The sequence below is a fragment of the Mesocricetus auratus genome, unplaced genomic scaffold (assembly GCF_017639785.1).
Source record: "Mesocricetus auratus isolate SY011 unplaced genomic scaffold, BCM_Maur_2.0 Super-Scaffold_100024, whole genome shotgun sequence".
Taxonomy (NCBI): domain Eukaryota; kingdom Metazoa; phylum Chordata; class Mammalia; order Rodentia; family Cricetidae; genus Mesocricetus; species Mesocricetus auratus.
The window spans coordinates 20,759,424-21,704,824 of NW_024429205.1; the positions used below are offsets into that span (position 1 = coordinate 20,759,424).

General features: G+C 44.8%; 6 protein-coding genes, 4 long non-coding RNA genes and 1 pseudogene across 16 annotated transcripts; 7 read left to right on the forward strand and 4 right to left on the reverse strand.

The window, feature by feature from the left end:
• The first annotated feature begins 55,794 nt into the window (after positions 1-55,794).
• On the forward strand, positions 55,795-64,191 carry Mrpl33 (mitochondrial ribosomal protein L33). The gene is made up of 4 exons (XM_005073563.4): positions 55,795-55,887; positions 56,584-56,602; positions 58,874-58,980; positions 63,920-64,191. Exons 1-4 carry the CDS (start codon positions 55,866-55,868, stop codon positions 63,967-63,969), a joined length of 198 nt encoding a protein of 65 aa, XP_005073620.1. The 5' UTR covers positions 55,795-55,865; the 3' UTR covers positions 63,970-64,191.
• Positions 64,192-65,646: 1,455 nt separating this feature from the next.
• Positions 65,647-148,622, reverse strand: Rbks (ribokinase). Its single transcript, XM_005073564.4, has 8 exons — positions 148,339-148,622; positions 126,676-126,808; positions 119,194-119,257; positions 118,040-118,102; positions 111,508-111,672; positions 102,167-102,258; positions 98,038-98,226; positions 65,647-65,857 (listed from the first exon to the last, which is right to left on the reverse strand). The coding sequence occupies exons 1-8, from the start codon at positions 148,605-148,607 to the stop codon at positions 65,684-65,686; spliced, it is 1,149 nt and encodes a 382-aa protein (XP_005073621.2). The 5' UTR covers positions 148,608-148,622; the 3' UTR covers positions 65,647-65,683.
• On the reverse strand, positions 111,724-113,210 carry LOC121133808 (annotated as a pseudogene).
• A 137-nt stretch (positions 148,623-148,759) lies between the features above and the next one.
• On the forward strand, positions 148,760-540,213 carry Babam2 (BRISC and BRCA1 A complex member 2). Of its 3 annotated transcripts, XM_040730653.1 has the most exons (12): positions 148,760-148,911; positions 152,623-152,774; positions 181,509-181,585; positions 238,836-238,930; positions 274,559-274,753; positions 286,873-286,947; positions 375,711-375,820; positions 463,893-463,992; positions 466,903-466,973; positions 469,866-469,948; positions 511,562-511,715; positions 539,857-540,213. In XM_040730653.1, exons 2-12 carry the CDS (start codon positions 152,647-152,649, stop codon positions 539,918-539,920), a joined length of 1,152 nt encoding a protein of 383 aa, XP_040586587.1. In that variant the 5' UTR covers positions 148,760-148,911; positions 152,623-152,646; the 3' UTR covers positions 539,921-540,213.
• A 3,342-nt stretch (positions 540,214-543,555) lies between these two features.
• Positions 543,556-553,783, forward strand: LOC110341518. Its single transcript, XR_002383483.2, has 3 exons — positions 543,556-543,657; positions 552,293-552,502; positions 552,928-553,783. It is a non-coding gene; the product is annotated as an uncharacterized LOC110341518 (long non-coding RNA).
• A 23,956-nt stretch (positions 553,784-577,739) lies between these two features.
• LOC121133771 lies at positions 577,740-590,756 on the reverse strand. Its single transcript, XR_005870749.1, has 3 exons — positions 590,645-590,756; positions 578,594-578,725; positions 577,740-577,886 (listed from the first exon to the last, which is right to left on the reverse strand). It is a non-coding gene; the product is annotated as an uncharacterized LOC121133771 (long non-coding RNA).
• On the forward strand, positions 590,191-612,569 carry Fosl2 (FOS like 2, AP-1 transcription factor subunit). 2 transcript variants are annotated; one of them, XM_005073566.4, is made up of 4 exons: positions 590,191-591,206; positions 601,413-601,664; positions 604,841-604,948; positions 607,367-612,569. In XM_005073566.4, the coding sequence occupies exons 1-4, from the start codon at positions 591,105-591,107 to the stop codon at positions 607,877-607,879; spliced, it is 975 nt and encodes a 324-aa protein (XP_005073623.1). In that variant the 5' UTR covers positions 590,191-591,104; the 3' UTR covers positions 607,880-612,569. The 2 variants fall into 2 exon arrangements, with proteins under 2 accessions (XP_005073623.1, XP_040586645.1); XM_040730711.1 differs by lacking the exon at positions 590,191-591,206 and adding an exon at positions 592,358-593,108.
• A 52,702-nt stretch (positions 612,570-665,271) lies between these two features.
• On the forward strand, positions 665,272-674,342 carry LOC121133814. The gene is made up of 3 exons (XR_005870809.1): positions 665,272-665,357; positions 672,257-672,337; positions 674,058-674,342. It is a non-coding gene; the product is annotated as an uncharacterized LOC121133814 (long non-coding RNA).
• Positions 674,343-684,637: 10,295 nt separating this feature from the next.
• Plb1 (phospholipase B1) lies at positions 684,638-806,481 on the forward strand. Of its 4 annotated transcripts, none has more exons than XM_040730915.1 (60): positions 684,638-684,724; positions 688,146-688,584; positions 695,126-695,345; positions 709,513-709,574; positions 710,745-710,817; positions 712,297-712,355; positions 717,557-717,597; positions 718,101-718,144; positions 720,780-720,870; positions 721,169-721,220; positions 723,539-723,625; positions 727,068-727,130; positions 727,709-727,788; positions 729,075-729,150; positions 730,266-730,364; positions 731,366-731,422; positions 737,224-737,295; positions 738,527-738,601; positions 740,830-740,893; positions 746,267-746,325; positions 748,008-748,081; positions 748,705-748,748; positions 751,949-752,057; positions 753,119-753,170; positions 754,650-754,730; positions 756,827-756,892; positions 757,154-757,254; positions 759,703-759,784; positions 760,109-760,213; positions 760,315-760,410; positions 760,540-760,611; positions 761,205-761,243; positions 761,747-761,807; positions 762,608-762,666; positions 763,627-763,700; positions 767,701-767,744; positions 768,266-768,374; positions 769,161-769,212; positions 769,595-769,675; positions 770,178-770,243; positions 770,988-771,088; positions 772,901-772,982; positions 773,621-773,725; positions 774,966-775,061; positions 775,851-775,922; positions 780,631-780,696; positions 784,516-784,576; positions 784,988-785,046; positions 788,101-788,168; positions 788,430-788,473; positions 788,678-788,777; positions 792,601-792,652; positions 793,518-793,598; positions 794,930-794,995; positions 795,427-795,521; positions 796,890-796,965; positions 797,941-798,045; positions 798,408-798,503; positions 804,254-804,328; positions 805,493-806,481. In XM_040730915.1, exons 3-60 carry the CDS (start codon positions 695,285-695,287, stop codon positions 805,646-805,648), a joined length of 4,338 nt encoding a protein of 1,445 aa, XP_040586849.1. In that variant the 5' UTR covers positions 684,638-684,724; positions 688,146-688,584; positions 695,126-695,284; the 3' UTR covers positions 805,649-806,481. The 4 variants fall into 4 exon arrangements, with proteins under 4 accessions (XP_040586849.1, XP_040586851.1, XP_040586850.1 ...); XM_040730917.1 differs by lacking the exon at positions 805,493-806,481 and adding an exon at positions 804,531-804,700; XM_040730916.1 differs by lacking the exon at positions 684,638-684,724 and adding an exon at positions 684,742-684,846.
• LOC110341531 lies at positions 801,840-832,838 on the reverse strand. The gene is made up of 3 exons (XR_002383500.2): positions 832,672-832,838; positions 804,525-804,671; positions 801,840-802,270 (listed from the first exon to the last, which is right to left on the reverse strand). It is a non-coding gene; the product is annotated as an uncharacterized LOC110341531 (long non-coding RNA).
• A 75,348-nt stretch (positions 832,839-908,186) lies between these two features.
• On the forward strand, positions 908,187-942,352 carry Ppp1cb (protein phosphatase 1 catalytic subunit beta). Its single transcript, XM_040731015.1, has 8 exons — positions 908,187-908,363; positions 926,063-926,194; positions 929,102-929,332; positions 932,390-932,494; positions 934,605-934,676; positions 935,543-935,694; positions 936,740-936,874; positions 940,573-942,352. The coding sequence occupies exons 1-8, from the start codon at positions 908,312-908,314 to the stop codon at positions 940,675-940,677; spliced, it is 984 nt and encodes a 327-aa protein (XP_040586949.1). The 5' UTR covers positions 908,187-908,311; the 3' UTR covers positions 940,678-942,352.
• The last annotated feature ends 3,049 nt before the right edge of the window (positions 942,353-945,401 follow it).

Genomic DNA, 945,401 nt, shown 5'->3' on the forward strand with positions numbered 1-945,401 from the left:
AGCAAAAATGAAGTGGCCAGGTGTCACCAAAGCTTTGGGAAGGAAAAGGCAATCAAGCGGTATTAGCACAAGCTAGCACTCACCTTCTTGGGATCGAAACTCAGAACAGAGACTTCTTGCTGTACAAAGTACCTAGCACACTCCATCAGCGTTTGCTGAGTACGTGCATAAGCGGTTCCCTAGAATTGTTCCACAACAAACAGGAATTGAAGAGCCGCTGTGCCCTTGAAGTCTAAGCCCTCGCCTGTAACTGCATCACTGGAACTAGAGGAATTAGCCCGCTCTGGAAATACAACACATTTCTGCACTAACTTCGAAGCCCTTAGCTACAACCTGCAATCTGTTGTTTTACCATTGAAATGCGGCTGCCACCACCTCATAGGATGTGACAGGGCCAGCAGCTGTAGATGGCTTCCTGAAGGAATGGGAGCCAGAGGGAAGCCTGCCAGCTCTGTGGCAATCAAAGCATTAGCCTGGAGGAGAGGGAGGTGGTGTCGAGGCAGAGTTCCCATACAGGAATTGGTCCAACCAGATGTTGGACTTCTGGGAAATGACATAAAGCCCCTTTTCCTGTGGGGAGAGGGTCATGGTGTTGAACTGGTACGGTCTCCTTTGGTGACTAGCCACTCTTTTGTCCTGAGTCCTCATTGGAGGTGGCATTAAGAAAACTTTTCGACGGGCGGTGGTGGCACACGTCTTTAATCCCAGCACTCAGGAGGCAGAGGCAGGAGGATCTCTGTGAGTTTGAGGCCGGGCTGGACCAACAGCCTCCAAAACAATACAGAGAAACCCTGTCTCGTAAAACCAAAAAAAAAAGAAAACTTTTCAACATTTCTCTGGTTTCTAAGAAAACCTTGCCCTGCTTTGGGTTTAGGGGTTTGGCACACCTTAGCTCATGGTGGAGCTGAGACGGCCATCCCATAGAAGGTCAGAGAGCTTTCTTCTCCACGGTGCTTGGCATCATGGGAGAATTAACCCGCGCAGCTTGTGAGGGGGAAAGGACAGATTTCACTGGCCGCTTCCCCAGCCCATGCTTCCTGCACCCTTGCCTGATTTCCCTTGTGGCTCCGCCCCTCATCTCAGGAACACCTTAAGCAGAGCGCCTTGCTCTGAAACCCAGAAGTTCTCCAGCATCCAATCCCTGTAGGCTTGAAAATCCCTCATCATAGGCTGCCTGCACTTTTTGATTAACACAACTCCAGACATGCCTTTACCTCCTTCCCCTCACACCACTGGTGTGCCTGGTACCCTAAAACCTGTGAGTTCAAAGTCAGCCAGGGCTACATTGTGAGACCCTCTCGTAGTAACAAACATTCCCCCCAAAGTCCTATTCTTTTGAAGCAGACTGTTAGCACTCTTTTAGGTAAATACGGTGTCATTTTATAGAAGGGACTCGAACAGCCCAGATTTTGACATGTACAGGGATCCTGCACACCCACAGTTAACAAGGAATGACTGAACCTAGACATGTAGGAAATGCCAGTTAATAGTGCCTTATTCAAACTGGGATTGGTAGAAATTGTTTTTATTTTCTTCACAGTGGTATTTTTAAAAAAGACTTTACCTTTAAAGCAGTCTTCAGTTCATAGCAAAGTTAAGCATATTGGCCTTGTCATGCAAATCTATGTAGAAGCCAACGCGGCAATGTTAGGGAGCGACCACACGAGGGCAGTAGAGACCCACTCCTATTTAGCGACCTTGCCAAACGTTGAGGCTCAGAAGAGCCTGTTTCTCAAGGAGTCAAGGGCAGCAAGCTACTTCAGCCCCAATGTCTCACCAAACCCAACACCTGGACACAGCACGCTAGCCAGGGACATTGCCGAGGCTCAAAGGCTGCGTCCCAGATCGCCTTCCGGCATATGGTTTTTCCTTGAGAACATTCTGTCAAAGAATTTGGGTCAGCCCACAGTGCTGGTATAGCCTTATGGTTTACAGAGGATTTTCATACATCCCTCCCCCAGATCTGTCACCTATCTTTTTTTTTTTTTTTTTTTTTTTTTTTGGTTTTTCGAGACAGGGTTTCTCTGTGGCTTTGGAGGCTGTCCTGGAACTCGCTTGGTAGTCCAGGCTGGTCTCGAACTCACAGAGATCCGCCTGCCTCTGCCTCCCGAGTGCTGGGATTAAAGGCGTGCACCACCAACGCCCGGCCCTATCATTCTTTTTTTAATATATGCATACACTTTAAAAAATATTTATTAACTTATCATGTATATAGTGTTCTGTCTGCATATATCCTTGGAGGCCAGAAGAGGGCACCAGATCTCATTACAGATGGTTGTGAGTCACCATGTGGTTGCCGGGAATTGAACTCAGGACCTCTGGAAGAGCAGTTAGCACTGTTGACCTCTGAGCCATCTCTCCAGCCCCCTGTCATTCTTGAATGGCAGAAAGGGCATGAGCGTCATTGCTGTTGAAGGAAACAGACTGGACTAAGTGACTCATTCAGTGGCACATCGAGTTTGCCTCGCTAAACCAGAAACCCTGTTTTGGCTAAGCGGGCTAGCCATTGAGCTCTCTAGTTAGTTCTGTCTGTTCCTGCACCCATAATTCTGGGGTTACAGGCACATGCAGCTGTGCTCAGGTGGGGATTCAAACCTGGGTCCGTATGCCTGCAGAGCAAGCCCTCTTAAATGCTGAGCCCACCCCACCCCCAGCTCCTGAGGTTAACTTTCAATGTGGTCCAGTTAAGAGCTCAATCAGAGCCCTGCAGTGGTGGTGCACACCTTTATTCCATACTTGGGAGGCAGAGGCAGGTGGATCACTGAGTTCAAGGACAGCTTGGTCTACAGAGTGAGTTCCAGGACAGTCAGGGCTACATAGTTAAACCCTGTCTCAGGGTGTGTGGGGGGAAACAGTTCACTCATGTGGTGATCTGATGGCCAGGTACACAGAAAGCCCTGGGGACATAGCGGTACACATGTAATCTCAGCACCCAGGACGCAGAGACAGGAGGATGCTTGCTTGATAGGGAGTTTGTTCCCAGCTTAGTATATGTGGGACCCTGTCCCTCAAGAGGAAAGGAAAACATTTAATAATGGCACTTGATATGCAGCAAGGCAGAGTGGGAAGCAGGTTCCGAATGTCCAGTTTAAGAAGCTGTGATAAGGTGGGAAGATGTGACAAAACTATTGACACAATAATTACAAATCAGAGTCTGCCTAAGCTGAGCGGTGGTGGTGCACGCCTTTAATCTCAGCACTCGGGAGGCAGAGGCAGGCGGATCTCTGTGAGTTCGAGGCCAGCCTGGTCTACAAGAGCGAGTTCCAAGACAGCCTCCAAAACAATACTGAGAAACCCTGTCTCGAAAAACCAAAAACAAACAGCAAAACAGAGTCTGCCTAAGCTGTAGACCTCACATTCCTCCTTTGCGGCCTGGGTAAGGAGTCTAATTAGAATGGAGCGAAAGCACATTGAAACTTCGAATGCACTGTTAGTGTGGGTCTATCCAGGACCGTCCCTCTCTTAGCCATTCCTAGGAGCCAATTGCAGAGTCTGGTTCAGTTTGCTGCCCACGCATGGATTTTCCATCCTGAAGTGGGGAGGAGGGAAGGGCCGGAGAATCCCTGGAATCGTTCTGGGAACAAGTCCTAGCACATGCCACTGTTTGCTTTGTCATCCTGATTCAATGACCTCATATGAGGAAGGGAGGGGCGACGGGAGCTGTCCTCCAGATACCTAAGGAGGTTCCCGACATACTGTTTGCATTGGCACCCAGAGCAGGTACCCGGTCCGTGTTTGAAGTCTGAGCTAATCTTGGAAGAGAAGAACAGTACCTCCCACGGCTAGCCAGGCTCGCTTCTGGGGAGCCGCTTGAGCTGCCCCAGAGGGTTCTGGTGGGCACTGGAGTCTGGAACACATTGCCCTGTCCCCATACCCTCACCAGCCACCGTGCTCCCTGAATGAATGCTAAGAAGGCGTGGCATCACTTAGGCATCCAGGGCCTGGAGCTGGGACAGTCCTACAGTTGTTCTTATAGGACTATTAGCTGGGGTTGGAGCGGCTACAGTGATCTGAGGAGCCAGAGAGTGTCATCAGCCTCAGCCATCTATCCAGAGGACAGTGATGCTGCCTACTGTGCACCTGGCCTTTTAGGGAAATGAGTCAGGCGCATGCCAAAGGCCAGCTGGGACCTATCGGTTTCCTTTCACACAGGACTCCCTCTTACTCATCCTCTGGGGTACTTAAAGATTTTTTTTTCCCAGCTCTTTAGGGCACGGGATTTTGTTTCTATTTTTGTTTTTAAGCGGTCTTGCTATGTAGCCCAGGCTAGTCTTGAACTCACAGTTTTCCTGCCTCAATCCTGAGTGCTGGGATTACAGTTACACCTGCCTAAATTAAGGTTTCAATAAAATGTTTTGTTGACCCCCAAATTGAAAGTATTAATCATTAATGTGTAGGTTTTTCGTGATCAAATATTTACATAGCTACAAATAAGTGTTTCGATTAGCTGAGCTAACTAACATTACTCAATTGAGTTAATAACTAGTCCCCCCCCCCAAAAAAAAGGCAAAGAATGCCAGTCCGTGGTGGCATACACCTTTAATCCCAGCATTCGGGAGGCAGAGGCAGGCGGAGTTCAAGGCCATCCTGGTCTATAAGAGCTAGTTCCAGGACAGCTAGGGATACACACAGAGAAACCTTGTCTGGAAAAACAAACAAAAAGAAATTCAGCATTTTAGCTGCCCTATTAATCCTGGTTGGGCTTTGAAAAAAAGTATTTTTAATAGCTGGCCAGTAAGATTTAGAGGTGATGAGGTGACAGCTGGCCTTTGAAGGACCAAGCCAGAATTCATGAACAAAGAGGCAGAGGGAGCTGCTGTCAGAGGGGTTGGAATGGTCCAGGTCTGGTTGTGACATCCCCATCCTGAGCCTGATCAATCAGATGTGGCTTAGATGCAGTCGTTTAGAGCCAGGCTTTGGAATGGAACTGCTGAGGGTGGAGATGAGAACCGGAAATCTTACGGTTGAATGTTCCAATCTTTCCACATCACAGTCTGGAGAAGTAGAGGCAGGAAACCCCATGGCAGTCCCCTTGGTTCCCATGGGCAAGAAGGGGAAAGAATACATCAAGGACAAGCCAAAACTCTGCCCAAAGCTGGCCAGGAACCTGTCTCCCACCCTGGCAGCCCCACCCTTTAGCTCCAAGAGAAAATCATTTATTTTGTATGATTTTTAAAAATTGGCTCATCTCCTAAATGTTCCAGAGTCGGAACAGGCTGTGCCATGGCTGCAGTAAACCCACTGAACAAATAAACAAGGCAGGCTGAGCTGCAGAGAGGGCAAAACAAGGCCCATGGGGCCCCAGCAAGGCTGCCCTGAATCCGGGCTTCTGCTGACAGGAGACGGGAGGGGGGGCTCTCTTCCGGCTCTGCTATGCGGGGAGAAGTGCAGAGCTACCCTTCTGTAGGGCTGGAAAGAGGGACTCTCCAGACACTGGAACCAGAGCCCAGCCATTCACTGTTCACTCTGCAAATGCCCAATCCATACTGGATGCTGGGCTGTACTTTCCCTCCAGGCCCTCAAGGCTGGGAGAAGTTTCCAGTTCCTTGCGTACACACACCACTTGCCCACCCCAGAGCTTTTGTTTGGGCTGCTCTACTACCAAGCTCTCCCTGCCTTTCTGTGTTCAGTCCTCACTTGATGTCATTACTCTCATGGTCTCAACCTTTTTTTTTTTTTAAAGATTTATTTATTAGCCGGGCGTTGGTGGCGCACGCCTTTAATCCCAGCACTCGGGAGGCAGAGGCAGGCGGATCTCTGTGAGTTTGAGACCAGCCTGGACTACCAAGCGAGTTTTATTTATTGTGTATACAGTGTTCTGTCTGCATGTATCCCTGCAGGCCAGAAGAGGGCACCAGATCTCATCACAGATGGTTGTGAGCCATCAGATGGTTGCTGGGAATTGAACTCAGGACCTCTGGAAGAGCAGCCAGTGCGCTTAACCTCTAAGCCATCTCTTGGGCCCTCAGCCACTCTATCTTGTCTGCTTTGTCATTCACTTCCATCTTCTACACTTGTATCGGCTTATACTTGAAGACTATGGGAATAATTCCCTGGTGGGTTTTGACACAGGCTGCTTCATCTAGTCCTGTTGCTGGAGTTTCTTTCCACCCTGGTCCCACAGCCATTAGCCCCAAATAAACACACAAAGACTTATATTAATTTATAATCTGTTGGCCGATGGCTAGGGCTTCTTACTTACTCTCTTAATTATTATCCCATAACTACTAATCTATGTATTTCCACATGGCTCTATCTTACCAGAGAACGCCTGGCAAGTCGCATCTTTCTGGTCTCTTCATGGAGTCTATCTCCTCTTTGCCTCTCTTCCCAGAGTTCTCGTCTCCTAGCCCCACCTATCTTCCTCAGCTACTGGCCAATCAGTGTTTTATTCATCAACCAGTAAGAGAAACATATATACAGAAGGACATCCCATCACAGTCTCTGCAGCGCCCTGGGAGACACATTCTGCTAGTGTGTGCGTGCGAGGGAAGAACAGGAGCCCTGGGAGCTCAGGCTCCTCCTGACCTGTGTGAGCCTACTCCATTAGCTGCAGGCAGATGAGACTGTAAACACTACCCCAGATGGTTTTGGTTTCAGCTCTTGGAACAAGGTCTCATGTTTCATGTAGTCTGTCTGGCCTTCAGCTAGAGGGTGACCTTCAACTTCTGACCTTCCTGAGCTCCCTTCCCAAGTACTGGGATTACAGGCGTGCTCTCCTGTGACTAGATAATGTTTGTTTGTTTTCTTTTTCCTGCTAGGGAAACTCCACCACTGAGGTACATATCTAACCTTGGGCTTTGTTTTGTTTATTTATCTTAAAATAATTTTAATTTGGCAGACGTGGTGCACGCCTTTAATGCCAGCACTTGGGAGACAGGCAGGAGGATCTCTGTGAGTTCGAAGCCAGCCTGGTCTACAGAACAAGGTCCAAGACAGGCTCCAAAGTTACACAGAGAAATCTTGTCTTGAAAACCAAAATAATGATGGTGATGATGATGATAATTTAATTTCTAGACTAATACAAAGAGTTCTATGTATTCTTCAACAACTTCATCAAATGTTAGCACTTTGCTACGATAGTGTTCATATTCTCTTTCTATGTATATGCACAGCTGTACTGGCTTTCTCTCCCAGAACCCTTTGAGAATAAGTTGTAGGCATTAAATGACTCTACCTTTAAATACTTCACTGGGAATTTCTCAAGAACACAGATGTTACTTTACATTAACTAGGGAATATCCACTTAATGTGGATATACTATATTGTTTAATAACCATATTAAAAGTATCCATTTCTCAGCCGGGCGGTGGTGGCGCACGCCTTTAATCCCAGCACTTGGGAGGCAGAGGCAGGCGAACTCTGTGAGTTCGAGACCAAGCCTGGTCTACAGAGTGAGTTCCAGGACAGGCTCCAAAATAATACAGAGAAACCCTGTCTCAAAAAAAAAAAAGTATCCATTTCTCCCAAAAACATTCTAAATAAAAGTCTTTTGGGGTCTAGGATTCAATACCACACACCCAGATCACATATTCTATTTAGTCTTATATTGCTTAGTTTTTAGCTTAAGATACTTCCTCCACCATCTTGGTCCTAGATACTGATACCCCTCAAGAGTTCAGGCCAACTCTGGGTAGACTGCTCTCCAGTTTGGGTTAGGTCGATGAGGGTGTGTGATTAGGAGCAGGAATCCCGCAGGACTGGTGGTGACAGCTCCATCCCCTGCTTATGGGACAATTTGTCAGTTTCTCTGCTATCCAGTTTCCATCTCATCCCCTTCCTGGGACTGGAGAAGGGCAGGGGAGAGGCTCAGCAGCTAAAAGCACTTCCTGTCTTGCAAGAGGACCAGAGTTCAGTTCCCAGCACCCATGGCAGCCTTGTAACTACGGCTTCAGAAGGTCTGCCTTGCTCTTCTGGCCTCCTCTGGCATCTGCACACATGTTCACACACACACACACACACACACACACACACACACACACACACACGTGTGGTGACATCCTGTTTGTACTCTAATGAAGTTTGCCTGAAGATCAGAAGGCAGAGCTAGCCACTAGTTTGCCACAGAGGTGTGGAGGTCTGTACAGACAGACAGGAAGTGATCTGGCTGGGCAGAGAGAGGAATGTAAAGGAAGGGGACAGGAGCTCAGTCTCTGCGGTCTGAGGATTTCATAGAGCCAAGAGCTCTAGTGACCGGCTGCTCTGCTTCTCTGATCTTTCAGCTTTCATCCCCTAATATCTGACCCCGGATTTTTGTTATTCAAACTCATGCTATACACATGCCAGAGCACTCACACGCACGCGCGCGTACACACACACACACACACACACACAAATAAACATACATTTAAAAAAGAGTAAATGGGTTGGATGTTCTTTTAATTTTGTGGATGTCCCATCCAAACCAAACTTTTGCAGGCATTGATGATTCTTTAAGGATTTTTCTCTTTTTGCATTTGATCTATTTAATTATTTTGTAAGGAGGTTGGAACACTTGGGCTACAAGACACATGTGAAAGTCAGAGGACAATTTGTGAGAGTCAGTTCTTTCCTTCAGCCCAGGGCAGTTTATTCTTGGCAACAAATAGGTTTACCTCCTGAGCTATCTTGCTGGCCCCATGGATGATTCTTGATGGAATCAGCTATTGGTATGAGCGTTCAAAAGTGAGGCTATGATTCTGATTCTAAGGCTTGTGTCTAGTTCATGGTGATAGGAAGGGAGACAAGGAGAAGGGAATAGAAAATTAAATTCTACAATGGCTGATTTCCCAAATGTCTATTGGTATTGGAAATGAGTCGTGGTGGTTTTCTAACCTTAACAAGAAAGCCCTAGATAATTACATGGGCTTCACATGATAAAAATATCTGCATGGAATAGTGACTAGTGGAATAGTGAGTCTACATCCCAGATGCCCCCCTGCCACTTAGGACGTCTCGTCCGTTACTTGACTTAGTTCTGATGACAACTCTGTGGGACCACATTGTTGCCTCCAATTTATAGACAAGAAAACTAGCATTCAGAAAGGTTGCAGTGTTTGCCTAAAGCCATATAGCTAGGAAATAGAAAAGTCTAGATTCAGACCAGAGGCTGGCAAGCCCCCAGCCCTAGGATAGCTGTTTTATGGACAGCTAAGATGTCCTTGACTTACAGAAGCCGCTGCACTCCGAGCAGCCATTGGCTGAGAGAAACTCCAGCCCGCTTTTCTGTCGCCTGATGTGGCCTAGGTGGCAGAGGCACCCCCCACACTGACTCATCTAGCTGGGTATGGCTGCATCCCCCGTGCTTAGAAAGGCCGGAAACAACGTTGGTATTTTAGAGACTTTCAACAATGACCTTGATTGAGGGGATTTTTCAGTGAACCCCGGAGAGTTCCAGTTAACCAAAGCTTATTGTATTCTTGTTCTTTGAAAAGCAGTAGGTAATCTGTGTTCAGTGTGTAGGTATGGAGATTCTCATTAACCAGCCAGTTCAACTGAACAGGAATTCCCTGTAAAAGAAACCATCGAGCTACCGAACCAAGAGGGCTTTCGGGATTTCGGGATCATTTAACAGAGTCCTTCCTCATGTAGGTGAGGGGGTGAAGTGCATAGCTCACATTCCTTGCATAACCATGAGTCTTGGCATGATGTACTTTCTGCTACATTAAGAATGGCCACAGAGCAGGAACTCAGGATGACCAACCAGCTAAGTTTAGCCTGCAGCCATGTTTTTTTGCTTATTTGGGTTTTTTGTTTGTTTTTTGTCTTGTATATGACTTATACAAACCTAAGTTTGATATTTCTTTAAAAAAAAAAAAAGACCTGGCGGTGGTGGCGCACACCTTTAATGCCAGCACTCGGGAGGCAGAGGCAGGCGGATCTCTGTGAGTTCGAGGCCAGCCTGGTCTACAGAGCGAGTTCCAGGACAGCCTGCAAAACAATACAGAGAAACCCTGTCTCGAAAAACAAAAAAACAAAAACAAAAAACAAAAACAAACTGGGTTTGAAATGTAGGGGAGCTCAGTAGTAGGTGCCCTTTAGACAAGGCATCTGGAGTCTAAATGCCACCCCTGCACCCAATACCCCCAAACCTGCCTCACCCACTTACCCATTTCATGGCCTGCCTGGTCCCACTAGGCTGTGGAATTGGGGTGTCTGCTTTTTGATGAGGGGCATTTCTTGCTTTTTTTCTATGTAGCAAGGGGAGACTAAAGTGGGCAGGGTTGGAAAACAAATGAGATAGAAAGTCAAGAACCAGGAGTTGTGGCCATCAGAATGTGGAGGGCTAGGGCCAGAAAGGAAAGGGTGTTAGAACTTCCGGAGGAGGTACAGACAGAAATTGGTGCCTGTGTAGAGGTAGGGGGAGAATACCTGGGGAGACACAGAAGATCTAGAGGCAGGCACAAGCACATTTCAAAGGCTAATTCGCATTGTTAGCCCCTCCGTTTTCCTGGCGATGGGCCCCTGATCCTCATTCACCAACACTTCCTTGATCTGGGCTCAGTTTACTTGTTTCTGTCCACTGGATGCTTATACAAAGCACCTTAGACTGAGTCAGTTTTACACAATAGAATCTTTTTTTTTTCAAGACAAGGTTTCTCTGTATTGTTTTGGGGGCTGTCCTAGAACTTGTTCTGTAGACCAAGCTGGCCTCAAACTCACAGAGATCCACCTGCCTCTGTCTCCCCAGTGCTGGGATTAAAGGCGTGTGCCACCACCGCCCAGCTGAAGTTGGGCTTTAATATATGACTTTGTTTCTTTGTTTTGCCAGGGAACACCAATGTTCAGACCACAGCAATCAATTTTAGTTTAAAAACAAAATTAGGGATGGCTCAATAAATAGGTGAAGGTGCCTGTCCCCAAGCCTGACCACCGAGCCTGTGCCTGAGGCACAGTGGAAGGAGAGAACGCCTCTTCCAAGTTGTTCTCTGACCTCCACATCCACGCCTCCCCCCATGCCAGCACACACAGATTACAGCGTGACAACAGGGTAAGGAACAATATGCTTAATGGGTGTTATCCATCATTGGATGTTGCCTTCTCAAAGGAAACAGACAGGGTGCGCGTGACTCAGAAGCCAAAAGAGCGTTTCAAAGATGCCTCCCCTTGCGCTCTCATAATGACCTGTGTCACCATCAAGTCCATCGTGAGAGAGAAGTCAGGGATAACAGGAGCAAAACCCGCACAACTAAAATTTGATTTCAGGTCTGCTAGAACCCGATGCAATGAGTGTCCTTCCTGCTGCCAGACACCAACAGGACCCAGGCAATAAGGCTGAAGGGAGTCCAGGAGGCTGCTGTTGCCCCAGGAAGCAGCTTACAGTCCACTTTCACTGGACACGCTTGCACAGACATGGAGGCGTTGAAAGAGCGCATACTGATTAAATATAACCAGGCATATCAGGGGTGAGAGGGGGAGAGTAACAGGGAGTCTTGAGTCTGGTTAGGATGCAGCCGTCAAGGAGACATGCCCCCCATGCATGCCCAGGACCTTCCACTGGGGCTTTTAACCTGGGCCTCTCCAGCTCCAGGAGATGGACAAACCCTAAAACCACAAGGAGTCTACCAGTGACATTGTCTGGGATGGTTCACAGCCTTCATCCGTATCTCTAAAGGGCCCTGGTCCAAACAGAGCTAAAGATCACTGACACCGAAGCAGCTACAGCTCACCCCCATTCTTAGGCGCAACGGCACAATTTATACCAGGTCTCCGTCTTTCCTTCATCATCACCCCCAAATCCTTGCCTAGAAATCTGTCCTAGCTGGATTTTTTTGTCCTACCAGGGGGAGGAGAAATCCCTCCTTCCGAAAGAAAGCCTGTTTTTAGACAGGCTCTGCCAAGATTTCCTACTGTGGCTGGGTTGCTGCTGGACCCAAAGGGTGCCCGCACCCCTGGAGGACAAGCAGCGTGCAGGAGGGGCCCGTGGGCACGAGCGGATGTCAGGGCTTACCTCAGAGCCCAAATTAGAAGCCTGAAAAAAAAATCACAGCAGGAAATAATGTGGTGCCCAAAATAGAAACATCACCGGGGAGAGAGGCCGGAGTTGGTGGCATTTGAGGCTCCTGCCGCGTCCTCCCTAGAGGGCCCCCTGACAGCCTGCTAGCGGGGTTGGCGTGAGATTGCAGCCCAGCCTCCTTCCCCCTCCCTCACGACCCCGCCCCCAGCTTTCTTCCTTCCCTTTCTGCGTCTCCCACCTTCCTCCTCTCTGTGATCGCCCTCCAGTCTCCTCCCACACGACGCCTTCTGCCTCCATCACACTCACTAGGGCTGCCTCTTCCTCAATACTCTTCCTCCCCTCGCCTTCCCACTTCCTCCTTCCCCTCCCCACACCAAGCCCTTGGTGCCTGAACCAGCCTCCGCCCGGAGTTGCCTGGTGCTCTTGGGTGCTTCCTAGTCCAAGTCCAATCTAGCAGCAGCTAAGTCAAGGTCACCCTCCCGTGCCTGACCACCTTGATCTCTCCTTCACCCTGCGCTCAGCCTCCTCCCCACACCTTTGGAAAATGGCAGGGCCTGGAGTCCAAGGAAGACGCAGGCGGGGTCGGGATTCCTTGCTCTGGGCCCCTGCTTCTGGAGTTCTTTAGAGGGAAACTTTGCAGGCAATCCCTGGGCTGGCTCTCGCTTCACAGCTAAAGCCCTGGCGGACTGTGTGGTTTGCAAACCAGGTCCCTCTGTTTCTCATGCTGGCACGTGCCAATGGGCAAGGCATGAAGATGGCGAGAGCCAGGACTTTAAAGCATCCCCCCCTTAACCCTCAACACCCCCGAATGTGGAAACTTCTGTGGTGTCCTTTATAGTGGAAATTCAGACACAAAATAATGAGGGGATGGTGGAAACTCCTTCAGACTCAGCGCTAGGCAGAGGCACTAAGTTAGAAGCCATTCTGGTCTACGTGGTGAGTTCCAGGCTAGCCAGGGCTACATAGTGAGACTCAATCTTAGGAAAAAAAGGATGGATGAATGAGCATTCTTAGAGAGTAGAAGGCCCAGGGAGCATGACCTTCCTTCTCCGACTAAACTTGAACTTGAACAAGCCTATCAGTTTAGTGCTCTTAAACTTGATCCAAGCTTCTTGACTTAGTTTTCTGATATCCAGTTTTCTTCCTAAAAACTGATTCTGTCTTGTTTATTTATTTGTTTGTTTATGAATCTAAGCATGAGACATTCTATTTATATATGCTTGGAAATTTTCAACTTAAAAAAATTCCTGTGGACGCAGCGTGGTGATGAGTTCTTAGCCTTTGAACCCCGCGCTCAGGAGGCAGTGGCAGGTGGATCTCTTGAGTTGGAGGCCAGCCTGGTCTACAGAGCAACTACTGGAACAGCCCAGGTTATGTAAGGAGACCCAGTCTCAAAGCAACAAACAAAACTTTCTAGCTAGGCATCATGGTGCATGCTTGTAATTCCAGTACCCTGGAGGCACACAAGATGACAACCACCAAAAGGAACAAATGACAAGTAACAGACAAGAAGGACCACAGTCCCATCTTCTGGTTTTCACTTATTTGAGTACCAACTCCTCACTGGCAGTTGTTCCGGTGAGGACAAGCCACTGGGGTTTGGCAGTTTCAGATGCTGTGTGTCCTCAGGGCTATCTGTAGAGGAACCACACTCATTTATGCTGGAGTGCACTGCCCACACACTAGGATTCTCAGCACTGGTCTAGCTCACTAGGATTTTCATCACTGGCTTAGCTCACTACTTGCTGATGATGAAACTGGATGCTGCTACTTTAATTTCTTTCCTCCAGATTAAATATATCTTGTCGTTTTTAAAATATATTATTTTTGTTTTGTTTGCATTGGTGTTTTTCCATGCACGGGTGTCACGAGTGTAGTTATAGGCAGTTGTGAGCTGCCATGTGGGCGCTGGGAACCAATTCCTGGTCCCTAGAAAAGCAGTTCGTGCTTTTAACTGCTGAGTCATCTCTTTAGCCGCCAGTTTCTACTTCCAGAATGAAAAGGTCAGACAGGACTTAGCCAACTTCCAGGTCATCTGTGCTCTGTACTGTGTATTTTCTGATAGTCAAGTGACTCTGTTGTCATGATAAACTCAAGCTGGGTGTAGAGACTCACTTTCAACCTAGCTACTCAGATACACTTACAATCCCACTACTCAGACACACTTACAACCCAGCTACTCAGACACACAATCCCTCTACTCAGACACTTACAATCCCAATACTCAGACACACTTACAACAAGCTACTCAGACACACTTACAACCCAGCTACTCAGACACACTTACAATCCCACTACTCAGACACACTAACAATCCCACTACTCAGACACTTACAATCCCAATACTCAGACACACTTACAACACAGCTACTCAGACACACTTACAATCCTGCTACTCAGACACACAGTCCCTCTACTCAGACACTTTCAATCCCTCTACTCAGACACACAACTCAGCTACTCAGACACACTTACAATCCCACTACTCAGACACACTTACAATCCCACTACTCAGACACACTTACAACCCAGCTACTCAGACACACTTACAATCCCACTACTCAGACACACAACCCAGCTACTCAGACACACTACAATCTCACTACTCAGGAGGCTGAGGGGGATTCGGAGAGGGGCTGGGCAGCACAATGAGACCACCCCTCATTTATAAACAGCCCCAACCCAGTAGTCACACTGAAAATGGGTAAGACAGTCTAGAACTTCTCCTGCATCCATTAGTTTAGGCTCTGTGCCTTCCTGTGACGTGGATAATTTCTGGAGTAAACGTTACATTTAATATTGGAAAAAGCTGGGAGTCATCAAAGTGCTGAGCTTCTTTTCTCCTCTGTGACTTTATTTTTTATTGTTAGGCTTTTATTGTCGATATGAGGGAGAGTGCAGCCAGAGGCATCTGGTCTTCCAGACTAGGCAAAGTAATGGTGTATTAAACAAGACCAGCAGACTGAACCAGACCGTGAAAATGGGGCATGGGGGAGTTGGAAAAAAGAGAGGAGAGAGGACAAGCAGACCAAGACAGGAGCCAGGACCTGGAGGACCAAGAGAACCTGTGGCCGAAACGACGGGTTCATATAGGAATGAGGAGCTGGGGAAGGGGTCGAAGCCCCTGGGCTGGAGAGATTTAGTGGGGGGGGAGTGCTGGGGGGAGGCCTCAGGTACTGAGTGAGCCTTGTCCCTGTCTCTTTCCGACCCGACAATTAATTAGCTAATTAATTTGATACAGATCTCACTATGTAACCCTGTGCGTCAGTCAAAGAAAACCAAGTGTTTGGGTCTGTATAGATATAACCTTTTGGCTTGGTGTCCCTTGTGGGAAGTAGGATAGTTCAGGCTTGGGGGTCCTGGGGTACGGTGTGCTCCACCCATCCCTACTTTGAGGCCCATGTCCAGCCTGGCTGTCTTGTTGGGTGCTGGATGAGATGGGATGCTGAGGTGTGGAAGGGGCTCTTGTTGCTGCTTGCCCACGCCTCTGCCACGGCAAGGCCAGGATGGGAACTGATCGATCCTCTGCTGCAGGTAGCTCTCCGTAAAGGCCAGGGCTGGGATTTTGGCTCAGTACCTGTACAGAGAAAGAATGAATGAGTGGGTGAGTGACTAAGTGTGAGGGTGAGGGGCGCTCATTGTGTGGCAGATGCAGTAGTATTCGCTGTGAAATCAGTGAGGCTAGCAGTCACGAGAAGCATGCTATGAGGTCATCAGTGTGTGTGTGTGTGTGTGTGTGTGTGTGTGTGTGTGTGTGTCTAGACTGCTGCTGTGCTGGAGCAGCCTTCGTCAGAGCCCCGACATCAGTGTGTGTGTGTGTGTGTGTGTGTGTGTGTGTCTAGACTGCTGCTGTGCTGGAACAGCCTTCGTCAGAGCCCCGAAAGGGGCTGAGTGGGCTGTGACTCAGCCCTGTGACTCACTCAGTGTACTGTGGTCTCCATTCTCTGGGTACATCCTCTGGACCATGGAGTTCAGTCTCCGGCAGAGGAGGGTGCAATCTGGGCAAGCGCCTCTGGATGACTCACCTCCTTGAGCTGAAAGGAAGGGGCCAAAGCCCAACTCTCGTGTACTGCGTCACTCCCTGCCTCCCCAGGGCTCCTCATGCAGAGCAGAGCTTGTGAGTGACTAGGCTCTGGCTACTCAGTCGGTGAGCCCCTGCTCACCCATATTTCCCTGTGCAAGCTGTATAGTTTCCCTGGTCCTTTCACAGTGCGGTCTCCTGTGCTTCTGGGATAAACTTGAGGTCAGTTTTATAGAGCTTTACAAGACTCTCCAGGACCGCTTGCCCCTTTAGCCGTCACCGTTCCCCAACACTTTTCAGTTGACCAACTGACTTTTCATCTCTTGGCCTGGGGATAGCAGGATGGTACTAGTACTAACCCACAGGTCTATTAATTAACTGCTCTGACCAGATAGTTGACAGAAGCAACTTCAGAAAGGGGAGAATTATTTGCTCGTGGTTTCTGTGAGTTCTATCCCTGATTGCCTGGCGCTACAAACTTGGGCAGACTATCCTGGCAGTTGGAACATGTGACCGGCCATTTCGCTCTTGGAAGGTGGCGGGAAGCAGAGAAAACTGTACAGGACCAAACTTCAAACACATGACCTGCTTCTTCCAACTAAGTTCCGCTTAAAGGTCTCAGTACCCCAGCACCACCAGGTCAGAGACAAGCGTCTAATACATGACCTGGTGGGGACACTGCATAGTGAAACTCTAACAGAAAGACGGGGAGCTCCAAGAGGAAAGGAATTAGCAGGGAGGTTCCCGCTGGATGTTCGCAAAGGCACCCTACCCTGCAGGAAGGCAGGCCCGGCCAGCGGAGCCGCCAGGCAATTGGTTGGGAGTGGGCTGGGGATGAGGAACAATACCGTGACATAATGGGACAAAGAAGATGGCCATGTAGATGTGGAAGTGGGGGAGAAATTGGTTTCTTTCTTTTTTCTTTCTTCTTTTTTTTTCGAGGCAGGATTTCTCTGTATTGTTTTGGAGGCTCTCCTGGAACTTACTCTGTAGCCCAGGCTGGCTTCAAACTCACAGAGATCTGCCTGCCTCTGCCTCCTGAGAGCTGGCATTAAAGGCGTGTGCCACCACTGCCGTACTGTTTTTTTTTTTTTTTAGTTACTTATCACATATACAGTGTTCTGTCTACACGCCGGAAGAGGGCACCAGATTGAATGTAGATGGTTATGAGCCACCATGTCGTTGCTGGGAATTGAACTGAGGACCTCTGGAAGAGCAGCCAGTGCTCTTAACCTCTGAGCCACCTCTCCAGGTCTGAGAAATTGGTTTCTTAAAGCAATGCTGCGACCCTTTAATACAGTAGTTAACCACAGCATTACTTTGTTGCTACTTTGTAACTGTAATTATGCACCGCATGAACCACTGCAGATCTTAAGGTAGCCCAGGATGGCTTCAGATTCACTGTGTAGCCGAGGATGGTTTGGAACTCCTGATCCCTTGCTTCCACCTCCTAATTTCTGGGATTGTAGGTGTACACCGTGTCAAGTGCGTTGACTTTTTTGGAAGGGAAGGGGAAAGCCACTGGGGGTCTTAAATAGGGGATGCTAACAGAGTAACGTTTTAGAGGTAGTGTTGGAGGGAACTGGAGCTGGGGATGCTGGGAACCACTGAGGGTTTCTGGATGTTGATGGAGCATGCTGGGGACGAAGGGGGATGTGGGAGCTGAGGGTGGCTCCTGGAGCTGCCTCTGCAGTCTAGATAAGAACATTCAGAGTCTTCCTACAGGGAGACAGCAGAGGGAGAGGACTGGGCAACACCCAGAGATCTTCAGGAAGATGGGCAGGAAGGTTCTGGAACTTACATCCAGTCAGCAGGTGAAAACATGGGTCTCAGGCTTTTATCCTGAATAAATCACACATTCTCTCTCTCTCTCTCTCTCTCTCTCTCTCTCTCTCTCTCTCTCTCTCTCTCTCTCTCTCTCTCTCTCTCTCTCTCTCTCTCTCGCTCTCTCTCTCTCGCTCGCTCTCGCTCTCTCTCCACTAGGGATGTGGTGTGACCAGCTGCTCCAAATGTCCACTGCTCGACTTCTGTGAGGTAGTGGACTATATGTAACCTGGAATTATGAGTTAAAATAAATGCATTCTCTCAGAAGTGACTTTTCCTCGGGGTATTTTAGCCCAGCGACAAGGACACATTCCAAGATGCCGTCCTCCTGTGAGGGGCCTGAGCTCAAACCCTGTCCCCGCCTTTGGTCACAGCGGCAGTTCTTTCCCTTGTCTTCTCACCACCACCTCAGCTCGGCACACATCTGTGTGTGGATGGCACCCAGCTTAGTACTCCAGCTGTGCCTGTGGTGGGGAGTGTGTGAGTGTGAGTGTGTGCGCGCATGTGTGTGAGTGTGTGCACGTGTGTGTGAGTGTGTGCACGTGTGTGTGAGTGTGCACGAGAGAGAGAGAGAGAGAGAGAGAGAGAGAGAGAGAGAGAGTGAGAGAGAGAGAGAGAGAGAGCATGCTTGCCTACCACTCAGCTCACGTCTCTGCTTTTCTCTGAGTCAATCAGCTAACCCAATCAGGACAGTCCCCTACAGACCTAACCACAGGACACCCTGAACTAGAAAGCCCCTCACTGAAACTCTCTGCCCTGGTGAGTCTAGACTGTGTCATGCTTACAATTAAAATTAACCGTCACCCTCACGGGTGTGAAGGCACCTCCCCCACCCACGGCTTCCTTTGATGTGGCCCTGTGGAAGGACACAGGTGACTTTCCTCAGAGGGCCCAGAGTGAAAAGACTGGAGGGCAGCCTTGTTTCCTCCCTGCTCTTTTGCTCCTCCTCCACCCTCTCCTGGGCTGGGCTGCGTGGGCTACTACCCAGGAACTGAAGACAGAGCCCTAGCAGGAAGCTGGGGAGGGGCCCCTTGGGAGAGTTCCCAGAACTCTCTGTGAGGTGTGGCTCCTGGCTCTGGGAAGGGGCTGGGCTCCTTGAGCCCTTTAGCCTTGGAGGCTTGTGGAATGGTTAGGGCTTTCAGCTACAGTAAAATAAATAAAAGCATAGACTATACCAGATCTAATCTAGAAAGATGACTTATGATCTTTCTGTAAGTACATTCCAAATATTCCATGGGTCACACCTAGTTAAGTGTGTTTGACAGGGACTGGAGAGATGGCTCAGAGGTTAAGGGCACTGGTTGCTCTTGCAGAGGACCAGAGTTCAGTTCCCAAAACCTACATGATCACTCACAACCATATGTTACCACAGTTCTAGGAGATCTGATGTCCTCTTCTGACCTCTGTAGGCACCAGGCATGAACGTGGTGTACATACATGCAAACAGGCAAAACACTCAAACACATAAAGTAAAATAAATAAGTAAAAACTTTTAACTGACGCTTTTCTGAGATTCAGGTCTAATCGAGCTTCTGCCTTTTGAGTGGCTATTTTTGGCAGCATATAGTGGGTCCCTCGCTCCCTTTGCAAACCAGAACTTAGGGAAGTTCCTTCTCCTAGACCATAGTAAAAACAAGCTTCTTCCGGAAATGGTGGAGTACTTGGGAGGTAGAGGCAGGAGTAGTGCTGCAAATTCTAGGTCAGTCTGGTCTACATAGAAAGTTCCAGGTTAGCTGGGACTGTTCAGTGAGACCATGTCTCTCTCCCCAACAAACAAAAGAGCTGACATCTATATTCTGTACCTACCCTGGGACCTTATTTGGGACCATGTAAGAAGACACGGCCTGCCCCTCACTCAGCATGACAGTCCGGGCTACTGTGACCTCTCACACGCGCCACAGGCTCCACACCTGCGTGGACTAACAGGTCCTGCCTTGGATCCAGTTACCTAACACAGAGGGGCCAGGCTCTCCTCCAGCAAGCAGAATCTTCTAAGGAGCCACCCTGGCCCTTTTCACGGCAGGGACTCACACTGAACAGTCTGGGGTCCAGGGCGGTGGAGGAATAGGCTATGCCTGGGCCCCAGACATGAAGGTCGAGGAGCATGGCTGTTTGTTCAGAACAGTAACAGCCATACACAGCTCGCCTGGACTCCCTAGACTTCAAGGAGTTTCACACATCCGACCGTTTTGTCCAATGGTTAGCTTCCAGGATTTTGCTCACCCTTATTTGAGACAGGCGACAGTGGAGGCTTTTTTTTTTTTTTTTTTTTTTTTTTTTTTTGTTTTTCGAGACAGGGTTTCTTTGTATTGTTTTGGAGGCTGTCCTGGAACTAGCTCTGTAGACCAGGCTGGCCTCGAACTCCCAGAGATCCGCCTGCCTCTGCCTCCCGAGTGCTGGGATTAAAGGCGTGGGCCACCAACGCCCGGCGACAGTGGAGGCTTTATGCTGAGCTCGGAAGGAAGTGCAAGAGAGGCCAGGGTCAGGGTCCCTCCATGGTGGCAGCCCTCCATTTCCACTGGAGGGCAGGTCTGCAGACTGGCTCAGCAGTGAAAAGACCAGCTGGTCTCCAGAGGTCCTGAGCGTGGCTCCCAGACCCATGTGAGTGGCTCGCAGTGGCCTGGAACTTTGGTTTTGGGAGTCATATACCTCTTCTGCAAGCACCAAAGGTGCAGATGCAAACACACAAATCCAGAGCTCTTGCCTAGCCACAGGCACAAGACAGAAAGCCTTGGCACACTTCTCTTTGGGACACTTCTACCTGTCCTAAATGAGAAATGGGCAGAGGAATCTTGATGAAGACCTAGGAAAGCAATGGTTGTGGGGGAGGAGGGAGCTTGGAGCAACAGAGTTGAGAATTCTAATCCTAGGCAGCTCCCCAGCTCCCCAGTGGGTGCCTACCCAGGCCGTTAGTGGGGAGCCTAAGAGCTCTTCAGCCACAGCCGTCTCTGTGCTGGTTACAGTGACTTTGAAGAAGAAAGACAAGGGGATGGAGAGATGGCTCAGAGGTTAAGAGCACTGGCTGCTCTTTCAGAGGTCCTGAGTTCAATTCCCAGCAACCACATGGTGGCTCACAACCATCTGTAATGAGATCTGGTGCCCTCTTCTGGCCCGCAGGCATACATGCAGACAGAACACTGCATATGTAATAAATCTTCTTTAAAAAGATCATTCTGCAGCTATTTCCTGAGCATCCAGTACCTGCCAGACACCAGGTATCTAGATCCTGGGAGATAGCAGTGAACAAAGCAGATATCTCACAGCCAGCCAACCCTCTCGTTTGTGAGTTAACAGTTGTGACTGCAGTTGAGTAACAGGAGGCTCAACCCCTTGTTCACCATTTCTTCTTCTTGGGCTTATTCCAGAATGAAATGAGCTTGCATCTGAGAAGGGTTGTACACAGAAAGTTCTAGCAGCATGCGTCATATCAACCAGAGCTATCACTTAGAGTAGTAAGTGAAGTGGAAGGCGGGCGGGGTCTGGTGTCACCAACGGGACACATGAGGCTCCTCGGCAGGAAAGCTAGTCTTCTGGATTGGATAATACTTCCACCTCACTTTCATTATTTGTTAATAAACTTAAACAATAAACAGTACTTCCAAAGAACCCAGACAGCCTGTGTTTATGTGTTTATATTGTGTCTGTCTCCAAAAAGCTAAACTGCTGTGTTGCTTTTTATATTTTATTTTATTTTTATGTGCATTGATGTTTTATGCCATGGGTGTTGAATCCCTAGAACTGGAGTTACAGACTGCTGTGAACTGCCATATAGGTGCTGGGAACTGAACCGAGATCCTCTGAAAAAAGTCAGTACTCTTAACTGCTGAGCCATCTCTCCAGCCCCCGCTATATAGATGTTTTGCAAGATGGATTTTGCTAATACAATATAATTATTTAAACCAAAGGGGGATGTTGATTCCTCTAATATGTTTTCAATCCTGAACTTTTCTTCACTTTCTTCTCCTTTCTCTCTCAAAACAGGGACAGTAATGATCTGAGACCATCTCTGGCGGGGCCTAGGCAGAGAATCCAGGTGGTTAGATTGTCCTTGTCACTTACAGTAGAGTCCATGGCAGGGGCAGGCCGTTGTCCTTCCCTCTGTTCCCAGGGCCTTGTCTCCTGCTCTGTTCTTCTTATTAAATTGGTGCCTGGGATAGGGACACAGGAATACAGAGACACAGGGACACAGGGACACAGGGACACTGGGACACAGGGAGGGACACAGGAACACAGGGAGAGACACAGGGACACAGGGATACAGGGAGGGACACAGGGACAGAGACCTATGACCATGGAGAGAAAGGTGAGAGGCCAGGAGGAAAGGGGAACAGAGACCCCTTACGTATGCAGGGCAGGGCTGAGACCGTAGTGGGCACCTGTAACAGAAAGACAGCTGGCTCACACAAGCTCTGTGGAGCCTGCAGAGAGGAACAAGTGGCCTCAGGGAATGGATACCTTGGGGACACAGTTTGCATTCTCTCTGCCCATTAAATCAGCCTCCAGCCTCAGCACGGGGAGTCTCTGCCTCCTTTCTCACAGCCCGGGAGACTCTATCAGCCTGAGGTGGGGTTGCAGAAGACTAACTCTGTCCAACTCTGTTCCTCTCTAGCTCTGGCAAAGGAATGGGGATGTACAGACCACAATGCCCTAACCCAAACTGAAGGGCGCGTGAATGGTCCCAGGCACTCTGGAGGGAGACTTGCCAGTATTTGTGTGGATTTTAGACATCAACACAATTGATCTGCTATTACTTCCCTAGTAACTCACACGTGGGCCTACAGAATGCTTCGGGGATGGTTACTTACACCATTATAGTGCAAAACAAAACAAGTGGATGCCCCACTTCAATCCTGGTCTTTTTTTTTTTTTTTTGGTTTTACAAGACAGGGTTTCTCTGTTTTGGAGGCTGCCAGTCCAGCCCGGCCTCGAACTCACAGAGATCCGCCTGCCTCTGCCTCCCGAGTGCTGGGATTAAAGGCGTGCGCCACCAACACCCTGCTCTATTTTATACTCCAAAAATATGGCAAGTGTTCAAAAAGAATGAAGTATGTACTACCACAAATCCTTAAAACATCTTGGTAAATGAGAAAAGCAATTTGCATGATGATATATACAATATGGTCTCACTCTGGCATAAACAAAAACATTGAAATAATAAGATATTTCTATATGCAGACTTGTAACATATGTTTCTGAATATATGCAAATGTATAGGAAAAGGTCTGGATTTATCCTAAATTGTCTTGTTTATCTTCATAGAGTGAGCCTAGAAGTTAGGACTGATAGAAGATTGTCAGATTTTTCAACTTTTTTCAGTGATAGCATAGCCATGTGTAACATTTGAAATTAAATTTTTAAAATTTAAAGATTAAAAAAGGAAACTCACAGCAGAATTCTGATTGACTCAGCAGGGGACATGTGACTGTTCCTAGTTCAATCATTATGGTTAAAGGAACCATAGGATTAATACTGGTATGACTGGGCCAAACTGGCTCCTATGTCCACCTGTGAATCCTGGAGTCATAAACAATTGGCAGGTCCTTCCTTCCACGACGACTTGTTGGAGCGACCCAAGAAAGGGAGGTGTGCTGGACAGAAAAGCGATAAACTTGGTAGTGAAAACACTTGGATGGTTCTGCAGCAGGGAACATGGGGCTTATGCAGAACACTGTAGGAGTTTTCCCATGCAGGCAACCACTCTCAAATATCTTAATATTAATTGCAAATGCTCAGCCAATAACTCAGACTTATTACTAACTAGCTCTTACAGCTTAAATTAGCTCACGTCTCTTGGTGTCTGTGCTGCCACAGGGCTCGTGGCTTTACCTGTCCTCCTGCAAGTCTTGCTCCCCCTGTGTCTCCTGGTGACTCCGCCCCTCCTCATTTTATCATTCTCAGTTTGGCTTTTCCACCTGGCTGTCCTGTTCAGCTATTGGCCACTGAGCTTGTCAATCCAATCATAGCGACACGTATTCACACAGTGTACGGAAGGGTTATTCTGCAGCTGGGCACCGGGAAAGAAGGGATGCTGTAAGGTGAAGGGCAAAGAGGGGCAGGGGGCGAGGCAGCTAAGGATACAATGTGGTCCAGGAGCGGGTAGCGGCAGAGTGAACGCGTGCTCTGGGATGAAGGCCCCTGCTACTCTGCAAGGAAAATAGATTCCGAGAAGCCAGTCTACGGGGGGGGGGGGGGCAAATGGCATAGAGCTGGAGAGTGAAAGATGAAGAGGAACAGATAGCAGGGCTGGGGGGGGGGTGAGTGTGTGCGCATGCGCACGCGCACCCCATGCCTCCATGCATGTTGGGCAGAGACCCTCTACCAGCCGACCACTCCTGCAGCCTCTTGCTTTTCCTCCTGCTCCTATGCTAGCACCACTGCCCACCAGAATTCAGGACACAATCTCCAGGTTTGATGGATTTTCTGGTTGAAGGAACCTGAGAATTTTAATTGCTACAATCAAAGTGATGTCGTTGCTGAACTCTGGGATGGCATGGTTTGGCATGGTTGAGTTTCCCCATAGGACCTAAGGGCAGGAAGGGATGTGTGACTGGCAGAGACCTTAGGCTGCACAGCCCTACAACTCTGAACTGAGCAGATTCCAGCATACATTGTTTTTCAAGGCAGGGTCCGGTGAAGTGCAGACTGGCCTTGAACTCCTGATCCTCCTTCATCCATTGTTGGATGGTTTATAGGATGCCTTCTTAGACAATGCCTTCCCGTTTCCTTCCTGTCGATCTGACCTTTACCAGCCCTGTTGTCACCAGCCTACTTAATTCCCAGACTGAGAGTCCACTGCCATCCACCGCTGCACTGGTCCTGGCCGCCTAGATAAATACTGTCCATTGCACGGATATCTGCTTCCAGCGGCACTGACCAGTGTCTGGTTCTGTGCCTTCACCTCTCACTTCCTCCAGGAAGGCATCTCTAGGGCTGGGGCACACGGCTGCCTTCCCTCCTGAGAAGAGAACCCACCAGAACCTTTACCTTTAAAGAGGAAACGGGCCAGGAATGACACCCGTGTCCCTAACAGTGTACAAATCATCTGACGAGACAAATGACGTTTCACCTCGGGGGACTGCACTCTCTTTCCTGTGTACTGTTTCCCATGACAGCTCGAACCAGTTGGGGTGGTGAGGGTCAGAGTCACTGGCCTGGGATCCAGTGCCCCGCTCCCCTCCCCCACCCCACCATCTCCCTGAGGAGCAGTAGGGTGGTGCTGGAGGGGTGAGGGAAGCTGGAAACGGAACAGGCTCAGGACACATGCTACCCCCCCCAGCTGACCCCCGAAGGGACAAAAGCATCTGTGGTGGCTTGAATGAGCATGGCCCCCATAGGTTTGAACACTTGGTCATCTGGGAGTGAGATGGGTTAGAATCAGGAGGTGTGGACTTGTTGGAGGAAGTGTGGATGCGTGTCACTGAGGGTGGGCTTTGAGGTTTCAAAAGCTCCCACCAGGCCCCATCTCTCTGTTTCTGTCTGTGGACCAGGAGGCAGCCCTCAGCTACTTCTCCAGTGCCCTGCCCCGCCACGCCCCTGCCACGCCCCCTTATGAGGATAATGCACTAACCCTCTGAAACTATAAGCTGGCCCCCAACTAAATACTTTCTTTAACAGGAGTTTCCTTTGTCATGGTGTCTCATCACAGCAATAGGACAATGGCTAAGACAGCATCTGAGATGACAGTAGTCGTGGCTTCTGGGACCAGCTCGGCCCCTTATCCACGGTGTGACCGGACATGTTCTTTCCTTCCCTAGGTTTGACTTTCCTGACCTGCAATGGGAGGGTTAAATTAAATTAGGGTTTGTGACTTGGGATGTGTAGTTCCTTCAGTCCCCACCCCATTGTAGGCAAAATTCTCTATATGTCTTAGTGGGGTGTACCAAGTTATTATTGTTTTTCAGAGGAATTTATTGTTCCATCAGAAATTTAGGTGACTCTGTGGTCCCTCAAGCTGGGTGCAGGATAGATGGAAGTTTCTAGGGTATAAGGGTGTCCCTTATAACATTAGGCTGACCTCAAACTCAGGGATCCTCCTACTTCAGCCTCCCGAGTGTAGGGATTACACCATGAGTCACCCCACACAAGTATAAGTCACACACCATATAATTCACTCAAAGCGTACAGTTCATTGTCTTTTAGCATTTAGACATGTGCAGTTCTCACCATAGCCACCTTTAGACCATTTTCACTACCTCAGACATGGTACCCCTCGGGCAGCGTGTCTCCTAGCCACTCACCTCTGCTCTGAGCAACCACTGATCTCCCTCTGTAGATATCCCTGGTCTGGAACACACACGGGAAGGGACTCTTCTGTCATCACTCATGACTCGTATTCCATTTTGCATGCTGTTTATATGATTCACGCAGTTCGTGGCATGTATCAGCGCTTCATTCTTTCTTATGGCTGAGAAAGGATCCATAGACCTGTCACAGTTGGTTATCCATTTATCAGCTGATGAGTGTTTGGGTTGTTTCTATAGTTTGGCTACTATCGAATGAACATTTGATACCGGTTTCTTTTTTTTTTTTTTCTTTTTGGTTTTACGAGACAGGGTTTCTCTGTATTGTTTTGGAGGCTGTCAGTCCAGTATGGCTTCAAACTCACAGAGATCTGCCTGCCTCTGCCTCCCGAGTGCTGGGATTAAAGGCGTGCGCCACCACCGCCCGGCTTGATACCAGTTTCTATGTGGATGTATGTCTTCACTCCTTTTGGGCATATACCTAGGAGTGGAATTGGTAGCTCATACAGTAACTGTTAACCATTTGAGGAGTAACAAAGCACAAATTATTGTTTTTAATTCTGAACCATTCTGAATATAAGTTGCAGAAATGCCCCTTTATCCCTAAGTACTCCAGAGAAAACAAAAATAAAACCAAGGACATGTCTTTCCATAATCCCATTCCAATGAATAATTTCAGCAAACTTAACACCAATGTGTTTGTTTGTTTGCTTATTTATTTTCCTGCCCCTATATTTACTTTTTTTGAGACAAGGTCTCACTCTAGCTGAGGCTAGCCTGGAACTCACTCTACAGTCAAACTCCAGCAATCTTCCTGCCTGGGCTTCCCAAGTATTGGAATTACATTCGTGGACCCCTTTAATACAATGTTACTATGCAAATACACCTAGTAAGTTCAAATGTTACCACTCACACCCTTTCCTGTAACCGGGGCAGGCGGTTCCTCTGAGTGCTTCCTGGTCGTCCTGGGTTTGGGAGTGGGCACTCAAGTCGAGGCCATGTCCTTAATCAGTGTCTACAGGGGCGCTCACTCGGGCGCTGAGGGAAGCCTTCTAGGACACCGGAGTTTCTTCCCTCCAGGATTTACACTAGACGGTGCCCGGGCAAAGAGTGAGCGGAGCGGCGGGATGGATTTCACACCCTTTTCTTGGAACAGCTAAGTGGCCTGAGCTAGTGACTTGGAGACTGAGAGGATAGGACGCAGAAGGGCGAAACAGGCACGGGGTTTCCCTTGGGTCCAGAAAGGACCGGGGTAATCCTAGACTGAGCAGACCTGGGAAAGGCTGCAGGGGAGTGGCATCAAGTCCCGGAAGGGAAGGGCTGCGGACAGGCAGCTGGAGGGGCAGGAACAGGAAGCCTTCGGCTTCTGGGAAGGAGCCTGATGCAAGACCCACTGCACCCAGTGGCCAGACCGAAGCTGGTGGGGGAGGAGGGGGGAGGGATGGGGCTGCTTCTTTTCTAGGAGCCTCTGAAGGACTGTCCTCATTCGAGGTAGTTGCAGCGGAAGGCCACACCACCTTTCCAAGAGGAGACGGCCAAGGGTGCCCCGGGAATGCCACCCAGCCTCCCAGTGGCCACGCCCTTCTGGCTGTGGTGACAATACTTCGTTGGTTCTTTGTGTCCCATCCCTTTCTCCTAAGAGTCTATGTGCCTCAGTCTTCTGACTCCCTCTCTGGGAGAGACCCGTGGCACTGCTTACTAGGTGGTAGCTCCGTTCCCAGCTTGCTTCTGGTGACTGCAGAGTTAAGCTAGCCCCAACTCACCATGTAAGGTGAGTGATGAGGAGGAGAGGGACACAAGGGGTAGAGGTGAGGAGCCAGGACGGGGTACCCGAGACAGGACGGGGTACCTGAGGCAGGACTGGGTACCTGAAGCAGGACGGGGTACCTGAGACAGGACTGGGTACCTGAGGCAGACAGGACGGGGTACCTGAGACAGACAGGACGGGGTACCTGAGACAGGACAGGGTACCCGAGGCAGGATGGAGTACCTGAGGCAGGCAGGAAGGGAGTAAGCAGGATTCTGTCAAGAGACCTGGAGAAACGGCAAAGTCCACACCCCGGGGACCTTCAGACAAAGTTTCGCTCTGCCCTCGAAGGGTTTTGAAAATTGGGGAATTCGTGAGGAAATCCAGACTTCTAGGCCGATCATGGTGGCAGACACCTGTATTCCCAGAACTCAGGATGAGACAGAAAGATTGTGTAGTTTGGGTTATGGAGCAAATCACAAGGCAGACTGGGCTATAGAAGATGACCTTAGCTCTAAAACAAACATAAACAAAGCAATCTCTTATTCTGGACAAATACAGAAATCTGGTGGCATCAAGCCCGTGGTTCCCTTGCATCAGAAGCTGAGCTGGACGACCTCCTTGGGCCTGGCAGAACCCAGTTTCCTTATTTAAACCTTCTGCACTAGCCCAAGGATACCTGTGACCTCCTGAATCCCCTCTGCTGCTCTGGGAGAGTGAAAACAGCTCCATCTTGGGGGAAAACAAGGCACGGAGAGAGGGCAGCCATGAGGCCACAGCCAGGGAGAAGCAGAGCAAGCTGGACTCCCTGGCTCTCCCAGCCGCTCCATTGCCTCTGCTTTTCTTGTGTTTGAGACCTGGTGCTTCCTGTCCCTAGCCAGCTGAGTGAGCTACAGATACAGATGCCAAATGACAATGCCCTGGGGACTCCTGGGCCGCTACAGAGTCCTGGGTCATGCTAAGCAGCTCTTTCCTAAGGGCCTGGGGCAGAGTGGTTCAAGTGTCCCACAGCAAACTCAGATAGGCAAGGAGACACCGGGGTCCTCCACAGGGAGCACTGACCTCTGAGTGGTGCTCCTGTCCTGGCTTCCCTCTGGTCCCTGGCTGTGACCTCCCGCACCTCACAGTTCATCTAGTCCATTCAGGCTTCCTTGAGTGAAGCCCCTGACTGGGTATACAGTTTCCTCAGTTTCTAGAAATGAGTTGAAAACAGCAGCAACTCAGGGTCAGAGCGGTCAGAGAAGGCTGAGGCAGACATTACAAGCAGCTGTTTATTTTAAAGGATGTATTTAATAAAAAATGAGCCTGTTCTACTTACGTGTTTAGAACACACACACACACACACACACACACACACACACGTATGTAACAATTGATGAAAAAGAGGCCATGAATTTGATATAAAGCGAGAAAGATTTTGGAGGGAGAAAGGGGGAGTGGGAGACAATGTAATTTTAGTATAATCTAAAGAAACACAAAAATACAAAAAAAAAGAGTTATTTGTTTTTACTTCATTTGTATGGATGTTTTGCCTGCATGTATGTCTGTGCTCCGCATGCGTGCAGTGCTCATGGAGGCCAGAAGAGGGCGCCAGATTCCCTTGAATTGGAGTTACAGACCTAGTTGATCCTCCATGTGGGTGCTGGGAATTGAACTCAGGTCCTCTAAAAGAGCAGCCAGTGCTCTTAACCCCTAAGCCCGGCCTCTCGCTCCTCTTTACAGTTTATAAAAGCTCTTATCTACAGGTGGCATTTAGTTCTCACAGCCATACAAGCCACACAGGCTCATATAGGAAAGAGCACAGAATTCCACGATTCATCTCGGTCCTGCTTCCTGCCTTGAGCAACTTCTCTTCATCTTTTGTTTGCTCTTGAGAGGGGGTTTCACGTGGCCCAGGCTAACCTTGAACTGTCTTGTAGCTGAGAATGGCTCTAACCTTCTGCTCCTCCTGCCTCTATCTCCAGGGTGCTAGGTCAGCAGGTGCTGAGGATCAAACCCAGGACTTCGTGTGAGTGCTAGGTGAGCACCCTACCACCTGGGCTGCACCCCCATCTTAGGTGAGCACCCTACCACCTGGACTGCACCCCCATCTTAGGTGAGCACCCTACCACCTGGACTGCACCCCCGTCTTAGGTGAGCACCCTACCACCTGGACTGCACCCCCGTCTTAGGTGAGCACCCTACCACCTGGACTACACCCCCGTCTTAGGGTTTCTATTGCTGCCATGAAACACCATGACCAAAAATCAAGTTGGGGAGGAAAGGGTTTATTTGGCTTACACTTTGAGATAAGAGTCCATCACTGAGGGAAGTCAGGACAAGAACTCCGGCAGGCATGGAACCTGGAGGCAGGAGCTGATGCAGAGGCCGTGGAGGATGCTGCTTACTGACTTGCTCCCCATGGCTTGCTCAGGCTGCTTTCTTATAGAGCCCAGGACCACCAGCCCAGGGACAACGGGCTGGGCCACCTGAATTGATCACTAATTGAGAAAATGCCTTGCAGCTGGATCTCATGGAGGCATTTCCTCAGCGGAGGCTCCTTCCTCTCTCATGACTCTACCTTGTGTCAAGCTGACACAGAACCAGCCAGGACACTCCTAGTTCCACTTCACCTGTTTTCTTTTTATTTCCTCCTTGGTTAAAAAGAATAAGGGGCATGGTGGCTCATGCCTATAGTCCCAGCAATGGGAAGCTGAAGATAGTCACATGACTTCCAGTCTCAGCCTGGGCTACAGAGTCTGACTCTGCCTAAAATAAGTAAATAAGGCCATGAAATCATGAGATTATAATCTCCCTGAAGCAAGGCTACATTGCCCGATGACAGCAGAGTTCTTGAGATTGTGTCATGGGTGAAACTCCTTAAATATATGTCATGAAATGACATAATTTACGGGCTATCAGAAACCCTGGGAGATAGCCAGTGCTTATCAGTTGAGCGAACTGCTCACTGGCTCGTGATGGACTCTGAGGGACACACAGGAAGAAGGAAGGAACGCTGGCTCCCGGTGGCTTCTGCTGCTTTTCCTGACCATTCTGCGTCTCGTGCCAAGTTGCCCTTTGTCCCAAGCCTTTGGACTTCCAGCCGGCTGGAGGCACAGAGTTATCTGCAGATCATGGAGTGCTGGGCCTGGACCGTGTAATGACCAGCCTTCCGCTTGCTTAAAGTTCCCGCTGGGAGGCTGGAAGCCGCAGCATCCAGATGGCTAATTGCTTTGTGCCTGTTTCTGCAAATCACAGTGATTCACTGTCCCTGCCGAAAACACGCTCCCTTTTCAAAGATTTAATGGTTTCCAAAATTAATTTAGCCTCATCTGTTATGCCCCTGCCCTTCCCCCTAAGACCCTCTTCCCTTTCTCCACGTCCTCCCAACAGGACGGAGCTTCTGTCTCACAAAGCACGCTTTCACTCCTCAGGGTCCTTTTCAGGACCACCTGAGTGCAAACTGAGCTTGGAACTGTCGGGTGGCAGCCCAGGAGGGATGGGCTCATGCGAGTGACTTTTCCCACAGTCCTCCACGCTCAGCCACTCAGCTCTGTCCCGACCGACACTCCCAGATGTCAGAGGACTTCCGAGCAGTTCCCCATTTGCACTGATTTGTTTATAAAATTCCCGAAGGTCATCTGTGTTTTCAGATACGAGGGACATGGTCAGTGTGATGTTAGGGCTAATTGTCAGTTCGACAGGGTATAGAGTCACCTAGAAGACAAACATCTGGGGGTGTCATTAGCTGTGGTGAGAGGTCCACCAACAGAACCAGGCTTGGGGTCAGGACTAAATGGAAAGGAGAAAGGGAGCTGAACGTATGGGGCCAGCAGCAGCCCCAGGCCCTTCTCTCATGACTACCTCACTGTGACAGTCTGCACCTCCACACTGTGATCTGGAATAAACCCGTCCTTCCTTAAGTAGCTCTGTCAGGCATTTACCGCAGTAACGACAACATAACTGCTACCCGCTGATCCCCTACATGATGACTGGGCTTTTAGTTCCCCCTTCTGTGTATTTCCATGTAAGCGTAGTACGTGTTTGAACAGTCAGTGTCTATGTCGTCCTCACTCTGGGTATCATGCCCACTACTGAACAATGGTGTTGCTCAGCCCCCCTTCCTCCACCTGCTGTTACAGTTGATTACCTCTCCTCCTGCAGCTAACAGTCTGCCTTGTGCTTAACCGTGGAAGTAGCTGTTGCTAATATTCCCATGTGTATCCATTAGCTACCCAGGACAGTTTTTCCTGAATGTCCGCACGTACCGTCAGGTGACCTGTCACCACCCCACCCCAGCCCAGCTGTCATCTGGATCCGTTGGATGGGCTCCTGGCTGCACCTGGGGCTCAGGTGCCCTGGCAGGGCGACTGTCATCAGCAGCGCCCTTCCCCTCTGGATCCCTGCTCCGAGTTTCAGAGTGCCTTCTTGTTTTGTTCTTGGCTTAGCCTTCCGTTTCCCTGAATCATGTCTTTTACTATGGCCCTATGAAAAGGTGTGTGGGAGGCAAAAATTTTGAGTTCTTACAAAGCTGAAAATATCTTTTTTCCATGCTTAGCCTTTATTTGACTAAGTATAGAATTCTAGGATAAAAGTGCTTCTCTCTCAGAACGTTGGGTACCCACCACCTCTTTCGTCAGCGTCTTCTGTTGAGAGACCTGATGCCACCTGCATTCTTATTCCTTCAGATAGGCCTTGGTCTTTTCTCTTTAGCCCAGTGGTTCTCACCTTCCTAATGCTGCAGCCCTTTAATACACTTCCTCATGCTGTGGTGACCCCAGCCATAAAATTATGTTATTGCTGCATCATAACTGTAATTTTGCTGCCGTCATGAATTGTAATGTAAACATCCGATATGCAGGATTTTGATTTGCAACCGTGCAAGGGTCATGACCCACAGGTAGAAACTGCTGCTCTAGAAGCTATCAGCTAGCTCCACTGCCCTGGCATTCTGAATTTCATGACATCGCCTTGGCATTTCCTCCATTCTGTGTGACCCTAGTGAGCACCTTTAACACGGAGAGTTATGTCCTTCTCTCTGGGAAACTTTATCACTCCATTGTTGATTTAAGACTGAGTGTCATTATATAGCCCAGGCTGCCCTGGAATTTGTGATCCTCCTGGCCCAAGTCTTCCTCATCAAGCCAGAGCTGGGCTATAGGAGTGTGCTACTGCACTTCTCTCTCTCTCTCTCTCTCTCTCTCTCTCTCTCTCTCTCTCTCTCTCTCTCTCTGTGTGTGTGTGTGTGTGTGTATTTTTTTCTATTCTTGGGAGTGAAGACATAGTTCAGCAGTTAAGAGCACTTGGTGCTTTTATAGAGTACTGGAAGACTAGCTCACAACCACCTATAACTCCAGCTAAGGGAATCTGATGCCCTCTTCTGGCCTCCAGAAGAACCTGCACTTACAAGCACACACACACACACACACACACACACACACACACACACACACACACACACACGGTGGGGGGGTCTCTAAAATTTGTATGTAGAGGCTGGAGAGATAGCTCAGAAGTTAACACGACTTGTTGCTCTTAGAGAGGACCAAGTTCAGTTCAGTTCCCAGTGCCCATGTCAGGGAGCTTACAGCAGGGAACCACCTGTCACTGTAAGGGGATCCGGTGCCCTGTTTTGTCTTCTGCGGGTACGGGGCATGCATATGGTGCACACATATGCTAACAGGCAAACACTCAGAATAAAAATAAATAAATCTTTAAAAAGGTGGGGTATTGGGGCTGGAGTGGTGGCTCAGTGGTTCAGAGCACTGGCTTCCAGAGGACCCAGGTTCAATTCCCAGCACCCACATGGCAGCTCACAACTGTCTGTAACTCTCCAGGGAATTGGATGCAGGCAAGGCATCGGTACACATAAATACATAAAATTTCAGCATTAAGAAGTGTATATATCAAGATCATTAGACCACTATGGGTATACTTAGCTTTTGCAGGTAACTAGAACATAGCCATCATCTGTTACTTTGGAGAAACCTGCTCCAAGTGCTGTTTGTTGTTTTGTTTTGTTTTTTGAGACAGGGTTTCTCTGTGTTGCTTTAGAGGTAATCCTGGAACTCCCTCTGTAGACCAGGCCGGCCTTGAACTCACAGAGATCCATCTGCCTCTGCCTCCTGAGTGCTGGGATTAAAGGCTTGAGTCACCAGTGCCCGGCTGGCCTGCTTCCAGTGTTAAGCCAGGGTTTATCAAAGGAAACAGGCCCTGTGGAGATGTGGGACTTCTGAGTAAGTGGGTTACACGCCGGCTCCGGTGCACAATGAACAGGCCTGAGAAGGGGTGTGGGGTGCTTCTGGGAGCATGCAAAGGAAGCACTCACCGAGGGGAGACCCCCTCCATTGTGGGCTCTGTCAAGTGACAGAAACAGCATCCTGCCTCCTAGTTCCCAGCAGCAAACGATTAGGTGGCCTTTGTGTTTGGGCCTCTGGAGAGGGTAGACTTTCACAGCAGGAGTGAGTGGGAAATAAGCTGTTCACATCCTGCAGAGGGAGCAAAGCAAGAAAGGACTTTTGGGGTCCTTTCAGAGACATCCCCAGTGACCTAAGGACATCCTCCAAGGCTCTGCCTCCTATTCTCACCTTCCTTCCAATGGTAACACCTAGAGGCGTGGGCCTTTAACGCCTGTACCTCTGGGGATCCCTCTTCATAGCCAAGTGACAATAGCAGAGGAGGCCACTTTATGCATAGAATTGCATGGAAGAGAACACAAAGAGGCCTTGGATACTTTGATACTTTGTTTGTTGAGGCAGGGTCCCACTGCGTGCCCCTGGTTGGTCTGGTATTCACTGTAAACCAGGCTGGCCTCAACCCTGAATTGGGTCTCCTGCTTCTGTTTCTGCTTCTTACCAAGCCCTAGGCTTGCAGGAGTATGTCACCACCACACTTGGCTAATGGTTTATTATCTGCCTGATTAATATGTATAACTCGTAGTGACATCCCTGGAGTGGAATGTGTACATTGTTACTGCCCTGCACAGGCCACTGAGTCTTTGGAATCAGCATATGGGTTTTCTGTGTGGGGGTACTTCTCCATACCTTAGAGTCCGGTGGTTGGAGTGGGATGGGCTGCATAACTCAGGCCTGACAAATCCTGAGAGAGACCTGACCTGCTGGGGGATAGATACACGATCCTATCAAGACCAAGGAGAGTTGGCTGTGCCACTGTTGCCTGAAGTACTGGAGAAGAACTGTCTTTTCTATCAGGACTGAAAACAAATGTGGCAGATGTTAACATCTGTCTGTTTACTTGCTTGATTGTGTTTATCTAGTAAAACCTGAAGGCAGTGTCCCCCCAAAGTCACATTGGCTCACTTAGGATGAAATCTGTGGATTTCTCACACTTACATATTATTTATATATCTTGTGAAGTTATTTATATCAAGATAGATTTTGATATTATATTACTTTAAAGATAATTCAATATAAAATAATATAGCATATATTTTGCCTATAACATTATTAGTATGATTTTAAAGTTACATTTTATTAACTAATTAATTAACTTGCTTATCTAGTGTGGTATGTGTGGGGGGTGTATATACACACTTGTGGAGTTCAGAGGAAAACCTGTTGAAGTTGGCTTTTTCCTACCATGTGGGTTCCATGTGTTAGCATTCAGGCATCTGTACCGGCCTGCCCTTGGGGTTCCGACAGGATACACCCTCAGCTACAGCCACTAAGAGCACCACCTGTGCACATTCACTGTGTTCCTTTTAAAAGGGCTGCTCACCTCCTATCCTCTCTCTGTGTGTGTTCTGCTCTCTCTCCTTCTTCCTCTCTCTCTCCCTCCTTACCTCTTGCTCCCCCTCTTTCCTTTCTCCTCTCCCCTGCTGCTCCTGTCCCCAGGCCAGTCTCCCCCTTCCCCATGCCCCTTTCCCTGATTTAACAAAAAACCAAACCTCTGCTTGAACCCTGTCTCATGGCATCTATCTCTCGAGTGCTGCTTTTCTTAAATTACAACACCAGGGATTGGACTCGGGCTGTCAGCCTTTGTGGCAAGTACTGTTACCTGCTAAGCCGTCTCAGCTTGTAATGCTAGTTTGAATTTTACACTGACTCAGACCAGGAGACCATGTTTCCCTCGAGTGTTCATTTTACACTCCAGCTAGAGTCTTGTCTGAATCCCAGCTCCCAGTCCTTCGGGATCCGCACTCTAATCTGACATCTGGTTTCCTGTTACGACTCTTCCAAAAGAAACTACTTTCCTTTGACTCGAGATGCGGCTCAGCTGGTAGCATGCTTACCTCTCGTGCACGGAAACCCGGGTTCCATCCTCGGTACTATAGAAACTGGAAGTGATACTGTGGGCTCGTACCAAGTAAATTTGAGTTTGAGGCTGGACTGGGATTTGTGAGACTGTCTCAGAAAGCAAAACAACAATCAAAACAACACACACACACACACACACACACACACACACACACACACACACACCACAAAAACCCCTCTTATTCCCAGGACTTAGCAACCGAGGCTGGGGGATTTGTTGAGTTCAAGGCCAAACTGGGCTACACTGTGAAATCTTGGCTTAAAGTAACCAAAGCTTAAAGTAGAGCATTAGATGTCAGAAGGTGGGCTGGTGTTGCCCATGTCCCCTCACAGAAGTATGTGTGGGGTGGCTCCGATGGCATGGAGGGTTTTCCTCCCGGTGGTGATCCGGAGGAACTGGAGTGACTGGGTTAATGTGACCTGATTTGTCGTCACCTACGGAGAGCTCAGTGACTCCTGAAGTGACTTAGCTGTCCTTGGTCACCATGCCATCAGCAAAGAGTAGAATGGAGTTCACCAGCTGCCTGCCTTGGGGCTGAGCAACTTCAGCCTCCAGACAGGAGCAGCCCAGTCCGGCCCTTCTTAGGATTCCAACTGCATGTTTGTCTTCAGTCCTGGGAATCCAGGCACTGGCTGGGACTGTCCTCCAGCAGGTGGGGCCACTCCTGCCTATTCCCACTGCAGGTCCCTGCCTGAAGCAACAGTGACAGCCCCAGACCTAAACTTTCCATTGTCTTGCTTGCATTGTTTCTTTCCCAGAAGAGGACACTCTGGGTTTATCCTTGCATAACCCAAAGACCCATTAAAACATTTTCTTCCCCTAAAAATAAAAGGGTTGTTCCCAGAAGAGCACATCGCTGCCGCCTCCACAGGAGACAGAGCAAGCAGACTAAAATCCCAAACTCTTGCGTCTTAAGACTGCAGTTTGTCCCCGGTGTTTGCATCAGCTATTTCAGAAATAGCAGAGGCCACTTTCTGCACACCCCATTATAAACCTATCAGGAAAGCAAAGACCGAAAAGGAGGCCATGGCCAGGCCGCAAGGATTTATGGGAATGTTTCAGTAGGAGGCACAAGGTCATCAGAATTCAGTGGGCCAAGTGTCAGCAGCTAGCTTGCAGGCTCAGGGAGGGCGAGTTGTCAGGCCTCTTCCAGCCTCGGAAGTCTGCACGGTCAGCGAGGCCGGGACGTGCTTCAGGTGTGGGTTTCCAGCCGCCTCTCCCTGCATTGCATCAGCGGCGGGGGAACTCATCCACCCACCCCGCTGCACCCACAGGTCCTTCCCGCTCACGGAACCTCTCAGCGCCTGATAACATCCTTTTGTTCTTGAGTGATCCACACCCTTCTTCGGGGGTGGGAATGAGGAAACTTACAGCGAAAGTGCTGTGCATACGCCTCAGAGGCCCGGAAGAAGAGAAGCTGAGCAAGTCCCTTCTAGGCCAGCTTGTTCCTCGGAAGTTCTCAGGCACTGGGCAGAGGGGAGCTCTTTTGGGGGGAGTCATTAGGGATTGTTTTCCAAGGAATTCTTCAGATAAGTGTTGGGTGTCTTCCAGTGGCTTCCCACCAGACTCACAATCAGGCCTAAACTCCTTTGTGATGCTCCAGGATTCTGTGAATCTTGCCCCGGACTTTGCCGATTCTCTTCCCACACTGAAGGCGCCCTGGCCGCTTAGAATGACCCACTGTTATCGTGGAGGGCTCGAACTGTCACACCGCTTGACTGCTTTGCACTTACTGTTTGCCCCGTTTGCATTCCACTTTAAAAATTTTTAATCTTATCTGTGTGGATGTTTGGCTGCATGTTTATCTGTGCACCATGCGTGTGTCACGCCAAGCAGAGGCAAGAAGAAGGCTTCTGGTCCCTCGGGACTGGAGTTACAGATGTTGTGAGCTATCGTGTGGATGCTGGGACGCCAACAGGCCAATGCTCTAACCTAACTGCTCCAGCTCCCCACTTTTCAAAGAACTGTTATTTATCCCTGAAAACTCTACTTAAAACCTCAGGTGTCTCTTTCTGCCTGGCTGGAATACCCAGACAAGGCTGGCTGCTCTGTTCTCCAGTTGCTCGATCTGAGGCTCTAAGGCTCCAAGGCTCGAGGCTCCAAGGCACAGGGCTCCTTTCCTGGCTCAGCACCCCTGGGGTAATTTCTAGGATTGGCATGTTTATTACCTTCCCAGCTGCTCCTCTAGGGCAGACACTGTCACTCACCTCTGCAAACCCAGTGCCCAGAAAGGGCCAAGCCCTGATGACTCCTCAAGCGACAGTGTGGAAGGTTAACACCATTTCTTCTGGGTTTGTGCTATTTCTGAATCGAGGAGAGACTGCTTCTGTCATTGTGGATAGTCCCTGGGTCATGGTGCCATGGCTTTAGTAAAGTGACACATACGAGAGTCTGTGTATTCACCCACTGTGAGGATGGCATTTGCCATTCCTAGATACTTCCACTTATGCCTTACATGTGAACTCTGTGTGTGTGCACAGAACTTTACCAACATAAAATGAGAATGAGATTGCTATCATGTTCAAAGTCTCCAATGCTGGGACTTGAACCCGAGTCTTCCAGTTCCAAATCAATGTGCTCTTTCGTTGATATCAGATACCAGTCATTGAAGTGCATTAGCACCCTGAGAACTTGGTAGTGGTAAAATTAAAAGTTTTTTCAGGGCAAGGTCTTATATAAACCAGACTGGCCCCAACTCACTGTACAGCTGGGGATGACCTTGAACTTCTGATCCTCCTGCCTCCACTTCCCCAGTGCTGGGGTTACATCACGTCAGGTTTACTTTGGACTGAATCCAGGGTTTCCTGTATGCTAGTTGAACACTCCACTGAGCTGCACACATCCCCCAGACACCAAGATGCTTTTTAAAAGATGAAGCTGAAGCTGAGCAGTGGAGCACGCCTTTAGTCCCAGCACTTGGGAGGCAGAGGCAGGTGGATCTCTGTGAGTTCGAGGCCAGCCTGGTCTACAGAAAGAGTTCCAAGACAGGCAGGAATACACAGAGAAACCCTGTCTTTATGCACCTCCCCTAAAAAAAAAAAAAGCTGAGTCTGTAATTTTAGCTCTCAGGGGGTTGAGGAAGGATTGCCACAAGGCAGAGGCCAGCCTGAGCTATGTAGCCTTGGCTGGTCTTAACAAGACTCTGCCTTAAAGAACCAAAAGGAAAAAAATATATGAGATGCCACCTGAGACCTACCATATGGAAAACTCCTGGCATGGTGCCCAGCAGTCTGCGTTAACCAAACCTAAAGGTGATTGTGTGTGGTTGGTTCCCGATCGAGAACCACCGTTTATATCACAGCTGCTCTAATGGCTTGCGACAGCCAGGGGAGGGCGCTCCAGGGCAAACTTTCAGCCATCAAACAGCCTGGTCATGGGCCTGGGAAACTGCCAAGCAGGCGGGAAGGCCAGGAGCTGCCCGGCCTGGGAGCAGAGCTGCCCAGGCAGGCCTGTGGGGCAGGATTAGCCTGTGATTTGAAGAACATCGTTTGTCAGCTGCCCGACCTGGCCCTCGGTTTTCTCATCTGCGAATCGAGATTCTTACTGAGTGTTCTCGGCTCTGATTTTCCTCTTCGATTTTGTTAACCAGCTCTCAAGGGGAGTGCGCTGCTGCTGTCTGTGCCAAAGAATAGACAGAAGACAGAATGTCAGTGTTTGTATGCTTACTTAGGCAGTTTGAGAAAAGATCTCACACGGTAGCCAGGCTGACCCCAGACTCTTTGTGTCTCTATTGTCTCTGTCAACTCCAGCATGTGACTTCTCGATTAAAATTGTTTTTAAAATGTATTTTTATTTCTGAGGATGTGTGTTTGCCTGCTTGTCTGCATGTGGGCAGGAGCCCTTGCAGGCCAGAAGAGGCCCCTTGAACTGGAGTTACAGGCAACGGTAAGGAGCCTGATGTGGCTGCTGGGAAAAAAAAACCCGATCCTCTGCAAGAGCAGCAAGTGCTCTAAACAGTTGAGTTGTCTCTGCCTGCAGCCCCGTGACTACTCTCTTGTTTGATTGTTCTAAGGTTTCCTTCTTGTTTGAGACAGGGTCTCACTATGCAGCCTTGGCTGGTCTTGAACCCCTTGTGTACATCAGGCTGGCCTCAAACTCACAGAAGTCTACCTGTGCTGGGATTAAAGGCGTGCGCCACCAACTCCCTGCTTATGACTACTCATTTTTAATGGATCCTATTCTATTCTTGGAAACTGCTGAAAATGCCCAGTAGTCGGGCAGCCATCTTTTGCCTTCATCCTTAGGGTTAGAATGTGGAGTAAGCAAACATTATGAGTTGCTAGGCAAAAGTAGAAGATGGTTTGATCCTATTGGTTGGGGCTCCACCCACTGCTTCAGGCCCTGCACTGAGCCAGGTCTACTTGGTCCTCCTGCTCAAAGGACCACCTCCTTCGTCCCTCCCTCTGTGAGCTCCTGAGCATTCCTCCTCCACAGCGATGGCTCGCTTAACTCTCAGGCCCCTTTTTACATTCTGGAGAAGGGTTAGTGTTATGATGAAAGTGCCAAGGGAACCTTGGTGAATTCCGCAGCAGGTGAGGGTGACCGAGGTGGAGGGACAGACAGGCCAGGCAGACGGAGCTTAGTGAGAAGTTTTATTAGAAAGGGGAAGGGAGGGGGAGAGGAAAGAGAACAGAGGTGAAGAGACAGGGAGACACAGCGAGAGGACTGAAGAGAAGAGGGAGACAGGAAAAGTCCTGTCTGCCCCCAGGGCAACAGCATAAAAGAGAGCACAAGAAGTGTGTAAGTGGGCAGGGGTCTTCCTTTTAAAGGGGTCCTTTGTACCTGTGTGGAGACTACGACCATGGAACCCTGGGCTGACCAGGGTACTGCCTGAGTGCATTCCTCCAGGTGACAGGCAGGCCAGTATAATGCCTGAATCCTTATAGTTAGGGTGTCAGGGTGGCTTACTGGGCTACACGGGGGCTTGTGGACTTTTGACACTTTGAAGTCTTCTCCTATTGACTTCACTTGAGCCCACAGACTCTCCCTAGAGCCAACCCCACAGTGGGTGGGACCGTGTCTACCGGGCACTGAGGAAATCTAGCATTTAGCCAATGGCTTGAAGCCTCAGGACTACTTGTCTAAAACAAAGCAAGAGTGCTTCCTGCCCCTCTGAGATAGTTAGGAATAGTTAAGAAGAACGAATGTATTGTAAAAGTAGAGCTAGGGGCACGGTAAGGTGGTACACTGTGTGCTGCATAGTTTCTGCACTCAGGAAACTACAAATTCCAGGCTAACCTAGACTGTATAGAATCTGCCTCAAACAGCCAACTCCTTCCCCAACTCCTTCCCCAACTCCTTCCCCAAACCCCAAGTGTAGAGAGCTGAGTCAGAAGGGGGGCTAGGGGAATTTGAATCATTAGCAAAAGAACCTGCTTGAGAGCTGGAGAGATGGCTCAGAGGTTAAGAGCACTGCTTGCTCTTCCAGGGGTCCTGAGTTCAATTCCCAGCAACCACATGGTGGCTCACAACCATCTATAATTCAATCTGGTGTCCTCTTCTGGCATGTAGGCAGAACACTGTCTATGTAATAAATAAATAAATCTTTAAAAAAACTACACATGCTGACCCTCAGCCCCCACAGTCTGTCTAATCTGTATCACACTTGACACTTGAGCCCAGAGTTGAGGAAAAGTCCAAACATGTAGTACTTGAGGTGGCATCTGTTGCCCTTGAATGGAAAAAAAAAGTGGTTCTTGCTGTCCTGGAACTTACTCTGTAGACTGGGCTAGCCTGGAACTCAGTCCACCTGCCTCTGCCTCTCAGGTGCTGGAGCTAAGTGCAGGAGCCACCACCCGGCAAGAGATGGTTCGTAAACAAGCACCGGGGAGACAGGAGCCAAAGCTCACTGAGGCTGTGTTTCTCAGGAGCCCGAGGAAGCTAGCCACCTCTACACAGTACCAGCTAGGACTCTGTAACTTGGATCTCACTCTGGAGGCCCTTCAGCTCCCTGGGCCTGATGATCTACATCGAAAGAATTCTAAGTCGGGCCAGTGAGATGGCTCAGGGGGTAAAGGTGATTGCGGAGAAGTCTGGCGACTGAGTTCGGCTTCTGGAACCCATACCAACAGAGAGAACCGATTCCGAAACGTTGTCCTCTAATCCCCATACATACACTGGGACAAGTGGGAGCATGTCCACATGATTTTAAAACGCAGACAGAAGCACAAGCCTCCATCCAGAAGGTAGGAGGTGCTCAAAGAGACCACTATGGAGGAAAGCACTCTTAAGGGGTGAGGCTGAACAATGGCCCAGAGAAACCAACCTACATTTCAGGTTTGCTTTAAACTATTTCTTGAAGTTTCTGGAACGGACAGTTTCCTGAAGGGCATTTCCTTATTCTCCAATAAGGAGATTGACAGGTCCATTGGGATTAACTCTGAAGGGACAATTAGTATGTCTTTGCCCTTTACCAGAAAACCTCTAACTAGATAGTAATCGTATGATCTTTCGGACAGTTCAGAATGTCCTGTCTCCACCCAGACTGTTCTTTTAACCTGTAATCAAACCCTTGCTGTTTTAGTTCCTGACTTTACAAGCTACTGGCTATGGGGGAGGGCTGCATCCTCGATGACCTACAAGCTAAAGCTTGACTTCCAGGAATGTGTATTAATAAAGAATGTGAGCTGGCTGTGGAAGAAACATTTGCACCCCGGGCCTTTAGGAGGCTGAGGCAGGAGGATCACTGTGTGATCATGGCTAGTCTGGACTGCAGATTGAGACCTATCTCAACAAATGCCATCATCATCACAATAATAATAATTTTAAAATGAGAGAATGTGTGTAACAGCTAATATAGCCTTTGAGTCAAGTATATCATCAGTAACTCTTATTCTTTTAATTAAGAAAAAATCCCCCGGCAGTGGTGGCGCACACCTTTAATCCCAGTACTTGGGAGGCTGAGGCAGATGGATCTCTGAGTTTGAGGCCAGCCTGGTCTACAGAGTGAGTTCCAGGACAGCCAGGGCTACATGAGGCTGGAGAGATGGTTCAGCGTTTAGGAGCACCGGCTGCTCTTGCAGGGGACCTGGGTTTGATTCCCAGCACCCACATGGCAGCTCACAATTGTCTGTAACTCCAGCTCCAGGGGATCTGACACTCTCTTCTAGCCTCTACGGCCCCTAGGTACACATGATTCATAGATGAACATGTGGTGAAACACCCATACAGGGAAAAATAATCTTAAAAAGAAAGAAGAAAAGACTTTTAAAGATCTATCTTATTTATTTTTTAGCTTACATGTGTGTGCTTGTGTGAGTTTAGGCACACCACTTTTGTGCAGTGTCTATGGGGTCCAGGATACTGGATACCCTGGACCTGGAGTTACAGGGGGTTGTGAGCTGCCTGATGTGGGTGTTGGAAACCAAGACTTGCAAGAGCAGTAAGCGCTGTTAACTACTGAGTCATCTCTCCTGTCCAAAGAAATCGTTACCCATTTTTTTTATTTTAACATTTATCTGTTTATTGTATATGTGTGCGCACGCTCACCCCCAGATGTCACAGGCCTGCATGTGGAGGTCAGAGGAAACTTGCAGGGGTCTGTCTTCTCCCTCCATCAAGTGGCTACCAGGGGTGGATCAGTGCCCAGACAGTGGGGAGGACTCCGGCAGTTGAAGGCTTTTCCTTCTTGGATTTGAATTTAAGGAGAGGCTGTTGGGTGGAGCCTGGCTGGAAGGAGAGAGCCAGCCTCCCCCAGATTTCCAGCTGCCCTGAGTAGTTGCCTCACAGGCTGTTACTTAACCCTCCTCACCACTTCCTGGGGTGGGGAAGATGTGTAGCAGCTGATGCAACAGGCTGACCAGAGCTGGTGTTGTTCCTTGCGGACAAAGACAAGTCCAGCAGGGCTGGGCCACTCTGGGCTGCAAGGCTTTGCTTCCTGCAAGGTTCCCCTTTCCAGTCTGTTTTACCACTGCAATGGGGCTCACCCTCTGAGCCCCCAAATATTAGATGATACTTCCTAGGGAGTTACCTGCATTCTTTTGTTGGCTTTGTTGACCCACAACCTGGGAGAGCTGCCACGTCTTCTGGGAACTCACGCAGCAGGGTATTTAGAACGGGACAGGCGATTGGTGGACCTGTGCTCCATGAGGTCTCCCAGCAGGACAGGGACCAGTGGGGGGGGGGGGGGATCAGAGTGTGTCAGATCCAAAAATGTCCTCTGAAAACACACCCGAGGGATGCCGTTTCCACTTAAGGCCCCATCTAGCCAGCTGAAATGAGCTCTGTATTACTTTCTCTTTAGCAAGGGCACAGTAACTCTTTCAAACTCTTATGCTTAAAAAAAAAAAAAATACTGGCCTGGCCTGGCCTGACTGGATGGCTCAGTGGGTAAGGCCATTTACCACAGGAGCCGGGTGACCTAAGTTGAATCCTGGAACCCATCCAGGTAAAGGTAGGAGGAGAGAAAGAACCAACTCCATAAAGTTGTCTTCTGACTTCCATGGATAGTAAAATAAATTCCAAAATCAGATGTGGCGGCACACAGGGAGTTCCCAGAATCTACCCCTATGGTCCCCAGGCCCTGTGAAAGGGTGACAAATGTATGCTACCATGGCTGATTTTTTTTTTTAATGACTAATGGACATTTAGACTCAGCTCCTTGAACTTCAACAGCAAACGCTTTACCCCCTGAGACATCTCACCAGCCCCAGAACATGGATTTTGAATGCAACATATAGAATTCATTCTGCAAGGGAAAATTCACTTCTAAATCCTTCCCCAAATCAGTTCATTCTGAGATGATTAATTTGGTTAATAATTGATTGGCTCATTTTCCCCTTGGCATTGAAAACCTAATTTTAGAAAGAAGGCTTGAGCAAGGTAGCTCGTAATTTAAGAGCACGTTTTATGATTATCCATTTGTTCACATACAGTAGTATGTAATCAAATTTAATCATCTGGACAGCCCGAAATAGAACAATTATGGTGTTAGTGCAATAGAGCAGGAGTTGGGGGCCTTCTTCTTGCATCAGCCATCAACCTGATTTATAGATGTTTTATCTCATTAACCTTTAAGCCTAGAGCTAATTAGTGACTCTGAGAACTGGAAACGACACTGACGCAGCCTAGTTCACTGTGCACCAAACTAGATTGGCCACTACCCCCGTCAGAGCAGCATCTTTGGAAAGGCTTTGGCTCCAGCTGGAGAAGGACCCCGCTTCTCCTTCTTAGCAAAGGCCCTGTCCCCTTTGTTTCAGACGGCTAGCTGGGGAGGACCCTGGTTTTCCCTCCTAGCTTATACCAGTTGGCATTTAAGCCATTGACTCTCTCAAAGGTGCTTCCTCCAAAGAGACAGTATGTCAGTTAGGGTCACTATTGCTGTGATGACCAAAGCAACACGGGGAGGAGAGGGTTTATTTGACTCATACTTCCACACCACAGCTCATCATCAAAGGAAGCCAGGGCAGGAACCTGGAGGCAGGTGCAGAGGCCGTGGAGGATGCTGCTTATTGGCTTGCTCCTCATGGCTCACTCAGCCTGCTTTATTATAGAACCCAAGATCACCAGCCCAGGGATGGCCCCACCCACAGTGGGTTAGGCCCTCCCCCATCAATCGCTAATTAAGAAAACACCCGGCCGGGCGGTGGTGGCGCATGCCTTTAATCCCAGCACTCGGGAGGCAGAGGCAGGCGGATCTCTGTGAGTTCGAGGCCAGCCTGGTCTACAGAGCTAGTTCCAGGAGAGCCTCCAAAACAATACAGAGAAACCCTGTCTCGAAAAACCAAAAAAAAAAAAAAAAAAGAAAAGAAAAGAAAGGAAAAAAGAAGAAAAAAAAACACCCTACAGCCTGATCTTTTTGTTGTTGTTTTATTTTAAAACATAAGGTTTCTTTGTGTAGTACTGGCTGTCCTGGAAGTCACTCTGTAGACCAGGCTGACCTTGAACTTGCAGAGATCCACCTGCCTCTGCCTCCCAAGTGCTGGGATTAAAGGCATGCGCCACCACCGCCCGACTACTACAGCCTGATATTAAGGAGGCATTTTCTCAACTGAGGTTCCTTCCTTTCAGACTGCAGCAGCTTTCGTCAAGCTGACATAAAACTAGCCAGGGCAGATGGAAATAGATGTGAACTGCGAATCCCTGTTTGGATAGAGTTGTTACTGGGTCCTGTGGAGGGTGCCACCCTGTGAGAGCACTGCCTGATTTCTACCTGAAGCTGGAGTTAGGGCGGCAGCTCTGAGAGGCACCTGTTGTCATTGTGGCGATGAGGTGGAGCTGTCCTTTAGGGAGAGGGCAAAGCGGGAGAGGGAGCCGGAGCTGGACAGGCTTCCTTGCCCGGTTCCTGCCTCTGAGACTCAGCGCTTACACAACTGTTAGAGGGACCAAGACCCGAGGCAGAAGCCGCTAAAGCTCTTCTTCTCCCTGTAGCCTCCGTGGGCCCCAGGCTGGGCTCCCCGCTTTTTTTTTTTTTTTTTTTTTTTCGTTTTTACGAGACAGGGTTTCTCTGTATTGTTTTGGAGGATGTCGGTCCAGCCCGGCCTCGAACTCACAGAGATCCGCCTGCCTCTGCCTCCCGAGTGCTGGGATTAAAGGCGTGCGCCACCACCGCCCGGCATTGGGCTCCCCACTTTTTGTGACGATCAGGGTGGAGTCATGAAAGAAATCTAACAGGAAATTTTAATTTACAGAAGAGGCCCGAAGCTCTTCGCTGCACAGAGATGTGCTGGGCGTGACCACTAAGTGGGGCTTCTGATCAGAAGAAGATGGCTACCGCTCCAAAACACTTCATTGCTTTGAAGGCATTTGGAGTTAAAACGTGTTATTGTTACACTATCTGCACCGTATGCGCGTGTGCACGCGTGTGGCTCATGTGTGCTGTGCCTGTGTAGAGGTCAGAGGACAGTACTGTCATTTCATTTTCCCCTCCCTTTATGTGGATTCCAGGGATTGAATGTAGATCCCCAGGACTGAGTGGCACGGGTTTTCACCCACTGAACTAACTTCCCACCCTTGTCTTATTATTATTGTTGTTGTTATTGTTAGAAATAGGGTCTCATGTAGTCAAGGCTAGTCTTGAACTTGCTAATTAGCCAAGGATTATCTTGAGCTCATAGTCTTCCGGCCTCCACTTCCCAAATAGGTGTATGCCATTATGGATGGCTGGTTTATTCCTGGACATGAAGGGAAGCCTTTATATGGGAGGAAAAGAGGTATTATTCATTTTACGTTTCAAATAATTTTCCAAGATGCAAAAGTGATTTGGATAGAAAAACCCAAAGCCACAGAGAAACCTTGTCTCAGAAAAACCAAAAAAAAAAAAAAAAAGAAAGAAAGAAAGAAAGAAAAACCTAAGTCAATGAATAACCTCTGGTGTGGCTTTCTGAACTTCCCTGATCTTGGTACAGGGCAATATGTGCGTGCATAACCTCAGGGGCAGGGCTAAACCCTCCAGGGATGTTATTGAGAGTATTTCCCTGGCAGCCACAATGGGCTAGGCTCAGCTACCCACTCCCAACAGAAAATTAGGCAAATTATCTCGAAAAACAACAACAAAAAAAGATCTATTCAGTGTGGCCACATTGGGCATGGTGCTCTCCACTGGTGTGTTTTAGGGGTCTGGCAAGAAGTTAAGGTGTAAGTATTCTGTTTTAGAAGGCCAGAAGCAAAGCAACCCTTGTCAAGACTCCTCCCACCACCATTGTGTCGGCCCCATTCTCTCCTTCAAGGTGGTCCCGAAAGTTGGGAGATCTCTGTGAGATCTCTTTCCTGGAGATAAATTCCCCTTCGGCTGGCACGGGGCTTCTGCTTTTTCCTTCTCTCAGATTGAGACGCCTGGGGAAATTCCAATTTCTTGGGGTCTATTGTTTCAATAGTTTGGTGGCCATTGGGAGGGGCAGGGATGTCGATTTAAAGTGTCTTCACCCCTGTCAGGGTGATTGCTAAGGTTTCTTTTGTGTTAGTTCCACATGAAGAACAAACTCCACAGCTGGCAAGAGGAGGCACCAAACTGTAATCCCCTTTCTTGGTTTAGTTTGAGTATGGGCTGGATTGTCACATGCAAGAGGATTTTTGTGTGGGTTCTCCAAGTGCCAAAGTGCTGTTCTAATGTCTTTTGACTCACACCCAGCCAAGTGACTCAGTTCTGGCCCCACAGACCCTCCACAGGCTCTCCCTCCCTCAGGGGTGCAGGTGTGTCCCCATGTGGGGCGGAGGCCAGGAAACTAACCACAATCTCTTGGCTAGGAGAATAGGCTCCTGCCTTGCAGGCAAAACAGGGCAAAAAAGCAGGCAGGCAGAATCCCAAACCACAGAAGCTCAAGTTAGGTCATTCTTGTGAGCATGACAACTGGTTGTCTCTCTAGGTCAACAAAACGAAACGCAGACACATTTGAAAGTGGCTTTAAAAGGCTCAGAATTTGCAGGACTGTGTCAGCCTGCCCCTGAATGCTCTTCCAAAACAAGAAGTTAATTGACCCTTCTTTCGTAACAAGCCCCACCCCCCAGGTGTCCATCATAGGGGTCTATAGCAGAGATGCTGAACACCAGGCAATTAAGTCACGTGTTTGGTGTGGGATTCATTCCCTATTTCCATGGAGTGTACACTGGGCAGGAGCCATCTTCAAATTCCTTGGAGAAGCTGCAGGGACATTGTTAAGGCTGTGTCTCTGCTTCCTGGGCCACTCACAAATAAGGTTGGGGTTAGGTCAGTAAGAGGAATAAGCAATGGAAACTCATTCCCTTTCAGATGGGGAATCTGTGTGGGTGCCAGCATGTTGCATGTGAATGTGTGCATATGCTCACCAGGGCAGAGAAGGGTGTCCACAGTCTCCTTTAATTGTTCTCTATCTTATTCTTATTACATTGATTGATTGGTTTATTGTGTGCATATGAGAGAGTATATGTGTGGACACACACACACACACATACACACACACGCACACGCACGCACGCATGCACGCGAGCACACACACACGCACACACGCGTGTGTGTGTGCGCGCGCGTGTGCGTGTGTGTGTGTGTGTGTGTGTGTGTGTGTGTGTGTAGGTCGGAGGACCAGTTCTTTGCTTCTACTCTGTGGGTCATGGGGTTTGAACTCAGGTCATCAGGTTTGGAGGACAGCACCTTGTCAGTCCCCAAATACTTGGTTTTATCTTAAACATGGAATTCGGCTCAGTGCAGAGGTACACAAGTCCTTGGGAATATACTTGTGTTACCTCTGTCCACTGTGGAAATCAGTGAATAAAGACAATGTTAAAAAGCATCCTGTCCTCTGTGAGTTCAAGGCCGGGCTGGAACGATAGCCTCCAAAACAATACAGAGAAACCCTGTCTCGTAAAGAAAAAAGAAAAAGAAAAAGCATCCTGTCACTGGGCGGTGGTGGCACACACCTTTAACTCCAGCGCTGGGGAGGCAGGGGCAGAAGGATCTCTGTGAGTTCGAGGTCTGTCTGGTCTACATAGGGAGTTCCAGGACAGCCAGGACTACACGGAGAAACCCTGTCTCAGAAAACAACAACAACAAAAACCAAACAGCATCCCCCGAGGCCTGTGGAACGGCTCTGTGGGCAAACAAGCCCGTCAACCTGAATTTAAGCTGGATATGGCAGTACGTTCTTTTGAGGGGAGGGGTTTGGTTTTTGTTTTGCCAAGATGGTGGCCTGGATCTTTAATCCTAGCATCCCAACAGCAGGATGGGAGGTGGAGACAGGAGATTGCTTCAAAAGCTCCAACTCTGTGATACAGCCCCTCCCTCATGTTGCGGGACCCCAACCATCAAATTATTTCCATTGCTACTTCATAGCTGTCGTTTCTGCTGCTGTTATGAATCATGATGTAAATACCTGTGTCTCCTGATGGTCGTAGGCCCTTGTGAAAGGGTCATTCCACCCCCAAAGGGGCCGAGACCCACAGGTTGGAACCGCTGCTCCAGGGCCAGCGAGCCTCAGCAGGGGAGGCTTCAACGAGGTGGAAGCAGAGGACGACTCCCTGAAGTTGTCCTCCACACACCCCATGCCATACCCACGCACACAGTTAGAAAGACGGGCCCTCCGTGCTCAGAGCACTAACCATCAGGAAGACGGAGCTGGCGTTTTGAGTAGAGTGTGATGAAAATGGTTGTATCTCCCAACTTCTGTCAGGGTTTTCTAGGAAGTCTGGATATTAACACAGAGGAAACATAGCAACCCTTCCTTTTCTAGATTGGCATCCTGAGGTCCAGAAATAATAACTTCAAAATTTAGTTATTATTCCATTCCTCTAAGAATAGTTACTAACAAACACCGTTTGTTCTCTGTAACATTTAACATTTGTCCAACTATGAAATTTGGACTTAATCCAGAAGCCATTCAGGCTGCCTGAGAGATTTTGTACTGACATCTTTAAAAAGCAAAAACAAAACTCAAAGGCTGTTTCATGTGTTCCAGGCTGGCCTTGAACTTCTGGGCCTTTTGCCTTTTTGCCTTCACCTCTTCGGGGTTGGGATTACAGGTGGGTGCCGCTGCTGTGCAATAATCCTTCTATACACAGTGTGAATATGTGTCACTGTGATTGGCTTAATAAACAAGATGACTGGCCAATAGCTGAACAGGATACAGTTAGGTGGGAATGATGGGATGAGGAAGGGCGGAGTCAAAGTCGCCAGTCAGATGGAGAGGGAGCAGGAGATGAACATGTACCAATAATGGTACAGTCATGTGACAGAGCATAAATAAGGAATATAGGTTAGCTTAAAATATAAGAGCTAGCCGGGCGGTGGTGGCACACCCTTTAATTCCAGCAATCAGGAGGCAGAGGCAGTCGGATCTCTGTGAGTTCAAGGCCAGCCTGGTCTACAAGAGCTAGTTCCAGGACAGCCTCCAAAGCCACAGAGAAACCCTGTCTCGAAAAACAACAAAACAAAACAAAATAAAAAAGTAAGAGCTAGCTAGCAATATGCACGAGCTACTATCCCAGCATCTGTAATTAATGTAAGCCTTACTGTGTTTATTTGAGAGCAGCCTCAGGACAGAAAATATCCGCCTACATCCTGGTTTACGTGGGATTCTAGGCAAGTCGTCTAAAATGAACAACATATCCAGGCCTCCATGTCTAATCCAAATGTAAAACAGAGAGACACTAGCGCCGAGGGCAAGTGTATTCTCTTCTAACTACTGCAAGCACATTTGAGGAGGTTCCACGGAACCAGTCTTTGGATGAGATGAGGCCACAGGACTTCCTGCTCTTCAGGCTTAGCCTCTGGCCCGTCCATCAGACCTTCCTGTTGGACTGTTTTCTTCATGGCTACCCTCTTGCCCTCCACAGATGAGACAGTTTAATATGCTCTTGCCCCATATGGCTATGAGTCCCTTTCTGTGTCAACATTAGGACCAGTCTTGGCCGGGCGTTGGTGGCGCACTCGGGAGGCAGAGGCAGGCGGATCTCTGTAAGTTCGAGACCAGCCTGGACTACCAAGCGAGTTCCAGGACAGCCTCCAAAGCCACAGAGAAACCCTGTCTCAAAAAACCAAAAAAAAAAAAAAAAAAAAAAAAAAAGGACCAGTCTTGCCTTAGGCAGAAGACCAGAAAGACTTTTGCCTTGGAAGTTAACTTCATCTTCTTAACTTCTTGGTGACTGGCCCCATAGTGGCCTCATGTCTGGCACTTAAAACTGACCCTTAGCTTGTCCATTCACTTAGTAAGTGTTCACTGAGCAGCTGTTGCATATCAGCCACTGTGTCAGGCCCACAAATAGAGTAGTACCTAAAACAGAGAGGACCCCAGCCTTTGTTATCTGACCAGCAAGTCACTCATTGCCTCAGTGCTTTTTGTTCACCTTGGGATCTTGTTAAAATGCAGACTGTGATTCAGGAAGGCAGCAATGGGCCCTGAAGTCTGAAGTCTGCATTGCTAGCTAGCTCTCCAATGCTGCTGTTGGGGATTCTGGCTGATCATACCTGGAGTAGTAACAGTGCACAGCCAATAGCATCCACAGTGTCCGATCCCCCATTAGAGAGGCAGAATCTCGGGCCTCACTTCATTCCACTGGCTCAGAATTGACCCTGGTGCTGAGTCACCCTGATCTAGGGTGACCATTGGCAAGTTATATGCAGCACATAAGGACCCGGAGAGCATTATGAAGTGTCCCCTGGCCCCATTCTCCATCCATGGATGCATGTTATCTGGTGATGGGAACCCTAAATGATTCAGCTGGGTATCAGGGTTGACAGCGTTGGGAGGATGCGTTCCAAAGTTCATGGAACTTTACCATGGAGAAGGCGGCAGAACTCATCTGGTGACGGTCAACGGGGGTCCTGGGCTCCACTGATGTATCATATAAACCCCATTACAAACTGAGGCTGACTAAATTGGGAGTCAGCTTCTAATCCTAGCACTGGGGGAGGTGGGAGCAGTAGAATCAGAAGTTCAGAGATCTCCCTAGGAAAGCAGTTGGGAGAGCTGAGAATTGGAGCCCAGTTTTAATCTTCTCAAATGGAATTGGCACCTTGAGGCTGGACCACTTCCAGGAGGTAGGCAGCGGGAACCATATGAAATGCAGCATACATGCTGGTGTGCACTTGTAAGCCCTGAGCTGGGGAGTCGGAGACAGGGGCATCCCTGGTGCTTGCTAGCCAGCCAATCTAGCCTACTTGGATTGCTCCAGACCAGAAAACAAAACCAACAAAAGCCCAAACAACAAAAAACAAACTAACAAAAGCCCAAACCCTGTCAAACTGGGCCTGTGAGATGGCTTTGTAAGTCCAGTACTGTTTAGCATAAGCAGGAGGATCTCTGTGAGTTCAAGGCCAGCCTGATCTTTACAGAGAGAGCCCCAAGCCAATCAAAGATACCTAGTGAGACTCCGTCTCAAAAAATCAATCAATCCTTCAATCATCAATCAATCCAATGAATCAAACAATCAGCCAACTAAGCAAGACACCAAAGGAGAGAAAGCAACATCAAAAAACCTCACTACACTTCCTGCCCCTCGGACATGTGTGGTCTGGGCGTCACAGGGCTGGCAGTGAAAGGCAGACTCGGCTGGCTTTGTGGGTAGCCTCTTTTTCATCAGCTGCTTCTGCAGCAGCTGCGCGGCAGCCCAGCTTCCCACCCTCGGTAGGAATGCCCGTCTTCGGCCAGTTCCTGCCCTTTGCCTCCTCCACATGGGTTCCGCCCACTCCCCCTAAACTTCCACACCCTTTACTTCAGCACCCACCACCCACTGATCGGCCCAAATGTGCTGATGTACTTGAGACCATTCTAGCTCTTCTTGTGGAAGGTAAGCTACGTGGTAGGGAAGGGTGTTGTCCGCAGGACCTCCAGTAATCTTCCTGGTAGCACTGAACTTCCTGGCTTTGGTCTTCAGTCTTGGGTCTCTGTTAGGTGTCCTAGAGCTTTCTGGAATGTAGGCGAGCACCTTTCCCTATGCTTATAACTCAAGACTTACTTATTTTTGTTTCCTTCAAGTTGGCCACTTTCTCCCCTCTGCCTACGCAGGTAAGGGCGGCTCATTAGGCAAAATGAATGAGATAGACTCACCTGTAACTTGGGGCCTACTAGCTCACCTGGAATTCACAGATCCCACTTAGTAGTTTCAATTTTGGCTGCACCTCAGAACCTTCTAGGGAGTTTAAAAACTGGGAGAGATTTTGTGTGGCTCGAACTTGTACAGGTCTTGTGCTTACAGTCATAGTATCCAGGAGAAGGGGAAGCAGGCATAAAACCCCAGCCCTAACCAAGAAGTTATTTCAATTGACAGCTGCTGGGAAACAGAAAAATAAGTTTTCTTCCATGCAGTGACACTGGGTATATATCAACCATACTCCAAAGCATGCCGAATGCTCCTAAGTAGCTGGCCACCACAAACTGGACTCTAGGTTCCATTTTGGGTTGTTTTGGGTTTGGGGAAGGCCAGTGATTCAAAGACTGCAGAGAAGCCTACTAGCTACTCTGAGGGGACAGAGGGAGCAAGTGTTTGGTGAGATGGGGCACACAGGTCAACTACTTTCTAATGGTATTGAGCCACAGCGGACCTTGGCGAAGGGGTGTGGGCTGAGTCGTGATGTCAGCATCAGATAGTGGCCATGTGTTGACTACCAACCCGAGGACACCCAGTCCACGTAGACTGACCAGTGCATACCCTCACCTTTCAGCCTTACTCTCCAAGGCATCCTTTGCTCTAATAGAAAGTTGTTGGGGCAGAAGACCTGATTTTGAAAATGCCTGGGTCTGCTTGGAGGCAACTGAGCAGATATCATCTCTTTTCAGGAAACTTAACTTTCTCCTGTGATCTCCCTTCCACTAGTACCCATGTTCCCTGAACTGTGGGATAGGTTAGGGAGCCAACCTCACCGACCTTATGGTCAACAACGATAGCTCTGATAGCTCTATGTCCCAACTGCGAGTGAGACAGGGCATATGTGTGACAGCGGGCAGGACGGTGTGCAGTCGGGGCCCTCCCCGCATAGAGAAAGAGGTTTGAATCCCATCACTAAGTGCTGGGAATAGAGTGTTCACCAACATGAGGCAGGTGCTTTGTTTAACCTAGGACACTGTGGATTCTCACTTCCTCCATCTGCTTCTCTGCGTTGAGATCCAGGCTCAACAATGGCGTCCTCCCCTCCCATAACCACGCCTGCTCCCAAAGAGGCTGTGCTTCATCTCCTTCTGGGATGTCAGGGCGCTTTTCCTGTTCTGCACTTTTTACGGTATAGAGGGCTCAGTATGTTACGTTGAGGTGGAAAAGAAAAAGCAAATCATGAATTACATCTGGATTAGTAACCGTTTTCTTACTCAACTCCCCAGCTGCCAACAATATCTTAAGTATAGATAACAGGTAAGTATAGCTAACGGGAGGAGAAAGCCATTGCTCCCTTCATGCTCCATTCAAGAATTCGAGACAGATCCCATGGTATCTCTTTTGTGTCTGTGGGTCGTACGTGTGTGTACATGTGCAGTGGAGGCCGGGGGTCAATGCGAGGCCCCTTCCTCTCCACCCTATTTCCTAATTGTTTGTTTGTTTAGAGACAGGGTCTTTACTGAACCTGGAGCTCTGATTTGGTTAGACTTGCACTCGATACATGCCTACCACACTTGAAAATTTAAAACTATAACCTCTGGATTCTGAAGAAGTGTGTTCAAGACCAAGGCTTCCCACTCTCTACTTGAACAACACTGGGCACGTTAATCACACTCATCCTCAGATTCCTCACGTGGAAGTGGGAATTCTGTTATGGGTTTAACAGGGTTACTGGGAAGATCACTCAAGTCAACAACCACAAAACGGGGCTGGAGAGATGGCTTGGCCGACAAGAGTACTGGCTGCTCTTGCAGAGGACCTGGGTGTGGGTCCCAGCTCCCACATGGCGGCTCACACTCCAGCTCCAGGGGATCCTGTGCAGCCTTCCGAACGCAGCTACCAGGCACACTTGTGGTGCACAAACACGAATGCAAACACAACACCCAGACACACAAAAATAAACCAATCGAGGGACAAATTAAAAAATAAAATAGGGAGAATTATTGTAAACACACAAAATTAAGAAAAAATAACAGCAGCAAAAATGATAAAGTCCTGACTATTAGTTGGGAGATGAAGTTAGCGATGAGGTAGGGCTCTGTACACAGGCATAAAAGAATTGACGGCCAAACAGATCAGAGTCTAACGGGAAGGCACCAGGCTTTGGAGCCAGGCAGATCTGGAGTTTACGATATCAGGCAGTTTTATCTTTTGCATGGAGGAGGGTCCATCCCATAATACCACAAGACTCACTGCCAATAAAGCACGGGGTCAGAGAATTTACGGGCCTCCAGGAGGGGGCGTGGCTTCTGTCAACTTTCTGAGCCCTCTGCCGGAACCGGCTCATGCCCCGGAAGCAGTTGCTCAGCTTCTTCGGCCGGTGGCGGATAGATCACTGGGGTTGACGCCATGCTGCTTTCCGCCGTCTCCTGTAAGTGGGGTCTGAGGCGGCGGCGGCGGCCGGGTCCCGAGGTGGGGCCGGGCGGGGCGGAGGGCCAGGCGGGGAAGCTGTCTCCCGGGTTGGGGCTCCGCTGCCCTCCCGAGGGGGGTCGGAGAGTCCCTGGACCCGCGGCCGCAGTGCGTTACCCCGACCTCCGGCTCCTCGCCGACTTCCGGATTAGAGTGCGTTCCCACCTCACGTGACTTCGTTGCGGTTTGCAAAGCTCACTTGTCAAAGCAAGAGGCTTGTTACAGTGCAAGTGTTTGCACCATGGAAGGGTGAAAGTAGAGCACATATTAATTTAGAAAGATTTTAAGGTGCCAGCCAACTGCATGGATTGTCAAAAAAAATAAGCGTTCAAAATTTTCTTCGTTTGATTACTACTCTCTAACATCCAGGAAAGTTACTTTATGGTAAACATGACATATTTCTAAATATTTGCACCAAAGAAAGGTGAAAGCACATACTACTTTAGAAAGATTTTAAGGTGCCAGTCAGCTGCATGGATTGTCAAAAAAAATTCAAAATTTTGTTGGTTTGATCACTTTCTAGTACCCAGGGAAGTTACTTTAGGATAAATATGACATATTTCATAAATGTTTTGGGTTACTACTGGTGTTTATAAGCACTTTGCATAACATTAATAAATGTATCTTTTTGTCTTTCTTTTTCAACCTTTACACAAAGTTGCCAAGAGCAAGTCAAAGTAAGTAAGAGTGTTTTATTTAAACTTTGCATGTTTCTATTGGGGTTGGTAGTCTAGCCAGCTGCCAGTGTATCTGTCTCTCAAAGCAGTGTTTGGTTTTGATTTCCTGAAAGTTGATGTGGGTTTATTTATTTGGTTAATTATTTTGTGGGTGTGAACGCCTTGAAAAAAGAAATACAGATGCATCTTGACTTGATGGTGGTGATAAATATTTGCTAACCCTGCCTCAGGTTGCAGATACATAAACAGAAAATGCATTTAAAGGTACCTAAACCACAGAACACCACACAGCTTAGCACCTCAGTACCTGTGCATAATTGGCTGCCTCCTCTTACAAGAGTGTGGTGATAGGCAGCTGTGGTCCCTGCTGCCCAGCATCTCCCAAAAGTACCCATTACTGGCCCAGGAAAAGAGCACAGTTGGAAACCTGGCCTCTTCCAAAGTGTCTCATTCGCACTGAGATAAAATTGAAAACCGTAGTTGGAGGACCGTCCCGTTTCCCTGTGGTCCCACTGAGTAACTCAGCGAGTATTGGCGGCCTTTGTTTACAGGGGCTTTGACCTCTTTTCTCATCTCAGGGTTTATCAATTTACTGTTTTGTACCTAAACACGTCGCTCTGTTTGGATCACCGCCAGAATTCCGTTTCCTCAGAATCAGTCTGCGCACTAGAGAAATTGTGTAGCTAACATTAGGAGGCTGGACTAGAGGGTAGAAACATGCATTGCCTTTCCCTGTGTGCCTGTTCATCTTCTGTACCATAGTTTTAGCCCCTAGAAGATGAGGCTCAGTTTTATGCTTCTCGAAGGGGTTCTTAGCTCTGTAAGAACCCCATAGAGATTTGTTGGAACTTTATGAATAAATGGATAATTATGTACCCCTTTCCCCAAGTACTGGGGATTGGTTCTAGGGCCAAAGCATGCTGGGCAAATGCTCTCTTACTGAATTCTGCCCAGCCCTCTTTTTATTTGTTTGTTTATTTTTCTGAGTTTTCAGACAAAGCCTGACTGAGTTGCCCAGGCTGACAGGGAACTTGTGAACTTCCTGCTCCAGGTTCCGGAATGGTTAAGGTTATTGGTTTGCACCACCAGACCTGGCATCATTGTCTTTCTTAATTTATCAACAAATACTGGTCTTTGGGCTTTATTTTGTGTTTCGAGACAGGATCTCATTCTGTAGTCCCATGTTGTTCTTCAGCTAACAGCAGTCCTGTCTGAGCTTCAGAGTGCTGGATTATAGGATGAGCTACCATGCCTGGTTGTAACGTGGTCTTAAATACTTCAGATTTGTTTGGGAATGGCATGGGAAATCCTGTCTTCTGTGGGGTGACGAAGATGACGCACACATGTGACAGGGTAGCGGTACAGGTGTGCACAGGTGCAGGGAGGCAAACAATACGTTCTGTGGTTCAGATGACTAATTTAAATGAAATGTAAAGGTGCCCTGGGCTCGTACGTTAATGGTATAAAACTTCAGCTCTTGTAGTTTTGTCCCTTCCCAATTGTACTGCTGTCAGTCATTTGGGAAGAATGGGGTTCTTGAGGCAACCATCTTCAAGGTTGCCCACAGGCCAGCTGGGACTACCTTCTCTTGTATATTCTTCCGCTTGACCTGCTCCTGTGGGAGTGGCATCAGAGGCTATTGCTCTGACTTGGCTTGATCACTCCTGCTGTTTGGAGAGGTCGTTACCAGGTCCCTGTAGGTGACTACCTTAGGATCCAAAGACACTGAAATTGCTTTATGGGAGATACAGACTGTCATAGCAGTCTTTTTTTTATTTTTAAAATTTAAATTAGAAACAAGCTGTGTCACATGTCAATCCCAGCTCCCTCTCCCTCCCCTCCTCCCCGCCTCCCTACCAGCCTCTCTAGCCCCCCCACCCAATCCCCACTCTGTTTCCCAGGGAGAGTGATGCCCTCCATGGAGCATCTCCAGAGTCTATCATTTCGTTTGGGCAGGGCCTAGGCCCTCCCCCAAATGTCCAGGCTGAGAGAGCAGACCTCATTGTGGGATTTGTATGCCAGGGATAAATACTGATCTACTACCCAAGGCCCCATAGATTGCCTAGGCCTCCTCACTGACACCCATATTCAGGGGGTCTGGATCAGTCCCATGCTAACCTCTCAGCCATTGTTTAGGGTAGCATGGACTCTTTTTAGGGCTGAGTAATAATCATAACTACTATGACTCTATAAGATTTGCACAGTGTGCTGTGTATTCTTGGTGGCCTAGTGTGTTTCCTCAGCTTGTAATAGTGTACTTTTTGATCTTAGAACCATTCTGGTGAGACTGGTGAGCCAAGCTGGGACAGGTTTCTCCTTCAACCACAAGAGAAACCGACTGCGAGAGAAGCTGACCCTTCTGCATTATGATCCAATTGGTAAGACTCAGAGGAGTGATGTCACAGCGGGGAGTGATGTCACAGCAGGGCAGTGATGTCACAGCAGGGCAAAAGCTTTCAGGGCCTTCTGACTCCTTTCTCGAATGAATGCCTTTGGTGATTTTGTGAGCCCTTTGGGATCATGACATTCATTCTCCGTGTTTATTATGGCACTAGCTAGCTGCCGTGCCAGGTTCAGGTGTACCGGCACACAAGACTCAGCCTCCGCTCTTGGCATTTGCAGTTGGTTTGGGAGGGAAAGGGAAGAAGTGTGATGAGTAGGTGCTTGAGGGTCACTGGGGTGCTGGGATGTAGCCTCTGGGGGTGTTGGGAGAGGCACTCGAGCTGGGATGGCCAGGCAGTCTCTAGGAAGCTTAGTTCATAAAGGTAGGAAGTCAGCCATGCAAAGAATAGAGGCAGTAGCTCTCTGCGAAGGGGAGGGGATCTGACAGGGGCCAGTTACAAGCTTCAGGTATAAATGAGTATATGTTGGTACATTGGGGCAGAAAACTTGTTTTTTTTTTTTAATTGTGCCGTCTACCAAAAATGTCATAACCCATGGTGCCTTTGAATTGTCTAAAAGAGACAAATGTTGGCTGATGGGGTGGCTCAGCTGCTTGAGGCCGCCAGGCCAGGTGACCTGAGCTCCATCACTGCGGCCCACAGAGTAGGAGGAGAGAATAATGAATTGCGGGTTGTTCTGTGACCTATACGTACCTGCCATGGCATACATGTGCCCCCCATATGCTCACAGTAAATAAATGCAATAAAAAGAGAGTTACGTTCCAAAGGCTAGATTGTCCACTCACAAATCCAGCCACTGTTGGTAGAAGCCCACCCTTTTCTGAATTTGATGTGCTGGCTTATGCAAAATAAACGGACAAATGTTTTCTTTTAGACTTTTGGGCTTTTGTTTAATCCTTTTACCCTCCTTAATTGCCTTTTAATAAGATAAAGGATGTATTAGTATGAAGAGGTTAAAAACTATAGATGGATTTCTCTTTGGGCCGCCAGCTCACAAATAATGACATGGAGACTTATTAATTATGAAAGCTGGGCCTTAGCTTAGGCTTGTTCCTGTCTAGTTCTCATAACTTAAATTAACCCATATTTTAAAGTCTACATTCTGTCTCTGGCTTGATACCTCATCTCTCCACACTGCCCATCCTGCTTCCTCTGCACTGACTGGCGACTCCGCCTTTCCTCTTCCACAGATCTGTCTCTGCCTGGAAGTCCCGCCTATCTCCTTCCCAGCTATTGGCCGCTCAGCTTTTTATTACACCAATCACAGCAGTACATCTTCACATAGTGTACAAACATCCCACAACAAAACCCTCTAGCCCAATTGTCAGCTTAAAATGCTCAAGTTCCACTCCGTGATAGAAAGAAAATTCCCTGCTGTTTTTATGGTAATCGTATTTCTTGCCATTTATTATTATAATAAAAAGGGAATTCTAGTGTTAGCTAGACCTGAAAACTAGAACTCTGAATTTCAGGAATATTCCTTATATGGTAGAAAAATTACTGAGTGAAGAAGTTTGTCTCTTTCATACATGCATGCATACATACATACATACATACATACACACACATATGTACATATATACAAATTAAACACACATACAATTCATTTTATTTGTGAGTGTTCCATCTGAATGTGTGTGTATTGTGTGTGTGTACTGAATGTGTGTATATTGTATGTGTACTGTGTGTGTGTGCTGTGTGTGTGTACTGTGTGTGTATTGTGTGTGTGTGTACTGTGTGTGTGTTGTGTGTGTGTGTACTGTGTGTGTGTTGTGTGTGTGTGTACTGTGCGTGTTTGGAGGTCAGAAAGGGCAGCAGGTTCCCCGAGTCTTGGATGCTTGTGCACCACCACGTGGGTTGCTGGGAAGTGAACCTGGGTCCTCTTGACAAGTACTCTTAATCCCTGAGCCATCTCTCCAGCCCCCACCTCTGTCTTTAGACTCCTTTCCTCATATAAAACTAGATGCCAAGGAGGACAGATTAAAGGCTGAGGCATAAGAGTATTAAACTTTGTCATGAGGGGAATGAAAACTTGTCAGTTTTAATTCTGTGGATCACTAAACAAGGCAATACAGACTGTAATTGGAACAGAATAGATTTCGGTTAGCTTTAGGGAAAGAACTTGACAGATTCATTCTTCTATGAACTAAACAGCAAATATTTTGACTGAAAAGTACATTATGTTTAGAGTTATGGATAGCAGTGTGTCGTTTCAGCTCAGCTCACATGAGTGCACACTGTTTACCGGGCAACAGCTCTGAGGAGATGGGGCTGTCTTTCACATCAGGAAGGGAACTGAGAGGAGAGGGTTTTGATGCTTGCCTAGGGGCTTGGGGTGGATGGACAATTGGAGCCATACTCCTCCCTTCCCCAGCTGGGTTTTGACCCACGACTTTGTGCAAGCAAGCTTTAATATTGTACTACATCCCTAGTTCCTGGAGTCAGGGTTATTAGATCCCAGCTCTTCTGGCTGTTTCTAGTACATGGGGCCAATTTTATCTTCCTAATACTTTTTAAAAAAATACATTTTAACAGTGGCATGCAGAGCATAGCAACCGCCCTGGGAAGGTCTATGGGCCATAACAACCAGTTGACCAATCAACACAGAAAAGCTTGTCCAAGCCAGGAAGAGCACCAATCCTGAGACTGTTGCATACCCCTAGACTCTCTCCTTGCTCTATCCAATATATTCCCCACCTGGCAGCCCCTTGGGTCCATTTCCAAACATCCACCACGATGAATGGACGAAGGGCCTGAGTAAATGGGGTTAAACATTTGTCATTAAACAACAATAAAAGACTCTTTGCTTTTGTATTGAAAAAAAATTTTTAATTGAAATAAAATTGTATCACTTCCCTTCTCCCTCCAACGCCTCTCAGCCACCCTCCATCAAACCCCTGGTGTCTCCTCCAAGCCAACACGCCAATAGCCTCTTTTTATTACTATTACATGCATATGTGTGTATGAATGAATGCATGCATGCATGCATGTATGTATGTGTAAATGCATGTATGTACATACGTACGTACGTACGTATGTATGTATGAGGAGCTCTTCCTTGGGAGATACTAATTCTCACGGCAGTCATTAACTGTGTAGTTCTTTGTCTGGGGATGAGACCCCATGAACTTTCCCCTTCATGGTAACATGTCTATTGATACTGCTGTTGTTCAGCCTTGCTTATGCAGCCATTTCTAGGAAACTGTTTCACCTCAGACTTCTTGGTATTCTGGCTCTGACAGTCTTTCTGTCCCCTCTTCTATGATGTCCCCTGTATCTGTTGGGGCTGGGCGCCCCAAGATCTGTTGCTGTCTGTGATGTGTCCTGTTGTGATTTTCTGTGTTGGTCTCTGTTTGCTTAAGAAACCCTTTCTTTTTTTTTTTCTTTTTTTCTTTTTTTGGTTTTTTGAGACGGTTTCTCTGTGGCTTTGGAGGCTGTCCTGGAACTCACTCTGTAGACCAGGCTGGCCTCCAACTACTGCCTCCCGAGTGCTGGGATTAAAGGCATGTGCAACCAACACCCCTCTCTCTCATGTTTTAAATGATCAAAAATAAGTGAACAGTACCCCTTATATAATGTCTGTATTTTACTAATTTAGTGATACATTTTTCTTGACTGGTTAATGGTTCTTAAATTCAGCTGCCTAGAGAATTTTAAAAAATATTGGAATTCCTGCTGCTGAATTGGAATTAGGATAGAGGTTTGAGAAATGCAATGTATTTAGATACTTTGTTTGCATTCTTTTTCATCTGATTTGGCTACCGTATGTCTGTGTAACACAAGTGTACCTAGTGCTTGCAGAGGCTGCAAGAGGACATCACATCCCCTTGAACTGGAGTTATGGATGCTTGTTAGCCAGCATGTGGGTGCTGGGAATCGAACCTGGGTCCTTTGGAAAGGCAGTGCTCATAGCCACTGAGCCTCTCTTCAAGCTACAGCAATATATTTTAAAGAAACTCTTTTGCTAATTCTTACTCATGGTTTGAAAATTTAGTAAGGAATGTATCCATTTTCATTGTAGAAGAAGAGAACACAAAGTTGAAATGTCTGCGTGGTCAGGGACAGTAAGGAATTGTGAGGTTACACTGTACTTTGGCCTCCTGGGTTTCCTTTGGGTGTCTTGTTTTTAATGGCAGAGAAGAATCAGGTCTAGTAGTTAGGGGGGTGTGTGTGTGTGTGTTGTGTGTGTGTGTTGTGTGCGTGTGGTATGTGTGTGGGGTTTGGTGTGTGTGTGTATGTTGTGTGCGTGTGGTATGTGTGTGGGGTGTGTGTGTGTGTGTGTGTGTGTGTGTGTGTGTGTGTGTGCATGTATAGTGGGGTTGGCTGGGGGCTGGTGGTGGATTATAGGACATGGGCTCTTTAACAGCCTCCTTTCCCAACATCTAGCTCCTGTCTCTCACTAAGGCAGTAGCACTTTTGTTTTGGGAACTGTACCCAGTACCTTTGTAGTATTGAGGTTTTGCTATATTGCTGCGTTGTCCATCTGAACCATTCCTACTTGGGTGTGAAGCCAATAGGAAGACAGCAGAGGTGCTGTGGTATTTGCTCTCCCTTCTGGCTACCAGTCCTCTGTGGACTATTCTGGAGCCCTGTGTCCTGTCGGTTCTTGTTTACCCTCTATGAGAGTGGAGCCCAGGTCAGGGTTGGCCATGTTTTCCCCAGTATCTCAGGTTGACTGAGATCATGACTTTGTAGCCTGTCAAGGACAGTGCTGATTGGCTGGTAGCCTTCCCTTGACCTCTTCCCGGTTTCTCTCCGTCTTGTCCTGCGATTGAGGAGCTGGGTTTTCAAATCAGCTCATCCTCATGTCAGAGGGTACTATAGAAACACAAGGGGAAAGGAGAGTGCTCAGGGCATGGTGTGTGTTGATAAAATAATGACCTTTTCTGCTGCAATCCTTTCTCTTCCCTCACAGTGAACAAAAAAGTTCTCTTCGTGGAACAGAAAAAAATACGCTCCCTCTAAGCAGTGGATTGAAAATGAATTTGATTCATGAATGAGAAGACTCAGGCTGAGGTACTGGCTCAGAAACCTACAGTGTGTATGAAGAGGAAGCGCACAGCATGGCCGCGGTGAGGGGAAGGCTGTCGTGAAGGAACAGTGCCGTGAAAGGAAGTTCTTCACAGAGACCAGATAGTTATCTCTCTGGATTTTTTTAGATAGGCATTAATAAAAAAAGTCGAAATAGCCTGCTTTTGTCTCTTGGTGATATTTTCCCCTACTATTTGAAACTTAAAGACCAACTACCTTACCAAGAGATAACTATTCTCTCACATGAGAGAAGCTATTTTCCATAGTGAGACTTGAGCAGGGGATCCTAGGCTGCTCCTTGTCCCTCCATAAGACAGTCCACCAGGTAGTGCTGGAGCAGTCGCCCTGTGACAACCGGACAGCAAGCAGCTGGAAGAAGGAGAGAAACGAACATCCTCTTTGGTTTGTGCCTGGGTCATTGGGAGCAGTGCCATTGTCTGTATTCTCAAATGGCTCGGCAGAGCCCTGAGTCTGGTTGCTTGTGGTGTGAGGTTTGAGACAAGCTCTCACAGTAGTTTAGGCTGGCAGTTCAGAGGGGCCACAGACTCTTAGGACAGCGGTGGACTTGATGGAATCTTTCTTTTACAAGAAGCTATATCATACGGCTGCTTTGGGGGCATGGTGATATTACATAGCCAACTCTGATAGCCCTTGTGTTCATATATGGCTGCCACATACGACTGCTGCCTCGCCTCCTCATCCCCTTTCTTACTCAGGCTGTTTCCCACCATTGTTTTTGTTTCAGATTTCTGGCTTGAAGTGAAAGATGAGCTTTTTAAAGAATTGCCAGCCCATATCCTACTTCATTTAAAATACCTGAGAAAATGGGAGTCCCCTAGCCACAAGCATCAGGAACCAGCGCTGTCCCCAAATAGCAAGTGTGTGTCTCAAGCTCCAGTCTGTGACACTGGAGGGAAACAAGCAACTCCTGCAAAGTGTAAACAAGACAACTCACCAGGAGTTGTCTCTCCACTACTGTACGGATCCCAAGACTCAAACTCAGGCCACCAGGCCAGGTGGCAAGCATCTCTAGCATTGGGCCATCTATTTCCTTTCTGAGACAGGGTTTCTTGTGGTCTGGGGTGTCTCAAATTTGCTATGTATCAGAGGCTATCTTGAACTCCTGACGCTCCTGTCTCCACCTCCCAGGTGCTGGGATTACAGGCGTGTGCCACCACGCACGAGTTAGGCAGTGATGAAGCCCGGGGTGTCATGCATACTAGGCAAACACTCTACCAGTCTACCCCTCTAACCCTAAAATGCATGCAAAGTGGGGAGAGCCATTCAGTCACATCCCCAGCCCCCAAAGCAAGTTTGACAACATAGGCTACTCTCCAGAAGGTGCTTGGGAGAGCCCACTGCTGTCCCTTTGCCTTTGGAACATTCTTTGCTCGGTCTCTAAACACTGCTATCCAGCATGTGTTCAATGTTAGAATTTGCTGGTACTGCTTGTACCGATTCTGATGGTGGAATCGAATTCTAGTTGATGTGAATGTGAGAAAAAGCATCACTGAGCCGAAGGCTTGATAATTTCATAAGTGAACATAGTATTTACAAAGAAAGGGCATTTTTCTAGTCATTGTGAGCTGAGTGGCCACACCCACATGCATCTTATTTCCAGGTTTTATTTATTTGGGGTTGGTAGCAATCAGAATAGAGCAAGAGGAAGGTCTTTTTTGTATGGATAAGAGGCCTGTGTTCCTGCAGCCTGGACGCTGATTGTGGCAATGAAATTTGATCTCTTGAGCATTTCTTCCAAGGACAAACTTGGGTAGTAAGCCAGGTAGAAGGCCAGAGCCCCCACGAAACTGTCACCAGCACCCTGTAATGAAAGAGAGCACAGTGAGGAAGCCAGGCACGCAGCGAGCTGTGGCTCAGTGGTATGGAGTACTTGCCTGGTGTGGGGGAGCCCTGGGTTCAAGCCTCAGTACCCAAACCAAAGCAATCCTTTTAATTTTAGAATTTCAGAGTTCCAGAGGAGGAGCAAAGGCACGCCAGCCCCAGCTCTGTTAACATCCAGATGCTGTATGTTTACCATAGCTGATGAGATAATGGTACATTAGGAACTGAATTTCATACTTTATTTGGATGTTATTAGATTCTACTGTGTCCTTTTTCCCAGCATCCCAGGCAGGATATTCTTTTACAGTTAGTTGTCATGTTTCCTTCGATGTCTGTAGGCTCAGACAGTTTCCTAAATGTTTCTGATGACAGTTTAGAGGTCAGCTGCACTGTAGAATGTGCCTCAGTAGGGTAGATAGGATGTCACTGTGTAACCCAGGCTAGCCTTAGCCTCTCCAGTGTGGGATTTGTCTCTAAACTGTCTCATCAAAGCAAGGACGTGTGTTGTGATAGTCTCCTTGACCATGAGGCTGAGGGGCTTCTGCCAGGTGTCTGTAATGCCATTTTCCTCTTTTCCCATTTTATTCTGTAAGCCAGTCACTAAAGATCCAACGCTCCACCCCTCACCCCCACACAGGGTCTTATAGCTCAGGCTGACTTCAAAGTCTCTTTAAGTAGCCAAGAATGACCTTAAACTCCTGCTCCTCCAGCTTCACCCTCCTGTGTGCTGGGATTGCGGGCATGTATGACCACACCAGGTTTACGTGGTGGTGCAAGGGACTGAGCCTATGGCTTCATGAGGAACTCCACCAACTGAGCTACATCCCTAGCCGGATGCTCTTGTTCTCAAGTGGGTAGAGTTCCATTCTCAACTTATGTATGCTTCAGATACCTGAGCGTATACTATTGGCATAAATTGTTCTGAGTTCTGCATTAAGAACTCCCCCTCATTTACTTAATGACTGTATCAGTATGAACTCATTCTTTGGGTTATTATACAATATTATTTATTGTTGTCCACTCCTCCCAGCATCGGGTTCTTTTCAGCTGCTTCTGTCTCTTACCCTATATCGTTTTGTTTTGCTTGCTTGCCTTCTGGGACAAGGTGCCCCAGGCTCACTTTGTGTCTCTCCCCTCCAACCCTAAAATGCATGCAAAGTGGGGAGAGCCATTCAGATACTGTTCTCAACCAAACACAGGGAAAAAGCACCTTTCTTTCCATTTTCCAGGGTCCGTGTTGGAGAAGGCCATGGAACCAAATTAATACCCTAACAAGTCTTATCATGCCTTTAGTCATGTATTCATGTAACTCATACGTTTAAAACCATTTTAAGTGTAATTGGAGAATCTCACTTTGGAAATTCTGATATCAACTGTTTCAGGGGCATTTTCCAGTGCCTTCCCCTTTCCCCCTCTCCCCACACCCCATTACTGAATCCTTAGACCTAGTTTTCACAATTCTTATATTTTTGGTTGTGAGTCTAGCCTTTAATGGCTGAGTCATCCCTCCAGCCCTAGTTTTCACAATTCTTTATAAGTCTTGTGGCTGTTCTAACCACTGCACAGAGAGCCCGGATGTGTATTGTTTCTGTTGCAGCTGAAATACCCATTGAGTTATGTGTTCAGCACAGTGGTGGACAATAAGAAAAGAGGCATGGTGGTGAAGAACTTTAACCTCAGGATTTAATCTGTAGGCAGGGGCAGAAACTACAGTCTTAAGGCCAGCCTGGTCTTCATGACTTCAAGGCTAGCAAGGACTACATAGTGAGACCTGTCTAAAAAGGGGTGTGCACAGAATCCATGTGAATTAAGTATTAAACAGCATGGTGGTTTGTAATGGTTTGGGGTATGTTTTTATGAATGAGAGTCTCACTGTGCAACCCACAGTTGCTCTGGAATCTTGCTAGGTAGTTCAGGCTGGCCTGGACTCGTGATCCTCCAGAAGACTCTGGAGTCTTCGCTGGGTTTACAGGCTTGTACAACACCATGCCAAACTTAATAGTGTGGGTTTTAAGAAAGGACTTGATCAACCTCCTGGGGTTTTTCTAGAATAAGCTGGATTTCTAGGGGAAGTCAGTCCTCATAGAGCAAAACATGTGAGCTCAGGAGGTAAGCAGTCATTTCACTTTGTCTACACAGCCAACATGGACAACGTGAAAGTTAGCAAGGACCCATAGTGATGTGGATCCCCTCCGCTTCCTCCCCGCTCCAGTGTTTTGCTAAGTTCACGCCCAAAGGATGCAGTGGAGGCAAAGACATTGTCCTCAGGCATCTTCAGTATGGCCACGAGAGGGTGAGACCAGAGGAGCAGGGAGCCGAAGGATATACTCTGAAAACATGAAAAGCTGGGCACACCGGCTCATGCCTGCAATCCCAGCACTCCAGAGGCTAAGGCAGGAGGATCGCTGCAAATTCAAGGCCAGCCTGGTCTACAGAGAGTTCTATTCTAACTAGGCCCACCCAATGAGATTGTATCTCAAAACCAAAACAACAAATAACAACAAAAGGAAGCCCTTTCCCTACGATCTGCTATATTAAAAATGACTAGAAAATATGAAAATTCCAATATGCCACAATTAATGACTGAAGAGATGAAGATGTTCACTGTCTCAACTTGATCATTACATTCTATGTATGTATTGAATAATATACTTCATAAAGATGTACAAATACGCCTCAAAAAAAAGGAGGACTCTTGTTCAATTCCTAGCACACACTCAGCAGCTTACAACTGTCTGCAACTCCAGTTCCAGGGGATCAGATACCCTCACACAAAAAAAAGAAAGAAGAAGAAATATTGTACTGGTGGCTACAAACGTTCATTCTATTGATGTCATTGTCGCTTTTTCCATCTTCATCAAAGCTGACGAAACAGCAGTGAGGCTGTGCACTGGAAACATTGCAATCTCCTTCCTTCTCCATGTCACACACATGCCGACAGATCACAAAGGCACGCTCTTCCTATAGTTAAACTTGGGTTTTTCTACCAAGAACACCAGCTAGCCTCACTGCAGAATTCTTCCAAAATTTAAATAAGAAATAAAGCTACTGTGACACAAGGGGCACAAGAGAAGCCAAGGGGACACTTCTCGGTTGCTTTACAAGGCCAGAATTGCCATCACAAGAAAAACAAAATCAAACACAGCAATAGCCACATGGATTTGGGTTTAAAAGTAGTAATTTTTAAGCAACTGGAATATAAATATATAAACATGCACCACTATTAAGTAGAAATTGTCCAAGGAATGAATGCAAGACTAGCTCAACACTTACTTTTAAAATTAACATAAATATATTTTAAAAACTTTTCAGGAGCACAATAGAATAGGAAGGGGCATTTATGAGCACATCTCCTGTGGGCCTCACCCTTGGTGAGAAGAGCAAGTTTTCCCCCTCATTCTGGGACCTGGCCTGGGTGGTGTTGTCACTTTCATCAGTGTTGTTCTGGGTTGCATAGCCAGGGTGGAAAAGCAAGAAAAAGAACAGGTATACAGATTGAAAAGAAGGAACATTCTGTGAAGGTGGCATAATGATTTATGTAGATAGTCTAAGAAAAAAATTCTACAAGACATAGGTTCAACAAAATTACCTTGTCAATATACAGTGAATTATATAATAACAATGAACAATGAGAAATCAAAATTATTAGACTAGGAATGTCATTCAGTTGGTCCAGTGCTTGCCTAATATGCATGAAACCCTGAACTCGATCCCTAGCACTGTCTAAACTGATGTGGTGGCACAGGCCTGTGATCCCAGCACTAAGGAATTGGGGCAGGAGGACCAGAAGTTCAAGATCACCGTAAGTCATGTGTCAGTAGCTTAATTCTCAAATTGTTCATCTAAAAACAAACATATTTGGGCTAGAGCATTTATTGCCACATATGAAGACCCAAGTTCACCTTTCTTGAACACAGTTAAAAAGCTAGGTGTGCCTGTGACATACTGTTGGGGTGACTAGACAGAGTTGGGGGGGAATTATTGTGGCCTGCTGGCTCTGGTTTAGTAAGATACTGTCTCCAGATGGAGAGTGATAGAACAAAACACTTTCCTATGTCCTTTCTGGCCTCTGCACACACATTTACTGCACGCATGCGTGCAGGGTACACATGTCCAAGAAAGAGCAATGAAATGTATGTGACCGCGTTAAAAATAGGTGAGATGGGGCTGGAGAGATGGCTCAGCCGTTAAAGGCTAGGCTCACAACCAAAAATAAAAATAGGTGAGATGGACAGGGTGTGGCAGAGCCGCAATCTCCACGCTTCCTTCATGAAATAAAAATTAAGGACTTAAAGAGTTTTATAAGTCAGGGGCTGCAGAGGTGGCTCAGTGATTAAGAGCACTGGCTCCTCTCCCAGAGGTTCTGAGTTCAATTCCCAGCACCCATATGGTGGCTCACAACCATTTACAGTGGGATCTGATGCCCTCTTTTGGAATAAGGTTGTACATGCAGATACAGCACTCATACATATAAAATAAATAAACAAATCTTTAAAACAGAAGTCAAATCAGTCACCTTTTGTGAATTTGCAATTGAGACAATTTTTGCCTTTGACTCCTGTCTTTGTAAAACATTTTGTGGATATTCACTATGAGTCGGTGTGAAATGAATTTGGAGAAACTCCTGCTTGAATGTATAGATTCTCAAGTTCACTGTGGCAGTCTCTTGCAACCTTGGCTAGGCACTTGAAAGTTGAGGGGACTGGGAGGAACACTTAGGGGCTGTGACAGTGGCTGTTAGCAGCAGAGCTGTTGGGACCATGGTAGGACATGGCAGCTTTATTTTGTTTTTAACCAAGAAGCTTGACTGAGGCAATCCCCACCCCCACCTGGTTAAACAGTTTGGAGACGTCAAAAATCATCTCCACCTTTCCCTAACGGGAAGGTTGTTAAATACCATAGAGGAAGCACACACTTGGGCTGGGAGATGGTTGTTGGCAAACTGCTTCCTTATAAACACGAGGACCTACGATTCCAGAAGCAACATGGAAGCTGGGCATGGTGGTGGGCATTTGCGAGTCTAGTTCTAGAGAGATGGAGACACGCAGACCCCGGGGCTTGCTGGCCAGCCTGCCTAACCTGGGTGAGCATCAGGCTGAGAACGAAGCCTATCTCAGGAATCAAGGTGGGGGCTATGGCGATAACTTGGTAAGACAGATTGCTGTAGAAGCCCAAGGACTTGGGTTGAAATCCCAGGACACATGTACAGTTGGGCATGGGTGCATGTTGGGGCACAGACAGGCAGATCCTGGGGACTTGCTGGCTAGTCGTGTGCCTGGTCAAACAGCAAGCTTCCAGTTCAGTTAAAAAAAAATGAGAGCGGGACAATAGAGGACCTAATGTCCTCTTCTGGTCCCCGCATGTGCAGCATGAGAATATGTTCTCATACACACATGTACACATATGCCACACACACACACATCCTCCACAGTCCCCAAGGATTGACCTCTTGCTTCTACATGCATGTACATATGGGTCCAACTTCCAGTTGCTCTCGCTTTGGCCTCAGAGAAGTTAGATGCAGGGATATTCCAAAGCGGGTACAGTTGGGCCACAGCGCTCCAACCCTGGGAACCCATATTATACCCAAGGATGGATAAGCACAACGGGTGGAGAAGTGATTCTTCTTCACGCGGAGTAGAAGGGTGAGGATGTCGGGGTGTGGCCTGCTCTCGTTTGCTCTGTGGCAGAAGGCTGCAAAGCTGGGTTCTTTACACAGCACACTTCCAACTCCATTCTTCTTTACACTGACCTTCCCCAACAGAAGAAGACAGAGCCGAGAAGGAACAGAATCTCAGACATTCCAGAGTCGAAGTAACCTACAGATGAGTTCATTCTATGTTCCCTCCTCACTATCCCAGGTAAAGTCTGGGCAGGAAGGAAGGACATCACAGAGCTGAAACAGATCTGTTTTCTAAGTATATGGGGTATTCTATCCTTCCCATAGGGCCCTGAATACACTCACCATGCTGTGTATTTTATGTAGAGGCCTACAGTCAGGACAATTTGTAGACTCTTTGGGGTGGGGTCCACATCTTTGCCTCCTGTGTTTCTTCCCCTGCCCTGCCCAGAACTTGTGTTGACCTGACCTAATGATTCTAGGTCCATCATGTTCTCTCCTTAAGATCTGGTCTGAGGTGGCTGCTGACTGTCCTGGGTGAACCCCATGTGACTCTCCTTGTTGTTAGTGAGGTCAGGTTGCCATGGCTCAGAGTTACTTCATGGCTCCATTGTTGGGTGTATTTATACCACAAGGCTTTCAAGTGCCAATAAATTACTTGGCTGTTGATTCACATCTTTAGTCTAACTATTTTTATACATTGATAGGACTTTTTTGTTTTAATGGAAAGTGCTTTAAAAGTGGAAACTATTCTATCACCATGATTTTCCTGTAAGTAAAATACTCTCCAATCAATCATTCTTGGTATAATGGAAAAGATCTCATTGATAGAACTTGATGGTTTTAACATCCTATTGAAAATTATTTTTATGTCAAAAGGGGTGATGGCATAATTCACCTTCCTTCCGACAGTTACCCACGTGGCTAGTACTGGCTGCCTTCTCAGAGCACTTCCTCCTGAGGACTGGGTGCTCACCTGAGTGCATGTGGCATTCTGAAATCCTTGCTTTCCCAAGGGCCACCCTGTCCCTGTGGTTTGAGACATTCTGCTCACTGTGGAGGCAGCTCTTGTGCCGGGGTGTGACGGACAGTGAAAACGCCCAGCGATGCACATTGCAGGTGTGCTGGCTGGCTTCCATCAAGCCCACAAACGAGGGTCATCTGGGAGGAGGGGGTCTCGGCTGAGGGATTGCCTCTATTGGATTGGCCTGTGCACAAGTCTGTGGGGGCAGGGCTTTGATCAACCACTGAGCCCATCGTGGGCAGTGTCCCCCAGGCAGGTGGTCCTGAGGTTATCAGGAAGCAGGCTGCGTGAGCGAGCTATGGGAAGATCCGGTAAGCAGGTCTCCTCCACAACCCCTGCTTTAGTTCCTGCCTATTGTTCCCGTCCAGACCTCCCTCACTGATGGACTGTGGCCTGTAACCCAAATCAACCCTTTCCTCCCGAGGCTGCTCTTGGTCATGTGGTTATCGGAGTAGCGCACTAGGACAAGTGTTGTGGTCCAGGTGGAGTTTGAGGGCTGGCGATGTAGGGAGGACACTGGTACAGCCGCTCAGATGACCCCAAGGGCAGGACATGCGGGGAGGGGATTTTTAAGGACAGTGCCAAGCTGGGATATGTGGAGGCTGGTCTCTCATTTCCCTCCTTCTTTTCAGAACATCTTCTTTGGCCAAAGCACCTGGCCCCCTAACCCTTGTCTATGACCATGGTTCTGTGCCCTCACTGAAGTGACAGTTCACAGCCAGTCTTCTAGGACTGACTGGTGAGAGAGGAAGCTGGGAAGTAAATGGTAGAATGTCACCCAGCACAGCTCCTCACGGTTGATCCATGTCTCCGCTGTCTGCAGTTGCTGGTTTTTTGTTTTGTTTTGTTTTGATGGAGTTCTGCTCCGTTGGGTTCTTTCCTGGGCCTGTTGGGTGTCACTGCTGGGGCTGTTCCCAGGACCCCATGGAGGAAGGCACAGTTCAAACTGTGGTGTATGTTGTGCAACTTGCATTGCATCTGAGCGCCTGTGGAGAGGGGCGAGTCACACTAAGCTTCGGGTTCATGCAGGGAGGCATCTTCTGATTTTCCCAAAGTGCCATGCAGGCCTGCAGCAACCCTGCTGGGTCCTCAGCTTAAAGCAGATTCTCCCGGGTTCAAATGTGTCAAGAGGCTGTCACTACCAAAAGGAAAGGCCGTGCGCGCAGTCAAGATTTGCGTAAGGTCAGCTGTGTGGGCCTCCAGCGACACCGTACAGGACTGTCCTCCGAGCCATCTCTATGGCCTCAGCTGGGTTAGTTTGTAAAAGACCACTTGCTGGCTTTTGACTTTCTTCAGAGGAGGGATAGAACCACTCACCTGCGTACTTTTTTTTTTTTTTTTTTGAGGCAGCATTTGTCTGTGTAACAACCCTGGCTGTCCTGGAACTCACTCTGTAGACCAGGCTGGCCTCTAACTCACTGAGATCCCCCTGCCTCTGCCTTTCAAGTGCTAGGACCAAAGGTGTGCGCCATCACGCCCAGCTCTTACCTGTGTATCTTAGCTGCATCTCAACTACCTGCATCCAGTTATGCCCAGCAGCACCTCACTTTGCTGTTGCGGCCTTAGGGGATGGGTAGGCAGTGGTCTCCTCTAGGGAAGGGCTTTAGCAACCGAGCAGGTGGGGAGGCTTTCCCGGGGAGACTGGCTTGTACTTTCTGTAGTGATGAGGGACCAGAGAGTGAAGAGCACGGATCTCCAGAGATGCTCCTTGTTGACTGCCTTTGAATCACTGTGACCAAAATACCAGGCAGAAACAATTCAAGGTGGGAGGGGTCCACTTGGTGATTCCGGGGGGTGGGGTCCCTCATGGTGGGAGCTCGTGGCAGACACTCCTCACATAATGGAGCACAGAGCTGACCTGACAGCCTTCAAAAGCCCATGTCCAGTAACTCACTTCAGCCTGCCTGGTTCTGTGTCCTACAGGGTCCACAGCCTCTAAAATAGTGCCACCAGTTGGGGGAGAAACACTCCAAACATGAGCATGTGGGGACATCAGATTCAAATCTTAACAGGTGCCACCTTCTGTGTGCTTGGGGCAAGAGCAGTCTGAACTAGAGGTGTCTCAGGCAGGTGTGGGGAGGGAGTGCAGAGGAGCTGATGTTTTCAGGACGGCAGTTGAGAAGGACAGTCAGAGACTCTTACTGCCAAACAAACAAAGAAAGCCAGGCAGTGGTGGCGCACACCTTTAATCCCAGCACTCGGGAGGCAGAGGCAGGTGGATCTCTGAGTTTGAGGCCAGCCTGGTCTACAGAGTGAGTTCCAGGACAGGTTCCAAACTAACAAACTCACTCTTACCTGCTGAGGAAGGAGGAGCAGTCAGGAGGGGCTCAAAGGGATGGGAGAAAGCAAGGAACTAAGGAAATAAGAACAACCCAGAAGACATGGGAAAACTGGCCATGGTTGGTGTAACATTGAAGGATTTCAAGCAGCTTTAACAAGACCCTGCAAGCCTTCATGGGAGAGGGAGGCTGGAACAGAGATAAACAGTCACCAGAGCCGAGGGCACCAGGAACTATGGGACTTGGAAATGGCTCACCCTTATGGCCCAGAAGTCACCCCAGATGACAGAAGCAGCAGGATGGAGGGAAAATGTTGACATAGATGCTGAAGTCCAGGAGGGCAGGTTGAGGTGCCATCATGGAATCGTGTGAGTCCCAATGATACAGGAAGCTATATACAGGAAGAGAGAGGAAGGGTGGCTTTCACTTGCAGGGCTGGGAGTGGAGTTGGGAATGGGAAAGGGCCCAGCAAGAAAACTCTGGGGAAGGCAAACACGGTGAAGCTGAGCAGGAGGTGCCTGGGTCCTTTGTAACTCCTAAGAGCCCTCTGCACCTTCATTACAGGTCTCCATCATTGATACTGGTTTCCTCTGAGTCCAAACTGCCTGGGCTCACTGCCTCTCTTGTTCCCATCTCCCGGGGGCTTCTGCTGCGAATACAGCTTCAGCTGCTGTGAATATTTAAGCCCTGAAGCCTATACCCTATGCTCTTCTTCCTCTGGATATGAAATGGCCCGGCCAGGCTCATGTCCCCTGAGCTCACCCCGGCCAAACTGACTGTCCAGCTATCTGAACAGTGGCCTCCTATCACTTGTACACCTGCACACTGAAAACTGGGGGTCTTCTGGGCTTTTCTACTGTAAACGTACCAGTTGTGTGGTTAATTCCAAATGCTCTCTCCACCCGGCTTCCCACGCATGCCCACGCCCTCCCCAGAGGTCCACAGTGGCTTCTTGATTGGTCTCCCTGCTTTCGGGCCTGACCCTCCCTGTCTACCCTCCCCATGCTTGCAAATCTGGCTGCTTCATCTCTATGCCTAAATCATTCTGCATGCTTGCTGTCTTTCCGAAGATAACATGTTAGCCCCCTAAACAGCACAGCACATAAACCTCCTTCCTTCTTTCCTTCCTTTAAAAAAAGATTTTTTTTGAGACAGTGTCTACTGGAACTCACTTGTAGAACAGAATAGCCAGGAACTCATAGAGATCCATCTGCCTCTGAGTCTCGAGTGCTGGGGTTAAAGGCGTGGCTACCACACCTGGCACAAACTTCTTTTCTAGTTTTATGTCTTCCTGCTTCCTCTTTACCATTGGATCCTTGTTCCTGGAGACACTGCATTCAGAACCTCCACGGACTAATGGCTCCCTTTGTTTCTAAGACTCAGCACAGACATCAGTGTGGTCAGTCACACATTGACTGCCTGGTACCATGTTCAAAGTACTATCTGATCCCTCTAACCTAGACCAGTCACCCTGTGTATGCTTCCTTTCTGAGGTCATGAAGACAGTTTCGTTCACCTTTGATCCTGAGGCTGAGTGCTGTGGCCAGCTCTGCCCCAATGGACTTTCAGGATGTGGGGCTTGAGTGGTCAGGCCGGAGAGAACACACGCTCTTCCAAGAATGCCCTATCTTGGGGGAATGGGGCAACAGCAATGAAACAGGCATATAAAAGTCCTAGTTTGTCAAATTCCAGATGACAGAAAAATGGTGAGTTGGAAGGAATGACAGCTATTAAATGCGGTTGGGAAAAAAACCAAATCAAAACAAAACCAAGTGCTGAAAACCCTAAGGTAAAAACTTGCTGGGAGTACAACAGACCCAGATGATTTTGCAAGATTGATGTGAGTGACATCAGTCCTGAGGGTTCATCCCTTAGGAATCTGGTCCCACACAGCATGATTCAGAGGCCAAACTGCTGAGCCACCCGAACAGAGCCCCACATTCCTCCTTGATGTCTTCACACATTCCATCTGACAAGGGGATACCACTCTCCTTTCTTTTTGGAACCTCTCCCTCCATAGAACTATTCAGAGCCCACACTGCAGGCTGGATTCCTCCGTCTGCTTGTGGTTTTAGAGGCTAGAGAGGAGCAAATGGCTGAAACACAATTATGTGTCATTTCTTTTTCAAGGATCTGGCCGGGAGCTCAGGAGAGGGTCCCTACTACCCACATGGTGCAGTGGCCCAGATTAGTGTCCTCTGGGTCAGCCCTGCTGTCTACACTTAGTTTGGGATGTAACTGTTTCCCAGGGATCATTTTAGGGAGCTGCCCCAATGGCTGAATGACTGCCCTCAGACTAGGCTGGCAGCCAGGCCTGCACTCCTTGGCATTGATGTCTAAGCATGGACTTCTGCCTCCTTCCCGTGTCCGCGGCCTGAGGCATGGGTAGCTGGTTGGGCCTAGGAGTCTCAAACCTAAGGGACACATACAGGAGGACCTTTTAATCTTGCTTCAACCCCTTTTTGTTTGCTCTGTCACCTTTTAGGAACGATGAACAGATTGCCTTCTCATGTGTATTGAAGACCCTCTGTCATTTGAATTAAAACTCACACGACTGGTTCATTACTTTCTCAAGTGGAACTATGTGTAATTGCATGGGGCCAGACAGATCTGCAATCCAATTTCACTAATATACTTGGTGTGTGATCTCTGGCAGGTTGTTTAGCTACATCTATTTACCTGTATGATGGGACTGTTGTGGGTACTAATTCAGACAATGTCCGAGGGCCCAGGAGAGCCCGGCAGAGAGTGGGGCAGACTAGATGGTGTCATACCAGAGGCCATTTCATTTGCTCAAGGTTTTGTAGTGAAAACTCATGACCTAGATCAGTGGGGTCAGACAAGGCTTCAGGGATAGAAGGGGTCACCATCATCAGGACACAATCTATAGAGTATTAGAGCAAGACCGTTGGTTTTCTGTTCGTAGCTCAGAGGAGAAGAATCAGAGTGGCTGGGAAGATTGGGAATCAGTATCCTGGATCTCTTGGTTATGCATGCCAGGGCCGAAAGAGCTCTGGTAGTGTTCATCAGTATTTCCTGAGGTCTTTGAACTGTGAACTTCCAGATGCGGTACTCGATGAACCGTTAGTGGAGACGAAGAGATTAAAGTGATGGAGAGTAAAAAGCAGAAAGTCCCTGTGGTCAGTGTGGAGCTGGGGAAGCCATGTGGGGACAAGGAGCAGAGGCTAAACAATGAGCTCTGCTCTAGGAAGAGTCAAAGCTAGGAGAGGTGGGGCTGGAGGTCAGCATGGAAAGGGGGGCTTCCTGTGGCAGGGCCACCCTGAACTTCCACCGCATTGAAGCTTGGAGGAGCATTCTGAGCCTCTGCGAGCACTCTGCTTTCCATGGCTGGGTAGACGCTACCTACCACTGCCAGGGAGAGGTAGCAGCAGAGCCCAAGAGGCAGCAGGTGACTGTGCAAGCTTGGGATGAGATTCCTCTGACAGCACTGGAAACTGAGGTCAGGGCTCATGGTGGTGAGCAGACACCATCAGGCTGCTGGGTCCCCTTCTCCATGTGACCAACGTCACCACTCACTGCCAAGATGAGCACACAAACTCTGACAAAGTTTTCCTTCATACAGGGCATGTGTTCCCGGCTGGGAACTACAGTGGTTGGTGTCTCTTTAAAGAGCTATAGTGGGCGGTGGTGGCGCACGCCTTTAATCCCAGCACTCGGGAGGCAGAGGCAGGCGGATCTCTGTGAGTTCGAGGCTGGGCTGGACCAATAGCCTCCAAAACAAAACAGAGAAACCCTGCCTCGTAAAAACAAACAAACAAACAAACAACAACAACAAAAAAAACCATTGAGTCTCTTTCCCTAGCACTTATCACTTTTACCAGCCTGGACTACCAAGCGAGTTCCAGGACAGCCTCCAAAGCCACAGAGAAACCCTGTCTCGAAAAACCAAAAAAAAAAAAAAAAAAAAAAAAAGCTATAGTATATACTGTACACGGGTATATTTACATTTTTTTTTAACATTTCATGGGGAAAAAGGGAGGACCAATAGGGAAATTTTTTACAAAGTTCTTTGGGACAGGGTGATAATGAAAATAAAGAGAAATGCTGAATTAAGGCCTCTTGTCCCAAAGGGCAAGTGGTCCAGTCAGGGTCTCTGGTGTGTGAGTAACCCTACCAACAAATACTCCACTGCAAGGTATGGGGACAACCATTGGTGGCTTCCCACTTTTTTCCATTGAGCCAGAAGTTCTGACATGGTTAGTAGTGAACCCTGGAAGTCTCAAAGCCACAGAACAAGGAATTTGGGAAGCAGGTGGGGACCTGGGTGGCTGGCGATATTTCCCAGGCAGGACAGTGCCTGTGCAGATGTGACAGTGAGCTCTCTGGTGGACTGACCCTGAGACAGGCTGTTTACGCAAGGGCTTAGTGCATGGCTGCCATTGGAATCTGTCCTCCTCTTATCAGCTCATGTTTACCTCAGGAGATGAGATCACATCCTTCCCCAGCCCCAGCCTAAACCCCAGCCTTCCTGCCTTCCCAAACCACTTCAGTTTATGAGCACCATGACAGCCAGCCAGAACCCAGATTTCATCTCTCTGTGTAAATGTAGCTGACCTTCACTCTAAATAATCTGTAGGAAACATGACAAATTATAGTATCACAGATTCCCATGTCTTTGCCACTTTAAATGTTCATGATTAGGCAGGCTGAGATAGTTCACTTCAAAATACTGTGATTAAAAGATTAAACTATAGGCTGGGCGGTGGTGGCACACACCTTTAAATCCCAGCACTCAGAAGGCACAGGCAGGAGGATCTCTGTGAGTTTGAGGCCAGCCTGATTTACACAGCAAGTTCCAGGACAGGCTCCAAGGCTACAGAAAAACCCTGTCTTGAAAAACAAAAACAAAAAATATTAAACTATTTCATGACCTATGATCAGAACTTCAAATTAATTAAGCACTGAAACTTGTTTCTTGATTTATATAATCTGCTAGTCATTTGATTTGTGTGTGTGTGTGTGTGTGTGTGTGTGTGTGTTGGGGATGATGGAACCCAGGGCCTCCATTATTGAGCTACCACTGACTCCCACAGAAAAACAAATACAACAAGTAAACAAACAACCTCTCCCCAGATCCTGGCTCTGGGATCTAATTCATACGCCTCTAGTTCACCTGCTCACAGAGTACAATTCACTGTTCTTTAGTGTAGTCATGGGGTTGAGCCATCACCGCTAAGTTTAGAAGTTTTCATCCCCCTAAAAGAAGGCAAACCATTTACTGCCTTTAGACCTCTCTACTTTGTATCTCTACAGACTTGCTAAGTACATATACATTTTTCAGTAAAAAATAATTTCATATTTTAGTTCTATAGTTAGCTGATCATTTGTTTTTCATAGCTAGAAAAAATTTAGCCATATTCCTTTTGTTGCACTGCAGATGAAAGTTGGTCCAGTGGGAACTAGTTTACGAAAACTTCATTCCTAACAAACATTGTAGAAAAGGTTTTGCTTCCTTCTTCCTCAGATTCTCACCAAAAGTCTGTGAGGTTTTCAGATTAAAGTAGCAGTGCACAGGGCGTTTGCTGTTTGAGGGTTTCTGTGGTGAAACTGTCTGTGACCGCTAATTTGGGAAGTGAAAACCTACCTACACTTTTCACCATTAGCTGTCAATCTTGTCAACAAACATTGGTTTGTCAATCTTGGTTTCTGTAGATTTGGCTGGCTTGAGGGACTGTCTCTCTGGTTTTTTTTTGTTTTTTGTTTGTTTTTTTTGCTGCTTAAGGGGTGGTGTCAAGGCAAATGTTGGGCTTCCTCCTTAAAAGTCTGAGATGGCAGTTTCTGGAGTTGTGTGCACTCAGCATGAGCACTATGGTATTCACACACTGCCCACCCTCACAGAGTAGCACAGAGCATCGGGGGAAGCCAGCAGAAACGCATGTCTGAGCGCGAGCACACGGTCCCTTAGGTTTGGGTGAGGCACTAACCAGGAGACGGTTTTCCTTAACAGCAGGTCAACTTGGTGAGGCCAAATGGCAGAGCCTGAGCCACATCCAGCAGGCCACTGGCTGGGCCAGGGAAATGATAATACAGACCCTTCTGCTCCTATGGCAGACAATGCTCACGGCCCTAGAATACTGCCTGAAGAGTGACAGGCCTTTCACTTTCTTATCTGTTTACAGGCTATGCAGTTAAATAGGATCTCATTACAATCCTGTTAGGCAGCCAGGCTTTAATTTTCCAGACAGAAACCAAGCATAAGAGTTCAAGGCCAGGGGAGGGAAACGGAGAGGGACCTGGAATTGACATGTGAAGCAACCTTGTTTCTAATTTAAATTTAAATTTAAAAATAAAAAATATTTATTAAAAAAGAGTTCAAGGCCACTGGCTGGTGGCAGTCAAGATGTACCTGGAAAGGCTTTGGTCTTTGCCCATAAATATTTTAAAATACCTTCAGAATATATGGCATACCTCTGAATATCTTCAGTGGAAGCAAATGTACATCTTATAACCTAGGGGTTTTCAATCTTGACCTCAGACTAGCCTGGAGGGCTTGTTAAAATGGGATGGCCGTGCTCCACCCTCAAACTTTCAGACCCATTAAACCTAAGGTGGGGCTTGGGATTTGCATCCCTAATGAGTTCCCAGGTGGTACTGATGCTGTGGGCTGAGGAATTTACTTCTGGAAAAGAGTGAATCATTTAGAAACCAAGGCTAGTCATTTAGGTCTGGGATCAAACTATGGAACTTCACCATTCCGTCAAAAACAATGGGAGAAAATGGAATGAAGGACTCAGACGGGTCTCTTTCTGCTTGTTTTGACTCTGTTGACACAGTCTCCCCTTGTACCCCAGAGCATAATACATAGGCCAGGCTGGCCTCGAACCTGCTGTGAACCTCTTGCCTCTGCTTGGAGAACGCAGGGTGTGCTGCTGCGCCTGGCTGGTTTGAAGAAAATCATTTCCCCCTGGGCACTGAAGAATGGGGAGAGCAGAAACACCTTGCCCAGCTTCACACTGAGACGTTCATTATCAGCCTTTAATTTTTTTCTTCCAGTTAGGGCAGTGACTCGTCAGGTCGGTGTCAGGGAAGAGTTAAGAGCTACTGAGAGACGCTGAGCAGGCAGGGGTCCTTTCTCTGCTGCTATCAGGAAGGGTGCACATTGGAAGGTGGAGGGAAAGTCTGATTTTCCCTTCCCTGATTTTTGCTATTGTGATCAGAATGGAACAGGTGAAAAGGTCAAATTTTAGATGCCAGAGACAAACATGTAACATTTCACCCAGAGAATAAGAAAAAAAAAATCCCAGTAGGAAAAAAGAACCAAAATACCAAAAAAAAAAAAAAAACCCAAAATCCAAAACCACCAAACAACATATGACATTGGTACCGAGAGTCAACCCTTTGTGTCACAGCAGGGAGAAGGAGGTGGAGAAATGCCTAAATATTGGCTCTATTTTCATTTCAATTCTACATTGCATTAAACTCTCCTTGTACTCCTCTTTATTTTACAGCGATGCTGACACAAATTGGCGTGCCTCCTCTTTGACATCCGTATTCCTCTTGAATTATGTATTTCTATCTGGAGTGAGGCTTGTGGGCTAAAGCTTTCTTTCACTTAGATGGGTGAAAACAGAGAGGATCAATGGGAGGTCAAGTGTAAAATCAAAGTGAGATGAGGCTGAGGTTTGCTCAGGCCAGTGCTTCATTGCCCACAGAGGCTGCAGGTGAGATTAAAGATGACTCTGGTCTCCCTATTTCCACCACATCGATTAAACTTCAACTAATACAAAGCAAAAAGCTCCTTAAGCCTCCACGGCCGAACCCCTGGGTTTTTCACTTGTTGGTACCGTGTCTTTATTTGTAAGAGAACAGGTGATCATAACAACTGCCTCTCTGGGATTTTAAGGTTGAGTCACAGCCAAAAGAAGTCCCTGCTAGATGCAGTGTGCTTGGGGAGAGGGGTCCTTAAGTTTCCCACATGTGCAGGACTGTGGTGCTCAGGAGGGTGACAAATGGCTTCTCGTTTGCTGGCTGCATCTGGGCCTGCCTGTGGATCAGGGCTCTCTCTAAGCTTCATCAGTCAGTGGGGGCCTCTCCATGGCCAGTTACCAGTTCTGAGGTGGACCATTCTGCTGGGGTACTCTGAAGCAACGCTTGCATCCAAAGGGTCGCATACAAAATGCAGACATACTGAATAATGTGCAAAACAGACATCCTTTGTGTACCCCACTCTATCTGCAGTCCAAGCTTAAGCCTCATCCTTTAAGGCATGCTCAGCCATCCCGGAAAGCCCCTTCTCTATTCTCGATCTCTACTGGATGCTGAGTGGAAATGGGGAAACTGTCTTGCTTGTTGCTTGATAATAAAATAAGAGCACTTCATGTTTTACTTACAGCTGAGTGTGTTATGAAAGCTGCCAAGAATCGTTAAGACCTCAGTAAGTAGTTCTGTCACACTTGCTGAAGCTGGCTGGGCCCAGAGGCCATGTCCAGGTGTCACTCACCAGCACGCCTCTCATGGATGGGCCATAGTTGCTGTAGCTGCCCAGGTTCTGGGGTGGGGCCAGCTTGGGCTGTGTGCAGCAGAATTCACTGACCCTCATTTAGGGTCTTCACTGCTCTGCAGTCTGGGAAGCCATGGAGAAAAATGGCTTAAGGAGATTGAAAACTGGTCAGGACCCCTATTTGTCCAAAATGTCTGTGGTAGATTAACTCATCCTATAATTAATAAAGGAGAAAAGGAATCTGAGTAAAAACTAAAAGTGGGATGAGAAAGGTCCTATTCTTCCAGCACTGTTAATGAAGGCTTTGTGTATAAATAACTTTCCATATCTGCGAATAAATGGCACTTAAAACCAAGCGTCCGTTGGTGACTCATCGGGTCCTAAAGACTGGCCTTGCCTTTTGTGGTCAGTGAGCTTTCTTCCTGGTGACTCCACCATTCTAGACAGAAAACAGTTAATCCAGTATGACTTGGGATCCTACCCAAGATTGACTCCAACATTCTCTGCCAAGTGCTCATCTCCACCAGCTGCTTTCCTCTCCTGGTGAGCGGTGTTTGAAGTAAGGCCATTGTTCTCTGGGAACTGCTAAATGGCTCAGATCGGGCCGATTATCACACAGCAAAGGCATCTGATAGCATGAGCCCCAACCACAGGCTGCACCCCTGCCACACACAGAACTCTGAGTAATTTGTCATTGCACAACGCCGTGTCCATGCCTTTCTGTGCTTGAGCTGTTAGGCCACAAAATCAGCATGCAGTTGCTGTTAGGAGAGGGTTTCTGGGTTATTTATGATGTCGCCGCTTCCTCACAGTGACTGCCCCACTCCTGGCTTTTGAGCTGTGAGGATGAAGGGATGAACTGAGCAAGATTGTTTGGAGACTCTAAACTGTGCTAAAAGTTGGTTGGGGTGGTTCACTGCGAAGTGCTTGGCCCTTGGCCTGAATACCTGGTTCTCTCTCCCCACAATCCCATCATGCACTGCCTGTGAGGTCCCTGGCAGAAGGGGAGGCTGTTTCAGTCAGGAGGGAGCTGGGGTCTAAGCACATGCGGTAGACAAACAGCATGAACTAGCATTGTGCGGTGAGGTGCTTATGTGGAGGCGATACATTACTTAGCATTTGTATTATTTATTTTAGGTATTAATTATTATATTTATTATTATTGAATGGCAGCTGGTACTTAAATGACAGCTAGGTTTCTGCTCTCTGCACTTGTCTGCTGGACAGATCAATCACCAGAAGAAAGGTATGCATGCCTTTGAAGGACACAGAAGTCACTTGAGACTTAGAATTTTTTTGTATGTTACATTTCTCCTAGTAGTATCATTGACTGTTACTCTCTGTGGAAACCGGCTTCAGCCCTAGTGAACCAGGAGCCAAGAACATTTTGAAAACCACTGAGACCAACTGAATGGCGTTTGTTTTTCCACAAGATGACCATCTTGCTATCCTCTGCCATGTAACAGGTAGCCCAAGCTGGCCCATGAGCCCTAAGGAACTGCCTGCTTCTGCCTTCTTGCACTAAATTGCAAACGCACACTTGGCTTTTAAAACATGGCTGGGGGGGGTCATTTTATAGACTGAGAGATCCCCTTAGTCTCTGTTGTTTGATTTCATAATGACAACCATTCTGATGGGGTCAGATGGGATTTTCATACAGGTTGGTTTTTTTGGGGGGGGCAGGGTTTATATAGCTCAGGCTGGCCTTAAACTCCTAATCCTCCTGCTTCTGCCTCCCAAGTGTTGGGATCACAATCGACATCATTCCTAAGTCTATGTAGTTTTGATTACCATTTCCCTGATTGACCTTAGTATTCTTGGGGCCTTCAGTTTTAGTGCTTTTGTTTGGATAGAGGTGAGTTTCAGGCAAAGTGGGATGTTGAATCTAAGACTCCTTCAGGAAAGAATCAGAGAAAATTAGTCACACGTTTAGAGAATAGCAAGAAATCCTGAATCTACTGAGACTTTGGAACCTGGATCCTGTCCTTTGTTCCGTTTGGACTTTGACATTTACATTATCTGGGTGACTAGTAGAGTTAAGAGGGACTGGAGTGTGTGTGAGGAGGAATTGGAGGGAAGAGACTGTGGGGTGGAAATTATGTAAATACAGTACTCACGTATTAAATTCTCAAATGATTAAAAAAAATCTCCTTAAAGCTAAAATAGCACCGGGCGTTGGTGGTGCACGCCTTTAATCCCAGCACTCGGGAGGCAGAGGCAGGCGGATCTCTGTGAGTTCGAGGCCAGCTGGTCTACAAAGTGAGTTCCAGGACAGCCTCCAAAACAATACAGAGAAACCCTGTCTTGAAAAACCAAAAAAAAAAAAAAAAAAAAAAAAAAAGGCTAAAATAGCAAAATGTTTAAAATTAATAAGGGTGCACGCTGTGGATTATTTAATTAATTTATTTGGAAGTATCTCTCTATGCAGCCTTGACTGTCCTGGAATTTTTTATGTAGAACAGGCTAGAGTTGAACTCACAGAGATCCTCCTCCTACCTCTGGCTCTTAGGTGCTGGGATTGAAGGTACGCACACTACCACCGGGGAAGTTTTATATTCTTTAAAAAAAGCTGCCGGGGCTGGTGGTGCATGCCTTTAATCCCTGCACTTGAGAGGCAGAGGCTGAGGCAGGCCAGCCTGGTCTACAAAAGTGAGTTCCAAGATGGGCTACACAGAGAAACCTGTCTTGAAAAACAGTAACAACAAAAATCCCCCAAAGGCTTTCTATGTTGCTATTATTCTGGTGTTATGACTAAACCCAAGGCCTCATTCTTGCTATTCTTTATCACTGGGTCAAGTCTCCCTCCCTTATATTTCTAAAGGAACAGCAGTAGGGAAAAGGAAATAAAAGAGACATGCTGTCAAGGCTTCTTCCTCTTCTGGGCAGCAGCCAATGCAGAGGGACTGCAAGTTTGAGGCCAGCCTGGACTCATAGGAAATCCTGCCTTACTAGAAAAAAGGGGGGGGGGGCAGTATAGTGGTGTAATACCTTTTTTTTTTTTTTTGGTTTTTTGAGACAGGGTTTCTTTGTAGCTTTGGAGGCTGTCCTGGAACTCACTTTGTAGACCAGGCTGGCCTCGAACTCACAGAGACCCGCCTGCCTCTGCCTCCCGAGTGCTGGGATTAAAGGAGTGAACGCCCGGCGTGGTGTAATACCTTTAATTCCAGTCCTTGGTACGAAGAGGCAGGCAGATACCTGTGAATTTGAGGCCAGCCTGGTCTACATAGTAAGATCCAGGACAGCCAGAGCTCCATTGTGAGACTCTGTCTCAAAAAAAAAAAACAAAAAACAATCCCCCCAAATCCAAACAAAAAGTGAAAAAAAAAATCTGTGTGTGTGGTAGCATGTGATTATAATCCCATAATCCCAGCAACTCAGGAGATGATTAAGGTAGGTAGGACACACACACACACACACACACACACACACACACACACACACCGTCTTCCCTTTATACCATTAGCAGTATATTTACACAGAATACAACCTATAGCATGCACTACTATTTTCTACAAAGAGCAGGCAGATGTCCACATCTGTGAGCCACACACACCTGCTCTTGATTCTCCTGCTGGTCTCCATCAGCAGCAGTGGCCAATGAAGAGGGTGACATTGCATGGTTCCAATTTTTTGGGCCTGTAGTTTGATGCCATTAAAAAAATCTCTTCACAGTTTCAATCAAGTGTCCTCCAGAAATGTCTCCACTCTATGGGAGGCGCTTAGAAGACCCACAGTATAGTCCTGGCGGGTCTGCCCTGCAATGCCAGTACAGTTGCCAAGGAAAGAAGCCAGGAGCAGATCACAGGCTCGCTGCCTTCCGTTACACCACTGACCAGGCTCCGGAAGGCTGGGGTGATGATGGGTAGACTTGGAGAGTAGGGTGCTAGGAGGAGGAGATGCCAATCATAGATGGTTACAATGCACCTCTCCATCCCACGCTGCTAGGCCCACAGGACACTCCAAGCCTAGATTTAGAAGTTTCCCCCTGGACTGCTCTTGCTATGACTGAGGTGGCTGCTCCTCCAGCCCTGCCGCCCTTCTCCATGGCCACACTTTTAGTGTGGGGCCATGTCTGAGAGAGGACTGGTCCTAGACCCCCCTGGAGCACTAGTATGGGGCCCTGGGCACCTGTATATGTGAACCCAGTCCTGCTGTGGCGTAGTTCATCAGAAACACAGAAAAAGTAGCCTCACGCTTGGCCCTGGTTCAGTTCTTCAACATGAAGATGACATTTCTGGTAAGTAATTACAATTAGATTTTTAGAGCCCTGGGTTTTCAACTGATCACATGCAAGATTAAGAAAGATAATTTCAAACATTGAATTCCACCTGGTTAGCTAATAAACGGGGTGATCTGCTGATGTGCCAGTGGTGTGACACGGCTAATGCAGCCCTTCAGGGCATGACAGATGGCTTGTGTCCTGTCTGTCAGCTGCCTTAGCAGTTGCCCTGTCCTTGGTCCTTTCCTCATGACCAGCGAAGTCCTTGTGCATTTTTGGTCTTTTCTGTCAGCAGAGTTTTCAGAGTATTTTTATAAATGTCATTCTCAGGGCAAGGAGGGCTATTTGAAAAAAAAAAGTAGATTTATTTGTGTGTATTAATGTTTTGCAATTGTGTGTGTCTGCATACATGCATGTGCGTGGGTGCACCGTGTGTGTGTGTGTGTGTGTGTGTGTGTGTGTGTGTGCCCATGAAGGCCAGAAGGTTCTGGGTCCTTTGGAAATGGAGTTACAGTCAGTTTTGAACTACCAGGTGGGTACCTGGAATCCAATCCAGGTCCTCTGGAAGAACAGCTGGTGTTCTGAACTACTGAGCTATTTCTCCAAATCCAATGAGGGCTATTTTAAAGATTTCATTTTAACTATGTGTATGGTGTGTGTGTGTGTGTGTGTGTGTGTGTGTGTGTGTGTGTGTGCTTGCAGAGGCCGGAAGAGAGTGTTGTATCCCTTGGAGCTGAAGTTTCAGGTTGTGAGCCGCCATATGTGGGAGCTGGGTTCTCTGGGAGAGTAAAAACAACTGTTCTTCACCTCTGAGCCATCGTCCAGCCCCAGGAGGACACTTTAGGACTCAGTGGGCTTCCTGAGTTTTAGAGGTGTCTTTCACTCTCTGTAACCTGGACTTTATAGTTGTGGTCTTTATTAAATGAGGATATTGTAAAAGGGAACACTGAGTTATTATTTCCTTTTCAAATAATTTATAAGGAGCACTGCACCTCTGGTTTCACCTTTCCCTGGATATTTTAAATGTAGAATGTGAGGGATGAGATGAAGCCTGGGAAGCAGCCCCAGAGACAGCAGAGGGGAGCGACACCTGCACTCAGCCAGTTACTCTCCAGAAGGAGCTAGAACTCTGGGTGTTTCCAAAGGGTAGTGTAGATTGGGATTCCTCACAAGGGACCCTAAGCCGGGTCCTGAGCGTGGGGAGTTTGCTAGGCAGGACAGTAGGAGTGGCTAACTCATTTGAGCTACAAAGGCAGTTGGGAAATGTTAGAAAAAGGGTCGCTGCCCTCAACAGTTCAGGCTCCCACCACAGAAGTTTAATGAAAAGAGAATTTGATTATAGTCTGTAAGAGATCTCACGTCTCCTCCAGGAATGGTCCCTCAGGGACAAGAATGTGTGGGTGTGAACCTGCCAGAGCCATTGCTATGGGAAATGACTCGATCCCACCACATCACTTCCCACACAGCCCAGACCTTGCCTGTAGAGGAAGCAGCTATGTTGGAAGATGGCAGTGCCTGGGTTCTGTGTACATTGGGCAAAGCAAGCTCCTGGATTCTGCTGTCTAGAAACCCCCAAATGGCATCAGTAACCAGACAGACACAGAGGGATATACTAGTGAGTCATTTCTTTGTGGGTGCTCGCACGAGCTGGGCGGTATTCAGGGTTTACAGTGGGTCATTCCCTTCCATTGAGGCTGCAATACAAGTACAAGAAAGCAAGGCCTTTTCAAGATCTGGCAACTTCTCAAGATCTAGAGACAAGGAATTATTATAGAAGTCTTATCATGACAAGTGACAAGAGTGTCAGTGCTAGAATGTCAAGTCACAGAGAAGTGGACTGTCACCCAGATCAAAAGGCGAGGAGTGAGACAATACATAACTTATTTGCTCAGAACAGTGTATCTAGCTAATGGCTAAAGCAGGATTAAAACCGAGCCGTCAGCTTATATGCAACCTTCACTTTTTACTGAAAGTGTGACTTGACTCATCCTGCTGGTTTGCTGCCCATCATTTTCTCCCCAGGGGACATCTGACTTTTCTGAATGTATTTTGGGTCACCTCTGGGCATACTCACTTGCTTCCTTGTATTAGTCTGCCAACAAACCACAGATTGAGTGGCTTAAACAACTATTTCTCAGAGTTCTCAATGCTAGGGGGTCTGAGATCAAGGTGTCACCAAGATGGCGTTTCTCTTGGCCTTACCGGCGGCTCTTTCTTTGTGTGCATGCAGAGTGAGCTCTTTCATGGAACTGCCTCCTAGGGCATTCATGCCTGTGACCTCACTTAACCTTAATGGGCTTCAACATGTGGACTTGTGGGGACACGATTCAGTTCTCATCATGGTGTCACATGTTCTTCCACTCCCAAGAGTCTCACAATCCTGCCTGTCTTGGAACTTGCTATGTAGACCAGGCTAGACTCAAACTCACATTAATCTTCCTGCCTCTGCCTCGCAAGTGTGGGATCAAAGGCATACGCTAGCATGCCCTGCTTTGGGACCATCTTAAATAGGAGGGGCGTGGCTGATGAAGCACCAGGATTGCAGGCATATTCCATCATGCTCAGCCTTTTACGGGGTACTTGGCTTCCAAACTCTAGTGCTTATGTGTGGAGTTTGTACAACAGCACTTTACTGACTGAGACATTGCCATAGCCTTGCCTGGTCCCCTTTACAAGTCTTCCTGGTTAGCCAGCTGCTAAATCCAAGACCCATGACAAAAGCAGAGTAGGCTGGCTCAGTGCCCTGGTGTGAGGAAGACGGCCCAGGAGCCAAGCTGGAAACAGCAGATTCACCCAGAAGGGAGCTTGAACATGAGCAGTTTCTTTGAGGACGTGCAACACATTTGAATGATGGACAGAAGCAGCAGGCTCGACATTTACCGGGGTATTTCCAAGGGGAACTATATAAAGTAACGTTTGTGAGGAAAACTATTTCTTCAAAAAGATTAAGAAAAAAATCCTGTCAGAGTATGCACTGAAATGTCTAGACTGGACCCCCGAGGACCCCAAGTAAGAAGGCACTACTGGTCCTTCCAGAAGCCCTCACGTTGAGGGGTGGCCCAGTCTGGTTACATGGAGACTTAGAGTGCATGAGAGGCTGACTGTGAAGCCAAGACTAAACTGGACAGCAAGGGCTCCTCTGTATGACCACACCCACAGCCCTGGAGCGATGATGGGACCTAGCTTGTTTGCTAGATGTCGATGGCTCACAAAGCTCTTGGCTAAGCCCCAAAGAAAAATTTATTTCAAATAATAAGATAATACCCTAAAAACACAAGTTTATGGACACGATCTCAAACAACTCAGAAGGATATGAAGGGGAAAGTGGAGATGATCACGCCAAGCCATTCCCTTCCCAAGAAGTGATCAGAACAGCCTGGTGAGCTTGCTCCAGACGTACAATCTATATTTACCTACCGAGAACTGCAGTAACTTTCCAATAACCAGCACGACACAGTTATTGTGTAACCTCCTCTACTAAGCACATGCCATCTTCTCAATTTTGGGTTAACAGAAAGTTGAAATAAACATCCTTGCATGAATATCTGTACGTGATCATACCTGTGGCGTAGACTCCTGGAATGGGATTTACTAGGCATGAGAGAAAGTGTGTTTTAACTGGTACTCTCAGGTCACCCTCTGAAGACACTTAAGAATATGTTCCCATTAGAAGTACAAGGTGTGACAGAGTGTGGTTTTGAGCTGTTGGAGTATGGGCATTCTACCTTTTCTTTTTCCTCTTTTTTTTTTCCTTTTGTTTTTTAAGATACGGTTTCTCTGTGCAGCCCTATCTGTCCTTGAACTCACAGAGATCCGCCTGCCTCTGCCTCCTAAGAGCTGGAATTAAAGGCGTGCGCCACCACTGCCCGGCTCTACCTTTAATTTTTGCCAACCTCATGGGTAGTGTTTCTCCCTGCTGTTTAATGGGCATATTTCTGGTGTCCTGTGAGGGTGAGCATTGTGTGATTTCTTTGTTGTTCTGTACCTCTTGTTTTGAGACCTGCCTATTTACATTACTCTGGAGGGATATTTTATGTGGGGGCTGCAGAAGCGTCTGCTTCTGGTGACAGAATCACAAGCACTAGCCTTTCCTCCTCCTACCCAGTTGGTGCCCTCCCCATGCCGCACCCTCATCCCTGTCACACAGTACATATGTGCTCCTCTCAGAAGCAGAGGAGAAAGTGAATGAGCGCCTGGTGGGATACAGGAGCTTCTGAAGGCACTGGGCCCAAGGCCTCACCCATGCTATGCAAATCTCTCAGCTGAGCTGCATCCCGGCAGGACATGGTCCTGTGACTGACAATGGTGTCCACAGAGTAAGTCTCCCAAGGTTAAAAATCTGAAGGAAACAAAATCTCTTCTTGGATTAAAAAGTCAAAAACTACGCTGACACAGAGTTAAAGTCTTAAGCACTCTGTAGTCACCTCCTCAGTATCCAGCTTTCTGTTATTCTTTCACTGCAGTATTTTGCTCTCCCAGCTCTTCCGTGTTCAGTAGTGAAGGACACACAGACATTCTGTTCTGTTTCTGGACAGAGATCCACAAAGACTATGTAGAAACCCCGCACACACAACGACAGTGCATCTGACTGGAAAGCAAAGCGGGAGGAGGGAGTGTGCACTTCTGGGGAAACAGGCCAATGTCAGGCAGCTTCAGCAGCGGCCACGTGACAATCGGAGCTGTCAGACTTCCCAGCGGACTGCCATATGGCTTGGAGCAAGCAGTGCTCCCAGCACCTGGGCTGTGAGACACCTCTTACTGTGACCCACATTCATTGGTTCTAACTACACTTGGCATTAGCTGTTGGGCCTTACGCCCATTGTAGTGATGTGGCAGGCAGGGGAACAAGGCGCAGGGGCAGGGTAGGAGAAAGGTCTACTAAGATGGACTAATGACCCCAGACGCTGGGCTCCACACTGCACTGTCAGTCTTACAGTACCCAAGTGGTGGAGTAACGGGAACCTATCGTTGGGATAGGATCATAAAAGCCAGACCCCAGGATGGGAGAATACACCCCAAAGAAGCCACCTGTAGGTGTCTAGCAAGTGACAGCAATCACACCCTCCTATACTGTTCCCTCAGTAACTTTCACAGAAACAACCTGTACTTCTTCCTGGGCAATCCCTAGAGCAAATTCTTACGGTCTGTCATCAGGGGATGTCCAGGCAGGTGATGTGATGGGGGCCTCATCAGCAATTCTGAGTCCTGTCAGACGCAGACAGGACGAACAGAACAAACAGCAGTGCCGAGTGGGAGGATGCATTCCCTTTCCCCTGCTTTTGTTTAGTCTCGACTTAGTTATCCGTCCTGATTTATGGTGTATGACGTAAAGCCAGTGATTCTGGAGGACACAGATTTAGCCTGAGTCCTGCATTCTTGAAATGACAGTGTTAGGGCAGATTCTAGGGCTTAAGCATTTACACAAAGAAAGGCAATCAGCATATAAGGATCTTACAGAGCTTACAGGGCCAAATAATAGGACGACAATATAATGCTGCAGTTCATCATGCTAGCATGATAACCCCTAAGTATTGCTGTGTGTGTGTGTGCGTGTGCGCGCGTGTGTGTGACACAGAATGTACTTTCGTTGACTCCTGCATAGAACACGCACACGATCTGAGGCTGAGATGCAGAAATGGGAAAGGAGACACATCTGTCATGTCTTCCAAACTGAACAGAGGACATCTGCAGCTATTGCCACCCTCTAACCCAGCACAATGGGAGAAACAGATGTAAAAATAGAAGTGGCATATTCAACTATCGACAGAGGCAAAACTGAATATAGCAGCAAGCAGCAGCACTGACGTAGAGGCTGTCTCAAGTGGACAGTGTGCCAACCAATAATCACTTTCCTGCATCCGTGTCATGCCTGATGTCTGCGAGTGGAGGAGGGGACAAGCGAGAAGCCTGCGAGCCAACAGCAGCCAGTGATGTTCTGCTGACAGGAGGCCAAGGGGCTGTTTGCTGAGGGGAAAACGTCACCCCAGGAATCTCTCACCCCACCGGGCGACTTCTTTCATCTTAAACTGGCTGAATAGTTGCATGTGGTTCAGGCGGTGAGGCTGCTGCTGGATAAGCATGGAAGACAGGGGAGCGGCTAGGGCAGGGCAGAGTCTGTAAAGTACTTGCCACGCATCAGCATGCACCAGTGTTCCTTTTAGCATACAACACTAGCCAGGTACTGATATGCTACAGTTTGTCCATGTAGCTGCTGGGCAACACTGGGCATTTCCAAGTTTGGGGTACCTGGGAATAATACTACTTGGAATATCAGTATACATCTATTTTCATTTCTCTTGGGTATCTACTTAGAAGTAGCACTGTTGGCCACTTGTGGACTCTATATTTAACTTTTTGATGTACTTCTAGACTATTCTCCAAAGTGAATGATTTATTTTAAGCTCCTGCCACTGATGTACAAGGGTTCTAATTTCCCCAATCTAGATCATACTTATTATTTTCAGGGCTTGGCTGTGGATATTCTAGTGGTTATAAAGTAGTTTCATTGTGCTATTTTTTAAAACATCTATTATGTTATATTATGTATATGAGTTTTTGCATGTATGTATGTATGTGTATTATGTATGTGCCTGGAGCTCACAGGAGCCAGGAGAGGACATCAGATCCCCTGGAACTGGAGTTATAGATGGTTGTGAGCTGCCATGTGAGTGTTGGAACAGAACCTGGGTGCTTTGCAAAAATAGCCAGTGCTCTTAACTGCTGAGCCATCCCTCTACCCCTGTGCTATTTTTTAAAATCAAAGCCATGCATTTGTAGTCTAGTAATGAAGCTTATGTGTATATGTTCCATTCCTCTCCATTCCTATTTCTATAAGGGAAATATTTTAAATTCTTTCAGTTTAATTCTGTCATTTATTTTGAATTTCTGGTAACATGTTTGTGCTGTCATTTAAAAAATCAGTTTTAGATAACATTTCTTAACTTCCAAATATGGAAGAACATTTAGTGTATGTATACACAAATACACACTCATTTTATCTTTTCATTTTTACAATATAATCATAATCCCCATTGTGTTGTTATGGTTGTTAAATCAGTCATTTTTGACCTCTTGTATGCAAGGCATGCTAAATCCCCAGTCCACTTCCTCAGTGTTTGACACACCAAATTCTGCAAGGAAATGAAAAAAAAAAATCTGGACATATCCACACACTCTCTCCATCTCATTGTCAAGTCTCTGTGTCTCATAAAGTCTAGTTATATAGGCCAGGCTGGTCTCAAACTCATAGGCCTGTCTCAGTCCTCTAAATGCTGGGATATCTACTATTGCTTTCCTTTTAAAAGTTCTTTCTTTGGTATGTGATCAGAATTTAATTAGTATTTGTTGAATGAATGAAAGAAAGTATCTAGACCTCAAAAGAAAATATAAGAGATCAGGAGTCAGATCTCTATCTGTGGTCCCCTCCTCTCTGCCAGGTGCTTTTCCCAGTCCACAGCGTTAACACAGAAGCTTCCTCTGCAGGTGTTTAAGGCTCTGAGAAGTTTTCTAACCTGCTTAAGTCATGGCCAACTGTTGAGGGGCAAGGCTAGGCCTCCTGCCTCTCCAGCTCTAGATCCCCTCTAGTTGAGGTGATTTCTACAGAGAAGAAGCTTTTTGCATTGGCAGGGACATGAGCTTGGAATCTTTATTCTTCAAACTTATCAGTAAGTGCAAAGATCCAAATAAAACACAAGAAGTATCATCAAAATGTGAAAACTCGACTCACATTACTGTGTTAATATTGTCAAGGCTAAGATTGGTAGGACCCAAGGAATCCAGTCTTCCAAAATGAAGCAATTGAGTCATTACTACTCATTTGAATGTGCCCAACTTATTGCCACCCCAAGTAGTGACCTTGTGTGGTCCTGAGCATGCGTTCCCTTTGCTTAACTGGTGCCTGCTGCCCTGCTCCCTGATGTGAGCTCTTTGATCTTCATTTGACATCACAGATGGGGACATGGGGAGGCACCTGGTGTGGGGACCGAGTGTTTGGGATCACTCTAGGAAGAGAGCCTGCATGAGTGACAAGAAGAGCAGAGGTGACAGGGAGTGAGTCAAAAGGCTCCAAAGGTCCCATTTGTGAGCACCAACCCACCAGGGCTGTGACCGACACGCTAAGCAGAGGGGCCGGGCCACTTCCGTACCCACAAAGGTCTAACCTATCCTCAGGCCCTTCATGTCACTCTGGCAAGAGAAGAAATTTCTCTCATCTTGATCCAAACTTGGAGCAATTTTAGTCTGATGGAGAAGTAAACTAACGAACCTTTCTGATTTAGGGGCCTTTCTTCTTGACAAGACAGAAAAGAGATCTAATGATTCACAGTCCTCGGTGCCCAACGCAGCATGCTTCAGAGGGCATCCGGGGCACTAACTTCATTGTGCAAGTGTCCTTTCTCGTCTATAGTCTTCCTTTCATTTGGGGGTGGGGGGTGGGCGGTGGGCGGAAGAGGCTGATAGTGGAGTCCAGATTGGTCTCAAACTGGTGGAAATCCTCCTGCATCAGCTGCTAGAGTGCTGGAATATTTTGCAAAGCCCATTCATGTTTTTACCAGGTTCCCTCTCAGGATTCACTTTTGAAAAACAAATTGTATTTTAAAGTTGTTTCTTAACAAAAACATACCAGGACAATTTTTTAAAACAAACATATATAAATTTCTTATAAATGAAACCCCTAAATTTTTCCTCTTTATTTAATGCTAATTTCTCATCCCTGAAGTTGACATATTTTTCTGGTCAGCTCTTCTGAATTCTCAATTTTTTTTTCCAGAGACAGGGTTTCTCTATGTAACAGCTCTGGCTGGTCTCAAACTCACAGAGATCTGCCAGCCTCTGCCTGGGATTAAAGGCGTGTGCCACCACCACCTAGATAGCTCTTCTGAATTCTAACACTAAACAATTTTTATTTCCCTAGGTAGGTAATCATAAACTGTTGTCCCAAGTTGTCACTTTCCCATTTCCCATGGTAGCTATGACTTGTCTGTTTCATGCACGTTCCTGAACACAGCACCTTCCTGCAAAAGCGCTTGTGTGGGCAACTTTTGGAACCACTGCTCTCTTACTTTCTAGAAGGTAAAATGAGAATGACGACACATCTGCTTCATATAATTTTTGCAAGCATTAAATGAGCTATATGTAGGAGACACAGAAGCCTGCAATGACGTTATCATCTGTTGTCTAAAGAATGATCTCTGTGCCTGGACACCCAAGTTTATTGCTGCAGTATTCAAGGTAGCCAGGAAGCAGAACGGACGAATAGGTGAGGAAAATGTGGTGCATACACACAATGGAACATTATACAGTCAGAAAGAAGGATGAAGAATGACAACTGCAGGAAAATGGATATAACTGGAGATCACCATGTTAAGCAAAATAAACCAGACTCAGAAAGACAAGAGCCATGTTTTCTCTTACATGCAGAACCCAGTTTTAAAACTGTGTGTGTGAGTGTGTGCGTGTGCGTGTGTATGTGTGTGTGTGTGTGTGTGTGTGTAACTAAAAAGAGGATAATGAGAGGAGGAAGAGCTGTTCAGGGAGGTGAGAAGTAGAGTTGACAAACACGTGCAATAAGAAGGCAAACAGGAGGAAGAACTGTGTGAAGGAAGAGTCTAGCAGAAGGGCAGAGTGTGTGTGGACGGAGAGTCCAAGCAAAAGTATCATGAGACCGTATGACACGTGTGAAGATGCAGCAATGAAACCTATTTGTGTACTAACACAAAGATTAAACAAAAGAAAACAAAACAAAGAATGTTAACCAGTTAGCCTTGTTAACCAGTGAGCTTTGTGAGCCAGTGAGGCTTGTGAGCCATGAGCCTTGTGAGCCAGTGAGCCTTGTGAGCCAGTGAGCCTTGTGAGCCATGAGCCTTGTGAGCCATGAGCCTTGTGAGCCATGAGCCTTGTGAGCCATGAGCCTTGTGAGCCAGTGAGCCTTGTGAGCCAGTGAGCCTTGTGAGCCAGTGAGCCTTGTGAGCCAGTGAGCCTTGTGAGCCAGTGAGCCTTGTGAGCCATGAGCCTTGTGAGCCATGAGCCTTGTGAGCCAGTGAGGCTTGTGAGCCAGTGAGCCTTGTGAGCCAGTGAGCCTTGTGAACCAGTGAGCCTTGTGAACCAGTGAGCCTTGTGAGCCAGTGAGCCTTGTGAGCCATGAGCCTTGTGAGCCAGTGAGCCTTGTGAGCCAGTGAGCCTTGTGAACCAGTGAGGCTTATCATTCCTACACTAAGACATGTTGTGTTTACTGCTGCAGCTTTAGCTCCAGCCTTCTTCCTCATTGGTTGCTAGCATCCAGAGCATGGCTGCCACATAACTGAATGAATGCATATAGGAAATACAGCAATGTTTTATGGATAAGGAAACTGAGGCTCAGAGAAGGTTGGTGACATAAAGTCTCCCAGTGAATTTTAGGGGGGACTAAGAGATGGCTCTCCTGCCTGGCTGTCTTCTGTCACACCACTCCTAGGTCTTATATCATCATCTCAATCTTCAGACATGGTATCTTTGTTATTAGATGATTTTCAAGTGCTAGAAATAATTTAGAGTAAAAAGGATTCTTCGTTGGAAGCCTACCGTGGTATCCACAGCCTTGACTGCTTCGGTGGGAATGTGCTTTGGAGCAGGCTCCGTCTGTGACAGTGTCACACATCCCGAAGCCCCTAAGGTGATGACCACGACCTGGCAGCCCCGTTCTAGGAGAACCAATGCAGCCTTCCCAGCCTCGGTCGGGTTATTCACTACAAGGCCTGTTAGAATCTCAGCCTGGAATACATGAGGAAATAAACCATGGTGAGAATAAAGCAATTGAGATCTAATGCAGATTTGTCCCATTAAAAATGCCTCCCCCATTCTTCACAATGATCAAAGCAATGGGAACCTTGAAGGACACTGGTGCAGAAACATAAATAAAAGGAACTAAAGTAAACAAGTCTGTAGTAATGTGCACCTTTAACCCCAGGGGAGGCAGAGGCAAGCGAGTCTCTGTGAGTCTGAGACCAGCCTTTTCTACAGAGTGAGTTCCAGGACAGCCAGAGCTACATAGTGAGACCCTGACTCAAAAAAAAAAAAAAAAAAAGGAACAAAAATAATGACAACAAAAATTTACTGTGTCGGATATTCTTGGAATGGGTATGGTGTAGTTTCAGGCTTACTATCTCAGTATTTGGGAGGCCAAGCCAGCCTGCATTACAAAGTAAGAAATGACAACAAACAAAATCCACACAAAAACAAAAACCCCAAACAAAACTTTCTTGGTTGGGGGGGCGGTTGGAGAGATGGCTCAGTGGTTAGGAGCGCTTGTTGAGCTGGCAGAGGAATGGGTTTATTTCCCAGCTCACACGGAGGCTTGTAATCACCTTAACTCCAGTTCCAGAGGGTCCACCCCCTCGCCTGACTGCCACAGGCACCAGAACATACATATATACAGGTAAAACACTCGGCTGCATAAAATAAGTCTAAAAATATTTTTTAAATTCTTGGGATAACTGGGGGAATCAGATATGATTTACATATTAGGCGCCTGTAACACGGGCACCTAAAGATGCCAGTCCCCAGGCCGCTCCTGGCGTGGCATCTTTCTCATGCTGCTGCAGACAATTCAGTTTTGTTTGTCTGCTTCTGTTAGAGAAGCTGAAGCAGGACAGCCCTCTGCTGCTCACGCCTCTATGACCTTCCTTGAATCAGTAAATACGGTAAATACAATAATTAAATGCAATCAATGAGGAGGATCAGTCTTTCTCCTGGAACAGAAAAGCATCTTGGGCATCTCTGGGGTGCTTCTCTGCTTGTAACACAGGTAGTTAAAAAAAGCACTCCAGGAATTATATGGTGCTTTCTGACTCAATGTATATAACTAAATATTCTTTTCCATATTTCAGCTTAACCACATACTGTATAAGAGTGCATGTATGCCCTGTTTGTAGTTGCTGTGAATGTGCCCAAATTAAACCCATCTGTTATATGAAAATGCAAAGTATGCAACTAGGCTGCTGAGATGGCTCAGTGGTGAAGGCACTTGCCACTAAGCCGAAGGACCTTCCCAACCTTCCCCTGAAACTTCCATACACAAGTCATGGCATATGAGAATGTATGCACATGCACACATACAATGTATAAAACCCTTTCAAAGTGTATAACCAGATTATGTCTTTCCTGTGTTACAGTTTAATCGTATGCTATATATTCCTAAGATGGGACTACATACCACTTTTACTTGCTCTGGGCATGCCCAAACGAATCCTGGTGTATAAAAACTATTCCTCAGGTGTTTGCTTGTTCTGTGATCCCAATAGCAAAGGCTTCCTGAACTTGGCCATGTAACTTCTCTTCCTGTCTTCTGTGTGGCCCCTTTCAGTCCGGACTGGTTGTACTCTGAGACCATCTTTTAATTTTAAATATTTACTTAATTTTTTATGTGTCTGAGTGCATGTCTGTGTACCATGTGTGTGCAGGAGCCTGAGGAGGCCAGATGAGGGCACTAGACCCTGAGTTAAAGATAGTTGTAAGCTAACATGTGGGTGCTGGGAACAGAACCTGAGGTCATTACACCTTTTTTTTTTTAATGATTTATTTCTTTAAGTTTCTTTCTTTCTTTTTTTGGTTTTTTGAGACAGGGTTTCTCTGTGGCTTTGGGGGCTGTCCTGGAACTAGCTCTTGTAGACCACGCTGGTCTCAAACTCACAGAGATCTGCCTGCTTCTGCCTCCCGAGTGCTGGGATTAAAGGCGTGCACCACCACTGCCCATCTTAATGATTTATTTTTATTTTATGTGCACTGGTGGTCTGCATGCATGTGTGTCTGTGTGAGGGCATTGGATCCCCAGGAGACTGAGTTATACGCAGTTGTGAGCTGCCATGTGGGTGCTGGGAATTGAACCCAGGTACTCTGGAAGAATAGCCAGTGCTCTTAACCACTGAGCCATCTCTTCAGTCCTGAGGCCATTATCTTAAAGAATAAATTTTGTGTTAATCTGTTTTCCCAGGACCAGTTCTGTCTGCTAAATTAACTGATCTATTTTCAGAGATACTCATTGATACTGTCTAAAAACTTTGACGTCATGGCTGGAGAGATGGACCAACTGTTGAGAGTACTGGCTGCTCTCCCAGAGGTCCTGAGTTCTAGTCCCAGCAACCACATGGTGGCTCACAACCACCTATAGTGGGATCTGATGCCCTCTTCTGTCACAAAGTCAATAAAGCTCTCATATTCATAAAATAAATACATACATCTAAACAAAATCATGTTTAAAAAACTTTGAAATCTCTGTTGACAACCCCTCCATCCATGTATGTGCATGTGTTCCTGTGTGCATGTATGAAGAAGTCCAGGCTCCAAAGGCAAGACATGGATAAGTCCCATTATGTTTTAGGAAACATAATAACAACTATTACAAATATGGATGAAGAATCCCTCAGCCTTTGAAGTTTTCAACTCTTGCCCCAGGCACAGAGCAAGTACAAACTATGCTATGCCCTAACTGAATTCCCTATGCATGGAAACTGGGAATGACAATAATTACTATTGCTTTGGAGAATTTACTGTATAGAAATAGGTAAATATAAAGACATGGACAGGATACAGTAAGACAGATGCTGTGTCTTAATGGATTTTGTAATTTAATGGAGAAGATACATCAACTGAATAAAAAAATTGGGCTGTGAAAATTGTCTGAAGTATAAATAGTGTTTTTTTCAGTATCTACCCAGGGAATCGAAGCCAGTTTGGTGGCAGAGAGTAATGTAACCTCTTATTGTGAAATGGTCACTATCTCCCCCAAGTCCCTTTCCTAGCCCAATGCCTAGCCATGGTGGTTGCTCAAAAATGTTGCATAAGCTACTGTGGTTTGTTAGAATTAGTTTCCAGGTAGCACCCTTCCTTGTCCTGTGTGTCCTGACAGATCACATTTTCAAGAGAGCAGGTTAAGAAAGCCTAGACCTTCATTCAGCCTCAGCATCAAGGGAAAGTAACCTTTATTATCAATCCCTTCCTCCCTGTGTGTGTTGCATTGCCAAAATGCATAAGAGTTCTGCAACTCAACAATAAGAGAGTTTTTGTCTAAGACTGTCTTTCCGTAAAAACCGTGATTGAGATCTCATTCCTACTCTTATGAAAGAGTATATAACATCACTGCACTGACTGGTATGTTGTACGGGTGTATATATTCTGACCCTTCGATGAGACATTGCTTCCTTCCTTACACAGCAGCCTCCATGGGAACTTGAGTCTCTCCACCGTGTGGTCACCGTGCTGTGCACTATAAGGCAGCGGCCACTCCAGGAGTTGTGTGCAAATTACAGTTGCCAGATAAAACACAAGCTCAGGGAATTTTGGTTTTCAGAAAAACAACAAATAGTTTTGTATGTTTGTTCACCAATTATTTGAGTTCAAATGTAACTAGGCATCTTGTATTTTTATTTGTTCAACCTGGCAACTTTAAAATTAACAAGTCCAGGAAAATGTGAAATAATTAAAATGAAGACAATGTATCAATAGTGTGGGGACTGGGCACGGGTATAGTCAGCATCAGATTAAGGGCTATGGCTCAGAATCCTTTGCCCCACTCAGGGCCTAGTTATTTCCTGACCTCCACACACCAATAAAATAGTGAATTCATATGTGCTCAAACTGATGCGATTAGCCCTGCCTCTTTGTTTTGTCCAATTGCCTGAAAGTTCTCTATAGAAGAACCATGCTGGGTCTTTACCTCACTTTCATTGCAGCAGAACACATTGGAGAGGGTATAGAACCGGGGGTCCAGGTCAGCAGTGGCAGGAGCTGGATTGAACAATGTTTTCACTGCAAAGGGATGGGAACGGGAATTAATAGTTATCATTTAAAAATATTAACTTAATATTTTTACATATTTTTAAGGTTAGATGTAAAGTAATGGGTTTTAGTATAGCATGTTCATACCTTTTATGTACAGACATTAAGTGAGAGAATCCGCCATCATTTTGCACTCACCAGATTAAACATCTACTAACCCACAGATACAGAAAGGGTCAAGATCTCCATCTCAATGACAGTCTAGCATCAGTTCTTCTTATTTCCACTTCCTCTGGTTTTCACTTTACCACTTTGGCTTCAGGGTAAGCATCATATTTACAACTAACATGACTGTAGAGTTCAGGCCAGGACAGCAAGAACATTAAAGCAACAGTCTGTCATGAAAGGGCATGCATGAATGCAGGTGGAAAGGTGGCCATTTCTGTAGGTTAATATAAGCGCTTATCTGTGGGGCTGGTCCATAAGTTCATTTTTAAGGGAAGAAAAAAAAAAAAGCGATGACAGGAAAGAAACAGCAAAGAATTAGAATTTGAAATTTTCCTAGTACTAACAGCATGTAGGAAACTGAGGTATATATATGTATTTTGTGTACCCATGCATGCCTCCACAATAGATTAAAGAAAGTCACTCATGCTAACACACGCGTGCGAGCGCACACACACACACACACACACACACACACACACACACACACACACACACCTTCCGTTCTTGGCTTCCAGGAGCTACCTGGGAACAAGAGAAGATTGAGAAAGGAGGAAAATTTTATTCACAGACTGAGTGCTAGCTCAGACTAGGCAACTACCACAGAAGGGTGGATGGGGATAGCAGAGCAAGAGAAGAGAGGATGTCACAGCCATTATTACAGTGACAGAAGTGCTTTTCAGAGAAAATGCAGACATCAATGCAGACTCTGGGGCATGGTCAGGCTGTGTCTGAACCAAGCATCCTTTTGATTTTATGGTCTGATCCTCTTTAAAACAGCAACATATCTAGACCACGGCTCTATTTATCCTAACACATCCCTCCAATGCATAATATATCACAACAGTTTTTGGTGTGAAATTCTGCTAATTCTGCTTTAAAATTTCCATTTGCAAAAGCTCCCAGTTTGTGACAGAACAACTAGATTGGCTGTTCTTCTTTTACCAAACTGGATCCATCTATTCATGTGGTAAAGAATGTCACTTGTCTAGTCCTACATAAAAATCCCTTTAGCTACAGTTCTCATAGACTGTTTCAGAACCATGGCTATGAATTTGTTCACATAACAGCAGAGCCTGCTCAGATGTGGGACTTCTAGGCTCCACTTGCAGCCCACTGAATGAGAATCTCTGATATGATCAGGGAATCCATACATTCACAAGTTCCCTAGGCGACTCTCATATAGCTAGCTTGACAGTGACACATCCCACTGTCCTGGGGAGATGTTAATCAGCTCATGGCTTCTGGAGATGGTCCACTGTAGCAACCCTGTGAGCGTGTCCAGACTGCTTCTGTATTTCCTAGGTCTTATTTAACAGTTGGGTCTATCAGTGGTCTTGGCTAGTATAGGCTAACAGTATTGCCACATTTTTGCTATTTTGGACTTTACAATGTCCTCCCACATAAATTCTGCTTTTTTTCCTGCTCAAATTTTTGTACAGGACAATTGTGTGGTTTAAATTAGAAAATGCATGTAAAAGCCTCATGTAAACTATAAGTGTTGTCCAAATATAAAGGATTATCACTGTTATTATACTGTCCTTTGCACACAGAAGACACCCCCGCCTGTCCACCCCTCTTTCTTCTGCTTGAGTGTGGAGCCCACCACCAACCTCCCAGTGGTTTCTCATGTCTTTTAGGGCTTAGAGATGCCCATTATACAAAAAGGTCCTCTGTGCCTGAATTCAAATGTAGTTAGGTTTTAGGTATCCAAATAGCATTGGGGTAGTCTGAATAAGAATGGCTCCCATAGGCTAATATGTTTGAATATTTTGTTCCCAGTTGATGGAACTATTTGGGAAGGATTAGGAGGTGTGGCACTGGGTGTGGGCTTTGAAGCTTCAAAAGCTCTGCCATTCCCAGTTAGCGTTCTCTGCCTAGTACCTGTGTCCAAGATGTGAGCTCTCAGCTATTGCCCCAGAACCATGCCTGCTGTCTGCTGCTGTGCTCTCTGCCATGATGGCCGCAGGCTCTAATCCCTGAAACTGTAAGACCCAAATAAACTCTTTCTTTTATGAATTGCTGCCTTAGTGTTCTATTGCTGTGAAGAGACACCATGGCCATGACAGCTCTTATAAAGGAAAGCCTTTCATTGGGGTTTGCTTGTAGTTTCCGAGGTTTAGTCCATTGTTATTTTGGTGGTGAGTATGGTGCCATGCAGGCAGACATGGTGCTGGAGAAGTAGTTGAGAGTTCTTCATCCAGATCTACAGGCAACAGGAAGAGAGAGCCACTGGTCCTGGCTTGCGCTTCAGAAACCTCAAAGCCCACTCTCAGTGATACACTCCCTCCAATGAGGCTGTGTCTCCCAATCCTTTCAAATAGCAACACTCCCTGATGACTAAGCATTAAAATCTACGAATCTATGGGGCCATTCTCTTTTAAACCACCACAGTTGCTTTGGTCATAGTATCTTACCATAGCAATAGAAAAGCAATTAATACAAGTGTATTGTTCTTGATTTTCCTTAAGCATTAAACTGAATGTCATTGCTCAGCTTCTGTTATCCCCAAGCCTGCATCCCTAAGCGTTTGATCATGGGTGCGGCATCAAGCCACCAGTAACAAAGATGCAGAAGGAAGCCACTCTCAGATAAGTTCCTTTTGATTCCTCCAAAGATTTGGTCCCTCCAGGACCTAGCAATGCCTTGTGCATGGTCGTCTTACAGAAGGTGACAGGCACAAGTGTGAAGTATGGTAATGCTCATGCTTATGGGAGAAAATCAAAGGGAATTCTACACATCTATACAAGGAGTTGGCTTTAAAAAAATGGACCGGCTGGTCTAAGTAGATTCGCTGGTCCTCTTTTTCCTTGGCTACCTGATAAATACTCTAAAGATGCTAAAATGAATGAAGTCATCTATGCTTTGTCAGAGGAATATTTCTATACTTAATAACCAAAAAGAAGGCAGTCTTGTGCCATTCCTTCCTTCCAAAATAAGACAAAGTATAACTATATGTGTATATGCTTGTACAGAAGAGAAAAACTCCGAGCAGTCACTCACTAAACTCATAAATGAATAGTTGTAAAGATGACTGTAGATTCAGTGTTGTACTTTAGGGAAAGGCCTCAATCTTTGAACATTTATCATGTCTTCTAATGAAGAAATGACATTTGGTTTTGTAGTGAGGGACACTGGAGAGTAAGCTGGGATACAAATGATGTACCATCAACAAGGTCTCAACAATTGTGGAAGCCAGAAGATGGCATCATTTGGGTTTACCCGGCTAGTCTCTACATCTTACTATATTTGAAAATTTCTACAATGAGAACAGATGTTAAAGAAAATTACATTGTGTTTTAAGCATCAATGGCTGGAATGAGGAGCTCTATAAATTAATTACCATAAATATAGCATAAAATCAAGCAAATCTTATTTGCCTGTATTTCCCTGGGGAACATAATTCTTTCCAACTGACATGGGTTATGTAAGCATGGTGTGTGATGTGTGGTTTATAGTACCTCAGCTTAGGGCAGAAGTGAAAATACTACAAGGAAATCACTCTTCTTGGCTTCTCCTGCTATAAATAAACAGAAACCCTTAACCAGAATGAAGAAGCATGAGAAAATAGTAGACACAGGTAGTTAAAGGGGTACAAATTTATAACACCCAAGATGGAAAAGACGATGTCATCCTGGGACCAGGCAAAACCAGAGAACGGCTTGGAGCTGCAGAGAGGGTGACATAACAGGGATCATCACTCATTACAGAGGTAGATGCACTAAACTCCTGGCTATCTTCACCACACACCAATGGCTGACACCATAGTGTTGACGAGGAGGTGGTGGCACCTAGGGAAGCAGCTGGTAGGCTGGGAAATGGGGCAGAAGGCCTTCATGCTGCCATGGAAGAGAGGATGGCCAGTTAAGAATGCCCTGAGAACTAGCTCAGGGGAGGAGGGGTCTAAAGTTACCCCTGAGCAAAGGAACTGTGAGAAGAGTGGGTACCCCAACACTGGATCGGCTGTCTCTCCACTAGAGGCTCTTTATGGGCGGGGGACTTGAGCTGCAAAATAGCTCCAAGTTTGGCCCACATGTGGGGCAATGTTATTGCAAAAGTCTCCACAGCCAGCCAAGAGGTTCAGTTTGCCAAATGGAAAAGGGCTAAAGTGGCATTAAAAGACACTTTGTATCATACCTAGGATTTAATCTTGGCAATCTTACAATCTCAATTATTTATAATTGTCCTTGTAATGTTCCATTTGCTTTGAAATGGATATAAAGACCAGACCCAACACGAACAGTTTCACCATTGGCAGCCCCAGCACAGCTCTTCCGGCAGGTCTAACTGCACTGTGACCTAGTGGGAACTGATTTTGTTATTTCTTTGTTTTGACACTGTTAGTGCTGTGTCTAAGAGCAATTCTTTTATTTGGGTAAACCAGGGAGTTTTGAGACAGTGCGTTCAAGATAGGACTTTCCTCTGTATTTTAAGAACTGTAGATCATCATCTGGCTACATAATGTATAGAGTTCAAATCTGCTATTTGTAAGGGGTGAAAAAGAGGCGTGATAATGAAGTCAGATGACGAAGAAGAATAACGTTTTCTCACAGGCAGCAAGTCACTAGTGTTGCCTGCTGGGCTCTGTGATCAGTCGGTGGTGCCATCAGAGACTGTGAGAGTTCTCAGCCTGTTTCTGCTGTTGAACAGCAGAGGATGGTGGGCCTGGAGTAAGCGGGTGACTTTTTCTTCACTGAGGTTCCTATTTGCTAAGTGATTCATTCGGAAGTCAATACCATCATTCATGATCCCTAAGCTAGTGCTCTCTTTTCATAATAAGTAATCTCCTCTCTCTCTCTCTCTCTCTCTCTCTCTCTCTCTCTCTCTCTCTCTCTCTCTCTCTCTCTCTCTCTCTCTCTCTCTCTCTCTCTCTCTTTCCCTCCCTCCCTCCCTCCCCCATCCCACCCCTGCCTCACAGTGTAGAATCCAAGCTGCATCTGGCTGGCTATCAAATAAGGCCAGCTGACTGGTCCAGAGAGAGCCGCCTTCCTGGAGGAGTTCTAGGCAGAGGAGAGTGGGTGTGCACCCTCACTGTTAAGATGCTTTAGGGTACCTTTGCTTCTTGAGCAACAAAATCACATGCTGGCTACTGCTACAATGTGTGGACTTTGCTGCTCTGCTCTTCTCAAGGACTGAGCTCCTCAACATCAGTACCACGTGGCAGTTTCTAAAGTGGGGTCTGGGGGCAGCAGCTCTTTGTCGTGGAGCCTGAAATCCTGTTGTCTTTCCTCATTAGAAGTGGGAGGGTGATTGAGCTCCCTGAGTCTCAATCTGAGGGATCTATGTAGCTGAAGATAACACTGAACTTTTGATTCTCCTGTCTCAGTCTCCCAAGTGTTTGGAATTCTATGCATGCACCCCCATGCCCAGCGTGTAGGGTTTCCTGGGATCAACTGTATTGAAAAGAACTTTATGAGTTATAAGCTGCAAACTACACATAAGCACAAGGTGTTACACATCCAGTCTTTTACAGAGTAGCTGCCTTTATCTTGGTTTGGCTCTCCATAGATCCAGTTTTCCATGATCAATGTCAATGAGTCAAAAAATATTAAGTGGAAAAGTCTTAGACATTGCAGTTCTTCAAATCTCATGCTATCCTGATCCATCCCTCTGGGGTGTCAATCATCCTACCGTCCTATATATACAGCTTGCTATTGTTAGCCACATAGTTGGACTGTTCAGGTATCGAGGTGTTTGTGTTCAAGGAACCCCTATTTTATTAACAGTGGTTCCAACATACATGAGCAGTGAGGCTGGAATTCAGGTATGCCAACATAGAGTCATACAGTGCTTTCTTTTGGTGATAAAGTCTAAGTTCTTGACTTAATGAGGCAGGAGAAAATGTATGCCGAGTTTGCTGAGATCTTTGTTAAGAATATACCCATTAAACTGGAGGAAGGAAGATAAAATAGCACTAGTTTAACATTGTACCTTAAGATGCAAAAGTTATGGCCATTCTATGTGATGAGAGCTCATTAAGATGCAAAAGGCATTAAAATAGTTCAGTGCTATGGCAGGCATCCACCGGGGGTTCTGGAATGAATGTTCTCCAGATTAGATGGGACTACCATGTAGGAAAGATCATGCAGAATTAATGCTCAGGTACACTGGATCTTTGTAGAAATAGGAAGTAGGACACTAAGCATGGTGGTGAACACCTGTAATCCTGCAACTGGAAGACAGAGGCAGGAAGATAAGAAATTCAAGGCTAACACAAGACCTTGTTTCAAAACAATACAAACAAGAAGCTAAGTAAGCGAGGTGGCCAGTTGCTTACCACCACCCACCCTCTTCTTGATGCCATAAGACCCTCAGCTTCTGAAGGGGAAGAGCTGAGTGACAGGGGTCAGAGGAAACATTTCTGGACCCCGACGAAATGACAGCCTGATGTCAGGCTACCTTGCATCAAGGTGACTCTAGCTTTTCCTGTGGAAGGTTAGGGTCTCACCTGTGCTGGCTGTACCTTCCTGTCCTCCACAAGCGGGGCAGGCTGCAGAGAACTAGAGGAGGCCAGAGGAAACCGTGGTCTGTGAGAAGCAAGGATAGTAAGAAAGAGAACTGAAGTGAGGATACACTGTACAAAGACAGGAGAGCAGAGAGGCACAAGTATTCACTTTACCTGCTTAGAATGAGTACAAGGCACAGAATAGGCTTTTCTGTTTTTGAGACGGGGGTCTCATGTTAACCCAAGCAGGTCTTGAACTTGCTATATAGTTGAGGATGGACCTGAACTTTAAAAGATATTTTTTAAAAATGACATCTATTAATTTAGTGCGTGCACACGCATGCGCAAATTCCTACAACCCAGCACACGTGGAGGTCAGAGGACAACCTTGGGATATATGTAGTTCTTTGCTTCTACTGTGTGGGTCCTGGAGATGGAACTCAGGCCATAAGGCGTGGCCTAAGTGAGCCATCTCATCAACCCGCCCTGGAGCTTCTGATCCTCCTGCCGCCACCTCCCAAGCTCCAGGTGACAGGTGTGCACTACCACACTCGTTCATGTAGCACTGGGACCCAACAGAGACCTGTGCATGCTGGGAAGCACTCCACCAACTTGGCCACCTCCAGCTCCAGAAACTGCTGGCCATGAGCATTGGACTCATGTGTGACACTCTGAGAAAATGGAACCAAATGGATTTTGGCTCTGAATTCTTTCTGACAGCTTTGAGTCCATTAAAAATACAGTAAATGTCAGTGAGAATTTGCCACAGTATATTGTTTTGCCAAGAGGAAAATTTGTTAAATCAGTATAAACACTGTAAAATTCCCCACAAAATCATTTCACAGATTTAGTTTCCTTTAAAGAAGACACCGATTTTTTAATTTATTGTGGGGGAGGGGTGTGCACACACGCCATGGTACACAGGTGGAGGTCAGCTTGAAGGAGTTGACTCTTCCTTCCATCATTAGTTCCCAGGTATTAATCTCATGTTGTCAGGCTTATCGACAAGTGTCTATACCCATTAAGCCATCTTGCCAGTCCTCAGTGACTTATTTTCCATGTATTATCATATAGAACATGAAACACTTTAGGAGAAATCATGTACTAAAACACACACACACACACACACACACACACACACACACACACACACACACAGAAATAGATGTACCATACACATATACTCTGTTCCCTATGGCCAAGTCACCCTGAAGGCACCTGATATCGTCTGTATATACTATACTATTGTTTTCATCTTTTTTATTTCATGTCTTGCTGGGAAGTTTTGTTAGGGAAAAATCACTGTAGTTATCTGTTTTATTGTTACTATAAATCACATAACTATTGCCACAGTATCAAACAGAGGTCATTATCGTAAGAGTGGCTACTTTTTGTCTTGAGTAAATGGTGATACATCATGGTAATGTCCTATTACTTTTGAGACAGGGTCTGGCTCATACTGGCTTTCAACTCCCCATCTAGCCCAGGCTGACCTCGAACACATGGTCTTTCTGCCCCTTCCTCTTGAGTTCTGGGATTCCAGGTATGCTTCACCACATTAAACTATTCCATTTCTAATGTAGAGAGAAAACTGGACAGGAGAGAAGAAAATTGGGACTTTAAGTAAGTATGACACCATGCTTGGCATCATATCTTATTTCATTCTATTCATAGAACAAGCATACAGGACACATTTCTGTCTGTATTTCACACACAGGGTCAGAAAAATTAGCTAATTTTGCTAAGACTCCAAACCCAATAAGGGGTAGGGTTGGGATGCATTCTCTCCTAGGCAGTGGAGGAAAAACAGAAACAAAGAGCCTGGATTGAAGAGATGTGCTCATGCATCATTTGTTGGGAGGTCAAGAGTGGGGGAAGAGAGGAAACCCAGGCTTCCTAACTCCCGAGGTGGGCCTCATCATACAGCGCTGATTAGTTAGGTCAGTCTGAACATTTTCAAAGTCGAAGTAGAACAAAAGAGTCAGGTAATAGACAACATAGCACCCATTACATATAAATAATTTCTTGTATATTGAAAAGTGATAGAATTTTAGAAAAAGGAGAAATAATGAATCCTTATTTTTGTGTGTTTGTTTCTTTGAGCCGGGGTCTCACTATGTAGCCCTGACTGTCTTGGAACTCTCCCTGTTGACCAGGCTGGTCTCAAACTCAGAGATCCCCTGCCTCTACCTCGCAAGTGCTGGGACTAAAGGCATGCGCCACTACCGCTAAGAATGAGTCTTTGACTCCTGGAGACGAGCATCAGAATGCACTGGGCAGTGACATGCGGCAGCAGGCAGCGGGACACATCTTTCCCCCTTGGCTGTTACCTTGCTGCAGTCTTCTGGGGCTCCAGTTGATCCTCAGGTCGTTTCTGCTAACTAGACTCCACATTTTATATTTAGGGATAACGGATATGCTACTCATGTTGTTTTCACTCTATTTTTGAGTTTTTCTAACATTATCAAGAACTACAAGCCGGTGAATCTCACAGATGGAGGAACGAATATTTTACTACAAAGTAATGCCTTTCTCAACTTGAAAGGTTAACTTTAATTAAGACAGTGATAAAAGCTCTTACAGAAAGAGTGACAAATCTGTAAAATTACCTCCACTGCTGCGGGCCATTGTCAGAGCTTCCAGAGAAGTTGCTGGGCTGATTTCGAGTTGGCAGATCATCACTTTGGCTCTGCTAATGACACTGGCTGCCTTCTTCAAGTCTTCAGAATTCAAAAGCAGATTTGCTCCAGCCACTATGACGATGATATTCTGGCCTATAAAGAAATTCTACATAATTATACTATGCCAAGCCAAGCCAAGCGGTGATATGCTGCACCCTACAGCAGTCCTCTGAAGGCGTTATATGGAATGTGTTAGAATTAATCTTAACATTTCCAGGACATTCAGGGTTAGCTATTGTGTTCTAAATGTATTTTTTGGCAATATTTCCACGAGATTCATGATATTCTGATTATTTTTCTTTTTAAAGGAGATAAGATCTTGCTATATTTTCCAGGCTGGCCTTGAGCATCTAGGCTCAAGAGCTCCTCCTGCCTCACCTTCCCCAGCACGTGGGACTATGGGTACATACCGACCGACCTGACTTACTATGAGAACTCAATTATTTTACATGTATTTACTTATTTTTTTATTAAAATACTGAGTTTATTTCACATGTATATTTTTGTCTCCTTACCATTTCCACATCTGACCACAACTATTACTGTGTCCTATTATAACATTCCATACATAGTTAAAACCAAGGGTGGAGTTCCATCCTTGAAAACTAAATAGGCATTTTAGACAACACATTCTTGGCAATGGAACCTGGACAACATTTATCAAATGAAGTAGGGAAAGTTCTCACTTTGCATTATAAAAAGAACAGCCAGATATATCAACTGTTACAGAAATTAAGATGAATATTTCAAACTGTTTAAACCATTTTCTTAGACTTCCTCCACTGCCAGAGATCTTGTAGCTTCCTGGTCAGTCATCCGGAAGCAATTCTTCACATAATTAATGAACTTGGCTTCCATAGAACTAGGTCCTTTTGTGATCTTAGGAGTTTTTTTCCTGTTTTTTTTTTTTTTTTTTTTGAGGACTCTTGACCTTTTTGATCTTGGTGTTGACGGTTTTAAGTCTTTTCCATTTTGGTTTGATTTTTGTGCATTTTTGACTGGGGTATCTCATACAGATTTCTTCACTGGAACTTTTTCTTCAGTTTCTTCATCATCAAAATCATCATCTTCATCGATTTTTACTTTTTTTCTGTGGAACTTGGCTACTTCCTCCAGGAGCAGACCACTTGCCAGACATGAGTTTCACATCCTCCTCATCTTAATCTTCTGACTCAGCATCCTCCTCTACAGCTACAAAATGCTGTCCACCAATGTGCACAGGCCCTGAGCCACACCTCAACCGGAAGACCACAGGTGGTGTAGTTTCAAAGCCCCCAAGGGAAACTTGGTTGTACAGACATTTTCAAAGTTGCCAGTGTTACTTTAATTGGACTGCCTTCATAGTTCATTGCTTCTGCCTCTACGATGTGTAATTCATCTTTTGCCTCTGCCCCTAAACTAACCGTTCTTAGTGACAACTGGTGTTCATTCTCATCATTATCCACCTTAAAGTGATAATCTTTGTCAGCTTTTAGTTCACAACCGAAAAGGTAGTTCTGTGGCCTAAGAGAGCTCATGTCCATGTCCATCGAGTCTTCCATGAGGTGGGGGCATGCACTTCAGTGTGAGAGACGTCGGACGGTGGAAACTGCCTGCTGCTCCTCAGAACAGACACGCATGTGGGTGCATGTATACCATGGGCATGAGTGTGGGTGTATGTATAGCATGGGCATGAGTGTGGGTGCATGTATACCATGGGCATGAGTGTGGGTGCATGTATACCATGGGCATGAGTGTGGGTGTATGTATAGCATGGGCATGAGTGTGGGTGTATGTATAGCATGGGCATGTGTGTGGGTGCATGTATACCATGGGCATGCTTGTGGAGGTCATAAGATTCAGCTCTTTCCTCCTACCATGTGGGTATCAGGAACACATCTCATGCCTCCAGGGATCTGCCTGCTGAGCTATCTCTCTAGCCTGATGATCAGTTTGAACAAAATCTTAAGCTTATTCTCCTTACTAATACTCTTACATACAAAGAATAATAGTTGAGAAATGATATGCATCCTACTGTTACAATTTCTTTTATGTGAAATACAGTAAAGATTGTGAATTCTGTATGACAGGTACCATATACATGACCAAAGGTAGGAATAATCCTGCAGAATGCTCAGAACAAATGCTCTACTGTATATGAACAGTTCATGTATGTGCCATGTTCTTCCCACAAGTGACCCTGTTACTCCAGACACATTTTTTTATATCTAAAAACCCAGAAAATACATGAAATATGTAATCTCTAACTTTATTTGGCCTGTACTCCACAGGCTTTAATACACTCTCAGCACCTGAACCCACTCTCTATAGCCCTTATAAGCACCCACACAGGAGGGGTGGTGATGCTCTTTATCTGCAGCTAAATCGTGTGTGTGTGTGTGTGTGTGTGAGTGTGTGTGTGCATATGTGTCCACGAGTGTGTATGAGTATGCACCCACACAGGAGAGGTGGTGATGCTCTTATCTGCAGATGAACAGTATGTGTGTGTGTATGTGTGTTTGTGTGTGAATGTCTGTGTCTGTGTGTGTGTATGCAAACGGGCATGTGCATGAATATGTGGGGAGGGCAGAGGAAAAACAGATGTTGTCTTCACCAGCTACCTTTTTTAAAAAATATTTCCTTTGGAGACAGGGTCTTTAACTGGCCTGGAGTTTGTCAAGTAGACTAAGGCAGTGAGCCAATGAGCCCTGGGGATCTTGTTTCTGCTACCTTGGAACTGGGATTGCAAGTGTGTGCTCTCATGCCCAGCTGTTTTTGTTTTTTTAAAACTATTCTTCTTTAATATGTGTTCTGGGAATTGAACTCAGGTGTTCCAAAGTACTGTGGTGACTGAACTATCTCTCTGGCACCTGGAAAATGAACTTTTAGAGATGTGCGGTCCAGCATTAGAGTCGCAATAGTACATGTGGCTCTGACACTTGAAATATTGCTAGTCTGAATTGAGATGCACTCTGAGTAGAAAATACACAGTGGGCTTCAAATTTAGTGCAAAGAACAGGAAGTGACCACCTCACTATTTAAACATTTATCTATTCACTTGTGTGCGTTGGGAGTATGTGTGTGCCTTAGCACACATGTAGAAGTCAGGACCACTGTGGGAGTTGCTTTTCTCTTTCTACTCTTTCTACCACATGGGTTTAGGGACCCAACTCAAGCTGGCAGGCTTGGCAGCAGGCAGCTTTACCTGCTGAGACATCTCTCTGGCCCCACTAATTTTAAAAACACACTGAAAAGTTTTAATTTGAAAATAAATTTAACTACATGTTGAAATGATAATATTTTGGATAGACTAGGCCAACATATATATTGTCTAAATTAAATTTACCTGTTTCCCTTTTTCTTTTGAAAACGGCTTGTGGTTTGTCTTTTATTTCCATTGGACAGCACAGCTCTAAAGGAATGGGTTGTAGCAGGCACTTTTAAGTGCTGCAGGCTGCTTGTGCTGATCTTGTATAGACATGACCTAAAATTACCTCTCCACACAGAAGAATCCTAGCCTATCGTCTTACCACATGTGTGTTTGTTGGCCATGAGGAAAACTTAATAAAGTGGGGATGGCTCTGCACAAACTCAACCTCAGTCCTGGAAAAATGCAACGAGCCCACTTGCTGAAAGAGTTCATTTCTCCCTGCTTTTCCCTAGCAGTGACCTCATTCTCTCTGCTGGAGTCTGTAGCATAACGTAATACGCATTTCTAGACAGACTTTCGTGGCTGAATGACAAGCCTAAGATCAAACTGTCCACAGACAAAGACACGTGGCTAGCTCAATCATGCCTTAAATTTAACTTGCCAAAATAACACTCATCGCTTGTCTGGCACTCTTTCCCCTTCATTTGAAGAGGCTGATTGTTCCCTTTCTCTGTATTTATTATTATTTTTAGACAGTCTCACTCGGTAGCCTAGGCTGTCCTGAGTTCCTTGTTATCCTCCTGTGTGAGCCTCTGAGCGCTGGGATACATTTGTGCTGCCATGTCCTGCACAATCTGTACCCCAGGATATTACCTTACTATAAACCAGAATTACCGCTGGGTGATGGTGGCGCACGCCTTTAATCCCAGCACTTGGGAGGCAGAGACAGGCGGATCTCTGTGAGTTCGAGGCCAGCTTTGTCTACAGAGTGAGTACCAGGATAGGCTCCAAAGCTACACAGAGAAACCCTGTCTTGAAAAACAAAACAAACAAATAAAAAAGGAATAAACCAGGCCTACCATAATAGGCATTCAATATATAATGTTAAATTTTGCATTGAAAATGAAGTTTTTGGTTCACAGGTAAGGGAGAAAGAAAAGCTGAAGTCATTCCTAGAACATAACATGAGTTTTAAGATCAGAAATGACATGTTTTTGACAAAAACCATTATTGACAATATAGCTTAATGTAATAAATACACTTTCTATGGTCAGAATGAAGACTTAACCTAGTGTCTTTACTATTGCTACTTTAGAATTGCTGAAGTTGAGATTAAAATGCTGTACCACCAATGTAAAATGAGCATGCAGAAGTGCATGGTAAGGGGCTGGAGATGAGGCTTCAGTTGGTCAAGTGCTTGCCTAGCATGCACAAAGCCCAGGTTTGGTCCTTAGCACTGCATGAACTGTGCAAGGTGGAACATGCCTGTGATCCCAGTACCCGAAAGATGCAGGCAAGAGGATCGGAAGATCAAAGCCATCCTGGAATTAATGACATCTAGTCTCAAAGCAAACAAACAAAACCAGCCAACCAACCAAACAACCCCAAAAGAAATAAACTGCCTAAAATCCCAGCATTCAGAAGGCTGGACAGGATGTCACTGGGTTCAAAGCTGGCCTAGGCTACAAATAACTACTTTTGTAAAAGTATATATGTAGTCAATATATTAAGTGAAAAATTATTAAACATTATGTGGAGATACTGAATGAATGGTTCCTAAAATGAAAAACTTAACATGTTTGAAATTGCATGCTTTTTTGAGTAGCATGATCAAATCTCATGCCATCTGAGTCTGTCTCACTTGGGACATGAGTCATATCTTTGTCCAACATATCAAGTAGACACTGCCTGTGTATTCACTACCTACCATGTAGTCACTTACATAGGCATTGTGATGATCTAATGGACTGTTTAGATACTGTGGTTCTTGAGTTCATTGTAACCTCTACACGGTAGGTGAGCGCTACAGCAGAGTGCCCTGTCATTCAGCTTACTTGATCTCATGTGGGGGCCATGTCATCTCATATCATCACAAGAAAGCTGAGTGCAGTAAATTTCTTTTCAGATAGATTATATTGATATAACATTTATTATACTATATTGTTGCAATTACTCTATTTTAGTATTACTATTGTAAATCTCTTACAGTCTCTAATTTATAAACTAAATCTTAATCATAGGAATATACATACAAGAAAAAAAATAGAGAGAGATCAGGAATATTGGCAAAGTCTTAAAGTGTATTCCTCTATGGCAGTGATTCTCAACCTGTGGGTTGCAACCCCTTTGGGCTGCACACAATATATTTATATTATAATTCATACAGTAGCAAAATTACAGTTATGAAGTAGCAATGAAATAATTTTATGGTTGGGGTCACCATACCATGAGGATCTGTACTAAAGGATCACAGTGTTAGAGAGGTTAAGAACCACTGCTCTATGGATAAGAAGGACCACTGTATAAGTAAAAAACCGTGTAGCAGACCCCACACAGCCCACAACGCACTAGGTTCTATCCTACATACCCCAGGGCTGCCTGGTCTTTCCAAAAAAAATAAAAATACTCAGTGCAGTTATTTTTACACTTAGACCACTTGGGAGATTATGAAATCTCAACTTTAAAGTTGTTACTGTTGTTTTGTTTGTTTATTTGAGACAGCGTTAGCTGTCCTGGAACTCTCTGTGTAGCCCAGGCTGGACTCTAACTCACAGAGATCTGCCATCAGGACCAGCTACAGTTACTGTTCTTAAAGATAAATGTTGTAACTATGGCAAAGCTGTAGGGCAGAACTGTGTACCCTGACTTTTGAGGTTTGATTGCTGCTTAAAGAGCAGACAAAACTGATACAATGATAAGTTAGAAGTTATTACTTGCTGCCATTTGCTCAGAAAATAATCTATACATATGATTCATCAAACTTTGTTTTACACCTATTTACGTTTGTTTACTTAGAGGAAATGACTGTTTTGAGACTCACATATCAGTTCTGAGGTCCCGTGAAGGGTAAAGGGGACATGACAGGATATAGATCATATTTGGAGGCATCTTCATATATGCATCATATATATCAGATGAAGATTTTACAAATGTTCAAGGAGGGAAACATAGTTTAAGGGAAGTGTTTTTATATGGGTTGGAAAAGCCACACCTCAGGTCATGGAGTACTGGGTAAAGGATGGCAGGACCAGGGTAGATTGTCGCTTCCGATCTAGTTCTGGAGATGAGTCGTCTGTTTCACACAGTGACACTCTCATGTGAAGCACATACCTTCATCATTGACAATTATAGAAGCAGCTCCTGTGGCAGCATCTCTGGTCTGATATGTAAATTCTACAAGAAAACGAAAATTACAATCACATAATACATCCTGGCATGGATAATTTATTTGAACAATTTCAATGTGACACTAATTCTTGGAAACACTTTTTAACCTTTAACCATCTGGAATGAGTTAAAAAAATAAGTAATTAGTGCTAATTTATACCCATCACCTATACAATGAGGAAGCCGGCATCTTCACAGTTAGTGGAACCTTTGCATTAGCAACGACCCATCAGACTACCCACACTTTCTGCTCTTTAAAATTATTCACAGTTGTATACATATGCATTTTTTAGAACAACATATCCTTTTCCTTCACTGTAAAAAACATGACAGACGAGATAAAAAACAAAAGGTTAACCATCTAAAATGAACTTGTTTGATTTTCTTCATAAGCTTTGTATTTCATTACGAACTGTGGTCTGGCATGGAAACAATGCTCATCAGGCAGTCTCTGGTAGCAGCAGAGCGCCCTGAACTGGGGGCAGGAGACCTGTAGTCTAGTCCTGGCCACAGCCCCGACTAGCTGGGTACTCTTGGAAAAACCCCAGAGCCTTCCTCGCTGGTCTTTGATTTTCTTCTGTGGCTGTGTTTCAGCCTTGTCAGCTTCTGTGATGGCCTTCAACTGGACCGTTCAATGACTTCTCTTGAAACATCTTTTATGGAGGACAGCACCTGTCCTTCCTTGTCACCTGCCTCATGGCCACTGTGACTTCATTCCTGTCTGGAGGAATGTGGCCCACAAAGCTTGTCTGGCCACCTGGGTAGGACCTAATCCTCACACTCAGCTTTCTGTCCTCCCAGAACAAGATCACAGAGTTAGGTTACACACATAAGCCAAGTGTGGTGGTGGTGGCACATGTCTGTGATCTTCACACTCAGGGGACTGAGGCAGGAGGATTGCCTTGAGTTTGAGGTCAGTTTAGACTACATAGTGAATACCAGGTTAGCCAAGGTTATATAGCAAGACTCTTTCTCGAAATTAAAATCAAACCAAAATAAAGTAAAATTCCTAAAGAAAGTTATAAACATGGGACTGGAGAGGTAGCTCAGCAGTTAAGAAAGGTATAAACATTAATTTAAAAAAGATGAAAATTTACCTGTAGAAATATGATTTTGTTTTAAGTTTTCTATGTAATCATTGCCAAAAGAATCTTTGCCAACCTGTAGGAAAGAAATGATGAGGATTAGATTTTTTACATTTAGTAAAATGTTACAATGTAGGTTTTAGGATATCTAGCGTTTTAAAAGGGCATATCTGCATGGCACTTCATGAGCACTAACTAATTAATCTTAATGAAAGATGCTAGACTTGATTTCAGCCCAACGGGTGTTCTGTTCTGTGCCCTTTTCCTCACATCTCACCCAACGCATGAAACATGTATGTCTGTGTGCCACCTGCGTGCCAGTGTCTGCGGGTCTGCGGGAACCAGAAGAAGGCTTCAGATCTCTTGGGACAGGAGTTACAAACAGTTGCCACCTGCCCTGTGGGTGCTGGGAATTGAACTTGGGTCCTCTGAGAGAGTAGTCGGTGCTCTTACTGCTGAGCAACCCTCTGGCCCAGCATCAGTTTACTGAGGGCAAAATGGCACATGTTGTATACATGGCACAGGCAATGCTATGTTCTGTTGTTGTTTGGTTCTCAGGGTGTCTCTGTGGCTTCAGAGCCTGTCCTGGAACTTGCTTTGTAGACCAGGCTGGCTTCAAACTTACAAAGATCTGCTTGCTTCTGCCTCTCGAATGCTGAAATCAAAGATGTGCGCCACCACGTCCTGCTTGTTTTTTGTAATCTGTCTTATATTATTCTTCACCTTCAAACCTTGTATGCATTCATCAATCATTTATATTTCTGGACTTTTTACAAAGGTTAGGACCTCACGCTAATGTAGATGGGAAAGTCCACAGGCCCTCATCCTGCACAAAGAACTATAGGCACCGATGGAGAATGGGAGAAATAGTCTTTCCCAGGGACAGTCAGCTCCAAAAACATACAAGGAATGGTAAACAGATTGAGCAGGTCATATTTATGAATGTATGAATTTATATACACACATACAATGAAAAAGTCATGAATTTCATAGAGGAAGGGGGATTATGGGCAGGTTTAGAGGGAGGAAAGGCAATATGATTATAGTATAATCTCAATAAATTAAAGAAACAGTTAAAATAAGCTTGAGATTGTGCATGGCAGAGCATGCTGAGCCCTCAGCAGCTGGAAGTGGGAGGAAGGACAAATTCAAGGACTTCCTGGGTTACCTACTGAGACCTACTTGTTCCCTCTCCACCCCACACCCCTGCCCCCACAGTGTTACAAGAAGCATACACTTCCTAATCCTTTTTCTTTGTTTCTGGCTTAAACCGAAGTTATTAGTAGAAGTCACAGTAGACTTCTTGTTTGTCTCCTGCAACTGAGGGCTAAATGAACATACCCTGAAAATCACAGCGAATAAATGCAAATGGGCTCCTCACAAAGGAACCAGCTAGAAAATCCCAGTGGGCCTAATAAAGCTATTACAAAGGAATATCGGAGACTTCTGTTTCCCACTCACACTTTGGCCATCAAATTGACAAGAAAAATTTAAATGTAAGCGTCTTGGCCAGGAGGCAAATGGTGCATATGGGAGTCAGAGAACTTGGAGTCTTATTTCAGTGCTGCCATTATCAAGCTAATTAAAATTCTTTGCATTTTGCCTCAAATTGTTCCATCTGAGCCAGGCTGGAGGGGGGAACTGGTGTGAGTTCTCTCTGGCAGGCAGGAAACCAATGGTTCTCAACGCTGGCTGCACACTGACACACCCCAAGAACGTTAAACATCCTGGTCATACTCCCAGTGAAACCACTCTGTGAAGGTGGAGTTGCATCAGTCGGTGGCTACGGCGTGTGGTCCAAGAGGAAGACCACTGCATCTTGGGATTACAGGGCCGGGAGGGCATTGTAAAGCCCTGTGTGTCAAAGAGAGGGAAATGAGAGCTGAAGATGCAAGCCCAGTCAATGGAGATGGGGAGGCGTGGCCTGAGAATGTGTGTAGGTCACCAGGCTGGACCCGACACAGTACAGCCGCAGGGATTTCCCTGGCTTGTATTTGCGGAACCTGTTCAGTTAGGACTGCAGGTTTGTCCCCTTTGTTTTTATTTTATCTTTGTTTGTTTCTATCTTTCTAAAACTTATACTCAGTCAAAATAATTACATTTTCTTTTTGGGGTTGTGAGTGGGAAGTCATCCTTAACTTGACCTCGTCACTTGACTGCATTAGAACACAATGTACATACAATATGCTCATGCTTATTTCCACGCCTTCATTCTGAGAACTCAGGAGTCCATTCTTCTCTCCTCCACCTACTCACATTGTACCTGTTTTTCAAGCACCAACTTACATCTACCCTCCTTCTTTTGGCTCTCATTAATTCTCTCATTTCCAGAACTCCTACACAGCATTCCTGATCTCTGCCATAATTCAATGCCATCTTACACTGTTTGCAACTCCATATTTGTCCATTGGGGCTTCCTAAAACTTGGAGATGCTAGCTTGAACTATACTGAACTATACTGAACTATACTGGCCCTTCCCAAGGCCCTGCACATGGCGGGGTCTCACTAGTACCGGATCATCTCAGTACTCCACAGTCCATTACTCTTGAAAGGATGTGACCACTAGCACAGGAATATTCTGCTGTGGCTGCAGATAAGGCTTTGCTTATAACAGGTCTCTTGTCTTGAGGGCATTCTTCCTGAAAATGCACATAATCCGAGGCAGTCTTTCTGTGCAGCCTGCTCCAGCTGGAAGCAGGCAGTCAAGGGCAGCTTCGACAAAGATTTAAGCCAGGGCAATTCACAGGACCCAGTGATCTTGCATAGAAAGGGTCTTCTGGTTATGAAGGTGTTCTCATACACTGCTGCTCAAGCTCTCTTCCATGGAGCCCCCCACTTACTGTTTTCCTTGTTTACATACAGTATGGATAAACAATTTATAAAATACAAAAACAATGCAATAAAAGCAAAAAAAGTATCATAAGATACAAAGCCTCATTTATCACTGTTAAATTCAGGGGCTGTTAAGATGTAGCATTAAGTTGTTATAAATCACTCTGTTTACTTCTGGTTTCTGTACTGTCTAGACCAGGCTCAAGCTGAGCATAGCGTTGGCCTGAGGCGTAGGCTTTTGGGTTGCACTGTCCTAACCTGTGTCCTTTGTCACTGGACTTCCTGCCTGGTCTTTCTGAAGGAACCAGGTGCTACCTGTGTTAGAAACGAGGCAGCTTTACATTTGTAGGAAGCAAAAGCATCCTACTTCTTCAGGTCGCCCTAGTGTGCTGGTTCCTGGCGTGGCCACTGGGGTCCATGTCTGCTGGTGCTTTCCTTACATCTGAACAGGAAGCAGCTCGGACTCACACTGGGCCCCTGCACCTTGAGCTTTTTTAAAAACATGCTTCTTGTTGTCAGTGTTTGGTGTTCCTTTTTCCTCTTCTTTTGTGTGTATGCGTTTGTTTGAGTGTGTGTGAGGGCACACACATGTATGCATGTTCATGTATGTATGTGTGCGTGCATGAAAGCGAAGGCCATAGGTCAACTTCAGATATTGTCCCTTTGGACACTATCGATGTTGTTTGAGGCAGTGTCTCTTACTGGCCTGGAAGCTTCTAATTTGGCTATGTTGGCTGGCTAGTGAGCCCCTTGGCTCCTTCTGTCTTGGTCTTGGCCTCTCCAGTGCTGGGATGTACACCAGAATGCCTGTTGCTTTTTGTTTTGTTTTGTTTTAAGTAAACATAGGTTCTATGTACTGCGATTAGTTCTCCATGCTTGTCACACTGTACCGGGTCTCAGTCCTGTGCAGGGTCTCTGCACTCAGGCTAGGACAGCTTCACACTTGGGCTCGCCTCTTGCCGTTTTGGAGAGAGGGTCTCTGAACTCAGGCTTCACACTTGGGCTGGTTCTTCTGCACGAGCCTCCAGAGTGCACAGCAGGCATTCACCAGTGTTTGATGCTGAGAAAGAACTTCTTCCCCTTGAACACTGGCTTCAGTGGAACAGAGGTGGAGAAAACGTCTACAAATCAGGCATAGTCTATGAGAGCTCCCGGCAGGCTCTTTGCCTTGGGATGAAGACTTTCATTCTCAAATTCACCATCTCCAATTATCAGTGGACTCTCAGCTCAGCACATGACTCAGCTGAACACCAAATACTTGGACTCGTTAGTGCTTAGAGAACCTCACTATCTCATTGTCACAGTATAAATACGGCTGTAGCTCTTGCTTAGTGTTTTTGTCACAATTATCTTAACAAACAGTTCTCCTTCCTGGTCTTTCCTGTGCCACCAGCCTTCCCAGCACAGCCTGGCAGCCCGTGTGTTGCAGCGCAGGAGTACGTAAGTCGATGTTGCCTGGAGAATGACAGGGGGTTCTCTACCAGTTTGCCTTCTGCTCCATCTGCTCACTTTTATCTTGATTAATGTCCTGGTTTGGGTTTTGATTTGGAACTTGTCATCTTTAAAAAACTCCTAGAAAAAAAGTGTGCTAATTTGCCTAACAAAATATATTGCCAGCTGTGTGGGCTAGTGCACACCTGTAACCCCAGCCTTAGAGAGGGAAGGCAGGAGGAGTTATGGTCTTTCTATACTATAGAGCAAGTTCAAGGCCAGAGTTGGCACATGAAACCCTGTCTCACATGACAAAAAAGAAAAAAAAATAATACTACACAGTGGAAAACTATAATGATAATGGATAACTTTCACTATAAAAGTCTATTAATCCCAGCATTTGGGAGGCAGAGGCAGGTGGATCCCTGTGAATTCAGGACCAGCCTGGTCTACAGAGTGAGTTCCAGGACAGCCAGGGCTACACAGAGAAACCCTGTCTTGAACTCCACCCCCTCACCCCAAAAAAGAATTCTAAGAGGCACACACCTATAATGCCAGCAGTCAGGATACTGAGGCAGGAATATTAAGATTTGGAGGCTAATATGGGCTACAAAGAGAAACCCTTTATTAATAATTAATAAAAAAAGGCCTCATGCTTGGGGTGAAGTTCAAAGGCAGAGGCATTCTTGGTATTTGTGAGACTCTATTCCTTCCCCAACACCAAAAAATAAAATAAAGTAAGTAAGTAAAGAAATGAAACAAGAAGACTAAGAATACCACCCAGCTTTCTTAATTGGAGTATTTAAATAAATCCCCACCTTAGGGTCCCACGGCACAAAAGTAAAATTATCCTGGGTGGGATTTGCTTGAAACTGAATTTCTTTCTTTCTTTCTTTCTTTCTTTCTTTCTTTCTTTCTTTCTTTCTTTCTTTCTTTCTTTCTTTCTTTCTTTTTCGAGACAGGGTTTCTCTGTATTGTTTTGGAGGCTGTCCTGGAACTCCCTCTGTAGACCAGGCTGTCCTGGAACTCACAGAGATCTGCCTGCCTCTGCCTCCCAAGTGCTGGAATTAAAGGCGTGAGCCACCACTGCCCGGCAAAACTGGTTTTCTTATGTTCCACTGTGTAAACACCTAGACTAAACTGTGCAGAGCAAACAAGGCGTGACTAAAAGAGCTTGGAAGATGCACTTGGGCTGACACGAACCATTGCACACAGACCAGAGCGAACCAGACAGCCCTCCTGCTTCTGCTGCCCCCAACTGGAGCGCAGCTCCTGCCCGCCCTCTCCCTCTCACATGGTTCACTTCTACAACTCAAGTATTTCTACTTTGTTTTCCTAACTTTGCCTCAAATTCCACAGACCTAAAAGAAAACCAGTGTCAAAACCTTAGCATAGGACGAGATCCCGGTGCATGCAATCTTGTCTTTAGTGGCCACATGAATAGCTTACGTACGGCTCCCAAGAGGGGAGGTGCTCTACGTCAGTTACATTCCCAGGCCCATGGAACTGCCCTTGCTCCAGGACGGCCACTTTGGATGCCCAGCTTCCCATATCAATTCTATGTCCAGCTTTTTCCAGCCAGGGAATCATATCCTTCCCAGTTCCCGAGTCCCCCTTTGTGAGCAATCACTGCATCATTACCCAGATCTCATCTCATCAAGTATGGAATAAGTGAGGTGTCAAGTTTCTTGTCAGTCCTCTCTCCCAGTGCCATCATTTCTGGAATATAATTATTTCCTGATTATTATTACTGTTTTAAATCCCTAGGGACCAATCTCAACAACAGAAGGGTTCTTTTTGGAATTTCGTATTTCCTGTGATATTTCTGACCAAATAGCCATGAGAATGACATGTTGGTCATAAGTCAGAAATAAAGCTGCAGTGCATTGGCGGATGAAGGGATAATTGCACAGCTTACACACCACTTAAAGGCTCCCATGGAGAGGAGACTGTGGGATGCAGGTGGAAATGACGTTCTGCAGACAGTATTGTAAGATCAAGAGACAGCTTTTCTAAGGTTTTTTGTACTTTTCTTATCATCTGCTGTGCAGACTAAGACATAACTTACCATGTGCTTAAACTCACATAATTCCACCTTCTTGTAATAAATAGCAATGTTACCACCTTCAATGACACGAAATATATAAAAATGGAAGCTTTTGATAGTCAAATACAATTATTTTCAAATTATTTCAGTAGGATTACTGAATGTTACATACCCTTTCTCTATATTGCTGAAAACAGAAGTATGCCAAGGTGTTTGTTGGTGTGGTCATTGAAACCTGCATCCCACGGCCACCATCCCGCTGCCGTTACGATATGGCGGACTGATGAGTGGCTATGTTTCTAAGGCCTGTGCTGCCGCCTCAGAACAGAATGACTCAGGCCGTTTCCAAGGTGGACTGTAGAAACCCAAGGTCTGGTTTAATTCCTCTTCCACTGTACACTCTGGTCATAAGCTCACCGTATTCAGGGACTGCAGCATCAGGTCATTTGAGGATTGTTGCTTCCCAGAGGATTCACCCATACAGAGCATAAGAAAGACCAATCACTGGTATTTAGATTTTTATAAACAAACTTTTGAAAGAATTAAAAACAGGCACTCAAACAAGTATATGTGTATGCAAGCATGGACACGGGTTATTCTGCAACAGTCAGAAAGTGGAAGCAGTCCGGGCATCTCAGTGCACTAAGTGATAGGTAAGTAAGTGATACAAAGGGGTATCATTCGACCATTATACAGGATGTAATGCTGATATGCTACGAAATGGAGAAACCTCAGAAACAACGATGGAAGCCAGAAGCAAAAGTCATATATTACACAGTTCGTTTATGTAAAGTATCCAGAATAGATAGGTTCATAGAGACAGAATGTAGGTTATAGTGGTCCCAGGATTCCAGGTGGAGGAGGAAATGGGAAGAAATTGCTTAAATGACAAGAAGTTTTCCTTTGGAACGATGATGTCCTGTAACAGGCTAGAAGTGGCAGTTGTAAAACACTGCAGATTACTAAGTATTATTGAACTTAGTATTTCTTTAGACAGGGCCTCACTATGTAGCTCAGGCTGGCCCTGAACTTATAATTACTTTTCTGCTTCGTGAGTAGCTAATACCACAGGCCCGCACCACTTTCCCCAGTGAAGCATTCACTGTACAATGATAAAGGAGACCAGAAGCAGTGAGCTTGAACCAGTCCCACCCGGGGCCCACCCCCTATGTTCCATACTTACCTTGCACACTATGGATGCCTTCGCTCCAAGCCGAGCAGCTTGGACACACTGGTTGGCACCTTTTCCTCCAAAACCAATGAAAAACTTATGTCCATGGACAGTTTCTCCAGTTTTTGGCAAGCGAGAAGTAAGGCTATTATAATTTAAAGAGAAGAAAAACAAAGCGGTGTTGGTAACTGCAATCAGCGTACAAGCCTTAGTAGCCTGGAAAGAGTATCCATGGGTTCTGATGACTCTTAGGGAGGCTGAGCTGCCAGGAAGATGGCCTTTCCTTTCAGTTTGCATCACAGCAGACAGAGCCCATCTCTTCCAGAGAATGCCTCTCTCCTCTCCATGGCACTGCTGTAGCTGCACCGCAGATGACAGCTGGTGTCTGATTGCATTGGGATTACTCATGGGGTAGTCCCCTGACTCACACCACACCAGAGCTTTATCCCCAGTGAGGCTCAGCAGGCAGGGTGAAAGTATACGGGCTTCTCTGGTACTTTTAGCAGAAGGTATACCATGATTCTAGTCAAGTATAGGGCCTAAGCAGGAGAGGGAAGCAGCAATTCCCTGTATCAAAACAATTCTACTTGTTTACCGAGGGTGGGATGGGAGCAGACTTTGATTTTCCATCCTGTGTACCATGTCATTTTGTGCACTGTGTCAAAAAGAACACATACTTAAGACAATGGAGCAGGGAGTGCTAAGTTTAGGCTTTAACTTTTATTATGGAACATATCAATGGTAAAAACTAGACCTCCCTTATCCTAGTCACTCATCACTCAGATTCAATTATCATCAGCTCCTAGCTGATCTTACTTCTGTTTCCATTGACATCTCAAGACGCTAAACACAATCTTCACCATAACCAAGAAGCTAAGTAAGCATGGTCTTCACCATAACCTCAAAGCTAAACATAACCCTCCTCATAATGATATGACCAATGGTGACAGTATTACCTGAGGCAAAAATTACATGACATTTGTTCCAGGTCAATATTTTCATCACTTTAAAGACAAGATTTGAGGACACAACATTTCTGAAGGATAGAAAGAAATGACTGACTTCCAAATGGTAGGAGTTCCAAACATAGGGACAAGTGAGAAGAGGTTTGGTTGCCTGGTCAAAAGAAAGGGACCAAGAATGGCAGAGGGGACCAAAGAAATGAGTCAACTTTACATGGGGAATAAAAGCCAAGTAAGCTCACAATGGAAAGTCAGCTGAGAATCTAGGCTGTTTTAGATGATTATAGGTTTGTGATGTGTCTGAAATCATCATCATATTATATTAGAATGGAGGGACAGAACAGTGCCAGTTCCTCCAGGCCACAGGCAGCCCGTTTACAGTGGGATGACATGGACTAATGCCAGAATGCACAATTGTTTCAATAAAGACCAAGATCAACCTGTGAAGCCTCTCTATGCGCTTCTAAAACCATCAATACATCAGTCGAGACTATTCCATTCCCCAGCACAGAACTGTCAAATATGGTTGAGATTCAAGAGACTCACCAATAATTTGAAAACATCCCACTCCTCCTCGTTTCAATGCTATTTTTATCTCAGATTCTACATACATTTATAGTACTGATGAAAAAAATACATCTAAAAGGTTCTCTTCTGAAAAAGGTACTCAATCAAGAGAAAAATGGTTTTAATGTAATGTTATTATCCTGTCATTTAATTTAGCGATGACAGTGATGATGAGATTTTGATTTGCATCAGAAATCTTAAACATTTTAAGGTTCTGTTATGAGCCGCAGCAGTGAGTAATCCATGTGACGGAGTAATGATGTGAATTCTTGGCTTATTGACTCTGCTACAAACAACTCTTGTAAAACCTTAAAAAGAAGAATATTTAACATGGCTAAAACAGGTCTAATGACTTCATTAGAAGGACTACGGCTTGGAGAAACTTAGGACTTCCGCTCTATTTATACTTAGATCTGGGTCGTGGGTCACTGCTTTGACTCGAGTGTTCCTTTTATTCTCAGCTGTGGGAAATAATGAGACTTCTACTGCCAGGTTATTATGGGATGTGTATGTACAGAGGGGAGTAGGATGAAACCATGGCAGCAGCATGTATGTACACCTGATGTGGGAGCGGATGGCTAGATTCAGAGTAATTTAAAAAAATTAACCTTTATTTTCATACGTATCAATGTTTTTGCCTGTATATATGCCCGTGCATCATGTAAATGAAGTGCCCGTAAAGGCCAGAAGAGGCGTCAGATCTCCTGGGACAGACAGTTGTGTGTTGTCATGAGGGTGTTGTGAATTGAACCCTGGTCCTCTGGAAAAACAACCAGTTCTGTTAACCATGGAAATATGTCTCCAGTCCCCCAAAGTCATTTTTAAACAAACAATATTAACACGAGGCATAGACATTAGCAAGTGTGGAATTAATTCATCAATCATTGAAGCTTCATGTCTTTGACGTTTTCCTGTTTTCCTCTTTTCTTTGTTCTTCCTCTTCCCTATGCCCATAGCTCTCTCTCTCCAATTGTTAACGTTCCCTGCATGGGGACAGAGAACAGGTCTGCTGTGTTCTTTACTGTACCAAAGCGTCTGCCATTTACCAGAAGGGTGAGATGTACTCCCTTTGTCTCTTTTCTATGTCTCCTCTGTGTTGCATTCACTTTCCTTCTGAATTGGGAATGGGAAGGTGCTGATTATGGGATGGAAATGGAAACTAGCAGTCATGGCTATACAACTGCTTAACCACAATCACATGTGTTGCCTTATCTTGCCCACTCCAACTTTTAGCAGGACTTTTTCCTTCTCTTTTCCTACTCCTCCCCTCTTCCTCTTTGAGACAGTCTCACTTAGCCCAGGCTGGCTTTGAACTCACTCTGTGGTTGAGGCTGGCTTTGAATTCCTGGGCTTCCTGCCTCTATCTCCCAAGTGCTGAAGTTACAGGCATATGTCTCCATGCCTGGCTTAGTTTCCCTCCCTCCCTCCCTCCCTCCCTCCCTCCCTCCCTCCCTCCCTCCCTCCCTCCCTCCTTCCCTCTCTCCCTGCCTTCCACCTCACCTTTTTAAAAGATTTATTTTCACTTTTAAAATTTATATGTGTAAGGCTGATGCCGTCAGAGGCCAGAAGAGGCTATCAGATCCCCCAGAGCTGGAGTTACAGGTGATTGGGAGCCACCAGATGTGGGTGTTGGGACAGCCTCTGGCCCTCTGAAAGGGTAGCAAGCGTTCTTCGCCTCTGGGCCATCTCTTCGGCCTCATAATTCCTCTTCTCTAAGAAAGAATTGTAGCTATAGAACACATCACTACTTACTCCTTCATGCATCAGTTCCGTAAGTGTTGACTTAGTGTTTCCTGATGTACTTTCTATAGGGCAGTGTCATCTTGCTGACAAGAGGATAAAGTCAAGCCTGATTCAAGTGGCAGATGAGTGACACATTATGGATCAGCGATCCTACGATCTGACTCATCTTTTACAAAGGCTGGTGATGTAGCTCGGCAGGAGAGCACTTTCCTAGTGGTGTGAGGCTCTGGGTTCAATCCCTAGAACCTAAAAGACGCTCACCATGTCTTTTAAAGAGAAAAAGATGTGTAATGGTGTGCACGGCTAAAGGCGAGTATACATTCTGGGAAATGAGTGGTTTTGTGCTTGTCAATTATCAGCGTATACTAAACGAGATGGCTGTGTCATTAGGTGACGGAGCACCGTGGGAGACTCCCGTCACACACAGTCCATGGTTGATAGCAACCACTCATGCACTGTGTGATTGTTTAGGTTGCATAGGAGAGGGCAGCACCGGAAAATGAGCCTATGGCAGGCACCCATGGAGAAGAGTGGGGAGCAAAAGTTCTACTTCCGGCCGGGCGTTGGTGGCACACGCCTTTAATCCCAGCACTCGGGAGGCAGATGCAGGTGGATCTCTGTTAGTTTGAGACCAGCCTGGTCTATAGAGCGAGTTCCAGGGCAGCCTCCAAAGCCACAGAGAAACCCTGTCTCGAAAAACCAAAAAAAAAAAAAAAAAAAAACATACTCAGTCTGAGCTCATCATTATATACTCCAGGTAACCCTTGAATTCTCCTGCGTTGCCACTCAAGTAGCTGGGGCTATAGGCCTGTACCATCAGGCCTGGCCTTCACGTTTTATGCTACTTATGTATCTCAGTAGCCCCCCCCCACCCAGTGCTGGGATTAAAGGCGTGCACCACCACCTTATTTTCTAGCTTCCTGTTCTTTGTGGGTAGCAACTGGCTTCTTGCAGATATAGGCTAATGTCTTCTTGCCTAGTGCTGCAATATTTTCCTCCTGAGCGCTTTCCCATTTCTTTGCTGTGATCCTTGAGGACAGCCCTGGAGGTCAGAGGACTACTTGTAGGAGTCAGTTCTCTCTTCCCAATATGTGGGCCCTTAGGACTGAAGTCAGGGAGTCAGGCAGCAGCCAGCACCTTTCCCCTGAGTTATCTCACACCCACCACTATCTTTGATTGGGTGCTTTCTTTCCTGCTTTGACTCTCCTGTCCCTGCCCTTGCTTTCTCCATTGAGGGGGACCCTGCAGGCGTCCAGGCAGGGAAGCAAGCTGCAAAGAAGTGAGAATGAAAGCCTCATCAACCTGGATCAGACTTGGGGAGTCTGATGCTGAGTGGTTCATTGCCAGCATATTTAGAACACAGTACAATTTGGGGAAAGGTTTCCAGGCAACAATCATTCCAATCCAGGTGTACAATAAAGTTTAAGGAATGACGAATTAGAAACTCCTTACAAAGTATATGTAGTCATGAGGGAGCTAAGGAGCTAACTGGGAGCTAAGGATAACAGTCTAGGGAGGGAAGATCTGGATAAACATTTTGGGTGAGGTCTGCATCTATAGCACAAGGTGGATGAGGCCTGTATCTATAGTATATGGTGGGTGAGGTCTGTGTCTATAGCCCAAGGTGGGTGAGGTTAGCCTCTATAGCACACAGTGGGTGAGGTCCACGTCTGTAGCACACGGTGGGTGAGGTCTGTCTCCACAGATTGCAAAAAGGTCAACAGGTTGTCAGCAATATCCATTCCTAGCCTTCTGGACTGGGAACAGATAATTCCTCCTATGAGGAAATGTCCCTGTGTGATTAACATTCCTAGCTCCCTAGTGTTCTGTGAGTACAAGGACCTTTGTGGCCGCCCCCCCATCACAGTGCTGAATAGAGTATGTGTTTTGTTTTTGTTTTGTTGTTTTTGAGACAGGGTTTCTCTGTGTAGCTCTGGCTGTCCAGGAACTCACTCTGTAGACCAGGCTGGCCTCCAACTCACAGAGATCCACTTGCCTTTGCCGCCCAGGAGCTGGGATTAAAGAGGTATGCCACCACTGCCTGGCCGAGTGTGTATTCTTAAACCTCTGTCTTCTTTGCTCTTGTTTAATCCAGGGTGAGATAGTTTACTGTGTAAACACAATGGAGGAGAAACTGAAACATTAGTTACAAACGGAAGTATTCCTGAACCATAGATCCTACTTTACTCTGAATTAGACTTCCTAACGTTACCCCTCACTCATCAGGAAGTTATGCTCAAGTTAAGAAAGTATCTGCACAGAGTGCCATCCCCTGGACACAGGATGTCTCCGGGGACTTTGCTTGTGATAAAAACAGCCGCTGGAAGTGACTTAGGGGAAGCTGGTGTGATGGAAGGACCAGTCCGCCATGGTAGGGAAGATTTGGTAGCAGGATCAGGAAGCAGGGAATGGGAACTGCAGCACACAGCTGTCTTTCCCCTTCTCTCTTCTTAGTCAGTCTAAGACTCCAGCCCATGGGATGGTGTAGCCTACATTCAGGGCGGGTCTACTCCCTTCAGTTAATTGACCCTCCCTGGAGACACCCTCACAAATGCACCCAAAGGTGCTCTAAACAAATGCCCTAAGCTTCTCTTAACGGGGTCTTAAGTTGACAATGGAGATAACCGCCACAGAAGCATTATATGGCTCCCCCTTAATTACAACACAAGGCTTAGTAAAATGCCAAGGACAGACAAATTAAAATGCCCGAAATGGGGGCTGTGCGAGTGTGGGACAAGAAGACCAAGAAAAAGAGAAAGAAGGTTGCTATCATTTAGAAGTTAAAATAGTATAAACTTTTGATTGAAAGAGTAAACCCAACAGAAAAAACCATGTACAAGACATATTTAAACTGAGGACAAATTTATAGCTTACAAAATGTTGCAGTTTTGAACTGGACAGAAAGGAACGAGGTACACACGAGGTACACGCACGCCAGACAGCCCTGCAGCCGTCCCTGCTGCACGAGAAGCCGCCTGGTTAGAGTATGGTGTTTGAAGCAGGAGGCCTGACCCACTTACTGATTTCATTATCTTGACAGCTCTCCCCTCTTTGAACCAGCTTCTTCTCTTGCAAAACAGTTTAATAATACTTGTCAACTCCTGAAATGCCAGGGTTTTGTGCTCAGAGTGAATTCACTGACAGGTGTTACCAGAACAACTTATCAATTGCTTTGAACTTCTTGACAATGAGGTGGCTGTTACAGGTTCTCAAGAGATTGCTTCAACCACAGGAAGAGATGACCTGGTGATAGGGAGATGACAAGTCTTCCAGCCAAGGAAGTCATACTAATACCTGCTTCGGCAAATATCAAGAAACACGGTGCCTTTTGGCTTTTGCATTGACCCTTCCTTCTGGTTGCAAGCTTTTTGGCATATAATAAAGTTCTATGATAAGAGACTGTATATTAGTTAATATCTAATTAAAATTCATACTAATTATTCCTACTGCCTGTATTTTTCAACCATTTCTGTTCTCCTCAGCATTTGTGTATGTCACATTTAAAAGGTTACGTGTAATTTCAAAATCAAGTTGTCACTTGCAAAAACATGAGTGAACTTAGAGGGCATTATGTTAAGTGAAATAAGCCAGGAATAGAGTGGTGAATACCACATGATCTCATTTATTTGTGGAGCCTAAAAACAGTTGAATTCATAGAAGTAGAGTAGAAAGGAAGTTACCAGAGGCCAGAGGGATGGGGTGGGAGAGGGACCTGATTGCAAAGTCACCCTGGATAGGAGGAATAACTGCCAGCATTCCAGGCACAGCATGGCGATGACAGTGAAGAGTAAGGTACTGTGAACTCTAGAATAGATGTTGAATGTTTTGCATCATAAAACAATAAATTTTTGAGGTTACAGATATGCTGATGCCCTGACAACTACAAAATGAACCCATGTATTGAAATATTATACCATAATGCATAAATATGTATGTTTGTTAATAATTTAACAATCAAAAATGCTGGGCGTTGGTGGCACACGCCTTTAATCCCAGCACTCGGGAGGCAGAGACAGGCGGATCACTGTGAGTTCGAGACAAGCCTGGTCTACCGAGTGAGTTCCAGGACAGGCTCCAAAACCATACAGAGAAACCCTGTCTCGAAAAACCAAAAAAAAAAAAAAAATTTAACAATCAAATTAATAAAATCTATTTCTCTCTTTGTAAAAACATCTTATCTACTAAATAAAATTGCATTCTACCAGGCATGGTGGTGTATGCTTAAATCTCAACACTTTAATCTCATTCTGTCAAGAAACACTAAATTTCTGGATCAGATATCTTCTTTACAGTTTTCTTTTTATGTTTTGTAGCCTTGGCTTACCAGGAACTCATTATACAGATCAAGCTGGTCTAGAACTTGCAGCAATCCTCCTGCCTCTGTTCCCTGACTGCTAGTTGGGATTATAGGTACATGCTACGATAGGCTCAGAGACATTTGGACATGGTGGCCCTCCCTTACTCATGGGAATAAGTTTGTTAAAGACTTATTTTTAATTATGTGTGTGTGCTTGTGTGTGGCTATATGAGTACCGGTGCCCCACAGAGGCCAGAGGATTTTGGATTGCTCTAGAGCTAGAGTTACAGGGGGCCATGAGCTGACTACGGTGGGTGCTGGGCACAAAACACAGGGCATCTGTAAGGGCCTATTCTCTCTTCACCACTGAGCCGTCTCCAGAAGTAAGTCCTAACACAGTCCTGCCCCACTGGATGTATGCAACCATGAATAGTACCAGGCCCAACGATATATACTGTGCTTTTCCTATGAAGGTTACCTATAGTAGTAACATTTGACTTATAAATTAGGCACAGTAAGAGCCTAACAATTAATGCTGAAATTGAATAATCATAATAAAATTCTGCAGTAAAATTGCCATTACCACCATTTTTGAATTTTGGTGCATAAAGATTAGCTGAACACAAGCACTTTTATGCAGTGAAAGTCAGTTTGCTAAACAAGATACTAAATGGTTAGTAGCCAAGTAGTGTGTGTGTGTGTGTGTGTGTGTGTGTGTGTGTAACAGATATGATGGCCAAAGGGATGTTCATAAATACATATGAATAAGAATAATTTCTTAGATGTTTTATACAAATACCATATAGCTCAAGGTCTAGCTTGAAACTTACTGTGTGGCTTAGGGTGGCTTAGAACTTGTGACCCTCCTACCACTACTGAGTGTTGGGTTTATGCTATGTGCCATATCTGGCCTCTGATTCTTAAATATGAAGAATATAGACATCTATGTCAATAGTTTGTTTTTCAAGCACTTATATATTTCATTGCAGGAGGTGACAAGATGGCTCAGTGGTAAGGACACTTGTTCTGCGAGCATGAAGCCTGGGCAAAATCAGTTTGCCTGTGCCTGTGACCCCAGCATCAGGGTGTGGGGGCAGACAGGCAGATTCTGAGAGCTTGCTGGCCAGCCAACCTAGCTGAAAGGGCGATCTTGCAGTTCAGTGAAATAGCCTGCCTCAAGGCAATATGATGGAAACAGTAGACAAAGATCTGGCTTTTGAATGCCCACGTCCAGGCTCATATATCTGGCCTATGAATGCCCACACCTAGTTCATGCACCTGAACATACATGCCCACATCTGGCTTCTGAATGCCCACACCCAGGCTCATACACCTGAACACATGTGCACATTTGGCCTCTGAATGCCCATATGCAGCTCACATACCTGAACACACATGTGCACATCTGGCCTCTGAATGCCCACACCCAGCTCACATACTTGAACACACATGTGCACATCTGGCCTCTGAAGGCCCATATGCAGCTCACATACCTGAACACACATGTGCACATCTGGCCTCTGAAGGCCCACAACCAGGCTCATACACCTGAACACACATGTGCACATCTGGCCTCTGAGTTTCTCTCTATGAGCATCCATTCAGCATCTGCAGCAGAGTCCATGGGACTTTAGGGAACTGCTTCAACTCTCTTGGTTAGCCCCTTCCTTTCCCACAAATTCTAGCTTCCTTAGTCTCCCCAAGCTAAGAACTGTGTTTTCTCCCCTCTCTGGTATTATTATATTATGTATTCTTTGAGCTTTCTCTCTATGCTGGGGTCAGGAATAAGCTCTCAGGACCAACTGTGTTTGTTTTCTTCCTCCACGCTGCCTGTTTTCACTATCTGAGGAAGTTGTTTTCTACTTACTGATGTTGAGAGGAAAAGTTTGGTAGTAGTTGTCACAAAGGTGTGAGGAGTTTCTGGGGGTGAATAGTGAAAGCTGAGATGACAGATACTCTGTACATTACAGGCAATGCAATGGCATGAAGGCAGTGCAGAGATCCAAGGAGAAAAGCAAACCAGTTATGAAAATTCCCAAAGGAACAGTAGTTATAAGAGGGGGGCTTTTAATCTCAGTTCAGAAGTAGTGATCAGCCAGGCAGTGGGGAAGCATGCCTTTAATCCCAGCACTCGGGAGGCAGAGGTAGGCAAATCTCCGTGAGTTCAAGGCTAGCTAGCCTGGTCTACAGAGTGAGTTCCAGAATAGAGGGGACAAGAAGGACATACTGATTTTACTCTTCCAAGGTGACATGATTTGAATATACAGTGTGCTGTGAGAGTCATATAGCTCAAAATATTAACAATTCTAAAAATAAGAATGCTCCCCAGTATCAACAATTTTTGGCATGTGTGCAGGTGTACATGCATGTGTGTGTGTGTGCGTGCGCATGGACACACACAGAGACAGACAGACAGACACACAATATGTATTATCTCCCTCAACACCAATACCAGTCCTGGGGAAATAACAGAAGCTTAAATATGAAGGTAGGGAATGAATCGATTTTGTAACTTGAGATTGTAAGAGGAAGAGATCACAGGAAATAAATGTACATTTGGGAGTTAGGAAGTAAGGACAACTATAAATGGTAGGTTTCCATGAGGATCTTACAGTGTAAGAAGCTAGGATGCAGAGAAAACAGAAAGGAAATTGACAAGGCACAAATATTTCACAAAAGGCAAAATTATGTTATAAATTCACTGAAGACAATAAGAGTTTATATACAACAATGTATATATTTTATATATAACAATCTGTATATTGTTATATATATGATTTTATGTAGCCATAAAAATAATCATGATACTTCTGGGTATATCTTCAAAGAATCAGGTTATCTGGATATACATGCTTACAGCTGTGCTATTTACAATCGCTAAGTGAGAGTGTCAGTGCCTGTCAGTGAAAAACGGGTAAACATAATGTGGCACTTATACACAATGAAGTTTTGCTCAACATCAAGGAATGAAATTATGCCACTTTCAGGAAAATGAATGGGGCTGGACACTGTCACGTTGAATGAAATAAGGCAACCTTACAAAGACAAGTATCCTTTGTTTTCTTTCATGGGGGACATGAAGGTAAATGGGTGTGGATGGAGACAAAGGAAGGATAAGAATGGTAAGTGATGGGGTAAATATGATCAAAGCATATTATGTGCATGTATGAAGAGGCCATAATGAAACCTAACAATGTATACAATTAGCAGACACTAAAACATAACAAAAAAGACAGTGACAGATAACTACAGAACCAATGCTTTATTTTCTATTTTGCCAATTAATTACTGTAAAATTTTAAATTCCAAAGTGACTTCTGTCACCATATTATAATTATCTGGGCTACATCTTCCTGCCATCTGCTGGTGTAGTTTAAAGCAATAAAAATGGATTTTAATTCATCCTTAACAAAATATAATTAGAAGGATAAATCATGAGAGAAAAAAATCATGTATTTTAGAATTAATCATTAAATTTTCATTTATCTGCTATTTCTGGTTTCGGGTGATCATGCTTCTCATTATTGTAAGTAATCAACAGCTGATTATATATTTGAAGTTAACAACATATTTGTACGCAGGTTGGGTAGGCATTATAAACAATCAAGAATGGATTATATTTAAAATTAACATTAAGTATTTATAAGGTAGATTAGATAGGCATTATCGTCACCACTGTTTTGAGGAGAAAGTTAAGAATTCAGAAAAGTACTTGCTTATCAGAAATCTCATAGCTGTCATATGGGGCTGAGTTAAATTTAACTCGGGTCTTCCCATGCTAATGCTACAGTCTTTCTGCTGTTGTACTCTGACAGCGTTTAAGACCATTACAGAAGACAGTCAGAGCACAGACACGTGTTTAAGTAGCAGTTACACTTGAAGTTCATCCATCTCACTGCTTCTTTGCTTTTATATGTTCATGTCCCAGAGGCAGCCTTCACTCCAGTCTCATAATAATACTTATTCCTAAAATTTCATTTGTATTTTAAATCTCTTTACAGTCCGCTGCCTGGGCCTGTAGTTCTTTCCCTAGCTTCCTTCCTTAGCTAAGTCATTCACATCCTTCAGTGTGGCCTCCCTCAGGCCTTCCAACGCAACAGCTCAGGTGGGTTGGGTACCTTGCCTCTGATTTCTCATATCTATGCACTTTCTTTCATGTCACAGGACATTCTCACTCACTTCTGTGTCACTCCAGCTAAGGCTGTACCGATGTGCTGGGCGGTGGTGGCGCACACCTTTAATCCCAGCACTCGGGAGGCAGAGGCAGGCAGATCTCTATGAGTTCGAGGCCGGGCTGGACCAACAGCCTCCAAAACAATACAGAGAAACCCTGTCTTGTAAAAACCAAAAAAAAAAAAAAAAAAAAAAAAGGCTGTACCGATGTACACGCTGCCTCAATGAACTTGCTGAAGTAATGCACCAGTGTCAGATACTATTTCCTAAACGTTTATCATATAAGTACTGCACCACAGAGTTTTTACTTATAAATTCAAAGTCATTACAAAAATACCATGAAAACCTGTTTTTGTCTCCTTTCACAATGAGAATTAGAATCATAAATATAAAAAAAAACCCATGTTTGTTTAAATAAGGTAAAACTAGGACTTACTCACTTATTTAAAGATTTTTGAGACAGGGTGTCTATCATGTAGTCCAGGTAGGCCTCACACTCCCTATTCAGCCAAGGGTGATCCTCCATTCCTGATTCTTCTGCCCCTGCCTCCCAAGTGCTGGGGTAACAAGCATGTGTCTCCATGCCCAGCATAAAGCCAGCATTTCTATAGAGTCACTGTTTGCATAAAATACAGTCTATTAGCAGGGATCATTTAAATTCATGTGAAATATGAACACAGTCAACTTAAACTTAGTATTCTGTGATATTCCACAAAAGAATGACTTAGTTATGCTGCACAAACTTAATAAATTTGACAAACGGTATTCTAAAGAGTTTATGTAAAAATGTTTGAGATGAATCTGACATTAAATGTTTAATGCAGATGGGCTAGGTATCTTGCCATCTTTTAATGTTCCTACAGAGCAATTTGTAGGAACAATTTGTAAAAATGTCTAAAATGAATGAATGTACATCATTACATAATGTGAACTGACTATATTTGCTAGTACAAAGAGAAAAGTCATAGGTATTAAAAATTCATAAAAGATTATACTCTGGGTATGTGCTGTTTATGCAACACATTTAATGCCTAAAGGTTAGAAAAGATACCAAGCTAATATAAATTACAATAACTCTGGATAACTTTGTTAACATCAGCCAAATAAGAAAGAAAATAGCAGAAAAAGAGATTGAATTTACTAATAAATAGCATCAAATATATATAACACAAAAAGTTAGAAAGACAAATCCATCATATATAATATATAAAATGGTTTTAACGTATTTTTAATTTTTATGAATCAATTATTTTTTCCAGTCTGATCAGAGTTTCCTTTCCCTCCCTCCTCTCCTCCCAGTTCTCCCTCCCCCACGAATTTTAAGTATATAAAGTACTAGGCACCTGAAGTCAGCTTGGGCCGGTGGACTTGTATAAAACACCACAGCTTCCTACTTTTCAAGTAAGAGTCTTTGAGAAGGACTCCCTTTTCTTTATGAGTTACCCAGTTTTAGGTGCTCTATGATAGCATCACAAAATGAGTGAAGACGGGATATGCAAGCTTGTATTCCTTTATTCAGCCCATGTTCCCCAAGTAGCTATCCTGAGCAAGGGCTGTGATACCCTCAGTACAAACAGGGTACTTCTTTTATTAGCCTTATTTAGATAATACACCCTGGCTGGTTTTTTTTTTTTTGGCTTTAACATAAAACCAAAGAAAAACTTACGTTTGAAGAGAGCAAAATGAATTTTATTTTTATTATTCACTTTCGAGACAGGGTCTTACTATGTAGCTCTGGCTCATTTGGAACTCACTGAGACCTTTCTGCCTATGCTTCCTAAGTGCTGGCATTACAGGCATGTGCCACCCTGGCACATTAAAAAAATATTTTCCAGATAGCATTTCTTGTAGCCTTGCTTGTCCTCTAACTTGCAATATACCTAAAACTGACCTGTGTTGAAATTACCACCATTTAAAGGTATGTATGACCAAAGATGGCCCTAATGGGCTTGAAAACCGAGATTCTATAAAATCTTTGGTTGAAAATGCAGATAACGGAAAATCATACCTTTATTTCTCATTTAATAAACAATGACTCTTAATCAGAATCCCTCCTCTGAATATTATGGTTCTGACCAATAGTAAAAATCCACTATAAAATATATGTCCATATATAAAAATATATGTAAAATATAACTTATAGCTGGGTATGGCAGCATAATCTAACTTGTTAGACACTGAAGAAGGGGACTCACTTGAACCTTTGAGCTTGAGGCCTTATCTCAAATAACACACACACACACACACACACACAATTTATAAAGGGCACTTAAGAAACAACTGCACAAATTGCTTTGTGCAATATTACAGCATTGTATTTCAAGATGCACCCCCACCAAAGGAAAAGCCAGTACCTAAGATGTGATGTATCTGGGAAACAAACCAAAAACCAAACTAAACAAAATATCCCAAACAAAAAAAAACCCATATCTAAAACAAAAACAAACAAAACCATCAAGTTTTATTTAGACAACAAGCCCACCACATACCAAGTTAATTTGTAGTTGACTTTGCAGCAGTAGAAGACATGCTTCAAGTCAAGCCAGTCACAGAATAGCTGTGAAATAAGGCAACGACATTGAAAGGGTTGAATGTTCTTGTGAAGATTAGAGATCTCAAAGACGTTCTGCATATTTGTCATGGACTCTTACATAATACAAAGAAAGCTTGTTATCCAAGGCCATTAAAGTAGGGATTAAAATTATATTCAAACTGGGCAGTGGTGGCACACACTTTTAATTCCATCACTCAGGAGGCAGAGGCAGGTGGATCTCTGTGAGTTCGAGGTCAGCTTGGTTTACAGAATGAATTCCAAGACAGCCAGGGTTACACAGAGAAACCCTGTCTCGAGAAAACAAACAAACAAACTTAAAAACCCTAAAACAACAACACACACACACAATTGTATTCAAGGAGGTAATTAGGATTAAGTATGATTAAGCATGGAAGAACTGCACTGGAATTGTCTCAGATCATTTTGGGATTCTCCATCTTCAGTATCTATCTCCTTTTGTAAGCTTTCTCTATGCTTCCAGAGAACTTGTAGGTACTTGCTCCAGAGCATGGACCATACTTTACTAATGAATATTCCTAGTGTCTAGCATATTTTCACTGTTTTAATATTACACACAGATCACAAACTATTGGAGCAAAGTTCATTGGAGTTCACTTTGTCCTCCCCAGAACACAGAAGAGCTACCAGGGTATGATGATGATACCTTAGTAACTGCAATCCCTCCCTCCCTTTCTTCTGTCTCCTTTTTGAGCTAGGGTTTCATGCAGCCCTAGCAGGCCTTGAAATGATTCTCCTGCTTCACCTCTCCTGCTGGTGTGTGCTATCACACACAGCTTCTTGTCATTTGGAATTTACTTTTTAAAGTATCTCTTTTCACTGCAAGTATCAAAATTAACAAATTTCCCATAGATGATTTCTCTTGGCATTAGAGAACACAAGTGAAAGAAGCACATTTAAAATACTGATTTTAAAATATGACTTATAAAGCCGGGTGCTGGTGGCACATGCCTTTAATCCCAGCACTCGGGAGGCAGAGGCAGAGGCAGAGGCAGAGGCAGAGGCAGGCGGATCTCTGTGAGTTCGAGGCCAGCCTGGTCTACAAGAGCTAGTTCCAGGACAGGCTCCAAAGCCACAGAGAAACCCTGTCTCCAAAAACCAAAAAACCAAAAAACAAAAAAACAAACAAACAAAAAAACCCCAAAAAACAAAAAATATGACTTATAACTTGAAAGCAAACTTTTAAAACTAAAAGAGCAGAAGCCATGAAGAATGGGGTAATCTTGAACTAATGATCCTTTGATTTTTACTTACTGAAAATGTGGACTAAAAGAGATTTTCCTGATCTAAATATGCTTTAGCCCAACCTAGGGTACAAAGCTGGCATCAAAAGGGAATTTCTGTTAGCTTCCCCTGACTTTCCTGGAAGCCTTTTTATTAGGCTTGATGTTTCAGCACCAGGAAGGCAGGGTGGGAGTGACGCTTTGTAGGTTTGCTTGCATAAATGTCTGTGCACCTAGTCTATGCCTGGTTCCTGTGGAGGTTAGAGGAGGGTGTTGGACCCCTCTGGAGCTGGAGTTACAGGTAGTTGTGAACTACCCAGTGTGGGTGTTGGGGACCGAACTCGGGTCCTCTGCAAGAACAAGCACTCTTATCACTGAGCCATCTCTTTAGACCATTTTTAAAAATATATTTTTAAATTTTTTAAGTAATCTAGGTTTGCCGATCATTTATTCCAGTATTTACTTACAATCTTTTGAGTATTAGGCAATTATTTTCTGACTTGCTAGGAATAAAGTTATATGTTTGAGTGAACTCAAGCCTTTTCTCTGAAGCCACCCCTTCCCATTGGCATCGTGGAGAAAGGTAACACAGGTGTTAGCTGACACCACAGCCAACTGCTTTGGAAACATATATTCAGTTTGTCTCAGAGCAAGGTTTGGGGCTGCAGAGAGGCTGAAAGGGAGGCAGTAAATGAAATATAACCTTGAAATATTGAAGTGCTCTTGGAGTTCAGAGCTCAGGGACCTCATCATACTTCACTGCTTTAAATATTATTCGTGTACAATGTCACATTTATAGATCTGTATCTCCAGGCTGGACTCCTCTGAACACCATACTCCTGTATCTGCCCCTTTGACCCTTTCAACCTAATAGGTCAGATGTCTGATGGGTACTCCAACCCTCACACGTCCACCCTGAGCCTCATGCAATCTTCCACGTCTCCCGGCAAAGGTCAATTTCTCCCTTGCAGCTGCAGAGCCGCGCAACTTTGTCCTGATACCCTCAGCAAATCCTTTTAGTTGCACTCCCTTCCCAATGACCTTGAGGTTAAGATCCACTCTGAATTTTTGTTTAAGTTTTTGCCTTTACCCTGTCCTCAGTCTCCAGTGACCCTATTATAATCTACATCAGGTTATGACACTCTTCTTCTCAAATCCAATGCTTTTTATTCATCCCGAGTGTGATCAATGTTCTTTAGTGGTCCCCAACCCCCAATTTTTTCTCCTTCAGAAATACTGGACTCCTTCCTGTTAACCATTCAGTGCCTTTGCATATGCCATTCCCTTTGCCTGGAGTGTTCTTATGTCAGTTAATAAATTCTTGCTTCTTTCCTACTTTAGGTAGTTATGCAAAACCACATTTCTCAGTGAGGCTTTCCTTGGCTAAGGATCTAAACTTAGTATATTCCTTTCGCCCCTTTGCCATTTTCTTCGGAAGCACTTAACCTAGCACACAGTGTGGTTTGCTCATTTTCCTGACACTGTCTCTCCTTCTGTGGCATCATGAAGCAGGCACTTTTGTATGTATTTTTTCTATGTATGGGAGAAACTGGTATGTGGTTTAAATGCAATAAAAATGAGTTGAATGACTGAAAAGAATGAGTGATACATAAAAAAATAGGAACGTAAAATACAACTAAAGAAGGTCTGTAAACTAAACATACAAAACATTGTCATGTATTTTCATGGAACTTTGTCTTTATCTTTCCTAAGAACAGGCTTGACTTCTCTTTTCTTTGTAACATGAAACCCTTTTAAAGACAGGGTTTCATGTAGTCCAGACTGGACTTAAACTCTGTGTGTAGCTAAGGATGACCTTGAAGTCATGATTCTTTGCTCCCACTGCTCAAGGGCTGGGTTACAGGTACGTGCCATCATGCCTGACACAACATGAAACCTTAGACATGAGTGTTAAATAAGAAAGGATAATGATAAATACAGATGGTTATTAAACAATGTTAGTTGGATGAGCTAATGAGTTTTAAAAATTATTACTACATAGAGTTTGCTACACATAGAGAACTAAAATTAAAAATGAAAAAAATGTTCATTGATTGGATTAGCAGTGTTTGGCACACAGTAATATATAAAATAAGTTGGACTTGGATGCCTTCCAAAGAGGCTCAGTTAGGGAAGCAGTTTTATTTCTAAAGTGATTCTATAGTACAGGCATGATGTCTACGCTGAATATGGTTAAATGCAGGAATGAAAGGAGAATAATGAAGATACTATTTTTAGTTCTGAAGATCTTTAGTTGTTATTCCTTATCAGTGTCCAAGATATACAGTGAATACACAGACTATAAATCTCCACACAGACTATACAAAAAGGCAGAATGACAGGAGGAAAGATAACTCTGGGAGACCTGGACTCCAGCCTTCATTATGCCTCCAACTGGCATAATGATCAGGGGTGAGCTATTTAAGCTCTTGGTCACCTCATCTGCAAATGTGAGGATTGACTGTAAAGACCCAAAGGTTCCCTAAGTGATAGTGGATGGTTATTCGATGCCCATATTACAATGTAGGTAAAATGTTCTCAAGAGATATTCATATTCTAATTTCTGCAACTTACAAATACATTGTATACCAGCAAGGGAATGTTAAGGAATAAGCTAATAAAAAAGTATAAAGGAAGATTATCTTGAGTTATCTGGCTGGGATCAACGTAGTCATAAGGATTCTTTTTTATTTACTATATTTATTTTATTTATTTACCATTATTTTTATGTGCATTGGCATTTGACCTGCATGTCTGTGTGAGGGAGTCAGATCCACTGGAACTTGAGTTACAGTTGGTGCTGGGAACTGAACCCTTTGGAAGAGCAGCCAATGCTCTTAACAGCTGAGCCATCTCTCCAGCCCCCACAAGGGTTCTTACAGTGCATATAGAATAAGAGTCAGATTGATGTCATCTTTGGCTATGAAGATGAAGGGGCCCTGACCACATCAGTATAGAGAAGCTACAAAAGTGAAGAAACTAAATCCTTCCTATATCCCTCAGAAAGGAGGCCCACCCTACTGACTCCTTGAATTTAATTCAGTGAGTGCTAAGCCAGGTACATGACCTCCAGAGTTGCAATAATGCAGAGTGAAGTAAATCTGTGGCAGCTTGTTTAAATAGCAATAGGAAAGTGATATGTCCACGACACATCTGTAACCAACAGAGTCAGGCCCAATTTTACAGCATTCTGAGCACAAATCCGGAATTTTGTAGGAAAAAAAAAAAAAGACCAACCATCTCATGGAAACTTTTTACAATAATCTGTGGAAATTAGTAGTCTAGGGAATAGTCATTAGTTAATTCATATGAAAATCAGAAACTCAGATATTTTATAAAGAAAATGGCAAGAGAAATTAGGGCATTTAAAGTTTCTAGGCCCTGGCTTACTTACCTCTAAACTGAGGGGCTGGGACCAATAGCCCCTAAACTTTCTCTATTTTAGAACTAAGATTTGAAAATCCTAACATCAGCCAGGCAGTGGTGGTGCATGCCTTTAATCCCAACACTCAGGGGGCAGAGGCAGATGGATCTCTGTGAGTTCGAGGCCAGCCTGGTCTACAAGAGCTAGTTCCAGGACAGCCTCCAAAACCACAGAGAAACCCTGTTTCTGAAAACCAAAAAAAGAAAAAAAAATCCTGACATCATAAGGTTAGCCTGTCACTGCTTATCCTGGAGTCTGAGGAGCAGTCACCATAGAAGGTGTCTGCAGTATTTGCTGGTCAAGATAGACAGAAGGTGCTGGGCTGAGCCCAGGACTTTACACATGCACAACTGAGTAGCAACCCTTCAACTTGGTATGTTTTTGATGGAACTATTTCTAAAGCTAAACATATTTCCGGTTTTTATATAAAATGGATATCACATTTTATCTTTTCTTCAAGAACCATCCCTAGGATTATCAGTTACTTTTGATGGGCTCCAAGACGATGGTACTCTACACACAGGGGTCTGTCTGCAGGCTTTGTGTATGACTTGGGAGATAGGAAATACTTTCACATCTCTAAAAGGTTGCTTACACAAGTGGCCTAGACCTTCATGATGTACCAAACTTAAACATTTACTACCTGGAGCTTTACAGGAAGGTGTGTTGACTTCCCCAGAAACATGCATAAGCCTCCTCAAGTGTCTCAAACTATAATTATATTGTCTGTCACACACACACACACACACACACACACACACACATACACACACAAATCATGTCTATCTTGGCATAACTTATGACAAGGTAGCAGCTCAAATATTTCTGAAAAAGCAACATTTAAAAATTAGAGACAGACTAGGTGTAGGCCTATAATCCCAGCTACAGCAGGATAACAAGGTCAAGGCTTGCCTGAGTTAGCAGTACAAGTCTAGCATGGCAACTCAGTGAAAGGCCGGGAGTGTGGTTCAGTGGTAAAGTGCTCGCTCACTTGGCATGCAAAGGACCTGGGTTCAATTCCAGCACCACGCAGATAAAAGCATGTAAAACTTAATTATTTGAGGTTCTCTCGCTGTTGCTACAATTTAAAAAGAATGATTATGATTTCCTTTTTTAATCATGTGTGTATGTGTGGGTTTGGGCACAGGAATGCAGTGTCCTTAGAGGCTACACGCTGGATTACTGGTCCCTGTGACCCAATGCCACTGCTGAGCCATCTCTCCAGCCCCTGCAACATACTGTCTGAGGTTTGTCAGCCACACCTGCCTCTACCAGTCTCCTTTCTGGTCCCACTGGGTAATTTGATAGCATCTATCTCTCTCCTTTCTGTCTATGGTGTGTGTATGTGGGCATCACACATGAGGAAGGAAGTCAGTTTTTGTCCTTGCACCACAGTGGGCTCCAGGGGCTGAACTCAGATCATCAGACTTAGGACAAGTACCTTTACCCCCTAAGCCAGGGCCTCTTTAATAAGTCTCTCATGTATGCTGACCCCCAACCACAAAATTGTTTTTGTTGGCTGGGCAGTGGTGGAGCACGCCTTTAATCCCAGCATTTGGGAGGCAAAGGTAGGCCAATCTCAGTGAGTTCCAGGACAGCCAGGACCACCCAGAGAAACCCCATCTCAAAAAAATCAAATTATTTTTGTTGTAATTTCATAACTGTAATTTTGCTACTGTTATGAATCGTAAATACCCAATATTTGGACCCCCAAAGGGTCACAACCCAGATTGAGAAACACTGTTCTAAGCCATCTTGATGACCCCGATGACAATTTATAAATGTTTTGGCAAGATTAAGTTGAATAAATGAAGACCCAGGAGCTATTTTTTTAAAGTAGATATAGGTAGTTTGGCGCAAGGACTTGGCCACTGTGATTACACCTAGGCCTTATTTCAAGGCTCTCTGTTATCGTTTGGAAAAAGATTTAGGGACAGATGAGGTCTGAATCGTGGCATACTTAATCATTTAAAAATGATATTAAGTTGCATTGTATTAGAAATGTGGTCATTAATATAAACAGAATTGGGATGGTATGGATCTTCTTGGAATATTTGAATTATTTTTCTACAACACGTATACTTTTATGCTTAAAAAGCTGTTTTCATAAAAACAAAGATGACAAATCAGAAGGATCTCTCTTACAATTTAACTCAACTATTTTCATTTAGCATATTTTTCTCATCACTATCTGATCATAGTTTTTTGGTAGTTACAATTCTTTTTTTTGTTTTTGTTTTTTTGGGTTTACCACAGGTAAACGGCTCATTTCTACAAAAAACTGTCTGCAGGAATGCCAACAAACGACGGAGTGAAAAGGTGTGTGCCTTTTTGCCTCGACGCCTTATTTCACACGTGTTCAAGTCGAGTGACACCCTGTTGGGGCTGGTTGCCCAAACACTTCTTGTTGTCCTCACAACCCTGTAGGGTGGGTGCATTCTCAGGGGCTAGAATGTCACGGGGCAGCCTAGCCCCAAACCAGGTGCAGGTGTTTGGGGAGGGGTGGGGGTGTCTTTCAGCACCAGAGCTTTCATTCAGTGGCGCCCAGTCCCTTCCTTGCCTCGTCGCTGACTCCCACAGACTTGAATTCCGCCTTTTTTTTTTTTCCACGTCTGGAGTGGGCGCTGCGGACACCTGCAGCTCACAGCAAAGCTCCACGGTGGGTGCCCACAGATCCGAGGTCCGGGCTCGCCCTCCCGAGACCCCGCACTAACCTGACCAGGTCGGTCATGCAGGAACCCACCACCACCACCGCCGCCTCCACCTCCTCCTGCCAGGGCCTCCTGGGCTCCCCGGACGCCGCCATCTCTACCTTGCTCGACCCGGACGCTGCCCTTTGCCCTCTGCCTGACCCCGTAACCAGAGACGCCGCTCCTTCCTCCCTAACGACGCGGCCGTCCCCCTCGCCTGTGTGGGTCGCCCACCCGAATGCCCGTGAAACCTCCCCGGACCCCCGGCTGCTCCCGGTTCTTCTAGGAACCATGTTCCCGCCCCGCCTCACAGCACAGGGCTCAGCCGCCGCGGAAAGAGTCGGCGTCGCTCGCCCGACTCGAGGCGGCAGCCGCGGGGAAGCTTCAGGCACTACCGGGCCTGCCTTCCTTAGCTTCCGGCTGGGCTCGGCGCGGGGCACGCGCACGCCCGCCCGGCTCCGGAGGGGGCGGGACGTCCGGGGGAGCGCGCACGCATCCGGCCCGCGGTTCGCGCGCAGGTCGGTGCGTCGGTCGGGGGCGCGCTCGGGTAACCTGTACCCCGTCTAGTCGCCGGTTACTGATCGGACTGAGTTCCAGGTACCTGGACCCGGGCTGGTGCGGGGAGGTTGGATCTCAGTCGCACAGGTGGCGCCGAGAGCCGTGTTTGAGTGTGGCCAGAGAGCTAGCCTCTTCCTCAAGAGGAGGCCCGCGTTCCAAAGATGCCCTGCTCGCCCCCAGCACGCGGATCCCCCAAGAACGAGCCCCCAAGACCCGAGGCTTCTCTCTCTCCACACATCTTGCTCGCTCCTGGTCCCTGAGGAAGCCTGCTTCTTTTGCGCTTGATGGGGGGAATCATACAATTTGGGAGAAAGGGTTGGACCCCCTTCAGGTTTTCCTCAGAATGGGTGGCCGTTCGTTCTTTGGATCTGGACCGGTTCGCCCTCCCCGTCCCTCCCCGCTGTTGCCCAGTGGAGAAATCGCTCCCCCCACAGTAACTTTCCTTGTGCGCCATATGACGTGAACGTGATGCAGCAGGAGGCCACGCTTTTCCGTTCCATGACGTCAACGGGGCACATGTTTCCGTGTTTGTCATCCTCCTAATTGCAAGAGCCTGATCGGGGCTTTATACGTTTTTGTATTCCCCAGATAGCCAGCCCACTAAAAGACCTCATGTGACCTTACCTTGCGGCAGCAGGTTTCTATAAAAGTATATATTTGCATTTTCCTCCTGCAATACGTCAAAATCAGGAAATACAATTTGCAAAATAAGCATTCATGAAAGACTGGCCACCAAAAATTCCTGCCTCTCGGGGATCCGTTATGATGGTGCCATGTGTAAAAGAGGGTGTGTGTGTGTGTGTGTGTGTGTGTGTGTGTGTGTGTGTGTGTGTGTGCTTTCAACCCATATCCCTGCATATAGTACCAAAGGCCCATCATTTTTTGGTTTTTCAAATTCCTCATTTTGGAGTCAGTATAGTTTTCTCTCTTTGTTAGAGAATTCATACTTCACCACCGAAACATCTTTAAGCTGCACAAAACCTTGCACTGTCAAAAAAAACTGTATTATGGCTGCTCTGGAAATAAAGATAGAAATCCATTCCCTCAGGTGTGATCCTAAAGTCTTGACACTTGCTGAAGTGGGATGGGTTGTCATAATCACTAGCGTGGTTTGGCATCTGGAATAGGTTTGTTTCTTTTGGCATTTAGCTAGTGAATCATTCAGGCTAGCATCAGCACCGACCGGGTCAGCCTTAGCCTAGCTGGTTTCTAGTGTGCAAATTCATGACCGTGTCTTCCTATTTAACACAGTGTGTGCTTCAAAAAATCCACCTTGATGCTTTCTTTAGTGGCCAAGGAAGTTAATGCTTGAGATGAAAAATAGGAGTAGTGGACTTTGAGAGAGGTCTGGACTTGAATTCTAATCCTTCTGTTTGCTCTGTGTGTGACATTAAATAACTTTGTATTTATAAAATGGAAGCAATAGACAGTAAGAAACTACTGGGTGGGGAGTGGATAGCTGTACAGAAAGGGAAGTAACAGAGAGCTCATGTGTGATTTTAGAATGTGCTGGTTTTGTTTCTCTTTCTTAGAAAATTTTTGAGGTAAAATAGTGGGTACTGTGAGAAAAAAAATCAAGACAAAAATCAGTTATCGCCGGGAGCAATCTTGTGTTTGCTTCTTCCGGAGGACCATTTCTGTGTTTTGCATGTGATGTACGTAAGCATCCCCTTCAGGGACTGTGACGCCGGGGGTTGAGATCAGGTGGAAGTGCTGCAGGGTTTAGAAGGAAAAGTCTTCCAGGCAGTAGTGTGGGCAGTATATCATTCAGAAAGCGTTTGCCCTGTCAGCTGGGAAATGGGAATCAGAAGCCTACCTTACCCAGGTTGTAAATGGCAACCCTGCATATAGATGTGCTTTATGAGTGATGAAGTGCCATAAAATGTATATTTCTTTATGATAGACAGTACAGCAGAGGAAACATTCACTCTTGTGATGGTGTATTAGAGCGCTATGGGGAACTCATCTACCAAGGAGTTAGAAAAGACTCATTTGGAGACTAAAGTATACAGTATGAAGCTTTACCAGTTCAGAAATATTTCTGGGTGGCACCATGGTATTTTTTTGGAAAGATCTCTATAGTTATTCCTTTACAACTATCTAAAATGATAAAACAAGTATTCAGTTTAGCAGTAAGTCCTTATGTGCCATAGTGTGTAGAAACTAGAAGCAGAACAGCAGGTACTCATGATTGTAACTGAGTGGAAATTAATTGGCTTTCAATGTGGGATTAACCCTTCAGATTGAGAAAGATAATGATTATTTGAATTGACTTATTCACCTCTGAAGTAGCAGCTTTCATTTAGAAGTCTATTAGGAATTCACGCACTCTCTCCTCCAGCTCTAGGAATATCCAAGTACTGTTGATGTAATTTATTGCTTTTATATCATCAAGTGTAGAGATGGTCATAGTGCCTGAATCAAAGATTGAAAAGACTCAATTAGTTTTTGCTAGTATCTGGACAGGTCTATGTTTTTTTTATAATTTAAGTGTTAAGTACATTTTTTTTTTGCTTCATTTATTCCTCAGGTTCTTCTGTATCTATCCCCCTGTCGTGTGTGTGTGTGTGTGTGTGTGTGTGTTATATGTGTGTGTATGGTGTATTCATCTGCATATCCATTTGCCTTGTGTGCACCTGTGCTGGTTAGAGATCAGTGTCAAGTGTCTTCCTCTCTCATTCTCTACGTTAGGGTTTGAAACTCTCTGTCCGACCTTGGAGTCCACTATTTTGGCTAGACAGTTTGGCCAGGGAAGCCTAGGGATCTACGGTGATTCATCCCCCAGTGCTGGGGTTCCATGTGTGCCTCTGGTTTGACTTTTTATGTGGTTGCTGGAGGTCTGCTCTCTTGCATCTCCATGCATGATCAGCAAGCATTTTATTTTGCTCATTGAACACTTTAATCAGGTGCCTCCCACCCTGTCTCCATTCCTAAATATTTTTTCAGCCTTGCTCCCTTGTTTATCTATTTAAAGTAATTTTAGAGTTTATTTTTATTAAATCTATTATTTGAGGCCATATTCTGAGCATGGATCTTGGATATGGACTTAGCTGGCATCTGTGGTCCTGGCCAGCAATTAATAAAGCTTGTTTCAAATTTGGCTAAAAAAATCTATTATTTGAAATTACTACTTAACTTATTTATTATTAAATATTATCGTTAAATGCATTTGTTACATGTGGAAATTTCATGTTGCAGTCTTTGTTGGGGAGAGTTCATGTAAACAGGTAGTTATAACCCGCCATGGAAGGACTTATTAAGAAAGGGATGGCACTTATAAAATGATCTAGTAAGTAACAGTTGGTTGTGCTTGCTTTTAGAGTTTTGTTTGTTGTTACCGTTCAAGCTCTTTGTCCTTATTGGGACACAGGGGTACCTCACTCAGTGATGTGTTTTTTGTGTGTTACGGGGACAGGACTGTCTTTTAGGGAAGGCTTCTCAGTGTCAACACATGCAGCTGTGCAGCTTAAGGGGATTGTGGTAGCGGAGGGTCATCTTTGGGAAGGAGGGGATTGTACATCAAGGGTTCCTTTCATTCCTGAAAAGCGTGGAACAGCCCATGCCCCAAGTGTCTGAGCAACAGGGATCTGGTTTCTTCTGGAAGACTAATGGTAGAGCTGTTACTGGGTCACAGAGTGCTTGTTCACACGAGAGTTCTGAGCATCATACTAGCTTCCAGGAAGCTTGCTACAGCTTTATCTCCATACTGTATTTGGTAAACTGATCACCTTTCTTTCTTTCTACTTCCAGTGGTGACTTATAAATCAAGTTAAAATGTCTCCAGAAATTGCCTTGAACCGCATCTCTCCAATGCTGTCCCCATTCATATCTAGCGTGGTCCGAAATGGAAAGGTCGGACTGGATGCTACAAACTGTTTGAGAATAACTGACTTGAAGTCTGGGTATGTACTAGAAGTAACTCAACTTTTTCTTTACAACAAACCTTTCTTACTGGATTCATAAAAATTGACCATCACAGGTAGCTTTCAAGTCATGATCGCATTACCTGCTGATCCAGTTGAGTTAGAGAAGTGTGTGTGTGTGTGTGTGTGTGTGTGTGTGTGTGTGTGTGTGTGTGTGCTGAGGCTTGAACTCAGTGTCTCACACATGCTGGAGAAGAACTTGACCACAGAGTTACATGCCAGTCCCCAATTAATGCTTCTTGTGGTATAAGTGTGTGTGTCAACATGTGGGCATTTCCACTTTCATGGACCAAGATTAATCCAGAATGCTCATGGGAATGCTCATGTATTTTTTTCTGGCTTATCTCTTTGGGTTTTAAAACACGTGTTTCTCCTTCACTGGCTTGCTTTTGTGCTTACTGCAATCTGACACACCTGGGTTTAAAGATGCCGTGTCTGACATCATTTGATAATCTCCCTTAATACAAAAAATGACAATAGCTAGCCAGAATGAGTCATTCTTCACAATGGGGTTAAAATGTCCACTCTCACACCTGGATATGTTGTATTAAAAATATGAAACAAAAACCCCAAACAAAACAAAATTAAAAAAAAAAAAGAAAAAATAAGTGGAAAAACCTGCCATACATTTCACTTGGAAATAAAATTAGATCCACAGAAAAGATGGAAAATACCTTAGGAAACTGCAGTAGTAATCTTGGTTCTCAACTTGACAGACCTAGGAAGAGGGGCTCTAGGTTGAGGAATTGCCTCCATAAGATTGACCTGTGGGCATCTGTAGGTCATTTTCATGACTGTTAAATGATGGAAGAAGAAGGCTCAGTCTGTGGTGGGCGGTGCCATCTCTGGGCATGTCAGCCTGGGCTGTATGAGAAGTGTAGTTGAGCAGTATCCTGGGGAAGCAAGCCAGTAGTCGGCATTCCTCCAGGGTGTGTGTCTCAGGGCCTACCTCTGGTCCTGCCTCAGTCCTGCCCTGGCTTCTCTCAGTGATGGATTAGGGTCTGTAAGGTGAGATAAGTCCTTCCCTTAAGTTGTTTTTGTCCAGTGTTTTTTTTTTTTTTTCAGGGCATCAGAAATTCACATTGTTTTAACATTATTAGTCATTTTGTAGTTCTTATTTGAGTTTGGCTGTTTTCCTCTTTCATGGACCAAGAGTAATCCAGAATATGAATTGTATTTAATTGTTAAGTGTCTTCATTTTCCCTAACCTGTCTTTAGCCTTTCTTTGCTATGAATGACCTTGGCATTCTTAAAGAATATTGGCTACATACTTTGTGATATGTCCCTCTATATGTGTTTGTGATGTGTCCCTCTGTACGATGCTTCTCTTACATTTGAGTCAGAACTATATCCCCTTCCCCAGGAGCGCTATAGCCGCATTGGTCCACCTCAAAGCATCTGATACATGCCAGGATGATGTTCATGTCTTTTTATGTGACCCTCCTGCCTCAGCTTCCTGAGTAACTGTGGTAACCGACACCACACCACTCAGCCATGCAGCCAGGAGGTGACACCACAACACTGCTGTGCTGCCACCCTATGCTTGACACTTTAGGCACATTCTATGCATTTTCAATACACGATCATCTCAATTTCTGATGTGGTTGGTGGGGTGTGCCCTCGTTGGAAGCCAGGGAGTAAATATCTGTTGTTATTTGTGTTTGGGAGGTTTTTCAACCTTCCTGCCCTCACCATGTTCAACCTTCCTGCCCCCCCCCCATGTTTTTTTCTCACTAGAAATGTCACCTTTCTTTTGTGTGTGTGTAAGAACAAGCAAACGAGGTTTTATTGAGAAGTACAGTAATAGCATCAGAGGGAAGTCCAAGAGATGGTTGGCCTAAGAGGTTGCATTCTCTCTTAGTTATCCTTGTTAGGTTCTTTTAACTTCATGTTTTTTTACATGTATCTATTTATATTTCACCTGTCTATGTATGCAAACATGCATGTATCACAATGCACCTGTGGAAGTCAGAGGACAACCTGAGTTCTGAGAATTGATCTCAGGTTGTCGGGCATGGATGACAAGTGCCATTTAACCCACTGAACCATTTCATTGAGTAGCATTTCTCTTTCTTTTAGACCCATATTGCTCAGGGTTATGGGTTGTAATTGGGATCCATATTTCTGATTTCTGTTTACTCCTCCATGTAAGGCACAGTACACAGAAAGTATCGTCCGAAGAGATGTTTTGGAGGTTATAAGAACAGTCTTGTTAGGAATTGTAGTACCTACCTTGAAGAGATGCTATTGAAGTACCAGTTTTCTACATTTGACTGGTAGGCAAGGACCAAATCAAAGCAACATATATGTGTCTCTCTCTCTCTCTCTCTCTCTCTCTCTCTCTCTCTCTCTCTCTCTCTCTCTCTCTCTCTCTCTCTGTGTCTGTCTCTGTGTCCCTGTCTGTCTCTGTCTCTGTCTCTGTGTCTCTCTCTCTCCCTCTCTCTCTGTGTGTGTGTGTCTGTCTCTGTGTCCCTGTCTGTCTCTGTCTCTGTCTCTGTGTCTCTCTCTCCCTCTCTCTCTCTGTGTGTGTGTGTGTGTCTGTCTCTGTGTCCCTGTCTGTCTCTGTCTCTGTCTGTCTCTGTCTCTGTGTCTCTCTCTCTCTCTCTCTCTCTCTCTCTCTCTCTGTGTGTGCCTGTCTCTGTGTCCCTGTCTGTCTCTGTCTCTGTCTGTCTCTGTGTCTCTCCCTCTCCCTCTCTCTCTGTGTGTGTGTGTCTGTCTCTGTGTCCCTGTCTGTCTCTGTCTCTCTGTCTTTGTGTCTCTCTCTGTCTTTCCCTCTCTCTCTCTCTCTCTGTGTCTGTGTGTGTGTGTGTGTGTGTCTGTCTGTCTCTGTCTCCCTCTCTCTGTCTCTCTGTCTCTCCCTCTCTCTCTCTCTCTCTGTGATAATTCTACCTTCCTTCTCTTATGGACCTTGGGTTTTTCTGTGTCCTTTAGGACCATGTGCACTTCTACACTCCATCACTAGGCCATCAGTCTCTTAAGAACAGAGATCTTACTGAACTTACTTGTATGTCTCTTGAGTTTGCCATGGTGTCTCCCACGCATAATGTGATAAATAGGGGTGGAGTGAGTGGGTGGATATGATAGGGGTCTGACAGAGAGGTTACTTAGTTTGGGAGTCACAGTAGTTTTGTTCTGGAGGCTTGGAAGGCTTTTTATTGTCTTGATAACGTATTTAAATTCTATCACACATCATTCAAAAAACTGACATTCCCTGACAAGTAAGCGGATGCTTCTGAAATTATAGTAAAAATATATTACAGTATTACATTTATTTCTTTAAAAATTTACATTTATTTATATCTTTTAAATTTATTTCATTTTATGTGTATGGCCATTTTGCCTGAATGTATGTCTGAGCACATGTGCTTGTCTGATGCCTGCAGAGATCAGAAGAGGTTGTCAGATCTGTGGAACTGGAACTACAGTATGGTGCTGGGAACCAATCCTGGGTTCTCTGCTAGAGCAGCAAATGTTCCTAATCACTGAGCCATCTCATCAGCTCCGGATTTATTCTTTTAGGCAGCATGTATAAGGAAACCCACAGGGGCCACTGTTAGTTACAGGGAATCATCTGATGAGCATTCTACAGGTTTATTAATTCTCTGCTGTGTGGTAACTTGCTCACAGGCTTGTGTTATTAGCAGGATGCCGTACTTGGCCATTTTTAGTGAGTTTTGTAATCTTGATGATGTCTGAATGTCTGCTCAGCGCTCTGTAATGATGCCTGACAAGTATAACGGAAAGGCAGAGCAGCTCACTGCAGCCTGTGGCAGCCGAGCCTTCATATCCCTTTTCGGCATTTTGCAGTGACTCAACCCCATTGGCACATGGCTGTGTTTGGGGCATCTGCTGTGACATCTCATCCACCCACAACTACCTGTTGCATTTTTTGGTGCATGTTCTGAATTTCGTTTCTTAGTTAAAAATAGATATCCTCAGTGTAAGTACTTGATTACTAAAGAGGGTAATTTTAAAAGATGAGTGGTGTGCGTTCTCATGATTGAGCTCAGTTGGGCTGTGTCTGTCTCTGGCTTTCTTAGTCTGTCTGGAGGGAAGCTGCTGCTCTGGAAGACAACACACTAAGGTGGCAGTTTTAGTACTTTAGTGTGTAGATGCTCACTTTGCTCTTCATGTTGCTTTCTTTTCTCTTTTGATCTCATTCTTCCTCATGTCTTCATTTTCTCTCTCTATATATAATACATGTAACATGTATTATATATGATTATATATATATACATATATATTTTCTCACTATATTTTCTATATTGGCCTCGAATTCACAATTCTGTTCAGCCTTCTAAGTGCTGGGTTTATAGTCAATACTATCACATCTGGTTCTTTTAGTCTTAAGCTGGTAACATTTGTGTTTATATCCATAGTTCTTTCATTTGAACTGGTATATCATAGTGAATATGTCTCCCATTTTAAATTAATACCTTTTATTTATTCTTTGACGATTTCGTATATGTATACAACTCATCTTTATCATGCACACCCATAACAACCGTATTCTATTCCCCACAAACACTCCTCAGCATGTCTCTCCCACTTTAAAATGTCCTCAGGTTTTAATTCATCATTAAATTTTTTTGACAAAGAGTACCACAGTGAACATTCTGTTGTGTCCATACAAGAAGATGCATATGAGAACATTGTCTCAGGCGGTTTCTCAACCTGGGTATGTTGATCTATTAGTGTTGTAAAAGCAAGACAGTGAGTCATAGCAACATTCAAGAAGGGAAAAAGAACAGAGTGGAAACTCTAAGAATATGTCATATGTAGTAAGGATCAAGAGTATTTGTGAACTTTCAGTAAAACAAGTGTAAGTGTGACGATGGAAGCAGTCTGCTAGCTGCTCCTTGATGGTCTATTCCTAGGAATACAATTACTCAGACTGTATGCAGCTGTTTTGTTTTTGGCTGTAGCCACATAGTGTCTGTTTCCTTTTACCAGAAAGGTAGGAGAGTTCCTCTTAGTCCGTGGCTTCACTCTTACCGCTGCGCTAGTTTGTTTTCCGTGGCTGTGATCAGACACCTTGATTGAAGCAGCTTAGAGGAGAAAGGGTTTATTCTAGTTTCTTGTTCCAGAAGGATGGAGCAGTCATGGTGGGAATCATGGGACAGGTGGGGAAGGTATGGTGGTAGGAGAAGGAAGCTGCCTGGTCACAGTTCATCAGCTCTCAAGAGACGGAGAACAATAAGTAGGAGCGGGCTATGAAATGTGAACCTGTCTCTAGCAACACACTTTGTTCAGCAAGGGTTCAGCACCTAAAAGTGCCATGGTCTTCCCAAATGGTACTCCCAGCAGGGACCAAATCTTCCAACACAGGAGCCTACGGCAAACATTTCACAGTCAAACCATGGCAGTGATGTCAGACCTAGGTAGTCAAGCCAGTCGGTGTGAAATGACATTTCATATGTGTTAGCTTGTATTTCTCTGATCAATAATTTGGGAGCTGGCACAGAAGTCTAAATTACAGATGATTTTCCTTTTGAATTTTGGAGATACCCAATACACATATTGTCTTAATGTCATGCAGACAGTGTTCTGTCTTATTTCTGTAAGGATATTAATTTTGGTGAAACTCTCTTTCATGTGAATGGCTTTCTTCAAGTTGTTGACTATTGGTAGTCCATATTTATTAAAGAATGTGACTCTAAAATGCATGTTTTAGGAAGCTCTTTGAGCATGGATGAGTTAACTATTGAGTTTCACTGCAGTGCTACTAGGCAGCAGTTGGGCCTTTGTATGGGATGATTACTAGATTTATTGTTTGAAGGTCTTTCTATAGGCTATAAAATAAGCCCATGTGGATGCATGCTATATTTATCAGCAAAATTCCAATTTGTAGACCAAAGAGTATGCATACTTTCAGGCTTTTGATAGCCTTAATCCAGTGTATATTGCATACACTAAGCACTCACATACACACACCAGAAAGTGCATTTTAAGTTGCTCTTTTTTTTTTTCCTCTGTGAGGCCATGGCTGTCTTGGAACTTAACTCTGTAGATCAGGCTGGCCTCAAACTCGTAGATCTGCCTTGCCTCTGTGTGCTGGGATTAAAGGCCTGTGCTACCACTGCCCAATAGCAGTATGTGAAACTGCCACTTCCTCTACATTCCTAGTTTTGATATTCACGAAGTTTTAAAGCTTACTTGTTAATTTAATAGATAGACATGGTACTTACTAAGTCATTTGCTTTGTCTTAATTGTTTACGTGTTTGTGAGAGAGAAGAGAACAAGTGGGGTATTGTCTTTTCCTTAGTAACTTATAAAACCCTTTGTGTGCTACCAAAGGTAGCATTCTACATAATATTATGCCTGTGTTCCTCCCAACTTTTCAGTGTCTTTTAGTTAAGTCTTGGTTTATATAATATGGAGAAGCTCTTGAGTGTTTTCCGTTTTTGAAACCTTGATAAATGTATCTCATGTCGGAGGAAAGACGCAGAGGGTGATAGTAGACAGTGCATAGCTTCCCCCTTCCTCGTGAGGCCACTGCTCTTACTGCTTTCTTTTACTCCTTCTAAGTACTTTCTTTGCATCTCTAAGCCTTCTTGTTCCTTCCTATGTAAAGCACTGGCCATGTTGGATTGCTATAGTAATGGCCCCTGAAAAAATTGTGGCTTCCTTTATCTGTTGTCCTTTGAGTGTAATCTTGCCTTGTGTATGGTCAAGACCCTGTTTCCTTACTTCTTTTTAAAAATATTTTAAAGAAAAATCTTTATGTGTTTGCATATGGGTCTGAGTGAGTGTATGTATGTGTGTCATGTGTGTGCAGGCAGAGGCCAGAAGAGGGTGTCAGCTCCCCTGGAACTGGAGTTCTGGGTGGTTGTAAGCAGTCTGATGTAAGTCTTAGAAACTTAACCCCAGGTTGTCTGCAAAAGCAGCATGCATTCATCTTTGCTGAGCCACCTCTCCAGCCCATTTCTTTACTTCTTTAGTGTGGGGTTCTTTGTGACTTGGATTTTACTAACAGAATATAAGAAAGTGATACCTAACCTCTGAGTCTTGGCCTTAAGAGCCTGGCAGTTCTGTTTCTACCCTCTTGGGATACCATGATTGACATGATCATGGGTCTCCTTGAGAAAGATTGACCCATTAATTCCAGCCACTTAGCCAGTCTTCATCCAAGGCCTGTTTGGAGAGCATGCAGACTGGAGGAAGGAGTTTTATCCAGGAATGGTAGGTATAAGTGGTGTTGAGCTCTGCTAATATGAGCACGGGGTGTGGTAGAAGTTCACCTAGAACTTGGTGCTTAGCTATGTTCTACAAACAACTGGATACTTGAATGTGGTGCTGATTTTGTACTGATTTTACCAAGTGCCCTTTAGGAAGATTTCTTTAGGTGTTTCTAGCTAGAAGAAACATAGGCTCTATACTTCTTATGCTCTTTTCTTCCTTCCCCTTTGATCTTTATCCCAGTAGCTGTCTATCTTGCTCTATTCTGATTGTACATGTAATTTTAATTAAGCCATTTATGGAGCTTTTAATACTTAAAGGTGCTGCCATAGCCAGGAATGATGCACTTTTGTAATCCTAGATCTAAGGAAGGTAACAGAATCTAAAATTCAAGGCCCCCTAGGTTATAGAGCTAGGTCAGGCTCGGCATGGGCAGCTTAGTGGGATCACATTTCAGAGTCAAGGAAGAAGAGCCTGTGAGACAGCTCAGTGGTCAGATAGAGTCTAAACAAAACCCCAGACAAAACAGTGCCTTTCTGAACACAGTTGTCTTTTAATTTATATCTTATACTTAGGATTTTAAGTGGTAGTATTGACCTTGATTCAGTAGACCCTGAAATCACTCACTTGGGAACTTTTGGGACCAGAATCTAGAGTGGTCAAACCTTAATAAATGTGGGTTGGATTTTATGTGATGTGAAACTCAGGCTTTTCATGTCCTGCCCGTCATTTCAGGGTAATTTAAAAATATTTGTATGGATGTTGGGGTGGAGAAAGGGTGAAGGGAAGTAATGAGTTTAATATGGAAAGAAATAGGGCAGAAGCTTCTAGTCAAGGCCTGACTCAACTTCACATTGCTCAAGAGAACGACAAAATTATTCCACTGTTGGCGGTTTTTTATTCTGTACAATTTAAAAAATATTTATCTATTTTTATTTTATGTATTTGTCTGATGTATGCAAAGTGCATCATGTCTGCCAGGTGCCCATGGAGCCCAGATGGTGCCATTTCCCCTGGAACTGGAGTTATGGATGGTGTCAGCCCCAATGTGGGAGCTGGAAACCAAACCTGGGTCTTCTGAAAGAGGAACGAGTGCTCTTAATCACTGGACCATCTATCCAGCCCTTTATTCTGCTCAAAAAGAAAAGGTTTAGTTATGTGTTGGCCTGTGTGTCTGTGTGGAGTTATGGACACATGAGTGCAATTACCTTTTCTTTATCTTGGGGTTTCTATTGCTGTGAAGAGACACCATGACTACAGCAACTCTTATAAAGGAAACATTTAATTGTGGTGGTTTGCTTACAGTTCAGAGGTTTAGTCCATTATCATCATGGCGGGAAGCAAGGCAGCATGCAGGCAGACATAGTGCTACAGAAGGAGCTGAGAGCTCTTACTTCTTGACTCACAGGCAATAGGAAGTGTGCTGAGACACTGGGTGTGGCTTGAGCTTATATGGGCCTCCAAGTGACTCACTTCCTCCAACAAGGCCACACCTACTTCAACAAAAGCACACCTCCTAATAGTTTCACTCTATGAGCTTATGGGGGCCAATTACATTCAAACTACTACACCCCTGGAGGCCAGAAGAGGGCATCCGGTCCCCTGGAGCTGTACTAACAGTGGTTGAGTGCTGCGAATCAAACTTAGGTCCACTATAAAAGCTATATGTGCTCTTAACTACTGAACCATTTTTTCAGCCCCCCATTCTGTACAATTTTAATATAGTATTTTGTGAATAGTTTTCTGCATTTCTCACTTACCTTCTGCATTTGGAAGGTAAGTGAGAGCCTTTTGGTTGGTTCATGTTTATATGAATATAACTGTGTTTTAGGCTCCAAATTAGTTATTCTGTGCTATCACTTTACATGTTTAAGGCCTTATACTTGTGTAGAAAGGTGAACTATCATCCCCTTTACATTTATTTATTTATTTTGTGGGTATAAGTATGACAGTCAAAGAACAACTTACAGGACCCTCAAACAGCTGTGTGGGTGATGGGTTCTGAGCTTAGGTTGTCAGGCGTGGTGGCATGTGCCTTTACCCACTGAACCATCTTGCTGGCCCTAGATTTAGCTTCCCATTTTTGCTTCCATGTTGATGAATAGTCTTGATTTTTGTGCCATGTTGTTTGAGAAATGATTTTATAACCTTCCTTTGCAGTGCCACATTTCCTGAGTAATTTGGTTATCTTTCTCGTGGCAAATCATGAAAGTCAAGTTTATCCAACTGACCTTGCTGCTCTTGGCCTTTTGTCCTCTCAAAAGGTTTTTTTTTTTTTTATCTCAACTTTTGCTCTTGCCAATTTCTGGACAGCAAGTCTTGAATCAAGTTGATGTTTTGGAGGACATTTTCATCTTCTTTTAAATCCTCAATGATTTTTTGTTTTCAATCTGTGGGCTTTTAGATATTTTCATTTAAAATTATTATTTTTGGTGGTTGGTTAAATTATTAATTTAATTATTATTATTAAAAATAATAAATTTTATTTTTGTACATACTTTTTTAATGTGACAAAGTATATTTATCATAAAATTTATCATTTTATAATGTACAGTTCTATACCATTAAGTACACTCAAATGTGTGGCATATGGAGATTTTGTATATGTGACCAACCCTTTTTTTTTTTTTTTTGTGACTAACCCTTTTTCAGTTGTGCAAACTCAATCGTTCCAGTGAAACAGTAACTTCCTAGTATTCCTTTCATCTAACCACTGGCAACTGCCATTATGCTTTGTCTCTATGAGATCAACTATTTTAGATAGTAAGTGAATAGCTTATTTCACTTTGCATAATATATTCAAGATTAATCCATATATATATATTTTAATTTATTTTTTTTTCTGAGACAGGGTTTCTCTGTATTGTTTTGGAGCCTGTCCTGGTACTCGGTAGATCAGGCTGGTCTTGAACTCACAGAAGTCCGCCTGCCTCTGTCTCCCGAGTGATGGGATCAAAGATGTGCTCCACCAACGCCTCGCGATTAATCCATATTTTACCATGTATCAGAATTTCCTTTCCTTTTAATGTCGTGTAATATTCCATTGTGTATTGTGTCTGTGTGTGTTTGTGCATGCACACATATATGTATCACATTGTGTACCTCCTTCAATGATGCCTGTTACATCTGTCGTTTGGCTGCTGTGAATAATGCTGCTGTTGGTGAGCATGTCCAACTATCTGAGCTTGTTTTCCAGGACTTGCTGGATGGTATGGCAATTCTATGCTTAGTTTTGATGACTCACCGTATAATTTTCTATAATATGGACGGTAGAAAGGTAACATGCAGCACTCATTTACAGTATTGATAATGCCATACCTTGTTGAAGTCCAAGGTACTTAGCATACATTCCTTACTTTATTAAATTAACCTACGAGAGGTTGAAATCACTTCTTTAGCCTCCTTCACCTGTAGTACTGCCTTTCTATCTTTTTTTTTTTCTTTAGAGGCTATAAAAGGGGCTGAGGAAATGGCTCACTTGGTAACATGCTTGCCACCAGGCATAGGAGCACACATCTGTAACCCCAGAGGTAGCAGGGCGGTGTTGGGGGAGCAGAGAGAGACAGATGTTGGAGCTTACTGATAAGTCAGTCTAACCAAATTGATGAGCCTCAGCTTTTGCAATTCACAACACACACACACACACACACCCCGCCCCCCACAACACACAAACCCACTTGAATTCATACACTACACACACACACACACACACACACACACACACACACACACACACACACACGCCTAGAAAAAGTTATGTTGAAATTGAGCCAGATTTTCATATTACTGGCATCCCCTTCCAAGAGAGATGAAAGCCATTTACTCATGCACCTGCTTCATCCAGAGTAGAAGCCTTTTAATCTAGAGTTGGTGATTATATTGTTATGTTAGTGATCAGATTGTTATGATTAGGGAGGTAGGGTGTAGATCATGCCAAGTCATTGGTTAACTCAAGCAACACTAGGCCTAGCAGTAAGGACAAATAATGTAGTAACTGCTGTGAATAATACTGTCTTTGTAACATAAATGCTTTGATGACTGTATTGTATTCTTTATATAGTCTTTCCTTATCTACAGTTTCACTTTCCATAGTTTCAGTTATTTGAAGCCACCCACAATCAAAAAATACTGGTATTTCTTGGGGCTCTAAAGAGAAAGCAGCCATGTTTGCATGACTTTTATGATTTTACGTAGTTATAGTTGTTCCATCTCATTCTTGTTCATGGTTAGTCTCCTAAAATATCTACTTTGTAAACTGAACTTTATTATAGGTATGTAGTTGTACGGAAAAAACCTCACAAAATCCATAGGATTTAGTAGTCTTGGGTTATTGCTGAAGATCCTTTGGGTACAGAACATAGGGAAATCAAGTTGGTAGTGACCAGGAAACTTCCCCTACAGGCTTAGCTTTATAGGATAGAAGGTGCTATGTAGGTTGCTGGGGAGAAAGTCATCAGCAGTCTTACTCAGCCTTGAATCTGTGAGGTACAGTAATGACTGGAGTGACAAGATATGCCTGGGTATTATGGGACTCTGCTTTCTGATTGGGTTTAAGGCCCTCTCCACACAGGAATGCGTGCCTGATACTTAAATCTTACCATATGGCTGGAGGGCTCACCTTTCAGGGGTAGACCTATTACTTTTATTCTGCTAAATGAGCATGGTATTTAATGCCTCCAGATTCCTGTTGCTGTACATATAGATCAGTGCAGCTCTCAGTCCATATCAGAGAAGTTTCTTTGTAGTAGATGTTGGCTAATGCAGAAACTCAGAAGTGGTCACAGTGCTGAGAGTCAGTGTTAGTGGAGGACTCAGCCACAAATGGAGTGCCTCTGTTTCCCTCCCTCTGAAAGGCTTGGGAACCATCACAGAAGAGGGGGAAGGAAGGTGATTAGAGCCAGCAGTCAGGGAGGACCATGGCAAAACAATGTTTTTTGGACACAGGGGATCTCTGTATTTGGGAATTCACAGCAGCTGTGGTTACTTGTACAAGACTAGCAAGATATCAAGCCAGAAAACAGTCTGTCATAGAGAAGGAGGAGTTCCTGAGCCCTCCTCCCGTAACTGAGAAGCTGTTGACAGTTGATGACAGTTTTTGTTAAGGTATGGCCATTGGTAGGCCAATGATGCTTCAGTGGATAGCGCCACACCTATGCAAATATGGGCAGCACAAACAGACTCAGTGGGTTTAAACAAAGATGACAAGAAGTTAGGAGTGGGGTCAAGAGGAGTAGATCTGGGAAGAATTAGGGGGAAGAGTGGGGAGTGAATATAATCAAAATATGTGGTATGAAATTCTCAAAGTATTAATAAAATACTATATTAAACATCCAAATAATAAAAAAAATCATGTCCATGGTTTCAGGCATCCACCAGGGTGTGTATATCTTGGAATGTATCCTCAGGATGAGCTATATCTACTTAACTTTCTTCATGTTTTCATCTACCTGCCTGTCTTCTTGTGGGGATGTTGAGAGAATTTCACTATGTAGCCTAGGTTGGCTCCAGACTCACACAACTTAATCTTGTTTGGTCTTGTGAGAGCTGGGATTACAGATATGTGCCACCACACCCGCTGTTAGTGTTGTTTTTTCATTGAAGACTTTTAGATCCCTGAGGACAATGCCTGTTTTGTTCCACACTGTATACCCTACTCCTAGCACAAAGTAGTGAATCAGTGAGTAGTTGTTGATGCTATAGGAAACTGTTCTGATTGGAATGAACTTGAATGTACTATCTAGGTTTCCAAAGAGTCAAGATAAAGTTATATTGATTGTGACCAAATAACAAGAAGGCAGAGCCAGTCTTTAGAATAATAGATATAGAATAATTTTACCTTTATAGAAAAGTCCTCTCTTATGTATGTGTATGGGTATGTATGGACATATGTATGTCTGAGTGCATGGAGAAAGGTTTGGAAAGATACTTAACAAATCAGCTTAAGTCAGTAGAGTGAGAGACCATGAACACTGAGGGGCTGACTGGGAGTTTCATCTCTATGATGATTTTTTACAGTGAAAACATTTTACTTGTACAGTTTGTAGAAAAAAGTGGATATGCTTAACCAGGTTCCTGCTGCAGGACTCCAAAGACAGTAGAAGAGGGAGTGTGTGTTGATATCAGGGTGGTAGACAGATTTTTGATAGAAAAAAAACAGACTCGGCGAGGACTGGGGCCTAAAGGAAAGCATCTTTGGCACTGGACACTGGGAACCTTATGCAGGAACACACAATTTCCTTAAAGAAATGATGAAACTTGAGGAACACCCTTGGCAGCAACGTTGATTTCACTGTGAATTGGCAGTGGACACTGACCAGGTCTGCCAGTGGACTCAGAGCGCTAAGTTGACTTAATGTCTGTTGCTTGTGTGTGGTGTGTGTGTGTTTTTCCATAAAGAGAATTTAGTGCTATGAGTAGCATAAATCTCTTTTTCTTAGGCAGGTTTTTTTTGCTCCCAGTAAATCTGTGTAGACTCTTAATACCCCTCTTTAAAACATTTAAACACATGAGGCCATAAGTTTCTGAGAGGTTACGAAACTCTTTGAAGGTTACTTAGCTGATAAGTGGTAGAGGCCTGGACTAGAGCCCAGGTCTTCTCTACCAAATGCTGTGTCCTTTTTTTTCCAAGAAAAAATTGGCCAGGAAACCACTTTCTGTGATACCCTGTCCAATGGGTTCTAGCCATTGCCATTTATGAGGGAATTTTAGTAACTAGCTAAAACCAAATAGAAATTTGTTAGATGATTAAGACTAAGAGATCAAGACTAACTCAGTTTTAGAAATGGCTTCAGAACAGGCTGGGGAGATGACTCAGTGGGTCATCTGATCCAAGCCTGAGGACCTGAGTTTGATTCCCACGACACATTTGATGGAAGGATAGAACTGACCCCTTCAAGTTGTCCTCTGACCTCTACAAATGCACTGTGATATATGTGGCCCCTAAAGTAAAATAAACGTAAGAAAGAAATGCCTCAGAAAAAGTGGCATTTTTAGACAATTGTTTTTTTAGACAATAATTTACTGCATTTGGGCTAAATCTCAGTGATAGGTAATCTGACAGGAATTTGTAGAGCAGTGTGGGGGAAGGAATTTAATTTTATTGCTGGAACTAAGGCAGAAATCAAATACATTTAGTTATTTTATGTATGCTGTTGTTTTACTTTTTGACACTAATCATCATTTTTTTATATACAAGTTATTAAATAGTTGACAGCATGAAAGATATTGCAAGTCTTAACTAAAAGTATGACGTAGTTACTAGCATTGCAGAATCTTTCTTTTTTTTTTCTCTTCCCTTTTTTTTAAATTTAAGTTGGAAACAAGCTTACTTCACATGTCAATCCCAGCTCCCTCCCCCTCACCAGAATTATTTCTTACAATGTAACATTATGTGGGTTGGTTTGATGGTAATGGGTTATCAGTATTGTGATGTCAGAGCACAGCATTACATATTTTATTTTTCCTTAGTATTCATTATATTTTTGTGAGATAAAAACACCTTTTGGAATTGCTATTGGCAAGTTTTTTAAAAAAAAATTTATTCATTATATATACGTTGTTTTGCTTTCACTCCAGAAGAGGGCACCAGATCTCATTACAGATGGTTGTGAACCACATGTGGTTGCTGGGAATTGAACTCAGGTCCTCTGGAAAAGCAGCCAGTGCTTTTAATCTCTGAACCACCTCTCCAATCCCCCCCCCCCATTGGCAAGTTTTTTGTTTGTTTGGGTTTTTTTTGGTTTTACGAGACAGGGTTTCTCTGAATTGTTTTGGAGGCTGTCGGTCCAGCCTGGCCTTGAACTCACAGAGATCCGCCTGCCTCTGCCTCCCGAGTGCTGGGATTAAAGGCGTGCGCCACCATCGCCCGGCTTGGCAAGTTTTTAATAAATATATTTATTATGTGTATCTTTGTACATACTTGTATAAGAAACTAAAGGGATTTGTAAATCGGTAATGTTGTATAGTTCAAATGGAAAATTGTAAGTATAGCTAGATTATCAGAATTGAAGGAATAACAGGTTTTTGATCATGAGTTCAGGATGTCACATGCCAATGCTTTATTATTATTGTTATTTTTTTATTTTGGAACTGTTCTCAAGCCAGATCAAATCCTAGCATGGAGAGGGGTGTTAGGCCGGAAGTCCCACCCCTAGCTGAGGAGCTATTGGCAGTTGATGGCTGCTGAGAGAGGGAGAGCCAGTTCTCTTGAAGAGGTAGCCCTGGTGAGCTGACCACACTCCCGTGGCAGCTCACACAGTCAAGAATATATGGGCAGCACAGAGACTTGATGGACGTAAAAACAACACGGAAAAGGACAGAGTGGTGTGGGTAGGGAAAGGCTGGTAAATCTGGGAACAATGAGGAGGAGGAGGTGAATGTGATCCAAACGCATTGCACAAAGTTCTCAAAGAATAACGCCACTTAAAAAGAGATGTGGAAGCATGCGATTTAAACTAAGCTGTGCTAGCTTTAGAATTTTTAGTGACATATTTCCGTGAGTGATGCCAGCATTCATACTGTAAAGCGGGGCGACTCCTCAAATAGGGTCACCAGTCTTCTCACTGGAGCAAAGGTGGTGTGGGTGGCCAAAGGAAGCTGCATTCCGGGTCTGAGTAGTGAGAGACTCCGGTGATAACGTTTTCGGCGGTGGGCTGTATCGATATTGCTGTCAGCTTAGTAGAGCTAAAACAGCACTGAGGAGTAAAGGAATAGCGTTTGTGATGCTTGTGAGAAAGCCAGATGAGTAGAAAGATTGGGGGCATCAAAGAAAAGCAGTTTATCTGGATATCCTGCAGCCTTCAGCGTTTAAAGAATCGGTGAAATGTTTCTGAGAGGAATCTGATGCAAGAGCAGAGTTGAAAAATTATCCAGTTTCTTACTGATATTTTTGTAGTTTATCATAAAGATGAATTATTAGAAAAACGAAGTGAAAAAATTGAACCACCAGGCTTGTCTTTATTTTTTTCCTCATTGGAACCATCAGACTTAACATTGTTTTTACACATTGCCTTGGAGTTTTAACATTTTTTTTAGTATAAATGGAAATTTTAATTAAAACTCCACCATTGCATTTTATAATTCTTGTAAGTGATAGTAAGTTCTTTTTAATTTTTTTTAATTTAAATTAGAAACAGGCCGGCTTCATATGTCAATCCCCGCTCCCTCTCCCCTCCAGCCCCCCATTCTATCTTCCCTCCGCTCCCCAAGGAGGGTGAAGCACTCCACAGGGATCCCCAAAGTCTGTCATATCCAGTTTTAACATTCTTACTTGAGTTTCTGTGAATTAATAACAGTTTATATACCAGAGCTACTTGTGGATTCCAATTTGAACAGACCTGTGTTAGAAAGATTTTGCCATTCTGACAGTCCAGAAGTTGTCCTTTTTAGAATTTTGTCTTAGAATAGAGACAGAACTAGATAATGTAGTTATTAGAATAGAGACAAAACTGGATAATGCAATTAGTTTTAAGCAAATATGGTGGCTGCTTATAAGTATGAAGACTTCTCATAATTTCAGTAGTTGGATAAATGAAAACACAGGAGAGCAACATTACTTTGTGTTTTTGGATTATACTAAGAAACAAGGCTTTTGTTGTTGTTTGTTTGTATGGAGATAGTGTCTTACTGCAGCCCAGCTTGGCCTCAACCTTGCTATGTGGCTAGACATGACCTTTGAGCACTTTAAAACCTGCATTTATTTTATTTTATATGTCTGGGTGTTTTGCTTGCGTGATTGTCTGTGCACTGTGTGTGTGCCTGGTGCCTGAGGAGGCCAGAAGAAGGCATCAGATTCCTTGGAACTGGGGTTACAGACAATTGTGAGGCACCATATGGGCGCTTGGAATCAAAGCCTGTTCTCTGCAAAACAGCCAGTGCTCTTGCCCACCAAACTCCAGCTCTCCAGTCCCTGACCTTGAAATCTTTTTTTTTTTGGTTTTTCAAGACAGGGTTTCTCTGTGGCTTTGGAGGCTGTCTTGGAGCTCGCTCTGAAGATCTGCCTGCCTCTGCCTCCTGAGTGCTGGGATTAAAGGCATGTGCCACCAACGCCTGGCTGACCTTGAACTCTTGATCCTCTAACCTGAACTTCCCAAATGCTGGGTTTACAAGGATGCATGGATTTTGACTAAAAAGAATGATTTCAATTCAGTCTTTCATAAACACTGTATTGAACTGTCTGTATTCATCCAGATTTCCTTTTTGTAAGAATGTCATAAGATAGATGGCACACTTAGAAGACTGAGGAAGGAGAGGCCCAGGTTTGGACCATCCTGGGCTATCAGATAAGATCCTGTCTAAGAAATAGGTAGATAGACAGATAGATAGAAGACGGGTAGAGAGATAGATGCGAGGTAGACAGAGAGGTAGATAGGTGGTTGGTATGTAGGTAGATAGATAGTATGTATTGAGCTGGATAGTATGAGGCACTGTGGAAATAATCAGGATAAATAAAGCATATGACTTGAAAATTAATAAGGGAAGCAGATTTTGATCTGCTAGTTTGCTTCCCTCAAAAACATGCTTCCAGAGCATGCCAACGTAAATATTCTCCATAGGTAAAATACTTGCCCATAAAGTCAGATGTAGGGAGAAATCTTAGGCACCTGTACCTGTGGCCACGCCAGAAGCCGAGAACTGAGCAGGCTCTCTCTGTTGGTCTCCAACTATGATCACAGCCCCAAGAAAGAGTGCACCTCCTTTCCCCCAGCTCCTATTTCTAGTCCCTACTACGTACCTGTGACCACGACCAAGCGGGTGTGGTCAGCGGTTACAGGTGCCTAAGATCTCTCCCTACAGTCAGGAATTCAAAGAATATGTATATGACACAAAAGAAAAAGCTCCAGAATTTAAAGTTAGGATGGGCATCCACTTAGGACCAGCTACAAGAATATTTTTGTTGAAAATGGCTTATAAAAATTTTACACCATTATATTGTATGTTAGATGTAGACAAATCATGTGTAAGCTGACCTTGGCCTTTACAACATTTATATGTGTGAGAGTTACCAGCAGTTGCTCTGTGACATTTGTGTGACTTGTTTAAGGTGTTTCTTGAATGCCTGTGCTGTCCACCTCCAGCTTGCTCCAGGAAAGCAGCTCCACAGGCCTTGTCAGCTGTGTGCCAGGGTTGCTGTGGGACAGAACTGCAGCCATGCAGTGAACTCTGTCACCTACATCTTGTTCCCGCTTCAGGACAGTGGTGGGGAAGTGCTCTACATTCCCCTCTTGACCAGATTCAGCTCATTCTGAGAGGCCATTTTCTCAGAGAAACTTCGTTTTCTTACTTGGCTGAAAACAGTGTCTCTGCTGTCTTAAATCTAATTGTGCTTATATTCTTTAACCACTAATTTGGCAATTAATCATGTTAATTGCTTTGTGCCTTGCATCTATTGTTGTCTCGACTTGTTATTTAAATTGTCTTGACTTTACTGTTGGGATGTTTGTCTTCTGATTATAGCACAAGATTCTTGAAAAGAGATGCCTCTCTGTAACTCTCAGAACTGTGATCTCTGAACTTTGCCAATTACCCACCCTGTCTTTGTTTCAATGGCTATGGCACAGACTTTAAACTGGATCATTTGTTAACAACATAAGTTTGTTTCTTAGAATTCTGGAGACAGGGGAGTCTAAGGTCATAATGCCAGCAAATTGAGTAGCTCTTGAAGGGCCATTGTGCATAGATGCACTCTGTGTGTCCTCTCATGATACAGGACAAAGGGACAAACAGACTTCACCGGCCTCTTTCACTCAGGCACTAGTTCCATTCATTGTGACCTATTTAGCTTCTGCCTCTTAATGTCAACACACTGTGGATTAGATTTCATCATATGAATTTTGGAGGCATATAGCATAGTTCAAGCAATTTGGCTATGAATCTCAATACATTCATTTTGCTTAATTATAATCTCTCTCTCTAAATTATAAATCAAACAAAATCTGAATTAAAATGGCATAAAATGAAATAAGCAATACTTATAATTTATATTATTTATAATATGGCATTTTTTGCCAATTATATTTGGAAAAGACATCTAAAAATTATGGGGATACTAATGGAAGATATGCTAAATTGGCAACATGTGTTGTACCCTAGGACTAGTGTCCAGTTATTCAGTAGTTATATGAGAGATTTGGTTGACAACTGCCTGTGTTTATATTATTTGCATTACGTCCATTATAATGGAAAGTGCCAGCATAAAGCATTTGGATTGTGTGATGCTCATCCCTCCTCTAGGACTCCTAAAGAACTGGGTGGGAAGCAGCTGTGGACATCAGTGTCAGCTGTATTTCATGTAATGAGGATTAATTTATTACACATATGTATTTAACCCTTCTCTCCCCAAGATTTTTGTGGATTGTCTGACATGGTCACTTGAACAAAGACTGTTTATCTCTAGCAACTTCTGTACCTGCCACAGAATGCTCAACAAATAGTTGTGAATTTTATTTGGAAAAAAATAAATGTGTGTCTCTGATCACAACTTTCCGGAAAACTTTCTAGTTCCGTTAAGTTAAAAAGAATTCTAATGCAGAAGGAGGAAACACACAAGAGTAAGTTGTTTAAAAAAATTATTTACTGTCATTGAGGCAGAAAATGTGAACTTGTGTGTGTGTGTGTGTGTGTGGTCACTGTGCTAGTCTAATGACCATAGAAAGTCCAGCTCCAGGGGTGGACGATGTGTGAAATGTATCTACGTTCAGTAGATATTGAAACATGACCACCTTGACCATGTGGGTCAAGAAATAAAGTTTTGGGGGGTGGGAGATGGCTCAGAGGGTAAGAGCTTGATTGAAACCATGGGGACCTGAGTTTGGATCTCTGCATCCAGGAAAAGGTTTGGCACTGCCTCACATGTGCCTGTAACCCAGTATTGTGAGTAACTATGTTGGTTGGCCAAAGAAAGAAGGATCGCTGGGGTTTGCTGGGCTCCAGCTTAGTTTCAGTGAGACCCTGTCTCAAAGGAATAGGGTGCAAAGTGATAGAGCAGCACTGACCTCTGGTCTCTGTACTCCCATTTATACACCACGCATGCACGCAAATAAAATGTCAGCATCCTAGGAGTCTTCTGTGTGCTTCTTCCCACTTGCCTTTTCTTTCTCTCTTCATAGTTAAACCATTTTGATTTCCATCATAATACTTTTCTTTATATATATATTTTTATTTTTAAATTTAAGTTTAAATTAGAAACAAGGTTGCTCCACATGTCAATTCCAGGTTCCTCTCTGTTTCCCTCCCCTCCTCCCGTGCCCTCCCACCAACCCCCCAATATCCTTTCATTTCCCCAGGGAGGGTGAGGCCCTCCATGGGGGTGTCCATAGTCTGTCATTTCATCCAGGGCAGGGCCTAGACCCTCCCCAAAGAGTCCAGGGTGAGAGTGCATCTCTCATTGTTGGATGGGAGTCCAAAGTCCATTTGTATACCCAGGATAAATACTGATCTACTACCCAAGGCTCAATAGATTACCTGGGCCTCCTCACTGACACCCACATTCAGGGGGACTTGATTAGTCCCATGCTGGATTCCCAGGCATCAGCCTGGATTTAAGAGCTAACCCTTGTCAGGTCAGCTGTTTCTGGGGGTTAAACCAGCCCAGTATTAATGCCTTTGGTCATCAGTCCTCCCTCTCTGTCACTGGATTTCTTGAGTTCAGCTCAGTGCTTAGCTGTGGGAGTCTGCCACTGAATGAAGGTTCTGTTACCCAGACTCTCTGGCCATGGGATTGTAGGCTGGCACTCCCCAGATCTATGTCTGAAATCCATATATGAGAGAGTACATGCCATGTTTCTCTTTTTGTGACTGGGTTACCTCACTCAGTACGGTGCCATCCATTTCCCTGCAAATTTCAAGATTCCATTGTTTTTTTCTGTTGAATAGTATTCCATTGTGGAATACTATTACCTTGCTCAGGATGGTTTCTTTTAGTGCCATCCATTTGCCTGCAAGTAGCCCTACTATAAACAGATGATTAAAGGGCTGAGAAAGAAATCAGAGAAACATCACCATTTACAATCGCCACAAACAACATGAAATACCTTGGGGTAACGCTAACCAAACAAGTGAAAGACCTATATTGCAAGAACTGTGAATCTTTAAAGAAAGAAATTAAAGAAACCCTCAGAAAATGGAAAGATCTCCCATGTTCTTGGATACGTAGGATCAATGTAGTAAAAATGGCAATCCTGCCAAAAGCAATCTAAAGATTCAATGTAATCCCCATTAAAATACCAGCACAATTTTTCACAGACCTTGAAAGAACAATAATCAATTTTGTATGGAAAAACAAAAGACCCAGGATAGCCAAAACAATCCTGTTCAACAAGGCAACGTCCGGAGGCATCACCATCCCTGACTTCAAGCTCTGTTATAGAGCTATAGTCCTGAAAACAGCTTGGTATTGGCACAAAAATAGACAGGTAGACCAATGGAATCGAATTGAAAACCTTGATTTTAACCCACGCATGTATGAACATCTGATCTTTGACAAAGAAACTAAAAATATACAATGGGAAAAAGAAAGCATTTTCAACAAATGGTGCTGGCATAACTGGATGCTGGCATGTAGAAGAATGCGGATCGATCCATTTCTATTGCCATGATCAAAACTTAAGTCCAAATGGATCAAAGACCTCAACATAAATCCAGCCACACTGAACCTCTTAGAAAAGAAAGTGGGTGGTACCCTTGAACGAATTGGTGCAGGAGACAGCTTCCTGAACATAACACCACTAGCACTGACAGTGAGATCAACAATTAATAAATGGGACCTCCTGAAACTGAGAAGCTTCTGTAAGGCAAAGGACACAGTCAGCAAGACAAAAAGGCAGCCCACAGAATGGGAAAAAAATATTCACTAATCCCACATCTGACAGAGGGTTGATCTCCAAAATTTACAAAGAACTCAAGAAGCAAGTCTCCAAAACACCAAAGGATGCAATTAAAAAGTGGGCTACAGAACTAAACAGAGAATTTTCAATAGAGGAGTCTAAAATGGCTGAGAGGCACTTGAGAAAGTGCTTAACATCCTTAGCCATCCGGGAAATGCAAATCAAAACAACTCTGAGATACCATCTCACTCCTGTCAGAATGGCTAAAATCAAAAACACCAATGACAATTTATGCTGGAGAGGATGTGGTGAAAGGGGAACACTCCTCCATTGTTGGTGGGAGTGCCAACTTGTTCAGCCACTTTGGAAATCAGTATGGAGATTCCTCAGAAAAATGGGAATAAACCTACCGCAAGACCCAGCAACTCCACTCTTAGGCATATATCCAAAAGATGCCCATTCATACAACAAGGATGTCTGTTCCACTATGTTCATAGCAGCATTATTTGTAATAGCCAGAACTAGGAAGCAACCTAGATGCCCCTCAACTGAAGAGTGGATAGAGAAAATGTGGTACATTTACACAATGGAGTACTATTCATCAGAAAAAAACAATGGAATCCATCATAATACTTTGTCACTTTACACACACATTATTACTTTTTATGATTTTAAACTTTAAATAATGGAATCATAATAATATGCACTCTTTCATCCAGTGCATATCATTGCTATATAAATGTTTCTGATTTTTATTATATCTTTATTTAAGTATCCTTTAGCCAATGGATATCATGTGTTGTGTTTGAAATTGCATTTAAATTGTTCAGTTTGGGGCTATTTAAATAAGGTGTTGACATATTTTCTCATTATGAGTCTTTTAATTCATACCACGATTCCTTTCTCTTTTATTTTCCCTTTAATACAATAGTAGGTTTCTTCATAAAGATCTTAACAATCTGTTGTGATACTTATATCTGTGCTAGATCACTTGATATTGATTTGTTATTTTTGGGCTGTATTGGGGATTGAACTCAAACCATTGCATGCACTATGTAAGCGCTCTGCCCAGCATGTTATTTTTGATGGCATCTTCCTAGAAGTTCCATTTTTTTTGATTGTTGAGGGTGTAAAGAAATAAAATTGATTTTCCCTATGTCTTGGTCACTCAACATTGCTCAGCTAATATCCAAGAGTGCACCAGGAAATTTAAAAAAATTATACATGCAAATGTTAACTCCAGATGACAAAGTTTTTTCTTTTCTTTCCAGCCTTTGGGTTCTCTTTCCGCCACGTTTCTCTGTCCTGCCTAGGAACCTGACACACTGGAGAATGCGGTGGTGTGAGCAGACATTCTCATCTCCTTGACTCAGGGGGAGAATATTTTGTTATTAAGTTTGATGTTAGTATAGATTTTTTTGGTAGGGTCCTCTTTATTAAATTAAAGTTATTCCTTTTTATTATTAGTTTACAGAGATTTTGAAAAATCACAATTGTTCGATTTTATCAGTGACTCTTGTTGAGGTTACTCACTTTTTCCTTTTTTTTCCTTTATTGTGTTATTGGAGTGCCTGTTAGAAAAGGATTAGCAGTAGGTGAGCTTAGCATCTGTCCCAAGAAATTAAAGGACTTCCTTGTTGCTTTTTTTTTTTTTTTTTGAGATCAGGTCTTCATGCAGTCCTGGCTGTCCTGGAACTTGATGTATAGATCAGGCTGGCCTTGAATTTACTGAGACAGAGAGTTACCTATCTCTGCCTCTGAATTAAAGGCACATGCCACCATGTACTTCCTTGTTATAGATTAAAAGGAATATTTGAGTCTATCATTCCTGCTAGAATCACATTGCAATTTAAATCTGACTTGTCAGAAGAATACCAACCAACATTATGTTTTTCAAGACAGGCTTTTGGAGGCTGTCCTGGAACTAGCTCTTGTAGACCAGGGTGGCCTCGAACTTACAAAGATCTGCCTGCCTCTGCCTCCTGAGTGCTGGGTTTAAAGGCATGCGCCACCAGCACCCGACGACCAACCAACATTTTATATTCCATGTTCTAAGGTAAAGTCGAAAGTTATCATTTGTAAATGGAGATATTACATAGAAGTTGGGAATACTAGTTGATGCCACACAAACATGTTTTCTTGAATATTTCAATTTTGTGATGCTTAAAAAAACCTTTTGGGATGAGTCACTTATTTTGGTAATGGTTATTTTATATTCTATTTTAGGAATTAAATGCATAATTTTTTAGTGGGTTCTAGAAATACCTTTTAGATTTTAGTGATACAGAGATGTGCATGCGGTGTGTCAGGAAAATCATTTTATTAAGTGGATAGTCCCATTTCCCTGGAGAATGGTTTAAGAGATTTAGTATAGTATAATGTTGCTACTTTCTTCTTACTCGTTTTAATTCCTGGGTTTGCTTTGAGGGGGTGCAAGACTTCACCTTGTTGGCTGTATGTGCGGTAATTGCATTAAGGGCTGAATCCTAAAATTGGTTTGAATGCCTTTGCATTTTGTAGATTATTTAGGTAGATGTTAAGATGTCAGCCAGTCTGGGTGCCGTGATCATTTTGAAAGTAATTTAGTCTGAGTAAAGTTACTGATGTTCAATGTAATCTTGAAAAAAACAGAAGCACTCTATTCTATAAAATGAAAAATGTGGTGAATATCAGCTAACAGTTACTCACTGCAGCGTGTGACTCGAGTTATTTACAAGGCAATTATTGGTCTTGGAGCCTATTTTATTTCACCGTCACCTGTTCCTTAAAGTTGCCAAAGCTGGAGGCTTCCGTCTTAGCGGATGTTGAGTGTTGTTGGTGAAGCACAAACGTCATTATCACGAAAACAGGAAGCTATGTAGAAGAACATGCCAAATGGTGAATTAATAGTCAGGGTAAAGGAAACTGACGCACTTTCAGGGAAGGAACCCTGAATTCATCTATTTTTCTCCTTTTTAGATGGTTTAACAAACAGAAATTGCCAAACTCACTGCTTTTTTCAGACCGCATTGAATTAAGTAGGTCTAGCCTTAAGCCAAAAAGCATGTTTTCTTGTATTTTGCATTGTGTTAAAAATGTTGATGTTCTAATGATCGTGACATGCCTGCATGGAACTTGATTAATTTACTTTAGTGTTTGGCCAACTAAAATTCTGTGAAGTACCGTGAAATCAACCATTTTCTCATTTTGTACAGACACCTTAATAATTTGAATCTTATATCAATAACTAGGAATAGACGTTTTAAAGAGGAATCAAATAAAAAATACTTTTCACCATTTTTTGGCTTTTCATGAATAATCTGCTAAATGAATCAAGGGTATCAGTGTTGTAGATCTCCAGAATCACATGTCAAGGACTTTATTATCTTTTATGTCATTGGTTGATGTGTGCACAGTCAGTTCTTATACATATTTATAAGTGATTTTCATTAATGTACATTGTAGAACTTTTGTTGGTAATTACTTAGTTAACATGCCAAGTAATGGATTTTTTGTACTATTGTCATACATATATATTTTTAATGGGAAAAATTATGTGTGTGTGCATACATGTGCGTATGTGTATGGGTGCGAGTATTCCACAGGGCATATGGAAGTCACAGGACAACTATTAAGGGATGGGTATCTGCTGTGTGTAGTCAGGCTGGCAGGCTTTGTGACAAATGCCTTTACCTCCTGAGCTATCTTGGTAGTCCTTATTCACATATATTATTATACTTGGTTCTCATCTCCTTTTCCCCTCCCTCCATTTGCTGATCAATACATCTTTTTGGTAATCAGTATTTGCTTCGCATTCCTGGTACTTTGTTAATAAAATATCACTTGTTAAAACTGTCTATCTTTTCATTAATTCTAGTGGTCACCACTTTAATTAATTGAGAGATGGTTTAGTCCAGTGATTTGTAAAGTGGGCTCTGTGGTCAGACATCTTGGGTCCGGATTGTAGTTCTGTCACTTCCTAGCAACTTATTTGCATATCACCCAGGGGGTTCACTCACTTCCTCTGTAAATGGAAATGATAATTGTACCCAAATTAGAAGGTTGCTGTGAATGGGGCTACTTTAATTCCAGAACATAGAATGGTAGTTGTCACTTAAAGCATGCCCAATGAATGTTAGAAAAATATTAAGAAATGATTTACAGTTTAAATTCTGGGCTCAGTGTTTGATCTTCTAAGAGAGGGCCTTCCACAGTGATCATATATTCCTCTTTTCAAGATGGGATGAGAGAAGCTTCCAGTGCCAGCAGTTCTTATCACAAACAAGTACAATGTTTGATAGGCTGATACATCCATTCAGCAAAGCTTCGGCTTCCCTCCCTCCCTCCCTCCCTCCCTTCCTCCCTCCCTCCCTCCTTCCCTCCCTCCCTCCTTCCCTCCCTCCCTCCCTCCCTCCTTTTTTAAGACAGGGTCTGTCTATGTAGCCTGGCCATCCTGTCGGTGTCAATCACTCAGGCTTCAAACTCACAGAAATCTGCCTGTCTCTGCCTTCCAAATACTCAGATTAAAGGCATGCATCACCACACCTGGCTCATTCAGAAAATTCTTATCTTCTTGCATGCTGGTTGGAATGCTCACCTGGTGCACACAGTGCCCTCCCTAGACACGATTTCTAATCCCAGTGCCCTCTCTAAGTACCCACGAGCTGTGCTTCAGTGACAAGTTTTGAACTGTGATTTTTGGTACACATGAAGAGTTCATCTGTGTGCCTACTGCTGTGTTTGGCACCAGAGTCCTCCAGTTGGATTGAGAAAACAAGCCATGGTTAGCAAGCAGATGCAGACCAATTCTAGGAGTCATGTTGATGAGATGGGACTGTAAGGGTAGCTGTACATGAAGCTTATGCTGAACATTTTCTTGTGTAAATTAACTGCAAAAGTTTCTGAAATAAAGTAATAGAAAAGTAGTAGTAGAAAAATTAGTAGAAAAATTACCTCTTTTGATGTTATCAAGAATTCTCACTTGAGTTCTGGTGAGGTGGCTCAGTGGGTAAAAGTTTTTGCTGCGAGACTGGACAGGAGTGCAGTCCCTGGACTCACAGGTAGAGGGGGTGGGGGGTGGGGTGGGGGACTGCGGGGGGAGGGGTTGGGGGTGGATCAACTCCCACAAGTTGTCCTCTCACCTCCCCATGTGTGCTGTGGCATACCTGAGCACATGTGCATATGCACACTATATAAATGTGATTTTAGGAAAAAAAATGGACTTCCAGATTTGTAGAATTGATTTCCCTATCCTGGTTAAACTTTAAAATAGCGCATTTTCAGTTTTTGAGGTGAGGTGAAATGTGTAAAAGATACATTTCACAATATAGGTCTTCATCCTAAACCACCTTTTGCCATCGCTGTGTTTAATGCAGTGCCCAGGTCTTTTATTTTCATTTCAGTGAGGGTTACTGAGCATTGCTCTGTGCATTAGGAACACCAATCAGAGAGACAGCCAAAGTCTACCGTCTGTTGGTATTTTAGTTCCACTGAGGATGAAACAGTAATAAATAAGTCAGAGACATGAAGGAAACAGAAACAACAGGGTGCTGTGGTAAAGCCGCTGCTGCTTCACGCTGGGAAATCAAGGGGGGCTCTGGAGATGAAATCAAAGCTTCAGCAGCATGGAGGGCCCAGCCACACCCTGGGACATGCAGTCCAGGCAGGGACAGCACATGCAGTAGGCTGATACATACACCCAAGGAGAAAGTCTGCGCAATGCAGATGGACCACAGTAAACAAGGACAAGGACAACAAAAGATGATGATGATCAATTGTCAAGAGGCAGATAGTTCAGGGTCCCACAAGTGGTGGCAATCCAGTTGGCTTTTTCACCAGGCACAAAGGAGGATTTTAATCAGAAGAGTCCTATTTATCGAACCAATTCCACGTTTTTAAAAGACTGCTGCCTGTACAAGGTAGAACAAATAATGTGGGAAATAAACTGAGAAAGTTGGGCGTGGTTGCACCGAGCTGGAATCTACCTGAAGTTCCTTCATCAACTTCCTATGAGTATTTTTTTCAGATCAGGGCTGTGTCCATGCAGTTGAAGCTCTGACTTGGAAGGTACTAAGATGCCTTACAAAGTAAGCACATAAGAAAAGCAGAGCCCATTGTCGAACCTTGTGAAGTCATAGAATTCTAAAATCCCAAATGCTGAGACCTGGCTGACTCACTCATCCCCATCTTTTGCATTTGCATTTTATCTGAAATCAAGTACCGTGCGTCGTGCTTTCCTGCAGATGAATGGTACAGTGCGCCAGATCTAGAGAAAGCATCGTACCTTTGAAGAAAGAAAGAAAACCATCTGCCACTAGAAAAAGGCCAAAAGTGGGCTCTTTTTTGTATGAACAAAGTGAAAGCTAAGAATCTATGTTTAAAATATGACCATAAAAATTCTCTGCATATACAGTTCTTGGCTCCAAGGACTAGAGACCTGTTTTGGATGATATACATGGTTTTAAAAGTCAAGATAGACTTCTTTTTGAGAGGGACTTAAGCACTTGGTGTTTGTTGTTAGAAAGCATGAAGTTTTATTGTGAGATAATTTGTCTCAGATTAAGTCTCATTCATTTATTGTCTTAGACTTCATGACAAGTAGAAGCCTCCATATTCTTCTTTAAGCCTCTTATGTATAAGAAATACTTTTTATTTACTTTATTAAGCGTCATAAATATGTGGACTTTTCAATTTTGTTCTTACAAATCTTTTTCTCCCCCTGGATTTCTTAAGCTGTACATCATTGACTCCTGGACCCAACTGTGACCGTTTCAAACTGCACATACCGTATGCTGGAGAGACATTAAAATGTGAGTAAATGATGATCATTGTACGGAAATATAGACACAGAGTTAATTATTGGAAGTTGTGGTTTGGTTCTTATTTCCGGCTGCTCAGAGTGATTTCTGACACTGCCCACTAGTAGTTACTATTTTGTTATCTGCCACGCGGTCCTGGTTGTATTCAAAGCCAGGCAGCCGGCAGGGATCCTGTTGTAGTGGAATAGCCCTGCTATTTTAAATTCAAGGCAAGCACAACAGTGCTTCTGTGTTTTTTTTTGAGGGAGCCCTAAGATAATACCTCAATAAAGAGGCTCATTGCTCTGTGCCTGCAAGATGGTTCAGTGGGTAGCGGCACCTTGCACCAGTCCTGACCACCTGGGTTTGATTCCTGGATCCAATGGCAGGAGAGAACTGAATCCTGCAGGCTGTCCTTTTATTTTCACGTGTGTGCTGTGGTCCCCACCCCCCAAAAAATGTAAAGAAAGAAAAGATGTACCATTTAAAATACCTATTTAGTAATAGGTTTTTAGGTAAGAATGTCTGATGTCCCCACTACTGTAAATCCATTGTCATAATCCACTCTCTAAGACTCTAGGCATAGACTATGTGTGCCAACATGCTATGGCCTTTATTGAAAGGGTTTGAAATGCAAATGGCCTGCAAGGGCCAGACTGATACTATAAACTAGGAAAGCAGACTAAGGTGGCAGCTTGGGATGCCCTATCTCTGAGGATACTGCTTCTGGCCTCAGAAGCTGGAGGCCAGAAATTTTACATGATTTTTTTCCCCTTAAAATTGGTTTTAGATGTTGGCTACTTTTCCAAAATTAAGGAGATATGTTGTTCAGGTTAAATTGAGTATGTGTGAAGAGTGGCCTGAGTTTCTGTACTGAATGCTTCCAACATTGCCTAGGTGATGCACAAGGTGCATCCCTGGATGCAGGCCAGCATCTGCAGCATCTGTCTGGGCTGTATCAGCCCCTCTCTGTCACCAGCACGGGACTGAAGCTCTCGCCTACTGTGAACGTGATAATAGCTCTGCTTTGCTAGTGTCAGTAACTGCACTTGGCGTTTTCTCTCTTAAACCTATTCTTGAGAACAGGGTATTCAAATCTATCTGTTCTTACAAAAGGAAGAATAAAAGATGTGGTTCTTAGAGACAAGATGGCACAGGCCATAAAGTGCCTTCAGGGTAAAGGATCCGAGTTTGATCCCCAGAACCCACGATGAGAAAAGCTGAGCAGGGAGGGACATATTCTTATAATCCCAGGGTTGGAGAGCGAGACAGGTAGATCCCTAGAGTTTATGGTCGGTCAGCTTAGCTTACTTGGTTAAGTACCAGTTCAATGAGGGACTTAGTCCCAGAATACAAAGTGGGTGGTGCCTGAGGAGTGATAACAAAATTTGGCCTCTGACCTCTGTAGGGAAACCCAAAGAGAAAGAGTCTCCACCCCCTAACTCTTTATTTTTTATTTTTTTATTTTTATGTTTAAATTTAGATTAGAAACATGGTTGGTTCACAAGTCAGTTCCAGGTCCCTCTCCCTTTCTCTCCCCTCCTCCTGTGCCCTCCCCCCAACTCCCCCTAACTCTTTTTATCCCCTGTCTGTTCTGCGTATCTTTGAACACAGCCACATGGGCGTGGTCAGCTCTACGGGTATGTAAGGTCTCTCCCTACAGCCTCCAGATGCACTTGTATGATTGCTCTTGTACTTGCATGTATGTGTGCACCTACATACACACACACACTCTCACACACACTCACATACTCACTCACACACACACTCTCACACACACACGAGATGGGATGGGTGGGTAAACTGTGTGTTTTGGACTACTGACTGTGTTCTATCCTCATTAACAAGCAGGTACCACATTTCAGTATTCTCTAGAATTGCTTTGTATTAATTTCCCAAAAGCAGTAGTAAAAGAGAAGTTTAGGACATGGTGACTTTTTTTTTTTTAACCCCAAAACAGGGTTTCTCTGTGTAACAGCCCTGGCTGGCTTGGAACTTGCTTTGTAGACCAGACTGACCTTGAATTCACAGAGATCCGCCTGTCTCTGCTTCCTGAGTGCTGGAATTAAAGATGAATGTCACTGCCACCTAGCTACAAGGTGACCTGTTAACTTTGCATTATTAGATCATTCTCAGGAAACCACAAACACACACAAAAAAATTTGCCTGTGTGTGAAGTGGTGATAGAATTAGATTGCTACTTTTTTTCCAAAAGAATTAACTAAATTGAAAAGAAGCGATGAAAGTAAGTCACTCGTGAATGAAGTGGAGATAGTGCTGAAATTAGAAATATCAGGAAGCACTGGTCTCCTGCCCCACATTCCCCTCCCACTCCTGTTTTCTGAGGAAGCCATCATCGTTTTTAGAAGTGGTTTCAGTTTAGTCCTTCTGAGGATTTCCATTTCTCTCAGTAATATGCTTTTGCCTGCTTCCTGACGGGCTAGCTTTAGATGTTATCTTTTGACTTCCTGCCCTGATAGGCATTAGCCTATTTTCACCATCCCTTTATCTCTCTCTTCCTCTTTAATGTAAGTACATCACCATTATTGGCTCCTGTGCCATTTACCTTGTAGTTTCAAGAATTTGTACTTTTTTTTCTCACTCTAGGGATCAAATTCAGGGCCTTACAAAGGCTAGAGAAAAGCTTTTCTGTGGATCAACATCTGTAGCACCCCCCACCTTTTCTCCCCCCCCAGGGTCACTTTAAATGCTGCATCATACAATTAGATGAACAGTCCCAAAAATTCTTGGTAAGTGCATGACTCAGCCTGGTTATCAGCTGGATGATCTCTGTGCAGTAGTGATGAATGCTTCGTTTATCTGGATTCCCATGAACTACAGATAATGTCTTTTGGCTTCACACTTCACAGGATAAGGATATTAGTCTCTGCTTCTTTCTTTTTTTCCTGCACTGCTTTCATTTGTCTTCTGTTTTCTTCTTTTGCATTTTCAAGATTAACAATTTGTGTTCTATAAAATCTCCAGTTCATAAAATACACAATGGCTGTGTGGGCCTGCTCCTGCATTTATTATCCTTATATTTTACCTTGTCTTGTAGGCATATATATATATATATACTTAATTTCTATTAGAATAAATTATGTCTTAGAAACATGCATGCATGCTTCACATGTCAATCCCAACTCCCTCTCCCACCCCTCCTCCCTTGTCCTATCACCAACCCTCCCCCAGCCCCCCACCCAATTCCCACATCATTCCCCATGGAGGGTGAGGCCCTCCTTGGGGGGGATCTCCAGAGTCTGTCATTTCATCCAGGGCAAGACCTAGGTCCTTCCCCATGTGTCCAGGCTGAGAGAGCATCCCTCCATGTGGAATGGGCTCCCAAAGTTCATTTGTACGCCATGGTAAACACTGATCTGCTATCCAAGGCCCCAGAGATTTCTGAGGTGTAGGCCTACATATTAAAGATTCTATATATTACTGGGAGATTTCTTAGGAAATAGGCCACCTGTTTAGGTTACTGGAATCCAGGTTCAAATAACCTGCCCAGATAGAGTTTGTTCTCACCTCCTCTGCTTATGCCTTTCCTACAGCTCTGCCCAACATTTTTTATTACCTTCATTACAGTTAGGTATCTTAAGAGCTCTTTCTTCCTCTCTGTTCCTATGTTATGAGTGCAGTATATGTTACAGTCTTTCAAAGAACAAAAATTAGCAACCTAAGAAATGCTTTCAGGACCAGTGAGATGACTCAGCAGGTAAAAGGTGCTTGCTGACAAGTCTGATGACCTGAGTTCAATCCCTGGGACCTGCTTGGTGAAGTTCAGAACTCTTCAAGTTTTCTTTCTGTGCTGTGATCAAACACTCTGACCAAAGGCCCTTCTGGATCAGTTAGTAATCAAGACAGTCCCCTACAGACATGCTAGTAGGTCAGTCTGTTCTAGGCAATTCCTCAATCAAGGCTTTTCTCTTGGATGACTTTAGGTAGCAATTAAAACTAACCAGGGGTTTGGAGAGATGGCTCAGCAGTTAAGAACACAAACTGTTCTTGTAGAGGACCTGAGTTCAATCCCTAGAACCAGTGTCAGGCAGCTCACAACTGTTAGTCCAGCTCTGTGAGATCTGATTCTTCTGGGCTGTGATGGCATTTGCACTCACATGTACATATACTGGCACGTATGTACAGTTGCAATTGAAAATAAAATAAATCTTTAGAACAAGATGAAACAAAAAAACCAGCTTAACCAGTTCAAGAGCCGACTCCCACAAGTTGTCCTCTGACTTCCAAATGCATGCTGCATGCACACCCAGTCACACACATAGGAGAAAAATAAATAAATAGGACAAAAGGAAAAAATAGGTTTTTCTTTTTTTGCTTTTCGAGGCAGGGTTTCTCAGTGTTGCTGCTCTGGCTGTCCTGGAACTCTATTTGTACACCAGGGTGGCCTTGAACTTACAGAAATCTACCTGCCTCTGCCTCCTGTGTGGTGGGATTAAAGGCGTGTGCCACCACCGCCCAGCAAACAAAATATATTTTTAAAATGTTTTCTTTTTACCATTATTATTTTAATATCTGCAGAGAGCATATTTTATTTCTCTTCCTGTTTTTCTAGAGCAGTGGTTCTCAACCTTCCTTATGCTGTGACCCTTTAATACAGTCCCTTAAGTTGTGGCGGCCCCCCAAACATCAAATTGTTTTTGCTGCTACTTTGTAACTATAACTTAGCTACTGTTATGAATTGTAATGTGAATATCTGTTTTCCAATGGTCTTAGGTGACTACCATTTAAGATAGTAGAAAAAGTCCTGTCTAGAGCTTCTAGATAGTTGAGTAGACCTCCTTAAAGTGTGCAACTGCATGGTGGCCTAGCTCTTAGTTGGAGGACCTCTGGGTGTCCTATTTCGAAGTCTAGCTATCATAAAAATAGTTTTTATCCTTTTTCAAAAGTGAACTTCCTGTGTTTTTCTCTTTCCTGGAGTGCACACTTGGCCATCGTCAGGCAGGAAGCTGTATGAACTGTTCCCTGAGGAGCTTTTAGTTAATCTCCCTGTTCACAGCCCTGTGTCTCATTCTCTCTCTCCTCACACTGGGTATCTGGAAGGACGACGGCTTCTTTCCCATCAGTCATTTCCTTGGATTATGTGTGAGACAACGGATACTCTGTCCTATCATGCACCGGTTTCCGTCTGCATTCTGTCTTCTAGAAATTTTTTGAGATTTCCCATCTACTGATTGTTATTTTTTTCTCTTAATCTTCTTCCTTGTGTTGGCATTTTTTAAATCTTTTTTTTAGTTTGATTAATGGTGGGAGTTAGAAGGAAGAGTAAATAAATATATAGTCAGCCCATAGTCTTTTTAGGTGTGTGAATTTATGTTATACTATGATATGTTTCCTTATTACTGTAAGATTCTCACATGAAACCTGACATTCATCATATATTAGGTGTATTCTATCAAACTATTGTTTGGTGTCATTATACACTAAAGACTTATTTAGCCTATTGTATGTTCTATAATAAATAAATAGGTGACTATTGGATAAATCTGTTTTTCTTTCAAATTTTTTATTTATTTTACATACCAGCCACAGTTTCCCCTCCCTCCTCTCCTCCCATTCCCCGTTTCCATCCCCCATTCCACACCCTCATCAACAAATCCTGGCATATCAAGTTGATGCAGAACCAAGCTCTTCTCTCCTGCATCGAGGCTGAGCAAGGCATCCCATCATAGGGAATGGGTTCTAAAAAGCCAGCTCATGAGCTAGGGACAGATCTTTGTCCCACTGCTAAGGGCCCCACAAATAACACCAAACTACACAACTCTTGTCACCATCATGCAGAGGTCGTCGGTCAGTCCCACACAGGATTCCTAGCTGTCGGTCCATGATCTCTCATGATTTCAGGTCAGCTGTCTCTGTGGGTTTCCCCATCATGACCTTGATTCCCCTCTCTCATATAATCCCTCCCCCATCTCTTCAACCGGACTCGTGGAGCTTGGCCCAGTGCTTTGCTGTGGACCTCTGCATCTGCTTCTATCAGTTAGTGGATATAGTTTCTATGATGACCATTAGGGTAGTCACCAATCTGATTACAGGAGAAGGTGGGTTCAGGCACCCTCTCCACTATTGCTACGAGTCTTAGCTGGGATCATCCTTGTGGATTCCTGGGAGTTTCTCTGGCCCCAGGTTTCTCACTAACCTCATAATGGCTCCCTCTGTCGAGATACCTCTTTCATTGCTCTCCCTCTCCATCCCTTCCCCAACTCTGCCATCCTTATCCATCATGTTCCCATCCCCCATCCCCTCCTCTTTTCCTCCCACCCCCAGTTTACTATTGGATAAATCTTAATACTAAGATCCTGGCCTTAAGCAGCCCACAGCCAAATAAATAGATGGGAAGAAATTATTGGTCATGAAAACTTTATTTACTTGAGTTCAGTGAATTAGTGGAATGGACCTTTTTCTTTTTGAAAGTGTGCATGTGTGTGTTTGTGTGTGTGTGTGTGTTCTTCATGCGTGTGTATATGTGTATATGCATATGGAGATCAGAAGTTGGCATCAGGTATCTTCCTCAGTCACTCTTTACCTTGGTTTGTTTGATTTTTTGAGACAGGGTCTCACTCTGGCTGTCCTGGGACTCACTATGTAGATCAGGACTGGCCTTGAACTCACAGAGATATGCCTACCCCTGACTCTGAGTGCTGGAATTAAAGGCATGTGCCATCATGCCTGGCTGCCTTAGTTTTTTTTGAGACAAGGTCTCCCTGGAGCTCACTGATTTGGTCAGAGTGGCTGGTGATCTGTATCTGTCTTCTCAGCTCTGAGACCACAGATGTGGATAGTTGCACCTGGCTTTCTATGTGGCTTCTGGTGGTTCAGACTCAGTCTTCATGCTTGAGTGGCAAACACTTTATTGACCGAACCCTTTTCCAGGCTTTTTCTTTCTGAAATTGTTGACTTTCTATAGAAAACCTTCAGAAGGATGTTGGCAAAACGCTTAGGTTTAGTGTTAGAACCAGGGTGTGGCAGCAGGTACAGGGCTAGAAGGTTTCCATAGAAGCTTTGAGGAAGATGGTATTATGAATTAAACTGCTAGACTTTAGAAAGGTTTGGGGCTTAAGGCGCCATTTTACATCTTGTCTTAAAAACCTATTCTAATTTATACTCCATGGAGTGAGTAGCCTACTGCTTCAGTCTGGAGGTCAAGACAAAAACCTCTGTAAGTTTAGAGATGGGAATTGTTTTTTTTTCTTATTTTTATCTTTTAAGATTGATTTTTATTGTTCTTCATTATGTGTCTCTGTGTGGGTGTATACCTGTGAGTGCAGGTGCCATCAGGGGACAACTGTCTCAGATTCCCCCTGGAGCTGAGTTCTAGGTGCGTGTGAGCTGCCTGACATGGATGCTGGGAACTGAACTCGGATCCTCTGCAAGAGCAGTATGCAATCTTTACCACTGTGCCATTTCTCTAGCCCTGGGAATTTGTTTTTAAGATCTGTTGAAATTGCAGTAGACTTATCAAAAATAAACAAAATCAACTACATAAATTATGATAAGTAAGCCCTAGTTTAGAAAATCAAAACCAATGTACCCTTTGAGCAGGTAGCCAATGAGAGAGTAAAGAATGGCTTCAGCCATCATTACTAATTAGGATTGAGTGCATGGGTGGTAGATACATGAATTCATGAATCAGAGTGCTCAGATATGTGTTGGTCACAGTGTTAGAGAGAATGTGGTATTCTGTTCCTTGTGTCTGCCTTGTACCCGCAGACACTTGGTCTTTGCAGGTTATTTATTATACAAGGAGTTGTTTATTGCAGCATTGCTGTTTTTCCCACTTGCAAACATAAATTTGTTTCTGTCAGTGCTTCCAAGAACAAGGTTATTTTGTTTTGTATGATATTTAGGCCATGGCCATTAAACTTCCTTTCTTTGTACCTTAATTGAAAACTATTTCCAAACTAATTCTGTTTATAATATTGAAAAAAATCAGAATTACCTCTGTGTTAATGTGCATTTGTGGTATGAGCCTTAGCTTCTTTCCGTTTCTAAGTCTTCTTTTATTTTGCCTAACATCTTTATGCAAGAATGAAGACAGCATATGTTACTACTTGAGCAAATTTTGTAACTTTATGTTTATTATAGCTAAGAGATGTATTGTCATAACGGTTAATTATTACAAGATTTGCCATTAAATTTAACTTTTTAAGCCTATATAATATTTATCTTTAGATGACCAAATTCTGTTCTCATCAACAAACTCTTTAGTGAGTGTAGTTTGCTCATACAAACATAGATACTTGTGAGCTTCTATAGTTTCACAGTCTTTGGAAAGCAGCCATGACAGTAAACATAGAAGCACTTTGCTTTTTAAAAACTTTTTTTATGTGTACAAATGTTTTGTCTGCATGTATATCTATGCACCATATGCATGTCTGGTACCTACAGAGGCCTGAAATGGGCGTTGGATCCCATGGCACTGGAGATGGTTGTGAGCCACCATGTGGGTGCTGCGAATTGAACCTGGGTCCTCTGGAAGAGCAGCTAGTCTCTTAACCCTGAGCATCTTCCCAGACTGAAGCTCTTTGCTTTTAAAGAAATAAACCTAAAATGAATCTTATGTTTATTCTAAGAGAAAGTGAACAAGAATAGATTTAGATTACACTGTATGGTAGACAGGTAAATCTTTTCCTTCTCATTTTTTACCTCTCTCGAGCAAAGGGTAATGGTGAACTCAGTGCTTTTTCAGACGTAAAAGTTTTATATAGCCTGGCAGTGGTGGCCCTTACCTTTAATCTCAGAACTATAGAGGCAGAGGCAGGTGAATCTCAGTGAGTTTTAGGTCAGCCTGGTCTACACATCGAGTTCCAGGACAGCCAGGACTGTTAACACAGAGAAACCCTCTCTCACAAAACCAAATGAAACAAACAAACAAAATCCCAAAACTTTTTCTATAAATAACTTCCTCATGTAAAGTTTTTACATTAAATTTCATTGAAAACTTGTATACACTTTAAAATATAATTTTGGGCAGGGCTAAATCAAATTATTTGGGATTTATAGTTATTTATATTATAAATGTAAACTCAGTGAACAGAGCCTGCTTTGTTTATTAAATTGTACCTTCAGCTCCTCACACAGCAGATATTGTTAAGTATTGTGGAAGGAGTGGGTAGAATGTACTCATGGACACATGGGTTTGTGAATCAGAGTGCTCAGATATGTGTTGGTCACAGTGTTAGAGAGAATGTGGTATTCTGTTCCTTGCCCTGTACCAGCAGACACCCAGTCTTTACAGGTTATTTATTATACAAGGAGTTGTTAATTGGAGCACTGCCCCTAACAATTCAGAAAACAGGAAGGCATGCACAGTACTTGAGAGTCTGAACCCATTTTGTATTTGTATATTCCACTCTTCCCCCTGCAATCAGATTAATGAAAATAGGATACAACTAAAATTTTGTATTTAAAAATATTCTATGGATTAGAAAACAGTACTGACAGAAATCTGTTTCACCCGTGAACAAAGGGAGCTTCGTGCAGTTGATGAGAGCATAATAAAGGGCACATTTCAGGGGATTCATGATTGATTCCTAAAGAATTCCTCACATTCAAAATTCAAGAATTGAAATAGAAGGATGCCAGAAGGTTACAGTACATTAGGAATGATGTTATTGTTTCTGCAACGTGAAGAAGCAACTGCTGGCTAATGAAAGTGTTGCCAATTTGTGTAAGAAATTATTGAAAGTTGTCCAAGGACAGAGATATTAATTGTGGAGAAGCCCTTGAATTTGACAGTTGTACACAAGTCATACTTGCACAGGGGTAGAAATGCATTTCTTCAGTGATCAAGATGATTTGAGGGAAGTGTGTGTGGAGGTCTGAAGACCCTACTGAAGTGGTCGAAATTTCTCAGCTACAGCACAATTCACAGATGGGCCAGGGATTTGTTATGGACACGGGTTTATAAGTCTTCTTTTATTTTGCCTAACATCTTTATGCAAGAATGAAGACAGCATATGTTACTACTTGAGCAAATTTTGTAACTTTATGTTTATTATAGCTAAGAGATGTATTGTCATAACGGTTAATTATTACAAGATTTGCCATTAAATTTAACTTTTTAAGCCTATATAATATTTATCTTTAGATGACCAAATTCTGTTCTCATCAACAAACTCTTTAGTGAGTGTAGTTTGCTCATACAAACATAGATACTTGTGAGCTTCTATAGTTTCACAGTCTTTGGAAAGCAGCCATGACAGTAAACATAGAAGCACTTTGCTTTTTAAAAACTTTTTTTATGTGTACAAATGTTTTGTCTGCATGTATATCTATGCACCATATGCATGTCTGGTACCTACAGAGGCCTGAAATGGGCGTTGGATCCCATGGCACTGGAGATGGTTGTGAGCCACCATGTGGGTGCTGCGAATTGAACCTGGGTCCTCTGGAAGAGCAGCTAGTCTCTTAACCCTGAGCATCTTCCCAGACTGAAGCTCTTTGCTTTTAAAGAAATAAACCTAAAATGAATCTTATGTTTATTCTAAGAGAAAGTGAACAAGAATAGATTTAGATTACACTGTATGGTAGACAGGTAAATCTTTTCCTTCTCATTTTTACCTCTCTCGAGCAAAGGGTAATGGTGAACTCAGTGCTTTTTCAGACGTAAAAGTTTTATATAGCCTGGCAGTGGTGGCCCTTACCTTTAATCTCAGAACTATGGAGGCAGAGGCAGGTGAATCTCAGTGAGTTTTAGGTCAGCCTGGTCTACACATCGAGTTCCAGGACAGCCAGGACTGTTAACACAGAGAAACCCTCTCTCACAAAACCAAATGAAACAAACAAACAAAATCCCAAAACTTTTTCTATAAATAACTTCCTCATGTAAAGTTTTTACATTAAATTTCATTGAAAACTTGTATACACTTTAAAATATAATTTTGGGCAGGGCTAAATCAAATTATTTGGGATTTATAGTTATTTATATTATAAATGTAAACTCAGTGAACAGAGCCTGCTTTGTTTATTAAATTGTACCTTCAGCTCCTCACACAGCAGATATTGTTAAGTATTGTGGAAGGAGTGGGTAGAATGTACTCATGGACACATGGGTTTGTGAATCAGAGTGCTCAGATATGTGTTGGTCACAGTGTTAGAGAGAATGTGGTATTCTGTTCCTTGCCCTGTACCAGCAGACACCCAGTCTTTACAGGTTATTTATTATACAAGGAGTTGTTAATTGGAGCACTGCCCCTAACAATTCAGAAAACAGGAAGGCATGCACAGTACTTGAGAGTCTGAACCCATTTTGTATTTGTATATTCCACTCTTCCCCCTGCAATCAGATTAATGAAAATAGGATACAACTAAAATTTTGTATTTAAAAATATTCTATGGATTAGAAAACAGTACTGACAGAAATCTGTTTCACCCGTGAACAAAGGGAGCTTCGTGCAGTTGATGAGAGCATAATAAAGGGCACATTTCAGGGGATTCATGATTGATTCCTAAAGAATTCCTCACATTCAAAATTCAAGAATTGAAATAGAAGGATGCCAGAAGGTTACAGTACATTAGGAATGATGTTATTGTTTCTGCAACGTGAAGAAGCAACTGCTGGCTAATGAAAGTGTTGCCAATTTGTGTAAGAAATTATTGAAAGTTGTCCAAGGACAGAGATATTAATTGTGGAGAAGCCCTTGAATTTGACAGTTGTACACAAGTCATACTTGCACAGGGGTAGAAATGCATTTCTTCAGTGATCAAGATGATTTGAGGGAAGTGTGTGTGGAGGTCTGAAGACCCTACTGAAGTGGTCGAAATTTCTCAGCTACAGCACAATTCACAGATGGGCCAGGGATTTGTTATGGACACGGGTTTATAAATAGAGGCATCACAGTCGTTCTGCATGGTATTTAGTTCTAGAAGTAATAATTGGATTATCTGAGGGAGTGAGGAAGGAAGAGACAGAAAAGGAGATAGAATGAGGGAATGTGTGTATACCCACAGTGTCTATACAGGAGTGTGCTTTTGCTCATGTATTATTTCCAGGCTCTAGCTTAATAAGTGTTTGTGGGATGAGCCAATTATATTCTTTCTCTGGACCTAGCAATGATGAGGTTTGATGCGCAAGTGACAGACCTTAATTCTGCAAGCTCTTTGAGTCATATTGTTTATGCTACTATGAAAATAAATTATTGAAATATTACAAGTTATATTGAGCAAGTCTGTGGCTAGTGAATCAGTTTGTTAACATGGGTTTCAAATTTGAAATTATCTTTTGTTTGAAATTTTTGTATTTCATACCAACAATTTATGTTAATCAGGGACTGTTTGGTTATAAGAAATCCATTGGAACCAAAATAAATGGAAGGATTTGTTTATTTGTCTTTATAAGGAATCAAGTGAATTTTATGGTGCCCAAGGGCAGGGAGGATAGCAAGTCCTTCCTGGGACTGGAAAAAGGGACTGAAATACTGGTCAACACCTTACCAGCCACTTGTCATCCCTGTCCTTGTAGTTAAGGTGTTCTTTTGGCACTGTATTAAGTTGATTCTCCCCCCCCCCCCCCCGATGTTTCTAGACATTGGTAGAAATGACTTTCTGAGCCTCCTATAGATGAATTGATTTTAGCCATTAGAGAGGAAGTCATTGAATCTACAGTCTTTGGAAGGAAGGTCTGGTCGACAGCTTTGGCTAAGTGTTTGAATGCCCACTTTTGATAAACATGGCCAGAGGGCTCCAGGTTATGTATTCTCAGTTTGGTTACTAGTGGCTAGGTTCTGTTTATTTTTCCCCATGTGTGTGTGTGTGTTTGTGTGTTGCATGCCCATGAGTGTGCAGGGGTGCAGGTATCCATGTGTGTAGCAGGGGAGGACTTCTGGAGTCTTTCTCTGCCACTCTCTGCTTTATTCTCTTGAGACAGGATCTCTCACTGGACCAGAAACTCAACATTTTCCCCCCTATTCTAGGCATGCTTAGCCATGCTAGGCCTTTTACACGGATGCTGGGAGTTTGGACCCATGCATTTATCCTTTCAGAGCAAATACTTTTACCCAGGGGCTATCTCCCTGCCCTTTAGGAGACAATGTAAGCACAGGTTACCATGCTTTGGTGTAGATACCCAGAGAGGTCCCTTACTGTTTCTAATGAAACTCTAGACATGTTCACTTTGTGTTTAACAATGGAGCATACTGTTGTTTATCATTTGAGAGGAATGATGAATATTTATTAAAGCCGTTTGCCACACAGTAGAGAAATTGTGCCAAAAAAATTATCTTCAAAGGGTTTGAAGTTGAAATACTTTCCCTTCAGAGGAAAAAGTCTGGAAGAAAACATGGATTATGATTTGGATAATACATTCTTCCCCATGTGCTCAGAAGTGCCGTGTAATATTCACTGTTCATTTCTAAGGATTCAGTACTGCATTACTAAATTTAAATATATAATTTTTGGAAAATTATCCCAACAAAATGAAACCAGCTTCAGAACTGTTATTTAAATCAAATTCACTATTCAATTAAACAGTGGCCAGATACACTGATATTTTTATAGAGAAGTTACAAATACTGTTCCAGAAATTCTGCTTTATTGAATCTTCTTAAGATTCACCTTCAGTTTTTGACCCCATACCTTCTTGATTATTTGGCTGCTCTCTCTCTCTCCTCTCTCCTCTCTCTCTCTCCCTGTCTTCTCTCTCTTTGTCACCCCCTCCCTCCCTCCCTCCCTCCCTCTCCCTCTCTCTGTGTGTGCCTATGTGCAAACATGCATGTTTACACTCACATGCCTGTATGCATTTAACCCTGCTTTAGTACCTCAGATCTATTACGTGTTCATCATTTCAGCCAATCAGTGTAGTAAGATAGGAGTGCTTATCCCTTTCTGTTCCTGCTCTCTGAAATCTTGCTCAGACGGCATTGTGTAGCAGCACTATCTTGGCTCTGATGGATGTTACACAGAAACTGTTGATATCTGAAGGATTCAGTTATCAGTGTTGTAAGGAGATTTGTGTGTCAGCTGAAAATGATGTTGATGCCTTTGATTTAATATCATCTATAAGTATTTTGTTTGCATTATTGTTGTATCCTAAGTTCTTAAAACAATTATTTTGCACATCTCTGTGCGTGATGTTTGTATGGAAGCATTGACATGCCACATTGCATGGGAGGAGACCAGAGAACAACTTTATGGAGTGGATTCTCTCTTCTCTTGTATATGTGTTCCAGGGACGGATTCAGGTCACCAGGTTTTTGTGACAAGTGCCTTTACCACTGAGCTATTTTGCCAGACACATACCTCTGAACTTTGTCCAAGTAATTCCAAAAGCTGGCTGCTGTGGCAATAGCTTTCGGCATTTATTTTTTAACTAAAAAATCAAGGTAGGGTCTCTCTAAATAGTTCAGGCTATCTTTAAAGTAACCGGCAGCCTGAACAGACCTTGGACTTGGTGTCCTACTTCTGCATCCCGAGAGGCCAGCACCACACGCCTGGGCTGCTTTGTCCAGTTGCTGCTATTGACATTTTTTGTTGGGACGAAAGTGTTATTTTATGAAAAATTTCTTGTGCTGCTTAAAATAAACCCTGTTTAGAAAATGTTAACCCAACAATCTTTCCTCTTTATCCCTGTGCACATCTCCCTTTTAGTATTTAGTGGAACGAATCCCTTGCCCTGACCTTCAAGGCCAGCCCTAGAATGACTTTGTGGTTTTCCGTTCTTTTCCAGTGGGAGCTCAGCTAAGGAAAGGCAAGAGGGATGTGTCCATTGATGGTTCTCAAAATTCTTGTGGCTCCTGCTTGTGCTGTTGTTCTCTGGGGTTTCACTTTTGTGGAGCAAACCATGCAAGTAGTGAACAGCCCATTGTGTGACATTTATATCTGTTTTCATTTGCACTCACAAATCTGCCACTGCAGTGGACATGTAGGTTCTTTTGTTCCTAGGAGTCCTTGTGAGTGTGATAGGACTTAACTGTTCTTACTGTGACTTGCAGTACTTGAACTAAGTAAGAAGTTGGACACTGTTTCTTGGGACATAGTATTCTGTAGCATGCTGAGGGGCACTGTAGTTTTCCTTGGTGACATGGACCATTTTACTTTTATTTTTATCTTTTAAAAAGATTCATTGACTTAAAGATTATTATTATCCTTCACTCAAGGTATTTTTAGAGACTAATTAGGGAGGCAGGCCACCTTTGATTTAATGAATGGTCTAAAGAGTGCTCACTGAAAAGCAAGGAAGAAGTGCTAATTTTGGGGATTGGACGTTCTTGCTCCCTTAGATTTTCAGGATTCTTTGTCTTGGTGTTTCAGAGTATTTTATTTCTTGGGCTTTATGGACTATTAGAGTTTTCTTAAGAATAGCAGCTAATGCTATCAAGTTTGTAAAATTGCTTTAGTTATAACTCATAGTACATATATGCAATCTGGCTTTGATGCCGATTATAGTTTAATAAAAAGATAATTTCTAAACTATAAAATAATTTCATTTATACAAAGCAGGCTTACTATATAGAATTTCACTTACCAACACAATTCTGATGTAGGAATTTATGTACCACTAGTTTAAGTCAACTTTATTGTGTTATACTTTACATTTATAAGTGTAATACTGCATGTAATTTTGGCAGTTCTAGCTATCTGTAAGGAATACCTCAGTCCAGATGTGGACATTCCATTCCTCAAAGGCCAGTCTGTTCCACTCCCATCCCCATAGTACTGAACCTCCCGTCTCTGAAAGTGTGAGACTGTTTGGTCCACTTCAGCGTTTCGCAGAAGTGAATGTGCTGTGTGTTCCCTGGTGGCTAGGTGGATAGCTTCCTTCTCTGAGCACAGGGTTTTGGAACTTCATCCCTATCACTGTGAGTTTGGGTGGTGCTTTCCTTTGTGCTGTGGCTGTAATGACAGTGGGCTCACAGTGCTCCTTCCTCAGCCCCCTGGTGATGGGTTTGCAGGCCTGCACCAGCGAACCTAGCCGTATTTCTTTTATTTCTGAATAGTGCATCATTGTGTCAATAGAATCCCTCATTTGCTGAAGAACACTGGGGCCACTGCTAGATTTTTGGCTGATATTTTTTGCATTTTGAGTTGGTGCATTTTTATAGATACCTTTTGTGGAATTAGATATTTGCTTTTCTTGTGTGAATCCTATGTTGTAGGCTAAACGTAGGAGATTAAACTTTTTAAGTGTGTGGCATTCTGTTCTCCAAAGTAGCTGTCTCATTTTGCAGTCCGGATAACAATTGTGAGTATTCTCATCATTCCATGTTCTGGTATTGTTGATCCATTTTGAGCTAATTTTGGTCATATATTTATTGTTTAACCATTTAAGTAGTTTCCACTTATAGATTTTCTATTATGTGCTCTCTTGAGCGAATACAACTTTCTTTTAATTCCTGTAGCTTTATTGGAAGTCTTAAAATGTGAGCATGTGTGTCCTCTAGTATCTTTTCCACAGTTGTTTGGGCTGTCCTAGGTTATTTGTATCTTAGGATCAGCTTTTCATGTTCCCAAAGTCTTATTGGGATCTCATTGAACCCCGGGGCCAATCTGTAGAGAATTAAATGTCTTAATGGCATTGCTGACCCTAAGCCTGAAACATTTTAGTGTCCTGTTGGCACCGATGTTAGGGTGTTCAACCAGGAATGAAAACCATTTCGTTGCACACATTTTGGATAAGGGCTGTTCAGCCTGTATGGATGTATCTGTTTCCCTGGCCAACCCTCCTCATCTTTGTCCTTCTTGCTCATGCTTTCTGTCTTTGGCGATAGCAATGGCTTTAGTAGAGTCTTCAGATCTTTTCCTCAATTTTAAAAAAGTTTTTCTTCTGATTTTGAGAATTCATTTGCTTTAGACATAAACTCTTTATAAAGTGTATATTTTTCTCCCTGACTATCCTTTGTCTTTACAAATCTTTGTCTAACCCAGTGTCACAAAGATTCTTGTACTATGCTTTAGTCTTATTTTATTTATTGATTTCCATGTTTTTACATGGTGTGCATATTTCACATGTGTGTGAATTCATGTGTACATGTTTGTATGTGCACGTGGATACCTGGGTTTGAGGCCAGGAGTTCTCTCCACCACTCCTCCACCTTATTCATTGAGGCAGGTGTCCTAGTCAAACCCAGAGCTTACTGATGTAGCTGGACTTTTACAAGGTCTTGGGATCCCATCTCCACCTTCTGAGGCACTGCCTGCATGTACACTCTTCTGGGGATCGTGGGGCTCCTACTCCAGTCTTAGCCCATGCATGTGCAGCGACCTTCCCAGCCCTGTGCTTTCTTTTAAGTGTTTAACACCAGGTTTGGTACTTATGCCTGTCACCCATTCTGAGTCAGTATTTGTTAGGGTTTCCAGATGCTCCACTGTCGTGTGCTGAACTGGTACCCTTTCTCTTCTACAGTGCCCTGTGCCTTTGTCAAAAATTTGTTGTCCATGTATTGATGGGGCTCTTTCTGGACTTCTTAGGCTGTGTTATAAACATAGCTTACTTTATTCTGATGTACAGTTGCTGTGATTGTAGAAAGTAAATCTCCAGGGCTGGGGAGATGGCTCAGTGAGTAAAAACATGCTGTGCATGTGGGGCCAGATTCCCACTACTGTCTTAGAGCCAGGCACAGTAGCATGAGCTCCTGTAGTCCCTGTGCTCCTAGTGGAGGATGGGAGGCAGGGACAGGAGAGTCTGCAGAAGCTCAGGGGTCAGGTAGCCCCTGTCTAACACCTTCCAGGAGACACCATCTCAAAGACAGTGACAGGCAAAGACCCACATCTGAAGCCTGTCTTCTACATACCCTTGAAGTAGCATGCCACACTCCCTCACATGGACAAGTGTGTACACCCACACACCGCACCCCTGCACAAGCACTCTAGTGCACGGGAGTGTGGGGGTGAGAGGGTGGGGGTGGGGGAGAAACTTGAAATCAGGTTGTATGAATATTCCAATTGGTCATTTTCTTCAAAATGGTTTTAGAAAATCAAGTTCTTTGTATTTCTACAAATCTTGGAAGCCAGCATGTCAGTTTTTAAACATTTCATGTTTTGTTCCCTTTTTGCATTTAATATATAGGTCTTAGACTTTTTTATATCATTCACTCAGTGTTACTATATTTTGATTATACTTTAAGGTTTTAATATCTGATAATTTATTGCAAGGAAATAAGTAGTATTTTGTCTGTTGATTCTGAAACCATTGCAGGCTTATCTGTGAGATATAGTTGTTTGTAGGTTCAAAGAATTTTCTATGCAGAAAAGTATGTACTCAGAGAATGACAGTTTTAGTTCTTTCTACACAATCTGAATCTTATTTCTTTTTATTGTCATAGTACATTAACTAGGATCTCGAAGAGTATTGTGAGTTGTTTCAATTTTAAAAGAAATGAACACATTTAGTTGTATATTTTCAGAATTCTCCTTTATTCCTAGTTAGTTGAGAATTGTTTTGTCTTAATTTTTTAAAAATCACGAATAAGTGTTACATTTTGCCAAATACTTTTCTTCATCAGCTACAATGATTATGTGGTTTTCTTTTTTAATTTGATTAGCACAATGGATTTTTAGAACACATACTAGGGTATTTGTTAATTTACTTTAATTACATTATTTTCTCTCCCCTCATCCAACCCCTTCCATGGCTTTCTTGTCTCCCTTTCAAATTCATGACACCTTTCTTTAATTATTATTGTTACACACACATACATTCTCTCTCTCTGACTCTGTCTCTCTGTCTCTCTCTCTGTCTCTCTGTCTCTGTCTCTGTTTCTGTCTCTCTGTCTCTCTCTCTGTCTCTCTGTCTCTGTCTCTGTTTCTGTCTCTCTCTGTCTCTGTCTCTGTCTCTCTCTCTCTCTCTCTCTCTCTCTCTCTCTCTCTCTCTCTCACACACACACACACACCCATAAATGTAGCCTCCAGAGTTCATTTATTTTGCTTGTATGTATATGATTTTAAGGCTGGCCACTTGGTCTTGGATAATCAATTTCTAATTAGAATTTGTAAAGCACTATGGATATTTATTGACTAATTTTGGCATAATCAAAACCTATTTTGCATCCCTGGGGTATGAGTTTCAGTTGTCATGATGTATTATCATCCTTACATGTTGTATTTAGTTTATTAAAGTTTTGTTAAGAATCTTGACTTATTCGGTATGTTGGTTTATCTTTTTCCTTAGTATGTTTTCTGGATTTTGCATTGTAGTAAATGCAAATGAATAAACTAAATTGAGAAATAAATACTCTATGAACGTTCATGAAGAATTTGTATTATTTCTTCTTTAACTGTCCAATGAAATTTACTAGTGAGACCATCTTGGCTCTGGGATTTTCTTTGTAGGAAGGTTTTAAATTAAATTGGAAGATTTTAAGTTAAATGTCCTTAGTAGACATAGTGCTGTTGAGCTTATCCACTTCATCTTGTGTGACTGTTGCTAGTGTGAGTAACCATTTCAAGTTGCAGTGTTTATTGGCATACAAATTTACATACCATTCCGCTGGTTTTGAAAATATCTATAAAATTTGTAGTTGTAATGTCACCCCTGTGTTTCCTAGTTGAGTAACTTTTCTCCTCCCCAGTCTTTCCCCCAATCTGGTTAGCTGTTTCTCTGTGTGTTAATGTTCTCAAAGAGCCAGCTTTTGAAATCATCTGTCTTCTTTGTAGTAATTGTTCTCTGCTTTATTGCTTTTCCTTTTAATCTTCAGTTTTCCTCCTCCTGTACATTGTGATCTGCTTTCTTTTCCCTTTTTCCGTAGTGTATTGAAATGGGAAATGGCGTGCTGACTTGGTAGCTCACGTCGTTGTGGTCGTAGCATTGAGTGCTGTGACTTTATATCGCAAGTATTCTTAGCAGCATTCTGTGCCTTGTACTGCTTTGTCAGCATTTTCCCCTGATGTGTTCAAATTCTCTTTTAGATTTCCTTTTCACATGTAGCTTAGTTAGAAATACCTCATTCAGTTTATAGAATTTGGTGAACTTTTGTTACCTTTTATTGATTTTGAATTTTGTTTTATTGTGGTTAGAGAATATTCTTCAAATGACTTAAGTGACTTATTAACTTGTTGAAACTCGTTTGACTACCTAGGATAGGAATGATCTTAGCAGGTGTTCTGTGTGCACCGAAAAAGACGTGTGTTATGTCGTTATTTGGTGGCATGTTCTGGAAATAACAGCTCAGTCAAATTGGTTGGTGACTGTTCAGATGCTTTGTGTTCCTGTCTACTTGTTGTTACTATGGGTGTTTAGAAGAGGTTACTAAGTTCTTGGAGTGGGATTATGAGCTTGTGTTAAGAGTACACCATATTTTTATTCATTTATATTGTTCTATCAGTAGTTGAGGGGCTGTAGAAACTGCAGACTGCAATAGGTCTACCTGGTTTTCTACTCTGTCAACATTTGCTTTATATATATTGAAGCTCTGTTACTGGATAAAAAGTATAAATACACCTTGCTCATAGGATATTGTTTGTTCCAAAGTATGCTTTAATTGATATTAGTACACCATGATACATTTTTTTGGTTGTGAGCCTAGCCTTTAACGGCTGAGCCATCTCTCCAGCCCCCATGATATATTTTTTAGTTTTATTTTTAACCTGTTTGAGTTTTTACATTTAGGATGAATTTTATATCACAGCATATAACTGGATCTTGCTTTTAATTCCAATAATCTTTGCTTCTTAATTGATGTTTCTATCATTTACATTTATTTATATAATGGACTGATCAGTGCGTAAGTATACCTAGCATCTTGTGGTGATAAATAATTCATATTAATGAAGTAATAATAATACCTTATTATCTTTGGATTTCAGGCCTGTTTTCCTTTTTGCAAGATTGTGACACTGGGAAAAGTGCCCTTGTGTCTGAAAGGAAGGGACTTACAAATATTCCTTTTTAGAAGTGTAAAGAAGGTATTTTTACATTCCAGTCTGACTTCGGAATGAAGAGTGTTCAGAAAACTAGGTCCTTACTGGAAGTGTTCTCAGAACCTGGATATATTTCTGTATAGTCTTTTTCTTTGTTATTCTGGCCCTTAAAGACAGAATGACCTTCCATGTAGACTATAACAAATAGAGGTTGGTATAAGACCTTATGGGTCATTTTATGGCCACTTCAAATGACCCAGTTACTGTAGATCAGGTCAGGTTTCACAGCAGCCTTGACATGGCATGGTCTAACCTCCTTGGTCACTGGATCCTTGGTCTGCCTTGGGGGCAGTGTAACTGAGATGACATATTTCATCCTCCTGAGAAATATATCCCAATTCTTAGTTTCTAATTTGACATTCATATTAACTTGTGTACACTGATAATTACTGTCTCTATTCCTGTCTGTATGTAGATATTTATTTCTGTGTCATGCATGACTCTTCTATATCTTAAAATTATAAAGAAAGACTTTTGTGTGATATAAACAGCCTAATCTTTCATAGTAGAGTTTTAAAAATACTCTTCCCAGGCTGCTGTCAAACCTCCAACTTATTGAAATCCCTTTTCATATTCCAGATTTAAGCAAGGTAATCATCTTTGGATTCTTTAGCCATTTCTATATCAGAATTAAAAAAAAAAACACCAGTGACTTTACCCTTGATGTTTACATGTTGTCACCATCCTTGTTAATATCATTAGGAACACACCCTCCTCACCAAAATCCTTTTTGTTCTTTGACTGTCTTGTAGAAGGAAGAAGGAAGGGAACAAAGTATCTTGGTAGGATTGTCTGTGTCTTTAGTGATGGATAATAGCATCCTTTAAAAAAGAAACAAACAAACAACTTAGCCAAAAGTATGGCAAAATCAGAAAATGGGTGCAAGAGGGTTTGGGAAGTTCCAGAGAATTATAAAGATGTGGGGTTTCAGATGAAGACGAAGGATTTCGAATATGCGAGGGGAATAAAGGGGCAGAGGAGAGAGAGAGATGAATACATAGCCCTCATTTGAGGAAAAAGGAAATGATTAAAAGTTTACAAATGTATTCTGAATAAAGCCCCTTCCTCAGGCCTTAGAAATTGGAGTCCTTCCCTATTTTTGCTTTTGTCAGTGGTAAGCCTCTGTTTGATAATGGTTGTATTTAGTGCATGGAGTAGTTGCAAACCATTTCTCATTAGTTCTTCCTTTGTACTTATGCCTAACCCTCTCCATCTGGAGAAATGCCAGTTTGCCACTAAATTTAAATAAATAAGAACATGTCTCATCAATAGGGGTGGCAAATTTAGCCCCTCTTTAGAGCACTGAGCAATTTATGACCATATGTTAAATACCATAAAACAGCTTTAAAGATTTGGTCCCTGGCCATTGCCAGATTGCACCGTAGGAGTACAGCCGCGTTGCGAGGGACTGGGAATGTTTCCTCCGGCCCTTGGAGGCCTCAGCAACTCACTCATGTCACAGCCAATGGAGCCTGTTTTCAAACATTCCCTTTAGAAAGGTGAGATCCCACAAGATCCCACTTGGCATTTGGATGCAGAGAAAGCAAGACTTCTTTTTGATTCTTAAGGGTCAAAATTAGTATGGAAGTGCTGTGTGGGAGAATGAGCAACTTGGCAGCAGTGTGGAAGGAACGCTGGGGATAGGTAATAGATGTCCTACTCATTCTTTTTCTTGGACATGAACTGGACTTTTATATGGTACCAGTCAACCAAATGCCACATTTCTTACTCATTTTCTTCTTGCCAGCTTTCCTGGAATGAATATTAATGTTAAACAATTTAAACATTTCATGCTGAAGAGCTGCCCGCTGTCAGGATCCCTTTTCTTCCAGGAGTGTGACTCATTGTGTGGTGAACTCCAAATATTAGTTTTTCTTTTCACCATCATCACCACCGGTGACTCACACGTGGCATATAGTGGGCTCACGGCTGAGAGCATGAAGGTGTGGGCCAGCAAATGTGAGTTCTGGCCGGGTGATTCTGTGTGATCTCATATGGACTCTTAACACAGCTCGGGAGAACGGAGGCAGCAGGGGTAGGGCCACTGAGTGCAGATAGGCGCGGCAAAGCTTTGTGTGGCGTTTTCCGGACGCGTCTCTCAGAAAGCTAACTCTTCTTCCAGAGAAAGATGATGAAACTTGGTTGTCAAAGGTCCAGGATTCCCAGCCTTCTTGACTGCGTATGTGCCAGCACTAGGGCTGATTTCCTGTCAGTTCCTGTGTGGTTTGTGCTATATCCTCTCTGCACAGATCATTGCTTTTGGTCATCCTTCATAACTGCTGCTGTGTACGTTTCTGGTAATTTGAGGCAGTTGGCATACTTCTCTAGGAAGTGCAGTTGGGAAGTTCCTGTTGTATTCTTCTTAAGGCCAGGAAACACACTATTGTTTCTTGTTGTTGCTTTCTTCCTTTGAAAGAACAAATTACTTCAAACTTTGGCAAATTGTAAAGGCTCTGGGTAGCACTTTGAAAGGACTCTGTCCATATTGTTGGTCTGGGGCAAAAATGCAAGTGATCTTTCACATCACCTGTAAATCTTGGCTTGTTTTCTGGTGACATAGGTGTGTGTAGTATTGCAGCTGTGGAAGAGTGGAGGGACCCCACCCCCAGGCCCTCATCCCCTGTCTTTAGAGAACAGAATTTTTGCTTTGTTTTGTTTGAGCCTTTGATTTTAAACTTTAGTCTAATTAATTAGGCCATATTGTTGCCTACTTAATTCTTCTCTGCTTCTCTTAGCGCTAGGATCTTTGTGTTCCTGTTACCAGCATCTGTTAAGTCTTTTCACCTGAGTGAATAACTTGAGTGTTTGCATTGCATTTTCAAACTATATGAAACACTAAAGTAATTAAAATGCTTTCTTTATTCTTTAATATATAAAAATGCATCACTTTAGTCATTTCTAGGTATGATGCCACAGTGGATGAGAATTAGAAAAGGGCGCCTTCGTCTATCTTCCTGTGAGTTGGAAGCTGTATTTTGGCAATTCAATTTCTTTCTGTAGAATAGGAATTACTTTTTTAAAAAAATCCCAGTTCACCAAAGAGAAGAACCTGTTTAATAAAGATAATACCAGCTCATGAGTGAGTTACTTTATAGTATTTAACATGGCAGCCCTCGTAATCTGTCAAGGCACAGACCCCTCATATGTCAGACTATTCTCTCCATTTCTGTGAGAAGCCTGTCTTCAGTAGCGGTCAGTACATCTGAAGTACAGCTCTTGTCTTATATCATTGTTCCCAACACAAATGTAGGGAAAGGAAGGGTAAGCTGTGCTCCTCCATAGGGGGGAAGGAGAACCCCACACAAATCTTGCTGAAGGTAGATTTTATGTCCAATTTTTGGATATCAGACAACTTTGTAGAAACAGCCCAAATCCAGATAGTACTCTTGGAATGGCATGTAGGCAAGAAATTTATATTCAAGATTTGGAGGGATTTGGTGCATGAATTATTTCTAATAAGCCAGTTCTGTAGTCACAGGAATAATACACTGCTAAACGTTGACACAAGAAACCTGATTGCTGAGGTCAGTTGCAGTATGTGGCATATGCAGTAGACAACCGGATACAGTTTGTTCAGTGAGCGAAGCAAGGGCACCAAACAACATGTCTTCTGTGAGTCATGACAGCGAAGTACCTAAGGCCTTGAAAGGGGACAGCCTAGTGTCTGTATTGGAAAGGAGCAATGAGGGTTATATAGTGAACAGATCTATGAGGTTGACATGCTTCATGGTTAGAAAAACTTGGAAAAAGTTCACTTCAACTAGACTGTTATAGGACCAATTTTTCTTTGTAAAGAACAATTCTCAGTAGGTTAATCTCTTATTATAAAAAGATTGCTATTGTATACCGGGAAGAAAATGACAAATTGGATTATTCTGAGTGTAGCAGTGTTTTGACTGTCCTTGGGATGGATCTGATAAGCGACTCATGAATGATTAGTTAAGCATAAAATGTGTTGATGCTTACAGTATACCTAATGTCTGTCATGGTTAAAGAATGAATGCTACTTGATGTTGAAAGCAGTTTGGCCTTAATGTAGAGAAAATTGCAACTTTTTTTCTCAATATATGTTTTTATTTAAATTAGAAACATGGATGCTTCACATATCAATCCCAGCTCCCTCTCCCACCCTTCCTCCCTTGTCTCTCCACCAGCTCCCCTAGCCCCCCACCCCATCCCTACATCATTCCCCAGGGAGAGTGAGACCCTCCTTGGGGGGATCCCCAAAATCTGTCATTTCATCCAGGGCAGGACCTAGGCCCTTCCCTATGTGTCCAGGCTGAGAGAGCATCCCTCTATTTGGAATGGGCTCCCAAAGCTCATTCATACACCATGGTAAACACTGATCTACTACCCAAGGTCCCAGTGATTTCTGTGGCCTCCTCACTGACACTATACTCATGGAGTCTGGATCAGTCCCCTGTTGGCCTCTCAGGCATCAGTCTGGGATTCAAGAGCTCCCCCTTATCCGGTCAGCTGTCTTAGTGGGTTTCACCATCATGGTCTTGATCCCTTTGCTCATTACTCCTCCATCTCTGTCATTAGGTTCCAGGAGTTCAGTTCAGTGTTTAGCTGTGGGTGTCTGTCTCTGCTTCCATCAGCCACTGGATGAAGGTTCTAGGATGACATATAGCGTAATCATCAACCCTATCATCAAGGAGGAGTTATTAATGTAATCTCTCCACTATTGCTTAGCTTGCCAGTTGGTGTGCAACTATTTTTTTGTCAGCTAATTAAAAATGTTCCAGCTGGGCATGGTGGTGCATGCCTTTAATCCCAGCACTCGGGAGGCAGAGGCAGGGGGATCTCTGTGAGTTTGAGACCAGCCTGGTCTACAAAAGCTAGTTCCAGGGCAGCCTCCAAAGCCACAGAGAAACCTTGTCTCGGGGAAAAAAAAAGTTCCTTATTTCCTTGTTTCTTCTTTTTCTTTTTTGTAAGTATAGTCTCACTGACTGTGTTGTTTTGGGGAGGATTGTAGACTGGTTTTGGAGTCCTGGTCTAGAGAGGCTGTTGAGTGCTCAGAGCTCTCTGTGGGAACTTGGCATCAAGCTGGTGTAGCAGGGCTTGACACGAAATGTCTGAGAGTCTCCCGTATGGTACTGGGTTTGAAGACAGGAAGGGGTCATGCATGGAGAGCAACTGAGGCTTAATGCTGTGAGCAGCCAGGAGAGGCCACTGGTGAAGGTGTAGCCTCACTTATAGTGGAGATCTCAGCATATTGGAGATGCCACCACAGTGGGATGATCACCAAGAACAGTGGCAGGTGTTGAGTGGAACCAGCCTGAGCCTTTGAGACACTGTGTGTGTGTGTGCACCTGTGTGTATTTGTGAGTGTGAGTGTGTGCATGTGTGAGTGTGTATGTGTGTGAGAGAGTGTGTGTATGTGTGAGAGAGAGTGTGTGTGCATGTGTGCAAGTGTGCAAGTGTGTGTGTGTGTGTGTGTGTGTGTGTGTGTGTCTGTTGTAGATGGCAGAGACAGAGAACTGGAGCACCCAAGCCATTTGGAGCCAGAAGATCATGAGCACATTCCAGAGACCAGATGTTGAGCTACAGGATTTGATTTCTGTTGCTGGATGTTGGATTTTGGGTTGATCTGATTGTAATTGTTCTTCCTTTTGCAATAAGAATGTGTGTAACTTATTTGGGGTTTTATAGGTACCTACAGTTCAGAGATTAGCTGGAGGAAATGAGTTGCTAGAGGGAGAGTCTTGAGGGTTTATAGGCAGGGTTGATTTCACCCAAGTTGTCCCTTGCTGTTATGCACCGTGTGGAAACCCGTGCCCCATGTTCCTTCAGCCATGGACTTACATGTCTCCATTGCTGTGTATTTCCTACTTTAATGGGTTACATCCCTAAACCATGACCCCGCCCAGGTTGTGCCTTCCTTGAGTTGCTTCTGAGGTAGTCTGTCAGAGTGATGAGGAAAGTAACTTAGCAGACAGACTATCCAAGCTGTGGAACTGCTTGCTGTGGGCTGCTCTTTAACAGGAACCATTTTAAAACAGACCAAGAAGTCATCAGTGAAGCAGAAAACTGTGGGTGGCTATTTTGTCCAGGGATGGCTACAGTATCTCCTCTCCCATGCCCTTTTCTACCATGTCCTTGTGACTTTTCTTTCAAGGGTTGTAGTTTTAGTTCCCTTCTCTTAAACCGTGGATCCTGACTCTCAGCCAGTCTAGTGTGTGTTGCAGATGGTGCTGGATGGCTTGGTCCTGTAAAGCGATGGAGCTTCCATCTCACTAGCAGGAGCGCTTGCTCATGAAGCTCTTCACCACAGTGTAAGAAGTGTGACTACCTTGAGGGAGCTGAACTCACTGGTAGCCAAACCACATGACGAGGCATTGCAGTTGGCAGCTGTTTTGGCATCATCCCAGCCTGAGCACCAGATATGTGAGTGAAATCATACCGGACCCTTCAAAGTAGCTGAATTCCACTAGCCGAGCATGAGCGGGTGATTTCAGTGCTGTAAAGAGCAGATTCCATCCTGACTGTGTACGTGTTTCTAACCCTGAGGACCTTTGAGCATGAAAAGCTGTGGGTTAATTTTATTTTATTTTATCTTTGAGGTTTTAGAGTAGTTGCTGGGCAGGGAACCTTTATAGTAAGGATGATTGTAAGCAGTAGCCTTCAGAAAGGAGGGAAACCAGATCTACCATTTTAGTTATGACACTTCAGAGGGTTTCAATCCATGCAGAAGACACAGCAAGAGTTTCAAATGGCAGAGTTACTTATGTAAAACTAGAATTGTTCTGAGGTATCTGGCATTCTGGTTAGGAGCTACATTCAAGCCATATATCCATGTCTCAATGTAGTTCTGGGAAATCACCAAGTCTTAGTTCTCTCTTTAGACAAATGAGGTATTTGCTTCACTGTTGAAGACTTCTAATTTATATTTCGTGGAGATAGATGTTGTAGAGTCTCAGTAAACACTGTTACCAGAGAAAAGAAGGACGCTTTCATTACAGGAGAACTCGAATGTACCAAGTCCTTCCTTTATCTGCTGTAGTCAGAAGATAGTCTCTGCTCCTGTGTTAGAAGGAGAGCTGCCATCTTCCAGTTTTGAGGTATATCAAACACCTCTGTCACCATTTCTCTTTATCGTCACTCTATTACTTTAGAAATTTTAGCATGTATGTATGTGAACCGTGTGCATGCCTGGTACCCATAGAGATCATCAAGGGCATTAATCTGCCGAAACTAGAGTAACAGATGATTGTGAGCTCCCATGTGGTGCTGGGAACTGAACCTGGGTCCTCTTGCAAGGACAGTAAGTGTCCTTCACCAGTGAGCTATGGCTCCAGCCCCTGTTCTCTTAATGATTCTGTTTTCTTTGGGTTGAGTTGAAATTTCAGTGTTGCTTTAATTTCTATTTTCTGATGACTAGTAAGGGTACTTTCTCATTTCATAGGTTTTATTTCTTTGTTTCTCTATTGCTTTGGAGTGTCCTTGGAGACATGTATTTCACTCTGTTCCCCACCCCTTCCCTTAATCTTGCAACACGTGTGCATAGCTTTCTCTTACAGACCCTTTTTGACTTGTTTATTTTTGACTCCCATAATTTTCCTGGCTGAAACAAGGCTGTTTGTTCTTTGTTCTTTGTTGTCATCAAGCTAATTTTGAATTTTCAGAAAAACTGCCACTAAAAAATGCTATTGCTTTGACAAACTGTTAATTTCTGTTGCTTTCCACCCCATACTTTCTGTAAATGTTGGCTAGAGCTTGTGCACTTTTAACTTTTTATTGGAGTAGTAGATTTAAAATTTTTGCATTTATTGTTTATCAAAAACATTTTTTTTTTTTGGATTTTCGAGGCAGGGTTTCTCTGTATTGTTTTGGAGCCTGTCCTGGAACTTGCTCGGTAGACCAGGCCAGCCTCGAACTCAGAGATCCGCCTGCCTCTGCCTCCCAAGTGCTGGGATTAAAGGTGTGCGCTACCAACGCCTGGCTTCAAAAACATTTTTATATTTATTTTTGAAGGATTTTAAATTTTCATTGCTGTTTTTGAGCATCTAAACTTTTCATTCATTTCAGTTAATTTTTTCCCATGTCTTCTTCTGTATCTCTGAGCTTGCTTTTGTTTGTTAGGTCCATTGTTTATGTCTGTCATGTGTGGATGGAAAGGGCGAATATTTCTTGTTTTACTTGGGCATTGCAGAGTTGTTTGACAGTAAACAGTATTAGTCAGGTTTTTTGTAAGATCCACAGGCAAGTGCCTGGCTTTCGCCAAGTTTATGGATGTGCGTGGACTCTTGCATGCTCTTTCAGGCATTGTTTTGTGGGAGTTAAGCACAAGGCCAGTCCAGGATTATCCTCTGTGTGCAAGTTTGACTCTGCTGTTGGAGCTCTGGCTTATGCCTGTGTGTGGAGTCAGCAAAAGACTCATCGTGAAACAATGAACTCAGAATTGAAGAAAGATTGGTGTGGTTTTGTCCTCTCATTTAGCATTCTGTGGTTATTTCTCCTGATCTTTTTGGCAGCGTTGTTTGTGTGTCAAACTGCCACATCAGCCTGAAGTTTCTGCTTTGTACAATTCAGCCAGGAATTAGAAAAGAAGTATTTGTAATCACATTGTATTCTCTATTTTCCAAAGTGGATTTACTTGTATGATCTCATTTTAATCTCCAGCAACTTTCACAGGGCTGGCTCTCTTGTTTTGTATATGAGAGGGATCCTAGAATCTAGGTAGACAAGCTGAGGTCACATAACTGGGCAGTTAGGGACCCAGCACTGAAATCTACAACTTCTGAATGTAGTACTTTTGGCACTGTAGCATGCCCAGAAGTAAGTTCCATCATTATTACTACACACTGAGAGTCTGCTGCTGTGTAGAAGCAGGAAGAGCAAATCACCCCAGAGTCACCTGCTCATAGTGAGGGAGCTGTGGAGGGGTGAGAACCAGCAGTGGCATGGGTGAGTAGGAGGTAAATACAGCATTGACTGCTGATGTTTTCTGCTGTACAACAGCTGGAAAAGGTGGTGGTCACCCAGCTGACAGCTGGTGGGGGAAGCATTTTCACCTTGACAAATACCAGAGGAAGTTAGCTATAAAGAGAAATGGTTTATTTCTGCTCATGGTTTTGGAGGTTCAGATCCATCATCCTTGTTTTGTTGACCTGTGGTAAGGCATTGCATCATGGTGGAAGCATGTGCCAGAACAAAAGCACTTATCTCAGACAGAAGGCAAAGGAAATGGCTGGTATCTGCTCCCTTAAATAGCATGTCCCCAGGGACCTGAAGACCTCCCACTAGGCCCCACCTCTGAACATTTCCACCATCTTTAAATAGTGCCAGACTGGATCCAAACCATAGCCAGAAGTGAACTGAAAACTTCCCTTAATGTGTAGACATCTCTTAGACACAAGGAACATCTTGTGGTTGTGTTGTTTATGGGATGGCAATCCCAAGCAGAAGATGGTGAACACAGGGATGAGTCGGTCAGTTTCATAGAGATGAAGGCTGTTTCTTTAAGATGTGGAGAATAGTCTTTATTGTTGGGGGTAGGGTGCTGGGATTGAATCCAGAACTGTGCATGTTAGGCAGTGCTGTACCTTTGGTCCATTGAGGATTCATTCTCTCCCCCTTTCTCTCTTTAAGTCATGATATATAATTTTTTTTTTGGGAGGGAAATACAGACAGACAGAATTAGTTTGTAATGTCTGTCATTAACTTATTGCAGGAAATGGTAACAAGTTTCTTGCAGAATACACTGTGGGAAAAAACTGAGGGTTCAATGCAACTATAAGAAGGAAGATTGCATTTTAGAATTTGTTTCACTCTTGCTGCTTTTACTCTGACATTGATATTTAAGTAACTGTGACCAGCAGTTTGATCATATTCTCTATACACTAGAAGTTGCTCATTTTTATTCTGCCACCAAGATAGGCATGCTTTATGTTGCTTTTGGAAAGGGACTGAAATACTTTTATTTATTTTAAATTAACAGCTGCCCCAACCCTATCCCTGTAACAATTCTCCTTATTTTCTAAAAAGTTGATTTTCTTCCTTTAAGTAATATGATCATTATTATTCACAGGAAAAATAACACCGTAGCCCATGTTATTATGCTAGGGTTCCAGTGTCCCTTGTTTTGTAGTATTTTTAATAGTTTAATTTTCAAAGACAACTGTTTTGGTCTACTTTAGTCTCATTCAAAAGCTGGAAATATGATTTATAATATAAAGTTCACATTTTCCAATCCAGACCTCACTAACCAATCAGGCTATAGGCTTTCAGTGAAACTTTGTTCTGTTGCCCAAAACAAGACATGAAGATGAAGGTCTTTAAAGGGAATAAAAAACATTCGACTTTGTAAAGTAGGGAGACCACTTTAGTTTCATCTTATGGGCTAGAGAAAAGAGAGAGCACAGTTTAACCATGGCTGACCTGACTAGAGGCAGTATCTCCTTGCTGTCACTCACCCAGAGCTCTCTTAGAGCCAGCTGGCATCATTGGAATGTTGCTGCTAATGACAGAAACAAGCACATTATGGAAGCTAGGCATTGGGACAGAAGCATATAATGCCGGTACTTGGGAGGAAGAGCCAGGAAAATCGGAGTTCAAGGTCCATCTCAGCTACAAAGTGAGTTCAGAGCCAGCCTGGGCTCCTTGAGACTTTGTCCAAAAAGAGAGAAATAAAATAAGTCATATATGTTATCAAAGGTGGGCGTGTCTTGGGAGGTTCCCTAAACTTGGTTAGAAAGAATAGGGGTTGGGGGTCAAGACTAAGGCAGCTTATTACCCAGCTTTATAGTTAAAACAGGAATGGCTTACATCTTAGCATCTCATAGCCAGATAAATCTAAAGCAGGGAAGACAGTATGGCTGTTTCTGTGGGCAAACTGGAGCTGTGGTGTGTGTGTAAATTTTCCCATTTACACTAGTGTTGCTAACTGCTCTTCAAAGCTGTCCTGGCATTCGCCATACAATGCTAGGGAAATAACAGGGCCAACTTCCTCTCCACCTATTTCTTACTGTGTTCATGTGACTATTAGTCACTTGTATTAATCTTCTGAAATGTTATTTAGCAGCTCACACCAGCAGAACAGAACCATCAGTTTGTAGCAGATGGTTTTATTTTACAGACTTATAAGTGGTGTGTATAACCTTCTCTTGGCCCCCTCTTCATAAGCATTATGCATGTTATAGACAAATAATAACCTTTTCATATATATTTATGTATATGAACAAAGGCATTGAAAAACACTGGAGAATCATATCAAACTATAAGCCACATGAGGGAGAACCATAAAGATTTCTAGATGTAAATATGAGAAAATACATATAGAGTGAGCCCAGTAGAGTAGACAACCCATGGAATATAAAATTTTAGTTCTAGTTTGTATTTCCTACTCAGAGGCAAATATTTTCAGAATTTTAGATCCTGTGCATTATATTAAACTGAAATGAAGGGCTGGAGAGGTGGCTCAGATGGCTCACTTGCTGCTCTGGCAGAGGACTTGGGTTCAGTTCCCAGCACCCACATGGTAACTTACAACAGTTGGTGACTCCTGTTGTAGAGGATCTAGCACCCTCTTCTGACCAGGCATATGCTTCTGCACAGATATGTAGGCAAAACACTCACATACATAAAATAAAAAATTATAAAATTTAAATGGAAATGCTTCCTTTGTATACACATAGTAAAAGTAAGCAAAAACAGTTTCTAATACATTCCAGTTTCTAATATATTAAAACCACTTTCAAGGCAACATTATTAAATGATCTGCCATAAATATGTATATATGATATATGGACCATATACATCACACACACACACACACACACACACACACACACACACACACACACACACCAAGCTCTGGGTCAGGAAGCCATTAAATTCACTGTAGCATAGCAGACTTTTTTGCAGTGCCAGCCCCCAAATCATGACATGGAAACTTATTATTAGTTATGAATGTTTGGTCTTTTGCTTGTCTCACTAGCTCTTATACTTTAACCTGTTTCTCTTCATTGTGTTTTGCTTCAGGGCTTTTTACCTTTATTTCATTCTGTATGTCCTACTTCCATGCTTCTCTGTGTCTGTCTGTCTGGCCCCTGTGTCTCCCTCTCTTTCTCAGGAGCCTAGATTCCTCCTCCTACTTACTTATTCTCTCTGCCCAGCAGCACCTCCTATCCCTCCTCAGCCTAGCTATTGGCTGTTCAACTTTTTATTACACCAATTAGGTGCTGTAGGTAAGCAAAGCAACACATCTTTCCATCTTTATGCAAATACAGCACAAACAAATGTAACACATCTTTACATAGCTAAACAAATACAGCACAAACAAATGTAATACATCTTTACATAGTTAAACAATGCAGCATAAACAAATGTAACACATATTTACACAGTTAAACAAATGCAGCATAAACAAATGTAACACATATTTACATAGTTAAACCATGCAGCATAAACAAATGCATCACCTTTACATAGTTAAAGTAATATTCTACAGCACTGTAGCTTTCTTGACTTCTTTAGTGAAGTCTGTACTCTTTCTGGCTTCATTTTTCTCGTGCTTCACCACACTGTCTACCTGCAACTCATGCTTCAGGAAGACAGGATAATGCTCTGTGGAACACCTCAGCTGGGTCAGAAGGCTCCGGGCTATGCACCACAACAGGAAGCCTCTGCTCTGCAAGCACTAGAAGAGGAACTGATAGGAAGACAAGAGAAGAGCTTGTCAATGCTGAGCAGCTACTCAGTATATCACTGTGTTAGTTAGGGGTTCTGTTGCTGTGATTAACACCATGACTAAAAGCAAGCTGGAGAGGAAACATTTATTTCTTCTTAGAACTCTCAGGTCACATTTCATCACAGAGGGAAAGCAAAGCAGGAACTCAAAGATGGCAGGAACCTGGAGTAAGGCTGCTTACTGGCTCACCCAGTTGCTTCCTTACACAGTTCAGAAACACCTCCCCAGAATACGCACTGTGAACTGAACCCTCTCACACCAATCATTAATAAGAAAATGCTCTACAGACTTGCCTTCCCACAGTGATCTGATGGAGGCTTCGTCTCAGTTGAGGTTTCTCTTCCCAGATAACTTTGGCTTAAGTCAAATTGACAAAAAAACTAACCAGACCACTTGGTATCATCATTGTTATGAGGACTTTCTATGACTTACATTGAAATATAGGTTAAGCACCCCAAACCTATAGGGTTGTATGAAAGAGAGGCTCCATAGCCAAGCACCACAATCAAGTCCACCAGCCCAGTGACACGTAGCCTGACAAAGCTCTGGTTTACTCTGGCCTTAGCCTAGAGTTTGCCCAGGAGGTCAGTCACGCATTGTTTCTTGTATATGAACCAGTCAAACCTCTCCCTCATGACTGCAGATACAGAAAAGACAAGAATATTAAATGGTGTGTGTGTGTGTGGTATGTGTTTTCTTTTGGGAGTGTGTATGTGGATGAACATGCATGTGAAGAGCAGATGTCATTGTCAGGTGCCCTCTTCAGTTACTCTCTATCTTATATTACATTATATTTATTTTATGTATGTGTGTGTGGGGTGTACGGAGGCCACAGGACATCCTGAAGGAGTCAGCTCTGTTTCCACTACATAGGCATTAGGCTTGGTCACAGGTTCCTTTACCAGCTGATCTCAGTAGCTTTCCACCTTAATTTTTGAGACAGATTCTCTCACTGGCCCTTGTAGCTCACTGATTGGCTAGTCTGTTTGGCAGCAGACACTGAGAATCTGCCTGTCTCCCTCTGCCTCCCAAGTGCTTGGATTACAGATGGATTGTGTACTCAGGACTCATGCTTGCATGGCAAGCACTTTGCCAACTGAGCCATCTCCCTAGTTCACTGCATTTATTTATCTGTTATTTATTTATTTATTTTATATGGTCGTGACAGGGTTTTCCTTTGTAGCTCCAGCTGTCCTGGAACTCAGTAGATCAGGCTGGCCTTGACTTCATAGAGATCCACTTGCTTCTGCCTCCCAAGTGCTGGGATTAAAGGCGTGTGCCACCACCACCCAGCCACTGACTAGCATGTGACCAACTTTCTACCCTCTGACCCTACTGGGTGGGTCAGATTCACGATTCAGGTCTTAATTACCTGACCCCATATATCTTTACTTTTTTAAATTATATTTTTTAATTTGTAAATTAGAAAACAATTTTGAAACACTTTTAAAAAATAATTTTGGTAGTTTCTTATAATTTGGGAAAGATGAAAGAAGAAAGCTTAAAGGTCAAGATAAATTACAACCCCAGATGATAAAGTAGATGAGATCCATGTAACTAAACTCTGATCATTCTTGAAAAAATAAATTCACTTTTCACTTAAAAATGTACTTAAAGCCAAACATGGTGGTGCACTCCCAAAATTCTTGGGCGGTATAAGCAGGAGGATTACAAAACTGTGGAAGGATCTGGCTATACGGTAAGTTCTATACCAACTTGTGATAGATAACAAGACTGTCTCAAAGAACAGAACAAACTAAAAATGACAGCAAAAAATAACTTACAGTTTTGGTTGAGATGAAATTATCAAAGATTTTTAACGTCAGTGTATGCTTTAAAAAGGCACACAGTTTTATGTTAAAAACAAATTAAAATAGAATGTTTTCTTCTCAACTTACTAATCTTTAACATTTCTTGAGAGAATTGGATTTGTTAGAACTTAAATGACCCTAATAATTAACTCAGTGAAAGAATTTTAGTGTTAGAACTAAGAACCTTTTGACATCATCTAATTTACTGCACATGCTAGCAGTTTCTTAATAGTGCCCCTGCTAAGTGGATAGAAGGCTACTGTCACTAACGGGGACCTTACTCTCCATAGTCCAGTATTACAATTCTCATTCAAACTATATATATAGACCGTCCTAGGGACAGAACAATTGACTTTCCTCATCCATGTGACAGTTTTATATGCTGAAAGAACATTTCCCAGAATGCTTGTCTAAATTTGTCACCTGTGCCACAATTCCTTGGAAAGTAGTGGTCTTTTTAACAAATGGGACTTCTGGAATTACTGCAGTAATTGTTGGCATTAAGGAAGTGTGCATAATGGCAGCAGTCCTTCTATGAAAGGAACCACTGTTGCATTACTTAAGGAAAATGAAAGAGTAACATATTCTGACGGTTACTATTATTATTGTATGGATACCAGGTAAAGCTCAAGTTGATGATACAACATATCAAGTAGATTTGTAGTAAATCAAACAATCATGGAAAGTCTCTAGTTCATTGTTTTCATTGTTTGCTTAGCACCTTTCTGAATGATTTAGATGTACTTGATCTAATATGAAAACTCAGCTTTAGAGAGGAAGTTACTGTAATACATTCCAACTTGTCTTAGTAGTTTAGTATGCTTTATTCAGAACAATGCATGTAATAAATGTGAAGTCTTTCATTTATTCTTCATATATAGTTCTTTGAGTAAGGAAAACAGTAAAGTTACTGAAAAGATCAGGGAGAGATGGAATGGACCACTAGTGAGATGAGACTACTGGAAACACAATCTTGTGGTGGATTAGTGGGAACATTGGATCCCTGGTGTTACACAGCCAAAACAGGACATCATGGTCACTCTGTAAAAATTAACAAGCATTCTTTTCTTTTCTTTCTTTCTTTTTTCTCTGTGCTGTCCTGGAACTAGCTTTGTAGACCAGGCTGGCCTGGGACTCACAGAGATCTGCCTGCCTCTGCCCCCCAAGTGCTAGGATTAAGGGCATGCGCCAGTGTTCGTAAGTCTCTAATTAGTAGTGTTAAAAATGTTCTGGTTGGTGTGTACATACATACATATACACAAACATGTGCATATATACACATAAGTAGTAAGATGTGTGTGTGTGCTTTATAGTTTTTGTATACTGGCAGTGTGTGCATTGTAATGTGTTGATTGCCTTTAGGGCTCATATTTACAGTCAGCTTATCCCCCCTTTATTCTGCCTCCCCTTACCCTTCCTTGTCCTGTTATTCTTTCTCCTTCTTGGCTTCATTTCTCCCTCTTCTCCCCACTTTGTTCTTTTGCCATTGTTTTTCACTTTATTTATAAAGAACCTGGATCATTTGTCAGATATTTTCCTATAGGTTGAATGTGGATTACTTAATTCGGTGTATCAAATAAATACTTCTTTGCTTTTGAATAATCAGTATGGATTGGTAATTTTCTCTAGAAGCTTGTTCAAGTGTGTTCTTCTGAATATTTCTTGAGGTAGTGTGTCTTCATGTTAAGAACACTATAATGTCTAATTGTCTCTGTTTTTTGGTGCTGAGGCTTTTCATATACTAAGCACACACTCTACCACTGTCTAAGTCCATCTGTTATATACAGCCTCTAATGGTTTTTGTTTAGATCACTAATTTGTTAAAAATTACAAAAAGAACTGGGTGTCATGACCTGTTATCTCCACACTGGGGATGCTGAGGCAGGGGAGTTATGAGTTTGAGGCTAGTCTGTGCTACATAGTAACTCTCCAGTCTCAAAGAAGAAAAGAGTTGAGGAATTGTGACATGCTACTATTATCTCTTGGTAACTCACTGGTTGAACTGTTTCTCTGAATATAAGGTTTTCCTGATCAACTGGTTGGTAATCATGAGTTTAACTGCTTTAAGAAGAACAGGAATGTGAATGGAAGTTTCTGTCCCACCGGGTCCTGCAGCCCTTTTGTCCCAAATAAATAAACAGAGGCTTATATTAATTATAAACTGTTTGGCCTATGGCTCAGACTTCTTATTGGCTAGCCCTTTCTTAATTATTGACACATTTCTATTAATCTGTGTCTCTCCACATCGTCTTGGCTTACAGGTCGTGCCCAAGCCTCTTGCTCTTTCGGCAGCTACATGGCGCACTTCTGGTGACTCACTCTTCCCAGCTTTCTCCTAGTCTGGTAGCCCCACCAGTGCTTCCTGCTTGTCCATTGGCTGAAACAGCTTTACTTATCAACCAATAAGAGAATCATGTATTGACAGCATATAGAAGGACCTCCCCCATCACAGGAAAAACGCCTGATATTTCTCTTCTAACTATTGTGCTCTCTAGTCCTGTAGGCCCTGAGTGACTGAGCAGCCCCTGGCTGAATTCTTGCCACCCCAGGTCTTTAGACTGTGTTTGTTTAGACTGTGTTTGTCCGCAGCACTCTGCCAGGCCTAGAATGGCTGCGGCACCAACTGATTTTCAAAGAGAATTTTCTAAAACTAAATACGGATTTTTAAAAGTATCATTAACTCACATGCTTTAAAGTTCTTTGTTTTGTCCAGCAAACTCATGATTGTTATTGTGGATTATATTGACCCAACTTGTTGAGGTGACTCCCAAAGCCTTCGATGGTTTTTGGATTTCCTTTCTGGCATGATTAGGTGTCTCAGGCTCATCTTGTCCTTTTTACTCTGGGCCTCAGCCTAGCCTTCCTCCCCATTCCTCACAAGTTCAAACTCTTACAGGAGAATTACTGCCCTTTGCAAAAATGTCTGGCTGTCTTAATGAGTTGCTGTGTCAGGCTATGCCTTTGGTGTGATTTAGTTGGTTTGCCAGGCAAGTTTAATAGCATAAGCTCTTTTTTGTCTTACATTTCTGTTTGGTCAGTTTTTTGTTCCTTCATTTATTTGCCTCTGGGCAAGGCACACTGCCTTCTTTAGTAGTTGTGGTGTAGAAACGGAAGCATCAAATCCTTTATACTGTGTGCTGCTTCCTGTGGGGACCCTGAGTGAGCAAAATCAGCAGAGAGGGGATTGTGAAAACTCACAGAGGGCTGTGGTGAGATATTAACCCTTCCATTTTTCTAAGAGGAACAGATATTTCTTTATCAAACAGCCAGACTTCCTGTCTTAGATTGGATTCTAGAAACAGAAGACCCCAAACAAGGATTTGGGTATATGTAATTTGTTTGGGAGGTGATTTCTGGAAGCCTAGAGAAGTACTGCTGCTCTAGTTGCTTCCTCACTATGATAAACACCATGAGCAAAAGCATCTCAGGGGAGGAAAGGGTTTTATTTGGTTTACAGTTCATCATGAGGAGAATCAGGACAGGAATTGTAGCAGAAACTGAAGAAGAGACCCTGAAGGAACACTGCTGACTAGCCAGGAGCGTCTGCCTAGGGGATGGCACAGTGGCTAGGACCTTTCGAGTCAATCATCAGTCAAGACAACCTCACAGACATGACTATATGCCAATCTGATTTGGATAATTCCTCAATTGAGGTTCTCTTTTCCCCAGTTGTGTCAAGTTGGCAGTAGAAACTACCAGAACATTGGTAGGAAGAGAGAAAGGGGAGGGGAGGCACCGCCATAGGATTCTTCAATGAGTAGCATGTTGCTGTGGGTAAGTGAGGTTAGATTCCATTGGTCATCCTATGAATGGGTAGGTCTTGCCTGGTGGTGTCCTAGGGTGGAGCAAAAAAGTTGTTCATGTGTCTGTTCTTAGGGCCTTCACTGTCAGACACCCCAGTCTCTCTTTGATTGTGCTAGCTGGTGTTCTAAGCCAGAGAATGTCCTTTTGCAGGCTGATGTAGGTAGTTGGGCTGACTGACAGCTAGCTCATAACAGCTGCTCTTTCTTAAATGGAGGGTAGAGTTCAGGGAGACAAGGATGTGCCTTTGCTCCCGAGGGACCATTTTTCAATGTCAGCTTTGATTATTACAAGTGAGGGATGAGAAGAGTTCCTGGTCAGCACATGGTGGATGGAGCCAGGGATACTGCTAAATGTTTCATAACGTTTAGAGCAACTTCTGCAACAAAGGAGTATCTGTCCCCAAATGTCAACAGTGGTGTGACTGAAAAGCAATGTGATAGGATCAGGGAGCCCGTGAGACTCAGATAACACTGGGTGGAGTACTTTCACCCTACCCTCACACACACACATACAAATATACATACATACACTCACATACATACGCACATGCACACACTTTTTATTTATAGATTTAAATCTAGACTCTACATGGAAGAAAAAACATGCAGTATTTACTTGTGAATCTGGATTACAGAATGGCCTGTAATTCCATCTAATTTCCTGAAACTGTTATAATTTCATCTTTCTTTGCAACTGAATAAAGTTCCATATGTGCATATGTACCACGTGTTCCCTATCCATTCACCTGTTCCTGAACATCTGGATTGGATCTTTTTCTTGGCTATTGTCTGTCGTATAGGAGAGACATGAATGTATAGGTATCTTGTGGTGTGCTGACAAGTTTACCCAGGTGTCTGTAACTGTGGTATAGCTGTATGGTATGCAATTCTAATTTTAGTTTTTGAGGGCTGTCTACACTGGTTTTCAGAGCGATGGCTCTTGTGGTGTTCCTACCAGCAGTATCTAAGGGCTCATCTTCCCGATGTCCTCACCAACATTTCTTGCCATTTGTTTCCTTGATGATATCCATTCTGACTGGAGTAAGACAGAATCTGTAAGCACTGTGAATTTGCATTTCTCTGTTTTTAAAAATGAAATCTACCTATAAAAAACCTGGAACAATTATACAACAAATATCTTTAAGTCTTTTATATAATTTATTGGTTGTTAACATTTTTTCATTAAAAATCTCTCTGTTCACAGATATGTATTTATATACAGATATGAATATACAGTTATATCTGTGTTTTTCACAGAATTCTTTTAAAGTAATTTGAAAATATGTTCATATTTTACCTCTAAATACGTAAGTCTGTATCTCCCAAAGAAAGGACAGATTTTATCCTGAAAAATTTCAGTGCCAGTGCCATCAAAAAGAAATTTCAAATGGTCTTTCTTTCTTCTTCTCTTTTGTTTTTTTATTTTATTGAAATGGGGATCTCACCATATAGTCTAGACTGGCATCAAATTCTGGAACTTCCTGCCTCAGCTTCTAGTGTGTTGGGAACCACATCTAACCCAATAGCCTTACATGTGGTCCACGTTCATAGCTTCTCAGTGTTCCCCAGCATCCTGTTAGCTCTCCTGTGTGAGATTTAGTTAAAGATCACACGGTACCTACTGTTAGAGCTCATTAATATTCTTTAATCTAGTGAAGTTCTTATATCTTAAATCTGTGTTTTGTTCCTCACACCATTAGCGGGTTTAGATAATCTAGACTTGTAGCTTTCTTGACTCTCAATTTGATCTGGGGGCTTTTCTCTGCAAGGTGTATGAGGTGATATATTTGGTCACACTTTGGTAGCAACTGGTGGCTCATCCTTCTCAGTGCAGTCACCACGAGGACATGACTGCCCTTTCCCACTGTCAGTGCTGCTGTTAGCCCTTGTGCTTCCGTTTAGATGGCTTCTTTCAAAGGTTTTCTACAGAGATACCGTCCCCCTTTACAGTCATCTAGGAATTTGTGAAGTGACTTGAAGGCTATATAGGATTCTCCAGTGATATTTTGTTGGGTGGTTTTAGTATTCATTGATGATCCCATCCTGAATTATTTATTTCTGCCTGTTTATAGCTGTTTTCTAAAAAAATATTTTGTCTTGAGATTTTGTCCCAGGTTTCAAGGTTTATTGGAAATGTATGGGTATGAAGTGTTCCCTAAAAGGTCCCCAACTAGTAGTGCCATTGAGAAGTGCCTGGCTCATCAATGGGTTACTGTATTGATGAGTTAATAGCTGAAGGGCCTATCAGGAGACAGGGCCTACCTGGAGGCAATGGGTCACTGACAGGCAAGACTCTGAAGGCCATATCTTGTCTTTGGAAGTTTTCTCTGACTGTGTTTTCTGCTTGTCACCTTTCTTCCACCATACCATTCCCCTATGTCTCTGTCTTACTACAGCCCAAAGCAGTGGAGCCCAGTGACCATGGACTGAAACCATTGAAAGCATGACCCAACAGGATCTATCCTTCCTCATGCTGATTTCCCCAGATTTTTTTTTTTGTCACAGGAAAAGAAGTCTCACTAATACAGGGACAGCCTTCCTTCCTTCCTTCCTTCCTTCCTTCCTTCCTTCCTTCCTTCCTTCCTTCCTTCCTTCCTTCCTCCTCCTCTTCCTGCTCCTCTTCCTGCTCCTGCTCCTCCTGCTCCTCCTGCTCCTCCTGCTCCTCCTGCTCCTCCTGCTCCTCCTGCTCCTCCTGCTCCTCCTCCTGCTCCTCCTGCTCCTCCTGCTCCTCCTGCTCCTCCTGCTCCTCCTGCTCCTCCTGCTCCTCCTCCTGCTCCTCCTGCTCCTCCTGCTCCTCCTGCTCCTCCTGCTCCTCCTGCTCCTCCTGCTCCTCCTCCTCCTCCTCCTCCTCCTGCTCCTCCTGCTCCTCCTGCTCCTCCTGCTCCTCCTGCTCCTGCTCCTCCTCCTGCTCCTGCTCCTCCTCCTGCTCCTCCTCCTGCTCCTCCTCCTCCTGCTCCTCCTGCTCCTCCTCCTCCTCCTCCTCCTCCTCCTGCTCCTCCTCCTGCTCCTCCTCCTCCTGCTCCTCCTGCTCCTCCTCCTCCTCCTCCTCCTCCTCCTCCTCCTCCTCCTCCTCCTCCTCCTCCTCCCTCCTCCTCCTCCTCCTCCTCCTCCTCCTCCTCCTCCTCCTCCTCCTCCTCCTCCTCCTCCTCCTCCTCTTCTTCTTCTTCTTCTTCTTCTTCTTCTTCTTCTTCTTCTTCTTCTTCTTCTTCTTCTTCTTCTTCTATCTAGAACAATCATTTTACATATCAATCCCCCTTCCCTCTCATTCTCCTATTCTCCCATGACCCCTGCCAAACCTCCTACCCAGGCCCCACCCATTCCCCAAGGACAGTGAGGCCTTCCATGGGGGGGATCATCAAAGTCTGTTACATCATTTGGGGGAGGGCCTAGGCCTTCCTCCATGTATTTGGGCTGAAATAGTATCCCTCTATAGAGAATGGGCTCCTGAAGTACATTTGTGCACTAGGGATAAATACTGGTTCCACTGTTAGAGATCCCATAGACTGCCCTGGTTTCCTAACTGGCACTCACATTCAGAGGGTTTGGTTCAGTCCAATCCTGGTTCCCCAGCTTTATGACTGGGGTCTGTGTACTCTCACTAGGTCAAGTCAGCTGGTTCTGTAAGTTTCTCCAGCCTAGTCTTGACCCCTTTGTTTATCCTCCTCTCTACAACTGGATTCCAGGAGTATGGCTCAGTGCCTAGCTAGGTGTCTGCTTCTGTTTCCATCAGCTACTGGATGAAGGCTCTAGGATGGCAATTAAGGTAGTCATCAATCTCATTATAAGGCGGCCTCTCCACTACTGCCTAGATTCTTAGTTGGGGTCATCTTTTTGGATCTCTGAACATTTCCCTAGTTCCAGATTTCTCTTTAAACTGGCTCCCCCTATTAAGGTATCTCTTTTCTTGCTTTTCTCTATTCCTCCCCTGTATCAGTCTTCCTGACCCCCCTCCCATGTGTGTGTGTCCGTCCGTCCGTCCGTCCATGTCCCCTGTGCTCCCAATTTACTCTGGGACAGGCTTTCTTAATTCTTTTTGTGTTACTGACACTATCTACCATAGTATATATGCTTCATATTTTTTGAGTGATTGAGTAGACTGGTAAGTAAAGACTGTCTTTGAGAGATGAGCAAAAAGCTCTATATCCTGTTAGTTTAACCCAGATATTTCCTTTTACATGTTCCTTTCCTCCAGCTTCCTCAGGCATAGAGGACTTGACTACTGTGTGTCCTCCCATTGCTTCCCATTTTAAGACTGTTTTCAGAGGGTCTACCAAATGATGTCTCTTTTTCTTCTTTGTAAATGCAAAGCTGCTTAATATGATTTTTGCCTTTCCCTGTATGAGATCCATAATAGATTATTAGCCAGGCATGGTCCCGTTATTCATGAAGCTGAGGTGGGAAGGTCTGGACATTGATGCCATTCTGAATTACATAGTGAGAGCCTGCCTGAATAAAAGAATAAACATAATAAAATAAAGCCAATCTTTTAACGTCTTGCACAGTGATGCTTACCATATAGAAAGTGAAATGGAAGTGTGGAATAGTCTAAGTTACACTGAGGTCAAGCGTCTTTGAGAGTGTGTATAAAAATCAAATTGATCTTGTGCACACAGGGTCCTATTCCTGATCCTTAGCACTGCATAAAGAAGGTGACAACGGCAGCATCACATTTGCAAGAGTTTCCTTCAGTTTTTGTTTCCCCAGATTCTTACTCTTTCCTGACAGCAATCGTTACTGATTTGTTTTAAAAATGATATTTAATTCCTAACTACTTTTTAAAACTATAGCCATCATAGAAGATTGAGACAGTTTCTTTTATTTTTTTAATGAGGTCAGTTGCCTCACAGTCATTAAGGGAGAATTGGTAATAAATTACACTAATGAAACAGCTTGTGAATATGCATTAGGAGATTACGAAGACTAAAGCTTTCTGCAATAGAATATTCATTGCTTAATAAAGTAATGCTAATTTATAGCAGTTGGCTTAAAATATTGTTATTTTATGCCTTGAAAGAAGTATACAAAAATATGGGTTAAAAGTTCACTTACAACTTTAAAAGTTTAATATCTAGAGACTGGTCCTTGGATTCCATTCCTAATTAGGCTGAGTATCTCAGAATCAGGGACATAGTAGAATCTGTCAGATATACCTAAGGATCTTGTAGCTTAGTTTTCTGCAAGCTTTCCTTTCTTCTTTCCCTGTACTGGGCCTGGAAGTTGGGCCTGATATATGTTAGATGTGTACTTTGCTACCAAGCTACATCCTTTGTCCTGTTTTTATTTTGAGATAGCATCTTGCTAAGTTGTCAGGCCGGCCTGCCTCTGCCTCCTAGATGTTTGGGATTGCAGGTATACACCACAAAACCTGGTTCTGTAAACTATGTTACTGTAAACTACTGAAGGATCTGTTTTTGTTTTACTTTGTTTTGTTTTTTTGTTTTTATCCAAATGGAGATGTGGTATGCATTCTCACTTGATTCAGGGGAAAGCATGTAGAATGTTGCTAGCAGTTTATTTAGCATCAGTTTAGAAAGTTAAGGGGAAAAAAATGATCTGTAGGTATGTTTCTCTCTTCCCTTATCTCTCCAAGGTCCCACTCTAGCCCAGACTGGCCTAAGATTCACAACAATTCTCCTGCCTCAGCCTCCCCAGGGCTAGTATTACAGACAAGCAGCATCTCATCCTTTCTTTTTCAATTCAAGTAAGAACCTTCCCTAACTATTGATAACTGCCCAAGGACAGGTTATGCTGTCTCATGGAATAAGCACATTTCCCCTGGAGTTGGTCACGGAGACCTGGGTGACTTTTCTTTCTTACTTTCTTTCATCCCCTTACTCCCTTCCTCCCTAGTCAGTGTTTGCTCAGTACCGTCTGTCCAGATAATCACCACTAGCCACGTGTGGCAGTGGACTCTGACATGTGACTAATTTGAATTGAAATGTAATGTGTGAAATACATAAAGTACTACTATTTAAAAGAATGTCATGTATCTCACAACTTTTATATTGATTACCAGTTGAAGTTGTTTCATTTTGTAGTTGACTAAGAAATATTAGTTCATTTTATTTATAAATTTAGTCACTGGGATTAATTATCTGTTCAAGATAGGGAAGAGTAATCACCCTCCACTTCATCTTTCTCTCCATTTGCAACTGAAACCTCGAGAATACAGCAAGTGGCTGGGCATTCTGAAGATGAAAAAGTCATTGACACATGCAACAACATGGCTCAGCATTTGCATGTTTTGAAGCTGACTGAAAGAAACCTACCTGTAAGGCTTCCTTAACTCTATTTGCCTGATGCTCTAGAAAAGCAATGTAAACAGGACAAAGAGGAAAGCAGAGGCTGTTGTGGATGTGGGGAAGTCCAGCTACACGGGGCTAGAGTAAGACTCTTTCAGAGGATGGCAGAATTATTCTTTACCCTCATGGTGGTGACGTGGTACCCAGGTCTATGTGTGATATGCAACTTGTGTACTATTATGGAAGCAAATTTTTACTACATATAACATAAAAAACAGTTAAAATTCAATTTCACTTGTTTCCATTTTGCTCTTTGGTGGAATTGCCAATGAGTCTAAAACAGGTGGCTTGCATTATTATTTGTGCCATGCAGTGCTTCAGATAGTGGAAACGCCAACTCTTGAGAGTAGGGTTTGCTGGGAAGAGGTCATGGGAGGATGTGGAGATGGCCTAAGGCTAGCTTGCTCCTACTTTCATTATTTTTTTTTCTACAAATATAATTTGAGAGGCTAATACATGAAGATTATGTCCTTCTTAGATGAAATTCCTTACACTCTGTTTTCCTTCATAGTGGAAAAGAAACTGTCTTTCAGGACAAACCTTGCCCCTTACTATCACATTAATTGTTACTCATCAATGATATCTTTCAATTTGTAGGCAAGGTGGTACTTGACAAGTTGTTCAACAAACTTCTGATAATATTGTTAGGATCTGTATTCAGACTCACAGCTATTCAGTGGGTATTATTGTTTGATTTTCCCACCAAGAGGCACTGATTTATTGATCTACAGATGATTTGAAAGTAATGACCTGGCTGGTTTTCTTTTTGTTAGATTAACACAGGTAGCGTTATGTGGGAAGAGGAGCCTCAACTGAGAAACATTGTCTGCAGACAAGTCTGAAGGGCAGGTGTTTGTCAGTTGGTAGAGGAGGGCCTAGCCTGTGGGAGTGGTGGCATCCCTGAGAGGTGGCTCTGGGTGCTGTCAGGAAGCAAGCTGAGCAGGCTGTAAGGAGCAAGCCAGTCGGCAGCGCGCTTCAATGGCTTCTGCTTTAACTCCCGCCTCCAGCTTCCCGCCTGATTGTGTTCAGAAGATGACTGTAACCCCTAAGCCGAATGAAACTTTTTCTTTACGTTGCTTTGGCCGTGGTGTTTTCCACAGCAGTAGAAACCTAAATGTGATGGACAGTTTCCAGGATTATGCCTGGCCAATCTTTTGCTGATTGAGTTAGGAGTGCTAACCCCAAATAGGAGTTGAATCTAGGGATATTATGATAGGCCATCTATGGGTAGGTCTAAAGAAACTGAAATGTACTAAGGATAAATTTAAAACCCTGGAATAGATTCAGAAATTCAGCCATACCAATTAAGAGTGGGGGAGATGTAGGTTAGCAATAGTATGTAAGGAAACATCTGAGATTTTAGTTGGTAAGAAGCCTAATAATACCAAAAACCTATTTCAGTTTGCTGTACGGTTTAGCCCTACAAGGCCAGTATCTGTAATGAAGGAGTGGCTTTTCTCCTTTTAGTTCTAGATGTTACCCTTGAAGAGGGCACATGCAGAGACGGAGCAGCATGAGTAAGGAAGCTCGCTGAGGAGTAGTGAAAGAAACAGAACTGCACAGCTTGGCTAAGAGGTGACTCATGGCAAGGTAGAGAGGTCACAGAACTGTCTTCAAATAATGTAAAGGTCATGATAGTAAAGAGGAATTTGTTTTATGAACTCCTAAGAACAAGTGCATAGTTTCATTTTTTGGGGGGGGATTTAACTTAAGCATAAGGAAATATCTTGTAGTTGGAGCTAATTCTTAGAAGTGAACCACCTCTCTTGTCTTCTGTAAAACCCTGCTGCTTAAGTCTTCCTTTTTGAGAATCTCCTCCCCCTGATCCTTTCTTGCCTGATGCTCCTCCTCAACTTGGCATTATAGTAAAAAAACATTTAATACAGCAGTTTATAGGAATAATTTCACTTGTTTATTTGAAGCTGTGCTTGCTTACGGTCATCCCTACTGGGGAGTAGACAGAGTGGCATGATCCCATTTCCTTGGGCTAGAAGGAGCCTGTGGACAGGCTGTTTCTTCTGTTTGGAGTGGGGTTAGAATATAGCATCTGCCTGGCAGCTCTGTGATGGCCCCCTAACATGGAAAACTGCCTTGAACCTGGATTTCTGTGCATTCCCAGATGTGTTACGTCAGGAAGCAGTTTTGATGTGCACCTGGTAAGAAACTCTGCCGTGTTGGTCCTATTATAATAGTCCAGCAACTTTCAGAGGATAATGTCAAACAAGACTTGAAACTGCTTTTGTTGTTAGGTGGCTATAATGCTTTTAAATTCTAGATGTTTCATTGCTCTTTCTCTTTTAACCTCACCTCATATCACCTCAGATCCTATTTTTATTTCTGTTCTCCTGCCTACTCGTCCTTTTTATGACAGGTTGAAGTAAGTAGTACCCAAGTCACCTGTGCTCAGTGCTCACATCGTCTTCTCGAGGGTGAGATAAAGGAAACACAGTGTTATTGCCTTTCCCTATGATTTGTGTATGGCTCTATGTCCCCACCACGTCTGCCTTGAGGTCATGTGCTGTGCTTCTTACTTCCTGTATATCTCCCCAGGTGTCCAGCGAGTGCATCTGTGCAGGGTGCGTTTTTAATAAATGCTCTTGACTGATTTACTGACTGTTCTCCATAGAGAGAAAGCAATGCCACACGCTCCTTCAAGGAGCCTACTGAGATTTGAGGCAAGTATTTCAGAAATTCTTTGAGGCTGGAAGTACAAATCAGAAATTCAGAACAGTGTGAGAGTTCAAAAAGCATGTAAATGGCCTCATTTGTTTTAAAAATAGTCATGCAATATTTTTGCTGTATCTAATATACCAAACACCACTTCTCTATTACATGTTTCTCAGATGATCCTTTCAATTAGGGTATAATGATTTGGCGTTCAATATTCTTCTTTTAAAAACAAAACTTTACTGTGAATTTAGATGCCGGTTGCCTTAAATAAAAAAATTTAACTAACATTTAATGACAAATTTTGAGCATTCTTTAGTACTCTCTTTTAAAAGGACACATTTAAGAAAGTTCTTAGCTGGGTGTTGGTGGTGCACGCCTTTAATCCCAGCACTTGGGAGGCAGAGGCAGGTGGATCTCTGTGAGTTTGAGGCCAGCCTGGTCTACAGAGCAAGTGCCAGAACAGGCTCCAAAGCAAAAACAAAAACAAAACACAAACAAAAGTTCTGAAAAGTGAAACAATGTATAAGTATTCATATTATAAAGATTTTCTTTACTTTCAAAAAGGGATCATTGTGGAGTTCCTTAAGTATAGAACTCTTAAAATTGCATTTTCAGCATGATTTTATTTACAAAGCACAGATTTACCCACAACCATTCTGTAAACACTTTGTAATTTATTTGTGTTTAAGATCATATTTCTTGAAAGTAGGGCATCTTTTGCATCAGATTAAAAAATAACAGCTTTATTGAATATAATTCACATACCATGTAATCCACCCTTTAAAGCGTATGACCCAGTGGTTTTCAGTGTCGTCACAAAATTGTGCCATCAACACCACTAATTCTCCATTCCCTTTACTATGAAAGAAGCTGAAGTATTAGCATCCACTCTTTCTCCTACCCCTACTCTGTCACCAAGTTACTTCTGTCTTTACGTTAACGTATTTTGAACATTCCATATAAATGGAGCCATGGAGTAATAACACAAGCGACCTCCCCAGTTTTTAAAGCTTAGCATTAATGATTTCAAATTTTACCTGTAGTGTAGCGTGTATAATATTATGTTCCTGCTCTCCCCACCTCTCTTCCCCTCCTCTTTCTCTGCCATCTCTTGCTTTACATTTTATTTGTCCCTTCTTCAGTTGATGCGCATGATGTTAGCTCTTGTGAATTATAATGGTAGGAGCATTCATGTGCATGTTTTTGGGTGGCCATGGGTTTAGTTCTCTTGGGATATCTAAGCGGAGCTGCAGAGTCCAATGGGTATCTCCACGTTTAATTCTCGAGGAACTGCCAGGCCATTCGCATGCATCATTTTGCATCCCACTAGCTATGCTATGGGGTGTCGGTTTCTCTGCAGCCTCTGCATTACTTGTTATCATCTGTCTTTTTTATCATGGGCATCCTGGTGAGCTGTGACATGGTATTTCATTTTGATTTTGATTATACCTCTCCCTGGTGTCTCATTGAACATCTTATGGGCTTTTTGGCCACTTGTAAGTAGAGAAACATCTCATAAAAAGTCTTTCCCCATCTAAGATTTGGGCTGCCTTTTTGTTCTTGAGTTGTTAGTTTTCTTTATAGAGTCTGCATATTTTTATATGCCTGTGTATATATTACATATATTTCTTATCAGATATGTTGCTTGCCAATTTTTTTTCCATTTTATGGGCTTTTACTTCCTGGGTAATGTTCTCAGAAGGGCAATAGCTTTTAGTTTTGATTAAGTCTGATTTATCTTTTGTTGGTGGTGTTGCTTGATTTGCTTTGAGTGCAAGAAACTCTTAGAGTCAGAACCAACAGAATGTACATATTCATAGAAGGTGTTTATTAGGAGAATTGACCCTTGTAAGCATGAAAGTTGGCAAGGTCTAGGACAGACTGTCTATACACTGTAGCTGTAGATGCTGGCCTGTAGCGTGGCCCAGGCCTACGTAGAAAGCCTCAGAACTGGAGATGCCAATGATGTAATTCTCAGGCCAGAGACTCCAAGGATGCTGGTGTAGGTCCTGCTAGGTCCTCCCCACTTAGCCTCTCCGATCAACATGTCAGTCTCCTGTGGACAAATACTCGGAGGAACACCCACAATCCACACTTGAACAGTTTTCCAACTACTCCTCTAGTCAAGCCTAAAATTAACCACTACAGAAACAACTGCCTGATTCAGTGCTTTGAGGATTCATTCTTAAGCTTCTTAAAATATTTTTTTCATGTTTGTTGTTACCTTTAGGACTTTGATCCATTTTGTGTTAATTTTTCTACATTGTGTAAAATAGTGGCCTATTTCATACATTGGCTGTCTGTTTGTCATAACAATTTTGTTGAAAAGATATTTAAAAAAGGTTTTATATATATAGGTGTGGATCTGCACAAATATGTGCCACTTGTGTATGATCCCCTGAAGCTGGAGTTATGGGTGGTTCTGAATGACTTGATGTGGATACTGGCAACTGAACTTGGCCTTCTGGAAGAGCAAGTTTCATTTTTAGTACTTGAGAGAAAATGCAGAGCTTCCTGCATTAGGCAAGTGGCTAGTACTCTACGACTGAACACCCCTAACCCCTAAATGCATTCTTTTCTTTGTGGGTGGGGGCAGTATCTTATTATGGAACTTGGACCAGCCTAGAGCTTGCTATGTAGCTTAATGTGGTGGTTTGAAAGAAAATGGCCCCCAAAGGGAGTGACATTATTAAGAGATGTGGCCTTTTTGGAGGAAGTTTGTCACTGTGGAGGCGGACTTTGAGGTCTCCTATATGCTCAAACTATGTCCTATGAGACAATTAGCTTCCTGTTGCCTTTGGATCAAGATGTGGATTTCTCCAGCATCATGTCTGCCTGCATGTCACTATACTCCCAGACACCATGCTCCCTGCCATGGTGAACTGAACTGAACCTCTGAACTGTAAGCCATCTCCTTTATAATAATACCATGGTCATTTTGTCTCTTCACAGCAATAGAACCTTAACTAAGATACTAGACAGCCCTCAGATTCACAATCTTCCTGCTTCAGACTCCCAGTTATTGTTATGTTCTATACCCACTTTAAAATATTTTTTCCTATTAACATTCCTTTTTGCATGTGACAGGGTTATTCTATGTAGCTCAAGTTGACCTCAAAATTGATGTTAGCTTATGCTGGCCCCTAGCCCAGGATCCCCCTGCCTGAGCTTCCAAAGGACTGGAATTACAGGTGTGTGTCACAACACGCAGCTTCTAGTTTTAAGGTTTAAGTGTCTGTTTTAGTTTCACTGTGTAAAACTGACTTGATGCCATTAAACAGAAACTCCTGCTGTCTCCCCTCCCCAGTCACTGGCAGCCACTATTTTGCTTCCTTATGAGGAATAATAGTATTTGTCTTTTAATTTGCTTAACTTGCCATAATGTCTTTAAGGTTCATCCATGGCATAGTATATGTCAGAATTTACTTTCTTTTAAGACAGAATCATAGTCATTGTATGACATATTTTTATCCATTCATCTGTTGATGGGCACTTGGGTTGTTTCCATTCTGTCTGTTGTGAATCATGCTGCCACAAACAAATAAATCTTTGAGCCATTATTTGTAATTTGAGGGGTGTTATATGCCCAGAAGTGAAACTGTGGGATCACATGGTAATCTATTTTTAATTTTTTAAAGAGCCAACATTTTGTTTCCCATAGCAGTAACATCATTTTACACTCCTATCAACACCACTGCATAAGGGCTTGGGTCTCTCTACATCTCCCCTACATTTGCTACTGTGTGTGTGTGTGTGTGTGTGTGTGTGTATCTGAATTGAATTGCCTTGCAGCTCTGTGAAGAATCAATTAGCCATAAGAATGAAAGCATTCATTCATTCATTGTTTCATTCATTCATTCATTCATTCATTCAAGATATGGTGTCTTGTAGCCAAAATTAGCTTAGAACTTGCTATAAAGCTGAGATTGCTTTGAACTCTCAGTCTGCCTGCCTCTGTTTCTCAAGTGCTGTTATATAACATGTGCCACCACTCCAGCAGAACACTGAATTACAGTTTGAATTCTATTGGTTGATGTCTGTTGATGCTCACTGTTACAGTCCCTAGTTTCTGTGACTTTCTAAAAGCTTTTGAAATTGAGAAATAGGAATATTTACATTTTTTTCTCTGTCTCCCCCTTGCTTTCAAGATTTTTTTGGGTATCTGGAAGTCTTGCATTTCTAGATGACTTTTAGAATTGACCTTTCAATTTCTACAGAGAATCTCTTAGAGATTTTCTGTGAAATCTGTAGATCAACTTGCATAGTATTGCCCCTTAGCAACATTAAGTGTTCTGATGTATGAAGACATTTCTCCATTTATTTAGACCTTTTGTAATTTCCTTTAGTAGTGTTTTATGGTTTCCAGTGACTAAAGTTCATCCTTAAATTCATTCCTAAGCAGATTTTTTGATGCTACTGTTGATGGAGTTGTTTTCTTAATTTAATTTTGGGGTTGTTCCTTGCTAGTATGCAGAAATGGAGTTGTTTTGTTCCCATTTATCTTGTGTCTGAAATAGTCTCTGAAGCTGCTCATTAGTTCATATGGTATTTCATGTATTTGCTAAGATTTAGCACATGCTGGACTGTATCACCTATGGGGAGAGGGCTTCTGGCTCCTTGTTTCTTTCCTTCCAGTGTATATGCTTTTTGTCTCCCTTTACTTCCAGAGCCTCCAGTACAACACTGAAACAGAATCAACAATTCTGGGCAAGTGGTTTTCCACTGAGCCCTGCGGCTCCAAGCCTTTTTGTTGGAATTTAGCATGTTAGTTTCTGAGCATCAATTCCCAATACATTCTAGCTTGGCTTTCCTGAAACGCCTGATGCCTGTGCTCTGTTACCTCAGTGAAAAACATTCTAAGGTGATTAAGTCAACAACCAGAAAGACACATTGCTAATGAATCGTGTGCTTTTCTTCAGGAGCCATGCTTTCTGGTGTACGTGGGGAGAATGAGTCGTGAGGACATTTGTGCTGCCTCTTCTAGAGGTTCTTGTCCATGTCTGGGACTTAGCACTATTGAAGTTCATGATTCATAGGGTGCAGCTGGCAGTTGGAATTGTGATGTGAAGGTTTTTAGAGGTGGTGCTTGTGTTACTTGTGATGGTTTGATTCTGCACCCATCTCCTTTAGGTGCATTTTCTTGTGTAACTGCTGTGCTTTGTTATTTATTGTAGATTTCTTTTAGATATCCATTCAGAGAAGAGAGGTTCCCTTTCATATTCTGAGCATTTCTAAACAAGATGCTCTGCAAGCTGCACTTTTCTTTGTAAGAGACATGAAATGAGCATAAGAACTCATACATTCTCTGGATGCTTACACTGTATGTAGGAAGATCAAGTATATGTACTTGCCATATACTGTTTATAGGCTATTCTGTGATTGGCCCTCCCTCCCTCCCTCCCTCTCTCCTTCCCTCCCTTGGTTAACATTTTAAAACTTGAAAATAGTTTTTTTACATGTAATATATTATTTTTTAAAATGTTTATTTATTAAACATTAGTGTTTTGCCTGCCCATGTGAGGGTGTCAGGTCCCCTGGAACTGGAGTTAGAGACAGTTGTGTGCTGCCTTGTGGGTGCTTGGAATTGAATCCTAGTCCTTTAGGAAGAGCAATCAGTGCCCTTAAACACTGAGCCATTTCTTCAGCCCCTCCATGTAATATATTCTGATTAAGGTTTCCCCTCTGCCAACTCCTCCCAGATCCTCTCTACCTCCACACCTGCCCAAATCCATACTCTTTCCTGCTCTCTCTCATTAGAAAACAAATGGGTACCTAAAAAATAAAATAAAATGAAAACATAAAAACTTGAATAGGTCAATACAAACAATGAATAGGAAAAAAAAAAAAAAAGAGCCCTGTGAGCAGGGAGCACAAGAAACACATATAGACACAGACACACATACATTCACATACAGAGGACATTCACATACAGAGGAAGTCCACAAAGACATACAATTAGAAACCATGGTGTATCAAGCAGAAGACCTGTAGGGGAAAAAAAAAGAAAAGAAAAGAAAAAAAAGCCTAGACAAAGCAATGTGAGACAAAATTACCATTGAGTTTGTCTTGTGTTGGTCATCTACTGCTGGACATGAGGTCTGCCCTTAAGTGTGGTTTGTATCCCCAATGAAACTCCATTGGAGAAAACTTTTTTTTCTGTTAGTGGCTATATAGCTTTTAGACTAGGGGTGAAGGCTCTGTCCACTTTCCCTCTCAGCATCGAGACTCCATCTGGCCTAGACCTTTATAGGCTCTGTATACTGCTCAGTCTGGTTCATATTGGACGTCAGTACTGTTGTGTCTAGAAGGTTCTGTGTTGTTCTAAATGTGAGCCCCTTTAGGATGATTATTTTGGAATGAACAGAGAGGAGCCTCATATGTAGCTCCTGCTTATTATAATTTTTAAAGTTAATATAGAGCTATGAAACAGTATAAGACTATAATCAGTTACTCAAGTGATGTTGTAGCCAAGCAATATTGATGAATTTCAGAAGTAACAGTGTTCAGTATTTTGTAGACTTGTGCAGGGAAGCGCTCTGCAGGAGAAGGTAATTGGTGTGGGCTCAAGAGCAGTGTAAGCTGACAAGAGGAGAGCCATTTGACCTGGATGCCACAGTATTTGGAAGGCATTGAGTTGATCACAATGGCCAGAACTAATGGTTTGCATTGGCTTGTAGACTGACAGAAGGGTGGATATCATAGTTTGGGAGGAGCATCATAGTTTGGAGGCCTTAAGTACCAGTTGGTAATGTTTACCTTTACAATATTGATCATGAGAGAATTATTGAAACTTTCTGAGTTGTAAGTTTTCAGGCAGTACAGTACTTCGGTAAGACTTACTTGTGGATTAGTATGTACTGTAGACCGGAGGGCAGCTGGTACTAGACTACTATAGAAGAGGGTATGCTTGAGTTATTTTAATGTTTCAGTTTTTACTAGCAGAATTCTTTGGTTTTAGTGCCTAGTGCAGTCCCTAGAACAAAGTTCAGTTTGTTATTTAGTGAAAGTATGAATGTGTGGACAGGCTGAGCTGGGCCTGCATAGAGCTGGGAGCAGCAGGGACAGTCTATATTAGGATCGTTTGGAGGAACTATTGAGACAGCTTGTGTTCTAGAGTATGAGAGCATGGGCCATCACAATCACATCTTTATGCTTGCTGAGTCTGACGTGAAATGCCTGGTGCATACAGATGTAAGGGCTTAATTTAGAACTGAAGCCGGAAGGTTTCATTTTGGGTAGCAGTATGTAAATCTCATCCTTTGAACAGTGGAAGTGAGTGGAATGACAACTGTGTTGTGTATGTGTATAGAAACATACACAGCATGAAGTACAGTCCAGTGTGTTTTCGATTGTCTGTTAACCAATCTGCTGATTAGTATTAGCAGAAAACGAGGACCAAAGTTTTGGTTGAGTAGAGAGAACATGGGAACTGAATAAGGAGACAGGAAGAAACAGACATGGAGACTTTACAACTCTAGTGTGCCCCCCCAAGACTCCGAGTTCTGTTTTACACTTAAGAACATCACCACTATCAGCATGACACTTCTGTATGGCTTGTTGAGAACTTACTGTTTAAGTACCACACGCTAACCGATTGCACCACTGGAGCTCATTGAGAGCTCACTGAATGCTAGACATGGTGCTGTGCATACTGCCTCCCTTGCTTCACAAAGTAGGTCTGTACCACTGCACCACTGAGCCGCTGCACCACTGCCCCACTGAGCCATTGCACCACTGAGCCGCTGCACTACTGCTCCACTGAGCCACTGCACCACTGCACCACCGAGCCACTGCCCCACTGCACCACTGAGCCACTGCCCCACTGAGCCACTGCCCCACTGCACCAGTGAGCCACTGCCCCACTGCACCAGTGAGCCACTGCCCCACTGAGCCGCTGCACCACTGCACCACTGAGCCACTGCCCCACTGAGCCACTGAGCCACTGCCCCACTGAGCCACTGCCCCACTGCACCAGTGAGCCACTGCCCCACTGCACCACTGAGCCACTGCCCCACTGAGCCACTGAGCCACTGCCCCACTGCACCACTGAGCCACTGCCCCACTGCACCAGTGAGCCTCTGCCCCACTGCACCAGTGAGCCACTGCACCACTGAGCCGCTGCACCACTGCCCCACTGAGCCATTGCACCACTGAGCCGCTGCACCACTGCTCCACTGAGCCACTGCACCACTGCACCACCGAGCCACTGCCCCACTGCACCACTGAGCCACTGCCCCACTGAGCCACTGAGCCACTGCCCCACTGCACCACTGAGCCACTGCCCCACTGAGCCACTGCCCCACTGCACCAGTGAGCCACTGCCCCACTGCACCAGTGAGCCACTGCACCACTGAGCCGCTGCACCACTGCACCACTGAGCCATTGCTCCACTGAGCTGCTGCGGCACTGCACCAGTGAGCCACTGCACCACTGAGCCGCTGCACCACTGCACCACTGAGCCATTGCTCCACTGAGCTGCTGCGGCACTGCACCACTGAGCCACTGCGCCACTGCACAACTGTACCTCTGAGCCACTGCCCCACTGCACCGCTGTGCCACTGTACTGCTGTACCATTGCACCACTGTACCAATCATTTACTGATAAAGAAATGGAAGGGTAAGTGGCCAAAGGCTTCTGAAATTCTAAGTTAATAATGATTAGGCAACCCTGGAAATAGAACTGAGCCTATTTAATTTCAAGTCAGGTGCCCTTCCCATTATCTCAAGGTATGTGTGTTTAATTTCTACAAGGCAAGTGCTGTGTTTGTACAGCGTCAGTTTTCAGTAAAGACTTCTTAATTAGCAGGCAGTGATTGGGCAGTTGTGTTTCCTGTAAAAAATAATCAGCATGAGCATTGCATGGGGCTGCTTCTACTTTCCTGCTAGGGTATTTATATTCATAGTGTATTGCACTTTTTTGATTGCTTATTGTGGATGGTAATTTCAAAGAGGATATCAGTGCTTTTATCTGAAGAATTAATCATTCAAAAAGTACTTTTCAAATTGTTTCTTAACCTAAATATAAGTTTCTTCAAGTTTTTTTTTTCTGATGCATTCTTCAGAATGTCCATTTGCAAGGGAATAAGAGCCTGTCATTTTTCTACATTTCAGGGGACATCATTTTCAATGCTCAGTACCCAGAGCTGCCCCCTGATTTCATCTTTGGAGAGGATGCTGAGTTCCTGCCAGACCCCTCTGCTCTACATGTGAGTATTGTAGGCTCACTCTCATGGTCTTTGCTGAAAAGAAAACAAAATTGGCACTGGATGATTGCTCAGTCAATTGTGGTTTTCCCCCTCTGTGAAATAAATGCAACTCTTCATGTGCCAAAATAGTTAAAGAAGAGAGGTTTTTCATCATAGTTTTATTTTTGGGCCACTTCAAAATAACTCTGCAGTATTGGTTGAAATAATTTTTCTTCAATTTAAAGACACATTGAAGACATTTTCTTTGTTTCAACATGATAGTTCATGTCTGCAGTCAGTTTTCCAGTTACTAACACCTCAACAAAATATTGGTTGGAAGAGTGTTTCTTGAGGTTTTTTTTTTGGAGGCGTTTGTGGAGGTAAAAGTGGCAAATTTGGACATGTCAATCTCTTAGTGTCATCGTAAGGGAAAGACTAGATTGTATGCTTTGTATTAAGGTAGACTCAAACCTTGTAATTGAAATACAGCATTTCTGGAACTAAAGGAAGAAAACTTACCATTAGGGTAAAGGGGTCAAGGTACCTGGCAGAGCATATGCAATTTATTTAGCAGTTGGGTTTTCTGCAAGACTGATGAAGAATGGGTGCCATTTTGTTTAAACGTTTCTTTCTTTCATTTTCCAAACTCAAATATGCTGTAATAGCTATATTCTGCAAAGAGGTTTAATTGTTGATTAAACCTATTTTCTTGGTTTGTTTTCTGGATTTTATGTTTTTTTGGCTCATTCAAACTGTATATTTGGTAGTTTCATGACTTACTTTGGAAGTACCCCACTCCTCCATCTCCCATTTAAAGGCGAGAGTGGTGGTTTGGAAGGAAGTGGCCCTCAAAGGGAGTGGCTTTAATAGGAGGTGTGGCCTTATTGGAGGAAGTATGTCACTGTAGAGGTGGGCTTTGAGGTTTCATATATACTCAAGTCATGCCCAGTGAGACAGTCTACTTCCTGTTGCCTGTATATCAACATGTAGCAGCTACCTTTCCAGTACCATGTCTGTCTGCATGCTGCCATGCCCTGCCATGATGATAATGGACTGAACCTCTGAACTGTAAACTAGCCACCACAATTAAATGTTTCCTTTATAAAAGTTGCAGTGGTCATGGTGTCTCTTCACAGCAATAGAGACTCTAAGACAGCAAGGTACTATCTGAAACCTAAAAAATTACATTAAATTTCACACAACTGTGAATTTCTAGTTAAATGCTGCCTCCTTAGAAGCTAATGGGATTGGTATTTACCCCATATTACAGTTGAGAGACAGTAGACGTGACCTAAGCGTTACTGTACAGTCCCTCCGTCTTAACTCTCCCAGTGTAGGGAGGCATACACCAGACACCAAAGAAACACTAGACTCGAAGTGTCCCTGGAATTTACAGTAGGTGATCAGATGAAACTGTGTAGAGGAGGTGATGTTTGTCGTCATCCTTTAAAGGTGAAGGAAAAGTGGGAAGTCTGAGAGAATTCAAGTAGGTGCGTGACTGAAGCACATTTGAAGCTGTGGTTCCTATGATGTGTTGTAGAAAAGAGCACCGATGGATTTGCTGAGGTGTGCATTCACACAAAAGAGGTCTACATAGTTTATTTGTATTTGGTGGTGTCACAAGGTTTCTATTGATATAATAAAAAAGCATGACTAAAAGCAATCTGGGGAGGAAAGGGTTTATTTTGCCTTCTAAGCTCATATCTATCATCTAGGGAAGTTGGGGGGTGAGAACCTGAGGCAGGAACTAATGTAGAGGCCATGGAGGGGTGCTGCTTATTGGACTTGCTCAGTCTGCTCTGTAGCATACCCCAGGCTACCTACCCAGGGATGGCACCACCCACAATGGTCTGGGCCCTCTCACATCAGCCACTAATCACAGGCTTGCCCACAGGCCAGTCTTCTGGAGACATTCCCTCAGTTGGGAGTCCTTCCACCCAGATGATTCTAGCTTGTGTCCAGTTGACACAAAAGTAGCCAGCACAGGGACATGGGTGGAGTATATCAAATGCTGGCCAAGAGTTACTGAAAGAACAGATGAGAACTTCCTGATGGAAATTTGTTTTGTGTGATTGATGAGGGAGACATCTAAGACCAGACTGAGCAGTGATGAAATAAAATCTATGGCAGAGAGAAAGCATTAGATACTACAAGAGATCACTGGGATGGAAAGGGTAAGAATGAATGTTCCAGCCTGTTTTTGGAATTGACTTTACAATTTGAAGTGTGTGTCTTCAGTATTGGCAAGCATGGTGAATGGAGAATTTAAGAGCTAGAAAGAGCCCTAAGATTCATCGTCTTCCACTCTTCTATTTTAGTATTGAAGAAACTCTAGTAGATTTATAGAATTCTGTAGCATAGCTGATATGGTAATTCCACTCTTCTGATGATGTTTCATCCTGGAGTGAAGTTCTCATAAATGCTTTTGAGAAATAAGCTGAAAAAGAACAGTGTGTGTGTGTGTGTGTGTGTGTGTGTGTGTGTGTGTGTGTGACAACTAAGAGTGTACTGAATCCAAGAGGAAGATTGCAAATTCAGGGAGGGGTACCCTTTCTCCCTAGTGATAATTGCTTGAGAGCCTCAGGAAGGCTTGCTTAATGGACCATTGGGTCAGACATGCCCAGTGAGGCAATCAGAGCATACTTGTAAGTGTGCACACTTGATACCTATCTTGTTGAAACTCAAGAACAGAATAAAGTGTCACCCTGATCCCCAGCAGCCATTTCTTTAGGCACAGCCTGCCCCCAGGGACTTGTCCCTCAGTGTTAATAGGCTCACATTGAGTTTCATCAACCCAGACTCCCCTCTTCTCTTGAAGAGGACTAGCCATGCTGACGTCTCATGTTGAATGAAAGGGAATTTCATCTTATTACCTGTGGGGTGGGAAACAAAATCAATGTTCTGACTTCTCAAGATTTTCTATGCGAAGTACCAAGTATAGAAGGGGATTTGCACCCTTACAAATCTGGGACCTTTGACAAGTATGAAGTTGTTTTAGGCAATTGGGCTTCATCATTAAAACTCATGAAAAAAATTACACTTGATTCTGTGATATATCTGTATTTTTAATGTAGCAATATATTAAATTATAATGGTTAAGAAAAATGGAACTTTCCAGCTTGAGAAACAGAGTTTTAGAGAAGTTTATTCTTTTTTTTTTTTTGATTTTTACGAGACAGGGTTTCTCTGTATTGCTTTGGAGGCTGTCGGTCCAGCCCAGCCTCGAACTCACAGAGATCCGCCTGCCTCTGCTTCCCGAGTGCTGGGATTAAAGGCGTGCACCACCACCGCCCAGCTAGAAGTTTATTCTTATTTAAACTGGCTCTTCCTAAAAAAGTAGGTGGCTTAAATAAGGGACATGGGAGCAAGAAAGAGACATAAGTGGGGGATTCAAACACCACCTGAAGCCTCTTCTTGAGTTCAGACTCTTCAATGAAGGAGGTGAGTTCTGTGAAGGAATCAGTATGTGTAAAATGCTAGGATCTATACTAGGGTCAGAAGCATCTCAGATGCCATAGAATCATGAACACACACAACAAAGGCCTTAGTGGCCTCTTGGCTCCCAGATCTGGATACATATTAGATTAAACTGGAAACATGTTACAACTCTGAATACATATTAGGCTAACTGGAAAGGTGTTACAACTCTGGATACATATAAGACTAAACTGGAAACATGTTACAACTCTAGCTTTTCTATTAGACCCATAATTAGGCTCTCTGAAGAACCCAAGGACCTTCACATCTTCAGGGCTATTTAACTGTGCTGGGAACCATTGACTGAATCATCTAGTAACATCTATAACACAGCATCCTTTGCCTTTGCTCAATATGGCTCTGCTGAGGTACTGTTTTCTATTTAGGGGATAGCATATGTACATACATATGTATATAATTTTTTAAAAACAACTTTATGACACATAATTTGTATGCCACACGATTCACCTATTTAAAGTACTAATTTGGTGGTTTTTAGTATATTTGTTGAGTTGTGCAACTGTCACCACAAATTAAGGCGTCTTGTCATCATACTGAAAAGTAATGCCAAACCTATCAGCAGTGACTTTCCTATTCTCCCCCACCCCAGGCAAACACTAATTTGTATTCTGTTTTTATGGGTTTGCTTACTTAGAATGTTTCATGTAGATAGAAATAATTTCTGTCAGGCGGTGGTGGCACTTGCCTTTAGTCCCAGGACTCAGGAGGCAGAGATAGGTAGATCTCTGAGTTCAAAGCCAGCCTGGTCTACAGAGTGAGTTCTAGGACAGCCTTGAATGTCTTAGAACCCTGTCTCAAAAAAAAAGTAAAAAGAAAAGAAATAATTTCGTATATTTGTATATATATATATATTTCTTTTGATTATTTTCACTTGGCACACTTAGTTTTTTATTGTCAAATAATATTCCATTATGTGGGTATACTGCATTTTATTTATTAATTTGTCAGTTGATGGCCATTAGGGTTGTTTCCATGTTTTGGTTGTTGCAATTACTGATATTGTATGGGTATCCTTTTGTTTTTCTTAACTCTGTCCCTATGAGTAGAATTATAGGACCAAATGGTAACTCTGTTTTTAACTTTTTGAATGCATGCACTGTCTTAAAAATGGGTTGTACTAGTCTTCCTAGCTAGAGTAGTATGTAAGTGTTCTGGTTTCTCTGGGCCCTCACTAATACTTGTTACTTTTTAGTTAGTCAACACTGGCAGTATTGAATAAATAGTATCTCCATGTAGTTTGGGTCTATGCTGCTTGGATGAGGAACTATCTGAGTATCCTTTCATGTTTTTCTTGGCATGTCTTCTTTGGCTAATGTTAAGATCCTTTGCCTATTTTTACAGTGATGGTTTTTCTTCTTTTATCAATATATTTTTGGTACAAGTTCTTCATCTTGTACATGATTGGCCAGATTTCCCCCTCATTCTGTGGATTGCCTTTTTGCTTCCCAGACGTGCATGTATATGTGTTGCCTGCCCCTGTGTACATTTGTAGATGCCAGCTGTCAACTTAAGCATCTTGTGTCTCTACCTTACATTTTGAGACAGGGTCTCTCATAGAACCCAGAGCTCATTCTGCAGGATTCACTGTCTCAGTCCTGCCTGTGCTGGGGCAAGAGGTGCATGTGGTGGGTCCTGGCGTGTACATAGGTGCTAGGGACCTGAGCTCAGATCCTCATGTATCTGAGTTCATGCACCTTACCCCCTGACCCATTTCGATAGGTAGTGTCCTTTAAAGAGAAGTTTTAAGTTTTGATGAATTTAAATTTATTTATTTTTCTCTTATTGCCCATGCTTTTGATTTTATATTCAAGAAACAATTGCCTAATTCAAGATTATAAAGATTTAATCTAATATTTTCCTCAAAGGTATATGATTAATTTTGGGTTCATTTTTTATCTATGGTGTGAGGTTGATGCACAGCTTTATTCTGTAAGTGGATATTTAGATGTGCTGGCACTGTTTATTACAAAGGACATGTTTCCCTTATTGAATTTTGTTGGCATTTTATTATCCCTATGTTGAAAATAAATGTGAGGTAGGATTTGGGTTCTTAATTTTATTTCATTGGTCGGTATGTGTGTGTTTACCGATTCTGTAACCAGTCTGGAATCTGGGGAATGGGACTTTTACATCGCTGTTCTTTGCAGGATGACCTTGACTGTTGTGGGTCCCTTGCATTGCCTTATAAATTTTAGGTCAGCTTGTGAATGTCTGCACAGAATCTATCTGGGATTTTGATAGAGATTGCACTGAGTCTCAGGTTAATATGGGCATGATTGCCATCTTAGTAGTCTCAAATCTTTCTAATTAGGTACCATGTGAAATGTCTTTTCATTTATTTATACTTTCTTTAATTCTTTCCAACAGTGTTTTGTCATTTGGGGAATATGAGTTTTACATGTGTGTTCTAATTATTCTTTTTGGTGCTGCTATAAATGGAATTATTTCTTATTTTAGTTTCTGGTTTTATATTGTGGCAATATAAAACACAATTACTTTTTTAATATTGGTCACATATTGTGACACCTTACAGTGTAAGATCTTAGTGTAAGATTTCTATTCTATTGAGCAAAAATTTTTCACATGCTTTTTAAAACATTTTTTTTTTTTGCCTTTTTGAGGCAGACCAATATGTTGGGGAAGCTGGCTTGGCACATATTTTGAGACCTTGAGATGTGATTTTAAAACGGTAACACTGCTTTTCCTTTCATCTCAAAATTAAGCTTAAAGCATTTCCTAAGGCAAAAATGGAAACAGCATTGTAATAGATTCGAGATTATATTGGAAGTTGAATTTAAAGTTAACACTCGTAAATTCTAGTAGAATTACCTAAGGTAATAATTCATTCATCTAACCATCTAATCAACAGTAATTAAAAATTGTGATACAGAGCTCCAGGTGGTTGACCAGAGACCTGGGCTCTAGGTGTGTTCCCTGGGTAGTGGGGTAGATAGACCTCAAACTTTATTTTATTGCTTAGGAAAATTATAAAAATAAAACAGTAAATTGTAGAGGGAAGAGTTCAAATGGTTTGGGGGTTGGTCATGGAAATTTTCCATGCCGTGAAAATTACCCAGATCAACTTAGAGACGTCTTTTCAGGGCTAGGGAGGCTCTTATTACAAAGCCTTTCCCCATTTCTCTTGCTTTGTACCTTGTACTGGAGCATTTGCTGATACAGAGACAGTTCTGCACTGCAGGCTTGTTTGCCAGTGGTCATTTTGTTCTCTTGTTCCTTTATGCTTGTACCATATATATTTGTGTAAGGCATGGCTCTTTAGTGACTACATTTACTTAAAAAATACATATAAATTAACAAAAGGCAAATTAATGAAAATCCTACCTACTGGTAGTTTTTGATTGTGCACATGTTCAGTGCTGTATAATATGGAATTGAATTCAAAGAGGCTGATTTTTAGTGAGGTAACATATAGATAAAGGAAAACAGTACACTGAAGTATTAAATGAAGGTTGGAGTAACTGTTACAAAGGAATTCTATGGGATAGTTAAATAGAGACTTCACACACACACACACACACACACACACACACACACACACACACACACACACACACACACACACAGTTATATGAGAATAAGAGATGCTCAATAAAAAGGCAAAGGCTCCATTGTAATGAGAAAGAATATTCTCGTAGGTTGGGATTTGTGTGCCGAGACTAAGTGGTGGCAGTTATGTGTGTCTGTAGCTTCCCTGATCTTACCTCCTTCCACACTGTTCTTTGCTGACTGCTAACCCTCCAGCTGCAGAGGCCTCTTAACATTCTAAACACACTACACCTTAGGGCCTTTTCATTCGCCACATGCTATTTTCATTCATTTCTGCCTGATCTCTTCGCCCAGTCACCTGACTAGCCTGACCCCCTTCCTTCAAGTACCATATCACAAATGCCTTCCGTGGTTTCCCTACACAAAGCTGTTACACTTTTCATGTTCTCTGACCTTACCACACTCTTTCTTCATTTCACTTACTACCATATATATATATTGGTATTACATATATTTATGTGCATATATATATAATTTTTAATTGCTTACTTGGTGTCTGTCTTTCCTTGGTTGACCAACTTCCCTGATCTGCCTGAGATGCAGGGCTTTTATTGTTAAAACAGCACAGTCCTTAGACAGCTGGGATAGAGGGTTGTCCTTGTCCTTTCCCAGAATGGAAGGAAATGTTAGTAGAGAATAGACTGGTCTTGTTCTGCTAGAGATGCATATTAGAGGAATATGTTGCCTTTGAGCTTATGTGGCTATATAGCCTTGTTGATTTCTAAAACTAGGATGTAGACTTTTGATGTAATTATGAAGTATTAGGAAAAAGTTTTAGTGTTAGAAAAATGCGGAGGGCAGAAATCAGTTACCAGAACCAACTGTTTTCAGCCCAGTCTTGCAACACTCTGTGGTATGCTCAGCTGCCTCCAAGGCTGTTTTGAAATTCTTTTCCCCAAAGTAATAATAATTCGAAGTAAGGTTGCATAAAGGAGGAAAGTTGGATCATAAGTCTGAACGTGCAGAGCATGTGGCAGGTCCAGGGGGATGAGAAAGTAGCGCTGTGACTTCCTGGAGTGAAGGTGGGCTTGGCTTGGTGCTGGGGACAAGCTTTTCAGGGTAGAGATGCTAATGCTGCTGAAGGAAGTGCCCACTGACTGAGTCCTTCATTGAGTATTCTGCTTGCCTTGAATGTGGGTCTGCTCAGCCATCTTGCTTTTCCTACTTTGCTCCTCACAGTGCTGCCTACAGAATGACATCTTTTGAATAGATTCCTATACATAGTCACCTGCCATGTCCCAAATGTAACTGAGCTGAAATGGGCTGTATGGCACACCACTGAAAAATGCCAATCAGATGAGTAGAAAACCCTGATACCTCCCAGTACCTAGACCTCTAACATGTTTAACATGGAAGAATCATTTTTCATGTCTTTATCTCCTACTGTTTCATGTGTCATTTGAGACTTGTAAAGGATTCACCTTCAGCCCTCAAGCTGGACATGTGCTGAAGACAGATAAGTAGGAGATTTGCATGGTGGGGTGGCGATGGAAGGTTAAGCACAGCTACCGTGGGAACAAAGACAAGGACCTTTTACAAATCCGTCATGCGTGGTAAGCCTTAGGGCCTTAGAAACGCAGCAGCCGAGTGTTTATTTGTGCTGTTTTTAGTGCTAGGGAACTGAACCCAGGGCTGTGTGCTGGCTAAGCAAGCATTGGACTCCTGAGCTAAATCCCTAACCCCTCATCTGAGTCTTCATAAAACTACTTTAATGTAACTGTTGGTGATGAATAACACACAGGGAAGAGAACACAAGTCCAAAGTATGTAGCATGGTGAGTTTCCAAAAACTGAGCTAGGATCCAGATGAAGAAATAGAACATTCCCCACATCTGGAAGCTCTGCTCACAGTCCCTTCCATCTCTTAGGTCCACCCACCCAAGAGCAAACACTGTACTGACTATACTGACAAGTCGACTCGAACAATTGTATTTGTTTGGGGTGTCTGGCTTCTTCTCTTACTGCTCCCTTGCTGGTTTTCTTCCCACTGCAGCTGTCTGTGCTCATTGGTGACAGTATCCCCTTGCGTTAGCATCTATTGTGTTGATGGCGTTTGGGCCCATGCCGCCTCTCAGCTACTGCTGAGAACATCTCGCTATGGATGTTCTGCCTTTCTCAGGAACAGCTATGCGCACTCCTGAGGGTTCATATCAAAGGGTGGACTTGCTTGGCCATAAGTAGGGGATAGATTTGTTAACGATTTCTCAGTTTTCCTGGTTTATCAGTCAGGTGATAGAAATTGCACTAGTAATTCAATAGGGAACATTTAATAAACAGAATTGCTAAGTACTGAAAAAAAAAGCAAGAGAATGCTAAAGAATATAAAACTAATAGTGTGGAAAACAGTTATTTGAGGCTAAAGCACAGTGGCCCCAAAGGAACACACTTAGAAAACCCCCGTTTCCATTCCCTATTGTGGCCCAGGTCTCCATGATTCCCATTAATTTGTTGGACGAAGATGTGGCTGCAGCCGTCTGGAATACAGCAACCTCCATTGTAGGTGCTGTGACCCAAAGCTGATGTTGGTGGCCTACTGCATCTTTTAGGGACTAGTAGTAGAAATGAGGGGGTGCAGTGCAGTGAGACAGGCTGGACAGTGGGTGCTGCACGGTGACATAGCTACCATCGGAGCAAGGCGGAAAGCCCTTTAGCTCTCTACCAGGGTGCGAAGCTCCCTCTCTACTGCGCTTGCGCTCTTCCCATGTCACTGTGGAGAGGCTGGCCATCGCGAAAGGAAAGCTGCCCCACTGTGCAGAAGAGTGAAGAATGAGTGAGCACATTAGAAAATGCCCGGCTTGGCTCCCAGTTTATCAGTTTGTTTTCTTTTTTCTTTGCTTGTTTTCGAGACAGGGTTTCTCTGTATTGTTTTGAAGGCTGTCCTGGAACTAGCTCTTGTAGAACAGGCTGGTCTTGAACTCACAGAGATCCACTTTCCTCTGCCTCCTGAGTGCTGGGGTTAAAGGCGTGTGCCACCAATGCCCGACTTAGTTTGTTTTCTTAAACTTGGGTAATAACTTCTTAATTTTTGAGAACAACATTCTTTAGTCTTCAATTCCCTTTCTTTTTAAAGATGGGGAAATACGTCATTTTTATTGTAGGTAACGTTGTAACAAAAAGCATACATAAACAGAACCCAGTGAGCAAACCCTCATCATCTCGGACACTCCTCCAGCCAGGAAGCCAGGGTACTTGGAGCCCATGCTGAGATGCTTTCGTTAGCCCTGTGTTCCTGGACACTCCTGAGTGTGAGTGGACTTTGTTCTCCCATTTGATCCTTCTCTGCAGCTTGTAGTTCTCTGGTGGATTTATCCTTGTTCTCTGTCTACAGAGTCCTCTTCATTTTCTCACTTATGTTCATTTTCAGGTCCTTGTGAGCTAATTCTAATATCTGGGATATCCTAGAGTGTGGGCTTTGCCTCCTTTTTTCCTTAATGGTCAAACAGTTCTGTGTGTGGTAGCTCTTGTAGTTGATGTAAACACCAGATATTCCAGTTCAAAAATCAAAAATGGCAGCAGCTCCAGAGAGAGAGAGAGAGAGAGAGAGAGAGAGAGAGAGAGAGAGAGAGAGAGAGAGAGAATAGAGAGACAGTGAGACAGACAGATACACAGAGACAGAGACACAATTGTCCTCACTGATAGGCAGCTAAGCTGATCATTGCAGTTTAGAGACTGCTGCTGAGTGGGTGTGATTTATGGTTTATTAGGCACTTCTGTTTGTGAGCAGCCTGTTAAGGACATTCTTGGAGTGGTCACTCATTTGAGACACTTCTACATGCCTTGCTCTCCATGTGTTTTTACATCAATTTTTACCAAATATTTAAACATAAGCAGTATGGATCTTTCCCCCAGGGAACCCACATTTTATATTATGTCTTGCATAACTGCAGCAGCTCTGCCTCACTGGACTTCCTTACTTTTAAACGGTGTTGAGCTGCACCACAAGTCATCAAAGTCCTGAGGGGAACTCCATGCCTATTTGAGGTCTCTAAGCTCTCTGCTGGGCCTTGTCATGGCTTCCCCAGCTACAGCAGCAGCTCCTGCCGGTCAGTGTCTGGATCCCAGTCTACCCGAGGACCGAGTTGCACATGTCTTTGGGTGTCACTGTCAACTATTCTCTGAGGTTCTCCCCAGCTGTTGCTTCTGCAGAGAGCAATGGCTCCAGAGAAATATCCGTGTTATCTCTAAGCTTCAGGTTGTCCTTGTTCAGAGTGCTGGCTTGTGCAAAGCCACCGCAGTCCACGAGGAAGCGTGTCAGCTTTATTTTAGAACATGTCATTTACTTTGAAAATGTCATTTTTATCCTTTACATTCAAAGCAAATGTATAAATGTATAAAAACTTTAGTCAACCACGAATGCCAAACACCCTGTTGGTAAGTCACAGAATTAGAGCTGAAGTGATGGCTCAGTCTGTAAAATGTGTGCCTTCAACGCACAGGACCTGAACGCAGGTCCCGGAGCCCAAGTAAAAAGCAGGATGAAGTTAGATGCCCTTCCCACCCACCCTTCACATGAACATCCACACATCCTCACAGAGAAAAAAGAATACAGTTAACCAAAATTAATCATTGATAAGATGCTAATAAAAATGTTGGTCAAACATTGGAAAAATAAAAAAGTTCCGTAACAGTGTACTTCCACTCCCCAAAACGGAGTTTCTCTGTGTAGCCTTGGCTGTCCTAGAACTCACTCTGTAGACCAGCTGGTTTTGAACTCAGAGATCCACCTACTCCTGCCTCCCTGAGTGCTGAGATTAAAAGCATGTACTACCACCAGCAGCTAATAGTGTACTTCTTTTATTATAGAAATCTTGATCCTTAAATCCCAGTAGACTTACCTGGTGTCAAGTAAGAATCTTACTTAGAGAGGACAGTTCTGGTTATTCTGAGTTGAATACAGCTTTTAATAATGAATCCATCAGTAAATGACTGTGTCTGTGGAGTCTGTGAGTCCTGTGTCTGTGGAGTCTGTGAGTCCTATGTCTGTGGAGTCTGTGAGTCCTGTGTCTGTGGAGTCTGTGAGTCCTGTGTCTGTGGAGTCTGTGAGTCCTGTGTCTGTGGAGTCTGTGAGTCCTGTGTCTTTGAAGGCCTGTGAGTCCTGTGTCTGTGGGGTCTGTGAGTCCTGTGTCTGTGGAGTCTGTGAGTCCTGTGTCTTTGAAGGCCTGTGAGTCCTGTGTCTGTGGAGTCTGTGAGTCCTGTGTCTTTGAAGGCCTGCGAGTCCTATGTCTGTGGAGTCTGTGAGTCCTGTGTCTGTGGAGTCTGTGAGTCCTGTGTCTTTGAAGGTCTGTGAGTCCTGTGTCTGTGGAGTCTGTGAGTCCTGTGTCTGTGGAGTCTGTGAGTCCTGTGTCTGTGGAGTCTGTGAGTCCTGTGTCTTTGAAGGTCTGTGGAGTCTGTGAGTCCTGTGTCTTTGAAGGTCTGTGAGTCCTGTGTCTGTGGAGTCTGTGAGTCCTGTGTCTGTGGAGTCTGTGAGTTCTGTGTCTGTGGAGACTGTGAGTCCTGTGTCTTTGAAGGTCTGTGAGTCCTGTGTCTTTGAAGGTCTGTGAGTCCTGTGTCTGTGGAGTCTGTGAGTCCTGTGTCTGTGGAGTCTGTGAGTCCTGTGTCTTTGAAGGTCTGTGAGTCCTGTGTCTGTGGAGACTGTGAGTCCTGTGTCTGTGGAGTCTGTGAGTCCTGTGTCTTTGAAGGTCTGTGAGTCCTGTGTCTTTGAAGGTCTGTGAGTCCTGTGTCTGTGGAGTCTGTGAGTCCTGTGTCTTTGAAGGCCTGTGAGTCCTGTGTCTGTGGGGTCTGTGAGTCCTGTGTCTGTGGAGTCTGTGAGTCCTGTGTCTTTGAAGGCCTGTGAGTCCTGTGTCTGTGGAGTCTGTGAGTCCTGTGTCTTTGAAGGCCTGCGAGTCCTATGTCTGTGGAGTCTGTGAGTCCTGTGTCTGTGGAGTCTGTGAGTCCTGTGTCTTTGAAGGTCTGTGAGTCCTGTGTCTGTGGAGTCTGTGAGTCCTGTGTCTGTGGAGTCTGTGAGTCCTGTGTCTGTGGAGTCTGTGAGTCCTGTGTCTTTGAAGGTCTGTGGAGTCTGTGAGTCCTGTGTCTTTGAAGGTCTGTGAGTCCTGTGTCTGTGGAGTCTGTGAGTCCTGTGTCTGTGGAGTCTGTGAGTTCTGTGTCTGTGGAGACTGTGAGTCCTGTGTCTTTGAAGGTCTGTGAGTCCTGTGTCTTTGAAGGTCTGTGAGTCCTGTGTCTGTGGAGTCTGTGAGTCCTGTGTCTGTGGAGTCTGTGAGTCCTGTGTCTTTGAAGGTCTGTGAGTCCTGTGTCTGTGGAGACTGTGAGTCCTGTGTCTGTGGAGTCTGTGAGTCCTGTGTCTTTGAAGGTCTGTGAGTCCTGTGTCTGTGGAGTCTGTGAGTCCTGTGTCTGTGGAGACTGTGAGTCCTGTGTCTTTGAAGGTCTGTGAGTCCTGTGTCTTTGAAGGTCTGTGAGTACTTCTGTCTATTTTAACTAATTAGCTATAGACATCCTTTATGAGGTGTGAAAAAAGTTGGTGTCTTTTTTTTCTCCTTTTTAAAAAAGTCCTCCCTAAGGAGGATAGTGAAGGGCTCTTGGTTTAAAACTATGATTTATGATTTTATCTGATTTTCCCCAATTGTTGCTGTCACAGCCAATTGTGGATTAGGGACTGTTAATATGCACACACACACATAATTTTGAAAGCATGTGTTGTAAACAAGACTTTTAAACATAGTTGTAGAGAAACAGAGCATCTTGGAAGTATAAACAACGTACCTTAAAAATGCTGCTTCCCATAAGACAAATGGAAAAAGGCAAACTAAGTTATTTTTTGAAATCCAATGGCAAATAAAACATTTAGCAGATGTTGTCAGTTTTGATTTACTTGACTGAATTTGTGAGAATGTTTTTGGGAAAATGAGTTACTGAGCTGGGAATAAATCATTGCAGTTCATGAATACTCTCTCCAGAGAAGGCTCAATGAATAATTCTGAAGTGTGGCCACATCCTTCTTGGTTGTGTCTCTTTTGTGTCCTCTATCACCTCCTGTCCGCTCCACAACTCCTCTCAAGAGTTTGATGTCTATAGTATGATGATGCATTATTACCATTTTTGTTGTTATTGCTATGCGTTTGAGACAGGATCTCACTATGTAGCTCTGGCTGTCCTTAAACTTGCTCTGTAGACCAGGCTGGCTTCTAACTCACAGAGATCCTCGTGCCTCTACCTTCCAAGTGCTGGGATTAAAGTGTGATAGTTGAGTCTAGAATATGATTCTCACATAAGGGTGGGACTTAGAAGATTGAGGGGGTTGATAGCACTGTGGGCAGAGGGACAGAGCTTCAGAAAAACATCATACTGCAAGAGTGGACATATTAGAAGCCCCCATCAAACCAGCTTGCTCTAAATGAAGGTTGCATAAGCAGATAGTTACAGAAGTAGGTTGTGGCAAAAACATGTAATGAGTCTGAACTGTCCCCGCATTCCATGACTTCACTCAGACTTGGTTCTGACTGTGCTGCAGGTGCACTCCACACTAGAGTCTGCCAGCACACTGGGCAGTGTCAGATACTGCCTGAAACCTCTTGCTGCTGTCTGGGGGCCATTGCATGGTATGAATTACATCTGGTGTCTTTATAATTGTTGAATTACAGAAAATAAAGATTTGTTTTCCTAATGTCATTTGTTATCATGTAAGTCTCAAATTAAAGTATCTTTATATTGTGTTAGAATGTTGATGGGACACAAAACAAAAAACAAGTCACCTTTTGAGTTGTTGACTTGAGTTCCACCAGAAATCACTGAATGCATTTCAGTTTAGAATTAGGACAGATTTTCCATTAGTTTCTGAAATGGCCCTAAACATACTTCTGCCATTTTTTGTGCTATATAATTATGTGAAGTGGCATTCTTAGCTTTGAAAATTAAAAATTGTCAAAGTATCGATGAACTTTGAAGAACATTAGTTTCTACACCCTGCGGCATCAAACATTCAGCCAAGATTTAATTCTTTATGTAAAAATAAACAAGTACACTCATCTCATTAGTGTCAAATTTGATTTCATCTTTGTTAAATGGTAAATTAATATTTTAAATTTTATAAAACTATATGTCCATCAAAGGCTTGTTTAAGTAATTTTCTTTACAAGTTATTATCACTATTAATAACAATAGCTCAAGAGATAGGTCAGCCATTGAAAACTAGGCTCACAACCAAAAATAAAAGAAACTGCCACAGATGTGGAATTTGTTGCTCTCCCTTCCAGTGTGGTTTACCTTCATGTTGAAGCTTCTGTGAGATGTTCATAATCTGAGGATTTTACTTTTTCTAGGATTACAGCATTGAAGATTCCAGAGTTGTTTTTAATGAGTTTACTTTTTAGCCACTTGTTACATATTATTGTAGTAGTTATGAACTTCATGTGAATACATTGGTTTTTCAGAGGAGTCAAATTCTTAAGTAATTTTAAAGACAGATGTGTCAGTGGTCACTGATTCTATTCCCTCGGCATTTCTGAATTAATTAAACCTCAGGTTCTGAGGTTGGTCCTGTGCTTTGTATACTTTCAACTTATAGGGTCTTATGAGAGAAAGGTTACTTTTTTTAAATAAGCATTTGGCTTTAGATGAACAGAATTACTACAAAGATGCTAGGTAGCGCTCCTGTGTATCTTACAGTGCTATGTATGGTACATTTGTGACAGCGAATCATTATTGATACATTGCTATTAACTGGAACCTGGACAGTGTTTTTCATACCTCCTAATGTTCATTTTTGATTGTGGGATCCATATAAGCCATCACATTCTAGTTAGTCCTCATCCTGTTTAGGCTCTTCCTGGTCATTACAGTGTTTTGTACTTTTCCTTGTTTTTGTTGGCCTTGGTTGCTGCCCCTCAGTTGGGATTTATCTGATGTTTTCTCAAGGCTGTTGTCATGGGTTTTTGGCTAGAAGACCTCAATGATACAGTGCCTTTGTTACTTTTCTAGTGCTGTGAAAAACAATACCATAACCAAAAGTCAGTTGGGGAGTAAAGGGTTTATTGGCTTATGTATCCTGAATCACAGTTACTTTTAGGGAAGTCAAGGCAGGAACTCATGCAGGACAGGAACATGGAGGCAGAAGCTGATACAGAGGCCATGGAGGATGCTGCTTTGCCTTGCTCCTCATAACTTACTCTGCCTGTTTTCTTTCTTTCTTTTTTTCAAGTTTTAATTTTTAAAATTTTATTGATTCTTTGTAGATTTCACCTCATGTATTCCAATCCCACTTATCTCCTTATCCCTAGCATACACCCTCTGTCCTTGTAACCTCCCTTTGCAAAAAAACAAAACAAACAAAATAGGAACAAAAACAAAACACACACACACACACGAGAGAGAGAGAGAGAGAGAGAGAGAGAGAGAGAGAGAGAGAGAGAGAGAGAGAGAGAGAGAGAGAGAGAGAGAGAGAGAGAGAGAGAGAGAGAGAGAGAGAGGCTGTGTCTTGTCATAGAAGCTGTGGTGTGGTGTGGCTTGTCTGCAGCCGGTCTTATGGAGATAGAGTTTCAATTGAAGCTCCCTCCTCTCAGATGACTCTAGCTCATGTCAAGTTGACACAAAACTAGCCAGCATATTCAGTGACACTTTTGTCATATGATATCAAGAGTATATATACTTCTATATGACTTTTTGTTGTTTATATTAACTTTGGGCACTTGATTCAAGATACTTTTAGATTTCACACTTGCAAAGTTACATAGCTGCAGTCTTTTGTGAGAATATTTGTCTATTCTTCCCAGTTGTTTATTCAATTTTTTTTATCATTATGTATATCAGCATTTGGTAACTTGACACAAGCTAGAGTCACCTAGAAAGAGGAAATCTCAGTTGAGGAATTGCTTCCATCAGATTGGCCTGTAGATATGTCTTTGTTCTTTCTTTCTCTCTCTCCCTCTCTCTCTCTCTCTCTCTCTCTCTCTCTCTCTCTCTCTCTCTCTCTCTCTCTCTCTCTCCCTCTCTCTCTCTCTCTCTCTCTCTCTCTCTCTCTCTCTCTCTCTCTCTCTCTCTCTCTCTCTCTCTCTCTCTCTCTCTCTCTCTCTCTCTCTCCCCCCTCTCCTCTCTCTCTCTCTCCTCTCATGTGTTATATCTCGACTGCATTTCCCCTCCCCTACTTCTCCTAGTCCCGACACTCACCCAGATCCATCCCTCCTCTGTTCCCTTCAGAAAGAGCACACCTCCCAGGGATATCAATTGAACGTGGCACAACAAGATTTAATAGGACTAGGCACAGACCCTCATATCAGGGCTGGGCAAGTCTAGGAGCAAAAGGGTCCCAAAAGCAGGCAGAAGAGTCAGAGACAACCTCCAATGACACTGTTAGGAGTCCCACAAGTACACCAAATTACACAATCATAATATATATGCAGAGGACCTAGCTCAGGCCCATAGCGGCTCCCTGATTGTCACTTCATTGAGACCCTATGAATCCTGCTTAGTTGATTCTGTGGGCTGTGTTCTTGTGGTGTCCTCAACCCCTCTGGCTCCTACAATCCTTTGTCTACCTCTTCTGTGAGATTCCCCGAGCTCTTCATCTAATATGGATGACGCCTCTCTGATGACCATTGGGCAAGGCTCTGATGTATGAGTATAGCAAAACATCATTAGGAATCATTTCATTGGCTGTTTTTTTTCCAGTTGTGTTTGGTTCTGTCCATCCTCTGGGCCATCCAGGCAGTGTCAGCCATAGGCTCTCTCTGTGGTGTGGCTCTCAAATTGGACCAGTTATTGGTTGGCCACTCCCACAAGTTCTGTGTCACCTTTATCCCAGTGCTGTCTTGCAGGCAGGAAAAATTGTATGTTGAATTGATGTCACAGTCCTACCACTGGAAGCCTTGCCTAGTTACAGAAGATAGTCACTTCAGGTACTGTATTGCCCATTACTAGTCTTCACTAGGGTCCTCATAGATTCCAGGGAGTTTCCATTGCTCCTAAAATGCACCCCAATTCCAGTCGTCTCTCCCAGGATTCTTTCCCTCCAATCCCCATCCCTGCCAATTCCTCCTGTTCCCATCACCACCCGCCCCTAGTCCACCTGTGAGGTCTATTTTATTCCCCTTCCCAGGGAGATCATGTATCCCTCCTTGAGCCCGCCTTGTTACTTAACCTTTCTGGGTCTGGATTGTAGCATGATTGTCCTTTACTTAACAGCTAAAAATCCACTTGGAAGTGAGTACATAACATGTTTGTCCTTCTGGATCTGGTTACCTCACTCAGGATGAGTTTTTTTCTAGTTCCAACCATTTGCCTGCAAATTTCATGATGTTATTTTATGAAACAGCTGAGTGATACTCCATTGTATTAATGTACCACCTTTTCTTTATCCAGGCTTTGTTTGAGGCACCTCTAGGTTGTTTCTAGCTTATGGCTATTATGAATAAAGCTGTTATAAACCCTTTACTCTGAGGTAAAGTCTGTCTTTGATATTGAGGTGTGTTTCCTGTATATAGCAGAAGGATGGATCCTGTTTTCATATCCATTGTGTTATTCTGTGTCTTTTTATTGGGGAATTAAGTCCATTGTTATTGAGAGATACTAATGATCAGTGGTTATTAATTCCTATTGTTTTGTTATTTGTATTGATATATGTATGTATATGTGTGTACTTTCCTTCTTTTGGTTTTGCTGATGTGAGATTATTTCCTGTGTTCTCATGGATGTAGTTCACATCCTTGGGTTGGAGTTTTCTTTCTAGTATCTTCTGTAGGACTGGATTTGTAGATAGATACTGTTTAAATTTGACTTTATCATGGAATATCTTGTTTTCTCTATCTATGGCATTTGAAAGTTTTGCTGGGTATAGTAGTTTGGGCTGGCGTCTGTGATCTTTTAGAATTACTGAGAATGGTTGATTTGGGTGGAAATACTCTCAGAGATACACAAAGATGTGTGACTCTTAGAGGCTGTAGAGGACTCTAAATCTGGTCACATTGTACCTGGGCCTCGGTGGCTTCAGAATGCTAATTCTCATATATGACTAGAGCTGAGACCTGCAAGTAGTAAAAGTGAGTGCTGGTGACACAGAACTGTCTGCCATTCTCAGTTCTGCAGCACAGGTAGATTGTTCTGGGCATGCACTTACTCGTTATACGTTTAAAATTGATAACAAAATAGTATTCATACCTGTTCCACAAGGTTGTTGTGAGGAATGGATAAAGCATCAATTTCCCTGTAAAACAAAATGAGGCATGAGGGCAGAAATAATTGAGGGCAGCATGGAACTAACTATGGTTAGCAGATGGCTGTGTTTTCAGAAAAGCCCTGTGTTCTCCTTTGTAATTGATGGAGCTTATTTTGATTTTTGATCTTACATTTAAACTATTGAGAGAAGTGAGCTTTTGAACTTACTAATTCTTTATGTTTGTGGATTAGCTTGTTGTATAGGGATAACACATGTAAAAGAGAAAAAATGTTATGAAAATTGAACCTGAATATAATATATGCCTTCTCTAACATTTTTAAAAGCAAAAAACCTTAGCTATTATAAAAACATTTTTTTCAGAGGAATTATCTGCATCCGGCTGAGAATTTTATGCCAAACTGCAGCCCCCACACAAGCTTTGGAAAGCCAAGATCCTTAAACCTGCGACGTGAAGCGCCAGCTCACCCCTTACACTGGTCGGATGTACTCCATTAACTGCAGAGTGCTTCGTAGCCTAGCACTGACACTGACTCAGTAGACCTTGTATATATATGTTTTTAAAAGACTGTTTTTAGGTTGTTGCAGTTATGAAAATTCTAAAGAATTATAATATTATTATAAGTAAAACATTCAGCACATTTAATACATATTCTTGAATGTGGTTCAAGAACATTTATGAAGAAGCCAGATTGAAAAGTAAAAGTCTGGATTATTATAGAATTTTTAAAAGAGGTGCAGCTAATTACTTAGAGTCTCCAAAATGGAAGGCTAGACCTAGTGTTGGCCTATAATTTCAGCTACTTAAGAGATTGAGGTTGGAGGCTTATATTATAGTTCATGGGCTGTTGGGGCTACAGAACGAGTTCAAGGCAAACTGGATTAATTTAATAAGAGCCTGTTTCTTGTTTCAAAAATATAAAGTCTCTTAGGCAGCTTTAATCAGTTCCTAAAATCAAAGGAGTCCTTTATGAGATTAAAGATAAGTTGTTTGCTCAGTCATATGTGGGACATCTTTATTACACCCCTCCCATCAAGGCTCTCGAACAATCGCAGAAGAGGAGGCAGAAAGAGTGTGAGAGTCAGAGGTCAGAGGTCAGGGAGTGCAGCAAAGAGACAAGAGAGGAGCCATTGCACTCAAGTACTCACAGCCTCTCCTGTCACCTATGCAGGATCAAGCCAGTTAGCATTCCAATGTGGAGCCTAGCTGAGGGCAGTTGATAGCTTCTGGGAAGACCACTTTAAGGATGATGTCCCATCACCGTAGTATAAGGGCAGCACAAATTGGACTACTGGGTTATGAAGAAACAAACAAAAAAAATAAAAAACCCCAAAGGACAGGGAATTTGTGGAGATTGGAAATCAGAGGATTCAGCAGTTAAGGGGTATCAATTTGATCAAAATACATTGTATGAATGTATGAGAGTCTTAAAGAATTAATGCAAACATTACATAGAAATGAAAATAATTGGTAAGAGTAGTGGTTGTTCTAACATAATTTGCATGCTTAAAGGCATTTTTTTTGTTTTGCTTTTGTTATTTGAAACAGGATTTCTCTGTGTAGTTCTGGCTGTCCCAGAACTTGCTCTGTAGACCAGCTGCTGTCCTCTGACTCAGAGATCTGCCTGCCTCTGCCTCCCGAGTGCTGGGATTAAAGGCGTGCGCCACCACTACCTGGCTTAAATTGCAAGCATTTTATTGTAACAAAAAATAAATGGCTATTACAGACATTGATTTTGTATGTTTCGATTGCTGGAGAAGCAAGACTTCAAAAACATGAGTTACATGAGACCTTCTCTCAAAACCATAATAAATAAGCAAAACGAATGAACAGATAAACAAACAAACAAACAAATAAATAAAGTCTCTGTGCATTAAAACACAGAAACTCCCCCATTTGAGATATTAGCCTTTAACCCAATGCTTGCTTTCCTAAAGCAAGTCTAGAAAACACCTTCCTCTCTCGTTCCTTCCTTACCCCTCCCCCTTTTTTCATTAGTGATTTTTTTGGGCCTTTTGTTTATAGCAATTAAAATAAAAATCTATACTCTTGTGAAATTTTACAGCATGCTTTGTGAAAGTTTTGTTTTATTTTGTTTTAAGAGAATAATGCCCTATGAGATGTCCAGTGAAGGGACTCTAGCCAATCCAAGCATGGCAAACATGGCTCTGGTGTCAATGTCCCTTGTGCTGCAGAACTTGGCCTTGGGGTGTTTTGTGCTGAATGCCTGTCTCTTCATTTATAATACTTATAATTAAGGGTTAATGAAGGTTTGGCAAGTTAAGACTGTTTTTAGTCAGATTTAAGAATTAAGTTTAGTAACAGTGCTTCTGAACCATTTAGCTTCATGTTTGTGAATGTTCAGTTAGGCATGCCTAGAAACCAGAGTGTAGTGTTTACAAAGCAAAGCAAAGCAAAACTAGTTTTATCTGTCAAGTTTCTTATGTGTAGACTCTGTCTTCTGGGGATTTTAGCATGCATGTAAATAGAAAGCACGGCACTGAAACTCCATGGCCCGGTAACCCAGCTTCTGTCGTCACCAAGGCTTCTTTCTTCTCTGTCCTCCTATCCACTTGTTGCCTGGCAGATTATTTTGAATCAAATCTCAAGCATGCCATTTCATCTATAAATATTTTATGATGGTGGTTAAAAATCCTTTTATAATCATATCCCAAAATGCCACTTTGTTATCTGAAATACACTAACAGTGGTTCCATTGTCTCTTCAAATAACCCGCCATTGCTCAGATATCTCATTGTTTGAACCAAGATCTATACAGTGTGATTGTTTTCCTTCCTAATATCTTTTAACCTAGGTATTTTCTCCTTTTTTTCTCTTTGCAATTCATGGTTTAAGAAGCAAGATAATTCATCCTATAAAATTACAATAGTGGTTTTTTGCTAACCATGTCCTTCATGGTATAATTTAGCACACTTACTTGTTTCTCTGAATGTTATATAAGTTGTTTGGTGTGTATATATATCTTACTTTTCTATCTTCTGGTTCAAAAACATAAACAAAAACATAACCCCTACCTCCCCTTACTAGAGATTTTAATGATGTAACATGGCTATTGTGAGAGATTAAGTGACATGGAAGTATCTTAGTCTTTATTTAGGCAATTGTGTATAATATATGACAGAGATTAGAATTTGCAATAATATGTGTAGCAAAGTCAGAGGTGTGTGTGTGTGTGTGTGTGTGTGTGTGTGTTGGTAGAAGAAAACAATTACCAGAGGCAGCAGAAGGATTATTAAAGTCCATGCCATTTATTGTAACAGTTCTATTTACTTAGCCCCCATGACCTCACTATTTTAAAAATGTATCTGTATCATATGATCTTATAATAGATTACCCTACTCCATCAAGAATCATGAATTATATGAAGTACAGTTTATGTTAAGCAATAACTAGATAATTAACACACTAGTCATTGAAGGACTGAAGAATTAGATACTACGATCAACAATACATGTTATGCTTAATCTTCAGTCCTTGTTAATAATGTATATTATGTATTCATATTATAAATGAGAGACATAAAATTACAAGTTTTATTTTATTAAGAGTAAATAGGAGGAAACAAGGTTAGCCCAATTAATGAAATATTTAAATTTATAAAATTTACTGTGTAAGTTATAGATGCATCACCATGTTTTAAAACATAATTGAATTTTGATAAAATACCCTATACCATAAAATAGAACCTAATTTTATCTTTCTTTGATGATTCAGAAGCACTTAAGGGACTGTACAAAGCATTAGAATTATTTTTAACCAACCTTCTCATTATGCTGTAGTTACCTAGAAGAGTTGGTTGATGCTGAGTTGCAGAGTAATGCGAGGTCTCAGAGAAATGGTAGTCACAGAGAATCACTGCAGTAGATTCTAGGAACCATGACAGAACTGTACATTTGTGTGTGACTACATAGATGGATGGATGTTTACCTGGGTGCATTGCTGTATCTAGTACCATCAGATAAATAATGTATATTGTTAAATGCATGTACATGTATATTGACTTGTGACATGTGCAGCCATTACCACTAAGTAAGGAAGCTGCAAATGGAAGGAATTTCATCAAAATTTACCAAGAGGAAATTGGCTCCAAGACTTAATGATTTTGGCTGGAGAAGATAGTGGTCCTGGCACAGTGTACTCTCTATTTCCTTGTGAGAGCTCCAAGATGAAGAATAAGCTACATAGAGGCAGATGCTTGGTAGTTTTCTGGAAGCACAATTATAAGGTTTATGAAAAACAGGAAGACCAACATCTCATGCAGTTTTTTTGAACTGGAAAATGATTTAATGTGCTGTTTTGTACCCTTCAGGTCTCATCTATTGAGCCATGATATTTCATTTTGTTTTGACAATCTTTTGCATTCTTATTTTACATGTGTTAGCCTTGAAAAAGAAATCGTGTCTTCACATGCTTGAAAGATACTGTTTTTTAGATGGCTTAAAAATTTAATGACTGATGACTATAATTAGTCATATAATACATATATTGCAATATTTTATTTTCAGAGTATTCCAGTATTCTATTGTCAACTTCTGTTCATAGACTTGGCTGAAGGGATTCAGTGTCTTTATTGACCCTCTGCAATTGTTGGATCCTTTAATATGTCTTCTTTAGCCTATAATAAATTGTGGTGGTCATTTCTTGAAAATAATCGTGTGTAGGTTGTAAAACTCGGGCCGTTTAACACAGCTTTTGCACAGAGATGAGTAAGATATTATCTCTGTTCTCAGATACTTTTAAAAATAGACTCATTGAAGGAAAGTGGTATTTGGTAACTGTTACCCAGACAGCCAGTCACTCACTGTTTTCTGTTTTACTGTTAATCACAAATAAAGTCTACCTATTTTTTCTGTTGTATTTTACAAACATAAAACTAATAAATACCTACTGCCTGTAACATGAAACCATGGAAGGAACTAAGTCAAATCTTAGGGTTTGTGAACTTGGACATCAGAAGGGCCCAGTCAAGTCACCCAGATGAGGGAAGAAGACGATACAGCAGCTGTGAGAATTAGTGGGGACTGTGACCTGCCCAAGTGTGTCTGCCTTGTCTAAGATCTTCAAATCAAAATTCTGTGTGGATCAGAGAAAGCATGTCTGAGGCTCCAGTGGCCAATTTATAAATGGTTTGTGATTCCTTCATATTATTTGAGGTATCACAAAAATATTTGATAAAAATGTTTTAAAATTAAATGCAAATAAATATGACCAATTTAAGAATGATCACACCATAGCTGGTGCTTATTTCTCTTGGGGCAAAGATGTTGTTAAACCCAGAATGCTAGGGTCCTAGGAGAGGCCTGGAAGGTATTCTGTGTCCAGGCAGAGGAGGAGAAGAGATTTAAAATTTAACAAAATAAAGAGCTGTGGGAGAGGCAGAAACCAGCAAGAGTAGCATTGCCTCTCCATTCCCCAAGATAGGCTCTCATGTAGACGATGCTGGTCTTGAACTTGCTATATAGGTGAAGTTGATCTTTAGTTGACTTCCTGCTTCTGCCTCCCAAATACTGGGATTGTAAGTATGTGCTACCATGTCTGGCTTCTCCATTGTTGAAATATATCATGCCCACTTCTATCACTTCTCCAGGTTTAAGTAGCCTTGGATTTAGAAGTCTTTGGCTGTCAGAGACATTTTCTATAAACAGATTGATTCTCTTACTTCCTGAGAAACATGTGGAACAAATAGCAGAAAAGTCTACAAGGGAGAGTTGAGCCATCCTGACACCAGAGGAGTTTCTTTGAGGGTCTACGAAATCATTGTAAAATATTTGAGCCTTTAATGACAGTTTGTTACAAAGAGGATTAAATTTTCTACCTTGCTATTAAATGCCAGACTATGGCTCAGAAACACAGAATAGAGTCTGTACACCCAAAGTGTAGGTATCACCATGGGCTCATTAGATCCATGTCTTAATGGCAGGACCTGTGAGCCTGCCCTTTGAAGATACTCCCACATTGCTCTGTTGGTTAGTGAAGACTGAAGCAACACCTTGACCACTGAATTCTGCTTCCGCTTTACTTGTGATCAGTAGCATCTACCATGACCATGATACCTAGCAGAGATTGTCTTTTTTAAAAAGAGAAATAGATGTTGTTGAGAAAAGGAGCCCCTTCTACTTGAGTGGTGGTGGGCTGATGGCAGTACACATTGGTAGCTTGGAATGGGAACGCCTGGCTAAGATTTCAGAAGCACTTAATTGGACTGGGCAGATGTGAAATTATTCATGACAATATTGAACACATGCTTTTCTTTGCTTGATTGTGAGGTTCACCACAGTTTGGAAAGAACTGGTAAGGTATGGGTTTAGGGCTTGGTGAAGGATGACTAGTTTGAAGAAGTGACAGCTCATTAAACTGTGTTCACTATGCATTGCCAACTTGATATGCAGTTTGAGTGCAGTCACTGTGACTGCTTTGTGGGGCCCATTTGAAGTCTCTGCAGAGAGATTGTTTGCAGAAGATAGAAAGGTTTTCTGCTCCAAGGCACACATTCCCAGCTTGGCACGTAGCCAGCATTCATGTGATACCACAAGACAGCTTGTACGTGCTGAATGTGTTCTAGTCAAGTAGAGCAAAGGTAAAAATATCTCCTGGGTAAAGACCATGAAATCAGTGAAGACCTCTCCAAGCTTTGTGCTCAAGAAGGGCTAGAGTGCAGATTGTTATATACAGCCCCTAGTTACATGTCAGCAATCAAAGTGGCCTTATCTGGTCTGGACCAGTTCATTCTTTACATCCTTCAGTGGGTCTGTTGGCTCCTTTGAAAGTCTTACTTTGTTATCCTCTGAAACAAATACCTTCTTGCGGTTTGAAGAGCTCTAGGATGGGGACCATCTTAGATACCTATTTCAAATATATTTTACTTTAAATTCACTAAGTGAGTCAGTTTATAAACATATAGCCTTCTGTTTTCCTTCTTTCCTTTTTGTTTATTTTTCCTATAACAAATGATTATAATCGTTGGAGGGTTAGTGAAAATACATTCATCCTTTTTGTATATTTTCTAATTTGAGAATGGAAGGAGAACCTCAATTTTAATCTCTGATGGGAAGCATGAGTACCTAAAGTGACTCTTCTTTAAGGTTAAAGGCTTTTCCATAGCGACATGGCTTGCTAAGAGTTTCTATACTTCTCTCTTTGCTCCTAGAGAAGGCAAAACAGCAGCATCGGTTTTGGTGTATCTATTCTTTCCCTTCCTGCCCTTCCTCTGTCTCCTTTTATTTTGGTCCTCTTCTTTTAAAGTAGTAGAAACCTGCTTCAAATGATCTTAAAACAGGAAAGGGAGCTCATTGGCTCATAGGATTCTAAAAGACCACAGGGGGACTTAAGATAATGTTGGTCTTGTTGCAGAAATAATATCACTGATGAACCTAGTTTACTTCTATTCCATTTCTTCTTTGCTTTGTATTGTGTTGACTTTTATTCCCCATAACTACATAATTCTTCAGTTGGCCTGCTTCTGTGAATACAACACAATTACTCCAGTTCATACTGTAAACTCCCATCATGGGAAGAAAGCAAGCCTTCATTTCTCAGTAGTTCAGCTCATATTGCTATTTATCTTGCTTAGTTTGACTGAGGCTGAATTAGTCATTGAGGCTTGTTGCATAGGAAATACTTGGGTTGGGGAGTCAGTACCTACAGAGTTTTATCTGATAGTTCTTATTCCAGACCCATGGATGAGAATGGGGAGGGGCAGTTTCTTAAGGAAATTTGGGTGGGTGTTAACAGAAGGAGAGAGAATTGATGTTCAACATCAAACAATAGGTGGAAACTTACTGTATGCTTGTGTCATAGTCATTATGTAAAGACTAGAATTTTTTAAAATTTAATTTTATGTGTGTGTATGCTTGAGTTTATATATGTACATCATATGCATGGGTGAATAAGAGCTAGAGTTTTAAAGAAAAAAACTAAAGACAATGAAAACTCTTACAACTCGTGTAGTATTTGTGTCTTCTCCTTTAATTAATTACCTGCATATTTTTGCTTTCTCCTTCTGGCTTCTTCAGCTGTGTGTTTCTGTTATAACAAAAAGAGCCCAAATCGTTTGCTTTTAGGTAGTTCGCCCTGCTCATATACAGACAAATTGTGTGACCAGGTCACTGTTGCCTGGGAAGGTCTGTACATGGGATTTGGATTAAGAGAAACGTCTGGCATATGCTTTATTTAGGTCTAGACTGAAGTCCAAGGTGCTCAGCTAAGGTGAGAACAACTAGAATAAGTCATTCTAGCACAGGGGACTGGTCTAACTAGGAAAGCCATTTAGGCCAGAGGACAGAAGGCAGGTGTCAGCCTGCAGATGTTTCCCTGGTTATAAATAACAACCTGGTTGGGGTTGTTGCTTTCTGTCTTGTTATGTGAGATGCATTATTACAAAGTCTCTGTGAACGAGAAAGACATACTCTATCATGACACTCTTGTCATGAGAGAATGGTTAGGAACCTTCTCACTTATAAAGCACTCATTGCCCCCACAGCGTCACTAAGCTTGAAAGGTCTTTCATTGTGATTTAAATTGGAAAGTGGCAATTAAAATTGGGAATTTTTAGTTTCCTAAGTTTGAGAGGATCCTGAAGACATTTCATAATGAAAAGTGAAACACAAAGTGTTTGCTTTAACTGAACGATTGCAGTTAATTTCTTGTAAAGAAACACAGAAGCACACATTAATTTAAAATAAGCTCACACTGTTGTTTCTTGTAGTACAGCCAGGAAAAGCAGTAACAAGCTGTCTCCTTCAGAATCACATCCCTGGATGATATTCGAGCAACCTGGAAGATTCAATACGTCCCCAGGAAAAACATTTGGAGTCACACTGCAGTCACATTTCTAGTTCTCCTTCTGCCCCTGCGGGCTTGCCGCCAGGTCTGAGCAGCATGGATGGGGCAGTGTGTGACATCAGCAGCCAGGTGAACAGCAACAGCACTTGTGTCAGAGCCTCAGCCAGTCTGTGCTGGAAAATTAAAGTTGTTTTTTTTTAATGTTAAGGATTCGTTAATCAAATTTTATATTGGTGTTTTGTTTGACATGAAACTTAACACCAATATTAATTCATATTTTCTTTGAGAAACAGGTATAAAATGAGCGTTTTGGTCTTGATCAGATCTCATACTTAAAAGTTAGCACCTTAAAATTGTGTGGGAAAAGGTGACACCTGTAGAAAAAATGAGTTTCATTCTTACTCAGTCTGGTACTGCAAGGTGCTTATGTCATATTCAGGAACGCTAGTGTGTTAGTGTTCTTTCACATGTAGGAAGGACGGTTGCATCTCTTGGTAGTTAGTGTCCATTTAAGAAGGATGCTCATAGGCCTTTTTCTTGGAGAGCATTTTTGCCTTTCTCTTCATGACTGTGCCATTTGATAGTGCTTCTGAGAGAGAGGGTAGATCAAGAGGTGCTCTCGCAAACATTTTCCTCTGTACCCTGCTACCCTTGTTTCTTCCTGTTTACCATCAATTCTAAAGAAAAAAAGACAACCTAGAAGTGAGCTGTGTGATCCTGGAGACACAGTTGAACTGGGGATTCAGTGAGGGGTGGGGCTGTGTCCTTGTCCCCTTCTTTTAAGAGCAACTGAAAGGTGGTCTGTCAGCAACTTCTGATGGGCAAGAAGGGACATCACAGGTTTTGAAATTTCTAAGTGGAGCCACAGCTACAATTTTGATGTACTTTCTCATGTGTTAGATTAAGGCTTGCTTGCTTATAGAAGAAATTAAGTCACAGTTCCAGCACTGTGGTTCTGATATGCTAGACCAAAATTGGGATGTGAGAAACTCTAGAGTGATGCATCATCTGGTGGTAGATATTTGAAGGTACTCTAGAGTCCTTCTGGTACTTGGAAGTCTCACTTAATCAAGTAGCCTGCTAGGAGACTGCATTTCAAGTTTAGACTTAATACTTCGTTTTTGTGTTCTCTCTTTTATGAGGTTTGTTAGTACTATCACAAAATCACACTGCGAAGTTACTTTTCATTATTAAGATATTTGTATAAAGAGTCAGGATCATATTACAGTAGGAGCCGAAGACATTGCTGGCTACTGTTTTTACTGTAAGGCCACAGAATGGACTGATGGGTACCATCTTGTAAGTTATTAAAAAAAATCCCTTTTTTCTGTGGGCCTCCTCATCATGGTTTTGACTCCTTTGTTCATATTATCACTCCTCCCTCACTTTGATTGTACTCCAGGAGCTTGGCCCAATGCTTAGTTGTGGATTTCTGCATCTGCTTCCATCTGTTTCTGGAAGAGGGTTCTAGCTTCTCTGGGCTTGTGGATTGTAGGCTGAGTATGAGTATCTTTTGTTTTATGTCTGGTATCCACTTATGAATGAGTACATACTGCATTTGTGTTCCTGGTTTTGGGTTATCTCACTCAGGATGGTTTTTTTCTAGTTATGTCCATTTGCCTGAGAATTTTTTAGATGTCATTGTTTCTTACCGCTGAGCAGTACCCCGTTGTGCAAATATACCACATTTTCTCTATCCATTCTTCAGTTGAGGGGCATCTAGGTTGGGAGGTGGGTGGTGGTGGGAGGAACACGAGGAGAGGAGGGAGGCGGAACTTGGATTGGAATGTAAAAAAATAAATTAAAAAAATAGAAGAAGAAATTGTTCTTCAGTTAAAAAATGCTTTTAGGGCCTGGGAAGTTGGATTACTGTTAAGAGCACTGCTGAGCTTGCAGAGAACTCAAGTTCTATTCCCAGCATCCAACATGGTGGTTCACAACTGGCTGTAATCCTAGTCCCAGGGGAATCCATGCTTGAAGCGTTAATCAAAAAAACCTGGAGTCAGATATTGGGGTAAAAGCTGAGAGATCAGAGAATCAGAGCCGCAGCCACTAGAGATTTCTTGCTTCTTGGAATTCTCCTACCAAAAGGGCTAAGGATCTGTCTCCACCTCACCTTATCATTTCCTCTCTCTGTCCAGCCTTATCACTTCCTGTTTCCTATCTTTACAAACCTCCAGACCTCCATGGTTAACTAGTGGCTAGCTCCACTCTCTGATTGCTAGGCAAACTTTATTTGTCAGAACACAAACAAAATGTCACACAACACATGCCCTCTTTTGATCTCCACAGGCATCAGGCACCCCCACCAAGCAAAAAATACATGCAAAAAATGTAATAAAATGAATAAATCCCTTTTAGAAAGAGCCTCAGACACACACTAGGGGCAGTCGGTTCTCTGTTGAGAAGCAGATCAGAACCTTGGAGAGCTCTGGATGGTTTAGATGGTCCAGGGTGCTTTGTTCTCACACTGGTCATGGCTAGGTGGTGGCCACTGAAAACAGGTCATGAGCCTCCTCCTTCTCCTAGTACACATTCCATTTACCTGCAGCCATTCTTCTTGAGTGTTTGAACTTAACTTCCCTACATTCTAAGACTACTTTTATTATTGAACATTAATCTCTCAAATGACTTTTATTGGAGTCTACTTAACTATTTGTTTAGAACTTAGAGATTTGTGTATTTTTCTCATTAGCTCCACCTGGGCTTTGAAAGACCATAATTAGCAACTTCAAACATCAGAGCAACAGTCTGGAACCTCCAACACAATAAGCCCCGCCTACCATAGACTTATTAGAATATTTGAAAATGAAGCCATTAGGCACATGGAACTACTGCCCTGTTTAATTTCTTGCCTTGCCAATATTTGTCGCTATGAGTGTGCTACAAGAATACACAGTCCTCTCTTCCCTTGTAAGTGCTTCATTTTGTTCTTAGTGCTTGAATCTTCTCAAGAATAAAGACTCAAATAGTAACTGTCAGTTAACACTGTTTCCAACTGGGGATATGATCACAGTGTTGTGGTCTGTGTTTGTTTGCTTCTTGCTGACCGCAGGACTATGTCACTATTTCTAGAGCTGTTAGGTGAACAGGGAGTAGATGTGCTGTGTGTAGACCTGAAGCTTCTTCAGTGTTCCTCCTTGTCATCCTTACCATGTTCGTGTTGCATTAACTTAAGAAAGTAGGAAGTTGTTGTATTTGAAGGAATTATGAAAAGATGTCTAAGATAATTTTTATTTCTTTATGTTGAAGAATTATCTATTTGTTAAGGTATAATAGAGACTTTCATTGCTGATGTGTGACGTGGTTCTGTTACAAATAAGCCAATAGCAGATTTATTTTGTTGTTATTGTTTGTTTGGTCCTTTGAGCTGACATTTAAACAATTCCTGCTTGTTCAATTCCTCTTCTGTTAGAAAGGAAAATGTCATTTGCCATTTCCAAAGACCACTGAGGCTACTACATGTCACTAGGACATATAGCATTAACATTCCCAAAGTGTCCTGTGAGTCTTGGAATGGAAGCAATAAGTTCAATGTTAGTACTAAATGATACATATTTAGGTCAAATGATACACATTTTTTCTTCAGTACTCACAAAGTTTTAAGTGTTTGGAAGAGATAACTAAAGTCTGTCTTCATAAACTTTAAATGGCAAATAGAATGGGTTCCTCAAGGTTGAGATTGGAAGTACTTTGGTATGTGGTATGCTCAAGCCCTGGGCTCAGTCCTCAGTATCATACACAGACAAAATTTGAAATGAAATATGTGAAATATCCTATCCTTTCAAAAACATTTTCTATTATGTCATGTATTAAATGCATTTATACAAAAACATATTCATACATATATACATGGAAAATTTGAAGAATAGGGAAATCAGCCAAAAACTGAAATGGCTTTCAGTTATAGAAATCAGTTGATAACTTTTTTCTGTGAATATATGGTTTTTATGTGGAATATTTATACTCCTGAGTGTTAAAGTACCCATTAAGTGATACTTTCACTATTATTAGTTAATTGGCTAATCTAAGATAGAAAAAATGTTTCTCATAATCTTGGCTCCACTCTCTTGTGTGGGATGCTATTTGAGGGGCAAGACAAATCAGAGTATTGCATGAGAATAAGAAACAACTTGTGGACTGTACCTTGTGTCCTCAAGTAAATGCCACACCAGTGAGTTCTTTTGGGTCCTGGTCTGGGGTTAGGTGGGCCCCGAGAACAGGAAGCTCAGAATGGACAAAGCCATGGCATCTGCAGGGTACCCAAGGAGAATCAAACTTTGATCCATAGGAACCTTGTGTTTTTGGGTAAGGGTCTTGTCTTTTGGGAGGGCACATGATCGAGACTTGCTGCCTTTCTGTATGTCATCATGCCACATGCATGTTTCAAAGTCACACTGCTTTGATTCCTAACAAGGTTGCATATTCATTTTTAATATATCATTCCTTGGTTTTGATTTCCCTTTATGCTAGAATGTTAGGCAGGATTTTACAGTAAGTTTTAGGTAATTTCCTTGTCTTATTTCTAATACGTTCTACATTATACCTCATTCTTTTAGTGACAAATTTTACCTCAAAATTATTATTATTATTATTATTTTTTTTACAAAAATATTTTTGTAAAAGAGAAATCTCTGAGATGTCATTCCCCCTTATTATTAGACAGCGGTGATTGCAAGTCTCATATGCTAATTTATTTCCCTATTTAATCTCCTCAAAGGCATGGACTAGTGGGAATTGTTTCCCACCTTTCCCTGCTTCCTCCTGTCTGAATTTGCTTCGGTGTGGTTTGGGTACATAACTGTGAACTAGGCCTGTGACGCTGCTGTGACTCACTACATTCTCAGGGCAGGAAGCACAGCCACAGAGCTGAGGATTGATGGGTCATCTGTGGGGCTGCTGATTTCAGGGTAGTGGATTTATGAGAAAAGGAACACGGGAAGGTCGGGGTCACTTATGCTGGAGTAACCCTCATGGCTGGCAGCTGGACAGGGCAGTCAGAGCAGGGACAGGGAATTACCATTCCTGTGAAATGGCTGTGACTCGGCTTCACTAGTATTTTAGTGATCTAAACTGGGGCTGAGAGGTAGCTTTACATTTATACTGTCTCAGTTGCGCTTGAATATCTGCAGTTCCCTAACCCCACCAGTTAGTCACTCTCTGAAAAGAACTGCCCTCTGCCCCCACCCCAGTCCCAACTGTGTCACAGACATTAGTGAGGACAAGTCCTTCTTCCAAACTGTTGGTTGTCTTCTTTGAGTAGAGGTGATCATTTTCTTCAGTTGTATTTTGTATTCTTCATTCTAGGATCCATCGTAATGTTCTTTGTTGTTAGTATATGTGTGACCTATGCCTCTAGTTTGTGGCTGTCTTTTCAGATGTCTTCTTGGTTCATTAACAAAGATAAAGTAGAGCAGAACTTTGTGAATAGAGACACAGCTATTTTTTTCTCTTTTGCCTTTTTGCAAAGAGTCCTGAAAATATATACCGCTGTCTCCATCCCTGACCAAAATTTGGGCATGCTGTTGCATTTACTACTTGAGAAAAGTAGAAAGCCCAGCATCCTGTATTCTAGACATGGTTTTTAAAATATCTCTTAGCTGCAGGAGACTTAGTCTTTGGGAATGACTAAAACCTTTTATATTTCCTGTGTTCTCCCCTTCTGGTTAAAGTGATTCCCACATGGCTTATTTAAGAAATTCGGTCATATGTAGCCATAGGAGACAAGTCCATATCTAGTTCAGTACGTCCAAACTTGCACTGATGGGCGTAGTTTCCAGCAAAGTGTGTTTGGATGGTCAAGGTCAGAGGCATTTCCAGGTATTGGGAGGCTGTGTTTTAACAGGAAGGAGGTGTTGGTTGGCATGTCTACACTGTGAATTTGACAATTAGGTTGAATGACTTGAAATGAATTCAGATTACTCAGAGATGTTTGCAAGATAATATGTTTTTATAATTTGTGTTATTGTGTGGATATGGGCTTGAAGCTTTCTAAACACTGAAGAATGGTAAGGTTTAAAAAATAGAAATGAGGAGATTAAAGCTTTTTCTTTTTGCTTTTAGTGCTGTAGCAGCCTGGGAAGGCATCCTTGACTAGAGAGTAGAACGTCATTATCTTTCCTATTTATAAGTGCTGAATGATCTCTGAAGGAAACACATAGCAAGCTATGTAATGGTCCATTTTCAGTTCTGGTCTGTGTTCGCACATCCTGTTAATATTTTGAATGAGGTTTTGAATAGCTCAAAAGAATCTGGCTGTCAAGGTCAGGAGCTTTGCCATGCAGGACTCTGTGTTCTTCTGACCAGATCACTTTTGTGTCACCATGCCTGCTTCATTGTACCATGCGGAAACATTTGCTCTTTCTCTTTCTGTGAGTGTCTGCTTAGCCCTCTACCTCCTGTCAATAAGGAATGCCTCGTTCCTTCCCCACTGTCAACTAGTTGGTGTGAATCAGTCTACTCAATAGAGCAAAGTACTGTTGTCCTTGCTGGTATGTGTGGGAAATCAGCTCCGAGAGATGCCATGAATCCCAAAACTTACAGCTGCTCAGTTCTTTTTAGTAATCTATGCACATCATCCAAGGCTTGCTTAGGATGCATATAAGCACTGCATAAATAGATATATTCTCTTATTTAGAGGATAGTCTACAAGGAAAAATATCAGTTCAGTACAAATGTTTTGTTTTCTAAGTGATTTTAATCTGCAGTTGGTTGAATCTATGAATGTTGAAACCATGGATACTGAGGGCATTGGCCTCCTTTTGATGAATGCATTCCTTGACGTTTGTTTGTTTATTTTCTTTAGGTAGGGGGTATGCTTAGGTTGTCTTTAAAGGAATGTAGTGCAGTGTGATGGCTGTACAGTGGATCTGCAGATCCCTGGGGACCCTTCAGCAATCTGTGTCATGAGACTGTAGTCAGGACCATGTGATGATGCTACTGTGTCTACTTTTATTGTGCAGATGTTTGCACTTACTCTGCAGGAGCATTGGTGAGCACCGTTGATGCTTTAGTATTAGTCAAAGGCCATGGCTTCAGCTATACAGGCCATCAGGTCGTCCCTGTAGTCCTCATTGCCACAAGGTCTCAGTTTGGCAAAGGATTTGGCTGCTTTCGTCCCTGTCTAGACTGGTGGCTGATACGTCACAGGAGACAACACATTCAGCACATACTGTGGCGAGAATGAGTGATCTTACTAGGTTTAACTCCTCTCTCTTCTTTTTCCCCTTGTATCTTCTTCATTCCTATCCTTTCCCAGATTGCTCCATGCTATTATGTTTATATTTCTGTGAAATGCTATTGTTTGCAGAGCGTTTATTTACACCTGGTGTTACAGATGCAGGTGGTCTGTGGATGTGGAATTCAGGGTTTGCATAGAATGCTGAATTTAGGTGTTGCTTGTTGAAAACGAAGAGTATAAAAGAGTAAGTGTTTTTCAGCTGATTTCGGTCGCTGACTTGGCACTCCCTGTTTTGTTCTTCACTAGTGGCCTGGCTGAGCGCACTGCCCATAGGGACAGCCTTGCTCGCAGGCTGTCATTGTTCCCTTCCTCTTCTTTGATGTGCAGCTGTGCCATGGGATTTGTATGAAGTTGTTCTCACTGGTCCTTGTGTTTGACTCCCCAGAACCTCGCCTCCTGGAACCCTTCCGACCCCGAGTGCCTCCTGCTCGTGGTGAAGGAGCTGGTGCAGCAGTACCACCAGTTCCAATGCAGCCGCCTCCGCGAGAGCTCGCGCCTCATGTTCGAGTACCAGACGCTCCTGGAAGAACCTCAGTATGGGGAGAACATGGAAATTTATGCTGGGAAGAAAAACAACTGGGTGAGTGCTGAGAGATAGGGGGTGTTACTTTGCGATGAAATTAAGAGACAGGAATCTTCCTCAGATACAGGTGGCTTAGGTCACCTGTGTACTTTCTCGTAGTGAGCCTTAGTGGTTCTCAGGGTTATTATTTGTAAGGAGTACCACAGGAGATGTGTGCACAGTGTGGTGTCACCCGCACTCGCCTGTGTTCAGAAGGCAGGTGCTGATGTGGGTGGCCGGCTGGCAGGCCACATTTAAGACACTGACAAATTCCACCTTCTACTGAAGAAGTGACTTCAGTGCCCCAGTCAGATAAGAGGAGTCACCTGTTCTGGATGCATCTGGTTATATAGAGCCTTTGTGTGCCACCCCCACCCCCACCCCTTTTCATTGTATAGCTCAGAGTGGCCTCGAACTCACTGCACAGCCCAGGTCAGCTTCAGAGTCAGAGTCTTTCATCTCTCCTTCCTGAGTGCTGGGATCACAGAGGTGGCCACCATGTCCAGTACTGGCTGCTGCTTAGAATTTCTTTGCATTGTGTGACCATTTTAAGTGCAAAGCAGATTATAACCTCTGCCCAGAAACGTCATAAAACTGACTCCCTCATCCTCACCCCTGCCAAGGTAAAAGCTGCAATTACTGTCCCCAATGATAACGTGAACTCCGGATGCTATAATGCCTCCTTCTTTCCTTCCTTCAGCATCCACTCACTTCCTCTTCTATTTTTGTCACACTGGGCTCCAGCCCTACTGCACCTCTGCACCTTGCAGGCACACAAAGCAAACTCCTGCTCTAGACACTTTGCATTAGTTTCTGCATCTGTTTTCCCCCTGGGAATGGTGAACACCCTTCCTGCTTCAAATTTCTGCTAGTGCATTTTTCCACAATGTCCTTCCCTAATTTTTTAATTCATTTTTTGATATATGTTGTATAAAGTTTATACATTTTAATGTATAACCCTATGGCGAGCAGTCACTTGGATGATTTCCTCAGCCAGCATCATGATCTAGGATGGTTCTGACGCCCTCCAGTAAGGTCCTTTGTGTTCAGTTGCTATTACTCTTTTCCCTACTGTAGCCTAGGCAATCTCTAAATTTCTTTCTGTTCCTGCAGATTTTCCTTCTGAACACTTCCGATGACCAGGACACATCACTTATGTTCTGTGACTGGGTGCTTTCCCTTACAGAGTGTACCTCAGATCTGTCTATGTTGTACATGTACCTATACTTCATTTTCCTTTATGGCTGAATAATATTCCTTTGGACAGACAGATACACTACATCTTGTTTTTCTAGTCACTAAGTGGTTTTTTTTAACCTTTTAACTTGTTTGAATTTTGTTGTTGTAAACATTCACATGTAAGCCTTTATTATACTTGTTTTTAAAGTTTGCTTCTGTTTCTCTTCCCCAATACTATTCTGCTCTTTTTTTAAAGACATCTTTTCAGTAGATCATTTATATGTTAATGTGTCAGACATTCGCTCCAGCATTCAGTATCTGAGCACAGTAGTGTTTCCTGTCATAGCTTTTGTTTGTTAGGCATCTGGGCAGAGCTGCCCCCCAGGGCCCCTTCTAGGCTGCACTGCAATGTTGGGCAGTGCTTTAGTCTCCTCAGCACTCCACTGGAAAGAGTCTCTTTGTAAGCCATTAGTATGGCCGATGGGAAGGTGCTGTCCTCTGTGGGCTGCTGATCCCAGGGCCTCAGTTGGTGCTAGCTGGTGCCTGGAAGCTGCCTCCCATTCTCTGCCTCTCCCTCTATTGGGCCTTTCCACAGTAGGCTTCCTAAGCTGGCAGGGACCTAGCCACAGCAAGCAAGCAGCAGAGATGGAGAGAATGTATAAGCAAGAAACCGGTCTTTTACAACCCAATCTCGGGTGATGCCCATCGCTTTTCTTATTGTCCGTTAGATCCAGCCCACACAGGAAAGAGCCCTAATACCTGTAAGTGTGGCACCAGCATGGCTGTGTACCACCTCAGGAAGTCTGCCATACTGAACACTTGTTTGTCTTTTCCTATTGGAATGTCAAGTTTCAGGGCAGGGATTGACATGCCCCACACCGGGACAGTGCCGCGGCACCATAGGTGTTCTGCGAGAGTTTGTTCAGTGGATGAATGAGTAAACTCTAGTGACACATAGAACGAGTTAGGATATTCTTCTCTTGCTGATTTTATTAGATTCCAACAAAAGCCTTTCTTTTCTGAAGCTCAATATGATCTCCCTTGGAGTTTTTAACTTTTTATTAAGGGATGTGATTTCCAAAATCATACAAATGAGCAATACATTTTAAAATTTCAAGCAAGTCTTCCTGTTTGAACATACTTAACAGTTCAAAGTTTTTTCTTCTACTGTTTTCATTTTCATATAAACGTATATATGTGAATGTATGTGTGTGTATATTTGTATTATGTGTGTATGTGTGCGTACACCATGATATTCATGTAGTGCTCAGAGGACGTCTTATGGGAGTTGATTATTTCCTATCAGGTGGAATTTGAAGATTGAACTCGGTTGTGAGGCTTGGCAGAAAAGGCCCTTTACCCACCAATGACTCTTAATTATCTTGCCAGTCCTATAAAACAATTTTAAAAGAAACCTCTTAACATGTGTTTATTGATGCACATGTGTGTACATGAGTTTGGGGATGTCTGTGTTGTGGACCGTGCGTACAAGGCAGACAACAACTGCAGGAGGTGGCTCTCTCCTTTCAGCATGTGGGGTCCTGGGATCGAACTCAGGTCTTTACTCGGCAGGAATAACTTTTAGCCACTGAGCCATCCTACAAGTCTTGGTTTTTATTTTGTAAAGTCATTTATATTGCAGTATGTAAGACATATGACACTGAGTTTGCCACCTCCATCTTAAGTATATAGTTTAATCATATCAAATATAATGATTGTTGTGCAGCAGATATGTAGAACTCTTTCATCTTGTAAAACTCAAACTGTGTCTGTATTAATCACTACTTCTTTGCCTTTCTACTTTCTGTTTCAATGTTTTACTTCCATTAGCTGCTTCATATGAATGTAACTGTGCAGCCTTTGGCCTAGTGTGACTAGCTTATTTCACTAAGACATATTGTCTTAAAAGTTCATCATGGCTGGGTGGTGGTGGTGTACACCTTTAGTCCCAGTACTTGGGAGGCAAAAGCAGGTGGATCTCTGTGAGTTCAAGACCAGCCTGGTCTACAAAGCAAATTCCAGGACAGCCTTGCTATATGGAAAAACACTGTCTCAAAAAAAAGTTCATCCATGCTGTAGCATGTGACGGTTTCCTTTTTTTTTTATTAAGGCTACATACTATTTTATTACATATGCACAGCACCTTTTGTTTACTCCCTTAGTGGAGCTTGCCTTGCTTTACTTTGTAGCTAATGCTGCAGTGAACATCTCAATAATGAGATCTTACTGTGGATTAGTTAGTGTGTATGTAAAGTTGGGATTGCCAGATCATAAGGGAATTCTATTTTCATTTGTTTGTGAAACTTCTATACTTTTGGATATAATAACAATATTCTGTTTTACACCTCTGTCAGCAGTGCATTGTAGTTCAAGGTTTTAAACTATTGATTATTGACTCACAAGGCTACTAAGATGAATTTAGTTCACCTTTGTCTTCAGAATCTTTCTTACTTAAAAATCCACTTAATTGTCCTGTCAGCAAAGGATGTTAAATTTAATTCATCTCGCCTTCTTGGTGAGTCTGTGTTGTCTTTAATGTTGGGAAGCTCATTTTAAAATGGGAATTAGTATTTAGTTATAGTTTATGGTTTTGTTTCTTGTCTCCTTTTCTGTGTCTGTGTGCAAGTGTATGTATGTATATTTATGCATATGTGAATCTGTATGTGTGCACGTGGTTGTGTATATGTGCATGTCAATTTGTGTGTATGTGAGTGCGTGCAGTTGCATGTGTTTCATTGTGTGTGTGCATGTGGAGGCCAGAGGCAACTTTACATGTTGTTTTTAGATGTTATCTACTTTTTTGTTTGAGTCAGTGTCTCTTACTGACCTGGAAGTCACTAAATAGGCTAGACCAGCTGCCTAGTGAGCTCCTGGGATATGCTTGTCTCTGACTCCCATCAGTGGGATTACACACACACACACACACACACAGGCACAGACACACAGACACACACTCACACACACAGACACACAGACACACACACACATGCCTGGTTTTTGTTTTTGTTTTGATCTTTGTTTTTTTACCTTGGTTCTGAGGATTGAATTTAGATCCTTATACTTGCAAGGCAAGCACTTTGTCAACTGAGCTATCTCCCTCAGCCCTCTTCCTTTTAATATATAGTCTGAATTGAAATATGATCCAGTTTTATGGCACCTTTTACAATTTCAGGATTTTAGCATTTCTTGAGTTGTCCTTCACCTGGAAGTGTAGATCCATTTAAAGCAGATGGTGCTGATGGTTTTTCAGAATATCCCTGCCTGATGTCACTGACTTACGGATGATACGTGTTAGCACTGTGGTCAACCCCTTTACTCTAGTTGGAATGACTCTGATCCTTTTGACACTCGGTCAATTGTAGTATTAATGAGCAAAGCATCCAGACTCCCACATGGGCAGAAGTAGTTACATGTAAGCTACAGTAGATGAGGCCCAGGGACTTAGAGGAGGGAGACTATAGAAATAAATTTATCTGAACATGGGTTAGCATCCAAGCAAGCAATGGAGAGCTCAGATACACAGGTGAGCCTTGAGGGATGGACAATGGACAACTTGGCACAGGGGCCAGGGATGTACAGCGTGCTACTCACACAACCACTGCTAGCCCAGGGAGCTGGAAGATTAACATGGGCTCTGCAAGATAGAAAAGAGCTTGATTTTGAGACAAAATGTTTCAAATCAAGAACTGTATTAGCTTTCTGTTGCTGCAATAAACTTACTGTGCGTTTAAGCTTAAGACAATGGAGGCATGCTTGTCTACAGTCCCAGGGTTCTGCAGTGAGAATGGGTCTGTCTGCTCTAAGATCAAGGAATGGACAACAGTGTGCCTGCAGGAGGCTCACCGGGAAGAGCTGGCAGGGCTCCACTCACAGACATGACTTTTGAGAAATCTTAGGATTTCTCATGTCATTTCTCTGTCAAATCATGGGATTTCACAAATGAATTGGACTCCTTTCTCCTCTTCCTTACTTTTTTTGTATATGTATATATGTGTGTGGTGTGTATGTAGATTGCACATGCCTATGTGTATACATGCATAAGGAGAAGAAAGATTGATTGATGTGGGGTGTCTTCACCTTGTATATCAAGGCAGGGTATTTTGCTAAACTCAAATTTCCATGTCAGCTGGTCTTAAGGAGTGAGTTTGCTCTGGGGATTCCCTGGCTTCATGCCCTCCAGCATCTTGTGGATTGTCATGAGACTTTTCCTTCAACTCTGTCCTACTCAGTAGTTTATTACAGACCTGAGTGAAGTCACATAGATACATGTTTCTGTTTTCCCGAGAACATGGAGCTTGTTGATCCACACTGTCTTGAGGTTGAGTTTCCACTCTTCTTTACATCGCAGGAAGGGGCTCTACTCTTTTAGCTTCTGTTTCCCCCTTGTGTTAAAATAGACATAAATGAAGTACGTCTACAGAACACAATTTGGGGGTCAGTAATACATCTTAAGAGTAACTTTTAGAGTATGATAGTCTAATAAGACTAATGTTGGGTGTCTTTTTCACTTGAACTGTATGCTTATATTGTTGCCAAAGAACATTGTCCACAACCTCCAGACTAGTCAGTTGTCAGCCTTAAGAATCACCCTTTCCACGTAGTCACAGATGAAGTTAGAGTCACCTTTTCCAGTTCTTAGCCTTTATCTTCTCTGAGTGGCACTAGTCAATTTCAGATGAAAGCATATTTGTGGATAAGGAAACATTCCCTAAGACAGGAAGGAGCATTCCCCGAGGCAGTGTGACCTGATTGGAATCTGTTCAGCACAAGATGTCCACCCATCACTTCCCTAGATGAAGGGAACTGTGGTTCAGCTGCTGTGAAGGAGAAAAGCCCAGGCTAGGAAATTGCCTGACTCGAGTCTTGTCAGCTGGAGCCATTGCCAACACCCTCTCACTTAAAATGGGGGGCAAATGTTCATGGCTGATGCTGGGGACAGTGCCATTGAGGCAGCTGGCAGGAAGACTAACATTTCCATAGTCACAGGTCAGGTAATTTTCTGTGTCTGTCCAAGAGGAGGTCTGACCAGGGACTGATGAAAAAAAGCCAAATTATTCTGTTCACTTGGCAGCATCTAAATGTCTCATTTACACCTTATAGGAAGGAATGCTATAGAAGTTATCTCCCATGACACAGCAGTGGCCACAGATCAAATATAAAGACAGTCGTTTTATATGGTTGAGCAGTGATTTTGTGTGTGTGTATGTGCGTGTGTGTGTGTATGTATGAATACAAGTGTGTGTACACATGTGTGAGTTTTCCTCTTCATCGTGTATCTGTAATTCCAGTTACACAAAGACATGCTTTAGACTGCCATTTGCTCAGTTTTGTGAAGGAAGGGTAGTTTATAGGAGAGTCAGTATCAGCTACCAACAGGATTCTTGAACCTTAGTTCCCAGAGCTCCCTGTGCTTTAGAGATTATGTGCTGAGTCCCTGTGCTCTTGTGTACTGTTTCTGCGGTACCGGGGATGAACGTGGGGCCGGCACATCACATTCTAGACAATCCTTTCGCTGTAGAGCTGCCTCGAGGCCTAAAGTGTGCAGTGGGTGCTGGACCTAGCAGCGCGCCTCCTAAAACTGGCACTTGAGAGAAGATGAGCAGGGCTCCGGTGCAGCAATGACTTGGGAATTCACAAAGCATTCCACATTTTTAAATGCTACAATGAACCCATTAGATTGTGTATTAATATGTGCTGATAAAACATCTTTTAGAAAGAAGGTATGGTAGGCTTGGAAGCTGGAGATCATAAATAACTTTTTCTTTCCCAGCAGAGCAAATTCCCTTTCTATCACAAGTCTCTTTTATGATGACTTTAGTCTCGTTCCTTAGCCCATTTCAGATAAACCCTAATTCATATATGTCTTTAATTATGACTTCATGTGTTAGTCAGTCCCTTGACAACCAGCATGCATGTATGCCATTTCTAGGAGCAACATTTTGACAAAGGATAAAGTAGGGACCATTGGAGAGGGTTTTTTTTTTTTTTTTGCCTAAAATAGTTGGTGGAATAAAAATAATTGTGTAAACTAAGAGGACAAAAAACTAAAATGTAGTATGTGGACTAAAATAGCTTGTAGTTCACTTGAGTTCAAGTGCTAAATATGTAATTATTTTTTTGTTACCTTATATGGACAAGAGTTCTTATAATTTTTTTTTGTTGTTGTTTTTCAAGACAGGGTTTCTCTGTATAGCTTTGGAGCCTGTCCTAGAACTCGCTCTGCAGACCAGACTGGCCTCAAACTCACAGAATATCCACCTGCCTCTGGCTCCCAAGTGTTGGGATTAAAGGTGTGTACCACCAACACCCGGCAAATTCTTAGTTTTTAAAATACCACATTTTATTTCTTCTGTTGGTTTTTAAAATGCATATATGTGTGTACACAGATACATATATATACACAAATCATCAGATGTTAATAAGTTAAAGACTTTGAAATTATCATTTCAACTAGAGACTAACATTTTGCACTAGCTGATAGATGTTTGTTTATTGCTAGGTAGTTTGCCTTTATAAATTGGAATGAAGAATATAGAGGTTGAATTTGATTTATCATTTCACCAACTCCCTCGATTTCTTGGAACCCATGGCACTTTTTGAAGTTCTGTCCCCAAATGACTTAAGAAGTATTCTTCATTCTTTCCCATTCTGTGGGCTGCCTTTTTGTCTTGCTGACTGTGTCCTTTGCCTTACAGAAGCTTCTCAGTTTCAGTAGGTCCCATTTATTAATTGTTGATCTTACTGCCTGTGCTACTGGTGTTATGTTCAGGAAGCTGTCTCCTGTACCAATTTTCTTGCAGTGGTCACTTTTGTATTCATAGTTTCCGTGAGTGAGTGTTACATACCCCTCAGGGGTTAGAAGTTGCTCACACTGTGCCAAGCATTTCTGTGGACCATGGGTTAGTCTCCTGCATATGCGCCCCTGCAATCCTCAAGTTCTTGCTCTTCCCTGTGCACACAGCCTTCCCTGCTTCAGCTGTCCACCATTGCTCTTCTGGATACTTTGTCCTCTTGCTCAGTTGCTCCTTTGTCACTTCACTGTGTAAAGGCATTAGATCGCCACAGTTTGGGGATCTATCCACAATGTGTTTGCAAGAAAAATGCCCTGCAGCTGAAAAGATCTGCACCAGTCAGGGACAATGGCAGTGTCTAGCCTGGAGGTCACGTGGCTCCCTCCAGGTGGTAGCAGGTGCTAGAGGACGTGAGAAGTGACTGTGCTCTGACTGAGGTAAGAGCGACAGCCAGAAGCCAGGGTGATTTTGAATTTTTTGTTGTTGTTCTGATAGGATAGTAAAATGTCTGTCTGTTGGAATGAGAAATAAATATCAAGGAAAGAACACAAAATAGGGAATTTTCATAGAATTGGAGAAATAAATTTAAATTAGGAAAATGTCTGAAGTGGAGCTAGGGCCTTTGGGAGCCATTGGTGTAGAAATATTATTTAAGGTTTTGAGATTGTATGAGGTCTGCTGGCAAGTGTAGCCAAGCCAAGAGGTCTTGGAGTTAAGCCCAGGCATACTCCATTGTTTTGAGGTTGAGGAGATTAGACATGAGGCCAAGTAGGGTAGCAAGGACCCTGGAAGCTAAGTGAATTGTGATCTAAGAAATGAGTGATTGGCCCTGCCAGAGTGCTGCTGACAAGACACTGAGGTGAAGACAGAAATGACCATGGGATTTGGCAACGGGGAGGTCATTGATGACTTTGCAAGAGCTGTTTTGATGGAGTGATGGGGGAAGAAGGGTTGACTAGAGAAAAAAAAAAAAAGAGGCAATGCAGACCTCAGGTGGATACCCCCCTCGGGAGGATGATTTTACAACGTAGATCAAAGAATGAGATGTGAACTTAACCAGGAAGTGCGGTAAAAGAAGGCTTCCTTTAAGGTGATGCTTGCACACAGATGGGAGTAAGCAGAGAGGGAACCGACTTTATAGGAGAAAGAGAAGGACATCAGTGGGAGCTTGGGTTCTTGGCTGAGCACTGTGCACAGTACCCGGAGACAACTTGCTGTTTTCGTTCCACTCTCAGTACCCAACACGCTAGTTCTTTTTGTTTGTTTGTTTGTTTGTTTGTTTGTTTGTTTGTTTGTTTTTACGAGACAGGGTTTCTCTGTATTGTTTTGGAGGCTATCGGTCCAGCCCGGCCTCGAACTCTCAGAGATCCGCCCGCCTCTGCCTCCCGAGTGCTGGGATTAAAGGCGTGCGCCACCACCGCCCGGCTTAGTAGCCTTCTAAAACCCCACTTAACACTGTAGTTAGATGTGGCCTAGCCTTACTTCTTCCAAAGTATGATCCCCTCCCTGACAGTCCCAGTGTGCCTTGACCCAAAGACCCACTCCTAAATAGGGCATGTTGACTTTAGAGTCTTCTAGGAGCTAAATACCAGAAGTCTCGGGCTGCAATAGAAGGGCAGCTGCTCTGGGATCTCACCACCCTTCCTTCAGCAATCTCCTTGAGGGTTAGCAGCTCATTGTGTGGCCCTTGAGTATGAGCCCATTTGGGGCTGTGAATACCACCTGCTTTACTTTGAGAATTGGGCTCATGCCTCACCTTTGGCATTCCTGGTGTGCATGGTGTCTGTCTCTCTTGCTTACCTCATCTTTGCCTTGGGGTGCTCCTCATTTCCCCCCTTTCTCTCACAAGGTTGGACTTGTGATGGTATAGGAATGTACCATCGTTAGCCAGAGAAGGATGCAAGTTAGATGTTGTAAGTGGTAAGGAGAGGGCTGAGCCGGGCAGAGGGCTGTTAGCTCTGTTGTCTTCTAAGCTGAGGTTTGTCTTCCTGTCTCCATTTCTAAAGTTTCAAGTCAGAGTTCTATGAGTCCGGGATTAGTGTGTCTGTAGAAGGGAGTGGTGATGCCTGTGGGACCATCTGCAAAAGGGGTGCTTGGCTTGTGTGTGGCTCCTCCATTCTTCCCTAAAAATTACTTGTGGGTGTTTTCTGTGCCTACAGCTATGATTTGGAAGTTTATGTGGTTGAATCTTTGAAGGGTTGGAAGCCAGAAAAGATACTGGGAACGTTGACATGAAAGGATAGAAAGATACTTTAAAAAATATATTTGTAGAACTTTGTATAATGTGTTTTGATCATACTCACCTCTCCTTCAACTTCTCCCAGATTCACCCCCCCTTTCCTATCCACCCAGCTTTGTGGTTCTCTTTTTGCCCCTCCCACAAATCAAGTCTGGTTTATGCTACCTGTGTGTTCTTGGGTGTGTAGCCTTCTACTGCAGGGTAGTAGGTTTACCAGGAGAAAGAAAAGGAACAGACTCTTAGACTGAAACTTGAGAAAACGGACTCTTCCTCCTCCAATAGCTCTTTCGGTAGTTTTCATTGCCAATAGCTGCTCTTAAATGTGGGACTGCATCCCTACCTCCTCTCTCCATATTGGGACTTGGTTTGGCTTTAGTTTCATAGGTTTGTGCTTGCTGTCATAACCACTGTCAATTCATGTATAGCTGCCCTGTTGTATCCAGAAGACACTGTTACCCTGTGTTCATCACCACTTCAGGTTCTTACACTCATTCTGCCTCCTTTTCTGCAATGATCCATGATCCCTAGGAGAAGGTGATTGCGGTATAGATGTCCAGTTTAGGGCTGGGCATTCTGAAATCTTTTAGATAATAGATCTCTGAACCTTGACCAGTTGTGGGCCTCTTTGTTACTTGCATTTTTATAAACACAAGCTTCTCTGATGAGTGATGAGAGATGCACTAATCTGTGTTTCTAAACCTAGTGTGTAGGCTAGAGTAAGAACCATTCTCTAAAGCAGTTTTTAATCATCCGTAGGTTTTGTCGTTGTTTATTTGGTCAAGCATGTCGTATTGGAATTCATTGTGTCAAAATCCCCCACACCATATGCTTGCAGCAAGAAAAAGAGGGTGGAAAACACAGGGCCCCATCAGCTCAGCCAGGAGCTTTGCTGCCTTTGCATAGGGTCCTCGGAATCCCTAGGTCATTGAGTAGCCTGCTTACCTAGCATACATGAAGCTCTGGGTTTGTTCCCTGGTAACACACACACACACACACACACACACACACACACACACACACACACACACACACACACACACACAGAGTTAAGTGTTTTAAATTTCCAATTCTATGTATCTTTCTTACATAGATTGTAGAGGAAATTACTGAAAACATTAGTTGATAATAATATTACTGAACTTTCAAGAGATTAGAAACTTGCCTGATTTACACTGATGTATCGTTGATCTTTGCATGGACTTCTATACTACAATAATGAGTGTCAACATACATGATGGTAAATTCCAGAATCAGTGAGGTGGTATGAATGCTTAGTAAAACACACGAGTCTAAGGAGTAGATTGGTGTGTTCCTGTGTCAGTTTTTTTTTTTTGGAAAAATAATATTCATTCATGTATTTTCTTCACAGTTTAAAAAATTCAATACTACTTTAAAATTTTATCATGCATTAAAATGCAGATTTTGGATGTTAAAACTGTGGTGTTTTAGTAGTTTAAGAATTCTTTTTAAGCTGGGCGTTGGTGGCACACGCCTTTTTTTTTTTATTTTATGGAGACAGGGTTTCTCTGTATTCTTTTGGAGGCTGTCGGTCCAGCCTGGCCTGAACTCACAGAGATCCGCCTGGCGGTGGTGGCGCACGCCTTTAATTCCAGCACTCGGGAGGCAGAGGCAGGTGGATCTCTGTGAGTTCAAGGCCAGCCTGGTCTACTGAGCGAGTTCCAAGACAGCCTCCAAAAGAATACAGAGAAACCCTGTCTCGAAAAACCAAAAAAAAAAAAAAAAAAAAAAAAAAGAATTCTTTTTAATCCTCTCCTACTTTTCTGACCTTATTTTTCTGCCCCATGTTAGGAAACCCTAATCACAGTTGTCTGCATATTGAAATAGTTGAGGGTCATTCCATCCCCCTACCCCCCAATAATTGGTACTTCTCAACCTGTTTTTATTTAAATTTTTTTCTTTTCCTACAGACTGGTGAATTTTCAGCTCGTTTCCTATTGAAGTTACCCGTAGATTTCAGCAACATTCCTACATACCTTCTTAAGGTAAAAATATACAATTATTAGTAACACAATACAAATTAAACTTTGATGATTTAGCTCAGGATTGTATAACTGGTTTGTTCACATTTTGTTCTGATGATGACTTCTAATAAGATGCTTACTGCAGGACAGTTCATTGGAATTCTGTTCCTGTTGCTAAAGTACTAGGTGATTATACATTAGTAGTATAAATACATTATACTCAGGAAAATGATTTTTATTTAGCAGTCTTACTGGGATGAAAGACTTATAGAGCTTGTCCAAGGCTCTCTGCATATTAAGCATACTCACTAAGGACATTTCATCTTCTTTATGTCAGCAGTTGAACTCAGGCACCTTCAAAGCTGGGGCTGTCCCAGAGATTCATAATCCAGCTAGACCAGTGTATATGGCATTCTCCAAAGTGGTATAGAGGCCTTGGGAAGAACTGTGTGGGAAAAGGCATATGCTTTGTAGACAAAGGGTAGGCTCCAGAAGACTAGTTTGTAGCTAGTGAAAGAAACCAGACAGATCAAAGAGCAAGCTCGGAGAAGGAAAGGCCAAGACAGAGACCCAGGTTTGGCTCAGATGAGGATGTGGGTTGTAATTTAAGATTTGGCTGGCTGCCCTCAGCTCTTGCTTCAACCTGTGCTTATTTAATTTCAGTCTAATCTTAGAAAATTTCTGTCTTCTTAATTTAATGTTGTTCAGAGAACTGATGGTATTTATAACTGTTGAGGGAAGAGCCAGGGCCCATCCACAAGTCTCCCCACACGTTATAGAAATTGGTAATATCAGCCAGAACTCTGAGCATGGTAGGAAGTTTGTTTTGGTAGAATATAGACTGTAGCAATAGAAGAGACTGGGGAGGCTGGGCCATGCTGACACACAACTGTAATCCTAGCACATAAGAGGCAGAGGCAGGCAGATCTCTGTGAGTTCAATGTCAGCCTGGCCTATATAGTGAGTTTCCAGGACAGCCAGGACTACAAAGCTAGTTTCAGGTCAGCCAAAGGCTGTATAGTGAGACTTTGTCAATAACAAAGAACTAGGAAACTTTTTGTTGTTTTTTGCTTGCTTTTTTTCTTTATATCATTTTATTTCCTTTTTTCTTTTTGTGATTATGGTATGATTACAATATTTCCCTTTCCCATTACTTTCTCCAAACCCTCTCATATACCCTTTCCCATTCTCCTTCAAATTTATTGTCCTTCTTAAAATAATAGTTATTGTATGCATATATGTATCAACATGTATATTCCTAAGTATAACCTGTATAATCCGTATAATGCTACTTGTATGTATGTTTTCAGGACTGTTAGGCACCAGGCAATCACCTGATGTCCTCTTCTCTGGAGAAGGCCACCTTTCTTGTTCCCATCTTTCATCAGAGGGTTGCCTACAGTTCTTTGTGTAGTGCTGAGACCTCATGAGATTTTGCCTTCTAGTAGTATCAGAAGCTACACCCCAAAGGTCTTTTCTGATTTTTGAGATGAGATCTCATTGTATAACACTGCCTGCCACTGTGGAGGCAGTCTTAGAGGTTTTATATGCTCAAGATATTCCTAGTGTGGAACACAGTTCACTTCTTGTTGCCTATGCATCAAAATGTAGAACTCTCAACACCTTCTCCAGTACCATGCCTGCCTATATGCTACCATGCTTCTCACCATAACAGTGACACACTTCCTCCAAGAAGGTCACACCTACTCCAACAGAACCATACCTCCTATACTCACTATAGGCCAAGCATTCAACCACATGAGTCAGAATAAAGCAGGGCAGGAACCTGGAAACAGGAGCTGATGCAGAGGCCATGGAGGCATGTTGCTTACTGGCTTGTTCCTCATGGCTTGCCCAGCCTGCTTTCTTATAGAACCCAGGACCACCAGCCCAGGGGTAGCCCCACCAACAATGGGCTGGTCCTTCCTTCATTAATCACTAATTAAGAAAATGCCCCACACGCTTGTCTGCATATAGCCCAGTCTTTTGGAAGTGTTTTTTTCAACTGAGACTCCCTCTGCCCTTATAGCTGTAACTTGTGTCAAGTTGACATAAAACTAGTCAGCTCATAATGAATATGATAAACATAACCTTGCAAAAACCATCAGCAGCAACTTTTTCTTGGATAAGACAATGCCATGTTGTTCATTCAGTCTACATATTTCTTGAGTATCCCTCCACAGGATATGGTCAGGCTATAGCCCAGGCCAGGCCAGAAACAGAGCCCAAATCAGTTTAATGGGGCTGAAGTACATGGACTTCTGGTTCTGTAGTAATCTTAGTGGCTTCATTTTCTGTGACACAGTGAGACTATTCATCCCAATGCAATGCTTGCTGAAATTTGTTCCCCTATGGAATCTGAATGCTGACACTATGAAAATGAACTGTGGGTGAAAAAGCTGAATTGCTCATCTGTCAGGAGACGAGGCAGTCATCTTTCTTCTGAAGCCACCTACTGTGGCTGTCTGACCAGTCAGGGCACACAGTGAAAAGCCAGTTCACTCTGCCAAGTAGAGACAGAAAGCAGGAATGAAGGTGAGCCTATCAAGATATGTTTAGGAGCCCTAGACAGACAGAGAGTTACAGAGAATACCCAGATTGCTAACATACAGAGGCTCAGGCGGCTGCTAATACGGAAGGCAGCACTGCACAATCCCTGTTGCTGTGATTGTCTGATTGATACAGGAGCAGCTTCCTCAGCCTGATCATGGTTAGTAGGTTAAGCACTTGTCATCAGCCTACTTTCAGTCAAGCCTGGCTCAGCAGATGCTGGCAGGGCCAGGAAGGCAGTGAGCGAAGTGGCTCTGGCTTGATGTCGTATAGTAGGACATGGTGAGAACGGTAATGAGCCTGCAAGCCTGGGCTTCATCTAGTGCAGCAGCTGCTCTTCAGCTAGAGTTGTTTTCCTTGTGACAGTAGGCCTGGTGTGCCAGATATGCAGATGTTTGTAGAAGGAGCCCAGAAGCTCAGGGGTTTAATTTTTTGAATACGAAAAATGCCTGCCTTTTAAGTGATGGCAAGGATAAGTGTTTTTATTCTTATTTATATATTTCGTGTGTGTGTGTGTGTGTGTGTGTGTGTGTGCACGTGCATGTGTTTGTATTCATGTCAAGGCATATGTATGGAGGTCAGGCGACAACGTGTAGAAGTCATTTCTCTCCTTCTAACATGTAGGTTCCAGGCATTGAACTTAGGCCATCAGGATTGTTGGCAAGCACCTTCCAGCCACTCTGCCATTTCACTAGTCTGATAAATATTTTTTAAAAAAAACCATGGAGAGGCCAAAATAAGAGTATCTCTTCATGTTGATCATGACCTGTGATAACCTAGAGGCAATGGAAAGCTGTTTTTCCCTTTCCATGGTTTATATGTTCAGTTTGTTATTAAGGGTGACCTCACCCTGTGATGTAATGACCCAAAGATGAGGGACTTTGCACTAGGGTTTTAGTCAGTAACTGAACCCCACAGTGTCCTTTGTTGCCATAACCTCTGCAGTAGAACCCCCTAAATGGGTAGGGTTTGGGTTTTGTGGGAATTCTCTGCAGAATACCTCAGTCTTGATTTAGACTCAGAATGGCGCTAGGATTAGGCACCTCCACACACCAGGAATTCAAACGTTAATCATTGTCATTGAGATTGTTAATCAATCTCAAGTATCTCATAATATAGTTGATCATAAACTTGTAATATATATATTATTTGATATTACAATATATAGTTGATCCAACAGTAATTGGAACTAATCAAATACCAACTGGGATCCTAGATATATAGTTGATTTTTAAAGATGCAATGATGGTATGGAAACAGCACAAAGAAAGCCCATTAATCTGTAAATTAATATTGGTTGGCAATTATAATAAAAATAGCAAAAAGCTAGGGTTGATATGCATACGAATGGTTAAGAAAACTTAGGAACAGGGACTTGAGAAGAGGCAAGTTTATCCAGTTGATGCATGACTGTGGGGACACACTTAATTTGGGGAGTAGCTAATAATCTAGACTATAAGAGAAATTTCTCAAAAGAGACAAGTGAGGGATAACACCAGGAAGATGAGGTATGAATATCCTGATTTTGGGAGGTGGTTTTCATCCCTTATATTGGGTTAGCTTGGAGCAGCTTCTGCTTTTATGTCCTTGGCCACATTCCCTTGTGTCTGCTCCCTCTTCAGTGTCATCGCTGGCGCCATCATTTAAGCCTCCCTGAAAACAGTGGCGGTGTCTTGTTGGATGGTTTTTCTATCGTTGCCGTACTTTTTTCATGGCTCCTAAACGTGAGTTTTAAATCTGACACAGGCAGCTTTCCTCACTGTCCTGCCGGGGTTGTGAGTAGTGGTGCACCTTGTTTATGTCCTCTTCCAAGGCCAGGAGCCTGTTCTCTTTCAACTTTTTCCTGAAGAATTTGCTTAACTCATTTAAGAATAATGAGAAGCCCAGAACCATTCAAGTTGGCAAAAAGAGGAAAGGGGTTGAAACAGTGGTTCTCACCCTTGCTAATGCTGCAGCCATTTAACAGTTCCTCATTTGTGATGACCCCAACCATGAAATTGCTTTTGTTGCTATGGCATAACTGTACTTTTGCTACTCTTATGAATTGTAATATAAATATCTAGTATTCAGGATACCAGATACCTGACCCTTATGGAAGGGTCACGACCCAGAGGTTGAGAACCACTGCCTTAAATAGGTCAGTGTGGCGAAGAGGGACAATGAAGCCAAAGCAAGTGTTTTGAAAGAGGAAATTCAGCCCGAAAGAGTAAGCAAACAAAGGTCTGAGCTTGGAAGGTCCAGCCGAGAAGAACTGTGTATAGGTAGAAAGACAAAGAGGCTCAGAGCTATGAGCTAAAGTTTAAAAACTTTTCGTGAAGAAAGGAAGGGCCAGATGCTGTTGAATGAACAGCTGGTGGCTGGAAAGAAAAGACATACCTAACTTGGCCAGGAGCCCAGGAATGGAGAGAGCACAGTGGTCAGGGTAGAGACTTGGTGTTAGTGAGCCTGTGAGTGCTTAGGAAATACACCGTTGGTATTTCAGCAAAGCCAATTGTGGAAATGAGATGGAGGCCAGAGTTGAAGAGCCCAGGTGAAGTCACTGGGCTTCACTGAAATGATAGCCCTATGCAGAATAATCAGAGAGAAGGCTTTTGTTTGGGGACCTAGCCAGACACAGCCTATTTGTCTTTAGCATCCTTGATTGAGAGTCATTAGGAACAACACATTGTTTCTGTTGGCGGTTTTGCTTTATCTGTTGGGTTGAAGTTTTGTGACAGTCAGCAGCAGAGACAAACTATTCCATGGTGAAGGCTTTGTTCCCTTTTCATGTCCCTTGAAGTTGCTCATGTTGCTAAGTTTTCCAGTGCCTCAGTTCTTTCCTCGGAGAATTTGACCCCTTAATAGTGACGCTTGGTGAAGACTGGAGATTTGCGTCCTGTAGATTCTGCAGCTTCTGTGCAGAGATCTAAAGGGAAGGCTTTTCTTTAAAGGAATTGTTTCAGTTCATTATATATGCAAATATGTTGATCTTACTGATGATAGCCTGCCTTTGTAAAGTTTACAGATATGTTAGTGAAAAACATCTATTTCTTTCATATAATTAGGAAAAAATAGTTGACAATGTGTTTGAAAGTGTATGCATGACAGTCACATCTAGTGCCTTGCTGTCAAGAATTAGGTTTTAATAAATCACTAGAGCTTTGAAACTCCTCATTTTCCTGCCCTTCCTTAGGATTGGTAGAGGGGTTTGCTTTTTTTTTTTTTCTGCTAGAAGAGAATGAGACTACTTAATGACCCTGGTATTTGGGAGGAGGGGCATGAATTCTTGCATTGTCCTTTATAACCCAGACTTGCTTGAAAGTCCATTTAGCTTTACCAAATTTCCAGGAAGGAAATGGATGATTTCTTCCAAATAGTCCCTTTATTTAAATTCCAGAAGCTCGTTGGGGTGGTGCTATTGAGTGTAATTACTTCTCAGTATCAAATTGCAAACCCCCAAAACCCTCTCATCCTCCTTAGTGTCTGTAAACTCAAAGGTGGGCCTGTCAGTTTTTCCTGTGTATCATACAGTTGAATGATGCCTCCCAATCTGAGACCTTTTACTCTTTTTTTTGATCCAGTAAAGTCACACATAATATGTAGCCTTTGAAGAGACTCCTTTAACTCATTCTTGTGCAATCTGGCTTTAAAGGAGAGCGGTTTTCTGGTCCTTGAAAAGGAATAATGAATTCCCAGGGAGCCCTGTCTTCTTATCTTGGGGGAAATAGTTTCTGTCTAACCAAATAGGAGGGTGCATACTTTTCTAAAAGCAGGAATGTGTACCCAGAAGAAAGCGCGATGAGAGAAGCGTGTTATGTATTCCAGTAACAAGCCTGATTTATCCTTGGTAACTTTGAGCCAAAATTTGCATTTGGGCCTCAATCATGCAGGAACAGTGAGATGGGCTGAACATTTACTCTGCTGGGAAGTGTCAACTGTTTTTTCATTAAGTATGGGACTTGTGAGTTTTAGTCCACTGTCCTTCTCACACCTCTCTTCTCTAGAGAGGGAAGTGAGGCTTGGAGAACAATCCCCTCTAGCTGAGGGCCAGCCATCTCTAAAGGGCACGCTAGTGAAATTTTAGGAAAAGCTATGGCTGATGTGCCATATGGTTTCTGTCACAACTACTCTGCTGTCATGGTATGAAAGCAGTTACATGCAATATGTAAATGAGTGAGTATGGCTGGGGTCCAATAAAACTTTATTTTCAAAAGCAGGCCTTGGGTTGGATTTTGCTCATGGGCAGTAGTTTGCTCATCTTCTAGATAATGGGAGGGCATATTTCTTTACAAAGGTATGTGGTAGTCATGGATAGATACATACATGGGTCTGATTTGACTACTATGAGTGGTTGAGGCACTAGTCTATCTAAAAGAGACCCCTGAGAGCTATCTAGACCCATCCATGCTTGAGTCAGATCTGCTGTGACCTTGATTTTTAGTTACTAGCCTCAGGGATTGTAAGAAATAACCTAATTGGTGGTTCCTTGCTTGCTTGCTTGCTTGCTTGCTTGCTTGCTTGCTTGCTTGCTTGCTTGCTTGCTTGCTTGCTTGCTTCCTTCCTTCCTTCCTTCCTTCCTTCCTTCCTTCCTTCCTTCCTTCCTTCCTTCCTTTCTAAGACAGGGTTTTTCTGTATAGCCCTGGCTGTCCTGTTCTGTATACCAGGCTGGCCTTGAATCATAGAGATTCTCCTGCCTCTATTTCCCCAGTGCTGGCATTAAGGACATGTGCCACCACCACCCATCATCCTGCATGGTTTTAAGCTATCTAGTTATATAGTATTTTGTTACAGCAATAAGAACTGATTAAGATACTAGACATACCACACAGGATAATTGGGAATATCAAGGAAGTAAAACAAGATAGTGCTTGACTACTTTTCTGTGATAAATTTGAGTTCTAAGTTGCCCTAGTATATTATCTGCCTTTCTTACTGTTGTGACAAAATCCCTGGCAATAGCAGCTTGAGGAAGCAGGGATCGCCTTGTCTCACAGTCTGAAGATGCAGTCCACCTTGACAGGAAAGGTGGCAGCAGGAACACAGGGCAGCTGGCCACATTGCATCTGCTGTCTGGAAGCAGAGGGCAGTGGCTGCCGCTGCTGCTCAGCAAACTTTCTCCTTTTTATTCAGTCCTGGAACCTGGCCCGTGGAATAGAGTGGCCCACAGTCATTTTGAGTGGGTATTGCCACCTTAGTTAATATTGTAGACGGACTTTCTTTTCTCCTGATCCTGCCACCCTTCAGCCCCAAATAAATACACTGATGCTTATATTAATTATAAACTGTCTTGCTGATGACTCAGGCTTCTTATTGATTAACTCTCTCTTAATTATTAACCCATTTCTATTAGTCTAAGTATTTCCATGTGGTCTTATCTTACCAGAGAATGTCTGGACCTGTTACTCCTTTCTCAGCTGCATGGTGTCTTCCTGGCGGCTTCTCTCTGCTTTCCTCTCCCCAAAATTCCCCTGGCTGGTAGCCCTGCCTATACTTCCTGCCTGGCTATTGGCCAATCAGTGTTTTATTCATCAGCCAATAAGAGACACATATATACAGAAGGATACCCCCATCATAATATAATCCAGAAAGATCTGTCATGGGTGTACCCAGCAGTTTCTCTCCTAAATGCTTCTAGTTCCTATCAAATGGACAGCCAATATTAACCACCTGTCTTAGGAGTTCTACTGCCTTGATAAAACACCATGACCAAAAGCACTGCAGGGAGGAAAGAGTTTATTTCATCTTACAATTGTATTAATTCAGGAAAGGAACTCAAGGCAGGAGCTGATGCAGAAGTCATGGGGGACACTGCTTACTGACTTGCTTTTCATGGCTTGTTCAGCTTGCCTTCTTATAGCACCCAGGACCGACAGCCCCTGGATGGCACTGCATATACTGAGTTGTATGTACCCTTTTGCATCAACCACCAACCAAGAAAAAGACCCACAAGGCTTGCCCACAGGCCAGTCTGATAAGGACATTTTCTCAGTTGAGGTTCTCTCTTCCCAAATGACTCTAGCTTGTGTCAACTTGACATAAAAAACTAGGCAGCTACCATCTTCAGGTATTTTGTTATAGTGATTGAAATTTAATTAATGTGACTTCTGAGTTTGGAGGAAGTACAGAGTAGAAATGGTGTAGATATTATTTAGTTATCTAATAAGTGTTTAAGTGTATTAAATTTATTACTTATTCAAAATATCACTCTAAAATATTTCATTTAAATCAAGATAAAATTATGTTACTTAATTTTTCCCTCTTAATTTTCTTCCACCCAGGGTGCAGAACTCAGTAATTCACTCCAAATATCTAGATGTGACATACTGTAATTCTGTCAACAGTGTATTTTCGTACAAAAACTGAAGAACAGTCACAAGCTGTGAATTTTCTCATTTTGGTTTTCTTTGATTGTTTTGCAGTTTAATTTTCTTTAATAGTTGGCTTGTGTTTTGTTTTTAAAATTATAATCATAGAATGTACCATATCTCAAATGATTATCAGTTAAGCTGTCTTCAGTCCTGTCTCATGGAGAATGCTAATCCTACGAGTACACTTTGTTCTTCTACAGAGCATGTTTTAGTGACACAAATTAGTTCACACATAATTGGTAAACAGTGGAAGCATGCCAACATAATGCAAACATTGCTATGGTTTATAGATGATTTTTTGGTACATTAGTATTTTGACTACTAATTAATAACAACTGAATGCAGAATGTCCCAATGTGAATGCCATGTAAGCAATATATTGAAGCCTTGTACTTTGCACACAGTGTCCCTTCAATTTCATATCCTTTTGCTTGGCACACACTTTCTATTTAAATGCTTATTGTTTGCTTTCTTCCCATCTCTGTGGAAATGGAACAACCACATGACAATGATCCAGAGCCTTTCTTTAGGGCATTTTTGTGTTTTGTCTAAATCTGTTTCTCCACATGATTTCTGATGACTATTTCATTCTACTTTCCCCCAGAACTCTGCAATTTCAGTTTTCCTTCATAGTGTGGCAGTTACCTTTATACTGAAATGTATACATTGCAGAGAAACTAAAGAAGAGCTAAACAGCTATTTATAGGTCAAAAGACTCAATAATATAAGATTTCAAGTCTCCCTAAATTTTTATATAGATCTAACTCAATCCTAGCAAGTCAGAATTTTAGCAGGCATTTTTTTTTTAGAAATTGACAACCAGATTCTGAAGTTTATTTCGAAATACCAGAATAGCTTATACAACTCTGAAAAAGAAAATCAACATTAGAAGACTAACACCTGACTTAAGGCTTGTTATGATACATAAAGTGAAAGTGGAAGGAAAAACTACTCAGGGAAAAGGGAACCAGCACAGGCCAGGCAAGAGGGATGAGGAAGGACACAGGGGATGGATAAGAACAAAGCATAATGACTGTTTCTGAAAATGCTGTAATTAAACCTGTTACTTGGTGTGCTGACTTTAAAATTAATGAAAATAATGAATAAAAAATAATATTAAAGTATTGGTAAATAAACAACCTGGGCTGTGGTATTCTGTTTTAGCAATAAATGCAGAGTAAGGAAATAATAATATTCCTTTGGACCAAGGCATTGAAATCCTAATAGTAAACTATAAAAAAGTCAATGACACTGCCATCTGTTGATCTGTTAAAACTTTATCTGTCTCTATATCTATCTATCTATCTATCTATCTATCTATCTATCTATCTATCTATCTATGCTGATGCTGTATATTGACCTTGAGGTCATGTAACACCTACTTGTTGCTTATGTTGTATGTGTACATCTTTTCTTGTGGTAGGGGTTAAATTCTTGTCACATTTTCAGTTTTCCTTTTAGCATTATAGCACATAGCTTTGATGAGTAGATTTTTTTTTTGGCATTGTCTACTCCAAGTCATTGATTATATGTCTCAATAGAGGTTTGCAACAGACATTAGGTGGCATCCATTTGTGGCTTTACTATTACTTTTATGTTGTTAACTTTTTGATGCCCTCCTGCAAAGGGCCAGAACTCACTGCGTTTTTCCATTTTATCTATAAGGATATATTCATATACTTCTGAAATGCCTAGCTAGTGTGATAATACCTTGACTACAATATTTCCCATATTTAGTTACTTAGTAAGGGTTGATTTACCATTAAAAAAGATTTAGTGCCAAACTGTAGCAATCCAGTTTGGATTGGAACAAAATAAAATATTCATAATAGACCTACATGAGCCAATGACTTTTGACGAAAGTAAAAACTTAGTTCAGAACTGAAAAAATAATCTTTTGAATAAAATGATGCTGGAACAATCAAATATCTATCCAAAGAACAATGACAATGAACTTGAATCTAAATCTTTAAATCTTCTAGAGCTATGGTTCAACCTTCCTAATGCTGTGATCCTTTAATACAGTTCCTCATGTTGTTGTGACCACCAACCGTAACATTATTTAATTGTTACCTCATAACTGTAATTTTGCTACTGTTGTGAATCATAATGTAAATATCTGATATGCAGGATATCTGATATGTGACCCCTATTGGGTTTGCAGTCCACAGGTTGAGAACCACTGTTCTAGAAGAAAGCTCACTAAAACCCCATAAGGCTTATGTTTTCTTTTAAAGTCAGTTTAAATTTTGAATATAGTAGATATCAAAAAGTTAGTTATTAGTAGCCTGGTATGGTGGCACATACCAGCATTTGGGAGGCTGAGGCAGGCAGATTCTGTGATTTCCAGTGCAGCCTGGTCTACACAGTGAGTTCTAGGCCAGTCAGGGCCACTTAGTCAGACCCTGTCTAAAAACAATCAAACAAGCAAATAAAAAACACAACAAAACAAAACATAAAAATTAAGTATATAGCAACGTAGATAAAGGTAAACAAGAATTCTTTTAGGTTTTCAATCCATGTGAAGGCTGGTACTGACCAGTTTGAGAACCACTGCTGTAGACTTTTACCTAAATACTTTAGTGGATTCAGTGCAAAATTAAATACTTCCAGACTCGTTATATGCTTAATAATGGTAGTACTTAGACCAGAAGGTTTCAGTGTTGCCAGCTTGTACCAATGTAGAGTAAAGCTTGTGTCTTCATGAATTGCTCTTTGAAATCAGTCTTACTCATGAACAGCAGTCTGTAGGGTGTAGCAAAAGCATCCTTGGGTTAGGCACTTTTGACTGAATGCTCAAGTGTAGAAATTTGAAGTGCTTGTCTCTTGGGTGTCTAGTGCCTGTCATTCTGAGTCATGACTCACAGCAATGTATTTATTCAAGTGGTGTGTGGTTTAATGTAACTGCTAGCATTTAGAGAGGGACTTTGGTCAGAATCTTGCTGCTGTTAGATGGAGCCATGCTGCATATCCCTGTGGCACAGTGGATGTTTGTATCAATCTGCCTTGCATCTCTCTTTTCTTCCTCTTGTGATGGTGTCTCATGGCCAGGGCTGGAGACCCAGATCATTGGAAGAGTATTCACATGTGTGAGGCCCTGGCATGAGCTCAGCCCTGGAAGACAGGCAGGCAGGCAGGCAGGCAGGCAGGCAGGCAGGCAGGCAGGCACGCACGCACGCACGCACGCACGCGCACACACACACACAAAGACCTTGCTGCTGGCATTTTATGCCCATGTATTCTCTCTCCCCCATTCCTACAGTTCTAGTAGGACTGATCAGTTCAGTTGTCTTAACACCTATCAGAGGTTATGTGACCTCAGCATGACCAGTCAGAGGTCTTTCTAGTACATTTAGAAACTAAAAGTAGGAGGGAAAAATCTTTTTCTTCACCAAGATGTTTTTATGCTAGAGAAATTTGATCTAGGACTGTGCCCAGCTATACTCCTTGTGTAGGAACAACAGCATGACACACATATAGTAGAATAAAATAACAAGCCACTTAATGTGTTTTAACAGTTTCTAGTGCACATTAAAAAAGTTGCAAGGAAGCAACTGGACTAGTCTTACTGTTTTGTTTATTGTATTATATATTTTCAAAACGTCATAGCATATACTAAAGTGAAAATAATGTGCATATATAGTTTTTATAGTCAGTTTTTGAAATTTTTTTGCCATCTCTCTGTTCAGTGTGGTCACATTGCCAGTGCTCAGTAGACGCACTGGTTTAGTGACTTTCCTATGGGACAGCATGGTGCTCTGAGGGGAATGAAGGCGACCTTCATGGAGGAGACGAAAGATGAGAGATGGATATTGAGGGAAAAGTAGTCCTGCCGGGGTTAGGGTTAGTATTTAACGTTTGAGGAACCAAGCTTCATTTTGGAGACTTTGAGGACATTTTGTAGTTTTCTATTAAGTGACCATTTTCTTTTATGTGAGGGTGATTTGGGTTCCTGTCAGTTTTAACTGGAAAAATCTTGACTCATATAGTAAAGCACTGTCAGCCTCATATGTTTTAGGGTAAGTATGCTCCGCAGTTTTATTATCCAGGATGGTTATTCAAGATTATCCTGTCTGTATGCCATAAGGATTATTGGACATGGATTTCAACCCAGAGTTGGTCTTATTCAGTCCTTGCTCTCTACCACAGGTGTTTGCCTCGGAAGCACCTCGTAGAACAGGGGTGGCATCTTGGCATAAAGGAATGGAAATCAGTTCCTAGCATTGTTGCATATTCATTGCCTTCAGATACAATGGAATGATGAAAACACTTACTGCAGGACAGGAATTTCATGGTCAGGATCCCATAGCAATGTCATAAGCGTATTTCACCCCTTGCTTATTCTAAGTGACTTTAGTAAGTCACTTGACAGTGAGTGGAACCCAGGCCAGTGCTCTGTGTCTGTGCATCTGTTGTCTTGTAGACAAGGTGGAGTAGCCCAGAGCTGTTTTACTTGAAGTGTATTATAACCTACCCAAGAAACTTTACTAGCAGCTCTTAACAATTTTATCATGAAAGAGCAGGACCCCCAAGCCTCATTAAGGCTGCACAAGATCTGCTTTTCAAGCTGAATGGCATTAGGCAAGGACTTACAATAATTGTAGAATGATTCAGTCTTCTTGTTACCATGCCTGATGTTGCAAACCTGGATATCAGCATGAGGTTACTTTTTACCATTTTCAGAATCATCCTTTTGAGTGACTCCAGTGCTCGAGCACTGAGCTGACAATTGATCCATAAAACAACCCATATGCCTGCAAGTTATCACACATGAGGCTGACATTTTATGTTAGGGCACTCAGGCAATCTATAATTGCAGTTAAACGGTACTTGATGACACAGAGCTAAAAGTTCAACATAATTTATTTTCTTCATTAGCACACTAGGAAAAGTTTCATTATTAGACAATAACATAGCCCATTAAAGCAGTTTAAGTTTACTATGTAGTGTGACATAAAGCCATGTAAAATGAAACCTACAAAGCATCATTGCTGACTTGTTTGTAAGAATTCTGCCACAATCACACTTTCTCACTTGGAAATTATATCCTGTGTTTTAATTAATTTTTTAAAAAGATACTAGATTTACACTGAGCGTTCCATTCATGATATCAGGCCCCACTGTTCTGACTTTCTCCCACAGGTGTTAGTAGCTGGCAGCCATAGCAACTCTACTAAGATTCTGGTCGTAAGAACTCTTCCCACTGCTCCTTCAGCTTGACTCCCCATTTATTTTCTTATGTCTAACTAGTCTGGTTCTTTCCCATCTTAGGTAAGGGGTGGGAAACTACCTTGGCTGAGGTACTAAATGAAGTCCCTGACTTGGGTGGATCTTTCCAAGGCTATTGTCTTTTACTAATTCACTAGACTGTTTTAAAATAATTTTTTGATATTTCTGTTTTATTGTGTAATAAAACGATACTTTTTTTTTAAATTTTGAGACAAGGCCTTACTCTGTAACCCTGGTTGAACTAGAAGTCACTATGTAGATTGGATTGGCTGTGAACATAGAGATCCAACTGTGCCTCGGTCTCCTGAGTGCTGACAAAGGTGTGTGCTACCATGCCTAGCTGTAAAAACGTGTTTTTTAAAAGTACAATATTGAATGTATGTATATATATATATATATATATATATATATATATATATATATCTCCACCCTCTCCATTTGCTGTCTAATTTTGCCTGAGAAGCCTAGTGCCATGAAATATGTATTATTGCAAGAAGATATGCTTCAGAGGCATCCTTGGAAAGGAATACACCCATCTATTTAATAATTAAACTGTGATGTGAGTTGGGGATTTTTATTTCACACACACACACACACACACACACACACACACACACACACACACACACACACACACACACACAGTTAAATGCAATGGATGAGGTCTGGGTTTTCACAACTCATCAGTCATATCAGCAATTCAATAACTTAAAATCTGTTTATTCTTTTGTATATTGTTTAGGAATGTTATTGCAAAGACATATATCTTAAACTTTTAATACTCTTCTTGGTAAACATTTATCATCAAGTAGTATATTAATTATTTCTTGGTACAGTTTGCTTAATTCATTGCTTCCTGGCTGAAAACATAAGCATTTATCACAAACCAGTTGTTCTGGGGTTAGTGGCCAGGTTCCATGTGGTTCTGTCACATGGTTGCAGTCAGTTGTAGTGACAGGCTCTTTAGTCATGTGAAGGTTTTTAGGATGAGAAGACCCATTATCAGGACGGCTTATGTCAGGAAATCTTATGGCTGTTGACAGGAAGCCCAGCTACATGGATTTCTCCATCAGCTGCTTGATTGTTTTTAAAAAACATGGCAGCTGATTTTCTCCAGAGCAGGCAGGGAGAGCAGAGGAGGGAAGGGGAGGGGAGGGGAGGGGCCAGGGAGGGATCAGTAGAAGAGAGAAGAGAGGAAGCCACAGCATGGCCTTTAATGTCTGAAATCATACGCTGTTGCATCCTTCTGTTCTCTTCATAAAAAGTTCAGACCAGCCCACACTTAAGAGGAATGAGAATACTCCCCATATTATTCAGGTGAAAGTGTCAAAGAGTCCATGGATATATTTTTTAAACTACATAGCTATGAAGTAGTGAGTGAGTAACAGACACTGTGATTTAGAAGTCCAAGAGCCATAGAGAAACAAGGTCTCTGATGGTCCAAGTCTTATGTAAAATAGAATATCAGTTTCATGTAACTTAAGCCCATTTTTTTCTAGATGAATCGTCTCTTAATTATTTTGAATTTCTACTACTGTGCAAATATATAAATGTGTCACATTTCTTAAGGAATCATTAATCAGATTTAGAGCCCTTAGAAGCAGAGGTTTGACTGAATATATTCAGAAAACCTTTCGTTTAAAAATATAAATGTATACCTGCATGTATGTATATAAATATACATATATACCTATATACATATGTATGATTTAATGAAAATATAGATGAGTTCTTGTATTGTTTGAATAGACCCTATTTTCTACAGTTTCTGTTTTTTTAAATAAAAATTATGGTCCAAAATTATAGTAATTAAAATCTTAAATGTAAGTAAAACATAAAAATATTCTCGAACTCATTTTATTTTTTACCCAGTACATACATTTTGCTTAGTGGGATGAGACTAGCCTAATAAAGACTAGAAACAGACTTCTGATTATGTAATACCCTGCAATTATTTTTATGACTATTGCATTCCAATCTTCTTATGTAATATTTACAATGTGCATGTGTAACAAGGGCACAGAATACAAGTTCTAACAATCTCAGCCATAAATCAGAACCAAGTCACGCAATGTAACATTTGTGAACTACTTTGGCTGATGCAAACAACCTTTGTTAAGAATAAATAAAAGTCTGAGTTCACGACATTGGGATAGATATTAGAGTTTAAATTCTAAAAGCTAATTACTTCCACCAAACAAAGATTCTGCTAAAACAGTTTGATATTGGTCTAGTTGTGAATATTGTGAAAAAATTTTAGATTTTGAAAAAAGGTTTTAAGCATTGTATGAGTGTGATGCGAATTTCAGCAGATTATAGCTACAAAAGATATATGATTCAGCCTGAAAACATAACCTATGGAAAATCATCAACTCTGCAGAATGAGCTCTGCCAGATGACAGATCTAAGGAAAACCTGCCAGTGAAAGAGAGGATGCTAGAAGGAAAAGAGTCCCGTGGACTTGCAACATATGGCCCCCACACTGACGTAGCTTGTAGTTTTTACTGAATAGCAACTCAAAATAGCTAGGTTGATAAAAATCTAAAAAAAAAAAAAAGAGCCCATGAATTTAAGCTATTCTGCTCTAATTTTTTTTCACTTTTAGCCAAGATATGTTCTAATGGAGACTAAATGTCGATGTATCCTCTTTCTGACAATCTCCACTCCCAGAGCTAGGGTGTTCTTGAACCTAGGACCTTTTTTATTACATTTTTACTTTCAGGATAACAGAGGTACCTTAAAAACTGAAGATAATGACAACAATCCATGTAAATCTATGAATTTCTGATATGTTTGTAGGTGACTTTGGGGTGCCATGAGTCAAAAAATTATAGGAAGTTAAGCATAGAGGTCCAGGCAAACAAGGAATGGATTCATATAGGCTCTCTAGAGAGCTCGGAATTGTATTAAGGTTGTTCAGTCACCATGAGAATCGTGCTGATTTAGACCAAGGTTGTTCAACAAGGAGACCGACCACCTGGTAATTATAAACAGTTGATAAGGAAGTCGATCAGTGAGTCACCATTCCAGTTAAGCTGTGCCTACTCGTGTGTCTTAGTTTCCTCAGCTGACACAAACAAAAACAAAACAGAAACTACAGGCTTTAGCCTTGTGGTGGTGGTGGCACACACCTTTAATCCCAGCATTCAGGAGGTAGAGGCAGGAGGATCTCTGTGAATTCGATGCCAGCCTGGTCTACAGAGTGTGTTCCAGGATAGCCAGGTCTACACAGAGAAGCCCTGTCTTGAAACAACAACAACAAAAACCAAACAAAGAGCTGAGGCTCTAACTACCATATTGTAAAAGGTGTCTCAGAAGATAAACTGACTTAGGGCATGTAAGTAGTTAACTCAGTATCATTCATAGGAGCCCTCATGGGAATTTTCCTGTTGCTATGATTATCATAAAATTAATTAAGATAAGATAAATATTTACTAATTACATTTATAAATTACTGTGAGTTACATAGCAAATCCAAGCCTCACTGTTACAGGAACTAAACGTGGGCCTACTCTTCTACACAGTGCCAAGTAGTTTCATTAGTTTCATCTACCCATTATTATTTTTTCCACTCTGGTTTTCCTTGTTTACTGGCATAGCAACAACACATTGTCTCATAGGTAAAGTTAGGAACTATCACTTTTTGTAAGCTATCTTAAAAAAAGAAAGTTGCAGCCACAATTCCCTGGGTGAAAGGTCAGGCTTATGGTCAGGACAACTATGTTTCAGCCGCATCTCTACCAATTACTATGTAATTTTAGCAAGTCACTCCAACTCTGTAAGCCTGAAATTCTTAATTATAAATGGAACCATAATATTTTCCCTAAATGTTCCCTTACTGGAGGGTTCTCTTTCTGACTTCATGCACCCTCTTAAATCACTGCCATCTTCATCATCCTTCTCCAGAAAGTAAACCACCCTGTTAGGGAAAGTGGGATATTTTCATCACCTCAGAGTGTATCCTCTCCTATGTTGAAGTCTTTCATACTGTTTTATATTGAGAAATGCTTGATTCTTTTGTTTACTCTTTTGTCAAGATCGTAGTTGATCTATTTATCCTTCAGAGTTGATTAATGTTTATATATTTAATTTTATTTTGCATTTATGACTTTAAACATATTTGGCAGATTTTTAGTTATTATATTCTAACCTTATTGAAGTTCATATTGTTTTGTATTTGGTCAACTCAGGCCTCCTGAAGTTGGCTCTTAAGTCAGTCAATTGATTGGTCTGCCCTCCCTCCCTCCCTCCCTCTCTCCCTCCCTCCCTCCCTCCCTCCCTCCCTCCCTCCCTCCCTTCCTTCCTTTTTTCTTGTTTTGAATGTGTGTGTTCCTATGTGTGTGGACACATGTGTTTATGGGTACACTTGTACATGTGCTTAAGTAATTATGGAATTTCTAAAATACATACAAAGAGCAGAAAGCCGATTTTATCATCTTGTAATCCATTAACCTAGTTCAAGCAATTAACTATTTTATCTCCACTACTCCCCTTCTTTATCCTACAAATTGGATTAATTTGAATCAAACCCCATGAATTATATAACTTCACCTTAAATACGTTTGCTACTGTTTTTTACCTCTGAGGTTGAGTCTGTGATAATGGGTCTGCTCTGCCCCTAAACATGTGGGACATACACTCCTGGGCTTTTATTTTCATCCTTTAAATAAAAACACCTCAAGATCTGCTACATCATTATCCATTTTTAAGTCTTTAAAACTAAAGGAATTAGTCATTTTATTTTGCATATATATGGTCATTATAAAGAGAAAAGCCTTTAATATGAATGTATGTAAAATGATGCAATCCCACCTCCTAAGTGACCGTTACTAATTATATGGTGTCTGTCAAGTCAGACCTTCTTGGTAATTTTCTAGTGTTTTGAGTTAAACCTATATTGTGGACACACGTCATTCTTTAAAAAAGAAAACAACAAAATTTTATAGAGGATCTTGAATTCTATTCAATAAATTTCCATAATTAATGAATGAATCATAGTGCTAGATGTTAAGATTGATCCCCTTTTGTGGACTTTTTCAGTCTCTTTTTTCTTCCCTGATCTCCGTGTACTAATTAGGGGAAAAAGAGGGTAAAAAGTGTGAGATCGTCAGACGAGGAAGCAGTCATTTAAGCACAGAAGGATCATTGCCAAGTTCACCACTCAGAGAGTCTCCATAGATTAAATGAACTTAGATTGAGAAGAGTAAACCTCATCTTTATTTCTAGTGTACACTTAGTGTTCCAAACTTCTGCCAACGTTTTTGGTGGGGAGGAATGGAGGGTTTGTAAAAAGGAGGTAATATTTGGAAAAGCTTTTATGTCTATTGTTGTCACTGATCTTTTCAGCTCAAGGAGTCTTGGGAATACAATACATTGAACTGTGAAGATTTCTCAGGTTGCTTAGTCTTAAGCAAGTTTCCTTGCACACACACATGCACACGTACATGTATTTATAGATACAAATAATAGACTCATATACTGTGTATGTGTGTTACTGGAGCTCAAGTCTTGGCCTTTATCAAAACAAAACAAAACAAAACAAAAAACAAGCCTTCTACCACTATACTATACTCTCCTTAGCTGCACACCTCAACTTTTTTCATACAAAATATGAAAATATGTACAAATATAATCAATATAAATACCAATAAGCAAGCCATTATCCCTGGTCCCAACTAAAGCCATGTCTAGTATGATATGCCAGGGCACAGTTGTCTGGATGGGGCTGCAGCTTTGTTTAAGAGTATAGAGACAGTGCTGGGCAATGGTGGCGCACGCCTTTAATCCCAGCACTCAGGAGGCAGAGGCAGGCGAATCTCTGTGAGTTCCAGACCAGCTTGGTATACAGAGTGGGTTCCAGGACAGGCTACAAAACAACACAGAGAAACCCTGTCTCAACCCTCCCACCCCCCCTAAAAAAAGAGTATAGAGACAGCTATTTTCTTTCTTTTGTTTTAAAATGCAGATTAACTAGGCTTCCAGACTTCTAACATGGTCTTAATAGAACTGCATGGCTTTGGGCTCCATCCCTGGAGTAAACATTGGCTCCCTAGTACATTATGGCATTCCTTTCTAGGCAAGGAAAATTTGTATTTAGTTAAGAAAAGATGAAAGTTAAATTTCAGATTATAGCTATTGATCTAAAGGTATAACATCAATTGGCAAGCTAAGCAATAGTGGAAGGACCACCTCGAATGCCCATTCCTGATAATGAACTTGATGTCTATAACTATCCGGGAGCCTTCATCCTGGGACTGATGGAAGCAGAGGCAAACACACATCTAAGCACTGAACTGAACCCAAGGAACCCAGTGACAGAGAGAGAGGAATGATGAGCAAATTGGCAAAGAATGGGCTGGCAAAACCAGCAGAGACAGCTGATCTGAACAGGGGAGTGCTCTTGGACCCCAGACCGACAGTGGGGAGGCCAGAATGGGACTGATCTGGACCCCCCAAATGTGAGTGTCAGTGAGAAGGCCTGGACAACCTATGGGGCTCTGAGCTGTGGATCAGTGTCTATTCCTGGTATACAATCTGTCTTCATGTGCCTATAGCACAAAGAGAGATGCTCTCTCAGCCTGGACTCTTAGGGGAGTGCCTTGACCCTACCAAGAGTAAAATGATAGACTCTAGACATCCCCTATGTGGAAGTATGTGGCAATAGGGTGGGAGGGAGGGTGGAAGGGGAGTGCGGGAGGAGGGGAGGGAGAGGGAACTGGGATTGACATGTAAAACAAGCTATTTAAAATAAAAAAAAAACTAAAAAAAAATTTCAGATTATAGCTATTCTAAAAACAAAGCCTCCCCTCCTCTCTCTGTCTCCCTCCTCCCCTCCCTCCCCTCTCTGGTGTGTGTGTGTGTGTGTGTGTGTGTGTGTGTGTGTGTGTGTAAGGACACTATTGTGTCATTTAAGTGGGTATGGTCTTCTTTTGTGTAATTCCTGTGCTTTGCTATGGATATGGAAAGTCTTCTTGACTGATCATCTAAATGTAGTATGCAGTATTTTTGTTGAATGTTTTAGAAAACATTGTAAGTAGACAGCTAGTTTAAACTGAGTGTAAGAATTCATGATTCTTGAGATGATTACAGTTGTTTTCACATTATTTGAATAAGACATAAACTTTTACATTATCTTGTATATTTTTCCTTCCATTACATACTTTTTATATTGCTTATATTATATATTGTAGATTGTTAAGCACAGTTTCTGAAATAAAAAAATATTCACCCTGTTTTTGTCAACAATTATCTTTCAGTAATTTAGCATGCAGTTTGACCAAGATCATTCACATCACAGGTGACTGACTATTTAACATTTTTATTATTTTTAAAGAAAGTTTTGTTTACTTATTTCAGCAGGATGAATACAAATTTATTAAGGAAAAGTGAGAAAGAACTCTTGAGAATGAGGGGTTTCTAGGGAGGAATAACCAGTTTTAGCAGAAACCTTTATCTCTCTTTTTCTCTTTCCCTTTTTCTTTATGCTGGTGACTTTATGGGAAGGTGTGTCTGTCCCATGCTCTCATCAGGGATGGACTCCAGACTTTATATATCCATGCAGCGTCAAAACCTAATTCTGGTGATCAACAAGCCTTTACCAGCTTGACATATTCCTTCATTAATTAGAAATTGGCAGTAGCAGTAAGTGTCTTATGAATATTTCCCCGATGGTATTTTCATTCATTGTAAGAGAATAAGTAGATATTTAGATCTTGGAGACAAACACTAAAACACACAGAACTTTGCTTACTTATTGACAATGGGAAGTAAATCTTTTCCTCTTTAAGGACTGAAGTTTTAAGAGGAATGCACGTCTTTGTTTCTATATGTTTTATGAATTAATATTTTTATAGGGCATGTAAGATGCTATTAAAATTGTACTACCTTTGGTTTTTTTTTTATTCTCTAGCATAATTACCCTTGATTACAGACTTCAGAGAGGCAGTATAGAAGGAGCTGTTTATTTTACACAAAAAATTCATGTGACATTTGAGAATTTATATTCTAAAAATAAAGTCTCAGTGTCTGTCTCCATTTTTCTGTGTCTTTGTGTGTCTGTCTCTCTGTCTCTGTCTCTTTCTCTGCGTCTCTCTCTGTGTCTCTCCCCCCCCCCCCGTGTGTGTGAATGCCTGCCTGTGAAGGCCAGAAGAAGGTGTTGGGTCCCTACTGCTGTAGTTATAGGTGATAATGAGCCCTGCCCAAGGTGAGTCCTGAATTCATAGCTAAGATCCTTTGGAAGTACAAGTGGTTTTAGCTGGGGAGCCATCTCTCTAGCCCAAGACTATCTTTTAAAGACAATTTTAATGTAAATAAATATAATTTCAGAGAAACAATGAGTTTTTTGGGGGGTGGGGGTGGAGGTAGGCCTGTTTGATTTGAAGTATAAATCTTCCACATGGGTTTTTGTGAACACCCAAATCTGTCTAGCATTAATACATTACTAGATCATGTCTTTTGCATTTATTTACTAAACTCTCTCAACCTCACCCAAAAGATTACACCAAATAGATAAATTAAAAATACCATAGCTGTCTCATTTTCTTTCCTTGGCTTTCTAGTGTGCCACTGTCTTGGGAAGACAGGCCAATGTTCAATGTCGTTATCAGGAAGTCTGTTGCACACCAAGAGAAAGAAGAATCAAGAGTGGTTATTAGGCTCCTAGCTTGAGTGACCAGGTAGATGGCGGTGCCTTTTGCCATGACATGAGAATAAAAAATTGGTTTAGGTACAAGTTTGGGGTGAGGTGAGCAGGTTCAAGGTTTGGCCAAAAGTGATGGTTTATCTGTATTCATTTGGAATGGGTTTTTAGACATACGCATTGAAAGGTCTGGTGGATGGCACATGTTGCGTATGGAGTTCAAGAGAAAGATTGTGGTGAAATTAACTGTAAATTAGAAGCATTACCATGAAAAAACATCACTTATAGAAATGCCTAACGTCACCATGGGGGGAGGGATGTACAGAAGAGCCCCACATTCTGAGGACTGTTATCAGTCAAGTATAAGAGAAACAGTAAAAACTTGAGACTTGAAAGAGTGCCTAGTATGATAGAAAAAATATATGTGACAGTAGCATCATCCATCCATCCATCCATCCATCCATCCATCCATCCATCCATCCATTCAAGAAAAGAGGTGTTCTAGGAGACATGTTCAACTATACCTAATGCTGCTGAGCACTGACAGGGAGGAAGGCAAAACATTAAAAATATTGTGGCTAGCTCATTCATTCATTCATTCATTCATTCCATAGTCATCTAAGAAATCGCTCCTAGTTACATTTAACTTCTTTTCATGTCAATTAAACAGAAATGTATTTTTCAAATAAGTTGTGGAATATCGATCTCATTTCCTCTAGCAACTAATGTTCTATATTTAATATAGTGAAATTTGCAGCGGAAAAAGATGTCAACAAGAATACTTTATTTAAAAAAATAACATCAAATATGCCAGTTTCTTCAAAATGGGAATTTAGGGTGATGGATACTTGGATTGGATGACAGCAAAGGGCTCCATCTTACTTGTTTAGTGTTGCATCCTAGGTAGGTTGGTGTCCATGGCAGGGTCTTGACTGTTTCACCTGGGGCAGGGACCAAAACAAACTCTGACACATATTTCTAGAGAAAATTGTTGGAATTTGGTGACGCCAATGATGATTTATTCATTTTGTTTTAAGTTACAGAGGTAAAATTAAAGTTCGTCCTTCATTAGGAAATGTAACTTACTATAGTGTAATTTTATGCTCAATGAATTTCATTGTTTTATTGATTGGAATGCTATTATGTAAATAAACATTACAACATTGATGAAGTGTGACCATCAAGTAGCTTTTAAACAAACTTTGAGCTTGAAGCTCTCCTTTTTCATCTTTTATATGTGCACATGTTCATGTGTGGATGTGCAAGATGAGTGTGTGGGCGTGGGCGTGTGGAGGCTGGAGGTCTGCATCTGCTCTCTCCTTCTTTTTGAGGTGGAGTCTCTCCCTTAACCTAGAGTGTGCTGACTTAGCACGGCTGGCTAACCAGCATGCCCAGGAATACTCCTGTCTCTGCCTCCCCAGTTGTGGTATTGCGGTCTCTCACTGTCACACCTGGCTTTTTTTCTCTGGGTGCTGGGCATCTGAACTCAGGCCCTCATGTTTACACAGCAAGCACTTCACCAACTGAGACATCTCCCCAGCCCCTTCATAATCCTTTTCATGGGAAATTCCGAGTCTAATTACATTGTTGAAAGCTAGAGGGCTTATTAAGGAATATAAGTCTCTGTAAATGTAAGCACTACCTTTAATTTGAAGTAAGTGTGGGTTGATTCCATTTTGTTGATTGAAAACATGTTGAGGCCATTAGAAGGTAAAGTGTTTGTATTTTCACATGAACCTCTTTTGAAGGGGGCAGAATTATGTTACTTTTATGGCTAGTATTAGTAATTAAAGTTATTTTATATGACACTCATGTTATCTAGAAATCAGCTACAAATCTCGGCTCATAGTTAACTATCAAGTATATTTCTATATATTTGATTTTCATTATTTCACATAATGATTCTTAAACCATGTGTCCCATTATTTTAAGAAACCTTTGGCTCCAAATCCTCCCAGGTTGGGGAAAATAGGAAAACTCCATATATAAAATTCACAGTTGTTTATAGATGCAGATTTTGGGATTAGATTTTTCTAGTCAAATTGGGTGTCCTTTAGCACACTTGGCATGACATAGGGAAGTTAGGAAACATTTCAGAGTTCCAGCCTTGTCAGTAATTCCAGAAACGAGTATTCATAATCTCCAAAGGTTCAGCCTTAAACTTTTATGGTACTTGCTTTAAAAGTTATGGTACTGGGGGAGCTGGCTCAGTGGTGAAGAGCACCGGCTGCTCTTGCAGAGTTTGACTGCTTTCCGGCACTCATCCACATGGCAGCTCACAACTGTCTTATAACTCCGTTTCCAGGGGATGGGATACTCTCCGTGGGTTCACAGACATATATGCTGGCAAAACACAATACACATAAAATAAAATAAGCAAAAATAATGGCATCCCCTAACAGTTGATGGAAAGTATTAATGACCTATGTATCATTAAATAATAACACCAGTTAAACTCTATGCATGAAGTGGAAGACTCCGGAGACCATGTGCCTCAGTAAGAAAAAGGTCTCAGATACAACGAGACAGGAAAACTCCTGCCTTAGATGAACTCCTGCCAGTCAGATGATGACTTTTTGTGATAATTATTATTGAACAGCATACCAATTCACTAAATTATCATGTAAGGAACCAATTTGTGCCCTAGGTTGTAAGTGTTCTGTGGACCATACTCTTAAAGGTGTGTTCCAGATATTTGAAAGAGAAAAGAAAATTGTTTTCTTTTTAAACCAATTAAAATTACCTTCTCATTCTCATTTTAGGCAGCCATCTGCAAGCATATTAGTTGTATTATTTCCATGAACTCCCTGTTTGATTATTCAGTGACCTGATTCAGTAAACATTTGTCAGGCTGTATCTTCCCTGGAGATATATGCAGAGAGCATAGAAGGCATTTTCCCTCTTTAAACAGTGTTCAGCTAGGGAAGTGTTGTGTTAATATTGTGAGCACAATTGTCTGAGAACATGAAGAACCTTCATCTGGATATTTTATAACCATAAAAGGCAGTGTGTCATGCTTTCCTGTTTTGCATGGATGAGGAGGGAGTAAAAAACACCAAAAGAATTTTTATTGCATAGAAATATTTCCTTCCTTGCAGTTGGTGAAGCAATAATGAGCCTACAAAGTGGCCTTCCTATGGTAGGGGACAGGAGGCAGGGGGACATAGTTGGAAGTCTCACAGACTGACTCAGGCTCCTGCTTCTGCGGGGTCTTGCCTGCATGTGTGCATCACTCAGGGCAGAGTACCTCATGGCACTTCTCCTCACAGCCTCCGAGAAAGGCAGGGAAAATGAGCTACTTCTCTTCTACAAGAGAAGTGACTCTAGATCTGTGGTGCAGAGGCAAGAGTCACCTCATCTGATTCCTAATCTCTGGTGGAGACCAGACACTTGTTTTTCATATGGAGAAGATGCTTTTGGAGAGGAAAATTACCACTGCAGATTGTCTTAGTGTATTAAGAGATCTTATTGTTGGAGCCCATTTCTACCATATAAGATTAACATACCTAAACTATCAATTGAGGAAGACTTAAGTGCTTATCACATCCCAATATATCTTAGGCGCCTGATCCAAGTAGAAGTTGCATGTATTCTTTGGAGATGAGGAAACATTGAAAAAAATAACAGATGCCCAAGAGTTCATGATGTGATTTTTCATGTTGCTGTGGAGGAAAACAAAGCAGGCCATTTACCAAGTTGTCAGTAACTTGGAAGTCAAGCACAATTGTGTTTTTAGCATGTTGTATTTTTTACCTTGAACTTACAAGTGTGGCATTTCCAGGAAGACAAAATTGCATTCTTGTCATAATGCAAGTAAATGTGGGTCGGTTGTTCTCTGATGTGGTTGAAAATTGACATCACATAGCTTTAAAAGAAATGAGTTATGATTTAAAAATAAAAACAGACATAACAGAACAGGAATACTTGATGTCATCTGAATTCTGTTAGTGATTGAGAACAGGAAAGCTATCAGGCAGTCTCAGCTTTGTCACTGACCCAGACTTTGGACAAGTTGCTTATTTCTGTCCTTATATTGTACTTAAAATGAGTGAGTGTAGGAGGTGGCTGTCCCTCTGGCATCCTCAGGTAAACAGGCCAGCTTCCCGGCCTGAGTTCCGGGGCCTGCAGATCGCCTGGGAACTGCACAGAGCTCCCAATCCCGGCGGGAGCATCAGGTAAACAGGCCAGCTTCCCAGCCTGTGTTCCAGAGCCTGCAGATCGCCTGGGAACTGCACAGAGCTCCCAATCCGGGCGGGAGCGTCGGGTGAACAGGCCAGCTTCCCGGCCTGTGTTCCGGAGCCTGCAGATCGCCTGGGAGCTGCACAGGGCTCCCAATCCCGGCGGGAGCATCAGGTAAACAGGCCAGCTTCCTGGCCTGTGTTCCGGAGCCTGCAGATCGCCTGGGAACTGCACAGAGCTCCCAATACCGGCGGGAGCAAAGCACCCCAGACTCCAGGTCTTCTCTCCCACCAACGATTCCAGGAAAGGAGAGGAGGCTGGGAGTGCAGGGGGGTGGCTGTCCCTCTGGCATCATCAGGTAAACGGGCCAGCTTCCAGGCCTGAGTTCCAGAGCCTGCAGATCGCCTGGGGACTGCGCAGAGCTCCCAGTCCCTGCGGGAGCCAGGCACCCCAGACTCCAGATCTTCTCTCCCACCAAAGAGACCAGGAAACTACAGGAACCAGGGAGACCAGGGGAGTAGCTGTTCCGGATCAGGTACAACAGGACCCAGCATAGGGTCCAGGGGACCAGGTAGGAGGCTAAGCGCCCCAGATTCCTGTTCTTCTTCTCTACCCACGGACCAGCATTTGGACAAGGCATAGAAGAACCACCAGATTACTGGACTTACTAGCACCCACCAAAGGGAACTCTGGTCCCCAGACCAGGAAGGGGCTCTTTCTGCACCCACTAAAAGAAGAGATGGGAAAGAGACAATACAAAAACACAGTCAGCAACAGAAAAACAAATATGACACCGCCAGATTCTAGAGACTCCACACCAGCAAGACCCCAATATTCCAACGCGAAGGAAGCAGAAGAGAACGATCTTAAAAGCACTTTCATGAAAATGATAGAGGCCCTAAAAGAGGATATTGGAAAATCCCTCAAAGAAATGGAAGAAAAAACAAACCAAAAAATGCAAGAAATGGAAGAAAAAACAAACCAAAAAATGCAAGAATTGGAAGAAAAAACAAACCAAAAACAGCACGAAATGGAAGAAGAAATGAAGCAAAAAATGCAAGAAATGGAAGAAAAAGCAAAGCAAAAAATGCAAGAATTAGAAGAAGAAACATACCAAATAAGGCAGGAAATGGAAGAAGCAACAAAGCAAAAAATGCAAGAAATGGTAGAAAAAACAAAGCAAAAAATGAAAAAAATGGAGGAAGAAACAAACCAAAAAAGGCAGGAAAGGGAAGAAGAAACAAAGCACAAAATCCAAGAAATGGAACAAAAAGCAAACCAAAAAATGCAAGAAATGGAAGAAAGAACAAACCAAAAAATTCATAAAAGGCAACAAACGGACGAACAGATAAACAGAAAATTGCAAGAAGCAATGCAAATGCTGCAAGGGTTGAAAACTGAAATAGAGACACTAAAAAAAACACAATCTGAAGAAAGGCAGAAAATAGAAAAGCTGGACAAACAGTCAGGCACTACCAATACAAGCATTACCAACAGAATAGAAGAGATGGAAGAGAGAATCTCAAGTGTTGAAGATACATTAGGAGAAATGGATTTATCAACCAAAGAAAACCTTAAATCCAACAAATCCTTAACACAAAACATCCAGGAATTATGGGACACCATGAAAAGACCAAACCTAAGAATAATAGGTATAGAAGAAGGAGAAGAAATCCACCTCAAAGGGGCAGAAGGCATATTCAACAAAATCATAGAAGAAAACTTTCCCAACCTTAAGAAAGACATGCCAATGAAGGTACAAGAAGCCTACAGAACACCAAATAGAGTGGACCACAAAAAAAATCCCCTCGCCACATAATAATCAAGACCCCAAACATACAGAATAAAGAAAGAATATTAAGAGCAGCTAAGGAAAAAGGTCAAGTAACATATAAAGGCAGACCTATCAGAATTACACCTGATTTCTCCATGGAAACTCTGAAAGCCAGAAGGTCCTGGATAGATACTCTACCTACACTAAGAGACCATGGATGCCAGCCCAGACTACTATACCCGGCAAAGCTCTCAATCACTATAGACGGAGAAAACAAGATATTCCATGACAAAACTAGATTCAACCAATATGTGTCCACTAACCCAGCCCTACAGAAAATTTTGGAAGGAAAACTCCAACCCAAGGAAGCTAACTACAACCAGAAAAACATAAGCATTAGAGAATCCCTCTCTACCAACAGCCAAAAGAACAAAGGGGCGAAATTCCACCCATAATTCCACCAACAACAACCATCGCAAATCGAAGAAGGATGAGCAATCAATGGTCATTAATATCCCTCAATATTAATGGCCTTAACTCACCCATAAAAAGACACAGACTAGCAGAATGGATTCGAAGACAGAACCCTTCCTTCTGCTGCATACAAGAAACACACCTCACCCTCAAAGACAGACATTACTTGAGAGTTAAAGGTTGGGAAAAAATTTTTCAATCAAATGGACCCAAGAAACAAGCAGGGGTAGCAATCCTAATATCTAACAAACTAGACTTTAAAATAAAATCAATCAAAAGAGATGAAGGAGGTCATTACATACTCATCACAGGTGAAACCCACCAAGACGAAGTGTCTATCCTGAACATCTATGCCCCCAATACAAAGGCATCCACATTCGTTAAAGAAACATTATTAGAACTTAAATCTCATCTAAAGCCCCACACAGTTATAGTGGGAGATTTCAACACACCACTCTCACCACTAGACAAGAATACCAGACAGGAACTCAACAAAGAAGCAAAGGGTCTAATAGAAGTAATGACCCAACTGGGATTAACAGATATCTATAGAACATTTCATCCACATAAAAAAGAATATACCTTCTTCTCACCACCACATGGAACCTTCTCAAAAATCGACCACATACTTGGCAACATATCAAACCTCAGCAGCTACAAAAAAATTGGAATAACTCCATGCATCTTATCAGACCACCATGCCTTAAAATTAGAATTCAACAACAACACAAATTGCAGAAAACCTACAAACTCATGGAAATTGAATAATGCTCAACTGCACCATCCCTGGGTCAAAGAGGAAATAAAAAAAGAAATTAAAGACTTCCTCGAACTCAATGAGAATGAAGACACAACATACCCAAACCTATGGGACACTTTGAAAGCAGTGCTACGGGGAAGTTCATAGCACTAAGTGCTCACATGAAGAAACAGGAAAACAGTTATACCAGAGAATTAACATCACAGCTAAAAGCTCTAGAACACAAAGAAGCAAACTCCCCCAGGAGGAGTAGACGCCAGGAAATAATCAAATTGAGGGCTGAAATCAACAAAGTAGAAACCAGGAAAACAATACAAAGAATCAATGCAACGAAGAGTTGGTTCTTTGAGAAAATCAACAAGATAGACAAACCTTTGTCCAAACTTACCAAACAGCAGAGAATGAACACGCAAATTAACAAAATCAGAAATGAAAAGGGGGACATAACAACAGACTCTGAGGAAATCCAGAGAATCATTAGGTCATACTTTGAAAACCTGTACTCCACAAAATTCGAAAATTTAAAGGAAATGGATGACTTCCTGGACAGCTATCATTTGCCAAAACTAAATCAAGAACAGATAAGCAATTTAAATAGACCTATAACCCCTATGGAAATAGAAGCTGTCATCAAAAGTCTCCCAACCAAAAAAAGTCCAGGTCCAGATGGCCTCAGTGCAGAATTCTACCACAAATTCAAAGAACAGCTTATACCAATTCTTCTCAAAGTGTTCCACACAATAGAAGCAGAAGGGTCTTTGCCAAACTCTTTCTATGAGGCTTCAATAACCTTGATCCCCAAGCCACACAAAGATACAACTAAGAAAGAGAACTTCAGACCAATATCCCTCATGAACATTGATGCAAAAATACTCAATAAAATACTGGCAAATCGGATCCAAGAACACATCAAAACAATCATTCACCACGATCAAGTAGGTTTCATCCCAGGGATGCAGGGATGGTTCAACATACGAAAATCCATCAACGTAATCCACCATATAAACAAGCTGAAAAACAAAAATCACATGATCATCTCACTAGATGCTGAAAAAGCCTTTGACAAAATCCAACATCCCTTCATGATAAAGGTCTTGGAGAGATCTGGGATAACAGGGACATACTTAAACATAATAAAAGCCATATACAGTAAACCAACAGCCAACATCAAACTAAATGGACAGAAACTCAACGCAATTCCTCTAAAATCAGGAACAAAACAAGGCTGTCCACTCTCTCCATACCTTTTCAACATGGTACTTGAAGTTCTAGCTATAGCCATACGACAACAAAGGGGGATCAAGGGGATACAAATTGGGAAGGAAGAAGTCAAACTTTCACTGTTTGCAGACGATATGATAGTTTATATCAGTGACCCAAAGAACTCTACCAGGGAACTCTTACAGCTGATTAACACCTTCAGCAAAGTGGCAGGTTACAAGATCAACTCAAGAAAGTCAGTAGCCCTACTATATACAGATGATAAAAGGGCTGAAAGAGAAATCAGAGAAACATCACCCTTTACAATTGCCACAAACAACATAAAATACCTTGGGGTAACGCTAACCAAACAAGTGAAAGACCTGTATCGTAAGAACTTTGAATCTTTAAAGAAAGAAATTAAAGAAGCCCTCAGAAAATGGAAAGATCTCCCATGCTCTTGGATAGGTAGGATCAATGTAGTAAAAATGGCAATCCTGCCAAAAGCAATCTACAGATTCAATGCTATCCCCATTAAAATCCCAGCACAATTCTTCACAGACCTTGAAAGAACAATAATCAATTTTGTATGGAAAAACAAAAGACCCAGGATAGCCAAAACAACCCTGTTCAACAAGGCAACGTCCGGAGGCATCACTATCCCTGACCTCAAGCTCTATTATAGAGCTATAGTCCTGAAAACAGCTTGGTATTGGCACAAAAATAGACAGGCAGACCAATGGAATCGAATTGAAAATCCGGGTATTAACCCACACACGTACGAACATCTGATCTTCGACAAAGAAGCTAAAAATATACAATGGAATAAAGAAAGCATCTTCAACAAATGGTGCTGGCATAATTGGAGACTGGCATGTAGAAAAATGCGGATCGATCCATGTTTATCGCCATGCACAAAACTTAAGTCCAAATGGATCAAAGACCTCAACATAAATCCAGCCACACTGAACCTCTTAGAAGAGAAAGTGGGTGGTACCCTTGAAAGAATTGGTACAGGAGACAGCTTCCTGAACATAACACCAGTAGCACAGACAGTGAGATCAACAATTAATAAATGGGACCTACTGAAACTGAGAAGCTTCTGTAAGGCAAAGGACACAGTCAGCAAGACAAAAAGGCAGCCCACAGAATGGGAAAAAATATTCACTAATCCCACATCTGACAGAGGGTTGATCTCCAAAATTTACAAAGAACTCAAGAAGCAAGTCTCCAAAACAGCAAAGGACCCAATTAAGAAGTGGGCTGCAGAACTAAATAGAGAGTTTTCAATAGAGGAGTCTAAAATGGCTGAGAGGCACTTGAGAAAGTGCTCAACATCCTTAGCCATCCGGGAAATGCAAATCAAAGCAACTCTGAGATACCATCTCACTCCTGTCAGAATGGCTAAAATCAAAAACACCAATGACAATTTATGCTGGAGAGGATGTGGTGAAAGGGGGACACTCCTCCATTGCTGGTGGGAGTGCCAACTGGTTCAGCCACTTTGGAAAGCAGTATGGAGATTCCTCAGAAAAATGGGAATAAACCTACCACAAGACCCAGCAACTGCACTCTTAGGCATATATCCAAAAGATGCCCATTCATATAACAAAGATGTCTGTTCCACTATGTTCATAGCAGCTTTATTTGTAATAGCCAGAACTTGGAAGCAACCTAGATGTCCCTCACCCGAAGAATGGATAGAGAAAATGTGGTACATCTACACAATGGAGTACTATTCAGCAGAAAAAAATAATGGAATCATGAGATTCGCAGGCAAATGGATGACACTAGAAGAAACCATCCTGAGTGAGGTAACCCAGTCACAAAAAGAGAAACATGGCATGTACTCTCTCATATATGGATTTTAGACATAGATCTGGGGAGTGCCAGCCTACAATCCTATTGCCAGAGAGTCTGGGAAACAGAAACTTCATTTACTGGCTGGTTAAGTACCGAGCTGAACTCAAGAAAGCCAGTATCAGAGAGGGAGGACTGATGATCAAAGGGATTAAGACTGGGCTGGTTGAACCCCAGAAACAGCTGACCAGACAAAGGTTAACTCTTGAATCCCAGGCATCAGCCTGGGAATCCAGCATGGGACTGATCAAGACCCCCTGAATCTGGGTGTCAGTGAGGAGGCCTAGGTAATCTATTGAGCCTTGGACAGCAGATCAGTACCCATCCCAAGTATACACACGGTCTCTGGACTCCCATAGAACAATGTGAGGTGCACTCTCACCCTGAACTCTTGGGGAAGGGTCTAGGCCCTGCCCTATATGAAATGACAGACTATGGACACCCCCATGGAGGGCCTCACCCTCCCTGGGGGAATGAGGGGATAACGGGGGGGGGATGGGGGGAGGGCACGGGAGGAGGGGAGGGAAAGGGAGAGGGACCTCGTACTGACTTGTGAAGCAACCTTGTTTCTTATCTAAATTTAAAATGGAATAATAAAAAAATATTAATGAAAAAAAAAAATGAGTGAGTGTAATACCTGGGTTATAGTGTATCTTTGGGTTTGAATGATGATAAATCTCCAGATGATAATAGTTGATACACTTTATGGTTGTTATATTTTTTGGCATTTTAGAAGGCTCTTAGGGTACTTTATTGGTTAATGTAGTTATTGGTTAACAGTAGTTAGAATAGTGTGCATATTCTCCATTTGGAGACATACTCTCTGTCTCCTTGATTCTCCCTGTTCCTTTTGTAGATCAGCAAGCGCTCCTGTCCTAAGTGGAAATTGGCCTCACCTTCTCTCACTTTTCCTGACTCACTGTGAAAATATGAAGACATATTCATGTGTCTATGTGCTTCATTCTTTTCTAGTAATCTGCTAGTTCTGTCAACCCGTGACTTGTTTTCATTTTGTGTGTAACCTCAGTAACTGGGTCCTAGTGTCTCCCTGTCCTCTGCCATCCTCTTCACTAGTTTTTGGCACATATAATGATGACTCATCATTGTTCTAGACTGCTGGCTTGTCTTCATCACCATCTCGGCCCTCTACTCTCCCGTCTCTGCTGTACCTTGTATTCTCTTGCTTCTGAAGTCCCAACACTTTCCTCTGCTTTCTGAGTCTTAAGCCACAGTCTCTTCCGCACTTCCACATTTTGGTCTGGTTCTGGACCTTTAGCCTATCACCACTGATGGTCTGCTCAGTCTTGTCACAAAGATCTGCTACCTCAGCCCCACCTCTGTTGCTCTTGTAACTGTACATTTTGTCCACTATGATTGTCACTACATGCTTTGCCTTTTTCTGTAGTCTGATGGTAAAACATGAGAAAAACCCCAGAGCCATAATAATTTGGTCCCCTAAAATCTGTGGTTCTGGCTTCTTTTGGGACTCTTATTATAGCTGGACTTTAAAAAATGGTTCTTTAGCACATTTTCTTCTGTTACTATTAGATTTTTTTTCCATTCTCCCAATAGTTCCAGTTCTAACTGGAACTCACTGTCCCTTTCTCTTAGGATATTGTCTTCACTGTCTCTGCACTGACGTGATGGGTGAATGCTCTTTGTGACTGTGTGCTCATTGTCCCTGCAATGTTGATGAGCAGAATATTGCACAGTTCCATTGAGCCCATGAGGTCTGGTTTAGCTTTAAAGTAACAAGACTCATTTCTGTCTTTTTCCCAGTTTTAGAAGGTACTTATCTTTGAAACAAATGCAGTCTTTTCCTTTGCGTGCCTGCATTTGATCATTCAGTGATCTGCATTTATTGAGTATGATGTATTATTAAAGTAGTGAAGAAAACTAGAAAAAGAACAGCAAATCTATCCCTATAATCCATGCCATGAACAGATAACAAAGACAACAGAAGTACTTAAATTGAATAAAACTTCCATGTTTATGTTCATTTGGTTTTGAAACAAGGACTTACTATATAGTTCAGGCTGTCATGGAACTTAACTGTGTAGACCAACTGGTCTCAAACTTGTGACAATCTTCTTGCCTCTGCCTTTGAGTACTTGCATTATAGATATGTGTCAGCATGCCTGCTATAAAACTTCATTCTTATGTACTTGGTTGTAACTGAGTTTGATTGCATTAATGGTACCCCACCCTTTCTTGTGATATAAGATAGGACATATGGATAACATGATTTTGCTTCCAGGCTGTTGTCGCTGTGGGTGCACAAGGGTATCAGACACATGACAGCAATTCTGCAGAACTTTTGCACTTTTGTAAAGGATATATAAAGGCAGAAAAGTATTGGGGCAGTGATTTCAGAGGACTGTCAGGACTAGCCTTGGGAGGGGGAAGATGCTATTTTGGTGAGCTAGAGAGTAAAAGACATTGCAGAGATGAGAGTAGCAATTTCTGCTAGAACGGCCTGTGAGAGGGCCTTGACTGATGTGCATTGAGGACAGATAGGGTATTTCTCTAAGCGAGAACATCATGTCAGCCATTCTTAATGATAGAAATTGCTTGTCATTTGTGTGTGTGTGTATGTATTGAATTGTATTTGTTTGTTTTTTTTTTTTTTGAGCTATGGTCTCATTATGTAGCCCAAGCTGGCTTGAATTATATTTGAAATAGAGTCTGTCATACATTTCTTTTTTTGTTCCCTCTAGAGTTAGGAACCGAGTAAGACAATGTGGAAGGCAGTGTTTCTTACCCAAGTATGCCTGTGTGTCTTAATTTGGAGTGGTTTCCTGCAGAGGAAATGCTGGTGCTTTATAAATGGGTGTTCACATTGATGTCTTTTGTCAAGGAAAGTAATCCCAAAGGTTTGATTCACTGAAGGAACTGGGGGAACCATTTAGTGGACCCAGACAGACCTGGGCAGTAGTTTAGAGGTCATAATCGAGGAGCATTTGGCCAGGGACTCTTCCTCCTGCCTATGGTCTCTTAGGAAACCATACAAAGAGATGTACTTAAGGACACACTAAGTGTCTGCATTTTTGACACCTCCCTCTCCTGTCTAATTGATCTTAAAGACTCCCAGTTTCTTTTTACATAGCATTCTATTAGCAGCAAGTGAAATGAATTTCTTCTTTATTGGGGCTTTAAAAACACAGGCAGAAGATGGCCCCTATAAAATGAAAGTTGAAGCATGAAATGATAGCAGGAAATTGCTAGCAGTGTAATTTATGCAACTTTAGACTTTCCTGTTTTACACATTTCCTAATTTGAATACTCTCTAAAGTGCCATTTTTGTGTCAAATATGACATAGGTGATGTCATAAATAACAAATTTCAGTTTGGGATGACAGCTTATTACTTGTGTCTGGTTAACAAATGCATGGATATAAATTGTTTTAAGGCACATATTAAGCTTTATTGGGCAAAGAGATAAATATTTTGCCCCTGTTAATGTTTAACTCCAGTAACAGTAAATCTTTTAAGTCCACAGAAACATGAAGTCATTGCACAATGAGCAGTACATTATAAATGTATTCTCCAGAAGTGATTTATGCATCTGACTTTTATGGTACTGAATTTCAAAACCTCATAAAAAGTCACTTTAGAGAAATGTCATGCTGACCTGTGTATAAGAGGTAAAATTTGTCTGTGTGATCACTCCCATTCCAACTCAAGTTTTGGTTACAGATATATTTGAATACTTGTGTGTTGCAGCTAGCGGGCGCTTGTAACTCAGTGAATATGGAACACACATGTAACTTGTGCCTTAATGACCTTTCTAAGATTTGAGATTTTTTTTTTGCCCCACATGACATAGTTTATTTCTTCTGTGTCATTGATCCTTCTTATGGTACAATTACAAAAACTTTAGTGTGTCTAGGACATTGTCTCACAAGAGTTGCAAACTTGCTGTATTTATTTTAAAAACTCATAGCACAATGTCTTTAATATATGGCTGTTTTAATATTTTGGCATCTCCTACACATTGACTTATCACAGAAGATTTTGTCTTTATTTTACTTTAAATGAAGTACTGTTTTCAGAGATGATTTCCTTAAATCCATCTGCACTGAAAGAATGTAATTAATCTGACATTTTGTAAAGGTTTCATTGAATTATATTCTTGTCTTATGCTGCACAGGGGTAAGTACTTGTAAGCATTCAGCTAAGATTAGCTTTAGGATGTGTTAAGGAGAAAGATAACAGTACATATTTTATGATCAATATATTTTAATTAGTCAATTTTCAGATGAACTTGTCCATCTGTAACTTATAGTCAGGATATGCCCAAGTACAAAAAATACAAATCAGATGAATAGAAGAAAGAATTTTGAATATATCTGTGAGAAGCTCATAGCCAAGAGCATGTTAGTGTGTGTGTGTGTGTGACCTAGTGTGTCAACACATTCCACAGTCCTCTGGGCCAAGGGAAGCTTGCCTTGGACTTCACAAAAACAAATAATTCCTCTTTTAAGCTTTTCTTTCTGACTAAAGTAGTTTTGTTTTCATTTGTTTATTAGCCACAGTAAGTTAATTTAGATTCCAAAGTAAACATGTCTTATTCTTGGGGGAATTTACAGTTTTTACTTTACAGATGGCCAAGTTCATGTGTAAATACTTGTTTAGGGCATGTGGACACCTGTTTCAAAAACCTTTATTACGTCTACTGTGGCAGATAGTTACTCTGTGGGTTGATTGAAGTGCGGGCTTGCTCAAAGGACAGGGCTGTGTTGAAATTTGCTTTCAAGGGCTTTATCGCCCTTTCTTTTCCAGCCCCACCATTGTGTTATTTACCTGCTATAAAACTTCACTTAGAAACAACAATAGAGGAACTCGTTTAAGATGCATTCCCCTCCCTTCAAGTTCATCTTTTCAGAAGTCCTTCAGGCCAGCCTGAGATGCCCCATAAATCTCCAGTGCCCCTGCTTGACTCCAGTGTGTTTTCTTGACTTGCTTCTCATAGTGCCGTTTATCTTCCAAAACTGTCTGTGGCATCTACACGTTTGCTTTCTAACAGGAAAAAACAGAGGAATGTTTGCCTTTGTTTAGTTTTTCTCTCATTTGCCTCCATACATTAGCTACTTCCTGGTCTTTTTTTGTGTCAAGAATACAGAAATAATTTTCAGTTTTTTTAAATGCCTGTTTATGATGTGTGTGTGAGTGCATCCCACTGTAGAAGCCAAAGGACAACCTCGGTTGTCAGTCCTCGACTTCTGCCTTGTTTGAGACATAATCCATCTTTGTCATTCATCTCTGCATGCACTGGGCTAGCTGCCCCATAAGTATTCTGGTTCTGCCTCCTGTCTTTATGTAGGAATGCAGGGATTGCAGTATGCTCTACTATGCACTGCTTCACATGGGGTCTAGGGATTTGAACTCAAGTCTTCATACTTGTATAATAAACATTTTACCCACTAAGTAATTTCTCCAGCCCACAGAATAATTCTATAATTCTAATGTCAATTGAAATAAATTTATTAATAGAGAAATACCTTGATAATGGAGACTTTAACTATGAAAAGACCAGGCAAAGAGCTGCCTTGTTCATTAAGAAATTCTCAAATGTCAGTCAGTAGGTCTTTTCTGATGAAGTGTCTGGTGTCATGCATGTGGCTGGAGTTAAGTTCCATCTTTAAAACATACACCACACACACACACACACACACACACACACACACACACACACACGCACGCACACACGCACACACGCACGCACGCACGCACACACGGGCACACACACACAAGGTAAGGAAAGAATTGGGGGCAAAAGAGAGGGAGAGAGGGCAAGTTGTTTTATGAACTCACCACAGGACTAAGTTTACAGAACAAATGGCCATCCCCAAATCTGGACAGGGATAGACACTTTCAGTGAGACCCAAAACAAGCATATGTTTACCTGAGGCAGAAGTTTCTGGATGTTTCCCCCCCACCACCGTTTTTGAGATAGGGTTTCTCTGTGTAACAGCCCTAGCTGTCCTTGAACTCCCTCTATAAACCATGCTAGCCTTGAACTCACAGATAACCACCTGTCCCTGTCCTCACAGCTGCTGGGATTAAAGGTGTGTGTCACCATGCCTGACATCTGGATAATTTTCGGGAGACTGAGCTAGAGACTTTGGTGAATTACTCGAAGTAGGGGGTGAGAAGAATGAAGTTTCTAGACCTGTGGACTCAGGAGCAACTTTTTACCCATGTTCAAGCTCACAAGAGCACAAACCATTGCCCCCTCTGCTCAGCACTGCCTACGGTGTCACCTTCCACAGAATCTAGTGTCTCTGCTATTACCATGAGAGGCATTTTCAGGGCAAGGTTTGCCTCTAATCAATAACGCTTTCTGAAATTAATCTGTTATCTTAACCACAGGATTCCATCACAGCATACTGTTAACTGAAAATAACCTCTGACCAGAAAGAGCATGCAGTAGGAATCTGGGCATTTTGTGTATGCATACAGACAGTGGAAATAAGCATGACTCATATTTAAGCCATAGATTGTGGGTGATGTTTTCTATTTGTATTTTCTACATTGCTGAGGAAAAAAAAGTATTGAAGAGAATTCTCAGAAAACAGAACTGCATGCTTGTAATTAATCATCAGAAAGTAAAAAGTTCCACTCTTTCCGGCAGCTACTTCTCATGTAGACTGGAGTCTTAAATCCTCTCCTGCTACTCCACACAACTCTTCACTGCAACACTCTGCTGATGCCTCTAGACTCCCTGTGCACTGCCCTGCTCACCCCAGGGCTCAGTGTGGACCCCTTTGGTGGCTGTGGGTGTGGGTTAGGTGGCCCTTGAGATTTTGTTCTGCTCTGTTCTCCCAGGCCAGGAGGCTTTTGTGGGACAAGGTGGGAGTTTAATCCCCAGGAAATCCTGAGGTGTCCTCAGTCAATGGTACTCAATTCTGAGGAATTTGAAAAACTCCACTGTTGCTCCACCCAGACCAGACCAATTAAATTCTAGTCTCTGGGGACAGGCTCCAACAGCTATCATCCTGAAAGCTCTCTAGAAATTCCAGTCAATACACTGCTGAGGGTGCAAACCTTATGTTTCATACCCAAGGAACCCTTTGGAGCTTCAGGGCCAACCTGGAAGAGTGTCTGTACCCACTGTTGTTTGAGTACATGTCTTGTGGGGATTCGGGAGTAAATAAAGGCCATGTTTTGCCTTATGTGCAAGTGCACATGTGTGGGCATGTACATGTATGTACACACCCGCCTACCTTGCTGTGACAATTCTGAATGCTCAGAGGAAAGGAATTCTAATGCCTGGAACAGTGCCTGTCCCAGGAATTTATCAAGAAATGAAATTACTGTGTTCAGGTTCTTTCTCCCTACTTTATTGAAAATGGACAATGACTGTTAAGTGATTGCATCACTATTTTATATTTCTTGATTTTTGAAATTTCATTTTCTCTCTCTCTCTCTGATTTTTCGAGAAAGAATTTCTCTGTATAGCTTTGTAGATCAGGTTGGCCTTGAACTCACAGAGATCTGCCTGCCTCTGCCTCCTGAGTGCTGGGATTAAAGGCATGCACTACCACCTCCTAGCAAAATTTCATTTTTATATTGGTACATTAAAACAAAAATTTTATATATTATTGGGGTACCATTTGAATTTTTCATATATGGGTGACCTGTAGTATTTATATCTGAGTGTGCATATGTAACTCCTTAAACACCTATAATTTTTTATGGTTAAAACCTTAGTAGTCCTTTCTTGCAGCTTTGTCAATTGCAGCTGTCTGTGGTCAGTCCCTGGTGCAGTTATAGCCCACTAGATCATCTTGATTTTTCCATACTCTACCAGCCCTGCATGACTCTGATGCTGTGGAGGAAGACACCTCTTGTGGCCAGAACCATTGCTTGCACAGGGTTGTGGTGGCTGTGATCAAACCTACACCTCCGGCTTGTATCTAGAAATAGTAAACACTCTCAACTAAAGGGCCCTTCACTCTGGACTAGATTAACTCTTCCTTTGAATGAGTATGGCTCGCCTCCCTTTTATATCCAGGACATTCTTCTAGATGCTGGAGGTCCCCCAGGGAACTTTAACAAATTCTCCAATATTGCTGAGTAGTTTTAAAATTGAACTTTAAGTACCAGTTTTCATTTTTTTGTTGATAATCATATTTTGATCTGGAGTTCAAACGATGAATTTCTAGGTATTACAATAGACAATGAAAGCTATAATTGCCTTTGAAGTTCTGATAAACAACCTGATGATGAAAAATAGTTATTTTTATTATCCTCATTTTGTAGCTGAGGGGGCAATTTTAATACACATTTAATAACTTGCTCAGCCTCATAAGGTAGTGCCAACCCAGCTAGTATTCAGTCAAGGTCCTCTGACTTCAAATCATATGAGCAAGAAGGCTTAATACTCCATTCATTACCTAATGGCAGAGTGAGTCCACCATTGTAGTTTAAGGCAGTAAAGGTAAATACTGTTAAAAATTTAGTCTCAATACATTGCCCTTGGTGATGCTAATGTACATTTTGAAATCACCTAGTAGTTACAAACGTCAAACTCTGGTATTTACTTCTGAGGGAGTGAGAAGGGAGAGAGAAAGGTAGAGACTAAGCTTTTTTGTTGTTTGCCTTTGTTGTTGTTAACATTATTTTCAGGAAGATTTGGGAATTTGGATTCCGACAGTGTATTTGTATCCTCAGATGAGTTGGCAGGACCATTGTTGAAGTACATTGGGTTGGGCTTGCAATATCTGGGGTTCAGATCATCTCTGAATAACTTTTATTTGTCTTTGTTAACAAGAGTCACGATTCCATAACTTGTTAACACACAAGTAAAAGGTAGTAATCACGAGATGGCCAAATGTTAGTGTGCTGATATCTGGTCAGTGTCATTGGGTCTTGGAGAAGAGTAAATGACATTTTGTGGTTTCTCTTCCAGCTGCTGTCTTGTTTGTGCTGCCACCTTCTTGCTTTGAGAGTATTTCCTTGAGACTGGGAGTTCGTGGTATGCTATACTCAGGTCATCCCACACGAGCTGTAGTTCTTTAAGATTTCTCTTCTTTAGGCCAGTGACGTCATGTAATGTCTGGGCAGGTTTGTGTGCATATCATATGTATAGCTGACAACAGATGACCCATAACTAGGTAGAGTTATTTTGCCTGGATTACAGGACAAAGGTCCACTCCCAAACCTGCCATTTGCTGTTAGTGTAAGCTTGAACAAGTTACATAACTTTATTATTCTGTTTTCTTACCGTGAAAATAATGACCATATTATTTTCTTTCTATTTTCCTGAGTTGTGGAAGAATTATATGTGATATTTGAAAATCATTTTCTTACCTGCCAAGTAACATATTAACACTGGGAATAATTGTTTTTCTGTTTGCCATTATGGTAATGTCATTTCCTGGTTCCTGAACTTTGATAATGAATTCTTCTCCTTGTTGTACTACCCTTACAAGTTGAAATAAAGATACAAGAGTGTTTTTTGGCATGCACTTTAATACTCAATGAATCCTCTCATTTTCTTGTCCTAAAACAGTTAAAAAGAGGCTTTATGTCGGTTGAGACCCTGCCTTTATTTAAAATATTAAAAACAGTATTGAATACTTTAATATCCTGAGCCAACTGGATAGGTGATATCTAGCTATTTCTGACTCACATTTCAAAGTGTTTTCTGTTGCACATGTATAAAAAAACAACAGGAAAGGTATGGGGTTGATGAGAATAGAGTAGAATAAAAAATTACAAACTGTTATATGCATAGATATAAAACCTTAACAGAATATTAGCCATAAAGTCAGTGCTATGTTTAAAACATAATACCACATCATCCTCAAGTGAACTTTCCTCCAGGAATATAATTTCCTTAACACTCAAAAATCAACACACTTAACTAGCCACGTTAATGAATTAAGGGGAAAAAAACCATGATAATCTCAGTAGGAACCAGAAAAACATTAGCTAAAGTTTAATACTCCTTTATAATTAAAAACATCTAGCAAACTGTGAGTAGAAGGGAACATTCCCATTGTGGTTAAGGATATCATGTTTAATTAAGAGTTGTCAATGTGTTCTCACTGAGGTCTGAGAAAGGTAAGGATGTCTGCTTTACCTCCTTCTAGTCCTTACCATACTATCTGTTATCACACTCATTGCCAGAGTTGATTCATATGATCTGGTTGGCTGGGCTGTGTCCGTTCTTTTCTCACTGTTCCCTGTGTGTTCACCCCACAGATGCATGCTCAATGAGGATGACCTTCCTCAATATAGGAGATCTGTTCTTGGGTCAAGGGTATGTGAGTACCCATGTTCTGCTAAAACCTCCCCAAGGCTCTCAAGGTCTGCAGTGTTATATTGGGTTTGTTAACCAGTCCAACAAGGCAAGAAAAATAATTTTGAAAAAAGCCATATGCTTGGAAAGGAATGAAACTGTATTTGGTTCTAAAGACTATAATTATATATGAATATATATTATTTATAAAAGTGTATAGAACAAAATATTAATGTCAAAGTAATTTATTGTATTTCATTGTATTAACAGAAAAGAATGGAAAATGTCCTATATACTAACAGAAAAGCAATACTATTTAAAATAGCTTAAATATATCAACTACTTGGGAATAAATTTATAAATTAGTTGGGAATAAATTTAATTACATGTTGAGAGAATCTTTACATTGAAATCTGCAAAATGACCTCTAAGAAAATATGGGAGATATTTTAATATCTATACTTATTCCCATTACATAGTTGGTGCTCTACATCTCCACATCCATTTTGGTCTTCCAGATTTCCACCAGAATGGCACACTAAGCTTTACTTACAGCTTTTCTAGAGCTTTCCAAATTTTAAACACATCCCTTTCACAAAACCAGTTCAAAAGGTTGGTCAATTGCATAGTCAGATTTATCACAGGATTGACTCACTCCTTGGCATCTACGTGTTTTCTGCATTAGTTATGTTTCCCATCATTGTAACCAATACCCAGTGACATGCCATTGAAGAAAACTGATATTCTCTTTCCAGCAGGTGTCAGTTACAAACAGTTTCTTGGTTAAGCGTGGGACTTTGTTTATACTTCCCTGTCTCAGAACTGGCGTCCTGTCCACTTTGAACTGCTCTGAGTCTTGTGTGTGCCGTCCTGTCGTATCTGGAAGATGCTGTTTCCTTGGAGCCATTTTCCATCTCTGGCTCTCACAATCTTTCTATCTGTTCTTCTGCATAGATCCCTGAACTTTGAGAGGAGGGGTTTGATAACAAACACCCCATTCAGGGCTGAGTGCCCTAAAGTCTCTCACTCTCTGTACATTGTCCAGTTGCGGCTCTATGCCAAGGCTGCTTACTCTCCCTAACCTAACAGTAAGGATGTACTGCTGAAGATACAGCTTCCTTATGCCATCAACCATGAAGAATTTGAACTGCTGCCAACTCCTCCTGACTAGCATTCATGGTGCTGAAGGCACTTTGCATACCACCAGAGGAGAAAAGTAATCATCAGTATCTCCAAGCTGCAAACCCTGTGTCTATAGCAAAGATCTGTCTGCAATAATGGCACAAATGTTATGGGGATAATCAACCAATTTTGATTTGATTTAAAGTTCACTCTGTGAGATAGAATGAATACTTGGCTGTTCTAAAGTGGACAAAAATCTGAGACTAGATAGACCATGGGCCTAGGGGAAAGACTAGTATTATTTTGTTAAATGAAGATAGAAATAAAATGACTCCCAATAACATATTGTTCTGCCCATCAATCAGAACTTTGCTCATCCCTAATCCGAGACACTACTGATTACAGTACATGGTAATTAATTAACAAAGGAATCCACAATTAAGTATGCGTGTTTTCTCTCCCTGTAAATCTGTGTAGCATGTGTGTGCCTGGCATTCATGAAATCCAGAGAGGACATCAGATTTCCTATAATTTGAGTTGCAGACAGTTGTGAGCTGCCATGTGTGTGCTGGGAATTGAACCCAGGTCTATAACAGCTAGTTCAGGGACATCTAAATGCTGGACACATTGAAGAATCTAGCAGCTCTTGAGATTCTCCTGTATTTGCTATTAAAAAGAAATCTGGAAAATGGAGAATTTTTATAGACCTGAGAGTCATTGATAAAGTAATTCAGCCGGTGGGCTCTCTACATTCTGGAATGTCCTCGCCTTCTTTGTTACCTAAAGAATGGCCTATTATAGTCAAAATAATATTTCTTCACTATACCTTTACAAGGAAAAGATAGGAAAAAATTTGCCTTCACCGAGCCTACTTACAACAATTCTCAGCCAGTCAAGAGATATCAATGGAAGGTTCTCTTGCAGGAAATGTTAAATAGCCCCACCAATATTTTTTTATGGCAGCCATTGGAAATAATACATAAGCTATTTCCTCAGTCTATAATTTACCATTACATGGATGACATTTTATTATCGGATTCAAATGTAGATGTTTTAGAGAGAATATTTGTAGAAGTAAAGAAACTTTTGCTGTGTTGAATATTATATATTGCTCCTGAAAAATACAAAGAATAGATTAGTAAATTAGGCTATAAAATAGGTTTCCAAAAAAAATAGACCCCAAAAGGTGCAAATTAGTAGAGATCAATTGCAGACTTTTAATGACTTTCAGAGATTGCTAGGAGACATTTCCCATTTCTGGCACATGATTGGTATAAAACCTGATCAACTGATTAATTTAAACAAGGACTTAAATAGTCTCAGGGGATTAACAGCTGAAACTAAAAAAGAATTGCTATTGGTGGAAGATGAATTACAGATTGCACATGTGGATCATTTGGATCCAAAGCTTAACTGCATTCTAGTCATATTATCCTCTAAGCATTCCCCACAGGAATTTTAATGCAGAGGGAAGATATTATCATAGAATGGATCTTTTTACCCCCATAAACCAACTAAACAAGTAAAAATTCATGTGGAGCTCTTTGGGATCACCTGGCCTGGGGACTGCAGGCTGGTTGACTCTCCCCAGGTAGATCAAATCATCTAGAGAGTCTTCTGACATCTTGGTGCTAGTCCTGCCTCCACCCACCAGGAGAGAGAGAGTCTCAGACCCACCTGCACGCAGCACCGTGAGACCCGTCAGAGTATTAGATCTGCTTGTACCCACCAGAAGAAAACCTTGGACCCATACCCACCAGGAGAAGAAGAAACCCCAACTGTACCCACTGGAAGAAAGGATGGGAAGACAACAATGTAAGAACACAGTCAACAACAGAAAAAACAGTAAGATGCCACCAGAGTCTAGGGACTTTTGCCAGCAAGACCTGAACATCCCCAAACAAATGAAGCAGAAGAGAATGTCCTTAAAAACAACTTCATGAAGATGATAGAGACCCTAACAGAGGAATTGAGAACATCCTTTAAAGAAATGGAAAAGAAAAAAATTCAAGAAATGGAGGAAAAGACAAACCAAAAATTGCAACAAATAATTCAAACAGTGCAAGGTTTGAAACTTGAAATAGAGACAATTTTTAAAAAAACCACAGTCTGAGGGAATGCTGGAATTAGAAAAGATGGGTAAACGATCAGGAACTACAGATGCAATCATAACCAACAGAATACAAGAGATGGAAGAGAGAATGAATCTCAGGTGTTGAAGATACACTAGGAGAAATAGATTCATTGACCAAAGAAAATCTTAAGTCCAACAAATACCTAATACAAAATATCCAGGTAATATGGGATACTGTGAAAAGGCCAAACCTAAGAATAATAAGTATCAAAGAAGGCGAAGAAACCTACTTCAGAGGTGCAGAAAAGATACTCAACAAAATCACAGAAGAAAACTTTACCAACCTAAAGATAGACATACCAATGAAAGTATAAGAAGCTTACAGAACACCAAATAGAGTGGACCACATGATAATAAAAAACATCAAACAGTGAAAATAAAGAAAGAATATTAAGAGCAGCAAAGGAAAAAGGCCAAGTAACATATAAAGGCAAACCTATCTGAATTACACCTGATTTCTCCATGGAAACTCTGAAAGCCAGAAGGTCCTAGATAGATATTCTCTAAATACTAAGAGACTATGGATGCCAGCCCAGATGACTATACCGCACAAAGATTTCAATCACTATAGATGGAGATATTCCATGACAAAACCAAGGATTTATGCAATATGTATCTACATATCCAGCCCTACAGAAAGTTCTGGAAGGAAAACTCCAACCCAAGGAAATTAACTACACTCACAAAAAACATAGGCAGTAGATAATCCTACTTTACCAAAAGCTAAAAGAAAAAGCAGGGTAAATCCACACACAATACCATCACCAGCAACAAATAAAAAACAAACAAGAATTAACAATCAATGGTCTTTAATTTCCCTCAGTATTAATGGTCTTTACTCACACATAAAAAGACACAGGCTAACAGAATGGATATGAAGACAGAATCCATCATTCTGCTGCATACAAGAAACACACCGCAACTTTAAAGACAAATGTTACTTCAGAATAATGGTTGGAAAAAATTTTCCAATCAAATGGACCCAAGAAACAAGCTGGTGAAGCTATCCTACTATCTAACAAATTAGACTTCAAACTAAAATCAATCAAAAGACATGAAGAAGATCCTTTCATATTCATCAAAGGAAAAATCCATCAGCATGAAGTCTCAATTCTGAACATCTATGCCCCAAATACAATGGCACCCTTATTTGTAAAAGAAACATCACTAAAACTCAAATCACAAATAAAACCTCACACACCTATAGTGAGAGACTTCAATACTCCACTCTCACCACTAGACAGGACCATCAGACAGAAATTTAACAAAGCATCAAAAGAACTATCAGAAATTATGACCTAATTGGGTTTAATAGACATCTATAGAACATTGCATCCAAACACAAAAGAATATACCTTCTTCTCAGCGCCACATGGAACCTTCTCTAAAATTGACCACATACTTGGCAACATAACAAACGTCAACAGATACAAAAAAAAATTAGAATAACACCTTGTATCTTATCAGACCACCATGCTGTAAAGTTAGAATTCAACAACACAAATCACAGAAACCCTATAAACACATGAAAATTGAACAGTGTGCAATTGCACCATTCCTGGGTCAAGGAAGTAATAAAGAAATAAAGAAAGAAATTAAAGAATTCCTAGAATTCAATGAGAATGAAGATACAACATACCCAAACTTACAGGACACTCTGAAAGCAGTGCTAAGAGGAAGGTTCATAGCACTAAGTGCCCACATGAAGAAACTGGAGAATAGTCACACTAGAGAATTAATAGCACAACTGAAAGCTCTAAAACAAAAAGAAGTAAACTCAGCCTCGAGTAGTAGACCTAAGTAGATGCCAGGAAATAATTAAACTGAGGGCTGAAATCAATAATTCGAAACAAAGAATCAATGTCACAGAGAGTTGGTTCTTCGGGAAAATCAACAAGATAGACAAACCTCTATACAAACTAACCAAAAGGCAGAGAGAGGACATACAAATTAACAAAATCAGAAATTAAAAGGGGGGACATAACATTGTAGACTGAGGAAATCCAGAGAAACTTCAGGTCATACTTTGAAACCCTGTGCTCCACAAAATTCGAAAATTTAAGGGAAATTGACAATTTTCTGGATAGATATCATTTACCAAAATTAAATCAAGAACAGATAAGCAATTTAAATATACCTATAACCCCTAATGACATAAAAGCAGTCGTCAAGTCTCCCAACCAAAAAAGCCCAAGGCCAAATGGTTTCACTACAGAGTCTGACCAGAAATTCAAAGAAGAGCTAATAGCAATATTCCTCAAAGTGTTCCACACAAAGGAAGCAGAAAGTTTCTTGCCAAACTCTTATTAAAAGGCTACAATTACCTTGGTGCCCAAGCCACACAAAGACACAACTAAGAAAGATAAGTACAGACCAGTCTCCCCCATGAACATTGATGCAAAAATACTCAATAAAATACTGGCAAATCGAATCCAAGAATACATCAGAGAAATCATCCACCATGATCAAGTAGGCTTTATTCCAGGGATGCTGGGATGGTTCAACATATGAAAATCTTACAAAGTAACCGACCATATACACAAACTGATAAAGAAAAACCACATGATCATCTTACTAGATGCTGAAAAAGCCTTTGACAAAATCCAGCACACCTTTTATTATAAAGGTCTTGGAGAGATCTGGGATAAATACATAAACATAATAAAAAACAACACACAGTAAACCAACAGCCAACATCAAACTAAATGGAGAGAAACTCAACATGATTCCTCTAAAATCAGGAACAAAACTTGCTCTTCAATATTGTACTTGAAGTTCTAGCTAGAGTAATAAGACAACAAAAGGAGATCAAGAGGATACAAATTGGAAAGGAAGAAGTCAAACTTTCTCTGTTTGCAGATGATATGATAGTTTACATAAGTGACCTGAAAACCTCTACCAGGGAACTCCTACAACTGATACACACCTTCAGCAAAGTGGCAGGATACAAGATTAACTAAAAAAAAACAAAAACCAGTAGCCCTACTATATGCAGATGATAAATGGCTTGAGACAAAATCAGAGAAACATCACCCTTTACAGTAGCCACAAACAACTTAAAATATCTTGGGGGTAATGCTAACTAAACAAATGAAAGACTTATATAGCAAGAACTTTGAGTCTTTAAAGAAAAAAAACTAAAGAAGATATCAGACAATGAAAAGATCTCCTATGCTCTTGAACAGGTAGGATCAACATAGTAAAAATGTCAATCTTGCCAAAAGTAATCTACAGATTCAATGCAATCCCCATCAAAATACTCGCACAATTCTTCACAGACCTTGAACGAATAAATACTCAACTTTATATAGAAAAACAAAAGACCAAGGATAGCCAAAGCAACACTGTACACTAAAGGAACTTCTGAAGGCATCACCATCCCTGACTTCAAGCTCTATTAATAGTGCTATAGTATTGAAAACAGCTTGGTATTGGCACAAAAATGGACAGGCCAATGAAATTGAATTGAAGATCCAGATATCAACCCACATGCCAAATAACACCTGATTTTTGGCAAAGAAGCTAAAATTATATAATGGAAAAAAGAAAACATCTTCAACAAATGGTGCTGGCATAACTGGGTATTGGCATGTAGAAGACTGCAGATAGATCCATATCTATCACTATGCATAAAACTTAAGTCCAAATGGATCAAAGACCTCAGCATAAATCCAGCCCCATGCAACTTCTTACAAGTGACAGTGGGAGGTACCCTTGAATGAACTGGTACAGGAGATCGCTTTCTGAACATAACATCAGTAGCACAGACATTGAGATTGACAATTAAGAAATGGGACCTCCCGAAACTAAGAAGGCAAAGGACACAGTCAACAAGACAATATGGAAGCCCACAGAAGGGGAAAACATCTTCACCAACTCCACATCTGTCAGAGGGCTGATTCCCAAAATACACAAAGAACTCAAGAAGCTAGCCACAAAAACATCAAACACTCCAATTAAAAAGTGGGATACAGAATTAAGTAGAGAATTCTCAATAGGGGAATCTAAAATGGCTGAAATACATTTAAGAAAGTGCTCAACATTCTTAGCCATAAGGGAAATGCAGATTAAAACAACTTTAAGATACCATCTTGCTCCTGTCAGAATGGCTAAAATCATAAATACCACTGACAGTTTATGCTGGAGAGGATGTGGAGAAATGGGAACACTCCTGCACTGCTGGTTGGAGTTCAAACTCATACAGCCACTTTGGAAATCAGTATGGCGGTTCCTCTGGAAAATGGGAAGCAGTTTGCCTCAAGACCCAGCAATTACACTCTTAGGTATATACTCATATACTCAAAAAAATGCACACTCATACAACAAGGACATCTGTTCAACTATTTTAATAGCAGCATTATTTGTAATAGCCATAACTTGGAAGCAACCTAGATGCCCCTCAACTGAAGAATGGATAAAGAAAATGTGGGACATTTATACAATGGAGTACTACTCAGTGGAAAAAAACAATGGATTTTTTGAAATTCACAGGCAAATGGATGGAACTAGAAGACACCCTCCTGAGTGAGGTAACCCAGTCACGAAAGGACAAACATGGTATATACTCACTCATCTATGGATATTAGACATAGAGTAAAGTATTACCAGCCTACAGTCCACACCACCAGAGAAGCTAGAAAGCAAGGAGGACCCTAAGAGAGATATACATGGTCCCCCGGAGGAGGAGAAAGGGACAAGATGTCCTGAGCAAATTGTGAGCATGGGGGGGGGGATTAAGAGAAAGAGAAGTGGAGAAGAGGAGAGAGGAGGACATGAGGGAGTAGGAAGATTGAGCTGGGGGTGGGGTGGTGGAGTAGGGGGGTGAATACAAGAAAGCAAGAGATACCACAGTAGAGGAGCCATTGTAGGTCTAACGAGAAATCTGGCACTAGGGAAATGTTCAGAGATCTACAAGGATGACCCCAACTAAGAATCTAAGCACTAGTGGAGAGGCTACCTTAAATGCCCTTCCCCTATAATAAGATTGATTTTATGCCATCCTAGAGCCTTCATCCAGTAGCTGATGGAAGCAGAAGCAGACACCGACAGCTAAGCACTGAGCTGAACACTCCTAGAATCCAGTTGCAGAGAGGGAGGAATGATGAGCAAAGGGGTCAAGACCAGGCTGGACAAACCCACAGAAACAGTTGTCCTGAACAAGGGGGAGCTCATGGACCCCAGACCGATAGCTGGAAACCAGCATAGGTCCGACCCAGATCCCCTGAATGTGGGTGTCAGTTAGGAGGACTGGGCAGTCTATGGGGCCTTTGGTAATGGATCAATATTTATCCCTAGTGTACAAATGTACTTTGGGAGCCCATTCCACATGGAGGGATACTCTCTCAGCATAGATACATGGGGAAGGGTCCTGCTCCAAATGATGTAACAGACTTTGAAGATCCTCCATGGAAGGCCTCACCCTCCGAGTGGAGCAGAAAGGGGATGAGATGGGCGTCGGTGGGGACTAGGGGAGGAGAGGAGGAAGAGGGAACTGGAATTGACATGTAAAACAAGATTGTAGATTGTTTCTTATTTAAATGAAAAATTTGTATTAAAAAACTTATGTGGAAAAGATCTCTAAAAGGAAGATTTAAGACTCTTAATCTCAGGGTCCTGAGTTTGTGCTCCATGTTGGGTGCCATAATGTAAAATGGAGTTATTAATTGGTCTAAATAGTATAAACTTCGAGTCAAATACAGAGGAAAATGCTGAGAGGTCAGAGAGTAGAAGGAGCAAGCTAAACCACCTTTACCTCCTTAGCTTCTCAGTGGATAAGAGTTCCTCTTTCTTTCTGCTTATATCCTTTGCCCAGCCTTCTCACTTCTGTTTCTGCCCTGCCATCTCACTTCCTGTCTGTCTGTACAGACCTCCAGACCTCTATGGTTAGCTATTGGCTACATCCTCTGATCTTCAGACAGGCTTCATTTGTACAAGCAATATATCACCACGGGGATCCACAATTGTGTATTAATGTTTTCCCTCCCTGTATATCTGTGTACCATGTGTGTGCCTGGCATCCATGAAAACCAGAGAGGACATCAGATTTCCTGTAATTCAAGTTACAGACAGTTGTAAGCTGCCCTGTGGGTGCTGGGAATTGAACTCACGTTCTGTGGAAGAGTAGCCATTCTCTTAACTGCTGAGCCAGTTCTCTGGGTTCATAATATGTCAGCTTTATCAGCATTCTCTTAACAATTATTGTTTAACAAACATCCCTCCTTTTTTCCCTTTCTCTTCCTATTTCTCTATTTCTGATAGTGATGCTTTGAATATCTTGTAAATGTTTTTAATTAAGTCTTTGGAGGATGTGTGTGTGTGTGTGTGTGTGTGTGTGTGTGTGTGTGTGTGTGTGTCCAGATGGCATTCATGAAAGATTAGCCTAACTTCCAAACAATATGACAATGTATTTCTGTGTTTAATCAGTACTCTTGTTTTCTGTGGGCTGGTCGGGAGAAAAGCCTTGGAAAATAAGCGGATGCTAAGTAGGATGGTCAATCCAGGAAGGTCACAGTACCAGATATTGGCAAGAGATTCAAGTTAGCCAGAGAGAGCCTGGTTACAGTAATTGGGTAAGAGCATGGTAAGAGCCAGGTGGGGCTGTAATTGTGGGGTAACTGTGATGCCTGGCAGCAGACAACCCAGGGACAGGAAAATAAAACCCAGATTCATTTACTGGAATATGTAGAGAGTACATTTTTGACCAGAAATAACCAGACAAGACCCAGAAAATACAACCATTTTCAAAATCTGGTACTGGATGGGAGTTTCCCTGGATTGTGGGACCATAAAGCAAACCTGTAACCTAGGTTTGGTTGACTTTTTGTCATGTTTGTATCACTAAGTTAATAGCTCTAGCAATAACAACTTGTTTCCTTGCCTTCTTTTTTTTTTAGTTCGATGCTATCATTTTTATTGATTTAATCCCCACCAATATTCAGTACAGCACAGATACATTCTAAAATATCATATCTATATGACAACCCTGTTTTAAGTGAGAAATAGTTGTATTTACTTATAAGGTGTTACATAATATCTCATACATATATACATTGTACAATGTTGGAATTAGGGTAGTCAATTTATCACCTGAAGTTTTTGCTTTTATAGGATGAATACCTTCAACATTTTCTCTTTTGAGATATGAGCTATTATGTTTAACTATATTTACCCCATTATGGCATAGCACACCAGAACCTATCCTAGTAAACAAGAACAGAACTGGAATAAGGGGTATATAACTCTTAAACACTTTGACTTTGTGCTCTTTAAATTTAGGCTCATAAGAGGTATAGACAGATTCCATATTTGTCTTTTTTTTTTCTATAGCCATTTTTTATTCTTTTTTTTAAATTTAGATAAGAAACAAGGTTGCTTCACAAGTCAGTTCCAGGCCCCTCTCCCTTTCTCTCCCCTCCTCCCGTGCCCTCCCCCCATCCCCCCCCCCCGTTATCCCCTCGTTCCCCCAGGGAGGGTGAGGCCCTCCATGGAGGTGTCCATAGTCTGTCATTTCATATAGGGCAGGGCCTAGACCCTTCCCCAAGAGTTCAGGGTGAGAGTGCACCTCACATTGTTCTATGGGAGTCCAAAGTCCGTGTGTATACTTGGGATGGGTACTGATCTGCTGCCCAAGGCTCAATAGATTACCTAGGCCTCCTCACTGACACCCAGATTCAAGGGGTCTTGATCAGTCCCATGCTGGATTCCCAGGCTGATGCCTGGGATTCAAGAGTTAACCTTTGTCTGGTCAGCTGTTTCTGGGGGTTAAACCAGCCCAGTCTTAATCCCTTTGATCATCAGTCCTCCCTCTCTGATACTGGCTTTCTTGAGTTCAGCTCCTTGCCTTCTTATGATGTATATCTTTTCCAGATCCATCTCTCAGGATGATTTGAGTATATCTGGTATTCAATTCTTTTCAGTTACATACCATGGGTAGTAACATTATATCACTTATCATTATCACTCTTGCATCTTCTGCACTCTTTTTGGTGATTAATATTATATTTGGTCTGTTTGAGGATTCAAAATTTTATTTAGGGTGACATTTGAAAATATGTGTGATATATTTTTCTTTGTGGGTCTTATAAATTTACCAGTCTAACAACTGATAGAGGGTAGTAGTCCCTTTTTTCTTCATACATTCCCACTCTTTAACCTGCACATGTGACATGGGCTGAAGCGGTAACTTTGTCTTTTCCTCCTTCCCTCTCCATATGTTCCCTCATTCTGCATTCATTTCTAATGGAATAGCTTCTAGTTTGCATATCCCACTTTTCCTTTTTACTTCTGAATTCTGTTTTTTTCTATTTATCCAATAACATATCTTTTTATAGCAATATTTTTCCTATAAACATTTTAAAACTTGATAGTTTGAAACCACTAGTATAACTTCAGTGTTTTTCCTTTAGTAGTCCTGCCTCTTTTTCCAACATGTGTTTTAATACCAATATCAACTTCTGTAAAATCAGTATTTTATTAAATCTACATAATGATTTAGGGAATGTTGTCATTTTTACTATATTTAGCTTCCCCAGCATGGAACAAATTATATTTCTCAATTTATCCATCTTTCTTTAATTCTGCTGTCAAACTTTATGTCATCTTTGAGTAAGCTTCTAATTTTCTGATTTAAATTAATACCCACTTAGTGAATTTTTGTCAGTATTATAAATGGTCTCTCATCTACTACATGTTCTAGGTGTAGCCCATAGTATGCATGCTTATAGTGGCTCCAAATAGGCTTTTATTCTGCAATTTGCTGGAATCATTCGCTATCACTAGTTATTTCAAGTTGGTTTTATTGACTTCTGCAATCATATTGCTATAAATTCCAGATATAGAGCTGTGCCATATAAAACATGCATTTTCTTTTCTTCCTGCCTCTTCAGCTCTCGGCCTGTGGCTACGATTGAGTGTAGTATCTTTCTAAGTTTATACTTATTAATTCGTTCTCCTTTTTAATGATTAAGTGCTCATTCAACCATGTAACTACCCTTACTTTCCAAAGAACCAAGAAATGACAGAGTCAGATTACCCTGTGGAAGGTGCAGCCAGCACATAAGTAGATTAATTTATAAACATGTGATACTCTCTTTGGGAGATGAAATGGATTCCAGGTGAACAGCATCAGTCCTGTTTGAATGTGTCCATGTATCTGAGGAAGTAGTTCATAAACTCTAAGCTAGGGAGAGGTTAGAGGAAGAATGTAATGGCATCAAAATGGGGATAGTAAGTAGTTTAACATTATCCAAGCAAATCATGGTTTCACTAGTGAATTTTGAATATTCTGTAGTGGAAGCCGGTGGGGCAGGACTCAGTGACAGACTTAACACACTCGCACTACTCCTATTTCCCCACTGGTTGGGTTATTCCTAGGGTATCGAGTCTATTAAAATGCAAGTCTTTGTCTCCTCTTGTTCTGACCTTTGGCTCCATCAGAACCCACATACCACATAAGGGCATAAGGGGTTTCTCTGCTTTATAAAAAGACAACTCACTTGATATTAAGGGCTCAGAGTATTCCATTCCTGGACTGCACTTTACCACACAAAATAATGGGCTGAGTTTTATGGTAGAAAATTCATTTCCCATGTGAATGTTGGATAATTTAGTGCTCAGTTAATTTTTTAGAATAAGTTAATGAGTTAGCATTCTGGTTGTGCAATGTCACCCACTCAGGAACCATGGCTTCATATTCATGTTGCCCCAAAGCCTCCTGGAGACACCTGTGTGTGCATCCTCAGGGAGCCAAACGATGCTTTAGTTTTCTGTGCACTTTCATTGAAATCAAGACATGATTCCTAAGCCTTTTCTTATGTGATTAATTGTATTGTTTTCCTTGTGCCTATTCATGCAGGCCAAGAATAAACTTTTTTGGTTCACAGTGGAAAATTATTTTAGCATAGTTTTTATTGTACTTATTGAAGATTTTGTTATTAGTCATAGAAGTTGGGCATATCTTATCTATTTCTGGAAAATAAAAACTATATTTGCCTGATGAAGTAGATTGAAAATAGAACATTCTTGCCTATTTTTGGAAAGCTTGAAGACATACATTCTTTAACAAACTCATTGCCTACTGATAGCCTTTTAGAAAGTTAATTGTTAATACTTGTATTGTTATGTCATTCCTGTAAGTTTGTTATGTCCTAATACCTTTTATACTTTTATACTTTTTCATTTATTGCTAAACTTACTAGTACATAACTAGATTTATAATGACCTAATTATTTTAAAATCCTATTTTCTAACTTACAGTATTAATTCAGTATGTTCTTTTTTTTTTTAAACTGGTGCATGTACTTTGCTTGTCTGCTTTTAATTACTTACTTTGCCTTTTTAAATTTTATTTTTTAAAGATGTATTTTTATTGTATGTGTAGGAGTGTTTTCATACACATATTTGCACCACATGTATGTATAGTGTCCTCAGAGGCTATACCCTGAAACTGGAGTTACATCCCAGTGTGCGCCACCAAGTGGATGCTGAGAACTGGACTCAGGTCCTCTGGAAGATTAGCAGTTGCTCTTAACTGAGCCCTCTCTAACTTTAATTTGGTGTTGGTTCATGGCTCTGACCCATGAGGAATGCTGTGAAACTCAGTCCAGGGGAACATGTACAGACCTGGCCAGGGGAGAGTACTTCCTCCGAAGACACTGATTGAGCTGCTCCTTACTCATCCTGGGCAGGAGGGACCAAACCAGGAACAAGTTCTGTGCAGACAGGCCAGGTTTTTCCAACAGAGTTCGCATACACAATTGGTAACAGCCAGGCATCATTTGTTTAGTGTCCACATCAGGGAACAGGTGGGTCAGATAGTACAGCAGAAGCTTGGATAACAGTGAATATGTTGGTAGCTGTAGGAGGGTACCAGGTTTTAAATAACTATCCAGAGAAGGTTGATATAGCAGGGAAGCAGTAGGGTCATGATTCTCCCTAGTCTGACCCCAAAGTCAGATCTTTCAACTGTAGCACATTGCCTAGCATCTAACATGCGTGGACACATTCACACACGTGTCAAGCAAATGATATGGTGGGGTTATGACTTCTGGACCTATGACAGGGGTCATCTGTTTTTCAGGACAGGCTTACCATACTTCATTTGGACAAGGACTGGCAGATATATGTTGGCAGATAGAGTGAAGCACTTTTGTCCCCAAGAGAATTCTAATTCTAATGCATTCTGTGTATTTCTCTGCATCTGTGCTAGAAGTAATGTGGGTGATTTTTTTTGGAGCCGACTGATGCTGATAGAGAACCAACACGTCTTGCCAGTGTATGTCCAACTGCCTGGGCTGGCTGTGGAACCTGCAGACCTCCTGACATGGTTTAGATACTAAGCCATAGCCTGTACAGGCAAGCTACACAATTTTAGTTAAAAATAATCATTTGTATTCTAATATCACCTTCATAGAAGTTCTATTATTGGTATACATTTTCTACTGTTTATAATGCAGGAATATAAATTAAATATATAGAAGCATTGACATAAAACTCAATACTTCTTCCTGATTGCAAAGGTTTTAAATGTTCTAGCATAAATGATCTAAGACAGTAGACCCCAAACCTATCTGAGCAGTTCAGTGTCCAGATTTCCTTACCCCCAGAGGAAGGATTCACAGATGCCCTCCTTCTCCCTCCCTCTCTCCCCCACCTTTTTGCTTTTTCTTTCTTTCTTGTTTTTTAAACAAGCTCTATCCTTGAACTTCTAGATATTTTCAAGATATAGTCTTGAAAATCCTTGAAAATCTCATTACTTTATAATTGCTGGGGGGGGGATAAAAATTTGTGGTGCCCTTTGTTGCAATCAGATTATCAGAAGCAAGGCAGTGACTCTTGTAATACTCTGAAGATTCTTCAGGAAGTGGCTTACTTGCTTATGGTTTGTGATTCTTGGTAGAAAGGCAAGCTCTCAGAGGCAGACCCTTGCTGGCTTGTTCTCTCCTTAGCCTTAGAACAGTTCCTGGTCCATGGAGGCACCCAATAAACAGTTGTCGGGAGATTGACTGAATTGTAGCCTTCCCAGTTGTGTTGATACCATATCAAAGAAAGGATGCTTCTGCTGTCCCGGTGCAAATGTGTGCATGTGATAAGCATTGGGTACTCTGCCGAGCTGGCTTGCTTTGTTGTATGTCCATTCATTCTCTTATTTTCTTAGATTTTGAATAGCATTTCAGAAAGTAATAGAAGCTGGAAGGTTATGTCAAGAACCCCTTTATCTCATTTCTCATTCCAAGGTCCTGTGTCTTTAAGAAAAGGGCTAAGTAACTTGGTCACTCTCCAGGCCTAAGAGGAAATGGACTGTAGCAGTTGTGCCTTTGTGCAGCAGATGTTTTGGTTGGAAAGGCTATCAGCCGTCTGACTCATAATAAATCCTCAATTCCAGTAAATTCCCAGTTTTCAGTTACAGTAGGTAGGATGCAGGAAAACAGTGTCTTCCACTTCAGGATCTTTGAACTTGTTTCACATATTACCACTGTTCCCGGTGCATTACTGTGAGCAAGAGGATGGAACAGGAGGGAGGTCAGAGAAGTTCCAGGAATAGACACAGTCAGTTGGTGTTTTCGTGAGAGACCATTGGAGGTAAACCAAAGCCACTGGCCTCCCTGACCTAGGACTAACAGCAAGAGGCATACCCTGGTGATTTTCCTGTCACTTCCTGCATTAATATTGCTCCTGAATTAGGTTTATTTGAATAGCTAATATTAGTTTGAATAATCAAGTTGTTCTTATTTCCATGTACTGTGTTCAGTCTACAGGTTTTTGTTTTGTTTGGAGGATGTCCTTTTCCTCCATAGAACTTTGAAAGTAATTATATAGTGCTTATATCATGTCTTTCATTTTAGACTATCTCTTTTTGGGAAAGTTTACTCAGTATATATATACATCTCAAACTTCCAGGAAGATTTTTACAGCTAGTGTTCCTGATGGACAAACCAGATTTATAGAGGAATGCTGAATGTGCCCTGCTTTATACCACGAGCATGATGTGTGCGTTACTGATACAGTGACATGGTATCTCATTCTCCCTCTGCTATTGTCCAGCATCTGGGTTTTCACATCATCACTTAGATGGGAAGAATATCAGAATCTTCGCAGATATACAAATGCAAAGCTTCATTGCTTCTTCAGTCCTATTTCTCCTGGAACAGAACCTGGCTGGGATTTCTGAGAGCTTCCTAGGAGATACGTTTCTAAGTGAAACACAAGAGCACCATTCTGTAGCTCCTAATATTTCCCAGTGTGATCTTTGGCCTTTCTTATCTAACATAAACTGATTTTTAAGTAGCTATATTTAGTACTATGACCCTCCTATGTAATTTGTTCTTTCCATTTTTATGATCAGCTGGATTATGGATCATAGACTTCACAAATTTGTTGAACATAGGGCATTAAGAAAGCATTTTTACTTTTTTTTTTTTTTTTTTTTTTTTGCTTTTCCAGACAAGGTTTCTCTGTAGTGTTTTGGAGGCTGTCCTGGAAATCGCTCTGTAGACCAGGCTGGCCTCGAACTCACAGAGATCCACCTGCCTCTGCCTCCCGAGTGCTGGGATTAAAGGCATGTGCCACCAACGCCTGGCTCATTTTTACTTTTGTATTCTAAGATACATTTGTAGAGTGTCAGCGTTCAGGGACCTTTCTCCAGTGAGAGACTAGAAGAAACATTGACCCTGGCTTTACCCAGTGTTGACAAAGGGAAGAAGCATCAGGAAGAAAAAACAGAAACAGTTGGTTCTCTGAGATCTTGTTTCCCTCATATTCGTCTCAGCCACAGTGAGCAGTGCAATGCTTGTACCCAGTGAGGGCCTGAATTTTGATGAGAAAAGCATGGGCTATGATCTTGACAATGGAATTTCTTTCTAGATGCCCTGTTGATATTAACTGAAGACTCTGGTCATTTTGTGTGGTATCTTTGAGAAATGTTTAGTTTCCCAGTGCAGGTGATAATAGTACCTATCTTATGAATTGTTGGTGATTATGTCAAGTAATGATACACAGCACCTAGATAGAAATGAGCCTTATAACTACCTTAATGAATTGTTGGTGCTTATGCCAAGTCATGACACATAGCACCCAGATAGAAATGAGCCTTATGAGGTAATACCCATGAGAGGCATTGCTAACAAACTTGACTGTTCAGGATATGAACTCTAGATTCCATGATCAGAGAGAGGTCATCTACCCTAGTAGGTTGCTATGATAAAAGTTGGTAAGATTCCCAATTGAAGGGAAACAGCAATATTGGAGAGAATTATTAAGTCCATACCATGGTCTGATAGTTGTACAAGTTTTATTATGTAATGGCATATAAATTTTCTGTACATTTGTAAAGCATGTTAATGTGTTTCTGTGTTTTTGTTTACTTGGTTTGTTTTTTTTTCTTTTTTTTAGACAGGTCTTGTTATGTGTGATAAGCTGGTCTAGTCACAATCTTCCGGGCTCAGCCTTCCAAATGCTGGAAGACCAGGCATGTGTCACAACACCTATCTCTGAGTTTCTCTGTTCTTCCAATACATTTATATTTTTTACTTTTAATTTTAAGTTAAAGCTATAACAAATTTACAACAAATTATAGACAATATAAGCATATCTGTCCTTTAGTAATTTTAAAGTAAAGGTTTGCCATGATGGACACAAGCGCCATATGCTTCGATATGTACTCTTACAAGTGAAGATCCCTCCCAGTAATTATTTATGCAGTTTAGGATGTTAACATTGATATATTACTACTATCCAGTTATAATATCCATTCAAATTTCACTCAGTCACTCAATGAGCTCTTGGTAGTAGAATAATTTACTGTGAAATTGTATATTATCTTTAGCTGTATGTGTTTTCAGTTTGTAATAGAACTTCAATTTTTCTTTGGCTTTCACAACATTTTTAAAAATATAGGTTATTTATTTGGTAAACTGTCTCCTAGTTTGTGTTTGCCTGATGTTTTATTATAACTGGATTTCATTTATGCATCGATAGCACAGAAACTAGGTGCATTTTCTTTTGCTTCCTCTCAAATGCTTCAAACACTCTGTTTGCCTAAACTTATGGTATGCTCCTCACTTGTTTGAGGAGGTATGGACCATCGTTTGGATCTTAAGTGTCCCTCAAAGGCCCACAGGACTCTCAGAAAGTAGTGGAACCTTTAGGAGGTCGGGTTATCCTGACCCCAGTTCCTCTTCCTCTTCTTCACTCTGTTTCCCTCTCTCTCCTCCTTTTCTCTCCTCCTGCTCCTCCTCAGCCATCATGAGATATACAGATCTTTTTCGTCACGTGCTTCTGACAATGCTGTGTTATGTTGTCTTGGCTCGAGACCCCAGTCTGAAAATTCTGATACCATAACCCAGACTAAGCTTCTTCCTTGCGCACTATTTCAGGTTGTTTACTGACAGCAATAGAAAGCTGACTAATGTGATACCCACCGTGCTTTTTACTGTCCAGTCACTCTACCTACTTTTTATTTGCATATATTTTGTTCTAAGGTCTTTTGTATTTCTTCCTTATCTATCTGTGTTGATAGCCATGTACATATTGATGCTTCTAATTCCAGTTCAACCCCATGGAGCAATTCTATCTTTTCCTCTGAAAGTGTTAATTTTAAATATGATTCTCATGATCTTAGCATGTTATCATAATAAAATGTGTGGATCTATTTTTTATTATTAATTATTCATCCCTTGGTATTGAATCATTCTTCCATTATTGCTTCTTCTGCCATCTCCCCTTGATGGACATGCTCCTCATTTTGCTTGAACTTTAACACGCTGTACCAAGTAACCTTTTATTCAAAGTTACCTTCTGTTGCTCTTGGGATGGAGTTTATTTCATCTTAAACTTTACTGTTCATTATCAAGGGAATCCAAAGCAGAAACTCAAGGCAGGAACTGAAACAGACTGTGGAGGAATGCTGCTTGTTGGCTTGCTTTCCATGCTTGCTCAGCTTGCTTCCTTATATAATCCAGGACCACCTGCCCGTCATGTAGAATTGACCATTTTGGGCTGCATCTTTCTACAGCAGTCATATATCAAGAAAATGCCCCCACAGACACTCCCACAGGCCAGTCTGATCTAGGCAATTGCTCAAGTGAAATTCCTCCTTTTAGGTGACTCTAATTTGTGTTAAGTTGAGAAAACCAACCAGCATACCTTTCTGTGTAGACATCCTTCTCACTGCTCTGGGCCACTGTAGAGCTTCTCCCTCTTCCATGCCAGGTTCAATCATGCCCTCCAGCCTTCTGAAGCTCTTAGGATACCATAGGTAATCTACTCTTATCACTGTCTACATTGTCATTCCTTTCGCATGGTCCTTAAAAAACAAAAACAACTGCTTAGTTTGCCAGTTGGTGTCATCCTTGTACATCTCTGGAGATCTCATTAGTGCCAGATCTCCCCTCAAACCTAGAATGGCTCCCTCTATTATGGTATCTCTCATCCTGCTCTCCTCTGTTCTTCTTCCAACTCAACTTTCCTGCTCCCCCATGTCCTCCTCTCTCTTCCTCTTGTCTCCCTGTCTTTTTCCTGGCTCCTTTTCCCCTCCCCCAGGAGATCTGCTCAGGAGATCTTGCCTCATTCCACCTTCTCTGGGGTACCATGTATATCTCTCTTAGGGTACTTCCTCTTTCCCTGCCTCTCTGGCAGGGGGATTGTAGACTGGCACTCCCCTGATTCATGAGTGAGTACATACCATGTTTCTCTTTTTGTGACTGGGTTACCTCACTCAGTATGGTGCCATCCATTTCCCTGCAAATTTCAAGATTCCATTGTTTTTTTCTGTTGAATAGTATTCCATTGTGTAAATGTACCACATTTTCTCTATCCACTCTTCAGTTGAGGGGCATCTAGGTTGCTTCCAGGTTCTGGCTATTACAAATAGTGCTGTTATGAACATAGTGGAACAGATGTCCTTGTTGGAAGAATGTGCATCTTTTGGGTATATGCCTAAGAATGAAATTGCTGGGTCTTGTGGTAGGCTGAGGACTCCAATTTTCCTGAGGACTCTCCATATTGATTTCCATAGTGGCTGTATGAGTTGGCACTCCCACCAGCAGTGGAGGAGTGTTCCCCTTTCTCCACATCCTCTCCAGCATAAACTGTCATTGGAGTTTTTTATTTTAGCCATTCTGACAGGAGTGAGATGGTATCTCAGGGTTGTTTTGATTTGCATTTCCTGATGGCTAGGGATGTTGAGCAATTTCTTAAGTGTCTCTCAGCCATTTTAGTCTCCTCTACTGAGAATTCTCTATTTAGTTTGTAGCCCACTTTTTAATTGGATCCTTTGGTGCTTTGGAGACTTGCTACTTGAGCTCTTTGTAGATTTTGGAGATCAGCCCTCTGTCAGATGTGGGATTAGTGAATATCTTTTCCCATTCTGTGGGATGCCTTTTTGTCTTGCTGACTGTGTCCTTTACCTTGCAGAAGCTTCTCAGCTTCAGCAGGTCCCATTTATTAATTGTTGATCCCAGTGTCTGTGCTACTGGTGTTATGCTCAAGAAGCGGTCTCCTGTAACAATTCCTTCAAGGGTACCTCCCACTTTCTCTTCTAACAGGTTCAGTGTGGCTAGATTCATGTTGAGGTCTTTAATCCATTTGGACTTAAGTTTTGTGCATGACGATAGATATTCATCTATCTGCAGTCTTCTACATGCCAACATCCAATTATGCCAGCACCATTTGTTGAAGATGCCTTCTTTTTTCCATTGTATAATTTTAGCTTCTTTGTCAAAAACCAAGTGTTCATACATGTATGGGTTAATATCAGGGTGTTCAATTAGATTCTATTGGTCTACCTGTCTATTTTTGTGCCAGTACCAAGTTGTTTTCAGGACTATAGCTCTATAATAGAACTTGAAGTCAGGGATGGTGATGCCTCCAGACATTGCCTTGTTGAACAGGGTGGTTTTGGCTATCCTGGGTCTTTTGTTTTTCCATATAAAGTTGAGAATTGTTCTTTCAAGGTCTGTGAAGAATTGTGGTGTGATTTCAATGGGGGATAGTATTGAATCTGTAGATTGCTTTTGGCAAGATTGCCATTTTTACTACATTGATCCTACCTATCTTAGAGCATGGGAGATCTCTCCGTTTTCTGGTGTCTTCTTTAATTTCTTTCTTTAACGACTCAAAGTTCTTTCTATACAGGTCTTTCACTTGTTTGGTCAGGGTTACCCCAAGGTATTTTATGTTGTTTGTGACAATTGTAAGGGCGATGCTTCTCTGATGTCTTGCTCAGCCCTTTTATCGTCTGTATATAGTAGGGCTACTGATTTTCTTGAGTTGATCTTGTATCTTGCCACTTTGCTGAAGGTATTTATCAGCTGTGGGAGTTCCCTGGTAGAGTTTTTCAGGTCACTTATGTATCATCTGCAAATAGTGAAAGTTTGACTTCTTTTCCAATTTGTATTCCCTTGATCTCCTTTTGTTGTCTTATCGCTCTAGCTAGAACTTCAAGTACAATACTGAAGAGGTATGGAGAGAGTGGACAGCCTTGTCTTGTTCCTAAACTTAGAGGAATTGTGTTGAGTTTCTCTCTATTTAGTTTGATGTTGGCTGTTGGTTTGCTGTATATAGCTTTTATTATGTTTAGGTATGTTCCTGTTATCCCTGATCTCTCCAAGACCTTTATCATGAAGGGGTGTTGGATTTTGTCAAAGGCTTTTTCAGCATCCAGTGAGATGATCATGTGATTTTTGTTTCTCAACTTGTTTATATGGTGGATTACACTGATGGATTTTCGTATGTTGAACCAACCCTGCATACCTGGGATGAAGCCTACTTGATTATGGTAGATGAGTTTTGGTGTGTTTTTGGATCAGATTTGCCAGTATTTTATTGAGTATTTTTGCATCAATGTTCATGAGGCATATTGGTCTGAAGTTCTCTCTCTTAGTTGTATCTTTGTGTGGCTTGGGTATCAAGGTTATTGAAGCCTCATAAAAAGATTTTGGCAAATACTCTTCTGCTTCTATTGCATGGAATACTTTGAGGAGAATTCGCATAAGCTGTTCTTTGAATTTCTGGTAGAATTCTGCACTGAGGCCATCTGGCCTTGGGCTTTTTTTGGTTGGGAGACTTTTGATGGCTCTTTCTATTTCCATAGGGTTTATAGGTCTATTTAAATTGCTTATCTATTCTTGATTTACTTTTGGCAGGTGATATCTATCTAGAAAGTTGTCCATTTCCTTCAAATTTTCAAATTTTGTGAAGTACAGGTTTTCAAAGTATGACCTGATGATTCTCTGGATTTCCTCAGTGTCCATTTTTATGTCCCCTTTTTCATTTCTGATTTTGTTAATTTGCACGTTCACATTCTGCCAATTCATGAGTTTGGATAAAGGCTTGTCTATCTTGTTGATTTTCTCAAAGAACCAATTCTTCATTACATTGATTCTTTGTATAGTTTTCATAGTTTCTACTTTATTGAGTTCGGCCCTCAATTTGATTATTTCCTGGCATCTACTCCTCCTGGGTGAGTTTGCTTCTTTTTGTTCCAAAGCTTTCAGTTGTGCTGTTAATTCTCTAGTGTGACTATTTTCCAGTTTCTTCATGTGGGCACTTAGTGCTATGAACTTTCCTCTTAGCACTGCTTTCAAAGTGTCCCATAAATTTGGGTATGTTGTGTCTTCATTCTCATTGAATTCTAGGAAGTCTTTAATTTTTTTTATTTCTTCTGTGACCTAGGAGTGGTGCAATTGCGCATTAATCAATTTCCATGAGTTTGTAGGGTTTCTGTAATTTGCGTTGTTGTTGAATTCTAACTTTAAAGCATGGTGGTCTGATAAGATATATGGAGTTATTCCAATTTTTTGTACCTGTTGAGGTTTGATATGTTGCCAAGTATGTGGTCGATATTTGAGAAGGGTCCATGTGGAGCTGAGAAGAAGGTATATTCTTTTGTGTTTGGATAGAATGTTCTACAGATGTCAGTCAAACTCATTTGGGTCATAACTTCTATTAATTCCTTTGTATCTTGTTAAGTTTCTGTCTGGCAGTCCTGTCTAGTGGTGAGAGTGGGATGTTGAAGTCTCCCACTATTAAGTGTGTGAGGTTTTATATGTATTTTGAGTTTTAGTAATGTCTCTTTTACCAAGGTGGATGCCTTTGTATTTGGGGCATAGATGTTCAGAATCGAGACTTCATCTTGATGGATTTCTCCTGTGAATATAAAATGACATTCTTCATCTTTTTTGATTTCAGTTTGAGGTCTGTTTTGTTAGATATTAGGATTGCTGCCCCTGCTTATTTCTTGGGGACACACACACACACACACACACACACACACACACACACACAGGGGACGACTATCTTACATACCATCCTAGAACCTCTATCCAGTGACAGAAGGAAGCAGAGGCAGACACCCACAGCTAAACACTGAACTGAACTCCTGTAACCCAGTGACAGAGAGGGAGGAGTGATGAGCAAAAGTGTCCAGATTGGGCTGGTGGATCCCAGAGAAACAGCTGACCTGAACAAGGGGGAGCTCTTGGACCCCAGACTGATGGCTGAGAGGCCAGCATGGGACTGATCCAGACCCTCTGAATGTGGGTGTCAGTGAGGAGAGTCAGGCAATCTATAGGGTTTTTGGGTAGTAGATCAATATTTATCCCTGGCACACAAATGTGCTTTGGGGACCCATCCCAAAATGAGGGATGCTCTCTCAATCTGGACACTTTGGGGAGGGCCTGGGCCCTCCCGGGAAGGAAATGACAGACTCTAGAGATCCCCCATGGAGGGTCTTACTCTCCCTGGGAAATGGAGTGGGGATTGGGTAGGGTGCTGAGGAGGCTGGGGAGAGGGAGTGGGTGTGGAGGGGAGGGAGAGGGCGCTGGGACTGACATAGGAAGCAAGCTTGTTTCTAATTTAAATGTATAATAAAAAAAGTGTAAAATAAAAACAAGCCCCTTAACTAAAATGCATCAAGGTTATTTATGGTCAGGTTCACAAGGGTGTTTAGCTTCATCTTTTATCAGTTCTCCCCAGTAGCCAGTGACTCAGACTTCCTGAACAGCGTCATGCCTGTGCTGTGTGCCTTTACCCTCAGCATCCTTCTTTCTGCTTCCCTACCCTTTTTATTCCTTACAACTCTGCCTAGCCTCTTCCTTGGAAACCTCCGGGAACACCCAGCCTTGGCCTCTTTTTAGCACCCTGCTTAGCCCTTCCTTTGGGGTGTGCCTGTCTTAGAGCACACATTTATTATAACAGGCTTTACCTAGCTAGCGTTTCTTTACTTACTTGCCTCACTGCCTGTGACAGTGTCTAGCCATGGGGAAAGCCCGGAATGTTTTGTTGATATCTGGGGAGGTTCCCTTTGTCCTCATTTGTTGCTGTTATTATCATTTTATCAAGTTTTGTTTCTTTTTTTGTATTTATTTTATTTTTTTCTTTTTAAATTTAGATTAGAAACAAGGTTGCTTCACAAAGTCAGTTCCAGGTCCCTCTCCGTTTCCCTCCCCTCCTCCCGTGCCCTCCCCCAACCCCCCCCAATATCCCCTCATTTCCCCAGGGAGGGTAAGGCCCTCCTTGGGGGTGTCCATAGTCTGTCATTTCATCCAGGGCAGGGCCTAGACCCTCCCCCAAGAGTCCAGGGTGAGAGTGCATCTCTCATTGTTGGATGGGAGTCCAAAGTCCATTTGTATACCTGGGATAAATACTGCCCAAGGCTAAATAGATTACCTAGACCTACTCACTGACACTCCCATTCAGGGGGTCTTGATCAGTCCCAATCTGGATTCCCAGGCATCAGCCTCCCTCTCTGTTACTGGCTTTCTTGAGTTCAGCTCAGTGCTTAACCATGGGAGTCTGCCTCTTCTTCCATCAGCCACTGAATGAAGGTTCTGTTTCCCAGACTCTCTGGCCATGGGATTGTAGGCCGGCACTCCCCAGATCTATGTCTAAAATCCATATATGAGAGAATACATGCCATGTTTCTCTTTTTGTGACTGTGTTACCTCGCTCAGGATGGTTTCTTCTAGTGCCATCCATTTGCCTGCATATCTCAGGATTCCATTGTTTTTTTTTCTGCTGAATAGTACTCCATTGTGTAGATGTACCACATTTTCTCTAGCCACTCTTTGGGTGAGGGACATCTAGGTTGCTTCCAAGTTCTGGCTATTACAAATAATGCTGCTATGAACATAGTGGAGCAGATATCCTTGTTGTATGAATGGGCATCTTTTGGATATATGCCTAAGAGTGGAGTTGCTGGGTCTTGTGGTAGGTTTATTCCCATTTTTCTGAGTTTTGTTTCTTACCGTATTTTTTGAAAGCTGGTCTGGCTTGCTATGCATGTTTTCTTGTGTCCTTACCCATATGCGATTAAGTAGTAGATTCAAGAAACCCAACTTAAGGGCTTGCCCTCTTCTGATGTCTTAATTGCATTCTTTGATATCTATTTAGTAGAAACTTTTTTCCCAGCCAGTGGAATCCACACTCTGGACTTGAATTAGAAATGTTAAACTGTTAATAGCTTCTCTGGAGAATTACGCCTTGAAGGGATGCTTGATACTTTCATCATCAGTTATGCATCGTGAAATGTCACAATTTCTCTTCAGAATTTCTTTATAAGCACAAAGCTGCAAATATTCATCAATTGATCTGTCTCAAACCACTATTAGTTTAGAAATGAGAGGAACATTCTTCAGTAATCCAGGCCAATGAGAATGTCTAACTCAATTTATACTTCTAAATCTGGCACCAGCACTTCTATAATTAGTAAAGTTTTCGCAAGTCCACCTACTCAAGATCTATGCTAAGTCCAACATTTATAGTGGTTCATTTATGGAGCTATTAATATCATGTCTTTCCTCATAGGAATATTTCTACTCTTCATAATTTACTGCAGAGACACTTTTGCTCTATTCTTCCTCTTTTGGATCTTGCATTTCCTTTTTGATTCACACAGGCCTCAGCACGTGACAAAGAGTTTTCAAAGCAAATTTGGATCTAGAAGAATCATGCAAAGGAATTGTAGCAGGAGTCAACAGCCCTGAATTTGGGCTTGTGCTCCATGATTCAATAGATCTGTGCATAGCATAAATCACTTTCCTTACCTCAGTGTCTCTGGGAATCCTTGGGGGTTGGAAACGATGCTTACAAGGTTTTCCTTTTTAATATAAGGTAGATAGAATGATAATTGCTGCAGATGAAGGAGGGCCGGGGTCAGAAAGCATGTCCATTTGGTTGCCCTGGGCTGTTCTGATAAACTCATGAGATGTCCAGACTCTAGTTCTCCTTGGAATACAGGGTGCAGACCTCTAAGACTGTCCTGCCTTTAATATTTTCTGGATTTGTTTTTAATGCACTTCCATCAAAAGTAAGGTTTCCATTTTTCTTCAAATTCTTACCAATATTTCCTATCTTATGGGCCCTCACTTTTAAACATAGCAGTCATCCTCATGATTAAACTCCTTGTAGTTTGGATTAATAACAACTTTTTGTGTGTTTACTGGTCATTTGTATATCTTATTTGGAGAAATGCCTCATCCGATTCTCTGCGCATTTTAAAATCAGATTGTTTATTTTCTTTGAGTTTCAGGAGTTCCCTGTATTCTGGATATCCATTTCTTATTAAATATGATTTATAGTCTTGGTGTGGTGCTGCATGCCTTTATTCCCTGCACTTGGAAACTGGAAGCAAGCAGATCTTTGAGTTCAAGGCCAGCCTGATCTACCTAATGAAATACTTTCTCTCATCTGATACTTTGCCTGTCTATTATGTTAACACTGGATTTTGAGGTATAAAATTAATTCATAAAGTCTGGTTTGTCAGTTTTTTCTTTAATTGTCTATATACTTATTCTTAAACCTAAACTTCACGTAAATCTAAATGTTACATAGTCTCCTAGGCCAATGAGATATCATTCCTACTTTTTTCTCTGAAGTCATAGGGTGATAGCTCACCCTGTTAATTTTCAGTCCCCTGTTTATAGTCACCTGTGTGTTCTTTTCTTTAGTTGCTAGATGTCTAAGCCAGTGCGCCTGGACTTTAATGTGCACACAAATGCTCTCGCAGTGCGCCTGGACTTTAATGTACACACAAATGCTCTCGCAGTGCCTCGTCTTAGTAGCAAGGCCCTGAGCTTCCCCAGCTTTCATATAGACTTCACTGCATACACTGTCCATGAAAGTCACACCACACCCCCATTCCCAGCTGCACCCTTCCCTGTCTCTAGTGTTTTGAACTCGAGAGCCTGAAGTATGGGAGAGGTGGAGTGGTCCTCACTGGAAAACAGTGCTGGGAAGGCAAGAACTTTGAAAGTTTTCTTCTTGGGATACATATCATTCTTCTTGCCTTTTCTCTCTGTCTCTTAGAAAAAAGAGAAAGAGTGGGGGCTAGCCAGGAAAAGAGCCCAAGGAGTCGATTACAAATCTCCAGAAACTGAATGAGTTCTTCAGCCTCTTCTTTTAGGGCTTTTGACCATTATCATGTTGTCCTGTCTTTGTAAGACTTCTTGCCAAAAGAGAAGAACAGCTTTTCTCATTTTCATATGTTTTAACTAGGTTTTTTTTTGAGAGAGAGAAATTGGTTGTTGCCATTTTTTGTCTTTATTATGTTCATCACATGGTTAGTAGGTCATAAATGAGCAAAGCTGTGGGAACACCACATAGTGTGTTGTTTAGGAGTTTGTTATTTTTAGGAAGTTAGGTTATGATTAGAAGTGGCAAAAAAAAAAGATTGCCTTTGCCTTTCTGTATATAACCGCCCATTCTCCTTATTCCTAGGGATAATCTAAACCAAGAACCAAGTTATTCCAGTTGATTTATGTTGGAAGGCCAAGTTAATAATTACCACCCATCTCTACTGATTTCAGTAAAGAAGTCTGCTTGTGAAGTCCATTTTTGGTTTAGTTGCTTCTGAGCAAGTATACATAGTCATTCAGACATTTGCCATCAAATACTGGCTGTCTATTTTTGTGGAGCACACCATACTAGGCAGTGGAAATACAAAATCGAATGAAACATGGTCACTGTTTTTGAAGAATCCACTCAGAGAAACGGCAGGAGCATATATATAAAACCTTCCAGACAAAAGCTTTACCATGTGGAGAGTGCAGACAAATAGCGGGCCTAGTGCAGAGGAAAGCCTTCACATCAGGTGACAGTGCTGGGAGTCTCAAGATGAAACAGACGTCAAAGACTAGGTCCAGCTGAAAACTTAGGAGAGGGGGAGGGGGAGGGGGAGCAATCAAGAGTGAGTGGCAGAGTAGAGAGCGAATAGAGTGTGAGTGTGGGATGTGGGGCTGCTATAGCTAGGGGTAGTGAAGAATCAGGTTAGGAAGACAGCACAGTGGAGTTTGAATGCAAGGCCCGTGTTGACAAGGAAGAGCTTTTTAGGCTAGAGCAATAGTTGTCAGTCTTCCTAATGCTAAGACCCTTTAATACAGTTCCTTATATGGTGGTGACCCCCAACCATAAAATTACTTTTGTTGCTGCTTCATAACTGTAATTTTGCTACTGTTAAGAATCATAATGTAAATATTTTTGGAGACAGAAGTTGGCCAAAGGGGTCTCAACCCACAGGTTGAGAACCACTGGTCAGAACCCATTTCTACTCAGGACCCTTTCCTATAGCCAGTTCCAAAGAGATGTAGCTCAAGCCTTTCATTGTCTTTCTCCCCTTTCCCTGAAGAGCTCCAGGATGCCCTTTATGCTCTATAAATAATATCAATATGCAAATCAAGAAATGAGTGGTCACTACAAGGGGAGAGTTTCTAGCAGGCTCCATTCTGTCTTTTAACACCTGTGGCTTGTGCTGGTCTCCATTTAATAAAGGTATAGTGCTGGGTAGGTGAAATAACTTGAAAATAAGTATTGCCTAATTGCTGTGGTCATCAGACAGTCCAAGCCACGAGAGCTGCTGGGTGTAATTGAGTAGTTTTCACTTCTAAGGTCTTTCCCTTTCTGTCTTCATGCCTAGAATTGCCTTAGAACAATCTCTAAACCCCAGAACTCAAAGCAACATGGAGAGAGTATAATTTTAATAGCAGGAAGAGTGGTCTGGTAGAGGAAGTGATAGCAGACCGACTCTCGAAAGAGTAAGAGAAGTGAAACTCTCATTTGTTGAATACGTGCTTTCTGACGGGTTCTGTGCTTGGCACTTTCACATTCATTTGCAAAAGCTGTGCAAGCCTGTTGCTTCCCGTAATACCACATTTGGCATGTCATATGGAAAAAAAAACAAAAACATGTAATCTCTTTGCAATTTTTTTTCTATAGCTAAAAGTTCACCATATTTGGGCAGTTTTCAAGTTGCAGGACAGACTTGTAAAAATTTTCATGTATTCAAAAAGCATATTGCTTTGAACATTCCACTTTTAGCATAGATATTTCCTACTATTTCATTCTTTTTGTGAGGAGGAGCACAGAGCACAAAGGTGTTCTGGGATCCAGTTTAGGTTGGGGGACTGTTTCAAGTCCATCAAGAAGGGAGGCGGCAAATCCAGAGACAGTCTCGCTTCAGCCAAAGCCAGACCTGCTGCAGGAGACAATGTGTGTATAGTGTGTATAGTGTGTATCACATCTTCACCTAAGAACCTCTGAGATCCCGATTAAGGGTCCAGCATTACATATCGTGTAATAAATATTTCAGCAGCACAGAGATAAGCTTTTTTTTTTCTCCATCTCTCTAGCACTCAGTAAATTTGCCATGGAATCATCTATATCAGTCAGGTCAATAATTTTTTTTAAATGTGGGTTATAAGCAAAGAAAACCACTTCAAACCAACTTAGGCATCTAGGGCAATTTATTAGCTTTCTAAAGCCAGGAGCGGACTGAATAGCCAAACCACAGCAATCGAAGGGACACATCTGGACGGACCCAAGGAAATAAAGGATCAAATGTTACCAAAACTGGCCTCTAGCTTCTCCATTTCTCTGAGTGAGTTGGTGTCATTGTCCTCCAGTGCAGCCTGGCCTTGTTCATGTGTGGGAGACATGGCTACTGCTGAGTCCTTCTGCTTCTCTAGAGTAGCTGGCTTATACTTAGTTAGAAATCTTGAAGAAAGGATCAGCCTTGCCCTAGACTTACTAGATGTTCCAGGATGTTAAAGATGGTGTGCTATGGGGTGTTCTCCATCCTTAGTGTTGTAAGGATTGGGCTTGGGAGTGGCATGCACAAGAGTGGTGTCTCTCAAGAGAAGAGAAGGGTAAGGCAGGCTCAGCATAGGAACTACCATAGTAACTGACCCTTTAAGTCCATGTCTTTCAGGCACTTTACAAAGCACTGCATAAAGAATTTAATTTTTGTTTTTTGTTTTTTTAAACCCTGCCTTTCTTTAAGTTATAGCAGCTTGGTAATTAGTGTTCACATCTGTTCTGCATAGACCTAAATAAAGTTTCATGGTTGCATTCTTTTTTTTATTTGTTTCTTGAATAAAAGTCAGGTTCAAAGTTTGTATTGGTATACCGACATAAAACCATAATCCAGAGGTCTCCAAACTTCAGGTCAATATAACTTGTTTTACAATTGCAGGAATTGATGCCTTAGAGAAACCCAGAGGTCTTGTCAGATTGATTAAGAGTAGAATTATTAGAGAATAGGGGAAAGCCTGTGTTTCATATTCTCTCTCAAAAAGCTTTGATGAGTAGAGAAGTTTGTAGAAGCAAGAAACACCTTTTGCTGCCAGTGAGAACCCAGCTGTGGCAAAGGCTACCCTCACTCAGCCTCTTCCAGTCTCCTGGAGAAGGGTGCCCTGCACAGTTGTTAGAGTAGATCTGGACTGCCCAGAGAAGAATGGGTGGCCCTCTGGGTGTGTGTAATTACTGATGGGACAGTAATTGACCAAGAAAATCTGTATCATCATTATTTTAAAAGAACCAGCCCCCCCCAACCCGGTTATCTGAACAACATGTGTTTGGTTTAGCTTTCTAAACAGCAGCTATACCCAACATATTAAGGGAAAACACAACTTCACAAGCAGATCCCTGCATAAATGAGAGCTGTGCAGTGGCCTTTGTTCAGGAAAAGGGACAAGATTCGCATTTGGTAAAGCCTAAATCCACACTGAATCTTGACTTCTGGGAGCAATGAACTCAATGTGTCACATCTGGAAGTCACACGCAGGTGACAAAGAGTTGGCTATTTCAGGTACGTTTGTTATCACTCTCTGACCTGACAGACAGCGATTTGTATTTTCACTGAGCAGAAAGATGCCTAACCATATACTAGTAGTGAAGGATGACCTGCATTATGGTGTGAGAACTTGATGATTCTCATCAGTGCCCTTGGAGAAGCCATCTTTTTCCTTGAGTCCCATGTGATGGTCAAATGAATGCATTTTATTTGGCAGTGTGGTTTCTGTAGCCTTTAGTATTTATATTGTCATGACTTAATTTCTTTCTCTCTAGTTTCCAAAAATAAACAGTAAATACATGATGCTTGCATATTTCTGTCTGTTTTCAGTGCCCGCATAATGCCTGTTTCAGTCAGGGCCGCCTGTTCTGGGGAACAAGGAAATAAAAAATGGATGCTCAGGGTCCTTTGGAGCATACAGTGTTTAGACACTAATGGTAACAGTAAAATGCATAGTAACCTTTGCTGGCTTTCCTTCACATGGATGTCCAGGGTTTTCGTGCTCTTCTTTGACATCAATACTGAATCTTCTTTGTGACAGATAGTTGGTAGGGGTCTAAGCCAACAAACAAGTCCAAATTTCATGTGCACCATTTAATCTCTTTGAGCCTCAGTTTCATCTCCATCCTACCTTATAAGATTGTTACAGTACTAATGAAATGACAGTTGACTAATGACACTGAATAAATTAGTATTAGACTTGACAAGGTGGAAAGTATGTCTTGTTAACAGTTTGAATATGACATTCTCCCAAAGGGTTCACGTATTGAATGCTTCCTTGCCTACTTACTTTGGTAGCATATGAAAGCTTCAGGAGGTGAAAGTGGCTGGTTAAAGTAGATGATGGGGAATGTCTTTGAAGGTTATTATACGTGATCCTTGTGTCTGTGTCTGTCTCTCCCTCCCTCCTGCCCACTCACCCATGAACAGCCTCCCATCATGAAGTACCACTTCATTCTAGGCTCAGAAACACAGAGCCCCATGACCATAGCTTGAAATCTCTAAATCCTTAAACCAAGTGTGTCTTTCACCTCCATAGTTGTTCCCATCAGGGGTTCTGTCTAATGATGAGTGTTCGCCAGCACAGATTTCTACTCAGTCCTCTAGAAATTTAGTCTCTTTGGGATATAAAGCCCCCCTCACATAGTATGGGGAGTTCTTGAAACAACGTGTGCAAGGAACCCAGGAAGGCTCTGGTCAGAATACAGTTGAAAACAATATTAATACAACAGGAAAATCCACAGCTCAATAGACTTAAAAGACATTAAAAGCAGACCAGCTGAGAAAAGAAAGAAATGTTCTGTGGAGATAGATTAGCAGGGTCCCTAAGTCTTGCTGGTCACCAACTGAGCTCCGGGTTCAGCAAGAGACCCTGTCTGAAAGCAATAAGGTAGAGGGTGATAGAGTAGTATACCTGATGTCCTCTCTGAGCTCTGTGTACACTCAGGAATACATACCCTCACACATATGTGCATTACACACACACACACACACACAGAGAGAGAGAGAGACAGAGACAGAGACAGAGAGACAGAGAGAGATTGATAAAAGGGATGATGTATAGAGGTATTGGTTCAAATCTAGAAAAGTAAGTGGAGGATGGTCCAATTATCTGGATTAGGCAGGGGAATGTGTCCACTTCCACTTGACAAAAGTAATCAGAAGCGACTCCAGTAAATACTACCTATATAAGATATTTCCATGTCTGCCCTCTCTCGCTCCTGCTCCTCTCATGTTTTATATATATTTTATTTAACTTTTTACACATATTACTCTCAGCTTCCTCCCCCAGTCCCCTCCCCCCGTTCCTCCCAACCTCCCATCCCACTCTTACTCCCTTCCACTGCCCAGGGAAGGTAAGGCCTTCCATGAGGGATTTTCAGAGTCTGTTATATCATTCAGGGCAGGGCCTAGGTCCTCCCCCATGTGTCCAGGCTAAGAGAGCATCCCTCCATGTGGAATGGGCTCCCAGAGTCCATTTGTATGCCAGGGATAAATACTGATCTACTCTCCAAGGTCCCACAGATTGCTGAGGACTCTTCTCTGACACCCAGGTTCGGGGGGGGGGGGTGGTGTCTGGATCAGTCCCAAAGACACAGGCTAACAGAATGGATATGAAGACAGAATCCATCCTTCTGCTGCATACAAGAAACACATCTCAATTTCAAAGACAGATGTTACCTCAAGGTTAAGGGCTGGAAAAAGATTTTCCAGTCAAAGGGACCTAAGAAACAAGCGGGGGTAGCAATCCTAATATCTAACAAAATAGACTTCAAACTGAAACCAATCAAAAGAGATGAAGAAGGACATTTCATATTCATCACAGGAAAAATCCATCAGGATGAAGTCTCAATTCTGAACATCTATGCCCCAAATACAAAGGCATCCACATTCGTAAAAGAGACATTACTAAAACTCAGATCACACATTAAACCTCACACACTTATAGTGGGAGACTTCAACACCCCACTCTCACCACTGGACAGGACCACCAGACAGGAATTTAACAAAGAAACAAAGGAACTAACAGAAGTTATGACCCAATTGGGTTTAACAGACATCTATAGAACATTCCATCCAAACACAAAAGAATAAACCTTCTTGTCAGCACCACATGGAACCTTCTCTAAATCGGCTCCTCTAATTTTAAACGAGACATCAGCATGTGGTGGAGATGAGTTGTAACTGAGCCTTCAGTGAGTGCTTCATCTCTCTGATGTGTGGGTAGGAGCTCAGGATTGGGAGCCCCCAGCTGCAAGGGCAAGGCACAGGGAGGCCCAGCTATGTCTCTTTGACCCAGCTCTCTCATCTTCCTTTTGGATCTGTTTGCATTCTGACTACAGCTTTCTCTGGCACTTGCATATTTCCTAGCATTTGAAGGAAGAGAAAGGGACCTAAATTCAGAAAATCTATTGCAACATGGAATAGAGTAACCAAGGTTTCATGCACATCTTTTCCTTTTCTTATATGTTCCTTCTGCTTATATTTAATTATACTCATACTATATACAGTTTCTTGTTTTAATGCCAGTAGACTCCAAAGTCAGACCTTGCTCAGCTTGTGCAGCTCAGTGAGTCAGGAGGGTCTTGTATTCTAAATCCATCTTAAGTAATGAAGGGTCACCCCCAATTCTCAGGATGTCTCCGAATAAGATTTTGTTTTAGAAACATCTAATTTGTTTGTATCTTCTCAAAACTCTCACAGTTTTTGTATAAACAATATTCAGCCTTCATTTTATGGTCACCCTAGGAGTCCTGCTCAATTTCTACTCTAGGTTAGTACCACTTCAGACTTGACTCATACGGTGCAAAGCAGATTTCTTTTCTCTTCTCTTCTCTTCGTTTCGTTTTTGTCTTTGATTTTATTTTCTTTTTTTAAAAAAATAATTATTTTTTTTTATTTAGGTTAGAAACAATCTTGTTTCATATATCAATCCAAGCTCCCTCTCCCTCCCCTCCTCTCCTGCCCTCCACACCAGGTCTCCCAGTCCCCCACCCAATCTCCACTCCAATCCCCAGGAAGGGTGAGACCCTCCATGGTGGATCTCCAGTGACTGTCATTTCATCCAGGGCAGGGCCTAGGCCCTCCCCCAAGAGTCCCGGCTGAGAGAGCCTCCCATATTGTGGCATGGGCACTCAAAGTCTATTTGTACCCCAGGGATAAATACTACCCAAGGCCCCATAGATTACCTAGGCTTCCTCACTGACACCCACATTCAGGGGGTCTGGGTCAGTCCCATGCTTTCCACACAGCCATCAATCTGGAGTTCAAGAGCTCCCCCTTGTTCAGGTCAACTGTTTCTGTGGGTTAAACCAGCCCACTCTTAACTCCTTTGCCCATCAGTTCTCTCTTTCTGACCCTGGATTCCAGGAGTTCAGTTCAGTGTTTGTCTGTGGGTATCTGCCTCTGCTTTTATCAGTTGCTGGATGAAGGTTCTGTTTCCCAGTGTCTCTGGCAGTGGGATTGTATGCTGGTACTCCCCTGAATCATGTCTAAAATCCATATATGAGTGAGTACATGCCATGTTTCTCTTTTTGTGACTGTGTTACCTCACTCAATATGGTGCCATGCATTTGCCTACAAATTTCAAGATTCCATTGTCTTTTTCTGCTGAATAGTATTCCACTCTGTAGATGTACCACATTTTCTCTATCCACTCTTCGGTTGAGGGGCATCTAGGTTGCTTCGAGATTCTGGCTATTACAAATAGTGCTGCTATGAACATAGTGGAACAGATGTCCTTGTTGGATGAATGTGCATCTTTTGGGTATGTGCCTAAGAGTGGAATTGCTGGGTCTTGTGGTAGGCTGAGGACTCCAATTTTCCTGAGGACTCTCCATATTGATTTCCATAGTGGCTGTATGAGTTGGCACTCCCACCAGCAGTGGAGGAGTGTTCCCCTTTCTCCACATCCTCTCCAGCATAAACTGTCATTGGAGTTTTTTATTTTAGCCATTCTGACAGGAGTGAGATGGTATCTCAGGGTTGTTTTGATTTGCATTTCCTGATGGCTAGGGATGTTGAGCAATTTCTTAAGTGTTTCTCAGCCATTTTAGTCTACTCTACTGAGAATTCTCTATTTAGTTCTGAACCCCATTTTTTTATTGGATCTTTTAGTGTTTTGGAGACTTGCTTCTTGAGTTCTTTGTAAATTTTAGTGATCAGCCATTTGTCAGATGTGGAGCTAGTGAATATCTTTTCCCAATCTATGTGTTGCCTTTTTGTCTTGCTGACTGTGTCCTTTGCCTTACAGAAGCCTCTAAGTTTCAATAAGTCCCATTTATTAATTAATTGTTGATCTTAGTGTCTGTGCTACTGGAGTTATCTTCAAGAAGTGGTCTCCTGTACCAATTTGTTCAGTGGTGCCTCCCACTTTCTCTTCTAACAGGTTCAGTGTGGCTGGATTTATGTTGAGGTTTTTGATCCATTTGGACTTAAGTTTTGAGCATGGCGATAGAGATGGATCTATCTGCATTCTTCTACATGCCAGCATCCAGTTATGCCAGCACCATTAGTTGAAGATGCTTTCTTTTTTCCATTGTATATTTTAGCTTCTTTGTTGAAAATCAGATGTTCATACATGTATGGATTAATATCAGGGTGTTCAATTAGATTCTATTGGTCTACCTGTCTATTTTTGTGCCAATACCAAGCTGTTTTTAGGGCTACAGCTCTATAAGCTTGAAGTCAGGGATGGTGATGCCTCCAGATGTTGCTTTGTTGGATAAAATTGTTTTGGCTATCCTGGGTCTTTTGATTATTGTTCTTTCAAGGTCTGTGAAGAATTGTGGTGTGATTTCAATGGGGATTGCGTTAAATTTTGTATATTATTTTCAGTAAGATTGACATTTTTACTATGTTGATCCTACCTATCCAAAAGCATGGGGGATCCCTCCATTTTCTGGTGTCTTCTTTAATTTCTTTCTTTAAAGATTCAAAGTTCCTGCTATACAGGTCTTTCATTTGTTTGGTTAGCGTTACCCCAAGGTATTTTATGTTGTTAGTGGCTATTGTAAAGAGCGATGTTTCTCTGATTTCTTTCTTAGCCCTTTTATCATCTGTATATAGTAGGGCTACTGATTTTCTTGAGTTGATCTTGTATCCTGCCACTTTGCTGAAGGTATTTATCAGCTGTAGGAGTTCCCTGGTAGAGTTTTTGGGGTCACTTATGTATCATCTGCAAATAGTGAAAGTTTGACCTCTTCTTTTCCAATTTGTATTCCCTTGATCTCCTTTTGTTGTCTTATTGCTCTAGCTAGAACTTCAAGTACAATACTGAAGAGGTATGGAGAGAGTGGATAGCCTTGTCTTGTTCCTAAACTTAGAGGAATTGTGTTGAGTTTCTCTCCATTTAGTTTGATGTTGGCTGTTGGTTTGCTGTATATAGCTTTTAATTATGTTGTGGTAAGTTCTTGTTATCTCAGATCTCTCCAAGACCTTTATCATGAAGGGGTATTGGATTTTGTCAAAGGCTTTTTCAGTATCCAGTGAGATGATCATGTGATTTTTGTTTCTCAGCTTGTTTATATGGTGGATTACATTGATGGATTTTCGTATGTTGAACCAACCCTGCATGCCTGGGATGAAGCCTACTTGATCATGGTGGATGAGTTTTTGATGTGTTCTTGGATCAGATTTGCCAGTATTTTATTGAGTATTTTTGTATCAATGCAAACCAGATTTCTGACATACCATATAATAGCTTTATTATAGTCTCTTATGCCCACAGACTGGTTTTGCCAGCAATACTTATAGATTGGTTGTAAGTGCTTCTCAATTGAGAAATATAGTTGCTCTTTTTTTGTTTGTTTATTTTGTTTTGTTTTGCAGCCCTCCCATGTGACACATAGTTAATAACATTTTTGGTTCAGCTAATGTCTGCCAGCAATTAGTTAATTGGTAGTTTGTACCTATATTGATACTAATGTTCTCAACATATAGGGACGTGTTTAATGGTTTCTGCCTTTAGATGATTAGCATATCAAAGGAGTACCACATTATGATGAATTATACTTGTTCTTACTTTCATTTCCAGAGTTAATTGTTATTTTTCTATAGTCTTTTGATATACTCTCAATTGAGAATAATCATGCAAGTAAATCATGGCCTACAACAAATTTTTTTCTCATTATATTAGATGTAGCCTCGACTGGTACCATTTTTCAAAACTGAATTTTCTTTAAAATATAAATGAAGATCTTCCTAGTTGAAGGTTCTTCCTGTTTAGTTTTATACAATGTGCCTGAAACGCTAAGTTTTCAGACTAGAAAAGCAAGCACAGTGGCTAATTTCATTCATTTGCTTGCTCTGTTATCCCTGTATTAATTGTTTCTGGTCTTCAACTAATTTCCTATGTATGTGGCATGTTCCATAACTCATATGCAAAAGCTTTTAGATTCCCAAGAACTGGCTTATTGTAAATATTCATCATAAATATCAGGAACCCCTTTCTATTATAGTCAAAGGCTGAGTCAGAAGCACATTGGGGTCTCAGCAGAACATCATAGCTATTATTACTTTGCCATGTACATGTGAGTGCCTGACACACTTTTGTGGAGGAAGAAGGCAACATTCTGTAGTTTTAGCAGATTTGGCGTCTTTTCCTCCCATTTTAGCCTGTGGCAATTTCAAATGGCGCAGATAGAAGCCCTGAAAATGTATACTTGCACATTTTAAAATGTCCCTTACTACGTTTTAACCATCCCCTGTTTTCCAAATGCTGCCATTAGTGGTTACAATAATCATCTGTAATGCTAGCTTCTAAGAACCATTGTACAAGAGCCTCGTTTCTAATTTCCCCGATGGGAGGGAACACATGTACAAGCCTGTTAGAATTGCAGAAACTGGAAACAGGACTGTGTGGATTTGTATTTTTGGAACTTTTTAGGCATATTTAAGCACCCCAAAGCAAATGTAGCTATCCATTAGGAGTCAAATTCCAGTTCAAGGAAAATCCAAATGTCTTACCATTAGGAATAAAGCACTGCAGTAGTTCATAAGATAAGTCAGAAACAACCGGATCAATGTCTCCAGTGTTTTTTCTGCAGGCTGTCAGATTTAAGTGTTGACCATGTAATCCAGAGTCATGCTTTTGAAGGATTGTCTTCAAGCACTTGTCTTCTTTATTTGAATGATAAAGAATAGGAAGATTAAAAAGGTGGCAAGAGAAATAATTAGATATTATCAATAGGGACCTCAGTGGCCCCTGTTTTTTTTTTTCTCAGTGTGTTTTTGCAGGGTTTGTGATTTGTGTCACAGCCTCCTGCCTTGATCTATCACAGTAGAACTCTGATCCTGACACTAAATATGATGACCCCCTCTACACTCGGATCACAGAACGAAGCTGTGTGGATGGCATTTCTTTGGTCTTGGATATTCTCTAAGGGTTAGAGAATAGGTGGTTTCTATTTGTTGAGTACCCTAAGTATATTTTTCTAACTTTCATCCCAAATTTTATAGAAAAGAGGATTCCATATTGAATATTTTACTTTCTATAAAAGTAAAGGAGACATAAGAAAGTTTAGACTCCCAACCTGGGCTCTGCTGTTAAAACCACCAGTCCTCATAGAACTTTGTTGTCAGGGGAAGGACAAAGGTCAGCACTTGGTCCCCAGGCTTCACTGCTAATAGAACTGCAGCAGTGTAGGTTCCAAAAGTTATCATCAGATGCAGAGAACAAAAGGTAGGAACTCATATTAGTTAGTCTTCAGCTTGTACAGTCAGCAAGCATGGGGTTAGTACTGCCAAGCCTAAAGGCCTTCCTCTCACCACTTCCTGTCCCGCCTGCCTTCTCCCCCAGTTTGAATAAAGCAAGCAAGTAGACAAGCAGAAAGTCATGTTTCCTCATGTCATGATAGCTAAAATATATCCTATAGGGATTATATATCTACCTGAAAAAAATACAGCAATAAATGAAAAACTACAGCTACAGTAATATGTTATTGACTAGACTTACTTTGATTTGTATAAATATCTAAAATTTCTGTGAGGTTAGAAGAGCCTCAAAATAAATGCCCAAAGTCAGAATGAGATAAAATATTTATAACACATGTTGTGGGATATGGTTAACAAAATTAGCCAACAATGAAGATCTGAGCACTAACAGTGGAGGAGCTCCTCGTTCTCCACATCCTCTCCAGCATAGACTGTCATTGGTGTTTTTTATTTTAGTTGCATTTCCCTGATGGCTAAGGATGCTGAGCACTTTCTTAAGTGTCTTTCAGCCATTTTAGATTCCTCTATTGAGAATTCTCTATTTAGCTCTGCACCCCACTTTTTAATTAGATTGTTTGGTGTTTTGGTGACTAGCTTCTTGAGTTCATATTATATTTTGGAGATCAGCCCTCTGTCAGATGTGGGGTTAGTGAATATCTTTTCCCATTCTGTGGGCTGCGGTTTTGTCTTGTTGACTGTGTCCTTTGCCTTACAGAAGCTTCTCAGTTTCAGCAGGTCCCATTTACTAATTGTCAATCTTAGTGTCTGTGCTACTGGTGTTATGTTCAGACATTGGTCTCCTGTACCAGTCCGTTCCAGGGTACCTCCCACTTTCTCTTTTAAGAGGTTCAGTGTATCTGGATTTATGTTGAGGTCTTTGATCCATTTGGACTTAAGTTTTGTGCATGACGATAGATATTCATCTATCTGCAGTCTTCTACATGCCAGCATCCAGTTATGTCAGCACCATTTGTTGAAGATTCTTTCTTTTTTCCATTGTATCACTTTAGTTTCTTTGTCAAAAATCAGGTATTTGTAGGTGTGTTGGTTAATATCATGGTTTTCAGTTTGATTCCATTGGTCTACCTATCTATTTTTGTGCCAACACCAAACTGTTTTCAGGACTATGGCTCTATAATAGAGCTTGAAGTCAGGGATAGTGATCCCTCTGGAACTTCCTTTATTTTACAGGGTTGTTGTGGCTATCCTGGGTTTTTTGTTTTTCCATATATAGTTGAGTATTGTTCTTTCAAGTCTGTGAAGAATTGTGTTGGAATTTTGATGGGGATTGCATTGAGTCTGTAGATTGCTTTTGGCAAGATTGCCATTTACTATATTGATCCTACCTATCCAAGAGCATGGGAGATCTTTCCATTGTCTTGTATTTCCTTTAATTTCTTTCTTTAAAGACTCAAAATTCTTGCTGTACAAGTCTTTCACTTGTTTGGTTAGTGTTACTCCAAGATATTCTATGTTGTTTGTGGTAATTGTAAAGGGTGATGTTTCTCTGATTTCTTTCTCAGCCTATTTATCGTCTGTATATAGTAGGGCTACTGATATTTTTTTTAGTTAATTTTGTATTCTGCCACTTTGCTGAAGGTGTTTATCAGCTATAGGAGTTCCCTGGTAGAGTTTTTGGGGTCACTTATATAAACTATCATATCATCTGCAAATAGTGAAAGTTTGACTTCAACCTTTCCAATTTGTATCCCCTTGATCTCCTTTTGTTGTCTTATTGCTCTAGCTAGAACTTCAAGGGCATTATTGAAAAGATATGGAGAGAATGGACAGCATTGTCTTGTTCCAGATTGTAGAGGAATTGTATTGAGTTTCTCTCCATTTAGTTTGATGTTGGCTGTTGGTTTGCTGTATATAGCTCTTATCATGTTTAAGTATGTTCCTGTTATTCCTGATCTCTCCAAGATCTTTATAATGAAGGGGTATTGGATTTTGTCAAAGGCTTTTTCAGCATCTAGTGAGATGATCATGTGATTTTTGTTTCTCAGCTTGTATTACATTGATGGATTTTCGTATGTTGAACCATCCCTGCATGCCTGGGATGAAGCGTACTTGATCATGGTGAATGATTGTCATGATGTGTTCCTGGATTTGATTTGCCAGTATTTTATTGAGTATTTTTGCATCAATGTTCATGAGGGAGATTGATCTGTAGTTCCCTTTCTTAGTTGTGTCTTTATGTGACTTGGCTACCAAGGTAATTGTAGCCTATTGTATTTTAGATAAGAGTTTGGCAAGGAACCTTCTGCATCTTTTGTGTGGAACATTTTGAGGAGTATTGTTATTAGCTCTTCTTTGAATTTCTGGTAGTATTCTGTAGTGAAACCATCTGGCCCTGGGCTTTTTTGGTTGGGAGACTTGATGACTACTTCTATTTCATTAGAGTTTATAGGTCTATAGGAGCCAAGAGTGGGGTGTGGCAGGACTCAGGTCCTTCCTGTCTGGGAGGGTCCACTCAATGTGAGGAGCAGGTCCAGGGAGATCAAGGAAAGTGGGTAATGGGTGGGAGTCGGGCCCCTGAATAGAGCCCACTCTCACCTGAGGTGGGGCTGGAAGAACTAATTTTAACATAACTTTCTATATGGTTGGGCTTGTTTAAAGAAAAAAGGCCTAATTTTTGTAGTGTAAAATCAAACAAACCAAAATTTAAGAAGTTAAAAAGAAAAAAAAATGAAAATGGAAATGGAAGGGCCAAAAGTCTGCGGCAGAACAAACCATGTTTTTAGATTGCGAAAGAAAAAAGCGAGAGGGGAGCCTTTGGAAGCAGTGCCGTCCCTGTGAAGATGTGTGAGAGAGCAGATGAGCTGAGGACAGATGCTCACTGTACTAAGGTGTCCTGGGAGGGCGACATATTGAACCAACACAGTCCTAGGTTATACTCATGGGCAAGGGCAGGACTTTTTAAACTCTTTTCACTCATGGGCCCTATTTACCTGACAACTTTTTATACAACCCTGTTTATAAAGCTATATAAAATATGTATACACATCAAACATTTGTTGATATGTTAAGGAAATATGTTTCAAAGAATGATTTTGGTAGACATGTAATTTTACCATGTCCTTAAAGCAAAAGCAAATTTGCATGCTGGTGATTTGATGCACTTGCTTATTTTTACATAAAGAAATAAGTGGATGGGCAGTGGTGGCATACACCTTTAGTCCCAACACTGGGGCGGAAGAGGCAGGCAGAATTTCTGTGAGTTCGAGGCCAGCCTGGTGTACAGAGTGAGTTCCAGGCTATCCAAGGCTACACAAGAAGCCCTGTCTCCTGTCTGTGTGTGTGTGTGTGTGGGGGAATTAAGTCTTGGGTGACTATTTGAGTTGATGGATATTTTGATTCTGTCACCTTCCATGCTGAGAATATGTCTTTGTATAATACAAGGCACAAAATGACAGAAACATATTTAGGGCCAATTCAGAATTGCTGAAAATTCTGTCCTAACCCCAAACCAGAATTAATTGAGGCTTAAAATGAAACTCAAGCCAGCAATTCAAACAATAGTTCTTTATAACTCAGTAGAATCCTAAAATTCACTGATTTGTTACTTGCTGAGAAATGTTGTAGAAAAAATCTTTGGTTTTGTCATTAAATCATTGTATCTGCTTAAAAACACTATAGTACATAACATACAGTATCTCCAGTCTGAGGTCAAGCAATCAGGACACATTTCCTGGTATGTATGGTGTGATGGCATACATAGTACAAGGAGTGCAAGTTGTATGTTAGGACCAAGACATTGTGAGGTCACACATGCCTTGTGGACAAAACTCTGCTTGAAACACCTTGGGTGAACTTTGCATTTGACTTTAATTAAACTTTGGTTATTGCCTGTTCAAAACCCTTTTCCTTTTGTCAAGATTTTTGTGCATCCCTCAGTTAGTTGCATTGAGCTGACATAGAGTCCAGCATGATTTTCCCCCCTCTCTTCTATTTTATCTGGGTTTTATCTAGAGCAGGCTAAATGCTCAGCAGAAAACTCTGCACCCATGAAAACCATCCATTTTACAGTTCTTCTGGTTTTCACATGCTGTAAGTGTTCCAGAGGCCTGTGATCACAGATACCGAGAGCCATGCGCTCTCTGGCTTCAGTTACATCTCTGCTAATTCCTGGTTGGGGTGGGGTGGGGGGGGCTCCTGGTGTAACTGGTGTAGGACAATAAGGTTGCTGCCTCTGTGAGGCAGAGGCAGGAGCAATAGGAAGGTGGCTCCCTTTAAATCATATCGCTGACATTTTTGACCTGGTCTTGTTCACCTTGATTTGGAGTTTGCAACATTTTTCATAGGCACAATTCTGACCTTGGAAGCAAAACTGGTCCTTGGAACAGTCTTGAGATCAAGTTCATAGTGAACCAGAGGAAAGGCATGAGTGTGGGTTGTTGATTGGTCTTTCTTGGCTTTCCATGGTTGGTGAGCTTCTCCATGTAGCCCCTCCTCTCATGCATGCAGTCAGGACATTTGGATGTATGCACTGTGCACTAGGCCAGTGAGCAAATTCTGTAACAGTAGATGTAGGACATAGGGACCAAGACCCAGGCAGTAGAAAGCTTGGCCATGGAGATGGCTGCAGCAAGTGGCACCTACATGTTCCTCTCTAACCCTGCTTCTTATTTCCTCTTAATTTTTATTTTTAAAAAATGGAAGAGGCTTGATGCTCCTTGTCCCCATGTATACATGTCACACATATGCATCTTGCAGTAAGAAACTAGGCAAGGATACTGAAGATGTCCAACTGAGCAGTAATGAGTGTTGACCAGCTTCCCAAGATTCAGGAGTTGATTTGGACATTGGAGGCCTCTGTCTGAGGCTCTCGATGCTCGCACACAGTTCAAGCCTAAGCTGGGACCCCTTCCTTGTTTGTCTGAGCCCCCTGCACCCGGGACCTGTGTACTGACTGAGAGTTACAGGTCAATTTTTACCGTTTTCAACATGAGAACAATATCCATTTCTAGTGTTTTGGGTTTCGTTCTTGACTTGGAGACACTGCTAGGTTACTAGGGGTTATAGAAATGTTGTATATCCGATTAAAGTCATTATGCTGTAGAGTTACTCTGATTGAGCATTTTATTCAGAACTCTGGCAGACAACTTGGTGCTTGGCAATAATCATCAAGCACATGCACATAGCTAAAAGTTCCCAATTTTGATTCTGTACACTTCATCCGTGCATCATCAAGACTTCAGTGATTAGTTTTGATATTGTTGCCAGTTTGGCATTCAATTCTTATCGGTTCAGTTTACCATTAACTTAAGGTGTCCTCTGATAGATTGATCAGTAGTTATTATTCTTAGATTAATAGGGAATTTGCTTAAAATAGTCTCATAACCAGACATATATGATGAGTATGTATCACAGTTCCCAAAGTAACGTAGATGTGCACCTACCCCCACCCAGCCTTTTGACTATATAGTAGCTGACATACTTTATACTCCACAGGAATATATTTCCTCTGGATTTTGCTATTTAAATAATTTATAGCATACTATAAAGGTAGGTATAATGAGGTTATTGGGCCCATATTTTAACATTTTGCTGGTGTTTTAGGATATAAATTATATTTTTAGCAATATTATTACTCAGTGTGTTAACTATGCTTCTGTCTAATTTGTTACCATCATATTTATTCCCCTGATTGACTGGGAATATGGGAGCAAGGTAAATAGTTGAGAGTTGTGTGACTTATTGTAGTAACCTTCAGGCAAGACGTTAAACTCTCTTAAGGAATGAGGAAGGGCGTGCTGGGCCATTTGGTTGAATGAAGACAACTCACAACCATGGTTTCATGTCAGTAGCTGTGAGCTCATCACTGATAAGATTCTAGAGTAAGCTGTGCATGATGATACAGGCTGCAACCCTGGCTTTTGGGAGGCAGGATGGCCAGCCTGAGCTACATAATGGGACCCTGTCTCAAAAAAAAAAAAACCAAAAAGTGTTCAGAGAACAGGTACTTATATTGTTTTTCACTTCCTTTCTAAGGATGTAAATGAAGACCCTGGAGAAGATGTGGCCCTCCTTTCTGTCAGTTTTGAGGATACTGAAGCCACCCAAGTGTACCCCAAGTTGTACTTGTCCCCCCGAATTGAGCAGTAAGTTTCAGTGTTATTGACATTATGAGCCAGCTGCTTCTACTTAGTAAGCCATGTGTCTCACTCTTCCTTTTATGAAGTGTGTACTCTTAATTTTTTTTGGTTTTCTTTTCTCAGAAATGTGTTTATTGAGGAATTTCTTTTTAAAGGTATTTTTCTTTTCTGTGGACACAAGTCCACACACCTGAGTGTAAGTACACCCACTTGGATGGATGTACCAACAGAGACCAGAAGAGGGCATCAGGTCCTTTGGAACCATAGTTACAGGGAGTTGTAAGTAGCAACATGTGGGTATTGGGATGTGAACCAGGTCCTTTGCAGGAGGAGCCAATACTCTTAACTGCTAAGCCATCTCTACAGCTCTAGATTGGAAGTTCTGGTGGCACAGTATATGAAGATAATATTTGCAAGTGTAATTAATCTTTTAGTGAATCTTTTTCATGCAATTTATGGTCTCTGTATTGTGCCTATGAATCCTTGAAAGAATTGTAGGTACACCAAGTCTAAAACTGTTACACTCTCAGGGTGTCCCCAGGGGTTTGTAGGTAGTGGTTGTAGCCTAAAGAGCCCTGCTGAATAATATCTGACCTAACTTATATATTTGAAACTGGCAGAGTTATTTGTGAAAGTATAACCAGTTTCTTCAAGATAATAACCAGAAAGTTAATCAGAAACTGATAAAGGTAATATTAGAAATAGATAGTTTTAAATGATGATGTTCGAGTTCTTTCTTTGTTTAAATAGCTCTGTATGGTTTTATGCAATGTCTGGTCACATAGTAAGAACAGTTTGCTATCATACTTGTGTCTAACCAAGCATCTTTTCTCATTAGTAATGAGTTTTATAAAGGCTCTCTTTACAATGTGCTTATTGTTGGCTAAATGCTTTAGCAGTTTATTACACTTCAAAGGGTGCCGAGGCCCATTGAAAATGGATCATAAACAGATTTGGTTGGGAACTTCTGATGAGACATATTTTTCATCAACAGAGAAATTTTTACAGGTTCTGACTGAAATGCATTATTAAAGTTCTCTGTAGGTCATTTAGTCAGGGTTGGCAGATTTCTGTCTGAGAGTAGATGTGGTTGTCATCTGATATTAATATCCTGAGTCGTTTTCATGTACTCTGACCTCAGTTGCTCTAAGTTATGAGTCATGGACACCCCATCTTACAAATTGATGTGATGTATGTGCTTATACTCCAGTGTGGGAGATTGTGAAGGTCAGTAATATACAGGTATTCTCTCATTTATTTATGTATCTCTAATAACAGCTAGAGTGGGATTTTACAGTAGCAAGACTGTATTTTGCCCTGCCTCGACGTGGTGTGTATTTCTGTAACCCTTTGCTGAGCTGCATGCTCCTCAGATTGCTGAGTAAGTGTACCATCCCATAGTGCCTTGCACAACAATGGCTTCATTTTGGGTCTTATAAGTTAGTATGTAATTCTCACCCCCAAATTGATATAGCTATACTGAAAGCTTTAACATTTTTCTTGGTTAGTACAAGTTGACCTAACACAACTGTATTCCTAATAGTAAAGCAAACAGGCAGACATTACTATATCTTCACGTAGAATTTTTCAGCGTGAGATTTTAGAGAAGGGTTAAAATGGAAAATGGTAAACTTTAGGTATGGCTTTGTGAGGGCTTTCACATTTGCTAAATTGTTTTCAGTAGTTCCCTAAATCCTTATCTATGGTTGCATGTTCTTGCGATCTCATTTACCCACAATCCACTGATGTCTGAAAATATTAAGCGGAAATGCTTAGAAATAAACAACTCATGAGTTTTAATTTGTGCACCATCTTGAGAAGCCTTATGAAGTCTTGTGTGGTCCTGCTCCATCTTGCCTGGGATAGTAGTCGCCTGTTTGTCCAGCTTTTCCATGCTGCACATGCTCCCTACCTATTAGTCATTAGTAGATGTCTTATCAGATTGGCTGTCATGGTTTCACAGTGGCTGTGTTCAGGAATCCCCTTTTTACTTAACAATAGGCCAGAGTGTAAGAATAGTGATGCTAGTAATTCAGACATGCCAATAAGAAGTCCTGGCTTGCCTAAAGTGATTTCACTTAAAGTGGAGAGGCGAACGTTTTCAACTTCTGTACTGGGCACAGTGAATGAGCATGGTGGTACATGTGTTTAAGTCCCAGAACTTGGGAGGCAGAGGCAGGAGGAGGATCTCTCTAAGTTTGAGGCCATTCAGTTCACTCAGTTCTACAGTAAGCAGATCTTGTTTCCATGAAATTGTCAAGGAGGAGAAACCTGTGCTAGTTTTCTCTTGCATGTTATATTGTAGAAGTTGCTATTGTTCTGTTTCATTGTAGTTATTATTAATGTCACACTGTATACTTACAAATTATACTTGGTCATAGTACATATATAGCAAAACCTAGGGTATTTGTGATTCAGTACTGTCTGTGGTTTGAGGCATCTGCTGAGAATCCTGGAGCATATCCCTCATGGATAAAGAGGACTGTTGTATCTAGCTGATTCTTGCAGAGTTTAGAGCATGCAAGAGGAATGTCATTTCAGGAAGGCAATGGCCATGAGTTAAGTTTTCAGAACTGAGTGAAGGGGATTAGTGTTATCTTGGACATTGTGTTAAACTTTCATTTGCTACCTATGTTTTGTGTTACTTGGTCAACTCTCAGCTGTGGGGAAGGCGTCCCTAATTAGACTCAGCTGGCTGTTGTCTAGCTGAGGGTCTGTTCCTTTCGGTTTCTGTTTTGGTGCTTCTGAGAAGTCCCAAGCCCCATGCATGGTATCTCACAGGCATAAGCTCCAGGAGACCAGAGCCTGTTACACATTATTCAAAAATGGTCAAAAGAAGTCTAGCTTCTCCACCTCCCAGCTCATGGGCAAAGGGAAATTCCAGGCCTGTCTGGCTATTATCACTCTGCCCCAGCTTGTCTGTGCAGTAGACAAGGATATTAACTAGTCCCAGAAATAGAAATAGAAAAATATTACTTAGGGTGTTGTCATCACATGAAGGAAAAAGGATCAATTTGTTATACTCTAAAGATTGTAACAATATGAGTACCAAATGTCCCCAAATTAGACAATCCCCATGAAAAGGAACATCTGTCAGTTACATTGGTTAGAAATTCCCAAGTGCATCATGATTTTCTGATGTTCTGAAACCTGTGTTTTTCCAGGACCCAGGAATAGTTGCGTGGTGTCTTTGACAGCCCATCCACATGGCTTGCCTGCCCTCTTGGTGTGGAGATGCCTATTGTTCTCCAGTCTCCCGCTGTGCATTCGTATAGCTTGAAGAATAAACACTTCTGAGAAGAACTTCGTGTTCTTCATGCATGAGGGACATTTATGAAATAAACATATTTCATGTACTATATACATTTGTTTTCCAAGGAATCAAAACCAGTCCTTTGATTTAGACCCTAAGTTCTGCTCGTTGAAAGAATGGAGCCAGTGTGAGTTATGGAAAAAGAAGGATGAGGGCGAGGACGACGAGGAGGAGGATTAGCTAGCAGTCAGAAATGCAAAATATTAGATTTTGGTTGCATATTAGAGAAGGGAAAAAATCGTTTCTAAACCAGTTGCCTTGCTTTTTCCTGGCAGAGAAGCTGTGGATGTTAAGGGTTACATCATCAGAGCTGGCACTAAACGTGCTGTGCCTTCCCCTCAGTGCCAGACTCTAGGCAGTTCCCTCGGTGAAACGAAAGGTGAAGAGGGACCCGAGGCAGCACAGTGCTCATCCCGGACAGGTGTGGGCCCTTGCCTTGGCTCCAGCCACTATATGGGAGTGGTTTGCAGAAAACCAGCTTCGTCACTCCCCGGGTTGTTCCCACTCAGTGCATAAAAAGAGGATTTTAGCCCCTGAGGCAGACCAGGTGGCATCTTTCACAAGTACAGAATTTGTTTTTAGATTTTTTTTTGTTGTTAAGTTACAGTCCGTCTTGGAAAGAAGTACGCAGAAATTACCAGCTCATAAATGTCCACCCATAGTGAGGCCTGTGTGCCTGCACACTTAGATGTGGTCATTCTTCAGCAGGAGCAACCCTGCAGGAACTGACCAAGCGCAAGGCCCTTTGCTGGTGTGCCCCGGCTGTCACAATGGATGTGATGTGGCCCTGTGCCCTAGTTTGCTTAGAGTACAGTAAGAGGCATTAAAAACAACCACAAGTTGCTGCTTGTGGTTAGTGAAGAAGACACAGTGAGACTTGGCGCTAGAAGCCCTCCGTTCCTCCTCTTATTGGGTAACAAACATGGCTCGAGTGACTTTGAGCTCCATTTCTTCTTCCGTAAAGGGGCACAACTCGAGTTTAATTGCACCTACTCCAGTGTGACCACAGGGAAGGGCCTTTTGTAGTGTCAGCCCGTGGTCGATGCGCAGTGAATGCTTTTGGGGTTGTAGAATTAACTTGGGAAACCTACCAACACTGTAAGAGCTCAGAGGAGATTGCATTTCCATCCCGCTTGATAAAGCGAACATGGGAAGGCTTTCGAAGGCCTAGCTTTTCTAATGTCACATGACTTCTGTAGAGATTAAGTAAGTAACACAGTGACTATACAGATGTTTAGTGCTTGTCGATGTTCATTTTACTCTACCATTTAATGCTCATAATGGTGTCCCTGGCGTGTGTTCTCTATAGAGTTTCCTCCCCTGTAACCTTCCTGGTCTCCTTCACGGACAGGTTTGTTTCTCAGGTCATTAAATTGTACTGTTTCCTTCCCATGCTTCTATTGCTTGATCATGTTTTATTTTTATTTTTAGTGTGTTTACGTGTGTGTTAGTGCAGGTGTGTGCATGCCACAGCATACACATGGAAGTCAGAGGGCAACTCTAGGGAGTAGCCGTAGAGCGTCTGAGGATCAGACTCGGGTGATCAGAGCCGTGCTCAAGTGCCTCTCCTGGCTGAGCTGTCTCACCCGCCCCTACGCCATTTTCTCTCTTCTTAAATAGTTCTCTTTGAGATTTTTATTGGTTTCTATGTGAATAGGCGTTTTGTCTGAATGTATGTCTATGCACCATGTGTGTGCAGTGCCTTCACATGCCAGAAGAGGGGTCAGATCTTCTGGAATTGGAGTCACAGATAGTTGTCAGTCACCACACAGATGCTGGGAACCAAACCTCTGGAATAGCAACCAGTGCTCTTAACACTGAGCCCACCTTCCAGTCTTCCCCTACCCCCAGGTCATTTTCATTTTCATGGGCTTCTTTGTGGATGTCTTCCTGGTCTTCAGTTCTAATATTTTTCCCTAGTTTAAAAAACTGCTTTTCTAATCATTTGATAGACATTTGTGTTCATATTCCATTGTCATCTCAAATTCAAATGTCTAAGTTAGCAAAATGTCTAAAACCAAGCTCATCATCTTGAATAGGCAGCATTGCTCCCTTACCCTGTCTCACCCCCTCATCCTCTGGTTCTCTTGGGTGCTCAGGTTCAAATCTCACAGGCATCTACCGCACTGTTCCTTGTCTTCCTGCCTTCATCTGGTTCTGTCCTTCTGTTGCCATGACCCTTGATGGACTCCTGCTCACTTCCTGTTTGACTTCCAGTTAACTCCCCATTTTAACTTCCAGTTTATTTCTGTTTGGCACAGAACTGTCACTGGCTGACGCTCCCCTCGCATGTGTCCTTCCTCAAGCAGTTTGCTGGCAGTCTGGCATGCAAGCGGTTCTGTGTGGCTGTTCCACTCACCTTTGCACCCCCATCTGGACAGTTCACATAGCCCACCACTTAGCCAAATGTTTTGTCATTTTCTTTTCAACAGGCTTTGTGTTTTTTCCACATCTGTACTTTTGCTCAGCCAAGTCTTTGTTCCAGACCCCTCTTCTACAGGGTCTACAAATGGTCCGCCCATCTTTTTAGGTCTTGGTGGTCATCTCTTCCATGGAACTTTCTTAACCACCCACCACATGCCTTGTAGTAAGACTACACTTATGTTCCTGGCTCTCTGAACATATTGTTTTATTAAACTATAAACTCCCTGTCATTTGAGGACTGGGGAAGACAGCCCATTTCCTGCCAAGCTGGCTCTACCCTAGCCCTGCTACCTACTAATGTAACTTTCCAGAAGGGCAGGGGTTGATTATCTCTGTGCCTCGCAAAGCAAATGATCTTTATAGTTGTTTTTCATTCTTGTTCCTATACCTTGTAGCCAGCAGCTAGCTTCCTTGGTGGTTGCTGGGCCATGCTTCTGGGAGTTTGTACTTTCCTTTGTAAGTGCTATCTCACCCAAACCCTGTAGGTTATTGTGGTTTTGGTCTTATGATCTTTGAACTTACAGTCCCTTATCTCCTCCAACTGTGGCCTCTCTGGCCTTCTTTTTCCTACTGTCCCTGGCAACAGACATGGTCTTTTAGGACATATTGATTGGTTATAATTCAGAGACTGGGGTATACTGAAATTTGACTCAGGGACTGATGAAAAGGGTATAGGGACCTGAAAATTAAAATAATGCTATTTGAAATTATAGGTAAGAAAACTGCATTCAGATAAAATAATTTACTTTTTTAATTTTAAAAAATAATTTGAAATTTTAATTCAATAAGAAAATTCACTGTATTGTGATTTTACTCAAATGATCCACTGAATTTAATACCTCCCAAGTTTTGGGATCACCTTGAGTACATTTTCAAATGTGTTACTTTGAAAATGTGTGACTAAGCAGATTGATTGGGGAAAAATACATAATTCTTGTCTTTGAAAAAAACAATCCTTTGCCAGTTGGCTTGAAAAAAGAGGTCCCATATCACTAGAGGTAATTTTGGGTTGGGATTTAAGCAATAGCATAGCATAGTAAACATGACTTAATTTAGATGTACTCATGTTTACATGAGTCACTCAAATAATTCTATAATAAATATTGTGCTTCTGGAGAGTTTTTTCCCCCTTTGATAAATATACAGTTGAGTGTATGCTAAGACAACCAGCTGTCAGGGGAGACGTGTATTTGCTTTTGGTGGAAAGAGCTGTGTTAGCCTCTAGGGACTTAAGATGTTCCTTTTACTGGACTGGGAGCAGGGCCAGATGGGTTCTTCGTGACTTAGAATGGAATTCTGAAAAGTTCAGCTAGTTTTCATTAGTGAGTTTGGCCCTTTGTCTAGCCTGTGCCTCAAGAGCTCGGCCTTTGCTATGAAACATTGCAAACAGACTTCTATGAGGAGAAGATCAATCAGCCCTTAAATGTCATATATTTGGCAACTTTCTGATGTGCAGCTTCCACCTCCCCAGCCTCGGAAGTCAGTGCTAGCTCAGTGGTTTTCTTAGGCTTCTTTTAGGCAGAAAATATGACTTTACAAGTAAGATGTGCACAAACCTGCAATAACTCAGATCTCCTCAGAGCATTCAGCCTTGGGTTAATTTTCTGCCCTCGGTCTTTTCAGTACCTTATTTCTCTGTTGTGTAAGGACTATCCTGCACTGGAAGATGCACCAAATCCTTATTCAAAAAACTAAGTCTCTCATCTTCTGCCCAGCATCTCACGGATTTTGACCAGTGTTTTTCTTGCAGGAAAAATGGGAAATTTGTTATTTTCAATTTACCACTATTTTTTTTTACTAGCAATGCTGTGAGCATCGGTCATTTCTGTTTGATGTAGTTGTTGTTCATTTATGTTCACAAGTAAGAAACTACTTTTTAACAGAGTCGTGAACAGAAGTTTCTGTCCTGCCTGGTCCCACAGCTGTTTAGTCCCAAATAAATACACAGAGACTTATATTAATTATAAACTGTTTGACTCATGGCTCAGGATTCTTATTGGTTCAATCTCTCTGTATTATTAACCCATTTCTATTAATCTGTGTATTTCCATGTGGTCTTGGTTAACTGGAGAATGCCTGGATGTTCTACCTTCCCTCGAAACACACCCTCTGTGTTCCTCTTCCCACAATTCTCCTATACTAGTAGCCCCTCCTATACTTCCTGTCTCACTACTGGCCTATCAGCATTTATTCATCAACCTATAAGAGAAACATATATTCACAGCATACAAAAGGACACCCCCCATCAGAGAGTCTTCGATATACAGTGATAGTTAACAAAGACCCTGGACAGTTTTATAGGTAGAACCAGAGAAGTTAGAGTGTAGAAGGGGGAAATGTCCTAAGATATTCCTGAACTACCAGCCCTTAGTTTGAAGGAGTAGGATGTCTCTCCAACAGTCTAAAGAAGTCCACACTCCTACTGCAAAGCATTGAAGACTACATGAATACAAGGTTGATACCGGAGCAAGAACAGTTTGCCGAACACTGCTTTGAAGATCTGATGAGGGCCCAGAAAATGTATGGAAACACGAGGTTTAAATATAGTTTTGAGAGTAACAGACTCTCCTGTAGCCAATTAATGTAACTCATTAACATGCAAATTATGGGGAGGTGAATATGATCAAAGTATATTATGTATATGTATGGAAATGTCACAACAAAACCCACTAGATTGCACAATTAATACATGCTAATAAAATAGAAAACAATGTAAGAATAAAACTTAAGTTAGATTGTTTTAAGTGAAAATTATCATCTAACACTGTCCACCCCATCTTCTTCCCCTAGCTCTGCTCTTCTCCCAATGTTTGCTTTTATCATTGGCCTACTACCCTTCTAGTGACATCAACCATTTTCTACCTTCCTCTTGCCATTGTTTCCCAATTAAACAACTGCTGGTTGATTTTGCTTCATTGCTGTCCCCTCAAGGTCTTCTCACTGTCACTCCAACCCCAGCCTCAGCCCCAGCAGGATTCCTTTTTGCAGCATTAAGTTTCCTAAAGCAGAACTCCATCCCTGTCACTGTCTCCATAGCACCTTTTGTGCCTCTTTGCTGAACACATCTGTCTAGGACATGTTGTATCATCATGTCTGAGAAGTTTCAGTGTCCATCCTACATGTGTTCAGATGCCTGAATCAGAGATGGTCAGACCAGGGGTTGGTACTCTTAAAGACTTCCCTTAACTTGAGGGGAATAGGACTGTTGCTTTAAAAGATTTTTCCCAGTAAGATTAGGTATTTTTTTTTTAGCAGAAGGGCTCTGGGTTACCTAGTTGTCTGTCTCTAAAGAAACGTGTCTGCATGGTGTCCTCTTCAGTGTCCCCCCACAGACTGACTGGCTGGCCTCCTGAATGTGATGAATGACATTCGGGTGCTACCCTAGTCATACAGCTATTCAGACTTTTCTGCCCTTCATTTCTTGTGCCTTTGGATTAAACTATCATTGGAGAGCACTACACTCTCTCTCCTTAGACTAGGGATGGGTTCCTAGCATTTCCAGGCTAGTTGCTACTCTAAACAGAGCATTCCTTTAAAAACAACCCTGATTTCATCATTCTCTCAGGTCAAAACAGAGATCGTTGTTTCCTCATACACGGTCATGCAATAGCGGTGTCCAGCCCCATGCTTTTGCCTGCATCTCTCTGTCATCCCTTCCGCCCCTGCTTCCATCCAGTCCATCAGTTGATGCGAGCATGCTGTCTTTGTCTGGACTCCGCTAAGCCTCTAGTTGGGCCTGTCGTGATTCAATTACTCATCCCTTTCATCTTTTATGCTAGGAGTAGAAAGCCATGTATAAATGGGTGACTAAAGATTGTGAAGCAGGTGGCCATCAGTGCAGTGAGCAGGTTATTTCAGTGTTTTCTAAGTGTGAAGATGACAGGAGAGCTTGACTACAAAGAGGCAGAACATTTTAGGGTGATAGAGTTGTTCTGTCACAGTTGTGGTAGATGTACAATTCTCTGTTTGTCAAAACCCACAGAATTATGCACTATGAAGAGCACTTTGTACTACTGGCAAAAGGTAATTTCTAAAATGTTTCACAGACTCCTAAAAATGAAAGAAATATTTTAGTATTTCATAGTAATAAGTTAGGAATTCATAATGCTTTTCTTTCTTTTTGAGTGAGTTCTCACCATGTAGCTTGGGCTGCTCTTGATCTCTTAATCTCCCTGTTTTTTTATTTCTAAATTTTGTTTTGGGGGAGAGGTTGCAAGGGCAGAGGGCAGAAGTGAGGGAACTGGGAGATAAGTAGGATATGAGATCCACAAAGAATAACAAAAAGTTTTAAGAAAAAGAAAAAATGAATGATTTGGTGTCTTGTTATGGCCCCTCTTCCCAACTGTCAAGAGATCACCTATTGGCTATGTCTTCATATGGCAGAGAGAAGTGCTAGCATGGCTTCATTTTCTGATAAGGACACTCATCCCATCACAGTGACTATAGTAATACTTATGACACTACCTAAACTGTTTACCTTCCAAAGTGCCCAGTCTCCTAAAAGTGTCACATTGGAGTAAGGGCTTCACCATATAATTTTAGGTGACAAGAGGCTGGAGAGATGGCTCCACAGTTAAGAATACTTGTTGTTTTTGCAGAAGACCCAGGATTGGTTCCCAGCATCTCCTGCAGTCACTAATGTACGTGTGTGTCACATTTATTCAGTCTGCACACAGCAATTGTTCAGTCCTTTCGTGATAATTAGTGTGTAGCACAGTAGTACACCTCTTCTGTCATTCTTTAGCCCCATAGTGTTAAGAAATGAGCAGATTTGGAATGCTTGTTGTAAGGGATACATAATGAATGTTCATTCCCCAAGAACCCTTTATTCAAATGTATTAATATTTGCTTAAGTAAAAGAACATTTTAACTCCCTTCAAAATAGCTCACATAATTACTATGTTAGGAAGTTCTTTTGTCTATTGTTTTGTCTCAGAGTGGGATGACAGATTCATATGGAGGTCTGTCACTCTTTTTCACCTTCCCACTCAACATAAACACCTAATATAGTTCATACCATACATGGAAAGGAGCGCCTATGGGGGGCAAGGCCCCAACACTGGGGAGTGCTTGGGTTTGGGCTCTGACTTCCATGAAGCCTTGTGGCTCAAATCAAGAGGCGGCATTATTTCTGTCACCAGTGAGTGGGTTTCTGTTCACACAGGGTTGAAGAAACTGTCTCCTGCTTAGTTTTTAAGAATAGAATGTGGCTACAGGCATAGAAATATATCTCAGGCGGGTTTTCAGGTTGTTCATCTCCTCCCTTAAAAGAGCATTGACTACATATCATCCTCAGCATACTTTCAAAGGGTAATTATTTAGTGCCTAAGTAATGTCCTGGCTCCTGATTACAACTGTTTGGTCTAAGTGGGTAATGACTAAGGCTCCTACTATGTAAAATTTGTATATGAAGTAGAGCTGCTTGTACTGTTGTTGGAGGAGGAGAGGTCTAACATAATGTTGTCAGCTTTTACTGTGTGGGTTTTATTAGAGAGCATGTAATTTGATCCTGCTATGTCTGATTTTGATTCCCATAATAAAGGGCTAATGATTATATTGGAGTTTTCTATACTTATTAAAATTCAGACACACTGTCTTTTACCAGCAGCACTAATGACTTAGTGAATGGAAGGCCTTTGATTTAAAACAAAACAAGCGATGAGCCAACATGTAGTGAACAGGGCCATAAGAGGGAGTGTATGATCCCATCTGTGAGCATTATCTTTTATAGACATTTCAGCAAAATAGAGGACATCCTTGGAAAAGCTTCAGATCTACTTCGCCCAGTTGAAGCTGGTCCACTATTAACTTGGAGATAGATATATCAGTGGAAAAATTATTTCATCGGCGGTCTCTTTATTCCTGTATGCAAAGAATTTTTCCCTCCCACCTTTTAATCCCTCCCCTCCCTACTCCACCCCAATCTTTTAAAAGTATGATGTAAGGCTGGATTGTCTTGTGCCAAGTTTTCACCCTGAGAAGATTTTAAAGCCATGTTTCTCTGAGGAAAGGATTTTTTGACCACATGCTGATAGAACTTACATGTTCTTACTCCTTCTTCTGACCCAGTACCTTTTCCTAACTTTAATTTTGTCAGAATTTAGCATGACTCGTTTAATATGTTTAAGACTAAGGAAAGACATTTTGAGAGTTTTTAAAGCTTTGTCACTCACATCATGTAATGTTTCGTCTCAAAGCCAAACCCATTTAAAGTTTTAGATTTTTCTGTTCCTAAACTTAAAACCTCCCTAAATATTTGTATGTAGATATTAGATACTTTGATAACCTCCTTCGTTGATGCCTTTCTGTTAGGGTTATTTACCAGAAACTACTCACTTAATTTTTGCCAACTCTTTAAAATTTTATGTGTGTGTACGTGCATATCCATGTGCACACAAATGTACCACAGCACAGGTGTGGAAATCAGAGGACAGACTCAGTTGGAAGATTCAGTTCTCTCCTTCTACCTTGTAGATCTTGAGGATCAAACCCAGGTTGTGAGACTTGGAAGAAAGTGTCTTTAGCCCCTGGACCATCTCACTATCCTCCAACTTATTTTGTGAAAGAAGAAATAAACTTGTAAGGGAACATCTATGCTCAAAACAATCAAACTTGTTGGGAATATTTCAGTATGTAAATAACCTAGGTGTCTGTCAGCAGATCAACAGATGAAGAAATTGTGATATACCTTTCTCCCCTCTCCTGTCTCTCTGTCTCTGTCTCTGTCTCTGTCTCTTTCTCTGTGTGTGTGTGTGTGTGTGTGTGTGTGTGTGTGTGTGAGAGGGAGAGAGAGAGAGAAAGAGTGTGTGTGTGTTATTCAGCCTTAAGAACATAGACCATTTTGCAACAACTTATACAGACTCAGAGGCTTTTATGCTAAAGCCACATAAGACAAGCATAAGAAGAAAAACACTGCATAATCTCACTTATATGTGTTATCTTTTTTGAAGGTTTAGCAGATAGAAGTAGAGAGCTCAGGAGAATGGGATGATGACTTCCAGGGTTCAGGAAGATGCAGAAGTGGAGAGGGGGTAAATTAGAGGATATGAACTTGCAGTTGTGTAAAATAAATACATTTAAAGGTCGGTATATAGTTGAGCAGAGGAATAGGTATGTATGTGTGTGTGCCCTTTGTTTCATGCCTTAAGTACCTTTTTAGTGAGTTTGAACATTTTGCGTGAAGTTTAGAAGGTACAGAAATGCTGCTTCTTAAAGCAGTTCTTTGGCTTCGATTGTTGGTCTGGATGTTGTGAAACTTCGTAAATAATTCATTCAGTCCTACAGCAACCATGAGCTGCACCCAGCAAGTGGTAGCCAGTGCTACTTATGTCTGGGCAGTTTGACTCTGCAGTGTTGACAGTAGGGACAAAGGGGTCTCCTTGGCCTTAATGGTAATGGCTAAGTGTTTTCCAACGTGAACCTAGTCTTTTAAAATGTGGAATTATAATGAACTTGTTGGGAACAAACAACAAGAAGACATGGAGTTGGGAGGGAGACGAGGAGGGATATACTAGGGAGAATGGGTGGGTGGGCATGGTGAGTGGATATGATCAATAGACATCGTAGAAATGTGTGAGACTTTCAAGGAAGAAAGGGTACTATTTAAAAACTAAAATCAGTTTTAAGAAGTGAAAGAATCAGATTTACTATGCATTTCGAATCTTCAGTGACTGCATACTACTTGGTAGAAGCCCTGTTGTGCACACAATACTTGGCATTTTGGGGACGCTGCTTAGCATTTGGTAACTGTGAAGTGCTGCTCAGTACTTTAGTCCCCACACAGTTTCTCAGCCTCTGCACTGTTGACAGTGGGGGCTGCATCACTACTCTTATTTAGGAGGAGGGGTTAGCTCCACTATTCATGGAAAGACATGTAGCTGCATCCTTGGCCCCTCCCACTGTATGTCAGGAGCACCTGCCAGCCTTGACAATCAACAATAATCTGTATTGTTCCCTTTGCATAAGGATTGTGGAGAAAGGGTATGGGGCAGTGGCAGGAACATCTTCAACCAAGTGTCTGCTAGCATCAGTCTTTAGGACATTCCCAGGGCCTATTTTTTATCTGTGCTAAGCTTCATAACCCCTTCACTCATGCATTGAACTCTTTTCATCTACTTAAAGACAGTCGTGCCTACATAATGCACAGTGATTCAAAATTAAAGAAAGCTCTGCACCCAAAGTACTCCCCAGTTATCCTGTATCCAACTCCCCCTAGCTCCAGCTCCCAGTCCATGCCTCTGTCTGTCCACACATTTCTTGCTCTCCCTTACTCTCAGGAGGGAGGGCCACAGCCCACTAGGTGCTGTCCTTTGGAAGTGTGAGTCTCTTGATTTTAGTTACCATCTTTTTGTCACTTTTCATTACTACTCACTATTCACAAGTCAGTTCTCTGGTTTTTCATGCATGTAGCTAAGCAGAGAACATTTTGCATGTTTATGTTTTAAAACTCCTTTTGATAGCTTTATTAGAAGGGTTCTTCAGCAAGTTATTTTGAGAGACTTTGTCTTACAGATCAACAGGGCACAAAGCCCAATTTACCTTTTACCCAAATTCTCAGTCTTCAGGAAATAAATGTAGACCTTTAGTCACTTGTGTGTTTGGAACTCCAGTCTGTCTTAGAGAGTTGTTGGTGCTGGAAGTATAGCTCAGTGCTGAGAGTGCCCTCCTAGCATACCAGAAATGAAAGTTGTTGTCATTTTTAACTTTTTTATGTTATTTACTTATTTAAGTTTACATCTTTGTGTCCAAATATCCTCATTAAAGTGATTAAAAACAACATTTAGGTTTTTTGTTTGTTTGTTTGTTTGTTGTTTTTGTTTTTAGTTTTCTAAACAGGGTTTCTCTGTGTAACCGCCCTAGCTATCCTGGAACTCACTCTGTAAACCAGGCTGGCCTTGAACTCACAGAGATCTGCCTGCCTCTGCCTCTCAAGCCTCTGCCTCCTGAGTGCTGGGATTAAAGGCATGTGTCAACACCGCCCAACCATTCATGTGTTTTCTTGTCCCACTGAATCTTTTTTTTTTTTTAAGAAATGGATATAGAAAGAAACATGTTGAAATTTTAAATTTGTTCCCATTGGAAGTTTTCTGAGCAGTGTGTTGTGTTTCTCAACATGGATGCTGTACTCCTTTTGGTTTGTGGTTCTGTGTTGTATGGTGCAGGACAATTCACACCAGCGCCCCTTGCCTGCTGAATGTGGCTCAGTACATTTTTAGATGCCCTGTAAAGAGCTCTTGTCATCTCACTTGAGCAAAAAAGATAAATGTCTTTTCCTTTGGGCTCCAAGTGGTGAACTGGCTACGTTGTTAAGTTGTCTGGGAATCTTCTTTCTCTTCATAGAAGAGGTTTCTAGGGGGTCACAGAAATAGTTTCATCTTCCACGGATTGACTGGCTCTTTACTCTCAGAGTGAGCTTTTGCCTTGGAGGGTTGTGTGTAAAGCAGAATCATGAGCTCGCCCTGGCATACTCTAGACTTGATTTTTCCATTCCCTGACTCTGAATAGGCTCCCTAGAGGTATCTGTTTACCAAGACTTGTTTTTATCTTTACTAATTTTCTTAAGTGTAGAAAGCCCCTCTGCTAATAAGATACATTCCAAATTGTATGTGTAGGTTGCTTATTTGGACTCTGGAACATGTTTTGCCATGGAAACCATTTAGTACATAGTTAGGTTACCAAGGAAACTGGATGTACTGAAGGAGTCCATCAAGTCATAGTGCCTACTTAATTATCTTTGGAGAGACAGAACCCAACCCTTTTTCTTTCTCCTCGGTGGCTACTAGCTAGACAACTCATCTTGTTAGGGAATGAGCCAGCTATAGCAGAATAGATCCACATAGTGCAAGCCTGTATAACAGGAGTCCTCCAAAGTAGAGCCAGCTCTCCCTTATATAAAATAGAAATGTAGGGCAATCAATAGCCAAGCTGTCACTCACTGCTGAATTATTACCAAAGCGCATAGCCATTTCCCTTACGATTTTTGGTACTTGCTCACCTCTCAAAGACAGGGAAACTGACGCTGGGGTAAGCATAGGGCAGATGAAGTAGTCTCCTTTTATGTTTTGTTTTCCAAGTTTCTTTGATAAGTGATTTGCTCTCTATAGTTGGTATGAACTATATGACACCCAGGGGCTAATAGCAAAGCATTTCCCTGGTGCTCAATGTGTCACTCTCATAGGAAAGAACGGGAGGAGACCAGGTCCATTGAGTAGTTGACAAGGAATAGAAATGGCTACACCACAGTTGTGGTGGTTCTAGCAAGTTTTGTTTTGCAATGAAGCTGAGTAGTTCTTGAGTATTTGCTGTTCATGTTTATTTCCAGAGCCTGCCTGCTCCTGTGGCATGCTGGGATGCAGTGATACGCTGAGCACCAGCTGCCTGGTTTTTAGCCCTTGTGTTTATCCTTGGATCAGTCACTTAATGTCTTCATTAAGAGTCATGGTTTCCCTCCTCCTGTCTTACACCCTGGGACTTCCTTATTTCAGCCTGCTATTTCCTCTTTGTATGTAGCTTAGTGACAATAATTTCACTTTACCTTTGTGTAGTGCTTGGTATTTTATTTACAAAATGCACACTTAGTGATTATCTTTGCAAGCTGGGTAATACGGGCTTTGGCATCCCTGTCTCCCAGGGTAAAAATTAATAACACGGGTGCTCTAAAGGACTTGCTCACTCTTGTGGCTGGCCCTGAAATCCTGCAGTGAGAGCATGGGGCTGCTAGGGCCACACGTCCCATGTCTCCATGCATGGGGCTGCTAGGGCCACACGTCCCATGTCTCCATGCATGGCCACTGCCTTCCCTTAGTTTTCTTTTCCTTTGTGGGCGGTGGCGGCTCTCTTTAGATTATAGACTCAGTGATAAACCCATCTAGGAGAGACCTGGCCCATCTTCTCTGGTTGTTTTTGTCAGTGTTCTGGGCACATTTCTCTCCTCAGCAAATTGGCACCTCCCAACAAGCCCCTGCTGCAGCCCATTTATTAGTGAGTTGGTGCCTTACATATTTTATAAAGTGAATGAATGCCTTCGGGTATTCATCTTGATAGTTAATAATCATATTTTGTTTTATATAGGATCTTTTCATCCAAAGCATCTATTATCTGCCATTATATAGGGGAGGCTGGTTACTTGTCTAAAACATTAACAGCAGAAGAGGGACAAAGGGAACAGATTTCTTTGAGGTACTCATGTAAACCAGACACTGTCCTAGATGTTTTGCATATGTGACCTCATTTCATCTGAAGTAGGTGCCGTTCTGTATTTTACAAGTGAAGAGGCTGTGGTTCAGACATGCAAAGTAAATTACAGTGCACATGGACTCTAGCCTGCCCTGAGTCTAAGGCTCGCATTCTATGAACTCTGTTCTTTTCAGAACTCACAGTGACAAACATAAGGACTGGCCTTGCACAGGGTGATGGAGGAGACTGTCATTTATTTTTCCTGGGGGCATCCAGGAATGATCCCACTCCTTTCTTTTTCTCTTAGGATGGCGTTCCGATTAACAGAGCTTGTGTACGTGTTGCACACTGACATTCCCCAACAGTTCTTTGAAAGTGAGCTACAACTCATTACTAATACTGAGAATGAACATGAGAACAAGTATCATTTAGAGCAAGATAATTTGAAACAGGGTTTGGTCCTTTGTTGACTGCATTAGTTGCCTAATCGGCATCTGGATTTTTTTCTCAAAAAGAAAGTTGAGTTCAAGCCCTCCCTTGGAAAGGGAGTTGCCAGGCTCTTCTTAGGGTACCAGACCTTCCCCCTTTTAGTAGCTGTCCTTTCCACAGGGATTTTTACCAGTTTTTGTTGTGAGTGAGCACTGAGCCCTCCCTAGAGAAGGGAGAGGTCTGCATGGTGTAATGGCTAGGCTATACAACATACAAATAAGTCACCCAGGGTGGTACATTTTCCCAAGACACAGATGCTGGAGCAGCCCACACATAGCAACCTTCCCATGGTCAGAAGACCAACCTGAGATTTAGTAACCCACCAATAAACAATTTAGGGTAAAGAGCCCTGTGCCCCTAAGGGCTTTGACCACAGACCTGGAGGCCCTGGAACAGGCACACTGTAGGACTGTGGGCCATTTTTGCCACATTCAAGTACTTCCTTGGGTGGAGCTACTCATTTCTATCCAGGGGTCTCAGTGCTAGCTTTGATCAATCTCTCGATAACTCCCCCTAACTCGCTACTCCCACCCCTGTCCGCACTCCTATAGGAGGGGAAGAGGTCTCTCAAGTTCAAGAACTTCTTCTGCTTCCCTGGGTTCTCAGCTTTCTTTGGTTTGGGCATGCGGAGGAGAAGTTACAGGAGGTGCCAGGGTGAGTGGCTGGAAACATGGGAAAGAATGGGAGTGTTGCAAGAGCCAGAGTGAACCAAGGATGCCTGGAGCTGCTCCCCAACTCTGAACTCAGGCTGTTTCACCAACAACAGTATTGGTTTTGGAGTCTGTATATAATGGTGTGAAACCAGAATACCCAAACCACTGTTGTCATCACTAGCAAATGCCCCGTGCTAAGCTAAGAAAAGAGAGGCTTCATGAAGTGGTGTGATCTGAGCAGGCTTGAAGGATGGCCACCAACTACCAGGCAGGCATGGAGTCCAATGACAGATTCCTTTCTTTTGGCTGCTGTCTACCCCAGGCTTTGGCATCAAGTTTTACTGTAACTTTTATGGGTGAGTCCTTGCCAGGAGTTCCATCTTTAGTTTACTTGGGGGTTGGGGGTGGGTGGATAGTTGAGTTCTGTGTAACCATCCTTTTTTCATTCAGCTAGTCTCTCCTGTCCCCGTTTGTCTTCACAATAAAACCTTTCAGCAATCACTTGAGCAGTTTTGTGTGTTATTCTTAGTGGGTAACACTTTGGTACATTAACACCTGGCAGCATTTCACTTGACGTTGTGGAGGTTTTTACTGTGACTCTAGCATTTAAGAATGCAAAAACTTGTTCAGATTTTGGATCCCATTTCTTGGATGCGCCTCTTCACAGAGGCCTATTCACAAAAACGCTCCGCTCCCCCTCACGCGTATGGTTTTTATTGAGTGTTCTACTGGTTCATTGTTTGTCACGCCTATTTTCTGAGATGCTAGCTAGTGTATTTGAAAATACAGTGAGGACTATGGAGTAGCCACCGGTGCTGGCTAAAAGACTTGATTCATGTGGACTTCTCCACGTAGTGTTTCTGAAACTGCTTCTTTGAGTCAGGTTGGTTTGGGTCAAGACTTTGGAATTGGTCTTCCAAACTATAGCCTCTCAAGTTGTTGTTTAATAGAGTCTATGGTTAAAGGTAATTAATATATCCCAGGTTGTGTACTGGTCTTTGAGGCCTCTTCAGCATATTGAACATGTTGAATCAGAGCCCTGGAACTCCTTAAGAATGCAGTCTCTTTGAGTCCATCTCAGACTTAACAAGTTAAAGTGGGGATGGGGAGACTCAGAAACTGGCATTCTCACAGACTTCACTGGGAGTTGAATGTTCCCTAAACATTGAGAACTCTTGGCTTCAGGTCTGCTCATTACTCATCTATTTTGGAGTTATTACCTCATTTTCTCCAGGACACACAAGATGGAGACTTTGTGCAGCTCTGCCCTTCATTTGAATCAGGGAATTATTCTCTTAGGAAGGAGTTGGGCCACACTTTCCCTGGGATTCAGCAGTCCCAGAGAAAGCCAGACTCTACCAACATCACCAGAGCCTGAGTTCCTGACTCCCCTTAGGACTTTGGGTGTGTCTCTTCACAGATATGCTAGGGCAATGGACCTACACGTGACACTTGGAAATCACCTTCCTAGGTCATAGATGACTACTTAGTACATTAGACACCAGAATATAGCTAGTCTAAGCTCTGGAGCCTTATAATAATAGTAATTAAGATAATGATACTTTGTACTGCTCAAGTGTCTTTAAACTGAGGGCCTAAAGTACCATATTAAATAAAGTATGCAACACTTTGGCAAGAGAGGTCAACGCTAAGTTCCTCACTCCTCTAGATTTAAAGCTAAAGAAAACCATGAAAGCTTAGCTTAGACACTTCTTTTGGATAATGACACAGTTAACTTGGAAAAGGGAAATCTTTCTTGTGATTTAGGTCAGGAAAACAGTGGTGATGGGTTGGTAGTTCTCTTGGTGTTGCAGAATCCATCTTTAGTGAAAACAGCCATATTTTACTGCTCTAATTAATGCTTTTAATAACGAGAGGTGTTTGGCTGGAAAACGCCATGATTTTTCTTGCTAACATGTCTTTATATTAAACCTCATATTCCTTCTGGCTCCTTCATCTACTTTCCTTCTTTTAGCCTCCTTTATGCAAATTATTTTAGATGAGTGGTTCTCAACCTGTGGGTTGTGACCCCTTTGGGGGTCAAAGGACCCTTTCACAGGGGTCATCTAAGGCCATCAGAAAACAGATATTACAGTACAATTAATAACAGTAGCAAAATTAAAGTTGTGAAGTGGCAACAAAAATAATTTTGTGGTTGGGAGTCAGCACATGAGGACCTGTATTGAAGGGTCCCAGCACTAGAAAGGGTAAGAGCCTCCCCTCACATTCAGAGACTATTCAAAACAGCAGCCTTCTTGAAGACCTGTGCTCAGACCCCCTTATTTCACAGGTTAAAAACTTGAGAGTATTAAACGTCTAATTAAATAGATTTGTTTAAATGCAGATGGCCCGGGAAGTGTGAGTGTGTGCGTATGCCAGCAGTAGAACTTTTAAGTTTATGTCTCAGCAGACATGAAGTTGAGACTCCCTGAGGCCTTTTACAAACCCCTTTTAGTTATCACCATGTTTTTTCTTCATGTTTTCTTTTATATTCCTTTTTGAGATCTAAACTTTGGACCTTCTGATGTTTCCTTGTTAATCCTATTAGATATTCTGGCATTGCCTTATCTGTAGTCTTCCTATCGCCTCCTCCCCACATCTCTCTGTGTGTCTCTGTCTCTGTCTGTCTCTGTCTCTGTCTGTCTGTCTCTCTCTGTCTCTGTCTGTCTGTCTCTCTCTCTCTCTCTCTCTCTCTCACACACACACACACACACACACACACACACACGCTAATTACCTAGTTGAGAAAAACAGAAAAATCAATTGAGTACATTAAAAATAATCTTGAAGGTCAACACTTTCAAGTGCCAAAAAATAAAATAAAATTTAAAAGGCAAAAGCAAAGCTCCCCTAAATTAAAAGATTTAAAAAGGAGCCTGTGAGGTGAGATGGCTCAATGGGTGTATTGAGTCGCAACCCTGACGCCCTGAGTCTGACCTCTGGGAACTGTGAAGGTAGAAGGAGAGGGCCTGCTCCACCATGCACGCGGTCCTCTGACAGCCACGCTCTCTGCGGCTCACGTGTGCCGCCACCCCAGTCTCTCTCTCTGTCTCTGTCTGTCTGTCTCTGTCTCTCTCTCTCTCCTCCTCCCCTCCCTTACTCTCTCTCTCTCTCTGTCACAGACACAAAAAGGGCAAATAAAGATAAAGTTTTGAAAAAGAAAGAAGAGGCACTTGGGTACTTCTGGAGCATTTGACTAGTCATTTGTGTCCCAGTTGCTTCACCGGCTGTCTAGGTGGATAGTTGTGTGTGGTCACAATCTGTAGGCTCCCTCAGCTACCAGTGTATGTGCAAGTGGCTTGGCTCTTGAGTGTAGCTTAGAGGACCCTTTGCTTACAGATAAAAATGAAGACGGCAGATTAAGAATTTGAAGAGAAGTAGACTTGGTGGCCCATGTAAGCCCAGTACTTGGGAAGTGGAGACAGGAGGATCAGAAACTCAAGCTCATTCTCGGCAGCGTAGCGAGTTTGAAACCAACAGGGCTACTGAAGGCTACCTGTTTCAGAGACAAGGACTGTATATCTATCTGTCTGTCTGTCCGTCTACATGAAGAGTTGATGGAGCAGCCATCTCTTTATGAAGCGCATGTACTTTAGTGTAAAAGATGACGGTACTGAGGCAATAAACAGAAACATATTCGGTGAGTAAAGGGAACAGGCCATAAAAAGCCTCATGTTAACAATTCTTGTTCAGAGCAACTTTATCCCATGGATCTTCATTGGGAAAGTGTAAAGAAATATTTGTGTGCAAAGGGACAGTTTCTGTAGACACTGGGCTGGTGAAGGGGGTGGAAGTTCCCCCATACCAACCACCAGGTGGGGCTGTCAGCCACAGGCAGCTCAGTTGCTGCTGCACAGAGCTTCCTGTTCCATCATAGGCTAGGGAGGAAGTATGTATTGTTTTATATGTTGGCTGTTCATAGCATGAAGTGCTTGATTTTTAGGCAAAATATCTATCTCTGTTATAGTATTATGCTAGACATAACTCTTCTGAGAAGAAAATAAAAATGATTAGAGTATTTGCTAATAAAACCATGCTACTTATTAATAATGCTTTGTGTTCCTCCTCCAGTACTCTTTCAGACATCACCTCCTCTATAATGCAGTTCTTGTATACTTCTTGTCTTCTGTCCACCAGGCAAAGATAAAAATGTCCTCTTCTGTGCCCAATAACAGCAGATATCCTATTGAGTTAAAATTATTTTTCTGTGTATGTATCCCTGCCATTGATTGGGAGGTTCTCAAGACCACATATTATTTACATGTCTCTACTAACTGCTAACAGCAAAACGTGTGGGTGTTAGTCACAAGTTGTAAGTATTTGTTAATTGTAGTTTTTCATAGAGTATTTGAAGAATATTATTCATAGTTCCTGTGCAGTCTTCCCCTAGAATATAAATAGCAGTTTTCCAATAAAATTATTAATTTTAGAAAGGGGTATTTACCTTAAGAGGAAAGGGGTGTGGTGTTAATTGCAAGGACTGTGTGCGACTTCTCTTATGATCCATTCCCATTGCAGCAGATGTTTGGGATTTTGTATGTGAAGTTTTAATTTTGGAATTGATTTTGAATACAGTTTTATTGTCTGAGTTGAAAAAAATTAGACTCTTTATCTTCAATAACATTGAATCACCTAGTGACATCTTTGTATAGCAGGTCAAATTTCCCTCTATGAACTTTATAGAAAAATATGGTTCATTCAATTCCAGTGATATGACTCTTTCTTAGCCAATTTTATTTTAATTAAATTGGTTCTCCCCTGCCCTCTGTTTTTTGAGACAGGGTTTCTCTGTGTAGCCTTTGCTGTCCTGGAACTCGCTCTGTAGACCAGGCTGGCCTCGAACTCACAGAGATCCACCACTGCCTGACTTTTAAATTGGTTCGAAATAGAAACACGTGTATTGCTCTTCAAGTTTTAGACTTCTATGAAAATGAAAATAACAGTTACTTGAAGAAAATATAAGTCTCTTTTCCTTATAAAACAATATCCTTGTTATTTCCCTATGTGTGGAAATTTTTAGTCTTCCTAATCTTGACTGGAAAAGTTTCTTCTCAGCAACTTAGAAAACTATTTCATCATCTTCAGCAAACATTTATCAACGGTCTCCTATGGGAAGGTCATATTACCAGTCCCATGGAAAAACCCCATGTATCCAAAGGTGAGACTTTAGCCTCACCCTGGAAAAGAGCCTTGATCTCTAGGCTCAAGAGGAGGAGAATCTGAGTTTCTGGAGACCCTATTTTTTTTTAAATGCAGCCATCTATTTTGTTTTATGCCACCTGGAGAACGTGGTTTATTTTTAGCACGTTGCATATGAACCTGTAGATGAAAGGCAGACTGCTGTGGATAGATGTACTTTGATAGTAGTCGAAACAGACAGCTTTGCTAAAGACAGAAGTCAATTGCATTAGCTGATATTTCCCATCATGTCCCCTTATCATGAATGCACCCAAATTCAAATTCATTCTTTCTCCTCAGCAAACTATTTAGATTCATGAGCTGTGGAGTCAGAAAGACCTAGGTTCTAACCTCAGATATGCCATCTATTGATGAGACAGTCATGAATAGTGTGTCCATCCATTCAAGCTGTGTTTCTTCTCTGTCAGAAATAGCCTGAGAACAACTTGAAAATAAACCAGTAAGACAATTGTCACAACTAGAGCAACAAGTTAGCACTGTCTCATGTCAGTGACCAGAAGATCACTTGAAATCCCAGTAGGTCAAGGACAAAAAAATAGGATCTTTCTTCTAAAACAGGAAGAAAAACAATGGACAGACCTAAAAAGATGTCCACCCTCACCTAAGGGTAGAAAATATTAAATAAAAACAACAAAACAGCTACATCAGGATTAAATCATAATGGTAATAAAACTACAGAAATAAGTGCCAAATTAAGAGATTCACTGAGGGAGAGAGAACTGAAATCAAAACAGAATAGGAGATTAAGTGTTGGAGTTCATACTGTTCTTACCAACATGGCTGGCAGTCTGTGTCTCATGCTGCCCCTAACAGGTAGTTCTGGTCCTGGATCTCCGTTCTCTCAGTGAACTGGCCATGTTGTACACTTACATTTGTATTCTCCATTTCTTGGAACACTCTGCTCTCTGTCTCAGGTACTTAGAAGTCATGATATGTTTGTTTGTTTGTTTATAAGATTGGATCTCACTGGCCTTGCTCTTGTTTTCCTACCTCAGCCTCCCAAGTGCTGGAAGTACAGGAATACGATACCCCACCCAGCTCAGAAGTCACATTCTTACTCTTGGAATATTATAAAAGATAATGTAATATGGCTTGAGACTCCTGCTGCACTCATGAATTCTCCTTGCTAAATGCAGCCTTTGCCTACATTATTGATATTTTTATTGCATAATTTACATTTCATATTTTTACATGGGGTTGTGGAAGGATTTTTAAATTAAAAAACAATTTATAGTTGGCAGAGCTGTAAATTTGTGCTCATTCTCATTATAAGTTTTGCCCTTTCTCTGTTTGAGGTTATCACTGGTGTTTAAGTTGTCTGGCAGCCTCAGTTATGCTTTGGCTTACACTGTATGATTTATTGGTATGGAAACTATTCTTGTGGCACTTAAAATATCAGCAGCATTGTCTTTTCACTCAAATGGCCTGGAAGTAAACATTGGAGCTGAAATCCCTACATTCTAAGGGAATTCCTTTAGGTCAAGGCCTTTAGGAGTTTGTTTTTTAAAGAAAAATCTATAATCCATTGAACCAGCATTATTAATTGCCTACCCCATGCCAGATACTCTGCTGACACTGTTCAGTGATTAGGGTAGGACTTAGAGAATAGACCAGAGATGTCCTAGCTCAAAAAGACAGTCTCTTAGGAGAGATAAGTTCATGAGCCCTGTCCTGGAGGTGTGACTCCAAGGCATTGGAGCTGAGCACAGAGAGCTAGGAGCCCCATCTGCCAGAGGTTCCCTGAAGGACTCAGAAAAGGAAGACATCTTCATAGGACTTGAAGGACAAGGAATCTTTTTCCCAAGAGGTGAATGAGAGCTAGACATAAGGGACACCACCGTATGGACTGGGTATTGCAGCAGGGGTGCCCCAAACATATTCAGGATTCTATGAGTAGAAAATTATGGGTATTTAATCGTGAGTAGTCTTAGCTAAAGTTGAAGCACCAGGACTCAGTGAGGTTAAAGGTCATCATTTGGAAGAACTTCACATCCCCAGAGAAATGCATACAATGGCTGCATGTTCAAATGTCCTTTTTTGGCTAGCCCTGTGTGCAGAAGGTTAGCCAGTATTTGCACCTTGTATTTAGCCAGGAGCTGATATGATGCTGGGTCTCCCAGTCACTCATCCCACCGTCTCGGGTCTTCGCCACACTGTGGAGAACATTTCCAGTGCACTCAGCTGTGTGTCCAGGGAAGCTGGTGGTGCACAGCTCTGTCCAGTCACCTCCCATCCTCCTAATGTGCAGTGCAAAGCAACACTGATGTGCTACCTAGATAATCCCCCATGATTCCTAATCAAAGTTAAACCCGTGACAGGTACTTTCCAGATATTTGGTGGCTCTTTGGAGGGCACAAGAACTGGCATCAGGCATGTGCAACACACACACACACACACACACACACACACACCCCGTGGAAATGGGAAGAAGAGCATATTGTTCCTTTTTCAGGCATGGGTAGGTGGCATGCAGTAATTAACCAGTGGGTGTGGGCAAACGAGCAAAGGTGGGATGCTTTGTTGGTGGCTATGTAAAGTACAAAGAGATGGTGGTGAATGGGAGGGAGAATTGGGAATGAAGAGACACTGTGGCCTGCCTGTGAATTGTCAGCATACAGTATGAGGATCTATTTTCACATAAAAAGGACTTAACATCATTCAGCCAGGTTTCTACAGGAGACTGCAAAGTTAAACTGCAACACTCTCTGTGAGCATGTTAATGCTCAGTGATAATGATCCCGGGTCTTTAGCTGTGCACAGCCGGCTTCCCAGAAGATTCCTTCTAGAGGGAGGGCACATAACTGAGAAATTGTTTAACCCAGCCAGACATCTTCAGGGAATTACGGGAGGCAGTGTTCTTTTTAAGTGGCTTATACGGCATGTGAAGAATGTCGTTGTAGAGCAGAGAGCACATGCCCAACCATTTACCCTTTGAGGGGAGGGAACCCTGGTTGGTGCGTTCTTATTTTGAGTTGCTGGGATGCCAGGACGTCTCTGTGGACCCTAGGGTTCCTTGGGTATCTAGGGTGGAGGTGCTGGAGACCAGCATTCCATTCAGAGCTCAAGCCACTTTCCAGTACAAAAGACTCTGGAGCCTGGAATTGGAAACATAGGCAAAAAAGCTGGGCTGGGTAGAAATTAGATACAGGCCTCAAAGAAATTCCACTTTTATTTTCCCCATTACCAGAGCCTTTGGTTTGGCTCAGTATACTCAATTGTCACAAAAATTCTTCTTCATTTTTTCCTCTGGAGTGGGCAGAGCCTAGACTTTCACCTTTCAAGCAAGGGTTAGTCAGAGATCTGGGAGACCTGCATGTGACCTTGCCCTGAAACTCCTGAGCAGTGCCAAGGCCTGGGCATCCCAGAGCAACACGACACAGGTAGTAGGTGTGTCCTTCCTGGCACTTGTCCACTCCCGGTTTGCAAGTGCCTTGCACAGCGGTTACTTATTGCCAAGTGGGCACAGCTGCAGCTCACTTAACCATGTGTTTATCAGATGAAGTTCTAGTTGCATTTTGTAATTGGAGTAAACTGAGGGATGAGATCTTTATTTGATTTGGAGCCAGTGATGGATCTGTTAGGTTTGGGACTAAGCATATGGACATCAATTATACAGTTTCCATTTCTTTTTTTAAAGTGTGTGTGTGTGTGTGTGTGTGTGTGTGTGTGTGTGTGTGTGTGTGTGTGTCTGTGTCTGTGTCTGTGTCTGTGTCTGCTGTGTCTGTGTGCATGTGAGTGCAGATGCCTATGGAGGCCAGAGGGCATTGGATCCCCTGGATCTGGAGTTACAGGCAGTTGTGAGCTGGTGTGGGAACCGAGAACCAAACTCAGGACCTCTGAAAGAGCAGTACACACTCTTGCTTTCTGAGCCATCTCTCCAGCCCACATGCTTTCAGTTTCAAATGTCATATACTAGATTAGATTGTTGCCTGCACCTCATTTACTATAAATTGAAATCTTATTTACTGCAACCATCTCTTTAGCCGATTGTTAATTCTTCAAATAAAGACCAATTACTTCAAATGAAGAAACCTTTTGATTTTTGTGGCCAGGCAGTTAAGAGACATAATTATTGACAAGGGAATTCTTTAGAAACTTGTAATGTACTTTGACCTTTGTGGTGTTCCCTGAAAAGGTGGTTAGGTCATGGGCAAGAGAATGTTGTGTTTGGCCTCTGAACCTTGTGTTTCTTACCTGGGTAGTACAGATAAGTAAAGGACACGTGCGATAAACTCAGTTTCTACAGGTGGACACCTGGGAGAAACTAGATCTTGCATGAATGACTGAAGCCCAGACTCCGTGGTCACACAGATGTGGGTTTGGATGCTCCATCTGGTACTTAGGAGCACAGTGATCCTGGGCAGGTTCCTTATCTCAGCTTCAGCATCACCATCTGTAAAGGGCTTGTGAAGGTAGACTTAAACAGCACCCGTGAATGGTAGCTCTTGCTGTCGTGGGCAACTGTACCAGGCCTCTTGTGCAGTGCTGTTATGCAGATGGCCTCACTTTAGTTTCCCCACCAGTAGCTAGGTAACCCCCTTCCCTGCACAGCTATCACACTGTAGTTTGAACATTTGATTTTTTAAAAGCATCTCCACTGAATATGACACTGCACTGGTGACATTTGATAGCTGTCATTGCATGGTTTAGTTCCAGCATCTTTCAGCACATTCAGAAGCATCAACCTTTCCATGTTGGGGCTTCTCCAGCAGCAATTATAGCCACAAGTGAAGAAAAGCTATGCATGTTCCCCTAAAATATCACTGAGATTTGTGTCATAGGCCTCTGGTGACAAAGACTTATTTAACTGCTAGATGTCAGCTCCCCGCACTCCTTTCAGATAAAATTAAACCATGGAGTAACCATTCAATCCATAAGTGTAAAAAATGGCTTTCAATAATATTTCTGAAGAAAATTCAAACAGGTAGTCAATCCCTTTACTTCTAACATGGTATTGTGCACTGGGAGTCAGCCTTTTTGGATAGCCTGGTGGATCTTTGCTGTCTCCCAACACTTCTCCAGCCTACTGCTCCTCTGTTTTCCCCATGACCTTCCTCTGAGTGTGAACTTCTGTGAGCCAGCGTGCCCTCCATCCAACTCAGCAGGTGGGCCAAGATAGGTTTATAATTAGCTCTCTTAACAGTCCCATCTGGCCGCTCTTCAAATAATTTGGATAAGTATGTCCTCTTGTGTTATAGGGGATATGCCAGTAGCCGCTATCCCAGGAGGCGCTGAAGATCCTAAGAGTTGCATGCCTGTGGAGGGAGAAGACTAACATTTTTCTTGAACTTGAGACATGTCACAGAATATGTGTATTAGAAACACATCATATTTGACTCAGATGACCATGATTCTCCCAGTTCCAGGCATCAAGACTTTGTGTTAAGCACTTAGGACTGGAAACAAAGTTCTGAGAGAGAAATCTAAGGCAATCACCTCAGCCTGATATTTACCAAATGCCAAGGTCGGACATTAATGCCACATGAATAATGAGAAATTATGTGCATTGAGCCTTGAGAAAGGCAGACTAATCAGAAGGTAGAGCAATGGAAGGTCTGAGCCAGCCAGAAGATGGATCAAGGGGAAGGTAGAGTCTCTCACGGCACACGTGCTCTGATGGGTTAAGCTATTACTCAGAGTGGGCTGGAGGAGCTGGGCCAGAGGTCTCAGAAGTCCTCTGTGGCCAAGGCTCCAGGGTCATGTGACCTAGTATTGTGGGCTAAGAATTGAGGCTGTATAGCCCTTACAGGGTCATTGTCCATTGGAAATGGCTGAATTGTTTCTATTGAATTTCACACTGGGTCTCAACCGTGTATCTCTTCTCCCCTGGAGAATAGGAATAATAGGTGGTACCCCAAACCGGAGGATTTTCCCAGAGAGATCTTTTCTCATCACAAATGTCAGGGCACACCTGGCTCAAAAAACTCCTTCCATTTGTTATACTTAGTCTCTTGATCCCAAGGGTCATAGGACACATGGTGACTTCTGTGCAAGCAGTCAGATACAGTAGTGGTAGAAATGTATGCAGACAAAGTCAGGCAGTCCCACACATACATATATTTGGTATTTGTTTTTCTGTGGTTTCTGTTATTTCAAACTCAAGGCAGAGAAAGTTGCCCCCACACCCATGCAGGAGTTAGTGAGCAAGTGTGCTCTGGACTGCTACGGGCCACTTTCTGAGCTGTCTGGGCCGTGGAAGCACAAATAGAAACCTCGGGCACCTAAGGACACGCACAGGCCACAGAGCCTGTGAAGGGCTCTGTCAAGTTCCAGTGAACAGATGTTTATCCCACAAGGTTTTTCCTCTTCTTGGGGTTTGTCCAGCGCATTAAAGGGAAAAAAAAAAGAAAGAAGAAGAAAAAGAAACCTTAAACTGTTTACACTAATTATCCCCTTTTGCTGCCTTTGCTTGTTTTATTTTGCTCTTTTCTTTTCCCATACATTAAGAACTCTTCGTGTGAGGAAATTCTGCCCAGCTGCTCTCTGGAACAGACTCTTCCATAGCTTAAACTGGGAACCCTTTGTTCTTGGATCTGAGTGGAGCTCAGCTTGCCTTGTCACGTGTCTGTTGGCGCGTCTTCCCAGAAGTTTATAGGCTTTTTCAACCCATTTCCTTCTTACCCCAGAGATAATCTGCTTCCATGACTTTTCTTCAAGTAAATAACTCCAGATCCCTTCATTGTTTCGGTTCTCCCTGCGGCTCAGTCGGTATTTTATGTAGCAATCAGCCACGAAGCGAGTGGTTAAGTTCGGTGAGTTCCATGCCACTGTCCTAGCTATCAAACCATAAGTCAAACCCTTTCTTCTTTCACTGTTTTGTTCATGTTTTCACTTAGTTTTTCATTTCCTTTGTTCAAAAAGTGTACATATATATTTAGCTCCTGCTGTGTACCAGGTACTGCTCTGGGTACAATGAATAAGTAAAACCAGACGGCATCTTGGCCTTCAAGGAATTCCCATTGTAGTGAGGGAGAAAGGCATATAAAGAATTAATTACAATTCCAGGTGATACACATTATAATAGTGGGGTGTTCAAAGTGCTTTGAGGAATGGCAAGGGTATAACTGGCTCTGCCTCGGGCATAAAAAATGGCATCCCAGAGTACGTGACCTGTGTGTATTGTAGACATAGAACAGCATATATGGAAGACCGTATTTGTAAAATGGCCAATGGGTCAGAGGGGCCAGTGATTAGAGTAGAAGTGAAGGAGACAAAGCTGGGAGTGCAAGGTGGGCAGCAGCCTGAAGTCTGTATCTCACAGAAAAGGGAAGGTCAGAGCAATGACAACTTTTAAACAGAAAAGCGCACGCTCAATGTTATGGGCTTGGTTGTGTTTGCTGCGGTCCCAGCCCCAGGACCTCAGAAAGTATTGGAGATGGGTGTTTTCACTGTTTGCTAAGTTAGGATGAAGTTGTTAAGTTATGCTGTAATAGGTAGGACTGTGGTCTTTGCCAAGAGGAAGTTGGGAGGCAGAGGGAGAAGACTATGAAAGTGTGCTACAAAGGCACTCATCAGCCAGTGTTGGGTCTCAGAAGTCCACCGCTGAAACCGTAGACAATACACTCCTGTTGTTTCGGCAGTGCGGTCTGTGTGCACTTAGTTATAGGAGCTATGAAAAGTAATAGACTCAGTTTGTGATTTATAAAGGTGAGGGATTGTGTGGCAGATGCTGGCTTAGGATGGACAGTAATGAGGTAGAGGCAGCGGCAACAGGGGCTTGTGGCAAAGGTCTAGGTTGCTGAGGGGCTATACTAGTGAGTTAGTTACGCTTTTAGCCAAAATAATGAATACCATAGAGGAGACATCTTTGAGGTTGTAGAGAGGAGTAGAACCGCAAACAGTACATTTAGATTTAGGTTTGCCCGTTTTTGTTGTACCTTGGGTGGCTGAGCTGTTTGAAGGGCATTGTGTCAAACTGAGTTTCTTGCCTGCTTGCCTTTGCTTGAGTCCTATAGGAGGAGTGATGCTTTCCCACCGGCTCTGTGCCTGCTCTGAACCAGCAGGGGTGGCTGTAGCTGCCTTCTTCCTGCTCTGGCCACAGTTCCATTGGGAGTTATCTCCTGCAGCTGTAGTTCTCTCTAGTTCAAGTCCTGAACTAAATCATGCCAGCCCACTGTTGCCAGGCTGGGGTGCTTCTCTGTCTTGTTTCTTTAACCCCATCTACAGCTTCAGGAAAGGGGCCTTCAGTAGGTTCTGCTCAGTCTAGCCTTTGAACGCACCATTTCTTTCTTTCTGTGACTTTTTAAAATGTCTCCTTCTAGGTGGAGGCCTGGGAGACAGGTGGGGACTTATGGTGACACTTGGAAAGAGTCTGAGTCTGAATAGCGATTTATAGTACTCTGTAGGTTAAGTGTGAATCCATTAGTTGCCGATAGAATAGTGTGAAAAAGGAAAAGGGTCATGGGTAGAATGCTGGAAAAAATAAACTTTTCAAGAATTGGGGCTTTTCTAGCAACTTGAATTTTACTTTTTTGTCTTCAGTCTGGTAATATGAATAAATGCAAATGAATAATTCAGACTGAATATTCCTACTAGTTACATGGAAACTGAAGGTTGCATGCATGGTGGCATATACCTGTAATTTCAAACTCAGGAAGCTAAGGCAGGAGGATCATGAGTTCTAGCTTCTAGCCCAGCTTGAGGAGAGAGAGAGAGAGAGAGAGAGAGAGAGAGAGAGAGAGAGAGAGAGAGAGAGAGAGAGAGAGAGAGAGAGAGAGAGAGGAGGAGAGGAGAGGAGAGAGACTTTTACTTTGGTTTTGTCATAAAGAGGGTACTTGATCAGTTTATAGAGAGTAAGTAGAATAATGAATGATAACATTTAAAAATGTCTTTAAGAACCTAAGAAGTCTAATTATTAAAAACCTTGTATGTCTAATTACAAATTTCTTTTTTCTTTTTTTTTTTTCTTTTGGTTTTTCGAGACAGGGTTTCTCTGTATTGTTTTGGAGGCTATCAGTCCAGCCCAGCCTCGAACTCACAGAGATCCGCCTGCCTCTGCCTCCCGAGTGCTGGGATTAAAGGCGTACGCCACCACCACCGGCTTTCCGGCTTTTTTTTTTTTTTTTGGTTTTTCAAAATTTCTTAAAAAGTATACTTCTTAATGGAAATTACTAAGTCCTTTTGGATGGCATTCCTTGGTGGCCAAGACTGACTTACTCTATATATCCCAAAACAATAAAAACCTATGCTATCTATTAAATTGAGACAGTTGTAATGGTTATATGATAATTTTCCTTTGTGGTATCTTTAATCTGTATTCTATATCACAAGTGCCTTATTCTCGATGATGGAACTGGGATTTAGACAAGTCAATCATTTTTATCCAGACCACACAGCTGGTGAATACCAGAGCCGGATTCTTGGATTTCTCTGAACAAGTGATGGGTTCACTAACACTTAGACTTTCTTGGATTTCTCTGAACAAGTAAGGGTTCATTACCACTTAGACTTTCTTGGACCCCTTCCAAAGGTTTTGTGTTCCAGAACTCAAGGAGGCCAGCACAAAGCATTTCATCTGAGAAGGGGTTACTGTGGGGAAGGCAGATGCCTTTACCAAAGGTCTTGGCAAGACAGAATTGGCTGTGTGGGGCATATCATAGGTATCCTTTCTATTCTTTAGCTAGTAGAAAAGATGATGTGCTAAATATTTTAGCCAGAAACTAATTTTCTTAAGTGACCATCCCTTGTTGGTCAAGATCACATAATGAGAGTACATTTGGTGTTTTATTCTTTTGTTGAGTGGTGACCTGTTGCTTCAGGAGTTTTGCTTGTGGCTTGTTGTAATGTCACGGAAGGTCACATGATCTGTCTTATATGATCATCATCACTCCTGGTCACTATGCATTTTTCCCCTTTTCATTTAATCGTAATTCTGCCCCCTTTTGAGGTTCAAAAAGGTAAGGAACATTTGAAAGGGAAATGTATGTGACATAAATAGATCCTCATTGCCATTTCATCCGGTGCATTATCCCAGAAAACAGAAAGTTGATTGGGTTCTGAACATGTTTCTGACTTCTGGGAACCACCATTCTAAATGCTTCATGGTTCCCAGTTAAACCTTTAGAAGTCGAGGTGGGAGTAGTATCTTCAATGATTCCATCTGGGCACAGAGCTGGTAACCTTTCTGAAGGTCCACCATAGAGGGTCTCCACTCCCCAGATCAGCCACCCCAGCGAGACTTTCTGTCTGAACTGCAGGGTCAGCCTTCCTCCTCAGCTGTCCATGGCTGCATCCCAGGAGGTCCTTTCTTCCTTCTGCAATGGGGCTCTGAGCAGGTGAGTCTGTGTCTTCCGATTTCACTGCCCACTGAAGAGCAGGCGTGTTCACACTGCATTTCTTTCCCATTCCCCTGTGGACTGTGGGTAGTTTAAAAGTGCTCTTCTTTAAATAATGAGAATTTATCTCAAGCTGTGCTAACAAAGGGAGCCTGCAACATAGTTCTCTAATTACTATTGCTGGTGCCTTTGATTTAGAGGGGGAAGTAGCTTGCTTTTTAAAAACATTTTAGTTTTAGTCTAAGTATAGCGAATAGTGATGAGATTGTTTCTTGTTCAACTATTCTGGATGAGTTGACAGAGTCTGTTACAGACTTTCTAGCGGTGCCTCCTTCCTGTCCCCACCAGGTTGATAGGCTTCTAACCAAGGCAGGTGATTTTAGCTGACAGCCGTGTACTCCTCCACCTTTGTGTACTTTCTGCAGAGACCCAGCAGTGAAAAGGCAGAGCCGTATAGCAGGACCCTCTCAGCATTACCACGAGAAACCGTGGTCTAGGAACATATTCACAATGAGGGTCTCCCAAAAATGTCAGTGTAACTTTAACACTAACTTCACAAGTATAAATTCTTCAGAGCTTCAAAACCACTTTGCACATTTAATTATTTAACTTCCTTTTATAATTAGTATTTTCATTTGCAAATTTGGCTGAATTTTAATTTTATTCTGCTCAGTGGACAAGTGTCAGAGACTGAAACAAAAATTAAAACTAAAAATCTAACTAACTGGGGTTTTGTAAGTGGTGTGTATTTTATAATTTTAAGCACAAAAGTTACAAAACAAAAGAGAACTGTGACATACCTCAATGGTAGGGTGCTTGTCTTGTACCTGTAAGTCTATGAGTTAAATTCCCAGCACTAAAAGAAAGGGAGAAATTTTTAAGTGATCTGGCTTATTCAAGTGCCTACTGCATGAGGATGTGAATTCAGGTGCTCAGAAGCCAATCATGGTGACACACACTTGAAACCTTGGTCTTGGTCTTGGTCTTGGTGTTGGGGGACAGGACACTTAGATAGAACACTGAAGTTCATTGGCCAGCCATTATAACTGATTTTGAGTTTCAGATCTCATGAGAGAACCTGACTCAAAAACAAAAGGTGGAGAACAGTCAAGGAAGACAGCCACCACGGACCCCTGATCTACACACACACACACACACACACACACACACACACACACACACACACACACACACACACACAGACAGAGAGACAGAGACAGAGACAGAGACAGAGGGGGGAGCAAAGGTCATGATCTATAAGGGAGACTTTTTTAAAGCAGCATGTACTGAATATACGTATCTACATTGGAAGTGAAAAGGAAAGACTGAATATCAAAATTAATAGTGCTTTTCTAGGGGATGATGGGATTATGAACCACTTAAATTTCTTTCTTTTCTTTACTTGCAGTGAACATATACTATCTTCATAAAAAGCATTAAATACTTTGAGGCATAAAGCCAATATTTTGATTTACTCTGATGCCTACAGTATCACAATTACTGTGCATAAAAAGCTAGAATTATTAACTTCCAACCACCAGTTGCCATTAAAGTAATGAATTTAGCTACTCATGCAGAAAATCAAGAACAATTATGATATAAGAAATATTACTTCCTAAAATAGCTAAAGCCTGTGCTCCATATCTTTTAGTTTGATTGATGATATCACATTTTAAGGTTATTTTTAGGTGTTTACAAGCTAGAATAGAATCATATGAGGTATGGGAGGACTTTTATTTATTATTTTGTGTCTTATCCTAAAATATTAAGCAAAGGTTTATGGGTAGAAGCTAAAGAGGAAAAGATTTTAACTTTGCAAAATACCTATTTCTCTCTCATGCTTTTAAACATTTTGTTTGTTTGAGACAGGGTCTCAAGGAGCCCAGGCTGGCCTTAAATTCCTCATTATCCAGCCTCTGCCTCCCAAATACAGCAATTACAGACTCTTGCCAACATACCCAACTTAAATGTGTTTTTAAGCAAAGAATACCAAACGGATTAATATGTATACATCAAAAATATTTTTAGAGTAAGAAACAGGACATAAAAGAATATATACAGTTAAGTATACTTCCTCCAGTTTCCCCCACAAAGGCAACCTTCTAATATTGAGCATACAGATGTGGGCTTACTGCCCTATCACTTGTGTGGTAGTGTACGGTGAGTACAAACATCTCCATGAGCCCACCCCTCCCTCCCCCAACAATGTGGCTCAGAGAGTGTTCCATTTTTACCCATAGGACTCCACTGGACATGAACTTGCAGTGTATTTGTTTCATTATGTCCTTACTTAACAGTCACACCTGTGGGCCAATGAGGAGTGATGATGGGATTCTCATGTTCTAGCAGTGCTTAGCAGTGTTCAGAGCAAGTTCCAAGTATCACTTACTCGACTTACTCTGTAGAAGAGGCTGCCTTATTCTGAAATAGTTATTCCTTTATGCTGGAGTTGGACAACTCTTTTGTGTCTTTATAAAGTTGTCATTGGTGATTGTAGACTGGCTCAACAATCTCTTCTATGTATATTCAGCAAGTGGGACATTTAGTGATATGTCAACAAAGGTTGTAGATTGGATATTACTGCCTTCAGATTTTAAAATTAATTTTTCTCTCCTGATAACCTGCAAACAGTACCCAATTATTTGTGTGTGTAACTTTAGAACAAAGATGTTTTAAATTTTTTATTTTATATGTAGATGTTTTGACTGCATGTATGTCTGGGTACCATATGAGTGCCTGGTACCCATGGAGACCAGAAGAAGGTGTTAGAGCCTCTGAAAGTGGAATTCAAAATGGTTGTGAACCACCATGTGTGTTCTGGGAATCAAACTCTGGTCCCCTGGAAGAACAGCCAGTGCTCTTAATCACTGAATCATCTCTCCAGCCCCAGCAAAGACCTTTCTTGATGTGTTATGTGCTACTCAGTTTTTTGTTCAGGGGCATCCTTAAAGGAAAATAGAGGAGAGAAATTTAGGAAATTTAACCCTGCTAAGCTTTACCACCTCCTCTGTGTTTTGTTTGGTAGTGGAGGATGTATGTACATGATCCAGTCTACAGAATCCCATTTTTGTTTGATCACATGGCACAATCAGATTAGTAAACTCTCCCATAGCTTTGAAGACCAACATTTGCAATAATATATGTAGTTTGCTCTCTCTTTTTAATTCTTTCTCATCAAAAAGGCGAGGACAAATTCTTACAAGCATGTGAGCATTCTTCTGAGCAGCTACAGAGTAGGGAAGGTGCTTCCCTCTGCTGCTTCCTCTCCTCCAAGTGTATGAAAAGTGCTGTATCAACGCAGGGCCAAAAGTCCAGAGTGTGGAACTCTGCCCAGGCATGTCTGCTTTCCCCAAGTTATCCTGAAGCTGCCTTCTCTTTTGGCTTATACTTCCCTATAAGGAAAACCTTGTCTCCGAGTAGTATGTATGAGTTAGCCTTGTAGAGGTTGCTCTGGTACAACTTTCCATTCACTTTTGACAAGAGCTTAATTGACCAGAAATGGACAACTGCTCTATAAATAAATGACTGTTTACCTTTTCTCCGTTTGGTGCCTAAAATGCACTGTGTAGCTCCAGCCTGTAGGCTTTGCAAAATTCTGGCTTAGGACCAGGTAGGCTTCCAGATCCTCTGGACCCAGATAGCCATGGGGAGAAGGAAAAGAGATCTTTTTAAGTTGGGTATTTGAGATGCCTTGGGGTTTATAGCACTAAAAGTGTATTTGTAGTCATTTAAAGCAGCTGTGGTGACACAGCACCATTCCAGTGATCTGACTTCCAGGTCATTGAGTACAGCAGGGAGTGAGACTTCTGGATCACAGAGTGTGCAATGTGCACAGACTGGCCTCATGCTGGCACTACAGCATCTGTGACTTTCCTCCCCATGCTGTTTTTAGACTTGTACTTTGGGCTAGGCATGGATGTTGGGGTGATGTGATACTGCCCTCTCTGATTTGTCAGTATATCATTTGACAAGGCACTGCTAAGAAATCAGTGACAGTTCTGTATTGCCAATGAAAATCTCTGGCAGCTTTCTGCATTCTATAGTACAGGCTGGTACATGACCTTTGGGTTTGAAAGCCTTGGAGACCATCCAGAAGTTTAAAAAGAAGACAAGATTGAGAAATCGGATTCATAAAAGTTAAGAGAATTAAGAGGATGAAGAAAAGATTAGCCATAAATTCCCTGCTCTTATACAAGTATCCAAGTGAAGAAAAAACACTGGGGCATGTGATTCCTGCTTTAGACTAGAGTGGTAACTTCCATGCACTTTATGTTTTTCCAAGGGATTTTAATTTCCCTGGTAGTCTTCATAATAAAGGCAGAAACATGGTTTTCTGTAGGAGTGAATTCTAAGCCTCTGTAAAACTAGTTGTCATCATTAAACAAAGGTGGATGCCACACTGAAGATAACAGACCAAAGCCCTCCTGGAGAGTGCAGTCTAGCATATGGAAGCAGGCAAGAAAACAAACAAGCACTGTGGAGCGGGATGAAAGAAGGAAGAGGTGAGGGTACCGGGAGAGGCCACAGACTAAGGAAAACTTCTTGACATCTGAGCAGAAGGAAGGTGCCTCAGTCAACGTGGAAGTGACGAGTGGCTACACAAGGGTCCCAGTGTGACTGTCATGACAGAGAGGTAGATGAGGGAACAGTGCTGCCAATCCTGCCCGGTCTGTCTGAGGGCTTGGAGATGAGTGTCATCAGTGTCTCTGTGTGATCTGTCATTTACAAGATCTTTATGACTACTATTGTGAGAATAGATGAGAGAGTCAAGAGTAGAATCCTAGAGACCAGCTAGTGGGCTGCTACAAAAATCCCAGTAAGTAGTGATGGGAGCTTTGAGTTGGTAGTAGAACTAGGGTTGGTAAATGTCAGCAGGTTTCTAGACCTACTAAGGCTTTTGAGGATTTGCCAATAGAGTGGACTGAGGGAAGAATTAAAGTCATACCAAGGTTATGTTTGTTTGGTTTTCTTCAACTAGAAGAATGAATTCACTGAAATAAAAAAAAAAGATAGTGGGTGTCTTAGTTGCCGTGATCAAATACATGACCAAAGCAACTTGGGAAGGAAAGGGTTTATTCAGTGTATACTTTCACATCATAGTTCATTAAAGAAAGTCAAGACAGGAGCTCAAACAGGGCAGGAACCTGGAGGCAGGAGCTGATGCAGAGGCCATGAAGGAGTCCTGCTTACTGACTTGCTCCTCATGCCTTGCTCAACCTGCTTTGTCATAGAACCCAGGTCCACCACCCCAGGGATGGCCTTGCCCACAATGGGTGGAACCTCCCCTATCAATCATTAATTAAGAAAATGCCCTCCAGGCTTGCTTACAGCCCAATCCTTTGGAGGCATTTTCTCAATTGAAGCTCCCTCTTCTCTGATGACTCTAGCTCGTGTCAAGTTGACATAAAATTAGCCAGTGCAGTGGGGAAAGTATGTTTGGAGGTATAGGAATGCAGTTGGGTCTTGAATGAACTGATATGTCTGTTAGATATCCAAGTGGGTGTGTACTGAAGGCAATTGGATATGTGGACTGGTGCTCAGAGCAGAGGACTGCCTGGTGATGCACAGTTAGAAGTAGTTGGTAGCTGGGCCATTTAATGATTGAGAACCCAGTTGAGCTCATGTAGCAAGGATGTAGATGTAGAAGACAGAATCTGAATCCTAGCGATCTAATTTTAATCAACCATGCACAAAGGTCAGTGCCTAACTCAAGGACAGCAACATTTTCTGTGATGAGCTGTCATAGGCACTCTGTACTTCAAAGGCTAACTTTTCTTTCCATCCTGCCAGTGCAGTGCAAAACACATAATTCATAAGCTAATGATATCACTGTGCCTGGTCAAAAAACATTCAACCACTTGGATATTACACATAGACAACACTCTGTCAGTCGTTAGTACATCCTAGGATGTGTGTGTGTGTGTGTGTGTGTGTGTGTGTTATATTTGTTTCTTGTTTGTTTGTTTTTTCCTGCAGAACTGGTGATTAAACCTCGGGTTGCTCACAAGCTAGGGAAACACACTACCAATGAACTGCATCTCCACCCCATTTTTTGCTTTTTAGGCACTGAGTTACCCAGGCCCAGAACTCAGTCTATAACCCAGGCTGGCTTTGAATTTGGGATTACAGGCATCCACCCTCACCTCAGCTTCCAGCACCTGTCTTGCTACCTCTCCTGTGTTTCTTCTTAGACCTTGTTTCATCATTGGAGGTGCTTTTTTTTTTAAACAGTCATAGCATACACTATTGTCAGAGTTAGTGTTACAATTTCCTATTAGTTGTTCTTCCTGGTTCTGAAGAAAAGAAAAACCTAAATTTGAATATTTTAAGTTCTGTAGGGATTTTAAAGATTCATTTTATCACTGTTTAATTATATGTGTATGTTTGTGGGTATGTGCATGAGCATGCAGGTGCCGGTGAGTCCAGAAGAGGGCACTGGATCCCTTAGAGTTGTATCACAACACAGGGTTATGAGCTGCCTGGTGTGGGTGCTGGGGAGTCCTCCACAAGAACAATAATCACTCATAACCACTGAGCAATCTTTAATGCCTGGCTTTTGTTTTTTTTTGTTTTGGGTTTGGTTTTGGTTTTACGAGACAGGGTTTCTCTGTATTGTTTTGGAGGCTGTTGGTCCTGCCCGGCCTCGAACTCACAGAGATCCGCCTGCCTCTGCCTCCCGAGTGCTGGGATTAAAGGCGTGAGCCACCAACGCCCGGCCTGGCTTTTGTTTTATAAGTTAATTTGGGCTCTGATTGTAAAGGTTATTTATACATTTAGGGGTAATTTCTGTGCATTTCCTATTGTAAAGTCAGACAAAAGGGTGGTACTGAGTTCCTTTTGGTTGTTGAATGTATCTCTTGATAGGTCTTTTTCTATTGCTTGGTGTAGGATGTGAGAGTAATGGTGTTCTTCCAAAGACCTGCTGATACTAAGTACAGACCTTTCTAATGCCTAAAGAACTTTAGTAGCAGTGGATGGTGGGCAGAGTCGCCTCTGCAGCTTTGTCTTCTGTCAGTCTGGAGAGATTGATCCTATAAAGGAATCCAAGTTACATTGATGAACTAGTTCTTTTTGTTTGTTTTTATAAGACAGGGTTTCTCTGTATCGTTTTGGAGGCTGTCGGTCCAGCCTGGCTTCGAACTCACAGAGATCCGCCTGCCTCTGCCTCCCGAGTGCTGGGATTAAAGGCATGCGCCACCACCACCCGGCGATGAACTAGTTCTTTAAGAGACATCGCCATTACTGAGTTTATTGCTCTGTACTGTTTGTCCAGCAGAATCTGCCCATCAGCTCTTGGCCAGAGTGACTCTGGATGAACTGATGCCAGTCTCAATGACTTCAGAGATTGTCTGTGTTGACCTGCTTGTCTGCTTGTGCTCCAACCCTAAAGGATTCAGTAACATTAGGAACTTGTAGCACTGTAAACCTATGTTGTTTTGCACAATAAACACCCTACCTAGTTCACCTGACAGATGTGCACACATGCCCATAGCTGTGTGCACATGTCTGTCTGCCTCCCCCAACAGTTACAGGTTTTCTAGAAAAGCCAAATATGGGTTATTTGGGGTTCAATGAGCTTGTTACCCAGGTACGTCTCTATGTCCCTCCCTCCTCTGAGACTGTATAGGCATGTGTCATAGTTGATGTACTCCTGCTTAGGCACACGCGGTCTCCTTCTCTGAGAGTATATTGTAGGGTCCCAGCAGATACATTTCTACGACACGAAGAAAAGTTGGTGGCTTTGTTCTTTGGAATGGGGCTGCTCTCTAGGGACTCTCAGCATCTCTATTAAATGTATGTATGCCAGCATCTCCACCTCACAGCACTGCTGTGCTGAAATGTCACTAGAATGTCCCTGTGGATGGGATCTATAGAGCCGAAGTCTCCCTGTTTCCAGAGCTGGTTTGCCTAGCAAATGGCGGTGGGGTCAGCAGCAGAGGATTTGGAGTTTGTCCTTGGGGCTCTGCCTCCCAGCCTTTGTACAAAGGCCCAGAGACGGAGTTGGGAATCTGCTATGGAGTTATTGCAAAGACTTTGAAAAGTCATATGTATACCAACTGTTGTTTGTAGACTAAATAATGTCTAACATCTGTGTACTTGCTTTAAAATGATTTTGACTCTGCTGTGCTTAATCCATTGGAATTATATTTTCAACTATCACTTCTTTTTGTTGCCTTATTTTTCTGGCTGCACAGATTCCTCAAGTATCACTGCTGTTGTTTGATTGGTTTCACAGAGGTTTCAATGTTTGAAAAGGCTGGGAGGTATTTATGTACTCCACTCCTTTCCCTTGCTAGGAGACTAAAATCTGGACCAGTTACCCTTCTGTTGTAGGGTTATAAAGGCTTCAGTAACAAGTAGGAGCTATCTGCTGGTTCTTTTGGCTATGAAAGAGAATGCTTCTCCCTCCTTTCCCTCTCTCTTTCCTTCTCTCCCTTCCTTTCTTCTTATTTTTATGTCAGATACCTAGTAAACTCAAACTCCATATAAATGGGGAAAATTCATAAATACCTTTTCCCTCTATAAATGAAGATCACATAATAAAGAGACATGAAGTGAGGAAGCCATAGCTGAACAGCTTGGCCAGTGGTGCTGCCCCGGTTGCTTTATAGAAGCGTGAGCGCTCATCCTGCCCGGCACCCACATTATGGAGCCAGGCACGAGTTCCGCAGACAGCAGCCGAACAGGCTTGACAGGTGTCTGCCCCGTTATAACTCCTACCACGAAGCTCTTCGCACGCATGCACTGTCCGAGCAGCCAAGCAGCATCTCATGTTACTTTGGGGTAGATGTTGCTGTACAAGAATGAAGAGCATTGGCTTGTTTGTGGGAGCCGAGGGCAGACACCAACATCTGTTGACCAAATGGTGGCAGTGCACAAATGTTTCCCCTGTTTACATCTGTGTGCATGTGTCTCCTTTCCATGGGCTTTTGGCTTTGTTTTATTTTGTTTTAAGAAAGGATTTGTTTCTCTTAGACGGTTTCACATTAGAGAACCACAGTGTAGTCATTTTCTCACAGCTACATTCATGACTCTTTCCTTCCTGCTCACATTCACTCCAAACTCACTCCCCATCAGTTGAGCAAGCAAAGTTTGCATTTGGGCATAAATGATGAGCATAACTTCCTCAGACGAATCAGTAGCCTTCTCAAAAGGAAATCAAGCTCTCAAAATGAACCAGAGTGGTGGCCACGTGGCCTCAGAAGCCAGGACTGCCTTCTCTTGTTTGGTTTTGTTGATGTGAACAGTGTATAATGGTGTACATACAGGAGCTATTTAACATGAAAAGGGTCATCAGATAGAGTGCACATACTACTTAATGAGATGGCTTTAGTTAAGTCCCTTGTCTTCATAAGGCTTTATCTCAACAAGTTTCTGTCTTGATTCACAATGAAATGGAACAGATTTGCAACTCCACTGCCCTTAGAGTTGCAGGCTACTCTGCTACGTTTATTGGAGCCAAAAAGAACAATCAAGGGCCTTTAAATTAGGAACAGCCATAATCTTATTGAAGAGGTTAAGATTAATACAAAGGCAGGTGTACACAGTGCTTGTCGGCTAAAGATACACCCCATTCAAAGAAATGTAAGTTTATTAAAACTCTGTGTCTTGTCGGAGCATATTTCTATCAGAACACTCCGGAGATAAATTCATCTGCCTGCAGACAGAGCCATACACCTGAACCCCAGGTGGGTGTTTGTGTTTGGGTCTGTTTCTAGGTGGAATGAGCTCCTGTTCTCCACTGCCGCAGGATTGTGCAACACTCATGCACACCTGTGTTTTGATCTTTCAAATCTGTCGTGGTAACATATCAAGCAACTTTAAATAGCTTCCTGGATGATCCAGATTGCACGTCTGCCAGAAACATCACCGGGTTTGGGTTTAGAGCTGGCTTGGGTTCCTGTGATACTAAACTTTGTCATTTTGAAAATATATTAGTTCTCAGATTTCAGTCTTCCTCTGCTTCTTCGGCCTGCGTTATTATCCGTGTGTGAGCAATCCTCAGGCAGAGCTTAAGACACAAGGTCTCCCCAGTTAGTCCTGAAGGAGAGTGAGGAAAGCCACCTAGAAAGGAAAGCTGGTACCTGAATTGCCTTCTTTCTTTCATTTGTCAATTTGAAGCTTTTCCGTGTTACTTTTAAGCATGGATGTTTATAAAGTAGCTACTAGAAAAACTGGTCTTAAGAGTAATATCACTAATTTTATCATTTAAAATCCTTTGAAAGCCCAACTTACAAAGTATCAAGGTAAGACCTAGGATAAAGAATGAAAGACTTGAACACATGGCTCCTTGGTTTAAGTGAGAGTGAGGCATGCATACAAATTCATGCATTTCCGTCATGCGTTACCTTAGCTTACCACCATGCTTTCTGGGTGGAATATTGATGTTGTAAGTTTTTCCTAATATATGAATTTTAGCTTAACTTTTTAATGACAACGTTCCAAAGCCCTTAAGGTAGAGCAGTATAATGAATCTTAGGTGCATGTTGGCAGCATTTTCTTTGTTCTGTGGTCATTTTCTGTTGTGGTGCTGGGAACTGCACGTGGGGACTTGAGTGCGCTAGGGCCACAAGCTCTGTGCCACAGAGCTCTACACCTGCCCCTGTATTTCCCAGGGAACAAAGGGACGATGAGAAGTAGATTCTAAACAAGAAACAAGGAAGAAAAGAAGCAAACAGACACAGGACTGGAAAAGGGTGGCAGCCTGTCACACACTCAAGTGTTTACCTCCACATGACTCACAGAGAACTCAATGTTGATAACGAGGGAATAGGTTTCTGACAGATGCCTCAGTGGCAGCTGTCTCTTTGAGCCTTGCTTTTTTGCTCTTTTCTGTCATGTGGACTTCCCATTCTCTTCTCTGTGCAACTCAGTCTGAATTTTGACTTAGAACAGGAGGAAAAGTGACTCTCCGTTCAGCCTTTGGGGGATAACTAACTAGAAAGAGCATCTTGAAGTTCAGAACCATGTCTTGCAGTTTCTGGTCTGTGTGAACTGTGAGTGAACCCTTCTCCTGTAAGACTCTCACTTCAGTAAGTGGATTGTACAGCTTAGACCTGGAATGTTTCCCAAAGACCATGTATTTTAAAGGACTGGTTTCCAGGTTGCATTATAGGGTGGTGGCACAACTTTTAAGACATGACATCTAGTGGGAGGAGGTTAGGTCATTAGGAACACACCCTTAAAGGGCCTCAGATCTCTCATCTGTCTTTTTCAGTCTTAGTGAGGATGTGGGATCTCCCTCCACCTCACATCCCTTCATGGTGTACTGTCTCACCATTGGCCCGTGGCAGGAGTAGGCGAGTTGTAGGGCCCTTCCTCCGCCCAGTTCCCAATCACAGTGCTTTGAAAACAGCAATCACAGCAACTGTCCATCTGATCCTTTGTACTGTAATCACTTCATGTAAAATGTGTCTATGCACATTTGTCTATCTGTCTGAACTCTCAGAAACGACCTTGACAATGGCTTCTGGCTTCTGCCCACAGAACTGAAGCACTCACATTCTCAGACTAGTCATTACTATTCTTCTATTATAGAGCCTTTGGAATTATTTGTAAATACACCTATAACCTTTTGTAATATAAAGGTATATACTATTTTCTTCCTAACTCAGGCAGTATATTTGAATTCTTTGGGGTTGAACATTAGAGTTCTTTGATATTGTAAATAAAATACAAGTCCATCCCAAGTGCATTTTTCATGTTGTTGAAGCTATAAAATCATCAGACTTGGTAATACAACATGGCCAATTTTAAACTACTTTTTAAACTGTTCTGCAGAGGCAGCTGTGTATTGTTGTTATTTTCCTGTATTCCTAGCATTCCTTATAGTGGTTTTGTATTAGGCAGTTGTCCTTCAATGCCTTGACTGTCAGTTGTTAGCTTACCCAGTCTCTTGTGTGTATGACTTTTAATGTAACCTAAAATATTTCTCTCATGGAGAAAATGAGGAAAAGTTGAGGCTGATGTAATAATATTAAGGAAATTGAAAACAGACTAGATCCTAAATATCTTATATTTGAGTTGGGCATTTTAATATTTGGACTATGCAGAGTGAAACATATGCCACTGAACGATCCACACTGAAGTTCCTGCATTGTGTTTTATTCCTGACACTTCTTATGCTGTGGCACAGGAAACTATATTGCAAGGTCTTCTAAACATATTGAATATATGCTAAAATTATATCAAAAGGTGAATAGGAACAGAATCCAACAATGGATCTAAAACCACTGGAAATAATTCTTGGATACCTAAGGGTGGAATTTGGCTCATATCTTGTAAACAGATTCAATCAGATGCTAACAGATATTTGTTAGCGTTACACATGCCAGAAACTGAAATGGAAAGTGGACACAAGCCATCCTAGAACATCTCCAGCCACAGGCCCTGGAGCCCCTTGTGTTCTTTCATGTAGACACCCAGGGGTTGTCTCTCCAGTGATTCATCCATGGAAGTGCCCTGAGACAAGAAAGCAGTTATACACATGGTTCTCTGAAACTCTTTAGTCCATGCTGCAAGTTGAACACAAGAAAGAGTTACTTAATACATTTTCTTCATTTGCTTAATTATTAGTTAGTGTTAAACATACAATAGATTTTTGGACACAGATTGGTTGGCTTAACTTTAGGAATAGCTTACTTTAAAAAGACCTATATGTTTCTCAATACCCTGAGCACCATGGATTTACAAGCAACTTCTAAACTGCAGTTTTTTGCTCTCAGAGGCTCCCACTTGAGCTGACCAGGTAAGACATGATCAAGAGGAAAGAGTGCAGCAGCACATGCTCAAAGGTGGTGAGTTGTGCCGTGTAGTTCCAGCAAATGGCACTGAGTGTCACAGTCAATGAGAACACGAGGGAAGCCATTGGCCTGGCCTGAGGGTCATGAGATGCTTAGTAAACACAAAAGTGAAAGACGATAGATAGATAGATAGATAGATAGATAGATAGATAGATAGATAGATAGACAGACAGACAGACAGACAGACAGACCAGAAGGGCCCTTCCTGTGGGGAAAGTGGGATTGTTATTAATACAACTTAAGTAATGTAAAAAAATGAAGTGACAGATCAGTAAATTTGCAAAATGTACAAAGCTCATTTCCAAGGATGTAAAGGAGAAATAAGACAAATGTATGTATGTATGCATGTATGTATGTGTGGATGGATGGAGCAATGTGTTATTTGTGAGCCAGAAACCTCAATATTCCAGGACATCATCTCTTCTCATATTAATCCTTGATCTAATAACTCAAGTGGCCAGGCATCACAGCAGACTGGGGGCCTTGACACTCATTCTAAAATGTGTGTATGCAAATGTAGAGGGTCTGGTTACTTAAAACAGCTTTAAAAGAAGAGCAGATTGAAGGAAGTACTGGCACTACCTGATGTCAGGACTTGCATAAAGCTTACAATAATCAAAGCCGTGTAAAAATTGGCAAAAAGAGAGAAAATACATTAATAAAACTGATTAAGAAGTCCAGAAGTATACAGACTATTTAATAGAGAAAGAATAATCATTTCCACAAATGATGCTGGAACAACTAGATAGTCATAACCAAAAAGTTAAGCCTCATCCCTTTATCTCTACCATATACAACTCAAGCTCAAAATGGATTATAGTTCTAAACATAAGAGCTAAAATTCAAGAACGTTGTCTATTCAGCCTGTTATAACAAACTGCTCTAGACTGTGCAGCTTATAAACAACAGGAATTTGTTTTTCATATCTCTAGAAGGATGGAAAGTTCATGATTAACGACTCTGGCAGATTGGGTATCTGTTTCCTCTGTAGATGAACATCTTTGTAGTGTAAGCTCACATGACAGAGGGAACTACCTAGTTCTTTGTGGCCCCAGTCCCATGAGAACAGAGTTCCTCTATGGCTACACTTTGGAATATCATCACTGTAGAGATTAGGATCTCAGAGTAAGTATTTGGGGAGACTCAAACATTTTGGCCGTAACAAATGTCTAGGGATAACTGGAAGGAAAATAATCTTCATGAATTTAGCAAAGACTTATGAAACATAATATACAAAAGAATATGAAATATGAAAGAAAGATCAGCAAGCTGTCTTACCAAAATAAAGATGTTTGTCATTCAAAGGCACTGTTAGGAAAACAAAACAGTAAGCAAAGATGCTGGGGAGAAGAAAGTTACAAAGAATATGAACGGTCTGCCTTTGCTGTCTATCTGTCTACCTACCCAACAAAGAACTTTTGTCCAGGAAATATAAAGAACCTTTATAGCAAATTAATTAGATAGAAAATACTTTAATAAAACCAAGGCAAATGATTTTAATGATACTGTGATCACCTGGGAAATGCAAATTAAAACCACAAAGAGATAACACTTTGTATACACTAGACTTGCTAAAATTACAAAAACTGACCAAAACAAGTATTGACAAGGGTATAGAAGTAAAACTCTCACTTAGAATTGTTCCCATGTTTGGAGGACAAGGATGGATGGGTGGGTGGGTAGATAGATAGATAGATAGATAGATAGATAGATAGATAGATAGATAGATAGATAGATAGATAGACGGACAGCCGGAAACTCTTACAAAGCTAAATGTATGCCTGCCATATACCTAACCTCCTATTATCTGAGAAGAAATGATGGCATATGTCCTTATAGAAGTAGACTGTAGATGAGTGCTCATCACAGACCTCATTATAATAGCTGATAGTTAGAAACCACCCAAGTAACCATCAACAGGTAATGGCTAAACACATTGTAGAATAGCTAGACAATAGACTGTGCCATCCTGTATAAATGAATGTATTATCGATACACACAACCAAGTAGGGGGATTCTTAAAATAATTATGCTTACTGAAAGAAACTAGACCAAAAAAAAGTTGCATGATTCCATTTGAATAAAATTCTAGAGAATGCAAACCAAGCCATGCTGACAGAAAGCAGACCCATGGTTGCCTGGGGATGGGAGGAGTGTATTTGTGGGAGGGACAGATGACAAAGAGCAAGGGGAAAATTCGGGGGATGCTGAATATGTTCATTATCCTGATTGTGGTTTCCTGGATCTAAACACATGTCAAAAGTCATTAAAATTATGTGTTTTGAAAATGTACAGTTTACTTTACATCAGTTGTTCCTCAATGCTGTACAAAAAAAGAAAAATGTGATTGTCTAAATGATCATTTCCATTTGCATAATGACAAAATTCAAAAGCATATTTCCAGTGAGGCCGGTGTACCATGGCAGGAGATCACACATTATAGCAGGTAGAGAAGCCAATGTAGCCATACCTTGTGGTTCTTTCTTAATGGGACTCAGCTTTAGCTCTAGTGCTCACTTGTTTGCATTTATTTGGGGAAATTTGCTATATATGTTCTATATGGAGAGCGAATCGGGTGCTTTATAAGATTACAGTCTGGTAGGGTGATGGTGGTGTACACCTTTAGTCCCAGCACTCAGGAGGCAGAGGTAGGTGTATCTCTGTGAATTCAAGGCCAGCCTGGTCTACAAAGCTACACAGAGAAGCTCTGTCTCACAAAACAAAACAAAAAAAGATTACAGTTTGATGCTATATATGCTCTATACGGAGAATAAATCGGGTATTTTATAAGATTACAGTTTGATTAGATTTTCATTTGCTTGAGATAGAGCATGGTACTCTGCTGTCTTGAGCCCCAGCTCCCCTGGTGGTGGGCAAGGTGATGAGTTTTTATACCATGCTATGGGAGCCCAAGCTCAACCCTCACAGGCTGGAGGCCTCTTCAAGGACTCTGACTCACCCACTTAAAGCAAACATGTAACTTGGCAGGCCATGAGTCACCGAGACTCAGTTTTCTCATGTGTAAATGAGAATAGTAGCCAAATGTGGTGGTCCACACTTTTATTAATCCCAGCACTCGGAAGACATGGACAGGTAGTTCTCTGTGAGTTCAAGACCAGCCTGGTCACATAGCAGAGTTCCAGGCCAGCCAGGGCTGCGTAGTAGGGCTGGTAGTGTGGATGGGTTGGGGGGAACATGTGAATTACTTTCTCTGTCTTCCAGAATTGACACAAGAGTAACTTGGCTTCTCCATAAAAGCTGTAAAGTGACTTGCAAACACAAGGAGTCACTTCTGTCTTCCTCCCGCTCAGGAGCTGGGAGTCTGCTCATCATTGTTCAAGCCAAAGATGTGTAATCTTTGTAATTTACAAGAAGGAAAATAGGGCTGCCTTGTGATGTAACCTCTATGTAGAAACAGATGATGTCATCAAAACCCACGACTCTGTCCTAAACACTCCGCCCTGCTCCTTCGGAAGCAGTTTCCTCCTCTTGTCTCTTTTCTTCCCTCCTTTGCTTCCTCATTTTGCTTCATTCATTTCATCAACAGATATTGCTAAGCACCTGCCAGGTGCTGGGGCCTTGAAGGCAAGAGAAATAAAAGGAGAAGGAAGACAGATGAGTCACTACATTCCTAAAGCCAACATTCCAGTGGGGGAGGGGTGCAGTGTCACAGGTGCCCCAGGAGTAATGGAGCACCTGTGAGGACCTGTGACACAGATTTGAGGAGTCAGAGAATGAGAGCTAGAGGAGAAGTGAGGAAGAACTTGAGTCAGCAGTCTCATGAGGGAGTCACTAGGGGCAGAGATGCTGCTGAAGTCCTGTAAGCTTAACTGACTGCATCCCCGAGCCAGGTGGGGCTTAAGCGGACATCTGTGACGTTCACCTGCCAAGTCCTGATTTCCATCACCCCGCTCCCAGAGGTCCTCAGAAATGGTTCTTGGTGGTCCTCTGGATTAAGGTGACTGTTGACCTTTCTCTGGCGAGACTTTCTTGGATAGAACTTAGTTTATGGTGACCCAGTTGACTTTGTTTATATTGTTTTCCACCAAGGACATGGATGCTTTTCCAGACTGACAGGGCTGTCACTATCCTGGCCAGTGAAACTATAATTCTCAGTGTCTTCCTCACAGTCTGTTCTTTTAAAGGGGATCCTACATGTGAGAGATACGGAACTCTAACATTTCAAATGCATAGCAGAGCAATTCCGACGCCACAGCGCTGGTTCTTGCTGCTGCTGCTGTTTTGTTTTTTAGACAGCGTCTCATCATGCTGCCCAAGTGGCCCTGAGTATGGGCTCAAGCGAGTTCTGTACTACTGAGCTATACCTCAGTCTCTTGATTTCATTTCAACAACAGGACAGTCCATCTCTATTTCCCTTGTCACAATTGCAATGTTGGCATTTAAAAGTGAATAAATAAAAACTTTGGAAAAGGCATATTAACTTCCTGGGCCACAGGAATACTGTTAAGAATCTGCTGTGGTTTCTGTTTGTGATGGTCTTTCCGCTGTCTTGTCTGTTCTAAAGCTTCCTCATCCACTCCTACACTTTGGAGATTCCAAGGTCTCATGTAAACACTAATAACAGAAAATCTTTACAGAATTTCCCTAGTAGGATAGCTTGTTGTTTGTTTCTCTATTCACATTACAGTTTTTTAAAAAGTGTCATAACTTGAGAATTCTAAGAAATCAAGGGTGTGGTCATCTGAAACAAACTCATGCTTCAGCAGCTAGGAGTATTTCCCATCCTTGTGGGCTGGGGAGAGCAATGAGTGTTGTTCGTTGGGAAAGCCAGGCTCATTGGATGCACCAGAGTCAGGGTTGAACAAAATATCAGTGATCTAATTGGATATGCTATATATGTATGTGTGTACATACTGTGTATAAATACCATTACAATTCAGATATAGGCAGCCTAGCTCTGTAAAAGTAAATGTCACTGTACATAGTCTCAATCTATTTGGTACAAACCATCAAACACCAAAAAAATAATTTGGCACATTTAAAAAAAATAATGAAAATTCAAATCTGCCTAATAACCAAAGTGGCCTTGGGCAAGTCGAACATACTCGTAAGATATTAGTTCAAAGAAGCAGAAAAAAAGTGTCCCATGAAGTATTGCCAAGACATTTGATCCTGTTGTTAGTGCCTAGCAGGCTAGGTGCTGTTATGCCTTGAGCTGCCACATTTCACCAGACACCACTTCCTACCATGTAAACAATTTTAGCTTCTCACAGTAGAATATAATAAGTCCAATGTTAACACGTCTTCACAAAAGCTGTTTAATGTGTTTCTTTAGAACACATTAAATTGTTTGTTTGGAACAAGGAACTCCAGTTACGATACCCACTTTACCATTAATATAACCTATCTGTGAAGTTATCGTTGGCTCTTTCGTAGTCTCGGTTTTTCAATCTCTGAATGAGTATACGAGTTTACCATGAAAATCAGTGCCGGGACGACAGGAGACTGCACTTCTTACCTCTGAGAAACAGCCTTCCTAATGCTGGGACCCTTTAATACAGCTCCTCATGTCATGGTGACCCCCAGCCATAAAATTACTTTCATTGCTACTTCATAATAATAATTTTGCTACTGTTATGAATCATAATTGTCTCAGCTAGGCTTTTATCGCTGCAACAAAACACCATGACCAAAGAGCAAGTGGGGAAGAAAGGGTTTATTTGGCTTACACTTTCATATTGCTGTTTACCACTGAAGAAAGTCAGGACAGGAACTCAAACAGGACAGGAGCTGATGCAGAGGCCATGTAAGAGTGCTGCTTACTGGCTTGCTCCTCATGGCTTGCTCAGCCTGCTTTCTTCTAGAGCCCAGGACCATCAGTCCTGGATGGCTCCACCCATAATGGGCTGGGTCCTACCCCATCAATCACTAATTAAGAAAGTGCCTTACAGCTGGATCTTATGGAATCATTTCCTCATCTGATGGTCATTCCTTTCAGATAACTCTAGTTTGTGTGTCAAGTTGACATAAGACTAGCCACAGATAATGTAAATATCTGATATGTGGCCCCTGTGAAAGGTTCAGTCGACCTGGAAAATGGTCAGGACCCACAGGTTGAGAACCACTAGATGATGTTAGGAATTATGGGATGTTAGGATTCACCAAGCTCTGCTCAGACTCTGACTGCTTAGACAAGGAACATTGCACAGATCTTATGTTCTAGAGAGAAGAGTGGGTTAATAGTGTGGTGATTTGGGCAGCAAGACAGATGGACAGTAGCATTTTGACCAAAACAGCACAGCCACCAGAGCAACCAGAAGAAGAGGCAGACAGTTGTCTTCAGGGTTCTCACAGGACCCCTCTCCCATCTCTGCCATTCTTACACATAGTTATTAAAATGGAGCACTTATGCTTGTTTAACATGAATCATGTTCCCATCACCATGGTTCTGTCCCAGCATCCCTTTAAGCATTTTGTTTGTGCACGCCTTGGGTCCAGTCTAATAATGCAGTGCTAATCCCATTGCTGGGTCAGCAGTAAGAGCAAACAATTGACTTTAGAAGCACTGTGCCAGCTAATGTAATCCCAGAAGCAAGGTGGCATGTATTGCATTGCATGAGTTGATTTCTTGGCTGCTGCATCCTTTGCTCTTTCATTATGTGCTTGGAGCGAGTTGCATGTTTTATGTTCATGTTCTTGGCTAGCCTGGCACAGGTAAATGCCACCCAGCTCTTCCTGTTCTCAGCCTATATTTGCTGTTATGTTCGGGCAGCTGTAGGTTTTTCTGGCAGATGATAATCCTTGTTTCTAAACTCTAAAAATGTGCAATTGAAGTTGTTCATGACTACACATGCAGCCCATAGAATCATGCTTGGTTGACTAGTAAGTCCTTGATCAGTGTTGTGTGCATGAGTGTTTTTTGTAGAGCAGCAGTTCTCAACCTGTGGGTCACGACCTTTGTTGGGGGGGAGTCAAATGACCCTTTCACAGGGGTCCCCTAAAACCATCAGAAAACACAGATACTTACCTTATAATTAATAACAGTTAAAATTACAGTTATGAAATAGTAACAAAATAATTTTATGGTGGGGGGTCACCACAGCATGATAACTGATATTAAAGGGTCACAGCTTTGGGAAGGTGGAGGAGCACCGGGAAGGTGGAGGAGCACTGGTGCAGTGTAGCAAGAGCCTGGAACATAGACAGTCTGAGTCTTAGACTGGGACTCTAAGGTTCATCCGGTGTTAGTGTCTTGGGCTGAGGTGTTGTGCTGGACCACTCATTGTTGAGAAAGAAGGTAAGGAATTCAAAACAGGCCCATTAGCTGGGCTAAGGGCCACAGGGTGGATTCTGGGAAGTCAGTGAAAACTACTAGAAGGCTGAAGAATCTGTAGACCACTTTGTTTCCAGCCATAATTTGTAATTATTAGCAGGTATACAATAAAATACCCAGGACTATAAGACCTGTGCAATATTCCTTGTCTTGGATTGACACAAAGGCATACACTGAGCCGAGCTGACCAATTCCTGACATCCCATAATTTTGTAAAGTAAATATTAGGAGTCCCTGTTCATGCTGTGTGTGTTTAAGTGAACTACCAAATACAGTTACGGTGTGCATCTTTTTTTTTTTTTTTTTTGAGACAGGGTTTCTCTGTATTTGCTTTGGAGGCTGTCCTGGAACTCGCTGTGTAGACCAGGCTGGCCTGGAACTCACAGAGATCTGCCTGCCTCTGCCTCCCGAGTGCTGGGATCAAAAGCATGAGCCACCAATGCCCGACAGGTGTGCATCTTCTTAACCAGATGTGTGAAGTGTGCCTTTTAGGAAAAATGGAATTCACATTTTCGTTCTTGTTTTCCTTAACATTGACTTTGCAGAATGGCCTTTCCTATTTCTTGACCTCCTACATCTAGGTATCCCTAGTACATATAATAATAATAATAACAATAATAGATTTTAAAGACTAATTGTTAGAGAAATGGGTGAAATATAATACCATCTGTGGATGCCAGCCCTTTCCTGCACCCCTGTTAATAAAGTAGTCAGTCATCTCAGAGGGGAGGCAAGACCAGGAGCTGTCCACTGTACCCACCCCGTGAATGTCAATTAAACAGAAGGATCAAGTGTGTGTTAAGAGGCAGCCTGGGAGTTGGCTGGAACAATTAATCAGCCCCATCATCTATAAATAATAGTTTAAATAACTTCCTCCTCTTGCTCACTTGACTGAAACAACCAATCAGATGAAAACAGTAGATAATACCATCAGTCTTTCCAAAAATAGACTTGCTTCAGTGTTTGTCTTTTGTTATCTAGAACTCTACGCTGTTTACAAGATTACTTGGGTTTTTTTTTTTTTTTTTACTAATAGCAGGGAAAGAGATAGGAATAGATTTCAGTACTAACCAAGTAGCTGTGTCCTTTGTTCCATTAAAAAGGCAGTATAATATTATTTCATTTTGTATTGAAGTGCCTTTTTAAAACAAAACTGATTTAGTAATAAAGAAACTCTAATATGCAGCATGCTAGCAGAAATGGCTTGTGACATTTGGAAGGTGAATATTAATTTCATGCTCCTTGGTTCTAATAATGATAGTTTTATGCAAGAATGACTATATCTTCATTTGTCTGCAGCCTTGCACACATTTTCATATATATTTCTTTTCCTATGTATGAAGTATCCAGTGACATGGCAAACTGGATGCTATTTGGGAGAAGCCAGTGAGTGCCCTTTTGGTGCAGGAAGCGTTTTATGTGTGGGTTTGGTTACTAAAGAAAACCCCTGACTTTTGTGTAACAGCTCTTATGTTTTGTTTGGGCAGCAGTGGGGATTCATATAAAGAGAAGAAAAACAAAAGGAAATTTGGCCAAACTTGTAATATTTGACTCTATTGGGAATTTCAACTCCATTTTGGAACCTCAGCTAAGCCAACACAGCCTCTCTCTAGAGACTTCTTACATCTTGAGTGAGATTCACAGAGACAATGGCAGAGAAACAAACTTCAGTGTGCCAGCTGAGACAGGTTGCAAATGGAGATGGAGCACCTGTGAGACAATGGGAGGTTCAGAGAGACCGGTCCACAGGCTGGAGATGCAGCCAGGATGGGGAAAGACCAGTGTGCTCCTGGTGGTAGACATGGGCTTCTTCCCCTTGGAGAGTCAAGTGTGGTGAGTGATGGCCTGGCCCGTGACATCCTTCACCAGAGGAAGTGAGGCTTTTAGAACTGGGGTTATTTGGTGGTCTCTGAAGAGCCATGGCTGATGTACTTAACACTTCCTCTTCCCTAGGCTGGGGAAGTGCTACTCACTGAGAGTCAGTCCTGGAGAAGATAGGGTGGCTCACTACTTTTCCAAGGAATGATACTTATGACCAAGGATGCCTGCCTCTGCCAGGATCCTCAACTTTCACGCATGATGTCTCCCTTCCTGCCTTCCCCTTTCCTTCTCCCTCCCCCCCGCCTGTTCCATCATTTCTCTGAATTTCACAGTGTAACTCTCTCTGGGAGGTCGCCATCAAGGACTACTTATATTCTTAAAATGTTGAGTAAGAAGTTTCCATAAAAAACAAAAATATCTTCTATTTCCAGCATCCAGTAGCTTCAAAGAACACTGGGTAAATTGGATTTTCCATGTCTAGGGTAATGTTGCTTTTAGTTTATATGGCTTAGTTGAAGCAAATGAGATTATTTGACCTGCCAGTAATGCATCTTTAAGTAATAAACCTATGAATACAAAAAAATCAGAATCCCCCCACTCTCCCCCCCCAAAAAAGAGAAAGAAAAACAAAGATCACTGGTACCACACCTTAACTACCTTGCCTGCTTACTTCAGTCCCTGAAAAGACTCCTCCCAGTTGCCTAGGACAAAGCATCAACATGAAATCGTGTCCCTGAACATCACCTGCACCCTTAAACACCCCCACAGAGAGAATAGTCTCCATTGATGAATCACGTGGGAGTCATCTTGTGTGTTAAAGTAATCATGTGCTAAAACCACCTTCTGTGACTCAAGGTGATGGGATGTCCTTTGACTGACCGTCATTGTGACTGTGAATTTAATGTGGTTCTGTTCTTCCAGGGCTGCCTTGTATGTTAGGATCTGTGTTTCGAATTTCAAAACATGTATCATGTTGGATGTGGTGGTACACACTCTTAATGCAAGCCAGCACTCAGAAGGTGGAGCACTCAAGACCAGCCTGGGCACGTTCAAGACCAGACTAGAATGTATAGTGAGACCCTGCCCTACCCCCACAAGCAACAAAATAGAAATTTACCAGTGAACTGATTCTATAAGAAAAGGGCTCATTCCATCTACCACTGCGGAGGTTTTCTTTCTTTCTTTCTCTCTTCCTTCCTTCCTTTCTTGGTTTTTGTTTTAATTTGCATGTGTGCGAGGGCAGTCACTTGCTACCATGCATGTGTGGAGGTCATCTTCACCTTCCATTTTGTCTGAGGCAGGGTCTCCTGCAGTTTTCTACTGTTGAGATTACAGACGTGCACAACTGCAGCCACTTTATGCAGCAAACGTTTTACCTACTGAGCCATTCCCCAAACCAAGACTTTTGGCCTTCAATTCCCTAGCAAATAAAAAGCTCAGTTCGGCTCGCTGTCATCCGTGACGTGTTGTATTCCTTTTGTCTAGATGCATCAATCAGGAAAGATGTTTTTTAAAATAATATAATGGATACATATGAACTAATTCCTGCAAATTATTTCTACATTTGTGTGGGTGTGAGCATCTCTGGAACCAGGGTAGAGAGTAGTCCATGTTTCTGGTTACTGGTAATGTATTATCTCACTGACATCTATACCCTACCTTGCTTATTCTTTTGACTCCTTCCATCCCCTCATCTTTACTCCATTCCAACTCCCAGTAACACCGTCTTTGGTTATTTATTATCTGCCCTTAAAAATAGAGAGTTGCCACATGCTTTTCTTCTCCTTGGTGGTAGCTAAGGTTCCTGTCCATCCTTCGCTGTATCTCCCCGGCTTTATCCTGTTAAGAGTTATCCTTTCACAATGAGGTTGTATCCTTTCACATGGGGTTGTATAGCAGGGCCCTGCCTAAGTTTTCCTTTCATTCCCATGGTACTGTGTAGCCACGTGTCTCAGCTTGTACGGTGACTGTACTGTAACTTTGCCCTTCCAGAAAGACCATACCAGTTTAGAAGTGTGTGTGCCCCCCCCCGCCATGCTCGAGGACGCATTCTGTGGGAATGCAGTTTCTAAGTGTGGCCCACATGTATAGTTTTGCACTGATTTCTCTTTCTCTGGTTATTGGCAGGTTGTTTGTCAGTCGTTTGATTTTACCTGCGTAGGCCTCTCTTTCTGCAGTTGTCTGGCCATGTCTACTCATTTTTACAGTGTCTCTTGGCCTGTTTCCTGCAGCATCCTCTTTACGCTATGCTGCTCCTATTTGCATCTTTGCTGTTGTTTTCCCCTGTACAGTCTCTACCTCTTCCTTCTGTCTATCCTCTCCATCTGTAAGCAGAAGTCATTATTACTTTCCTTAAATCTTTTAGCTTTCTGGAAAAAAAATACAACTTTGGATTTGCCTTGAGCTAGGCGCTGACAGTAGAAGATATAAAAATAGAACCCGTGGGCCAAGACCACAGAGATGTCTGGCCTGATCTCTGAAACAGAAAGAGGGCAGAATGCATTCCTTAAGAACTTTAGGGGAGGCCTAGTGATGGGCTCAGCAGCCTGTATCAGATCATCATCATTCATGGACACGGTGCTGGCCCTTCAGAATACCTTTAGGAATCATCCACGAAACAGGGTCATTTCAGATGCCCTAATGAGTGCGGATCAATCAGTAACTGAGTCTTCACTCATTGATTAAGTCTTTTGTGGGGAGGGGCAAACCTGGGGATCGAACATAAAACCTTACATATATTAGACAGGTACTCTGCCCTTGTCCACAGCTTTTTTATTTTACTTTGGTGTGTGTTTCATGGGGTTTGTTTGTTTATTTGTTTTTAGACAGAGCTCTCACTCTGTAGCTAAGGCTGCCCTTGAATTTGTGATTCTTCTGCCTCAGCCTTCTGAGCAGCTAGGAATCACTGGTGTACACCACCATGCTTATAACTGAAGGCAGAATTCACTGGCAAGTCCAGATAGCACTACATGTAATTAAAGAAGGTATATGTCTTGTGTTAGTATAACAACAGTAGTGATCGTGCCTTTTGTCGTTGCAGTAGACCTTTACTGAGCTCGGGTTGTGTTGCCCTAAGAGCTGTACTGTCTTATTCCGTTTGTGTCCTAACTTGATGAAGCAAGCTTGACAGAAGTTATGCTTTGAGGCTAACAGACCCTGTTTCCAAAGTCCTCATCCTAAGAATACAGAGCATTGCCCTGTCAGCCCCCTGGAGTTGCCTGGGTCATATATGTAGCTGGTTAATCAATGATAGAAGAGTAGAGTCAACTGGTGCTTTCAGGTTGGGTTGGCACTGGATCTTTCCATTGGCGGCACTGGCTCAGTGGCTGCACAATTGAAGACAGCACCAGACAGTCATTTTTGTATCTGGCTTTGCATGAGCTGTTGTTGTACTGGGAAACCTGTATGAGGAAGTAGAGGGATCCACCATCAGCATCACCTAACCTACCTAAGGAGGTTCTATTGTAACCTGTGCTTTACGAAGAAGGCACAGAGATTAATTGCTGTAGCTTCTCCCAGTGAAAGCCCACCATTTTAGCTTCAGTCTGACTCTTCTGTAGGGAGAAAATGATTCTTAAATTTAAACTGAGCTAGGTCCCATGCCCTTTAGTAGGCTATGAACTGAAGTTAAGTGACAAGGCAGTGAGCAGCTATTGTCCAGCCTGCATGGCCCATGCTCTCTCCAGCAGCCATTCTTGCATGGGGTCCATATGTGAACCATGCAAACCTCTCAGTCCAGTTATTGACAAAGTCACCATTTGTAAACGAGGAGATACATCATACCCTCAGGAAGTTAGGGTGCCAGCCTGTGGGATTCAGCAGGAAGTAAAAAGCCAGGAGACTCTCACCAGGGAGATGCCACCTTCAGAGGTGTAGGCCGCTTTTCTCACGGGGAGACACATGTAGTTCCAGGCTATTCGAGCATTTGGTAATGGAGGGTATCCATATCTTTTCTGAGTTCTTGAATTGATGATGACCGTGAGTGTGACCCTGATTGATGTGGTCGGTGCCCCGAGCCCCCCACACCAGTGTTCTTCCTACTCAGCTGCGCTTCTTGCCTAGCCATGTGCCTTTGGCAGATTTTTCAGTCCTGATGAAGGGGCATCTTTTGGTCATCTTGCTTTCAGAAGTGTCATCACACACACACACACACACACACACACAGAGTGACAGTTTTTTCTTCCACTGTTACCCGACTGCAAATGCTGTGTAACTCTACCAGTGTTCTTTTTTCCTACATTGCTGTTCATCCCCACTCTTGCAACACTCCCTGACACTGTGTACAGCTGTTACCACAACCACCCCCACTTTTACTACTGCTGCTACCACTAGGAAGGAGAAAGAAGAGCAGCTGAGTGCCTCGAGTGCTTTCATGCACCAAGCCCTGGGTTCAGTGATTTACATGCATGATTGCATTTCAGCTTCACATTGTTCCTGGGAAGTGGGTCTTGTGACTTCTCACTGAATGACAGACCAGAGACGGAAGCATCTTTCAGTCTATAGACCTGTGCACTTAACACTACACCAGTATCTTCCCTAAACAGCTCAGGATGACATGGCTTCAAAAATAAAGCTGTTTCAGGAATTTGGGAAGTCAGTTCCCCTCTGCCAAAAGGAGTCATTTCCCTTATCACTGGCAGAAGGGACAAATAAATAAATAAATAAAATAAAGCTGTTTCACTCTACTAATAGGTCAGATAAAACAAGAACAACAAAAAATGCTCAAAACAGCATACTTGAATAAGGGCTCCCATCGTGTCACACCTTGTCATGATAGCTATCCAGAAAGTTTTGTGCATGAAGATTCTTGAAAAGAAAAAACAAAGTTAAGTATAAGGATATGTGTAAAAGATGGATATTTTGTGAAATTTCTAGTTACTTCCAAGAAATTTTAAGTTTGTGGAACAGGCTGTGAACCAAGTCAAATTGAACTTCTATTTCTTTAACACAAATATATCTTGTCTACTACTAACTACTATTACATAGCTCTGCTTTGGGTTCCTGCTCAGTTTGTTTTATTTCTTCACAATTGGAACGAAGAGAGGGAATGTATTTTATGATAGTATATCATCATTCCATGAAGAAAGGAATGTGAGGAGGGGGAGTGTGCTAAAGGCCCTGTGTGCATGCATGTACACATGGGATTTGATAAACCTTCCCAAATGGACAGGGCCCCAAGGCTAGCCACTGAAGGCCAGGGTCGAGTAGCAACTTGTAACCCAGCACACATCCACTGCCTAATGATCTGATCATCACAGGCTGCATGGCTCCTTCTCTTGGAGAACTCTTGGCACCTTTCTTCTGGGACACTGGAGGGCGGGGCAGGAGCTTCTGGCTCTTGCTCTGCCTGCCTTTACCGTCGCTTGTTCATCCTGATCCATTTGCCCAGATTGTACAGTGTCACCAAATTAGGTCCCAAGGGGCCTTCAAAAAGTAATTCACAATAGTGATATGCTTGGCCAGCCTCGTTGTCCACAGTTGCTGTTACTGTCTATAACTGCAGTTCAGAGGCCCATTAGTGGCTGAAGGCTGGTAAGGTGGGTGTTTGTTTCCATAGCAGGAAGTCAACAGTCAGTGTTGCTCCAAGTCTCCTCATCTTTCCTTCCAGTTGGGGTGGAGCTGGGCGTTGATTGCCATGTTTATCTCTGAGGTAATGTTGTTTTCTGGAGTCTCAGTGTTGGGTGGAGAAGGGTCTGATTACCACCAGCAATCTGCTAGTGTTACTGGACTGCAGACTGGAGGTGGGGACTCTGCCAATACCAGAGACTTTGAACCAGAGTCTTTAGATTCACTCTGGAAGATACGCGCTGGGGACAGAGAGTTACCTAGAGAAGGGGTAGTAATGATTTTTAAGGTCTTGTTTTTTGTTTTATTTTGTTTTGTTTATTTTTCAAGAGTGTTTTTCTGTGCATCTCTGGCTATCCTAGAACTCGCTGTATAGACCAGGCTGGCCTTGAACTCAGAGATCTGCCTGCTTCTGCCTCTCGAGTGCTGGGATCAAAGACCTGCACCACCCTGCCTGGTGGTGAGTTTTGATTTCCAGCTGAGAGAGAAGGCTGGCCGGGTGAGCAGACGATGAGGCAAACACAGAGTGCGCTCCTGTCAAGTGGCTTGTTCATTCGTCTTCACTGAGCAGCTCATCAGACACTTGATCAGCTCCATACTGTTCTTGATTCCCCAGGCTCCTGAAGTCTCTTCTTCCTAGACATTTAGGGTTTCTTGACACCTGGAGGCAGTGGTTTTAAAATCAGGGGCTGAAATCATTTAGTGTGTGCTTCCCTATTATTTTTGAAATAAAATTACTTAGTAAAATAATCTCAAACTTTTAAGACCATGTGTGTGTGTGTGTGTGTGTGTGTGTGTGTGTGTGTGTGTGTGTGTGTGTGTGTTGTACGTAGATATGGAGAGAAGTCTTAAAGCAAAGGCACCAGATACCTATGTATAATCAGACTCTCTCTGTAGTATCTACAAGAGGAATTCCATACTTTCCTCACATTTCCTTCCTTCAAATGTGGTGACCTCTGGACTCACTGGCACTATGAGTTTCCAAAAGTCCTTCTAGCTCTCCAGTATTTAGCATGGTGAACAAGAACAGCTTGGAAGGGCTTCCCAGGCAGGAGTGACCTCCCTAGGCCTTCTCAGTGCTTTCCCATCTTGTATTAATTAGATGTGAAATATCTGTTATGTGTCAGATTAGAGCTCAGTCCTGTAGCTACCTGCAAAGATACATGTTTCTGTCCTTGAGCTGTTCATAGTCTATGGAAGGGGAATCATATAGTATATAAATGTCAGCAATTGAAAGTGCTGTTTGACTTAGGAACTCAGCACACTCAAAGAATAGGAAAGAGCCGGGTGGTGGTGGCGCACGCCTTTAATCCCAGCACTCGAGAGGCAGAGGCAGGTGGATCTCTGTGAGGTCGAGGCCGGGCTGGACCGACAGTCTCCAAAACAATACAGAGAAACTCTGTCTCGTAAAAAAATAAAAAACCAAAAAAAAAAAATAGGAAAGAATGCTGGTAACTTCCTGGTGTGCTGAGGTTGGGGGTTTCTCACCAAGTATGATGATAGTTGACCTGGGTATTAAAGAAGACCTTAGAAATTACCTTTCCATTACTATGTTTACGAAAATATTCATTGTCAAACTACATTTTCTCTAGTGATAACCTTTACTTTGGCTTTTTTAAAAAAAAACTTTTATTCATTCCTCAAGAGTTTTGTATATGTGTTTTATTATATTCTCTCCACCCCTTTCCCAACTCTTTGCAACTCCACAGCTTTCCCTATGTACCCAACTTTATGCCCTTTTTTATTTTCCTTTTTAAATCCTTCAAGACCAATTTGTGCTGGCAAAATATTCTTGTGTTGGTGGTCTTCCAATGGAGTAGTTGATTGAAACAGGATCTATACTCTTAGAAAAAAAACTGTCTCTCTCCCAGCAACTAACAGTTGGCAGTAGCACCTCAACTAGGGGTGGAATTATTTGCTCAATTATCCTTTCCATGATGGGATTTGGTCTGACTTGGGTAGCACAGGTTTTGTGAGTGCTGTTGTAACCACTGTGAGTTAAGATGTACAGTTGCCTGGTTGTGTCTAGAAGACAGTGTTTCTTTGTCCTCCACCACCTCTGGCTCTTATTTTCTCCACTCCCTCTTCCACAATGATCCCTGAGCCTTGAGAGGGAGGGAGAGGTGTATATGTTCCCTTTGGAGTTGAGCATTCAGAAGTGGCATTAGTGGGTCTCTGTGTTAGTCACTATCTACTGCCAATAGCAGATTCTCAGATGAGGACTGAGAGATGCATTGGTCTATGGGTATGTTGATAAGTCATTCAGAACTGGTTTACTACTGTGTTCATTTAGCAGAATGATAATATGTCATCAAGTGTGCAACTACTATCAGGGGTAGAGAGGAGGAGGTGGATCTGGGATGAGTTGGGGGAGTGGGGGGTGAATTGGTCAAAATATGTTGTATTAAATTATCAAAGAATTACAAAATTACTATAAAATTAGTAATTAGTAAAGATGATTTAGGGCCTGCCAACTATCTACAGTGCTGGCAGGAGATAGGAAACTCAAGAAAAAGAGAAAAATGCCAAAAGCTTTATTTTCTGTTTTGCCTTTGAGAAAGAGTCATAAGATTCAGGGGGAAAGAAAAGCAAGAGCAGTTAAGCTCTTCCTTATAGTTGTGGCCTAGAAGCTCCTGGAGTAGGTGCTGCACCAGGCAGAAGTACACGGTCAAAGCTCAGTCATACGTCTTCTTCCCTTAGAGATAGGGAACCAGGGGAGTTTCCTCAGTGTGGTTTATTAAAATGATCACATTTGTTATGAACAACAAGAAACATTAAGCATTTGAAACCAAGGGGCTGTGGGCATGGTTCCATGGACAAGCATGAGGACCCAAGTCTGGATCCCTCAAGCCACTTTAAAAGATGAGTGCAGTAGGTAGCCCTTGGCTGCAATCCCAGCACAAGGGAGGCAGAGATAGGCAGAGAGCTAAAACTTGCTGGCTAGCAGATAGTCTAGCCAAAACAGTGAACTCCAGTTGCAGAGAGAGACCCTGACTCAAAATAAGGTGGGGAGCAACTAAGGAAGACACCTCATGCCAACCTCTGGCCTCCACACACTTATGCACACACACATGCATGTGCACCCATACACATGGCCATTCACCCACACAAACATGCGCAGCACCTACATACACAAAGAAAAATTTAAGGGGTTGGAGAGATGGCTCAGTAGTTAAGAGGACTTGCTGTTCTTCGAGAAGACGATAGTTTGGTTCCCAGCATTACAGCTCACAACTGCCTGTGAGTCCAGGTCTAGGGAATCTGATTCCTCCTGATAGCTTTGGAGACTATCTGCACACACATGGCACAAGTACTCTCATACACACACACACACACACACACACACACAAATAAAAATAATTATTTTTAATTTGATACTGGGATGTCTAGTTAGCTAACTCTCAGTTGCTTAGGCAAATGGCAGTGGTAAAGACAAGTCAAGTGTTTTAAATACGATTTCAAAATGCAGCCTATTATCATTTGTTTCTGTAACTCTTACACATACTATTTTTGGATCTATATTAAGAGTATTCTCTGAGAAAATAATAGCCAAAATCTTTATAGAGAAGACACAAAATTTCATCCTGATTTCATGTTGGTCACCAGAAAATATAGTTGTTAGGTAATTTTTGGAAAATCCAGAAGCTCATCTATGTTTTCATTCAGTTGAGACTGGATATTAATTTTTCAAATAAGGCAGCTTTCAGGTATATAGAAACACAGTGAAAGTGACCCCAGAATCTTCCCTGTTTAACCAGATTTGGTCATATTTACCCATTCAACTTTTTTTTCCCTTTCCTCTCCTTTGAAGAAAGGCTTATAGCATATTAAAACCAACCACAAGCATTGCTTTTCACTTCAAATATTTTCATGTGCATCTTTAAAAAGTAAAGAGGTAGGTGTATGTGGGGGGGATATTTTTCTCATAGGTCTTTTAATAAAGAATCATCTTATTTTTTTCCTGTAAAATTGACCTGATAAAGAAACCCGGCCAGTGTTCCTGTAGAATGTCCCTTGTCCTAGAGGTATCTATGTAGTATTGAACTTATGTCTTCTGGTATTTCTTTCAAAGTGACATATAACTGCATATAATAGAGGGTTTCATTGTACCATTTTCATATATATATATTTGTGATACTTTCACACATCCCATTGTCCTTTCTTGTTCCTGCTCCTGCAGATTTCCTTCCTCTTCCCAATTGTCTTCTTCCTGCTCTACACTGTGTGTGTGTGTGTGTGTGTGTGTGTGTGTGTGTGTCCCAATCCATTCATATGGGTAGCTTATATGAGTATAGGACAGGACTTATTCACAAGAGCTTGGGTACTTTACCAGTGACTACACCACTGAAGATCTTCCTCCCTCATCATCAAGCCTACAAATCCTCTGGGGGTGTGAACAAACACCTACATCCCCCACCCTACCCCTGCAGCGCTGACTGGCCCAGTCTTGTAATCATAGCTCCTGTGAGTTTGAAAGTGTAATGTAGCCTGAGGTTTTTACACATCACTTCAGCTCTGTCTTTCAAAAAGAATCAAAATCTACCATTTCAGTCATGTGGATTTCTTTTGTCTATTTCTTCAGCATGCATTTGCACGCCTCCTCTGTTCAGGCACTGTTCTATATTAGTTATAACTATAAAACTATATTAGTTATGTTTTCAGAGGCTCTCAGATATGCTTTCCACTTGTTCTGTAAAAGTGACTGTTTCTTTTTAATATAAACCTTTTAATGCATAGTACATTGTCATGGTCCACACTAAAAGTTTCTGTCTTTAAAAAAATGCCAAAATGGAGTCTTCCAGTTTATTTTATTTTAATTAATTAATTAGTTTTTGTTATTGTTGTGTCTGCATGCATGGTATGTTTGTATGGGTGTGCGTGCCATGGTGTGTGGTGTGGGGGTCAGAAGACAGCTTTATAAAATTAGTTGTCTCCTACTATTGCACAGGTTCCAGGGATCGAACTTAGCTATCAAGCTTGTGTGACAAACCTCTACCCACTGAGACATCTCAGTGGGTAAATATAATTAAAAATATTTGTATTTTTAATTTCGAATGTCCTTTGGAGATGGCTGACTACATTTACATGATCACATGCATCAGTTCTAAAAGTACAAGTATTTGCAGCAGCATCCCTTTTCCTTGCTGCTCTGTTGGTTTTGCTTTGTTCTGTATGATCAAAGCTGGCCTTCTCTCACAGGCATTTCCTCTTTTTCCTTTCTCTCCCATTTTCCTTTCTCAACTTTGCAGTGTTTCTGGTTCCGCTAATTGTATTTTAGACTGACTTCTCTTTCATTTGTTTTATGTCCCAAGATGTCTGTTTCAGTTAAGAGTTGCTGGTGCTGTGAGAAACAATCTGACCAAAAGCAGCTTGAGGAGGGAAAGGTTTACATCAGCTCACACTTCTACAGCACAGTTCATCACTGATGCCAGATAGGAAGATTAGAAGCAGGAGCTGATGCAAACGTGGAGGGGTGCTGCTTACTGCCTTGCTCCTCATGATTTGCTCAGCGTGCTCTCTTATAGGACCCAGGCCCCACCCACAATGGGCTGGGCCCCTCCCACATAAATCACTTAGCAAGAATATACCCTACAGGCTTGCCCATACTCCAATCTTAAGTCTTCTCAGATTGCTCTATCTTGTGTCAAGTTGACATAAAACTAGCTAACATCAGTACCTTAGGACAGTGTTTTATTCTCCTACTTTTAAGCCAAAAATGTCCACAGTCAGGGTTGAGAGACTCTTGAACCAAAAGTAGTCATAGTAGTGGTAGCAGAGGTAGACGGTAGTGACATGAATCTCTGAAAAGTTCTGATGGTGCCAGGGTTCCTTAAAGATCCTGTAAATTTTCTAGTCCTCTTCTAACTTTCTTCTAATTAAACTTAATTGTTATTTAATTGCTCTTTGGAAAGAATTTATTTCTATCGCTTCCTCAATGAAAATTTACAGCATTTCTACCACTGTATGGGTTTTTCAAATGTTTTTCTTGGTTGGCCCTGGGATCTAACCTCATTTACACCATTATTTGTAAGAGCAAGTGCTTTTCCCAAAGTCGTCCCAAGCAGACTTTCTTTCCTTCCTTCCTTCCTTCCTTCCTTCCTTCCTTCCTTCCTTCCTTCCTTCCTTCCTTCCTTTCTTTCTTTCTTTCTTTGGTTTTTCAAGACCAAGTTTCTCTGTATTGTCTTGGAGGCTGTCCTGGAACTCGCTTTGTAGACCAGGCTTGCCTCGAGCTCACAGAGATCCATCTGTCTCTGCCTCCCGAGTGCTGGGATTAAAGGCCCAATCTTGAGAGACGTAGTCTGTGTTAAGTGTCCCAGCCGTAGAGAGCTGCAGTCCTTGCAAGTGTGCCAGAGAACCAAATCACCTGCAAGTGCCGCACTGGATTTCTCCTTGGAAAGGAAGTGTCTAATTAACGTTGCCATGCCAACTTTGTTTTCCTACAGTATTATAGACCTATTGATTGAAGTTCAGCTTGATGGACCATGTGCTCACTAGTGACAGAGGCCATCATACAATAGTCTGAGCCCCACTTCTGCACAGCTCCTTAGATAAGTCCATGAATGGCCAGAGTAAGCAACACTAAACTCTCTGCTAAATGGAATAAAATCCAAATTTCTTACCTTCGTCTTTCTAACCTGGACTCTGCCTGTGTGTTTGACCCTCTCTCCTCCCACTTTCCCTCATACACACCACTTGGGCCATAGTGTGCCTCTAACACTCTGTTGCTACCTCAGGGCATTTCCTGTTCCTGCATTTCCTATTCCTTCTGCCAGAAAGCCTTTGTCCTGTTATCTATGTAGTAGATGCCACTTTATCAATGTGTGTCAACTTGAGGCACTTCCTCAGAGGTACTTGTCTTTATTGTCTTAAAGGTAGCTTCTACCATCTTGTGCATGCATAAGCCATAAATTTTGACACTGTGGTAATAAGTTTTGTAGTTTTATTACTGTGTATCTTATATTAGAATATAAATTCTCTGAGAGCAAAAACCTGACTTGTTTACTACCAGATCTGTCAACATTCGTTGACTGAATGAATGATTGAATAGAGTGATTGCATTTTATGGTAATCAAGAAAGGCTTCATGGACAGGTCTTTTGAAATAGGCCTGACTGAGATCTTGGCTACTCAGGAGGCTGAAGTAGGAGAATTTCAATTTCAGAGTCTGCCTGGACTCGAATGAGTTCAAGACCAGCCTCAACATCTTAGTAAGACCCTGACTCAAAATAAAAAGTAAAGGGGGCTGGAGATACAGCCTAGTGGTGATGTTCCTGTCTAACGTGCACAAAGCCCTAGGTTTACAGATCCCCAGTGCTGCACAGAGGAAAGGCAGGAGGGAACGAAGATGAAGCCCCTACGTAAGTATTTTGGATAAGATGTAATTGTGTGTGTGTGTGTGTGTGTGTGTGTTTATGCTTGTGTATATATGTGTGTGTGTTTCTGTATATGTAAAAATATATAAATGTATATCATACTGGCCACAGGCATTTTATATGTGAAGAAAAATTGATGCTAATAGGTGATAGTAGTAATCAATATCATTAGTTGAGCAAGAGCATTTTTGAGCATCCACCTAACTGTAGGGTTGGTACCAGTTGGAAAGTGAGCATGAAGGGGGCTGAAGAAGTGGATTCAGAATGTAAAGGAAGCAGTTTACATTTTTATGTGGCGTTGATTTTTTGAGACAGGGTCTTGTATAGCTTAAACTGACCTTGAACCTATGACCCTCCTGCCTCAGCCTTCGGAGTACTACTGTTAAGCCCCATCATATCTAGCTAGCTGGAAGCTGTTCTAATTAGAGAAAATAAGCAATAGGCCTAAAGTTTTTTTTCTAAATGCAAAACCAAAAAGTCTTAACTTGTTGAAACAATTTGCTGTTTGGCTAAATATACCTGAAGTCATGGTCTTAGGCAGGAGGGGATAGAGAGTAGGTGGGTGGTGTGAGGGTGAGGCTGATTGGGTTGAGTGAGAGACAGACTGGAGGCCTATGGACTGCAGTATTTTGTCATCTCCTTCCCTTTGGCCAGAAAGGTTTTTTAAAGTTATTTTTTTTTTGAGATAGGGTTTCTCAGTGTAGCCTTGACTGTCCAGGAACTCACTCTGTAGACCAGGCTAACCTCCAACTCACCTCTGCCTCCCAAATGCTGGAAATAGCAGTGTATACCACCAAGTTTTTCGAGACAGGGTTTATCTTTAGCTTTGGAGTCTGTTCTGGAACTTGCTCTGTAGACCAGGCTGGCCTCAGAGACATCCACCTGCCTCTGCCTCCTGAGTGCTGGTATCAAAGGCGTGTGCCACCACCGCCTAGCAATTTTTCTCTCTTGTAAAGGAAACAGAAAACCACAGAAGTATTAAAATCTGTGCTAATAATAGTAACTGGCATTTAAACTAGTGTGAGGAACTTGTAAAAACACCTTTTCACAGCAGTACTCCCAATAATTGTTGTTATTCCCATTTAACAGATGAGCAAGATGAGGCTTAGGAAACTCTTAAAAGTACTTGTTCCAAGCTCAGTATAGTAAGTGACAAAAGTAAGATTCAAATCCAAGCAGACAGACCAACTCTAAAACAAGGACTGTTTGCTTCCTCGTTCTTCTGGCTCAGTCACACTTAAGTTTTTGATAAATATTTTATTTCATATCATGTCAACCATTCTTTAATTTGGGATGCTGACTTTATTACTAACAGTCAGTTACTTGCTGTTCAATCTTTAGATATTTATTGCTTGCCTACTATGTAGGAAGTCTTATGACATTAATCGAAAAGGCACATCTATTATGTTGCATTGAGAGAAGATTCAGCTCACTGAATTCATGCCTGGAATTCTTTATGTGACATATAATATCACGTCCACTATAAGCCTAAAAACGAGAAGGATAATTTACAGAATTTTCCTAATGATGTTCAGAGTTAAAAGGCTAGATAGAATGTACCTACAGACTTCAGTTGTTTATATTCTGCTGTGTTTGTCTTATTTCCTTTGTGTATTCATAGTTGCATACTATACTAGTATTTTTCTGAGTAATCTGAGAGTAATTTGGGGAAATGGTCCACATCCCCCACACATTGCTTCAGTCTGTATTTCTAAGGACCTGAACATTCTCATACATACTGTGGTGCAGTTATCAACAGGAAGCGAGTCCATACAGGGCCATTATCTGACCCATCATCCATATTCTAATTTTGTAGGGTAATCCCTTAGCATCCCTTTAGCTATCTCTGCCCCTGGTTTAGGCTTCAGTCCAGTACCATGCTTTGCCATCATTGCCACATCTCTGCATATTTTTCCCTGTCTCGAACAGTTGCTAAGTCTTTTTATTTCTCACTTTGATGTTTTCAAAGAACACAGGTCCATTGTTTTGTTCTTCATTCGACTTCATTGATACTTCCTCATGATTAGATCTGTGTTAGAAATCTTCAGCCACGATGCCACAGATATGACATTGTATTCTGAATGTGTTCTTATCAAAGGCACATGATGCCAGGTTGTCCCAGTCTTGACAGTCTTGCCTTCTGCCACTGTCCATGAAGTGTCCTCACTCTGATGTTATCAATTAGAAATTTGTGCAAAAACATATTGACACTATCAGTATCCTTACCACACTTTCACCCACTAGTTTTAACATCCATGAATAAGTTTCTAATGTTTCTAATGTCATTTTTAATTCTCATTTATTAACTGACTTCTCCACTCCAAAGAACTTTCTTCATTTATTTATTTATTTACAGACATATACACTAATTTCTTTTTCCCCAGTGGGACATGAGCTGTTTCTATCATTACTTGCTTTCTTCTAAAAATTAAGTTTGGAGTGCTGCATTAAATTTTTATGGCTGCTACTTAGGTGGTGGTGGTGCTGCCTTTAATCCCAGCACTCAGGAGACAGAGGCAGGTGAATATCCATGAGTACAAAGCCAACCTGGTCTACAGATTGAGTTCTAGGACAGCCAGGGCTACACAGAGAAGTACTGGCTCAAAAAAAAAATGTATGACTGCTCTATCAAGTTACCAAACATTTATCAGCTTAAAATATCCCAGATTTATTGTCTTAGAGTCTTAAAGTTCAAGACCTAGTTGAGTCTTTAGGAGCTAACCACAAGGTGTCTAAGGGCTGTATGGCTTCCAGCTCATTCCGGCTGCTGAGAGAACTTAGGCTCTCACTGTTAGATGACTGGTATCAGTGTCCTAAACTAGAAGTCAGTTGGGTTTCTAGAGCTTTGTACCTTCACTAGCACATGGCTCTCTTCCTCCTTCAAGTTCAAGAGTGCTTGGTACAGTTTCTTACAAGCCTCAGGTCTTTTGTTAACTCCTCCCTCACATCTCCCCTCCCCCACTCTTCTGTTTTTCTCTTTTCCTTTTAAAGATTCTCATGATTAAATTGTGCCAACCACATACTCCAGGGTAATATCCTATGTTAAGGTCTTTACCTTTTTTTTTAATTTAATTTAACCTTTGAGGCTGGGTCTCACGGTGTGGCCCTAGATTGCCTGGAATTCATTAGACCAGACTAGCCTCTACCTCACAGAGCACTGTCTGCCTGTGCCTCTTAAGTGCTGGGATTAAAGGTGTGCACCCACCACGCCAGGCTGAGGTCTTTAGCTTGTATCACATCTCACCAGAATCCCTCTTGTGGAGGGTGATTGTCTTAGGCATTTCTGCTGCCATGAGAAAACACCATGGCCAAAGCAACTTGGGGAATACAGGGTTTTTTTTAAGCTTACACATCCACACCAGGGTCCATCAATGAGGAAAGACGAGGTAGGAGCTGATGCAGAGGTCATGGAAGAGAGCCATTTACTGAAGTGTTCCTCATGGCTTGCTCAGCCTGGTTTCTTACAGCACCCAGGACCACCAGACCAGAGAAAGCACACCCATAACGGGCTAAGCCCTTTCCCATCAATCATTAATTAAGAAAATGCCTTACAGATTTGCCTATGTCCCTGACTTATGGAGGCATTTTCTCAACTGAGGCTCCCTCTTCTCTGATGACTCTAGCTGTGTCAAGTTGACACAAAACCAGCCAGTATAGTGATAGCAGGACAGGGCCATCTTTGGGTAATCTTCCTACCACCACAAATGACTACCCCCTTCAAAGCTTGTGCCAGGCATTTACTTTCAAGTTCTTCAAAGAAAACATTGGGCAGGAAACCGGAGAGATGGCTCAGTACAGCAGTTGCCTCTCAGGGTTGAATACCTGAGAGTTTGGATCCCCAGAACCCAAGTAAATCCCACGTGGCCATGCCAGCCTGTAATTACCACACCCTGAAGGCAGAGATGGAGGAAATCCCTGAGCAAGCTGGCTGGCTAAACTCACCATATCTGCAAGCTTGGGTTCAAATGAGAGACCCTCTCTCGATGAATGGGAGGGTGATGAAGGAAGACTCCAAGCATATATACACACATGTGCAAACACACATACAGGCATAAATATGAAAATTTTACAGAGAGACTTCATTGAGGGACTTTTGAGCTCAGTTGAAAGGAAGAGACTTGTAGAGAAGGGGCTCACAAGAATCTAGAGAGGTAACAGAGCCTCAATTACCATGCTTGAAGGGTTGACAAAGCTTGAACTACTAAGCAAATCTCTGGGGTCTGCTGATGAAGTGTCCCTGATGTGAAATCAAACTAGTGCTGCAGTCTTTGTAGGACTTGAGAGAAAACCATACCTACGCTTGCTTTATGATGTGCTTACATGACCAGCCAATTACTTCCTCTGTCCTTTGCCGGGAACATTTGTCCACTAAGATTATCCCTTTCTGTTGTTAGAGGGTTTCTTTTTAGATTTTCTTCAGTAAAAGACAGTCTTGCTCTCTGAATCCAGGTGTCAACATTACCTTGCCAGCCTGTCTGTCCACTGCTTTAAGCTAGAAGAGGATGCTCAAATTCAGACAGTTAAGAGCCTGTTGATCACACCCTGTTGTGAAGAAGAGCTGAGTGACTCTGAACCCAGCTGCCCTTTGGAAGGTGGGCCTGAGATACGCATTCAGGAATCAGAATCTGTTGGCCTGGTCCAAAGCGATTCTCACTTTTACTGGAGTCCATTTGAATCACTTACTTAATCTTCCCAGCCCTACTGCTGCCAACATCACAGAGGTTTTATAAGGGTTAAATCAAGATAATAAGTTCTCAATCCAATGCCTGACTTATGGCAGTGTTCATAGGTGGTAGCTGTTGCTGCTGTTCAGATCAATGGTTACAATTCCAAGTCCATTTGACTTAACTCCAGAGCACCCCCCACCCCTCCACACAAAAGGTTGTATATACCAATAGTGATTTCCAAGTGCCACCAGTGAACAAGATTAAGATAAAATGCCATCCTTGGGTTACCACAGTTCCCTTCCTGTGGTGGTCACTCTATAAGATGAATCCCTGGATGGCTAAGCAAGAAGTAGAGTTGGAGTTCCTCTCTTAATACAGAGATCCTGTGCATCATCACTGTGTAAATAAGCAGGCACTACCCTTGGAATTTCTCCACTTTGCACCTTAGTTTCTTTCTAGTCATGCTTAGGGTTCATGCCCATCCACCACTGAAACCTTCTCCCTGCTCCTGCTTTCCTAGTTCAGGTGATAGATACCTCTTCCTCTTCCTCCAGACAACAGAACCTCTCCAATCTTAGCTCCAACAAAAGTTCAGAGGGGAAGCATAATTTATTAAGAAAGGGAAGTGCAAGCTGGGTAGTGGTGGCGCATGCCTTTAATCCCAGCACTCGGGAGGCGGATCTTTGTGAGTTCAAGGCCAGCCTGGTCTACCGAGCAAGTTCCAGGACAACCTCCAAAACAATACAGAGAAACCCTGTCCCGAAAAACAAAACAAAAAAAGAAAGGGGACATACGTAGGCTTTGTATTTTTACAATAATTCTGTTAAATGAGTTTGGTATATTTCTAATTAATTTTTTTGTTCCTCTAATTTAGCCACAAAAATCCATGCTATACTACATAAGATCTTGCCATTTGCTGTGTTTCCTTCATAACATATCCTTGCCTTTTTTCTGGAATCTGTAGGTCACTCTCATTCATTCTCTCTGGCAGCTATACAATCCCCCATTGGAAGAGTCACGGTAGTATATTTTGCTCCTCAGTCCACCGATCTGAAGTGGTGTTTACATGCCTCCCCTTCTGGACTTGTTATTTATTCTCTCCCATATTTAACTTCAGTCCTTTGTCTTCCCAGATGGCTCAGGTCACTCAGATACACTATGCCAAATAGGTTTGTTATAGGTTGACTCTGCTCAGGCAGTGAACACACCTACAACTTAATAGTTGAGGCCATGGTAGGAGCGAGCTTGAGTTTGCTCCTTGCTCCAGTGAAATGAGGAAGCATCTAGAATGTGAGTTGCCCTGAGTTAGTAACAGCCTGTGGTAGCATGCATACTCTATCTGGCTGGGAAGTGGAAGTGCTGATATGAGCCTGGTTAGCTCATATCAGCTGAAACCTCTGTGGTGGACTGTGAATAATCTGATGCTTATAGCTGTCAGGTAGCCCAGAGGTTGTGGGTGCTCCCTGCCTCTCCCCTCCATGACTCTAAGTGTCTGCACTGAGTTCCATGGAAGTATATTTTTTGAGACTACCGGGTCTGGTGGTAGTTAAGAGTGTGTTAAACCGAAGAAGTCCATTCTAGGTGTCCTTTCGTGGGAGTTTGGGTGATATTGCTTCATGTCCATTGACACCACTGATGTAGCATTGATGTGTTTACCTCATATAGAGACAGATGTAAGAGTCATGGCTCAGCCATGCAGTCCCTGTAATAATGCACATTTCCTTCTATGTTATAAAATTGCTCCCTTAGTAGATTTTTAGTGTTTTGGTTTTGAATGCTTAAGAAAGCAATAGTATTCAAATTTTTCAAACAATCAAGAAAAAAATTTTTGAAAAAAGTCACTGGACCAACTTCAATAATACTTGACCAGTGAAACTGACTTTGGCCTCCCCTACATTTACCAGAATCCATTCTCTTACTGATTAAGTCTTTCTTCCTCTGTGAGGAAAGGGACGGAGGGATGGAGGGACAGAGGGAGAGAGGGATAGCATGTTTTTCTGAGTGGCAGGTTCTCAAGCCCTAAGCAGTAGATTGCTCTACAGCCCCACCTCAAGCATGTCCTGTAGCCTTGCCTGCGGATGGTTAGGCCATCAGTACTGTCATGGCTGTTAATTACCTATTTCAGAGAATTGAATAAAATAATGTTTAGAATGATGTTTTTAAGGTAATAAATAAGTCCTGCTTTTCAAAAGCAGCCCCCCAGTTTTTCCCAGATGACTAAGCCCCCACTTTTCTGTTAGTAAGTGAAATATCTAGTGAGATAAAACACCAAGTGACAGGAACCCGTGAAAGGCATCTTTTGAGATTGAAATACTAACTACATTTAGCATTCTCCATCCATCACCACTCCAGATTCCTACCTGTTCCTTTTCACCATCTTTTCTCCTCAACTTCCTCTCTGTAGCTTGCTCCCAAAATGTCTGCTGCTGTTGGCTTTGGGAAGATGGTTCTCAATGGAGAGGTGGGTGTGCTGACATCCAGTATGTGTGTACTGGTTGGGCAGTGTGACATCATCCTATGCTCACCTTACAGGCATTTGATGGTTCCCAGTTGCTACCACGTCTTCGCACATTAGCCGCAAAATGTAGGAAAGGTTGTCCAAGCGAGCATCACCTTCAGTCATAGCACTCCGCTCTGTCCTCCTTCCCTTCATCAATCAGCTCTTTGACATGATCATGGTCTGTCCTACTGGGCAATGACCAGGAGTTGTGGGGAGAGAGAGTAAGGAGCTAGAAACAGGGGGCAGGAAGCTCAATGAGCAATTACATGGGTGATTGGCTCTTGAAGGTGGATCTGGACAGGCTGAACATCCCACACTGGAAGAACACCAATTGCATGTTAGCTGAGACTAGATAGATGTCTTTGCCTTCTGTGTGTTTGACAGTGTTCCTCGTGGTTGGGCAGCCCATTGTACAGTTGGTCCTATGGGTCTGCATCAGAACCAGCTACAGGATTTTTTTGGGGGGGGGGGGGTTCGAGACAGGGTTTCTCTGTATTGTTTTGGAGGCTGGTCTGGAACTTGCTCTGTAGACCAGGCTGGCCTCGAACTCACAGAGATCTGCCTGACTTTGCCTCCTGACAAGCTTTCAGCTACAGGATTTTATTATTTTCAAAAGACACATGTCTCCTCCAGCTCCAAGAGTCTCTAAAAGGCATTCACACTGCCTGCTTGTGCTATGCAGGAACAGAAAAAAAGGATGATCCACTGCCTGGTACTGCAGACAGCTTACACATTCTACAGATGATGTTCAAGAACAGGCTAATTCCAACATTAGCCAAAATGGCATGTAAGCCAAACCAAAACAACAGCAAAAATACCGACATTCATTTTACGAACCACTTAATTGCCCGTGTTAGTCACAAAGATAAAATCACTACAAGTGCTCCGCCTCTAAGTGCTGTTTTCCATGATGACAAGCACGAGCCAGCTGTCATTAAACATCAGCCATAGCACCATATCCTAAAGACATTGAATGTGACTTCTAAACACTCTGGTCAGGATCGTGGCATCTTATTTTAGTCCCTGAATGGTTTGCTTGTTGGATACATGTTTTTGATTAACTAGCAAACAGTCAGTTGATACACAGGTATTTGTGATAACTACAGATGTAAGGGTTGCGTTGCCAGACCTGCCTGCACTGCTGCTAGCAACATAAATGTAGCTGGTTTGGTTTCCTTACAGAGAGAGCCTAGGATGGAACCTGGGACCTTGTTCATACTAACTAGGCAAGTGTCCTCCTGTCCCCAGCAGTGTCTAAAATGTTTGCAAACAAATTGCTTTGGTACTCTTCTTTGATCTATTGCATTTAGGACTTCCACTTCTAGTGCACGGTGTGTCTCTAGGGAAAGACTGGAAGAAGGTGGGAGTCTAGCTCAGTTGTACACTACCTGCTTAGGACAAGTGGTGGTTAATTAGAAACATGAACCAATCAATTCAGTCCCCAGCATCAATACATAAAAAATAAATAAGAAACATGCCTGAAGAATGATCAGGATACTGCCCTAAGCCTCTGTGGATAGGCCAGATCTCACACAAACTTTGAAGGTTTGGCCAGAATGCTATAAGAAAACAAATACTCCATGCTAAGTTCAGACCCAGCCTTAAGTTAACAGTAAGACCAACATTTTGTTGCTTCATTTTCCTATTAAGTTCTGGCTTGCTGACTGAAGCAGAATTCCAATGTTTTGACACACCACCACATTGTTAGCATGATAGGGAGGATTTGATTATGGGAAAACAAGCCCCCAAAATGGTCATCACACACACACACACACGCACGCACGCACGCACTCTCTGAGGCTCCCTTGCTCCTCAAGGCAGTGTGTGGTTACATTCCTCCATTTGATGTGGTTCTTCCTTCAGTGCCAAACCGGGCAATGTGAGAAAATGATGACGCTGCAAAAAAGAGGGTGGCAGTGACCTGCATAGTAACAAGAGAAATAAAACAGATCTTAGGAATCAAAGCCAAACATACCTGCTTCTCTGTGCAGGAGGGCAAAAGAAACACGGAGTTCTTCCTGTGATGGGGAAAGACTAGACTGCCAGCAAGCAGCTGGTGCCTTGCAGACCAAGCAAGGGCAAGCCAGGAGAGCCAGGAAAGCCACAGGCTGGCGTAGGTGAGAAGGCTGCTGCTTGAGAAAGGGTGTAGGTTCCTCAGCTTGATGGGGTGGGGTGCCCAGGGAAGAGAGACAGGGAGCCAAGGCTGCCTTCCAGCCTAGACACGAACACGCTTTCAACATTGTGTCATTTCAACACTGTGCAATGTTGGAGGCGAGGCCCAAAGAAGCGTCACAGTTTAAAAGAAGCAAAAGATGTCCACACAGGAGCAGGTTCTCTTTATTTACAACTTCAAGGCTGGACAACTTTCCTATTGTGTGGTTTGTGACTACCCAAAGTGACATTTTCTGAGTTTTAAAATTATCTCTTTTTGCGCTGTGAAAAGAGCATATATGATTCATCTTAATATTTCTGAGGATCAGTCACCAGCTAACAGCTAGTATTTTGGGTGGGAGGCAGGCTTTTGTAGGCAGCTTTTTCACCTAACATAGAAGTAAAAGACACCAGAATATGCCTGCAGCTTCGTTCGGAACCATATAAATAGCTCTCTCTTGCACAGTTGCAATCTAGTGCCATCGTAAGAACTCCCACGGTTCATGAACTGCTTCGTGTGCACCTCACCCCTGCCTAGAGAAGCTCACACGCACTGACAGAGAAGCCTGGGCTTTGTTTCTGCCAATATCCCCATCGTGGGCCTTTGGCCTGTGTTTCTTCCGGGGAGTTCCCATTTTTCAGCCTCTGTAGAAGCATCAGCTCATCCTAAATCAAGAGTCAACAAGCTGTGGCCCACTGGGCAAATCCAGCCAGCAGCTGGCTGTGTGTGGCCCACCAACTAAGAGTGATGTGACATTTTTTCCATGGTTAGAAAAACAGTTAAAGAATGATGTTTTATAACTTGTAAAAACTGTATGGAATTCAAGTTTCTGTAGCCATAAATAAAATTGTATTGGAGCACAGCCATGAATATTCATTTACATGTCTTCTAAAGGAGCAAAACAATATTTATTAGCTGACTCTTGACAAAAAATGTTTACTGACCCCAACACTATTAAAATCTTCCTTCCCATAATAGCCATCTCAGAAAAAGAATACAGATGTCTATTAACTTTGAATGTTCATTTGGGAAATTCAACATTAGCTTTCACTCTAGTCATTTGACTTTCATACAGGTTGAGTGTCCCTTATCTGAAATACTTGGGACCAGAAATGTTTCAGAATTTTTTGTTAGATTTTAGAATATTTCCATATGCAAAAAGATCTATCTTCAAGACAGGACCCAAGTCTAACAAGAAATTTATTTATATTTCATATGTACCTTACATACATAGTCTGAAATTAATCTCATATAATAGTTTTGGTGGTTTACATGTGGATTTGTGTGTGTGTGATATGTAAGTGTGGTGTGTGTGTGTGTGTTTACATGTATGTATAATCTGTGCATAATAGGAGACCAGAAGAGAATGTTTTCCTTAATCTCTTGAACAGGGACCCTCACTCTACCTGGGTCTGGATTGGTGGCCAACAAGCCCCAGTGATCCTCCTGTCTGCCCCCACAGCACTTGGGTTACATGCATGTGCAGCCATACCTAGTCATTATGTCCAGGTTAGAGATTTGAACTGGGGTTTTCATTCTTACCCAGCAAAGCGCTCTTAATCCACCGAACTATCTCCTCAGTCCTGTGCCAATGTTTGAACTGTCACCTGTCGTGTAAGAGTGGGTATGGAACTTTCCACTGTGATATCAGTTGACACTTATAAAGCTTCCAGTTTTGTAAGCATTTGGAATTTCAGTTTTTCAAATTAAAAGTGTTCAACTTGTACTACAAATATTTATTGGAAGCCCGATACAGTTTGTCATTGTTCTTGTTTCTCGGATTATACACATAAACAAAGTCAGTGAAGTTCCTATTCTAGAAGAGTTTGCATTCCAATAAATGATGGTCAGGAAAATCAGTGAAAAAATAGTATAGCAAGCAGGGTGTCTTTGGGGGGCGCAGGCCTTCCTTAGGAAGAAGCCAGCAGAAAAGATTGCAACCAGAGGAAGAAGCAGTGGCTCTGTTCGGGAAGATTCGGTGAGGAGGCATTGGGTTAAGACCTGAAGCAGATGAGGAAGAAAACTCCAAAAGTGGCTGGGAAAAGAATCGTGGAAACAGTCCTAGATGGGCAGTGATAGGGTGGGCAATGGTAGAAAGTTGGTCCCAGCTTTGAATATAGCCTGTGACAGAAGAGGCAAGGGATGGGGGCGTAGCTGAGGCTTTTCATTGAGGAACTAAAAGACAGGAGTTGTCATTACTGAAGTGGGATGCATGCAGCAACAGTTAATTGCTTAGGCAGGGTTTTGCGAACAGGTTGTTTGAAGTGAATTATCTGGATCCTGATTATAATACCAGTCTGATCTAGAGTTACAGATTTGGAAGTTGTCGGAATAAAAGAGAAAGTTAAGTAATAAGCCTGTGATTCATTCTAGAAGCCCTTAGTTCTTTATCTTCAGGATCTTGCTCACTCTGCGACTAAACATAGCTTTTCTTAACCTCATTTTGTTTCTAATTTACCGTATGTAGGCATCTGGATCCGCCATCTTCCTTTTGCTCCCTCTCCAGTCACAGTCCTCCAGTTAGTAGATGATCTGGCCAGCCTGAGACATTACGCCTCTCTCAGTGGGCCAGAAAGCTATTGCATATGGCCCAACACATGCTCTCCCATATACAGTGAGTTCCTTGTTGTTGATCCACAATTTTGCTTGTTGGTTGGGTTTTTTGCTTGTTTGTTTTAATGTATATTTGTGTGGCACCTAGGAGCAAGTATATGTGACCATGGGGGCTAGAAGAGGGTGTCAGAGCCCCTAGAACTGGAGTTACAGGTGGTTGTGAGCTATCCAATGTTGGTGCTGGAAACCAAACCTGGGTCTTCTGCAAGAGCAGCCAGTGTTCTTAACTGCCGAGACATCTCTGTACCCTCCTCTGCCTTGTTTTTTGGTTGTGGTGGTATTTGTTTTGCTTTGGCTTTGTTTCGGGTTTGACAGGCAGAGTCTCAGTATGGGGTTTGGACAGGCCTGAGACTTCTGTGTAACCCAGTCTGACCTGAAGCTCATGGCGGATTCTTTCACACGCTCCTGATGCTTCTGGATTGGGAGGCAGATTTGCTCTCCCCTCCTCTGTGTGTGCCCAGCGTGTGAACATGGTCAGAGTGAAGAATCCCAGCTGCAGGTGTGTACTGCTCTGCCTGAGTGGGCTGCTAAAGGGCCAGTTCCCCATCTCAGACCTGCTGGACCTAATACATTCACTGCCTTCTCAAGGGTGGGGCTTGGGTTTGTGAATCTTTAACGAGCTCCCCAGGTTATTGTTAAACAAACATGGAAACTACTAGAGCAGAGAAACTTTGCAAGCCCAGTTTCGTTTCCAGTTTGGGTAGGTTCTGTCCACTCCCAGCCACCGTTTTCTCCTCTCTGGTGCTGTCTGAGCACTCATCTACTCTGTAAGGCTGGTGCTAGAAATCAAGCAAGGATCACTGTGGAAACAGGTTGTGAAGTGAAGAGTGCCAGCTCCTGGGCTAGTCTCGTTTTCCAGTGTCTTTTCATTTGGGTGTGCTAGCCAGGCCCTAGCTACCTCCATAGTCCTTTGAGCACAGGGGTGGGTTGTGTGTGCATGCCCTTCCTGTGTAGGAGCCTTTAGCAAACACCACTGAACAAGAAGCAGGTGGATACCCTCTCCTGGGGTGAAAGGTTTGCCTCTTGTTCTCTGCATCTGCCTTCAGATGCCTGTAAACCTATGTTTTTGTGAGGCAGGGAGTTGTTGGGAAAAGATAAATTAGGTTTGAGTAACTATTGAATGCATCCAATAAAAATGTTTCGAAGGCAATTCATAGGAAAAGTAACCTGCCTCCACACAATACAAGAATATTGATCCATTCTGGGGCAATGCAGATTTGTAAATGTATAACAAATTGAAGGTAAATTCACTCATACCTGACCAGAGGATTTGAAAGTTGTTTTACTTTAAAAGATTGTGATGGAATTAACTACAGTTCATAGGCTAGGGATAGGGCTGCGGCAAGAGGGAAGAACTCTTCCCAGTCATCCTGAAGTGTCTCTAGTGGCAAGGAATCTTCTAAGTAGTTTCCACCAAGTCTTACTAGGGCAACATCTCCCAAGCCCATTGTTTAGGGGCTTCCTTAAGATGCTTTTTTATGTGCTAACAGAATCCTGATGTGGACATCTGCTAAGATCACTGCCCCTCAAAGGCTTCTGTGAGATGTTTAATAAACTTAAAGCACATTACTGAACAAAGGCTCGGTTAGAGAGCATGCTGTTAGACAAACTCTGTTTGCAATTAAAATATTCCCATCTTCTGTCTCCTTTAAATGTAAAATTTTCTTGCATGCATTCCACTGGAAAGGTCAGGGCCTCTGATTTCCACAGTTCTCTTGGATTCCCAAGAGTTTCTCTTTTTCTAGAATGAGAAAGTCTCTTTTTGCTTCAGATCTGGTACTTAGTTAGGTTTCCTGGAAAAAGCCTTGAGGGGTTTGTCATCACCTGACACACTCAAGCCACATATTGAAGCAGAGATCAGGTTGTGTGTTGGGGGATTTTGAAGTGCCAGAAGTGGTAACCGAAAACCTGGGAGTGGGGCAGATTTACATCAGAGACCTGGAGTTAGATGTGTCTGCCATCACCACCTTGTGCAACTTAGAGGCGTTATGTAGTTTATCACCTGCCAGCCTTCTCATGTGTAGGATGGAATAACCCTTCTTGTATTAGTTACTTTTCTGGTCCCTGGAACAAAAGCGATTGAAGGAAGGAAGGGTTTGCTTTGGCTTACAGTTTGAAGGCATACAGTCCATGTGACAAGGAGGGTAAGCAGGAGTGGGAGGTGCTGGTTACATTGTGTCCACAGTCAGGAACCAGAGCACTTGAATGCGTGTACTTAGATCTCTTTCCTTTCTATCCAGTCCAGCCCACAGAATGCTACTGCCATTTTAGAATGGGTCCTCCTACCTCAATTGTGCCAGATAACCCCTCACAGACATACCCAGAGGTTTGTTTCCATAGTAATTGTAAAGCCTGATGTAGAGCATGATGCATACATAGTCAGTGGAATTTGTCTGCCTTCTGTCCCATGTGGAGTTCATTTGCAGACTAAATCCCTGTTATTGCCATTGGAGTTCTTTTCATGCATACTTTTCCTAAGCAAAGAACATCCAATTGACAGTACCACAAAGTATGTCCTCATCTTTTTTAATTGTCCTTTTAATAATTCCATAAACATCTGAGAAATCAAACTCAACAGTTTCAGCTTCTTTAGACTTTGCTCCAAAGAGGAACATTTTCTGAGTGCCTAATCATCGTTATCATTATCTCAGAACACTTCCATTTTTATCTGCTTCTCTAAAATTGAGGAACAAGAAACATAGTACAGTATTCCAAGCAGGCAGTGGAGTGTGTTTAGCTTTGCTACAAGTATGTGTAGGCTGTCCTGCCCAATGCCACTGGGAGCCTCCTACCCCAGTGTGGCTCCCCAGAGTTCTCCCTCTTGTAATTTTGAGTACTCATTCTGATCTATTTTTTATTTTCTCTCATGCACATTGAGATGTTTCCATAGTGTATTATACTCTGATTTTGCTTAACTGAAGTTCGAGAGACTCTTGATATGGCTCAAAGTTAAACCATAAAGTGAAGTAAGGGCTAACAACAGGTCTAGAAAGCGTGCATATGCGTATGTGATATATGTGTGTATTATATATGTGGATTTTTAAGTCCCACTAGGTTGGCTGTGACAAATGTATCTTAGACTAAGAAGGAGTAAGGTGACAAGGTGATACATTTGATGGATAGAACCATTACAGACAGCTTTGGTTACTTAGTATATAGGTAAGGAAAAGATTTTTCTTGAGGGGGTGTTCTTTGAGACAAAACCCAGCACTGTAGCCCAGGTTTGCCTGGAACTCACTACATAACCTTGGCTAACCTCAATTCATACAGGTCCTCCTAACCCCCCCTTTTCTGAAACAGGGTTTCTCTTTATAGCCCTGGCTGTCTTAGAACTCTCTTTGTAGATCAGGCTGGCTCAAACTCACAGAGATTCACCTGCCTCTGCCTCCTGTTGCTGGAGTTAAACAAGGAGTAATCTTTAAAGCATTCAGTATTGAGGCTAGAGAGATGCCTCAGCACTTGCTGCTCTTCAAGAGGACCCCCTTTCAATTCCCAGAAGCCAAATGGCAGCTCACAACCATTTGTAACTCTACTTCCAGGAAATCCTAAGCCTTCTTCAGTAACTGGTCATGCACTTGGTACACAGACACCCATACAAAAGACAGACAAGTCTTTCTATGAAACAGGACATAGGCTTTGGAGCCAGAAAGACAAAGTCAGGAATTGTAGTTGTGTGTGATGTAGTTGTTCTTCTTGGATAAGATACTGAAACTCTGAATCTCCCTTTTCCCACCTGTGAATGGATGTAGTTAAATCTGGCTGGCAGGGTTGCGATGGCATTTAGAAATTATGGCATGCCTGGCCAAAGTAGGTACTCACTGAACATCAGTGACTTATGACAACTATCCTGGCAGGCCTCTAGGAAATACATTCTGATACCATGGAGTGCCCTGGCATTCCTCTGCCTTGCCTCACATGGCCTTGCTGTGATGTCCTGGTCATGCATTTACTTGGGAAAATGACGCCTTTAAACTGCTAGGCAGACTGTTGATAGTTGTTGGCAGTGCCGCTTTGCCATTCCTTTAGCTGGGAGCTGGGGCAGCCTGTCTCCTGGGTATGGTCCTGACAATTCCCATTTCCATGCATTAACCTCCCACACTCTCACAGCTGTACTATGGAGGAGGCAGCCTGACAGCTCCCCGTCCCTCAGACCCAAGTCCAGAGCATTACCAGAGCACAGGGACTGCCCCAGGTGTCCCTGACAGTCTTGTCCTCACTCCTGGACATGGAATACTCAGCTCAGAGCCATTCTAGTATTTTCTTTTGGAGTGCCTGGTGCTGTTTGAGTATTAGTATAGCCCCTGTTGTTAATGTAACCCTCTTAATGCCTGAGAGATGATCTGTTTAAGAACAGTGTTATCTCTGTCGTTCTGATGAGATCCTTGACTTGAGAGAACTCTACAGGGGCAAGAACGATGACTGTGTGTCCCTCGCCACTCTGGTTGCCTCCCATCTAAATGATGTTTTCTTCACTTACTTGGGAGTTGCTGTTTCATCAGGGGTCAGTGTCAGACCCCATTGTCCTCACTCAGGCTTTCAGACAGGCTGGCTCCCTGCATTTTGTCATGTCAAAATAATTCCCTTATGTTGTCACACTGCAGCTGAGTCAAGTCTTGAGTAGTAGAGACATTGTGACTAAGGTTCACAAAAGGCTCTATCAGTCCCATTCGCATGGAAAGGAATATATTAATCTTCATCAGAAACAGTTGCTGTGATTATCTTTTAGAGCTAAGGAGATGGCTGGAGTCTCTTCTGTACAGGGTGAGTTTTCCGTGTACTCAGCCCATTTTGTTGTTGTTGTTAGTTCATCAGTATCAAATAATTGGAACTCACAAGCCATTGCATCTACCTTTCACCCTTGAAAATATAACAGTGGTTTCTTTTTTTATTTCATGGTATCAGTCTTTGTTTATTCACATGCTCAGGACAGCATTCAGGCTCTAACCAGCATGTTAAATATTTACTCATGAGGTGGGTATTGGCATATGAATCAACATTACTCATCAGTATGTGACACTGGGTCTTAGGCTGTGTATCCTAACACACTAAGAGACCCCTGAGTTAAACTAATGGGGAAGCTAGCATCTTTGTTGTTGTTGTTTTATTTTTCGAGACGGGGTTTCTCTGTGTAACAGACCTGGCTGCCTTGGAGCTCATTCTATAAACCAGGCTGGCCTCGAACTCACAGAGATCGCTGCCACTGCTTCCTGAGTCCTGGGATTCAAGGTGTTTGCCACCACTGTCCATCACAAGCATCCTTTTAAAATGAACCCAGTTAAAGCTCTGTTTCATAACATCTGACAAACTTCAGGTAGCTAAGTGGTTCAAAGGTAGATGCCAAGAGTGGTCAGTTGGTCACATTCAGAATCAGGGAAGTCTGGTTGTTGTGATGTGGTGAGTGCTGAGGTGTGAACATAGAAACAATTCTGGCTCACCTGCTCGGCTTTAGTGATCATCGGGTGTCTTGGGAGCTTCCTCCCATCAACGTCTTGACCTGAGGACGTTAGGCAGCCACACAACTGTTCTTCCCAACCCTGCAGCCTTTCATGGTTAAATTCACCCTCTTCTTAGGAAGCAAAGTATGTCAACAAAGATATCAGGGGTGCTAGTGACAAACAGATAGACCTGCCTTCTGATCTTGGCTTGATTATCGACTAGTTGTGCAAGCCTCAGGTAATTGCCTGTGTCCCCCAAGCCTTGCCTTCTTCTCCTGTAAAGTTACAGTGATTCTCTCTTCACTGAGTTGTAGTAATGCGATGGAATAGCAACAAGTGTTGGTTCTTAATAATCAGAGAAACAGGCCTGGCAGAAGACTCTGGATTTCTTCATACCCCTGCTTCTTTCCACCACCACAAGCAGCTTTTGTTTATGGCTGCTTTTCAGAATGACACAGTCAAGCAGAGAGAGAAAAGGATGAGAGAGAGAGAGAGAGAGAGAGAGAGAGAGAGAGAGAGAGAGAGAGAGAGAGAGAGAGAGAGAGAGAGAGAGAGAGAGAGAGAGAGATGGATGGAGGCAGGGGAGGGGAGAAAGGTTGAGAGGATTGCCGCATACTGTTTTTCTTTCTAACAATTTAACAGGTGGTTAAAGATCTGTCCTATAATGGTTTATACAAGCCAAAAGCCCACTGCAGTCAATCAATTCCAGGACACTGTCCAAATTAGTTTACTTAGTTTTTGTAATACCAATGATTATTTCTCTGAGTAAGCTATGAGTAGCCTGGATCTTGGTATTTACTTTAGTTTTCTACTTTATATGTATATTTAACCTGTAACCACAAGGCATAAATATTGAACTCTTGCTTTTTTGTCCTGTAGAACTCTCTTCTTGATTGGTTTTCTAACCTAATAGAGTAATTAGAACCTGATGGACCATGTGCCTTGTAGGTTAGAAGCAAGGACAGAAATCTGGCCCCCAGTTCACAGGGTGCTGCGGGGCTTTTCCTGACCGTCTTCAGAGTTTCTGTTAAACCTAACCCGGTATCCATGCTAAGAGTATCGAGAGGAGGCCTGGCCGCCCGGGTCCTGGGCATTGCAGAGCTAGGTGATGTTAGTGGTGTACCGGGACACAGGCTGCTGTGCTTGCTGTCAGTTCTCAGTTCTCATCTGAGTCAACTCGAGGACCGAGTGTTTCCACTCCATCTCCGGCCTCCTTGCATCACCCACCTTTTGTTTGTTGGGATTTTCCATCCCCAAGAGCAAACATAAAATTCACCTTTACCAGGAAAATTAATTTCAGAAATCTGCAGACGGTAGAGTAGGGGTTTGGAGTTCAGTGTGTTCTCTGTGTCACAGCTCTAGACTGAGTCATCCTGCCCTACACTCTAGAAAGGAGCTTGCAGGTTTAGACAGGTTTAGACATTCACTCACAACATTAGAGCTGGGACTCCTACAATAAATACTCACAGCATTAAGGACCTGGGGTATTTTATTTTATTTCCCAGAATATTACAAAGGGGTTTAAGTATAGAAATATATACATTAAAATACAATGAAAAGAAGAAAACATGACAAAAGATTGAGGGTGATAAATGAAATCCATGCTTTAAGTTTCTGAATTACTTCTTTTTATCATTGGCACTTAATGTCTTTGAAAAAAGTTTCACCTGTGTAAAAGTGCTAGCCTCTGTTTCAGAATCAAGACTGACAATCAATGATTGGGTTAGTGATTACTGATTATAGCATCCTGCTTGTTCCCATCTCTTTCTCTTGTCTGCCTTTTAGGATACACAGGTCAAAGCTAGCGAGTTCAGCAGTGGCTCATCAGTTCCCTGTAGCTCAGGCCAGGTGTTTGATGAACAACTGTCACCTCAGAGTGATGTCTACCTACCACTGTTAAGACTTCCCTGAGCCAGTTAGAGTGGTAGATATATACTGCTATGTGACATTATCTTAGACATGACATATACATACTGCTGTGTGATATTATCTTCAGTTGTTCTTAACGATGTGTAACCTTTTAGTGCAACAAAGTGAATTAAAACACAGACATCTAATGATAATGTGTAGCTCCTATTACCAACCTCATTAACCCAAGTCAGCTGGCGGCCAGGCCATGGTGCGAAGCCAGGTCTGCTTGGGGTGTCATGCCTACGATGTCTCTCGTTCTGGGTCTGCTTGGGGTGTCATGCTCTACGATGTCTCTCGGCTCCAGATCTGCTTGGGGTGTCATGCTCTACGATGTCTCTCAGCTCCGGGTCTGCTTGGGGTGTCATGCCTACGATGTCTCTCGGCTCCAGTCAAGTTCCTTGTGCTCTTGTCCTTTCAGTGCCCTCGGAGGCTCCTCAGCTCTTCATATCCCTGCTTTTCCAGGAGGAGGCTGTCTCATTGATTACGTGCCTCAAGTGTGCCACCTGCTCACCAACAAGGTAAAGCCAGTCCCCTGTGTCTTGTGAGAGTCCCCTTCTTCATGGCCCATGCACCTGGGACACCTCTGTGTCTTCAGCCTCTGCCTTGCCTGCTCTGCAGGACACTTCATCTGTTCCTCCTGCTCTTCCTGTCCATTCTCTGAGGACACACCTTCCACTGCTTGCCATATCTTCCTCTCTTCCCCTCACTGTGGTGATTCATGTCACTCTTAGAATTCCTGTACCCTACATTTTTGTGCATCGTGTGTCTTCTCATGGCTTTATTTGAACTCCCTTCTCCCCAGGCAACTGGTGTACACGCATGTCTACAGCCAGCCAATGTCAGGCTAACTCCTTAAAACGACCTTCATTTCTTTCTGCTTTCTTATCTCACCCATTAATTAATTGTCTGTCCTTCATTCTTGTCATGCCTGGGAGCTGACCGGAGAGTTTGCTCCTCTAGGGGCAAGAATTCCAAGTCAGCTGGTCTTGTCCCCACCAGATCAAATTATCTGAAGTTTTCCCTTAGCTGTATTTAAGAGCACATAGCTGAGTTTACTGTAATGGCATTAGTCAACTATTTCCCCAAAGTGGGAGCATACACTTGTTAATGTCTAGCCAATGTATTTAGCTGCAAACTAGAGATGTTAACGCACTAGTAACCCTGGCTCTTTCCCATCCCACATGGACTATGACTCAGTTGACTTAATTGCCAAAGTGCTGTTTTCTTTGCTCCTGTTGACTCGTTCATATTGGCTGGGAAAACAGATCTTTTGTTTATCTCTCTCATTCAGAAGATAGTTCATCTCTCTATAGAATGTATTTTTGAAGAAGAATAATATTTCAGAGGCTTCAGTATTAATTTTTAAATGTCAGAGAAACTGAAATCTGGCAAGGCTACAGCATGCAGGACTGGCCCAGATTCCAAGGCACTTAGCTTCATGGAGTGGTGGCTTCTGCTGAGACAACCCCTCCCCCCTTCACTGTCCCTCTCCAAGCCAGAGGGGAGGGCAGAATTCTTATTTACATTCTGGGGCTTTGCGCTGCCTTCAAATCTGTGTTCCAGAATTCTAGAGAAAAATGTAAATTGTGTCTTCCAGAACTGAGAAGCCAGGCCTTTGTAAAGCTCCCCAATTGAGATTAATTTCTAGTCATACATTTCCCTCAAAGAAATTAGAATATTGCTTTCTCAGAAATATAAGAATCAGTGTTTTTCTTATCTGGTTCCCTTTCATTAATTTTACTTGTGTTTAAAATTGGTGTTCTTCTGTTTGTTCTAAACGAGGACAGCATGGGCTGCTTTTAGGAGCAGTCTCTTCAGATGAGTTTCCATAATTACATTGGAATCTATCTTTATAGCCAGTTTTGTTGTGGGTTTCTGTTAAAATGCTTTTCTGTTTTTAAAATCAAGTACACAGAACTGTTTTCATCCTTTTTTTAAACAAAGCCACTTAAGCAAACTTATCATCTGTTTTTCTTTTCTGAAAATAACATCTGATCTTGCATTAAGCCTGCAAAGTAAGCACTGTTTTTTGTAAATTGACATAAACCACTATTATATAAATAGAATTGTTTTACTTTTCAAAGGTGGAGCCTGGCTATCAGGACCACTTGTGTCAAGGTTATGCGAAGTACTTTATCTTGAGCTCTCCTTAGCCATGGGAACGCAGTGTGACTACAGCCAGTATAAACAGTTTTGGGGGGTCTCTCATTGTTTCTTTCAGTCACAATGAGACCATTAGAAAGGATGTGTTTTATGGTAGAAGCTATTGTATAAATAACTTACTTTCAGCTACCTAGTATAATGATTTATTTTTTTGTAGAAATTGTCATTTTTGTGCTAACAGAGGTATACAAAAATGCAAATAAAATCACCCATTGTAATACTTCTCATTCTGAATATTAAGTTTTTTTGATAGAATTAGACATTATCTTACCTTTTTAATTTTATCTTACCCTTTCAATGGGAGTTCAAGATAACCAAAAAGCCCCACTTGATAAAATATCTTTAGAGAATGTCTGCTGATAAATACAAAAGGAATAATAGAACATTTTTACATCACCATTTTTCAGCCCCAAATGAAATAATTCAAAGAAGAATATCCCATTTGATACTGAAGCCACTAAGTGAATGATTAATGGTGAACCAAATCTTCCCATGCTTTGGGAGATACACTGGCAGATCGTTCGCCCTGAGAAGTGGGGTGTGTGTCTACTATGGCATATATTCACTACAGCAAGGGAGAACATCCCGCTACAATGGAGTAATTTACCCAAATGATGAGGCCCAGTATTACCTAGGAAGATTTCTTGCCAAAAACCTTTAATCCAATCTAATCATCCCTTTAGCTCTAGATTCTGATGTATAGGAAAATACAGACAATAAAGGAAACAGAAAACTGAGACAGTCTATAAGACAGTTATGCATGCTTGTGTGGACACACATACAACATATATGCTGTTATTGTGTGATTAAAAGATTTACAAAATATAACCAAGTAATATATCTAATCGCTGTTTTGGAAACAATGTTTTGGGGGCCATGAAGAAAACTGAACACAGACAGGGTAGCAGATGACATTGGAATGCTCATTAAACCTGTTGGGTGTGACAACTGTATTTGTGGCTTCCTAAAGAGAATGTCTAATTCTTTTGGAGTTGCATACTAAATGAAGTATTTGGGGTGAACAGCCGGGATGTCTCTAATTTCCTTTGAAATGTTTCAGCAAGATTGATTGACAGGTTGATAGGTAGGTAGGTAGACAGCCGGGTGAAACAGCTAGGCAAAATACTCAGAGTTGTTGAATATAGGGTGGGAATATGGGTGTTCATTTCCCTGTTCCTCCAGCTTCTCTGAATCTTTCCAGTTTTTCATAATAGAGCACTTTAAATCTTTGTGTACTAATTCTCAGCTTTGGGTTTCCATTCCAGGTACAGTATGTGATTCAAGGATATCACAAAAGAAGGGAGTATATCGCTGCTTTTCTCAGTCACTTTGGCACGTAAGTTCTGCCTTGTTTAGACCATACACCAACAGTACGCTTGGTTCTCACATGTGGTGCCTTCTCTGTGACATTCTGGCTTTGGTGCTTACCCTAGAGCTGCCAGGATGACTTAGCTTTTAGCAGACCGTAGACCCAAGTATGTTCTCTGAGCATCAGTGTGCCTCTCCTAAACATGGCCGTCATGTGGCACTCTCTGCAGCTGTCGGGGGGCGTAGCCTGTCTTGTGGAGCTTTGGGCAGCTTGTACTGTGCTTTCATCTCCATTGTCTTCTAGTTGTCCCGAGGTAACCAGCTGGGCTTTTTCCCTACACTTCTCTAAATTCACTTTTAAGTTAGTCTATGAGTAATGGGTTTCATTATGGCATTTTCCATACACACAACATTCTACTTAGTTCTTGCCCCTCCTCTCAGTGCCCTCCCCATCTCTCTTGCTGTCCCCCCTTCTTCCTCCCAGATAGCCTCCCTTTTTGCTTTCTTGTCACATGTATTCCATTACCCTATCCTTCCTCATGCTCTCCTCCCTTCTTGTGACGCTCTTTCCACTTTGATGACCTACACACGCGTATTTGAAAGTAGATTCCATGTATGTGAGAAAACATGTGGTATTTGTCTTTTCTGAATCTGCTTTATTTCGCTTAACATAATGATTTCCAGTTCTCTCCATTTTCCTACAGGCACTGGGATTTCATTCTCTTTTATAGATAAATGAAATCTGATAGTCTATGTGTACCACATTTTGGTTGTCCACTCAACTGATGATGGGCATCATGAATGGTTCAGTCAGGCACTGTATAAGCACATTTTATTGCAGGTAGCCCTGAGACTTGGGAGTTTAGTGATCTAGAGGGGCCAACAAGGCAGGAATCTGATTGCCCCAGGATCCAGGTCTCCTGACAGGGAAGGAACCTAACATCACACCTGAAAGTGATGAGTTATCCTGCAGAGAAGGGGTGAGAAGATGGCACAGGAGGCGGGTGGGAAGGGTAGGGCTGCAGGGACAGCATGGAGTGGCTCTTCCTGCTGCTGCCCTGAGCATCCGCCCCCCCCCAGGCCAGAAGCCATGCCACTTCTTCCACATGCTGTCAGGGGTGCCAGTGCATTTTCTTCATAGCCTTTAAAGGTGGAGCTCTCTGCCTGGGGTTTGGAGATTTCAGTGCTCTACTATGGGCCTCTCCTTATTTCAGAAATGACTGAAAAATAATAGAACTGCATAAAGAGAAACACAAAATCTCAATTTCAAATAAGCAAATGAAGATGAAACCAAGTAAGCAAATAAGAGCAAATGAAACCACGAGTAAAGCTTTGACACCATAGCACAGTTATAAGCAAAACTGTGACTCCTGGAAAACTGCCAAACATTTCTTTCTTTAACTGTTACGGTGTTTGTCATTATCAAACAACATGGCTGTCCTTTACCTAAGTCTACCATGGCTAAAATTATTTTCAGCTTTATTGATGAACATTTTGAGAGAGAACTTTTTATACAATAGTGGTAATAAGCATTACTGATCAGAATTTTGAGTAGATATGATTGAAAACAATGAAACTAGCACAGTGATCTTCATAATGGGAAGTACACACCCCAAGGGTTACACACATCCATTTAAGTACAAGAAAAATACGAAAAAGGAATTTACAATTGTTTTTATATCATTCTCTTTTAATAAGCACTTTACATATTTTATTATGCACATAGAATAATAATATAATACTACTTTTATGTAGTTACTAAATTATAAACAATTACCACTGTGTTATCATATTATATACTTAGGCATAAAAGGCATTATATTTTGCCTTTGAGATATGGGAATAAAAGAGTTCAGACCCCATGGTTACAATATTGGGTTAATTATCCATTCATAAACCAGCATTGTTGGCCTAAGTCAGATCCGAATGATACACACACCATCCTTGAGCAGGTCACCTGGTCCTTGGGATCTTAGTTCCTGTATGTTTCCTGGAATGTCCCTGTATTACACTGGAAATCATCAATAGCATTGGTCAGTTGGGGAGAGAGATCTCTTCAGAGACTCCCTTGTGTGAATGAGTACTTTCCTGTCCCCAATACATGGTTAGTATTGTCATACTTTGGTGACAACATCATTTACCACTCCATTTTTGTAGGAAATTGGTGAGGTGAACCAGTCCCCTCAGCAAGCCAGGAGCTGTTATCCCTTGACACCACATCAGATTGCCCACTGATGTTGCTGTTTTGTTGGAAAGACAGAAGCCAGGGTACAAATGCAAGAGTTCCAGCACAATCCCAAATTATATTGTCAGTGTTACCTATGTTTAGTCCCTGGGTAAAGTAAGTGAGACTTAAGTTCACTGTCCAGGTAGTCAGGTGACATTTGGTATAGTAATGCCATCTATGACCTGGTTTCATTTTAAATTTTGTTTCATTTTGAGACAGGGTCTTACTTTGTAGCCCAGCCTGGAACTAGGAATACAGACAGGTTTGGCTCGAACTCACAGAGATCCAAAGGTCTGCCTGCCCCTGCCTCTCAAGTGCTGGGATAAAAGGCATGTGACATCATGCCCAGTTGACTGGTTTCTTAGATTGCCCCTTCATTCATAACTGATGACTGGCGTTTCCATTTTGTGGTTTATCTTCTTTTCTTTCTTGGCAGTCTTGTTAAAAAGTTTACCAATATCATAATTTCCTGCTGAATAAGGAAGCTCAGTCACCACAGGTTAAGAAATTTGAGTGAGATCATGAGCTGTAGCAAATGGCTAGGTTGTAACATGAGCCTCAGTGCTCTCGTCCCAAACCCTAACCCTCTTGATGCACACAGGTCTTATGTCTGTCTGCAGTGCAGTCTCCTTTAAATAGTCTTCCCTAACTTGAACCTTATTTTTACAAGGGTCTGTGTGTTCTCTCCCTTAGAGGTGTTGTGGAATATGATGCGGAAGGCTTCACAAAACTTACTCTGCTGCTCATGTGGAAGGACTTTTGTTTTCTTGTACACAGTGAGTATACTCTTACTATGCACATACACTTAGGAATGTTCTACTGTAATAACCAGGGTCAGAACCTTCAGCCCTCCAACATGGCCCGTTTTATTTTAGCATGTGTATATTTATATTGAGGTCATAACAAGAAGCTCTCTCGAAGAAACCATTGTTTCTCAGCCACTAGGGTGGTGTTTCCCCACAGAAGACATCTGATAATGTCTGGAAACATTTCTCACTGTCACAAGTGGATGAGGGGTTCGGTGATCAACTAAATAAACCTCTAATGTCCATCTGTCCCAGGACAGCCCCTCACAACAGAAAATGATTGAGTACAGAATACAACTATTGTCAGGATACAGTGACCCCCCCCCCTACTCCAGACAGATTTCTGTATCCAGTTTCAGGTCTCCACATCCCTGAGAGCAGGCTTGCTTTGATCTTCTGGCCATTAGTGAGTGAAAGTCTTTGACTTTGACTAATAAAAAGTGACACAGAACATAAAGGAGCGCATCCCCAGCAGCCCTTCTTGGTGGTTTCCCACATTGAGGTCATATGTAAATGGTTGTTACATAATCAATCAGTAGTGTGTCAGTGACCACTAATCCAGATTTCTCTTGTGGGTGGTTCGAGTCACATTTCTTTGCCGTAGAAGGGCCAGTGGCCTGTGGTGTCAGGTTTAGGCTGCAAGTCAACTCAGCCCTCCATTGCTTGGCAATTTGGTGTGTGATAATTTCTGCTTAAGTCAGTGACCAAGGAGTCCCAGCTTTTCCAGCTGCAGGTAGAACAAAGCAAAGGATTGAGCTGGCTTCATTCAGAGCCAGAACTTCCCATATCTCATTAGACCATATTAGGAAGGGGTACTTTGGCCCTGAATAGCTGGTGTTCGGTTGATGTACACATACCACTTTGAGTTTTTTTTAAGACCCTAAATGTCTATAAGGTGGACAACAGCCTCCCTGCGGAACGCAATGCTGACACACCTCACAGAGACTGTGGAGAGCCGGCTGTGCTTATGAGGTGGGTTTTTTTCCCTGCCAGGGTTACCTAGCCATCCTCAGCTCGGATGGTGCTCCACATTGTGCTCCTGCTTGGTAGCTCATTCTTCATTAGGGCAATTTTTTCAAGTATTAAATCTGGAAAAGGCATTTTTGTATTAATTGTGTGTATGGAGAACTAGAATTGGAAAGAGAAAGTTCCAGCTTGGGAGTGCTTCCAACTACACCTTGTTTAAATCACTAGGTCAAGCCTCCTTCTGCTTTAGTTTCTTTAAAATGTGTGGTGGATGGGAGATATCACCATATGGAATTTAGCCCACAGTAAAAAGTACACTAGGAAAGGACACCTCAGAATTACTGCTTTTCTTACCTGATGCCCAGATCCCAGCTGCCGCTTTAATTGCCTTGGAAGCATTGCCTGATATGATCGCCCTAGCCTAACTTGTACATGGATAGTGGTGGCAGTGGTGGTTGTCAGATGTCACCATAGTGGCTGAGAACAACTCAGTGCTAGGTTGGACGAATACATCAATAGCTCCTTCATCTTGAAGTGTCCTAACAGTACAAACCCTTTTCCTGAAACTTACTTCTGTTTCCTAGTTGTGTTTTTTTTTTCAATTGGTGTTAAAGCATATCAGACATAAAGGAAAAAATGTATTCTTAACATTCTATAGTCCTAATCTTTTTCTCAGCGTGCAACTCAAAAATGGCATATGTTAGTCCACTTTCTGTTGCTAAAACAATGTTCCCAAGGCTAGGCACTTTATAAGGAATAGTGGTTTGTATAACTCGTGGTTTTGCAAGTCCAGAGTCTTAAGATTTATTCCAGGCCCCTCAGCTGGGTCATGGTATCGCAGTGAAATAGAAAAGGAACCTGCTGCATTCAGGTCTGCTGTATCACGTGACTTAGCTTCATAAGGATTCATTCCCAAGAGAATGGCACTAAGCCCTCCCAGGGTGAAACCCCAGTGCTCTGACCTCAAAGATTCTGCACACTGGGGAAGAAACAAGAATCCTAGAGGGACAAACCGCATCAAGCCCTACTCGCTTGCAGTGAGGCTCCATCTAAAAGAACACTTGCATTGTGGCTCCTGCCAAGTCTTGGTCAGCACCTTCAGTGTTCAGAGTAATTGCCACTGCCTTTGAATTTCCTGCTGAGTATCATCTCCCTGACACTGTACATCCAGTGTTTCTTATGACTCCTTCTCCGCCCACCTTTGCTTTTCTGAGCCGCATATTCAAAACTGTGTCCCCGCCGTATTTTCACTTAGCTGTGAACTGCCTTCTTCAGAAACAGACTCCGCGGGTGTGCCTTGGAATGGCTGCCTCAAAACCTGGGTTTCCTTGGCTGTTTTCCAAAGTGTTTCCCTAAACTGCCATTCCTTTCCTCCCCAGGCTGTTCATTCCCTGTCCCTTAGTGTCACGGTGTCACGGCCCACACACTGTTGCTCTTCTCGCAGATAAGGGCGGTCTGTAAATGAAGGGCCTTTGATGCCGTCTTCTGCTCCCTCCCCAACTCACAGCCTGCTTTTAGATACATCGTTTGCATCCCTTTGCCTCTTTCTTATCTAAGACTAGGGCCTGGTACAGCACAGTGGAGCTTAGTGAGGTAATGTGTTTTCCTCAGTCATATGGTTGCACATCTGACACTTACCTTCCTTTGGAAGCATCTGCTTGCTTGGTTACAACGCCCAGGGGACCATTTGTTCTTCTTTTTTCTCCTACAAAGATGGGGTGGCAGGGACTTGACAAAGAACACTGCAGTGAATTATTCTGGGAACTCAACATGGGAAAGAGGAGGAAGGAAGTCCTCCAGATAGAGGCAGTCTCCCGTGGGCGGCTCCACAGCTTCATGGAGGTTGAAGACCTAACAGGACATGAACTAGCACCTCTGCCCCACTCTCTACCCTTGTATTGCCCCCACCCAGCAAGCCAGGATCGGGGGCAGCTGCTGGAGGTAACTTGAGGATGCCAGAGAAAAGGCGCCCCTCTCTTGTGCCAGATGGTGCTGACCTCAGACTGTTGCAAGAATGCCTTTAAATGAGATGCTATCCACATTCCCAGCTCACCAGGCAATGCTGCAGCACCCCGGTATTCTTGTACATCTGAGTATGGCTATCCAGCAATCCCGGCCACTCACTCCTTTCTCCCTTCATCCTTGATCAGTATCTTCAGCCATACCACATCAGAAGAAACTGCTTCCTTCTTCCAGAAACTGTTAGGGAGGTTTCCTGGCCACTATTTGAGAAGTTCTTTGAGTGGTTGAGCAGGTCCAGCTGTCTGCCAACTTGTTCTTACCTCTAGATGCAGATAGTAACCACAAGTCAGCAGTTTGTCAGAATGTTGATGGTGAAAGCAAGGTATAGCAAGGTATGGCAATGACACAGAGTGTTGGCAGCCCTGAAGAAGTGACTTCCCTCTCCATGGGCCCCAGCAGCAGCAAGCAGAAGCATGTGGCCCATGGTGGCAGAGTTGACATCCAGGACCTGAAGGTAGAAGTGGGTGGAAGCCATGACTGTGACGAGCTGTCTTTCCCTGGTATCTGTAAATCCCTGTTGATCTGGCCTGGACAATGTGCTGTATCTCCCTAGGAAATGCCTGTTAGCCCCAATCTGTCCATTTATCTTGTCTCTTTCTCCATTGTTCATAAGATTAGCTGTGTTTTCATTCTCTGTATGTTCAGTACTATGGTAGGTAATCTTGGGGCAGAAGTAAATAGCTCAGGCTTGATCTTAGGATGCACTTAGCAGTATAGCACAGGAGTTAGAACGCTATAGCCTACAGGCCACAGCCTGTTTCCGTGTGGTGTGTAAACCAAGAAGAGTGCTCATATCTTTCCAAGGTTGCTAGGAAGAAGAAGAAAAAGAAAGAGAAGGGAATGAGTGTGCAATGGAGATGCTATGTGGTCCACAAAGCCTAGAATCTTTACCATTTGACCCCTTTGAGAGAAAGTGTGCCAGCCCCAGTCTAGTTGATAAAACCAGGTAAAGGTGAAATGCAGTGGTGCTTTATGACTCACCTGCTATATATCAGTGATGTAGAGAATAAAGTGATGTTTGTAAGGCTCCTATGAGTGCATGCATTTCAAATGGGCACCAGTACCATGATGGCACAGAGTTGAGTCCTTAGAAGCAGTCTTTCAGTGTGGTTAGAATGATCTCTCCCAGAGGTGACATTTCACCCAAGACATTAGAGGGCAGGCTATTTGAAATCCAAGGAAGAAGCCTCCTGGGGAAGGACATTCTGTAGAAGCCCCCAGGCAGCCAGGAACTTGAACCTCTAGGCTGGAGCAGAATGGGGGATGCATTTTGTGCTTGCTGATTCTTAGATACTTTCTTAGTAGTTTGTTGTCAGGGTTTCCTGTGCATCTTTGACTTGACACAGTCTACCTCGGGTTAATAATGACTTAATGTAGTAGGATGTGGCAGCTTTGCTTCCCCATGTTGTTTGTACTAGTAACTGCCCCACGTGATATATGAATATGTGTTAACAGTAAGCACACTATAGATGTCTGTGGTTGCTGTAATAGTCTCATTTATGAAAGCAAAGAGCCAGTGTACTCTCTGGACATGGTTGTGTCTTCTCATGGGACTTGGGCTACTCTGACTCCACTGCAGAGTTGTCTTGGAGGATGCAGGTAGATAGTGCATTCATTGGGTCTAAAGAATGACTTTCTTGCTCCAATTTCTTTCCTATCTTCCTTCTTAATGATAAGACTCATCAGTTGTCTTCTCTGTGTGTCTGCATTTCCCACTTTTACATTAATTCTTCTTTCTTCCTTGTCTTCAAAGCTTCTATTAAGAACAGAAGTCCCGCCGGGTGGTGGTGATGCACACCTTTAATCCCAACACTCCGGAGGCAGAGGCAGGTGGATCTCTGTGAGTTCAAGACCAGTCTGGCTGGTCTACAAGACCTAGTTCCAGGACAGACTCCAAAGCTACACAGAGAAACCCTCTCTTGAAAAACCAAAATAATAAATAAATAAATAAATGAAGTCTTTCATTCATACTGTTCTTTAGAGGGTTCATTCTCCAGCAGTACTTAATATTTATGAAACCAGAGAAAGAGAAAACTCACAGCTTCACACTAATCCTTCTAGTCCTTGAAACAATTCTTTTCTTCTTCTTCCTTTTTTTTTGTTTTTTTGTTTTGTTTTGTTTTTACGAGACAGGGTTTCTCTGTATTGTTTTGGAGGCTGTCGGTCCAGCCCGGCCTCGAACTCACAGAGATCCTCCTGCCTCTGCCTCCCGAGTACTGGGATTAAAGGCGTATGCCACCACCGCCTGGTGAAAAAATTATTTTCTTAACTGAGGCCAATAACTTAGAAATCAAGAGAGCTTTTGAAAATTGTTAGTAAAAGCCAGAGGCTTGTCGTTGCTGCAGATGCCCCTTCCAGGTTCTGATTTGTCAAGCTCATGATTCCTTGTATAACCCAGGAAGTTATTTGTATGAGGTCACACTGTCACCTACCACTAAGAGTAAAGCCATTCTCTTGGTGGCCGCTTTGCCCTAAGCATGGTGCTCTCTGCCCTGCACAGAAGCAGTGTGCCCTGTGGCACAATCTAGCCGGCATCACAAACATTGGCTACCAGGTAATTCAGTAAACCTTACACTGCGATGTTTTTCAAAGGTTACTTTTTTGTATCCAAATGACATTTTATATATGTTAATGAATATATTTGAACAAAACAATTGGTAAGATGACTGAAGCTAGAAGCCACAATGGTGTGTATTAGAAATTGCTTTAAACCAAAACTACAAAACCATAGTGTTATTATAGGATTGGCATGCTTACCTCCTATCTGAGAGATTCTTAGGTTAATATAATCATTTTTAATATTAATAACTATCAAAGCAACAGGAACTAGTTCATTATTAGCAAGAAGTGAAGCCGTCTGTTCCTTCTATTGTTCAAAATGATAAAGAATATGGAAAACAACAAAAGGAATTCTCCCTATTGTCTCCTTGTTTTAATCATGAGAACTCCAGGGTCCTGTCAGTACCTCAGACATTTTGATTCGTTTTTATTTACCTAGGACTTCTCTGAAGCTTATGGTGTGGCCAGGCCATTTTCATCTTTGGATTACACACACCACATGCCTTCCTCACCAGGTTCTCAGATCAGCGACAACCACTGTCACTGCATTGACTCAAACTGAAACTTCTGTCTTCTCTAGAGTTCACTTTCACAAAGCCTATTTACAACTTCTGACACTAGGTTGAAAAAAACCATTCTTGAATCTTCCTTGGGCGTATTCTCTCGGACTCACATGACAGCCTTCTAGAGGTCTGAAGGGATGTCTAGTGAGGAGGGCGCTGCGGATCAGCCTACTGTCGGTGCCGTGATCGTTTTCTCTTTGCCCGCTTGTGCCCAGGGCACGGTTCTTTTCCATCAAAGTTCCTAAAAAGCCTCCATGATGTCTGGCTTCAGAATGTACTCAGCTGCTCTCTAAATAACAAGTTGTACCCAGCGGAGGCCTCCTACTCAGTGAAAGAAGGAAAGCCACTTACGGGGTAATTTACGCTATTGATCCAGTTGAGTGAAATGGTTGTGGTATAGTTAACACTAAGAACTACCTACATTCGTGACTAATAGGCAGTTTTTGATGCAAGACTGCAGCAGCTGTTGACAGTAATAGTCATCACTGCTGACAGAAACTCTGGGTATATTGAGCCCCAGATATTCTGACCAGTACTCTACATATCTTATGATACTCAAGCCTCCCAGCACCCTTCTGTGACTAATTAATACCTTGTGCGGCAAAAGACTTAAACTGTGGCGGAGTAAGATGCAGCGACAGCCAGGACTTAAATCTTGGCACTGATCCATGACTGCTGGATGACACTGCTCCAGATAATCCATTGGCAGTGTCCCCAGGTATGTGTGGCAGCTTTCAAACTCCTTAAGAATGTCATGGTAAACCTGGAAACCCCAGCAGCAGGAACAGAGAGTCACTGTCAAGCCCTGTAAGTGGCAACTTCCTCTCATCTCTGAAGAATTTGAGTGGATCTCTGTAGAGATGACATTCCTAGCTGAGGGCATCAGAGCGTGAAGCTAGAGTTGTTCCTTAATGGTGGCAAGTTGACCGGCTATAATCTCTTCCTCAGGGACATAAATATGCAAGCTTGAGATAAAAGTTCACTCTGACCACTGAAAGACCAAACTGCAAGGTTTAATGCAAGAATTAACAAACAACAGAGTATCAGAAACTCGACTTAGACATTGACTGTGGCTAATAATGGTTGCCATACAGAGTCTGTAGGGGGTTCAAGATCCAGCGCCTGTCCACACCCAGGAAGTGATGCCAATATTGGAGTCGCACTGCCCCCAGACAAGAGGAAGAGTTAAACCATGGCAAAGTGCATGCCCCTTTACACACTCACCATTGTTTTATTAACTAAGTACAAAGCAAACAGTTCTGTGCACTGGATCTACCAGGAGTGCCTATGACTCTTTACAAACAAGAACATCGGGCCAACAAGATGGCTCAGCAGATAAAAAGGTCCTTTGCCACCAAGCTCGACCACCTGAATTTGATCTCCACGTGGTGAAAGGAAAGAAATAATTCACAGAGGATTTTCTCTGACCTCCACACGTGCATCCCCCATATACATTTAATTACAAATTAAAATTAAAAACAAAGCACTGTCAGGCCTAGGGTTATATAGTCCAGCTACTTCAAAGTGTGAAGTAGGAAAGATCCACAGTATATCCCAAGGATCCAGGACAGAGGACATTCAAAACCAACCTAGGCAGTGACTTAGTGAGACCGCCTCTCAAAAAGTAAAAAGTGGGCTGTCTACATGTTTCCGGGTAGAACACTTGCCAAGGGCATGCAAGAACCTGAGATCAGTTCCAGGTAACACACACACACACAAATGATTACAGAAGTTAAACACATGTAAGAGCAGGGGAAATAGCATCATGTATACAACACCTGTATTGCAGTTTTGTCTTTCTTGTTTCTTTACCCAAACCTCCTTTTCATTTGCTCTTAGAATTTTCTGAACTATTTTGAAGCAAGTATAAAACACATTTCTCCTTTCATCTAGAAATACTTTCATAGGTATCTGTGTGTATCTCTAAAAGTAATGTGTTTTTGTTGTTGCTTTGGTTTGGTCTGTTTTTTCAAGACAGGGTTTCTCTGTGTAGCCCTGGCTGTCCTGGCACTCACTCTGTAGACCAGGCTGGCCTCGAACTTACAGAGATCTGCCTGCCTCTGCAGCAATGATTTTTTAAAGACTGCCTTCAAACTTCCCTGTTTGTCTTAAACATACTTTCTTTTTTGAAATGTTTGTTCGTGTGTGTGTGTGTGTGTGTGTGTGTGTGTGTGTGTGTGTGTGTGTGTGTGTGTGTGACTGTATGCATGCAGGTGACCACAGAACTCAGAAGATGTTGGGTCTGGAGTTACTGAAGTTTTAAACTGCCTCATGTAAGTGCTGAGAATTGAGTCCAGGTCCTCTGGAAGATCAGTAGTGCTCTTAACCACGGAGCCATCTCTCCAACCCCTCAAACGTATTATCATTACAGTTAGCTTGTTCAGATCAGGATCCAAAGCAGACAGGGTCCCTGAGTCTCAGGAGCATCACTGAAGAGGAGATGTGGTCCCAAGTAATGGACATTACTATCCATTTCCTTTCCAAAGAGTGGTTAAGACATTAAGCTTGGGTAAGAAACTATCGAGAACATCACCTCACCCATAAAAGAGGCAAGATCTTACATGATATATATAGCACCAAGCCATTCCAGAGTTTCTGATTACCTCATTTAGAATATTCAATCTTTATGCCAGTTTTCAATAGAATTTGTAGCAGTTAGAGAGCATTAGGTCAGGGGTTTTGTCACTATAGAATTTATAATACTTGCTTTATAATGGAACCATGCAGGACATAAATGTTTTATTGGTTTTCTGTTAGGTATTGTGTTTTTTACGTCCATACTTGTATATCTATGTTTTGTTCATGTTTGTTACTAAGTAGTATTCCACCCCAGATAATGAATCTTGTTTCTTTGCAACATCTGATGATTAAGAATTGTGCTCCTTGGATATAATTTAAGGGAAAGTCTTTGTTTTGACATATGCTTTTAGTCCTGTTTGGTTAACTCTGGGAGTAGGGATGTGAGTCATCCAGTAAGTGTGTGTTTAACTCAGTAATCCACCGCCATACTGTTTTAAAGGAGTGTGACATTTCACCTTCTTCCCAGTAGAGTGTGAGTGCTTGAGTTCTTTCACTTTCCTTCCAGCTTTGCTAGAATCAGTCTTTAGTTCTGACTGTGAGTTTTAGTTTACGTTCCCTGTGTCTACTGCTGCTGTTCTTTGTGTGCCAACTGTCCGAGTAAGTTCATTCATGAATGGGAAGTATCTGTTGAAATCTCTCTTTAGTTTTTTAAGTGGCATGATAATATCTTATTTTTCAGTTTTTTGAGCCACCCCTCTGTGCTGTAGATCAAGCACAATGACTCAAGCATATTGGGAAAATGCTATGCCATAGAAGCATATTGGGAAACTATGGAAACATATTGGGAAAATGCTATACCATGGAAGCATATTGGGAAAATGCTATGCCATAGAAGCATATTGGGAACCATGGAAGCATATTGGGGAAATACTATGCCATGGAAGCATATGGGAAAATGCTATACCATAGAAGCATATTGGGAAAATGCTATACCATGGTGCCTCACCCCTAGCCCTGACTACATTGGGTAGAATCTATTTGTCAGTAATATGTTCTATAAACTTTAACAGTTTTTTAGTTTAACTGCATCTTTCCAAAAACTAAATTTATAGTTTTTATGAGGTTTCTTTTTATCATGTCTCAATTTTATAGAGCAATTTTTGTGGTATGCTTAAGAAATTCTTGCCTAATCCAATTCAAAACTGTCTTAATTTCATTAATAAATTTTATTTTTTGAGACAGTCTCACTGTGAGGGTCAGACCTCTCCTGGCTTGACTTTTTAGCAGGATGGTAGATGGGGACCTCTCATTCCAGTTAAATTGTTTTAATTCACAACTACGGGTGCCCACAAAGGCAAGAAAAGGGCTTCAAATTTTCTTTCTCCTTCTCCTTCTTCTTCTTTTTTTTTTGTTTTTTGTTTTTTGTTTTTTGAGACAGGGTTTCTCTGTGTAGCTTTGGAGCCTATCCTGGCACTCATTCTGTAGACCAGGCTGGCCTCGAACAAACAGTGATCCGCTCACCTCTGCCTCCTGAGTACTGGGATTAAAGGCGGGCACCACCAATGCCCAACCATGTTTCAGATTTTCTAGACCTAAAGTTACAGGTAGTTTTTGAGCCACCACCATGGATGCTGAAAATCTTATTGGGGTCCTCCGCCAGAGCAGTATGTGTTCTTGACCACTGACTCATCTCTCCAGCCCCTATTTATTTTGAAGAGAAGATCTCCCTCCCTGTATAGTGCAGGCTTACAGTCCTCCTGGCTCTGCCTCCAAAGTCCTGGGGTTTTTACAGATGTGTGCCACCATTCCTGGCACCTTTATATTTCTGTCTTCAGAATTTAGAGAGTTATTTAGACTATGTGCACCCTTTGCCTTTCCATTCATGTTTATCTTAGAATAAGTGTGTCAGTTTTTGCACAACAAACATGATTGGAATGCTGTTGAATTCATCCCTCTTTGGAAGAAAATCACTATCTTAGAAATACTGTCTTACAGTTCATGAACATGGTTTATATTTCTATTTATTTTAGTCATTTTTAATTTCCTATGACAGTGTTTTATAATTTTCAATATTCAGGGCTTGTACATTTTTCTGTTAGACTAACTCCTAAGTTTTTACATTTTCATTTTTAATTGCTCATTGTTGATATATAGAAATGCAAAGTAAGGCTTGGTGCACACTGTTAATCCTAGCACTGGGGAGGCTGAAGCAGGAGGATTATGAATTTCAGATCAGCCTGGGCCACATAGTGAGATCATAAATATATATTCATGTCATCAAGAAATACAGAGCGAGGGATATCAGTCAAAGTGCTTGCCTACCATGTAAGAGGGCCTGAGTTCAGCTCCAGCACTGAGATAGACTGAGAGAAACTTCCTCTTTCCTGTGTGCCTACTTTCCTTCCATGCTTCCCCCGTCCCCTCCCTTTCTTCTTTCTGCCCCATGGCCCCAGACCTGACCCGCACAGGGGTCTGCTCACTGCACATTAATTTGTCCTGCTTGTAGTTCAGAAACTGTCACTACACAGTGTTTGGAATCTTCTCTGAAATGGCTCTCAGTCTTGGGGCAAATGAACATAAAAGTCACACAGACATGGTAGTGCAATACCCATGTAATGCTTGGGAGGCCCAGGGACAAGAATCACAAGTATACATTGAGACTCAGTCTCAAAAGCCAAACAAACATCTTGTAATAATGAGACAGTCTTTAAAGAACAATGCTAGGTATACAGCAGGCATTATGGGGACACAGGGTAGGGACACCCAACTTAATAGAGCAGGAGAGTTGGAAGGACACTTTAGGGGGAAGGATTAGCATAAACAAAGATACTGAGAGAAGAAATGGTCAAGTGTTTGTGAAGAACTGTAAGTGACTCCAATTTCTCAAGTGTCTGGTGGATCCCAGGGAGTGATGAGAGATTCCGCTACAAAGGTCATCAGAGGCCAGAACACAGACAGTACTGCATACCAGTCTGATGTTTGACTTTATCCCAAGAAGACAGCGAAAGAGGGCTCAGTAGAGAAGTGGAATGTGTTTGTTTTTAACAATTAGATTAGTCTGGTATTGTAGAAGATGGTGTGGAATGGAAGCAACAGGCCTGGGAAGGTAGTCCAGCAGATGATTAGATCTGAAGCAGAACAGTCTTTATCAAGGGTGGAAGGGGAAAGGTTGAGAGAAATCTCTTGCAGGTAAATCTTGGTGGTTGACTCCGTGAAGATGTGAATGAGGATATAACAATGTTTCTGGGCTGAGAACGTGACACAGCTGGTAAAGTGTGGGTTGTGCAAACATGAAACCCTGAGTTTGGATCCCCAGCATCTACATAAAAAGTTAGGTATGGTCAAATATGTCAGTGACCCTAGTGGGGACCCTGAAGCTCAGGGGCCAACCAGTTTAGCCAGTTGGTGAGCTCTGGATTCAGCAAGAGATTGTGTCTCAAATGATAAGATGGGGAATGATTAAGGGAGACACTTAATGATGTTGCTATCTGGCTTCCTCACACATGCATATCTAAACACACAAAGAATGAAGGTATTTCCAGGCTTCTTCTTTGGACATCTAGGCAGTAGATGCCATCAGTTAAAGCAAGGTTTTGTTCAGAGGAGTAGACTGGAGATGATGAGGCCATACTGGAAGATGCTGTACTTAAGAGCCTGTGGGCATCCAGATGAAAGAAAGAGCCAGCATTGACATGGAACCGTGTCCATTCCAAGCCATTCCCCAGTCCAGATGGTTCCGCACTATTTGGCCAAATATATGCATTTGTCTGTCCTGACTTCCTATTGATGGGAACTGGTTTAGGACTCACTATTGTTCTTTTTTTCCTAATTTATTCCATGTACATTGGTATTCTGCTTGCATTTATATTTGTGTGATGGTGTTATATCCCCTAGAACTGGAGTTACAGACAGTTGAGAGCTACCATGTGTGGGTGCTGTGAATTGAACCTGGGTCCCCTGGAAGAGCAGCTAGTGGTCTTACCTGCTGAGCCATCTCTCCAGCTGGAACTCACAAAACAGTGTTACATGCCTTTCCTCTTGAAGTGATCTGAATTCTTGAGATGCTCTAACTTAGTAGGTACTAAAAGAGCTTTAGGAGAGATTTCTGGACTGAGACTGGCCTGTGGTTAAATATAAGTCTTTGCCCTCCCATGGGAGGGGCATGAGGGGATGTCAAAACACAGTTCATCTCACCTCGATGAGCTGTCAAATTCACAGGGACAGAAAGTCAAACAGTGGCCTCCAGGACCTGGGCCAGCCGGAAGCTATATTTCTAATAAGGACTTGCAGTGATGAAAAACATTCTGAAGATGGATAGTGATCATGGTTGTGCAGCAATGTAAACATACTTCAGGCCTCTGAATGAAAAGCTTGATTTTGCTACACTTTAAAAAATTAAAAACCACAACCTGAAAATGAAGCTACATTTCTTCAGTACTAGCCGGTGTTTTCTCCACCTAGTGCATCCCATACAGAGGTCACTGGATAACAAAATGTGACCTTCTTATAGGTGGCAATAGTGCTACAAATATAAATAGTACCATCTGTTAATTGCTTGCTCTGTACAAAGCACGGTGCAGGGTGTTTTATACCCAGAACTCAGTATCATGTTCTTAACAGTCCATGAGGTTGGGTTACTTTCCCCACTTTACAGGAAGAGGAAACTGAAGCACCTGCTAGTCCTTTAGCCTGCAGTTGGAGGAAATAGCATGTACACCAAAACCCACCTGTGGATTCCCTGTGCCCCACTCTTCACCAAGGCCTCCTTTCTTGGAAGTCACAGGAATAGCTTGAGCACACAGTCAGTGTCTCACTGGCCTCACCCATTTTTACCAATATGCCATGAGATAATACCATTCCCTGGGTAGGTGCCATGATTTCAGAGAGGTTGCGAGCACAGTAAACCACTTCCTGTTCTGTAGCAGTTAGAGGGCTCCAGCTAGGTGTATGATCGTGAGGATCTCAACCTTGATGGACATGGTGGGCAGGGATCCTAATACCTTGTGTCTTCCTGAAAATGGGGTGCTTTGAGATTCTCCAGCTGTGAGAATGTCCCTTTGTGCTGTGGATCTTTGAAGTCTCCTAATATTGAAAAGGTGGATTAAGGCTTTCTGGTCTCTAGGGAAACCATAGTACCTGCCCTTGGTCAGCAAACTTTGCATAAAGGTGAGCCTAGGAAAGATAATTACTAAAAGACTTTATCAAGTGGTTGGGGTCAGGGAACAAACAATTGCCTTCACAGTTATGCAATACTAACACCCCTCCCCAAAAGCAGTCTTCCATAGAAATCTTTTCAGCTATTTCTCAAGAAAGCTCCAAGTATTGTTACAGCTAGTCTTTCAAATGCCAAGTAGAGGCTAATGTGGCTCTTATGCACCCCAAGAGGTAGGAATTTGACTCTGTGGACATTTGGGCATTAAGTTGGCCTTACTGAGCCCTAAAGAACGAGGGCTGACGATGGCAACCCACTTCTAGAAGTACTCATGAGTAGGCTCCATGCTCAAATTCCCTGTGGCCTTCTCCATGAATGTTGTCCTTTTAATCTCTGGCTATGGTAATGTTCTTTATTTTTATTTGGATGTATGCTTAGAAACCTCACACAGCTTATAAACTGTGTCCTGTGGCCAACATTAAAAGAATTTGTAGAATATATCTTAAGCTTATGTTTGATGGAGAGCTCAGAGTTTTGCTCTCAACAAAAGCCTCTCCAAATTCCAAAGGCTTTTGTTTTATGTTTGAAGAACAGAGGAGCCCACAGCCTGTCAATGAGAAGGCGGGCCTTTCATTGGGATAGTACTTAACACTGTTTACCAGATGGAAACATGCTCACTTGGCTTCCAACCAAAGAGATAGAGTACTTCAAAAAGCTCCTTCTGGGAGGGGATCAGCCCAAGACTGCAGACTAAGTAGACTCCATGGAGTATAAACAGAAGGAGACCATCATCCCACTGTTCAAAGACAGTTTACTCCAATACCATTCATTGTAGCCATTGTTCAGAGAGGCTGTAGAAAATTTGCTTGTTGGAAAGAATTGCTTCTTGATTTCAGCTTTTCAAGTTTGATTTGGGGGATCCCCCTTCTGGGTAATGGAGAAAGGGTGAATAAGTAAATGCGAGTGTGGAGACCCTAGGAGAAATTCATCCATGAGTCCTCAGTAGATTCTGCTCACCTGTTTTTGAGACAAGGGTCCTCTTTGATCTGGAGCTCACCAATAAGGCTAGAATAGCTAGCCAGCAAGCCCCAGGGATCCTTGTGCATCTATTACAAATGTATACCACACCCATCTTCCTTATGTGGTCGATACTGGGTTTGAACTCAGGTCCTCTAGCTTGCATGCCAAGCCCTACAGACTTAACAGCCTCAGGTTTAACTTTGATATTTGAGAGACGCCAATGTTGTTTTGAAGCCACAAATGACTGAGGCTGCGCTGACTGGTGGCTGGAATGGTTTTGTTGTTATGTCTCTATATTTACCATAGAATTAGTCATAGTTTCTAAACCTTTTTGAGATCCCTGCCTTCTTTGCCCATTTCTCCCGGTAGAAATATCCTGAATAACTGGGACAATATCAACAGGCAGGGCATAGTGGAAACACAGTCAAGAGTCAGAGCTCCACTATTCCCCACCCCATACCATTTTATCCCCACAGCTCCCTCCCCATAAAAGCATGGTGCAGAGCTTTCCCCCAGTTTCCTGTCCAGTGGATCCTCCATTCCCTCCAGCCTCCCACACCCCCAGCTTGCCCCCTGCTTCAGGCGGGATAGAGAGTATTAGAGGAATCATGTCAGGAAGTACCCTCTTCCCTTCTGCACAGTTCCCCAGCTAGCTCCACCTCACTGCAAGGAGGCTGGGCAAGCTGTGCATGGTGGAGCAAGCTCGTGACCTTAGGAGGTTGAGGGGAAGATCAAGAGTCTAAGACCCTCTTGGTCTGTTGAATTCCTAACACATAAAGCAAAAATGAAACGGAGAAGTATGCCTGGCTGTGCCCAGGAGCCAAGGAAAGATGCTGATGAGTGTATGGTCAGGAAGGATCATGAGAAACCCGAGTTCGCTGGAGGGAATGAATGGAGAGATAGTGCTGATGTAATTGTGAAAGTGCCAATTTACACACCATGATGATAAAACCTTAGAATCCTAATGTTAAAATGCAAGTTACAAGAGAATGCGGTATAATAGAATTTTCATATAAAAAGTCAAAAACAGTCAAATCCATATTATTAATATGTTTTTTTAAATAAGGAAAGAGTGACTACAGGCATTTTAGGATAGAGTATATTTGGGAAAGGCAAGGGATCAAAGGAAGCAAGTAGGCAAATGTGTCTTTGTTCTCAGAGAGAGCCAATTCAGACAGACAGGGCAAGGAGTATTATTGATATTTTGTTGTTATTCTTTGTTTTGGGAGACAGGGTAGCCCTAGCTAGCCTAGACCTCACTAAGAAAATCCTGGCTGACCTCAAGCTCAGAGAGATTCTGTTGCCTCTGCCTCATGAGTGGTGGGATTAATGGTGTATACCACCATGTGTTTTTTAAAAGGTTTATTTATTTTTATTGTATGTGTATGAGTAGTTTGTGTATATATGCATCATGAATATGCCTGTTGCCCAAGAATGGCAGAAGAGGGAATTGGATCCCCTGGAACTGGGGTTGTGGATGGTTGTTAACTACCGTATAGATTCTAGGACCCAAACCAAGAAGGACTTCTGCAAGATTAGCAAGTGTTCTAAAACACTGGGGCAACTCTCCAGCCTCTGATTCTGTGCTTTTAGCATGTTTTAGAATTTAATATGTGTTACAAACATTCCTTGCTACATTGCACATTTAATTTTTGTGTACATGTTCTTGTATGTGTATATGTGATTGTATGTGTGCACATGCATGTGTACACATTCATGTGAAAGCCAAAGATAATACTGGATGTCTTCCTCATTTTCTGTCTGCCTTGTTTTTTTGAGACAGTCTCTCACCAAACCTGAAGCTCAGGCTCCAGAGTTCCTCCTGTCTCTATCTCTCCAGGGCTGGGGTTATAAGCACACAGTTCACCATACTCAGTTTTTTAAATAGGATTTGAACTCAGATCCTCATGCTTGCATGGCTTACTTGCTGATAGCTCAGTAGTTTACTATCTGAGCTATCTTTCCAGAGCCTGCATAGTAGTTTTTAATAGTGAAGAGTAATGCTATAATTAGTTATGATAAAAATATATCTTATTAGCTGTAAGAATGCAGGAAGGGGTTGATTCATCATTTGAAAGGTAATTCTTAGTCATTGATTTTCCTAATGCTTTTTGTTTGTTTGGTACTTTCTCTCTCTCTTTTTCTGTGTGTGTGTGTGTGTGTGTAGTGTAGTGTATGTGTACACACTTTTGTGTACAAGCACGCACATGAACATAGACACTTGTTTAGGGTACCCATAGAGACCATAAGAAGATGTAACTCCCCCCAAAAAAGCCGGGCATTGGTGGTGCACACCTTTAATCCCAGCACTCAGGAGGCAGAGGCAGGTGGATCTCTATGAGTTCGAGGTCAACCTGGTCTACACAGGGAGTTCCAGGACAGCCTCCAAAACAATACAGAGAAACCCTGTCTCAAAAAAAAATAAAAAATAAAGGTGTAACCCTGATTCTCTGACTCTTAACCATTGAGCATCTCTCTAGCATTTTGTTTTAGTTTTGGTTTTTGTTGAGACCAAGTCTCTGGTGGCCCAGTCTGGACTCCAACTTCCAACTAGCCTTGTAGCCAAGGTTGACTTTAACTCCTGATCCTCCTGCCTCAGCCTCTCAAATGGTGGGGTTACAGCCACGCACTACCACGGAAGGCTTCATAATGCTTTTGAAGTGACTCCCTTTGGGGCTCAGTCCACCAAATATCACAAATGTTGATTCCTATTTTTTATCAGCCCCAGTGCCTAGACCATAATCTTCCCTGGCATGGTAGTTGTTCACATAAACCAGATTACTCAGTTGTCATTGGGAGCTAATGTGTAGTATCTTTATGTCTACTGTGGAGATTATTTCCCTGCAGAGAAATCCTGCAAAAACTATATCACAGTTCCTTCTGATGAAAGGCAGACTCTACATGTGTAAGTTTAGTAAATATCTATTTAAAAGTATCTTGGCCAGGCATGTTGGCACATGTGTGCAATTCTAGCACTTGGGAGTCTGAGCAGCGGAACCTTAAGTTCAAGGCCATCTTGGGCAACATACGATATTGTGATCCTGACTCCAAATAATAAAAGTCTTGTACCTACAGAAATGCAAACCAGAGCAGACCAAAGCCAACCCTAATCAAAAACAGAAGTCATTGCTAGAGAGTTGTCACCAGAGGTTGCATGTCCAGCTTCCAGGGGTCCAAACTGCTTTATAAACACATCGGATCTCTTTTATCTTCAAATGAAAGGCCTACAGGACCCATCACTGTACAAGCTGCCAGCCCAGCCCTTTGCTTCTCTGGCTGCTGGCAGACTACCTGTAAATAATCTATCCAGAACAGCTCCGCATTTGCCTTCCTCCGCTCCCCACCTTCCCTTGTCTTCAGAGTCGTCAAGTCTCCACCCTCTGCAGGGGATTCTGTGCTCTCTGTACCCATAGTGAGTCAGCACATGGATGCATACCCACACTTCCAGGGAAGTGGACCGAGGTTATCAGAAAGCCCAATCTGTCCTACCAGAGATAAAAATCGAGGGATTTTTTATGGCAACCCAAAGAGTCAGCTCAGCAAGTTCGATCTGGAACATACAGTACCAGTCCTTTGGGAAATACCTAGCTAAGGAGTGACTTTTGGTCTCCCGGGTATAATGCTGGCTGCTGTGCAGACAGCAGACCCTTTGTAAAAGGAAAACAGACCCAGTCATAGCTGGGTGGTGACGAGATAAAGGCAGGCCACTCCTGTTTGAATGTTTGTCATTTTGGTGGGGATTTTGTTTAACAAGTTCCTACCCTATCTGTCCCTTTTCAGATTTATAGTTCCAGAGCCCATAAAAGGGAGGTCACAAATGAACATGAGCTGTAGAGAGAGTGAAAAGAAGCCCAGGCTCTTCAATAAAATGATTCCCAGATATTTAGGATTTTTTTCTTTGCTTTTTAGCAAAGATCAGTTTCAGAGGCTCCAGGTAGTATTTGACTAAAGATAATAGTAACCCTGGGCTAATGCTATAGTTATAAATACTATATACTATATGCTAGAAATACTAGAAATTCCTTGGCATTTCTTATAGCATGCTTTTTATTTTCCATTAACTCTATACTGAAAAACTGCTCAATTAGAAATGATTTTATTAAATACGTGGACCAGGTAGTCTACTAGGTGCATGAATAAAAAAAAATGATCCCTACCTCAGAAGATCATTATGTCTTACCACTCAAGAAAAGAATATTTAAATTGCCTCTTTTTAAAAACCATGGCATATTCAGGGCAGGGGTTTTGTTGTGGCATGCATCAGCAGCCATGTGCACACTCTGAGGTCTTTATGCCTTGGAGAGGGCTGTTCACTGCTGCGGCTGTGTGTTCCTGCACATCAGCCAGATAGGACCTTAGTCTGAACCAAGAGCTGACCTGCCGTTCACCTGCATGTCTGTTGACATTGTCTTCTGCTCCTGTGGAAGAGAATGAGTCTTCACTCCATCCTAAATCACGCTAATAGCTGTCACTTATGAAACACTGTAAGATAAAAATCATAATTGCTATTTTACAACTCAAAAGGTAGAAAGTGGAGTTTAGTGGCATGTCTAAGATCCCACAGGTGATAAGTGCAGAACTGGGTTTACACAGAGTGCTAAGTGTCCGAACTTAAACCCAGCTGCTTCTGTTCTGCCTCCTTTTGTGTGACGCTCACAGTGGTGCAATACCAGACTGGTCCTTTGATATGATCTTGCTCTGCTTCCCTGAGATTTGAGTCAGAACTGCTAGGGATGCGGGTACACAGAGTCAGCGTGTGCCGATTATGTGCCAGAGCCTCTGGGATGAAAGAGACTATCAAATGTCTTGGTGTTCCTTTAACACAGCTAGGTTTTGGCAGGATGTTCGAGGTGTTTGTACTTGAAGACCAAAGGAGGCAGCTGCTGCATACATGGGGATGTCTTTAGCAGGTGAAGGTCTGAGGACTTGTGCCCATCATCCCCTGAGGAGATTTTGGTAAATGTAAGGTGATTTAATGCGCTTGATTTGGTTGAGACTGGAGCTGGATCAGAGCCAACATCTGCCAACCAGCAGGGCAACTTCCTGCTGCATTCGGGAAACTGTTCCTTCAAAGTCTCCACCCAAGTACTGAACCTGCATGACCTCTTCTCCTCGTGGCACAGGCCCTCAGAGGGGTGAGGACTACACTTCCAACTGCAGAGACATGACTTGATCATAGTCACCAAATACTATTTGCTTGGCTTGTTTCGGTTTGTTTTTAATTTTGGAGAGCTCATTTGCTAACCCATTGCAAAGGAAACGGACCACACGCCCTTTACTGTGAGTGCTCCTTTGGCAATCCCCTGGTTTTGTAAAGGATTTTAGATAAAAGCAGAGGCATCTGTCACCTGCGCACTCCTGTGGAGCCATCAGATGACAGGGAAAACCATCAAGTTAGCTACAGGAGGCAACACTGAGCAGCTTTGCATATGGAGTTAAAATAAGAGGCTATAATTGGGGTCTGGGGTTTCACTGGGTGGATGTACTAACACTGACGCCCAGCAGGTACCCTTAGCTTGTAACACGTGTGCTAATCAGCAACAGTTGACTGTCTTGTGCAAGCCCTCTGTCAGTTCTAGGCACTTAGTAGAGTTTAATACACCAACTTACATGAACCTTCTGTTGATGCAGAGAGAAAGACAATACACATATGATAGATGCAACAACATCTGCAGAGAGAATGGGGAATGTTATTTTGGCCGATGAAGAATTCAGAAAATTCTTTTGGGGAAGCATCCCGGGGACATCGTTTTAAAATTCGAGTTGGATGGGCTACAAAGTAGGACCCTGTCTCAAAACAAAACAAAGACCCCCACTTTGAGGGTAGCTGCTTCATGACCTGATGGACAAGAGACAATGGAGTCTTCACAGCATTTAGACCAGTTTACTCCCAGAAACAAATGTAGAGGTCTCTGACCACACTGTGCCCAAAACTAGTTTAAAAGCCTATGAGTAATCAAACATTTATCCATGATAAAGCCATAAAAGCCGAATGAAACCCCACACTCTTTCTTAGTGGGTTAGCCTGACTTAATGACTTGAATATCCCATGAGAAAGTAGTCATGAAGACAGGCCACTAAAACTTGTAGTTTGGGAAAGGAAAGAACAGTGGAGGAGCGAACGTTAAGTAGTAAACAGGCAACTTATCATTTAGATGAAGGCTCTGAAATAAGAGGGAGGCACTTGGCTCAGGTCAAGGATTGAAGCCTCAGCTGAAGTCAGAACAAAAGGTGTGGCCGGGTACAAGTGTGCCTTTGTTCCAAAGGTCAGTGCTATAGATGGAAAGCTAGGGTGTGTGTGTGTGTGTGTGTGTGTGTGTGTGTGTGTGTGTGTGTGTGTGTAGCTAGAGTTGCAGGCAGTTGTAAACCACCTGATGCAGGTACTAGGACCCGAGCTCTGGTCCTCCGAAAGAGAGTAAACTTTCGTAACTGGCCATCTCTTCACACCAGGACAGAAACTTCTTTATGGTCTACTGAAGTAAGCAGACAGTTAAGGGAGTCTGTCTCTCATGTGAAAAGTGCAAGATGATTCAAGATGGTGCCAGCCATCAGGTTGCTTCCAGTCTAGCATAGATCTCTATGAAGCCAGCAGTCATGTGGGAATCAGGAAGGTCCTCTTCCTTCCACAGGAGGAAGCAGAGAGCTGTGAGAGAGGATAGGTTGGAAGTAAGAGGCAAAAGGCAGGCCCAACAGCATTTGGCTTCATGAAGACCAATGAGAGTACAATGCCCTCGTCGCAGGAAGTCCCCTCTTTGCAGGAAGCCATCTTCACAGCCATAGTGCTCTTAGCCAGTCTTGTAGAAAGCCACAAAATGTCTTTGCTCTGGCTGCTGAGAAAAGATAGGGTCCAGCAGAGGCACGCAGAGCTGATAAGGCAGGCTGGTGGAGGAGTTGTTCTTACCCACCTCCCTTAACTGAGCATCTGCTCCGGCCACTTTTAGTGGTTCCAGCACTTGGAGCAGCTTGCTATTCCCCTACTCTCGTCACTCTGTCCTCTCCAGCACATTGTACAAGTGCAGCATAGTGCAATGCTGCCTGCCTAGCGATAAAGGATCTCTGAGACTTAATTCTGACCCTCCCACCACAGACCTCCCTGTATTTTGTGTTTCTCCAAGGGACTGGGGAGGATAGGTTGGTAAGTTTGTGTGTTTCCAAACCAGCTTCTGACATAAGTCGACTGTACATCTAGTTTGAAAGCTGTACACATGGTAGAAAAAGCATTCATCCCACCCTCAGAAAACTGAGTTAGGTTCTCACCCTCACCACACAGTGGCCTCGAGACTCGGTATCTTCATCTGTGAAATGGAACTGCCCCTTTTCCTGCCTGCCTTCCAGGACTTCTGTGAGGATTAAATCACATGGATGCAAATTAGATTCTGTTCTTTAGCAGTCCAAGGCGTTAGTTACTTCTGTGTTTCCCACTGCCTTGCCTCCCTCCCTGGTTATACCATGTCAAGTCAGGTCACCTTGCTTCTAGATTGTTTCACTTGCCAGCTCCCGTGCCCAGATACCATGTCCAACCAATGGAGACTCTCAAGGAACAGTCTCCCTTGGCCAGTGGGCCTTCTATCCCACTCACAGGAACCAAGTTGCCAACCCTCATTTCTGTCACTGCTTGGCCTCACCTCTCTTGTACCATCTCTGGAAACTGGTTGTGTTTGTTATCTGATCTGAACATCTTCCCACCTCTCTGAAGAAGACAAGGTGAAATTTAACATGTTATTATCCTGTGGACTTGCCTCATTAGTCTAGTTACTTTGCTCCCTGAGGTCCAAGCCTGTCTATGTCTGAGTCACATTCTAACACATTGTTGGGCACAGAGCCTCCCACAGTGGCAGACCCTGAGCAGAAGTGCAGCAGCCATGGGTATGGGAGCCCTTGTACATGGACAGACCTCGTCACAACCTGAGGGGTGGAGGGTACTTCCATTTTGCAGTGAGAAAGGAGACCCTTGCGGGAGCTGCATGTCATCTAACCTATGGGAATGAGAGGGCAACGAGGGTCCCTGTGTCCTAGAAGAGATCCAGAGTGTATGGGAGCCCAAGGGGAGGCTTGATCATGAAGTGGCCCCGGAACACAGTGCACAGGCCCTCCTACGACTTGATTAGCAAAGACCTCACAGGAAACACTAGGCCCAGCAGGAAGCAGTAGGTGTGATAGCAGTGGCAGCTCCTAGTGGGGATGAAGAACAGAGTCCAGGTAATCCAACTGACCTATTTAGTACAAATCAAGGGGAGAGGAGTCAGGCAGGAGTGGGGTGACTCAGCCTCGGCCTGCCTGGAGCCATCAGTGGGCTTGGTAGCCTATTTCCTGGGGAATTTTACAGATAAATCAATGATTTCATCGTTCTATCCTTAAGCACCCTGAACAACTAGGAGAGACTGTTCACATGACTGTCCGGATGAGGACAAGAGGGCTGGTCTCTGACAGGAGAAGCTGAGGCAGTGGTGGCAAGTGTCTAGGCCTAGTGGTAGTGGGAGTGCAGTTCCTTTCTGCTCTCCCTGAGCAAAGCTAGATTGTAGGTGAATGGTGCTTTGATATGTCAATATCATTGCCTCATTTGTGAAGACAGAAGTTCCCTGGAGGTAGCAAACTCCTGCCCCTGGTTGAATTCATTGTACTTTTTGTCTCACTGGGACAGGCCTGGGAAGGGGCTGATGAAAAGTTGGCAATGCCAGTCTTACCAGACAAGCTGGAGACCAGTGGTCAGGCCCGAGGGTTGGAAAGCAGCACAGAGAATGGGTAGAGTGCCAAAGCATTATTCTTATGTCTCTAGAATTCAGGGTGTGGCATAGGATTGACTCCTGAGAAATCAAAGGTAAACATTTAATACATACAAATTTATTGGCATAGCTACATCTTTTGTCAAAAAAGTCATAAATTTGCAGTCCAGGATTGTTAAGAAAATAGAATTATTGAAAGATAACTTGTCTTTTCCTAGTCAGTGTGTTCTCCTTACTAAATGAGCTCTTTGATTAATCTTTAACCTAAAATATTAAAATTCCAGCTCTCATATGCTGTTAGAAACAATATTTCTTACTCATTTACTTACTTACTCACTTATTTGCTTACTTTATGTATTATTCATTCATTTATTTAATGACAGGATCTCTAGCCCATGCTGGCCTCAAACTCACTATGTAGCCTAGGATGACCTTGAACTCCCACATCCAAGTTTATGCAGTGCTGAGCATGGAACCCAGAGTCTTGTAAATGCCAGGCAAGTCCTCTACCACCTGAACTACATCCCAATCCCAGGGATAGCTTTCAATGAATTCCTTCCCCCAAACCTTATCCACAACCCTGAACCTATCAAACATGAGGAGTACATCATATTTTCTTTAATACATACCCTCAAATCTTCCTTCTTCCTCCTTCCCCCTAGAGTACTAAATTCTTATCAGGAGCTTGGGGCAGAAGAAGGAAAGAAAGATGGGGGCTAATATGACAACAAGATTTGTACCTTCACAAGTAAATATTACAATTTAGCTGGCTAACTACTTGTGGAAGCTTGTTAGGTCAAAGTGACTCACTTGCGTAGATGAGGTTATTTTTAGAGCTGTAATTTGTACTGTTTAGAAAAGAATAAAGAGATGGTAAAAGGCTAGATAGCTCATTATAGTTTACAGAGCTCATGAACCCAGCATCCATGCGAAAGATGACTAAGCAAGGGGTCGGTTGGTACTTTCTCTGAGAATTTTACAGACATGAGTCATCCACTTCAGTCTGCAGACACAGCAGCAAGGTACCCATGACTCAGCTCCCATTTAGACAGAGCACTAGAATTCAATTCTGATACGCTTTTGTAGTTAAGTAGTGAGGAAATTACATAGCAAAGCAAAATAGGCCTTTGTACCATGCAGCCATCCAGTGTTTAAGCAAGGACTGGCTGATCTCCATCTCTGGTCTTTTAAAGAACCTATTTGTGATCCATGCTGGGTAATGTCTTTTACTCTGCTACAGCACACTACAGTGCCGCCTCCTCACGCTGGCTCTTCTGACCCAAGTATTCAGTCAGCCTCAGTAGAAACTCAGTCTCATCCTTTCTCCAATCATGTCCTTTAACAACCAGGGTGTTAGTGAGAGAGAGAAAGACAGACAGACAGACAGACAGACAGACAGACAGACAGACAGACAGACAGACAGACAGAGAGAAAGGAGAGAGAACACCCTCAGTCTACAATATTAAAATATTAGTTCTCACAGCTGCAAGACAAAGCTTCCAAAGGCTTCTCCATTCCACATTCCACATTTTACCTATGGTCAGAGGTTACATGAAAGAGTCTTATGTGCCCCAGGATGGCTTTGAATTTGCTGTATAGCCCAGCTTGAATTCTGATTCTTTTGCCCTCACACCCTAGGTTCAGGTATGACCAGCACATGCCACCACATCCGCCTTTGCACATAATAGGTCTCTATAGATAAGCAGCCTGGCCAAAGGCAAGCGCACCTTTGCCCATTGGGACTTCCACTCTATTCTCTGATTGACACTGAGTTTTGCTGACCCAGTGGTCTTTAAGGTATAGCCTCACACACTGAGCTAGCTCTCTGTTGTCATTGCACATAAATTACATGGTTTATTCAGAGTTAAGAATGTAACCTGTCTATTCATATGTACAGAAGGTGATCCTTTTCAGTTTGAAGCCCTATCATTTGGTTGTATATAGGCAACAGTGGCTTTTACTGTGTTTATCTAAGAAACATCAACATGAGAGCAAAAGCAAGTATTTTAGAAAGGCACAAGTGAGAAACACCAATATCGCCCCGTGCCTGTCCATCCCCAGTCACTTTCAGCCATTTCTGACACTTGGCAGTTGCCTCATTAACCATCTGTCTGCTTTGCTCCAAACTTGCTGTGTCAGTAGTACCACTAACAGAAATAGTAGAGCATGTAGAGGCTAAAGTCCTATTGTCAAGAGAAGCCCTGTGGATATTTAGTCAACTCAGCAAATATTGAAACATATACGGTGAGCACAGCACTTGTCCTGGGCTGGGAGGGCCAGACATGCGAGTATGCGATTGCACTTGCAGACTGCTATAACACAGGCATGCCAAACCTCGTCTTGGAAAGCCTTAGAGGAAGGCCCTGAGCTTGCACTTCATGTGTAGATTAAAGTAGGTGAGGGGGAGGGGGCCCCAAAGAGAATAGCACAGCATGCTCAGGACTGGTATAGTATATTCTGATGGTGGAAATAATTCATAAAATTGAATTTTCAGGTTATATGAGTGAGGAGAGTCATGGGCAAATGAGAGAGAAAAGAAATTTGCCTGGTTAGGAAGAACCATGTGTGTCAGTTGTTCAAAATATGCCATCTTACTGATGGAAAGGCCTGGAGGGCTGTTAAACATGGATGTGGCCTTATCTCAGACTCCCAAGTATGATGGCAGAGGGGAGGAAATGCAAATGGGAAGAGAAACGGGGGCAGAAAAACGACTTTGTAACTAGTTCAGGCAAGAGATTGTGAGGTACTAAAACTATGAGAGTCGGGAGAGGAGAGGACGGATGCCAGAAGTACATCAGGAGAGTCAGGGCCTGGGGAGCACTCAGATTTTAAAGGTGAAGGAGAGGGAGGACTTGCAGATGGCTGTGTAATTCTGGCTAGGTGCGGAAAGAGTGGAAACTAGGCAGAGGACTAGAAGTCACAAGAATGGGAATGAGTTTGCGTGTGTGCAGTCTGGAGTGTCTGTGTGAGACATGCAGATGTTCAGCAAGTAACCGAAAAAGCTTTGTAACCCACATAGTGATGGTGGTTGAAGCCTTGGCCTAGTAGTATGGCCAGCAGCTGCTGAAAGGCCCCTTGAAAGGCATAGAATAGAGTTGTCCTTGGACCTGAGATTTGGTCCGACCAGGCCTTGAGCCCCTCCATCTACATCTCATCTTCTAAGGAAAAGGAACACATTAGAGGGCAGAGGAGCTCTAGCTGGTTCCTCTCTCTGCCTCCTAACCCCAGGGCACTTAGTGTTTTCTCCTGTTGGGAGTCCTCTCACTGCACTGTGGTTGTTTGTCCCTGACTCCTCAACAGCCAGCCCAACAATTCACTTTCTGCTTTCCCTTGAGCTCCCCTACCCATAACCCAGAGTTACACAGAGTTGCACTTTTAAAACAAACCACAGACTCACCTTTTCATATATAAATATGCTTATAATAACATATCAGGTTCTATTCTCACACAAGCCACAGCTGTGCATGGTTTTCTGTTTTGTATTCTTGGTTGGTTGCTTGCTTGCTTTTTGAGACAGAGTCTCAGGTAGCATAGACTGGCCCAGAACTGACTCTGTAGCCCAGGCTGACTTTAAATCCCTGATCCTTTAGCCTACACCTCCCAAGTGCTGGAATTGCAGGCCTGTACCACCACACTTGGCTGAAATTGACTTTTAAATAGTTGAAATCCCAAAGGTCATTTTGTGCTGGCTGAAAAGCCTTTGTCACATTCTTCAAGCTTCAGTCCAACAGCTCTTTAGTTTGTACAAGTCTTAAACTATACTTACACCAAATTCACACAGATGTTTAGATGCTGGGAGTGGGATGTTCATTTACTGACCAGTGAGTTGTGACCCTTTGGGGTTGAACGACCTTTTCAAAGGGGTTGCCTAAGACCATCAGAAAGCACAGATATTACATTATGATTCATAAGTTGCAAAATTACAGTTATGAAGTAGTAACAAGAACAGTTTTATGGATGGGGTCACCACAGCATGAGGAACTGTACTAAAGGGTCTTGGCATTCGGAAGGTTGAGAGCCACTGCTCTAGACGCAGGCGTCAGACACCCTTCCTCCTGATGCATGCCAGCTCCTGCACTACATTGCACATGTGATGTTTCTGTGAGCTAAGCGTGAGGAATGGCTTAGCAAGACGAACAAAGAACCAAACCTGTTTTTCCATGAGCCAATTAATAATAAATCTAAAATGAGACATTTGGCCTCTGGCAACAGAGATCTTCCTCACAGTGTGCGGGTGGTGAGGGGTCGGGGCAAGGTGAGGCGGGAGCCCCCATGCTGCTGTAAGCGGCAGGCACACTAAGGAGGGCTTAGCTGTCGAGTCGGTCTTTGAGTCTGCTTGAGATATGACCAGGTTTACTTTAAAGTCCTTTGAAACTTGAGTGTCTTTTCTGTTTCTAATCTGATTCTTTTCACTAATCCCTAAAATACTCTGTATATATGAATTTCAGTTTCTGAATTCAGACTTCTTTGGTCTTCCCAGCAAAAGTTTAGCACATGCTTGATGGGCTATAGGATAGCAGGAGATGCACCAGGCTCACACAGCTGCCCTTTGCAGCATACAAGAATTGTTTTTATCACAGAGCCTGAAGCTAGCACTGAGGGCTATAACAAGGGGTAGGGCAGCCATTAAGCTGATATCTGTGTATAGGTCAGATAAAAAGCCAGCTTGCAGGAGCAGAAGTAGCCTATTGATCTATTCCATATGAACATTGATTAGTATGTTATTTGGAGCTGACTTGAATGGTGGGTGTGGGAGGCCTTGCCAGTTGCTCTGGCAAAAACCTCCAAGTATGCTCAGAAGTATATCCAGCTGTCTAGTGTAGGCTGACACTGGCTTTTGAATGTCCATTCTCATTTTTCTTGATCCAGGGTGGAAGTCGATGTGAAAGACAGTGCCCTTGCAGGCACGTTCTCAATAGGATGGCAGCCTCACCAGGGCAGAAATGGCAGAGTGAAAGCAGTCAGTGATGACCAGGTTTTATGCTTGGCTGAATCTTAGACTGAGTCTGATGTCTAGTGAAGTTAGAACAGTCAGGAAGAACTCTTTCCCCCATGGATGCCAGAATGTGCTGGTGGCCTTAGAACCTGTAGATTTCACGTCTAAAGGCTTGAATCCAAGGCAGCTCTGCCTGATTGAAATGAGCTACTATCTGTCCCGAGTTAGTGTTCTGTGAGTGGGGTTTTGTGCCAGACTGGAAGGCTTTATTTAAGCATAGAGCCTGTGCTGTAACATTCTCCAGGCCTCTGGAATTAGCAGGCTGGAGCATAGCTGAGAAGGCAGGCAGGAGGCGAACGTTTTGAAGTTATCAGAGGGTCTTCATTGATGGATGGACTTCCTGAAAGAACAGTTATTGGGCCCCACAGAGTTAACAAGTCCCTGGACAAGCTTGGAGATGGAGACCGGTGAGTAGGTGGAGGGAGGAAGGAGGGCAGTTAAAATGTGGAGACCATGGGAGAACAAAAGTGACAACAGTGTCGAGTGCCACTACAGCTGCACAGATAGGGCCATAAAGAGTTTTCCCAAACAGAAGGAGAAAACAAGGAAACTGAAACATCAAAAACAAAAACTCAAGCCTAAGGTCAGCGTACCCTCGAGCTTAACTTGTCTAAAAGACAAGCACATTGTCTCCCTCTTCCCTGTCTGTTCTGACAAGATATCAGTCAGACTCTTGGCTTTCTCCATGCAGGGCCAGCAAATGCTTACCTGTAGCCATGCCTGACTGAGACAGTAACCCAGTCAGAATTCCCAAGGAGCATCAGAAGTGAGAAGCAAGTCAGCTGTGGAGAGCCTGTGGCAGAGAGCATGGAGGCTGCAGACCCACAAGACTAGTGTCTTCACTCTCAGCTCATTCTCTGGCTTGCCCTAGAGGCAGGCTGACTCTTGAGTAGAAAGGAGCAGAGAGAGAATCCCAGGGCAGGAAGCTTGCAACACAGCGCAGGCATTCACTCGGTGTTGGTGCCCTGCTTCTGTCTTAGTGCTTTATAAAGTATTTATCAGAATGAACAAAACAGAAGCCTATCATGCCTGACTGAGGTCTGTTCCAGTCATGCTGTGAAAGCAGCCATTGTGCTGCGGCTACTTCATTTCTGCAGGAAAGCTTATGTGTGGTCAGTGGCCTGCTACAGTGGAAAGGACTTTGGCATCCTCTCTGTGGCTGCTCAAGCAGTTGAGTCAGGCTACCCTCTACAGCACAGACTTCTCGCTTGTCAACGGGGTGACAACTGCTGGGCTCTTGCTGACCTGCCATGGAGTATGTCCTCTGATGTGACAAGACATAGAAATGCCAGGAAAATAGGGCCCTGTCAGCACACCTGTCAAAAGACAGAAGAGGAACAACTAAAGAGATGCCCCGTGTCTGTGTGATTTGCTCCAAGGGCCCCAGGCTGACTCATACTTTTTAGTCAGCATGGTGGGGTACTTCCCAAGTCCTTAGCAGTCCAGCCACTCCACTACTGAACTCCAGCACAATATTACAGTACTTCAGAGCCAGGAGCTAGGGGTGGGGAATCAAGAACAGCACTCTCTGGCACTAGATTAGAGGCTAACAGACCTTACTGGCCATGACTGAGTATGTGGCCTACTATCAGAATTTGATTTTTAATTCTGAATTTGAATCATCTGGGGTTAAGAGAGAAGTAAAGATGAAGTCTATTTAGATTTTTATCAGGGACAACACACACATGGTGGGGGAGAGAGAGAGAGAATGAGAGAGAATGTGAGAAAGAAAATATGTGAGAGAGAATATGAGAGAGAATGTGTGAGAGAGAGAATATGGAGAGAGAGAGAGAGAGAGAGAGAGAGAGAGAGAGAGAGAGAGAGAGAGAGAGAGAGAGAGTGAGAATGAGAATGGTAGGGCTTGTAAAAGCAAACCCTTGGTTAACAGGATGGTTAGCTAAGGGCAAATGTGCCTCTCTGGGGGTGATACTTGCTGAGGGGAAGTGTGCCTTTCTGTGAGTGACACTGAGCCAAGACCTCTGAGGAGAGGACCTTCTTCCTTCAGATCTGACGTGCAAGTCAAGCCACTTGTGGAAGCCCAGAGCTTGCCTGAACAGGATCACCTTATGCTGACAGTTTATTCCTGTTCATTAAAGATAGGTATGAGACTAATGAGACAGCTCAAAAGTCTCATTTTAGGCAGCAACTATGTGTTATCTCAAATGAAATTCTAATTGAAGTTCTATCAGAGGTAGCATTAATTCATTTCCATTCTCCCACTACATCTCCCACCCAGTTATACAGAAGAGAGAATGACCAAAGGAGCTAATCAAAGTAAGTAAGTGCCATTAAGACAGACTCCAGCCCTGAATAACTCACAAACCAAATAGGTAACCCTTAGATGTGCAAAGATTGCTACTCCTGTGGGCAGATTACGACTACCCCCTCAAAACAAAGGGAACACTTCCGCACAGGTAACACCTCTGAGAATGGAGAATGTTGTGTTCTGAAAGCGCAGAGAGACTGGCCAAGTTCTCTTCAAACTTCTGCCTGTTCAGCTGGCTTCTTTCTGGTTTGGGAAGCTTTTGCTACATGACATCATTTGTCCTGAAATTATCTGGACTTATAAGTTTTTACTTGGATGGAGAAAATTATAGAATTTTTTAAAAATGAAGATTTCTGAGGGCTACTGAATTATCCTCAAATAAATATGGGTATAAACTGAATTGAAAGCTTAATTGGGAAAAATAATAAAGGTTACTTTTGATATGTGGGCTGTGTTTTCTGTCAAGTTAGAAAAACATACCGATTCAGATTTACTTTTTTAATTATTTCTAGAGAAAAGTGAATAATAATAATAGGGATAACTTATAAATGGTTGCTGTATGCCAAGTATTCTACATATATACCCATTAGATCATGTAAAGCACCCAGAGTCTTGCAAGGTAGATGTTTTCCCATTTTAAAGATGAGGAAACTCACACTCAGGGAATTTAGTAAATTGCCTAAGGTCACCCAGGTTGTAATTGGTGGAGCAGGGATCAAGCCCAGATTCCAAAGACAGTATTCTTTGCAGTATACCCTCGTGTCCTCACATTCCTGAACCTTCCATCCTTTCTCATCCAGTACTTGCTATATGCCAGGAAAGGCAGTAAAGGTATGCACGGTTTTATTTTCACCCCTCAGGCTAGAGTTTTTCCAGATTTATGGTGTGGGAAAAGAGCTCCCAGAGATCAGTTAATACGCTAGTGCTGCTTCCCTGCTACTGGAACTCAGGTCCCCCTCCCAGAGCACACTCCTTCCCCTAGAGCATCCCCTCCTTTCAGAAAAGCCCTCCAGTCACACCTCAGAACTTAACTAACTGATTTGTTAGTTTTCCTCTCCGAAGTGTTCTGCATCCTGAAGAAGTCATACTGAGCTGGCTACTGTCTCACTCACTGTAGTAAGTGGCATGAGAGACTTTCTCTGCATAGAAGAATGCCCACAGTCCTGTGTTCCTTGTTCAAAGCACTCCACATTCTATCTACCCCACGTTCTAACCCACACACACCTGTAATAGTCTCCTGTGGTACCTTAGTGCTCTCAGCCTCTACTCTGACCAGGCTTTTTCCTCTGCCTGGCCTTCCTGGTCTCCCTCTAACACACTGATAGAAACCTGTCTTCCACCCCCCTACCGCCGCCACCACCAAGCCACCTTATCTAATATCCCTCCTAGAAGCCCTTGGGCAGCATGCCTTTCTACCTATGACACTGGAAGGAGCTCGGCTGCAGTCCCCACCACTCCCCCAGCCTCAGGTGCTGGAAGTCACACCCAGGCTGGTACAGTGAAAAGGAAGACCCAGCTTAATCAAGCTGCCTCGGGGGAGGTGCTTGGGGAATGGGTCTTACACTGGCTGTGGGTTGCCTTCTGTATTCTATAAAGGTCATAACTACATTTTAAAAACTAGCTAGGCAGTGGTGGCAGACACCTTTAATCCCAGCACTTGGGAGACAGAGGCAGGCGGATCTCTGTGAGTTCAAGGCCAGCCTGGTCTGCAGAGTGAGCTCCAGGATACCCAAGGCTACACATAGAAACCCTGTCTAGAAAAACAAAACAAAAGACTGTTTTAGCTTGAGGAATTTTATTCTCATCATAAATCCTCGTTAGTCATCCTTCAAATTAGGGCCATCACAGTGTTTGTAAATTTGTATGTAGCTAGTTCAAGTTTTTAATACTGTAATATAGGCTGACCAATGGCAGTCCCTTTTTTTAAATCAGAAACACTGCTTTGGTCCTCTTCCTTCTAATCATCTACATTTAGTGCCTTGTCCATGAATTCTTTTAAATTAAAAGCTTATGACGTTTTAGAGACTTTGCCCAGCTTTTAAGTGCCAGGATTGTTGCATTTGAATATATTTTAATTTATTTAAGGATTCGTTTAATCAAACGCTTCCCTAATTTAGCCAGCTTTCTTTTTTCATACTCCCAAGCCAGGAATTTGTTTATTGTGACTGAATTCTTTTTTAAATAGAACTTAAAACAGTACTAAATACTATTTATGGCACTCTCTTGTAAATGTCTCTCTGCTTCCCAGAAGAGGATGCTTCCTTCTCTGTGTCTAGTTAACGTTTCCTCACTATGGTGCTCCGTGCCAGTCAGTCACGAAGTGTACCCTGACCAGTCAACACGCAGACCCCTCAGCTGAGAGGCGAAGACAGTGGGACTTGAGCTGTGTCTCAGGGTGGAAGCAGAAGAGGTGGTGAGAGGAAGGGTACCTGGAAGGGTTCCCAGCTCCGGACCCCGCGGTCCCAGCTTCAGCTGCTGTTGTTCTGCAGTCCTCCTGAGAGCTGGGGGAGGGAGCCCTGCTTGGGAGCACAGGGTGGAAGCATGCTGTGCTCTAGAGCTGAGACCTTCTGACACCCTGAGCCTGGATGAGAGGGAAACTCAAAAGAGCCAGGAAGCCTGTGAGCTGCCCAGGGTCAGCATCGCTTCCCTCGGCTTTGCACCCCAGCCATCCGTGTGCACGAAGAACAAGAAAGTAGAGGTGAGGCTGATGAAATTAAACAAGTTAAGGCTTCTCTGGCGAAGGTTAGAAACCTGTTCTACCTCTGCAGCTGTCTGTGGGTGTGATTGACTTCTCTTTCTATAGAACATCCCCAGACTCCAATTCTGATTCATCTTTTAGCCTTCTCCAACCAGCTCAAAGTCCATCTCCTCTGCAGAACTCTAACCTCAGGTGGAGTTCCCCCTCCCCCTCTGGGTGCCTTGTGTGAATTCAGAGTTCCTTCCCTTCCTCGGATCTTCTTTGCAGATCCTGGGCACGTCTGTACGTGGACACCCTCATCCTTCCCTGTAGTATACCAGCTTCGGGTTTGTTTTATTTCCTGAAAACTGTTGAGTTTTCCTAACCCTTTGGCTTTATAAAAACCTACTTGCACATTTTAAAGAGTAGTAAAAACTGGCAGGAACCATGCCAGAATCTTTGAAGCCCAGTGTTACTTCTCCCGGCAACAGCTGCTAACCTGAACTTTGTGTCAACTGTTCCTGTAGTTACCATATCAACTTTGTATCCACAAACACTATGATACTCATATAAACACAGTATGCAGTTTATCACTTTTTACAGATTTTGAACTTCATATAAATGAAATTATACTGATTGTTATCTGCCTCTGTGAATGCTGATGTCCTGGCCCATGGAGCAAATCAGTGGCAGAGTGTATGCTTATCATGAGTAAGGCCCTGGGCTCAATCCCGACCACCAAAAACAGTGAATTTCTTACTCCTTAAAGCTTTTAAAAAGTATTATCTAAAGCTTATGCAAGTATATTGTAGGATGAACATAGAAACATATACCCATGTACCATCTGAGTTAAGTATTGCTATATTGCTGTAGTTGCTTCTGCATGTTTAAAAAATAGCACAGTAATTGTCCCTCATCATCCCCCTCTCTTGTTCTCCTTAACTCCCCACAATAATCACTGCCCTTAACCTAGTGCCGGTCTGTTTTGTGCATATTCGTATGCTTTACTTCATAGACACTCCCGAGCAGTATGTAATCATGTGTGCATGTTTTGAATTTCATAAGTGTGTGTTAACATATTCATTTTTTAGCTTGCTTTGTTCACTGAATATTGTCTTTGAACTTGGTGCACCCTTGCATATGAAGCCCTAATTCATTCACCTCTTTTAAACTGCAGCCTAATACTCTATGGAAAGATTGCACCACTATTTATTCAGTCTCTTGCTGGCCTACATTTAGGATGGTATCATCATCATCAACGATGCTATAACAAGCAGTCACCTATCGGATTCTAAAGCTCGTGTGACAGTTTCCTGGTTGGAATTGCTGAGTTGTGGTGTGTGTGTATCTTCTCTTCATTAAATCAGATACGTTATATTCCAGCATTAATGAATAGAAACTTGGTTGTTCCATATCTTGAACAACCCCTGGGTATTGTCTGTTTTTATGTAAACCCAATAGTTCCTTTCATTCAACAAGCAAATATTGAGTATCTCTCATCTGTCACACACATATGTGAAGGCTAAGAACATAAAATAACTAATTCTTAGCCCTGGGCCTAAAGGCTCTTCTAGACATCTGTAGTAATTTCTGCCTGAGGGGGCATAAAAATGTCTGGGGTATCTATAGTGTCAAGTTCCAGAGTGGTGTCATTGTTGATTTACAGTTGGAAATGTCTGTTCTCATGGGAGGAAAAGTTCAGTATTAATAGATCCACTTTAAGTTTGCTTAAGTGCGCAGGTGAGAGGACCTTGGCTCTTCATGGCTAGCTACATGGGTAGACAACAATAGAGCCCCTGTTTCCTCCATATCTGCCCAGTGATGGGTGTTAGTCCCACTTAACTCTTCAAAAATAAACATTTACAGTTGGGACTGAGTTGGCTTTAGGAAAGGGTTATCTAGAAAATGGAACCATAAATAAAGGAGGGAATCTGTAGTAGGGGGTGGACAGTGGGCCACACCCAATGGCCCTGGACACCTCAGTGTGCCACATTGCTCTTCACAGCAGTTTAGGTAGCAGATATTGTGACATAGCAAGCAAGGTCTTCCTTAACCCCTGAGGCATCTTGTATAATGTTTTAAGTGTTCCATAATAGCAAGACTAAATGCATTACAGTGTATTTTTTGAAATGTGAAAATGCTGAGAAATATTTCCATCAAGATAATTAAAATGTAAACATCTGGAGCCTTACACTGTAATCATGAGAAATTCCAATAGTGTGGACCACCATAGAGCTAGATGAAAAAATAAATAAATAAAACAGGAGAAATGGAATAGGGGAGGAGTAAACATTTACTTAGTATGTGCCTGATTTTTGTCTAAATCCTTCAACAATCACGATGAGGTAATCATTATTACTCTTTTTTTTGCAAATGAGAAAAAGTGAAGTATTTTACCTCTGACATCACTAATAAATTGTGGGTCATTTTTATCTGATAGCAAGGGAGTATAATTCTGTCTCCTTTCAAAATGGGATATGCAGCAAATTCCAACAAGCTTTGTGCTTCAGTTTGGTACTATTCAAACCCCAAAAGTAACCTGTTTACACCACCAAATCAGTAAAAAGTACAATAGGTTTAACAAAATCTAGCTGATAACTTTTCCTTGTCACTTAAAAGTGGTGATAACCAGGGGAGACACCTTAAAGAAGGCTACATCTGAATTGGAAAACTTTGCTTTTGCATTTCTCTGCAATAAGCAGTGTGGTTGGATCATGTTTAGCTTTCCAGTGGCTGGAGTCCGTGTGTCTCAAAGGTTTCGTAGTTGCTAGAAAGACGGAGGCCAGTGGAACGACACAGCGTCTTTCCACATCCCAGGAGCGCGCCTGAGATGTGCACAGATGTCAAGAATCAGCTTCAGACTCTTGTCTTCCTAGCACTTGGGATGCAGAGGCAAGAGGACTGCTCCAAGTTCAAGGTCAGCCTGGACTGCATGGCAGGTCAAGGCCAGCCAGGACTGCACAGTGAGACTGTCATCTCAGGAGGTTAACACGGGCTTAAAACTATCTCAGGAAGCCACTTGAAGGACCTGAGAGCTTGGCACTAGGAACCTAACCCTAACCACCAGTAACTGGGGCTGTGAGGGTCTTCCCTGCTAATCCGAGAACGGGGGCAGTAGCTTGTAAGGCCTGAAGAAATGAAATAATGGCTTGTGAATAATGGTGAAAATATTTGATGACGTGACTCCCAGGGAAGCAATTATGGTTAACCCCTCATTTGTTTGGCATTTTCAAGGATTGAACTGTCCCACAAAACCAAATTTTCCAGACAGCTAAAACTTTCCTATTTATGTCTCTTGAATGTTTTTGAACCATGCTTGATGGAGATGTTTCTGAAGTAGATTACTCCATTCTCCTCCTTGAACAGAGAAGCTGTAAGAAATGTTTCCTTGGATGCCTTTGACTCTAGGTATGAGAAAACCTAATCAAGTGAGGCTAAGCCAGCAAAGACTTGTAATCACCTCAGAAAACGAGAACCCCCAGAGATGATGGTGTCAGTGGCTCAATGGCACCATGCTAACCTCCTCACAGACTCTTAATGGGGGAGCATGACACAGCGCCAAGCCTCAGGACTTCACATGGTAGGATAAAGGGGGCTTCTCCACATGTCTCTAATCAGAGATGAAAATATTTCTCATAAAAGCCCTTGCCAACTTCCTGTCAGATCCCACTGGCAATAGTGAGTCAAATTCCCGTGCTTTGAGGGTGTATAGCTCACTGGTAGACTGCTTGTCTAACTTGTGTGAGGCCCAGGTTCTAATCTCCAGCTCCAGCACCAACAACAATCACATGTCTTGGCTTCTAGGAGTCTAAGAGAATCAAGCACTTGCAAACTGGGTAAGAGAAGGGAGCTCTGTTCATGGAGAGAGAGAGAGAGAGAGAGAGAGAGAGAGAGAGAGAGAGAGAGAGAGAGAGAGAGAGAGAGAGAGAGAGAGAGAGAGAGGCTGTGAGGTAGGCAACCAAGGGTGGTTATGTCTTAAGCAAGATTCAGGTGAGGGGTGTCATTGACTGTGATAGTCTGAGGGATGACTTGGTGGTATTAGCATTCTTTGCTCCTACACTAAGTGACCTCAGACTAGGATTTTCCCCTCCTAATTGCTTTCATTTGTTATTTATTATACTGTCCCTTTCCCCAAGCCAGACTGCTAATCGTCAATATCTGCTGCCAAAGCACTTTGTCATTATCTTGCTCGATTATGACATTGTGTTTTATTTCTGATGATGAAAAATCTTATAACCAAAGCTGTTAGAACTATGCATAAAACACTGAGAGTCAATCAGGCCGCCCTACCTGCATATCCGGTGCATTCTCAATGGCTGTGCTGGGGCCATTTTTTCCATGGTGGTATATTTGAAGAAAATAGAGCTTTGTTTCTGAGACTCCGCTTCCCGAGGTCTTCTTACAGTGAAATGATGAGCATTTGGGGACAGATAGGCCAGGCTCCTGAGGAAGGCTAGCACGGTCACACACTGCACCTTACAGTGGTGTAGAGAGAGGCAGCGTGCTTTATCTGCATTCAGTTCCTGTCACGCTACCATTAACTCCATGGCTGGAATGGTCTTCATCAGCCTACCTTCTCTTGGGAGGCCAAAGCCCTGTGGACTAGGCCCTCTCGGGAATAGACGTGTTTGCTGGGGTTGTTTGAACAAGTTCTTAAAGGAAGGACCTTAAGAGCTGTTCAAATCCACTAAGCCAGTGAAGGCCAGCCCTTCTATTCGCAGAAAGTTGACAAAAACTCACAGGAAAAAGGAGCTAAGGAGAGTTGTCAAAATAATACTGACAGTAAGTAGTAGCGAATGATAGTGCTCTGGGATTCAGGCGTGGGCCAGTCACTTCCAGGAAAGCAAGTGGGTAAAGTGTTCTGTTTGCTACACCCAAATATGATACCAAATTGCTTACATCTATGAAGTTCCTTCAGAACAAGATAGCTGTTTGAAGACCTAAAGTAATTATTTTTCATCAGTTAACCTTTAAGTAAAAGTTAAGTGACAGAAACATTTGGAGATAAGGAAAACAAGTTTTTGTTTTGTTAACTTCTGACTAATTTGTACCATTCAGAGCTTATAAGAAAAATGCCGAGTGTTTCTGAAATATTTTAGTTACTACATCATTTTATGCATAAAGTAGTTTTTAAAACAGCCACCCTTTTAACTACCGACAGTTTTAGATAGGATATAACTTACTTGAGTAAGGTATCTATAGCTTTAAATGTTTACGTTCTCATATATGAGTTACTCTGTAGACTGACTATTTTATCTCTGAAATCCGTTGACAGTTCCTGATCATCTAGTAATCCAGTTGCTATATGCACACAGGAAGTTTTCAGATTTGAACATTGGCTACAATGACACAGTGTTAGACAAATCTTCATGGAGAAAGAATCATGTAGTAAATGCTTTGGGGGTTTATCATGTACATCAATATGTAGCTTGCTGGTATTTAAATAAAAACAAAAATCAGGCCTTGCATGAGTGAGTAGACATTTATGGTCTTATTGTTTCTGCTGTTAGTGGGCATCAGAGTCAAAGAAGATAGTTAGAAACTAGGTGGAAAATACTTCTCAACATATCAAAATACTAATAGAAGGCATTCCAGCCAGATGCAATGCTGCATGCCTGGAGTCCCAGATACTCCAGAGTCTGGGGACAACGGATGGCATAAGCCCAGGAGTGTGGCACAAGCCAAAGCACTATACCCAGTCCTGGAAAAGCTTCTCTTTAGGGGGATAAGGAGAATGGCTCAGTCTGTAAAGTACTTGCAAGAAGACTGAGTTTGAACCACATAAAAAGTTGAGCGTGGTGGCTTGTGCTTATAATCCCAGCACTTGGGAAGCAGAGACATGAGGATCCCCAGCCTACTGCCAGTTAAGTCATTCTTTAACCTTCACAAGCATGGACACACACAGTGGGGGAGGGGAGAGAGGGGGGGCAAAGAGACTTACACATGCAGGTGCACACTGAAAATTTCTTTGTTTTTAGAAAAATATATTTAAAAATGAGTGGCTTGAAAGTTACATGGTCTGTAGTAGAATCTCCACTGCTTTTGATACTGAGTGATGGTTGTTTTTAAATGATTGCACTGAATTCTGTTACTAGGCAAGCTAGCATATTAAATATTTTCCTATTGTTAATGATTGCTTTGTAGGTTAGTCTGAATGTTATTTTCTATTTGAAAACTTGAATGTGTAATACAGTGATTGCAATTGAAGTAAAAGGAAAGTATACACGAACAGGCATTTGTTTCTAAAAATTAATCAGAGGAAATTAAATGAGTATCAGAATGAATATAAAAAGGTGAGAACGCAGTATTTGTTCATAGTAACTGAAGATATTACAGACCAAGCTTTGTGATATGAAAGAACCCCTTCGAAGGGCTTTTCTGAATTGTTATTTGTCATTCAGGTTGGTCTTTTCATATTTTCATTGTATGTGTTATAAAATCTCTGCTTTGGCAAAAATAGACATGTATGGAGCCTGTCTTACTGTGACACAGAGAAATGTGACTAAAAAGTGGACATTCTCAGTCTTGCCCCTTTTCTTTGGTCATGATGTGAGTCACCAGTAGAAACTCCCTGTGCCTCTGAGTCAGGACACCATCAGAGCCTAGTGCATTCACAAGTCTGAGAGGCCCTACCAATGGCAAGGTTTTTGTTTGGGAGGATTTGTTGGTTTTTTTGTTGTTTTGTTTTTGTTTTTGTTTTGTTTTGTTTTACCATGAACCTAATTTTTCCTTTGAGAAGTCACATATGAAGAAAGAACTCATCCAGGTTCAGAATTACCCACCCCAAGGGAGTGATCGATTCCACACTACCCAGTAAATGTTCCTTTAGTATATGTATTTCATACAGCTGAAGTTTTCATCCTTGTCCATTCTTTACAGTGAAGGCTTGGGCTTACTAAACTGTAATTGCAACACAGTTCTAAGCAACTTTTGTGAGTTTGTTCTTCAGTGCAGGGCAGGGGGTGTGGGGTGGGGTGGGGGAAGTGTCATACAGTGGGAGCCAAAGATTTGCCTCCTACTGCTGCCTGTCTATGAGAAGGTTGACAAACTCCATGCACTTCCTAGTTCACTCTCTTGTTTAGTGCATGTTTTTAAAACAATGTCACCTTCATGGAGTTTTAACTAACAAAGTATCTAAAACTTATCCAACCAAGCTAGAAAATTCTATACATGATACATGTTGTGATCGCATGTGTGAATTGCCTCTTCTTGATCCTAGAAATGGAACATTTATACAAACGTTGTCTACCTCAAAGAATGTTGAAACAGTCTGTTTCTCGGGCTGACTTGTCTCCACTAAAACTAACTACTGATTTTACTTGTAAAAACTAACGCACCCTTGAAATGAAATGCTAAAGCACATACTACGCGTTAGCAGGGAGGTTTAGACAGCCCTGCTGTACCAGCAGCCAGTCTGTGTCCACATTTGTCCCTGCTATGAACCATTAAGGAGCTCCCTCTGATTTAGGAGATATAAATATATGTGGTAACATGTGGGAAAAATGGAAACTGCTGAGTATGGAGATTTGCTGCTTGATTGGAAGCAGAATGATAATTTTATTTTTCTGGTAGTCTAGTTGGCACATCTTATAAAGTAGAGAGATTACTGAAGGCCCTCTTTGTCCTTTTTCCAAGTTTGCTCTTGAAACCACCTTCCATCCTGCCCTCCCTCATCAAATTACAGATGAGGAAGGCACTGTCCCACCCTTGAAGAGCTTATGGCATAATCAAAATTTAACACAGTTATGTGGCTGACTCTGCAATGGCTGATGGGCAAGGCCAAGGCCCAGGACATCAAACCGTGTGGGGTGCCATCCTGGTGATGACTCTCCCACATTCTGTGGTGGTCTTTCAGCACCTCATGGCTTGCTTCGGGGTGATGACACTGGACTTCATGTGTCATCTGCCTCTAGTTAGATTTTACACTCCTGAAGACAAGGACGATACCCTAGATTCCTTACTCCACAGCTTTGATCTAAACCTCAAGCAGTATTTTTGTTTCCAGCCTTCATGTACCCAACATTCTGACTTAGCCAAAAGTGTTTAGTAACTTTTAACTGTTTGACTTAACTTGTTACCTATCCAGCCCTAACTCTCTTCTCCTTCTCTCCATTCCCAGTTGACCTGCCCCTGTTTTTCCCTCGGGATCAGCCGACTCTCACCTTTCAGTCCGTCTACCATTTTACCAACAGTGGACAACTTTACTCCCAAGCACAAAAAAATTACCCCTACAGCCCCAGATGGGATGGAAATGAAATGGCCAAGAGAGCAAAGTAAGTGGATCCAATGTTTCTTCTTCAGAGACGATCAGTGTGCGTGTCCAGTCCAGGGGCAACTAGCCACTGCTCGCTAGGCTAAATTCTGCCCTGGGCTTAGTTTCTAAAGTGTTATTAAAACTCAGCAACCGCCACTTCTTCGCTTATCCATGGCTGCCTTCATACTAAATGGCAGAGTTAGTAGCAACAACAGAGAACACTGGAAGTCAGAATTGTCTCCAGTTTAGACTTATGTGACCTCCACACAGGGAAGTTGACCTGGGTTTGATGTCCCCTTGTCCTGTTTCTGTTGATCTCTAGGACTGGCCATGAGTGGCTTTTTTTGGTAAATGGACTGTAGGATATATAAGAACTTCACCTTTCTATTTGGATTAGAAAAGTACTAAATAGCAAGTTGAGTTGTAGATAAATAATGTCAATAATAAAAATGTTGGCAGCTTGTATATATATTTAAAATGGTAGATTTCAAATGTTGGTAAACAGAGTTCCTATTGAGTAGTCAGAATATGGATTCGGTAGCTACTTCTTCCGTGGGAGGCTGCATCTCTTGAATGGTGCTTCTCCTGTATGTTGAGTGTGCCTTGGTTGCACACTATCTGCTGACACTGCTGCGGAAGTAGTGACTTGATTGGGTGCTATGAAAGCAGTGGATCAACGGAGGTTGAGGTCAGCTGACATTCACAGTTGAGTGTGGGTGGCTGTCACTTCCGTCATAAGGATCACACTGATACAGAAACATGCTGATTGCTCTTTGTCAATAAGACTTCACTGTCTAGAACAGTAGTCTGTAGACCCTTGCCTCCTGGACTGGAGGAGCAGTGGATTGGAATGGTAGTTTCCAAAAGTAAGTCATATGTGGCTTGTGGTTACTACTTTACCACTCTGAGCAGCCATGTGCACACACCTGTATGTGCTGTGATCCCAGCTGAAGGATGTGCAGAGCCAAAGAACCGTAGAAATGAAAACGGTCTAGTAAGCATCTTCTTCATTTACTCATCCAGTATTTATTTAGAATCTACTGTGTGCCATGCTGAGGGGGGCATGATAAACCAACTGGAAACTGTCCATAGCCTCCTGTAGCCCATCAAGGACATGAATCCTACCAAATTTCTGACAGTTTAAAGTACCTACTAGCAAAAAGGTGGCCTTCCACCTTTGTTCATTATTAAGACTCCTTGTTCTTGCCTCCCATTTCCTGATACACATTCCTTCCCAGGGGCAACCTCCTATCATCCCCCACCGTCTCTACAGTACAAAACCTTCATGTAGGGTAGGTAGGCTCGGGTTCTGTAATAGAGCACACTTCTCCAGCACTTCAACCACACAGAATTCCTATGTGCAACCCAGAGTCATAATCTGAACCGTGTGTGCCTTTCTCCCTGCGTTTTCCCTCTATATCCAGTATACTGAAGTCTAAAGGTCTATTTAAGGAATAAACAAACATATGCAAATATAACTAGTGACAACTATTAAGACCTATGTTGAAATCCCATGGAACAAAGCAAATATAAAGCAAGGTTTCTTTCTGAAGTCTTGCAGTTGTTTAGTCGTCTGATCTTTCCCTGTGTATACATAGGATCTGCCCTTAGAAGATGGGCCGTTATTTGTGGTATGAGCTGCAGAGTCTGAACCAGACATGTCTTTGTGGTTTCCATGGCAAAGCTGTCTTGGTGTGCGTGTGTGTACTTCTTAAGCAGGCGTTTTAAAGTGTATGAACTGAGTCTTTATGGAGCTGTAGACCATGAGCCTGTGATTTCAGTTTAGGAATAGTGTAAGTGAAGCCTGCTTGTCTTCACAGATTGGTTCAGACTTTCAAGACACATTTGCTTTATGCTAACACCAGTCTAAAGAAAACATCTGAAGTCATGTTAAAGAAATCTGCCTTCTACTTCAGTGAAGATTAATCCACTTTAGATGTAGTAAGAGAGACAACTAGCAGCTCGTGCTGGCTAGTAGAAATCATTTAAAAGCCCCATTCTTTAACTGCACTGAGTAATTGCACAGGGCTGTGTCAAAGGCCAGGCAATGGGTAAGCATAAGCAAGAATCGTCCTGTGATGATGTCTGAAAACTGGTGGGAAGGCATGGAGGAAAATGTCAAACAAAAAGAAAGGTGGTCTGATACATTCCTTGCATGCCCCATTTCTGTATCCTGTGAAGATACTGTACACAGTACGTAAAAGGCTATAACTCACTTGGGGCTCTGCCCATGACATAAACACTCTTAGGGTTTAGAATAGTCCCAGAGCCCTTTGAGTGAAATCAGCTGTTTATACTGCCGGTTAAGAGCACAGTTCTAAGCATGTGCATTAAGGAAGAATGGATACTTCCTGGCACTGAAGAGCCAGGGCTTTTCCTGCCACAGTGCTTCTTGCTGATGTCAATGCAGCCAGTTCTACCCTTAACAAGTACAATACCCCAGAGTGAGTAGGCACAGGCTCTGGAGTTAATCATGCCCCAGTTTGCACCACAGAGTTTAATCCTATAAGCTCTGTAGCCTTGGGCAGACGGCATAATCTCTCTGAACTTCATCTTTTAAGACAGGGTTGTACTCCCTGCTACTAAATGGACTTGCTAAGAAGGGGCGGTCAGTGATGTGACATACTGAACAATGGAAGTTTCCGTTCTGCTCCATCCCTCAGTGCTTGTGCTCAGAGCTCTGATCCCGTCTTCCAACCTTCTGTATGGGTTTCCACATATACTCTAAACTCTCAGGCAGCCCTCTGCCACCTTCTTCCCAGGCTTGTACGCTGGACACATGTTTCTCTAGAATCTCTTATGCTGTTTTTAGTTTTCACATCTTTATATATGTCTGTTTCCTTAACCAAATGGTGAGATCTTTAAAGGCAAAAGCTTACCGTAATTATCTTTTTATTGTAGTATAATTTACAATGCCATGGACAGATTTTTATGTAAAGACTGTCTCCATCTTACAATGGCTCAGTTTATAATTTTTGAACTGTGTAGTGGTCTGAAAGCAATATGCATTCAATAGAATCCATGTTTGATTTTGAAATTGTGCTATTTTTGTGGGCTAGTATTATTTGGTACAGAGCTCTCTGCTGTTCTCAAAAGCAGTGGCAAATCACAGCTCCTAGGAAAGGAAAACAATAGTCTAAGGTGGGCTATTTTACTTATGTTTTCTTAATATTGGTCCCTCTGCCATTATGGAATGTCTATATCCAGTAAGGCTTTTTGACTAGGTCTCCTTTAATGTTAAAACAGTGGTATGAGATTTTTTTTCTATATGTTTTTATATGCTGTCTTTTTTTCATCTCCTTTTGTTTTATTTCATCTCTATCTGTGTGTCCTGAAATGGTTATACATTTTGATTTTTATTAAATCTAGCCTGATGGTCTGTATCCTCTAATAGAGTTATTTGATTTCTTTATACTTAATATAACAAACGAACTTATTAAGTTTAAGTCCTAAATCTTGCTATTTGTTTTAATTTTTTATTTCCTCTGTTCTTAGTTCCTTTGTTTTTTTCTCTCCTTATGTTCTTTTGGTATATTGAAGTATTTTTTTCTTTTCTCTTTCTCCTCCTTATACCTTCTATTGGCTTCTTAATTCTGTCTCTTCATATATTTTGGTTAAATATGCAGTAAATATAACCTTTACCTTGACACGTGAATTAGTATCAATAATACCTATTATTTATTAATATTACAATATTTCATTCCTAATGTTAAACCCAAAATCTAAAACAAGGTAAGTCTCTCTCTGCCCTCAATTAGCCTGTGTACTATGATATCTATATGTTTTGGTTTATCATGTGGATTCCACAATAAATTTACTTTTAACAGTCAACTAACTTTAAAATTTTCTTCTAACCAAAGGAAAATTACAGTCCACTTCCTTCTGGAGTTTGTAGATAAAAGTGGTAGGGAATCAATTCCTGGACAAAGGGGGGAAGTTTTTTTTATAGGATCTCAGCTTAGCCTTAGCTGTCCTGTGTGTACCAGACTGACCTCACACTCAGAGATCTACCTGCCTCTGTACCCCTATTGCTGAGATTAAAAGGGTGAGTCTCCACACACAGCAGAAACCTATTTTTAAAATCTTTTTTTTCAGAACAAACCATTAGAGAGATCATAGCCAATGTATAGGCCAAAAACATTGAGACTTCCAGTCATTAACTAAAGGAAATCCCTCCTGCATGATGCTCAGGCGCCTCTGCTTTCCTTGTAGACTTAACAGGTGACAGTGCATCCTCTCTCTTCCAGGACCACCACTGCAGCAGCCCTGCAGAAATTCTCTCCTCCCTTTGTGTAGATAAAGAACTCCCGAGGGTATGTGGCTAGCTTCTTGTCCAGCCAAGACTCAGCTTCTTGAGCTCAGCCTCACTGTACGTTCACAGACAGAATGGATGGACACAGTTCCCACTCTCCACCATTAGCCTAAGTCTCTTCCACGGGGAGCTGGCATCTCAGCAGCATGCTGCAGACGGGAAATGTGTGTGGCAGTTTAAGGACACTGACCCTGAAGTCCTAGCAACTGGTTTAAACCTGTCTCTGCCATTCATTGGCTGTGCAACTTTGGGGATATGCATAATCCTCCTAGTCTTTGTCTCCTTGTCTATAAACTGGCAAAGACTTGCTTAGAGAGTCACTGCATGTCACATAGGGTTTATGGTTCTCTGTGTTGCTGTCTAACTGATTACCACAAACTTCCCATCATAAAGCACTGCAGGTTTTTACTCTGCGGTTTTGGTGGGCTAGGAGACCCACATACCATGCATGGGTCTAGATAGCTGCAACTAAGATTTAGGCTAATACTTTTCTAAGTTGATTTAGATGTTGGCAGAGTTCTGTTCCCCGGGGTATTTGGACTCAGGTTCCTATGTCCTTATTAGATGTCAGCTGGAGATCACTCTCAGTAACTAGAAGCTGACTTCATTCCCTGCCGTATAGCCCCTCCATTTTTAAGCTTGCGGTAGCACATCAAATATTCCAGGTATTTCCAGTCTCTAACTTGTATCCTCGACCTCCACACCTAGATTTAAAGGGCCTATTTCACTGAGTCAGTTAATCTCCCTTTTGAAAAGTCATCTGTGCCATATAAGAAAACCTAATTGCTGGAATGGAACCCATTGTTTTCAATATCTCAGATGTTACAGGGAGCATAGAATCATAGGATTCTACCTACTGTTTAAGGTAACGTATTGGATGTCTCATGGGTGAGCATGCCATAGATGTTAACTGTCAGTGTGCTTCCTTACAGAGCAAAGATTTTCAAATCAAAAGGTAATGGCATCAACAATAAAAAGATCCAAACCCCAGTGACCTGACCGGAGACTCTAAAACCTTAGGCTTGGGGCTCCTACAGTTTTATCTCACCCTTTAGTTGCTTAATCTGTATACAAATAACATTTTAAAAGACAAAAAAAAAGCAAAATAAGATACCTTAGTATCATGTAGGTAATTTATACCTGTCTAGAAGATTGGAGTGGACAACCTTTTTATAGTACTGTTTGGTCAACGAGGTCTGCACTTAGATGGCATGATTGTTCATGAATTCCATTGTGTGCAGCACCAGGTTGGTCCTAGCAGAGGCCCAAGTAAGATCTTAGAATGGAACTAAACCCTAAAGCACCCACTTTGACAGTTTGTTGCACATGAAATCCATAGCATAAAAGGAATCACTAAAGATAGTTCAAAAGTGCTCCTAAGACGGCACACAGGAGTAATTCATCATGTGCCTCCCAGACCATTTTCCATTTCCCCTCTTGCCTCAAGGCCATAAAGAGATTTTCTTTACCATCCCAAAGCAGTCCATGGCTTCCCATATGTTATCTTTGCAGCAAACACTCCTATCATTTGTCTGTGCAGAATAACTTGTCTCTAGCAAATTTCTTTTTAATTGTATATTATATATTATTTCAATGACTTTTCATTGTCACTACTTCAATATTCTCAAACATACTATGCATTGTTTGATTGGGTTTTTTCTCAAAGTTCTTATTAACAAATGTTCTAATCCAGTCTCATGAGTATTGGTCCTTTAAATAAAACATCTAAATATAGATCGCCTCCTCTTGATTCAAGAGATGGAGATAGATGTGGCATCAGAATTTGCAGCCCCATCTCCAGCCTTCTCCATGGCCCCTGAAGTTGTTCTGGGACCCCTGGGACTCTGAACTACGATGTGGAAATCCTGATTCCAACTGGGTCTTCACAGCATGGTGGTGGGAGGCCTGTGCCTGAGACTCTTTGGAGGCCAGGGCATGACATCCAAGTGGTTCCAGTGTGAGCTCCTCTGTGTATTTATCTCCCCAGGAGTGGACCACTCCCCTTGGCTCTCTGTTGTTAGCTCCTGGGCCTCCTTCTGATGCCTTGTTTCTAGTGAGCTTGAGCTATAGTCCGCCCTGTTCCCACCAGACCCCCTGCCTCATGAACTGGCAACTTGGGAACATCCTAGCTCTCTGATTCTCTTCCTCTTCATCCACACTTGGCTCAGTTTTAGGGAAAACCCTGGTGGGGACCAGATAACTGTCTCCAGGCCCATGACTTACTTCATCCTATCATTTCTCTTCATGTATGTATTTCTGGAACCCCCACCTGACATCTAAGGATGCAAGGTCAATCAGGGAGGTAGGAGATTTGAAAGGCTTCACTCAATCACATCCCAAGTACCCTGGACAAACGGGACAAAGGGCAAAGAGGGGTAAGAGAAATCACTGACTGAAGGCAAAGCAGCCCAGGATAAACTCCAGGGAACTCTGTCCCAGGGGCCCATGGGGGTCAGGCCTTGGGACAAACATGCAACTCAGCCACTGCAGTGGTTCTTGGACTTTTTCTTTGTCTCTTGCTTTGTCCCGTTTCCTAGGGCCAGTTCCCTTTAAAAACTCCCAACCTTGTTTCAACTGAACTCCCCTTGAGAGAGCAAAGGGAATTTTCCAAGCCTTGGGCTGTCTGAGCACCCTGAGAAGATACTATAGGACCCAGCACTAGTGAGCTGACCTGCCTGGGTCACCAAGGCTCGCCATCCCTGCCGGCCTGGGTTTCTCTGTGACCAAGTTTCTGTGTCCCTCTGTGCTTTCCTTCACAGGGCTTAGAAATGTAGAAGCTGTAGAGAAAGAAGCAAAGTAAACAACATGGAACGGTTGGTTCCTCAAAGAGCTGGTTTGAAGAGTATCTTCAAGGGACATGGTTTGTTTTTCCTGACAGAAGAGGGAGCAACAGGGATGGGAGGCATCCAGTTCTGCCTGACAACAGGCATCCTCTCCAAATTGCGTAGGTCAGAGAGAGCGTGTTATTTATTAGAGCCTGACATCTGTTGCTGTGATGTGATAAGCTCCATTAAAAAGCCTGGCCATCAGTCACTGCGTATACAGCTCCATCCCAGAAGGAGCCTCTTAGCACTCTGGGAGCCTGCACAGCCCTGACTGTACCAGGCACCAGCATTTGCAGCCCTGCCCTGCCTCCCCTCTCCCTGGGAATGCCAAGCAGAGCAAACCCCCTCAGCAGAACCCCTTGACCCATCTTTCCTCAGTCCTTCTTTCTGCCCCCACAGAGGGCTGGTTTTGAGCTCTCTGACCCCTCTGCTTTCTCAGTGGAAAACAGAGTTTGGGCTTAAGTTTCAACATCAGTTGCACAAGCCAAAAGAAATTGACCAGAGGAGTGATGAGCAAAGGGGTCAAGACCAGGCTGGGGAAACCCACAGAAACGGCTGACCTGAACAAGTGGGAGCTCATGGACCCCAAACTGAGATCTGGGAAACCAGCAAAGGACTGAACTAGGCACCCTGAACATGGGTGTCAGTTAGGAGGCCTGGGCAGTCTATGAGGCCTCTGGTAGTGGAACATATCTCTAGTGTATGAATGGACTTCGGGAACCCATTTCCCCCATAGAGGGATACTCTCTCAGCCTAGACACATGGGGGAGGGCCTAAGCCCTGCTCCAAATGATGTGACAGACTTTGGCGATCCCCATGGAAGGCCTCACCCTCCCTGGGGAGCAGAAGAGGGATGGGATAGGATGGGGGGGTCGTGGAGGGCATGGAAGGATGGGAGGAAACTGGGATTGATATGTAAAATAAGTGTTTCTAATTTAAAAGAAACACTCCCAATTTTTGAAAAAAGATCATAAATATTAAAAGAACAAAATGTCATTTTAAAAAAAGAAGAAGAAGCTGGCCTAAGTTGGCCTTGTCAGGAGAGAGCTGGGGAATGGAGGGTCTGAGGGATTGCCACGTCTTTGCCAGAGAAAGACACTTGTTACTCCATAGGTGAGGACTACTGAGTACTTGGGCATGAGTTCTAATCATACCACCCCCTCCCTGCTGTGGGAAAGTGTTTCCCATCACTAGGTAAGGCTTCCCGATTATTTGTGAGTTATAATCAAATATTTTCTTACTTGGAAAAATACACAGAAAGGAAAAGGTTGAGAGGTTCTGGTTTGAGGTTTTTAATAACACACTGAAGTGGAATGTATATTTATTAATAACATCAGAGTTCCCTTTGAACCGCTGGAAGAAGACATATCTAGGAAAACAAAGAAAACTCAAAGAATAATGGCTGTGAGCTAGGAGATCTGGCTCTCATCCAGGTACCATTTTTAATTTTCTGTGTGATCTTGGGAAGGGCATGTCATTTTTCTGGGCCTTGGTACCCTCATCTGAAAGCACAGGTAGGCGAGTACCTACCTGTTACCACTGAACTGTGATAGATTTGTGGGAATTTGAAGTGAAAAGTATGTTTAAGATTGCTTGCCACCGTTTTTTTTTTATCCATATTGAAAACAATCCATCCCTGTTACTAGAGGTCAGACACAAATTGAAACCTCACTAAACAGAATTAAGGACACTGTGTACGTGACGCCGTTTGTACAGCCTGCATCTGATATTTATAGAACACTTCAGCTGTGGAATGTGCACACATATGCCCTGAACACACGCCCTGTAAAATAATTCTAGTTGCAGTACATTTTCAGATGTCAAGTTGAAACAGCTTCCTGGGAATTAGGTTTGACTGTTCAGATGTGGGCCTTGGTTTCTGACAGGTGCCACCAGGGCTGCTCCGGGCTGTCATGTGTGATGTGGAGTCCAGCCAAGGCAAGAAAGCCAAGACTCTTGTTTCTATCACCTCTCATTAGGGCAGGGATTCTAGAAAGAAAAGAGGGGCGGGGAGGAAGCATGAAAGGATTATGATCAGAGAATAATTAGGACCATTCCTACCGTGCAGATCATGGTGACAAGCAGAGGACTTGCTTCTGTGGGAGCAAGATCCCTCTTGCCTGTCATCAGATCATTCAACGCAAGGACCACTGTTGAAAATGAACTAGACTCATGCCTGCTGAAGCAGAGCTGGTAGAAAGAAGCAAAAAGAGTGACAAGGTAGGTAGGTCTCTAGTCTTTTTTCAGAGACCCGCAAAAATCCATAGCCAACAGCAGGGCTAGGTTGGGTGACCATGTAAGGAGGTAAATGTGACAGTGAGGCCAGGTTCAGGGCAGGGGGAACAGGAAAAAAAAAAAACAACTTTGAAAGCCAGCCAGTATAGCCAACTAGAAATATGCAAAACTTTATCCATCATGGTGACAATGAAATGAAATTACTCGTGTAGAGTTGGCAATCAGTGCATCGATTTTGGGTCTTGAGGAAGAATTTGGTTAAGATGCACAGTACAAAGGTTAGAGTGCTGTGTGTCTGACCTCCTGGCTTTCCCCTCCCTGAGGAGAGCAGCATATTAGAGTCAGGGGCTGAAGTGAGGAAGCTCACGTGAGTCCCCACCTACCCAGCTGTGGAGTGGCTTGACAGAACCTTCTGCTTCACAGCTCACCCAGGAGACTGAAGGCCTTTATGTCCACAGGGTGAACCCAGAATATTCTTGAGCAGAAGTCACTTTCTGAGAATCTAAAAGACTTTTAAGAAAAGGTAAAATATCTGCCACATAGCTAAACTTCTTACTGGGGTTTATAAATGAGAGAAGAGTAAGGGGCACTACAGTGGAACAGGCCGAAAAGCAGCATGGCCCTTCACAGTGACCTCCAAACAGTGAGACATGGACAGAAAATTCCAGTGACTCCTATCTTCCAGACAGACACTTACTCATGCCCAGTGGAAAATGGAAGGCAGAAAAGCAGAAGTCAGGTCAAGAGGTACTTAGGTCACCTAGGACCAAAGTCACTTCTGAGGGGAAAAAAAGGGTAATTCATTGTTTTGTGTCCTGTGGAAGGTCAGTGCTAGGATGCCCAACAGAGAGAAATGGGGCGTGGCTGTTATGTTAAGGGTTGCCAAATCCATTCAGCAAATACATAAGAAGTCACTACATACAGAACACATGCAGAACCCTGGATACTCCTGCATGCGCATGAATACACACACACACACACACACACACACACACACGTCACATCACATGCAGTGTGCTGCTCTCTGGGTACAACTCAGCGCCCATATAGCCATATTCCAAAGAACCCCAGCTACTGCGGCCAGTCGCTAGTGGAGATTCCTCTCCTACACTAAGTCCTTCTAAGGAATTACCTGTTCAATATACAGTGTATGAGTTGGAAATCAGTGTTGATGGGGAGGTGATTATAGTGCCTGGAGAAGTGTTGGTTAATAGTAGCTGCTGTTATTAAGTGCCACACTGAGGCATTTGATCCTTTTTCTGTTTGCAATGAGGTGTTCCCGAGAAGCTTCCATACTAGTCCATAGGCCTACCTTAATGTAGATAAGTAAATCCTACTAGGTCCTTCACAGCCTTGGAAATGGTGATAAAGGTAGTGAGAGCATCATGTCTTCATGTCAAGCTCTAACTCGAGAACCCAATAAAGGAACCCTTTGGCCCTTTCATTGCCAGCCTAGAGCTTTCCAAACCTACTCTGGATCTCTAGTGTTACAAATGCCAAGCAGAGAACTGGAGAGATGGCCAGTTGGCAAAGTGCCAGCTTTGGAAGTTACTTAAGTTTGATTCCCCAGAACCTACATCTAAAAAGCCAGACACAGTGCACATGCTTGTAGTGATAGAGAGCCCGAGACATGTAGATCCTGAGACTTGTTGGCTGGTCAGCCTAGCCTCCATGACCAATGAGAGACCCTGTCTCAAAAAGAAAAAAAAAGACAAAAAGTGGGCAGCATCTGAGAAATGGCACCCAAGGTTGTCCTCTAGACAACACATGCAACAGAGAGAGAGAGAGAGAGAGAGAGAGAGAGAGAGAGAGACTCCCACATACACATTCTCACAGAAACAGTTACCAGATAGAGCAGTTCAAAAGACAGTGTCAGTAAAGCTTGGATAAGCCACAAGTATGTTCATAAAGTACCTCCCCTGCAGGACACATCTACACTAAAGGGCCAAATGTTGTTTATCTGAAATTTGAATGTCCTGGGGCCTCCTGTGTGGGTGCACAGTCCAGGCAGTATAAGCCAGCCAGAGGAATCTGCTGCATCTAAACGCAGGATTTACTCTTCTTGTCTCTCAGGTAATAAAAGCTCCACCCTGAGGACCGTGGCAGGGACAGGCTGTGCTGATGGTCCCCACTGTGTGGGAGTAGGGATGGGTGTGAGGCAGGAGGCTGGTCTGCACATCTCTCCTAGCTCTCCATGGACTTAAACACAGTTCAGACCTTTGCCTCTAGCGGGAAAGTCTGGTGAAAGATTTTTCTTTTCAGAACATTCTGCAGACCATTTGTAGAATGTGCAGCCTCTGTGGACTAATAACATCTCACAGAATAAGAGGCAACCTCAGTGTGGAGTGAACCCCTCTTCCTGGACTCGAGACAGGCCCCACCCTCAAAGGGTGATGCTAATGGACTCACTGAGGCCTGCCCCAGGACTCTGAGACAATTGATTCAGAAGGAAGTGCTCTGCCATGTCCCACAGCTCTCCTGTTTTCTGTTTGGGGCCCTTAGTGATTATTCAGGGGAGCTGAGAATTCCCAGCATCCTTGTTTCTGAGTGGTTCCTGTGGATTGAGTGATAAGCCGTCCCCAGGCTCTGTCTGGTGCACTCGCTGGCTGTCCTTTGAGACACCACACTCAGCTATACGTTTGCATCTCTCTCCTAAGGCAGTTGTTAAGCCCCGACAGACCATACTGGTGGGAAGTGGTGGCATTTCCTAAGACCAGGGCTGACCCTGGCCTGCCCCATTCATGCCTCCTTGCTGCATTCTCTGCCCCACCCTGACCAAGTGTTCTGTGGTTGGGCTGGAAAAATCCACCTTAGAGAAGACAGTTTGTAACCTCAGTTTCAGGGAAGACTGTCTATGTAGCATGAAGAGAGAGAGTTAAAGCAAAGCAGGGCGTGGGTTTGAGCAGACTCGTACCCGTGGGTTTAAGAGTGACTGCGACCTCTTAGTCCTCCCAGACTAGAGTGGTTATCCAGCTGCCAGAGGCTTCTTAGAGGAATCACTGCATTAAATGGTGTCACTGGCAAGGTGGTATTAGCCCTAAGACCAGTTTTATCTGAATGTTCTGAAAGCAAACTTGACCGTGCAGGCAGAGCCAGCCCACGTGGAAGCCCAGAGCATGGTCATGGGATCCTCCGCTCTTTTCATTTTCTTGTTCTTGCCTCAACCTGTCATGAGACCAAGAAAACTTGTTTTGAAAATGCTTGACAGCCAAAACAACCTGTTCTCAGCCTGGACAAGAGGGCTTGTCCTTTCTGACCGTTCTGAGCTAGATGCTGGACTAACTGCTGACTGGAAAAAATGAATTTGCTGCTTTCTTCTCATATTGTTCACAGACAGGTGCCAGCAGTTTCCAGTTCCTTTTGGCCTCTTTTCCTAGCCCTTCTCCTGTGACACTCTAAGACTGTGTCTGGGCCTCACTGAGAAGCTACCACGAGCAGCTTGCACTAGGAAAGCCATAGCCCCTGCTCCCATCAGTGCAGGCCAAGCCGCCACCCCAGCTTAGACAGACTGTAGCCACACAGAGAGGTTTATATGTGATTTTCCACTCTGTGGTTGGTCCCTTCTGATAGGGTAAAAGTCTTACTTAAAATCTCCAATTATCCAAGTGGCCATTTTCCCTTCAACTTTGGCAACTCGTGGACCTGCTCTGTTTCCCACACAAAGCCTTGCAAAAATTCAGTCTTGGACAGCCACATAATTCCCTGAAGGCGTCGCTTCACTTCTCTTGGTGGACAGTCAGAGGCCCTCACTGCCAGCACCTGTTTTCATGAATAAAGTTTTATTGGAACAAGCTACCCCATCCATTTACATCTTGTCTAAAGCCGTGATCAGTACACGGCAGATTTGATTGTGACCGAGTATATCAACTATAAACTGAAAATATTTAGTGTCTAACTTTTCACAGAATATGTGCTGACCTTTAAACTGGAGGAGGTCTGAATTCTAACAAGGACTCTGGCCCCCAAAGTGATCAAGAAAGAGCTGACTAGGAAAAGGGTCTCTTTCCTATGCCCATAGTTGGAATACAGGACATGCTCTGGCACTGTGGACTGCACAAAGGGCGGGGAGCTTACTGTGTTGTGTTTTTGCAGAGTTTATTTTGCTGTACATCTGTATTTATTTGTTCATTGGTCTGCTGGCTCTGGTACCCATGGTGTCGACTAGTTATAGGTGGGGTAGGGGATGGGGGGGCCTTCCTTGGCCACATGGGACTGACTGTATTCAGTAGCTTGGTTCAAGGTGGGACACCCATTTGTACCCACATGGAAGGGAATGCTGATTTGAGTGGTGACTCATCCGCTTGGTAAACATGGTGGGTAAGAGAACCACATGCTGTCTTCAAGAACCCAGATGCCTGCCCAACCCTCTCCCACCCCTGCTCTGTCTGGATTTGCCTTGTCTCCCAGTCTGAGCAGTGGGATGGGGCACATGGCCAAAGGTGGCTGGGTGATTGGTGAACTATGATAAGAAAGCCAGCAAAGGGGCAAAGGGGGCCTCTAAAATGTGATCTAGGAAACACTTAATCTTTGTCACCTTTTCCCACTCAAAGCCAAGCCGAACAAGGTTGTGATTTATAGAATTATTTCTCCATGAATTTACTTCTTGTGTCTCTGTTGTCTACCAGCTCTCTAATGACCCAAACCAAAACGGTCCTCTCAGGACCACTTTGGTCCACAAGGAAGCTTTGTGCGGACAGGAAAGGCTGCCTCTGCCCCTTTGGTTGGTACAGTTTCACTGGTGACTTGGAATAAAGATGTCCCTTCCTCTAGTCCTGTAGCTCTGGATGAACACACAGCTTAGCAGCTTAGTCCAGGCTTTGCACGGCTCCCACATGCTGTTGTAGTAGTCCCGCCTGCTCCTGCAGTCCTCGAGCCCCCAAAACACACAATTTATATCAATTAGAAACTGTTGGCCAGTGGCTTGGGCTTCTTATTGACTATCTCTGTCTTAATTATTAACCCATTTTTATTAATCTATGTATTTCCACATGGTCTTGGCTTACCAGAGAACACCTAGACCTGCTTCTCCTCTGGTTACTTACATGGTGACTGTCTCTGGAGGGCTCTCCTGCCTACCTTTCTCAGAATTCTCCTCCTCTTCTAGTCCCTCCTGTCTTCCTGCTTCATTGGCCATTGGCCAAACAGCATTTTATTCATCAACCAATAAGAGAAACATATACAAAAGGAAGCCCCCATCAATATGCTGCCACTGTGGCACCAGCTGCTGTGCCCCAGATGCATCAGCAGCTCCTGACACCCACCCAGTGTGTCTAGAGTCCTACAATATGACCCTCGCTTGCTAGTAGGTGGCCTTGCCTTTGAGATCACAGCAAACAGGGCTGGTCACTGGTAACACCCTTTCATTACTGCCCCCCACCCCACCCCAAAGCAAGACTGCAATAAGACATGGCTCCCAGGTTCAGGAATGGAGGTTGGATGCTCTGTGCCTAGGAACAGAGACATGGTTCTCTCGTTCAGCCCTCGTTAGTGCAGGGCCTCATGTTGGCCCTTGCTTGCCAACTTCTGACCCAAAAAGTAGCCCAGCAGCACATTAGCACAGTGAAAAGCAGCACATTAGCAGCACCAAGAAATGTGCTCAGAGGTTCAGGGTAGATGGACCTCATGGGGGACTGACCTCATTCCTGAGGCATTGGGTTACATGCTGTCCAGTGGTACAGCGATGGCATTCCACTGGGACACAAGCCACCCCACACAGCATGCTGCCAGAACTGTTTGCAGAAGGCTGTGATGAGCTCCCTGTGGATCCTGCATTGTGGTCAGACCTGATTCCATTCCTCGGGTCATGCTGGGAATCATCATTGGGCCAGGCATGTGAATGAACTTTTGAAAGATATCCATATTCCTCTTCTCAGCCTGAATCTGACATGGGCTCCCAGAGTTCAGAGGCTAGAAGAAAGGCTAGGTGCCTACAGTTTCCTGTCTTTGTTCTCAGTTTGAAAAGACTGTGGGGAGAGAGGGAATGTCATTCATCATTGTCTTGAACCCCCTAATATGTAGAGCACAGTACGTACCCCACTAAGGAACAGCCGTGTCCTATGGATCTTCCCTTTTGGTGGCCTCATTCTGAAGATGGAGTTGTGGGGATGAAGGGCAGATGTGCACATCAGTACCATCTACCACATGGGACAATAGCATCGTGGGCAAATGAGTCGGTATTGGGCTGGCCATGTATGGTAGCATGTGACCTGTGCCTGTACCCAGGGCCTGAGGTTATAAGTGCACTGCTGCCAGCCACCAGGCTCCTGATGTTGCCCAAGTAGGATGTGATGGCTGGACACGGGGCTGAGGCATCATTCAAGGGTCCTATCACATAGAACATGGTACACCTCAGGCCATGTTCTTTCTGTCCCATGCCTGAGCTCCATTGGCCACAGAAGGCACCAAAGACCCTCCCAGGCTAGTAGTGTTCTCTTGACAGACTACTTGGTTACATACAGGTCCCTGTCTGACATTGGGCCAGTTCCGGCCTCACTGAAAGCCCGTTTGTGGTTATTGTGGAGTAGAATATAACAGGATCTATTTATTATAGAGTAGCAGGATCTATTCTTTACATTCTGTTATTTGGATTACAAAGAAGTTATTTTTAAGAGCACATTATAAATTGCAAAATACCAAGTGCCAAGTTAGTTTATTCACTTAACCAGCAAACACTGGAAACTTACATGGTGCCAGGCATTAGTTAGAGAGTGGGTGCAGATCTCTCTGGGAGTTTTCCAAGGAAGGAGATGACTCAGTCAGTAAAGTTCTTGCCATGCAAGCATGAGGATCTGAGTTCGAGGCTTCGCACCCAGTCATGTAAAAAGCCAAGCACGGTGTTGCACACTCAAAATCCCAGGAATGGAGAGGCAGAGACAGGGATCCCTGGGACTCACTGGCCAGTGATCAGAGCCTAGTGACAGTCCTCAGGCACCAGTGAGACACCCTGTCTCAAGAGACAAGGTGGACAACTCCTGAAGAGCAACACTGAAGTTGACCACTAGCCCTTCAGACACAGGCACACATACATATACATGAACTCACACACACACTCACACACACACACACATACATATACATGAACTCACACACACATACATATACATGAACTCACACACAGACACAGACACATACAGAGAGAGAGAGAGAGAGAGAGAGAGAGAGAGAGAGAGAGAGAGAGAGAGAGAGATTCAGATAACAGAGTAGTGAGGGGAGAAAGAAAACCAAGTGTGCTTGAGTACTTCCAGTGTCTGGCAATGTGATTATATCACCCAAAGCAGCGAAACCCAAGGACTTCCCCAGACACAGAGCAGGCGATGAGTGTGTACCTGGGTTTAGTTCTGATGCTAATGGCACTCAGGCTCTTTCCTCACAGCAGCACAGTGCAGGCTGTTTTCCTGGGTTAGAATAACCAGGAAGCTCCATCCGCAGTCCCTTTGTCCTCTCCCAGACTTCTCCCAGCGAATGGCCCAGGCCAAGTCAAGGCCAGAATGATCCTCCAGTTCTAGACCAGGCTCTAGGAAATCACATGAAGCCAAAGCAGAAGGTGGCTGTGCCTCCACAAGCCACACATCCTATTAAAGGGGTGCAGTTTTTAGGAAAACAGCATTGGATTCATGCTCAAAATTCCTTCCATGGTAAGCTACTGTGAGAAAGAGCTAACTCAAACAAGGGACTCTTGGGAGGGATGGGGGTACCCTCTCAGGCAGTAAACAGAGCGTCAGGGATCCAGAAGTCGCTTGAGAGAGGAGGTCTAGTCTTCAGGAGAGCTAGCTTCTTGAAAACCGATCTTGCGAAGGATTCCATGTACCCTTCTGCCTCTCACGCAGGTCCAGTGCCTCCTGGCCTCCGACTCCCAGGCCAAGAAGGTCTTGGACTCTCTTGTCTTTCTGTTGGTTGCCAGCTCACTATGATACATCCTTTTCTTAAGTTTAATACCAAGCATGTATTCCAACAAAGTGGAGGAGGGCGAAATGAGAGGGGAGCAGAACAAAACAAACCACCAAGAAATCTTAGAGATTATTATTTGTCAGGATCTTCTACAGAAACTAGTCATAGAAATTGACTGTTCTTGCATAGAGTTAAGAACAGAACCAGGGCAGGGTGTGGTGGCACACATCTTGAATCCCAGCACTTGTGCAGCAGAGACAGTTGGATCCCTGTGATCTCAAGGGCCAACGTAGTTTAAATAGTGAATTCACTGCATAATGAAACCCTGTCTCAAAAATTGTGGGAAAAGGAAGAAAGATGGTTCAGCAGTTAAGAGCACCAGCTACTCCTCCTGAAGACCCAGGTCAGATTCCCAGAACCACATTATGGCTCACAACCATCGATAACTCCAGTTGAAGGGGACCCAGTGCCCTCTTCTGTATGTATTCTGTATGCCACCAGTTATGCATGTAGTTCACAGACAAAAATGCAAGCAAAATACCCATACATAGAAAATAATGAATTAAAATTTGGAACCTTAACAAGAATAGCCCTATGCGTGGACAAGGGATTTAACTCAGTGGTAGAGCTCTTGCTCAGTGTGTATCAAGCTGTTGGGTGGGTCTCCAGCACTAAAGTAGAAAAAGAATAGATCCTTAAGAAGAAAGAACATCCATTCTGTCAGTAGTCAATCAGCATTTCTGTGTCAACCTCCCAGAGATAGAGCAAAGTAGTCCAAAGAGATGCATCAATAACTTGGCAAACCAAAGCCAGAAACACTTAGGAGATACCCCATAACACTCGTGGAGGTAGGACCCAGCTCAGCTGGCACAGCCTCTGGCCACCCAACCACTGTCTGCATGACCCACAAAGCTCAGGCTAGGGCTTACCCCAAAAATGGGCAACTTCTATGCAAGTATTGAGCTCCCTGTCCCAAAAAGCACCTAAGAGTGTCACCTCTCACAAGTGCCATCAGGACAAGCCCTGCCTCAGACAGCCTGCTCAGATCTCTCTCAGTGCTGTGTTTCTCCAGCACCAAATTGGTGTTCAGCAGTTAGCCAAGGCAGGACAGCTGGGGAATGGTTGACACAGGAAACTCTGATGCAGAGCCCGATATTAACCCAGGCCTCAAGAGAGAAGGGGTTGGATTTCCAAGAGGCAAAAGGGCCTCCCAACATGCTTCAGGGTGCAGCAACGTATCCTGGACCTGTGAAATAAAGGGGCTTCTACCTAGCTGGCTCCCAGACTTGCAAACTAAATTAATTATTGTTTGTGATACACTTTAAGATCCCCGATGAAAGGCCTTGTATAAATGCAAATTATTATTATTATTGTTATTAAAGATGCTAGACGTCTGGCCTGCTACATAATTCCCTGGCATAGATCTGAACACAAAAGACAGTTTTCTCACTGGCAGTGAACGAGAGAGCCAAGGAGGACTTGACCCATGGCAAAAGCAAAGCACCAAGCTCCTCCCAGGGCTAGCATACAGCTTTCTGACCATGTGCTCCCTGAGGGCCAGGGCCCTGCACACAAGCGTTGCTTTGCCCCCGCAGGACCCAGCTAGCACTAGGCCATGAGTGTGTGCATGTCCGGCTGTCTGTTCACGTGAAAGATGGAAGGAAGAGGGCCAGGATGGATATTGTCCATCATTCTGAGAACCCTGGGTCAGATCTGGAGATACAGAGGGGCTGTGTAGATGCCTCAGACATAGGCAGTGCCTCTGATGATGCTTATTAAGACTTGGAGGGAACCCCTCTAGCGAAGCACAGGGAGAAGTCATTTATTAAATCACTGCTTCCCACTTGAGAAACTACCTATGACTAACGTGGGTGGGTTGACACTGAAGCAATAGTAATAACAAACAGTGACAGATAATAATATACTTGACCTAGCGGTTGCCTTAGAAACCATCCCTTCATTTTACACATGAGGCTTCTGGGGCCCAGAGAGGTAAGGTGGCTTATCCAAGGTCGCACAGCAAGTACAAAACAGCTGGGCTCTGTCGGGCACCCCCAGTCTCAGGCCACACCTCCATTGTGTTTGGATCAAAGAAGCTTTGGATGACATCTGTGGTAAAGACAGCTTCTGGGTACGCTTTCTTCTTCTGGGACTCATTTATGGTGCCAGCTGGGTGAACTACATATACCTTTCTTGGAGTCCCTTTCCTTCCTTGCAGACAAGCCTTAGGTTCCACTAAGGTAAACTAAACTTCAAGGAACCCAATGGGCAAGCAAGGTCAGGTTCATGTCTTTTGTTCCTTGTTATCACAATCACAGTCCTACTGAACTATTGGGTACCAGCTGTACCTCTAGACACTGCAAGATGGAGGGCCATTTGAGCATCTACAGAATAAATGCAGGAGCAGTGACACTTGTCCATCACGGGGTAGCTGGCTATTCTAATAAGTTTTAGTGGATGAGAAGAACATTGAGCTAAAATGATATTTGGTGGGGCGGGGGTGGGGGTGCAAAATCAAGCTATGTTATGTCTTACTCCCCTGTAGATAAGGAGGCAAAAGACTTTTTCTTTTTGGTAGAACAAGGGATTGAGCCCATTTCTCACTGTGATGTCTAGCATTCACTCTGCTGGAAATTGCATCAGGGTGAAAAGGAAAGAATGTATTCTTTGGAGTCAGCAGCCCTGAATTTCCTAATAGCACAACCTCCTCCTGGTAGTGTGTGACCCTAGAAAAGCCACTGGGCATCTCTGCATCATTGGCTTCTTGTTGGTCAAAGTAAAGACACCAGCGTAATAGTGGGGCCATTAGCAGTCAGTGGAAAACAACATAGATGAATACAAGCAGCATGGCGTCTCACATATAGCAGGTTCCTTCCTTCCCTTATACTTCTGGCTTCTCAGTTTTTGTTTTTGTTTTTGTTTTTTTAACCACAATCCACAATCTGTTTTTACTTATTTTAATACTGGTCATGACCCACTGGATGGGCCCACTATTCGAATGAGCCCATGTCACCTCATCTGCCTACACTGTACATATGCCCTTCCCTCCCTTCCTTGTCTGTGGCTGACCCCAGAGGCCACAGAGAAGCGAGAGCACATGCCCAGAGGGCGCAGCAGGATCCTGAGCTGTGGAGTGAAGTGAGCCCTGAGGGGACAGAGCGGGTGCCCCTCCTCTGCTGGCTCATTGACCTCTCCAGTCACCTGCCACGAGTGGAAAGGCCGTAGAAGGCCTCAGTCTGCCACAAGAGCCACCTGTGTATACCTAGCCTAGAGGGCAAAGGCTCAGAGCACTGTGTGCCCAAAAGCTGTGCCCACAAGCCAACAGGTGTTTCTCCAGGAGCTGGGGAGGTCATGAGCTGCAGCCCCAGACACTGAAGTCTAGCATTCACCCCCAAAGGCCATATTTACTACCTGGTAAGAAATACATCATAGCCCCCCACCCACCCACCCAAGAAGTTTTTCCCAACAGGGAGATGATTGTTTTAAGCTTCTGAAAGTTTGATGTCCTATGATCTTGGTTCTTTCCCTGAGTCTAGGCTAATGCCCAGAGATGCTGTATGGAAACCCTGAGGCACCAGCTCTTTGTGTTAGAACCCGGACCCCACATTCCCTGTGGTCAGCCTTGCTGGCAGCCTGAGTACTTCCTCTCTGGGTGTCATCCTTTGGTTTTTCCCTTTTGCTTACTAAGCAGTGGAAGACCATCTGTAACCATGAAGGTGACCACCACCATCAGATAGGCGGCCGGTTCCTCTAGCGGGTAAGCTGATGAGTGTCATTCCTACCCGTCCTTGTGACCAGGGCTACGGCCAGATCCCTGCATCCTCCATGAGCCTTCACATTACCATCACATCCTGGCCTCTGCTAGGCTCCTGCTTGCCCTGGGCAGAGTAACTGGAGGCTCTCCTGTGTGAGCATAACAGGCAGAAGGAGATGAGTGAGACCAGATGAACACGGGGCTGGCCTCTGCTTGGCCTCCAAGCCCCTAGCAGCACCCCATTCCCCAGTTCCCAACACCTACTGCTGCTGCAACTCACCCAGGCCATCCCAGTCCCTCTCAGTGGCCGATGAGCACACTACCCTTTCAGCAGTGGGCCATGAGGTATCCAACAGTGGCCAGAGAGGAAACATACGAGATGACTTGCTTGCCAGCTCCTAAACTGCCAGGCACCCTCAGAGTAGATTCCATTAGTTTATGCTCCAGGTTGGGATTCACCTGTAATGGGGTCTGGAGAAGACAGGCACCAGACACTAGGGATAGGCCATGCTAATCTCAGCTTTACAGGGGCTCACAGAGAAAGCCTCTGTGGACATACCATGATTCTGCATCATAGTAAGGGGCCATTGCAACCCAATCTGCCCCCTGTTCACGTTCCCTGTGACAACTGTGAACATTCTGTTATAAGATTATGTTGTTCTAAAGCACTCCCCATGTCTGAGGAATCCATGTAAAGCTGCTGTGTGCAGCACACTCCGTGTGAAGCTGGGGATGCAATGATGGACGCGTATGAGCTGGGATCTGCCCTCCAAGGGGTGTGGGAAACTGGTTGGCATGTGATAGAGGCATTCGCTCTGAGATGGAAGCCCGACAGAGCAGGCCAGCCCTGTGGCCGAGGAGGCTCGAGGCCTCCGGACATCCTCTCCTCCCTCTCCTTTGGCCACCTGGCCCTGTGCTCTCCTCCTCTACCTTCTCACGCACTGCACTAGGACATGGGGAGGGAGCCAGAGATGCTTGCATCCTGGGGAGTCAATACTGGCCCCAACAATTGGAGCAACTGGCTACAAGCTGCCCTGACTCCAAAGGAAGTGGCCAAGTTGTAGGCAGAAGTTCTGTAGGACATCCCCCATCACCAGGTTCTGGAAGACCCTCTTGGAGGACTTCAGAAGGGCAAAGATCCACTGGGTAATCCTGACCACTTTAGAATTTTAAATACCCTATGATTTGGCAGGAACCAGATTCTATCCCAATACTTTGATGTGTAGAAGTGGGCTCTGAAGTCCTTCTCCAACAGCTGTTGATTGAGTTTAGCAATGCCAAGACCACAACCTCAGCCTTCTCATAGGTGAGGAGGCTAGCCACCTAACACACAGTCTAGACACAAGTCTAAACATCCCCAACCAAGCCAGGCCATGCTGGTCTGAGACTGGTGCACACAGCATCATAAAATTCAGTCTAAGGAAGACGGGTCCAGCTGAGGACAGGAGCCTGTGCCTAAAGTGTCAGTGTGTGACATTGTTCTCAGCTTGATATATACAGTGTGCTAATTCCTCGTTTTTTTTATAAACTTAGACACCCCCACCCCAAACCCCACCCCAGAAACAAACAAGAGGTGGCATGTATAGCAAGGTTGCCCATGAACCATTACAAACACATGTATGTTCCTAAACCCCATACCAGGGGCCAGGCCACCATCACCCAGGGTGAAACAGCCAGGCAGACTCCTACTGGCAGTCACTGATTTACCACGGTACCCAGAGTTAGATGGGCAGTTGCCACCTGGGCTTTGGAGGTTGGGAGTAAAGGGCATCAAAATGGAACCAGGTTCCTTTGTAGAGATCTATTATAAGCCTGGCCTTTTGACATGAAGCAAGAACCCCGAATGAGTCAGTATTTACAGGGGCGGTCCAGGACAGTGAGGACAAGGCAAGACCAAAGACCACGAGGCATGATTAGCGGGACTTGTCTTACACTATTTACAGGACTGCTTTGATTTTCATACCATAATCGGTTTTCATATGACTGATGAAAAACATGTGCCAGTTGAAGTCACAGCTGCAGAACAAAACTGGAAAAGACAGTGAGATGATTAGGTGTTTAGAACTTGCCTGTTTTCAGAAATGACCTATGGCATGATTTATGTGTTCTGGACTTGCTGGCCTCGAGGGCCATGTCTCTGAACCACTTCTCCCAGCCCACCGTACCCCAGCCCACCACCACGCTGGCCTGGCTCAAACAAAACATCACGGGTCTCATCTTACAGTTGCCCAAGGAAAAGCGCTTTTTAATCCAAGTCCTGTTTTGGAAGGAGGCAAATGTTTAGGCTTTTGCAAAATAAAAAGATCTGTCTGAGGATCAGACCAAATAACTCTGCCCTTGTCTAGAGCAGCTAGTCATATGACTCTTAAACCCTCCCTTGTCATGAGCTGCACCCTCCTTCATGACCAGAAAAAAAATAAAAAACACCCAAAGTAACAAACCCAGCAGGTTTGGAAATGAATGAGGACCTAGTGGTAACTTTGACTGTGTAGAGCTCACCCTCAGATACCACCAAACAGGACAGATGTATTCTGTCCTGATGACCATGGCTGCAGGCTCGTGTAAGAATAGCCATGTCCTGGCTGCCAGCTCTGTATGACATATGGAAAAGGTGACGGCTCAGTCAAGAGTCCAGGGAAGATGAAGTGAGAACAGGGACCGTCAGACCTGTGTCCCTCTCCCGATAGAAGGCACCCCCCCCCCCCCCCCTTTCACATCCCCACACAACGCTTATGGCCGTTCCTGGAATCTGTGAACCTCTCCTCACTGCTTAGACCCAGCTTGGTCCCCGTGGTAACAGTTGGCATCATTGATCATCTGTTAGGCCACTTACTATGTCAAGTGCTTACTTGGACCATCTCATTTAAGAGCCTTTTAAGGTAGCCACCTAATCATTCCCATATTGTAGATGAAGAAGCCAAAGCTAATGTCATTTGCCCAAGGGATCCAGCTAGTAAGGCATATGAACAGCCTGAAGCTGAGGTCTGACCGGACCGACTTCAGAACGTACTCTGCCTGGCCTGTCATCCACAGCCTGCAACCGCGTGCCTCAGTCAGCATCAGGCCAAGCTCTCGGCTGTGTGGAGCAGAGAACTGCATCCGGTGAGAAGTGCATCAGCCCTGGGTCCAAGGCCAAGAGAAGGAGGGCTGCTAAGCTGCATCTCCTGGCTCCCTGCCCAGATCTACGCACAACTGGCCTAGCCACAGCCCGGGATCCCTTCTCTGCTGTTTTCCGGGATTCTTGGGTTTTCTGAAACCCTGAACAAATGGGGCGTCAATCAGACAAGAGTGTCCAAACCATATTTTACCCTAAAACAGTGGACTCTCAATTGGTCTGAAGCTAAGACTTCTAGCGTGAGTATAGTGAGGAACTTGGCCGATGCCAGACATCTGTCTCCTGCCCCCACTCCTGCCCCTTGCTGAGGCAAGGAACCTTTCCCACCAATCACACACTTGGGAAGCTTCCTGGACACTCTGCTTTTGTAACAGATGTAGATACCTACTGCCATTAGCATGCTGCGCCCTGGGCAGCTCTTCGTTTTCTCTGATAAAAAGTGGAATAATTGAAAACAGTGCTCTAGAAACATCTATAAATGGGTGGGCGCCAGTTGTCATTTCCCCTCCTGCACCCGCTTCCCCTCCCTTAACTGATTTAATGAGGATCCAAGCTGAGAAGCGATCGCTACAAACAGCTGGTAGCATCATGCCTTTAAATAGCCCTCGCCACACTTCCCCCTTGGAGGCACAGTTTGCCCTGGCAGGGAAAGCCCGGGACACACAGGAAACATGAGAATTTTCTGCAAAGGACAGAGCTTGCCTGTCAATCATGCTCCCTGCAGTAAGGACCTTTGTCCTTACCTTGCAGCCCCTTCTGCAGGAGTGTCCCCAGGAGACACTAAACTGGGCCGCTGAGCAGCTCCAGAACCTGTGAGACTCTGGTCCTGGGAGGGATGGGAGGGGTCTCCTTGGAACTCCAGCTGCCAGGTGCAGGCCACTGCCTGGAGCAGCCTTCATGGTCTACGCACAGGCATGGTGGTGTCCTGATGGAGCCTAACCACAGCCGGAGTGGCCCTGTCCACAGAGACCTTGAAGCAAGGCCTGCAGAGGCTGGTGGCAGCCTGTCCACTCTGGTCTTCAGATTAAAGGAGTCAGCTCTCCCCAGCTACACATCTAGACTGTTGGGAAAATAGAAACCACTGGAACATGTAAGGAATGAACACCCATCGTGTCTGGCTGGCAGCCAAGGTTGCCACACTGTCCTTTGTGAGCCTCGTGTCAGGGCTTCTCTTGGTCCTTACAGCTTTGTTTGGGGTGAGAGACCCCTCCGGCCACATCACAGTCTTTCCTTATGTGTTAACACTGTTTGGTCTGGGACTGGAGAGATGGCCCAGTGGTTAAGAGCACTGACTGCTCTTCCAGAGGACACAGGTTCAATTCCTAGCAGTCTTAGCAATTCACAACTGTCTGTAATTCCAGTTCCAGGGGACCCCTACACCCAAGGCTCAACACCAATACACATAAAATATAAATAAATGAATAATTTTTAAAAGGGTGTTTGGTCTGATGCAGCTGTGCACAGTGCTTTAAAATCAGTATCAGAGAATGGCAGTGATTTAGTCACAGTGGTGCTTGATCTGTCTTCCTCTCTGGTTGTGGGTACAGATGGAATTTTACGAATGGACCAGTTTTCTCTATATATATTTATTGGTGGAGTATTGTTGTCTCACCCACCTTTAACAGATAGTAACCCAAGCCCCATTTCACAGGGGATAGCAATGTGGCTTGTCAGGATGTGTGAATCTGGGGACCAATGCCCTGCAATTGTAAGAAATGTCTGTGTGCAGAAGAGGATCACCTGTCGTGGTGGCCAAGAGACTTGGAAAGGAAGAACTTCTGACTAGATGGGAATAAGGATGGGGATGGCGTGAGGGGTGGAGGGAGCCCAGTGGTAGAGGACAGGGCGGGTACGTAGACTTGGGTGGGCTTAGGGGCACCTGTGGCGCCCATATTGCATAAGGTGCATGTAATAGGAATGGAAAGGTGTACCCGCACTTTTTCTGAGGAGGGGGTCCTTTGTTTTCCTTACTTTTCAAAAAAATACATACCTCAAAACACTGAAGAATGCATTTGTTTAAAAAAAACAAAACTAGTAGAAGCCAGATAGTGAGAACCACTGGGAGACAGGGCAAGAGTTTGGAGAACATCAAGGTCTCGATGAGGCACCATCTCTCTGCAACAGAAAGGCATGAGTGACTTGTGTCCCAAGGAAAGTGGGCTCCTGCAGCAATTTTGTTGAAAGGTAGCAAGGTTAGAACAGTAGTGTCACCAAAAACAGAGAGTCGAGGGTGGATTCCCTGCAAGGATTTAGGGAGCCATAGAAACTAAAAGCTCTGTTACAGAAGTGCAAATTGGTCAGAGTATCTTCTAGGTCAGAATGTACTGCAGGTGGTTGGGACTGTGGGACTGGAAATTTGGGAGGGACAAAGGGCGGGGACCAGGCTAGAGAGTACTACCAGTGATGCAAGCCTTCAAACAACCATGAACTTGCTCTACCTGAGGAGAATGGCGAGCAGGGGAAGGCGAGCTCCAAGACAAGTTGTGTCTGGGGTAGAGATGTGGGAGATCTAAGAGGCCTAAAGTCACAGAACTATGCAGAGAGAGGACACTAGCTTCCAACGCTGCAGAGGTGCTGTGTGGGCACTGAAAGGGCCAGGCAGCACAGGACACACCAAGGTCCCAGTGCAAAGGGATTTCTGTGCCCAGAGTGACACTCTGTGCCATGTCCCAGGACCTGTGCGGCGCTGACCTTAGCTCCCCGTGCTCTCAGGGGGGGCTCTGCTGTCCTGCCCTCAGTACTCAGGCAGGTGCACTTCTGCTCTCAGCCGCTCCTCCACGCCTAACCTGGCTCCCCTCACCCAAGAGCTGGAGCCTAGAAGCCAGGCTTACTAGAACGCGGTCTTTAATAAGCTGGGCTGTGTGGATGGCAGCAATTCTTGAGGGCTCCTTCTACTTGCTGCTCTTCTGGGAAAGCGGCATTACTGGGTGAGCCTCCTTGGGATGCCCAAGGGTGACAGATTACATGGGAGTGGGTCAAGGACCAGGAGGCAAGCCTGGGTAATGAAAGGTCCATTCACACCCCTCCCCTCCCCTCCCCCCTCCCAGTTCTCCTTCTGCCAATAACACCCACCCTAGCCTTTCAACAACTTCCTGGTAGGGTCCACAGTGCCACCCGAGATGTAACCATCACCCACCTCAGATTTGATTCTGTGGCTGCATCCTCCTCTAAATGGAGATCTCCTACATGGCAGGTTCCTCGTCTGGGTCACTCTGAGCTGGCACAGAATAGGCTCAGTACATTCTGTCTCCTGAGGTGGGACATGGCTTTCCCTCAGCAGAGTAGAAATCTGGGTGTCTGGGTCAACCATGGTGGCTCATATCTGTAATCCCAGCACTGAGTACACTGAGACAGGAGGATTATTGGAGTTAGAGGCCAGCCTGGGGTACCTAGTGAGTTCTGGGCTTGCCTCAGCTATGTAGTAAGGGCCAGGCTAGTTTGACTTCAGAGTAATACCTTGTCTAAATGGGAAAAAAATCAGGTATCCAGAAGACCATATGTTCTCTCCCAGATCCTGCCTGTCTTTAGAAAGTTCTCCCAGAACTCAGCCAGGAAACTAGACTGCACTTGTGTTTTGGAAATAAATACAAACCATTACTCATTTAGGAATCCTTATTAGACTTTTATGTTTATGAAGTCACAAATCCAACTTAGGAGAATATGACCCTGATGGTATCTTCGATCATGGAAATGACTGGGTGTCAAAACTGTGGCTCTCTATCCTACCTATCAAACCCCGTCTTTCTCCTAGGAAAGGGCAGTAGATTCGGGGTGAGTGTCTATTAACACTGGCAGGCGGGAAGGTCAACATACAGGCTCATTGAATATCCTAAGAGATAGCACAGGAGTGAACTGCATGTACCTCCCTTGGAACAATCCAGAGGGCTTTGCCTTGGAGAGGAGAGTCCAACCCAGGACGTATGAACAATAAATAACAACTGTTCTGAGTTAGGTCGAAAACTCTGAGTTGCTTTTTTTTTTCCAGGCTGTTTATGCTAACCACAGTTTTTTTTCTCCCCACTTTCCCACCAGGGCTTATTTTAAAACCTTCGTCCCTCAGTTCCAGGAGGCTGCATTTGCCAATGGAAAGCTCTAGGAAACACCAGTGTTGAGAGGCAGCCAACCAGACTGCTCGGTCCACATGCGTGTCAGCACACAGCCACTTCCTGGAAGCCACTTGGAGTGTCTTCATGGCTCACACAGCAGCTCTGCCTGCCTCACACCGCCCTGCCCTCCTGGAGCCCAAACTTGAGCTGCCTGGTAGTACCCTGAATCCTAGCCACCCATCACTGCTGGTTGCTCCCTCTATCTTTATATTTCTTGGCTGGAAGAAATAAACTCCTTTATCGTGCAGAAAATTTCCAGGGATAATAAAATGTCATGAATGCACACACCCTTTTAAGTCTTTGTCCTAAAGTACTTTTAAAGTTTAAAATTTGGTTGAGTACCCTTGGCTTCTCCCTACTCCACAGAAACTAGTGTTGCGTTTGCGTGTGTTATTTATACCCCAACATTTACATTTTCCAGTTGGGGTAGTCTTCTTCAGGACAAGAAGTGACCACTCCACAGGCCCAGAGTCAGCACTCAGTGACTCTTGGATTCCAGCACTAAATCAGCCACCAGCTCCGGCGTGGACTCTAGCCTTCCCTGGCTCACGGGAGCCCCTGGGACTGTTGTGGAAATCCATGGATCATTTGTGGCAGACAAAAGCTAGGGCTAATGGCTGTCACCAGTGTGTGTCTGACATCTCCCCTCAGGCTGGGCAGCTCCGCAGCCACGGGGTATCAAGGCAGGGGAAGCCAGGTGGATGGTGCAGGCTTGTGACCCCAGCACTCAGGAGAATGGAGCGGGAAGACCACAAGTTTGATGCTAGTCTGAGTTACCTAGCAAGATGTTTTCAGAAGCCATTGTGTCTTTCCCCCACCCCATTCTTTACCACCCCCCTTGGTGTACAGAGGGAAGAATGGTGGCCAGGAGGCTCTGGGAACCCAGCAAAGCAGCAGTGGTGTGGGAAAGAGCAGCTAGGCCACGCGTAGCTTCCCAGCCTCACTAGAGGTGAGTGGCTGGCCTGGCTCCCTCCTGCTCTGTGAAGCTGAGGTTTCCCCCTGCAGGGTACATAGTCCCGCTGGGCCTCTCACCTGCTCCCCTGTTCCTGCAGTGGCTCTTAGAGCCAGGTTTTACCACAAGACCCCAGGAAGGAAGGAACTCTGAGCCCAGTAAGGGGGTACCTTTCCCCCGTACCCCCAGGTCCAGGAATGTTCTCAGGAGGCTAGCGAGGAGCTGGAATAGATGTGGGTGCTGCCCTTGGGAATTCCACATCTCACTCTGCCGTTAACTGGTTGTGTGACTCAAGTCAGTGTGTAACACTAGAAATGGGCTAAACCAGATGGTGGCCTCAGCTCACCAGAATCTCCCAGGGAGCTTTCCAGGGACTCCTTTTCCTGTCCCCACTATAGGACTGTGAGCAGACTCATATGACCAAGAGTTGGAGCATCTAGAGTTTAGTGGAAGTCCCCGGGGAATCTGTTCTGTGGTTCACACTAGATTCTGTTCTGGCTATTCCCTCTCTCAGGGGCAGATGTGTGCTGAGCTCCAAGACCTCCTCTAAGGCAGTGGTTCTCAACCTTCCTAACACTGGGACCCTTTAATACCGCTCCCCATGTTATGGTGACCCCAACCATAACATTATTTGCATTGCTACTTCATAAGTAAAATTTTGCTACTGCTATGAGTCATAAACACCTTTGTCTTTGACCTCAAAGGGGTCTCGGCCTGCAGGTTGAAAAACACTGCCCATGGTCACTTAGGATTATTCTAGCTACCCTGTAACCAAGGAAGGACATGCATTGGGCTTCATTGCCCGCTGAGTCAAGAGCTGATGGAGTCAGGATTCCTTGGGACCTGGCAGGCACCTTGTGCTCTGGGACCTCTGTGCTTCAGATAGAAGAGCCTGTAGCCCTTAGTGACAGTACAGTCTACAACTGTCCCCATCTTGCCCTTGTCAGTCTCTAGGGTTGGCGTGCCCAGGCTAGCCAGATGATTAATGACATCCTCACATCTGAGTGGGGCAGACACAGTCTGTCTAGGAAGCGCTGTCACAGAGAGAGCTCAGGGTAGCTTCACAGCAGACCCGTGATGTAATCGAGTAGCTGGGTTCATGTCCTGACCCACAGATGAGGAAACAATGTCAGAGGGGTTGAATGGATTGCCCATCAACACCAGCCAGGCAAGACTGAGGCCACATCAGAACCCTTGCACAGGTGCGGGGTTACCTGACAGCCACTCTGGAGGATCGGCTATACCTCCCCAGCATGCAGGAGAGCGCCTCCATGACTGTGAGGGCAGAGTCCCCTCCCCTAATCCTTCCCTTCCTAAATCTTCTAGCCCAGTGGCTCTCAACTTCCCTAATGCAGTTCCTCATGTTGTGCTGACCCCCAACCATAAAATTATTTCATTACTACTTCATAATTGTAATGTTGCTACTGTTGTGAATTGTGATATAAATCTCTGTATTTTCCAGTGGCCTTCGGTGACCCTCATAGGGGTCATGACCTACAGGTTGAGAACCACTGCTCTAACCCTTCTCAGAGCCTCTGGGTAGGGCAGAATTGCAGGCACCTGGTTTGGGGGAGTGGCCTCTTGATGCTCAGGTGCTGGTCCCATGGCCCTCCTAGCCCCCTCCTCCCAGCGGGGACATCAGCAGACAGCAAGCCCACCTGTGATGATCGTTGAGGAGCAGGCAGAGCTGAAGAGGGTGGCAGACATCATGGGTCTAGGGAACACAACGAGGCTCTTTTATCTTTCCCAGTAAAGGGTGATACATTATGTGTAGGTTTGTAGGGATGGAGACCATGTTCACAAAGTGTTTAGCTCCCTTACTCCAGTTTGGACCAATCTCCTTAAGGAGAAATGGAAAGCAGAAAATGGGGCCAGAGAGATGGCTCGGGAGGTAGAACGCACTTGCCATGCAAGCTTGATGGTCTAAGTTCAGCCCTCAGAGCCCATATAAAAAAGCTGAATGGCATGGTTTGCATCTGTAATCACAATGCTCCCATGGTGGGACGGGAGACAAACAGACTGGATCAGAAGCGAGAAAACCCTTGCCTCAAAACAAGGTGGGGAGGGGGGAGAGAGCAAAGGGGGGGTGAACCAGGCTCTAGGAAGTTGTCCTGGGACCTCCACACATGCTCCATGGTAAGGCACTCTCTCTCTCTCTCTCTCTCTCTCTCTCTCTCTCTCTCTCTCTCTCTCTCTCTCACACACACACACACACACACACACACACACACACACTTGAAAAACATTGGCAGAGGAGAAAAACCCAGAAATTGACTATCTCTGCTTTATATGGATTCAAACGCCAAGCTGTGTGATTTTTTTTTAATCCCGTGGAGTGAAGGTCCTTGCTTATTTTTACAATTTGTCTGTGGCTTTGCCTGTCCTTCAGGAAGCACTCATTGTACCTGCTCACAGAGTGCAGCTGAGGACTAATTAGTAAATGGCTATAAAATGCTTTCAAGAAGCTCAGTGCCATGGAAAGAGCATTATTACTACCTTGTAAATCCCACCTCCAGTTTACTCAGCCCTCGTAACTTAAAGCAAACCAAACTGCCGCCATCTTTGCTGGGCCTGCTGGGGAAGATCATAACAGGTGGGCTTTGGTTGACAGTTGTTTCCTCTTCCCTAATTGCACGTGGCCCTGCAGCCTCCCAGAAGGGGCCAGAGGATTAGGAAGGGAAGGATTTGGGGAGGGGACTTTCCACACAGCCATGAAGGAGTCATCGTGCATGCTGGGTGCTTTAAGGTCATGAGTGCTCCTTCACCCATTGCTCGGTAAGTAAGCCCTGGAATGAACTTTGGTGGCTCACACCCTGGCTTGACCTTAGGAGGAATGACTAGACAGTAGACATTCACATCTCCCCAAGCAAAAAGTGTGTTTACTAATACTTGAGTTTGCCAATAACTATCCCAAAAGAAGGGGCAATAGACCGTAGTTAGCCAGGGTTCCACTGACATCCAGCAATGTGGCTTCCAAGACCCCACTGCCTACAGCGTGATGAAGCCGATTTCCAGAGACCTAAACTGCAAACAGTGTGAACTTCTGGATGAGAGAAACTTCCATTCAAATCCTAGGTTTGCTCACTTAGCAGCTGATATATACCTAACAACCAACTTACTTGTGATTTAAAGAGGAGAAAAAAAACAAAAGCACAGGGACCCTGAGTGGCATGGTCTGCTTGCCAGTTCCCAAGTGCAAACAACCCCACCAGAGTGAGTTTCGGGCCGCGCACGGGAAGTTGCTAAACAGAAGCAGAGGCCCCCTTGGCCTGGAGCTGGACAGGGAAGCCAGCTGCAGCTACTTTACCTGGGCTTTCTCACCTTTTAAAGTGGGAATAGGCACCAGGTGCCAAGCACCGAGCTTGGCACACAGTCGTGTTTGATAAACAACAGCTTTTATTCCTACAGACTGGAGAAAGGGGTTTCTGGTGTTGATTTTGGCCTTTTTCTAGGAAGTCAGAATACCCCTGTTAAAGAGTTCTGCCCATGAACATGGCCTTTGGAAGGGTGACCCCATCTGGATTACCAGGAAGACAGAATGAGTTGTCCTGTGGTTTAAGGAATGAGAGTCCTTTGTGGGACCCCTCACAGTCTCTCCCTCTCTCTCTCTCTCTCTCTCTCTCTCTCTCTCTCTCTCTCTCTCTCTCTCTCTCTCTCTCTCTCTCTCTCTCTCTCTCTCTCTCTCCCTCTCCTTTCTCTGTCTCTCCTCTGTATCTTTCTCTTTCCCTTCCTCCCTCCCTCCCTCCTATCCTCCCTCCCTCTCCCCTCTCCCATTCACTCACTCAGGCACAGGGAGACAGGTCTTGCTTTAACTCAGCTGGACCCCTGGGCTGCCCTGCAGAACCCCGACCCAGTGACCCACTTCTTCCCCGGCCCTGCTTTCCCATAGCAAAGCAATCAGAGCAAGGCAGCTCACTCTCCCTCTGACTCAGTTTCAGTTCCTGCCGGCTACAGACTCTCAAGAGTGACAACTTTGCCAGCACAGTGACAGCACTGGGCTTGCTTCTTGCCTGGTGTTAGAAATAGAAGCAGCCTGGGAACCTGCTCCAGTCCTGAGGACAGGCTCATCCCGCAGGAAAGTTAGGAGCAGAGTCTAGTGGTGAGATACCATGTTGCTATTAATAGCATCATACTTGATTCATTGTAACTTTTACAAATGAAAACAAGAATTAGCACCTTCCTTTACCTATCTACAGCACTTGGGTACAAGGCAAAGAAAGTAAGAGTTAGGTGCTAACTAGAGATGGGGAGGGGGAGTCCACAGACACATACACTGTTTAACTTCTCAGAACAACTAAATAATATAGGTATGATCCTAGCCTCACTTTTTGAATAAAACACTAAGGGTGGGGATTTGGCTCAATGATGAAGCACTTACCTAGCCTAGCAAAGATCTGCATTCCATCCCCACTGCTGCAAGAATCAGATCAAATACACAACTCACCAAAGACATGAAGCCACTAACTCAGCTTCCTCTCCCTGTCTGACCCCTCCTGCCTCTCCTTCCTGCCCTTTCTTCTTTCCCTTTTCCTTATAGCACAAGGAATTGATATAGTTCCCTGTTTCTTTGCACTTGCCCAGCCCAAAGAGACTCTCTGATTGACGTGTGTTACAACAGGCCCGGCATGTAACGCTTATACATAGTCACAAGAGGCTTTAGGCAATGGCCAAACAATTCTTCCATGGGATTATATCACCAGCAATGATGTAGCCATCTTAGTTTTCATAATCCTCTGTTGTGATGCCCACATAGCCACAAAATCACCCAACATTACATTTCTCAGATTATGTCAACACCATTAAGTGACTTGTTGCTGCAATTGTTTTTGACATTTCTCCCATGAGAGGGGCTTGTTATGGTGGGTCCTGATCTAAAACCACAATAGCTGGAGTCCGGCCCTGGCTCTGAGGTCAGGCTGACCACAGTGGATGATTCTACAGGAAAGGACTGAGAAGCTGTCTGTAGTAACACTTGCCTGTAATTCTTGCACTTAGGAGATAGGGACAGGAGGATCAGGAGTTCAAGGTCATCTTCAACTACATAGTGAGTTTGACAGCTTGGAATATATGAGAACCTGTCTCCAAGAACCAAAACAAACCAAAAAGTACTTGAGGGCAATCTTTGTATATGTGTCTAGGATGTCTGTGTGGCTACATAAATGTGTATCATAACAGCTTATTTTCAGAAGGTTAAGCTATAACAGCCCAGGAATGAAACAAACTATAACTTCAAAGTCAATGCCATGTTTGCAAGTCGAAAGTCCAAACACTTTACTATCTGGGAAAAAAACCCAGGATGAGAATTGTTAACAACATTACAACTACCAAGGAAATTTACCCAGGAATTACCAAAGGCCTCCAGGTCTATGGAATGGTTCCAGGTTAAATATGAAGTAATCCCAATAGTTTTAATGAATATTTTCCTTCTCTAGGGTTCTGAGCTTTACTCTTGCAATATTCTCTCAGCCCTTTAGAAGAATCCCACTTTACAAGTGTGGGAAGTCATGCTTAGGATCATGACAAACCATGATAATCATGGCAGTAAAAGTAGCCCCAGAAATAGCCAAGACTCATCTAGTGTGACCCATCTGCTCTGGGCAACTGCCTTTGCAGGACCTTGGGATGAGCAGGATGACATCTGGAGGCCCTATACACAGACACCCCTGTCCAGTCAACAGCACACCCCCCTTTCCTGGTGTCTCCCTGCAATAGCCCTGGCACAGAAGTCTCTCCATTCGAAAGTCTCTGGAACATGTCTTTTGCGTCACTGGGAAAATGAGTTCCTTTCGATTCTGGCATCTCACATCCGTCCCCTCATGGAACTATCCTGAGTGATCTTTGGCAAAGAGTAGAGGAAGGTACCACCTAGCACTGCAGGGGTGTGGGGGCATGGGTGTTGATGGTGACCGTTGCCCTCTCCCCTCTCAAACACAGGGCATGGTATCGCAGGACCTGTCCCACGTGGTTCATGTCTGCCACCTTCTTGGTCTTGTGACTTTCTGAGACCCTTGATAGACCAGTCCTGCAGACAGCCAAAGGAAGGCACTGGAGAAATGCCTGGGAAAGCCATTTGAGTATCGATGTGTCTGCAGAATGCTGGTTACCCAGGGTCAGTGAGAGAGGACAGTGAGAGAGGACATAAGTTCAAACAGGCTTGGGCAAAGATTGACTGGGATTTGATACCATGTTTGGTATCTGAGCAAGGGTCAGCCTCACACTGGGGAGATGCCTTGCCTACACATGCAAACATGTAGAGCCAGGATTCGGAGAACTCGGTCCCCCTCATGCTGCCTCAGCACTCCAGCCAGACCTGAAGTGTAGTTCAGGTGGGAGAAGAGCTCATGTTGCCCCTATGCTGGTGACTCTCCTGGCGTGGGCTGTGGATTACACAACCCAGATGGCTGCCTGCCTGGCTCCCCCTGGGGCACCTGCCTCACCTCCTCTCACCCCAGACCCAGCAGCCCCCAGTTTCACCCACTACCAGAGTCACGTATGAAACTCACGCTAGACTGGAGCCCAGCACAGCCGCATTAATGCTCCAAGCTAATTAGCTGGTCGGAGTTGAGGCCTGTGGGCTCTGGAGCCAGCCAGCCTGAGTCAAATGCTGGCTCCACTGCTTCCTAAGTGCATGAACTTGAGCAAGCCACTTGACCTCTGTTTCCTCCTCTGCAGAATGGGGCTGCACAATCTGATGGGGTCAGCAGAAGAGCTCAATGAGTCGGGACATGCCCAGTGCCCACAGTACACCCATCCGTTCTTAGTATCCATGGAGACTAACTCCACTTGCCCCACCCAAATCTACAGGTGCTTAAGTCCCTTATAGAAAACACAAAAGTATTTGCATACTGCTCTTGAACACCCTATCATGCGCTTTAAACCACTCCTGAGTTATTTGTGATACCCAGTATAGCATAAACACAATCTAAATAGTCGTTACACTGAATTGTATGGGGAATAAGGATGAGAAAGAAGTCTACGCATGCTCAGCATGGATGCAGGGTCTTTCTGAATATCCTCGGCCTGTGGCTGGATCCGGGGACATAGAGCTTAGCCACACAGGACAAACAGTACTCCAGAACCTGCCTTCTTTGTGATCTCCACCAGGAACTGCCCCAGGTCCTCCTTGTCCTTTCAGCTCCTTTTTTGTCTCATCTCTCAGCCCTTTAGCATCAGCTAGCCCATTTCACCAAACACCACCCCTTCTACCTAACCACTGCTCACCTGCAGGTCACCTGGGGTGCCTCCAGCACCCGCACCAGCTGCTCAGAGAGCTCAGCAGCTTGACCTGGGACCCTTGTTAGCATGGGTTTGTTTTTGAAATCAGTCCCCATACAAACCTATTAATGAATGGCTTTCATACTAGCCGACTAAGATCTTCACTGCATGCCAGGCAGCGGTGGTGCACGCCTTTAATCCCAGCACTCAGGAGGCAGAGGCAGGCGGATCTCTGAGTTCCAGGACTCCAGTCTGGGCTACAGTCCAGGACAGCCAGGGATACACAGAATAACCTGTCTCAAAAAACAAAACAACAAAAAAAGATTTCCATTACACACTGGAGACTCCCACGGCCCCCCAAAACTGGCATGCTTTCCCATCCAACTGTGAGCCTGCTGTCAGCAAGAGTCCCTTCTCTCTGGGAGACACAGTGACTCTGAACCTTCTGTGGTGAGGACCTCACTGCCAGGCCTCCAGCTCTGCTGCTGTCCCTAGAGCTGTGTGTTCTAGGCCAGACCGTGCCCTGGCTGAAACTGGGTTTGACTTAATCTGGAGAGGCAGAGTGAACACACAGAGGGCCACCATCTGTGGGAGGCTCCCTGGGAGGAGTATCTTCTCTCTTTCACATCAGCCATCCAAGGTGGGAGCCCCAGAGTCAGAAGCCCAGCATGGGGAACCCTAGGGTCAGGAGCCCTGCATGGGGAGCTCCAAGGTTGGGAGTAGGTTTCCAAGACTGGGATTGAATGAATGGTAAGATCATCCCTGTCACCAGACAGCCAGGCAGGTAAGGCAGGGACATACCTCTGCCACTGACCATGGCTTAGGATGCAGGATCATAACCTAATGAGAGAATAGAAGATCATCATTGTTTATAGTTGTGGCCAGTGGTGGGGGAGAGACAGACTTCCTGGAGGAGGGGACCAGCTGGACAATTCAGTTCCAAGTCCCTTGACTTCAAAGATACTTTATCCTTTTGTTCCATTTGGAGCATAGGACATGTTCCCATGCAATTGATTATTGAATTCCCACAAGAGACATAGTTTCTGCTCTTCCCCCAAACTGCCCCATTCTCAGGCCCAGTGGGAGCCTGCCAACAGCCTTCCCACACAGGGGAAGTTTGTCCTCTTGGTGGCGTTTGTTCCTGCCTCCAGGGGTGGCAGCAAGGGGCAGGGTGATGGGAAGACTGTCCCCCGCTGACTGGCTGCTCTCTGGGCTGGGGTGGAATCCCTCACCTGTAAGCACAGCCTGCTGCACAGGGTGGCGATGAGGATGGGCAGACACCGTCTGGGGACTGCTGGCAATCTGCTTGTGTGGCAAACGCCACCAGTTTGCCCTGGTGGTTCCCGCCCAGTGCCGACTCCTTACTGCTGCCAGGCCAGAGCAGCCCAGGCCTGATGGCTGTGCCCCAAGGAGTTGGTAAAAATACCACAAAGTACAAAGGAAACAGGGGTCACGCCCATCCTGCTGCTCTCCCCGGGCTCAACCTGTCCTGCCCAACCCTAGGTTGCCACGGAGAGAACAACGGTCTGTGGGTTGGCAGAGGCTGCCTCCACTCCTGCTCAGTCCCTGGAGGGCCCACCCTGAGTCCCACCTGGAAGCTCTGCCGCCAGGTCCTAGAAAGAGACACCTGGACAGGTGTCACAGCAGCAACATGCTTCCCATGTCACACCCATCAAAACTTAGCATTGGGGTCTTTTCTTCCTTATAAAAGGAGCAGAACACAGAAATCGCCCATTACCCTGCCCTCCTGGGATGGCTGTGTTTACTCTGTAACTGTGCAGTTGTGTTCAGCAGATTCTTTGTATCTCTTCTATGACTGGACTTAATATCCCAACAGAGACCTGAGGAAGGAAGAGGCTTAATTCCAGTCATTTTTCTTGTTTGTTTTGAAAACAGCACAAGCCAATTTTCTATCCTGTTTTATCACTTAATGTTACTGAATACATTTTTACTATCTTGCTAACACACACACACACACACACACACACACACACACACACGCCTACATACCTTTCGAGTATCTACCTAAGAATTCGCATTCTTTTTCCCTTCTTTTGGAACATTTGAAGAATTTCTTGATTTCCATATTAGAAATATATCCCATTAAGAATGACTTCTATTTTACTGTAAGAGGTACTTGGGTCAGGCTGAAATTCAGCAATTATGTGACAAATCACAGGAAACAAGGAGTGGAATGGCAGCGCCAACCCAGGCCTCAGAGACTTGGGGACAGGGAAGCGTAGGAGATTGCACTAGAATATTCTGGTAGAGCTGTGGTAGGAACTCGGAGTGTGTATCTTCAGTGAGACAAAGAGGTGGGCACTGTGGAGACACGGGTAGTCCTGTGATGAGTGAGGGAGAGCAGGACAAGGTGACATTAAGGAAGGTGACTAATGTGATGGTGAAATTATCATCCTTTGGGGGTCAAAGGGTGGGCCTTGGAGCAGACGCAGTAAATAGGAAGAGATGGAAGCTAGAACCTTCTAGAAACCCTTCAAGCACTGAGAGTGGTGGGCACGGCAGACAGCAGGGAAACCAAGGGGCTCGTGGCCCGACAACATACACTCTTGGAGGACACAGCAAGGTGGTGGGGAAGGAGGGAGGGGCTAAGGCCTCCTGCATTTCACTGGCTGCTTTGAGATCCCTGGGGAGGGAGGTAGCCTGGAGACTTGGCATGGCCACCAGGCTGGGGCCCCCAGTGGAGTCCAGAAGCCTGTATCAGCACACATGTGTGAGTTGGGGGAGAACAGCAGTGTCCACTCCATCTCAGAGACTCAGGGAAAGTGGGATGCCCTCCCCTGCCAGTCAGGGAGACCTGAGGCCTGACCTGAGCAAAACCCAGTCTCAGTGGCCAGACGGAAGCACGGACAGCCGGGAGACAATGACTGAAGTTCAGGGTGGCAGAGGTGGAATTCACAGTCGCTTCTGCCTCCCTGACTTCATTCGTCTGTACCTGATAGTGGTAACAGTACCCGTACCTGCCCAGCAAACGCAAGTGCTGACAGGAGATAAGGGCTCCACCAGGCCTGGCATCTGTTGGTCACCCAGAGAACTAGAACAATTGTCACACTCCTTGATGCTACGAAAAAGCCCCCCCCGCCTGCCCCAACTCTACCCAGCCACACCAGAGGTGTGTGGGGAAACCTCATCCTGGTCCAGTGACTGAACCGGCTCCTCAGCACCTCCATCTAATGAACCAGTACACCACTGAGGTCACCTTGTGCATCCTGGGAAGGCCCCAGCCACCAACCTCAGTGACCAAGGGGATGGGGCCTTCTGTGCTCCCCTCTAGAATACTTGCTGGGCATTGAGGAAACCCTCTAAGAGGCCTCAGACCTGGCCGACACTATAGAAAAGCAGCTGTGTTCCACGAGAGTTATGGAAGAGGATCCTATTAGGAGAGGCAGAAAGAGCTGTTGAGGAAAAACCCAACCAGAACTCCACTGAGGCAGACCTTGGCATTAGAAGGCACCAGACCTATCCGGCCACTCTAGTCCAAGGCCTTCAGCCCAACTCTGCGTCATGATAAATCTGTGACCTTCTGACATGCTGTGTGTACATTCCATGCCAAGGCCCAGAGCCCTTCGAGGCCTCTCGTACATCACTGAGGGCCAGAGGATTGACTAGGCTCTGTCGGGTGGACTCCACAAACTAGGGTAAGACTTCGGCATAAATTCTCCTGCTGGTACCCAGTCCTCCTCCCTGGTACCCACGGTCATGGCAGAGGTGAGATCGTCTGCCCTTGTCAAGGCCTGACCAAGGCATGGTCTTGATGTGGAATTATCCCACTCCAGGTTGTACCTCCCTCCTACGCCGTCCTGGCCAGCCCAGGAAGCCCACAGAGGAGGGGGGAACATTGCTAGGAGTGATTTGACAGGGACAAGTATCTCTGTTAGCTTTCTATGACTGGACAGTCCCAAGGCAGCAGGCATCCATTCACGGTTGATCCCAGCACTCCTTTTGGAGGTAAGATTGCCCCCCCCTCCCCCCCCGCCGCCTCCACCATAGACTCAGAACCTCTCTGGCTGCCTTACAGGCCAGCCAGGGGCTGAGGCTGGAGTCCTGTGTCTGGTCTCCTTTCTTCCAGGGGCTCAAAGCATTTTTATAAGCATCCATAGCCTTCATCCACCCCAGCTGTTGTCTTGTTTGCTCTTTATATTCTGTTATTAGCTGAGGTGTTGTGTTTAATCCTCAGGCACCCAGCAAGGGGGAATTCCCCCACACCAAACGTGGAGGAGGCAAGGACGCAACACCCCGCCCCCCCGCGGTGGCTGGGACTCTCGAGGCAGGCCAAAGTCCCACACCAAGGTTGCGCTCAGGCCCCCTTTTCTCCACAAGTGCCTTCCGCAACCTGAGAAAGCGTCCCTGAGAAGCTGCCCCAGTGGGGTGAACTAGGGAAAGAAAGGTAAGAGCATGCATGTGTGTCAAACACGGAGGCAGAAGCCCGGCCGGCCCCGTCACTTCCCGTGTGAGTGGAACACACGGCCGAGCCGTGAACTGCCCGGAGCTAGCAGGAGAGCGTTGTACACGCTAGCGCCCTGCTTATTCTCCGTAGCGTCACCGGGTGGGCAGGCTACCCCATGAGATGTCCAGCCCAGGCTTCTGATGCTATGATGAAGAAAACTGGTTTCCGCTTCTCACTCGGCCCTGCCTGAGCCCAAAAGAGCAGAGGGGAAAGCAGGGGAGGGAAATGGGTCACAGACTTTGACCTGGGGTCTCAGAGTGGCCCAAGTAGAAGGAGGTCGTTGGGAACCCCCACTTGGGAAGCCTGAGTTACCTCAGGTCCTTCACCTCCAGAGTGCCCACACTGAAAAGTCTACCACCCTGCAGGGGCACGCTGCACGACCGTCTTCCTTCACCAACACAGTGCCGGCTGCCCTGAGTGTCAGCACCCAAAATTGTCTCCTCCTTGCTCTACCTGTGGGAAGACCATCCCTCTCCACAGGGGCCACGCCTGCCCTGCTAGTGGAAGAGAACGCCCTTATTCCTAAACATGCAATGTTAATGGCAACACAGACTCCCCAGTCCCTCTTCTACAATTCCAGATATCTCCAGGCCCTGAAAAGGTTTCCCCATAACTTATTTAGCAAACCCTGGCCTAAGTAGACATGAGACTGCCTGTAGACCTCCCCCCCCACACACTTTGGGTGAATATCCCATGCTTTCAGGGGGGAGGTAACCCTGTGTTTGATCATGGCATTATCCCAACCTTGCTGAATTATCGATGGCATTAGAATATGTATCGTATTATTTTTCTTAAAGTCCAGAAACAGGAATTCTGTGACACATGGTCACATTTCTGTTGCGCTCTGACAAGCCTGCCTTCACCAGCCCTGAGCATTGGGATCACCGGATACCAGAGGCTGTGCTGAGTGCTCAGCAGGCTTCAGTTCCTTTGACCCCAGCAGCTCTGTTTATTTCCAAGTGGTCGATGGAGAAACTGAGGAACCTTACTGGAGTCACATTAGTTAACTAAGAGATACTGCCGTCTTGAATCCAGGGAGCTGGGGACTTCCGGAGCCAGTTATATCTGTTCCTGCCTACTGGGGGCAACTGGAGACCCCCAGAAGCAGCCCAGAGTGCCAGCCTGCTCAGATTGAACCTGTCCAGCCCACCCGGGAGGAGCTTAGCACAGAAGTTCCCATGGAAAGTTTGAGATTTCATGGAATTGAAACCAGATAGCTCCTCATAAACACAGCCCACCATAAACACAGCAGCACGGGGTCTGGCTGTGTGGTGCCCTCTCCCTCCTGTTCCCAGCCTGTTCCAGGCAAGGACACTGCCCCAGGCTGCAGACAGGCCAGTGGGACAGGAGCTCATGAGCCTTGGACACCAGACAGGCAGGGCTGGATGGTGGAAAGGAACAAGAGACAGTTCTGTTCTGGGAGAGGAGTGTCCCCAACACTTTCCCTGGTGTCGTCTGTTTTTGAGTTTCTGGATGAGCAGAGAACCTGGAGAGAATGTTCTACTCTGTTCTTTCACTCACTTGTCCCCTCCACACTTCACCACAGACAATCAATCATGAGTGGAACCGAACCACCATAGTAATATCCCCTGGCCTAGAAATCAAGTCCACTGCTGTTCCTAGGAGGAAGAGACCATCAGGGAAGCCTGAGCCCGGGCTAATTGCTGCATGTATTGGGAAGCGAGGGGCTGGGAGATGGCTCAGTGATCAAGTGCTTGCTGTGCAAGCATGAAGACGTAGGCCCCGGTTCCCAGCACGCATGAAAAGGCTGGGTGCACCTCTAACCCCAGTGCTGGGGTCCCAGGCGCTCTCTGACTAGTCAGTCCAGCCAAAGTGACATTCTTCGGGTTTGGTGAGAGACCTGACCTCCCAAAGTAAGACAGAGAGCTACTGCTTCATCTGTTGAAGGTAGTCGAGCTCCACCTCCAGCCTCCATGTGCGCATGCACAGGTGAGCACACTTGCATACACACACATGCATACACACACCACATGCAAGCACATGCAAAAAGAAGTCATCGTTGAATTAATAGCAATTGCCGAGACCTAGCGTTGTAGTTATGTGAGTTTTTCTCTTATCATCTGGTTGGAGATAAAGGCAAAGGTAATTGTGCACAAAATAATACTGTGTCTGGGGCCGTTTTAAACTAATGGAACAGTAAAATGGAAGCCAGAAGAGTGAAGATGTTCTGATGAAATTCTAAGGTGATTGGTGGGCTCACGGGGGTCCTGGCACTGCCTTTTCCCCCTTGTATGTTTGAACAGTATCAAATGCAAGATAACATGTAGCACCCTCGTGACTTTCTTCACTCCCTCCTTAGAAGTCCCTTGGTGCGGGGACACCCTGCATATGGAGATGACTGCATAGGTACGGAGGCCTCAGGCCAAGGCAGCTCACACCGAGCAGCAGTGGCACCCCAGCTGGTACAGGAGGATACTCCCTGCGCCCTCTCGTCCCAGGATCCATCCATCCACTCACTGGCTCCATTTCGTCCTCCAAGGTCTCTCTCAGATTCCCCTCTTCAGCCTCTTTTCTCTTCGGCATTCGTCCAAGCTGCCACCCTTCCCCGAAACCTGGTGGTCATCCAGGCCACCTCCTCTTCCCCTCAGCCCACCTCATACTCCTTTTCTCAAGTCCACACCCTTAGAAGTGGAGAACATCAAATGGAGGCTCGGTGGTCAGAGCTAAGCATACCCGGTCCCTGCCCTTGGCCTCCCAGGCAGGGACACCAAAGCCAAATGCAGGGATGGCCCCGCCAGACGTCCTGCTTATGGACAATGCAAGGGATGTGCCGTCTGGGTGTTGGTGACTGGCCCTAACCATCCTGGTGGTTGTAGATGCCACTTTAAACAAGGACCTGCCAGTGCCTGTGAGAGCCCGGTCTCTGTCACCAAACCCAGTCCTTTGTAGAGACGACAATGGTGACCTAGGGTGGAGGCGGCTTGGTTCCTCTGGAGTTCCGGAGCTAAGGGCTACAGCTAGATGCCTGGGCAGCTAGACGGCGAAAAGAATGTCAGCCTGCTCCTTCCAGAGAAACTCCCAGCTGATCAGTTCCCCTGGCAGGGGACAGGGCAGAACTAGAAAGAACCCAAGAGGCAAGCCTGCTTCTCCTGAGCCCCTAGTCCCAACCCTGTTTAATACTTCTGTCTCCACCCACTGCTTAATGAAGAAAAGGGCTTTTCCGGACCCCTCCCCAGTCCCTTAGCCGCTACACGCAGCTTGAGCAGGCCCCACAGGACCTTGAAAACCCAGCAATTTGATTTTCCCAGGCCCCTCCTACCCCAAGCAGGGCCCAGAAGGCAGCTCCTCAGTCACGAATATGCCTGTGCGGCCAGCTCCAAGCCTGGGCCTCTTGCCAGGGGTGTTAGAAGGGAAAGCTGGGTTTCCACACTGTCCCCTGTGTCTCTGGATCAGGCCTCACTGCCCTTACCAGTGTGTCTTCTCCACCTCCAAGTCACCCCTGCGTCTCCTGGTCCAGCTCAGGGCCTGCCTGCCTTCAGAGAGACGATTAGATGAACCCCACCTTCTGTTGATGGGGATACAGAAGACTGGCTGATGAGAGATCAGACTAGCCAGAGACGGGGAGGGGGGAGGGGAGGAGAACGGAAGGGGACCTGTGCAGGCAACAGGGGCCACTTTGGAATGGCTGCTGACATTCAGCAAGGACTTGCCACAGTGCCCTGGGACTCTGGCCCTACAGTCAGTCAACAGTATGGATGCGCCTGCTCCAGCAGAGGCCGAGAATCCCCGCCAAGGATGGAGCCGCCCTGCCTGGTTTCCTCCCAGGCTGTTCTGGAGACCACCCAAGCGGCCTCTGTCTGCTTGGGTTAAGCTAAACTCACTGTCTCCAAGCCGTGAAGGTCTTCCTCTCTGGACTACTAAGCCCCAACAGCTGACCATGGCACGCACCAAGGCCACGGGAATTGAGGTGTAAGAATGGATTAGAGCAGAAGACACTGACGCAGCTCCCACCTGGACTAGCTCCTGAGAACCCTGGTCTGGCCTGGACTGAAGGCAAGACGACTGTTGCCTGGCGCTGCTCTGGCCTTGGCGTCTGCCTGGCTCTTCATTCCATTGCTGCTATGTTGCTCCTCTCATCAGCACCAAGAGTTCCACTCAAGATGGCCCCCTGCCTTCCCTCTTCCTGCTTCCCAGTCTGCATCCCACCAACATCCTACCTAGGTCCTATTCAGATCCCTCCTGCACTCCATCCTCTGCGTGTGTATACATCTTGCTGGAATATCCATCCTTTTGGCCCAGGTCTGAGATCCTGGTACATTGTGGACAGGGCCATGGGACCAGATTCCAATGCTAGCTGGTTGACCTCCGAAGCCTTATTAAAGAGGAATATTAAGGCCAATTAATGGACCGTTTGGTAAGGACTGAATGATATGTGAGTGGCTGTCACACTGGGATATTCAGTAAGCATAGTGATCGTGTGATGATGTGACCAGGCCAGTGGCCACTGCCCCATCATTATCTCTGAAAGGGTGCAGTTCTTTGAGGACTGGGTCAACTTTTCTGTCTTCTGTCCAGTCCTGCACTCTTCTAGTGCCCTGTGCGAACTGCCCAGGAAGAGGCCCAGTGAGAAACTGGTTCATGTGGAAAGAGATGGGTCCCACTGGGAGGGCCCAAGAGCTGTCTCTCATCCAGCTCTGGACAGATCAGACTTGAGGCAATCATGAATTGCTTTGGTTACTTTGTATTCACAGACAGGAGTTGCCCCTGTTCCTGCCTCCCCAACCCTGCCCCCTGACCAGACCCCACCCATGACCCTCCACCCCACCCCACCTCACCTCACCTGCTATAGGACCCATCCCTTCTCTGCTGGGTAGAAAGGAGAGTTGGGAAAGGTAGGCTGAGGGGCACTGTCTCCAGATTTAGGTTGTCTTCCAGTCTCTTTCTGTAGAAGGTGAGTCAGGGCTCAGAACCCTGAGGTGGTCAACAGTAGCACTTGGGGACTTCAGGTCAGGATTCTGGGTACTGAAGCTCCCAGATTTCCTCATGACTGTCAGGAACCCCCATGCTTAGAGAATCGTATCATTAACTTCTGTAGAACAGGCAACCTTCCCTTCCCTTCAGGCATTCTGGGTCGCCTGCATCTTGGCCAAGTGTGAGGATCCTCTCACAGCCCCAGATGCCCTCCCTGAACCTTCCACCCTGAGTCAGAAAAGACATTATTTCCCCCGGGCCAGATGAAACTTTGAGTTCTTGGCCTTTTCTGGTTTATCTAGAGGAAGGGAAATGACGTCATGAGGTAAACCACAGGCTGGGTGCCCCACGAGCTTTGCTTTCCAGCAAAGTCACTTGTGCATGCAGAGGGGACAGGGAGTCAGGGTCATTCTGGGTAGAGATGGGCGGGGTGGCAGCAGGATTTTTATCACGGAACTCCAAGAAGGAAGGGGTTCCCAGAGATGTCAGACACAGAGGCCAGGCAGGGTAAACACAGGGGTGATGTGGGCACCTTGACTTTTCTATGGGGCAGATCAACTGCTCAGCAGGGCAGGCTAATAATGGCTGGCTGCTCACAGGGTCCCAAGTTGACCTGTGTAGAATTCGAGATCACATTTACCATAGCATAAGAAGAGTGACAAGAATAAGAAGCTGAGCACCTCATGCTGTTAATGTCTCTATCATCTCCTTTCCATGGCCTCCTGAGATGGAACCCCTGGAAGGAGGCATTCCTCGTGCACAAATGAGCAGCAGGAAGCTGGTGACTCCCTGGCCAGGGCTCTGTATACAAAGCTTATTTGGAAGCAGGCTGGCAGCGTCTGCTTGAGTCCTGCGCGACTGACCGGCCCCCCTCCTCCGAGCACCGGCTCCCATCTGCTACCTGTCCCCTAGAGAAGACTGCTGCCCTCAGCAAGTCTGGGCCTTCTCGTCCTTCACCCTGCCTCATGGGTGAGTTACTTCCTTTTGTTAATTCTTTATAAGACAAACAGTCCATGGGAAAGGGAGCTCAAAACCCTTCCGTGTTAGAGCACAGACTGTGGAGACCACATAGCCCAAGCCCCGCCCTTTACTGGAAGGACAAGGATGCAGCTAGGACCACATGGTTAGCAGGGACTGAGCAGCCGGGCTCTGCCTTGGCGTGGTTCCCCCTTCCCGTCACTGCTGCCATCTCCTTAGCCTGCTTCCTTAGCCCATCGGCAGGAGAGCACAGAGAGCCTTATGAAGAAGCGACCTGCAGCTCACGCTTCCGGCCGAAGATCAAAGTGCCACATCTGAAGATGGCTTTCTTGCTGGAATAGCCTTGAGGTAGCACAGGACATCATGGCGTAAGACACCCAGCCAAGGTGGCTGACAGAAGCAGATTCAGGCCCCGCGGTTCTCAGCCTGTGGGTCATGATACCTTTGGGCCATTTCACAGGGGTCACCTAAGACCATCAGAAACACAGATATTTACATTATGATTCATAACAGTAGCAAAATTACAGTTATAAAGTAGCTCCAAAGTAATTTTGCGGTTGCGGGTGGGGGTGGGGGCACAACACGTGGAACTGTATTGAAGGATCGTAGCATAGTTAGGAAGGTTAAGAACCACAGGTCTTGAGATAATCCATCGATCAGGTGGATGATCCATGAGGGTAGAACCCTAATTACCCCTCAAAGGTCCCATCTCTTACTGCCCTCTAACACCATTTAAACGTCAATGTGAGTCTGAGACAGACAAACCACATTCAAGCAACAACACAACCCCACTATGGAGTCTCCATCAGTCATTTCTAAGATACAACCCACTCTGAGCAGAGGTAAGCCTGGAGCAGAGTATTGTGAGGGGTGAGACGGAGCTGGGGGATGCACCTCAGAGCCAGAGGCTGCAGTAGGCGTCAGGAAAACAAGTATTTTGCCATTTTCCCAAGACCAGCTCAATACTTTGGACATAAGAATTAGTCATAAGCAACTGCCTGACCCCAACCCATGGTTCACTGGGTTGATGTCCCAATGATGGTTTGCTGACTTGTGGCCCAGGATGACACAGGGTCCTGAGGGAGAAGCTAGAGAGCCTACTGGACCAGATCGATGGTCCACCGTTTCTCTTTCTGTGACTTAGAATTGGGACACACCCTTTGCCTGGCTGCTGGGACTTCAGAGCAAGGGTGGTGGGAAGGGCTGTCAGAGAGGCGGAGTTGTTATGGTTACAGGCCTGGGATCCTCTCTGTTCCCCAGCGTCTGCATCTTTGACTGCAAAACGGAAAGTCAGCTAGTCTCTGGGCAAGTTCCCAGCCCTGAGAACCAAGCTCTGCCCGGCCCTTCTTGTGAAGGTCGGGGGGTTTAAGGCAGGCACAGGGGTGAGGCCTGTACCCACTCCTTACTCCAAGATCTTCTAGACTAAGCTTGGAGCCTGCTCACCCTGACTTCCCATCTTTCCAGGGCCCCCTGAGACCACACAGCCAGAAACCTCAGAGCTCAGCCTCTTGCTTTTTGCTTCACCTGAAAGGCGAGGCTTGAAGTGTCGAAGCTGTACGACCTCCCCATTCTGATTTCAGTAGCTATTCATTATATGCAGTGAGTGGGACCAAGAAAGGACAGAGGGTTTATCCAAGGCCACAAGGCAAGCCAACGTCCAGGACTCTTCCCCCACATCAGCTGCTTCAAGTTTGTGCCTGAACAAACACTCTCATGGAGAGCTGGAAGCAGAGGGGCTGGGGAGGATGTCTCTCTCCATCAACGCTAACGCCATCACTACCAGTGTCAGCTGGACCCTTCAGCGCCGGTACAGTACCACGATGATCCCTTGCTTCCTCGTTCGTTCATTCATTGATCATTCTCAGAGACTGCTGGTGAGAATCAGGCTGCCTGGCTCTTGCTAGCCAGTTCTGTGACCTTGAGTGAGCTCCTCTCCATCTGTTTCAGTTCCTTGGCTGTGGGAAGGATACCAAGGTGTTCCTTGGGGTGTTGTTAGAAGTCTTAAATCCAATCGCTCCTGCAAAGTGCTGGGAACAGGGCCTCCCACCTACTCTGTACCTAGGCAATACTGTCATTCATTCACTTACCCTGCTCCACCTGTTTTTCAAGAGATTTGAGACATTTCACATTGGGAGCCCATAAAAGAGTGTGTGAGCCCCAGGACTGAAGGGGAAAGTGTTGAGCTGAGCACATGTTAGCCCTGACGGTGAAGGCTGTTGGTAGCTAGTGCCCCTATTCTCATCAAAGGAGGTTCACCAGCTCCTTAGGAGAGAAGACTTCATTTCCGGTTCAAACTTTACAAACTTTACGGCCTTCGTGCAATGGCAGGATCTCCTGTTTGCATCATCACCACACCATTTTCAATTGGTCTCTAAAAAGCCCAAGGTCTCCTTCCTGCCTCCAGACCTCAAGTCTGGGGACCCCGAGCACCGCTGGTCACCAAGCCATACCTTTTACTGTCCAGGGGGGGGGGGATGTTTGAAGAAGGCAGAATTATCAATTTGGGCCACCAGGGAAACGAAGTCAAGTGACTAGAGAATGCAGGGCCTTCCCTCTGATGCAGAGGGAACCCCTTCTTGTAGCAACTTACCATCAACTAGAGCAGAGAGCGCCCAGCAGATGGGGTGAGCTAGAGTGGTCCCCAAGAACTCCCAGAGCGGCCCACGGCTTCTCATGTAGGGTTCTCCTTCTTCCAAACACCACAAACGCAGAGAGGGGGGAGGGGAGCGGGGTGCTCCACACTGGGTCACTTGAAGATGAGGGTACCAAGTATGGAGGGTCTCATTCCATCTCCTCCAGGGCCCCTGAGGAGTGACAGACCTCTGAAGGTGGCCTGAAACCATCCTGTAGACAGATCACCTGAGAACTGAGCCCCGTATATAGGTAACATACGCACAGCACAACAAACCCGTCATACAAAATTCTGTGTATGTTGCAGGAAACGTGTACAGCTCCCAATTTTTCGGCACCTCCTAGCTCAGGGATCCTACCCTGGGCACTGATGGGAGTTACCTTCCCTCTCCACAACCCTCTTCCCAGACCCTGGTCGTTATGCTGGGGGTATCTTCCCCTGCAGCCTGTAGCTGTCTGTCATTAGTCTTCAAGCGCTGGGAAGGACATGTCTGCATGTGTTCATCAGTGTGGACAGTAGGGACAGGCCTCTCCTGAGGTCACCTCGCATTACGTCTCTAAGCATAGCTAAGCCTCTCCACTCTGCCTTCCTTAGTCCCTAGTGTGCCACTTGGTAGGAGGGAGAATGGGACCAAGGAGGATGTGATGACTTGCCATACTAATGTTAGCACATGCATGAGCCTTGAGAACAGTTTGCCAAAAGGTGTCTTTGAGGGACAATGTAAGACAGTGGTTCTCAACCTTCTAATACCCCGGCCCTTTAATACAGTTCCTTGTGTTGTGGTGACTCCCCAACCATAAAGTTACTTTATTGCTATTTTGTAACTGTAATTTTGTTACTGTTATAACTCTTAATATAAATGTCTGATCTGTGACACCCAAAGGGGTCATGACCCACAGGTTGAGAACCACTGGTGTAAGACATGAGTGTGAGGGAAGTCCCAGATATTCCTTGGACAGGTCCTAAAACCCCAACATCCCTAGGGTGGGCCCTAGGGCAAGACATCTCTATTTGGTTTAAGGCTTGACTGGTGGGTGGAGGGTGTCCAGTCCCCTCCAGTCTCTCTGTCCCTGTCACCTCTTAGCCGATTGTGTTAGCCTCCTCCCCACTCATGGCTCGGGCCCTCTAGTGACCCTGCACACCTATTCTTCAGCTGTTCCCACAGGACACATTGACAAGCTTTCCAGACTGATAAGCAGTGGTGTCTCCCCCTGGGGTCAGAGTGTCAGTGACTCAATGACCATGGGAAACAGAAGATGCTTGGGCCTTTCAGGTTCCAGGCCCCCACTTCCAGGCCTTGTTCTCCCTCCTACCCTAGAGACACAGCCCAACACCTCCATCGGCCCCGATGCTCCTCACAAGGGCCTGTCTGACTATGGGATTGCAGGGAGGGGGGGGGGTCTCGGAAAGCTGTGCATTCTCGTGCTAGGAAAACAGCCTTGGGAACCAGATGGGTAAGTTGCATCAAGCTAAATAGAGCAGACTCTAAGTGACTGCCTGAAGTCTGTAAGAGAGAATTTTAGACACAAGGACAAGGGAGATGGCCTTGTGACAACCTAGCAGAGGCTGGGTTGATTACATGTGCCAGTCAGGTGCTGGCAAAGTGCTGACCCCCGCCAGAGGCTAGGAGAGAACAGTGGTCTTTACTCGGAGCCTACAGAGAGAACCTAATCGGGTTCCTGATGCTGTAACTCTGGATTCCCTGGCAGCTCTACTAGCCTCGTTAGTTACCTAGACCAACCAAGTCTCTACTTTTCCTTAAGCTGTTTCTACCAGGGTCCTTTCTCATTCAACTGGGAGAGGCCATCATTCTAACAGATATAAAGTGTATTGCTTAGTACCTGGCTGGTGAGGAGCCATCTCTAAATGGCAGTTATCATTGCTTTATTCCAACTCTAGAGCAAGGACCCTGTCCCAGGCTGGGTTCCTTGGGGAGTAGACTCTCAGAGGGAGAGGATTAGGTTAAACCTCTATGGACAGGGGCAAAGATACAGCGTGGGACAAAGGGATGCAGATTTGGGATTGGGTCCATGGGGAATTCTGCAGCTAGAATTGCTCTGTACAGTCTTGCCATGCTGGGTCAAGATTGCTGGGCCTTTCTGTGATCACAGCCTCCAACCCTTGAACCTGCACTGCCTGAGAAGAGTTGAGGCCCTAGGAGAGGCTCCTCCCTACAGCTAACGCCATTCCTGGAGGGACAGACAGCAGATCAGACACACCAAAGGATGGCCCAGAAGGAGCATAGTAGCTCCCGTCATACCTATAATCAACATGTAGTGTGAAAACATTCATCATTCATTGAGAACTTAGGGTTGGTCGTGGCAAAGTCCAGTGGCCCAGGTGGTCTCAGTTAAGGAAGTCTTTCAGACAGGGTGCCCTGGTGGTGGATGGAGATGGCGTCAGAGCAGATAGCCACACCTCAGCAGGGCTGGACAAGAGGTAGCCATGTGAGGTGTGACCAGGTGTGGTGGCTTGGCCTCGCCCGAGACTTGCTCAGAGGAGGCGCCTCAGTTGCCTGAATAAGCTAGCAGGTAAGCAGGGCACTGTCCATGGCTGTTTCCATTGCTCCCCATAAAGGCAATCTCCTGGAGCGCCGCCATTTTTTTTTCTCTGCTAAGTAGCTCTCGGTGTACACAGGGTACCGTCTTCCAATTGGATCATCCTCCAGAGTTTCCTCTTTTTTCAGTGCCTTGTTTCCTGGGGTTTTTCTCCTCCAGCCCTGGTATCCCCACATCCTAGGCCCGGATAAAATCCTCCTATACACACTCCACACAGTTAGGACTAACTTGTGAATTTCACCAACCCTCGCCAGGACAGCCACCGACCTGGCCATATCCTGCCTGCCTTATCAGGTGAGAGCCAGGGCTTAGAGAGAGGAAGTTAGCTGTTCAAACAACAGTGGGTGGTTGATACAGGAAGTGGGACCTACTCCCCACGCCCCCTTGGCCTTCCCTGGGCATAGTGCAAGCCCCACCCCCACCCCCAATGAAGCCAGGTTAATTTCTCTAAGGAACATCTGGGTTCACATGCACAGCGTTTTCCCCAACACAGGACGGGAGAGACACAGGCTGCCAGAGATGCAAGGATGAGGAGGGTGACTTGGCATGAATAAAGTAGCCCTGTCTCTGAGGCCACTTGGTCCTATCTTGCGCTCCTCCAATCACAGGTGATAAAAAAAAGTTTAAAAAGTGGAGTCCCCAAGGTGAGGCAGAGCATCACCTTGGTCAAGTCCAGGCTGTCTGCCCTATCTTTCCATCAATTGTTTTCCCTAAAATGGCTTCATTCCCTGAGTTTATGTGGAGCTCCTCAAGAGCTTATCTTACTGTGTCTGGGTTCTAAATGGTCTTCCAGCCCTGGCTTTCTTTCCTCAAGTAGACCTCGGGGAACCTAAGGGCAGGTTGCTAGGAGAGAAGTTATGCTGAGCAGGAGAGTCACTTCACTTGTCCCCTTTTGTTTCCTGCACCCAGTCTGCTGGTGAAGCAAGTGCTTCCACAGAGGCCGTTCCGCTTTGGAAGTTTCAAGAAGGGAAGGGTGTGCAGAGAAGGACCGAGAGGAGGAGGCAGGCAGGAGGAGCTGTGTGTGAGCCAGATGCCTGCCTGAGGAAGGGGAAAGGGTGGGAAGGGGGCTTGGGGGGGAGCTATGTGAGGCTGGGGTTCTCGTGCCGTGAAGAGGGGAAGGCATGCGGAAACTCCCCCAAACACAAGCACCTTAACCTAAATGTGCTCTGTGCCAACCCTTCCGTCTGTGCTGCAGTGAGGACCTCCACTCAGTCCTCCCTCCAGGAAGGGGACAGAGACAGATGCCATGCCTAGGTTACCAGCTAGCCCAGAAGGGAAAGAGGCAAATGTAACACATGGAAGTAGAAGGAGGCTTGGAACTTAAACCCTGCAGCTCCAGGAAGGAGGGAGGGAAATGCTGCCCGCTTCTACTCTTGGTGTTCCAAGCTGGACGCGCCTTGACCTTGGGAGAGCTAGGCAGCACTTGGTTGTACCTCATAGATCCATTTTCTGATTGACTCCTTTCCTTGTCATTATCCCTGTTTTCTACCAGGGACTTGGAGCAGCATAAAGGGTAATGCACAAGGCCCTGGTAGTTTAATGGTCAAGCGTTCCAGGGTCTAATCTGTGCCTCCCAAATGCAACCTCTTCTACTACTATATTCTGACTCTGCCCAGCCTCACCCCAACACCTAGAGGTGCTGGGCCCACCCAATACTGACTGTTTGTGAATTGTATGGGAAGAGTGTTGAGCAAAAGCACTGGGCTCCAGAGATCTGGGTTCGAATCCTGATCTGGCACTCACACCTCTTATGTTAGGAAGGCTAAAGACTCGGAACTTCCATTTCCTTGCCTGTAAAGTGGGTGCTGAGCTAGACACTGAGAGAATGGCTATATCATTGTCAGTTATCATTGTCAGTGTTGCGGGTCCTCCAGAGTCCTAGAGCGGCCGCCTCTGCCTGGCAGATTTCTCTGCTGTGGGCAGTCCCACCCTTCCTGCTCTCCTCTCTGTTCCTCCCCAGTTCAGTAATAGGCTGCTTTTAGGACAAGCATCCAAATTCAACCTGGCTTGTTCCCACGAGCACTGTCCCTGGATCAGTGATAGCCCTACCCTCAAATGGGGGAGCCCCTGCAAAGAGCTTGGAAAAGGCCAGTGACCAGGGGGCTCTTTGGGACTAGTACCATGGCCAGAAATGTGTTGGATGGCGGCCTGTGGCAGTGGCTGACTGGGTTGTTTAGTTTCCAGTTTAAATGGGGAACTGCCAAGACTACCCACTTAACCACAAACAAAGGCCCTAGCCTTTGCTCGTGCCTCTGCCTCTGAACTCCAGTGTCTGCACTGTATTCCTGGACCTGCTGGTGTGGGTGGGAAACACTTCTCCCTGCTCCTCTCCTGCCTGTTCCTCTGTCTGAGCCATGAAGATCCAGTTCCTAGCTGGTGTCAGCTCTCTGCCACTTTCTGCTCCTTGGATCTGCTCAGCCTCTGAGAAGCTGCCAACCCTGTGGCGCCCAGTGTTCCTAGACACCAGGCACTGTTGAGGTTTGCCATGATTGTATAATTACTGACCCATTTCATAGATGAGGCACAGGTTTGCCCAAGGCCAGGCAGCTGATTGGTGAGCCACTGAGATTTCAGCAGGGTCCAGCCGCCCTCAAAGGCTGTTCAAAGGACTTGGAAAGGAGAAAATGAGAGGGAAGAAAGGAGAAGATAAAATTTGTTTTGCCCATGCGTAGAATGCAGCAACTGCTGCCTAGGACTGCCTTTTAGCTCTGCCAGAGGAACATTTAATTGCTTCCTACAAATAATAGCAAAATACTGCACAGTGCTAGGCTTGTTCTATGCTGGGAAATAAGGGCTTCACATCTCTGAGCTGGTCGAAGTGTGGGGAGTCAGCAGCTCTGTGTTCCCTCAGAAGTCCCACACCCTGAGCACTGGTCCCCATCATCCCTTACTGGCCTCCAGACACACCCCCTCTTGCCTTGGCATTGATGCAGACATCTTCTCTGCCTCTAGCAATGGAGACCTTTGACCCAGTAGGCTACTCATCCAGCATCCTGATCTCCAGTTTGTGACCTCTATAATCTCAACTGAAATCACCTCTCCTTCTGTAAGTTGCATTCCAGGCAGGAACCTTGGCCTCCCCTTGGAGAATTCCCTTCTTAAAGTCCCCTTGAATTACAGTTTGTTTCCATCTACCTAGTCCCAATTCCACATAAGAAATCCTTCCTCATTTTTTGTTTTTTATTTTTTTAATATAATACAAACTGGATATGGCACCTCATACCTGTAATTCCAGCACTTGGAGGCTGAGGCAGGGGGATTACTGTGAGCTCTAGGCCAGTCTGAGCTAAGGTAAGACACTGAACCAAAATGGTAATAATTATCACCTCCCTAAGTCCAACATATATACCCACATTTCTCACTAAAACATGCACGCACACACAGACAAGTGCCTGGGGAGATGGCCAGTGAGTAAGAGTGCTGGGGAAGCATAAGCACCCGACTTCCAACCCTGGCACCTGTGTAAAAAGTTGAGTGTAGTCGCATGTCCACGCACCTGTAGCCCCTGTGCTCTGGGAGTCCAGACAGGAGGATTGCTGGGACTCTGGATGACAGTCCAGCTTCACGTTCAGTCAGAAACCCCATCCAAAGAGAATAAGATGGAGTTGACAGAGCAGAACACCTGATGTCCCCCTCTGCCCTCTGTGTGCAGGACACGCACGCACACACACACACACCCCACATGTCCACACATGAGCGTGAGAAGATTGAAACTGGATGCTGCTCTAGCAGAATTAAAAAATACCCGTGTCAAACCAATAGGCAGCATCCTGTGAGATGCTGAAATACTAGGACATTATCAGACGTAAGAAGATGCCAAGGGGCTGGGGCAGTGGCTCAGCAGGTGAGAGCACTGGCTGCTCTTCCAAAGGACCCAAGGTTCAATCCCCAGCACCCGCATGGCAGCTCCCAGCTGTGGATAACTCCAGTTCTTGGACCCAACATCCTCACACAGGCATGCATGCAGGCAAGCAAAACACCAATGCACATAAAAAAAAATTAAAGGACGATGCCAGGATCTTCTACTGCTCCTTTTCGTTACAGTATTCTAGAACTGTTGACTAGTGGCAGGTGCCAAGAGACAATGACATCCAACAAAAATAAGCCAACAGGTATCCAGATCATAGTTTGTATGTGCCATTCTCTGCAAAAGGTACTGGGGTTCCTTCGAAAGGGCAGATTCCAGGGCTAAAGCTGGGAGATTCTCAGAAGGGCATAAACATCTGTTTGTGTCGCATATGGCAGGCCAAGCCTGCAATACCATCACTCAGGAATCTGATGGAGGAGGATTGCCATGTGTTTGGAGCTAGCTTTAATTTACACAGTGAGTTCAGGCCAACCTTTGAGAGAGGAAGGAAAGACAGGAGGGAGGGAGGAGGGAGGGAGGGAAGGGAAGGAGAGGAGGGAGGGAGAGATGGGAGGGGAGGGAGGGAGAAGAGAGGAGGGAGGGAGGGAAGAAGAGGAGGGAGAGGAGGGGAGGAGGGAGGGAGGAAGAAGAGGGAGGGAGGGGGAGGGGAGGGAAGGAGAGGAGGGAGAGGAGGGGAAGCCTCTTAACCTCTTTTTGTGCCAGACAATGAGGAAATACTCAAAGAATTGACGTCAAAACGACACAAATCAGTCTGATGGGGTTCCCATTGGCTACATCTAGGACAATTTGTGTATCAGCATAAATAGCTGTATTAATAAACTATAACATTTTGGTTGAGATAGGAATTTGTGGGTCTTTGCATTTCTTATAATAGGGTGCCAACAGATGGTGGGTGGATGCATGGGTGGATGAATGGGTGGGTGGGTGGGGAAGGATGGATGGATGGGTGGGTGGGTGAGTGGAAGGAGACGAATGATAGACATGGACGATCTTCATTTGGTAACTACTGTGGTGGACAATGAAGGTTGAAATCATCAAAGGATGGAAGGGCAGTGGGTGGAGATTTGGTGAGGGACAGAGTATAGGTGCTGTCTTGCAGTTTCTCTTCACCAACTTGACCCAGTGGCAGGATGAGTCGTTAGAGAGAGCTCCGTCATGCCTGTGAGAAGCAGTGTCTTTGCATAGTATTCTTGCCAAAAGTGAATAGCCCGAGAGTAGACATGCAAACACAGGTTGGGGACCATCCAACAAAACGATGTCCTGTGCTTTTAAATATTGTCACCAGGCAGAGGCAGGAGGGCCACTGAAAGAATGAGCTCAGCTTGGGGCAACCCAGCAAGCCTTTGACTAGTCAGGACTGCATAGTAAGACCCTGGCTCAGAAAGACAGAAAGAAAGCACGACTGTCAGGGTGATGGTGATAGGGAGAGACTGAAGATCTGTCTCAGACGGAAGGTAACTAACGACGCATGACAGCTAAAAGCAACTGGCAGCCCTGACATGGATCCTGAACCAGAAAGGCAGACGGCGCATTGCTGGGAAAGTTGAAGGCATTTGCATGTGGTCAGAGAATTGGATGACAGTGTTAAATTGATTTTGATTTCCTAATTTGGAGTGTTGAATAGAGGTAGTGAGAAGAAGGTGCTTTTTTGGAGGAAATAGAAACTGGATTATTTAGGGCAGTGGTTCTCAACCTGTGGGTGCGACCACAGGAGGCACGTATCAGATAACCTGCACATGAGATGTTTATGTTACAATTCATACCAATAGCAAAATTATTTGAAGTTATGAAGTAGCAATGAAAGTCATTTTTATGGCTGGGGGTCACCACAGCGTGAGGAACTGTACTAAAATGTCGCAGCTTTAAGAAGGTTGAGGATCATTTAGAGGTCATGGGGTATCATGTCTACCAAGTCATTTTAAATTCTCAAATGACTCAGAATAAAGTAAAGTGTTTCTCTCTCTCTCTCTCTTTCTGATTTTCTACTTGTGTCTTCTACATTTCTTTCTCACTACATATATAGTCCCTACTCTATACATACATATATACATATATATTATATATATATATATAGTCTATGTGTCTACACACACATACACATACCCCTTGTATTCCTCAATCAGGACATACTCATCTTATGCCCATTTCCTTAATACGTTGCTTTCCTCTTCTCAGAGAAACCTCCCTGGGGCTGGGGAGCTGGCTCAGCAGTTAAGGGTACCAGCTGCTCTTCCTGAGGACCCAGTGTCCATCCTCAGCACCTACATGGTGCTCACAACTGTCTGTAACTCCAGCTCCAGGGCATCTGACACCCTCATTTGACCTCCAAGGGCACCAGGCATGCATGTGCACACACGCAGGCAAAGCACCTGTAAAATCAATGTAAAAATAAATAAAAAAAGAAACTTCCAAAAAAAGGAAACTGCAAATCTGTAAAGTACGGTAGGAGAAACACAGGCCATCTTTTTTCCATTTGTATGAGGACACTGTTGGAAACAAAGATTTCAGAGGATTTGGTGGGGGGGCCTGAGAGAGATCCATGCAGGCACCACTTTGGGGAGCAAGTCACTTCAGGTAGGTCCCCTCTCTTTGAGAAATGTGTCTCAGGAGATAACAGTGCTCTGGAGCTACCTTAAGACACAGTCCAGTTTCCAGCTCCCGGAAAGTGATGCACCAGTTGATATCACGTTGGCAGCTTGAAAGCAATCGTGGGAAAAGGGCATCATGGAAACTGTCAAATGCTAGACACAGGTGACTGCGGTGTGTGTATTTCTGTTGCTGTTATTTTGAAAGTTGGCTAAATAATCTCACTAGGATGCCACTGACCATCAATGCCCCCCACTCAACACTCTGACATCTGTCTAGAGCAGAGGTTCTCATCCTGTGGGTCGCTACCCCATTGGAGTCACATATAAGATATTTACATTATGACCCATAACAGTAGCAAAATTACAGATATGAAGTAGCAACAAAGTAACTATTGTTGGATGGCCACCACCACATGAAGAAGTGTATTAAAAGGTCACAGCATCAGAAGTTAAGAAGCACTGATCTAGAGAGTAGTCCAAGAACAGAATGCCTGGAGTGATCTAACAAGATGAGCCTGGTAGGGAGGGACTCATGCTCTGAGACCAGATCTGCTCTTGAATAGTCTTGCAGCTGATTACAGTAAAGCACTAAGTTTACTTCGTGTAGTTAGGATTGTAATTCATTATGCAAATAAGTACAGCCCATCTTCAAAGTCCTACCTCTGGGATGCTTTTTTTTCCCAAAACCCTTAATCATAGTACCCACATCTCCACAGGCATCAGAAGCCCCGAAGGTCTCCAAGACATAAGAAGTGTCTCCAGAATGGGTGGACCCCTGCCTGTGCTCTCAGCCTTCCACGGGACCAACAGCCTGACACCTGGCCCTCTTCTTGTCTATCCTAATACCACAGGTCTCTCCCCTGACTTGGATGCCCCTATAGAGATTGGCTGGAAGGCTGGCCTTGCTCCACCCCAGTTTGAATTTAACCCCGTAGACAGTGGCCAGCAGTGTTTGAGGAGCGATGGAGAAGTGGGGGAGTCTGCTCCCACCCTCCTCCAGCTGCCCAGGCTTAGACACGGGCCACCCTGCGTTCTCTCTGCTGAAAGTTCATCAGGAAAAGTAGAATCAGAGAAACAGGTTTAAAAAGAACTCTTGGGGAAGGGTCTAGGCCCTGCCCTATATGAAATGACAAACTATGGACACCCCCATGGAGGGCCTCACCCTCCCTGGGGGAATGAGGGGATAACGGGGGGGGTGGGGGGAGGGCACGGGAGGAGGGGAGGGAATGGGAGAGGGACCTGGAACTGACTTGTGAAGCAACCTCGTTTCTTATCTAAATTTAAACTGGAAAATAAAATATAAAAAAAAGAAAATAAGTATATGCTGGGTGCTCAGCCTCCAAATAGAACATCTTTTATCAACGTTTCCCTCCAAAGCTGAGGGAATGTCACAGAGGAAGATGCAGAGAGATTGTGAGAGCCAGGGGTTATGGAGAATGGAATAAAATCATGTCTTCTGGACATGACAGAGCATTCACACTCAGAACCCACAGCAACTGTAGTTGACTGCACAAGACCTTCACTAGATCAAGCCTGGCAACACTCAGTGTGGACAGGGGACTGGTCTTCGAGCTGAGAGCTATTACGATTGGTGGCTGCTTGGGGAAAGAGAGTCGGTTTTCTTCAAGGGTGTAGCTTCTCATAGGTTGTATATGCTACCCTGATGACCCTACACCCAGGCACACAGAGGCAGATCTAATTGAACTCAGTGGGTTATAAAAATGGGGGAGAAACAGAATATGAAATTGGGAGGGAGAGGGATCTGGGAGAAGTTAGGGGAGAGACCCAATATTATCAAATACATTGAACACATGTATAAAATTCTCGAAGAATAGATAATGCTCTTTCAAAAAAAAAAAAAAAAGAAACAAGTCCAAACAAACAAAACCCTCTAGCTCTGAGCGCCTCCATAGTTCTCTGATCATGGGCCCTGCTGACCCGTCTAAAGGAAACGGCCTAAGTGTAGCCGGAACAGTGTGGATTCGAGGACCGGGCCAGTAAATTCTAGGAACACTGGGATGTCTCTTAGTCCTTCTGCCCTCTTGTGACTTGACTTCTGTCTGCGCCTTAAGTTTCCCATATGTGAAATGGAGCTGATCATCCTCAAAACACCCCTGCAAGGTACTAATTACTGTCTGTAAAAGGCTTTGAGATCCTTGGATAGAATATAACAGGACTAATAGTGGATAATAACACTCTGTCCGTCCCCCAGCCCTTTCATCCATGGATCTCAAAGCCTTTTACAAACCTTAATTAATTCTCACAACACCCAAATGCAGGAGGCTGGTGGTCATTAGTTCCATTTTACTGGTGGGGAAACTGAGGGAAGCCAGGAGGCTGGCTTGAGGCCACACAATAAGCTGGTAGCTGATGAGGGTTAGAACTCACAGTCCCCGGCCCCTGGGTATGGCTCTGACAACAGGACTTCTGTCCTGCCCAGCAGTAAGCATGGAGACTGGGGGACTGGGTGATGCTAAGGGGAGCATGGCGGAGGCAGGCAGAACTCCGTGAAATCAAGGCCAGCCCGGTCTACAGAGTGAGTTCCAGGACAGCCAGGGTTGTTAACACAGAGAAACCCTGTCTTGAACCCCTGTCCTCCTCACCAAAAAAGACTCAGGGACATAGACATTGGTCCACAGACTGGGGTTTGCTAGCCTGGCCTGGCAGTATGAGGAGAGAAGTAACATTTATAGGACACCTAGTGTGTGCTGATCCCTAAGAGCTTAAGATTCAACCATTCATTTATTTATTTTATTGGTCATTTGGTCTAAATTCCACCTGTAAAGATAAGCATATGGTCCCATTTCACAGACGTGGAGCCTGGCTTGTTGAAGATACTACCACTCAGACTCACCTGCTCTGGATCAAGACGCTTGCTTCTGCCTTCATGGCCACTAGACATCCAGGAAATGGGAGGAGGCATCATCAGCCATTGTTTAAAAGATAGGGAAACTGAGGTACACAGAAGAGAACCAGTTTCCTTGATGATGGGACTGTGGCCAAGCCACTGTTCTTCAACGACCTCTTTCTCCCTTCCCCAGCCCCTGACTCCCTCCCAACCCTGTGTGAGGTCAAGAGAGGTCATGTCAGGAAGGGTTTTGAAGTGCCCAGAAGCAGTGTCTCTGGTCCTCCCGGGGGGGGGATGAAGAGAGGAGCCCTGCTCTGGGTTCCATGTCCTCTCATGGGGAAGTTCTCAGACAGGGTCATCTAGGGACAGGCACACCATGGGCTTGCCCCAAAGCTTTGGGGGCAGTGTCCTACTTGTGGGCCTATCTAGGACAGAGGGGTGAGTGAGTAAAGTGGCGCCTCCCCCTGCCACCTGTCATGCTGGCTGACTGCTCCTTTGTCCGGGGTCCAGTTTTCCAAGAAGGTTGACATTGAGGCTTCTGAAGTCCCTAGGACGACCCTCAAGCCCTTAAAATAGAGTCACATACTGCACAAGAATCTGTCAGAACGCAAATCCATCCTGGTGACAGCGATGAGCCCTTAGGGACTGGGCAGGGTACCAGAGACCTGGCTCTAGGCCCTGGCTATCTGTCTAGCAGGCTGTGTGGTCTGGACAAGGTTCCTTGCCTCTGCTTCCCTGTTAATAAAAACTGCTATGGGGAAACACCAGCATAGTGACTCCCGAGGGGGCTTTGGGATCCAAGCAAAGTGCAGAGGCAGCAAGACCAGCTTGTCCTGGCCAGGGCAACAGATGGGTGGAGTGCCCACTGTGGGGTGGGGATCTTTTGGAGGGAAATACTTAAAGATCCATGAGCGGTTTTGCTTACAGCTTGCTCAGTCTTGACCAAGATTTAATATTTGCATAGGTAAATTCCATTATTATCTCTCCCAATCCCCCCTTCACAACTGCAAGGGAGCTGTACCCCAATTTACAGATTAGGAAACTGAGGCTAGGAAGTAGGAATAATCTGTTCAAGGGCTCACAAGCTCTAAGGGGCTAACCCAGGTTTCCAAAGCAAACATCCCCCCTCCGATGTTTTTCTAGAAAGTTCTGGGCTGGAGAATTCATTCTCAGGGATGCTGGGCTTTCTACACCCTCTTGAGGGCCCATGGGAGGTGTTCAAAGTTCCTTGGGATGGGAACCTGTTCCCATAGGACTCTGGGGACGGTGAGGCCAGGGTGTGGCCAGCAGTGGGTGGGTGGTGGCTGTTGTTGGCTGGCTGGGCAGGGCAGGACAGGGCGGGGCAGGGCACTGGTGAGCAGGGTGACCAGGTCAGCCCGACCTGGAATAATAGAGCAGGGGCAAGTGAGGAAGGTGGAGGCAGAGGTGGGGAGGTTCCTGGGTGCATAAGAGCCCTCAGCGAGGGAGGCCAAGGTGGCTGCCTTTGCACAGCCACGCTCAGCAGCTTCTAGAAGACACGTTCTTTACCTCTTCCCAGCAGATCATCTCTGGAGAGCCTGCTCAGACCTGCCTTCCCCACAAAGCACGGTAGCAACTCCCTGGGGCGGAAAGTGTCTCTGCTGAGAGCAAGACAGGAGTTTAATTAAGCCCTAAACACGCACAGTTGAGCCTGAAATTAGGGTGGTGAAGGGAGGGGGAGAAGGCAGCTGAGGACAGGGTGGAGGGGCTTCAACTCAGCCCTGCCCAGCCGAACAAAACAACCCCGAAAGCCTGGTTACAAAGCATTTCTGATCTCCAAAGGGTGTGGAGGGGTGCTGGGTTGCCTGTCTCTCTCAGTCGTGGGCAGGTTATCAAGGTTAGAGAGAGTGGGAAACCAGTAAGCCAAGAGGGGTCTCCTCCAAAAGAAGCTTCCAAGGAAGGAGGGAGCTGTGGTTGACACCAGGCAGCAGCAGCGGCCCTCCCCACCCTGAGGGAGGAGGAGGGGAGGACGCCCATGGCGCGCTAGGCCCTGGATAATCCAGTCAGACTGCACACACAGGTGTGCCCAGGTTGGGACTCCTGCCCAGAGCATCCATCTTTCAGGTGGGCAAAGCTCCTTCTGTGTCCCCAGGAGGAAGGGAACACCCAGCCAGGCTCCTGGCTTCAGGGACAAAGTTACAAGACCTGCTTTGCCAACAGCTACTGACATTTGGGTCATCCGTAGTCTTGAGAAACCTGATGGCTTCGCCCCTCTTGGTCCTGTCCTGAGGTCTCCCAGATCTCCCCAAGCTGCAGCTGAGACATTCAAACCACAGCCTCCTCCTTTGCCTGGTAATTGATCCTCCTTTGCCCTGCAACTTGGGTTTGGTCTTAATTTGCCAGGGACTAAAGGCAAGAGAAGACAGGCGGCCAGGCATGTCATCGCTTGTCTCCGGGCAGAGAGGCTGTTGTGACAGACTCCTTCGTGCATGCAGCAAAATGCTGGGGACCGGCTAGTGTGCACAGAGAAGTTATCTCTGGGCTGATTTCTGTCGCTGAGGCAAAGTCCCAGGACAAATCGAAGTCCCAGCCATGGTGTGAAATTTAGCAATCCCTTGGTGTCAGCTAAGCCAGACCAGGCTGCTCTCCTGGTCTATCTTCTTACCCAGTGCTGAAGGCCACCTGCCTGCCAGGCCACTTCGTGGAGATAGCCCAATACCCTAAGGCCCAGAAGTGGCGTATGTGTCCTTTAAGAGACTAATTTTGAAAGCAGCCAGCTTGCTCTTCCTGTCTTGTGTCTAGCACTCATGGCTTCCTCTTTTCTGGGACACATAGGAAATCCTACAGCTTCCTCGTCGCTGCATCGCCAGTCTCCTTAAGGAGTGTCGGCAGTGTGCTGGTATTGGGAGGACCACAACCATCACACAGTGTAGCCTCTCTTCCGTCCTCTATACGTCTCCCCTTGCCAGCACCCCTTGTCCAGAGCCAAGGAGTGTGTTTTGTGGCTCTGGGAGCCACCTTTATCCACTGGCCCTAGTTTTGACCTTTAGAACACAGGGTCTTTTCCTTGTTTCTCAAGCTCTTGGAGATGTTGCCAGAATCCTTTGGCTAGTGGCTGCAGCTGTCTCTTATTTTCACACTGCATGTGTAACCACTCACTGTCCTGGGTCTTATAGGGACACTAGCCTTGAATGTAGGGTTCACTCAGACATGCACTCATTTCAAGAACCTTTATATGGAGATTCGTTTCTCCATAAGGTAGTCACCAGTTCTGGGGACTTGACTGTGCTCACATCCTTGAGGAGGACATCAATTTGACCTGTCTCAGCGCCCACTGATCAGTCAACCGTGGCTTGGAATCCTCTATGGGAGGGAAGCTCACTACTCAACCAGGTGTTGCAAATGCAGCCAAAGTAGTCGGTTGAGAGTTCTTGCTTAGTCGGAGTTGAAACGACTCTGACACAGCAGGAACCTCCTGGCCTTTAGAACATGTGTGTGTAAATAAGTCAGCTCTCAATTCCCACATCTTCTGCTTCCAATCACAATGAAAAAACAAAGTCAGGAAAAGGATGAGGCAGCATTGTATTTTTATGGTCTTTCCGTATAACCCATGCTGGCCCCAGACCCTCAACCCTCCTACCTTGGTCTTCTGTCTTGAGGTGCGGAGATTACAGACACGCACCACCATTCCCATTAGGCTTATTTTTTCCTCATTCCTATTGGCACACCCACCCACCCATGAGGAACAGAGTAGAACATTCAAGAATGGGCTGTCTCCCTCTGCCACACAGGCATTACAGGTGGAACCCAGGCTGTCCATTTTGGCGGCCGGTGCCTTTAAATGTTGAACCATTTTGCTGCTCACCACCTTTGTCTATTACGTTGTTTTTTTTTTTTTTAATCAGTTTTGATGTTACAGAAAGAGTACCAATCCCGGGCTCCCTGCTAGCTCTGTCCCTAGGACTCCCCTGCCTTGGTTTTCTTTCCATGACACCAGAGGGCAGCTGAGTCGCTGCTTCGTGGGATGTTTTTGAATCACACAACCTAGAGGTTGTCAAATCCCACTGGAATATTTAAGGCTTTGAGAAGTTTTGAGCAAAGAAACTATTCACATTGAATTTTCCAAACTTACTAGAAAACAAAACAAAGGAGAGTTGTTTTTATCAGCTGCCATCCTCCTTTAGAACCAGGCAAAGCTTCCTCAACACGATAAGGAAATGCCAACCTGAGAGATTCCAGGGGCCTTTTCAAGCTTTCACAGTCAGACGGGTATAGCTCATAGGCTTCTGTTCTCTCCCTCAGCACAGCCTGTGTGTCCTGCTGGAGGAAAGGAACCCTCACTGGTGAGACTCGAGAGTCTAGGGGTTACAGGTTCCTCATGAACAATGTGGGGTGAACTACAGCCTCCTAGGGCTGAGGCCTCTCCAACCCTTGCCTGCTTCCGAAATCCTTCAGAGAGAAGGAGGGGGAGGAAGGAACTTTTCCTGTGGTCCTGTCCCCGGGGACCCAGACCTCCAGCGCAAGTCAGCAACGCTGCCTGTCCACTCTCCTTCCGTAGACCACAGCCTCTGTGTCTAAGCTCTCTGGAAGCTTTTCAAGGGCAACCTGGAAGGCCCTCACCTACATCCTTTCTTCTTCTTCTTCTTCTTCTTCTTCTTCTTCTTCTTCTTCTTCTTCTTCTTCTTCTTCTTCTTCTTCTTCTTCTTCTTCTTCTTCTTCTTCTTCTTCTTCTTCTTCTTCTTCTTCTTCTTCTTCTTCTTCTTCTTCTTCTTCTTCTTCTTCTTCTTCTTCTTCTTCTTCTTCTTCTTCTTCTTCTTCTTCTTCTTCTTCTTCTTCTTCTTCTTCTTCTTCTTCTTTTCCGGAGAAAATGAAATCTGAATAAATCTCAGAAGTTGGATCTTGTGAAATGGGAGCAGGATGGACAGGAAAGACAGACGGAGGGAGGTGAGAGAGGGGCTTGTCCTGAGGGGAATCGGAGAGGGCTGGGATGAGTCACACGCACAGGCTAGGTGGGGGTAGACACTCCAACCCGTGGCCACAGAGCGAGCTGCAGACCATGAAATGAGAGCTGAACCAGGGAAGCAGCGTGACCCTAAAAGGTCAACAAATCTGTCCCCTCTGACCCCACACACACACCTCCAAGTGAGATTACATCTGGAACACCTGGGCTCTTGCCCTCTGCTCTGTTTAGCCTGAGAGCAGTAATTTTGGAACGCCCATGCTGTGCAATTGCTGCCAAAGCAAGGTTCATTTTGCTTCATTTATTATTTGTTTGTTTATGTTTTTCTGAGACAGAGTTTCACTATGTAGCCCCGGCTGTCCTGGAACTCACCCTATAGACCCGGCTGGCCTCCAACTCACAGAGATCCACCTGCCTCTGCCTCCCGAGTGCTGGAATTGAAGACGTGAGTCATCACCACCAGGCTCACTTCGCTTTTAAATACAGCTTTGTTTGTTGTGTGTCTGCCCATGGGCACCATGTTAGAGACCCCCACAGTCTATCACTTAACTCTTACCACCTCAACATTTTACAGAAGACCGTCGGCAGTGGTATCGAATATGGCATAACATTTTGCCCAAGGCCTATACCATAACTTTCATTGTTAGTTTTCACCTCTGCACATGGTAGTATTGCAGCTCTTCTTAGGTGTGACCCAAACCTTTCTTACCCTCACTTGACCTGGAGGTGACGAAAGCCACCTAAGAAGGGTGAATCGGCTTCGACTTGTCTGGAGAGACATCTTCTATCCTCTGGTCCAGGTGGTAGCCTTCCAGTTCCTCAGGTGAGGAATGTTTGCTTTCTGTTAATGAAAAGAAATAAATGTGATAATAAATAAATGCCCCACCCAGGGCAGTAATCGCTGTCCCTAACAATAAGGCTCTGTGTTTGCTCTCGGCTGTGTTATATTCATTGGCTGTAGGCGCCGTTCAAGGAGCCCCTTGGCACATCAACTGTGGCTGGGATGCCAGGCACACTTAGTGGGAGGCAGTTGGGCCATTCTGTGTGTACTTCCAGGTGTCCCAGCCAGAGTGAGGGAAGCGTGAAGGGCCGTGAACTTGGAAGCAATGTCTGCTGCTGCTCTGCCTCGGCCGCTCTGGGTGACTAGAATCAAGCCATTAGACACTTGTGAGAATTGAAGGCCAATGCTCCCCGCCCAGCACTGGTCTTCAGATCTCATAATAGTTCAATAGTGTGTGAGGGGCTGCTCACACGAGCCCCTGGGTTCTTCCCTCTCTGACACTGCTGAACCTTATAGGCGGGGCTCCTCCTGACCGTGCCCATGCTCACAGTGTCCCCGAGTAATGGAAGGCTCAGTGGTTCAAGCATCCCATGTCTTTCTTGGAAGATGCCTGGGTACGTCTTCCAGACTCTGATTCCCTCCCTGCTTTTCCCACTTCCTCTAGCTGTCCCGTGTATGAAATTTCCAAGTTTACAAGCTATTTTTAGGAATGTTATCCATTTGAGTTCCCCACAGCTTTATGAGATAGGCAGGGGCAGAATGCGATACTGTGAGCATTAATCACATGCCAAGTCCTTCCCAGACTGCTTTGCAACTCTTCCCCACAGCCACAGCCACTTTGGGGAACATGATGGAATATAGATAAATGGACAGAGAACGATCTTTTCAATATGCACATATAATCCTCATAGTGGTTCAAAGATCCTTTATTATATGCTATTTATTTATTTTGAGTGTGTGTGCATTTGTGGGCGTATGCTCAAATAGAGGTCAGAGGACAACCCTCGGAAGCTGGTTTTCTCCCACCCTCTCGGTAGGAATCGAACGCAGGTCATCAGGTTTGGTAGCGTTACTTGCTGAGCTGCCTGGACATTCCGATCTGAGATCTCTGTGTTACTGTCACCACACATCACAAGGGAGGGTAGAGAGGTCCAGGAACTGCCAGGCTTACTTTGCTATAGGGTAGCAGACCAGGGTTCTAACCCACTGCGCTTTGATGGAATCACTAGGCTCTTCTGCATCCTTAGGCAGACATGGGATCAGCACCCCTACACTGTGTGTGTGTGATAGGGGGGGCTGTACAACAATGGGACAAGCATCAACTTATGCAGCAGCCAAGTGGCAGAGAGAAATGCACACCTCAAGATTTTGCCCACAAGCCCAAGGCTGTCTCTAAAAACACCACAGCTATGTCAGAAGCAAAGCCAGTGGAGGCCCCTCCCTCCCTCTCTCCCTCTCTCCCTCCCTCCTTCCCTCCCTCTCTCCCTCCCAACTTCCCTTCCTTTTTTCTTCCTTCCTCCTTTGCTTCCTTCTTTCCAGGACTCTTCCCTCCCCTCAAGAGCTCATGTGTCCCCAACAGGAAATCACACAATGTGCTATTGGTGCAGGCAGCACAGCCTTGGTCCCAGAGACTTGGTGTGCCCCATGGGGCAGTGCGTGTGCCCATTAAGCCACAGCAGCTGGCCCACACCATGGCGGGAGGGAGTGTGCTGATTCTCAGAGGGAATTAGCATGGATTCTGGCAGAACTTGGCTCCCTCCTTGAGTGGCATATGCGGGCTGCCTGGCGGAGTCTAATTAGGCCTGGCACCTTGCATCTGAACTGACCCCCAGACAAATGGAGGGGTCAGTAAACTTAGACTTAGGAGCCCCTTTGCTTTGATCTCGCTGTTGCCCTTCTGTTCTCTGTTCTGCTGCAAGGGTGATTGGCTTGACGTTAGATGCCCATTAATGTGTGTCCCTTGGTCCATGGAAGGTCATTCTCAAAACTGTTTAGAAAACTTAGGGCTAATGTGTACTCTAATTGCACCTTCTTCATACACTGGCCATGGAGGATTCCTCATTACTTTAGCCTCCCAAGCTGGATCTCTGTGTGCAATGGTAGTTTTGGGGTACATTTATTGAAGCATAAGCCATACATAAGGCGCACAAGTTCTGTGCCTAGTGACATGTTTCACAACACACCTATACACATCTTACCCAGTCAGGAAACAGGTGGACCCAAGCCAACATAGAGCCCTTAGGCTCCCCCATTTTGACCCAACCCTGATCCCACACAGCCAACCACACTCTGAAGTCTAACATCTGGATCATAGACTCACTTTGCCTTTAGAACAGAATTTATGGAATGGAATGATATGTAGTATTTTGTGTGTGGATTCTTTTGCTCAGTATTCTATTTGTTAATTAGCTACAGATCTATGTATAGTATAAGACATATACATACAGAATATGTATGCATATAGGAACGTATAGAAATATTTTCCTTCCTTCTTAGCTGAAATGTTTTAAAGCAAACTCAAAAGCAGGGGCCAGGAATGTGGCTCAGTAACATGCACAGAACTTGTTTACCCCTTAGCACAAAACCCCCTCAGATCTTATGCCAGTCACCCCATGTTCTTCAATATGTGTCTTGAAATAATATTACTTTGTATAATGTAGTCCATGTCATTATCTTACCTAACAAAACTGAGAATAATTCTGGGCAGCATCTAATATCCAGTCTGTGTCGATATTTTCTGTGCCGTGTACTGGCAAAGGAGATTCAGACCTACAGTTGAAGCTCTGTTACTTCCCAACCCACCCCTGCTGCTCCTGCCCCCCACCCTCCCTACCTCCCAAGCTGCTTCCTGATGCACTAGCCTTTGCTTTTCAGTCCAACCGATCTGGGTGAGTATCCATGAGAGACTCCCGTGACAGGTGACACGCTCATCAGTCTTCCGAGAGACAGCTGAGTTAGACTCCCATTTTGTTTCTAGATGGCCTTTAGGGACTACCATGCCACCAGAGCCTCTCTCTAAACATGTGCCTCAAACTTTCCATAGCCTTCCGGTCTCTTGCTGAAGTTAAATCTGCTTCCCCCAATACCAGCACTCATTCTAGCCTAACCTTGCTCAGGAAGTCATTCCGAACATGCCTAGCTCTTCTAGAAGGTATCTGGAGACACTTCAGGATCATTCTCTCCCTACTCCACCCACCCCAGACTGTATATTTGAGACTGTGCTTCTGGTATCCATCAGCCTTCTCTGGACCTAGACCCCTCCAAATGCTGTCTGCCCTATATTGTCCCCCAACCTTTAGTTATCCTATCTGATTCCTGAGGCCAAGTTCCTGGCTACACAGGCAGACATGCTCCAACCTTCTGCAATAACCAGAGAACACTGTGTGATGCTGTCCTGCTCATTTTTAAAGCTGAGACGGTTTCTCATCCATGTGCCAAATTCTCCCAAGAGTGACACCATCTTACCTATCTTTGTGTTTCTAGGAATGTCTGGCGAACAGTAACAGTGGGTGCTCCTGATGGGTGAAGTATTCAGGACCCTTGTGAGTGATACTCCCCTCCAAGTGATCTGAGCAGAAAAGGGAGGTTTTTGTCCTAGCATTTACAAGTTCTGGGAGGCACTGGCAGGTGACGGAATACTTACTGTTACTGAACTAACTCCACTCTCTAACCCTCAGGTTTGCTTTGCCCTTAGTGGCCTCGTGATAGATTGCTAATTTTAGAGGGATTTTAGCCAACGTCTTGGGTCTGACTGTCATATAGCAATCTTGGGACTTGGGTCATCCCTGTAGCCATGATACAATCAGTAACTGCAGCATGAGACATTTTGTTAGCCAGGCCTGTGTCCTGTGCCCACGTGTTCACTCTGGAACTTAAGGGTCAGTCGTGGCACACGAGGTGGGTAACTGGAAATTTCCTAAAGGAACATCGAAGCAGTCACCACAGGAAGGAGAGGGACGGTGGACCAGGCAAAGGAAACAGGCTCAGCACAGCTGGAGGGAGTCCTCAGATAGGCTATGGGGGCTTTGGCTCCTAGCATTCCCAAGAGACTCTTGACTTCCCATGGTGTGGCCTTGGATCTATGACTTGCTTTACCTGAACTGTAACTATACTTATTTATGTAGTACGTTTGTGTGCACACATGTCAGAGAACAACTTGTGGAAGTTGCCTTTCTCCTTTTACCAAGTGGGTCCCTGAGATCAAACTCAGGTTGTCCAGTTTGGTGGCAAGCACCTTTTCCTGCTGAGCCCTCTCCATGGCCCTGGAACCTCAGGTTTTTTTGTTTGTTTGTTTGTTTTGTTTTGTTTTTTAATCTGGAAAATAGTGTGTGCTCCTTGGTTTTTGTCAGGTTGTCACAAACTATAGTCACCGGGAAAAGGAAACCTCACATGAGCAATAACCTTTATCAGATTGGCCTGCGGGCTTGTCTTGGGGCATTTTCTTGACAAATGGTTGATATGGGAGGGCCCAGGCCCCTGTGGGAGGTGCTGTCTCTAGGCAGCTGGGCCTGGACTATATAAGAAAAGAAGCCGTGTCCAGAAAGGCAGTTAGCAGCATTCTTCCACGGTTCCCCGCCTTGGCTTCCCTCAATGATGGACCTGTAACCCATACAAACCCTTTCCTCCCAAGTTTCTTTTGGTCATGGTGTTTATTCTAGGAACAGAATAGCAAAACAGAACAAGTAGCCACAATGTGGGTCCCATCTACCCTCTAGGCTATTAAAGGATAAAGTTCTGTTCTGGTGACCAAACTGTGGGTGCAGAATGGCTCATTCGGAATGCTCGATGCTATTCTAAAGAAATAGTTCTTTCTTAAATACACCTTAATGTTTCTTTGAGAAGTCTTAATGGCATATTTTGACAATTATTCACCCATGCAATAGTTCTTAGCCACCATCTATGCCAAGACTCCAGGGCCGGAAGTTAGGACTGGCATTCACCTTGACTGCTTTGCAACTCGGACACTGTGGGCAACTTGCCTGATCCTGATCCACTTTCCTTGGTGCTGAGTGGGCACAGTAAGTGTAACTGCCTTCATGTCGCTGGGAATGTACTAGTGTGACCCAGTTAAAATAATAGCTGATTCAAGGATGCCCTGTGGATGGTTTATAGATCCTCCCATTATTATTGCTCTGTGGCTCCACTATGGGTGTTTTCCTATATTTTTCTCAGACTGCAGAGTGCCTACAGTCAGGGCACATCCGGGCTCTCTGCTTCCCAAGTAAGCACTGGGCAGGTCCTGCCCATCAGGCTGACAGGTGGCTATTGAGCTCCTGGAGAGTCATGGGGCCCAAACCAAGTAAGAAGTGGTTTGAGCCTGCAGCCAGCTGCTTGCTGGGAGAAGTTCATGTGTGTGACTAATGAGCCTTCCCTCAGTGTTCCGGATCCTCATAAGTGAGCTACAAGGGTAGGTTTAAAAATGGGATGCCTGGAAGGAGACTGATCCAAGTGGAAGAGACAAAGTTTCACCTCCTAAGGGGCTTCCCTCCCTCCCCTTCTCTGAGACAGAGAAGACAGTCCAGCCTCCTGGGACAGAGGTGCACAGATGTCAAGACCCTTGGCCCAGGTCACAGTGGGGTGTGTTTGGCTATCAGCTGTCTAACTCCTGCCACGCTCAGTATCAGCCCTCCTTGCATGGATCTGAGAATAGAAAGAGAGGCAAGGAAGTTGGTCATTGCCCCCTCGGGACCTGACAAACATCCCTACCAGGGTGTCTTCTGTTCTGACACTGTGAGATTTCAGAAGGATAGCGGCCACATCCATCACTCTATCTCTGGAATGTAGCCAGCTTTCACATGCGTGTATGAGCACGCGAGTGCACACACACACACTAGCACACTCTCACACTCACATACACATACCTGCACACACACACATTCATACACATACACACACCTACACTCTCACACTCACACATACCTACACACACACATTCATACACATACACACCTACACACACGCACACTCTCACACTCACACATGCACACACTTGCACACACACATTCATACACATGCACACACCTACACTCTCACACTCACACATACCTGCACACACACATTCATACACATACACACACCTACACACACGCACACTCTCACACTCACACATGCACACAGTTGCACACACACATTCATACACATGCACATACCTGTACACACACACACACACACACACACTGCAGGGAGATTCTCCTTTCTGACTCCAGGGCAGAATTCCTACTTAGCCTCCAGGGTTTATAATGGAGGGTTTATAATTTTCTAAAATTTGTTACCCAAATTTTGATTTATAGTCATTTAATACCTTATAACGGCAACACTTTCTGAGAGATGTGTCACTTTTGTCATTGTGTGAACATTGTAGAGTGTACTGACCCAATGTCAGACAGTCATGATGTCCCCCAGGCAGTTGTTGGCCAAAGCATTGTCACTTAGTATAGGAAATAACTCTGTATGTGGGTTGTTTCTTGCTGCTTGATTTTATTGAGGGTAACACAATTCAGCAGAGTGAATAAAACTCAGCAGCCTTAAGGGTTCAGCCCATGAATGGTTTGATGTATGCACACACATGCGTCTCTAATGTCCACTAGATGTATGTTTCATCTATCATTTTGTGTGTATGAGTGTTTTGCCTTCTGTGTACCTCATGTGTGCGGTGCCCTGGGAGACTGGAAGAGCGTGTTGGATCCTGTGGGACTGGAGTTACAGTTTTGAGCCGCCCCAATACCGAAGCGATGGCTCAGTGGTTAATAGCACTGACTGCTCTTGCAGAGGATCCAGTTCACTATTTAGAACCCATGTGGTAGGACTTGTCTCCCCCACCCCTGGGTGAGTGGGGGATGTAGCCCTGGCTGGTCTTCAATTCACTATGTGAGACTATGACCTTGAACTCCTGATCTTCCTGCATCCCTGCATTCACCTCCAAAGTGCTGAGATGATAGGCGTGTGCCACCCTGAAAGCGTTCTGCCTTCGTAGCTTGTGATCATTGTAGATCTCCAGTGTATGTTGGGAGAAATGTGTGTGTCCTATCTCAGAGTATATGCTGCACGTGCCCTTCGGGCCCTCAAGAAGGTGGTATATGGCCACGGAAAGGAAGTCTGTCTCGTTCACTCCGCACCCACTCCCACACCCTCGCAGGCCCCTTTCCTGGAACCTCTCCCCTGACAGAACAAACACACCCTTCAGGATTAGTGGCTCTGAACAGTTTAAGGGGAGCATTTTTCTCTGCCCCCCCTGCGACTCCACTGGTGGTCTATTTCCAGTTGTTGCCAGATGTATCAAGTTCCCTGTTTCTTCACCCGCCCCTCCCCGCTCCAGGAGGTTCATCATAGTGACCATTCCGACCACTCCATTTGAACCATTGAAACTGAAATCTGCTTGCTGATGGCCCCTGACAAATTTACGGGGAGGTCCTAGAAAACAGACTGTCCTGGATTTTGCTTCTTTTTCTTTTGGACAACTTGACACAAGCTAAAGTTAGAGTTAGTTGCTGGGAAGAGGAACGTCAATTTAGGAAATGTCTACTGAATTTCCTGGAGGCAAATCTGTAATGCATTCTTTTGATTAAAGGCTGGTGTGGAAGGGCCTAGCACCCCGGGACTGGTGTCCTGGACCCGATAGGAAAGCAGACTAAGTTGGGAACTAAGTCAGTAAGCAGCATTCTTCCTCAGCCTGGGCCTCTGCTCCAGTTCCTGCCTCCAGGTTCCTGCCTTGCATTCCTGCCAGGACTTCCTGGAATATGGACGAGTAAGCAAAACAACCCTCTCCTTCCCAAGCTGCTTTTCCTGTCACCATGTTTAATCACAGCAGTGGGAACCCTAACCAAGACTCGGGCTTCAAACTGAAATGATCTCAGGGATGTTAAGACATCGTCTAAATGCAGTGTTTACTATAAAGTTATGACTGCAGATTCCTCCCAGCAGTGTGGGAGGGTATGTTTCTCACTGAGGAGTAGACTCTGTAGACTATCAAGGTTGGCAGAACACTGGTTTAAGGTCGTGTGAGACGGCTTTGCTTTCAAAAACATCCACAGGCTGGCCCCTACTAAGGAGGCTGCTTTGCCATTTTTTTTTTTAATTTGGCTTTGCTCCCACAATCCCCAGTCTGGCCAACAGCAGCTGTCCATGCTTCTCCTGGGGATGTTTTAAGACAAGCTAAGCCGTACTTGAGAAAGGTCTTCACGAAGCCCTCAGTGAAGGGTGGGCTAGCGTGGTCACACGGACCACCATTCTAAGATCCAACGCATCTGGATAGGCAAACAAGGAAACTGGCAGGGGTGGGTGGCGGGTCCACACACACAGAGAGACTAGAAGAATCCGCAGGCATTTTTTTTCTTACCTAGGCTTCTCTCCTCCCTTCCCCCACTCCACATATTTACTTAGAAGAGAAAACATGAGCACTTTTAAGTGTCAGTTAAAGCCATGAACAAGTGAAGTCTGTGGTTAGAAAGCCAGAAAGGTAGGTAATGCCGGGGCAGAGGGACAGAATCTGCCAGAGCCCGGCTGCACTCCTACTGGTTACTGCACACTGACCAGTTCCCCTGGACGAGTTACTTAACGTTACTTTCTTGAATTGACACCTGGGAATGAGAGCCACCTCGAATGTTTGTTGTGAGGATTACAAGAGACAGTATCTGTTTTCCTTAAGATTCCAGACACTGGGGCTTAATCCCTGTTCTTAGCATTTTACTCCAGGCCCTTCCTAACTGCGTGCCTCCGGGGATGTCTTCCCACGTAGGCGCCGCTGTACTGGGTTTCGATAAGACAAAATTCAGGCATCCACTGAACTGAGGGAGGCCAATCTCGGCGCAGCCCCGGGGCGCAGCTCTGGCTCTGGTGCCACAGGACCGAAAGGTGGTCTAGGCTGTGGAACGCGGGTCTCTGGGCAGGCACTGGAAACCAGCACACGTTCGGGAGCGGGGCCAGGCAGGGATCAAAGCTCTTGCAGTCAGGCCGGGGCGCACCAAAGGGAGGCCGGCGACTTGCATCAGCACAGATTCCGTGATGCTCTGCAGACGTCTGGGGGCTGCTGGGCTTTACGGGAAGCCACAAGAAAGGAAAGGACCGGGGAAGCGGGTCCGGGCGGGGGCGGGCGAGGGCGCGAGGTTTCGCTGGCCCGAAGGCGCGCTCCCGGCGGCGCCTGCTGGTGGCTGGGCGCGCCCGGGACCGCGGAGGCCTTGGAGGAAGCTCCTGTTCCCCTTCTCCTCCCTCCCCCAACCCCGCGTTACTGGAAGGACTGTGTGGGAGAGACCCAGAAGCACACGATTATTGAGTGCGGGTTGGGGGAGGGCCGGACAGCCGGTGCGGCTCAAAGGAAAACCAAAAGTGCGTCTATACGTGCTGTTGTGACATGCGGTTCCTCGGGGAGGCCCCTACCACCCCTCAGTTGCTCACCCCCCTACCACCAAGATTTCTCTAGGGCAATCCAGGGCTTGCACAGCACAGGGCGAGGCGAGTGGGAAAGTGTCACGATTTTTTCTGGGCCCTGCCCCCGTTCCCACCCCCAGTTTTCTGGGGTTTGCTGCTGCTGCTGAGGAAGGGCTGATCCGTTTTGCGTCAAAGGACTGCATTTACTCAGTCCTGCTGAGAGAGGCGCGTAAACACCCAGGCAGGCCAGGACGCAGGGATGAAGGGGGAAAAACAGCCAGGCACCCACGGCTGGTGCGTGCGTGTACGCCTGCCCCACACCCCATTCGCGGGCCTGCAGAGCTGCACTCTGCCGGGAGAGCAGCTGCAGAAGAGCGAGGAGTCTGGCCACCTCCGCTCACCACGCGCGCAAGTCCTTGGGGATGGAGCTCGGGACAGAATGTGTTTTATAACTGTAAACAATGACCCCGAGTATTGTTTGGGATTACCGTATCTTGGGGCCCTTGGGGCGGCCAGATGCCGCCAGCCGTCCCGGAAACGCCAGAGCTTTATATAGAGCCCCGGGAAAGCTTCGAGTTCCCGGCTCTTATTTTTCTTTCCTTAGTTACGCCCCCACTTCGCAGATAAGGAAACTGAGGACTGGGATGTGAAATAGCAGATACGTAGCGCTTCAAAATCCCCAGTGAACCCCAACAACTCATCTTCCTAGTCACCCCTCAAAAAGATCTTTAGGATACAGACAGATGCGCTGCTTAAGGATGGTTAAAAAACTGGGTGTAATTACTGGTTTGTAATCCCAGCACTCGGGAAGTGGAGGCTTAAATAAAGACATATACCGAGGTCGGGGATAGCCTGTGCTACCTGAGACCCTGCCTCAAAAGAAAGAGCTCCTCAACTCCTGGTGCAACACTTATCGGTACACATGGTACCTTCTCTTAGGATGATTGGAGGTCTGGAGCAGACAAGAGCTTCAGAATGTAGTCCGCTCCAAACCTTTCATTATACAGAAGGAAATTGAGACTCCAGACTCGCCCAAGATCTCACAGCTCGTAAATAGCATGGCCAGGCGTTCATACTCCAAGGCCTGCGCTCTTTACCCCGTGCGCCACCCCGCCCAGCAAGGCGGGAAGAGCCAGGAGTCCGGCCACGCGTGCCTCGAACTTTGCTCCAAAACAGCTCAAGGCAACTTGGGGCACACCTCTCGGCCCCCAGTTTGTTTGTTTGAACAGCTTGGTTTGCTTTTAAGGCCTGGTTACTGCTATGAGATGCGTCCTAATTGTCTAGCACAGGGGACGCCCGCAATGTCTCGCTGGCTAATTTTATCTTCAATACCACTTCTAGCAAATTCATTGGAAGGTCAAAACAAAACAAAACAAAAAAACCAAGAGTACACACATACAAAAGGGAAGCAGTGGGCAGCCAGGCTCCGAGGGGAAAATGGGCAGGCCAGCCCCGCCTGGCGGCGCCGTGCCGCACCCCGCCAAGACCCGGCCGCAGGGCGGCGCGGATGCCCGGTGCGTCCAGGACGCCCGCTGTACCGGGCGGCGCCGCTGAGGGTGCGGACGACTGCGCACGGCCGCGCCCTCCCCGCGAGCGGCTCTGAGCGTCGGGTTCTCGGCCTCGCGGTGGCGCCGCACTGAGCCACCCGTCTCCGCTTCAGGGCTGCGATTGTTTTCTAAAACCCGGAGCCCGAGCCCGCGCGGCCGCTTTCGGGCTCCGCCCCGCGCCCCTTTCTTTTGGGGGTGGGGATGGGGGGCCGCGCTTGGGAGCGGGCAAGGGAATCCCTCTCCCTCCACGTCACCCGAAAGAGAGGAAACCCGCACTCGCGTCCTCTAACGCAAATGACCATCTTTGGCAACGTGCGCCAATGGAACAGACCAAGGGCGCTGCGCCCCGGGGGGTGGAGGAGATCCGCAAGAACCCAAGCGGCCTCGGCGCCCCCAAAGTGCCAGGGCCGCGCGCTCCCACCCTCACCACCGCCCGCCTTCCTTGCGCGGGGTGTGCGGCTGGCGTCAGCGCGACCGCGAGCAGAGCCGGGAGGGGAGCGCCGCGCCCGCCTCCTCCCCTCCCGCGCCTCTTCCTCCTCCCCCTGGTCCCCGGCCTCCTCCCCCGCCGCCTCGAGCGCTCCTCCCAGCAAGGTGGAGTCTAGAGTTGACGTGAGTCGATCCACATGGTGCGGGGCTGGAGAATAAAGAGTGTGGAGTTGAACTCGTGCCATTGTAGTGACTCATCTCGGGCAGAGCGCAGGGGCTTGGAGCGAGACAGCGAGCGGCGCTCGGCAGGGACTGAAAGGGAGAGAGAGAGAGAGCTTGAAAGGGGAAGAGAGAGGGAGAGAGGGAGGGCGAAGCAAGGCAAGACGCGCGAGGCCAGCCGGTCCCGGAGCGGACACGGGGTGCAGGTCACTGCGACGCGGAGCCACGTCCCTCTCAGCACCGCTCAGCCTGGAACCCCACGGGCACTGTCCCGCCGGCGCGATCGCGGCCGCTGGACCGGCGTTCACTGCCTTGTCCTAAGTCAAGTGTCCGAGTCGCCGGGAAACTCAGGCGGCGAGTTGGCCACAGGAAGTTTATTCTCGGGCTTCTTTTCTAAAAGGAGGAAACAGAAGTTTTTCCCTACCGGCAGCTTTTCTTTTTCGCTTTTTTGGCGCCCTGTGAGATTGGGGAGGGAGTCCCCCAGAGCTGCCAAGCGACACCCGCTGGGCTCCTAGTCTTTTTGCGTTGCCCATTTTTGATCCAGCCCGTGGGTCCCGGCGGAGCTCCGGCTGCGCGCGGGGGCGGAAGGGCGCGCGCAGGGGAGGGACCGAGGGACGCGCCGACTTTTTAGAGGGAGGGACCCGGTGGACAACCGGTTCCGCGGAGCTTGCAGAGCAGAAACGAAGTGCGGTGAGCGGCGATCGGGGGGTCACTTCCCGAGTGTCGCCGCCTCCCTGTCTGCCTCGGTTGAGGGACAGCCCCGGAGCGAAGAGCCCAGCTCGCGGCGGGGCCGGTGGACCAGCGAGCGCGCAGCAGAGTGCGCGGCCGCGGCGAGGGCGGGGAAGAAAACCACCCTGTTTCCTCTCCGGCCCCCACCGCGGATCATGTACCAAGATTATCCCGGGAACTTTGACACCTCGTCCCGGGGCAGCAGCGGCTCTCCTGCGCACGCCGAGTCCTACTCCAGCGGTGGCGGCGGCCAGCAGGTACGTGCGGGCCCGGGTGCACCTGGCGGCACCGGCAGACTCTTGACCTCTTCTCGCTCCCACCGCCTCCACCCTCAACCTCCGTCTTTACCCTTTCTTGGCTGGGCTAGAAAAATACTTAGGGGTCACCGTTGTTAAGTTGTGGGGTTTTGTTCTGTTCTGCCCCACCCACCCCACCACTTTTTTTTTTTTTTAGCAAGCGGAGAGTGGACTTGAAGAGCCAATAACACCCCCCCCCGTCCCCCGCCACAGCCTCGCCTTCTCTTACTTTATTTTCCAGAAAAGCTTCTGGAATTGCAGGTCCCCTCTTGGAAGCCTGTTGCCTCCTTCGGAGCGCACTCCCCTCCCCTTCCACCCTCCCCTTTCTCGGTGGTGGATAGGCAAGGAAATCTTTGCGCCCCCCTAAGCTCCCTCCCAACCGTCAAAGACCCTACAACGAAGGCCTTTTAGCCGTTCCTTCTTCTGTTTTCCTTCAGTCTTAGCTGTTTTCTGAAAAGGGCTGGGGACTCAAAATACGGTTGGGCTCCTTCAAGCGATCCGGAGGGAGGGCTAGGGTTGCCTCTGGGAATCAGGTGCGAAGGTCAGGAAGGGAGAAGCTGGCTTTGATTGGCTCTTGACACCTCTTGTGCTCAGCCCCCACCCCAGCTTCCGGTGAGGGTTGGGCAGGAACCTGTACTGCCCCGGAGAGCAGAACCTTGAGGGGTTTGGGGATACCCGGGGCAAAGAAGCTGGCAGAAAGAAGTGGGAGAACGAGACATCACTTGGGCTCCTGAGTAGTGGTTTTAGAAGTAGAAAAACAACTTGTTTCTAAAGCAGGCAGACCGGTTTCCATTGGAGGGATTCTGCCTGTACTCTGTGTCTATAGGATACCAAACGGGTACTGACTGGTGGGGTGGTGGTTCTAGTGGGGTACCTGACTTGTGTAGCAGCACACACACTGTCTCGTGAGGGAACTGCATGAACTCACAAGGTCCTCCGCCACCCGACGCCCTCTGGAGTTCCTAGCCAAGTTGGCTGCAGTGTGTGTTACTCCATAAGGCCATGGCTATGGCCTTGGCTTTGGCCTCCAGCAGTCAACCCGATAGGAGTTGGGGTGGGGGGAGGGCCCCAAGAAAAGATGGACTGAGCTGGGGAATATAATAAAAACATACCTTTCTTTGTAATTCGAAAAGAGGGGCACCTCCCTCAAGATAATGTCCCATGTCTGGTGAGTCCCTCCAAATGATTTTTCTGTGTCTTTTCCTCTAACCCCCGCCCTACCTGCTAAACACCTACTGTAAGAGCCTGGTCTTCACGGAGGGTGCAGTCAATGGACCCTTGCTACCGAAGTGATGAGTTTTAAGACTTATCTGAAAAGTCATTGATTATGTTTGCATCCCAGCCCGGTGGGTGATTTGTGTTGAACCAAAATTTTATACCTGTCCAGAACTTTCCAGTTCAATAACCCACCCCACATTCCTCTCCTTCCCCAGCCGACAGACATTTCTGTTTCTTTCACTAATGAGTTGGAGCCAGTGACCAGTGACACAGTGCAGTCTCCCTGCCTGGAGCTTGGCTCAGACTCTGGGACCTGGATGGGAAGTCAGACCGGACATCAGTGCCCCAACTGAATAATCTGTGTCACTAGGGCTTTGAGCCCAGGATATGAGCAGAGGCAATTCCTTGTTTTGGAAGCAAATCAGACAGGAAACCAAGCTAGGACGAAGGAAGAGAGCTCCGTCCAGCAGTGTAATGGAGCCTCATTACCGAAGCGAAAAGCAGCTGTTGGCTAATTCCTAGCATGCTGTAACACATGAGGATTTTGCAATTAGCAACAACCAATGCATGGGTTCCTCAGGTCTGTCTGCCCATTCTACTCCGTAGCATGAGCAAGAAGTCTCTCAACCCAGAGGGATTGGCAAGGTAATGCCGCCACTTTGGCCAAGTTTCACCATGGCCTCTTCACTCCTTGTTGGTGTGGTGGGTGGGAGATGGGAAGTGGGGGGGGGCTGTTCCCTTCCTTGCTCTGGCTTTCTCCAAAAACCAAAAAAGATTCTGTGGTCCCAGTGATAAGCCTCAGCTTTTGTTCCTTTCCAAGTCTGTGCTATGACCCCACCCTGATCTGGGCTCAAGGTAACTTTATTACATACCAGATAAAGTCTGTAATCGACTATTCTCCCAGCCTCCTTCATGGGGAAATTTTTCCAGCGGTTAGTGACTGGGGCCTTCCTCCTTTATGGCACTGTAATGGGCTGATCGTTGTGAGATGTTCCTGGTTTTCCCTTGAGCAAGTGGATATGATTTTTTTTCCTCATATCCCCTTGTATCCCCATAAATTTGATGTCTAACCAGTCCCAAACTCCACCCCTCAACATACAGATAAGGCCTGGTCTTAGCACTGAGCTCCACTGACTTGTGGGTTGGGAGGCACACAGCTCTTTGTTAAAAAATCGCTGCCTGTGTATATGGCAGGAACTTGAAACATGAAAAATATTTCCTGTTGCAACTATAATCTCAATCTCAAAGGTTGATCGCTGGTAATCTAATTTTCTTGGGGATAGTTGTATATACCTCCCCCTCTTGGAGTTCACTTTGTTGTTATCTTCTTTCTCCTGGCTTTCCCAGCTTAACACCTCCAGATATATGCTGTGCCTTGCTTCTTGGCTGTTACGGTTTCAGGGCCCTGGCGTTACGCAATCCAGCCAGTTACACAAACAGAGGTCATTTCATAACTTGTTTTCATCAGCCAGGCCCCCTTTAAATGAAAAAACAAAACAAAACAAAAACAAGACACGGAACTTTTCCAAGGTTGCTTATCTGTTTCTAGATGACTTGTGAGAATAAGTCAAGGCTGTTTCCTTTTGGAATTAAGGAACATCAATCAGAGCAGCTTTTTCCCCCTCTGCCACATTCTCCCAACAGGGGCAGACACACACACACACACACACACACACACACACACACACACACACACACTTCCCCAGAGTGAACTTTTGCCTACTGTACCAGGCTGGGATATTCCTTACACACACACTCTTTACACACGCACGCATGCACACACAGACACACACACACACCACACACACACCACACACACACACTCCTTACGCATGCACGCATGCGCGCGCAGACACACACACACACACACACACACACACACACACACACACACACACACACACTTTCCCAGAGTGAACTTTTGCCAATTGTACCAGGCTGGGACATTCCTTGCATCAAACAACTTTTACCAGAAATGACTGTGATTTCCCAAATCAGCCTCAACCATACCTCTCTAATGCCCCCTACAGGACATCTTTGGAAGCACTATCCTGGGAATGTATTTTTCCAGTCTCAGGATGTTAAACTTGGTTAGTTTTCCAAATTCTTAGAATTTTTCTTTTTATTTAAGGCAAATAAATGCCATATATTTAGCAATATCTAGCTATAAGCAGCTTGAATTAAAAGTGATTTTTTAAAGAAAAAAAACACTCTGTTGTTGTCTTAAATAAAGCCTGATTGGGAACGGCGCGCTTTTCTCTGTTCACAAGGGTGCCCTCCACAGTGTTGTTCTCTGGACACTTGTGTGGGGACATGCCAGGAGAGTGGGAAATGCAGATTAAGGGTCTTCTGCTTTTTCTCTTCTCTGCTTTTCCATGACCTCACAGATGTTGTGGATGTAGGATCAAACAGAATGTCATCCCAGGAATGCATCTGTTCCGTTGACTCTTGGTGGTGGAAGTGACTCCATTTCTTCATCTCCATCAGGGTGAAATGGCAGTCATGAACTGTCTGAGTGGCAGCTGAATTTCCCCTTCCAAAATCCCAGTGCATTTCCATTGCATTTCTGCCTGTCTTATTATTTATGGGGAGTGTAAGATTTGAGAGCCTGGGGGTTTGTGTGTGTGTGTGTGTGTGTGTGTGTGTGTGTGTGTGTTGCTACAAACACATCAGAACCTACACACCTCATTGTTTTCTCCATCCGTGCTGCTTTGGAGGGCTGTATGTTTAACTGAACACTGGGGGCGCTGGACTCAAAGGCTTTGCAACAAAAGTTCTTTTGGAATTGTTTTTAGTGTGTTTGGGAAATTCTCCCTGCTAACATATCTTCCCTTGAAAGATGGATTTGATATTTGAAAATTACTAAGAGGTCTTTGGAGTTAAGTCTTACGTATGAAGTCTGAATGGACAGTCTGGGGTCCAACACAGAGTGAGACCCCCAAGTCCTGGTTTTGAGAATGAGGGAAGTCAACTTCCTGGTCTATGTGTTGAAAGGAAAAATAATAGCTTCTTCGATGAGTGGATATGTCTCTTCTCTATCGCATATAGACAGAGGCAGGTGTTTCTCTGAGTCCAAGGCCAGCCTGATCCCAACGCTGGTCCTACTGACAGCAGAGGGCGGAGTATCAGGGACATTTGGAAAGGGTTCCTGAGTGAGTTCTCCAGTGTTTGGGAGTGGGGCTCTTACCAGAGAGAGCAATGGATCCAGGACATCTAGGGACAACTCTGCAGCAGCCTCTGCCTGTCTTTTCTCTCCGATGCTGGCTTTCCTTCACCTTGGCCATCAGGCACCACAGGCCAGATTGGTTCTCTCAAGTGGAACTGGTAAAGAGATAACGGAGTAACCTGTGATACGCTTGTATAGTGTAAAAGTTTGGAAACTGTGAGTTCTTAGCAGCAGTTTCCATTGTGACATAGATGGAATTTCCTCAGAAAAGAAAGGTCAGAGGTCAAGGTGATGGCCAGCGTAGCTGCTACACTACAGGCTTTGGGAGGCACCAAGTGTTCCAGTGAACACAACACTCACCTGATGTTGGTGCTGGGACTCAGAAGGCTGAGATGAATAAGTGTGACTAGAACACCTGACATGCCTCTTTCTGTCTCCAAAGCTGGTCTTCTGGGACGCTGGAGTTTTCCTTTCCCTGTGTTGAGGCTGTAGGAAAGGACAAAGGCCGCCGGTTCAGTCCTAGATGGCCGCCTGTCTTCTTGATGGAGCAGGCACAGCGGTCACAGGTTCATGTCTTGCAGGATTGGGGTCGTGTTAAGAATCAATTCAAGAAGGACTGGCCAGGAGGATGGGCCAAGAGCACCAAGCTTGATTTCTGTCTAAATGCCACATCTGCCTAGCTCAGGACTCTGGGAGGGGCTCCCATGGTCGAAGCTCTTGTTTCTAGTGATGACTCTTTTCTGAACCCAAAGTCCTGTTGCTGAGTCCCAAAGGGCTATTCTCCGAGTCAGCGGTGCCTGGGCTGTGGGAGCTGGGTCTGTTGAGTTGATCTCTGAGTGACTTGCACAGTACTCACTGAGCATCCCCATTTCACCCCGAGCACAGAGCACTGCTGGCGACATTGAAGTCCTCAGTACCCAAAAACTCACAGAAGAGCTTGGAAGGGTTTGAACTTTTGCTCAGGGTCTGGAGATCCAAGACGAGGAGTGGGATCCAGCCCCCTGGCTTCCTGGCTCAGAGGGCATCCCTGTCTGTCTGTCTGTCGTTTGTTTGTTTTTGCTTCTTTCTTCTCCAACCTGAGCCTAGGAGACCAGAGTGTCTATAAGTGACATTTAATGGAGCCTAGGAATGCTGACTTGCTCACATAGTCTCTACGGTTGCTCCCCTGCCTCAGTGGTGGAGCAGAGCTATAACACAGATGGTCCCCCAAACTCCTAAGTGGTTGTTGTCTGACTCCTAGAGCAGATCTCATCAGATTTGGCACTAGGAGGTCTACGGGGGATGCTTGGCCTTTTATAGGCATTCATCCACATGTTGACAGGGAGACACAATCTTTTTTAAGTACTTGGACACTCTGCCAGACTGGAATGTCATAGAGCCACCTAGCGTCTTTAGTCCTGTCCCCAGTGGAAGAGTTTTCCAGGAGCTTCTGGAGACCCAAGAGAACTTGAACCCTGGGTACCCCCTCCATCCATCCTGTCACTGCCAGCTGGTACCTGGGCACTGTCACAGCGTTGCTTTGATTCCTGTGGCTGGAAAGCTGTCTTGGTCTCTTTGTCTTCAATGTGAACTCCTTCCCTGGGAACCATGACTGCGTGTCCCCTTAACAGGACTTTTGGGTCCTTTGTGGTCTGTTAGCATATAGGAGAGTATCGGGCTGACTTCTGAGACCACAGACTTCTCTCTTAGCCCAGTGTCATTTCTGAATAACATGTTTGGAGTTGAGACAAAAACATCTGCCAGATCTAATTGAAACTTTTGTGCGTCTCTCCAAGAGGCTCCCTGGGAGACAAAAGCCTTCTTTATCATTGGGCCTCAGTCCCCTCTGGGGACAGGACATTGTTTTCCTTGCAGTTTGGAGCCAGCGTGTTATCCACACGGCTTTACCTCTGTCTGAAACAAGGTGTACATGCGAACCAGAGGCAGTCATTACCTCCAGCCTTGTTTTTATTGCCGCCTTGTTTTGTCTAGACCAAGCCGTCGCTGAGAGGAATCTGGCTGGTGTCTGCAGGGAAGCAGTGTGTGGACTAGAGAGGGCCTGGATGGCACCTGCCCATCCCTGAGGAATCTTAGTCTTCCAGCTGGATTTGGGTTTTGTGCTTCCTTCCCCAAGCAGCCTGAAACAGGCACACTGTTGTTCTTTGGACCGAACGTACTTCTTAGACAGTTCCCTGAAAAGTAGAACCGACAGGAGATGGTCGCATTAGGCCGTCGCACTGGGTGCTTCACATTTGCTTCGGTCTGAGGCTCTGTCTTGGGGGAGAGACACGGAATACAAATTTGGGCGCTTCCAAAAGTAGGAAGCTGGCAATTCTCCCAAGAGCTAGCCTGTGCAGTGTACACAGACCTGCTTTATGAGGATGACGTGGTGCCGATGGTGGTGTCGGTGGCGATGGTGACAATTTGTAGTGCTTCCCATTTGTTTGGGGCAATGTTTTTCTGCCCTGGTTGCATATTATAATAGAATCTCCTTGGAGTTTGAAGAAGTACCTGTAGTAGAACTCCACCCCTAACCGATTATTTTAGACTCGAATGCTGATGCCCAACGTTGGTGATTTTCACAAGCTCCTCGGAATATTCTTAGCCAGGGTTGAGTATGCTTCACAGCCTGTGATTACAGTAGCTGTGCCTTTAATCCCTGTAACAATGCAGGACGTTCAGAATCAATATGTTCTCTCTTTTTTGTTTGTTTTTTGAGACAGGGTTTCTCTGTGTAGTTTTGGAACCTGTTCTGGAACTAGCTTTGTAGACCAGGCTGGTCTTGAACTCACATAGATGCGCCTGTCCCTGCCTCCCGAGTGATGGGACTAAAGGCGTGCACCACCACTGCCCAGCTTGATGTGTTCTTTTTTGTTCTGGAATTGAGTTCTCACTGATGGCCTCAGAGTAGAGCCGTTCAAGCTAGGCCTCAAACCTGGACTTCAGGCAAAGTCCCTGGGCCTCCCCCGGTAGTGCCAGAGAACACTCACTGCCTGGACCTCAGTGCTCCTACACACCCTTAGCCAAGTCCACTGTTGACAGCACGCCTCTGCCTTCTCAGAGTCCAGCGCCCGTCACACCCTTTCTCCACTTCAGGAAATTCTAACCTGCTTTCCACACATGAAATGCTTCCTCACTTCTCCCTCCCTTGGGACGGAACCTGGGGCCTTGTGCATGCTAGCTAAGTGCTCTAGTCCTTTTTCTGTTTTGAGATAGGGTCTCACTAAGTTGCCCAGGCTGGCCTTGAACTCACTTTGTAGCTCAGGTTTGCCTTGCATTTTATTTGTTTTGGGAGGAGGTAGTTTTTCAAGACAGGGTGTCTCTGTGTAGACCTAATCATCCTGGAATTCATTCTGTAGATCAGGTTGGCCTCAAACTCAGAGATGGCCTGCCTCTGCCTCCTGAGTGCTGGGGTTACAGGTGTGCACCACTGCTTGTAACTCTTCTGCTTTAACCTTCTTGAATAGCTGGGATTTATAATCTTGAACCACTATGTCTGGCATACCTATTTCTCTTCAGTCAACTCTTGGTTCAAAACTAAAACCAACCCTACTTACCTTCAGTGGTGTAACTGTGGAACTGGCTAGGCTGACCAGAAGCTGCTGTCCTGAGCAACTTTCCCGATAAAAATCCCAGAGTGCATTGCACTGGGCAGCTTTCATGCACTGGGCCAGTCTGGGAAGTGAGGCAGTCAACTTCTGGAGTCAGTGGGTGACAGGATGGCAAGTGAGAAAGGGTCTGTCAGCTTGTCCAGGTACAGTTGGAGGGGTTTGTAGGCTTAATTTTATTTTCATACCTGTGAGGTTAGCTTGGGCCGGCCACATCTAGTCTCGGTTGCTCTGACTAGATCAGTCAGGGGCTACTACAGTGCCCGGGGAAATGATAGCAGGGTTTCCTAGTGAATGGAACCAATCTATGGGACCTCCTTAGTGGTACTGGGGGTGCTGAAGGGGCCTGTGGCACAGGGTGGACTCTAGCACTTAGGGCTGGGTTTTGAGGAAGAAAGAATGCTAGGTGAGTCTGTGTGGTACCTTGTGGAGAGTCTCCTCAACAACCAAGACAGTTCAGCAAGCCTTGGCCGTGCTGAGCTGGGTTTGAACTCTGACCCCACTGCTTAGCAACAATATGGCCTTGGATGAGTTGCTTGGAGCCTCTCAGACTGTTTCTGTCTCTGAGATGAAGATAATGTGGTACTTACCTCGGAGGGAGAATTAACCGGGTAATCTAGGAGACATTAACATGGTGTTGGGCATTCTGTAAGTGCTAGCTATTAACGACTGTCGTCATTTCACCCATGAGATCAGGGGGCAAAGTTTCGAGATGTTCTTATGGGCACAGATCATCTGAGGATGAGGTTTTGACTGTTCCACTGAGAGCCTTCTTCTCCTGAAATGCTGAAAATGGGAGAGGCTTCTCTTTTTGCCTCTCTTACTTTCCAGGAGCTGTCCTAGAGAAGGGTCAAAGCCAGCCGTAGTCATCCTGGCAGGAGGGAAGATGTTCTAGAGAGACACATATGCTATCAGACCATTAAAACAATGGGCCCCCAAGAAACTGTATTTGTCCCAGGAATCGCATACTGAGAGGAGGAGAGGGCGGGTGACTCCCAGGAAGGGCCTTTATATGGTATGACAACCTGTCAGAGTACCTGCAGGACAGACTGAAGGTGATGACTGATGCTACTATATGTGCCTCCTGTCCTCTATTTAATCCTCAGTCTTGTGTCCTGACTTGGCAGATAGGCTTGGGGAGTCAATGAGCCTCTGTGTCCCTTTTCTTAATATGGTCACATTGAATAAATCTCTCTTCTATTCTCCCCTGTCACTGTTTAATTGGCCTACTGGGGATGGGCACGGAACCTAGCTAGTTAAGGCTATGGGGCCAAGGCTCTGACCCTAACAGCTCCAGTAACACGGTAGCTGAGGGGCCTGGTCTATTGTGCTTTGATGTTTTATCTTGTTGGATTTCAAATAGACTGTCCTGCAGCTCACAGAGCTCTGCAACATGGTCCTGACGCAAATTAAGGGGCAAAGGGAAACCTCTGAGCTGGCAGCCCTGAAGTTTTCCCACAGACACATCTGTGAGCCCGGGTAGCTAGATGTGTTGATGGGAGAGATAGGCACGATGTGTCTGCCTACGCCAGGGAAGGCAAAGGAGCAGGGTCAAAGATAGTGAGAGGGATCCTGGCTGCAAAGTCTGACTCCGGGCTCCAGTCCCATCCGCTGACAATAGACTAGTAAACAGAGGTGAAGACTTAGCCTTCTCAACTTGACCCTGATCTGATAGGCGTATAGGCTCATCATGAACTTCCTTGGAAAGTGACAAAAGCAGACACAATATACTTGTAGTGATCTCTCTTGATCTACTGGTGTGTAATTCTCCAAGAAATGTGTCCTGAGCCAGTACCCTGGGGAATAATTGGTAGGTGACTCAGAGGCCCCAGGAGACCAAGGTGAACCACCCTGCAGACATGTGCCCTGGAGGGCTGCAGGGTGAGTTCGAGAGACTCAGCCTCACAGGTGTCCTAGAAATCACTTGAGATGTGGCTGCTTCCTCCCAGAGCCCCTGAGAATGGAGTCTTCAGGACTCTAGGAAGGGAACAAGCAGATCTGAGACATAGGCCAGGGATGGGTAATGTCGGCTTGATTTTTGGTTATGTGGAATTTGTCTAGGGAAGCCCACGTGGGACACGACATTGCCGTCAGGCCTTAACCCAGAAGTCTGCTAGGCTTTGGCCTTGGCTCCGACTCTGCTTACCCTATCCTGCTGTTTCTCGGCTCAGTGTCATGTCTTTCTCCTTGTTTCAGAAGTTCCGGGTAGATATGCCTGGCTCAGGCAGCGCCTTCATCCCCACCATCAACGCCATCACCACCAGCCAGGACCTGCAGTGGATGGTCCAGCCCACAGTGATTACCTCCATGTCCAACCCTTATCCACGCTCACATCCCTACAGCCCCCTGCCAGGGCTGGCTTCAGTCCCTGGGCACATGGCTCTCCCCAGGCCCGGTGTGATCAAGACCATTGGCACCACTGTAGGCCGCAGAAGGAGAGATGAGCAGGTATGCCTCTGGCTAGTGGAGAAGAGCCACATTGGTAGCTGGGGAGGGAGGGAGGGGCTCATGAACAGGGATGCTAAGTTGGTGCTTGAGGGAGCTCTTGAGTTGGGAACACCTTGTGAGTATAAAGTATCAGTGAATGTGAACCGTCGTGGCCTCCTGTAGTAGTACCCTGCCCTGTGCCTTAGTGGGAGCCACTGGGCAGGAGCCATAGGACCTGGGCTTTGAGCACCATGTGACTTTGCATTCTTCCTCAGTGTCTCAAAGCTGCAGCCCATTTCCGGCTCCTGGAATGTATGTCCCAGAAGTATAGTGACCTGGGCCCGAGGAGTCTGTTCCGCTCTGGGGGAAGAGAGAGGTCACACATGGGGTTTCGCTTGTTCTCCCTTCTCAAGAGGGTCAGCTTTGAGAGGGAGCTGACTTGGAAGGACACAGGCCTCCGAAGATCTCATCTGTCCCCCATCACAGACTCAAGGCTGAGACCTGCTTGCCTGGGCTCAGTGCACAGCACCCTTCCCCCAAGGCCATGCCACTGTGAGCCCAGAGAAGGGAACCCCTGAGCAGTGCGTTTTCCTTTTCAGAGGAAATGTGAACCTGGTGAAGCCTTCCTGTTAACTGTGGGAGCCTTCACGCCAACCCTCGCCTGTTTCTACTCCAGGGTCCACCATACCCTAGTACCACTGTCTTTAACGTGACATAGGGATGGACCCAGAGCCAGTAGTCCGGAGAGGACGTAGAGTTACAGGGCTCCAAGGAACTGGAGGCTTTCTCAGGGACGGTCTTCTCAAGACAAAGTAGGACCTCGTGGCCAATAGATGCTAACATTGGGGCCGCAGTGCAGGGCCTGGGGGGGGGAGCGGGGAGGAGGGGGACAACAGGGGACACTGAGGTACAGTTGCATGTGTGGGGGAAGCTACTGGCCCCTCTGGGGGCTTCCCATAGTCACAGGTATCACAGTAGTGACCTCACTGTCCTTTGTAATTGTGCCTGTATCCGTGCTGCAAAGCTTCATAGCCATTGACAAGCCAGATTGTTCCAGGCTATAAATGATGCCGAGTGGCCGCCAGGCTCTCGTGGGCTGTCGGGACATTGCAGCATGATGTGTCCCACACTCCTCTGCTGGGCCTACCTCACACTGCATTCAGAAGTTTACACCTAGAAGGGACTTTTGGAGGGTACCTCTGAATTTCCCCCCCTTTACCCAGCTCATAGATGAGGCCTAGAAGGAAGGGCCCTGCCCAGAGTCACACTGAGTTAGTAGCAGAGACTGGGATCCACCACTTTGACCTACGGTTGGGTGTTTTTGATGTCATGCCACCTAGGTATGCTTCAAGACCAGCTATCTGGAGACATCCTTCCTTTTGTGGTCCGGGGTGGGGGGGGGCACCAGACAATTAGGGGCTCAGGGGACCACTAACTCTCACACTATCTTTGTGGCAGCCACATTCTTGACTCTTGGGTCCCTGGCCCTAGTGTTTGCTCTGTGACTTCTTTCCACCACCCCTCCCCAGGCTCCTCCCGGGAGTCAGCTTGGTGCCTCATGGCCTCCTCCAGAGCCTGCCCAGGAGGCTCCTCTGAGCCCAGGGTGGGGACTGAGGAGAAGGGAAGGGAGGGCGTGTGTGGCTTGTGGGTGGGTCCCTGGTGATGTTAACAACACTCAAACTGTAACCACGTTGATCTCACCACCCCAGAACATTTCCTATGGCGACAGTACCCACAGTTGCCCCACACCCCCAGACAGGGAGAGACTTCTAAGTCACCAAGGTAGGAAGAAGGCTAGCTTTGAACCAAGCTTAGCATTTTTTTTCCTCCCTCAGCAGTAAAGGCTGCTTGGGGAAGGGCAGGGCGGTGGTGCTGGGCCTTCAGTGGAGTTCAGGGGCCATAAAGAAACCTCAACCCAGGACTGCCATAAGGCCACAGGCTTTCTTGGTAATTAACTTTGTAAGGCTCGGACCAAGACAGGTTTGGGAGCAGGTCTTAGCTGAGTGACCTGTGACCTCCTGTGGGGCCATCTCTGTGTAGATGGAATGGACTTACCGATTTCATGCTTTTCTTGGTCACTCGGGACATCACAGCCATGGATGTGGGAGGGAGCTTCCTGGGTTTCTGACCTGAGCCCAGCTAGCACAAATGGCTTGTTCCTCATGGTGTGGTCTGTAGTTAGGAACATCTCTCTCAGGGGGCAGTTTCAGCTCCTCCCCTCCCCCATGTGTCCCTTGAACCCAGGACTCAGAGCCTGTCAGCCTATGAAACTTAGACTCTTTGAAGCCCGCAGCAGAGCATAGGCACACAGTAGGCATGCGCCCCTGGCTGGTCTGTTTTCCCTTTATCCTGCATGGAGCTTTGGCCCGTGGCGCTCTCCTTCACAGTGTGTGTGAGCAGAGTCGAGGTCAGAGTCCCTGACTGCTTCACCAGAAGGAGCTAGTTCCTGATCTCTCCGCAGGGGGTTTCCTTTGAGTTCACAGCCCCGACTCCTGGAATTATGTCTCATGTAGATACTCACCGTCAGTCAAATAAGTGGAAAAGCTGGACAGTGGGACTTTTGTGCCTAGGCTGCTTTTTCTCTTGCCCAGCCCAGCACTGTGGCAGGCCCCCAAGGAATCCTCAGGGAGAGCTCTGAGAAGCTGGTACTCGGGTTGGCAGAGGAAGGTGGGAATAGAGTGGGACCCACGGCCCTCCTGCTGGTGAAGTGCATCAGCACCGCCCCCATGGGTGGATCTCACCCACGTGGAGGCTCTACATAACCAGAGATGATGGTGAGACCAGGAGAGAGTGATGGGAGGGCTGTTAGCTGGGCTTTGGAGGAAGCCGCCACAGCAGGCGGGGCCAGACCTGGCTTGCCAATGGGGGCCCTTCTCTGCCTTAGACTTTGAATCGGAGCTGACAGACAAACCCTGCCCTGGTGCAGGGCCACTGGGCTTTTCCACCCTTGGTCTGCTGTCCCCTTAAACATGCGACGTCACCTTCCCAAGGCAGAGCCTTCAACAAGCTCCCTCCAGGCAGCCACACAGTCCTGACCTCATGCCCTGGGACCTCTGAGCCTGGCTACACATCTCTTTCCCTCTGTCTTCCCCTCTCCAATTCTAAAGGGCGGCTTGTAGTCCTTAAAATACAGCTTTTTGAAATGTCGTGAACCATCGCACCATTCCAATTATGACTCTTGACCTTGGCTTCTTCAGCTGTCTCCCGAAGAAGAGGAGAAGCGTCGAATCCGGAGGGAGAGGAACAAGCTCGCTGCAGCCAAGTGCCGGAACCGCCGCCGAGAGCTGACTGAGAAGCTGCAGGCGGTAAGGGGCTGTGTGTGGTGTGGCCCTCCCTGCACTGTCCTTACAAGTGTCACATTGGTGACGAGTTGGGAGACACAGAAAATTCCTTTGAGCACATGGGTCAACGTTTTGCTCGATTGGGAGTGGGAGGAATGGATAAATGAACGTATGAGAATCAACTGGGCGTTGGTGGCGCACGCCTTTAATCCTGGCGCTTGGGAGGCAGAGGCAGGCGGATCTCTGTGAATTCCAGACCAGCCTGGTCTACAGAGTGAGTTCCAGGACAGGCTCCAACGCTACACAGAGAAACCCTGTCTGGAAACACCAAACTAAAAAAAAAAGAAAGAAAGAAAAACAAAAGAACCAGCCATTGCCATCTGCGTGGGCCTGGAGAGGAGCAGACCACCTTTCTGGGCCAGTGTGTTTTCTCACTCGGTACCTATTTGTGCTGTTGTCAGGCCCACTGGGCTTCTGTGTGAGGGTTGACCGTTCCAGGGAGCCAGGGCAGGCACAGCAATACCTGCCTCTCCATGGCTGCTCCTCAGGGTTCCAGTTGCCCCCATGCCCAAGGCTAGCAAAAGTGGCCCAGCCTGGCCGGAGCTCCCTGGTTTGAGTGGGGTGGGAGCAAGCACCCTCATGCAGACAGGTCATACACCAGTTACAGTTCCTTGGAGCGTTTGTCCATCCTTCACTGGCGGGAAGGTTCCCACCTCTATGGCGAGCTGAGAGCTTTGTTGTGAGTCACTGTCCCATGCTTCCTAATTGCCCGGACCCGGGGGAGGGGGCACATGGTCCTGCCCCTCCCTCTTCTGAGCTTGACCTGGCCAGTGTCACGTAACTCCTTTCTGTGTCTGACCCTGAAGGAGAGGCCAAGCGTCTGGTAGAGGAGGTCCCACGCCAATGCTGACTCCCTGGGACACAGTGCTCTCAGGGAGGAGATGAGACAAGAGATTATCCTCACGTGGTGACTGACTAGTAGAGAGACCTAGAATTTATTTAATCTTTCCAGGTAGTTTATCTGCTTTCCGCTGTTTCCTTCATGCCTCAGCCCTAACTTTTAGGCACACTCACTAGAATACATACTTGGTGAATCCCATGGTGCCTGTACTCATGGCCTACGGAGGTGTCAGAGAGGGGATGGGTATAGAAGTTCTTCCTTCCCATATGAGGCCGACCAGGGAGTGGTCAGCCCACCACAGAGGCTCCCTCAACAGAGCCTTCCTGCTAAACATTCTCTCCTACTTGAAGGAGCCATGCCTTACCGTGACTCCCTGAGGATCCCTCAGCCCGGAACAGCCTCTCCTTTGAGTCCTCCCTGCTCTCCTCCCCTCTTCCCAGAAGTCTCACACCCTACTTCTCCACCTCCCCCACGTCCTGACCCAGCCACCCAGGCCCCTGAGCCACATCCTCCACAGGAAGCCTCTGACGTTCACCAGACCCTTGAGACAGATGGAAACTTTTTTTTTCACGCCGGAATATACTGTACTGTGCTTAATGAAGCTCTTGCCCGTATCTCTTCATTTGTGAATGGGAACCTGTGTTAGACAAAAAGGAGAGTGGTGACGCACGCCTCTCTTCTCCCCAGCCATTCCGATCCTCGGGCTGCTCTGGCCCTGTGTGGAGGAGGGGAGTGGAGGCTGCCCCCGGTGAGCTTGGCACCCTCACGGGATCTTACGGGCTGTTGGGCACACGGTGGAACTAAATGTGTCCCTTGCTGTCTCTGGTCTAGGGGTGTGGGCTTTAGAAACCAGAATAAGAAAGGGAGGATCCGTTAGTGAGCAGCTGAGCATTTATCACAAGTGGGGCACTGTTCGGTCCAGTGCCAAGGGTAGGGGTTCATGCACAGGAGTCTGCTCTCAAGCAGCACCCAGCTCAGCATCCGTGCCCACTAGTGGGCTGAAACGGTAGAGTGAGCAGAGCTTCCCCACTCTAACCTGTTGGGGGACCCAAAGGTAGTCCTGGCATCACGAGGATCGAATGGAGTAGTAGCATGCAGACTTGAGTCAGACGCACTGGGACTCAAATCCGGCCTCTCCGCTAGCTCCGTAACTTTGGGCAGACGAGCAGACTTCTCAGAACCGTGGTTTCCTCATCTTCAAAATGGGTTGATGATAGATAGCATCTGCTTTCAGAAACTTCTGGAGGGCTGAGTGAGATAATCTGTGAAGCGCACACTGTATTGAAGTAAGGGCTCAATTACAGCAGCTCGAGTTAATTCACCTGCCCCACAAGCCAACTTCCCTCCTTCAGGGATAAAAGGGGCTGGGAGCCACCGTGTGACTCACACCCACCCGTTAGGTCCCCGGCCAGGTGTGGGAGAGCTTGTGCTAGGTCACCTGAGGACACTGTAGATCCCCCTTTCGTGTTTGGGTCGGGACCATCGTCCCTCAGGTCAGCTTGTAGGCTTCTGCCTCTCACACCCTTCTTTCCCCCTCATAGGAGACGGAGGAGCTGGAGGAGGAGAAGTCTGGTCTTCAGAAGGAGATCGCTGAGCTGCAGAAAGAGAAGGAAAAGCTTGAGTTCATGTTGGTAGCCCACGGCCCTGTGTGCAAAATCAGCCCCGAGGAGCGCCGATCGCCCCCGACCGCCGGGCTGCAGCCCCTACGTGGTACCGGCGGCGCTGTGGTGGTGAAGCAAGAGCCTCTCGAAGAGGACAGCCCCTCTTCCTCAGCGGTAGGGATGGACAAGACCCAGCGCTCTGTCATCAAACCCATCAGCATTGCTGGGGGCGGTTTCTATGGGGAAGAGCCTCTTCACACCCCCATCGTGGTGACCTCGACACCTGCCATCACTCCAGGCACTTCAAACCTTGTCTTCACCTACCCCAGTGTTCTGGAGCAGGAGTCGCCTGCATCGCCCTCGGAGTCCTGCTCCAAGGCTCACCGCAGAAGCAGTAGCAGTGGGGACCAGTCGTCAGACTCCTTGAACTCCCCCACATTGCTGGCCCTGTAACCCTGTGCTCCTCTGGCCAGCTCCGGAGGAGTCCTCAGCATTGTCACCCCTCCCGGGGACCAGTACCGTTAGCACTCCGGGGTCATGAGGGCAAAAGGGGGACCTTGGCTCTGGGGGCCCCGTGGGACTTAGTGGTGAGGTACTGGTTGATGTCTTGGAAGCCCTGGGACCCCCTTCCCTCATTCATCTTGCAAGCAATTCCTGTTTCTTGAGGAGCCGAGGAGGACACGGTTTTGGTGGACTCAGACGCCTCTCCTGCTTCTGAAGCGCCTGGAGCTGGCCCAGATGGTTCCTGCCCCTTTGTTAATGCTGTTGTCTCTGGAGTGATGGTGTCCTTTCCTGCCCCACCACGCATGCTCAGTGCCTTTTGGTTCCCCCTCCTTCCCGCAGTCTCAGCTTCACTCCCTCTGGGTTTTTATGAGATTTGCCATGACATTTCATCTGGGTGGTCCCGCTATTAAAACTGCTGGGGGAGCAGGTGACTCTTCCCCTGGGGCGGATGTGTCCCCAAGGGGCAGTCAAAGTGCAATATTATTGAACCTTCCCTCCCGCACACCCCAGCGCACTGCCGTCACAGACCACCAGCTCAGCCGGCTCCCTGAGTTCTGCAGGTGAGGCCGTCACCATTGGGATACACCAAGGACCTTTCCTTTCCAGCCTTGGAGATGCCCATCTCTTCGCGGATCGGCTTGGCCGGAAGACAGGGTCTAAGTGCGACAACCAGGGCAAGTTTGGGTTTGCCGGATGCCAAATTGCCAAGCCAGGATTCGTGCCAACAAAGCCACGTGACTGTCCTAGAGACCCTCCTCCTCCACCTGACGTCTCGAGCAGAGCCTCTCTTGTAATTACTGCCTCGCCACTCCGCCCCTGGACCCTTCTCTCCAGACCAGGGAGGTACCCCTCCCTAGGAACCACACAGCACTCCGAAGCCCTGCTGCGCTCTGCCCTTCCCGACTCTCAGGGTGACGGCGCCCGTAGATATTTAATGGGTGTGGGCCTGGCCCCTCCCCATTTTGAACTAATGGTTTCTCTTCATACCTCAGGTGGAAGAGCTGGGGAGATGTCAGTCTGGCTGTGCTGGGAATGGTTTAGCATCAGCCCCACGGTACCTAGCCTTTCCTGACGGCTCTGCTATCAGTGAGGTGCAGAACCCCCGCCCCTCCCCCTCTCGGTGGTCTCTGCCACTGATGAATGGATTCTTTCCCTTTGATACTTCTGCTGCCCGCTCTAGGGTGACCTGCTGACTCGGCAGGTCATTTGGGGGTCATTGGTCTCAGCCAGTCTTGCTAGGGCTCGGGGTGGCTGTGCGGTTCCTATCAAAGCTAGCATGTGTTCCTTCACACTGCCGAATGGACCATCCTCCTTCTCACGGGTGTCCTGGCCTCCCCAAGGGTGTCCTGACCCCGCATCCCATCCCTCTCTCCCCACCGCATGCTGGCACGAGTGTGGGAAGTAGCAGCGTCGGGTCAGAGCTGGTCTCTAGTGCTAATGATCTGATTTAGTGTTTCCACTCCAGAGATTGTAAAGCCCTGTCATTTGAGCCAAGCCCAGTGGTGACAATCTGAATTTTGAGAGGGAAGGGACAACTTCTCAGACCTGTGCCTTTCTCAGCCCAAGTTCACATGTGCCAGCCATGATTTAATCGCATGACCCACTGATATGCATGCAGAACACACAGGACCCAGGAGCCATGTGGGAAACCTGCCCCACCCAACAGAACTGAAAGGGGGGGGTGGCTAGGAAGAGGGGAAGAGGAGAGGAGGAATAATTTCATTTTGTTCAGAATACTTTCCATATGCTCGTTCCTTATGCCCTGGCTCTACCTCTGCCATCCTGGTCTCCCCGAGCCTCTGAGAGGGGTGCTCCCAAAGAGACTGAACAGGTGGTTCCCTGGCCTCAGAGTTCTCCTGGAAACAAGACAGCCAGGAGTGGCGGGAGTTAGGGAAATGCCCGGGGGTGAACTCAGTTAAGCGTTTATCATCTCAAGCCAAGTGGAGCTCTTTCCCTCCTGGTGCCCATGGGTATTTCTGAAACGAAGCTGCTTTTATTCTGTTATTTCCCAAAGCCCCTTCCTGCCCCACTCTCCACAGCATGGACCCCCAACACAGGTCACAGGCCTGTGACTTGATGCCCCAGTTGGACACTCCTGAGACCCCAAGTCTGGCTCTCGGTTCAGATTTTAAGCTGTGTTGGCATCAGTGCTAGAAGGCACAGCCAGCTAACCTGAGCCTCAGAGCTTCTGAGGTCATCTTCCCCTTTAATCTGCTTGCTTTTCCCTGCAAGATCTTGTGGCTTTTCCAAAGACAGAGGTTTCTGGGAGGAAAACTGGGTATTCACACCTAGACTGTGGGTATAGCCTCAGCTGGCTTCCTTTTGGCTCTCTGTCCAAGTTCATTTACCTACCTGCTACTCACATACATGCCTGTGCTCCAGGTCAGGCGCCTGGCTTGCTGTCCTGCTTCTCCCCCCCCTTTCAGGGGACAGCCCTAGTGGGGGGAGGGGGTGTCCTCAAGCAAGGTGTCCTATCTCCCTATGTGTGTCCTCGGCTGGCATGGGCTTTGGCTGGTCTGTGAGCAGCTCTGGGTTGGCATAGGACAGGTACTCCTTAATCAGCTAATGTGGAACACGGTCCTCGTGGCCTCCTAGCCTCTGTGAGGACAGTCCTCCTTCTGACCAGCTATCTAGGGACAGCTGTGACACAGGAAAGAGAGGAGAGCCCAGGTGAGGGGAGCTAATACCAAGCAGCTTGTTTCCTGGGGGAGATTTTTTTGGAAGTCAAACTGCTGTTGTCACAGGATGAGTGTGCCCATGGTGGCCAGTCATGGGAGCATTTCAAAGCTAACAGTAAGCAGAGCCTGGCGCTTCCTCAGGCTTTGGGGGAGAGAACCCAGGTCTGCATACACTTGACTCCTAGTGTAGAAGACAGATAGGCCATCTGAAGGGTCTGGGTTCATTTCTCCACATTTTCCTGAGACAGCAAAAGTGTCCCTTGAGATGTCACCATTAGTCTTTCACAGTGACTTCCTTCCCTGAGCAGATGTTCATGTGGCCTCTTTAGGGAGGAATGGAATAAGCACCTACTATGTGCCAGGCACTATGAGGCACTTTAATATTTATCCTCTTTTAAGAAGGAGCTAAGGGTTCATCCCCTTCTCAAAGGTCCCAAGTAATGGTTAAACAAAAACACTTGGAGATGAGAGGGCTTTCTCCAAAGACCCCAGGTAGGAGTACCTTTAGTCTGGTGGTCCTCAAAGACCCCTCCCCCTTGCAGCATCTGCCCACCCAAGGCTCCTCCCCCTCAGGCTCCTCCCACCTGGCCTGTGCCCCTCACGGGGCAACCTGAGTTCTCATAGAATTTGTGGACCAATAGGATATGTAGTGTGTATGACTTTCTTTTTTAAATGTAGGTAAAGGGGTCTTGCTGCATTCTGCTTGAGTCATCTTGGCGTTTGTCTTCAAGCCAGCATTTCCCTATTTATTGACAGGGGCGTGTGAGTGTATGTTGGTGTGTGTGTTCACGTTTGTATTCCCATGCGTGTGAGCATGTATGTGTGCTTGTGTCCTCCTGCAGCTTTTTTTTTTTAAAAGAGGGAACCAATCATCCCACTGCTAAGCTGGTGTCTTCTCGTGCTTCTGGTGTTTTGGCCTGGCCACACCGCACCAAATGTTGGTGATGATCCAGTACTAATAACTGTTCAGGAGGAGCTGGGTCAAATTTTGACAGAGGGTATGGAAAGGGAAAGGGGAGAAGAAATTGACATTTATTTTATTATTTATTTTAAATGTTTACATCTTCTTTGTGTTGTTTTAAGCCTGAATAGAAACAGATAGCATTAAAGTACCTTCCCCGGCCCCACCCCACCCCTTTTCTAACTTAGGATAATGATGCTCTATTCTGTTTGTTTCTAAAGTGACTTGTGGACTTGTGCTGTATAAACTGTATTAAAAGGTTCTGTTTTTAAAGATTGATTGTCATTCCTCTGGGGACAGTGGCTGCTAAGAAATCTACATTGTAAGAGAACACAATGAAAAAGACCCTGGCCCTGTCTCTCAAAACTTAACTTTCTCTGTATGATTAAAAAAATTCCATTTATTTTACTTCGTGGTTACTTGATTTTGAGGGAGAAAATATTCAACTTTGTATAAAGACTAGGTATCAGGGTGTCTTTTGCAGTGGGAGGTGTATATATCGTATTTTGGTATATAGTGGAAACTCAAGCTCTGTGCATCTGTATTTGGAATGTGTCAATGACGTGAAGTGAAACCTGCTATTAAGACCCTGGAGGCAAATGAATTGTACAAGATTTTATGGCTCTGTGGGGCACCTTTTGTCCCCTATTTTTAAAGTGATGGTGAAATGGCCCTATTGGAGGGTCTCTCCAGTCAGAATTCTCCTGGCAGGACCATATGCTCAAAACTCTTTGTATAGATTTAAAAACTGAGGAGTGTCCCTGCTCGGAAGCATCTCTGGTGGTGTGTGTTGTGTTGTTCTGTGTACTGTACGTGACACGAGCCTACAGTGTCTGCACTAAGAAGCTTGTTGGGAGAAGCTTGCTGCTATGGAGAAAAGGACATATTAAAACCTATTTTCCCTTGGGGTTTATTTTTGTTTTATGTTTTTGTTGTTGTTGTTAGCTTTCCCACTTTCCATTGAGTAGCATTTTGTAGAATAAAATGAATTAAGATCAAAGAGCCTGTGGTGGTTGCTTTTATTTTTTTCATCTTCCCCATCTGTGGTGTCTCTTCCCTTTCTCCTCTTTTTCTTCTGTTCCTCTCTGCCTTTGGCCCCTCCTGGATGAAGTTGGGGGGTGGGCGGGGGCTCACCTCAACCTTGGGCTTCAGGGAGAGTATCTCCTGCCCCTTCCCTCTTTGCCTTTCTGATCTTATCCCACTCCTTCCCATCCTGTCAGGGCCCAGTTCTCCGCCAGCTGCCACCTCGGCTAATGTGCGATCCAGCAAAAGCTCCGGATATTTTCTTGGAACAGGTTCACTCTGGAAGTCCAAAATCGTCAAAGGATCAATGAAAAGTACTCTAAGGTTGTCATGGTCAGACAGACTGAAGGCAGGAAGGAGCCCTGAAAGACAAGACATGCAAACACATGGAGTGCGGCATCTATCAAGTATGGAATGTGTGGCGGTGCCGGCACAGCCTCGTTGTTCTGTAGACTAGGAAACCCAAGTGACCAAGGAGCATCTTCCAATGTGTCCCTTCCTCCCCATCTCAGTGGTCCCGGAGGCAAACCCATCATTAGTTAATGCCTGCAGTGCATGACAAAGGGATATTTACTATTTATTAGTAAAATAGCCCTAAAAATGATGCCTGGTGGGCCTCAGGCAACCTCAGCACACAGGCCTCATTCTTTGGAGGACCCAGGGATCTGGACTTGTGGTCAGAGGCACCCTTCATCCTATGTTTGCCTCCAGTAACTGATGGAGAAAGCCATGGGCCCTCTCTCTGAGCCTCAGTTTCCTTCCTGTGGAGGTGGAGGGGCAATGGTGGTCAGGAAGAAATACCTACATAGCAGGGCTTAGGCAAGATAACATCAGTCCCCCCACTCCCTTTGCAGTGGGCCCATGGCGCCGAGGAACAAGGCTGTCTAGAGGTCTCACTACGGGGCCTCATTGTGACCTCTTTGGCCTGGATGGTCAGGGAAACAAATTCAGACAGAGCCTGGGGTGTTTCAGTGGTACCTGTACTTTCTTGAGTAACTCATATTTCCTTGTGGGGTTAAGTATGAAGGAAACAGCTGCCCAGAGTTCCTCATAGCCTAGAGGCTATGAGGAGGACACTATCCACAGAGAGGCACTGTGATGATGTTTCTGAGCTTGCCTCCCTCTCATGCCTGAGTACCTCTGTACTGTCTCCATCTTCCAGTAACACCTCACAATCCCCACCTTTTTACCCATATGGCAATTATAGAAGTTGATTATTGACAGGCACTTATTAGACGGAGTCATGTGCTTCTTTGTACATCCAGACAGACATTCAGACTTTTATTGGAAAAAGAAAGAAAGCAAGGAAGGAGAGAGAGAGAGAGAGAGAGAGAGAGAGAGAGAGAGAGAGAGATAGAGAGAGAGAGAGAGAGAGAGAGAGAGAACTGGGGTGGTCCCACTGGGTTTTCAAATCTAAGATCATCTACTAGGGGAGTTTTGGAGTCATCTTATGTAATTCTGCATTGAATTGGTCTAACTCCTACAACTTGACTCTGTTATTGTTTCCAACACACCCCTTAACGTTGAGAGGTAGACAGTATGTAGACTTACAAAGGGTTCAGCAGGAGCCAACCTCAGAAGGGATGCATTGGTGAAGGGCTGAAGAGATGATCCTTTGTGCTGGAACTCGCAATCCACTGATGCAGACAGCTTTGTTTCTAGACTTTGTTATGTAGATCTCCAGTGAATGAGGCATAAACCATCTCCCGTAGTTGACAGTTTCCAGCCCTTGGAGCCATGAGACCAGGTATGTGAAGGCCTTTGAAAAGGAAGTGCTGGAATCAGGAAGAGATCAAGTCGTTAAATCCCACAGACTCTGGTTATAAAGTTGACTGATGCAACTTGATTACAGTACAGCCATTGGGCCCTGGCCCCAAATACCATGTCTGAATTTGAGGGTGTGCTCTTCCATGAGGCTGTAGGTGTTTAAAGGATGGATAGGATACTTGTTCGTGATAGCTCTATCCCTGCTGCTCATAGGGCCCCACCAAAACCCACATGGACAGTACTACTATATAAGAGAAGTGATAGCCTCTGGGCTGTGCACACCACCATCCCAAGTTGTGACTCTTGAATCTGCCCTTGCCATTGCAGGTAAACAATTCTGTCCTTTCCTGGTGAGACAACAAGAGGCCATGTCACAAGGAGTGATGGACTGTTAATACTCAATCTTCTCTGCTTTCTTTGTCATCAGACCAACCTAGAGGCTGGAGAAATTGCTGTGGCTACCTAATAGGCAGGGCTTTTCCTCACTGTCCAGAAGGGCCCTCCATGCTAGACAGAGGCCATGGTAAAGCTTAGCATAGTCTGAGTTCTTGTTTCTGGAAAATTCTACTTATTTGAAGGGGGAAAAATGCTTCAGGCGGCTCCACCTCTAGAACAAGAAGACTCTGACCCAAATTAAACATCTTAAAAGTCTTTGTGGAAGCCAAAGGAGGAAACTGAGCTCTGATGGCTAGCAGTTGTGTTTGATCTCGTGAACATCATGAAGACCCTGCGCACACAAAGCTTCCATGCCCTGCACAAGAGAAGAGTCCACGTCACAGTGGGGGTTGCAGATCCTGTGCATTCCTGGAATATCCCAGCCTTGCCTATCTGGAATGTGTTATTAGGCACTAAGCACTTTTTTATTGAGTTTCAATTCATTTAACATAAAACTACCCATTTCGAAGTGAACAGTTCCATGGCATTTGGGTCATTTGTGTCTCTACACTGCGGGCAACCACCGCTCTTATCTTGTTCCAAAGCATTCTCAGCACCATGAAATAAACCTGGTTCATTAAGCAGTCACCTCCCTCCCCCATGCCAGCCTGCTGCCTGTCTCTCTGGTTTATTTTTAGGTAACATTTCTGAAGATTCCAACAATTCCATTTTCCAAACGGGGAAAAAATCCCGGCATGTTACAAATAAACTGAAATAACTATTGGTTTATTATTTATAGACAGAGAGCCCTCCTCCCTTTGGCCTCACACCTTTCCATATGCCTTCACATACACGGTCTCATTCAGCCCTGGAAACAACTATTGCTGAACGTGTTGGAAAATACCAGCTCCGGGAGGAATTCCTTTGCCCTTACGCAGTAGCCTGCCTAACACTCTGGCAAACACAATCACCACCTTCACCCAGTGCACAAAGCGAGCATTCGCTTCCCAAATAAAGATGGAACAAACCCGTAACCACGGTTGTTGTTTGCTGATGAGCGCCTAAGCCTAAGAGGGCCATGTCTTAAAAATGCCAACAAGAGGGTCTGCCTTTTATCCTAATAGTTATAAGGGAGAAAAAAATTCTCCCATCCACTCAAAAGTATTCTTGTGTCCTAACTAAGTGCCCCCCAAAAATACCACAAAATGTACACTTTGAGGTACAGCTGGATAAGACACTATTAGTACATATTTTATACAAAGTATCTCTCTTTTGTGGTTAAGCGTTTTCTCAGGAAAACTAGAAGTTGCCCTCAAGGGAGTTCCAGTGGGACAGGGAACGTGACCTGTGGCTGGTGGGGGAGGGTACAGAGAGGACACCGTGGAGGAAAGGACTGGGAGAAAGGTAAACGGGACAATCACTCGTAGATGGAGCAGAGAGCAAGCTTGCCTAGCAGCCAGAAACGGCTGAGCGAAAGACATGGAGGAAAAAGGCTAGGGTGACCGACCGTCACCAGCATTTGCTGATTTAAGGGAAGATATAAGTTTTAGCTGTGATCTCGAGGGCTTTGAATGGCAGGCGTCTGTCATGTAGCGAGTGTCTGTTCGTGTCACACAGCCTTTGCACCAAGAAAGCAGAATACACCAGGGAGTCCTCTGCCTATGCCTTCAAGGAGCAGGAGTACAAGAAATTACAAGTTCACTAAACCAGAGAGGAGGCAGAAGGTGCCATGGGTTCAGGTACTCCTGGGGACTTTCCTAAATCTGGGGAAGGGGTGGGGTCACATCCCAGAACCAGTGTTATTTAAACTGAAACCCCCCAAGTAAGTGGAAATTAGAGCTAATTTCTAGGTATTTATCTTTGAAGAAGGCAGCTGACTAGGTGTGCTGGTTAGGGTTTTTGTCAATTTGACACAAACTAGAGTCACCTGGGAAGAGGGTGCCTCAATTAAAGAACTGTCCCATCATCCTGGCCTATAAGCACGCCTGTGTGGCTTTTCTTGATTTCTGATGGATGTGGGGGGAAGGGGAGCTCACTGCGGGTGGTCCACACCGGGCCAGGTGGTCCTAGTTATAAAAGCAAGCTGAGCAAGTCACACAGAGAAAGCCTAAGACACACTCCCGGTCTCTGCCTCGGTTCCTGCCCTGAATTCCTGCCTGGGCTTTCCTTAACCACGGGCTGTGAGATGGAACCAACCCTTTCCTTCCTGAATTGCTTTTGGCCGCGCAGCAGTTATCACAACAACAGGAACCAAACTAGGGTAGAGGAGGTGAGGCCGCTGCAGTCACCCGTAGAAGACTAATGAAGGTCGAGCGGAGGACAGGTGGGAAGGAAAGGAAGAGGAGGCCCAGGCACTGGCCCTTGAGTGGCAGCTGTGGAGTTGGGCGACAATGTGCTCCTGGGGAGGCTGAGTCCCAACCCCACCCCCAGTTCCAGGAGGAGGAACCGGGAGGCAATAGGACTGGGAAGGAGCCCTGGGTCCTAAGTTTGGTTTTAGACGCATTCGTTTGATATGCTGGTGGATTTGCAGTCCCCTAGACCACGGCCGCGCAAAGGCTGTTGGGAAGCCTAGATGAGGCGCTTCCTTCCAGGGAAGAGCGCGGGACCCCACAGCTCCATGTCACCATCAGCTCACTTCCACGCCACCCTGGACCTTACCGTTGGTGCTTTCCTGGCCAGGTCCCTTCTGGTTCCCAGAAGGGCTACTCAGGGCTGTCTCCTCCCTTCTCAAACTGTCCCCGGCCTCCTCACTTTCTACAGATGAGGTCATTTCCCACTTCACAGGAAAGCAGGGATCTCTTCAATTTCCCCTCACTGAGTTCACAAATGTATCAGCTCCTCTTGTAGGGAAAAGGGACGGGTCAAAGAAACACACCCTGAGCAGAGCCAAAGAAACACACTTTGGCCCTGCAACCAGAACTAAAGAAATGTACCCTGACCTTGAAACCAGTGCCAAAAGAACACACTTGGTCCCTGGAATCTGAGTCAGTGAAAGAAATGCACCCTGGCCCTAAAATTGGAGCCAAAAAGCTAAAAAGGACTAGAGAAAGAAACACACTTTGGCCCTGAAACCAGAGCCAAATCTGACCTTAATCCTGTGCAGAAAACTAACCAATCCTGGAGCAGAGCTCCACTGAAATCGGACCAGTCCCTACCCCGGAAAAACTTCCCCAACCCCAAGAATCCCTATATTAACCCTGTGTATGTTCAGCTTGGCTGGTCCAGCTGCCTTCCAATAAACCCCTTTGAATGAGCTTTGGGTGAAGATCTTCTGGGCAGAGCAGAGCAGAGCAGAGCAGAGCAGGGCTGTAACACTTGCCCAGGAAACCTTCCCTTGTCAGAGCCGCTCTCCGGGAGCAGAGCTGCTCTCCTGGAGCAGAGCTGAACTGTAGCAACTTCGCCCAAGAAACCTCCTGGCCAGCAAAACTGCTACACTGGGCGAACATGCCCAGCTGGAAGACCCTGGAGCAGAGCCGATACACCGGGGAAGCCTTTCTCTGAGGCAAGGCTATAAGCTGCTAAATTTACTGCAACCTGTGGTGGTCCTTGGCTCCCGAGCTCCAGGATACCTTTCCATCTGAGCTGTGTAACACTCAGTATCCTGTGACTCCTGAGTGCCAGAATACCTGACCCACCCCATCCAGCCCAAAATGCCAACACCTCTCCCTCCTGGTCCCTAAGCCTCACTCTTTTATCAGCACCGGGACCCTCCTGTGTGGGTTTCCTTTCCTTGTTCCGGTACTGACCTCTAGTATCCCAAAGGCCCTTCCTCTCGAGCAGTAAGGGAGAGCAAGTGTGATCCTATCCATAAGACGACAAAGCCCTCCCCAGCACCAACCAGAACATGTCCTAGCTCAGGTTCACCACCAAGTCTTAAGGGCTAATCTTCACTTAGATGCCCACTTCCTCACAGCCCACTCCTCTCCACCCACTCCAGTCTGACTTTACCCCCATTGCCAGACACCGGACTTTCTTGTTATGAATGCTATAGACACGTCTCCCCTGAGTGCTCTGGGCCAGGCCTCAGCTTGCTGTCCCAGCTATCCCTGAGAAGGGTTCTCTCCCTGGCTTCCTTCTTCCGGCGTTGACTCCTTTACTTCCTCAGCCCCGTGTCAATGCATCCCAGCACCACACCGTGTCTGCTTCAAATAGAGACGTCTTCTCTGTTTCCACCTTCCCAGAATGACCCTTGTCATCTCTGTCTGTGCAGCGTAGCCTTATCCAGTCCCCAAGTGCACAGTGCAGTCCCTACTCTGCAGCCCAGTCACAAACTGATTATGGGGGCTTCTGGTTTGTTTCCTGGGCCTACAAGTTACGGGATCTTACATGTAAACTCCTGACGTGAGGCTCTTGCTTAGAGCCTGTTGTGGATGGACATTGCTAGGATTAGATGCAGCTGTGCTTGATGTAGAAACACCCCCCCATAAGCAGACACGTGACCATATAAGGTTTTATTCTCTAATAGTCTAGAGCCTGGGGTTGAAGACAGAAAGCCATATGCTTCCTCCTCAGAAGGAACTCTGGTTCATTTTGCTGTGTCTCTGAGCTTTTTCTTCTGGGATTGTCTTCCTGGCCCCATCTTCCATGCCACCCCTGAAACTGGCATTGGTGAGTGGCTTCCCTGGGGATGTCAGGATGTTTTGGGTCTACATCCCACTGCAGGTTCTTAACTAAGGGACTATTGAATAAATCTATGGCAAGTCACAGGCATTGCTTTCTTAGTATTTTTAGTTCCTTCAATACACAATTCTTAAAAACGCTGTTCTAGTTAGGGTTACTACTGTGTCTTGTTCAGCCTGCTTTCTTTTTTTTTTTTTTTTTTGAGACAGGGTTTCCCTGTGGCTTTGGAGGCTGTCCTGGAACTCGCTCGGTAGACCAGGCTGGTCTTGAACTCACAGTGATCTGCCTGCCTCTGCCTCCCGAGTGCTGGGATTAAAGGCGTGCGCCACCAACGCCTGGCTGTTCAGCCTGCTTTCTTATAGAACCCATGACCACCAGCCCAAGGATGGCACCACCCACAATGGGCTGGGCCTTCATACATCAATCATTAAGAAAATGCCCTACGGGCTAGCCAACAGCCTGATCCTATGGTGGTATACTCTCCATTGATGATCCCCCCTCTCTTGACTCTCTCTAGTAACAAGTTGGCATAAAACTAGCCAGCACAAAGGCTTAGCAGGCTTTCCCTCTATCTCCTGTGGTCACTTTCTCTTGCAAATGTCATAGCTAAAGATCTAGTGTAGACTTTGGAATAGGTATTCCTGGACGGCTCCTCCCAGGGCCCTGGAAACACTGTCCCTCCCTCCTCTAATGAACCTTGGATGTTTGGGACTTACCTGGGAGATGACTTTCTTCTGCACTGGTCTCCTCCCAGCATCCTTTGTACCAAAGGTCAGGGGTTTTCCTCTCTCTCTCTCTCTCTCTCTCTCTCTCTCTCTCTCTCTCTCTCTCTCTCTCTGAGGATTACAAATCCATAGTTTTATTGATGCAAAAACTGACAGTATGATATACTTGTGTACATGCAGACAAAACTTTCCAAAGAAACCCAACATGTATCTGAAAAGATTTTATAAGGCTGGCAAAAGGGTTCAGTCACTAGAGGCTCAATGACCTGAGTCCTATCCCCTGATCTCACTTCTGAGAGTTGTGACCTCTGACCTCCATATGCATACATGGCATGTCAGTGTGGTCAGTGCTTGTACACACACACACACACACACACACACACACATACACACACACCTAATATAACATGCTTAGTCTGTTTACTGTTTCTTTTATGTATGTGAGTTCAGGGTTGGTCACTTAGTGTTGGATAACCAGCTGGGAGGCTCATATATTTTACTCCCCTCAGCATTCCTTAGCTGTCTGTAGCTCTTTGTCCACAGATGGGCCCCATAGATTTATCCCTTCCTTGGTAGGGTGTCTATTGGCGTTGTCCTTTGTCAGGGCTTTTTTAGGCATCCATATTGTTGAGGTGTCGTGGGCGGAGCTTCTCTGTCATTCCTAGGAGACACACTCCCACAGAAGATCTCCTGGTCCCCCACTCTTCCATGCTGTGTCTGGAGCCTTTGATGCAGGAGTTGGGGTGCGTCAGTTGGGGCCTGGCTCCCCACAGTCGCTTGTCCTCTGCCTTTTGACCAGTTGCCATTTTTGGTTGCAAGGGGAAGTTTCTCTGATGAGGGCTAAGAGCAGCATTTCTGTGTGGGCATAAGGATAAACCTTTAGGATCGGTCAAATGGTTTAGTGACATGGTTGGTTCTCCCGTGAGATGCAGGGACCTCACTGGCCCCAGGTAGCCACTCGGTTCTTTCACTAAAGTGTCACAATCAAGCCTGTCTCTTGTTACCTTAAGAGGGGGACAAGACTTTCATTACACTGTTTGGAAATTGTTATTTCTTTTTAATTAAGTTAAAATCTTGCTTGCTGGTGTACATGTGTATGCACACACATGTGCACATACGTATGATGTATGTGTGTGAGGGGTACATGTTCTACCGTGTGCATGGGGAGGTTAGAGGACAACTTTCAAGGTTCAGTTCTCCCCCTCCCCGCCTCCGTGGGCTTCAGGGGTCGACCTGAAGCAAGCTCTTCCACCCTCTGAGCCAATACCAGCCCCAACGCCAATACTCTTTAAAAAGTGGGGAAAATGGTTTATCGAGTATACTGCTAGAGGGCAATAAGTAGAGTCACTTGCGGCTTCATAGCACTCTTCATTCTAAGACAGTTGTCTGGCTGAGAAATCTCGTGTTGGGTGTCACAAGCTAAGTGTTTTTATCTTTCTTAGCATTTTTTCCCCTTTATGATCTGTACTCTGTTCCTCAAACACGTGAATGTTTGAACTGACCAGGGGGAAGGTTACATGTACTGAATCCAAAAGAGAAATGCAGTTAATCCTACTTGTCAAAACAGGATCCTGTTTACATAACGAAGGACTTCCTATTTTGCTGAGGGTAAGTCCAGAATGTGTAAGAGGGTCTGTCTGTCCATCATGTCCGCCCCCCCCCACCAAGTCCTGGCCTCACACTCTTCCCAATGGCCACACTGGACTTTTCAGTTCCTTCAGCAGAGTTTTGCTTAGCACTTTCTTAAATGCTGGAGTGTGATCTGGAAACCCCTTTGTCTCTCTATATCATCATCATCATCATCACTATTATTGATACAGTCATGCTATGTAGCTCAGGATACCCTCTTGGTATCCTCCTACCCCAACATCCCATGTGCTGGGATTAAAGGTGTGTATACCTTTCCAGCTTTTCTTTTAAAAAAAATTAGCGGGTATGCGTGTATGATGTGTATACCTTTGAGCATGCATGTTTGCATGTGGGTATGACTGCCTGAAGACGATGTCATCTGTTATCCTGAATTGCTTCTCACTTTATATACTGAGGCAGGGTCTCTCACTGAGTCTAGCTAGTCTGGCTAACTAGCTTACTCCAGGGTATGCCTGTTTCTGCCTCACACTCTGGAATTACAGGTGAGTCACCATGCATGCTTGGCTCTGGGTTCTTGGAACCCATGTAGTGTTGCTCTTACGTATGTGTGTTTAGGACTGGCCACTTGGGCTTGGATAACTGTTGGACCCCAGCCCCCATGGGGTTTCTGTGAGTTGCTTGTCAGCCAATAACCACAGGTGCACTCTGTTTTCTAGTCCTGGCTTACAGCCCCGGCGTTGCCCCACTGACATCAACATCTAACTATGAAAACACGAACTCTTACACCTGGGGTTTCTCCACTGTGGTGTAAGTCTGTATATAAGGCTGCTCCCTCCTTGCAATAAACATCACATATGCACGCATTCTCTTAGCACAAATAACCAGACGTCTTGTCTTTCATTTAAATCTCCAGGCGTTCGCCCGATACATTAGACTTGCTCATGGTTCAGGGTTATCTCTAGAGGGAAAATTGATTCTTCCTCTCTGTATACATTGATTATCTGTAATTCTTCATCTAGGGGTGGGGGTCTTATGAATTTTCCTCCACCAACATTGGCACATCTACTGGTGTTGTCACCACAGCACTGAGATTTCATGGTGCAACAACCCCACCACATCTTTAGCAGCAGGCACCATGGTCCTCTGGCTCTTATAATCCTCTGCCTCTTCTTCCACAGTGTCCCCTGAGTCTTACAGGTAGGCATTTTGCTGTAGATGTACCAATTAGGGCTGAGCTCCCCCTCACTGCCCAGATCCCACTCCTTGGGAGGATTGGCATCCACTGAACTGTCCGCACACTTCGTGATGACTGGCTTAATTATTCTTAGGGAGTACTAAGACCCTCGGCTCCCTGTGGGAACATCAGCCGCAGAAGGTCAGAGACAAAGTCAGCTCCTCGGTCTGCCTGGCCCCTAGGAGGCGGCTGTAATCTCCGGCCTGGATGGGGAGATGCATCTCTACAGTGCACATCTTCTGGGAGCCATAAGTGGTTCCGTTTTCTACTCTAAAGTGCAGCCCCTGTGTAACTCCCAAGGTCCTGCCCAACCAGGTCCCTTCTCCCTTCAGCCCCTCCCATCTTAACTAGGCTAAACCATCCCTCTGTCTATGAAGGGGCTGAACCTTTTGCTTACAGGTCTCTAGACGTGGCATTCCCCACTTCCCAGGACAGCCCACCCTTCAGACTCCAGCCTTTAGCTAGAAGATGAATTGTTTGAATGGCTGACCTGTCTGTTCTTCCTCATCCTAGGTGTCGTGAACTGTGCTGAGAGCTCAGTGCTGAGGTGACAGGTAGGCAAGCTAGCCCTGATCCTTCCCTGACTACCTGGATCCCCAGTGAGACAGCTGGCTTTCTTCCCCCTCCCCCCAACCCCCGGCTCTCACATTGCTTTAATACAGTTTCAGTGGTTGCTGACTGGGTCTGGCCTGCACTAGCCAGGGAGCTCCCTGGTCCCCATACTGGGAGCCTCGCCTCCTCCAGGCCAGTGCTTCACCACTGAACTATACATCCCCAGCCTCTTCTTACTGTCTATTTTGAGACAGGGTCTCACTAACATGCCTAGGGTGGCCTTGAACTTGCTCTGTAGCCCAGGTTGGCCTTGAATTTGAGTTCCTCCTACCTCAGCCTACAAAACAGCTGTGTTTAAAGGCTTTCGTTGATAATCCCACCTCCCACCAACAGTTTGTTGACTGAATCTATGAACTTTTAAAGTATTATACTAGGGATGAGAAGAAAGGGGAACTAGCATAGTTATAGGACCAAGGGTAGGAGACACAGAGGACAGGGGACAGGGGACAGGGAGGAGGGGAAAGGTGAAGAGGTTCCCGATCTCTTTCCCTCCTTAGGGGACCCGGGGAAAACACTTGGATCTAGACACAGAAGGGCATATTTTGTAAGATTCCCCTTAATCTATTACAAGAATAGGTAAACTCGGAGACAGAGATAGACGGGCAGAGGCCTGGGCAGAGGGGAGGGAAAGGAAAACTGTAATGTCTGTGGGGTTTTCTTCAGGGATGATGAAACTTTGGGAACTAGACAGAAGTGACATTTTTCACAACATCACGAGTGTGCCAAACGCTGCCAAATTATCCACTTGAAAACTGTCAATCTCAATTCCACATGAAAAACGGGGGGGAAGGAAGGAGGGAAGACAGGAAGGAGGAAGGGAGGAGAGAGGGAGTGAGGAAGAGAGGGGAGAAAGGAGAAAAGACAGTTGAGGGAGAATGGTAAGAAGGAGGGAGGAAGAGAGAAAGGAGAGCCAGAAAGGAGTGTGTTCTTTTCTCCTGCAGTTCCTGACTGGTCTGGTCCTAGAGACTCCTCAGAGTCTGGGGCTGCCTGGAGCTGCTCTGAAGGGGGAAGAGCCTTCAGGAGGCCCCTGGACACAGTGAAGTTTGAATACCTGGACACAGTCCAGTGTGGGTCAGGACACGGGCCAAGAGAGCTTCCATAACACGCCCATGGAGGCTAGTGGGTGCTGTTTACACCTCTGGGTTCTGTTTTGGTTTGATCTGATTGTAACTGTGCCCTGGTTCTTCCCTCTTTGGATAATAAACCTGAAACTTATTCTGGATTTTAAAGGCACCCACAGCTAGGAGAGTTTGGGTTTTAAAGAGAACTTGAATTTTCAGGGGTTGAACATTTTTAAAGACTGATTTTTTTCCAAGTTGGACCACGTGTTTGTGCATCAAGTTGACAACTGATAACAGTAATTACAAGTCCACTGACTAGTACTAGTTGTCAGGCTTGGGAAGAGGGACCCTCAGCCGAGGATTGCCTTCCTCAGCCTGGCTTGTGGGCATGTCTGTTTCACAGTTTCCTAATTATTGGTGTGGGAGGAGCCAGCTCACTGTTTGTAATGCTACCCCTGGACAGGTGGTCCTGGGGAAGTATAAGAGACAGAGCCGAGTGTGAGGCCAGAGCGAGGCAGTACACAGTGTTCCTCCATGCTCTCTTTTTCAGTTCCTGCCTTGGCTTCCATCACGAGTGTGCCAAATTCAATGTCCCCTGTAATCCAAAGGACACCTTTCTTCCCCTGGGTCCCTCTTGGTCATGGTGTTTATCATGGCAATCGGCTGAGGACTAGAAGAGGTGACAAGAGAGGAGGCTGGATGAGCTGCACCAGGGCTTAACTCTCGAAGTCAAGGTGTGTGGGGATGTTCTTGCGAACTTGTATGTGGTCAAGCAGCAGCTACCTAAGTAAGGAAATAGAAGTTCTGCATGAGGTTCTTACTATAGCAACTAGTGGCCCAATGAGCTTCACTAAATCACTTCTCATCTTTACTGCTGGTGGGGATGTGGGTGGTACTGCCGCTTCAAAAGATTCTGTGACGCCAAACACGCTCTTACTGTGCGATTCAGCAGTCCTGTTTCCTGTACTCACCCAAGGCCGTAGGACGTTGGTAGTCACACAAAAAATAGGCATCCACAGGGTTTCTCTACATGGCTCTGTCTGTCCCGGAACTCTCTATGTAGACCAGGTTGGCCTTGAACTCACAGAGATCTTCTTGTCTCTGCCACTCAAGTGCTGACATCGAAGGCATGTGCCTCAATGCCAGACTTGCACCAATGTCTTACAGAAGTAAACAATCATTAGTGCCCCTTCACTGGATAATGGGTAAATACATTGTGGCCTATCTAGGCAATGGAATATTATTCACGGCTTACAAGATATGAACCATTAAGCCATGAAAGACCTTGGAGGAACCATAAATGTATATTTCTAAAAGGAAAGAGTATCATCCTTGGAGTGGGAGATGTTCCCGTAAATCCATGTGTTTGAACACTTGGTCCCAGGTTGGTGGCACAGGCTTCGGGTGTATCCTGCACAACTGTAGCCTGATTGGTCTCCATCTGAGCTGTCTGCTTCCTCATTGTTAGCTCATAGCAAGTGGCTGACATATACTGTGTGTGTGTGTGTGTGTGTGTGTGTGTGTGTGTGTGTGTGTGTAGGGGGGCTCACACTTCCATTGAGCCACTGCCATCATCATGTCTTCCTGGAAGTGATGGACCAAAATAACCCTTACCTTAAATTGTTTTGCCAGCGTTCTGTCCCAATGATGGGGAAACTCTGAAAAGGGCTACATGCAACTACATAATATTTTGGAAAAGGCAAAAGTATGAAAATAGTAAAAAAGACGAGTGGTTTCCAGGGGCTGGGCAAACACAGGGGTGCCTGGAGGAGTGAGGAGGATTTTCAGGACAGGGAAACTATTTTATATGGTACAATGGTAGCTACATGACATTACTCAGTTGTCAAAGCCCTTGAGAATACAACTCCAAGAGTGAACCCTATTGTAAACTTTGGACTGTCGGTGACAATGAAGATCAATCTGGGCTTGCTGACTTAAATAATTGGTCATTCTTGCTCAGGCATTTGACAAAAGGGACCCTGTATGTTTGGGGCCAGGGACTCTATACTTGTGTTCATTTTTCTGTGAAGTTAAAACTGCTTTTAAAAATGAAGTCTCTTTGTCCTGGAAGGATGATAAACCACTTGCCACACAAGCAGGACTGTCTGCATCTGGATCCCCTGCACACATGAAAAGTTAGCACTGTGCACATCTGTAACCCAGCACGGGGAGGGTGGAGGTGGGGGGATTCTGGGACTCTCTTGGTAAACCAGCCAAGCCAAATGGATGAGTTCCAGGATGAGGGAGAGACTCTGTCTCAAAGGGTAAGGTGGGGAGCAGTCCAGGAAGACACTCAGTGCCAACCTCCAGCCTCCACATGCATGGACACATACATGCATATACACACACCTCCAAACACATGCATGGATTTACATGAACATGTCATTCCCTAACCCATGGTTGGCCATGTATGTCTGTGGAGAAGGAAGACCAAACACCAAGCAGAAGATATGGTAAAAGACAAGTTTGAGGGAAAGGATCTTCATCCTTTATTCTCCCATTGAATCCAGCCCTGGAGGCTTTCTCAAGGAAAGTGGGTTTGGTCCATTATCATGTAACCCTAGTGTGGGGTGTCCCGTGGACAGTGTTGGAGTGCTACCATCAAATTTCTCCACCCAAATAGCGGATTCTGAGCTGCAGATGCTCATATGCCTGGAGCACAGGTCTATTCCCAACAGCCCCTGAGCACATGATAAATACCTCTGCCCTTGTTCAGCCATCTCTGACCCCCTAACCCAGGGGATTTAGGACTAGCATGGTGTCCCAGTTGACCGCGCCCCAGGCATATTTTCCTCACAGGATGTCTTCTACTCGGAAGCTCCTGCTTCTACTTGGCCCACATTATCCTTCTGGGCCACAGTTACCACCACAAAGACCTACCAACCCCATCACCCCCCCCACACACACACGGTGTCATTCCTGTGCTATATGCCACACTATGGCCCTGGAATCAGTGTAAGCGGGTGATCCGTTAAGAGAGACACAAAGGTGTCCTTGCCAGCTGAGCCCAGCTGGAGCCCTATAGTGATCCACAAAGAATGGCCACCACAACCTAGATAGCTTTACACGCAGTGACATACGGTGGCTATCATCATTGACCCAGTGAGAGATGGGGAAATTGGGACAGAGACTTCGTAGCTTGATACTGACAAACAAGGACTTAAGCCCATTGTCCAGATCATCATGCCACTGGCTCCCTGTCCTTTCGGCACACCTGCAGCTACACCCTCGGGGCATAACCTCTCTGCTGAGCAGAAATGCATGAGGTGGAGGCCGTGGGTTGAAGCCCTACACCTGCTTCCCTGTGTCAGGCCCTGCCCGCTCTGGCTGTGTACTTAACCTTTGCAGGGTACTGCCAGGATGTTCTGGGCCTGGTTTGTGGCCAGCTCCAGTGGTCACTACTTGGAGATGCCTTGCCTGCCCTGGGGCACCAGGTCTGGGGTCAAGCGGCTAGGCCAGCTCTTTGGCACCTGAGCCCCAGTAGGCTGCCGAGATCCTCCCACCACTTGGCTGTGTAGTGAAACTGAGGTGGGAGATGAGGGCATGAGACACCCAGGCATCTGTGTGTATTTGGGGTGGGTGGCAGGGGATGGTCACCAGCTCTGGCCCTCCTTGCTTGTTCCTCATTCCCCACCCGTATGCCCTGGGCCATCCAAGGGCCGTCCCCACCCCATCTTCTCAGCCAGCCACGCCCTTTCTTCCACCTCCACCCCCACCCGATTTCACTCCTATCTACGGAGAAATGACCTAAACACCCACTGGGCAGCGGGCCTGGCCGTGGCCTCCTAACAGGTGCCTGCTGCCCTTGCCTCTGTGCTCATCTCTGCCCGGGGCTGGTACAGCCCCTCCTGCAGAGCACCCACGCGCAGATGAAGGACTGAAGGACTACTTTTGGCCTGCTGGGGTCACTGACACTTCTCCTCCCCTCCTTGACCTCCTTATTAGTAGGAATTCTACAGATTCGCTCCCTCCTCAAAGGCCTTTTGGGGATCCCCTAGACAGTGAGGGCCCTGTCCAGCCACCACAGAGCTCTGTCTCCTAGGGCTTCTGGTACTGTGAGTTCAGGTTCTACTCCTAGCCTAAGAGGACCTGGAAGGCATGGGTACATAACTCTCTTTTTAAAATTTTGGATATTTAAAAATTAGATACTTTACAAATCCATGGATATATGCACATTGCAAAAAAGGAAAAGGTTTTAAAAATGAATAAACACCAGGTGTGGTGGCTTACATGACATACATCTATTAATCCCAGCACTTGGGAAGTAGAGGCAGGAAGATCAGGAGTCAAAGCCATTCTTGGCTACATAGCAAGTTCAAGGCCAGCCTGGGGTATGTGAGACTTCATCCCAAAGAGAGAAAAACGTCAAAAAAAGAGCAAGAATGTAAGCCCTGACCTCCTCTCCCCAAAATACTAGGCTGTAGTTTTGTTACTATTTTTTTCCTGTGGGTGTTTTGTCTTGGTTTGTTTTGGTTTTTCCAGACAGGGTTTCTCTGGGTAGCCCTAGCTGTCCTGGAACTCACTCTGTAGACCAGGCTGGCTTCAAACTCACAGATCCACCTGCTCCTGCCTCTCAAGTGCTGGGATTAAAGGTGTGTGCCACCACTACCTGGCTCTTTCTGTGTTTTTAAATTTATTTCTGTTGATGATTTCATGATGAGTTCTGTATTTCCATCATTTCCACCTCTCTTCTCTCCACTCCTTCCCAAATTCATGCCTTCTTTTTTATTTAATTACTGTTACTCTCACATGCACGTATATAAATACAGCCTGCTGAGTCTAGCTGGGTGTGTGGGTGCCTAGGGCTGATCATTGGGGATCAGATCACCTTACAGGGAATTATGACTTGGAGCAGAGTGATGTGCCCTCTCTCAGCAGCCCTTAAGTACCTTTAGCCTTAGTGGACCTTCGCAGGACCTTGTGAGAGTTACTCTGTCCATAGTGGCATTTCAACTGCTGGTATCATCGTGTAGGTCTGGGTTAGGTGGCTATATTTTTTGAGATTTTGTGGGTAGAGCAGGTACACATAGCAGATATCCTGGTCGTCCAGTGCTAACAATCACTCCATGCCCTCTTTTGAGATATTTGCTGAACCTTGAGTGTAGGAGTTATACCGTAGTTTTATCAGTTGGGGTTGGATACCCTAGTGGTCTTTATCTGCTGCAAAAAGAAGCCTCCTCAGTGAGGAGCAAGAGCTACCCACACACATGTATCTGTGAGTATAAGGATACGGATGGATAAGGAAATCATACTGACTTAGGAAGATAGGTCCTCCTCTAGGTCCGTGATCCACCAGGTACAAGTAGCTGGATACACTTATGGTACCACAAATTCCCTCCTACAGAATGGGACTTAAGTCCACTTAGACAGCTTTTGGGTAGAAGTACCGCTATGGCATCCTTGAGGTATCTTACGAGGCTTCTCTTTGTTGTGGTCTGTGGACATTATAGCTGGATAGGACTGTGGATGGCTGTTCCCCTTGACTGCTTACATGTTGGGTAGCATGAGAGCTAGTCCTCAGAGAGGAAGGGAGGCTTCTAGGTCAGTTTCCAGTTCGATTCCTCCAAGTCCTGTGTGTCCAAAGCATCTTGTGTCTTCAGCAATAGGTTCTTACCTTCAGGTTTTGGAGGGCAACCAGGCACAGCAGCAATAGCTTGTGTTGTTTTGGGATACCTTCCATTCGCCTGACCAGCAGCAGGAGGAGAGGTTCCCCATGCCTGGCACTGGGGTGTCTGTTAGTCTGTGCTTTGGGGAGGTCATCACCATCACCCCAAGTAGTATAGCTTCATTCAAGCTTTACATATATGTGGGTGCGTTATACATAATTATAACATGCATGTTATAATTATTTTCATAAACATAAAATAGTGTGTTTCCTTATGACTTCTTCAAGCAACTTTAGTGTTATTTATACCCCCCTCTCCCTCTCTCCTTCCTTCCCTCTATCCTTTTCTCCTTCCCTCCCCCACCCTTTCCAGATAACTCTCCCCATTTTTGTTTCCCCTTCATAGCCCCTGTGTATCTTCTTTTTTAACTTAAGTTTTTATATTTCCCATTGTGCTATTTTCATGTAGACCTTCCCTCATGCTTTGTCGTACTCGCCCCACCATTGTTTTCTCTCCTCTACCCCTCAGTTCTTCTCTTCCCCGCCCTCCTCCCTCCCTCCCTCCCTGTCCCTTCCCTGCCTTCCCTTGCTCCGTGTTCTCTCTCTGCACAGATTACTTAGTACCTTCATGTGCATGATATTAGTCTCCAGTGTGGAAATGGGGCACGGTGGTAGAGTACTGGAAATACTTTGGCATGAGGATCGCTGTGAGTGCAAGGCCAGCCCGGGCTTCTTAGTGTCTCATAAGACAAAACAGGTCATAAAAATATTTATATGCAAGCAGCACAGTGTTATCCCAAACATGCGCCCCCTCTGCTCATGCAGACCTGTGACTCTGTCATCTCACATGGCTTAAGGAACTTGGCTAAGTGGATTGAGGTTCCTGACGTGGGAAGCTGTCCTAGATTATCTGGGTGACTCTGATGTCATCGTAAGAGAGAAGAACCAAAGAGGGACACATTTGACTATGGCTGTTGTTGAGGTTAAGGGAGGAGATCGCCAGCCAAGCCATGCAGCCTGATGACATACCGGCTTTAGCCCAGTGACTACAGAGTAGGGAGCCAGTACACCCTCAGTAATTTGTTAGAGCAGCAACGGGAATCTCATACTGTGCTGAGATGGTGTTATGTTTATGATAGTGGTTAGTAGTCTGGGTATTTTATGGTGCTTCATGTAGAATATCAGTCTTACAGGGACTTAAGCCACAGAATTCATCTTCTCGTGGTTCTGCAGACCTGAGATCCATGGCCAGGGTGTGAGTGGTGGTCTTCTACAGCTTGTCCTTGGTTTGCAGATGCCTGTTGTCTGGCTGCCTGTTCATGGCTGTCTCGTGGTCTTTTTCTGTATTTGTGTGGGTCCCTCATTGTTCTCCTCCTCCTCCAAACGTTTCAGGTTGAATTTGGGTCAACCCTAGAGGCTTCCTTTTCATTTAGTTATCTTTTTAAAAGGTCTCATCTCCAAACATCATTCTATCATGAGCTTCCTAGGGAGGGTTAATATTTCAGCATATGAATTTTTATAATTTATTTTTATTTTGTGTTCATTGTCTGTGTGACTGTGTGAGGTATCAGAAGCCCCAGAGCTAGAGTAACAGACAGTTGTGAGCTGCCACATGAGTGCTAGGAATTGAACTCTGGAAGATCAGTCAGTGATCTTAACCACTGAGCCATCTCTCCAGCCCTGCGCATATGAATTTTAAGGGGAATGCTTTTTTCTTATTCTGTATGGATTATCTTACTCAATGGTTGCAATAACTTCTTAAAGTAGAATACAGAAGGAAACTGAGTCACAAAGGTGTTCAGTTTCTTGGCAAAATTCACTCTGCGGTAAGGAGCTGGGCATGTCCGGAAATTTCATCTTTTCTTTTCTTCCTCTTTCACTTCCAGCTCTTCCTTCCTTCCTCTCCTTCCCCCCAATCCCATCTCTTCAGTCCTGGGAATTAAGCCTAGGGCTAAGCAAATACTCTGTCACTTAGCTACAGCGCCAGCCCTTTTTAAATCTTCAAAGAAAATGTGACAAGCTTTTGCCAATGTGACCAAACTGGCCACGGACTTGCCTTATAAAGTGGGTCTTAAATTTGTGATCCCCCTGCCCCAGCCTCCCAGGGCTCACAGACTTGTGCCACCAGGCCTGACCATTTTTCTGTCTGTGTTTTGGGAGGTGCTGGGGGCTGGAGGTGCAGAGATACTTAATGGGTATTTATTACAGAAGGAGGGAACAGCTTCCAGGACTCTTAGAGCATAGACCAGGTTGCACAAGCCTGGGATTTTGTTACTGTGGCTGGTCACGTATGCCTATGGAGGAGGAAAATCAGACACTAAGCAGAAAATGAGGTGGAAACAGGGGTTGGAGGAAATGGAGTTTCATCCTTTATTCCCTTGAGCATAGCCCTGAAGGCTTTCTCAAGGAAAGCGAATTTAGTCCACATCAGGTAGCCCAATGTGAGGTGACATCTGGGGGTGCTACTGTCAAATTTCTCCATCCACATACCAGATTCTGAACTCCAGTGTTGTTTTTTATCTAAGTTGTTCTATTAACCATAGAAGACTCAGGAGACAGATATTGGGGTAAAGACCCAGTAGATCAAAGAAACTGAGGAGGAATGACCAGATGACACCCCCACTTTTTTTTTTACCAGAGACCCAGCAAGTATGCCTCTCTCCACAAAGACTGAGAATCTCTAAGTCCCTCTTTACTCCTTCCTGTATGTCTTCTCTATCTGTCTCCATACTCTCTATGGCTAATTCTTGTCAACTGGTCACTGGCTCTGCCTCTGATCCAAGGTTAATTTTATTAACGAAGTCTCAAATACCCTGCAACACTCCAGGTGTTCACATGTCTCAGGAGAAAGCTCCTCAACACGGAAGATCTGGCTGGGCAAGGTTGCATAGGAAGGATGATCTCTCAGTGACCTGGCCAACTGAATCCTGCAGACAGATGGTTGGCCAGCAACCTTGGCCAAGGTGAGACTAACATCTGCCCTGCTCATTTTGGTCACGGTGGCAAAGGGCACAGTAATTCTCAGGGCCTAGGCAGGTCTCTGGCTGGCTGGCCAATCAGTGGGGATGTCCCAGTTACCTGTCAGTCAGGGCAGAGAATGGTTGCCTCAGAGTACTCATCCCTCAGAGGAGCCTAGCTTTAGAAGTGCAGTCCATGTCAGCCCAGTGTGCTGTAGGCCAGAGCAGCATGTGTGTGCACCCGCTCTCTCTCTCTCTCTCTCTCTCTCTCTCTCTCTCTCTCTCTCTCTCTCTCTCTCTCTCACACACACACACACACACACTGTTCTATTGAGGAACTATTCTTGTTTTGTTTTTGAGACACGGTTTCTCTGTGTATCCCTGGCTGTCCTGGAACTCACTCTGTACACCAGGCTGGCCTTGAACTCACAGAGATCTGCCTGCCTTTGCCTCCCTTGCTCATCTCTATTCTTAGTCTCTTAACCACAGGTTACCTTGCTCCAGGATAGCACCCATAGAAAGACATCAGGGACTCAAACAGAGAAATAGTTCTCATTTTAGGCATAGGCTGTTGGTATGAAAACACATGAATACCATACATCCCATTCCTCCCACTCACGTATGCATGGTTGGATTTCCTCTATAACATCCCCAGGCACAATGTTTCTCAGTCTTCCATGGATGGGAAGTTCTCACCTTCCAAAGCAGCCCGAAACATCCTCAGGCAGGTCCTGTAATTAGCAAGCTGTCCTTACACTGACCCACCTGCTTCCTGCTTGGTTTCCAGATGACTACTGACTTTCATGGCTTTTCAGGTATTTGAAGGCAGGTGATAGCTTTCTTCCTTAAAGGGGCTTCATCATGAAGTGTTGCAGCAGAGAACTCCACCTCCAGGGGAGAGTTGTATTGGGTTTCTACGGATCCACACATAGGCATAAGACAGCCATATGGCAGGTTGGTAGGCCCTTCTGAGAGTGGACTTCACACCCTTGTTAGGAGAGGACCTTACTCCACTGTATGGACCCCGGAGGAGTATTTCCAGGTCTCCAGTCTTGAAGGAAAGGGATGCAGTGTCTGGTAGTATGTATTTATCCACCACACTTCCAGGCCTGGTTTTTACCACATCCAGGTTGGGGTTGTGTGATGGTGACCCTTCACTTGTAGTCACCCGGGAGACACAGTTCTGGATGTGTCTGTGAGGGTTTCCTGGAGAGCTGTGACTGAGGATGAGAGAACTACCCTGGATGTATTAGTTTGCTTTCTGTTGCTGTGATAAACACCAAGACCAAAAGCACCTTGGGGAGGGAAGGGTTTATTTTGATCTTACACTTCCAGGAAACAGTTTATTGCTGACGGAAGTCAGGGAAAGGAACTTGGAGGCAGGAGCTGAGGCAGAGACCATGGAGGAGTGCTTTTTTTTGTTTTGTTTTTGTTTGTTTGTTTTTACGAGACAGGGTTTCTCTGTATTGTTTTGGAGGCTGTCGGTGCAGCCTGGCCTCAAACTCACAGAGATCCGCCTGCCTCTGCCTCTTGAGTGCTGGGATTAAAGGCGTGCGCCACCACAGCCTGGCTGGAGGAGTGCTTCTTACTGGCTTGCTCCTTCCAGCTTGCCCAACCTGCTTTGTAGCACCCAGGACCACCTGCCCGTGGGTGGTAGCACCCTCAGTGGGCTGGGCCCTCCCACGTTAGTCAGAAATGAAGGAAATACCCCACTAGCCAACCTGATGGAGGCAATTCCTCTGTTGAGTGTCCCTCTTCTGAGTCACTCTAGTTTGTGTCAAGTTGACAAGAACTGTACAACAGATTCCCAAACAGACTAAAGCGGAGAAAGCAGACGGATCACCGGCAGCATGACCAGCTACCTTGAGCCCCAGCTGCCATGGTGGCCTGTACCTTCATACCTGAGCCAAAAGAAACCCTTCCTTCCTTACGTTGCCTTTGTTGGGCATTTTGTTGTAGCATCTAAGCAGCTGAAACTAGAAAAGTCACTAATACTGATCCCTAAAGCAAGTTGCTTGAACTCCCTGAACTTCATTTAGCTTGTCATAAAATGAAGACATTCCTATTGTGTTGTTACGATGGTCAAATGATATCACGAATGTGAAAAAATACCTTGTAAACCAAAATACAAATACACTCTGCAAATAACTATCCAGATGAAATGGTAAATAAAGGAGCCTATAGGAGTGCCTTTATCCTGGGCTCTTCTAGGGGATGACTGTGTGTAGCAGGGCTGTCTTTAAAGGAAGACGTTGGTACCCTGTGGCCCCCAAGGATGGTGCTCACTCTTCCCATCCTCATGACCCATCTCCTCAAGTTCTTCATGCCATGTTTCAGGAGAGGACTCTGAACCCAAGTGTCCCATCCTGGCTTTGGAGACCTGGCTGAACGGGGTCTGGCTCTCCTGGCTGTTCATCGACCCCTCTCCTCCTCTCTTCTCTCCTTCTCTCTCCTCTCTCCTCTCCTCCTTTCTCCTCCTCTCTCCTCTCTCTCCTCCTCTCTCTTCTCTCCTCTTCTGAGGCTCCAAGGCTGCCTGCTCATCACCACCACCATCACCCTCCTGCTCAGCCTCTAGTGTAGAATAAATTCTCATCCCCAATTAGAGTGGATTTTACTGAGAGAAGCAAGTAGGGACTGGGGGTCGGGGAGCACAGTCTTGAGACAAAGGAGGCTCATGAAGAAAGAGGATCTCATTAAATGCAACCCCTCCATGATATACAAGGCCAGGAGGGAGGCAGTGCTCCCAGTCAGTGGTTGAGCTCAGGCCATCGCATCTCTTGTCTAAATGAGGGCTCTTTCTGGCATTCTTCGGCTCTCTACAGAGACTATGCCTTTTAGCTAGCCACCCCTAGCTCCATGTGGGCCTTAGGAACAGTCCGGAGTAGGCAGAGATGGCTGCCGCCCTCACCTCCCAGTGTCATGGGAGCAGGAGTCCAGGAGCTTCTACAAATAGCAGTGTGTCACCGCCGGCCTAACCCCAATCCGGTTTGTCCTGAGTTAGCAGAACTGCCTGGGAGATGCACTTCCCGGGTTGGGTTGGCTTGGCACCCTGTCCTTCCTCATGCCACACAGTGCCTCAAGGATAGTGGTGCCACAAAAGAGGGGACCCTGCCCAAATGGCCTTGGGAGACAAGAGGTGTGGTGGCCCTGCAAGGGGGTAGGGCAGAGAGACGTGTGTGTGTGTGTGTGTGTGTGTGTGTGTGTGTGTGTGTGTGTGTGTGTGTGTATGTGTGTGTGGGGGGGGCACTGTCAAGGCACATTCTACTCCAAGGGCCAGTCCTGCATCTCAGGGGCAGTGGCCTGGCCAGCAGAGGTATTTCCACAGACAGAGCTTGACAACTTCCTCTCTGCCTGTCCCATCCTCTTTGCTTGGGCTCCCCAGGTATAAAGTAGGAACAAGCCCCATCTCTCACCTGCCCTGCGGGGACATTGAGCAGGAGTGAGATAATGTCTGCTGCTCCTCACCCTCTAGCAGGCAGGCAGCTCCAGACAGTCTATTTTTACTACTTAGAACTCAGACCCACTCCCAAGGAGATGTCTGGCCACTTGTTGTCTCCAGTGAGGCACAGGGGACCAGAGCATCCCTACAAGACCCAAACGCCTCCTCTTGGCATGGTGAGGGAGGATCCCAGGGCCAGCTCTGGCTCTCTGGGGCCCGAGGCCCTGGGCCCTGCTTAACTATAGCATAGCCCATTGTTTGGAGTTCAAGGGGCCGCCTTAGGCTCCTGCCATTCTGGTTCAACCAGGACTGGGGCAGCTGGGTGTGGCCATGGCCTAATGAGCTGGGTGTGCCCAGAGGAGTTAAGAGCCGGGGGTGACAGCTGTGGGCAGGTCCCCACCCACGCAGGTGGGCAGGCGGCTTGCACAACAGTCACCTGTATGCTAGGAAGCCATGCAACATTCTTGCCACATATTTATTTTTACAGAAACAAATGCTCAACTTCGGAGGTGGGGGCGGGGCTATTTCTAAATATATAAAAGTCATTGTGTTAGCGCTTTTGAACCTCTGAATCTATTGTGTGAGGAAAGCCGATGCCAATCTGCAGTTTCCACCAGTTACAAAGAAGGCGGAATGTTGGAAACGCAACAGGCCTCTTACCGTCTCCCACCCCACCCGTACACCCTTTTCCACCATTGTTAAAAAAAAAAGAAACCTGGCCCTTTCTCAGTCTTGGTGGACAGGGGAGCCTCCCTCCTCAGATAGCCTTCACTCCTCACTTCTGGGGGTGCTCCCTACCCTCCGATGCTCTTGCTGAGAACTAGAGCCATGGCCTTGCTGCCTTGGATCCCTTTCCCCAGCTTGCTGACAACAGGATGTGAATGTCCCTTCAAGATAAAGGCCAGATGAACTCATGGTACCATCCATGGCCCACTGAGCGATGAGTCCCCCGTGGACCATTTCTCTATCTGAGAGGAGCCAGGCTCCTGTGGAGCACCTCTTCACCATGGTGGGGATATGGCCAGGGCACTTGTTGACTTCCCCACATTTGTTCTTGGAGCCTGCATTCCAGGTCATGGGGGCAACTGGGATTTGGGGTAGGAAGACTGGTTTGTGGTCCTGGGTAGAGGACAATGATAGGGGGGGGGGATGATAAGGAAACTGGTCTTGTCTACCCAGGGTGACTGCTATTGAGGTCTAACAACAGACAATTAGGATCTGGAAACATGGGTCTTCCAGGTGAGGTGGGACCCCAAGTGTAGGTGGTGCCTCTAGATTGGTCCAGGATCTCTAGTGCTTAGGCTCAAGTGAGGGCATCCTCAACATTCCCATCCATGAAGTGAGAACAGTAAACCTACTTAATGGGGAACTGTAAGGACCAAATGATGTCCTTCTGAGAGTGTTTTTAGTGTGGTCCTGCCCTATGGATAGTATATCTTCAACATCACCGTTCTTCCGTGCTCAAGGTCAGGCCCTACCATTGCTCCCAGGGTGTTCTTAGGCCAAGGAGGAGACAGAGGGTCAACAGGGCATAGGTAACTGTGAAGACCGGGTGTCACGGTAGCTTACCGAGGGCTGTATGTCTGTCTCCTCACTGGCTGAGTTCATTAACTCATCGTGACCCCTGCTGCCAAGGACAACACCTTTTCTCTCCCCTTATTCTGCGTCTACATCACTGTTCATCCCACCTGCTGGGCCAGCCCTTCATCGCTCCAGTCCCTCCACCCTGACCCATTCTTGGCTCATGAGTTATCAGAGGGACTGTGGAAGGTCCTAGCCAAGCCCATCATAGAGTGACCAGCGCTACAACCCCCTCAGAGTCCCTGACATCTCAGCAGATAGTGGCTTAGCAAAGGCCATAGGGAAAAGGCTACAGAGCAGAATAGAGACAGAGTCCAGGATACCGGGATAAGGCCTCCCACAGCATGGCTCCAGGCCTTTCCTTGACCCTTGACCCTTCCTTCCCTTGATCCCAGCTCCTGGACACAGTGAGGGGCACTTCTCCTCTTCGTGTGTTCCTCTCGGGACTCTCCTGGGCTTGAACTGTCTCACAATAGTCTTCCAATCCTCACTTCTTTCTCTAGGGAACTAGCTAGGGCAGTGGCTCTTAAAAGTTTAAGAGAAGAGGGCAAGAAGTCAGTCCTAGGGTACATGACCACTCAACTCAGTCATGGAATCTTCCAGCACCCCTGAGGCTATGAGGATAGGGTAGGAATCAGCAAACACGTCCCTGCTTTGTTACTTCCCCATTAAGGCCAGAGGATGGAACCAAGATCAGGTAAAACAGACAAGCTCATCTCCTCAACACAGACCCAAGGGAACTTGGCACATCAGGTCAAAGGATAGGTTCCAGTCTCCGAAAACAAGTATGTGAAGTTTTTCAAAAATAAACCAGAACTTTCCCCCAGGCCTGAGCCTTGAGGCCACCATACCCGCCACCCCATCCAGACCTGAAGGAGATGAAACAGGCCTTTCCAAGACAGCCAAAGGCAACCTGAAGCAAAGGAGGAGGCAACAGCAGGAGGCAGAGGCCTAGAGGAGAACTCTTGATACGGTGTCTCTGGGTGACTCAGACCAAACGCCCAGTGCTCTCCAAGGCTCCCAGTGGCCCTTCTAGCGGCCCCCACAGAGAAAGCCAAGAAGTTCAAGAACCTAAAGATGACACTGTAGCAGGCAGAGGAGCTACAGCAGCATATCCAGGGCCTGGAGGACAGCTAGCCCAGCAGAGAGCAGCGGAGAGGCTGGCCCGGCGGAGCGCTCTGGCAGAGCATCTGGAGGACTTGGAACTAGACCTGTGAGGCTTCAGTAGTGGTAGTAGAACAAAGCATGGGGTATTCTGGGGTCCAGGGAGTGTGGCCCACAGCAGTTGGAAGGGGGCCCCCCATACTGGCTCACTCCCACCTCCTGTGGTCCAAAGGTGTACTCCAGAGTCCAGGCTCCTCTTCATTCACTCCCCTTTCTGCCTAGCATCCAATTTTGAACTTTTCCCATCCCGCTCCCAGTGTTCAAAAACCTCAGTGACGACCCTAGGTACATACGTCTGCTGATACTCTGAGTGTTTTGTTGAAAAGAAAACTGGGGATGGGAGTCTGTTAGCGATCTGAGGTTGAGGGTGCTCGAGGACCCAAAGTCTTTACAGTCTTGGTTCCTGTTTCGCAGTGTTTATGAGTTACTTCCCTGACCATCCTGCGCCTCTTCCCTTTTTTTTTTTTTAAGAAAGTGAGAATAAATTCAAGTGGACATCAGAAAAGTTGAAGAGGGCCTATGGCATCCCTCAGTCTGACAACTGGGCAGTTAGTTCTGTGAAGAAGACAGGACTCTGTCATTTCCGTCTTAGCACAAATGTCCCCAGTGCCACCAATGCCATCTCCACACCCACTCTTTTATATGTCACCACTGTGACACAAGGCCAGGTCTGCTTTTGGGAGCAGTGGTGCCTGCTGAGGGCAGAGCCGGATTGGTTTTCAGGTTGGAGGCCAATCCAATGACTGGGAAATTCAAAACTCACCAGTCCCTCATCCCTTCCTTCTGAATATTCCACAAAGTGAACAGGATGCTGAACACAGCAGCCAGGCATGCAGGACTGAGATACAGACTCCCAAGGCAAATGGGCCCAGGTAGCTTCAGACTTGTGTCCTTACAGGCCACCCCTTCCTGGAGGGGCTGGAAGTTGTGGGAGGGGCATAGTCACCCTGTTACTGTCTGAACTGTCTGGGGGAGAGGGGTTGGAACAGGAGAGGTCAATTGAAGACCCAACATGGAAACAAGAAACCAGCCTCCCTGGAACAGAACTCACCAGCAAGTAGTTATAGAATTTGCTCCATCAGGTAAGGAGCAAAAGCCATCCAGTCATTTGCTAAGATCTCCCTCAAAACTGTGTGGGAAGCTAGGGTGCCATCAAGAGATGCTGAATGCCAATAGTCTGAACCGGTATGAGTCATAGGTGCCCACTGGAGCCTACCTAATGTTAGTTTTTACCTTAGTACATTCCGGTAAACTATACCCAACATAAAATGACCCTCCCGTATTTTATGAAATAACATTAAGTATTGTATTAAGGAATCAAACTGTGAATCATATGTAGAGGCTCATACCTGTCACCCCAGTACTCAGTAGACAGAGAGGCAGGATAGTTTAAGGCCTGGATTAGATAGTGAGACCCTTTCTCAAACTAACAAAAAGTGTAAAATAAATCACATTTTGAAGTCTCAGGAATATGGCTTGTTGAGTTTGCATGGTAGCATATTTCTTGGTGGTGGTTGTATGTGTGTGTGTGTGTGTGTATGTGTGTCTGTCTGTGTATGTGTGTATCTGTGGGTCTGTGTGTGTCTATGTGTATGTGTATGTGTATATATGTGTGTGTATGTGTGAGTATCTGTGTGTGTATGTGTGAGTATCTGTGTGTGTCTGTGTGTACATGTGTGTGTGTATGTCTGTGTCTGTGTGTGTCTGTCTTAATTGTGATATAGTGTACTTTCTTGACCATCTCTAAGAACTTTTGAGTTCACCAGTGTTAAGCACAGTCATGCTTCCGTGCCTGTAGTCCCAGGCCCTTTCCATGTTGTAAAACTGGAACTCGCTAGCAAGTAAACAGCCTCCCTGGCAACTCTTTGTTATCAAGGCATAGTCTATGTATTGTATCATGGGTGAACCTCAAGAGTAAAATTCGATGAGAACTGACAGACGCAAACCCCGTGTTACCTCAGCTGCAAGCAAGATAAAGCAAGCTTCCACCCCCGCTAGACTTGCCTTTTCACTCTCTTGACAGTTTCCAACTCTCACCCTGGGGCAACCGGTGTTCTGATTTCTATCGTGGCAGATTAGTCCTGCCTGCTTCAAAACCTCACATAGCAAGTAGTCTTTTGTGCTGACCTCCTTCAGTTCAGCGCTGAGATGTGCGTGCGTGCGTGCGTGTGTGTGTGTGTGTATGTGTGTGCGTTCGTGCACGCATGCACGTGTGTGTTGCCCTCTGACTGTTCATCTTTATTGCTGTACAATATTCTGTCTTGTGACGATGCCATGGTGTGTGTGTTCGTTTATCTATTGATGGGCACCTGAGTTTTTTCTGGGCCCTATGCTTTTATGAATAGCATTACTATGAATCTTTTTTTATATGTTTTTATGGTAAAAAGTATGTCTTGATTTCTTTGGGGGGGAATACTTAGGAGTGGAATTGGTGACTCATAACTGTGAAAGAAACTGGTCATTCCATTTATGCTCCCACCATCAGAGCCTGGGTAATAGTTGTTCTAGGTCCTTACCAACACTTGGGATTGCCAATCTTAAATTTAGCCATGCTAGCAAGTGTGCAGTGATACTGTGCATTTGGTTTGCACCTTCCCAGTGAACACAGTGATGCTGAACAATGTTCGTTTGTTCACCTGTAATTTGCAATCTCCTTTTGTGACGTGTTTGTTCAAGTCTTTGGCTCTCCTTTGTTTTTCTGGGTTTTTTTTTGTTTTTTGTTTTTTTAACATCGCCTAAACTGTCTTCAAGCTCACAGTCTGCCTGCCTTGTTCTCCCTAGTGCTGGATTGCAGGTGTGCATGGCCACACCTAGATTTCTGGCTCTCTCCTTTGTCAGCTGTCTTCCTTTGGAATTTTGAATTATTAACTTGTTGGTGTTAATATACTTTGGATGTGAGAACTTTGACAGAAATGTGATTCTTTTTTACAGACTGGCTTGCCTGTTTAGCCATGTCTTTTATTTTGAGACAAGGTCTTACTATATAGTTCAGGCTGGCGTAGAATTCACTATGTAGTCCAGGATGGCCTCAAACTCATAACACTCCTATTACAACCTCCCAAGTGCCACTTCACCAAACTCAATAATGTTTTTGGTTTAAAAAATGACAGAAAAACACATTTTTTTACCCTAATGAAAATGTTTCTGTGAAATCCATACCATGTACAACAATGAAAATATTCCAATTTTTAGATGTGGAGTGGAGGGTTCTGAGTGAGACTTAGGCAAGGGGATTATGAATTTGAGGCCAGTCTAGACAATATAGCAATGTTTGGTTTAAATAACAGGTCAGAAATAGACAGAAACGTTGATGACATCCAACTTACCAATGGGTTTTGTGGTGTGTGTGTTTGTATGTGTGTACACATCTGTGTGTATATGAATGTGTGTGTGCATACACATGTTTGTGAGTATATGAGTGTGTGTGTGTACACATGTCTGTGTGCATGTGTGTGTATGTGTGGACATGTCTGTGTTCATGTGAGTATGTGTGTGTGTGTGTGTGTGTGTGTGTGTACATGTGTGGTGTGGCCAGAGGTTGACACTGTATCTCTCTTAATCACTTTCCATGTTATTCTTGAAACAAGATCTCTCACAGAGCCCGACGCTCATGGTTTTGACTACCCTGAGTAGCCCGGGGATCCCCCTGCCTCTGCCTTCTGCAGTACAGTAATTGCAGGTACTTGGCTTTTTAACTGGGTCCTGGGGATCAGACTCAGGTCCTCATTCTTGTGTAGCGACCACATCACTGAGTCATCTCTCTGGCCTCCTCCCAACCCCAGCTCTTATCCTTTTACATATTTGGAGGTCTGTAATCCTAGCTACTCCAGAAACTGAGGCAGGAGAATACTTGTTCAGGTCCTGTGTGAACTAGAGTCAAGGCTAGTCTAGGTAACAGTGAGATCCTGCCTCCCTGCTACAAAACAAGATAGAAACGGGCTGACTCTGGCTCTGTGTAGCACACTGAGTGGCATTCGCGAGGCCTCGGTCGCTCTTTTTTCTCTCCACAGACATTTAGAAGACTTAAAGCTTTAAAGGTTTACATCGGTCCATCTCAGAACAGAGTCTGAATGTGAGGTGAGGTAATACTTTGGGATATCCAATTGTTCTAGCAGACTTTAGTTAGAATGGACTTTCCTTTGTTTACCAAACGTGCTGGTGCCTTTGCCCAGGGGCGGTGCTGTGCACGCCTGGGGACCCACGCTGGCCTCTATTCTGTTTCCTTAATCCCCTGTCTGCTCTTCTGCCAAGAGCATATTGCGCTGATTGCTCTAGCTTCCCTGAAAGTCCTAAATCAAGCAGCGAGAGAGCTGTCTGTGGGGTAGCGTTTTCCTCCTGAAACTGCACCCCACTTCCCCCAGCGTCTGCCACTCCGCAGCTCGGTCTTGGATTTGGTTTTCAGAACCTAAGTTCTTCTCTTTTTTAAAATTTCACATATGTTGGTGTTTTGCCTGCATGTATGTCTGAATATGTACTTGTGTATGAGTGTTGGACCTCCTGGAACTGGAGTTACAGACAGTTGTGAGGTGTCATGTGGGTGCTGGGAATTGAACCTGGGTCCTCTGGAAGAACAGCCAGTGCTCTTAACCACTGAGCCATCTTAAGGCAACAAGGGCGCACATTTGGAAAAGAGCATGACAGAGAGTAGCTTTTCATATCCTCACCCAGCCAGCCGCTCTTCCGGGGCTAGAAAGAGGTCTCCTAGGCTGTGTGGAGAGGGAGATACTCCAGGGAATTGGAGAGAGAGCAGCTATACTTGCCTCTATTGTGGTTAGAGTTCAGGGGCTGGGAGATCCAGGGAAGGCAAGGAGCAGCCTCCAAGCCCACACCCACCCTGATAGCACTGCAGCAGCGGAACGGTCTATCCTGGTCTCTCAGTGTGACCCAGAGACCACAGGAAGGCTCATTGGGTAGAAACAGTGGCCATCCTGGCTCTGAGAGAAGCTACCCCAGTGACCTGGTCCTTTGTGAACCTCCCAGGAAGTCACTCTGTCTAAGAAAGGTGGGGATCCTGAGTCCACTGGTGGCTGTTTTCGTTACTTGCCTAGCATCAATGGCAGTAGGGACTGGAGAAGTTATCTCTTACACACTGAGTAGCTTACTCAAGGTAACCTGCCTTGTAGGAAACTGCTAGCAAGCCAAGCCTAATGTTGAATATTAGCTGGGAAACACTCTTCCCTCTGATGGCACAGGGGACCTTGGGGAGCCTTGGATAGTTGATTCCCCTATCTCACTGCCGCCACAGCCCATGCCTGAGATATCAAAGTAACATCAGTGGGCTCAGGCTGACTTCAAACTAACAATCCCCCTTCCTCGGCCTCCCAAGTGCTGGGATCACAGGTGTGCCCCCATGCCCAGCTCATAATGTGCTCTTCCAAACTCTAGTCCGTCCGTCCAGAAAGATTTCGAGCATTACCTTCCATTCTCACATAGAAAACTCAAAAGAAATCCTGTGGTCCCGAGCAGCAGCCCTCAATGTATGTGAAGGACATTGTTTGGAGCAGTGGCTGTTTGGGGAGCTTTTTATGCCACTGTCTGGCGAGAACGCGGAGGTGAGGCTGCCTCATGCTTCACGGTCCTGGTGTTATTTTCCATGCCATCCGTGTCCTGACTACGCCCATGTTAGGTATGGGGAAACTGGTGTTTCAGCCCTATTTACCAAGTGCCAGGAGAGTCTAGCTTGCGTGTTGTTTTGCCTCTGTTAGTATACTCAGCTCGCACTGTAACTCTAAGAATGTTAAAGAGACGTTTCAAAATGCATTGAATTAATACATTCCTTTGCTCTGATCCCATGTCCACTAAATGCTCCAAAACGAGACACATGGAAATGGGAAACAGACTCAAAGTATTTGCTTGACTGACACCATGAATTAGGGTCTCCCTCAAAGTATAAACACACACACACCCATTGCACACACGAACCCTGCAAGGGTGATCCCTGGGGTTAGAGCAGGGATCTAAAGCAACTGAGGCTGGACTGGCAATTTCAGACCTGCTTCTGTAGCTCACTGCACTGGGGTGGAGCTGGATAACTGGGTCAGAAACTGTCAGCCCCATCCTTAAAGGAGCCAGGCCTCTGTGCCCACTTGCCTAGAACGGTATTGTGGTTGTTACCTGTTGCTGAGAAACGCTACCATCACTCAGGGTCTAGTAAGAGAGAGAATGGCTGGGATAAGAGAGATGACTCGTTGGTTAAGAACACTTGACTGCTCTTCCAGAGGTCCAGCAACCACAGGGTGGCTCACAACCACCTGTGATTCGATCTGATTCCACCTTTTAGTGTGCGTGGATACAGGGCACTCACATACATAAAAATCCATGAATGAAAAAGAAAATAGCAATGGATTCAGACTTGTAATTCATTACTAAAAAAAGGCCAGCCTCCCTGTGCCACGCCACACACCAGGCCTGTTGTGTTGCCTGAACTCCTGGTACAGACAGACCTACGTGGCTGTGCTCTAGGGAGCATTGAACTCACTCACCCTCCCAGTAGTCGGGCTGACGTGCACGAGCCTCTTACTCATCCTGATGTCATCAGTCATATTTCCAGGAGTGAGTAATTCAAGGATGGAGGTGTGGTGCGGGGGGGGGCAATGCTAGAGAGGTGATGTGGTCCAGGAACAGCCCCATCTCCCTTCCTCCAAAGCAGGAAGTGTCCCACTTCTTAAGAAAAGATGCAGCCTTAGAGTGGGCGTGTGTGCATCAAATGCAGGCAGTTTAGGGGCAGCAGAGTCCGAAGGAGTTCTCTCTTCACCCCCTGGTATTCAGAGAAGTCTGCGTTAACCAGAAGAGCAGCCAGGGGGACTCCTTTTGGACTTACTAGGATGCTAGCTCACATTTATCAATAGCTCATGCTTATCAAGCATATGACTTCCACTTTGGCTTACGGGTGCCCCCCCCAGCCCCTGACATGACTTCCCAGTGTCCCATCAATGGAAAATATCAGCGTTGGGATTAGAACGCAAAGCCCTTGATTCCTGGTCCAGTCTTGCCATGGGCTGTGAGGATTTCCTCTGAGATGAAGGCCTTGCCAACTTTGATTTTTTTTTGACCCTCTAGGATCAGATTTCAAGCTGGGCTCAGCCTGGACCTGACTCGGTTTCTGCTGCCATACTTTGAAGTCTTAAGAGTGAATGTTCCTGTTCAAGTTCAGGACAGACCTGAACACCTTTGAAACAGAGTTCCCTCCTCCCTTGCTCCTCTGGTTTTTGAGACAGGGTCTCTTGTACCATCCAAGGCTGGCCTTGAACTTCTAATTCTGCTGCTTCTAATCCAATGTTCTGAGATTATAGACTGGTACCACCATATGTAGCTTAAAGACCCGTTTGAACACAACAATGGGCCATGAGTTGGATGAGGGCTAGTAGTTCTGGCCACATTCTTCAAGGTGCCTAAGTGTCCTAGTGGTCCAGGCTTAAGGCGTAGGGGCCCACAGTCAGCATTCAGCTTTGGAGTGACTGGTATTCTAGTCCCTGTCTGTTGTTTCTTAGGTTGTCCAGGTCACTCCTCCCCAGGGAACTGTTAGGGGGCATCCTTAGTTTCCTGTAGGAAGAAGCTCCAGCGGGAAGCACGATTAGGAAAAGAGCTTGAGTTGTGTGAGCACTCGCCGTGTCTTGGGATTAACACTGTGTCTTGCACTAATGAACTTTCTGGGTTGTCACATTTGTTCCCTGTGATGCAGACAACATCTTCCTTGTGTTTCCAGGACCCGGAACTAGGGCTATGTCACCTTGATACGAAGTGGACGAAGGGACCAGTTATGAACCCAGATCTGGTGGCATGTGGTCGCTGCATGGAGTCACCCTCTGTAGAAAGCCCCGAGATAGCCTCACACACACTCTAGCTGCAGATGTTGCTCAGAGAGGAAGACCTGGCCCAGAGGTGCTGCCTCCATCCCTCCAGAGTTACCTTAACCCCTAGGATCTCTGAATGTGACAACATTTAGACAAAAGACATTTATTTTTTGCGTTTATGGTTTATTTATTTACTTGTTTATGACCCAGGCTCGTGTAGCCCAGGTTAGACCCAAACTCAGTATATAGCTGAAGATGGCCCTAAACATGAGATTATAGTAGGCACATGTCATGCCTAGCTGAGAAAAGACCTTTAAAGAGATAATTAACAGGAGGTTACAGGCTCCATTCCAGTGTGACCAACAGCCTTTTATTGTATTGTTAGTTTTTTGAGACGTACTCTCATTCTGTAGCTCAGACTAGCCTGGAACTCACTATATGTAGCTCAGGCTAGCCTCAAACTTGTGACAATTTGACCTTTGCCTCCCCTGGAGCACAGTAGGTGCTGGACTGAATCCACATTCGTTCACTGGCCTGCCAAAGGAAGGAAGTGTGGTGATTGGCCAGTGAGCACCAGAACAGAGTCTCTCAACAGGCAGGGACAATTCAAATGTTGATTTTTGCAACTGTCTCCTTCCTTCTGTCGAAACTTCCTGTTTCTGAGGAACGGAGATTTTTTTTTTCACAGATCCCAGAGGGTGTCCAGTAAACCCAGCAGCTATTACCAAATTGTTCTGGTTTTGATGAGCTCAGTGGGTGTGAATCAGATGCGGGCAGACTACAGAGTTTCCCTTGAAATAGGCTCAAATTAATGTTAGCAGGAGGAGCACAAATATGTTTGGGACTTTAGTGCCTGCAAGAAATGGGCAGTGTTGGTACCCAAAGCCAGGTAGGGTGGCTTCATGCTTCTGGAAGAACAGTGGCTGCTCAGAGCCCTGGGGAAACCCCAGCAGAAGCCACCTTAATCTGGGGCCCGTGGGAAGGTTCATGGCCTCCTGTGTAAAGAAGGTTATCTCAAGGATGAAGGGTTCTCCTGGAGTCTATGGCCTCCTGGGGTCTGACTCTACCAGAAAGGGGTCCAAATGCCCCCTAGAAATGTGGAGGATTGGGATAGAGGAAGCGTGGGGGTCTCTACACTGAGAAGCAGGCAGTCTTCCATTTGGGAGTGAGGACCCCTGGTCCAGCACGGAGTCAGATGGCAATTGTGAGAATTGAGGCTGGCCAGGAATGAGTAACATTGGCTTGGCTGTTATTAAGGACATTCAATGATACTATTAGTAACTGCCCAGGAGCTGTGTCCAGAAACCAAGCAGGAATCCTCAGATGTGGAGTGTGTGTGTGGGGGGGGGTGGCTGAAAGCTATAATTGCTCGGACTCTACCACGGTTGGTTGTGGGGCCCAGCAAACTTTGTCCTCCATTAAGGCTTTTCTCTTTCTGCCTATCAGTAGGGAACACCATGCTACCTCTGAGGGAGATGTAGCTAAGCCGCCAACCCTGACCATTCCTGGTCGTACCCGACAGCAAGGATCCGTCTGTCAGGGTCACACTAGCCAGCCCCACACGTGAATAACGTAATGACCCCTTCAGCGTCCTCACAGATGAAGGTACCATTTCAGTGCCTATAGAATCTGGTGACGGTCAGAGGACAGCTTTCCAGAATTGGCATTCTCCTTTCACCATGTGGGGGGGCCTAGGGCTCAAACTCAGGTCAGCCACTCAGCCGTGTCACTGGCCTTCAATCTTGCCTCTGTCAACTTGTCTCAGGTGCTTGTCAGTTGCCTATACCTCCTAAGCACCCCTCCCAGCCCTCCAGTACATACTCTTCCTACCCATATCTGGTCCTCTCTTCTCCTCCTCCTTTTCCTCCCCCTCCCCCCCTTAGCAGCTCAGGTACCCTCCTTCCCCCCTTCCCTGCCAAAGGAGTCTTTCTTGGCCATCACCTCTTCCAGATGGAGCCGGTCCATTGCCCCTGTGTCTGCCATGCACTCAAACACCTGCCACATGTCCCTCCCCTCCTGCACAAACCCACACACAGCAGCAGCCCCAATTCTCCCCTTTGGGCTCCAGCTCCCAGCCCTGGCAGCGACCTCTCCCTTCTGAAGCCTGGTCCTGATCCTGAAGCATAATAACAACTCAATAAACGGGTGTCGAAACAATTAATGGCTCACTAAATAGATGACTTCTGCAGACACGAAGCCCATTCCTATAAATGAGTCACCACAGGCCCCAGCCACTGGGCCCCACCCCCACCCACTGACCCCAGCAAAACCCTCCCATGATGATGTCATCATGACCCTTAGTTCTCAGAATTCTCCAGCCTCCTTCCTTCTCCTTCGTCTGCTTGTCATCCCCTCCTCCTCCTTCCTTTTCTTCTTCCTCCAGGGCACTGTGTCTAAATAAGGCAAAGCTCCCGGAGTCCTGGGGAACTCTGGGGTTTTCATCTGGTCACCCAGGACACCGTGGGATGGAATCAGGACCTACCCTGCTGAGAAGCAGGACAAAGTTCCCATGTGACATCGGACTCTACCGCCCACCAGTGGGTACCCTCAAGTTGACTGAGCCAGACACAGGGAGGACCTAGCTCAGAAGGACCCGGGAGGCTATGGACAAGGAAAGGGCTCAGGGGGGTGCATTGAAGAGGCTTAGTGTTGAGCAGCCTGTACCTCCCAAGCATCTCTGGGCCTAGGGTAGGTGTGTGTGGCTGTCTCTGGTCCTCTCGGTCAGGGTGCGATCCTCCTCCATACCAACTCGGATAATCAGGGGATCCTGGCCAACTTGGGGGACATCACCACCTCTCCCATCATTCTCTGTTCTCTATTCTCCCACCCTTCCCCCTCTGTTGCATGCGGTGGTTCTGGCCTTAGTGTGGAGCAATAGGTAGCTCAGCTCAGAATGTGTCCGTGTTTCTGCTGTGCACTTTCCCTGAAGAAGAAAAAGATGACCTGCTTCGAAAGAAAAAATTACGTTTGTAAGATCACAAAGAGAACAGATGGGATTTTAAAAAGTAATTCTTTTAAAAATATAAATATATATTTTGCAGAAAATGGACCTATGCCACTTCTAGCTGGATATGGCACATGCCTGTAATAATCCCACTGCTAGTTGACCAGATGGCTCAGCCTGTAGCGGCACCATCAAGCCTGACTACCTGAATCTGACCAAGAGATCCACGTGAGAGAAGGAGAGAACAATTCCAGCAAATTGTCCCCTTCTGACCTGCACAAGTAGGGCGTGAATTTGTGTAGAAGGTAGAGAAAACACACCTATTTGTCCAGCATACACAGACAAATAGGTAAATGTAATAAAAAGGGTCCCAGTGCTTGAGAGCCTGAGGCAGCAGGATTGCATGAGCTTAAAGTACATAGAGAGATTTTTCTTACAGTAGCTTATAAGGCTGGAAAAATGCCAAAATACTATGATACTGAATGTTTGCTACTTTGTGTAGCAGGTGAGCAATGTTTGCAGTAATCCCCAAATTTTGTAAATCAACAAAAATAAACCCTAGATGGTGCTGGAGAGATGGCTCAGTAGTTGAGAGCATGGGCTGATCTCCCAGAGAACCTGGGTTCAGTTCCCAGCACCCACATAGCAGCTCACAACGGTCTTTAACTCCAATTCCAGGGGATCCGACAGCCTCATACAGACATACATGCAGGTAAAACACCAATGCACATAATTAATTAAAAAATAAACCCAAGAAAGGTAGTTCTAGCCAAAGACGTTTCTTGGCAGGTTTAAAAGGGATTTCCAGCAGCATGGCCAACCACACCTTCTCAATGTTTCCCTCAACTGTGTCCTCAGAGAACAGAGAGACCTGGAACGTGAACAGAGAGACCTGGAACGTGGCGGTTGGGTTGCTATCCCTCTCTCCATCCCATGCGCCTGGCACCAATCTGGGCTCATAGTTGGTGTCCAGGAGACAGCATCATGTAGTTTATTTTCCAAACTGGGGCACCACGAGAGTGAAGGGAGGCTATTAATAATTATGTTGGGACAGCAATTGTCATCTGGGGCCATACTAGACAAACAGGTGTCTGTTCTCTACATTTATGCACGGATGTCTGCCTGTCTGTCTGTCTGAATGAGACTCTGAGGCATCTGTCACTTCTCAAACCATATGCCACCATGAGAATGGTCCATCTGGGTTCCAGGAATGATGCATGTCTTCACATCAGCCCAAGGAAGTAGACACTCTTGTCACTAAAGTCAGCTGGGCTTAGAGAGGTTAGTAATGCTCCTAAGGTCACACTAACATCAATACAGGGATGCAACCACGTCCATGTTCATCAAAGTCAGAGGACCGAGCCCTACTGTGGAACCCAAGTGGGGGCTAACAAGAGGCTGGCCAGGCTGTGGTGGACTGAGACCTAAGTCTCCCTTCCCTCATGGATTCTCATGCGTGGCTGGGCTCTGTCTACTGAGCAGATGTAAGAGATGGCTTCTGCTGGTTTTCACGAAGGTGGAACAGAGCTCAGGTTCTGTAAGGCGGTTGGTCGGGCTCTTTCTCAGCTGATCTCCACCTACCCTCCCGCACAACCAGTGCCTTGCCAGAGACAAACCAGACAAACACAGCTCACTGGTGCCCTCTGGTGTCTGACTATTTCGACCCAGTTGTCCCTCTGGGGAACATCACATATTCTGTCTGAGCAAGGCCCAGTGTAGAATCAAATTAGGATACCTACACAAGAATGATAGTCTGTCAATAATGATTCTGAGATAACAGACGTGACATGGAACTGTTACAGGCGGAGTGAGTCATGTGGTCATCCCATCCAGGCTTGGGAACATCACCGTAGCCTACAGAACCATCTCAGGGAGCTGCCTGGTGAAGTCACCCAGATAACACATGTAAGTGCTCATTGGGCGCTTTATAGAGTAAGGAGTCCCTGGCTAATGTGCCAATGACTGTTGATTAGCTCCTCTTAGGCGCAGTTAGCATCCTGGTATTGCTCTGGGAGCCCCTTTCCAGCTGTTCAGACAGGATAAGCTGCACCCAGAGTTGTTGATGAAGCAGGAATAAAAGGGGTGTGGTCTTTGGGTGGCCCAAGGCCTCCTCTGGTAATTTAGGGCCTTGTTGGGAAGTGAGGAAGGGGAACTTCATTGTCACTGAAAGGACATTTTTGATATTTTGCTGTCAGCTTTTGTAGTGGTCCTCCTGTTCCCTCCCCATGTCCTGACACCAGCTTCGAGGTGACCTTTGCTCTTCTGGTAGCTATAGCTGACTAACACAGCAAGTGTGTGGACCAGCACCTGTCCTTACCTCCGCCCACACTCTCTTCTCCATTTCCTCATCATATCCTCCATCCGCATCAACCCCCAGCCTCTGGCGGGGAGGCTCCAGGGCATTTGCTGAGGGACTGGTACCCCAGGGGTCTCTGACAGGGATTGGTGCAGGATGACCAGCAGCTGTGACATCCCTAAAACCAAGAGAGATCTTGATGGCCTTGGACCCCACCCTCTGGCAATCACAGGGGAGGTGCCAGTGTCCAGGGCCGGGTTAGAAGGACCAACTCAGAGTGCAGAAGATGACGGTGTCTCAGGAGCATAAAACGGAGAATGGCAGGACAGAGCTCATACAGCCCACAAAGGGGCCTCAAAAGGCAGGGGGAGCCAAGGAATGACAGAGATCATTGTGGGCTTCAGGGCAGGGTAAGGCAGTGTCTAGGTGGCTTGGACATGCCGTGTAAGTAAGTTTGGTCCACAGAGACATATAAGTGACTTTGGCAAAGACAAGAGGGGGCTATATGTTGCCTAGGAAGAGTTCTTGTGGCATAAGAGAGATGGGTCAACCCTGGTGCCTTGCCCAAGGAAGAGGAGAAAACTTTGAGTTGGTTTTGTATTCCTCAAACCTGTTTGCTCACATCTTTGGCATCTGTGCCCTGTGAAGAACCTGCAAGGAGCTGGGCATGCCTGGGCTTGACGGTGTCAGCGCCTACGTGAGACCATGCTCTTCCTGCAGGCACTCCTCCTATCAGGGTCACCAGGCCCGTGGTGAGGACCTGCCTACTTCCTGGTCTTTCTCACCGGAGCAGTCCAGAGCCCCACACCATAGCAGAAGGCTCTGCTTTCTTCCTCTCCGCCTGCCCCCTCTGCAGGGCCCGGCTCAACGCTCAGACCTTTGCATGGCCGACCGCACACATGTGCCCACAGCACCGAGTCTGCAGAGAGAACCTGGCTTTGAGACTAGCCTCTGCTATTCACCTGCAATGTGGCCTTGGGCAGGTCAAACCCTTGGTGCCTCGGTTATCTCATCTGTGAATTGGGGATAATGGAGCCTAATAGCGCTTATCTCATGGGCTTGTCATGAGGACCAGATGAGATGAGGCAAGTACAAACAGCTCACAGAGGGCTCTGTATTCATACCACACGGCACTTAGCCAGGAATGGAAACATGCATGGCTGGCATGCGCTATTCCTTACCCCTTCCAGAATCATCTACAGAGATGCTGGGTGCTGGCCAACAATCTACACGTGTGGCAATGGGGTGTGAAGCATGCAAGAGAGCTGCCCTCTTGGGGATGCCATTCCAGGGAAGGAACTCCCAACAAGCCTCATCTACCAGCACACATTACCACTTCCTCCTGCATCTGAAGACACCCCCCCTCCCAGGCAGGAAGGTGAGGCAACCCAGACCACTGGAAGTGTGACTCTTAAGCACCTCCCAGTCATCCTGTGGCCCAAGAAGCCCTTGGGTCAGAAAACAAGGTCACTCTGATCCCGGCTAGGACATGCAGAGCGTTGAGGCAAGGGAGTGCAATTATTAAGTGTAATTGCCCATTTTACAGATGAGTAAATTGAGGTCCAGGAAGGTTTAACTACCTTACCCTTGGCGATACAGCTGGTCGGTAACAGGGTTATTCAGTCAGCAAATATTTATTGAGCTCCTATTTTGTGCTACCCACTGTCCTATGCACTAAGGACAGTGTTTCTGCCTTGTGTGGTGATCGCATTCTGTTGAAGTGACTTTCAGGAGGTTGTGGGGATGATCATTCAGACAGTGGTGTGTTTCTAGGCAGAAAAATCACAGCTTAGGTTGGGTGAGACAGAGGTTGGAAGAAGGATGGTCAAGGGAGACCCAGGGGGTGGCATTTAAGCTGGGCCACTGTGCAGAGGACTCTTCCAGCAAAATGCCCTAGATGGTGACCCAAGTTAAGAGGTGTGAACTCCCTGCCACTCACCTAGAAGGCCAACGAGAATGAGGCTGAGCCCCTCATAGAGAATAGAGGTTTCTGAACATGGCGCTGAGTGGCTGTGCTACCCAAGTGGCACTCCTTGGAAAAAAGTACACTAGGACTCCTCTTCATTTCTCTCTCTCTCTCTCTCTCTCTCTCTCTCTCTCTCTCTCTCTCTCTCTCTCTCTCTCTCTCTCTCTCTCTCTCTCTCTCAGTGTCTTTCACTGACCTGGAATTTCTGGAATTTGTTAAGTGGCCTAGGCTACTGAGCCAGCAAACACTGGGGGTACCACCTGTCTCTGCCTCCCCAGGACCGGAAGCTTTTTTCTCATGGGTTTGTGAGGCTTAGACTCAAATCTCTGAGCTGCAGGGCAAGCACTTACCAACCAAACTGTCATTTCAGTCCAGACTAGCTTTTGAAGAGCAGTTTTAGGCTCTGAAAAATTGAGCATCAAGTGCAGTGAGTCCCCGGAAGTCTGTTTTTGTGTGGTTAACATTGAAGCGATGTTGTCACCAGAAGTCATACATCTCATTCTTGATGTATGTTCTCTGAGTTTCACCAAAAGAAAAAATGTAATGACCCCATTGTGTAATGTCTGAGAGTGACCTGTGATTTTGGATTTGAGTTTATCAGGTTTATAGCAAGCATAAGCGAGGGAACAGTGAGGAGCAGCTGTGTTGGTGACACTTCATGGGTATGGCTTCTAACATTTCCAAGAGACACAATCTTACGGAAAAGTTCCTGTTCCTTGGGCCCTTCCAATCTTTCTGCCCATCTTCTGCGATGATACTGTAGGAGCTGTAGGTGCAGGAGGAGTGTTGTAGAAGTATCAACTGGGACTGGGCTCCACACAATCTCTTGTTCTCTTCGTTTTGATGGTGGTTGTTTCTGTAATGGTTTTCATGCTGTTGTTCTCTTTAGACGTTTCTTCAATGAGGATGAGGGTTAAGAACTGCGCTTATCTATGGATATGAAGACAAACAGTTAGAATTCAGTTAGGGATTTTTCTGGCTTGGTAGAGTGGCAGTCGCAGGTTCTCCATCAAGCTCCGTGACTCCTCTGTCTCCACGTGGTTGGCCCGTGTCTTGTACCAGGCATGATTCCCCTCTTGTGAGCAGGTCTTCCGATCACTTAGAGAGCTGTTGGTTACCACCAAGGTGTGCAGGCCGCTCCTGAACCCTTAGGGTTATGTTGTCATGCTAGTCTTTGCCATGCTTCACATGCATCATAGCTGGCTTCCCTCCCGTAGAAACTTGCATGGTGCCTCTGGTACCATGACAACCATGACATGTGGTCCCCAGGCTTTTAGCTCAGGTCCTCTGGATCCTGTGTCTGAAGATTGTAGCTTCTTCAGCAGTGGGGACTTAGCTTCCACTTCTGGGAGGCAACCAAGGACAATAGCAATCACCTATAATGTTTTGGGAGTCTCTTGGACAACCCTGACCAACACCTCTAAATGGGACTTTGCGTGCCTGGAGTTTTGTTAGATGGTCTATGGCTCTAAGGAGTAGAACTGTCAGCCCAGATGAGAAAATTTCATTTGAACTATGTATAAATTGTTATATACTAATTTGTATGTATTTATGTAATTGTAGGTAAATAGATAATAATGTGATTAATTCCCCTCTTGGGGGCATAATGTTTTAAGTACCCTCAACTGTCTGCTGTTTTCCTTTTTTCCTGTTTCAAAGTCAGGGAGGCTCTCCTGCTCCGGGACAAGGAGTTGTGTAGGACACTTGGAGACAAAGACATTGGGTCTGAAGGGAGGAGGCAAAGAACAATCTTCCTGATAATTTCAAATAGCACATGATGCTTTACCAGTATAATACACACCACAGACGTGTGTCCATCATGATGGGATCCCAGGATGGCTTCTCTGCCTTAAAAGTCCTCTAGGACCTGATTTGTCCCTCCTCCTTCCAGCCCCTGGCAACCGCTAGTCTTTTCATTGTCTCTGTGGTTTAGAAATGCTGTGATGAACAGCCTTCCCAGATGGGCTCCTTCCATTTAAACACACACACACACACACACACACACACACACACACACACACACACACACACACACGTCAGCTCTCCTGTGTCCTGTGTCTTGACAATGAGATCACTCCTTTCAGTGTTGAATAAATCTCATTTTATGGACACAAGGCCGCTTTTTGTTGTTGTGTATTTTAGTTTTCATCTAATTTTTCCTATAGTGATGTAAGCCCTTTCATCCTTGGTGAGCACCCTCTACAAATAGGGTTTTCCAGGGCTCCACGGCTGCACTTCTCCTGGTGTCCAACAGGTGGCCACACTCCTCTGTTCCGCACTGTAAGGGCCGGACGTGTGGCAAGGCTTTTTAGAGGAGAGAAAAACTGTGTGAGAGGAAAAGAGATAAACAGCTGCAGTTCCTGTAGGCTCCTTACCTCCTCCCTTCCTTCAGGCAATCTTAGTTACTGGGACACTTTTCTGATTTGGGAAAGGACAAGGGCCTGAAATGTGTGACCATTTCCATTCTTCAGTGAGGTGATCTGGGGCCTTACCCACCCTTCTCAGTATTGCCTCCTAGAAGACAAGAAACTTGTGGAAAATCTAGTCCTCACAGCAGCCTCTGATTTCAAGTAGATGCTTTCCTGAGCCCACAGCTCCACGCATGGAAGGAGGCTCCTGGGATGAGGGGGAATGCTACAGCTAGCTGTCTAAACGAGAAACGTTTCTGGTGAACAGCAAGACTGAACCACAGCAACAATGGAATGGGTAACCAAAACGTGGTATGCCCATACGGTAGAATATTACCCAGCCTTGAAGAAGAAATTTCTGACACTTGCTATGACATACATGAATCTTGAGGGCATTTGCTAAGTGAGCAAGACACGTAACAATAATATAACCCACAAGTGTTTTATGACGGCACTTATGTGAGGGGCCTACACTTACCATGGAGCTCACATCCTGATAGACTCATTGTAAGTTGAAATGTACATTGGAAATGCATTTACCTGATGCACCCAACTGAACATCTGAGATGAGCAACACCACACCACCGCTGTACAGGGCAGTCCCTTCCTCTAGTGGTCTCTCAGGTCCAGCTTGGAGCTGTGGTTATCACCACTGCTCAGCGTCGTAAGAGAGGATGGGAACGTGTGCCCCCATCTCAGGGAAGGATGGAAACCCTCACCACGGTTTATACTGCACACACATTATAAAGCTGATACACCAAAAGCAGAACTATTATGAGTTCATGACCCTTTGTAGGACAGATGTTACTGCTGCCATGATCCAGCACTGAAACCCTCTGGGGAGAGACATTCTGAAATGAGACTCTGTGCCCTTCAATACCCCTTCAGCAGTAGAAACAGGAACCCTAAAACAATGGGTCAGTGAACCACCTGCTGGGGCAGGGGGAAAGGTTAAGGCTTGCTGTGCAGGATTTCACGCGGTTCTGACAGCTTATCACACAGCTAAATTATTGTGGTTATTTCCTGGGTTTGTTTCATCTTTCCCATAAAATTGTAAAACTGATAGAGAAAAGGCAGAAAGAAAAAACCGGGAGTTATTCTAGCCTCACTTTGATCATGGAACTGGATCCACGGAGGAAATAATTGACTTGTCTCCTGGTTTAAAGTGCTTAAGCGCCCTGTAGCAAGTCTGGGGCACCAGCCAGGACATCAGCCTGTGGCTTTCCCATTCCTGTGCTAAGGACTCATGGCGTGTCTGCCCTGGTTCTCTCTGACCCTTGAGTGTCACTCGTCTATAAACACATGTTGGTGAATGGGTAAGGAAAGAAAGCTTTTTGGGTTTTGACCAGGTCTTACTTGTGAAGAATACACTAGCTGTCCAGCCTATGAACCAGGGTTCCTGGTTAACTCTCACAGTCTCAACCTTGATTTGCTTTGTGTTCTTGGTGAAATTTGTAAAAGGTACATCTAAGATGCCTGCCATTGGGGTGGCTTCATTGAGTGACAACAGTTCTGATTTTGTTTGACAGAGTGCACATTCTGTTTGCTTTTTCTAGATAGCCCAACTTGGCATTCGTTTTTAGACTTTGGTTTAATATTTGTCTCCACGTTTGGAGCATGAGTGCCATGTAGATTTGTATTGAGGCACTTGGTAGTATCAGCTCATAACAGATAATTAATCTCTGCTGTCTGAGACTTTGTTGGCCATTTAGTCTCTGCCTTCATTAAAGGACAAAGATTTATTCTTGAAAAACTTGCCTGGAGGCTGGGGAGGTTGGCCCAATAGGCATATGTACAGTGCAGGGTTGGAGACAGGGGAACACTAGGGTTTGCTGGTCAGCCAGCCTAGTGGAAAACATAAAGACTTGCTTCAAGGAAATACAATGGAGAGTGATGGAGCAGAACACACAATGTCCTTCTTTGACCTTTGCATATGTGTGCATGGGTGTGCACATCCCCACAAACATTCATAAACATCACACACACACACACACACACACACACACACACACACACACTGTTTACATTGAATAAAGTGTGGAGAGATCCCTGCTGTAATTTGTGTGGGCATGGAAAACAGTTATGTCCACACTACCGCAGTGGAACTTACCTGCTGACTACTTCTTTTGTGGGTGCTCTCTGAATTAATGCAACTGGTTTTTGTGTGTGTTATTTTGTGAATAAATCTGTGCCTCTGATAATTGACTTCATGGAGTCTGAAATTCAGTGACTGTAGCAATTAGGTCCCATTGAAGATTCACGGACACAGAAGTTCTCTGGACTCCAAAGAACAGAGACAAATGTTCCGTCTTAGTCTGCTCCAGGGGATAGACGCTAAGTGACTTGCCCTGGTTTCAAAGTGAGCCACATAAGGAGAACACATCTCATTTCTGGGCTGGAAGAACTCTAATAGCTTGTTTGGGCACACCATCATGTTACCCCTCACCTGGAGTCACCCCATAACCCTTGGTGTCAGGGCTTCCTGGACATGCGAGAGAGGAAATCTGGCTTTCTACAGATACTCTGGAAAGGGATCTCCATTACACAGCACACACACACATATGCACTCTCCTGGCATTAATTTTTTGCTTCAGTCATCAAGGTGAGCTCTAAACTAAAACTCAGTTTGTCCTTAAATGTCCTAAAGATAAGTAACCATTGCGGTTGTCTACTGCCCCGCCCTCCACCCTCTTTAAACACTTTGAAAACTCATTGCACAACTCATTGCTAGGGCTGCACAGAGAAACCATGTCTCAAAACAAACAATCCCCCCAAAAAACAAAAAACAAAACAACCCCCCTCAAAATCCAAACCAAACAAAAACGGTATTTGGATGTCTTTGGGTATGTTTTATAAAAACATTAGAATGCTTTGAAAGCATTAGATTTTAGAAGGATGATAAACATCTAAAATACTATACCGAAAATATAGTTTTTTTAAAAATGTAAAACAGCATTCTTTGTCTTAAATTTTGTTAAGTTGCTGAATTTTATATTGGCTACAGGGTCCTTGATAAAGACTTTCTTCCAAAGCAGATTTATTTTATTTAACGAAATAAAATAGTACTCATTTTCCTGAAGTCAAGTTACCCTTGAGGAGACCCAAAAACACATTATGTTAATTAAAATACCCTTAAATCATGTACATTACAAATCCTCCTATGAAGGGGATTTCTTAGAGCTGTGGGTTTCTTTTTCAGGGATGCTCATACAAACAACTGATGAATAGATTTTACTAAGGCTCTGGTATATATATGGAATGTTGGGTGTATGTATTTGTCAAAGAACTTCATGCTGAATTTCCTTTTCACAATAAGGAATCACAGGAAATAACCAGTCCCCACAAACAGGAGCACTTCAGGGTCTGAGTGACCTTATTCCTTGTGTATTAGTCTTGGTAATTAAGTCTTACTCAGAAGAGAGATTACTAATGTCTTGAATTTAAAGGGTGGCTGGCAGATGGCTCAGTGGGTTAGCATGCTTGCTATCAACTTTGAGGGCTTCGGTTCAATTCCCAGGACCCACAGGGTGGAGGGAGGGAGCCTCATCCCATTGGCTGTCCTTTGACCACATGTAGCCCCCTTCCCCCCCACAATGTTATTTAAGAAGAATAATGTGCTAAAATATGCCACTGTTGATGCTTAGAAATTCTTTAAGCTATTTTTTTTGCTGGTCAAACTTAATAAATTAAAAAGATAAAAATGTTTTGTTATTGTTGAGATTGGCTACTTTTTTATTGGGATGATAAAGTTGTCAGTCAACATTGACTTACTGCTAGTAGCTAATCCATCTTATTATAAATGATAATAACTGTCAGAAATTTAATATCTACTTTGGTGTGTGTATACATTAGAAAATTAAAATAAAGCCAGTACTTCTCACAAAGGGCGATGCTAGGTGTCTCTATGTTCATCAGACCTTAATTTCAATGTTTATATTTGTAATAGGCAATAACCTTATGACACATGCAGTATAATGTCATACAAGCACAGCTCTGACAGATGTGACATGAGGAAAACATCATCAGAAATTTTGCTCATTTTTGCAGTTTTCAGTTGTTGTAGTTTTAATGAGAGTTTTTAAAATGTTTTATATTAAAAGAAATTATACTCTCTTAGAATGCTGATCTAACTTTAATAAATTCGTATAAGACCTTTTTCTTGGTTTTGTTTTTGAGACAAGGTCTCAGAGATCAACAAGGCTCTGCCTCTCAAGTGTTAGTGTTATAGCCAAAAGAACTAACTTTTAAAAGACAGACAGGTTTATTGTCTTATGTTTCTTCCTATTTCTCTCTCTCTCTCTCTCTCTCTCTCTCTCTCTCTCTCTCTCTCTCTCTCTCTGTGTGTGTGTGTGTGTGTGTGTCTGTCTGTCTGTCTCTCTCTCTCATATGTTTGTGGGGGGCATGTTGTGTATGATGTATAGGCACATTTAGTTATGTTTACATTTTTCTGTGCATGCATGGAAACCAGAAGAGGATTCTGTTCTCCCATTGGATAATTTTTCTTTTTCCCTTGAGACAAGGTCTGGCTGTTTCTGCTAGACTGGTTGTCCAGCAAGCCCAGTAAACTTCCTGTCTCCATGCCTACAGTGCTGGGGTTGTAACCACACCCTACCTTTTACATGGGTACCAGGGACCCAGATTCACATCTTCCTGCTTGAGCAGTGGACAAGCTTCGCCCACTGACCCGTCTCCCCATTACCTCCTGTTCCTTCTGTCCAGCTTTTAAACCAAACGGGCTCTCATATTTGGTTAAGCTGGAATTTTCCATGACCACTTCCTAGTCCTGGTTAAATAAGACTATTTCATGATAGGGACCCTTTGCACCAGGTAGTAAATCTGGTTAAGGGTATAGGTGCTATTTTCAAAAACGTTTGGTAACTGATTTTTAAAATCCTACAGGACCCTCTAAGTCAAGATTTAATGTACCAGAGTAAAACCAAACCAGATTCTCTGTGTCCAAAGCATCACAAACATAATCACCACGAAGGACAAGATGTCGTAAGATAACCACTTATGTTTTCTGCACATTTTTCGAGGCTCTGTCTGGGTACCTGAGAATCTAAGTCTTAACCAAGCCAAGGTTCCTTGCAATGTGTGGTTATGTTAAAGCTTTTTCTTTCCCCAACTTCCTGGATACCTAACTATGACTCTAAGGTGATTATAGTACACTTAATGTCCTCTGTATCTCTGGGTAACAATGTGTAGGACTACTTCTGAACTGTAAATGCTATGCAAAAGTTGGCATAGTTAAAACTCTGTGTTAAATATATGCAACATGACCAAATAAGTGTTCTCTTAATAGCATTACATCTGCGCTTTTAAAATTTAAAATTATATATTTAGTAATTTTAAAAGATGTATTTATTTAATTTAATTTGGATGTGTGTACCCGAGTGTATGTGTGTGTACCATATACATGCAAGTGTTCCCAGAGGCCAGAAGAGGGCGTTAGAGCCCCTGGAATTGAGTTACATGGGGTTGTGAGCCACCTGATATGGGTGCTGGGAACTAAACCTGAGTCCTCTGCAGGAGCAGCAAATTCTCTTAACCACTGAGCAATCTCTCTAGCCCTGACTTTTGCTATTTTCAGTCAGTATCATTCAGATTAAAACCTGATATAGGGGCTTCCAGGCTAATTCAAACCCTGATCTGCATCCGTTAGCCTTGACCAAATGAGCCTATGAAATGCCCTTGTACATCAGAAAGCTGGTCTGTGTGTGGTCACTAGCCTGTAGTCTAAGTTTGTAAGAGGTATAAAGTTTTGCTTTTTGTTAGTGCTGAACACCTCTTATATCGTTGTCTTAGTTAGGGTTATCATTACTATTGTGAAACCCATGGCGAAAAGCAAGTTGGGGAGGAAAGGGTTTATTTGGCTTACACTTCAGCATCACAGCCATTACTGAAGGAAGTCAGGACAGAAATCCCCAGGAGAGGGAATCTGGAGGCAGGAGCTGATACAGAGGCCATGGAGTGCTGCTAAGTGGCTTGCTCAGCCTGCTTGCTTTCTTTTTCTAATTGGTGTTTTGCCTGTATATATGTCTGTGTGAGAGTGTTGGATTCTGGTGTTACAGACAGTTGTAAGCTGTCATGTGGGTGCTGGGAATTGAACCCAGGTCCTCTGGAAGAGCAGCCAGTGCTCTTAACTGCTGAGCCATCTCTCCAGCCCACTTTCTTAATATCTTAACTGCTGCTCTTAACTGGTTCTTAATAGAACCTAGCTAGGATCACCAGCCCAGGGGTGGCAGCACCCATAATGGGATGGGCCCTCCCACATCAATCACTAATTAAGAAAATGTCTATTAGGCCTTATCTTATGGAGGCATTTTCTCAACTGAGGCTCCCAACTCTCTGATGACTATACCTTGTGTCAAATTGACTTAAAACTAGCCAGAACAATAACTGAGCCAAGGATTCTGAATTCTGCTTTGAAAGTAGAATAAACATAGACACACAAAAATGGAAAACAAAACTCCAAATGACTTCTATGCACCTCTGCTGCCTCTTTTTTTAAATATGTTTTTTATTGCAATGGAATTACATCATTTTCCCCTCTCTTCCTTCTCTCCAGCCCCTCCTGGCTACTCTCCTTTGAACCCCTCCCATTCCTTCTCCCTCCCATTGCCCCTTCCCATTACCCCTCAAGTTGATAGTCTCCTTTTCTTTGATTATTATTGTTACATGCATACATACATATATGAGCACACACACACACACACACACACACACCCCACATGGTATATTTATGTTCCTTAGTAACATAAGTCTCCCAGAACACAACTCTTAGGAGAGCCTTTGACCAAGATGATGTCCTCCAAACTAGAATTGTGAATGGTGCCATCTTTTACCAGCTGGTTCCTGTGTTACTAATTGTACGGTGACTTTCATCTTTAAGCAAAGGCAACCAGACTGTTGGGCAACTGCTGAGCTTTCTGGGGCATTCTAATCCTGGGGTAATCTAGGTCTGTTGTCCAGCTCAGCTTTGTTCCTTCCCTAGAAAATTTCAACCCAGTGAAAAGGACTGCCATGAGTACTTACGTTTCAAACTAGTTTCTCTTTCCATGTTTACTCTTTGGGGTTAGGTTTTGTGTTCTCCTTGTAGGACATTATTTGCTCTTCTTGTAGGTCATTGTTAGCAACAATGTAAGACATTGTTACTTCGGTCTGCCATCACTGCAGAAGGACTCATAACAAAAGATCCTAAGTAGCACTAGGAGACCGCCAACAGAAGAGGCAAAATTAAACTCAACAATGGATATGCTTGGCCCAAGAGCCAATCTTTACCTATTTCAAGTTACTTAGATTTGCCTACCAGGGGTTTTTATTAGCATCAACTCCTTGACGTCTGTCATTTACTACATGGGTTCAGATCAGACCAACTGGGGCTGAAGGGCAATTAAAACCAAACCACTAGACCATGAAAGAACGATGCCTTCAGAGACAATTTTAAGAGTGAAATCAACTGGACATGATGTCAGCTCTAATGGGGTCAAACAGGAGGATCTTGAGTCTGAGGCTGACCTGAACTTCATACTAAGACACTACATCCAAATGAACAACAAACATAGTCACTTCTGCCCGCCCTTAATTCAAGCTCAGAGGTTACGAAGAATGGTTCTTAGTCACGGACACCTGGCACTGGCATCTTCTCACCTTGGCTCCTACTTGTGCTCTGTTTATATTTGCTTCGGGCACAGGCATAGTTCAGGAATTTACATACTAATTCTACCATATCACTCCATATCCTCAAGATTGACATCTTAAACAAATGAGAGGAATTAATCTAAAGGAGACATTGTGCCCTTCCCTTCCGCTATCAGACTACTGAAACATGGACCCCAAAGAATTAAAAATTTCCCAGGAATTCCATGGGAATTCCCATGGGGAAGGGAAAGGCTAACCCCTAAGCCAGCCAGAGGAGGAACTTGCCTCCTAAGCAGAGATCTCAGTTTTGACAAATTAGTACATGTGTTTCCTGCCTTCTGTCCCATCTTTTCTATAAAACTCTGACTACACAAAGGCAGGATAAAATTGAGCTGCTTTCTCCCTAGTTTGTATAAATTGTGGATACATTCACTTTCTTTTATTAAGATGTTTTTCAATTTCTTGTGGATCTAAGTGCCCACTATAACCAGACTACCCTGAAAAATGAGGTCTCATTTTCTCCAGAAAGCCTTCCCACATACTCTCTCCCCTCCCCTGAGCTAAAGTGAGGGTTGGAAGCAATGAGTTAATGTGATGTGACATGCATATCACATCATATGTGCATATATATATACATATATGTGTGTATATATACATGTATGTATGATATATATTACATATATATGCAGTTATAAAGACCTGGGTTTGAATTTTCCTGCTATTATTTAATATCCACATGTGATAGTGTCAAAATACTGAACTTCATTGGACTTTAATACTTGCCTATAAATTAATGATAATACATTACTTAATAGTATGGTGATGAAGATTAAATATTATAACAGGCTAAACAAACAGGCTGCTGAGTCAGTAATAGTTTTGTTCTTTTGGACTCTCAGGGCTCTGTGTCCGTACTTTCTGTTTTGAATCTCAGATGTTTGTATGTTCACTCAGTCATCGAACAAATATTTGGCAGCTACAAAGGCGGTAAGTGTTATAAAGAAAACTGAAGCAAGATGGGTGGGGGCATGTTTTGCTGTTTTATTTAGGGTAGTTTCGGGGGAAAAAAAAAAGCAAAGTTTGAGTAGGAGAAGTGAGGGAGTGAGCCTTGTGGCTATCAGGGAAGATAGAAGTCCCTGAGGCAGGAGCCTCGCCTGTGTGGGAGCCAGCAGGAAGCCAGTGTGGTCATATCACTGGGAGCAGGAAATGGAGGAAGTCGGATAAGGAAGAGAAATGGCAGGGGACACATCACGTGACCCCAGTAAGGCTGTCTCTACCATCTACCCCAAATGAGGTGGCCCGGAAGAAACTGGACATCTGTCTGCGGGAGTGGCGGTCCCGGCCTTTCTGTCGCCTGAGGGGTTTCTGAGGCGCTGCCCCTCCGCATCCACTGTTTTTCCTCCTACATCACCTTCCCCTTTAAGCTCCGGGCAGTCCTTTCATTCCCCAGCGCGCTCTGACCTTGACTCCTCGGCTTCCCTGTGACTTTGTATCTGAAGACAGAGCCAGGATCCTTACAGGGAGAGGCAGCTAACGCTAACGGCAGGTGCACTAAGGAATCTGCAGGAAGAGCAGTGTGAGTGGGTCAGGGCAGGAAGCGGCATTTGTGGCTTTGTATTTGCCTAGTGGTTTCCCATTTCCTGTGTGCTTCAGTAATTTTTCTTACTTCCGTTTTTAGCTTTAGAGGATTTTAGGTTTCTGTTTTTGTTTTTGTTGTTGTTTTTTTTTTTTTTTCAATTATGCCTGTGTGTATGTAAGTCACCATGTGCATGGAGTATCGTGCAGTACTTGAAAAGGCCAGAAGAGGGCATGGCATTGGAACTGGCATTAGAGACAGTTGTGAGCCAGCCCATGGGTGCAGGGAACCCAACCAGGATCTTTTAAAAGAGGAGCCAGTGCTCTTAGCCCCTGAGCCATCTTTCCAACAACAGGACTAAAATATTTTAACAAGAACAGAAAGCATAGACTCTGGCTTAGCAGAAGAACATATAGAACTATTTGAAGCACACACAAACTGTAAATGTAGACTTGTTCTGGGAACCTGAGCAAAGGCTTCATATCAAAACCATAAATAGTCACCAGGAGGTCGTTTTCACTGGCAATGATTCAGCCTAATTTGTATACTTCTCTCAGCAACCTCCATGACCTCCAAAATGTACAGCACACAGAAGGTTCAATGTCCCCTCCGTCAGTAGCACAGGTGGGAACAACTGGATCCCATCCCATTTAACACAAAATGCAGGCAAGTCATACTATAATAGATGAGTGCTCAAATAAGTGACCGGACTTGTTTTTAAGAGGCGAGAGTGGAAACTGGACATCTGTCTGCGGGAATGGCGGTCCAAGAGAGCAGACTTGGAGACGGTGGGAGAGTTGTTACGACACTCAGAAACACAATTGCCCTCCAGAGACCAGGCACGGGACTTTTGCTCTCAAATGGCATTCCATGGACCTCTACAAATGGTCTAATTTCACCTCTGTTGCTGTGATAAAACACGTCACACAAAAACAACTGAGGGATCTGGAGAGAATGCTCAGTGGTTAAGAGCATTGGCTGCTCTTCCAGAGGACCCAGGTTCAATTCCCAGCACCTACATGGCAGCTCACAACTTCCTGTAATTCCAGTTCCAGGGGACCCAATACCCATGGCAAAACACATAAAATAAAAATAAATTAATTTAAAAACCCTCAAAAGCAACTCAGAGTGGAAAAGGGCTTATTTCTTCTTTTACTTCACAGTTCATCAGTGAGGGAAATCCAGGCACCCTGAAGGAAGATGCTTGTTGGCTCAGTCACGGGCTCACTCTCTGCCTTGGCCTCTTACACACCCATAACCATCTTCTAGGGAATGGTGCCTCCATAGAGGAAGGACACCTTCATCAGCTAATAGTCAAGACAACCCTTCACAAGTACAGTCACACACACACCTGATTGACCTAGCCTTCTCCTCTTGGATGACACAGGCCATGTCAAGTTGACAATTAAGGCTAACCAGGGCAGATGCTTTAAGAATGCAATCTTGCCGGGTGGTGGTGGTGCACGCCTTTAATCCCAGCACTCTTGAGGCAGAGGCAGGCGGATCTCTGTGAGTTCAAGGCCGGGCTGGACCGATAGCCTCCAAAACAATACAAAGAAACCCTATCTCATAAAAAAAAGAAAGAAAGAAAGAAAGAAAAAAAAAAGAAAAAAGAATGCAATCTTAGGGTTCAGTGGTTAAGAGCACTGGCTGCTCTTCCAGAGGACCAGGGTTTAATTGCCAGCACCCACATGGCAGCTCACAACTGTCCAACTCTAGTTCCAGAGGATCTGACACCCTCACTCCAATGCACATGAAATTTAAAACAAGATTATTAAAATTATTTAAAAGATTATTATAAAAATAATGCAAACTTGTATCTCATTGTAATTCTTATCAGATAGACCAAAATGTGATACATCTGAAATGAGTGACCTCTCTCGGTGAAACTGATGTGACTTGGTACCAAGGATAAACTTTTGCTGCACTCATGCCAGGCGTGGCAGGAATGCAATTCTCCTTTTTTGTACCTTGTGAGCTCTTGTCAAAGCAGCTCTGTGAGCATGCAGACACCCACACTGCTGGAGTTTCAAATGAATGAAAAGAGTCCTTGTGTTATGGCTCCCATTGATCCACAGATACACAGAAATAGCAACAAGTTAACCAATAATCCAGAAGGCAGAAGGATGGAGTGACAAGATGTTCCAACAGGAAATAGCTGCAGCATGAGATAGCATTTCCAAGGAAGATCACTCTGAGGTCAGATCCACTTTGATTAAATATTGACGGTTCAGGTCGGTTCTGAGACCTGTTCCCGTGAGTCCAAAGGCAGGCAGGTTGGCTGAAGGCTTTGTGGGAGTGATACCTCATGGAGTAATCACAGAATGCAAACAAGATGCCACCACACTGTGAAGTAAGGGACGCAAGGCCATCTTATTTCTACAGCTGTGAGCTGCATCTTCACCACTGCCTGAATTCTACTTCCATGACTTTCTGTTGAGTGCATTCGATTCTTACAGGGGCTACCTGAATTCACTCCAAACACAGGACCTGGTTCCCCCTCCCTCTGAACCACGTGTCTGCTGGTCCCACCGCATCAATCTGTTGTTGTCTTTCAGGATGAAGTGGTTTTACAATACAACGCTTGAAGCACAACTGGAATATTGCTCATGCTCACAGTGTGAGGAAATAAATGAATACCAACAAAGGAAGGTTCTAGACCTTCTCTGTAGCTCAGGGTGCCCTACAGAGTATGAGCCTCTATAGGATGCCTGTCCCATGCAAATGTGTGTCTGTTCCTAGAAGTTAAATGTCTTCATAGCCACTTCAGACACAGACCAGGTTGTTCCCTTTCCTCGTTTCTGGCAGGAAGGGGCCCGCAGCAGACGCTCATCACTGGGGCCACCCACGGAGCTACCTCTGGGTTGAAAGTGCGCTACACTGTGCATGTGGATGACTTTGGAAGTTCACGATCAGACATCCTTTCTAAATGTCTCTTCTTAGTTGGGATCTGTGTCTTGTTAAATCCACACACCGACCCTTTTGCAACCTTTGTCTTGAAAGCCCATTCTGGCCATAAATACTGGCTTCTGGCTCAATGGCTCCTGGGGCTCATTGGAAAGCTGGCCCTCCCGAGTTACCTTCCTCTTGGCCCAGGCACTAGAATCTTTTAGTTTTTCTTTTACCATTTTCCTTCTTTAATTTCTTTCTTTCCATCCTCCCCTCTCCCCCATGTTGGTAATATCTTCATTTTAACTTTATCTTTTAAAGGCAATTTTTGCTGGGTATAGAATTCTGGGTTTTGCTTTCAGTGTTAAGACATTGGTTGCTGGCTTCTGAGCTCTGTTAGTAAGTCAGCAGTAGTGTAGGCCATTTTTCCCCTCATTTATAATGTGTCTTTTCTCCCAGTGGCTGTCTTGGTTTTCTCTTTGTTTTTTGGAGATTGATTATGATGTGGGATCATATTTGAGTGTTATACTTGGGAAATGATGATAGGAAAGGGTTTTTGTTGGGTCGGGTGACACACGCCTGTATTCCAACTACTGGGGATGCAGAGAGAGAAGGAAATAAAAGTCCTCTCTGCATTTGCAGTCCTGGAGGACACTGGATTTATTTAAATCTACAAACGCATGCTCTTTCACCAAATTAGGGGAAGTTTTGAGAATTATTTCTTCAATGTTTTTTCCCCTTTTCTACTCCTTTCCTGATTGCAATTCTACACATTAAACACTATGGTATTGTTTTTCAGTCCTGCCTCAGGCTTGGCTTTCCCCTCCTGTGTCAACCCCCTCCCCCCACCCCCACTCCCCTGACACACACCTTGTTCTTGAGACTGGAAACATATAACTATAGGTTCATTTACTGTTTTCTCTGTCTCTAACCCAATCCAGATGATGTTACATTTCAAAAACTCTTTCTCAGGCCTGTTATTGCCACTTAGTTTTCTTTTGAACAAAGTTCTCTCTGTTGAAAAGCTATGACCCTCACCTAGTGGAACAAACTTGTAATAGCCACTTTAAGATTATGATGCTCTAGGGCCATGGAGATGGCTGGGTGGACTAAAGTGCTTACCGGGAAAGCCTGATTACATGAGTTCAGTCCCCGGGACCCACGTGAGGTGAGAAGAAAGAATTGGCTCCACAAAGTTATCCTCTGACCTCTACATGTGCGCCATGGCACAGGCATGCCTGTATATGCATATTTTCTCTCCCTCCCTCCCTCCCTCCCTTCCTCTCTCTAAAAAGAAAGCATCAAACATGATCTGTTAATTACAAACAGGATCATCTAAAGGCTGAAATCTGCTGGCTGCCTTTTCTCTTAAGGACAGGTCACATGTTCATGTTTCTCATATGTTGGATTACTTCCTATATTGTGTGCATTTTGATTCTTTGGTTACAGAAATCTCAGACTCTGTTATGCAGCTCCTGCAAAATGCTGCATTTGTTTGCATTTTTGTAGTAAACAGTGAACTCTATCCTGTCAAGTGTAAAATGTATCGTGGGTAATAGCGCAAGTCTCAATTCCATCTGTCTACTGCTTGATGGGTCATATGAGTGCATCTCATGCAGGCATCGGGAATGGCCCAGAATTAGAAAAGTCTATCAGAATTGTGGTCTCTCCTGTGGGTTCTCCCTCTCACTTTCATGGACATAATTGCCTTAAACTCAAACCTTTGATTCTTTGGTCTAGGATTCCTATTATTGTGTTATCTGTTTTTTAAAAATCCTACTAAAAATGGGAAATTCCTCCTAGACATTCTTTCTGCTCAAGTATTGACTCTGTTCTAGAAGCTGCCTGCTTTTATGCACTGATTACTCAGGACCTTGTTTTTCACAGCTTGTCCAGACTTCGACATTGTTATCATGCAGAGGCAAGTATAGTGGTGACCATTGGAACACCCTGGGAGAAGCTGGTATCACTTAGGGCGCTTTAGGGTTGAGATGGGGAGCAGCCATCCAGATACAGATGTTCAGCAGCCAGTTGGAGTGATTCCAGGCAGGAATCACTTAGCCTTTGACATGACACACACAGGAAGCCATGTGAGTACCACTGCTCAGGGTGTGAGTGGAGGGTATGAGGAAAACAAACCCAGAACCAAAAGCAACTACATTGGATGGATGGTAAGGGAGAATTAACAAAGCAGATCTAGAAAGAATGGACAAAGATGGAGGAGAAAAAACACAGGGGTGTTCTCTTGAAGTCCAAGGCAAGAGGGGACTTCAGTTCAAGAGAGTGCTTGACCAATCGAACACTGCTGACAGCTTCCATAGGACAAAGATTAAAACCGACTGCTGGCCTTAGCTTCATGAAGGTGCTGGGTGCAGGAGTGTTTTTGTTTAAGTGGTGGACTCAGAACCTGATGAAGGGAACACCTGAGTCTAGGAGAAAGAATAAACTCCACAGTAAAGTAAGGTTGATGTTGGAGGGTGTATGCAATCCCAAGACACTTTATTTTAATGTTTGGCCTTGAAAAGATGATGCTATGTTGGTGTCCCAAAGAAGGCCATGATGGAGAAGGAATCCTGAGAACATCATATCATCCTATATACAGTTGGGGAGCTGGTGTCTTGGTCATTGTTCTATTGCTGTGAAGAGACACCATAACCTTGGCCACACTTAGAAAGAATTGGAGCTTGCTTACGGTTTCAGAGGTTTAGTCCATTTTCATCATGACAGAGAACATGGGAGCAGGCAGGCAGACACGGTGCTGCAGAAGTAGCTTAAGAGTTCTACATCTGGAACTGCGGGCAGCAGGAAGAGAGAGAGAGCCACTGGGCCTGGCTTGGGATTCTGAAACCTTGAAACCCACCCCCCAGTGACATACTTCCTTTGACAAGGCCACATCTACCAACAAGTCCACACTTCCTAACCCTTCTAAGTAGTGCCATTCATATGAATCTATGTGAGGGGAAGCATTCTTAGTCAACCACCATGGCTGGCCTTTCACAGGTTCATAGAAAGTTCTGGAAACTAAAAGAGGCTCCCCTGTTGTTTTTGGTCAGTTCCTTCAGTATGTAGATCATACAAATTAAATCTGTTCATAGAGCTACATTGTTCAAGCACATGGAGGGGGAGGGGGAGACCATGCTGCCCCCATTACCATTACCCATTGAGGGGATTTCAGAGAAGATACGTTAAGGGCTGTGACAGGAGGACCCAGTGAAAGGAGCCGGCCATGGAGCCAACTCCAAAGACACAGTGGGTGCAGAAGTCTGTTTGCTTCCTCCTAAGGTGGATGAGGAGGGTGGTTCAACCAAGTGTCAAAACAGTGCTGCTGCTGTGGGGTTGCAGATCTAAGAGGGGGGACACTCAGATAGCATTGAGACCGAGTCTGGCACCTTCAGGCACATTTTGTCATGTCTCTTTTCAGGAGAATGGAACCCCTTGCAGGCTGGTTACCATGCTACAGCCAAAACAGCATTTGGTTGTCACCTTGCCCAGGCCTGACCAGGTAAAATTAACTAGAGTTGGGATTTGGGCTGTGGAGCCATTTTCCTTCTTTGTCTCTGATCTTGGCTTTCAAATTATTTTCCCTCCCTCTGTCTCTCCCTCATCCTCCTCTACCTTTCTCCTTCCTTCCTTCCTTCTTTTCTTCCCTCTCCCCTTCCTTTCTTCGTCCTTCCTTCCCTCTCCCCTTCCTTTCTTCTTTCTTTCTTCCTTTCGAGATAGGGTCTCACTCTGTCTCCCAAACAGCCCTGGGGCTCACTCAGTATCCCAGGCTGGACTTAAACTTGCAGTGATCATCCTGCTTCTACCTCTCGAGTGCTATGGTTACTGGTGTCAGTCGACATACCCAGCTCCAATTTTATTTTTACTAGTTTTACAACATAATTTAATGCATACAGAGATAGGAAACAGAATTCTACAGGATCAAAAACGTCAATAACAGGGCTGGGGAGACAGTTCAATAGCTACATTGCCTACCACATAAGCTTTAGGGTCTGTGTTGAGATCCCCAGCACCTACATAAAAGCCAGGTACTGAGCTGACAAAATGGCTCAGTGTGTAAAGACACTTGTTGCCAAGTCTGATGACCTGAGTTTGATCCCTGGGACCCACGTGGTAGAAGGAGAAAATCAGCTTCTACTTCTGACATTCACACATGCGCTGTGGCATGCATGAGCCCTCATGCATGTGCATACACAAACACACAACCACAAATAAACAAATACATAACACTTTTTTAAAATGTCAGGCATGACAACACAAAAAGAATGAAAGTAGAAAACAATAAAGATGCTCAACATCAACCCGCGGGTTCCAAAAATCCCCAAGAAGGCTCATATATTGAATTAATTGCTTTCTTTCCTGTGGCAGAATGCATGATGGAAGCCACTTAACGAAGGGGGGCTTTCTTTTGGCTCCCAGTTGAAGGTACAGTCCATCGTGGTGGGGAAGGCGTGGTAGCGGGAGACCGGGGGAGTGAATGTCTGCAGTCAGCTCTCTCTCTTTTGTCCTTTTCATTCAGTCAGGGACCCCAGACTATTGTGCTGTCCACATTCGGGGTGAGTCTTCCAACCCCAGTTATCATAATGTAGATCACCCCCCACAGACATGCTCAGAGCTTGTCTCCTAGATGATCCTAGATCCTGTCAATCATCATGTGATCTCCTAGATGATCCTAGATCCTGTCAATCATCATGTGTATCATCAATCACCTCTGTGTGTTTCTCCTTAACCTAGATCAGCCTATGGGCACTTGAGGGTACATTTATGTAAATGTACAGTATGGTTGCTGTATTAGCTACCTTTCTATTACCGTGATGAAATATTGGGACCCAGGCAACTTATGAAAGGAAGAATTTAGTTAGGCTTACAGTTCCAGAGAGTCAGAGTCCATGATGGTGGGGCAAAGGTATGGTGGCAGGAAGAGTTCACGTCTACAAGCAGGAGGCAGAGAGCACACTGGGATGTACTGAGTCTTCTCAAAGCCGGTCTTCGTGACACACCTCTTCCAACAGGCCACACCTCCTAATCCTTCCTAGATAGTTCCAGCTGGGAACCAAGTATTCAAACACATGAGCCTATGGGGGCCACTCTCAGTCAAACTGCCACAGCTGCCTTGGCCTGTGTCAAACAAACTTGCTTTTCAGCATGGAAGGAATTGCAGCACCAAAGGAAGCTCACTGCTTCCTTTCTTGGTTTTCTGACCTGATCCCATTTCTCCTTAGTTTCCCTCCTCAACTCTGGGGGAGCCCCCTGAACTTAAACTACCTGAATCCCAGACTACCTGGGAGTCATCTGAGATGCTCACCCCTTTGGAGACATTCTTCAGTTCCTGCTGGTCCTCCAACCACAGACAGTGAGTACCCTTGCTCACCAAGGCAGCCTCTTGCCTGTTTACATAATGATTTGGTTAAGATCTGTCTGTATTCCTATGGCTTCTGGTGATTGTTTTTTGTTCGTTCGTTTGTTTGGTTTGGTTTGGTTTTTTAAAATAAAAATTGGTGAGACAATGTGTGCTTGGAACATTGTTCAGATATAATGGGCACTAGGTAAATACTTGCTACTAGTGTTATGATGTTAGTGATGCTGTAACAGTCCTGGCTGATTGAATCCACTCTTCTCTCATGACTTCCCAGATGAAACAGGTGTGATGCCTAGCCCTTCTTTTCTCTATCCTAGACAACCCCAGTTTCATCAGTCACGTGTCCTCAGGTGTGATAGTTACTCCTCACTGTCAACCTCATGAGGTTTAGACTCTCCATGGAAATGAACCTCTGGATGTGTCAGTAAGGGGATTTCTACATTAGGTTGAGGTGGGAAGACTGAATGTGGGTGGCACTTGGGTTCTAGTCCCAAGACTGACTACAAGGGAGAAAGCCAGTTGAACACACCGTTCATTGTTCTCTGATTCCTGGTTAGGGGTACAATGTGACCAGTCAGCTCCTACTCCTGCAGCCATGCTTTCCTGTCTCCGTGAACTGTACCCTCAAACCATGAGCCAAACAAACTCTTCTGGAAGTTACTTTCCACATGTATTTTATCCCAGCAGCACTGTTTCCTGTCTCTTTACTTCCTGTCCTCACAATACAGACAGGATTGTAAACAGTTGGCGTTCCTCTAAAAAATGTCAGAATGCACCAAAACTTCCCCTTCAGGATGAGAGGAGAGATCACAGAGTCTTACCTCTCAAGACCAGGGTACTTAGTACACTGGCAACATCATCCATGGTCATGTGTGTCAGTTAGGGTTTCTATTGCTGTGAAGAGACGTCATGGCCAGGACAGCTCTTATAAAGGAAAACATTCAGTTGCGGTGGCTGCTTACAGTTCAGAGGTTTAGTTAATTGTCATCATGGTAGTGTGCAGGCAGATGTGGTGCTAGAGAGTTCTACGCCTGGATCCAAAGGCAACAGGAAGTGAACTGAGGCACCGGCATGCTTGAGCATATATGAGATCTCAAAGCCTGCCTTCACAGCGACGTGCTTCCTCTAACATGACCACATCTACTCCAACAAGGCCACACCTCCTAATACTGCCACTCCCTTTGGGGGACATTTTCTTTCAAACTGCCACACCATGTCAGAGAAAGCAGAAACATGTGGTTATGAGTAATAGAGGGGCAGGAGAGATCCTGGCTCCAGAGCACACTCGGGTAGGGGTAAGCTTATAAGGGGCCTTCTAGAAGGAATCGATCCTACAGAAGTATGCATGACCTATTTAGGAAGAGTTCATTATCCAGCAGAGTTTGAGATGCAAGTAGCCCCAGTAGCCTGGCAAGATGCTAGCTGGAAACAGACTGTCAGCTACATTATCAGAGAGAAGGGTGGTGTGCTAGCTAGCTTTATGTCAGCTTGACACAAGACAGAGTCATTTGGTCATGGTGTCTCATTGCAGCACTAGAAGCCCTGGCTAAGATAGGTGGGAACTGTCATGAACTCGGACACTACACATACTTTGCTGGGGACAACCAATCATAGCTGAGTAGGAAGATGGGCCTCCATGGGCGAGATCATATACAGTTTTAAAAGAAGCCAAAACCTGCATTTGAAAGTACAGAACCACCTCCACTTTAAATGACTCCTCACTTAATGTTTTCAAAATACCATGTGAGCCAATGGTGTCCAGGCTAAATGAGAGTGCTAGGACGCAGAGGCGTTCCTCCAGAGTGCCATTCTGTGACCCTATGGCCAGGAGCTAGGTCTGGACAGGGCCTGTCTTTTAGCCAGGTCTTTCTAGATAATTTTTACCGCACTTCTATAGCCAAGGCTAAATTCAGACAAGAGATCGAACAAGCTTACCTGAAGCTCTGTAGGAGTTATGTTGTTGTTGTTTTGTGTTCTATTTTTTTTTCTCTTGCTTTTTTGTTTTCTTTTGCAAGTGTAGAAAGCTGTTGGGCCTGGAAAGTAGGGTCAAGGAGGACTCTGAATAGAACCTAGCCTTCACCCTATAGGGGCAGCTTACATTCATGAACAAGCTGGAAGTCTCAGCCTTGCCTTCGCCTCTGGCTTTGTGAATGGTGTCCAGTTTTCCTTCCCAAAGTCTCTGCCACTTACTTAGCTATCTGGAAAGTAGAGAACAACAGCAACAACAACAAAATGACGTATTTTTGTGTCCCTCCTCATAGAAAACATGCAGTGAATAAAATCCTCCAAGAAAAAAATAAAACTTAAAAAGAAAAAGCAAGCATGTAATGGCAGGCAACGTTGACGCTTAGCACTCCAGTTAATAGTAGCATGGGATCCAAGGATGTAAACTGAGGCAGGGAGTAATTCCCCTGAAGTCTCTCTGCTGGGTCATTGGCACTAGCGGGGAACCTTCCCAGGGCCTTGGGAAAGTAAATTGCACCCTGCTGTCACCCCATTCCACCCACTCACATGCCAGGCACACACCTTTGAGACAGCTTGGTATTTTATGCAAATTGGAAATTTTTGTAAGAAGGGAAGCATTTCTGAAATATTATTTTATTAAAAACAATATCAATCAAATGGTCACAAGCCTCCATTTACATCCAGCGATGACACAGCATGAGCCCCCAGATGTGTTTAAAGGTCTTCACAAATTATATGATTTTTAAACCTGGCAGGCAAGTGAACTATAAACCGTTGTGCTCCTGCCCCTTGATACAACTTCCAGAAAGTGGAAGCTGCTATCAAATGCTGTGAGGAGGGCTGACCTTCACCTTTGTGAGCCTGTGTGTCAGCTCTCTCTCCATCCACCTGCCCCCCCGTGTGTGTGTGTGTGTGTGTGTGTGTGTGTGTGTGTGTGTGTGTGTGTGTGTGTTGTTATCCAGGCACTATCCACCATTTTTTTGAGACAGTGTCTCATGTTCACCTGGAACTCACATACTAGGCTAGACTGAGAGGCCCAGGAATTTGCCAGTCTCCACCTACCCAGCTCTAGAATTGCATATGAATGTCACCACACCTGTTTGCGTTTCTTTTTTCATATGGATTCTAGGAGTTGGTCCTCCTGAGTGCAAGGTAAGGCCTTTACAGAGCTGTCCTCCTTGCTCCTAGCTCCCAGCATGCAGAACTTTTTAATACATTGTTACTGAGAAATGAGCCGCCTTGGCAACACTGGGCAGGCGTTATTGCCCCTCAGGTTGGATGAGGTTGCGTGACCAGCAGCAGCACAGTGTGGGAGGCATTTGGCTTCCTCCCAGCAGCTGCCCCTCCTTTCTGAGTATTAGATATCAGTTCTGATGAATGGGTGATGAAGATGTATATACAAACAGTTCCCAGTTCTGATGAATGGGTGCCGCAGATGTGGTGCAAATACACAATGGACTTTAAAATCAGTCATAAAGAAAAATGAAGCTGTAAAACCTTCAGGGAAATAGATGAACTGGGAAGTTATACTAACCAGGTAAGTTAAACTCCCCAACACAGAGGCTACATTTTCTTCTCATGTGGGTTCTAGATTGGGGTCCAAGAACTTCTTGGAGGTACAGGGCAAGAATAGGAGGGGTGTCAGATGCCAGGGGCTTGGGGTCTGGAAGCTAAGGACAAATGGAAATTGCTGAATGGCCAAGTAGACTTTGGAACATGAGGGGAGCCTTCGTTTTCGTCCACACCCTGCTGGGAGTTTAGGTTACTAGGTCTTAAACTGCATGGTTGTTCATGGCTTCTTGGCCTTTCGGCTAAAATCAGGTGTCTGCTTCACATTTTTGTTTCAGGGCAGTTTTATTGGACACAAGTTTAGGCCAGTAGAGCCTGACCATTGGATAAAGAGGTGAAGCTTTCACAGAGCTGTGTCTGTACCGACAGGGATAATTGCTGGAGAGAAGAGGAGCATGGGATACAGCCAGGACTGAAGAGGTTGGGCCATGGCATGTTTTTCTGGGATACAGGGTACATTCACTCATTCATTCATTCATTCTTTCTTTTTTTCTCTTTTCATTCATTTTTTTAAATGAAGTTAGTTATTTGGGTGGTTAAGGAAACAGGCAGGAGAATGTTCTCTATTGAGAAAAAGAAAGGCTTAAAGTGGACAGTGCTCGGAACATGAAACTTGGTGAGGAATGTGGAGAGAATGACTGGAGTGCCAAGCACCCTTTGTAATGGCCCCAGCCTTTGGAAAAGCCTTGGGACTGCAAAGCTGCCAATGAATGCTCTCTACTATCTTCTGAGACTGGAGTTCCCCTTGTCTCCGGGCGTTAATGACACCTCTGCTCAGCCAATAGGCTGGGTCTCTGCAGAAGGAGGAGGGACTCCACCTGCCCCACCTTGAGTTCTCACCAAGGACAAGTAATGGGCAATTTAGGCCGCTACCCCCCATGTAGGCAGTCTCTAGAGCGGTGGTTCTCCACCTTCCCAGGGCTGTGATCCTTTAATACTCATGCTGTGGTGACCCCCAACCATAACATTATTTCACTGCTACTTCATAACTGTAATTTTGCTACTGTATGGATCATAATGTAAATGCCTGTGTTTTCCGATGGTCCTCTGGGAGTCATTGTTTAGGGACACAGGCACCTCCATCTGAGGTCATTTGGTGGAGGGGTCTTGAGAAAGAGATGCTGAAACGGGAGAGGTTCCCTGGGTTAGTCAGATTCTACTGCAGGGAGGGGCTTCCCCTTCCTTCCTTGGAGGGATTCTGGTGTGATGAATGTTAGGCCCTGTCTGATCATGATGCCATCTGTGCCCAGGGATGTCCCTGTGGTGTGATGGCATAACCCATCCTCTCTGGCACCTGCAGGCCAGCCTTCTCTCTGAGAGAAACTTCGGTTGCTGACCCCTCGTGCTAAGTAAGTCCCAAGAGACTGCACCAATGAAAAAGCGGATTCTTGTGAATGTCAAGTCTAGGCTAAAGCCATTGTTTATTTACTGAGTTTCCCCCTCCCTTTATTTTCTTTAAAAAGATGTATCTCTTTGAGGACATTTACTAATACAGACATTTGTTTAAAAAAAAAAGAAAAGCCCTATGCCCTTAGTACTCATCTGCAATCTTGCTTTTCTGGGATGACCAGAGTTATAAATAGGAGGAGAGCTGGGCTCTGTGCAGACAAACACTTCACACGTTTGCTTTTGACTAGCCTTGCGTTACTCCTCGTTGTTCTTTATTTTGTGTGCTGGTGTTTGTGCATTTGTTTGTGTGTTCACACATGTACATGTATGTGTATGTGTGTGTGCATGTATATATGTGTGTATACATGTGAGTATATGTGTGTGCGTATGTGTGTAGGTCAGAGGTCAGCATTAGGAATGTACCTCAATCACGCTCTAGTTTCTTTTTTAACTTTTTTTTCCTTTTGTGTTTTTCAAGACAGGGTTTCTTTGTGTAGCTTTGGCTGTCCTAGAACTCACTCTGTAGACCAGGCTGGCCTTGAACTTAGAGATTCACCTGTCTCTGCCTCCTCTCCTCAGTGCTAGGATTAAAGGCTTGCTCTCTTACTGTCCAGGTTTATTTATGTTTCCTGCATGTACTGTGTTCTGCATGTGTGCAGTGCCCTCAGAGGCCGGAAGAGTGTGTCAAAGCCCCTGGATCTAGGGTTACAGGTGGTTGTGGGTGCTGGAAAGGGAACCTGGGTCCCCTGTAAGAGCAGCAAATGTTCTTACGTGTCAACCCATCTCTCTAGCTCTTCCATTTTATTTAGTTTTGAGACAGGGTCTTCCATTGAACCCAGAGCTTGCCCAGGGAGCCCCAGGAATGCCCCGTCTCGTCTCTGCTTCCACAGTACTGGGATAATTAGCACATGCGACTATACTTGGCTTTGTTTTTTAAACCTGGGCTCTGGCAGTTAAGACGCTGGTCCTTCTGCTGGCACAGCGAACACTTTGTAGAGTGAGCCACCTCTCTAGCCCTATTTTCCTTTTCTTGATAAAAAAAAATGAAATCACTCTTTCAGGCAGCTTTTCATCATGCTTTAGAGAAAGAAAATATAAAACCCCAGTGCCTAGCCTTAGGCCTGTTACCATCTCAGTGCCTGGAAATCTGCCCTACAGGATTTGGGCATCATTTAATTTGCTCAGCGGAGTGGCCAGGCTGGTGAGGTCAGATTCATCAATTTCACAGGGTGCAGCTGCCTCTTTGACCCTGCAGAAGTTCATCTCTGCTCATGGGGGACCCTCCCTGTCCATGGTCATGCTGAGGGGCAGGAGGAGTCCAGGAGAGGCTGAACAGTGTGAGTGTGAGACAAGGCGTTTCAGAGTCTTGGAGTAGCTGGCCAGAAGCCCTTCCGGGCCTTGGGGCGCCTCCAGCCACAGTGAAGTGTATGTTCTCAAAACAGGTGGCGTCCCGTCTTCCTTAATACCTTAATACAAAAGGGGTACAAATAAGGGTCCCTGCATTTGCTGCTTGTAATGGATGACTAATTTGCATGCTCTCAGAGAGACGGGAATGCTCTCAATCAGCGGTTCTCAACCTTCCTAATGCTTTCAAGCCTTTAATCCTCATGCTGTGGTGACCTCAAACCATAAAATTGTTTTCATAACTGTGATTTTGCTGTTATGAATCGTGATGTAAGTCTCTGTGCTTTCTGATGGTCTTAGGCAACCCCTATGTAGGGGAAAAATCATTTGAGCCTCAAAGGGTTGCCCCCCACAGGGTGAGAACCAATGCTCTAGATCCAAAGTTTCAAAGGGGCTGAGTTTGAAAACAAAGCCCATGGGTGAAGTGTTCCTGCAGACTTCAGGAGGCAAGTACCTGCTGAACACTCCGAACAGCCCGATTGCAGAGTGCTCCTGGAGTCTCCGTAAGTGGGGGATGGGCTCTCTCTATTGTGAAGCGTCAGCAGTGGCTTGACTCAGGGCTGAGGTCTCTGGTTTGAGTCTTAATTGTCTGCCATCAAAAGCAGGTGGAGCTTGTGGAGAACCCAGAGGTTGGGAGGGAACTGGTCAGATGTCGATGGAGGGCGACATCCTGCCCAGATACAGCAGGAGAGAAGGCAGTGAGAGGTACCATGGCTAAGCCAAGGCGGGGTCTTCCGGAATCTGAGCCAGAGCGCAAGGCTTGGCCATTGTGAGAGGCTTTGGGGTGAGGGGGTCGGGGCACACAATAGGAACTAGAGAGGGTCTTGTGGTCCTTAGATGGTCACAGGAGTCATAATATCACTCCAAGTAGGAAAAAGATTCACCTGTCAGCACCAAGGGCCTACCAAGGAAGGGAGATGATGCTCGAAATCAGGCTTGGGGAGATATGGGTGGGGTCAGGAGGCAAAGGGAGGAGCCTGTCTCTGTCACATGGGAGGTGGGATGTCTTCCTGGGAGATGCTATCCAGAGAAGCCTGTGCAGCAGACAGGACCTCAGAGAGCAACCAACAGTGCCCACCAGATAGGAGGGAATCAAGTTGGAAGAGGCAGGTCAAGGTGAGAAATGTGTTTTCATTCATTGCGTTGGTCAGTTGGATGGAGAAGGGACAGTGACAGCACTCTATTTACCGCTATGCTTGTGATGTGTGGTGAGCCCATGTGTCTGAGTGTCTTTGTCTGGACTCAAGTGACCCGCTGGCAGATCAAGTCCTCACAGAATATGTGTCCTCTGTGGCATTGGCCGGCAGTGCTCCGGCTGTGTGCAGGGCCTGGGTCTGTGGGCCGTGCTCCCTGGGTCTGTGGGCCGTGCTCCCTGGGTCTGTGGGCCGTGCTCCCTGGGTCTGTGGGCCGTGCTCCCTGGGTCTGTGGGCCGTGCTCCATCACCGCACCTCTGCGAATGGATCTTGCCCCACCTAGTCAGGCCTGCCAGGTGGAGTCCACATCTGTCTGCTCACAGCTGGCGGCACTGCTTTAGCTCACGTGTCTAAAGTCAGGTTTCCTCGTTTCTTCAAGACAGGGCTTGAAGCTGGCTCTATGGAAGCAGCTTCCCCGGGGCTGCCTCTCTCTCTGTTCCCGGCCGTGCAGTGCGCTTCTCTCTCCACTTTAAGTTTCTGCACTTTATTGTTGCTTGTGATTTCTCCCACAGAGATGATGATAAAGTCTTACGGGGGAAGGGGGTATGCCTCTTCTGTTTTTCGCCCTCTCTGGTGACACCTAAAGTAAGCATGCACAGAATATTGGGTGAGCAGGGAACTCTTTATGCTCGTACGGACCCTGTGCCTTGGGAAAGTGACACCAAGACATGGGGTGGGGAGCGTGAGCGGGGAGGAGCTGGAACTGCCCCTACCAAGATGTTCTCTGAATGATGGCCAGCTGGGGAGGGACCTGGCGATGATGAGCCAATCTGCTCCCTCAATGAATACGCAAACAGGATGCTCAGGTGAGGACAGCTGCCCAGGGATAGCAAACTGAATCGAGACTCCACAGAGCTTCACGGGGCTCAGCAGGGGCCCTTTGCTGATATTTCATTCTCCAGCCTTTGGTTCCCTGACTCCTCTCCACAGCCAAGTCTTTACCACGCGCTCGAGCACACTCATGCACGCATGCGCATGTGTGAGTGCAAGCCCGGATGTGGCCAGAGGACTTTAGTCTCTATTTTCTATCTCCCTGAGGAGTCCTGGCATTACAGATGTGTGCTATCCTGCCTGGCTTTAAGTGGGTCCTCACATTTATGTGGTAAGCTCCTTATCCACTGGGCCATCTCCCAAAGCCAAACCTTTTCCTTTTGTGGCCAGTTTCTCTTCTGTCAGCTGTGTAGATCTTGGCTTCACAGCCAGGTTCCCACACAATAGTTCCTCGGGTGCGCTTGTTGGTATTTTCTCTTCTCTAGTCTTTCTGAACTCCCAAATAGCTCTAGCCCCGAACACACATGCATACTCTCTCATGCTGTATCTCTTTCCCTCTTGAGACAGGCTAGTCTGGAATTCATAACTCTCCCTGCTTTGGCCTTTGAAATGCTGGAGTCATGGACATGAGCCACCACACCTGGCTTCTCAGAGCCTGCCTTTGAACCCCTGACTTTGTTCTGACCTATCTCTGGCTTCTCTCAATGGAAGGGCTTACTGTAGTGTCTAAGTCTAGATTCTGGCATTCCCACAGGATTCTCTTTAAACCCCTCAACCTGTCCTCGGATCCCTACTCAGAGCACAAGACAATGTCCAAGCCACTGTCCAGATCAGAAATACTTCCTTCCCTTTTATAGCGCACCTGTTTCCTTGCTGAACATGTCTGCCACGCCCTCCATCTTCACCCCAGCAAACCTCCCTCGTGACGTAAGTGGCGGGCCACAGCGTCCACCCTTCTCTTCCTATAGCCGTGCTGCATGTAGCCGTCAAAACACCAGGAGAGGCTGGGTGTGTGGCTCAGCTGGGAGAGTGCTGGCCTAGCGTACACTGCACAACCCAGGTGTGGTAGAACATGCCAGTAATCCTGGAACTCAGGAGGTGGAAACATGGTAGAACATGCCAGTAATCCTGGAACTCAGGAGGTGGAAACATGGTAGAACATGCCAGTAATCCTGGAACTCAGGAGGTGGAAACAAGAAAATTGGAAGTTTAAGGGTTTAAGTTTAGGGGCTTAAGAAGCATCCTTAGCTACAGGGTGAGTTTGAAGCCAATCTACTGAGTCCTCTGTCTCAGAAAACAAAACGACCCATGAGGAAGTTCCATCAATTTTCTCTTTATAACATTTAACAGCTTCTGGCTTTTGGGGGGATGAAAGCCCATGAGTTACCCAAGCACAGTTTCCTACTCCGCTCTAGGCTCCCTCCACTCGACATTGCAAATCACCTTGGCCTCTCTCAGAAGTTCCCAAAGACCGTCTCACCACAGAGCTCTGAAATGAGCCAAGAAGAGGGCCCCTGGTTATACTTGCCCATTGTCACCTGACATTCACAAGTGGCACCAATGAATGTCTCCCTACCCTGCTTAAATGGACGTTCCATGAGATCAGAGGCCACACAGGGCAGGCATACAGGTAGCTCAGAAAATATGCACTGACTTGGGGCTTCCCTGCCTCTCTCAGGCCGTTTCCTATGGGTTCAGAACACCAGGGTGTTCGGGGCAGGTGTAGGGGAGTGGGAGGAGACCCAGATTAACCCAGAACATCAGGAGTTGGCGAGGAGAAGGGGAGGGAAGAAGATAGCCTTGGGACTCAGCCTTGAACTGTGGGAAGAATTGCTTTGTTCTTTGACAGCGGGAGAAAGAAGGAGGGGAGAGAGTCACTGAGCCTTTATCAAAAGGTGACTGTGCTCTTTGACTGCTGTGACCTTTGTCATTTCAAGACATCCTGGGATAATTACATGGAGCCCGGGGGCCTTAGAGCAGGTAGCCTCTCACTGACAGAAGAGTCGAGAGGGCCAAGGAGAGGAGCCCTCTGCTTTGAGCGGGCATAGTGTCCTAGCACAGGGTCCCTGAGTTCTTGAGGGAGAGTGGCCTGGGGCTGGGTGATGTAATTTGATGACTTCACAAGCACATAGGTGTTGCCCTGTACCTGTGTGAGATGGAGGGCTGCAGTGAGGAGCTACTGTGACATCTGAGTCCTCAAGTCTTCAAGCGGGATGAAGGGAAGAGCCGGCTTAGAGAGGTAAGAAAGGGGCCAGGCTCACCACAGGAGGCTTATGAGACTAGCCTAGATACCCTCTTGTAAGCAGATGTAATCATTGACTCCAGTGAGCTAGATCTGCAACCTAAGCATGCTTCTCATTAGTAAGTGGTTGGCATCCTTCTTCCCTAAGGGGACAACGCCCATGTGATAAAATATCCAGCTGATATGATATTGTCTTAGATAGGGTTTCTTTTGCCCTGATGAAACACCATGACCGAAAAGCAAGTTGGGGAGGAAAGGGATTATTTGGCTAATACTTCTATACACTGTTCTTCATGGAAGGAAAGCAGGATGGGAAAAACAGGACAGGAACCTGGATGCAGTGGTCATGGAGGGGCACCGCTTCCTGGCTTGCTCCTCATGACTTGCTCAGCCTGCTTTCTTACAGAACCCAGGACCACCAGCCCATAGATAGTCCTCTCCCATCAACCACTAGTTAAGGAAATGCCTTATGGCTGGAACTTATGTAGGCATTTTTTCAATTAAGTTTCCCTCCTTCCTTGTTAGTGTGTCAAGCCACACAGATATCAAAATGCCAGGTTTCATTGGAAGTTGCCCCCCTCACTCCCCAAAGGTGGGGTAAACTCTTGGTGCTAAGTCATAGAGACCTTTTTTCCTCTCCTTCTAGCTGTGAGTCGGGTGTGGGGACAGCTGGAAGAAGAGGTTAGAAAAGAATAATCCCTGCCTGATATGTCTGACATCAAGATTTTCAAGGCATGATGGATGACAGATCAGGGTTCTGCCCCCGGGAGAGGGTGTCTGTGGTGGTTTTGTCCTGTGTTTTTCTGACCCAGAATCTCCTAGGCTCCTAATTGTCTTCATCTGGGCTCTTCTCCAGGGTCCACATCTCCAGATACATCCTCATGCTGGCAGGTCTGGCGAGTCTGGTCTTAGTCACTCTTCCTCACAGCGAGGTTTCAGGGCCTTGGTCCGATACCAGTGTTTGTGCTCCTTGGTGTGTGGGGAAGGGGTTTGAGTCCCCGTTTCATCATTTGGAACGTGCATGCATGTGTGTGTGTGTGCATGTGTGGCATGTGTGGGGTGTAGTGTGGTGTGTAGTGGTTGTGTGTGTGTGTGTGTGGTGTGTGGTGTGTGTGTGTGTGTGTGTGTGTGTGTGTGTGTGTGTGTGTGTGTAAACCTGAGATCAGCTCTGGGTCCCTTTCCTTGATGGTTCTCCACCTTTATTCTTTGAGACAGGGTCCCTCTGAACCTGAAGCTCATCTGACTGTCTAAACTGACCAAGGAGCTTCAGTGATCTGCTTATCTTTCCTCCTTAGACATCATCCACCACTATTTTTCTCCTCTTCCTCCTCCTCTTCCCCTCCTCCTCTTTCCCCCTTCCCCTCTTCTTCCCTCCTCTCCCCTCCTCCTCTTTCCTCCTCCTCCAGACTCATGTTTACTTGTAGGAAATCTCTGGTCTGAGTCCTGACCTAATGACTGGACACCTGGGAACTCAGTGATCTCAGCCTCCTACAGGCAGTATATGTCAGAGAAACAATCTCTCTGAAAGAATCACATTGTCAGGACTAGTGAACAGGCAGGAAGTGCCATTTTCTCTGGGTTTATTCGTCCTGTGGTGGGAGGGGTTGGTGGGTAGGATTTCGGGGTTGTCTGAGGGAAGCTGCCAGCTCTCCACTCGGGGAGGCCAGCTGCTAGGAATGGTGCTTGCATTCCATTTTATGATCCTCCTCTTGGTGACACAATGACACCTAAGGACACAGGGTGAAAGGAGAAGGGCCAGCAAAAGCAAGTCATCAAGGACACAGCTCCAGGGCAAGGTTACCCAAGCATGAATGGCTGGACTCGCAAATCTAAGAATCCAAAGCAAAGGGAGTGGGGTTGAGGCTATTAAGTAGCACCTGTAACCAGTGAAGAGCTAAGGGCTAGGTGATAAACAGGTGAAGCCATGTCCAAGTCACAGCTTCAAGATTACAGCAAAAAGTCCAGCCAGCCACAAGGCTATGTTAGGAGATTTGTGAAGTCTATTTATAAACATCCAGCCAGGAGGGAACCATCTGCGGTTGCCTCTGAATCTGCAGGGGTTCCAGGGTACCTGAAAAGAGGGGGCAGGGTTTCTGATTGACAAGTGTTCTTTTAGGGTGGAAATATTGGCACTGACCTGGCAGAACATTTGGCAGTCCTTGCTGGGTTCATTATCCACATCTTATGGGACTGGGAGAATTACAGGTTTTTCTGGGAGACTGCTCTGAGAGATTTCTTTGGAGGACAAAGGGACATATTTGGGTCCAGCAACAGCCAAGAACATCTCCTACCTCATAAAGCAATGTATTAGTCTTGGTCTCAAGAGAATGACCCCATTTCCAGCTGGGTTGCTGTTGTATTAGTAGCTGTGTGGGAATCACATTGAGGAATGACATACAGGCTCTGTCCTTTTCAGCAAAGGTGACCGCTCAAACTGGCCAGTTGTTCGCTCCCCATCAAGGCGGAGCAGGTCACGTGATGGAGCCTCTAGCAAACTACCAGAGAGTATGGACCTGGGTAGTTAAGCCACCAAGAAGTAAAATTTGATGCTGCTCACTGGGGCCCTGGAGGAATGACTTGAGTGGGAGTGGGATTATACAGCAGTTACTGTCATCAGGTCTTCTGACATGTAGTGGGGACACAGCAGCCGGCCACAGTCTTTGTCTTCTTGGAGCTTAAGGTTGGTCAGATGGGATAATCTGTGGACAAGAAACCACAGGTTGAAAGTCATACAGGAGCTCAGTGTTGAGTGTGTGTGTGTGTGTTTATTAGTATGTGTATATGTATATGAGTGTGTATATGTGTACATATGTGAATGAACGTGTGTATAAGTGTGTGTGTGCATGTATGTATATAAGTGTGCATATATGTTTGTGTGTATGTGTATATGTGCATGTGTACATGTATATGAGTGTGTATGTGTATACATGTATGTATATGAGTGTGTGTATGTGTGTATTAGTGTGTATGTGTATGAGTGTGTATGTATGTATATGAGTGTGTATATGTGTGTGCATGTATGTGTATGAGGGTGTGTGTGTAAAACAAGGAGAGAAAAGGCACAGGGCCTATGGACCTTGCTGAGATGACTGGGCTCTAACTACAGGGCAATGCGAGCTTGTTAAAGAGGGGGTGTTATACAGGATGTGACATTAAGCTTGCACACAGACAAATTGTTCAGCTTGATGCAGTTAAAGAAAGGAAAGGAAGACATACGAAGCAGAAGTAGAGCTGGAGCCATTTGTCCAGGCCACTGGGCAATGACAGTAGGCTGGGCCAGCAGGTTCCAGCAACCGGAAAACAGATTAGGACATGGGACTGATGGGACTCAGCAATCGGTGATCTGCTGGGTGGAGGAGAGGGAGAGCAGGGGATACTTCCCGGGTCTCTCTGCAAGGGCCATGGCTGTTTCCTGTAGGGTTGGAAGCACTGTAGAAGAATGATGTGGTCAGCTCTACCCTCCCAGAGTCTGAAGAACCTACAGACTTCAAAGCCATGGTATTGAGTCAGTGAACAGTTTATGGGGCTTGAAGCTCAGAAGAAAGGTCTGGCTGGAAGTAGATGCGGTTATGATTGACACCTAGGCTTCAAATAAAGCCGTGGGCTACTCATGATTGCCTTGAGTAGCCCATGGGAGGGTCCAGGCCAGAGGAGGAATGACCAGAAGAAACCAGAAACTCTAGACAGGGCTAGTACCTCAAGAAAGCAATAGAGGCCCTCTGTCAAACTTTGCTGAGATGCCCGGTAAGAAAAGGTCTGAAGATCCTTCACTGTCTGTTGAATTCAACGAACTACTGACCTTCAAGATCGTTTGATGGAGTAGTGGGAACTGCAGCCACACTGAAGGACAGGGACAGGTGAGTGAAAGGCATTTTAGAAGTGCTACCTGGCAATGAATTGGGGTGGTCAGCCTACAGGAATTCTTACAGGATTTAGGTAACAAATGATGAAGGTGCAAGGGTTTGAAGTTGCATAGAGATTCAGGAGACATGGGGCTCTGTGGCCAGAGAGAAATGAGGGAAGCTGGCCCCGTGTAGCTCTGCCTCAGAAGCAAAGAAGAAAGTGAACAGGAAATAGGAGCACACTGAAAGTCCAGCCACACACACCCCCAGAAGCATGTCCCTGCATGTTCTTGTTCCCACATGCCCTTAAAAGGCCCCCAAATGTCAATTAAGTGTCAGACCCAAAGGAACACGAGGAAGTGTTCTGTCTCAGGTTAAAATAACTGGTCTTTGGAGCAGAAACACCAGCATAAAACAAAAAGAAAGAACAACCCAGTTTTAAGGCTGGGCACAGTAGCACACAATTGTACTCTCAGTACCAGGGAGCCCAAAACAGAAAGATCTCACTTTCAAGGGTAAGCTGAGATTCATCAAGAGACTCTATCTCAAAACATACAAATAAAATAAAATTTGCTTTTACCATCCATTCCCTGGAAGGTTTCTAAAATTTCTGTAGATTTAAAGACAGTCAAAGAGGCTGTGATGGTACAAGCCTGAAATCCCAGCACTGGGGTGGTAGAGACAGCAGGGGTACTTGAGGATTACTGACTAGCAACTCTAGCCTCCTCAGCAAGTTCCAGGTCAACAAGAGCCTCTCTCTCTAAATAAAATGCAAAGCCCTAGACAAACAGCACCTAGGGTTGTTCTCACACAGGTACACATGAACACATGAACACCCCACAACACACAGACACACAGTACACATGTAACACACACATATACACATGACAAACAACATATGCACATAACACAATACATACACAGCACAATGCATACACAACACACACACACACACACACACACACACACACACACACTGCAGTCTATTTTCAGAAATGCCATAGTCTCAAAATAATCTTAAAATAGAAAAGATGTCGATCTTGGGAATTCACTTTTCTGCAAAGAACAAGTCCTTCCTCCTGCATCTTTGAGGACAGGACAGGTGACAGGCTGATGTCAGTCAGAAGTGCCTGGAGGCAGCGGTGTATGGGCAGACCCTCAGGAAACACAACTGTAGGGAACAGCTCCTCGGTGAGCCACCCAGGCCCCAACTTGGATGCCCTGGTGGCTGGGGCCCGGCTCAGGTCTGGCTGGCCCCAGGGCCTTCTCCATCAACACTTCCTCTGCTGCCCTCCCACTCTCTCCCAGCCCTCTCCCCAGGTGGTACCATGCAAAGCAAACAGGTAGACAGGTCTGTGCATCGTTGCCAAGGCCATTAACACCCACAGCTGCCTTGGTGTCCTGGGTGTTAGTAGCCCAGCCCTTGACCAAGCTAGTTACATAAAGTTCAGCAATCCCCTGCACTACAACCAAAGGCTCAGAGGTCTCTTTCTGTTTCTGCTGTGACATGTGACTAGAGGGACTTCCCAGCTGGCCAACTGCCCCAGTAAGTCAATCAGCAGGAGCTGTTACCACCATCCAGGTAAGAGACATTAGGATGCAAGAGCTGGTACTCCTTACTCCTGCCCCTCTCTCTAATCCAAGACTGGCGATGCTTTTGGGGCAGGTGGCCTGCTGTGAATGCAGGCCAGGGAGGCAGGTGGGGTCAGCATAGGATGCTTGGGGTTGTGGAGTCCAGGGCCTTCTGGGCATGGTAGCAGGCACTGAGGTTCCCAGGGAAACATTGGGGGGCTTGTGTGTTCCCTTTGGACTTGAAGGACAGATGACAGCTCCTGCAGGCAGTGAGGCAATGGTGGGCTTCATGGGCAGAGCGTCAAATTTCATGCCTTCTGGATCCCTGGTCTCACTCTGTGGAGCCATGGGTGCCACATATATCATCTCCATTGTGGGAGATCTAGGGAAGATCTTCTCACACCAGCCTTTTCCCAGGGACTGCGTGCTAGAACAAAGCCGGGTAGGTATGGACATTAGGCTTTATGCTGGTATCATTCAGCACAGGTTTGCTTGCTTGTTTCTTTGAGACAGGGTTTCTCTGTGTACCCTGACTGTTCTGGAACTCTCTCTGTAGCTCAGGGTAGCCTTGAATTCAGAGATCCGCCTGCTTCTGCCTCCTGAGTCCTGGAATTAAAGGTGTGGCCACCACCACCCAACTTAGTGATATTGAGCCTCCATAGTTTGAACTTGGCCACTGCTGGCTGTGAAAGACAGCCAAATGTTCTGGGATCTACCCTTAGTAGCCAAGCAACCTTGAGCCAGTTACTAATCCTCTGTGAGTTTCAAATTTCTTATTGATGAAACTGGACTAACCACACCCATTGCTGCCATGGTCACGGTGATTGAGCCCTGAGCTATTAGTGGGAAATGGCGTTGAACTTGGACCAGAGAATCTGACCCCCAGTGATGCTGTTACTCATGGCTGGGCTTCACAGAAGTTTCTTTCTCTGCCTCAGTTTTCTTCTGTGTACAGTAGGGGTGGAGAAAGAGTGGTCTGGGGAACTGCCAAGGACCAAGTGCTTTCTGAACTGTTCTTATGGTACCCTAATTGTCCTCAGGGAGGGGAGAAGAACGGACGGAGCTTGGCATCAGCCTTTCTGGGATGGGTTGTAGAATGCTGCTAAGATCTCTGGTCCTTCTGAGATAGTGCCAGAGAAATCCTCTGGTATCAGGAAAAGGGGTGCCGTACCTCCAGGCTCACCAGTACCCTAGTTTCCAGATTTGGCATCCAGGAAAGAAGAAACACACTGGTAAGTCCTCTGTCAAATTCGGTATAAGAGTTAAAGGCCACCCCCCCTTCCTTCCTGAAGGAGGACGAGACATTGCACTAGGCCGATCTCCCAGTAATGCTGGAGAGAAATGAATGGGGAAGAGACTTAGATCAGAGTCCCCATTTACACTTACTAATCAGGTGACCTTTGACTTGATTTTTTTTAACCCTCTGAAGGATCCCACTAGTATGAAATAAAACATTTATGAACTTGAATTGCAAGAGGCCTGCTACTTAGTAGGCACTCAACTACTCCTGAGTAGGTGTTCAATGAGTGCTGTTTAAATCTGAGCCTGGGTGCGGGTGCGTATGTCCTGTCTGGACTTACAGGAGGGCACTGTGTTGGGCTGCTTAAAATATATGACTGATTATTTCAAGCTCCTTGCCACACAAACATCTTCATTTTCTGTGTGCTTGGAGGAATGCAAGCTAGGAGAGCATGGCACCAATAAATGTTTCTGTCTATGCTACCAGGACATGGGAGTCTAGAGGGCCTTAAAGTCTGAAGGTGGTAAGGTGTGGAGAGAGGAAAAAGACCCATAATTAGAGTGTGCATGTGATTTGCAGAGTCCCAGGGCTTGTGCTGTAGAGACTCATTCACTCCCTCTTTTAAATGGTGGTCGGCCAGCCCTAGGACATTCTCTGCATTAATATCTGGTGTAGAAAGAGGGTATCCTGCAGGTATGAAGTGGGGTGGGTCAGCTCACCCCTCCTTCAAACACCATAGATGTGTCTGTATTCCCGCTGCAGAATGAGGTCCATGCTATCAAATATCACAGCATATGAGGAAGAGAAGGGGACTGCAAGTGACAACAGGCATCACAGTTGACCTGGGACTCTAGCACACACATCCTGTTCACAGACACTGGACTTTTCCAGGCACCAGAATTCAGCCCCTTTTCTATCTAACCTGTGACCCCTGAGAAGTAAGACCAGAATCTTGCCAGATCGTGTACTCCAATGAATTTCCTCTCTAGAGGTCAACCTGTTTTGCCAACTGTTATTAGCCTATCCTCTTGCCAGGTGGACTTTTGACTTGTCTGATTGATGCAAGTCAGAGTCATCTTTGTCCCTCAGCTGACTGTCTTGTAGTTCCTTAAGATTCCAAAAGATAGTCAGGATTGAGAACCACCATGAAGATGTGTAACAGCACAGCCTGAAAAAGAAGCCATGATGCACCAACCATGCTCCTTTGTGCTCCGTGGCACAAGGGAGACTCTTTGTCTTTCGCTCTCTGTTTCGCTCAGTGGGAAACAGTGGGTCTTGCAGGGGGTTCTTAAAGGGGAAAAGGTAGAAAAAATATCAGTCAGGAAAGCAACATTCTTTGCCATTGTCAACACAACCAGCTCAGTGACAGCAAACAGTTTTCCATCAGCTCCTCTGACAGCTTGGCCTCGCCTAAGTTGATGGTCATGCCCGATGTGACAACATTTACATTGAAGTGCTACAAGGCTGTAATTCCAGTATTTTTAAATGTTGGGTTTAAAGTTTGTGCTGGCTGGTTTCCCTTGTTTTGAGTTTGGTTTGAAAACTACACTTCTAAGGCCAGGGCTGTTTTAATTCGGGCGGGCCTTGAGCCTGAGATTTGGTCTAGCACCTCCTAGTGGAACCTTGGGAAACAGCATCTATTTTGCTTTGTCTGTAAGATGCCTTCTGAGCAGGGAATGCTGTCTAATCCTGAAGACATGAATACATGGGCTTGTTTCTTTCTCAAAGGACACACCTGAAGACTTTTGCTAAAGCAGGCAATGGAGCACATTCCCTCTTTTAGGACCTGTCTTCTTTACACATTTTATAGCAAAATAAAATAAAATAAAAAGAACCAAAGTTTATGAGGAAGTGAAGTCGACAGATGTTTGCCTCTGGCTGTAGAGAACTGCTTTTCCCTTGTTTTCTCGGTTGTAACAGGCTTCACAAATAGCAAGTGTCACTCAAACCAACAGATGCCTCCACAGTGTTGGCAAAAGTGTCCACACAATGTTACTTGCCAGTCCAGGAGTGACGGCTCACACTGGTAATTCTATATAACCCAGGAATCTGAGTAAGGCAGATCATTGAGTTTGAGGACATTCTGGGATGCATTGCAAATTCTAAGCAACCTGGAATACAGTGTGAGGTCATGTTTTACTCCAGCCCCAACCCCCCCCAAAGCAGAAGAAAGGAAGGGGGAAGGAGGGAGGGAGGGTGGGAGGGAGGAAGAAAGGAAAGACATTTTACTTTCCTTATTATCACACAGGTAGTGAGGGTTCCTTTGAGGCATTGTTGGAACTCCAATATTTCCTTGATCTAAAAGGCAATTCAGACTGTCCTATGTCAAAATGCCTCTCAGAGGTCAAAATGATTAAGTCTTATCTCAATTTTCCGAATGTAAAAGGGGTTTGGGGATAGGTCATAGCCAGCAACACAGCAGAGAGGCAGGAGATGGGAGCAGGTGTTTCTGCCCTTGCCTCATCATGCTTCATGCCCTACCTCCTCCTGGCCTACGCATGGGCAGAGGCTTGTGGACCCTCATTGCATTCAGGGAAGTTTGGTGATGCTCTTCCAGACTGCTGGTGGCACAGAGTAGGTGGTTCCGGCATCCTTAGTGGGGCAGCAACTGTGAGCCTGAGGTTGCATTTGTGGGCAGAGTAGTGAGGGTGACAGATGTCAGGGAGCATCTGTGCTCAAACTGCCCTCACAGACCTTAGCACTGGGTAAAGTTTCTTTGTCCTTCTCTGAGCATGTTACTCCCCCAGGTCCTAGGATTAGCAGGGTTAGTGTGGCAGTATCTGTGCCCACAACACGGCTCCACACCCATACAAAGTCCGAAGGCTGGGACCAAGCCTGAGGTCCATGGCCACCCACGCTACATTTTTCTGAGTAGACGAGAAGGGATGGCAACATCCTGGAACTTTATAAATGAGGAGCCACCCTCCTCCTCATCACTTTAGACTCAACACAATGAAGCTATGTATGAGGAAAAATAGCTAAGGCAGGGAGGAGTGGAGCAAGAGCTGAGTGGGGTCATGGGGACCAGTTCAGGGCCCCTAGGCAGACCCCAGGAGTAGAAGGTGGCTTGCCTGTATCTGTGCATATTGAACCAGGCAGTCATCCCTTGTCTGGCTCAGTCTGCCTGGCTTGGTCTCGGCCCAGCATCCCCCACTTCACGTGCCCGGTGGAAATTGCTGATGGTGTCAGAGCGAGTCCACGGCTCCCCTCAGCCTGTTGCTTCTCACAGTTCAACACTCAGACAATGAGTGTTACTATGCTGCCTGCCACTTCTGGCCATCGGCGTGTTTGGTGGTGGGTGGGACAACAGAAACAAATCTTCCTTTTCGAGATCCAAACTAGAGAGCCCAGGTGCTTCTGAGACTAGGTGATGATACGTCTCAAACTAAGAAAGCTCTGGTTTAGAGCTGGTTTGATGGGTCTTCAGTGGTCATGGAATACTTTTATTCTCTGTCTTTTACTTCCTGTAAGCCAGGAAATAATGACAGATGAGCACAAATTTAGGGGTGTGCCCAAGATAACTGAGTTTTGGTACATAGTGGAATCCTAGCTCTAAACACATAGGATGTGAAGGTTTATATATCCTCAGTAGCTCTCTCTGTCACCAGTCATCTCTGGACCCCTGACACCGTGGGAGGTAGCAGGAGGCCGCCATGTGGTCGTGATCTTTGGGTGTCTATGACTAAAGTATGCTACCCTGTTGTCAAGCTTCTTCTGCCTAATGTTAATATTTATCATTTACAGCCAGCCACTGCCCCCTTTCAAAGGTGAACACAGTAAAGTTTACGACAGGAATACTATCAGATCCCAGAGGAGGATAAAAGCAGGAGGGCGAGTGGTAATTCAACCATCTGTGGAAAGAAGCCATTTACTCAAAGGCTCAGACACCTGTGACATTGTGGCATGGAGCTGCCACCAGCTGTTTCCCTCATGGGGTTGCTGCTGTTGCTGCTGCTGGGACAAGGTAAGTGTGACTGATCATCATAAGATCACTGATCCTCTGCCCTGTTGGTGCAGGAGTGGAATGCCCCCTTCTGTTGAGACAAAGTTCCAAATGGGAAGTGGAATCGCAAGGAGGCTTTTTTGCCTCTTGTGGGATGGGAGGCAGATGATGCCTGAAAAGGGACCGACAGTTAGGGGCTGTGAAGGCTGTGGGTGTCGGGATGGGGGGTGGGGTCTTGGGAGAGGTAAGATGCACTGGCAAGCTGCAGACTCTGGTGGGGAAACTGAGTGCAGGATCACCAAGCCTTCTGGCACGGGCTGAGTGGCCTTGGGAAAGTTCCGCCTGCCTGGACCTCATTTCCCCACCCCCATCTTTAAAATGAGGTGGTGATGGGTGAAGAGGTAGCTTCATGGTAGTGTGTTTGTTCATCAGTACAAGGTTCTGGGTTCAATCCCTCAAAAAATGGAATAAAGTGGGTATATAAATATTAAGTCATGGTTATGGCTATCTGTGGCCTTTGCTTTTTTTTTCTGTTGAGGACAGATGAAGACAGATGAGTGTGATAAATGCTAAAGATGCTCATAGCCTTTAGTTGTATGAAGTTCTTAGTGAGCCTGGATTGGACCACACAGGTGATGAACAGGGCTTCTTATTTCTCCCGACGCCATAATTGCGAACAGGTGTACTCCTGTCGCAGCCTCTCTCTGCTCCATCCTCCGTGGTTTAGGAAGGCAGCATCCTCAAAGTTGAAAAGGGTCTTGGCCATGACCTTCAGCCCTTTCTTCCTAAGAGGCCTGGGTCTGGAGCAGAGGGCATTTCCCCTGGAGCCACACAAATAATGGAGGGGGTATAGCTGGGACAGAGGCCATACTGCCTGGGGCCCCAAAGTCTGCTTGCTCATCTAGGGTAAGGGGGTGACCTCTGTGGGCCTATAGGGAGACAAGTAGTGTCCACTCAGCCTATCGTACAAGAAGACTCCACTCTTTCGGCTTCTGGTGAGACCCATGGGAGAGTTTCTCATCTTTATTGATCACTGGGTTCTTTTCCTGTGCTGCTCCAAATCTTTCCATTTTTCTGTAGTTTTCTCTTTCCCTTGGATTATTCGAGTTCCCCACGTATACTGTCTACTGATTCTTTAGAGGGTGGACATACACGGCAGCTGTCTTTTTCCATCCCAAAGCCCGTCGCCGTCTTTCTGCCCTTTTCATGGTGAGAGGGAAAGTTAATATTGTGGAAACAGGCTATGAGCAGCCAGAGGGGATGGACCTACAGCCTGGTTACTCAGAGTCTGCTGGAAGAAGTCATAATTTGCGTTTTATAGAGACTCAGAGGGAGTGGAAAGCTTAACAGTGGGGAAGGGGAGGCTTCACCTTTGCCCTGATTGTGGGCTGTTGGCTGGAGGCATGCTAAGAAGAAAGGCATCTTCAACAATTGACTTGAGCACATTTGGTTTTCTCTAGTGCAGTGGTTCTCAACCTGTGGGTCACAGCCCTTTGGCAAACCTCTATCTCCAAAAATAATGTTACTATTCATTCCAGTAACAAAATTTACAGTTATGAAGTAGCAACAAAACTAATTTTATGGTTTGGGGGTCACCACAGCATGAGGAACTGTATTAAAGTGTCAAAGCATTAGGAAGGTTGTGGATCACTGCTCTACTTGATCCTGAGTTGGAAGCTGTTACAGAACAATAGAGACAGAAGGATGAGGCTTGGTGGCTGTCGATGACTGCTAGGGTCCTAATGTCTTTGATTTCTGTCTGGGTGCTGAAGGCATTGATTGTAAGTCTGTTCTATACAGTTGGCACTCTGTGTGTCTCGTGCAAGAGCACCTACCCAGGGATCACGAGACTACCTCCCATTTCTTTCTGTATTTGCTGCTCCGTTTCAAGTTAATCCTGGTACATCTAGGATTGCTTTTTGTTGTGCCTAGTGTGTGAGTGGAACCCAGTGTTAGGTTTGTTATTGTTTTCTTTGTGCCGATATCCAACTGTCTCAGCATCATTTATTAAAAAACCAATTGTTTCCCAGTGCTCCAATGAGCCATTTGTTTCACAGGTTAGGGGTCTATTTCTCTGCCTTAGCTCTGTAGCTCCATAGTAAGGTCGGTAATTGGACAAAATAAGTTCCTACTTCCCCTTCTTTGAAGTGTCTTAGCCTTGAATTCTCCTGTAAATCTATCAGCTTGTACATTTTCACCTCAGAAAGCCTGTTAGAATTTTGATAAAGATTGCTTTTGAGTCTAGGGATTAAGTTGGGGGAAATAAACACCCTTGCCAGTGGTGGTGTCCCATGCCTTTAATCCCAGCACTCAGGAGGTAGAGGTAGGCAGGTTTCTGAGTTTGAGGCCATCTTGGTTTACAGAGTGAGTTCCAGGACAGCCAGGGCTACACAGAGAAACCCTGTCTTGAAAAACAACAACAAAAACCCTTACAACATGGAGTTGTGAAAATCATGGCTACATATTTAAATTTTTGTTCCTAGTTCAGTAAGTTTTCTTGTTGCAGTCTTGCATGTGATTTAATCAATTTATTCCAAGGTATATAATATTTATGTTGTATGGAAAATGGGATGGATTTACTTTTTATTTTAAAATTATTTACCATAGGCATAAAGAAGTCAAATTGGTTTTTACATATTGAGTATTGAGCACACCTACATTCTCATGGCCTATCTGCTTCTTTGTTGGAATTCTCTTTTATCACAATCTGGTTGGTCCTGTCATCTCCATCTTCCTCCCTTCTTCTGTGGTTGTGTGTCTCTAAGGACTCTGAAACCTTGTTTACAATTTCTTACAGAAGAGATTATTGGAGGCACTGTTATTTTATAAGTTCCATTGGGAAGTGTTTTGTTTTTAATTTTATAAACTGCATTTTTAAAATTATAAGTGGATGTTCTCGCTCCCTCTCTCTCTCTCTCTCTCTCTCTCTCTCTCTCTCTCTCTCTCTCTCTCTCTCTGTGTGTGTGTGTGTGTGTCTCTTTCTGTGATGTGTCTCTGTGTGTGTGTGTGATACATGTCTAGGGGCATGTGCACATGTGTGTACATGCATGTGGAGGATAGAGGTCTATGTTGGGTGTTCCTCAGTTGTTTCTCCTCTGAGTTTCTGAAACAGTGCCTCTCACTGAAGAAGCTCATCATTTCAGCTTTAGCACCCTCCTTCCCCACCTGAGGTTACAGATGTGTGCTATGCACCCAGCTTTTACATGGGTGCTGGAATCCAAACGCAGATCCTCATGATTACATGGCAGCCCCTTTACCAACAGAGCCATCTCCCCTGCTCCCAAAGGATGGCTACATCATTTTTAAAGTCAGGTTTTTTTGGTTTCATCTTTTTTGTTTGTTTTTGTTTTTTTGTTTCTCTGTGTAGTCCTGGCTGTCCTTGAACTCACTATGTAGACTAGTTAGTCTCAAACTTAGAGATCTGCCTGGCTCTGTCTCCCAAGTGCTGAGATTAAAGGTGTGCACCCTGGCCTCCAGGGATTTTCACCTTTTAAATATCTACAGCCTCTATACTCATGACCCTCCTTTTAAAATGTATCATTATTATCATCGTGAGTATTGTGTATATGTAGTGAGATGGAGGCAGACACACACAGAGACAGAATACATGGTGTATATACTTGCCAGGGTATATGTATGGTGGTCAAAGAACAACTTTTGAGACTCAGTTGTCTCTCCTCCCATCTCGCATTTGAGGCAGGGTCTCTCCTGTTTCTGCAGTGCTGTGTACTCTGGGGCAGCTGGCCTGGGAGCTTCTGGGAGAATGGCCAGTTCCTTCCTCCTGTCTTACCTCTGGAGCGCTAGCATTTTAGATGCACGTCTATATCATCTCTCGTGTGGACTCTGGGGAGCAAACTCCGATGCCAGGCTTGCGTGGCAGGTGCCTTTACATACTGAGAAACCTGCCCTCTTTTTTCCCAGTGGGGGCATTGACATTGGTTATTTGAGACTTAACCCATATCCTTTTCCCTGTCTATTGGCAGTGCTGGGTATTGAACTTGTATCATGTACTACTTTACCACTGAGCTGAGTTCCCAAGCAACTCCCTTTGCTTTGATTTGTCTTGTCAGAAGGTTGTCCATTTGAATACTTTTTGAAGAACTAATTTTTGGCTGAGCAGTCTTCTGGGTAATAGTTGCACAGAAACTTGTACACACATCAGTGACTTAGAGCAGCCACCACTGTATTTGCTCAGTGGATTTGCCATTTGGAGAGCACTCATCAAGGACATCTCGTGTCTATTCCCATGGTGCCATCTGAAATTGATCCTCAGGGTCTAAAATGACATGTCTGGGTACTTGACATCCTTGGTACATTACCACGTTGCCTGTATGTCTAATGTGCAGCCTATACTCCCCCAGAACACAAGTAAAATTCACCAGAGGTCTAATCTCTGGGCCCGGACATCACTTCTGCTGCCTCTGGGGGCCAGGGCAGATTTCAGAGCTGGCCTTGATTCAAGGAGAGGGAAATCTGCTTTGCAGCTGGGTGAAAGATAGAGTCACATCACCAAAGCAAAGAAAAATGCTGGGATCTGGGCCAGGAGATGGCTCGGTCAGTGAATTGCTGGCTGCTCATGTATGAGGACCTAAGTTAGGGTCCCCAGAACCCACGTAAAATGTCAGGCTTGGTGGTTCCCAACTGTAATCCTAGTACCAGCGAGGCAGAGACCTGGAGATTCCCTGGGGGCTTGCTGGCCAGTTGTTTTTGCTAAAAATCAGCGAATTCCAGATTCAGTGAGAAACTTTGTTTCAAAACAAAAAAATAGAATTGTAAATAAATTAAAAAGCATAGAAAAATGATAGTGGAAGATACTGGATGGCAGCCTCCAGTTTCTATATGCATCTACACACGTGCAAATAAGTATATATGCATACACCATACACAAACTAATATATATATATATAGCTAATTTCATGCATTTATCTTGCTTGGTCTTCCTGGTGAGTTCCAAAGTTGTGGTTGATTCTTTTCATCTGTTAGAAGAATTCTCAGCCAATAATTCTTTCTTTTCCTCTTCTGTGCCAATTAGATGTTTACTTGGCTTTCTTCTGTTACATTCCAAAACCATCATTCTTTTTGATACCTACCATTAAGTAATTTATCTTCACACATGTATTTTTTCCATTCTCTTTCAGTTGTGTCTAATTTGCTGTTAGAACTATTACTACTGATTTTATTTTTCAAATTTAATTTATATTTAGTTCTTCACAAACTGATTTGGCTTAATACATAGTATGTTATAAATGCTATGTCATATATTATATATTGCTATATTATTACATGGTATATATTATACACATATCACACTATATATACACATTTACATAATGCATGTATACATTATTGCATATTATAGATTACTATATACATATTATACATGTACATTATTAAATATACCATTATATATTATATATTATTATATTCATATTATATTTTATATACATATACACATATTACATATATGTTGTTATATGTTATTACATAATTACATGTTATATGCTTACATATGTTGTGTTATGTATATATACATAGTATGTTATATGTTATATACTATATTACATATAGTATATTAATCTGTATTTTAATTATTACATCAATATAACTTGGTACTTTTGGCTTCCTAAAAACCTCAAGTATGTGCTGTTTTCAAAAAAAATAGTTGTGTGATTTTATCTGGTAGTTTCAGCATACAAAGCTTTATGATATCTTGGCTCTATTTTCTCCATACTAACTGTAACTCACGGGCACTATGTCCCTATGATTAATTTGGTTATGTTTCCTGTGTCCTGTAACAGCCTCCTTGAACAATCTATCCATGAAATTCTTTGGGACCTAGACTAAAGGTGATCAATTTCAGAGAAAATATAAATATAAGGGTTCATGCTTATGAACACTGAGACCATTTCCAATAAGGAATCATTTTAACTGAACTCACTATGTGAGGTTCCCTAGAAGAGGTAAACCCCATGTCAAGCATTTACACACAGCTTCTCCCAGGTCCTAGCAGGGAGTGTGTTTCTAGACCCCACTCCTTTGAGGATGTTCCAATCTGAGGATGCTCAAACTCCTTGTACAGTCCGTGTGTAGACTGATGTATATAGACACATGGATAAGCCCCGGTGCTTTAGATCATAGCTAGGTAGATTTCAATAAAAAATGAATCGTAAATGCTCTGCAAATAGTTGATACGCCTGCATGTGTCCAGTTCAGTTACAGCTTGTCAAATGTTTTCAGCCCGCAGTGGTTGGGTCCATGGAGGCAGGACATACAGCTGCAGAGGGCTGACCATACATAGCAACCCCTGTTTAAGATGGGCTGTGTCGTGCATTGTTCCCATTGTGCAGATGAGAACTCTGTGTCTTAACAAGAGTCGTTCAGCTAGCGAGTGAAGGAACCTGTCCCAAGTCCAAGTCCCTTTGCCACTCATTTGTGTGATGTTAGAACCCAGTGGAGGGCAGGACCTAAATAGACTTCTACTCAAACTTGAAATAACCTCAACAAACCTACACATATAAACGCAGATCCCTGTTTAAAAGCTTTAACTTCTAAAACAGAAATTACCTCAAAACTGCTCTCAGCCCCAGCCAGCTGCCAGGAAGGCACTGTAGATAAGAAAATAAACATTTGTTAGTTTCGTTTTCCTCAAATGGGTCACAAGTTCACAGGAGGCTGTCCCAACTATGGATAAAGACTCATTGCCATTGTGATGCATCCACGGGTCTGTCGATGCAAAGCCCAGGGTAGGAGCTGAGTGAACTGGTTATGTGCGTTTGCACCACCATTGTGAGCGAAGGGAGTCAACTGCAGGACGTCAGAGTCCTGCAGGAGTTTGGTGTCCCTTCCCCTCCCACCCTTCTCTAGAAATACGATTGTTACAAATAAGAGTGGAAGGGCTGGAGAGATGGCTCCGTGGTTGAGAGCACTGACTGATCTTCCAGAGGACCCGAGTTCAATTCCCAGCACCCACGTGGAAGCTCACAACCATCTGTAACCCCAGTTATAACACCCTCACGTGGACATACATGCAGGCAAAACACCAATGCACATAAAATTAAAAAAAAGAAATAAAAAAAATAGGAGTGGAAACAAATCCTTAGAGAAATTCTGGTGACCTGACTCCTTCAAATTATTGATGCATTCCTAAGACCCTGAGGTCAGACACCCCCCTCCATCTCGGCTGTTGCCGTCCCTGTCCCATGCCTGCCGTCACATGCATATGTCCCCACATTCCTTCTCTGAACAGCCAGCACAGGTATGGGAGTGGCTTTCAGGGCTCAAGAGTCTACTTGCCTGGAATGTCGCCTGTGTCTGGTAGATTTTTAGGACTCACTGTCAATTGTCATTTTCCTCAAGTTGCAGTTTTTGCTGCTGTCAATTAACTGCCTGAACACCCTTGGGAGAACCCAAGTCAGGCTGAGCCTGGCTGGTGGTACTAATGGATGTGAGGAGCCCCCTGGGGAGAGAGACTGTATCTCACAGAACCACTGGGGGTAGATTAGGCACCAGCACAGGTGCAGTAGGACTCCGAGAACTGAAGGGGCTGCGAGCCGGACAAGTCTTGAGTGGGGTGTGCTACAGAACTAGCAGCTGGGGTGAGGTAACCTAGGAGATCACACAAGGGTACAAAGGGAGGGAGGTGTCCATGTCCACTCTGGGCGAGGCTCACCGCCTGCCTCGAGCAGCCTGGTGGACTGCAGCCTGGTGTCCTAAGAGGAAGCGAAGGGCAAGCCCACCGAGTGCCCTACCACCGAGCCGAGTCCCAGCCTTGAGCAAGATTGGCAGACTCTGGGAAAGTCAGTGCAGCTCTCCTGACTTAGGCTACCATTTCCTCTCGACTGAGGGTCTCTCCCTTTGTACCACAGCCTCCCCCTCATCTCTGGGAGGGGACCTTCCTGATGGAGAGACCCTACTGCCCCTCCCCCATGCTTCCTTAAGACCCCTCTCCTCTCGGAGCTCCCTGATCGTCTTCCTTTCCTCACATCTAGCTTTGAGAGACCTCCATGGCCTTTTTGTTCTGCCCCAGTACCTGCCCACCCACACAAACCAAAGTCAAGAAACAATATTGGCCAAGGACAAAACTGCAAGTCAACTGTATACATGCCCTGTCCTATGAGGACAGCTGCCCCTCCTTGGAGCTCAGGGTGTGTGATGCTGGAAGGGGTAGGCAGAAAATGGAGGGTGTCCTGGTAGGTGGTGTCTCCCTTTGGCCATTGGCATTGGACATGGAATATTTAGACAATGTTGGTTCTGGACTCTTCAAATCATCTCTGATGACTTTCATGGCCCATCAGACTAGGTGTCTCCCCGAAAGGAATATATTGTTAGTGGTAAGTTATTTCTTTGGCCAGCCTGACGGCAAACCTGTGCCAACTATGAAGGCCACTGAAAACTGTGGTCTTGTAGGCATAGCCACAGGACACATTTCCACATAGGAACAGTGCAGGGATGGCATTGTTAGTGTTCTTGTTGAGGGGACAAAATGCCTGCAAGAAGCAACGTATTTGGACTCAGAGTTCGAGATGGTGCATCTATCATGGGGAAGAGGGCATGGCAGGGTTACAGCGTCAGTAGCCTGTGACTTGATCTCACAGCTCTGTGCCCTGGGAAGGAGAGAGCTCATTCTGGGAGCAAGGTAGGCTCTAACTCTCCTTCCCACAGGCCACCTGTTTCCTCCAACGAGGTCCCACTTCTAAAGGTCCCCAAACTTCTTTTAACAGTACCACCAGCTGAGGATCAGTTATTCAAACACAGCCTACGGGGCACCATTTACATCCAAATCATAACACACACAATGGCCTTCTTATGATGTCCATTCAAAATGTCTGTGGCTCAGAGCAAGCACACCAGACTGCCAACGAACTGCATGCCACACGCTACACCGTGAATGACCTATTGAGTGCCCTTAGCACGTTCGCTAACCTGGTTTCCTGAGGCAGCAAACCGGGTAATTGGAGTGGCTTTCCCCTTCACTATCCTAGAACTCAGAGACAAATATTCAGAAGTCAGCCCCATCAGTCTCTCTGGACTTCAATGTCACCTTCTACTGACTGGCATGTGACTGCTCATGTCCCGTGCTGATGAAAAGTCGCCTGCACCTCCTGCTTGCCTGGAACTCTGAGGCGGAAGCCTCAGGCAGGCGTGACTCATAGTTGTCTGACTCGGTAGGCACAGCTGCTCACAGGCCACCACAGCGTCCTGTAAGGCCCCTGTATGAATGAGACTTGCCAGTCACCCTAAGGAGCTTAGAGTCACCCAGAAGATCTGTGTACAGCCAAGGAGGTCACAAGGGAGACATTGGATGACTTTGGCCCTCGCTTTTCCAGATTCTGGCATAGCACAACACTCAGTGATTGCAGCACAGCTCAAGCCTGCTCTTCCTTTGCTGGTCTCTGAGCCTGTTTAAAAAAAAAGGTCTAGAACAATGGTTTCTCTCTCTCTCTCTCTCTCTCTCTCTCTCTATATATATATATATATATATATATAGCATTTTTATTTTATGTGCATTAGTGCTTTGCCTGCATGTATGTCTGTGTGAAGGTGTCAGATCTTGGAATTACAGTCAGTTTTTAGCTGTCATGTGGGTGCTGGGAATTGAACTCAGGTCCTCTGGAAGAGCAGTCAGCACTCTTAACCATTGAGCCATCTCTCCAGTCTAGAGCAATGGTTCTCAACATGTGAGTCATGACCTCTTTCACAGGGGCCACAGATCCGATATCCTATATTTCAGATATTTCCCTTATAATTCACAACAGTAGCAAAAATATGGTTATGAAATAGCCATGAAATAATTTTATGGCCGGGGTCATCACAACACGAAGAACCGTATTAAAGGGTCGCAGCACCAGGAAGGTTGAGAACCACTGCTCTAGAGGATCACAAATCCCGCCTCTGGTGTTGCTGTGGGACGTTACACTTTACAAAGAACCCAAGAATTTAGTGCACCCCGCCGAAGCGTGACCTCTTCCACTTCTGCCGCGCAGGGCGCGTTCCTTGCATCCCGGAAGAGGATCTTTGTTCATGCACACAACAGTTGCCCACACAGCACTTTCCTGCTCTTTGATCCCTGCAGCAACTGCAGGAGCAAAGCAAGGAAGCCAGGCGCATTCCCATTTTATAGATGAGGAAGTCCACAGACAGAAAGATTGAGTGCATGACCAGGTCGCCACATGGGACTGGTTTTCCTCAAGGAAGGATGGATTGTGGAAAATTATGCTCCGGATACATTCTAAGTGGGCAGACATCAAGGAGACCTGCAAATCAGAGTGTGAGTCCTGCTTTAATTTGACTAGTAAAATCATCCTGCCTACCGGTGGCCATTGCTGAGCTGCCTCTAGCTGGTTGTCTTGTAGAGTCAGATTCTGAACTTGGAAATGCATGAGCACCACCCAAGGGCCGTAGGAGTGCCACCCAAGGGCCTTCTGTAATTACCGGGCCTAACATATCCAGGCCCCATGCAGTCTAAAGCAACCTGGATGGAGGGGGGGGCAGTGCCTAACTAATGGAGGAGAAATAAAGAGTTGCTGCATTAAAGGGGACCTCTGAGGCAGAAGCCTCTGCCTTGTACCCCCAGGCCTGGTGCTATAACAGACCTTTTCTGGTTTCCAACCCCAAGGGTTGCAACTCTAATTTGGATGACTGATCTCTGCCAAGCCTGTCCCTCAGAGCACACACAGGTGGTTTTCTTTTGTCCCCAGCAGGGTGGAAAAATACATGTTTTTTTCCCTGACTAACCTTACCGAGGTGGGAGTTTTTCAGGGAGCCAAGAGCCTTTACGGATCCGAGAGCCTGACGGTGAAACAACCTTCCAGAAGTGAAGCATTCCCCTGGGATCCCATGACTGGGGGTCAGTGATGCCACAAGTGCCTTGGTGGTTTCCGCTAATGTCTCGGTTGCAGGGAACACTGGAAGACTTCTCTTTCCACATACCTGATAGAAAGCAAAATATGAGGTCTAAGTCCCTCAGAGTCAACGGGGACAAGACAGAGGGCTGTAACTTTCCATGAGGGCCGAGAGAGGAGTGAGACTTACTGTCTCAATTCAATGCACAGCTTCTCTGGCAGCCCGGGGCAGTTACACGGGAGACTCTGCCATCAAGTTGAAAGTGGCAGCTCTGGAGTTACATGGATAATCCCAGGGTACAGAGTCTGGAAGAATCTGAAGGATGACCTATGCGAGCAGCCAATCACAACTACTCATTGATGTACCTCTGCCATCTGTTATACGCATCTTCAAAAGTCTATTTACTGAGGGGGCCAGGCAGATGGCTCAGTGGGTAAGAGCACTGGTTATTTTTCCAGACGACCTTGATTTGATTCCTAGCACCCACATGGTGGTTCCCAACTATCTGTCACGCCAGTTCCTGGCCCCTGTGGGTAGCATCAGGCCTGCATGTGGTGCACAGGCATACACACAGACAAAATACCCATATATAAACTAAAAATAAATGTCAAAAACATTTACATTTATTTTTGCTCTTTGAAAATTTCATATATGTGCATAATGTATTTTGGTCATCTTCATCCCGTTACCCTCTCTCATTCCCCTCCTGCACCCACTAAACCCTATTTTACTATCAGCTTCTTTCTGATTTCATGTCTGTTTAGTTTTGTGACCCACTGACTTTAAATAGAGTTTTTGATAAGCAGGGGAGGGGAGGTTATTTAAAAGAGCATGGGTGGATACCTTACCAGTGTCTACACTGCTGAAGAAAATCACCTTCCCAAGCAACCCTTAACCAATGTCTCTTTGGGGAGGAGTAAAGCTTCAAGTGTCCCTACCCTTTTAAAACTTATTACTACTATACAAGGCAGACATTACCATGTCCATCTTATGGATAAGGAAACTGAGGTTTGGAGAGCGTGACGAGACTCAGAATGTCTCTCTGTTTTTATGTAACTGATGAGCTAAAAGACACTTTTACATTTTGGGGGAGTGTATCTATGTTCAGAAATTTCAACATTGCTTTTGAAAAGACTAATTTCCCCACCATATTGCCTCTGTTTCTGTGTCAAGCTTTGGGTGACTATCTTTTTCTGGGCCGCTCTGGCCTCCATTCTGTCCCATGGGTCTGTCTATTCTTTTGGTAGTACCATACTATCTTGATTCCTGTACTCTACAGTAAGTTTTGATATTGGATTGTATTGGTCCTCCGTGTTGTCTTAGCTACTTGAGGTCTTTTGTCTCTCCATAGAAACCTTAGAGTCAGTTTGCTGATATCCACAGAGATTTCTATACTTTTATATGGCTCTAAAGACTAAAATGGAGAACAGTATCTTATGACAGGTGAAAATTATATAGGATATAAACTGTAGCCTCTGCAGATGAAGTTAACATTATGCTTGTGGCCACTTTCACAATATTGAAATCATGAAGAGAATGGAATGGTCATGTCAGAAAAGAGACTTTAGGGTCTACAGAAGCTAAAATATGAACTATTGGCCTGTATAGAAAACATTTGCCAGACCTAGTCCCGGGCATGTAACTTATACTCACTTGGTTGCTTCCGAACACTACCCATGTAGCTAAGTGAGCTAGGCTGTCTGTTTTGAGTCTCTCTGTCACTGGTTGCTGACTGTGTCAACTCTACTGTAAATTGAGCTTTCTGGATCTCACGTTACTGCATATAACATGAGATTATGGCACGTATCTCATAGAATTGTCATAAAGATTAAAGCAATTATGTAAGTGCTCTAACTGTGGTATATAGAAGATCTGTGGAGGCAGAGGGAGCTATATGGAAGCTACCACTTAATTTATATTTGCTCTTCTGGCCTAGGAAGAACATACCTGAACTCTAACTCATCACTCCACTACTGTAGTGACAGCATCTTAAAAATCCATCTCTTCAAGGCTGGCCAAGGGTTGCCTGGCATTTGTGGCTTTGAAGTCCATCTCCTCCTATCTCTCTGTGGCCCACCCCCTCCTTGCACTCCAGCCACAGACCCCGTGTCCTGCATTTTTCCAGCCCTCCATGCTTGCCTGCTCCTCACTGATTTCCCATCCTGGGGGCCTTTTCTGCTCAGAAAACTGGCTTCTGGGAATTTCCAAGGAGTCAATGAGATCTGGAGGTGGGTCGTAGCCATCACTTGTGGAAACTGGTGTCCGGCCCCTCGGTGGGTAGGAACTGGAAATGTACTGCTTCTCCTTCATGAAACTCCAGATAAATTATTTTCGGGGTCAAAAGGTAAAGCTGCAGATGAAGGCTGGGGTGGGAAATTAGTCAGACTCCACCTCCCAGTCAGGCTTGCCTTTCGCAGTGTCTGCTGCTCGTTAGGAGCACTTCCCTGGGACCGTGCACACTGTGCAGAGAGCCGGGAGGAGAAAAGTCAGAGGAAGCAAAGGATGTAAATCCAGGCTCAAGTATCAGGCTAGAAATGTCCTGTGGCACTCTTGAGACAGAAGTCAAGATTGTGTTACCATAGGAAAACTTTGCAGAGGCTGGCATAATGGCACACACCTTAATCCCAGCACTTAGGAGGCAGAGGCAGGCAGATCTCTGTGAGTTGGAGGCCAGCCTGGTCTACAGAGTAAGTTCCAGGCCAAATGGGGCTATATAGTCAGAAGTATGCTGGGATGAGGAGCATGTCTCTGTGTTTCCCTGCCTGTGTTGTGTCCTCCTTTTCCTCAATTCAGAGAGACCCTTTAAGAATTAGCAGCGGTGCCTAGGTACACAGCACAGTCATGGCTGCCTGGAACTCCATGATTAGCTCTGAGCAGTTATCTCACTACACTTCAGACCATTCTGGAATGACTTTTGCTGTTCCTGCCTTGCCCTGGATCCCCAAACAATAGCAGCTGTATGTCCATCATTAAGATTCTAGGGGGTTCTGATCCTTGGCAAGGATGTCTGGCAATCTAATAATGCATCATGCAGGACATAGGGTGACAACTGTCCCTCTCAGACAGCACTCTGCCTTGATCCGGGGATTCTACCGTGATGGAATATATTAATGGGATCATGGTGTCCCAAACCATGATGGTTAGAAAAAAGGAATCTGTGCTTTTTCTAAGATAAAGGAGATTACTAATATGGGCACATAGATAGGGCTTGGGAAACAGGTATAAAGGATACAAGTTTGGGCAAGAGTTAATTTCAACTTTTAAAAACATCTCATATATATATATATATAATTGAACTATTTCTGCTTGTTTACTTACTTGTGTATTTCTTTTTATTCATTTTTAGGGCCCTCCCAAATTGGTAGCTCTTCCATAGAGAACACACTGGCATGGCAGCCACAGGAAGTGGTAAGGATTTCACCCCTGGTAGGAGGTATATGTGGATAGTGGGGTGGGGGGTCTGAACTTCTAGTGGGGAAAAAATCCAAATTTCTAAGCAGGTTGGTGACCCCTCATTAAGGCCGTAACTGAGTGGGTCAAAGGATCTGCTTCCCCAGGCCAGCCAGGATGCCTGGCAGAACGTTACCATGGCTCCTGGTATTCGGGGCTCATCATCCTTGCAGACCAAGCGGGTAGTTCCCAGAAGTGTCCCGCAAGCATTATAAACGGGCACTGTGAACCTTGAAGTAGATGCTGTTAGTTATCCAAAGGCATCTGGGAGAGGTCTTCCCAGAAGATCCACAAGATAAGAGATGAGAGTAAGTGCTGCAAGACTCTTACTGTAATCAGCAATTCAGAAGAAATTAACTTAGGTTTGTGAGATACACTGAGGGCTTCCTGCGCTTTTCCTGCCAGTGTCCCTCCCCTAGCATTTCCCATGTCCCACAGAGGCCACTGTGGATTCCAGCACCAGGACCCTGAGAGGCCCATACCGCCCTGAAGTCTTGCATGCATACTGGTCACCGTGTCCCTCCTCTGCTCTCAATGATCCCTTTGGACTCAGGACACTCCAATCTGGGAAAGACACAGGATGCTCTTGGGTGTTTGCAGCAGCAAATATGCACAGTGCCTCGTGTTCTTTCTTGTGCTAAAACCAGAGAGGAACAATATACAATAAAAATAAGAGGCACTGAATTAATTTTGTACACGTAGTCTCAGTAAACTTGATTGTTTCTGCCTTTAAAATTGGAATAAGAAATCCATAACATTAATATTTACACTGTGTTTGTGCAGCATTGGGCAGGCTATCCATCCATGGCTATCCATCTCCAGAATGGCGCATCATCCCGAGTTCACTTCTGTTTGTTTGGTCCCTTTTACTCTCCCTTCCCTCTCCATCACACTACTCCAAGCCGTGCACGTACCACTTGCTAAAACCCTCATCAAGAAAAAAGAAAAAAATCCTCATCAAGAGACACGTGTGCTTTCTCACCAGGGGAACTGGGTAGAAAACGTGCCCATGGGCAAGTGTTGCTTCTGGATTTTGAGCCTACGTAACCAAGGGCAGGAACGTTCCTATGCCAAGTGTTTTAGCAGGCAATGCTTCTCTACATAGAAACTAATGGTGTTTGCTTTCAGTTGCGGACCCTGAAGAATTTCGCATTCCCGTGCAAGCCAAGGAAGTTAGGACTGAGTACGCCTTCAAAGTCAGGTAGGTGTCCACTGGCCGTGAGCAGGGAGGCTCAGTGGTCAACAGAGGCGATGCCTCTATTCCTCTTCTACCCCTCGGGCATTCTCCCTCAGCCCTGTTTCAGTGGTTCTCAACCTGGGGGGCGTGACTTGTTGGAGAGTGGCATATCAGGCATCCTGTGAATCAGATGTTTACCTTACGAATCGTAACAATAGCAACATTACAGTTCTGAAGCAGCAATGAAACATTTTTTTGGTTGGGGGAGGTTGTCACCAAACATGAGGAACTGTATTAAAGGGCCACGGCATTTGAGAACCACTGCTCTTCTCTGCCTCTGTTATTCCTGTGGAGGGCCAGAGACAACACAACATTTAAAGGTTAGAACCAACTCGGGGACAGCCGCTAGTGTCTTGACTCCCTCGAGGGGTAAAGTGTCCTGGGAATTGTGGGTTGGAGGCTGTCTCTCATGTGGCTTCCCCATTCCTGTCATGTAGTCACAGTGGTCACTCTAGCCACTTCCCCCTTATTATGGGCTGGGCTTCTCTAAAACCTGGATGCCATAGACCAGCTTTACATATTAAGTGGCTGACTAAGTTTAGTGGATGTGTATGCTGAGGTGTGCGTGCGTGCGTGCGTGCGTGCGTGCGTGTGTGTGTGTGTGTGTGTGTGTGTGTGTGTGTGTGTTCTGTTGTAAGGACTTCATTCGTGTTCCCACTTAACTTATTTTAAGAAAAATAGACTGACGTACTTTTTAGAAAATGGTATCTTTTAGAAGTTTGTTTATTATTTATTTGGGTTTTTTGAGACAGTATTTCTCTGTGGAGCCCTGGCTGTCTTGGAACTCTCTCCATCCACCAGGCTGACCTCAAACTCTCAGAGACCCAACTGCCTCTGCCTCCCGAGTGCTGAGATTAAAGGCATGCGCCACCACTGCCTGGCTCAAAGTTTACGTTTAAATCCCATTTAACACAGCCAGGAAGTTTGGCCAGTTCTTTCGAGGGAGATACACATGTAAGTCAAGGAGATACATATCATTTGCATATAATTTGCATCCAGTATTTCTGTGTGGTCACTGAGAGTGTTATTCTCCGATTATCTTCTAACTACACTTAACAAGTGGATACCCAGGTGGCCCTAATTTTAGTCTCTTGGCCCTGCTGCTTTATTAATGGTAGCTCAGAAATGCAGGGTCATGAGTTAGTGGGAGGAAAGAAGCAGGCAGAGGGCCAGGCGAGAAGATGCCATGAGAACCTGGGCATAGGCTTGGAGAGACTCAGCTGGGGTTAATAGTGTGGTCTCCAGAGGGCAGGAACCTTGAGTGTGGGTCCTGGGGTTCCCAGTGAGTATAGCATCTTAACTTGCTGGCAGACCTGGCCTTGGTGGCTATGTTGGGACTTTGAAGTGTGGGTCTACTGTCTACTCCTTGTACCCATAGAGGCCATTCTCTGCCTACTTTGCGGGACTGTAGATCTGACCTTGCCTTGGTTCTTATCTTCACAGTTCACTCTCTGACACCATCAGACATTAAACTCGTGGCAGCCATTGGTAACCTGGGAACTGTAAGTATTTCATATAGCTTGGCCTCGGGGATCATTTGGTGCCAGTGACGCCATGAATAAGCTCCTGATGTCTTGGCAGAGTGTTCTGTTTAAGGCCAGGTGTGGTGGCACAAGGCTGTAATCTGAGCACTTGAGAGATAAAGGCAGAAGAACCAGAAGTCCCAGGTCGTCTTCACCTACAAAATAATTTGGAGGCTAGCTGGGCAGTGGTGGTGCACGCCTTTAGTCCCAGGAGGCACAGGTAGGCAGATCTCTGTGAGTTTGAGCTCAGTCTGGTCTACAGAGTGACTTCCAGGACAGCCAGGGCTGTTACACAGAGAAACCCTGTCCTTAAAAACCACCACCACCAATAGTAATAATAATTTGGAGGCTGTCCTGGGCTGTTGGACTTCTGTCTCAGATAGTACTCCATTTGGGAGAGTCAAAGATGTCCTAAAATCTTAGAGGGAGGACCTAATTTTAAAAAAAATCAAATGAATTGCTACAATCATCTCAGGGATGGGAATGCCTGAGGTTCCTCACTAGTAAGTTAAATCCATTGGTGAATGCTGCCCAGAGTGTATGCCATGTGTTTTAAAATGCACTGCTTCCGTTTTCTACAAGTACTTACTCTGTTGAGTGTATCCCGCTTATCTCTCTACATCTACATTGTCTCTTTGTATTTCTCACTTCTGTCCCCGCCGTTAGTCACCCTTGCCCCCTATTTTCCCTTTAGCTTTCTCTTTCATTTTACATATTCATTCATGGTTTTATGTATCTGTGTAAGATACAGGAGCTACAGCAAGAGGAAGTATCTGACGTTTGTCTTCCTGAAATTGACTTAATTCCCGTAACACGATTGTCTCCAGTTGCGTCCCCTTTTCTTTCAACAATATGACTTGCTTCTTTATGACCAAGAAGATCCCACCATGTATATAAACCACATTTTCTCTACCCATCCCTCTGGTGTTGGATAAGTAGGTTGTTATGAATAGTGCTGCAACAGACAATGATGTGTACGTGTTTTGGATGTGTTGACTTTGGATCCTTTGGGTAAATACTCAGGAGTGGTGTGGCTGGGTCATGCAGAAAACCTATTTTTAGTTTTCAAGAAGCCTCCATACTGAATTCTGCAGTCATTGCACAGGGTTGGTTTGTTAAAATCCTTAAAGCTTTTGCATTTATAAGAAAAAGGAAATTCCATGTCTGCTTTGTGTGCTTTTTAAGATACATGGAGGGGTTGGAGAGTTGGTTCAGTGCTTAAGAGCACTTGTTGGACCCAGAAGACTCAGGTTCAATTCCCAGCACCTACAGGGCAGCTCACAACCATCTGTAACTCTAGTCCCTGGAAACTGGGCACCCTCTTCTGACCAGCTGACCTTGGTGGGGGCTTGGGTCCTCCGTGTGATGCACAGATATACATGCAGCAAAACACTTGTACAATGATTTTTAAAATACACTGATATTAGTAAAAATGTGTAATTGCGTTCAATATGAATTTATGCATCTTGCTATCTCAGCTACTTAAATACTTATTTATAATACGTAATACCATGCAAATATAGGAAGGAGTGACAAGAGAGTGTTCACATTGGGCAGAGGCCCGGCCCTTGGCCTTCCTTCTCTCTTCCCTGTGTCCTTCCTCACCGTACCCACTGCCCAAGAGTAATACCCCCCCCGTCTTCTATCTCATGTGCTCTCATGCTTCCCCGCCCCTTTCTTAAAGCCTCTGTCTCCCCTCTCTAGTTTTCTTGCTGCTCCCCACACTCTCCTTGACATCAGGGTCCTGCGTTCTGCCACAGAGACTCCGGCACATTCATGTTGAAGCAGCCCTTCACACAGCAGCAGGGAAATGGGATCAGCCTAGCTGTCCGTCAGCTCATGAATGGGTGATGGATATTTGGTACATATACACAGTGGAATTTTACTTGGCCATGAAGGAAAATAAAAAATTGAAATTTGTAGGAAAATGGATAGAATAGAGGTAACCCAGGTCCAGCAAGACAAATCTTTACAGTTTCTTTGTGTACGCAGACCCAAGCTTCCACATGAGTCTTTTTTTTAAGTATGCAGCTGAGTAGTATAAAGTATAGCCAGTCTCCAGAACATTCTTCACCTTACAAAACTGAAACGCTTCACACGTTAAATAATAACTCATCTTGCATTTTCCCAGCCCCACCCACACCCAAAACACCACATTTCCACTTTTGGTTTCCTTGAGTTTGACTAGAGACTTCACATCCTTGAAATCATGTAGTAGTATCTGTCTTTATATAAACAACTTGTTTTGATCAACATAATTTCCTTCTGTGCCAGATTCTTCCTTTTTAAGGGAGAGTAATATTCCATTGTATGCATGGACATACCATGTTTGTTTATCTGTTCATGCGTGAACGTGAGGCTGAATCATCTTCTGGCTATTGAGAATCCTGCACAAAAAAAAAACAAAAACAAAAACCAACTAAACAAACAAACAAAAACACTGTGTACACATAATCTCAAGATCCTACTTTTCATTCTTTTGGAAAGATGTCTTTAAATATGACACTAGGTTACAAAGTAATTATACTTTTAATTATTTTTTAGGAAGTTGGAAATGATGATGTATGTTTATAATCCTAATGTAGGGAAAATGTGGCAGGATCAAAGCAGATTTGGGGCCAGCCTGGGTTAGACAGCAAGTTCCAGGCCAGGCTGAGATATATAGTGCTATTTTGTCTTTAAAAAAATTACTTTTTTGAGGAATTGTTGTACTGGTTTTCATAGAGGCTGCACAATTTACATTCCCATCAGTAATGCACGGAATTCCAGTTCTTTCATATTCTCAACATGTATTTTTCTATTGTTTTTGTTGGTTGTTTTTTTAGACTTTATTTTATGAGATGTGTCTGGTGTCTTCTCTGAGCCTGTGCTGTAGACACTGAAGCAGTTACTCAGGGTTCCTACTGGTGTGACCCACTCCCTATGGGGGTTCCTACTGGTGTGACCACTCCCTAGGGGGGACTCTGCTTCCTCTGCTCTCGTGCGTGGGCTTGGACTTTCTAGTTTCACTTTGAGACAGCATTCTCGTGTACGGTGATGTTGTCTGCTCTCATTCCCTCCCCTCATTACTGGGAAGGAGTCAGAGCCTCCAGAGACAGAATGAAGCTTGGGCCAGAATGACCTCTGACCTCACCAGTTCATAGCCGGGCCCCTCTACCTTGGATGAAACTTAAAGGCCCATCAACTTGCAGGCCACCCTTTTCTGTCTGTCCTGAGAGCCAGATGTGCCGTGTGTTAAAACACACACACACACACACACACACACACACACACACACACACACACACACGACAAAACTAATGGCAGACTGAATTTTTAAAGTCCTTAATGCTAACACTTTTGCTTTGAGTTTCTGAAGTGTCTGAAATGAAGACATGCTCCCTTACTTGGGATTCTCTTAAAACTTGTTAATTGCTTTAGATTTGAATTTCCTCTCAAGCATTTTAAAATAAGATCTGCAAATATTTACACAATTTATTTTCAATAGCACCTGTGAAGCATGTTCCTTACCAGAACAATCCAGATGTACAGCATAAGAAAAATTAGCAGCTCTATTCACATCTTGTGCCTTGGGCCTCCCTTTACATGTATGTTCACTTACATGTACATACACAATCCAGTACATTTAATGGCAATGTATGTAGGGACATAGGTGACATGTGAAACCTAAATGGTATCATAACACAGTAGTACATCTGAAAATCCTTTTTTTCCATGTTTAGCTATCAAAGACATCTCCATGCCAAACAGTGAGAGCTTATGATCCACTCTGTTAGATTCTTTGTGGGAGAGCCTGTGTCTTATTCGACTTAGGACCTTGAGGTCTTAGTATTGGCCAGGCATTCATCTAATGAGATTGAGAAAGAACACTGGCCATTGGCATGGTTTCTGGGCTCTCCCAGCTGAGCTTCCCCACATCCTGGCCTTGTCCTCTCTTTCCTTCCTTCCTTCCTTCCTTTCTTCCTTTCTTCCTTCCTTCCTTCCTCCTTCTCTTGAGCAACACCTCCCCTTCTGCAATTCAACTAATTGCAGAAGAAGCAAATTTGTGGTCCTGAATCTCTGTGTCTTTAATCCAACCAGTTTCCAGCATCGAAATCAGGAGGTTTTCAAATATTTGTGTTTCCTCTGTCTGCAGTGTGAGATTTGGCAGCGATAGACGCTCAAGCTGACAGACAGCGCCCCCTGTGGTCTGACCCGATCTGTCCAGCTTGCAGGGCCAGGAGGTCCACTCCCCTGACTTCCTAACCCACAGCTCTGTTTCAAAACCCCTGACTTGCATAGTCCAGGGATTTTTGTTCAGCTTGTCCCCTCTCCCTGGAAGATGACCTCCCGATGTCCCTCTTACTGACAAGTGAGAGATGTGACCCCAGGGAGAGGGATTTGTTCTTAGAGCGCTTTAAATACATGACCCAATTCCATGGGCTGACCAGGTTAGAGCTGGTGTCTGGGACAATGAGGACGTAACTGTCTACCTGTGGCCACTATACCTGGCATCTTGTCATCTAGTAACTTTGACAGATCTAAGCTTAAACATATCTGAAATTTGCGTTTGTGTGTCAAAAACTATAAAAAAAAAAACACCAGTGCTAGCCAATATTTGTAGTGCTTTCAATGTCCTGACCACAGCTCCTAGTCTCCCTGGAGCTCGTTAATGCATGGCCTTGTTCCCATGGGTAGGTGAAATAGTTTCCCTTTTGGCACTGTCATTAGACTTCCCCCACAAGGAATGCCCTGCCTTACCCAGGATTTCATCAAAGAGAAAACAAATTTGCTTTATTCCTTAACATTTACCAAGTGCTTACACTATGTCAGGCCCTGTCCTAGGCCCAAGGAATACAGCCAGGTACAAAAAGATGAAAATACCTACCTTCAGTGGCTCTTACATTCTAGTCAAAGTGGGAGAGACGGCAAGGTCACCCTTAGATTGCAGAGGACTAAGGAAAATTGGTCTTTTGGCTCTGTATAGAATGTAGTGTGACTTGTGTGTTTAAATCTCTGCTCTGAGGAAAGCTCTCAGCCATTCTGTTGTGAGGGTCTGACAGACAATCTGCGGGGGAGCAGGGTGTGTCTTCCTTCCCATAGAGTGAGCAAGGTGGACTTGGCCGTCCTGTGATCTCGTAGCTTCCCTGCATTGTGCTGGCTTCCCCCGGTTGATTTATTCACACCAGTGTCTCTTCCAGCCTCCAGCCCCCGGCATGGTCACCATGGAGAAAACACAAAGGTACCCATCCTGGAACACAGCCAACAGGGATGCCCCACAAGTGTTCTCTAACTTCTTGCTGGATTGATGGGGGTGGGGCACCAAGGACCAGAGAGTTGAAAGACTTTGCTTCAGGCTTAGGGACAGGGGAGCAGTCAGAACCAGTTTCCAGCCTCCCAGCTCCCTTCCAGAATCTTTGACTCCCCATGGCTCCTCTGGGTGAATGGGAAGAGTGGGAGAGGCCAGAAAGGTAATTCCCCTGTCTGTCACAGACCTCCTCCCTCTGCTCCTGGGTGACCTTGCAGGGTTTGGACCAGAGTCATTGTACACTAGACTCGGTGTTCCCTTCAGCTTTGGGCAGGACTAGAGAGCTCCAAAAGAGTGTCCAGAGGGAGCTGTTTGCCCCTTACTAGCCCCAGAGCAAGGGTGAGCCAAAGCTTGTTAGGACTGGTCCATGACAGCCAAAGAAAGGGCTCCCAGGGGTGACAAGTGTAGTCTGATCCTTTGGTGCTCGCCTCTTACAGCATCAAGAACGAGCCACAGCATGTATGCATGGAAGCCATGACAGGTGAGTTCTGGGTTTCCAGCCAGCTTCCAGGTTGTCCCCAACCCTGCGACACAGCAGACATCTTGTTAATAAAGATGATGTCCTTGACTGGCCACATTATCACCAGTGCCTGGGAAAGGAGGAAGGCGTGCTAGGAAGGTCGGTAAGGGAGTTGGGGAATGGAAGGTCACACGTCCTGAATAGAAAGCATGAGAGGTGTATGCATTAGGATTAAGGGATATGAATGGGGTGACGGACACAGCCTTGTGGGTTCTCACTCCTCTAGGACCTCAGAGGTGGATTCGTGGCACTTACCTGAAAAGATGTCCTGGCTCCTCCTTCCTGCCCAAGGGGAAGACCCTAGTCTAACTTTCCATTTATTTGCAAAATAAAACGCAACCCTATATTCTCTCTCTCTCTCTCTCTCTCTCTCTCTCTCTCTCTCTCTTTCTCTCTCTCTCCCCCTCTCTCCCCCTCTCTCCCACCCCCTCCATAAAAACATGTCCGAGGCTCCCGAAAATGAAGTGAAGGAAACGAAAGGAAGCAATTGTGATTAACATGTTAATGTTTATTTGCACGTGAACGTGCAGCTGAAGCCACTCACTGTGGGCTGGGCCTCTTCGTTTGATGCCAGAGGACCTTTGTGATTCTGTTAAGTTACCCTAAAGGGGCGAGTACCTCGATGCCACTGATCTAGACTAGGTAGAGTGTCTCATGCTTGCTGCTTGTGAGATGGGTTGGCCATGCGGGCGCTAGGCTGAGCTGTCACGCTCCTGCAGTGATGAGCAGGGGATAACGGGCCCCCTGTCAGCTGAGCCTGGGCGCTGACACAAAGGGCGTGTGATGTACTAGGTTCTTAGAAAGGACAGAGATGGGGATCCCGCCCCTCCTTTGGCCATGTCCCAACAAGGCAGGCTGAGGCCACTGTCCTCCTGTCACCTGATGGGCAGGTGTTAGTGAGGGTTAGGGTGGTAGGAAGGTCTCCAGGGTGGGAGTCGGAGTGCTCACTGACGTGTGGCTGTCACAGCTGTGCCAGCGCCTGGATGTCCTTCCATTCAAAGGGTATGAGAGAAAAGAAGTGGTTGAGTTGGAAATGCCTAGGGATGTACTTTGGGCCTTGGGGACCCCCAACTGTACCACTCTGCTGATTTGCCTGGTTTCTCATTTGCCTCCATTTCTCCCCCTCCTCCTGCCAGGCTGAGTCACCCCTTTTAGGCACACAGTGATCGGGAATCCCGGCTGGGCAGAGGTGACTGGAAAGGCAGAGCTTGCATCTGAAACTGTCAGCCTCACATGTCTAAAGCTGAGGGCACCCTGAGTAGGGAGGGACAATGTCATGGTTGAAACAATACTGACAGCCGTGTCAGGAAAGTGGTCCAGGGATGTCCAGACCCATCCAGTGTATGATGCCATTGGTCCAGGCTCAACCCTCCCATCCTCTGGTCCTAGAGTTTTAGAGCACATAAGCCATGCCCTTGGCTGACAGGGGGCATTTTGAAGATGAGAAAACAGAATGTTAGGCAGATAAACAGAATTTCCCAAGGGGGCACGTTCAGTGAATAGCATGGTCTCTGTAAACCAAGGGCATCTGTCCCTCTAGCCTTGCCTTTTCTCTCCCCATCATGGAAACCCAAAAGAGAGACTGAATAGCAATAGACTAGAAACCAGAAGATGAAAAAAAATGATAGACACAAGTTTTGTGACAAGTTCTAAAGTCAAATTGGTCACTTTTCCTTTGGGAAGCTGTTATTTCCAATGACTTACTACCGTGACTTGGTGGTATGTGTTTTCACCGGCCTTTATCGGCTGTCCTCCCACACGGAATGGAGTGGTCCCCATGTGCCCACATGCATGCCATTCTTACCACGTTGAGCTGAGTTCAAAGCTCTGCATTTCCCACCCATGGCCCTGGGATCCCACAAGCTTGGCACAGCTGAGAAAACCAGACTCATGTGTCTGGGTTTCGGGTGGCAAAGCTAACTGGCATGTGAGTTAGGCAGTCACCTGAGGTCGTGAAGCCAAGCAGCTAGTCCTCTGACCTCCAGCCCAGTTTTCCTTTCCCTCTCAATGCCTGTCATCGGCAGAGTGTGTCCCTCTGTATAGAACTCTCCAGCAGCCCTCTGGATTCTGCTTCCAAAGACCCTGAGGATCGGGCACAAAGAAAGAGAGTGGAGAAAAGGCATTTCCCTCTGCCACCCACCCTCCCTACTCTGCCCTCTCCTCCCTGAGGAGCAAGGCACAACTTAAGTGCTCATGACAGCACTATTTTTAGCAGTCCTCTGGCTGTCAGCTTGGCGACATGTTCTCTCTATGTTCCCTGGAGCTTTCCTACCGTGCTGTCACTCACAGGGAGCAGCCCAGAGCTCTGGTTCTAATCCCAGTAGCTCCTGTCAGCTGGGAGACATGGCCCAGCTTGCTTGATGTCTCTATCTCAGTTTCCCCAGGAGTAAATGAGAAAATGCCTAGAGAGCATTCAACCCTGGGCCTGGCCCACCTAGGCGGATGCTCAGTTTAGCTCGCTTCACTTTCCAGGGTCTGCCTCTGGGGTGACCTCACAGCATGGTGTGAGGGATGTGCCTTGCGGTGGGAACAGAGACTCTGTCTGGTCACTCTAGGGAATTGTTCATCTTCAGATGACCCCTGGCTCTCTCCTTAGTCCTTTCAGATATCATCAGACACTTCAACCCTTCTGTTCTGATGCCCACGTGCTCTCCTGGGAAGAGCGACGCAGCCCACACGACGGTTGAGTAAGTCGCATTCTGGTCCCTCTCTGGTGTCGAGCGCTCTAGCTAGCTCTGTGTGTAGGGACAGTCAGAGAGGTTTAAAATAGAGGTCTTCATTAAATCAGTGTCCAAAGCCTTCCCCCTGCTGATTTCAGTTTGCTTCAAAAGCCAGGGCAAGTCTGCTCTCAGAAGCCTGGGTCATTCAGGGAGCCTCAGGCTCAGAGACTGGCAGCTGTTCTGGGGTGTGGGGCTCAGCTTCCTGGCCCTTAGAAACATTTTATTGATTGTTCTTTCTGTCCCCTCTCCCCCTGTCCCTGCACAGAGACTTGTGGACGCAGGCTAAAGAGCTGGTGAGACATTTGAAAGAGAAGCCGGTAAGAGGCTTTCTAACTCTGGGGTGGGTGGGCTGTCCAGGTTTGCTGCAACACAGGGACACCAAGACAAAGAGTGGTCACGGCACTGGTGCCAACTTGCCATGAGCACAGATTGGGTCCTGGTCTCTTAGAACGTGTCCTTTCCACTGTAGTACCCTGAAGGTCACTGGGGAAAAGAGTGAGTAGCTCTATTTAGAATGATTTTCTGTGTGGAACTGCAGAGAGTTAGCAGCTGGACTGAATGACCTTTCACATAGGGAGGAGGCCAGCTTCTGGAGAGAGGGAGATGGGGAGGGGTTGGGGGTTGAGGGGACTTGAATGTGACCCATGACCCTCACTTTCTGCTTATCACTGAGATTCTGGGTAAGGCATCCAGCCTCCCCTAAACTTGGTTTTCCTATTTAAGAAATAGAGTATCAAGAGAGCCTGACACGCAGGTTTATGGAGGATCGGATGAGATGTTGAATGTGCCAGGCACAGTTGATGCTCAATAAAAGCTGGTAGTTATCATCGTCGCTGTAGCAATGATTGCTCCACAGTGCTGGGGAGATGGCTCAGTCAGAAAAATGCTTGTTGTGCAAGCGTGAGGACCCGTGTTGCATTCCCAGCACCCACGTAATAGCTAGGCAGAATGGTATGTGCCTGTAGTCCCAGCACTGGGGAGGGAGGAGACAGGAGGATCCCTGGGTCATGCTGACCAGCCAGTGGAGCCAAATTCGAGAGCACTGGGTTCAACACACACACACACACACACACACACACACACACACACACACACACACACACAGCCCAAATTCTGCGTGGCAGTGAAGGAAGGCAGGCAGTCAGAGCATGAGACATCTGATGATAATGTGTCCCTCAGTTAGGAGGTAAAGAGAGATAAGTACATGCCCCTCTGGCCTTCCCTTCCTTCCTCTTTTATTCAGTGTAGGCCCCTATCCCACAGGATGGGGCTAACCATATTTAGGGTGACTCTTCCTTCCTCTAGCCTCCCTGGAGCTGCCCTCACAAGCAAGCAGAGAGGTGTGTCTCCTTCTGAATCCTGTCCAAACAAGGGGTGGCGGCTTACATCTGTATTCCCAGCACTCAGGGGGCCAAGGAGGCAAATCTTAGGCAATTTGGGACCAGCCTGAACTACAGAGTTAGACTTTATCTCAAAAACAAAACAAAGGCCATAAATAAATCAACCTAGTTTGACTGCCAATGGTTAGCTATCATGATGATAATAAGAATGGGCAGTCCTGGATCCAACCCTGTAATTTTAAACATGAAGAAACTAGAATTCCAAGAAGTCATGAGACAAGGACAAGTTCACGAAGTCGGTTAGAGCTAAACCGTAAACAGTAGAGCTCACAGTGTTCCCTGGCTACCCAGTGCTGCCTCAGAAAATGAGTTTGCTTTGTATCCAAGTGATGTGTTCACTAGAGAAAAGTCAGGAAGCAAATGAGCACAGGTAATATTAAAGCCACCCTTAGGCCTAATGCTAATGGTAATTACTAACAATGACTTTGTATTTCCTTCTACATTTTCTAATTATGTGTATCTGTATAAAATAGGGTGTTGCTGAATGTATATGCTTTCTGCAGTCGCTTTCCTCAGTGTTTCTGACATTAATTACTCTCCATTATCATTTTAACGGCCACGTAGTGGTTCACTTACATGAATTTGGCATAGCTTACACCAGAATATACGTCCTCAGGCATTTATGCTGTTTGTTAGTTTTCATTCCTATGGACAAGGTATTGTTGTAGGTAAATCTTGTATGGTCTTCCTTTAAAATACACTTCCAGAGCTGGGCCTGGTGGTGCAGGCCTGTAATCATAGCTACTTAGGAGACTGACGTAGGAGGATTGCAGATTCAAAGCCTGCCTGGTTACAGAATGAGTTTAAGGCCGGCCTGGGAAATGTTGTGAAACTCTGTTAAAATGAAAAGAGGGCAGGTGTAGCTCAGTGGTACTTACTTAGCCTACACAAGACCCTAGGTTCAATCTGATATTGAAGAAAAAAAAAGAACTTTTTTAACATCTATTCCGCATTAGACTGCTAAGTATTACTTTTGAGAGAGAGAGAGAGAGAGAGAGAGAGAGAGAGAGAGAGAGAGAGAGGAGAGAGAGAGAGAGAGAGAATGAACACCCGAGCCAACAGTAGCTCGTGCCTGTAATCCTAGCTCTCAAGAGGCAGGAGGATCAGATGTTTGAGGCTAACAAAAACAAACCCATAACAGTGACTTAAGGTAGTTGGTGTGTGAGACGGAGAAACATGGACAGACAGACTCCTGGCCCAAGCTCTTACCACCGTCTCTTTGCTGTATGTTCCAGCAACTTGACTTTGAAAATGACTGGAAACTCATCACCGTGTTCTTCAGTAACACAAGCCAGTGTCACCTGTGTCCCTCCGCTCAGCAGGTAAGCTGCAGGCTGGGAGGCTGAGGGCTGGCTGGTGTGGAGGAGGCGGGCTAACCCTGTCTGGGCAGTCTACTGAGCTAGGGGCGAGTCTCCTAGTTCAGAATCAGGACAGGTGGGTGAGTGTGAGTCAGGTGAGTGAGTGGATGGATGGACAGACGATGGACAGATGGATGAACAGGTGGACGAATTCTCAAGAAAACAAATGAGATAATATGTATTTGCTTTTCTTCCTCCAGTATTTTAGTGTGACAACATGTGCAGAACATAAAATTGACCATCTTAACCATTCCCGTGTGTTGTTATGATTTGGGTGGGATTAAATGCTGTCACGAGTGTATGCCTACAGTTGTGCATTTATAACTATCACAGGAGCCAGAAATGCTTAAATTTTTGTATTTTAAATTTGTAAAAGAAAACTCATTTTTATATTTATTGTTCAAAACAATGGGTCTTGTGTGTTTTCATACATGTATGTAATCTTCCCAAACGCTGTGTACTTGTGCCAGTCTCTAGGCCACTATTGAAGTTCCCTTTCCTTAGTCCTGTAGAACCCGAGGAGAATCGTGGTAAAGATCCCCTCTCCCCTAGCTAGCTCTCTGAGTTCTGAGTGTATTGTGTACAAGTGATGAAAGTTTCGGTCCACCTGTGTCAAGTGACATTTATATGCCGCTTGTTCTCTCCAGGGTCCTTGTGCATATTAACATTAACTCATGAATTATGTGTCCCTGCATTGAAATATTCAAGCATGCATTTAGACATTTCTGCATTCCTCTACATAGCCACTCATTACTCTTCACCCATTATCACACCCACATGTAAATTAACCCTCTTACATGCAGACTCAGACAAATGCTGTCATATCTGCAATGAGCTTGCTCAGGCTGGCATTTGATTAATTTTTTATGTGTGAGTGTGCATTCATAGATACTTAACTCATTCACGATTTCTTCTCTGCATACTAACTTGCAGTAGAGCAAATGTATGTGATTTCTTATCTTTAATGTATTTATCCCTTCAAGCATTGTTGAATACATGATGCATTCTAAGTACATGGGTCCCTTTCATATGACTTGTTTTTTTTAATTATTTTTTAATCCCACAAGTAATACACAAGTCTTTTTTTTTTACTTTTACTATTCTTTGCTTTTTTAAAAAAAGTATCTGGTATGCATATTAATGGGTTCAGTGTGACATTCCCACATAGGTGTGCACCGTGTGCCACATATTTTCAAGACCTTGTCATGTTGGCACCTACAGACTAGACCTAGTCTTGCTGACTTGCTCCACAGTGTGAATTTGCCACCTCTTGTTTCAGTATTGGCTTACTGACAGCCATTTATCTTCTGTGAGTTTTTTTAGTATTTTAAACACGTAAAAGTGTTTTTCTAGGTTTTGAGGTCACGGGTGCTGGTACATTAGTGAGTCCTCACAAATGAGTCCCAAAGGTTGCCACAAAACTGTAAGATGAAGGAAGAGGGAAATGGGATAGAATGAACTATAAACTGTTCTAGTTCACCACATGAAGTAAGGGGGCTGCGGGCTCATGAAGTCTTTGCTTTCTTTGTTCTGGATGCCTGCACTGGGCTGCCAAGGAAAGCACATACACATGAGTCATGGTCCAAGTAGTCTGAAGACAAATGTCTAGAATAGACACTACAGGCATACAATGCCTTCCACTTGGAAGCAGGGACAGTTGGTGAGTCAAGTGACAACCATGCCATGCCTGGGATGACTGGATGAGCCTAGATGCCCCAAATAGGTAGAGACAAGCCCTTGACCCGCAGGTTTCTAACACTTGGGGAAGGCACCGTGCTACTCCACATCCCCTAGGGAGGGTGGGTATCCTGAGTGTGATACGGATGAGCAGCAGAGACATTTCTGGACCCACTTCCTAAGGCTCTCGGGGGAAGTGACGCTCAGGAGAACCCAGACGGATGCTTATCACTAGTCATTGCAACAGAAGAGCAGGGAGGCCTCTGCCAGCCTCTCACCAAAGCAGGCCAGAGGAGAGACAGGGATGGGCTTATTCCAAGGCTGTGGGTGGCAGGTGGCCCTCCCTACAACCCCCATCTGGTGATTGGCAGCTGTCTCTAGAGTCCCTGTCCCTGTCTCCCCAGGTAATAGCATAGATTCTTGCCCTTCCCTGTCTTGCTTCAGGGGACAGCCAGTCTGCAGCCAGCTGAAACGTTCCTCTTCTTGTGCCTCTTTATTTATTTTTCACATTGAGATGATAACCAGAGGTCAAATTTAGAGGTGCTCTCACTTGCTTATTTTCTCACCTGCAAAGAGGGGGGGGGCTGCGTTGACGAGCGGGGTTGGGGCGGGGCGCAGATGGATTCTACATTCTCAACCCTCTCTCAGGGACCATTTCTCTTGCTCAAGGCAAATGTGGCACAGGGAATAAACAGGGTGGGGCATGAGAAGGAGGGATTCAGCAAACAGCCAAGCTTGGATTTCTCGACAGGAATCCAAAGCCCAAAAACTCCTCAGCGTTTCAGATTTGGGGTTTTTAGACAATAAATGTTCAGTTGATAAAGTCTTTGCAAATATCCCCACATCTGAAAGACTCAAAAGTCAGAAACACTTCTGGTCCCAAATATCTCCCCGATGGAATATTTGGAGATGTTTGGGAAGTTTGGAGTTTTAATTTTTTTATTGTATTTTATTTGTGTGCGTGCGTGCGTGTGTGTGTGTGTGTGTGTGTGTGTGTGTCTACAAGATGACATTATATGCATGTGGAGATCAGAGGACCTGTCAGTGGTCTCTTCCCATCATGAGGGTCCAGGGACCAGGGAATTGAACTTGTGTCTTCAGGATTGGCAGCAAGTGCCTTTACCCAAGTTAACCATCTCACTGGCCCCTTCCTTCCTTCCTTTCTTTTTTTCTTTTAATGCTGTTGATTACATTGTGTGTGTGTGTGTGTGTGTGTGTGTGTGTGTGTGTGTGTGTGTCACTGTGATGTGTGGAAGTCAAAGAACACTCTAGCAGTCTGCCGGGCTTAGAATCTTGCCAGGTCTCCTTTTGAGGTTTTGAGTTCTGTCTAGGTTTTAATTCAAGGTTGATGGTGTTTGCTCTTCAGATTTGATTTTCTTCAGATAAAAGCAACTCCCTCAGCCTTTGGGAATGCATCCCACCCTTCACCAGGAGCATCAGGGCCACGGCAGTGTTCCTCATCATGTTTCAGCCTCGGGCTTGGTCTCTGATGTGGAACGCCTCCCTAGTGAGAGATTGATGGTTTTTCTGGTAGAGGATGGGTTAGAGATATAGAGAGTGGACCCAAAGCCAAAACCAAAATGAAGCAGCTTGGGGATTCTATACTTGTAGGGAGGCCCAGTCTCCATTAAGCACTGGCCATAGTCCCTTTGGGCTCGTCTAAGTCTGGATCCCTGAGCCCCATGTCCTCCCTGTTTCCACTCTGCTCAGCCCAGTTCTTCTCCCACAGAAAAGGCATTTGATGAGGAGCATGGAAAAGCTGTGTGAGATACTGGATTACCTGCACCAGGAGGTGAGGCGGTGGCTCCCCAGCCCCTGGGGCCTTGGGACATGGACCATGAGGCAAGCATCATTTTGGGTGCCCCCCAAGCCCTTCTCAAGAGAAGCTGAAGTGGGATTTGGCTGGCTCCCAGTGGCATTTGCTGGGGTGGGAAAATGGATGCCTTTTGTGAAAGAACACAATCCTAACGCATGAAAGCTTGAAGAACCAGTCTTCTCGACATCATAAAAAGGGGCACTCCTGAGAGGGGCTTGGCACTTCTTAGAGGACTCAGTGCCCTCACTTGCTGACTGAGGCTGGCCTCTCTAGAAGCTGGAGGTTCTGAGCGCCCAGGAACAGGGCTGTGGCTCACCCTCCCCTGTGCTCTGGGCTACCCCAGGGTCTGGGTTGCGCGGATCACCAGAGAGAGGGACAGCTGCATTTCTAAGATGCACAGCTGGGGGGTGGTGACAGCTTTGGACTAACCTCATCCAAACCCTCCAAAGGGTGGCTCCCATGGGGTTGCAGAGAGCCCAGAGGCAGCCAGGGCAGCCATGGCATCTCGGCAAATACCCGTGTCCCTTCCTGTCTCTTGCGTCTGTTTCCCCTAGGTCCCCAGAGCATTTGTGAATTTGGTGGATCTCTCTGAGGTTTTGGCCATGTCTCATCAGCATCAAGAGACTGGGTTCAGGTAAAAAAAATAGGGAAAAGATAGGCACCATGTGTTGTGTGGTTGTGATTGTCACAAGCCGGCACTGCACAGACTTTCCATGTAACGTCGATGCCCTGGGGAGACCCATGCGTGGAGGCTGGCGGCTCCAGCAGCTGTTTAGCTCACATCCTTAGTGAGTGGCAGAGTCGGTCGGATGTTGCAATATTTAATTTGGTTGATGCAATGGTAGAGCCCCACCCCCACCCTTGCAAATGATTTGAGAGTTTAAACCACAGTTGGTAGAGTGCTTGCCTTGCATGCAGAAATGGGGTTCGGTCTCCAGTGCTGCGTAAAACTAGGCGTGGTGATACACATCTGTAGTTCCAGCACTTGGCGATAGAGCGGAGGGTCAGGCTAAAGCTGTGTGCAGCGGGTTGGGAGCATGCCTGAGTCACTCCATGAGACGTAGTCTTAAAAAAGCAACCACAAACCCATGCAAGCTTGACAAAATGTCTCTGCGACAAGAAGTATTAGTGACCATGAAAAGGAAAAAAAACTAAATGTATGTCAATGTCTCAGAACTCGGTTCCTGTGTATTTCTGAACTTTCTCAGAGGATTTTTGTTTTGCCTTCAGAATCCTGTATTTGATTCTGAAAAAGAAGCTCGTATGAAAAAAGTCACAACAAGGACTTCTGGAAAAGGAAAATGTTTTGAAGGGGAAGGAATGTACAAGGAGAGTAGGAGAGAGAGAGGAGAGAGATGATGAGATGTGGGTTTCTGGGGCGGGGAGAGGAAGAGGAAGGGAAAGGAAGAGGATCACAGCATTCCCTGGCCCTGTGGACAGGGGCTCCATGGGAGTGCCTTGTGCCCTGAGCGGGTGATGTGTGTCAATCTGACACAAGCTACAGTCATCTGAGAGGAGGGAACCCTAATTGAGAAAATGCCCCCATAAGAGTAGGCTGTGGGCAAGCCTGTAGAGAATTTTCTTAACCAGTGATTGATGGGGGAGGGCCCAGCCCACTGTGGGTGGGGCTGTCCCTGGGCTGGTGGTCCTGGGCACGTGCTATAAGAAAGCAGGCTGAGCAAACCACGAGGTTCAAGACCCCTCCATGGCCTCTGCTTTCAACACAGCACTAGACACCCTAAGATGCACCCAACCCTCATGACCACCATTTGCCTCTCTTCTGCACCCTCTAAGGCTGCACCCTCCCCTCCCGTCTTCCTAAGCAGCTCGCTGCACCCCAGGCACTGTCTCTGTTGGAGGTCCTCTGGGTACTCCACCCCACCAGGACAGTCACTCATGCGTGGCTCGTTTGATCTGCAGCCCTGAACCAGAGCTTTGCGACTGCTCAGAGGAGACAACGAAGTTGTCCAAGGCTATCATGCAGTGGTCCTACCAGGTGAGCTCCACTTGGAACCTGGGCTGCTGGCTCACGGCGGGTGTGTGTGTGTGTGTGTGTGTGTGTGTGTGTGTGTGTGTGTGTGTGTGTGTGTGTGTGTGTGTGTGTAGGAGGGAAACGGAGGTGCATCCACACTTAAACCTGCATTGTCTGTAGTTCATCACCCTTGGCCTGAGAGGCAGCCAAGGGCTGGAACAGGGAGGAGTGCCCCCAAGCTCCCTCAGAGGCTTTCCCCAGCAGGTACCCCATCCTGTGGGGGACAATGAGCTAACTAGCGCTGGAGGACTTGGCTGAATTCAGGACGGCTGGGAGTCGGGGAGAGGTACCCTTATAGTTCTCCCTATGATGAATCCACACGGTTGGAATAAAGGAGAGGCCCAGCATGTGCGGGGATGGGAAATCATGCTACTACAGCTAGTGAAGAGTTTTGCCCACTCACTCTGAAATGTGTTTTCCCGCCATTGCTGTGTGGTTCTTTGGCCTTTCTTCTACGTGACAGGCCCACCGCTGGTGAGTGAGCTATGTGAGGCCTGGACCACACACCTTTCCCTCCTCCTCCTGCCCTCTCCTTCACAGAGCCCCACACACACACCATACAGATGGTGTCTGTATGGAGGCAAGTCACAGTTGACCGAAAAGGCCAAGTAGGGCGTGGTGGGCTGAGTGAAAGCCACCGTTCTAACTGGTAAACAGCTCAAAACACAGTGCCCACTGACATGCCATAATATTGTTTGTACTTAACCAGGGTTGTAAGCACAGCTGTGTGGCACTGTCTGCTCTGGATATGATAGTTTGGTGGGGGGAGGAGGAATAATGGCACATGCCTTTGCAGACCTAGCCCCCAAGGAGAACATGGCTCCTCCGTGGCATGCAGGGCTACCTTGCACTTCTTGAGTTTCCAGAGAAGAGTCTCCAGCTCTGTCTGCTGTGGCTTCAGAGACAAGGGAAAACTCAATTTCCAATTCTCAAGAGCCCCAAAGTGTAAGGCAGGGGCGAGCTGCCAGCAGCGCACAGTTGTCTGTCAGGTGTAGAGGTGATTGAGTGAGGATTCCTGGCATGCTAAACGCTCTGGCTGGCTGGGCTCTGGAACGTGCACGCTCTTCTCTCTTCGTCAGGAAACCTGGGAAGGTCTCCTGGCCTCCAGCAAGTTCAACGACCATGAGTCCTTCACGGTGGTTTTCCAGCCTTTCTTCTATGAGGTAGAGCCATCTACGGTGAGTGAGCCATGTGAGCCTGGACAGGGGATGGTGAAGAAGGCTGACCCCTCCTCCTCCCCTCCACAGAATCCCCAGCCTTTACTGAATACTGGATAGACGGTCTCAAAGACAATACTACCCTTTCCCACACAAGTTCCCTCACAGGGTTGCACAGCCCTGTGAGGCAGACCCTGAAAGGCAGAGACTCGGGGCTGATAGCCTGGCCTAAAGCTTCTGGAATGGGCCAACTGTGTGACTTCAAGCACAGGGTTTGACTTCTGCATGCCTTGGTTTCACATCTGTAAAATGAGGACTGTTATTAATATCCCATCCATGTGGGGTGGGTATCAGGATCCCATGAGCTGGCACAAGGGGAGAACTCGGGGCCTGGGGCTTGGGAAGCCCTGGGTACCTCCCACCTCTGTGATTAGAGGACGGTATTTTCAAGACCACAGCCCTTCCCTCTGTGTGCTCCTCTATCTCCATCCCTGGAGAGAGGCATTTGCATCTTCCTCCCCAAGGTCACTGGCCCAGGGGCTACCTAGATTGTAGAGCACCAAGGGAGGGACATGCCTGCTTAACCAGGTCTCTGTAGCCCCTGAGCCGTGAGGGCTGGGTCTGGGAACAGCTCCCAGCTCCTACCTGGTGGCATCACTGTGCTACCTCCAAGACTTACTTGCTGCTTAAAGTCATGGTTCCTAGGGGGAAAGGACCCCTGTCTGTGCCTTGCTGCCTCAGCTGAGTCACCTCCCTGTCACCTGCTCCTGATCTGGGTTCAGTTTTGGAGATTGCAGAAAAAAACGGAGTAAACAGACTCGCCCTGTTCCTGCCAGCCCTGACCTCTAAACCGTGACCCCAGACAGAGCTCCTATAAATGTACTACCCATTGAGGCAGGGCTAGGGGACACAGCTGGATGGGCTATAGTCCTGTCCACATGGGCCAGCCAGTATGTAGAGGCCATCATATTCTGGGCGAGGGGTGGGGTGACAGAGTCTTTTCTTACCTCATTCTCTTCCAGGAGATGCCCGAAGCCCAGGATCCCAGCACACTCGCTCTCCGGATCTGGAACAACATGGTGAGTGTGGAGATGTGAGGCTCGTGCCAGCCTGTGGGCTGATTCCCAGAGGGACAGCCACTGCCATTGCCTCTCCTGCCCACTGCTCCAAGGAACAGGTGTGGGACACCAGCGGGGATGCTGGCCAAGCTCAACGCCAGAATCTTGACCCTCCAATGTTGGGATCTAGTAGGGAGCTCCACCCTGCTTTCCCCAGAAGCAGAGCCTTGCCCCTAGAGGTTGGGTGGTTGACTGGCTTCAAGTTTCATTTCAGGGCTCTGGCTTCCCTGCAGTTCCCACTCAGTCATGCAGGTTTAAAGGTGTAGGTCTTCAGAGAGATGCCCTGGGCTCGTGCCTCTCATGCCTGCATCAGTTCAGGGTATCAACTCCCTACACACAAAACATATAAGCCCTGGCCCCAGGCATTCAGCATATCCCACCCTTGATGTCAGAGTGTGTGTTGCTCCCCATAGGGTGACAATGATGGGCTTTCCCAGGTCCCCAAAGATTCCCCCGGGCCTTTGGGATTATTAATGGATATAAGGTACCCCAAAGTTTGATGCCCTTTCAGGGTGCCAGGGGGCTTCTTTTGCTATTGTTTCCCCCATCCATGCTGCCCTATCTTAGAAATCCAGCAATATAAATTGTTTTTTTTCTTCTTCCTTGGATTAGAAACAATTCACTCTTTCTTTCTCCAACTGGTGAACTGTGTGGAGTTTATTGAGTTTCAATTAGCCCAAGGTGACCTGTGGAAATCAGAGCAGGGCTCTAGGGAACAGTGGTATTGACCCCATATATGAAACACTTTGCCCTTTGTCGTTGAAACCCAAGGCGTTTTCCAAAGGCATTTGCTGGTGGGGCAGGTGCTTGGATGGACTAATCCCCTACCAGTGGTTCTGAACCCTCCTGATGCTGTGGTCCTTTAATGCATTCCCCATGTAAGGTGACCCAACCACAAAGTTATTTTCATTGCTACTTCACACGTGCAATCTTGCTACTGTTATGAATTGTAACGTGAATGTTTTTTGGAGAAAGTTTTACTAAAAGGGTTGAGAACCTCTGCTAGGCTTTCTTCCACGAAGGGCAGAGGACAGACCCTAGGCTTCCTGTCCTCCCATCTCCCTCTCTCAAGGACATAGGGTTGGCTGTGCCAGCTCAGCCAGACCCCAAGCCTCTACTCCACCACGCTTCCTCAGGCAGCAAGTGTATGACTCTACTCTGCCCTGCCTGGGGCTAGAGGGAAAGGAGGCACAAGCTCAGCCTCTGTCTTTGTGGAGCTCAAGCTATAGGTGGGAAGGAACCAGTAACTGGAACGGGGTACATGCGACTTGGCCAGCAAGGGTGTGCTGGCTGTTCTCCCACACTCGGTATAGGCAAGGTCAGGAGGGGTGCTGGAGATGGCATTGGAAGCGGATTTGAAGTGGTGTATTGGGAAGAGGGCCTCTGTGAGGGAAGGATGTGGGAATAACGACACAGCAAGGAATGGCAGGAGGGAGGCTGGCTGATCTGGAGAAAGTGTGGGGACAATGGGACCCGGAGCAGAGAGAAGCCCTGGAACTCCAGGACAGCTGGAGAGAGCCCAGCAGGGTGCCATCCTCTCCCTTCCCCCTCTATCCTGCTGATAACCACTTTCATCAGGTGACCAAGTGACATTCCCACGCTAGTGACCCAGTTTCCTTAATCTGCTCAAGGGTCACAAGGAGGGAGCGCCCAGAGGGAGACAGAAGGTCTCTCCCTTAAGGTCTGGGATGTGGGGCACATACAGCAAGTGCCAGGAGGACTTCATGGAGCAAGCGACAGTTGTCCCTGGGTGGATAGTCATGGCCTCTCTCCAGACCTGTCCAAACACCCCCAAGCCCAGTTTCCCACTAAGTCCCTCAAGATGTCGGCAGCCCAGAAAAGGGGCGAAGAGCCCCCCCTCAAGTGTTTTAGTTCCCTAGTTTCCTTACTGGCAGGATACCAGGCCACCCACCTCTCTGCTAGGACCCACCCGCAGCGCAGCTCCGGCAGGCTTGAATCTGCCCACGAATGATCTGGAATGTGACAGGTTGGGGCGAGGCGAAGGGTGTCAGAAAGTGGCTGAAGGTGGTTCTGGCTGCAGTCCCACTTCCGGCTGTTTCTTTACAGAATCTCTTTTCTCTCCTCGGTATAATGACCTTCAGCTAGCCTCGTGGGGGCGGGGGGGCGGGGTGCTTATGAAAGAAAGGGAGCCTGTGGGTTCCCTTCACAGTTTTCCGTTCTGCTGCTCCTCTCGAGCGTGCGGAAGCTGGAGCCCCTCGTGTGTGCTTCACTTACCCCAAAGCACTGAGGCCAGTCCAGGGGTGCACGTCCTGTGCCGCATTCAGACACAGCCTCGGGGGGGAGGCCATTCTTCCTACATAAGTGGTGGCAGGGGCGAGGGTATCAGGAGAACTGCTGTAATCTCGGGGACCCTCATCTGCCGTTTTCCTGACCACATGTCCAGGTCACACCTGGGTGGAAAGGAATCTCGGCCCTGCAGCCTACACGGCCATGTGCGGTTGTGCACGGGCTACATCAGCATCTGTCTCCCCGTGCCCTCAGACGGCAGGTGTGAGCTCTAAGCACCACACACGTGCAGAGGTGGTGAGAGGCTTTGCCTGCACACACCAGGACTAGAACTCTCCCAGGTGCACGACCCCCGGTCCCAGCCCTGGCTGCAGCGGGCGGGCATGCTGTACACAAAGCTGAAAAGGATGGGGCAGAACTCGTTCTCTCTGGGCCCTTTCTACTGCTTCCTCGGCAGATTCGGGAAATTCTTGTACAGCGGTAGTGAAGGGACACGCCCTTGGAGACCTTCCAGCAATCATAACGCCTTACTTGAAGTCTCACAGCGTGATGCTAGCACCTCCAGGCAGGATAGAGAATGTGAGAGGTGTTCATACTTCAGAAGAACTCTTTCCAGATCTGATTTTTACTAAAGTATTGCGTTTATTTATTGAGGGGAGGGGGGCACTGAGCTATGGTGTGCTTGTGGATACCAGAGGAGCACCAGACTCGCATCAGGCTTGGTGGCCAGTGCCCTTACCTGCTGAGCCATTTCACCGGCCCCCAGAGACGATTTTCTTTGGATCACCCCCATCCATTCCCCGTGTACGAGCTAATTTCACAGTGGCAGAGCAGAGTGGAGGAGACGTAGCAATTAAGGGACCAGAAGATGGAGCAAAAGCAAGGGTGAGACCAGGGACAGATGTCCCCAGAAGAAAAATAGTGCCTCCGTGAGCAGCCCTGGGGGACAGAGGAAGAGAGGCTGTTTGAAGTAATGGGGTTTTCTATCTTCTCTTAAGATTCAGGGTTAAAACCGGTGTCAGAAAACTGGGTGACTGTACAGGAACGTTTAACTTAAGGCTTGCTGTGGCCTTAGCCATGAGACAGGATCTCACTATACTACAACTAGACTGTCCTCAAGCTGAAGTGGTCCTCCTGCCTCAGCCCCCCAAATGCTGAGAATACGGGTGTGTGGCCATCATGCCCATTTTAAGTTAAGGTTCCAAACAGAAGCAGGTTTATTGGGCAAACCCATAAACGCTCCTTCTCTGGGGTCCTTGGAGTATTTTGTCAAGGTTCTGTTGAATTCATTCTGTTAGGATAGATGTGGTTTCTTCCCGGATTCTTTTGTGGCTTTTGACTTTCCTGAAAGATTGAGGAGAAAAACACAATGCAGTCGCCCACCTGACCCTGGCCATAGCCAGGCCCCAGGAACCATCCCTTTGTGAGTCGTGTGGGTCACATTTCTAGGAGTGGCCACCCTCAAAATAAAACTGAAAGGACACTGAGAGCCCAGCTCTCCCCCCACAGCCCCACCCCAACCCCAGGTCTGGAGCCATGGGCTGCCACTCCTTCTCCAGAAGTGACTGTAATTATACCCTTTATCTGACTCCCTCCCACTGGATCAGAACAAGCCACACGTCCTGAACATTCCTCTGGCTCCGGGGTATCTGGGGCACAAACACAGAATTACTAGATCTGGGGGTGGGGGGATCCAATACCCCATGGTTTGTATGTGTGACAGCTAGATGGGGGTGTCTAAGCCAGCAAGCAACCACATCCCTGTCAAAGTCCTTGTGAGGGGAGATGAGGGTCAGAGTGCCACCAGAGCCTGGCTCTGTGGGTGTGGCGGGGCTGAGAGCAAGGCACAAGGCTCCCAAACAGGAGGGAAAAGATGCGCCAAAGACACCTTGATCCCTCCAAGCCTCTGCAGCTCCCTCCCTCCCTCCCTCCCTCCTTCCCCCCTTCCTCCCTCCACCCCTCCCTCCCCCCTCCTTCCCTCCCTCCCTCCTTCCCTTCCTCCCTCCTTCTATGTTTCTCTCCCTGTCTCTCTATCTGTCTCTGTCTCTCATCCATCTCTATCTCTCATCTCTCTCTTCCTCATATGTAGCCCAAGCTGACCTTGAACTTGCTATGTAAGTGAGAATGTCCTGGCATTTCTGATCCTCACACCTGTACCTCCAAAGTGCTGGGGCTGCAGGCGTGGAGGACCACACTAGGTCTTTATTCAGCACTGGGAGCAAACCCGGGGCTTCAAACATGCTAGGCAAACACTGCTGGGACACATCCACAGCCCATCGAAAGAAGTTTTGCAAACAACCTCCCTTGGGCTGGGGAATGTGCCTAGCATGTGGAGGGCCCTGTTCTTGATCCCCAGCATTAAAGAAAAACAACAAAAAAAACCCTTCGTCCAATTCTTCAGTTGCCTCCACTCCCCTTTCTCAGTGCTTTTCGTCGACGTTCTGACACCCTGGTCCCAGCACCATGTGTCCCTTGCTAGGTGGCCTTTGTGGTTACAATATCACACCATTCTTTCTCAAGTCGCTAGCCAGCCTATTGTCTGTGAGTGTGGGGGGTCCAAGCCGCATCACTGCCACTCTGTCTCTGTGGTTCAGTTAAAGACTGGGACCTGCTTGACTTCATGTGCAGCTGTGTAAATTTCAATCCAGAGCTGTGTTGTTTTTTAAATTGGACCTGGGTTTATTATGTGCAGGTAGATCAGTGACTCCCAACCTGTGGGTTGCAAGCCCTTTGGGGGAGAGGTAGGGGGAGTGTCACACATCAGATGTCCAGCATGTCTGATATTTACATTATGACTCATAACAGTAGCAAAATTTAGTTATGAAGTAGCAGTGAAAATGACCGTGTGGCTGGGGGTCACCATGACGTGAGGAGCTGTATTAAAGGGTCGCAGCGTTAGGAAGGTTGAGAACCGCTGATGGAGATTATAGCTTCAGGAAGGGGAAGCCAGGGCAGAGGATATGTGATTTTCGCATGCTGCTAGGGCTTGTCCTTCTTCCTTGCCTCTATTGTCCTTGCTGGGGAAATCTTCACCTGTGCCCAACAGCTGGACACTCACAGGGAGGGTGGTAACCACCCCAGGGTGGTCAGGAAGCCATGTGACCCTCTGTGAAATAATCTGGTTGGATTCAGATCACCGGAGTCAGTCTGCCTTGGGTACCTGCTCCAAGCCATGTTTGGTTTCTCCTCCTGCACTCCTGGGGAGGTGTGCTAGGAAGTCCTGTCAATGAAGAAGCAAAACAAAACCATCCACTAATGCCCACACAGTGGTCTTCAAATGAGAGTGCTACCCAGTCCCCAGGCAGATGTCCGCTGCCCTGCCCTACAGTTGAGCTACCCAGTCCCCAGGGAGATGTCCGCTGCTCTGCCCTACAGTTGAGCTTACAAGCCCTTGCTCTAGGACAGAGCTGGAAATGTCCACCAGGGGCTAGTGATCCAAGAGCCAGCTGAGAAACCCCTGGTTGGAGGAGGCCATCTCAGGAAGCTTCTGTTTCAGGTGTCACCTTCTTTTCTAGATGAAGCCGGTGGGCCACAAAGATGAGCTAATTGATGCAGTTGAGAGGAAGACGATGAAATGTCCGTCTCAGGTAGGAGACACTGGGCTGGGGAGATGAGGGTGGCGACATGGACTTAACGGAAAAGTGGAATCTTACTGGGACATTAGCCCCAAGAGTTTTGGGTCTGTTGTTCTGGGCCTGAGCACAGGTCGTGCATGTAGCTGTCCCTAAAACTTCTTCCTGTGGACTGTGAGAGCAGTATTAGCAGAGCGTGGAAGTCACAGGAACAAAGCCACAGCTCACCTGACCTCAGCTATGGTCCCACTAACATTCAAAGCCCTAGGTGCCACTATTCAAAGCCTTCTTCTACCTCAGGAGGCAGAATTGATGAGTTCCTAATGAGTATTGAAGGCTATATCCTAAATATGTGCCCAGCATGTAATAGATACATAGGTAATCTTTCCAAATACATGGATGAGGAAATAACAAAACATCAACGAAGGGAATTCCTTCTCTCATGGAGCGTAGGTTGATGGGGGGAACTTTCTTGTTGTGACTAGGCAAACCTCTTTTCCTCTTTGCTATGGCTTCCAAGAAGCCCAAAATTGGATCCTCTTCTGGCTGGGGTATGTGTGTTTAGCCTGTGTTACATTGCTAAGGCCGAGAGCATCAGGGATGGCTGGCTTGTGAAAGGACCATTTCTAAGCCCAGGGGGCCGACAGGCAGCAAGAAGAAAAGGGGCATGGAGAGCTTTAGCTTCATGTAGAAGATGGTATGTGAAAGAATGTAGTGTTAGAGTCCAGCCACTGCCCAGGCCATAACACCTGCAGCTGTCTTTTCTCCTGTCACCAGAAACTGGCAGGCACCTACTGAGTCCCTAGCTAGCAGACCTCTGGGGCTAGGGTCCCTTACCAGGGAAATGAATTTACAGCCAAGGGGGTAGTGATCACACACCCTCTTCCCCAGCCCTTTCCCTGCCTCCTGTCTGGCTTGAAGGCTTACACTGTGACACCCCCCATCTCATTCTGCCACTTGGGCTTAGTACCTCTCTTCAAAGACCCCACCATGCTGGTGCTGGGCTCTGAACTGTCCTTGGAACCCTGCCACGAATGCTGTGTCTCTTTCTCCTTGTCTGTGGCACTCCTAACTTTAATAACCTCCATACTCCTCAACACTCCTCCTCGGTGTCTCTCGTGAACCCCATCCCCACCCCGCTGCCACCTGAAACCTTCCAACATGAATGCTCCAGTTGTGATGACAGGCTTGATTATTATGGGATGGGGAGCTCTGGGTCATGGCTTCATGTTACCTTTCTCCGCAGGAGAGCCCCTATCTGTTCACCTACAGAAATAGCAACTACCAGGCCAAACAGCTGAAACCCACTGCAAAGCTTCAGGTAAGGGAAGGACAACTGGAATCTTTGGAACCTTCCACTTGGCTCTCTGTGTCCCCAAAGCTCCATTTGCCTCTGGGCACGCTGAAAGCTGCAGGGTTAATGGAAACTGCAACAGGTACCTGGAATGCAGCCAGGGCAGGCCTTGGGGATCGGTAAAGGGCCTCAAGTGTATGTGTGGCTGGCTTTCTTTGGTGGCCTGGATCCACACCATCTTAGACCTATCTCCATGTGTCCCAACATCATGAGGTGCTGGGATCCCGTGGTACTGTGACAAGATACCTCAGACCTTTCACAAATCTCTGGCTAGTCTTTGAACCTTTAGTATGAGCAGAAAGAAAATAAAATTGTCAGGGAAGGGGGAGAAGTGGATTGAGGTCTGCATTTAGGTAGTTTGAGAACTAGATAGCCTTAGAATCTGCCCATGTCCACACTGTTCACCTCTCCTTGTATCATGATTATGGTTAATCTCAGAGTTGCCTGGATTCTTCCTGCTGAGATTAGATAGGATACTTTGCACTCCTCAGGAGATGCAAACACCGAAAGCTTGACAGAGAACCAGGGCAAAGGTAGATAAAGATGACTTGGTCCTTCCTTCTCATGAGAACATTCTCTCCAAGTGGTAGCGTGAACCTCTACTCTTAAAGAGACCCAATGTGAAAGATTTCTGAGTCACCAATAGGCCCCGTGTTTTCTTAAAAGGTTTTTTTTTTGTGGTTTTGGTTTTTGGAGACAGGATTCTTTGCATAACAGTCCTGGCTGTCCTGGAACTGGCTCTGTAGACCAGTTAAGCTTTGAACTCACAGAGATCCACCTGCCTCTGCCTCCTGAACACTAGGATTAAAGGCGTGTGCCACCACTGCCTGGCTGGGCCCCATATTTTCTAATATCATAAATGCACCTAGAAAGAAACAGGCACATTGAGAGGAAGCTACTAATTCTATGTTCAAATCCAGAGTCTTCCATATCCTGGCTTTGTGTCAATAAGCAAGGGCCTTAGCTTCCCTGTGCCTTTGGTTTCTCATTGGGGAAGTAGTGAATGTAGCAGTCTTACTGCATACCGTTATAAAGTGCATTAAGAAAGAGAAGCTTGTATTCCAGTGTCTGGAATGCAGTGAATCCTATTAAAATATTGGTATTTCTTTCTATGTATTGCTAATTTCCCTCAGGATATATTACTAAGTCTCTCCTACACCTCCAGAATGCAAGCTCAGAGAGGCAAGGACTCACGGTCAGTGTTGAGGTGTGATCTGTTAGGTGACTAAGTAGATGGATAGAAGGATTCTAGACATGAGACTTTAAAGCACGAATAAAATACACTGCTGGTCCTAAGGGGCACAGTTTGGTAGAGAGACAAATGCACCAGCCAGAAATTACATTCACTGTAATAAAAACTGGAATTAAAAATTTGTGTTGGGTCTTCTGGGAATACAGAGGAAGAAAAACCAACTCAGAAAGTTAAGGGTAACTTTCCTAAAGGTACCCATGGTCTTGGTTTTGAAGAATGACCGGGGATGAGCCTGGTGGATAGAAGGGTAGGAAAAGGGAAGAGAATAAAAAGAGTAGGGGGTTGGCTCTGGCAAAGGCTCAGGGGCGTGGGAGAGTACCAAGACTTGGGGCAAGGACAGACTACAGCGGGGAAATGCTGCGGTCAATGGATCTCATGCTGAGGTTGGCACACAGTTGCCTTTTATTTGTTTAATAAGTAATACTATTTTCTATAATGCTTGGCACGCAATAATAAACAGCATAGACACAATGACCTGACTTCACTGAGAATTTATGCAAGGAAGGGTCACAGTTATATCTTCCTGAGAGAGAGAGAGAGAGAGAGAGAGAGAGAGAGAGAGAGAGAGAGAGAGAGAGAGAGAGAGAGAGAGAGAGAGAGAGAGAGAGAGAGAGAGAGAGAGAGGAGAGAGAGACCACTGCGAATGGAGAGGAAGAGGCCCTCCAGTCTGAAGGACATGACGGTGTTGAGATCTGCGACATTCTGAGCAAGAGTATTAAAGGCTGGAGCTCAGGTGATGAGAAGGAGGGCGAGACAGATTGGAGCAATGTGTTGTGGACAGTGAGCTATGAGGTTGAAAGAACGAGATCTTAACAGACATGATAGCTCTATTCTGTTTTAATTTAAGTGGTCGTTTCCAATATACAGGCCCACCTCCACCCCCTACTCCCAGGCTCTACTCCAGTAGACGCTTGTGTTTATTTCCCTGTGTGTGTCATTTCAGGTGAGGGAAGGCACAGAATTCAGCTGTTCTGACAAGGACCCCTCGGACACAGTCCCTACAACAGGTACGTGGTTATTGTGCTCAGTGAGTTTTCAATTCACTTGAGGGCTGAAATCCAAGTAACAGCAGCTTTGAGATGGCAAGGATCACCAAGATCTGAGTCAAGATGGGTGAGAAGGTGTTTATGGCCCTGTGTGAGGCCATAAGGTCATGTTTATGCCTGATTATTCTTTAACTAAACTAATAGCATCATTATTAGAGGGCATTTATTGAGCGTTGACCCCATGTCAGGCCATGTTGTTCAAGGAGCCTAAGGGTTGTTGTTCCTATCTTAAAACCTTGATGGTAGACTTGCTCGTTTAAAAAAACATACAGAAAACAAAATTAGCCAGTCCCATACTTCTTACCCAAGGAATGTGCAGAAGGCTGCACAGAACAGGAGGCCCGGCAGAATAAAAATGTGTCATTTCTCACTGTGGCTCTCCCTTTCCCTCCCTCCCTCCCTCCCTCCCTCCCTTCCTCCCTCCCTCCCTCTCTCCCTCCCTTCCTTCCTTCCTTCCTTTCCTCTCCCCCCTCTTTCTCTCTGTCTCTCTCCCTCCCTCCCTTCCTTCTTTCCTTCACTTTCTCTCAAGATAGGGTTTTATCTATGTAGTCTTGGCTGTCTTCGAAATCACTATATAGACCAGGCTGGCCTCAAACTCACAGAGATCCACCTGCCCCTGCCTCCCGAGTGCTGGGCTCTGAATATGAGACTCATGGACTGTTCTAGGCAGTCATTAACAATCTTCCCAAAGAGGCAGCTACTTAAGCACTGCAGTTTTCTTTGCGGATGAAGTAGCTTGGCGAGTGATGTCTGTACATATGGGAAGTCACAGTGAAGGTCTTAGTGGGACCCAGGTGACTCAGAACCTTAGCTAAGACATTAGTGCCATAGGCTCTCATGCTGGGCATTGGAGGATAATTGGATACGCTCATTTCTCAGTTTGCTCGCTTGCTCATTTGTTGGCAAATTGTTGACTATCTCCTGTGAGCCATTCAGGAGTGTCTGTCCTAGCTGATCTAACTTAACTTCTGACCTGGATTACTGAAAAGAGAAAGCTTAATTTGGAGAAGTCACAATACCTATAAGGATTCTTACATTTGTTGTAATATGTCTCCTTGTTGTGAGCAGAACGAATTAAGTACCATGGCTTGACTTGACTTTCCCAAGCATCTTGCACATGAAGATTAAGACATATAATTGTCAAGTGAGTTAAAAAAAATCTTCTCAGCAGCACCTGGATACAAAATGTCTTCTTCAAAGTTGTAACAGAACAGGCAGTTGAATTTAATCTTCTTACTGTAACAAAATACCTGAATCTGGGACCTTAAAAGAAATCTATTTAGCCCATGGTTTTAAAGCCTGAATATTCAACATTAGATAGCTTGCCTCTTTGGTGATGCTGGAGAAATGGGTAGAGGGGGTCACCACCCACTCTCATGAGAACTAATTCACTCTGCAAGGCCAGCATTAACCCTGTCCAAGGGCAGCCCCCACCCCCCAGCTCCCAGTGGCCTAGGTACATTGCAGTAGGTCCAGGTCTTCAGTTTGTACCTCTTTCACATCACCATATTGAGGACCAAGCCTCCAGAATTGAGGCTTTGGAGGACCAAACCACATCCAAGCCCCACAGACGTGGTACAGGTCTTACATGAAGACGAGGTTAGTCTTTAGACTTCTTGCTCCTATGTTTGATGACACTGCATTCCTATTGAATTATTTACTGGATGGACTTTAACAGCAGAAAGAAATGATCATCTTTATATGTGTGCCCTCCCATAGTAAAAACCCTTATTCTAAAACACGATAGAGGTGTATGTGTAGAGATGCATATATCTAAATGGAGATAGAATATCAGCTTGGAGGCTTTAATAGCCTACTTTAATCTTATCACTCTGAAAGGATACTCTGTGAAGTATTTTGCAACCTCCTAAACTGTTTCTGTCATGGCAAACATCCATTAGAACCTATCTCTACATCTAGAACCAGATAAAGTACAGTCTTTCCCTTACTAACTGACCCTAGTGACCATTGTGTTTATGAGTGCTTGAAGGATTCAAGAGCAGGAGATCTTAAGACTTTGCGATCTGAGATATCTCAGTGATAGGCACTGTTAAGTAAACAGATAGTTGAGCCAAGCCTCCACTGAGCTACCAAAGGACCTAGGACTGAACCACGAATGCTCATCCAGTGAAATTCACACTCATTTAAGAGTGTTGGGCTAGGCCTCCAAGTCCCCTAGAAGGTATGCATCAAGAAAATAGCCACAGATAATTGGACAAGAAGGAAAACACACTTCATTTTTATGCCACTGATCTATGAGTATTTTAACCATATTTACAACTGACATATTTCCACATTTTAAAAAAAAGGAAACCTCAGCAAAAGACCATGTTACTAATTTCCTTTCATTGTTACCATGTTTCTGGTAGGTTCTTCCCCTCTTCTGGAGACCATGATTGCTAGTTGAGATGAGATCAAATGAGATTACATCCTGTTGGAGTTGTGCATTTCTTACACCTCCACTGGCTTAGCAAATGGGAGGAGCCACTAAATACTTACCAAGCGTCTCTGACTTACTGAGAATTTTAAATTCATCCAATGAATTTCAGAGTTGATATGTCAACAGTACCACCACCCAAATATTGTCACCAAGACTATGGTGTAAAATAACTATTTTGCCTGCAAATTATTTTCAAGCCCCTTTTTGTAATTCTTTCCTAGTATATCCCCTCAATCCACAGATGCACAGATCAAAATGATATTACAAAATAGGTTACTGCCTGTCATCGGAGGCTGCGGTCCCTGGTAGCCTAGGTGCCTATTCTCACACACCAGAGCTTATGGGTGGTCGAGCTCATCAGCTGATCTATGGGGCTTTGGGGGTGAGATGTAGAAAGTTGGTGAAAGTCATTTTTATAACCAATCAGCATTTGGGATTCAATAAAGGTTAAAGGCTTGCCCATGTACCTGTAAGGTTTACAAAGTGCCTCATGGCTTTATAAACACTGATATTGATATTAGCTGTCCCTTCCTCTCATATAGTTGGATGACTTAAATATCTACTTGGGGGTTTACTGCTGACTTAAGTTTTTTCCAAAAGTAAGTAGCATTGAGGAGTGAGAGGGGGTGTGGCTCATTTATCCCTATACGATTAGATTAAAATCTCCAAAGGCAGGAATGGGGTTTTATTCTAATGTCAGTAAATTACCATCGTTGTGGAAATCTTTTCATAAAACCCTTAAAATTGCAGAACAAATGGGTTGGAAAGCCCTAGCTAACAAAGAGAGCAAACTGACCTTTTAGATTACAGCACTGGGTGGCTGGAGTTGTTGGGCTACACAAGAATAAAACACCAAACTGCTAATCGCTGTTCCTGAGCTTTTCATGGGCAGAGGCCATTTCCCCATCTTCACTCTGACGTAAGCTGCACACTGCCCATAATACCACACCAAAGCTCGGATGGCCTTCTGATAAAGACTCTATAGGCATGTCCATGAGTAACGCCAGTAATGATGAGTGTCAAACTTCTTTCAAGGTAGTGAACAGTTCGTTCCAGATAACATTTATCTAATCAGTCACATAAATTTAATCTTATCTCAAAATAGTTGCCTTTCCAAAGACAGCCATTGCTAAAGTATTTTGCTAAATTTCTGAGTCTGTCATATGCAATGGTGTTAATAAACCTCAAACCAAGGTCTACAGAATATTAAAACAAAGAAATGCATGGCCTGCATCACAGCAGTAGGATGCCAGATAAGCCAACTCCTCATACCAGGCCTTGGTTCATGTGGCCTAGTCTCTCTGGCTGAGAATACAGAGTGGCCAGCTAGAGAAGCCACTCCAGAATCAAACTGTTTGTGTACACACACACACACACACACACACACACACACACACACAGAGTAGGGGGAACAGAGAAGATCTGTGTATGTGTGCATGTGTTCTTCTTAATTCTATCCGATAAATTTAAGAGGTAACTAGGATCTGGTTGAGCTGCTTTTTATGTTTTTAAATTTTATTTTGCACAGGTATGTATAAATGTGTGTGGGCGTGCTTGTGCCATGGATCATGTGTGTAAGTCGGAGGCCAATTGACAGTTCTCTTTCCACTCACTGTGTGGACCCTGGGGGCAAAACTCGGGTCTTTAGGCATGGTGGCAGGAGTGTTTTATCCACTAAGCCATCTGGACCTTTTCTCTCAGCCTATAATAAATGTTGGAGTTGTTGAGGCAAATCTGCCCATCGCCTTTACATTTTACCAACTCCAAAGACTTGTCCTAACCTTTGCATACAAGCGGGCATCCAGAGAATTCACTATTTATGGCCCTGAGAATATAGTAATTGACTGTCATCAACACAAGCTGAAACAAACCACTTTAGAGTTGAGGGGGCTGGATCTTATTTTCTGGTGTGCTCCCCCCCCATCCTCCACAGCCTGATTTCTTTGGGAAGAGGTCATTTTAAAGTTTCCATGCTTAGCCCTGTAGGCGTGTGCTAATGTGTGCAGCTGGGTTTGTGATTTCATATTGTTCTGCTAACCACACAGAGTAGCTGTGGAAAGCTGGGAAAGGCCACGTAGGCTGTAATCACGTAACGGGGAATGTGCGTGTGCCTGCACGTGTGCGTGTGTGTGTGTGTGTGTGTGTGTGTGTGTGTGTGTGTGTGTGTGTGTGTGTGTGTGTGTGTGCGTGCGTGCATGTGGTGAATTCAAGATGTGAAGGCGGGGGAAGGAAGACTCTAAAGATACTTAGTGACTGTAGGATCTCAAAACAAGATGGCAAAGCCACCGTCAGGGTTTGCAACGGCAGCCAGTTGTGCGAGCCAATCTGTGCCTAGACCCTGAAGGAAACAGTTACTCTCTCTTCTACGAATGCAGAAACGGACCACTGCCCATGGCTTCAAAATGAAAAAGCATTTCTCGGTAGTTCTCAAAAGGTGGTACCACACTGGGTGGCAGCCATGGTGCCCGAGGGATTAGTTAAACATGAAAAAGTTCTTAGACTCACTGAAGACCTGCAACCCAGTTGGAGGACCACTAACCTATAGTCTCACAGGCATGCATTCGTGACCCTGCACGTGTTAGTTTATATCGTGTCCTCAGAAACCTCAGGGGCTTTTCCCAGTGAAAATCCTCAGTGCGGGCGGGTGGCAGCTACTCAGCAAGAAGCGTGAACGTGGTAGAGGTATTTCCATGGAAGGACGGCTGAGGTGTATCTGAGCACCCTTCCCCTGGAGTGTGACGCGGCCCGAAAGTACTCAAGCCTGCTGGTGGGAGCAAGCAAGGGTGCCACTGTGAAAGCTACGATTCTCCACTACCTTCCTGAGGTACAGGGGAGCTAGGCCCAGAGTCTCCCCGAAATCCTCATTTTCCATTCACCCCAGATTTGCTTTTCAGTTCACAGGCTGAGGCCGGCTGACATCAAGGTGATTGGAGCAATGGGTGACTCTCTCACGGTAGGTGGCCCAGCTGTAGAAGGAGTAGGAGATTTTGTTTATGTTTTTGAGACTGGGTTTATGTACCTCAGGCTAACCATGAATTCACTACATAGCTGAGGTTGGCCTTGAACTCCTGATCTTCCTGTGTCTGCCAAGTGCTGGGGTTATAGTTGTGGGCTACCGTGTCTAGCTGGGAGAGGAGACTTTAGTGAACATGAAAACGTGGGACTGAAGGTTGAGGTTTTAATCCTAGTCTGTTTCTGGTCCTGGTCTCCAAACTCACCTAGCACGCCTTGCACAGTGAGATTCCCATTCCAGCTGCTACATTCCTCTCCCAATGCTTCCGAAGCAGAAGGGACCTTGAGGGAACATGAGTGACAAAGTGAAGTTGCACAGCCCATGTCTGTAGTAGGACAGCATCTCCTGCCAAAGACCCAGCCAGTCCTATTTGTTCATCTAGGAAAGCTAAGAGACTACTACTCAAACAGGCAAAGAGAGATGATGAGCTAGGAGCAAGTGCTGATGGGTATGGAGGCGGGGTTAGGAAATGGGGATCAGTGGACGGATGGAGAGCTTCCAGAGATGAACAAGCCCACCTCTGGAGCTGCCGCCTGGTGGTTCCTCAAACAAAGCGCACATTTAAAAAGGCAACCCCATAGAGAGCCTGGGGGATTGGTCCTCAGAGGTCCCAAGAAACACGTTTCTATTTAATGGTCACTCCTGGCGGAGTCCAGCTGTTGTCTCCAGATGCTGTCCCCTGGGTAGCATCTCCAGGTTTGAACTCTCCAAGGACAATGTGACCTAGTCACAATGAAGTTAGCTCACTCTGTAGCCTTATGACAAAAGTCCTGTGAGGTCTGGCATTCCTCACATCCGACCAATAAAAAAAGATGCAGTAAGAAGTCATTCAGCCTCCGAGTCTTGAAACCAGGCCCAAGAACTCAGAGTCCTGACCCTGGGTTCAGAATGTTAGTTCTATAGCAACCTCTCCATATGAAACCCCAGCAGTTCCTTATCCCAAAGGTCTTACTGTGTGTCGCTCCCTGGGAGAGACTGGCATCTTACCAGCTGTGGATCTTATCCACTTCCTGCTGAATGAGGTTTTGATATCACTCCCCACCCCTTGCCTTCCTCCGTGGTCTCCTAGAAGATGATCTCGGGACAGAGAGCCATAGAGGCACTCAGGACTTCCTGGGGGAGGCAACAAATGTGACATGGCGGCGGGTAGAAAAGGGAATTAGGTACCAAATGGTAGTGAGCGTAACCTGGGGGTTTCTCCTAGAGTTCAGAAATGCGTGCTTCAGGAAGGAGATGCCCTGGAGTACAGCTTACTGCCGTTTCTCACCTGCGCATGCGTGAGATGTGATGCGGAAAAGTATAGCATATGCATCCTTTGATTGTTTCACAATTTTCAAAAATGACACAGCACCATCCTTTACACGTGTACTTTTGAAAAATACATGCTATAAGCTTTTGTAACCCTCAGTTGCGGTCTAGACGGGGCTTCCCAGGAGGAGGTATAGCTACAGATGGCATCTTTCCCAGTGGGGTTGCGCTCTCATCCCAGGAGATGTGTCCATAGGAGGTTCCATCTGGATTTGAGAACTTTCCTAGGCGCCCTGCCCAGGCTACGGGCACGGACAGCTGTGGGTCCTGAGCAAAAGCAAGGACGCCCACGCACGATTTGCTTTCTCTTTCAGGCTGGCAATGGGGCCGGGTCCAGGCCTGGGAACGTCTTGGACGTCCTGACTCAATACCGAGGCCTGTCCTGGAGGTGAGCGAGGCACAGAAGGCCCCTGAGCCTTCTAGAAAACAGTACATCGAGTGCGGGATGGGCTGTCTAGTTCTTTCTATAACAAACTTCTAAGCTCAAACTTACTGGCCTCCCCAAAAGACTACAACCCCTGTAACAGGAGGTGCGGACGGGAAATTTGGGGAGTGAAGGTGCCCAAGTGTTCCTAGAAGTCAGTGGTATCTCCTTTTGGGAGACCCTAACTATGGGGCGTTTAAAAAGGGCTTTTTCCAAGCTAAGCAGGAGCAGAAAGACCAGGGTAAACTAGAAGCTAAATGGCACTGGGCTGGCCACAATAGATGTCCCCCTGGATCCGGAAAGGCAGTGAAAGAGACCAGTTTAATTCTCCCTGCTCCAACATTGGAGCGGAGCTCAAAGCTAAAACTACAAGAGAAGCAGCAGCAGTTTGAGGCCTTTGTGGTCGATTTGTTTGCTCTGGCGTCCAGGGAGAGAGGGAAGGAGTTGTGGTCTGCTTTGGGTTTTTAGTTCTCATGAAGAAATGATGAGTGAATGACCCGGAGCTGTGGTTCAGGAGGGAAATCTGTTTTGCTTAGGCTTGGCTGGCTTTTTAAACCTTCATTTTCTTTCCTCCTTTTCACCAACAGCGTCGGAGGAGATGAGAACATCAGGACCGTGACCACCCTGGCCAGTGAGTACCTGGCGCTTTGGGGCTGGATGGCTACGCCTGAGTCCATTGTGCCCCCTACTGGCCTCTGCCAGCCTCACAAGGCCGCAGGATGCAGCTGTGTGCAGTAGGGGGCGCTGCTTGCCCGTGGCTGCCATCCCGGCTTGGCTCTTGAGCTAATTAGTGTTTTTCAACGGGAACTCATCTTTATCCGATAAATGAATTGAATGGGAAAAGAAAAGAGAGCTTAGACCAAATCTTAGAACAACCACTTAAAAGTGGTCCAATAAAGGATTGGTCTGCCATTCTGGACACAGAGCTTCTCTGGGAAGCCAGGCCTGGGAGGCTGGGGCCCAATGTTCACAAGGACTTTGCTGTAGCAATCACAGTGAGAGACAAAGTTACCTTGTTCATGCTGTGTAAATACAGCCATATTTGGGGCTCAACATTTTCCTTAATGCTTTGCCAACAACCCACTCGGATGATATTTTTTAAAGCCTGGCTACAATTTTTAGAGGGGGTCTCTCTCTCTGCCTTTAATCTTTTTGGCTATGCCTGTTGGCACTGATTTCCATTATGTTGTTTGATTCATTATCGTTAGTACTGTCAATCCCAGTATTTATTCTTTTTGTTGTTTTGTTTTTGTTTTTGTTTTTCCGAGACAGGGTTTCTCTGCGTAGCTTTGTAGACCAGGCTGGACTCGATCTCACAGAGATCTGCCTGCCTCTGTCACCCGAGTGCCAGGATTAAAGGCGTGCACCACCGCTGCCCAGTGTTCAGCGTTTATTTTTAAAGTACACTTTCTTTTAATAAGGTGTTGGGCAATGTTTACCATGAATTCTTTTCTTCTTAGAGACTGGTAAGGCTTTTGCCTGGGGGGGGGTGGTTGGTTTTATTCTTACTGCTTTTTTGAGTACATATCCCTTTGATACATATTTTGACATTAGTTGAGTTTTTAGCCAGCAAGGTTAGACAGCAGGGGTGTTTAACTTACACATCAGCACTCCTGATCTGACGTTATGTCTATTTTAGTTCTTGGAAAACTGTGTTGGATTTCCCGTGTCATGCGTATTCTCGGTCCCCTATTACTAACAGTTGACTTAGGCTGCTTCTGTGAGTGTGGTGACCTTGATTTTTGAGATGGCCCGGCAAGATGTCTGGACATCATACTGTTCAAGATCATTCATCAAAGTGCTTTACAAGTGACGGAGGTGGTGTGGCCCCCTGGCAGCCTCCCCTGACACTCTTAGCCATTCAGCCTTGGTTCCTAGTGGGAGGGAGCAGCCAGTAGAGCTGTGTGGCTCAGGGTAAAACAGATGTGTGGGTTTGTGCTGTGACAAAACTTCTGCCCAGTGCCCTGCTTGCTTAACCCTGCAGATGCTCCAGCATGGGGTGTGGGAGACAGAGCTCTGCCCTGGTGGTATCAGCCAGTCTCCAGGGCAGGGCGTGCCATCCTAAAGACAAACGCACGAACTGGTAATCAGCAAGTGTGGGTGAAAAGGTCTGCAAAGTGGAAAATAGTCAGCAAGAAAATCCAGATTTAGGGGGAATAGAAATGTTAGAAATGAAAATCTCAGTGAAAGCAAATAATAGTGGAAAGTATTGCCAATATCTATCACCCTCAAAAAGAAAAATATGGGGAATGGAGGACAAGGTTAATGAAATCTTTGGTCAAATATCAGTAAAAAAAATAAATGAATATGACCATAATGTCTGAGAACTCTGGGGTATGCTCAAGAGGCCAAACCTAAGAGTAGATAACACAGAAGATGAGATAAATACTAAAGCAATGCAGAATTGTCCAGTTCAGTTTTATTACCATAAGATGTCTCAAATCTAGAGAAAAATACTCGAAGACATGAGACATCTTGGATCCCAAACAGACCTGACCAATGAGCCACAACGTATTATAGACAGTCTATCAAAAGTTAAAAGGCGCCAGGTGTTAGTGGCGCACGCCTTTAATCCCAGCACTCCAGAGGCATAGGCAGGTGGATCTCTGTGAGTTTGAGGCCAGCCTGGTCTACAGATCAAGTTCCAGGACAACCTCCAAAACAATACAGAGAAACCCTGTCTCGAAAAAAAAATTAAAAAGCAAAGAAATAATATTAATAGCTGTAAGTGGGAAATGCCAACTTGCCACAAAGACAACAGGTCCCATTATCCACCGTAACAGTCAGCAGAGTGAAGGGGAAGAGCTGCCAATCAAAATTGCTGTACCCAGCAAAACTATCTTTAAAAATTGATGAAAACAACATTTCAAGAAGAAAATGAAGGAACATAGCTTTTCGATGAAGAAAAGCCCCAAAACTGGACAGATTGACTAGTGAATTCTACCATACTTTTGGAGAAGAGCTAACAGCAGTCCTAACCATCCCATAAAGCAGAGGGGCCTAGAACAGCTACCTCGGGCTACACGGCACCATCCTCACACCGACCCTGCTGAACACAGGGTAGCATAAAAAAGACCCATTTCCCTTGTGGTTATAGATCAAAACTTTTCAACAAAGCATTTACAAATGAAATTCAAGAATACATTGAGACCATATGCAAGTCCATTTCATTCCAGAGATACAAGGATGCATTGACATACACTAATTAGTACAGACAGAAAACACACAATCATCTCAATAGATGCAGGGAAAGACTTCAACAGCCCTTGACAATAAAAATCCTTAAAGAAACAAGGACCTGAAGGGGAGAACCTCCGTGTGTAAATTACTACGTGCTGTGCCTGATGTGAAGCAGAAGTTCCCAACCTGTGGATTGTGACTCCTATGGGGGTTGAAGGACTCTTCACGGGTGTCACCTAAGACTACCCAGGATGTCAGGCATTTAAATTACAATCCCTAACAGTAGCAAAATTACAGTTATGGAGCAGCAACGAAAATAATGTTATGGTTGGGGCTCACCACAACACGAGAGGACTATACGCAAGGGTGGCAGCCTCAGAGAGGTTGAGGACCACTGCCGTAAAGTCTGGGGCACCCAGCATCCTGTTCCACGCTGGGCTGTGAGGTGGGGACCCTGCTTTGTTCTCCACACTCAATGGTCAAAGAGGCTTGACAGTTGGCTATGTCATCCCAGCACTCAAGAGCCTTGGGTAGGAAGATCACCAGTTCAAGGATAGCCTGGGTTATACACAGGTGACCCTGTCAATGGAAGAAAGGGGCTTGGGAAAATTGCTTTAGGGCCATTGGTAAACATGTCCCTTGCATTTCCAGACATCCTCCGAGAATTCAACCCCTCCTTGAAGGGCTTCTCTGTTGGCACCGGGAGAGAAACTTCTCCCCAAGCATCCTTCAACCAGGCCGTAGCAGGAGCCAAAGCTGAGTGAGCCTGGGTGTCCTGGGGTGGGGGGTGCCAGCTGGGGAGGACAGAAGTGGGATATCTGGAGAGCGTGAGCCCACGGAGTACCCATTCCAAACTCAAAGTCAGAGCGGCTGCCCTGATTATGTCATATCCTCTGATGAGAAGCAGGTTAAGTGGCTGACTCAAAGGCCCCATACCCAGGGTTCCAGGGGCAAGATCAGAGCAATTGGGTTAATAGTTAAGACAGGGAGGACCGCGGGTGTTGCCTGTTGGACATGGTGCCGGGGGAACTTTGCAGATGGTGACGGTGCTAGTGACAATAGAGATCATCCTAAGGATGCTTGCCTTGTGTTAGGCACTAAGTTCTTTATGTCACCCTCATTTGAGTCTCCCAACTCCATAAAGACGAAAAGGCCACTGTTTTATTTACAAAGGAAAGCACAGGGTTTGTAAGGCAAAGATTTCAGAAGGAGGTCATGGGAGACCTGGGGTTCAAACCCATGCTGTCTAGCAGACTCGTAGCTCTCATTCAAGGGTCTGCTTGACGCTCATTCGCACCCACAATGGATTTCCATAAGCAGGTCGGTCTCCGTGTTACAGTTTTTGTCTGACAGTATGGAGACTGAGCCTATGGTCTAGCCCATGCTAAGCAGGCCACTGCACTTATCCCCAGCTCTGTAGTCATCTTAAACTGAGATCACCTTGTCGAGTAGGGGGGCCATGGCATCTGTTGACATGGGCATGAGTTGAGTGGCACGTGACGTAAAACATGTATGTGAGACCTATATGGCTTGAGCAAGCCTGGCTTGGGAGAGAGACCAGAAATACATCATTAAATACACCCACCAATCTGGAAATAAACCCACAGAGAGTCAATCCCTCAAGCGTGCAAACCTCTGCCCTTCTCAGGAGTCAGTCCTCCCCAGTGGAGCCTGGGTAGGGAAGAAGCTCTGTGTACTGGGGCTTTAGTCCCGCCCCCCACCCTCCCACCCCCAAAGTCAACTGCCAGTCGCTACTGTCTCTGCTACACTGCCCTTCTAGTCACTGATCCTCATTCATCTCCTTGCTGTGTGTTCCCACAGAGACTTAGTTACCCAGGCCCAAAGGCTGGTGAGCCTGATGCAGGCAGACACGGTAAGTCGGGCACATCAAGATGGGACTCCATAGACACAGAGGATCCAGGCCAGGTTTCTAATAGATCTGAGCCCTATACCTCGGTTCCTTTGCAAATAGAGTTGCCATCGCTGTATTAGGCAGCTGTACAGAGTAGACGTACATTTATCAGTCAAGCCTGGGGCTGTAGATACACAGGACATTGCAACACAGTCCCATCCTCCAAGAGTTTGTAAGAGGAGACCAATATCAAAGGATCAGATTATGAGACAGTTGACTCATGCTTTGTAAAGAGAGTTATGCATAGAGCAGAGGACACAACAGGGATATGCCCCCTGCTTGGGAGGGTTCCGAAGGGAGATAGAAGTGTTTGAGCTGGGTTCTACAGATAAGTGTGTAAGATTGTCTCTCAGAGAGAGGTGCAGGCTCAGTGCAGACCTGGTTTACGAGGTGGCCTCAGGTGGATAAAATAACAAAAGGGGGTTAAGATTGGTTATTTTTATGTAATGCAATGCACCCACAAAAAAATCCATTGTCGAGAGAGTTTCAAAACGTGTCTGTGTCTACTGCCAAACTTCCCTGCATCTTCTCTCTCCCCTACCATAATTTTTTTCCACCTCATTTGGAAGCAGAAGCCAGAGAAGTGAAGCTTATTTGGGCCAGAGACAATGTAAGAGACCGTGAGAGTCACAGCCATCCTTGGGTCATGATGTGTGGAGTGTATATATGCTCATATCCCTTCCATGCAACCCTATGACTTCAAACACTTCTCTAACTCTCTCTTGTAGAAGAGTAGAATTTAGAGGTGACAAACTATTCCCTCCATATTCTTGGAACTGCCATGTTGCTCTGACCATCTGGAACTTTATTTTTTCTTTTCTGTTTTGTTCTTTTGAGACAGGGTTTCTCCATGTAGCCCTGGCTATCCTGGAACTCTCTCTCTGTCTGTAGACCAGGTTGGCCTTGGACTCAGAGACCCACTTGCCTCCCTAGCACTGGGACTAAAGGTGTGCCACTATGCCCAGCTCTAGCTGGGATTTGTCACAGGTGCCTTTAACTCATGGGAATATCTGAACATTCCTTCTTAATGGTCTGTCTTCTGTCAAGCTAATTGAGAACCCCAGATTTCCAGAAGATTCTGTCTCCCACCCTCTTCTTTGCCATGCTAAAGACTGAGAGCAAAACTCACAGAGCTCCTGCTAGGGTGGTTGGAGACAGACCTATGTCCTACTGTGTCAAAAAAGTTTGAACTCTAGCCAGGCGGTGGTGGCACACGCCTTTAATCCCAGCACTCTGGAGGCAGAGGCAGGCGGATCTCTGTGAGTTCGAGGCCGGGCTGGACCGATAGCCTCCTAAACAATACAGAGAAACCCTGTCTCGTAAAAACCAAAAAAAAAACAAAAAACAAAAAACAAAAAAAAGTTTGAATCTCTGATGTGTGGGAGACTGCCCCTTTTGAGAGTTTTCTACTTGACCCTGCTTATTCTATATTTATTTCAGACAATAAACTTTCAGGAGGACTGGAAGATAATCACTGTGTTTATAGGAGGCAATGACCTCTGTGCTTCTTGCAATGACCTGGTAAGTCGCCCGTCCTGTCCCCTCCTCCCCAGGAAGGATTGTAGTTGGCCATTGGCCCTTGGAACAGCATAATTAGGTCAGGACTCTCTCCATGGCTTGGCATGGATCCAACTGAGGATCCATTAACTCTAAGACCCAGAGGACTTTCACCTGGAAGACCGAGGAAACCTAATCATATCATTCTAGAAAGCAAGATAACCTTGTGCTGTTGGGGAAACTCTTGCTTGTTTTCATAGCTAATCACAGGTCAGTTCCTCTCTGCAGCTCTCCCCGGCCTTGCCGTTGCCACCGCAGAGGTGGTGAGGCAAGGCTCAGGCCTGCACCTCTTGGGGCTGATGGGAGACGCACAGTGGAGGCTGTTGATTCATGGCTGCCAGGGTGAGCCAGTCCTCCCAAGGCCCTCTGAAGAAGACCATTTACTTAGCCCACACCACCTGTGAGTCTCACACCCACACCCGTACCACACGCTGTGCCGGTGGTGATCAGTGGCAAGACAAACCCAACCTCTGCCGTTGGGTTTCCCTCAGCCAGGGGCCAGAAACAAGCAACTCTTCATAACACCAGACACATCACCGTGGGGTTCTAATGGTCCGTAAATAAGAGTCCATAGAGTGGGCTTGGTGTACGGACACAGGGAGGGTCTCAGCATAGAATACAGGAGACCTGCCGATGGGGGCTCAAGGCGCATGTGTTGGGCAGGGAGTGAGGGACCTGAGGCAGCAGGAGATGAGCTCAGAGGATAGCCTGTCCCCATCATCTTACTGCACTTTCCTGGCATCAGTCACCAAGGGCTGGGAACTTTAAAGCTGAGATTTAAAGGGGCCTCAGGAGAACCGACAGGCTGCTGGGGACAGGTTAAGCTTTGGGACCCCTCCAGCTTTACCCTGTTGTAAAGTGGGGTTCTCAGGCAGATTTCATTCAGAAAAGGGGTTCCACTCCTGTGCTCTGAAAATGGATCTGGGGAACGGCCCAGCCAGGAAAATGTCACCATGCAAACACGGAAGCCTGAGGGTGAACCTGTAGCACCCACAGAAGAAGCCAGCTGTGTCATACACACCCATAACCCCATGTGAGCCTGTCAGTGCACACCTGTAACCTCTGGTGTGCTTGTGTCAGGGCACACCTGTAACCTGTCAGCACACACCTGTAACCTGACAGGGCACACCTGTAATCTGTCAGGGCACACCTGTAACCTGACAGGGCACACCTGTAATCTGTCAGGGCACACCTGTAACCTGACAGGGCACACTTGTAATCCCGGTACTTGGGAGAGAGAGGGATATTCCTGGGCTTGCTAGTCAACCAGTCTAGCTAAACAGCAAAGCTCCAATTCAGTGGAAGAGCCTGTTCCAAAAGATGAGGCACAGAGAGCCACCGAGATAGATACCTGATGCCAGCCTCTGGCCTGCATTGCACATACATGGATGTCCACCTGTACACGTCCATTCCCCCTCTGTGTGTGTGTGTCTCTGTCTCTCTCTGGTCTGTATATGCACATACATGGATGTGCACCTGTACACATCCATTCCTCTTCTCTGTCTGTCTCTCTCTCTCTCTCTCTCTCTCTCTCTCTCTCTCTCACATACACACAATTCTAAAACCACAGATATAAAAATCAAAGTGTAGTTATGTTTTGGGGCTCCACAAACCCCCTTTTCCCTCCACTACACCCTTGCAGTGCTTGCTTAGATGTGATTGATGCTGGTTGCATGAGGCTCAGCCCAGACTCTGTGACTGCACAAGAAGAGGGCAGATGGTAGAACCAGAGACTATTTATACTGCAGCCCTCGAGGTCATCATCTGCTCCAACACCCCCATTCCAGAGGCGTTCAGAGAGAAATCATGCGGCACAGCCAAGGCCCTACCTCTAGTCAATACAAAGTCAATTCCCAGTTTGCTCTGGCTCTAGGCAAAAGAAAGGACCCTTTCCTGACAGCCACGATGAGTTCAGACATTGTAGCTAGGGCCCCCAAAGACAAACCGTGTGTCAACTCTGAAGTACAGAAAGAAGAGAAGCCAAGGTGGGAAACAATCCTGCTTAGTAGGGAGAAGATGGGTGACTCACGGGCCTCAGGAGACTCTTCCTCTGCCTGCAGGTTCACTATTCTCCCCAAAACTTCACAGACAACATCAAGAAGGCCCTGGACATCCTCCATGCACAGGTACGAAGCTTAGACCACACGGGCTGAGTAGCTGCGTCATAGCCCCCATGTGTGGCCTCAGAGGCCTAGCCGCAGCTCTGGATGCGTTCTGAGACCACCTTGGCTATAGTCTGCCTCACTGGCATCCTTGGAGAGCAGAGATGAGAGAAAGGGAGTGGGCGGGGCCAGGAAGAAGTCACATGATCTGAGTTCCAGTCCCCATGTGAGAAGCTGATGCTGTGTCACCATGTCGTCTTGGTGACGGATTCTGTGTTTCTGCAGGTTCCCCGGGCTTTTGTGAACATGGTGGAAGTGATTGAGATCATCGGCCTGAGGGAACTGTACAAAGAAACTGAAGTCAGCTGTCCACGGTTGATCCTCAGGTCTGCTGGAAACTTCTCCTGTGTTCCTGGAAGGGTTGTGGGCCTTAGCAGATTCTTTAGGAAACCCAGAGCAGAGTGTGGGATTGTCGGGACCACCCCACATTATCACCTGATGGAGGACATCTCAGGATTTTAAAAAAAAATCAATATAGGCTTCAGTAATCTCCCTGAGGGAACTCATGTGGCATCTCTTCCTGTTTCCATTACCATGGCAGTCACAGGACCCCTTCATCAAGGACGGGAGAAGAGGATGTTAGGAATGGGGTCAGGTCATGGGTAAGACTTGGGAAGCACTCAGCCCACTGTTAAGACCCATTCCCAGTACATCCAGAGCAGAGTGACCACCTCCCAGAGGCCTGTCCCCAGACAGTGTCTCTGACCAGCATGTGTGCACTCCAGGTGGGACAAACATGAGGCTACTGTCACTCCTTAGAAGAGAAAGAAGAGAGATCAGAGTCAGCAGGGTCCAGAGGACAGTCTTCCCCTTAGAAGTACGCTCTTGAGAGACTGGCCTCAACCTCCAGAGCTAACCAAAGATGGCCTCCCCTGCACCACTTGCCCAGGTCACAGGGGCTGTGCAAACCTTCCTCTCCTGCCCTCCAGCTCTGTGCAAGCCCACACCACGTCCCTGAGCAACCACGTGGTCATTAGTCACCATCATGTGGTGATTATCCTCCACAGCCTGTGAGCACTGAGTCACTGCAGTACAGAGGAGGGGCTCAGGGGATGTTTGCTGAATTACTGAGTGAATAATTCACAAGGGCCAGCCTTGTTCTTGGAAATTAAGGGGTACACTGATCCCTGGAGAACTCTGCCAAGCCTTCCCTCCCTCGGGGAGTATGGGCAGACAGCACAGGTTCCCTAGAGGAGGCTTCAGGGGACCACAGAGCAGAGCAGGCTGCCTGCCAGTGACGAGTGTCTATTAACACAGCTGGTGTCAGGCACGCTATTTTCAACTGCTGACTCATGTGCTAGCTCCCACTTTCTCCAGTCACTGGGACATGCAGGGGATTCAGTATGTATATCCTTTCCACTTCAGAGCAGGTCCCCAAGAAGCACACCCCTGCCCCGCTACTGGTCATTGCAAAGACTTGCAGACCACTAAAAAAAAAAGCAACTCAAAATTCGGAGTAGGCATTTGCCAAGTTCATTTGAAGATTAGAGTGCCAATGGTGACGAAATCAAGGGCTTCCTTGTTCTGTGACCACACTCTCCACCTCTCTGCCATTCTCAGTGGCCAGGCTTCCTCTGTGGCGTTATCTATGCTGAGCCACCTGAACTCTATTACCTTATCCCCGAGGCCAAAAGTCCAGATTTACCAGATGGAACTGCAGACTGGCAGAAACAGTTTAATTCAGAGACTGTTCAAAGTCCCTACTGCAATCACATCTATGGCTGTGTGACCTTGAGAACATTACTGAGCCTTGGTCATCTCCTCTTCCCGATGCACTTCATAAATGCAGGACCATGGCTGTACTAGGGAAGTCCACTACCACTGAGCTATATCCCTACCCCTTTCTACCTTTATTATTTATTTATTTATTCATTCATTTTTATTATTTGGGCAGCATCTTGTGTATCCCAGGCTGGCTTCAATTTTTCTCTATAGCTGAGAATGGCCTTAAACTTCTGACTCTCCTGCCTCTACCTCCCAGAGTGCTAAGATTGCAGGCAGGGACCACCACACCCAGTTCTTGGATGTTAGGGACAGAATCCAAAGTTTTATGCACACTAGACAGACACCCTTCCACATGCGCCACATCCCCAACCCCCCTTTCATGTTTTTATGTTGAGAACAGTAGCTTGTTAAGCTGCCCAGGCTGGCTTCGAACTCATGATCGTCTTCCTTTGCCAATGAAATAACTAGTATAACAAGCTATGCTTTTCACCTGTAAAATGAGGTCAATAATAATTTCTGGGATGGCCGAGAGGTTTAAGCATATTAATACATGGTGCTTGGCGCCGTTGATATATAATGTGCACTAGCAGTTTTTCTGTTGTTCTAGTGTAGCTGTCTAAGGGGGGGGGGTGTCCCTACACATCTTCACACAGCCATCAGATGGCTTAGCTCCATAAAGTCACTCCTCTACACATCAGGAGGAAGCTCTTGTTTCCAAGAGCAAGTTCGTGGACGTTTTCTGTGGCTTCTCTTGACCCAGGCTTAGGTTCCTGATGCCTTCATCTTAAAAAATACATCAAGCCGGGCGTTGGTGGCCCATGCCTTTAATCCCAGCACTCAGGAGGCAGAGGCAGGTGGATCTCTGTGAGTTCGAGACCAGCCTGGTCTACAAGAGCTAGTTCCAGGACGGCCTCCAAAGCCACAGAGAAATTCTATCTTGAACCCTCCCCTGCCCCAAAAAAATACATTGAGGCTCAGGCCAAAGCTTTGCATTACTCATTTGGGATAATGACCTCAGGTTGGGGGTATCTCTTTGGTTTTGTTGGTAGGAACCTGTGTCCTTGTGTCCTGAAGTTTGAGGATAACTCAGCAGAATTTGCTGCCCTGGTGGAAAGGAACAGGCAGTATCAGGTAAGGCTGTGGCAGGTTCTGCCACTGTGCTGTGCTCTGGGAAGTCTGTACCAGGCAGAATTAATTGAGGCTAAGTATCTTGTCCTTGACTGAGTGAGTGGTGACTAGGAGGACTATGTGCCAATGGAAGCACATTCACGGATGCTAGGGGCCACACTGCGGCTTCTTTGAGCTACAGAATGAAGTCACAGACCCCATTGCCCATCTCTTCCCCCTCCCTTAGGAAGGAATTCAAGTGTTGGTTGAAGTGATGGTAAGACATGAGACTGGTTTCATTGTGTTTCTCCAGCTGTTCCAACCCCTGTCTTTTGTCTCTTCCTGCAGATAAAAACTGAACAGCTGATCAAGAGCGGGAGATATGACACTAGAGATGATTTCACTGTGGTTCTCCAGCCATTCTTTGAAAATGTGGCCGTGCCACGGACCCCGGTAAAGAAACGATGCATTGAGGATAAGGGGAGCCCCCAGAGGGTACACAGATGCATTTTTTGCCATCTGTAACTGCTCCTCCCTTTCTGTTTGATGACTAGGAGGGCTTGCCCGACAACTCCTTCTTTGCCCCTGACTGTTTCCACTTCAGCGGCAAGACTCATGCCCGCTCAGCCATTGCCCTCTGGAGGAACATGGTAAGAACTGTGATGTAAGAATCCTCCCTCCCTGTCCAGTTGCCTGCATCCCCCTCCTCCTCCTCCCCTCCCCACATCTTGGCCAGTCTACTTGGTCCACACGCCCCATCTTCTTGCTTCCTTGTTTAGCTGGAACCTGTTGGCCACAAGACAAGACAATATGATTTTGAAAACAAGATCCCTATCCTGTGTCCGAACCAGGTATAGTGGGCTGTCTGGGCATTACCCTTTGACTACACAGATGGGAATATAGAGAAGGGTGGGAGGTTGAAGTGGAAGCTGGAGCCAGAAAAGCAGATCTTAACCAGTGGGGAAAGCAGGAATAGGACCCCAGCTTCCACTCACAAAGTGTCAGATCCTTGGAGTTTGTAGCCTAAGTCTCTCAGCCCTGTGAATTCCTCTGGGTCCACCAAAAGGGTCTCTGGCTTCTCGCTGGGAACTACAGGATCAGGGCTTGCATGGGAAGGGAGTTACAGGTGGAGGGATCTGCTTTCTCTTGTTTACACAGGAAAGACTCTGGGCTGCTCTTAAGGCAAAGCAGCCTCCCTGTTGGGAAAGGGCAGTGTGGAGAAGCGGGACCCAGCACCCGCAGCCGATAGATTGAGTGAGGACAGAGTACATAGGCATTCCCGGTAGCTACTTGGGCTGGGTTCGGTTTGTAGAGAAGGCCGTGGTGCATCCTGTGTGGCAGCACATGGCAGTCAACCTTTCTGGAAGGGTCTAAGTGCCTGGGAAGGCTGGGAAAGGACGAGGCTGGTGTGAACCTGCCATTGTTCACTCCTCTCTTCCCACAGACCTTGTCATTTCTGAGCACCTACAAGAACAGCAACCAGGTATCTACCTAAGTCTTCCCTTGGTTCACCAGGCAATGGGGTGGGCAGCCCCTGCTGTGGGAAGATGGGGGAGGAGAACTCCTGACAGAAAGCACAAGACGGTCCGTGCCCTTTCGTGAAGTCATCTCTCCACCCATACCTTCCAGTGGGGTGGGGAGCAGAATAAATGCCGTGCCAATCAAACTGCAGCCCCACCAAGACAGAATGAAGCTAGCCACCCCACTCACGGTGGAAGGAGAGGGCAGAGGGTAGGGTGGGTCATTTTTGACAGCCCGAGTCTTGCCCTGGATGAAAGAGAGGTAGAGTTGGATAAACAGATCCCAGCTTGGCTGATATTCGGAACCCCAAGGGTGGCATCTTCCAGTGCCCCTGGAGGCCCCTCCCCAGGTACAGGACCCAGGGCTCTGTGCTTTTCAAGCCTGCTGAGCGAGCCTGATGCCTATCCAACTTCTCTGCACGGCCCCCTTAACCCTGAGAGTCTGGGATTGGCTCTTTGCATTTAGGGTTATGGAACCTGGACGTTATGCAAGGATAGAGCCCCTTCTGCCTCACCGCCAACCTCGGGTAAGCTCCTGTAACCACTGGGATCCAAGAGCCCTGCACAGAGGCTCACATATCCATGAGCAATCTCCAAGGCTTCTCATGGTAACCGCTCCACACAGTTCTGAGCAGTGCCTGTTTCCTAGCCAGAGGATGGGGCTCCCTGCCCAGCTCTGGCCTTTGGCAGTATCATGCCTGGCAAGCCCCAATGCACTCTGGTCAGGAGCTGTCTCCCATCCTGCTTTCTTGATCTAAGCAGGGACACACGGAAGACACAGGAGCTGGCCTTTGGTTAGCCCAGCCCGGCAGGGTGCTGACCTCCAGAAGTAGATGATGCCAGGGAGTTTCATTAAATGGAAAGCTCTGTGGAAATGTGTCTTCAAGCTCTGCCTGCAAAAGGGTCTAGAAAGTTCTCTGGGCTCTTCAGAAAGGACTTGAGGATAGGGGAAGGTCTGGCTTGACTATTTCTTAGATTCTTGTGGAAATCTAGTACCCAGTTCTAAACAGGCTATTCTTGGGCCCATGTCTGTCTGGTTGGACACTAAAGCGGATCCCGCCTCATCTTCCCCTCCATTCCTACGTGGTGCCTTGCAGGATCCTTTCATCCATTTCTCCATCTTCTAGCCCGACGAAAGCCTAAGAGTTGTTTGTCTCTTATGAGGAAGCGCTTGTATGAAACTTCTGCCAACACAGTTTGGGCTCCCCAGCGCCACATGGCCTAGGCACACATGGAGTCTTGTTTTGAGTGTTGGCATGAAGCAGAAGCCGTAGACGGTGCATGCAGCCCCATTCCCAGACTCAAGCATGTCCACTCATTTTTTCAGTGCATGCCCTGAGGCCTGCAGACATCCAAGTTGTGGCAGCTCTGGGAGACTCTCTGACCGTAAGGACTTTTGAGCCCTGCGGGTGGGCGTGGCGTGGTGGGGTGAGAGTGGGCAATGGGCATGGTGGGACCATTCCAAGTCCTTGCCCTCCTAACTCTGAAGCCTGCACTCTCATCTTCTTTAATGTCTTGCCCTTCTGCCCTGGCTCTATGTGCGCAGGAGAATGGCAACAATTTTATTTTTACAATTGCTTTATCCAGTAGGTGTGCAGGGTGGGGGGGGGAATCTTTTTCAGGAATGAACTGAATATATTATCAGTTGGCAGAGATTTTGAACACCCAACACCACTTTTTGACATATGCAAAAATATGTCATTTGGACTCAAAACTCTCCAACCGATGCCTGTGTGGGAGCTATTCTCCCTCCCTGTTGAGCAGCCCAGACTCCCCACCCCCAGCTGTCTCCCCCACATCAACACAGAAGGCAACTCTATCCTTCAGTGGTGGATAAGGCTCTGCTCCTCACTGTCTACGCTGGGCTGGGCTGCCATTCCAGGACACACCCTCTGGCAGCACAGCTGGGGCTTTAGAAATGCCTTCCTGGAGGTTCCCAAGGGAAAAGGGGGGGATAAGAGATTTTTATTGGAAATCCCCCCCCATCATAGTAGCTCCGCCCTAAGCACTTTGTCCGTGTCCATAAAGACCTGTGTGGTATTTGCTGGTAACACCATCGACATCACTCCCATTTGTAAAGGGCTTGCTGAGTTTTCCAGTCTTTACAGCTATGATCCCGATCGGGCCCCAAACCTGTCCTGTGGAAAGGCATGTCATAATGGAAGAGGGGTTAGCTGGGAAGGAGGGTCACAGGCTGGGCCCCTTCACTCCTAGTCTTTGTACCATCCCTGCTTCCGTGCATGCATGGGGGGCGGGGCATGCCTTCAGACCTTCGGAAGCCTTGATCACAGCCCCCTCTTCTCTGTGACTCATCCGTTTCCTTGTGGAAATTTGATGTTCTCAAAGGCTGGCAATGGAATCAGCTCCCAGGAAGGTGACCTCTCCGATGTCAGCACGCAGTATCGAGGACTGTCATACAGGTAACGGTAACCTTCGGCCTCCACTTCCCCAGAGCTTAGCCTGCTGGTTGTTTGGTTCCCTTTTTGGTTTTGTGGATTTCTTCTTTTGTTGCAAGGGCCTCAGGGAATCTGGATTGGGCTTGAACTAATTACGTAAGGGGAGATGGCCTGGGCTTCTAGCCCGCCTGTCTCTACCTCCCAGCTGCTGGAATTGCCCGTGTGCCCTGGCTGGGATGTGGGCTCAGCTCCTATAAATGTGTAAATCTCAAGCCACAAGGACCAGGTCCAGAAGGGGCTCTCAGAGGAACAGCTATATATTTCTACAAACTATGAACATTGAGTGGAGAATAGAATTTTGCTGTTAATGATCCTTTTATCTTTAAATTATGCAGAAAAAGTAAACCAAGGTTCTTACCAAACTCCTGAGTCCGCAAACCCAACATGAAATGTGCCCGAATAGCACCAAGTCCTTGAGTCTCCGCCTGCCAATTTGCATGTCTGTGTTCGTACGTTGATGCTACTGTGTTTGTCTTCACTTCATGTATGTATTCGTGTCGTTTTGTAGTCACACCTCTCCATATATATGTACGTAATACAGAAAACTGCCAAGAGCCAGTGCTCACTTCCAGAGGAAACAATGGATGCAAGTTGCTGGCACAGGGCTAGGAACTGAATGGGTGTCCGGGGGGTCTGAGTGTCAGCTTCATGGTCACCTGGTAGTGTTCTTTAGAACTGAAACTTCCCGAGTGCCACATGGTGGGAAAGGAGAGAGGAGCAGGCCCTGCCCACAAGGCTGCCCCGAGAAAGTGGTACCCAGCATGCCGTCAGACAAGTGAGGGACTAAAGGGCGCCCCAGATACAGGCATAGAGAGGAGCTCAGACTCGGGATGTCAGGTGAGCAACTGAGTGTCGGCTGTGTTACATTTCTTTCCTAATAAAGTCCAAGGCTGTGCATGTTTCAAAGTAATTAGCGAGTAGTTAAGGGCTTAGCTGGGAAACTGCAGCCTGCCACGAGAGGGCAGAGCCTTAATAAGCAGTTGGCTGCTCAGAAGCAAAATGCTTCCTTTTTCGGGGTACATTCATTTCAAGGATCCTTCCTAAGAAAGCGATAGGAGATGAGGTGGGGTGACCAGAGCCTAGGAAAGCCCCAGAGAGACCTGTTTCCCAAGGTAAAAGAGCTGAGAGGCGGGATCCCAGAGCTGGTGGCCACCCACCGAGAAGTTCCAGTGCATCCTCAGCATGAGGGCGGGCCATGTCCCCTCTCAGAACTGCAAACTACCTTTCAGCTCAGAGCCCCCATATTGCCACAGGTCTTCAGCCAGGTCAGTGGTCTCTAGTGGGCTACCTGGAACAAAACAGAAGGTCCTTACTCAGTGCCCTTCCCGGATGCTACTGAAGCTATGAGGGAAAAGAAACGGAAAGGGGGCGGGGGCAGGACTTAGTGTGATCCAGAAGGGGCCTGGTTTGCAGTCTCTGCTCTCCGTCTCAGCTAAAGGAGGCAGTGACATCATCATTGTGTCCGCTCCAGAGGAATACCCCTTGGGAACAGAAGTGACTGGTGCAGCCTCACAGGTAGCGGAGACAGTGGAGCTCCCAATCCAGATACATAAGGCCCCCTGAAAGAGATGCCTTGCACAGCTGTGCAAATGTTCAGCCACTCTCTCTTCTTCCCTAGGAATAAAATGCCTGAACTTTCGTGTTCTAATCCCAATGACCCAGGGCCAGTGACTGTTGTCACTTTGAGTAAAAACCCTGTATTTCTCTTAAATGTCCCAAGTGACTTCCCCCAAGGGCACCTGTGTTAAGGATGGAAGCTGTAGGTTTAGGTCTAAGTGACAGTGATAAGCCACTAGACAGGTGTTTCTCGGGATTGTTCCATGGAATATTAACTGTCCAAAGGGTAGTTCCTTTGTATTTGTGGTAAAAAACATTACCTATTATTTCCTTCATGTGCATGCCAGCATAGTAAAGGCTCTGAGAAGTGCTGCATTGGCGACCTCTCTTTGTTTTATGTTTGATTCGGGGTTTCCCTTAATTCTAGAACATTCTTTCTTTGAAATATCTGTTAACCCCTGGTAAATGTCCATGAAGTAGACAGATCAGAGGAAAACAACAATTTTCTGGAGCCCACTATGTTGAAAATACTAGGCAATGAGATGATTGCAGAAAATTAAGAAAGCACCTTGAATCTTTTCCTCCAAGGAAACAGTAGGAAAACTGGACCTTATGTAGGCAGGGAAGAAGGGGCCCCAAGATTCTTTGGGGATGGATGGTTGTAAACAGGACCTATAGAGGCTTTCAAGGTTCCTTGACCTATGAGACTGTGCACCTGTGGATGTCATTGCCAGCTAGCTTACCAGTGAGTCAGCCTGAAAGCTTTCTTTAGAGGATAGCTTTTTCTTTGGTAGAAATACAGTGGCTTGTTTGGGATTATTCCATGGACCAAAATAAAATTTACTGAACTAAAGCAAAATGCATTTTGTTTCTGTTTTTGTTAGGACTTTAATCTCACATTTCTGACACTTTCGACACATTACTAGGCATCTCCTGTACTTTTCTGCACACTGGGTGGCAACAGATGAATGAATGAAGTCTAGCCATTGAGTTCATGCGTGCAGTTTACATTTCCTGAAGAGTCTGATACAGACCACGTTTGACATGAGTGTTTCCTTCCATGTTTGCATAGTTCTGACCAAAATGGTGACTCAAATATTTTGACTTGTCTGTGTTTGTTTGTGTGCTTGTCATTTCTCCTCTTGGACACTCCATTCTAAAGTGGCACCGGGAATACATGTTGGTCTCACTCTGCCACCACCACCCCCTTTCTTAAGTACCAAGGTACCTTTAAGAAATGAAAGTAGGAGTTACATGATGTGTGTGTGTGTGTGTGTGTGTGTGTGTGTGTGTGGTTATATATGTTTTCCTGTTTATTGAGGGAAATATGCAGAAGACAACAGATGGGACAGTATATGGATTTCTGATTTCCTTCCAAGTACAAGATGCTCCAATTTAGCAACTTTGGCTCAGAGAAGAAAGGATTCAGAAGCAACACCTTCATGTAGAGCTAGAAAAGAATTTAGTGGTGATGAAAGCCCAACCATTAGCCCAGTTCCAGACATCTGATGGGCTATGGGGGAGAAAACGGAGTGATGTGGAGGGCAGAGCCTAGCGACTTTGACTTATGGCCATCCTTGGGAGGTTGCTACCAGTGTGCTAGCTGCTAAGTGTGTATTCTCAGACTCCCCTGCCCTGAAATGACGAGCTGGAACTGAGCAAAAGGGCACAGAAGAAAACCAAACAGTTTTGGGGGATTTTTTTGTTTTTGTTTTTGTTTTTGAGACAGGGTTTCTCTGTAACAGTCCTGGCTTCCCTGGACGAGGTTGACCTCAAACGCAAAAGCGTCTGCCTGCCTCTGCCTTCTGAAGGCTGGGATTAAAGGAGTGTGTCACCATGCCTGGCTAGATTTTTTTAATAGAAATAAGTATCTCCTTTAAGCCTGTAGAAGGAAATGACCTCTGATACAGTGTGTTTTGAGGTTAGCCCAGATAAAATGAGATGGGGCATTGGAAGGCAGCAAGCTCCCAGCCTCTGAATCTTCCATTGGAATCTAACCTGATACTGGGCAGACAAAGCGTGTCTGTGTTCTCAGGGTTTCAAGCTCAAGCTGACCTTAGTTACCCTTAGCCACTAACCTCCCAGCACCCCAGCTATCTGCTTTGTCACATGGAGATGTCCACGGCTAACTCCTAGGCTTAGCACAGGAGAAAGAGCCATGGCCTACGGTACAGTGTATGCGTGTATGCTGGGCACTCAGTGTCCTCAACTAAGCCCTCGCCACCCAAGTGGGTAAAGAGGGGAAGTCTTTTACCTTCAAATCCTAGACTAAGGGGAAACAGTCCACTGGTGAATCTTGAATGTTCTCAAGATCCCTCAAATTCTAACAACAGTTGAGGATTGCTCTTTGGTGAAGTCTTTATACTGACTATGTTTTTCTCCTCCCTGCCTTGCTCATTCCCTACAGTGCTGGTGGAGACGAGTCCCTGGACAATGTGACCACCTTGCCCAGTAAGTAAATACCAAGGGCTTGAGTAGGACTCACCGCTCAAGAAAATAGCACATCCTTAGGGACTGGCCCTGAATCGTGAGAAGAGGCCCCAATAGTCAGCCTCAGAAGGTGAAATGGGCATTGGACATGGAGCCTGTAGACCTGGGTTCAATCCCTGCTGTTTCTGTGCTCTTGTGAGGTGACCTAGGGCAAACCACCAAATGCCCTAGACTGTGAGCTTTTTCAACTTGGCCCAAAAAAATGCAAATCTATTTGGGCGCTTCACTGCATTGTAAGTCAAGCAGAGAAAAATACCTCTGTCAGAAACTACTCACCTTACCTTGTCTCACTTCTTATCACGTCATTCCAACCAAGAGGCCTTAGTTTCTGTCAGTCTTATGTGCATTCCTGTTCCCAGGGTTGCACAAGAATGGTGATACAGGCCATGGTGAACCCCTAGAACTTTTTTTTTAATACTGAAGAAGATACATTAGTCTTCTGTCTTGAGTTCTGTGCCTAGAGCCTATCTTTTCTCTTCCAGATATCCTACGGGAATTCAATGGAAACCTCACAGGCTATGCATTAGGCATCGGTGACGTCAATTCTACAAGTGCATTCCTTAACCAGGCTGTTCCTAGGGCGAAAGCTGAGTATGACATTTGGGGGGCTGCAGGGAGGGGAACAGAGGCATGCAGTCAGTCCCTCAGAAACCCCCATAGAGACCTACAAAGGGGCACTTCACCCACCTGCAACAATGATTCTGAGGGTGCTCTGTCTTGTCACGTTGTAACCAAAGTTAACAAGTGGAGTTTAGAGTGGTCTTGGACATGGGAAGGAGTCCTGTCCCTCCAGTTGCCACCCAGATCCTTGACAGCTAAGAGCTGGACTGAGAAATATTGCCAATTTCAGAGAAATTCTCTCTCCCCAGAGGCTCACGGGTAGCACTTACTCTATATGATCATGGAAGGCCTACTGCATGGAAGTCAAGATCTCCAACCTAAGGGAGCCTCTCTTTGTCTCCCTAGTCCTGGAATGGACTTAACAAAACAAACAAACAAACAAACTGGAGATGTACAGGGGACTGCTGGGGCAGAGATGCCTAGCCTCCTGGGATGGTTTCTCAAGGAGATACTAATTCTTCTAGAGACCCCAGAAGCCTTGAGCTCCTGCTCCCCATAGTTCTTGGCCCATCCATTGTTTCAATCCACACCTCTAGTTGGTGGGCGTGCCCCCAACACCTGTTTACTGGGCTCTATAACAGCAGTAGCCTGACATACAATTCCACCATCCTACCCAAGGACACCATTGTGCTATGACTCATCACTCAGGTTTCTGCAGGCAGCTCGTAGTGTTGTAAAAGCTGTGGCGTGTAGACCCTGTAGGGTAAGAGGACAACTGCGGACATTTCAACCGAAGGACTGACTTTCTCTCCTCAGGGACCTTGCAAGCCAAGCCCAGACTCTGGTTCAGAAGATGAAGAATGACCACGTGAGTCAGGCTGATGTTTGCTGATAACATTAGTTGTCTAGCCCATTGGAGCTTTCCCCAGATGGAATGCTCTGCCGTGAAAAGCAGTGAGTGCCCTTTTGCTAGAAGCATTCAAACAGAGGTAGGAGAGCCCCCTTGTCTGGCACCTTCTAGAGGTTGTTATATCAGTGGGGGAGAGGTGGCAGCTGGGCACAGTGACCTTGAAGTTCCCTCCTGTGGCTGAGATTCTGGTCTATAAACAAATCCTTTAAAATGCCATCAGCTGCAAGGTTCTGATTATGTGATTTCAAGTGGACAAGGAAGTCACAAGGGGCTGACTGAATTTCCTAGAGCTGTGACGGTTTGTCAGAAATGATGAGTATTTTCCTCCTTCCTAATGTAGAGAGTGAACTTCCTCCAAGACTGGAAGGTCATCACAGTCATGATCGGGGCCAGTGATTTGTGTGACTTCTGCACAGATTCGGTAACTGGATAGGGTCTGGGCCTGATCCTGACTCGGATCATTAGACATTGGAGGCTGAGGTCCCTACAACTCACCCCAGGGGGCATTTAACTCCAACCACATTGCGCACATGTACATATAACTCAGACACCCCACATATTCATGCACACACGCTCCTTACGGTCAACTTTATGGTTGACTGCATGTCCCACGTGGTGAGGGGCCAGGTAGCACTTGCATGGTGGCTGCTGCTTTTTCAGCTTGAAAGAAACCCCCAAGCATTTTTGGAAAGCAGTCTCCATTTTCCACTCTGGCCAGTGGTTCTGATCTTCTAACCAGCTTGCCCCTGACAACAATGAGTTGCCGGGCATTCAGCTCAGATTCTAACACGCTGACATATTCAGAGATGGTGGTGGGAGGGTAACAAGTCCTTGGGACTGAACCCAGAAAGGAAGTCCATGCCTGCCCCTCTGCCCTCTCACGGGAACCAAACTTTACCTTCCCCTTCCCTTTCTCTTTCCAGAATCGGTACTCTGCAGCCAACTTTTTTAACCATCTCCGCAATGCCTTGGACATCCTGCATAGGGAGGTGGGTAAGGGCGTCTGTGACTTGGTTACAGCTCTAGCATGGCAGAGGTGCAGGTGGCAGAGAAGAGGAAGGATGGAGCCAGCCAGGGGCTTGGGCTCTGCCTCTGTCCGGAGGCCCCAGTCTTCTTCCCAAGCCCTTCCATTCTATTTGGAAGGAGCCCCAGAGATCTCAGGAATCAAGAAAGGAAGGCACTGTGTACTAGCATCTCTCCAGGACGTTCCTTGGTATTAGCCGCTGGCCAGTGCCCAGGCTTGGCATTGCTTTTTGAGCACAGTATGTCTTGAGTAAGCCTCTATATATACCCAGCCTCACTTCTTCCACCACACTGATACCTTGTGGGCAGCAACAAGCTGCCTCTGCTCTGCCACGGAAACAACATCCTAACCACCTGATGCCCCTGCTGGGTTAACTGAGTCCCCATGTCTACTTGACCCAAGTCAAGCTGGCAGAAATTGGTCAGGAGCCAATGGCCTGGCAAACACCATGTTTTGGCTCACTGAATGATGGCTGGATAGAGCTGAGCTCTTAGTATTTACTGACCACTCCTAGAGGCACTATCTATGCTGTAGCTGTGCAGGGCACACTCCACCTGCTGCTATACTTGTGTCAGGCATGGCCTGTAGCACTCCATGAAGTAGTCCAGTGTAGACTCATCTCTTAAACTCAAGGGATGAGCTCAAAATCTAAAGGGAGCCTCTATCCAAACCCCGGGAGCCCTTGTCTTACCTGCAGCATTCTCTTTAGGTACCCAGAGCCCTGGTCAACCTCGTGGACTTCATGAACCCCAGTATCATACGGCAAGTGTTCCTGAAGAACCCGGACAAGTGCCCAGTGCATCAGGCCAGGTAGGCAGGCTCCGGTCATGCCAGGTGATCTAAGAGATCTGAGCCTGGGTCTGGCCTGCCCACTCAGCAGTGACTCCCCAGAGTCTCGCAGCTTAGTCCTTCAGTGTCTATAAACAAGGACCTGTGATAGCACCATCCTCTTCTGGGAGGTCAAGAGCTTTGATCCTGTCCCTTACCCTATCCCAGGAGCCAGGCAGGAACTTCTACAACAGCAAGAACCACAGGGGCTACTATTGGAGAAATTGAGTAGCCCGAACTGAAAAGGGCGACCCAGATCACCCAACCCAGGCGCCTTGTCTGGAAGAGGGGAGTTGGGGGATGGGAAGGGATGACTGTTAGTACTTCTGTAACAGGGTGGTAGGTACATAGGCATGTGAGTCCCCATTCTTCACACCTCCTTCGTGCACCTATTGACTTAACAAATCTCAAAGGGGCTGCAGAGCAGGGTCAGTGGTTAAGAGGGCTGACTGCTCTTCCAGAGGTCCTGAGTTCAATTCCCAGCAACCACGTGGTAACTCACAACCATATATAGTGAGGTCTGGTGCCCTCTTCTGGCCTGCAGGCACACATGCAGGCAGAACACTGTATATAATAAATAGTATCACAGAATTTACTGTGCCTCGGGCACCGTCCTGAAGGCATTAGAAATACAGATGACCTTGACTTAGGATTCTGACCTTTATAAAGGTACAAAAGCCATGTGTACTTGAGAGAAGACATACTCAGAATACAATCTTTTCCTGGCCTGAATATATGTAGTCACATGCTCTCTTGGAAGCCCCAAGAAATACCTCAAGAAAAGCCCCTTACCCCAAAGGAGAAGCAGGCAGGTCACTGCAGTGTATTGGGACTAATATGATGCAATATTTAGTAGGTAGGTATAGCAAATGATTTTTTTTCCTTTTTCCATTTTTTGAGGATGTGGTGCACATGTGTGTATGCGTGTTTGTATGAGGGAAGCACATGTGCGTGGGTGCATATGCACATGCTTGCGTGTGCCTGTGAAGGCCTGGAGCTGATGCCAGCACCCATCCTTGACTGCCCTTCCCCTTTATTCAATGAGGCCGGCTGTCTCGGCCAAACCCAGAGCTCGCTGATCTGGGTAGTCTCACCAGCCAGTTTGCTGGGAATCCCCTGTTTCCATTTCCCTAGGCTGCAATTGCAGGTGGGCTGCTACACCCATGTGGCATTTCGGGGGACTCTAGGAATCTGAACCCTGGTCCTCCCACGTGCACATCAAACAGTTTAACCCCTGAGTCATCACCCCAGCCCAGAAAATGAATTTTAATGGACAGTATTATAAACTTACCAGGAGCTTCTTGGAATGTGACCCCCATTGCTTGTCAAGGGCCATCTTTAACTCTCCTCTTAATGCTAAGTGTATATGGATAAAGCTAACCCATTATCGCAGGAAAGGCATTGGATAGCATTAGAGGAGGTATCTCAACATACGAGTATCAGAGTCCTGGTGTGCCTGCTTCACTACCAGGATGTGTGGCTGTTTTATTTTTTCCAATTAAACATTGCATTCTCGTTGCCTAAATCCATTTACTCTACAGAATGGGACAGGGCTAGCCTCTGAAGTCCATTTCTAGTACTTGTCAAAGTAGACTTACTCAAACTGCAGGTTCCCCCACCTCACCCCTGTCTCTTTCTCAAGACCGAGGACAGGTGCCTCAGAACCCCCAGGCACTTGTGCTCCCTATCCAAGGCTTGAGTGAGCCTTGCTACCCGACCAGTTCTGTGTGGGCAGAAGTCCCTGAATGGGGCTTCAGCTTTGGAGCTTCTCTCCCCTCCCCCTTCTTTGTACAGTGTTCTGTGCAACTGTGTCCTGACCCCCGGAGAGAATTCCCCCGAGCTGGCCAGGTTGGAGGCCTTCACCAGGGCCTACCAGGTAAGGTAGAGGAGAGCTCATGTCCTCCTCCCCTGCTCTTCTATGAGAGCCCAGAGACCCCACTAGGCAGGAGAGGCATGAAGGATATGGAGAGAGATATCAACCATCCTGGGCCCCTCCCTTTGCTCCACCTGTCCGAGGGCCTCAGTTTCCTTGGTTAGAAAAGCCCCAGTAGAATCCAGGTGACATTGGTATGGCTGAGGTGCCTTTTGGGGGGGATTTGTTAAACCCCATTGTTAGTCAGTAGGCTTGGGGTGCCCCATGAAGCCACACTGGAGGCTAGCTTCTCCTCATTCCTCATTTCCCTGACCCCCATCCTCACACCAGTCCCCACAGACAGACCACAAGAAAATGGATTACAGGTTAGGAGCCTGACGTAATCTGGAGTGTATTCTCTGGGTCTTGTTTGTTTGTGGGACTTTCTGCCAGCCCTTTAGAGATGGCAGATTTAAACAAACAAACAACTAAAACAATATGCCCATTTCCAAACTCTGGAATGGGATTTGCTATCAAAAACATTTGCATCAGGCTGAGTCAGCTCCCTTGTCTAAGGGGATGGAGACAGGGATTGGGGACAGGGATGCCACCTGTCCTTACCCTACCCTGTGCTAAAGGCTGTTGTGTGTGTGTGTTCCCAGAGTGGCATCCTCCAGCTGGTTGAATCAGGCCGCTACGATACCCGGGAGGACTTTACTGTGGTACTGCAGTCCGTTTTCCTCAACGTCAGGCTCCCCATCCTAGAGGTAGGCTCCCCCACCTTAGGCTCTGGAGGAAGAACTGTTACGGGCATCTGGCAAGAGAACCATCAAGGCATGAGAATGGGAAGGACACAGAGAACTCTGCAGATGCTACGCTAGCGGGCACAGTGCCATTTAACACCTGAACCCAGGCATTATGCATCCCTCAGATAAGATTGCCACAACTGTCTTTGGGGATACCGTGAGCCCCACAGAACAGAACTGTGGAGATGTGTTGTATCCTTCCTAAAACCAGAAAGCGCATAAATACAGTCAAGACTCACAGGGTATCCAGGTCTACATTCGTGACTCGCTGCCACACACGTGGCCTCTCTTACATGTGGCCCTGTGGTTATAAAAGAGGCCTTGTGCTATGTTCCCACCCGCTTGGCACTCTGCCTGGCACTTCCTCTCAGTGTGGAAGAGCTCTGTGGGCGGAGCAGGTAAGGCCTCTCTCCCAGGACCTCAGACAACTTGGGGGAAAGCTGGAAGGGGAACAGAGTGGTGTATCCAGGTCCTGCAGAGAGAAGAGCTGGAGTCGGGTGACCAGCTGGCCTGATGTCAGCTCTGGCCAGGAGGCTTGGGGTGCACTTTAATCTTCTCTGATTGTGGAGGCTGAGGATTAGGAAGGAAGTGCCCCTACTCCCATCCTCCACCCCACTCTAGCTAGTCTAGTATTAGTTTTCTCTTCATTTGTGACAAAGTACCTGACAAAGGCAACTGAAGGAAGCAAAGGGTTTGTTTGGGCCACCCTTTTCGTTTAAGAAGGGGCACAATGTGTCCTGGCAGGGACGGCATGGTCAGAAGCATGAGGTCACCTGGTATCTACTGTCCCTACTGTCTGGATGCCCAGTCCCAGGAGCGCTGGTCATCACCTAGCTTTTTTACCCTGTGCGGTCCAGTGTGGGCCTCCCAACCCCCAATTCACCCACTCTCTGTCAGGTTGACGTCAATATTAACCAGTACAATACCAAGACTCCAGGGAGAACCAAGAACCATGAGTGAGGCATTATACAAACGTGCCCAAACAGAGCACTCTTTAAATAAAACACAGAGAATGTAGAGGCCAGAGAAGGTACGGCCTGAGATCACCCAAAGCTATTTCTCTGTGGTGGTGCCTTTATGTCCCTGGCATGTTCCCAAAGGGAAGAGGGTTATTCTGTGGTCATTCTCAAGGATCGCATGGCCAATGGCTCTCTCTGACCCCTCAGGACCTGGAAGAAGTTTGCTTGTTTGTCTCTTCCAGGATGGGCATCCAGATACCTCCTTCTTTGCCCCAGACTGCATCCTCCCTAACCAGAAGTTCCACTCGCAGCTCTCGCGGGCCCTTTGGGCCAATATGGTAAGATTGTACTGTAGTCTAACGCAGTGTAGTCCAGCGCAGAGCGCCAGCCCTACAGAAGGTGGGGTAGACACCCAGAGGAGCAGCAGCCGGCACATCTGCACAAGTCTGCAGCAAGGCCGTAGAGAACCTGGAAATTGGCTTGGCCGGGTTGTGCTGCCACCATCCTCTGCATTTGTTAGCTGTCATGAGGGACACTGCCTATGTCACCTATCAGAGGGCAGGGGAGATGGCTCAGTGGGTAAATGGAGTTCAGATCCTTAGGGCTCATGTAAAAGCAGGTATTGGGGCTAAACCTCTATAGCCCCAGTGCTCAGGGACAGAGATCCCAGGAACTTGCTGGCCAGCCAGTCTAACTGAAACAGCACACTGCCAAGTTTAGTCGGAGTCCCTAACGCAGAAAATAAGGTAGAAAACAGTAGATAAAAACGCTTGACACACTGACCTCGGACCTACACACAAGCGTGGGCACCAACTCATAAATGTATGCACACACGCACGCGCGCGCGCACACACACACACCAGCAGAAAGCCCTCGTTTATTCATCCTTTTCTTTACACCACTACATATACTAGGCAGTTGAAACTGTGCACTCTCCTTTTAGCCTCTCCACCATCCCACAGGAAGTGTTTTGAGTTTCCAGAGATGCTAACTGACTTGCTCTAGATCCTACTTACCAGCACTTGACAGATTCTCAAGTCAAAACCATGCCCCCACAATGAAGTTCTGATGCTCACTTCAGCAGACACAAACAAACTCGGTGTGTTTCTCTTTCCTTCCCTGATCAGCTTGAACCTCTGGGAAAGAAAACAGATACTTTGGACCTGGGAGCATTCATAGCCATGGCTTGTCCGACACAGGTACTAAAGGAGGAACTGCTTACTCTCCTCAGAAACTGGCCAGACCCTGCTCCTCCTCCTCATCTTTCTCCTCTTCCTCTTCTTCCTCCTCTCCCTCCTCCTTTCCCTTTTCATCTTCTTCCTCTCCCTCCTCCTCCTCATCTCCCTCCTCCTCTTCTCCCTCCTCCTCCTACAACAGAGCTCACTCAGCCCCTAGGCTGAGACATAGGTTTGGAGGAGGGGGAGAGGGAAATTTGGCTGAGCTGCTTCCTTGAAAACGGGTGATGAAGTTGTGTCCACGCAAAGAAAGAAAGAGAAACCTAGGCAGCAGAAGGCAGGAAAGTGTGGAGCAGATGGGAATGTCTCGATGTGGGTAGAAGGACCAAGAGACGGACGTGGGCGCCCAGAGCCTGGACTGGGTGTCCTCCCCATGAAGAGGGCCAACAACTGGAGCCACAAAGGGAGAGCCCCAGCTGCCATCGGGGAGGGCTCCAGAGGACCAGCCTGAATTCTCATAAGGAACAGCTCAGGGCTCCTTTTAAGGAGGAATATGCTAAACGTGATTTCGGGCCTGGAGTGGGGGCAGGTTCATGTTCCCATTGCCTTCAGCTCCTGTTTCTAGCCCTGTCTTATGGCTTTTTATCCAAATATGGCCAAGGCTAGAGAGCCCTTGGTGGCCATAAAAGCGGAGTGTCTGACCTAATGTGGGAGGCTGGGTTTCCAGTCTGGGTCAGGCTGCAACCAGCACCCCCCTCTACCCTCCTTACCAGGCATGAAGTTCCCTTGGGATATCTGCAGGGTACCCCAAGGAAAGGGGAGGCTCTATCCTGCTCCATGCTCCCTGTCAGCTCTTTTCCGTCTGTCTTGAGTAGTTTGTTTAATCTCATGCACCGTGAGAGAGAGTGGCAGAAAGAGGGATAAGAGCAACTGTAGCAGAGGGTTCCATGGCTGGATCTAGTGCCTCAAACACAGGGGAAAGTCAAGCCACGTAATGATCAGTGTGCATGGGCAGCTCCAGTGCCAACGATACTCAGATGCTGGGTCAAAGGGCTTAGGTGAGGCCCCTCCATGCCACGTGTGAACACATTCCCTGCCTCTTCCTGAGGCTGCAATGGGGGGAGGGACCTGGACAACTTGGGCAGTAAGGGGCATTTGAGGACTTAAAAGTAATGATCATGCCATAAAAAATGTCATTTTCCTTCTATTTGCATGCCCTTGTATGCATGGGTGTGCATGCATGCATACAGATGTTGGATGTTTCCACTTGCTTTAAAACAGGCCCTCCTAATGACCCTGGAGCTAGCAACTTGGCTAGATGGGCTGACTAGAAAGTCCCATGAACCCCCCTGTTTCTGTCTCCCTGGGTCTAGGATTACAGGCTCACACTTCCATATCTGGCTTCTTGTATGGGCTCTGGGTCCAAATCCGTATGTGTGTGGCACACACTTTACTAACTGATCCACCTTCCCAGCCTGTAACTGAGTTTTTCAGTACTTTAATAATCCACATTGAATATCAACCACTTTAATAATCTAGGACCACACTGAATATCAACCACGAGAGTCCCCTCCAAAGTGTCAAATCTCAGCCATCATGAGCTCTTCCTCCCCCACAAACATATTATATGTATGCCAAACTGACGCCCCATCTCTGGGTCAGGGAGAGTCCCTTCACCGTGAGCCCCAGGGCAAGTTATGCCCCCTCTCTGTCCCAGTTCAGACATGGAGTCCCCAAGAGGTGACGCTCTACCTGGAATCTCAAGCTCACCTCTTCCATTCTGGACAGAACCTGACCTAACTACTGATGGGGCGAGGAGAGATCCAGCCCCTTAGCGCACGTAAAAGCCCAGCCCAGGAGAAGCTGTTGCTAAGCAACCCTGGAGCCCATTCCACAAGGGTCCATCTGTTGGCCAGCCCAGCTTCACTGCACAGCGTCTCAGGTGCCATCTGCTCTCTGCCATGTGTCCCAGTGTCGCACAGAAGTCCACCCGTATCTCAGTGTGCGCCGGTGGGGGCCAGGCAGTGCGTGCTTTCATCCAGGCTGTGTCTAAACATAGAAGCAACAAGCAGGACCGGGGGCTGGGGTGGGCGTGGAGGCAGCAAGTTGGGAGTGAGTGCTTCTAGAAGAGCCCTCCTCCTCCTCCTCCACCCCAGGCTCGCTTCTACCAGCTCTGCTGTGTCAGGCAGGGTGGCTTCACAGCGCACCGCGGCTTGAGGATGTGCTTATTTCCAGTTTGGATGAATTATGTACAACTGAGTCTTGATACTAGCCCTGTGGACCACTCCCCCCGCCCCCTCAACTGTCTCCCTGCCTCCTCTCTCCCTAACTCCAGAGCTGAGCCATCTGGAAAATAGACTCTGTCCTTTTGACCTCTGTCGCAGTTAAGTTCTTCTTCCTCTGAATCTGCTTCTCCCTGACTTGGGAAGACAGGCATCCATTTTTTTCTTTCCTGGTTGCCTCCCTTCGTTCCTCTTAACGGCATCCCTGTTTCTAACCCTGAAAATGGGGCCCCGGAAGACTTTCCGGTCTCCATCTTATGGTCTCCTCTCTGTGTGTGCACCCTCACTCCGAGGCTGATCTATTTCTAGAGATTCCCCCACTCGAACTTCATAGAACCAGCTTCCCCAGTCTCTCACTCTGCCGCTGATTTTTCTTTCCCAGACACCAATCCTATATTTCCCAACCCTTAAAACACATTTCCTCTTGGAAGCTACATATGGTATAAAATTACTGCTCCTGCCAAAGAAGGGGGAGGGGTTAAATGGATGCAGAGCCCATCAGAAAAGTTCCCCCTTTCTTCTCTGCAGACCTTTCCATCCAGCTGTGCAGCCAGTCCAGGTGGCCAGCCACCGACTGAACTGCCAGCTCTTGCCCGGACTCTGCCTCCTTGGCAGCCCACAGAAACCACCAGGCAGCATCCCTTCGACCTGCTTAGGCTCTGGGCCAGGAATCTCTCACATAGTCAGCTCCACCCCCAGGCCTTTAACCAGCCTGATTCATGTGCTCTAAGCCAATAAGAGAAGAATTCCAAGGTCCCCTTGTCTCCCGATCCCTTCAGCATTTTCTCCTCTCCCACAACTCATGTTTCCTATGGTCAGATAAATAGTCATGAGACTCCTGGCTCTTCCAGAAAGGTGGAAATGGGCTGTGTCTTCTGCTCTCTCTCTGTGCTTGGCCACACCTGGACCAGCTCCAGCCAGGACTTCTCTGTGAAGGGAAAATGGTGTTTAGCATCCACGCCCAGTGTTGTCCTGAGAGATGTATGTCCCTCAACAAATCCACACTTCTGGGTCTGCTGGTCTTCATTGCCTAGGAATGTCTCACATCCCCCTCCCTCGTGCCTGGGGACAAGTCTCCCCCTGTCCTCCTCTCAGGATTGTTCTGGGCATAGGAACCGGGAAAAGGGTATGGATCAGTCTTTTGTGGAAGGCGCCCAGGCTGCCCTCCTGGGGTGACTGTTGTGGGGGAGATGACGACACTGGTGTGACAGCCTAATTAACTGTGCTGCGTGCCACTACAAGTCTCTCTTGCACTGGTGACTCCATTCCACTGGTCTCTGTTTCAGATTGGAATTCTGAGACTAAGAAGAAAGGGCTAGACAGGCCTCAGCAGCGGGGTGGGTCCAAGACAGGGTTTCTCTGTGTAACAGCTCTGGCTGTCCTGGGACTCACTCTGTAGACCAAGCTTGACTCAAACTCACAGAGACCCACCTGCCTCTGCATCCTGAGTGCTGGGATTGAAGTGCGTGCCACCACCGGATTGGTCCCAACATTTTAACCCTCCTCCTCTTCTTCCTCCTCCTCTTTTTCCTCCTCACTTCCTCCTCCTTCTCATCTTCCCCTTTATATCCCTCCCTGAGCCAAAATAAAACCTCTCCTAGCTGAGTTTACGATAGAGAATTAGTTTACAATACCAGGAATTCATCTCTAAAGACATCTTTTCCAAAAATCCAGCTTCCCCCTCACATCTCCCCACACCTCTTCCTATTTGGCTCCCCCTTTTTTTGTCCAGCCCTGGTCCTTCCACTCCACAAGAATGTTCCCCAAGTGTCCCTAGCCCTGGGTCTACCTCACTATTTCCTGGTCCAGACCTTGGGTTGACCTCACTTCACTGGGGTTTGTTTGCTCCTCCTTCGTTTTTCTCCTGCTTCTCCTCCGCCGCCGCGGCCTCCTCCCTGCTTTGATTAGCCCATCACCTTCAACTGGGTGGACTGGGAGTGTGGACAGGGCTTGTATCAGCACTGATTGAACAACAGATAGGTGAGGAGGGCCTGCCTGGAGAGCAGGTTAGTCAAGGGGGAAAACCTGAAAATGCAGGGGGTAACACACACGGAACAAGGAAGAGAGAGAAAAAAATGACAGGTAGTAAAATACATTGGTAATCATAGCTCTTCTTCACAAACAAAAGTACTGACATGTGAGTCTCTTGCCAGAAAAAAAAAAAAACAACAATAAAATAGGTAAGACTGAGGACTACAGAGATGTGTAATTGCTAAGGTCCACATGAGGTCATAGAGCCCAGACCGCAGGATGTGTAGGACTTTTGTGCCTCCCTGATTAATAAGGGTTTACAGAAACCCTTCTGGGAATGGCTGAGATCTTGTCTACGTGGCTCTTTCCACTTCGATGCAGAACCCTGTGAAATAAAGCCTAGAAGTTGGGGTGGTTAGCTCATGCGCAGCCTCCGTGTTGTCAGATGACCTCTCAGTGTGACTTCTTTTTCCTCCTAGGATGAGCCCTTCCTGAGAACCTTCCAGAACAGTAACTACACGTACCCTATCAAGCCAACCATTGAGGTAACCTCTGACTCATGTCTCTGTCTCCCAGACACAAGCCAGTCCCACCTGCCAGGGACTTGGGGTGTGGTGCAGATTTCACTATTAGTGTAAGCACAAATATACCCTTCTTACATACTGGGAATTGGAATGTACAAAAGAGGGTCCGGAACTGTGACCCCAGGATGGTCCTGACATGTTCTCAAGTTGCCTACCTGACGTCAGCGGCCAAGCAGAGGAAGTGCCAGGGATCAGCGTGCATTGACCTTTGCCGTCCCAGGCTCAACGGCGCTGCTTTTAATTGAGCGTCTCAGTGTTGCAGAGGTGGACAGTGGGGATGGGAAGGTGGCATTGGGGGCGGGGCAGGGGCATGAAGTGCCATCAGCTTCCTGCAGGTGGAACCCTAAACTGAGAGGGAAGGGATCTCTGTGTGCCTGGGGTGGGGCCCGACAGGAAGCTGACGCATATCCAACAAAAACTCCAGCCTTGCCTGGATACAGCCCCCACTCTGAGCTTTCAGGGCCTGTGGCTGAAAGAATCGATGCTCCAAAGTTGGCTTGCCAGATCCTGCACTGCGCCACACCCCACCCCACCCCACCTTGAAGGACCTAGGCCTGGTCCACGGGGACAGAGACTCAAGCATTTCACATTCGTGCTGAGGGCTGCTGGGGATTTAGAGAAGCATATGATGCCCTGACCTGGATAGTTAGAGCCCACTAGAGAGGTCACACTGGTTTAGTAAGCATCTAGTGTGTGTCATACACTATTTCAGAGAGTTAGAAACTGATGGGACTCTGCTTTTCCAAAGAGTCCCATTTGCTGAGCTGAGATGCCTAGAACGTAGCTGAAGCGACTGTTTCGGAGAGGGACCGCCAGTGCTCAGAGGAGGGAGGTGAGACAGAGAACGAAGGGCCCAGGGAAGGGTGGCCGCTGATATGGCTTGGATGCTGAGCCTTCTGAGAACGGGGAGATCTGAACTGAGACACGCAAGTCAAAAAGATGCCAGCTGCCCGGAGGACCAGAAAAGGCCAAACGGAAGGGCCAGGAAGTGTGGAAGCTGGAGCAGGGGTGAAACAAGTTGAGAAAGAGAAGGAAGATCAGAGTGGCTGGAGGCAGGGCATGAGATCAAAGCCGTGCTCAGGGCCACATCATGCAGCCTGAGAGCCTGGGAGTGAGGGTTAAGTTTCAGATGGAGAGTGAAGGGAAGCCATAGAGTTGAGAGGATTTGGTACCTGTCTTGAAGAGACTCCTTTGGCTCAGTGACTGGGGGGGAGGGGCATTGCATTAGGAAATAGAGGAGCATGTAACCCAGGCTGTCCTAAAACTTGTTATGTAGCCAAGGATGACCTTGAACCCCTGATTCTCTTACCCCACCTCCCAAGTCCTGAGATTATGGGTGTGCACCACCACACCTAGTCTTTGTTTAAATCTTTGTCTGGTTTTTGAAATCTCTCATCCTATAGCCCAGCAGGGCCTCTAATGCACAATGATCCTCCTGCCTCAGCCTCCTAAACACTGGGATTACAGGTGGGAACTGCCACACCTAGAAAAAAGATCTTTAAAAGTCAGCCAAAGGGCTGAGAATGAACCATGTTCCAAGGAACTGTCGAGGGTGATGTCCTATTACAGTGGTGTGGCCGGGAGCTGTGGCAGCTCTGACTCACTTCAATCCAAAGGAGTCGAGTCCTGCTTGAGCCAGTAGCAACTTCCTGAGTGGCTGAAAAATGAACAGATCAGTGTCAGTCAGGCATTCATCCGTTCATTTTCCACTTCCTGATCGGATACTAGGAGGAGCAACCTCTACGCCAAGCGCTGCATGGGCAGTAGTGAACAGAGGGGACTCAGCCTGTTCTCCTGGATCCTTATTCCCAGGGATCTTTTCTTCCACTGTAGGAAGACTTTAAAGCTCAGGCTAGAGGGTATGTGCTCGTTTTAGCAGATTACTGCTTAAAGTAGGCAACATCAACAGGACCCTTGTTACAAAGGCAGAGTCGTGAGTGGTTTCCCGGACTTACTTGGTGTGCACATAGCAAGATGGCAGGGCCCTGGGAAGTCCTGGTTGAGGTCACAACGTGGTGTCCTCTTCCTTTGTGACAGCTCGGATCTAATCTGTGCACGAGTCACAGAAAACATGCTCAACTCAAGCCGGGCAGTGGTGGCGCACGCCTTTAGTCCCAGCACTCGGGAGGCAGAGGCAGGTGGATCTCTGTGAGTTCAAGGCCATCCTGGTCTACAGAGCAAGTTCCAGGACAGCCTCCAAAACAATACAGAGAAACCCTGTCTCGAATAAACCAAACCAAAAAACAAAAAACAAACAAAAAAACCAAAATCAAAAACAAACATGCTCAACTCTGAGAGGCCTCTATGATGGGGTAGCTCTAGAACTTTCTTTTGTAGTTGCACTTTGCCCACGAGTTTGTCATCTGACTGTTGTTGATTTCCGTAAAACATCTAAACAGAAGGGTGAAATCACTGTGGTCTGTTGAGAAGGCCCTTGGGATAAATGGATCTACTGGATTCAAGCAAATGTTTAACAGTTACTTTGGTGAAGTCCTCCTACTCCTCCGCCCCATGAAAGTCACACTTACACCAAAGAGTCTTCGAGGCTAGTTGATGAGAATTTCATGTGTGCAGAGATCCAGAGCCAAGGTGTCTTGTGCTGTCTCCAGTACCCTTAGTAGATGTTCACTGTCCACCTCTGTGCCCAACCTAAACCCTGTGACTATCATGGGAAACTTTTTAAGAATACATTAACAGACAAACCACTAGCTTCCATCATCACAAAAGCTAAAAATGTCATCAGATAGCTTCTAAGAGAACATTTTCCTTCTTTACTGTAACCCGGACACCTGATGTCTCCATCAATGTATTTTGTTCTGTGACTATAAAAACTTCACAGAACCATTTCTACATTGGAACATGTTATTTGGGGCAACCTAAATCTATGTTCCTGAGCCATGGTCACTTTTCTTTTTCTTTTCTTTTTTTTAACTGAAAAATCAACTTATTTTCCCCCCCTCCCTTTAAGGGAGAGCTGTTTTGATTGACAGGTCTTCCTTGCTCTCACTCAGGAGGAACGTGAGAAGACTTGTCTTCAGATGACCTTCCCAAGGCTCTGGCAGGCACTCACACTTGGAGAAAATCAGTCAAACCATTGTGGGGAGGCGTTACTGTACACCCCGGATGCTTGTATTTGGGGAAAGTTAGATTCCCACCAGCTCCCTTGAAATGTCATTCCTGTGCCTTCTACCTCACACCTGCCCTGACTCTCCCTGGCACCTGGAAAATTCACCCTTTATTAGGACAAGGACGGCAGGGCTGACTGAAAGTGTCCCGAGTAGCAGGTATTTGTTTCTGCACATGAAGGGATTGATGACTCCGGGTTAAACAGGCAAAACAGGAAAGACATGCAGGAGCCAGGGACTTTGCGATGATAAAACTTTGGTATTTTCATAAAGATATTTTAATAGATGGTTGTTTAGACTCTAGCATCATAATTAATGGCAATCACCTTAGTGTTAACACACACCAAAACACGTCTATAATCACCCATGTTAGCCATGTAAAACCTTTGCAGAACTAGTTGTAAGATTCACTGTTTTCTCTTATTTGGTTCCATTCAAATGTGGATGAGTCAGGAAGAGAAAAGCTCTGTCTGTGTGTGGATGCGCAAGCAGAAGCCCACTTCTCTGTAATTTCCCTTTTCCGCATCTACAGGAACTATGCCTACCCTTCTGAGCCCCTTCTAGTGATATATTTCTAGGTTCCTTGGCTGGTTTCTTGAGCGCACCTTGCCTACATGTGAGTGATGGCCCTCTGTCTTTCTTCCTCCTGACTCAGAACTGGGGCAGTGACTTCCTGTGCACCGACAGGAACCCTTCTGGCAGCGTGCCCAGCTCAGGTAAGTGAAATCACCAACCCCTTTCACAAAGTATCATGTCGGGTGAGAGATCTATAGGTGCACCCTAGTGCATCGATGGAATGGTCCTTGCTGATTCCATTGCAAGGCAGAGCTAGATGCTTGGAGTCCCCAGGGAGGCTGGTCAACAGGTACTGCTGGGTTTCCATGTAGAGGGGCTCACAGCTCCTCAGGTCTCCCTGATTGGTGAGACAGGTGCAGCCAGGGACGTGGCCCTAGCTGCCTATTGCCATGTGGCCACACTGGAACTCTGCTGGACCACCGGTGCTGGATGGTAGCCGTTAAGCTATACTTCAGAGCCTTAGCATTCTGAATGAATGAAGAGGCAGCACCAGTGAAGTTTTAGGCTAGAGACCAACACCTGTCCACTCTCCTTGTGCCCGCTTTTCCTAGTCCATGAGCTCCGACCAGCAGACATCAAGGTGGTGGCCGCACTGGGTGACTCTCTAACCGTGAGTACTAAGCCGTGGGCCAGGGTGGGCCCTGCAGAGTTTAGCCTGGCTTAGCGGAGCCGGCTCTTTCTCAGCATCCACATTCATCAGGCATGAAGGGGTTCAGGCATGAAGCTTGGATCCCAGGCCCCCACTTCCTAATTCCTACTTAAAACTTTGCCTGTGCACCCCTCCACCCCACCCTGCTCCCCAACATCTCATCAGTGTCGTGTACATGTCCAAAGTTGCCTGAATTCAGCTCCATCCACACAGTCCTAAAGAGTGATAGTCCTTATCTGCACGTTGCCTGGACCCCCTCACCCCACTGAGGGGCATGTTCCTCAGGGACAGAGGGAAACCCAAACCGGTCCTGGCACAGCTACATTGGTCCACTGTGTAGCTGCTGCTCTGTGCGCCACGCTCTTCTCGGCAGTTCTAAAAGGACGAGTGAGACAGTCGTAGCCCTCTGGCTAAGACAGCAAGAACTGTGCAGGGGAGGAGAGTCATGAGTGAATGGGTGACATACAGGACTTTGAAAATGCATGTCCATTCCTGAGGGAACAAAACCACCCCACGTGAAGGTGAGGGGGTTTTAATTGTGGTGTCGACGTGGGAAAGCCGTGAAGAATACACACCAGGCCCCAACAACCGTTAACTTCACCCTGGTCGGGCGTGAGCATGCATGCAGGGGAAGGTGTTGGAGTAGATGAAGTAGACAGTGGGGGCCATGATTCTTTCGGGTTTGTTTTGTGTGTTGGGATCTCAATAAATAGCCCTGGCTGGCTCCAACTTGCTCTGTAGTCCAAGCTAGCCTCAAACTCCCAGAAAGCCTTATGTGATATTATAGGCATGAGCTACCAGGCCCTGCTGAGGCAATATTGATTTTTTTTTTAATTTGAGAGGTCTCAAGTATCCCTGCCTAGATCAGATTTGAGGATGACCTTAAACTCCCAATTTTCTTAACCTTTGTCTCTGGAGTGCTGGGATTATGGGTGTACACCACTGAGCCCAGTTTATGTGGTCCTGAGAACTGAACCCAGGTCTCCATGCATGCCAAGCAAACACCCTACAGGCTGAGTTGCACCCCAGCCTTGGGGCAAGACTCCTGTGATGAGATTAAATTGTTTATTTTTTAAGCCTTTGTTTAATTCACTGATTATGGCAAATGTGTTACTTTGGTGAATTTCAAAGATAGCTTTTTTATTATTAAGAAAAATAAAAGATGCAGCTTCAGAATATTCATAGAAAAGAAACTTTTAAAAAAGGAAACTTGGGAGGCAGAGGCAGGTGGTTTTCTGTGAGTTTGAGGCCAGCCTGGTGTAATCATTTCAACAGATCTGATGGAATTGGACGGGAAGGGATTCTGGCACTTGGGAGCCAAAGAATACTGAGTGTTACAGCTCGAATGGAAAAGTATTCTGGCACTCGGAAGCCAAGGAATAGCACAGGTCATAGTAAGCACAGCAGCTTACAGCCCTGCTTCAGGGAAAGGCTTCCCCAGTGTATCAGCTTTGCTCCAACAGAGAAGGGCTTCCCCAGCAAGTTGTTACAGTTCAGCTCTGCTCCCCGAGAGAGTGGAGAGCAGAGTGTAACAACTCGACTCTGACAGGGGAAGGTTTCCCCTGGGGAAAGTGTTAACAGCCCTGCTCTGCTGTGCTCTGCCCAGGGTCATCTCTGCTCAGGCGAGAGAAGGTCTCACCCAAACCTCACTCAAGAGATTTATTGGGAGGGAAGAATCCAGGAGAGTGGCTGCCCTCTGCCAGGGTGGCAGAGGACAGCTGGGCAGTCCCAACAGCCAGAAGCTGAACAGGCACAGGGTTTATATAGGGATTCTTAGAGGGCGGAGTTTTTCTAGGGTGGGGATTGGTCAGAGTTCAATCCCTGAGTTTAGGATGGCTAGATCTCCTGCTCAGGGATTGGTTAGTTTTCTGCACAGGTTTAGGGTCAGATTTGGCTCTGGTTTTGGGGCCAATGGGTGTTTTTTTCACTGGTCCTTTTTAGCTTTTTGGCTTTAGGGCCAGGGTGTACTTCTTTCTCTGGCTCAGAATCCAGGGACAAAGTGTCTTTCTTTGTCACTGGTTTCAGGGTCAGGGTGTATTTCTTTTGTGCTGGTTGCAAGTGTTTCTTTGGCTCTGCTCAAGGTGTGTTTCTTTGGCTGACCCCTTTTCTGAACACCTGGTCTATATAGAGCAGGTTCCAGGACAGGCTTCAAAGCTACAGAAAAATCTTGTCTTTAAATACCTAAATAAAGTCGGGCGTACATGGCACATGCCTTTAATCCCAGCACCCGGGAGGCAGAGGCAGGAGGATCTCTGTGAGTTCAAGGCTAGCCTGGTCTACAGAGCGAGTTCCAGGACAGCCTCCAAAACAATACAGAGAAACCCTGTCTCGAAAAAACAACAACAACAAAAAACCCTAAATAAGTAAGAAATAGAAGAAAGGAAGCAACAAGGAGAGGTGAAATGCAGACTATGATGTCCCCATGGGATAGGGGTTTGGCTTTGACCCTGTGTTGGAGGGGGTAGCAGGGAGAGATGTAGTCACAGATGGGAAAGAGTGAACTCGGGGTTTCTGGGCTGAGGAAGAGGAGGTTCAATGGCCCAGGAAACGGGGAAGGGAGAGGACAAGAACAGAGCTGCTCTAGGCCCTCAGGCTTTGGAAGTAGTGACAGGTCAGCAAGCTTCCATCCGAGGCCTTGAGTGGTCAGAAATGCAGGAAGCGAACATTGGGGTCAGAGAGTGGATGCCGGATTACAGTGTCCAGCACTGGGAACAGTGTTTATGCTTTATACCCCGAAGGGTGTGGCACACCAGTGCCTCCAAGAGCATGAATGGCAGTGCAAAAGAAAGGACAGGCACTGGGGAAAGGGGGGATGTCAGAAAGGATCAGCGGGACCAAGTGAAGCCTGGGAGAAGGACTCATACCTCAGACAAGCAGACACAGAAGAGTGGGTACCTTCCCTAGAAAAGGCCAGACTGAGTACTGGCTGTTACACAAGGGCCAGAGGGCCTGCCTGAAGGCCCTGTAGCTCATCGTCAGTGACGGCCTTTGAAAGCTGCTCTTTGCCTTTCACAGACAGCCTCAGGAGCTCGACCAAGTGAATCCAGCAATCTAACCGCACCCTGGAGGGGACTGTCCTGGAGGTAAGAGTGCTCTTGGCTCACTCTCCACAGATAACATCCCTCTAAAGAGGTGTAAGAAGTAGGATCCCCTCCACTTGCTCAGGGGTAGGCCTAGATCCCAACTCTGATGCCCAAGGACACTCTGTGATGCTTGTGTGAGCCCTGAGGGCGGTAGGAGCCATGCCCCCAAGGACAGAATCCCTCCAGCCTGACTCCTACCTGTGACACCTCAGGAGGCAGCAAGTCAGTGTGACTTTGACAAAGTTGCTTTCTCGTCCCCAGCATTGGAGGAGATGGAACGTTGGAGACCCATACCACACTGCCCAGTGAGTAGCCCACCCCACGAGGTACCATGACCATCATAACCCTCACCGAGGCCACGGCCTTTTGCCTAGAACTGGAGAAACAGAAGTCATCTACAAGGAAGGGAGTCAGCTAGCCCCAGAAATATAAGGACCCTCCTGCCACACCCCAGTGACCCCCACCTCAGTTCCTCTCACCTGTGTTCTCTGCTGTATCCCTCTTTAAAGACATACTGAAGAAGTTCAACCCCTCCATCCTTGGATTCTCTACCGGTACCTTGGAAGAGACGGCAGGATTGAATGTGGCCCAAGAAGGGGCCAGAGCTCAGTGAGTTGACATGGGGACCGGCAAAAAGATCAAGGTGGGAAGCAGGGCGTGGCAAGGGGCACGGTGCCTAGGACCAAGTTTGGACTCAGGTGGGTCATAGCCTCAGTACACAGCACTCCCTGAATGCTGGGCCTGCATCAAACCTTCCACGTGGGTTATCTTGTATACCTCTCACACCCTTGAACACGGGTACTCTAATGTGGACCTTGTGGCTAGAGAGTTTCTTAAATAGCAGAGGTCAGCCAGTAAGTCATCAGGGACGACCTGGATCAGACCATTCCTGAACATAGTGCTGACCACTGCGCTGTTAAAGAAGCCAGAGGAGTCCGCCTACGGGGACACAAGCAGGCTCCGTCCCTGTGGACTTCAGTACCACCGCTTGTCCATCAGGGGCTCTCAGCGTCACGAACCGCTCAGTTCTCTTCCTCGCTCTTCTGTTTTGCCTCGTATCCTTGCATCTAAAGGAAGGGGGGGGGGAGCTGTTTTTGACACTAGAGTTAGATGCCGGGCCCTCAAATGACATGGCAGTGGTTTTGTTTTCCCTGGGCTTTCTGTTGTTGACAGCAACCCAGGTAATTAAAGCTGAAATGCCTGACCAGGTTCATTGATTTCCTGCATGGAGCAGAGCAGAGCCTGCTGGGTATTTACTTTGCAGAAGGGTTGCTGGGTTCTTGTCACCAGGGAGACAGCACAAGCTTGACTCACATGCCGCTTCCAGAGAACATTCCTTTTGGAAGCCTGACCCAGGCCCGGGGCTCAGCTCGGATCTTGGTGCCGCAAAAGTGTTGGTACTCAGTGTTACTTGAGGAAAGACTTATTTGTCTACAAACAAACACTGGGCCCTGTGGGCGATGATTCCAGCACCTAGTTACTGTTAGGATCACTGGAGCCCAGGCACTGCTCACCAAGGCTGGCTCCTCAGTCTCCACCTCCCCCAACCCTTCATGGGGGAGAAGGGGTGTCATGGACACGTGTGTGAGCGTGTGTATTCAGGTGCATGGGCACACATGTGCTCCTACAGGCAGAGGCCAAAGGACAAGGTCACCTTTTTCTGGGTAACTCACCACCTAAAGTTTAGTTTTTAAAGATTACCTTGTGTATGTGCACGCGCGTGCTCGCGCCTATGCCCACAGAGGTCAGAAGAGAGGACGGGGATCCCTGGTGGTTGTGAGCTGCCTGGCGTAGGAACTGGATGCTTGTCCTGTGCAAGCAGGCATATTTTAACTCTCAAGCCACCTCTCCAGCCCTGTCATTTTATTACATGTGTGGGGGAGGGGGGTAAACATGAGAAGAGAATCTGTAGAAGTCAGAAGCTATCTTTAAGTCAGCCCTCTCCCTCATCATGGTTTCCAGGACTTGGATTCAGGTTGTCCGGCTCATGTATAGCAAGCACCTCCACCCACTGAGCTGACTCGCTGCCCCCTCCACCTTGCATTTTGAGACATGGACTCTCTCTGAACCTGGAGCTCACTGATATGGCTACATTAACTGTCTGGTGAACTCCAGGGTTGCACAGCCTGCACTTCAGCACTGAGATTACAGGTGTACGCTGTTGAACCTGGACTTACTTGGGCGCTGGGGACTCAAACTCGGCTCCTCATGCTTGGATAGCAAGCACTGTACCCACCGAGATATCTCCCCGGTCCCCCACCTTCCCCTTGTCTTACTGCCTTACGTAGCATCTTTGCCTGAGCAGAGGCAGTGGTTGGAGATATAGCTGACATCCACAGTGTTGTGTCCAGGGGAAGCCGTTGGTTTAATTAGGGTTTGAGAATTGTTCTCTTTTCCTTATTTCTACCCTGTCATTTATCAGTGTGGCTAAGTGTAAGCTCATCTGAAGAGAAAGATAATACATGAATGACCCGAGTTTGAATCCCCAGCCCCCATGTAACTGTCAGGTCCTCAGAGATCAGATCTTCTGTGTTCAGATTGCCACTCAGAAACTTGCTGGCTGTGTGACCTTGGCCAAGTTGCTTAGCATCTCTGAGTCTTTAGTCTTCTCCTCTCTCATGAGGTTAATCACAGTACCTGTCTCTCAGGGCTGTCATAGGATTAAAGGAGATAAATAAGCCTTGGAAAGATTGAGTGTGGCATATAGTACACATTCACACAGAAGTTTGCCATTCTTGGGACATTTAGTTTCAAAATCTTATTCAACAGCTGATTTCCCTTCCATTGATCATGAAGCAAAAAATGCATTCAGCATCTGCCTTACCTGAGTGATCCCGGAGACTCAAGGGGTGAAGTCCTGGCTCTGAGTTAGTCCAGCCAAGAACTAGATGAAGAGCAGCTAGCTTTGGGGGAAAGGAAGCTATGTATGGCAGCACTGCAGACTGGAGCCATCTGCTTCTCAGAAGGCTCTTAGGAAGGCAGGGTCATGTCAAGACACGCTGTCTCAGGCCTGGGACCTGCAGAAATTCACAGAGCTGTGCACACAGCTGCAAGGAGGGACCCCGGGCCCTGGAGGGAATGGGGAGACAAGATGGAGGACCCGTGGATAAGGATGCATGAAGAGCACGGTGAGGGCCTGCGGAGTAGGAAGAAGCTGGCTGGGGGGAGGGGCCTCCCTGCAGAACCTTAAGGCCTCCTCACCATGAATTCTCTTTAGCCTGACTGGGGCCTATCAGAAGTTACAGTGTATCTGTGGTTGCCTTTATAACTTCTGTCCCTGTCACTATAGTCCTAGGCACATAAGTTCTCTCTTCTCCAGGAGAAGGTCAGGGACGGCACCACAAATGCTGACAAGTCTTCCCAGTGTCCGCGCACAGCCTGTAACCATCTTGGGTTAGCTGTGTGTCATTTGTTCATCTAGCTTCTCAGATCAATCGCTGTTTTGTGGCAGGGTCTCAGGTAACCCAGGTTTACCTCTTATTCACCACGTAACCAAGGCTGGCCTTCAACTTCCAATTCTCCTGCCTCTACATCCCAAATGCTGGGATTGCAGGTCTGCTCCACCACCCCGGGCTCAATACATACCTCGTTTTAGGGAAGCAGCTTCACCAAGGTATCCTGACCCACAATAAAGCTCACATATCCAAAGGCATACCATTTGCTAAGTCTTGACACCTGTGTACCTGTGGGACAGTCACCACTCTCTCAACCACTGAGCCATCTCTCCAGACAACCACCACTCTCATGCAGGGAAGATGCCTGTCACTCACAGAGCTATCTCGGGGCCATCCACGCTGCTGAGTACAAAAATGCTTCGTTCCTTTTCATTGCCGGGTGGTTTTCCACTACCACACGTAATTGTCTAGAACCTAACAGCGTACCTTTATTTACCAAACAATAGGGAGACAAAAAGAATCCCAACCCTGCCCATACAGTCTCTCCTATCCTGTCTTGTTGGGAGCAGGGATAATAGTGCCAAAATCCAAGTAACCATGGAGAAGACTAAAGGGACCAAAGCATTGGCCACTGGGGCTCAGACACAGCAGTGAAAGGAGACATCAAGCCCAGGAAGGAGAAGTCTGGGACTAATTTAGGAATGTGGCTTTTTTCACAAATAAAAGATTATTTTTTAAAACAGGCAATGGAGTAAAAATCAAACAGGCTCAGCTTGTAGTGAAAAGACTTGATAAAATGGGGGTAAATCTGAGGATGCTGTCCACATCCTAGATAAGAGGTCAATGAGACACTGGCCCCATCCCGTGAGCATCCAGGGTCTGGAGCAGTGTAGCCCCGGTCCCTAGTGAGAACAAGCCGGCAGCTTCTGCAGGACAGACTCCAAGGCCAGCTGGGAAGAATGGTATTCATGGAGTTAGTCTTCCTAAGGCCTCCATCCTGAGCAACTCTGATAGTGACTTCTCTCCCTTCTCCCTAGGGACATGCCGGCCCAGGCCCAGGCTCTGGTAGAGAGAATGAGAAACACACCCGTGAGTATAGACCCCAGAAGATGCTCTTTAACTGGGGAGTTGCAGGCCTGCGGAACCCCGAGCCTGCCCCTGCAGCAGATCTTCAAGGGAGCTCACAGGAGCTCTGCCTGGCACCCTGCCCCGGGGCTGGCTGCCGAAGGACAAGGTGGCGCAGGGAGTTGGCCAAGATCACAGGCCTCGGGCTCTTTATCCCAGAGCTGGCTTCCCAGAGCCCTCTTATATAAACACTAAGTGCTAAAAATAGGCTGCCAGTTCCAATCCTTCCCAGCCCCCAGCCCTCAGAATCTCACTTGCACTTTTCTCCTACTGCTCTGTTCTTGTGCTGCGGACTGCGGCTCCTGGAGGGACTCCTTTTATGGTGGAGGGCTGAGTGGGGAAGTCACAGTTCCTGGGCCTTCCTGGTCTCCCCACCATCCTGACCCTGCTGGGTTCTCCCTCCATGAACCCAGGCCCTAGGAGCCCTAACTTGCCCTCAAGTTCTGTCTTCTGACACAAGCACTTTTGAATGCCTCAGATCACATTTGAGGGGCACCATATCCAGCAGGCCTTTCAAAGACTTGGGGAAATGCGAGACACACCCATTCTGGCACTTTAGGAGGATTGGGGGGGATTAGCCTGTCTCGTATGTATCTCAGGGCCCCATGGCAATGAAGGAGTTACCACCTCATATTCCGAAAAAATACTCCCCACACTTCTTATAGCAGAGCTCCCATCATCTCAGGGACCATGGCAATGAAGGAGTTACCACCTCATATTCCGTATGATTCAAAAAAGATGAAGGTGCCTGAGAATCAGCAGGCTCCATAGATGGCTAGTCTCACCAGCAATTGTCCCCAAACCTTAACCTTGGGATCTGTCCCCTCAGGGGATCAACCTGGAGGAAGACTGGAAGCTGGTTACTCTCTTCATCGGGGTCAATGACCTTTGTCGTTACTGTGAGAACCCGGTAAGCTGCTGACTAGCCACACTGGGGCATGGGAACAAAATGGCTGACCCCCATCCTCCTCACTGTGGGCTGTGACATATGCCCGTCCCTTTTGAATGTCGTACTAACCTGGCAGCCTCTGGTCCACACATAACAAGTGAGGCTTAGCTTTTCCTAAGTGGTTCCCTACTCAGAAGAAAGGTCTAGAAGGATCCAATCTTCACACGCTAGGGGCGTGGCCTCCCCGGGGCATATAGATGGCACGTCCTGGTAGATAGGTAGCCAGTGATTCTTTGTCTCATGCCTGTTTGGAGTCTGCCATCCCTTGGAAGGGGAGGTAATACAATCTTCTAAGTGGAATTGGGACAAAGTAGAACCAAACTTGAGTGTCCTTGCTGTCCTTCAGAACCATGGTAAGTTAACCAGCCAACTCCAGCCAGCTGGCCTGGGAGCTGACCCCATTCCTGATGTGTCTCTATGGGGAAACATGTCCAGCCTTTAGAAACTGTCCCCTCTAGAATACATCTTGTTCTAAGCAGGGGACATCTCGTATTTTATTTGGCCAGCAAAAGCAGCTGCCAGGACTCTGAAGACGTGGTAGAATGTTCGACAGTCACTGTTGGGGGTGGGCAGGAAGCCCTTAGCTCCTGGTGGAGGACAGAGAGCAACTGTGGTTATGTTCCCTTACAGGCTCTCCCCTAGGTCCTTTCCCTTACTGCCCAGAACTGGGGTACACAACAAGGACCTAACCCCTGGGGCTTTGTAATCATACTTTTCATCAGGATCGCCAGCCTGCAAATAATGACACAGAGACTTATTAGTTATGAAAGCTCAGCCTAGAGCTTAGGCTTGTTCCTAACTAGCGCTTGTAACTTGAATTAACCCATTTATATTAATCTACATCTGTCACGTGGTGTTACCTCTTTTCCATCTTGCACCTCCTGTTTCTTCATCTGGCTGTCGACTCCGCCCTTCTTCCCAGAGTCCCCTCTGCCTTGGAAGTCCCTCCTAACTTCTTCCCAGCTGTTGGCCATTCTACTTTATATTACACCATTCACAGCAGTACATTTCCGCACAGTGTACAAATATCCCACAGCAGGGATTCCAATATTCTGGGCTCCCTGGAAACCAGAGGATGCCCAGAGCTGCCTGTGGACACATGGTGTGGGGAATGCCCCTGATGTAAGCAACTCCATATCTGCTCCATGGAGCATATATTTATGACAAAGGACACCATCTGATCTCTGGGGAATGCAAGGAGGCAGGGCTCTTGGGCACAGGAGCTGCTCAGTTCACCCACTGATTCTGCCTTCCGAGCAGAAAGCTACAGGGACCCCCTTCTCCCCTTACAGGAGAACCACTCGGCCAATGAGTATGTCAAGCATGTCCAGCGGGCCTTGGACATCCTCTATGAGGAGGTAGGAGGGGATAGTGAGCAGTCCATTTCCTGGTCCTGCAAGCAGCCCTGCTTTTTCCCATGGCTGCCATATGTGGAGCCCCTCCCCACCCCCATCCCCACCCCCCTGCCCCCGAGTGCATCTAGGCAAGTTACAGGACAGCTTCTAACTGGCTTGGAAGCTGGACAGTGGCATAGCAAAGAGCTCCCACTGGCCTGGGTTTGCAGGCGGGCACTGTGGTTTTTATTAGCACTGGGATGCTGGGATTTCTCTGGGTCTCAGCTTCCCTACCTCATGAGGTGAGACACTGAAGAGTCAGTGGGATCACATAGCCCCCTCCGCAGGCATCCATTTCTCCCATGGTAATATCAGGCAGGGCGAGGTTAGACTGGAGACTGTCCTTCAGGCTGCCTACCCCCAACTCATAAAACCCACACCTCTGCTTCCTGCAGCTTCCCAGGGCTTTCATCAATGTGGTGGAGGTCATGGAGCTGGCTGGCCTGCACCAGGGCCAAAATGGGCAGTGTGCCATGCTGCCGTCAGTTCAGTAAGTATGCAGGGCATGGTTGCCTGGGGTGGGCAGGGCCAGGAGCCAGGGACTTAGAAAACACTTGGAACCGACTATAGAACCAAATGCCTACTCCATTCCCCAGGTAGTGGTCTGCTTTTCTATGAAGTGGCACATCAAAAACCCATAAGACTCCCAACACTTCTGAGTCCAAATTCTACCCTCAAAGTCTACTTCCTGCAAGGGACAGTGAGTTTCAAGGATACCTCCAGTGTCCCTAAAATACTGCTACTGGGGAACAATTGAACCTGAACCCACAGTCTCTCTAGACCTCTGAGTACTTGCCTTTAAAATAGGGGTAACTCATTCCCCAAAAGCAGCACCAACAGGAAATACGTAGTCTAGAACAGGCTCTCAGGAGATAGCCTTTATCACTTATCAAAAGCAGAACTTGGAGGTCAGCTAGGAATGGGCATTTGGGACACTGAGGTTTTAAAAGGTCACTGTGGAACTTGGACAGGAATTTGACATCTTTCGAGGCCTTGAGGACTCAGTTTCTACAGCTGTGGCTGAGGGATCCTACCTGATGGCAAATAGATGCCCTCTAAAGGTGGCAAAGGAATCAGATCCCCAGGTAGAATGACCATGGTTACTAAGAAAAGTCCTTCTCATGCCTCAGGTCCTAGTATTGGATCCTACCTCATCAAGATATTTTAGGCCTTCCAATAGCCTTCACACACTAGACTCAGGACTGTGGAAGCCAGAGCCGTCCTTCCCAAAACTCTACCCCTTCTCCACCCTGGTCTTCTCTGACAGTTGATACAGTCATCCTAGAAAATGGAGGGGCTATACTTTGCCTTAGCTGCCAACCCTTCCAACTGTAAACAAGTATCTTGTATTGATCCAAATACCTCAAAATACTTCAGACAATCTATGAGAACAGGGTTTTCTTGGTTCTTGGTTTCAGAGCTTTTAGTCCATGGTCTCTTGGCCCTATGACACATTTTTTGGTGGGAATAGATGGGGGAACATGACCATTCACTTCATGGAGGCTACAAGACAGAGTTAGTAGGAGAGCAAAGGGCGTGACTGCTGTGACTTCTTCAAGCAGGCTCCACCTCCTAACGGTTCTACCACCACACAATAGTGCCAAACACTGGGACCAAGCCTTCGTTCTGCACGTGAGATTTTAGGGAACACGGACGATCCCAACATGGCACACCTTTTTCACCTCACTCCTGAGTTAGGGCTCTGTGACCAGGGTCCAAGCGTTGTAGGGATACTTGTGTGCCAAGCCCCACATCCATTGGGCAGCACAGGCAGCCCCCTGTGGGCAGAAACTCCTGTCAGGAGGGCACAGCTGGGCCACCCCAAGGAAGCCTCAACGCAAGATGCCTTGTCTTGTAGGAACTGCAGTTGCTTTAAACACACTCAAAGTCCCGTGGCGATGCAGGAACTGAAGAAAGTGAACTGGAACCTCCAGGTGAGTCTTGACCCTCTCTTCCTCCTGTCTAGGATGGGGGCCCATGCTGCTCTCTCTGAGGGGGACTCAGCACTTGTGTATCAACCAGGGGTTGGCTGAGAGCCAGTGACTCCCTCAAATGCAGGTCCTAGCTCTCCAAGTATTTATCCAGGAAAACTGGATGCCATCGTCGGAGAAAGATGGAGTGGAGGGACACAGTGACAGATGGAAGAAACCCTGACTCGGGGTCAGCCCTGAGCAAGTAGCAGCATAGGTCACTTCCCTTATCTGACCTTTATGAGGGGAACAGTTAGTGTACTGGCTCCCACTTCCTTCCACTCCCCCTCCCCACAAGCAGAAAACTTAGCCCCAATGACATCTACTTCCCTAACACCGCTACGCACCTGTACCTCCCTCCCTTGCCTCCCCCCGTTTGGAATCAGCCCGCCCAAAGCCTTGTTGCAAACCAAGTAATATTCCTCTCCGAAGCCCCCAATGACTCCCTCTTCACTCAACATCAAGTTAGGTCTGCACTGGGTGGACCTTCCAGCTATCTGTGCTTTTACCTCCATTTACCAGATGAACCATGAAGTCCTTATTGTACATGCAGCTAATTTAATCCTCTTACTATTCCATGTTTTGGTACTTAGGTCCAAAACCCGTGGGCTCCCTACCCCTGTCATCCTAAATTCCCAGGCATTTTTGGAGAGTTGACGAAACACTCCCCATGCAGTGGGGGCAGCCAGACCCGTGGCCAATGCAATGTCATCAGTGGCTCAGATGTAGCCTCTCGGGATGAAACTAATAGAGCCTGTTAATGGAGACCTTCTCTAGCCGGGGCCCTTGACCCTTATCCTAAGATGCAGATGTTTGCTACAAGCAGGATGAGTCCAGGTGTGGGCCAGCATAGTCCCTTTAAGTTCCTGTTGCCTAGGGTGGGTCCACCGCTGCCACAACCAGCCCATAGCATCCAAAGCCTCGCCTCTTTACCCGCAGAGTGGCATCTCCGGGCTCTCCTACAGGCACCAGTACATGCAGCGGGAGGACTTTGCGGTCGTCGTCCAGCCTTTCTTCCGGCAGACTCTCATTCCACTGGATGAGGTAAGCTGCAGCTATTTCTAGGAAGCTCTTCAACGCAGCCCTCGTTTTCATTGTCGGGCTCTAGGAAGGCTCCTGGAGGAGTTGTTCTTCAACTGTGTGTGGGTATGGTTGGAACTCAGACGTTCTTAGAAACAATAAAGTGAGCAGTGACCAAGCGCTCTCCCACCCCCCACCCCAGAACGGAAAGTCCTCGCATCTTCATTCTCAGGACAGGGATGAGCTAGGAAAGCTGTGATTCATGTTTGCTAAAGGAGGGTCGCCATCAGTGTCCGAGGCAGGTGGAAGGGGAATGCTGTGTCACCTGCTGGGAGGGGAAGCAGGCAGCCACGTGGAGATGGTAACCTCCTCGTCTCTGGTCACAGCTAGGGGACACAGACCTCACCTTCTTCTCCGAAGACTGTCTCCACTTCTCAGAACGCGGGCATGCTGAGATGGCCATTGCCCTCTGGAACAACATGGTAAGTGGCTGAGGGAGCTACCTAAGGCTTTTGGTTCCTTCCTGCAAGAGGACAAACTACTGACATGGTTTGTTTTTCCCTAAGCTCAACTATTGCTCCTGGTGTACTTTTGAAGTGTTTATGTGAGCAGGTGCACAGGTTAGAACGTTGGATATCCTGCTCTGTCATTCCCTGCCTGTCCCCCAGAGTGCTGGTGCCAACCACCACTGTGGGCACCTCCACGTTGCCTGGTACCTTCCTCAGCCGGCTCCCAACGTTGGCTTCTCCCTAACCGCATCACCTCCCCCTCTCTAGCAACCAAAGCAGCACGTAAGCCTCATTAACTGCAGACTCAGCTTTCCTCCTCTCCTGTTGCCTTGGGGTTTTCCTCCCACTGACATCATCCGTCTGCCCAGTTCCAGAACTTTCCATCATACTCCTTTTCAGCACAAGATTCTAAATTGCCATCAAAAACATTTTTGAAATGTCCCTCCACCTGCTTCCTCAATTTATCTTGGTTTTCTTGATTCTTGTAGCCCAGGCTGACCTGATGCTCTCAAGGCTGCCTTCCAAATGCCAGAATTATAGCTGTATCTGGCTTTGGATGTATGTGTTTCATTGTTTTCTTACTGGGTACTGAACCGAGGGCATCACACACACACCTGCCACTGAGCTATATCCCCAGGACTCATCCTTTATTTTCTAAACAAGGTCTCACTAGGTTGCTATGGAATCTATTTCCTGTCTTATGCTCCCCTAAAGATCTGAGGGAAAAGCAAAGTTCCTGCTCTTCCCTTCCCAGATTTCCCAGCAAGCCATATCTGCTTACAGCTGGGACTCTTGGGGGATGGAGGACCTCCTGAGGCTCAATAGTCAGATTGATGCTCACACATGACCAAATCCATGGGTCTCTACTGTGAGGATTAACAGCATGGTTCTCACCTTTTTGTTCCATGAAGGCAGGAGGAAGGGGTTTAAAAGCACTGGTAACACAAGATAGTCTTGGTTCCCCAGCCATACCCCAAATTAAAAAAAAAAAAAGCTAAATTAAAACTACCCTCAGAGTCCCTCATCCTGTGTAATTTGGGGGAGTAATTACAGAGTCCCATGTTTTCATCCCAAACCGTCTCAGACACATGTCTCTAGCATCCCACCAACTCTCTAGTCGTCGTCTTACTGGAATGTCACCCTTAGAGTCACAGCGGATAAATTGGCTGTTAGAGCTGTAACAGGTCTGAGGGGTCATCCAGCCAGAACACTCTGTAACTAAGATCTAGAGACATGAGCCAGTTCTAGCCTCACACAGCCTGGTGGCCCAGCTAATAACACCAACCTCCCTCCCTCCCGCTCCCAGCCTGATAAGCACATATACAGCTGGTGAATTCATGTCTCAAAGCCAGAGTCCTATGACATAGTGTCTGCACTTTGGCTGATGTTCCCAGGGCACCAAATGTACTTTAAGTCATGACACCTCTTGCCTCTCCTCCTCCCTCTAGAGATCTACAAACCCTATGCCAGTCATACTTACATCTACTTAGCATTCATCTTTGGACTCACAGCCCCTATTATACAACAGTTCTTAGCCCTGAATGCATATGAGAATCCTCCGGAGCCTTTAATGGCTGAGTCATCTCCCCGGATCAACCTCTGGTGATTTTTAAATATAGTTGAGTGTTTACAAACACTTCAGCAAGCTCTTGTGTATCTAACGATGCTGAACCTATGTATTTCCTGAGACCCAACAGTTTTATCCCCGAAGAGAAGAATATACAAGTGTCCACTAAAAAGATACATACTATAACATACTATAGTTTTCATTGCAGCAGCATACACAAACCCCAAGTGTTCATCAACAAACTGTTGTGCATCCATAAGCTGGAGTATTTTCACACACCAAGAGTAAGCAAACTTCAACAGCAGATGCTCACACACACGCGCGCGCACACACACGCACACGCACACGCACGCACACGCACACACACACACACACGCACACGCACATGCACACACACACACATCTACCTCAAAGGCAAGCTGCTAACTATAAGGCATTAAGTCAGTGTTGTCTTCTGTGATGTTCTCTCTTTGGGTGCCTAGGATTAGGGGAAGGTGTGGGAGGAGTCTTTGAGTACCGGTCATGTTCTCTTTATCCAAATGAACCCCTGCTTATTTGCAATGTATTTGTTTCTCTCGGTTAGCTTCTAGAAATAGTCCTTTTAAAACATAGCAATGGGGCTGGACACATCTTGTCATCTATCATAAGAGTGCATACTGCTCTTGCAGAGACCCCAAGTTCAGTTCCTAGTTGCGTCAGACAGTGTCTTAGTTAGGTTTCTATTGCTGCTGTAAAACACTGTCCCCCAAGAGAACTTGAGGGGAAAAGGGTTTATTTCAGCTTAAAGTCTCACAGCACAGCAGAGTCCATCAATGAAGGAAGCCAGGGCATGAACTCAGGCACGAACTTGGAGGAACACTGCTTGCTGGCTTGCCCAGCCTGCTTTCTTACGGCATCCAGGGACACTGCCCACGCCACTCACTCATTAAGGAAATGTGCCGCACACAGACCTATCGTCTAATCTTATGGAGGTATTTTCTCATCTGTGGTTCCCTCTTCTCATAACTATTGCATGTGCCAAGTTGACAAAAACCTATCCAGCACAGGAAGTTTACCATTGCTTATAAACTGTAAGGGGATCTGATGCCCTTCTGGTCCTCTAGGGCAGCTGTCCTCCTGTGTACACACACACACACACACACACACACACACACACACACACACACACACACATATATATATATATATATTTGATAAATAATTTGTCTGGAGTAGGCCTTAGACATCTTTCTTCCCTCCTTTTGAGATAGGGTCTCACTATATATCCCTGGCCAGCCATATAAACCAAGCTGGTCTAGAACTGACAGATCTGCCTGACTGCTAGGATTAAAGTCACATGCCACTATAACAGAAAAGAAGGAAACAGGTTAGATCCCTTTGGCACAGCATACAAGGCTTTGGGGGACTTGGCCCCTTTCTCTGGCAATCATGCTAGGGAGCCCCTGCCTCTATTTTACACTTTTCTTTCCCACCTTGCCTACTCTAAACATTCAAGGGAAAGCTTCCCTGGGGACCTCTTATACCTCTCCAGGCCAGTGGCAGTGGAGGCCAGTTCCCAAGCCCAGAGATTGGCTGCATCACCGGTACCCCACAGTGCCTGTGTTAGGAATGGTTGTTTCTAGAAAAAAAAAAAACTCCATTTCCTGGAGTTGCACCAAGGCTTTTTCCCTTGTTAGTATTTCCATACAAGTCCTGCAGACTTCCATTTCTCCATCCATTCATCAACCAACTATCCAGCACTATTGTGTGGTAGGTACTGTTCCAACAGAGTAAATAATACCCCTGTCTCTCATGGAGTGTTAATAGTGGGGCCAGGAAAAGACAGATGAGAATCAAGTCAGATAGGTCAACAAGATCATATACAACTGACCACATTGAGCTTTACAAGAAGTGGAGACATGGGGTAGTGTTGAGGGTGGCACTGATGGCATGTGAATTGAATGTCAAGAGGTTGCCAGGCAGCCAGAGGTCCGGGCCACGGTGTTCCAGGGAGAAGAAACAGGACCCATGTGGCGTGGAGTCAGGAATGAAGCTTCTGAGGAACACACAAGCCAGTGTGATGCTCCGGGGGTCAGGAACCAGGGTCAGAAAGACAGGCAAGCGCCATATCCTCGGCTGTTTTAAACACGGGGCTGACGTGTCCTGCTTGCCCTCTGGTCACTGCAGACATGGGCTGGGACAAAAGACACAAGTAGAAATTTAGCATGAGCGGAATGTGGCTGGGCCCAGGGTGACAGCCATGGAGGAGAGCTGTGATCATCTTAGGGTGTGCTTAAAACTGACTGGGTGAAGCTTGGGGTCTAGAGCACTGAGCAAATGTCAAACAGCAAGAGAGACATCGACTTAGAAATCGTGTTCTGTTTCGGACGTGGGAAGTTAGAGCTGCTCCCTAGACATCTACACAGAGGCCCTGGGGTCTACTACAGGCAAGAGCTCAAATGGGAAAGTCCAGGTGAGGTTTGACAATCACAACAGAAAAGTGGCATTAATACCCCAATGTAGTATTTGGAACCACAGAATTAGCTGCCCTAAGGGAGGAGTAAGCAGCAGGGAATCAGAGGGCCGATTACCAAGGGGCAGGTTGGGGGGGGGGACTTGGTATGAATATAACTGACTGCAAAAACGTTATAAAGAGTGACAGTCCAGGTGGTGAAGGAGGGCTGAGGGTGGAGTAGATGCACTCTGGTGTGAACCAACAGGAAGAGGTAATAGAGGCTCACTGAGCCCCAGGGTCACAGCTGTCCTCTGTGCCAGCAGGTTTCAGAACAGCCCTGGGGATCAGCCAACCACACCGTTAACCTTCATTCTATCCCAGCACTTCCGCTTGCTAGAGCACAGTTGTGTCTCCTTGGCTCTAAGAAAGCGGAAATAGATCTGCATCCATCGCCCATGCCACTTCATACATACTTCCATGTCGTCATTTCTCTGGAAGCCCTAAAATAAATGTCCTAAAAATTCCACCAGTGAGCACCAGCCACCCTGCTGCCTTGGAGAAAGCAACTGGTCGCCCCTGTGTGGCCATTGGTGGCTGAGCCAGGGTTCAGAGGTGTGCTTGTGGTTTGTGGCATCTCTCCCAAGCCCGGAGTCATTCCCTATCCTCTGAGTTCCCAAGAAATGGGTGTGGAAGGCATTCAGACAGCAGACAGTGAGATCAGGGCCCAGGTCTGTCACCGGCGTGGACAGAGTATTTACTTCCTGCATGGTCAGGGCTTGGTGGCCAAGAACGGACCTGAAGCAAATTACAGTGGATGAAGGCGAGACCAGTTCAAAGTACCTGGTTTTTTTTTTAAAGATTTATTTATTTATTTATTTATTTATTTATTTATTTATTTATTTATTACATATACAGTGTTCTGCCTACATGCCAGAAGAGGGTACCAGATTGAACTGTAGATGGTTGTGAGCCATCATGTGGTTGCTGGGAATTGAACTCAGGACCCCTGGAAGAGCAGTCAGTGCTCTTAACCTCTGAGCCATCTCTCCAGCCCCCAAAGTACCTGATCTTTTCCTCTCCTTCGGACACAAGTCCAGGACAGACTACTACCTACGTTTTGCTGAGATGGGGGTATATATTCCTGCTACTTCTTCCACAGCCTGATATGGAAGCATTTAACAGCACCCCACCGAAGCACAGCTGCTCCCTGGGATATTTCAAGTAAATGTTTTTGTCTGTGTGACAACCCTTAAACCAGCTCCAGTGAGGTTCCAGTTTAACGCTGGCAAGCCAAGAGTAGTAAGGATGTCATGGTAACCAATATGCTTTCAAAGTTCTCCTGAAACTGACTAGCCGCACACACACTTGCACAAGTTGGTAAATATGATCACTATTTCATAAAATTGAAGATAGTGTCTTCAATCATGAGTGGAGAGGCAGTTGGCATTCTGGTCCCAGACCTTTGAGAGACTCACTATGGCCCGATTGTTCTTTCCTGGGGCCCTGATGTCCTTCTGGGTAAGTCTCAAAGCATCAACTCAGGGGTCCTGCCCAGTTCAGTCAGACTTTTTCTCCCTGTGAGTTCAAAGTCAGCTAGGGTCAGAGCTGCTGTGCAGCAGATCTTACCAAGTTGCTGATTTGAACCTGCCCTTCCAAAAGAGTATCCACGTAAGCCAGACCCCAACTTTCCACACAATCAAGGTATGCTTTTTCTCCTTCCAGCTGGAACCAGTGGGCCGTAAGACAACCTCCAATAACTTCACATACAGCCGAACGAAACTCAAGTGTCCTTCACCTGTGAGTGAACAATGAGTACCCTACCCGTCCTAAGTTGACTGAATGGGTGGGGGTGGGACTTAACCATACTGCCACTCACAGCATCACAACCTCCCCTTCTGGCTGCCACAAAATAAGGGAAGCAGGAGCCAGCAACTCCATTGGTAGAGAGGAGTCATGCCAGACAGTGCTGGCTAGATGCTTTAAACTACTTTACCTTCAGAAGGATTTGCGGATCCTGTAGTGCCCAGCCGGACACTAGGAGCTCAAGGATGGGAGGTGACCATGAAGACACTGTCTGTTCCCACCTGTCCCTTCAGCTCTCCAGCATCCTCTGCTTGCTTCTAAACACTGAATGGCTATCCTGAAAAGTAAATCCATTCTTGTCAAGGATGTTGGACTCCATGTCTGGTCACCACTACCCAGAGGGGGGGACCTGCTTCTCACTATTTCACACTTCACACCCCAGGCAAATGGCCCCACTTCCCAGAGGAGTCCCATGAGTGTGGTTTTACTTCCATTCGCTACTGACTTTGACTGAAAATGTTCACCCCCTTCTGACCCCACCCATTGGTCCCTCATCCCCTGGGCTACTCTCCACCTCGTCTTGTTCTACGGCTCCTGCCTCCTCTCCTTTTTAATGTGGTTGTTCCTGCACAGCTCCCTCCTGGACAATGAGAAGATATATATCCTTAGTCCACAGTTGCTCATCAGAGCTCCCAACCTGGGAGCAGTGCCTGAGGTTTGTTTGCTAAGAGGGCAGGAGACCCACAGAGGCAGGCTCAGATGCCTGCCCTCCCATCCACTTCTCCCTTGGGTGCTTGAATCCACTACAAGACCAGGGCTCCTCTTGCCCTGAGTTTTCCTGAGCCCTGGGCACTCTTGGAATGGGAAACTACCAGATGGACTCAGAGCAGCCTGCACCTCAAGAGTCTTCTAATAGTAGCTTACCAATTCCCCATCTCTCAAAATTACATTTGGTGAGAAAACAAAGAGAGGTTATAACTGGGTGTTGACCATTTGACAGACCCATCCTCACAGGGAAGGTTCAGGTACAGTGTGAAGGAGATTTACAACAAGGACATGCAGCAGTGAGGTCATCGCTCTCTTTTAGAGATGGAATTTGGGCAGATGGATGGGTGGATAGAAACCTTTAACCTCTGATCCTCCCGCCTCCTTCCCCAGGAAAGCCCTTTCCTCTACACCCTTCGGAATACTCAGCTCCTCCCAGACGTATCATCCTCCAAGGTGCTGTACTGGGCAGTGCCGGTGGCGGCAATAGGTGGCCTGGTAGTTGGCATCCTTGGAATGATGCTGTGGAGAGCCCTGAGACGTTCCTAAAAAGATGTTCTTCCAGCAAGTCCAAATGCTGCCAGTTTCTAGGACACTGAATGGATCTTCACCCAAATTCCCAACTACACTCCTGATCTGGCCTTCAGCTGCAGAAGCCCTGGACACTGTGGCCAACCTTGCTTCTATACTTGGTGCCCTCAGAAGCCAAAGGAACTGTCACTTCTTGGGAACTTGGCTGCTCCAAGGTTTACAGAGGACCAGAGCCTTTAATGAAAGACCGCTTTATTCTTGGCTTAGCCTGGTCCTATCCCTCATCCTCCATCTGATGCATATACAGGTGTAGGAGCCAGAGTGTCTTTAGTCCTATACCAGGTAGGGTTGCGGGGAGGGGGGGATGATAAGACCAGAGTCCAGACTGGCCCTGTCCAGCTCCGTCACAGCCCTATGACAAGCATATATTGTTGCTCACCAAACCCACAGTTTCTAAAGAAACGAAAGCACTGGTTACCTGATGGTAGCTGGAGTCTGGGGCTGACTGGTCAGTGTTCTATTACACTCAGCACCTGCCGTGCCTCGTGTCCAAGACAATGGGAGCCTTGTGATGGCCTCTGAGCTATGCCTGTCACAGCCTGACTAGGAAGACAAACTCCTTCCAGCAAAGAAGAGTCTCTTTGACAATGTAGTTGATCACTGGTAGATGTGTCTGGTTGCTCAGGGAGTTTTCATGGAAGAGAGTATGCCATTTTGGAAGAAAGCCAGATTGGGATATGAATTATATCATATCCCTTCAACCTGATTTTCAAATGGTGCTAATTCTAGGTAATTTCTAATTCTACATTAGCTGATCTGAGAGGAATCTGGATTAAATCTGAAAATACAGACCACTGTCTCGGAGCAAGGCCAGAGCTGTATGCCTCATATACATTCTCCCTTTTATTTTGCACAAAACCACGGGGGGGGGACTTTGAAAATGGCGGTGGTGATCATCACTGCGAATGTACTAAATGCCAATGAATTATTTTTAAAAACTATTGTATGCCATGTTAATTTCACCTCAAAGAACCTAACAAGAATCCAGAAGTACCACCTGATCATGTTAAGTATCTCTATAATTCCAAAGCACGGGATGATGGTGCAAGTTAGAACCCCGTATATTCAAAGCCCGTTCTCACGCTCAACTTCTCAGATTCTATATCAATAAAACTGGAATGCAAGCACCCATTTGTCTTGCCTCACAGCACTTTTGAAAAGCAGATTATACAGAGGCACTTGTTACCCCCAAAACACCATACAAATGAAAACGTGTCATTTTTAGTAAAAGGTTGGGCCAAAGCCCTGGGGATGGGTGGTAGTCTCAAGGGATGGAGACTGAATTCCTCTCCTGGGAGCTCATCATCTCTTTTAGGGAAGATAAACAAGAACTCAGTGTCTGAGTTCTCCTGGGCTTCCGATTCTGCCTCTATGAATAGTGTACTGTGCCCTGTTCATTCCATGAACTGTATAAGCACATCCCCAGATGCTTCTCATGTGAGATGAGTTCCAAACCATGTGCTTCCTTTTTTCCCAGCCCCCGTTCCTCTTGTACTACCATGCTGGTGTTGAGTGTGCCAGGTTTTTGGATCAGGTGTTGTCTGGGGTTGGGGTGGAAAGAGGAACAGACAACACCTGATCCAAAAACCTGGCACACTCAACACCAGCATGGTAGTACAAGTGGAAAATTCCATGCCTGACCCTGTATGACATTGAAACATTGTGTGGAGTTACCTGCAGACTACTTGTGGCTGGCTTGTCCGAAACAAAGTGGGTCTCATCTTTATACTTCGGTTCCATCCTTAAGGTATCTCAACTACATACATACAAATACCCAAGAAAATACACAATCCAAAACACTCGTATCACGCATTTTGGATGAGGGACTCAGGATCTGTGTCACTGAAGGTGTGCCATGTCCTTTTAGGTAAACAGTCTAGGTCACGCCCAAAGCCACACCATGAACAAAGCCAATAATTTCCAGGGATGTTATCCTCTGTGGTAAGCCCCATGGAAGCTTTTAAACTCATAAAGGAAAGATTAGGGTGGATTAAACCTAGTCAGAATCTTTCAGCAAGGCTTTTGGAACATTAATTGAGCTCTGAAAGATGGAGTGATGATCTTGTTAGAGGCCCAAGGGGAATAATTGAGCCATTAAGAGTGGTAATTCTGCATAGGTAGAGAAAGGGATGGGCCTGGTCTGTATCAAGGTGCTGTCTGGGGAAATGAGGAGTCAGCCACTGGAAGGACCACGTGGAGAAGGCAAGGGGCTAGCAGTGACTTGTGGTTATGATTTGTGGCAGTGTGCCTCTCAGTGGGAACTGTGAATGACAGCGAGGAAGACCCATTCAAAGGAACGTGTTCTCAGGAAGGTTGAGGGCCGGGGCTGCCGTCCAGGTGGCAGCGTGCCTACTGGGATGAATGAAGCCCTGGGTTGGATCTCCAGCACCAGTAAGTCAGAAGTGATGGCACTCAGAAGTACAGACAGGGGACTCACAAGCTCAAGGTCATCCTTGGCTACATAGTGATTTCAAAACAAGCCTGGGCTACATGAGACCCTGAAAATAGAGAGGTGGGAGAGTAAGAGAGGGTACAAGAAGAAAACTGACATCGTTCTAGCACTTGGACCAGGCCGGACAGGCACCCCATCCATTCCTGTCATCACCTTCTCTGCACAGAGAAAGAACCCAAGATTCAGAGAAGAGGGAACTGACTTGGTTGTTTTCATTACAGACAGTGGAAAATAATTCCACAGTAGAAGAATAGCCTCCAAACAGAAAATGACCACCAAGTTCAGTCATGAGTTGAACCCAACTGCAGATGAATCGTCTATAAAATCAAATAAAAACCTGGAAGCGTAGGACATGAGTAGCACAGTGACAGTTCTATCATTGCCCTGGGCAGAAGAACTCACCTGATTGATAACCTGTGATTTTAAGAATTAACTTCAAGCCGGGTGGTGGTGGCACTCACCTTTAATCCCAGCACTTGGGAGACAGAGGCAAGCAGATCTCTGAGTTCAAGCTCAGCCTGGTCTACAGAGCAGAAAGGCTACATGGAGAGAAACCCTGTCTTGAAAAAAAAAACAAGAAAAAACGATCCCCCCCCAAAAAAAAATTAACTCCAAAGATTTGTAGCCAGTCTTTTCATAAGCAAAACCAAACAGTCAGGGAGAGTGAGAATCCGATGTCACAATCAGACCTGACAGAGCACTCGAGAGGGATCACAGTTTTGTTACCTAATGACAGCCAGGTCCTGAGATTTATGTAGTTAGACGATTGTGTCACCGTGAGATCGTGGAGTAGCTTACACTAGCCTAAACAGTACAGGCCGACCAAGAAATGCAGCAAAGCTGGCCATAGTGGTGTACAGCTCTAGTCCCAACCCTGGGGAGGCTGAGGTCAGAGGACCCAAGTTCCATGCCAGCCTGGATAACCCTATATAATGAGACGCTTTCTCAAAGAGAGACAGAGAGAGATGGGGGGGCGGGAGGTGGGGAGCCACAATGTATGAGACTCTTCATAATGTATCATGGCACACCGTTTATAACAACTGTTTTCTTTATAAATACGAAGAATACACTCTACAATAATAGTGTAGGGTATAACTAGTGACACTGTTTCTGAGTGTTGTATATGCTATACTTGTGTACACCATTGTTAGTATCACATGCGTGTGAGTAATGTGTTGCACCAAGACATCAGGACTGAGGGCCGGAGAGATTGGTCAGCTGGTAGGGGACGGCTGTGCAAGCATGAGTTTGGATGCACAAGTACCCACATAGAAATCTGGGTACGGCGGTGAGCATCTATAACCCCAGTCCTAGGAGGAAGGGGGCAGAGACACAGGGCCTGTTAGCCTATCAGAGTTGATGGGCACTAGGTTCAGTGAGAGACCCTGCCTCAAAACTGGAGAGCAGTCGAGGAAGACACCCAAAGTTGACCTGTGACCTCCATGTGCACATGCACACACGGGCAGCCACACTCCTATGTACACATGCTGCGACGGTTCGAGTGTCCTCGAGTGTTTGACAGTGTCATTTGGAAGGGTTAGGAGATCTGGCCTTGCTGGAGGAAGTATGCAACCGAGCAGAGGCGTTGAGGTTTCAAAGCCTCAAGCCAGTTCCAGTTCACTCTCTCTGCTTCCTGCTCACATCTTAAGATGCGAGCTCCCCATGAGGAAAGGAGGGAGGGGGAACTGGGATTGGAATGTAAAAAATAAAAATTAAAAGAAAAAGAAAGAAAAAAGAAGGAAAGATGCGAGCTCTCAGCCATTGCCCCAGCCACCGCGCCTGTCCTGCTACCTCTATTCCCAGCAAGGAAGGACGCTTACGCCTCGGGAACCATAAGCACAAATACACTCTCCTTTCTTTAAGCTGCTCCTAGCTTGGGTCACTATTGCTGTATGAAACACCGTGGCCAAAGCATCTTGGAGACGGAAGGGTTGATTTCCAGATAACAGTCCATCACTGAAGACAGTCAGAACAGGACCTCAACAGGGCAGGAACCTGGAGGCAGGAGCTGATGCAGAGGCCATGGAGGGTGCTGTTTATTGCCTTGTTCCTCATGGATGGCTCAGCCTGCTCTCTTATAGAACCCAGGACCACCAGCACAGGTATGGCCCCACCCACAGTGGGCTGGGCTTTCCCCCATCAGAAAATGCCCTCCAGGTTTGTCTGCTGCCCCATCTTCTGGAGGCATTTTCTTTTTTCTTTTTCTTTTTTTCTTTTTGGTTTTTACGAGACAGGGTTTCTCTGTATTGTTTTGGAGGCTGTCGGTCCAGCCCAGCCTCGAACTCACAGAGAGCCCCCTGCCTCTGCCTCCCGAGTGCTGGGATTAAAGGCGTGCGCCACCACCACCCGGTTGGAGGCATTTTCTTAACTGAGGCTCCCCTCTGATTATTCCAGCTAGTATCAAGCTAACATAAAACTAGCTAATACATTTGCCTTGGCCATAATGCCTTATCACAGCAATGGAAAAGTAACTAACACACACACATACACACACACACACACACACACACACACACACACACAGAGAGAGAGAGAGAGAGAGAGAGAGAGAGAGAGAGAGAGAGAGAGAGAGAGAGAGAGAGAGAGAGAGAGAGAGAGAGAGAGAGAGAGAGAGAGAGAGAGAGAGAGAGAGAATTACTACAGGATAAAAAACCTTCACCTCCATTATAACCTTACGGAAGTACCATTCTATATATGGTCCCCTGTTGGCAAAAATGTCATCACAGTAACACATGAGCATATCTACATGGTTTTTTCTTTTTAAATTGAGGAGTGGGTTGGTAGTTAAGACACTTGTTCCAGAGGACATAGGCTTGGTTCTCAGCATCCTCATCAGATGCTCATAGCCACCTATTACTCTAGTTTCTGATCTTTGAAGGTACCTGCATGCATGTGGTATACATGTATATACTCGGGCACATACACATACAATATTAAGTATTTTTAGGGATAAAAGCTCAAGATGTAAGAACAAGGCAGTATATGTATGGAAGACCTGAGAACCAAATGAAATATGTCATTACTAGAGAAAGTGACTGGTGTGTCTCACGTGGACTGTACACCAGGACTTCCAGCAGTAAGCCTGAGCTGTGACTGAGCCTGACACTATGACATTATGGTGACTTGTGGATTTCTATTTTGTAAAATGCCAGATGTAGTGTCACACACCCAGGATGTAGGAGGCAGAGACAAGCAGAACTGTGAGTTCAAGTTCAGTCTGATATACATAGCAAGTTTCAGGCCAGCTAAAAATAGTGAAACCCTGTCTCAAAAATAAATAATTTTTAAATAATAAAAACCAGGCAGTGGTGGTACATGCTTTCCATCCCAGTACTCAGGAGGCAGAGGCAGGTGGATCTCTGAGTTCAATGCCAGACTGGTCTACAGAGCAAGTTCCAGGACAGCCAAGGTTACATGGAGAAACCCTGTCTTGTCAAAAAAAAAAAAAACCAAAGAACAAAAAATTGTTAAATATTAAAAAGGGGCTGGAGAGATGGCCAGTGGTTAAGAGCACTGACTATTCTTCCAGAGGACCTGGGTTCTCTCCATGTGTCTCCAACGTATGCCTAGAATAGAACTACGGGTCCTAGTGCAGTTACAAAAGGCTCGGTTTTGCACTGGTGCCTGCAGGGAGTGGAATGAATGAGGCAGAAGCTTGCTCCCCACACACGGGGTGGGCAGGGCACATACGTGGCAGGCCTCTATGAGCACTGTGTAAATCCCATTTGGACTGGTCTGCCAGAAGGCCAATCAAAGAGATGGGTGGTGCAGTTCTATGTGCTATTGTGGTGGGTGGCCAAACTCAGGGCCCAGGAAAAAAGACAGCATGGGTTCTCACTCCCTAGTCCCCAAACCTCCCCTGGGATTCAGCTGCCTTCCCTGCCCACCTTGCCAAGGGACTTTGTAATACAACCATTCAAAGTCTGGTTTGAGGCTGTTTACTTCTAGACTTGATTTCCAAGGTAGTAATGGGCTATGGAGTTGGCTGCCAGCTCAGTCAAGTGCTTCAAGCTGCTCCAAACGGACTACTCCATCCTGGCCTAGACCCAAGACCAACTGCATAGTTCAGAAGGCTTAAGGCAAAGCTAAAATACAGGAGCTTTTGTGAAAATCTAATGGAGAATTTTGTTTTGTTTTGTTTTTGTTTGTTTGTTTTTGAGACAGGGTTTCTCTGTGTAGCTTTGGAGCCTGTCCTGTAACTCACTCTGTAGACCAGGTTGGTCTCAATCTCACAGACATCTGCCTGCCTCTGCCTCCCAAGTGCTGGGATTAAAGGTGTGTACCAACACATCCAACACATCGGCCTGATGAAGAATTTTTAAACAGCAGCAGTATTCAGCCAAGGAGGCTCTTTTGAACTGACTCACAGGTCACACACCACAAAACTGACCACATTAGACCATTTATCGCCAGAGTGACAAGCCATCACTGCCACCTCTGTCCCCTTTACATAGTCAGGACAAATCGCCAGCTAAAAGGTGTTAATCTTCTTGAGAATGAGGTGCCTAGCCTAGGGCAGAGCCCAGGGAAAAGCAGCTCAGAGCATGTCTCTGGGGACTGGTAAGGATCAAGAATGACGTCATTACAGATGGAGACTCAGCAGTTGACCTTTCTTCTCCAGTCCTATTTTTACATTTTACACAGCAGGGCACAGGACCAGACTCTCTATGGAACTGAAACCCCCTTGACACACAAGGAAACCTAAGCCGCTTCCTAAATTGTCCAAAAGAGCAGCCCCCTACTTCCAGAAGTTGTCATGAGTGCTGTGAAACCGACCCTGTGGGCGTTCCCACCATGACTCAGACCTTGTATGGCTGTGATGGGTGTGCAGGACAGTCCGAGAGAAGGCACCGGGCACTTCTTGGAGCACAGAGCTCACTTAAGAGATTTGGCTATTGTTAGTACTATTCATGGGAAACACATCAATTTCCTATTTTATTTGATTGCCTTTGTTGCTCTGCTAATGTTCATTTATTCAGTGCTGTTGTCCCTGAGTTGATACTGATACTGTTTCCATAACAAAAATGCCTGGACCAGTCTGTATCCTACCTCTTCCTCCAGACAGGCACAGGCCTGCCATCAAAGGGATAGGAATCTAGTTTGTTGGGGATCCTAACTTGTCCATTATGTAACACCCAGGAAATACTTCTAACATACAACCCAATATAAAATTTGTAAGTGTCATAGGTCTTGTGGTTCAGCTGCTCTTCCAGAGGATCTGGGTTCAATTCCCAGCACCCACGTAGCAGCTCACAATGGTCTGTAACTCCAGTTCCAGGGGATCTGACACCAATGTACATGAAATAAAGTTAAAAATTGCAAGTATCAGGGTTGGAGAGATGGCTCAGAGGTTAAGAGTACTGGCTGCTCTTCCAGAGGTCCTGAGTTCAATTCACAGCAACCACATGGTGGCTCACAACTATCTGTAATGAGATCTGGTGCCCTCTTCTGGTATGCAGAAATACATGCAGAGAACACTGTATACATAATGAGTAAATAAATCTTTTTTTTAAATTGCAAGTACCTCTATATGTATGTGTATTATTTTTGTGACAAAACTAGGATCGGGGCTGACGAAATGTCCCCGTGGGTAACACTTGCTACCAAGCCTGCGGACCTCAATTCAATCCCAGGAACTCAGGTTGTAGGAGAAAACTAACGCCGACAAGTTGCCATCTGACCCCTGTACATGTGCCATGTCACATGAGCACCTACATATATACACACATACAACTGAATACACATAAATACATACACACACATGCACAAATACATACAATTTTTAAAAGAAAAATACACTTGAAGTTATAGTTGTTATGATGACAAAATAATTATGTTATAATTAAAGTTACAGATAAAAATAAGCATTTGGCTCTTGCCAAAATAGTAGTCTTGTGGGGGAAAGAGCATTTTGATGGAATAGACTTCACTATTATTTAAAACCACCTAACCTTTCTAAATTTGATTTCAAAGATCATTGCAGCTGGAGAGATTCCTTACAAAGATAGGTAGCCACAACTGTCCCTTGGTTAGCAGAATTTGATGCAATTCTCCAAAGATGTGTTAAAGCACCTCTGGGAATTATTAGCCTACTGCCCAGTGTCCGCTTGTTTGGGAGGAAGGGAAAGTGACCCAGCTGGAAGATTTCTCATTTCCACTAAAGCTTCTATAACCTACAGTTATTCTTCCACTTGAGTTTCTTGTTCTTTTTACACTGGGGATTGAACTGAGGACCTTGAATTTGCCAAAAAAACAAAAACAAAAACCTTTCTACCACTGAGTCTCTGTTGCAGACAGGCCTTGAACTTGCCCTGTAGCCCAGACAGACTACCTTTATGATCCTCCTGCCTCAGTCTCCCCAAGCAGCTGGGGTTACAGGCCCGAAGTACCAGACCCCATCGAAATGTAGAGCCAGCTCAGAACACTCCCTTCTAAGCCAGTTTGAATATGCACAGATGGTGTTACTCTACACAGACCCCAAGGCTCCTGCTGTTGTGTTATGTAACAGTAACATTTCCAAACACCTGCCCCAACTTTTCCTTTAAAAAAAAATACCTCCAGGAGCTGAGAATATGGCTCTGTGGGAAAAGCACTAGACGTGCAAGCATGAGGGCCAGCACCTGAATCTCCACAACTCGTGTAAAAATCATCACACTTATCCATCCTAGCATGCCTGTGTTGAGATGGGAGGCAGAGGCGGGAGTCATGGAAGTCACGGGGCCAGCTAGACTATCTTACAAAAGGGTGAACAAGAAGAGAGCCTGCCTATGACAAGGGCAACTAAGAGGTCAGACGTCTGAGGATGTCATCTGTCCATGACATGTGCATGACAAGCATGTGCCCATATATACATGAACATGCACACACAAATCACCTTCAGGGCTGGGCTTGTCGCTTGCATGGTAGGTGGGGTGCCTGTCTTAATGTCTCTGAAAGCCCTGTATTTGGTCCTTGGCACTACATAAAACTGGGTGTGGTGGCACACACCTGTAATCTAGCATTTGGGAGGTAGACGCAGGAGGATCCAGAGGCTAAGGTCATTCTTGGCTACTCAGTGTGTTCAGAGTCACCCTGGGACTTATGAGACCCTGTCTCAACAATAACAAACCTCTAAATAAACAAAAATAGACAGATGTCATATTTTAGAGGATTTTATCTATACTTGTCAGCACCTTGAAGATTACCATACACTTCAACTTTCAAAAAGGAATCATTTCTTCTCCTTTCCTATGAACCGAGTTTACTTTTTTGTTAATAGTTCCTGTGTGCCATGTGACTGACACCCAGTTGTCAGTGGCACAAAGGGAAACAAATTTGGAACAAGCTACTGATTAAAATGCATAACTCATCTCCAAGCAGGATGCCTCTTACAAGCACCTGGCCAAAACACTTTGGAGGCAAGTCTTCCTCTCGTTACAAAATGCCGTGAGACTTCTGTTAAACTGCAAAGCCTGTGTTTGGCATTACCTCGTGAATGATGATAGCCTGAGACGCCCGGCATGCCTCTGGCTGTGCTGCAGTAGCCAGTAAATGATACAGCAAAATCATCGCATTGATGTAGCTCTATTTGCATTCTTACAAAGGAACAAAGAAATCTGCTTTTACACACACACAGCCACACTCACTCGCTCACTATAGACCATCAGCACTGTGGGAAAGACACTTGGGGCATTTACAAAATGAAGTCACAGAGATCTGACCCAGGAGTTTATTATTAATTATTAATTATTATTATTATTATTATGGAATCTCGCTTCATATGCCCAAATCCTGCTCACCTCCCTCCCAGTCTTCCCACATCTGCACCCCGCTGCCTGTGACCCCCCACAAGAAGAAAAGGACCATTTTGTGTTGTCCATATATTCACTGGAGCATGGTCAAGTTCCTAGTGGCTAGCCCCCTAAGGAAGGATGAGTCTTTCTCTGCCTGCATCTGCTTCAGAATCACTCAGGAGAGCCAAGGGGGTGGGAAAGGACTCTACCATAAGGGGCAGGACCAGCTTCCCAGGGCCCAAGGCACTGCAGGCAGCCCTGTACATTCACAGGAGAGGGGCCACTGACACAGGAAAATTACTTTAATTGTGAGGACACATTCCTTAATTTTTTTCCCAAATCATTCTGTTTTAAGATTTCTTTTTATGCATATGGGTGTTTTGCCTGCATGTAAATTTGTATACCACGTGATGTCTGGTGCCCACAGAGGTAAGAGGGCATCAGATTGCCTGAAACTGGAGTCACAAAGTACTGTGAGCCACTACATGGATTCTTGGAAATGAACCCAGGCTCCCTGCAAAAACAAGTGCTCTTAACTCCATCAAAACATGTGTTATAAAACAGTATACCATAATACATGAAGAGCCTCATACATTGTGGGTCATTTTGTTTTTGTTTTTTGTCTTTTATTTCTTTTTGAGAAAGTGTCTCATTATATAGGGCTAACACAGGCTGGCATGGAACTTAGGATTCTCCTGCCTCAGCCTCCCCAGGACTGGGACTGCAGAGACTAGAGCTGTATACCACTATGGCCAGCTTTGTTGCATTTCTTGGTTGGCCCATACTGTTTAGACTTCTGTAAGCCACTCCATGATCTCACCGTGACAGTCACCTAACTACATAAATCTCAGAGCCTGGCTGTCATCCCTCCATCCCCAAAGCATCCTGGGGACTGAACTCAAGTGTATCTCACATGTTAAACACATGAGCTTCACTCCAGTCTCAAAGCATAACTTGAGTTAAAGAATATTCTACCTAGAATAAACTCACTGGTACATTTCTTTCTTCATTGGGACACAAATACATGCAAGAGTCACTCCATATTTCATAGCTGACTCAAATAAATAAATATTGTAGGCTAAACATATGGGGTGTTTTAGTGTATAATTTGTTCTAATATCTGATTGCGCTTTGCATACATTTTCCACCAGTGTAAAAACCGAGTATGTATTCTCTTGGCTGCTGTGTGACTTCCCTTATTTAAACATGATGACACATGGGTACTTTTTATCACTACAAGAAGGAAACCTAAAGGGAGAGGAAGAGAAATTAAAACTCCTAATATCGCATTTATGGCTAAGTGAAATTTTGATGTGGTCTGGAGCTCAGAGCCCTGCGATTTCAAACACTGCTCTGTGAAGTATAGTGATTCATCAGCATGGACCCAGTGCCGCCTCCTTCAATGTCCTGCTCCTCCATATGGCTTCATGTCACTAGTTGATGTCTGAAGGCACCAGTTACACATAAAAGGGAGGGGTTGCGCAATATCAGGGAGGAGTGCATATCAATCTATATTCAATCCAGACTTCTGGACTAGCCCAGAATTATGCCTTGATGCTGACTCCGATTAAATCATCATAGCTTGAATTTCATCATGTGGCTACAAGAGTTCTGTCAGGAGCCAGCCAGCATTGTGGTTTTTCTTGTGCTTTTAATTTATCTGACAACTTGCCATCAGACACCTTTCAAATTTTGGTGACAAAATTTCAAATTTCTGTGACTTTAGGGGACAATCACCATAGCACATTAAAAGAGGACACTGCCCCCAAAGGGATATGGCATGTGACACTCAGGAAGTTCACCAGCATCCATCCACAAATAAGACCACAGAGAGGCAAAATTCTTCCTGTCCTTATGAAAAAGGCATGTAAGCCATTAAGTTAGTATTTGTTTCCTATATCCTACTGTATCCTCCCACATACTCCAAAATGGGGTTGACTTCTGCACCAAAAGGTGCTCTGTTGGGAATCAGTTCATGAATGTGTCACAAGCGTACATCAATCCATCATGTACACTGGCAACACACTGAGTTTCCAATGAAAGACAATGTATGAAGTTAGAGCTCGTCTCCGAAGCCCAGGTTCACATAATGGTGGGAGTATGTCAGGAGCATCCCCTGTCCAGGAGTATCTGGGCTGGTTGGAGAAACTGACATGCCATCAAAGGAGAAACTGTAATGAAAGCACAGATGAGGAACCTTCTAAGATGAGGAAGGAGAAACCTGGTGGAAGAGAGACAGAGAAACTGGGGCATGTCTGCCTCTACCTGGACTTCAGGGGTAAACCAGGAACTGTTTGGGCAACATCATAATGTTTGGAGTTGATGAGGAATGAAAACCATTTCTGCTAAGGACAGGATATTGACCTCTTCCCACTAACCTTGCAGTATTGTTTTCTTTGTAAGATTTTTTATTTTGCGTGTGGGTAAGTATTTTGCCCGCTTGTATGTATTTGTATGCACCATGTATATGCTTGATGCCTGTGGAGGCCAGAGGAGGACATAAAATCTGGAGCTACAGATGGTTGTGAGCTGCCATGTGGGTGCTGGGGACAGATCCTCAGGCCCTCCTCAAGGGAGACAATATGCTCTAACTGTCAAGCCATCCCTTTAGCCCCCTTACACAGCAGTTTCTTAAGAGATGATAATATGGTTATATTTCCTTTGAGAGACAAGGTCTCCTACTACGTTTTCCTCCCTAGGATTTGGGTCTGAGAAACTGTGAAGATGCCTGAAGAGCTGACCTCCATCAAGGATGTTTGACTGCGCTCTTCTCAGCAACAGGGGGGTCTTTAAGGCAGGGGGTAGCATGGGGAACTATCTTCTGCAGCTATGTTCAAATATTGTCAAAAGTTCCCCTGTCATCAGATTGCCTGGCAAGCTCTTTAAAACGGCAGATTGCTAGTCCACCCCCGATCTTCAGAGCCTTCATTTCCAAGGATGGATACAGACAACAATTTGTATTTCAACAAACTCTCCGACTTCTTCTCCCATATTAACCATTCCGCTGCTTCATCCCCAAATGACTTAGAAACATGTTAAAACTTGAGAACATGCCTGGCGGTGGTGGCGCACGTCTTTAATCCCAGCACTCGGGAGGCAGAGGCAGGCAGATCTCTGTGAGTTCGAGGCCAGGCTGGACCAACAGCCTCCAAAACAATACAGAGAAACCCTGTCTGGTAAAAAACAAAAACAAAAAAAAACTTGAGAACACAACCAGGTATGGTGATGCATGCCTTTAATGCCAGGCAGGCAGATCTCTGTGAGTTCGAGGCCAGCCTAGTTTATAAATCAAGTTCCAGGACAGTTAGGGCTATTACAGAGAGAAACCCTGTCTTGAAAAACAAACAAAAAACCATCTTGAGAACATTAAAATCAAGTTTATAGTGGGTTATAAGGACACCTACCTCCAGGTGGCTGTGCATATTCACTCACACACACACACACACACACACACACACACACACATACCCCAACACACAACCTCCCAGTATGAGTACAAGTCAGAAACAACATCAGAGCGGTCATCCACCCTGCCTCTCCTGACGGACTGTAGACAGGACTGTGGAGGACAGGAAAAGATATGTCTCTATTCTCTAGAACGCTCCATTTTCCACTCACTCAGATCCAACTTCACATGACACCTTCTCTTTAATTAGCCTTTAACTGCTCCCAGTCAGGAGCCCAGCTTCTCTCTTCCAGCCTTGGAATTCACTTGTCTGCATGACTTTTCATTAAACAACGGCTGTATCCTATTGCACGCACTACTGTCTTGCTCTCTGGCTGCTCTGTGTGATGTCCTGATGTCTGAGTGGTATCCCTAGGCAGTGGAGATGTAGTGGGGGGCTCGTTTGATCCCACGTTTGCCTCTGAAACAACACCCAAAGCAGGCTCTAAAATTCTACAGTTGTAAACTAACCAATCACTCCCACTGACAGCTCCATGTTTCACTTCCCAAACCCCAAGTGGCTTACATGTGTTCTTGTGACCACACCAAAAAAATCTCAAAGGGAAAAGAAAGAGTTGCTAGCTGTCTTAGTAGATTGCTTCACAGAAGATTCCTTTTCATGGAAGGGGGACCTGTTAGGGGAGAGCCAGGGGGGTTGATATGATCAAGAAACATTGTACATACGTGTAAACTTTTCAAAGCATGAATTAAAATATTACTAAAAAATATGTTTTAAAAGAAGCTTCCCTTTCCTTGGTAGCAGAATTATAATTGTATTGACATAAATTTAATTAATTAATTTAAAGGGCTCTTCTTGCTCTTTGCTACCTAAGGATATATTCCTAAGTCCTTTTGTCAAGCATGCTCCTAAAGGCAGCCTAATCAATGAGATACCTACATATAATTTCAACCCTAAGAATGAACTTCAGCCCATTTTAGTGACTCATGGGCAGCATGAGGAAATTAATGAATGAGTAAAAGCCCTGAGCTGCTGTCTCTGGGGGACTATTAGAAGTGGAAGGCTCTGGTGGGCTTGACTGTATTAAGCTTCAATCTTAGCCCCAACTGGGGTGGAAGGCTCTGACTGTACTATGCTTTAACCTTGGTCCCAGTTGAGAGTAGAAGCTTCTAATTGCTTAATTGATTTGGGTCCCAGTTGAGAGAAGGCTCTGATGGCTTGAATATATTAGGCCTTGCTCTTAGCCCTAACTGTGAGTGGAGATCTCTGATGGCTTAGATATACTGGCCCTTGATGTTGGTGTGGTAAGTCATGGCTAGGCCACATGGGACCGGAGATGTACCCAGAACAAAGGCAACTTGGGTTTGAGAAGAGACCACAGGTGTAAGTCTAGAAAAACCAAGCAGCATGGTGAGATTTACAATAAGTGGACAGCAGGTCACAGGCAAATGAATGAGAGGTGGAGAGATAAAGGATGCATAGAGAATAGGGAGACCAAGGACAAACCCTAGAAGGTTCTGTCAAAACTGTCCTAACCAAAACGGTGGCATTCTAAGGGGCAATTTCCTGGATAGATATCACTTGCCAAAACTAAATCAAGAACAGATAAACAATCTAAACAGACCTATAACCCCTAATGAAATAGAAGCAGTCATCAAAAGTCTCCCAAACAAAAAAAGCCCAGGCCCAGATGGCTTCAGTGCAGAATTCTACCAGAAATTCAAAGAAGAGCTAATTCCAATACTCCTCAAAGTATTCCACACAATAGAAGCAGGAGGCTCACTGCCAAACTCTTTCTACAAGGCTACAATTACCTTGATACCCAAGCCACACAAAGACACAACTAAGAAAGAGAACTATAGACCAATTTCCCTCATGAACATCGATGCAAAAATACTCAATAAAATACTCGCAAACCGGATTCAAGAACACATCAGAAAAATCATCCACCATGATCAAGTAGGCTTCATCCCAGGAATGCAGGGATGGTTCAACATTAGAAAATCTATCAATGTAATCCACCATATTAACAAACTGCGAAAGAAAAACCACATGATCATCTCACTAGATGCTGAAAAAGCCTATGACAAAATCCAGCACCCCTTCATGATAAAGGTCCTAGAGAAATCAGGGATAACAGGAACGTACCTGAATATAATAAAAGCAATAAACAATAAACCAACAGCTAACATCAAACTAAATGGAGAGAAACTCAAAGCAATTCCTCTAAAATCAGGAACAAGACAAGGCTGTCCACTCTCTCCATATCTCTTCAATATTGTACTTGAAGTTCTAGCTACAGCAATAAGACAACAAAAGGAGATAAAGGGGATACAAATAGGAAAAGAAGAAGTCAAACTTTCACTATTTGCAGATGATATGATAGTTTACATAAGTGACCCAAAAAACTCCGCAAGGTTACTCCTAGAGCTGATAAACACCTTCAGCAATGTGGCAGGATACAAGGTAAACTCAAAAAAATCAGTGGCCCTATTATATACAGATGATGAAGTGACTAAGAAAGAAATCAGAGAAACATCACCCTTTACAATAGCTAAAAACAGCATCAAATATCTGGGGATAATGTTAACCAAGGAAGTGAAAGACCTGTATATCAAGAACTTTGTGTCTTTAAAGAAAGAAATCAAAGAAGATACCAGAAAATGGAAAGATCTCCCATGCTCTTGGATTGGTAGGATCAACATAATAAAAATGGCAATCTTGCCAAAAGCAGTCTACAGATTCAATGCAATCCCTATCAAAATTCCATCACAATTCTTCAAGGACCTGGAAAGAACATTAATCAACTTTATATGGAAAAAAAAAGGCCCAGGATAGCCAAAACAACCCTATACAATAAAGGAACTTCAGGAGGCATCACCATACCTCTATTATAGAGCTACAGTCCTGAAAACAGCTTGGTATTGGCACAAAAATAGGCAGGTAGACCAATGGAACTGAATCGAAAGCCCTAATTTTAACCCACACACCTATGAACACTTGATTTTTGACAAAGAAGCTAAAACTGTACAATGGAAAAAAAGAAAGCATCTTCAACAAATGGTGCTGGCATAACTGGGTACTGGTATGCAGAAGACGGCAGATAGATCCATGTTTATCGCCTTGTACAAAACTTAAGTCCAAATGGATCAAAGATCTCAACATAAATCCAGCCACACTGAAACTTTTAGAAGAGAAAGTGGGAGATACTCTTCAACGAGTTGGTACAGGAGACCACTTCCTAAACATAACACCAGTGGCACAGGCACTGAGATCGACAATTAACAAATGGGACCTTCTGAAACTAAAAAGCTTCTGTAAGGCAAAGGACACAGTCAAAAAGACAAAAAGGCAGGCCACAGAATGGGAAAAGATATTCACTAACCCTACATCTGACAGAGGGCTAATCTCCAAAATTTACAAAGAACTCAAGAAACAAGTCTCCAAAACACCAAAGGATCCAATTAAAAGGTGGGGTACAGAACTAAATAGAGAATTCTCAATAGAGGAGGCTAAAATGGCCAAGAGACACTTAAGAAAGTGCTCAACATCCTTAGCCATCAGGGAAATGCAAATCAAAGCAACTCTGAGATACCATCTTACTCCTGTCAGAATGGCTAAAATCAAAAACACCAAAGACAATTTATGCTGGAGAGGATGTGGAGAGAGGGGAACACTCCTCCACTGCTGGTGGGAGTGCCGACTCATACAGCCTCTTTGGAAATCAGTATGGAGATTCCTCAGGAAAATGGGAATTAATCTACCACTAGACCCAGCAATTCCACTCTTAGGCATATATCCAAATGAGGCAAATTCATACAACAAGGGCATCTGCTCCACTATGTTCATAGCAGCATTATTTGTAATAGCGAGAACCTGGAAGCAACCTAGATGCCCCTCAACTGAAGAGTGGGTAGAGAAAATGTGGTACATTTACACAATGGAGTATTACTCAGCAGAAAAAAACAATGGAATCTTGAAATTCGCAGGGAAATGGATAGCACTGGAAGAAACCATGCTGAGTGAGGTAACCCAGTCGCAAAAAGACAAACATGGTATGTACTCACTCATATATGGATGTTAGACATGGATCAGGATAGTGCTAGTCTGCACTTCCACTGATAGAGAGTCTGGGAAACAGGAAAGAACCTAAAAGATATGCATATATGCATAGTACCCAAGAGAAGAGGATTGAGACAAGATCCTTTGAATGGATGGGGAACACGGCTAGGGGTAGGGGGGTGGAGTGGGAGCTGGGAAGAAGAGAGGAGGTGAAGAGCAAGAGAGTTGGTCATGGGGGAACAGGAAGTTGAGTGGGTGGGGGTAGAATAGAGGGAAGAGGGAATCATAGGATAGAAGACAGATCAGGCACCGGAGTGACCTCGAGTGATCTAAAGGGATAACACCAATTGGCAAGCTAAGCAATAGTGGAAAGACCACCTCGAATGCCCATTCCTGATAATGAACTTGATGTCTATAACCATCCGGGAGCCTTCATCCTGTGACTGATGGAAGCAGAGGCAAACACACAATTAATCACTGAACTGAACCCAAGGAACCCAGTGACAGAGAGAGAGGAATGATGAGCAAATTGGCAAAGAATGGGCTGGCAAAACCAGCAGAGACAGCTGATCTGAACAGGGGAGAGCTCTTGGACCCCAGAGCGACAGTGGGAAGGCCAGCATGGGACACTCACATTTAGGGGGTCCAGATCAGTCCCATGCTGGGCAACCTATGGGGCCCTGAGCTGTGGATCAGTGTCTATTCCTGGAATACAAACAGTCATCGTGTGCCTATAGCACAAAGAGGGATGCTCTCTCAGCCTGGACTCTTAGGGGAGTGCCTGGACCCTACCCAGAGTGAAATGACAGATTCTAGATATCCCCTGTGTGGAAGGATTTGGCAATAGGGTGGGAGGGTGGGGGGGGGGAAGGGGAGTGCGGGAGGAGGGGAGGGAGAGGGAACTGGGATTGACATGTAAAACAAGCTATTTAAAATTAAAATAAAAAATGATTAAAAAAAAAACTGTCCTAACCAAAACGGTGGCATTCTAAGGGGCAGCCATATTTGTTAGGAGACAATACAGGATGCTTGGTGGGTGCTTCACTTCAAATAAATACTGTTTGTCTGTGGGTACTTGTTCCTTGTTCGTGTGTGTGTGTGTGTGTGTGTGTGTGTGTGTGTGTGTGTGTACAGAGCATAAGTACATTTGTGTGTTCATGCTTGTAGAGACCAAAAGGTCAACCTTAAATGTCTTCCTCAGTCACTCAATGTCTGTTTTCTGAGTCAGAGTATCTCATTTCTATCTGGAGCTCTAAGATTCAGCTGGACTAGTTGGCCAACAAGCCTCAGAGATCCTGTCTCCATCTCTCACTACTGGGATTTTACGAGCATGATTCACTATACCCAACTTTGTTTTGTTTGAGACAGTTGTCCCTCTGTGTGGCTCTGGCTTGTCCTGGAATTGCTACATAGACCAGACTGGCCTTGAACTCAGAGATCCACCTGCCTCTGCCTTCCAAGTGCTGCGAGTAAAGGTGTGTGCTACCACACCTAATGCCCAGACTTTGAAGGCACTGTGTAGCAAGAGCTTAACCAAATCCCTAACCCCAAGTAACATTATCTCAATCAACTATGTCACAAGTACTACGTTAAGACATACACTAAAAACTTGTTTAGAGCTGTAGGACAGCACACACCTGTAATGCCAGTACTCAGGGTTCCAAGGCTGACCTGGGTCCACATAAAGACTTTCAAACCTTAACACCCCCCCCCCCCCCAGAGTATTTGTTGCTTCTTCTGAACTTTACATTTCACTGGGCATCTTGCCATCCTAAATCAAAGAAAATGTTTGAGAGAGAATCAAAACTGACAGAAAGTTCCCACTCAGCAATAAGGTGTGAATGCACACAGAGGAAGCCGGGAAGGAAGCCAGAGATTGGGTTTAAAGCAAGCAAATAGGAGCATTCCCAACCAGGAGAATGGGAAATGTGGGAGAGCTGAGCAGCCAGCACTGGGCCAGGGCAAGGACGTTCAGGGCAAGAAGAACCGTGGCCTCCAGAGATTTCAATTCAGTAGGTGTAAGCCCTGTAAATACACATATCTGTGGTAGTTAATATTGATTGCTAGCTGGATAGAATCTTAGCTAGGAGATACGCATGGACATACCTGGAAGGGATTATCTTAATTATATTCAACTGAGGTCGGAAGACCCACCTAAAAATGGGCATTGCCATTCCCTAGACTTGGGTCCTAGACTTAAAAAAAAAATTCAACTGAACAAGGAAGGGCATGCAGGTGCAATGTGATCAGCATTCTCAAGTGCCTGCTTCCAGAACTTCTCTACCATAATGGACTGTAGCCTCAAACTGTGAGCCCTCAAACTGTGAGCCCAAGGAGCTCTCTTAAGTTGGGGGTATTTTATCACAGTATCACAGCTATTATGACAAGTAACTAATATAACTTCTTACCACATTTTCCCAACAATCTCACATTTGGGAACTGCAGATCTGCAATTCTCAAAGCATGGCCCTCAGGCCAACAGTACTGGAATCCCACAGAAGTTACTAGAAAGGCAATTCTAAGGTTCTACCCCATGCTTCCTGATAATTCTGGTGGCTGCCTAAGTTTGCAACCCATTAGGAGGCCATAGCAGAGCCATGGCCATTGGGATCTTTCCATTACAGAAGGGATGAGGCCAGAGGAAAGGAGCAGAGCCAAACAGAAAACAGAGATGCCAGACAAGCCCAACTGGGCATTGGCACATGCAAGAGAGGGACGGATACAAAGGGAGAGCAGAGCCTGGCAGAGTCTGCTCCAGTCCATTCTGCTTCCTGCTCACCTGGGCAAAGAAGGTGGGCAGGGCACAGTCTGGTGGCCAGAGACAGGTGGGGGATCTCTAGGCTTTGTTGACCTTTAGTTTGTCACATTAGTTGGAACAGGTGAGCAGCCCCATGGAACAAAATGCTGGACGTTAGCTAGCAGCAAATTAGACTGTGACAACAGCCGAGTTATAGCAATGCTTAGGGAAACCTTCTAAAAGAAAACAGCAAAAGAGTCAGGAGAGGAGCTAAAGTCATAACAGTGTCTTGTCTTGTTTAGGTGCCCAACCCCCAACATGAGGTCAGAGGTCAGAGGCCGGGTGCAGAAGGCACAAAGTATTGAAAGTGTGGCCATTGGTCAAGCTGATAAAATGTTGGGTTGGGTTCCAGGAGATATTAACCTGTGCCAAGATCAAAAAAGCTTGGAAAGCTGCTCTCAGTTCCTCTCACTTGGAATAGGTTGCATGTGTGCTTGTTCGAGGCATTGTGGAATCTTCTTTAAAGGTACCCTTTGAGCTTCTCGTGCCGTCTTTAACAAACAACAGACCTTCCTCTCTCCCTCCCCAAAGAGGCATCCTACAGAGTACTACTCCACTGAATGTCAGATTCAGAAACAGCTTCTTAAAAACCATACTAGGGGCTGGGGCATGGCTCCATTGATGGAGTGCCTGGCCAGCATCCACAGAGACCTGGGTTCAATCCCCAGAACCACAAAAATGGGAGATAGACACCTGTGATCACAACACTCAGGAGGTGGAGACAAAAGGATCAGATGTGCAAGGCCATCCTCAGCCTCACAGGGTGTTGAGACCAGTGTGGGTTAGTGACCCTTTGTTGTGGGCATTTGCTTACTGTGAGAATGTATATTGCCGTGATTGGTTTAATAAAGAGCTGTACAGCCAATAGCTAGGCAGGAGGCATAGGCAGGACTTCCAGGCAAAAAGAGAAAGAGAGAGAGAGAGAAAGAGAGAGAGAGAGAGACGGAGACAGAGACAGAGACAGGGACAGAGACAGGGACAGAGACAGAGACAGAGACAGAGACAGAAAGAAAGACAAAGAGAGAGACAAACAGAGAGAGAGAGACAGAGACAGAGGAAGTAGATGAAACTAGGCATGTGAGGGACTCCAGAAAGACACTGAAGAGGTAGAGGTAATGGAGCAATGTGGTAGAACATAGATTAATAAAACCAGGCTAATTTAAGTTATAAGAGCTATTGGGACCAGCCTAAGCTAATGGTCAAGCTTTTATAATTAGTAAGAAGTCTCCATGCCATTATTTGTGAGCTGGTAGCCGACCAAAAAAAAAAAAAAGAAAAGCGTACTACAACCCTTTCTCTAGATAAACAAATCATGCCAAGAACATCCTTGGCCTTCCCCCACAGTACACTGACTGACTTGCCTTCCCACACATTCCCACCCAATCTAAACACATGAACCTAGCTCTTTCTCACGCAAGACGTCTAAAAGCATCTATACTCTGATCAACCATTTTTCACATTCTTGTTCTTTTATGCCTCCCTCTCCTTTATTGGTACCAACGTTCTGTTACCAGACATGAGTCCCTGACAATTTTTCCTCCAGAATCCTGGGCTTTAGTTGTTAAGGCCCAGACTCTGCATGTAGCCTGCCTCCTCCCCATCTCTTCTAGATTCGACCCTGCCCTAGCAGCTAGCACACCTCTACCTTCCCTCCCTACACAACAGCTATTGCTGGGTGTGAACTCTGTCTGCCAACCTCCAACTCATGTGTTTACCTGTACCCGCCCCGTGCAGAAGCATTCCTGCCCCTCCCATCCCCTGGGTGGACCATCTCCCCGCCTCACTTCGATGCCAGCTCAGTCGGCTCTTGAGTCCTTGGTTGGGCAATTTTCAGGTGTTTTTCTAAAGGCTGGCTTTTCCCCCTCTTTGGCAATAAGCAAATGATAAATTGCTGGTAATAAATCTGTCAGAACCGTGACATTCTCTGCTGCTTGGGGACAGGCAGCCAAGACACTGTGTCCAGCATGGTCTAAAGAACACCAGACCATTGTCTTCTGCGTCTAAATCTATGGACTTGGCCAAGCCAACCTTCTTGTTGAGTCTTTGTTGCTCATCTGTAGTATGAACATAATATCTGTCCTGCCAACCTTAAAAGGAGGCCAGGAGGGTGAAGATGAAAGGAGGCATTGACGGTGCTTTGAACATCTACACCACCATAGCAGAGCCAGGCATTTATTATCATTGCTTTATGGCCTAATATCTTTCTGACACATCACAGACTCGGTGGGTGGGGGTGTAGCAAGGGGCTTTTTGCTCTGTTTATAGACACAAATAAATGCCTTTCAAAGGCTGACTACAAAATTCAGGTTTGTAGAGTGGCAGCGATGTCCCTGACCACATCCCCATGCATATTAGTGAATTAAGAGTCCGTTTGAATGAAGAGGTCCATGCAGTCTGCTGCTTTGGCCCCTAAACTTGGTTACAAACCAGGCAAAGCTGACCATTGGACCTGCCTATCCCTCTCTGGCTAAGAAGAGCTCGGCCCCTACTGTAGAAGGGGTCTGCCCCTCTGCACAGAACAGGTCCTCTCACCAGAGCCCAGGCCACTAACACAGAGAGGAGACTGGGAAACTGAGGGATAAGGTCCCTTGGAGGACTGACAACAGAAGTGGCAGCCTCTGCTATGGAGTCCAAAGACCTGGATCTGAATTCCAGCTGTGAGACCTCAGACATCATAGCGCTTAGTTTCTCTGGCTCTTAGAGTTCCTTCAGATGGAGTTCGTTGTTGCTGGGCCACACAGCTCAGCAGACAGCAGATAAGACAAGAACCCTAATGTCTGAATCTCAAACAACAATCTTCCATTTCCTTCTTTTCCTGTGTAGGCATGTATGTACCCGTACGTATGCTTGTGTTTGTGCGTGCATGCTCATACATGCATGTAGAGGTCAGAGTTCAATTTCAGGTGACTTCCTTAGTCATTCTATGCTTTGTTGTTTTTTTTTTTTTTTGAGACATTGTCTCTTGTTTAACCTGGAGCTCACCAGTTCAGCTAGGCTGGTTGACCAGAAAGCTCCAGGGATCTCCCTGTTTCCACCCTTCCAGCAGTAGGCTTACAGGCACACACCCAGCTTTTTACATGTGTGCTGGGGATCTGAACTCAGGTCCTCATGTTTACATGGCAAGTATTACCAACTGCATCTTTTCCCCAGCTCCCCTCACCCACCCTTCGAACAGTCTCTCTGGTAAAGCCCACGTGGGATTTTAACAAGATCCTCAGGATATTACACACACATTAAACTTCAAAGGAACTTGTATTTTATACCCTGTCTGGGCTGGAAAGTCCCTCCTTGGTCTCTGATGTTTTTGGTTTTTGTTTTTTTTTTTCCCAAACTGAATCTCCATGCCTGGTCATTCATCAGATCCTTGGGACTTTAGTTTACTGTACTCTTCCCTGCCAAGCACCCTGCCAGGAGACTGCAAAATCAGTGGTGACACTGTCCAGGTCTTCCAAGAGCTTCTGGTGACATCTTCAAAAGGAACAGAAGCCAACGTTGTGGCCATAGATGGTCCTTCTGAGGCAGATGCTTCCCAGGCCACATTCAAGGAGCTGTCTAGGGCACTGGATACCCCGAGGGACACCCACCTGCCCCTAAAGACTGTGTCACCTTGCTGAGTGGCAAAGCACCTGGCGAGGGCATTGAAGTGATAGTTGTGTTCATACCTGGTGTGCAGGAGGAACATAACATATGCAGAGCTGAATCGCTGAGCGATGGCTACCTGTCTTCTGTCCCCTTCCGGTCGTCCTTTCCCTGTTTTCCTTTCCTAGAGTTTTCCACCCCCTACAAGACCTCCTTTACCCTTTCCTACTACTTCCCTTTCTCAGTTTCTCCAGAAATCTCCATGTACGATTCTACTAGTCTATGTACAGAAAGCATGGAGGACTCAACACTCTAATTTCTGCATAAGCCTTGGTGACAGGCACACAGCCCCTTCCACAAAGCCCTGAGGTGTGGTGAGAGTGATTTTCCATCCTGGGCGCTGGGTAGCTCAGAGGCACAGCTGGGGCAAGCCAAGCACCCACCTGCAGGCACCAGGCTGCACAGAGAGGCCTCCAGCTGCTCTGGAAGACAGAATGCAGCTGCCATGCTGAGCTGTGAAGTCACCCTGCAGCTGGGTTACACTGTGAGGGTCAAGGGGCTTCCCCTTCCTCTGGCAAATTCTGCCTATAGCAGAGAACAGAGCCAAACTAAGGGACAACAAAAGGCACAAGGACAGAGTGGGGCCGTTCAAAATCCCTGCCCTGGGTGAGGCAAGACTATCAGAAAAGCACTGCAACAGAGAGGAAGAAGCTACCGGGTGGGGGACTCAGTTACTAGAGTGCTTGTCTAGCTCACACACAGTCCTGAGTTTGATCCCCAGTCCTGCCTAAACCAGGAGCACATGCCTGTAAGCATGCCCTCACCTCCCAGACGCCCAGAGGATCTGAAGTTCAGGGTCCAGCTTTGGCTATAGAGGCTGTTTGAAGCCTGCTTACACTGCATGAGGCCCAGTGGCAGAGAGAAAATAATCACCAGCTGATCCAACCTGGTGGCAGAGAATGAATGTCCTGTCCACATGCCTGAGCTCACGTGCCACTTTGGTCCCAGACATGAAACCATATTCTGTCTGTGATCAGTGTTGGGACAAGGCCACATCCCAGCCTTTTCTATAATTGCGATGGGTATCAAAGGACTGGCTTCAGTAGCCAAGAACAGAACTTGATCTCTAGGATAGAATATCTGACGCAGTTTCTCTCTAACAGGAAAGGAACAAAAATTGTCCCTGGATCTTCACATGAAAGGAAACCTAAGACCCCAACAGCTACTCTGACATACATAAGCCAAGGTGGGTTTGCCCCGTGTCATTTGGGTTTTCATAATAAGAGAGACCCTCCAGCCTGGGCAATACATGCAGCCAGTCAGGGGAGCCAAAGAAAGAAACAAGAGGACTGACGGCAGATCCTGGCCTTTGCAGATACGGTCAGCACATGACCCTCATCTCCCCAACACCTTACTGGAATGGTTCTCGTAATGCAGGATGCAGTCCATTCTGCAGACAGACAAGACAGGCCCAGCAAAGTCAAGAGACATTTCTACAAAATACACCAATTCACATCTTGTACCCAAATGGTCCGATTTCAAATGCTCTCTTCTGTAATCTACTGTGTTCCAGAGAGACAACAAAGGTCTAGAAGCTTTCCTTGGAGCAGCAAGGGCGAAGATGTAGACACAGAAGATAGGTTGGTAATTAGAGCTTGGAAAACCCATGACGTCCCTGGAAACTCTAGGGCTGCGAATTTGGTATGTTTGCTGATAATGCAAAGGGGCCAGCTCGGGAAGGTGTTCAGGCATGGAGGGCCCGTCTCCTGCAGGCCCAGCTGCTCTTCATCTCCTAAGCCTATCCTGCCAGGTGTGTGCCCTGGAGTTGTCCTAGCCACATCTGTCTCTGGCATCAGGCACTCATATGTCCACCAGCATTTTCACGCCACCCCTGGTCACCGCCCTCCCTCATGAAGGACTCCTTTCTCTAGGTGCAGAGCAGCTGCCTGCCTGGTCCCTCCCTCACCATGCCCCACCCAGCTCCCGCTGGGACAGACTTCTGGGTGGCTACCTACTCCTCCACACTTGCTCCGTACCAATGCCAAGGATGTCTTCTTCTGTGTCCCACGGCCAAGTCCTGAGAACCCACTTTCACCAAACGGATGTGGACACAGCAATTTGGTCACCCCAAGAATCCAGCTCCTCTCCACGGCCACCCTTGTGACCCCTTTCTTGACTTCATCTTCACCTCTGCTGCCACGGATACCTTCTACCCTAACATGTCTCGGCCATGCCTTCTCAGTGATGACCAAATGATCAACACAAGGATGCAGGCAGCAGATGTTATTGCGTGCACACACCAGACATGTGCAATAGAACTTTCTCTGCCTGGGAGGACAAACCAAGTTACAGGGCTTCACCACCACACTGGGACAATTCACGACTTCTCACCAAGGGCTTCATAAAATGGCTCATGACTTTACTGAGACACACCTGTGGCAGACGCTCCCTGACTATGTATCATGTATATTTCACTTTATTCTTGTCACCAGAATGACTGCACACTGTGGGATAGAGCTATGAAACATAACCCCTTCAAGAGCCTGAGGCATCTTGGAGACCTGCACCCCACTTAGAGGAAACGCTGCTGCCTCCCACAGCCACGCTAGCTACCAGTAGGAGACGGAGAAGGCGTTCAAGGAGAGGCCCAGCTGTGAGCAATGGAGAACTCAGATCATGCTTACTCATGCAAACCAGCCCAGGAGTGCTCTACTCATAACCAGTAAGGAAACGATGCTTCACAAACAGCTTGATGGCCTAGGACAGCTGACCTGAGTTAGGGTAGAAACAGAAAGCTGGCCAGGACCAGAGTCCACTCCGTCCTTCCCTGCATGTTAGCCACTCATAGGCCTCACAGGGCCCGCCTGTCCCTGCTTGTGTGCCCCTGTGTCAGCAGCTCCCTCCAGCATCCTTACCGAGTGTCCTTCGACATCCGTGACTCCTTCCCAGTGTGCTTTCTCTTCCCAGGAAGCTGTGTGCAGCGAGGGGAGGCCTTGTAACCTGCCAGTCCAGCACTCCAATATGCTGAGACCCAGCTCAGCAGCTTTTACTCAACCCTTCCAGCCCCCCAGTGTCCTGCCCTTTTCAACTGCCACCTAATCCCCTCCTAGAGCAGTGATTCTCAGAATCACCTGGAAGCTTTTTAGATGGCTGGAATCTACCTAAATCAGGTCCTATTTCTAGCAAGTTACAAACAGGTGTGGATGCCACTAGACCAGGACCAACCCTAGGAAAACCATTAAGCGGGAATATGCCTGGGAGGGGGGGCTTTGAATGTAGCTTTGAACTTGGTAGCACCTGCCAACACCTCATCATCTTGCAAAGCTGAACCCAGAGGAGGAAGGAAAAGACCTTAAAAGGTCCATTGTCTGTCAAGTACAAGAAGACATGAAGGGAAGGGCTGGGGAGATGGCTCAGAGGTTAAGAACCCCAGTTGCTCTTCCAGCAGATCCGAATTCAGTTCTCAGCACCAACATAGTGTGGTTCACACCCTTCTGTGACATCTCTCTTCTGACCTTGGAAGTCACTGTATACACATGGCACACAGACATACATTCATACACATAAAAATAAACAAGTAGAAACAAGACCTGATATAGCCTGTGCCCGCACCTGACTGCCATGGAGTCCCATGACTCCTGTTTTGAGGCAATTCAAACTTGAGTGAGACCTTTATGGTACTTCAATAGTTCACCCTGTAGGACAGGTCTCTTGACTTCTTAAGGTATGAAGCTAATGGGGCTGCCCAGCCTGGGGAAAGCAAACCTAATGGGGCTGCCCAGCCTGGGGAAGGCATGTCCCCAAGTTCCCTCTGGAGCTTCCACTAAATTTCCGTTTCCTCTGATGCCTCCCTCCACCCTCTTTATAAAGCATAAAGCAGATGGAGGACCCCCCCCCCCGGAGGCAGAGCCTGTTATGGCCCTCACCCTCCTAGGAAGATCCTTGGCCTGAAGTGAAGGCTCACAGAGCAAAACTTGCTGACCACCAGTTAGATATGTGATGCCAAAGTGAGTCCCAACATCACTTGGTCCAATGTGTCTTCTGTCAAAGGAAAATTCAAAACTAAAGACAGGCAAACCCCATTCAACTTGTAATGTCATAAGGTATACTATGACTCTGTATGGAGGGGTTGGTCTTAAGACAATTGCTGTTATTTTTTTCTGTAGGACAAAACTATTTTTCCAAAAGCAGCTTCTCTTGAAGGGACAAATGACTGTCCCTTAATGAACTATGTACACACATGTTACAGAATCCTTTCCCCAGTGGTAGCTGCCTGCAGACCTTCACTGCTAAGCCTGCCCACTCCCTCCCTCTCTCAAGGTTAACTCTACAGTTTCCTCCTTCTTTTCAGACAATAACAAAAAACCCTAAACCTGCTTGCACTGATTCTCCTAATATTCTCTCCCTCCCTTCTTCCTTCCCCCTTCCTCCCTTTCTCTCTGTCTCTGTCTCTCTTTCCCTCTCCCACTCCCTCTCTCTCTGAAGACCCTCATACACACTCCCGGCAGCTGTTTGCAGACTTCCATTGCTTAGCCTGCTTTCTTGGCCTCTAATTCAAAACTCTGACTTCTTTCTCTAACCCAGCTTCATCCTCCTGGCAGCTGCCAAGATCTCCAGTTTGCCTGCCCTGTTGTTTTATGTTCAGACACTAAATTATCCTCGAGTTTAAACGCACGCATGCACGCACACACGCACACACGCACGCACACACAGTGTGGGGGAAGTCACAGGTACACTGTCCTGAGTCCCCTCCTTCATCTCAGCTTTTTTTCTCCAAAGGTGTCTTGTTTACCAAATCCTGCCAGAACCCCTTGTCCTTGCCAGGCACATCAAGTACCACAGACCACAAATGAAGCCACAGACAAGATCCTCGGCCCTCAAGAACTGTCGGTGTCGTTGACTGACAGCAGGTGACAGAGAATCCCTTTGAGTGGCTGTGTCCTGTCATATGAGAGTTCACTGAGGACACAGAGATGGGGAGGCCCATGGCAGAGAAGGCTGGTTCCCACCTTCTATTCTCCCTTCTTCCTTACTAACAGAGCTTCATATGTTACAGGTCTACTAGAAAATAGATTGACTGACAGTTGGCAAATGCCCTTTCTTAACTCTTTATTTTGTTTTTTTGCTTGGTTTTGTGAGACAGGGTTTCTCTGTGAAGCTTGGAATCCTGTCCTGGATCTAGCTCTTGTAGACCAGGCTGGCCTCGAACTCACAGAGATCCACCTGCCTCTGCCTCGGAGTGCTGGGATTAAAGGCGTGCGCCACCAACGCCAGGCTCTTACCTCTTCTTCTGTCCCGCTGCCTGGAATTAAGCATTTTATTTAGTTGTGACTGGCGGGAGTGGTGGGGCAAGAGAGGGAGGGAGAGGGAAGTATATGTGGGGTACATGTGTCAGGGCGTGCATGGCACCTGAAGATCGGAGGACAACTGTGTAGAGCTGGTTCTCTCCTGCCACCTTTATATGTGCTCCAGTGATCAAATTCAGGTCACCAGGCTTGCAAAACAAGTGCCTCTACCTGCCATCTGGCCAGCTCTCCAGCTGCCTTTTAAACTATGAGAGTAGCCATGATCCTGAGATGACAAATCTGGGAACTTGAAGAGGTCTGCATCCATAACAGCTGTAGAGAATTCCCAAACCAATCTCAGGCTATCTCCAGAATTCATTAACATAAGATAAAGCAAACTTAAATGTCATTTTAAAAGCCCATTATTTTGTGGTTACTGACACATGTACTGATCGTAATCTCAGCCACTTCAAGGCTGGACTGTGAGTGGCATGAGGTCTTTGAACTCATTATGAATAAGAAGCCAGAGAGGGCTTCCAAGCTGTGCAACTTGTAATTTGCCGTGGAGAGAGAAAAGAAGAAACAGAAATGGCCCAAGGTTAAAAAGGCGTTGGAAGCACATTTCCACTGATAGAAACAAAGGTTCTGAGAGTTCTGTGCTACTTTTCTGGTTGTAACCAAATACCTGACAAGAGGCAGTGTGGGAGATGAAGAGCTGATTTGGGCTGAAGGCAGGGAGAACACGGTAACAGGAGCAGCGACCGATGAGAGGAGGCTGCTTGCTCCCCTGGATAGATCTGGGAGCAAGGAAAGGGGGTTGCCGGTATTCAGCTCACCCCTCCCCATTTTGGGTGGGAGGAGTTGAGACAGGGTTTCTCTGTGCAGCCCTGGCTGTCCTGAAACTCTTACTGTAGACCAGGCTGGCCTCGAAGTCACAGAGATCTGCCTGCCTCTGCCTTCCAAGTGCTGGGATAAAGGTGTAAGCCATGCCCAGCCTCTTTTTGCCTTTTTAATTAAGTCCAGGACTCCAGTGCCTGGGATGGCGCCGCCCACATTGGACTGGGTCTTCTCTTGTCTGTTAAAGTTCTCAGGAACACCCTAGAGGGCACACCCAGAAACATCTCCTAAGTGGTTCCCAATCTGGTCACCTTGGCAATGAAAATGGACCCTCACAGGTGACACACAAATAGCTTTAGGTTTTGTGATTGTTGGGGCAACTGGAACACACTCGTGTTTTGAAAAGTGTGGGTGTGTGTGTGCAAAACTAAAGACACAGAAGCAAGCCATAAGAGAAAGTCAAGTCCTGGAACCACAGCTTTGGAGCCGTTCATGGAAAGGCAATCATGGGTCTCCTACAGCATGGATAAACCTTTCCCAGTCTAAGTGAAACAGCCAGTCTCGAAAGCACAAAGATTTTCTTTCCACATATGTGAAGTGCCTGTAAGTCAAATTCACAGGAACAGAAAGTAGAATTGTGGCCAGGGGGGTAATGGGAAGCAGGGGGTGGGGGTGGGGTTACCTAATGGGGACCTTTAAGTTTTGCAAGATGAATGCCAGTGGTGGTGAGTTCAGAAGAATCTAGAGGTGCTTAAAACTGCCAAGACAGCGATGTGTGTGTGTGTGTGTGTGTGTGTGTGTGTGTGTGTGTGTGTGTATACACACACATACATGAATAAATAAGCAAAAGAAAATGTAGTGGTTTAAAAAGGAGTCCCAACTGAACCTCTAACGTACAGGAGGAATCAGAATGAGATAGGACTCACATATAAAGGGCAGAAGAAGGTGCTAATGCCAAGGAAAAGAGACGGGTGGGAGCCAGGGCAGGAGGCTGAGAGGAAGGAAAAGCAGTGAGAAAGAACGGACATGATTGACAGGCTCTTGGAAAGAGTGGTTCCAGCACAAGAACTGTGAGAGAGACTCCAGCACCCCAGCCAAGGCGCCTTGTTAGCAAGATGTGAGGCAGCCAGCCCTCCATTGACCAGAGAGCTGAAGAGCACAAGCCTCTTGCAGGCCATTGTGTGGGGTTCTAAGGAAAACCCATGCCTGTCTTTAGGAGAGAGCGTAGTGAGATGGAGAAATCTGGGTCAAGAGTAAGGCACAGGCCCAATTCTAGGCTGGCAGAAGAATACCGTAGCCATAAAGGTGGCTCCAGCCAAGTGGAGTGGCACGCACCTGTAATCCCAGAACCTGGGAAGCCAAGGCAGGAGGGTCAAGCTGGGAAACCCTGTTCCCTTCAGGAGGGTCAAGATGGGAAACCCTGTTCCCTTCAGCTTCCTGGATGAAGGTCTCAGTCCCTCACACAGTGAGGAGCTCTCTAGATAGCTGCTTACAACATGACCGTTCACGCAGTATGTGGAATTCAAGAGAGAGAGAGACAGGGCAGAGGGGAGAAACAAACACGACGCAGAGGCCACAATCCTTTGGTAACCTACTATCCCCTTTACTGGATTCTATTTATTGGAGTGACTGAGTGGCTTCGGGAGTGAGAATTACACATGGGCCAGCTCAGAGGCTGTCTAGTAGGAGATAAAGACTGGACCGTCCTCTTTTAAAAGATTTCTTGTGTATTTTTCAATGTGCACGCGTGTGTATCTGAGCACTTGTGTGCAGGCGCTTGTAGAGGACAGGAGAGGATTCAGACCCCCTGGAGCTGGAGTTGCATGGGTGGTTGCGAGCTGCTCAGCATGGACACTGGGGAGTGAACTCTCTGTCCTCTGAAGGAGCAAGAAACACTCTTAACTGCCAAGCCATCCCTCCAGCCCCTCAAACTTGTCTTAAAGAGGCTAAATCTTTCTCTCATCCTACAGGTAAAGTATTCCAGACACAAAGGGAGAATTCCGGGAAAGTTCTAAGTAGACAGACTTTTCCTTGGGGGCTCACAAAAAATGACATGGAGACATCTTAATTATGACAGCTTGGCCTTAGCTTATGCTTGTTTGTAACTAGCTCTAATAAAGCAATCCATATTTGCTAATCTATGTTCCTCCATGCACTCGCTACCTCATCTCCATTATGCCATCCCAGTTACTCCTCATCTGGCTGGTGACTCCGCCTTTCTTCTTCCCAAGGCTCTCTCGGTCAGAAGCCCCTCCTTTACCTCCCGCCTAGCTATTGGCCGGTTAGCTTTTTATAAAGCCAATCACAGTGACACATCTTCACACAGGGTAAAGGAGTATTGCGCAGCAATTCTAAAGTTGCTTTACAGGGTCTCAAGGAGCAGCACAGTGGCTGAACTCAACACATAGCCACTGGCTTGTCCCGCAGGAGGGCCTGGCCCTTTGCTTCACAAAGCTTTAGCTTTGCTACCTCAAGTGAGTTTTCTGAGGCCTCCTTTGCTGTAATCCAGGCACACTTGGCCCTGCCCTTTGGGGACCTGGCAGAGTGCCTGCCCCTGCATGCATGGCAGGCAGTACCCTGTACACAGCTGCAAAGGTCCCTTTAAGAGACAAGCTCTGAGCCAGACATTGGTGGTGCATGCCTTTGATCCCAGCACTCAGGAGGCAGACACAGGTGGATCTCTCTCTCTCTCTGTGTGTGAGAGAGATAGAGAGAGAGAAGCCCTGCCCACTAACACTCTCTCCACTCTCTCTTTCAGCTGCTTCTCTGAGGAAGCAGACAGATCTTTTGACTCCTCTCTCTCTCTCTCTCTCTCTCTCTCTCTCTCTCTCTCTCTGTCTCCTCTCTCCTCTCTCCAGTTTCTCTATTCCTTCCCCCACTCCCTTCCCTTCTTCAAAAAAACTTCCTTCCCATGTAAGTTCTGCCTGATGGCATATTTGTTCCTCACCTGCCATGGGACCCTTCCAAGGTCCCCCTCAAGTTATATTCATAAAAACCTTAATGTGAGCAGATAATGGCAGCAAACATTTCAAATCTAGAATGAACAGCCCACTTAGGAATAATGCAGAGAGGCAGCAGAGGAAAGCAAACAGCATGGTAGTTTGAGCAGGAGTGGTCCCATAGGTCTATATATTCTAATGCTTAGTCACTGGGGAGTGGAACTGTGTGGGAAGGATTAGAAAGATTAGGAGGTGTGGCCTTGTTGGAGGAAGTGTGTCACTGGGGGTGGGCTTTGATGTTTCAAAAGTCCAATCTCTCTCTCTCCCTCTCCCTCTCCCTCTCCCTCTCCCTCTCCCTCTCCCTCTCTTTCTCGATGCCTATGGATCAGTATGTAAACCTTTCAGCTACTACTCAAGCACCAAGTGTGCCTCCATGCTCTTACAACGATGATAATGGACTAACCCTCTAAAAACTGTAAAACTAAGCAAGCCCCAAATTAAATGTTTTCTTTTATAAGAGTTGCCTTTGTCATGGTGTCTCTTTTACAGTAATAGAACAGTGACTAAGACGGCCGTCTAGGCTGGCTCTGCTTCTACCTTCTATGGGAACAGAGAGGGTCACTCCCCAGACCCATCAGTGATGGGGAGAACCTGTTTCCAGCACTTCCCAATGTAGGGCTGGACAGACACAGGACAAAGTGCTGGACTCGAGTCTGCCCATTACTGCCACACGCACAAGTTCCGTGTGGAAGATTGCTCCCATGCCCACCACGATGCACCCATCAGGACACCTATGTTTCCTCCAAACTTCTGGAGCAAAGAGAAGCCTAAGGATGGCTGAAGGGCATTTTCAACCCGGAGTGAGTGAGACTACAGCCAGGGCCTCTGGATGCTATTAAAGGCTCCTGGAATTTCTGAACCACTCCTGAGTTGATTCAACTTTATAAATATTTATCAAAGGCCTGCTAGGATGACGTGTCGGCTACAGGTCATGGGCTGCATCCAAGGAAATGGGCCAGAGAAAGACAGAACTCACTAGAATAGAAGGTGCACCCAGCTGGTGGGCATTAGGGCCGGAAGTTGCGGTGGCCTGAGATCGCAGTTGAAGGACAGTGCATTAGGGCCGGAAGTTGCGGTGGCCTGAGATCGCAGTTGAAGGGCAGTTCATTCGGGTGGAAATACACAGTTACTGTGGGCACAAATGTCAAAGCCAGAGTCGGGCACTGACATGAAATCAGAATCAAGCTGGTCATAGCAGCTCATGCCTGTCATCCCAGAACTCCGGAGGCAGGAGCAGGAGAATCAGGAGTTCAAGACATGACTGTGAAGAAAGTTCCAGGCCAGTCTGGGCTACATAAGAGAGCAAAATAAAAGATCTGGAATTTTAGAGCAAAAGCTGCTGCTCAGGAGGGCTACGTGAACAGAAAAACAATGCTGGGCCCTGGCCAGGGTAGAGGCTAGACCAAGCATTTATCCAAAAGCAGAGTGATGTCAGCTTGTTCTAAGCATTAACCCCACTGGTCAATTCTGACACTCAAGCCAGACAGAAGAATATGGTTGCCTATCTAGAGATACCTGTAAACCAAGATTTGGAGTCCGAGGACGGCCATGAGACACAGAGGGAATCATTTTAGGTGCAGGATCCCAAACAGGTGATTCTAGGACTAACCAGGTGAATAATAATTCTAGGATTCATTATTGTAAATAGTCTTCCTTCCTGCTTCTGTTAGCTGAGGCCTGGAACTCTGCCTTACTTATTAGATATAACCTGGCCTAGCATAGGACCTGATTTAAAAAAAAACAGGTGCTTGGGATATGTATGTGTTGAGGGATCTGCATAGAATAGAGGATGAACTAACACAAGAGCAATTCAGAAGTGGGGCTGCCTTTATTCTCCCACGTTATAGGGCGTCAAGAGGAGCCATTGGAGCCTGGCTTTCAAGTTAGAAGCAACTGATATGTCAACCTTGTCCATAGACACCACATTAACAAGTTCAACATGAGACTAGAATATTCCCTCTGCCCATGACTAGGTGGGTGACCTTGGGCAAGCAATTCCACATGTCTGCTCTAAGCCTCATCTGTACACTGAGGGCATTTGACCAGATGGGAGCTTTTTTTTCTGATATTCTATGATTCAATTATTCTGTTTTAATCTGAAGAGAATATGGATTAGGATTGACCACCATGAAAATACACAGTGGTTCAGTAGCTTCTAAGGAGAATTGGAGTGGGCCTAGAAGAAATGCCATGCATACACCCTCTCCTTGCTGTTTCCATGGAGCCAGGCTCTCCTAGAACTCTGTGTCTGTGGAGGAAGCTGCAGCATATTTCCTGTAGGCAGTTGCTTCTGTTTCCTCGGCCCTCTGGGGAAGAGACAGCATGATAAAGCTGAAAGTTCGTTGTGCTTTAAAGGACAAGACCGGTACTCTGGTCCCAAACCAGGCTTGTGTATTTGGTCATTTACTATTAACTTGTCTGCAGTGGATGGAATTGCCTGGGAACCACCAAGAGAAAGAAAAGGCCTCTTCCAAACATGAAGAGCTGAACGGATTATGTGAGCAGAGTTAGAAGAATTTGATCGAAATGGATGGTGGGACCTGAGAAGATCTGGGGAGGAAGTGACCCATGCGTTAAAGGTGGACTGATCTGATGTTTTGTTGTTACGACAAATACCTGGTTGGAAGAACTGAAAGGATATGAGGCTTTTTTCAGTTCACAGTTTCAGAGATTTCAGTCCATAGCTCTTGGCATCATGATGGCAGGACCATGTGACAGCATATGCTATTCACCCAGTGATGGACAAGAAGCAGGGAGCAGGGGAGGGACTGGGGACCAGGAGCAACTTTCAAAGCACCCATCTGGTGACCTACTTCCTCCAACGAGGTCCTTCCTCCTAAAGGTTCCAAAACTTCCCAAAAGAGTGTCACCAGGGAACTGAGCACTAAGCACACGAGCCTGTGTTTATTTCATGTTCAAACCCTAGCAGGATATATAAGGGACTCCTTAGCAAGAGATCTAACTATGCACCTGTGGCACTGACCACGCCCCTTTGGGCGTGGTCACAGGTGCATACCGGAGAGGAGGAATCTGGGAGAGGTGCTCACTCTCTCTAGCGACTGGCTGGCACTGGGGCCAGCACAGAGGACAGCCTGGGAGGATCCTTGGAGGTGGATCCTGTGGCAACCAGCCATCCACCTCTTATGTAGTCCGAATAAACCTTTTTTTTTTTTTTTTTTTAACGAGACAGGGTTTCTCTGTATTGTTTTGGAGGCTATCGGTCCAGACCGGCCTTGAACTCACAGAGATCCGGCTGCCTCTGCCTCCCGAGTACTGGGATTAAAGGCGTGCGCCACCACCACCCGGCCCCGAATAAACCTTTTAACATGCACTGGGTCTAGCGAATCCTGATTCCCACTTGCAACAAGACTCGTTAAAGGTGTGCACATTTTACCAAATGAAATTTAAAACTGGTTGAAAGCAGTAGGGTAGAGTTGTCAAAACAATAAAAGCCAGAAGGTGGCAGTTCCAACTCTGTACACAAAACTTCACCTCTCCAAGTCTGTTTTCCTCATCTATAAAACATTTATGACTTCATCGCCCTGGCTACGTGTCAGAGTTATCACAAGACAACATTGATTAACCAAACTCGATCAAATGATCTCCAAAAGTCATGTTGCTAAAAATATGGTCCACTGCAAAGGCCTACAAAAACTAGGTGTCTTGGTTTGTTTCCTGTTGCAATAACACAATATCCAAGGCGAGTAGCACATAAAGATAAGAAGCTTATTTTTGCTGGATACTAGTAAGTTCAAGAACATGGTACAAGTGTCTACTCAACATCTGATTTTGGCCTCAAGACAGCAGATAGCAGGGAAGTGTCCGTGTACAAAAGAAACAGAATGAAAGAGACAGCCCCATGAGTGAGGCATTACTCCCCTTCTGATGACCTAGTCATCTCTTGATGGTTCCACATTCTAACTCGACCACGACAGTCAAATCTAGCGTGCGTTTCAGAAGGAACCAACCACATTCAAACCAGATTCAAACCAGAGACCTATGCTGTGTCCTTGTAGGAGCGCTGAGCTCTGAGCCCTTTGTCAGATCTAGCGGTGAATGGATCCTGCTAAGTCCTCGAGGCACAACCCAGCCTACAGCTGCAGCGCAGCCCTTAGGGTACTTGAAATAGGAGGACATCTACATGTACGGACTCGTGGGCAACTTGGGGGCTTCATCTGTTCCCAAGATGTCCCCCTCCTCCTCAGTGTCATGTCTTTCCTATTAGGCTCCTTCCTTCAGGCCCAGAGAGTTTTGAGTAAAGGTGTTCAGGCACCGAGCAAGTCTGGGCTGGAGTCCAGCTCAAATTCCACCCAAGGCTTGTGACAACCTGAAGAGAAAATGCTTTTCTCCACTCCCAAGCACATCCCTCACCTGGAGGTCAGAAAACAAGTTACCAGTGTTGAGGTAAACAAATGTTTCCTGGAATAGAAAGGTCACCCTGTCTGTCATTGTATGTGGAACCTGGCTCTGGAATCTCCTCCCCTCCACTTCTTGGGGGGGGGGGGAGGCGCAGAGAGACAGAGAAACAGGAAGATGGAGACAGAAAGACAGGGACAAACTGACAGAGGGGGGAGGAGGAAGGGAGGGAGATATACACACACACACAGAGAATATGTATGCATGGGCACATGTGTGCATGTTCAATAATGTGTATTCACATACTCATTCATATGTTTTTACATGTGTAAGTCTTAGTCCTGAAAGACAGGGGAGGGTGTTGTTGTTAGAGGGTGTAAGAGCCCAGGAGCTGGGTGATATGGTTGACATTGGACAAGAGAGCTGGAGCAGCAAGGCCACCACACTGGTTCTTGGGAAGAAGACCGAATGGTAGAGTAACCAGCACCCCCGAGCCTGACCTCACAATCCTGCTGAAGGTCAGCCCCCCAGCTTCGACAGCAGGGCATGTGGTGCTTGGAGAGGAGACACAGGACTCTATGCTTAGGTTTGGCCTCACCTGAAGCACTTCCCGGGCAGGTCCCACCCTCCTCCTCTTGGCAGCCGTCAGAACTCTGAGTGTTGCAGGGTAGCTTTGGCCAAACATGAACAAACAGTCATGGTCATTTCAAGGCCATTTGTGAAACTGTGTCCACGTGGACTTGGTGACTGCTGCACTCTTCCTTTTGCTCTGAATGAGAAGCCTCATTGTTTGAGGCTTGAGGAGCTAGGAACCAGCCTGGCAGAACAATCCATAGCAGTGGTAGACGGTGCCCATCATGGGAAGGAAGGGAAGTCCGCCTGCAGGGAGGACGGCACCACAGCCCTGGGTGTAGCTGTCTATAAACCTTGGTAGCATAGGCAATAGCACCAAGGGCATAGTCACCTACGGCAAGTGGGAGGGGTCAATGGCCAAGCAGCTTCCAGTTTCTAGACCAGCAATAGGACTATAGAAAAGCTGCATCCTAACCTTCCCTCATGAACTCCATCCCTGTATCTTCAGAGCCTGAGAAACACCTCCGTGGGAGAATGGAAAGGAAGGTACCCATAGATAAGATAGACACTCCTTGGAGTAAGGTGCTATGACTATAGGTCCCGTTGGCTTGAATAAAATCCCAGATTTGAAAATGAAGTATTTTCAAAGTTCAATTTAATGTAAAATTGAACTGAAGGCCACAGAGGTACCTCTTTCCAAGAACAGGTGTCATGTTATCATTTGCAGCCAAGTTCCTCTTCTCATACTGTTATCTATGCCTTTTGATATGTTTGAACACTCAAAGACCTTTGAGGGGAAAGAAAAATATGTTCCTGTAGTCACCAGGTTCTAGTGAGAAACCAATACACAACACCTGAATTTCTCTTGGGACTTTCAAATCACAATGACCTATGCCCACCTAAAGACTCACGGGACTCAGGAGTGCACAAGTTGAATCCCATGTATAATGGCCTAATGTCTTAAATTATAAACCAAGTCAACAAACGTCAATCAATATTCCATCACCTTGTTTTGACAAGTACATATTCACAGAGATCTACAGGCCAGATTGTAACTTATAATTGTCCTCAACCCCCAGAGAATGCCAGCTCCCCATTCTCACAGATACCTCTTCTCATCCAAGTTCAAGTTGAAGCAGTATGATTTCCCCTGGTTCCTGAGTCTTAAGACTAAGGTGGAGGCCTTGGGGATATGGCTCAGTTGGTAGTCTGCCTGTCTAGCAGACGTGGAACCTGGTAATACTCACTTGTGATTCCAGCATCAAGAGGGGAAGGCAACAGGAACAGAAACTCAAATGATCAGCTAGTGAGTTTGAGGCCAGCCTGGAATACCCAAAACCCTGTGAAAAACAAAGATTGGGGAGACAGGCAAGCATTTGAGAACAAGGTTCCTCACCGCACCCCCTTTCTGTTTCCTTAAGTTTCTTTAGAGCTTTTTTTTTTGTGGCCCCCACTCTGTGAAAGTATTGCCTGCCAAAACCCCGTTCTTTAGGTTCGTTGGTTCATGCATATGTCTCTTCAGTTAGCTGGCCTTCCTATCCTTCCTAAAGCCTTGATTACTATTTGACTCAGAAACAACTTTCTGAATTCCCCAGGCCTCCGTGTGCTCAACAACTTCCTCAAAGGAGATGACACCTGGCCCAAAACAAGCAGTAATAACTGGCAAATGTTGGCATTGTTTTCTTCCCAAATAGGAGAGCAGGAAAAAGAGAATGGCCATCTGGGAGCCACCTACTGTCTGTCCTGCCGGGTGACATGCCATTCCTTCTCTGAGGACAAGGGACCTTGACATGCCACACCAGACCAGGCCCAGCATGCAGTCACACAGTTGACCAGCCAACCAGATGGAGCACACCTCCTGAGGCCTCATTAAATATTGATGACATGTATAACGTCTTTCGAACACAATATGATACTTCTCATGCAAGACCTTCCACTACCCCCGGGGTTAACGAAGGTGGGGGAAGGGGGAGTTAGGGGGGAAAGGTTTCCACAGCCCTTGATCAGTTCTGTCTCTGGGAAACTTTGCCACTGGCTCAGGAAACCTACATGGAGAGTGTTCCTAAGTCCCCTCCCTCAACATCTCCTGGAAAGAAAGGAAATGAAAACAGACTGAATAGAGGTGAGGGACAAAGACAGAAGGGACTAACCCGGTAACCTGAGTGTGGGCAAACTATAGGTGTTGTGTTGGAAACTGGCAAGCCCAGCTGAGCGGCAGAGCGCTTAGCTGACACACTTGAGGCTGAGGGTTCTGCCCCAGCACTGCAAAGGCCAGCTGGTGTATGTCTGCTGAATACAACTCATGAAACATAAGATACGGTGCATGCCCTTGGCCCCACTGGCTGTCCCCAGGATCATACCTGGGTCAAGCTCTCATAGCTGTGCCCATTTTCATCCAAGTTTTCATGTTGGGAATTAGCAGTAACTAAGGATTAACCCCTTAGGATTTGTCACAGGCTCATACTGAGCCAAGACTTCGAGGCCTCTTGGCCCCTGCAGAGCAGTCTCTGGCTATTGCTCTCCTCCTGCCCCTCAGAAGCCATGCCTTTGTTTCTTCCTTGGCCCTCCACAAGGTAAATATTCAGAAAGTCTCCACTGCTGGATGAAGGGAGGGGGTAGGAGAACAAAATACTTGGAGAGAAAAAAAACAAAAACTTGATTCCCATGGAAAGCAATTTACAGCAGCACAGGCACCATGGGTTACCCACTTCATTGAGCAATGCCCCCAGCCCCCTGCCTTAGTCTTAACACTCGGGGATCATGGGGCTCATATGCCTCCCTCGGTTTGAACTTAGGTAGGAAGGGATATCCGAGAACTGGCGTCCTCTGGGGGTGGGGACAGTTCTAAGTTACAATCTGGCTTCATTTGAGAATAGGATTACAAGAGGTAAACATCAGCCAGTGAGGAGAGAAGAGGTGGATCTCCCCACTTAAAGCTGAGGGATGTCAGGGCCTTTCACAAGTAAAATTAGATAGTGAGTGGTTTCCTTCGTACTTAGACCAACCCCGGACCTGAATTCACTCACTATTGGTCACCCTACTCCATGCCTAGTACTGGGGACTCAGCCCAGAACTACAGACATCAAGGTAAAGCAGATCTAGGGTGGCAAGCCCAAGAGAACAATAGAGTGAATATGGGGCCGCCTCCCAACTCCACCCTGGTGGACCAGCTTCCTGTGTGGCTGAGGCCTTTGGGAGAAGCCAGCTGAGGCTGGGTCTGGAACACAGTACTCCCTCTCAGCCTCAGATTTGTTTCTGAAGGTCAAGAGATGTGAACAGGACAGGGACTGCCTGGCAAGGCTGAAAGACTTTATGAAATGGTGACTTTGCTCAACTCTGTGCCTAAGCCTCATGGAAAGGATGCCGGTGAGTGGGCCTGGAAGGCGGGACACAGGCTCATCACTGGGACTTGGGGTTTCTCAGGCCAAAGACAGTCATAAAATGTAGCTCATGGCCACAAAGCAACAGGGGAGGTTTGCCAGTGCCTTCTTCTTCTATGGGAAGCCGTCCCCAAACCCCATCTACCTCCTGAGGTCTGTTTAGTCCATTTTTTCCCCATCCCTGAGTGCAATCAGGTCACAGATGAAGAGGCCCCCCAAAAGACCTGGTAGACAGAGGCATTTTGAAGAGGGCCATGTCCTCTGTGTCACATCTCTATGACTAGAAGGCAGAGTAAAACAGGACCTCTGACTGTAGCATTAAGTGATGGCTGGTGATCATAATGGGACAGGGCTTTAAAGACATAATTCCAATATTAAGGGATCCCCAAAATGATAAACCAGGCTCCTTGTAAACAGAGCCCAAGGACCAGAGCAGCTTTGGTCACTGAAGGAACTAAATGTTTGGCATCTGTGGCCTGGGCTTAAGTTCTACATGGTTCTGCCACTAAATTGGGTAATTATAGTCATGTTTCTTAACCTCCAAAAACCTTTGTTTCCTAAACTAAAAAAAAAAAAAAAACGGAAAAAAACGGAGACAAATATGCCTACCCCATAAAGTGGTAATGAGAATTCAACCAGGTGGAACACTTACAAGAATCTGACACATGGCCAGCCCTCCAAGAGCATAAGCTGTGCACAATCCAGGTAGATGCCACCCATGGCCATGTGTCCCCTGCCAGGGGAGGAGTTGATGGGAGGTCATTTGTGGGGAGTGATTGGCAGGGTGCCTAACTCACAGGTTGTGCTCAGCTCCAGCAGCAGCTGGGAGGATTAGCACTATTTTAAGTCTCTCCCCTCAGGAGCCCGGTTGCTGTTTCCACCCTTACAGGCCACTCTACAATAGGCACAGGCCACGCCTAGGAGGCTATACACTTCCCATCATGCCCTGTGACCCTAGGGAACCTGTGTCTCCTTGTGTCTGGTTAGTAACAGGCCTTACTTAGTCTGGGATCCACAGCCCAGAGCGAAACCTGTTTCCCAGCAGGGAGTCCACATTCCTTTTGGGTGGAATGCCTTGGCAGCAGATTCCCTGGGGGCTGGAACTAAGCTCTGTCCAGACTTCTGATGAACTCTGCTGGGAAGAACAATTGGAAAGCTGCTCCCAGGGAATGTTGTCTTATGGCTATTATCCTGTGTCCTCCCGGTGAGACCCTGTGGTGCTGATGAGCCAGATCCAGGGACCCCAGAAGACAGTTTGTTGCTCTTGAAGTTAGCAAGAAGTCTGCTTGCCTGCGGTGTGGCAAAACACAGCGTGATGTTGATGCGCTGGAGTGGTGGATTCCGCAAGGCAGTCCCTAAGGCAAGAGTAAACAAGTGGGGGGGGGGGGACACAAAGGACCAGAGATCTGAGAGAAGGGTGGGGCCACAGACCCCTGAGCAGCTTGAAAGCCAAGGTCCAGCTGGGAAGGAAAGAGCCAGGGGGGAGCTACACAATCCTCTCCCCTCCCACAGAGACACTGGCCTCAGATGAGATCAGACTGGAGAGAGGATGCCCCTGGCCGGTCACCACAGACTGGCCCGAGTAACCTTGCCCTCCTTATTGGAGGCCCTGTCCGGCTGTACAAGGCGGCTGGGGGAAGGAGGTTCGAGGGAACGTTGAGAAAATGAGCTGCTCGGGTCATCGGGCTGGAATCCCAGGACTCTGTAGCCATCCCCACCAGACAAGACTTCCGCTCTGAGACCTGAAAGCCAGTTTGCCCCACACTAGTGCCAGTCTGTCCCTCGACACCTACCTTCATCAGCCATATCCCGCTGTCAGATTTGTACTTAAGCCGCTCAGCCCAGCTCCCAGTGCCCCTCATGGGCGACTCCAGCTTCACCCCGGAACTCAGGTTGCTTCCTTCGCCGCTTGCACCCCACCCTTACCGCAGGGTTAAGTGGCCCACTCTAAAGTCAGGCTCCGGTGCTGTTTCCCTCCTACGAGTTTCCCGAATCAACCCACGATCAGCCCCTTCCCGCCCACCCTCCTACCTCTTGAAGTGACCTCTGACTCCCTGCCCTCTGTGGCTGCCATGTGTCACTTGTCCTGTCACAGTCCGCCTACATCAGGCCTTAACTGTCACAGGCTTTCTATTTCCCTCTGTCTGCCTTCACTGAAGCCCCACCCACAAAGTGTTCTCTCTTAAGAGGGTGGGCTCGCTGCTACCGCTGCTGGTAGCGTCCCTTCCAAACTGTGGGCCTCCAGACTCCAAAGCTCAACGGGAATCTCCCAACACCCTCTGGGGCTTAAAACTCCAGCATGCAGTTATCATCTCAGAGTTGCCGTTCTACAGCCACCCCTCAAATGCTTGAATTACCTTTGCATATGTAAATCCAAAAGTGGAATAAGGACTTCCCAATTTCTGCCAGGTGCCAATCAAAACGTAGGCTCTCAACTGCTCAAGCCCACTTGAAGATGGAATCTCTCGGGACTCATCCCTGGCGCTCACGGTCATGCCTGAATGTGCCGAATCTCACCTGGGTTTGGATGCTAAGCAAAGTTGGACCTGGTCGGCCCTTGGATGGGAGGACTCATTTCCAGCTGCCACTCTTTCCTGCCTGGCTCTCTCTGTCTTCTAGGTTTGCCCTTCTGCTCACCCATCTTTTCAAGGCAACCCCTCTAAAACTCGCCATGGAAAGGGTCCTCTTCCCTGGCAACCCACCTTCTTGCTGTTTCCCACCCTAAGACTCAGTGAAGATGGAGAGACACACCTCTCTTAGCAGCACGCTAGCGCCCACACCGTTCCCTCCCTTGGGCTGCCCCTAAGACAACTCAAACACACCTCCAGAAACTATGTTTCCAGCTTGGGGGTCCAAAATCGTCCTTGTCATCTCCCCACCCTTCAGGGCCAGGTTCATTCTGGTAGCATGCCATCAGAATGGCCCTGTCTGGTTCCATCACCACCACCCTCAGCCAATCCCCAAGTCAAGTTGTTTTTCTCCTGCATGGAGTCCCCTGAGTGTGGTTCTTCTATGGGCCCACCTGCCCAGAGGCAAGGCCTGACATGCCCAGCTCTGACAATCATCAAAAGACCCCTGCTCAAGGGACGGGGTCATTTTGTGTTCTTGGAACCTACTTCTTTCTCAGAAACTCACAGGGACAATAACTAAGCAACTCCGAGTGACCTCCAGGCTACCAGAATGGGGTCCATGGACCCAGCAAGAGCCAAAAGCAATGCATTGGAGGAGACAGAAGGTGAGAACAAGTGTAGTCGCCTTGCTCACTTCCTGCCCTTTGGTCCTGTCTAAAACCCCAAGAGAATCACCAGGTCTTAAAGGGATAAAGCTGGAAAGGAAACAGAAAGATCTAGAAAGTTGGTCTGAGGCTAAGGGCTGTGGCCTCCAAAGGAAACCATCATTCCCACAACACACATCCTAAGGGTGGGGAGGGCCTGAGAAGTTTGCGTGTGCTCAGTGGATGAAGCTTGCAAACAACACAGAGGAATTTAATGGCTACACATCTGGGAGCGTGTTGTGGCTCAAGCGATGAAGATGGCGGTATTTATTTATCTACTTGTTTACTTATCTGTTTATGTACATAGTCTCACGAAGCTGTGCTCAGGAGGCCTGGAGGCCAGGAAACAGCTTAGAAGGCTGTTGCCATAGAGAAGAATGGCAAGGGCAGCAATAAGAACAGAGGCCAAGCCCCACCCCGTCTTCGCTGGGCTCTGAGCCCCACCTGTCCTCTCTAGTTCCTCTGTTTATTCATTCCCTGAACCAATATTGACTGAACTACTGCATACAGAGCCTGTGCTAAAAACATGGGCACACCTGCCGCAGCCCCCCTTTCCTCTCTGTCTCTCTGTCTCTCTGTCTCTCTCCCTTTCCCTGTCCCTGTCAACCCTTCTAACCCTTCTCACCAGCTCCCTGCTGTCCCCATGACTCCTTCTAGACTACTTTCTCATTAGGAACTCGGTGAGCTAAGGCCAAAACTCCAGCTCTTCCCTTGTAGGCGAGAGGGCAGGGTACAGACAAGGTTCCCCCATCCCTGAAACCCACTCATGCACAGGGAACCCTCAACGTGCCAAGTGAGCAGCAATATGCCCTCATGGGCCTATAGCACATCCCCAGTTCAACCACGTGATTTAAAATATGTATGTCAACCCCTCTGCATAACAAATTAGGTGTGTGTTGGGAGGACACACCATTCAGAAGGCAAAAGTGGGAGCATTGCAGGTTCAAGACCTGTCTGAGGAGGGGAGTGTCTCCTCCAAAGTAAACAGCGACTCCACCTCTGTAAACTGAGCTGCCAACGTTACTCAGGGGACCAACGAGGAAAGGGGACTGCTGCGAATCTTTATGATTAGGAGGATTGGGATTTTTTTTTTTGGAGGTTTTGTTTGTTTGTTTCGAGACACGGTTTCTCTGTGTAACAACCCCTGGCTGTGCTGGAACTCACTCTGTAGACCAGGCAGACCTCGAACTCGGAGATCCACCTGCCTCTGCCTCCTAAGTGCTAAGATTAAAGGTGTGCACCACCAGCACGATTGAGAGGATTAACCAGGAAACCAGAACACAGGCCAAAGAAGCCACTGAGAAAAAAAAAAACCAAGAAGGTGAGGTAGCCACCCAGAGCAGCCAAAAGCAACTCTCCCACAGTAACTAGGGGAGAAAGACCTAGAAGCAGAGACTGACTACAAGAGTCAGTAGTAGCTGCTGAATGTGGGAGCAGCAGCCAGGCATGTCCTTGCACAGAGTAATGCTTCCAAGGCTGTGAACAGGGAAAACACCCACCCCCTGGTTTCCCATGAGCACTTCTTACTGGTCAAGCCCAGCCAGATGGCACTGCCATAGTAGAATTGCCCTCTCAGGGTACCTGGCCAGGGCTGGAGCAGGAAGTAGATGAACCTAGCTAGTCCCACACCAAAAGCTGCCACTGTACTTTGGTCAGGTTGGAGCACTTTCATCCTGGAGGGCCATGTGTCACCAGGGTTTCACCCTCCTGCCCTCTTTGTTGGCCTCTGGATGTTCACACTCGTTTGTTTCCATCATGTGGTCCTTCCCGCCTTCTCTTAGCCCCTTCCCTCCCTCCCTCCCTCCCTTCCTTCCTTCCTTCCTTCCTTCCTTCCTTCCTTCCTTCCCTTCTCCTTAACTTACGCTCCCCCTCCGTTCGTTTCCCCTCCCTCCTCTCTCCATTTGTCCCTCCTCCCTGTCCTTCCCTCTCCCTCTCATTCCTTCTCCCCTCTCTCTCTCTTTTTTTTTTTTGTTTTGTTTTGTTTTGTTTTACGAGACAGGGTTTCTCTGTATTGTTTTGGAGGCTGTCGGTCCAGCCTGGCCTCGAACTCACAGAGATCCGCCTGCCTCTGCCTCCCGAGTGCTGGGATTAAAGGCGTGCGCCACCACCGCCCAGCTCCCCACCCTTTCTTTCTCTCCACTTCTTTGGGTTTTTCATTTGCCCTTCATGTCTAACTCACTGTGTGTCGGGTCCTGGTTTAAGCTCTGGGAACTTGTCAGAGAAATCCCTGCTACCCTCACAAGAAATCCCTCTAATGACAATCTCCCATAAAGCAGCCTTTCCAGGGCAAGCCCTCGTGTACATCCCCAGGTAGGTGGTAGTGCAGAGAGAGGCATTTCCAGTCCTGCCTGGGTAGTGGGGGAAAAGGCTTCACAGAGGAGCCATGCTGAAGTTATCTCAAGGCTGGGTGAACAGACAGGGCATTCCTGCCATAGAGATAATATGCACACAAAGACATGGGGACAGAGAAAAGACCTGAAATCAGAGGGTGAGACATCACAGGAAATAGAAAGCCAGGGCTCTTGTTGGAGGGTCTTTCAGGCTATTTCTTTTGGGAGCTAGCAAAGGGTTGAAGCAAGATAGTGTGTGTCAAGGTTTGTAGACCCAAGCCTGTAATCCCAGCTACTCAAGAGGCTGTAGTTGGTAGGTGAAAACTTCAAGGTCTGCTTGGGCTATAGAGTTCAAGGCTAGTCTGAACAATTTACAGGACACTGTCTCAAAATAAAATAGAGGGGCTAGAGATATACCTTCGTGGTAGGGTGCTTGCCTGGATCATGTGAGGTTCTAGGCTCCATCTTGAGTATTCAGGAGACAGACACAGGGGATATTTCTGTGAAAGGGTTTTTTTTTTTTTTTTTACAATTCCAGAGGGGGGTTACAACCCACATGTTGAGAACTGCTACTCTGGAGCCTGGAAATTCAACACAGAGGTTGTGGCAGATCAGTTCCCCTTCTGAAGGAGCCAGCTTCTTTGTGCACGGAATGTTTTATGTCCTCGTGTGGAGAAGGGGGAGCCGTCTCTCCTGGGCCTCTTTCCTCTGTTTCCCCAAGCCCCACCTCTCAAGCTATCACTTTGGGGGTTAGGATCTAACATATGAGTCTGGGGGCTGGTCATAGCAGGAAACTCATTGGAACTGAGTGTTAGAGAGGTCACTCTGACCACCACAGAGGTGTCACCTGAGGATGGAGGGTGGGAGGGAGACCATCCCCCTCCCTCCTGACAGTCAAAGATTGAGAGAAGAATTAAGGAGAGGGGAGTTAAAGGGGGTGGGCAAGAGGAGGGAGGGGGGAAGGAAAGCTGGGGGGGAAAGCAAACAAACCTTGGGGAAAGTTAAGCTTTTTTCCAATAAATCAGTTGTCAGGGGCTGGGGTTGCTAGGCTACAGGAAGGTGGAACAGCCTGCGCTTGCTTGCTAAAAGGAGCTTTGGGGGAGGCCGGTGTAATCAGGCAAGTTTTCACTCCTCCAGGCCCAGATCCCAGAGCCTCACCCCAGGCAGGGTGATGGGGGGGTGGGGAGAGACAAGTGCTGCTCCACCTCCAGGCCACACCCACATGTTCAAGCAGTGTAGCACTGGGCAGCATCACTCGGAGGGTTAGGGGCTGAGTTAGGGCGGGGTACCATAAGCCCAGGCAGCGCGTACATACATAGATGTGCAGGTGAGCTGGGTATGCCTCTTGTCTATCATTTACCAAGGCTACACAAGAGGCAGCTGGGCATCTCCAGGCCAGTAGCACAGGATCCTTCTGCTATTTGGGGTCGCAAGTACCAATCAATCTTTTAGTATGTGTTTTGGCCATAGGAGTTTTTTGTTGTTGTTGTTGTTTTATTTATATATTTTTTAGATCTCTGCTATTCTGGATTTGCCTTGTGTGAAAAAAGTAGCACAGGCAGGTGGATCTCTGAGTGAGAGGACAGCCTAGTCTACACAGCAAGTTGCAGGACAGCCAAAGCTACACAGAGAAATCCTGTCTTGAAAAACAAACAAAACAAAATGTCCAGGAATGGTTGCTCATTTTGTTTTTGAAGACCATGAATGAGGGAATGGATGGTTTTGCCACAATGTGATGCCACATGGCCTTCTGCTCTCAAGTGAATGTCGGGGCTCAGAACTGTCTGGGGCCAGTGACCTCCAGGTATACATGTCTTCAATTCTGTTCCCATGGACACACACACACACATACACTACACACCCACACCACACACCACTCACACTCACACATACACACACACTCACACTCACACACCACACACGTACTCACACACACACACCACACACACACTCACACATGCACACACTCACACTCACACACCACACACGTACTCACACACACACACACCACACTCACACACACACCACACACACACACCACACACACACACACACACACACACACACACACACACACACACACACACACGTGCGCGTGCTCTAGGTGTCCTGTATAATAAATGAACATTACAGAGAGAGCTACCTACAGGTCACCACATCAAACCTCCTGCCTTCTACACTGATATACATTCATCCCTACAAGCTCTACCAGGTCCTCCTGGACCCACGGCTCCTGGAGGCAAGAATGTGGGCTGTTGAAAGAGATGAACGGTATTCCAGGGTCAGTCTCTAAGAAGGATGGGAAAGAGATGAAGACACCAGTGGACAGGAAGCTAGGGTGGCAAGGTTGGTGAGGTATAGGCTTGAATGAGATGGTGCAGTGTGGTGAGTCCAAAGAGAACTTCCACATCATCGGCAGGGCTTGTTCTTACTATCTATGAAAAAGGATTGAAAGCAGGGTGATGGGGAAGTCCTTCTGTGTATATGTCAATAAAGCACTGTTGGCCAATAGGGAAACAAGATAGGTGGGACTAGGAGTCTAGGAAGATTCTAGGAAATGTAGTGAAGAGAGTCGTCTCGATGTGATCCCCAGAGGAGAGAACACAGCTGTGGCATTCTTGGAAGGATAAGTCCTTATAAAAAATATATATTGGTGATTATGGTGATTGGTGATTAAGTCAGAGCTAGCTGATTAGAAACCATAGCAAACGGCCAACAGCTTCATGATTAATATAGTGTCTTGTGTGTTATTTGGGGGTTAAAGCGAAAATGGGGCCCAGGCAGGAATCCCACAACAGCAGGGTCTCAAAGATACATGTGTATATCTATGTTCACAGCAGCCTTATTCACAGTAGCTAAAAATGGGATCAATACAGCATCCATCAGTGGGTAAATGGATAAGCAGATAATGTATAAATGCACAATGGACTATTACTCAGCCTTAAAAAGGGAGAAAATTCTGACACACATAAAGATTAAGGTGAACATTGGGGACACTACGTTAAGTGAAATAAGCCCATCACCAAAGGACAAACACTGTTGCATCCACTTATGTGAAATACTTAGAGTAGCCAAAAAAATAAATAAATAAATCAATGGACAGCAAGCAGAATGGTATTTGCCAGGGACTTTGGAAAGAAGACTTATTGTTTAAAGGGGAGAATACTTCCATTTCCCAAGATGAAAAGAGTTGGATGGTGGTTGTAGACACATAATAATATTGCATTTAATACCACTGACCTGTCCGCTAAACATGGCTACTATGGGGTTGGGATTCGGCTCAGCGAGTAGAGTGTCTGCCTAGTATTCATGAAGCATGGCTGAGCCTACAGCACTACCTAAAGTCAGACATGGTGGTCACCTGCAATCCCAGCACTCGAGAGGTGGAAGCAGGAATCTAATGCCAGTCCGAGGGACATGAAACCCATCTCAAAAGAGAAAGGGGGCCGGGCGTTGGTGGTGCACGCCTTTAATCCCAGCACTCGGGAGGCAGAGGCAGGCGGATCTCTGTAAGTTCGAGACCAGCCTGGACTACCAAGCGAGTTCCAGGACAGCCTACAAAGCCACAGAGAAACCCTGTCTCGAAAAAAAACCAAAAAAAAAAAAAAAAAGAGAGAGAGAGAGAAAGGGGAAGGAGAGAGGGTGATGTTTAAGATGGTTTTATATTACATGTAATTTGCAATAAAAATGCAAAGAGAAAAGCTTAATGTAGAGAGTAATGGAGTCACAAAAGCTACAGTCTCTTGACAACACTGGAGACAAAGGAGAGCTCTGGGCTGTGTGAATTGTGCACATTAGTGATTAACTTCAAGCTACCAATAATGCATTGGTGTCACATCAAGGGAAAGACTAAAGTACCTCCCCTTGGAGTCATCTAACCAAAAGCCAGTTCAGGTTTGAATTCTCTGCTTCATGCTCTTCGTGTCATCTGTCCTGTCTGTCTGTCTGTTGCAGGAGTCTGAGTCTATGTCTGCCTGAGGCTGTCTTGGGAATCTGTCTGTCCCCGTGTGTGGCTGTCTCCTGTGTGTTCTGTCTGTGTGTGTCTGCCTTGTGACTGTGTGTGCCTGTCCCTAACGAAGGGCTTTGTTCTGTCTTTATCAAATAGCATAGAAAGCATCGTGGGGGGGGGGGGGCAGGGGAATCGGCTACTTTACAGAAATCGTTGACAGAGTTCAACAAGGGACCAAGTCACTGGTTCCAAGTGATCCCAACTGACCCAGACGACAGACAGTACTACAGACATTGTTTATCAACTCACAACCACAAATGGATGTTTTCAACCTTCATGGTAGAGTTTAGCTTCCAGTAAATGATACACACACATTGTCATGGGTCGGGGGCATGGAAGAGTACACAACTTAAGACCACAGCTAAGCATTAGCTTGGGTCGTGAAAGTTGATCACATTGGAAATACAGGGCAAGTAAGGTTGGTTGTTACAGTGTTTCTCTGGAAGGCAGGTTAAACAAACAGGCCTAGTACACAGTAGGACAACAGCTTTAAGTTTTAAGTGTGTTACTAACTCTGGCTGTGAGATCCAGCTAAAGTGCCAGTCTCTTAGAATGTAAGATATTTTGTCACATTTGCATAGCCACAGATGGAGGAGGGGGAATTAAGGCAGGGAGGACTTCGAAGAAAGCAGTCTCTGTTCTCAGCCTCTACTGGCCCCCAGCATTGTGTAACCCATGGAAGGCACAGTAGTGGCCAGAAGCTGGCCTTACTCAGACCTTATAGGTTTCCTCAAGCCCAGAAAGACTCCTGTCCCTCTCTTAGAGAACGTAATAGCCCGGTGGGTATCTATGGGGTCCCATATTACTTAACCTCACTGTGGGTCTGATTCCTCATCAATAAAATGGGAGGACTTTTAACAGCTTTGCTGCAACAATTAAACAGATTAATAGCTGATGCTGGGCGGTGGTGGCACATGCCTTTAATCCCAGCACTCGGAAGGCAGAGGCAGACGGATCTCTGTGAGTTCGAGGCCAGGCTGGACCGACAACCTCCAAAACAATACAGAGAAACCCTGTCTCGTAAAACCAAAAAAAAAAAAAAAAAAAAAAAAAGCTGAGAAGTGCTTAGGACAGTGTCTAAATCACTCAGAAATGTTAACTGTGGTGATTTCCATCAGTATCGTCTTTGCCTGCTCATTATTTTATGCTCAAAGTGTGAAATAAAAAGAATGAAGCCAAAGGAGGCCAAAGCCTTGCCTGAGGCCATACAGCTATGTGTGGGAGCCAAGATTCTGAGTCTCATCTGCTTGGCCTAAAGCTTGGTGTGTCAAATTTGTCTCCCTTGGCTCCTGGCATGTTCTGTGGTGTGTGTGGGGAGCTCAGAAACTTCGTGGGCAGGTAGCAAAATTCAAAATGTGATGTTAGGGTCTGGTTCTCACTGTCAGCTATGTAACCTAGAGCATGCCAGCTGTGTCTCTGAGCCTTAGCGGCCCCCACCCCCTGGGAGTGCTTACCCAGCATGCATGGAAGTCTGGGTTCAACCCCCAGCACAGAACAAAAGCAGGTGTGATGTGATGGTACACACCTGTAATCCCAGCACTTTGGAAGCAGAGGGACCAAAAATCCAAGGTCATTCTTGGTTACCTAGTGAGATTCAGACCAGCCTGAGCTACAGGAGATGCTCTTAGGGCATAGCTTAGCAGGACAATACATGCTTAGCACTGAGATCTATGCTTAATCCCCAGAACCAAAAAAAAAAAAAAAAAAGAAAGAAAGAAAAAAGAAAAGAAAAAGTAGAATGTTCTAAACCTCCTTCCCAATACCTGTGGAACTCTGGCTGCTTCCTCTGGGCTGCATCCCATGCCCTGGGAACTCACTGTCTCCATCTGTTCCTGAACAGCTTTCTGCCCCTTGCTCGTCCCTTGTGCTTCTGTTCCCATCCCTCTGTGTGATTAGTCCCCATCTATGCCTCCTGGGGAAGTAAACACTATCTCATCATGTAGTCCAATGCCAGTAAAAGGGTGGCTTTGGGCAGAGTCCAAAGCAAATTGTGTTCCAAGCAAATTGTGGTGGCATTCCCACTCCGTATCCCTGAGACCTGATGCCCTTGGGTTTTCTTTTCTCTGGCCAATCACAAACCTAGAATTTCTTTCCCACTCAGGTATAAGCGATAATCGCTAATACCTCCCAACAGCATGGACGATGTGAGTGCTGGAATCTTCTGTTCAGTCACTAAAGACGTCTGTCTACCCCACTTCATATCAGAATCTCCAAAGGGACTTGTGTCTGAGACAGGGTCTTTTCTGGATAAGCCCTGTCACGTGGGACATAGCGACCATCCTATGCATCAGCCAGGCCCTGGCTATGTCCCAGGATCATCTCTCTACCTTTTGGGCAATATAGTCATACTTGCCATGGCAATGCCACCTCTCATCTTTCTATCTCAAAGAGCGTTGGAAATGTTAATTAATACGAGACACCACCTACAACAGCAGACTTGCAGGCGACTCCCTCCAGTTCCAAATGCAGCTTCTTTCCAACTTATCACCCTCCATTAAGAAGGAAATTCCCGGTTTCTAAGGCCCAAGTCAGCCCCTCATTCCAGCAGAGGCCATGTGCCCCAAGCTTGAAACACAGCGTCAACAGCTTTCCTAGCTGATTTCAAATAACCATTGTGCTGGTATCATCCCACCTGTATTAGGTAGGCATCCACGTTAGCATATGTGTTCCAGTCCCAGCTCCCAATCCTGAGGGCATGATCCTAGGCAGGTTCATGACCTTTCTGCCTCAGTTTTCCCATCTATAAAGTGACATACTAGTTCCCAACTCTGGGGATTGTTGCGAGCCTTAAAAGAGATTCTATCTACCAAGCACCTACTTTTATGCCTGATACCAAGAGCTACTTGGTATGGGAGTCTCCTTCTGCTCTCTCCTTCCATTCCCACCAGCTTTCCACAAAGCTGCATGGGGAAATAAAGGGAAAAGCCATTTATCGGTACCACCTGTTCCAAAACAAGAAGCATCTGACCTTTTTTTTTTTTTTTTGGTTTTTTTTTTATGAGACAGGGTTTCTCTGATTGTTTTGGAGGCTGTCGGTCCAGCCTGGCCTCAAACTCACAGAGATCTGCCTGCCTCTGCCTTCCGAGTGCTGAGATTAAAGGCGTGCACCACCACTGCCCAGCTTCTGGAACTCCCTTTAGCCCTTTTCACTTACAGAAAAAGCCAAGGTGGGGTAAAAATGGAAGATGACCTGAAGGACAGGTCATGGAGAGCGGGGCATGTTGGTCATGTGTTAGACACACCAAAATAAGCTGTATTTGGCAGAGGTTGTTTACAGTCTACACATTGTAATTATTAACCATGACCACGGCTACAATGAGTAAGAAAGACCCAGCAAATGTCCCTCCTTTAGAAGTCTATGACAGGTATTGCATTCATTCATCTCAAGGGCATAATAACAGACATCTTGCTCAGCCCCTATGGCCTGCTTTAACCTTCTTTGAGTGACATCACTGTACTAGAGCCAGGCAGATGGGATAGTAACTGTGAACCCCTGATAGCCTTTGGATTTTGGATCTATGCTAGGACAGCAAGAGCAGGGTAAAAACCCAATGAACCAATGGGAAACTACACTCAGAAGACACATGCAGCAAGGTGTTAGAAAACCGGCTAGCAGAGAAAACTGGGGCTGGAGAGTACTTGCCTAGCATGTGAGAGGTCCTGGGGTCAATCCCAACAACCCCAGCACTTGTGGGATGGAGGCAAAAGATCCGACGTTCAAGGACATCTTCAGTCACAAATCCAGATTGTGCCCTGTCTAGATTGCACCTATCTCAAACAATAGAAACCATGAGAATAGCCAGGCGTTGGTGGCGCAGGCCTTTAATCCCAGCACTCGGGAGGCAGGGGCAGGCGGATCTCTGTGAGTTCGAGGCCAGCCTGGTCTACAGAGCGAGTTCCAGGACAGCCTCCAAAGCCACAGAGAAACCCTGTCTCGGAAAAAAAAAACCAAAAAAAAAAAAAGAAAGAAAGGAACCATGATAATAATGGAGAAGGAGGAGGAGGAGGAGAGAAGGAGGAGGAGGAGAAGAATAGGAGGAAGAGGAGAAGAAGAGGAGGAGGAGGAAGAGGAGGAAGAGGAGGAGAAGGAGGAGAAGAGGAGGAAGAAGAGGAGGAGAAGAGCTGCGGGTGAGATCCCTGGCAGAGTGCTAGCTAAATGGAGCAGTGGGCACCAACTGATCCAGAGGTGCAGCCTGGGCCAGGCTTGTGGCAGGAGCCAAATGCCAGCTCTGAAAGGAGGAGGGGAGCTGAGGGAAGGCAAGCCTGGACAAGGAAATAGCTGAAGCTGAAACAAGCAGAGCAAGACTAGGATAAGGTCAGAGAGTATGTGTGACTCTGTTGTCACATCCAAGTGCCGTGCGCAGAAGGGCAGAGTCACAGAGACTGTGAGGACCACGGTGCCCCCTCCCTTGTTCACTGCTGTGGGCTCAGAGCCTCAAGCCATGCTTGGCAGATACACAATAAGGTCTGGTAATATTTGCTGTCCTTACTACTGACAAAGTAGCAGATGCCAACGAGTGACTGAGGTGAATGAAGAGGTATGCTAGCTTTATGTCAATTTAACAAAAGCTGTACTCTTCTGAGAAGGAGGAACCTCATTGGAGAAAGTGCCTCTATAAGATCAGGCTGCAGGCCATTTTCTTAATTAGTGGAGGAAAGAGGGCTCAGTCTACTGTGGGTGGGGCCATCCCTGGGCTGGTGGTCCCGGGTTCTATAAGAAAACAGGCTGAGCAGGCCATGGGGAGCAAGCCAGTAAGCAGCATCCCTCCATGGCCTCTGTACCAGCTCCTGCCTCCAGGATCCTGTCCTGCTTGAGTTTCTGTCCTGACTTCCACCATTGATGAACAGTGGAGGAAGCGTAAGTCAAATAAACCCTTTCCTCCCCAAGTTGCTTTGGCCATGGTGTTTCATCGCAGCAATAGTGACCCTAAGAGGGAAGACCAGTTGTGCACACATCCTGAGTGAGTGCTCTGGTCAGTCTCAAAAACCTGGCACTCAACACTTAACTCAGATATACCTCAGACCTGGGCTTCATTTTCCTTATAGCTTATTTGAGTCTCCTGTGGCTGTTGTAGCCAAGTACCACCAACATGGTGACTGACAGCAACAGAAATTTATTCTTTCACAGCTCCAGAGGCCTGAATCCCAAAGCCACACATCAGAACCAAAGGCAAGGTGTAAACAAGTCCATACTTCCTCCAGTGTCCCTGCCAAGAAGACGACTCCTTTGCAGTGCCAACCTCTAGCAGCTGTGTTCATTGGCTTCTCTCTCTCTCTGTCTCTCTGTCTCTCTGTCTCTCTGTCTCTCTCTCTCTGTCTCTCTCTCTGTCTCTCTCTCTGTCTCTGTCTCTCTGTCTCTGTCTCTCTGTCTGTCTCTCTGTCTCTGTCTCTCTCTTCACTCTCTCTTCTGCCTTCCTGGGAGCCACCTGGGAGTGCTTTGCTTTGCTCAGTTTATAAAATCTGGTCTTATTAATTCAGTTTGATTTGGCCTATTGCGTCGGTGGAGGAACCCAATAACTGGAGACCCAATACTTAACCACTAAGATCTACAGAAGATTCCCATAATAGCACCACCAGTTGAAGGATCAAGCGGTTCAAAACATGAGCCCGTGGGATATTTCAGTGTGTAGCAATCTCACTTCTAGATCCTTAACCTGATTGTGTTTATGCAGAGAGATGCTCCTGGGAGGTGGGCTTCTGTTTGGAGAACTCCCATTCAGCTCACTGCGGCTCCCCTGCCCCAAGCTTCACTCCCATGGGGCAAACATGAGCAAACATGTTGATTAATGATTTACTGTGTTGCTTCCCTGTCGTGGTAGCGTTCCCAGAGACTTGTTCAGAGCGTCACTGTCTGGGGCTGCAATCCCAGGCCCATCCAGCTCCCTGGAGGAGATGGCTTTTACCAGCATCACTCTCACCTTCAGCATGGAGCTCGGGATCCGTGCCTGTTCCCCATTCACTAGGAGTCATGGGAGAGTTGCAAGGGCGGTCTGATTTATCTCCTCATCTCTTATAGATAACTCTTACCTCTTTTTCACTTGCCTTTTCCCTCCTTAACGGGAATCAAGAGCATAGTTCAGTGCCTGCCTAGTATGCAAAAAGCCCTGAATCAATCCCCAGCATCAGAACATACCAGCTGTGATAGCATGAGCCTATAATTTCAGCACTGGGAGAATCAGAAATTCAGTGCCATTGTTGGCCAGCCCGGGATATAAGAGACACCATATAAGTCAACAAATAAAATGAACTCCTTAACAATACCCATCTATTGTACTTTATAATCACTAAGCAATAGAATCTTATTTAACTCTAACTTTCCTATGAAGTAAGTAATATCGCTTTTGTACTTTGCAAAGAGAAATTGAAGTCAAAAGTCAAACAGCAGAGCCAAGACTTCAACTCACAGGCTCCCCTTTGCCTCAAGCGCCATCCTGACAATCCTTCCTATGCAGCGCCCCCAGACACTTAAATGACATTCCACTTGGACCAGCCTGTGAGAGGTTAGGAAGCCGGGCTGCTAGGCTTGCTTCCTGGAAGTCAAACGTGATGGACTGCAATGGCCGGGACGGGCTGTGATGGTGGCTCCGGCCCACCACACTCAGAGACCCTTCTCTTTAGGTCTGAACTGCCCCAGGCTGACAAGGTTTAGAGACAAAGAAAGGGAAGCAGCAGAGCAGAAACCCTCTGGCTGTTTTCCTGTGAGCTCAGGGGCCAGCAAGAATGAGGAAGTAACATTTAGAGTTGGGGTGGGCAGCTTCACTTCTGGTAAGGTAGATGATTTCTGGTAAGGTAGACATTCCTCCCCATGTTGTCTCAGGCAACACTCACCCCCAGGCAAAAGAGCATCGCTCTTGATGGCCAAACTCACTGCCTCACCTACCAGGAGCACAAGAAACCGATGTTTATTTGAGCAGGTAGGTTCTCAGACTATCGCCCTTGCATTATTAATCCTCCAGCTTATCCTCTCGGGAAGATGCTCCTGCACTCCTTTTACAGATAAGAAAACGTCCCAGAGGGCTGAAGTGGTTCACCCAGTGGCAACGGAGGGACAACGGACAGTGTCTTATTACACTGTGGTGCAACCTAGCCCAGGGTAGAAGGTTAGACAAGGGCTTGGGGTTCTGGGCCTGTCATGCATCTACCTCTGCTCTGAGCCCTGCCAGTGTACTCGGGCTAGCCTCAGATTCTTTACTCTTACACCCATCCAAGTGACTAGTGCCATCAACCTGCCCTGATCAGAGACTGGTGATGGGATCCACTGGATATATCCCTAATGACATAGGCTGCCCGATTTGCCATTGCCCTAGGGACATCTGTCCTCTCTTTCTCATCACAGTCCTGTCCTGTCCCAACACTTGGTAAAAGAAAACTGGAATTCTCTTCCAGGACAATGGCTACCCCAGTCTTGGGCTGGGCACAGTAATGTACACAGGAGACAGAGGCAGGCAAATATCCGCTGAGTTTAAGGCCAGCCAGGGCTATATAGTGAGACTGTTTGGAAAAAAGGAGGAGGATAAGAAGGAAAAATGGTGCTAGGTCTTAATTCCATTAATGTTTCTGTAGACTTTACCTTGTCCCAGCACTCAGGAGGCAGAGGTAGGTGGATCTATGAGATGGGGGCCTGCCTGGTCTACAGAGTGAGTTCCAGGACAGCCAGGGCTACAGAGAGAAACCCTGTCTCGGGGGGAAAGAGGAAAAAAAGGGGGGCATCTTTACAGATATTATGAAGACTGGAGACATGGCAAGAGTATCGTAAATAAACCCTAACCATGAATATCTTCATCAGTTAGAAAGTAATGGAGATTTTACACACAGAGTAGACCATGCAGAGCCTGAGGCAAAGGTTGGAGTGGTACACATGGTCCAAACTGGAAAAGGCACTGGGCAAATCTCTTCCTCCAGCCTCAGAGGAACATGGCCCTGGAGACACCTTGCTTTTGGTGTGATGATATTGGTTTTTAGACATTTGGCCCCCACAACTTTGAGAGAGTAAACTCTTGTTTTAAGCTACCAAGTCCATGGCAATTCACCGCAGTAGCCACAGAAAACTCATACAGGCCCCACAGAGGCTCAACTTGCTTTCCTGCTTCCTATCTGGCATGCTAGTGTTACCCCTATCTACCTCCCTCCTCTGGTTTCATAGTCCCTTTAAGAGCTGGAACCAATAGTCATCATTTATTGAGCACCCCCCTCCACGCCGGGCACCAGGCCAGGGGCTCCACCTGGGCTGTGTCACATTAGCCCACAATCACACAGCTAGGAAATATTAGAACTGCAGTCTAAACGTAGCTCCTGCTAACTTCAAAGCCTATGGCTGCAACCCTGCCCAAGTACGAGGCCTTTTCTAGGTATCTGAACTTTAGATAGGTTTTCTCCAGAAACCTATTGGCATCTCATACAATAAGTGCATGTGTGTAACATGTCTGTGTGGTGGCATGTATGTGCACGTATGTGCTTGGGACATTATGTCATCTTATTTTTATCATCAGAGCAAGCCCACTAGGTAGAAGCTATTTGCAAACGAGGAAACAACCTCTAGTGGTAGAAGCAACTTCAGCCCTGGCCTCCCAAGCTCTGGGGTCAGGGTCTTTCCCTCTCACCTCCCAGTCTCTCATTCACACCACTGAGCTGGGCTATAATTTGACTTGGACTCTATTCAGACTTCTGAAAGGCCTCTCTGTTGTCCAAAGACTGGAGGACTTCCATCAAGTTCATGTGTGGAGCTGGTTAGCTTCCAGAGACTTCAAAACAGCCACGGTGCCACATAAATATTCCGCTGCCTGTACACTCACAAACACCCTGCCTATGTTTTCAAAAAGCCTTTTGCCTCATCCAAGCTGCTCCCCCCTTCCCCTCGTTAGAAACACTGAGACCATTACTCTACAAGATTAATATACTGTGAAATTTGCAAAATGTTTATGATCACGGGACATTGTGGTGATCATAATATAAAATTTAGAGAAAGAAGAATTTTAAAAGATTTTACCAACATACACATCAAAGTGTTTTTATTTTAAAATGCATGTTAATGGAATTGGAGGATAGGGCAGAGCTAGGGAGAGAGAGAAGAGAGAGAGCCAGGGAAAACAAGGCGACCTGTGTGTATAAACCTTGGATACTGAAATTGATTCATTTAGTCTCTGTGGTAATTTGTATGCTTTTATGTGAAACATGGAAAACCTTAATTGAAACAGCAATCCATGAAGCGGTCAACGGAGAACAAATTGCCTTTGGAAGCAAATCTGGGCTCCCAGAGTTTCCTGGATCATCCTGGCTGATTTTAGGTTCTGGAAGGAAGATTCAATGAAAGAGAAAAAGAGTTCTCCATGACTGTCGAACAACAGACCAATAGTAGTGAAAGGGTGTCACCCACACCCAAGGACCCCGGGGACTCTAGTCTCAGCCCAGACGCACATTTGCTGTGTGATGCTGACCTAGGTGCCTATCTCCTCTGGGTTTCAGTTTCTCCCCTCTGCAAGTAATTTCTCTGGTACCCAAATTCCATGAGGATATTTGAAAATGAGAATAACAGACTGGTGATATGACTCAGCAGGCAACTTAGTACCAATCCCTGATGCCCTCAGCTCAGTCACAGAAGGAGAGCACAGCCTCCTCAAAAGAGTCCTCTGCTGTCCACTTGAATGCACGGCACACACGCGCGCACACATACACACACACACACACACACACACACACACACACACACAATAAACTTAACATTTTTGAGAAAAATATCAACAATTTTTAAAAATTTTGTAAAAATATAGTACTGCATGGGTGTGGGAGTGGGTGGGTGCCCATGTGCCACAGCCCACACGTGAGTCCTGTAAGAGTCAAGGAACCACTGTGTGAAGTTGGTTCCATTGTGGTTCCAGAGATCAAACTCAGGTTGCCAGGCACTTTGACCGGCTGAGCCATCTCGCTGGCCCTCAGCCATGCTTTCATTTTTTAGCACCCCCCCCCCAATTAATCCACAAGAGAATGCAGCAAGGGGAGCGAGCCACTTGCTGCCAAACACACATTGATCTGGAGGGTAAACTACACCATCACTTGGCTGCCTGAGAAATGCCATGTTCTCACACCCAGATCTCAACTTCAGTAGCCCCGTTCTCAAGATGCCAGCTGGAACAGCCCTGCTGGGGAAGAGGCTGGTGGTGACCTCTGTCTGAATCTTTCACTGGGACACTCCCAGAAAGCCAGCCTGTCATTAAAGCCTGGAAGGTAAACAACACCCTAAGCAGAAGCCCAGTGAGAGTCATCTAAAGTCATAAAGGGAGGGCTCTCGGGCTGTAATCGCTAGTGCCTGCATTCAAATATGTAAGCTAACTAGGGACTACAAAGGCTCTGGGGAGGATTCTGAAGTATGTTTCACTGATTGTTCCGGGTTTTTCTGGGGAAACAAACAAACAACCACACACACACACACACACACACACACACAAAGAATCAAGAGACCCTTTAGGGGACTACCAATAAGAGCCTCCCTGCAGCTGCCACCAGTATTTACACTGTGAGGAAACCTCCCTAAATTCAGAGGTTGGGAATGTCGCTCCATCAATACCATGCTTTCCCAACATGCATGAGGCCCCTCAGTTCATTCAGCACCTTTAACTGGATAAGGTAGCTCGTGCCCAGGATCCCAGCGTGTGGGAGGTGGAGGCAGGGGAATCAGTAGTTCAAGGTCATCCTCAGTCACATAGACAGTTTGAGGCCAACCTAGGCTACGTGAGATCCTATTGGAAGGAGGGAATGAGAGACAGAGGGAGAAGGAGAGGGAGAGAGGGAGGGAGGAGGGGAGGAAGGAAGAGAGGGAGGGAGGGAGGGAGGGAGGGAGGGAGGGAGGGAGGGAGGGAGGGAAGAGGGGAGGGAGGGAAGCCCAGAGAGGGAGGGAGATCCATAATTCAGCTTTGTCAATATGCATGTCTAGCCTTCAGTGAATCCCATGGGTCTGAGAAGACTGGACATGGTGGCCTGCTATCCCAGCACTAGGAAGGCTGAGAGCAGGAAGGTGGATTTCTGTAAGTTTGAGGTCACCCTGTGAACACAGTGATATTCTGTCTCAAGACCCCTTCCTTCCCTGACTGCCCCCTTTCCCAAAAACAGACAGAAAATAACCAAGCAAATGGAAATGGAAGTGGTATCAAATTCCCTCACAGTCCAGACCAGTTGTGATCTTTGTATTTCCTGAAACATGGTAATGAGAGCCAACATTTATTGAGCACTTACTGTATATGAGCACTAAGTAGTTTATTATGTAACATAATATTCTGGACAACTCTAAAACAGATATAGCTACTTTTATCATTCCAATTTCATAAATTAAAACAAAAACAAAAAAGAAACCTAAAAGTGCCGGGCGTTGGTGGCGCACGCCTTTAATCCCAGCACTCGGGAGGCAGAGGCAGGTGGATCTCTGTGAGTTCCAGACCAGCCTGGACTACCAAGCGAGTTCCAGGACAGCCTCCAAAGCCACAGAGAAACCCTGTCTCAAAAAACAAACAAACAAAAAAAAAAAAAAAACAAAAAAAAGAAACCTAAAAGTACCCAGCCAAAAAATGGTAGATTCAAATCAGGTCTGGCTTTGTATCCTGTATTATTTTTAATTTTATTTTTATTTATTTTGGTTTTTCTCAGAACAGGGTTTCTGTGTGTAGCCCTGACTGTCCTGAAACTTGCTTCATAGACTAGGATGACCTCAAACTCAGATATCACCTGCCTCTGCCTCCCAAGTGCTGGGATTAAAGATGTGGGTCACCACTGCTCAGGGGATCCTGTGTTTTAATGTATTGCTCCCAAAACTAATTTGTAAATTCCTTGAAAGCAGAGGTTCTGTCTTTTCTGTTCTTTGCACAGTCTGGAGGAAACTTGAGCAATAATAAACTCTTAGCACCTCCCTGTCAACAAACCCATGATGGGACACCCTTATCCAACACGCTCACGCACCAGGGGTTAGACAGGTGAGGATCTGACTAGGAGAGTTTGGGGAGCTAGTCTTAGCCAGCCTGATTCAGTGGGGCAGTACAAGCACCCATCAGACAATATTTCAAACTTTCCAGAAAATTCTAGGTAGACTCCTCCCCTCTGAAAATGCTCCAAGGAATAGTAAAGCATCTAGACAATGTGGACCCAGGAGTGGTCAGGCGATGAAACCTAATCCGATGCCCTTGTCGTTGGTGGTCATGAAGGAGACAGTACTGCACTTTGGGACAAACACTTCCTTGCTGTACTGGCTGACATCCAGTTTAGAAGAGCTTGGGTGGACATGTGTTCCTGTACTTTGGGCAGTCTCCTTCCTCTCCCAACAGTAACATGTGAAGGAATGTAGCCGTGCATGCTTAGTGATTTGTGTCTCGATGTTTTATTCATAAGTCGACCATTTGGAACAGAGGACAAGTTTCCCATAGGAAAACATGTTATTTATAGAGGTTGGTATCTGAGGCTGAAACTTAAGGCCTCATTAGTGATATTTAGTATTTATTTATTTTAGTTCTGGCAATGAAACTCCAGGCCTTGATCATGCTACACAAGCACTCTACTACTGGGATACCATCTTTATCCTTTTTGTTTTATCTTGGGCCAGCAAGATAGCTCAACAGGTAAAGGCAATTGCCGCCAAGCCTGCAACCTGAGTTTAGTCCCTGGGATCTATGTTAGAATCCTGCAAGTTGTCCTCTGAAGGCTATACATGTGCTGTAACACACATGTGCGCGCGCGCACACACACACACACACACACACACACACGATAAATGTTTTAAAAAAATACAGTATTTCACATCCTGCCTCAAGTGCTGGAATGACTTCCCTGAGCTGGAACTGATCTGAAATGCATCCTCCCTGAGGACTAGTTTTCATGGTACCAGAAGGTTCCATGCAAGCTTGCAAATGAGGGAAGCAACCAACAGACCTACCCAGATATGATGCCTATAAACCACAATGATGAGCAGCATAGCCTGATAACTCTAAGGGTGCAGTAGTGGTGTGAATGTCTTGGCAGTAACCAACAGCTCTCTAATTGGACTTAAGAGATGGTTTAAAAAAGGGAAACAGTGCCTGGTATGGAAAACCTACTCAGAGCTAGAGAAACCATGAATCTTGAAGGAGAGCCTACAATCACTACTTTACTAAACCAACATAATTCCTAACTACAGTCTAAACATTTGTCCTTATACCCACAGATAAGTCTAGTCTTCTCCCCTCATTACAGAACTTTCTCTCTGCAAAAGATGGAGACCATTACAGAAAACCACAACCAATCAAAATGCAGAGTTGTGGAGCCCAAACCCAATGGATGTGCCTATAAAACAACCAGTAAGGGCGTTGGTGGAGCACGCCTTTAATCCCAGCACTCGGGAGGCAGAGGCAGGCGGATCTCTGTGAGTTCGAGGCCGGCCTGGTCTACAAGACCTAGTTCCAGGACAGCCTCCAAAGCCACAGAGAAACCCTGTCTTGGGGAAAAAAAAAAAAAAAACCAGTAAATCTAAGGTTCAGAGAACATTGCAGAAGAAGAGATGGAAAAATTATAAAAGCCAGAAGATCAGGGAGTTTGCTGTGAGATTGGTTCTCCTAGTAATATAGGAAGCTACACCCATAAAGTTTCACCGACATGATCACCCAAACAGGAACCGAACAAGGACAACAAGCCTGTTAAAGAACCACAGGCAACTAAGGAATGCTAAGAGCAGGGGAAATAGTCTTCCCCAGAGAAGAGCACATTGATTGATTATCCAAATAACCTGAAAACAAACATACAGATTGAACAGGTCATGTTTTTTTGTTTTTGTTTTTGTTTTTTTTGGTTTTTCGAGACAGGGTTTCTCTGTATTGTTTTGGAGCCTGTCCTGGAACTCACTCGGTAGACCAGGCTGGTCTCGAACTCACAGTGATCTGCCTGTCTCTGCCTCCTGAGTGCTGGGATTAAAGACGTGCGCCACCAACGCCCGGCTGAGCAGGTCGTGTTTAGGAACGTGTGTTCGTGTGTGTGTGTGTGTGTGTGTGTGTGTGTGTGTGTGTGTGTGTACCACAACAATTAGTTTTAAAAAAAGGGGCCACGAATGTGAAAGAGTGGAGAAGGGCACTAGGGAAGGTTTGCAGGGAGGAAATGGGAGATGAGATGATTTGATTACATTATAATCTCAAAAGTAAAAGAAGTAATATATTTTTAAATAGTCCCAGGTTTGATGTGACATATCACCTAGAAATAATCTCATTCACATAGAAAACACAATCCTAATTCTAACGCAGTATGTGGTCAGGCTCTCCTCCAGCCTGGAAAACTGCGACTCCTGAGAACGAGATCGCTGGCCGCAAGCACAGCACCCGACAGACTACAAAGCCTTATTAAGGAGGTCATGCCTCCCGAGGCAGATTCATCAGCCCCTTCGAGTCTGTAGGTGCTGCATCTCACACACAGGGTATAAGGCACATCCCTCAAGCCCTCAGGCAACTTGATTTTATTATGTGTTGGTGTATTTGTGTGTGTGTGTGTGTGTGCTCGCGCGCGCGCGCGTGCCTGCGTGTATGACCACAGCATGTGCATGTAGGTCAGAGGCCAAGCTGTGTGAGTCTATTCTCTCTTATCACCATGTGGGTCCCAGGGATCAAACTCAGGTTCATCAAGATTGGCAGTAAGTGCCTTTACCTGCTGAGCCATCCCTCAGACGCCCTCAGGACAACTTCAAAGTTCAAAAAGATTCCCATCATACTTAAATTCCTGAAGCAAAGATATGAATTCTTACCTAGTACCACACCAGATCCTTTTCTTTTCCTGAGTAAGAGAAACACCTTATTTACAAAACATTAATAATAAATAAAATAAAAAGTACAAAGGTTGTTAGGTTTTATCTTTATTTTGGATTTTTAATGCAGATTTCAGGCCAAAAGCTTTCTCTGTGTTGATTTACTGTATTCTCTAGATAATATATTATGTGTGTATTTAGGCTCACTTGGAACATATGGAAAGTGACTAGGAGACAGGACTAAGAAATGTGTTCTAGATCAAATTGTCAGTACAAGGAATAGTTAGAATTCAAAACCTAGTCTGTTTGAAATCCAAGATTTCAAGTTATTAACTGTCATATTTTTTTTTAACTAGGGCAGGGGATCAAAAAGGCAGAGACCACAAAGGGAGGAATTCTAAGAATAGTAAAATTCTATCTTGTTATGCACGTACTGCTCTTAAAAGTCATACAAGTGCCGGGTGGTGGTGATGCACCCCTCTAATCCCAGTATGTATGAAGGAGGTGCTCTGAGATCAAAGCCAGCATCTACAGAGCAAGTTCCAGGACACCCAGGCCTACATGGGAGAACTCTGTCTCAAAAAACAAACAAACAAAAAAAAAAAACATACAAGTCTATTCTGGATTACCAGACAGTATAATTATAACTAAGTCTTGTCACAAAATTTAATGGTATCCCCCTTTGAGGGAATTACAGAGGGTTTTCTATAGAGCTCTGACTGGGTGGGTACTTGCTAAGTAGTCCAGGCTCTTTTTGAACTCACAGGAATCCTTCTGCCTCAGCCTCCCCCTACCCCAGTAATAGAATTATTATAAGCACTGACAATCATATCATTCCCAGTTCCTCTTTCCTGATTATTTATTTATCCCTGCCCCCATTATGGGGGTTGAAACCAGAGCCTCATGTGTGTGCTCTACCACGGAGCTATATTCCCAGGCCTTCCCTTCCTGCTTTCTGTGTGTTCACAGTTGGTTTCTACACAGCTTGGCAGTAAACAAGTCCTGGAGAAAGGCTTCCTCACCAAGGATGTCCAGCCCCACACAGCAGCTCAGAAGAGCCTCCCCCGACTCCCCGCCCCCAGCCTGGAGCAGAAACTACAGATTCCATTTTGCTGAGTCCAGTTTCAACCCATGTTGACTCAACATTTAGAGAATCAGAGACTTGGCTAGCAAACTGCCGTAGCGGCCAGTGAGAATTGTTGTAAAGTGTGTCCTGCCACTCCCCAACTCTCCCCCTTCCCCTTAGCTATTCTTTCCTGGTGATACAGAGGATAATTATCAATAATAATCAATGCCCTTGGGAATCCTTTTTCTTTCTCCCGGTTTAAAGAAACTTTAAGAACGAGATAGAAAACAGCTGCAGTCAATCCTCCCCCAAGAGCAGCACGCCAGACCTGCAAAAGGAAATGTGTTATCCACCATCAGGAAAAAGCTGAGGTGTGCTGGGAAAGGCCAGGGGTGGAGCGCTTGCCTGGCAGGCACAGAGCCCTGGGTTCCATCTCCAACGAGGGGGGTGGGGGATACACGACATGTTTGTCTATAATCCAAGCACTGGGGAGGTGGAGAACAAAAGGGCAGAGTTCACATAGTTGGATATATTTATATCTCTATATTTCTACAGGTAGATAGATCCTATAAAGGCCTGGTCTACATGAAACTATCTCAAAAAAAAAAAAAGGTTAGAAAGCCTGCTCTCTTTCTCTCCCCCACTCTCTCTCTACATACATTGTTTTTCTTTTGTTTTTCGAGACAAAGTTTCTCTGTGTAGCCCTGGTTGTCTTAGAATTCACTTTGTAGACCAGGCTGGCTTCAAACTCAGAGATCCGCCTGCCTCTGCCTCCTGAGGGCTGGGATTAAAGGATGTGCCACCACCTCCCGGCAAGCTATATCTTTTATATAAGAGGCTTACAAAATTCTAAGAACTAGAATGCCAGGAAATAGAAATATGGGAAGGGGGATTTGAGTTGGTAAATGTCCCTCTGAAAAGCTAGTGGAACTATTATTACTATCAAGAGTGAGTTTAAGATAAAAAGTATGTAGCCAGAGCCGGGCGCCTTTAATCCCAGCACTCGGGAGGCAGAGGCAGGCGGATCTCTGTGAGTTCGAGGCCAGCCTGGTCTACAAAGTGAGTTCCAGGACAGCCTCCAAAGCTACAGAGAAACCCTGTCTCGAAAAACAAAAAAAAAAAAAACAAAAAACAAAAAAGTATGTAGCCAGATCTGATGGTACACACCTGTGGTCCTAGCACTCTGGAGCCTGTGGCAAGATGACTGTATATTACAGACCAGCATAGTCTATATCATGAAATCCCATCACAAAAGGAAACGCTTAAAAGAGAGAAAAAGCATTATTAGGATGACTCCATATATTTTGACAAAAGTCTCCATTCATCAAAGAGATGCAAAAGTTTCAAACCATTTTTTCCAGCACTGGGGTCAAACCCAGCAGCTCACACATGCCAATACCACTGAGCTACAGCCCCAGTCAAACTCAAACATTTAACATTTTATAGTATGTCGTCTAAATTTGATATACTTTTACTTATGTTTCAAACTGGAAAGTGAATGAATAAAAGACTTGTACTAGGCTTTTTCTTTTGAGTCACTAAATATCTCTGAAATCATGGCACAGAGACTTCTTACTAGTTTTGGATGCTCATCCTTAGCTTAGCTCTTTTCTGGTTAGCTCTTTTAACTTAAATTAAGCTGTTTCTCTTTATCTGCCTTTTGCCTCTGGGTTTTTAACCTTTCTCTCTTTCTGTATCTTGCTTTCGTTGCTTCTCACGTCTGCTGGCTGGTGTCTCTTGTTCCTCCTCCTCTCTAGCTCATCCTGTTTTTTTGTTTTTTTGTTTTTTTCTGAGCCTAGATTCCTCCTCCTATTTATTCTCTGCCTGCTAGCCTCACCTACCCTTTCTCTGCCTAGCTATTGACCCATTCAGCTTAGTCCAAGCAGGTGCCTTAGGCAGGCAAGGTGAAACAGATTCAACACATTTTTGCAGAGTTAAGCAAATACAGCATAAACAAAAGTAACACGCCTTTACACAGTTAAAGTAATAGTCCGCAGCATAAACAAATGTAACACATCTTTGCCCAGTTAAAATAATATTCTACAACAAGGACTACTTAAGGAATAGTGGGAGTGGTACCCGACTCTTGTCATCCCAACACCCAGGAGACTGAGACCGGACGGCACGTGTTCAAGGCCAACCTAGGCTACAGAGTGGGACCCTGTCTCAAAGTGTGTATATGTGTGTGTAGGGGAAACAGAAACAAAAAAACAAGGGGGCAATGGAAGTGAATAAGAGAATGGACTGTTCTTGCAGAGGACCGAGTTCAAATCCCAGCACCCACAAACCAGGAGGCGTGTGTGTGTGTGTGTGTGTGTGTGTGTGTGTGTGTGTGTGTGTGAAGAAAACTCACTTAGGAGAAGTCATTTGAAATGGTCCTTAAAGGATTAGTGAGAAATGACTAGGTAGGCAGGAGCAGGAGGGGGAGGACCAAGGAAAAGGGCACGTCAGACAGGGACCATCACACACTGAAAGCCAGTAAGAACACAAAGCTTCTACAGGGCTCTAACCACACTGAGAAAGAAAAATGGTAGCATTAATTTCACACCCACAAAGCCCTAGCAGCCGGGATACTATCCTACTCCAGGAAGAGCTAGAGGAAGTTCTCTAGTTATCACTAGAGAATACTAACCTCATTGGTGGGGGGGGGCTGAGGCAAGAGTGACAAAAAGCTAATACATAGTTCATTCTCCCCTGCAAATCCTGTATGACGGGTATGCTGTGCTCTGTGTCGTTCACTCCGGTGAGGTCACTTTAGTCTCGGATGATTGCACATTCCCAACAACCACATGACTAATACCTTTGGGCTGTCAGCAGGGAAGTCTGCAAAGCAAGAGAAACCTAGCTCAGCCTCTTGGTGCTAACAAGCTGCTTCCCTCCATTCCTTGTTCTTACAATTCCGATCTTACTAGGTGTGTGCAGTAGGCAGTGGGGAAGAAAGGGGGAAGATGGAGTGTGGAAACCCTCCCCCGGTGGTGCTATGACCTAATGTGTTGATTTCAGTTGGCAGAGGAAGCAGAAGATCCAGTTTGACAGAAGAAATCATGAACAGTAACATAATGGGGTTCTGAGCTGGACCAGCCTTTGTATATTGTCAGTTTCTACCATGACAAGTCATTCATTCAATTATGAGTAAAGTCTTAGGAGGCAATGAACGCTTTGGGAAGTACTGCTTTTTTTTTTAAACCCTTTCAGACAAAATTGCAGGTCTTAAATTTTTTTCCTAACCTGAACAATTGTCCAGTTGTTTAATATGATGTAGGGTTGACACCCATCTAAATCAGTTTTAATTTTGGCAACAAAAACTGAAAACCGAGAAGGGGAGACTAGGAGACTAGAGTAGGAGTGTCGGGATTGTCCTTCAAAACAGCCTCTTTTAACCGGGCATGGGGGCGGAAGCAGAGGCGGGGTCAATGCCACAAGACCAAGGCCAGTCCAGTTATATATCAAGATTCTGGTCAGCCAGACCTATGCAGTGAGACACTGTCTCAAAAGCAAAAACCTAAACAAAGTGCATTTTTTGTTTGTTTTCTCTTTTTTCATTTTTTGTTTTGTTTTTCGAGATGGGGTTTCTCTATGTAGCCTTGCCTGTCTTGGAACTCACTCTGTAGAACTGGCTGGCCTGGAACTCTCAGAGATCCGCCTACCTCTGCCTCCGGAGTATTGGGATTAAAGGCGTGCACCACCACCGCCCAGTCAAAGTCCCTTTCTTCAGGCTAGGCCTGGTCTTTACTGCGCCTGGCCCCTTGCTTTCTCTCCAGCTATCCATTTTGACCTTTGCCCTGAAAGGAGCATGGATCCCTCTTTTGTATCCTCTTTTTCCTTGTTCATTTTTTAGCTTCTTTCTTTGTGGGATGGGGGGGGCAGCATTTGAGACAGGGTTTCTCCATGTAGCCCTGGCTACATGGATAAAAGGCTACAAGAATAAAAGTTCCTCCTGGAACTCACTCTGTAGACCAGGCTGGCCTCAGAGCTCCACCTGCCTCTGCCTCCAGAGCGCTGGGAATAAAGGCGTGCACCACCAACGCCCACCTGTTTAGCTTCTTTCTTGCCTAACAATAGCAGAGATTATGCAATCCAGCGTTTCACATAGTGCAGCTTTAGGGCAACAAAGCAGCAAGGATTCACCTCGTTCTAGATGCCGGGAATCCTCCAGCAAGCAGTCTCAGATGTTCCTGGGAGCCATCAGAGAGGCTTGGCCCAGTTGAGGTGTGAGTAATGGCGAAGGGGGAGCCCAGGCAAGCAGAGGGGAACAGCCCAGCTTCCGGATTGTAGGCTGCACCTTCCAGGAACAGGAAGGCTGCAGCTGGATTTCTGGGAGAAATCCAGCAGTGTGAACTTGGAGATGGAAAGTGGAAATAAAAGAACTGGAGGTTGAGAGGCATCTTTTCACACAGGCTTCCCCTGCATGTAAAAAGGAGGCCAAGACCACAGCTGGGGTTCAAAGCCTGAGTAAAAGGGCAGGCAATCCTTTTAAAAGGGGGCCCAAAAGTGAGACCAACGCACATGGTAAACTGCAGAGGGAAGATGGATTTCACAGAAAAATCAGGGGCTGGAGCACCTGGCTCTAGCCCAGCAGGTGCGGCCACTTGTACCCACATCGAGTGGCAGCTGATGCTGCTTAAACATGTGCTGCCAGGTGGAGGGAGGCGAGCTAAATGCATTGCTTTCCCAGTAAGCGGGCAGACAGGCAAGGTTGTTTCCACAGATTGTATTCCCAACATCTGACATTGGTTCTTGAGGTTGACGGAAAAGCCATGTATGTACCCTGCCGTACCCTGCCATGTAGTAGCAAATGCCCAATCCTAGTACTGAAAAAGTGCAAGCAGGGGATCTCTGCGAGTTCAATGCCAGCCTGGCTGACACAGTGAGGTCCAGGCCAGCCAGAGCCACATAGTGAGACCCTGTCTCAAAAAAAAAAAACTTAAAAATTTTAAAATCCTTCCCTTGATGATTTCATTTCCAAGTAAATACAGTAATAAAAACAAAGATGGTTCCGGAAGGTTTCTTCAAACTGCTTGAACTTACTTCAAGCTACATTTGGCCTCAATTTTGGTCTATACCCTTTGGACCCTTATCCACCTACAGGCTCTTCTGGAGATTTCCGAGCTCATGAGACCTGTGTCCCCACACGGCACACACCTTCAAGGGACTCATAAAAACCAAAAGGCAACATCAGAACAGGCTACCAAAATTTGCCTTTAAAACACATAGGTTTGGGGCCAGTGAGATGACCCTGCAGGCCCCAGCACTTGCCACCAAGTATGACAATCTGAATTTGATCCCTGAACAGCTTGGTAGAAGATAACCGACTTCTGAAAGTTGTCCTCTGAGCCCCACATGTGCATTGTGACATATGAACACACATGCACACAAAAAATCACATACACACACAAAGGAATAAATAACATCAGAAATTCAAGATTATCATTAGCAGCATAGTGAGTGTGAAGCCAGCCTGGGCTGCTAGAAACTGAGGGAACTAGATTTAAAAATTTAAGCCATAAAAGTAGAGGGGGGTATTTGGAAAGACAGCCATGAGCAAGTTTAATGTATCAGGCAAAAGCCTGGAGATTTAAATGAAAGACAAGACGAATATAGGGAGAACTTGACTGCCTAGTAATGTCACTCTTCCTGGGACTCTCACCCAGGCAGGAGCACTGCAAGCCTCCAGGGCATAAGAACCTAGAAGATGAGAGGGAACACCATCCCAAGTCTTCCAAGAAACAATACATCTTTGGACCAAGGCTCCTGACCATGAACAGTTCAGACAACCCCACCTCATCTGGTCAGATAAAACTCCGGAAGAATCCTCTCCTCCTCGAGAAGGCAGCTGCAGCCTAGGGAACTGAGTTTAAGTACCTAGTGGTCCCCTTGGCTCTGTATGAAGCCCAGGAATCAGCCTGCACTGCCACACACGTGGCTCCAGCCTAATTTGTGGCCATCACACTGGGGCAGGGCAGATAACGTGAGTTCTAGCGGTGGCACACCAGGGCAGAGAGTCCCACACTCATTCCACACACACCCTAGTTTCCTTTAAGTACTTTGATCCCCAACCTTTTTCACACGTGGACCCCAGGAAGCCCCCTCTGCACTGGTGTAGTGAAGGGAAGGGTTTTGGTTTTCATTTTAGGAAAAGGGACTATACAAATTGAAAACAACTTGCTTTAAACTCCTAATCTAGACTGGCCATCTCTTAGTCTCTGAAAGTGATGGTTGGGGCTCAGGATGGAAGGGATGGGGCGTGAGTCAGCATACCCCTCCTGGACACCCCTACGGCAACTGAACTTTACAGGTTTATGTGGAACTCTCCAGGGTCTTGGATTGAAATATTTTGGAGGTATCTTAAAATGGGACATTTATTAAACTTTTCACATGATCAAACATATAAAATATCAGTGTTTTAACATTCATATTTGAAAACTACGCTAGCTACATACTCCACTATACTCCACAGCCTGAGAAACAACCATGACATTCGTTCAGTTTCATCACTAAATTTAGAAGCAAATGTTTTCAGAATATGAAATTAAATTGTAAAGGTCAGAGGACAATGAATAATGTGTCCTGTGTGGTTAATTATACTGGTTCTTAAAAAAAAAAACTATCCTTGCCTCAATATAAAAAACTGTGTGTAGTTATTTCACTTTGAAATGTCACAGGGTTGCCTGATTTCAAAAAGAAAGTACCCAAAAACTCAAGAATATTTATGCAACACTGAAAGAAAACATTTCTTAAGAGAATATAACATTTAATTCTTTGTGGCTTCTCTTGTCCTGTGGCTGGTTTATAAATAGCGCAACTCTCTGGGCTATGGAAATTAAAGGTTCATGACTTCCTTTTTTTTTTTTTTCAGAGAAAAGAGCCAAATGATTTAGATATAGCAAAGAGATGTTTCCCAACAGCTATTAGAGCCAATGAACCACAATCATCATAAGGTAGATAGAATTACATTCCATCTTTCCCAGGATGAGATCACCATCATACTTATAACTTCAAACAAGATGCTGTTTTTATCTCCCCATGACAGTTGAGACTTCACAAGCACAATATTTCTGAAATATTCAAGTGAAACCTCCTTTGTCTACCTCGTTTTTACTTCTGCTGTAATTAAATTGGGGAGTCTAATTGGGAATGAGTTCATCCTAAAACTCTCTTCAAACAAAAAACAAACAAGCAGACAAACAAAAAAAGCATTGTTTCTGATGGCACTAATGGAAGCAATATCCAGTGAGTGTCTAGCAAATACTGACCTGTGTCGGGTGGATGGGTGAGGGGGAGGTTCACAAAAAAAAAAGGTCAAGCTTGACTTTGCCTTTTACATGCTTTTGTCCACCGTGCCCTGGAAGAGCTGAGAAGGATTTTTCACTCTACATATGTATTTCCCACTACCCTGGAATTTAGACTCATGCTTCTGCTTGATATAGTAGCAGCATTGGACATTTACTAATAATCAGACACTGTACTAGATGTTAGGAAATAAAGCTAAAGAACATGATCTTTAACAGACCATAGCAGTGTGTGTTTACAATTCTAGCACTCTGGAGGCCAAGGCAGAAAAATCATGAGTTCAAGGTCAGTCAGGACTACATAGTGAGACCATATGAGGAAGAAACAGCAGGAGGCGAGGATAGAGAAGAAAAGCCAAGTGTACCAGAAGAAGATCCCTATCATCACAGCATTTGATGGGTTGTGGAGGCAACAGGAGCAGAAGTAGTTTTCAGCTACATAATGAATTCAAGGCTACCTGAGATCGACAGACAGACGGAGTGCAGAAGGGAAGGGAGGAGATTGATATTGATTTCTTGGTAGTCAAGGAGTCTACTCAGCTGGAGGATGGTGGTGAATGCCTTTTGTTCCAGCTCTCACAGAGACAGGTGGATCTCCATGAGTTCGAGGCCAGCCTGGTCTACAGAGAGAGTCCCAGTACATCCAGAACTGTTACACAGTGAAACTCTGTCTCAACATCGCCCCCCCCCAAAAGGAGTCTCGTCAGCAGAATTCAGATCGTATGAGTGTCCCTCCACCTGTGCCCTATGCTGCTATAGGGACATCACAAGATGTTGCTTAGTCAACCCCACAGGGTTAAGTTTAGTGCAGAAATTCAAATTCCTCATGACTTAGGGTTTCTATTACTGTGGTGAAACACCACAACCAAAAGCAAGTTGGGGAAGAAAGGATTTATTTGGCTTACACTTCCGAGTGTAGTCTATCAGTGAAGGAAGCCAGAAGACGAACTCAAACAGGACAGGAACCTGGAGGCAGGAGCTGATATAGAGGCCATGGAAGGTGATGGTTACTGGCTTGTTTCCCATGGCTTGCTCAACCTGCTTCCTTATAGAACCCAGGACCACCAGCCCACAATGCGTTGGGCCCTTCCGCATCAGTCTCTATGAAAATAGTTTACAGGCTTGCCTACAAGCCAATCTTATGCATGTACTTTCTTGATTGAGGTTCCTTCCTCTCAGATGGCTTTTGCTCTGGTCAAGCGGACATAATCCATCCAACACATTTCATTGGATGTATTTCTGAAGAGACAAGGGCATGTTTTGGGGCAGTACAGTTATAGAGGACATGCCAGGTCAGTTTCTCTAGGGTCTGTCCCTACACTCCAAATAGTTTCTAGTTCTACTTGGGGACTCTTCCTTGGCTCATCACCGTGTCATCTGAGATGCAGTGCTCATCAGCAAGACTGTGTGGGATACAGTACTTCTACTCTGGATGACAGTGTGAGTTTTTCCTGATGCTAACAACTTACTTAAATTTCCACATTGGAGCCAGGCGGTGGCTCACGCCTTTAATCCCAGCACACAGCAGGCTCTCTGGAGGTTCACTGCCAGCCTTGTCTACAATGAATTCCAGGCCAGCTAGAGCAATACAGTGAGAGCCTGTGTCAAAAAACAAAAACGAAAACCAACAAAAAAGGTTTTTTTAAAAAGGTCCACATTTACATCTTATTACTAGGGAAGGTGAGGTAACAGCTTTATTAATCTGACCAAATAGTAAAATGACCAGAATAGGTGTTTATGGCAGTACTCTCCTGTGTGTCATCAAATGGCTTCCACTGCAGCGTTGCTTCTAAACTTTCAACACTTGTGCTTTGCCAGCACATACTGCCTGAATTAGTTCAGGTTCAAGACTACTGTAATATAGGATTATAGTGATTTCACCCGACGGGCTATGGAGAAATGGCTTAATATAGAAAACAAAACTAGTTTCTCCTACCATCACTCTTCAGCATTGTAAATATTGAATTCGTATATCTTGGAATTTATTATCATATAGTGTTTGCTTTTTAAAATTTCTGTTTAGGCTTCTAACTTTGTGTTTTACTTTTTTAAAACCACTAAATTAGTTTTGGCTTGCTATTAGGATAAACTTTCCAACAATTTCCCCTCCTCTCCTCTCTTCCTTCTCTCTCCTCTCTCCCACTGTTCCTGTCTCCAGAGGCTGTTCTCCCCCTCCCCTTTCCCCTAATAAAAAGCCCTCCTCTTGAACTCTGTCACATGGTGTCTTTCTCCTGCTGCTTTTTAAAAATTACAACACCGAGTATATCTGTGAGATAATTTTCTCGATCAATGATTGGTATGGGAGGACCCATCCCAATGAAGCTAGTGCCAGTCTTGGGTGGGTGGTTCTGGATTGTAGAAGAAAATAGGCTGAGCAAACTCTGGAAAGCCAGTGAGCAGCTCCATCTATGGTATCTGCTTCAGTACCTGCCTTAAGCTCCTGCCTTGACTTCCCTCTGTGATAGATCATAACCTATAAGCCAAACATGTCCTTACCTGTCCCAAGTAGATTTTGGTCAGTGTTTTATGACAGCAACAGAACCTGAATTAGGATAGCCTGTATATATCAAGAGGCATGTAAAAGTTACTTGTGTGAAAGAGAAATCCGTGAGTGGAAAAAGTTGAAGAAGCCCTGCTCTGGCCAGTGGTTTTTAGGGCAGCTTCTTGCCAGTGAATGACGGCGAGCCGTGCCTGCAAATGAGCCAAGCTCAGGGTTATTGATTCAGGAACCATTTACTTGTCGATAGCCCTCTTGTTTTCCACTTCTAAATCAGTGGAAACACCCTCCAGAGCCATTCTCTCCTGCTTGTGTAAGTTCTGTTTTGTTTGAAGAGGTTTCAAGAAGACTCCAGATCAAATGACATGAACTGTAAATGGGTGAGCTCAGACAAGGAGAGCTGAAGGCTTTCTCAGCCTCACAGCACCCCCCCCCCGTCCACCGCACACATGACAGTCACTGCCACACGTGACAACAGGAGGTTAGAAGCTGGAGACAAGCGCAGTCCTGTAGCCAGCTGCCCTGCTCTGTCAGCCCCGTTCACCTTCCCAACAATGACATCCGTCTGTTACCTACACACACCCTCCCCCTCCCCCATGAAGGAAATGATGCAAACCATTTGTTGCTTGGTCTGGAAGATCCGGTTTCCCAGCACGCACATGCTGGGGCGCAGATCAGGTTATTATACAAACTGCTGGGCATCCGCCTTTGTGAGGAGGAGTGTAGAGCCCCGTCCTTGCAGAGCCTGGCTGTTACGTGCCGCAGAGAAGCATATTGGTGTCCCTGGAGCTGTCTTAAGAGCACCAACAGCCAGAGCTAAAGCCATTGCAATCCAGGGGCATTTTCCTGTGAGCCTTGTTTTTGCACGTATTCTGGGAGACAGCAGCTCCTGTCTGGTGCCTCGAACCTGTATGTGTCCTTGACTGCCCCCCCACCACTGCACAACACTGTAGTCCCCAACTTCTTCAGCGCTTCCCACCCAGTCTGCCCCTCACTGCAAGACCATCTGTCCTCACAGACAAGCAAAGGTACTGAGCAGGAGACTAGATGGGAGCAGGCAGCTCATAAGTCCACTCTCTGTTAAGGAGGAAACAAGCTCAAAGCTTGATGGAAAAGTCTCCCCACTCTTTCATCTCAGGGTGGGAAAGCCAGTTCAGGACAGCCAGGCTTGTCAAACTTCAGCCATCAATCCAAACCCCAAACAGGAACCTGGTTTTGTGCTAAGAGCAAATACATGCATTCATACATACATATATACATACATACATTTTATGTGCATTGGTGTTTTGCCATGGGTGTCAGGTCCCCTGGAACTAGAATTACTATCTGCCATATGGGTGATGGGAATTGAACTCAGGACCTCTGGAAGAGTAGTCAAGGCTCTCAACCGCTGAGCCATCTCTCTAGGCCCTACTTTTATGTTTTTAAGGAGCTATAACAAGTAATAATAATAAACAGGTGTGGGGGGGAATGACTTCCATACTTACAAGGTCCAGTGTTGGATCCCAGAACCACAATGAATGAATGAATGAATGAGAAAATGACAACAGCAATAATCCAACAGAGGCTACATGTAAGCCTGTAAAGCCTACTAGGGTTTTTTGTTTGCTTCGTGTTTTGAGACAGGATTTCTCTGTAGCTTTGGATCCTGTCCTGGAATTCGCTCTATAGACCGGGCTGGCCTGGAACTCACGAAGACCGGTCTCTACCTCCTGAGTGCTGGGATTAAAGGTGTGCACCATCACTGCCTGGCTCACCTACCATATTTATTTTCATATGTCCCCTTACAGCAAAAGCTGACTCGATGATTCCAGTACCTGCATCCCCTCCACCAGGCTGTCATGAGCTCTTCTTAAGGGTGAGTTCAGCTAAAATCACTCCTGGCCTCTCATTTTCCCCCCAACTCATGCAGATTCTGTGATGGTTTATTTACTATCAAGAAGGGACTGAGATTCCTCCAGCCCCTAGTGGAGGTACCTCTCCAGAGTCTACTTGTTGTACAGTGTGTAAATTCTAGTCTACTCTTTGACATGTGATATAAGCCCCCTGCAAGGCACAAGCCCCTGGCACTTTACAACCAGGGGTAGACACATACAAACCCAGTTCAAAGAGACTATTACATAGTTGGAACCCATTCCATTGTAACAGAAAATACAACCAGCTAACAGGCCCTCAAGTCAGTGTTTGACGGCACTTGCTTCTTGTAGACAGGATGAGTCCTCAGGAATGTATGTCCCCATGCTGCGTCCCCATGCTGTATGAAGAGCATGAAGTCTGAGTGAGAAAAAGCAGGTATACTATTTGCCAAAGCGTGTTAACATAGATCTGACTGCTCAAGTACTTTGGTCAAGGTGCCAGCCTTCCTGACAGTTCTAGGCAAAGCCTCCACCAACTCCAAACTTCTCAGGGTGAGGTCTCCCAGGCTTTGGGCTGACAACTCCCATCCCTGTCTACCTCTTACAATCTTCCAGTCTTCTTCATGCAGTTGGCCAACTTTCCAGCAGTTAATAAGAACATTCTAGAGCTTACGACCTGGATTACCCCGGATCACGGGGGCTGAGGTTACAGGCATGCTCAGTGTTCAGTGGCTGCCTTGGTGATTCATCTCAGGGTATTCCTTTAGTTGGTTTATCCTAGTGCCCCTGCCCCCTCCCCTCACGGATTGAACTCTCAGAAGGCAATTTTATTTCCTATTCCCGGGCATTTTGAAGATATCTTATTGTTAGCCCATCTGCTGCCAACAAGGTAATTTTTTTATCTGGTTTGAAAAAGAAAAATCTTCAATGCAACTGATTTTACTCTACTTTTAAACTTGGCTACTTGAATTCAAGCACTTAAGTTCTTTTTGCCTGATTTCACACAGCAATAAATAATGAAACTGGGTGAATGATCACACACACCTGGTGAAGGCCTAATGTGTCTGCTTTTGACTCATCATGTCTTTAAAAGCGCTGATGATAATCCAAAGGAGGTAGAAAAAAATTAACCCACCATTAAGTGAAGAAATAACTTTGCATCTAACATCTCAAGTCAGAAATATTGTCCCCATGATCTTTTTACTCTTTTCCTTTCTGCCTCCCTCTCTCCTCCCCATACACAAATAGAGCATTTTCCCTGTGTTAGGCATAATTTGGGGAGTCTGAACAGGGAAAATATGATATAATAAAAGATTTCTGGTCGGCCAGGTATTAGTGGTGCACATCTTTAATCCACTTGGGAAGCAAAGGCAGGTAGATCTCTGAGTCTGAGGCCAGCCTGGTCTACAAAGTGAGTTTCAAGACAGCCAGGAAACCCTGTCTCAAAAATAAATAAATAAACAGATAAATAAATAAATAGAAGTAAGAGATTTCTGCTCTGTTATGGTTTTATTCTAGTTTGGAAAGAAAGACTTTTAATGAAAATAGTCTGGAGATATAATTCATTGGTAAAGACCTTATGTAACATACTCGGGGCCTTGGGTTTGATTCCCAGCACCTCCTAAACCAGGCTTAGTGGTTTCATCCCAGCACTTGAGAGGTAAAAGGCAAACCATTCTCAGCTACGTACATAGTTTCAGGAAGCCTGGACTATATGAAACACTGTCTCAAATAAATTTTTTAAAAGTTCTCAATAAACAAATCAGGAGTTGGTAAGTGTTATGCAGTGTACACAATTACCCTGAGAGTGATTAGATGAGGTCATCAATGGCAGCCTCTCTGAAGGGTGGCATTTTAGATGAAACTTGAATGACAGGAGACAATCCAAAAAAGAAAAAAAGAGATAGAGACCAGGACAGGGACAGCAAAGGTCAAGGTGGACAGTAGGGGCAGGCTAGGGAAGGGAGAAGGAGACCGATAAGAACACCTCCCATTCTATGAAATGAGCGAGCAGCTAACACCCCCATGATTTCCTCATTTAGGGACCGTGGCCATTGCAATTGCTTTATGTCACTTTGTTTTATTTGCCCCGCTTTTAAAAGGTGTGATAAGGAAGGAGGGGTGTACCATACGGATTGGTTCAACCTTCGTGACACTGGCCCTGGCCAAGTTCATTGTGTGTCTTTTTCAAATTTGCTAGGCTATGACTCAAGCCAACCATGACAAATAGCATTCGAAAAAGCCAAAGGGCAAGGATGTTTAAACTGTATTGCGGTATGCCTCAGTGTCTCGGAGGTCGTGGGTGCTGGCTGAAAAGCGAAGGTCGGAAAGGCAGGACCCAGGGGAGTGACTCCACCTGAGACGTTGTAGTAAGTTAAATCAAGTTCTCCCTGTGTGGGGAATGTGGGGACTCAGACTTTCTATGTTTCTTTCATTCTGGTGTGTTTCTCAAATTAATTAATAGAAAGATGAACCAGGTCTTAAAATATGTGTTGGATCCAGGCATTGTTGCTCAACACTTAAAAGGCTGAGGCACGAGCATTGTCGTCATGAGTTCAAGGCCACGGCTACCAGACTTTGAGGGAAAAAAAAAGAAAATGGAAAGGGTTGGAGGAAAGAAAGGGGGGAGCTAAACTCTTCACCATGCAAATATGAGAACTTGAGTGAAATTCATAGCATCCATATAAGGAGCAAGGCATGGTGGTACACTTGTCATCCCAGCCCGGAGAGTCAGAGATGACTGCTAGAACTCACTGGCCAGCCAGTCTAGCCAAATCAGTAAACTCCAGGTCTCAGTGAGAAACTCTGTCTCAAAATATAAGGTGGGCCAGGCAGTGGTAGCACATGCTTTAATCCCTGAACTCAGGAGGCAGAGGTAGGTAGATTTCTGAGTCCAAGGTCAGCCTGGTCTACAGAGCAAGCTCCAGGGTAGCCAGGGCTATACAAAAATGGTGTTTTGCCAATGACAGTTCATGCTGGAGAGGATGTGGAGAAAGGGGAACACTCCTCCACTGCTGGTGGGAATGTCAACTCATACAGCCACTTTGGAAATCAGTACAGAGATTCTTCAGGAAAATGGGAATCAGTCTACCACAAGATCCAGCAATTCCTCTCTTAGGCATACACCCAAAAGATGCACATTCATACAACAAGGACATCTGTTCTACTATGTTCATAGCAGCATTATTTGTAATATCCAGAACCTGGAAGCAACCTAGATGCCCCTCAACTGAAGAATGGATAGAGAAAATGTGGTACATTTACACAATGGAGTACTACTCAGCGGAAAAAAAAAAACCAATGGAATCTTGAAATTTGCAGGCAAATGGATGGCACTAGAAGAAACCATCCTGAGTGAGGTAACCCGGTCATAAAAAAAAAAACATGGTATGTACTCTCACTCATATATGGATTTTAGACAGGGATCAGGGGAGGGCCAGCGTATAATCCCACTGCCGAAGAGTTTGGGAAACAGGGAGGACCCTAAGAGAGATATGCATGACATCCCAGAGAAGGGGAATGGGACAGGATCTCCTGAGCATATTGGGAGCATGGGGGAAGGGAGAGGAAGCTGGGAGAAAGAGAGGGGGAGAAGAGGAGGAAAGAGAAGGACATGGGGGAGCAGGAAGGTTGAGTCCGGGGAAGAACAGAGGAGAACAGGATGAGAGATACCATTGGTTTGAGAAGAGATCTGGCACTAGTGTGATTTCTAGAGATCTACAAGGATGAGACCAACTGGCAAACTAAGCAATAGTGGAGAGGCTACCTTAAATGCCCTTCCCTAATAATGAGATTGAGGACTATCTTACATGCCACACTAGAGCCTTCATCCAGGGACAGATGGAAGCAGCGGCAGACACAGACAGCTAAACACGAACTGAACTCCTGGAACCCAGTTGCAGAGAGGAAGGAGTGATGAGCAAAGGGGTCAGACCAGGCTGGTGAAACCCACAGAATCAGCTGATCTGAACAAGGGGGAGCTTATGGACCCCAGTCTTATGGCTAAGATGCCAGCATGGGACTTATCCATATCCCCTAAATTTGGGTGTCAGTGAGGAGGCCTTGGCAATCTATGGGACCTCAGGTAGTAGATCAGTGTTTATCCCTGGTGTACAAATGGACTTTGGGAGCCCATTCCACATGGAGGGATGCTCTTTCATCCTGGACACATGGGAGAGGGCCTACGCCCTGCCCTAGATGAAATGAAAGACTCTGGAGATCCCCCAAGGAGGGCCTCACCCTCCCTGGGAAGGGAAGTGGGGATTGGGTGGGAGGGATTGGGGAGGTGGAGGGGGTGGGGGAGGAGGGGAGGGAAAGGGAGCTGGGATTGACATGTGAAACAAGCTTTGTTTCGAATTTAAATAAAAAATCTAAAAAATAAAATAATAAATCATAGAACCAAAAAGCAAACAAACAAACAAACAAAAAACTACTCAACCAACCAAACAAAAAAGAATAAAAAAAACCAAAACAGTGTTTTTAAAGAAAAAACAAAAAAGGTGGATGGCTCCTGAGGAACAACGCCCAAGGTTAACCTCTGATTTCCATGGGTACATGCACATATAATGCGCATGCACCCTCTCACACACATATATATGCACATATAATGCACCTGCACCCTCTCACACACATATATATGCACATGCACCCTCTCACACACATATATATGCACATGCACCCTCTCACACACATATATATGCACATATAATGCGCATGCACCCTCTCACACACATATATATGCACATGCACCCTCTCACACACATATATATGCACATATAATGCGCATGCACCCTCTCACACACATATATATGCACATATAATGCGCATGCACCCTCTCACACACATATATATGCACATGTACCCTCTCACACACATATGCACATACACATTCTTTCTTTAAAGTATGTTGGTTTGAGGGTGAGGGTTTATAACTCCATTGCTCTCAGCTCACTTAAGATAGAGCTGGCTCTGAAAAAGTGATTAGCATTAATTAGAATTATAATGGGCTGACTAATAAGTAAGTATCATTTATTCATTATTCATATCTATTGGTCAGCATAGGCTCTTCCTGGTAGGATTATAGGTTGTGGGGATGAACTGGGAATTGAATCTAGGACTTAGAAGAATATGGTAGCTAAGCACTCTACCACAGAGCTACACCTCAGTCTTCAATTTTACTCACTTCTTTCTTTTATTTTTATTTCTAGACAGAATCACCAAGTGGACAATCCTCTTGCATCAGCCTCCAGAAGAACTGGGACTATAGGCAGGCACTCCTGCACTAAACTGGGACAATGTATTTAGGAAACCAGTAAGGTAGCATATCCCTGTATTCCTAATACCTCAGAGACTAATCAAGAAGGGTGGCCAGTTTAAGGCTAGCCTGGGCTACATAGCCAGAACTATTTTTTTTAAATGGTGGATGGGGGGCAGAGGAACTGAATTCACATGAAGAAGCTGAAATTTTAAATATGCAAGTTAAACAAATCAAAACTAGCATTACAGAGCTATTTTCCTTAGCAATGGAAGGCTGTTGTATCCTTTGGTCAGCATAGGGACTATTGCCAGACAGAAACCCTCAAATAGAGGGAACACCAGCAAACCAAAAACAAGATTCCATCCACATCCAGATGGATGATCCAGTGAGTTTATCAGAGTTACTTCCTTGGCACACAAGTTACTTAAAGGTAATGACACTTCAGGAAGCCTCTCAAGCAACTTTCAGTCAGTTACACCACTGAAGAAACCTACTTAGTGACAAAAGGAAGCCGCACTACTGAAGAGTCCAACCTGCAGTCAGCTTCTCCCTATGTAACCTAGGGAGAGAAGGGCCCTCGTGAGAAATTCGTGGAGACTCCCAAGGCTGGATCTCATGAGGGTCTCAAGCCAGTGTTCACAGATAGTCCATGTCCAACAGAGAGGAGCCAAACACATGACAGGGAAGTACAGTTCCAACTGGACAAATGACATTCTATTCAGCTGGGCAGGAAAGGCCAATGCTGGAAAACTGTGGCATTCTCAGCCTTCCTGCTAAGCCTGCACCATTTCCCAAAGGACAGTCTACCTAGAGGACATTCATCATTGATATGCCTGAAGTATTATTTTTAAGCCAGGCATGGTGGCTCAAATTTATAATCCTAGGACTGGAGAGGCCAATGCAGTAGGACTGCCAAGAGTTGTAAGCTAACCTGGGCTGTATAGCAAGCCCAAGACTTAATGTGAGACCCTGCACCAAAGACAGACCATGTGCAAATGCACATACATTTTTTTTCTCCATCCTATTTTGGAATCAGAACCTCTACCTTTGGAATGGGAATATAAATTTCTGCCTGTTTTCTGGAGGACTGCAATGCACATTTATATTCTGAAAACCATGGTTAGCTGCCAAGCTGTATAGCCCTGGAGCAGTTGCTAAACTTCTCCCAGGCTCAGTTTGCCTATAAAATGGAAACACGATGGGTTCTTTCCTCTAGAGTTATTGTGGGACCTAATGATGTGCAAGCTAGCAGTACAGCACTCTCTTGCTCGCCATCATCGCGGTTACCACCATCATTTTCCATGCCACTATTCAGTGACCACAATTTCGGTCACTCACAGATTGGGGTTTCCCAAACCAAACACAACCAAGTTCTTTGGCTACACTATTAAGAAAGCACACCTTTGACAGACTCTTGATACTATCTCCCATGTTGCTTTTTACTATATGTCAGTGCTCTCATTCTTAAGGCTGGAAAAGATGGTATATGTCCCTAAGCCGTTTCCTAGTCAGGTCTCTGGCAGCATCCACAGAGTTTGACTTAAAGCTTTGAGGTCACCTTTGATCTCAATATTTGACGTATTTTTTGCCCTGCCTTAGAAGATGAGTTGCATCGTACTTCTGAGCTGAAAGTTCGTGTGTGTGTGTGTGTGTGTGTGTGTGTGTGTGTGTGTGTGTGTGTAGACCAGAGGTCAACCTCAAGTTTTGTTCCTCAACCTTGTTGTTGCTGTTTTGTTTTTGTTGTCATTGTTGTTATGTTGTTATCTGTTTTATTTTAGCTGGTTTGTTTTGTTTCTGTTTTTGTTGTTGTTGGGTTTTGTTTTGTTTTGAAACAGAGTCTCGCTATATAGTTCTGTCTGGCCTGGAACTTGCTATGGAGACCAGACTGGCCTTGAATTCACAGAGCTCTGCCTGCTTCTGCTTCCTAAGTGCTGGGACTAAAGGCATTCACCACTATGCCTGGCCTACCTTGTTTTTTGGATACAGTGTTTCTCACTGGCCAGGAACTCACCAGGTGAGTGAGATGAGATTACCTGGCCATTGAGGCCCAGGGAGACTTATGTCTGTGTCCCCAGAAGCAGGATTACAAAAGCATAGGCCACCAAGCTAGTTTGTCTCTGTGGGCTCTGAGAACTCAAGTCCTCATGTTCACAAGGCAAGCACTTCACTGACTGAACTATCTCCCCAAGCCCAAGACGGAAGTTCTTTATTGACCTCGACAACATACCAACTGGTTTAGAATCATCCTCCAAATGTTTTGTCAATTTGCCCCCCACCCCCAGAGCTGAGGGCTGAACCCAGGGCTCTATCTATACTTGCTAGGCAAGCACTCTGCCACTGAGCTAAATCCCTCCCCCAAATGCTTTAATTACGTATCACCTTGTGTCCCCGCTCTCCTTTAAAAAGTGAACAGAATTTAAAAACGGGAGTCCTCCCTTGGGCTGGGGGGCAGCAAATGAAAGTCAGCAGGAACCAGGGAGGTGCTCTGCTATGCTAGCACAGAATGAGTGGAGAGCCGCTTTCTCCCCACGCTGACTCTGAAGGGAGAGCTTAGAGCAGGGCCTTCCACTCCTCTTCAGCTGATACTTCAAAGCCATTTCCAAACAGTCATTAAGCCACAGTGCATCGCAGTGACGTGGATAATTACCCCGAGCAAAGAAAGAAGGAGATAAGTAGAGCAAATTACTGAACTAGGCTGAGTCAGCAGCAAAACTACCAGGGAAACTCTTGTCCTCGGAATGAAAATATTTCTGCACCTGCTTTCCCCCAAATGTCAGCATAACATTTACAATTGAGTTGTGGAGGGGTTGGGGGGATGGCTCAGTTAATAAAGTGCTTGTCTTGCAAGCACAAGGACTTGGGTTCAATCCCATCAACTCCAGAACCCAGTCTCTAGAATCCATGTATAAAAGCTGGCTGGGCACACAGTTGTAATCCAAGCACTGGGGAAAGGGAGGCAGGTAGATTACTGGAGCTCCATGCCTGGACAGAGTGGCTTCCTTGGAGAACTACAGTAAAAGACCCTGGAGAGAAAGAGAGGGAGGGAAGGAGGGAGGCAGGGAGCCAGGGATGGAGGGAGGGAATGAACGAGGGGCTGGTAAAAATGACACATTGGCTAAAGAAAGGCACTTGCCCCCAAACCTGAAGACCGAGTCAGTCCCTGGAACTCACATGATAGAAGGAGGAAAAAAAAAACAACTCTTAAAGTTATTCTTTGACCCCCCCAAACCATGTGCCATGGCACTTACACACTAACTAACAGTAAAAAATTAAGGTGGACAGTGGTTGAGGAACAAATCCAGGACTGACCTTTGGCCTTTACATGTGTACTCAGACACACATACTCAAACAAACATAAAGAAACAAAACAAAAACTGACTTGTTGAAAAGTTGGTCTATCCTTTACTAAAACAAAACCCGGCTAGTCTAACCTAGGGAGGAGAAAGGGAATCGTAACTGGTATATTGGGGGACTTGCCACGGTCCAGCTACTCTGAGATCCTCCTTCATGTCTCTCCCCTCCCCACCTCCCCGTAGCTGAGCTCCGACCATCGGCTGCTGGCCAGGATGGAGCGGCTTGGGTTCCTGATGGCTGGCCTGGCTTGGCTTTAAGAGCACTGCTGAGAGCGTCCCTACCACACAGGAAGCCTGTGCTCAGCTCTACCCCACTCTTCTCCAGTTCACTCTCCGCTAAACATAGCTCAGCTCCCAGTTGGCAGGCCTCAGAACTATTTTTAGCTGGGTTCAGAGATCAGGGCAATAAACGAGATAGGTACCTGAGATTTAGCTCTAGTTAAACACACACACACACACACACACACACACACACACACACACACACATGAGCCTTTATATTGTTTTATTCCTTTCATTACAACTGATAGTTTTTTTTTAATTATAGCTCAGGGGAAAGATCACATATAGAAAATATAGCAAAAAGAAGAAAACTGAACTGCCCTATAATACTGTTTATTGAGGTATTGTACATGTAGCTCACCATTCATAATGTACTTTTATATAAGCACATAAGTATATCTTTACATAATTACCACTTATATCAACATAAAGCACCCCAGCATTACACCAAGCTCTCACTTGCCCCTTCTTATGCAATGTTCTCCAGAGGTAAATCCTTGTCTGACTTTAAACACTTTTCGCTGGTTTTATGAGTTTTGTTTCATTTAAGGATTATTGGTCTGTTTTGGTGGATTGAGACAAGGTCTCTTGTGGGCTGTTCTAACCATAAACTCCAATGTAGCTGAGGGTAACCTTGAACTCTTGATCCTCCAGCCTCTGCCTCCCAAGTGCTGAGATTATAGGTATGCACCACCACACCTAGCTTACTTTGACCTGTTCTTAAACTTCTTAAAAATGAAACCATGCAATTTATCATTTTTACATCAGTACGACATTCATCTGTACACGTAGTACATCTCATACATGTAGTAGAGACGGTTTGGTTTCCCTGTGTAGAAGTCTATCTGTGAACTTGCTGTGGTTTTGTTTGTTGGTTCTTGCTGTGTGACATTTAGCTTGTTTCCAGTGTGTGGGTTATTACAAGCAAACTTAAAAGTGAACATTTTAGGGCATGACTTTTAGTGGTCATATACACTCATTTCTTTTTAATACATTCTAGGACTAGAACTGCTATGCCACAGGATAGGTTCAAATCTGGCTTTCAAAGTCATACCAATATTCTGAAGTACCTGGGGGGGGGGGGGTGATGGCACACGCCTTTAATCCCAGCACTCGGCAGGCAGAGACAGGCGGATCTCTGTGAGTTCGAGGCCAGGCTGGACCAACAGCCTCCAAAACAATACAGAGAAACCCTGTCTTGTAAAACCAAAAAAAAAAAAAAAAAAAAAAAAAAAGAAAGAAAAAGAAAAAAGTAGAGAGAGAGGAATACAAAATCTCCGACACAGAATTATTGATTTAAAGGACCCTCCAGGACTGGGGACACACCTCAGTAGTAGAGCACTTGCTTAGCAAGAGCCATAAATGACCATCCAGCTTTCCCTCCATTGTTATGTGTGACAGTGTCTCTAGACTCTAAACTCTCTCTCACCAATTTGTCTGTTCCCACGCCAATACCATACCGTGTTCATCTTGTGTTGACTCTTTTCATCTGAGGGTATAGTCTGCCTACTTTGATCTTTCTCTTCAAGATCGTCCTGCATATTTAGATCGCTTGCATTTTCACATACATTTCAGTGTCAGCTTGTCAGTGTTGGCCACCTTTCAAACAACAGCAAAAAGGTAGCAGAGATTTCGTTCGATGGACATTGAATCGAGGCTGGAGAGGTGGCTCACTGGCTAAGAGCACATACTATTCTTGTCGAGGTTCCCAGCAGCTGTATTAGGCAGCTCACAGCCATCAGTGGCGCTAGCTCTAGGACATCTGGCAGTTTCTTCTGGACAACTAAGGTACTTGCCACTCAAACATATACATGGAGACAAACACACATACACACAATTAAAATACAATAAACCCTCTTAAAGTAATTAAACTTTAAAATATATTTAAAAGAAGTATGTTAAATCTGTAGGTGGATTTTGAGAAGATGAATTTTTCTTCTGTTTATTTCTTTTTGTTTTGTTTTTAAAAGAGCCATCTTGAATAGCTCAGGATGACTTCTAATTTACTATGTAGGAGAGAATGAGCTTCATGATTCTCCTGCCTCTACCTCCCAGCTGCTGTGTTAGAACTCCTTATATAGACCAGGCTGGCCTCAAACTCACAGAGATCCACCTTGCCACTGCCTCCAAGTGCTGGAATTCAAGGCGAGCACTACCACACCCATCTCTAGATGGGCTTCTTGACACTGTGTTTTCCAATTCTTGTACTGAATGTGATTCATAACCTCATTTCTTTGGGTCTTCTTTAAACATAGACTCCTTTTCTTACTTTATAGTGTCAATGTATGCATAACCATGATATTAGATATTCTCCTAGAACATGACTTTCAATGAACTCATGGTATCCGCTATTTGGAAATACCATAAATTAACTTCCTTCCTAAGCACTGGGCATTTATTTCTAATACTTTGTTCTTATGAGAAATTTGGAGACAGTCAACATTATAAATTGTCATGGAGCAAAAGCACTGCTGTGCAGAAGTATGTTTTCGTGAACATGTATGTATGCACATATGTATAGCACAAGAGCTAGTATCCAGGGCCTTTCACATGCTAAGCAAGTACTGTATGACTGAGCTACATACAGTCCCAACCATAAGAGACTTTAAAATTGTGTATGTATCCTTGTATGTGATATTCGTATGCGTTCATGAAAGCTCTTGCATGTGTGAAGGCCAAAGGCAGACTTCAGCTGTCTTTTTCAGTGGCTCTCCACATATTTTTGAGACAGGCACTCTCTCTCTCTGAGTATAAAACTCATCCATTTGGTTAGGTTGGCCAGAAATGAGCTCCAAGGGCTCCATCCATCTCTGGCCCCTTAGCCCGGCACTGGAGTTATAGATACACACCACTGTGCCTAAGTTTTCATGTAGGTGATGGCGTTCCGAACTCAAGACCTTATGCTTGTGAAGTTGACACATTGCAGCTGAGCTATGTCACCAACCCCCACAAGAAGAGACCTCTGAGGAGAAAAGACAAGACCTGCCACCCACCCAGTCCCACGTATCTACACACCTATCCATATGCCCCAGAAAGACAGAGAGAAACAATTCTTGGTCTGCAGAATATGTTAAGCTATATTAAGCGTGTGGGTTTTTTTTCTCATTTTCTGACTAAACATATTATACAAAAATAATGTATAATATGTTTAGTCAGGCAAATTCTATTCTATATAGGAAATTCAAGAGTCCTAAAAGCAAAAGGCTAAAAAGTATTCTACTCAATCCAGTCACAGGAAAAATTTTGTTTTTAACTACTATTAAAACTGGTGATTTTGTGGCATTTTCTCAGATAATTATTTTTCTCATCTATACAGAGACTAAAGAGCCAGATATGGTGGTGCACGCCTGTGATCCCACCACTCTGGAGGCAGGGACAGGAGATTTGCCAGTAGCAGGCTAGCCTAGGCTATATTTTGAGTTCAAGGCCAACCTGATCTGCATGGTGAATCCCCGTATCAAAACAAAATGATAAACAAGGGCTGGAAATGAAGCTCCATGGTAAGAAGCTTGCCTAGGATTCTGGGTTCAATCCCCAGCACCTCAAAAGGTAACTGAGGAAATGAGGGGCCAACATTAAAATCCCTCCAACTTCTAACACTTTACTATAAAAGGAGAACACAGAATGAAGGGGATTACACATAAACAATAGGAGCTGCCCACCTGTGACATGAACATTGGTTGTCAACTTGACAGAACCTATGGTCACCTAGGAGACGAGCCTCTGGGCATTCTTGAGATGGGGTTATCTAGGTTAAGGTAATCAAGGTAAGAAGACCTACTGTAAATGACCTACTATTCCATGGACGCTCCCTCATTAATAAAAGGGAGACCAGCATTCATCTCCCTCTGCATCCTGATTGCAGACGCGACGTGAACAATGGACTCAAGTTACTGACAGCATGACTTCCCTGTCATGGTGGACTGTACCCTGACTGTGAGCAAAAATCAACTTTCCTTCCTTAATTGCTGTCACTAGACATTCTGTTGCAACAATAACAAAAGTAACACACCATCCAAAATATGGAAACTGGCACAAATATATAGATTTAAACAATACCCCATTATCTTCCTTACATAATCAGGAGATGTGAACAAGAAGTTCATAAATTATAAATACAGTAAAGTTCATTAAAATAGAAAATTAACACACCATCAGCCTGTCACTATATACCTGTTAAACTAGCAAAAATAAATAGAAATGATTAAAATGCCAATGATGGCTAGATGGTGAAGAAACACACCATTTCATGGTTGTGAGGTATTTGGCTACACAAAATACCATTTTAAAAGTAGTTTCCTAGAGGTGAGCATGGGAGTTGTCACTGGGGGAAGTTTCCTGGGGAGCAATCTATGAATACGTCCAGAGGAGCTATGAAATTACTTCTGTTGTTAAGTAAGGGTTCCTAGTTAGGTAAGCCGGCTCATGCCTGCAGTCCCAACCTCTGAGAGGTGGGGGAAGGAGGATCAAGAATTCCAGGTAAGTATGGCCTAATAAGACCCCATCTCAATGATGCCAACACACGGTAGTGGTTATTCTAAAGAAACAACAGAGCTGGGTGGTGGTGGTGCACGCCTAAGTCCCTGCACTTGGGAGGCAGAGGCAGGCAGATCTATGTGAGTTCCAGGGCAGCCTGTTCTACAGTCACAGCTACACAGAGAAACACTGTATCAAAAAAACAAAAAACAAAACCAAGAAAGAAATAATGCAAATGAAAAGAAACAGTTTACAGAATTTGGGCAGATTTCTTTTTTGATCAGATATTGAAGTAAAAGAATAAAATAACAGCTAAACAAGAAAATTAAGTCTTCAATAGAAAATCCATCTATGCCTTCATTCAACAAACATTCAAGTGCCTACTATCAAATTTGTTTAAGATAGAGACTCACTGGGTAGCCCAGGTTAGCCTCAAACTCGAAATTCTCCTACCTCAGCCTCCCCAGAGCTAGGATTGCAGGCATGTACCAGCATGCCTGTCTAAGGGAAGGGATTTTTTTTTTAAGAAAAGAGGAGGAAGGAGAGAAAGACACACACACTAGAGAGAGCACGCTAACATAAGAGCACTAAAGTTCTAATTTCATTCTTCCTTAAATTTGGACTCTGGAGATAACATAAAATTTATAGACAGTAACTCCTTTAGGGTTTAATATGTCCAGGTTATGACTTAGGTGTTTTGGAAGGGATTCATTCTCAATACACAGCCTATAGAATCCTGAGAAGTGGGCATTATGACGATTATCCATGAAATAACCTGCTCAAAGTGAGCGTTCCAGCACGGGGAAGCATCATTGGTTGCTTAGCTCCTCATCACCTGGCCCCATTGTTAAGGGACAGTGCTGGGATTTGGCTGGAGGTCACCTGGCTCCAGAGCTTGTGCCCTAGACTTCCAAACCGTCTTGCTCATTTTTTATAGGGATCGTAAGAAAAGAAGTTTACAGTGGGTGCAAGGTACCTTGGGAGCATGAAGCATAAAACTGTGGGTTTGGCAGGGGTAGAGAACAGAGGGCGGGGCCAGATCGGGGAGGACCGAGATGCAGGAAAGGCCGAAGACACACCTCGGATTGGGCGAGGCACTGCACACCCAGCCAGGTGTCCGGATGCTGTGCTGAGGACAAAGTGCAGAGGCTGAGGCGGGTGAGCTAGCATTTGGAGCCATCGTGCTATTCTGGCCAAGTGGGCGTGGAAAGTGGGATGCGGGAGGAAGAGCAGGTTGGAACGGTGCTGGTGCTAAAGAAGAGAAGCGATGCTCTCTCTCCCTTTCTTGCCAGCACAAAAGCCTGATGAGGGAAAGGACCTGGGTTCGAATCTATCCGCAGCCCAGAAGGGAGACACAATAGCACATTAAATGAACGAAGGAGCACAGATCATGTCTTGTGTCAAGAATAGCACAGGGATTCCACTCTCCTGTCTCACGTCCCAGGTCCTTCAGGGCCGCCTTCTTAATTTTCCCATCGTACACAACACAGTGTGCTCTGGAGGTTCCGGCCTTCCCTGGGCCAATGAAGAATCCTCCTGCCCCCATCTCCTTACCAGAATAAGTCTCTTTAACAAGTTCTGCTGTGTTTCCTTTTGCTTGGTTTTTTGAGATCTGCATCAGGGAAAAGTGGGGGAGGGAGTGGACAGTGCTGTGAGGGGATTTCCAGGGGCAATATTTCAAAATGTAGCGTTGATTCTTCTGGAAAAAGTTCCCTAAACAATTCTTTGTTTTGAGACAGGGTCTCACTTTGCAGTCTGGTTTTGAACCCATCTCAAAGGCCTGCTGGCCTTGAACTCAAGATCCACCTGGTTTTGCCTCCCAAATGCTGGGTTTATAGATGTAGGCCTCCATAATTGGTTCCCCAGAGTGATTCTACAACAAACATACCAGCCACTTTAACTGCAAGTCACTGATGTAAATTGCCCAATGCTTCAAAACCCAGATCAAATCTTTTTTCAGCCTTGGTGCTCTGAAGGCTTGCATGACCTCTCTGGAATTCTAAAAAAGCTTAGGAACTGACCCACACCTCCAGAAAGTCATACTGAACTTGCATAAGATGAAAGTTTCTCTCTCTCTCTCTCTCTCTCTCTCTCTCTCTCTCTCTCTCTCTCTCTTTCTCTCTCTCTCTCTCTCTAAGACAGGGTTTGTCTGTGTAACAGTCCTGGCTGTCCTGGAACTCACTCTGTAGACCAGGCTGGCCTCCAACTCACAGAAATCTGCCTGCTTCTGCCTCCCAAGTGCTAGGATTAAAAGTGAGCTTTACTACACCAGGCCAAGATGAAAGGTCTCTTCCTTCCTTCCTTCTTTCTTTCCTTCCTTCTTTGTTTGTTTTGCGACAGGGTCTCACTATGCAGCCCTGGCTGCCCTGGAACTCACTGGGGTTTAAGGCATACACCATCATGCCCTGCAAGATAAAGGTTTCTTGTACAGAAATGTTGAAAATGTTGATCTGACCAGGAAGCTGTAGGAAAGGGCAGGCAACTCCCTGTTCTTCCCCTAGTAGGGGTTAAAATCACATAGTTCACTTCCTAGACGACTCCCTCCACTGCCCCAGGCCCCTCTCCCTCTCCCTCTCCCTCTCCCTCTCCCTCTCCCTCTCCCTCAGCCCTAGGCAGTTAGAGGCAAGTTAAAGTCTCTTAGTCTTCCTTCCCATAGTCAGGGAGCTTTACAATGCTGACTATACACTTTCTCAGTTCCCAGCACTCCATAAAACTGGGTGTGGTTGTGCATACCTGCAATCCTAGTAATCCAAGGGTAGAGGCAAGAGGCTAGTTCAGCATCAGCCTTGGCTGTAAAGCAAGTTTAAAGACAGCTTGAACTAAATGAGGCCTTGTTTAAAAAAATAAAACAGCTGGGCACTCTTTTAACCCCAGCACTCAGGAGACAGAGGTAGGCAGATCTCTGTGAGTTCAAGGACAACCTGGTCTACAGAGCGAGTTCCAGGACAGGCACCAAAGCTACACAGAGAAACCGTGTCTCAAAAAAACCCAAAATAAATAAGCAAATAAATAAAAATAAAAACTAAAGCAACAGCGCGTGCATCTCCAGCCATAGGTCTCTCTGACAAAAGAGCAGAGTGGCACTGGGGCACAGAGCACTGCCATTGACACTGACCTTGGCACTAGGGTGGGGTTGCTCATTGCATTCTCTAGGTGGTCCGTGTAAGCTTGCAGTGGAAGAGCCCCCCAGATACCCCGGCTATGCTGAGTCCACCCTGTGTGTAGGCTCCGAGTTATCAGAGCGTCCCTGCCTTTCCAGTCTACAAAGCCAAGCTTTGGTCCAGGACCATCTGAGAGTTAGAAGAGAATTTCCTTCAGGCTTATCATTCAGGGCAGTAGAACCCCAGTGTAGGTGGATTTTTTTTTCAGTCAGGACTGCCAGCTCCCCAAATAACCACACAGAGACCTGTTACTAATTATAAATTCTCATCCAATCACATAGGCTTGCTACTAGCTCATTACCCCATAGGCTTGTTGCTAACTCATTACCCCGTGTTTTTATCTGCACTCTACCATGTGGCAGTGCCTTTTTCAGCATGGCACGTTCATCTGCTTCCTGCACATCTGGCTGGTGACTCTGTCCTTCTTCACCCTACACTCTCTTTTTGTCTGAAAGTCCCACCTATCCTCTGCCTGCCTAGCTATTGACCCTTTAGCCCTTCGTTAAGCCAATGAAAGCAACAGATATTCACAAAAAGATTGTTCCGCGGCACCCCTGAGATGTGTTTTTTTCCCATGCCAGGTTAGAATCCTTGGGGAATGTTTTCCACTGATGTTTCAAAGACCGGTGGTTGGAGTCCACGCTGCTATGGACACTTTCTTAGAGTTGCATAAGGATCAGATAGGTTTTGCAGACTGATCTGGAAATTCACCATTTGTACCACGGTCTCTGTGGAAAATATAGTCTGTGTTCCAGAACAATTGACCTTTTGGAGTTGAGCCAGTTCTTAAGTTGGGGACAATTTGTACACTGTTATATCATATGTGTGGGCTTCATCCCTGTTTCTTAGAATCAAAGACTTGTCAGGGTAGAAGATACTGTGAAGAGTATTTTAGTAATGGCAAGTTTTCGTAGCTAATAACACCCAGAGTCAGAAGACTTTGGATTGGGCTAAGGTTATTCAGCTACTCTGGTCTTCCATCTTTAATCTGATTCCTTTCCTGCAACTCAACTTATCCTGTAGTCCTTTTCCAACAGGGTCGATGACTTTCCCAAAGTACCTCCTTTAGTGCAAAAACAAACACAGTTTCTTAACTGGTCTGTTATACATTTCACTTTAGAAGTCTGTTCATTGTAAGATGTCTGTAAATATGCCTGGGGAATGGTTAGCACAACTTAAATCCCAGCACTTGGGAGGCAGAGACAGGTGGATCTCTGTGAGTTCAAGGCCAACCTGGTCGACAAAGTGAGTTCCAGGACAGCTAGGACTGTTACACAGGAAAACCTTGATTCAAATAATTAACAATTAAAAATTAATAATAATAAAGAACTTATGTGTTGGGGTGAAATGGCTCAGCAAAGGTGCTTACTGTTCTAATCCCTGGAACCCATGAAAAGGTAGAAACAACCAAGTTGTTCTTTACATGTACTGTACATATACACACAGACTCTCATACACCAGAACCATAAAACTTTACGTAAAAGAACACACGTAATGAACTGAACATACCTTAAAGTGTAAATAACAATTCATAAATACTATATTTAATCAGTATTTCCTACCTAAAAGGATCTATTGGTGATAATTCTAACTGCAGTGAATATTTATCAGTCACCGATACATTGGTTTTAGTTTTAGAAAATATATATTGTTAATTTTAATGTATTCATACAGAAGATCTGCTGATTTTGTAACATTTTAGACACCTCATCTTGGGTTAGGGATATAGCTCAATGGAAGAGCACTTGCTTAATGTGTGTGAGATTCTGTGTTCAACCGGTTACCAAAAGGAGAAAAAGAGGGGCAGCGACGGAGTGGGGAACAAGGAAGGAAAGAAGATAAAAAGAGATCAGAGATTTATTTTATTTACCAGAGCCAACTGAAAGAAATGTATGAGACCATTCAGGTAAACATTCAACTAAAAGGGCGAGTGCAACAGTTCTAGTTTTGAGATCAACTTGTATCGAGACAAAACATTCCAAGTGTTTCATTTGAAACAAACTTTCACTTAGTATATTTTTCCTCACCAACAAGTAGCTATTAGTGAACTCTAGGTGTCCTGTTTGAAAGAGCAAGCTGTGAGAACACTGAAAGAGAAACATTTTTACTTATGTAGATGGCAGAGTTTGATGTAACAAACTAAGGCTGACCTAAATGCATACTGCCCCTGCAATCTCTTTCCAAGATAAAAGGAATGGCCACAGACTCAACTCTTCAACCATTACATAGTTATCAATGATGGTGACTGTTCTTCTGACATTAATTGACCTCTAGTTAACCGTTCTCTATGGCTAGTTAACTCCTTCAGTCACTAGGGATTTGTTTTCTAATCAGTTTATCTTGAATGATCCAGATTAAAGATAAAATGTTTCACTGAATATCAACTCCCCCACTGTGTGTCTGTGTGAGTCCCTGTTGGAGGCAAGGATAAAGGAGAAATCTTTGCCCAAAGTCAGGGAAGAGGCATTTGGTTATATTTGCTTCAATTATTTTGGACTAAGGGAGGAGGATAGGGTGTGTATAATAAAATTACATTTGTATGTATAAATATAAAAAAATAGAAGTGTCTAAAATGAGCCGGGCATTGGTGGCGCACGCCTTTAATCCCAGCACTCGGGAGGCAGAGGCAGGCGGATCTCTGTGAGTTCGAGGCCAGCCTGGTCTACAGAGTGAGTTCCAGGACAGCCTCCAAAGCCACAGAGAAACCTTGTCTCAAAAAACTAAAAATAAAAATAAAAATAAATTAAAAAAAGAAGTGTCTAAAATGAGGACAAGTCTTATGTCTAGTTCCCATTTCTTTCAATTTTTGTGGCTTTTTGTTTGTTTGTTTGTTTGGCTGGTTTTGTTAGCTTTTTCTGGAACTTGCTTTATAGACCAGGCTGCCCTCAAACTCACAAAAATCCGCCTATCTTTGCCTCCCAAGTGCTGGGACTAAAGGTGTGCACCACCACTGACTGGCTGTTTGTTTTTTGAGACATATAGTTCTGACTGCCTTGGAACTCACTATGTCGATCCCCTTGCCTTCCCAGTGCTGGGATTAAAGGCATGAGTCACACACCATACCAGGCTTTAGCTATTTTGTATTACTGTGATAAGACACCATGACCAAGGCTACTTATAAAAGAAAGATTTTAATTTGGGCTCACAGTTTCAGGCAGCAGGCAGGCAGGCACCGCACTGAAGCAGTAGCCGAGAGCTCACATCTTAAGACAACCAGGAGGCAGAGCAGTGAGAGACTTGAAAGGACAAATGGCACGAGCCTTCTAAAAACGTCAAAGCCCACCCTCAGTGACACATCTCCTCCAATGAGGTCACACCACCTAATCCTTCCCAAAACAGTTCCACCAACTGAGAACCACCTATTCAAACACAGGAGTTTGACTGTGTGAGATCCTGTCTATGTAAATAAATAAATAGATATTGGATTAAGCCAAGGCAGCAAAGCTCTGTACATCATGACTCTCATGTTTGCTACCTATATTCGCTTACTCTCATAACATGTTAGCTATTGGCCAATATTGAGAGGCATGCAAGAAGAGCATCTGTGTAAGTTTCTGTGGCAAAAGCAACAAGAGGGAGGAAGGGTTTGTTCGGATCCACAGTTTAAGACACAGTCCATTGTGGTGGGGAAGCTATGGAGGTAGGGGTACAAGGAGGCTGGTCACATTACATCCGTGGTCCGGGACAGAATGAATTGAATTTGATACTCAGCTGGCTTCCCCCTTCCCTTTCTACTACGTCAGGGGCCCTCGGTGAAGGGTGGTGGTGCTGTCTACAATCAGGGTGAGTCCCCTCAGATAAATCTCTCTGGAAACACCTTTGCAGACATACCTAGAGACGTGTGTCCCAAATGATTCTAAATTCAGTCGAGTTGACAATGAAAAGTAGTCACCAACACATGCCTTCTTGGTTATACTTACGTGGAATATATATAATATATATGTAAGCATAAATAAACAAGAAAATACATATGTAAGTATATTTAAATATGTAAGGTTACATATATAAATAAATATATAAGTTTACATAAACAAGTAAATATGTATAAGTATATACACACACACACACACACACACACACACACATATATATATAATATAAACAAGGCTACTGTTTATTGTGTTCCAAAGTGTCTTTTTTGAGGACAGCCCATAGGGTCATTACTGTGGTCTTAATAAAATGATGGTTTGGTTTCTCTGAGTATTAGCTTTCCTTTAATGGACACTTGAATGTCCTGGCATTATTAGTTAGTAAAACTATGATCACAATTTTATTAAGATCCCAAACTATGATGACCCAAACCCTGGTGCAATCTGTGTTTTCCTTCAAAGGCATTTCTGGAATTACTCAAGGATATTAATGTAAGTAGCCCAGACATCTCCCTGAGTTGATGGTATACTAGGAAATGGTCAACAACTATGACTCAGAAATAAGACAGGAAAATGGTTATTTATGTATTTTTCACATTTCTTTCAGTAAATACAATTTATTCTTTATTTGCCTACTTTCTGTAACAAATCTGACCTGAACTGATGAAAAGTTAAGAAATAGTACAAATACCTTGACTTCAAAATCTGAAGAATTCTGAATTCTTACTTTTTTCTTGTTTGTTTTTGTTTTTTGTTTGTTTGAGACAGACTTCCTTTGTATAACCTACTGTCCTGGATTCAGTAGACCAAAGGCTGACCTCAACTCAGAGATCTGCCTGCCTCTGCCTGCCAAATGCTGGGATTGAAGGCATGAGTCACCACTATTAGGTTCCTTACATTTCTTTTGGAGGGACATTCCACAGAAAAGTTTTTTGGACCACTAGTGATAAAAAGCTCTCTCAGATCTGTGTGGTAACACACATTTAATCCTAGTACTGGGGAGGAAGAGGCAGACAGATCTCTGAGTTTGAGGACATCCTGGTCTACATAGTGATTTCCAAGCTAACAAAGGCTGCCTAGTGAGACCTTGTCTCAAGACCAAAAGTACCAAAAAATGACACCCCCCCACACACAAACACACAAAATCCCAACATTTTCTTGCTGTGACCCATTATTTCTTCGTGGGAAAATCTGGTGGGAGTGAAAACGCTGAAGCTCTCTCCTGTGGTTGGCTGATTGCTTGCCCCCCCCACACCCTCTTGGATGCTGCACTTGGTTCTTGTCTCCTCACTATGTTCAGGGTCACGTCCACTCTGGACTCTCCCAGACGTCTCTGCTTCTGACTGTGCTCTCCCTTTATCTACATCAAACCTTCACCACACCTAGAAGCACTCGTTGCTTTTCCTTTTTTTTATTTTTCATTTAGAACTGAAGTTACAGGTAGTTGTGAGTCACCATGTAGGTGCTAAGATTTGACCCCAAGTCCTTTGCAAAAGCAACCAGTGCTCTTAACCTCTGAACCATCTCTCCAGCCCCCATATTTGTTTTTAATTTACCCCAACTGCAAGCATTTATTTAAGTTAATTTAAATCCCTTCTTCTGGAATAAAGTTGGGTATAAATAAAGTAGACTTGAATAAAATATAGTGAAAATGAGCCATCTCTCTACCTCTAAAAATCCCCAAAGCAAACTGCTAGTTTTCATGAATTACTTCAGAGTTTATATAATCTATATTAGCCTGTATATTTAGAGAAATAACTAAGGAGGGATTTAGGAAATTGGAGCATAGGTCTGAACATGTAAAGCACTTGGTTAGATAATGTTATTACCAAAACAACACACACACACACACCTTAATTTCTATCTTTCAAGTTTGTGTCAAAGCATATGCACATTTGAGAAAGAATATTGCAATTTAGTACACATTTAAGCGCTAGATTCCTGGGTATGAATCCCAGCTCTGATGTTTGGAATGAGGCAACTAACCCATTTAGTGTCTCAGTCAGTCTTACCCACAAGTAGAGGTAATAATGGTACTTGCCACCTAGGGATTGCTGTAAGAATTCAATGAGATGATGGTGCATGACATCTAGATTAGTGCCAGGACATATGATCTCAGTGTTAGCTATTAGTATGTGTTAGTATGTGAGCAAGGAAAGTACAGGCGGCCTTGCGCTGCCAGCATCATGAAGTCTGAGTTGGGGGTGGGGGTGGGGAAGAAGCACCGGTTGGTAAGAGTAAAAGTTCTGACCTGACCTCCTCAAATCCTTACTTAAATCTTTTCCTTGGCTACTCTTCCTACTGTCCTTTGGTGGCAATTTCAGGGGTTGGAAGGAAAGGCGAGCAGCGAACCTTTCCAGCTCCCCAAGTGTCTATTTCTCCCTGTACTGTATAAACCAGATACTTGGTGGGTGGTGCAGACATGAAGATAAATGTGGTGTGGTCGATTGGTTTCTTGAGACAAGAACTACTGTAGTACAAGCTGCCCGTCCTGTTACGTAGTTGATGATGACCTTGAGTTTCGGTATCTTCTGCCTCCATCTCCCAAGTGCAGGGATTACAGGCATCTCACGCCCAATACATGTGATTATATCCTCTAGTAACCAAGCACAGCAGAAAAATGTTCAACTATCACACGAAGATTAAGTCATATAATAGTGCAATGAAGAGAAAAGCACTTATAGAAAAGTGGCATCTTCAGTGTGTGGAGATACAAGATATGATGAAAGGGCTACAGAGGCAGAAACCGGGGCGTGGGTCATCTTATTACTGCCGAATGGGGCCAACTCTGATGCTTGTTTCACCCAGGGCCACCTGGAGAATCAGCCACACTGGTAAAACGTTATAGAACACTTCGTTTGCAACGTCAGTATTTTTCAGCAGAGTAGTCTCGTTCTGCTTCCAACAAACCTGGGTTTCCAAGATGGGTAACTGCAGCACACACAATGTTTCCAGATTAGCGGAACCATGAGGAATTGCTTGCAAAGGGCAGTGAGTGAAAAGCAAGGCGGGAGGAACGCAATCGCTAATTCTGCGGAACCACCGGGCCCTCGGTAGCAGCGAGGAGGAAGGTCATTCGTGCCTACGCGGGCTCCGCGTTCGCTCTGCGCAGCAAGGCTGGCTCCGCCCTGCGCCTGCGCAGTCGTGACGGTTGGGCGCAGTGGCCCTAGAGCGGGAGGGAGCCGCACCTGCGCGTTAGCTGCGGCGGAGGCGAGGGCGGGGTGCCGGAGCCGCGCGGGAGGGGGGGGGGGCCGCGGCGCGCGCGCGTGCGCACGGCTCTGCGCGGCCCTGCGCGGCGGGCCAGGGCGGAGGGGAGGGAGTGACGCCGAGGGCGGGGCTACCCGCGGCGCCCGCGAGCATTGCGGAGCTGGGCGGTGCCGAGCGGCAGGAGGAGGAGGAGGAGGCGGTGGCGGCTGGGGTCTGACGCGGCCCGGTTCGTGGGGGACCCGGCTTGTTTATTTATTTATTTCTAGTGGGTTTCTCCGGGCGTGTGCGCGCGCTCTCGCTGCTCGGCGGGGAGGGGGTGGGGGGAGGGCCCGCGCCCAGGGGGGAGTTGGAGCCGGCCGGGGTCGGGACGCCGCGTGACTCCGTAGGTGAGAACGCCGAGCCGCCGCCGCCGCCGCCAAGCCCTTGTTCCCGCTGCGGGGAGGAGAGTCTGGTGCCGACAAGATGGCGGACGGGGAGCTGAACGTGGACAGCCTCATCACCCGGCTGCTGGAGGGTGAGTGCGGCGCCGGGCCGCGGGGCCCTGCCCGCTCGAGCCGAGCCCAGGGAAGAGGGCGGGCGGCCTGGGGGACCCAGGAGGGCCCCGGAGCGCGGGATGGCCGGCAAACCAGCGGGGAGGCCGGGCCTCGGCCCGGAGCCCAGCGGCGGGTACAGCCTTTCCCGGGAGGCGGCGGGGCTCCGCTGGGCCTCTGGGCTGGCCTCCGCTAGCCCTTCCGAAGAAGGGGCGACGGTGCCTGCCGCTGGGTATTGTGTGTCCGTGGGATGTGTGTTTCTTCCCGGTTCTCTTTGTGCGTTGCCCTTGGCTGCCTCCGATTGTCGCTCCGGTAGTGAATTTTACGAAAAAAAAAAAAGAGAAGCCCTTCCCAACAAGTAAGGCTCTCGGATCGTTTGCATTTTTTTACTGGGTGTTCCAGAACGACTTAAGGAGAGGATAGGATGGGTAGTTTACCATTTATTGCCTGGCGTACAGAAAAAAAAATAGTTAAAAATCTTGGATCGGGTTGGAGATGTCCGTTAAAAATACGAAACGCCTGAATACTTGGAGCTGAAGGGATCATGACATGTTTGAGCCGAGTTTAGTTTCTGCACGAACTTAGTAAATGCCTGTTGTAACAGCCTCTCTTGGGCTTAAAAGGCATTTACAAGTCTTCGCAGCCTTGAAGTTCCGGGCTCTCATGCTTTTTATAGATTAGTTTTGTGTTGGTGGGAACATACGGAGGAAAGAGAAGACTAGAGAGACCAGTAATTAAATGTATTGATCCGTTGCGGGACACTATTCAAAGTTAAAGGCGGGTCTTGGTCAAAAGAATCCTTTTACTCAAAAATTCGCGTCGTCACTAATTGCTTGGGGAGTGTGTAAAAAATAATTGTCTTTTTTTGGATGATTAAGAGCCCTCTTTGTCGGACACCTAATGAATGTGTGTGTGCTGCTTTTGTTTACTACAGCAAGCAGTTTGTGCTTATGTTTGGAAATTTACCAGAGGGTTCCATGGGAGGGGTAACTTTTTTTCAGCTGAAGTACACCGTATCTATCCCCTGGAAAGATCTCTGTATATTTGCTCCAGATAGTAAAGCCTTCCTTAAGGCTGAGAAAGAAGCAGAAGTTTTTACCAGGAGTTCTTATTTACCTTTCCCTTTAGCATCATGTTATTCCTGGGAGGCCCCCTGGTGCTTGCTGTGCTCACTACTCGGGACTTCGTGGTTTTTAACTGGTGGGAACATCTTTCTGTGTCTGTGAGAAACTTGTTTAGAAAAAAAATTGTGCTTATAGTTCATGACTCTATAAATATACTTATTTAAAAATTTTATATGTTGTTAGTCTTCTGAGAAGGTGAATTTAAGCCTACCGCTGTTTTCATATACTTTAAATTAAGTTTAAATTTGATTGTAGCTTAGTTTATTCATATTTAAAATTTTTCATAAATACATTATAGCAGATTCATGTATTTTAAACTGATCTAGAACCCTTTAAATGAAATGTACCTTTATATGATTACAGATTCTTAAACTTAGTAGAGTGAGAGTTGTTGAGAAAAGGGGGAAGCAGCCTAATACTTGGTTCTAGCTTCCCTCACCGCATCTCCCAGCCCCCTCCTTTTTGAGTAAGAATTCTTGTCAAGATACATTGTTCTTCTAATACAGCAAGTCTGTTGACTCCTCTGTGCCAGGCACCAGGAATCCAAAGATAACACACAAACTCCACTCAAGGAGCTCAGTATAAGCAAGTGACTTCAGCATTTTCTAACCTTGCTCTTCCGATGGTGAACATACAGTTTACTAGTGGTTTGGGTTTTTTTGTTTGTTTTGTTTTTCTTGTTCCTTTATGCAATTGAAGTTTGTTTACCTTGACATCTCCCCGTTACTCTGAAATATTACCCTCACTTCCTCCCCAAATCTAGACCTATTCAAATAATTGTTAAAAACTTGGGATTTTTAGTAATTTTAGTCTTAATTTTTTTGTCTACTTTGATTTTCAGAGATGTTATGTCATATTTGCTATTTTGCAAAGTTGCCTAGCAGAGTTAACTGTGGTTATAATTTTTGTGTGTCTTAAATGAAAGCAAACATTAAAATTGAACCATAATTACAGGTAGAATAAATTTCAAAAGACTTGTATCATAGCAAGGTTGGTGGTCGTATTAAAAAACGTGAAGAGAAAATATGTTCTGTGAGATATATTTGTGAATTCAATATGTTCAACCATTCCAGTGTATATACACTCAAAAACATCGTGCCGTACCTAAGAATATGCAGTGTTATCTGTAAAGTTTGCTTTTGTCTGGGCATGGCTGGCATATGTCTTGAATCCCAGCAATCAGTAGGCAAAAGCAGGCAGATCTTTCTGAGTTTGAGACTAACACAGTCTACATAGCAAATTCTAGGCCACCAAGACACAACAAAACAAAAAAAGACTTGCTTTTGTAAAACTGTTTCTGTGTTAAGGGAAAAAATTGACAGGATCTAGTCCCATTTTAAAGTGCTTACTCTGAGTCACATATAGAAACTCTGATTGCCAGTTAGGCATATATGCTTTTAGTAAGTACATATTATTATGAGTTTGTTGGTTGTGATTTTACAGAACCTTAAGGACATTTAAATAAATTAGACTATTATTTAATACGAAACAAAGTACTGGTGAACTATTTGAACAGTGCATGCTTCTCCATTTTATTTTGGGTTATGCTTTACTTAAAACTAAACAGAATTTTTACTGTTTTTTTTTTTGTTGTTGTTGTTGTTGTTTGGTTTTTTGAGACAGGGTTTCTTTGTGGCTTTGGAGGCTGTCCTGGAACTCACTCTAGACCAGGCTGGTCTCAAACTCACAAGAGATCCATCCGCCTGCCTCTGCCTCCCAAGTGCTGGGATTAAAGGCGTGTGCTACCACTGCTTGGCAAATTTTTACTGTTTTGTCCCCTGTAGTGACCCTGTAGAATAATCACAATATTCTTGTGATTTATCATGATTGATTATTTAAATTAAAACTAGTTTGTATAGGTAAACTAGAAAGCTCAGTAGATAGAGTAGTTGTTCTCCAGGTATTTGGGGTAGAAGTGGGAATCCTAGGGACTTTATGTCACATTATAAATGCTGTTTATTTTGGAAGAGGTTAAAGGGGATAAGTAGAACTATGACACTTTTGGGAGGAGAGTCAAATGGCACCCTTGAAGGCCAGACGATCCCCTAGAACTGGAATTACAGATGGTTGTGAGCCACCTTGTGGGTGCTGGGAATCGAACCTGAGTTTTGTGTGCCCTTAACTGTTAAGCCATCTCTCCAGCCCAAACCTTCCCTTTTAATGACAGCTTTATGAGATTCAATTCACATACCACAGGGCTTGCCTATTGCTGTTGTGTTAGTGATTTTTAGTGTGTCCACCGTGTTTTACAGTCATCACCATAGTCAGTTTTAGAGCATCTTCACACACATATCCCAAAAGGGCCCTGTTCCCTTTTTCCTTATCTGCTCTAGGCAACCATTAATCTGCCCTCTGTCTCCATGGATTTGCCTGTTTGTGTAATTTTATGTAAACGAAAGTGTGTATGATGTGGTCTTTTGTTTTGTCTTTTTGAGACAGGGTTTCTCTGTGTAGCTTTGGAGACTGGCCTTGAACTCACAGAGATCCGCCTGCCTCTGTCTCTGGGATTAAAGTGCCCAGCTCTGATGTGGTCTTTTGTGTCTAGTTTCTTCTTTTAAAAAGTTTTTGAGGCAGGTTGTCACTGTGTAGCTGGCCTCAAACTACAGATGCTGCTGGAATTAAAGTCTCCTGGGCCTCTTTTAATTTTTTTTAAGTTTCATCCTTTTATGGCTGAGTATATTCTGTTGTGTCTATGTACAGATTTTCAAAAATACTCACTGGCTGATGGCTTTTTCACTTGTTTTCCCTTTTAACCATTGTGGACAATGCTGCTCTCAACTTTGGTGTTCAGGGTTTTGCATAGATTTAGGCTTTCAGTTCCCCAGGGTGTATTGCTAGGAATGGAATTGCCCCAGCACGTGGTAACTGTTTATCGTTTTGAAAAACATGCAGACTGTTTAAAGCTTCTTTATTGGTTAAGTTGCTTAAAGTTCAAGCCCTGCAGTTCAAAAGACAGGTTGAAGTGCTAGTTGCTCCCACTGTCTCTGGATCCATAGAGGAAATCATGCTGTATATGATCGTGAGGCAGGGTCCATTAAACACAAGAGCAGGCTACAAAGTGGAGAAGTTCCTCACTGGAGGTAGACTGCCTTCTTTTTTTTTTTTTTTTTTTCTTTCTCAAGACAGGGTTTCTCTGTGGCTTTGGAGGCTGTCCTGGAACTAGCTCTTGTAGACCAGGCTGGCCTCTAACTCATAGAGATCCGCCTGCCTCTGCCTCCTGGGTGCTGGGATTAAAGGCGTGCACCATCAACACCGGGCCGGTAGACTGCCTTCTCATAGATCACCTCTACCCCTTGTTAATTAGTTCCAGCAAGTAAAGGAAGCTAATTTGTGAAAAACAACCCATACATATTTTTAAATTTGCTACTTAAATCTAGTCCTGGAAGTTTTCTATAAAGTTTCCAAATTCAAGATAAGAATTTACTGAGACTGAGAAATGTATTTGAATTTTATCTGTGAAGAAAACGGTAAATTACATCTAGCAAGATTTTTTTCAACCCCCCACCCCAAGTATTAGGGACTGAACTAAGGACCTTATGCTTGCATGCTAGGCAAATGTGCTACCAGTGAGGTACTTCTTCAGCCCTATTTTCTTTAGATGACAGGTTTTTGTTTGTTTTTTAGCGTATCTGTTAATCATGTAAGTCTGGTAGCAATAGCTTGTCAGTCATGTGCTTTCTCCTTTGAAACAATTGCTGTGTTGTGGTATGCAGCAGACATGTTTGGATGATACTTTGAATTTTCTCCTAGATGATTAAAGATGGAATTGCAGGAGCTTGTGCGATCATTCTTACCACTGTAGCGCAGCATTTTACTGAATTGCATGGCAGTGAGCACCCAGGACTCTTGGTAGATTGGTGGCTCTGATCTGGTGTGGGTCAAAGTGCTAAGCATATTGCTTTTGCCCTCAATAGATGCCAGCATAGTACAGGAGTTCATACTTGGAACTGGGCATTTCTTTATTCCTGAGCTATTTCATCCCAGCTTGTTTATCAACATTCATAACACTGTACCTTACCAGCTGTTTGCCAGTGTATAGTGTATTGCAGATCCGTTTGAGGAGTCATGAAAACCACTGTAAGTTTTTCTTTTGTTTTTGTTACTAATAGACAGCCTTTTGTGCTCAATATGGAGCACCTACAAAGCATTTGGGAAATCTAGATTAGCTGGCATTAGTTAGTGATGGGGTGATGAGGGGAGGGGGGCATAAATGGAAGTGAAAATATTAGTGGTTAGGGGAGATTACTGAGATCTCGTGAGGCACACATGTAAAGGTAATAGAATTCCTCCTTTTGCTTTCTTGCTCTCCTTTCTTTTTTAGAGAAGGGAGTCCTAAGAGTAACTTGGAGAAACTGCAGGTGATGATTAAATGAAAGATAAACTTTAGTGTGCATACAAGATTCACAAAGACATATCACAAATCCTATTTAGTTTAAAAGACAAGCCTATATTGGAAAATTTTCAAACAAATAAAAGTATAATACAGAGAGGTAAGTACAGTTTGATAGTTTCTTTTTTTATTTTTTGTTGTTTTTTTTTGTTGTTTTTTTTTGTAATTACCGGAATGGAATTCTTTTGGAAAGAATTCAGCATTTTACTTAAGATTCAAAATAAGTGTTTTCAGTGTTGATCACCAAATTTGATTTTAAGTGCTCATCTGTTGATGCCGATCTGTAATGCAATTTTATGTATTTAATCTTGAAAGCTGCCAAATGCTAATAATAGTGGTCTATACACATATGTTTGGGTTTTTGATTTTGGTTTTTTGAGACAGGGTTTCTCTGTGTAACAGTCTTGGCTGTACTGGAACTCTCTTTGTAGACCAGGCTGGCCTCCAATACACTGAGATCCACCAACCTCTGCCTTCCAAGTGTTGGGATTAAAGGTGTGTACCACCAGGGTTTATCTTTAGTTTTGGAGCCTGTCCTGGAACTTGCTCTGTAGACTAGGTTGTCCTGGAACTCACCGAGAGCTGCCTGCCTCCTCTTCCCCAGTAAAGGAGTAAAGGTGTGCACCACTACCGCCCAACTAAGCATATGATTTTAATAGCATATTCATTACTTAGAACACATTTTTACATGTTGAGTGTTTTGTTTGTTTCTTGTGTGTGTTTTGGGTATTTTTGTTTTGTTCTTTTTTTGTTGTTGTTTGAGACAGGATTTCTCTGTGTAACAGCTCTGGCTGTCCCATAACTCACTTTGTCGACCAGGCTGGCCCTAAACTCAAAGGACTGGCCTGCCTCTGTCTCCCAAAGGCATGCACCACCACACCCAGCCTTGAGTGGTCTTTCTTGCCCTTGGCTAGTTGGCTCTTGCTACTAACATACTACACTGTTGGAGGACCTAGGGTTCAAACTGACTCAAAGTTAGCTTGTACCATCATAGCCAGTGTGGAAATAAGGCAAGAATGTCTTCAAAGAAGCTGAGAATAAAATAGCTATATAACCTGTAGCAGAATCTGCTAAAAGCTAAAACTGATGGTGGTAAAAATGCACATAAAACAACAAGCCTTAGCTGGACAATTTTATAAAGCTTATGAAATTGTAAGATATCTTTAAAGTCTATGGTACAGATTTTCTACAGAAAAAAAATTACCATAATCTATCATGTTATTAAACCAGGAGGATCAATAACCAATTTCATTTGCTCTCATGAACTCAACCATTTTTAGTTCTGTGATTATGTCAGTAATAGATTGTAACTTTGATTTTATTTAATGATTAAATTTTTCTGAATGAAAATTTTTATTTAAAAGTTTTAAATTATGTGTCTGTGTGTATCTATGAGCACATGAGAGTAGATACAATGGGGACCAGAGGTATGGGACCCTTAGCACTGCAGCTACAAGAAGCTGGGTACTAGAAACCAAAGACATACAAGAACAGCACATACTCATAACTGCTGAGCTCTTCAACCCATGGAAAGTATTCTTAATCATTATTACTGAGTACAGAATAGTTTAGTCAGGGTCTTGATATGAAATCCATCTCACTTCAAATTCAAAATCTCCCTGCCTCAGACTACAGAGTGCTGCAGTTACAGGTCTGCATGTGACCTCACTACTTGGCATTTAATGCTACTTAATAAGTTCAACTTAAAATTGTAAGAACTCGACACCACACACAGTTTGAAAACATTGTGTAAGTCATTTTGACAATAGTGTTTTCATTTCCCATGCTATCAAAAGTTAAAATAGTGAGATTTTTATCCTCATAAATCTACAGCAAATTATTTCCTGATTAGCTAAAGCTTCCTTCAGACCTTAAGTGCAAAAGCAATTTCCACATCAAAACCCATTTATTGTGTAGCTAAGAGCTTCCACCTGGTTCTATATTTGGAAATAATCAATATGTAACATAATAACTAACATGTTAAAAGACAAATTACAAAAGAATTGTAAATCTGGTGGTGGCCAGGCTTTTGATACAGCACTCTTTAATCTCAGCACTCCGGAGACAGGCAGGTGGATCTCTTGAGCTCAAGTTCCAGAATGGCCAGGGGCTGTTACATAGAGAAACCCTGTCTCCATAAACCAGAAACATTACTCTCTCATTTTTCAAGTAGTTGATACCATGTCCATTGTCCTTAATCAGACTGTCTTTAAAATTATTGTTTAAAGATTATTCCAATCAAATATAATTGACTTATCATTGGTAAAGTGGCTTGCCTTCACTTGTAGATTCTGAGTTTGAGGCCAGCCAGGGCTACATAATGTGACCCTGACTCAAAAAACAAAATCAGCCAAACAAATAGGGAAAATGCTGCTAGAGTGTAGCCCGAGTTCTAATCGTTCTTAATAATAACTGCCCTTAGACTGTTCCAGACTGCACTGAGCTCCTGTCTCCTTCTGCCTTATATTCCTCTCTAATGCTGGGATTAAAGGCTTGTAATCCCAAGTGCTGAGATCGACTTTGTATGAACTCTGGCCTTGAATTAACAGATCCATCTGTACCACGACTGCCTGGCCTCTATGGTAACTAGTGTGGCTATCTTTGCACTCTGATCTTCAGGCAAGCTTTATTTATTAGATCATAAACAAATATCACCACACCAGAACTTAAAAGTCATTCCTGTCAAGTAACTGCAGTAAGGATTACCTAAGCCACGAAAGCCCAAACCAAGCAAAACGACTTTTTTTAAAACAGCAAAAGAAAAGAATGCTTATCTAGAATTCCAAATCTACTGAGGATACCCTTTGCCAGTGAAAGCAAAAATAAAGACTCTTCGAAGTTGAGAAAATTGAGGTGACTCAGTGGTTAATAGCAGGACTGCTCTTCAGAGCTTCAATTCCCAGCACCCACATGGCAGTTTGCAACCACCTAAGACTCCAGTCCCAGAATCCAACCTGCTCTTCTTGCTTCTCCAGGAAGATTTCACCAGTGTGGTACATGCACATGGCCACTAAGTAAAAAGCATGCATGCACACACACGAAAACTAAGCTAAGCATGATGGCAGACACCCATAGTCCTATCTTCATGTAAAAAGTGAAGCTCGAAGGAAGATCAATTCAAGATCTTCCTTGGCTACATAGTAAGTGTAAGGCCAACCGGGGCTACAGGAGACCTTGTCTTAAAAACAAATAGCAAATGAAAGAAAACTAATAGAGGTGCAAATAGACTGTGTTACTTTCCCCCTCCCCCAAAGAATGCAAAAGAAGAAAAGCAGGGACATAAAGAACAGATGATCAAAGGGAAAACAAATAGCAGAGTGATAAACATCTCACCTGGTTTTGTCAGGAGCCATAGTAAATGTAAAAGGAACAGACACTGAAGACAATCCCAGCACTGGAAGCAGAAGAAGCACCAAAGTTGAAGGCCAGCCTGGTCTTCATAGTAAGTTTCAGGGTAGTCAACAAGTTAGGGTCTGGGAAAGGATGGGTGGAGAAAACTCAGGGAATTTACATACTGTATATAAAGAGAAAATATTTTGAATTTAAGAACACGGGTAAGGGGCTGGAGAGATGCTCAGCATTTAAAAGCACTGGCTGCTCCTCCAGAGGACCTAGGTTCAATTCCCAGCACCATGAAGTGAATAATAATCATCTGTAACTCTAGTACCAGGGGATCCAACTTTTGATCTCTATAGGAACCAGGCACACAGTGGTACACAGACGTGTGTGTAGGCAAAACACCCATACAAAAACCTAAAGAAAAACAGGTAAATACAAAAAATGAGAAATGCTGTGTCATGTGCAGATTAACCAAGTGAAACCTAGCTTGACTATGCTTGGTGAAGCTACAAGCTTCAGTGTCACCCGAGATGATGAAGGATATTAGTGCTTTCATGATAAATTCAACAGAAGTATTTAGTCTCAAAAAAAAAAAGTGTCCAAAACAAAAATGAGAAGTCTCAAGACCTAGAGAAAACCTTATCCTCACAGTGTGTTACTATAGCTTCAGTAACTGGTAGAACACAGGGATAGTGGGAAGTTAAGGACCAAAGACTTCCTGTGGGAGGTAAGCTTTTGTGAAGATCTGAGTTGTATACACAGAAAGTATAAGAAGCAAGATAGATGTGGTGGTGTGGGCCTGTGATCCCAGCACTGGGATGCAGAGATAGCTTGGGGAAAGAACCACTAGTCATATTAGTTTAGCCTACATGGCAAGTTCCAGGCCAGAGGACACTGGAGAATGCCACCCAAAGTTAGCCTCTGACCTCCACACACAGAAGTGAGCTGCTTCAGACAGGGGAATAAGCATTTTGTTAAAGTAGAAGGAAACAGTAGCAGAAAATAAGTATATATCCTCCGCATGAAAAGATTAAAAGTTTGTGCATCTAGAAAGACTAATGGAGTTTTAAAAATAGTATCAGTAAAGCTAAAGGGAACCGCAGTATTAAGGGTACTAGTAGAGAGCTGAGTAAACACGTGATTTGTACTTGTGCCAGAGGAAAACAGATGCTTTAGAAGGCATGATTGCAACAGCTGACTTGTCTTTTAAATGCTTGTATGCCGTTTAATCCTAAATCTGGAGAAGTGTACTGTGACCCTGAAAGGGGTAGTGTTATATATACTGTTATGTTAAAGGGTGAAGGGACTTGATGTCTGCCATCTATGTAAATAGTTTAGTGAAAAGTATGACTATTGTTGAAGGATAATAAGATAAAAGTAACTTTATGCTAATAGATCTAACAGTTTAGATGGAAAATTTAGTTCAACTGACAGAAAAGTAGAAAATTTTATTCAAGAAAATGATTTTATACTGAAACACCTCTAGGCTCAGATTGTGTTAGTAGTGGTCTAAAATACATAGACATTAACACCTATTTATAACCTTACAGATATATAAAAACCAATAGGGGCTGGAGAGATGGTTCAGCAGTTATGAGCACTCGCTCCCCTCGAATGCAACCCAGGTTCTGTTCCCAGCACGCAGCACGGTGGCTCACAACTACCTAACTCCAGGTTCCATGGAACCTAATCCTCTTCTAGTCTCAACTGGGCTCTTAGACATATGTGGTGCACTCATGCAGGCTCATACACACATACATGAATAAAAATAAAAGAGTGCTTCCCAACTTGCCTTATGAAGCTTGCACAGCACTTAATACCAAAACCTGACACAAGAAGCTGTATATGAATACAGTCCCCAAAATCTTGAAAAATGTATGTCATTGTGACACACATCCGTTAATGTGTTAATAATTATGATCTTAAAAACTCAGCAAAATATTTGCAGGTTGAATCTTGCCATGTATAATAAATAGCCTTTCATGAACTGTTTTAGGAGTCCAAGTTTACTCTGATACTCAGAGCTTCAGTTAAAATAAATCACATTAACAATATAAAAGGGGAACGTTAGTGGTTATCTTGATAAAAAGTATTTGGTTAAAAAAAATTCCCCTCACTCCCTCCAGCAGGCCTTTTCTGAAGAAGTATAAGGTACAGAGGTGTCGGGTGCCATTTCCTCCAAACAAGTTCAAGAACACGATGGGAGAGAAACAGATCAATAGTACTCCTGAAAGGTCTAGCCAATTCAGCAAGGAAGGAAGAGAAAATAAACAAGGATTATGTCTTAGTCATTGTTTTATTGATGTGAAGAGACATCATGACCAGAGCAATTCTTTTTGATTTTAGAGAAAGGGTTCTAGCTGTCCAGGAACTCTAGACCAGGCTGACCTCAAACTCACAAAGATCTGCCTGCCTCTGCCTCCCAAATGCTGGGCTTAAGGTGTGCACCACTACTGCCCCAGCCCCAAGGCAGCTCTTATAAAAGAGCATTTACTTGGGGGATTGCTTACAGTTTTAGAGGGCTACTTTATTATCATCACAGTGGGAAGCAGGAAAGCATGGCACTGAGCAGTAGCTGAGAACTTTTGTACCCTGATCCACAGGAAGCAGACACAGATATATAAAAACCAGTGACACATCTAATCCTTCCCAAAAGTTTATCAACTGGAGACTGTGCAAGTATGAGTCAGTGGGGGCTGTTGTCATCCAAACCATCACATTCTACTCCTTGGCCCCCATAAGCTTGTAGCGGCTCATAATGCAAACTGCGTTTAAAGTCTTTCACAGTCTCAATCTGAGACCAAAGACAATCTCTTAATTGTAATCCACTGTTAAGTCAAAAGGCAAATTACATTCTTCCAATATCAGTGATGCAGAATATACATTACTGTTCCTAAAGGAAGGAAAGGGAGCATAGTGATGAAATACTGGACCAAAGCAGGACGAAAACCCAGCTGGACAAACTCCAAACTCTTGCACCTGCATCTGATGTCAAAGCACTCTGCAGATCTCCCAACTTCTTTCAACTTATTGACTGCAGTACACTTCTCTCTCTTGGGCTAGTTCCACTTCTGTAAGCAGATCTCCTTGGCAGGTAGTCCACGACTCTGACCTCTCCAACGTCTTGGGGTCTCACACAGTCTAGGCATCTCTTAACAAACAGCTTCATGCAGTGACCTCTGTGGGCCACCATGGAGGGACTCCCCTGCTAACTGCCTGACTTCATTGTCTCCTTCAGCACTGAGGAAGGTTCCATAACCCCTTTCCAGTATGCTTCTTAACTAAAATCAGAGCCCTGTGGCTGAAGCTTCCAAGTTCTGCTACCTGCTTGGTCTGAAACCTGGCCCCCTCTAGGATTTGTGTTTGCATGTGTTCTGACTTGTTGATGGTTTCTAGGCTGAAGAAATCTCAGGCTTGTCCCTTTCATAGGTTGCAGGGTTAGCTGGGTGGGCCTTGCCTGAAGTATACCACTCCCCTCCCTTTCATTTAAGCATCAGACTTTTCTTTAACATTTTCATTTTGATTTCAAGACTTGCCTCCAATATTACATTTCACAGCGCTCTTTTTCATTGTAGATCTGCATAAGGGTGATCACTAATAACTGTGTGACACAGTTCATACTAGACTTGGGTTTGACCTCTCCTCTGCCAGTGTCTTTAATCCAAAACTTCAGTTAGCCTTGGGCAGATTTTTAAGACAAGGACAAGAAAGCAGCCAAATTCTTTGCCAAATTTTCACAAGAATGGCCTCTAGGAAATGTTCCCCTCTGAAAACTCTTGAGCTGGGCCTGCATAGTTCACTTTGGCCTTCAACATTAATATCTTCAAAGGCTCCTACTAGGATGGACTGTTAACCCTGACCTGCAGCATCAACTGCTTCCTAATCCAAGTCCCCCAAAGTCCGCTTTTCATCAGCAAGCATCACTATCAGGCTCTCACAGCAATACCCCACACCTGGTACCAACTTCTTAGTTATTCTTGTTTGGTTTTTCAAGACAGGGGTTCTCTGTGGCTTTGGAGGCTGTCCTGTAACTAGCTCTTGTAGACCAGGCTGGTCTTGAACTCACAGAGATCCTCCTGCCTCTGCCTCCTCAGTGCTGGGATTAAAGGCGTGTGCCACCACCACCCTGCCTTAGTTATTCTTCTATTGCTGTAAAGAAACTCCATGACCAAAGCAACTCTTATAAAAGGAATCATTTAATTGGGGGCTTGTTTACAGTTCCAAAGAGTGGTTCGTTATCATCATAGTGGGAATCAGACAGGCATGGTTCAGGAGCAGTAGCTGAGAGCTTTACATCCTGATCTCTACAGGTGGGGGGGATAACACAGAGACAGGGAGAGAGGACAGAGACAGAGACTGAATGAGCAACTGAGCTTGGGATTTTGGAACCTAGGAGCACATCGCCAGCAACACACCTACTCCAACAAGGACACACCTCCCAGTCCTTTCCAAACAGTTCATCCGCTGGGGACTAGGCATGCAAAACTATGAGACTGAGGACCATTCTCAATTCAAACCACCGTGAATTAGACAAGAAAGAGAGCTTTGGAAAACCCAAAAGTACCTAGATGAAGACTTGTAAAGATCAGAGGTGAAATGGGATAAGTGTGGTGAAATGTAAAAACAGACACTAGAACTACGATTTTCTACCAAGCTGCCACTACTCTTTAGTGGGGGAAAGAGTCACCTATAGCAAATGCTACTAAATCAGTTGCCTTTTTGTACCTGGATAAAAGTGAACTCTCAACTGGAAAGATGGCTCAGCATTCAAGAACTCTTGCTGCTTGATCTTCCGAAGGACCTAAGTTCGATTCCCAGCACCTGTGTGATACTCACAAGTGTAACTACATTTTTAATGAAATTTGGTACTCTCTTGTGTCTTGTCATCAACACTACACACATGTGGTACACAGATAAAAATGCAGGCAAAACACCTAAATTAACCTCAAGCCATATACCAACCTAATTCAAGAAGAATTATGCAATTAAATAAGCTGTAACCAAATATCAAAAAACAAAGCAAACAAATGTCCTTAAAAAGAGTAGTAATTTCTTGATGAGATGCAAAAAGTACCAAGACAAGGCTAACTTAGTTGAAATTGTTTTAAAATTTGTATTCATTAAAGGACTTCTTTTCATTGAAACAGCATTAAGAGATGGATGGGAAAAGGTCTATCTTCAAGTTTTAAAGAATAAGCAAGAAGACTTAATTTGCCTCAAAACAAATATCCAAATGACCCATTAATTATAGGGAAAGGCACTCAACAACCTTTGTCATCAGGGAAATGCACATTTAAGAATTCAAATTCGGTGAATGCTGCTATAGATACAGCAAAAGCCTTAAAATCTAAAATACTGGAAATGGCCTGTGTTAGCAAAGACACAGAACAGTAGTGGTGGTTTTACTATAAATTGATACAATCGCTATGTAAAACTGCTCGCATCTCTCTCTTAAAACTCAGCTTTCTCTGTGACTTTGTTTTATTCAGTGTTACAGACATACTGAAGAGAAATGTGTTTAAAAGTATTGATGACATTGATGGTGGAAATATGTTGTAGAGTCATTCAGTGGAACACTTCAGATGAGTAGCTCTAACAGAAAAGACTGGGAACCAGAGTCAATTTCTGTTTTCTGAAATTCAGAGACAGGTCACATTACTCTCTAGTGAAGGGATGGTGATCTAGGACATTGTTAGGGCACGAAGGAATGTTTGTGGTTGCAGGAAGCATCATGTCTTGAGCTGAGAAGTGGCTTACGGGTATGATAGCTAAACATTGAGTTATACATTCTAGCTTAGTTATTGTATATAATACCTTAGAGTATTTTTTGTTTAGTGGTAACATAGTAGATGTTTGCTATATTGGGGTCTTAACTTAGTTTGACTTTATTTCAGACTGAGAGTTTTTACCAGGTAATTTCATATCAAAGCAGAAAGAATACTGGTTCTTTGACGACTGCTTCTGAACTGTTCTGAGTGCTGTGCTCTTAAGTTGTTTAATCTCATATTGTACTTGGAATCTCTGGGCTTCCAAAGGACTAAATGAAAGATGATAGTATTCTGAGCCTGATGAAGTCTGCCTACTTAACTGTGCCTTCACAGTATGATGTCACCTTATACCTGGAGTCCTGGGAATACTATGGAGTAATTTAGTTGCTCGTTGTAAAGGAACGGCTGATTTCTTGACTGTAATGCCACCCACCCACCCAGGATGACTGAGAAGTGTGAAGTGCTGGTGGAGCTAGGAGTTTTCAGGACATGGTTTTGCAGTGAAAGGATTTGGTTGCTCTGAGGACGGCCCTAGTTTTCTAACATTTAACAGATAAGTTTTGGGAGCTCTGGATAAAGGCATTGGAACATTGAGTTTCAATAATAGCATTTTATCAGCTCCTAAGATAGGATTTCATCTTTAATGTGCCTTTATGTGCTACTAGATGGGGAGAAAAACCTGTTAACCCTAAGAAGCTGTTGGTCAGAAAGTAACTTCAATAATTATCATTACAACATGGTTTTGTTTGATATAATTTTTAGTTTTGTAGATTAACAAAATTTTATACTTTGTAAACATGTTAGTCAAAGTCACATAATTACTTGGGAATTGGAAATTAACCCTACAGCTGGGGAAATGGCATGCCCAAACTGAATGAAGACTGGAGTTCAGATCCTCAGCACCAGTGTCCAAGTGCTGGGCAGAGAGGGCTCGATGGCTAACAGCCCAGCTCCCGTGTTCAGTGAGAAGTCCTGGGGATGAGACAGCACTGGAGCAGAATGCCTAGTGTCCTTTTCTGGCCTCTGCATGACTCACGGATGAGCACACACACAAAATTAAACACCTAATTTACTGATAACAGAGAAAGAAAATACCCATCCTAACCTGACACAGAGATGGCCAATGCTCATCTGACATACTGTAATTGCTGTTAAGTTTCAACTAGTTTTGGAAGTTGGTGCTTTATTGCTCATAAATTATACTCATAAATTGTAAACCTCGTTGATGTCACTGCTGTTCAGGCTGACTTTGAGTTTAGGGTCTTTTCACCTTTTGGCTCATGCCATTGTGCCAGTTTTTAATGTGTTTGTGATAACCAGAAATGTTTTCATTGACTTCGTTGCTGTTATTTAACAACTTATACACAGTGGACTTTCAAGTATTTGCGGAACTGATGACTTCTGACAATCATTTTTAGCTCTGCATTTACTCATCCAGAGACCTTTAATCTTTCAAGGTGAACACTTTTCCTGTCTTAAACAAAAAGTCTTCCAATTTACAACAAATGCTAAACCAAGCATAGTAGCACATGCCTTTAATCCCAGCACTTGGGAGGCAGAGGCAGGTGAATATCTGAATTCAAGGTCAACCAGGGCTACACAGTGAGACAATGAGAAAAATAAATAAATACAAGCAAATAAAACCCTAATGCCGGACTGGAGAGATGGCTCAAAGGTTAAGAGCATTGACTGCTCTCCCAGGAGACCTGAGTTCAATTCCCAGCAACCACATGGTGGTTTGCAAGCCATTTATAATGAGATCTGGTGCCCTCTTCTGGTGTGCAGACAGACATGCATACAGAACAGTGTTTACATAATAAATAATCTTTAAAAGAAAAAAGAAAAACCTAATGCCAAAGCCAGGTGTGGTGATGGATGCTTGTAATCCCAGCTCTTGGGAAGTAGAGCCAAGAAAATCAGTTCAAGGCCAGACTACATGAGACCTTTCCTATCTTAAACAGGCAAACAACAAACCAGTGCCAAGATTAAAATTTGTTGCTGCATTAAAGCTAGTTTTCCAGAATGATACTTTGAATTTCAAGGGGTGTGTGTGGGTGTGCATGCGCGTGCGCATTCGATCAAGTGCATGTAGTGCACACATACATCCATGCATGTATGGAGGCCAGAGGATAGCTTCAGGTATCACTCTTTAGTTACTGTCCACTTTTTTTTTTCTTTTGAGACAGTCTCTTGTTGGTCCAGAATTCATCCTTGAAATTCAAAGTAACCACCAGCTAAATTGCTTCTTTTCTTACATGAACCTAACACAGCTTTACATAAGTGCTCCAGCTACAGGTGTGGTCCCTGCTTGGGTTTTTTTTAAAGCCACTTAGACTGACTAGCTAGGGAGCTACCTCCTGTTTCTGCTTCCCCAGTGCTTGGATTACTTTACCCTGCTTTTTATTTAACATGGGTTCTGGGAATTGAAATTAGATACTTATGCTTTTAAGGTAATCTTATTAACTGGTAGATTTGCCAAAACATGTTTGTACATTGTATGCTCTTACCTCTTTCTTGGTATTTTGGTGTTAATATAGTCTTAGAATGTATAATTTTAATGTGTGAGTCACTGACTTTTTAAACCTGTGTCAATCTGACAAAAGAATTATAGCGATTGTTAGGAGGAAATGTGTGTTTAATTTATGGATGGGAACTAGCAGAGATATGCAATAGTGACATGTTTTGGTGTTTATTCTAATCAGCAGCTAGACGTGCAGGCTGGCAAGCCTTGGTGCTGCTGGTACTTTAAGGCACTATTGGAAGTGAAATCAGCTCATCTCCCTTTCTTCATGGCTGCTGGTTCTTAGTGATGCTGTTATGCTTCTTGCTTAGTGCAAGACTTGATTTGATGAGAGTAGGCCAGGCTTTGAGGTGCTGGCCTTGCAGTTGTTTAAGTACGCTGCTGCCCACTGGAGAGCTGCATTTAATTGGTCCAGATTTGGGGAGTATCTCAGAAACCAGCAACATTGGTTTATGCCACAGTTGATAACATAAACTCACTGTTAGCCAACCATACAACTCAGCTTCACGTGTGAATTTTCTGGTCTTTGTTGTTTTATCAGTACGAGGATGTCGCCCGGGAAAGATTGTACAGATGACTGAAGCAGAAGTTCGAGGACTGTGTATCAAGTCTCGGGAAATCTTCCTTAGCCAGCCCATCCTTTTGGAATTGGAAGCTCCACTGAAGATTTGTGGTATGTAAATGGGCAAAGTTAGAGATAAGGTTTCTTTTTTCTAGACCAGGCTGGCCTCGAACCCAGAGAGGGCTGCCTGCCTCCAGAGTGCTGGGAGTAAAGGTGTGCACCCCACACCTGGCAGGAAATGAGTTTTCTAAAGCACATTTTCTCCTGTATTAATATTGACGGTGATTTAGAGAAAACTTCCAAATTTGTATTAAAACAGTTAATAGGTTTTACTAAGAGTTGGAATTCAGAATAGTGACAGATTGGTTATATGCAATAGAAACATTTTGTTATATTACAAAAAGTCAAAAGGCTGCTGTCTGTTAATGAGTTAAGGAAAATGGTAAGATCTTTAGGAAATCGCTAAAATCGGTGAAACACATCCGTAACTCATCAGATTACAAACCAAAATGACAGAGATTGAAATTTAGTGCTTTTAGGATATGAGGAAATTGGCACTCGAAAACTCTACTGAGAAAAAGAGTTATAGAATCCAGTGTCCATGGTCTTGTGGCTTGTAGTAATTCTCAAGATACTAGTTTATAATCTGTATATGATTTTGAGTTTTCTTTTTGTTTGTTGTTTTGAAGACAGGGTTTCTCTGTATAGCTTTGTAGACCAGGCTGACCCAAGACATGTACTACCTCTGCCTGGCCCTGTATGTGTTCTTTTAAGTCTTATATTGGTTTTAGCCCAAGACAAAAACTTAGGACTTTAAAATGATCTAGTTATAACAAGGAAAATTATTGTGTAGAAAGTAGCATTTTTCTGTAGTTCACCTAAAATAGGAAGTGGTGGTATAAATACAGCATGCTGGCTTTTCATTAAGTAATTCAGGTATTCTTTGTAATGGTTGTGGTGGCTTTGAAAACACTTTTATATACTTAGGATAGCTTCAGTAGTTTACCATATGCAAAAATGCCCTTCATTCTGCTGTTTCTGAGTAATCTACCTTGAAGCCACGTAACTTGAAAATGTTCAGTACTTTTTAAAACTGCTCAGATATTCACTAATGGGACAACACTTTCCTTTTCCCAGGCTGCCACTCCTCCTATCCCAGGGACCCACTGAGTCCATTATCAGCCTGTTAGAAGAAGGTCCTGGTGCTTGGGCACCTGGTTTAGAGGAGGACCTCATCCCTTTTTAGGGGTTGCTTTTTTGTTGGGAACAAGGTGGGGAGAGATGCTGAGTAAGTGCCATTAGCACTCAGAGTTCTGCGATGTCCCAAGCTTGAGTTACAGGATTAAATAAGGGCTGGGGTGTCTCCCAGTCTCAGCAGCCTGAAGCCTCAGGGTTCAGACTCCCAGCATAGTGCCAAAGAAGCAGCTCTGGGCAATGGCTCCTAATTGGTGCCTGAGTTTGGGCAAAAGTCACCAGGGACTGCAGAGGGGTGGTCATTATGTATGGTTGAGTTGGGAGTAGTGGGTGACTGTGTTCTCCTTGGACTGGAACTGCTTGTACAAGGGTTCCCTGGTGTCCAGGCCTTGGAGGATCTTGCTTCAGGGTGTATTGCAGAATCATTATGGTTAGGTTCTGGGTCCTACAGATTTAGTGTACTTCTTTTGGTTTTTTGTTTGTTTGTTTGTTTGTTTTTCGAGACAGGGTTTCTCTGTGGCTTTGGAGGTTGTCCTGGAACTAGCTCTTAAAGACCAGGCTAGCCTCGAACTCACAAAGATCCGCCTGCCTCTGCCTGCCAAGTGCTGGGATTAAAAGCGTGCACCACCATTGCCCAGCATTTAGTTTACTTCTTAAGTACTTTGTGTTCTCTTTCTCTGTGCTAATTTATTAAATCTGTGTGTGGTGCTTTGTACAGTATCCATCTTTACATCAAAAGCAGTGGTTTAAAACTTTTCTGGAAATGTTTTTTCTCTTAAGATTTATAAGTAGAATAATTTAGTTATTTGTATATGATCTAAAAATAATTTGAAGTACAGATCCTCCTGGATTTATGGTGGAATAACCAGTAAACATTAAGTTGATAATAACATAAGGCCAAAATATGCTTGGAACACTGATGCTGAACACTGCAGTTTGGTACATTACACTGTAAAGCATCAGTCTTTTATGGTCACGATCAGTGTGGCTGCTGGATAGTTACAGCTTGCTGCTGCCACCTAGCATCTCCCAAGGGTTGTACCACATTTCACTAGCTCGGGAAAGGCTCAGAGTTCAAACTACAGTCTACTGACTACACAGTGCTTTTGCACCACTGTAAAATCAGAACCTTCTAAGGGAAAACATTTTAAGTCAATGATTGTCTATATTTCATGCCGTTACCTCTTGGACTGTTATTTAATATTAACAATAACTTGAAGGTAATAAAAGTTAATTTGTATTTTAGTTCTTGATATTTGGTATAACAATACGATTTAAGTTAGTTACTAGCTAATGAGAGTAACTGTGTCGATTATTATTTTATAAGAAGTTGCCTGAAATTTTTGTGATGTACGACAATGTTAGTTTTTCATCTTACTTTCTATAGGGAAGGAATTCAGACTCTCAGCTTTGCTAGCTCTTCAGGTTCTGAATGTCTTATGACTCTCCACTCAGAGTGTGCTTTGGGTCTTGGACATCCACAGGCTGGGCTGTGAAAATGTTCAGTTCTGTGTAGGCTGCTGGACTGCAGGCCTTTATTCCAACCAGATGAGCTGCTGGTCAAAGTCTCCTCCATTCTTTGTAAGGTAGCAGCTTTATCAGCAAGCGTGGGAGAAGTGTGAGGTTCAAGCATGACAAAAGTCACAATGATTGGTAAATGAGACTTACAAGTGACTGGCCTTACTTACTTTCGTGTTATTCAGTTTGTTAGCAGTAAGTCTAGATTGTATCCTATGCTTTAAGGGGAAGGAAGTATACAAAGTAACTAACTGTCACAGAAGCTTCATAAAACTAACCCATTTTTCTTACCTGACTTCTTTTTAGGAGATATTCATGGACAGTATACAGATTTACTGAGATTATTTGAATATGGAGGTTTTCCACCAGAAGCCAACTATCTTTTCTTAGGCGATTATGTGGACAGAGGAAAGCAGTCTTTGGAAACCATTTGTTTGCTGTTGGCTTATAAGATCAAATACCCAGAAAACTTCTTTCTCCTAAGAGGAAACCATGAGTGTGCCAGCATCAATCGCATTTATGGATTCTACGATGAGTGTAAGTGGGATTTAAAGCTTAGGAGAGTGATAGTCTCCACATATTTTTATAGTTCAAATGAATTTCTGCAATTCGGGGGAGCTGTGATGTTTTCTTTTTTAATATGGTCTTAGACAGGGGCCTAGAAAGAAGAATGTAAAGCTGAGAAATACCTTAAATTGTTTTCTTGGGGTCTCCTTGGTCATGTTTCAGATTGGCTACAGCTTAGTGGGCTGAAGGAGGTCCTCTTAGTTAGTTTACCCAGTAGAATGCCCAGGTGAAACAAGCATGGGTCACTATAGACAGTGGCATTAATTTGTGTGTATGTGCCAAGCATGTACATAGGCACACTTCATACATGGTATCATGACACGCATCTGAAAGTCAGAGGATGGCTTGCGATTGGTTCTTTGTACCTAACGGTCTCAGCAGTTAGGAACCCTGGCTGACCTTCCGGAGAACTCAGGTTTGTTTCCCAGCACCCATATCAAGAGACTTAACAATCCCAGGCATCAGCCTGGGAATCCAGCATGGGACTGATCAAGACCCCCTGAATCCAGGTGTCAGTGAGGAGGCCTAGGTAATCTATTGAGCCTTGGACAGCAGATCAGTACCCATCCCAAGTATACACACGGTCTCTGGACTCCCATAGAACAATGTGAGGTGCACTCTCACCCTGAACTCTTGGGGAAGGGTCTAGGCCCTGCCCTATATGAAATGACAGACTATGGACACCCCCATGGAGGGCCTCACCCTCCCTGGGGGAATGAGGGGATAACGGGGGGGGGGGGGATGGGGGAGGGCACGGGAGGAGGGGAGGGAAAGGGAGAGGGACCTCGTACTGACTTGTGAAGCAACCTTGTTTCTTATCTAAATTTAAAATGGAAAATAAAAAAAAATTAATAAATAAAAAAAAAAGAGACTTAACAAGCACAGCCTTTAACTCCAGTTTTAGGGGATCCCATTCTCTCAATGGTATTGGCAGTCACTTCATACATGTGGTTCATACACAGAAGCAAGCAAGCACACATGCATAACATAAACAAAAATAAAAATAAAGTCAAATTTTTAGTTTGTTTACATACCTACAGAGCTAGGGTTATCTTTGTTATATTGTGGTTTTTTGTTTGTTTGTTTGTTTGTTTGTTTTGGTTTTTACGAGACAGGGTTTCTCTGTATTGTTTTGGAGGCTGTCAGTCCAGCAGATCCACCTGCCTCTGCCTCCCGAGTGATGGGATTAAAGGCATGCGCGACCACCGCCCGGCTGTGCTCTTGTTTTTTAATCAGTAGGAAATCTGACCTGCTATTGTGTAGCGGTCTTTCCAGTGTCATTAGCCTACATTTGGCTTTGATTTTTCTGTTTAATTATATTGAATATGACGAGTAAGAGTATTTGGTCATTTATAGTTTTCTAATTAAATATATTTTTGACTGCTAAATTATCCATTTGAATCTACTTTTTCTTTTTGCCTTTCTTAAATATGGTAGAGTCATCATCAAACTCAATAGCTTTTTGATTCCTGTAATATAATAAATCTCTATAAATGTGTTATGTATACCAGTCACTTGTGACACTGGAATGTGAGGATACTCAGGGCAAGTTACTCTTAAACAAACAAAAACATGGGATTCATAATTGTAATGATTCCAAATTTGATTTTTATATTTTTGTGATCTGAATTAAGCCAGATTTGCACAAGTAAGTTGAAATACATGGGGGCTAGAGAGATGACTCAGTGGTTCAGAGCACTGGCTGCTCTTCCAGTAGACCTGGGTTCAATTCCCAGCACCCACATGGCAGTTTGTAACTCCTATTCCAGGGTATTGAGCACCCTCACTTAGGCATGCATGTGACCAAAACACCATTATACATAAAATGTAAATAAATACTAAAAAAAAACAGACTAGAGAGATGGTTCAATGGTTAATAGCGCTTGTTGCTCTTTCAGAGGACCCAAGTTCAGTTCCCAGAACCGATAACCATCTGTAATTCCACTCACAGTACAACCGTACATGCAGGGAAAACACTCATACACATCAAAAAAGAAAGAAAGAAATGTATTAAACTCTAGCCATCTTTCTAAGCTACAGCAAAAATTGAGGTATACTGGTATGTTCTTAGAAGATAGAGTGAGATAAGTGTCCTTTAGGGTAAAAATGACTTCAGATGGAACAATGTGTGGGAAAACAGCTTGTAAACAGTCTATAAGTTACACTTGTTCATTAAAAAGTAGGCTTGGATATAAAAACAGGAAATTAATAGTTATGACTTTCATCCCTTCTCTGGCTTAGTAGTTGAACTAATGCCAAATCAAGAAAATCGGGTAACTCCTAGTTGAAGCTGTCTTTGTTGTAACTGGGCTATGAGAAAATTACAGCCTTGCATCTTTTCACTTGTTATAGTGCCAAGTTGTAATTTGCTCTAAAGTGAATACCACTTAGGCACTTGGAAGTGTTCCTTTCCTGGCAGTAGTTTCTACCTGTTACTCACTGCAGTAGGTTAATGTGGACCAGCCTCAGAGGCACCACTTTTACCTTTGTCTGCTTACTTGGCTCGGTAAATCTATTCAATGGGGAGAAATTAGTTAGTGCCCTAGTGGGCAAGTTCAAAAACAGTGTTTAATGTAGTTGTCTCATGAAACAGTGCAGTCTTTGAAGTCTTTGCAACTCTACAAATGGTGTTGAATGTTTGTTTTTTGTTTGGTTTTTTTTTTTTTTTTTTTTGGTTTTTTTCGAGACAGGGTTTCTCTGTGGCTTTGGAGGCTGTCCTGGAACTCGCTTGGTAGTCCAGGCTGGTCTCGAACTCACAGAGATCCGCCTGCCTCTGCCTCCCGAGTGCTGGGATTAAAGGCGTGCGCCACCAACGCCCGGCTGAATGTTTATTTTCTTGCCCTTTTAGATACATTAAGTAAAAATAATTAAGTATATTGATAAACCTGCATGCTGGATAAGTACTGAAACACGAGCTACATCTCCAGCACATGGGACTGAACATAGCAACCATCATATTCTGTCTTTGAGATAACTAGTGAAAACAGTTATTGATTCTTTAATTCTCTGTGCATTTTGTTTTTGTAGGCAAACGAAGATTTAATATTAAATTGTGGAAGACATTCACTGATTGTTTTAACTGTCTGCCTATAGCTGCCATCGTGGATGAGAAAATCTTCTGTTGTCATGGAGGTAGAGTAATACATTTGCTGTTTAGAAGGGACCTAAATGCTGTGGCAGGAGGTGCATAACAGCTAAAAGCCAGCCTGGCCTAGCAGATTCCAGGCCAGGAAGGGTCAAGGCTGCACAGGAAGACTCTCACAAAAGCAAAATCACGTTGTGAATAAACAAACTGCTTTAAGACCTCCTTCAGTAATTAGAAATTTGTGATTATTGATACTGGAAATTTAACACTGGTCCTTACAAAGAATTCCTCATATGAAAGTATTGGCCTAAGAGTGGTCTGTACACCTGTAGTCTCAGTTTCCAGAGGCTGAGGCAGAAGGGTCTCAGTGTCATCCTGGGCCATATCTGCTATCTAGAAAAAAGATAACTAAATGGTTTTTGGTTTTGGTTTTTCGACACAGGGTTTCTCTGTGGCTTTGGAGGTTGTCCTGGAACTAGCTCTTGTAGACCAGGCTGGCCTCGAAATCACGGAGATCCGCCTGCCTCTGCCTCCCCCGATTGCTGGGATTAAAGGTGTGCACCACCAACACCCAGCCACTAGATGGTTTTTAAAAGTATTTTCACTTTGCCTCAGTTTAGACCTGGTTGGCTGGTTGTATAGGTTTTTTTGTTTTTTTGTGGTGCTCGGAATCTAGCCCATGCCTCAATTTTTGATAAAAAGGTACTCTGCCATCAGTAAAAGTTATCTATTAAATTAAATTTGATTAAATACCTTTTCTCAAACTCTAACATAATTTAATTTGTGTAGTATGTCAGCATAAGTACATGTTAGGAAATGAGGACATGATAATAATAGAGATTTGAATTCATATCTAAGTTTTCAGCTCTGCAGCCCCAGCACCCAGCTTTGCCTCAGTGCCTTTGGGTGTCTCACACAAAGGAGCTGTGTTCCTGATTTGTCCTCTGAGGATTGTAAATCACTATGACTAATGGCTGGGGATTTTCTGAAGAGCCCCAGTGTGTAATCATGAATAATTACACTGCAGATGATGCTTTTGTAAGTTCCTTTACGTCAGAACTCACTTGAGAATATGCAGTAAAGTTTCCTGTGATATTAGGTACACACACACACCAAAAAAGATTTTCAGAGTTAGGGAAGATAGTATATTTGGTAAAATGCTTACCTTGAAAGCCTGATGACCTAAATTCAATCCTTAGAGCCCATATGAAAAAGCCAATCTAGTTTAGCCAATGAGCTTCGGCTAGTGAGATATCTTCCTTAGAACAAGCTAGAAGCAAGACATGCTCAGAGGCAGGTGTATCTCTGAGTTCAAGGCCGTCCTGATCTGTGTACCAAGTCTCAAAACAAACACAGCAACAACAAACATGCAGATTGCTCCTGAAGCAACATCCAAGGTTGACATCTGGCTTCTGCACACAAAAATGTGTGTGCATGTGCACATATAGACATTTGTAGAACAATTTAATAACAATATTGGATTTTCATATGAGGAAGAAATTTAATGAAATAATGTGAAAATTTGGTTGCTCAGTATCACCCATACCTTGTGGGAAGCTCTACACTGGAAAAATGCTGAAAAGACAGATAATTAAGCCTGAGATAGTGAGTGGTTTAGCTGTATTAGTTGAAATGTTGTTTTCTATAGACTAAACATTAAAGGAATTGTAGTTCTTGGGCATTAGTATAGCTGAGATAGGAACACGGCAGTTTGGAATGTGTGTTTAGGTTCATTCCTTATGATAATAGTTGAATTGCTTACTAGAGAAGTAATAGTTCATATTTACGCTCTATTTTAAAGATTACAGAGTATGTTCTTATGCTTTTTCTTGTTTATCTTCCTCATTAATAGTTTACTGCACATTTTTGCAGATAACGATGTTAAGATGGGATACGGGGAGAAGTTCTCTGGGGACCAAGAGAGGGAGGGGCTTTAACTTGAAAGTAAACTGTGCTAAGATTTGGTGGCCCTGGAGGTACAAAAGTAGTGGGAAAGGCTGCAGCCGAATGTGTACTTACAGGATGAAGGCGTTTGACAAGAAAATAGGAGTTCCTCCTTGAGTCTCTTAAGGTGGAGCGATTTATTTTCTTGGTAGAAGGATAGAAAAGACAACACTGTTCAGTGTTTTTACTAGATTACCACATTTTTATTTATAGGACTGTCACCAGATCTACAGTCTATGGAACAGATTCGGAGAATTATGAGACCCACCGATGTCCCCGATACAGGTAAGTATATATAGAAGTTTATAGTTAACTGCTTTATATAAAATGACACGCAGCCGGGCGGTGGTGGCGCATGCCTCTAATCCCAGCACTCGGGAGGCAGAGGCAGGCGGATCTCTGTGAGTTCGAGGCCAGGCTGGACCGACAGCCTCAAACAATACAGAGAAACCCTGTCTCCAAAAACCAAAAAAAAAAACAAACAAAAAAAAACGTTGACACGCTAGAACCTAATTATATTTAGTGAAAGTCATTCAGAAGCTTTAGTATCATCCCTGAAACTAGTTTTGTGGATATTTTAATGAAAAGTTTCTGAGACTTTTGAGAATTTTTATTTTGGTGTTTGATGTTCAAAGAATTCAGCCTTCAGAAATAAAATAATAGAGTCTTTAGATCTTTTCCTAGGTTTAAACACATTTCTCAAATGAAGCATCTAATTTGATTTTGTTCTTCACCATATTTTTTTATTACTGTAGAAATTAGAAAAGCAGATTATAAAGTGGGAAAACAATGAATGACTCTAAAGTGATCAGGACAGTTCTGAAGGAAAAAAACTACAAGAAAAGACTAGCCCTGCCTGCCAGATATAAAGACTTAAAAGTATTAATGTGTTCGTGACTTAATGATAAATAAGCAAGAGGCTGGTGCTTAGTAGTGTGATTATAAGAAATGGATAAGCTGATATTCAGGGAATGATAGTGAGAAACTAAACAGATTTCCAGATAGTATACTTGAGTGTGCCACACACTATTTTATGTATACAGAAATCATCAGGAAGTGCTACCTATGCTTTAACAAAGAATGGTTATGTGTGTTTTATTCTGTGCCTTCTTCTATTTCATTGTTTTGTTTGTTTTTTCTGTTTTCTAAAGGTTTACTTTGTGATTTACTGTGGTCTGACCCAGATAAGGATGTACAAGGCTGGGGAGAAAATGACCGTGGTGTTTCTTTTACTTTTGGAGCTGATGTAGTCAGTAAATTTCTGAATCGTCATGATTTAGACTTGATTTGTCGAGCCCATCAGGTATGTAGTGTTAAGACTCTTGAATATTGTTTTGTTAATTACACACACTTTCATTAGTAGACAGACAGACCCTCCACTACACACACACACACACACACACACACACACACACACACACACACACACACACACACAGAGCAGCTCAAAACTGTCTGAAACTCCAGTTCTAGCGAATCAAGACAACTTCTTCTGGCCTTCAACAGCACCAGGCATGCAAATGGTGGACAAGCATACATGCAGGTAAAACACCCATACACATATAAAAATAGAGTAATTAATTAAAATTTAAAAGACAATGTGTTTTATATAGGGAAAAAAGTGGATGAGACTCCAGCATCTAGATTAGATCTCACAGTCTGTTCCCCAAATATGTGGGTATTGTTTTTTGACAAAAACAAACTGCTATGAAAAAATTTTTGAGACAGCTGTGGGATGTGATTGCAAACTGCTTAATAAATATTACATTCTTAACTATTTTAGCTGTGATCAAATAATTATTGGTATTCACTGTTCTCAGTAATGCATATTCAGTGCTCATGATCTGTAAAACATAATTGGTTTGTAATACATTGACTGGAAGGCGCTCTGAAAGTATCTTTTGTCCCTCTTAATTTTGTTTTTTAAAGTGTGTATTTTATTTTCTGTGTGAGAATGTTTGGCCTGCATGTATGTGCTTGCACCACAAGTGTCTAACAGAGGTCAGAAAAGAGTGTCAGATCCTCTGGAACTAATGATGTGGATGTTGGTGTTTGGAACTGAATTCAAGTCCTCAGAAAGAGCAACAAGTGCTGTTAACCACTAAACTATTATCCCAGCCCCTTCAGCCTCCTTTTTTGTTGCTGGTTTGGTTTTGTGGATTTAAGAAAGAAAGATGGGTAGAGGGTGTGTGTGTGTGTATTCATTTTGTTTTGTTTTCTTTCTATATTTGTGAGTAAAGCTGGGGTCTTGGCACCTGAGAGGATTTCTTATTGTTTGACCTTTACTTCATTAATTGGTTAAAAATTAGCTACTAATGAGTGTTTTTATTTTTTATTTCCATTGACAGGTGGTGGAAGATGGGTATGAATTTTTTGCTAAACGACAATTGGTAACGTTATTTTCTGCCCCAAATTACTGTGGCGAGTTTGACAATGCTGGCGGTATGATGAGTGTGGATGAGACTTTGATGTGTTCATTTCAGGTAAGACATGAAATATAAATGTCTGTCTGTTTTTGTTTGTTTGTTTTTTGAGACAGTATCTCTCTGTATAGCTTAGGTAGACCCTGACCTTGCAGTTTTCCTGCCTATCCTTCCTGAATGTCAAGATAATAAGCTGCCTGGCTTGGTAGTTTTTAATGAGTGGACATTCACTAAAACTATTGTCAGTAATTTTTTAAAAAGAATCTCTCTCTGAGCAGAGTGTGTTGAGTCAGTTTAATTTAGAATGTATTACCATTCAGGACTAGAGATACAGTTCAGTGGTAAAAATACCTCCTTACCATGTACAAGGCTTTTGGTTCCATCTCCAAATACGTCATATCAGTGGAAGGGACCTCCCCTCCCCCAAAAAAAGGGATTACCATTCAGACACATTAAAATTGTCTGGTTTGGCTCGTGGACTTCTCCTTAGCTTTGGGTCTGTGTAACCAAATATGGTTTTAGAAAAGCTTAGGCTACATCATTCTTCCAGATGTTTTAAGTTGTTAATTCTTCTGTGGCATACCTGGATAGTGTATAACTACTAAAAGAATGCGAGTGGCAAGCTGGGAAGATAACGGAGTGAATTGCTTGCTGTATATATAAGCATGAGCATCTTGTTTGAATTCCCTTCCTTGTGGAGCAGTGGCATGTGCCTATAATTGCAGGCTCAGGAGGTAGAAACAGGAGGTACAGGACAGGAGTTTGCTGGACAGCACAGTAGTCAGTTAATGCACTTCAGGTGCATTATCACTCTTTATCAAAAAAAAAAAAAAGTTGAGAAGCAGGTGAGAAAGATACCTAACATTAGCTGACCTTTCTCATACATATATGCATTTTCCCACACAGCAAAGAATGAATGCAGTGGATAAATTTGGGGTTTTGTTTTGGGGGGTTCGTTGGTTTTTTTTGCAAGATTGGTATGTGAGATAAGTATTGGGGAAGAGAGTATTATAAACTTAGATGAAAGTAAAACATTTACCTAAGAAAGAAAATTGCTAATAAAAATAAACATGTTTAAAAGGCTCTTGCTTTTTCATGCTGCTTGTACAAACTGTTGTTACTCACTGGCTGAAAAGCTTACTGCTACAAAGGTGGTTTCATCATCTTGACATGTACATTACCAACATCTGAGGATGCATAAATTCCTTGTGTAGGATGACATTATGTTCACATATACACCATATATATCCTTCCTTCTGTATGGCTTAAATAGTTTCTAAATTGTTTACAGTTTACAATGCTTAGAGAAGGACCAAAAATGTCCGTACATGTTCAATCCACAAACCTCCTTTTCTGAATATTTTCACTCTAATATTAGTTTGGTTCTTGGATTGAACTGATTGAAACCCACTGGTATGTAGAATCTATTAGTTAGGGTTACTATTGCTGTAAAGAGACACCATGACCACAACATCTCTTACAAATACAAACATTTAATTTGAGGTTGCTCATAGTTTCAAGAAGTTCAATCCATTATCAACATGGTGGGGAAGCATGGTGACTTCATGGTGCTGGAGTAATAGCTGAGAGTCCTTCATCTTGCAGGAGACAGGATATTAACAGACAGGCTGAATCCTGAGCATAGGAAACCTCAAAACCCACCCCTACAGTGACATACCCCCTCTAACAAGGCCACACCCACTCCAACAAAGCCACACTTCCTAATAGTGTCACTGCCTGTGAGGTTGTGGAGACTGATTACATTCAAACTACCACAGCTTCCATAGCTGTTAGTCTTTGTTGTATTAAACTGTATCTGTCAGCTACAACTGAAAGCTAAATGGTTGGTGTCTTCACTACATTTTAAGGGTTCTAACCAGGTCTTGTCCTTCAGCAGTTGCCATGGAGGAAGAGTTAGATTAGTGCAGAGAGGTTGTAAGAAACACTATATAAATCTTTTTCTATATTTGGCCTTGTAAAATGATGACTTTTTTTTATTTCTAACAGGTAACACTCTTTATGCTGTGTCACTGTAATAAGTATAAGAAAAGTAACAGGGCATGGTTGCATATACCCTTAATCCTAGTACTCAGGAAACAGGGACAGGCAGTTGTCTTGAGTCCACAGCCAGGCTAGGCCACATAGCAAGTCTGAGGCCAGCCAGGGTGACATAGTGAGACCCTGTCCTAAAGAAACAAAATGCTTGCAAGGACATGGAACACTTCAGAACTTAATACATTAATGATAGAAATGCAAATTGCTACAGCTGTCCTAAGAACACAGTTTGGCAATTCTTTAAAAGTTAGACATAGTGTTATCAGATGATTGAGAAAAGTCAGGTCCACACAGAATCTTGTAGCATTATTCATAATAGCTAAAAGTGGAAAAACCCCAGAGCCCAGCTGAAGAATGGATAAATAAAATGTGCTGTCTACCCATATAGTAGCATATAATTTACCAATTGTAAAAAAGGGCTAAAGAGCTGAGCATTGGTGGCGCATGCCTTTAATCCCAGCACTTGGGAGGCAGAGGCAGGCAAATCTCTGTGAGTTCAAGGCCAGCCTGGTCTACAGAGTGAGTGCCAGGACAGCCTCCAAAACAATACAGAGAAACCCTGTCTCGAAAAAAAAAAGAAAAAAATTGGGGGAGCTAAAGATACTGATATGTAGCACAACATAGAAGAACTTTAAAATCCTAAATGGAGAAGCCATTCACAAAAGACCATATGTTACTTGATGCCATCTATATATTTTTGGTTGTGAGCCTAGCCTTTAACGGCTGAGCCATCTCTCCAGCCCGCCATCTATATAAAATAGCCTAGGATATGCAAGCCTATAAAGACATACTGTAGGCAAGGGATTGCTAATGCTTATGGGAAATTGGAGAACCAGAATACAAATAGTTTAAGAACAAAGTTTCTTTTAGGATGGGATAAAAACTACTAAAATCAGATAGTTGTAGTAAATATACAGCATACTAAATAAATAAGATTACTAAAAAACTTGTACACTGTAAGCAGTTAAACTTTATGATATGGAAAATAATGGTGTTTTTTGTTTTGTTTTGGTATTTTGAGACAGGGTTTCTCTTTATAGCCCTGGCTGTTTTGGAACTCTCTTTGTAGGCCAGGCTGGCCTCAGAGTCATTGCAATCCACCTGCGTCTACCCCCCAAGTAACTAGGGTTAAAGGTGTGCGCCACCACCATCTCCATCAAAATTTTAAAGTAAGATCTACCTGTATAGGGAAAAATAAATTCAAAGTTGTGTGTGGTGGTTTATGCCTGTAATCTCAGCACTCAAGATGCTAGGGCAGAAGACTTACAATGAATTTGAGGCCAACCTGACTACACTGACAACTACCACTCCTCAGGGGTCCTGGTCAGAAGTAAGGGGAGAACCTGAAGTTTTTGACTCAGACCAGTGTTTTTTCCTCTCTAATGAGGTGAACTAATGAATCAAAGTTTAACTTACATTTAAGGACTTGACAGTTACTGAGACTGCGTTCAAGCCTCTTGTAACTAGAATACAAAGGGAATGGTAACTGGTAAGTGTCCTCCTTGGAGAAGGGCAGTGCTGGAGGCAGAACCCAGTCTCTCTTTTCATGCTGAGCACACAGTGAGCTGCTCTGACAAACTTACCCAATCCTAAAATCTAAGAAATGTCTGTGTGATGTTGCTGAGCTTCTGTTTTCATTGGACTTTAACAATTGATGCCATTTATTAAAAGAATAATGTGGTTAATAAATTATTTATTTCAAGATATTGAAACCATCAGAAAAGAAAGCTAAGTACCAGTATGGTGGACTGAATTCTGGGCGTCCTGTCACTCCACCTCGAACAGCTAATCCACCGAAGAAAAGGTGAAGAAAGGAACTCTGTAAAGAAACCATCAGATCTGTTAAGGACATACTTCATAATATAAAGTGTGCACTGTAAAACCATCCAGCCATTCGACACCCTTTATGATGTCACACCTTTAACTTAAGGAGACGGGTAAAGGATCTTAAAATTTTTCTAATAGAAAGATGTGCTACACTGTATTGTAATAAGTATACTCTGTTATATTATTCAACAAAGTTAAATCCAAATTCAAAAGTATCCATTGAAGTTATATCTGGTATCACAGTTTTTAAAGATGACAAGCATCCCAGTTAAACTAGCTGTGGTAGTTACCCGATGAAAGCATGACGTTCCATCTGTGTAATGTGGTTTTAGTGTTGCTTGGTTGTTTAATTATTTTGGGCTTGTTTTGTTTTGTTTGTTTTTGCTAGAATAATGGCAACTACTTTTCCTGTTTTTCCCTAAACATTTTAAAGTGAAATATGGGAAGAGCTTTAAAGACATTCACCAACTATTAGTTTTCTTCACTTATCTACTTATGTAACTGTTTGATCTTACTAAGAAAACTTACGCCTCAAATTAACAAAAAGGAATTTTAGAGGTTGATAGGTTTTAAAAATATACAAACTATCTGATCCAATGATTTTTATCAAACAGTTTGACTGGGCAACTTTTGCAGCTGATAATGAATATTTCGCTTTTTACAAAATTGCCACTGATTTGGATTTGTGCACTCTAATTTTTAATTTATTGATGCTCTATTGTGCAGTAGCATTTCCTTTAAGATAAGGCTCATATAGTATTACCCAAAACTAGTTGGTAATGTGATTATGTGGTACCTTGGCTTTAGGTTTTAATTCGCACGAAACACCTTTTGGCATGCATAACTTTCTGGTATTACCCTCACCTGCATTGGTTTTGTTTTTTGGGGTTTTTGTTTGTTTGCTTATTTAGATCCACAGAACATGAGAATCCTTTTTTTGACAAGCCTTGGAAAGCTGGCACTCTTCTTTCTTTCCCTCTCCATGTGAAGGATGTATTTAAATGAATGCTGGTCAGTGGGACATTTGTCAGCTCTCAGTATCGGGTGCTTCACTGTCTAATAATTGCCATGTGAATGTTGTTTTTGACTGTAAGGCTTTGTCACTAAAGATTTTACTCTGCGTTTTCATAATCAAAGGTCATAATATGTATAGACATGCTTTGTAGTGAAGTATAGTAGCAATAATTTCTGTACATGATCGAGTTTATTGCAGCTTTTCTTTTCCTGTTCTTTTTTTTAAGGGTTAGCATTAACAAATGTCAAGGAGTAGCAAGGTCAACACAGATTTTAGGAGGAGGACTTAACAACAGACACAGATCTGTGGTTCTTTGGATGTGACACTATTGGATGTGATTCTAAAATCTTTATTGAACATTGTCAAATTTGTAAGCTTCACAGGGATGGACATAATATTTATAATGCCCTTCTTATGTGTTACCATAGATGTGAAACCTTATATTGTCTTTGAAAATGTTAAAATTGAGAACTCTGTTAACACTTTATGGATTGGCGCATTGTATTACTGCAAGAAACATTTGATTTTCAGCACAGTGCAAAAGTTCTTTAAAACGCATTCATCTTTTTTTTCTAATTCCATTTTGTTTTAAAGCACATTTTAAATGTAGTTTTCTCATTTAGTAAAAGTTGTCTAATTGACACAAAGTCTGAGTGATTATTCTGTGTTTTGCAGTGAGACATGTAAACACACTGACATAGTTGTAGCTGTGTTCCATTCCCTTTAAAACCTTCAGGATGAGAAGAGAGGATTTCGCAGGAGGCAGGAAGTTTCACACCAGGTGATGTAGATGAGCCTAGCATGTGACAGAGGGCACAAGAGAGCCAAGCACTGGTTAGATCATAGCTTAGTTGCTAGCTACCACACAGCTTCTCTCCCTGGGAAAGAGCCACCGAGGGGCCTTTGGCTATGGTTGTGCATGATCCTTGTCTTAAAAGGGAGGGTTTGTGTACCAGTCCTTACGTTGTATAAGTGGGTAAGTATAAGAAGTCTGTTACTTGAAGCAAGACTCCATAGCTAGTTCATCTCAGGCACATTGGGAAAATTACATATCTAAAGACAAATATCCCCCAGATACTTTCTTGCCTTGATTTCTGGAGTCCCCATTCCCATTCTTTCATTATCTTAAAATCTTCCTTATAGTGAGCCACTTCGTATATTTTAAAGAAAATGATATATAGTGCTGTATTTTTGCACACTCATCTAATCAGCATGAACATTTTAGATCAGCAGTCAAAACTTGAAAGCAGAAAGGTTGTTGCCTCATTTGCAAGGATTGTGTCATGGGTTCAAGAAAATATGGAGAAGTCGGGCAGTGGTTGCCTGCACCTGTAATCCCAGTGCTTGGGAGGCAGGGGCAGGTGCATCTCCGGAGTTTGAACCCAGCTTGGTCTACAAAGTGAGTTCTAGGATATCCTGAGCTGTTACACAGAGAAACCATGTCTTGAATAACAAAAACAAAGAAGAAAATATGGAGAAAGTCCAACAAAAATTATTTTTAGTAAGGAACAAAATGGTACTTTAGAGGGAACTACAGAAATGCAGGTGTTTTATTGATGTTTGCTTTGGGTTAAGAGACCAGTGAGTCCAAGCTTAATGCTTAGTTTCAATACAAAGAATTTGGGACACCTTGTGTCTCCCAGTAAGTGGAGAGATGGGTCTTTCATGAACATGGTTGCTGACCATGGTAACTGAGGGTGCCAAAAGGAAAAAGTTATGTACTCATCTGTAGGTGCTTCAATGGGAGGAGGCGGAGCTACAGAATCCACAGTATTGGACTTAAATTTGCTATGTGGAACTGAAGAGATGCTTCAGTGGGCTAAGAGCACTTAACTGCTCTTGAAGAGGACCCAAGTTTGGTTCCAAGAGCGGTACAGCCAACCACCTGTCACCCCAGTTATGCAGGCTCGCATGCCCTCATCTGGCCACCAAAGGTGCTACACATAATCTCAGGCATGCACATAAATAAATCTTTAACATTGAAGTGTTTGGTGGGTGATGCCTACTTTCATGTCACATTGTTTCAGCCTACACAGTTAACATATGTTCTTTATTCATACTCTATTTTAAGATATTTTCATGGAAAATTGTATACGAACACAAAAGTTTTATTTTGAAAACCTGGTTAACAAAATTACCCAAGTGGGAACTGCCAAAAATGCTACAAAGATTCAAGAGTTGCACAGGGATCTCCAAACAGCTACTTCCATTTTGTCATGGAGCTCTCTAGAGGCAGATGAGAGATCCCAGTCAGACGAGGCTCTGTAAGCCCTGGACCATGCTTGACACTCAAACGCTCAGCACCCCTGTGACACCGTTGCAATTCCCTGCTCATAGCAAACACTCAGAACACTTATTTAAGCGGGGCCATTAGTAAGAAATTTAAATGGTAAAGAGAGTACATTATAAGCTAGGTTTTAAAAAAAATGAACTGAGTGGTGGTGTCAAACGCCTTTAATCTCAGTACTCAGGAGGCAGAGGCAGGCAGATCTACTGTAACCCAAATTCTCTTTGGTCTTAATAGTAAAACCCTGGAGTCAGTCAGACGGTGGTGGCCTTGCATTTGATCCCAGCACTCAAGGCAGAGGTGGGCAGATATCTGTGAGTTCCAGGGCTGTTACACAGAAAGGGCTGTAGAGAGATGGTCCAGCATTTAAGAGCACTGACCTGGGTTCAATTCCCAGCACTCACATGGCAGCTCATAACTGCCTCTGACTCCAGTTTGAGATAATCTGACACCTTCACACTTACACATGAGAGCAAAGCACATGAAATAAAAATAGCTTTAAAAAAAAAAAAAAGCCAGAATCAGATATTAGAGAAAAGCTGGAAGATCAGAGAAGCAGCCATCCAGCTCTTACCTCTCAGACCAAATGGACCATCGTGTCTCCATGAATTCTCAGACTGACTGCCTAGACTGCCAGGAGCTCCTGTCTCCTCCCACCTTATATTCCTCTCTCTACCCAGTCATTATGCCTTCCTGTCTCCATCTCTCTAGTGCTAGAATTAAAGGCCTGTCACTCCAAGTGCAGGGATCACCCTTGTGTGACCTTTGTTTCTCTTGTAGACTGGATCAATTTCATGTAGCCCAGGTAGCCTTCAGTTAACAGATCTGTCTGCCCCTGTCTCCCAAGTGCTGGGATTAAAGGTGTGTGCCACCACTACCTGGCCTCTAGCTAATTTGTGTAGCTAGCTTTGTACTCTGATCTTCAGGTAAGCTTTATTTGTTAGATCACAAACAAAATATCACCACAGTCTATAGAGTGAGTTCAGGGACAGCCAGGGATACACAGAGAAACTGTCTGAAAAACAAAACAAGCCCCCCCCCCAAAAAAAACAAGTTGGAATGTTTCAGACATGTTCAAGGAAACAATAAAGTTTAGTCTGACAAAAGATTGTGATCATGGATGTGTTTTTTTGTTTTGTTTTTTAAGTACAATGGGGACAAACTGGTTCTATTTCAGACAATGCAAGAAATGAACAGGTTAGCTGGGTGGTGGTGGCTCACACCTTTAATCCCAGCACTCAGGAGGCAGAGGCAGGCAGATCTCTGTGAGTTCGAGGCCAGGCTGATCTACAGAGCGAGTTCCAGGACAGGCTCCAAAACAATACAGAGAAACTGTCTTGAAAAATCAAAAGAAAAAAAAAGAAATGAACAGGTTACAGGCAATCTTGTAATTTTCCATAAAG

What these genes read in the sequence shown, in the direction of transcription:
- Mrpl33 (XM_005073563.4), top strand. Translation starts at nt 55,866, where the DNA reads ATGCTGCTTTCCGCCGTCTCCT. An exon ending in TCTGCATTATGATCCAATTG is followed by an intron (nt 58,981 to 63,919) that starts GTAAGACTCAGA and finishes CTTCCCTCACAG; the next exon opens with TGAACAAAAAAGTTCTCTTC.
- Rbks (XM_005073564.4), bottom strand. Translation starts at nt 148,607, where the DNA reads ATGGTTCCTAGAAGAACCGGGAGCAGCCGGGGGTCCGGGGAGGTTTCA. An exon ending in ACAAAATCATATTTCTACAG is followed by an intron (nt 118,103 to 119,193) that starts GTAAATTTTCAT and finishes GTTTTCTTGTAG; the next exon opens with AATTTACATATCAGACCAGA. An exon ending in TCTGCTGCAATGAAAGTGAG is followed by an intron (nt 98,227 to 102,166) that starts GTAAAGACCCAG and finishes CATGTATTCCAG; the next exon opens with GCTGAGATTCTAACAGGCCT.
- Babam2 (XM_040730653.1), top strand. Translation starts at nt 152,647, where the DNA reads ATGTCTCCAGAAATTGCCTTGAACCGCATCTCTCCAATGCTGTCCCCA. An exon ending in TTCCTACATACCTTCTTAAG is followed by an intron (nt 286,948 to 375,710) that starts GTAAAAATATAC and finishes TTCCTTTCTAAG; the next exon opens with GATGTAAATGAAGACCCTGG. An exon ending in CTTTTGTTTTCTTGTACACA is followed by an intron (nt 469,949 to 511,561) that starts GTGAGTATACTC and finishes CTCCATTCCCAG; the next exon opens with TTGACCTGCCCCTGTTTTTC.
- Fosl2 (XM_005073566.4), top strand. Translation starts at nt 591,105, where the DNA reads ATGTACCAAGATTATCCCGGGAACTTTGACACCTCGTCCCGGGGCAGC. An exon ending in GCAGAAGGAGAGATGAGCAG is followed by an intron (nt 601,665 to 604,840) that starts GTATGCCTCTGG and finishes TGGCTTCTTCAG; the next exon opens with CTGTCTCCCGAAGAAGAGGA. An exon ending in TGACTGAGAAGCTGCAGGCG is followed by an intron (nt 604,949 to 607,366) that starts GTAAGGGGCTGT and finishes TCCCCCTCATAG; the next exon opens with GAGACGGAGGAGCTGGAGGA.
- Plb1 (XM_040730915.1), top strand. Translation starts at nt 695,285, where the DNA reads ATGGAGCTGCCACCAGCTGTTTCCCTCATGGGGTTGCTGCTGTTGCTG. An exon ending in TGCCTCACCGCCAACCTCGG is followed by an intron (nt 761,808 to 762,607) that starts GTAAGCTCCTGT and finishes TCATTTTTTCAG; the next exon opens with TGCATGCCCTGAGGCCTGCA. An exon ending in CAATGTGACCACCTTGCCCA is followed by an intron (nt 767,745 to 768,265) that starts GTAAGTAAATAC and finishes TTTCTCTTCCAG; the next exon opens with ATATCCTACGGGAATTCAAT.
- Ppp1cb (XM_040731015.1), top strand. Translation starts at nt 908,312, where the DNA reads ATGGCGGACGGGGAGCTGAACGTGGACAGCCTCATCACCCGGCTGCTG. An exon ending in TGATTTGTCGAGCCCATCAG is followed by an intron (nt 935,695 to 936,739) that starts GTATGTAGTGTT and finishes TTCCATTGACAG; the next exon opens with GTGGTGGAAGATGGGTATGA. An exon ending in CTTTGATGTGTTCATTTCAG is followed by an intron (nt 936,875 to 940,572) that starts GTAAGACATGAA and finishes ATTTATTTCAAG; the next exon opens with ATATTGAAACCATCAGAAAA.